General features: G+C 46.8%; 2 protein-coding genes across 6 annotated transcripts in view; one reads left to right on the top strand and one right to left on the bottom strand.

The window, feature by feature from the left end:
* Nucleotides 1-477586, bottom strand: part of SLC6A19 (solute carrier family 6 member 19) — a 1531867-nt gene extending 1054281 nt beyond the window's left edge. The window contains exons 1-3 of the mRNA XM_069219637.1: nucleotides 477307-477586; nucleotides 353231-353371; nucleotides 84126-84263 (exon numbers count right to left, since the gene is read on the bottom strand). Coding sequence (XP_069075738.1) covers nucleotides 84126-84263; nucleotides 353231-353371; nucleotides 477307-477523 — 496 coding nt within the window. The 5' untranslated portion in view covers nucleotides 477524-477586. The remainder of the gene's footprint in view (nucleotides 1-84125; nucleotides 84264-353230; nucleotides 353372-477306) is intronic.
* Nucleotides 477587-602225: 124639 nt separating this feature from the next.
* On the top strand, nucleotides 602226-1066743 carry TGFBR1 (transforming growth factor beta receptor 1). 5 transcript variants are annotated; one of them, XM_069219632.1, is made up of 9 exons: nucleotides 602226-602352; nucleotides 658143-658394; nucleotides 677944-678174; nucleotides 695013-695243; nucleotides 721671-721838; nucleotides 748106-748262; nucleotides 808905-809029; nucleotides 897253-897383; nucleotides 1065921-1066743. In XM_069219632.1, exons 1-9 carry the CDS (start codon nucleotides 602253-602255, stop codon nucleotides 1066044-1066046), a joined length of 1521 nt encoding a protein of 506 aa, XP_069075733.1. In that variant the 5' UTR covers nucleotides 602226-602252; the 3' UTR covers nucleotides 1066047-1066743. The 5 variants fall into 5 exon arrangements, with proteins under 5 accessions (XP_069075733.1, XP_069075737.1, XP_069075736.1 ...); XM_069219633.1 differs by having other exon boundaries at nucleotides 602239-602389; XM_069219634.1 differs by having other exon boundaries at nucleotides 602343-602487.
* Nucleotides 1066744-1153433: the final 86690 nt, after the last annotated feature.

Below are 1153433 nucleotides of genomic sequence, written 5' to 3'. Positions count from 1 at the left end.
CCCTTGATTTGTCAAGAGCTTCTCACAAGGAAGCAATGAGGAGCTGAATCCGATCCTCAGAAAGTCCAAAACAGCCGCTGGAGAACTCTTTCCCTGCTTGAACCACTTCCCATCACCATGGCCACTGCTGGAACAACGATGCCTCCTAGCTAACCTCTTCTTCTGCACCATTGCGAATGACTGGTGAAAGGAAAAGGTATATCATTTATTTAGCATTTAAGGACCCCAGGTCTGTCCACCCAAGTGCCAGAAAAGAAGAACTCCCAAAAATATACAAAGTAATAGGAGAGCAAATACAAAATATAGCTGAAAGTTAACAGTACTGTTGTTACTATTATATATATATATATATATATATATATATATATATATATATATATATATATATATATATATATAAAATCCTCTGAAGCACAATGTCTGAATCACAAAGCGCTTTTCTTCCAGATCAGAAAGGCGACAGCACTGTTCATTCTCCTAACACGTTTTAACTCTCCCACAAGCCTTGATCACAGGTGAACAGCATTTTCAATACAGGGAACTCCATGCTCTTATAGGCAGATTGCTAAGTAGTTCTAAAGTCTTGCTTGGCATACATTTCCCAAAATGCACCATGCAAACATAGTAGAATATCACTTCAGATTTATAGTCTAAACATCTTCAATAACAGTATAATACTTTTCAAAAGCACTGCTGTCTCCAAAAAATAATCATGTTACCAATGTGCTCTTGCTGTTAAAATGTACCTGTCAATGTCAAACACTGAAAGCAGATAATGCTACATGTGTGGAGGATCCTAACCCCACCCAGGGTCATGTCCAAACCAAGGAAAATGATGCACAAACTGTAACAAGCTAAACCACCTCGCCAAAGTTTGTCGCTTCACGGTGGCAAGAAAGGCTGCTCAGAGGAGCGATGGGGACATGGATGATGATGAGGAAGAAGGTGCTATCCACACCATTCACACAATGCAACTGGAGGAAGGCCCCAGAAAACAAATTCCGAAATGCCACATCCTTGTAACCAGACAGCCAGTAGTAGCCCTGATTGACATGGGGGCATCCATCAACATCATGGCACAATTCGTCCTGCAGACTGTGAATTTTTCCGACTCTCCAATCCACGACCACTCAGGTATTCGCCTTTGGCTCTCCGCCACCACTCTCAATAGCAGGAGTCTTCATGGCAAACATCACTCACGAGGCTCAGACAGTTCGTGCCTGAATCTACGTATGAAAACCGACTTGGGCATGCTGCTATGCTGCAGAACAGCTGAGAGAATGAACCTGGTATCATTTGTGTTCAGCGTTCATTAGGAGATCATTGAAGGACTAGTGACTGAGTACTCTCCGCTATTCCAAGGCATTGGGTGCTTAAAAGGGAGACAAGTGCAATTCCACGTTGTAGGAGGCTGGCCTGGTTTGTAGTGGGTACCTTGGGTACTTACACCTTACATCATGTCCAATTATCCCTTGTTAGTGAATGTAGTAGTGTTTTAGCAGCTTAGGCTGATAGAGGTAGCTGTAGCAGAGCAGCTTAGAGGGTGCAAAAGAGGAGTCCCTGGTTAGTTGAAGACTGCAGAAATGCACCCTAGGAAGATGCCAGAGGGTTTCTGCATGATGCAAAAGATGTCCCATGGCGTGAAGATTGTTGCAGACGAGATTTTGTGTTGGAATGCGCCAACAAGCCTTGGCTATGACAAAAGTGTGTTTTGCATCAAAATGTCGCTGGATGGACCCAGGAGGGACCCGGGGGCTTCAACTCTGTGTGAGGAGAAAGAGGGTCTCTCAGCACTTTAGAGAGCCCTCAGGATGCCAGCAAGCACCCGCAGAAGCTGCAGGATCTGTGTTCAAAGGAGGTGCAAAATGCGGTTGATGCAGCACAACAAAAGAAGGTCCCACACTGCCGGAGAACAACTCAGCGAGTTGAGCATTGCAGGATGGAGTGCTGGGGACCTGGGCCAGGCTGTCCATGAAGGAACTTTGCAAAGAGTGCACAGAGGCCTCAGGAGGTGAAGAAGACACAGTACACAGGCGTACCATTGTTCTCAGGGAAGGCAAGGTCTTACCTCCTCCAAATTGCATCAGCAGGACCTCAGGACAGTCTCTGTCAATGATGTCCACCCTCTGTGTCCTTAGGAGCATGCTCGTCGTTGTGAGAGGAGTCCCAGGGTACCGGTCATCATCTTGGAAGGTGCCTGCTTGGAGCAGGGGAGTGACTCCGTCACTCCACTGGAGATTTCTTCAGTTCTTCTGGTGCAGGATGAAGGCAGGGAGTCCCCAGAGCATGCACACCATGGAAACTGTTGCAGTTGCTGACTTGGAGCTGAGGTTGCTGAAGAAAAGTGTCTCTTGTAGACATTTTGTTGCAGTTACAACGCTTCTTGGAGCAGGCGCAGTTGATCTGAGGTCAGAAGAGTCTGAAGTTGCTGCAGAGGATTCCTGAATGAAACTTGCAAACAGAATCTGAAGAGAACCCACAGGAGAGACCCTAAATAGCCCTGAGAGGGGGAAGTCTGGGACACACTGGAGGAGCTCTGGGCACCATCCCTGGGGTGGTGATGGACAGGGGAGTGGTCACTCCCCTTTCCCTTGTCCAGTTTCCCACCAGAGCAGGGGAGAAGGGGTCCCTCAACCGGTGTAGGCTGGTTATACACCATCTGTGCCCTTCAAAGCATTTCCAGAGGCTGGGGAGGCTACCCCTCCCCACCCTGTAACACCTATTTCCAAAGGGAGAGGGTGTAACACCCTGCTCTCAGAGGAAAAACGTTGCCCAGACCCCAGGAGGGCAGAACCCTGTCTGTGAGGTGGCAGCAGCAGTAGCTACAGTGCACGCCTCAGAGAGCTGGTTTGGCAGTACCGGGGATCCATGGTGGAGCCCCCAGGATGCATGGAATTGGCTCCCCAACAGCAGATTTGGAATGGGGGGACAATTCCATGATATTAGACATGTTACATGGCCATATTCAGAGTTACCATTGTGAAGCTACATATAGGTATTGACCTATATGTACTGCATGCGTGTAATGGTCCCCGCACTCACAAAGTCCGAGGAAATAGCCCTGAACTATGTGGGGGCATCTTTGCTAGTGCAAGGGTGCCCTCACACTTTGTAACTTTGCACCTAACCTTCAGCAAGTGAAGGTTAGACATATAGGTGACTTATAAGTTACTTAAGCGGAGTGAAAATGGCTGTAAGTATTATACACAATATATAAACTATTAACCAAAATTAGGTAAGTAAACAGTCATTAAATAGTGCAAACAGTGAAAATCACAATAGGTTGCAATGGGCCTAGGGGCAACACAAACCATATACTAAAATAGTGGAATGCAAATTTCAAATCCCCCCCCAGGCAAGAGTAGTGTATAGAGGGGCGCTGGGAGTGTAGGAAAACATCAAAGGTAAGTAAAATACCCCACCCCAGAACCCAGGAACGCAGGAGTAACGTACAGCAAGCTTCCTCAGAACACACTACAAGTTGTGATGAAGAATTATGCAAGAACCAAGCAAGACTGCAAGCAAGAAATGTTAGATTCCTGGACCCGAAGACCTGTGAAGAGAGGAGACCAAGTCCAGAAGTCGGAGAAGCGTCCAGAAAGAACAGGAGCCCCTGCCAACCTGGAAGAAGGTGCAAAAGTGGATTCTCCTGTTGGAAGAAGAGTACAAAAATGCACCAAAGAAGATAGCTGCGGGTTCCTGCTTGGTGCAGGAGATGTCCCACGTAGAGGTGTTCGATGCAGGCTGTTTGCTTCGCTGGATTCTGCCAACAAGCCTTGGTTCAAGCAAATACACAGTTTGCATCAAAATGGTACTGCCCGGGCCCAGGAGGGACCTGGGTGTCTCACCTCAGACTGAGGAGACAGATGGGGCTCTCAGCACTTTAGAGAGCCCTCAGAAGACCAAGCAGCACCCACGGGAATCCCAGAACACGGGGACAAAGAAGAGGCAATGTGTGGTCGTCGCAGCACTATACTGGAAGGTCCCACACCACCGAAGAACAACTCAGGGAGCTGTGCATCACAGGATGGAGTGTTGGGGACCTGGGCTGTGCTGTGCACAAAGAATGAAGAAGTGCACAGAAGCCCAAGGAGCTGCAGAAGACGCAGTGCACAGCTGTACTGTCAGGCAGGCAAGCTCTTACCTCCACCAAATTTGGACAGCTGGACCTTTTGACAGTCCGTGTCACGTCGGTCCACCACCTGTGTCCCAGGGAGCATGCTCGTCACCAGGAGAGGAGACCCAGAGTACTGGTCGTCATCATAGAAAGGTGCCTGCTGAAGCAGGGAAGTGACTCCGTCACTCCACAGGAGATTCCTTCGGTTCTTCTGGTGAGGATGAAGACAGGCAGTCCTCAGAGCGTGCACACCATGGAAACTGTTGCAGAAGCTGGCTTGAGCTGAAGTTGCAGGTTACAGTAGCCTTCCTGGATACTTTGTTGCAGTTGCAGCGGTTCCTGGAGCAGTCTGCGGTTGATCCGACAGTCAGAAGATGAAGCAGAGGATGCAGAGAATTCCTGGAGGAGTCTTGTAGGGAAATGCTTCCCTTGGCATAGTTGCCCCCTAACTTTTTGCCTTTTGTTGATGGCAGTTATAATTGAAAGTGTGCTGGGACCCTGCTAACCAGGCGTCAGTGTTCTTTCCCTGAACAGTACCTTTGTTCCCACAATTGGCACAACCCTGGCACACAGATAAGTCTCTTGTAAATAATACCCCTGATACCAAGGTCCCTGTAGCCAGGGAAGGTCTCTGAGGGCTGTAGCATGTATTATGCCACTCTGGGGACCCCTCACTGACCACATGCACACTGCCTCACAGCTTGTGGAGGCTGGTGGGGAGAAAATCAGAGTGCCATGCCCTTAACCCACTGCCTGTGGCATAGGTAAGTCACTCCTGTAGCAGGCCTTACAGATCTAAGGCAGGGTGCACTATACCACAGGTGAGGGCATGGTTGCATGAGCACTATGCCCCTACAGTGCTTAAGCAAAACCTTAGACATTGTAAGTGCAGGGTAGCCATAAAGAGTATATGGTCTGGGAGTCTGTCAATTACGAACTTTACAGTTCCATAATGGCTACACTGAAATCTAGGAAGTTTGGTATCAAACGTCTCAGCACAATAAATGCATACTGATGCCAGTGTAGGATTTATTGTAAAATACACTCAGAGGGCATCTTAGAGATGCCCCCTGAATATCAGTCCGACTCCTAGTGCTAGGCTGACCAGTTTATGCCAACCTTCCACATCCAGACGAGGTTCTGGCCAAGTGAGGTGAGTGCCTTTGTCACTCTGTGGCCAGGAACAAAGCCTGTACTGGGTGGAGGTGCTTCTCACCTCCCCCTGCAGGAACTGTAACACCTGGCGGTGAGCCTCAAAGGCTCCTGCCTGTTGTTACAGCACCCCAGGACATCCCAGCTAGTGGAGATGCCCGTCCCTCCGGACACAGCCCCCACTTTTGGCGGCAACTCCAGAGGAGTTAATGAGAAAAACAAGGAGGAGTCACCTACCAGTCAGGACAGCCCCTAAGTGTAGGAGGTTGGCCTGGCTTATAGTCGGTACCTGATGCTACTTACACCTTGTGCCAGGTCCAGTTATCCCTTATTAGTAGATTGGTAGTGTTCCAGCAGCTTAGGCTGATAGAGGCAGCTATAGCAGAGCAGCTTAGGCTGAACTAGGAGACATGCAAAGCTCCTACTATACCACTTATATCATATAGCACTATATCATAAGAAATACAATACTCAGAGTTACTCAAAATAAAGGTACTTTATTTTAGTGACAATATGCCAAAAGTATCTCAGAGGATATACTCCCTTAGGAGGTAAGTAATATACACAAAATATATACACAAACCAAAATCAGGTAATTAAACAGTTATAAAAGTAGAGCAAACACTGTAGAACACAATAGAATGCAATAGGACACAATAGGCCTAGGGACAACACAAACCATATACTCCAAAAGTGGAATGCGAACCACAAATGGACCCCAGCCCTAGAGTAGTGTGTAGAGGGTCACTGGGAGTGTAAGAAAACACTAAGGGTGTCCAAGATACCCCACCCGAAGACTCTGAAAAGTAGGAGTAAAGTTACCCTACTACCCCAGAAAGACAGTAAAGTCGAGATAGGGGATTCTGCAAAGGAAACAACTGACTGCAAAGCACTGAAGATGGATTCCTGGACCTGAGGACCTGCAAAGGAAGGGGACCAAGTCCAAGAGTTACGCAAGTGTCCATGGGGGGCAGGAGCCCACTAAACCCTGGATAAAGGTGCAAAAGTGCTGCCTCTGGGTGGAAGAAGCCAAAGATTCTGCAACAACGGAAGGTGCCAGGAACTTCTCCTTTCGTCATAAGATGTTCCACGGCGTGCTGGAGGATGCAGAGTTGTTTCCACACAGAAAAACTGCAAACAAGCCTTGATAGCTGCAAGAATCATGATTGAAGATAATGGCTGCTGCCCAGGCCCAGGAAGGACCAGGAGGTTGCCCCTTGGAGGAGGAGACAGAGGGGGCACTCAGCAATAGAGAGAGCCCATGCAGAAGCAGGCAGCACCCGCAGAAGTACTTGAACAGGTGTTTAAGAAATCTGAGCTCATCGGTCATCTCAACACAACAAAAGAGTGCCCCACGAAGCCGGTGGTCAACTCAGCAAGTTGAGCAATGCAGGACGGAGTGCTGGGGACCTGGGCTATGCTGTGCATGAAGGAATCCTTGCAAAAGTGCACAGAAGCCCTAGCAGCTGCAGATCATGCAGTACACAGGATTACTGTCTGGCGTGGGGAGGCAAGGACTTACCTCCACCAAATTTGGACAGAAGGACTACTGGACTATCTGGGTCACTGGGATCCAGCTCCTGTGTTCCAGGAACCAAGCTTGTCAAGATGAGAGGGGACTAAGAAGACGGTGATGATGAGGTTTGGTGCCTGCAGTAGCAGGGGGAAGATTCCGTCGACCCATGGGAGATTTCTTCTTGGCTTCCAGTGCAGGGTGAAGGCAGACAGCCCTCAGAGCATGCACCACCAGGAAACACTCGAGAAAGCTGGCAGGATTAGGCGCTACATTGTTGTTGGTAGTCTTCTTGCTACTTTTTTGCGGTTTTGCAGGCGTCCTGGAGCAGTCACCGGTAGATCCTTGGCAGAAGTCAAAGAGAAAGATGCAGAGGAACTCTGGTGAGCTCGTGCATTTGTCATCTGAAGAGGAACCCACAGGAGAGACCCTAAATAGCCCTCAGATGAGGATTTTCTACCTAACTAGGTAAGAGCCTGTCAGGAGGGGTCTCTGACATCACCTGCTGGCACTGGCCACTCAGAGGTCTCCATTGTGCCCTCACACCTCTGCATTCAAGATGGCAGAGGTCTGGGACACACTGGAGGAGCTCTGGGCACCACCCCTGTGGTGGTGATGGACAGGGGATTGGTCACTCGCCTTTCCTTTGTCCAGTTTCGTGCCAGAGCAGGGGCTGGGGGATCCCTGAAGCAGTGTAGACTGGCTTATGCAAGGAGTGCACCATCTGTGCCCTTCAACGCATTTCCAGAGGCTGGGGGAGGCTACTCCTCCCCAGCCCTTAACACCTATTTCCAAAGGGAGAGGGTGTAACACCCCCTCTCAGAGGAAATCCTTTGTTCTGCCTTCCTGGGACTGGGCTGCCCAGACCCCAGGAGGGCAGAAACCTGTCTGAGGCTTGGCAGCAGCGGTAGCTGCAGAGAAAACCCCAGAGAGCTAGTTTGGCAGTACCCGGGGTCCATGCTGGAGCCCCAGGGATGCATGGGATTGGCACCCCAATACCAGATTTGGCTTCGGGGGAAAATCCCATGATCTTAGACATGTTACATGCCCATGTTTGGAGTTACCATTGTGAAGCTACATATAGGTATTGACCTATATGTAGTTCAGACACGTAATGGTGTCCCCGCACTCACAAAGTCCGGGGAAAGTGCCCTGAACATTGTGGGGGCACCTTGGCTAGTGCCAGGGTGCCCTTACACTTAGTAACTTTGCACCTAACCTTCACTAAGTGAGGGTTAGACATATAGGTGACTTATAAGTTACTTAATTGCAGTGTGAAATGGCTGTGAAATAACGTGGACGTTATTTCACTCAGGCTGTAGTGGCAGTCCTGTGTAAGAATTGTCTGAGCTCCCTATGGGTGGCAAAAGAAATGCTGCAGCCTATAGGGACCTCCTGGAACCCCAATACCCTGGGTACCTAGGTACCATATACTTGGGAATTATACAGGTGTTCCAGTGTGCCAATCAGAATTGGTGAAAATAGTCACTAGCCTGCAGTTACAATTTTAAAAGCAGAGAGAGCATAAACACTGAGGTTCTGGATAGCAGAGCCTCAGTGATACAGTTAGGCACCACACAGGGAACACATATAGGCCACAAACTATGAGCACTGGGGTCCTGGCTAGCAGGATCCCAGTGAGACAGGCAAAACAACTGACACACAAGTAAAAATGGGGGTAACATGCCAAGCAATATGGTACTTTCCTACACTGCTGCACTAAAGTTTCTCTGGGACGGCTGGAGGGTTGCTCCATATTTACAAAAATGGTGCAAGTTTGCAAATCTGGTTAAGTAGTTCCACAGAGAGGTTACCTCTGGGAGTCCAGCTGTGGTAGCTGAGGGCTCCCTTGGTACAGGTTCCACCCCAGGAGAAGTTTCTCCCACCAGGGGAATGATATTCTTAGTGGCAGCGTGGGGAAGGGATACTTTGATACCCTTTTTACCTGTTGGTGGAGAAGGATCCTGAGATTTCAGGCCTTTTTCTCTCCTTTGCTTTTTCATTTCACCTGAAATGAGAGGAAGCAATTCCTCAGGGATACCCAGCATGGATGCATGGGGTCTAAACTCTATCTCAGCCCAACCTGAGGCCTCTAGGTCATTTCCTAAGAGACAATCTACAGGTAAGCTAGGTGATACCACCACCTGCTTAGGGCCAGTAACTCCACCCCAACTAAGTTGAACTACAGCTAAGGGGAGAGACTGAGTGGAGTTGTTGACATCTGTAACTTGGTACTTCTGTCCAAGGAGGTGTTGTGCAGGTGATACTAGGTTTTCAGTCACCACATTGATACTGGCACCTGTGTCCCTGTAGGCCTGGGCCTCAACACCATTTATTAAGATTGACGTCCTGTCCATGGTAAGGGGACAAGCAGCCAAGGTGGCAAGGCCAATGCCACCAGGTGTGACAGAAACTGTCTTGGGACTGTCTACCCCAGTTTCTATTATGGTCCTAAAAGTGAACCCAACTACACCTTTAGTTTGACTATTGCCAGCAGTCCCACAACTTTTACCAATACTGCTAGGGGCACTAGCGTCTGATGTCTTAGTGGTGGTAGACTCAGGGGCTTTTACCTGTGCAGGACTTATCTCCTGGCCAATGGCCTTTATTTCTACACACATAACACCAAGGCTTTTTCTGACTGTGTGAAGAGTTTGAAGAAGATGAAGAAGTTTTATCCCCACCCCCAGAGGAGTGTTTTGGACCTGAAGAAGGATCTTTGTGTTTACTTTTATCCCCATGCTTGTCCTGAGATGTTTCACCATCTTTCTTTTTGCCATCCTTGTCACCCCCTGTACGAGCTTTTCTGCTCACCCTTGTTCTCACCCATTTGTCTGCCTTCTTACCAAATTTTTGGGGAGAGGTCAGATCTGAGTCCACAAGATACTGGTGTAACAAATCAGACACACAATTATTCAATATATGCTCTCTCAGAATAAGGTTATACAAGCTTTCAAAGTCATTGACCTCACTGCCATTTAACCAACCTTCCAAGGCCTTCACTGAGCAGTCTACAAAGTCTACCCAATCCTGTGAATACTCCTTTCTGGTCTCTCTGAACTTGATTCTATACTGTTGTAGGAGGCTGGGCAGGCTTGTAGTGGGTACCAGAGGTACTTACACCTTGTGCCAGGTCCAGTTATCCCTTATTAGTGTAGAAGAGGTGTTTCTAGCAGCTTGGGCTGATAGAAGGTAGCTATGGCAAAGCAGCTTAAGCTGAACTAGGAGACTTGTAAAGCTCCTACTATACCACTGGTGTCTTTTGCACAATATCATAAGAAAACACAATACACAGAATTACTAAAAATAAAGGTACTTTATTTTTATGACAATATGCCAAAAGTATATCAGTGAGTACCCTCAGTATGAGGATAAGTTATATACACAAGATATATGTACACAAACCAAAATTAGGTAAGTAATAGCAAGAAAAGTAATGCAAACAGTGTAGAATTACAATAGATTGCAATAGGAGTACATAGGTATGGGGCAAAACAAACCATATACTCCAAAAGTGGAATGCGAACCACGAATGGGCCCCAAACCTATGTAAGCTTCTAGAGGGTCGCTGGGACTGTAAGAAAACAGTGAGGGTTAGACAAATAGCCCACCCCAAGACCCTGAAAGGTAGGTGTAAAGTGCACCTATTACCCCCAGAGAGCACAGAAGTCGTGACAGGGGCATTCTGCAGGAAGAACCAACACCAGCAATGCAACAACAGTGGATTTCCGGACCTAAGTACCTGTAAGACAAGGGGACCAAGTCCAATAGTCGCGACAGTGTCGAGAGTGGACAGGTGCCCAGGAAATGCCAGCTGAGGGTGCAAGGAAGCTGCCACCGGTTGGAAGAAGCTTGGAGTTCTGCAAGAAAGAAGAGAGCTAGGGACTTCTCCTTTGGAAGACGGATGTCCCACGTCGTGATGAAGCTTGCAGAGGTGCTCCCACACAGAAAGACCGCAAAAAAGCCTTGCTAGCTGCACGGGTTGCAGTAAAGGTTTTTGGGTGCTGCTGTGGCCCAGGAGGGACCAGGATGTCACCACTTGGAGGAGGAGACAGAGGGGGCGTCCAGCAACTCAGGGAGCCACCACAGAAGCAGGCAGCACCCGCAGAAGAACCTGAACAGGCACTTGGAAGGAAAGTGAACAGGAGTCCACGCGAAGTCACAAAAGGGAATCCTGCAACCCCGGAGGACAACTCAGAAGATTGTGCACTGCAGGATAGAGTGTCGGGGACCCAGGCTTGGCTGTGCATGAAGGAAATCCTGGAAGAGTGCACAGGAGCCGGAGCAGCTGCAAATCATGCAGCACCCAGCAATGCAGTCTAGCGTGGGGAGGCAAGGACTTACCTCCACCAAACTTGGACTGAAGAGTCACTGGACTGTGGGAGTCACTTGGACAGAGTTGCTGAGTTCCAGGGACCACGCTCGTCAGGCTGAGAGGGGACCCAGAGGACCAGTGATGCAGTCTTTTGGTGCCTGCGTTAGCAGGGGGAAGATTCCGTCGACCCACAGGAGATTTCTTCAGAGCTCCTGGTGCAGGGAGGAGGCAGGCTACCCCCAGAGCATGGACCACCTGGAAACAGTCGAGAAAGCCGGCAGGATGAGGCGATACAAGGTTGCTAGTAGTCGTCTTGCTACTTTGTTGCGGTTTTGCAGGCGTCCTGAGCAGTCAGCAGTCGATCCTTTGGTAGAACGTGAAGAGGGAGATGCAGAGGAACTCTGGTGAGCTCTTGCATTTGTTATCTAAAGAATTCCCCAAAGCACAGACCCTAAATTGCCAGAAAAGGAGGTTTGGCTACCAAGGAAGGAGGATTGGCTACCAAGAGAGGTAAGACCCTATCAGAAGGAGCCTCTGACGTCACCTGCTGGCACTGGCCACTCAGAGCAGTCCAGTGTGCCCCCAGCACCTCTAAACCCAAGATGGCAGAGGTCTGGGAAATACTGGAGGAGCTCTGGGCACCTCCCCTGGGAGGTGCAGGTCAGGGGAGTGGTCACTCCCCTTTCCTTTGTCCAGCTTCGTGCCAGAGCAGGGCTGGGGGATCCCTAAACCGCTGTAGACTGGCTTATGCAGAGATGGGCACCATCTGTGCCCATCACAGCATTTCCAGAGGCTGGGGGAGGCTACTCCTCCCCAGCCTTCACACCTATTTCCAAAGGGAGAGGGTGTTACACCCTCTCTCAGAGGAAATCCTTTGTTCTGCCTTCCTGGGCCAGGGCTGCCCAGACCCCAGGAGGGCAGAATCCTGTCTGAGGGGTTGGCAGCAGCAGCAGCTACAGTGGAGACCCCGGAAAGGCAGTTTGGCAGTACCCGGGTACTATGCTAGAGGCCCGGGGGGTCATGGAATTGTCCCATCAATGCCAGAATGGTATTGGGGTGACAATTCCATGATCTTAGACATGTTACATGGCCATGTTCGGAGTTACCATTGCGACGCTATACATAGGTAGTGACCTATGTATAGTGCACGCGTGTAATGGTGTCCCCGCACTCACAAAGTCCGGGGAATTTGCCCTGAACGATGTGGGGGCACCTTGGCTAGTGCCAGGGTGCCCACACACTGAGTAACTTTGCACCCAACCTTCACCAGGTAAAGGTTAGACATATAGGTGACTTATAAGTTACTTAAGTGCAGTGGTAAATGGCTGTGAAATAACGTGGACGTTATTTCACGCAGGCTGCAGTGGCAGGCCTGTGTAAGACTTGTCAGAGCTCCCTATGGGTGGCAAAAGAAATGCTGCAGCCCATAGGGATCTCCTGGAACCCCAATACCCTGGGTACCTCAGTACCATATACTAGGGAATAATATGGGTGTACCAGTATGCCAATGTGAATTGGTAAATTTAGTCACTAGCCTGTTAGTGACAAATTTGGAAAGCAGAGAGAGCATAACCTCAGTGAGACAGTTAGGCATCACACAGGGAACACATACAGGGCACATACTTATGAGCACTGGGGCCCTGCCTGGCAGGGTCCCAGTGACACATAGACTAAAACAACATATATACAGTGAAATATGGGTGTAACACGCCAGGCAAGATGGTACTTTCTTGCACAACCCCCCCCCCCCCCCAAACGAAGGACAATAAGACTAGCCATGAGCTGCTGATGGAAATATCTGGAGACTCCATCTGCATTGGAGTGGGTACTCCCAGGTCTATGTTCCACTGCTCTATGTTCCACTGTATAGTCCATTCCCTGTAGAAATATAGACTACCTGAACAATTTAGGGTTTTTCACCTTTCATTTGTTTTAGCCAAAGTAGAGGTTTGTGGTCTGTCTGAACAATAAAGTGAGTGCCAAACAGGTATGGCCCAAAGGCCTTCCTCTCAATGGCAGACCAACGCTTTTCACAAGGGGTCAACCTTCTGCTGATAAAAGCAACTGGTTGATCCTGGCCCTCAGAATTCAGTTGTGATAAGACTGCCCCTACCCCTAATTCAGATGCATCAGTTTGAACATGAATTTCTTGGAGTAACATGGGCTTTTTAGGACAGGTGCAGCACACATGGCCTGTTTGAGCTCCTCAAAAGCTTTCTGACAGCTAGCTGTCCACAATACCTTTTTAGGCATCTTCTTACTTGTGAGATCATTAAGAGGGGCTGCTATGGAGCCATAGTTTTTAATGAATCTCCTGTAATACCCAGTGAGGCCTAAGAAGGCTCTCACCTGGGTATGTGTTGTAGGGGGAACCCAATCCATGATTGTCTGGATTTTCCCCTGAAGTGGTGCAATCTGTTCTCCACCTACCAGGTGTCCCAGATAAACCACCTTTCCCTGCCCTATCTGGAACTTTGAGGCCTTGATAGTGAGGCCTGCCTTTTGCAGGGCCTCTAAAACTTTCCAAAGGTGGACCAGGTGCTCATCCTAGGTGGAGCTAAAGTCAGCTATATCATCTAGATATGCTTCACTAAAAGCCTCCAACCCTTGCAGGACTGTGTTCACCAACCTCTGAAAAGTGGCAGGTGTATTCTTAAATCTAAGGGCATAATTGTAAATTGGTAGTGCCCTCCTATAGTTGAAAATGCAGTTTTAGATTTAGCATCCTCAGACAATTTGATCTGCCAATACCCTGCAGTCAAATCAAAGGTGCTTAGATACTTGGCAGATGCCAGTGTATCTATGAGCTCATCTGCCCTGGGTATAGGGTGAGCATCAGTTTTTGTTACCTGATTGAGACCTCTGTAGTCTACACAAAACCTCAACTCCCCTTTTCAATCTTTTGAGTGAGGCTTTAGTACAAGCACCACAGGACTCGCCCTTGGGCTTTCAGAAGGTTCAACCACTCCTAGATCAAGCATTTTCTACACCTCTTGTTTTATGCAGTCCCTGACATGGTCAGGCTGCCTATAGATTTTACTTTTGACAGGCAAGCTGTCTCCAGTATCAATTGTGTGTTCACACCAGGAAGTTGTTCCTGGCACAATTGAAAAGAGGTCAGAAAACTGTCCAAGGAGATTTATGCAGTTGTGTTTTTGTTCTGCAGTAAGACAGTCTGCCAAAACTACTCCATCCACTAAAGCATCAGATTCAGTGGTGGAAAAGAGATCAGGGAGAGGGTCACTCTCTTCTTACTGTCCCTCATCTGTTGCCATGAGCAGGGTGAGATCAGCCCTGTCATAGTAGGGTTTCAGGCGGTTGACATGAATCACCCTAAGGGGACTCCAGGCAGTGCCCAGGTCTACCAGATAGGTAACTTCACCCTTCTTTTCAACAATTAGATGGGGTCTACTCCATTTGTCTTGGAGTGCTCTTGGGGCCACAGGCTCCAATACCCACACCTTTTGTCCTGGTTGGTACTGGATCAGAACAGCCTTCTGGTCATGCCATTGCTTTTGCAGCTCCTGGCTGGCCTGAAGGTTTTTACTGGCCTTTTTCATGTACTCAGCCATTCTGGATCTTAGGCCAAGTACATCCACTATGTCCTGTTTAGGAGCTTTTAAAGGTTGTTCCGAACCCTCCTTCACAAGAGTGAGTGGACCTCTTACAGGGTGCCCAAAGAGGAGTTCAAAGGGGCTGAATCCCACTCCTTTCTGGGGTTCCTCCCTGTAAGCAAAAAGGAGGCAAGGTAAGAGGACATCCCATCTCCTCCTGAGTTTTTCAGGGAGTCCCATTATCATACCTTTGAGAGTTTTATTACAGCTCTCAACCAGTCCATTTGTCTGTGGATGGTAAGGGGTGATGAACTTGTAGGTAACACCACACTCCTTGCACATTGCTTTCAAGCATGCAGACATGATGTTGCTACCTCTGTCTGATACTACCTCTTTAGGAAAACCCACCCTGGAAAAGATTCCCAGGAGGGCCTTTGCCACTGCAGGAGCTGTAGTGGTCCTTAAAGGTATGGCTTCAGGATATTTTGTGGCATGGTCCACTACCACCAAGATAAATCTATTGCCTGAAGCAGTAGGAGGGTCAAGGGGGCCAACTATGTCAACCCCTACCCTTTCAAAGGGCACCCCAACCACTGGTAGTGGAATTGGAGGGGCCTTTGGAGTGCCACCTGTCTTGCCACTGGCTTGGCAGGTCACACAAGACTTGCACAAATCTTTGGGGTCCTCTGACATATGAGGCCAGTGAAACAAGGGGACAAGTCTTTCCCAAGTTTTCGTCTGCTCCAATTGCCCAGCCAAAGGAATGTCATGTGCTAGAGTGAGAAGAAACTCTCTGTACTGCAGGGGAATGACCAATCTCCTGGCTGCTCCAGGTTTTGGGTCCCTTGACTCTGTGTACAAAAGGTTATTGTCAACATCAGAGCAGTGCACACTGTACGGGCGACTAGAATGCAAAAACCTAACAATTTCAAGCTAACATAATTTATGCATTGTGCTGATATGATGTTGTTTAACTTTTTGCATTGCAGAGTTTAATCCTGAAGACTTATGTTCAGCACGCATATAAATATTGTTCACATGTAATGTACTGTTGCAGGCTTTCAGACTGTGTCAGGGTGTGGTCCCCTTCCAGGGTCTTCTAGAAGCCTTCCCTGCAGCATGCCTGGGTGTGGTTGGTGGGCTGGGCTAAGACTCTATAAAAGGGAGCCTGCCCAGCTCCACGTGCTGACTATTCAGAGGTCCCACTGCAGACCAGCAGCAACTTCCTGAGCTCCTGTTCCGGTGGCCTACTTTCATCTTCCAGGCCTTGCCCTTCACTTTGTTGGTGATCATTGATCAGGGCGGTAAGACGGAGGTCGGGCTGGGCCCCCGATCCCGTTCTCGAAGGCTTTCGAGTTCTTAGGCCTAATTTTGTATGATAATCAATTTTACTCTTGTGCGTGTGAATGTGCGCTTGTTTTTTTCATGGCAGTTACATGCTTATACTCGAATCGGCAAGACGCGCAATTCTTTGCTTGTGTGTAACTCTTGATATTCATTGTGCGCTACCATTTTATGGCATTTACAAGGTAGCATTCGAATCCGCAAGACGCGTGATTAATTTCTCATGCTTAATTCATGTTATTCATTGTGCGTTACCATTCCTTGGCAGTTACATGGTGGCATTCGAGTCGGCAAGACTCGCGATTCATTTCTCGTGCTTTAACCCTTGATATTCATTTTGCGCTACCATTTTTTGGAAGTTACATGGTGGCATTCGAATCGGCAAGACGCGCAATTAATTTCTCGTGCTTTAACCCTTGATATTCATTGTGCGCTACCATTCCTTGGCAGTTACATGGTGGCATTCGAATCGGCAAGACGCGCGATTCATTTCTCATGCTTTAACCCTTGATATTCATTGTGCGTTACCATTCCTTGGCAGTTACATGGTGGCATTCGAATCGGCAAGGCGCGCAATTCATTTCTTGTGTGTAATTCATGTTATTCATTGTACGCTACCATTTTCTGACATTCATATGGTGACATTCGAATCAGCAAGCCGCGCAATTTCTTTTCTGTGTTTTAAAATCATAGTGTTCATTATGCGCTATCATTTTAAAGCATTTACTTGGTGGCTTTAGAGTTGGCAAGACGCATGATTTGTTTCTCGAGTCTAATTCATGTTATTCATGGTGCACAATCATTCTATGGTATTTACAACCTTGGTACAAATCTCCAATGTGCACAATTCATGTTCCTGCAATTTTGAGAGAACAAAAACGCTAGAGTTCTAGATGTAATGTTGTGTGTACATAATAAGTTTCTCAAACACGATTCATATGATGGTTTAGAAATCATTCAGATTATTTCCTGATCCTCATGCAAAAGATAATACTTGAATTTGAAAGTTGCATTTAACCTTTCTTGATTTCCTCACAGGTATCGAGTCATCTTGAAGCCTAGTCATTTTCAGTCTATGCTTAGGTTGTCCATGTTTTCAGAATGACAATGCTTAGAGTCATAGCCTAGTATTGATTAATATGATATAATCTTGATATTGTGTGTTTTAACCTTTTGCTTTCTACAGGTCTCCTTCTCAGCTGTACCCTTCCTAATCCCCTTTTCCCACTTGGACTCTCTTAGACTCTGTGATAATTCTAATCAGAGTATTGGAGCTGTCTTGTGGTTGAAGTGTTGGGAACGTGCACAGACCCCGAGGATCTGGTGACTCTGACAGTTATCTTCCCAGTATACTCTATGACTGTCACTGACATCCCCATTTTGCTGCTTGACAGCTTGCTGTCTGAGACCCTCTAATGTGGGACAGGTTTGCTGTGCCATACTCAGCTCTTCCCTGGCAGGCCCCCCTCCACCCAAAAGCTCAGCAGTGTCTGCTGCCAGCTCCTCTGGTGTAGGTTCTGCACAAGGAGGAAATTCCTCTTCCTCAGAAGGGGAATTATCTTAGAGTGAGGGATAGTGGGTAGGGATTTACCCTTGCTACCCCTAGCTTTAGGGAGCACTTGGTCCATTGTTCCAGGATCCAAGTTACCCTGTCCTTTTTGCTTTTTGGCCTGAGCCCTGGTTAAAGCAAAAATATGCTCAGGAATGCCCAGCATTGCTGCATGAGCCTCCGACTCCACTTCTTCCCAAGCTGATGTCTCGAAATCATTCCCTAGTAGACAGTCTACAGGTACATCTGAGGCAACCACAACTTTCTCTGGACCAGTAACCCCCTCCACCCCCCAAATTAAGATTCACAACAGCCATGGGGTGGCTAAGAGTGTTGTTATGAGCGTCTGTCACTTGGTACTGCTGACCAAGTAGGTGTTGCTTGGGGTGGACCAGTTTTTCTATCACCATAGTTACACTGGCTCCTGTGTCCCTGTAGGCCCGAACCTCAACACCATTTATTAGGGGACGTTGCTTGTACTTATCCATATTAAGGGGACAAGCAACTAAGGTGGCAAAATCAATGCCACCATCAGAGACTAAACAGCCTCTGTGGTCTCCCTAACAAGACCAACCCCAACTACATTGCCAATAGTGAGCCCAGCTACACCCTTGGATTGGCTATTAGTAGTAGATTTCCCACCACCACTGCTATTAATAGGGGCACTAGAATTTGCAGGAGGGGTTGTGGTGGTGGGAGGTTTGGTGTTTTTCTTTGGGCAGCTGGAATCAGTTGCCCAATGACCTTTGACTTTACACAAATAACACCAAGGCTTTTTAGGTTGATTATTAGAAGAGGATTTGGACCCACCACCCCCAGAGGATTTTTGTGGGCCTGGTGAAGACTCAGAATGCTTACTTTTGTCCCCACCCTTCTCAGAAGACTTACCATCCTTCTTCTTGCCATCCTTGTCACCCCCTGTATGAACTTTTCTGTTCACCCTTGTTCTGACCCACTTGTCTGCCTTCTTTCCCAATTCTTGGGGAGAGGTCAGATCCGAGTCCACTAGATATTGGTGCAACAAGTCAGACACACAGTTGTTCAGAATATGCTCTCTCAGAATAAGATTGTACAGGCGTTCATAGTCAGATACCTTACTGCCATGTAACCACCCTTCCAAGGCCTTCACTGAACAGTCCACAAAATCTGTCCAGTCTTGAGAAGACTCTTTTCTGGTGTCTCTGAACTTAATCCTGTATTGTTCAGTGGTTAAGCCAAATTCATCCAAGAGTGCATCTTTCAAAACTTTATAGTTGTTGGCTTCACTTTCTCTAACAGTAAGGAGCCTATCCCTATCCTTTCCATTGAAAGATAGCCACAAAATAGCAGCCCACTGCCTTAGAGGGACCAACTGTACCATACAGGCCCTCTCAAGTGCAGCAAACCACTTATTGTCATCCCCCTCCTTGTAAGGGGGACTATCTTGTGCAGATTCCTGGAATCTTGCTCTCTAACAGGATTGTTATCAGGAATACTGCTGCTGCCACCATGGGGAACTAACCCCAACCTCTGTCTTTCCCTCTCAATGTCTAGGGATTCCCTATCTAAGGCCAGCTGCTGCTGTTTAAGCTTCAGTCTGGTCTCTTCAACCCTCAACTTTTTGAGTTCCCTTTCTAACAAGTTATCCTCAGGGGGGGTGGGTTGGGAATGCTTTGACACAGAGGAAATCTGGGAAGTTACAGAGGGGGACCTGTCCCTATCTGTCTGGACCCTGACAACCTGGCCTCTAGGGAAAAAGGATGCCCTACAGTGATGAGAACCTTTCTTACTACCAGCATCACTAGGTGCCCTGCTAGGGGGCAGGCCCTTGTCAGAACCTTCCCCAGCTTCTTCAGGGGACTCCTCTGAATCAGACTGGAAGCTTCTTCCTTTTCTATCTCTCATTTCATGGTCCAGACTGGTTCTGGTCATCTACAATAAGAATATTAAAGAGAAACTCTTCTGTAGGGTTCTTTCCTATACTTAAACCTCTATCCAGGCAGAGACCCCTCAAACTTTTATAGTTCAAACTGTCATATGTTGCATTAACAGTCTTGAGAGTGGACTCTACAACAGACATGATAGTATAGGTTTAAGGACAGTGAGAAAAGAGAAAAAGGTTTTAGAACTTTTGAAAGCACAGAGAAAAAAACTTTTTCTAATTTTTAGAAAACTTTTCGAAGTTTTAAGAAACTTTTCAGAACTTTGTAAAAGGTTTTAGGACAGAAAATCAAACTTTTTGGGTTGAGTGTACACACACTGAACTGTTTGGTATATGATTCTCTTATGAAAAGTACAAAACGACAAAGTGGTAAAGCAGTTGCAAGTACTTATCCCACCGCTGAACCACCAATGTAGGAGGCTGGCCTGGCTTGTAGTTGGTACCAAAGGTACTTACACCCTGTGCCAGGTCCAGTTATCCCTTATTAGTAGAATAGAGGTGTTTCTAGCAGCTTATAGGATGCAATAGGTAAACATAGGTCTAGGGGCAGCAGAAACCATATACTCCAAAAGTGGAATGAGAATCACAAATGGACCCCAGACCTAAGAAAAGTTGTAGAGGGTCGCTGGGACTGTAAGAAAACAGTAAGGGTGTCCAAAAATACCCCATCCCAAGACCCTAGAAAGTAGGAGTAAAGTTACCCTACTACCCCAGAAAGACACAATAGTCATGATAGGGGGATTCTGCAAGAACCACAAGCACCAGCAAAACACTGAAGAAGGATTCCTGGACCTGAGGACCTGAAAAGGAAGGGGACCAAGTCCAAGAGTCGCGATAGCGTCTGGGGGGGCAGGAGCCCAGCAAACCCCGGATGAAGGTGCAAAAGGGCTGTCTCCGGGTGGAAGAAGCCAAAGATTCTGCAACAACGAAAAGGGCTAGGAACTTCTCCTTTGGATGGAAGATGTCCCACGGCGTGCTGGATGTTGCAGAAGTGTTTCCACGCAGAAATACCGCAAACAAGCCTTGCTAGCTGCAAGGGTCGTGGTAGAGGTTTTTGGGTGCTGCTGGGGACCAGGAAGGACCAGGATGTCGCTCCTTGGAGGAGGAGACAGGGGGGCGCTCAGCAACTCAGAGAGCTCCCACAGAAGCAGGCAGCACCCAAAGAAGTACCAGAGCAGGCACTTGGAAGATCTGAGGACAGTGGTCGACTCAGAGTCACAAAGGAGGGTCCAGGAGTCTTGAAACGGTCCCGTCGTCCACTCTCCAATTTCGGAGCCTTTACAGGGGGTGGGCTGACAGTGCCTTGGCTCCGGGTCCTACTGCCTGCCCTGGTGGACGGGGCACTCCAAAAACCTGGTACACGCACCACTGGTACTGGAGGCTTTTTGGCTGAGGCGCTACGACGGGACTGATGAATTGGAGGGGGGGGGCAAAAAGGTCAATTTGACATGGGGACAGTTTCTGACGTACACTGGGATGGGTAGCTGGAGGGGCTCTGGGAGTGGAGGAAGAGGAGGTGGTTGTAGGAGGTGTCACTTTAGCTGTTTTGGGTGCAGGTGCAGGTACTGGAGGCTGTCGTGAGGTGGATGGATGTTGGGTGAGTGATTGCCGGCGTTTGTGTACTTTGGGAGTGGGCGTCACAGACACACTGGGAGAGGACACAGGGGACGTGTATATGGCAGTGGAGGTGGTGAGTGCAGGTGAGCGGCTTGTGGTGCTGGGTGTCCTGGTGCGAGTCCTAGTGCCTGTAGATGTGGTGCATGCAGGTGTGTGTGTAGACGACACTGGGAGGGAGGAGGGAGAAGAGGAGGAGGGGGACACAGTGGAGACAGTGGATGTTGCTGTGTCTGTATGGGTCTGATGCTTGTGTGAGTGCCTGTGGTGTGGGTGGTGCCTATGTTTGCTTGAGCTACTTGTGTGTGTTGACTTGTGTGCATGCTGGTCTGTAGGTGTGCTTGGGATGGGCTGGGGTACAGGGGATTGGGTCTGGGTGGAGGAAGTTGGAGGGGGGAGGCTGGACACAGGGACAATGGCTGCCATCAGTGCTGAGGCCAGAGATTGCAGGGTTCGCTGAAGGACAGCCTGACGAGAATGAATGCCTTCCAGGAATGCATTACCGTGTTTCAACTCTCGTTCTACACTCTGGATGGCATTCACAATGGTAGACTGCCCAACAGTGAGTGACGTGAGGAGGTCAATGGCCTCCTCATTGAGGGCAGCAGGGGTGACTGGGGCAGGGCCTGAGGTGCCTGGGGCGAAGGTGATGCCCACCCTCCTGGGTGAGCGGGCACGGGCTAACGCTGAGGGGCTGCTGGGAGGGCGGTGCTGGTAGGGGAGGTGGTGGCTGTACCTGTAGAAGTGGGGCACACAGATGGTGCCGCCACCACAGGGGAGCTCCCATCGGCGGACAAGTCCATGTCGCTGTTTGGTGATCCTGTGGCCGACGTGAAGCTCCCCTCGCCCTCCGTCCCACTGGTGAATTCAGAGTCTGTGGTGTGGCTCTCCATGGCCATTTGGGATGCAGCTCCCTCGTGCTCTGGTGCCACTGTACCTCCGCCTGTTGATGCTGATGTACAGAAGGACAGGGAGAGCAGAAAAAGGGTGGAGACAGAAGAAAGAGAGTTTTAGTGCATGGCATACCGCTACCGTTGGCGGATAAGACAAACGCAGCAGCCCCCTGCATTACGCCGTGCTACTGCCCTCTGCACATGCAATTTCTGGGATATGGCCTACATGGCAATGGTAGAAATCTGCAAACATGGATGGCAAAGGGGCAACTATACATCAATTTGCATTTGTTTTGAGCTGGGGTAGAGTGCCAAATGGCATACATAACGGAGGGGCCTTGCCTACCTAACTCGCCCTGGCCTAGGGACACCCACAGCCCACCACCCCCACCCAGACAGCTCCACTGCACGCAAAGTCCATAGGATGAGGTTGTACTCACCCCCTTGTGTCTGCTGTGATGTCCTTAAGCGCCCATCCAACTACGGGTAGGCCACTGCCAGGATCCGGAACATCAGGGGGGTCATGGTGCGACGGGCACCCCTCCCACATTGGGAGGCCATCCCCAGCTGAGCCTCCGCCGTCTTCTTGCTGCAGCGGCGAATGTCGTCCCATCTCTTCCGGCAGTAGGTGCCTCGTCTCTGGTGGGCCCCCAGGGTCCGGACTTCCTTGGCGATGGCACGCCAAATGTCCCTCTTCTGGTGGGCGCTGACCTACATGACATGCACAAGGAAAGAGGAACAGTCATTACCTACAGCACCGTCGTTGTAATTGGCCCTCTCCCAACTCTATCCCTGTGGCCCATTCATCCCCATGCATGACTGTTCTATGTACTCTGCCCCCTTCCCTCATCCACCCAGACCTGTCCACCCAGGCCTAGCCCATACAACGTGCTCCCTGTGTACTAACCTGTTTGTCTGGAGGACCGTAGAGTAGCGTATACTGGGGGAGGACCCCATCCACAAGTTTCTCCAACTCCTGTGCAGTGAAGGCAGGGGCCCTTTCCCCAGACGCAGCAGCCATCGTCGCTTCCAGACCGAGGTCACAGCAGCACTAGCAGTGTAGGTCCTCTCCTGTCGAAGGTCAGGTATCTAGTGATTGAAGAGATAGAAAATGGTGGTGACGTCCGCGGCGGTGACGTCCGCGGCGGTGCGCATCATCACCGCCAGCGCACCTGTTCATTGGCTCCTGGGACCCATAGGGTCCAATGCTAACCAATGCAGCATTGCACCGCGCTCTACGACCGCCTACCGCGACGGTGTCCACCGCCAGCGCAGTTACCCCACAATTCCATTGTCCCAGTTTAGAGGTCAGGCAGCCGCCATTTCAGGGGCCCACATGGCTTCAATTACTACTGCGTCACACATACCGAGACCTACACTCAAAACCTTTCCCGGATGGGTTAATTGTCTGGTGTAGTCTTGTGTGTGACTGTGGGTACATACCTGGAGGAATGCTGACAGGTTTTTCGCTGTTGCCCTTCTTATGCACCGTCAGTTGGGACATATTGGAAGATGGCGGAATCCGCCGGTGTACCGACTGCTGGTGGACCTGTTGACAATGGAAGAGCGACATGTCATCGTGACCTACCGGTTTGACCGTGCCACAATCCGGGAACTATGTACCCAGTTGGAGCCAGACCTGATGTCACCAATCCGCCATCCGACTGGAATCCCCCCTGACGTGCAGGTGCTGTCAGTGCTCCATTTCTTTGCAAGTGGGTCTTTTCAGACAACAGTGGCCATGGCATCAGGGATGTCCCAGCCTATGTTTTCCAACGTGTTGTCCAGAGTGTTGTCTGCCCTTCTGAAACACGTAAGGAGATACATCATTTTCCCTGAGGTGGCGGATTTGCCTACAGTGAAAGGTGACTTCTATGCCCTTGGACATATCCCCAACGTCATAGGTGTCATTGATGGGACCCATGTAGCTCTAGTCCCCCCCGCAGGAATGAACAGGTGTACAGGAACAGGAAGAGTTATCATTCGATGAATGTCCAGATGGTCTGTTTGGCAGACCAGTACATCTCGCAGGTAAATGCAATGTTCCCTGGCTCAGTGCATGACGCCTACATCCTGCGAAATAGCAGCATACCTGATATGATGGGTGAACTCCAGAGGCACCATGTATGGCTATTGGGGGACTCTGGTTACCCCAACCTGTCCTGGCTACTGACCCCAGTGAGGAATCCCAGGGCAGAGGAACGGTACAATGAGGCCCATGGGCGGACTAAGAGGGTGATCGAGCGTACCTTCGGCCTCCTGAAGGCCATGTTCAGGTGCCTCCATATGACAGGTGGGTCCCTATTCTACTCACCGAAGAAGGTGTGCGACATCATCATCTCCTGCTCCATGCTGCATAACTTGGCATTGCAACGCCAGGTGCCTTTTCTGCAGGAGGATGATCCAGATGACGGTGTTGTTGCAGCGGGTGAGCCTGTGGAGCCTGTGGACAGTGATGAGGAGGAAGCTGATGAAGATGAAAACGACAACAGGGAGTCAGTCGTACAGCAATATTTTCAATGAGACACAGGTGAGTACAATTTCATGTTTCACATTATATTACATTTCACACGTCTACCTCTATCCTCTACCTACATTTCACTCCCTATTTGGTAACTGAGTTGTCCCCTTCCATTTGAATTTCAGTAATGTGGTAACCTGCGTGTCAACAGCTTGCACCATTGAAAGGCTTGTGATGTGTGACATTGGTATGTTGACCTTCCAATGGGTAACCTTTTTTAACACTGTAATTGACAATACAAAGTTCACAATCATTGACTGACTCCAATATTATTGAGGTTTCAAGGGTGTTTATTGAAGTGCATAAAAATATAGGGGGGTTTTGAAATGGGGAGAGGTCATGGTGGAAGAATGTCCATGGCAGAGTCCTGTCTATTAGTCTCACAGGTACATTGCACATCTGGCCATTGGAAGTGGAGCTGGGGCAGTTCCAATCTGGACTGGGTAACAAAGTGGGACAGTGGGGGGGACAATCAGGGTGGTCTTATTTCCTGGCGGGGGTCTTGCCATCTTGCTCTGTCCTGTTCCTGGATCTCAGGGCCCGCTTTCATGGTGGTTGTCCATCTGCAGGGGGTGGGGTGCTGGTGTGGTGGTCCTGTGGCGGGGCGTCCTGTCCACTAGCACCGGCGGAGGTGGTGGGCATTTCATCATCCTGGCTAGTGTCAGGGGCCCCTTGGAGTGCCACGGTGTCCCTCAAGGTCTTTTGAATGTCCGTCAGCACCCCTACAATGGTGCCCAGGGCGTAGGCGATGGTCCTGAGCTCCTCCCTGAACCCCAAATACTGCTCCTCCTGCAGACGCAGGGTCTCCTGCAACTTGTCCAGGACCGTTGCCATCGTCTCCTGGGAGTGGTGGTATGCTCCCATGATGGAGGATAGGGCCTCGTGGAGAGTGGGTTCCCTTGGCCTCTCCTCCCTCTGTCGCACAGCAGCCCTCCCAGTTCCCCGGTGTTCCTGTGCCTCCGTCCCCTGGACCGTGTGCCCACTACCACTGCCCCCAGGTCCCTGTTGTTGTTGGGGTGGTGGGTTACCCTGGGTGCCCTGTAGTGGTGGAAACACCGCTGATTGACCTGTCCTGGGTAGGGAGGTATGGGCCCGTGTAGGAAAGTACCATCTTGCCTGGCATGTTACCCCCATTTTTCACTGTATATATGTTGTTTTAGTTGTATGTGTCACTGGGACCCTGGTAACCCAGGGCCCCAGTGCTCATAAGTGTGCCTGAATGTGTTACCTGTGTAGTGACTAACTGTCTCACTGAGGCTCTGCTAATCAGAACCTCAGTGGTTATGCTCTCTCATTTCTTTCCAAATTGTCACTGACAGGCTAGTGACCATTTTTACCAATTTACATTGGCTTACTGGAACACCCTTATAATTCCCTAGTATATGGTACTGAGGTACCCAGGGTATTGGGGTTCCAGGAGATCCCTATGGGCTGCAGCATTTCTTTTGCCACCCATAGGGAGCTCTGACAATTCTTACACAGGCCTGCCACTGCAGCCTGAGTGAAATAACGTCCACGTTATTTCACAGCCATTTTACACTGCACTTAAGTAACTTATAAGTCACCTATATGTCTAACCTTTACCTGGTAAAGGTTAGGTGCAAAGTTACTTAGTGTGAGGGCACCCTGGCACTAGCCAAGGTGCCCCCACATTGTTCAGAGCCAATTCACTGAACTTTGTGAGTGCGGGGACACCATTACACGCGTGCACTACATATAGGTCACTACCTATATGTAGCTTCACCATGGTAACTCCGAATATGGCCATGTAACATGTCTATGATCATGGAATTGCCCCCTCTATGCCATCCTGGCATTGTTGGTACAATTCCATGATCCCAGTGGTCTGTAGCACAGACCCTGGTACTGCCAGACTGCCCTTCCTGGGGTTTCACTGCAGCTGCTGCTGCTGCCAACCCCTCAGACAGGCAGCTGCCCTCCTGGGGTCCAGCCAGGCCTGGCCTAGGATGGCAGAACAAAGAACTTCCTCTGAGAGAGGGTGTGACACCCTCTCCCTTTGGAAAATGGTGTGAAGGCAGGGGAGGAGTAGCCTCCCCCAGCCTCTGGAAATGCTTTGTTGGGCACAGATGTGCCCAATTCTGCATAAGCCAGTCTACACCGGTTCAGGGACCCCTTAGCCCCTGCTCTGGCGTGAAACTGGACAAAGGAAAGGGGAGTGACCACTCCCCTGACCTGCACCTCCCCTGGGAGGTGTCCAGAGCTCCTCCAGTGTGCTCCAGACCTCTGCCATCTTGGAAACAGAGGTGCTGCTGGCACACTGGACTGCTCTGAGTGGCCAGTGCCACCAGGTGACGTCAGAGACTCCTGCTGATAGGCTCCTTCAGGTGTTAGTAGCCTTTCCTCTCTCCTAGGTAGCCAAACCCTCTTTTCTGGCTATTTAGGGTCTCTGTCTCTGGGGAAACTTTAGATAACGAATGCATGAGCTCAGCCGAGTTCCTCTGCATCTCTCTCTTCACCTTCTGATAAGGAATCGACCGCTGACCGCGCTGGAAGCCTGCAAACCTGCAACATAGTAGCAAAGACGACTACTGCAACTCTGTAACGCTGATCCTGCCGCCTTCTCGACTGTTTTCCTGCTTGTGCATGCTGTGGGGGTAGCCTGCCTCCTCTCTGCACCAGAAGCTCCGAAGAAATCTCCCGTGGGTCGACGGAATCTTCCCCCTGCAACCGCAGGCACCAAAAAGCTGCATTACCGGTCCCTTGGGTCTCCTCTCAGCACGACGAGCGAGGTCCCTCGAATCCAGCGACACCGTCCAAGTGACCCCCACAGTCCAGTGACTCTTCAGCCCAAGTTTGGTGGAGGTAAGTCCTTGCCTCACCTCGCTGGGCTGCATTGCTGGGAACCACGACTTTGCAGCTACTCCGGCCCCTGTGCACTTCCGGCGGAAATCCTTCGTGCACAGCCTAGCCTGGGTCCACGGCACTCTAACCTGCATTGCACGACTTTCTAAGTTGGTCTCCGGCGACGTGGGACTCCTTTGTGCAACTTCGGCGAGCACCGTTTCACGCATCCTCGTAGTGCCTGTTTCTGGCACTTCTCCGGGTGCTACCTGCTTCAGTGAGGGCTCTTTGTCTTGCTCGACGTCCCCTCTCTCTGCAGGTCCAATTTGCGAACTCCTGGTCCCTCCTGGGCCCCAGCAGCGTCCAAAAACGCCAAACGCACGATTTGCGTGTAGCAAGGCTTGTTGGCGTCCTTCCGGCGGGAAAATACTTCTGCACGACTCTCCAAGGCGAGAGGGATCCGTCCACCAAAGGGGAAGTCTCTAGTCCTTTTCGTTCCTGCAGAAACCTCAGCTTCTTCTGTCCAGTCGAAGCTTCTTTGCACCCGCAGCTGGCATTTCCTGGGCATCTGCCCATCTCCGACTTGCTTGTGACTTTTGGACTTGGTCCCCTTGTTCCACAGGTACCCTAGATTGGAAATCCACAGTTGTTGCATTGCTGGTTTGTGTCTTTCCTGCATTATTCCTCTAACACGACTCTTTTGTCCTTAGGGGAACTTTAGTGCACTTTGCACTCACTTTTCAGGGTCTTGGGGAGGGTTATTTTTCTAACTCTCACTATTTTCTAATAGTCCCAGCGACCCTCTACAAGGTCACATAGGTTTGGGGTCCATTCGTGGTTCGCATTCCACTTTTGGAGTATATGGTTTGTGTTGCCCCTATCCCTATGTTTCCCCATTGCATCCTATTGTAACTATACATTGTTTGCACTGTTTTCTAAGACTATACTGCATATTTTTGCTATTGTGTATATATATCTTGTGTATATTTCCTATCCTCTCACTGAGGGTACACTCTAAGATACTTTGGCATATTGTCATAAAAATAAAGTACCTTTATTTTTAGTATAACTGTGTATTGTGTTTTCTTATGATATTGTGCATATGACACTAAGTGGTACTGTAGTAGCTTCACACGTCTCCTAGTTCAGCCTAATCTGCTCTGCTAAGCTACCATTATCTATCAGCCTAAGCTGCTAGACACCCTATACACTAATAAGGGATAACTGGGCCTGGTGCAAGGTGCAAGTACCCCTTGGTACTCACTGTAGGAGGCTGGACTGGCTTGTAGTGAGTACCAAGGGGTACTTGCACCTTGCACCAGGCCCAGTTATCCCTTATTAGTGTATAGGGTGTCTAGCAGCTTAGGCTGATAGATAATGGTAGCTTAGCAGAGCAGCTTAGGCTGAACTAGGAGACGTGTGAAGCTACTACAGCACCACTTAGTGTCATATGCACAATATCATAAGAAAACACAATACACAGTTATACTAAAAATAAAGGTACTTTATTTTTATGACAATATGCCAAAGTATCTTAGAGTGTACCCTCAGTAAGAGGATAGGAAATATACACAAGATATATATACACAATAGCAAAAATATGCAGTATAGTCTTAGAAAACAGTGCAAACAATGTATAGTTACAATAGGATGCAATGGGGAAACATAGGAATAGGGGCAACACAAACCATATACTCCAAAAGTGGAATGTGAACCACGAATGGACCCCAAACCTATGTGACCTTGTAGAGGGTCGCTGGGACTATTAGAAAATAGTGAGAGTTAGAAAAATAACCCTCCCCAAGACCCTGAAAAGTGAGTGCAAAGTGCACCAAAGTTCCCCTAAGGACAAAATAGTCGTGTTAGAGGGAGAATGCAAGGAAAACACAAATCAGCAATGCAACAACGATGGATTCCTGTCTGGAGGTACCTGTGGAACAAGGGGACCAAGTCCAAAAGTCACAAGCAGCTCGGAGATGGGCAGATGCCCAAGAAATGCCAGCGGTTGGTGCAAAGAAGCTCTTACTAGGCTGAAGAACTGTGAATACTGCAGGAACGACAAGGGCTAGAGACTTCCCCTTTGGAGGATGGATCCCCCACGCCTTGGAGAGTCGTGCAGAAGTGTTTTCCCGCCGGATGGACGCCAACAAGCCTTGCTACACGCAAATCGTGCGTTTGGCGTTTTTGGACGCTGCTGGGGCCCAGGAGGGACCAGGAGGTCGCAAATTGGACCTGCAGAGAGAGGGGACGTCGAGCAAGACAAAGAGCCCTCACTGAAGCAGGTAGCACCCGGAGAAGTGCCAGAAACAGGCACTACGAGGATGCGTGAAACGGTGCTTGCCGAAGTTGCACAAAGGAGTCCCACGTCGCCGGAGACCAACTTAGAAAGTCGTGCAATGCAGGTTAGAGTGCCGTGGACCCAGGCTTGGCTGTGCACACAGGATTTCCGCCGGAAGTGCACAGGGGCCGGAGAAGCTTGCAAAGTCGCGGTTCCCAGCAATGCAGCCCAGCGAGGTGAGGCAAGGACTTACCTCCACCAAACTTGGGCTGAAGAGTCACTGGACTGTGGGGGTCACTTGGACGGTGTCGCTGGATTCGAGGGACCTCGCTCGTCGTGCTGAGAGGAGACCCAAGGGACCGGAGATGCAGCTTTTTGGTGCCTGCGGTTGCAGGGGGAAGATTCCGTCGACCCACGGGAGATTTCTTCGGAGCTTCTGGTGCAGAGAGGAGGCAGACTACCCCCACAGCATGCACAAGCAGGAAAACAGTCGAGAAGGCGGCAGGATCAGCGTTACAGAGTTGCAGTAGTCGTCTTTGCTACTATGTTGCAGGTTTGCAGGCTTCCAGCGCGGTCAGCGGTCGATTCCTTATCAGAAGGTGAAGAGGGAGATGCAGAGGAACTCGGCTGAGCTCATGCATTCGTTATCTAAAGTTTCCCCAGAGACAGAGACCCTAAATAGCCAGAAAAGAGGGTTTGGCTACCTAGGAGAGAGGAAAGGCTACTAACACCTGAAGGAGCCTATCACAAGGAGTCTCTGACGTCACCTGGTGGCACTGGCCACTCAGAGCAGTCCAGTGTGCCAGCAGCACCTCTGTTTCCAAGATGGCAGAGGTCTGGAGCACACTGGAGGAGCTCTGGACACCTCCCAGGGGAGGTGCAGGTCAGGGGAGTGGTCACTCCCCTTTCCTTTGTCCAGTTTCGCGCCAGAGCAGGGGCTAAGGGGTCCCTGAACCGGTGTAGACTGGCTTATGCAGAATTGGGCACACCTGTGCCCAACAAAGCATTTCCAGAGGCTGGGGGAGGCTACTCCTCCCCTGCCTTCACACCATTTTCCAAAGGGAGAGGGTGTCACACCCTCTCTCAGAGGAAGTTCTTTGTTCTGCCATCCTGGGCCAGGCCTGGCTGGACCCCAGGAGGGCAGCTGCCTGTCTGAGGGGTTGGCAGCAGCAGCAGCTGCAGAGAAACCCCAGGAAGGGCAGTCTGGCAGTACCAGGGTCTGTGCTACAGACCACTGGGATCATGGAATTGTACCAACAATGCCAGGATGGCATAGAGGGGGCAATTCCATGATCATAGACATGTTACATGGCCATATTCGGAGTTACCATGGTGAAGCTACATATAGGTAGTGACCTATATGTAGTGCACGCGTGTAATGGTGTCCCCGCACTCACAAAGTTCAGTGAATTGGCTCTGAACAATGTGGGGGCACCTTGGCTAGTGCCAGGGTGCCCTCACACTAAGTAACTTTGCACCTAACCTTTACCAGGTAAAGGTTAGACATATAGGTGACTTATAAGTTACTTAAGTGCAGTGTAAAATGGCTGTGAAATAACGTGGACGTTATTTCACTCAGGCTGCAGTGGCAGGCCTGTGTAAGAATTGTCAGAGCTCCCTATGGGTGGCAAAAGAAATGCTGCAGCCCATAGGGATCTCCTGGAACCCCAATACCCTGGGTACCTCAGTACCATATACTAGGGAATTATAAGGGTGTTCCAGTACGCCAATGTAAATTGGTAAAAATGGTCACTAGCCTGTCAGTGACAATTTGGAAAGAAATGAGAGAGCATAACCACTGAGGTTCTGGTTAGCAGAGCCTCAGTGAGACAGTTAGGCACCACACAGGGAACATACACATGCACACCTATGAGCACTGGGGCCCTGTGTGACAGGGTCCCAGTGACACATACATATAGGCCACAAACCTATGAGCACTGGGGTCCTGACCAGCAGGATCCCAGTGACACATAACAACCATACTGAAAACATGGTGTTTTCACTATGAGCACTGAGGCCTGGCTATCAGGATCCCAGTGAGACAGTGAAAACAGTGACAAACACCCTGACATACACTCACAAACAGGCCAAAAGTGGGGGTAACAAGGCTAGAAAGAGGCTACCTTCTCACACTCACTACAAGCCAGTCCAGCCTCCTACAGCCCGCTGGGTGGGTGCTGGGCTGGGGTTACCAGAGAGTGGAAGCTCGGTGTTGGGCTGTGGCTGGGCAAGGGGAACCGACTGTCCTGAGGCCCACGATGGTCCGGGCTGGTCATCAAGATCCAGTAGGGCAGAGCTGCTGTCATCACTGTGGGCCTCTTCTGGGGGTGGAGTGGTGTTGTCTGGACCCTCTGGTGTGGTGACGTTCCTTCCGGTTCCTGCGGGGGTATAAGTACATGATTATTGCATGTGTGTGTTTCATGGTGTGCAATGGTTGGGTGTGCGTGAACCCCAGTGCAGGCATTCCTGTGTGGGGGCTTGTGTGGTGATGGTTGGGGGGTGTTGTGGGTCTGTGCAGTGGGCATGCTTTAGTGATGGGTGTCCATGCTTAGTTGTGTCATGCAGGTCTTGGGGTTGGGATGGGTGGTTGGTGTTATGGGTAGATTAGTGAGGAGTTAGGGTGATAGGGGAGGGTGTGAGGGTGGGGGTGTGTGATAGCATGCAGGTAGGGTGGGGGATATGATAGTGAAGATTTGACTTACCAGTGTCTGTTCCTCCAACGACTCCTGCGAGGCCCTCAGGATGCAAGATGGACAAGACTTGCTCCTCCCATGTTGTTAGTTGTGGGGGAGGAGGTGGGGGTCCGCGCCAGTCCGCTGTACCGCAATGTGGTGCCTGGAGACCGTGGAACGCACCTTCCCCCGTAGGTCGTTCCACCTCTTCCTGATGTCCTCCCTATTTCTTGGGTGCTGTCCCACAGCGTTGACCCTGTCGACTATTCTTTGCCATAGCTCCATCTTCCTGGCTATGGATGTGTACTGTACCTGTGAGCCAAATAGCTGTGGCTCTACCCTGATGATTTCCTCCACCGTGACCCTGAGCTCCTCCTCGGAGAAGCGGGGGTGTCTTTGGCGTGACATGGGGTGTTGTGTGTGATGTGTGGGGTGGTGTATGTGTTGATGAGTGTGGTGAGTGTGGTGGTATGTGGTGTTTTGTGCGTGGATGTTGTGTGGGTGATGGTGTAGTGTGCCTCTGTGTGATGGTGTTATCTATTCTGTGCTGTCTCTCTCTGGCCTTCGTCTCTAATTTGTGGTCGTAGGGGTTTGTGTGTGATGTGGGTGTGTGTTTTATATGGTGTTGGGTGTGTGGGAGTGGTGTGTGTATGTGTATCAGGTGTGTGTATTTGTAATTGTCCAATGTGGTGTTGTTTTGTAGATGTGTGTGTATTTTGAGCGCAGCGGTGTGTACCGCCAATGGAATACCGCGGCTGAAAGACCACTGTGTGGATTCGTGGGTCGTAATAGCATGGGCGTGTTTCTGTTGACGTGGAGGTGGAGGATTTGTTTCCGCATATTTATCGCTGACCTTTGGTGTGGCGGACTTGTGTGGGTGTCTGAATTTCGGCGGATTCCGTGATGTGTGTCATAATAGCTGTGGCGGTCTCCCGCCGCGGCGGCGGTGTATTGGCGGTCTTCTGCACGGCGGTAAGCGGCTTTTACCGCCAATGTTGTAATGACCCCCTCAGTCTTCTGTTGATGGCACCTCTGCCATGTGACCTGCTTCTCACTACATCAACCAATTCCTGCTTGATAGGTTTGATATCATCTTGGTCTGACATTCAATTGTCGCCTCTTTAGTGTTGGACAAACCATTGAATCCAAGGTAAGTATATAAATCGATGCTATATTTGGCTCATAGACAATTGGGGTGCCTTACAACTGATGATCTACAGCCATGAATCCACAGGTAAGGTCTCTCCATTGGGCTTAGAATTTATGGTGGTTGTCCCTTCCTGCTGCTGTGCTTGACATCAGACGAGCCTCTCACATTCAGAACTGAATTGAGGCTGAAGTGTAGTTCTAGAGCAGCATCCCTGTGTCATAGGTAGTGTCATACCCTGTGTTGAGCAGGTTCTGAAACAATTTGAAAATTTCAACAGCATAGCATAGGGGTAGTGAGTGATCATCCATCTGATCTGCCTCCCTTTTGCCAACCATACCAATGGAGAGCTTTCCCATCCATACAGCCCTTGGCAACGGCGTGGAAGGTTGAAACAGTTCACTAAATTGAGGCAGCAGGCATGCCAGTGCATCAAGGTGGGCACCAGATGGTGAATATCCAGCAAGTTGTGCAGGTAGGAGCAAGTCCACCTGTTTGATGAGCAGCACTGTATTTATTTATTTATCTGAAGTATTTAAGTATCACAACTGCACCTACTGACAACAGTCTCTTTTACAGGTAACAAGGTGTAGGAAGTAGCAATTAAAGGTTAACCCTAGCGAGCATACAGGATTGTCAGGAAGTAGCACCTTCCTGCACAAAAACAATCCTGGGATGCATGTTCCTCTTTCTATGTGCGCTGCAGAACGCAGCACACATAGGAAGAAGCAGGAACGGGGAAAAATAGAGATATTTCTCCTCGTTACCTACCCTTGGAAGGTGTAAGGTTTTGGTGCATCCCCAGGTATACAAGTTCTTGTAAATCTGGGGATGTGTCAACATTCATGGTAGTTGCGTGGGAACACCCATGCAATGCCCATGGATCGCCTTCCCAGGGCAGGATAACGCAACACAGCGATTTACATTGCATTTCATTACTCCAGATTTGTGAAGCCACTCAGAGCCACGCAAAGTGGCTTTGTATGGCTTCAAGAATTCGATTTAGAGGTTTGTGTCACAAATGTGCCATGTTGCGTGGTGCAAATATGATTCAACTCTCTCATAAATATGCCCCCAAGTATTGGGGTCCTAAACTACTGCTTAAAGCTTGTGCACATAGTATTAAATGTTGTCTACCACGGTAGACAAATTTGACTATACCTGCATTCCTAGAAATTATGCGTTCCAGGGAGACACATGTATGACACAAGTCAAGATCTTGAAGATGATACTCAACAAGCTTGAATCATGTAAACTAGTCTTAAGATCTGACAATACAATTTCTGCCAGATGTGATTTGCATACTTAAGTACAAATGATTGCCCCTCACCATAAGCTAGAACACAAAAATCATAAAGCCCACCATCAGGCCAATATAATTCACTGCATTCTTCGTTTTTATTGGAACTAACATAATGCCTTGGTGTAGCTGAAGTAATGATCACAGAAACGTTTTTTCAGCCTAAGCAATATATTAATACCTCAAAAATCATATTTCAGGTCCACGGAGTGCATCAGCTACAGCTTTAGCCTTGTAAACAGAGGGTTTAAAATTGAATATGTGCCAAAATTGTAATAGGTTTTAAGAGACCACCCAATGATCGAGTCAGTATTATCTCTATATTCTTGAGCTGAGTGCTCCAGAATATGTAAACCGTGTACTCAAGTAATTAGAGGAGACAAGTCACAGTTTAAATTCTTTTACCTGCTATTTTGTCAAAGAGGGAAAAAGTAGCTGTCAAAAAATGTCTTAGGACTTCATGTATAGTTGGATGGAAGGGACGGCTAATGGCTGGGGCAGCAGAGGCGGTGGTGTCCTATTGCCAGCCTGCCTGCCTTCTATACAGTCACCTGCTCATACATGATTGGGAGCGTTTTCTGCAAAAATTGACAATGCTGGCCCATCGCCATTCCATGTCGCTGTGATGGACCAACCAGCATGTTTTTATTTATTCAAGACACATTTTCAAACTGTTTTTTTTCTTAACTGAAATCAATATCCCTGATGCACTTATGTATGGATTTATATAATGTTAGTTTGTATAGCACAGACCTAGCTGGAGTAAAGGTGCGCTGAATAGTGGGTGTGAGCCCTACCTATGTTCCAGGACAGTTTATAATGAGACAGGTAATACCTGGATTCCTATTGTGTATGTTAGTAGTCCCCTTTTAAACAGATGTATCTTCAAAGCTTTTCTGCATTTCAAGTGGGAAAGAGCAGTACTAAAGTAGATGAGAAAGTTATACCAGGCTTTAAGAGGCTGGATGGAAAAGGCTTGCCTTCTGGTCCTTTTCTTCTTTCATTCATTTGTCTTTAATCTCAAAATATCCTAATATGGCAACATGTGCCTAGGATGCTTATTTTGTCAGCCAGTTTTGCCTAGGTGCTGCTTCTGGTATCTTTGTAGGTGGCATGGAATAAGTGCAAACTTGAACGGATAGCAAATATAGGGGGTCATTCTGACCCTGGCGGTCATTGACCGCCAGGGTCAACGACCACGAGAGCACCGCCAACAGGCTGGCGGTGCTCTCAAGGGCATTCTGACCGCGGCGGTTTGGCCGCGGTCAGAAAGGGAAAACCGGCGGTCTCCCGCCGGTTTTCCGCTGCCCTCAGGAATCCTCCATGGTGGCGCAGCTTGCTGCGCCGCCATGGGGATTCCGACACCCCATACCGCCATCCTGTTCCTGGCGGTTCGCCCGCCAGGAACAGGATGGCGGTATGGGGTGTCGTGGGGCCCCTGGGGGCCCCTGCAGTGCCAGAGGGACAGAGGAGGGAAGAATCCAGAGGTGTTAATTGGGAGCTTATAGTAATAGGATGAGGCTTGGGATGAGTAAAGGAGAGATGGAGGAGGGAAGAGTCTGGTGAGAGGGTTAGGGAGATCATCGTAGCAGGAGGGGTTTTGGATGAGTCAAAGGTGAGATAAATGAGGGAGAATTTAGTAGGGTTGTTTTGGAGATCATAGTAGTAAACTGAGGTTTGGGGTGAGCTAGATGCGGTAGAGGAGGGAAGAGCTTAGGCATGGTTATTTTGGAGATCAAAGTAGTAGAATGGGTTTGGGATGAGTCACAGTGGGAATGGAGGATAGAGTGATAGAGACATAGGGTGATGGGAAGGCAGAGTAAAGCTTACAAGAGAGTATATTTTATTTTATTTTGTATTTATTTTTAATTTAATTATTTATTTATTTTATTTTATTTATTTATTTTATTTTATTTATTTGTATTTATTTTTTCTCTAGTACAATAGAACTAAAGTAATGCATACAAATATATGGAAATACATAGTCAGGGAATATATGTGTAAGGAATATAATAATGGGTATAATAATATGGGAAGTAAAGTTGTATAAACACAGACTTTCAAGATTTGTAGTATTTGATGTTAATTATTAAGTGTACTTTTCTAACATTCATTTATCTTTCCTCACTTTTTCAGTAGCGAAATGCTTGCTCTTAAATAGTTAAGATAACATTTGGCTGCAGTGCAAGGTCACAGTGACAAAGGTGCCTCCTGATTAATCCACAGTCTCTCTTTGCCCAACTCACATGGAAAAGTCCAGGGAATCAATTCCTTTGAGACTCAGTGTGTTCACTGTACTGCTAATCTCTCTAACATCCCTCTGATATAATCCACCCCAACCCTCAAACCCCCAACTTCTCTCAAAGATGCATTGCATCAAGCACCAAAGCACTAAAGCTGACAAACAAATATGCAACAACTGCAATTACAACTATAACTACAAGAAGAATTCATAGACATACCCCTAAGATCCCCCTAAGGCTCCCTAAGACCTCCTATGCACAACACTTTAGTGCCACAGCTCAAAAGCCCCTGGGAACTCAGATAGAGCATGCTATCCTGCAACCTGCAGTTGTCCATCATTAAGGGAAGGCAAGGCGGTGCTCAATTGAGGAGACAGGAGCTGGGCCGCACAAGGAATCAGGAGCCAAGACCCTGGAGGCGTAGAGTGGGTGGTCCAAATAAAGCCTAGAAACAGGCTTGGAAGCAGAAGAATTGTGGGGCTCAGGCCCAGAGTACACAGCTGGACCTGCTAAAAGGATAGTAACCATGAGAACAGCCCTTTCCAGTTGTTGGACCAATGCAATCCGTTCTACTAAATCTGGTCCTAGCGGGAACAGCTTGAACACAACACACACCACTCAGTTCCACCTGTATTTTGATGTCAGGGAAGGCCAGACACTCTCTGCTGCAGGGGATCAAATGGAGGAAGATCACCCCTCAAGGGAACAGTACTGCGGAAAAACCATCTTCCCACTCAGCGGGGTCTAATATAGACGATCAAGAGATCCTGGGTGGAATACTATGCACCTTGAAATCGGCTCCCCTTCTGCCTCAGAGGCCCAGAATCCTAGGAAAGGGCCACCTCCCACAGCCCCCTGCTAGTCCCTATGGCCAGAGAGAACCTGGATGGGGAGACTAGTGGCACACCAATCCAACCAACGAAGATGTGCAGTAACTCTCTTGGGAACCTGCTCTGTAACATGGATCTGGTACTCAAAAAGAATTATTCAAAATAGATCAGAAAGGCCCCGGACTCTCATTGTAGCCAGGAGCATACAGCTCCAACTAGCCCCACCATGAGAGCTCTCCCTAAAAAGAGGCCAAGGCATTAATCTGTTTCATCCGCTTTACCGCTCTACAGGATTTAACAACATCCTCAATCGAGGCAACATCATAAAATTGCTGAATCAGATCCCAGCCATTGCCGGAGCAACCTCTACTGACAACTAATTCATCCAATTTGTAAACATGAACCAAGGGTACCAGAGAGACTCGACAAAGGCCACTTGGGGCTCATTGGACATGGCTGACAAGGTAAAGCGCGAAAGAAAACATTTTTTAGCCTGGGGCATAATTGTGGGAAACATATCAAGAACCTGGCTACCCGCACCCACTGAGGAGGGCTACAGGCACTGAGATAGATACCCAAGGTCACCGCAGCAGCCCTACTCAGTCCTAAAAAACGTACTAGGGGCAACTCCATCAATTAAGGAAAATCCAATTGAACGAGTCCCCCACCTCCGCTCCATGATCCATAATGGGGGAAGGCCCCCGACAAATGATTGATGTTGGATTGCAAGGTCATTAAATAAGCCACAGCCTGCAAAATTACCAAAAGCAGCATAAGCAGACACTACAGATCATACAGCACCTACTTTCCGACGATGCTCATGGAACATACATGGCCTGGAAAGCAAGCTTGGTGACCAGGACCGTCTCAGTTTTTTCCAATCCTTCTTGGTGATCACTCTTCAGGAGACATGGGCCCAGGAACCAGTCACAATCCTGGGCTTCTCACACTATGAAGTCCCGCCCACCAAGGAGGCAAAATTTGGTTGTAGCAAGGAGGGCCTTGCAATCTACCTGTCAACTGCAATCAAAGCCAGCAGCAAGGTGCAGTAAACTGACTCGGACAACCTCCAAATACTGCACTTAACAACGGATGTGGCGGGCACAGCCATCACATGACCCTAATAAATACTTATGTGCTACCCAATTGGAAAGACCATGCAGAGACAAAAAAAACTGTATGAAAACCTCCTCAAAGAAGGGGCGTTCCACCCAGACTTTATGACCATAGTAACAAGTGACATCAACATGTATTTGCTAGGCCACTCGCCAAAGAATGAAATCACAGAGGCACAGGAGCACCAATGGGGCATTCCATCATAAGCAACAATCTTGCTAGGGAGGAGGGATATAAAGGATCTAAATTTGCTCGCCAAAATGGAACATCTGGGCCTTAGGGCCCTCAGTGGCTGTTAGAAGGCAACATTCCTCCCGCCATGTCCTTTCACTCCTCCAACAGAAATTCCTTGATTGACTATACATTTGGATCACTGCCTCTACCACAGCCAGTCTGATCCTTCAAAATAGGTGAAATAGGTGAAAGATCAGAGACCAACAACCAGCCCCAGATGCTAGAACTTGCCCGAGTGTAACTGAAAACAGTTGCACCGCAGATCCAGTAGGTTCAAATTACTCATTAAGGAGAATAAAGTGGACCTCCACTACCATAGAACCACTGGAGCAGGAAGCCGTAAATCATCGAAAACAGACTTGGAGCAACAGAAACTCCACAAAAGAAACCTGGAAAGCCTTCATAGATTCCTTCCCCAAACAACATGCCACAAAAATAAAAACACATGCAGCCCTCAACAAAACTGGCCACAGCATACCAGGACAAAACTAGTTCAGGAACAGAGAAACACATTCATTGAAGAAGGACATCAACAAAGCCCTGCGAGCAGTGCAGTGCTCTCCATACAATGGAACCCTCATTGCCGATTTAAGGCTCAAGAAAAAAAGAGTACAAAAAGGGCTCTTGAGTGAGACGAAAAAAAGAAAACACAGAAGCCTTCTGGGCTAAACTCATGTGGGACATCAAGCATCATAACTTCAAGGCATCTTGCCAAACAGTCAACACCCTAAAAGGCACACCACAGTCACACCCAGAATCCAATCTGTCTGAGGAAGGTGGGCCAGCTTCCACTCTGCTCACTTCAATAAAAACATTAGTTCAGCTGATTTCTCAGAAAATACACAGGAGGCTACAGGAGGAGGGCACCACATGTTAGCATTCCTCCCAGTTACTCAGCTGATGTGCAAAACATAGACAAAGCTGCAGTCCAATGGCAGATAATCAAGGGCAGAATGACAGGAGCTCATGGACTGAACAGAATCCTTCATTACATCTACAAGACCAACCCAGCAAAATGAGCAGGACATATGGTTCCTCTATTCAACCAGGCTTTAACAGAAGACACAATACCAGCATAATGAAAAGGATCTATTAAAACGCCGAAGTTCAAGGGAGGCGACAAATCAAAAGCTGAGTACTACAGACTGATAGCCCGTATTGACAGCTAGGTGAAGTATCATGTGAGCATCTTGCTGTAGCAGCTTCTTGATTGGGTCAACACAAACTCTATCATCCTGATCAATCAGACAGGGCTTACAAAAAAAATGGAACCACAACAAACATCATGGCGCTATCCCTACTGTTTGACTCCTCTAAAGCTGCCAAACTGCACCCCTACCTCCAGGACAAAGGCAACTTTTTGAAACACCACCTTGGCATCCTCCCTTCAAACACACATGTGGCTCTATGGCTAAGGGCAGAAGTAGAGGCTGTCTGTAGGTTGTGCGGTTACTCAGAGGAGGACGCAATCCATACCATCTTCCTCTGCAGGTCCACGGTAATCCTCCACAGCCATTGGCTGCGGTCCTTTTTTAATCAGACTATGGTGCGCTTTTGAAGACAAGCCATACTAGCCTGCCTAAACTCTGGAGACCCACAAACAAGTTCTTGAAGAGTAAAGTATCTCCAGGGAGTCAACAAGGCTTAAAGGAAGGCACCTGCTCTGCTTGAACAACACCTGCTCCTCCCAAAGACTGAGGTGCTGCTCCCTCCAACAATCCAATCACACCACCTAAAACACCGAGCATGGCATCAAGGGGATCATCAGCATAGCTTGGCAGCAAGGAAACCATTCTTAACCACTGTGTGTCAAAACTTTGGATCTTCGGACAAGTACTTCACTTCTGCACTAGCCCCACACATGGTCTCCTCTTTGCATAATCACCTTATTCCTGCACCAGCTCACTTCCTTAAGCAGGGGCATGACAATGTAGGAGGCTGTCCTGGCTTATAGTGGGTACCAGATGGTACTTACACCTTGTGCCAGGTCCAGTTATCCCTTATGTAGATTAGTAGTGTTCTAGCAGCTTAGGCTGATAGAGGTAGCTATAGCAGAGCAGCTTAGGCTGAACTAGGAGACATGCAAAGCTCCTACTGTACCACTTATATCATATAGGTACTATATCATAAGAAACACAATACTCAGAGTTACTAAAAATAAAGGTACTTTATTTTAGTGACAATGTGCCAAAAATATCTCAGAGGATATACTCCCTTAGGAGGTATGTAAAATACACACAATATACACTCAAACCAAAATAAGGTAAGTAAAACAGTCAGAAAGTAGTGCAAACACTGTAGAATACAATAGGATGCAATGGGTCTAGGGGCAACACAAACCATATACTAAGAAAGTGGAATGCGAACCATTTAGGGACCCCAGGCCTAGTGTAGTGTGTAGAGGGTCACTGGGAGTGTAAGAAAACAACTAGGGTGTCCAAGATATCCAATGGGCCTAGGGGCAACACAAACCATATACTAAGAAAGTGGAATGCGAACCACTTAGGGACCCCAGGCCTAGTGTAGTGTGTAGAGGGTCGCTGGGAGTGTAAGAAAACACCTAGGGTGTCCAAGATACCCCACCCCAAGACCCTGGAAAGTAGGAGTAAAGTACTACTATTTCCCCCAAAACACACTAAAGTTGTGATAAAGGATTTTGCAAAGTCCACAACAGACTGCAAAGCACTGAAGATGGATTCCTGAACCTGAGGACCTGCAAAGGAAGGGGATCAAATCCAAGAGTCGTGAAAGTGTCCAGGGGGGCAGGAGCCCACTAAACCATGGATGAAGGTGCAAAATGGCTGCCTCTGAATGGAAGAAGCTGAAGATTCTGCAACAACGAAAGGTACTAAGAACTTCTCCTTCGTGCAGAAGATGTCCCACAGAGTGCTGGAGAATGCAGAGTTGTTCCCTTGGCAAAAGACCACAAACAAGCCTTGCTAGCTGCAAGAGTTGCAATTGAAGAAAAAGGGTGCTGCATGGGTCCAGGAAGGACCAGGATGTCACCACTTGGGAGAGGAGACAGAGGAGAGCCCATGCACAAGAAGGTAGCTCCCGCAGAAGTACTTGAACATGGTTTCAAGAAGTCTGAACATGGCGGTCATCTCAACACTGCAAAAGAGAATCCCACGAAGCCAGAGATCAACTCAGGGAGCTGAGCATCACACGACAGAGTGCTGGGGACCTAGGCTTGGCTGTGTATGAAGGAGTTTGTGGAAATTTGCACAGAAGCCCTTGTAGCTGCAGTTCATGCAGTGCACGGGATTACAGTCTGGAGAGCTGAGGCAAGGATTTAACTCCTCCAAATTTGGACAGTTGGACCACTGGACAGTCTGGGTCACTTGGGTCCATCTCCTGTGTTCCAGGGGCCACACTTGTTAGGGTGAGAGGGGTCCCAGAGTACCGGTGACACTGAAGTTTAGTGCCTGCTGGAACAGGGGGAAGATTCTGTCGACCCACAGGAGACTTCTTCGTGGCTTCCAGTGCAGTATGAAGGCAGGCAGCCCCCAAAGCATGCACCACCAGGAAACAATCGAGAAAGCCGTCAGGATTAGGAGCTACAATGTCGCTGGTAGTTTTCATGTTACTTTGTTGCAGTTTTGCAGGCATCCTGGAACAGTCAGCGGTCGATCCTTGGCAGAAGTCGAAGATAGAGGTGCAGAGGAACTCTGGTGAATTATTGCAAGTCGTTATCTGAGGAAAAGCCCACAGGAGAGACCCTAAATAGCCCTCAGAGGAGGATTGGCCACCTAGTGAGCTAAGCACCTACCAGGAGGGGTCTCTGACGTCACCTGCTGGCAGTGGCCACTCAGAGGCCTCCAATGTGCCTTCACACCTCTGGATCCAAGATGGCAGAGGTTTGAGACACACTGGAGGAGCTCTGGGCACCACCCCTGGGGTAGTGATGGACAGGGGAGTGGTCACTCCCTTTTCCTTTGTCCAGTTTTGCGCCAGAGCAGGGACTCGGGGTTCCCTAAACCGGTGTAGACTGGCCCTTCAAAGCATTTCCAGAGGCTACCCCTCCCCAGCCTTTAACCCCTATTTCCAAAGGGAGAGGGTGGAACACCCTCTCTCAGAGGAAATTATTTGTTCTGCTTTCCTCGGACTGGGCTGCCCAGAACTCAGGAGGGCAGAACCCTGTCTGTGGGGTGGCAGAAGTGGTAGCTGCAGAGAAAACCCCGGAGAGCTGGTTTGGCAGTACCCGGGGTCCATAGTGGAGCCCTGGGGATGCATGGAATTGGCTCCCTGATACCAGATTTAGCATGGGGGGACAATTCCATGACCTTAGACATGTTACATGGCCATATTCGGAGTTACCATTGTGAAGCTACATGTAGGTATTGACCTATATGTAGTGCACGCGTGTAATGGTGTCCCCGCACTCAAAAAGTGAACTATGTGAGGACACCTTTGGTAGTGCAAGGGTGCCCTCACAGTTAGTAACCTTCCACCTAACCTTCAGCAAGTGAAGGTTAGACATATAGGTGACTTATAAGTTACTTAAGTGCAGTGTGCCAATTAAAATTGGTAAAAGTGGTTGTAAGAAAGTACCATCTTGCCTGGCATGTTACCCCCATTTTTACTGTATGTATGTTTGTCTTTGCCTATGTGTCACTGGGATCTTACTAGCCAGGACCCCAGTGCTCATAAAGTGTGCCCTGTATGTGTTCCCTGTGTGGTGCCTAACTGTATTACTGAGGCTCTGCTAACCAGAACCTCGGTGTTTATGCTCTCTCTGCTTTTAAAATTGTCACTGCAGGCTGGTGACTAATTTTACCAATTCTGATTGACACACTGGAACACCCTTATAATTCCCTAGTATATGGTACCTAGGTACCCAGGGTATTGGGGTTCCAGGAGTTCCCTATGGGCTGAAGCATTTCTTTTGCCACCCATAGGGAACTCAGACGATTCTTACACAGGACTGCCACTTCAGCCTGAGTGAAATAACGTCCACGTTATTTCACAGCCATTTTATACTGCACTTAAGTAACGTATGAGTCACCTATATGTCTAACCTTCACTTAGCAAAGGTTAGGTGCAAGGTTACTTAGTGTGAGGGCACCCTGGCACTAGCCAAGGTGACCCCACATTGTTCAGGGCAATTTCCTCAGACTTTGTCAGTGCAGGGACACCATTACACGCGTGCACTACATATAGGTCAATACCTATATGTAGCGTCACCATGGTAACTCCGAACATGGCCATGTAACATGTCTAGGATCATGGAATTGTCACCCCAATACCATTCTGGTATTGGGGGGGACAATTCCATGCATCCCCTGGGCTCCAGCATAGAGCCCGGGTACTGCTAAACTAACTTTCCAGGGTTTTCTCTGCAGCTACCGCTGCTGTCAACCCTCAGACAGGTTTCTGACCCCCTGGGGCCTGGGCAGCCCAGTCCCAGGAAAGCAGAACAAAGGATTTCCTCTGAGAGAGGGTGTTACACCGTCTCCCTTTGGAAATAGGTGTGAAGGGCCTGAGAGGAGTAGCCTCTCCTGGCCTCTGGAAATGCTTTGAAGGGCACAGATGGTGCCCTCCTTGCATAAGCCAGTCTACACCAATTCAGGGATCACCCCAGCCCTGCTCTGGCGCGAAACTGGATAAAGGAAAGGGGAGTGACCAGTCCCCTGACCAGCACCTCTCAGGGGAGGTGCCCAGAGCTCCTCCAGTGTGTCCCAGACCTCTGCCATCTTGGATGCAGAGGTGTGAGGGCACAATGGACAGCTCTGAGTGGCCAGTGCCAGCAGGTGGCGTCAGAGACCCCTACTGATAGGTGCTTACCTTTCTCTGTAGGCAATCCTCCTCTGAGGGCTATTTAGGGTTTCTCCTGTGGGTATCTCAGCAGATAACGAATGCAAGAGCTCACCAGAGTTCCTCTGCACTTCCCTCTATGACTTCTGCCAAGGATCGACTGCTGACTGCTCCAGGACGCCTGCAAAACTGCAACAAAGTAGCAAGATGACTACCAGCAACATTGTAGCGCCTCATCCTGCCGGCTTTCTCAACTGTTTCCTGGTGGTGCATGCTCTGAGGGCTGTCTGCCTTCATTCTGCATTGGAAGCCAAGAAGAAATCTCCCGTGGGTTGGCGCAATCTTCCCCCTGCCAACGCAAGCAGCCAACTTCTGCATCACCGGTCGTCTGGGTCCCCTCTCATCTTGACGAGCGTGGTCCCTGGAACACAGGAGCTAGATCCAAGTGTCCCGTCAGTCCAGTGGCCCTTCTGTCCAAATCTGGTGGAGGTAAGTCCTTGCCTCCCCATGCCAGACAGTAAACCTGTGTTCTGCGTGAACTGCAGCTGCTAGGGCTTTTGTGCACTTTTGCAACACTTCCTTCATGCACAGCCTAGCCCAGTTCTCCAGCACTCTGTCCTGCATCGCCCAACTCACTGAGTTGGACTCCGACTTCGTGGGACTCCCCTTTTGTTGTGCTGAGTCGACTGTCGAGCTCAGATCTTCTGAATGCCTGTTCAGGTGGTTCTGCCTGCTTCTGCGTGGGCTCTCCGTGTTGCTGAGCACCGGCTCTGTCTCCTCCTCCAAGGGGCACCCTCCTGGTCCTTTCTGGGCCCTGGCAGCACCCAAAACCTTTAACCATGACTCTTGCAGCTAGCAAGGCTTGTTTGCGGTCTTTCTGCGTGGAAACAACTCTGCATACTCTAGCACGCCGTGGGACATCGTCTGACCAAAGGAGAAGTTCCTGGCACCTTCAGTTGTTGCAGAATCTTCGGCTTCTTCCACCCGGAGGCAGTCCTTTTGCACCTTCATCCGGGGTTTATTGGGCTCCTGCCCCCCCCCCGGACACTTGCCTGACTCTTGGACTTGGTCCCCTTCCTTTACAGTTCCTCAGGTCCAGGAATCCGTCTTCAGTGCTTTGCAGTTAATTGGTGTCTTTGCAGAATCCCCTATCTCGACTTTACTGTCTTTCTGGGGTAGTAGGGTAACTTTACACCTACTTTTCAGGGACTTGGGGTAGGGTATCTTGGACACCCTTAGTGTTTTCTTACACTCCCAGCGACCCTCTACTCACTACACTATGCCTGATGTCCATTCGTAGTTTGCATTCCACTTTTGGAGTATATGGTTTGTGTTGCCCCTAGGCCTACTGTCTCCTATTGCATTTCCATTGTGTCCTACAGTGTTTGCACTACTTTTCTAACTGTTTACTTACCTGATTGTGGTTTGTGTGTATATTTTGTGTCTTTTACTTACCTCCTAAGGAAGTATATCCTCTGAGATACTTTTGGCATATTGTCACTAAAATAAAGTACCTTTATTTTTAGTAACTCTGAGTATTGTGTTTTCTGATGATATAGTGCTAAGTGATATAAGTGGTATAGTAGGAGCTTTGCATGTCTCCTAGTTCAGCCTAAGCTGCTCTGCTATAGCTACCTCTATCAGCCTAAGCTGCTAGAACACCTCTAATCTACTAATAAGGGCTAACTGGACCTGGCACAAGGTGTAAGTTCCACAAGGTACCCACTATAAGCCGGGCCAGCCTCCTACATTGGTGGTGCAGCGGTGGGATAAGTACTTGTAACTGCTTTACCACTTTGTCATTGGTGCTTTTCATAAGAAAACCATTTACCAAATACTTCAGAATATACACAGTAACCTAAACAGTTTAACTTTCCTTCTCTAAAACTTTCTAAAAAGTTTCTGAAAAGTTTCTGAAAACTTTTAAAAGTTTTCAAAAGTTTTCAAAAGGTTTTCTCTGTTCTTTCAAAAGTTCCCAAAACGTTTTTTCTCTCTGCAGTAGAGCTTACTCCCACAGTTGTCCAGGCAACATATGGTTTGAGGGGTCTCTGCATAGAAAGAGGTTCAGCAATTGGAAAGAATCCTACAAAAGATCTTCTCCTCAACCTTCTCCTGGAAAGTGACCAGAACCAGTCTGGCCCATTCCAGGATCAGGAGGTAGAGGAGGGGATACCCAGTCAGACTCAGGGGAGTCCCCTGAGGTTGCTGGGGAGGGTTCTTCGATGACCTGTCAGCTATCAGGCCACCTAGTGACACTGGTAGTGGGAAGGGGTCACACATTAGTAGGGCACCTTTCACTCCTAAAGGCCAGGTTACTAGGGTCCAGCCAGTTAGGGACAGGTCTCTCTCTGCCAATTCCCACATTTCTTCTGTGTCTCACAATTCCCAAGCCTCCCACCCTGAGGATAACTTGATGGAAAGGGAACTCAGAAAGCTGAGGTTGGAGGAGGCCATGCTGAAGCTTAAACAGCAGCAGCTGGCCTTATACAGGGAATCTCTGGGTGTGGAAATGGAAAGACAGAGGTTGGGGTTAGTTCCCCATGAGGGCAGCAGCAGTGTTTTTGATAGCAATCCTGTTAGAGAGCAAGATTCCAGAAACCTGCATAAGATAGTCCCCCCCCCCCCTTACAAGGAGGGGGCTGACATTAACAAGTGGTTTGCTGCACTTGAGAGGGCCTGTATGGTACAGATGGTCCCTCAAAGGCAGTGGGCTGCTATCTTGTGGCTATCTTTCACTGGTAAGGGTAGGGATAGGCTCCTTACTGTCAGAGAAAGTGATACTAATAACTACAAAGTTTTGAAGGATGCACTCTTGGATGGATTTGGCTTAACCACTGAACAATACAGGGTTAAGTTCAGAGGCACCAGAAAAGAGTCCTCTCAAGACTGGATAGACTTTGTAGACTGTTCAGTGAAGGCCTTGGAGGGTTGGTTACATGGCAGTAAGGTGACTGACTATGAAAGCCTGTGTAATCTAATCCTGAGAGAGCATATTTTTAACAATTGTGTGTCTGATTTGTTGCACCAGCACTTGGTATACTCAGATCTGACCTCTCCCCAAGAATTGGGAAAGAAGGCAGACAAATGTGTCAGAACAAGAGTGAACAGAAAAGTTCATACAGGGGGTGACAAGGATGGCAAGAAGAAGGATGGTGTGTCTTCTGACAAGGGTGGGGACAAAGCTAAAAAAACATTCTGAGTCTTCATCAGGCCCACAAAAATCCTCTGGGGGTGGTGGGTCCATATCCTCTTCTCACAATCAGAAAAAGCCTTGGTGTTATTTATGTAAGGTAAAGGCCATTGGGCAAGTGATGTCACTTGTCCAAACAAAAACACCAAACCTCCCACGCCACAACCCCAACTGCAAATTCTAGTGCCCCTAGCAATAGCAGTGGTGGAAGGAAGTCTACTACAAATAGACAATCCAAGGGTGTAGCTGGGCTCACTATTGGCAGTGTAGTTGGGGTTGGTCTTGTTAGGGAGACCACAGAGGCTGTTTTAGTCTCTGATGGTGGCATTGACTTTGCCACCTTGGTTGCTTGTCCCCTTAATATGGGTAAGTACAAGCAACTACCCCTAATTAACGGTGTTGAGGTTGAGGCCTACAGGGACATAGGAGCCAGTGTAACTATGGTTATAGAGAAACTGGTTCACCCTGATCAACACCTTACTTGGTCAGCAGTACCAAGTGTCTGATGCTCACAATAACATACTTAGCCACCCCATGGCTGTTGTGAATCTCAACTGCGGGGGGGTTACTGGTCCAAAGAAAGTTGTGGTAGCCACTGAATTACCTGTAGATTGCTTACTAGGCAACGATTTGGAGAGATCAGCTTGGGCTGAAGTGGAGTTGGAGGCTCATGCAGCAATGCTGGGCATTCCAGGGCATAGTTTTGCTTTAACCAGAGCTCAGGTCAAAAAGCAAAAAGGACAGGGAAGCCTGGATCCTGGAACAATGGACCAAGTGCTACCAAAAGCTAAGGATAGCAAGGGTAAATCCTTGCCCACTATCCCTCCCACACCAGAAGATCCCCTTTTGAGGAAGAGGAATCCTCTCCCTGTACAGAACCTACAGCAGATGAGCTGGCAGCAGACACTGCTGAGCTTTTGGGTGCAGGGGGGCCTGGTAGGGAAGAGCTGAGTGTGGCACAGCAGACCTGTCCCCACTAGAGGGTTTGAGACAGCAAGCTGTCAAACAGCAGAATGGGGATGCCAATGATAGGCATACGGTGTATTGGGAAGACAACCTCCTGTATACTGAGTCAAAGGACCCTAAACCTGGAGCTGCCAGGAGATTGGTCATCCCTTAGCAATACAGAGAGTTTCTTCTTACCTTGGCACATGGCATTCCCTTGGCTGGGCATTTGGGCCAAAGTAAAACTTGGGACAGGCTTGTTCCCCTGTTTCACTGGCCTCATATGTCAGAGGACACGAAAGAGTTTTGTCGCTCTTGTGTGACGTGCCAAGCCAGTGGCAAGACTGGTGGCACTCCAAAGTCCCCCTTAATTCCACTTCCTGTGGTTGGGGTGCCCTTTGAAAGGGTAGGGATTGACATAGTTGGCCCCCTTGACCCTCCAACAGCTTCAGGCAATAGGTTTATCCTGGTGGTAGTGGACAATGCCACTAGGTACCCTGAAGCCATCCTTTTAAGGACCACTACAGCTCCTGCAGTGGCAAAGGCCTGGGAATCTTTTCCAGAGTGGGCTTCCCTGAGGAACTGGTGTCAGACAGAGGTGGTAACTTTATATCTGCATACCTCAAAGCAATGTGGAAGGAGTGTGGTGTAACTTACAAGTTCACTACTCCTTATCATCCACAAACAAATGGTCTGGTTGAGAGGTTTAATAAAACTCTCAAAGGTATGATAGTGGGACTCCCTGAAAAACTCAGAAGGAGATGGGATGTCCTGCTACTTTGCCTCCTTTTTGCTTACAGGGAGGTACCCCAAAAGGGAGTGGCCTTTAGCCCCTTTGAACCCATCTTTGGGCACCCTGTGAGAGGTCCCCTTGCTCTTGTTAAGGAGGGTTGGGAACAACCTTTAAAGGCTCCTAAACAGGACATTGTGGACTATGTACTTGGCCTAAGATCCAGAATGGCTGAGTACATGAAAAAGGCCAGTAAAAACCTTCAGGCCAGCCAGGAGCTGCAAAAGCAATGGCATGACCATAAGGCTGTTCTGATCCAGTACCAACCAGGACAGAAGGTGTGGGTATTAGAGCCTGTGGCCCCAAGAGCACTCCAGGACAAATGGAGTGGACCCCATCTAATTGTAGAGAAAAAGGGTGAGGTTACCTACTTGGTAGACCTGGGCACTGCCAGGAGTCCCCTTAGGGTGCTCCATGTCAACCTCCTAAAACCCTACTATGACAGGGCTGATCTCACCGTGCTCATGGCAACTGATGAGGGACGGGAGGAAGAGAGTGACCCTCTCCCTGATCTCTTCTCCACCACTGAAGCTGATGGCTTAGTGGGTGGAGTAGTACTTGCAGATTGTCTTACTGCAGAGCAGAAAGATAGCAGTATAAATCTTTTAAGTCTGTTTTCTGAACTCTTCTCACTGATACCAGGTACCACTACTTGGTGTGAGCATACAATCAACACTGGAGACAGTTTACCTGTCAAAAGTAAGATTTATAGGCAGCCTGACCTTGTCACAGACTGCATTAAACAAGAGGTTCAGAAAATGTTAGACTTAGGAGTGTTTGAGCCTTTAGAAAGCCCATGGGCTAGCCCAGTGGGGCTTGTTCCAAAACCTCACAGTAAGGATGGAAAAAGAGAAATGAGGTTTTGTGTTGACTACAGAGGGCTCAGCCAAGTAACCAAGACAGATGCTCACCTTATACCCAGGGCAGATGAGCTGATTGATACACTGGCCTCTGCCAAGTATCTGAGCACTTTTGACTTAACTGCAGGGTATTGGCAGATTAAGTTATCAGAAGATGCAAAACCTAAAACTGCATTCTCAACCATTGGTGGGCACTATCAATTCACTGTGATGCCCTTTGGTCTCAAGAGTGCACCTGCCACTTTTCAAAGGTTGGTGAACACAGTCCTGCAAGGGCTGGAAGCTTTTAGTGCAGCATATCTGGATGATGTAGCTGTCTTTAGCTCCACCTGGGATGATCACCTGGTCCACCTGTGGAAAGTTTTAGAGGCCCTGCAAAAGGCAGGCCTCACTATCAAGGCCTCAAAGTGCCAGATAGGGCAGGGGAAAGTGGTTTATCTGGGCAACCTGGTAGGTGGGGAACAGATTACACCACTGCAGGGGAAGATCCAGACCATTATGGAATGGGCTCCCCCTACAAATCAAATCCAGGTGAGAGGATTTTTAGGCCTCACAGGGTACTATACGAGGTTTATTAAGAATTATGGCTCCATTGCAGCTCCTCTTAATGACCTCACTAGTAAAAAAGATGCCTAAAACGGTATTAAGGACAGCTAGGTGTCAAAAAGCTTTTGATGAGCTCAACCAGGCCATGTGCTCTGCTCCTGTCCTAAAAAGCCCTTGCTACTCCAAAAAGTTCATAGTCCAGACTGATGCTTCTGAATTGGGGTTTGGGGCAGTGCTATTACAGCTTAAAACTGAGGGCCAGGATCAACCTGTTGCTTTTATCAGTAGGAGGTTGTCCCCTAGAGAAAAGTGTTGGTCTGCCATAGAGAGGGAGGCCTTTGCTGTGGTCTGGGCACTGAAAAGTTGAGACCATACCTGTTTGGTACTCACTTTATTGTTCCAACAGACCACAAACCTCTACTTTGGCTAAAACAAATGAAATGTGAAAACCCTAAATTGCTGAGGTGGTCCATATCCCTACAGGGAATGGACTATACAATGGAACATAGACCTGGGAGTACCCACTCCAATGCAGATGGACTCTCCAGATATTTCCACTTAGACGATGAAGATTCATCTGGGCCAGGTTAGCCTTATTGTCCTTCGTTTGGGGGGGGGGGTTGTGTGAGAAAGTAGCCTCTTTCTAGCCTTGTTACCCCCACTTTTGGCCTGTTTGTGAGTATATGTCAGGGTGTTTTCACTGTCTCACTGGGATCCTGCTAGCCAGGGCTCAGTGCTCATAGTAAAATCCCTATGTTTTCAGTATGTTTGTTATGTGTCACTGGGACCCTGCTAGCCCCAGTCCTCATAAGTTTGTGGCCTATATGCATGTGTTCCCTGTGTGATGCCTAACTGTCTCACTGAGGCTCTGCTAACCAGAACCTCAGTGGTTATGCTCTCTCTGCTTTCTAAATTGTCACTAACAGGCTAGTGACCAATTTCACCAATTCACATTGGCATACTGGAACACCCTTATAATTCCCTAGTATATGGTACTGAGGTACCTAGGGTATTGGGGTTCCAGGAGATCCCTATGGGCTGCAGCATTTCTTTTGCCACCCATAGGGAGCTCTGACAATTCTTACACAGGCCTGCCACTGCAGCCTGAGTGAAATAATGTCCACGTTATTTCACAGCAATTTACCACTGCACTTAAGTAACTTATAAGTCACCTATATGTCTAACCTTCACCTGGTGAAGGTTGGGTGCTAAGTTACTTAGTGTGTGGGCACCCTGGCACTAGCCAAGGTGCCCCACATTGTTCAGGGCAAATTCCCAGGCCTTTGTGAGTGCGGGGACACCATTTCATGCGTGCACTATACATAGGTCACTAGCTATGTATAGCGTCACAATGGTAAATCCGAACATGGCCATCTAACATGTCTAAGATCATGGAATTGTCACCCCATTCTGGCATTGGGGAGACAATTCCATGATCCCCCGAGTCTCTAGCACAGACCCGGGTACTGCCAAACTACCTTTCCCGGGGTTTCACTGCAGCTGCTGCTGCTGCCAACCCCTCAGACAGGTTTCTGCCTTCCTGGGGTCCAGCCAGGCTTGGCCCAGGAAGGCAGAACAAAGGACTTCCTCAGAGAGAGGGTGTTACACCCTCTCCCTTTGGAAAAATGTGTCAGGGCTGGGGAGGAGTAGCCTCCCCCAGCCTCTGGAAATGCTTTGATGGGCACAGATGGTGCCCATCTCTGTATAAGCCAGTCTACACCGGTTCAGGGATCCTCCAGCCCTGCTCTGGCGCGAAACTGGACAAAGGAAAGGGGAGTGACCACTCCCCTGACCTGCACCTCCCAGGGGAGGTGCCCAGAGCTCCTCCAGTGTGCCCCAGTCCTCTGCCATCTTGGAAACAGAGGTGTTGCTGGCACACTGGACTGCTCTGAGTGGCCAGTGCCATCAGGTGACTTCAGAGACTCCTTCTGATAGGCTCTTACCTTTCTTACTAGCCTAGCCCCCTTCCTAGGTAGCCAAACCTCCTTTTCTGGCTATTTAGGGTCTCTGCTTTGGGGAATTCTTCAGATACCGAATGCAAGAGCTCATCAGAGTTCCTCTGCATCTCCCTCGTCACCTTCTGCCAAAGGATCGACTGCTGACTGCTCAGGATGCCTGCAAAACCGCAACAAAGTAGCAAAGCCGACTACTGCAACCTTGTTTCGCTTCATCCTGCTGGCTTTCTCGACTGTTTCCTGGTGGTGCATGCTCTGGGGGTAGCCTGCCTCCTTCTTGCACCAGGAGCTCTGAAGAAATCTCCTGTAGGTCGAAGGAATCTTCCCCCTACAACCGCAGCCAACAAAAGACTGCATCACCGGTCCTCTGGTTCCCCTCTCAGCACAACGAGCGTGGTCCCTGGAACTCAGCAACTCTGTCCAAGGGACTCCCACAGTCCAGTGACTCTTCAGTCCAAGTTTGGTGGAGGTAAGTCCTTGCCTCCCCACGCTAGACTGCATTGCTGGGTACCGTGTGATTTGCAGCTGCTCCGGCTCCTGTGCATTCTTCCAGGATTTCCTTCGTGCACAGCCAAGCCTGGGTCCCCGACACTCTAACCTGCAGTGCTCAGCCTTCTGAGTTGTCCTCTGGCGTCGTGGGACTCCCTTTTCTGACTTCGGTTGGACTCCAGTTCACTCCTCTTCTAAGTGCCTGATCCAGTACTTCTGCGGGTGCTGGCTGCTTCTGTGAGGGCCCCCTCTGTCTCCTCATCCAAGTGGCGACATCCTGGTCCCTCCTGGGCCACAGCAGCATCCAAAAACCCTAACCGTGACCCTTGCAGCTAGCAAGGCTTGTTTGCGGTCTTTCTGCGTGGGGACACCTCTGCACGCTTTTGCACAACGTGGGACATCCATCCTCCAAAGGGGAAGTTCCTAGTCCTCTTCGTTCTTGCAGAAACCAAAGCTTCTTCCATCCGGTGGCAGCTTCTTTGCACCCTCAGCTGGCATTTCCTGGGCATCTGCCCACTCTCAACATTGTCGCGACTCTTGGACTTGGTCCCCTTGTTTCACAGGTACTCAGGTCCGGAAATCCACTGTTGTTGCTTTGCTGGTGTTGGTCTTCCTTGCAGAAACTCCCTATCACGACTTCTGTGCTCCCTGGGGGTTATAGGTGCACTTTACACCTACTTTTCAGGGTCTTGGGGTGGGCTATTTTTCTAACCCTCACTATTTTCTTACAGTCCCAGTGACCCTCTACATGCGCACATAGGTTTGGGGTCCATTCGTGGTTCGCATTCCTCTTTTGGAGTATATAGTTTGTGTTGCCCCTATACCTATGTGCTCCTATTGCAATCTACTGTAACTTTACATTGCTTGCATTACTTCCTTTTGCTATTACTGCATATTTTTGGTATTGTGTACATATATCTTGTGTATATTTGGCATCCTCATACTGAGGGTACTCACTGAGATACTTTTGGCATATTGTCATAAAAATAAAGTACCTTTATTTTTAGTATATCTGTGTATTGTGTTTTCTTATGATATTGTGCATATGACACCAGTGGTATAGTAGGAGCTTTGCATGTCTCCTAGTTCAGCCTAAGCTGCTCTGCTATAGCTACCTTCTATCAGCCTTAGCTGCTAGAAACACCTCTTCTACACTAATAAGGGATAACTGGACCTGGCACAAGGTGTAAGTACCTCTGGTACCCGCTACAAGCCAGGCCAGCCTCCTACAGGGGGTTGTGTAGGAAAGTACCATCTTGCCTGGCATGTTACCCCATTTTTACTGTATGTATGTTTGTTTTTGCCTATGTGTCACTGGGATCCTGCTAGGCAGGACCCCAGTGCTCATAAAGTGTGCCCTGTATGTGTTCCCTGTGTGATGCCTAATTGTATCACTGAGGCTCTGCTAACCAGAACCTCAGTGTTTATGCTCTCTCTGCTTTTAAAATTGTCACTGCAGGCTAGTGACTAATTTTACCAATTCTGATTGGCACACTGGAACACCCTTATAATTCCCTAGTAAATGGTACCTAGGTACCCAGGGTATTGGGGTTCCAGGAGATCCTTATGGGCTGCAGCATTTCTTTTGCCACCCATAGGGAACTCAGACGATTCTTACACAGGACTGCCACTGCAGCCTGATTGAAATAACGTCCACGTTATTTCACAGCCATTTTACACTGCACTTAAGTAACTTATAAGTCACCTATATGTCTATCCCTCACTTACTGAAGGGTAGGTGTAAAGTTACTTAGTGTAAGGGCACCCTGGCACTAGCCAAGGTGACCCGACATTGTTCAGGGCAATTTTACCGGACTTTGTGAGTGCGGGGACACCATTACACGCGTGCACTAGATATAGGTCAATACCTATATGTAGGGTCACCATGGTAACTCCGAACATGGCCATGTAACATGTCTAGGATCATGGAATTGTCACCCCAATACCATTCTGGTATTGGGGGGACAATTCCATGCATCCCCAGGGCTCCAGCATAGAGCCCGGGTACTGCTAAACTAACTTTCCGGGGTTTTCTCTGCAGCTACTGCTGCTGCCAACCCTCAGACATGTTTCTGCCCCCCTGGGGCCTGGGCAGCCCAGTCATAGGAAGGCAGAACAAAGGATTTAATCTGAGAGAGGGTGTTACACCCTCTCCCTTTGGAAATAGGTGTGAAGGGCCTGAGAGGAGTAGCCTCTCCTGGCCTCTGGAAATGCTTTGAAGGGCACAGATGGTGCCCTCCTTGCATAAGCCAGTCTACACCGGTTCAGGGATCCCCCCAGCCCTGCTCTGGCACGAAATTGGACAAAGGAAAGGGGAGTGACCACTCCCCTGACCAGCACCTCCCAGGGGAGGTGCCCAGAGCTCCTCCAGTGTGTCCCAGACCTCTGCCGTCTTGGATGCAGAGGTGTGAGGGCACAATGGACAACTCTGAGTGGCCAGTGCCAGCAGGTGACGTCAGAGACCCCTCCTGATAGGTGCTTACCTTTCTCTGTAGCCAATCCTCCATTGAGGGCTATTTAGGGTCTCTCCTGTGAGTATCTCAGCAGATAACGAATGCAAGAGCTCACCAGAGTTCCTCTGCACTTCCCTCTTTGACTTCTGCTAAGGATCGACCGCTGACGGCAAGGACGCCTGCAAAACCACTACAAAGTAGCAAGAAGACTACCAGCAACATTGTAGTGCCTCATCCTGCCGGCTTTCTCGACTGTTTCCTGGTGGTGCATGCTCTTAGGGCTGTCAGACTTCACCCTGCATTGGAAGAAATCTCCAGTGGGTCGATCGAATCTTCCCCCTGCCAACGCAGGGACCAAACTTCTGCATCACCGGTCCTCTAGGTCCCCTCTCATCTTGACGAGTGTGGTCCCTGGAACACAGAAGCTGTATCCAAGTGTCCCCGACAGTTCAGTGGCACTTCTGTCCAAATTTGGTGGAGGTAAGTCCTTGCCTCCCCACACCAGACAGTAAACCTGTGTACTGTATGAACCGCAGATGGTAGGGCTTCTGTGCACTTTTGCAAGACTTCCTTCATGCACAGACTAGCCCAGGCCCCCAGCACCCTGTCCTGCATTGCCCAACTCGCTGAGTTGGACTCCGACTTTGTGGGACTCCCCTTTTGTTGTGCTGAGTTGACCGTCGTGCTCAGATCTTCTGAACGCCTGTTCAGGTGCTTCTGTGGGTGCTGCCTGCTTCTGCATGGGCTCTCCATGGTGCTGAGCGCTCCCTCTGTTTCCTCCTCCAAGGGGAGACCTCCTGGTCCTTCCTGGGCCCTGGCAGCACCCAAAACCTTCAACCGCGACTCTTGCAGCTAGCAAGGCTTGTTTGCGGTCTTTCTGTGTGGAAACAACTCTGCATCTTCCAGCACACCGTGGGACATCTTCTGTCCAAAGGAGAAGCTCCTGGCACCTTCTGTTGTTGCAGAATCTTTGGCTTCCTCCAACCCGAGGCAGCCCTGTTGCACCTTCATCCGGGGTTTAGTGGGCTCCTGCTCCCCCTGGACACTTGCGTGACTCTTGGACTTGGTCACCTTCCTTTACAGGTCCTCAGGTGCAGGAATCCGTCTTTAGTGCTTTGCAGTCAGTTGTTGTCTTTGCAGAATCCCCTATCTCGATTTTACTGTCTTTCTGTGGTAGTAGGGTAACTTTACTCCTACTTTTTAGGGTCTTGGGGTGGGGTATCTTGGACACCCTTAGTGTTTTCTTACACTCCCAGCGACCCTCTACACACTACACTAGGCCTGGGGTCCATTCGTGGTTCACATTCCACTTTTGGAGTATATGGTTTGTGTTGCCCCTAGGCCTACTGTCTCCTATTGCATTTCTATTGTGTCCTACAGTGTTTGCACTACTTTTCTAACTGTTAACTTACCTGATTGTGGTTTGTGTGTATATTTTGTGTATTTTACTTACCTCCTAAGGGAGTATATCCTCTGAGATACTTTTGGCATTTTGTCACTAAAATAAAGTACCTTTATTTTTAGTAACTCTGAGTATTGTGTTTTCTTATGAAATAGTGCTAAGTGATATAAGTGGTATAGCAGGGGCTTTGCATGTCTCCTAGTAAAGCCTAAGCTGCTCTGCTATGGCTACCTCTATCAGTCTAAGCTGCTAGAACACCTCTAATCTATTAATAAGCGATAATTGGACCTGGCACAAGTTGTAAGTACCACAAGATACCCACTATAAGCCAGGCCAGCCTCCTACAGTGGTCACTAGCCTATAGTGACAAATTTAAAGGCAGAGATAGCATAAGCACTGAAGTTCTGATTAGCAGAGCCTCAGTAACACAGTTAGTCACAACACAGGTATACACATTCAGGCCACAAACTATGAGCACTGGGGCCCTGGCTAGCAGGATCCCAGTGAGACAGTCAAAAACAAACTTACATACATGTAAAAATGGGGGTAACATGCCAGGCAAGATGGTACTTTCCTACACATGACCACAAGTCAAAATTATACAAATGTTGTCCCTACTCCGGATCGGACCATGAAATAAAAAGTCTTTCAGATAAACTCTAATGCACGCTGAAAATGACCGAAGCAGGATAATTATTTCTTATTATTGTTCAAATACTTTCTGCACCAGTTCCCTTCCAGTACAATCCTCCCGGTCACAAGTAGGAACAATGATAGTTCATTTTACATGTTTGCTAAGTCACTTGCAATTTGCACACGTAGGGCTTTTAACATTTCAGCCGGAAGACTAATACATGTAGGAGGCTGGACTGGCTTGTAGTGAGTACCTAGGGGTACTTGCACCTTGCACCAGGCCCAGTTATCCCTTATTAGCGTATAGGGTGTCTAGCAGCTTGGGCTGATAGATAATGGTAGCTTAGCAGAGCAGCTTAGGCTGAACTAGAAGACGTGTGAAGCTACTACAGTACCACTTAGTGTCATATGCACAATATCATAAGAAAACACAATACACAGTTATACTAAAAATAAAGGTACTTTATTTTTATGACAATATGCCAAAGTATCTCAGAGTGTACCCTCAGTGAGAGGATAGGAAATATACACAAGATATATATACACAATACCAGAAATATGCAGTATAGTCTTAGAAAACAGTGCAAACAATGTATAGTTACAATAGGATGCAATGGGGACACATAGGGATAGGGGCAACACAAACCATATACTCCAAAAGTGGAATGCGAACCACGAATGGACCCCAAACCTATGTGACCTTGTAGAGGGTCGCTGGGACTATTAGAAAATAGTGAGGGTTAGAAAAATAGCCCACCCCAAGACCCTGAAAAGTGAGTGCAAAGTGCACTAAAGTTCCCCAAAGGACAAAGAAGTCGTGATAGGGGAATAAGGCAGGAAAGACACAAACCAACAATGCAACAACGCTGGATTTCCAATCTGGGGTACCTGTGGAACAAGGGGACCAAGTCCAAAAGTCACAAGCAAGTCCGAGATGGGCAGATGCCCAGGAAATGCCAGCTGCGGATGCAAAGAAGCTTCGATTGGACTGAAGAAGCTGCGGTTTCTGCAGGAACGCAAAGGGCTAGAGACTTCCCCTTTGGAGGACGGATCCCTCTTGCCTTGTAGAGTCGTGCAGAAGTGTTTTCCTGCCGAAAGAATGCCAACAAGCCTTGCTAGCTGCAAATCGTGTGGTTAGCGTTTTTGGACGCTGCTGCGGCCCAGGAGGGACCAGGAGGTCGCAAATTGGACCAGGAGGTAGAAGGGACGTCGAGCAAGACAAGGAGCCCTCTTAGCAGCAGGTAGCACCCGGAGAAGTGCCAGAAACAGGCACTACGAGGATGCGTGAAACGGTGCTCACTCGAAGTTACACAAAGGAGTCCCACGTCGCCGGAGACCAACTTAGAAAGTCGTGCAATGCAGGTTAGAGTGCCGTGGACCCAGGCTTGGCTGTGCACGAACGATTTCCGCCGGAAGTGCACAGGGGCCGGAGTAGCTGCAAAAGTCGCAGTTCCCAGCAATGCAGTCTAGCGAGGTGAGGCAAGGACTTACCTCCACCAAACTTGGACTGAAGAGTCACTGGACTGTGGGAGTCACTTGGACAGAGTTGCTGGATTCGAGGGACCTCGCTCGTCGTGCTGAGAGGAGACCCAAGGGACCGGTAATGCAGCTTTTTGGTGCCTGCGGTTGCAGGGGGACGAATCCGTCGACCCACGGGAGATTTCTTCGGAGCTTCAAGTGCAGAGAGGAGGCAGACTACCCCCACAGCATGCACCACCAGGAAAACAGTCGAGAAGGCGGCAGGATCAGCGTTACAGAGTTGCAGTAGTCGTCTTTGCTACTATGTTGCAGTTTTGCAGGCTTCCAGCACGGTCAGCAGTCGATTCCTTGGCAGAAGGTGAAGAGAGAGATGCAGAGGAACTCGGATGAGCTCTTGCATTCGTTATCTAAGGAATCCCAAGAGACAGAGACCCTAAATAGCCAGAAAAGAGGGTTTGGCTACCTAGGAGAGAGGATAGGCTAGCAACACCTGAAGGAGCCTATCACAAGGAGTCTCTGACGTCACCTGGTGGCACTGGCCACTCAGAGCAGTCCAGTGTGCCAGCAGCACCTCTGTTTCCAAGATGGCAGAGGTCTGGAGCACACTGGAGGAGCTCTGGGCACCTCCCAGGGGAGGTACAGGTCAGGGGAGTGGTCACTCCCCTTTCCTTTGTCCAGTTTCGCGCCAGAGCAGGGCTAAGGGGTCCCCTGAACCGGTGTAGACTGGCTTATGCAGAATTGGGCACATCTGTGCCCAACAAAGCATTTCCAGAGGCTGGGGGAGGCTACTCCTCCCCTGCCTTCACACCATTTTCCAAAGGGAGAGGGTGTTACACCCTCTCTCAGAGGAAGTCCTTTGTTCTGCCATCCTGGGCCAGGCCTGGCTGGACCCCAGGAGGGCAGCTGCCTGTCTGAGGGGTTGGCAGCAGCAGCAGCTGCAGTGAAACCCCGGGAAAAGCAGTTTGGCAGTACCAGGGTCTGTGCTACAGACCACTGGGATCATGGGATTGTGCCAAGTGTGAGAAGGTAGCCTCTTTCTAGCCTTGTTACCCCCCACTTTTGGCCTGTTTGTGAGTGTATGTCAGGGTGTTTGTCACTGTTTTCACTGTCTCACTGGGATCCTGATAGCCAGGCCTCAGTGCTCATAGTGAAAACACTATGTTTCAGTATGTTTGTTATGTGTCACTGGGATCCTGCTGGTCAGGACCCCAGTGCTCATAAGTTTGTGGCCTATATGTATGTGTCACTGGGACCCTGTCACACAGGGCTCCAGTGCTCATAGGTGTGCATGTATATGGTCCCTGTGTGGTGCCTAACTGTCTCACTGAGGCTCTGCTAACCAGAACCTCAGTGGTTATGCTCTCTCATTACTTCCAAATTGTCACTGACAGGCTAGTGACCATTTTTACCAATTTACATTGGCTTACTGGAACACCCTTATAATTCCCTAGTATATGGTACTAAGGTACCCAGGGTATTGGGGTTCCAGGAGATCCCTATGGGCTGCAGCATTTCTTTTGCCACCCATAGGGAGCTCTGACAATTCTTACACAGGCCTGCCTCTGCAGCCTGAGTGAAATAACGTCCACGTTATTTCACAGCCATTTTACACTGCACTTAAGTAACTTATAAGTCACCTATATGTCTAACCTTTACCTGGTAAAGGTTAGGTGCAAAGTTACTTAGTGTGAGGGCACCCTGGCACTAGCCAAGGTGCCCCCACATTGTTCAGAGCCAATTCACTGAACTTTGTGAGTGCGGGGACCCCATTACACGCGTGCACTACATATAGGTCACTACCTATATGTAGCTTCACAATGGTAACTCCGAATATGGCCATGTAACATGTCTATGATCATGGAATTACCCCCTCTATGCCATCCTGGCATAGTTGGCACAATCCCATGATCCCAGTGGTCTGTAGCACAGACCCTGGTACTGCCAAACTGCCCTTCCTGGGGTTTCACTGCAGCTGCTGCTGCTGCCAACCCCTCAGACAGGCATCTGCCCTCCTGGGGTCCAGCCAGGCCTGGCCCAGGATGGCAGAACAAAGAACTTCCTCTGAGAGAGGGTGTGACACCCTCTCCCTTTGGAAAATGGTGTGAAGGCAGGGGAGGAGTAGCCTCCCCCAGCCTCTGGAAATGCTTTGTTGGGCACAGAGGTGCCCAATTCTGCATAAGCCAGTCTACACCGGTTCAGGGACCCCTTAGCCCCTGCTCTGGCGCGAAACTGGACAAAGGAAAGGGGAGTGACCACTCCCCTGACCTGCACCTCCCCTGGGAGGTGTCCAGAGCTCCTCCAGTGTGCTCCAGACCTCTGCCATCTTGGAAACAGAGGTGCTGCTGGCACACTGGACTGCTCTGAGTGGCCAGTGCCACCAGGTGACGTCAGAGACTCCTTGTGATAGGCTCCTTCAGGTGTTAGTAGCCTTTCCTCTCTCCTAGGTAGCCAAACCCTCTTTTCTGTCTATTTAGGGTCTCTGTCTCTGGGGAAACTTTAGATAACGAATGCATGAGCTCAGCCGAGTTCCTCTGCATCTCTCTCTTCACATTCTGATAAGGAATCGACCGCTGACCGCGCTGGAAGCCTGCAAACCTGCAACATAGTAGCAATGACGACTACTGCAACTCTGTAACGCTGATCCTGCCGCCTTCTCGACTGTTTTCCTGCTTGTGCATGCTGTGGGGGTAGTCTGCCTCCTCTCTGCACCAGAAGCTCCGAAGAAATCTCCCGTGGGTCGACGGAATCTTCCCCCTGCAACCGCAGGCACCAAAAAGCTGCATTACCGGTCCCTTGGGTCTCCTCTCAGCACGACGAGCGAGGTCCCTCGAATCCAGCGACACCGTCCAAGTGACCCCCACAGTCCAGTGACTCTTCAGCCCAAGTTTGGTGGAGGTAAGTCCTTGCCTCACCTCGCTGGGCTGCATTGCTGGGAACCGCGACTTTGCAAGCTACTCCGGCCCCTGTGCACTTCCGGCGGAAATCCTTCGTGCACAGCCAAGCCTGGGTCCACGGCACTCTAACCTGCATTGCACGACTTTCTAAGTTGGTCTCCGGCGACGTGGGACTCCTTTGTGCAATTTCGGCGAGCACCGTTTCACGCATCTTCGTAGTGCCTGTTTCTGGCACTTCTCCGGGTGCTACCTGCTTCAGTGAGGGCTCTTTGTCTTGCTCGACGTCCCCTCTCTCTGCAGGTCCAATTTGCGACCTCCTGGTCCCTCCTGGGCCCCAGCAGCGTCCAAAAACGCCAAACGCACGATTTGCGTGTAGCAAGGCTTGTTGGCGTCCATCCGGCGGGAAAACACTTCTGCACGACTCTCCAAGGCGTGGGGAATCCATCCTCCAAAGGGGAAGTCTCTAGCCCTTGTCGTTCCTGCAGTATTCACAGTTCTTCAGCCTAGTAAGAGCTTCTTTGCACCAACCGCTGGCATTTCTTGGGCATCTGCCCATCTCCGAGCTGCTTGTGACTTTTGGACTTGGTCCCCTTGTTCCACAGGTACCCTCAGTCAGGAATCCATCGTTGTTGCATTGCTGATTTGTGTTTTCCTTGCATTTTCCCTCTAACACGACTATTTTGTCCTTAGGGGAACTTTGGTGCACTTTGCACTCACTTTTCAGGGTCTTGGGGAGGGTTATTTTGCTAACTCTCACTATTTTCTAATAGTCCCAGCGACCCTCTACAAGGTCACATAGGTTTGGGGTCCATTCGTGGTTCGCATTCCACTTCTGGAGTATATGGTTTGTGTTGCCCCTATCCCTATGTGTCCCCATTGCATCCTATTGTAACTATACATTGTTTGCACTGTTTTCTAAGACTATACTGCATATTTTTGCTATTGTGTATATATATCTTGTGTATATTTCCTATCCTCTCACTGAGGGTACACTCTAAGATACTTTGGCATATTGTCATAAAAATAAAGTACCTTTATTTTTAGTATAACTGTGTATTGTGTTTTCTTATGATATTGTGCATATGACACTAGGTGGTACTGTAGTAGCTTCACACGTCTCCTAGTTCAGCCTAAGCTGCTCTGCTAAGCTACCATTATCTATCAGCCTAAGCTGCTAGACACCCTATACACTAAAAAGGGATAACTGGGCCTGGTGCAAGGTGCAAGTACCCCTTGGTACTAACTACAAGCCAGTCCAGCCTCCTACATTGGTTGTGCAGCGGTGGGATAAGTGCTTGAGACTACTTACCACTCTTGTCATTGTACTTTTCATAAGAGAAAAATATACAAAACAAGGTCAGTGTATATACACATAGCCAAAAAGTTTTGCATTTCCTCTTTTCACTCTTTTCTAATTGCTGAAAAGTACTTCTAAAACTTCCAAAAAGTTCTGAAAACTTTTTTCTCTTTTTCTATCACTTTAACTCTCTCAAAAAAATGTCTGGCACAGGCCAAAAAGTTGAACTGTCCAAACTTGCATATGATCACCTTAGCTGGAAAGGAGCAAGGAGTCTCTGCATAGAGAGAGGTTTGAGTGTAGGGAAGAATCCTTCCTTAGAACTGTTAATTAATATGCTTAGAGTACAGGATAAGGCCATAAGTGCCCAATCTGTAGAAAAAGTAGCTAATGGTTCTCAATCTGATCCAGGGACTCCCCCAGGAAAAGGTTCAGGAAAGAAACTTCTCAGCCTGCCCATTACTAGACAGTCAAGCATAGTTGGTACAGAGGTTGAATCACATCATACTGATGATGTGCTCTCAAATTATGCTGGTAGCCAAGCTGTTAGGGTGCCCTTGGTAAGGGACAGGTCTCCTTCTGTTCATTCCCATCATACCTCTGTATCTAGAAATGTCCCTCCCACCCACCCTGATGACAGATTGTTAGAAAGGGAGCTCAATAGATTGAGAGTGGAACAAACCAGACTGAAGCTCAAGAAGCAACAGCTGGATTTGGATAGACAGTCTTTAGAAATAGAGAGGGAAAGACAGAAGTTGGGTTTAGATACCCATGGTGGCAGCAGCAGTATTCCCCATAGTCATCCTGCAAAAGAGCATGATTCCAGGAATCTGCACAAGATAGTTCCCCCTTATAAGGAGGGGGATGACATTAACAAGTGGTTTGCTGCACTTGAGAGGGCCTGTGTTGTACAGGATGTCCCTCAAAGGCAGTGGGCTGCTATCCTATGGCTATCATTTAGTGGAAAAGGTAGGGATAGGCTCCTTACTGTGAAAGAAAATGATGCCAATAATTTTACAGTTCTTAAGAATGCACTCCTGGATGGTTATGGCTTAACCACTGAACAGTACAGGATAAAGTTCAGAGAGACCAAAAAGGAGTCTTCACAAGACTGGGTTGATTTCATTGACCATTCAGTGAAGGCCTTGGAGGGGTGGTTACATGGCAGTAAAGTTACTGATTATGAAAGCCTGTATAACACAATCCTGAGAGAGCATATACTTAATAATTGTGTGTCTGATTTGTTGCACCAGTACCTGGTAGACTCTGATCTGACCTCTCCCCAAGAATTGGGAAAGAAGGCAGACAAATGGGTCAGAACAAGGGTGAACAGAAAAGTTCATACAGGGGGTGACAAAGATGGCAATAAGAAGAAAGATGGTGAAAAATCTCAAGATAAGCATGGGGATAAGGGTAAAACCAAAGATCCCACTTCAAATCTTAAACACTCTTCAGAGGGTGGGGATAAAACAAATTCTTCCTCTTCTTCCCAACCTGCACACATTAAAAAGCCTTGGTGCTTTGTGTGTAAAAACAGAGGCCATAGGCCAGGGGATAAGTCCTGTCCAGGTAAACCCCCTGAGCCTACCACCACTAATACATCAAGCTCTAGTGCCCCTAGCAGTAGTGGTACTAGTGGTGGGACTGCTGGCAACAGTCAAGCAAAGGGTGTAGTTGGGTTCACTTATGGGTCCATAGTGGAAACTGATGTAATCAGTCCCAAGACAGTTTCTGTCACACCTAGTGGCATTGGCCTTGCCACACTGGCTGCTTGTCCCCTTACAATGGATAAGTACAGGCAGACAGTTTCAATAAATGGTGTTGAGGCCTTGGCCTACAGGGACACAGGTGCCAGTTTCACTTTGGTGACTGAAAACCTAGTGCCTCCTGAACAACACATCATTGGACAACAGTATAAGATTATTGATGTCCATAACTCCACTAAGTTTCTTCCCTTAGCTATAATTCAGTTTAGTTGGGGTGGAGTTACTGGCCCTAAGCAGGTGGTGGTATCACCTAGCTTACCTGTAGACTGTCTCTTAGGTAATGACCTAGAGGCCTCAGGTTGGGCTGATGTAGAGTTTTATGCCCATGCAGCCATGCTGGGCATCCCTGAGGAATTGTTCCCTCTCATTTCTACTGAAATGAAAAAGCAAAGGAGAGAAGGCCTGAAAACTCAGGATCCCTCTCCATCAACAGGTAAAAAGGGTATCACAGTATCCCCTAACCACCCTACCATTCAGGATACCATTCCTGTGGTGGGAGAAACCTCTCCTGGGGTGGCACCTGTTCCAAGGGAATCATCAGCTGGAAAAGCTGGACTCCCTGAGGTGGAAGTACCTCTCTGTGGGATAACTAACATTGGTGAGAAAAACAGCACCATTTTAGTTAACATGGAGCATCCCTCCAACCCTCCCAGAGAAACTTTAGTGCAGAAACCCTGCACTACCTCACAACACTTAGGACAGCATCCCTGCCCTAGTGTGGAGCTCATAGGACAGCATCCCTGCCCTGCTCCAACTCAAGAGAAACAGCATCCCTGTTCTCTCTTCCAGCCAGATGGACAAAGTTTTTGCCCAGCTATGGCTTTTCTGAGACAGCATCCCTGTCTGGCATTTCCATCACTACAAATAGGTTCAGTGGACAATTCCCACTGCTCTAAACTAAAACTTACTGATAGAAACTCTGAAAATACATCTTCACATTGTTGCTTAGCTAAAAAACTTCAAACAGGGTGGTTTACATCCCCACAGGGAAGTATCCATATAGTGGATGATAAAGGGAGTAACCAGTCTATTGCAGAGCTACTCTCTACTTATCACCACTTAGACAATAAAGTCTCAACTGGCCAAGGTTAGCCTTATTGTCCTTCGTTTGGGGGGGGGGTTGTGTGAGAAGGTAGCCTCTTTCTAGCCTTGTTACCCCCACTTTTGGTCTGTTTGTGAGTGTATGTCAGGGTGTTTGTCACTGTTTTCACTGTCTCACTGGGATCCTGATAGCCAGGCCTCAGTGCTCATAGTGAAAACACTATGTTTCAGTATGTTTGTTATGTGTCACTGGGATCCTGCTGGTCAGGACCCCAGTGCTCATAAGTTTGTGGCCTATATGTATGTGTCACTGGGACCCTGTCACACAGGGCCCCAGTGCTCATAGGTGTGCATGTATATGTTCCCTGTGTGGTGCCTAACTGTCTCACTGAGGCTCTGCTAACCAGAACCTCAGTGGTTATGCTCTCTCATTACTTCCAAATTGTCACTGACAGGCTAGTGACCATTTTTACCAATTTACATTGGCTTACTGGAACATCCTTATAATTCCCTAGTATATGGTACTAAGGTACCCAGGGTATTGGGGTTCCAGGAGATCCCTATGGGCTGCAGCATTTCTTTTGCCACCCATAGGGAGCTCTGACAATTCTTACACAGGCCTGCCACTGCAGCCTGAGTGAAATAACGTCCACGTTATTTCACAGCCATTTTACACTGCACTTAAGTAACTTATAAGTCACCTATATGTCTAACCTTTACCTGGTAAAGGTTAGGTGCAAAGTTACTTAGTGTGAGGGCACCCTGGCACTAGCCAAGGTGCCCCCACATTGTTCAGAGCCAATTCACTGAACTTTGTGAGTGCGGGGACCCCATTACACGCGTGCACTACATATAGGTCACTACCTATATGTAGCTTCACAATGGTAACTCCGAATATGGCCATGTAACATGTCTATGATCATGGAATTACCCCCTCTATGCCATCCTGGCATAGTTGGCACAATCCCATGATCCCAGTGGTCTGTAGCACAGACCCTGGTATTGCCAAACAGCCCTTCCTGGGGTTTCACTGCAGCTGCTGCTGCTGCCAACCCCTCAGACAGGCATCTGCCCTCCTGGGGTCCAGCCAGGCCTGGCCCAGGATGGCAGAACAAAGAACTTCCTCTGAGAGAGGGTGTGACACCCTCTCCCTTTGGAAAATGGTGTGAAGGCAGGGGAGGAGCAGCCTCCCCCAGCCTCTGGAAATGCTTTGTTGGGCACAGAGGTGCCCAATTCTGCATAAGCCAGTCTACACCGGTTCAGGGACCCCTTAGCCCCTGCTCTGGCGCGAAACTGGACAAAGGAAAGGGGAGTGACCACTCCCCTGACCTGCACCTCCCCTGGGAGGTGTCCAGAGCTCCTCCAGTGTGCTCCAGACCTCTGCCATCTTGGAAACAGAGGTGCTGCTGGCACACTGGACTGCTCTGAGTGGCCAGTGCCACCAGGTGACGTCAGAGACTCCTTGTGATAGGCTCCTTCAGGTGTTAGTAGCCTTTCCTCTCTCCTAGGTAGCCAAACCCTCTTTTCTGCCTATTTAGGGTCTCTGTCTCTGGGGAAACTTTAGATAACGAATGCATGAGCTCAGCCGAGTTCCTCTGCATCTCTCTCTTCACCTTCTGATAAGGAATCGACCGCTGACCGCGCTGGAAGCCTGCAAACCTGCAACATAGTAGCAAAGACGACTACTGCAACTCTGTAACGCTGATCCTGCCGCCTTCTCGACTGTTTTCCTGCTTGTGCATGCTGTGGGGGTAGTCTGCCTCCTCTCTGCACCAGAAGCTCCGAAGAAATCTCCCGTGGGTCGACGGAATCTTCCCCCTGCAACCGCAGGCACCAAAAAGCTGCATTACCGGTCCCTTGGGTCTCCTCTCAGCACGACGAGCGAGGTCCCTCGAATCCAGCGACACCGTCCAAGTGACCCCCACAGTCCAGTGACTCTTCAGCCCAAGTTTGGTGGAGGTAAGTCCTTGCCTCACCTCGCTGGGCTGCATTGCTGGGAACCGCGACTTTGCAAGCTACTCCGGCCCCTGTGCACTTCCGGCGGAAATCCTTCGTGCACAGCCAAGCCTGGGTCCACGGCACTCTAACCTGCATTGCACGACTTTCTAAGTTGGTCTCCGGCGACGTGGGACTCCTTTGTGCAATTTCGGCGAGCACCGTTTCACGCATCTTTGTAGTGCCTGTTTCTGGCACTTCTCCGGGTGCTACCTGCTTCAGTGAGGGCTCTTTGTCTTGCTCGACGTCCCCTCTCTCTGCAGGTCCAATTTGCGACCTCCTGGTCCCTCCTGGGCCCCAGCAGCGTCCAAAAACGCCAAACGCACGATTTGCGTGTAGCAAGGCTTGTTGGCATCCATCCGGCGGGAAAACACTTCTGCACGACTCTCCAAGGCGTGGGGGATCCATCCTCCAAAGGGGAAGTCTCTAGCCCTTGTCGTTCCTGCAGTATTCACAGTTCTTCAGCCTAGTAAGAGCTTCTTTGCACCAACCGCTGGCATTTCTTGGGCATCTGTCCATCTCCGAGCTGCTTGTGACTTTTGGACTTGGTCCCCTTGTTCCACAGGTACCCTCAGTCAGGAATCCATCGTTGTTGCATTGCTGATTTGTGTTTTCCTTGCATTTTCCCTCTAACACGACTATTTTGTCCTTAGGGGAACTTTGGTGCACTTTGCACTCACTTTTCAGGGTCTTGGGGAGGGTTATTTTGCTAACTCTCACTATTTTCTAATAGTCCCAGCGACCCTCTACAAGGTCACATAGGTTTGGGGTCCATTCGTGGTTCGCATTCCACTTCTGGAGTATATGGTTTGTGTTGCCCCTATCCCTATGTTTCCCCATTGCATCCTATTGTAACTATACATTGTTTGCACTGTTTTCTAAGACTATACTGCATATTTTTGCTATTGTGTATATATATCTTGTGTATATTTCCTATCCTCTCACTGAGGGTACACTCTAAGATACTTTGGCATATTGTCATAAAAATAAAGTACCTTTATTTTTAGTATAACTGTGTATTGTGTTTTCTTATGATATTGTGCATATGACACTAGGTGGTACTGTAGTAGCTTCACACGTCTCCTAGTTCAGCCTAAGCTGCTCTGCTAAGCTACCATTATCTATCAGCCTAAGCTGCTAGACACCCTATACACTAATAAGGGATAACTGGGCCTGGTGCAAGGTGCAAGTACCCCTTGGTACTCACTACAAGCCAGTCCAGCCTCCTACACCAACTATGTCAGGATGGTATAGAGGGGGCAATTCCATGATCATAGACATATTACATGGCCATATTCGGAGTTACCATTGTGAAGCTACATATAGGTAGTGACCTATATGTAGTGCACGCGTGTAATGGTGTCCCCGCACTCACAAAGTCCGGGGAATTGGCCCTGAACAATGTGGGGGCACCTTGGCTAGTGCCAGGGTGCCCTCACACTAAGTAACTTAGCACCCAACCTTTACCAGGTAAAGGTTAGACATATAGGTGACTTATAAGTTACTTAAGTGCAGTGTAAAATGGCTGTGAAATAACGTGGATGTTATTTCACTCAGGCTGCAGTGGCAGGCCTGTGTAAGATTTGTCAGAGCTCCCTATGGGTGGCAAAAGAAATGCTGCAGCCCATAGGGATCTCCTGGAACCCCAATACCCTGGGTACCTCAGTATCATATACTAGGGAATTATAAGGGTGTTCCAGTAAGCCAATATAAATTGGTAAAATTGGTCACTAGCCTGTCAGTGACAATTTGAAAGAAATGAGAGAGCATAACCACTGAGGTTCTGATTAGCAGAGCCTCAGTGAGACAGTTAGTCACTACACAGGTAACACATTCAGGCACACTTATGAGCACTGGGGCCCTGGTGAACAGGGTCCCAGTGACACATACAACTAAAACAACATATATACAGTGAAAAATGGGGGTAACATGCCAGGCAAGATGGTACTTTCCTACACAACCCCCCCCCAAACGAAGGACAATAAGACTAGCCATGACCTGATGAGTCTTCATTGTCTAAGTGGAAATATCTGGAGAGTCCATCTGCATTGGAGTGGCTACTCCCAGGTCTATGTTCCACTGTATAGTCCATTCCCTGTAGGGATATGGACCACCTCAACAATTTAGGATTTTCACCTTTCATTTGTTTTAGCCAAAGTAGAGGTTTGTGGTCTGTCTGAACAATGAAGTGAGTGCCAAACAGGTATGGCCTCAACTTCTTCAGAGCCCAGACCACAGCAAAGGCCTCCCTCTCAATGGCAGACCAACGCTTTTCTCTAGGGGTCAACCTCCTACTAATAAAAGCAACAGGTTGATCCTGGCCCTCAGAATTAAGTTGTGATAGGACTGCCCCTACTCCTAATTCAGATGCATCAGTTTGGACATAGAATTTTTTAGAGTAACAAGGGCTTTTCAGGACAGGTGCAGAGCACATGGCCTGCTTCAGCTCCTCAAAAGCTTTCTGACAGTTAGCTGTCCACAATACCTTTTTAGGCATCTTTTTGGATGTGAGGTCATTAAGAGGGGCTGCAATGGAGCCATAGTTCTTAATGAACCTCCTGTAATACCCAGTAAGGCCTAGGAAGGCTCTCACCTGAGTCTGAGTGGTAGGGGGAACCCAATCTATAATAGTTTGGATTTTCCCCTGTAGTGGTGCAATCTGTTCCCCACCAACAAGGTGTCCCAGATAAACCACCTTCCCCTGCCCTATCTGGCACTTTGAAGCCTTGATAGTGAGGCCTGCCTTTTGCAGGGCCTCCAAAACTTTCCATAGGTGGACCAGGTGCTCATCCCAGCTGGAGCTAAAGACAGCTATATCGTCCAAATATGCTGCACTGAAAGCTTCCAGCCCTTGCAGGACTGTGTTCACCAACCTTTGAAAAGTGGCAGGTGCATTTTTCAAACCAAAAGGCATTACTGTAAATTGGTAATGGCATCCAATGGTTGAAAATGCAGTTTTAGGTTTAGCATCTTCTGACAATTTGATCTGCCAATACCCTGCAGTCAAATCAAAAGTGCTTAGATACTTGGCAGATGCCAGTGTATCTATGAGCTCATCTGCCCTGGGTATAGGGTGAGCATCAGTTTTGGTTACAAGGTTGAGACCTCTATAGTCTACACAAAACCACATTTCCTTCTTTCCATCTTTGGAATGGGGTTTTGGTACAAGTACCACAGGAGAAGCCCATGGACTTTCAGAGTGCTCAACCACTCCCAGCTCTAACATTTTCTGCACCTCTTGCTTTATGCAGTCCCTGACATGGTCAGGCTGCCTATAGATCTTACTTTTGACAGGTAAACTGTCTCCAGTATCTATAGTGTTCTCACACCAAGAAGTGGTACCTGGCACAGTAGAGAAGAGTTCAGAGAATTGATCTAGGAGGTTTATTCAATGGTCTTTCTGCTCAGCAGTAAGACAATCAGCCAAAACTACACCTTCCACAAGAGCATCTTGTTCTGTGGAAGAAAAGAGATCAGGTAGAGGATCACTGTCTTCTTCCTGTCCCTCATCAGTTGCCATGAGCAGGGTGAGATCAGCCCTGTCATAGTAGGGTTTCAGGCGATTGACATGGAGCACCCTAAGGGGACTCCTGGCAGTGCCTAAGTCAACTAAGTAGGTGACTTCACCCTTCTTTTCAACAATTATGTGGGGTCCACTCCATTTATCTTGGAGTGCTCTTGGGGCCACAGGCTCCAAGACCCACACTTTCTGCCCTGGTTGGTACTGAACCAAAACAGCCTTCTGATCATGCCATTGCTTCTGGAGCTCTTGGCTGGCCTGAAGGTTTTTACTGGCCTTTTTCATATACTCAGCCATCCTTGATCTGAGGCCAAGTACATAATCCACAATATCTTGCTTAGGAGCTTTTAAAGGTTGTTCCCAACCCTCCTTTACAAGTGTGAGTGGACCCCTAACAGGGTGTCCAAAAAGAAGTTCACAGGGGCTGAAGCCCACTCCTTTCTGGGGTACCTCCCTGTAGGGAAAAAGGAGGCATGGTAAGAGGATATCCCATCTCCTGCGGAGTTTTTCAGGGAGACCCATAATCATGCCTTTGAGAGTTTTATTAAATCTCTCCACCAGTCCATTTGTTTGTGGATGATAGGGTGTAGTGAACTTGTAAGTCACACCACACTCCTTCCACATGGCCTTTAAGTATGCAGACATGAAATTGCTTCCCCTGTCTGATACTACTTCCTTTGGGAAGCCCACCCTAGAAAATATTCCCAGGAGGGCCTTTGCCACTGCAGGTGCTGTAGTGGTCCTTAAAGGAATTGCTTCAGGATATCTTGTGGCATGGTCCACTACCACCAAGATAAACCTATTGCCTGAAGCAGTAGGAGGGTCAAGGGAGCCAACTATGTCAACCCCTACCCTTTCAAAGGGTACCCCAACCACAGGCAGTGGAATAAGGGGTGCCTTTGGAGTGCCACCTGTCTTGCCACTGGCTTGACAGGTTTCACAGGACTTACAAAAATATTTTGTGTCCTCAGACATCCTAGGCCAATGAAACAATGGAACCAGTCTGTCCCACGTTTTCATTTGTCCCAGGTGCCCAGCTAGGGGAATGTCGTGTGCAAGAGTTAGGAGGAACTTTCTGTACTCCTGAGGGATCACTAATCTCCTGGCAGTTCCAGGTTTAGGATCCCTTGCCTCAGTATACAAGAGGTTGTCCTCCCAGTAAACTCTGTGAGAGTCACTGACATCCCCATTAGCCTGTTTGACAGCTTGCTGTCTGAGACCCTCTAATGTGGGACAGGTTTGCTGTGCCACACTCAGCTCCTCCCTGGCAGGCCCCCCTTCACCCAAAAGCTCAGCAGTGTCTGCTTGAAGCTCCTCTGGTGTAGGTTCTGCACAGGGAGGGAATTCTTCTTCCTCAGAAGTTGAATCCACTGTAGAGGGATGGATAGTAGGAAGTGGTGTGCTTCTACTAGCCCTAGCTTTAGGGAGCACTTGGTCCATTGTTCCAGGATCCAAGCTTCCCTGTCCTTTTTGCTTTTTGGCCTGAGCCCTTATTAAAGCAAAAATATGCCCTGGGATGCCCAGCATTTCTGCATGGGCCTCCAACTCCACATCTGACCAAGCTGATGTCTCCAAATCATTCCCTAATAGACAGTCTACAGGTAAATCTGAAGCTACCAAACTTTCTTTGGACCAGTAACCCCCCCCCCAGTTGAGATTTACAACAGCCATGGGGTGGCTAAGTGTGTTGTTGTGAGCATCGGTTACTTGGTACTGGTGACCACGTAGGTGTTGTTCAGGGTGGACCAGTTTCTCTATGACCATAGTTACACTGGCTCCAGTGTCCCTGTAGGCCTGAACCTCAACACCATTTATTAGGGGTAGCTGCTTGTACTTATCCATATTAAGGGGACAAGCAACTAAGGTGGCTAAATCAATAGCCCCCTCAGAGACTAGTATAGCCTCTGTGGTCTCCCTAACAAGACCAACCCCAACTAAGTTACCAATAGTGAGCCCAGCTATTCCCTTGGATTGGCTATTAGTAGGTTTGCTTCCACCACCACTGCTATTAGTAGGGACACTAGGTGTAGCAGTAGGGGTTGTAGTGGTAGGAGGCTTGGTGCCTTTCTTTGGACAACTGGGATCTGTTGTCCAATGGCCTTTTATTTTACATAAATAGCACCATGGTTTCTTTTCCTTGTTTTGATTAGAAGAGGATTTGGGCCCACCACCCCCACCAGAGTGTTTTTGTGGGCCTGATGAAGACTCATTTTTAGATTTGTCCCCACCCTTGTCAGAAGACTTACCATCCTTCTTCTTGTTGCCATCTTTGTCACCCCCTGTATGAACTTTTCTGTTCACCCTTGTTCTGACCCATTTGTCTGCCTTCGTTCCCAATTCTTGGGGAGAGGTCAGATCAGAGTCCACCAAGTACTGGTGCAACAAATCAGACACACAATTATTAAGAATATGCTCTCTCAGGATCAAGTTATACAGGCTGTCATAATCAGTAACTTTACTGCCATGTAACCACCCCTCCAAGGCCTTCACTGAATGGTCAATGAAATCAACCCAGTCTTGTGAAGACTCCTTTTTGGTCTCTCTGAACTTTATCCTGTATTGTTCAGTGGTTAAGCCATAACCATCCAGGAGTGCATTCTTAAGAACTTTGTAATCATTAGCTTCATTTTCTTTTACAGTAAGGAGCCTATCCCTACCTTTTCCACTAAATGATAGCCATAGGATAGCAGCCCACTGCCTTTGAGGGACATCCTGTACAGCACAGGCCCTCTCAAGTGCAGCAAACCACTTGTTAATGTCATCCCCCTCCTTATAAGGGGGAACTATCTTGTGCAGATTCCTGGAATCATGCTCTTTTGCAGGATGACTATGGGGAATACTGCTGCTGCCACCATGGGTTTCTAAACCCAGTTTCTGTCTCTCCTTCTCTACTTCTAAAGTCTGTCTATCCAAATCCAGCTGTTGCTTCTTGAGCTTCAGTCTGGTTTGTTCCACTCTCAATCTATTGAGCTCCCTTTCTAACAATCTGTCATCAGGGTGGGTGGGAGGGACATTCCTTGAAACAGAAGTATGGTGAGAATGGACAGAAGGAGACCTGTCCCTTACAGAGGGCACCCTAACAGCTTGGCTAACAGTATAATGTGAGAGCACACCATCAGTATGGTGTGATTCAACCTCTGTACCAACTATGCTAGACTGTCTAGTAATGGGCAGGCTGTGAAGTTTCTTTCCTGAATCTTTTCCTGGGGGAGTCCCTGGATCAGATTGGGAACCATTAGCTACTTTTTCAACAGATGGGGCACTTTTAGCCTTATCTTGTTCTCTAAGCATGTTGAGTAACAATTCCAAGGAGAGGAGACCCAAGGGACCAGTAATGCAGCTTTTTGGTGCCTGCGGTTGCAGGGGGACGATTCCGTCGACCCACGGGAGATTTCTTCGGAGCTTCTAGTGCAGAGAGGAGGCAAACTAGCCCCACAGCATGCACCACCAGGAAAACAGTCGAGAAGGCGGCAGGATCAGCGTTACAGAGTTGCAGTAGTCGTCTTTGCTACTATGTTGCAGTTTTGCAGGCTTCCAGCGCGGTCAGCAGTCGATTCCTTGGCAGAAGGTGAAGAGAGAGATGCAGAGGAACTCGGATGAGCTCTTGCATTCGTTATCTAAGGAATCCCAAGAGACAGAGGCCCTAAATAGCCAGAAAAGAGGGTTTGGCTACCTAGGAGAGAGGATAGGCTAGCAACACCTGAAGGAGCCTATCACAAGGAGTCTCTGACGTCACCTGGTGGCACTGGCCACTCAGAGCAGTCCAGTGTGCCAGCAGCACCTCTGTTTCCAAGATGGCAGAGGTCTGGAGCACACTGGAGGAGCTCTGGGCACCTCCCAGGGGAGGTACAGGTCAGGGGAGTGGTCACTCCCCTTTCCTTTGTCCAGTTTCGCGCCAGAGCAGGGCTAAGGGGTCCCCTGACCCGGTGTAGACTGGCTTATGCAGAATTGGGCACATCTGTGCCCAAGAAAGCATTTCCAGAGGCTGGGGGAGGCTACTCCTCCCCTGCCTTCACACCATTTTCCAAAGGGAGAGGGTGTTACACCCTCTCTCAGAGGAAGTCCTTTGTTCTGCCATCCTGGGCCAGGCCTGGCTGGACCCCAGGAGGGCAGCTGCCTGTCTGAGGGGTTGGCAGCAGCAGCAGCTGCAGTGAAACCCCGGGAAAAGCAGTTTGGCAGTTCCAGGGTCTGTGCTACAGACCACTGGGATCATGGGATTGTGCCAACTATGCCAGGATGGTATAGAGGGGGCAATTCCATGATCATAGACATATTACATGGCCATATTCGGAGTTACCATTGTGAAGCTACATATAGGTAGTGACCTATATGTAGTGCACGCGTGTAATGGTGTCCCCGCACTCACAAAGTCCGGGGAATTGGCCCTGAACAATGTGGGGGCACCTTGGCTAGTGCCAGGGTGCCCTCACACTAAGTAACTTAGCACCCAACCTTTACCAGGTAAAGGTTAGACATATAGGTGACTTATAAGTTACTTAAGTGCAGTGTAAAATGGCTGTGAAATAACGTGGACGTTATTTCACTCAGGCTGCAGTAGCAGGCCTGTGTAAGATTTGACAGAGCTCCCTATGGGTGGCAAAAGAAATGCTGCAGCCCATAGGGATCTCCTGGAACCCCAATACCCTGCGTACCTCAGTACCATTTACTAGGGAATTATAAGGGTGTTCCAGTATGCCAATGTGAATTGGTGAAATTGGTCACTAGCCTGTTAGTGACAATTTAGAAAGTAAAGAGAGAGCATAACCACTGAGGTTCTGGTTAGCAGAGCCTCAGTGAGACAGTTAGTCATCACACAGGGAACACATATAGGGCACACTTATGAGCACTGGGGCCCTGGCTGGCAGGGTCCCAGTGACACATACAACTAAAACAACGTATATACAGTGAAATATGGGGGTAACATGCCAGGCAAGATGGTACTTCACTACAGAGGGGTGGGGGGGGAGGGGAAACGGAGACGAGGTAAGTATAATTTTTTTAAAAGCACTTACCTTGCCCAGTCCCTGCCGCCTTGTGTTGCGTTGCTCCTTCAGTCTTCTTCCGGTGTCCAAACATTAACTGGTGGGAGACCAGACAGGCTCCCCAGCAATCCTAGTGCTGCTTTCCTGCAAAACCTTGCATGAAAGCAGCACCAGGATTGGTCTACGTGTCAGTGACTGCCGCTCAGACACAGCCCTGGATTCTGTGCAGTTTCTCCAGCCCGGCTGTTAACACAGACGGCCGTCCAAAAAACATGTGCACTTAGGTGAACTCTCCCCTCCTCCCACCTCCTGAGGCCAGACCTGCCCCTCCCTGCACAGCTGTGCCAGAAGCAGAAAAATAAAAGTACAGTAAACTATTGTTTTATTTTTCTGCTTCTGGCACAGCCAGTGAGGCGACGCTCCTTCGCATTGCAAGGGAGCCACCCCTGCCATAGACCCATGCTGGGTCCAGAATCACCACATCAATATTTATTGCCCACATTGAGGGTCATCTTTGAAACGGTTAAGCTCCTGCAAAGTAGGGGACCAATATCTCGCAAAACTTCTTAAGTCAGTATGAAAAAAACATGTAGAAAATCAGAAATCTAGTGCCTAGAGCTAGAAGTTATAATGATGTCTGGGGGTCATATCTCAGCCCTAAAAGGTGCAAGTGACTTCTGGATTTGTAAGTGTAATTTACTTTAAGCAGTTAAATATAGTTGCTTCTTCTCCTAAAGCCCTGTCTTGAAATTGATTTTGTTGAGTGTTATATACTGAGTCATACTGAATCTGAGTTTCGAACCCCATCCATCACCTGGAGTAATATTTTGTCACAGCTCATCCTTGCTATCACAAAAATGTCAAGTATCTAAATTGAGTAACTTGTTTATTCACTTGAAGTGTACCAGTAGTGTGGCCATGGACAAACAGAACCTACAGGGATACTGCCCAGTAATCATAGTCAGAGACAATTATCCAATGTCACAGTAGGCTGTGGTGGCCTTGTTACAATTAGAACTTTTGACTTGCAAATGGAAGTTATCATCGATGAGCTCTGAACTCACTAATGGATGACTATGGTACACTCAGTTAAACAGTGGTCACTGATACAAGGTGTAATCTGCAGGTCATGAGTTTGATCCTGCTACAACCAACTTAGCCTTCCATAAAACTGAGGTTGGCAAACCTGTAACATTACACATGCTAATAATAACATTTGTTGTTTTACCACACTTAGAAATGGCAGGAGTGTGCAATAGGGGCAATATAAAAACAGCTAACAATGAGGAGAAACACATATTTATTGAATTTCTGATTATTATGTGTTAAAGAACAATCAGTGTTTCATCAAAGATGCCAAGTGCTAGAACAAAACCTGAAAAGTGTGAAACTATGAGCAGGTCATCTAACTGCTATTATGCACAAAACAGATAGTGAGAGAAAAGAAAGGAGAGGTAGGAAGGAATGTAGAGTGAGAGTGTGAAGAAAGCATGATCAGTGAGGAAGGCTACACGTAGAAGGAGAAAAGAAGAATAAAATAGTGGAGGGAACAGGTGATTTTGAACATAGTAAAATAGGAGAGATGTGAAGTGGAGAAAGAAAAGAAGGAAAGGCATACAGATATGCAGGCATGGTAGCACCAATTTATATTTGGGCTGTACCTTCGAGGGGGTGTGACACCCCCAAATAAATGGCTTGGTAGCTGGATCTGGAAGCCGTTAGGTGGGTCTGCTATGCCTGTGTTGGTTTTTTTCATCATCATGATTTTACTAAGAGGATTTAACTTGTTCATTTTTATGGATCAGGAACTTAAACATATGAAGTGGCCGGTAAATCCGCACCATTAGAAGTACTATTTCACTGGGTGTAAAAGTACTACTTTTTAAAATTCAGAAAGATTGGCAGTAGTAGGCTTGTGAAACTGCACCAGTTTCTGTTTTTCAGGAATGCTATTGGCAGTCCACCACCCAAAACGTGATGGAACAAGTGCTTGCAAATAGCCTAACCACTGGCGATCCCTCAAGGTAGTATTCAAACCCATTGTTTTTTACTCACTGTGCCACTCTGCACAAAGTCCTACATAATGCAGATCAGTACTGACCCTGCTCCTCATGTTAGCAGTCTATCTCACACAATGGTCATCTCACCCATTCACCTTCACCCATTGATCATGTGACCCATCATTTTTTTAAGTTAGGAAATTTGAGAATCACACCCCTCGAACCTAAATGACTAAGCTACACCCGTTTGTTGTATCACAGGCACATCAGAAAAAAACTCTCTGTGTAGACTGAGCAAGGGCATGACTTTATGTCTCCTTAGCCCCAGGCTTGGAGGGTGATTTATGGGGGTCAGATAAAGATATGGGCCCTCATTACAACCTTGCCAAGGTTTGACCGCCGAGCGGCCGCTAATGCGGCCGCACTCCCGCTGGCCCCATTTTGACATCCCCGCCGGGTCGGCGCGTGGAAACAGAGTTTCCGCCCGGCGGCCCAGCGGGGATGTCGGCCGTAACATGGGAGCCGGCTCCTAATGGAGCCGGCGGTGTTGCGGCCGTGCGACGGGTGCAGCTGCACCCGTCGTGCTTTTCACTGTCTGCTGTGCAGACAGTGAAAAGCAGTGTGGGGCTGTGCCTGGGGGCCCCTACACTGCCCATGCCAAGTGCATGGGCAGTGCAGGGGCCCCCAGGGGCCCCGCGACTCCCCTTCCCGCCAGCCTTTCCATGGCGGTCTCTACCACCATGGACAGGCTGGCGGGAAGGGGACTCGTAATCCCCTGGGCACCGCCGGGACAACCATGGCGGGAAACCGCCGGTCCCGGCGGTGCGACCGCGGTGCTACAGCCGCAGTTGTAATTCGCCAGATTGTACCACCAGCCTGTTGGCGGTACAATCGCCGAAACAGCCCTGGCGGTCTTTGACCACCATTGTTGTAATGAGGCCCATGGTGTGGTGTGGCCCCATTAGGCCCCTTTTTTTCAAAGATGGGCCCATTCCCAGGGAGATACAGGCAGAGTACATGCCAATCTCCTAATGGTAGGGGCGATTCAGATAATCGCCAGTGTCTTCTTTGGTTGCTGCTTGCTCTGCATGCCATCTCCCACAAAGGTAGGGTTGTGATTGCTTATAAGACCCCCTCTGCACTTCTTCTTCCCTGCAATTACTCAGAATTGTGGCTGTTTCAGTGGCTTGTCTCTACCTGCGAATCTTACATCACCCACTTGGTGATCACCTCAATGGATCGGAACGTGGATGATGCATTCGCTACCTAGCTTTTCTCCCGGCAGTCTTGGTAGTTGTCAGCATGCCACATACCAGTGCTGATCTTGTTGCTCGTGGGTGTATTTTGAATGTTTCAGGCCGTAAGACTACATCTCATCATGCATGCAAAACAAGCAAAATAAAGTGCATACGGGTACATTTTCGTGTACTGCACTGTGAGACCAGCCAAACTCATCAATATTTTGATGGAGAAGGGTGCTCGAATGTATACATCTTGGCAGATTATGGATCGGCCTGACAAAGCCTCTTCAGACTGCAACCTTATTTCCTGCCAGATCTCTGGCATACCTTTGCATGCTTGTGCGCATGGCTACTTGCCCCGCACAAACATCAAACCTATTTTGTGTGTCAAAGAGTCGAGAATGTAGCGATACAGTCAAGTCAAAGCTGCAGACGTTGGAGCTAGGTATCCATATTCGAGACTTGACATCACTCAGCATCTTGTGATTCTGGGCACATTATTTAGGGCCTGATTTATATTTCGCAGAGAGTAAATTCCAGCGCAACAGCAACAGAGTTCCCTCTCTGCCAATATATATATACATATATATATATATATATATATATATATATATATATATATATATATATATATATATATATGGACTATAGTTTGATGACCGCAGAGACTACTCCAACTCTACTATGGTCAAACTCCTATGACAGCCCCACAGAGAAACAGCTGTCACAGGTTTTATTATATGTTCACCTGCCTAATTTAGATTGGTGGAAATACAGCCATTTTTCAAAGCCCATCACCACCAGGAAAACCTGGCAGTAAGGGGGACGTACTAAAAAGTGCTCAATGCACCCCTTGCCATGAAAGGAAACTTCCATGGCGAGGGGGGCATCATATTTTTTTATTAACAAAAAGAAAATCATGCTTTGGGATTTTCTTTTTTAAAATAAACATAAATGTAAATGTGACGTAAGGTCCATCATGCTTGACAGAGTCATCTGGCAAAGTTACAATGCATTGCCAGGAACCTCCATGCAGGGCCGGCTTCAGCACTGATGGCGCCCGGTGCGACCGTCATTTTGGCACCCTCTCCCCCCATGACCACCTCCTCAGATTTCCTCACTACCACCAAGCAAAAATGCCCATGAACGTCAATTCATCGAAACGCACGGGGTAGCAGAAGTGACATCACATGCCATTTGACCTTTACTTTCACTAAAAACATATTTACATATACTCACACATTCACACATACACACACTGTAGCTTACATAAACACTCTCTTACCCACAAGTATGCACAAAACATGCATTTGAAAACATTTTTTACGCACCTCAGCTGCAAGGGATGGTCCTATTCAAGCTAATTGTACTCCATTCTTAGCACGAACTGCCACTGTGTTCCCAGCACTGATTTTGCCACCTCTGAGGCCAGGGGTCAAAAGGCAGTGCCAGAGGCTGCAAGGTACAAGTCCGGGGTCGCCGCTGTGACCCCTGGCGACCCCTAAATGAGGTCCATGAAAGTGCCCCCTTATCTATCCACAGCCCTCTTTCACGTACTTTTCATTTTATTTTAAAGCTCTGGTAAAGGCTGGCCTTACTAATAAGAGTATTTATCTACCCAAACAAACCCTTTTTAGCAGCATTAGGAATAGATAATGAAAGACTAGGGAGAAAAACATAACGTCCTAACCTATTTTATGAAATTTACATGCAGCTCTTTGATGACAGTTCAAAAGTCACTGTTCTGTATTAGGGTTGCATCTTCTGAATTGCGGTAACAAAAGGATCTCTGTGATAAAAACAGTAATCCACTAAGCTATCCACATAAAATACATATCTGTGATTTGCAAGGTAGGGGTTATTTGCAGCAGGCATATTAACCCTCTGCACAACTTTATGGCAAGTTAAAAATGCCACTGGACAAAACTCCATCTGTCTCTCAAGCCGAAACATTAATCTCAAGAGTTATGCTGAAATTTTTATTGCTACCTGACAGCTGGACCAAAAGGAACACTGCAGCAGATGTTTTTAAAATCGTAAGTTATTGCTAAAACAGAGCTCCTCCCCACCAGGTCAGTGCCCCTTCCCTGCTCAGTGCCCAGTGCAGCCGCATAAAGCCAGCCCTGCCTCCATGACAGCGGTTCCTGTCAATGCTTGAACTTTCCCCTGGGCCAGTGGACATTTTATAATTTGGCATGTGGCCCCTCCATAAGGGTGACATTGGGTGTCATTATGACCCCGGCGGTGAGTGGTAATGTGGCTGCAGTACCGCCAACAGGCTGGCGGTACATACCCCCACATTATGAGAATGGTGGGTTGGCTGCAGCCAACCTGCCACTTCAACACTCAGATTGCCTTGGTGATAGCAGGTGCTGGGCCAGAGATATCAATCTCCAGCCCGGCAGCTGCTATAGTACCGGCTGCGGCATTTTGAGCTAGCCTACCACCATGGCCACTAGTAACGCCACGAAAACCATGGCAGTAGGCCCTACCAGTGACAGGGAATTCCTTCCCTGTCTGTGGTAGGAGGCTCACCCCCCACACTCCCCAGATGCCCCCCAGCCTCCTCCATCCACACTCTCCCCCCTTCCGATCCCTCACCCCACCATACACGCACATACACACGCAGACATGCATCAGGCATACACTCACTCACACTGGCATACACGCATTCATACACACATACATCCAGTCATGCTCGCACACATTCGTACACACATTCACACTGACATGCAGACATGCACTCACATTACCATTCTTACAGGCATTCATACACACGCAAACACCCACGCAAACAAAACCACACACACAGACGCAGTCACGCACACACTCACACATTCATGCACACAACCCCCCACACACACACAACACCCCCCTCTCCTGTCATAAGCCCATCTCACCTTCTTCCAGGTGGTCTTCTGGCAGGGAAGGGGCGCTGCTACCGCCAGCAGCCCCTCCAGCAGAATGCCATCAGGCCATATCACAGGTCATGATACGGCTGGCGGCGGTCTACTGTCGAGGCGGTGCTGGTGGTAGCAGCGCCACCTTACCACCATCCGCCAGTATGATCACTGCCGGAGTTCCACCCTTCTTGTGGCGGAAGTCCGGTTGTGGTCATAATCTGGCAGACGGATGGTAGCCGCGGTGACGGTCTTTTGGTGGCCGTCACCGCGTCGGTAGCCAGTTTTTACCACCAAGAACATAATGAGGCCCATAATTTACTCCGTCACCCTGACGGAGGACAGGCTGCGCACCAAATTATAAATCAGGCCTTAATCTTCCCATGCCTACAAAAACATTAATATGGCCTTGGGTAATGGAACTGGTGCTCATGTAAAGCACGCCAATACCTTTGGGTTATGTTTACGCTATATAAAACTGCAAATAAGCTCATAAGTTTTTTTACTTGGGGAATGCAACAAACAGGGGGTTAATGCGAGGTAAGGTCACGTGCTCTAGAGTCACAGAGTTTTCATTATTTTACTTACAGTTACAACTTGCCAACAATATGTATTATTACTATGAATTTATAATCTACGTAAAGCACGTGTTTATGTAGTACTTATGAATCTAGTCCAGAATGTGCAATACAGGTACTTCATTATAATTTCCGTGGGAAAATACCAAAAGAATAAGAAAGACATGCTTCAGCTGACACAGTTGGACAGAAATCAAGTTGTAAACAGCTGCAAAAGTTCTTACAAATTAATGCCATTTTCACTTGTAGACTAGAAAATGTGTCTTTACAAACAAGGAGATCAGATATTAAATTCGGTACCTGTTTTGTTCAAATTCAGAGGACAGTCGCTCCAAGGCAGTGGTTCTTGGAAGGAGTTGAAGAAATACCACATCACCCATGCAATTATTGTATTGTAGTACAAACCCACGAGGAATGATACCAACATGGAGGCAATACCTATAAAAATGAATTGGATATTTTTTATATTTGCCGTACTATGAAATTTATCAAAATATCGTTTGTAAATTGGAAACATGCACAAGATAATTCTGAATAAGTTTATAAAGGCTATGAATAAAACACTAAACTTAAACCCCACTTAAGAAAGCGTTTATTAAAGAATCGAGCTGTTCAACAGAGCAGGTTCCGAAGGGAGGCTCAAATATTCTGTCAGAGGGCCACTCACTCATCTTTATGATTATGTCGTTTGTACAACGGTCACTGGAGAACTTACGTGCAAAAGAATTTTGTAGTCACACAGTATGCAAATTACAAAGTACAAACTTAAGTTTATTGAGACTGTAGTCCATTAAACAATCACCAATAAATAGCATCACATCACTAATTATACTGTTATCCCTACATAAAAAAAATCTACTCGAGAGCACAATTCCTAACCACTAATGAAAAACGTCCTACGGCACAAACAACATCTAAAAACTGCATTGAAATTAAAAACTTGATTGCATTCAAAAACCTTTGCATGTAAAAAAGAAAACAATTCAACAAACAGCAGAGTTCGGTCATTTGAGCAGACGGAGATTGGGAGGGCGACAGGCACACACATACATACTCACACTCACCCATCTACTTTCACACACACATCCATACATTCACAAGTATGCACACACACACTCACCATTCACAAGAATATACATACACATACACCTATTCACAGCACACATGCACTAATATAAATACATTCATATACACATGCATCCATCAAACATTAAACAAAAGAAAAACTTATTGGGCTGCAGGGGTGATCCTGAGTGGTGGGATGGAAGCCTCTGAAGTTCCTGGAGGACAGCCAATGAGAGAAGGCAGCAGTCTCTTACTCATCACAGAGTGGTATGGGGTCAGTAGAACTGCTGACCCCACCACACTCTGTGACGAGGCGTCACTGACTGACAGTCGGCCCTGGAACTTCAGGGCTTAAAATGAAAGTGCCTAAGTTGTGTGCCCCCTCGACATGAGGGGGAGGACCTCCAAGTGCTTTGTCGGGCTGAGGAGATCACGCCGAAAGGGCTTAAAAATCCTGAGCCCGGCAAAGTTCAGTTCAGCCAGCCAAGAGTCTGGTCATTCAGTACATGAATTACACCTGGCTGACTAACCTGAACATGAAGAGTATCTATCAGGCTGACCTTTGCTCAGCCAGACAGACACTCTTCATGTTTGAAAAAAGATGGGGGCCAAGGCCACTCAGGCCTTGAGGGTGGGCCACACCTGCCAATAATATATGGGTATGTTAGAAGTGGGGTCTCTGGTTGGCAGTCAGTTTGCACTCTGTCCAAGCAGAGACCCTCATTCTGGTCAGGGTAAGGGAGTTACACCCCTCAGACAATCCCTTTTCCCCCCCTTGGTAGCTTGGCACAAGCAATCAGGCTTATCTCAGAGGCAATGTGTAAAGTATTTGTACCAACACACACAGTAGTACAGTGAAAACACCACAAAAGGGACACAACACCAAATAGCCAATATTTAGCTAAATCAAACAAGACCAAAATGATGAAAATCCAACATACACAAGCAAAGATATGAATTTTTAAAGTAAAAGGAGTCTTAATTCATAGAAATCAATGGATGTGTTGTTTTTACACAACGTACCTGGTATGCATAAAAAATAAAGCCGCAAGGGCAACCGTGCATCGCAAAAGTAAGCAATGTGTTGATTCCTGACTCGCAAGTGAGGTTGTGCACTGATTCTTTTCCGGTCTGGTAGGCAAATCGTTGTTTCTCTCTCCTACAGAAGAGCGATACATCGATTTCCGGACAGGCAGCCACAGGTCCGTGCAGGTTCACTGTGTTTTTGATGCCCAGTGATGATGCGTGCGAAATCCTGATGCACAATGTGGAAGAGCCACGCTGAGTGGGTGATGCGTCGATTTCGGCAGCTACAAGCAGGTGTTGAGTCGATTTTTCAGCCGCGATGCAGGTGGTGTGTCATTTTTTTCTCCCACTCGGCTCCGGTGCGTGGATTCCAGCCTTGGTTCCACCAGCTTCTCCTTTCAAGGGCCAAGGAACTGGATAGGGTGCCACTTGGCAGGGTAGTAGTCTCAAAAAGAGAGTCCAGGTGCTGGCAGAGGAGGCCTTTGATGGCACTGAGACTTCAAAACAGAGAGCAAGCTCAGACCAAGCCCTTGGAGACACGTTACAAGCAGGAAAACACAGCAAAATCCAGTCTTTGTCCTCTCTAAGGTAGAAGCAGCAATTTCAGGCCAACCCAGTAAAGCACACTCACAGGCAAAAGGGCAGTATTCCTCCTCCAGTTCTTCAGCTCTTCTCCTTGGCAGAGGTTCTTCTTGATCCAGAAGTAGTCTAAAAGTCTTGGGTTTGGGCCCACTACTTATACTCATTTCTGCCTTTGAAGTAGGCAAACTTCAAAGGAAAGTCTCTGTTGTTCACAAGAGCCTGACTTGGCCTAGTCCAGACACACACCAGGGAGTCGGATACTGCACTGTGTCAGGACAGGCACAGCCCTTTCAGGTGTAAGTGTCAGCTCCTCCTTCCCCATTCTATCCAAGAGACTCATCATGATATGCAGGACACTTTTCAGCTCTCTTTGTGTCACTGTCTAGAGGGAATTCACAAACAGCCCTAATGTCAGTCCGATTCAGACGTGGATTCCACAGGCAGGCAGAGGCAGAGAATGGTTAAGCAAGAAAATGCCCACTTTCTAAAAGTGGCATTTTCAAACTGACAATCTAAAAACCAACTTTACCAAAAGATGCATTTTTAAATTGTGAGTTCAGAGACCCCAAACTCCAAATCTCTATCTGCTCCCAATGAGAAACTGCACTTAAAAGATATTTAAAGGCAGCCCCCTTGTTAAACTATGGGAGAGATAGCCCTTGCAATAGTGAAAAATGAATTTGGCAGTATTTTACTATCAGGAAATATAGAACACATCAGTACATGTCCTACCTTTCAAATACACAGCACCCTGCCCATGAGGCTACCCAGGGCCTACGTTAGGGGTGCCTGATATGTACAAAAAGGGAAGGTTTGGGCCTGGAAATTGGGTACACTTGCCAGGTCGAACTGGCAGTTCAAAACTGCACACACAGACACTGAAGGGGCAGGTCTGAGCCATGTTTACATGGCTACTCATGTGGTGGCACAATCAGTGCTGTAGGCCCACTAGTAGCATTTGATTTACAGGCTCTGGGCACCGCTAGTGCACTCTACTAGGGACTTACTGTGGGAGGCTGGCCTGGCTTATAGTGGGTACCCTGTGGTACTTACACCCTGTGCCAGGTCCAGTTATCCCTTATTAGTAGAATAGAGCTGTTTCTAGCAGCTTAGGCTGATAGAAGGTAGCTATGGCAAAGCAGCTTAGGCTGAACTAGGAGACATGCAAAGCTCCTACTATACCACTTATATCATATGCACAATATCACAAGAAAACACAATACACAGAGTTACTAAAAATAAAGGTACTTTATTTTTATGACAATATGCCACAAGTATCCCAGAGAGTACCCTCAGTAAGAAGGTAAGTAATATACACAAGTTATATGTACACAAACCCAAAACAGGTAAGTAATAGTAAGAAAAGTAATGTAAACAGTGTAGAATTACAATAGGATGCAATAGGTGAACATAGGTCTAGGGGCAACACAAACCATATACTCCAAAAGTGGACTGCGAATCACGAATGGACCCCAGACCTATGGGAGCTTGTAGAGGGTTGCTGGGACTGTAAGAAAACAGTCAGGGTGTCCAAGATATCCCTCCCCAAGACCCTGAAAAGTAGGAGTAAAGTGGACCTACTACCCCAAAAGGACACAATAGTCGTGATAGGAGAATTCTGCAAGAATAACAAACACCAGCAAGGCACTGACGGTGGATTCCTGGACATGAGGACCTGCATAGCAAGTGGACCAAGTCCAAGAGTCGCAATAGTGTCCAGGGGGGGAGCAGGAGCCCAGAAAACCCCGGATGAAGGTGCAAGGAAGCTGCCTCCGGGTGGAAGAAGCTTGGAGTTCTGCAACAACAAAGAGGACTAGGAACTTCTCCCTTGGATGGAAGATGTCCCACGTCGCGATGAAGGTTGCAGAAGTGTTCCCACACAGAAATACCACAAACAAGCCTTGATAGCTGCAAGGGTCGCAGTAGAGGTTTTTGGGTGCTGCTGGGCACCAGGAATGACCAGGATGTCGCCCCTTGGAGGAGGAGACAGAGGGGGCATGCAGCAACTGAAGCAGGCAGCACCAGCAGAAGTACCCGAACAGGCACTTAGAAGATTTGTGAACCAGAGCTGGCTCAGAGTCACAAAGGAGGGTCCCACAACATCAGAGGCCAGCTCAGAGGGTTGAGCACTGCAGGACGGAGTGCTGGGGACCCAGGCTAGGCTGTATACAAAGGAAATCCTGGAAGAGTGCACAGGAGCCAGAGCAGCTGCAAATCACACAGTGCACAGGTTTGCAGTCTAGCGTGGAGAGGCAAGGACTTACCTCCACCAAATTTGGACTGAAGGATCACTGGACTGTGGGAGTCACTTGGATAGAGTCCCTGTGTTCCAGGGACCATGCTTGTCAGGATGAGAGGATTCCCAGAGGACCAGTAATGCAGTCTTTTGGTGCCTGCATTAGCAGGGGGAAGATTCTGTCGACCCACGGGAGATTTCTTCTTGGCTTCCAGTGCATGGTGAAGGCAGGTGATCCCCAGAGCATGCACCACCAGGAAACAGTCAAGAAAGCCGGCAGGATTAGGTGCTACAATGTTGCTGGTAGTCGTCTTGCTACTTTGATGCGGTTTTGCAGGCGTCCTGGAGCAGTCAGCGGTCGATCCTTAGCAGAAGTCGAAGAGGGAAGTGCAGAGGAACTCTGGTGAGCTCTTGCATTCGTTATCTGAAGAATTCCCCATAGGAGAGACCCTAAATAGCCAGAAAAGGAGGGTTGGCTACCAAGAAAGGAGGATTGGCTACCAAGAAAGGTAAGAGCCTATCAGAGTGGGTCTCTGGCGTCACCTGCTGGCACTGGCCACTCAGAGCAGTCCAGTGTGCCCCCAACACCTCTGTTTCCAAGATGGTAGAGGTCTGGGACACACTGGAGGAGCTCTGGGCACCTCCCCTAGGAGGTACTGGTCAGGGGAGTGGTTACTCCACTTTCCTTTGTCCAGTTTCGCGCCGGAGCAGGGCTGGGGGATCCCTGGACCGGTGTAGACTGGCTTATGCAGAGATGGGCACCATCTGTGCCCATCAAAGCATTTCCAGAGGCTGGGGGAGGCTACTCCTCCCCAGCCCTTCACACCTATTTCTAAAGGGAGAGAGTGTAACACCCTCTCTCAGAGGAAATCCTTTGTTCTGCCTTCCTGGGCCAGGGCTGCCTGGACCCCAGGAGGACGGAATCCTGTCTGAGGGGTTGGCAGCAGCAGCTGCAGTGGAAACCCCGGAAAGGCAGTTTGGCAGTACCCGGGTTCCGTGCTAGAGACCCAGGGGATCATGGAATTGTCCCCCCAACACCAGAATGGTATTGGGGTGACAATTCCATGATCTTAGACATGTTACATGGCCATGTTCGGAGTTACCATTGTGACACTATACATAGGTAGTGACCTATGTATAGTGCACACGTGTAATGGTGTCCCCGCACTCTCAAAGTCCGGCGAATTTGCCCTGAACAATGTGGGGGCACCTTGGCTAGTGCCAGGGTGCCCACACACTAAGTAACTTGGCACCCAACCTTCACCAGGTGAAGGTTAGACATATAGGTGATTTATAAGTTACTTATGTGCAGTGAAAAATGGCTGTGAAATAACGTGGACGTTATTTCACTCAGGCTGCAGTGGCAGGCCTGTGTAAGAATTGTCTGAGTGCCCTATGGGTGGCAAAAGAAATGCTGTAGCCCATAGGGATCTCCTGGAACCCCAATGCCCTGGGTACCTAAGTACCATATACAAGGGAATTATATGGGTGTACCAGTGTACCAATGAGGATTGGTAAATTTAGTCACTAGCCTGCAGTGACAAATTTAGAAAGCAGAGAGAGCATAAACACTGAGGTTCTGGTTAGCAGAGCTTCAGTAATACAGTTAGGCACCACACAGGGAACACATACAGGGCACATACTATGAGCACTGGGGTCCTGCCTAGCAGGATCCCAGTGACACAGGGGCTAAAACATACATACATACAGTGAATGTGGGGGTAACATGCCAGGCAAGATGGTACTTTCCTACACTTACTATTAAATCAAATATGCCAATCATGGAAAAGCCAATTAGAGTTACAATTTACACAGAGAACACTTAGGACAGGGGTTCACTACACTTACGCAAATAGACAAACGACTGAACCTATGCTTTGTTGAACTGATGCGTTGATGACACTCTGCTAAAATTGACTTATGTTGATGCTGTGTTATGTTCTAATAATTGCGTTACTCGCGTTGTTTAAATCTTATTCAAGTTGCCAAATTATGACAATGTTCTTGAGTGTTTCAGTTTTGAGATTAACACAAATGCTTTCAGAATTGTTATCAATAGGGAATAAACATCATAAAATTCTACTAAACTGGTGTGGTTATTCATGACTGCAAGGTCATGGTAGTGTTTTGAATTGATTAATGACTTTGACTAAAGTGAAATGTATTGTTGTGATAAATATTGATGACATTATTGATGTATTGATTGACATATTGATTAGTTATCTCGTCCTAAGGTGTCTCTCAACTGGGTCAAAAGATTCATTGGCCTGAAACGAGTCCTGATGTGTAATAAATTATCATAAAGGGACGCGTTAGCAGTTCTGGTAGCAGAGCGACGGTTTGGCCCTTTGGGGCCCTAGGACGGAGAATTATTGTTTAAATTGTTTTTCTGAGATAATGCAAATTGGAGGTATGATGCGTTTCTAAATTCACCATGACTTTCCTGGGATCTCGGAGCCTGCCTAAGTGAGTTGGGGATGTTCTCGGCATTTTAGCATGTGTGGTGTAGGATTTGCGCTTGCTCAGCTTAAGCCTTTTGAAGGTATTTTGTGAGGTTTGTGTGTATTTAGGCCAGGTAATGTTGTTTTAGTAGGAGTGGGCGTACTCCGCAGTATGAGAGTAGGGAAGTCGGTGTACTTCATATGAGTGTGGCGCGTTTTGCTCAAAATTATCCACGTGGTTGGTTGTTAATGTACGGACCCGTCGTGGTCTAAGACTCCGGAGTATATTGGCAAGTGTAGGAGACACTTGGGTTTATATTGTAATTTGTGCGGTTTAATTAGGTCAATCGGGCGTGGTTGACAGGTCGAGTTTAAGTCAAGTTGTATGTGTGAAACCTTCGATAGAGATTTGGCAAGTTCTAAAGTGCACTAGGACAAACCATTGACAAGTCAAGAGTAGGATTTGCGGGTCGAATTCTGCTTGCGGGTGCGGGAACTGAGAAGGAGAGAGTAGCAGCCGAAGCTTCAAGTGAAATCTCTGTAAAGTTCTGAAGCGAATGTGTTACCCTTCCTGTAGTAAACCGGAAAATTTGAGTTGTTGTTGTTGTTAAAGGTGCTTGCAGTAATTTTGCATTCGTTTGGTGTGAATCTAGTGAGGGGCGGACGAGCCGCAAGACTTTGTCAGCTGCAGTGTGTGAGTGTGACGTCAGTGGTGCCGCACTGAGATAGGTCAGTTGCAGAGAGGGGTCGCGCACGGATTGGCTGCCGTCCGTGAGAGGCAATAGGTTGAGAAAGGTGGGTGAAGACTGTCCTGGGAATTAAAGTCACTTTCTGATTAAATACAAACAAAAGAAAAGACGCAAAAATGAATTTTATCAAAGCTTTTAGGAGCGCTCTGAAAGGAGACGCATACATTATGGCGAGTGAAGGGGAGCCTACACCGCCTGAGGGTACTCCAGCTTATATAGTCATGGAGGAAAAGGGTGTTGCGCCTTGCTTATGGATGAAACAGTGGCGCAAACTGGCAGAAAAGGAGGGATGTTTGGCGTTTCCAGAGCATGGAACGTTCAATACGAGAATTTTAGAGAATTTGAGGTGGATGTTAAGTGTACAAAAGCCACCTCCAAGGCCAGCTCAGTACAAGGCATTAGCAGTCTGGGATTTAATGGCTATTAAACAAAGACAGCAGAGATTTGAGAGGTGAATGAAAAGAGCAGAAAAGACTTTAGCTGAGGCTAGATGGGACAATGAGAGCAAAATGTGGAGACGAAGAATAGTTGACGGACTTAAATTGTTTCCAGCAATAGCACAGGGAGACGAGACACAGGGGAAGAAAGCCACCTGTAAGACAGACAAGGACTCTAATAAACATAAAGAGACTAAGAGGTCTTGGATAGAAGAAGATGACTCAGACGAAGAAGAGTTTCTTAATCAGTTATTGCATGATCGCCCAACACCTTATGCAGTAGACGACAATGTCCCAACCACTAGTGCTGGTCCTGGGAACCAGACGCAGGAGAAGGGCTTTACTGATACAGTACAGTCTAGTGATACAGGTTTGATACAGAATGGTGTCAGTGTACCCACTGCGCCAGACATGCAGATACAGTTGCAACCTCCACCGCAGATACAGAGAATCTATCCAGACGTCCCAGTATTAGAGACTACTACGAATCTGATAGTGCCACCTGACCCGATATATACAAAATCAAGGTTAGTGCAGATTGAGCCGACTCTGCAATTGCTGCCCCAGCAACAGCTGATACCAGGGTATAGTCCAGCAGCAAGACCTCCAATAGTACCTGCCCCAGCCTCAGTGAGTCAAGCTCTGGGAGTTACTGCTCCGCGGGGTTTGGGATCAGGTCAGTCACCAGCTGCCATATCATTACCAATTACTGTCGGTCCACCGGTACCATTGTATGCGCAAGGTAAGGCTGGTATGTGTGACCAGGGAGTAATGACCCAAGATGCAATAAGAGGAGGGTCCATAGGAACTCCCCAGTTAATGGCCCCGGGAGAGCAATCGGTCGAAAGACCAAGGTCTTTGTTAGACCTTAGCCCGGTTGAAACACCATTGGAGGCAATGAGACAGGCAGGGCTAGGTGTGCTAACCCCACAGACAATGAGTATGAATGCTTCACAGTCGCCAATGATGCATGCAGGGAATATTTCGCTGCAAGGTTTTACGGTGCAACAATTGAATGAGTGGTCAGAAAAAACGTACGCTTTGCAAAAGACTGCAGTAACTGCAGAGAAGGCAGAAAGGTCAGAAAAAGATGAGTACCTGAACTTTGTGAGACTGGGTGTGGAAGCTGCTGAACTAGTGGAAGGGACAATAGGGGTAAACAGATTAGAATTGTACACAGAAGCAGAGTTAAGGTATCTGTGCCACAAGATTACTAAAGAAGTAGGCAAGGTGCATCAGAGGTTGGCGAACCTGGCAGACAAATACAATATTGATATTGAGAATACTAAACATTTGAAAAGAAGTTACAGACTAGACTTCGACTCTAAAGATTTTGATCACATGAGGTTGGCTGGAATAAGGGCGCATCTTAAAGAAATACTGCAAAGTGCTCAGATCTGGGGAGCCTTAGAAAAGTGAGAAGGCAGATGGGCAAAGAAAAGAAATAAGGAAAAAAGCGACAGTCCGGGATCAAGTCCGACTAAAGCCTCACCAGACACTGGGACAGTAAAGATACTCCTGATGAGAGAAACAGTTGGAGGGGTTCTGGTTCATGTACCATGGTCTAGGGGAGACATTTTGTCATTTACAAATGATTATCCCAGGTTGAGGGAGAAACCGATAAAGAGGTATCAGCAGACAGACAGACTGGTTTGTGAAACTTGCGAAATGTCTCTGGGAAGATTTGAATACCTTGTTTGAGATTATTGTTCCACCTGACTTATGGCTTGAGTGCAAGAGGGGTGTGGATTGGCCGACACAGGAGCCGGCAAGGGATAAGGTGACCGGAGCACCATCTGAGGAGGTGGTGAAGTACTATCATAAAGTGATTGAGTTTTTGAAGCAAAAGGTGTCGCCGAAAGTGACAGATTGGCAGAAAATCGACCGGACCTCACAGGAGGTTAAGGAGTCAATTTATGCTTACTATGAGAAGTTATTGAAAGCGTTCAAACATTACAGTGGTACTGAAACTATTGAGCCGAAAGACATGAACCATCTTGTGTTTAGATTTGTTGAAGGGCTGGGACCAGAGGTTAGCCAGATGATTAAGAATCATTTGATCTGTTGGCAAGCGAAGCCGATTGATGAGATATTGCAGTATGCGTAATACTGTAGTGACGAGATTGAGCTGAAGCAGAGAAAACTGAAGGAGAAAGTGATGGTGATGCAGATAAGGGCAGCGCAGGCTGGTATGCAAGGGAATGGAATCCAGCAGATGGTACAGCAACAACTGCAAGGGAATGGCGTGTTTCAGGCGCAACCGAGAGGCCAAGGTCGAGGTTTTGTGAATCGCGGTACAGACTTGAATACTGTTGTGGTTCAAAATAAAGTACAAGGGATGAAAAAGATGTCACCATGTCACGCGTGCAGGGACGTGGGGCATTGGAAGCGGGAATGCCCGAATTCGGTGCATGATGGTGTCGTTCAACAAAGCACTGATGTCGGTACATTTCAAAATGTGAGAGGTCCACAAATGAGAGGTCAAAATCAGAACTTCCAAAATAACATGGTTCAGATGCAGGGGCTACAGCCCATGCAGCAAATGCAAATGCCACGTGTTCAACCAGCCCAAATGCAGCAAGTACAACAGCAGGCTCCCATGGTACCTAGACAGCAAATGCAATTACCATTAGCTCCAATGGGACAGCAACAGGTGATGCTTCCTCAGCAGGTCACAGGTCAAGTAGTGAGCCAAAATAATACAGTGCAGCAATTCCCATTGAAGATGGAATGAATGATGAATGGTCATATGACAGTTCAGACAGTGAAGAGTGCAGGCTTGCTGCGTCCTTAGAAGTAGATCAGAGGGGACCCTATGGAGAGGGAAAGGTGATGGGTCACAAGGTTTCATTCTTGGTTGACACAAGAGCTACACGCTCTACAGTCAGAAGTGCAGAGGTTCCGAAACTGCCACTTTCAGGACGTACCATAAGAGTGGTAGGAGTAGCAAACCAGTATTTGAGAAATGCGATCACAGATCCGGTGCAAGTTGAGATTGGCAACTTTCAGGGACTGCATAAGTTTGTAGTCTGCGATTCAAGTCCTGTGTCCCTACTGGGAAGAGGCTTACTGTGCAAGACAAAATGTTCAATTACCTGTTCCAAAGATGGAATTGAGGTGCAGACAAACAGTGATGATGAAGGGGATGATGGTCAGTTCTCAGAGTTAGAGACGGAGACCGCAAATGAAGATTACCCTTTGATAACCTTATTCCCAATGCTCACAGTGACTGACTTGCCACCTGAGTTACAAGGGACAGTAACGGAGAAAGTGCGGGATCTAACAGGAAAGGAAGTGGGACTGATAAAAGGAGTAGAACCGGATAAGGTGCAAGTGAAGCCAAATGCAGTGTTTCCCCAGGTGCCACAGTACCACATGGCATAAGATGTCCTTATCCAGGTGTCGCAAATAATTGAGGATTTTGTGAAGCAAGGAGTCATGAAAAAGGTATTGAGCAGCCCATGTAATTTACCGATAATGGGTCTGAAAAAGCCTTGTGGGAAGGTTCAAATTGTGCAGGACTTAAGGAAAATAAACAAGATTGTGGTAAAGTGTTGCCCCATAGTGCCGAACCCAGCAGTGATTATGTTTCAGGTTCCGTGTGATGCAGAATGGTTCACTGTTGTAGACTTGTCACAAGCTTTCTTTTCGGTGCCTCTTCATGAGGATTTCTCTTCAGTTTCAAATTCCTGGACAAGGTGTACAGTTGGTGCAGAATTCCTCATGGGTTTTCTGAGTCACCGTCCATCTTCAATCAGATATTGAAGAAGGATTTGGAGTCATTAGAACTGCCTTTCAGTTCGACTCTGGTGCAAAACATTGATGACTTACTGATTGCGTCCAGAACAAAAGATGACTGCAGGTATGACACCATTGCCTTACTGAACCATTTGGGAAAGAACGGACATAAAGGCCCATATTTAAACTTTTTGACGCACAACTGCGCCAACTCTTGAAATTGTCGTGGTGAAATGCAATGCTCATGTTAAATCACAAGACTTTGTGTCAATAGGAAATGGATATGCAGATCAAGTCGCAAGATTTTGCGCATTGAACTGTATATCGTTCAAGAATCAGTGGGAACTGTTACCGCAAACTGAAAATGAAGCATGTTTGAACTTTGCCTAAAGAGTAGTTGATACCTTAGATGAGTTAAAATCACTGCAGGGCCGTGCAAGCAGGGAGGAAAAACGTTCCTGGCAGAGAATGCAATGCGTACCAAGAGCTGACGACTTGTGGGTCTCAGAGGAGGGGAAACTGGTTGTTGCCAAACAGTCTTTTGTCATAATTTGCAAGACTTTATCATGGGCAGGCACATCTTGGGAGAGATGCAATGATCAGATTGTTCAAAATTGACTGGTTTAACCCGAAATTCAGACAAGCCGCAGAGGTTACTTGTCATAGGTGCATCATCTGTCAACAGATGAATGCTGGACAAGGGACCGTGGTAACTTTGAGCCACATAGGGAGAGCTGGAGGTCCATTTAACAAGATGCAAATGGATTTCATTGAAATGCCTGTTTGTGGAGGATTGAGGTACGTGTTGGTGATTGTGTGTGTTTTCAGCCACTGGATTGAAGCTCACCCCACACGTAGGAATGACAGTCTCACAGTTGCAAAGCTGTTGCTTAGAGAGCTAATACCCAGGTTCGGTTTTCCGGTCTCTTTAGAATCAGATGGGGCAGACACTTCGACAATGAGGTGATTAAGCTCTTGTGTGCTGCATTAGACATTGAACAGAAGCTGCATTGTAGCTACCGCCCTGAAGCATCAGGACTAGTAGAACAGATGAATGGTACCTTGAAGTCTAGAATGGCAAAAATGTGTGCAGCTACCAATATGAAATAGCCAGATGCATTGCCCTTAGTGCTGATGTCGATAAGAAACACCCCTGATAAGAAGACAGGACTATCACCCCATGAGATCCTCATGGGCAGAGCTATGAGGTTGCCCGCAGTACCTGCAAATGCTCTTGTGAATATCACAGATGATATGGTGTTGGACTACTGCAAAGGTTTGGCTGATGTGGTTCGCTCTTTTTCCCACCAGGTGGAAGCCAACACATTGCAACCGATCAGTGATCCAGGTCACACCCTGCAAACCGGTGACTGGGTGGATGTCAAGAAGCACTTGAGAAAGTCGTGTTTGGAGCCGCGCTGGAAGGGGCCATATCAAGTAATACTGACAACAACCACTGCTGTGAAATGTGCAGGCGTTCCAAACTGGATACATTCCAGTCACACAAAGAAGGTAACATGTCCGACTGATGAGGAACTTGGAGTTTCCGACTCAGCAATTCCAGAGAAGGAAGTCTCAGGGCCAGAAAATAGCCAAGGGGGAACTGAGACTGCAGGAGAGCCAACTGAGGATGGCTTAGTCCCTCAAACAGCAAACAAGTTTGAGAGAGGTGACAGTGAGCCTATCTCAGTAGAGGCATCAGGAGAACTAAGTCAAGGAGAGGTTCTCCCAAAAGTAGACGGGTACGGGTTTGAGCTTGAACCTGTTACAGACCCAGAAGAAGAAGAAGGGGAAATAGTAGAGAGAGATCAAAGCACACCGGCATCCCCTGAGCCAGTTGCAGGTCCATCAAGAGAAAACACCATAACACAAGAGGAGGGTGCTGTTCAGCGTCCTGAAAGAATAGGCAGGAAGAAGACGCAAAAAGGTGATAACTGGCCAAAGAAACAGGCTGCAAAAGAAAAGATCGTACCAGGTGAAACAATAACGGAAGAAATCGATACAACTCGAATAGAGGATCTGAGTGAAGGAGAATTGCAAAGTGAACGCAGGTTGAAAAAAATAAGAACCGCAAATAGAAGGTACGCAGGTCCTGAATGGGCATATGCAACGACATCTGAATGGCAACAAGAATTCTTAGCGTTCTGTTTTGATCGAGAAGTACCAGGCCAATACTACGGTACCTGAAATCAATCAGAGAAAGAGACTGTTAAAACTGAAATTGAAATTGAAAGCTGAAAAGCTGAGAAAGAGACTTATAAATTACCGGATGTGACACTGATAACCTGAATTGACTTTGAAACCCGATTATGACAAGCTGCTAACCTGATTTGACAAAAGGGTCCTGGAGTGAGTGAAACGCTGTAAAATACACGCAGAGAGAGAGAGAAAAAAAACTTGCATCAAGAAGAAGAGAAAAAAAAAAAAAAGCTTTTAAATTGTCCTCAAGTTGATTGTTTGTTTTGAGTTATTTTGCTATCTGATTCTTTACAGACCATGGCTCATAATAGAGGTAGCAGCAAGAAGGGTAAAGTGTGTGGTTGGTTAAGTGTTATATTAGGTATTGTGTGTGCAATAATAATTGTAGGTGTGATTGTGGGAATGCCGTGGTTGGATAAGAAAGCGACTAACAATGCTTCAAAACCTGAGACTACAACACTAACACCGTGGGAAAAGTTTGAGCAAGATACAAAACACTTGCATGAGGGAAATAATTCAAAAGGGGAACTCTCCACTAACGTCTTCTATCGCTTGCTGAATGAGTATGTTGAAACCGTGGATGCAAGAAACTGTTATGTGTGCACAAAGATTCCTTCATCAGTACAAGAAGGGGTCACCTATCATAGTCTTCCTCTAACATACAGCATAAGTTGTAGTTTGCTACTAACAAGATTCTATAATCAGGAGCATGTGCAATATTACTACTCAAATTTGGATGCGGTGTTTTCTTTTGTGCCAGTGATTGAGTTTCTGAACAAATTGGCTAAGGAGCATAGTATAATAATAGTTAGAGGCTTCTTCAAACCGACACTTACATTTGGGACAGCTTATGCACACCGCAACAATCTGACTTGCTTATTAACACCTGAAGAGAAAAGCTTCTTAGATCACAGTGATGATAGACGCAAAGCATTGAAAGAGAGACTAGAAAAGGGGCTAGAGAAACGCACATATGCAAATGATTATGCTTACACTGCAATAAAGACACAAGGCAAATTAGCTATAGATGCATTACATGTGGGAAGGCTCTGTATATATAGGCCAAAATCTGAACATGACACTTTATTTGTGGGAACGAGTGAATGCAGGCATGTGTTTTTGTTTCAGAGTAAATGGACATTCATGTTAAATGGACAGGTTACAGCGATCCCTGGGATCTATTATATCTGTGGACTTAATGCTTATTACCGTCTCCCTAAGGGATGGTATGGGACATGTTATTTGGGGATAGTTTTCCCAAAGATTTACCAGATTGATGACTTAAAGCAAATACCTAAAGTGTCTGAATTACAACATGCTAGACAAAAACGAGAGACAGCGGCTGCTGTCGTTGGTGACATATTTGGATCCATAATTCCTTCAGTAGGGGTTATTCTAACTTCCATAAAGATTTGAAAGTTGTCTACTATTGTGGATAACATGCTGACAAATTTTACAGGGGCTATACTCCTGATGGGTACTGAACTTGCTGCGGAGAGAGCTATGACTCTTCAAAATCGGCTTGCTTTAGACATTCTTTTAGCAAAGAGCGGCGGAGTCTGCAAGATCCTCAACAAGCGTCATTGTTGCTCGTTTATACCAGACAATAGTAAAAAGATTAGAGGTATGCTTACTAACCTAACTAGAGATAGTGCAGATTTGAAAGAATTGAAGGAACCTGGAGCATGGGAGAAAGTGGGAAAAGGAATTGCCAGAGTAGGGAGCTGGTTTAGCAACATTTGGAATGGGGTTCTTGCAAAAATACTAGGGGGTCTATTAATGGTTCTGGTCTGTTTATTAGGTTTATGGGGAGCATGCAAAATTAATGACAAAATTAAAAGAAATTGGACAAAGAGAAACAGGAGAAATGAGGAAAGTGAAAGGGAGAAAATATTTAATGAAATTTGGGAAAGTTCACACAAGGGACAAGATGTTGAAATGCGCATTATGCGCAAAGTGAAAAATTAAAAGTGAAAGGTCGAAAAGGGAAAGTTTTGTGTGATGACAAACGTCATCAGAGGAGGGACTGAGAGAGCGTAGCTTATATAATCTATATTAACATGAAGTGGCCTCCAATGTATACGTGGACTAATAAAAATGACTAATGTTATAAATTGCTATAAAAGAATACGTTTTATACTAATTATTAATGATTGCGTTATTGAATTTGTGCTGAAATTAAGTTAGGCCTTAAGTTAGCATGAGCCGAAGCTTATCTGCTTGGCTCACATATTAAATGTATTTTTCCTATTTTGCAGTGTGCTGACTCACAAAAGAACATGACCCTTTGTTTTCTTCAAACTAGAAGCCGAATGTAACCATAATAGATCCGTTCCCATGAAATCCACATTGCTTGTAGAAAATATTAGACAAAATGCAACAGTGTAGATTAATGTAATGTACAAGGTCGTACAAACTGGTGAAGACAATGGAGCTACTGACCAAAAGATGTGCAAAGAATTACAGAAGGATGAAATCATACCGGACGTGCTACCTCTGAAGACGTCAATCATGTGGACCAAGAAAAAGTCTGTAAAATAATATGGGGTGAAAGATTAATGCCATAATCGTTTTTTTAATAGGGTAAAGATAGTGGGGTATAATCACGGACCAATACCATTTTAGGGGAATGTACAACGAAAAAGGGATAAAAGCCCATGACACGGGGAGTCATTTAGGTGGGTTAGGGAATGCTATTGATTTTATCCAGAAACTTTGTCACTCTGTTTGGTGACTTACTTTGGTTTTACTTAAACCATCGTTTTCCTATAATTGCCCATTTTACACTTTACCTCCTTATGAGGGAAGTGCCCCTTTTTGCCCCGGAGCTGAGTTCTGACTGATGGCGATTTGACTGATGTCCTGAGGACGAAGACTGAACCTGAGTGCTGACCCAAACTTTGGAGGGTAACTATGGCAATTAAATTGTGATTTGTCTGTTTGCTTTTCCTTTGTAGGTACCAACTGCATATTTTGACAGAGACCATAGCTAGATGTTTTCCAAATTGGTGTTCTAAATTGTTTTGCATGAAGCCCAACACGCTAATGCTAATCAGAGGTTAGGACAGGGGTTCACTACACTGACGCAAATAGACAAACGACTAAACCTATGCTTTGTTGAACTGACACGTTGATGACACTCTGCTAAAATTGACTTATGTTGACGCTGTGTTATGTTCTAATAATTGCGTTCCTCGCGTTGTTTAAACCTTATTCGAGTTGCCAAATTATGACAATGTTATTGAGTGTTTTGGTTTTGAGTTTAACACAAATGCTTTTAGAATTGTAATCAATAGGGAATAAACATCATAAAATTCTACTAAACTGGTGTGGTTATTCATGACTGCAAGGTCATGGTAGTGTTTTGAATTGATTAATGACTTTGACTAAAGTGAAATGTATTGTTGTGATAAATATTGATGAAATTATTGACGTATTGATTGACATATTGATTAGTTATCTCGTCCTAAGGTGTCTCTCAACTGGGTCAAAAGATTCATTAGCCTGAAACGAGTCCTGATGTGTAATAAATTATCATAAAGGGACGCGTTAGCAAAAATATGCCACAAGTATCTCAGTGAGTACCTTCAGTTAGAAGGTAAGTAATATGCACAAGTCATGTGTACACAAACCCAAAACAGGTAAGTAATAGTAAGAAAAGTAATGCAAACAGTGCAGAATTACAATAGGATGCAATAGGTGAACATAGGTCTAGGGGCAACACAAACCATATACTCCAAAAGTGGAATGCGAATCACGAATGGACCCCAGACCTATGGGAACTTGTAGAGGGTCGCTGGGACTGTAAGAAAACAGCCAGGGTGTCCAAGATACCCCACAACAAGACCCTGAAAAGTAGGAGTAAAGTACCCCTACTACCCCAATCGGACACAATAGTCGTGATAGGGGGATTCTGCAAGAACCACAAACACCAGCAAAGCACTGAAGATGGATTCCTGGATCTGAGGACCTGCAAGGCAAGGGGACCAAGTCCAAGAGTCGCAATAGTGTCCGGGGGGGGGGCAGGAGCCCAGGGAACCTCAGATGAAGGTGCAAGAAGGCTGCCTCTGGGTGGAAGAAACCAAGGATTCTGCAACAACGAAAAGGGCTAGGAACTTGTCCTTTGGATGGAAGATGTCCCACTGCATGCTGGAGGTTGCAAAAGTGTTTCCACGCAGAAATACTGCAAACAAGCCTTGCTAGCTGCAAGGGTCGTGGTAGAGGCTTTTGGGTGCTGCTGGGGACCAGGAAGAACCAGGATATCGCCCCTTGGCAGAGGAGACAGAGGGGGCGCTCAGAGAGCCCCCACAGAAGCAGGCAGCACCCGCATAAGTACCAGAGCAGGAACTTAGAAGATTTGTGAACCGGAGTCAACTCAGAGTCACAAAGGAGGGTCCCACGACGCCAGAGGCCAACTCAGAGGGTTGAGCACTGCAGGACAGAGTGCTGGGGACCCGAGCTAGGCTGTTCAGAAAGGAATCCTTGGAGAAGTGCACAGAAGCCGGAGCAGCTGCAAATCACACAGTGCACAGGTTTGCAGTCTAGCGTGGGGAGGCAAGGACTTACCTCTACCAAACTTGGACTGAAGGATTACTGGACTGTCGGGGTCACTTGGATCTAGCTCCTGTGTTCCAGAGACCACGCTCGTCAGGATGAGAGGGGACCCAGAGGACCGGTGATGCAGTCTTTTGGTGCCTGCATTAGCAGGGGGAAGATTCAGTTGACCCACGGGAGATTTCTTCTTGGCTTCCAGTGTAGGGTGAAGGCAGACAGCCCCCAGAGCATGCACCACCAGGGAACAGTCGAGAAAGCCGGCAGGATGAGGTGCTCTAATGTTGCTGGTAGTCGTCTTGCTACTTTGTTGCGGTTTCGCAGGTGTCCTGGAGCAGTCAGCGGTCGATACTTGGCAGAAGTCAAAGAGAGAAGTGCAGAGGAACTCTGGTGCACTCTTGCATTCGTTATCTGAAGAATACCCCAGAGGAGAGACCCTAAATAGCCAGAAAAGGAGGTTTGGCTACCAAGAAAGGAGGATTGGCTACCAAGAGAGGTAAGAGCCTATCAGAGGGGGTCTCTGACGTCACCTGCTGGCACTGGCCACTGAGAGCAGTCCAGTGGGCCCCCAACACCTCTGTTTCCAAGATGGCAGAGGTCTGGGACACACTGGAGGGGCTCTGGGCACCTCCCCTAGGAGGTACTGGTCAGGGGAGTGGTCACTCCCCTTCCCTTTGTCCAGTTTCGCGCCAGAGCAGGGTTGGGGGATCCCTGAACTGGTGTAGACTGACTTATGCAGAGATGGACACCATCTGTGCCCTTCAAAGCATTTCCAGAGGCCGGGAGAGGCTACTCCTCTCCAGCCCTTCACACCTATTTCCAAAGAGAGAGGGTGTAACACCCTCTCTCAGAGGAAATCCTTTGTTCTGCCTTCCTGGGCCGGGGCTGCCCAGACCCCAGGAGGGCAGAATCCTGTCTGAGGGGTTGGCAGCAGCAGCAGCTGCAGTGGATACCCTGGAAAGGCAGTTTGGCAGTACCCGGGTTCTGTGCTAGAGACCCGGGGGATCATGGAATTCCATGATCTTAGACATGTTACATGGCCAAGTTCGGAGTTACCATTGTGATGCTATACATAGGTAGTGACCTATGTATAGTGCACGTGTGTAATGGTGTCCCCGCACTCACAAAGTCCGGGGAATTTGCCCTGAACAATGTGGGGGCACCTTGGCTAGTGCCAGGGTGCCCACACACTAAGTAACTTGGCACCCAACCTTCACCAAGTGAGGGTTAGACATATAGGTGACTTATAAGTTACTTACGTGCAGTGAAAAATGGCTGTGAAATAACGTGGACGTTATTTCACTCAGGCTGCAGTGGCAGGCCTGTGTAAGAATTTTCAGAGCTCCCTATGGGTGGCAAAAGAAATGCTGCAGCCCATAGGGATCTCCTGGAACCCCAATACCCTGGGTACCTAAGTACCATATACAAGGGAATTATATGGGTGTACCAGTGTGCCAATGAGAATTGGTAAATTTAGTCACTAGCCTGCAGTGATAAATTTAGAAAGAGAGAGAGCATCAACACTGAGGTTCTGGATAGCAGAGCCTCAGTGATACAGTTAGGCACCACACAGGGAACACATACAGGGCACATATTATGAGCACTGGGGTCCTGCCTAGCAGGATCCCAGTGACACAAGGGCTAAAACAAACATACATACAGTGAAAATGGGGGTAACATGCCAGGCAAGATGGTACTTTTCTACATAAGGCGCATGGACTTTTAAACTTTCGCAATGTATCTCGCGGTTCACCTATTCAAATGCTACCTGGATGTCCACATAACAACAAAAGAGAATTCTCTTGATCTCTGTCCACCTCCTTGCTATTGCCCACAGTCTGAAACAACTGTCCATTGATGAATGGCCTTGCTTAAAGCCACCTTGTTCAATAGGAATTAGACTATTTTCCTCAGTCCCCGGTGCATAGGCCTTGGCCCCAGCATTCATTAGGCTTACTGCAAATTGCAAAATAACAGGATTTGCAACTATAAAATATCTTTTTGATGTCGACAAAACCCATTTGTGAGTCAGAGAAGCCTTTCCACATAGGAAAATGATGTCTGCGTTTCATTCATGAACAGGGTTCTAAAAAGCTCCAAAAAGGCCAAAGCAGCGGCTAGTGTTGCAACATTCTTCTAGCTGAAAAATTCTCACATAGGTGGGAAGTAGATATGTGGTACTGAAAATTCTGGACCCTTGTTATAAACATCGTCGTATCACAACGATTTTGGTATCAGCAGACCGAGAATGATTAAGAATAGTATGCACAAGCATTGTATTCATATTCGGGTAACGAAATCACCCGAATATCAGAGTTTCCGTCCTGAACCCTCGTGTTCCATTTAAACGACAACCATTTTGTGATTGCCCTCACATAGGCCAATGTCTAATGCTGAAAACAAGTCTGAAGGACACGTACATCTTTACTGACTCCTCTGTGACCTGGGCAAGCTGACTCCACTGCCTGAAGCCAAACCTGTTCGGCCAGTTTCTTTCCCAATGGCCGAATGAGATTAGTATCAAGGGTCAACACATCATAAAACCTTTCATCACACACAAACCATGCCTAATCTTACACACACCTGTCCCTGTTTCTTTCTTTATGACTTGCTTTACAAGGAGGAGGTGCCTGTTTATATTGGGGGTCCGTCGATATCTGATGAAAGTACTAAGCCTTGCCGGGTAATTGATTGAGGGTTGGACAAACTGAAATATGGGCTTGTCATCATAACCCTGCTATTTCTTTGTAGTGAAAATATGTGAATGGTCAACTGTAAAATAAGGAATATTTGCCCAAAGCATAATATTTTGTATAAAAGAGAAGGTTAGCTTTGCAAGAGGAACAGTCTCCTGAGAATATACACCGTGTTGTACTTCTAGGATACCTGTTACTGGCTGCAGCCAATAAACAAGATCTTTGACTTCACCAAGAAGACTCTGTGTTTCTGTAGTCTGAAACAGGAAGGACTCGAAGTCTTAGGGTGTGTTCCCTGGCACCACTGGGTTCTGAAAAACCCAGTACTTCAGTTGGCGCCCAACATGGGGCGATTTCAGCGGTACCAGTCCAAGCCAGAGGTTCGTGAGGAGCTTCGTGTGAAAATTCTGGAGGGAAGCCGCCACTTCATCGACCCCTGTATGTCGACGTGGTCCGAAAGTCTTTGCTGCGAGGTTCCCCGCTTCCCGACGGCTACGAAGGACTGCTGCCCTGACTATCGCCCTGTTTTGGACCCTTGATGATTTGGTAGAGCGAAACGATAAACGAGTCTTCTGGTGACATCATCGATACCTCAGTTGAGTATAAGTGGAGCGTCTCCCAGTCCTTAGTTTGGTTCTTAGTTTGGTATCCCCTTGGGATATTTGATTTGGAACTTGCAAGTACCAAAGCCGAGGGATTCGTGTATTCACGAGACTATCGTATTCGATAATCCTTTGAAGTTTGAAGCTAGACTAGAGAGCGAAGATGCCTGGTCTTAGCAGACATGGAAATTTGTTTTGTCTTGGTTATAATAGGGATTCCCGATTGGAGGACTCGTGTCCGGTTCCTTCGATTGGAACTCCAACCTATGAACTATATGTGAAACATGGCATAGGCCCCCTCACATATAATGAAGTATGGATCCGATACACCAGGAAAGATGGTGTTTTAAAATGGCCCCAATATGGTAGTTTTGACACAGAGATTCTGGATAATCTGGAGGTTAAACTTTTCAAGAAGAAAGCCCTGCCGGCGATGTTTGACTCTTTCCGCCTATGGCGTAAGGAAGCCAAACAGAACGAAATTAAATTAGCAAAGAAAAATAAGAGGGAAGAGGGTATCTCGATAATGCAAGCTGCCATGCAGTTTAAAGATGATGAAGAAGAACAGATGAATGAGCAGTTGCACAGGCAACGTAAATTGGTGACCGATAAATGTTATCCAGTTTTTCCGCTTCTTAAGCAAGATGCAGCAAAAGAACTTGAGAAAGATCCTTTAATGTCACACTTGTTGAGTTGGCCACCCCCTTATGCGCAGAATGCTACAGCACCTCCGCAACCTTTAGCTGTGCAACCTCCGGTTATTGTGCCTCAGGTTCTTCCACAGCCGCCAGCTCCTCTTCAGTTGGCTCCTACTACTATGGCGCAGCCCCTTCAAAGGCCACCGACTTCGCTACCTGCTCCATCTGTACCTCCTGCGACTTTATGTACTACATCGACTGCCTCTTCTGGTTTTCTTCCTGATACTGCCTCTGCGTCTGCGTCTGCCTTGCCTCCCTCTGTTTTTCCTCCTGTTCTTTCATCAACTTCTCCTTCTGTCCGACAGAGAATGACAGATACTGTTGCCAGCCTTATATTTCCTCTCTTTGGGTCGTCTGGTGTGACCCCAGATTCGGAGCATAAACAGTCGCGTAGTCAACTGCCTAATTCTCAAGAGAGAGAAATGTTGGACCATATGGCGCGTAAATGGGTTGTTTACCCTTTAAGATACGATGTAGAGTCTGTTATGGATGTCTTCCGTCAATGGGGAGCACCGAAACAAGGATAAGTTTTTGAGAAAATGTGTGCTTTCCTTTGTGAGGAATTGGAGGATAATGATTTGGAAACAAATCCGCCTGATTTGTGCCGTGTACGGTTTGAGTTTCAAAAAGGCACGATTGTGGGTCCCGATGTTGAGAAAGCAGTTGCGACGTTGTTGTCCTTTAGGAATAAGGATCCTTCTCAGTCATTGTTCCAACATGACTCCTCTGTTAAAAAAAAGGTGCAACAGTACCCAATGAGAGAAGTCCCTCCGATATGGAAGGACGCCGTTGCGGCTGATGTTGCTAATCAAATTGATGCTGTCCCAGCTCATTTTCAGTGTGTTTGGGTACATGTTCCGTGGAAGCGAGCTGAAGTTTTAGCCCTTAAGCAGACTTTGCCTGATCCCCGTAAAAACCCTGCAGGGTATTATAAGGAATTATCACAGACTGAAGACTCATGCATTATGAATTTAGCCGACATAGACATGTTATTTGGGAATGTTGTTCCACAGCCTTTGTGGGGATTGATTCGCCATACAGATCATGCGCAAGAGTTAGGTGACTCATGGGCTAATATTAGTGCTGCAAATGATAGACAAGTTGGTGGTGCCAAGCCTGAGCCTTTGGTAGCAGAACTGCCTGCTAGGATCATTACTTACATGAAGACTTTAATGCCTGCGATGCGTGTGAATTGGGATAAATTGTCTGCGTGTAAGCAGAAGAAAGATGAAACAGTGTCTGATTTCTTCACCAGGTTTGAGGAAACGTTTATCGACCACAGTGGTCAAGATATGAGTACAGAAGGTGGTCAACGGTTGTTCGTTGACAAGTTTGTGCACAATTTGCTTGCCGAGCTGTGTAAGAAATTGAAGGATTCAGAGAGTTCTTGGGCCGTTTCCTCTTCAGCACAAATATTGGCTACTGCACAATACTACGAAAATAGGGATAAAGATGAGAAGGATAAAGCAGACAAGAAAACTAAAGAATTAAAGACGAAGGTTCTTTTACAACAGGCGTATCCGCCACGTGGTGGTCAGAGTAACTATCAGCAACCTCAACAGTTCCAGAGAAACTCGCAAAGGTTCGAGTTTTCTCCACCACGTGTTCCTGTAGGTCCCAATCAGTGTTCATATTGTAAAGAAGAGGGTCATTTCAAGTATAGTTGTCCTATTTTGTTACAGCGTACGAATGGTGCTTCTGGCGCAAGAGGTCGAGGTGTTCAACAAGCTCCTAGAGGTAGAGGACGTGGAAGTTTTCCCCAGAACACGCGTTCCTTTCCGTCTCAAAACTCAATGAATAGTTTTGACCAGCAACATAACGTGTCTGGTAGGACGGCTCAGTACTATGCTGACGACTACTATGCAGAAGATGAGAACTTGGAAGGTAATAATTGCTAGGACAGCCATAGACGAAGAGAGGGAGTTTTTTTAGTTCCAGTAGATCAGAATGGACCTTATGTTAAGGTGATTACATCAGGTGTGTCGGAGCCTTTTCTGTTGGATACTGGTGCTACAAAGAGTTCTATTATGCACTCAAAACTCCCTGGCGCACCTTTGTCTGGCGAGATGAATGTTTCAGTAGGCTTTTCTGGCGCTCCGGTTAGTAACCCGATTTCTAGTCCTATGTCCCTTTCTGTTGGACCTTGTGAATTGGAAGCACCCCTTATTCTGACGACAGGTTGTGGTGAAAACTTGTTAGGATTGGATTTGTTGAAAAGATTGTATGCAACATTATATTGTTCTCCTTCGGGAGTACAACTTACACTGGGTAGGAAATTGGTCTCTCCAATGTATTTGTCGAAGGATAAACTTCCGACCAAATTGTCGTTTCTTCCTGATACCATTTGGGCTACTGGCCCTAATGATGTGGGTCTTTTGGAAATACCGCCTTATGTTGTGACATTGAAAGCCAACGTTAAATTACCACGCATTCAACAATACAAGATCTCTAGTGAAGGTGAAAAGGCGTTGCTAGCAATCATTTATGATTTAATTGAAAAAGATGCAATTGAAGAGACAAGAGGCAACGTTTGTAATAGTCCTGTTTTGCCTGTTTTGAAACGTACTGACCCCTCTAAGCCACCTGTTTACAGGCTCGTGATTGATCTTAGAGAGGTAAATAAAATAGTTGTGCCACAGTTTCCAGTTGTTCCTAATATCACTGCCCTATTGACTATGATTCCAGCTTCCGCCACCTGGTTCTTGGTGATTGACTTAAAGAATGCTTTCTTCAGCATCCCGATTGCAGAGGAGAGCAGGGATATTTTTGGCTTCAGTTTAGGAGGCCGAAGTTTCCGTTTCAAACGCGCTCCTCAAGGCTACTGTGAAAGTCCATCAATATATAGTCAGGCTTTAAAAACACAGCTTGATGCAATCGTTTTACCTGACGGCGCTACCCTTATTCAGTACGTCGATGATTTGCTAGTCGCTACAGATACTGAAGAGATTTGTAAAGAAGCCACCTTGTCGTTGTTGCGTCATTTATCTGATTTACATCACAAAGTGGCCCTTTCAAAACTGCAATATTGTCGACAAGAAGTGACCTACTTAGGTCATCTCTTATCGAAGGAGGGAAGGAAACTGACCTCAGAAAGAATTCAGGCAATTGCAAGATTGAGTGTGCCAAGGACACAGAGAGAAGTACGTGCTTTCTTGGGCATTACATCATACTGCAGACAATGCATACCGAATTTTTCTTTGCTGGCCAAACCTTTGGTAGCATTGACCTATAAAGATACACCGAACCCCGTTCCGTGGTCTGAAGATTGTCAAAAAAGTTTTTCCGAATTGCGTAATGCATTGTTTTCGGCTCCTGTGTTGGGTACCCCCGACTACAGTAAGCCCTTTACACTGTATGTCCATGAGAAAGAGGGTTGTGCATTGTCAGTGCTGACACAGTCTTTTGGAGACAAGCAGCGCCCATGCGCATATTTTTCGTCAACTTTGGTTCCGGTAGCTAAAGCATTGCCGAGTTGCTTGAGAGCCACAGCGGCCGCAGCTGTTTCTATTCGACAGTCTGCTGGGTTAGTGATGAATAATATGTTGATTGTGATGGTTCCACATGCAGTAGACACGTTGTTAAACAGGACCAAGACACAGCATTTAACTAGTGCTCGATTGTCAGGTTACGAGTTGACACTGTTAGCGAGTCATGTGCACATAAAGAGGTGCAATACGTTGAATCCAGCCAATTTATTGCCGATTTCAGTAGAGACAGATGATGTTGAACAACATGATTGTTTTCTTAGGACAGAAGAAGAAACGAAAGGGAGAGTAGATCTTAAAGATACTCCTCTTATAAAGTGTGATGGTACCTTATGGGTGGATGGTTCATGCTTCAAGCTTCCGAATGGTGATACGACTACGACTGCAGCATATGCTGTCACAACTTTGCATACGATTGTTGAAGCTGCACGTATACCACATAATTCAGCTCAAGCAGCAGAGCTGATTGCACTTACGAGAGCGTGCGTGTTATCGAAAGGAATGAAAGTGACCATATATACCGACAGCCAGTATGCGTTTGGTGTGGCCCATAGTTTTGGACGATTGTGGAAAGAACGTGGGTTCCTGACTTCGCATGGAGCTAAAATTCAGCATGGTCAGTTGGTGAATGAGCTTCTTGAGTCACTGACCTTGCCATTACAGGTTGCGATTGTGAAATGCAGTGCACACAATAAGGTTACTGATGATGTCTGTCGTGGCAATGCATTTGCTGACGAAATCGCAAAAGAAACAGCAAAAGATGTGATGAATCGAATGTATGTTGCAGGCCCCGCAAGATGGGTTGGTGACGTTGGAATATGTGAAGATACGATAGAGGGTGTGAAGTCTCTTCAAGCTGAAGCTTCAGAGAAAGAGTTGAGTGTGTGGAAAGAAAGTATGGGTAAATTGGATGAAAATGGTTGTTGGGTTGACTTGTCAGAACATCAGCGATGGTTGTTACCCGATGCGTATGTGCTTGCAGTGGTGACAATGGCTCATGGAATGGCCCATATCAGTGTGAAAGGGATTTGTAAGTTGTTGGCTCCAGTATGGCAAAATGCTGGAATTCCTAAATGTGCAGAGAATGTGGTCAAGAATTGCATGGTGTGTCTGAAATACAATCCTGGTAGGGGAACCCCAACTCCAGCTGGACATTTTGCGCCTCCAACGTATCCGTTCGAGGTTTTGCAGCTAGATTTCATCCACATGGAATGGTGCAACAATCTGAAATACGTACTCGTTGTTGTTTGTGCTTTTTCAAGATGGGTAGAAGCATATCCCTTAAAAGACAACACTGCCTTATCCACAGCTAAAGCCCTTGCCAAAGAATTCTTCCCTAGGTTTGGAATGCCGAGAATGGTCTGGAGTGATAATGGGAGTGAATTTGTGGGTCGAGTGATGAAAAACGTATGTGAGGGGCTAGGTATCCAGCAAAAATTCCACGCTGCAAATCACCCCCAATCAGCTGGACTAGTAGAGTGCTATAATGGCACGCTAAAACTGAAGTTGGCAAAGATACAAGCGAGCTCTGGTCTTAAATGGCCTGACGCTCTGCCTTTAGCACTCCTATCAACAAGAATGACTGTGCATTCGCGAGTGGGACTTAGTCCCTATGAAATTGTGTTCAGCCGCCCGGCCAACATATGGGGAGTGCCAAGACCAACAAAATTCAGTGAGATCGAACACCCTGTACTGCTTGATTATTTGTATGAATTGACGGCTAAATTGCGTGTTCTACACCAACAGGTTCACGATACTCTGCCTCAGGTCTCTGAAGCTCCAGGACATCTTATCGATCCTGGATCATGGGTGCTGGTCAAGAACTTCCAGCGGACAAAGAATGACCAGCCCCGTTGGACCAGCCCCCACCTCGTCCTTCTCTCAACAAGATCAGCTGTTCGAGTGGAAGGGAAAAAGAACTGGATCCACGGCGTACACTGCAAGAGGGTCCCTTTTCCTCTACCGTACGACCGGTGGGTCCAGGAGGGGATCGCTGACTCTGAGACTGAGACTGTGCCTCGTTTTTTGCCATTTAGCGATGCACGTGTAAAAGGAACAATTTCTGAACGAGAAAGTGACAATAATTTGCAAGAAGCTGTGCCACCGTCAATTCGATTGAACACTACAGAGCCTGAACTCTTGTTCCAGAACCAGACAGTACCTGGAAAAAGCCGTTATAATTTGAGACCAAGAACTAAGGACAAATAATTTTTTTTCCGTTCCTTTGCTATTTTTTTTGAAAGGTGCAGCTCTCTCATCTGAGAAACTTTCTTATTTTTCTTTTTTTTTTCTTTTCGAACCGCCATCCGGGTTCAGCTGTAGGGTCGTGGTTGCCCAAGTCTTTGGAGTGCAGCTGAAGACCTTAGGTCGACAGTTCTGGTCGGTCTAAGGGAGTTGCCCTGGACTGACAGAAGCATTCCCTAGCATAGAACACCCTACCACCACGAGCAGCAATTAGAGAGGATGGAGTTTTTCAAGAATGAGAGACCTGCCAGACAGATGGACTTTAAAGCCAGAATGTGTATAATAATGACAAAGAAACGATTTTTGATATTATGTATTTTCATGTTGCTTAGTGTAATGACGTTTTTAATAGGATATGTTTTATTCTCTTTTCAAGTGACATTTGCACCCATTACACAGCCCATACCTCCTTCTACTGTTTCCTCGCATTCTTTTCACCCCCTGCCTGAACACGAGTCTGCCAGAAGATTAGAATTTGTCAACAATTCATTCATTCAGCTTCTACACCAACACCAATTAGTAGTGAACACAACTAACTGTTGGGTGTGTGGTCTTATGCCTCATACTACTGATAAAGGTATCCCTTATCTGGTCCTGCCTTTCAGCCATAATGGTTCTGTGTGGGCATATAGAACGGTGTTCATATACGCATATGAAGCCAACCCCCTACGTTCTGTGAAAGATAATCCTAAGAATAGTGCTCTAGCTAAGGGTATAGTAGATATGATTAGGGAAGATATTTCCTATGAGACTATCCCGAGAGATGAGACACTAGCATATATTGGATGGAACATAACAGGATATGGAGTTACTCTGAGTGGGAACCAGCGAGCAAAGAGATCCTCCCCGATTTGGATTGTACCCCATCAGGGTCACCTATGTCTGCAAGGTAATGGAAAGAATCCCAGAGCTCAGTTAGGGAAAAGTATCTGCACTGAAACATATGTTTTTGCGTCTCAGACTTCTCCTTCGTTCTTAGCAGCTAAGGGTACCTATTTCATCTGCCATAATAGAGCCTATACATGGTTGCCCCCTGACTTCTCAGGCACATGTTTTGTTTCGTTCCTGTTACCTCCCACCTACACGGCCGCAGCAGATTACCATAAGACAAGGATAGTTAGAGGTGTCATAAGTAAAGAAGACACTACAGGACAAGAATTTGGAGATTTCGTGAAGGGTTTTCTGCCGTTTTGGGGTCCTATGGTTAACAGCAGGAACATAAGGCAATTGACAAAGGTGGTTGAATCCACGGTAGTTGAAACCGCCGGTGCCCTTGGTAATTTGACTGCTGAGCTCCAGTCGGATCGCCTTATGACTCTTCAGAACAGGGTCGCATTAGACGTCATACTTGCAGACCGAGGTGGGGTATGTAAAGTGATCCAATCAAGTTGCTGTGTTTTCATCCCAGATAACGATCCGACAGTCTACCAGGCCATTTCCAAACTGCATAAGATCTCTGAGTCTATTCACGTGGATAAAGGAGATTGGTCATTGATGGGGTGGTTCTGGGAGCTGATATCCGCCTGGGGATGGAAGACTCTGGTAGTCATTGGGATGATCTTAGCCATTCTTTTCCTGTTCTGTCTGTGTGTACAGTGTGCTCCTGCAATATGTGGCCTCTGTGCTACATCGTGTGTAAGGAAACCTGTATCAAGGGACGAGCTAGGTAATAGGATGATGCTACAGCAACATCTCAACGACTTTATGAATATAGACCTGGACTCAGATTAGCGTGAGTATAGGTTATTGCCTATGTAAGGGCAAAAGGAGGGTTTGTGGTACTGAAAATTCTGGACCCGTGTTATAAACATCGTCGTATCACAACGATTTTGGTATCAGCAGACCGAGAATGATTAAGAATAGTATGCACAAGCATTGTATTCATATTCGGGTAACGAAATCACCCGAATATCAGAGTTTCCGCCCTGAACCCTCGTGTTCCATTTAAACGACAACCATTTTGTGATTGCCCTCACATAGGCCAATGTCTAATGCTGAAAACGAGTCTGAAGGACACGTACATCTTTGCTGACTCCTCTGTGTCCTGGGCAAGCTGACTCCACTGCCTGAAGCCAAACCTGTTCGGCCAGTTTCTTTCCCAGTGGCCGAATGAGATTAGTATCAAGGGTCAACACATCATAAAACCTTTCATCACACACAAACCATGCCTAATCTTACACACACCCTGTTTCTTTCTTTATGACTTGCTTTACAAGGAGGAGGTGCCTGTTTATATTGGGGGTCCGTCGATATCTGATGAAAGTACTAAGCCTTGCCGGGTAATTGATTGAGGGCTGGACAAACTGAAATATGGGCTTGTCATCATAACCCTGCTATTTCTTTGTAGTGAAAATATGTGAATGGTCAACTGTAAAATAAGGAATGTTTGCCCAAAGCATAATATTTTGTATAAAAGAGAAGGTTAGCTTTGCAAGAGGAACAGTCTCCTGAGAATATACACTGTGTTGTACTTCTAGGATACCTGTTACTGGCTGCAGCCAATAAACAAGATCTTTGACTTCACCAAGAAGACTCTGTGTTTCTGTAGTCTGAAACAGGAAGGACTCGAAGTCTTAGGGTGTGTTCCCTGGCACCACTGGGTTCTGAAAAACCCAGTACTTCAGATATGCTTACTACACTTCACGATGAGAGCATTTCTCTGGTCATGGTTTAGGATCAGTTGGCAGAAGTGCACTAGCACAACCTGTATAGTTGAGCAAATTTTAAGGGACAAAGGCTGCTTTGAAAAAACTGTTTCTCATTTGAGAATGTGGGTGTAAAGAAATAGGTCTACTTACTTTTGCAGGTGCCATCTCTGTGTTCATGGCCATTCAGAGGGGGTTTCAAATAGTGACCTGCCCAACTAGAATTCATTAGGCAGGTCATTTATTTTATGTGGCTGCTGTAAACAGTAGCAATTAATGCATTTTAGTATATTGTAGATTTAACATTGCACTTACAACCCCTGATGAAATGTTGAATCACTTTGCTAGGCTATTTGACCTGAAACCAAGCACAAGGACAAATTATTTGGTGCCATGTGTCAGATAAATCGTGACATTTCTATGCCAGTTCGTCAGGCAGTGGCAAAAATTCAGAAATCATATACTTTTTGGGCACTGAAAGTACACATGGCAAATAAATGTTACTGTTTTTTCTGGTTGCCCCTAAATAAAGGAAAGTATGCACTGTTTGGCTGCCTGCAGACAATTAGTAAAGAAATTTCACTTTTTACAAGGCATTTGGCTAAATGTCAGACTACGTAATACTAGTCTTGCGGCCAGCTAAACAGCAAAGAAATTTTAATATTTGCCCAGCTACTTGCTAGACAGCATATATTCTATCCTGCTTGGCCAGCGACCAGGCAATTGGACACATTTTACTTTATGCCCAGTCACCAGCTAATCATTAGAGATTTTGTACTGTTTAGCCAGACACAACATAGAGAGGTTATTTGCCTTGCTACTGGGTACAACTTTTACACTTTGTAAAATTTCAGAATTTTTTCAACTTTGTGTGTTATGTTATATGGAATAGTAAAGCACACAACTCACCCAGGAGGGTATCCTGGTAGTGATGCAGGAGCTGTATGGGCCGTGCCAGGGTAAGGCTGGGTGAAGAGTCAGGTCTCAGGTTCTTGTGGAATTCAAGAACTGACGAGGTAGCTCTGATGCGCAGGGGCAGATCGTTCCAGGCTTTAGTAGCCAGATAGGATAAGGCACGACAACTGGATCTGGTTCTGAGTATGTGTAGGTGTGTATGAGTAGGTGTCTGGGCTCAGCAGAGTGTCTGGTAGGTTTGTGAAAGTTTATGCACTTGTTGAGGTACGCAGAGCCAATGATGTGTAAAGCTTTGTGTGAGTACGTGAGGAGTTTGTAGAATGTCTATTTGTGGACTGGGATCTCTTTGAGGAACAGAGTGTTGAGAGTGTGGAGTTGGAGGTTTAGGGTGAGCTTGGTTTCTGAGTTTTGTATGGTCTGGAGTCTTCTGGTCCATTGAACATTGTTTCCAGCACAGAATGTGTTGCCATGGTCCAGCTTGCCAGCGATGAGGGTTTGGGTGATGGTTCTGTGCGTGTTTGTGAGAGCCATTTGAAGATCTCCCTGAATATATTGAGTGTTTGGAGCAGAAGAGAGAGACTGCATTCACTTGCCAATCATGGTGCGTTGGTTGTCGATTACTATTGAAAAGTTCTTTGCTTGGCTGGCTGGGAGGGTCTTCTGAGTTTGGCAGGCCAACAGGTAGGATACCAGAGCGAGGTGCATTTGTGGAAGATTACTGCTTCTGTCTTGTCTGTGTTGAGATTGAGGCAAATAGTTTTCACCCACCTGGCAACTTTGGTCATGCAGACAACGAAATTGGTTTGGATGTTTGGCATCTTGTAGGAGAAGGAGAGTATGAGCTGGGTGTCATCAGCATAGGATATGATGTTGATTCCACATGGCTAGAGCGATGGTGGCATTTGGGGTTACGTAGGCATTGCACAGAGTAGGTCTGAGTGAGGATGCTTGTGGGACTCCTCAGATGAGGTTGACAGCGTCCGAGGTGAAGGGGGCCAGGCTGACCGCCTGGTGTGGCCTGTCAGGAAGGAGCAAATCCTGTGAAGTGCAGGACCTTGGATGCCAGCTTCATGCAGTCATTGGGTAAGAATGAGGTGGGAGACAGTGTTGAAGGCTGCATAAGGTCCAGTAGGATGAGAGCTGCAGTGTCACCTCTGTCTATGATCATCCGAGTGTTGTCCGTGGTGGTGGTGAGGGCAGTCTCTGTATTGTGGTTGGACCTAAATCTAGATTGAATGGTGTCAAGGTGGTACTTTTCAGTAAGAAGGGTGGCTAGGCATTTGTTTATCATCTTTACCATGACTTTTGCCAGGAAGATTATCAGGGAGATAGAAAAGTAGTTGACTAGCATCTTTGGATCTGCTGAGGGTTTCTTGGGGAGAGGAAGTACTGTGACTTGTTTTCAGGGTTCCGGGTAGGTGCCTTTGATGATTGAGTCATTGAAGACTGGATGAGGACTGGGCTGATGGGGTCAAGTACTTTGATGAAGCTGTGTTAAGGGCAGGGGGTTGGTTAGTGCCCTGGAGTGTATGGGTTGCATGGTTGTTACAGTATCTTGAATGGTGATGGTGGGTGAGGTGGTCAGGGTGGTCCTTTGTGCATTGGTAGAGATGGGCAGAAGGGCTGCAAGAATGGAAGAGTCCGGTTGAGACTTAAAGTTTTAGTGGATACTGGTTATCCTGTTGCTGAAGAAGAGGGGCAGTTGGGATACAGAGCCCTGATAGGTTTTTGTTTACACAGGTGGAGATTGCTGCTGGAGAGGTAAAATCTTTCACTATGGCAAATATGTTGTTGGCTCTGCTGGTGCTTCTTTAGAAGCAATCAGTGAGCACAGACTGGTTGGCGGCTCTGATTTTCTGATGATACTTTCTGAAAGCAGATTTGTGGGTGCTCTCGTTGGTGTCAGTCATTCAAAAGAACTTTATTTTGGCTACAAGAGCCATGAAAGCACATAGCAGCAATAAATAGAAATAAATACACAGTTTAAATAAATATAACGATGTGTATGGCTGATAAAATAAGAATAAAATAAAGATAAAATACACTCACACGGTGTGATGGAACAATCTTGTTGGAACCATTAAACAGATAAAAATGTTCCTCTAACAGTCCAACTAGCTCCGAGGAACTTGTCAACGGTGATCACTAACGTTGGGCGAGTGTCTGATCTGAGGATTCTGAGAGCTATTTCAGTACTGCGGACTCCCAGCAGTCTGCAAGCCGGGGCCAGCCATTTCCTATGTGAGGCAGTGTACACAGGGCAAGCAAATAGGACATGAGGGAGGTTCTCAAAGGGGACTTTGCAGGCTGGGCATGTGGTTGATTCTTCGCATGACCAGCGGCTGGTAAACAGTCTTAGTGGCAGCGTGCCAATGCGGAACTGAAAGTACAGTTTCCTTTTCCTTGGTACCCTGATTATGTCCCAGGAAGCCTCGTACTTGCATGTCTCTTTTAGGTTGACAAAGTCGCAAGATAATGTAGTGTGAAGTGCGGCCCCCAGATCTTCGGAGTCTACCATGTGCCAATACAGTTTTTTAAGTTTGCTTTTTGAGGGAAAGGAGGAGGTAGTTGGTGAATTCCAGAGTTCTCTAAGCCCAAGTGAGTAGAGTAACCCCTTGATGTATCTAAGCCAGGGGATGCTATGAAGTAGGTCAGCTTCTAAAATGACCTGCTGGGCTGCAGTAAAGGATTCGAGCTCTGGGGTAGTCCAGAAACGCCACCAGTACAGAAGAGGTCGTAGGCGGACTTTGTGACCAATGTGTTTCATACCAAGATCCTTAAAAAGGGGGAACAGTGGGGTGTTTGGTGGGAGGGACACAAGGTTTCTTAGGAAGTTGTTTTCAGGAATGGTTATATCTTGGATTTTAGCATAGCCCCATAGTTCAGCCCCATAAAGCGCTGAGGACACAGCCGGGCTTCATATATCTGGATTGCTGGGCGAATTGGTTTTGTATGTGAGAGGTGAAAATCCTTTATTAGTACCCCCATTGTTTGCTTTAGTTTTAAAGCTTGCTTTCCTATGTGTGGTTTCCAAGACATGTTATCAGTCAATACTCTACCCATGTAGCTGAAGGTGCCCACCTTCTCAAGCGTGGTGCCCTCTAGTGTGAACTTCCCTCTAAAGGATCTATGGGGATTGAGGGTCTTTCTGACTTTGTCTACATATGCATTCATGTTGCTTGTAGGGGTGTTTGTTGAGCCTGAGCTATTCTGTGTACCATCTTACTTGCAGTTTGGTTCTCATGTCAGGGTATCTGCAGTGATCCAAGGGTTGAAGTAGTGTAGGAGGCTGGCCTGGCTTATAGTGTGTACCTTGTGGTACTTACACCTTGTGCCAGGTCCAGTTCTCCCTTGTTAGTAGATTAGTAGTGTTCTAGCAGCTTAGGCTGATAGAGGTAGCTATAGCAGAACAGCTTTGGCTGAACTAGGAGACATGCAAAGCTCCTACTATACCACGTATATCATATAGCCCTATATCATAAGAAACACAATGCTCAGAGATACTAAAAATAAAGGTACTTTATTTTAGTGACAATATGCCAAAAGTATCTCAGAGGATATACTCCCTTAGGAGGTAAGGAAAAAATACACAAAACATGCACACAAACCAAAATCAGGTAAGTAAATCACTTAGAAAAGTAGCGCGAACACTGTAGAACACAATAGAATGCAATAGGAGACAATAGGCCTAGGGGCAACACAAACCATATACTCCAAAAGTGGAATGCGAACCACGAATGGACCCCGGCCTAGTGTAGTGTGTAGAGGGTCGCTGGGAGTGTAAGAAAACACTAAGGGTGCCCAATATATTACACCCCAAGACCCTAAAAAGTAGGAGTAAAGTTATCCTGCTACCCCAGAAAGACAGAAAAGTCAAGATATGGCATTCTACAAAGGCAACAACTGACTGCAAAGCACTGAAGATGGATTCCTGGACCTGAGGACCTGCAAAGGAAGGGGACCAAGTCCAAGAGTCACGCAAGTGTCCAGGGGGGGCAGGAGCCCACTAAACCCCAGATAAAGGTGCAAAAGGGCTGCCTCCGGGTGGAAGAAGCCAAAGATTCTGCAACAGCGGAAGGTGCCAAGAACTCCTCCTTTGGTCAGAAGATGTCCCACAGCGTGCTGGAGGATGCAGAGTTGTTTCCACGCAGAAAGACCACAAACAAACCTTGGTAGCTGCAAGAGTCACGGTTGAAGGTTATGGATGCTGTCAGGACCCAGAAAGGACCAGGAGGTCGCCCCTTGGAGGAGGAGACAGAGGGGGCACGCAGCAACACAGAGAGCCCATGCAGAAGCAGGCAGCACCCACAGAAGCACTTGAACAGGTGTTCAATAAATCTGAGCACGGTGGTAGTCTCAACACAACAAAAGAGGGTCCCATGAAGCCGGAGGTCAACTCAGTGAGTTGGGCAATGCAGGACGGAGTGCTGGGGACCTGGGCTGTGCTGTGCACGAAGCAAGTCTTGGAAAAGTGCACAGAAGCCCTAGTAGCTGCAGATCACGCAGTACACAGGATTATTGTCTGGCGTAGGGAGGCAAGGACTTACCTCCACCAAATTTAGACAGAAGGACCACTGGACTGTCAGGGTCACTTGGATCCAGCTCCTGTGTTCCAGGGACCACGCTTGTCAAGAAGAGAGGGGACCTAGAGGACTGGTGATGCAGAAGTTTGGTGCCTGCGTTAGCAGGGGGAAGATTCCGTCGACCCACGGGAGATTTCTTCCTGGCTTCCAGTGCAGGGTGAAGGCAGACACCCCTCAGAGTATGCACCACCAGGAAACAGCTGAGAAAGCCGCCAGGATTAGGCGCTACAATGTTGCTGGTAGTCTTCTTACTACTTTGTTGCGGTTTTGCAGGCGTACTGGAGCAGTCAGCGGTCGATCCTTGGCAGAAGTCGAAGAGAGAAGTGCAGAGGAACCCTGGTGAGCTCTTTCATTTGTTATCTGGAGAGAAACCCACAGGAGAGACCCTAAATATACAGCTGAGGAGGATTGGCTACCTAACCAGGTAAGAACCTATCAGGAGAGGTCTCTGATGTCACCTGCTGGCGCTGGCCACTCAGAGGTCTCCATTGTGCCCTCAGACCGCTGCATTCAAGATGGCAGAGGTCTGGGACACACTGGAGGAGCTCTGGGCACCAACCCTGGGGTGGTGATGGACAGGGGAGTGGTCACTCCTCTTTCCTTTGTCCAGTTTCGTGCCAGAGCAGGGGCTGGGGGATCCCTGAACCGGTGTAGACTGGTTTATGCAAGGAGGGCACCATCTGTGCCCTTCCAAGCATTTCCAGAGGCCAGGAGAGGCTACTCCTCCCAGGCCCTAAACACCTATTTAAAAAGGGAGAGGGTGTAATACCCTCTCTCAGAGGAAATCCTTTGTTCTGCCTTCCTGGGACTGGGCTGTCCAGGCCCCAGGGGGGCAGACACCTGTCTGAGGGTTGGCAGCAGAGGTAGCTGCAGTGAAAACCCCACAGAGCTAGTTTGGCAGTACCCGGGGTCCATGCTGGAGCCCCGGAGATTCATGGGATTGGCACCCCAATACCAGATTTGGTTTGGGGGGACAATTCCATGATCTTAGACATGTTACATGGCCATGTTTGGAGTCACCATTGTGAAGCTACATATAGGTATTGACCTATATGTAGTGCACGCGTGTAATGGTGTCTGGGCACTCACAAAGTCCGGGGAAATTGCCCTGAACAATGTGGGGGCACCTTAGCTAGTGCAGGGTGCCCTCACACTTAATAACTTTGCACCTAACCTTCACTGAGTGAGGGTTAGACATATAGGTGAATTATAAGTTACCTAGGTGCAGTGTAAAACGGCTGTGAAATAACGTGGATGTTATTTCACTCAGGCTGCAGTGGCTGTCCTGTGTAAGAATTGTCTGAGCTCCCTATGGGTGGCAAAAAGAAATGCTGCAGCCCATAGGGATCTCCTGGAACCCCAATACCCTGTGTACCTGGGTACCATATACTAGGGAATTATAAAGGTGTTCCAGTGTGCCAACCAGGAAGGCAGAACAAAGGATTTCCTCTGAGAGAGGGTGTTACACCCTCTCCCTTTTTAAATAGGTGTGAAGGGCTGGGGAGGAGTAGCCTCCCCCAGCCTCTGGAAATGGTTTGATGGGCACAGATGGTGCCTATCTCTGCAGAAGCAAGTCTACACCGGTTCAGGGATACCCCAGCCCTTCTCTGGCGCAAAACTGGACAAAGGAAAGGGGAGTGTCCACTCCCCTGACCTGCACCTCCCAGCAACATTGTAGCGCCTCATCCTGCCAGCTTTTTCGACTGTTTCCTGGTGGTGCATGTTATGAGGGCTGTCTGCACTGGAAGCCAAGAAGCCAAGAAGAAATCTCCTGTGGGTCGACGGAATCTTCCCCTGCCAACGCAGGCACCAAACTTCTGCATCACTGGCCACCTGGTCCCCTCTCATCCTGACGAGCGTGGTCCCTGGAACACAGGAGCTGGGTCCAAGTGTCTCCCACAGTCCATGACCCTTCAGTCCAAATTTGGTGGAGGTAAGTCCTTACCTCCCCACGCCACACAGCAAACCTGTGTACTGTGTGATTTGCAGCTTCTCCGGCTTCTGTGCACTTCTCCAAGGATTCCTTTGTGCAAAGCCTAGCCTGGGTCCCCAGCACTCTGTCCTGCAGTGCTCAACCCGCTGAGTTGGACTTCGACGTCGTGGGACCCTCCTTTTGTGACTCTGATTTCACAGATCTTCTAAGTGCCTGTTCCGGTACTTCTGCGGGTGCTGCCTGCTTCTGCGGGGGCTCTCTGAGTTGCTGAGCGCCCCCCAATCTCCTCCTTCAAGGGGCGACGTCCTGGTCCTTCCTGGTCCCCAGCAGCACCCAAAATCCTCAACGCAACTCTTGCAGCTAGCAAGGCTTGTTTGCGGTATTTCTGCCTGTTAACACTTCTGCAACATCCAGCATGCTGCGGGACATCTTCCATCCAAAGGAGAAGTTCCTAACCCTTTTCGTTGTTATAGAATCCTCAGCTTCTTCCACCCAGAGGCAGCCCTTTTGCACCTTCATCCAGGGTTTTCTGGGCTCCTGCCCCCCCTTCACACTATTGTGACTCTTGGGCTTGGTCCCCTTCCTTTACAGGTCCTCATGTCCAGGAAGCCGTCTTCCGTGTTTTGCTGGTGCTTGTGGTTCTTGCAGAATCCCCTATCACAACTTTTCTGTCTTTCTGGGGTAGTACGGTGTAGGAAAGTACCATCTTGCCTGGCATGTTACCCCCATTTTTCACTGTATATATGTTGTTTTAGTTGTATGTGTCACTGGGACCCTGCCAGCCAGGGCCCCAGTGCTCATAAGTGTGCCCTGAATGTGTTACCTGTGTTATGACTAACTGTCTCACTGAGGCTCTGCTATCCAGAACCTCAGTGGTTATGCTCTCTCATTTCTTTCCAAATTGTCACTAACAGGCTAGTGACCAATTTCACCAATTTACATTGGCATACTGGAACACCCTTATAATTCCCTAGTATATGGTACTGAGGTACCCAGGGTATTGGGGTTCCAGGAGATCCCTATGGGCTGCAGCATTTCTTTTGCACCCATAGGGAGCTCTGACAATTCTTACACAGGCCTGCCACTGCAGCCTGAGTGAAATAACGTCCACGTTATTTCACAGCCATTTACCACTGCACTTAAGTAACTTATAAGTCACCTATATATCTAACCTTTACCTGGTAAAGGTTAGGTGCAAAGTTACTTAGTGTGTGGGCACCCTGGCACTAGCCAAGATGCCCCCACATTGTTCAGGGCAAATTCCCCGGACTTTGTGAGTGCGGGGACACCATTACACGTGTGCAATACACATAGGTCAATACCTATGTGTAGCTTCACAATGGTAACTCCGAATATGGCCATGTAACATGTCTATGATCATGGAATTGCCCCCTCTATGCCTTCCTGGCATTGTTGGCACAATCCCATGATCCCACGGGTCTGTAACACAGACCCTGGTACTGCCAAACTGCCTTTTCAGGGGTTTCACTGCAGCTGCTGCTGTTGCCAACCCCTCAGACAAGTTTCTGCCCTCCTGGGGTCCAGCCAGGCTTGGCCCAGGATGGCAGAACAAAGGACTTCCTCAGAGAGAGGGTGTTACACCCTCTCCCTTTGGAAAAAGGTGTTAAGGCAGGGGAGGAGTAGCCTCCCCCAGCCTCTGGAAATGCTTTCATGGGCACAGATGGTGCCCATTTCTGCATAAGCCAGTCTACACCGGTTAAGGGACCCCTCAGCCCTGCTCTGGCGCGAAACTGGACAAAGGAAAGGGGAGTGACCACTCCCCTGACCTGCACCTCCCCTGGGAGGTGCCCAGAGCTCCTCCAGTGTGCTCCAGACCTCTGCCATCTTGGAAACAGAGGTGCTGCTGGCACACTGGACTGCTCTGAGTGTCCAGGGCCAGCAGGTGATGTCAGAGACTCCTTCTGATAGGCTCCTACAGGTGTTGCTAGCCTATCTTCTCTCCTAAGTAGCCAAACCCTCTTTTCTGGCTATTTAGGGTCTCTGCTTTGGGGATTTCCTTAGATAACGAATGCAAGAGCTCATCCGAGTTCCTCTGCATCTCTCTCTTCACCTTCTGCCAAGGAATCGACTGCTGACCGCGCTGGAAGCCCTGCAAAACTGCAACAAAGTAGCGAAGACGACTACTGCAACTCTGTAACGCTGATCCTGCCGCCTTCTCGACTGTTTTCCTGGTGGTGCATGCTGTGGGGGTAGTCTGCCTCCTCTCTGCACTAGAAGCTCCGAAGAAATCTCCTGTGGGTCGACGGAATCGTCCCCCTGCAACCGCAGGCACCAAAGAACTGCATCACTGGTCCCCTGGGTCTCATCTCAGCATGACGAGCGAGGTCCCTTGAATCCAGAAACTCTGTCCAAGTGACTCCCACAGTCCAGTGACTCTTCAGTCCAAGTTTGGTGGAGGTAAGTCCTTGCCTTCCCACGCCAGACTGCATTAATGGGAACCACGTCTTTTGCAGCTACTCCGGCTCCTGTGCACTTTCCGAGGGAATCCTTTGTGCACAGCCAAGCCTGGGTCCACGGCACTCTAACCTGCATTGCACGACCTCCTGAGTTGTCCTCCGGTGGCGTGGGACTCCTTTGTGCAACTTCAGGTGAGCACTGTTTCACTCGACTTTGTAGTGCCTGTTCCGGCACTTCTGAGGGTGCTGCCTGCTTCTGAGAGGGCTCCTTGTCTTGCTGGGCGCCCCCTCTGTCCCCTGACGCAATTGGCGACATCCTGGTCCCTCTTGGGCCACAGCAGCATCCAAAAACCCTAACCACCCAACTTACAGCTAGCAAGGCTTGTTTGCGGTCTTTCTTCAGGAAAACACTTCTGCACGACTCTCCACGGCGTGGGACATCCATCCTCCAAAGGAGAAGTTTCTAGTCCTTGTCGTTCTTGCAGAATCCTCAGCTTCTACTGTCCAGTAGCAGCTTCCTTGCACCCACAGCTGGCATTTCCTGGGCATCTGCCCACTCTCGACTTGGTCGTGACTTTTGGACTTGGTCCCCTTGTTCCACAGGTACCCTCGTCTGGAAATCCATCGTTGTTGCATTGCTGGTTTTGGTCTTTCCTGCAGAATTCCCCTATCACGACTTCTGTGCTCTTTGGGGAACTTTAGTGCACTTTGCACTCATGTTTCAGGGTCTTGGGGTGGGCTATTTTTCTAACCCTCACTGTTTTCTTACAGTCCCAGCGACCCTGTACAAGGTCACATAGGTTTGGGGTCCATTCGTGGTTCGCATTCCACTTTTGGAGGATATGGTTTGTGTTGCCCCTATCCCAATGTGTCCCCATTGCATCCTATTGTAACTATACATTGTTTGCACGGTTTTCTAATACTATACTGCATATTTTTGGTATTGTGTACATATATCTTGTGTATATTTGCTATCCTCATACTGAGGGTACTCACTGAGATACTTTGGCATATTGTCATAAAAATAAAGTACCTTTATTTTTAGTATATCTGTGTATTGTGTTTTCTTGTGATATTGTGCATATGACACTAGTGGTACTGTAGGAGCTTCACTCGTCTCCTAGTTCAGCCTAAGCTGCTCTGCTAAGCTACCATTATCTATCAGCCTAAGCTGCTAGACACCCTATACACTAATAAGGGATACCTGGGCCTGGTGCAAGGTGTAAATACCCCTTGGTACTCACTACAAGCCAGTCCAGTCTCCTGCATTGGTGGCAGCGGTGGGATAAGTACTTTGCAACTACTTACCACTTTTGTCATTGTACTTTTCATAAGAGAAAAATATACAAAACAAGTTCAGTGTATGTACACCTAACCAAAAAGTTTTGCTTTTCTCCTTTCACTTCTTTTCTAAGTGCTGAAAAGTACCTCTAAAACTTTCAAAAAGTTCTTTAAAAGTTTTAAAAGTTTTTTCTCTGTTCTTTAAAAAGTTCTAAAAAAAAAAATCTCACTTTTTCTATCACTTAAACACTTTCTAAAATGTCTGGCACAGGCCAAACTGTTGATCTGTCCAAACTTGCTTATGATCACCTTAGCTGGAAAGGAGCAAGGAGTCTCTGCATAGAAAGAGGTTTAAGTGTAGGGAAGAATCCCTCTAGAGAACTGTTGGTTAATATGCTTGTTGAACAGGATAAGGCCAGAGGTGGCACTTCTGTTGAAAAAGTAGCTGATAGTTCCCAATCTGATCCTGGGGCACCCCTAGCAAAAGATTTAGAAAGGAAATTTCCTAGCCTGCCCATTATCAGACAACCTAGCATAGCTGGTACTGATGTAGAGTCACACCATACTGACAGTGTTGTCTCACATCATAGCAAGAGTATTCCTTCTCATCATAGTAGAAGTGATGTTTCTGTTAGCCAAGCTGTTAGGGTGCCATCTGTTAGGGACAGGTCTCCTTCTGTTCATTCTCACCATACTTCTGTTTCAAGGCATGTCCCACCCACCCACCCTGATGACAGAGGCCCTCATTCTGACCTTGGCGGGTGGCGGAGGCCGCCCGCCAAAGTCCCGCCGTCAGCTTACCGTTCCGCGGTCGAAAGACCGCGGCGGTAATTCTGACTTTCCCGCTGGGCTGGCGGGCGGTCGGGCGACCGCCCGCCAGCCCAGCGGGAAAGAGGCTTCCACGATGAAGCCGGCTCGGAATCGAGCCGGCGGAGTGGAAGCTGTGCGACGGGTGCAGTTGCACCCGTCGCGTATTTCACTGTCTGCGCAGCAGACAGTGAAATACATTTAGGGGCCCTCTTACGGGGGCCCCTGCAATGCCCATGCCAGTGGCATGGGCACTGCAGGGGCCCCCAGGGGCCCCGCGACCCCCCCCTACCGCCATCCGGATCCCGGCGGTCGGACCGCCGGGATCTGGATGGCGGTACGGGGGGTCGGAATCCCCTCGGCGGCGCAGCAAGCTGCGCCGCCGTGGAGGATTCAATGGGGCGGCGGTACACTGGCGGGAGCCCGCCAGTGGTGCCGGTCCGACCGCGGCTTTACCGCCGCGGTCGGAATCCCCATTGGAGCACCGCCGGCCTGTCGGCGGTGCTCCCGCGGTCCTCCGCCCTGGCGGTCTTTGACCGCCAGGGTCAGAATGACCGCCAGAGTGTTAGAAAGGGAGCTCAATAGATTGAGAGTGGAACAAACCAGACTGAAGCTCAAGAAGCAACAGCTGGATTTGGATAGACGTGGAAAGAGAAAGACAGAAATTGGGTTTAGAAACCCATGGTGGCAGCAGCAGTATTCCCCATAGTCATCCTGCAAAAGAGCATGATTCTAGGAATCTGCCCAAGATAGTTCCCCCTTATAAGGAGGGGGATGACATTAACAAGTGGTTTGCTGCACTTGAGAGGGCCTGTGTTGTACAGGATGTCCCTCAAAGGCAGTGGGCTGCTATCCTATGGCTATCATTTAGTGGAAAGGGTAGGGATAGGCTCCTTACTGTGAAAGAAAGTGAAGCCAATGATTTCAAAGTTCTTAAGAATGCACTCCTAGATGGTTATGGCTTAACCACTGAACAGTACAGGGTGAAGTTCAGAGAAACCAAAAAGAAGTCTTCACAAGACTGGGTAGACTTTGTTGACCATTCAGTGAAGGCCTTGGAGGGGTGGTTACATGGCAGTAAAGTTACTGATTATGAAAGCCTGTATAACTTAATCTTGAGAGAGCATATTCTTAATAATTGTGTGTCTGCTTTGTTGCACCAGTACCTGGTGGACTCTGATCTGACCTCTCCCCAAGAATTGGGAAAGAAGGCAGACAATTGGGTCAGAACAAGGGTGAACAGAAAAGTTCATACAGGGGGTGACAAAGATGGCAAGAAGAAGGATGGTAAGTCTTCTGACAAGGTGGGGACAAATCTAAAAATGAGTCTTCATCAGGCCCACAAAAACACTCTGGTGGGGGTGGTGGGCCCAAATCCTCTTCAAATCAAAGCAAAGAAAAGAAACCATGGTGCTATTTATGTAAAATAAAAGGCCATTGGACAACAGATCCCAGTTGTCCAAAGAAAAGCACCAAGCCTCCTACCACTACAACCCCTGCTGCTACACCTAGTGCCCCTAGTAATAGCAGTGGTGGTGGGAGCAAACCTACTAATAGCCAATCCAAGGGAGGAGCTGGGCTCACTTTTGGTAACTCAGTTGGGGTTGGTCTTGTTAGGGAGACCACAGAGGCTGTGTTAGTCTCTGAGGGGGCTATTGATTTAGCCACCTTAGTTGCTTGTCCCCTTAACATGGATAAGTACAAGCAACTACCCCTAATAAATGGTGTTGAGGTGCAGGCCTACAGGGACACAGGTGCCAGTGTTACAATGGTAATAGAGAAACTGGTCCACCCTGAACAACACCTACTTGGTCACCAGTACCAAGTAACCGATGCTCATAACAACACCCTTAGCCACCCCATGGCTGTTGTGAATCTCAACTGGTGGGGGGGGGGGGTTACTGGCCCAAAGAAAGTTGTGGTTGCCTCAGATTTACCTGTAGACTGTCTATTAGGAAATTATTTAGAGACATCAGCTTGGGCAGAAGTGGAGTTGGAGGCCCATGCAGCAATGCTGGCCATTCCAGGGCATATTTTTGCTTTGACCAGGGCTCAGGCCAAAAAGCAAAAAGGACAGGGTGACTTGGATCCTGGAAGAATGGACCAAGTGCTCCCTAAATTTAGGGCTAGTAGAAGTAAAGCACTACCTCCTATCCCTCCCTCTACAGTGGATTCTACTTCTGAGGAAGAAGAATTTCCACCCTGTGCAGAACCTACACCAGAGGAGCTGGAAGCAGACACTGCTGAGCTTTTGGGTGAAGGGGGGCCTGCCAGGGAGGAGCTGAGTGTGGCACAGCATACCTGTCCCACACTAGAGGGTCTAAGGCAGCAAGCTGTCAAACAAGCAAATGGGGATGTCAGTGACTCTCACAGAGTTTACTGGGAGGACAACCTCTTGTACACTGAAGCAAGGGATCCAAAACCTGGAGCTGCCAGGAGATTGGTGATTCCTCAGGAGCACAGAAAGTTCCTCCTAACTCTAGCCCACGACATTCCCTTAGCTGGACATTTGGGGCAAATGAAAACTTGGGACAGGCTTGTTCCCTTGTTTCATTGGCCTAGAATGTCAGAGGACACAAAGGAATTTTGTAAGTCCTGTGAAACCTGTCAAGCCAGTGGCAAGACAGGTGGCACTCCAAAGGCACCCCTTATCCCACTGCCTGTGGTTGGGGTTCCCTTTGAAAGGGTAGGGGTTGACATAGTTGGCCCTCTTGACCCTCCTACTGCTTCAGGCAATAGGTTTATCTTGGTGGTAGTGGACCATGCCACCAGATATCCTGAAGCAATTCCTCTAAGGACCACTACAGCTCCTGCAGTGGCAAAGGCCCTCCTGGGAATCTTTTCCAGGGTGGGCTTCCCAAAAGAGGTGGTATCAGACAGGGGAAGCAATTTCATGTCTGCTTACTTAAAAGCCATGTGGAAGGAGTGTGGTGTTACATACAAGTTCACTACACCCTATCATCCACAAACAAATGGACTGGTAGAGAGATTTACCAAAACTCTCAAAGGCTTGATTATGGGACTCCCTGAAAAACTCCGCAGGAGTTAGGATATCCTGTTACCTTGCCTCCTTTTTGCTTACAGGGAGGTACCCCAAAAAGGAGTGGGCTTCAGCCCCTTTGAACTCCTATTTGGACACCCTGTGAGAGGTCCTCTAACACTTGTTAAGGAGGGTTGGGAACAACCTTTAAAAGCTCCAAAGCAAGACATAGTGGACTATGTACTTGGCCTCAGATCAAGGATGGCTGAGTACATGAAAAAGGCCAGTAAAAACCTTCAGGCCAGCCAAGAGCTCCAAAAGCAATGGCATGACCAGAAGGCTGTTTTGGTTCAGTACCAACCAGGGCAGAAAGTGTGGGTCTTGGAGCCTGTGGCACCAAGAGCACTCCAAGACAAATGGAGTGGACCCCACATAATTGTAGAAAAGAAGGGTGAAGTCACCTACTCAGTTGACTTAGGCACTGCCAGGAGTCCTCTTGGGGTGCTCCATGTCAATCACTTGAAACCCTACTATGACAGGGCTGATCTCACCCTGCTCATGGCAACAGATGAGGGACAGGAAGAAGAGAGTGACCCTCTCCCTGATCTCTTCTCTTCCACAGAACAAGATGCTCTAGTGGAGGGTGTAGTTTTGGCAGATTGTCTTACTGCTGAGCAGAAAGACCACTGCATAAATCTCCTAGGTCAGTTTTCTGAACTGTTCTCTACTGTGCCAGGTACCACTTCTTGGTGTGAGCACACTATAGATACTGGAGACAGCTTGCCTGTCAAAAGTAAGATCTATAGGCAGCCTGACCATGTCAGAGACTGCATAAAGCAAGAGGTGCAGAAAATGCTTGAACTAGGAGTGGTTGAGCACTCTGAAAGTCCATGGGCCTCTCCTGTGGTACTTGTACCAAAACCTCATTCCAAGAATGGAAAGAAGGAAATGCGGTTTTGTGTAGACTATAGAGGTCTCAACCAGGTAACCAAAACTGATGCTCACCCTATACCCAGGGAAGATGAGCTCATAGATACACTGCCATCTGCCAAGTATCTAAGCACTTTTGACTTGACTGCAGGGTATTGGCAGATCAAATTATCAGATGATGCAAAAGCAAAAACTGCATTTTCAACCATTGGAGGACATTACCAATTCACAGTAATGCCTTTTGGATTGAAAAATGCACCTGCCACTTTTCAGAGGTTGGTGAATACAGTCCTGCAAGGGCTGGAAGCTTTTAGTGCAGCATATCTAGATGATATAGCTGTCTTAAGCTCCAGCTGGGATGATCACCTGGTCCACCTATGGAAAGTTTTAGAGGCCCTGCAAAAGGCAGGCCTCACTATCAAGGCTTCAAAGTGCCAGATAGGGCAGGGGAAGGTGGTTTATCTGGGACACCTAGTAGGTGGAGAACAGATTGCACCACTTCAGGGGGAAATCCAAACTATTATAGATTGGGTTCCCCCTACAACTCAGACTCAGGTGAGAGCCTTTCTAGGCCTCACTGGGTACTATAGGAGGTTCATAAAGAACTATGGCTCCATTGCAGCCCCTCTTAATGACCTCACTTCAAAGAAAATGCCTAAGAAGGTATTGTGGACAGCTAGCTGTCAGAAAGCTTTTGAGGAGCTGAAGCAGACCATGTGCTCTGCACCTGTCCTGAAAAGCCCCTGTTACTCCAAGAAATTCAGGGCCATATTTATACTCCGTTTGCGCCGAAATTGCGTCGTTTTTTTTTACGCAATTTCGACGCAAAACTAACGCCAACTAACGCCATATTTATACTATGGCGTTAGAGGCGAATAGCGCCAAAGTTCCCGGAATGTGCGTCATTTTTTAGCGTGAACCCCTTCCTTGCGTTAATGATATGCAAGGGAGGCGTTCCCGTCTAAAAAATTACTCCCAGGCCTTTACGTGGTATTTATACTCCCGGGCAAAAGAGACGCCCGGGAGTTGGCGTGGCTAAAAACGGCGCATTTGCGCCACTTTTTAACGCCTGCTCAGGGCAGGCGTTAAGGGGCCTGTGGGCTCAAAATGAGCCCACAGGTGCCCTCCCATGCCCCCAGGGACCCCCCCTGCCACCCTTGCCCACCCCAGGAGGACCCCCAAGGATGGAGGGACCCACCCCAGGGACATTCAGGTAAGTTCAGGTAAGTATAATTTTTTATTTTTTATATTTTTTTTTGGTGGCATAGGGGGGCCTGATTTGTGCCCCCCTACATGCCACTATGCCCAATGACCATGCCCAGGGGACAGAAGTCCCCTGGGCATGGCCATTGGGCAAGGGGGCATGACTCCTATCTTTACAATGATAGGAGTCATGTTGATGGGGGATGGGCGTCGAAAATAAATGGCGCAAGTCGGGTTAAGACGATTTTTTCGACGTAACCTGACTTGCCCCATTTTAAGACGCCCATGCGCCATTTTCCCCCTACGCCGGCGCTGTCTGGTCTACGTGGTTTTTTCCCACGCAAACCAGGCAGCGCCGGTCTGATTGCGCCGTCTAACGCCATTCCATAAATACGGCGCCCGCATGGCGCTTCAGAATGGCGTTAGACGGCGCAAAACTTTTTGACGCTAAACTGCGTTAGCGCAGTTTAGCGTCAAAAAGTATAAATATGGGCCTCATTGTCCAAACTGATGCATCTGAATTAGGGGCAGTCTTATCACAACTTAATTCTGAGGGCCAGGATCAACCTGTTGCTTTTATCAGCAGGAGGTTGACCCCTAGAGAAAAGCGTTGGTCTGCCATAGAGAGGGAGGCCTTTGCTGTGGTCTGGGCACTGAAGAAGTTGAGGCCATACCTGTTTGGCACTCACTTCATTGTTCAAACAGACCACAAACCTCTACTTTGGCTAAAACAAATGAAAGGTGAAAATCCTAAATTGTTGAGGTGGTCCATATCCCTACAGGGAATGGACTATACAGTGGAACATAGACCTGGGAGTACCCACTCCAATGCAGATGGCCTCTCCAGATATTTCCACTTAGACAATGAAGACCCATCAGGTAATGACTAGTCTTATTGTCCTTCGTTTGGGGGGGGGGTTGTGTAGGAAAGTACCATTTTGCCTGGCATGTTACCCCCATTTTTCACTGTATATATGTTGTTTTAGTTGTATGTGTCACTGGGACCCTGCCAGCCAGGGCCCCAGTGCTCATAAGTGTGCCCTAGATGTGTTACCTGTGTTATGACTAACTGTCTCACTGAGGCTCTGCTATCCAGAACCTCAGTGGTTATGCTCTCTCATTTCTTTCTAAATTGTCACTAACAGGCTAGTGACCAATTTCACCAATTTACATTGGCATACTGGAACACCCTTATAATTCTCTAGTATATGGTACTGAGGTACCCAGGGTATTGGGGTTCCAGGAGATCCCCATGGGCTGCAGCATTTCTTTTGTCACCCATAGGGAGCTCTGACAATTCTTACACAGGCCTGCCACTGCACCCTGAGTGAAATAACGTCCACGTTATTTCACAGCCATTTACCACTGCACTTAAGTAACTTATAAGTCACCTATATGTCTAACCTTTACCTGGTAAAGGTGAGGTGCAAAGTTACTTAGTGTGTGGGCACTCTGGCACTAGCCAAGATGCCCCCACATTGTTCAGGGCAAATTCCCCGGACTTTGTGAGTGCGGGGACACCATTACACGCGTGCACTACACATAGGTCAATACCTATGTGTAGCTTCACAATGGTAACTCCGAATATGGCCATGTAACATGTCTATGATCATGGAATTGCCCCCTCTATGCCATCCTGGTATTGTTGGCACAATCCCATGATCCCACGGGTCTGTAGCACAGACCCGGGTACTGCCAAACTGCCTTTTCAGGGGTTTCACTGCAGCTGCTGCCAACCCCTCAGACAGGTTTCTGCCCTCCTGGGGTCCAGCCAGGCTTGGCCCAGGATGGCAGAACAAAGGACTTCCTCAGAGAGAGGGTGTTACACCCTCTCCCTTTGGAAAAAGGTGTTAAGGCAGGGGAGGAGTAGCCTCCCCCAGCCTCTGGAAATGCTTTCATGGACACAGATGGTGCCCATTTCTGCATAAGCCAGTCTACCCCGGTTCAGGGACCCCTCAGCCCTGCTCTGGCGCGAAACTGGACAAATGAAAGGGGAGTGACCACTCCCCTGACCTGCACCTCCCCTGGGAGGTGCCCAGAGCTCCTCCAGTGTGCTCCAGACCTCTGCCATCTTGGAAACAGAGGTGCTGCTGGCACACTGGACTGCTCTGAGTGGCCAGGGCCAGCAGGTGACGTCAGAGACTCCTTCTGATAGGCTCCTACAGGTGTTGCTAGCCTATCTTCTCTCCTAAGTAGCCAAAACCTCTTTTCTGGCTATTTAGGGTCTCTGCTTTGGGGATTTCCTTAGATAACGAATGCAAGAGCTCATCCGAGTTCCTCTGCATCTCTCTCTTCACCTTCTGCCAAGGAATCGACTGCTGACCGCGCTGGAAGCCTGCAAAACTGCAACAAAGTAGCCAAGACGACTACTGCAACTCTGTAACGCTGATCCTGCCGCCTTCTCGACTGTTTTCCTGGTGGTGCATGCTGTGGGGGTAGTCTGCCTCCTCTCTGCACTAGAAGCTCCGAAGAAATCTCCTGTGGGTCGACGGAATCGTCCCCCTGCAACCGCAGGCACCAAAGAACTGCATCACCGGTCCCCTGGGTCTCCTCTCAGCACAACGAGCGAGGTCCCTTGAATCCAGCAACTCTGTCCAAGTGACTCCCACAGTCCAGTGACTCTTCAGTCCAAGTTTGGTGGAGGTAAGTCCTTGCCTCCCCACGCCAGACTGCATTGCTGGGAACCGCGTCTTTTGCAGCTACTCCGGCTCCTGTGCACTTTCCGAGGGAATCCTTTGTGTACAGCCAAGCCTGGGTCCACGGCACTCTAACCTTCATTGCACGACCTCCTGAGTTGTCCTCCGGCGGCGTGGGACTCCTTTGTGCAACTTTGGGTGAGCACCATTTCACTCCACTTTGTAGTGCCTGTTCCGGCACTTCTGAGGGTGCTGCCTGCTTCTGAGAGGGCTCTTTGTCTTGCTGGGCGCCCCCTCTTTCTCCTGACGCAATTGACGACATCCTGGTCCCTCCTGGGCCACAGCAGCATCCAAAAACCCTAACCGCACGACTTGCAGCTAGCAAGGCTTGTTTGCAGTCTTTCTTCAGGAAAACACTTCTGCACAACTTTCCATGGCGTGGGACATCCATCCTCCAAAGGGGAAGTTTCTAGCCCTTGTCGTTCCTGCAGAATCCTCAGCTTCTACTGTCCAGTAGCAGCTTCCTTGCACCCACAGCTGGCATTTCCTGGGCATCTGCCCACTCTCGACTTGGTCGTGACTTTTGGACTTGGTCCCCTTGTTCCACAGGTACCCTCGTCTGGAAATCCATTGTTGTTGCATTGCTGGTTTTGGTCTTTCCTGCAGAATTCCCCTATCACGACTTCTGTGCTCTTTGGGGAACTTTAGTGCACTTTGCACCCACGTTTCAGGGTCTTGGGGTGGGCTATTTTTCTAACCCTCACTGCTTTCTCACAGTCCCAGCGTCCCTCTACAAGGTCACATACGTTTGGGGTCCATTCATGGTTCGCATTCCACTTTTGGAGTATATGGTTTGTGTTGCCCCTATCCCTATGTGTCCCCATTGCATCCTATTGTAACTATACATTGTTTGCACGGTTTTCTAATACTATACTGCATATTTTTGGTATTGTGTACATATATCTTGTGTATATTTGCTATCCTCATACTGAGGGTACTCACTGAGATACTTTGGCATATTGTCATAAAAATAAAGTACCTTTATTTTTAGTATATCTGTGTATTGTGTTTTCTTGTGATATTGTGCATATGACACTAGTGGTACTGTAGGAGCTTCACTTGTCTCCTAGTTCAGCCTAAGCTGTTCTGCTAAGCTACCATTATCTATCAGCCTAAGCTACTAGACACCCTATACACTAATAAGGGATACCTGGGCCTGGTGAAAGGTGTAAGTACCTCTTGGTACTCACTACAAGCCAGTCCAGCCTCCTACATACGGTAACTTTACTCCTACTTTTCAGGCTCTTGGGGTGGGGTATTTTTGGACACAGCTGCTGCCAACCCCTCAGACAGATTTCTGCCCTCCTGTGGTCTGGGCAGTCCAGTCCCAGGAAGGCAGAACAAAGGATTTCCTCTGAGAGAGGGTGTTACACCCTCTCCCTTTTTAAATAGGTGTGAAGGGCTGGGGAGGAGTAGCCTCCCCCAGCCTCTGGAAATGCTTTGATGGGCACAGATGGTGCCCATCTCTGCATAAGCCAGTCTACACCAGTTCAGGGATCCCCCAGCCCTGCTCTGGTGCGAAACTGGACAAAGGAAAGGGGAGTGACCACTCCCCTGACCTGCACCTCCCAGGGGAGGTGCCCAGAGCTCCTCCAGTGTGCTCCAGACCTCTGCCATCTTGGAAACAGAGGTGCTGCTGGCACACTGGACTGCTCTGAGTGGCCAGTGCCAGCAGGTGACGTCAGAGACTCCTTCTGATAGGCTCCTTCAGGTGTTGCTAGCCTATCCTCTCTCCTAAGTAGCCAAACCTCCTTTTCTGGCTATTTAGGGTCTCTGCAGTGAGACCGAAGATGGCTCTGACCTGGGTCTGAGTTGTAGGGGGAGCCCAGTCCATAATGGTCTGAATCTTTCCCTGAAGTGGTGCAATCTGTTCCCCACCTACCAGGTGGGCCAGATAAACCACTTTCCCCTGCCCTATCTGGCACTTTGAAGCCTTGCCTTTTCCAGGTCCTTTAAAGCTTTCCAGAGATGGACCAGGTGATCCTCCCAGGTGGAGCTAAAGACAGCAATATCATCAAAATATGCTGCACTAAAAGCTTCCAAGCCTTGGAGAACTGTATTTACCAGTCTCTGAAAAGTGGCACATGCATTTTCCAAACCAAAGGGCATCACTGTGACGTGATAATGCCCTCCTATGGTAGAAAATGCAGTTTTTGCTTTAGTATCTTCTCACATTTTGATCTGCCAATACCCTGCAGTCAAGTCAAAAGTGCTAAGATACTTGGCAGATGCCAGTGTCTCTATTAGCTCATCTGCCCTGGGTATAGGGTGAGCATTGTTTTTTGTTACAGTATTGAGACCTCTATAGTCCACACGAAACCGCATTCCTCTCCTTCCTTCTTTGTTATGTGGTTTGGGGACATGCACCACTGGGCTGGCCCAGTGGCTATTAGAAGGCTCAGTAACTCCAAGGTCTAACATTTTCTGAACTTCTGCTTTTAAGCAACCTCTGACATGGTCAGGTTGCCTGTAAATTTCACTTTTGACAGGTAAACTGTCTCCAGTGTCAATTGCATGTTCACACCAAGTAGTTGTATCAGGTGTGAGTGAGAAGAGTTCAGAAAACTGATCAAGAAGATTTTTACAGACTTCTTTCTGCTCAGCAGTAAGGCAGTCTGCCAGAACTACTCCCTCCAATAAACCATCAGCTTCAGTGGTGGAGAAGAGATCAGGGTGAGGGTCACTCTCTTCTTCCTGTCCCTCATCTGTAGCCATGAGCAGGGTTAAGTCAGCCCTGTCATAGTAAGGCTTTAGGCAATTTACATGAAGCACTCTAAGGGGGCCTCTGGCAGTGCCCAGTTTCACCAAGTAGGTGACCTCACCTTTCTTCTCTACAATTATATGGGATCCACTCCATTTGTCCTGTAGTGCTATTGAGGCCACAGGCGCCAATACCCACACCTTCAGTCCTGGGTGGCACTCTGTCAGGACAGCCTTCTGGTCAAACCATTGCTTTTGGAGCTCTTGGCTGACCTGAAGGTGTTTGTTGGCCTTTTTCATGTACTCGGCTATTCTACTTCTCAGGCCAAGTACATAGTCCACTATGTCTTGTTTTGGAGCTTTTAAAGGTTGTTCCCAACCCTCCTTAACAAGAGCAAGGGGACCCCTAACAGGGTGACCAAATAGGAGTTCAAAGGGGCTATAGCCCACTCCCTTTTGGGGTACCTCTCTGTAGGCGAAAAGGAGGCATGGTAATAGGACATCCCATCTCCTTCTGAGTTTTTCAGAGAGTCCCATAATCATACCTTTGAGAGTTTTATTAAACCTCTCAACCAGTCCATTAGTTTGTGGATGATAAGGGGTGGTGAACTTGTAGGTAACTCTACACTCCGTCCACATTGCCTTTAGGTATGCAGACATGAAGTTACTACCTCTGTCTGACATCACTCCCTTAGGGAAGTCCACTTTGGAAAAGATTCCCAGGAGGGCCTTTGCCACTGCAGGAACTGTAGTTGTCCTTAAGGGATAGCTTCTGGGCATGGTCCACCACCACAAGGATAAACCAATTGCCAGAAGCAGTTGGAGGGTCAGGGGGCCAACAATATCAACCCATACCCTTTCAAAGGGCACCCCAACCACTGGTAGTGGCATTAATGGGGCCTTTGGGGTGCCACCAGTCTTGCCACTGGCTTGGCAGGTTACACAGGAGCGACAAAACTCCTTTGTGTCTTCTGACATATGGGGCCAGTGAAAATGTGGAACAAGTCTGTCCCATGTTTTACTCTGGCCTAAATGCCTAGTTAAAGGAATGTGAAGAGCCAAAGTTAGGAGGAATTCCCTGTACTGAAGGGGGAACACCAGTCTCCTGGTGGCACCAGATTTAGGGTCCCTTGCTTCAGTATACAGGAGATTATTCCCCCAGTAAACTCTGTATGTATCAGTGGCATCACCATTTTACTGCTTGACAGCTTACTGTCTGATGACAGGTTTGCTGTGCCACACTCAGCTCTTCCCTGGTAGGCCCCCATGCACCCAAAAGCTCAGCTGCATCAGCTTCCAGCTCCTCTGGGGTAGGTTCTGCACAGGCAGAAAATTCTTCTTCCTTGAAAGGAAATCATCTGTGGAGGGAGGGATAGTGGACAAGGGTTTGCCCTTCCTACCCCTAGTTTTTGGGAGCACTTGGTCCATTGTTCCAGGATCCAAGTTTTCCTGTCCTCTTTGCTTCTTGGCCTGAGCCCTGGTAAAAGCAAAGATATGCCCTGGAATGCCCAGCATTGCTGCATGGGCCTCCAATTCTACTTCAGCCCAAGCTGAAGTTTCCAAATCACTGCCTAGCAGACATTCTACAGGTAAATCAGTGGCCACCACAACTTCCTTTGGACCAATAACCCCCTCCCCAGTTGAGAATCCCAACAACCATGGGGTGGCTTACAGTGTTGCTATGGGCGTCTGTCACTTGGTACTGGTAACCAAGTAGGTGTTGCTCAGGGGCAACCAGTTTGTCCATCACCATGGTGACACTGGCACCTGTGTCCCTGTAGACCTCAACCTGAACACCATTAATCAGGGGTATCTGCTTGTACTTATCCATATTAAGGGGAGAAGCAACTAAAGTGGCTAGGTCAATATAACCATCAGAGACTAAAACAGCCTCAGTGATCTCCCTAACTAGACTAACCCCAACTATATTACCAATGGTGAGCCCAGCTACACCCTTTGACTGGCTATTAGTAGTGTTCTTCCCACCACCACTGCTATTACTAGGAGTACTAGTGGTTACAGTTGGGGATATGATGGTGGTAGGTTTGGTGTTGTTCTTTGGACAATGACTGTCAGTTGCCCAATGGCCTTTGGCTCTACATAAATAACACCAAGGTTTCTTATCTTTGTGAGAAGAGGATTTGGACCCGCCACCCCCAGAGGATTTTTGTGGCCCTGATGAAGACTCTGATGATTTTGTATCTTTGTTCCCACCCTTGTAATGTGACTAACCATCCTTCTTCTTGCTATCCTTGTCACCCCCTGTATGAGCTTTTCTGCTCACCCTTGTTCTGACCCATTTGTCTGCCTTCTTTCCCAATTCTTGGGGAGAGGTCAGATTTGAGTCCACAAGATACTGATGCAACAAGTCAGACACACAATTATTCAAGATATGCTCTCTCAAAATCAACTTATATAGGCTTTCATAATCAGTCACTTTACTGCCATATAACCAACCTTCTAGGGCCTTCACAGACCAGTCTGCAAAGTCTGTCCAGTCCTGTGATGACTCCTTTCTGGTTTCTCTGAACTTAAGTCTATACTGGTCAGTGGTTAGACCCAGACCATCCAAGAGTGCATTCTTAAGAATTTGGTAATTATCTGCATCATCCTCTCTGACAATAAGAAGTCTGTCTCTCCCCTTGCCAGAGAAGGATAACCGAAGGATAGCAGCCCACTGTACATGAGGGACCCTCTGAACTTTACAGGCCCTCTCAAGTGCAGCAAACCACTTGTTGAAGTCATCACCATCCTTGTAAGGAGGGACAATTTTGTGCAGATTCCTAGAATCAAATGAAGGTTCCCTAACATTTGTATTCCTAAAACTGCTGCTGCCTCCATGGGGAACAAACCCCAAACCCTGCCTCCTTCTCTCCACAGCAAGGGAATCTCTGTCTAAGGCCAACTGTTGCTGCATTAGCCTCAGTCTGGCCTCCTCTAACCTCAGCTTTCTGAGTTCCCTATCTTGGGACTGGTCCTCAGGATTGGAATTATGTGAAGCCTCTGAAACAGAGGTAACATGAGAGTGTGCAGAGGCACACCTACCTCTAACAGGGGCCACTCTAGTGACCTGGCCTCTAGGGGTGAAGGGAACCCTACTTGAGCGTGAACCCTTCCCACTACCAGTTATACTAGGGGGCTTATTTACAGATAGGTCAGTGGAAGGACCCTCCCCAGGATTGTCATCTTGTTCCTCTGGGCACTCCTGGTGGGAGTCATCCTCTACCTCTTCCCCTGTCTGATATGGACCAGTGCTGAGTCCCTGGTCATCTTGGAAGAGAAGATTTAAGAGGAGCTCCTTATTGGGGTTCTTCCCAATCCCTAAACTTCTTTCAATGCAGAGACCCCTGAAACTTTTAAAGTTTAGATTCTCATAGGTAGTCTTGACAACTCTAGGGGTAGCTTCTACAGAAGACATATTGAAAGAAAAAAGTTTAGGAAAGTGAGTAAAAAGTTAGTAGAATAACAGAGCTAACTTTTTCGTAAAAAGAGAAAACTTTTCAGAACTTTGTAAAACTTTTGCAAAGTTTAAAGAACTTTTAGAAAGTTATAAAATGGTTTCTAGGTATATATTATCTATGCTCTAAGTATTGGAGCAAGCTTTTATTGTGAAAAGCACAGGTGACAGAGTGGTAAAGCAATTGCAAGTACTTATCTATAGGAAAGTACCATCTTGCCTGGCATGTTACCCCCATTTTTACATGTATGTCAGTTTGTTGTTGCCTCTCTCACTGGGATCCTGCTAGCCAGGACTTCAGTGCTCATATTTTGTGGCCTGAATGTGTGTACCTGTGTAGTGACTGTGTCAATGAGGTTCTGCTAATCAGAACCTCAGTGCTTATGCTCTGTCTGCCTTTAAAATTGTCACTATAGGCTAGTGACCATTTTCCCCAATTCTAATTGGCACACTGGAACACCCTGGTAATTCCCTAGTATATGGTACCTAGATACCAAGGGTATTGGGGTTCCAGGAGATCTCTATGGGCTGCAGCATTTCTTTTGCCACCCATAGGGAGCTTAGACAAATCTTACACAGGACTGCCACTGCTGCCTGAGTGAAATAATGCACAAGTTATTTCACAGCCATTTTACACTGCACTTAAGTAACTTACAAGTCACCTAAAGGTCTAACCCTCACTAAGTGAAGGTTAGGTGCAAAGTTACTAAATGTGAGGGAACCCTTGCATTAGCAAAGGTGCCCCCACATAGTTAAGGGCAATTTACCCAGACTTTGTGAGTGCGGGGACACCGTTACACTTGTGCACTACATATAGGTCAGAACCCATATGTAGCTTCACAATGGTAACTCCGAATATGGACATGTAACATGTCTAAGATCATGGAATTGCCCCCCCATGCCAAATCTGGTATTGGGGTGCCAATCCCATGCATCACGGGGCTCAACTATGAACCCTGGGTACTGCCAAACCAGCTCTCTGGGGTTTTCTCTGCAGCTTCAGCTGCTGCCACCCCACAGACAGGGTTCTGCCCTCCTGGGGTCTGGCCAGCCCAGTCCCAGGAAGGCAGAACAAAGGATTTCCTCTGAGAGAGGGTGTTACACCCTCTCCCTTTGGAAATAGGTGTTAAGGGCTATAAAGGGGTAGCCTCTTCCAGCCTCTGGGAATGCTCTGAAGGGCACAGATGGTGCCCTCCTTGCAGAAGCCAGTCTACACTGGTTTAGGGAACCCCCAGTCCCTGCTCTGGTGCGAAACTGGACAAAGGAGAGGGGAGTGACCACTCCCCTGTCCATCACCACCCCATGGGTTGTGCCCAGAGCTCCTGCAGTGTGTCCCAGACCTCTACCATCTTGAATCCAGAGGTGTGAGGGCACTCTGGAGGCCTCTGAGTGGCCAGTGCCAGCAGGTGACGTCAGAGGCCCCTCCTGATAGGTGCTTACCTCACTAGGTGGCAAATCTTCCTATGAGGGCTATTTAAGGTATCTCCAGTGGGCTTTTCCTCAGATTAGTCGAAGACTGCAGAAATGCACCGTAGGAAGATGCCAGAGGCTTCCTGCATGATAGAAAAGATGTCCGATGATGTGAAGATTGTTGCAAACGTGATTTTGTGTTGGAAGTCTCCAAGAAGCCTTGGCTACGACAAAAGTGCGTTTTGCATCAAACTGGTGCTGGATGGACCCAGGAGGGACCTGGGGGCCTCAACTCTGTCTGAGGAGGAAGAGGGGCCTCTCAGCACTTTAGAGAGTCCTCAGGATGCCAGCTAGCACCCCCAGAGGTCCCAGTACACGGGGACAAAGAGGTGCAAAACGCGGTTGATGCAGCACAACAAAGGAAGGTCCCACGCCGCTGTAGAACAACTCAGCAACTTGAGCGTTGCAGGATGGAGTGCTGGGGACCTGGGCCAGGCTGTGCACGAAGGAATTTTGCAAATAGTGCACAGAGGCCTCAGGAGGTGAAGAACACACACTACACACGGGTACCATCACTCTCTGGGAAGGCAAGGTCTTACCTCCTCCAGATTGTGACAACAGGACCTCAGGGCAGTCTGTGTCGAAGAGGTCCACCCTCTGTGTCCTTAGGAGCATGCTCGTCACTGTGAGAGGAGTCCAAGGGTACCAGTTGTGATCTTGGAAGGTGCCTGCTGGAGCAGGGGAGTGACACCGTCACTCCACTGGAGATTTCTTCGGTCCTTCTGGTGCAGGATGAAGACAGGGAGTCCTCATAGCGTGCACACCGTGGAAACTGTTGCAGTTGCTGACTTGGAGCTGAGGTTGCAGAAGAAAAGTATCTCTTGGGGATACTTTGTTGCTGTTACAGCTTTTCTTGGAGCAGGCTGCAATTGATCCGAGGTCAGAGGAAGCTGAAGTTGTTCAGAGGGTTCCTGAAGGAAACTTGCAAGCAGAATCTGAAGAGAACCCACAGGAGAGACCCTAATAGCCCTGAGAGAGGGATTGGCTACCTTATCAGGTATGGCCCTATCAGGAGGGGTCTCTGACGTCACCTGCTGGCAATGGCCACTCAGAGGCCTCCAGAGTGTCCCCACACCTTGCAAAGCAAGATGGCTGAATTCTGGGACACACTGGAGGAGCTCTGGGCACCACCCCTAGGGTGGTGATGGACAGGGGAGTGGTCACTCCCCTTCCTTTGTCCAGTTTCGCACCAGAACAGGGGACAAGGGGTCCCTGAACCGATGTAGACTGGCCTATGCAAGGAGGGCACCATCTGTGCCCTTCAAAGCATTTCCAGAGGCTGGGGGAGGCTACCCCTCCCCAGCCTGTAACACCTATTACCAAAGGTAACACCCTGCTCTCAGAGGAAATCCTTTGTTCTGCCTTCCTGGGACTGGGCTGTCCAGACCCCAGGAGGAGGGCAGAACCCTGTCTGTGAGGTGGCAGCAGCTGTAGCTGCAGCGCAAGCCTTAGAGTGCTGGTTTGGCAGTACTGGGTGTCCATTGTGGAGCCCCAGAATGCATGGAATTGGCTCCCTAAACCAGATATGGAATGGTGGGACAATTCCATGAACCTAGACATGCTACATGGCCATATTCAGAGTCACTATTGTGAAGCTACATATAGGAATTGACCTATATGTAGTGCACATGTGTAATGGTGTCCCCGCACTCACAAAGTCCGGAGAAATGGCCCTGAACTATGTGGGGGCACCTTTGCTAGTGTAAGGGTGCCCTCACACTTAGTAACTTTGCACCTAACCTTCAGCAAGTGAAGGCTAGACATATAGGTGACTTATAAGCTACTTAAGTGCAGTGAAAATGGCTGTGAAATAACGTGTGTTATATCACGCAGGCTGCAATGGCAGGCCTGTGCAAGGGTTTGTCTGAGCTCCCTATGGGTGGCAAAAGAAATGCTGCAACCCATATGGATCTCCTGGAACCCCAATACCCTGGGTACCAAAGTACCATATACTAGGGAATTATAAGGGGGTCCAGTGTGCCAATTGAAATTGGTAAATGAAGTCACTAGCCTAAAGTGACAAATTTAAAAGCAAAGAGAGCAGAAGCACTGAGGTTCTGGTTAGCAGAGCCTCAGTGACACAGGTAAGCACTGTAGGAGGCTGGCCTGGCTTGTAGTGGGTACCAAGGGGTACTTACACTCTGTACCAGGTCCAGTTATCCCTTATTAGTGTAGAAGAGGTGTTTCTAGCAGCTTAGGCTGATAGAAGGTAGCTATAGCAGAGCAGCTTAGGCTGAACTAGGAGACATGCAAAGCTCCTACTATACCACTGGTGTCATATGCACAATATCATAAGAAAACACAATACACAGAGATACTAAAAATGAAGGTACTTTATTTTTATGACAATATGACAAAAGTATCTCAGTGAGTACCCTCAGTATGAGGATGCCAAATATACACAAGATATATGTACACAATACCAAAAATATGCAGTAATAGCAAAAGGAAGTAATGCAAGCAATGTAAAGTTACAGTAGATTGCAATAGGAGCACATAGGTATAGGGGCAACACAAACCATATACTCCAAAAGTGGAATGCAAACCACGAATGGACCCCAAACCTATGTGAGCTTGTAGAGGGTCGCTGGGACTGTAAGAAAACAGTGAGGGTTAGAAAAATAGCCCACCCCAAGACCCTGAAAAGTAGGTGTAAAGTGCACCTATATTCCCCAGAGAGCACAGAAGTCGTGATAGGGGAATTCTGCAAGGAAGACCAACACCAGCAATGCAACCAAAGTGGATTTCCACACCTGAGTACCTGTGGAACAAGGGGACCAAGTCCAAGAGTCGCGACAATGACGAGAGTGGGCAGATGCCCAGGAATTGCCAGCTGAGGGTGCAAAGAAGCTGCCACCGGATGGTAGAAGCTGTGGATTCTGCAAGAACGAAGAGGACTAGGAACTTCCCCTTTGGAGGATGGATGTCCCACGTCGTGAAGAAGCTTGCAGAGGTGTTCCCACGAAGAAAGACCACAAACAAGCCTTGCTAGCTGCAAGGGTCGCGGTTAGGGTTTTTGGATGCTGCTGTGGCCCAGGAGGGACCAGGATGTCGCCACTTGGAAGAGGAGACAGAGGGGGTGCCCAGCAAGACAGGGAGCCCTCACAGAAGCAGGCAGCACCTGCAGAAGTGCCGGAACAGGCACTACGAAGAGGAGTGAACCGGAGCTCACCCAAAGACACAAAAGGGAGTCCCATGACGCCGGAGGACAACTCAGGAGGTTGTGCACTGCAGGTTAGAGTGTCGGGGACCCAGGCTTGACTGTGCACAAAGGAAATCCTGGAAGAGTGCACAGGAGCCGGAGCAGCTGCAAATCACGCGGTACCCAGCAATGCAGTCTAGCGTGGGGAGGCAAGGACTTACCTCCACCAAACTTGGACTGAAGAGTCACTGGACTGTGGGAGTCACTTGGTGATAGTGGACCATGCCACAAGATATCCTGAAGCAATTCCTCTAAGGACCACTACCTGACAATTCCATGATCTTAGACATGTTACATGGCCATGTTCGGAGTTACCATTGTGACGCTGTACATAGGTAGTGACCTATGTACAGTGCACGCGTGTAATGGTGTCCCCACACTCACAAAGTCCGGGGAATTTGCCCTGAACGATGTGGGGGCACCTTGGCTAGTGCCAGGGTGCCTACACAATAAGTAACTTTGCACCTAACCTTCACCAGGTGAAGGTGAGACATATAGGTGACTTATAAGTTACTTAAGTGCAGTGGTAAATGGCTGTGAAATAACGTGGACGTTATTTCACTTAGGCTGCAGCGGCAGGCCTGTGTAAGAATTGTCAGAGCTCCCTACGGGTGGCAAAAGAAATGCTGCAGCCCATAGGGATCTCCTGGAACCCCAATACCCTGGGTACCTCAGTACCATATACTAGGGAATTATATGGGTGTACCAGTATGCCAATGTGAATTGGTAAATTTAGTCACTAGCCTGTTAGTGACAAATTTGGAAAGCAGAGAGAGCATAACCACTGAGGTTCTGGTTAGCAGAGCCTCAGTGAGACAGTTAGGCATCACACAGGGAACACATGCAGGGCACATACTTATGAGCACTGGGGCCCTGCCTGGCAGGGTCCCAGTGACACATAGACTACAACAACATACATACAGTGAAATATGGGGGTAACATGCCGGCAAGATGGTACTTTCCTACAACAAGCAACCAAGGTGGCAAAGTTAATGCCACCATCAGAAACTAAAACAGCCTCTGTGGTCTCCATAACAAGACCAACCCCAACTACACTGCCAATAGTGAGCCCAGCTACACCCTTGGATTGGCTATTTGTAGTAGACTTCCCACCACCACTGCTATTACAAGGGGCACTAAAGGTTGCAGTTGGGGTTGTGGTAGTGGGAGCCTTGGTGTTTTTCTTTAGACAAGTGGCATCACTTGCCCAATGGCCTTTTACTTTAAGTAAATAACACCATGGCTTTTTCTGATTGTGAGAAGAGGATATGGACCCACCACCCCCAGAGGATTTTTGTGGGCCCGATGAAGACTCAGAATGTTTTCTATCTTTGTCCCCACCCTTGTCAGAAGACTTACCATCCTTCTTCTTGTCATCCTTGTCACCCCCTGTATGAACCTTTCTGTTCACTCTTGTTCTGACCCATTTGTATTCCTTCTTTCCCAATTCTTGGGGAGAGGTCAGATCTGAGTCTACCAAGTACTGGTGCAACAAATCAGACACACAATTGTTCAAAATATGCTCTCTCGTGATTAGATTATACAGGCTTTCATAGTCAGTCACCTTACTGCCATGTAACCAACCCTCCAAGGCCTTCACTGAACAGTCTACAAAGTCTGCCAGTCTTGAGAGGACTCTTTTCTGGTGTCTCTGAACTTAATCCTGTATTGTTCAGTGGTTAAGCCAAATCCATCCAAGAGTGCATCCTTCAAAACTTTGTAGTTATTAGCATCACTTTCTCTGACAGTAAGGAGCCTATCCCTACCCTTACCAGTGAAAGATAGCCACAAGATAGCAGCCCACTGCCTTTGAGGGGCGACCTGTACCATACAGGCCCTCTCAAGTGCAGCAAACCACTTGTTAATGTCATCCCCCTCCTTGTAAGGGGGGACTATTTTATGCAGGTTTCAGGAATCTTGCTCTCTAACAGGATTGCTATCAAAAACACTGCTGCTGCCACCATGGGGAACTAACCCCAACCTCTGCCTTTCCCTTTCCACATCCAGAGATTCCCTGTCTAAGGCCAGCTGCTGCTGTTTAAGCTTCAGCCTGGCCTCTTCCAACCTCAGCTTTCATAGTTCCCTTTCCATTACGTTATCCTCAGGGTGGGAGGCTTGGGAATTGTGAGGCACAGAAGAAATGTGGGAATTGGCAGAGAGGGACCTGTCTCTAACTGGCTGGACTCTAGTAACCTGGCCTTTAGGAGTGAAAGGTGCCCTACTAGTTTGTGCCCCCCTTCCACTACCATTGTCACTAGGTGGCCTGTTAGTTGGCAGGTCCTTGGAAGAATCCTCCTCAGCAACCTCAGGGGACTCCTCTGAGTCTGACTGGGAATCCCTCTCCTCTACCTCCTGATCCTGGGATGGGCCAGACTGGTTCTGGTCACTCTCTAGGAGAAGGCTAAGGAGAAGATCTTTTGTAGGATTCTTACCAATTGCTAAACCTCTTTCAAAGCACAGACGTCTCAAACTTTTAAAGTTTAGATTACCATATGTTGCCTGGGCAACTGTAGGAGTAAGTTCTACTGAAGACATGACAGAAAAGGTTTGGGACAGAAAGAGAGAAAAAAAATATTTTTGAACTTTTGAAAGAACAGAGAAAAACTTTTTTCAAACTTTTGAAAACTTTTCAGAAACGTTTTAGAAAGTTTTGGAGCAGGAACGTTAAACTGTATAGGTTACTGTGTATATTCTGAAGTATTTGGTATATGTTTTTCTTATGAAAAGCACCAATGACAAAGTGGTAAAGCAGTTACAAGTACTTATCCAACCGCTGCACAACCAATGTAGCAGGCTGGCCTGGCTTATTGTGGGTACCTTGTGGTACTTACAGCTTGTGCCAAGTCCAGTTATCCCATATTAGTAGATTAGTAGTGTTCTAGCAGTTTAGGCTGGTAGAGGTAGCTATAGCAGAGCAGCTTAGGCTGAACTAGGAGACATGCAAAGCTCCTACTAAACCACGTATATCATATAGCACTATATCATAAGAAACACAATACTCAGAGTTACTAAAAATAAAGGTACTTTATTTTAGTGACAATATGCCAAAAGTATCTCAGAGGATATACTCCCTTAGGAGGTAAGTAATATACACAAAACATACACACAAACCAAAATCAGGTAAGTAAACAGTTAGAAAAGTAGTGCAACTCAACGAGTTGGGCAATGCAGGACGGAGTGCTGGGGACCTGGGCTGTGCTGTGCACAAAGAAAGTCTTGCAAAAGTGCACAGAAGCTCTAGCAGCTGCAATTGACGCAGTACATAGGATTACTGTCTGGAGTGGGGATGCAAGGACTTACCTCCACCAAATTTGGACAGAAGGGCCACTGGACTGTCAGGGGCACTTGGATCCAGCTCTTGTGTTCCAGGGACCACGCTCGTCAAGATGAGAGGGGACCCAGAGGACCGGTGATGCAGAGGTTTGGTGCTTGCGTTAGTAGGGGGAAGATTCTGTCGACCCATGGGAGATTTCTTCGTGGCTTCCAGAGCAGGGTGAAGGCAGACAGCCCTCAGAGCATGCACCACCAGGAAACAGTTGAGAAAACCAACAGGATGAGGCACTACAATGTTGCTGGTAGTCTTCTTGCTACTTTGTTGCGGTTTTGCAGGCGTCCTGGAGCAGTCAGCGGTCGATCCTTGGCAGAAGTCGAAGAGAGAAGTGCAGAGGAACTCAGGTGAGCTCTTGCATTCGTTAGCTGGTGAGAAACCCACAGGAGAGACCCTAAATAACCCTCAGAGGAGGATTGGCTACCTAACCATGTAAGAGCCTATCAGGAGGGGTCTCTGACATCACCCACTGGCACTGGCCACTCAGAGGTCTCCATTGTGCCCTCACACCTCTGCATTCAAGATGGCAGAGGTCTGGGACACACTGGAGGAGCGCTGGGCACCACCCCTGCAGAGGTGCTGGTCAGGGGAGTGATCACTCCCCTTTTCTTTGTCCAGTTTCGCGCCAGAGCAGGGGCTGCTGGATCCCTGAACCGGTGTAGCTGGCTTATGCAAGGAGGGCACCATCTGTGCCCTTCAAAGCATTTCCAGAGCGGGGGAGGCTACTCCTCCCCAGCCCTCAACGCCTATTTCCAAAGGGAGAGGGTGTAACACCATCTCTCAGAGGAAATCCTTTGTTCTGCCTTCATGGGACTGGGCTGCCCAGACCCCAGGAGGGCAGAAAGCTGTCTGAGGATTGGCAGCAGCAGTAGCTGCAGAGAAAACCCCAGAGAGCTAGTTTGGCAGTACCCGGGGTCCATGCTGGAGCCCCGGGATGCATGAAATTGTCCCCTCAATACCAGAATGGTATTGGGGTGACAATTCCATGATCCTAGACATGTTACATGGCCATGTTCAGAGTTACCATTGTGAAGCTACACATAGGTATTGACCTATATGTAGTTCACGCGTGTAATGGTGTCCCCGCAGTCACAAAGTCCGGGGAAATTGCCCTGAACAATGTGGGGGCACCTTAGCTAGTGCCAGGGTGCCCTCACACTTAGTAACTTTGCACCTAACCTTCACTAAGTGAGGGTTAGACATATAGGTGACTTATAAGTTACTTAAGTGCCGTGTAAAATGTCTGTGAAATAACGTGGACGTTATTTCACTCAGGCTGCAGTGGCAGTCCTGTGTAAGAATTGTCTGAGCTCCCTATGGGTGGCAAAAGAAATGCTGCAGCCCATAGGTATCTCCTGGAACCCCAATACCCTGGGTACATTGGTACCATAAGCTAGGGAATTATAAGGGTGTTCCAGTGTGCCAATCAGAATTGGTAAAATTAGTCACTAGCCTGCAGTGACAATTTTAAAAGCAGAGAGAGCATAAACACTGAGGTTCTGGTTAGCAGAGCCTCAGTGAAACATTTACGCACCACACAGGGAACACATACAGGGCACACTTTATGAGCACTGGGGTCCTGGCTAGAAAGATCCCAGTGACACAGGCAAAACCAAACATACATACAAGTAAAGATGCCTGCTGAATCCCAAAATCAGTGGCCACTTGCCTAAGCTCATGGTCAAGGATGTAAGCACATATACAGGAATGGAATGGGGTCATGCAATAGAGCAGAGGGCTAGCTCAGTTCCCCCCAGGTCTAACATGCAAATACAGGTGACCAAAAAGCACTCCTGCCCAGGTCAAGAGAACTGTAGTATGGAGGGCTCTCGTAAGCTGGCCTCAGGTGATACAATGGGGCGCCCTTATGGCCAAAGAGATGTCCAAAGAACAACATCCTTTTTACCGGGCAAGCAGCCCCTTCAACTGCCACCCAGTTTGTGCTGATTCTTAAAGGTGCACCCCCACTGAGGATGGGTGCCCGTGAAAGCTATGACCAACTGCTACGCAAGGTAGTACACTGTATAAGCATGAGGGGGTATGGCCTGGGTCAACTACACAATGAGATCAATCATGTACGGAGGGTACCATGGGTGGGCAATCTGCCAAAACCAGACTCTGACTGTATTGTCATAAATTTTAGGAGTAGTACTACTGTTAAGTATATTTCGGACAGTTTCAGTCTCTCAAGGCATGCTCATTCAGCTACTGAAGTTCTCCCTCAGGGCTATTTCTTCGGGCCAACAAATATTTCAAATCAAATCAAATCAAATCATTAATATTTATAAAGCGCGCTACTCACCCGTGCGGGTCTCAAGGCGCTAGGGGGAAGGGGTTCCTGCTGCACGAAGAGCCAGGTCTTGAGGAGTCTCCGGAATACGGAGTGGTCCTGGGTGGTCCTGAGGCAGGTGGGGAGGGTGTTCCAAGTCTTGGCCGCCAGGTAGGAGAAGGACCTCCCACCCGCTGTGGAGCGGCGGATGCGAGGGACGGCGGCGAGAGCGAGGCTGGTGGAGCGGAGAAGATGGGTGGGGGCGTAGAAGCTGAGGCGTCGGTTGAGGTATTCTGGTCCCTTGTTGTGGAGGGCTTTGTGTGCGTGGGTGAGAAGTCGGAAGGTGATCCTTTTGTTGACGGGGAGCCAATGCAGGTGTCTCAGGTGGGCGGAGATGTGGCTGTTGCGGGGTATGTCGAGGATGAGGCGGGCGGAGGCGTTTTGAATACGTTGCAGACGTTTCTGGAGTTTTGCGGTGGTCCCAGCATAAACGGTGTTGCCGTAGTCCAGGCGGCTAGTGACGAGGGCGTGGGTCACGGTCTTTCTGGTGTCGGCGGGGATCCAGCGGAAGATCTTACGAAGCATGCGGAGGGTGAGGAAGCAGGAGGAGGACACGGCGTTGACTTGTTTGGTCATGGTGAGAAGAGGGTCCAAGATGAAGCCCGATTTGCGAGCGTGGTCTGAGGGGGTCGGTGCGGTGCCAAGGGCCATGGGCCACCAGGAGTCGTCCCATGCGGTCGGGGTGTTGCCGAGGATGAGGACTTCCGTTTTGTCTGAGTTCAGTTTCAGAAGGCTGAGCCTCATCCAATCTGCGACGTCCTTCATACCATCTTGCAGGTTGGTCTTTGCGCTGGCGGGGTCCTTGGTGAGGGAGAGTATAAGTTGAGTGTCGTCGGCGTAGGAGGTGATGATGATGCTGTGCTTGCGTACGATGTCGACGAGGGGGCTCATGTAGACATTGAAGAGTGTCGGGCTGAGCGAGGATCCTTGAGGGACGCCGCAGATGATCTCGGTGGGGTCTGAGCGAAAAGGTGGGAGGTAGACTCTTTGAGAGCGGTTGGAGAGGAAGGAGGCGATCCAGTCCAGGGCCTGGCCTTGGATCCCAGTGGAGCGGAGGTGGGTTATTAGGGTGCGGTGACAGACGGTGTAGAAGGCCGCCGAGAGGTCGAGGAGGATGAGGGCGACTGTTTCACCGTTGTCCATCAGGGTTCTGATGTCGTCTGTGACTGAGATGAGGGCGGTTTCAGTGCTGTGGTTGGCTCGGAATCCGGATTGTGAGGGGTCGAGAAGGTTGTTGTCTTCAAGGAAGTTGGTAAGCTGCTTGTTGACGGTCTTCTCTATGACTTTGGCAGGGAAGGGGAGGAACGAGATGGGGCGGAAGTTCTTCAGGTCGCTTGGGTCAGCCGTAGGTTTCTTTAGTAGGGCGTTGACTTTGGCGTGTTTCCAGCTTTCGGGGAAGGTAGCAGACGAAAAAGAGGAGTTGATGATGGTCTGGAGGTGCGGGCGATGATGACGTCTGCTTTATTGAAGATGAAGTGTGGGCAGGGGTACGAGGGGGCGCCGGAGTGGATTGAGTTCATGGTGGTTTTGGTTTCTTCTGTGTTGATGTGGGTCCAGGCGTTGAGGGTGATGGCTGGGGGTGTGGGTTCAGTGTTGGTCGGCTGGGTCTGGTGTCCGAAGCTGTCGTGAAGGTCGGTAATCTTACGATGGAAGAAAGTGGCGAGGGAGTTGCACAAGTCTTGTGAGGGCGTGATGGCGTTGGCGTTGGGGTTGGAGAACTCTTTTACGATGCTGAAGAGTTCTCTGCTGTTGTGGCTGTTTTTGTCCAGTCTATCCGTGAAGAAATTCCTTTTGGCTGCGCGGATCAGGTGGTGGTGTTCGCGGCTAGTGTTCTTGAGGGCGGTCATGTTGTCAGCGGTGTGGTCCTTACGCCAGGCTTTCTCGAGGGCGTGACAGGTTTTCATTGTTTCCTTAAGGGTGTCAGAGAACCAGAGAGGTTTTTGGGTGTTGGCCTGTCTTGGAAGGCGTCTGAGGGGAGCAAGGTTGTCTGCGCAGTTGGTGATCCAGTTCGTGAGGCTGAGGGCTGCGTCGTTAGGGTCGGCGGTGAAGGTAGGTTGGTTGTCGATGAGCGTGGAGAAAAGCTGTTCTTCGGGGATTTTGTTCCACTGTCGACGAGGGATGGGTTGAGTGCGGAGGTGGCGGGTCTCGCGTCGGAAGGTGAAGTGGACACAGCTGTGGTTGGTCCAGTGTAGAGCGGAGGCGTGGCTGAAGGAGACGTGTTTGCTGGCGGAGAAGATGGGGTCAAGCGTGTGTCCGGCGATGTGGGTGGGGGTGTTCACCAGTTGCTTGAGGCCGAGGTTGGCGAGGTTGTCGAGCAGGGCGGTGGTGTTGGGGTCGTTGTTCTGTTCTAGATGGAAGTTGAGGTCGCCGAGTAGGATGTAGTCTGGCGAGGCGAGGACGTGCGGGGAGATGAAGTCGGTGATGGAGTCGCTGAAGAGGGTGCGCGGTCCGGGGGGGGCGGTAGATGAGTGATCCTCTGAGGGTGGTCCTGGGGTCAGTGCGGATCTGGAAGTGCAGGTGCTCGGCGGCGAGGGGGGTGTCTTCGGTGGAGGTGGTGACGCTGATGGAGTCTTTGAAGACGATGGCGATTCCTCCTCCTACTTGGTTGGTGCAGTCTTTCCTGGAAATCTTGTAGCCTTCGGGGATGGCTATGGCGAAGTCGGGGGCGGAAGAGGCGTTCATCCAGGTCTCCGTGATGAAGGCGACGTCTGGTGCTGTGGAGTCCAGGAGGTCCCAGAGTTCAACGGCGTGCTTGTGGACGGATCGAGCGTTGACCAGGATGCATTTGAGGTGGTTGATGGCGCGTGGGCTAGTGGTCGTGGTAGTTTCGTGGTGGAAGATACGTTTGCAGGAGTGACATGCGAAAGGTCCATGGGTACGTTTCGGGTTAGCTTGGAAGCAGGTGCAGGAGCGCCCTGGGTTGAGGGCGTGGAGGGAGGTGGGGTCGTAGTGGTGCAGCGGGGTTTGGGAGTGCTGAGGACCAGGGGTCGTGGCGCTGGGCGCGGGCCAGGCGCAGACAGGCTTGCCTTTGGCGCGCCAGCGGCGCGGTCGTGCAGCGGCCGCCATAAGAGGGAGGAGGGGGGGGAGGGGTCAGCTGGGGTGGGGGATGGGAGTGGGGCGACGAATGGGAGCTGGGGGGGGCGGGGGCGTGCAGGAGGTGGCGGCGGGAAAGCGGAGGGAGGGGGGACAGGTAGAGGGGAGAAGAGATGGGGGAGGGGGGGTTAAGGGTGGTGGGGGGTGAGTTTAGGAAGAGTTTAGGGAGAGAGTTAGGAGGAAGGTTGGGAAGATAGGGGAGGGGGGGTTGTAGAGGTGGGTGAGGGTGAGAGGTAGAGTGAAAGGATAGGAAGATACGGGTGGTTACAGAGGAGGTGGCGAGAGAGGGGGAAAGATAGAGAGATAGGTAGATAGGGGTGATACAGAGGGGAAGGCGAGTGAGGGAGAGAGACGAGACAGGAGGAGGAGGACGGGCGTGGGAAGAACCAAGAAGCAGGTAAGAGAAGAAGAGGAGCAGAAGAGGAGCCGAAGATCAGAAGACAGAAGACCACAGAAGAAGGTAAAGAAGAAGAGCGCAGAAGACAAGAACACAGAAGAAGGTAAAGAAGAAGAGGAGCCGAAGAACAGAAGACCACAGAAGAAGGTAAAGAAGAAGAGGAGCGCAGAAGACAGAAAAATACAGAAGAAGGTGAAGAAGAGGAGCGCAGAAGACAGAAGAATACAGAAGAAGGTGAAGAAGAAGAAGAGGAGCGACGAGCAGCAGAGGGAAGAGCCAAGAAGAGGGACAGAGAAGAAGAGGCACACGCAGGTCACGGTGCAAAGGAGAGAGAGAAGCACACAGATGAAAACAGAAGACGGGGAGCAGGAGGGAAAGAAGAAGACTACAGAAGAAGAGCGCAGAGGAAGAACAGAGAAGAAGAAAGGAAGCAGGAGAGGAGGTGAGTAGCGCGGGGCAGGGCGAGGGGCTGGGCGGTGGGAGGGGGTACTTACTGCGAGGTAGCTGGGCTTGCTAGGAGGTCTCAGGAACCTGGGCTGGAGGAGCTGGAGGAGCTGCAGCGGCAGGGGGAGCGACATACCCTTGATTGCCTATCTCCAAAAGCTACAGTCCCTGTCACTACTAGGAACAGGTTCCTACCTCTGACAGGGTTAGATGAACTAGATTGACTCACAATTTTAATTGCTGTCCCAGAGCCTTCCATGTTCACAAATGCAGCTGGGGCTGTGCCTACTACCCCACAAACAAATGAAAATTTAGCTACTCTGTACCCAAGTAACACGGGTGGAGGAGGCATAAGATTTGCATCATAGAACGTGTCTGGGCTGGGTTCAAAACTGGAAAATTCAGATTGGTTAAATTTTTACGAAACCCTATGCAGTTCTTTGCCCTCAGGAAACCCGTCTGCTGTAGCCTGTCTTTATTGATGGGCTCTTGTCCTGCCTTACCCCTGCAATGCCAGGAATTATGGGCAGGGCCAAGGGAGGACTGATCAATCTGGTGACTTTTACCTTCCCAGGCCGGATCATATAGACAAAGCTGGTCTCGCCTTACTATCAGATTATATTTGCTAATTGTGATAGAGCACATATTTTATTGGTGAACTTTTACAGCTTTGTTTTTGATGCCAGTAATACAGATATAGTGAATTCATTACAGAAAGACATAGGGTTTAGTTTGAGCAACTTCCATGATAACTATGTGATTATGTGGATGGTGGACTTTAGCACCAGATATTGTTTAGTGCGCCATATGTCATGTGGTTTGCTGAGCACTGAAGGGGAGCCCATTATGCATTTTAGCCACAATAAGGGAATGAGCTGAACCTATTGCTAATTAGATACAACTTGATATTCACCTTTGATTCCTCTTGCAGTAGCTTAGTCAATACTCCCACATTTGTGGGGCATGGTCATTTTAGCCTTATTGATTTTATCTTACTGGCATCTAATTAGGGAATATGGCTGAGAACCCCCTCTAAGTGATCATAGGCTCACAGCTGTCTTGAAAGGTGACGTCTTCTTTGGGAAACAGAAGGTGGTGGTCTATACACCACATCTACCCTGTCCTCCTCTGCTAATAAGGGGCTCACTAGGAGATGGGCGATGGTGCACAAGGACACTTTTCTCTCATATTTATTTACTGCATCTTATAATGACTTTGACATGGTTGAGGGAGATTAAGGATGGAGAGCTTGAGCTAATTAGCAGTTTTTACAAAATATGTGGAATCACATGGGCGATAGTTATTGTTACTTTGAATACCTGTCATAATAAGCATGTTGTTTGATGCCACTTGCATTAAAGTCCATAATCTGCTACTGATATCATTCAAAGCAGTGTCAAGAGACCGGGAGAGGATCAATGCCTGTACAAAAAGATATAAGGTTGCACTGCAGGCCTGGAAAAGAACATTAAGAGAAGAAGCCGTTTGCAGATTGGAAGTAGAAATTACCTAGAGAAAGCTCAGGAGACAGCGCTTGACACAGTGATCCCTCCGGAGGTTTGGGTTAAGCATTTCTTCGAGATGTATTCTGACCCTGCTATCTCAAAAGGGCATGCTTCAGGTGTGACTCAGCCAAAAACATTAATGGCCCAACAGCTCTTACTCAACCATTCTGCAATTTAAAGATTGAAGTTACTGATGTGATTGAGGCCATCAAGAGATGTCCTCCTCAAGAAGCCCCAGCCCCTAGTGGGATCCCAGCAGATCTTTTTGGAGCAAACTTAGATCTTTGGGCACTGCTCTTGACCAATGTTCTCAAGGCTACTCTGATTACAGGCCCTCCCAAGGCCTTGTCACATGCATCAATAGTTTCAATTTATAAGAAAGTATTCAAGGGAGATCCAAACTGCTATCGCCCTCTATCATTAATAAATTCTACCACTAAGATTATGGGCAGGATCGTATTGGAAAGGTTGTCAACCTGGGAAACCACATTCTTTAAGATTTTCAGTTTTGGTTCCGTACCGGCCTAGGCACTGTAGAACAATGCCTCAATCTAAATCTGCTCATAAATAAATACACACATGCAAAGGAAGGGAAACTCTATGCAGCCTATATAGATTTGAGCTTGGCCTTTGAGTCTGTCAATAGGTCAAAACTCTGGGCCATCACGGCAGACTTGGGAGACAAGTCTAGTATAATAGACTTTTTGAGGGAGCTCCGCTCAGAGGTAACTGCTAGTGTGAGATACGATCCAGCAGGGGAAACTACAGAAAGTTTCAGGCTTGAATACGACGTGCCGCAGGAGTGTGTATTGGCCCCCTTCCTCTTTTCCCTGGAGAGGCAGCTACCGAACTCTAGAATTGATTGAACCATGGTTGGCACAGGTAGAGTACCGGCTGCATGCTGTACCCAAGTCTACTAGCAACTACATATGCCACATGGAACTTGGACTGGGGTATATAGCCGATCTTGTGAGGCTCTAGCCTATTTTACTTCGGTTGAAATATGGACCAATTCGAAATACACACACCTGATACACATACACACACCACTCCCACACACCCAAGACAATATAAAACACACCCCCACATTACCCACAAATCCTTACTACGAAGAATTTGGAAGAAGCAGAGAGACAGAAAAGCAAACACCACACCAGCACCCAGAGGCACACAACACCATCACTCATACACATCCACGCACAAAACACCACACACCCCAAAACATCACCCCACACATCACAACACACACCACCTCACACATCACCCACACCACCCCATGGCAACGCAAAGACACCCCAGGTTTTCTGAGGAGGAGCTCAGGGTCATGATGGAGGAAATCATCCGGGTAGAGCCACAGCTATTCGGATCACAGGTGCAGCACACCTCCATAGCTAGGAAGATGTTGCTATGGCGCAGAATCGTGGACAGGGTCAACGCAGTGGGACAGCATCCAAGTACTAGGGATGACATCAGGAAGAGGTGGAACGACCTACGGGGGAAGGTGCGTTCCATGGTCTCAAGACCCAACATTGCAGTTCAGAGGACTGGCGGCGGACCCCCACCTCCTCCCCCACAACTAACAACATGGGAGGAACAGCTCTTGGCTATACTGCATCCTGAGGGCCTCGCAGGAGTAGCTGGAGGAATGGACTCTGGTAAGGCAAATCTTTAACTACCATATCCCCCACCCTACCTGCATGCTACCACATACCCCCACCCTCACCCTCATCCCCATCACTCCAGCTCCTCACATATGTCCCATTATCACAAACCACACATCCCAACACCAAGCCCTGAATGCAACAACAAAGCATGGACACCCATCACCAAAGCATGTCCACTACAGATACCCACACAGACCCCAAAACAATTATCACACAAGGTCCTACACAAGAATGTAAGCACTGGGGTACAGGGTCACCCACCCATTGCACACCATGGCACACACAGATGCAATAATCGTGCATTTACACCCCTGCAGGACCCCTACTCAACGTCACCGGACAGGAGGTTCCAGACATGTCCACACCCCCCACAGAAGAGGCCCACAGTGATGACAGCAGCTCTGTACAACGGGATCTAGATGACCAGCCCGGCCATCTGGGACCTCAGGACAGTCGGTTCCCCTGACACAGTCACAGGCCACCACAGAGTCTCCCCCTCAGGAAACACCACACAGCACCCACCCAGCAGGCCCATACCTCTGTCCCCAGGACACATCAAGCAGCAGTGTGTCCACCACCACAGGGACCCCAGGAAAACCCACCACCTCAAGAACAGCAGAGACCTGGGGGCAGTGGCAGTGGGCACACGGATCAGGGGACAGAGGCCCAGGAAAACCAGGGAACTGGGAGGTCTGCTGTGCGACAGAGGGAGGACAGGCCCAGGGAACCCACTCTCCATGAGGCCCTCTCCAACATCATGGGAGAGTACCATCATTCCCAGGAGACGATGGCAACGGTACTGGCCAAGTTTCAGGAGACCCAGCGGCTGCAGAAGGAACAGTATTTGGGGTTCAGGGAGGAACTCAGTTCCATCAACACCCCCCTAGGAACCATTGTAGGGGTGCTGAAGGACCTTGTGAACACCAGGAGGGACACTGTGGCACAACAAGGGGCCCCTGACATTAGCCTGGACGATGAACTGCCCTCCACCTCCTCCGGCGCTAGTGGACAGGAGGCACAGGACCACAACACCAGCACCCCACCCCCTGCAGATGGAGAACCTCCCCGCAAGCGGTCCCTGAGATCCAGGACAAAGACAGAGAACAATGCCAAGACCCCCCGGCAAGAAATTAGTGTAGGAGGCTGGCCTGGCTTGTAGTGGGTACCAGAGGAACTTACACCTTGTGCCAGGTCCAGTTATCCCTTATTAGTAGAGAAGAGGTATTTCTAGCAGCTTAGGCTGATAGAAGGTAGCTATGGCAAAGCAGCTTAGGCTGAACTAGGAGACATGTAAAGCTCCTACTATACCACTGGTGTCATATGCACAATATCATAAGAAAACACAATACACAGATATACTAAAAATAAAGGTACTTTATTTTTATGACAATATGCCAAAAGTATCTCAGTGAGTACCCTCAGTATGAGGATGACAAATATACACAAGATATATGTACACAATACCATAATTATGCAGTAATAGCAAAAGGAAGTAATGCAAGTAGTGTAAAGTTACAATAGATTGCAATAGGAGCACATAGGTATAGGGGCAACACAAACCATATACTCCAAAAGTGGAATGGGAACCACGAATGGACCCCGAACCTATGTGAGCTTGTAGATGGTCACTGGGACTGTAAGAAAACAGTGAGGGTTAGAAAAATAGCCCACCCCAAGACCCTGTAAGGTAGGTGTCAAGTGCACCTACAACCCCCAGAGAGCACAGAAGTCGTGATAGGGGGATTCTGCAAGGAAAGCCAACACCAGCAATGCAACAACAGTAGATTTCCGGACCTGAGTACCTGAAAGACAAGGGGACCAAGTCAAAGAGTTGCGACAGTGTTGAGAGTGGGCAGGAGCCCAGGAAATGCCAGCTGAGGGTGCAAGGAAGCTGCCACCGGATGGAAGAAACTTGGTGTTTTGCAAAAACGAAGAGGACTAGGAACTTCCTCTTTGGAGGATGGATGTCCCACGTCGTGAAGAAGCTTGCAGAGGTGTTCCCGCGGAGAAAAACCGCAAACAAGCCTTGCTAGCTGCAAGGGTCGCAGTTAGGGTTTTTGGATGCTGCTGTGGCCCAGGAAGGACCAGGATGTCCCCACTTGGATGAGGAGACAGAGGGGGCGCATAGCAAGCCAGGGAACCCTCACAGAAGCAGGCAGCACCCGCAGAAGTACCGGAACAGGCATTCAGAAAAGGAGTGAACCAGAGTCCACCCGAAGTCACAAAAGGGAGTCCCACAACGCCGGAGGACAACACAGGAGGTTGTGCACTGCAGGTTAGAGTGTCGGGGACCCAGGCTTGGCTGTGCACGAAGGAAATCCTGGAAGAGTGCACAGGAGCCGGAGCAGCTGCAAATCACACGGTACCCAGCAATGCAGTCTAGCATGGGGAGGCAAGGACTTACCTCCACCAAACTTGGACTGAAGAGTCACTGGACTGTGGGAGTCACTTGGACAGAGTTGCTGAGCTCCAGGGACCACGCTTGTCATGCTGAGAGGAGACCCAGAGGACCGGTGATGCAGTCTTTTGTTGCCTGCGGTTGCAGGGGGAAGATTCTGTCGACCCACGGGAGATTTCTTCAGAGCTCCTGGTGCAGAAAGAAGGCAGGCTACCCCCAGAGCATGCACCACCAGGAAACAGTCGAGAAAGCCGGCAGGATGAAGCGATACAAGGTTGCAGTAGTCGTCTTTGCTACTTTGTTGCGGTTTTGCAGGCGTCCTGAGCAGTCAGCGGTCGATCCTTTGGCAGAAGGTGAAGAGGGAGATGCAGAGGAACTCTGGTGAGCTCTTGCATTCGGTATCTGAAGAATTCCCCAAAGCAGAGACCCTAAATAGCCAGAAAAGGAGGTTTGGCTACCTAGGAAGGAGGATAGGCTAGTAAGAAAGGTAAGAGCCTATCAGAAGGAGTCTCTGACATCACCTGCTGGCACTGGCGACTCAGAGCAGTCCAGTGTGCCAGCAACACCTCTGTTTCCAAGATGGCAGAGGTCTGGGGCACACTGGAGGAGCTCTGGGCACCTCCCCTGGGAGGTGCAGGTCAGGGGAGTAGTCACTCCCCTTTCCTTTGTCCAGTTTCGCACCAGAGCAGGGCTGGGGGATCCCTAAACCGGTGTAGAGTGGCTTATGCAGAGATGGGCAGCATCTGTGCCCATCAAAGCATTTCCAGAGGCTGGGGGAGGCTACTCCTCCCCAGCCATCACACCTATTTCCAAAGGGAGAGGGTGTCACACCCTCTCTCAGAGGAAATCCTTTGTTCTGCCTTCCTGGGCCAGGAGCCCAGGAGGGCAGAAACCTGTCTGAGGGGTTGGCAGCAGCAGCAGCTGCAGTGGAGACCCCAGAAAGGCAGTTTGGCAGTACCCGGGTTCTGTGCTAGAGACCCGGGGATCATGGAATTGTCTCCCCAATGCCAGAATGGCATTGGGGTGACAATTCCATGATCTTAGACATGTTACATGGCCATGTTCGGAGTTACCATTGTGACGCTATACATAGGTAGTGACCTATGTATAGTGCACGCGTGTAATGGTGTCCCCGCACTCACAAAGTCCGGGGAATTTGCCCTGAACAATGTTCATGCACCTTGGCTAGTGCAAGGGTGCCCACACACTAAGTAACTTTGCACCCAACGTTCACCAGGTGAAGGTTAGACATATAGGTGACTTATAAGTTACTTAAGTGCAGTGGTAAACGGCTGTGAAATAACGTGGACGTTATTTCACTCAGGCTGCACTGGCAGGCCTGTTTAAGAATTGTCAGATCTCCCTATGGGTGGCAAAAGAAATGCTGCAGCCCATAGGGATCTCCTGGAACCCCAATACCCTGGGTACCTCAGTACCATATACTAGGGAATTATATGGGTGTTCCAGTATGCCAATGTGAATTGGTGAAATTGGTCACTAGCCTGTTAGTGACAATTTGGAAAGCAGATAGAGCATAACCACTGAGGTTCTGGTTTAGCAGAGCCTCAGTGAGACAGTTAGTCATCACACAGGGAACACATACAGGGCACACACTTATGAGCACTGGGGCCCTGCCTGGCAGGGTCCCAGTGACACATAGACCAAAACAACATATATACAGTGAAATATGGGGGTAGCATGCCAGGCAAGATGGTACTTTCCTACAATGAGACTGTAGGAGGCTGGACTGGCTTGTAGTGAGTACCAAGGGGTACTTGCACCTTGCACCAGGCCCAGTTATCCCTTATTAGTGTATAGGGTGTCTAGCAGCTTAGGCTGATAGATAATGGTAGCTTAGCAGAGCAGCTTAGGCTGAACTAGGAGACGTGTGAAGCTACTACAGTACCACTTAGTGTCATATGCACAATATCATAAGAAAACACAATACACAGTTATACTAAAAATAAAGGTACTTTATTTTTATGACAATATGCCAAAGTATCTTAGAGTGTACCCTCAGTAAGAGGATAGGAAAAATACACAAGATATATATACACAATAGCAAAAATATGCAGTATAGTCTTAGAAAACAGTGCAAACAATGTATAATTACAATAGGATGCAATGGGGAAACATAGGGATAGGGGCAACACAAACCATATACTCCAAAAGTGGAATGTGAACCACGAATGGACCCCAAACCTATGTGACCTTGTAGAGGGTCGCTGGGACTATTAGAAAATAGTGAGAGTTAGAAAAATAACCCTCCCCAAGACCCTGAAAAGTGAGTGCAAAGTGCACCAAAGTTCCCCTAAGGACAAAATAGTCGTGTTAGAGGGAGAATGCAAGGAAAACACAAATCAGCAATGCAACAACGATGGATTCCTGTCTGAAGGTACCTGTGGAACAAGGGGACCAAGTCCAAAAGTCACAAGCAGCTCGGAGATGGGCAGATGCCCAAGAAATGCCAGCGGTTGGTGCAAAGAAGCTCTTACTAGGCTGAAGAACTGTGAATACTGCAGGAACGACAAGGGCGAGAGACTTCCCCTTTGGAGGATGGATCCCCCACGCCTTGGAGAGTCGTGCAGAAGTGTTTTCCCGCCGGATGGACGCCAACAAGCCTTGCTACACGCAAATCGTGCGTTTGGCGTTTTTGGACGCTGCTGGGGCCCAGGAGGGACCAGAAGGTCGCAAATTGGACCTGCAGAGAGAGGGGACGTCGAGCAAGACAAAGAGCCCTCACTGAAGCAGGTAGCACCCGGAGAAGTGCCAGAAACAGGCACTACGAGGATGCGTGAAACGGTGCTCGCCGAAGTTGCACAAAGGAGTCCCACGTCGCCGGAGACCAACTTAGAAAGTCGTGCAATGCAGGTTAGAGTGCCGTGGACCCAGGCTTGGCTGTGCACACAGGATTTCCGCCGGAAGTGCACAGGGGCCGGAGAAGCTTGCAAAGTCGCGGTTCCCAGCAATGCAGCCCAGCGAGGTGAGGCAAGGACTTACCTCCACCAAACTTGGGCTGAAGAGTCACTGGACTGTGGGGGTCACTTGGACGGTGTCGCTGGATTCGAGGGACCTCGCTCGTCGTGCTGAGAGGAGACCCAAGGGACCGGAGATGCAGCTTTTTGGTGCCTGCGGTTGCAGGGGGAAGATTCCGTCGACCCACGGGAGATTTCTTCGGAGCTTCTGGTGCAGAGAGGAGGCAGACTACCCCCACAGCATGCACAAGCAGGAAAACAGTCGAGAAGGCGGCAGGATCAGCGTTACAGAGTTGCAGTAGTCGTCTTTGCTACTATGTTGCAGGTTTGCAGGCTTCCAGCGCGGTCAGCGGTCGATTCCTTATCAGAAGGTGAAGAGGGAGATGCAGAGGAACTCGGCTGAGCTCATGCATTCGTTATCTGAAGTTTCCCCAGAGACAGAGACCCTAAATAGCCAGAAAAGAGGGTTTGGCTACCTAGGAGAGAGGAAAGGCTACTAACACCTGAAGGAGCCTATCACAAGGAGTCTCTGACGTCACCTGGTGGCACTGGCCACTCAGAGCAGTCCAGTGTGCCAGCAGCACCTCTGTTTCCAAGATGGCAGAGGTCTGGAGCACACTGGAGGAGCTCTGGACACCTCCCAGGGGAGGTGCAGGTCAGGGGAGTGGTCACTCCCCTTTCCTTTGTCCAGTTTCGCGCCAGAGCAGGGGCTAAGGGGTCCCTGAACCGGTGTAGACTGGCTTATGCAGAATTGGGCACCTCTGTGCCCAACAAAGCATTTCCAGAGGCTGGGGGAGGCTACTCCTCCCCTGCCTTCACACCATTTTCCAAAGGGAGAGGGTGTCACACCCTCTCTCAGAGGAAGTTCTTTGTTCTGCCATCCTGGGCCAGGCCTGGCTGGACCCCAGGAGGGCAGCTGCCTGTCTGAGGGGTTGGCAGCAGCAGCAGCTGCAGAGAAACCCCAGGAAGGGCAGTCTGGCAGTACCAGGGTCTGTGCTACAGACCACTGGGATCATGGAATTGTACCAACAATGCCAGGATGGCATAGAGGGGGCAATTCCATGATCATAGACATGTTACATGGCCATATTCGGAGTTACCATGGTGAAGCTACATATAGGTAGTGACCTATATGTAGTGCACGCGTGTAATGGTGTCCCCGCACTCACAAAGTTCAGTGAATTGGCTCTGAACAATGTGGGGGCACCTTGGCTAGTGCCAGGGTGCCCTCACACTAAGTAACTTTGCACCTAACCTTTACCAGGTAAAGGTTAGACATATAGGTGACTTATAAGTTACTTAAGTGCAGTGTAAAATGGCTGTGAAATAACGTGGACGTTATTTCACTCAGGCTGCAGTGGCAGGCCTGTGTAAGAATTGTCAGAGCTCCCTATGGGTGGTAAAAGAAATGCTGCAGCCCATAGGGATCTCCTGGAACCCCAATACCCTGGGTACCTCAGTACCATATACTAGGGAATTATAAGGGTGTTCCAGTAAGCCAATGTAAATTGGTAAAAATGGTCACTAGCCTGTCAGTGACAATTTGGAAAGAAATGAGAGAGCATAACCACTGAGGTTCTGGTTAGCAGAGCCTCAGTGAGACAGTTAGGCACCACACAGGGAACATACACATGCACACCTATGAGCACTGGGGCCCTGTGTGACAGGGTCCCAGTGACACATACATATAGGCCACAAACCTATGAGCACTGGGGTCCTGACCAGCAGGATCCCAGTGACACATAACAACCATCCTGAAAACATGGTGTTTTCACTATGAGCACTGAGGCCTGGCTATCAGGATCCCAGTGAGACAGTGAAAACAGTGACAAACACCCTGACATACACTCACAAACAGGCCAAAAGTGGGGGTAACAAGGCTAGAAAGAGGCTACCTTCTCACACAACCCCCCCCCAAACGAAGGACAATAAGGCTAACCTTGGCCAGTTGAGACTTTATTGTCTAAGTGGTGATAAGTAGAGAGTAGCTCTGCAATAGACTGGTTACTCCCTTTATCATCCACTATATGGTTACTTCCCTGTGGGGATGTAAACCACCCTGTTTGAAGTTTTTTAGCTAAGCAACAATGTGAAGATGTATTTTCAGAGTTTCTATCAGTAAGTTTTAGTTTAGAGCAGTGGGAATTGTCCACTGAACCTATTTGTAGTGATGGAAATGCCAGACAGGGATGCTGTCTCAGAAAAGCCATTGCTGGGCAAAAACTTTGTCCATTTGGCTGGAAGAGAGAACAGGGATGCTGTTTCTCTTGAGTTGGAGCAGGGCAGGGATGCTGTCCTATGAGCTCCACACTAGGGCAGGGATGCTGTCCTAAGTGTTGTGAGGTAGTGCAGGGTTTCTGCACTAAAGTTTCTCTGGAAGGGTTGGAGGGATGCTCCATGTTAACTAAAATGGTGCTGTTTTTCTCACCAATGTTAGTTATCCCACAGAGAGGTACTTCCACCTCAGGGAGTCCAGCTTTGCCAGCTGATGATTCCCTTAGAACAGGTGCCACCCCAGGAGAGGTTTCTCCCACCACAGGAATAGTATCCTGAATGGTAGGGTGGTTAGGGGATACTGTGATACCCTTTTTACCTGTTGATGGAGAGGGATCCTGAGTTTTCAGGCCTTCTCTCCTTTGCTTTTTCATTTCACTTGAAATGAGAGGGAACAATTCCTCAGGGATGCCCAGCATGGCTGCATGGGCATAAAACTCTACATCAGCCCAACCTGAGGCCTCTAGGTCATTACCTAAGAGACAGTCTACAGGTAAGCTAGGTGATACCACCACCTGCTTAGGGCCAGTAACTCCACCCCAACTAAACTGAATTATAGCTAAGGGAAGAAACTTAGTGGAGTTATGGACATCAATAATCTTATACTGTTGTCCAATGATGTGTTGTTCAGGAGGCACTAGGTTTTCAGTCACCAAAGTGAAACTGGCACCTGTGTCCCTGTAGGCCAAGGCCTCAACACCATTTATTGAAACTGTCTGCCTGTACTTATCCATTGTAAGGGGACAAGCAGCCAGTGTGGCAAGGCCAATGCCACTAGGTGTGACAGAAACTGTCTTGGGACTGATTACATCAGTTTCCACTATGGACCCATAAGTGAACCCAACTACACCCTTTGCTTGACTGTTGCCAGCAGTCCCACCACTAGTACCACTACTGCTAGGGGCACTAGAGCTTGATGTATTAGTGGTGGTAGGCTCAGGGGGTTTACCTGGACAGGACTTATCCCCTGGCCTATGGCCTCTGTTTTTACACACAAAGCACCAAGGCTTTTTAATGTGTGCAGGTTGGGAAGAAGAGGAAGAATTTGTTTTATCCCCACCCTCTGAAGAGTGTTTAAGATTTGAAGTGGGATCTTTGGTTTTACCCTTATCCCCATGCTTATCTTGAGATTTTTCACCATCTTTCTTCTTATTGCCATCTTTGTCACCCCCTGTATGAACTTTTCTGTTCACCCTTGTTCTGACCCATTTGTCTGCCTTCTTTCCCAATTCTTGGGGAGAGGTCAGATCAGAGTCTACCAGGTACTGGTGCAACAAATCAGACACACAATTATTAAGTATATGCTCTCTCAGGATTGTGTTATACAGGCTTTCATAATCAGTAACTTTACTGCCATGTAACCACCCCTCCAAGGCCTTCACTGAATGGTCAATGAAATCAACCCAGTCTTGTGAAGACTCCTTTTTGGTCTCTCTGAACTTTATCCTGTACTGTTCAGTGGTTAAGCCATAACCATCCAGGAGTGCATTCTTAAGAACTGTAAAATTATTGGCATCACTTTCTTTCACAGTAAGGAGTCTATCCCTACCCTTTCCACTAAATGATAGCCATAGGATAGCAGCCCACTGCTTTTGAGGGACATCCTGTACAGCACAGGCCCTCTCAAGTGCAGCAAACCACTTGTTAATGTCATCCCCCTCCTTGTAAGGGGGAACTATCTTATGCAGATTCCTGGAATCATGCTCTTTTGCAGGATGACTATGGGGAATACTGCTGCTGCCACCATGGGTATCTAAACCCAACTTCTGTCTTTCCCTCTCTACTTCTAAAGACTGTCTATCCAAATCCAGCTGTTGCTTCTTGAGCTTCAGTCTGGTTTGTTCCACTCTCAATCTATTGAGCTCCCTTTCTAACAATCTGTCATCAGGGTGGGTGGGAGGGACATTTCTAGATACAGAGGTATGATGGGAATGAACAGAAGGAGACCTGTCCCTTACAGAGGGCACCCTAACAGCTTGGCTACCAGTATAATGTGAGAGCACATCATCAGTATGATGTGATTCAACCTCTGTACCAACTATGCTAGACTGTCTAGTAATGGGCAGGCTGAGAAGTTTCTTTCCTGAACCTTTTCCTGGGGGAGTCCCTGGATCAGATTGAGAACCATTAGCTACTTTTTCTACAGATTGGGCACTTATGGCCTTATCCTGTACTCTAAGCATATTAATTAACAGTTCTAAAGAAGGATTCTTCCCTACACTCAAACCTCTCTCTATGCAGAGACTCCTTGCTCCTTTCCAGCTAAGGTGATCATATGCAAGTTTGGACAGTTCAACTTTTTGGCCTGTGCCAGACATTTTTAGAGAGAGTTAAAGTGATAGAAAAAGAGAAAAAAGTTTTCAGAACTTTTTGGAAAGACAGAAAAAACTTTTTAAACTTTTAAGAACTTTTTGAAAGTTTAGTAGTACTTTTCAGCACTTAGAAAAGAGTGAAAAGAGGAAATGCAAAACTTTTTGGCTATGTGTATATACACTGACCTTGTTTTGTATATTTTTCTCTTATGAAAAGTACAATGACAAGAGTGGTAAGTAGTCTCAAGCACTTATCCCACCACTGCACAACCAATGTAGGAGGCTGGACTGGCTTGTAGTGAGTACCAAGGGGTACTTGCACCTTGCACCAGGCCCAGTTATCCCTTATTAGTGTATAGGGTGTCTAGCAGCTTAGGCTGATAGATAATGGTAGCTTAGCAGAGCAGCTTAGGCTGAACTAGGAGACGTGTGAAGCTACTACAGTACCACTTAGTGTCATATGCACAATATCATAAGAAAACACAATACACAGTTATACTAAAAATAAAGGTACTTTATTTTTATGACAATATGCCAAAGTATCTTAGAGTGTACCCTCAGTAAGAGGATAGGAAAAATACACAAGATATATATACACAATAGCAAAAATATGCAGTATAGTCTTAGAAAACAGTGCAAACAATGTATAATTACAATAGGATGCAATGGGGAAACATAGGGATAGGGGCAACACAAACCATATACTCCAAAAGTGGAATGTGAACCACGAATGGACCCCAAACCTATGTGACCTTGTAGAGGGTCGCTGGGACTATTAGAAAATAGTGAGAGTTAGAAAAATAACCCTCCCCAAGACCCTGAAAAGTGAGTGCAAAGTGCACCAAAGTTCCCCTAAGGACAAAATAGTCGTGTTAGAGGGAGAATGCAAGGAAAACACAAATCAGCAATGCAACAACGATGGATTCCTGTCTGAAGGTACCTGTGGAACAAGGGGACCAAGTCCAAAAGTCACAAGCAGCTCGGAGATGGGCAGATGCCCAAGAAATGCCAGCGGTTGGTGCAAAGAAGCTCTTACTAGGCTGAAGAACTGTGAATACTGCAGGAACGACAAGGGCGAGAGACTTCCCCTTTGGAGGATGGATCCCCCACGCCTTGGAGAGTCGTGCAGAAGTGTTTTCCCGCCGGATGGACGCCAACAAGCCTTGCTACACGCAAATCGTGCGTTTGGCGTTTTTGGACGCTGCTGGGGCCCAGGAGGGACCAGAAGGTCGCAAATTGGACCTGCAGAGAGAGGGGACGTCGAGCAAGACAAAGAGCCCTCACTGAAGCAGGTAGCACCCGGAGAAGTGCCAGAAACAGGCACTACGAGGATGCGTGAAACGGTGCTCGCCGAAGTTGCACAAAGGAGTCCCACGTCGCCGGAGACCAACTTAGAAAGTCGTGCAATGCAGGTTAGAGTGCCGTGGACCCAGGCTTGGCTGTGCACACAGGATTTCCGCCGGAAGTGCACAGGGGCCGGAGAAGCTTGCAAAGTCGCGGTTCCCAGCAATGCAGCCCAGCGAGGTGAGGCAAGGACTTACCTCCACCAAACTTGGGCTGAAGAGTCACTGGACTGTGGGGGTCACTTGGACGGTGTCGCTGGATTCGAGGGACCTCGCTCGTCGTGCTGAGAGGAGACCCAAGGGACCGGAGATGCAGCTTTTTGGTGCCTGCGGTTGCAGGGGGAAGATTCCGTCGACCCACGGGAGATTTCTTCGGAGCTTCTGGTGCAGAGAGGAGGCAGACTACCCCCACAGCATGCACAAGCAGGAAAACAGTCGAGAAGGCGGCAGGATCAGCGTTACAGAGTTGCAGTAGTCGTCTTTGCTACTATGTTGCAGGTTTGCAGGCTTCCAGCGCGGTCAGCGGTCGATTCCTTATCAGAAGGTGAAGAGGGAGATGCAGAGGAACTCGGCTGAGCTCATGCATTCGTTATCTGAAGTTTCCCCAGAGACAGAGACCCTAAATAGCCAGAAAAGAGGGTTTGGCTACCTAGGAGAGAGGAAAGGCTACTAACACCTGAAGGAGCCTATCACAAGGAGTCTCTGACGTCACCTGGTGGCACTGGCCACTCAGAGCAGTCCAGTGTGCCAGCAGCACCTCTGTTTCCAAGATGGCAGAGGTCTGGAGCACACTGGAGGAGCTCTGGACACCTCCCAGGGGAGGTGCAGGTCAGGGGAGTGGTCACTCCCCTTTCCTTTGTCCAGTTTCGCGCCAGAGCAGGGGCTAAGGGGTCCCTGAACCGGTGTAGACTGGCTTATGCAGAATTGGGCACCTCTGTGCCCAACAAAGCATTTCCAGAGGCTGGGGGAGGCTACTCCTCCCCTGCCTTCACACCATTTTCCAAAGGGAGAGGGTGTCACACCCTCTCTCAGAGGAAGTTCTTTGTTCTGCCATCCTGGGCCAGGCCTGGCTGGACCCCAGGAGGGCAGCTGCCTGTCTGAGGGGTTGGCAGCAGCAGCAGCTGCAGAGAAACCCCAGGAAGGGCAGTCTGGCAGTACCAGGGTCTGTGCTACAGACCACTGGGATCATGGAATTGTACCAACAATGCCAGGATGGCATAGAGGGGGCAATTCCATGATCATAGACATGTTACATGGCCATATTCGGAGTTACCATGGTGAAGCTACATATAGGTAGTGACCTATATGTAGTGCACGCGTGTAATGGTGTCCCCGCACTCACAAAGTTCAGTGAATTGGCTCTGAACAATGTGGGGGCACCTTGGCTAGTGCCAGGGTGCCCTCACACTAAGTAACTTTGCACCTAACCTTTACCAGGTAAAGGTTAGACATATAGGTGACTTATAAGTTACTTAAGTGCAGTGTAAAATGGCTGTGAAATAACGTGGACGTTATTTCACTCAGGCTGCAGTGGCAGGCCTGTGTAAGAATTGTCAGAGCTCCCTATGGGTGGTAAAAGAAATGCTGCAGCCCATAGGGATCTCCTGGAACCCCAATACCCTGGGTACCTCAGTACCATATACTAGGGAATTATAAGGGTGTTCCAGTAAGCCAATGTAAATTGGTAAAAATGGTCACTAGCCTGTCAGTGACAATTTGGAAAGAAATGAGAGAGCATAACCACTGAGGTTCTGGTTAGCAGAGCCTCAGTGAGACAGTTAGGCACCACACAGGGAACATACACATGCACACCTATGAGCACTGGGGCCCTGTGTGACAGGGTCCCAGTGACACATACATATAGGCCACAAACCTATGAGCACTGGGGTCCTGACCAGCAGGATCCCAGTGACACATAACAACCATCCTGAAAACATGGTGTTTTCACTATGAGCACTGAGGCCTGGCTATCAGGATCCCAGTGAGACAGTGAAAACAGTGACAAACACCCTGACATACACTCACAAACAGGCCAAAAGTGGGGGTAACAAGGCTAGAAAGAGGCTACCTTCTCACAGAGACCACCCTGAATGTCATCCTTCTGTCCCACTTTGTCACCCTATCCATCCTTCAACTGCCATTGCTCCACTTCCTATGCCCCTTTGGACAATGCACCTGTGAGACAAATAACTGGACTCTGCCATGGACATTCCTCCACCATCACCCCTGACCATTTTACAACCCCCTCCACCATTTATCACTTAAATAAACACCCTTGAATCACAAAACAATCTGGAGTCAGTCTGTGCTTTCACAAATGTGTATTTGCAATAATTGAGGAAAATAGCAATGTCCATTGTATTGTCAACATACCTATGTCACACAGCTCTAGTCCATGAAGTAATGTAGCAGAGGTCACACAGTGGGACCCACATCTGTGAAATGGAAAGGCAAAGTGACAATTCAGGGTCCATACATTGGGTTGAAGTGACAGACAGATGATAGGTCTAACAATTTGATCAGATGTAGGAGGCAGTGATGTCTTCTTACCTGTGTCTCACTGGAAGTATTGCTGGTTCACAGTGTTTCTGTTGTCTATGTCCTCTTCTTCTGCCTCCTCTTCTTCACTGTCCACAGGCTCCACAGCTGCCATAAGACCTCCTTCTGGACCATCCTCCTGCAGAAAAGGCACCTGTCGTTGCAAAGCCAAGTTGTGCAGCATACAGCAGGCCACGATGATCTGGCACACCTTCTTTGGTGAGTAGTATAGGGAACCACCTGTCATATGAAGGCACCGGAACCTGGCCTTCAGGAGGCCGAAGGTCCTTTCTATCACTCTACTAATTCGGCCTTATGCCTCATTGTAGCGTTCCTCTCCCCTTGTCCTGGGATTTCTCACTGGGGTCAGTAGCCATGACAGGTTGGGGTAACCAGTCACCTGCAAATGTCGAGGGAAATCTGTTAGACACACACTAACCCTTAGGGACAACCCCAGACCCAGACAACTATTCACAGGGTATAGGGTCCTTGTCCTCACCTATTAGCCACACACGGTGCCTCTGGAGTTGCCCCATCACATAAGGGATACTGCTATTCCGCAGGATGTAAACGTCATGCACTGAGCCAGGAAACTTGGCGTTCACATGGGAGATGTACTGGTCGGCCAAACACACCATCTGCACATTCATTGAATGGTAGCTCTTCCAGTTTCTGTACACCTGTTCACTCCTGCGGGGGTGGACCAAGGCCACATGTGTCCCATCAATGGCACCTATGATGTTGGGGATTTGTCCCAGAGCATAGAAGTCACCTTTCACTGTAGGCAAATCCTCCACCTGAGGGAACATGATGTAGCTGCGCATGTGTTTCAGCAGGGCAGACAATACTCTGGACAACACGATGGAGAACATAGGCTGGGACATCCCTGATGCTATGGCCACTGTTGTTTGAAAAGACCCACTTGCCAGGAAATGGAGTACTGACAGGACCTGCACTAGAGGGGGGATTCCTGTGGGATGGTGGATAGCTGACATGAGGTCTGGCTCCAACTGGGCACACAGTTCCTGGATTGTGGCACAATCAAGTCTGTAGGTGACTATTACATGTCTCTCTTCCATTGTCGACAGGTCCACCAGCAGTCTGTACACCGGAGTATGCCGCCATCTCCTCATCTGCCCCAGCGGACGTGCCTTATGGACGAGAACAGCGAGCACAGAGTAAGCCAACACTGAGGTAGTAAAAATACAAATTTATTGCACACATTTGTCAATCTGCTATGTGCCTATCTCTGTGTGTATGCAAGGCCTAGATATGTGTGACGCATTTAAAAGTAATGCCATGTGGCCCATTGAAATGGCGGCTGCCTGACCTGTAATGTGGGACAAGGGGAAATGAGGTAACTGCGCTGGCGTTGTACACCGCCGCGGTAGGCGGTCAAAGACCGCGGCGCAATCCTGCATTGGTTAACATTGGGCCCTATGGGTCCCATGAGCCAATGACGATGTACGCCGGCGGTGACGGTACGCACTGCCGTGGACGTGACCGCCATTTTCTGTCTGTTCACTCACTTGATACCTGATCTTCGACAGGAGAGGACCTACACTGCAAGTGCTGCTGTGACCTCAGTCTGGAAGCGACGATGACTCATGTGCCTGGGGAAAGGGCCCCTGTTTTCACTTCGGAGGAGTTGAAGAAACTAGTGGATGGGGTCCTCCCCCAGTACACGCTACTCTACGGTCCTCCAGACAAACAGGTGAGTACACTGTGAGCATGCTGTATGGGCAATGCCAATGGAGTGGTGTGGATGGAAGATACGGGGATGAGTCCTGCATGATCGGACGGTGAGTGTATGTGCATCAGGGCAAGGGTGGAAACGTGGGCCAATGACTGTGATGGTCCAGACGTTTAAAGGTTTTCCTTTTCCCCTGTACTATTCCTCTAGATCAGTGCCCACCAGAAGAAGGACGTCCGGACCCTGGGGGTCCACCACAGACGGAGCACCCACTGCCGTAAAAGATGGGAGGACATTCGCCGCTGGAGCAAGAAGACGGCGGAGGCCCAGCTGGGGATGGCCTCCTAACGTGGGAGGGGTGCCCGTCGCACCATGACCCCCCTAATGTTCCGGATCCTGGCGGTGGCATATCCGGAGTTGGATGGGCGCTTGAGGGCATCACAGCAGCCACAAGGGGGTAAGTACCGTCACATCCATCTGACTCTGCGCGCATTGGCGGTGTCTGGGTGGGGGAGCTGGGCAGTGGGTTCACCTAGACTAGGGCGAGCTTTGTAGGCAAGGACCCTTTGTGAGGCAGGCTAAGTGGCACCCCAATCCCACCAGTGGTAAGAGCCGGCAACACCTAGTCAGGCTCCTGTGACTTCCAGGTGTGCAGCAATCAGGCATAGGCCATGTACCCCATGTCCCTGTGATTAATCTAGGAACTCTAAGTGCATGGCGTAGTGCAGAGGCCTGCTGTGTCTGTAGTGTCCGCCAACGGTAGAGGTATTGCATGCACTGAACATGTCTTTCTTCTTTCTCCCCCCCTTTTTGTGGTCTCCCTGTACTTGTGTGTATTAGCATCATCAGATGGAGGAGCTGTGCCACCGGAGCAGGAGGTAGCTGCATCCCACATGGCCCTGGAGGGCGAGACAATGGAGTCAGAAGTCACCAGTGGGACGGAGGGCGAGGGGAGCTCCACGGCGGGGACAGGATCAGAGACCAGCGACATCGACTCCTCCTCTGATGGGAGCTCCCTTGCGGTGGCAGCCCCTCTGTGCCCACTGCATCTACAGGTACAGCCGCCACCCCCCCTACCACCGCCCTCCAAGCAGCCCCTCAGCGTGTGTCCAATGGCCGCTCACCCAGGAGGGTGGGCATCTCCTTCGCCCTAGGCATCTCAGGCCCTGCCCCAGTCAGCCCTGCTATTGACCTGATGAGATCCCTCACTGTTGGGCAGTCTACCATTCTGAATGCTATCCAGGGTGTAGAGAGGCAGTTGCACCAGACAAATGCATACCTGGAGGGCATTCATTCTGGCCAGGCAGCCCAACAGCGAGCATTTCAGGCTCTGGCCTCTGCACTGATGGCAGCCATTGCCCCTGTTTCTTGCCTCGCCCCTCCAACTTCCTCCACCCAGACCCAATCCCCAGTACCTCAGCCTATCCCAAGCACACCATCAGACCAGCAGGCACAACCTCAACACACAAGGGTGACTCTGGCAAACATAAGCACCACACATCCCACAAACACTCACACAAGCATCATACCCATGCACACATACCAACATCCACTGCCTCCACTGTGTCCCCCTCTTCCACGTCTCCCTCCTCCCTCCCAGTCATGTCTCCACTCACACCTGCATGCACTACATCTTCAGCCACTACCACCATTACCAGCACACCCATCACCACACACCGCTCACGTGCATTCACCACCCCCACTACCATTCACACATCCCCTGTGTCCTCTACCAGTGTGTCTGTGAGCCCTCCTCCCAAAGTACACAAACGCAGTCACACATCCACCCAACAGCCACCCACCTCATGACAGCCTCCAGCCCATGCACCTTCACCCAAAGTCAGCAAACGAACACCTCCTACAACCACTACCTCTTCCTCCACTCCCAAACCCCCTCCATCTACCCATCCCAGTGTGTTTAAAAAACTTTTCCTCTTGACCTCTTCCCTACACCTCCCCCCCATCCGTCCCTTAGGGCCCGCCTTTCCAGGTCCCAACCCAGCACCTCAGCCACCACATCACCGGGCACAGTGGTGCCAGCAATACACGGGTTTTGGAGAGCGCCAAGCAACAGGACTGCCAGTGTCCCAAGAAGCGAGGCCAAGGAAATTCCCCCACCTCCAAAACAGAAAAAGTTGCCCACATCCCGGAGGGCGAAGGCCAAAACATCTGCTCAGGCAAGACAATTGTGGGGAGTGGCAAGACAGCTGCACCACCATCCAAGGTGGGGAAGGGCCATGAAGAAGAAAGGCAAGTCAAAGTCGCCGCCAACCTGCACGGCGGACAAGACCGTCACCGGCACCGCCACATGCACCGCCGCCACGGACACTACCACCAGCAGCCCAGATACTGAGCCCTTCACCAGCACCACAGACACTGTGCCCTTCAGCAGCACCACAGTCAGTGAGCCTGCCACCAGCACCGCCGCTACTGACACCGCCGCCAGCACCGCGGTCAGTGAGCCCACCACCAGCACCGCCGCTACTGACACCGCTGCCAGCACCGCGGTCAGTGAGCCAGCCACCAGCACGGTAGTCAGTGAGCCAGCCACCAGCACGGCAGTCAGTGAGCCAGCCACCAGCACAGCAGTCAGTGAGGCCGCCACCAGCACTGCCGCCACAATGACTGCCGCAAGCACCGCCACTAATGACACCGCTGTCAGCCCCGCCAGCGGACCCGCGACAACCTGAGCCAGTGGCACCACCACAGACATGGCTGCCATCCCCAGTGGTCATCCGTACGTGGCTGGTCAGTTTCAGGGGCCTGGGCAGCTTCCATGTTGCCCCACCTTCAGTGGACTGTCACATCTACTACCTCAGTCCTTGGCAGGATGAAGCACTCTGGGCACAAAGCCCCCTCCAGAACCAGTGGAGAAAGGCATCCACTACCTCAGTCCTTGGCAGGATGAAGCACTCTGGGCACGAAGCCCCCTCCAGAACCAGTGGAGACTGTTATCCACTTGAGAGACTGTGGCTTTGCACTCCCCAGGATGCAGCATTGGACAACCCACCCACTGGAGAGACTTGAGAGACTGTGGCTTTGCACTCCCCAGGATGCAGCAGTGGGCAAACCACCCACTGGAGAGACTTGAGAGACTGTGGCTTTGCACTCCCCAGGATACATCAATGGGCATGGAGCCCCCTCGTGGAGCTGGTGTCGTGCACTCATCTGGCTAAGGTGCCCCCCCTTCCCTTCCCCCTGAGGTGCCTGTTTTATTTCGATCTGATGCCCCTGCAGTGTTCTCTCCGTTTCGATCGGGTATCTTGTGTGGGCCTCGCCCATGCATTTTGGGCCCAGTGGTCCACGGACTATATAGGTGCAGTACCTGGACTTGAATTCTTGGTGTACATATTTGTTTATAGTGTATATCAATTTTGCACTAATGGATGTTTATTGATTACAACGGTTACAATCATTTCCTTTTGTCCTTGCGTTCTTCCAGGGGGGCTTGGGGGTGTAAATATAATGTTTCAGCATGTATTGGTGTGTGTGTTGTTGTGGGTGAGGGTGGGGGTGTTGCATGTTGCATGTGTGTGTCACTCTCTTTTTCCTCCCCCCTCCCCTGTGTTGTAGGTGCAGTACTCACCGTGGTCGTCGCCGCCGTCGGTCGTGCTCCTGGTAGAGGAGCAGAAAGACTATCGCAGGGAGTATTTGGAGTTCAGGCTCCATGGCGTCCTGGTTCCTCGTGGGGTGTGTAGAGGTGAGTGTTTCCCCTTCCAAGTCCTATTTCTGCTGTGTTTTTGTTCGCGTTGAATCCGCCCCAGAAAAGGTGGCAGATTGGCCTGTCATAATAGTGTGGGCGGTACAGTGTCTTGCGCCTGTCTGTTGGCGGTGACCGCCATGCTGTTTGTTTGTACCGCCGTGGCAGTCGAAGTGTTTAAGTGGCTGTCTATGTTGGCGGTTTCCGCCATGGTCATAATTCCATTTTTTTTACCGCCGGACTGTTGGCAGTTTTACCGCCGCTTTACCACCGACCGCCAGGGTTGTAATGAGGGCCTAAGTTCACAAATATAATATATCCCTGGAATCACAGGGTCCTGCACATTCAACATAAATGTCCATTTACTCTGAAACAAAAACACATGCCTGCATTCACTAGTACATACAAATAAAGTGTCAGTGCCTATACATACAAAGCTTCCCTACGTATAATGCATCTAAAGCTAATTTCCCTTGTGTTTTAATTGCACTATAAGCATAATCATTTTTGTAAGCCCTTTTCTCTAAGCCCTTTTCTAATTTCTCCTTCAGCGCCTTTCTCCTGTCGTCAGTATGACATAAGAAGCTCTTCTCTAAAGGTGTAAGCAAGCATGTCAAATTATTCTTGTGCACATAAGCTGTGCCAAACATTAATTTAGGCTCAAAGAATCCTCTAACTAATACTATGTCATTATCCTTAGCTACTTTACTTAAATACCTAATAATAGGAACAAACGAAAACACACCATCATGATTGGAGTAGAAATACTGAATATACTCCTGTTTATAAAACCTTGTTAGTAAGATACTACAACTTATCCTGTAGGTTAGTGGAAGACTATGATAGGTGACTCCTTCCTCGACTGATGAAGGAATCTGCTTACAAGACAATCCCTTGCATCCATTGTCTCAACATACTCAGTCAACAAGCGATAGAAAATGCTAGAAGAAAGTTCTCCCTGCGCATTAGTATAACCATGCAAATACTTCTCATCTATCTTAAACCTCTCTAAAGCTGTTAGTGCAGTAGTCATCTCAAAAGCAGAAGTATGGTTGGCTCCTCTTGCATCAAGAGCAGACATTCCCACAATCAATACTGTAAAGAAAATCCCATACATAATTGCCAAACCAATGCTCATATATTTACAGCGCCTAGCATCCCTAACCTGCTTATCAAAATCAGCCATGATCTGTAAAGAATCAGAAAGCAGAAATAAATTAAGAAAACTTGCACCAAAATCAAAAATAAACAATTCTTCTTTCAGCAGTTCAGTTTCACTTCCAGGAACCCTTTCTTCCTTGTCGAAAATCGGTTAGCAGCTTGTTAAAATCAGGTTTCAAAAGTCAAATCACGTTATCATTGTCTTTTCCGGTTACTTTCAACAGTCTCTTTCTCAAAAATATTTCTCAGATTGTTTCAACGGTTCAGTTCATGAATCCTCTTCACGTTACTTCAAAATATTGACTCGGAACTTCCCTATCAAAACAAAAAGATATAAACTCTTGCTGCCATTCATTTGTGGTTGCATACACCTATTCAGGGCCTGTGTATCTTTGACTTGCTATTCTCTTTCTTTTCAACTTTCGATCGCCATTCAACTCTACTTCATTTAGTTCTTCTTTTCTCGTAGTATCTACTTCTTCCTCTATTGTTTGATCAACAATCACCTCTTTCCTTTTCTCTACTTGCTCAGGCCACTTATCTCCTTTCAGTGGACCCTTTGTCAGTATTCTCTTCAGGATTGAACTTGAATCTTTCTCTTTCTCTGTGGTGTTTTCTCTTGACGGACCTGTAACCGGCTCAGGAGAAGTCGGTCCACCTTGGCTTTGATCCAGCTCAACTCCTCCCCCTTCTTGGTCTGGCAATTGCTCTGTTTGTCTCTCAGAATCGTCTACTTTTTGGAGAACCCCCTCTGCATTAGGTTCTCCTGCTGTTTCGGTCAAGATAGGTTCTCCAGCACCCTCCTGGAGGTCTCCACCCTCGTCTCTCACAGGAGTGATGGAACCATCTTCAACAAGCTCAGGTTCAGCTTCAGTGCTTCTTTGCTCTTTTTCCGGTGCTGTAATTTGTCTCCCAGTTGTTGGTACTCTCAACAATGCTTCTTCATGATCCAGTGGACATGCCACTTTCTTCGTGTGACTTGCGTGAATCCAGTTCGGGGTCCCAGCACACTTTACCGCTGTCGTAGTCATTAGGACCACCTGGTAGGTCCCTTCCAACGAGGCTCCAAACACGTCTTTTGCACATGCTTTCGGACAACAACCCAGTCCCTGGGTCTTAGGTTGTGCCCGAGATTGTGGATTGGTGGCACTGTGGTGGCCTCCACCTGCTGAGAGAAAGAGCGAACTACATCAGCCAGACCCTTGCAGTAATCCAACACCATATCATCTGTAATGTTGACAAGTGCATTCACTGGTACTGCTGGCAGTCTCATAGCTCTACCCATGAGGATTTCATGGGGTGACAATCCTGTCTTCCTGTCAGGTGTGTTTCTCATTGACATCAACACCAAAGGCAATGCATCAGGCCATTTCAAATTCATAGCCGAACACATCTTGGCAATTCTTGACTTTAGAGTACCATTCATCTCCTCCACTAGTCCTAATGCTTCAGGGCGGTAACTACAATGCAACTTCTGCTCAATGTTCAGTGCTGCACACAGTAGCTTAAGCACCTCGTTATTGAAGCGAGTTCCTCTATCTGATTCTAAAGAGATCGGAAATCCTAAGCGTGTATCAGTTCCCTCAGCAGTAGTTTTGCTACAGTGAGACTTTCATTTCTAAGTGTAGGGTACGCTTCAATCCAATGACTAAAGATGCACACAATCACCCGCATATATCTCAAACCTCCACACACAGGCATCTCAATAAAATCCAATTGCATTCTGCTGAATGGACCTCCTGCTCTTCCAATGTGGCTCAAATTTACTACTGTCCCTTTCCCCGCATTCAATTGCTGACAAATGACCCAGAGATGGCAAACTGCTTCAGTTGTTTGTCTAAACTTGGGGTTGAACCAATCAATGTTGAACAGACGAACCATGCCATCCCTCCCAATGTGTGCCTGACCATGATAGTACCTCGCCATCTGGGACAACAGGCTATTTAGTAAAACCAATTGATCCTCTTCAGGAACCCACAATTCATCTTGTCTTTGAACACATTTCATTTTAATCCAGGAACGTTTCTTCTCTTTATCAACGTTGCCCCGTAAACATTTTAACTCTTCCAAAGTGTCAATCACTTTTAATGCAAAACTCTTGCATGTTGTGTCTTTTTCAGGTAACAATTCCCACTTGTCTTTGAACGATATACAGTTCAGTACGCACAACCTTGCGACTTGATCTGCAAATCCATTCCCCAAAGACACATAGGGGGTCATTTCGACCTAGGCGGTCTTTTCACAAGACCGCCGAGGTACCGCCATGCTGAAGACCGCCAGTGATGGCGGTCATCCATGGCGCGTATTATGACCGCTGGCAGCCCGCCGTCCTTTTTCATACGGAAAGCCGCCAGCAGCCATACTGGCGGACGGCAGGAAAGTGGAGGTTGCTCAACCTCCACGTCAACAGAACACAGCCCACTGAATCACGTCCAATGATTCGGTGTGGCGGTGTTCTGGTGACAGTGTTCTGGTGGCGGAGCTGCCCCCATGGATCCAGTACCCTCCCGGAGGATCAACGGACAAGGTAAGTTGATAGTCCGTTAGGGAAGGGGGTGGGGGGTGTTGTGTGTTGTGTGCGTGCATGGGGGTGTGCGTGTGGGAGTGTAGAGGGGGTGAGTGAGTGAGTGTATGCGTGCAGGGGGTGTTGGGTGTATGGGAAATGTGTGCGGGTCGGACAGTGTGCATGTCTATGTGTATGTGTGCGGGTATGTGTTGTCGGGGTGTATGTGTGCGTGTAGGGGTGTATATATGTGCATGTTCGGGGTGTGTCCGTGTAGGGGTGTGTATATGTGCATGTTCGGGGTCAGGGTGGGGAGGGGGTTGTGCCACCTTTGGGGGGTGGCAGGGGGGCGGGGGGGTAGGGGGAGGATTCATGGGGAGTAGCGGGGGCGGGGAGACCCATATCAGTGCCAGGGAAGGAATTCCCTGGCACTGATAGTGCCTACCGCCATGGATCTCATGGCGGTTCCCAACTGTAGGAAAGTACCATCTTGCCGGGCATGTTACACCCATATTTCAATGTATATATGTTGTTTTAGTGTATGTGTCACTGGGACCCTGCCAGCCAGGGCCCCAGTGCTCATAAGTGTGCCCTGTATGTGTTCCCTGTGTGATGACTAACTGTCTCACTGAAGCTCTGCTAACCAGAACCTCAGTGGTTATGCTCTCTCTGCTTTCTAAATTGTCACTAACAGGCTAGTGACCAATTTCACCAATTCACATTGGCATACTGGAACACCCTTATAATTCCCTAGTATATGGTACTGAGGTACCCAGGGTATTGGGGTTCCAGGAGATCCCTATGGGCTGCAGCATTTCTTTTGCCACCCATAGGGAGCTCTGACAATTCTTACACAGGCCTGCCACTGCAGCCTGAGTGAAATAACGTCCACGTTATTTCACAGCCATTTTACACTGCACTTAACTAACTTATAAGTCACCTATATGTCTAACCTTTACCTGATAAAGGTTAGGTGCAAAGTTACTTAGTGTGAGGGCACCCTGGCACTAGCCAAGGTGCCCCCACATTGTTCAGAGCCAATTCCCTGAACTTTGTGAGTGCGGGGACACCATTACACGCGTGCACTACATATAGGTCACTACCTATATGTAGCTTCACAATGGTAACTCCGAATATGGCCATGTAACATGTCTATGATCATGGAATTGCCCCCTCTATGCCATCCTGGCATAGTTGGCACAATCCCATGATCCCAGTGGTCTGTAGCACAGACCCTGGTACTGCCAAACTGCCCTTCCTGGGGTTTCACTGCAGCTGCTGCTGCTGCCAACCCCTCAGACAGGCATCTGCCCTCCTGGGGTCCAGCCAGGCCTGGCCCAGGATGGCAGAACAAAGAACTTCCTCTGAGAGAGGGTGTGACACCCTCTCCCTTTGGAAAATGGTGTGAAGGCAGGGGAGGAGTAGCCTCCCCCAGCCTCTGGAAATGCTTTGTTGGGCACAGAGGTGCCCAATTCTGCATAAGCCAGTCTACACCGGTTCAGGGGACCCCTTAGCCCTGCTCTGGCGCGAAACTGGACAAAGGAAAGGGGAGTGACCACTCCCCTGACCTGCACCTCCCCTGGGAGGTGTCCAGAGCTCCTCCAGTGTGCTCCAGACCTCTGCCATCTTGGAAACAGAGGTGCTGCTGGCACACTGGACTGCTCTGAGTGGCCAGTGCCACCAGGTGACGTCAGAGACTCCTTGTGATAGGCTCCTTCAGGTGTTGCTAGCCTATCCTCTCTCCTAGGTAGCCAAACCCTCTTTTCTGGCTATTTAGGGTCTCTGTCTCTGGGGAAACTTTAGATAACGAATGCATGAGCTCAGCCGAGTTCCTCTGCATCTCTCTCTTCACCTTCTGATAAGGAATCGACTGCTGACCGCGCTGGAAGCCTGCAAACCTGCAACATAGTAGCAAAGACGACTACTGCAACTCTGTAACGCTGATCCTGCCGCCTTCTCGACTGTTTTCCTGCTTGTGCATGCTGTGGGGGTAGCCTGCCTCCTCTCTGCACCAGAAGCTCCGAAGAAATCTCCCGTGGGTCGACGGAATCTTCCCCCTGCAACCGTAGGCACCAAAAAGCTGCATTACCGGTCCCTTGGGTCTCCTCTCAGCACGACGAGCGAGGTCCCTCGAATCCAGCGACTCTGTCCAAGTGACCCCCACAGTCCAGTGACTCTTCAGTCCAAGTTTGGTGGAGGTAAGTCCTTGCCTCACCTCGCTGGGCTGCATTGCTGGGAACCGCGACTTTTGCAGCTACTCCGGCCCCTGTGCACTTCCGGCGGAAATCCTTTGTGCACAGCCAAGCCTGGGTCCACGGCACTCTAACCTGCATTGCACGACTTTCTAAGTTGGTCTCCGGCGACGTGGGACTCCTTTGTGCAACTTTGGCGAGCACCGTTTCAAGCATCCTCGTAGTGCCTGTTTCTGGCACTTCTCTGGGTGCTACCGGCTTCAGAGAGGGCTCCTTGTCTTGCTCGACGTCTCCTCTCTCTGCTGGTCCAATTTGCGACCTCCTGGTCCCTTCTGGGCCTCAGCAGCGTCCAAAAACGCTAACCGCACGATTTGCAGCTAGCAAGGCTTGTTGGCGTTCTTTCGGCAGGAAAACACTTTTGCACGACTCTCCACGGCGAGAGGGATCCGTCCACCAAACGGGAAGTCTCTAGCCCTTTTCGTTCCTGCAGAAACCTCAGCTTCTTCTGTCCAGTAGAAGCTTCTTTGCACCCGCAGCTGGCATTTCCTGGGCATTTGCCCATCTCCGACTTGCTTGTGACTTTTGGACTTAGTCCCCTTGTTCCACAGGTACCCTAGATTGGAAATCCACAGTTGTTGCATTGTTGGTTTGTGTCTTTCCTGCATTATTCCTCTAACACGACTTCTTTGTCCTTAGGGGAACTTTAGTGCACTTTGCACTCACTTTTCAGGGTCTTGGGGAGGGTTATTTTTCTAACTCTCACTATTTTCTAATAGTCCCAGCGACCCTCTACAAGGTCACATAGGTTTGGGGTCCATTCGTGGTTCGCATTCCACTTTTGGAGTATATGGTTTGTGTTGCCCCTATCCCTATGTTTCCCCATTGCATCCTATTGTAACTATACATTGTTTGCACTGTTTTCTAAGACTATACTGCATATTTTTGCTATTGTGTATATATATCTTGTGTATATTTCCTATCCTCTCACTGAGGGTACACTCTAAGATACTTTGGCATATTGTCATAAAAATAAAGTACCTTTATTTTTAGTATAACTGTGTATTGTGTTTTCTTATGATATTGTGCATATGACACTAAGTGGTACTGTAGTAGCTTCACACGTCTCCTAGTTCAGCCTAAGCTGCTCTGCTAAGCTACCATTATCTATCAGCCTAAGCTGCTAGACACCCTATACACTAATAAGGGATAACTGGGCCTGGTGCAAGGTGCAAGTACCCCTTGGTACTCACTACAAGCCAGTCCAGCCTCCTACAAGGAGCCCAGGAAATGCCAGCTGAGGGTGCAAGGAAGCTGCCTCCTGTTGGAAGAAGCTTGGAGTTCTGCAAGAAAGAAGAGGACTAGGAACTTTCCCTTTGGAGGATGGACGTCCCACGCCATGAAGAAGCTTGCAGAGGTGTTCCCGTGCAGAAAGACCACAAACAAGTCTTGATAGCTGCAAGGGTCGCGGTTAGGGTTTTTGGATGCTGCTGTGGCCCAGGAGGGACCAGGATGTTGCCACTTGGATGAGGAGACAGAGGGGGCGCCCAGCAACGTAGGGCACCCTCACAGAAGCAGGCAGCACCTGCACAAGTACCTGAACAGGCACTTAGAAGAAAAGTGAACCGGAGTCCACCTGAAGTCACAAAATGGAGTCCCACGAAGCCATAGGACAACTCAGAAGGTTGTGACCTGCAGGTTAGAGTGTCGGGGACCCAGGCTTGGCTGTGCACGAAGGAAATCCTGGAAGAGTGCACAGGAGCTGGAGCAGCTGCAAATCACGCGGTACCCAGCAATGCAGTCTAGCATGGGGAGGCAAGGACTTACCTCCACCAAACTTGGACTGAAGAGTCACTGGACTGTGGGAGTCACTTGGACAGAGTTGCTGAGTTCCAGGGACCACACTCGTTGTGCTGAGAGGGGACCCAGAGGTCCGGTGATGCAATCTTTTGTTGCCTGCGGTTGCAAGGGGAAGATTCTGTCGACCCACAGGAGATTTCTTCAGAGCTCCTGGTGCAGAAAGGAGGCAGGCTACCCCCAGAGCATGCACCACCTGGAAACAGTCGACAAAGCCGGCAGGATGAAGCGATACAAGGTTGCTAGTAGTCGTCTTGCTACTTTGTTGTGGTTTTGCAGGCGTCCTGAGCAGTCAGTGTTCGGTCCTTTGGCAGAAGGTGAAGAGGGAGATGCAGAGGAACTCTGGTGAGCTCTTGCATTCGTTATCTGAAGAATTCCCCAAAGCAGAGACCCTAAATAGCCAGAAAAGGAGGTTTGCCTACCTAGGAAGGAGGATTGGCTACCAAGAGAGGTAAGAGCCTATCAGAAGGAGCCTCTGACTTCACCTGCTGGCACTGGCCACTCAGAGCAGTCCAGTGTGCCACAGACATCTCTGTTTCCAAGATGGCAGAGGTCTGGGACACACTGGAGGAGCTCTGGGCACCTCCCATGGGAGGAGCAGGTCAGGGGAGTGGTCACTCCCCTTTCCTTTGTCCAGTTTCACGCCAGAGCAGGGCTGGGGGATCCCTAAACCAGTGTAGACTGGCTTATGCAGAGATGGGCACCATCTGTGCCCATCAAAGCATTTCCAGAGGCTGGGGGAGGCTACTCCTCCCCAGCCTTCACACCTATTTCCAAAGGGAGAGAGAGTTACACCCTCTCTCAGAGGAAATCCTTTGTTCTGCCTTCCTGGGCCAGGGCTGCCTGGACCCCAGGAGGGCAGAAACCTGTCTGAGGGGTTGGCAGCAGCAGCAGCTGCAGTGGGGACCCCGAAAAGGCAGTTTGGCAGTACCCGGGTAGTATGCTAGAGACCCAGGGGATCATGGAATTGTCCCCCCAATGCCAGAATGGCATTGGGGTGACAATTCCATGATCTTAGACATGTTACATGGCCATGTTCGGAGTTACCATTGTGAAGCTGTACATAGGTAGTGACCTATGTACAGTGCACATGTATAATGGTGTCCCCGCACTCACAAAGTCCGGGGAATTTGCCCTGAACGATGTTGGGGCACCTTGGCTAGTGCCATGGTGCCCACACACTAAGTAACTTTGCACCCAACCTTCACAAGGTGAAGGTTAGGCATATAGTTGACTTATAAGTTACTTAAGTGCAGTGGTAAATGGCTGTGAAATAACAGGGACGTTATTTCACTCAGGCTGCACTGGCAGGCCTGTGTAAGAATTGTCAGAGCTCTCTATGGGTGTCAAAGGAAATGCTGCAGCACATAGGGATCTCCTGGAACCCCAATACCCTGGGTACCTCAGTACCATATACTAGGGAATTATAAGGGTGTACCAGTATGCCAATGTGAATTGGTAAAATTAGTCACTAGCCTGTTAGTGACAAACTTGGAAAGCAGAGAGAGCATAACCACTGAGGTTCTGGTTAGCAGAGCCTTAGTGAAACAGTTAGGCATCACACAGGGAACACATACAGGGCACATACTTATGAGCACTGGGGCCCTGTCTGGCAGGGTTCCAGTGTCACATAGACTAAAACAACATATATACGTGAAATATGGGGGTAACATGCCAGGCAAGATGGAACTTTCCTACAGGAAGATTCCGTCTACCCACAGGAGATTTCTTCAGAGCTCGTGGTGCAGAGAGCAGGCAGGCTTCCCCCAGAGCATGCACCACCTGGAAACAGTCGAGAAAGCTGGCAGGATGAAGCGATACCATGGTTGCTAGTAGTCGTCTTGCTACTTTGTTGCGGTTTTGCAGGCGTCCTGCGCAGTCAGCGGTCGATCCCTTGGTAGAAGGTGAAGAGGGAGATGCAGAGAGACTCTGATGAGCTCTTGCATTCGTTATCTGGTGAGATCCCCAAAGCAGAGACCCTAAATAGCCAGAAAAGGAGGTTTGGCTACCTAGGAAGGAGGATTGGCTACCAAGAGAGGTAAGAGCCAATCAGAAGGAGCCTCTGACGTCACCTGCTGGCACTGGCCACTCAGAGCAGTCCAGTGTGCCACAGACACCTCTGTTTCCAAGATGGCAGAGGTCTGGGACACACTGGAGGAGCTCTGGGCACCTCCCATGGGAGGTGCAGGTCAGGGGAGTGGTCACTCCCCTTTCCTTTGTCCAGTTTCACGCCAGAGCAGGGCTGGGGGATCCCTAAACCGGTGTAGACTGGCTTATGCATAGATGGGCACCATCTGTGCCCATCAAAGCATTTTCAGAGGCTGGGGGATGCTACTCCTCCCCAGCCTTCTCACCTATTTCCAAAGGGAGAGGGTGTTACACCCTCTCTCAGAGGAAATCCTTTGTTCTGCCTTCCTGGGCCAGGGCTGCCTGGACTCCAGGAGGGCAGAAACCTGTCTGAGGGGTTGGCAGCAGCAGCAGCTGCAGTGCAGACCCCGGAAAGGCAGTTTGGCAGTACCCGGGTTCTGTGCTACAGACCCGGGGATCATTAAATTGTCCCCCCAATGCCAGAATGGCATTGGGGTGACAATTCCATGATCTTAGACATGTTACATGGCCATGTTCGGAGTTACCACTGTGACGCTGTACATAGGTAGTGACCTATGTACAGTGCACACGTGTAATGGTGTCCCCGCACTCACAAAGTCCGGGGAATTCGCCCTGAACGATGTGGGGGCACCTTGGCTAGTGCCAGGGTGCCCACACACTAAGTAACTTTCCACCCAACCTTCACCAGGTGAAGGTTAGACATATAGGTGACTTATAAGTTACTTAAGTGCAGTGGTAAATGGCTGTGAAATAACGTGGACGTTATTTCACGCAGGCTGCACTGGCAGGCCTGTGTAAGATTTGTCAGAGCTCCATATGGGTGGCAAAAGAAATGCTGCAGCCCATAGGGATCTCCTGGAACCCCAATACCCTGGGTACCTCAGTACCATATACTAGGGAATTATATGGGTGTACCAGTATGCCAATGTGAATTGGTAAATTTAGTCACTAGCCTGTTAGTGACAAATTTGGGAAGCAGAGAGAGCATAACCACTGAGGTTCTGGTTAGCAGAGCCTCAGTGAGACAGTTAGGCATCACACAGGGAACACATAGAGGGCACATACTTATGAGCACTGGGGCCCTGGCTGGCAGGGTCCCAGTGATGCATAGACTAAAACAACACATATACAGTGAAATATGGGGGTAACATGCCAGGCAAGATGGTACTTTCCTACAACCAGGCACCAGTAGCTCTTCAGGGCAGCCATTTACAGCTTTGGAAGAGTACAGTTTTTTACAATTAAACCAACGACCGCAAAGGAAGCCTCCAAAAGGAAGGAGAGAAGACGGAGATGTAAAAAGATCAGGTGAGTTGGAACGGCAGCAAGAAACCGAGAAGTCATTTGGGAGAAATACGCGACAGGGCAGGAGAAAGAGATGATCGGTGAAAATAAACTTACAATAGTAAACATTTCCTCACATGTCTTATCTCATAAGGAACGGACTGTTTTGGAATTGGGACTATCCTTCTGCCCTGTAGCTAATTTTGATTATACCAAGACGCAGATTGATGTTTTTCAGTTTGTTAGAAAATTGAAATTATTGAAAATCTTTACCCAACAGAAAGACAAATGCATTCAGCAATATCCATAGATGGATTCAGATGTTGCGGATAGGCCGGTGGAATTGACTATTGGTGATATTTATGGTTTGGCCACCCTCTGAGAATTGCAAGTAGGGGAAAGATCATGGGACATTGAAATGGATTTGCTGAAGGAATTGGGTTTAGTAACTGGGGATATAAGTGCCAGTAAATTCAAGCCAAGATCAAAATTTAATCCAGTGACCCCTCATGATAATATAGATGCCTTTCATGAAGCAGTGATATATGATCTCATCAAATTAAGTAGAAACAGCAGGGATATGTTTGCTAGTAATCTTACAGCTGGACAACGAGCAGCAGTAGTTTCATTAAACAAAGCAACTTCTTTTGTGATTAAGCCATCAGATTAGGGTGGGAACGTGGTTCTATGGGATTTGGAAAAATATCAAAAAGAAGCGAGGAGACAGTTGTTGTTTTCAAATTGTTATGAGAGGTTGACGGTGGCGGCATACCGTACATCAATATTAATGTTTCATGATTTACTTTTTGAAAGCTACAACTGTGGCCTTCTCACAGATGATGAATTGAAATTTGTTACGGTTAAGAAACCGGTGGCACCTTGCTTTTATATGTTGCCAAAAATACATAAGGACAGCCAGAATCCTCCGGGTAGACCTATTGTATCAGCAAAGGGTAGTTTATTGGAAAATACTTCGATATATGTGGATTACTTTTTATGTCCATATGTACTTAGTTTGGTTTCTTACTGTAGAGATAGTATGGATTTTATTAGTAAGATACAAGATAACCCCTGGAAATCACATTATATCATGGTTACTATAGATGTAGTGTCCCTATATACATGCATTTCACATGACTTAGGCATCCAGGCTTGTCAGCACTTTTTTAGAGATAAACCCATCAGGTTGTATGAACATTCTGAATTGCTCTTAAGAATGCTGTGATTTTGTTTGGAAAATAACTTTTTCTTATTTGAAGATCAATGGTATAGACAAATTACAGGAACTGCGATGGGAAATTACTTTGCTCCAAGCTATGCCTGTCTGTTTATGGGATGGTGGGAGACACAACATGTATTGACTGATGACAATTAGGTATGGTCTAAACATATAGGGGGTCATTACAACCCTGGCGGATGGTGTTAAAGCGGCGGTAAGACCGCCAACAGTCTGGCGGTCTTTTTTTGAGTATTATGACAGCGGGCGCTTCTCCGTTCCGCCCGCCAGGGCGGAGGCGACCGCTGGGCTGGAGTCCTGGGTCTCCAGCCCCGCGGCCGTGACAATACCGCCGCTGGTATTTGGACCCGGCTTACCGCCGTGGATTTCCAGTGGTAGGAACCGCCATGAAATCCATGGCGGTAAGCACTATCAGTGCCAGGGAATTCCTTCCCTGGCACTGATAGGGCTCTCCCCCACCCCTCACCCTCAGCCCGACTCCCTCCCCTACACCCCCATCCACCCCTGCCACCCCCCAAAGGTGGCGGGCCCCCCTCCCCACCCCGACCCCTGACATTACCTTGCACATACACACCCGACACGCACGCAGGCACCACCAACACACATACACGCACACACACCGACATACATGCCAACATCCACACACACAGTCAGACACGCACACCCACATGCAAACATACACGCACACATCCATACAGACATACCTACAGACATACACGCACTGATTCCCAAAACACGCAACACCCCTGCAAGCATACACGAACTCACACACCCCCTCTACATACACAGACACACACCCCCATGCACCCACACAACACACAACACCCCCCACCCCCATCCCCTAATGGACGATCGACTTACCTGTTCCGTCGATCCTCCGGGAGGGGACAGAAGCCATGGGGGCAGCTCCGCCGACACCACACCGCCAACAGAACACCACTGCGGCGAATCACAGGACGTGATTAGCTGGGCGGTGTTCTGTTGGCGTGGAGGTGGAGCAACCTCCACTTCCCCACTGCCCGTCAGTATGGCTGTTGGCGGCTCTCCGTCGGAAAAACGACGGAGGGGCAACCAACAGTCATAATATGCAGAGCGGCAAACCGCCACTACTGGCGGACTTCCGCACAGCGGTCCCTCGGTGGTCTTGTTAAAAGACCACCGAGGTTGTAATGACCCCCATAATTCTTTGGACGAGATACATTGATGATATTTTTGTAATCTGGGACGGTCCAGAGACAATATTGTCTGATTTTTTGAACTGGCTATCTGTCAATAATTTCAATCTTAGTTTTACACATAAAATACATCAACAGTCTATGGAATTTTTGGATGTGGAGGTCACAGTAGAAGGAGAGACCCTTCAGACTAAACTTTTTAGGAAAACAACAGCGGGAAACAGTATTTTACACGATGATAGCCATCATCTGCCTAACCTAAAGTGGAGCATACCCTATGGGGAATTACTTAGAGCAAAAAGGAATTGCAGCACATTTCAGAGTTTTCAGAATGAGCAGATGAATATGATTAGGAGGTTTAAATCGAGGGGATATCCCATGAAGGTATTTAAGCATGTTTGTCATAAGGTGATAGGGGTCAAAAGAGACGCTCTGTTATTTCCAAAAAAAGAAAAAAGAACATGAGAATATTTTGAGCTTTATAACTACTTACAATGCTTACTCTTCTGAAGTTAGGAAGATTGTGATTCAATATTGGCATTTGATACAGGGGGATAAGGTGATTGTCCAGTTGGTCAGCCCTCACCCGAAAATAGTGTACAGAAAAAGCAGTTCTTTACAGGATTTGCTAGTACATAGTTATCAGATGAAAATGAGGGACACCTTTTTAGGCAGACACAGGGTTTCTATACATGTGCAAAATGTAAGGCCTGCAGAAATAGTGTGAACTGCAGAACATGCATATTACCTACAGGGAAGGAAGTGAAGATCAAAAAAATCTTAAATTGTAACTCTGATTTTGCTGTTTATGTCATCGTTTGTCCCTGTGGTTTGCGACATGTGGGAAGCACGATCTTTCCCCATTAAAAAACAGATATTAAAACACTGGCACGCCATCAAGAATAATGATGCAACTAATCCGGTGGCCCGTCGCTGTAATTTGGTGCATGAAGGAAAGTCTGAGGAAATGTCATTTTTCGGTATAGATAGGGTGTTACCAACCCCAAGGGGGGTGATAGGGAGCATAGCCTCAGGAGGATGGAATCTGAATATAATATTTGATTAAATAGTAGACACCCGTGGGGAATTAAATGAGGACGAGGAACTTTATGTGCCTATTGGATAAATGGTGACAGCGTATTGATAAGTTTATGTTTGGTCATTATAGCAATTGAGCCAGTAGGGGTGTTATAATTGTGTCTTGCATTTAATATTGGCCGAGGCTCCCGGGATGGATATTGGAATTGATCTATGATGTAAGATCCATATAAAACCATAAACACCAAGATTTGAAAAAAGAAAAAAGAAAAATTGTAAAGAGGGAACTCATTAATATTAGGCCACCAAGGGGTGGGTTAATGTTACTATGGGGTTTATTTAGATTTAGATAAGTCTAATGTATTTCGCTTTTTTGAATTTATTTGTTTTCGTAACAGTATTCTAAAGGTGAAAGTTGTGAGAATAATATTTAAGATAATTGTGGCCCCTTTCTTTGACATGTTGATTTCTGGGTATTTAAGTATATGTGTTTGGAGGTATTGAGTATTTCTTTTATGTCTATCATGGTGAATGGTATATCTTTCTTTTATGTCTATCATGGTCAATAGTGTATCTTTTATGGGAGGGGGGCCTCTGTAATGATCTGGGCCAATGAAGAAGACCGCATAGGTCGAAACGCATCCCTTTTTGCAAGCCAATATATTGTTTTTTTTAAAGAAACTCATGCCTGTGGCCAACCCCCAAACGTAGGCAACCTGGGAGGGAGGCAGGCAGTCCCCTCCCTGGGCCAATTATGGCCCCGTAGACCCCATTCCCCCAGGGACTGGCTATTTACTATTAAGGTATAAGGGGAGGGGGCAGCATGGTCCCCTCGCTGGGCTTAGGCTCTGGGGGCCCCATGCCTTGGGGCTGGGCCAATTAATAGATAGGGAGGGGGACATGCAGTCCCCCTCCTCAGGCAGATTTTAGCACCAGGCACCATACCCCCCAGGGGTCAGCCAATTAGTTGAAGAGGATGGGGGCCATGCGGCCCCCATTCCAAGGCCGATTCTGGCCATGGGGACCCCATCCTCTGTGGCCCAGCCACTTGTTGCTGGGTGCCCTGGTTTCACCAGTATGCAGTGATGGGGGCCACAGGGGTGGGAGCCTCAATGCCCTTGTGGTCCCTGATGGCTACCCGCCTCCAGTGGGAAGGCGGGCAGGAAGACAGATGAAAAGTCTGCACCCAGCAGGCGGGGACAGTTTTCCTGCTCCCGGCAGCTGGAAGCGGACTTACTGTTTGCTCTTGCTTGGTGCAAGCTGTCAAAGCTCCTGTCGAGTGAAAACAAACAACTATTTCCCGAGGGTGGGTACCTCAGGACATAAGAAGCCAGTCCTGGGGGTGTGTGGGTCTGGGAGTAGGGCTGAAAATGTCCCTCGGGGTGGACGCGCAGCCCCCTTCCCCTTTTGTTAAATCGGCCTGACCCCGGAGTGGTGGTGGTCCGCATGGCCCCTCCTCCACATATATAGAGTGGCTTAGCCCAGGGAGGTGGCAGTCCCCGGGGGCCATAAACAGCTTTAGGAGGGGGGCCCCTCTCCAACTGTATAAAAATTGGCCTGCCATAGGGAGGAAGAGGTCCCTGGGGCCACAGATGACCATGGGGAGGGGCCCGCGAGTTCCCCCTTACCAAAATAATTATTGCAATTTGCCCCAGGGACCTGGCCCACTCAGGGGCTGAGATTTAAACAAGCACAGGAGAGTGCACTTGTTTTTTTTAAAACAAATGTTTATCTGATGTGCCACGATTTCCACAGCAAAAATTAAATTAAATGCTTTTTGACCCAGGTAGGGTCTCTGGGGAACCCCACCACCAGACCTTGGAGGTCAGGGTATTCCTAAACTGTTCCCTTCTCTTCTTTTTAATACCTTGTTTGGGGAGGCTTGTCTGCATCTGAGTCCTAAAAATGGCTGCCAGCACTTTCTGGGTGAAGTGTTAGCAGCTAATTAGATCTCAGCATGAGATCTGTTAGATCCACGGAGGATCCATAGATATACACATTTGTTTTCTCTTTAATAACTTGAAAACTACTAACCAGATTTACACCAAATCACAAGAAGTGCTCTTTCTGGATTAAGACCTACCTTTCTGCCAAATTTGGTGTAATTCCGTCAAGTGGTTCATGCTGTAATTGTGTCTAAAATGCCAATGGAATTGGTGTGGGAAAAATGTGCTTTGGGACCCCCCCTTTTCTTGGCCCCTGCTTGACGAATCGCCCTGAAACTTTTAACACAGCAGCTGAACTTAGGTGTGTAATAGTTTTGACATTTTTGTGAAGATTTGTGAAACGGCGCCAAATGTATTATCAAAACAAAAAATGATTTTCCTATGGAAACTAGGTATTAACTATAACTACCTACTGGCTACTGCCAGTAGGTAATTATATATATATATATATATGCAGACCAAGGATTAGCAGCGCACTCCATCAAGAGTATGAGTGAACCTTGTTTTATTGTAAGACTAGAACAAAGAACAGCGACCTGACGGTCTTTTTAGAGTTCAAACATCCTGTTACTGTTGCCAATCCTATTTATAGTGACACTCTTATTACTAAAATAATGCATTCTGGGAAATGTGGTTCAATAGTGAATACAACCTAATAGAACATTATTAATGAGTCTAAACAATTTAATTTCAACTGAAAATTGGAGAGGAGTTATCATGACATTAAGTCAAAAACAGTCTTCGGTGAGTCCAATTTCAAAAATTATATTGAAACAAAATATTTTTGTTCACTTCATATACCCTAACTGACTTCCATGTGGAATTTGTAATTCTCACAACTCTTCAATTAATGTAATTGCTAAATTTAGGCAAAAAATATCTAAACAAAAATTACATCACTTGTATATGAGTGCAAATAATGATCATAATAATTCTATTATGGACATTTAAATCAAACTCATCCAAACGGTCTCTTTTTATACATCATGTATCATAGGACCACAGCAGTTTCCAACATAATTAATTTCCAACATAATTAATAAATGTCTATAGCACATTTCCGCAAAAGTGGTCAGAAAAATTACTTTGCTTATCATATTAATTTTAATTCAGCATCACAAAAATAAATATCTGAAATGAATAGGAGTACTAAACCTACAAGTGAACATAAAGTTCCTCATCATTATTCATCCCAAAAGGGACCCTCGTTTTCATCTGTATAATAAATCTAGATTCTGGTCGCCTTAATTTTTTGACTCTATCACCTCTTCGTTCATGTTCTGGGATGTGATCAATACCATAATATCTTAGAGTTCTCCAATCATTTTGCATATGTGTCTGTAAATGTCTGGCTGTTGCATATGTGTAATCCTTGTGAGTGATAGCTCTGATATGCTCTAGGATTCTTTTCTTTAATGCACAAATTGTGCTGCCAATATATTTAAGGCTGCAATGACATTCTATAATGTAGATTACAAATTTTGTACCACATGTGATCTTGTGCTTGATGGCCAACTCTTGTCCATTTGGAAATTTAACCTTTTTCAATGATTGCCCTATTTTACAAGCCTTGCAGCAGTTACATTTAAAGAAGCCCTTTTGCTCCACCTCTAGGCAGTTACGATCTTTCTCTAAGACAAAATGACTTTTTACTATCATATCTTTAATACTGGCGGCTTAGAGCCAACTAAGGGTCCTAAGTCCGAGTCCCTACTGATCATCTGCCAGTGTTTACACAAAATATTCTTTATAAAAGTACTTTGTTTAGTGTATTGCATGATCATCCTTATTGTTTCATTTGAGTTTCTTTTTCTTTTATTAAACAAAAATTCCTCTCGTTTTTTAGACTGAATTACATTTAAATTTTTCTTGAGGGTCTTTTCATTATAGCCTCGAACCTTAAATCTTTCATATATTTCATCACATTTTAACAAAAGGTGTTTTTCATTGGAACAGTTTCTCCTCATTCTAATAAATTCCCCCAAAGGAATACTATTAATCAAAGACTTAGGATGAAAACCTTTGCCATGCAATATGCTGTTACATGCAGTCTGTTTCCGAAAACCTGTAGTTTCAATTTTATTGTTCTCAATATAAATAGTGATATCTAAAAAATTGATCAATGTTTTACTAGTTTTACAAGTGAATTTGAGACCCACTTCATTATCATTCAGAATATTGGAATATTGTATGAATTCATCCTTCGATCCATTCCAAATTATGAAGAGATCATCTATATAACGTACCCAAAGTAATGCTTTCTCAGCACATTCCTCATTGTTTTTTCCCCAAGCTATCTCTCTTTCCCACTAACCCATTACTAAGTTGGCTTGGTTTGGAGAAAATGAAATGCCCATGGCTGTGCCACGTAAGTGATGATAAATCTCATGATTAAAAATAAAGATGTTATTTTTTAAACACATTTCAATCATCTCTAGTAGCATTCCTGAATGTTCTAACTCTGAGATATTTAGTTGTTTCAAAAAATATTCACAGGCACTTAAGCCAATTTCATGATTGATCGATGTATAAAGAGAGACTATATCAACTGTGGCTAATAGATAACTTTGATGCCAGTCCAAATCTAATAGGATTTTTAGTAGATCTCCTGAGTCCTTGATGAATGAACTCAGTGTCTTCACAATAGAAGCTAAGTAAACGTCTACATAATTAGAGACTCTTTCAAACAATGAGTCACATGCTGAGACTATTGGCCTCCCTGGTGGTAATGTAAGTGATTTGTGAATTTTCGGCAAGAAATAAATGGTAGGTAAGGTTGGATTCTCTTTTTTCAGATAAATATATTCCTCACGATCAAGTAACAATTGTTGATGCCAATTATCTAATTTGGTATGTAAAAGAAGGGTCATGTTCTTAATAGGATTTTTTGTCAATTTCTTGACTCATCTAAATTATTCAATTGCCTATAAGCTTCCATCATATAGTCAGATGTATTTAAAATGACAATATTTCCTCCTTTATCTGTTGGTTTTATTATGATACGATTGTTTTCCATTATATTTTTTAATGCCAAACGTTCATTCTTAGTCAATTTCTCCATGTGCTTTCTTGATCTTTTATTTTGTAAACATTCCAAATCTTCTAGAACTAATTCTGAATATAAATCTATTTTGTTGCCTGGTGATAATACCGGAAAAAAATTGATTTCTCTTTCAAACCAGATGATTTCTGGCATTTTGTATTTATGTTTAATTGTTGTAAAACTTCAATTTCGGTATAGTGTTTATCCTGTAAATTGTGAGTTAAGTCAAACAAAGTTTTCAGATCTGTAGCTTGGTCAATTCTTAATTGAGTCTCTTCCGATTCTTCTGTCATGTCACTTAATAAAGTAATTGTTGTCTTTTTTCTTTGCTGTTCATGAAATTTTAACAATTTTAACTTCCTCACAAATTTATAAATATCAATACGAGTGTCTACATAGTTATGATGAATTTCAGGGCAAAAAGATAAACCTTTGTTAACCCGTTGAATGCGGGCGTCGGCCACTGGCCGACGCCCACACACCCTCCCTGGTGCGGGTCACGACCAGTGGCCGACACCAGGAAGGGTATCAATAAATCCTCGGGTGCGTCGCACCGGAGGATTTTTTTTTTTTTTAAACCCCCCCCCCGGGAGACACGGAAGCTTCCGTGTCTCCCCCCGCCCCCCCACCCGCCCCTTTGTGACGTCAGCGCGCCTCGCGGCGCGCTGACGTTGCAAAGGTGTTTTCCCCATCAAAGCAGGAAGCAGCCTTGCGGCCGCTTCCTGCTTTGATGGGGAAAACGGCCTTTCCCACGTTCGGGAAGGCCTCGTAAGAAAGGGGAGTGTCTCCCCTTTCTTACGAGGCTTTCCTGAAAGTGTTTCCTGGCCCCCGGTCGCAGCTGTGCTGCGATCGGGGGCCAGGAAACACTTTAAGGTTTCCTGGCCCCCCGATCGCAGCTGTGCTGCGATCGGGGGGCCAGGAAACAGTTTGAAAAGGCCTCGTAAGAAAGGGGAGACTCTCCCCTTTCTTACGAGGCCTTCTCAAACTGTTTCTGGCCCCCGATCGCAGCTGTGCTGCGATCGGGGGCCAGAAACAGTTTGAGAAGGCCTCGTAAGAAAGGGGAGAGTGTCCTCTTTCTTACGAGGCCTTCTCAAAGTGTTTCCTGGCCCCCGATCGCAGCACAGCTGCGATCGGGGGCCAGGAAACACCACTAGACGCCAGGGATTTCACTTTGGGGGGGCGGCCCCCTCGGAAAACGGGCCGCCCCCCCCGGGGGCATAATTAATTTAAAAAAAAAAGGTAGGTGCCCCCCCCCCCCCCCAGGGGATTGTTTTAAAAAAAAAAAAATGACAGGGGGTCGCCCGTGGGCAGGGTGACCCCCTGTGGGGGCAATTTTTTTTTTAGATGTGGGCCATTTTGGCCCCCAAGGAAACCATACAACAACTAAAAAAAATAGATCTATATATAGATCTATATTTATATATCTATGTAGATAGATATATCTATGTACATGGATATATCTATAGATATATCTATGTACATAGATATATATATATATATATATATAGAGGTAGATCTATATATACCAAAGAGATTTATAAAGTGTGCTACTCACCTGTGAGGGTCTCAAGGCGCTTGGGGGGGCGGGGGGAGGGAAAGGGGCTGGGAGGTTCACTGTTCGAAAAGCCAGGTTTTGAGGCCCTTCCTGAAAAGAAGTAGGTTTTGGGTCTTGCGAAGGTGGGTTGTGAGGGCGTTCCAGGTTTTGGGTGCAAGGTAGGAGAAGGATCTGCCCCCGGTGGTGGTGTGTTTGATGCGGGGGACAGAGGCGAGAGAGAGGTCAGCTGAGCGGACGTTTCGTGTGGGGGTGTGGAAGGTGACTCTCGTTGAGGTAGGCAGGGCCTGTGTTGTGGAGTGATTTGTGTGCGAGGATGAGGATCTTGAAGGTGATCCTTTTGTCAATGGGGAGCCAGTGGAGGGATTTGAGGTGTGGAGAGATGTGTTCGTGTCGGCGGAGGTCGAGGATGAGTCGTGCTGCTGAGTTCTAGATGCGTGTAGTTTGTGCTTGAGTTTTAGAGTGGTGCCGGCGTAGAGGGCGTTTCCGTAATCAAGCCTGCTGCTGATGTGTGCGTGAGTGACGGTTTTTCTGGTCTCTGTAGGGATCCATTTGAATGTTTTTCAGTATACGGAGTGTGTTGAAGCATGAGGAGGTGAGAGCGTTGATTTGTTGGGTCATCGAGAGGGAGGAGTCTAGGATGATGCTGAGGTTGGTTGCGTGGTTGGCGGGGGTGGGTGCAGGGCCTAGCGTGGTGGGCCACCATGAGGGGTCCCAGGTGTTTTTGTGTGGGCCAAAGAGGATTATTTCGGTTTTGCTTGAGTTGAGTTTCAGGTGATTGGCTGTCATATATATATCACTTTTGTCAATATGTGTGTGGTTTCCCTGGGGGGAAAAGGGTCCGACTTGTCTAGTGGCAGTTTTAGTGCCATAAAGAAGCGCAGAAGGTTTATATGCCTACTGCAAAGAGCAAATCTGTATTTTATGTAAATAGCTGAGTACATTAGCAAAGTCTATGGAGAGATGAAGGGCACTTTTGCTGGGTGGTAATGAGGGAATCCGAGGAGGAGGGAGTGGGAGCACCAATAATGATTGTTGGACTGGGCGCAGGAGGTGCTAAAGACTGTGACGAATGGTATGTGACAAGGTGTTTTTTGAGTGTCTTGAAAGTACGTGCTGATTGAGGGAAGAAGCGCAGGTAAGGTGGCCTCTACTGTTGCACGTATCTCACACACCATCGATTTTGTGACTGTCTACGTAGGCTAGTGTTTTAGAGCAACAGTTTAGCCAATAGCAGAGATGGCATCTTGATGGATGACTGCTGCCTGCACTCGGGTTATAGAGGACCGCTCTGACATAGGATCAGAGACTGAGACATCAGATACTGAGACAGCATCTGAGGGATAGGACAATGGCGCAGACTCTGGGAGTGATTTTTCAGTCAGAGGAGTCCCATTCGATAACTCCTCTTCCAGTACATTATGAGGGAGGTGATGAGGACAGTCCTGCTGTCCCTTCGCAAGCTGTTTGTGCCACTGGGTAATAGTGGGTTAGGCCAACCCAGAGAGCAGGTGAATGCGGCAGCAAGCAGAGAGAGAGTGCTCTCTTGGGAGCTCCCCAATTTAGTTCAGCCCCAAATTCCACCACCCAAATCATATTGTGGAGACATCAAAATTATCCATGGCAAAACAAACTGGTTTTGTAAGGCAGGCACCTGTGTTTTTGGTCCTGGATTCGGCGGCCATATGGAGAACCACACTAAACCCAAACATTTCTGGAAACTAGACATTCGGGGGAGTCCACAGAGGTGTGACTTGTGTGGCTTCCCCAAAGTTTTCTTACCCAGAATACCCTGCAAAGCTGAAATGTTGAAAAAAAACTCAATTTTTCTCGCATTTCTGTCACACAAACTACAGGAATATGCTGGGATCCACAATATTCCTACCACCCAGTGACTCCTCACCTGTCCTGATAAAAACACTACCCCACTTGAGTGCCTACACCTAGTGTCTGTGTCAGGAATGGATCACCCCAGGGTCAACAGCTGCCTCACGTAAGGACCAACATTGACCGTTGTGTGATCTATTCCTGTCGCAGGCACCAGGCCTAACCACACAAGTGAGGTATCATTTTTATCGGGAGGCTTGGGGGGACGCTGGGTGGAAGGAAATTTGAGGCTCCTCTCAGATTCCAGAACTTTCTGTCACCGAAATGTGAGGAAAACTTGTTTTTTTAGCCACTTTTTGAGGTTTGCAAAGGATTCTGGGTAACAGAACCTGGTCAGAGCCCCGCGAGTCACCCCATCTTGGATTCCCCTAGGTCTCTAGTTTTCAAAAATGTACAGGTTTGGTAGGTTTCCCTAGGTGCCGGCTGAGCTAGAGGCCAAAATCTACAGGTAGGCACTTTGCAAAAAACAGCTCTGTTTTCTGTGATGTGTCCACGTTGTGTTTTGGGGCATTTCCTGTCGCGGGCGCTAGGCCTACCCACACAAGTGAGGTATCATTTTTATCGGGAGACTTGGGGGGACGCTGGGTGGAAGGAAATTTGAGGCTCCTCTCCGATTCCAGAACTTTCTGTCACCGAAATGTGAGGAAAACTTGTTTTTTTAGCCACTTTTTGAGGTTTGCAAAGGATTCTGGGTAACAGAACCTGGTCAGAGCCCCGCGAGTCACCCCATCTTGGATTCCCCTAGGTCTCTAGTTTTCAAAAATGTACAGGTTTGGTAGGTTTCCCTAGGTGCCGGCTGAGCTAGAGGCCAAAATCTACAGGTAGGCACTTTGCAAAAAACAGCTCTGTTTTCTGTGATGTGTCCACGTTGTGTTTTGGGGCATTTCCTGTCGCGGGCGCTAGGCCTACCCACACAAGTGAGGTATCATTTTTATCGGGAGACTTGGGGGGACGCTGGGTGGAAGGAAATTTGAGGCTCCTCTCAGATTCCAGAACTTTCTGTCACCGAAATGTGAGGAAAACTTGTTTTTTTAGCTACTTTTTGAGGTTTGCAAAGGATTCTGGGTAACAGAACCTGGTCAGAGCCCCGCGAGTCACCCCATCTTGGATTCCCCTAGGTCTCTAGTTTTCAAAAATGTACAGGTTTGGTAGGTTTCCCTAGGTGCCGGCTGAGCTAGAGGCCAAAATCTACAGGTAGGCACTTTGCAAAAAACAGCTCTGTTTTCTGTGATGTGTCCACGTTGTGTTTTGGGGCATTTCCTGTCGCGGGCGCTAGGCCTACCCACACAAGTGAGGTATCATTTTTATCGGGAGACTTGGGGGGACGCTGGGTGGAAGGAAATTTGAGGCTCCTCTCCGATTCCAGAACTTTCTGTCACCGAAATGTGAGGAAAACTTGTTTTTTTAGCCACTTTTTGAGGTTTGCAAAGGATTCTGGGTAACAGAACCTGGTCAGAGCCCCGCGAGTCACCCCATCTTGGATTCCCCTAGGTCTCTAGTTTTCAAAAATGTACAGGTTTGGTAGGTTTCCCTAGGTGCCGGCTGAGCTAGAGGCCAAAATCTACAGGTAGGCACTTTGCAAAAAACAGCTCTGTTTTCTGTGATGTGTCCACGTTGTGTTTTGGGGCATTTCCTGTCGCGGGCGCTAGGCCTACCCACACAAGTGAGGTATCATTTTTATCGGGAGACTTGGGGGGACGCTGGGTGGAAGGAAATTTGAGGCTCCTCTCCGATTCCAGAACTTTCTGTCACCGAAATGTGAGGAAAACTTGTTTTTTTAGCCACTTTTTGAGGTTTGCAAAGGATTCTGGGTAACAGAACCTGGTCAGAGCCCCGCGAGTCACCCCATCTTGGATTCCCCTAGGTCTCTAGTTTTCAAAAATGTACAGGTTTGGTAGGTTTCCCTATGTGCCGGCTGAGCTAGAGGCCATAATCTACAGGTAGGCACTTTGCAAAAAAACAGCTCTGTATTTTGTGAAAAAATGGGATGTGTCCACGTTGTGTTTTGGGGCATTTCCTGTCGCGGGCGCTAGGCCTACCCACACAAGTGAGGTATCATTTTTATCGGGAGACTTGGGGGAACATAGAATAGCAAAACAAGTGTTATTGCCCCTTATCTTTCTCTACATTTTTTCCTTCCAAATATAAGAGAGTGTGTAAAAAAGACGTCTATTTGAGAAATGCCCTGCAATTCACATGCTAGTATGGGCACCTCGGAATTCAAATATGTGCAAATAACCACTGCTCCTCAAAACCTTATCTTGATCCCATTTTGGAAATGCAAAGGTTTTCTTGATACCTCTTTTTCACTCCTCATATTTCAGCAAATGAATTGCTGTATACCCAGTATAGAATGAAAACCAACTGCAGGGTGCACCTCATTTATTGGCTCTGGGTACCTAGGGTTCTTGATGAACCTATAAGCCCTTTATATCCCCGCAACCAGAAGAGTCCAGCAGACAAAACGGTATATTACTTTCAGAAATCTGACATCGCAGGAAAAAGTTACAGAGTAAAACATAAAGAAAAATGGCTGTTGTTTTCAGCTCAATTTCAATATTTTTTTATTTCAGCTGTTATTTTCTGTAGGAAAACCTTGTAGGATCTACACAAATGACCCCTTGCTGAATTCAGAATTTTGTCTAGTTTTCAGAAATGTTTAGCTTTCCGGGATCCAGCATTGGTTTCACACCCATTCCTGTCACTAACTGGAAGGAGGTTGAAAGCACCAAAAATAGTAAAAATGGGGTATGTCCCAGTAAAATGCCAAATTTGTGTTGGAAAATGTGGTTTTCCGATTCAAGTCTGCCCGTTCCTGAAAGGTGGGAAGATAGTGATTTCAGCACCAGAAACCCTTTGTTGATGGCATTTTCAGGGAAAAAAACACAAGCCTTCTTCGGCGGCCCTTTTTTCCCATTTTTTTGGAAAAAACTAAATTTTCACTGTATTTTGGCTATTTTCTTGGTCTCCTCCAGGGGAAACCACAAACTCTGGGTACCATTAGAATCCCTAGGATGTTGGAAAAAAGGACGCAAATTTGGCGTGGTTAGCTTATGTGGACAAAAAGTTATGAAGCCCTAAGCGCGAACTACCCCAAATAGCCAAAAAAGGGCTCAGCACTGGGGGGGAAAAGGCCCAGCAGCTAAGAGGTTAAGGGTTTGTAGTTCCAAGTTAGTTAACTCATAATCAGAAAGATTAACTACTAAATTTGGAGATTTAATAATTTCCTCATGCTTCTGAGAGAATATTGACTTTTGCCTGTTTCTTTTAGCTCTCCTTGTTTTTCTCTTGTTAATCCTGCCTGATTTGGTTTGCTTCCAAAACCACGACCTCTGATCCTGCCTTTTCCTCTTGACAGCTTCTGATCCATATAGAGTACTTGCATTTCTTCAAAAAAAGTGTTTCCAACATCAGTGCTTTCCCCTTCACTCAATTCTACTTCCGATTCTATAGAGGTCTCTTCACCACTGTGATTCGGTTGTATTCTTGGGATCCTAGAGTCTCGTTTTAATTGAGCAAATCTTTTTGCGATTGTATATTCTCTCCCAAATTTATAATCTTTCTCATCCCTTAAGAATTTACTCTTTTTTCTCTCCTGAACTTCATCTTCATAGTTATTCAAACGTGTTTCCATAGCTTGTCGTAAATAAATATGTTCACTTTTGTCACTTTGTTTATTCAGCATTTCTTCCAAATCTCTAATTTTGGCATATGTTTCTTCCAAGTCCAATTTCACATGTTTTATCAAAATTTTCATCATATTGAGCGAACATTGTGTATTATTTTCTGCCCATTCTGTGAATAGTTCAGGTTTAATGCCAGTATATGTTGGCATTAAAAATATACAGAGGCCCCTTGGAATCCTTTTTACCTCAATGTATTTCTCTAGAGATAAAATTTCCCAACTTTTATTTATTTCCTTTTTATAAAACTTTTCTAGTTCAAAAAATTGCTGTTTTGAAGAAAGTTCCTTTCTTAAATTAGTATTCACTACTGTCGATTTTTCCTCCATAATTGTATGGCTTGTGTCAAATACCTTTGCTGCTGTTGCCGCTCTTTTAGTTTGTCTGTCCTCCATATTTCAAACACTATACAGAGTAACCAATTGGTAACAAAGGTAACAAAGTTTCTGAGTCTTGTAAAAGTCTTTACATCAATCGTCAATCAACCTTGATGGCCCCGAAAGATTTCACTTAGACGCGATATGAATATCGCTTTGGGGCTGTAACGGCAATTATTAACTGTGTTTTTCTCATAGAACCGTGAAACACGGTATAAGCACAGGCTTACCTTCCGCTCAGTCCTTCTCTTTGCCGGCGTCCTCCGACTCCGATCCGGAGCGCTGGCTTCCGTGCCGTGCGGTTTCAACGTGTGCTGATTCTATTATTGCCGGGCGCGTTTCACCAATGAATATCATTATAGTAAACCAAAGCGGCTCAGTTCAAAAGGGCGCCGCACTCAAATACCGGTGCAGCCACTCTGGGCGAGCCGAGCCCATAAAAGAAATATGCAGACCAAGGATTAGCAGCGCACTCCATCAAGAGTATGAGTGAACCTTGTTTTATTGTAAGACTGGAACAAAGAACAATGCGTTTCGACCAGACGGTCTTTTTCGAGTTCAAACATCCTGTTAATGTTGCCAATCCTATCTATAGTGACACTCTTATTACTAAAACAATGCATTCTGGGAAATGTGGTTCAATAGTGAATACAACCTAATAGAACATTATTAATGAGTCTAAACAATTTAATTTCAACTGAAAATTGGAGAGGAGTTATCATAACATTAAGTCAAACACAGTCTTCGGTGAGTCCGATTTCAAAAATTATATTGAAACAAAATATTTTTGTTCACTTCTTATACCCTAACTGACTTCCCTGTGGAATTTGTAATTCTCACAACTCTTCAATTAATGTCATTGCTAAATTTAGGCAAAAAATATCTAAACAAAAATTACATCACTTGTATATGAGTGCAAATAATGATCATAATAATTCTATTATGGACATTTAAATCAAACTCATCCAAACGGTCTCTTTTTATATATCATGTATCATAGGACCACAGCAGTTTCCACCATAATTAATTTCCAACATAATTAATGAATATCTATAGCACATTTCCGCAAAAGTGGTCAGAAAAATTACTTTGCTTATCATATTAATTTTAATTCAGCATCACAAAAATAAATATCTGAAATGAATAGGAGTACTAAACCTACAAGTGAACATAAAGATCCTCATCATTATTCATCCCAAAAATGTTTGATAAAACATGCGAAATTGGACTTGGAAGAAACACATGCTAACATTAGAGAATTGGAAGAAATGCTGAATAAACAAAGTCACAAAAGTGAACATATTTCTTTACGACAAGCTATGGAAACACGTTTGAATAACTATGAAGATGAAGTTCAGGAGAGAAAAAAGAGTAAATTCTTAAGGGATGAGAAAGATTATAAATTTGGGAGAGTATATACATTTGCAAAAAGATTTGATTAATTAAAACAAGACTCTAGGATCACAAGAATACAACCGAATCACAGTGGTGAAGAGACCTCTATAGAATCAGAAGTAGAATTGAGTGAAGGGGAAAGCACTGATGTTGGAAACACTTTTTTAGAAGAAATACAAGTACTCTATATGGATCAGAAGCTGTCAAGAGGAAGAGGCAGGATCAGAGGTCGTGGTTTTGGAAGCAAACCAAATCAGGCAGGATTAACAAGAGAAAAACAAGGAGAGCTAAAAGAAACAGGCAAAAGACAATATTCTCTCAGAAGCATGAGGAAATGATTAAATCTCCAAATTTAGCAGTTAATCTTTCTGATGATGAGTTAACTAACTTGGAACTACAAACCCTTAACAAAGATTTATCTTTTTGCCCTGAAATTCATCATAACTATGTAGACACTCGTATTGATATTTATACATTTGTGAGGAAGTTAAAATTGTTAAAATTTCACGAACAGCAAAGAAAAAAGACAACAATTACTTTATTAAGTGACATGACAGAAGAATCGGAAGAGACTCAATTAAGAATTGACCAAGCTACAGATCTGAAAACTTTGTTTGACTTAACTCACAATTTACAGGATAAAGACTATACCGAATTTGAAGTTTTACAACAATTAAACATAAATACAAAATGCCATAAATCATCTGGTTTGAAAGAGAAATCAAAGTTTTGTCCAGTATTATCACCAGGCAACAAAATAGATTTATATTCAGAATTAGTTCTAGAAGATTTGGAACGTTTACATAATAAAAGAACAAGAAAGCACATGGAGAACTTGACTAAGAATGAACGTTTGGCATTAAAAAATATGATGGAAAACAATCGAATCATAATAAAACCAGCAGATAAAGGAGGAAATATTGTCATTTTAAATACATCTGACTATATGATGGAAGCTTATAGGCAATTGAATAATTCAGATGAGTACAAGAAATTGACAAAAAATCCTATTTAGAACATGACCCTTCTTTTACATACCAAATTAGATAATTGTCATCAACAATTGTTACTTGATCGTGAGGAATATATTTATCTGAAAAAAGAGAATCCAACCTTACCTACCATTTATTTCTTGCAGAAAATTCACAAATCACTTACATCACCACCAGGGAGGCCAATAGTCTCAGCATGTGACTCATTATTTGAAAGAGTCTCTAATTATGTAGACGTTTACTTAGCTCTATTGTGAAGACACTGAGTTCATAAATCAAGGACTCAGGAGATCTACTAAAAATACTATTAGATTTGGACTGGCATCAAAGTTATCTATTAGCCACAATTGATGGAGTCTCTCTTTATACATCGATCAATCATCAAATTGGCTTAAATACCTGTGAATATTTTTTGAAACAACGAAATATCTCAGAGTTAGAACATTCAGGAATGCTACTCTTGAAATGTGTTTAAAAAATAACATCTTTATTTTTAATCATGAGATTTATCATCAATTATGTGGCACCTGTAGGAGGCTGGACTGGCTTGTAGTGAGTACCAAGGGGTACTTGCACCTTGCACCAGGCCCAGTTATCCCTTATTAGTGTATAGGGTGTCTAGCAGCTTAGGCTGATAGATAATGGTAGCTTAGCAGAGCAGCTTAGGCTGAACTAGGAGACGTGTGAAGCTACTACAGTACCACTTAGTGTCATATGCACAATATCATAAGAAAACACAATACACAGTTATACTAAAAATAAAGGTACTTTATTTTTATGACAATATGCCAAAGTATCTTAGAGTGTACCCTCAGTGAGAGGATAGGAAATATACACAAGATATATATACACAATAGCAAAAATATGCAGTATAGTCTTAGAAAACAGTGCAAACAATGTATAGTTACAATAGGATGCAATGGGGAAACATAGGGATAGGGGCAACACAAACCATATACTCCAGAAGTGGAATGCGAACCACGAATGGACCCCAAACCTATGTGACCTTGTAGAGGGTCGCTGGGACTATTAGAAAATAGTGAGAGTTAGAAAAATAACCCTCCCCAAGACCCTGAAAAGTGAGTGCAAAGTGCACTAAAGTTCCCCTAAGGACAAAATAGTCGTGTTAGAGGGAAAATGCAGGGAAAACACAAATCAGCAATGCAACAACGATGGATTCCTGTCTGAAGGTACCTGTGGAACAAGGGGACCAAGTCCAAAAGTCACAAGCAGCTCGGAGATGGGCAGATGCCCAAGAAATGCCAGCGGTTGGTGCAAAGAAGCTCTTACTAGGCTGAAGAACTGTGAATACTGCAGGAACGACAAGGGCTAGAGACTTCCCCTTTGGAGGATGGATCCCCCACGCCTTGGAGAGTCGTGCAGAAGTGTTTTCCCGCCGGATGGACGCCAACAAGCCTTGCTACACGCAAATCGTGCGTTTGGCGTTTTTGGACGCTGCTGGGGCCCAGGAGGGACCAGAAGGTCGCAAATTGGACCTGCAGAGAGAGGGGACGTCGAGCAAGACAAAGAGCCCTCACTGAAGCAGGTAGCACCCGGAGAAGTGCCAGAAACAGGCACTACGAGGATGCGTGAAACGGTGCTCGCCGAAGTTGCACAAAGGAGTCCCACGTCGCCGGAGACCAACTTAGAAAGTCGTGCAATGCAGGTTAGAGTGCCGTGGACCCAGGCTTGGCTGTGCACACAGGATTTCCGCCGGAAGTGCACAGGGGCCGGAGAAGCTTGCAAAGTCGCGGTTCCCAGCAATGCAGCCCAGCGAGGTGAGGCAAGGACTTACCTCCACCAAACTTGGGCTGAAGAGTCACTGGACTGTGGGGGTCACTTGGACGGTGTCGCTGGATTCGAGGGACCTCGCTCGTCGTGCTGAGAGGAGACCCAAGGGACCGGTAATGCAGCTTTTTGGTGCCTGCGGTTGCAGGGGGAAGATTCCGTCGACCCACGGGAGATTTCTTCGGAGCTTCTGGTGCAGAGAGGAGGCAGACTACCCCCACAGCATGCACAAGCAGGAAAACAGTCGAGAAGGCGGCAGGATCAGCGTTACAGAGTTGCAGTAGTCGTCTTTGCTACTATGTTGCAGGTTTGCAGGCTTCCAGCGCGGTCAGCGGTCGATTCCTTATCAGAAGGTGAAGAGGGAGATGCAGAGGAACTCGGCTGAGCTCATGCATTCGTTATCTAAAGTTTCCCCAGAGACAGAGACCCTAAATAGCCAGAAAAGAGGGTTTGGCTACCTAGGAGAGAGGAAAGGCTACTAACACCTGAAGGAGCCTATCACAAGGAGTCTCTGACGTCACCTGGTGGCACTGGCCACTCAGAGCAGTCCAGTGTGCCAGCAGCACCTCTGTTTCCACCTCTGTATCTCAGAGTTAGAACATTCAGGAATGCTACTCTTGAAATGTGTTTAAAAAATAACATCTTTATTTTTAATCATGAGATTTATCAATGGGCTATTATGTGGCACCTGTAGGAGGCTGGACTGGCTTGTAGTGAGTACCAAGGGGTACTTGCACCTTGCACCAGGCCCAGTTATCCCTTATTAGTGTATAGGGTGTCTAGCAGCTTAGGCTGATAGATAATGGTAGCTTAGCAGAGCAGCTTAGGCTGAACTAGGAGACGTGTGAAGCTACTACAGTACCACTTAGTGTCATATGCACAATATCATAAGAAAACACAATACACAGTTATACTAAAAATAAAGGTACTTTATTTTTATGACAATATGCCAAAGTATCTTAGAGTGTACCCTCAGTGAGAGGATAGGAAATATACACAAGATATATATACACAATAGCAAAAATATGCAGTATAGTCTTAGAAAACAGTGCAAACAATGTATAGTTACAATAGGATGCAATGGGGAAACATAGGGATAGGGGCAACACAAACCATATACTCCAGAAGTGGAATGCGAACCACGAATGGACCCCAAACCTATGTGACCTTGTAGAGGGTCGCTGGGACTATTAGAAAATAGTGAGAGTTAGAAAAATAACCCTCCCCAAGACCCTGAAAAGTGAGTGCAAAGTGCACTAAAGTTCCCCTAAGGACAAAATAGTCGTGTTAGAGGGAAAATGCAGGGAAAACACAAATCAGCAATGCAACAACGATGGATTCCTGTCTGAAGGTACCTGTGGAACAAGGGGACCAAGTCCAAAAGTCACAAGCAGCTCGGAGATGGGCAGATGCCCAAGAAATGCCAGCGGTTGGTGCAAAGAAGCTCTTACTAGGCTGAAGAACTGTGAATACTGCAGGAACGACAAGGGCTAGAGACTTCCCCTTTGGAGGATGGATCCCCCACGCCTTGGAGAGTCGTGCAAAAGTGTTTTCCCGCCGGATGGACGCCAACAAGCCTTGCTACATGCAAATCGTGCGTTTGGCGTTTTTGGACGCTGCTGGGGCCCAGGAGGGACCAGAAGGTCGCAAATTGGACCTGCAGAGAGAGGGGACGTCGAGCAAGACAAAGAGCCCTCACTGAAGCAGGTAGCACCCGGAGAAGTGCCAGAAACAGGCACTACGAGGATGCGTGAAACGGTGCTCGCCGAAGTTGCACAAAGGAGTCCCACGTCGCCGGAGACCAACTTAGAAAGTCGTGCAATGCAGGTTAGAGTGCCGTGGACCCAGGCTTGGCTGTGCACACAGGATTTCCGCCGGAAGTGCACAGGGGCCGGAGAAGCTTGTAAAGTCGCGGTTCCCAGCAATGCAGCCCAGCGAGGTGAGGCAAGGACTTACCTCCACCAAACTTGGGCTGAAGAGTCACTGGACTGTGGGGGTCACTTGGACGGTGTCGCTGGATTCGAGGGACCTCGCTCGTCGTGCTGAGAGGAGACCCAAGGGACCGGTAATGCAGCTTTTTGGTGCCTGCGGTTGCAGGGGGAAGATTCCGTCGACCCACGGGAGATTTCTTCGGAGCTTCTGGTGCAGAGAGGAGGCAGACTACCCCCACAGCATGCACAAGCAGGAAAACAGTCGAGAAGGCGGCAGGATCAGCGTTACAGAGTTGCAGTAGTCGTCTTTGCTACTATGTTGCAGGTTTGCAGGCTTCCAGCGCGGTCAGCGGTCGATTCCTTATCAGAAGGTGAAGAGGGAGATGCAGAGGAACTCGGCTGAGCTCATGCATTCGTTATCTAAAGTTTCCCCAGAGACAGAGACCCTAAATAGCCAGAAAAGAGGGTTTGGCTACCTAGGAGAGAGGAAAGGCTACTAACACCTGAAGGAGCCTATCACAAGGAGTCTCTGACGTCACCTGGTGGCACTGGCCACTCAGAGCAGTCCAGTGTGCCAGCAGCACCTCTGTTTCCAAGATGGCAGAGGTCTGGAGCACACTGGAGGAGCTCTGGACACCTCCCAGGGGAGGTGCAGGTCAGGGGAGTGGTCACTCCCCTTTCCTTTGTCCAGTTTCGCGCCAGAGCAGGGGCTAAGGGGTCCCTGAACCGGTGTAGACTGGCTTATGCAGAATTGGGCACATCTGTGCCCAACAAAGCATTTCCAGAGGCTGGGGGAGGCTACTCCTCCCCTGCCTTCACACCATTTTCCAAAGGGAGAGGGTGTCACACCCTCTCTCAGAGGAAGTTCTTTGTTCTGCCATCCTGGGCCAGGCCTGGCTGGACCCCAGGAGGGCAGCTGCCTGTCTGAGGGGTTGGCAGCAGCAGCAGCTGCAGAGAAACCCCAGGAAGGGCAGTCTGGCAGTACCAGGGTCTGTGCTACAGACCACTGGGATCATGGAATTGTACCAACAATGCCAGGATGGCATAGAGGGGGCAATTCCATGATCTTAGACATGTTACATGGCCATATTCGGAGTTACCATGGTGAAGCTACATATAGGTAGTGACCTATATGTAGTGCACGCGTGTAATGGTGTCCCCGCACTCACAAAGTTCAGTGAATTGGCTCTGAACAATGTGGGGGCACCTTGGCTAGTGCCAGGGTGCCCTCACACTAAGTAACTTTGCACCTAACCTTTACCAGGTAAAGGTTAGACATATAGGTGACTTATAAGTTACTTAAGTGCAGTGTAAAATGGCTGTGAAATAACGTGGACGTTATTTCACTCAGGCTGCAGTGGCAGGCCTGTGTAAGAATTGTCAGAGCTCCCTATGGGTGGCAAAAGAAATGCTGCAGCCCATAGGGATCTCCTGGAACCCCAATACCCTGGGTACCTCAGTACCATATACTAGGGAATTATAAGGGTGTTCCAGTAAGCCAATGAAATTGGTAAAAATGGTCACTAGCCTGTCAGTGACAATTTGGAAAGAAATGAGAGAGCATAACCACTGAGGTTCTGATTAGCAGAGCCTCAGTGAGACAGTTAGTCACTACACAGGTAACACATTCAGGCACACTTATGAGCACTGGGGCCCTGGGTTACCAGGGTCCCAGTGACACATACAACTAAAACAACATATATACAGTGAAAAATGGGGGTAACATGCCAGGCAAGATGGTACTTTCCTACACAACCCCCCCCCAAACGAAGGACAATAAGACTAGCCATTACCTGATGAGTCTTCATTGTCTAAGTGGAAATATCTGGAGAGTCCATCTGCATTGGAGTGGCTACTCCCAGGTCTATGTTCCACTGTATAGTCCATTCCCTGTAGGGATATGGACCACCTCAACAATTTAGGATTTTCACCTTTCATTTGTTTTAGCCAAAGTAGAGGTTTGTGGTCTGTCTGAACAATGAAGTGAGTGCCAAACAGGTATGGCCTCAACTTCTTCAGAGCCCAGACCACAGCAAAGGCCTCCCTCTCAATGGCAGACCAACGCTTTTCTCTAGGGGTCAACCTCCTACTAATAAAAGCAACAGGTTGATCCTGGCCCTCAGAATTAAGTTGTGATAGGACTGCCCCTACTCCTAATTTAGATGCATCAGTTTCGACATAGAATTTTTTAGAGTAACAAGGGCTTTTCAGGACAGGTGCAGAGCACATGGCCTGCTTCAGCTCCTCAAAAGTTTTCTGACAGTTTGCTGTCCATAATACCTTTTTAGGCATTTTCTTGGATGTGAGGTCATTAAGAGGGGCTGCAATGGAGCCATAGTTCTTAATGAACCTCCTGTAATACCCAGTGAGGCCTAGGAAGGCTCTCACCTGAGTCTGAGTGGTAGGGGGAACCCAATCAATAATAGTTTGGATTTTCCCCTGAAGTGGTGCAATCTGTTCCCCACCAACAAGGTGTCCCAGATAAACCACCTTACCCTGCCCTATCTGGCACTTTGAAGCCTTGATAGTGAGGCCTGCCTTTTGCAGGGCCTCCAAAACTTTCCAAAGGTGGACCAGGTGATCATCCCAGCTGGAGCTAAAGACAGCTATATCATCCAAATATGCTGCACTGAAAGCTTCCAGCCCTTGGAGGACTGTGTCACCAACCTCTGAAAAGTGGCAGGTGCATTTTTCAGACCAAAAGGCATTACAGTAAACTGGTAATGTCCTCCAATGGTAGAAAATGCAGTCTTAGATTTAGCATCTTCTGACAATTTGATCTGCCAATACCCTGCAGTCAAATCAAAAGTGCTTAGATACTTGGCAGATGCCAGTGTATCTATGAGCTCATCTGCCCTGGGTATAGGGTGAGCATCAGTTTTGGTTACCAAGTTGAGACCTCTATAGTCGACACAAAACCTCATTTCCTTCTTTCCATCTTTAGAATTGGGTTTTGGTACCAGTACCACAGGGGAAGCCCATGGACTGTCAGAGTGCTCAACCACTCCTAGTTCCAACATCTTCTGAACTTCTTGCTTTATGCAGTCCCTGACATGGTCAGGCTGCCTATAGATCTTACTTTTGACAGGTAAACTGTCTCCAGTATCTATAGTGTGCTCACACCAAGAAGTGGTGCCTGGCACAATGGAGAAGAGTTCTGAAAATTGTCCTAGGAGATTTATGCAATTATCTTTCTGCTCAGCAGTAAGACAATCAGCCAAAACTACACCTTCCACAAGAGCATCTTGTTCTGTGGAAGAGAAGAGATCAGGTAGAGGATCACTGTCTTCTTCCTGTCCCTCATCTGTTGCCATGAGCAGGGTGAGATCAGCCCTGTCATAGTAGGGTTTCAGGCGGTTGACATGGAGCACCCTAAGGGGACTCCTGGCAGTGCCTAAGTCAACCAAGTAGGTGACTTCACCCTTCTTTTCAACAATTGTGTGTGGACCACTCCATTTATCTTGGAGTGCTCTTGGGGCCACAGGCTCCAAGACCCACACTTTCTGCCCTGGTTGGTACTGAACCAAAACAGCCTTCTGATCATGCCATTGCTTCTGGAGCTCTTGGCTGGCCTGAAGGTTTTTACTGGCCTTTTTCATGTACTCAGCCATCCTTGATCTGAGGCCAAGTACATAATCCACAATATCCTGCTTAGGAGCTTTTAAAGGTTGTTCCCAACCCTCCTTTACAAGTGTGAGTGGACCCCTAACAGGGTGACCAAAAAGAAGTTCAAAGGGGCTGAAGCCCACTCCTTTCTGGGGTACCTCCCTGTAGGCAAAAAGGAGGCATGGTAGAAGGATATCCCATCTCCTGCGGAGTTTTTCAGGGAGTCCCATAATCATGCCTTTGAGAGTTTTATTAAATCTCTCCACCAGTCCATTTTTCTGTACTCCTGAGGAATCACTAATCTCCTGCCAGCTCCAGGTTTAGGATCCCTATGCTCAGTGTACAAGAGGTTGTCCTCCCAGTAAACTCTGTGTGAGTCACTGACATCCCCATTAGCCTGTTTGACAGCTTGCTGTCTGAGACCCTCTAATGTGGGACAGGTTTGCTGTGCCACACTCAGCTCCTCTCTGGCAGGCCCCCCTTCACCCAAAAGCTCAGCAGTGTCTGCTTCCAGCTCCTCTGGTGTAGGTTCTGCACAGGGAGGGAATTCTTCTTCCTCAGAAGTAGAATCCACTGTAGAGGGAGGGATAGTAGGAAGTGGTTTGCTTCTACTAGCCCTAGCTTTAGGGAGCACTTGGTCCATTGTTCCAGGATCCAAGCTTCCCTGTCCTTTTTGCTTTTTGGCCTGAGCCCTTGTCAAAGCAAAAATATGCCCTGGGATGCCCAGCATTGCTGCATGGGCCTCCAACTCCACATCTGACCAAGCTGATGTCTCCAAATCGTTCCCTAATAGACAGTCTACAGGTAAATCTGAAGCTACCAAAACTTTCTTTGGACCAGATACCCCCCCCAGTTGAGATTTACAACAGCCATGGGGTGGCTTTGTGTTATGTTGTGAGCATCGGTTACTTGGTACTGGTGTCCAAGTATGTGTTGTTCAGGGTGCACCAGTTTCTCAATCACCATTGTGACACTGGCACCTGTGTCCCTGTAGGCCTGGACCTCAACACCATTTATTAGGGTTAGTTGCTTGTACTTCTCCAAGTTATGGGGGCAAGCAACCAAAGTGGCTAAGTCAATAGCCCCTTCAGAGACTAAAGTAGCCTCTGTGGTCTCCCTAATCAGACCAACCCCAACTAAATTACCAAAAGTGAGCCCAGCTACTCCCTTGGATTGGCTATTAGTAGGTTTGCTCCCACCACCACTGCTATTAGTAGGGACACTAGGTGTAGCAGTAGGGGTTGTAGTGGTAGGAGCTGTGGTGCCTTTCTTTGGACAACTGGGATCTGTTGTCCAATGGCCTTTTATCTTACATAAATAGCACCATGGTTTCTTTTCCTTGTTCTGATTAAAGGAGGATTTGGGCCCACCACCCCCACCAGAGTGTTTTTGTGGGCCTGATGAAGACTCATTTTTAGATTTGTCCCCACCCTTGTCAGAAGACTTACCATCCTTCTTTTTGTTGCCATCTTTGTCACCCCCTGTATGAACTTTTCTGTTCACTCTTGTTCTGACCCATTTGTCTGCCTTCTTTCCCAATTCTTGGGGAGAGGTCAGATCAGAGTCCACCAAGTACTGGTGCAACAAATCAGACACACAATTATTAAGAATATGCTCTCTCAGGATCAAGTTATACAGGCTGTCATAATCAGTAACTTTACTGCCATGTAACCACCCCTCCAAGGCCTTCACTGCCTGGTCAATGAAATCAACCCAGTCTTGTGAAGACTCCTTTTTGGTATCTCTGAACTTTATCCTGTACTGTTCAGTGGTTAAGCCATAACCATCCAGGAGTGCATTCTTAAGAACTTGGAAATTGTTAGCATCATTTTCTTTTACAGTAAGGAGCCTATCCCTACCTTTTCCAGTAAATGATAGCCATAGGATAGCAGCCCACTGCTTTTGAGGGACATCCTGTACAACACAGGCCCTCTCAAGTGCAGCAAACCACTTGTTAATGTCATCCCCCTCCTTGTAAGGGGGAACTATCTTATGCAGATTCCTGGAATCATGCTCTTTTGCAGGATGACTATGGGGAATACTGCTGCTGCCACCATGGGTATCTAAACCCATTTTCTGTCTTTCCCTCTCTATTTCTAAAGACTGTCTATCCAAATCCAGCTGTTGCTTCTTGAGCTTCAGTCTGGTTTGCTCCACTCTCAATCTATTGAGCTCCCTTTCTAACAATCTGTCATCAGGGTGGGTGGGAGGGACATTTCTAGATACAGAGGTGTGATGGGAATGAACAGAAGGAGACCTGTCCCTTACAGAGGGCACCCTAACAGCTTGGCTACCAGTATAATGTGAGAGCACATCATCAGTATGATGTGATTCAACCTCTGTACCAACTATGCTAGACTGTCTAGTAATGGGCAGGCTGAGAAGTTTCTTTCCTGAACCTTTTCCTGGGGGAGTCCCTGGATCAGATTGAGAACCATTAGCTACTTTTTCTACAGATTGGGCACTTATGGTCTTATCCTGTACTCTAAGCATATTAATTAACAGTTCTAAGGAAGGATTCTTCCCTACACTCAAACCTCTCTCTATGCAGAGACTCCTTGCTCCTTTCCAGCTAAGGTGATCATATGCAAGTTTGGACAGTTCAACTTTTTGGCCTGTGCCAGACATTTTTAGAGAGAGTTAAAGTGATAGACAAAGAGAAAAAAGTTTTCAGAACTTTTTGGAAAGACAGAAAAAACTTTTTAAACTTTTAAGAACTTTTTGAAAGTTTAGAAGTACTTTTCAGCACTTAGAAAAGAGTGAAAAGAGGAAATGCAAAACTTTTTGGCTATGTGTATATACACTGACCTTGTTTTGTATATTTTTCTCTTATGAAAAGTACAATGACAAGAGTGGTAAGTAGTCTCAAAGCACTTATCCCACCGCTGCCACCAATGTAGGAGGCTGGACTGGCTTGTAGTGAGTACCAAGGGGTACTTGCACCTTGCACCAGGCCCAGTTATCCCTTATTAGTGTATAGGGTGTCTAGCAGCTTAGGCTGATAGATAATGGTAGCTTAGCAGAGCAGCTTAGGCTGAACTAGGAGACGTGTGAAGCTACTACAGTACCACTTAGTGTCATATGCACAATATCATAAGAAAACACAATACACAGTTATACTAAAAATAAAGGTACTTTATTTTTATGACAATATGCCAAAGTATCTTAGAGTGTACCCTCAGTGAGAGGATAGGAAATATACACAAGATATATATACACAATAGCAAAAATATGCAGTATAGTCTTAGAAAACAGTGCAAACAATGTATAGTTACAATAGGATGCAATGGGGAAACATAGGGATAGGGGCAACACAAACCATATACTCCAGAAATGGAATGTGAACCACGAATGGACCCCAAACCTATGTGACCTTGTAGAGGGTCGCTGGGACTATTAGAAAATAGTGAGAGTTAGAAAAATAACCCTCCCCAAGACCCTGAAAAGTGAGTGCAAAGTGCACTAAAGTTCCCCTAAGGACAAAATAGTCGTGTTAGAGGGAAAATGCAGGGAAAACACAAATCAGCAATGCAACAACGATGGATTCCTGTCTGAAGGTACCTGTGGAACAAGGGGACCAAGTCCAAAAGTCACAAGCAGCTCGGAGATGGGCAGATGCCCAAGAAATGCCAGCGGTTGGTGCAAAGAAGCTCTTACTAGGTTGAAGAACTGTGAATACTGCAGGAACGACAAGGGCTAGAGACTTCCCCTTTGGAGGATGGATCCCCCACGCCTTGGAGAGTCGTGCAGAAGTGTTTTCCCGCCGGATGGACGCCAACAAGCCTTGCTACACGCAAATCGTGCGTTTGGCGTTTTTGGACGCTGCTGGGGCCCAGGAGGGACCAGAAGGTCGCAAATTGGACCTGCAGAGAGAGGGGACGTCGAGCAAGACAAAGAGCCCTCACTGAAGCAGGTAGCACCCGGAGAAGTGCCAGAAACAGGCACTACGAGGATGCGTGAAACGGTGCTCGCCGAAGTTGCACAAAGGAGTCTCACGTCGCCGGAGACCAACTTAGAAAGTCGTGCAATGCAGGTTAGAGTGCCGTGGACCCAGGCTTGGCTGTGCACACAGGATTTCCGCCGGAAGTGCACAGGGGCCGGAGAAGCTTGCAAAGTCGCGGTTCCGAGCAATGCAGCCCAGCGAGGTGAGGCAAGGACTTACCTCCACCAAACTTGGGCTGAAGAGTCACTGGACTGTGGGGGTCACTTGGACGGTGTCGCTGGATTCGAGGGACCTCGCTCGTCGTGCTGAGAGGAGACCCAAGGGACCGGTAATGCAGCTTTTTGGTGCCTGCGGTTGCAGGGGGAAGATTCCGTCGACCCACGGGAGATTTCTTCGGAGCTTCTGGTGCAGAGAGGAGGCAGACTACCCCCACAGCATGCACAAGCAGGAAAACAGTCGAGAAGGCGGCAGGATCAGCGTTACAGAGTTGCAGTAGTCGTCTTTGCTACTATGTTGCAGGTTTGCAGGCTTCCAGCGCGGTCAGCGGTCGATTCCTTATCAGAAGGTGAAGAGGGAGATGCAGAGGAACTCGGCTGAGCTCATGCATTCGTTATCTAAAGTTTCCCCAGAGACAGAGACCCTAAATAGCCAGAAAAGAGGGTTTGGCTACCTAGGAGAGAGGAAAGGCTACTAACACCTGAAGGAGCCTATCATAAGGAGTCTCTGACGTCACCTGGTGGCACTGGCCACTCAGAGCAGTCCAGTGTGCCAGCAGCACCTCTGTTTCCAAGATGGCAGAGGTCTGGAGCACACTGGAGGAGCTCTGGACACCTCCCAGGGGAGGTGCAGGTCAGGGGAGTGGTCACTCCCCTTTCCTTTGTCCAGTTTCGCGCCAGAGCAGGGGCTAAGGGGTCCCTGAACCGGTGTAGACTGGCTTATGCAGAATTGGGCACATCTGTGCCCAACAAAGCATTTCCAGAGGCTGGGGGAGGCTACTCCTCCCCTGCCTTCACACCATTTTCCAAAGGGAGAGGGTGTCACACCCTCTCTCAGAGGAAGTTCTTTGTTCTGCCATCCTGGGCCAGGCCTGGCTGGACCCCAGGAGGGCAGCTGCCTGTCTGAGGGGTTGGCAGCAGCAGCAGCTGCAGAGAAACCCCAGGAAGGGCAGTCTGGCAGTACCTGGGTCTGTGCTACAGACCACTGGGATCATGGAATTGTACCAACAATGCCAGGATGGCATAGAGGGGGCAATTCCATGATCTTAGACATGTTACATGGCCATATTCGGAGTTACCATGGTGAAGCTACATATAGGTAGTGACCTATATGTAGTGCACGCGTGTAATGGTGTCCCCGCACTCACAAAGTTCAGTGAATTGGCTCTGAACAATGTGGGGGCACCTTGGCTAGTGCCAGGGTGCCCTCACACTAAGTAACTTTGCACCTAACCTTTACCAGGTAAAGGTTAGACATATAGGTGACTTATAAGTTACTTAAGTGCAGTGTAAAATGGCTGTGAAATAACGTGGACGTATTTCACTCAGGCTGCAGTGGCAGGCCTGTGTAAGAATTGTCAGAGCTCCCTATGGGTGGCAAAAGAAATGCTGCAGCCCATAGGGATCTCCTGGAACCCCAATACCCTGGGTACCTCAGTACCATATACTAGGGAATTATAAGGGTGTTCCAGTAAGCCAATGAAATTGGTAAAAATGGTCACTAGCCTGTCAGTGACAATTTGGAAAGAAATGAGAGAGCATAACCACTGAGGTTCTGATTAGCAGAGCCTCAGTGAGACAGTTAGTCACTACACAGGTAACACATTCAGGCACACTTATGAGCACTGGGGCCCTGGGTTACCAGGGTCCCAGTGACACATACAATTAAAACAACATATATACAGTGAAAAATGGGGGTAACATGCCAGGCAAGATGGTACTTTCCTACAGCACCGCCATGGGCATTTCATTTTCTGCAAACTATGCCAACTTAGTAATGGGTTGGTGGGAAAGAGAGATAATTTGGGGAAAGAACAATGAGGAATTTGCTGAGAAAGCATTACTTTGGGTACGTTATATAGATGATCTCTTCATAATTTGGAATGGATCGAAGGATGAATTCATACAATATTTCAATATTCTGAATGACAATGAAGTGGGTCTCAAATTCACTTGTGAAACTAGTAAAACATTGATCAATTTTTTAGATATCATTATTTATATTGAGAACAATAAAATTGAAACTACAGTTTTTCGGAAAGAGACTGCATGTAACAGCATATTGCATGGCAAAAGTTTTCATCCTAAGTCTTTGATTAATAGTATTCCTTTGGGGGAATTTATTAGTGTAGGAGGCTGGCCTGGTTTGTAGTGGGTACCAAGGGGTACTTACACTCTGTACCGGGTCCAGTTTTCCCTTATTAGTGTAGAAGAGGTGTTTCTAGCAGCTTAGTCTGATAGATGGTAGCTATAGCAGAGCATCTTAGGCTGAACTAGGAGACATGCAAAGCTCCTACTATACCACTGGTGTCATATGCACAATATCATAAGAAAACACAATACACAGATATACTAAAAATAAAGGTACTTTATTTTTATGACAATATGCCAAAAGTATCTCAGTGAGTACCCTCAGTATGAGGATAAGAAATATACACAAGATATATGTACATAATACCAAAAATATGCAGTAATAGCAAAAGGAAGTAATGCAAGCAATGTAAAGTTACAGTAGATTGCAATAGGAGCACATAGGTATAGGGGCAACACAAACTATATACTCCAAAAGTGGAATGCGAACCACGAATGGACCCCAAACCTATGTGAGCTTGTAGAGGGTCACTGGGACTGTAAGAAAACAGTGAGGGTTAGAAAAATAGCCCACCCCAAGACCCTGAAAAGTAGGTATAAAGTGCACCTATATTCCCCAGAGAGCACAGAAGTTGTGATAGGAGAATTCTGCAAGGAAGACCAACACCAGCAATGCAACCAAAGTGGATTTCCGGACCTGAGTACCTGTGAAACAAGGGGACCAAGTCCAAGAGTCGCGACAATGTCGAGAGAGGGCAGATGCCCACAAAATGCCAGCTGAGGGTACAAAGAAGCTGCCACCGGATGGTAGAAGCTGTGGATTCTGCAAGAACAAAGAGGACTAGGAACTTCCCCTTTGGAGGATGGATTTCCCACGTCGTGAAGAAGCTTGCAGAGGTGTTCCCGCACAGAAAGACCGCAAACTAGCCTTGCTAGCTGCAAGGGTCGCGGGTAGGGTTTTTGGATGCTGCTCTGGCCCAGGAAGGACCAGGATGTCGCCACTTGGATGAGGAGACAGAGGGGGCGCCCAGCAAATCAGGGAGCCCTCACAGAAGCAGGCAGCACCCGCAGAAGTACCGGAACAGGCACTTGGAAGAGGAGTGAACCGGAGTCCACCCGAAGACACAAAAGGGAGTCCCACGACGCCATAGGACAACTCAGAAGGTTGTGCACTGCAGGTTAGAGTGTCGGGGACCCAGGCTTGGCTGTGCACGAAGGAAATCCTGGAAGAGTGCACAGGAGCCAGAGCAGCTGCAAATCACGCTGTACCCAGCAATGCAGTCTAGCGTGGGGAGGCAAGAACTTACCTCCACCAAACTTGGACTGAAGAGTCACTGGACTGTGGGAGTCACTTGGACAGAGGTGCTGAGTTCCAGGGACCACGCTCGTCGTGCTGAGAGGGGACCCAGAGGACCAGTGATGCAATCTTTTGTTGCCTGCGGTTGCAGGGGGAGGATTCAGTCGTCCCACGGGAGATTTCTTCAGAGCTCCTGGTGCAAGAAGGAGGCAGGCTACCCCCAGAGCATGCATCACCAGGAAACAAGCAAGAAAGCGGCAGGATCAGCGATACAAGGTTGTAGTAGTCGTCTTTGCTACTTTGTTGCGGTTTTGCAGGTGTCCTGAGCAGTCAGCGGTCGATCCTTTGGCAGAAGGTGAAGAGAGAGATGCAGAGTAACTCGGATGAGCACTTGCATTCGTTATCTGAAGAATTCCCCAAAGCAGAGACCCTAAATAGCCAGAAAAGGAGGTTTGGCTACCTAGGAAGGAGGATAGGCTAGCAACACATGTAAGAGCCTATCAGAAAGAGTCTCTGACGTCACCTGCTGGCCCTTACCACTCAGAGCAGTCCAGTGTGCCAGCAGCACCTCTGTTTCCAAGATGGCAGAGGTCTGGAGCACACTGGAGGAGCTCTGGGCACCTCCCCTGGGAGGTGCAGGTCAGGGGAGTGGTCACTCCCCTTTCCTTTGTCCAGTTTCACACCAGAGCAGGGCTGGGGGATCCCTGAACCGGTGTAGACTGGCTTATGCAGAGATGGGCACCACCTGTGCCCATCAAAGCATTTCCAGAGGCTGGGGGAGGCTACTCTTCCCCAGCCCTGACACCTTTTTCCAAAGAGAGAGGGTGTAACACCCTCTCTCTGAGGAAGTCCTTTGTTCTGCCTACCTGGGCCAAGCCTGGCTGGACCCCAGGAGGGCAGAAACCTGTCTGAGGGGTTGGCAGCAGCAGCAGCTGCAGTGAAACCCCGGGAAAGGTAGTTTGGCAGTACCCGGGTCTGTGCTAGAGACTCGGGGGATCATGGAATTGTCTCCCTAATGCCAGAATGGCATTGGGGTGACAATTCCATGATCTTAGACATGTTACATGGCCATGTTCGGAGTTACCATTGTGACGCTATACATAGGTTGTGACCTATGTATAGTGCACGCGTGAAATGGTGTCCCCGCACTCACAAAGTCCAGGGAATTTGCCCTGAACGATGTGGGGAACCTTGGCTAGTGCCAGGGTGTCCACACACTAAGTGACATAGCACCCAACCTTCACCAGGTGAAGGTTGGACATATAGGTGACTTATAAGTTACTTAAGTGCAGTGGTAAATGGCTGTGAAATAACGTGGATGTTATTTCACTCAGGCTGCAGTGGCAGGCCTGTGTAAGAATTGTCAGAGCTCCCTATGGGTGGCAAAAGAAATGCTGCAGCCCATAGGGATCTCCTGGAACCCCAATACCCTGGGTGCCTCAGTACCATATACTAGGGAATTATAAGGGTGTTCCAGTATGCCAATGTGAATTGGTGAAATTGGTCACTAGCCTGTTAGTGACAATTTAGAAAGCAGAGAGAGCATAACCACTGAGGTTCTGGTTAGCAGAGCCTCAGTGAGACAGTTAGTCATCACACAGGGAACACATACAGGGCACACTTATGAGCACCGTGGCCCTGGCTGGCAGGGTCCCAGTGACACATACACTAAAACAACATATATACAGTGAAATATGAGGGTAACATGCCAGGCAAGATGGTACTTTCCTACACAACACCACCCACCCCCCCAAACGAAGGACAATAAGACTAGCCATGACCTGATGAGTCTTCATTGTCTAAGTGGAAATATCTGGAGAGTCCATCTGCATTGGAGTGGGTACTCCCAGGTCTATGTTCCACTGTATAGTCCATTCCCTTTAGAGATATGGACCACCTAAACAATTTAGGGTTTTCACCTTTCATTTGTTTTAGCCAAAGTAGAGGTTTGTGGTCTGTCTGAACAATTAAGTGTAGGAGGCTGGACTGGCTTGTAGTGAGTACCTAGGGGTACTTGCCCCTTGCACCAGGCCCAGTTATCCCTTATTAGTGTATAGGGTGTCTAGCAGCATAGGCTGATAGATAATGGTAGCTTAGCAGAGCAGCTTAGGCTGAACTAGGAGACGAGTGAAGCTCCTACAGTACCACTTAGTGTCATATGCACAATATCATAAGAAAACACAATACACAGATATACTAAAAATAAAGGTACTTTATTTTTATGACAATATGCCAAAAGTATCTCAGTGAGTACCCTCAGTATGAGGATAGGAAATATACACAAGATATATATACACAATACCAAAAATATGCAGTATAGTCTTAGAAAACAGTGCAAACAATGTATAGTTACAATAGGATGCAATGGGGACACATAGGGATAGGGGCAACACAAACCATATACTCCAAAAGTGGAATGCGAACCACGAATGGACCCCAAACCTATGTGACCTTGTAGAGGGTCGCTGAGACTATTAGAAAATAGTGAGGGTTAGAAAAATAGCCCACCCCAAGACCCTGAAAAGTGAGTGCAAAGTGCACTAAAGTTCCCCAAAGGACAAAGAAGTCGTGATAGGGGAATAAGGCAGGAAAGACACAAACCAACAATGCAACAGCGATGGATTTCCAGTCGAGGGTACCTGTGGAACAAGGGGACCAAGTACAAAAGTCACAAGCAAGTCGGAGATGGGCAGATGCCCAGGAAATGCCAGCTGCGGGTGCAAAGAAGCTTCTACTGGACAGAAGAAGCTGAGGTTTCTGCAGGAACTAAAAGGGCTAGAGACTTCCCCTTTGGTGGACTGATCCCTCTCGCCGTGGAGAGTTGTGCAGAAGTGTTTTCCCGCCGAAAGAACGCCAACAAGCCTTGCTAGCTGCAAATCGTGCAGTTAGCGTTTTTGGATGCTGCTGTGGCCCAGGAGGGACCAGGAGGTAGCAAATTGGACCAGGAGGTAGAAGGGACGTCGAGCAAGACAAGGAGCCCTCTTAGCAGCAGGTAGCACCCGGAGAAGTGCCAGAAACAGGCACTACGAGGATGCGTGAAACGGTGCTCACTCGAAATTACACAAAGGAGTCCCACGTCGCCGGAGACCAACTTAGAAAGTCGTGCAATGCAGGTTAGAGTGCCGTGGACCCAGGCTTGGCTGTGCACAAAGGATTTCCGCCGGAAGTGCACAGGGGCCGGAGTAGCTGCAAAAGTCGCGGTTCCCAGCAATGCAGTCTAGCGAGGTGAGGCAAGGACTTACCTCCACCAAACTTGGACTGAAGAGTCACTGGACTGTGGGTGTCACTTGGACAGAGTTGCTGGATTCGAGGGACCTCGCTCGTCGTGCTGAGAGGAGACCCAAGGGACCGGTAATGCAGCTTTTTGGTGCCTGCGGTTGCAGGGGGATGATTCCGTCGACCCACGGGAGATTTCTTCGGAGCTTCTAGTGCAGAGAGGAGGCAGACTACCCCCACAGCATGCACCACCAGGAAAACAGTCGAGAAGGCGGCAGGATCAGCGTTACAGAGTTGCAGTAGTCGTCTTAGCTACTATGTTGCAGTTTTGCAGGCTTCCAGCGTGGTCAGCAGTCGATTCCTTGGCAGAAGGTGAAGAGGGAGATGCAGAGGAACTCGGCTGAGCTCATGCATTCGTTATCTAAAGTTTCCCCAGAGACAGAGACCCTAAATAGCCAGAAAAGAGGGTTTGGCTACCTAGGAGAGAGGAAAGGCTACTAACACCTGAAGGAGCCTATCACAAGGAGTCTCTGACGTCACCTGGTGGCACTGGCCACTCAGAGCAGTCCAGTGTGCCAGCAGCACCTCTGTTTCCAAGATGGCAGAGGTCTGGAGCACACTGGAGGAGCTCTGGGCACCTCCCAGGGGAGGTGCAGGTCAGGGGAGTGGTCACTCCCCTTTCCTTTGTCCAGTTTCGCGCCAGAGCAGGGCTAAGGGGTCCCTGAACCGGTGTAGACTGGCTTATGCAGAAATGGGCACCAAATGTGCCCATGAAAGCATTTCCAGAGGCTGGGGGAGGCTACTCCTCCCCTGCCTTCACACCATTTTCCAAAGGGAGAGGGTGTAACACCCTCTCTCAGAGGATGTCCTTTGTTCTGCCATCCTGGGCCAGGCCTGGCTGGACCCCAGGAGGGCAGATGCCTGTCTGAGGGGTTGGCAGCAGCAGCAGCTGCAGTGAAACCCCGGGAAAGGCAGTTTGGCAGTACCAGGGTCTGTGCTACAGACCACTGGGATCATGGGATTGTGCCAACTATGCCAGGATGGTATAGAGGGGGCAATTCCATGATCATAGACATATTACATGGCCATATTCGGAGTTACCATTGTGAAGCTACATATAGGTAGTGACCTATATGTAGTGCACGCGTGTAATGGTGTCCCCGCACTCACAAAGTCCGGGGAATTGGCCCTGAACAATGTGGGGGCACCTTGGCTAGTGCCAGGGTGCCCTCACACTAAGTAACTTTGCACCTAACCTTTACCAGGTAAAGGTTAGACATATAGGTGACTTATAAGTTACTTAAGTGAAGTTTAAAATGGCTGTGAAATAACGTGGACGTTATTTCACTCAGGCTGCAGTGGCAGGCCTGTGTAAGAATTGTCAGAGCTCCCTATGGGTGGCAAAAGAAATGCTGCAGCCCATAGGGATCTCCTGGAACCCCAATACCCTGGGTACCTTAGTACCCTATACTAGGGAATTATAAGGGTGTTCCAGTAAGCCAATGTAAATTGGTAAAATTGGTCACTAGCCTGTTAGTGACAATTTGAAAGTAATGAGAGAGCATAACCACTGAGGTTCTGGTTAGCAGAGCCTCAGTGAGACAGTTAGGCACTACACAGGGAACACATACATATAGGCCACAAACTTATGAGCACTGGGGTCCTGACTAGCAGGGTCCCAGTGACACATAACAAACATACTGAAAACATAGGGTTTTCACTATGAGCACTGGGCCCTGGCTAGCAGGATCCCAGTGAGACAGTGAAAACACCCTGACATACACTCACAAACAGGCCAAAAGTGGGGGTAACAAGGCTAGAAAGAGGCTACTTTCTCACACAACCCCCCCCCCCCAAACGAAGGACAATAAGGCTAACCTTGGCCAGTTGAGACTTTATTGTCTAAGTGGTGATAAGTAGAGAGTAGCTCTGCAATAGACTGGTTACTCCCTTTATCATCCACTATATGGTTACTTCCCTGTGGGGATGTAAACCACCCTGTTTGAAGATTTTAGCTAAGCAACAATGTGAAGATGTATTTTCAGAGTTTCTATCAGTAAGTTTTAGTTTAGAGCAGTGGGAATTGTCCACTGAACCTATTTGTAGTGATGGAAATGCCAGACAGGGATGCTGTCTCAGAAAAGCCATAGCTGGGCAAAAACGTTGTCCATATGGCTGGAAGAGAGAACAGGGGTGCTGTTTCTCTTGAGTTGGAGCAGGGCAGGGATGCTGTCCTATGAGCTCCACACTAGGGCAGGGATGCTGTCCTAAGTGTTGTGAGGCAGTGCAGGGTTTCTGCACTAAAGTTTCTCTGGGAGGGTTGGAGGGATGCTCCATGTTAACTAAAATGGTGCTCTTTTTGTTACCAATGTTAGTTATCCCACAGAGAGGTACTTCCACCTCAGGGAGTACAGCTATGCCAGCTGATGTTTCCCTTGGAACAGGTGCCACCCCAGGAGAGGTTTCTCCCACCACAGGAATGGTATCCTGAATGGTAGGGTGTGAGAAGGTAGCCTCTTTCTAGCCTTGTTACCCCCACTTTTGGCCTGTTTGTGAGTGTATGTCAGGGTGTTTGTCACTGTTTTCACTGTCTCACTGGGATCCTGATAGCCAGGCCTCAGTGCTCATAGTGAAAACACTATGTTTTCAGTATGGTTGTTATGTGTCACTGGGATCCTGCTAGTCAGGACCCCAGTGCTCATAGGTTTGTGGCCTATATGTATGTGTCACTGGGACCCTGTCACACAGGGCCCCAGTGCTCATAGGTGTGCATGTATATGTTCCCTGTGTGGTGCCTAACTGTCTCACTGAGGCTCTGCTAACCAGAACCTCAGTGGTTATGCTCTCTCATTACTTTCAAATTGTCACTAACAGGCTAGTGACCAATTTTACCAATTTACATTGGCTTACTGGAACACCCTTATAATTCCCTAGTATATGGTACTGAGGTACCCAGGGTATTGGGGTTCCAGGAGATCCCTATGGGCTGCAGCATTTCTTTTGCCACCCATAGGGAGCTCTGACAATTCTTACACAGGCCTGCCACTGCAGCCTGAGTGAAATAACGTCCACGTTATTTCACAGCCATTTTACACTGCATTTAAGTAACTTATAAGTCACCTATATGTCTAACCTTTACCTGGTAAATGTTAGGTGCAAAGTTACTTAGTGTGAGGGCACCCTGGCACTAGCCAAGGTGCCCCCACATTGTTCAGAGCCAATTCACTGAACTTTGTGAGTGCGGGGACACCATTACACGCGTGCACTACATATAGGTCACTACCTATATGTAGCTTCACCATGGTAACTCCGAATATGGCCATGTAACATGTCTATGATCATGGAATTGCCCCCTCTATGCCATCCTGGCATTGTTGGTACAATTCCATGATCCCAGTGGTCTGTAGCACAGACCCTGGTACTGCCAGACTGCCCTTCCTGGGGTTTCACTGCAGCTGCTGCTGCTGCCAACCCCTCAGACAGGCAGCTGCCCTCCTGGGGTCCAGCCAGGCCTGGCCCAGGATGGCAGAACAAAGAACTTCCTCTGAGAGAGGGTGTGACACCCTCTCCCTTTGGAAAATGGGGTGAAGGCAGGGGAGGAGTAGCCTCCCCCAGCCTCTGGAAATGCTTTGTTGGGCACAGATGTGTCCAATTCTGCATAAGCCAGTCTACACCGGTTCAGGGACCCCTTAGCCCCTGCTCTGGTGCGAAACTGGACAAAGGAAAGGGGAGTGACCACTCCCCTGACCTGCACCTCCCCTGGGAGGTGTCCAGAGCTCCTCCAGTGTGCTCCAGACCTCTGCCATCTTGGAAACAGAGGTGCTGCTGGCACACTGGACTGCTCTGAGTGGCCAGTGCCACCAGGTGACGTCAGAGACTCCTGCTGATAGGCTCCTTCAGGTGTTAGTAGCCTTTCCTCTCTCCTAGGTAGCCAAACCCTCTTTTCTGGCTATTTAGGGTCTCTGTCTCTGGGGAAACTTTAGATAACGAATGCATGAGCTCAGCCGAGTTCCTCTGCATCTCTCTCTTCACCTTCTGATAAGGAATCGACCGCTGACCACGCTGGAAGCCTGCAAACCTGCAACATAGTAGCAAAGACGACTACTGCAACTCTGTAACGCTGATCCTGCCGCCTTCTCAACTGTTTTCCTGCTTGTGCATGCTGTGGGGGTAGCCTGCCTCCTCTCTGCACCAGAAGCTCCGAAGAAATCTCCCGTGGGTCGACGGAATCTTCCCCCTGCAACCGCAGGCACCAAAAAGCTGCATTACCGGTCCCTTGGGTCTCCTCTCAGCACGACGAGCGAGGTCCCTCGAATCCAGCGACACTGTCCAAGTGACCCCCACAGTCCAGTGACTCTTCAGCCCAAGTTTGGTGGAGGTAAGTCCTTGCCTCACCTCGCTGGGCTGCATTGCTGGGAACCGCGACTTTGCAGCTGCTCCGGCCCCTGTGCACTTCCGGCAGAAATCCTTTGTGCACAGCCAAGCCTGGGTCCACGGCACTCTAACCTGCATTGCACGACTTTCTAAGTTGGTCTCCGGCGACGTGGGACTCCTTTGTGCAACTTCGGCGAGCACCGTTTCACGCATCCTCGTAGTGCCTGTTTCTGGCACTTCTCCGGGTGCTACCTGCTTCAGTGAGGGCTCTTTGTCTTGCTCGACGTCCCCTCTCTCTGCAGGTCCAATTTGCGACCTCCTGGTCCCTCCTGGGCCCCAGCAGCATCCAAAAATACCAAACGCACGATTTGCGTGTAGCAAGGCTTGTTGGCGTCCTTCCGGCGGGAAAACACTTCTGCACGACTCTCCAAGGCGAGAGGGATCCGTCCACCAAAGGGGAAGTCTCTAGCCCTTTTCGTTCCTGCAGAAACCTCAGCTTCTTCTGTCCAGTCAAAGCTTCTTTGCACCCGCAGCTGGCATTTCCTGGGCATCTGCCCATCTCCGACTTGCTTGTGACTTTTGGACTTGGTCCCCTTGTTCCACAGGTACCCTAGATTGGAAATCCACAGTTGTTGCATTGCTGGTTTGTGTCTTTCCTGCATTATTCCTCTAACACAACTCTTTTGTCCTTAGGGGAACTTCAGTGCACTTTGCACTCACTTTTCAGGGTCTTGGGGAGGGTTATTTTGCTAACTCTCACTATTGTCTAATAGTCCCAGCGACCCTCTACAAGGTCACATAGGTTTGGGGTCCATTCGTGGTTCGCATTCCACTTTTGGAGTATATGGTTTGTGTTGCCCCTATCCCTATGTTTCCCCATTGCATCCTATTGTAACTATACATTGTTTGCACTGTTTTCTAAGACTATACTGCATATTTTTGCTATTGTGTATATATATCTTGTGTATATTTCCTATCCTCTCACTGAGGGTACACTCTAAGATACTTTGGCATATTGTCATAAAAATAAAGTACCTTTATTTTTAGTATAACTGTGTATTGTGTTTTCTTATGATATTGTGCATATGACACTAAGTGGTACTGTAGTAGCTTCACACGTCTCCTAGTTCAGCCTAAGCTGCTCTGCTAAGCTACCATTATCTATCAGCCTAAGCTGCTAGACACCCTATACACTAATAAGGGATAACTGGGCCTGGTGCAAGGTGCAAGTACCCCTTGGTACTCACTACAAGCCAGTCCAGCCTCCTACATTGGTTGTGCAGTGGTGGGATAAGTGCTTGAGACTACTTACCACTCTTGTCATTGTACTTTTCATAAGAGAAAAATATACAAAACAAGGTCAGTGTATATACACATAGCCAAAAAGTTTTGAATTTCCTCTTTTCACTCTTTTCTAAGTGCTGAAAAGTACTTCTAAAACTTTCAAAAAGTTCTTAAAAGTTTAAAAAGTTTTTTCTGTCTTTCCAAAAAATTCTGAAAACTTTTTTCTCTTTTTCTATCACTTTAACTCTCTCTAAAAAATGTCTGGCACAGGAAAAAATGTTGAACTGTCCAAACTTGCATATGATCACCTTAGCTGGAAAGGAGCAAGGAGTCTCTGCATAGAGAGAGGTTTGAGTGTAGGGAAGAATCCTTCCTTAGAACTGTTAATTAACATGCTTAGAGTACAGGATAAGGCCATAAGTGCCCAATCTGTAGAAAAAGTAGCTAATGGTTCTCAATCTGATCCAGGGACTCCCCCAGGAAAAGGTTCAGGAAAGAAACTTCTCAGCCTGCCCATTACTAGACAGTCTAGCATAGTTGGTACAGAGGTTGAATCACACCATACTGATGGTGTGCTCTCACATTATACTGGTAGCCAAGCTGTTAGGGTGCCCTCTGTAAGGGACAGGTCTCCTTCTGTTCATTCCCATCATACCTCTGTATCTAGAAATGTCCCTCCCACCCACCCTGATGACAGATTGTTAGAAAGGGAGCTCAATAGATTGAGAGTGGAACAAACCAGACTGAAGCTCAAGAAGCAACAGCTGGATTTGGATAGACAGTCTTTAGAATTAGAGAAGGAAAGACAGAAGTTGGGTTTAGATACCCATGGTGGCAGCAGCAGTATTCCCCATAGTCATCCTGCAAAAGAGCATGATTCCAGTAATCTGCACAATATAGTTCCCCCTTATAAGGAGGGGGATGACATTAACAAGTGGTTTGCTGCACTTGAGAGGGCCTGTGCTGTACAGGATGTCCCTCAAAAGCAGTGGGCTGCTATCCTATGGCTATCATTTAGTGGAAAGGGTAGGGATAGACTCCTTACTGTGAAAGAAAGTGATGCCAATAATTTTACAGTTCTTAAGAATGCACTCCTGGATGGTTATGGCTTAACCACTGAACAGTACAGGATAAAGTTCAGAGAGACCAAAAAGGAGTCTTCACAAGACTGGGTTGATTTCATTGACCATTCAGTGAAGGCCTTGGAGGGGTGGTTACATGGCAGTAAAGTTACTGATTATGAAAGCCTGTATAACACAATCCTGAGAGAGCATATACTTAATAATTGTGTGTCTGATTTGTTGCACCAGTACCTGGTAGACTCTGATCTGACCTCTCCCCAAGAATTGGGAAAGAAGGCAGACAAATGGGTCAGAACAAGGGTGAACAGAAAAGTTCATACAGGGGGTGACAAAGATGGCAATAAGAAGAAAGATGGTGAAAAATCTCAAGATAAGCATGGGGATAAGGGTAAAACCAAAGATCCCACTTCAAATCTTAAACACTCTTCAGAGGGTGGGGATAAAACAAATTCTTCCTCTTCTTCCCAACCTGCACACATTAAGAAGCCTTGGTGCTTTGTGTGTAAAAACAGAGGCCATAGGCCAGGGGATAAGTCCTGTCCAGGTAAACCCCCTGAGCCTACCACCACTAATATATCAAGCTCTAGTGCCCCTAGCAGTAGTGGTACTAGTGGTGGGACTGCTGGCAACAGTCAAGCAAAGGGTGTAGTTGGGTTCACTTATGGGTCCATAGTGGAAACTGATGTAATCAGTCCCAAGACAGTTCCTGTCACACCTAGTGGCATTGGCCTTGCCACACTGGCTGCTTGTCCCCTTACAATGGATAAGTACAGGCAGACAGTTTCAATAAATGGTGTTGAGGCCTTGGCCTACAGGGACACAGGTGCCAGTTTCACTTTGGTGACTGAAAACCTAGTGCCTCCTGAACAACACATCATTGGACAACAGTATAAGATTATTGATGTCCATAACTCCACTAAGTTTCTTCCCTTAGCTATAATTCAGTTTAGTTGGGGTGGAGTTACTGGCCCTAAGCAGGTGGTGGTATCACCTAGCTTACCTGTAGACTGTCTCTTAGGTAATGACCTAGAGGCCTCAGGTTGGGCTGATGTAGAGTTTTATGCCCATGCAGCCATGCTGGGCATCCCTGAGGAATTGTTCCCTCTCATTTCAAGTGAAATGAAAAAGCAAAGGAGAGAAGGCCTGAAAACTCAGGATCCCTCTCCATCAACAGGTAAAAAGGGTATCACAGTATCCCCTAACCACCCTACCATTCAGGATACTATTCCTGTGGTGGGAGAAACCTCTCCTGGGGTGGCACCTGTTCCAAGGGAATCATCAGCTGGCAAAGCTGGACTCCCTGAGGTAGAAGTACCTCTCTGTGGGATAACTAACATTGGTGAGAAAAAGAGCACCATTTTAGTTAACATGGAGCATCCCTCCAACCCTCCCAGAGAAACTTTAGTGCAGAAACTCTGCACTGCCTCACAACACTTAGGACAGCATCCCTGCCCTAGTGTGGAGCTGATAGGACAGCATCCCTGCCCTGCTCCAACTCAAGAGAAACAGCATCCCTGTTCTCTCTTCCAGCCAGATGGACAAAGTTTTTGCCCAGCTATGGCTTTTCTGAGACAGCATCCCTGTCTGGCATTTCCATCACTACAAATAGGTTCAGTGGACAATTCCCACTGCTCTAAACTAAAACTTACTGATAGAAACTCTGAAAATACATCTTCACATTGTTGCTTAGCTAAAAAACGTCAAACAGGGTGGTTTACATCCCCACAGGGAAGTAACCATATAGTGGATGATAAAGGGAGTAACCAGTCTATTGCAGAGCTACTCTCTACTTATCACCACTTAGACAATAAAGTCTCAACTGGCCAAGGTTAGCCTTATTGTCCTTCGTTTGGGGGGGGTTGTGTGAGAAGGTAGCCTCTTTCTAGCCTTGTTACCCCCACTTTTGGCCTGCTTGTGAGTGTATGTCAGGGTGTTTGTCACTGTTTTCACTGTCTCACTGGGATCCTGATAGCCAGGCCTCAGTGCTCATAGTGAAAACACTATGTTTTCAGTATGGTTGTTATGTGTCACTGGGATCCTGCTAGTCAGGACCCCAGTGCTCATAGGTTTGTGGCCTATATGTATGTGTCAATGGGACCCTGTCACACAGGGCCCCAGTGCTCATAGGTGTGCATGTATATGTTCCCTGTGTGGTGCCTAACTGTCTCACTGAGGCTCTGCTAACCAGAACCTCAGTGGTTATGCTCTCTCATTACTTTCAAATTGTCACTAACAGGCTAGTGACCAATTTTACCAATTTACATTGGCTTACTGGAACACCCTTATAATTCCCTAGTATATGGTACTGAGGTACCCAGGGTATTGGGGTTCCAGGAGATCCCTATGGGCTGCAGCATTTCTTTTGCCACCCATAGGGAGCTCTGACAATTCTTACACAGGCCTGCCACTGCAGCCTGAGTGAAATAACGTCCACGTTATTTCACAGCCATTTTACACTGCACTTAAGTAACTTATAAGTCACCTATATGTCTAACCTTTACCTGGTAAAGGTTAGGTGCAAAGTTACTTAGTGTGAGGGCACCCTGGCACTAGCCAAGGTGCCCCCAGATTGTTCAGAGCCAATTCACTGAACTTTGTGAGTGCGGGGACACCATTACACGCGTGCACTACATATAGGTCACTAACTATATGTAGCTTCACCATGGTAACTCCGAATATGGCCATGTAACATGTCTATGATCATGGAATTGCCCCCTCTATGCCATCCTGGCATTGTTGGTACAATTCCATGATCCCAGTGGTCTGTAGCACAGACCCTGGTACTGCCAGACTGCCCTTCCTGGGGTTTCACTGCAGCTGCTGCTGCTGCCAACCCCTCAGACAGGCAGCTGCCCTCCTGGGGTCCAGCCAGGCCTGGCCCAGGATGGCAGAACAAAGAACTTCCTCTGAGAGAGGGTGTGACACCCTCTCCCTTTGGAAAATGGTGTGAAGGCAGGGGAGGAGTAGCCTCCCCCAGCCTCTGGAAATGCTTTGTTGGGCACAGATGTGCCCAATTCTGCATAAGCCAGTCTACACCGGTTCAGGGACCCCTTAGCCCCTGCTCTGGCGCGAAATTGGACAAAGGAAAGGGGAGTGACCACTCCCCTGACCTGCACCTCCCCTGGGAGGTGTCCAGAGCTCCTCCAGTGTGCTCCAGACCTCTGCCATCTTGGAAACAGAGGTGCTGCTGGCACACTGGACTGCTCTGAGTGGCCAGTGCCACCAGGTGACGTCAGAGACTCCTGCTGATAGGCTCCTTCAGGTGTTAGTAGCCTTTCCTCTCTCCTAGGTAGCCAAACCCTCTTTTCTGGCTATTTAGGGTCTCTGTCTCTGGGGAAACTTTAGATAATGAATGCATGAGCTCAGCCGAGTTCCTCTGCATCTCTCTCTTCACCTTCTGATAAGGAATCGACCGCTGACCGCGCTGGAAGCCTGCAAACCTGCAACATAGTAGCAAAGACGACTACTGCAACTCTGTAACGCTGATCCTGCCGCCTTCTCGACTGTTTTCCTGCTTGTGCATGCTGTGGGGGTAGCCTGCCTCCTCTCTGCACCAGAAGCTCCGAAGAAATCTCCTGTGGGTCGACGGAATCTTCCCCCTGCAACCGCAGGCACCAAAAAGCTGCATTACCGGTCCCTTGGGTCTCCTCTCAGCACGACGAGCGAGGTCCCTCGAATCCAGCGACGCTGTCCAAGTGACCCCCACAGTCCAGTGACTCTTCAGCCCAAGTTTGGTGGAGGTAAGTCCTTGCCTCACCTCGCTGGGCTGCATTGCTGGGAACCGCGACTTTGCAGCTGCTCCGGCCCCTGTGCACTTCCGGCGGAAATCCTTTGTGCACAGCCAAGCCTGGGTCCACGGCACTCTAACCTGCATTGCACGACTTTCTAAGTTGGTCTCCGGCGACGTGGGACTCCTTTGTGCAACTTCGGCGAGCACCGTTTCACGCATCCTCGTAGTGCCTGTTTCTGGCACTTCTCCGGGTGCTACCTGCTTCAGTGAGGGCTCTTTGTCTTGCTCGACGTCCCCTCTCTCTGCAGGTCCAATTTGCGACCTCCTGGTCCCTCCTGGGCCCCAGCAGCGTCCAAAAACTCCAAACGCACGATTTGCGTGTAGCAAGGCTTGTTGGCGTCCTTCCGGCGGGAAAACACTTCTGCACGACTCTCCAAGGCGAGAGGGATCCGTCCACCAAAGGGGAAGTCTCTAGCCCTTTTCGTTCCTGCAGAAACCTCAGCTTCTTCTGTCCAGTCGAAGCTTCTTTACACCCGCAGCTGGCATTTCCTGGGCATCTGCCCATCTCCGACTTGCTTGTGACTTTTGGACTTGGTCCCCTTGTTCCACAGGTACCCTAGATTGGAAATCCACAGTTGTTGCATTGCTGGTTTGTGTCTTTCCTGCATTATTCCTCTAACACGACTCTTTTGTCCTTAGGGGAACTTCAGTGCACTTTGCACTCACTTTTCAGGGTCTTGGGGAGGGTTATTTTGCTAACTCTCACTATTGTCTAATAGTCCCAGCGACCCTCTACAAGGTCACATAGGTTTGGGGTCCATTCGTGGTTCGCATTCCACTTTTGGAGTATATGGTTTGTGTTGCCCCTATCCCTATGTTTCCCCATTGCATCCTATTGTAACTATACATTGTTTGCACTGTTTTCTAAGACTATACTGCATATTTTTGCTATTGTGTATATATATCTTGTGTATATTTCCTATCCTCTCACTGAGGGTACACTCTAAGATACTTTGGCATATTGTCATAAAAATAAAGTACCTTTATTTTTAGTATAACTGTGTATTGTGTTTTCTTATGATATTGTGCATATGACACTAAGTGGTACTGTAGTAGCTTCACACGTCTCCTAGTTCAGCCTAAGCTGCTCTGCTAAGCTACCATTATCTATCAGCCTAAGCTGCTAGACACCCTATACACTAATAAGGGATAACTGGGCCTGGTGCAAGGTGCAAGTACCCCTTGGTACTCACTACAAGCCAGTCCAGCCTCCTACATAGGGTGGTTAGGGGATACTGTGCTACCCTTTTTACCTGTTGATGGAGAGGGATCCTGAGTTTTCAGGCCTTCTCTCCTTTGCTTTTTCATTTCAGTAGAAATGAGAGGGAACAATTCCTCAGGAATGCCCAGCATGGCTGCATGGGCATAAAACTCTACATCAGCCCAACCTGAGGCCTCTAGGTCATTACCTAAGAGACAATCTACAGGTAAGCTAGGTGATACTACCACCTGCTTAGGGCCAGTAACTCCACCCCAACTAAACTGAATTATAGCTAAGGGAAGAAACTTAGTGGAGTTATGGACATCAATAATCTTATACTGTTGTCCAATGATGTGTTGATCAGGGTGCACTAGGTTTTCAGTCACCAAAGTGATACTGGCACCTGTGTCCCTGTAGGCCAAGGCCTCAACACCATTTATTGAAACTGTCTGCCTGTACTTATCCATTGTAAGGGGACAAGCAGCCAGTGTGGCAAGGCCAGTGCCACTAGGTGTGACAGAAACTGTCTTGGGACTGACTACCCCAGTTTCTACTATGGACCCATAAGTGAACCCAACTTCACCTTTAACTTGACTGTTGCCAGCAGTCCCACCACTAGTACCACTACTGCTAGGGGCACTAGAGCTTGATGTATTAGTGGTGGTAGGCTCAGGGGGTTTACCTGGACAGGACTTATCCCCTGGCATATGGCCTCTATTTTTACACACAAAGCACCAAGGCTTTTTAACTTGTGTAGGTTGAGAAGAAGAGGAAGAATTAGTTTTATCTCCACCCCCTGAAGAGTGTTTAAGATTTGAAGTGGAATCTTTGGTTTTACCCTTATCCCCATGCTTATCTTGAGATTTGTCACCATCTTTCTTCTTAGTGTTCTCTTTGTCACCCCCTGTATGAACTTTTCTATTCACCCTTGTTCTGACCCATTTGTCTGCCTTCTTTCCCAATTCTTGGGGAGAGGTCAGATCAGAGTCCACCAAGTACTGGTGCAACAAATCAGACACACAATTATTAAGAATATGCTCTCTCAGGATCAAGTTATACAGGCTGTCATAATCAGTAACTTTACTGCCATGTAACCACCCCTCCAAGGCCTTCACTGAATGGTCAATGAAATCAACCCAGTCTTGTGAAGACTCCTTTTTGGTCTCTCTGAACTTTATCCTGTATTGTTCAGTGGTTAAGCCATAACCATCCAGGAGTGCATTCTTAAGAACTTTGTAATCATTAGCTTCATTTTCTTTTACAGTAAGGAGCCTATCCCTACCTTTTCCACTAAATGATAGCCATCGGATAGCAGCCCACTGCCTTTGAGGGACATCCTGTACAACACAGGCCCTCTCAAGTGCAGCAAACCACTTGTTAATGTCATCCCCCTCCTTATAAGGGGGAACTATCTTGTGCAGATATCTAGAATCATGCTCTTTTGCAGGATGACTATTTGGAATACTGCTGCTGCCACCATGGGTTTCTAAACCCAGTTTCTGTCTCTCCTTCTCTACTTCTAAGGACTGTCTATCCAAATCCAGCTGTTGCTTCTTGAGCTTCAGTCTGGTTTGTTCCACTCTCAATCTATTGAGCTCCCTTTCTAACAATCTGTCATCAGGGTGGGTGGGAGGGACATTCCTAGACACAGAAGTATGATGAGAATGAACAGAAGGAGACCTGTCCCTTACAGAGGGCACACTAACAGCTTGGCTAACAGTATAATGTGAGAGCACACCATCAGTATGGTGTGAGTCAACCTCTGTACCAACTATGCTAAACTGTCTAGTAATGGGCAGGCTGAGAAGTTTCTTTCCTGAATCTTTTCCTGGGGGAGTCCCTGGATCAGATTGGGAACCATTAGCTACTTTTTCAACAGATGGGGCACTTTTAGCCTTATCTTGTTCTCTAAGTATGTTAAGTAACAATTCCAAGGAAGGATTCTTCCCTACACTCAAACCTCTCTCTATACAGAGACTCCTTGCTCCTTTCCAGCTAAGGTGGCCATATGCAATCTTAGACAGGTCAACATTTTGGCCTGTGCCAGACATTTTTAGAGAGAGTTAAAGTGATAGAAAAAGAGAAAAAAGTTTGTCAGAGCTTTTAGAAAGACTGAGAAAAAAAAAACTTTTTAAACTTTTTAGAACTTTTTTGAAAGTTTAGAAGTACTTTTCAGCACTTTAGAAAAGAGTGAAAAGAGGAAATGCAAAACTTTTTGGTTATGTGTATATACACTGAACTTGTTTTGTATATTTTTCTCTTATGAAAAGTACAATGACAAGAGTGGTAAGTAGTCTCAAAGCACTTATCCCACCGCTGCACAACCAATGTAGGAGGCTGGACTGGCTTGTAGTGAGTACCTAGGGGTACTTGCACCTTGCACCAGGCCCAGTTATCCCTTATTAGTGTATAGGGTGTCTAGCAGCATAGGCTGATAGATAATGGTAGCTTAGCAGAGCAGCTTAGGCTGAACTAGGAGACGAGTGAAGCTCCTACAGTACCACTTAGTGTCATATGCACAATATCATAAGAAAACACAATACACAGATATACTAAAAATAAAGGTACTTTATTTTTATGACAATATGCCAAAAGTATCTCAGTGAGTACCCTCAGTATGAGGATAGGAAATATACACAAGATATATATACACAATACCAAAAATATGCAGTATAGTCTTAGAAAACAGTGCAAACAATGTATAGTTACAATAGGATGCAATGGGGACACATAGGGATAGGGGCAACACAAACCATATACTCCAAAAGTGGAATGCGAACCACGAATGGACCCCAAACCTATGTGACCTTGTAGAGGGTCACTGGGACTATTAGAAAATAGTGAGGGTTAGAAAAATAGCCCACCCCAAGACCCTGAAAAGTGAGTGCAAAGTGCACTAAAGTTCCCCAAAGGACAAAGAAGTCGTGATAGGGGAATAAGGCAGGAAAGACACAAACCAACAATGCAACAGCGATGGATTTCCAGTCGAGGGTACCTGTGGAACAAGGGGACCAAGTCCAAAAGTCACAAGCAAGTCGGAGATGGGCAGATGCCCAGGAAATGCCAGCTGCGGGTGCAAAGAAGCTTCTACTGGATAGAAGAAGCTGAGGTTTCTGCAGGAACGAAAAGGGCTAGAGACTTCCCCTTTGGTGGACGGATCCCTCTCGCCGTGGAGAGTTGTGCAGAAGTGTTTTCCGCTGAAAGAACGCCAACAAGCCTTGCTAGCTGCAAATCGTGCAGTTAGCGTTTTTGGACGCTGCTGTGGCCCAGGAGGGACCAGGAGGTCGCAAATTGGACCAGGAGGTAGAGGGTACGTTGAGCAAGACAAGAAGCCCTCTTAGCAGCAGGTAGCACCCGGAGAAGTGCCAGAAACAGGCACTACGAGGATGCGTGAAACGGTGCTCACCCGAAGTTACACAAAGGAGTCCCACGTCGCCGGAGACCAACTTAGAAAGTCGTGCAATGCAGGTTAGAGTGCCGTGGACCCAGGCTTGGCTGTACACAAAGGATTTCCGCCGGAAGTGCACAGGGGCCGGAGTAGCTGCAAAAGTCGCGGTTCCCAGCAATGCAGTCTAGCGAGGTGAGGCAAGGACTTACCTCCACCAAACTTGGACTGAAGAGTCACTGGACTGTGGGAGTCACTTGGACAGAGTTGCTGGATTCGAGGGACCTCGCTCGTCGTGCTGAGAGGAGACCCAAGGGACCGGTAATGCAGCTTTTTGGTGCCTGCGGTTGCATGGGGACGATTCCGTCGACCCACGGGAGATTTCTTCGGAGCTTCTAGTGCAGAGAGGAGGCAGACTACCCCCACAGCATGCACCACCAGGAAAACAGTCGAGAAGGCGGCAGGATCAGCGTTACAGAGTTGCAGTAGTCGTCTTAGCTACTATGTTGCAGTTTTGCAGGCTTCCAGCGCGGTCAGCAGTCGATTCCTTGGCAGAAGGTGAAGAGAGAGATGCAGAGGAATTCGGATGAGCTCTTGCATTCGTTATCTAAGGAATCCCAAGAGACAGAGACCCTAAATAGCCAGAAAAGAGGGTTTGGCTACCTAGGATAGAGGATAGGCTAGCAACACCTGAAAGAGCCTATCACAAGGAGTATCTGATGTCACCTGGTGGCACTGGCCACTCAGAGCAGTCCAGTGTGCCAGCAGCACCTCTGTTTCCAAGATGGCAGAGGTCTGGAGCACACTGGAGGAGCTCTGGGCACCTCCCAGGGGAGGTACAGGTCAGGGGAGTGGTCACTCCCCTTTCCTTTGTCCAGTTTCATGCCAGAGCAGGGCTAAGGGGTCCCTGAACCGGTGTAGACTGGCTTATGCAGAAATGGGCACCAAATGTGCCCATGAAAGCATTTCCAGAGGCTGGGGGAGGCTACTCCTCCCCTGCCTTCACACCATTTTCCAAAGGGAGAGGGTGTAACACCCTCTCTCAGAGGAAGTCCTTTGTTCTGCCATCCTGGGCCAGGCCTGGCTGGACCCCAGGAGGGCAGATGCCTGTCTGAGGGGTTGGCAGCAGCAGCAGCTGCAGTGAAACCCCGGGAAAGGCAGTTTGGCAGTACCAGGGTCTGTGCTACAGACCACTGGGATCATGGGATTGTGCCAACTATGCCAGGATGGTATAGAGGGGGCAATTCCATGATCATAGACATATTACATGGCCATATTCGGAGTTACCATTGTGAAGCTACATATAGGTAGTGACCTATATGTAGTGCACGCGTGTAATGGTGTCCCCGCACTCACAAAGTCCGGGGAATTGGCCCTGAACAATGTGGGGGCACCTTGGCTAGTGCCAGGGTGCCCTCACACTAAGTAACTTTGCACCTAACCTTTACCAGGTAAAGGTTAGACATATAGGTGACTTATAAGTTACTTAAGTGCAGTTTAAAATGGCTGTGAAATAACGTGGACGTTATTTCACTCAGGCTGCAGTGGCAGGCCTGTGTAAGAATTGTCAGAGCTCCCTATGGGTGGCAAAAGAAATGCTGCAGCCCATAGGGATCTCCTGGAACCCCAATACCCTGGGTACCTTATTACCCTATACTAGGGAGTTATAAGGGTGTTCCAGTAAGCCAATGTAAATTGGTAAAATTGGTCACTAGCCTGTTAGTGACAATTTGAAAGTAATGAGAGAGCATAACCACTGAGGTTCTGGTTAGCAGAGCCTCAGTGAGACAGTTAGGCACTACACAGGGAACACATACATATAGGCCACAAACTTATGAGCACTGGGGTCCTGACTAGCAGGGTCCCAGTGACACATAACAAACATACTGAAAACATAGGGTTTTCACTATGAGCACTGGGCCCTGGCTAGCAGGATCCCAGTGAGACAGTGAAAACACCCTGACATACACTCACAAACAGGCCAAAAGTGGGGGTAACAAGGCTAGAAAGAGGCTACTTTCTCACATTAAGTGAGTGCCAAACAGGTATGGCCTCAACTTCTTCAGTGCCCAGACCACAGCAAAGGCCTCCCTCTCTATGGCAGACCAACGCTTTTCTCTAGGCGTCAACCTCCTGCTGATAAAAGCAACAGGTTGATCCTGGCCCTCAGAATTGAGTTGTGATAAGACTTCCCCTACCCCTAATTCAGATGCATCAGTTTGAACAATGAATTTCTTGGAGTAACAAGGGCTTTTTAGGACAGGTGCAGTGCACATGGCCTGTTTCAGCTCCTCAAAAGCTTTCTGACAGCTAGTTATCCACAATACCTTTTTAGGCATTTTCTTGGAAGTGAGGTCCTTAAGTGGGGCTGCAATGGAGCTATAGTTCTTAATGAACCTCCTGTAATACCCAGTGAGGCCTAAGAAGGCTCTCACCTGGGTCTGAGTTGTAGGGGGAACCCAATCCATGATTGTTTGGATTTTCCCCTGAAGTGGTGCAATCTGTTCTCCACCTACCAGGTGTCCCAGATAAACCACTTTCCCCTGCCCTATCTGGCACTTTGAAGCCTTGATAGTGAGCCCTGCCTTCTGCAGGGACTCCAAAACTTTCCACAGGTGGACCAGGTGATCATCCCAGGTGGAGCTAAAGACAGCTATATCGTCCAGATATACTGCACTAAAAGCCTCCAACCCTTGCAGGACTGTATTCACCAACCTCTGAAAAGTGGCAGGTGCATTTTTCAAACCAAAGGGCATTACTGTGAATTGGTAGTGCCCTCCGATAGTCGAAAATGCTGTTTTTGCTTTAGCATCCTCTGATAACGTGATCTGCCAATACCCTGCAGTCAAATCAAAGGTGCTTAGATACTTGGCAGATGCCAGTGTATCTATGAGCTCATCTGCCCTGGGTATAGGGTGAACATCAGTTTTAGTTACCTGGTTGAGACCTCTGTAATCTACACAAAACCTAATTTCCCTTTTTCCATCTTTGGAGTGAGGCTAAACCCACTCTGGAAAAGATTCCCAGGAGGGCTTTTGCCACTGCAGGAGATGTAGTGGTCCTTAGAGGAATTGCTTCAGGATATCTTGTGGCATGGTCCACTACCACTAAGATAAACCTATTGCCTGAAGCAGCAGGAGGGTCAAGGGGGCCAACAATGTCAACCCCTACCTTTTCAAAGGGAACCCCAACCACAGGCAGTGGAATAAGGGGAGCCTTTGGGGTGGCACCAGTCTTGCCACTGGCTTGGCAGGTGACCTGCCAAGCAGGACTTACAAAAATCCTTTGTGTCCTCTGACATCCTAGGCCAGTGAAACAGGGGGACAAGCCTTACCCATGTTTTAATCTGACCCAAATGTCCAGCCAAGGGAATGTCGTGTGCCAGAGTTAGGAGGAACTCTCTGTACTGCAGGGGAATGACCAATCTCCTGGCTGCTCCAGGTTTTGGGTCCCTTGCCTCTGTATACAAGAGGTTGTCCTCCCAGTAAACTCTATGTGAGTCACTAACATCCCCATTTTGCTGTTTGACAGCTTGCTGTCTTAGACCCTCCAATGTGGGACAGGTTTGCTGTGCCACACTCAGCTCCTCCCTGGCAGGCCACCCTCCACCCAAAAGCTCAGCAGTGTCTGCTGCCAGCTCCTCTGGTGAAGGTTCTGCACAGGGGGGGAATTCTTCTTCCTCAGAAGTAGAATCAGATATGGACCACCTAAACAATTTAGGGTTTTCACCTTTCTTTTGTTTTAGCCAAAGTAGAGGTTTGTGGTCTCTCTGAACAATGAAGTGAGTGCCAAACAGGTATGGCCTCAACTTCTTCAGTGCCCAGACAACAGCAAAGGCCTCCCTCTCTATGGCAGACCAACGCTTTTCTCTAGGGGTCAACCTCCTGCTGATAAAACCAACAGGTTGATCCTGGCCCTCAGAATTGAGTTGTGATAAGACTTCCCCTACCCCTAATTCAGATGCATCAGTTTGAACAATGAATTTCTTGGAGTAACATGGGCTTTTTAGGACAGGTGCAGTGCACATGGCCTGTTTCAGCTCCTCAAAAGCTTTCTGACAGCTAGCTGTCCACAATACCTTTTTAGGCATTTTCTTGGAAGTGAGGTCATTAAGTGGGGCTGCAATGGAGCCATAGTTCTTAATGAACCTCCTGTAATACCCAGTGAGGCCTAAGAAGGCTCTCACCTGGGTCTGAGTTGTAGGGGGAACCCAATCCATGATTGTTTGGATTTTCCCCTGAAGTGGTGCAATCTGTTCTCCACCCCCCAGGTGTCCCAGATAAACCACTTTCCCCTGCCCTATCTGGCACTTTTAAGCCTTGATAGTGAGCCCTGCCTTCTGCAGGGACTCCAAAACTTTCCACAGGTGGACCAGGTGATCATCCCAGGTGGAGCTAAAGACAGCTATATCGTCCAGATATGCTGCACTAAAAGCCTCCAACCCTTGCAGGACTGTATTCACCAACCTCTGAAAAGTGGCAGGTGCATTTTTCAAACCAAAGGGCATTACTGTGAATTGGTAGTGCCCTCCAATAGTCAAAAATGCTGTTTTTGCTTTAGCATCCTCTGATAACTTGATCTGCCAATACCCTGCAGTCAAATCAAAGGTGCTTAGATACTTGGCAGATGCCAGTGTATCTATGAGCTCATCTGCCCTGGGTATAGGGTGAGCATCAGTTTTAGTTACCTGGTTGAGACCTCTGTAATCTACACAAAACCTAATTTCCCTTTTTCCATCTTTGGAGTGAGGCTAAACCCACTCTGGAAAAGATTCCCAGGAGGGCTTTTGCCACTGCAGGAGATGTAGTGGTCCTTAGAGGAATTGCTTCAGGATATCTTGTGGCATGGTCCACTACCACCAAGATAAACCTATTGCCTGAAGCAGTAGGAGGGTCAAGGGGGCCAACAATGTCAACCCCTACCTTTTCAAAGGGAACCCCAACCACAGGCAGTGGAATAAGGGGAGCCTTTGGGGTGGCACCAGTCTTGCCACTGGCTTGGCAGGTCACGCAGGACTTACAAAAATCCTTTGTGTCCTCTGACATCCTAGGCCAGTGAAACAGGGGGACAAGCCTTTCCCATGTTTTAATCTGACCCAAATGTCCAGCCAAGGGAATGTCGTGTGCCAGAGTTAGGAGGAACTCTCTGTACTGCAGGGGAATGACCAATCTCCTGGCGGCTCCAGGTTTAGGGTCCCTTAACTCTGTATACAAGAGGTTGTCCTCCCAGTAAACTCTATGTGAGTCACTAACATCCCCATTTTGCTGTTTGACAGCTTGCTGTCTTAGACCCTCCAATGTGGGACAGGTTTGCTGTGCCACACTCAGCTCCTCCCTGGCAGGCCACCCTCCACCCAAAAGCTCAGCAGTGTCTGCTGCCAGCTCCTCTGGTGAAGGTTCTGCACAGGAGGGGAATTCTTCTTCCTCAGAAGTAGAATCATCTGTAGAGGGAGGGATAGTGGTTAGGGATTTACCCTTACTGACCCTAGCTTTAGGGAGCACTTGGTCCATTGTTCCAGGATCCAAGTCACCCTGTCCTTTTTGCTTTTTGGCCTGAGCCCTTGTCAAAGCAAAAATATGCCCAGGAATGCCCAGCATTGCTGCATGAGCCTCCAACTCCACTTCTGCCCAAGCTGATGTCTCTAAATCATTTCCTAGTAGACAGTCTACAGGTAAATCTGAGGCAACCACAACTTTCTTTGGACCAGTAACCCCCCCGCAGTTGAGATTCACAACAGCCATGGGGTGGCTAAGAGTGTTGTTATGAGCGTCTGTCACTTGGTACTGGTGACCATGTAGGTGTTGTTCCGGGTGTACCAGTTTCTCTATTACCATGGTAACACTGGTACCTGTGTCCCTGTAGGCCTGAACCTCAACACCATTGATTAGGAGAAGTTGCTTGTACTTATCCATATTAAGGGGACAAGCAACCAAGGTGGCCAAATCAATGGCACCTTCAGAGACTAACACAGCCTCTGTGGTCTCCCTAACAAGACCAACCCCCAACTAAATTACCAAAAGTGATCCAAGCTACTCCCTTGAATTGGCTATTAGTAGGTTTGCTCCCACCACCACTGCTATTACTACGGGCAGTAGAGGTTGCAGTCGGGGTTGTGGTAGTGGGAGGCTTGGTGCTTTTCTTTGCACAACTGGCATCAGTTGTCCAATGGCCTTTTACTTTACATAAATAGCACCATGGTTTCTTTACTTGATTAGAAGAGGATTTGGACCCACCACCCCCACCAGAGTGTTTTTGTGGGCCTGATGAAGACTCATTTTTAGATTTGTCCCCACCCTTGTCTGAAGACTTACCATCCTTCTTCTTGTCATCCTTGTCACCTCCTGTATGAACTTTTCTGTTCACTCTTGTTCTGACCCATTTGTCTGCCTTCCTTCCCAATTCTTGGGGAGAGGTCAGATCTGAGTCCATTAGATATTGGTGTAACAAATTAGACACACAGTTATTCAGAATATGCTCTCTCAGGATTAGATTGTACAGGCTTTCATAGTCAGAAACTTTACTGCCATGTAACCACCCCTCCAAGGCCTTCACTGAATAGTCAACAAAGTCTACCCTGTCTTGTGAGGACTCTTTTCTGGTTTCTCTGAACTTAATCCTGTATTGTTCAGTGGTTAAGCCAAACCCATCCAAGAGTGCATTCTTCAAAACTGTAAAATTATTGGCATCACTTTTCTTCACAGTAAGGAGCCTATCCCTACCTTTTCCACTGAAAGATAGCCATAGGATAGCAGCCCACTGCCTTTGAGGGACCCCCTGTACCATACAGGCCCTCTCAAGTGCAGCAAACCACTTGTTAATGTCATCCCCCTCCTTGTAAGGGGGAACTATCTTATGCAGATTCCTAGAATCATGTTCTCTCACAGGATTGCTATCTGGAATACTGCTGCTGCCACCATGGGGTCCAAACCCCAACCTCTGTCTTTCTTTTTCTAAGTCTAGGGATTCCCTGTCTAGAGCCAGCTGTTGCTGTTTAAGCTTCAGCCTGGACTCTTCCACTCTCAACTTATTGAGTTCCCTTTCTAACATCCTGTCATCAGGGTGGGTGGGTTGGGAATGCTTTGTCACAGAAGAATGATGTGAATGAACAGAGGGAGACCTGTCCCTAACAGTTGGCACCCTAGCAACCTGGCCTGCAGGAACAAAAACATCCCTATTGTGTTGGGAGCTTCTATTACTACCAGCATTGCTAGGTGGTCTGCTAAGGGGCAGATTAGGAAGGGCACCCTCTAACACTTTTACTGGGGGTTCCCCTGAGTCAGAGTGTGAGCTATCTCCTAACTTCTCAATTGAACTGCCAGCTAAGGCCTTATCATTTTCAATAAGCATGTTAGACAATAATTATCTAGAGGGGTTCTTTCCTACTACTAAACCTCTATCAATGCAGAGACTCTTTAGGCCCTTAAAGTTAAGGTGGTCATAAGCTGTATTGATCAAGTTAAGAGGAGTTCCTACATCAGACATGATAGAAAAAGGTTTAGAGACAGATAAAAGAGAGAAAATGTTTCAGGAATTTTTAAGGAAACAGAAAAAAAAACTTTTTCTAACTTTTTGAAACTTTTTGAAAGTTTAGGAGTACTTTTCAGCACTTAGCAGATAGTGTAAGAGAAGAAAAGCAACACTTTTTGGTTAGGTGTACATACACTGAACTTGTTTTGTATATTATTCTCTTATGAAAAGTACAATATGACAAAATGGTAAGTAGTTGCAAGTACTTATCCCACCGCTGCACAACCAATGGAGGAGGCTGGCCTGGTTTGTAGTGGGTACCAAGGGGTACTTACACTCTGTACCAGGTCCAGTTATCCCTTATTAGCGTAGAAGAGGTGTTTCTAGCAGCTTAGGCTGATAGAAGGTAGCTATAGCAGAGCAGCTTAGGCTGAACTAGGAGACATGCAAAGCTCCTACTATACCACTGGTGTCATATGCACAATATCATAAGAAAACACAATATACAGATATACTCAAAATAAAGGTACTTTATTTTTATGACAATATGCCAAAAGTATCTCAGTGAGTACCCTCAGTATGAGGATGCCAAATATACACAAGATATATCTACACAATACCAAAAATATGCAGTAATAGCAAAAGGAAGTAATGCAAGCAATGTAAAGTTACAGTAGATTACAATAGGAGCACATAGGTATAGGGGCAACACAAACCATATACTCCAAAAGTGGAATGCAAACCACGAATGGACCCCAAACCAATGTGAGCTTGTAGTGGGTCGCTGGGACTGTAAGAAAACAGTGAGGGTTAGAAAAATAGCCCACCCCAAGACCCTGAAAAGTAGGTGTAAAGTGCACCTATATTCCCCAGAGAGCACAGAAGTCGTGATAGGAGAATTCTGCAAGGAAGACCAACACCAGCAATGCAAATAAAGTGGATTTCCAGACCTGAGTACCTGTAAAACAAGGGGACCAAGTCCAAGAGTCGCGACAATGTTGAGAGAGGGCAGATGCCCAGGAAATGCCAGCTGAGGGTGCAAAGAAGCTGCCACCGGATGGTAGAAGCTGTGGATTCTGCAAGAACGAAGAGGGCTAGAAACTTCCCCTTTGGAGGATGGATGTCCTACGTCGTGAAGAAGCTTGCAGAGGTGTTCCCACGCAGAAAGACCGCAAACAAGCCTTGCTAGCTGCAAGAGTCGCGGTAAGGGTTTTTGGATGCTGCTGTGGCCCAGGAGGGACCAGGATGTCGCCACTTGGATGAGGAGACAGAGGGAGCGCCCAGCAAGTCAGGGAGCCCTCACAGAAGCAGGCAGCACCCGCAGAAGTACCGGAACAGGCACTTGGAAGAGGAGTGAACCAGAGTCCACCTGAAGACACAAAAGGGAGTCCCACGTCGCCAGAGGACAACTCAGAAGGTTGTGCACTGCAGGTTAGAGTGTCGGGGATCCAGGCTTGGCTGTGCACGAAGGAAATCCTGGAAGAGTGCACAGGAGCCGGAGCAGCTGCAAATCACGCGGTACCCAGCAATGCAGTCTAGCGTGGGGAGGCAAGGACTTACCTCCACCAAACTTGGACTGAAGAGTGACTGGACTGTGGGAGTCACTTGGACAGAGTTGCTGAGTTCCAGGGACCACGCTCGTCATGCTGAGAGGGGACCCAGAGGACCAGTGATGCAGTCTTTTGTTGCCTGCGGTTGCAGGAGGAGGATTCCGTCGTCCCACTGGAGATTTCTTCAGAGCTCCTGGTGCAAGAAGGAGGCAGGCTACCCCCAGAGCATGCACCACCAGGAAACGGGCAAAAAAGCGGCAGGATCAGCGATACAAGGTTGCAGTAGTCGTCTTTGCTACTTTGTTGCGGTTTTGTAGGCGTCCTGAGCAGTCAGCGGTCGATCCTTTGGCAGAAGGTGAAGAGAGAGATGCAGAGGAACTCGGATGAGCACTTGCATTTGTTATCTGAAGAATTCCCCAAAGCAGAGACCCTAAATAGCCAGAAAAGGAGGTTTGGCTACCTAGGAAGGAGGATAGGCTAGCAACACAGGTAAGAGCCTATCAGAAAGAGTCTCTGGCGTCACCTGCTGGCCCTGGCCACTCAGAGCAGTCCAGTGTGCCAGCAGCACCTCTGTTTCCAAGATGGCAGAGGTCTGGAGCACACTGGAGGAGCTCTGGGCACCTCCCCTGGGAGGTGCAGGTCAGTGGAGTGGTCACTCCCCTTTCCTTTGTCCGGTTTCGCGCCAGAGCAGGGCTGGGGGATCCCTGAACCGGTGTAGACTGGCTTATGCAGAGATGGGCACCATCTGTGCCCATCAAAGCATTTCCAGAGGCGGGGGGAGGCTACTCCTCCCCAGCCCTGACACCTTTTTCCAAAGGGAGAGGGTGTAACACCCTCTCTCTGAGGAAGTCCTTTGTTCTACCTTCCTGGGCCAAGCCTGGCTGGACCCCAGGAGGGCAGAAACCTGTCTGAGGGGTTGGCAGCAGCAGCAGCTGCAGTGAAACCCCGGGAAAGGTAGTTTGGCAGTACCCGGGTCTGTGCTAGAGACTCGGGGGATCATGGAATTGTCTCCCCTCTGGCATTGGGGTGACAATTCCATGATCTTAGGCATGTTACATGGCCATGTTCGGAGTTACCATTGTGACGCTATACATAGTGACCTATGTATAGTGCACGTGTGAAATGGTGTCCCAGCACTCACAAAGTCCGGGGAATTTGGCCTGAACGATGTGGGGGCACCTTGGCTAGTGCCAGGGTGCCCACACACTAACTAACTTTGCACCCAACCTTCACCAGGTGAAGGTTAGACATATAGGTGACTTATAAGTTACTTAAGTGCAGTGGCAAATGGCTGTGAAATAACGTGGACGTTATTTCACTCAGGCTGCAGTGGCAGGCCTGTGTAAGAATTGTCAGAGCTCCCTATGGGTGGCAAAAGAAATGCTGCAGCCCGTAGGGATCTCCTGGAACCCCAATTCCCTGGGTACCTCAGTACCATATACTAGGGAATTATATGGGTGTTCCAGTATGCCAATGTGAATTGGTGAAATTGGTCACTAGCCTGTTAGTGACAATTTAGAAAGCAGAGCCTCAGTGCAACAGTTAGGCATCACACAGGGAACACATACAGGGCACATACTATGAACCCTGGGGCCCTGCCTGGCAGGGTCCCAGTGACATATGGACTAAAACAACATACATACAGTGAAATATGGGGGTAACATGCCAGGCAAGATGGTACTTTCCTACACTCCTACACTCATGACAGCTTCTATAACATCATTGATAATATCAGTGTAACATTTGCAGTAAATTTATTGATGAGAATACTATGATTGGTGAGGGCGTGAGTTACAGTTACCTCAGGGCATGAGTTACAGTTACTTGAAATAACTCTAGCTATAACAGCTGAATTTCTATGGTTTTGTGCGTATCAATTCAGAACCTAACTATAATGTCCTGTAACCTTTGTTTTTTTTCAGCGAGTTTCTAAATTTTTTAAATGCTAATTTTTAACTATAATGTCCCTGTAACCTTTGTTTTTCAGTGGTTTGTTTTCCGGTGAAGTGAAATGCCCATCACAATGCACAGTGGGGGTGTTGGACGCAGGCCTGGCCTGGCTTTGTGCTTCCCCCATCCAAGCTTGCTGCTCCTACCCCCTCCTTCTTACCATCCATTGTCCATGCCCCAGCCCCCCTATTACAGCCCTGTATGGTTGTTGTTCTGCCACTGCCCTTCCCACCTGGCCTGAACAGTTAGCATTATGTCCCATCCACCTCCTCCCTACCCTTTGTTGTCTGAGCCCATGAACCAGCTCCCTCCTTCCTGCCCTGCATGGTCCGTTATGCTGCAACTGTCCCACCTGTCTGTCTGGTATGGTTAGTTTGCTGCCTTTTTCTCTTTCCCCTCTGCTCTCTATTGTTCATGTGCATGTCCCTGTTTCTGCCCTATTGCTTTCCATGATCCATTGTGCTGCACTGCCACCCCGCTTGCCGTGTATGGTATATTGTGCTGCCGCAACCTCTGACACTTGGCCTGTAAGGTCAAACCGGTGCCCCTACCCATCTCACACCTGCCCTCTGTTATCCAAGTCCATGTCCCTGCCCCAATCCTCCTGCCCTCCATGATCCCTTGTGAAATACTTGCCAACATTTTGAACTTGGTATGAGGGAGATTTTAAAATACAAATCCTGGGGAATTGATTTTCCCCATTGACTTACATTGAAAAAGAGGAACTTTTATGGCAGGAGACAGATAAAATAAAGCCCTTTTGGGCCAAAAAACATTGGGAGTCTCCTGTCTGAAATAGGGTCTGCTGGCATTTATGGTTGTATCGTCACTGCGTCTTCCTTCTGTCCTCAATGGTCCATTTTATTGCCCGGTCTCGCTTGCCTGTCCTGCATGGTTGGTTTGTTTGCCCTACTCCCCTTTCCTCTGCCCTCCATGGTTCATTGTGCTGCCACTGCCCCTCCCACCTGCACAGCATGCTAAACGTGTTGCCTATTGTTAGACTTTTTATCCTTGGCGTGGTCTCCCTTAACTTTTTGCCTCTGTTCCCCAGGTTGTTGATGTGTGCTGGACTCTGATTTTACTGTTTTTGTTACTCTGGGCACTTTACCACTGCTAACCAGTGCTAAAGTGCAAGTGCACATTCACAAAATGTGTATGTAATTGGCTTATCTATGATTGGCATATTTGATTTATTAGTAAGTCCCTAGTACAGTGCACTAGAGGTGCCCAGGGCCTGTAAATCAAATGCTACTAGTGGGCCTGAAGCACTGGTTGTGCCACCCACATAAGTAGCTCTGTAATCATGTCTCAGACCTGCCACTGCAGTGTCTGTGTGTGCAGTTTTAACTGTAAATTCGACTTGGCAAGTGTACCCACTTGCCAGGTCTAAACCTTCCCTTTTCTTACATGTCAGACACCCCTAAGGTAGGCCAAAGGTAGCCCCAAGGGCAGGGTGCAGTGTATGGTCAAGGTATGACATATAATAATGTGTTTTATGTGTCCTGACAGTGAAATATTGCTAAATTTGTTTTACATTGTTGAAAGGCCTGTCCCTCTCATAGGTTAACATGGGGGCTACCTTTAAATCTGATTAAAGTGTAGATTCCCTTTGGGAGTGGATGGACATGTGGACTTTGGGGTCTCACAATTTAAAAATAAATCTTTTAGTAAAGTTGCTTTTAAGATTGTGTGTTTGAAAATGCCACTTTTAGAAAGTGGGCATTTTCTTGCTTATACCATTTATGTGACTCTGCCTGTTTGTTGATTCCCTGTCTGGGTCAGTTTGACAGTTGGGCTGGTTGTACCTCACACTAGACAGTGACACAAAGGGAGCTGGGGTGTAGTCTGCATTTCCTGATGAGCCATCTGTGCTAGGAGGGCGGGGAGGAGTGGTCACTTACACCTGAAAGGGCTGTGCCTGTCCTCACACAATGCCGTCTCTGACCCCCTGGTGAGTGTCTGGGGCCTGGCCTGGGAAAGGCAGGATTTCACATTCAAAAGAGACTTTACTTTGAAGTAGGCCTACTTCAAAGGAGAAATTGGTTATAAGAAGGGCACCCAAAACCACAGACTTTAGATCACTTCTGGACATCAAGAGGAACCTCTCCCTGGAGAAGAGCTGAATAGCTGAGAAGTGCTGCCCTGCCTGTGACTTTGTGTGCCTTCCATCTTGTGAAGAAATCTCCAAGGGCTTGATTTAGAGCTTGCCTCCTGTTGTTTGAAGTCTCAGGGATAGCAAATACTTCTTTCTGCCAGCACCTGGAGTCTCTGGAGAGACTCCTGCTCTGACAAGTGGTGCCCTATCCAGTCCCTGGTCCCTTGAAAGGAAAGCTGGTGGGAATCCAAGGAAAACGACTTCGGACGACTTCGGATCTATGTCGCTGCTGACTCCGGTGACGCCGCCTGCAACCAACCACCGTGATCTTCGCTGGAACGCGATGACCTTTGCAGGCCAGACACCACTGCAGCCCCGCTGAAGTCTGCGACTCTGTGGTAGTCGCCGCACCACATCGTGACCGACACCGCTCGAAGTGCGCAGATTTAACATTTCGCACAGACGCTGCATTCCCCGACTTCGCGCATTGACGTGTTTTCACTCTTCCCCAAAGGTACTGTACTTGGGGGTCTACGCGACTCCGTGTCTGGCGTCGCTGGTGTCGGCTTGTTGGGAACGACTCCGTCAAGGCGCTGTGTTAACACCTCATCGAAGCATTTTTTTAATTCTAAGTGCTAGTTTTGAGCTTAATCTTTACAAATTCATAACTTGACTTGTGTATGTTGGATTTTTGTCGTTTTGGTCTTGTTTTGTTTAGATATTTCCTATTGTTCTAAACTGGTGTTGTGTCATTTTGTAGTGTTTTCATTAAGTTACTGTGTGTGTTGGTAGAAATACTTTACACCTAGCACTCTGAAGTTAAGCCTACTACTCTGCCAAGCTACCAAGGGGGTAAGCAGGGGTTAGCTGAGGGTGATTCTCTTTTACCCTGACTAGAGTGAGGGTCCTTGCTTGAACAGGGGGTAACCTGACTGTCAACCAAAGACCCCATTTCTAACATTGGTGATCAGCTGTTGGGATTTGGACTTGTATTTATACTTGACAGTGATTAAGTGTACACTACTGTTTGAGTTCAGACGACTTCTTGACCACATACTACTTGTTTGGTGATCTTTTGATTTTTTCTCTTTGGGACTGTTTTTGTTCTACTTCCATTTTTTTCGCTGATTCCTTGATTAACTTTCTTTGGATTTGGGAACTTGTTTTTCTGCCTTTGGAACTTTGCACTTTTTTTGAATCATCATCATGTCCCAAGCTGGAGATGCATCAGTTGGAGCTGACTTTGGCCTTGAGAAATTGGAGAGTTATACCAAGGCTCAGTTGAAGAAGTTCTGTAACAGTTTTGACTGTCCCATTAAGAGCTCATCCAAGAAGGAGGAGCTGCAAAAGGCGCTGAGGGCCTGGGTGACAGCCAAGAGCACTGAAGGGCACACAGAGGACGAGGGAGATGAGGAGCAGGAGGAAGAGTGTTCAGGCCACAATGGTATTGTGGGTGGGCCTGTTATGTCCTGGGAGAAGGTCTCCAGGGCAGGGAGCAGTATCTCATCTAAGAGTCTGACACCTGAAGAGTTACAGGACGACAGGCAGAAAGGGAGTACCAATTGGAGCAGAGGTTAGCCCTTGAGGAGAGGAAGTTAGCAATGGCTGACAGGCTTTGCTTGAGAGAGATGGATCATAGAAGCCAGTCCAGTAGAGATGGTGGCAGCAACCCTACAGTGCAGCCTGAGAGGAGGGTGCACATTCCTAAAGACCTTGTGAAAGATTACAAGAGGGAGGATGACATATACTTTTGGTTCAAGGGGCATGAGTCTGCTCTCCACATGAATCTGGTCCCTGAAGCTCATTGGGGGGCAGGTCTGTGGAAGCACTTTGAGGTAGAGTGGAGGGATACACTGACAGCCTTAGGGGATGCTCAGAATCTCACCTACTTTAGCATGAAGGATGCCTTGCTTACAAGGTATGGTCTTACCCCTGAGCACTACAAGGATAAGTTTAGGTCCTACAAGAAGAAGGAATCCCAAACATGGTTGGAATGTGTTGATTCTTATTGCAGGTCACTGGATGGTTGGGTGAAGGGCAGTAAGGTAACTACGTATGAGGGGCTTTACAATCTGATTGCTTGGGAGCACTTGCACAGTTTATGTTTTCCAGAGCTGTGCCAGCACCTGATTGATAGCAAGCTGACTGACTCCAGGAAGCTTGCGCAGGAAGCGGACCGCTGGGAGAGCACCAGGGTCCAGAAGAGGTATGGGGGAGACCACGCCAAGGGTGGGCAGAGTCCCTCTCAGAAGAAAGGGGAGGGGGGTAAGGGTAAACAGGGGGAGTTCTCTAAAGGGCCCCAACTGATTCCCAGGGTAAGGATTCCCAACCCCCAGTGAAAAGAATCCATGGTTCTCCAAAGGGAAGCCAGTGGCAGGTGATCCCCCAGGTAAGTGCAATGCATGGGACCAGGTGGGTCATGTGAGTGGGGACCCCAAATGCCCCAAAAGTACACCAGTACCCACTAGTGCGTCGTCCTAGGGTTTGGGCAGTGTAGCGCTTGGGGAGGAGTTGGTTTCAGGTGGGTGGGAACCAGCTGAGATGACCCTTGTCTCACGAGGGGACAGTGAGATGGTTCAGAGAACCCTAGTGCCTGAAAACACTAAGAAGTACAGGCAGTGGGTGACCATTAATGGACAGAGGGTGGAGGCTCTGAGAGACACAGGAGCCAGAGTGACTACAGTAAGGAGTCAGCTGGTGTCTGAAGAGCAGATAGATCCCCGGGTACTTCACCAAGTAGTTGCAGTGGACAACTCAGAGCGACTGTGCAGAGTGCCGCAGGTTCACTTTGAATGGGGGGGGGGTCTCAGGTTCCTTGAAGGTAGCTGTGAGTCCAACCATGCCTGTTGATTGTTTGCTAGGCAATGATCTGGAGGATTCCCCTTGGAAGGAGGTGGAACACAGGTCTTACTTGGAGATGTTGGGTCTGCCTGGGTGGGTATGCATATCCACCAGGTCAATAGCAGCCCATCAGGGTAATCAAGAGCCCCTGGAGCCTGAAACAGTGGCCCAAGGGACTGCCAAGAAGAGGAAGAGCAGGAGGTGGGGGAAACCTGCCCCAGAAGTTCCCATGGTCCGGGAGGAGGCGGAGTCTAAGGTTGACGCCCCGGAGCCTACAGGGGAACAGGTGGCTGAACTGGGGGAGGTCCCTGAGCTGTTGCAGTGGCAGCAGGAAAGGGGCCCACCAGGGAAGCATTTTGTGCAGCACAGAAGTCATGCCCTACTTTGGAGGGTTTGCAGCAGCAGGCTGCAGGCCAGGCGGCTGGCAAGGAGCCAGGAACACACCTGATATATTGGGAGGTTGACCTCCTGTACAGCGAGCCTAAGGTTCCTGAGCCTGGGTCAGCCCGTGTGCTGGTGGTACCCCAGTGATTCAGGGCCTTCCTACTGGGGTTGGCTCATGATGTGCCGTTAGCTGGACATTTGGGGCAGGACAAGGCCTTTGAGAGGCTTGTCACCCACTTTTACTGGCCCCTAATGCGCAGGCACTCAGATGCACATTGAAGGTCTTGTCAGACTTGTCAGGCAAGTGGCAAGAGTGGGAGGAAATGTAAAGCTCCCCTCCAGCCTTTGCCTGTTGTCAGTACTCCCTTTGAGAGGGTAGGCATTGACATTGTGGGGCCTCTGGATCCCAAGACAGCCATGGGCAACAGGTTTATCCTGGTCTTGGTGGACCACGCCACCCGGTTCCCAGAAGCCATTCCTTTGAGATCAATCACTTCCCCTGTGGTGGGTCGTGCATTGATGGGGGTTTATTACCCGCATAGGGTTCCCCAAGGAAGTGGTATCTGATAGGGGTACCAACTTCATATCCACGTGTATGAAGTCTCTGTGGAAGGAGTGTGGGGTAACCGACAAGTTCACCACCCCTTACCACCCCCAAAGTAATGGTCTGGTTGAGAGATTCAACCACACCTTAAAAGGCATGATCATGGGCCTGTCAGAGCCCTTGAGGCAGAAGTGGGATGTCCTCTTGCCATGCCTTCTGTTCGCCTACCGGGAGGTGCTTCAAAAGGGACTTGGGTTTAGTCCCTTTGAGCTGATTTATGGCCACCCTTTGAGGGGACCTTTGAGTCTGGATAAGGAAGCTTTAGAGAAAGCCCTTAGTAAACCCCCCCAGGATGTATTCATTTACATGCTGGCTCTAAGAAACCAGACTGCCCGCTTCAGATGTCTCGCTCAGGAGAACCTGGAAGCATGCCAGGACGACATGAAAGGCTGGTATGACCAGAATGCCACTCTGGTCGAGTTTCAACCTGGACAAAAAGCGTGGGTGATGGCACCAGTGGAGCATAGGGCGCTCCAGGATAAGTGGACTGGGCCATTTGAGGTGGTGGAGCGCAAGAGCGAAGTCACCTACCTGGTGGACTTGCGGTCTCCAAGGAACCCTTTAAGGGTCCTGCATGTCAACCGCCTCAAACCTCACTTTGAGCGGACTGAACGTCCATGCTCCTTGCGACAGATGATGGGGTAGAAGAGGAGAGTGAGCCTCTTCTTGACCTCCTGTCTGCAGGAAAAAAGATGGGTCAGTGGAGGGAGTGATCCTCTCCCCCTCCCTGACTGAGGAGCAGCAAGGTGACTGTCACCACATGTTGGGACACTTTTCCTCACTGTTTTCCCTGATCCCAGGAGTCACACACTTGTGCACACATGATGTGGACTCTGGGGACAGTACACCCATTAAACAGAAGGTTTACAGGGTGACTGATAGGGTCAGGGCATGCATTAAGGATGAGGTATCCAAAATGCTTACCCTAGGGGTTATTGAGCACTCCACCAGTCCTTGGGCTAGCCCAGTAGTATTGGTCCCAAAGGCTGCTGCACCTGCTGCCACTCCAGAACTCAGGTTCTGTGTGGACTACAGGGGACTCAATGCAGTCAGCAAGACTGACGCACACCCCATCCCCTGAGCTTATGAGCTCATTGACCGGTTGGGAGTTGCCAAGTACCTTAGTACGTTTGATTTAACATCTGGGTACTGGCAGATTGCCTTAACTGAGGGGGCTAAGGAGAGGTCAGCATTCTCTACACCAGATGGCCACTTTCAATTTAAAGTGATGCCATTTGGGATGAAGAATGCCCCTGCCACCTTTCAGAGGTTGGTCAACCAGGTGCTGGCTGAGCTGGATGAGTTCAGTGCCGCCTACCTGGATGACATTGCTGTGTTTAGTTCCACATGGGAGGAACACCTGCAACACCTCTGGAGAGTGTTAGAGGCCCTGCAGAAGGCAGGCCTCACTATTAAGGCGAGCAAGTGCCAAATAGGGCAGGGTTCTGTGGTGTACTTAGGCACCAGGTGGGGAGTGGCCAGTTGGCACCTCTACAGCCTAAGATTGACACGATTCTGGCTTGGGAGCCTCCCAAGACCCAGACTGAAGTGAGAGCCTTTTTAGGTCTCACAGGATATTACAGGAGGTTTGTTAAGGGATATGGTACCATTGTTACCCCCTTAACTGAGTTGACTTCTAAGAAGCAACCCAGGAAAGGGATCTGGACAGAGGCTTTGCAGAACGCTTTTGATGCCCTGAAGGCTGCCATGTGCACAGCACCTGTGCTGAAGGCACCTGACTACTCCAATGAGTTTGTTGTGCAAACAGACGCCTCAGAGCATGGTATTGGAGAAGTACTCTCACAGCTTAATGAAGAGGGCCTAGATCAACCCGTAGCCTTCATTATCAAGAGGTCACTACCCAGGGAACGTAGGTGGATTGCCATAGAACGTGAAGTGTTTGCTGTGGTCTGGGCACTGAAGAAGCTAAGACCCTACTTGTTTGGGACTCACTTCTGAGTTCAGACCGACCACAGGCCCCTCAGATGGTTAATGAGGAAGAGGAGTGAGAATCCAAAACTGTTGAGGTGGTCCATTTCCCTACAGGGGATGGACTTTACGGTGGAACACCGTCCTGGAACAGAGCACGCCAATGCTGATGGTCTGCCCAGGTTCTTCCGCCTTAGTGATGAGAACTCCCATGAGGTTGGGTAGTTGCTCCCTACTTTTAGCTGGGGGGGACACGTGTTAGACTTTTCATCCTTGGCGTGGTCTCCCTTAAATTTTTGCCTCTGTTCCCCAGGTTGTTGATGTGTGCTGGACTCTGATTTTACTGTTTTTGTTACTCTGGGCACTTTACCACTGCTAACCAGTGCTAAAGTGTAAGTGCTCCTTTACAAAATGTGTAATTGGCTTATCCATGATTGGCATATTTGATTTATAAGTAAGTCCCTAGTACAGTGCACTAGAGGTGCCCAGGGCCTGTAAATCAAATGCTAGTAGTGGGCCTGCAGCACTGGTTGTGCCACCCACATAAGTAGCTCTGTAATCATGTCTCAGACCTGCCACTGCAGTGTCTGTGTGTGCAGTGTTAACTGTGAATTCGACTTGGCAAGTGTACTCACTTGCCAGGCCTAAACCCTCCCTTTTCTTACATGTCAGACACCCCTAAGGTAGGCCCTAGGTAGTCCCAAGGGCAGGGTGCAGTGTATGGTCAAGGTAGGACATATAATAATGTGTTTTATGTGTCCTGACAGTGAAATATTGCAAAATTCGTTTTTCCCTGTTGCAAGGCCTGTCCCTCTCATAGGTTAACATGGGGGCTACCTTTAAATCTGATTAAAGTGTAGATTCCCTTTGGGAGTGGATGGACATGTGGACTTTGGGGTCTCGGAGCTCACAATTTAAAAATAAATCTTTTAGTAAAGCTGCTTTTAAGATTGTGTGTTTGAAAATTCCACTTTTAGAAAGTGGGCATTTTCTTGCTTATACCATTTCTGTGACTCTGCCTGTTTGTGGATTCCCCGTCTGGGTCAGTTTGACAGTTGGGCTGGTTGCACCTCACACTAGACAGTAACACAAAGGGAGCTGGGGTGTAGTCTGCATTTCCTGATGAGCCATCTGTGCTAGGAGGGAGGGGAGGAGTGGTCACTTACACCTGAAAGGGCTGTGCCTGTCCTCACACAATGCCGTCTCTGACCCCCTGGTGAGTGTCTGGGGCCTGGCCTGGGAAAGGCAGGATTTCACATTCAAAAGAGACTTTACTTTGAAGTAGGCCTACTTCAAAGGAGAAATTGGGTATAAGAAAGGCACCCAAAACCACAGACTTTAGATCACTTCTGGACATCAAAAGGAACCTCTGCTGGAGAAGAGCTGAAGAGCTGAGGAGAAGTGCTGCCCTGCCTGTGACTGTGTTTTGTGGAGCTATCCTGCAGTTGCTGCTTCTGCCAGAGTAAGAGGGCAAAGACTGGACTTTGTGTGCCTTCCATCTTGTGAAGAAATCTCCAAGGGCTTGACTTAGAGATTGCCTCCTGTTGTTTGAAGTTTCAGGGACAGCAAAGACTTCTTTCTGCCAGCACCTGGAGTCTCTGGAGAGACTCCTGCTCTGACAAGTGGTGCCCTATCCAGTCCCTGGGCCCTTGAAAGGAAAGCTGGTGGAAATCCAAGGAAATCGACTTCGGACGACTTTGGACCGACGCCGCTGCTGACTCCGGTGATGCCGCCTGCAACCAACTCCGTGATCTTTGCTGGAACGCGACGACCTTCGCAGGCCTGACGCCGCTGCAGCCCCGCTGAAGTCCGTGACTCCATGGAAGTCGCGCACCACGTCGTGACCGACGCCGCTGGAAGGGCGCGGATTCAACGTTTTGCACAGACGCCGCAATCCCCGACTTCACGCATCGACTTGTTTTCACTCTTCACCAAAGGTACTGTACTTGGGGGTGTACGTGACTCCGTGTCCGGCGCCTCTGGTGTCGGCTTGTTGGGAACGACTCCGTCACAATGCCGAGTTAACACCTCATCAAAGCATTTTTTTGTTTCTAACCTCTATTTTTGAGTTTAATCTTTAAAAATTCATAACTTGACTTGTGTATGTCGGATTTTTGTCGTTTTGGTCTTGTTTTGTTTAGATGAATATTTCTTATTTTCCTAAACTGGTGGTGTATCATTTTGTAGTGTTTTCATTAAGTTACTCTGTGTGTTGGTAGAAATACTTTACACCTAGCACTCTGAAGTAAAGCCTACTGCTCTGCCAAGCTACCAAGGGGGTAAGCAGGGGTTAGCTGAGGCTAATTCTCTTTTACCCTGACTAGAGTGAGGGTCCTTGCTTGAACAGGGGGTAACCTGACTGTCAACCAAAGACCCCATTTCTAACATCTATGCACCCCACTCCCTGCCCTCAATTATCTAAGTCTGTGCCCATGACTTCTGCATCCCCACAGTTTTCAAATGAACAACTAGATTGCTAACAATCTATATTTTTTAGAAAAGCGTGGCATGCCTGGCGTCATCTTGATGTAATCAAAACTGTGATATTTAAAGAATTTCCTTTAGAAATTATAAAAATGAAAGGGTCTCATTCCCATAGAAATTACGGTTAGTGCTCTAAAAAACTAAAACAAGAACATATTTTCTGAGTTCTGAAATATGGAGAAGGCTCTTTTAAATTATTTGCTATCTTTATGTTTTTTTATCCAGTTGATCACTTAGGGGAGAGGATGTGGTGTTACGGCCAGAGCTGCAGACTTTGCATCTGGGGAATCAGGTTTGAGTTTCAGCATCACCTCAACATCCTGTTATTCTGGGCAAATCATTTAATCTCCCCATGCCTAAAACCAAAATGAATGTATCCTTGTGCAATGTAATTGATGCTCATGTAAAGCACTCCAATACTTTCAGGTCAAGTCTGTGTTATATAAAACTAAAAAAAAAATGTTTTACAAATTTCTGTCATTGGTCTACACTTGGGCTACATTTGGGTGACATTTGTGCTATATTTGGGTTCCTTTTGTCTCTTATGGCCATCTTTCAGGACTTATTTGTTAAGAAGCTCCCTAATTTTCTCATTTAATGCAATATCCTCAGGAGCAAATGCTTTCAATTTTCCACTTTGATTCTGTCAAGATGTCGTTCAGCTGTACCACACATTTGGTATAAATTCAGAATGTTAGCACTCTAGCTGCTCATTAAAACACTGTAGTAAAGCTGCTGACAACCAGGGAGTTATCTGACAGTCTGCTTCTGGTGTTGAAAGTATATGTTTCAGTCTGCATGTCAGAATGTTTTTCTGAAATAGAAGTCGAAGATATTTGAGAACTCACTTAAAACGTGTGCTTATTTTTCTTTATACAGCACTAGCCATCATTTCTATGACAAAATTAACTCCCTCATTTTGTTCTTTTCTAAATTAAATGTTTTAGGTTTTACCAGTCTGATTCAATCAAGATGGCTTCAGGTGTGTCACACTATTGTCATAAGTAAGACTGTTAACACTCTAGTTGTTCTTTTGAACACTCTAGGAGGCTGCAGTAGAACACAAGGGAATAAACTGACAGACTGCTCCTGTTGGAAGTACAACAGGAATATATTTTAGAACTTACTTAAACATGTCCTAATTTTACTTTCAACAACACTAATCATAATTTCGATGACAAAATGAACCCCCTCATTTTGTTCCTTCCTAAATTAAGTGGTTTTTCGTTTTGCCAGTTTGATTTAATCATACGTTCTAGTTGTTCTTTAGAACACTCCGGCAGGTGCAGTAGAACATTGAAGAATTGTAGGAAAGATACCTCGAGTTTGGTATCAAATTTAATGTTATAATAAATCCCTCAACTTACAATTGTTGGATTTAATATAACTAGTTTAGGAAAGAGTTTTAAAACTCTACCTGAAAGTTGCTAACTTCAGCTCTGTAGTGCAGTTTCTCTGATTGGCCAGCCTCTGGCAGCCTGGCCAGGCTACCTTGATGAGGTGTGAAGTGGCCTGGGCTGAACACAAAGGATGTGCCTGGGGGAGGACATCTGCTGCAGCAGATGGGGAAGCAGGAAGGGGGTACGGCTGCCAAACTGGTCTTCAAGGGCAGGGAAGGACATTTGCAGCAACCCAGCAGCTCCCTCACATCCTGCAACCCCAGACAATTAGGTGTCCTCTTGATTAGATTAGGAGAGGGCAGGAGAGGGGTATGTTTAGGATTTTTAGCCACACCAGTGTGTGAGCTCAGCCAGATCTAACCTCCAAAAATCATTTTCAGCCATGTAGGATTTTTGAGGAATGTTTGCTCTCTGGGATTGATTTCTGCCACACTTCCCAGGAAGTGGTCATCAAAGGGGGAAGAAGCCTGCCTCTGATTGGATACCCAGGACTGCCCTGTTTTTCACCCAGGAGCAAGGATAAATGTGGCAGAGCTGCACCCACACCTCAGATCCCTACAAGGAAGAACATCAGAAGAAGAAGAACTGCCCTGCTGGACCCCTGACCTGCAGCTAGACACTGCACTCTGAAGGACTGCGCCAGGTGCACACTTGGGTTTCCCCACAAGAGGGACTTTGCCTGGCTTCAACTGGTTCAAGGAATGACTCCCTGTTTGCTACAGGTAAAACATAGCTAATCAGAGTCCCCTGCATCAAATCCTGAAGAAACTGACCAGCTGACCACTGTCCAGTGGCCATTTTGGAGTTTGAGCCAGGTGCATTCTGGGAGTTGGAGTCCGCACCCTCAAGGAGCAACTCAGAGCTTCTGGAATCTTAGGGTGAGCTGTAGACTCCTGAAGGACCTTAAGATACCTTCTGGAAGAAGATCCAGAAGTTTGGAGAAGATTGGTGAACTTTTTGGAAAAAGCTCCATAGACGGAGCGACCCGCCGCAGTGATTCTAGCTAGCTTGCCTCAACTGCAACCCAGCCTGACTTGCATGTTCGTCCTGCTGAAGAAAAGTTCTGAAAAAGTGACTAAGTTCGAATGTAGAAAGTTGATCGGGACCTCACGGGCAGCGTATCCGTAGAGTGCTCCAGGGATGTCAGATAAAGATTCAGATTTGCCTTGTCGAAGGATTTCCTCTCGAAAAATGTTCTAATTCCGAACATAGAAATCGTCACTTAGGTCTCCTGTTACGCATATCCGAGGAAGGGCTCCATGGAGGTCGGATCAGACTGTCAACTTTGTCCCGCTGAAGAAAATCTTCAAGAAAATGAGTAAGTCCGAAGGTAAACTTTTGACTGAGGCCTCCTACTTGCTGTAGCCGAGTAGGGCTCCATCACGGTTGGCCTTGAACTTTGACTTTGCCCTGGTCGAGGTTCCACCAGATGACCAGATTGGCGTTTTTTCTAAGCACTAAAAAACATTAATTCTTTAAAAATTCCTATCTCCAGTTCCCCCTATCCGGTTTTATTCGTTTTGGTGTCAAATTTAAGAGAAACATATTTCCTATTTTTATAAATTGTTTTTGGATTTTTTAATTGTTTCCTGTGTTTTATTTAATTACTGTTTGGTGATACTGGAATGCTTTACACACTTTGGCCCTCATTTCGACCTCAGCGGTCTTTTTTAAAGACTGCCGAGGTCCTGCCGGACAGAAGACCGCCAGTGTTGGCGGTCTTCCGAAAACCAGATTATGACTGGTGGCAACCCTCCGCCATTACTTGGTTGGAGAGCCGCCAGCAGCCATACTGGCAGTCGGCGGTGTAGTGGAGGCTGCTCCTCCGTCCCTGCCACTTCATCAGAACACCGCCCACCAAATTACGTGCCAGTATTCGGCATGGCGGTGTTCTGGTGACGGGGTGCTGGCGGCACAGCAGCCCCCATGGATTCCATTCCCTCCCGGAGGACCACTGAAGCAGGTAAGGTGATCCACCGACAGGGGAGAGGGGTGGGGGTTGTTGTGTGCGTGAATGGGGGTGTGAGTGTGAGTATTTAGAGGGAGTGTGTGGGTGCGTGTATGTTTGGAGGGGTGAGATGTGTGTATTGGGGATGTAACATGTATGTATGTGTGCATGTGTGCTTGTATGTGCGCATGTATGTGTGTGAGTGGTGTATGCGTGCATGAGTGGGGAGTTGGGGGGGTGTTTAGGGTGGCCTATGGAGATCAGGGGAGTGGGTGGGGAGGGGGCCCTACCACCTTTGAGGGGTGGTAGGGGGGTCGTGGGTGTTCGGGGTGGACTCAGGGGAGGGTGGAGGGGGAGACCCCAATCAGTGCCAGGAAACGAATTCCCTGGCACTGATAGGGCGTACCGCCATGGATTTCGTGGAGGTTCAAAATCCACTAAATCCATGGCGGCATGAGTGGTCATGATCCTGCAGGCGGACTAGTGACGGCCGCCGGGCTGGAGACCGTTGTCTCCAGCCTGGCGGTCATTACCGCTGTGGCGGACGGTGTGGGACATTGGCGGTTTGGCATGTGCCAAACCGTCAATGTCATAATGGGGCGGTAATTACCACCAGCCTGTTCGCGATCCTACCGCCAACATTGCACCGTCCGCCAGGGTTGTAAAGAGCGCCTCTGTCTCCTAAGTTAAGCCTTGTGGCTCTTTGCCAAGCTACCAAGGGTTGAGCTGGGGTTAATTTATTGAGCCCTAACTGAACCTAGTGGGGAATAGTGGCCTATCACTAAGTGTAGGTACTTACCTGCCCTTACCACTAATCCACTTTCCAACAAGAATCAACTGACAGGCTGCTCCTTTACTGAGAATGTATGACTTCATTCACATATGGCTGAAAAAGACAGTGTGAATTTACAGACAAAATGCTGTCATTTGAGGTTTTTGAGCAATGTAGGAAAGTGCCCTCTTTCTTGGCATGGTTACCCCCATTGTCGGCCTGCTGTCAGTGTGTTTGTCTGTGTCCCCTGGGAACCCGCTAAATAGGACTGCAGTGGTAATGCTCTCTCCTGTAAATTTTGGTAACTGTACCCTTTTCTTCCCACATTTGGCATACTGGTCCCTCCCATGTAAGTCCCTAGAATATGGTACCCAGGTACCCAGTGCATTGGGGTAACAGGGGATCCCTATCGGCTGCAGCAGTTATTCTGCCACCAATAGGAGCCCATGCAAAGGTTCTGCAGGCCTCTCATTGTAGTCTGCATGAAACGTGTGCATGCACCCGTTTTCACTACAGGTCACTGCACCATGTCACTGTAAGTCACCCCTATGTTAGGCCCTCTCAGCCCAGATGGCAGGGTGCAGGTACCTGTATGTGAGGGCCCCCCTGCACTAGCAGAGGTGCCCCCACAAACTCCACTTCCATTTTCCTGGGCTTTGTGAGTGTGGGGATGTCATTTTATGTGTGTACTGGACCTAGGTGAATACCTATGTCCAGCTACATAATGGTAACTCCGAACCTGGGCATGTTTTGTATCAAACATGTTGGAATCATACACCAATACTGTTGCAAGTATTGCTACCACCAGTCTTACAGGGTTTACCAGGCAGCCCAAGCTGCTGCCACCCCTCAGATAGGTTTCTACGCCCTCCTGCTGCATGATCTCATCAAGCTCAGGAAGGCAGAACAAAGGATTTCCTTTGGGAGAGGGAGGTAACACCCTCTCCCTTTTGAAATAGGTGTGACTGGCTTGTAAGGGGTAGCCTCCCCAAGCCACTTGGATGCTTTGAAGGGCACATTTGGTGCCCTCCATGCATAAACCAGTCCACACCGGTTCAGGGACACCCAGTCCCTGCTCTGGCACGAAACTGGACAATGGAAAGGGGAGTGACCACTCCCCTGTCGACACCACCCCAGGTTTCGTGCTCAGAGCTCCTCCAGAGGGTCCCTGGGTTCTGCCATCTTGTTTCCAAGGTTGGCGGGGAACTCTGGGAGCATCTGAATGGCCAGGACAGAAAGGTGACATCAGAGCCCCCTCCTGATAGGTGCTTACCTGGCTAGGTGACCAATCCCCCTTTCGGGGCTATTTAGGATCTCTCTCTTGGGTGGGTCATCAGATTCAGCTTGCAAGATTCCAGCAGGATTCCTCTGCAACTTTCACTTCGACTTCTGGCCTCCGGAATGGCGACTGGACCCTCCAGGACCCCACAATCTGCCTGCAAGAAGAAGAACTCTTCTGCAACATTGTTTCCAGGGCTCCTGCCAGCAACTGCAACATTTATACCGGCTGTGCATCCACTGAGGGTGGCGTGTCTTCAGTCTACACTTGAAGAAAGAAGGAATCTCCCGTGGAGTGAAGGAGTCACTCCCCTGCATCCGCAGGCACCTGCTGCAATGATGAACGGCTGCGCGGATCTCCCCTCATCTTGATCTGCATGGATCCCGCATCATGGGTGATGATCCGGAGTAGTCCTCTTGGTCCTCTCTGCTAACTGTCCAACTTTAGTAGAGGCAAGCCCTTGCCTTTCCACGCAGGACAGTACTCCCATGCACCACATCTCTAGCAGCTGCCAAGGTTTGTTTGCATCTACTTCAAAGGATCTTCAGGCAATGTGTAGCTCCAGCCCCCAGCACTCTTTCCTGTGACGCACAGCCCTCTGCGTGGTTCTCCTGTGGCGTGGGATCCCTTTCTGTAGTGCTGCATGGGCTCCTTCTGTAACTTCTGTGTTCCCGTCCTGTGGTACTCCCGTGGGCACTGCCTCTGCTCCTGTGAGTCCTCTGTGTTGCTGAGGGTCTCTTGTGACTCCTCCTCCTGAGTTGAGTCCTCCTGGGCCTTGCTGGTCCCTGGCTGCACCACTTTTCCACTAACCGCTAGTTTGCCTTTGCCAAGGCTTGTTGGTGGAATTCTTGCACCGACACCCATCTGCAATCTTTATTCCAGCGTGGGACATCTTCTGCATCCCTCAGGAACTCTTCTCCAGCTCCAGTGCTGACCTGTTCTTCATCACCGTCGACCAACTACTGCAAGTACAGCTGGTTAGGTAGTAGCTCCTAGTCCTCCTGGACTCCACTGTGACTTTTGGACTTGGTCGCCTCTCTCCACAGGTCTTCCTCTCCAGGAATCCACTGCTGGTTTCTTGCAGTCTCATCTGGGTGTCTTCTTTTCTTCTTTTTCCTCCTTGTGGGTGGTTTGGGGAAAATCCAGTGTTTTACTCCTGCTTTCCAAGTCGCTGGGAGGTACTGTGTTACTTATCTCTGTAGTTTTCTAATGCTCCCAGATTCTCTCTACACATTCACTTACCTAGGTGCGGGTCCCGTGTTCGCATTCCATTTTTTAGTATATGGTTTGGGCTCCCCCTAGGGTCACTATTGGTTATTTACATTTGCACTGTTTTCTAACCTTTTCTATGCCTATTACTGTTTACTAGTATATATATTAAACTATATGAATCCACTAGAGTGGATTAGTTGCCTCCTATTGGAGGGTTGCCTTTCTACTATTTTGTGGTATTGTGTTCCAAAAATAAAGTACCTTTATTTCCGTACAACTGAGTGTTTTCTTTCATGTGTGTAAGTGCTGTGTGACTACAATGGTTTTGCATGTCTCCTAGATAATCCTTGGCTGCTCATCCACAGCTACCTCTAGAGAGCCTGGCCTCTAGACACTGTCTACACTTCACTAAGAGGGGATACCTGGGTCTGGTATAAGGTGTAAGTACTTTAGGTACCCACCACAGACCAGGCCAGCTTCCTACAAGCACCTTACATAGCCTCTATGGGAAAATCATGAGAAAACAGTTTTCTCTCAAACACGATTCATGAACTCCCAGCAGGGTAAAATCACCTTAGAACACACCACATTTCCTAAAATTGGTATTGTACCATCAACAAATGATTTATATAGTAACTAGAAATTATCACCCTCAAAACATGCCATTCACTACAATGCATTTCAATGAGGTGCTGTCTTGTTTATTCGTCCCAAGATGGCTGCCATCACTTTCTGGTTGAAGTGCTGACAACCAATCAGATCTCACCATTATATCTGTGCTTAGGCTCTGCCCAGATATACAAATGTCTTGTTCCTTTAATTTCTTGAAGACTACTGAATGGATTTACACCAAATAACAAAAAGTACTCTTTCTGGACCAAGTGCTACCTTCCTGCCAAATTAGGTGTAATTCTGTCCAGCAGAATGGGCTGTAGTTTTGTCAAAAATCTCTGTGGGAAATTTTGACCACCCCCTTTTTCTCAGTCCCCACTTGCCGGATCACCCCGTAACTTTCCATGCACAATAAAATTCTTGGGCACACTTTTTTGGGAACATTTTGTGAAGATTCATCAAACAGCACCAGAGATATAGCCAAGTCAAAAAATGATTGTTCTATTGAAATTAGGGCCCATATTTATACCTTTTTAGCACCTCCTGCATTTGCATCATGTTTTGACGCAAAAGTGGTATCCTTGTGCAATGTAATTGATGCTCATGTAAAGCACTCCAATACTTTCAGGTCAAGTCTGTGTTATATAAAACTAAAAAAAAAATGTTTTACAAATTTCTGTCATTGGTCTACACTTGGGCTACATTTGGGTGACATTTGTGCTATATTTGGGTTCCTTTTGTCTCTTATGGCCATCTTTCAGGACTTATTTGTTAAGAAGCTCCCTAATTTTCTCATTTAATGCAATATCCTCAGGAGCAAATGCTTTCAGTTTTCCACTTTGATTCTGTCAAGATGTCGTTCAGCTGTACCACACATTTGGTATAAATTCAGAATGTTAGCACTCTAGCTGCTCATTAAAACACTGTAGTAAAGCTGCTGACAACCAGGGAGTTATCTGACAGTCTGCTTCTGGTGTTGAAAGTATATGTTTCAGTCTGCATGTCAGAATGTTTTTCTGAAATAGAAGTCGAAGATATTTGAGAACTCACTTAAAACGTGTGCTTATTTTTCTTTATACAGCACTAGCCATCATTTCTATGACAAAATTAACTCCCTCATTTTGTTCTTTTCTAAATTAAATGTTTTAGGTTTTACCAGTCTGATTCAATCAAGATGGCTTCAGGTGTGTCACACTATTGTCATAAGTAAGACTGTTAACACTCTAGTTGTTCTTTTGAACACTCTAGGAGGCTGCAGTAGAACACAAGGGAATAAACTGACAGACTGCTCCTGTTGGAAGTACAACAGGAATATATTTTAGAACTTACTTAAACATGTCCTAATTTTACTTTCAACAACACTAATCATAATTTCGATGACAAAATGAACCCCCTCATTTTGTTCCTTCCTAAATTAAGTGGTTTTTCGTTTTGCCAGTTTGATTTAATCATACGTTCTAGTTGTTCTTTAGAACACTCCAGCAGGTGCAGTAGAACATTGAAGAATTGTAGGAAAGATACCTTGAGTTTGGTATCAAATTTAATGTTATAATAAATCCCTCAACTTACAATTGTTGGATTTAATATAACTAGTTTAGGAAAGAGTTTTAAAACTCTACCTGAAAGTTGCTAACTTCAGCTCTGTAGTGCCGTTTCTCTGATTGGCCAGCCTCTGGCAGCCTGGCCAGGCTACCTTGATGAGGTGTGAAGTGGCCTGGGCTGAACACAAAGGATGTGCCTGGGGGAGGACATCTGCTGCAGCAGATGGGGAAGCAGGAAGGGGGTACGGCTGCCAAACTGGTCTTCAAGGGCAGGGAAGGACATTTGCAGCAACCCAGCAGCTCCCTCACATCCTGCAACCCCAGACAATTAGGTGTCCTCTTGATTAGATTAGGAGAGGGCAGGAGAGGGGTATGTTTAGGATTTTTAGCCACACCAGTGGGTGAGCTCAGCCAGATCTAACCTCCAAAAATCATTTTCAGCCATGTAGGATTTTTGAGGAATGTTTGCTCTCTGGGATTGATTTCTGCCACACTTCCCAGGAAGTGGTCATCAAAGGGGGAAGAAGCCTGCCTCTGATTGGATACCCAGGACTGCCCTGTTTTTCACCCAGGAGCAAGGATAAATGTGGCAGAGCTGCACCCACACCTCAGATCCCTACAAGGAAGAACATCAGAAGAAGAAGAACTGCCCTGCTGGACCCCTGACCTGCAGCTAGACACTGCACTCTGAAGGACTGCGCCAGGTGCACACTTGGGTTTCCCCACAAGAGGGACTTTGCCTGGCTTCAACTGGTTCAAGGAATGACTCCCTGTTTGCTACAGGTAAAACATAGCTAACCAGAGTCCCCTGCATCAAATCCTGAAGAAACTGACCAGCTGACCACTGTCCAGTGGCCATTTTGGAGTTTGAGCCAGGTGCATTCTGGGAGTTGGAGTCCGCACCCTCAAGGAGCAACTCAGAGCTTCTGGAATCTTAGGGTGAGCTGTAGACTCCTGAAGGACCTTAAGATACCTTCTGGAAGAAGATCCAGAAGTTTGGAGAAGATTGGTGAACTTTTTGGAAAAAGCTCCATAGACGGAGCGACCCGCCGCAGTGATTCTAGCTAGCTTGCCTCAACTGCAACCCAGCCTGACTTGCATGTTCGTCCTGCTGAAGAAAAGTTCTGAAAAAGTGACTAAGTTCGAATGTAGAAAGTTGATCGGGACCTCACGGGCAGCGTATCCGTAGAGTGCTCCAGGGATGTCAGATAAAGATTCAGATTTGCCTTGTCGAAGGATTTCCTCTCGAAAAATGTTCTAATTCCGAACATAGAAATCGTCACTTAGGTCTCCTGTTACGCATATCCGAGGAAGGGCTCCATGGAGGTCGGATCAGACTGTCAACTTTGTCCCGCTGAAGAAAATCTTCAAGAAAATGAGTAAGTCCGAAGGTAAACTTTTGACTGAGGCCTCCCACTTGCTGTAGCCGAGTAGGGCTCCATCACGGTTGGCCTTGAACTTTGACTTTGCCCTGGTCGAGGTTCCACCAGATGACCAGATTGGCGTTTTTTCTAAGCACTAAAAAACATTAATTCTTTAAAAATTCCTATCTCCAGTTCCCCCTATCCGGTTTTATTCGTTTTGGTGTCAAATTTAAGAGAAACATATTTCCTATTTTTATAAATTGTTTTTGGATTTTTTAATTGTTTCCTGTGTTTTATTTAATTACTGTTTGGTGATACTGGAATGCTTTACACACTTTGGCCCTCATTTCGACCTCAGCGGTCTTTTTTAAAGACTGCCGAGGTCCTGCCGGACAGAAGACCGCCAGTGTTGGCGGTCTTCCGCCAACCAGATTATGACTGGTGGCAACCCTCCGCCATTACTTGGTTGGAGAGCCGCCAGCAGCCATACTGGCAGTCGGCGGTGTAGTGGAGGCTGCTCCTCCGTCCCTGCCACTTCATCAGAACACCGCCCACCAAATTACGTGCCAGTATTCGGCATGGCGGTGTTCTGGTGACGGGGTGCTGGCGGCACAGCAGCCCCCATGGATTCCATTCCCTCCCGGAGGACCACTGAAGCAGGTAAGGTGATCCACCGACAGGGGAGAGGGGTGGGGGTTGTTGTGTGCGTGAATGGGGGTGTGAGTGTGAGTATTTAGAGGGAGTGTGTGGGTGCGTGTATGTTTGGAGGGGTGAGATGTGTGTATTGGGGATGTAACATGTATGTATGTGTGCATGTGTGCTTGTATGTGCGCATGTATGTGTGTGAGTGGTGTATGCGTGCATGAGTGGGGAGTTGGGGGGGTGTTTAGGGTGGCCTATGGAGATCAGGGGAGTGGGTGGGGAGGGGGCCCTACCACCTTTGAGGGGTGGTAGGGGGGTCGTGGGTGTTCGGGGTGGACTCAGGGGAGGGTGGAGGGGGAGACCCCAATCAGTGCCAGGAAACGAATTCCCTGGCACTGATAGGGCGTACCGCCATGGATTTCGTGGAGGTTCAAAATCCACTAAATCCATGGCGGCATGAGTGGTCATGATCCTGCAGGCGGACTAGTGACGGCCGCCGCGCTGGAGACCGTTGTCTCCAGCCTGGCGGTCATTACCGCTGTGGCGGACGGTGTGGGACATTGGCGGTTTGGCATGTGCCAAACCGTCAATGTCATAATGGGGCGGTAATTACCACCAGCCTGTTCGCGATCCTACCGCCAACATTGCACCGTCCGCCAGGGTTGTAAAGAGCGCCTCTGTCTCCTAAGTTAAGCCTTGTGGCTCTTTGCCAAGCTACCAAGGGTTGAGCTGGGGTTAATTTATTGAGCCCTAACTGAACCTAGTGGGGAATAGTGGCCTATCACTAAGTGTAGGTACTTACCTGCCCTTACCACTAATCCACTTTCCAACAAGAATCAACTGACAGGCTGCTCCTTTACTGAGAATGTATGACTTCATTCACATATGGCTGAAAAAGACAGTGTGAATTTACAGACAAAATGCTGTCATTTGAGGTTTTTGAGCAATGTAGGAAAGTGCCCTCTTTCTTGGCATGGTTACCCCCATTGTCGGCCTGCTGTCAGTGTGTTTGTCTGTGTCCCCTGGGAACCCGCTAAATAGGACTGCAGTGGTAATGCTCTCTCCTGTAAATTTTGGTAACTGTACCCTTTTCTTCCCACATTTGGCATACTGGTCCCTCCCATGTAAGTCCCTAGAATATGGTACCCAGGTACCCAGTGCATTGGGGTAACAGGGGATCCCTATCGGCTGCAGCAGTTATTCTGCCACCAATAGGAGCCCATGCAAAGGTTCTGCAGGCCTCTCATTGTAGTCTGCATGAAACGTGTGCATGCACCCGTTTTCACTACAGGTCACTGCACCATGTCACTGTAAGTCACCCCTATGTTAGGCCCTCTCAGCCCAGATGGCAGGGTGCAGGTACCTGTATGTGAGGGCCCCCCTGCACTAGCAGAGGTGCCCCCACAAACTCCACTTCCATTTTCCTGGGCTTTGTGAGTGTGGGGATGTCATTTTATGTGTGTACTGGACCTAGGTGAATACCTATGTCCAGCTACATAATGGTAACTCCGAACCTGGGCATGTTTTGTATCAAACATGTTGGAATCATACACCAATACTGTTGCAAGTATTGCTACCACCAGTCTTACAGGGTTTACCAGGCAGCCCAAGCTGCTGCCACCCCTCAGATAGGTTTCTACGCCCTCCTGCTGCATGATCTCATCAAGCTCAGGAAGGCAGAACAAAGGATTTCCTTTGGGAGAGGGAGGTAACACCCTCTCCCTTTGGAAATAGGTGTGACTGGCGTGTAAGGGGTAGCCTCCCCAAGCCACTTGGATGCTTTGAAGGGCACATTTGGTGCCCTCCATGCATAAACCAGTCCACACCGGTTCAGGGACGCCCAGTCCCTGCTCTGGCACGAAACTGGACAATGGAAAGGGGAGTGACCACTCCCCTGTCGACACCACCCCAGGTTTCGTGCTCAGAGCTCCTCCAGAGGGTCCCTGGGTTCTGCCATCTTGTTTCCAAGGTTGGCGGGGAACTCTGGGAGCATCTGAATGGCCAGGACAGAAAGGTGACGTCAGAGCCCCCTCCTGATAGGTGCTTACCTGGCTAGGTGACCAATCCCCCTTTCGGGCTATTTAGGATCTCTCTCTTGGGTGGGTCATCAGATTCAGCTTGCAAGATTCCAGCAGGATTCCTCTGCAACTTTCACTTCGACTTCTGGCCTCCGGAATGGCGACTGGACCCTCCAGGACCCCACAATCTGCCTGCAAGAAGAAGAACTCTTCTGCAACATTGTTTCCAGGGCTCCTGCCAGCAACTGCAACATTTATACCGGCTGTGCATCCACTGAGGGTGGCGTGTCTTCAGTCTACACTTGAAGAAAGAAGGAATCTCCCGTGGAGTGAAGGAGTCACTCCCCTGCATCCGCAGGCACCTGCTGCAATGATGAACGGCTGCGCGGATCTCCCCTCATCTTGATCTGCATGGATCCCGCATCATGGGTGATGATCCGGAGTAGTCCTCTTGGTCCTCTCTGCTAACTGTCCAACTTTAGTAGAGGCAAGCCCTTGCCTTTCCACGCAGGACAGTACTCCCATGCACCACATCTCTAGCAGCTGCCAAGGTTTGTTTGCATCTACTTCAAAGGATCTTCAGGCAATGTGTAGCTCCAGCCCCCAGCACTCTTTCCTGTGACGCACAGCCCTCTGCGTGGTTCTCCTGTGGCGTGGGATCCCTTTCTGTAGTGCTGCATGGGCTCCTTCTGTAACTTCTGTGTTCCCGTCCTGTGGTACTCCCGTGGGCACTGCCTCTGCTCCTGTGAGTCCTCTGTGTTGCTGAGGGTCTCTTGTGACTCCTCCTCCTGAGTTGAGTCCTCCTGGGCCTTGCTGGTCCCTGGCTGCACCACTTTTCCACTAACCGCTAGTTTGCCTTTGCCAAGGCTTGTTGGTGGAATTCTTGCACCGACACCCATCTGCAATCTTTATTCCAGCGTGGGACATCTTCTGCATCCCTCAGGAACTCTTCTCCAGCTCCAGTGCTGACCTCTTCTTCATCACCGTCGACCAACTACTGCAAGTACAGCTGGTTAGGTAGTAGCTCCTAGTCCTCCTGGACTCCACTGTGACTTTTGGACTTGGTCGCCTCTCTCCACAGGTCTTCCTCTCCAGGAATCCACTGCTGGTTTCTTGCAGTCTCATCTGGGTGTCTTCTTTTCTTCTTTTTCCTCCTTGTGGGTGGTTTGGGGAAAATCCAGTGTTTTACTCCTGCTTTCCAAGTCGCTGGGAGGTACTGTGTTACTTATCTCTGTAGTTTTCTAATGCTCCCAGATTCTCTCTACACATTCACTTACCTAGGTGCGGGTCCCGTGTTCGCATTCCATTTTTTAGTATATGGTTTGGGCTCCCCCTAGGGTCACTATTGGTTATTTACATTTGCACTGTTTTCTAACCTTTTCTATGCCTATTACTGTTTACTAGTATATATATTAAACTATATGAATCCACTAGAGTGGATTAGTTGCCTCCTATTGGAGGGTTGCCTTTCTACTATTTTGTGGTATTGTGTTCCAAAAATAAAGTACCTTTATTTCCGTACAACTGAGTGTTTTCTTTCATGTGTGTAAGTGCTGTGTGACTACAATGGTTTTGCATGTCTCCTAGATAATCCTTGGCTGCTCATCCACAGCTACCTCTAGAGAGCCTGGCCTCTAGACACTGTCTACACTTCACTAAGAGGGGATACCTGGGTCTGGTATAAGGTGTAAGTACTTTAGGTACCCACCACAGACCAGGCCAGCTTCCTACAAGCACCTTACATAGCCTCTATGGGAAAATCATGAGAAAACAGTTTTCTCTCAAACACGATTCATGAACTCCCAGCAGGGTAAAATCACCTTAGAACACACCACATTTCCTAAAATTGGTATTGTACCATCAACAAATGATTTATATAGTAACTAGAAATTATCACCCTCAAAACATGCCATTCACTACAATGCATTTCAATGAGGTGCTGTCTTGTTTATTCGTCCCAAGATGGCTGCCATCACTTTCTGGTTGAAGTGCTGACAACCAATCAGATCTCACCATTATATCTGTGCTTAGGCTCTGCCCAGATATACAAATGTCTTGTTCCTTTAATTTCTTGAAGACTACTGAATGGATTTACACCAAATAACAAAAAGTACTCTTTCTGGACCAAGTGCTACCTTCCTGCCAAATTAGGTGTAATTCTGTCCAGCAGAATGGGCTGTAGTTTTGTCAAAAATCTCTGTGGGAAATTTTGACCACCCCCTTTTTCTCAGTCCCCACTTGCCGGATCACCCCGTAACTTTCCATGCACGATAAAATTCTTGGGCACACTTTTTTGGGAACATTTTGTGAAGATTCATCAAACAGCACCAGAGATATAGCCAAGTCAAAAAATGATTGTTCTATTGAAATTAGGGCCCATATTTATACCTTTTTAGCACCTCCTGCATTTGCATCATGTTTTGACGCAAAAGTGGTACAAACTTACAAAAACTAATTGTACTTTGTAAGTTTGCGCCGAAAAATGACACAAACGTGGCGCTAAAAAAAATATAAATATGGGCCAAGGTCCTAACTATATAGCTACCTCTTGGCGTTAGAAATGGGTTGTGAACTCCGCTCCGCTGGTGGAGTTCACAGAGTTTTGCCACGCCACGTTTAGTTTGGAGTGCGGAGTTCAGCAAAAACTCTACCAACCACCATGTGCAGGAATTTGCCGGCGCTCACCACTAGTTCGCATATGCTTCGGATTTCTTTCCGTCCTGTGATGCCAGTTCTGTTATCATGCTCTGTCATGCAACTCAAGAAGTGAACATTAGGTGGCAGCACAGTCCAGCAATACCAACTATATACATTGTTTCCATCAATCTGCTTGCCATTTCTCTTAGGCTCCATCTAGCTGCATCGCGAGTGGCAAATGGCTACTACCATGATGAAGGGAGATCACTGCTCTGACGTTAACGTGTTGTCCCGTGCCATCACCCAGCAATCACTTTGCTTAGAACAGCAAAGAACTGATATCAGGCCTAACACTGTGCAGCACACATGCGGAGTTGCCCTTGCAATTCTGCTGTGTTACACTTCATTTCAGAACATTGGTTACTACAAATATAACTTCGGAAAGAGAGACTTTGTTTCTTATGTCCCATAAAAAGAAACACACCCATTTCGTTTGTGTGCAAAATGAATTCGTGGCGGGTTCTATAAATAATGGTTGGCGACTGCAAGAGTTTGGTGAGCAGTGTGCATCATTTGCTGGAAGCTTTTGCGAAGCAAGGTATAGATAGACAGCAAAGTTAAGCACTTTGCAGGAACCTTACTTTACATGGAGGCAAAAGGTGAAAAAAGATCTACGGGTGAAAGTTTAGGATCGGAATCTCATTTGGTCAGTTGAGTTATCATCCACATGACACTTCATTTTAAGCGACAGGAAGTAGGATGCTGCTTTCATCAGTTTTGGTGGCCGGAAGTTGTTTGTATTACCATAGAGATCTGTAGTCCACATGAGTCTCTATGGCTATGTTTGGAGCTCGTTCAAGTACGGGAGGCAAAAGGTACTGTAGCAAAGTCAGCGCAGGGAAGCATGTTGTATTTCATATCACACAAAAAGCACAGCAACTTGGAACGCATGTGTTATTCTAGGTATGAACCAAGATGCCGTTTGTTTATATGGTGTTTGCATCATAATAACATGAACCAGTTCTAGAAGACACCGGCACTTGGGCTTGTTGTTCACGATGGCCGTTAAATATGAGCTGCAAAAGTCTGGAGAGAGTGCCCTCTTGGCCACTTCCTACACAGGCTCTTTGGATACTACTACTTGCTGTGATCATCATCACCACCTCCAATCATGCGGTGCTTGCTCTGAAAGTCACCACGTTTCCATGGACACACACACATGCGTGTCTGTGCAGCGACCATAGATTCTAAGGTAGAGAGACATATACTGCCATGAAAGGTCCAGGGGCCATGAGTCCTGTTAGCCTCCCCGTTGTCTGCAGTGTGTGAGAAACATGTGGGACCTGGAAGAACAGCGTCCCAAAGCCTTGCTTTTAGCACTGCACGCTAAGTGTGCTCTGCAGCAGAGATCAGTACTGTGACTCAAAGATCAAATGCAGTATAATACCTTTGCACTGTCCTACTCTTTCCACTTGCAGAACTCCGCAGAATGTGTATTTTCTACTCTTGGTCGCCTGTAGGTAGTTATAGTTAGGAACTCGTTTCCATAGATTTTTGTTTTTTTTACTTGCTTATATCTTAAGCATAGTTTGAAGAATTTTCACAATATTTTCCCCAAAAAGTGTGCCTGTGATTCTTTTTGCACGCAGAAAGTTTCGGGATGATCCGTCAATCAGGGGCAGAGAAAAAAACGGGGGTCAAAAACATGCGTTTCTCATGTTAATTCCTATAGGAGTGTTGAACACGACTACAGCCCGAACCGCTGGACAAAATTATACCAAATTTGGCAGAGGTAAGTTTTGGTTTGCATATTACACTTTTTACTATTTGTTGTAAATCCGTTCAGTAGTTTAAGAGAAATTAAAGGAAAACCAAGTTTGTATATCTAGGCCTGAGGTTCCTTTCCAACGACTTCTCGAATAATAATAGCTCATGCAGAGATCTGCAGAGCTCTGATTGTCTGCCAGTACTTCAATCAGGAAGTGTTGGCAGCCATCTTGGGAGTTAACTTTAGTTTAGGCACAGAAAAAAGTGAACAAAAAAAGGGGCCAGGGTAGGGACACCCTGATCCCTTAACAGTGGCCAAGAGGGACACCGCCAAGGCAAAAATGCACTTTTTTCTGGTGTATTTGCCACAATGTTGTGAATTTGCAGCAAAAGTGGAAAAAAAAACATGTGCAGTCTCCTGCGATTGTTTTAATACAGTTTCCAGGTGGGCCAGGTCCTGGGGGCACTTAAAAAATAAAGGAAAGGCCTCCCTCTGTCACTTATTTATGCCTCAGGGGCTTTAATCAAATTGTATAGTGGGGGCTGCATTACCCCCCCCGCCCAGACTCCAAGGACCACCATCTCCCTAAGGCAAAATGCAATATTTATAGTAAGTGGGTCCTGCGAACCCCCCCATGCCCAAGGGACCGCCACCTCCCTGGGGCTGTTTAGATTATATGTGGGGGGGCTGTGACTTGGCAGAGCTTTGACAGCTCCTACCAAGTCACAGCAAACATTCTGGTTTCAGCAAGTGAAAGCTGTAAAACAGCTTTTGCTTGCTGGAAGCAGAGGTTTCCTCTGTTTTCCTGTCCGCAGACATGTTGGCAGGGAAACAGAGAAACAATTGCTCTCACAAACAGGGAGCTGCATGTTTAGCAGCTTCCTGTCTCTGACACGAGTGCCAGCTCTGCAGGAGGCCAGCTGGGACCATGACAACTTTGAGGCACCCCCGCGGTCCCATTGCACACTTGGTGCCGTAGTGGGCCTCCAGGAGAGAAGGCCAGGCCCCGGGGGATGGGGTCTCCAGGGCTGAAATCAGCTCAGGGAGGGGGGGCCATGCAGCCCCCTCACCAAAAAATCCAAATATGTTAAGGATGGACCCCAAGGGGATGTGGTTCCCGGATGCTGAAATGGGCTTGGTCAAGGGGGCTCCGTGGCTCCATCACAAAAAATATATATCACAAGACCAGGCCCTGGGGATGAGGTCCCTGGGGCTGAAATCGGCAGGGGAGAGGGGGCTACGTGACCCCTTCCTCCATTTACTGAAGACTGGGCCATGGGGATGGGGTACCTGGGGCCAAGATCACCGCAGGGAGGGGTGCAGCATGGCCCCACAAACAAAGGTATATGTTGAGGCCAGGCCCGGGAGATGAGGCCAAGGGCCAAAACCTCCATTTAATGAAGGCCAGACCTCCGGGGATAGGGTCCCCAGGGTCAAGTGCCCCCAGAGGAGGGGGGCCACGTGGCCCCCTCACACTCACTGGCTATTCACCCAACAAGGTAGATCTTACTAGCTAACCAGTGCTCCAGTTGGATAGACAGTTAGTGCAAAACTGTGGCCTCATGCTGGATAAACAAGCAGGTGAGCTTTTGTTCTCGCCATGATGCTCATTTCACAGAAATTAAACCTCGACAGGAAGCACTTACAAATATAAACATTTCAGGTGCGTGAGTTGAAGCTCCACTTGTTGAAAGAACAAATGATGCTAACTCCTGGGCTTGGCGAAGGCATGGCAAGTGTATTTACTCTGCGATTCCATATTGAGAAACAATCTGAAATCCTTTGTGGAGGTGAAAGAATCTTTCATCCAGTGGAGCGCAATCAGACACTCTTACACCCACATAGACCCTGTCACACTCACTCTGACACCCAGACAGACACTCTCAAAGGCACTCTCACACCCAGAGCCACCCTCTCACACCTATTCTCACACCCAGGGAGACAGTCCTGCAGCCAAATCGCACTGCACATGGCCAAAGGCCTAGCACAGTGTGGGGTTGGGTCAGGGCCTTGGCCACAGGCCAGGCCCTGCAGCCAACCCCTGCAGCACAGGGCCAAAGGCAATGCCTGGTGGTGGGTGGATTAACGTATAGTAATTAAAATGACTTTATGTAAAAAAAAAAAAAACATAGAAATTCACTGAAAATATCAAATGTTACAGGGACTTAATAGTTAGGAAATAGAATTTAAAAAAAGATACAAATTCACTCAAAAAAACAAAGGTTACAGTGACGTTATAGTTAGGTTTTAAATTTACCTGCACAAAACCAGAGAAATTCAGCAGTCATAGTTAAAGGTATTTCAAGTAACTATAACTCACAGCCTAAGGTAACTATAACTCGCACCCTAACAATGAACTGCTAATTACCACAGATATTAAAGCAATAATGATAACTTTTCTAACATCATAAAAAATGTAAATGAAGCATTAGCAGTCAAATTAATGAAGAGAAAACTGTGCATGGTGGAGGCGTGAGTTATGGTTACTTGAAATAACTATTAACTGCTCAATTTCTCTGGTTTTGTGTGAATAAGAGTAAATTCAGAACCTTGGTATAACATCCCTGTAAGGTTTGTTTTTTTAAGTGAATATATATATATATATATATACAGGGAGTGCAGAATTATTAGGCAAGTTGTATTTTTGAGGATTAATTTTATTATTGAACAACAACCATGTTCTCAATGAACCCAAAAAACTCATTAATATCAAAGCTGAATATTTTTGGAAGTAGTTTTTAGTTTGTTTTTAGTTTTAGCTATGTTAGGGGGATATCTGTGTGTGCAGGTGACTATTACTGTGCATAATTATTAGGCAACTTAACAAAAAACAAACATATACCCATTTCAATTATTTATTATTACCAGTGAAACCAATATAACATCTCAACATTCACAAATATACATTTCTGACATTCAACAACAAAACAAAAACAAATCAGTGACCAATATAGCCACCTTTCTATGCAAGGACACTCAAAAGCCTGCCATCCATGGATTCTGTCAGTGTTTTGATCTGTTCACCATCAACATTGCGTGCAGCAGCAACCACAGCCTCCCAGACACTGTTCAGAGAGGTGTACTGTTTTCCCTCCTTGTAAATCTCACATTTGATGATGGACCACAGGTTCTCAATGGGGTTCAGATCAGGTGAACAAGGAGGCCATGTCATTAGATTTCCTTCTTTTATACCCTTTCTTGCCAGCCACGCTGTGGAGTACTTGGACGCGTGTGATGGGGCATTGTCCTGCATGAAAATCATGTTTTTCTTGAAGGATGCAGACTTCTTCCTGTACCACTGCTTGAAGAAGGTGTCTTCCAGGAACTGGCAGTAGGACTGGGAGTTGAGCTTGACTCCATCCTCAACCCGAAAAGGCCCCACAAGCTCATCTTTGATGATACCAGCCCAAACCAGTACTCCACCTCCACCTTGCTGGCGTCTGAGTCGGACTGGAGCTCCCTGCCCTTTACCAATCCAGCCACGGGCCCATCCATCTGGCCCATCAAGACTCACTCTCATTTCATCAGTCCATAAAACCTTAGAAAAATCAGTCTTGAGATATTTCTTGGCCCAGTCTTGACGTTTCAGCTTGTGTGTCTTGTTCAGTGGTGGTCGTCTTTCAGCCTTTCTTACCTTGGCCATGTCTCTGAGTATTGCACACCTTGTGCTTTTGGGCACTCCAGTGATGTTGCAGCTCTGAAATATGGCCAAACTGGTGGCAAGTGGAATCGTGGCAGCTGCACGCTTGACTTTTCTCAGTTCATGGGCAGTTATTTTGCGCCTTGGTTTTTCCACACGCTTCTTGCGACCCTGTTGACTATTTTGAATGAAACGCTTGATTGTTCGATGATCACGCTTCAGAAGCTTTGCAATTTTAAGAGTGCTGCATCCCTCTGCAAGATATCTCACTATTTTTGACTTTTCTGAGCCTGTCAAGTCCTTCTTTTGACCCATTTTGCCAAAGGAAAGGAAGTTGCCTAATAATTATGCACACCTGATATAGGGTGTTGATGTCATTAGACCACACCCCTTCTCATTACAGAGATGCACATCACCTAATATGCTTAATTGGTAGTAGGCTTTCGAGCCTATACAGCTTGGAGTAAGACAACATGCATAAAGAGGATGATGTGGTCAAAATACTCATTTGCCTAATAATTCTGCACTCCCTGTATACACAAAAAAGAATAAGGAACTCTTGGTAGTTCCCAAGTTTAGGTGTGGAGCAGCTCCAGTAGAGGTGCCGCAGTAGACCGGTGGCTTGGACCCCCTCTCCAGCCGACAGGTGTGCATCCAGCAACACGGGTTGTGGACTGAAGGGACTCGGCAGTCCCAATGTCCAGCTGTCTAAATTTGGTGGGAGTAAGGGCTTGCCTCCCCACGCAAGACAGTACCCCCGTGCACCACGTGACTTGCACTTTCCAAGGCTTGTGTGCGACCTTCCAAGAAGTTCTTCATGCACATCACAGCTTAGGCTCCAGCACTCCATCCTGCGATGCACAGCTTCCTGAGTTGTTCTCCAGCGGCGTGGGAATCCTTTGTGTTGTGCTGCGTGGGCCTCCATTTGCACCTTCTTTGTCCCCATGCTGTGGGACTCGTGTGTGCGCTGCCTGGTCTTCTGAGGGCTCTTCGAGTTGCTGAGAGCCCCTTCTGTCTCCCCCTCCTGAGTAGAGGCCACCAGGCCCTTCCTGGTCCTGGGCAGTGCCATTTTGTGGTAACAGCAAGCTTTGCGCGTGCCAAGGCTGGTTGGCGGAATCCAGCAATGCAAACCAGACTGCATTCATCCATCCTGTGTGGGACATCTTCTGCACCAACCAGGAATCTGCATCTGTCTTCTTTGGTGCAATACTGACTTTGACTTCACACCAGTGGTTCTTCTTATGCACCTTCATCCGGATTAGCAGGGGCTCCTGTTCTCCCTGGACTCTTCAGTGCTCTTGGACTTGGTCCCCTTCTTCCACAGGTCTTCAGGTCCAGGAATCCATCATTGTTGTCTTGCAGTCCCTTCTGGTTCTTGCATTATCTTCAATCACGACTTCTAGGAAACTTGCTGTGTTTAACTCCTGCTTTCCTGGGCTCTGGGATGGGGTACATGACTTACCTTTGGTGCTTTTTTACACTCCCAGCATCCCTCTACACACTACATTTGCCTAGATGGGAAACCGACCTTCGCATTCCACTATTTTAGTATATAGTTTGTGTTCCCCCTAGGCCCATTGCAACCTATTGTGATTTTCACTATTTGCACTGTTTCCCTACTGTGTACTTACCTGTTTTTGGTTACTAGTGTATATATTATGTAATTTACTAACCTCCTAAGAGAATATAGTCTTCAAAGTATTTTTGGCATTGTGTGACTAAAATAAAGTACCTTTATTTTTGTAACACTGACTATTATCTTTCATGTGTGTAAGTATTGTGTGACTACAGTGGTATTGCAAGAGCTTTGCATGTCTCCTAGTTCAGCCTTGGCTGCTCTGCCTACAGCTACCTCTAGACAGCCTAGCTTCTAGACACTGACTACATTTCACTAATAAGGGATAACTGGACCTGGTATAATGTGTAAGTAGCTTGGGTATTTACTACAAACCAGGCCACCCTCCTACACCATCCCTCAGTGATAAATCAATTAATAAGGGGAGAGTGGTGTGAAGCCCCACCACATGCCTGGTTGATGTTGAGTCACTTATCTCTGTAGTTTTCTAATGCTGCCAGATTCTCTCTACACATTCACTTACCTAGGTGGGGGTCCCGTGTTCGCATTCCATTTTTTAGTATATGGTTTGGGCTCCCCCTAGGGTCACTATTGGTTATTTACATTTGCACTGTTTTCTAACCTTTTCTATGCCTATTACTGTTTACTAGTATATATATTTAGTGGATTAGTTGCCTCCTATTGGAGGGTTGCCTTTCTAATATTTTGTGGTATTGTGTTCCAAAAATAAAGTACTTTTATTTCCGTACAACTGAGTGTTTTCTTTCATGTGTGTAAGTACTGTGTGACTCCAGTGGTTTTGCATGTCTCCTAGATAATCTTTGGCTGCTCATCCAAAGCTACCTCTAGAGAGCCTGGCCTCTAGACACTGTCTACACTTCACTAAGAGGGGATACCTGGGTCTGGTATAAGGTGTAAGTACCTTAGGTACCCACCACAGACCAGGCCAGCTTCCTACAAGCACCTTCCATAACCTCTATGGGAAAATCATGAGAAAACAGTTTTCTCTCAAACACGATTCATGAACACCCAGCAGGGTAAAATCACCTTAGAACACACCACATTTCCTAAAATTGGTATTGTACCATCAACAAATGATTTATATAGTAACTAGAAATGATCACCCTCAAAACATGCCATTACTACAATGCATTTCAATGAGGTGCTGTCTTGTTTATTCGTCCCAAGATGGCTGCCATCACTTTATGGTTGAAGTGCTGACAACCAATCAGATCTCACCATTATATCTGTGCTTAGGCTCTGCCCAGATATACAAATGTCTTGTTCCTTTAATTTCTTGAAGACTGCTGAATGGATTTACACCAAATAACAAAAAGTACTCTTTCTGGACCAAGTGCTACCTTCCTGCCAAATTAGGTGTAATTCTGTCCAGCAGAATGGGCTGTAGTTTTGTTGAAAATCTCTGTGGGAAATTTTGACCACCCCCTTTTTCTCAGTCCCCACTCTCCGGATCACCCCGTAACTTTCCATGCACAATAAAATTCTTGGGCACACTTTTTTGTGAACATTTTGTGAAGATTCATCAAACAGCACCAGAGATATGGCCAAGTCAAAAAATGATTTTTCTATTGAAATTAGGGCCCATATTTATACCTTTTTAGCACCTCCCGCATTTGCATCATGTTTTGACGCAAAAGTGGTACAAACTTACAAAAAATAATGGTACTTTGTAAGTTTGCGCCGAAAAATGACACAAATGTGGCGCTAAAAAAGTATAAATATGGGCCAAGGTCCTAACTATATAGCTACCTCCTGGCGTTAGAGGTGGGTGGTGAACTCCGCTCCGCTGGTGGAGTTCACAGAGTTTTGCCACGCCACGCTTAGTTTGGAGTGCGGAGTTCAGCAAAAACTCGACCAACCACCATGTGCAGGAATTTGCCGGCGCTCACCACTAGTTCTGCAATATGCTTCGGATTTCATTCCGTCCTGTGATGCCAGTGCTGTTATCATGCTCTGTCATGCAACTCAAGAAGTGAACATTAGGTGGCAGCACATTCCAGCAATACCAACTATATACATTGTTTCCATCAATCTGCTGGCCATTTCTCTTAGGCTCCATCTAGCTGCATCGCGAGTGGCAAATGGCTACTACCATGATGAAGGGAGATCACTGCTCTGACTTTAACGTGTTGTCCCGTGCCATCACCCAGCAATCACTTTGCTTAGAACAGCAAAGAACTGATATCAGGCCTAACACTGTGCAGCACACATGCGGAGTTGCCCTTGCAATTCTGCTGTGTTACACTTCATTTCAGAACATTGGTTACTACAAATATAACTTCGGAAAGAGAGACTTTGTTTCTTATGTCCCATAAAAAGAAACACACCCATTTCGTTTGTGTGCAAAATGAATTTGTGGCGGGTTCTATAAATAATGGTTGGCGACTGCAAGAGTTTGGTGAGCAGTGTGCATCATTTGCTGAAAGCTTTTGCGAAGCAAGGTATAGATAGACAGCAAACTTAAGCACCTTGCAGGAACCTTACTTTACATGGAGGCAAAAGGTGAAAAAAGAACATGGGGTGAAGGTTTAGGATCGGAATCTCATTTGGTCAGTTCAGTTATCATCCACATGACACTTCATTTTAAGCGACAGGAAGTAGGATGCTGCTTTCCTCAGTTTTGGTGGCCGGAAGTTGTTTGTATTACCATAGAGATCTGTAGTCCACATGAGTCTCTATGGCTATGTTTGGAGCTCGTTCAAGTACGGGAGGCAAAAGGTACTGTAGCAAAGTCAGCGCAGGGAAGCATGTTGTATTTCATATCACACAAAAAGCACAGCAACTTGGAACGCATGTGGTATTCTAGGTAAGAACCAAGATGCTGTTTGTTTATATGGTGTTTGCATCATAATAACATGAACCAGTTCTAGAAGACACCGGCACTTGGGCTTGTTGTTCACGATGGCCGTTAAATATGAGCTGCAAAAGTCTGGAGAGAGTGCCCTCTTGGCCACTTCCTACACAGGCTCTTTGGATGCTACTACTTGCTGTGATCATCATCACCACCTCCAATCATGCGCTGCTTGCTCTGAAAGTCACCCCGTTTCCATGGACACTCACACATGCGTGTCTGTGCAGCGACCATAGATTCTAAGGTAGAGAGACATATACTGCCATGAAAGGTCCAGGGGCCATGAGTCCTGTTAGCCTCCCCGTTGTCTGCAGTGTGTGAGAAACATGTGGGACCTGGAAGAACAGCGTCCCAAAGCCTTGCTTTTAGCACTGCACGCTAAGTGTGCTCTGCAGCAGAGATCAGTACTGTGACTCAAAGATCAAATGCAGTATAATACCTTTGCACTGTCCTACTCTTTCCGCTTGCAGAACTCTGCAGAATATATATTTTCTACTGTTGGTCGCCTGTAGGTAGTTATAGTTAGGACATCGTTTCCATAGAATTTTGTTTTTTTGACTTGCTTATATCTTAAGCATCGTTTGAAGAATCTTCACAAAATTTTTTCCCCAAAAAGTGTGCCTGTGATTCTTTTTGCACGCAGAAAGTTTCGGGATGATCCGTCAATCAGGGGCAGAGAAAAAACAGGGGTCAAAAAACATGCGTTTCTCATGTTAATTCCTATAGGAGTGTTGAACACGACTACAGCCTGAACCGCTGGACAAAATTATACCGAATTTGGCAGAAAGGTACGTTTTGGTTTGCATATTACACTTTTTACTATTTGTTGTAAATCCGTTCAGTAGTTTAAGAGAAATTTAAAGGAAAACCAAGTTTGGATATCTAGCCCTGAGGTTCCTTCCCAACGACTTCTCGAATAATAATAGCTCATGCAGAGATCTGCAGAGCTCTGATTGTCTGCCAGTACTTCAATCAGTAAGTGTTGGCAGCCATCTTGGGAGTTAACTTTAGTTTAGGCCCAAAAAAAAGTGAACAAAAAAAAGGGGCCAGGGTAGGGACACCCTGATCCCTTAACAGTGGCCCCAGAGGGACGCCGCGAAGGCAAAAATGCACTTTTTTCTGGTGTATTTGCCACAATGTTGTGAATTTGCAGCAAAAGTGAAAAAAAAACATGTGCAGTCTCCTGCGATTGTTTTAATACAGTTTCCAGGTGGGGCAGGTCCTGGGGGCACTTAAAAATTAAAGGAAAGGCCTCCCTCTGTCACTTATTTATGCCTCATGGGCTTTAATCAAATTGTATAGTGGGGGCTGCTTAACCCCCCCCCCCCCCGCCCAGACTCCAAGGACCACCATCTCCCTAGGGCAAAATGCAATATTTATAGTAAGTGGGTCCTGCGAACCCCCCTATGCTTAAGGGACCACCACCTCCCTGGGGCTGTTTAGATTATATGTGGGGGAGCTGTGACTTGGCAGAGCTTTGACAGCTCCTGCCAAGTCACAGCAAACATTCTGGTTTCAGCAAGTGAAAGCTGTCAAACAGCTCTTGCTTGCTGGAAGCAGAGGTTTCCTCTGTTTTCCTGCCCGCAGACATGTTGGCAGGGAAACAGAAGAAACAATTGCTCTCACAGACAGGGAGCTGCATGTTTAGCAGCTTCCTGTCTCTGACACGAGTGTCAGCTCTGCAGGAGGCAGGGAGCCAGCTGGGACCATGACAACTTTGAGGCACCCCGCGGTCCCATTGCACACTTGGTGCAGTAGTGGGCCTCCAGGAGAGAAGACCAGGCCCTGGGGGATGGGGTCTCCAGGGCTGAAATCAGCTCAGGGAGGGGAGCCATGCAGCCCCCTCCCCAAAAAATCCAAATATGTTAAGGATGGACCCCAAGGGGATGTGGTTCCCGGATGCTGAAATGGGCTAGGTCAACGGGGCTCCGTGGCTCCATCACAAAAAAAATATATCACAAAACCAGGCCCTGGGGATGAGGAACCTGGGGCTGAAATCAGCAGGGGAGAGGGGGCTACGTGGCCCCTTCCTCCATTTACTGAAGGCCGGGCCCTGGGGATGGGGTACCTGGGGCCAAGATCACCACAGGGAGGGGTGCAGCATGGCCCCCCAAACAAAGGTATGTGTTGAGGCCAGGCCCCGGGGATGAGGCCAAGGGCCAAAACCTCCTCCATTTAATGAAGGCCAGGCCTCCGGGGATAAGGTCCCCAGGGTCAAGTGCCCCCAGAGGAGGGGGGCCACGTGGCCCCCTCACACTCATTGGCTATTCACCCAACAAGGTAGATCTTACTAGCTAACCAGTGCTCCAGTTGGATAGACAGTTTGTGCAAAACTGTGGACTCATGCTGGATAAAAAGCAGGTGAGCTTTTGTTCTCGCCATGATGCTCATTTCACAGAAATTAAACCTCAACAGGAAGCACTTACAAATATAAACATTTCAGGTGCGTGAGTTGAAGCTCCGCTTGTTGAAAGAACAAATGATGCTAACTCCTGGGCTTGGCGAAGGCATGGCAAGTGTATTTACTCTGCGATTCTATATTGAGAAAAGATCTGAAATCCTTTGTGGAGGTGAAAGCATCTTTCATCTAGTGGAGCGCAACCAGACACTCTTACACCCACATAGACCCTGTCACACTCACTCTGACACCCAGACAGACACTCTCACACCCAGAGCCACCCTCTCACACCTATTCTCACACCCAGGGAGACAGTCCTGCAGCCAACTCGCACTGCACATGGCCAAAGGCCTAGCACAGTGTGGGGTTGGGTGGTTGGCCACAGGGACTGGCCACAGGCCAGGCCCTGCAGCTAACCCCTGCTGCACAGGGCCAAAGGCAATGCCTGGTGGTGGGTGGATTAAAGTATAGTAATTAAAATGACTTTATGTAAATAAAAAAAAGCATAGAAATTCACTGAAAATGTCAAAGGTTACAGGGACTTAATAGTTAGGAAATAGAATTTAAAAAAACATAGAAATTCACTCAAAAAAACAAAGGTTACAGTGACGTTATAGTTAGGTTTTAAATGTACCTGCACAAAACCAGAGAAATTCAGCAGTCATAGTTAAAGGTATTTCAAGAAACTATAACTCACGGCCTAAGGTAACTATAACTTGCACCCTCACAATGAACTGCTAATTACCCCAGATATTACAGCAATAATGATAACTTTTATAATGTCATAAAAAATGACAATGAAGCATTAGCAGTCAAATTAATGAAGAGAAAACTGCGCATGGTGGAGGCGTGATTTATAGTTACTTGAAATAACTATTAACTGCTCAACTTCTCTGGTTTTGTGTGAATAAGAGTAAATTCAGAACCTTGGTATAACATCCCTGTAAGGTTTGGTTTTTTAAGTGAATATATATATATATATATATATATATATATATATATATATATATATATATATATATATATATATATATATATATAAACAAAAAAGAATAAGGAACTCTTGGTAGTTCCCAAGTTTAGGAAGGGAGTAGCTCCAGTAGAGGTGCCGCAGTAGACCGGTGGCTTGGACCCCCTCTCCAGCCGACAGGCGTGGATCCAGCAACACGGATTGTGGACTAAAGGGACTCGGCAGTCCCAATGTCCAGCTGTCTAAATTTGGTGGGAGTAAGGGCTTGCCTCCCCACGCAAGACAGTACCCCCGTGCACCACGTGACTTGCACTTTCCAAGGCTTGTGTGCGACCTTCCAAAAAGTTCTTCATGGACATCACAGCTTATGCTCCAGCACTCCATCCTGCGACGCACAGCTTCCTGAGCTGTTCTCCAGCGACGTGGGAATCTTTTGTGTTGTGCTGCGTGGGCCTCCATTTGCACCTTCTTTGTCCCCATGCTTTGGGACTCCTGTGTGCACTGCCTGGTCTTCTGAGGGCTCTTCAAGTTGCTGAGAGCCCCTTCTGTCTCCCCCTCCTGAGTAGAGTCCACTAGGCCCTTCCTGGTCCCGGATAGTGCCATTTTTTGGTAACAGCAAGCTTTCCGTGTGCCAAGGCTGGTTGGCGGAATCCAGCAATGCAAACCAGACTGCATTCATCCATCCTGTGTGGGACATCTTCTGCACAAACCAGGAATCCGCATCTGTCTTCTTTGGTGCAATACTGACTTTGACTTCACACCAGTGGTTCTTCTTATGCACCTTCATCCGGATTAGCAGGGGCTCCTGTTCTCCCTGGACTCTTCAGTGCTCTTGGACTTGGTCCCCTTCTTCCACAGGTCTTCAGGTCCAGGAATCCATCATTGTTGTCTTGCAGTCCCTTCTGGTTCTTGCATTATCTTCAATCACGACTTCTAGGAAACTTGCTGTGTTTAACTCCTGCTTTCCTGGGCTCTGGGATGGGGTACATGACTTACCTTTCGTGCTTTTTTACACTCCCAGCATCCCTCTACACACTACATTTGCCTAGATGGGAAACCGACCTTCGCATTCCACTATTTTAGTATATAGTTTGTGTTCCCCCTAGGCCCATTGCAACCTATTGTGATTTTCACTATTTGCACTGTTTCCCTACTGTGTACTTACCTGTTTTTGGTTACTAGTGTATATATTATGTAATTTACTAACCTCCTAAGAGAATATAGTCTTCAAAGTATTTTTGGCATTGTGTGACTAAAATAAAGTACCTTTATTTTTGTAACACTGACTATTATCTTTCATGTGTGTAAGTATTGTGTGACTACAGTGGTATTGCAAGAGCTTTGCATGTCTCCTAGTTCAGCCTTGGCTGCTCTGCCTACAGCTACCTCTAGACAGCCTAGCTTCTAGACACTGACTACATTTCACTAATAAGAGATAACTGGACCTGGTATAATGTGTAAGTATCTTGGGTATTCACTACAAACCAGGCCACCCTCCTACACCATCCCTCAGTGATAAATCCATTATTAAGGGGAGAGTGGTGTGCAGCCCCCACCACATGCCTGGTTGATGACCCAAAGGACCCCATCCTGTGGGGCTGATACACAGTTAAAGGGCAGAGGGATGTTTGCTCCCCTCTCAAGTCTCATTGAGCCCCTGGGGACCCCATCACCCGGGATCGTTTGGCGCCAAGATCAGCCCAAGGACCTCATCCTCAGGGGCTTGATACTTTGAAGTGTTCCAAGAACCCATTAGCTGGGAAACGTTTGTTTCCTGCCAGGGACATTGCAGGCATACCCTGCCCACAGTCTCAGGAGCAGGGAACAGAAGTTATCTCCTGCCCGACAGGGGCACTTAAAAAATACTAGTGGAATGGATGGTGCTGGTTCGTGGCAGTGTCCAGTATGGTACTGGCCGGGAGCCTGCAGTGGCCACAGAGGCTTAGGACCCCCACCTCCCCAATTAAAGATTACTTGTGGGTGTCCTGGGTTGGTACCAGGGCACCCACTTTGTAAAAAAAATAGTCCTGCTCTTGCTGACATCCACAATAGGTGCTGGCTGGGGATTTGGCAAAGCCTGGGTGGGCTCTAGGGCTCCCCTCCAACAGCTCCCAATGAAAACTAAAGATCTGGGTGTCCCAGGTGGGCACTGGGACACCCCCCCAAAAAAAAATAGAGAGTGCATAATAAATGAGCATCCACTAAATATTTTGTTGCACTATGCTCATTTATTATTCACTACTCACTGCAAGGAGTGTTCCATAATGCCCTACAAGGGATTTCAAAACACATTTTTTGAGCCTGGTGGTACTTCTAGTAGCGTTAGGAGAACCACCAAGCATTTTCTAATGTTGTGGGGAGACTGCAGGGAGTGTAGCAGCCCTCCAGCAATATAAAAAACAGTAAGTCTCCTGGGTCATTAAAACTAGGACTCCCAGGTGAGCTCACCATGTTTTTTAGGGTCGAGCCTGCTTTGCATGCGCTCGCGCATGCGTATCGCTGGGAGACGCTTTTGTATTTAGAAAAGGGCTCGGAGCCCTGTCAACCTCACGTCAGCGTTTTTTATTGGCTTGTGGGCTTGCCTAATAAAATCTGCTTGCTTTCATTAGTCGAAGTCAAGCAAACGTCATGCCTTTTCTGGTTGCTAGCCCTCCTCCAGCGCAGTGACCAAGTACAGAAAACATGCGAGGCTCGTTGTTTTCCATCAGGCTCGTGGACTTCTTCTTCTTTAATGTACCAGCGCGATCTCGCTTGGCAGAAGTAGAGCGCTTTACATAGTTAATTTAACTTTTTCGGGTTGTGTACATAAATGCACATTTGCCCCATAGGTGAAAAGTCGGGTTAGGAGTTTACAAAGCAATCAGCTCTAACATGAGCAAATCCGAGACCCGTTGCATTGTAAATGGTTGTTTTAATGTACTGCTAGCTGGAGGTCTATGCTCTTCAGCTGGAGTGCAGTTTCCATTTGTGGTTGTTTTTATGACTGCATACTGTGGGCTGAAAATGTAGTAAACATTTTTTTATGACAATAACTTTTATTAAATATTGCAATATTTATATCTGATTAAAGTTATTGGGGATTTTGGACAAAGATGAATGATCTGCTTTATATATGTTGTTCTGCTGACCACCCCCCCCCCCCCCCGATAAAGCTAATTGACCCAATTTTTATTTTTTGCTGTTGTGACCCATTGACAAAATCAGTAAGTCTGCCTCAATTAAAATTACAGTTTATATTTTAACATCCCGTAGTCAACTTGTGAGTGTTGGGTGAAGAGCCTGTCCACAAATCAGGCCCTGTGCCCAAGCACACGCTTTGCAAGGTCAAAGCAACTGTAACTGGCTTCCTCGCTATGCACTGCCTTTTACCTCCAAAACTACATCACTCATTACAAGTTCTATGGCATCATTGACAATATCATTGCAACATCTGAAATTACATAATTGATGACAACACTGTGCATGGTGGGGGCACAAGTTAGTTATTTTAGAGCATGAATTATAGTTATTTGAGATAAATATAACTTGCTAATTTCACAGGTTTTGTTAATTTAAGATGACATGTTTTAACTGACATTTTCACCTAACTATAATGTCCTTATGACCTTTGTTTTGTACAATTTCTAAGTTTTTCAAAGAAAAGTGAGATATTACCAAACCTAATTATAACTGTCTTTTAACCCTCGTTTTTGTCAGTGAATTTCTATTGTTTTTTAATGTGAAGTAATATTTTATTTCAATACGTAATGCTAACCTCAAGCCACACATGGTTGAAGGCTGTGTGCAGCATGTGGTAAGCTGCAAAGTCTGGCCTGTGGTCTGGCCCTAATTCCACCCCCTCGCAGGGAACCAACCTGATACTACGCAGGCCTTCAGCCATATATAGACTACGGTTAGTTGCAGGCCAGGCCCTGTGCTCTGCAGAGGTTTGGGCGCAGGACCTGGTGATCAAACTTCTGTGGGCTCAAAGGGCTGAAACTAAGGTGTCGTTTTAAGTAAGGAAGAGCTACTGACTTTGTCAGACTCAAAACACCAAAATATAAAAAGTGGGCCTAGTGGCTTTATGAAGGGGTCAGAATATCAACATAACTAATGCATATGTATTTTTTTTGACAGAAGATGACTTATCATTATAAGGAAATGTATAGTTCGTTAATTCACACAGTTCAATGTTTAATAGAAGTGATTGTCGTCAAAAAAATAATAACGTTTTATTTTAAAAAACATCATCATGTCTTTGAGTCTTTATTAACATTGTTCAAGCTACAAAGTGTAACCATAGAACTAGCCACAAGGCAGACCTGAACTCCAGTTGAAGAGCATAGAGCTCCAGCTTGGAATATAAACAAAAATACATGGTATTTGAATCATGGATTTAATGAACTGGATTCTTTACAGCCCTTACAACGTGAGAATAATGGTTGGTGGTGCCCCTGCCACTTCTGGGGACCTCACCAAGCTTAAAATAAAAAGTTTAAAGAGCCATCACAGTGCATTATGGGGCGCTCCTTCAAGGAGCAGTGAATAATAACTGAGTAGCTCCTGCTGCTCATTTATTATTCATCTTTTTATTTAGGGTGTGTAGGGAGGTAGCCTCTTTCTAGCCTTGTTACCCCCACTTTTGGCCTGTTTGTGAGCATAAGTCAGGGTGTTTTTTCTGTCTCACTGGGACCCTCTAGCCAGGGCCCAGTGGTCATAGTGAAAACACTATGTTGTCAGTATGTTTGATGTGTGTCACTGGGATCCTGCTAGCCAGGACCCCAGTGCTCATACGTTTGTGGCCTATATGTGTTCCCTATGTGGTGCCTAACTGTATCACTGAGGCTCTGCTAATCAGAACCTCAGTGTTTATGCTCTCTCTGCTTTGAAAATTGTTACTGCAGGCTAGTGACTAATTTTACCAAGTCTGATTGGCACACTGGATCACCGTTATAATTCCCTAGTATATGGTACATAGGTACCCAGGGTATTGGGGTTCCAGGAGATCCCTATGGGCTGCAGCATTTCTCTTGCCACCCATAGGGAGCTCAGACAGTTCTTACACAGGACTTCCAATTCTGCCTGAGTGAAATAACGTCCACGTTATTTCACAGCCATTTTACCCTGCACTTAAGTAACTTATACAGGGAGTGCAGAATTATTAGGCAAGTAGTATTTTTGAGGATTAATTTTATTATTGAACAACAACCATGTTCTCAATGAACCCAAAAAACTCATTAATATCAAAGCTGAATATTTTTGGAAGTAGTTTGTAGTCTGTTTTTAGTTTTAGCTATGTTAGGGGGATATCTGTGTGTGCAGGTGACTATTACTGTGCATAATTATTAGGCAACTTAACAAAAAAAAATATATACCCATTTCAATTATTTATTATTACCAGTGAAACCAATAGAACATCTCAACATTCACAAATATACATTTCTGACATTCAAAAACAAAACAAAAACAAATCAGTGACCAATATAGCCACCTTTCTTTGCAAGGACACTCAAAAGCCTGCCATCCATGGATTCTGTCAGTGTTTTGATCTGTTCACCATCAACATTGCGTGCAGCAGCAACCACAGCCTCCCAGACACTGTTCAGAGGGGTGTACTGTTTTCCCTCCTTGTAAATCTCACATTTGATGATGGACCACAGGTTCTCAATGGGGTTCAGATCAGGTGAACAAGGAGGCCATGTCATTAGATTTCCTTCTTTTATACCCTTTCTTGCCAGCCACGCTGTGGAGTACTTGGACGCGTGTGATGGAGCATTGTCCTGCATGAAAATCATGTTTTTCTTGAAGGATGCAGACTTCTTCCTGTACCACTGCTTGAAGAAGGTGTCTTCCAGGAACTGGCAGTAGGACTGGGAGTTGAGCTTGACTCCATCCTCAACCCGAAAAGGCCCCACAAGCTCATCTTTGATGATACCAGCCCAAACCAGTACTCCACCTCCACCTTGCTGGCGTCTGAGTCGGACTGGAGCTCTCTGCCCTTTACCAATCCAGCCACGGGCCCATCCATCTGGCCCATCAAGACTCACTCTCATTTCATCAGTCCATAAAACCTTAGAAAAATCAGTCTTGAGATATTTCTTGGCCCAGTCTTGACGTTTCAGCTTGTGTGTCTTGTTCAGTGGTGGTCGTCTTTCAGCCTTTCTTACCTTGGCCATGTCTCTGAGTATTGCACACCTTGTGCTTTTGGGCACTCCAGTGATGTTGCAGCTCTGAAATATGGCCAAACTGGTGGCAAGTGGCATCGTGGCAGCTGCACGCTTGACTTTTCTCAGTTCATGGGCAGTTATTTTGCGCCTTAGTTTTTCCACACGCTTCTTGCGACCCTGTTGACTATTTTGAATGAAAAGCTTGATTGTTCGATGATCACGCTTCAGAAGCTTTGCAATTTTAAGAGTGCTGCATCCCTCTGCAAGATATCTCACTATTTTTGACTTTTCTGAGCCTGTCAAGTCCTTCTTTTGACCCATTTTGCCAAAGGAAAGGAAGTTGCCTAATAATTATGCACACCTGATATAGGGTGTTGATGTCATTAGACCACACCCCTTCTTATTACAGAGATGCACATCACCTAATATGCTTAATTGGTAGTAGGCTTTCGAGCCTATACAGCTTGGAGTAAGACAACATGCATAAAGAGGATGATGTGGTCAAAATACTAATTTGCCTAATAATTCTGCACTCCCTGTAAGTCACCTTTATGTCTAACCTTCACTTAGTGAAGGTTAGGTGCAAAGTTACCGTAGGAGGCTGGCCTGGCTTATAGTGGGTACCTTGTGGTACTTACACCCTGTGCCAGGTCCAGTTATCCCATACTAGTAGAATAGAGGTGTTTCTAGCAGCTTAGGCTGAAAGAAGGTAGCTATGGCAAAGCAGCTTAGGCTGAAGTAGGAGACATGCAAAGCTCCTACAGTAACACTTATATCATATAGCACAATATCATAAGAAAACACAATACTCAGAGTTACTAAAAATAAAGGTACTTTATTTTACTGACAATATGCCAAAAGTATCTCAGAGAATACCCTCACTTAGGAGGTAAGTAATATACACAAGTTATATGTACACAAACCCAAAACAGGTAAGTAACAGTAAGAAAAGTAGTGCAAACAATGTAGAATCACAATAGGATGCAATAGGTAAACATAGGTCTAGGGCAACACAAACCATATACTCCAGACCTATGGAAGATTATAGAGGGTCGCTGGGACTGTGAGAAAACAGTAAGGGTGTCCAAGATACCCCAACCCAAGACTCTGAAAAGTAGGAGTACATTTTCCCTACTACCCCAGAAAGACAGTAAAGTCGAGATAGGGGATTCTGCGAGGACAACAACTGACTGCAAAACACTAAAGATGGATTCCTGGACCTGAGGACCTGTAAAGGAAGGGGACCAAGTCCAAGAGTCACGAAAGTGTCCGGGGGGGCAGGTGCCCACTAAACCCCGAATGAAGGTGCAAAAGGGCTGCCTCCGGGTGGAAGAAGCCAAAGATTCTGCAACAACGAAAAGGGCTAGGAACTTCTCCTTTGGATGGAAGATGTCCCACGGCGTGCTGGATGTTGCAGAAGTGTTTCCAGACAGAATTACTGCAAACAAGCCTTGCTAGCTGCAAGAGTCGCAGTTGATGATTTTGGGTGCTGCTGGGGACCAGGAAGGACCAGGATGTCCCCCCCTTAGAGGAGGAGACAGGGGGGTGCTCAGCAACTCAGAGAGCCTCCGCAAAAGTACCGGAACAGGCACTTAGAAGATCTGTGAACTCAGAGTCACAAAAGGAGGGTCCCACGACGTCGGAGTTCAACTCAGCAGGTTGAGCTCTGCAGGACAGAATGCTGAGGACCCAGGCTAGGCTGTGCACAAAGGACACTTGGACCCAGCTCCTGTATGTGTTTCCTGTGTGGTGCCCAACTGTATCACTGAGGCTCTGCTAACCAGAACCTCAGTGTTTACGCTCTCTCTGCTTTCTAAAATTGTCACTGCAGGCTAGTGACTAATTTTACCAATTCTCATTGGCACACTGGTACACCCATACAATTCCCTTGTATATGGTACTTAGTTTCCCAGGGTATTTGGGATCCAGGAGATCCCTATGGGCTGCAGCATTTCTTTTGCCACCCATAGGGAGCTCAGACAATTCTCACACAGGACTGCCACTGCAGCCTGAGTGAAATAACGTCCACGTCATTTCACAGCCATTTTCACTGCACATAAGTAACTTATAAGTCACCTATATGTCTAAACCTCACTTGGTGAAGGTTAGGTGCCAAGTTACTTACTGTGTGGGCACTATGGCACTAGCCAAGGTCCCCCCAAATTGTTCAGGGCAAATTCCCCGAACTTTGTGAGTGCGGGGACACCATTACACGCGTGCACTACACATAGGTCACTACCTATGTGTAGCGTCACAATGGTAACTCCGAACATGGCCACGTAACATGTCTAAGATCATGGAATTGGGACAATCCCATGATCCCCCGGGTCTCTAGCACAGAACCCGGGTACTGCCAAACTGCCTTTCTGGGGTTTCCACTGCAGCTGCTGCCAACCCCTCAGACAGGTTTCTGCTCTCCTGGGGTCTGGGCAGCCCAGTCCCAGGAAGGCAGAACAAAGGATTTCCTCTGAGAGAGGGTGTTACACCCTCTCCCTTTGGAAATAGGTGTGAAGGGCTGGGGAGGAGCCTCTTTTGTTGTGCTGAGTCGACCGTCATGCTCAGATCTTCTGAACGCCTGTTCAGGTTCTTCTGCAGGTGCTGCCTGCTTTTGCCTGGGCTCTCCATGTTGCTGAGCGCCCCCTCTGTCTCCTCTGTCTCCTTCTCCAAGGGGCGACCCCTCCTGGTCCTTTCTGGGCCCTGGCAGCATCCAAAATCCTCAACCGCGACTCTTTCAGCTAGCAAGGCTTGTTTGCAGTCTTTCTGCGTGAAAACGACTATGCATCCTCCAGCACGCCGTGGGACATCTTCTGACCAAAGGAGAAGTTCCTGGCACCTTCCGTTGTTGCAGAATCTTCGTCTTCTTCCAACCGGAGGCAGCCCTTTTGCACCTTCATCTGGTGTTTAGTGGGCTCCTGCCCCCCTGGACACTTGCGTGACTCATGGACTTGGTCCCCTTCCTTTGCAGGTCCTCAGGTCCAGGAATCCGTCTTCAGTGCTTTGCAGTCAGTTGTTGTCTTTGCAGAATCCCCTATCTCGACTTTACTGTCTTTCTGGGTAGTAGGGTAACTTTACTCCCACTTTTCCGGGTCTTGGGGTGGGGTATCTTGGACACCCTTAGTGTTTTCTTACACTCCCAGCGACCCTTTACCCACTACACTAGGCCTAGGGTCCATTCGTGGTTAGCATTCCACTTTTGGATCATATGGTTTGTGTTGCCCCTATGCCTATTGTCTCCTATTGCATTCTATTGTGTTCTACAGTGTTTGCACTACTTTTCTAACTATTTATATAACTGATTTTGGTTTGTGTGTATATTTTGTGTATATTACTTACCTCCTAAGGGAGTATATCCTCTGAGATACTTTTGGCATATTGTCACTAAAATAAAGTACCTTTATTTTTAGTAACTCTGAGTATTGTGTTTTCTTGTGATATAGTGTATATGATATAAGTGGTATAGTAGGAACTTTGCATGTCTCCTAGTTCAGCCTAAGCTGCTCTGCTATAGCTACCTCTATAAGCCTAAGCTGCTAGAACACTACTTATCTACTAATAAGGGATAACTGGACCTGGCACAAGGTGTAAGTACCATCAGGTACCCACTATAAGCCAGGCCAGCCTCCTACAGGGTGTCCCAGTGCCCACCAGGGGCACCCTTTTTTCATAATTGTTAGGGAGGGGAGCGTGCAGCCCCTACTTACCAAGCATTTAGTGGCTAAAGGGACCCCATCCTCTGGGGTGTTATTCATTTATTAAGGGAAAGAGGGTGCACAGCTCCCCCTCCCAGAGCATTTATTGGTCCTGAGGACCCCATTCTGATGTTTTTTTTTAAGGGGACGGGAGCACACAGCTGCCTCCCTGAGCTTTTACAGCCCTTGGTACCCCATCCCCAGGTCCTAATGCGAGTGCCCCAGTATTCACACAGTGCTCCCAGAAGACACTACATTGGGGCCCATGATACGAGCCCCTGAGCCCCAATAACTCCACTGACTCCCTGCAGGCACCCTTCCTTATGCTTAATTTGAGCCGGTGGTTTCTGGTACTCAACATCGACATTTAACTGTCAATACTGCCGCTTGTGACAGTCTGCCATAAGGTGGAGCCGTTTGACCACAACAACAATTAGTTATTAATTCACTATACATTAAAAATTACTATTACCTGTTGCCTAAGTCATTCTTACAGCTTTGGGTGCCTGAACAAGTCAGAATAGTCATGCTTGTAGGAGTGTGATGGTTAGTAGTTGTACTGTTACTATTCTTGGCAGCACGTTTAGACGCAATGTGTGGTGCAAGCTGCAGTGGCATCCTGACGAGAAGCCTGACACTTTTTTTTTTTTTACATATTAAGTACTGACCCACCCTGGGTACACCGGGAGCTAGCATTGCTCCTGTCTAGTGGGATCAGGTATTTTTAGAGTTTGCCTGCACAGCGCTTGTGCTGTGCGTGCAAAAAATCGTGTATTATAAACAAATGTCTTAAAAGGGCCTTAGAATACGCCCATTACTTATCTTTATGTATCATTGTTTGGAATCAACCTCACTCTAATTTTCATGATTCTGATTGGTCAGTATATTGTCTGCTTTTCCTCTGCACATCTTTCTGCTGCTACCGTGCTTGTCCATACAGTGGAGCATGGCCCAAGTACAGCCTGTGGTCACTGGGCAGTTTCTAGTGGTCAGTGTCCTTCTACTGGCTACGCACTATGGAAGGTGCTTTTTTTTTGTCATCTAGCACTCAATAGGAGTGCATCTCCCCACTTCCTTCCTCCCATGCACCAACATCAGTTTGCAAGGCATCCACTGTTGTTGCTCCCACAAGCCGAGGTGACCATCCTCCTGCACAGCATTAACTGGCAGTGCACCTTCTTTCACCACATTGAAAGCATGCATTGCCTGTTCTTGCACAGTGCTCAGTGGGAGTCACGTGGAGTGTTCACGGTCTGCGTAACATTGATTTGGACCTGTTCAGTGGGCAGTGTATGTCTTTGGTGCCAGGCTCTTCTTTGTAGAAAGTGCCACTCTCCTAAGTATTTTACAGGAAAAATCTGAATACAAAATAAAAAATAACTTAGAAAGCTAGAACTTTATTCATAATGAAAAATATTAAACCAAAGACATGAAGACAAATACTTGCTAGAACACTACATAAAGACTCAAGACAACAAATTAAACAAATTCAAACCCCAACAATTATACATTGACACATATAACAATAAAGAAAAAAAGCTTTTTTTACACCAATCACATCAATAATATAAATATCCCGATAAAAAATTCAAAGTACAATATATAACCACTTATACAGTGTAATTGTGGGTATTCTTTCCACAATTCATCAATGGTGTAAATCGCTCTGCTTGTGGGAGTCTTTAACTAATATGACAATGTGATAGTTCTTTCCACAGTTCGTCAAAAGTATACCCTCATTCTGCTCATGAAGGTTTTTAAATGATCACTGTGTGTTTTCCTTCCACAATTCATCAATGATGTAACTCGCTCTGCTCGTGGGGATCTTTAACTAGTATTACAATGTGATAGTTATACATTTCAGGCTTCCATCGCCCAGGTTCCAGCACAGTTTGGATGCAATTCGCTATGCCAGCCTTGGTACTAGTTGCCAACGCGCGTTTCGGTGGATCCCACAGAGTGCTGATATTTTAAGCCACCTTCCTCAGGGCCACGCATAATAATGCACCAAAGAACTGGAATTGTCTCTCTTTATTGTAGGAGGCTGACCTGGCTTATAGTGGGTACCTTGTGGTACTTACACCTTGTGCCATGTCCAGTTATCCCTTATTAGTAGAATAGAGGTGTTCTAGCAGCTTAGGCTGATAGAGGTAGTTATAGCAGAGCAGCTTAGGCTGAACTAGGAGGCATGCAAAGCTCCTACCATACCACTTATATCATATAGCACTATATCACAAGAAAACACAATACTCAGAGTTACTAAAAATAAAGGTATTTTATTTTAGTGACAATATGCCAGAAGTATCTCAGAGGATATACTACCTTAGGAGGTAAGTAATATACACAAATTATATGCACACAAACCAAAATCAGGTAAGTAACAGTTAGAAAAGTAGTGCAAACAATGTAGAACACAATATAATGAAATAGGGAGAAATAGGTCTAGGGGCAACACAAACCATATACTCCAAAAGTGAAATGCGAACCACAAATGGACCCCAGGCCTAGTGTAGTGTGTAGAGGGTCACTGGGAGTGTAAGAAAACACTAAGGGTGTCCAAGATACCCCACCCCAAGAGCCTGAAAAGTAGGAGTAAATTTACCCTACCCCAGAAAGACAGTAAAGTCGAGATAGGGGATTCTGCAAGGACAACAACTGACTGCAAAACACTGAAGATGGATTCCTGGACCTGAGGACCTGTAAGGTAAGGGGACCAAGTCCAAGAGTCACGCAAGTGTCCAGGGGGGGCAGGAGCCCACTAAACCCAGGATAAAGGTGCAAAAGAGCTGCCTCCGGGTGTAAGAAGCCAAAGATTCTGCAACAACGAAAAGGGCTAGGAACTTCTCCTTTGGTCAGAAGATGTCGCATGGCGTGCTGGAGGATGCAGAGTTGTTTCCACGCAGAAAGACTGCAAACAAGCCTTGCTAGCTGCAAGAGTTGCGGTTGAGGTTTTTGGGTGCTGCCAGGGCCCAGGAAGGACCAGGAGGTCGCCCCTTGAAGGAGGAGACAGAGGGGGTGCTCAGCAACACATAGAGCCCACGCAGGAGCAGGCAGCACCCGCAGAAGAGGCACTTAGAAGATCTGAGGATAGCGGTCAACTCAGAGTCACAAAAGAGGGTCCCACGACGTCGGAGCCCAACTCAGCGAGTTGGGCAATGCAGGACGGAGTGCCGGGGACCTGGGCTGGGCTGTGCACAAAGGAAGTCTTGCAAAAGTGCACAGAAGCCCGAGCAGCTGCAGTTCACGCAGTACACAGGATTACTGTCTGGCGTGGGGAGGCAAGGACTTACCTCCACCAAATTTGGACAGAAGGGCCACTGGACTGTCAAAGAGGACCGGTGATGCAGTCTTTTGGTGCCTGCGTTAGCAGGGGTAAGATTCAGTCGACCCACGGGAGATTTCTTCTTGGCTTCCAGTCCAGGGTGAAGGCAGACAGCCCTCAGAGCATACACCACCAGGAAACAGTCGAGAAAGCCGACAGGATGAGGCGCTACAATGTTGCTGGTAGTCATCTTGCTACTATGTTGCGGTTTTGCAGGCGTCCTGGAGCAGTCAGCGGTCAATCCTTGGCAGAATTCGAAGAGGGCAGTGCAGAGGAACTCTGGTGAGCTCTTGCATTCGTTATCTGAGGAATAGCCCAGAGGAGAGACCCTAAATAGCCAGAAAAGGAGGTTTGGCTACCAAGAAAGGAGGTTTGGCTACCAAGAGAGGTAAGAACCTATCAGGAGGGGTCTCTGACGAGACCTGCTGGCACTAGCCACTCAGAGCAGTCCAGTGTGCCCCCAACACCTTTGAATCCAAGATGGCAGAGGTCTGGGACACACTGGAGGAGCTCTGGGCACCTCCCCTGGGAGGTACTGGTCAGGGGAGTGGTCACTCCCCTTTCCTTTGTCCAGTTTCGCGCCAGAGCAGGGCTGGGGGATCCCAGTACCGGTGTAGACTGGCTTATGCAGAGATGGGCACCATCTGTGCCCATCAAAGCATTTCCAGAGGCTGGGGAAGGCTACTCCTCCCCAGCCGTTCACACCTATTTCCAAAGGGAGAGGGTGTAACACTCTCTCAAAGGAAATCCTTTGTTCTGCCTTCCTGTGCCGGGGCTGCCCAGACCCCAGGAGGGCAGAATCCTGTCTGAGGGGTTGGCAGCAGCAGCAGCTGCAGTGGAAACCCCGGAAAGGCAGTTTGGCAGTACCCAGGTTCTGTGCTAGAGACCTGGGGGATCATGGAATTGTCCCCCCAATACCAGAATGGTATTGGGGTGACAAATCCATGATCTTAGACATGTTACATGGCCATGTTCGGAGTTACCATTGTGACGCTACACATAGGTAGTGACCTATGTGCAGTGCACGTGTGTAATGGTGTCCCCACACTCACAAAGTTCAGGGAATTTGCCCTGAACAATGTGGGGGCACCGTGGCTAGTGCCAGGGTGCCCACACACTAAGTAACTTGGCACCTAACCTTCACCAAGTGAGGGTTAGACATATAGGTAACTTATAAGTTACTTATGTGCTGTGAAAAATGGCTGTGAAATAACATGGACGTTATTTCACTCAGGCTGCAGTGGCAGTCCTGTGTAAGAATTGTCTGAGCTCCCTATGGGTGGCAAAACAAATGCTGCAGCCCATAGGGATCTCCTGGAACCCCAATACCCTGGGTACCTAAGTACCATATACAAGGGAATTATATGGGTGTACCAGTGTACCAATGAGAATTGGTAAAATTAGTCACTAGCCTGCAGTGACAATTTTAGAAAGCATAGAGAGCATAAACACTGAGGTTCTGGTTAGCAGAGCCTCAGTGATACAGTTAGGCACCACACAGGGAACACATACAGGGCATACACTATGAGCACTGGGGTCCTGCCTAGCAGGATCCCAGTGACACAAGGGCAAAAACAAACATACATACAGTGAAAATGGGGGTAACATGCCTGACAAGATGGTACTTTCCTACACCAGTACACCAGTACAATTCCCTCATATAAGATCTAAAGTGTGAGGTGGTCAAGCTTAAGTCTATGGTAAATATTTTAACCTTTATGGTTAAACAGTAAATGTAAAAAGATGCGTTGACCATTTTGGATCGTGTCCATAGTTCTACACACAGTCCTTCAGGCCTCTGGGCCCCTTCACCTAAATTGCCTCTGTCAATCTGCAATAAGAATCATACTTTTATTTCCTGTGCTGACGCCGTCAGCCTGGCTCACTGCCCAGCCGGCGGTAGAACTGGGAACCTTAGGCAGGCTCCCACATATAATGATCCAGGCACGGTTAATGAATCAATAGCCTGCTGTCATTTTTAGCAGTCTGGGGATGATAATGCCTATAATCGTGTTGTACACTCTGTTGCCAATTGGTCAAAACCTAACATTACTGTCTTGATGGTCAGTGTGCCCAAATTACATCCAGTGGCTCCTAGGGAAGGGGGAGAATCTGTCAGAAATAAGGCTATTTATTGGGTCCGTCATGTGAGAGGCTGTTACTCTGTGATACGTGATAATTGAGGCAGTTAGAAGGACTGTTCCTGACACACATTATGATGTGATTGAGTTAACATTCAGGGACAAGAGTATGGTAGAAAATGTGGTGGCCCTAGATGCCAGGATAAGTGCCCCTAGGCATTCTTGCATTCAGTTTAAAAAAAACAGGTTTTCCCCGCATCACAAGGCTTGGCTTACAACCAATTTGGGGTGTAGCCCATCTAATCTAAATGTTATTGATTGAATTAAAGCAATATCTGAGACCCCTTTAGATCCACCATCTCAGGTTCCCTCCTCACATTACGCAATTAGCTCTGGTACTGGTGTTTACCCTACTTCTTACTCTGAGACCAGTTACTCCTGTTCTCTTGATAGATCTCACCAGTCAATTAAGGACCAGCTAGCCAATTCTGTCAATATCACATCCATTTCTTGTGAGAAAGTAGCCTCTTTCAAGCATGGTTACCCCAACGTTTGGCCTGTTTGTGAGTGTGTATCAGTGTGTTTTTACTGTGTCACTGGCTAGCAGGACCCCAGTGCTCATAGATAAAAACCTATATGTCAGTGTGGTTTACCTGTCTTATTGGGATCCTGCTAGCCAGGACCCCAGTGCTCATGGTTTGTGGCCTAATGTGTGTGTCTTTGTAGTGCTTAACTGTGTCACTGAGGCTCTGCTAATCAGAACCTCAGTGCTTATGCTCTCTCTGCTTTTAAATTTGTCACTGTAGGCTAGTGACTTCATTTACCAATTTCAATTGGCACACTGGACCCCCCCTATAAGTCCCTAGTATATGGTACCTAGGTGCCCAGGGCATTGGGGTTCCAGGAGATCCATATGGGCTGCAGCATTTATTTTGCCACCCTTAGGGAGCTCAGACAAACCCTTGCACAGACCTGCCTTTGCAACATGCGTGAAATAACAATCACGTTATTTCATAGCCATTTTCACTGCACTTAAGTAACTTAGAAGTCACCTATATGTCTTGCACTAGCAAAGGTGCCCCCACATAGTTCAGGGCCATTTCCCTGGACTTTGTGAGTGCAGTGACACCATTACACGCGTGCACTACATACAGGTCAATACCTATATGTAGCTTTACAATGGTAACTCCGAATATGGCCATGTATCATGTCTAAGATCATGGAATTGTTCCCCCATTCCAAATCTAGTATTGGGGAGCCAATTCCATGCATCCTGGGGGCTCCACCATGGACCTCAGTACTGTCAAACCAGCTCTCTGAGGCTTGCACCGCAGCTACAGCTACTACCACCTCACAGACAGGGTTCTGCCCTCCTGGGGTCTGGGCAGCCCAGTCCCAGGAAGACAGAACAAAGCATGTCCTCTGAGAGCAGGGTGCTACACCCTCTCCCTTTGGAAATAGGTGTTACAGGCTGGGAAGGGGTATCCTCCCCCATCCTCTGGAAATGCTTTAAAGGGCACAGATGGTTCCCTCCTTGCATAAGCCAGTCTACACTGGTTCAGGGACCCCTTGTTCCCTGCTCTGGCACAAACTGGACAAAGGAAATGGGAGTGACCAATCCCCTGTCCATCACCACCCTATGGGTGGTGCCCAGAGCTCCTCCAATGTGTCCCAGACTTCAGCCATCTTGCTTTGCAAGATGTGGGGGCACTCTGGAGGCCTCTGAGTGGCCAATGCCAGCAGATGACATCAGAAACCCCTCCTAATAGGTCCATACCTGATAAGGTAGCCAATCACCCTCTTAGGGCTATTTAGGGTCTCTCCTGTGTGTTCTCTTCAGATTCTGCTTGCAAGTTTCCTTCAGGAATCCTCTGCAACAACTTCAGCTTCCTGTGACCTCGGATCAATCGCAGCCTGCTCCAAGAACCGCTGTAACTGCAACAAAGCATCCACAAAAGATACTTTTCTTCAGCAACCTTAGCTCCAAGTCAGCAACTGCCACAGTTTCCACAGCGTGCACGCTATGAGGACTCCGTGTCTTCATCCTGCACCAGAAGGACCGAAGAAATCTCCCATGGGTTGGCGGAGTCACTCCCTTGCTCCAGCAGGCATCTTCCAAGATGTCGACCGGTACCCTTGGACTCCTCTCACAGCGACAAGCGTGCTCCTAAGGACTCATAGGGTGGACATCATCGACATAGACTGTCCTGAGGTCCTGTTGACGCAATTTGGAGGAGGTAAGACCTTGCCTTCCCAGAGAGCGACAGTACCCCTGTGTACTGTGTCATCTTCACCTCCTGAGGCCTCTGTGCACTATTTGCAAAATTCCTTCGTGCATAGCCTGGCCCAGGTCCTCAGCACTCCATCCTGCGATGCTCAACTCGTTGAGTTGTTCTCCGGCAGCCTGGGACCTTCCTTTGTTGTGCTGCATCAACTGCATTTTGCACCTCCTTTGTCCCTGTGTCCTGGGACCTCCGAGGGTTCTGGCTGGCATCCTGAGGGCTTTCTAAAGTGCTGAGAGCGCCCTCTTCCTCCTCAGACAGAGTTGAGGCCCCCAGGTCCCTCCTGGGTCCATCCAGCGCCATTTTGACGCAAAACGCACTTTTGTCGTAGCGAAGGCTTGTTGGTGACTTCCAAGATGAAATCACGTCTGCAACAATCCGTCGTAGGACATCCTATGCATTATGCTGGAACCAGCTGGCATCTTCCTAGGGTGCATTTCTGCAGTCTTTGACTAACTGTTGACTCTTCTTTTGCACCCTCTTCTGGGTTGGCAGGGGCTCCTGTCCTTCCTGGAACTTCTTTCGACTTCTGGACTTGGTCCCCTTCCTTTGCAGGTCTTCAGGTCCAGGAATCCAGCAGTTGTTCTTTGCAGACTTAGTTGGCAGCTGCAACATCCCAATCACGAGGTGTAGTGTGTCCTAAGGAAACTTACAGTACTTTACTCATGCTTTTCTGGGCTCTGGGGTGGGGTAATTTACTTACCTTTACTGTATTCTTACTCTCCCAGCGATTCTGCACACACTACACTTGTCTAGGGGGGGAATTTGTGATTCACATTCCACTTTCTTAGTATATGGTTTGTGTTGCCCCTGACCTATTTTCTCCCATTGCAATCTTCAGCATTTCCTATTGTTTGCTTTGTTCTATGACTAGTTAGTTGTCTAATTTTGGTGTCTAGTGTATGTATTGTGTATAATACTTACCTCCAGGAGTATTGTCTAAGATATTTTTGGTACTGTGTCACCCAAATAAATACCTTTATTTTTGGTAAGAATTGTCTTTACTTGTGTATACGTACTGTGTAACTATAAGTGGTATTGCATGAGCTTTGCATGTCTCCTAGTTCAGCCTAAGCTGCTCTGCTATAGCTACCTCTATCAGCCTAATCTGCTAGAACACTACTACATTTCACTAATAAGGGATAACTGGACCTGGTATAAGGTGTAAGTACCCAAGGTACCCTCTACCAACCAGGCCAGCCTCCTACACTTCTCCTGATAGATCTTCCCAGACAACTCAGGATCACCTAGCCAATTGTGCTAACAGTACATCTATGGTCAGGGCAGCTTCTCAGAGGTTTGGGGTGCGATATGCTTCCTGGAATGTGGCAGGTTTAAAATCTGTTGTCTCCCTTCCAGCCTTGATTTCTTTCATTGAGCATCATGACCTCTGCTTTTTTCAGGAAACTTGGGCAGTCGATCCACTGTTTCGGTCTGGCTACTTGAACTTCTACACTCCAGCACTTTCTAGTAATAGGGGCAGACCATCTGGGGGTTTAATTATATGGGCTAGAACATCATTAAAAAACTGTATATCTAAGTTATCCATTGACTCCCCTGCCATATTAGGCATTCGGTTAATATTCGGGGTAAATGTGGGCATGATTATTCTTAATATCTATGCAAGAGGGGTTGGGGGGTTTGGCTTCTGATACCCTCCACGTTTTGGAGACATTCCTAAGGCAATGTTCCCGCCACTTTAAAATCATTGTGGCAGGTGATTTCAATGTCACTTTTGATCCTCTCGACGGGGATGATCTTGGGTTTACTCGTGAGGAGGATTGGGCATGGTCTACCCCTTCCTTGGACATTCCACTCATTAAAAGGTGGTCACAAGTTGTCGTTCAGCTAAAAACCCGTACCATTGAATTTGGGCTTAGAGCACTCAGTAGCAGGACAAAATCTGACACAAAGAGTTGTCATACTTACAGCAAGGTCAACCACACAAGTAGAATCGACTACTGCTTAGATGACATAAGATTGTGGCCTCTAGTTATCAATATGATAGTTATTGAAAGAACCGAGAGTTATCACAATCCACTCTCGGTCCAAATACTTGCCTTGTGTAATCAAACGTCTACAATTAAGATCCCCACTAAACCATCATTGGGTATTAGTATGACTAATGATAAATGCCACCTAAATTAGAGTAAAGTATCAACACAGCCAGATATTATAAGCTCTGTGATTGCTGCTCTGAGGATTTCATTGGTGCATCTAGAGGCAGGTCTTCCAATTGCTCATGAGCAAACAATTACATTCCATGCTTTATGTTATGAGAGTATTGCGGCCCTCTTCATCACGAGTACTGACTCTGGTGGTGGAAGGCTTAATGGGAAACATCACTGGTTTAAAAAGGAATGTCGAGCTTCAAACTCTTGATCCAGGCCATCAAATCTAAAGATACAACTGCTATCCGTACAGCTAGGAAGTCTTATAAGTCAGTTATTTGTGAAGCCAAACGCTAGCAAGACGATAAGTGGTGGGCTGCACTTAATTACTCTTTTCGCGAGAAGAACTGTACTAAATTTTGATCCTTGTCTGAGCATGGCCCTGATAATAGTGCATTGATTGTTACCACGAACATTGTTGCAGCAGAGTATGTAGACCACTTTAGCCGAATGTACTCTGTCGATCATCTCAGAATGCTATGCGAATCTGATAAGGTCTCTTGTACCACCATTTACCAAACTCCTAGCCCTTCACCGCTGCATTTGTTTACTGTTTTGGACATAGTCATTCACTAGGTACTCTTAAGTGCAGCACAGCGTCTGGTCCATATGGTGTTCCAGCGGACCTGTTTCTGTCTGATATTGAAGTCTGGTCGATATACATTACTGTCATATCCAGCGCAATAGCGGTGTGGGCACCAATTCCTGAGTCATGGAAGGGTACTGTTGTAGTTCCTATCTTCAAAAAGGGCGATAGATCCCTACCTTGCAATTACAGGCCAATTAGCCTTTTGGACTGTGTGCAGAAAGGTTTCTGCCACTGTCTTCTGGGGAAGATTCAGGACTAGATGACCGAGCGTGATATACTTAGTCCATTGCAAGCTGGTTTTCGGAAGAATACTTCCACTATCGATCAAGCTTTTAGGTTTCTGCTCCTATGTTGGAAGACGGTTTTCATTGGTAAGGGGAACCTGTACATTGTCTTTGTTGATTTGAAATCTGCGTTTGCCTTAGTCCCTCGTAATAAGTTGTAGGAAGTTCTCTCTGGGATAGCTAGTACTGCTTCATGAGGGCAACTATGCACATGTCAAGTGGGGCGACCTGGGGCAGCTTACTGATAAAATTCCAGTGTCATGGGGAGTACGCCAAGGGTGTGTCCTTGCTCCAACTCTGTTCTCTTTATATATCCATGACATTGTTTTTTCTCTACTCAAGTAAACTGGTTTCTGCGGTTGCCAAGTTTCTTGGAGATCTGTGGATTCTTAGAGCAAAAATGTTATCTGCACTTACATGATGTGTTTGTATGAATAGTTATGTGCTGAAGTACGCTCCTGAGGAGCTTTAAGGTTTTTAGGTTTTTGTTTTTGTTTTTTTTACAAAATGTATTGTAAGGACTTTATTCTTATATATATTTATTTGTGTTGCTTGAGCGTTTATGGCTCTTGTAGCTGAAATAAAGTCTTTGATGATGGTAACTGAAATTAATTAGAAGTATATCGGGTATCGGGAGTACGCCAAGGGTGTGTCCTTGCTCCAACTCTCTTCTCTTTATATGTCCATGACATTGTTTCTTCTCTACTCAAGGTGCAGGCAAACGCACCACTCTTACCCACACATAAATTTCCCATCTTGCTATTTGCAGATGATATCCTCTTGATATCTAAGACCCCGAGTGGTTTACGGAAACTCCTTACGTATTTTGAGGAATTCTGTCCTGCTCGGGCTTGGAAATCAACACCTCCAAAACCAAAATGATAATGTTTAATCCTCATAAATCTTTTAAAGAGAGGCTAGGAGAGGTTATACTTGGAGGTATTCCACTTGAGAAGGTGAAATTGTTTAGGTATCTTGGCCTAATACTATCTGAGAACATGTCTTGGAAGCCACACATTGCTAAGCAGGTGCTGATACAAAAACAAATCACAGGGGTTTTAATCAAGGACTTTGGCCTTTCTTCCACTACGCCGATACGTCCAGCACTCCAGATCTATGAAGCCAAGGCCGTGAACTCTGCTCTTTATGGTGCAGAACTATGGGGCCATGCCAAAGCCCAAGATTTATCAACTGTTGAGAATAACTTCCTAAGAAAGCTTGTCTCTCTTCCATTCAGTACTCTGCTGCTTCCTCTTTTTAAGGACTTGTGCATTAAAAGTATAGGTTACAAGGCCCGCTTATGCCCTCTCTGGTACTGGGGGTGACTTTGGATTACACCAGAGCTTGACCTGTACACTGTAGCCCTGCATGCCGTAATGGAAACTGATCGTTCCTTTAGAATCCTTTGGCTCAGATACATCAAAGAGTCACTATACACACTTGGGCTCAGTGAACTCTCGGATTCGCCAACTACTGCTCCCTTCCTGTCGAAACGTGAGCTTAAAAAGCAGTACTGGAGGGTGGTAGACTCTGAGGAATTGGGGTAGCTCTCCACTCCAAACTGTCACATGACTGTGTCGATCTGAAAGATATGTGTAAATATAAGGCTTTCTGGAATGCAATTCTGATCCCCAAAGACAGGAAGTTGTACTTTCAGTTTCATGTAGGAACCTTACCACTAAGATAATTTACCGGTCATTGGTCATCTGAGGGGATAGCCACTTGTCCAGCTTGTAATGCTCCTATCGAAAGCCTGCCTCATGTTTTGTTTGTTTGCCATGCTTATACAAACCCTCGTAGGAAATGGTTTGCTCCTGCCTGTAGGCTGCTGGGAATTCATACGTCCTTTGCTGCTCTTCGAATCCTTAGATCAGACACTCACTTGGCACTGGTTACCGTGGTTGCCAATTTTCTTGGAGATGTGTGGATTCTTGGAGCAAACATTTTATCTGCACTTACATGATGTGTTTGTATGAATAGTTATGCACTGAAGTACGCTCATGTGGAGCTTTTAGGTTTTTAGGTTTTTATTTTTGTTTTTTTACAAAATGTATTTTAAGGACTTTATTCTTATATATATTTATTTATTTATTTGTATTGCTTGTATGTTTATGGCTCTTGTAGCTTAAATAAAGTATTTGATGATGGCAACTGAAATTCATTAGAAGTATATCGGGTTCTGAAGGAAACATTAATAATATGATCAAATAATAAGGAGAAGACTTCAAATTGGTCATTTTAATACCTGTTAGGTTGACTGATACAAAGGTGGTCAAGCCATCCTTTGCTCTACCTGCTTCAGAAGGGGCTGCTGGTTGAGACAGAGCAGAGTACCCATCCAGGTGAAGAGGCTCTGCTGACCATATTTCTCGGCAACAGATTATATCATAGGATGGCACTCAATTTACCCAGTAGGGGTTATCCAACCTAGTGTGGGCTCCAGCAATATTCCAGGAAATCAAACTTAGGCAGTTTGACTTTGCTTGTGGGTCAGACGCTTTGGGAGATTCTCTTAACCCCATATGTTGCAGATAAAGGTTTATATATACATTTTTGCCAGAAAATAATGAAACCTGGCCCTGACACTGTTTTGTCACTGGTCCCAACCCACACAGTCAATCATTTGTATCCATATTACTTAATGGGTCAAAGCGGGAGCTCACAAGACAATGTACTCTCGCTGTTGACTTAGGATAGGGGGATGATTGTTCACTTCCCAGCAGGTGTAGAAGCTGGTGTTTAGAAGTGACTATGTGAATGTGTGCATATGCCTTCCTGGGTGCCATATTTATTTGTTAAGTACTGTAGTAAAGCACGCACCCACATGGGATCCCTAAATTTAACAACCACACAGTCTCCACTTGTGTCTTTTAATTGGTTACCTATTCAGTACACTCTGTGCAAGTAAATAATGCTGGAATTCAGGTCCATGTGCAACCCTGATTTATGCTGTAGCCAGTGAGCAACTTTACGCTTCAAGGACTCATCCATTTCTCTAAACTTTGTACGTAATTTAGAGATGTTTTTTAGCACGTTGACGTAGGGGGAACAAGCGGTTGGGAGCTGTTAATGGCCATAACTATATTGAAGGTGCCTATGAAATTCTGATGGAGCCAGGACAGGGGCTGCGGCAGCCGCCTCTTGAATACTCTGATTACACGCACCTGCAGGAGTTATAGAACCCAGAAGATTCTCTTCCTGTCTAGGACTGAGGGCTTTGACTGCGGGCTTACTTTGCTGATGGCCAGACTGAGTGCAGGACAGATCATAAGCTTCATTTGTTGTAGAAAAAACAGTTATTGAATTGGCCAGATAGGCCAATTCCTTCTTAAACAAAGTAGACAATTGAAGCTCAAGTTTCCCATAAAAATAATTGATAATAGCCTCAATTTTGGAAAGAAAGTAAGAACATCCAGCAGGAAGAGATCTGGGCTCGAGACCAGGTCCGTTGTAGTAGTTACATCTCTGGAAACTGTTTTTGAAGTGCCGGATTTACTCAATTTGCTACATTTGTTCTCCGCTTTCTGCTCTCTGTTTTGTATCCATTCTCTTTTTCACGGGCAGGCTTGATAAAAGAGAGATTTCACCTCCTGGGGACTCTCTGCGCTGTTTCACCCTCATAGTATTTTGGGGGATAGGCACTGAATGCGCCTCAGATTGCAATGGAGCCCCTCCTTTCATATGAGACACAGTAGCGTGAGTAAGCGGGATAGTAGCTGGAAGTGATGGAATCATGTTATTGATAATCACACTGGGCTTCAATGGAGGTTTGTGAACGTGTTTCAGGGCAGTGCCGATCCTTTTTTCTACCTACTCCAACTCTGAATTAATCATCCCCGTTTTTGTGGAAAGATACTTTGTGATAGAAGTTTTACTTGTGGGCAGCCTACTTCCTTGAAGGTTGCTAGATCCCGCTTTCCTTTTACCCATAATAATGGAATAAAAGAGTATTATTAGCACCCTGAGACTGAGCCGTTGAGGGTTTCAAGAAGAGATCAAGCACCGAGACCACCCAAAATGATTGACCAAAAGGGGGTGGGCCAGCCTCCTCCAGCCTGTGATGGTCTAAGACAGCCAGTGATGCGGGGAAACCAGAGTGTTTTTGTAGTGCGTGACAGCGATTACCAACAGCCCCTCCCAATGATCAGAACAGAAGGCTGAGGGACGAAGCCCTAACGCAGCCCTCCAGGCACAATCACAACAGGTGAGAACAGAGTTCACACATCTCGCGTTGTGGGGAGACCAGAGCACTTTTGTAATGCGTGAGGGTGATTGCCAACAGCCCCTCCCACAGAGCAGAATAGCAGGCTGGGGAACCAAATCCCTAGATGAAGAACCACCCCAGCCCTCCAAGTATAGTCACAGCAATGAGAACAGAGTTTGTGAGTCCCGTATGGGGGGGGGGGGGAAACAGAGCACTTTTATAGCACAAGTGTGATTACCAACAGCCCCTCCCACTCAGCAGAACAGCAGGCTGCGGAACAAAGTCCCACCCTAGCCCTCCAGGCACAGTCACAATAGGTGAAAACTGAGTTTGCATGTCCCCTGAAGTTTATTTTAGCTGGTTCTTAATGCTGGATAACCATTCCATGATTCAACTATTTGGGGATGAAGTTATCCACCAACTTCAGGAAAACCAATTCTCTGCCATAAAAATAGAGGGCCCAGAACATGGTCACGACGAACTGCACAATAAAGTACGATCCGCTGATTGCAGACAACTAAAGGCAGAATTGGATAAAACATATTCATTTATTCATTGGAGAAATACCGCTAATGATGACGCTATGAGCCTATATTCTTAATTGTCTTCTGACCGACCTTTTAAGGATGCTTGAAAGATAAAGGAGAGTTAAAATCAACCTTTGGATTCAATTAACAGTGTAACCTATTTGGTCACACATTAAATCCATGAAGCGGTAGATAAGGTTCAAACATTTATTACAAATCTCAGAAACATGAATCTCAGTACAAAATCACCAAAGATGAAGTAAAGCGTTGAAAGAAGTTAAATTGTATAAGCATAAGGCATACAAGAATTTCTGTTGAAGCAATACAGAAGATAAGAAACAGAATCTGATGATCTGTATATAAGTTGCGGTCCTCCTGCATAATCACTGGAGAATCTAAGTTAATCTAAGTACCCTAATAAAACTAAAGGGAAATCCTAAGGTCTCAGGAAATATAGGAAAGTGTCAGCATATCAGAAACCTTTGTAGAAGTACTGATAGAGGCGTGTTTCAGAGAGGTCTGTACCCGTCCATGTCTCTAGGTAATCTGCTGTCATCAACTAGGTGAATACTAATTAAACTTAGAGAACCTTCAAGAAAGTTGCGTCATTCAGCTATAACTTTCCACTTTCCTTGTGCAGTTGAAATTGGCAACTCCCCTGAAGTTCTCATCCTACGAATCGAACATCAGTACGACTTTGAATGTTTCCCAGTGTCTGGTATACACAAGAACAGGAGTCTTTTCTTCTCAGTTGGTTAGCGCCCTTTGTCCTTGCCAAAGTATTTCCCGTGCCCCACTATATTCAAGACACAAAATGCCTTCCATTAACTGTAGACTCGCACAAATTCACCTGCACAAAAAGAATATTGCAAAGTGAGCAAACATCCCTCCTTCTGTCTTTCACTAGATTCACAAATCTTTTCTCTACATCTGTCATTTCACAGGTCAAATTATGTCTATGTCCATATGCAGTATCTAGTGTTGTGACAGACACAAAGGCCCTCATTATGACATTGGCGGTAATTTCCAACTACCGCCACGTTGACGGCTGCCAACTTACCGCCACAGCAGCGGATATCCGTTCACCATATTATGACACACACACACCAATCTGCCAGAATTCAGCCACAGACACTAATCCGCCAGACCAAAGGTGAGTGATAAACTGGCGGTATCAAAACCCACACCGTTACACCACCAGAACAATACCCATCACATTATGACCCATGAATCACCACGGCAGACATTCAACGGCGGTAAACCATAAGAGGTACATACCAACGCTCTCAAAATGAACACACACAAACAAAACAACACCACATTGGACAATTCAAACAACACACACCTGACACCCATACACATACCACCCCCACACACCCCCACCACTATAAAACACACACCCACATTACCCACAGCCCCTTACGAAAACAATTAATTGCCACGAGACTCACACCAAGACCACTGACACAACTAGAGCCACACACTGTTCACACCTATACACCACTCACGCACCCCATATCACACACCCCAACACATTACCCTACACACCTCACACAATACCTATGGCACCACAAAGACACCCCCGTTTCACAGAGGAGGAGCTAAGGGTCATGGTGGAGGAAATTATCAGGGTAGTGCCACAGTTATTTGGAGCACAGGTGCAGCAGATATCGATAGCTAGAAAATTGGAGCTATGGCAGAAAATCGTGGACAGGGTCAACGACGTGGGACAGCGCCCAAGAACTAGGGATGACACCAGGAAGAGGTGGAACGACCTACGGGGGAAGGTACCTTTCATTGCAGCAAGACACCAACTCGCTGCACAGAGGACTGGCGGTGGGCCCCCACCTCCTCCCCCACAACTAACAGCACAGGAGGAGCAAGTCTTGGCAATCCTGCATCCTGAGGGCCTGGCCAGAGTAGGAGGAGGACTTGACTCTGGTAAGTCAACTCTCTACTACTACCCCCCTACCTGCATGCCATCACATACCCCACCCTCACCCTCACTCCCGTCACTCCACCACGTCCCATGCACCCCACCATCATATCTCACTCATCCCAAGGCCAAGCCCTGCAAGCTCTACCAATACATGGGCACCACTGACAGCCCTGCATGGACACTCATCACTGAAGTATGCACACTAGAGAGAATCAGCTATCCCACCATACACCAACTTACACAAGTGAAAGCTGCCAGGGCAAATCCAACCATAGAAGGAAAGCCACAGATGCACAATATGTCAGACACAGAAACAATAACACATCATTTACATCCCCACAGGTACCCCCAGACAATGTCAGTGGAGAGGAGGTGCCAGCACTGTCCAGTCCCCCAAATGAAGAGGCCCACAGTGAGGACAGCAACTCTGGTCTTCAGGGTCTGTATGACCTGCCTGGCCCATCAGGGACCTCTGGACAGCCAGTTACCCAGGCCCAGTCACACACCAGCACAGAGCCTCCCCCATCAGGAAACACCACCACAGCACCCACCCAGCGTACCCACACCTCTGTCCCCAAGACACGTCAATCAGCAGTGTGTCCACCTCTACAGGGACCCCTGGCCACACAACAAACCCAAGACAATCAGGGACCAGGGGTCAGTGGCAGTGGGCACACGGTTCAGGGGACAGAGGCACAGGCCAACAGGGAAACTGGGAGGAGTGCTGTGTGCCAGTGGGAGGACAGGCCCAGGGAACCGACTCTCCAGGAGGCACTTGCAGAGATCCTGGGACCCTATCAACATTCCCAGGACACAATGGTCCAGATCCTGGACAATGTGCAAGAGAACAGGCGGCTGCAGGAGGAAGAGTACCAGGGGATCAGGAAGGACCTGCAGGCCATTAACAACACCCTGATCTCCATTGCAGGGGTGCTGGCAGACATGGCCAACATTATGAGGGAGGCAGTCTCATACCAGCGGGCCCCTGCCAATAGCCAGACATCTGAACAGCCTTCCACCTGCGCTGCTGCTAGTGGCCAGGAGGCCCCACCACAGGACTCACAAGCCACCAGCAACGCCCCTGCAGAAGGTGACCCACCCGCAAACGTTCCCTGTGATCCACACAGAAGCCAGAGACACTTGCCAAGACCACCGCCAGGAAATTAGACTCTCCTGATTGTCAACCTTGTGTCCCACTCAGTCACCCTGTCCACTTTGAACTTCCATTGCTCCCCTTCCAATGCCCCCTTGGACAATGCACCTGTGCTACAAACAGACTGGAACAATACCCTGGACTTTCCTCCATCATCACCCCATCCTATTGCACTTGCCCCTCCATATTTTAACACCTCAATAAACACCATTTAAAAAAAACAAATTTGGAGTCTGTCATGTATTACAAATATATATTCATTGTAACAGGTACAAACACTGCAAACCAACTGTACATAGAATGAGCATAGATTAATGACCTGTAGCTGGCTGCAGTTATCACACCAGGAGAGTATGTGAGGTCACCAACATCTGCAAAATGAATTGCCAGAGGAAACTGAAAGTGGGCATAGAAGTGGCAAATAACAGCATGCCAGTGACATAGACAATCAAACAAATGTCAACAAAATGTTAAGTAACTCTGTCCTACCTGTGTCATTGGAAGTATTGTCTGATGACTGATGTTCTGTTGTCCTTATCCTCACTGTCCACAGGGTCCGCTGCCGGCACACGGACATCTCCAGCCTCCTCCTGCAGGAATGGAACATGGCATCTGAGGGCCAGGTTATGCAACATGCAGCATGCCACCACTATCTGGCAGACCTTTTTTGGTGAGTAGCACAGGGATCTACCTGTCAGATGGAGGCACCGGAACCTGACCTTCAGGAGTCCAGATGTCCTTTCTACTATCCTTCCGGTTCGCCCATGGGCCTCATTATAACGTTCTTCTGCCCTTGTTCTGTCATTCCTCACAGGGGTCAGCAGCCATGATAGGTTGGGATAACTAGTCACGTGCAATATTGAGGGACAACTGTTAGTCACACACTGTTCCATATGGTCCACACCATACCCAAACACCAACACGTACTGGGTGGGAACCATGGCTTACCTATTAGGCACCTCAGGCCCTGCCCCAGTTAGCCCTGCAGCACTGAGTGAGGAGGCTATTGACCTCAGCCGCCAGCACTCAGACACTCAACAGCCATCCACCTCACAACTGCATACATCCCGTGCACCTGCACTGAAAAGCAGCAGACAGACACCTCCAACAACCACTCACTCATCCTCCACTTCCATTCCTTCTCCCTCTTCCTGCCCCAATGTTCCTATCCACCATTGACCTGTTCCCGACCCCCCGTCCTGCATGTATGGTCAGGGTGGGAAGAACCCAGCCAAGCACCTCAGCCACACAGTCCGCAGGCCCAGTTGTGACCACACCCACTCGAGGTGGAAAAAGATCCAGGCCACATGTCCTGAAGGTGAAAGAGCTTGCTGCCAGGAAGACCAAGGAGACTGCCCCTGCTGCCAGGAAGACAAAGGAGCCTGCCCCTGCTGCCAGGAAGACCAAGCAGCCTGCCCCTGCTGCCAGGAAGACCAAGGAGCCTACACCAGCAGGCAGGAAGGGAAAGGAGCCTGCACCTGCAGGCAGGAAGAACAAGGAGCCTGGATGTAGGAACTGTGACGGGGCCACAGCCACCACCCACAGTTGTACAACCATCCGAGGTTGCAGGGGATGGAGCCTCCCTCTAGCAGCAGCACCATCACCACTGTGCAACCGTCCGAGGTTGTAGGGGATGGGCAGGAGCCCCCCCCCCAAGCAGCAGCACCACCACCACTGTGCAGCCGTCCAAGGTTGCAGGGGATGGGCAGGAGCCTCCCTCAAGCAGCAGCAGCACCACCACTGTGCAGCCGTCACTATCGGTGGACAGTATGTAATCCTGCCTCCATGGGCTGCTGTGCGGCCTGTCCACTCCAAGACCAGTGGGTATGACACCCACCTGAGAGACTGTGACCTTGCACTCCCCAGGATCAAGCATAGCTAGCCCCCTCCAGAACCAGTGGGTATGACACCCACCTATGAGACTGTGACCTTGCACTTCCCAGGTTCAAGCACAGGGCACGATTGTAGGAAAGTACCATCTTGCCTGGCATGTTACCCCCATATTTCACTGTATATATGTTGTTTTAGTCTATGTGTCACTGGGACCCTGCCAGGCAGGGCCCCAGTGCTCATAAGTATGTGCCCTGTATGTATCACCCTGTGTGATGACTAACTGTCTCACTGAGGCTCTGCTAACCAGAACCTCAGTGGTTATGCTCTCTCTGCTTTCCAAATTGTCACTAACAGGCTAGTGACCAATTTCACCAATTCACATTGGCATACTGGTACACCCATATAATTCCCTGGTATATGGTACTGAGGTACCCAGGGTATTGGGGTTCCAGGAGATCCCTATGGGCTGCAGCATTTCTTTTGCCACCCATAGGGAGATCTGACAATTCTTACACAGGCCTGCCAGTGCAGCCTGAGTGAAATAACATCCACGTTATTTCACAGCCATTTTACACTGCACTTAAGTAACTTATAAGTCACCTATATGTCTAACCTTCACCTGGTGAAGGTTGGGTGCAAAGTTACTTAGTGTGTGGGCACCCTGGCACTAGCCAAGGTGCCCCCACATTGTTCAGGGCAAATGCCCCAGACTTTGTGAGTGCGGGGACACCATTACACGCGTTCACTATACATAGGTCACTACCTATGTATAGCGTCACAATGGTAACTCCGAACATGGCCATGTAACATGTCTAAGATCATGGAATTGTCACCCCAATGCCATTCTGGCATTGGGGAGACAATTCCATGATCCCCCGGGTCTCTAGCACAGAACCCGGGTACTGCCAAACTGCCTTTCCGGGGTCTCCACTGCAGCTGCTGCTGCTGCTAAACCCTCAGACAGGTTTCTGCCCTCCTGGGGTCCAGGCAGCCCTGGCCCAGGAAGGCAGAACAAAGGATTTCACCCTCTCCCTTTGGAAATAGGTGTGAAGGCTGGGGAGGAGTAGCCTCCCCCAGCCTCTGGAAATGCTTTGATGGGCACAGATGCTGCCCATCTCTGCATAAGCCAGTCTACACCGGTTTAGGGATCCACCAGCCCTGCTCTGGCGAAAAACTGGACAAAGGAAAGGGGAGTGACCACTCCCCTGACCTGCACCTCCCAGGGGAGGTGCCCAGAGCTCCTCCAGTATGCCCCAGACCTCTGCCATCTTGGAAACAGAGGTGTTGCTGGCACACTGGACTGCTCTGAGTGGCCAGTGCCAGCAGTTGACGTCAGAGACTTCTTCTGATAGGCTCTTAACTCTCTTAGTAGCCAATCCTCCTTCCTAGGTAGCCAAACCTCCTTTTCTGGCTATTTAGGGTCTCTGCTTTGGGGAATACTTCAGATACTGAATGCAAGAACTCACCAGAGTTCCTCTGCTTCTCCCTCTTCACCTTCTGCCAAAGGAACGACCGCTGACTGCTCAGGACGCCTGCAAAACCGCAACAAAGTAGCCAGACGACTACTAGCAACCTTGTATCGCTTCATCCTGCCGGCTTTCTCGACTGTTTCCAGGTGGTGCATGCTCTGGGGGTAGCCTGCCTCCTTCTTGCACCAGGAGCTCTGAAGAAATCTCCCGTGGGTCGACGGAATCTTCCCCCTGCAACCGCAGGCAACAAAAGACTGCATCACCGGTCCTCTGGGTCCCCTCTCAGCCCGACGACCGTGGTCCCTGGACCTCAGCAACTCTGTCCAAGTGACTCCCACAGTCCAGTGACTCTTCTATCCAAGTTTGGTGGAGGTTAGTCCCTGCCTCCCCACGCTAGACTGCATTGCTGGGTACTGCGTGATTTGCAGCTGCTCCGGCTCCTGTGCACTCTTCCAAGATTTCCTTCGTGCACAGCCAAGCCTGGGTCCCCAACACTCTAACCTGCAGTGCACAACCTTCTGAGTTGTCCTCCGGCGTCGTGGGACTCCCTTTTGTGACTTTGCGTGGACTCCGGTTCACTCCTCTTTTAAGTGCCTGTTGGGGTACTTCTGCGGGTGCTGCCTGCTTCTGTGAGGGCTCCTGGACTTGGTGGGCGCCCTCTCTGTCTCCTCATCCAAGTGGCGAAATCCTGGTCCCTCCTGGGCCACAGCAGCATCCAAACACCCTAACCGCGACCCTTGCAGCTAGCAAGGCTTGTTTGCGGTCTTTCTGCGTGGGAATACCTCTGCAAGCTTCTTCACGACGTGGGACATCCATCCTCCAAAGGGGAAATTCCTAGTCCTCTTCGTTCTTGCAAAACACCAAGCTTCTTCCATCCGGTGGCAGCTTCCTTGCACCCTCAGCTGGCATTTCCTGGGCTCCTGCCCACTCTTGACACTGTCGCGACTCTTGGACTTGGTCCCCTTGTCTTACAGGTACTCAGGTCCGGAAATTCACTGTTGTTGCATTGCTGGTGTTGGTTTTCCTTGCAGAATCCCCCCTATCACGACTTCTGTGCTCTCTGGGGGTTGTAGGTGCACTTTACACCTACCTTACAGGGTCTTGGGGTGGGCTATTTTTCTAACCCTCACTGTTTTCTTACAGTCCCAGCGACCCTCTACAAACTCACATAGGTTTAGGGTCCATTCGTGGTTCGCATTCCACTTTTGGAGTATATGGTTTGTGTTGCCCCTATACCTATGTGCTCCTATTGCAATCTATTGTAACTTTACACTGCTTGCATTACTTCCTTTTGCTATTACTGCATAATTTTGGTATTGTGTACATATATCTTGTTTATATTTCTTATCCTCATACTGAGGGTACTCACTGAGATACTTTGGCATATTTTCATAAAAATAAAGTACCTTTATTTTTAGTATATCTGTGTATTGTGTTTTCTTATGATATTGTGCTTATGACACGAGTGGTATAGTAGGAGCTTTACATGTCTCCTAGTTCAGCCTAAGCTGCTTTGCCATAGCTACCTTCTATCAGCCTGAGCTGCTAGAAACACCTCTTCTACACTAATAAGGGATAACTGGACCTGGCACAAGGTGTACGTACCTCTGGTACCCACTACAAGCCAGCCCAGCCTACTACAACGATGCCCCCTCCAGAACCAGTGGGCAAGACACCCACATGCCCAACACTCCACAGGATCAAGACCAGGGCATGATGCCCCCTCCAGAACCAGTGGGTAAGACAACCACATGCCCAACACTCCACAGGATCAAGACCAGGGCACGATGCCCCCTCCAGAACCAGTGGGTAAGACAACCACATACCCAACACTCCCCAGGATCAAGACCAGTGCACTATGCCCCCTCCATAACAAGTGGATAAGACACCTACTCGAGAGACTGTGGCCCATCACTCCCCAGGATCAAGAGCACAGGACATGTTGCCCCCTCCAGAGCCAGTGGGTGGGACACCCACATGGGAGACTGTGACCTTCACTCCCCAGGACCAAGTACAGGGTATGTTTCCCCCTCCAGAACCAGTGGTGTTGTGACATCTCCCGGCTGAGGTGCCCTCCCGTCCCCCGTCCCCCTGAGGTGCCTGCGTATTTACCAACTGATGCCCCTGCAGTGTTCTCTCCGTGATGAAGCAGGTGACATGTGTGGCCTTGGATTTTGGCCTGTGGCCATGTGGCCTATAGACATTGTGGACTGGGCTGTGTCCCTTTTTCTGTAAATATGTATATATCTATTATTTTGTCTAACTTATTAGTTCTACTATGTTAATCTTATTACAAACACTTTTGTCTTTGCATTATTCAGGCGAGTTAAGGGGTAAAATTGTTTTTGAAATGCATCTGGTTGTGTGTATGGTGTGTGTGTGAGATGTGTGTTGTGCGTGTGTGTGTCACTTTTGTTTTCCTCCACTCCTCCCTTGTGTGCTAGACGTCTGTACTCACCGTTGTCGTCTTCACCGGCGTTGGTGTTCGTGGTGGAGCAGAACATAGAAGAGCATGGAGAAGACTTGCAGTTCGGGTTCCATGGTGGCGTGGTTGTTCCCTGTGTCTCCAATGGTGAGTCCTTTCACTTCTAAGGTCAGTTTCCGCCAGGCTTTTGATGTTGTTGGTACCGCCCTGGAAAAGGTGGGGCATTGCAGGGTCTTAATATGGTGGGCGGAATATTGACTTCCGCCTGGCTGAAGGCGGCTACCGCCGTGGTGCCTGTTGTATCAGCCCTGGCGGTCGGTGTGGTACATTGGCTTTCTATCGGAGATCTTTCCGCCATGGTTATAATTTGGCAGTAGTTACCGCCAGCCTGTTCGCGGTATTATTGCCACTATATCACCAAATGCCAGGGTTGTAATGAGGGCCAAAGTATTTACCTGCTATTTCTGCGCCTTGAAAATAAGGATTTTCATTCAAATGCTTAAACAATGGAACTTCTGGAAGAACTAAAACATAGTTTGAGAAGTAATATTGAAAGCTACCCTGTCCATAAAATATACTCAAGAAAAAACTACAGGAAACTCAATAGGTCAAAAGAATGTGGTAATATGTGATGCCTTTTGAAAATGAAGCAGTTAGCAGCATGCAAACGTAGCAATCCCTTGCGTCCATAGTGGCAATGTACTCATAAAGCAATTTCAAATATACATTCGAAGAATAATCTCCGCTAGAATCATCTAATGTGTATGCGCCACTATTTATAGGACTCAGTGTTTGCGGGGGAACAATAGACTGAATGTCATTCACTACAGAAGGTGTCGGTGAAAACAATCCTACCAATAAAACAATTAATGCCACAAGAGAAACAATCAGAACTGCACCTAATAAATATTTGCATCTATAGGTTTTGTTATTTTCCGTACCTTCAGTAAGTCAGATCGTAGGGTGCAATGCAGCAGCAGCAGAGTGTTCTCCATCAAATTCCAACTATGCAAAGCGGCAAAACAAGGTCCAAGTGCTGTACTAAGAAATTATTTACAAAGTCTTTGTGAGTCTTCCTTAGTCCTACTCCGTGTTCTTCTAAAGAACAACCTTTTCTTCTTCTGCAGACTCTGGCCGCAGTACTCTTCTTAATTCCCTAACAAAGTAAATACAAAGTTTCTACACAAGGCACAGTTCAAATTCATTAATAATCACATCTAAAGTAAATGTCTCAGTCTATCCAACATCACAGAAAACTCAAAGTAGAATTCAAAAACAATGTTCGGTTTAGGGAGGTTCAGTTGGATCTGCAGCTTTACCACAAAACTTTCTCTCGCTGTCATTTGCAGAAATGTATGTCCATTCAGGTGAAGAGTACCTCTGACAGGGCACTCTAGTTCTTTTAGATCTCCTCAATTCCAATTCTTCATTCTTTTCAATAAGATCAGAATTCTCAGTGTCCTCTAAAAGTGTTTCAGGTACACGCTCCTTGGGTAGATTCAGTTTCTCTCTTTCTTGCCTTCTGAGCCAACAATCTCCAGATTCCACTCACTTTCTCACAGTATTAGGTCCTTCGTCAGGGTCTGAATCTGAACTTGACTCATTCGCCACTAAGGACGAGACTCTTCCATCAGCTTCAACTGTAGATCTCTTCAGATCCCCCTCAGACCAAGGGGGTGATTCTCACCCTGGCGGGCGGCGGAGGCCGCCCGCCACAGTTCCCCCCTCCAAAATACCGCTCCGCGGTCGTGAGACCGCGGAGGGTATTCTGGCTTTTGCACTGGGCTGGCGGGCGGCCGCCAAAAGGCCGCCCGCCAGCCCAGTGCAAAAGAGCCTTCCCACGAGGACGCCGGCTCAGAATTGAGCCGGCGGAGTGGGAAGGTGCGACGGGTGCAGTGGCACCCGTCGCGTATTTCAGTGTCTGCAAAGCAGACACTGAAATACAAAGTGGGGCCCTCTTACGGGGGCCCCTGCAGTGCCCATGCCATTGGCATGGGCACTGCAGGGGCCCCCAGGGGCCCCACGACAACCCATACCGCCATCCTGTTCCTGGCGGGAGAACCGCCAGGAACAGGATGGCGGTATGGGCTGTCAGAATCCCCATGGCGGAGGATTCTAAAGGGCAGCGGAAAACCGGCGGGAGACCGCCGGTTTTCCGCATCTGACCGCGGCCAAATCGCCGCAGTCAGAATGCCCTGCGGGGCACCGCCAGCCTGTTGGCAGTGCTCCCGCCAACCCTGGCCCCGGCGGGCTATGACCGCCGGGGTCAGAATGACCCCCCAAGTTTGTGTGTTTCACGGTCTCTTCGATCCCCAACAGCTTGACTAGCCTGTTTCAGTTGTCTCTCTGTCACTATTGGTACTTCTGGGACATGTGCTGTCACATCAAGGGGACACTCACCCCTGCGGGTATGGCAAGCGTGTATACAATTAGGGAGACCTCCATAGTTAACAGCTGTCATTGTCACCAAGATAATTGATACAGCCTATGACATTGAGGCTTCAAACATGTCTTCCTTATGTGTTTCTTCACCAAAAACCAGTTGCTGGGAATGAGGTCATGGCACTATTCCTGATGTGGCAGGGCTGTGGCTATTCCGACCTGATGAGACACAGAATGCACCAAGTAAGCTAACCCTTTGCAGTAATCAAGGATCATATCATCTGTAATGTTCACAAGTACATTCGCAGTGATAGCTGGCAATCTCATTGCTCTGCCCATGGTTATCTCATGGGGAGACAGTCCCGTCTTCTGATAAGGTACACTGCGAAGACTTATCAATGCAAAGGGCAAAGCATCAGACCATTTCAAAGATGGTATGTTATATTATTTTATGTTATGTTATGTTATGTTATGTTATGAAAATGTATAGAGCCCATAACTACCCAAAGGCCTCCCAGCGCTGTACAGAAGTCTTCAAAAATATCGCCTTGGGGACAAAAACCTAGAACAGCCAAGTTTTTAATAGCCACCAAAATGAAAGTTCATGGCTGCTTTGTCATAGGTTCAGTGGTAGTGATGTAGATGTTGAAGCACACATTTGCTAATCTGGATTTCAATGTCCCATTAACCTATTCAACAAGACCTGAAGCCTTATGTAGGAAGTTGGCTCTGTATGCACTATTTTAAAGTAAGGAATCGTAAGCACAGAGTCCAAGGGTTCCCCTTAGAGGTAAGATAGTGGCAAAAAGAGATAATTCTAATGCTCTATTTTGTGGTAGTGTGGTCGAGCAGTAGGCTTATCAAAGGAGTAGTGTTAAGCATTTGTTGTACATACACAAGCAATAAATGAGGAACACACACTCAAAGACAATTCCAGGCCAATAGGTTTTTGTATAGAAAAATATCTTTTCTTAGTTTATTTTAACAACAACAGGTTCAAGATTTACATTTAATACTTCAAATGAATGGTATTGCAGGTAAGTACTTTAGGAACTTTGAATTAGCAAAATAGCATATACAGTTTTCACATAAATCACATATAGCTATTTTAAAACTAGACACTGCAATTTTCAACAGTTCCTGGGGGGAGTAAGAGTTTGTTAGTTTTTGCAGGTAAGTAAACCACCTACAGGGTTCAAGTTTGGGTCCAAGGTAGCCCGCCGTTGGGGGTTCAGAGCAACCCCAAAGTTACCACACCAGCAGCTCAGGGCCGGTCAGGTGCAGAGGTCAAAGTGGTGCCCAAAACGCATAGGCTTCAATGGAGAAGGGGGTGCCCCGGTTCCAGTCTGCCAGCAGGTAAGTACCCGCGTCTTCGGAGGGCAGACCAGGGGGGTTTTGTAGGGCACCGGGGGGGACACAAGTCCACACAGAAAGTACACCCACAGCGGCACGGGGGCAGCCGGGTGCAGTGTGCAAACAAGCGTCGGGTTTGTAATAGAAAGCAATGGGAGACCAAGGGGTCTCTTCAGCGATGCAGGTTTGGGGGGGGGCTCCTCGGGGTAGCCACCACCTGGGCAAGGGAGAGGGCCTCCTGGGGGTCACTCCTGCACTGGAGTTCGGATCCTTCAGGTCCTGGGGGCTGCGGGTGCAGTGTCCCTACCAGGCGTCGGGTTCTTAGAAGCAGGCAGTCGCGGTCAGGGGGAGCCTCGGGATTCCCTCTGCAGGCGTCGCTGTGGGGCTCAGGGGGGGGCAACTCTGGCTACTCATGGGCTCGCAGTCGCCGGGGAGTCCTCCCTGAAGTGATTGTTTTCCACAAGTCGAGCCAGGGGTGTCGGGTGCAGAGTGTCAAGTCTCACGCTTCCGGCGGGAAACGCAAGTTGTTGCAAAGTTGCTTCTTTGTTTCAAAGTTGCAGTCTTTGGTGAACAGAGCCGCTGTCCTCGGGAGTTCTTGGTCCTTCTAGATGCAGGGCAGTCCTCTGAGGCTTCAGAGGTCGCTGGTCCCTGGGGAGAGCGTCGCTGGAGCAGTGTCTTTAGAAGGTGGGAGACAGGCCGGTAGAGCTGGGGCCAAAGCAGTTGGTGTCTCCGTCATCTCTGCAGGGTTTTTCAACTTAGCAGTCCTCTTCTTCTTAGGTTGCAGGAATCTGAGTTCCTAGGTTCTGGGGAGCCCTTAAATACTAAATTTAAGGGCGTGTTTAGGTCTGGGGGGTTAGTAGCCAATGGCTACTAGCCCTGAGGGTGGGTACACCCTCTTTGTGCCTCCTCCCGAGGGGAGGGGGCACATTCCTATCCCTATTGGGGGACTCCTCCATCTGCAAGATGGAGGATTTCTAAAAGTCAGAGTCACCTCAGCTCAGGACGCCTTAGGGGCTGTCCTGACTGGCCAGTGACTCCTCCTTGTTTTTCTCATTATCAAAAGTGGGGCCGTGGCCGGAGGGGGCGGGCAACTCCACCAGCTGGAATGCCCTGGGGTGCTGTAACAAAGGGGGTGAGCCTTTGAGGCTCACCGCCAGGTGTTACAGTTTCTGCAGGGGGAGGTGATAAGCATCTCCACCCAGTACAGGCATTGTTACTAGCCACAGAGTGACAAAGGCACTGTCCCCATGTGGCCAGCAACATGTCTGGTGTGTGGCAGGCTGCTAGAACTAGTCAGCCTACACGGATAGTCGGTTAAGGTTTCAGGGGGCACCTCTAAGGTGCCCTCTGTGGTGTATGTTACAATAAAATGTACACTGGCATCAGTGTGCATTTATTGTGCTGAGAAGTTTGATACCAAACTTCACAGTTTTCAGTGTAGCCATTATGGTGCTGTGGAGTTCATGCATGACAGACTCCCAGACCATATACTCTTATGGCTACCCTGCACTTACAATGTCTAAGGTTTTGCTTAGACACTGTAGGGGCATAGTGCTCATGCACTTATGCCCTCACCTATGGTATAGTGCACCCTGCCTTAGGGCTGTAAGGCCTGCTAGAGGGGTGACTTATCTATACCTGTAGGCAGTGTGAGGTTGGCATGGCACCCTGAGGGGAGTGCCATGTCGACTTAGTCTTTTTATCCCCACTAGCACACACAAGCTGACAAGCAGGGTGTCTGTGCTGAGTGAGGGGTCCCCAGGGTGGCATAAGATATGCTGCAGCCTGTAGAGACCTTCCCTGGCATCAGGGCCCTTGGTACCAGGGGTACCAGTTACAAGGGACTTACCTGGATGCCAGGGTGTGCCAATTGTGGAAACAAAAGTACAGGTTAGGGAAAGAACACTGGTGCTGGGGCCTGGTTAGCAGGCCTCAGCACACTTTCAAATTAAAATTTTGCATCAGCAAAGGCAAAAAGTCAGGGGGTAACCATGCCAAGGAGGCATTTCCTTACACAACCCCCCCCCCCCCCCCCAAACGAAAGAGGATGAGACTAACCTTTCCCAAGAGAGTCTTCATTTTCTAAGTGGAAGGACCTGGAAAGGCCATCTGCATTGGCATGGGGTCCCAGGTCTCTGTTCCACTATAAAGTCCATTCCCTGTAGGGAGATGGACCACCTCAACAGTTTTGGATTTTCACCTTTCATTTGCATCAGCCATCTGAGAGGTCTGTGGTCAGTTTGAACTTTTTTTTTTCTCAGCTTCTTCAGGGACCAAACCACAGCAAAGGCCTCCCTCTCAATGGCACTCCAACGCTGCTCCCTGGGGAGTAACCTCCAGCTAATGAAAGCAACAGGCTGGTCAAGGCCATCATCATTTGTTTGGGACAAAACTGCCCCTATCCCATGTTCAGAGGCATCTGTCTGCACAATGAACTGCTTGGAGTAATCTGGAGCTTTTAGAACTGGTGCTGTTTCAGGGTGTCAAAGGCCTTTTGGCATTCTACTGTCCAGTTTACCTTCTTGGGCATTTTCTTGGAGGTAAGTTCTGTGAGGGCTGTCACTATGGATCCCTTCACAAACCTCCTGTAATACCCAGTCAAGCCAAGGAATGCCCTGACTTGAGTCTGGGTTTTTGGAGCTGCCCAGTCCAGAATAGTCTGGATCTTAGGCTGGAGTGGCTGAACTTGGCCTCCACCTACAAGGTGTCCCAAGCAAACCACAGTTCCCTGCCCTATCTGGCATTTGGATGCCTTGATAGAGAGGCCTGCTGATTGCAGAGCCTTCAAAACCTTCTTCAGGTGGACCAGGTGATCCTGCCAGCTGGAGCTAAAGACAGCAATATTGTCAAGATAAGCTGCACTAAAGGACTCCAAGCCAGCAAGGACTTGATTCACCAACCTTTGGGAGGTGGCAGGGGCATTCTTTAAACCAAAGGGCATAACAGTAAACTGATAATGCCCATCAGGTGTGGAGAATGCTGTCTTTTCTTTTGCTCCTGGTGCCATTTTTATTTGCCAGTACCCTGCTGTTAAGTCAAAGGTACTTAAGAATTTGGCAGCACCTAATTTGTCAATAAGTACATCAGCCCTTGGAATGGGATGGGCATCTGTCTTGGTGACAGAATTAAGTCCTCTGTAGTCCACACAGAACCTCATCTCTCTCTTTCCATCTTTGGTGTGAGGTTTGGGGACTAAGACCACTGGGCTAGCCCAGGGGCTGTCAGAGTGCTCAATGACTCCCAATTCCAGCATCTTGTGGACTTCCACCTTGATGCTTTCCTTAACTTGGTCAGACTGTCTGAATATTTTGTTTTTGACAGGCATGCTGCCTCCCGTGTCCACATCATGGGTACACAGGTGTGTCTGACCAGGGGTTAGGGAAAAGAGCTCACAAAACTGTTTAAGGACCTTCCTACAGTCAGATTGCTGTTGGCCAGAGAGGGTGTCTGAGTAGATCACTCCATCCACTGAGCCATCTTTAGGGTTTGTGGAGAGGAGATCAGGGAGAGGTTCACTCTCAGCTTCCTGGTCCTCATCTGTTACCATCAACAGATTCACATCAGCCCTGTCATGGAAGAGTTTAAGGCGGTTCACATGGATCACCCTCTTGGGGGTCCTGCTAGTGCCTAGGTCCACCAGGTAGGTGACCTGACTCTTCTTTTCTAGCACTGGGTAAGGGCCACTCCATCTGTCCTGAAGTGCCCTGGGAGCCACAGGCTCCAAAACCCAGACTTTCTGCCCTGGTTGAAATTCAACCATTGCAGCCTTTTGGTCATACCAAAACTTCTGGAGCTGTTGGCTGGCCTCAAGGTTTTTGCTTGCCTTTTCCATGTACTCTGCCATCCTTCAAAGTAGGCCTAGTACATAGTCCACTATGTCTTGCTTAGGCTCATGAAGAGGTCTCTCCCAGCCTTCTTTCACAAGAGCTAGTGGTCCCCTTACAGGGTGGCCAAACAGAAGTTCAAAGGGTGGAAACCCTTCTCCCTTCTGAGGCACCTCTCTGTAAGCGAAAAGCAGACATGGCAAGAGGACATCCCATCTCCTTTTGAGTTTTTCAGGGAGCCCCATGATCATGCCTTTCAATGTTTTGTTGAATCTTTCAACAAGACCATTGGTTTGTGGATGGTATGGTGTAGTGAATTTATAAGTCACCCCACACTCATTCCACATGTGTTTCAGATATGCTGACATAAAGTTGGTACCTCTGTCAGACACCACCTCCTTAGGGAAACCCACTCTGGTAAAGATACCAATGAGGGCCTTGGCTACTGCAGGGGCAGTAGTCGACCTAAGGGGAATTGCTTCAGGGTATCTAGTAGCATGATCCACTACTACTAGTATATACATGTTCCCTGGGGCTGTGGGAGGTTCAAGTGGACCCACTATGTCCACACCCACTCTTTCAAAGGGGACCCCCACCACTGGAAGTGGAATGAGGGGGGCCTTTGGGTGTCCACCTGTCTTACCACTGGCTTGACAGGTGGCACAGGAGACACAAACCTCCTTGACCTTCTGGGACATGTTGGGCCAATAGAAGTGGTTGACTAGTCTCTCCCACGTCTTGGTCTGTCCCAAATGCCCAGCAAGAGGAATATCATGGGCTAATGTCAGTATGAACTCCCTAAACTCCTGAAGCACTACCACTCTCCTAGTGGCACCAGGTTTGGGATCTCTTGCCTCAGTGTAAAGGAGTCCATCTTCCCAATAGACCCTATGTGTTCCTGTTTTCTTTCCATTGGACTCTTCAGCAGCTTGCTGCCTAGGGTCTTCAAGAGAGGGACAGGTTTCTTTCCCCTTACACATCTGCTCCCTTGAGGGTCCCCCTGGGCCTAGGAGCTCAACCTGATAAGGTCCTAACTCCATAGGCTCAGTTCCCTCAGAGGGCAGAACTTCTTCCTGAGAAGAGAGGTTCTCTTTTTGTTGTTGTGTTGCAACTGGTTTCCCAGTTGTCTTTCCTTTTCTCTTGGTAGGTTGGGCCCTTTTTCCAGGCTCCAACACCACTTTTTCACCCTGAGCCTTGCACTGTGCCCTTGTCTTGAAACACACCAGTTCAGGGATACCCAGCATGGCTGCATGGGTTTTCAATTCTACCTCAGCCCATGCTGAGGACTCCAGGTCATTTCCAAACAAACAGTCTACAGGGATATTTGAGGAGATTACCACCTGTTTCAGGCCATTGACCCCTCCCCACTCTAAAGTTACCATAGCCATGGGATGTACTTTAGTCTGATTGTCAGCGTTGGTGACTGGATAAGTTTGTCCAGCCAGGTATTGACCAGGGTTAACCAGTTTCTCTGTCACCATGGTGACACTGGCACCTGTATCCCTCAGGCCTTCTACACTTGTCCCATTAATTAAGAGCTGCTGCCTGTATTTTTGCATGTTAGGGGGCCAGGCAGCCAGTGTGGCTAAATCCACCCCACCCTCAGAGACTAATGTAGCTTCAGTGTGACACCTGATTTGCTCTGGGCACACTGTTGATCCCACTTGGAGACTAGCCATTCCAGTGTTAGCTGGAATAGAGTTAGAAGTGGAATTTTTCTTGGGACAGGCCTTATCTCCAGTTTGGTGTCCAGGCTGATTACAGCTACGACACCAGGCCTTTTTGGGATCAAAGTTTTTACCCTTGTACCCAAAATTGGATTGTGAAGAGGCTCTGGGCCCACCCTCCTGTGCAGGTTTTTGGGGGCCTGTAGAAGACTCTTTACTATTTTTCCCTTTGGATGTCTCAACACTCTTCCCCTGGGGAGGCTTTGTGACCCCTTTCTTTTGGTCACCCCCTGTGGAAGTCTTGGTCACCCTAGTCTTGACCCAATGGTCTGCCTTCTTTCCCAATTCTTGGGGAGAAATTGGTCCTAGGTCTACCAGATGCTGATGCAGTTTATCATTTGAACAATTACTCAATAGGTGTTCTTTCACAAATAAATTGTACAGCCCATCATAATCATTTACACCACTGCCTTGAATCCAACCATCCAGTGTTTTCACTGAGTAGTCCACAAAATCAACCCAGGTCTGGCTCGAGGATTTTCGAGCCCCCCTGAACCTAATTCTATACTCCTCAGTGGAGAATCCAAAGCCCTCAATCAGAGTAGCCTTCGTGAGGTCATAGGATTCTGCATCTTTTCCAGAGAGTGTGAGGAGTCTATCCCTGCACTTTCCAGTGAACATTTCCCAAAGGAGAACACCCCAGTGAGATCTGTTTACCTTTCTGGTTGCACAAGCCCTCTCAAAAGCTGTGAACCACTTGGTGATGTCATCACCATCTTCATATTTAGTTACAATCCCTTTAGGGATTTTCAACATGTCAGGAGAATCTCTGACCCTATTTATGTTGCTGCCACTATGGATGGGACCAAAACCCATCTCTTGTCTTTCCCTTTCTATGGCTAGGAGCTATCTCTCTAAAGCCAATCTTTTGGCCATCCTGGCTAACAGGAGGTCATCTTCACTGAGGCTATCCTCAGTGATTACAGAGGTGTTGGACCCTCCTGTGAGGGAAGCAGCATCTCTGACTATCACATTTGGAGACAGGGCTTGAGGGGCCCTGATCTCCCTAATTAGGGCTGGAGGGGGGGAATTCTCCTCCACATCACTATTTCCCCCCTCTGGGAGGTCATCCTCAGAGGGGTTGGCTTTGGCAAACTCTGCCAACAGCTCCTGGAGCTGTAGTTTGGAAGGGTTTAGGCCAGCTTTAATATTATTTAATTTGTAGAGAGACCTTAGCTCCCTCATTCTAAGATGGAGGTAAGGTGTGAGGTCGAGTTCCATCACTCTCTCTTCTGCACTAGACATTATGGGGGTCATTCTGACCCTGGCGGTCACCGACCGCCAGGGCCAACGACCGCGGAAGCACCGCCAACAGGCTGGCGGTGCTTCCATGGGCATTCTGACCGCGGCGGTACAGCCGCGGTCAGAAACGGGAAACCGCCGGTGTCCCGCCGGTTTCCCGCTGCCCCAGGGAATCCTCCACGGCGGCGCTGCAAGCAGCGGCGCCATGGGGATTCCGACCCCCTTACCGCCATCCTGTTCCTGGCGGCTTTCACCACCAGGAACAGGATGGCGGTAACGGGTGGCGTGGGGCCCCCGGGGGCCCCTGCAGTGCCCATGCCAATGGCATGGGCACTGCAGGGGCCCCCTAACAGAGCCCCACATTGATTTTCAGTGTCTGCCAAGCAGACACTGAAAATCGCGACGGGTGCAGACCCGTCGCACGCCTTCAACTCCGCCGGATCCATTCGGAGCCGGCTTCCTCGTTGAAGGCGCTTTCCCGCTGGGCCGGCGGGCGGCCTTCTGGCGGTCGCCCGCCAGCCCAGCGGGAAAGCCAGAATGGCCGCCGCGGTCATTTGACAGGGGTGCGGTCATTCGGCGGCTCCTGCCGGGCGTGCGGTTACCGCCGCCGGCGGGAGTCGGAATGACCCCCAATGTTTCTAAAAGTTGGAATACTTTTTAAGAATCTAAAACTATCTCTAGAACTTAATTCAAACTTTCACAAAACTTTTAAACTCTAAAAGAAATGCTAACAGGGACTAACACAAAGCCCTAGCAGGACTTTTAAAAATTTAGAAAAATAGCTCAAATTGCAAAAATCAGTTTCTAATGACAATTTTTGGAATTTAGTCGTGTGATCAGGTATTGGCTGAGTAGTCCAGCAAATGCAAAGTCTTGTACCCCACCGCTGATCCACCAATGTAAGAAGTTGGCTCTGTATGCACTATTTCAAAGTAAGGAATAGTATGCACAGAGTCCAAGGGTTCCCCTTAGAGGTAAGATAGTGGCAAAAAGAGATATTTCTAATGCTCTATTTTGTGGTAGTGTGGTCGAGCAGTAGGCTTATCAAAGGAGTAGTGTTAAGCATTTGTTGTACATACACAAGCAATAAATGAGGAACACACACTCAAAGACAATTCCAGGCCAATAGGTTTTTGTATAGAAAAATATATTTTCTTAGTTTATTTTAAGAACCACAGGTTCGAGATTTACATGTAATACTTCAAATGAAAGGTATTGCAGGTAAGTACTTCAGGAACTTTGAATTAGCAAAATAGCGTATACAGTTTTCACATAAATCACATATAGCTATTTTAAAACTAGACAGTGCAATTTTCAACAGTTCCTGGGGGGAGTAAGAGTTTGTTAGTTTTTGCAGGTAAGTAAACCACCTACGGGGTTCAAGTTTGGGTCCAAGGTAGCCCACCGTTGGGGGTTCAGAGCAACCCCAAAGTTACCACACCAGCAGCTCAGGGCCGGTCAGGTGTAGAGGTCAAAGTGGTGCTCAAAATGCATAGGCTTCAATGGAGAAGTACACTGGGAACCTGGATTGTAGGTTCAATTACCGGGGTAATGCCAATAATCATCTCAAGAGCAAAATTATATTGGGGTGTTCTTGGATATTCAGCATTTGGCTTCACTGTGATTCAAATGGGTTCAGCACCTTTGATCAAACCAATGTCTTTTTCTGAAACGTTTCAACCCTCAGACCTAACTGCATCTCTAAAGCCTGTTGGCAAGTCATCAATGGTCTTAATGGTAAACAATGCAACAAAAGAACCATCATTTTCTAGTTTGAAGTCGACATCCTCATTATGAGTCTGCATTTCTGCACCTTTCAGTGTACAATAAATGACACAGTTGAGCGTGCAAAGGTTGTCTCTTCCCAAGAGACTCACTGGACTAGAATCACACAGTGCAAATCGATGATTCTCCTCAAATGACCTTATTTTCACAGCCAATTCTGTTGTTTCTGAGATTGTCATTTGTTTATTCGCAACTACTATAACTTGGATCATTTTCCTAAGGGGGTTAGGTTTGGGACTTCTGCTGTTCCCAGAGTAGAACGGGTAACACCAGTGTTAACCAAGAATGACGCAGTGTTGCCATTCATTTTATGATCTACGAATGGACCACGCTGGTCTACCTCCAAGACATGATTAAAATTCCATCTAAGGCCATTCACATTTTGCTGTCGCTTTGGGGGTTGTGGAACCTGCATCACTGGAGCTTTTGCTACACTGAAATTCTGCACTCTCTGTCTCTACATATTTTGCACCTGTACGGGGTTGTTATTCTGGGACTGTACAAACCCTGAATTCTGAAGTTGATTAGCAGGGTAGAGATGACATTCCCTCTTCCAATGCCCCAACTTGTTGCAATAATGACAAGGGTTTGTCTTCTTCAGACTACCCACATCCATTCCTGTACTGGATTCAATTGGGACACCTCGGCCTCTACCCTGCATAACAGTAACTCTCTGCTGATACATTCCTTGCATAGTACCAACATTCCCTGCAAAAGGCTGGGTCTGACTACTTCTTTGAGCAGCCTTCTGAGCAACCATTAACTTCTCCTTCAATTTCTTCTGTTTCATCTCTATTTCATCACTGCAGTACTTTGCATGTCTCAAAATTTCATCTGAATGATTTATTCTGTCAACAAATCAAGTGCTGCTGAATTATCATGTTAATTTCAGGTCTCAAGCCTGTCACAAACCTTGGCACAAAATGTCCCATATCCTTCGGTTGAAGCATCTCCATTCCACTATACTGCTTGAAAGCCTGCAACAATCTCTCAAGTAAGCATGAATTGGCTCTTTGAGTTTCCGAGTCATCCTGTCAGTCCTGAAAGAGTCACCCATTCCATATCTGTGACACCTTTGACTTCAAGAATGTCATCACTGGCTTTTTTATCATTGTCACTGATCTCGCTCATATCATCTGCCTCTTTTCATTTTCCATCTTTTGCTTTCTTGTCCTATTTTTTTTCCTTCTCTCCTTTGAATGCTTCACTCGTTAAGACTGGGAACAATCCAATGCCCTCTAGCATGTCAGTTCACCACTTCTTTTATTTAGCATCTCATCTGGCATTGGTATAAGTATGCACTGCTTTTTTAGCTCTTCCCTGATACTTCTCTTTCTCTCTAGCATGAGCAGCATGTTCCCAAGCGTTTACTACCTCTTACTGTGCCGGCTTAGGAGGTAGTTTCATTTTGTATAATACCCTACTCAAGATTTCAATAATTCTCAGATAAAATGTGCCACAATGTGAAAACCTCAGTGCACCCTCCTTTACTGTAATCATGTTCCATTGACCAAGCCAAATACATGTGAAAATCCCTACATTTATTGCCATATAATGACCTGGGATATCTTCAGGTGGTGGTGCTTCTTCTTCCCAAATAGGTTTAGCCACATCTCCTCCAAACAAGTGTTGTATAACTATATAACATTATTTAATTTTTTTAAACTATTGATAATCACAGACAGAATTTTGTTCAGGACCAGGAAATAACTCTTTGTCCACAGTTCTCGTTCAACAGCAAAAACCAATCACAGCGCAACCACATGTAGGAAGCTGGCCTGGTGTGTGGTGGACACCTATGGTGTTATCACCTTATACCAAGTCCTGGTATCCCCTATTAGTGAAGTGTAGGCAGAGTCTAGAAAGCCAGGGCTTTCTAGAGGTAGCTGTGGATGAGCAGCCAAGACTTATCGAGGAGACATGCAAAGCTTATGCAATACCACTTTAGTCACACAGGATTATCACACATGAAAGAACCACACAGTGTTACAAAAATAAAGGTACTTTATTATAGTAACACAAATACTAGAATACTGAATAGGAAATCACCCACCTGGAGGTAAGTAAACACACTATTATTCACACATTAGCGATCAGTAAAGAGCACAGAAAGCAATAAGCATTGGTAAAAGTATAGGTAAACAGTGAGGGCCCTCTGGGAGGGCCAAACCATATACTAAAAAAGTGGAATATGAAAGGCAGTCCCCAAACCAAAGGAAGTGGAGTCAGTAGAAGGGAGCTGGTGGAACTAAGAACCCCAAGAAGTGAGTACCAGAGTGATCCCCAGACCCCAGGAGAGCAGAGGTAACTACCTGGTTTTCCCAAAAACCAACAGGTGGACTTTAGAAAATGATTATGCAAGACCCAAACAACACTGGAAGAACCCAGAGGTGAGTTCTGGCAGAAGAGGACCTGTAAAGGAAGGGTACAAGTCCAGTTCATGATGGAGTACCGGCCATGGTAGGAGCTTCTACCCACCCTTCTGTGGATGTAGGACCAGGTCAACGGTGGACGAAGAAGGACAGCGGTGCATCACCGGAGATGAAGAGAAGTCCAAGGAGTGGTACAAGTGGTGTCCCATGTTGGCAGTTTTGATGCACTTGGTCAGTAGTGCTGGAAAACCACCTAGAAGCCTAGGCAAATGCAAGAGACGGAGAAGAAGTTTTGCAAGACTTAAGAGGACCAGCAAGTCCCAGGGGACTCGACCCAAGGTTGGGGAGTCTGAGGTGACCCTCAGCAGTTGGGAGAGTCACAAGAAGAGGAGGCAGCCCCCACATGCAACCCACTGGCAGCAGGCACGGCAGTCGCAGTGAGGCCCACTCAGCACACCTGTAGAGGAGTCCCACGTCGCTGGAGCAGCAGGCGTGAGACTGTGCTTTGCAGGAAGGAGTGCTGGGGGCCAGTGTAGGAAAGTACCATCTTGCCTGGCATGTTACCCCCATATTTCACTGTATATATGTTGTTTTAGTTTATGTGTCACTAGGACCCTGCCAGGCAGGGCCCCAGTATCTATAAGTATGTGCCCTATATGTGTTCCCTGTGTGATGCCTAACTGTCTCACTGAGGCTCTGCTAACCAGAACCTCAGTGGTTATGCTCTCTCTGCTTTCCAAATTTGTCTCTAACAGGCTTGTGACTAAATTTACCAATTCATATTGGCATACTGGTACACCCATATAATTCCCTAGTATACGGTACTGAGGTACCCAGGGTATTGGGGTTCCAGGAGATCCCTATGGGCTGCAGCATTTCTTTTGCCACCCATAGGGAGCTCTGACAATTCTTACACAGGCCTGCCAGTGCAGCCTGAGTGAAATAATGTCCACGTTATTTCACAGCCATTTACCGCTGCACTTAAGTAACTTATAAGTCACCTATATGTCTAACCTTCACCTGGTGAAGGTTGGGTGCAAAGTTACTTAGTGTGTGGGCACCCTGGCACTAGCCAAGGTGCCCCCACATCGTTCAGGGCAAATTCCTCGGACTTTGTGAGTGCGGGGACATCATTACACGAGTGCACTGTACATAGGTCACTACCTATGTACAGCGTCACAATGGTAACTCCGAACATGGCCATGTAACATGTCTAAGATCATGGAATTGTCACCCCAATTCCATTCTGGCATTGGGGGGACAATTCCATAATCCCCCGGGTCTCTAGCATAGTACCCGGGTACTGCCAAACTGCCTTTCTGGGGTCTCCACTGCAGCTGCTGCCAACCCCTCAGACAGGTTTCTGCCCTCCTGGGGTCCAGGCAGCTCTGACCCAGGAAGGCAGAACAAAGGATTTCCTCTGAGAGAGGGTGTAACACCCTCTCCCTTTAAAAATAGGTGTGAAGCCTGGGGAGGAGTAGCCTCCCCCAGCCTCTGGAAATGCCTTGATGGGCACAGATGGTGCCCATCTCTGCATAAGCCAGTCTACACCGGTTTAGGGATCCCCCAGCCCTGCTCTGGCGCAAAACTGGACAATGGAAAGGGGAGTGACCACTCCCCTGACCTGCACCTCCCAGGAGAGGTGCCCAGAGCTCCACTAGTGTGTCCCAGACCTCTGCCATCTTGGAAACAGAGGTGTCTGTGGTACACTGGACTGCTCTGAGTGGCCAGTGCCAGCAGGTGACGTCAGAGGCTCCTTCTGATAGGCTCTTACCTCTCTTGGTAGCCAATCCTCCTTCCTTGGTAGCCAAACCTCCTTTTCTGACTATTTAGGGTCTCTGCTTTGGGGAATTCTTTAGATAAAGAATGCAAGAGCTCATCAGAGTTCCTCTGCATCTCCCTCTTCACCTTCTACCAAAGGATCGACCGCTGACTGCTCAGGACGCCTGCAAAACCGCAACAAAGTAGCAAGACGACTACTAGCAACCTTGTATCGCCTCATCCTGCCGGCTTTCTCGACTGTTTCCAGGTGGTGCATGCTCAGGGGGTAGCCTGCCTCCTCTCTGCACCAGGAGCTCTGAAGAAATCTCCCGTGGGTCGACGGAATCTTCCCCCTGCAACCACAGGCACCAAAAGACTGCATTACTGGTCCTCTGGGTCCCCTCTCAGCACGACAAGCGTGGTCCCTGGAACTCAGCAACTCTGTCCAAGTGACTCCCACAGTCCAGTGACTCTTCAGTCCAAGTTTGGTGGAGGTAAGTCCTTGCCTCCCCACGCTAGACTGCATTGCTGGGTACCGCGTGATTTGCAGCTGCTCCGGCTCCTGTGCACTCTTCCAGGATTTCCTTCGTGCACATCCAAGCCTGGGTCCCCGACACTCCTTCCTGCAGTACACAACCTTCTGAGTTGTCCTCTGGCGTTGTGGGGACTCCCTTTTGTGACTTTGCATGGACTCCGGTTCACTCTTCTTCCAAGTGCCTGTTCAGGTACTTCTGCGGGTGTTGCCTGCTTCTGTGAGGGCTCCCTGACTTGCTGGACGCCCCCTCTGTCTCCTCCTCCAAGTGGTGACATCCTGGTCCCTCCTGGGCCACAGCAGCACCCAAAAACCTCTACCGCGACCCTTGCAGCTAGCAAGGCTTGTTTGCGGTCTTTCTGCGTGGGAACACCTCTGCAAGCTTCATCGCGACGTGGGACATCCGTCTTCCAAAGTAGAAGTCCCTAGCTCTCTTCTTTCTTGCAGAACTTCAAGCTTCTTACATCCAGTGGCAGCTTCCTAGCACCCTCAGCTGGCATTTCCTGGGCTCCTGCCCACTCTCGACACTGTCGTGACTTTTGGACTTGGTCCCCTTGTCTTACAGGTACTCAGGTCCGGAAATCCCCTGTTGTTGCATTGCTGGTGTTTGTCCTTCCTGCAGAATCCCCCTATCACGACTTCTGTGCTCTCTGGGGGTAGTAGGTGCACTTTACACCTACCTTTCAGGGTCTTGGGGTGGGCTATTTTTCTAACCCTCACTGTTTTCTTACAGTCCCAGCGACCCTCTACAAGCTCACATAGGTTTGGGGTCCATTCGTGGTTCGCATTCCACTTTTGGAGTGTATGGTTTGTGTTGCCCCTATACCTATGTGCTCCTATTGCAATCTATTGTAATTCTACACTGTTTGCATTACTTTTCTTGCTATTACCTGCATAATTTTGGTTTGTGTACATACATCTTGTGTATATAACTTATCCTCATACTGAGGGTACTCACTGAGATACTTTTGGCATATTCTCATAAAAATAAAGTACCTTTATTTTTAGTACTTCTGTGTATTGTGTTTTCTTATGATATTGTGCATATGACACCAGTGGTATAGTAGCAGCTTTGCATGTCTCCTAGTTCAGCTTAAGCTGCTTTGCCATAGCTACCTTCTATCAGCCTAAGCTGCTAGAAACACCTCTTCTACACTAATAAGGTATAACTGGACCTGGCACAAGGTGTAAGTACCTCTGGTACCCACTACAAGCCAGGCCAGCCTCCTACAACCGGGACTCCATAAAGCCTGAAGATCCCTTGGAGGAGGAGCAAACAAGCCTTGGTAGCTGCAAGAGTTGCGGTGCATAGGGGTACTGTCCTGCAAGGACATGCAGTGGCTTACCACCTCCCAAGTTGGACAGCTGGTATGGAGGACCACTTCTGACCACCATCTGTGATGAAGGATCTACGCAGTTCTGGAGGAGAGCACATTCATGCAGCTGGTTGTCGTTGCAGTTGGTACCTGCAGGTGCAGGGGAGATATTCCTTCACTTCAAGGGAGATTCCTTCTTATTTCTTGTGCAGGCTGAAGACTCGCCACCCTCAGAGGATGCACAGCTGGGGAAATGATGCAGAGGAGTCCTGCTGGAATCTTGCATGTCGAATCTGAGGACCTACCCAAAAGGGAGACCCTAAATAGTTCAGGAAGGGGAATTACTCCCCTAGCAGGATTTGCAGCTATCAGGAGGGGGCAGTGACGTCATCTGCCTGACCTGGCCACTCAGATGCTCCCAGGGGCCTCTGCCCACCTTGAATTCAAGATGTCAGAATCAAGTGGCCACCTGGAGGAGCTCTGGGCACCATCCCTGGGGTGGTGATGGACAGGAGAGTGGTCATTCCCCTTTCCTTTGTCCAATTTTGCACCAGAGCAGGGACTGGGGGTCCCTGGACTGGTGCAAACTGGTTTATGCAAGGAGTGCACCAAATGTACCCTTCAAAGCATACCAGTGGCTTGGGGAGGTTGTCCCTCCCAAGCCATGTCACACTTATTTCCAAGGGGAGAGGGTGGTGCCTCCCTCTCCCTCAGGAAATCCTTTGTTCTGCCTTCCCCTGCTGTGCTGGTCAAGCAGCAGGAGGGCAGGAACCCATCTGGAGGGTGGCAGCCGTGCGGGCTGCTTGCAAAACCCTGAAAGACTAGTAGGAGCAATTCTGGGGGTGTCCTTTAAGGACCCACCAGAGTACATGGAAACATGGCTGCACCACTGAAGAATTGATAGTATTCAGTCACATGAGAGTCAAGCACTTCGAACGAACCCTCAACCTATGGGGTATCATTCATATTGGTACAGATTTACCGTGAGCATGAGGATCCACTATACCAACCACAAAGATGCAAAGATAAATGTCCCTATCTCAACTATGACATCCTCGACATCTCACAACAAGCATACCAACCTTAGCAGACAATTACAATATAGTGTCTTCTACCATTTTTAATACTATCTTGGGATCTCTGGTCCCGTCAGATACGATCACGACTTCAACTTCTTCATACGAAGCACCAAACTCACATGACGTTCAAAACACCTCTGCAAAACACCATCTAAACTCCACCAAGCACTGCAAACTAAGCATGAACCACTGCAACTCACAACCATATTAATACACACTTCTTCGCTGGTACATCTCTTTCCTGAATCTCCAGAATTTCACCAATCTTCCAAATTCTGGAAATGGGCACTAAAGTGAGGCTCTAGGGACTAACTAATCTAGAACAGAGAGCTCTAGCTCTCCTTCCACAAGACCTAACCACCCTCACTCTGCTACCGTCTTATGAAGCTCTGGGCCCACATTCTTAATTTTCTTCTCTGACTGATGTTTTTAAGATGCTTGAGACTTAAAGGAGAGTTAAAATCATGCTTTGGATTCAATTGACAGTGTAACCTATTTGGTCACATAATAAATCCAGAAGGGGGTAGATACAGTTCAAACGTTTATTACAAATTAAGAGCCAAATTGATGTAAATGAATCTCAAAAACATACCATATAAGTACAAAATCACCAAAGGTGAAGTAAAGCATCAAATGCAGTTAAATTATATAAGCATAAGGCACATGAGAATTACAGTTGAAGCAATACAGAAGATAAGAAACAGATTCTGATATCTGTACATAAATTGCAGTCCCCCTGCTTAATCATTGGAGAATCTAAGTTAATCTAAGTACCCTATGCTAAACTAAATGGAAATCCTAATTAGGTCTCAGGATATATAGAAAAGTGTTGGCATAACAGAAACCTCAGTAGAAGTTTTGATAGAGAAATGTTGCATAGCATAAAGCCACACAAAGGAATGAAGAGTAGAGAGGGAGGGTCTGTAGGGAATCTGCTCTCGTCTACGTTGGTGAATACAAATTAAACCTGCAGAACCTTCAAGAAAGCTACGTCATCCACTCCAGTAACTTTCCACTTTCCTTGCACAGTTGAAATTGGTGACTCCTATCAAGTTCTCATCCCACAAATGGAACATCAGGATGACCTTGAATGTTTCCAAGTGTCTGATACACAAACAGGAGTCTTTTCTTATTAGTTCATTACCGCTTATTGTCCTTGCCAAAGTATCCTCCCGTACCCCACAATATTCAACATACAATATCCTTTTCATTAAATGTAGACGTGCACAAATGTACCTGCAAAGAAAGAATATTGCAAGGCAAGCAAAACTCCACGTTGGAGGTTAAACACAAGAAACCAAATGTTTCAGGCCTTTTGTTATGCTAACCTAATTAAACATTCAATGCACATTCAAAATACATGATTATAAGTGCATCTTGCAATTATAAATGAAAACAGGAATTATAAATGAAACGTGATTCTGAGCAGTTTCACATAGCAATAGAAATCAAAATGCATGGATATAAATGTGTATGAGTACTACAATTCGGCATGTTAAAATCAAACATTATATCAATACATATACATGGACTTCTATCCTCTACTGTGAATGCACCTTCAATAATAAAATTTAGATACTCCGCTTTATATTAATAATATTAGGCACAAAATAGATGTATTGTTGATTACATTATGATGTCACTTCTGAACACACGATGGTGCAACCAAAATTGTGTGTCACCGCAAGTAACAACTAGAGGTCCTGCAGCTCTGTGAAAGACTGTTAAGGCTGCTGCATCTGCCTTGAGCGGAATCTAGAGTAAAAACTTGAGGTACTGAATGTTTGTGAAAGTCTTACAAGCCTTAATGTTTCTAAAAAATAAACATGGTGAAAATATATGCAAATTTAAATACATAGATTGACTTTTGGTGGAATGGCTTTAACCACTGTTTTTGTTTCAACTACCATTGACATTTTTTCCTCCTACCACAGTCAGCAGCAATAGATCCACAAAGTTCAGTCATACATTTTACTGATGCACATTTATAAAAAGAAGTATATATAAAAAACAGGACACACTTGAATTTACCAATAACTGCTAGTACTTAGTTATAGTAGGGGGTCCACACCTACATCAAAATTAATCAAGACATTAATTGAAAAGTGCAATATGGACTGATCATCAAAGCAGTTTTGGCATATTCATGCATGCTATCTATAAAAAGAACAAGAACAAATTATTAAAATAGCAAAAGTGTATTTATATTTTGAAGCCATATTCCCTCAGCTTTCTGAAGGACATCTAGTAATGACTTGAGTTACTGCCACTTTATGAAGACTTCAAGCTGTTGGATCTGACACCAGAGGGACATCAGGTACCCACTCAAAGTATTTCAGCTTCATGAAAGACCATTAAGAATTTTGCATATAACTCAAGAGGGACTAATGACATCCTGCAGCACTGAAGCCTTGTTAAAGACTTTTAAAACTGTTGTTTTGCCTTTAGAGGGGAATCTAGTAAAGACATAAGGGACTGGGCCCTGGGCCAAATGTATTTTGGTGGCCTTGTTCGGAACAGCTTCGAATTTTATGATCCAATTTCACCTTATTCATGCCCTCTTTGGCCCGGTGCACAGAACCACTTCTAAATTCTAAATGTTTTTACATCTAATATTCAGGGTTAGGGATGTATGCGTTTAATATTGTAATATGGCAGCAGCTCACTAATATTACTGACCATAACGCGCTAACCGAGACAGAGGGACTACATATCCCAGACTGCTTCGTGGCCCCAGGAGGGGGCCATCTTCTGCATCACCTGCTCCCACTTGCCATTTCCAACGAGCGATATAAAGCGCAAGGGGGCATACCGCAGCTCGGGACGTGCTAACCGAGACAGAGTGACTACATATCCCAGACAGCTTTGTGGCCCCAGAAGGCAGCCATCTTCTACATCACCTGCTCCCACTTGCCATTTCCAACGAGTGCTATAAATCGCGAGGGGGTATGCCGCAGTGCGGGATGCGCCCGGGCCAAGGGTGGGCCCATCTGCGCCCATCCGATGCTGTGCTGGCCCACCCCCGAGACAGTTTCTTTCTTTGGCCACTCTGAATAGCTTTGCTTTCCCTTAGCTTCTCCCCAACGCATCAACCCAGGCCCCCCGTTTTGTTCCAACATATTCCCACAGAAATGGGCAATAGAAAAGCGACCGAAGGTGGTGTTGGGGTGTGGGGGTGGGGGTCAAAAAGCACAAGAAAAATTTCAAAACGTCGGGCTGCAATGAAGTGCTTAATCGCATTGACAATCTCCTGGTTGATTGCGGGTAAATATTCACCAGAACACCTTGTGTAGTCCAACAATCGAGACCCAAACTGTGCCTGTCAATTCAACCGCTGACCAACAAGCAGGAAAGCATATCTAAGATGTTTAATAAAGCTAGGGCACAGATGAGGAATAATACCAGTTTAACGTCTCAATACCCAGTAGATCTAGTTCCCAGTTCTGGCTCCTCCCCTGATACAGCAATAGTGCACGCCTCCTCTCCCAATCCCAGTACTAATCGCTTCCTTCTACTCACATGCATCCCAGATCCACCTATAATCCAGGATTCTGTAGATTTTCCTGCACAAGCTGGGGCTGGCGGCCTCTCAAACAACCAGCCACGCTGCCCCTCCCCAAATGAAGACCTGGCAGGTTGCATACAAATACTCAGGTCAGAAATAGTAGCCCTAAAGTCTACGATAGGTGATCTTGTGGCCACAGAGGGGCGCCTTGTGGAAGAGAGGGGGAGAACAACCAGGGAAGGATCCATCATCCCAGTCATGACCAACACATCCACCCTAACACCCTCTGCTTCCACTATGCTTCCCATGCAAAACACCTTGGAGGCCATTCAGGCATCCCACATGAGGGCACCACCCCTAGAATACCAGTCAGAGCGTGCATTATGCGGTTCTGCACACTTGTAGGCATGCCAACAGAATCGCCTTTTACCTACCCCCAGAGCAAATGGCTCAACCCGACACTCCATATACTATGGGTGGGCTGTCTTCTCAGTGAAACATATGTTGCCAGGACCACCACCACCCCCCTCGAAATGTTTTTATGATTAATGTACCCAAACTTAATCCTCGGGGGAGGGAAAGGGAAGATTCCTTGATTAACAAAGTCACACATTGGATTCAACATAGCAGAGGATGTCTCTAAGTAATCAGGAAAGATATCCTTAGGACCAGATGGCATAGGTCTTCAGGCTCATCGTCGGCCTTTATTGAGCTTCTTTTAGAAAACGGGCAGCTAGCTTATGATCTAGGGGCCCTAGACCAAAGAACTAATCCTCCGGATGGGTCTTCTATAAAGTTCAAACTCGATCTACCCATTTCCCTTCATGTGCCACCCCTGCACCCTGGTCTAGACAATGGTACTGTTTGTTCCAAGCTAGATTGACCCTTATAGCCAGAGGCACAGGCCTCCTACGATAGACTTAACAGCTGTGTAAGTCTTTACAACCGCCTCTGTACTATTAGTCACCCAGCAGACATGCCCGACCAGAGAGATAGGAAGGCTCCTATTGTACCACCCAGTGGTGTAGCACCAGATACCAAGGAAGCCTGTCGATCTCTCATAGGTTCCCTCAATTTCCAGACAAATACTTACGCATTGCCTAATACCAAGACCACAGGGCGAATAGTAAACATTGTTTCTTGGAATGTGTCAAACTTTTATTGCCTCACTGGAATACTTTTATTGACCAATATGACTTATGTATTTTCCAGGAAACCTGCCTAACCGAACCTGCCTACAAACCTGGCTACGCACCTACCATATATCGGCTATCCCTAGTAAGGTGGGCCATCCATCGGGGGGCCTCCTGATATGGGTGAGAATCACACTACCGTGTGTAGTGAAATTGCTACCTACCGGCAGCCCTGATATTCTTGGTATTAGCCTCAAGGGTTCCAGGACCATTGCCACAGACATGTTTAACATCTTTCCTAGAAGGACAAGGAGGCCTGACCACTCTGCCTTCTTGCATTCCCTTGAGAACCAACTGGGAGAGAGACCACCTAAAGATTGCCCTTATTGTAGTGGGGGACTTTAACACCACCTATGAACCCCTTGGTCTGGATAATATGGGTGATTTTCTGTAAGAAGATAACCTATAGCACATACCTAGACTCGAGCTCCCCCATCAAGAAGTGGCACCAGGCTGTGCTGCAACTAAATGCTCTGTCTCTTGGCCATGGCCTGAGGGCATTCAATGGAAGAACCAGATCCGATACGCATGCCGCAGATACCTTCATTGGCGCGCAGGGAAAGAGTTGAATTGACCATATTCTGATGGATCTTAGACACTGGCATTTGGTAGACAATATGGTAGTCTGGTCCCAAATGGATAGCGACCACAATCCACTATGTCTTATCTTAGAGCCCACTTGGGGAAGGGAGCCTATTGTGACAACCATCACCAAAGCAACTAAGGTGGTTCAGGCTGAGCACAGCAGACGGCGTCTAAGATGGAGCAGGATCATCCTGCGAGATGACATTCTCTCTACCATCAATCAAGACCTGACACTGTGTAGCACTGATATCCACGATGGAAGAGGAAGAGGGAAACTACTCCTCCCTACTAGAAGTACATACAGGGTTCTTCAAAAGATAGAACTGCTACTAACCCTGCCAGTTGCCCCATAACACTCGTAGCGCACCACCTTGCGAGGGAGAAAACTGGTTTAATTGAGACTGCCGGCTGGCCTGAACAAATATAATCAGTACAATCAAGCAAAAAGATGTTACCCGTTAGGGCTCTGCGGAATGTGTATAAGCATACGCAGAGTAAGGTTAGGAAGAACTGGGAGGAGGAAAGGAGGAGACTCATGAAGGCTGCTTGTGAACACAAGGACTCCAAATCATTTTGGCTTATGGTAAACAAAAGAAACCTAAGTGGGGGGGGCGTTCTCCCGAAATGGGCAATAACATTCAGCCCTCAGACTGGTTCCAACACTTCAACTCCCTCTATATTGTTGAAAGCCATCTTGTAACCACCTCCGTCCCTTCACTCCCATCGCGGCTGAATACTACTTATTGGGATGGGCTGTTTAACCTGGAAGACATTTGAGAATGCATAAATAACAGTATGTCTGAAAGCTGCTGGCCCTGACGGCATTCCTGGCGACCTCTTTCTTTATAACATTGACAAATGGGCTGAGTACATCCTCCTCCTGTCCGACGCAATCCCCAGCTGAGCCCCCACTCCCGAGTCATTGAGAGGTGCAAAGGTAACACCCATCTATAAGAAGGGCGATAGGTCTCTACCCGCTAAGTACAGGCCCATAAGCCTTATTGACACAATGCAAAAGGTGTTCTGTCGTTCCCTACTATAAAAAATTCAAGACTGGATCATTGAGAAAACATCTAAACACCATTCCAGGATGGCTTTACGTCCAAAACAAGCACCATAGACCATGTGTTCCGGTTACTGCTCCTATATTGGAAGGTTGTAGTGCTAGGGAAGGGGAGTCTCTATGTAGCCTTTATTGACCTCAAAACTGCCTTTGACCTGGTCCCTAGGGGTAAACTATGGGAGGTCCTCTATGAGATGGGAATGCCTCCAGGGCTTCTGACCATAATCATTCGATTACACAAAGCCAACTTTGCAAAAGTTTGTTGGGGGAACCAGGGTGAACTCACTGATACGATCTAGGTAGTCACAGGCATTCGGCAGGTTGTTTACTAACTCCTGTTCGCAAATGACACCCTGATAGTATCCAAAACCCTGATGTGCCTCCAATCTTCGCTGAATCGCTTTGACAATTTCTGCTCCAAGAGAGGCCTAGAGATAAATACCTCCAAAACCAAGTTTATGGTTATTAACCCACACAGATGGTGCAGGGGGAATCTTTGCCTGGGTGGCTCTAAACTTGAAAGGGTTAACACTTGAATATCTGTGGATCAAACTATCAGACTCAATGTCCTGGAAAACCCACATTAATTCTACATCACTAGAATTTAGCCAGTTGGTGGGCGTCCTTCTAAGGGAGCACCATGCATCACCACACTACCAATAGCTGCTGCTCTTCAGATCTACAATATGAAGTCTGTTAGCGTAGCACTCTATGGGCTGAACTCTGGGGCTTTGAGGATGTAAAGGAGCTTACTCGTATAGAAAACATGTTTATGACAAAGCTCACCTTCCTGTCCCTGAGTACCCTGCTTCTCCCCTTGCACTTAGATCTGGCCCGCAAACCCTTAGCTGTCATAGTTGGTCTTAGACACTGTTGTTTTGGAGGAGAATCGTGGCAACTCCCGAACTTTCCTCCTACACTGCCGCGTTCAGGGAAGTTTGTTCTTTGGATACCTCCAACAAGATCCAGTGGATCAATCTAGTCAAGTCATCACTGACTGTCATTGGGATGGGTGACTCATGGAATGCATCATATACAGGGCCACCACCGACTAAAGAAAGGGTGCAGTCCTGTTGTTAGGAGTGGGTAACCCAATCAGTATTCCATTTGCACACTTTAGGGTGACTATCCAGTGAGTTTCTGGACTTTAAGTCCACTTGGTTGCTAGAACCTTACCTGGATGGCATCCTAGATCCAACCGACAGAAAGCTCTATGTGCAATTTAGATTTGGATCCCTCCCTTTCAAAACTTTTACCAATAGATGGCAGAATAGGGCTCCTATCAACAAGTTTGTCCCAGCTGTAACCAATCTCAAGAGGCAATTGCCTATGTTTTCCTCGTATGCCCATTCTACACCCATATACGTAGGAAATGGCTTTTTTCCAACCTGCAAACAGCTGGGGACCCGAGACCATGTTGCAGCCACGAGGATCTTAAAATCAGATTCTAGTCTTCCCATTGCGTTTGCAGTTGCCAAATTCCTTGGAGGAATGTGGCGCATTAGAAGGAAACGGGCCAAGATTGTCTAGCCCCCATGCCCCTGTAGTCTCATTTGTGCACTTTAGCACCCACATTGTATTTCGTGACTGTCTTACTCCTGATTGTATCGCGTTTTTGCACCTTTTTCTTATTTATTTTAACAAAAAATGCCATTTTATGCAATTTTATGTTTCTTAATCTAATATTTATTGTGTGTTATGTGACATTTATGGCTTTGGATGCCGAAATAAAGTTGTATATAAATACTGCACATAATCTCTGTGAAACCGTCCCATTTCCCATATGTTAGGTCCTGTTTTGATCTACAAGAAACTTTTTTTTATTGATACTGCGTGCATCATGTAAACAAAACATTTCTCTGCAAAAGGTTTCACTCACATTAAATATAAATTAAAGGAAACAGTATTTAAAATAATCTGTTAAAGAATTATTCGAAGTCATTAGGGCAAGACTCTCTGCAGAACAGATGGCTTTATCATGGAACCCCTGAAAGCATCGGACCCTGGGCCAGCGCCCATTTTGCCTATGCCTATGACTTAAAACGTCTCTGGACTGTAGCTTTGTGAAAGACTTCACACCGTTGCTTCTGACTACAGACTGACATATAATAAGGGTTTGAAATGCTGCAGCTATGCAAATGGCATACCTGTTGACTTTGTCAATGAGACTGGTGACGCAGTGGATCTAAAACGGGATTTAATTCTTGATCAATTGTAGGCTCTCGGTTTCCCACAGTCCTTAAATAAAACTGGAAATTAACTATTCTCATAACTGAAAGAAGTATGTAAAATGTGTTGATATGTTGCTTTCATAGACAAAATGTTGATTGGATAAAGCTATTGGTACAACAATGTTTAAAAAATTGTTTTTTTAGTTTGTTTTGGTGACAATTATGGGTAAAGGAAATATGGGCCCTATAAACAAGTGGCACTTACATTCTTACTAGGATTTTAGATGTCCATATGTCTATATGTTTTCCCTATATGTTTCATTGAATAAATGCAAGACTGTAGAAAAACTGTTAAGACAATAATATTGTTACAGAGTGGCAAATATCGTTTTTACATTAGTTTGAAGATAGGAGGCGATATTTCATTTTGAGATGTAAAGTTTTTACAGTAAACCTATATTTCTGACAACATTTTGTAATGTTTTAGGTTTTTCGAAATCAGTCAAATAAAAACTACAAATTCAATGTACCTTTATGATCACTATCGTGTGGCATTAAAATCGTATTTACGTGGTCCAGAAATCCTAAATTAAAATAAGGTTTTAATGTTTTAATGTGAAACTGCATTTGATTATGTGGCGTTTCAGCAGGGCGAGTTGAATTAAGATTCATTTGAATTACATTTTGTATTGCAATTTTAAATAAATCAAACCAGATAGCTTGGAGCTCCTTTATCTAATAAATATGCCGACTACATTTATTGCCAATGAGTACAATAGACATTAAAGACATATATATATTTTTTAAAGTAATCTTTGATCCACTGCTACAAACTATGGCCATTATTGTAACTTACCAACTCCCTTTAGATGCGGATGGATAGTGCTCCAGACACCCACACTTCCTTTCCTTAGACGCTGTCCAATGGCAAATTCAAGGTAAAGCAATGGGATACCCTCAACCACCAGCAAGATAAGGAAAGGGATCATAAACGCTCCTACAATGACAAAACAGCACCATTCAATGCGCAACATGGAAATATTTTGAAACATATTTATACGTTTATTAACTTTGGGGATGTGTATAGTGAGAGCCGGTCATCTGGAGGTTGATACTGAATTCGAGGACAAAAATGTTGAAAAGCAGGTGAGGGTTGTGCAGGTTAATAAGCAAAAGTAATGACATGGGTTTTCATTGGTTTGCTGAATTTTCAATGGTTTGTTTTCCATCTTAGGTTTTCTGGGGAAATTTTCCAGAGGAATGCTTTAAGAGCAGGAGATCTATTGTAAGGAAATGCCTATTTTTGCATGGTTACCCCCAGATTTTTGTATTGATGCTGCTGGTTCTTCAACTCTGAGAGTGCACAGAAACCTGCTAACCAGACCTCAGTGCCAGTTTTTTCACCCCATACAAATTGTATGTCGAATTGGATACACCCAATTGGCAAGCGCTGGCTTAATCATTAGTCCCTAGTCTATGGTACACAGGGCACCCTGGACCTGTGAAACAGAGTGCCCACTTAAGGCTGCAGCACTGTTTGTGTCACCCTTCATGTGACAAGGTGGCTCCCAACCTGCCACTGCAGACTGCAAGGGCAGTTTTTTCACAGACAGTTCGACTTCGCCATTTAAACCAATGTCAATGCCACCCTATCCCTTAACATTATATGTAAGTCTCCCCTAAGTAAGGCCTATAGAATCCTATGGCAGGGAGAATTAATTTGTTAAGTAGGTCTTATGTTTACGATATATCCTAGCAGCAACAATTTCAAATTGTCGTTTTGCTGTGGGTAAACTTGGTAGTCCCATTGGCTAATACAGAGTTACTAGACATCCCAACCTGGGTAAGTTTTGACTGGGACTACCAAACTAGGTCACATGAGGTATTAAATAAATCGTGGCATTAAATGTGACCTGATGCCTGGGTCGAAATTAATTTCACTATTAAAGGTAGGCAGCTTTTAGAAAGTAGCATTTTGTGCTCTGCTCATCCAGTAGCCTCACAAGGGCATACACACACAGACCGCTTTCTGACCACCTGGGGACACGTGTGAATGACTCCCAGGCTCAGGAACAAAGGCAGTACCATCGTACCCTCCTTTGCCAGGATTGTCATTTGAGGGGTTATCCCAGAGGTGTGCTTTAAGGGGAAGCCACCTTCGATGGGCTGCCTGGCCCAACACCCCTGAGCAGGATACCTTTTGTTCCTGTAGACAGCTTGGAGACAGGGCCAGAGAGAGGAAACGCTCACCCAAGCCGGTTTTATTGTGAACGTGTTGCCCCCAGGTATCCACACCTCTAGGGTGGGAGACTGTGCTACCTTGAAGGGGACAAAAATGTGCTATTCTGGGATCGCCAGATGCCACACATCACAAGAACTTTGTCACTATGTAGTAGGGGTCCCAGTAGCCCATTGGCTAGTGACTGCATGGTCCCATCAGGGCACTTTCCTGGGATAAATGTGACACCCCTAGCATGTTAGCCCTCAGTACTCACTGGACTTGGAAAAAGGGCAAGTAGAAGACCACGTTGCACCCATTGGAAGCACACAAATAGAGGCTGTGACGCCGGAGTGACTGCACCTACTGCTCTTTGTCGTAGAGGAGTTTGGACCCTGTTCTGCATGTCTGGCTTTGGGAAAAGCTGATGCCTGGATCCAGTCTGAAGAAGAGACTCCAAGGGTCAGTTGGCTGACATCTCAGAACAGTACTGGGACACCAAAGCTGAAAGAGTCGAAGACGCACCTCTAGTAGCCACTGCAGACATTTTGCTTCCACCAGATGCCAGGCATGCCAAAGAACAATTTGGAGATAGCCAAAAGATGCACCTGTGTGTTTATTGGGACTGGATTCATCACCCAGGAAGGACACCAGCCTCCACCAAACATTTTCACCATGACTGCTGTGTTGCAAAAGTGCAAGGTCTGCATTAGCAGCCCTTGGAGCCCTTCAAAGATGAATTTGTGGGACCCTGAAATCCATGGACAGGATCGACCCATTCTCCTGTGGAATGAGGACTCGACCAGACTTTACCGCCATCGACGGCACACCCACAGGAACAACCTTGAGCATCTTTGAACCTGCAATCCTCAGCACCAGGACTACTCTGTTATCATCTATGGTGGTCATTCTGTCAAGTTTGGAACTTGTTCTATAAACACTCTGGTGGCCAAGTAACACTCTAAAGTATCTTTTCTGGCCCCCTAGACCTCTGTCCTGTTGGATTTGGTCACCCAACTCGTGCCAGAGTTGTCGAACTAACTTTTGCAAACTTTTCAAAAGCTTCCAAACTTTTTGTTGTCCAAAGCTTGTTTGTGGTTGATATAAAAGTTATTAATTATTTCTAAAATTTGTATCTCTGGAACCCTCCAGTGGATTGCAATGATTTAGGTCTCTAAAGATTTATAAAAATCCGCTCATTTTTTAAATAAACTGGTGTATTGTTTCTTTTGTGTTGTGTGTCTTTCGATTTCTGTTGTTCAATGCATTTAAATGCTTTTCACATTGTTTCTTTGATAAGCTTTACTGCTCGAAGCCATAGCTAACTAGGGTTGAGCTTAAGGTTAAGTAAACGTACCTGAATGGACCAAAGACGGTATTAATGAGTGTATTGCACAGTAGGGCTTCGAACAATAACATGCAGTACACCCAAATCCTCATCTATGACCGTTCTATTGCAGTTAAGTATAGGTTATGCATTCAAACTACCCTTCTGTACATGTGCACTCTAATGCAGCATCAGTCTACTGAAACACTATAGTGAAATACCTGAAACACTACTGAGATAAGTAAGAATTTAAAGGGCTTTCTAATCACGAATTTGCATTGGATTTCTCTTTCATATAATTTCCTAATTTCTTTGTATTTAAACGCACTTACAAGAACACAACATACTTTTTTTAAATAATTTGTTCTGCCATACTAGCATCCCACTCCCATATTTGAACTTTTGAGAGAGGACATTTTCCGTGGTTTCTCATCTGCATATTAACTGAATTGAAGGATCTGATGGCAGGTATCCAGGGACAGCCTTTCTGGGACACAAGAAAAATAGTATGTACCTCAAATGGTTAAATATAAATGGGTCAATGATAAAAAGTGTGCTCATGAGCCAATACCGCTTCCTTTTAACTGACTGAAAACATTGTGCCTTTTTCATGTTGAGGCAGTAAGCTTGTGGTGGTTTATGTTTAACTGCACCTTATTCATTCCTCAATTACATTTTGTAAGCAAAAATGTGTTAACAAATTTTTTTATCTTTATGTCCTTCTTTATCCCAGTTCCTATTTATATAATGGATCCCACCCCAGGGACAGAAAACTCCACTTTAAATGCTGTGTATGCTAGCCGCGTCCACTTAAGATGTGTATGATAAAAGGACTGGCTTCCTTAGCACTGCCCTTCCATATTTTTTCCTGTCCCTATTGGGAACAATGAACTGTAGTTCAAAGTCTCTGCTGGGATTTGGAGTATATCTCCGACTCTGGTTGGCCATGTCTTCCGCCTTGCTTAGGTTGGCTTTGGTCAACAGCTTTTCTAACCCTTGCTCCTGACATATGATCTCAGGGGACTGTTCTCTGTTGGGGTTTCAGTTATTTTTTTCCTTGAGACCGAGGTTCAGGCCATGTGACCTAATAGTGGTTCACTTCATGGTGACAAATTTTGGTCCTAAGTTGTCACTTTATGGCATGAGCCTGCCCTCACCATCCTTGATTTCCTCAGTTAGGTTTCCACACTTGAACTTGTCTTTTATAGAATATGCTCAACTAACTCAATCCCCCATCATAGAAGCAAAGGAAAACAGAATAACCTAGTCAATACAGCATATGCGCCTTAAGGTACATTAATACAAATACAATCAGTCCCTGTGGGGCAAAGTCATTCTATGGAGATGTCTAAACATCAGTTACCTAACCTTGAGGAATCTCAGGTCCATAGTTGTTTTTTTATCGACAGCTATGTAGGCAAGCTTGCATTAGTGGGAGGAAAAGGAGCCAGGCACAATTCTTCACTGCAGCAAGTATGATTTGATGCATATTGTCAGCAAGTGTGTTAGAAACTGTTTTTATGGGCTGTATCTCAACTGCCCAGTCATAGTAAGGGTTTCCAGTTGGTGCGGGCACCCATGAAACTAGGGGCTCACTTTGGACTCATAAGATCACCAGTTAGGACTGTGGAATTTGTATGTAGGATCAAAAGTTCGGCTTCAACTGCAACATTTCTAGAAACCCTAGTTGGGATCTTAAGGAGCTACAAAATCACTATTGAGCTTCCCCCTCCCAATGGTCTTTTGAAGAGAGAAAAAAGTCCCCTACAGGCTAGAAGGAATAAAATGGAAACAGGATCAGTCAATTGTCAATGAGTGCCTTTCATCACAACAATATTGTAGTGTATTGGTTGTGATACAATGTGGGGAATGTTTTGGTGTTGTGCATGAGTGACAGAGAGGTGATCTTATTTTCTTTTGGGGCACTCTTAGTAGTGTGAGAGATAGGCACACTGATTATAACTGTAATTAAGTCTGAAGCATATAGGCAGCTACAAAGCACCCCCTTAGCCAGAAAGGGAGTAGGGTGCTCTCTACATGCATGCCAAAAAAGAGGGCAATCAGAGATGGCCCCGTGATATAAAAGCATACATATAAATAAAACGTGCAAGGCAGAGAAGCATCTCAAATGGGTAAAAGATGCCAAATCGAAGTTGTTGTCAGCGGACGTGCACCATTTTGTAAAGGCAGGAATACTGCCTACTGCTGTACAAATTCACTTCAATTTTTTAAAAATCTGCTTTTTGCATCTTTTCACCATAGTTTGTACATATTCCAGTCAGGCCATACACATCATTATAAACAGAGCAGTACATTATCAATCACAGTATTTCTGCTTGGTATGTATTACAGTTACAAGCAGGTTGAATATGATGGTGGGGTCACCCATCTGATAAGGGAGACCATTCAGGGATAGTTACAATCAAACGTATAGCACCATGGCCGCATATAAGCAACAAGAAAATATTCCGTAGTGCAAAAGGAAAGGAAAAGCCACAAACATTTAACATTTGAACAAGCCCACACCTTTACAGTTTTGCAAATTAATGACAGTCCACAATGTAATATCAACTGGAGTAATTGACATGCCTGGGGAGGAAGTATCTATTCCGGTGTACCTGATATGTTCGTGTCAGGTGGTCTGCCGGGGGGTTTCAAACCCCACTACGGTCAAAGCTCCTCTGGGGGCCATCAGCCTCCCTCAGGGCAGATTGGAATTCAATTAGAATAGTGTCCCAACTAAGCAAGATAGGACACTTGTGAAGACCTCTGATATTTTTTCTATGTAAAGCAACGCTTTAAGCCTGTGCCCGCATTTTCATGGAGTATTCCCAGGCAGTAATCACAGGGGGAGTGGGTTATGTCAATTTACAGGTAATTAGGTGTTTGGTCAGCAGATGACCTTGTTCTATGACACCGGTAGTAACCCTGTTCTTCTTGGTCCAGTGTTGCATGCACAACATATCTCCCAAGAGGTTTAATAGAGCACCCTGTGCACTTCATCAAATGTGAACTAGCATCCTGCCAGTACAGATGAACCGATGGGCAGGCTCAGAACATGTGCAGATAATCCACATCAGACAAACAACATCAGGGGCAGATAGCATCAGTGCTGTGTAAGTAGTGGTTAATCTTGTTAGGGGCTGAGAGATGCCCTGTGAAGTATATAATATTGTATGAGTCAAAAATGCCTGCTATGTGTAATGGTGCAGGGTACTCCAGTATAGCACGCCATTCATTATCTGTGCAGGGATGGCCCAGTTTCATCTCCCACTGGTGACGTAGGGATGTAAGCGCACTGCTGAATGTGTGCACAAAGAGTCAGCAAGCCAGCATGCCAAATGACGATCTTTTCCCATAACCTGAAGTTATTGGATTGTTGGATGTATTGGGCTCTCCTGCTGTAAATTCTCCACAGTGTACTCCCTCATGAGTGAGTTGTAGAGCAAAAAATAACAAGGGGAGTTCCTCAATCAAGTCAGTAAGAGAAATGAGAACACTGTTGCGGTGCAAGTGTCGTAGTGTGTGGACACCTACTTCTTGCCAAGGGATCAGCTGTGCCAAAGAGGTGAGCAATCTACCCCTCAGTGTGCCTAGGAGAGGTAATGCTGAGGCATACAACTGTTGTCCTTGTGAGGAAGAGGCTACGCATGTAACAGTGGTAAGGTACACATAAAAGAGAAGAGCAGAGTGGTGGAACCTAGGAGCAAGGGTGAAACAGGTGCAGTATATGAGGCAGGTCCCATCCTTAGGAGATTGTAGTCATGTCTGCAAGTTGGAGCCCTGAGAACCACCAGGTCACCAATTGCAGCTGAGAGGCCAAATAGTAGTGCCCAAAATTCAGAACAGCAAGACAATCATGGTCTGTAGGTAAGTATAATTTAGCGAGAGCCACCCTTCAGCGTGTGCCATGCGAGATTAATGAACTTGTCAACCACTCAAGTGACCAGAAAAAGGACTTCCTAATGTAAAGGGAAAGGCTGGGAAAAAAGTAGAACAAGCGAGGTAGTATAGCCATTTTTGGTAGAGATATATGGCCCACCACTGATAACTGCAGCGATTTCCAGAACCATATCTGTGCCTGTAGTGAGGATACCACCCTAGTAAGGTTGCGTCTAAGAGGTTGGCAGGGCTTGTTTTGGAAATTGCCCTTTCTATAGAGTTATCCCCATTCTTTTCGCCTTTCTCCTCCTATTTTTCTAACCCTTTTTTGTTGACTGTAGGACTCTGGTCACTTTACCACTGCCAATCAGTGCTAAAGTGCATGTGCTCTCTCCCCTATAGCTTGGTATAATTGGCTTACACCTGTTTGGTATATTTAATTTACCTGTAAGTCCCTTGTAAAGTGGAATACCATATACCCAGGGCCTGTAAATTAAATGCCTGCATGCAGTTTACTGCCACATTGACTTGGCAAGTCAAACTACCTGCCAATGACTAGAATCCCATGTTACTCCACCAAAGCCACCCCTAAAGTAGGCCCTAGGTAGCCCAATGGGCAGGGTGCTGTATATGTAAAAATTAGGACTCCTCTGTTTTACATGTCCTAGTAGTGACAAACTATTTTGTTTTTCGGAATTCCCTTTTTAAGTGGTAATTTCTGATGTGGAAGGAGTAGCATGGGCATGTTTGGAATGTTAGTAAAAAATCCTGCTTACTGGTATCATTGGATTTTACATTACTATATTTGAAATGTCACTTTTAGAATGTGGATATTTCTCTATGCTTATAACTCTGTTTTGCAGCCTGACTCCAATCCATGTCTGGGGCAGAGTGACAGCTCCACTTGGTACATACTTTCCAGACAGCCACAACACAGGATGGGCTGAGTTTGACAGAAGAAGTATTGCATCTATCTGCATACTGATAGTAATCCTGGGCTGGGGAGAGGGAGGGTTGTTCACACCTTATATGTCAATAGGCTGTATTCTGCCCTCATGCAATGGGCTGATTTACCCCCTACTGATGTCTGGAGTCAAGGCTGAGTTTGAAAGGGGTTGTGTTGCACTTGAGAAAGTCCCTTTGAAGTCACCTCCTGAACAAAGAGATTTTGGAGTATTAGTACAAGGGCTCTGACTTTATAATTTTTTTGCACTTTTGTGAACTGGGACTGAACCCCTGTCAGAAGGACTGCTGAACTGAACAAAGGACTAATTTGGATTGCTCTTCTGTTGTTGCCCTACTACCTACTACTTGTTAGGGTGGCCTAAAGGACTAACTGGATTTCTTTTCTGTTTGTTGACCAGGTGCCAGCTGCCCCTGGCTTGTCTCCCTTGGCACTGTTGGAGTGCCAGAAGAAACCGTCATTGTTTGCCTGGATGCATTGGACTGTCTGCCCCTTGGTGCCCTAAATGTTCTTCTGGGACTGCCTGACCCAGAACTGCCCATGGGACTGGGAACCCGGCCAACCAAGTTGTCTTTGATTTATCATCTCTCCAGGGCGTGGTGAGTGCTATTTGGCAACTTTGGTGCACGTGGGGACCGCGTCCCCTTTTCACCCCCCCCGGTCGACAGACTTAGCATGTGCTGAGCACTAACCGTGGCATTTGTATGGTCAAGGGAGTGTGGAAGGATTGGTCCCTGACTTTGACAGCATAGAAAGCGGGACGAGTGAAGAGTGGTAGGACGGCCCACGCTGTGACTCAGCCCGGGTGCATCATGCTGACCCCAAGGGTATTTTCTAGACCCACACCAGCGGCTCTGGGAAGGAGAACCTTATAGCACACGCCCTTCAGGAGTGAGCGGAACCAGGAAGCAGTCCCTCCTGAAGCCAAGACCAGCTTTCACTAGCCAGTCTACACAGCAGGCATGCTTGCGGGCAGCTGCTATTAGATTTCCCAAATGTGAGTAGCTGCCTTTAGACTTTCTGAATGCGGGCAGCCAGGGGGGATCAAGGGTGGTCCCGAGGGACCACAGGAGGACTTCCCTGCTCACATTCGGCTACCTTTTCCCATGTCTCTCACAGCTGCACCTCGTGGCCGTGGCAGCTGCCTCCTTGCAACCTTATACACGGGGATCAGAGGAGGTCTCCCTGCCACCATATGTAGGGTGTGTGCCCTTGTTGGGCCTTACTTGGGGAGTCCTGCTGCCTACGGAGGTCGCTGATCCCAACAAGGGTGGTTGGAGTTTGTTCTCTGTCAAGGGATGGCAGGGTACCGTAATACTTCTAGTAAGAGCACAGGAGGTTCCTTCGACATACATGGGCTCCCTAGTACCATATAAAGTTTAGTATGAGCTCCAGTACTAGGAGCCCTACGTGCTGTGATCTGTATATTGCTTAACCAAAGGACTACATTTCATGATCTAGGATGTCATGATGGTGTATGTTCTAGTTATTGAATGATCATTACTGAGGGGCGGACAGCAATTTATCTAAAATTGGTGATTCATGTCAACATCTGGTAATTCATGCCCATTTTTGTATCCTAATTTGTATTCTTGCACTCGTAGTGATTCATGTATCCTCTTCTATAACCTGATACACTTTGCATGCCCTAAGTGTTGATCAGATCATTGAGGTTATGATGCCGATCATTTTGTCTTGCATTACCAGGACACTGAGTCACAGAATAGCAATATCATTCTATGTGCAACATTTATGATTTATGCTACTTTTGGTGTAAAGAAATATATAAAGTATGAGAAGCATATTTTTATATAATTTGGTGTGGAGTCTCTTTTGTGGTGTACTTATTTTGTCACTGGTTTGAGGTTGGTGTGCGAACACTTTACACATGCCCTCTGAGGATAAGCCTGACTGCTCTGCACTAAGCTACCAGTGGGTGAGCACAAGTTATCATGGGTGTGTAGCTGACTTGCCCTGACTAGAGTAGTGGGCTGTGCCTGGCTTAGGTACATACCCTAGCCAACCAGAAACCCCATTTCTAACAACTAGGATAGATTCTAATGCCTAGGTAGCAGAATATGCCAGGCTGCCATGCTAACCACACCCCATTAAGGCTAAGCGCAGGAGCAGGTGTCAATGCTGCGAGTGGAAAAAGAAAGGATTTAGCCCAGTTAACCCTGAGCTCAGAAAGTTCTGCAAATGTATTTAGCATCTGAGCGATGTTTGCAGGGACTTTGTGGACATTCTAAGAAAAAGGAGCAGATCATCCGCGTAGAGGGAGACCGAGTGTAGACCATAACCCAGCAGTATTACCCATCCTGTCTGCAAATGCGTGTAGTAAGTGCCAATGGCTCTATGGTCTGAGGAAAAAGGAATGGGGACAGCAGGCAGCTATTGGTGGGCGCCCCTGTGAATCAGGTTGAGATTGGATATAACGTTGCCCATTTTTACCCTGGCCAGTGGCTGGGTGTAAAAAGTCTGACCAGTCGAATGAATCTAGCCCATAGACAATAGCGTGGTAGCACCTCAAACAGAAAGACTCATTCTAGTGAGCCAAAAGCTATTTCTAGATCCAGTACTAGACAACCTGCTCAGGCCAAACTTGGGGGGAGGGGCGTGTTCCAAGATCTGAAAGAATCTACAGAGACTGAGGGAAGTGCTCTGGGCCGGAACAAACCTATTTTGGTCAGGGTGCACCAGTAGTGGGACCAAATGTGCCAGTCTGTCAGCTAAGAGTTTGAATAAGATTTTGTAATCCTCGCTGAGGAGTGCCAGTGGCTGATAAGATCCCAGTTTTATGGGGTCCCTCTCAGGTTTTGGGAGGGAGATGAGCAGTTCCTCCTGAAGTGAGGTCAGTAGGCATGCTGTTGTTGGGACTTTATCAAATAATGTCTTTAGACGAGGAGCTAAGAAAGGAGCACATGTCTTGTTTAATTCAGCCAGGAGCTTGTTAGGTCCCGAGGTCTTCCCAGTGGCAAGTGCTTGGATGGCTTCCTGAATCTTGAATGAAGTGAAGGGACTGTCTAGCTCTGCCTTCTGTTATAGCAACACAAAAGGAAGGGACTTGGCAGCCAGGAAAAAGTCAATCTTTTACATTGACGTGGCCAGTAGTTAAGTAGCACAAGTGCGGTAGTGGCAGCGCATTGTGTAGTGATCAGTAGAAGTAAACAGTGATTTTTACCTGTGTCACCGGAGTGAGGCTTATGGGCTCACTCATAGAAAGTTCCTCTGCTATGTGTTTAATTTGCCCTTAGCCTACATCAAGTCGGCATTCAGTGCTTGCACTGCATCTTTCTTTTATGCATGTGATGGGTGTATTTGTACCTGTAAATGATAAAATACATTGAATATTCAGGGTTCCATTTTGTGAAACCCAGGGCTGACTGGAGGAGAATGAGGAGATAGGAGAACTTCCCAGACAGATTTGCAGAATTCCTGTGAGCTGTGTAAGACACACATAGGAGGAAGGAGTGCCGGGCCATCCAGCACACTTCAAATGGTGCTCTTTGGTTCAGAGAAGTGTCACTGGCAAGGGGCCTGGGCACATCTCAGGAAGGGCTTTTTTGGCAAATTATAAAGAGTAGGGCTGAGGCCATGGGGCACCTTTTTGATATACAAATCATGGTGGCTGACATCCAAGTATGAATCTCTAGCTACTCCCAAGGACTGTATTGTGGGCTATCCGATTTGGAGTAGCTCCTGCTGTGGCAGACTTTTTTCCGGAGGAAGGGCAGGGCAGTGAACAGGGCACTTTACAATGAAGCAGACCCCCAACATACATTTCAAAGACTCAGACCCTAAATCACCTTTAGTGTCTGGAATTGTACTATAAAAAGGGGAGATCGAGGCCCTCAAAATTGTCAACTGTCAGCAGCCAGACAGGCTGTGTGAGGAGGGGAAGTGCTGCAAGACTTCTGCCTTTTGGACAGGGTGGATACTAAGGCCTACAAATCTCCCAGCTGCATTAAGGGGCATCACCCAGTGACATCCAAGACCACCTTCTCTTGGAGTCCCAATGTCTGCCTGCTTACCTAGACCATCGAGCCCTTTCAAAAAGAAGAAAGGTGGAGGGAGCGAGGTCCAGTGAGGGATTATGGCGAGTGGATCCCTCTAGCAGTGTACGTGGTGATGGCTGCTGCACTGTTCAGGCCATTGCCAGTGTGCAGGTTTAAGTCGGTGACCCCCATATGCCAGAGGAGTGCTGCTGTGAAGTGAGCCATGAACTTTGCTGCACCGATCAGGTTGTTGCCCATGTGCAAGTTTGAGTGGGCACCCTTATATGACAGCGGTGGCTGGCGTGAAGATTGCTGTGCCAGTCAGGTCAACGGCCTTGTGTGCTGTGAGACGGAAACCCAGTATGCTAGATGGGGCCAGTGTAAAGATTCATGTACTTGTGCCAATCGGGCCATCACTCATGTGCGGTGTGATCAGCTACGTCATAAGTCAGAAGTAGCTACAGTCAAGAGGAATCTGTTGCTAGGCCGATCAGGCTGTCACCTGAGTGAAGAGCAGGTGTGGGGACTCTGTATGATGGGGGCCACCTGAGAACGATAAGAAGCAAAGCCTGGTGGATGCCATCCTCGTGAGGAAAGGCTGTCGTCGTGACCCATGTTGGTCCAAACACTGACTGAGGATCAGAACCAGAAACTGCCGACAACCTGTGCTCCCTTGGAGGGAAGACCAAAGGAGACTTACTGTTGCATTTGCGGAGCAGTGAGGACTTCCAGCCGCAGCCCTTACAGAGCCCTGTGTGTGAAGCCCACCCAAGGCAGTCACTACAGCCACCAGGTCAGTGGGAGAGATGCTCCCAATGATCTTGGTCAGATAACCTCTGCTGGTGCAGGAAAAACTGAGCTAGAGGCAGGAAGGCTGTGGGGAAACTTCTCTGCCAGACAGTACTTCAGTGCTGAAACACGTTTGACTTTTCTGTCTGAGTTGGAGTGGGACTCCTGAGACTCAGACTGCTAGTGGGGCCTCTTAATGTTGCCTATAATGAATGTGGAATAACCACTACCGCTAGCAAGTGGGAAATGGGACTCAGGAAACTTCCTTTAAAGACTAGAGCCCTGACCTCAGGGGGCTCTGGTACTGAGTTTATATGCTGCATTTCACTTTGTGTTCATATATAAATACTACTTTTATTACAGAAGAAAGTACTTATTGTTTCTGATATTGAACATATTTTAAATTGTAAGCCTGTGCTCTCTCCCTGTATCTACCCCCCACCACTGAGAAGGCTTGAACTGCTAAACCCTTGCAACCACTGAGAGACAATTACTGAATGGGGTACTTGGCCCAGTTACTCAGGATCCATTGTAGATGGTTCCTGGGACATCAGGAGCAAAAGGTCTCTACCCTCACAGTTGGGGCCAGTAGCTCCTGCTTGCACCTGGCGCTCTGAATGGGGTTCTGAGATTACCCTTCTACCTTCATCTCTCCATGTGAGCCCAATACATTTTCTTAGATTCCATAGACCCCTGATTTTTTTGTGAGGAAGCATACTCCTGCCCTTCTAGAAATCTCCTCCCAGAAAAATTCACTTTCATTATTAATATGAAATTACAACTAAAAGTAAAAAAAGAGACAATGTGGTGAAAGGAGACTTACACAGCTTCCAGTGTTTCAGCTACAGCAAGAAAAGCAGTTCTCAAGGTTAACAGGCAAACACACAACACTTGTTCTCTCATTGTGCTTCCAGGAGCTATGGAAGGCCTTCCCTGTAGTTGAGAATAGGTGACGTGGGCAGGGGGAAGAAGGATATGGAGGAGAAAACAGTGGAGCATCAGGTAACGGAAAAGTAAGTCACATATTCACGTTGAGTCTTTCAGACAATTTATAATTGAAATAAAGGGCAGAAAACAGGGGAAGCCTCAAAGTCAATAATGTTCAGTGGCTGTGAATAAAACAGATCTACTACGATCAGCAAATACACAAACAAGACTGTAACTCCGAAAACTGGATGCTCATTTTCTGTCAAGCCACTAATACCCAACAAGGTCCCAAATTAATATATACACAGCCTATAAGTTAAGAGTATATGGAAAGAAGTTCTAATGTAATGTAAAAGTGTGGTCCCAGAAACAAGTTGTAGCACTCTAGAAATAAAAAAAAACAGTTTATGTGCATACTTTAGTTGGCCCATTACATTCAATGGTGCCATAACAAGACCTAGGGCCTCATTTAGAACGTGGTGGACTTGATACTTAGCCACAAATGTGGCAAATACCCACTTTCTACAATGATGGTCCTTCTACTCTGTTTATGACAAGTTGGAGAAGGACCAGGAGAACTAGTCAGCGCAAGAACAGGTGGACTAAGGCCATTAAGACCAGGGACCAGATGGGGGGATAAAGGATCAGAATAAACAGGACAGGGAACAGGGTTAGGAGGACCAAAGGGATCATGACCAAGGGGACTAGGACCAGAAGGACAAAGTGAAGCAAGGGGACCATGAACTGGGGTATCGGGACCAAGCTGGTGAGAATTACAGGGACTATGACAACTACAGCCATAAGGATCAATGGGACCAGAACAGAAACAAAATGAGGACCTAATAAGGAGAACCAGACACAGTGGACATAGTACCCGGTGGACCATGAAGGCAGGGACCAGGGCAAGGAGAATCAGAATGACTCAAATCAGAAAGACTAAAAGAGTGAGATTTAGGAGAACCAGGACAAGAGGGTGCTAAAAAAGGTGGGAGTTACTTGAGGGTTGACAGTGTAAGAAGCATGCAGCTGGTCACCGTCTTCTCGCTTATGGTCCCCTTGATCTAATTTCGTAGGTCTCGGACCGCCTGTTTCCAATTCTTCTTTCCATTAATTTCCAAGTACTCTTCCTCTTTGATCTGCCTACTTGGGTCTGCTACTCCTGGCCCTGGTAATCCTTATCTCACTAGACTTAGTTGGTGTGCTCAGGCCATCCTAGCCCTCCTCATCATTATGGTTAAGGGCCTTCTGGTCTATCTAACCTTGACCCTTCCATACTGTTGAGCCCTTATCCACCAGGTTCATATCCCCCTGTTCCACATCCTCTTAACCTCTCTGATCCTTCTCACCCTGGTACCCCTAGTCCTGCTTTTCCTGTCCTGTTCATCATCAATCTAGTTGTTTTTGGTCTTGGTCTCCTCTGGCATTGGTAACACTTGTGCTCATAGATTAGGTCTCCCTGTGCCTGTTTCTTCTTGTCCTGGGCCTCTTGGTGGTCTATCCCCTAGCACATATTCTCCTACTTGTCATCATCTTCCTCCTACGGGCCCTTACTCCTTCCTTCCTCAACCACCTCACAATGACATTAGTCAGGTACAGTTTCTCTGGACACTATTTACTCCCTTTAATCTTTTTTTTTTTACATTAGACAGGATCCTCCAGTCCTTTTTCAAGTCCAAAATGGCAGCTCCTCCTGCATTGAAGTTTTGGGTTTTGAGCACGTCCCACACCGTTGACACGGTTAAAACAAAGCAAGCCCTGGGTTTGCCCATACTTACTTTTGGCCACACCACATAAGACATTATGGTGGTCATTACAACCTCGGCGGTCTTTTAAGAAGACCGCCGAGGGACCACCGTGTGGAAGACCGCCAGTAGTGGCGGTTTGCCGCGCAGTGTATTATGACCGTTGGCTGCCCTCCGTCATTTTTCCGACGGAGAGCCGCCAACAGCCATACTTGCGGGCGGCGGGAAGTGGAGGTTGCTCCACTGCCACACCAACAGAACACCGCCGAGCTAATCACGTCATGTGATTCTGCGCGGCGGTGTTCTGTTGGCGGTGTGGTGTTGGCGGAGCTGCCCCCATGGCTCCCGTCCCCTCCCGGAGGATCGACGGAACAGGTAAGTCGATCGTCCGTTAGGGGAGGGGTGTGGGGGGTGTTGTGTGGGTGCATGGGGGTGTGCATCTGTGTATGTAGGGGGGGTGTGTGAGTGCGTGTATGCTTGCAGGGGTGATGCGTGTTTCGGAAATGTGTGCGTGTATGTCTGTATGGATGTCTGTATGGATGTGTGCATGAATGTGTGAACGTGGGTGTACATGTCTGAGTGTGTGTGTGGATGTTGGCATGTATGTCGGTGTGTGTGCGTGTATGTGTGTTGGTGGTGCCTGCGTGCGTGTCGGGTGTGTGTCAGTGATGGTATGTTGGGGGTCGAGGTGGGGAGGGGGGCCCTGCCACCTTTGGGGGGTGGCAGGGGTGGTGGGGGGTGTAGGGGAGGGGGTTGGGGTGGGGGAGGGGGGTGGGTGGGGGGTGGGTGAGACCCCTATCAGTACTGCTTACCGCCATTGATTTCATGGCGGTTCCTACCGCTGGAAATCCACGGCGGTAAGCCGGGTCACAATACCGGCGGCGGTATTGTCACGGCCGCCGGGCTGGAGACCCAGGTCTCCAGCCCAGCGGTCGTCTCCGCCCTGGCGGGCGGAACGGGAAAGCGGCGGATGGCCATGGCGGTAACCGCCATGGTCATAGTACTGAAAAAAAGACCGCCAGCCTGTTGGCGGTCTTACCGCCGCTTTAACACCGTCCGCCAGGGTTGTAATGACCCCCTATGTGTTGAGACTTTATTGCTTGATGGAGATATTCTTTGACCTCTGATTGCATTTTGATAATAACATGTCCATTTGCCTGTGTTGCTCATGGGGTAAGTCATACTCACATGGAATGGTAGTTGTTCTTATTTCAATCCAATATTTCAGTTTGTGAACTGTGTTGCAATGTGTGCCTGCCATCGTTCTTTCAGATTTTCCCAAACGTTTCTAATATTTAGAGGCTTGTTTTTGCCATAAACACAGGTACTTTTTCCTTCACCTGCTCTGCACATTAATTTTTAGTTCTTGCCTGAGACAGTGCATTTACTCTGGCTTTTTAGGTCTATTCTGAGACAGCTGTTACAAGACATTTTGGGCATAAAGCCTACTCAATGCTTACCACTTGCTGGTTTCATTGTTATCAGTCATATTTGCTGGATCCTGTTTAGTCAGCACTCACTGGCCTCACTTTCTGTTTGTGAGTTTCCCCCGTCCCTGGAGCATGGACTGAGTAAGGCTTCCTTAATTTTAGGAGAGTCATTTTACTTTTTCCACTTTCTGCCTTGGTCTGTTTTTTAAATCTACTTGCAGCACTTCATAAGAGTGTATGTGTTTTTTTTAGGTTGTCTTAATTCCTGGTTTTGGTCTCTATTGTTGCTTTCACTAGCTTCTAGTTTCCAGAGCTTGTTCCTTTTTGTAGAAGGCTGGCCTGGTTTGTAGTGGGTACCTTGGGTACTTACACCTTACACCAGGACCAGTTATCCCTTATTAGTGAAATGAAGTAGTGTTCTAGCAGCTTAGGCTGATAGAGGTAGCTATAGCAGAGCAGCTCAGGCTGAACTAGGAGACATGCCAAGCTCCTGCAATACCACTTATAGTTACACAGTACTTATACACAGGTAAAGACAATACTCAGTGTTACCAAATATAAAGGTAGTTTATTTGGGTGACACAATACCAAAAATATCTTAGAGGCAATACTCCTTCTGGAGGTAAGTATTATATATAATATATACACTAGACACCAAAATAAAGTAAGTAATTAGACATAGGACAGTGCACACAATAGGAAATGCCATAGAATGCAATGGGAGAAAATAGGTCTAGGGGCAACACAAACCATATACTGAGAAAGTGGAATACGAATCACAAATTCCTCCCTAGACAAGTGTAGTGTGTAGAGAATTGCTGGGAGAGTAAGAATACAGTAAAGGTAAGTAAATTACCCCACCCCAGAGCCCAGAAAAGCAGGAGTAAAGTACTGCAAGTTTCCTTAGGACACACTACTAGTTGTAATTAGAGTTATTACAAGAACTAAGTAAGACTGCAAACAACAAATGATGGATTCCTGGACCTGAAGACCTGCAAAGGAAGGAGACCAACTCCAGAAGTAGAAAGAAGTTCCAGGAAGGACAGGAGCCCCTGCCAACCCAGAAGAGGGTGCAAAAGAAGAGTCCCCTGTTGGACAAAGACTGCAGAAATGCACCCAAGGAAGATGTCAGTGGGTTCTTGTGTGATGCACTGGATGTCCCATGAAGAGAAGTTGGATGCAGGTGAGTTTTGGCGCTGGATTTCTCCAACAATCCTTGGTTCCGCCAAAGACGTATTTTGTGTAAAATGGCGCTATCTGGACCCAGGAGGGACCTGGGGTCTCAACTCTGTGTGAGGAGGAAGAGGGGGCTCTCAGCACTTTAGAGAGCCATCAGGACACCAGATAGCACCCACGGGAGTCCCAGGACACGTGGACAAAGGAGGTGCAAAATGCAGTTGGTACAGCTCTGCAAAGGAAGGTCCCACGCCGCCGGAGAACATGTCAGCGAGTTGAGCGTCGCAGGACAGAGTGCTGGGGACCTAGGCCAGGCTGTGCACAAAGGAATTTTGAAAATAGTGCACAGAGGCCTCAGGAGTTGAAGAAGACACAGTGCACAGGGGTACTGTTGTTCTCGAGGAAGGCAAGCTCTTACCTCCTCCAAATAGGCACATCAGGACCTCAGGACAGTGTGTGTCGATGGGGTCCACCCTCTCTGTTCCAAGGAGCACGCTCGTCGCCAGGAGAGGAGTCTAAGAGAACCTGTCGACGACTTAGAAGGTGCCTGCGTGAGCAGGGAAGTGACTCCGTCACTTCACAGTAGATTTCTTCTGACCTTCTGGTGCAGGGTGAAGACAGAGCATGCACACCGTGGAAACTGTTGCAGTTGCTGGCTGGAGCTCAAGTTGCACAGGAAAAGTACTACTTCTAGATACTTTGTTGCTGTTACAGCGGTTCCTGGAGCAGTCTGCGGTTGTTCCGAGGTCAGAGGATGAAGTAGTAGTTGCAGAGGATTCCTGATGGAAACTTGCAAGCAGAATCTGAAGAGAAACCCACAGGAGAGACCCTAAATAGCACTGATAGGGGGATTGGCTACCTTATCAGGTATGGACCTATCAGGAGGGGTCTCTGACGTCATCTGCTGGCACTGGCCACTCAGAGGCTTCCAGAGTGTCCCCACACCTTGCAAAGCAAGATGGCTGAAGTCTGGGACACACTGGAGGAGCTCTGGGCACCACCCCTAGGGTGGTGATGGACAGGGGAGTTGTCACTCCCCTTTCCTTTGCCCAGTTTCGTACCAGAGGAGGGACTGGGGGTCCCAGAACCGGTGTGGACTGGCTTATGCAAGGAGGGCACCATCTGTGCTCTTCAAAGCATTTCGAGAGGCTGGGGGAGGTTACCCCTCCCCAGCCTGTAACACCTATTTCCAAAGGGAGAGGGTGTAACACCTTGCTCCCAAATTAAATGCTTTGCTCTGCCTTCCAGGAACTGAGCTGCTCAGACCCTAGGAGGGCAGAACCCTGTCTGTGAGGTGGCAGCAGCTGGAGCTGCATTGCAAGCCTCAGAGAGCTGGTTTGGCAGTACTGGGGGTTCATAGTGGAGCCCCCAGGATGCAGGGAATTGGCTCCCCAATTCCAGATTTGGAATTGGGGGACAATTCCATGAGCTTAGACACCTAACATGGCCATATTCGGAGTTACTATTGTGAAGCTACATATAGGTATTGACCTATATGTAGTGCACATGTGTAATGGCGTCCCCGCACTCACAAAGTCCCAGGAATTGGCCCTGAACTATGTGGGGGCACCTTTGCTAGTGCAAGAGGGTCCTCACACTTAATAACTTTGCACCTAACCTTCAGCAAGTGAAGGTTAGACATATAGGTGACTTATAAGTTATTTAATGTAGGAGGCTGGTGTGGTTTGTAGTGGGTACGTTGGATACTTACAATTTATACCAGGTCCAGTTATCCCTTATTAGTTAAATGTAGTAGTGTCCTAGCAGCTTAGGCTGATAGAGGTAGCTATAGCAGAGCAGTTTAGGCTGAACTAGGAGACATGCAAAGCTCCTGCAATACCACTTATAGTTACACAGTACGTGTAGACAAGTAAAGAAAATACTCATTGTTAACAAAAATAAAGGTATTTATTTGGGTGACACAGTACCAAACATATCTCAGAGACAATACTCCTTCTGGAGGTAAGTATTATACACAATATATACACTAGACACCAAAATTAGACAAGTAAATAGTCATAGAACAATTCAAGCAATAGGAAATGCTATAGAATGCAATGAGAGAAAATAGGTCTAGGGGCAACACAAACCAAATACTAAGAAAGTGGAATGTGAATCAACAAATTCCCCCTAGACAAGTGTAGTGTTTGCAGAATCGCTGGGAGAGTAAGAATACAGTAAAGATAAGTAAATTACCCCACCCCAGAGCCCAGAAAAGCAGGAGTAAAGTACTACAAATTTCCTAACGACACACTACACCTCATGATTGGGATTATGCAGTAACCAACCAAATCTGCAAAGAACAACTGCTGGATTCCTGGACCTGAAGACCTGCAAAGGAAGGGGACCAAGTCCAGAAGTTGAAAGAAGTTCCAGGAAGGGTATGAGTACCCGCCAACCCAGAAGAGGGTGCAAAAGAAGAGTCCACGGTTAGTCGAAGGCTGCAGAAATGCACCCTAGAAAGTTGCAGCAAGTGAAGATTAGACATATAGGTGACTTATAAGTGACTTACGTGCAGTGAAAATGGCTGTGAGATAACGTGTGCTTTATTTCACGAAAGCTGCAATGGCAGGCCTGTGCAAGGGTTTGTATGAGCTCCCTAAAGGTGGCAAAAGAAAGGCTGCAGCCCATATAGATCTCCTGGAACCCCAATGCCCTGGGTACCTAGGTACCATATACTAGGGACTTATAAGGGGGGTCCAGTGTGCCAATTGAAATTGGTAAATAAAGTCACTAGCCTACAGTCACAAATTTCAAAGCAGAGAGGTTCTGATTAGCAGAGTTTCAGTGACACAGTTAAGCACTACACAGACACACACATTAGGCCATAAACTATGAGCACTGGGGTCCTGAGCAGCAGGATCCCAGTGAGACAGGCAAAAACATACTGAAATAGAGGTAAAAATGGGTGTAACATGCCAAGGAAGATGGTACTTTCCTACACAACACCCCCCCCCCCGAACGAGGGACAATAAGGCTAACCTTGCCCAGATGAATCTTTATTGTCTAAGTGAAAATATCTGCAGAGTCCATCTGCATTGGAGTGGGTACTCCCAGGTCTATGTTCCACTGTATAGTCTATTCCCTGTAGGGAAATGGACCACCTCAACAATTTAGGGTTTTCACCTTTGTAGGAGGCTGGCCTGGCTTTTAGTGGGTACCAGAGGTACTTACACCTTGTGCCAGGTCCAGTTATCCCTTATTAGTGTAGAAGAGGTGTTTCTGGCAGCTAAGGCTGTTAGAAGGTAGCTATGGCAAAGCAGCTTAGGCTGAACTAGGAGACATGTAAAGCTCCTACTATACCACTGGTGTCATATGCACAATATCATAAGAAAACACAATACACAGATATACTAAAAATAAAGCTACTTTATTTTTATGACAGTATGCCAAAAGTATCTCAGTGAGTACCCTCAGTATGAGGATAATAAATATTCACAAGATATATGTACACAAACCAAAATTATGCAGATAATAGAAAAAGTTACAGTAGATTGCAATAGGAGCACATAGGTATAGGGGCAACACAAACCATGTACTCCAGAAGTGGAATGCGAACCACGAATGGACCCCAAACCTACGTGAGCTTGTAGAGGGTCGCTGGGACTGTAAGAAAACAGTGAGGGTTAGAAAAATAGCCCACCCCAAGACCCTAAAAGGTAGGTGTAAATTGCACCTACTACCCCCAGAGAGCACAGAAATCGTGATAGGGGGATTCTGCAGGAAGGACAAACACCAGCAATGCAACAACAGTGGATTTCTGGACCTGAGTACCTGTAAGACAAGGGGACCAAGTCCAAGAGTCGCGACAGTGTAGAGAGTGGGCAGGAGCCCAGGAAATGCCAGCTGAGGGTGCAAGGAAGCTGCCACCGGTTGGAAGAAGCTTGGTGTTCTGCAAGAACGATGAGGACTAGGAACTTCCCCTTTGGAGGACGGATGTCCTACATCGTGAAGAAGCTTGCAGACGTGTTCCCACGCAGAAAGACTGCAAACAAGCCTTGCTAGCTGCAAGGGTCTCGGTTAGGGTTTTTGGATGCTGCTGTGGCCCAGGAGGGACCAGGAGGTCGCCACTTGGATGAGGAGACAGAGGGGGCACCCAGCAAGTCAGGGAGCCCTCACAGAAGCAGGCTGCACCCGCAGAAGTACTTGAACAGGCACTTGGAAGAAGAGTGAACCGGAGTCCACGCAAAGTCACAAAAGGGAGTCCCACGACGCCGGAGGACAACTCAGAAGGTTGTGCACTGCAGGTTAGAGTGTCGGGGACCCAGGCTTGGCTGTGCACGAAGGAAATCCTGGAAGAGGGCACAGGAGCCGGAACAGCTGCAAATCACGCGATACCCAACAATGCAGTCTAGCGTGGGGAGGCAAGGACTTACCTCCACCAAACTTGGACTGAAGAGTCACTGGACTGTGGGAGTCACTTGGACAGAGTTGCTGAGTTCCAGGGACCACGCTCGTCGTGCTGAGAGGGGACCCAGAGGACTGGTGATGCAGTCTTTTGTTTCCTGCGGTTGCAGGGGGAAGATTCCGTCGACCCACAGGAGATTTCTTCAGAGCTCCTGGTGCAGAGAGGAGGCAGGCTGCCCCCAGAGCATGCACCACCTGGAAACAGTCGAGAAAGCCGGCAGGATGAAGCGATACAAGGTAGCTAGTAGTCGTCTTGCTACTTTGTTGCGGTTTTGCAGGCGTCCTAAGCAGCCAGCGGTCGATCCTTTGGCAGAAGGTGAAGAGGGAGATGCAGAGGAACTCTGGTGAGCTCTTGCATTCGTTATCTGAAGAATTCTCCAAAGCAGAGACCCTAAATAGCCAGAAAAGGAGGTTTGGCTACCAAGGAAGGAGGATTGGCTACCAAGAGAGGTAAGAGCCTATCAGAAGGAGCCTCTGACGTCACCTGCTGGCACTGGCCACTCAGAGCAGTCCAGTGTGCCACAAACACCTCTGTTTCCAAGATGGCAGAGGTCTGGGATACACTGGAGGAGCTCTGGGCACCTCCCCTGGGAGGTGCAGGTCAGGGGAGTGGTCACTCCCCTTTCCTTTGTCCAGTTTCGCGCCAGAGCAGGGCTGGGGGATCCCTGAACCGGTGTAGACTGGCTTATGCAGAGATGGGCACCATCTGTGCCCATCAAAGCATTTCCAGAGGCTGGGGGAGACTACTCCTCCCCAGCCCTCACACCTATTTCCAAAGGGAGAGGGTGTTACACCCTCTCTCAGAGGATGTCCTTTGTTCTGCCTTCCTGGGCCAGGGCTGCCTGGACCCCAGGAGGGCAGAAACCTGTCTAAGGGGTTGGCAGCAGCAGCAGCTGCAGTGGAGACCCCGGAAAGGCAGTTTGGCAGTACCCGGGTTCTGTGCTAGAGACCTGGGGGGTCATGGAATTGTCCCCCCATGCCAGAATGGCATTGGGGTGACAATTCCATGATCTTAGACATGTTACATGGCCATGTTCGGAGTTACCATTGTGACGCTGTACATAGGTAGTGACCTATGTGCAGTGCACGCATGTAATAGTGTCCCCGCACTCATAAAGTCTGGGGAATTTGCCCTGAACGATGTGGGGGCACCCTAGCTAGTGCCAGGGTGCCCACACACTAAGTAACTTTGCACCCAACCTTCACTAGGTGAAGGTTAGACATATAGGTGACTTATAAGTTACTTAAGTGCAGTGGTAAATGGCTGTGAAATAACGTGGATGTTATTTCACTCAGGCTGCATTGGCATAGGGTTTTCACTATGAACAGTGGACCCTGGCTAGCAGGGTCCCAGTGAGACAGTGAAAACACCCTGACATATAGTCACAAACAGGCCAAAAGTGGGGGTAACAAGGCTAGAAAGAGGCTACTTTCTCACAACCTTTCATTTGTTTAAGCCATAATAGAGGTTTATGGTCTGAACAATGACGTGAGTCCCAAACAAGAAGGGTCTCAGCTTCTTCAGTGCCCACACCACAGCAAAGGCCTCCCTCTCTATGGCAGACCAACGCTTTTCTCTAAGGGTCAACCTCCTGCTAATGAAAGCAACAGGTTTATCCTGGCCCTCTGAGCTAAGTTGTGATAGTACAGCCCCTACCCCTAATTCAGAACCATCTGTTTGAACAATGAATTTTTTGGAGTAGTTTGGGCTCTTTATGACAGGTGCAGAGTATATTGACTGCTTAAGCTCCTCAAAAGATTTCTGTCAGCTAGCTATCCACAATACCTTTTTAAGCATTTTCTTACTGGTGAGGTCATTAAGAGGTGATGCAATGGAGTCATAGTTCTTAATAAACCTCCTGTAATAGCCAGTGATACCTAAGAAGCCTCTGACCTGGGTCTCAGTTGTAGGGGGAGCCCAGTCCATAATGGTCTGAATCTTCCCCTTAAGTGGTGCAATCTGTTCCCCACCTACCAATTGGCCCAGACAAACCACTTTCCCCTGCCCTATCTGGCACTTTGAGCCCTTGACAGTTATGATTGTCTTTTGCATGGCCTCCAAAACTTTCCAGAGGTGGACCAGGTGTTCATCCCAGCTGGAGCTAAAGACAGCAATATCATCTAAATATGCTGCACTAAAAGCTTCTGAACCTCGTAGGGCTGTATTCACCAGCCTCTGAAAAGTGGCAGGTGCATTTTTTCAAACCAAAGGGCATCACCGGGACGTGATAATGCCCTCCTACGGTAGAAAATGCAGTTTTTGCTTTAGCATCTTCTGACATTGATCTGCCAATACCCTGCAGTCAAGTCAAAATGCTAAAATACTTGGCAGATGCCAGGGTATCTATTACCTCATCTGCCCGGGGTGTAGGGTGAGCATCTGTTTTTGTAACAGTATTGAGACCTCTATAGTGCACACAAAACTGCATTTCTCTCTTTCCTTCTTTGCTATGTGGTTTGGGGACAAGCACCACTGGGCGCAATAACTCCAATGTCTAACATTTTCTGACCCTCTGCTTTTATGCAATCTCTGACATGGTCAGGTTGCCTGTACATTTTACTTTTGACAGGTAAACTGTCTCCAGGGTAAATTGTATGTTCACACCAAGTAGTTGTACCAGGTGTGAGGGACAAGAGTTCAGAAAACTGATCGAGGAGATTTTTACAGTTTTCCTTCTCCTCAGCAGTAAGACAGTCTGCCAGAACCACTCCCTCCACTAAACCATCAGTTTCAGTGGTGGAGAAGAGATCAGGAAGAGGGTCACTCTCTTCTTCCTGTCCCTCATCTGTAGCCATGAGCAGGGTTAAGTCAACCCTGTCGTAGTAAGGCTTTAGGCGATTAACATGAAGCACCCTAAGGGGGCTTCTGGCAGCGCCCAGGTCCACCAAGTAGGTGACCTCATCTTTTTTATCTACAATTAGATGGTTTCCAATCCATTTGTACCGGAGTGCTCCTGGGGCCACATGCTCCAATAACCACACCTTTTGTCCTGGGTGGTACTCTGTCAGGACAGCCTTCTGGTCAAACCATTGCTTTTGGAGCTCTTGTCTGGCCTGAAGGTTTTTGCTGTCCTTTTTCATGTACTCAGCCATTCTGCTTCTCAGGCCAAGTAGATAGTCCACTATGTCTTGCTTTGGAGCTTTTAAAGGCTCTCCCAGAAAACTCTGTGTGTGTCAGTGACATCACCATTTTGCTGTTTGACAGCTTGCTGTCTGAGGCCCTCCAATGTGGGACAGTTTTGCTGTGCCACACTCAGCTCTTCCCTGGAAGTCCCCCCTGCACCCAAAAGGTCAGCTGTATCAGTTTCCAGCTCCTCTGTTGTAGGTTCTGCACAGGGGGAGAATTCCTCTTCCTCAAAAGGGGAATCATCTGTGGAGGGAGGGATAGTGGTCAAGAGTTTGCCCTTCCTACCCCTAGTTTTTGGGAGCACTTTGTCCATTGTTCCAGGATCCAAGTTTTCCTGTCCTCTTTGCTTCTTGGCCTGAGCCCTGGTAAGAGCAAGGATGTGCCATGGAATGCCCAGCATTGCTGCATGGGCCACCAACTCCACTTCAGCCCAAGCTGAAGTCTCCAAATCATTGCCTAGCAGGCATTCTACAGGTAAATCAGTGGCTACCACAACTTTCTTTGGACCAGTAACACCCTACCCAGTTGAAATTCACAACAGCCATGGGGTGGCTAAGAGTGTTATTATGAGCATCAGTCACTTGGTACTGCTGATCAAGTAGGTGTTGATCAGGGTGAACCAGTTTCTCAATCACCATAGTGACACTGGCTCCTGTATCCCTGTAGGCCTCAACCTCGCCACCATTGATTAGGGCAGTGGTTCCCAATCTATGCGCCGCGGCTCGCTGGTGCGCCATCAAAACTAGCCAGGGGCGCCGCACACAGTTTGGGAACCACTGAGCTATTTATAGCCCTTGGGCCAGTTCGTACAAAATAAAACTACTCAGTTGTAGCAGCTCTTTTTTAATTTTGTCCTTGAGCGCCCTCTGGTGGTTAAACACAACTAAAGGGATTCTACATTTCACAATATTTAAACAGTTATGTTATAACTACATAAAAATGAGACTTGCCCATTTTACTAGGGTTACCGTCAACCAATATTTTCCCCTTACTAAAAAACCCTATGCATGCTGTAATTAAACAACTGTTACATTTTTTTTTTTTACAGTTATATATAGAATTACAATACCTTCATTGGCGTCATCCCAATTCTTTTCAGGGAGAAAAATGGATGTACTCCCTAGGCCAGGCTTACATCCCCCACCCGCCAACAAAAAGTAACATAATGGGGAGCCGCAGCCAGTGGCCAATAGATCAAGGGAGCCGTGGGTCAAAAATGTTTGGGAACCACTGGATTAGGGGAAGTTGCTTGTACTTACCCATATTAAGGGGACAAGCAACCAAGGTGGCAAAGTCAATACCACCATCAAAGACTAAAACAGCCTCTGTGGTCTCCCTCACAAGACCAACCCCAAATACACTGCCAATGGTGAGCCCAGCTATACCCTTTGATTGTCTATTTGTAGTAGACTTTTCACCACCACTGCTATTTCTAGGGGCACTAGAGGTTGCAGTTGGGGTTGTGGTAGTGGGAGCATTGGTGTTTTCTTTGGGGAAGTGGAATCACTTGCCCAATGGCCTTTACTCTTACATAAATAACACCATGGCTTCTTTTGATTGTGGGAAGAGGATTTGGACCCACCACCCACAGAGGATTTTTGTGGGCCTGATGAAGACTCAGAATGTTTTTTATCTTTGTCCCCACCCTTGTCAGAAGACTTACCATCCTTCTTGCCATCCTTGTCATACCCTGTATGACCTTTTCTGTTCACTCTTGTTCTGACCCATTTGTCTGCCTTATTTCCCAATTCTTGGGGAGCGGTCAGATCTGAGTCTACCAAGTACTGGTGCAACAAATCAGACACACAATTGTTCAAAATATGCTCTCTCAGGATTAGATTATACAGGCTTTCATAGTCAGTCACCTTACTGCCATATAACCAACCCTCCGAGGCCTTCACTGAACAGTCTACAAAGTCTGCCCAGTCTTGAGAGGACTCTTATCTGGTATCTCTGAACTTTATCCTGTATTGTTCAGTGGTTAAGCCAAATCCATCCAAGAGTGCATCCTTCAAAACTTTGTAATTACTAGCATCACTTTCTCTGACAGTAAGGAGCCTATCCTTACCCTTATCAGTGAAAGATAGCCACAAGACAGCAGCCCACTGCCTTTGAGGGACCAACTGTACCTTACAAGCCCTCTCAAGTGCAGCAAACCACATGTTAATGTCATCCCCCTCCTTGTAAGGGGGGACTATCTTATGCAGGTTTCTGGAATCTTTTTCTCTTACAGGATTGCTATCAAAAACACTGTTGCTGCCACCATGGGGAACTAATCCCAACCTCTGCTTTTCCCTTTCTACATCTAGAGATTCCCTGTCTAAGGCCAACTGTTGCTGCCTTGGCTTCAATCTGGCCTCTTCCAACCTCAGCTTTCTGAGTTCCCTTTCCATAGTGTTATCCTCAGGGTGGGAGGCTTGGGAGTTCTGAGACACAGAGAAGATATGGGAATTGGCAGAAGTGGACCTGTCTCTAACTGGCTGGACTCTAGTCCTTATGGAGTGAAAGGTGCCCTACTAGTGTGTGACCCCCTCCCACTACCAGTGTCACTAGGAGGCCTGTTAGCTGGCAGGTCTTTGGATGAACCCTCCCCGGCATCCTCAGGGGACTCGTCTGAGTCTTGTTGGGTACCCCCTCCTCTACCTCCTGATCCTGGGATGGGCCAGACTGGTTCTGGTCACTTTCTAGGAGAAGGCTAAGGAGAATATCTTTGGTAGGGTTCTTACCAATGCTTAAACCTCTTTATATGCAGAGATCCCTCAAACTTTTAAAGCTAAACTACCATAGGTTGCCTGGACAACTGTGGGAGTAAGTTCTACTGCAGACATGATTGTTAGAAAGGGTTTAGTACAGAGAAAAAAAAAAGTTTAGAAACATTTAGAGAAAAGAGAAACACTTTTTCAAACTATTCAAAACTTTTGAAAACTTTTCTGAAACTTTTTAGAAAGTTTAAAGAAATAAAGTTAAACTGTTTAGGTTAACTGTGTATATTTTTAAGTATTTGGTATATGTTTTTCTTATGAAAAGCACCAATGACAAAGTGGTTAAGCAGTTACAAGTACTTATCCCACTGCTGCACCACCAATGTAGGAGGCTGGCTTGGCTTATAGTGGGTACCTGATGGAACTTACACCTTGTGCCAGGTCCAGTTATCCCTTGCCCAATGGCCTTTACTCTTACATAAATAACAGCATGGCTTCTTTTGATTGTGGGAAGAGGATTTGGACCCACCACCCACAGAGGATTTTTGTGGGCCTGATGAAGACTCAGAATGTTTTTTATCTTTGTCCCCACCCTTGTCAGAAGACTTACCATCCTTCTTGCCATCCTTGTCATACCCTGTATGACCTTTTCAGTTCACTCTTGTTCTGAACCATTTGTCTGCCTTATTTCCCAATTCTTGGGGAGCGGTCAGATCTGAGTCTACCAAGTACTGGTGCAACAAATCAGACACACAATTGTTCAAAATATGCTCTCTCAGGATTAGATTATACAGGCTTTCATAGTCAGTCACCTTACTGCCATATAACCAACCCTCCGAGGCCTTCACTGAACCGTCTTCAAAGTCTGCCCAGTCTTGAGAGGACTCTTATCTGGTATCTCTGAACTTTATCCTGTATTGTTCAGTGGTTAAGCCAAATCCATCCAAGAGTGCATCCTTCAAAACTTTGTAATTACTAGCATCACTTTCTCTGACAGTAAGGAGCCTATCCTTACCCTTACCAGTGAAAGATAGCCACAAGACAGCAGCCCACTGCCTTTGAGGGACCAACTGTACCTTACAAGCCCTCTCAAGTGCAGCAAACCACATGTTAATGTCATCCCCCTCCTTGTAAGGGGGGACTATCTTATGCAGGTTTCTGGAATCTTGTTCTCTTACAGGATTGCTATCAAAAACACTGCTGCTGCCACCATGGGGAACTAATCCCAACCTCTGCTTTTCCCTTTCTACATCTAGAGATTCCCTGTCTAAGGCCAACTGTTGCTGCCTTGGCTTCAATCTGGCCTCTTCCAACCTCAGCTTTCTGAGTTCCCTTTCCATAGTGTTATCCTCAGGGTGGGAGGCTTGGGAGTTCTGAGACACAGAGAAGATATGGGAATTGGCAGAAGTGGACCTGTCTCTAACTGGCTGGACTCTAGTCCTTATGGAGTGAAAGGTGCCCTACTAGTGTGTGACCCCCTCCCACTACCAGTGTCACTAGGAGGCCTGTTAGCTGGCAGGTCTTTGGATGAACCCTCCCCGGCATCCTCAGGGGACTCGTCTGAGTCTTGCTGGGTACCCCCTCCTCTACCTCCTGATCCTGGGATGGGCCAGACTGGTTCTGGTCCCTTTCTAGGAGAAGGCTAAGGAGAATATCTTTGGTAGGGTTCTTACCAATGCTTAAACCTCTTTATATGCAGAGATTCCTCAAACTTTTAAAGCTAAACTACCATAGGTTGCCTGGACAACTGTGGGAGTAAGTTCTACTGCAGACATGATTGTTAGAAAGAGTTTAGTACAGAGAAAAAAAAAAGTTTAGAAACATTTAGAGAAAAGAGAAACACTTTTTCAAACTATTCAAAACTTTTGAAAACTTTTCTGAAACTTTTTAGAAAGTTTAAAGAAATAAAGTTAAACTGTTTAGGTTAACTGTGTATATTTTTAAGTATTTGGTATATGTTTTTCTTATGAAAAGCACCAATGACAAAGTGGTTAAGCAGTTACAAGTACTTATCCCACTGCTGCACCACCAATGTAGGAGGCTGGCTTGGCTTATAGTGGGTACCTGATGGAACTTACACCTTGTGCCAGGTCCAGTTATCCCTTATTAGTAGATTAGTAGTGTTCTAGCAGCTTAGGCTGATAGAGGTAAATATAGGAGAGTAGCTTATGCTGAACTAGGAGACATGCAAAACTCCTACTATACCACTTATATCATATAGCACCATATCATGGGAATCACAATACTCAGAGTTACTAAGAATAAAGGTACTTTATTTTAGTGACAATGTGCCAAAAATATCTCAGGGGATATACTCCCTTAGGAGATTAGTAAAATACACAAAATATACACACAAACCAAAATCAGGTAAGTAAACAGTTAGAAAAGTATTGCAAACACTGTAAAATACAATAAGATGCAATAGGCCTAGGGGCAACACAGACCATATACTAAGAAAGTGGAATGCGAACCACTTAGGGACCCCATACCTAGTGTAGTGTGTAGAGGGTCACTAGGAGTGTTAGAAAACACTAAGGGTGTCCAAGATACCCCACCCCAAGACCCTGAAAAGTAGGAGTAAAGTTACCCTACTTCCCCAGAAACACACTAAAGTCGTGATAGGAGATTCTGCAAAGACAGCAACTGACTGCAAAGCACTGAAGACGGATTCCTGGACCTGAGGACCTGTAAAGGAAGGGGACCAAGTCCAAGAGTCACGAAAGTTTCCGGGGGGGGCAGGAGCCCACCAAACCCCGGATGAAGGTGCAAAATGGCTACCTCAGGGTGGAAGAAGCTGAAGATTCTGCAACAACGGAAGATGCCAGGAACTTCTCCATTGCACAGAAGATGTCCCACGGTGCGCTGGAGGATGCAGAGTAGTTTCCATGCAGTAAGACCGCAAACAAGCCTTGCTAGCTGCAAAAGGTTGCGGTTGAAGAAAATGGGTGCTGCCCGGGCCCAGGAAGGACCAGGAGGTCGCCCCTTGGAGGAGGAGACAGAGTGGGTACTCAGCAACTCAGAGAGCCCACACAGAAGCAGGCAGCACCCACAGAAGCACTTGAACAGGGGTTCAAGAAATCTGAGCACAGCGGTCATCTCAACACTACAAAAGAGGGTCCCACGAAGCCGGTGGTCAACTCAGTGAGGTGAGCAATGCAGGACGGAGTGCTGGGGACCTGGGCTATGCTGTGCACAAAGGATTCCTTGCAAAAGTGCACAGAAGCCCTATCAGCTGCAGTTCATGGAGTACACAGGATTACTGTTTGGCGTGGGGAGGGAAGGACCTACCTCCACCAAATTTGGACAGATGAACCACTGGACTGTCGGGGTCACTTAGATCCAGCTCCTGTGTTCCAGGGACCAAGCTCGTCACTATGAAAGGGGATCCAGAGGACCGGTGAAGCAAAGGTTTGGTGCCTGCGGTAGCAGGGGGAAGATTCAGTCGACCCACGGGAGATTTCTTCTTGGCTTCCAGTGCAGGGTGAAGGCAGACAGCCCTCAGAGCATGCACCGCCAGGAAACAGTTGAGAAAGCCAGCAGGATTAGGCGCTACAATGTTGCTGGTAGACTTCTTGCTACTTTGTTGCGGTTTTGCAGGCGTCCTCGAGCAGTCAGCTGTCTATCCTTGGCAGAAGTCGAAGAGGGAGCTGCAGAGGAACTCTGGTGAGCGCTTGCATTCGTTATCTGAAGAGAAGCCCACAGGAGAGACCCTCCATAGCCCTCAGAGGAGGATTGGCCACCTAACCAGGTAAGCACCTATCAGGAGGGGTCTCTAACATTACCTGCTAACACTGGCCACTCAGAGTCCTCCATTGTGCCCTCACACCTCTGCATTCAAGATGGCAGAGGTCTGGGACACACTGGAGGAGCTCTGGGCACCACTCCTGGGGTGGTGATGGACAGGGGAGTAGTCACTCCCCTTTCCTTTGTCCAGTTTCGCGCCAGAGCAGGGGCTGGGGGATCCCTGAACCAGTGTAGACTGGTTTATGGAAGGAGGGCACCCTCTGTGCCCTTCAAAGCATTCCCCCCAGAGGCCAGAAGAGGCTACTCCTCTCAGGCCCTTAACACCTATTTCCAAAGGGAGAGGGTGTAACACCCTCTCTCAGAGGAAATCCTTTGTTCTGCCTTCCTGGGACTGGGCTGCCTAGACCCCAGGAAGGCAGAAGTCTGTCTGTGGGTTGGCAGCAGCGGTAGCTGCAGGGAAAACCCCAGAGAGCTAGGTTGGCAGTACACGGGGTCCATGCTGGAGCCCAGGTTATGCATGGGATTGGCACCCCAATACCAGATTTGGCATGGGGGACAATTCCATGATCTTAGACATGTTACATGGCTATATTCGGATTTACTATTGTGAAGCTACATATAGGTATTGACCTATATGTAGTGGACGCGTGTAATGGTGTCCCCGCACTCACAAAGTCCGGGGAAATTTCCCTGAACTATGTGGAGGCACCTGGGCTAGTGCCAGGGTGCCCTCACACTTAGTAACTTTGCACCTAACCTTTACTAAGTGAGGGCTAGACATATAGGTGACTTATTTGTTATTTAAGTGCAGTGGTAAATGGCTGTGAAATAACGTGGACGTTATTTCACTCAGGCTGCAGTGGCAGTCCTCTGTAAGAATTGTCTGAGCTCCCTATGGGTGGCAAAAGAAATGCTGCAGCCTATAGGGACCTCCTGGAACCCCAATACCCTGGGTACCTAGGTACCATATACTAGGGAATTATAAGGGTGTTCCAGTGTGCCAATCAGAATTGGTAAAAATGGTCACTAGCCCTCAGTGGCAATTTTAAAGTCAGAGAGAGCATAAGCACTGAGGTTCTGGTTAGCAGAGCCTCAGTGACACATTTAGGCACCACACATGGAACACATTCAGGCCACAAACTATGAGCACTGGGGCCCTGGCTATCAGGATCCAAGTGAGATAGAAAAAAACAAACTGAAACACAAGTAAAATGGGGGTAACATGCCAGGCAAGATGGTACTTTCCTGCACTCCTGTCCTTCCTGGTACTTCTTTCGACTTCTGGACTTGGTCCCCTTCCTTTGCAGGTTTTCAGGTCCAGGAATCCAGTGGTTGTTCTTTGCAGACTTGGTTGGTTGCTGCAAAATCCCAGTCACAAGATGTAGTGTGTCCTAAGGAAACTTGCAGTACTTTACTCCTGCTTTTCTGTACTCTGGGGTGGGGTAATTTACTTACCTTTACTGTATTCTTACTCTCCCAGCGATTCTGCACACACTACACTTGTCTATGGGGAAATTCGTGGTTCGCATTCCACTTTCTTAGTATATGGTTTATGTTGCCCCTAGAACTATTTTCTCCCATTGCAATCTGTAGTATTTCCTATTGCTTGCATTGTTCTATGACTATTTACTTGTCTAATTTTGGTGTCTAGTGTATATATTGTGTATAATACTTACTTCCAGAAGGAGTTTTGTCTCTAAGATATTTTTGGTACTTTGTCACCCAAATAAATACCTTTATTTTTTGGTAACACTGAGTATTGTCTTTACTTGTGTATAAGTACTGTGTAACTATAAGTGGTATTGCAGGAGCTTTGCATGTCTCCTAGTTCAGTCTAAGCTGCTCTGCTATAGCTACCTCTAGACAGCCTAAGCTGCTAGAACACTACTACATTTCACTAATAAGGGATAACTGGACCTGGACCATCTTCTTTGGTGCTCTTCTGCAGACTTCTTCTAGCCGGAGGGAGAATCCTCTTTTGCACTATCTTCTAGGTTGGCAGGGGCTCCTTTTCTTCCTAGATTCTTCTGCGACTTCTGGACTTGGTCTCCTCTCTTCACAGGTCTTCAGGTCCAGGAATCCACCATCTGTTGATTGCAATCTTTCTTGGTTCCTGCAATAACTCTTATCACGACTTGTAGTGTGTCCTGAGGAAACTTGTAGTAATTTACTCCTACTTTCTTGGGATCTGGGGTGGGATATTGTACTTACCTTTGGTGTTCTCTTACACTCCCAGCGCCCCTCCACACACTACACTTGCCTAGGGGGACATTTGTGATTCGCATTCCACTTTCTTAGTATTTGGTTTGTATTGCCCCTAGGTCTATTGCATTCTATTGTATGTTCTACTGTTTGCACTATTCTATTCCTATTTACTTACCCGATTTTGTTCTCTAGTGTATATATTGTGTATAATACTTACTTGCAGAAGGAATATTGCCTCTAAGATATGTATGGCCTTGTGTCACTAAAATAAAGCACCTTTATTTTTGGCAACACTGAGTATTGTCTTTTATTGTGTATAAGTACTGTGTAACTATAGTGGTATTGCAGGAGCTTTGCATGTCTCCTAGTTCAGCCTAGGCTGCTCTGCTACAGCTACCTCTAGACAACCTAAGCTGCTAGAACACTGCCTACATTTCACTAATAAAGGATAATTGGACCTGGTAAAAGGTGTAAGTACCTTAGGTACCCACTACAAACCAGGCCAGCCTCCTACAATCTGTAGGAGTAACATATATAAATATCACATGCAGTGGTAGGGGACCTGGCCCACGGGGAAGTGTGACAGGTCATATTTTCAATTTTGTCTGCACCCAGGCATGCAACCTGTGATGGCAGCAATGTGTGTGTTTGGTTCAAGGTCTTTGAGGGTGGCACAATTTGTGTTGCAGCTCTTAGGGACCTACTTTAGTACCCCAATCCCTAGGTCCCAAAGGTACCATTTACTAGGGACTTACAGTGGGTGCTAAAGATGGTGCGGTAAGGACATCACTGCACAAATGTGAATATCCAAAATCAAGTTGAGTTTATTCGGCTTTCCTCAATATATGCCTCATCCATCACAGCGCATCTCATATGTCCACCTCCCAGCTCAGTGCCGGTTGTTTTCCACTATGTACATTCTATTACTCAGGGAACTTCTCAATATTCAAGAACTGACTATCGTGCACTTCACAATGGACAGGATACCACAGGTGCCAATTGAGAGAAACAACTGTACCATTTTAGGGAAAGAGATCTTGCACTGGGGGCCTGGTTAGAATGAACTCACATCATATACCAGGCAAAATGTAGGGCCTAACAATGCCATAAATTGTGCCTTTCTACACCTTGTTATATTGCTGATGATGTATTTTTAACATTTGATGTACAGATAACTTACATAGTGTGACATACAAATTGTACCTTATTACAAAATGCCAATACAATATGCTTAAATAAAGACAGGAAACAGTTGATTTGGTGGATTTAGTTGCACAACTAAATGATGAGCAAATGGAAATACATATGGAAGTGAAAGCCACACTTGAAAATGGACTGCTTCATGACAACAGTGTGCATGTGTAGGAGGCTGGACTGGCTTGTAGTGGGTACCAGAGGTACTTACACCTTGGGCCAGGTCCAGTTATCCCTTATTAGTGTAGAAGAGGTGTTTCTAGCAGCTTAGGCTGATAGAAGGTAGCTATGACAAAGCAGCTTAGGCTGAACTAGGAGACATGTACTGTAAAGCTCCTACTATACCACTGGTGTCATATGCACAATATCATAAGAAAACACAATACACAGAAGTACTAAAAATAAAGGTACTTTATTTTTATGACAATATGGCAAAAGTATCTCAGTGAGTACCCTCAGTATGAGGATAAGATATATGTACACAAGCCAAAATTATGCAGGTAATAGCAAGAAAAGTAATGCAAACAGTGTAAAGTTACAATAGATTGCAATAGGAGCACATAGGTATAGGGGCAACACAAACCATATACTCCAAAAGTAGAATGCAAACCACGAATGGACCCCAAACCTATGTGAGCTTGTAGAGGGTCGCTGGGAGTGTAAGAAAACAGTGAGGGTTAAAAAAATAGCCCACCCCAAGACCCTGAAAGGTAGGTGTAAAGTGCACCTACTACCCCCAGAGAGCACAGAAGTCGTGATAGGGGGATTCTGCAGGAAGAACAAACACCAGCAATGCAACAACAGTGGATTTCCGGACCTGAGTACCTGTAAGACAAGGGGACCAAGTCCAATAGTCGCAACAGTGTCGAGAGTGGGCAGGAGCCCAGGAAATGCCAGCTGAGGGTGCAAGGAAGCTGCCTCCTGTTGGAAGAAGCTTGGAGTTCTGCAAGAAAAAAGAGGACTAGGAACTTCCCCTTTAGAGGATGGAAGTCACACGTCGTGAAGAAGCTTCCAGAGGTGTTACCACGCAGAAAGAATGCAAACAAGCCTTGCTAGCTGCAAGGGTCATGGTTAGGGTTTTTGGATGCTGCTGTGGCCCAGGAGGGACCAGGATGTCGCCACTTGGATGAGGAGACAGAGGGGGCACCCAGCAACGTAGGGAGCCCTCACAGAAGCCGGCAGCACCCGCAGAACTACCTGAACAGGCACTTAGAAGGAAAGTAAACCGGAGTCCACCCGAAGTCACAAAAGGGAGTCCCACGACACCGGAGGACAACTCAGAAAGTTGTGCACTGCAGGTTAGAGTGTTGGGGACCCAGGCTTGGCTGTGCACGAAGGAAGTCCTGGAAGAGTGCACAGGAGCCGGAGCAGCTTCAAATCACGCAGTACCCAGCAATGCAGTCTAGCGTGGGGAGGCAAGGACTTACCTCCACCAAACTTGGACTGAAGAGTCACTGGACTGTGGGAGTCACTTGGACAGAGTTGCTGAGTTCCAGGGACCACGCTCGTCATGCTGAGAGGGGACCCAGAGGACCGGTGATGCAGTCTTTTGTTGCCTGCGGTTGCAGGGGGAAGATTCCGTTGACCCGCGGGAGATTTCTTCAGAGCTTCTGGTGCAGAGAGGAGGCAGGCTACCCCCAGAGCATGCACCACCAGGAAACAGTCGAGAAAGCCGGCAGGATGAAGCGAAACAAGGTTGCCAGTAGTCGTCTTGCTGCTTTGTTGCGGTTTTGCAGGCGTCCTGAGCAGACAGCGGTCGATCCTTTGGCAGAAGGTGAAGAGGGAGATGCAGAGGAACTCTGGTGAGCTCTTGCATTTGTTATCTGAAGAATTCCCCAAAGCAGAGACCCTAAATAGCCGGAAAAGGAGGTTTGGCTACCTAGGAAGGAGGATTGGCTACCAAGAGAGGTAAGAGCCTATCAGAATGAGCCTCTGATGTCACCTGCTGGCACTGGCCACTCAGAGCAGTCCAGTGTGCCACAGACACCTCTGTTTCCAAGATGGAAACAGAGGAGCTCTGGGCACCTCCCCTGGGAGGTGTAGGTCAGGGGAGTGGTCACTCCCCTTTCCTTTGTCCAGTTTTGCGCCAGAGCAGGGCTGGGGGATCCCTAAACCGGTGTAGACTGGCTTATGCAGAGATGGGCACCATCTGTGCCCATCAAAGCATTTCCAGAGGCTGGGGGAGGCTACTCCTCCCCAGCCTTCACACCTATTTCCAAAGGGAGAGGGTGTTACACCCTCTCTCAGAGGAAATCCTTTGTTCTGCCTTCCTGGGCCAGGGCTGCCTGGACCCCAGGAAGGCAGAATCTGTTCGAGTGGTTGGCAGCAGCAGCAGCTGCAGTAGAGACCCCGGAAAGGCAGTTTGGGAGTACCCGGGTTCTGTGCGAGAGACCTGGCATTGGGGTGACAATTCCATGAACTTAGACATGTTACATGGCCATGTTCGGAGTTACCATTGTGACGCTGTTCATAGGTAGTGACCTATGTACAGTGCACGCGTGTAATGGTGTCCCTGCACTCACAAAGTCCGGGGAATTTGCCCTGAACGATTTGGGGGCACCTTGGCTAGTGCCAGGGTGCCCACACACTAAGGGGGTCATTCCGACCCCGGCGGTCAAGGACCGCCGGGGCCGGGGATGCGGGAGCACCGCCAACAGGCTGGCGGTGCCCCGCAGGGCATTCTGACCGCGGCGGTTTGGCCGCGGTCAGAACAGGAAAACCGGCGGTCTCCCGCCGGTTTTCCGATGCCCTCAGGAATCCTCCATGGCGGCGCAGCTTGCTGCGCCGCCATGGGATTCCGACACCCCATACCGCCATCCTGTTCCTGGCGGTTCGCCCGCCAGGAACTGGATGGCGGTATGGGGTGTCGTGGGGCCCCTGGGGGCCCCTGTAGTGCCCATGCCAATGGCATGGGCACTGCAGGGGCCCCCGTAAGAGGGCCCCACAAAGAATTTCAGTGTCTGCTCAGCAGACACTGAAATTCACGACGGGTGCAACTGCACCCGTCGCACCATCCCATTCCGCCGGCTCCATTCGGAGCCGGCTTCCTCGCGGGAAGGGGTTTCCCGCTGGGCTGGCGGGCGGCCTTCTGGCGGTCGCCCGCCAGCCCAGCGGGAAAGCCAGAATGGCCTCCGCGGTCTTTCGACCACGGAGCGGCCATATGGCGGTTCCCTCCAGGCGGGCGGCTCCCGCCGCCCGCCGGGGTCTGAATGACCCCCTAAGTAACTTTGCATCCAACCTTCACCAGGTGAAGGTTAGACATATAGGTGACTTATAAGTTACTTAAGTGCAGTGGTAAATGGCTGTGAAATAACGTGGACGTTATTTCACTCAGGCTGCACTGGCAGGCCTGTGGAAGAATTGTCAGAGCTCCCTATGGGTGTCAAAAGAAATGCTGCAGCCCATAGGGATCTCCTGGAACCCCAATACCCTGGGTACCTCAGTACCATATACTAGGGAATTATATGGGTGTACCAGTATGCCAATGTAAATTGGTAAATTTTGTCACTAGCCTGTTAGTGACAAATTTGGAAAGCAGAGAGAGCATAACAACTGAGGTTCTGGTTAGCAGAGCCTCAGTGAGACAGTTAGGCATCACACAGGGAACACATACCGGGCACATCCTTATGAGCACTGGGGCCCTGCCTGGCAGGGTCCCAGTGACACATAGACTAAAACAACATATATACAGTGAAATATGGGGGTAACATGCCAGGCAAGATTGTACTTTCCTACAAAATACCCCCCCAAACGAAGGACAATAAGACTAGCCATGACCTGATGAGTCTTCATTGTCTAAGTGGAAATATCTGGAGAGTCCATCTGAATTGGAGTGGGTACTCCCAGGTCTATGTTCCACTGTATAGTCCATTCCCTATAGAGATATGGACCACCTCAACAATTTAGGATTTTCACCTTTCATTTGTTTTAGCCAAAGTAGAGGTTTGTGGTCTGTCTGAACAATAAAGTGAGTGCCAAACAGGTATGGCCTCAACCTTTTCAGTGCCCAGACCACAGCAAAGGCCTCCCTCTCTATGGCAGACCAACGCTTTTCTATAGGGGTCAACCTTCTGCTGATAAAAGCAACTGGTTGATCCTGGCCCTCAGAATTCAGTTGTGATAAAACTGCCCCTACCCCTAATCCAGATGTATCAGTTTGAACAATAAATTTCTTGGCGTAACATCAGCTTTTTAGGACAGGTGCAGAGCACATGGCCTGTTTGAGCTCCTCAAAAGCTTTCTGACAGCTAGCTGTCCACAATACCTTTTTAGGCATCTTCTTACTTGTGAGATCATTAAGAGGGGCTGCTATAGAGCCATAGTTTTTAATGAATCTCCTGTAATACCCAGTGAGGCCTAAGAAGGCTCTCACCTGGGTCTGTGTTGTAGGGGGAACCCAATCCATGATTGTCTGAATTTTCCCCTGAAGTGGTGCAATCTGTTCTCCACCTACCAGGTGTCCCAGATAAACCACCTTTCTCTGCCCTATCTGGCACTTTGAAGCCTTGATAGTGAGGCCTGCCTTTTGCAGGGACTCCAAAACTTTCCAAAGGTGGACCAGGTGCTCATCCCAGGTGGAGCTAAAGACAGCTATATCATCTAGATATGCTGCACTAAAAGCCTCCAAACCTTGCAGGACTGTGTTCACCAACCTCTGAAAAGTGACTGGTGCATTTTTCAAACCAAAGGACATGACTGTAAATTGGTAGTGCCCTCCTATAGTTGAAAATGCAGTTTTAGTTTTAGCATCCTCTGCCAATTTGATCTGCCAATACCCTGCAGTCAAATCAAAGGTGCTTAGATACTTGGCAGATGCCAGTGTATCGATGAGCTCATCTGCCCTGGGTATAGGGTGAGCATCAGTTTTTGTTACCTGATTGAGACCTCTGTAGTCTACACAAAACCTCATCTCCCTTTTTCCATCTTTTGAGTGAGGCTGTGGTACAAGCACCACAGGACTCGCCCATGGGCTTTCAGAGGGTTCAACCACTCCTAGATCAAGCATTTTCTGAACCTCTTGTTTTATGCAGTCCCTGACATGGTCAGGCTGCCTATAGATTTTACTTTTGACAGGGAAGCTGTCTCCAGTATCAATTGCGTGTTCACACCAGGATGTGGTGCCTGGCACAGTTGAAAAGATTTCAGAAAATTGTCCAAGGAGATTTATGCAGTTGTGTTTCTGTTCTGCAGTGAGACAGTCTGCTAGAACTACTCCCTCCACTAAAGCATCCTCTTCAGTGGAGGAGAAGAGATCAGGGAGAGGGTCACTCTCTTCTTCCTGTCCTTCATCTGTTGCCATGAGCAGGGTGAGATCAGCCCTGTCATAGTAGGGTTTTAGGCGATTGACATGGAGCACCCTAAGGGGACTCCTGGCAGTGCCCAGGTCAACCAAGTAGGTGACCTCGCCCTTCTTTTCAACAATTAGATGGGGTCCACTCCATTTGTCTTGGCGTGCTCTTGGGGCCACAGGCTCCAATACCCACACCTTCTGTCCTGGTTGGTACTGAATCAGAACAGCCTTCTGGTCATGCCATTGCTTTTGGAGCTCTTGGCTGGCCTGAAGGTTTTTACTGGCCTTTTTCATGTACTCAGCCATTCTGGATCCTAGGCTGAGTACATAGTCCACTATGTCTTGCTTAGGAGCTTTTAAAGGTTGTTCCCAACCCTCCTTCACAAGTGTTAGGTGACCTCTTACAGGGTGTCCAAAGAGGAGTTCAAAGGGGCTGAAGCCCACTCCTTTCTGGGGTACCTCCCTGTAAGCAAAAAGGAGGCAAGGTAACAGGACATCCCATCTCCTCCTGAGTTTTTCAGGGAGTTCCATTATCATTCCTTTGAGAGTTTTATTAAACCTCTCTACCAGTCCATTTGTTTGTGGATGATAAGGTGTGGTGAATTTGTATGTTACACCACATTCCTTCCACATGGCCTTCAAGTATGCAGACATAAAGTTGCTACCCCTGTCTGATACAACCTCTTTTGGGAGACCCACCCTGGAAAAGATTCCCAGGAGGGTTTCTGCCACTGCAGGGGCTGTAGTGGTCCTTAGAGGAATTGCTTCAGGATATCTTGTGGCATGGCCCACAACCACCAAGATACACCTATTGCCTGAAGCAGTAGGAGGGTCAAGGGGTGCAACTATGTCAACCCCTACCCTTTCAAAGGGGACCCCAACCACAGGTAGTGGAATAAAGGAGCCTTTGGTGTGCCACCAGTCTTGCCACTGGCTTGGCAGGTCACACAAGACTTACAAAAATCTTTTGTGTCCTCTGACATTATAGGCCAGTGAAACAGGGGGACAAGCCTTTCCCATGTTTTGATCTGGCCCAAATGCCCAGCCAAAGGAATGTCATGTGCCAGAGTTAGGAGGAACTCTCTGTACTGCAGGGGAATGACCAATCTCCTGGCTGCTCCAGGTTTTGGGTCCCTTGCCTCTGTGTACAAGAGGTTGTCCTCCCAGTAAACTCTATGTGAGTCACTGACATCCCCATTTTGCTGTTTGACAGCTTGCTGGCTGAGACCCTCTAATGTGGGACAGGATTGCTGTGCCACACTCAGCTCTTCCCTGGCAGCCCCCCCTCCACCCAAAAGCTCAGCAGTGTCTGCTGCCAGCTCAGCTGGTGAAGGTTCTGCACAGGGAGGAAATTCTTCCTCCTCAGAAGGAGAATCATCTGTAGAGGGAGGGATAGTGGGTAGGGATTTACCCTTGCTACCCCTAGCTTTAGGGAGCACTTCTTCCATTGTTCCAGGATCCAAGTTACCCTTTCCTTTTTTGCTTTTTGGCCTGAGCCCTTGTCAAAGCAAATATATGCCCAGGAATGCCCAGCATTGCTGCATGAGCCTCCAACTCCACTTCTGCCCAAGCCAATGTCTCTAAATCATTTCCTAGTAGACAGTTTACAGGTAAATCTGAGGCAACCACAACTTTCTTTGGACCACTAGCCCCCCCCAGTTGAGATTCACAACATCCATGGGGTGGATAAGAGTGTTGTTATGAGTGTCTGTCACTTGGTACTGGTGACCAAGTAGGTGTTGTTCAGGGTGTACCAGTTTCTCTATTACCATGGTAACACTGGCACCTGTGTCCCTGTAGGCCTGAACCTCAACACCATTTATTAGGGGAAGTTGCTTGTACTTATCCATATTAAGGGGACAAGCAACCAAGGTGGCCAAATCAATGGCACCTTCAGAGACTAACACAGCCTCTGTGGTCTCCCTGATAAGACCAACCCCAATTAAATTACCAAAAGTGAGCCCAGCTACTCCCTTGGATTGGCTATTAGTAGGTTTACTCCCACCACCACTGCTATTACTAGGGGCACTAGAATTTGCAGTAGGGGTTGTGGTATTGGGAGGTTTGGTGTTTTTCTTTGGACAACTGGCATCAGTTGTCCAATGGCCTTTGACTTTATACAAATAGCACCATGTTTTTTTTACTTGATTTGAAGAGGATTTGGATCCACCACCCCCACCAGAGGATTTTTGTGGGCCTGATGAAGACTCAGTTTTAGTTTTGTCCCCACCCTTGTCAGAAGACTTACCATCCTTCTTCTTGCCATCCTTGTCACCCCCTGTATGTACTTTTCTGTTCACTCTTGTTCTGACCCATTTGTCTGCCTTCTTTCCCAATTCTTGGGGAGAGGTCAGATCTGAGTACACTAGATATTGGTGTAACAAGTCAGACACACAGTTATTCAGAATATGCTCTCTCAGAATAAGATTATACAGGCTTTCATAGTCAGAAACTTTACAGCTATGTAGGTTTTGTTTGTGGGGGAATCCAAGATGGCGGCCGGATTTCCCGGCTGATCGCCACTACCGCTCTAGCCCACCTTCAGACCACACACGGCTCCCATTCACCCGCGAAAGCCGCGGATGCCGCGGACGCTGTGCGCCGGCAGCACGGACCGCTGCGGGCGCTTCACGGCTTTCTGGCGGCCCCTGCTAGGATCGGGGCCGCGTCGGCAAGCACCGGAGGGCCCCGCAAGAAGACGCAAGCGCGGCGCTCGCCCTAGACCCGCGCTCCTGTTCCTCTCGACCGAGCGCGACCCCCGACGTTTCTTGGCAACATTGGCTGGCTTGTCGGGTGTGTGGGATGCCCTGATGGCGCCGAAGTTAAGCAGGACCCCTCGCTCCTTACGGGCACGGCAGAACCAAGATCCAGGAGGAACCAGAAAGGACAAAAAGCTACTGGTCCCCGGATTGAAGGAGCACAGCAATCCTCAAGTGAAAGGGGGCCTGCATAAAACAACCGACATGGAAAAAGACACCAGGTACTCTGTTCCAACAATGTTTACTAGCGTGATGCGGCTTAAGCAAATGTCCACGGAAAAGGCTGTATGTGATTCGCAATCTAACGTGCCAGGAGTCAATGATGAGCAGGTACCTGTTGCATCTACATCTCTTGAAGTACTCACACCCATATGCAATGCAGGGGGGAGGGAGCCACCCAGTCGAGAGACTGATAGTACAAGTCCAGGAAAGAGCGGGGAGGTGGTGCCCCCCCCCCCAATGGGGTGTGAGAAATTATTTGAGCAGGAACTCAAAGATTCAAATCAGGGGCCTCAGGAATCTAATCCAGAGAAATGTGAAAAACAACCTTGTACGTTAAGCTGCAAGTTAAACTCGCAACAAGCTGAGGGTATGGGCAAGTCCCCAACGACATATGAGACTACCCCCCCAGCTCCAGTCCAGAGGGGGAAAGAGGCGAAACCAGCAAACATTGATCAGGGGCCATTAGATACAGCAGAAAACTTTTTTTCTCTCTTCGATCAGTCTAGAGACTCAGACTTAGACGAAGAAATCCCTTTAACGGACTCAGATATTGAGAGTAGCTCTGCAGGAAGTATCTGGGTATCCAATTACTCAACATGTAGAAGAAAATCAGTCGAGCAAACTGATGTTAGGAGTAGTTCAGGGGCCAAGCTTAGGAGAGACCCGCTTAAGCCTCAAGAGGAGGATGGTGAAATGCAGTGGGACTATACGGCCACCCAACAAGCTTTTTCGAAAAGTGATTCGGCCTGCAGTACTCTAGTGCCCCCTTCCATGGGTGGCCCTGCAGAGCCTCCCTCGTTGGATCTTATCTACAGGACAATGGTTCAGAATCATGAACAGGCACAGAGGGAGAGCAGGAAAATGAAAGCAGCAAACAGACAGTTACAATTATCCATTAAAAAAGTGGGCAAATCTTGCCAGGACATTGGTGCACGCATCGCCACCATGGAGACTCGAAATGAGGAGCTGGAAATCGAAGTGAAAGCAGCAACAGCACAGACGACGACACAAGGACAGCAGATCTCGGATATTCAATGGAAACTGGAAGATGCGGAAAACCGCCAGCGGCGGAATAACTTGAGGATTTTGGGTATAGCAGAGGACCTTGAGGGGCAGGATACTAGGGCCTACATAGCTTTACTTTTTAAGAAAGCATTCCCAGACCTGATTGGGTGGGATTGGGAAAAGGAGATTCAGAGAGCACACCGTCTTCCGCTAATGAGGAAAAAACAAGCCTTGACCTCTGCTGGTAGAGACCAGAGCTATCCACGGGCTATTATAGTGTATTTTGGTAATTTTTTACTGAGACAGGCTGTGTTTGAAAAAGCTCGCCCCAATTCAAAGGTGATGGTGGAGGGTGTATCATTCTTTAGTAGGCCAGACTTTGCACATGCCACTGTAGAGAGACGGTGGCGATTCAGGCAGATGATTGCTCAATTCCAAGAGTTGGGGGCGGAAGCCTACTTGTTAAGCCCTGCACGTCTAAAAGTTGTCTATAAAACAACTATAAGATTTTTTTCTCTCAGAAATTAAAGCAGGAGAATATGTACAGCAACTGAAAACTGGTCAAGGGCAGGGGGTACGGGAGAAGGGGGGGAGGGTTTGCCGTAAATAGCCGTTTATATATAAATGTATGTAAATGTATGTGATACTGATTGGGGGTAGGTAAACTCCCCCCGCACTCCGCTCTCTACTCTCCCATATATATATATTTTTTTTCTTCTTTTCATGTATCTCTTTTTGGCCTTTTCTTTTCTTTTTCTCTTTGAATTGTTTATTGGTCAAGGGTTTCGATCGGGAGGGTGAAGAAGAGGGGCCGCGGGTAAGGATTGGTAATAGATGTGTGAAGGTTTTTTTTACGTATGGGTGGGCTAACGTGAGCGGGACTGTCAAATACCATATTACAGGCTCAGGAGCCTGGCGATTCCATTTGTAGGCGTAAGGGTTGGGGGGTGAGTTAAAGGAGGGTGGGGGGGTCACAGGGACAAAAAGGATAATGGGACACACAGCAGGGGGAGTGGGGATAGCTCTCATCAGTGGAAAAAGGGACAGGGTGTGAAAGCAGCAAATTTGAATGGGGCATACAGGGGAGCCAGAAGGACTAACATCCATGAAAATAGGACAGTTAAGTGAAATACGTATTGCCACAGTGAATGTTTGTGGGCTCAATAATAACAAAAAACGGCAGCTTGTAGGAGAGGTTTTCAAGTCATGGAATGTCGATATTATTTGTATGCAGGAAACACATATCCCAGTTACACAAAAGCAACTAATGGAGTTTTATGGCTGGAAGCTAGCGGTTTTTACACGACAACACACAACCACTAGAGGGGTCGCGATATTAATTTGGATCAGTACTTTGGTTATACATAAACAATTCGCTGATAAACTTGGCAGGCTGGTTCTGTTGGAATGTTCGGCTAAGGGGCTAAGGTTCACTCTATGTTCTATTTATGGATCCAACACAGATGATCCAGAGATACTGGATTGGCTTAATTTAGAACTTGCGACCTGGGCAACACCTATCATAAGGCAGAAGCCACTAAGATTTTTATGGATAAGGCTGCTGCAAAATTTTTAGTATATCGCCAAAAATGCTATGAGTATAGCGGGAAAGTGGGCCAACAGCTGGCCTTAAGAATAAGACAAAAGCAGGTATTTGGGAACATTAAAAGTTTAGTGAATGAAGAGGGGCGGATGGTACACAACGGTCCAGAGATTATGGAAGTTTTTAGACGATTCTATCAAAAATTATATACCCAGGAAGAACAGCCCCAAGAAGAGGAAGGGATCAATGCTATGGGCAATGAGATATCAGATCAGTTAAGAGAGGAAGATAAGGCAGCTTTAGAAGTACCTATGACATTGGAAGAATTGGAGATAGCAACTCGCGCCTTGGCAAGCGGGAAGGCGGCAGGGGGGGATTTAATTCCACTGGAATTCTACAAAGTTTTTTTTGTGGAGATATGTAAACAGTTGCTTAATTTATTTATTGAAGTACAAGCAGGGGCTCCTCAACCGGCCTCCTGGGGGGAGGCTAAGATAGTAGTCTTTTTGAAAAAGGATAAGGAACCCACGCAGCCTGGTTCATATCGCCCAATTTCTCTAATTAACAGTGATGCCAAAATTTATGCTAAAATACTTGCCAGTCGCCTGAGTTTGGTAATCTCAGGTTTAGTATCTCCATGGCAGCATGGCTTCATCCCGGGGAAGAGCACGGCAGACCATATAAGACGAGTCATCACGCTACTTGATGTTAGTGCAACAGCCAAGCTTCCCATGGCAGTAATCTTCGTAGATGCGGAAAAAGCCTTCGATCGGGTTCACTGGCCCTTTTTATAGTCTGTCTTGCGTAAAAACAACATCGGTCCCGGGTTTGTTAAAGCAATTCAACAACTTTACCACAAACCAACGGCTACGATACAAGTTGCCGGGCTAAAGTCGACCTCAATCAGTATCCAGAGAGGTACGCGACAAAGGTGCCCGTGTTCACCACTGCTTTTTGCGCTATATATTGACCCCTTGATCAGGAGAATGATCAGGAATGATCGAATCATTCCAGTCTCATTGAAAGGAGGGTGTACTAAGATTTTAGCATATGCAGATGAAATTGCGGTGGTGACCACGGACCCTAGGACTGCTATATTGGAAATAGAGCAGGAAGCCCTGCAGTTTGGGAAAAGATCTGGCTACTTGCTGAACAAAAGTAAATGCCAAATGTTGGTGAACGACTCAATAGATTTTAAGGATGAGCGGGTGCTGACACAGGTACAATATTTAGGTGTTAAACTCACAGTAAACCTTGACGAAGTTGTGAAAATAAACATGGGCCCGATTTTAACAAAGACTAGGAAAGATCTCGCTCGCATTAATAATCTACATTTGTCACTTATGGGACGTTGCAACATGATAAAAATGGTCTTTCTACCCAAAATACTCTATCTCTTTAGAACAATTCCCCTAGAGATTGGGCAAGACTGGTTCAAACTAATAGAGGGATTGGTTAATAGCTTCATTTGGTCCTATACAAAGCCGCGCCGGGCTTTCCACTATATGACTCTTCCTAGAGAGAAAGGGGGGTGGGCACTTCCCAACTTTAAACTTTATTATCTGGCAGCAGTGCTTCAGTATGCACAGACACTTTATGTCACAGATAGATCCGGGCAAGATGCTCTCCCTTCGATATATACCCTGATTTTGGGCAAAGAAGCAGATGCAGTCTTTCTGTGGATTCTGGAACCCAGCTACTACAAAAAGGTTAAATTTAAGGTAATCTATGCTGCATTTAAGGCATGGACCCAGGTTAAGCGCAAGATAGGTATAGGACGAATCTGCTACTACACTCCCTTGTGGAATACTCCCACGTTTCCGGCGATATTTAAAGACCACTATTGTTTGAGGTGGAGTAACCGGGGTATTCATAAAGTCGGGACCTTTTTCATTCTTGCAGCCACTTCAAATCATTTGAGGAACTGAGTGTGGAATTTGCACTGGAAAAAACAGACTTTTTAAAATTTTTACAGATTAGAGCTTTTCTACTAACTAGTATGACCCAAGGTTGGCACATAGACAAGATTAAACTAATGGAAGTTTCACGACACCCCACTAGCTGCGGCATTAAAAACCTGTATCCGCTGCTTTTAAATGCTATATTGGACGACCGGGTTTTACTTGTTAAAAAATGGGAAGGACGGGTTGGAGCTAAAGAGATAGAGGTTTGTGAATCTATGGAAATGTCATGGACTGTTTTATTCTCTGCGAGCCCTCAAGCTCAACATTTTATGGCATTGTATAATTTATATTATACGCCTGCTAAGATTGTGAGCTGGGGTAAAACGATGGGAATTATGTGTCCACGATGTGTTTGCCCGAATGCTGATCTCTGTCATATGTTTTTTCAATGTGTAAAACTGGAAAGTCCGATTACCGGGATATCCGATATATTGAAGAAAATCTTGAAACAGACTATCTATCTGACACCTCAAATGGTTTTGCTGGGAGTTGATCATGCAGTCTGTAATAGTCGAGATAGATATTTTCTGTTCATAGTAATGTCAGTATTTCGCAGCTGCATAGCATCTCTGTGGCGCGATGTAGATCCCCCACGATTTAATCAATGGTTTTCACTACTTTTATCTATGTATCACTTGGAGAATAGCCTGTATGAACTAAAAGGAGAAAAGGAGCAGCGGCCGGTAAAAGACTCACTAGAGTTTGGGCACCCCTTTCTGCATGGCTCTCGGGGCCTTGAGAATATGTTAATTAAATAAGGAATCTTATATGAGATCTTTAAAAGCAGAAACTATGACTATTGATTTAGAATAGAATGCATGTTTCCCCTGTATGACAACATTGATGTACTTACGACTTTTTTTTATTTTTGTTTCTCTTCTTTTATGTTGCAAACATGTAACCCGCTGTGTGTTCTAAATAAAATAAAAAATAAAAAAAATAAACTTTACTGCTATGTAACCACCCTTCCAAGGCCTTCACTGAACAGTCAACAAAGTCTATCCAGTCTTGTGAGGACTCTTTTCTGGTGTCTCAGAACTTAATCCTGTATTGTTCAGTGGTTAAGCCAAATCCATCCAAGAGTGCATCCTTCAAAATCGCAACATTGTTCGCATCACTTTCTCTAACAGTAAGAAGCCTATCCCTACCCTTTCCAGAAAAAGATACCTACAATATAGCAGCCCACTGCCTTTGAGGGACCCCATGTACCATACAGGCCCTCTTAAGTGCAGCAAACCACTTGTTGATGTCATCCCCCTCCTTGTAAGGGGGGACTATATTGTGCAGATTCCTGGAATCATGCTCTCTAACAGGATTACTATCAGGAATACTGCTGTTGCTGCCACCATGGGGTCCTAACCCCAATCTCTGTCTCTCCTTCTCCAAATCTAGGGATTCCCTATCTAAGGCCAGCTGTTGCTGTTTAAGCTTCAGTCTGGTCTCTTCCACTCTCAACTTTTTGAGTTCCCTTTCTAACATGTTGTCTTCAGGGTGGGTGGGTGGGGAATGCTTGGACACAGAGGATAAATTGGAAACAACAGAGGGAGATCTGTCCCTAACTGACTGGACTCTAATAACCTGGCCTCCAGGAATGAAGACACCCCTACTATGATGGGAACCTCCATTACTACCAGCATTACTAGGTGGCCCGCTAAGGGGCAGATTTGGAACAGAACCCTCCCCACCTCCCTCAAGGAGATCCCCTGAGTCAGAATGGGAGCCATCTATTAGCTTCTCATTTGAAGAGCCTCCTAGAGACTCATCATTCACAATAAGCATGTTATATAGAAACTCTTTTGTGGGGTTCTTTCCTATCACTAAACCTCTATCTAAGCAGAGACTCCTTAGGCTCTTGTAATTCAAATTGTCATAGGTAGTATTGACCATTTTAAGAGCAGACCCTACATCAGACATGATAGTAGAAGGTTTAGAGACAGTGAGAAAAAAGAAAAAGTTTCAGAACTTTTTAAAGAACAGAGAAAAACTACTTTTTCTAACTTTTTAGAAATTTTTAGAAGTTTTAGAGTACTTTTCAGAACTTAGTAAAAAGTTTAAGAGGAGAAAAGCAAAACTTTTTGGTTAGGTGTACATACACTGAACTTGTTTTGTATATTATTCTCTTATGAAAAGTACACAATGACAAAGTGGTAAGTAGTTACAAGTACTTATCCCACCTCTGCACAACCAATGTAGGAGGCTGGCCTGGCTTGTAGTGGGTACCAGAGGTACTTACACCTTGTGCCAGGTCCAGTTATCCCTTATTAGTGTAGAAGAGGTGTTTCTAGCAGCTTAGGCTGCTAGAAGTTAGCTATGGCAAAGCAGCTTAGGCTGAACTAGGAGACATGTAAAGCTCCTACTATACCACTGGTGTCATATGCACAATATCATAAGAAAACACAATACACAGAGTTACTAAAAAATAAAGGTACTTTATTTTTATGACAATATGCCAAAAGTATCTCAGTGAGCACCCTCAGTGTGAGGATAAGATATATACACAAGATATATGTACAGAAGCCAAAATTATGCAGGTAATAGCAAGAAAAGTAATGCAAGCAGTGTAAAGTTACAATAGATTGCAATAGGAGCACATAGGTATAGGGGCAACACAAACCATATACTCCAAAAGTGGAATGCGAACCACGAATGGACCCCAAACCTATTTGAGGGTCGCTGGGACTGTAAGAAAACAGTGAGGGTTAGAAAAATAGCCCACCCCAAGACCCTGAAAGGTAGGTGTAAAGTGCACCTACTACCCCCAGAGAGCACAGAAGTCGTGATAGGGGGATTCTGCAGGAAGAACAAACACCAGGAATGCAACAACAGTGGATTTTCAGACCTGAGTACCTGTAAGACAAGGGGACCAAGTCCAATAGTCGCGACAGTGTCAAGAGTGGGCAGAAGCCCAGGAAATGCCAGCTGAAGATACAAGGAAGCTGCCACCAGTTGGAAGAAGCTTGGAGTTCTGCAAGAAAGAAGAGGACTAGGGACTTCTCCTTTGGAAGATGGATGTCCCACGTCGCGATTAAGCTTGCAGATGTGTACCCATGCATGAAAGACCGCAAACAAGCCTTACTAGCTGCAAGGGTCGCGGTTAAGGTTTTTGGATGCTGCTGTGGCCTACGAGGGACCAGAATGTCGCCACTTGGATGAGTAGACTGAGGGGGCGCCCAGCAACGTAGGGAGCCCTCACAGAAGCAGGCAGCACCCGCAGAAGTACCTGAACAGGCACTTAGAAGAAAAGTGGACCAGAGTTTACGCGAAGTCACAGAAGGGAGTCCCATGACGCCAGAGGACAACTCAGATGGTTGTGCACTGCATGACGGAGTGCTGGGGACCCAGGCTTGGCTGTACACCAAGGAAATCCTGGAAAAGTGCACAGGAGCCGGAGTAGCTGCAAATCACGCGGTACACAGCTTTGCAGTCTAGCGTGGGGAGGCAAGGACTTACCTGCACCAAACTTGGACTGAAGAGTCACTGGACTGAGGGAGTCACTTGGACAGAGTTACTGTGTTCCAGGGACCACGCTTGTCTGGATGAGAGGGGACCCAGAGGACCAGTTTTGCAGTCTTTTGGTGCCTGCATTAGCAGGGGGAAGATTCCGTCGACCCACTGGAGATTTCTTCGGAGCTTCTGGTGCAGGGTGAAGGCAAGCTACACCCAGAGCATGCACCACTTGGAAACAGTCGAGAAAGCCGGCAGGATTAGGCGCTACAATGTTGCTGGTAGTCGTCTTGCTACATTGTTGCGGTTTTGCAGGCGTCCTGGAGCATTAGCGGTCGATCCTTTGGTAGAAGGTTAAGAGGGAGATGCAGAGGAACTCTGGTGAGCTCTTGCATTCGGTATCTGAAGAATTCCCCAAAGCAGAGACCCTAAATAGCTAGAAAAGGAGGTTTGGCTACCAAGGAAGGAGGATTGGCTACCAAGACAGGTAAGAGCCTATCAGAAGGAGCCTCTGACATCACCTGCTGGCACTGGCCACTCAGAGCAGTCCAGTGTGCCCCCAACACCTCTGTTTCCAATTTGGCAGAGGTCTGGGACACACTGGAGGAGCTCTGGGCACCTCCCCTAAGAGGTGCAGGTCAGGGGAGTGGTCACTCCCCTTTCCTTTGTCCAGTTTCACGCCATAGCAGGGCTGGGGGATCCCTGTACCGGTGTAGACTGGCTTATGTAGAGATGGACACCATCAAAGCATTTCCAGAGGCTGGGGGAGGCTACTCCTCCCCAGCCCTTCACACCTATTTCCAAAGGGAGAGGGTGTAACACCCTCTCTCAGAGGAAATCCTTTGTTATGCCTTCCTGGGCCAGGGCTGAATGGACCCCAGGAGGGCAGAAACCTGTCTGAGGGGTTGGCAGCAGCTGCAGTGGAGACCCCAGGAAGGCAGTTTGGCAGTAACCGGGTACTGTGCTAGAGACCTGGTGGATCATGGAATTGTCCCCCCAATACCAGAATGGTATTGGGGTGACAATTCCATGAACTTAGACATGTTACATGGCCATGTTCGGAGTTACCATTGTGACGCTATACATAGGTAGTGACCTATGGATAGTGCACACGTGTAATGGTGTCCCCGCACTCACAAAGTCCGGGGAATTTTCCCTGAACGATGTGGGGGCACCTTGGCTAGTGCCAGGGTGCCCTCACACTAAGTAACTTTGCACCAAACCTTCATCAGGTGAAGGTTAGACATATAGGTGACTTATAAGTTACTTAAGTGCAGTGGTAAATGGCTGTGAAATAACGTGGACGTTATTTCACGCAGGCTGCACTGGCAGGCCTGTGTAAGAATTGTCAGAGCTCCCTATGGGTGACAAAAGAAATGCTGCGGCCAATAGGGATCTCGTGGAACCCCAATACCCTGGGTACCTCAGTACCATATACTAGGGAATTATATGGGTGTACCAGTATGCCAATGTGAATTGGTAAATTTAGTCACTAGCCTGTTAGTGACAAATTTGGAACGCAGAGAGAGCATAACCACTGAGGTTCTGGTTAGCAGAGCCTCAGTGAGACAGTTAGGCATCACACAGGGAACACATACAGGGCACATACTTATGAGCACTGGGGCCCTGTCTGGCAGGATCCCAGTGACACATAGACTCAACCAACATCTATACAGTGAAATATGGGGGTAACATGCCAGGCAAGATGGTACTTTCCTACACACCCCACCCCCCATAACCCCAAACGAAGGACAATAAGACTAGCCATGACCTGATGAGTCTTCATTGTCTAAGTGGAAATATCTGGAGAGTCCATCTGCATTGGAGTGGGTACTCCCAGGTCTATGTTCCACTGTATAGTCCATTCCTTGTTGAGATATGGACCACCTTAACAATTTAGGGTTTTCACCTTTCATTTGTTTTAGCCAAAGTAGAAGTTTGGGGTCTGTCTGAACAATAAAGTGAGTGCCAAACAGGTATGGCCTCAACTTCTTCAGTGCCCAGACCACAGCAAAAGCCTCCCTCTCTATGGCAGACCAACGCTTTTCCCTAGGGGTCAACCTTCTGCTGATAAAAGCAACTGGTTGATCCTGGCCCTCAGAATTTAGTTGTGATAAGACTGCCCCTACCCCTAATTCAGATGCATCAGTTTGAACAAATGGATTTCTTGGAGTAACATGGTCTTTTTAGGACAGGTGTAGAGCACATGGCCTGTTTGAGCTCCTCAAAAGCTTTCTGACAGCTAGCTGTCCATAATACCTTTTTAGGCATTTTCTTACTAGTGAGATCATTAAGAGGGGCTGCTATGGAGCCATAGTTTTTAATGAATCTCCTGTAATACCAAGTGAGGCCTAAGAAGGCTCTCACCTGGGTCTGAGTTGTAGGGGGAACCCAATCCATGATTGTCTGGAGTTTCTCCTGAAGTGGTGCAATCTGTTCTCCACCTACCAGGTGTCCCAGATAAACCACCTTTCCCTGCCCTATCTGGCACTTTGAGGCCTTGATAGTAAGGCCTGCCTTTTGCAGGGCCTCCAAAACGTTCCAAAGGTGGACCAGGTGCTCATCCCAGGTGGAGCTAAAGACAGCAATATCATCTAGGTATGCTGCACTAAAAGCCTCCAACCCTTGCAGGACTGTGTTCACCAACCTCTGAAAAGTGGCAAGTGCATTTATCAAACCAAAGGGCATCACTGTAAATTGGTTGTGCCCTCCTATAGTTGAAAATGCAGTCTTTGGTTTAGCATCCTCAGCCAATTTGATCTGCCAATACCCTGCAGTCAGATCAAAGGTGCTAAGATACTTGGCAGATGCCAGTGTATCAATAAGCTCATCTGCCCTGGGTATAGGGTGAGCATCAGTTTTTGTTACCTGATTGAGACCTCTGTAGTCTACACAAAACCTCATCTCCTTTTTTCCATCTTTTGAGTGAGGCTTTGGTACTAGCACCACAGGGCTCGCCCATGGGCTTTCAGAAGGTTCAATCACCCAGATCAAGCATTTTCTGCACCTCTTGTTTTATGCAGTCCCTGACATGGTCAGGCTGCCTATAAATCTTACTCTTGACAGGTAAGCTGTCACCAGTATCAATTGTGTGTTCATACCAGGAAGTTGTACCTGGCACAATTGAAAAGAGGTCAGAAAATTGTCCAAGGAGATTTATGCAGTTGTCTTCTGTTCTGCAGTAAGACAATCTGCCAAAACTACTCCATCCACAAAAGCATCAGTTTCAGTGGTGGATGTACCAACGTAGCCTCTTTCTAGCCTTGTTACCCCCACTTTTGGCCTGTTTGTGAATATATGTCAGGGTGTTTTCGCTGTCTCACTGGGATCCTGCTTGCCAGGGCCCAGTGCTCATAGTGAAAACCCTACGCTGTCAGTGTGTTTGTTATGTGTCACTGGGATCCTGCTAGCCAGGACCCCAGTGCTCATAGGTTTGTGGCCTATATGTGTTTGCTGTGTGGTGCCTAATTGTCTCACTGAGGCTCTGCTAACTAGAACCTCAGTGGTTTTGCTCTCTCTGCTTTCCAAATTTGTCACTAACATGCTGCTGACTAAATTTACCAATTTACATTGGCATACTGGGACAACCATATAATTCCCTTGTATATGGTACTGAGGTACCCAGGGTATTGGGGTTCCAGGACATCCCTATGGGCTGCAGCATTTCTTTTGCCACCCATAGGGAGCTCTGACAATTCTTACACAGGACTGCCAGTGCAACTTGCGTGAAATAACGTCCACGTTATTTCACAGGCATTTACCACTGCACATAAGTAACTGATAAGTCACCTATATGTCTAACCTTCACCTGGTGAAGGTTGGGTGCAAAGTTACTTAGTGTGTGGGCACCCTGGCACTAGCCAAGGTGCCCCCACATCGTTCAGGGCAAATTCCCCAGACTTTGTGAGTGCGGGGACACCATTCCACGCGTGCACTATACATAGGTCACTACCTATGTATGGCGTCACAATGTGTAGGAGGCTGGACTGGCTTGTAGTGAGTACCAACGGGTACTTACACCTTGCACCAGGCCCAGGTATCCCTTATTAGTGTAGAGGGGTGTCTAGCAGCTTAGGCTGATAGAAAAGGTAGCTTAGCAGAGCAGCTTAGGCTGAACTAGGAGACAAGTGAAGCTACTACAGTACCACTAGTGTCATATGCACAATATCATAAGAAAACACAATACACAGATATACTAAAAATAAAGGTACTTTATTTTTATGACAATATGCCAAAGTATCTCAGTGAGTACCCTCAGTATGAGGATAGCAAATATACACAAGATATATGTACACAATACCAAAATATGCAGTAATAGCAATAGAAAACAGTGCAAACAATGTATAGTCACAATAGAATGTAATGGGGGCACATAGGGATAGGGGCAACACAAACCATATACTCTAGAAGTGGAATGCGAACCACGAATGGACCCCAAACCTATGTGACCTTGTAGAGGGTCGCTGGGACTGTAAGAAAACAGTGAGGGTTAGAAAAATAGACCACCCCAAGACCCTGAAAAGTGGGTGCAAAGTGCTCCTAAGTTCCCCAAAGAGCACAGAAGTCGTGATAGGGGAATTCTGCAAGGAAGACCAACACCAGCAATGCAACAATGATGGATTTCCGGACGACAGTACCTGTGGAACAAGGGGACCAAGTCCAAAAGTCACGATCAAGTCGGGAGTGGGTAGATGCCCAGGAAATGCCAGCTGTGGGTGCAAAGAAGCTGCCACCAGATGGTAGAAGCTCTGGATTCTGCAAGAACGACAAGGGCTAGAAACTTCCCCTTTGGAGGATGAATGTCCCACGTCGTGAAGAGTCGTGCAGAGGTGTTTCCGTGCAGAAAGACAGCAAACAAGCCTTGCTAGCTGCAAGGGTCGCTGTTAGTGGTTTTTGGATGCTGCTGTGGCCCAGGAGGACCAGGATGTCGCCAATTGCGTGAGGGGACAGAGGGGGCACCCAGCAAGACAAGGAGCCCTCTCAAAAGCAAGCAGCATCCGCAGAAGTGCCGGAACAGGCACTACAAAGTGGAGTGAACCGGAGCTCACCCGAAGTCACAAAGTAAGGTCCCACGACGCCGGAGGACAACTCAGGAGGTCGTGCACTGCAGGTTAGAATGCCGAGGACCCAGGCTTGGCTGTGCACAAAGGAAATCCTGGAAGAGTGCACAGGAGCCGGAGTAGCTGCAAAACACGCGGTTCCCAGCAATGCAGTCTAGCGTGGGGAGGCAAGGACTTACCTCCACCAAACTTGGACTGAAGAGTCACTGGACTGTGGGAGTCACTTGGACAGAGTTGCTGAGTTCAAGGGACCTCCCTCGTCATGCTGAGAGGAGACCCAGAGGACTGATGATGCAGTTCTTTGGTGCCTGCGGTTGCAGGGGCAAGATTCCATCGACCCACGGGAGATTTCTTCGGAGCTTCTAGTGCAGAGAGGAGGCAGACTACCCCCACAGCATGCACCACCAGGAAAACAGTCGAGAAGGCGGCAGGATCAGCGTTACAAGGTCGCAGTAGTCGTCTTTGCTACTTTGTTGCAGTTTTGCAGGCTTCCAGCGCGGTCAGCAGTCGATTCCTTGGCAGAAGGTGAAGAGAGAGATGCAGAGGAACTCTGATGAGCTCTTGCATTCGTTATCTAAGGAATTCTCCAAAGCAGAGACCCTAAATAGCCAGAAAAGGAGGTTTGGCTACTTAGGAGAGAGGATAGGCTAGCAACGCCTGAAGGAGCCTATCAGAAGGAGTCTCTGACGTCACCTGCTGGCACTGGCCACTCAGAGCAGTCCAGTGTGCCAGCAGCACCTCTGTTTCCAAGATGGCAGAGGTCTGGAGCACACTGGAGGAGCTCTGGGCACCTCCCAGGGGAGGTGCAGGTCAGGGGAGTGGTCACTCCCCTTTCCTTTGTCCAGTTTCGCGCCAGAGCAGGGCTGAGGGATCCCTGAACCGGTGCAGACTGGCTTATGCAGAGATGGGCACCATCTGTGCCCATCAAAGCATTTCCAGAGGCTGGGGGAGGCTACTCCTCCCCAGCCCTGACACCTTTTTCCAAAGGGAGAGGGTGTAACACTCTCTCTCTGAGGAAGTCCTTTGTTCTGCCTTCCGGGGCCAAGCCTGGCTGGACCCCAGGAGGGCAGAAACCTGTCGGAGGGGTTGGCAGCAGCAGCAGCTGCAGTGAAACCCCGGGAAAGGTAGTTTGGCAGTACCCGGGTCTGAGCTAGAGACTCGGGGATCATGGAATTGTCGCCCCAAAGCCAGAATGGCATTGGGCTGACAACTCCATGATCCTAGACATGTTAAATGGCCATGTTCGGAGTTACCATTGTGACGCTGTACATATGTCGTGACATATGTATAGTGCACGCGTGTAATGGTGTCCCCGCACTCACAAAGTCCGGGGAATTTGCCCTGAACAATGTGGGAGCACCTTGGCTACTGCCAGGGTGCCCACACACTAAGTAACTTAGCACCCAACCTTTACCAGGTAAAGGTTAGACATATAGGTGACTTATAAGTTACTTAAGTGCAGTGGTAAATGGCTGTGAAATAACGTGGACGTTATTTCACTCAGGCTGCACTGGCAGGCCTGTGTAAGAATTGTCAGATCTCCCTATGGGTGGCACAAGAAATTCTGCAGCCCATATGGATCTCCTGGAACCCCAATACCCTGGGTACCTCAGTACCATATACTAGGTGTAGGAGGCTGGACTGGCTTGTAGTGAGTACCAAGGGGTACTTGCACCTTGCACCAGGCCCAGTTATCCCTTATTAGTGTATAGGGTGTCTAGCAGCTTAGGCTGATAGATAATGGTAGCTTAGCAGAGCAGCTTAGGCTGAACTAGGAGACGTGTGAAGCTACTACAGTACCACTTAGTGTCATATGCACAATATCATAAGAAAACACAATACACAGTTATACTAAAAATAAAGGTACTTTATTTTTATGACAATATGCCAAAGTATCTTAGAGTGTACCCTCAGTGAGAGGATAGGAAATATACACAAGATATATATACACAATAGCAAAAATATGCAGTATAGTCTTAGAAAACAGTGCAAACAATGTATAGTTACAATAGGATGCAATGGGGAAACATAGGGATAGGGGCAACACAAACCATATACTCCAAAAGTGGAATGCGAACCACGAATGGACCCCAAACCTATGTGACCTTGTAGAGGGTCGCTGGGACTATTAGAAAATAGTGAGAGTTAGAAAAATAACCCTCCCCAAGACCCTGAAAAGTGAGTGCAAAGTGCACTAAAGTTCCCCTAAGGACAAAGACGTCGTGTTAGAGGAATAATGCAGGAAAGACACAAACCAGCAATGCCACCACTGTGGATTTCCAATCTAGGGTACCTGTAGAACAAGGGGACCAAGTCCAAAAGTCACAAGCAAGTCGGAGATGGGCAGATGCCCAGGAAATGCCAGCTGTGGGTGCAAAGAAGCTTCTACTGGACAGAAGAAGCTGAGGTTTCTGCAGGAACGAAAAGGGCTAGAGACTTCCCCTTTGGTGGACGGATCCTCTCGCCGTGGAGAGTCGTGCAGAAGTGTTTTCCCGCCGAAAGAACGCCAACAAGCCTTGCTAGCTGCAAATCGTGCGTTTGGCGTTTTTGGACGCTGCTGGAGCCCAGGAGGGACCAGGAGGTCGCAAATTGGACCTGAAGAGAGAGGGGACGTCGAGCAAGACAAAGAGCCCTCACTGAAGCAGGTAGCACCCGGAGAAGTGCCAGAAACAGGCACTACGAGGATGTGTGAAACGGTGCTCGCCGAAGTTGCACAAAGGAGTCCCACGTCGCCGGAGACCAACTTAGAAAGTCGTGCAATACAGGTTAGAGTGCCGTGGACCCAGGCTTGGCTGTGCACAAAGGATTTCCGCCGGAAGTGCACAGGGGCCGGAGTAGCTGCAAAGTCGCGGTTCCCAGCAATGCAGCCCAGCGAGGTGAGGCAAGGACTTACCTCCACCAAACTTGGACTGAAGAGTCACTGGACTGTGGGGGTCACTTGGACAGAGTCGCTGGATTCGAAGGACCTCGCTCGTCGTGCTGAGAGGAGACCCAAGGGACCGGTAATGCAGCTTTTTGGTGCCTGCGGTTGCAGGGGGAAGATTCCGTCGACCCACGGGAGATTTCTTCGGAGCTTCTGGTGCAGAGAGGAGGCAGGCTACCCCCACAGCATGCACAAGCAGGAAAACAGTCGAGAAGGCGGCAGGATCAGCGTCACAGAGTTGCAGTAGTCGTCTTTGCTACTATGTTGCAGGTTTGCAGGCTTCCAGCGCGGTCAGCAGTCGATTCCTTATCAGAAGGTGAAGAGGGAGATGCAGAGGAACTCGGATGAGCTCTTGCATTCGTTATCTAAAGTTTCCCCAGAGACAGAGACCCTAAATAGCCAGAAAAGAGGGTTTGGCTACTTAGGAGAGAGGATAGGCTACTAACACCTGAAGGAGCCTATCAGCAGGAGTCTCTGACGTCACCTGGTGGCACTGGCCACTCAGAGCAGTCCAGTGTGCCAGCAGCACCTCTGTTTCCAAGATGGCAGAGGTCTGGAGCACACTGGAGGAGCTCTGGACACCTCCCAGGGGAGGTGCAGGTCAGGGGAGTAGTCACTCCGCTTTCCTTTGTCCAGTTTCGCGCCAGAGCAGGGGCTAAGGGGTCCCTGAACCGGTGTAGACTGGCTTATGCAGAATTGGGCACATCTGTGCCCAAGAAAGCATTTCCAGAGGCTGGGGGAGGCTACTCCTCCCCTGCCTTCACACCATTTTCCAAAGGGAGAGGGTGTCACACCCTCTCTCAGAGGAAGTTCTTTGTTCTGCCATCCTGGGCCAGGCCTGGCTGGACCCCAGGAGGGCAGATGCCTGTCTGAGGGGTTGGCAGCAGCAGCAGCAGCAGCTGCAGTGAAACCCCAGGAAGGGCAGTTTGGCAGTACCAGGGTCTGTGCTACAGACCACTGGGATCATGGAATTGTACCAACAATGCCAGGATGGCATAGAGGGGGCAATTCCATGATCATAGACATGTTACATGGCCATATTCGGAGTTACCATGGTGAAGCTACATATAGGTAGTGACCTATATGTAGTGCACGCGTGTAATGGTGTCCCCGCACTCACAAAGTTCAGGGAATTGGCTCTGAACAATGTGGGGGCACCTTGGCTAGTGCCAGGGTGCCCTCACACTAAGTAACTTTGCACCTAACCTTTACCAGGTAAAGGTTAGACATATAGGTGACTTATAAGTTACTTAAGTGCAGTGTAAAATGGCTGTGAAATAACGTGGACGTTATTTCACTCAGGCTGCAGTGGCAGGCCTGTGTAAGAATTGTCAGAGCTCCCTATGGGTGGCAAAAGAAATGCTGCAGCCCATAGGGATCTCCTGGAACCCCAATACCCTGGGTACCTCAGTACCATATACTAGGGAATTATAAGGGTGTTCCAGTAAGCCAATGTAAATTGGTAAAAATGGTCACTAGCCTGTCAGTGACAATTTGGAAAGAAATGAGAGAGCATAACCACTGAGCTTCTGATTAGCAGAGCCTCAGTGAGACAGTTAGTCACTACACAGGTAACACATTCAGGCACACTTATGAGCACTGGGGCCCTGGGTTACCAGGGTCCCAGTGACACATACAACTAAAACAACATATATACAGTGAAAAATGGGGGTAACATGCCAGGCAAGATGGTACTTTCCTACACAACCCCCCCCCAAACGAAGGACAATAAGACTAGCCATGACCTGATGAGTCTTCATTGTCTAAGTGGAAATATCTGGAGAGTCCATCTGCATTGGAGTGGCTACTCCCAGGTCTATGTTCCACTGTATAGTCCATTCCCTGTAGGGATATGGACCACCTCAACAATTTAGGATTTTCACCTTTCATTTGTTTTAGCCAAAGTAGAGGTTTGTGGTCTGTCTGAACAATGAAGTGAGTGCCAAACAGGTATGGCCTCAACTTCTTCAGAGCCCAGACCACAGCAAAGGCCTCCCTCTCAATGGCAGACCAACGCTTTTCTCTAGGGGTCAACCTCCTACTAATAAAAGCAACAGGTTGATCCTGGCCCTCAGAATTAAGTTGTGATAGGACTGCCCCTACTCCTAATTCAGATGCATCAGTTTGGACATAGAATGTTTTAGAGTAACAAGGGCTTTTCAGGACAGGTGCAGAGCACATGGCCTGCTTCAGCTCCTCAAAAGCTTTCTGACAGTTTGCTGTCCATAATACCTTTTTAGGCATTTTCTTGGATGTGAGGTCATTAAGAGGGGCTGCAATGGAGCCATAGTTCTTAATGAACCTCCTGTAATACCCAGTGAGGCCTAGGAAGGCTCTCACCTGAGTCTGAGTGGTAGGGGGAACCCAATCAATAATAGTTTGGATTTTCCCCTGAAGTGGTGCAATCTGTTCCCCACCAACAAGGTGTCCCAGATAAACCACCTTACCCTGCCCTATCTGGCACTTTGAAGCCTTGATAGTGAGGCCTGCCTTTTGCAGGGCCTCCAAAACTTTCCATAGGTGGACCAGGTGATCATCCCAGCTGGAGCTAAAGACAGCTATATCGTCCAAATATGCTGCACTGAAAGCTTCCAGCCCTTGCAGGACTGTGTTCACCAACCTCTGAAAAGTGGCAGGTGCATTTTTTAAACCAAAAGGCATTACAGTAAACTGGTAATGTCCTCCAATGGTAGAAAATGCAGTCTTAGGTTTAGCATCTTCTGATAATTTGATCTGCCAATACCCTGCAGTCAAATCAAAAGTGCTTAGATACTTGGCAGATGCCAGTGTATCTATAAGCTCATCTGCCCTGGGTATAGGGTGAGCATCAGTTTTGGTTACCAAGTTGAGACCTCTATAGTCTACACAAAACCGCATTTCCTTCTGTCCATCTTTAGAATTGGGTTTTGGTACCAGTACCACAGGAGAAGCCCATGGACTGTCAGAGTGCTCAACCACTCCTAGTTCCAACATTTTCTGAACTTCTTGCTTTATGCAGTCCCTGACACGGTCAGGCTGCCTATAGATCTTACTTTTGACAGGTAAACTGTCTCCAGTATCTATAGTGTGCTCACACCAAGAAGTGGTGCCTGGCACAGTAGAGAAGAGTTCTGAAAATTGTCCTAGGAGATTTATGCAATTATCTTTCTGCTCAGCAGTAAGACAATCAGCCAAAACTACACCTTCCACAAGAGCATCTTGTTCTGTGGAAGAGAAGAGATCAGGTAGAGGATCACTATCTTCTTCCTGTCCCTCATCAGTTGCCATGAGCAGGGTGAGATCAGCCCTGTCATAGTAGGGTTTCAGGCAGTTGACATGGAGCACCCTAAGGGGACTCCTGGCAGTGCCTAAGTCAACCAAGTAGGTGACTTCACCCTTCTTTTCAACAATTGTGTGGGGTCCACTCCATTTATCTTGGAGTGCTCTTGGGGCCACAGGCTCCAAGACCCACACTTTCTGCCCTGGTTGGTACTGAACCAAAACAGCCTTCTGATCATGCCATTGCTTCTGGAGCTCTTGGCTGGCCTGAAGGTTTTTACTGGCCTTTTTCATGTACTCAGCCATCCTTGATCTGAGGCCAAGTACATAATCCACAATATCCTGCTTAGGAGCTTTTAAAGGTTGTTCCCAACCCTCCTTTACAAGTGTGAGTGGACCCCTAACAGGGTGTCCAAAAAGAAGTTCAAAGGGGCTGAAGCCCACTCCTTTCTGGGGTACCTCCCTGTAGGCAAAAAGGAGGCATGGTAGAAGGATATCCCATCTCCTGCGGAGTTTTTCAGGGAGACCCATAATCATGCCTTTGAGAGTTTTATTAAATCTCTCCACCAGTCCATTTGTTTGTGGATGATAGGGTGTTGTGAACTTGTACGTTACACCACACTCCTTCCACATGGCCTTTAAGTATGCAGACATGAAATTGCTTCCCCTGTCTGATACTACTTCCTTTGGGAAGCCCACCCTGGAAAATATTCCCAGGAGGGCCTTTGCCACTGCAGGAGCTGTAGTGGTCCTTAAAGGAATTGCTTCAGGATATCTTGTGGCATGGTCCACTACCACTAAGATAAACCTATTGCCTGAAGCAGTAGGAGGGTCAAGGGGGCCAACTATGTCGACCCCTACCCTTTCAAAGGGAACCCCAACCACACGCAGTGGGATAAGGGGTGCCTTTGGAGTGCCACCTGTCTTGCCACTGGCTTGACAGGTTTCACAGGACTTACAAAATTCCTTTGTGTCCTCAGACATCCTAGGCCAATGAAACAATGGAACCAATCTGTCCCAAGTTTTCATTTGACCCAGGTGCCCAGCTAGGGGAATGTCATGTGCCAGTGTTAGGAGGAACTTTCTGTACTCCTGAGGAATCACTAATCTCCTGGCAGCTCCAGGTTTAGGATCCCTATGCTCAGTGTACAAGAGGTTGTCCTCCCAGTAAACTCTGTGAGAGTCACTGACATCCCCATTAGCCTGTTTGACAGCTTGCTGTCTGAGACCCTCTAATGTGGGACAGGTTTGCTGTGCCACACTCAGCTCCTCTCTGCAGGCCCCCCTTCACCCAAAAGCTCAGCAGTGTCTGCTTCCAGCTCCTCTGGTGTAGGTTCTGCACAGGGAGGGAATTCTTCTTCCTCAGAAGTTGAATCCACTGTAGAGGGAGGGATAGTAGGAAGTGGTTTGCTTCTACTAGCCCTAGCTTTAGGGAGCACTTGGTCCATTGTTCCAGGATCCAAGCTTCCCTGTCCTTTTTGCTTTTTGGCCTGAGCCCTTGTCAAAGCAAAAATATGCCCTGGGATGCCCAGCATTGCTGCATGGGCCTCCAACTCCACATCTGACCAAGCTGATGTCTCCAAATCATTCCCTAATAGACAGTCTACAGGTAAATCTGAAGCTACCACAACTTTCTTTGGACCAGTTACCCCCCCCCCCAGTTGAGATTTACAACAGCCATGGGGTGGCTTTGTGTTATGTTGTGAGCATCGGTTACTTGGTACTGGTGTCCAAGTATGTGTTGTTCAGGGTGCACCAGTTTCTCAATCACCATTGTGACACTGGCACCTGTGTCCCTGTAGGCCTGGACCTCAACACCATTTATTAGGGTTAGTTGCTTGTACTTCTCCAAGTTATGGGGGCAAGCAACCAAAGTGGCTAAATCAATAGCCCCTTCAGAGACTAAAGTGGCCTCTGTGGTCTCCCTAATCAGACCAACCCCAACTAAATTACCAAAAGTGAGCCCAGCTACTCCCTTGGATTGGCTATTAATAGGTTTGCTCCCACCACCACTGCTATTAGTAGGGACACTAGGTGTAGCAGTAGGGGTTGTAGTGGTAGGAGCTGTGGTGCCTTTCTTTGGACAACTGGGATCTGTTGTCCAATGGCCTTTTATTTTACATAAATAGCACCATGGTTTCTTTTCCTTGTTCTGATTAAAGGAGGATTTGGACCCACCACCCCCACCAGAGTGTTTTTGTGGGCCTGATGAAGACTCATTTTTAGATTTGTCCCCACCCTTGTCAGAAGACTTACCATCCTTCTTTTTGTTGCCATCTTTGTCACCCCCTGTATGAACTTTTCTGTTCACTCTTATTCTGACCCATTTGTCTGCCTTCTTTCCCAATTCTTGGGGAGAGGTCAGATCAGAGTCCACCAAGTACTGGTGCAACAAATCAGACACACAATTATTAAGAATATGCTCTCTCAGGATCAAGTTATACAGGCTGTCATAATCAGTAACTTTACTGCCATGTAACCACCCCTCCAAGGCCTTCACTGCCTGGTCAATGAAATCAACCCAGTCTTGTGAAGACTCCTTTTTGGTCTCTCTGAACTTTATCCTATACTGTTCAGTGGTTAAGCCATAACCATCCAGGAGTGCATTCTTAAGAACTTGGAAATTATTAGCATCATTTTCTTTCACAGTAAGGAGCCTATCCCTACCTTTTCCACTAAATGATAGCCATAGGATAGCAGCCCACTGCCTTTGAGGGACATCCTGTACAGCACAGGCCCTCTCAAGTGCAGCAAACCACTTGTTAATGTCATCCCCCTCCTTATAAGGGGGAACTATCTTGTGCAGATTCCTGGAATCATGCTCTTTTGCAGGATGACTATGGGGAATACTGCTGCTGCCACCATGGGTATCTAAACCCAACTTCTGTCTTTCCTTCTCTAATTCAAAAGACTGTCTATCCAAATCCAGCTGTTGCTTTTTAAGCTTCAGTCTGGTTTGTTCCACCCTCAACTTATTGAGTTCCCTCTCTAACATTCTGTCATCAGGGTTGGTGGGAGGGACATTTCTAGAAACAGAGCTATGATGGGAATGAACAGAAGGAGACCTGTCCCTTACAGAAGCCAACCTAACAGCTTGGTTTACAGAAACATTACTACCAGTATGGTGAGAATAAATGCTTTTGCTATGATGTGAGACAACACTATTTATTTGGTGTGGCTCATCATCATTACCATCTATGCTAGATTGTCTAGTAATGGGCAGGCTAGGAAGTTTCTTTCCTGAATCTTTTCCTGGGGGAGTCCCTGAATCAGATTGGGAACTATTAGGTACTTTTTCAACAGACGGGGCACCTATGGCCTTATCCTGTTCTCTAAGCATGTTAAGTAACAGTTCCAAGGAAGGATTCTTCCCTACACTCAAACCTCTCTCTATACAGAGACTCCTTGCTCTTTTCCAGCTAAGGTTGTCATATGCAAGTTTGGACAGATCAACACTTTGGCCTGTGCCAGAAATTTTTTAGAGAGAGTTAAAGTGATAGAAAAAGAGAAAAAAGTTTTCAGAACTTTTTGGAAAGACAGAAAAACACTTTTTAAACTTTTAAGAACTTTTTGAAAGTTTAGGAGTACTTTTCAGCACTTACAGGGAGTGCAGAATTATTAGGCAAGTTGTATTTTTGAGGATTAATTTTATTATTGAACAACAACCATGTTCTCAATGAACCCAAAAAACTCATTAATATCAAAGCTGAATATTTTTGGAAGTAGTTTTTAGTTTGTTTTTAGTTTTAGCTATGTTAGGGGGATATCTGTGTGTGCAGGTGACTATTACTGTGCATAATTATTAGGCAACTTAACAAAAAACAAACATATACCCATTTCAATTATTTATTATTGTGAAACCAATATAACATCTCAACATTCACAAATATACATTTCTGACATTCAAAAACAAAACAAAAACAAATCAGTGACCAATATAGCCACCTTTCTTTGCAAGGACACTCAAAAGCCTGCCATCCATGGATTCTGTCAGTGTTTTGATCTGATCACCATCAACATTGCGTGCAGCAGCAACCACAGCCTCCCAGACACTGTTCAGAGAGGTGTACTGTTTTCCCTCCTTGTAAATCTCACATTTGATGATGGACCACAGGTTCTCAATGGGGTTCAGATCAGGTGAACAAGGAGGCCATGTCATTAGATTTCCTTCTTTTATACCCTTTCTTGCCAGCCACGCTGTGGAGTACTTGGACGCGTGTGATGGAGCATTGTCCTGCATGAAAATCATGTTTTTCTTGAAGGATGCAGACTTCTTCCTGTACCACTGCTTGAAGAAGGTGTCTTCCAGGAACTGGCAGTAGGACTGGGAGTTGAGCTTGACTCCATCCTCAACCCGAAAAGGCCCCACAAGCTCATCTTTGATGATACCAGCCCAAACCAGTACTCCACCTCCACCTTGCTGGCGTCTGAGTCGGACTGGAGCTCTCTGCCCTTTACCAATCCAGCCACGGGCCCATCCATCTGGCCCATCAAGACTCACTCTCATTTCATCAGTCCATAAAACCTTAGAAAAATCAGTCTTGAGATATTTCTTGGCCCAGACTTGACGTTTCAGCTTGTGTGTCTTGTTCAGTGGTGGTCGTCTTTCAGCCTTTCTTACCTTGGCCATGTCTCTGAGTATTGCACACCTTGTGCTTTTGGGCACTCCAGTGATGTTGCAGCTCTGAAATATGGCCAAACTGGTGGCAAGTGGCATCGTGGCAGCTGCACGCTTGACTTTTCTCAGTTCATGGGCAGTTATTTTGCGCCTTGGTTTTTCCACACGCTTCTTGCGACCCTGTTGACTATTTTGAATGAAACGCTTGATTGTTCGATGATCACGCTTCAGAAGCTTTGCAATTTTAAGAGTGCTGCATCCCTCTGCAAGATATCTCACTATTTTTGACTTTTCTGAGCCTGTCAAGTCCTTCTTTTGACCCATTTTGCCAAAGGAAAGGAAGTTGCCTAATAATTATGCACACCTGATATAGGGTGTTGATGTCATTAGACCACACCCCTTCTCATTACAGAGATGCACATCACCTAATATGCTTAATTGGTAGTAGGCTTTCGAGCCTATACAGCTTGGAGTAAGACAACATGCATAAAGAGGATGATGTGGTCAAAATACTCATTTGCCTAATAATTCTGCACTCCCTGTAGAAAAGAGTGAAAAGAGGAAATGCAAAACTTTTTGGCTATGTGTATATACACTGACCTTGTTTTGTATATTTTTCTCTTATGAAAAGTACAATGACAAGAGTGGTAAGTAGTCTCAAGCACTTATCCCACCACTGCACAACCAATGTAGGAGGCTGGACTGGCTTGTAGTGAGTACCAAGGGGTACTTGCACCTTGCACCAGGCCCAGTTATCCCTTATTAGTGTATAGGGTGTCTAGCAGCTTAGGCTGATAGATAATGGTAGCTTAGCAGAGCAGCTTAGGCTGAACTAGGAGACGTGTGAAGCTACTACAGTACCACTTAGTGTCATATGCACAATATCATAAGAAAACACAATACACAGTTATACTAAAAATAAAGGTACTTTATTTTTATGACAATATGCCAAAGTATCTTAGAGTGTACCCTCAGTGAGAGGATAGGAAATATACACAAGATATATATACACAATAGCAAAAATATGCAGTATAGTCTTAGAAAACAGTGCAAACAATGTATAGTTACAATAGGATGCAATGGGGAAACATAGGGATAGGGGCAACACAAACCATATACTCCAAAAGTGGAATGCGAACCACAAATGGACCCCAAACCTATGTGACCTTGTAGAGGGTCGCTGGGACTATTAGAAAATAGTGAGAGTTAGAAAAATAACCCTCCCCAAGACCCTGAAAAGTGAGTGCAAAGTGCACTAAAGTTCCCCTAAGGACAAAGACGTCGTGTTAGAGGAATAATGCAGGAAAGACACAAACCAGCAATGCCACCACTGTGGATTTCCAATCTAGGGTACCTGTGGAACAAGGGGACCAAGTCCAAAAGTCACAAGCAAGTCGGAGATGGGCAGATGCCCAGGAAATGCCAGCTGCGGGTGCAAAGAAGCTTCTACTGGACAGAAGAAGCTGAGGTTTCTGCAGGAACGAAAAGGGCTAGAGACTTCCCCTTTGGTGGACGGATCCCTCTCGCCGTGGAGAGTCGTGCAGAAGTGTTTTCCCGCCGAAAGAACGCCAACAAGCCTTGCTAGCTGCAAATCGTGCGTTTGGCGTTTTTGGACGCTGCTGGAGCCCAGGAGGGACCAGGAGGTCGCAAATTGGACCTGAAGAGAGAGGGGACGTCGAGCAAGACAAAGAGCCCTCACTGAAGCAGGTAGCACCCGGAGAAGTGCCAGAAACAGGCACTACGAGGATGCGTGAAACGGTGCTCGCCGAAGTTGCACAAAGGAGTCCCACGTCGCCGGAGACCAACTTAGAAAGTCGTGCAATACAGGTTAGAGTGCCGTGTACCCAGGCTTGGCTGTGCATAAAGGATTTCCGCCGGAAGTGCACAGGGGCCGGAGTAGCTGCAAAGTCGCGGTTCCCAGCAATGCAGCCCAGCGAGGTGAGGCAAGGACTTACCTCCACCAAACTTGGACTGAAGAGTCACTGGACTGTGGGGGTCACTTGGACAGAGTCGCTGGATTCGAAGGACCTCGCTCGTCGTGCTGAGAGGAGACCCAAGGGACCGGTAATGCAGCTTTTTGGTGCCTGCGGTTGCAGGGGGAAGATTCCGTCGACCCACGGGAGATTTCTTCGGAGCTTCTGGTGCAGAGAGGAGGCAGGCTACCCCCACAGCATGCACAAGCAGGAAAACAGTCGAGAAGGCGGCAGGATCAGCGTTACAGAGTTGCAGTAGTCGTCTTTGCTACTATGTTGCAGGTTTGCAGGCTTCCAGCGCGGTCAGCAGTCGATTCCTTATCAGAAGGTGAAGAGGGAGATGCAGAGGAACTCGGATGAGCTCTTGCATTCGTTATCTAAAGTTTCCCCAGAGACAGAGACCCTAAATAGCCAGAAAAGAGGGTTTGGCTACTTAGGAGAGAGGATAGGCTACTAACACCTGAAGGAGCCTATCAGCAGGAGTCTCTGACGTCACCTGGTGGCACTGGCCACTCAGAGCAGTCCAGTGTGCCAGCAGCACCTCTGTTTCCAAGATGGCAGAGGTCTGGAGCACACTGGAGGAGCTCTGGACACCTCCCAGGGGAGGTGCAGGTCAGGGGAGTAGTCACTCCGCTTTCCTTTGTCCAGTTTCGCGCCAGAGCAGGGGCTAAGGGGTCCCTGAACCGGTGTAGACTGGCTTATGCAGAATTGGGCACATCTGTGCCCAAGAAAGCATTTCCAGAGGCTGGGGGAGGCTACTCCTCCCCTGCCTTCACACCATTTTCCAAAGGCCCTCTCTCAGAGGAAGTTCTTTGTTCTGCCATCCTGGGCCAGGCCTGGCTGGACCCCAGGAGGGCAGATGCCTGTCTGAGGGGTTGGCAGCAGCTGCAGTGAAACCCCAGGAAGGGCAGTTTGGCAGTACCAGGGTCTGTGCTACAGACCACTGGGATCATGGAATTGTACCAACAATGCCAGGATGGCATAGAGGGGGCAATTCCATGATCATAGACATGTTACATGGCCATATTCGGAGTTACCATGGTGAAGCTACATATAGGTAGTGACCTATATGTAGTGCACGCGTGTAATGGTGTCCCCGCACTCACAAAGTTCAGGGAATTGGCTCTGAACAATGTGGGGGCACCTTGGCTAGTGCCAGGGTGCCCTCACACTAAGTAACTTTGCACCTAACCTTTACCAGGTAAAGGTTAGACATATAGGTGACTTATAAGTTACTTAAGTGCAGTGTAAAATGGCTGTGAAATAACGTGGACGTTATTTCACTCAGGCTGCAGTGGCAGGCCTGTGTAAGAATTGTCAGAGCTCCCTATGGGTGGCAAAAGAAATGCTGCAGCCCATAGGGATCTCCTGGAACCCCAATACCCTGGGTACCTCAGTACCATATACTAGGGAATTATAAGGGTGTTCCAGTAAGCCAATGTAAATTGGTAAAAATGGTCACTAGCCTGTCAGTGACAATTTGGAAAGAAATGAGAGAGCATAACCACTGAGCTTCTGATTAGCAGAGCCTCAGTGAGACAGTTAGTCACTACACAGGTAACACATTCAGGCACACTTATGAGCACTGGGGCCCTGGGTTACCAGGGTCCCAGTGACACATACAACTAAAACAACATATATACAGTGAAAAATGGGGGTAACATGCCAGGCAAGATGGTACTTTCCTACACTAGGGAATTATAAGGGTGTTCCAGTATGCCAATGTAAATTGGTGAAATTGGTCACTAGCCTGTTAGTGACAATTTGGAAAGAAAATGAGAGAGCATAACCACTGAGGTTCTGGATAGCAGAGCCTCAGTGAGACAGTTAGTCATAACACAGGTAACACATACAGGGCAGACTTATGAGCACTGGGGCCCTGACTGGCAGGGTCCCAGTGACACATACAACTAAAACAACATATATACAGTGAAATATGGGGGTAACATGCCAGGCAAGATGGTACTTTCCTACACAATGGTAACTCCGAACATGGCCATGTAACATGTCTAAGATCATGGAATTGTCACCCCATTCTGGTATTGGGGTGACAATTCCATGATCCCCCGGGTCTCCAGCACAGAACCCGGGTGCTGCCAAACTGCCTTTCCAGGATCCCCACTGCAGCTGCTGCCAACCCCTCAGACAGGTTTCTGCCCTCCTGGGGTCCAGGCAGCCCTGGCCCAGGAAGGCATAACAAAGGACTTCCTCTGAGAGAGGGTGTTACACCCTCTCCCTTTGGAAATAGGTGTGAAGGGCTGGGGAAGAGTAGCCTCCCCTAGCCTCTGGAAATGCTTTGATGGGCACAGATGGTGCCCATCTCTGCTTAAGCCAGTCTACACCGGTTTAGGGATCCCCCAGCCCTGCTCTGGCGCAAAACTGTACAAAGCAAAGGGGAGTGACCACTCCCCTGACCAATACCTCCCAGGGGAGGTGCCCAGAGCTCCTCCAGTGTGTCCCAGACCTCTGCCATCTTGGAAACAGAGGTGTTGGGGGCACACTAGACTGCTCTGAATGGCCAGTGCCAGCAGGTGACATCAGAGGCTCCTTCTGATAGGCTCTTACCTCTCTTGGTAGCCAATCCTCTTCCTTGGTAGCCAAACCTCCTTTTCTGGCTATTTAGGGTCTCTGCTTTGGGGAATTCTTTAGATAACGAATGTGTAGGAGGCTGGCCTGGCTTGTAGTGGGTACCAAGGGGTACTTACACTCTGTACCAGGTCCAGTTATCCCTTATTAGTGTAGAAGAGGTGTTTCTATCAGCTTAGGCTGATAGAAGGTAGCTATAGCAGAGCAGCTTAGGCTGAACTAGGAGACATGAAAAGCTCCTACTATACCACTGGTGTCATATGCACAATATCATAAGAAAACACAATACACAGATATACTAAAAATAAAGGTACTTTGGCCCGTATTTATACTTTTTGCGCCGGCTAACGCCATTCTGAAGCGCCATGCGGGCGCCGTATTTATTGAATGGCGTTAGCCGGCGCTAGCAGACCCGCGCTGCCTGGTGTGCGTGGAAAAAAACCACGTACACCAGGCAGCGACGGCGTAGGGAAAAATGGCGTTAGGGCGTCTTAAAAATGGTGCAAGTCAGGTTGACGCAAAAAAATCGCCTCCACCTGATTTGCGCCATTTTTAACGACGCCCAGACGCCATTTACATGACTCCTGTCTTAGTAAAGACAGGGGTCATGCCCCCTTGCCCAATGGCCATGCCCAGGGGACTTATGTCCCCTGGGCATGGTCATTGGGCATTGAGGCATGTAGGGGGGCACAAATCAGGCCCCCCTATGCCAAAAAAATAAAAAAAATTATACTTACCTGAACTTACCTGAATGTCCCTGGGGTGGGTCCCTCCATCCTTGGGTGTCCTCCTGGGGTGGGCAAGGGTGGCAGGGGGGGTCCCTGGGGGCATGGGAGGGCAGCTGTGGGCTAATTTTGAGCCCACAGGTCCCTTAACGCCTGCCCTGACCCAGGCGTTAAAAAGAGGCGCAAATGCGGGTTTTTTTGGCCCGCCCACTCCCGGGCGTGATTTTTGCCCGGGAGTATAAATACGACGCATTTGCGTCGCAGTCATTTTTTTGGACGGGAACGCCTACCTTGCATCTCATTAACGCAAGGAAGGCGTTCACGCAAAAAAATGATGCTCTTTACTCATACTTTGGCGCTAGACACGTCTAACGCCAAATTATAAATATGGCGTTAGTTTTGCGCCGAATTTGCGTCGAAAAAAACGACGCAAATTTGGCGCAAACGGAGTATAAATATGCCCCTTTATTTTTATGACAATATGCCAAAAGTATCTCACTGAGTACCCTCAGTATGAGGATGCCAAATATACAGAAGATATATGTACACAATACCAAAAATATGCAGTAATAGCAAAAGGAAGTAATGCAAGCAATGTAAAGTTACAGTAGATTGCAATAGGAGCACATAGGTATAGGGGCAACACAAACCATATACTCCAAAAGTGGAATGCGAACCACGAATGGACCCCAAACCTATGTGAGCTTGTAGAGGGTCGCTGGGACTGTAAGAAAACAGTGAGGGTTAGAAAAATAGCCCACCCCAAGACCCTGAAAAGTAGGTGTAAAGTGCACCTATATTCCCCAGAGAGCACAGAAGTCATGATAGGGGAATTCTGCAAGGAAGACCAACACCAGCAATGCAACCAAAGTGGATTTCCGGACTAGAGTACCTGTGGAACAAGAGGACCAAGTCCAAGAGTCGCGACAAAGTCGAGAGTGGGCAGATGCCCAGGAAATGCCAGCTGAGGGTGCAAAGAAGCTGCCACCGGATGGTAGAAGCTGTGGATTCTGCAAGAAAGAAGGGGGCTAGAAAATTCACCTTTGGAGGATGGATGTCCGACATCGTGAAGAAGCTTGCAGAGGTGTTCCCACGCCGAAAGACCGCAAACAAGCCTTGCTAGCTGCAAGGGTCGTGGTTAGGGTTTTTGGATGCTGCTGTGGCCCAGGAGGGACCAGGATGTCGCCACTTGGATGAGGAGACAGAGGGGGCGCCCAGCAAGTCAGGGAGCCCCTCACAGAAGCAGGCAGCACCCGCAGAAGTACCGGAACAGGCACTTGGAAGAGGAGTGAACCGGAGTCCACCCAAAGACACAAAAGGGAGTCCCACGATGCCGGAGGACAACTCAGAAGGTTGTGCACTGCAGGTTAGAGTGTCGGGGACCCAGGCTTGGCTGTGCACGAAGGAAATCCTGGAAGAGTGCACAGGAGCCGGAGCAGCTGCAAATCACGTGGTACTCAGTAATACAGTCTAGCGTGGGGAGGCAAGGACTTACCTCCACCAAACCTGGACTGTGGGAGTCACTTGGACAGAGTTGCTGAGTTCCAGGGACCACGCTTGTAGTGCTGAGAGGGGACCCAGAGGACCGATGATGCAGTCTTTTGTTGCCTGCGGTTGCAGGGGGAAGATTCCGTCGTCCCACAGGAGATTTCTTCAGAGCTGCTGGTGCAGAAAGGAGGCAGGCTACCCCCAGAGCATGCACCACCAGGAAACAGGCGAGAAAGCGGCAGGATCAGCGATACAACGTTGCAGTAGTCGTCTTTGCTACTTTGTTGCGGTTTTGCAGGCGTCCTGAGCAGTCAGCGGTCGGTCCTTTGGCAGAAGGTGAAGAGAGAGATGCAGAGGAGCTCGGATGAGCACTTGCATTCGTTATCTAAAGAATTCCCCAAAGCAGAGACCCTAAATAGCCAGAAAAGGAGGTTTAGCTACCTAGGAAGGAGGATAGGCTAGCAACACAGGTAAGAGCCTATCAGAAAGAGTCTCTGATGTCACCTGCTGGCCCTGGCCACTCAGAGCAGTCCAGTGTGCCAGCAGCACCTCTGTTTCCAAGATGGCAGAGGTCTGGAGCACACTGGAGGAGCTCTGGGCACCTCCCCTGGGAGGTGCAGGTCAGGGGAGTGGTCACTCCCCTTTCCTTTGTCCAGTTTTGCACCAGAGCAGGGCTGGGGGATCCCTGAACCGGTGTAGACTGGCTTATGCAGAGATGGGCACCATCTGTGCCCATCAAAGCATTTCCAGAGGCTGGGGGAGGCTACTCCTCCCCAGCCCTGACACCTTTTTCCAAAGGGAGAGGGTGTAACACCCTCTCTCTGAGGAAGTCCTTTGTTCTGCCTTCTTGGGCCAAGCCTGGCTGGACCCCAGGAGGGCAGAAACCTGTCTGAGGGGTTGGCAGCAGCAGCAGCTGCAGTGAAACCCCAGGAAAGGTAGTTTGGCAGTACCCGGGTCTGTGCTAGAGACTCGGGGCATCATGGAATTGTCTCCCCAATGCCAGGATGGCATTGGGGTGACAATTCCATGATCTTAGACATGTTACATGGCCATGTTCGGAGTTACCATTCTGACGCTATACATAGGTAGTGACCTATGTATAGTGCCCGCGTGAAATGGTGTCCACGCACTCACAAAGTCCGGGGAATTTGCCCTGAATGATGTGGGGGCACCCTGGCTAGTGCCAGGGTGCCCACACACTAAGTAACTTAGCACCCAACCTTTACCAGGTAAAGGTTAGACATATAGGTGACATATAAGTTACTTAAGTGCAGTGGTAAATGGCTGTGAAATAACGTGGACGTTACTTCACTCAGGCTGCAGTGGCAGGCCTGTGTAAGAATTGTCAGAGCTCCCTATGGGTGGCAAAAGAAATGCTGCAGCCCACAGGGATCTCCTGGAACCCCAATACCCTGGGTACTTTAGTACCATATACTAGGGAATTATAAGGGTGTTCCAGTATGCCAATGTGAATTGGTGAAATTGGTCACTAGCCTGTTAGTGACAATTTAGAAAGCAGAGAGAGCATAACCACTGAGGTTCTGATTAGCAGAGCCTCAGTGAGACAGTTAGTCATCACTCAGGGAACACATACAGGGCACACTTATGAGCACTGGGGCCCTGACTGGCAGGGTCCCAGTGACACATACACTAAAACAACATATATACAGTGAAATATGGGGGTAACATGCCAGGCAAGATGGTACTTTCCTACATAGGGGCAACACAAACCATATACTCCAAAAGTGGAATGCGAACCACGAATGGACCCCAAACCTATGTGAGCTTGTAGAGGGTCGCTGGGACTGCAAGAAAACAGTGAGGGTTAGAAAAATATCCCACCCCAAGACCCTGAAAAGTAGGTGTAAAGTGCACCTATATTCCCCAGAGAGCACAGAAGTCGTGATAGGGGAATTCTGCAAGGAAGACCAACACCAGCAATGCAACCAAAGTGGATTTCCCGGACTAGAGTACCTGTGGAAGAAGGGGACCAAGTCCAAGAGTCGCAACAAAGTCGAGAGTGGGCAGATGCCAGGAAATGCCAGCTGAGGTTGCAAAGTAGCTGCCACCGGATGGTAGAAGCTGTGGATTCTGCAAGAACGAAGAGGGCTAGAAACTTCCCCTTTGGAGGATGGATGTCCCACGTCGTGAAGAAGACCGCAAACAAGCCTTGCTAGCTGCAAGGGTCACGGTTAGGGTTTTTGGATGCTGCTGTGGCCCAGGAGGGACCAGTGTAGGAAAGTACCATCTTGCCTGGCATGTTACCCCCATTTTTCACTGTATATATGTTGTTTTAGTTGTATGTGTCACTGGGACCCTGGTAACCCAGGGCCCCAGTGCTCATAAGTGTGCCTGAATGTGTTACCTGTGTAGTGACTAACTGTCTCACTGAGGCTCTGCTAATCAGAACCTCAGTGGTTATGCTCTCTCATTTCTTTCCAAATTGTCACTGACAGGCTAGTGACCATTTTTACCAATTTACATTGGCTTACTGGAACACCCTTATAATTCCCTAGTATATGGTACTGAGGTACCCAGGGTATTGGGGTTCCAGGAGATCCCTATGGGCTGCAGCATTTCTTTTGCCACCCATAGGGAACTCTGACAATTCTTACACAGGCCTGCCACTGCAGCCTGAGTGAAATAACGTCCACGTTATTTCACAGCCATTTTACACTGCACTTAAGTAACTTATAAGTCACCTATATGTCTAACCTTTACCTGGTAAAGGTTAGGTGCAAAGTTACTTAGTGTGAGGGCACCCTGGCACTAGCCAAGGTGCCCCCACATTGTTCAGAGCCAATTCCCTGAACTTTGTGAGTGCGGGGACACCATTACACACGTGCACTACATATAGGTCACTACCTATATGTAGCTTCACCATGGTAACTCCGAATATGGCCATGTAACATGTCTATGATCATGGATTTGCCCCCTCTATGCCATCCTGGCATTGTTGGTACAATTCCATGATCCCAGTGGTCTGTAGCACAGACCCTGGTACTGCCAGACTGCCCTTCCTGGGGTTTCTCTGCAGCTGCTGCTGCTGCCAACCCCTCAGACAGGCAGCTGCCCTCCTGGGGTCCAGCCAGGCCTGGCCCAGGATGGCAGAACAAAGAACTTCCTCTGAGAGAGGGCGTGACACCCTCTCCCTTTGGAAAATGGTGTGAAGGCAAGGGAGGAGTAGCCTCCCCCAGCCTCTGGAAATGCTTTGTTGGGCACAGAGGTGCCCAATTCTGCATAAGCCAGTCTACACCGGTTCAGGGACCCCTTAGCCCCTGCTCTGGCGCGAAACTGGACAAAGGAAAGGGGAGTGACCACTCCCCTGACCTGCACCTCCCCTGGGAGGTGTCCAGAGCTCCTCCAGTGTGCTCCAGACCTCTGCCATCTTGGAAACAGAGGTGCTGCTGGCACACTGGACTGCTCTGAGTGGCCAGTGCCACCAGGTGACGTCAGAGACTCCTTGTGATAGGCTCCTTCAGGTGTTAGTAGCCTTTCCTCTCTCCTAGGTAGCCAAACCCTCTTTTCTGGCTATTTAGGGTCTCTGTCTCTGGGGAAACTTTAGATAACGAATGCATGAGCTCAGCCGAGTTCCTCTGCATCTCCCTCTTCACCTTCTGATAAGGAATCGACCGCTGACCGCGCTGGAAGCCTGCAAACCTGCAACATAGTAGCAAAGACGACTACTGCAACTCTGTAACGCTGATCCTGCCGCCTTCTCGACTGTTTTCCTGCTTGTGCATGCTGTGGGGGTAGTCTGCCTCCTCTCTGCACCAGAAGCTCCGAAGAAATCTCCCGTGGGTCGACGGAATCTTCCCCCTGCAACCGCAGGCACCAAAAAGCTGCATTACCGGTCCCTTGGGTCTCCTCTCAGCAAGACGAGCGAGGTCCCTCGAATCCAGCGACACCGTCCAAGTGACCCCCACAGTCCAGTGACTCTTCAGCCCAAGTTTGGTGGAGGTAAGTCCTTGCCTCACCTCGCTGGGCTGCATTGCTGGGAACCGCGACTTTGCAAGCTACTCCGGCCCCTGTGCACTTCCGGCGGAAATCCTGTGTGCACAGCCAAGCCTGGGTCCACGGCACTCTAACCTGCATTGCACGACTTTCTAAGTGGGTCTCCGGCGACGTGGGACTCCTTTGTGCAACTTCGGCGAGCACCGTTTCACGCATCCTCGTAGTGCCTGTTTCTGGCACTTCTCCGGGTGCTACCTGCTTCAGTGAGGGCTCTTTGTCTTGCTCGAAGTCCCCTCTCTCTGCAGGTCCAATTTGCGACCTTCTGGTCCCTCCTGGGCCCCAGCAGCGTCCAAAAACGCCAAACGCACGATTTGCGTGTAGCAAGGCTTGTTGGCGTCCATCCGGCGGGAAAACACTTCTGCACGACTCTCCAAGGCGTGGGGGATTCATCCTCCAAAGGGGAAGTCTCTAGCCCTTGTCGTTCCTGCAGTATTCACAGTTCTTCAGCCTAGTAAGAGCTTCTTTGCACCAACCGCTGGCATTTCTTGGGCATCTGCCCATCTCCGAGCTGCTTGTGACTTTTGGACTTGGTCCCCTTGTTCCACAGGTACCCTCAGACAGGAATCCATCGTTGTTGCATTGCTGATTTGTGTTTTCCTTGCATTCTCCCTCTAACACGACTATTTTGTCCTTAGGGGAACTTTGGTGCACTTTGCACTCACTTTTCAGGGTCTTGGGGAGGGTTATTTTGCTAACTCTCACTATTTTCTAATAGTCCCAGCGACCCTCTACAAGGTCACATAGGTTTGGGGTCCATTCGTGGTTCGCATTCCACTTCTGGAGTATATGGTTTGTGTTGCCCCTATCCCTATGTTTCCCCATTGCATCCTATTGTAACTATACATTGTTTGCACTGTTTTCTAAGACTATACTGCATATTTTTGCTATTGTGTATATATATATCTTGTGTATATTTCCTATCCTCTCACTGAGGGTACACTCTAAGATACTTTGGCATATTGTCATAAAAATAAAGTACCTTTATTTTTAGTATAACTGTGTATTGTGTTTTCTTATGATATTGTGCATATGACACTAAGTGGTACTGTAGTAGCTTCACACGTCTCCTAGTTCAGCCTAAGCTGCTCTGCTAAGCTACCATTATCTATCAGCCTAAGCTGCTAGACACCCTATACACTAATAAGGGATACCTGGGCCTGGTGCAAGGTGTAAGTACCCCTTGGTACTCACTACAAGCCAGTCCAGCCTCCTACATTGGTTGTGCAGCGGTGGGATAAGTGCTTTGAGACTACTTACCACTCTTGTCATTGTACTTTTCATAAGAGAAAAATATACAAAACAAGGTCAGTGTATATACACATAGCCAAAAAGTTTTGCATTTCCTCTTTTCACTCTTTTCTAAGTGCTGAAAAGTACTTCTAAACTTTCAAAAAGTTCTTAAAAGTTTAAAAAGTTTTTTCTGTCTTTCCAAAAAGTTCTGAAAACTTTTTTCTCTTTGTCTATCACTTTAACTCTCTCTAAAAATGTCTGGCACAGGCCAAAAAGTTGAACTGTCCAAACTTGCATATGATCACCTTAGCTGGAAAGGAGCAAGGAGTCTCTGCATAGAGAGAGGTTTGAGTGTAGGGAAGAATCCTTCCTTAGAACTGTTAATTAATATGCTTAGAGTACAGGATAAGGCCATAAGTTCCCAATCTGTAGAAAAAGTAGCTAATGGTTCTCAATCTGATCCAGGGACTCCCCCAGGAAAAGGTTCAGGAAAGAAACTTCTCAGCCTGCCCATTACTAGACAGTCTAGCATAGTTGGTACAGAGGTTGAATCACATCATACTGATGATGTGCTCTCACATTATGCTGGTAGCCAAGCTGTTAGGGTGCCCCTTGTAAGGGACAGGTCTCCTTCTGTTCATTCCCATCATACCTCTGTATCTAGAAATGTCCCTCCCGCCCACCCTGATGACAGACTGTTAGAAAGGGAGCTCAATAGATTGAGAGTGGAGCAAACCAGACTGAAGCTCAAGAAGCAACAGCTGGATTTGGATAGACAGTCTTTAGAAATAGAGAGGGAAAGACAGAAGATGGGTTTAGATACCCATGGTGGCAGCAGCAGTATTCCCCATAGTCATCCTGCAAAAGAGCATGATTCCAGGAATCTGCACAAGATAGTTCCCCCTTATAAGGAGGGGGATGACATTAACAAGTGGTTTGCTGCACTTGAGAGGGCCTGTGCTGTACAGGATGTCCCTCAAAAGCAGTGGGCTGCTATCCTATGGCTATCATTTACTGGAAAAGGTAGGGATAGGCTCCTTACTGTAAAAGAAAATGATGCTAACAATTTCCAAGTTCTTAAGAATGCACTCCTGGATGGTTATGGCTTAACCACTGAACAGTACAGGATAAAGTTCAGAGATACCAAAAAGGAGTCTTCACAAGACTGGGTTGATTTCATTGACCAGGCAGTGAAGGCCTTGGAGGGGTGGTTACATGGCAGTAAAGTTACTGATTATGACAGCCTGTATAACTTGATCCTGAGAGAGCATATTCTTAATAATTGTGTGTCTGATTTGTTGCACCAGTACTTGGTGGACTCTGATCTGACCTCTCCCCAAGAATTGGGAAAGAAGGCAGACAAATGGGTCAGAACAAGAGTGAACAGAAAAGTTCATACAGGGGGTGACAAAGATGGCAACAAAAAGAAGGATGGTAAGTCTTCTGACAAGGGTGGGGACAAATCTAAAAATGAGTCTTCATCAGGCCCACAAAAACACTCTGGTGGGGGTGGTGGGCCCAAATCCTCCTTTAATCAGAACAAGGAAAATAAACCATGGTGCTATTTATGTAAGATAAAAGGCCATTGGACAACAGATCCCAGTTGTCCAAAGAAAGGACCACAGCTCCTACCACTACAACCCCTACTGCTACACCTAGTGTCCCTACTAATAGCAGTGGTGGTGGGAGCAAACCTACTAATAGCCAATCCAAGGGAGTAGCTGGGCTCACTTTTGGTAATTTAGTTGGGGTTGGTCTAATTAGGGAGACCACAGAGGCTACTTTAGTCTCTGAAGGGGCTATTGACTTAGCCACTTTGGTTGCTTGCCCCCATAACTTGGAGAAGTACAAGCAACTAACCCTAATAAATGGTGTTGAGGTCCAGGCCTACAGGGACACAGGTGCCAGTGTCACAATGGTGATTGAGAAACTGGTGCACCCTGAACAACACATACTTGGACACCAGTACCAAGTAACCGATGCTCACAACATAACACAAAGCCACCCCATGGCTGTTGTAAATCTCAACTGGGGGGGGGTATCTGGTCCAAAGAAAGTTGTGGTAGCTTCAGATTTACCTGTAGACTGTCTATTAGGGAACGATTTGGAGACATCAGCTTGGTCAGATGTGGAGTTGGAGGCCCATGCAGCAATGCTGGGCATCCCAGGGCATATTTTTGCTTTGACAAGGGCTCAGGCCAAAAAGCAAAAAGGACAGGGAAGCTTGGATCCTGGAACAATGGACCAAGTGCTCCCTAAAGCTAGGGTTAGTAGAAGCAAACCACTTCCTACTATCCCTCCCTCTACAGTGGATTCTACTTCTGAGGAAGAAGAATTCCCTCCCTGTGCAGAACCTACACCAGAGGAGCTGGAAGCAGACACTGCTGAGCTTTTGGGTGAAGGGGGGCCTGCCAGAGAGGAGCTGAGTGTGGCACAGCAAACCTGTCCCACATTAGAGGGTCTCAGACAGCAAGCTGTCAAACAGGCTAATGGGGATGTCAGTGACTCACACAGAGTTTACTGGGAGGACAACCTCTTGTACACTGAGCATAGGGATCCTAAACCTGGAGCAGCCAGGAGATTAGTGATTCCTCAGGAGTACAGAAAGTTCCTCCTAACACTGGCACATGACATTCCCCTAGCTGGGCACCTGGGTCAAATGAAAACTTGGGACAGATTGGTACCATTGTTTCATTGGCCTAGGATGTCTGAGGACACAAAAGAATTTTGTAAGTCCTGTGAAACCTGTCAAGCCAGTGGCAAGACAGGTGGCACTCCAAAGGCACCCCTTATCCCACTGCCTGTGGTTGGGGTTCCCTTTGAAAGGGTAGGGGTTGACATAGTTGGCCCCCTTGACCCTCCTACTGCTTCAGGCAATAGGTTTATCTTGGTGGTAGTGGACCATGCCAGAAGATATCCTGAAGCAATTCCTTTAAGGACCACTACAGCTCCTGCAGTGGCAAAGGCCCTCCTGGGAATATTTTCCAGGGTGGGCTTCCCAAAGGAAGTAGTATCAGACAGAGGAAGCAATTTCATGTCTGCATACTTAAAGGCCATGTGGAAGGAGTGTGGTGTAACTTACAAGTTCACAACACCCTATCATCCACAAACAAATGGACTGGTGGAGAGATTTAATAAAACTCTCAAAGGCATGATTATGGGACTCCCTGAAAAACTCCGCAGGAGATGGGATATCCTTCTACCATGCCTCCTTTTTGCCTACAGGGAGGTACCCCAGAAAGGAGTGGGCTTCAGCCCCTTTGAACTTCTTTTTGGACACCCTGTTAGGGGTCCACTCACACTTGTAAAGGAGGGTTGGGAACAACCTTTAAAAGCTCCTAAGCAGGATATTGTGGATTATGTACTTGGCCTCAGAGCAAGGATGGCTGAGTACATGAAAAAGGCCAGTAAAAACCTTCAGGCCAGCCAAGAGCTCCAGAAGCAATGGCATGATCAGAAGGCTGTTTTGGTTCAGTACCAGCCAGGGCAGAAAGTGTGGGTCTTGGAGCCTGTGGCCCCAAGAGCACTCCAAGATAAATGGAGTGGACCCCACACAATTGTTGAAAAGAAGGGTGAAGTCACCTACTTGGTTGACTTAGGCACTGCCAGGAGTCCCCTTAGGGTGCTCCATGTCAACCGCCTGAAACCCTACTATGACAGGGCTGATCTCACCCTGCTCATGGCAACAGATGAGGGACAGGAAGAAGACAGTGATCCTCTACCTGATCTCTTCTCTTCCACAGAACAAGATGCTCTTGTGGAAGGTGTAGTTTTGGCTGATTGTCTTACTGCTGAGCAGAAAGATAATTGCATAAATCTCCTAGGACAATTTTTAGAACTCTTCTCCATTGTGCCAGGCACCACTTCTTGGTGTGAGCACACTATAGATACTGGAGACAGTTTACCTGTCAAAAGTAAGATCTATAGGCAGCCTGACCATGTCAGGGACTGCATAAAGCAAGAAGTTCAGAAGATGTTGGAACTAGGAGTGGTTGAGCACTCTGACAGTCCATGGGCTTCTCCTGTGGTACTGGTACCAAAACCCAATTCTAAAGATGGAAAGAAGGAAATGAGGTTTTGTGTCGACTATAGAGGTCTCAACTTGGTAACCAAAACTGATGCTCACCCTATACCCAGGGCAGATGAGCTCATAGATACACTGGCATCTGCCAAGTATCTAAGCACTTTTGATTTGACTGCAGGGTATTGGCAGATCAAATTGTCAGAAGATGCTAAATCTAAGACTGCATTTTCTACCATTGGAGGACATTACCAGTTTACTGTAATGCCTTTTGGTCTGAAAAATGCACCTGCCACTTTTCAGAGGTTGGTGAACACAGTCCTGCAAGGGCTGGAAGCTTTCAGTGCAGCATATTTGGATGATATAGCTGTCTTTAGCTCCAGCTGGGATGATCACCTGGTCCACCTTTGGAAAGTTTTGGAGGCTCTGCAAAAGGCAGGCCTCACTATCAAGGCTTCAAAGTGCCAGATAGGGCAGGGTAAGGTGGTTTATCTGGGACACCTTGTTGGTGGGGAACAGATTGCACCACTTCAGGGGAAAATCCAAACTATTATTGATTGGGTTCCCCCTACCACTCAGACTCAGGTGAGAGCCTTCCTAGGCCTCACTGGGTATTACAGGAGGTTCATTAAGAACTATGGCTCCATTGCAGCCCCTCTTAATGACCTCACATCCAAGAAAATGCCTAAAAAGGTATTATGGACAGCAAACTGTCAGAAAGCTTTTGAGGAGCTGAAGCAGGCCATGTGCTCTGCACCTGTCCTGAAAAGCCCTTGTTACTCTAAAAAATTCTATGTCCAAACTGATGCATCTGAATTAGGAGTAGGGGCAGTCCTATCACAACTTAATTCTGAGGGCCAGGATCAACCTGTTGCTTTTATTAGTAGAAGGTTGACCCCTAGAGAAAAGCGTTGGTCTGCCATTGAGAGGGAGGCCTTTGCTGTGGTCTGGGCTCTGAAGAAGTTGAGGCCATACCTGTTTGGCACTCACTTCATTGTTCAGACAGACCACAAACCTCTACTTTGGCTAAAACAAATGAAAGGTGAAAATCCAAAATTGTTGAGGTGGTCCATATCCCTACAGGGAATGGACTATACAGTGGAACATAGACCTGGGAGTAGCCACTCCAATGCAGATGGACTCTCCAGATATTTCCACTTAGACAATGAAGACTCATCAGGTAATGGCTAGTCTTATTGTCCTTCGTTTGGGGGGGGGGGTTGTGTAGGAAAGTACCATCTTGCCTGGCATGTTACCCCCATTTTTCACTGTATATATGTTGTTTTAGTTGTATGTGTCACTGGGACCCTGGTAACCCAGGGCCCCACTGCTCATAAGTGTGCCTGAATGTGTTACCTGTGTAGTGACTAACTGTCTCACTGAGGCTCTGCTAATCAGAACCTCAGTGGTTATGCTCTCTCATTTCTTTCCAAATTGTCACTGACAGGCTAGTGACCATTTTTACCAATTTACATTGGCTTACTGCAACACCCTTATAATTCCCTAGTATATGGTACTGAGGTACCCAGGGTATTGGGGTTCCAGGAGATCCCTATGGGCTGCAGCATTTCTTTTGCCACCCATAGGGAACTCTGACAATTCTTACACAGGCCTGCCACTGCAGCCTGAGTGAAATAACGTCCACGTTATTTCACAGCCATTTTACACTGCACTTAAGTAACTTATAAGTCACCTATATGTCTAACCTTTACCTGGTAAAGGTTAGGTGCAAAGTTACTTAGTGTGAGGGCACCCTGGCACTAGCCAAGGTGCCCCCACATTGTTCAGAACAATTCCCTGAACTTTGTGAGTGCGGGGACACCATTACACGCGTGCACTACATATAGGTCACTACCTATATGTAGCTTCACCATGGTAACTCCGAATATGGCCATGTAACATGTCTATGATCATGGATTTGCCCCCTCTATGCCATCCTGGCATTGTTGGTACAATTCCATGATCCCAGTGGTCTGTAGCACAGACCATGGTACTGCCAGACTGCCCTTCCTGGGGTTTCTCTGCAGCTGCTGCTGCTGCCAACCCCTCAGACAGGCAGCTGCCCTCCTGGGGTCCAGCCAGGCCTGGCCCAGGATGGCAGAACAAAGAACTTCCTCTGAGAGAGGGCGTGACACCCTCTCCCTTTGGAAAATGGTGTGAAGGCAAGGGAGGAGTAGCCTCCCCCAGCCTCTGGAAATGCTTTGTTGGGCACAGAGGTGCCCAATTCTGCATAAGCCAGTCTACACCGGTTCAGGGACCCCTTAGCCCCTGCTCTGGCGCGAAACTGGACAAAGGAAAGGGGAGTGACCACTCCCCTGACCTGCACCTCCCCTGGGAGGTGTCCAGAGCTCCTCCAGTGTGCTCCAGACCTCTGCCATCTTGGAAACAGAGGTGCTGCTGGCACACTGGACTGCTCTGAGTGGCCAGTGCCACCAGGTGACGTCAGAGACTCCTTGTGATAGGCTCCTTCAGGTGTTAGTAGCCTTTCCTCTCTCCTAGGTAACCAAACCCTCTTTTCTGGCTATTTAGGGTCTCTGTCTCTGGGGAAACTTTAGATAACGAATGCATGAGCTCAGCCGAGTTCCTCTGCATCTCCCTCTTCACCTTCTGATAAGGAATCGACCGCTGACCGCGCTGGAAGCCTGCAAACCTGCAACATAGTAGCAAAGACGACTACTGCAACTCTGTAACGCTGATCCTGCCGCCTTCTCGACTGTTTTCCTGCTTGTGCATGCTGTGGGGGTAGTCTGCCTCCTCTCTGCACCAGAAGCTCCGAAGAAATCTCCCGTGGGTCGACGGAATCTTCCCCCTGCAACCGCAGGCACCAAAAAGCTGCATTACCGGTCCCTTGGGTCTCCTCTCAGCACGACGAGCGAGGTCCCTCGAATCCAGCGACACCGTCCAAGTGACCCCCACAGTCCAGTGACTCTTCAGCCCAAGTTTGGTGGAGGTAAGTCCTTGCCTCACCTCGCTGGGCTGCATTGCTGGGAACCGCGACTTTGCAACCTACTCCGGCCCCTGTGCACTTCCGGCGGAAATCCTGTGTGCACAGCCAAGCCTGGGTCCACGGCACTCTAACCTGCATTGCACGACTTTCTAAGTGGGTCTCCGGCGACGTGGGACTCCTTTGTGCAACTTCGGCGAGCACCGTTTCACGCATCCTCGTAGTGCCTGTTTCTGGCACTTCTCCGGGTGCTACCTGCTTCAGTGAGGGCTCTTTGTCTTGCTCGACGTCCCATCTCTCTGCAGGTCCAATTTGCGACCTTCTGGTCCCTCCTGGGCCCCAGCAGCGTCCAAAAACGCCAAACGCACGATTTGCGTGTAGCAAGGCTTGTTGGCGTCCATCCGGCGGGAAAACACTTCTGCACGACTCTCCAAGGCGTGGGGGATCCATCCTCCAAAGGGGAAGTCTCTAGCCCTTGTCGTTCCTGCAGTATTCACAGTTCTTCAGCCTAGTAAGAGCTTCTTTGCACCAACCGCTGGCATTTCTTGGGCATCTGCCCATCTCCGAGCTGCTTGTGACTTTTGGACTTGGTCCCCTTGTTCCACAGGTAGCCTCAGACAGGAATCCATCGTTGTTGCATTGCTGATTTGTGTTTTCCTTGCATTCTCCCTCTAACACGACTATTTTGTCCTTAGGGGAACTTTGGTGCACTTTGCACTCACTTTTCAGGGTCTTGGGGAGGGTTATTTTGCTAACTCTCACTATTTTCTAATAGTCCCAGCGACCCTCTACAAGGTGACATAGGTTTGGGGTCCATTCGTGGTTCGCATTCCACTTCTGGAGTATATGGTTTGTGTTGCCCCTATCCCTATGTTTCCCCATTGCATCCTATTGTAACTATACATTGTTTGCACTGTTTTCTAAGACTATACTGCATATTTTTGCTATTGTGTATATATATATCTTGTGTATATTTCCTATCCTCTCACTGAGGGTAAACTCTAAGATACTTTGGCATATTGTCATAAAAATAAAGTACCTTTATTTTTAGTATAACTGTGTATTGTGTTTTCTTATGATATTGTGCATATGACACTAAGTGGTACTGTAGTAGCTTCACACGTCTCCTAGTTCAGCCTAAGCTGCTCTGCTAAGCTACCATTATCTATCAGCCTATGCTGCTAGACACCCTATACACTAATAAGGGATACCTGGGCCTGGTGCAAGGTGTAAGTACCCCTTGGTACTCACTACAAGCCAGTCCAGCCTCCTACAACCAGGATGTCGCCACTTGGATGAGGAGACAGAGGGGGCGCCCAGCAAGTCAGGGAGCCCTCACAGAAGCAGGCAGCACCCGCAAAAGTACCGGAACAGGCACTTGGAAGAGGAGTGAACCGGAGTCCACCTGAAGACACAAAAGGGAGTCCCACGACGCCGGAGGACAACTCAGAAGGTTGTGCACTGCAGGTTAGTGTGTCGGGGACCCAGGCTTGGCTGTGCACGAAGGAAATCCTGGAAGAGTGCACAGGAGCCGGAGCAGCTGCAAATCATGCGGTACCCAGCAATGCAGTCTAGCGTGGGGAGGCAAGGACTTACCTCCACCAAACTTGGACTGAAGAGTCACTGGACTGTGGGAGTCACTTGGACAGAGTTGCTGAGTTCCAGGGACCACGCTCGTCGTGCTGAGATGGGACCCAGAGGACCGGTGTTGCAGTCTTTTGTTGCCTGCGGTTGCAGGGGGAAGATTCCGTCGTCCCACTGGAGATTTCTTCAGTGCTCCTGGTGCAGAAAGGAGGCAGGCTACCCCCAGAGCATGCACCACCAGGAAACAGGCGAGAAAGCGGCAGGATCAGCGATAGAACACTGCAGTAGTCGTCTTTGCTACTTTGTTGCGGTTTTGGAGGCGTCCTGAGCAGTCAGCGGTTGATCCTTTGGCAGAAGGTTAAGAGAGAGATGCAGAGGAACTCAGATGAGCTCTTGCATTCGTTATCTAAAGAATTCCCCAAAGCAGAGACCCTAAATAGCCAGAAAAGGAGGTTTGGCTACCTAGGAAGGAGGATAGGCTAGCAACACAGGTAAGAGCCTATCAGAAAGAGTCTCTGACGTCACCTGCTGGCCCTGGCCACTCAGAGCAGTCCAGTGTGCCAGCAGCACCTCTGTTTCCAAGATGGCAGAGGTCTGGAGCACACTGGAGGAGCTCTGGGCACCTCCCCTGGGAGGTGCAGGTCATGGGAGTGGTCACTCCCCTTTCCTTTGTCCAGTTTTGCGCCAGAGCAGGGCTGGGGGATCCCTGAACCGGTGTAGACTGGCTTATGCAGAGATGGGCACCATCTGTGCCCATCAAAGCATTTCCAGAGGCTGGGGGAGGCTACTCCTCCCCAGCCCTGACACCTTTTTCCAAAGGGAGAGGGTGTAACACCCTCTCTCAGAGGAAGTCCTTTGTTCTGCCTTCCTGGGCCAAGCCTGTCTGGACCCCAGGAGGGCAGAAACCTGTCTGAGGGGTTGGCAGCAGCAGCAGCTGCAGTGAAACCCCGGGAAAGGTAGTTTGGCAGTACCCGGGTCTGTGCTAGAGACTCGGGGGATCATGGAATTGTCTCCCCAATGCCAGGATGGCATTGGGCTGACAACTCCATGATCTTAGACATGTTACATGGCCATGTTCGGAGTTACCATTGTGACGCTATACATAGGTAGTGACCTATTTATAGTGCCCGCGTGAAATGGTGTCCCCGCACTCACAAAGTCCGGGAAATTTGCCCTGAACGATGTGGGGGCGCCTTGGCTAGTGCCAGGGAGCCCACACACTAAGTAACTTAGCACCCAACCTTTACCAGGTAAAGGTTAGACATATAGGTGACTTATAAGTTACTTAAGTGCGGTGGTAAATGGCTGTGAAATAACGTGGACGTTATTTCACTCAGGCTGCAGTGGCAGGCCTGTGTAAGAATTGTCAGAGCTCCCTATGGGTGGCAAAAGAAATGCTGCAGCCCATAGGGATCTCCTGGAACCCCAATACCCTGGGTACCTTAGTACCATATACTAGGGAATTATAAGGGTGTTCCAGTATGCCTATGTGAATTGGTGAAATTGGTCACTAGCCTGTTAGTGACAATTTAGAAAGCAGAGAGAGCATAACCACTGAGGTTCTGATTAGCAGACCCTGGCTGGCAGGGTCCCAGTGACACATACACTAAAACAACATATATACAGTGAAATATGGGGGTAACATGGGGGTGACATGCCAGGCAAGATGGTACTTTCCTACACCCCCCCCCCCCAAACGAAGGACAATAAGACTAGCCATGACCTGATGAGTCTTCATTGTCTAAGTGGAAATATCTGGAGAGTCCATCTGCATTGGAGTGGGTACACCCAGGTCTATGTTCCACTGTATAGTCCATTCCCTGTAGAGATATGGACCACCTCAACAATTTAGGGTTTTCACCTTTCATTTGTTTTAGCCAAAGTAGAGGTTTGTGGTCTGTCTGAACAATGAAGTGAGTGCCAAACAGGTATGGCCTCAACTTCTTCAGTGCCCAGACCACAGCAAAGGCCTCCCTCTCTATGGCAGACCAACGCTTTTCTCTAGGGGTCAACCTCCTGCTGATAAAAGCAACAGGTTGATCCTGGCCCTCAGAATTGAGTTGTGATAAGACTGCCCCTACCCCTAATTCAGATGCATCAGTTTGAACAATGGATTTCTTGGAGTAACATGGGCTTTTTAGGACAGGTGCAGTGCACATGGCCTGTTTCAGCTCCTCAAAAGCTTTCTGACAGCTAGCTGTCCACAATACCTTTTTAGGCATTTTCTTAGAAGTGAGGTCATTAGGAGGGGCTCCAATGGAGCCATAGTTCTTAATGAACCTCCTGTAATACCCAGTGAGGCCTAAGAAGGCTCTCACCTGGGTCTGAGTTTTAGGGGGAACCCAATCCATGATAGTTTGGATTTTCCCCTGAAGTGGTGCAATCTGTTCTCCACCTACAAGGTGTCCCAGATAAACCACTTTCCCCTGCCCTATCTGGCACTTTGAAGCCTTGATAGTGAGGCCTGCCTTTTGCAGGGCCTCCAAAACTTTCCAAAGGTGGACCAGGTGATCATCCCAGGTGGAGCTAAAGACAGCTATATTGTCCAGATATGCTGCACTAAAAGCCTCCAACCCCTGCAGGACTGTATTCACAAACCTCTGAAAAGTGGCAGGTGCATTTTTCAAACCAAAGGGCATTACTGTGAATTGGTAGTGCCCTCCAATAGTCGAAAATGCAGTTTTTGCTTTAGTGTCCTCTGATAACTTGATCTGCCAATACCTTGCAGTCAAATCAAAGGTGCTTAGATACTTGGCAGATGCCAGTGTATCTATGAGCTCATCTGCCCTGGGTATAGGGTGAGCATCAGTTTTTGTTACCTGGTTGAGACCTCTGTAATCTACATGAAACCTCATCTCCCTTTTTCCATCTTTTGAGTGAGGCTTTGGTACAAGCACCACAGGAGAGGCCCATGGGCTTTCAGAATGTTCAACCACTCCCAGTTCAAGCATTTACTGAACCTCTTGTTTTATGAAGTCTCTGACATGGTCAGGCTGCCTATAGATCTTACTTTTGACAGGCATGCTGTCTCCAGTATCTATAGTGTGCTCACACCAAGATGTGGTGCCTGGCACAGTAGAAAAGAGTTCAGAAAACTGACCCAGGAGATTTATGCAGTTGTCTTTCTGCTCAGCAGTAAGACAGTCTGCCAAAACTACACCTTCCACTAGAGCATCTTGTTCTGTGGAAGAAAAGAGATCAGGAAGAGGGTCACTCTCTTCTTCCTGTCCTTCATCTGTTGCCATGAGCAGGGTTAGATCAGCCCTGTCATAGTAGGGTTTTAGGCGATTGACATAGAGCACCCTAAGGGGACTCCTGGCAGTGCCCAAGTCAACCAAGTAGGTGACTTCTCCCTTCTTTTCAACAATAATGTGGGGTCCACTCCATTTGTCTTGGAGTGCTCTTGGGGCCACAGGCTCCAAGACCCACACCTTCTGTCCTGGTTGGTACTGAATCAGAACAGCCTTCTGGTCATGCCATTGCTTTTGGAGCTCTTGGCTGGCCTGAAGGTTTTTACTGGCCTTTTTCATGTACTCAGCCATTCTGGATCTTAGGCCAAGAACATAGTCCACTATGTCTTGCTTAGGAGCTTTTAAAGGTTGTTCCCAACCCTCCTTCACAAGTGTTAGAGGACCTCTTACAGGGTGTCCAAATAGGAGTTCAAAGGGGCTGAAGCCCACTCCTTTCTGGGGTACCTCCCTGTAAGCAAAAAGGAGGCAAGTTAACAGGACATCCCATCTCCTCCTGTGTTTTTCAGGGAGTCCCATTATCATTCCTTTGAGAGTTTTATTAAACGTCTCTACCAGTCCATTTGTTTGTGGATGATAAGGTGTGGTGAATATGTATGTTACACCACATTCCTTCCACATGGCCTTCAAGTATGCAGACATAAAGTTGCTACCCCTGTCTGATACTACCTCTTTTGGGAAACCCACCCTGGAAAAGATTCCCAGGAGGGCTTTTGCCACTGCAGGAGCTGTAGTGGTCCTTAGAGGAATTGCTTCAGGATATCTTGTGGCGTGGTCCACTACCACCAAGATAAACCTATTGCCTGAAGCAGTAGGAGGGTCAAGGGGGCCAACTATGTCAACCCCTACCCTTTCAAAGGGAACCCCAACCACAGGCAGTGGAATAAGGGGAGCCTTTGGTGTGCCACCAGTCTTGCCACTTGCTTGGCAGGTCGCACAGGACTTACAAAAATTATTTTGTGTCCTCTGACATCCTAGGCCAATGAAACAGGGGGACAAGCCTTTCCCATGTTTTCATTTGACCCAAATGTCCAGCCAAGAGAATGTTGTGTGCCAGAGTTAGGAGGAACTCTCTGTATTGCAGGGGAATGACCAATCTCCTGGCTGCTCCAGGGTTTGGGTCCCCTGCCTCTGTATACAAGAGGTTGTCCTCCCAGTAAACTCTATATGAGTCACTGACATCTCCATTTTGCTGTTTGACAGCTTGCTGTCTTAGACCCTCTAATGTGGGACAGGTCTGCTGTGTCACACTCAGCTCCTCCCTGGCAGGTCCCCCTCCACCTAAACGCTCAGCAGTGTCTGCTGCCAGCTCCTCTGGTGAAGGTTCTGAACAAGGGGGGAAATTCTTCTTCCTCAGAAGTAGAATCATCTGTAAAGGAAGGGATAGTGGGTAGGGATTTACCCTTACTAACCCTAGCTTTATGGAGTACTTGGGCCATTGTTCCAGGATCCAAGTCACCCTGTCCTTTTTGCTTTTTGGCCTGAGCCCTTGTCAAAGCAAAAATATGCCCAGGACTGCCCAGCATTGCTGCATGAGCCTCCAACTCCACTTCTGCCCAAGCTGATGTCTCTAAATCTTTCCCTAGTAGACAGTCTACAGGTAAATCTGAGGCAACCACAACTTTCTTTGGACCAGTAAACCCCCTCCCCCCCCAGTTGAGATTCACAACAGCCATGGGGTGGCTAAGAGTGTTGTTATGAGCGTCTGTCACTTGGTACTGGTGACCAAGTAGGTGTTGTTCAGGGTGTACCAGTTTCTCTATTACCATTGTAACACTGGCACCTGTGTCCCTGTAGGCCTGACCCTCAACACCATTGATTAGGGGAAGTTGCTTGTACTTATCCATATTAAGGGGAAAAGAAACCAAGGTGGCCAAATCAATGGCACCTTCACAGACTAAAACAGCCTCTGTGGTCTCCCTAACAAGACCAACCCCAACTAAATTTCCAAAGGTGAGCCGAGCTACTCACTTGGATTGGCTATTAGTAGGTTTGCTCTCACCACCACTGCTATTACTAGGGGCACTAGAGGTTGCAGTAGGGGTTGTGGTAGTTGGAGGCTTGGTGCTTTTCTTTGGACAACTGGCTTCAGTTGTCCAATGGCCTTTTACTTTACATAAATAGCACCATAGTTTTTTTACTTGATTAGAAGAGGATTTGGACCCACCACCCCCACCAGAGTGTTTTTGTGGGCCTGATGAAGACTCATTTTTAGATTTGTCCCCACCCTTGTCTGAAGACTTACCATTCTTCTTCTTGCCATCCTTGTCACCCCCTGTATGAACTTTTCTGTTCACTCTTGTTCTGACCCATTTGTCTGCCTTCTTTCCCAATTCTTGGGGAGAGGTCAGATCGGAGTCCACTAGATATTGGTGTAACAAATCAGACACACAGTTATTCAGAATATGCTCTCTCAGGATCAGATTATACAGGCTTTCATAGTGAGAAATTTTACTGCCATGTAACCACCCCTCCAAGGCCTTCACTGAATGGTCAACAAAGTCTACCCAGTCTTGTGAAGACTCTTTTCTGGTTTCTCTGAACTTAATCCTGTATTGTTCAGTGGTTAAGCCAAATCCATCCAAGAGTGCATTCTTTAAAACTGTAAAATTATTGGCATCACTTTCCTTCACAGTAAGGATCCTATCCCTACCCTTTCCACTGAAAGATAGCCATAGGATAGCAGCCCACTGCCTTTGAGGGACCCCCTGTACAACACAGGCCCTCTCAAGTGCAGGAAACCACTTGTTAATGTCATCCCCCTCCTTGTAAGGGGGAACTATCTTATACAGATTCCTAGTATCATGCTCTTTAACAGGATTACTATCTGGAATACTGCTGCTGCCACCATGGGGTCCAAACCCCAACCTCTGTCTCTCTTTTTCTAAGTCTAGAGATTCCCTGTCTAGAGTCAGCTGTTGCTGTTTAAGCTTCAGCCTGGACTCTTCCACTCTCAATCTATTGAGTTCCCTTTCTAACAGTCTGTCATCAGGGTGGGTGGGTTGGGAATGCTTTGACACAGAAGAATGTTGTGAATGAACAGAAGGAGACCTGCCCCTAACAGTTGGCACCCTAACAACCTGGCCTGCAGGAATAAAATCATCCCTACTGTGATGTGAGCTCACATTACTACCAGCTATGCTAGGTGGTCTGCTAAGGGGCAGGTTGGGAAGGTCACCTTCTAACACTCTTACTGGGGGCTCCCCTGAGTCAGAGTGTGAGCTATTTCCTAACTTCTCAATGGAAGTGCCAGCTAAGGCCTTATCATTCTCAATAAGCATGTTAGACAACAATTCTCTAGAGGGATTCTTTCCCACCACTAAACCTTTATCAATGCAGAGACTCCTTAAACCCTTTCAGTTAAGGTGGTCATAAGCTGTGCTGACCAAGTTAGTAGAAGTTCCTACATCAGACATAATAGAAAAGGTTTAGGGACAGATAAAAGAGAGAAAAAGTTTCAGGACTTTTTAAGGAAACAGAAAAAAAACTTTTTCAACTTTTTAGAAACTTTTTGAAAGTTTAGGAGTACTTTTCAGCACTTAACAGATAGTGTAAAAGAAGAAAACCAAAACTTTTTGGTTAGGTGTACATACACTGAACTTGTTTTGTATATTATTCTCTTATGAAAAGTACACAATGACAAAGTGGTAAGTAGTTGCAAGTACTTATCCCACTGATGCACAACCAATGTAGGAGGCTGGCCTGGCTTGTAGTGGGTACCAAGGGGTACTTACACTCTGTACCAGGTCCAGTTATCCCTTATTAGTGTAGAAGAGGTGTTTCTAGCAGCTTAGGCTGATAGAAGGTAGCTATAGCAGAGCAGCTTAGGCTGAACTAGGAGACATGCAAAACTCCTACTATACCACTGGTGTAATATGCACAATATCATAAGAAAACACAATACACAGATATACTAAAAATAAAGGTACTTTATTTTTATGACAATATGCCAAAAGTATCTCTGTGAGTACCCTCAGTATCAATCAATAGTTTATTCGGTCCAGATTTGGACCATTTGAGAAGTTAAAAGTGATCATACATACAAAAGGATAGAAGCCATAAACCATCGCATAATAGAAAAATAGAAAAATGACATTAGCAATTAATACACCGCTTATATATAAAAAAAAAAAAAAAAGGGTTCGTAAAACTACATAAAAAAGTTTCATAAATAATTAAGACAAGACTCTCAAAATAGTCTCTGGATCTTACCCTGTGCAAGACGCTAAATGCTAAAATAATACTGATCAATTTTTAAAAGCATAAAAACCATTCTAAAACAGGTTTATACATAAAATAAGACATAAAAACTACATACAATAGCTCCTATTAGCAAAAGTTAGAAGTCAACCAGTGGAAAATGGAGCCCTAAGTTAGTCAGTTCTCTTAAATAAGTTGGTCAAATAAATTGCATCTTGCCATTTGTAAAATTATATATGCTGGGGAGCTATAAGTCACTTCAATTGGGGTAACCCACTAGACAACATGCTCGGGGATACAGTCTTATATCCTCGATGGGTCGCACTAATAGTTTTATTTAAAATCCCAGACTAATATAACAGGGTGCTAGTTCGCTAACTTCTATACCGTTCTTCAACCGGTGGATTAAGATCTGTAATGACCCTACTGCGGATTTTCCATGCTGCTGCCAAATATTTAGAAACAGAACTCACTATCAGCATGGAAGTGTCATATTTGCATATTCTATATACACTGTTTCGGTTTTGTGTTAACAGTGTTTTGCACAGAGGGATAATCCACTTCCCTCGAGGGCATTTGTACAGAGGACAGAAAAATAGGACATGCTCAGAAGTTTCCTTGCATGTCCCTGTAGGCCTAACCCTCAACACCATTGATTAGGGGAAGTTGCTTGTACTTATCCATATTAAGGGGAAAAGAAACCAAGGTGGCCAAATCAATGGCACCTTCACAGACTAAAACAGCCTCTGTGGTCTCCCTAACAAGACCAACCCCAACTAAATTTCCAAATGTGAGCCCAGCTACTCACTTGGATTGGCTATTAGTAGGTTTGCTCCCACCATCACTGCTATTACTATGGGCACTAGAGGTTGCAGTAGGGGTTGTGGTAGTGGGAGGCTTGGTGCTTTTCTTTGGACGACTGGCTTCAGTTGTCCAATGGCCTTTTACTTTACATAAATAGCACCATGGTTTTTTACTTGATTAGAAGAGGATTTGGACCCACCACCCCCACCAGAGTGTTTTTGTGGGCCTGATGAAGACTCATTTTTAGATTTGTCCCCACCCTTGTCTGAAGACTTACCATCCTTCTTCTTGCCATCCTTGTCACCCCCTGTATGAACTTTTCTGTTCACTCTTGTTCTGACCCATTTGTCTGCCTTCTTTCCCAATTCTTGGGGAGAGGTCAGATCGGAGTCCACTAGATATTGGTGTAACAAATCAGACACACAGTTATTCAGAATATGCTCTCTCAGGATCAGATTATACAGGCTTTCATAGTGAGAAATTTTACTGCCATGTAACCACCCCTCCAAGGCCTTCACTGAATGGTCAACAAAGTCTACCCAGTCTTGTGAAGACTCTTTTCTGGTTTCTCTGAACTTAATCCTGTATTGTTCAGTGGTTAAGCCAAATCCATCCAAGAGTGCATTCTTTAAAACTGTAAAATTATTGGCATCACTTTCCTTCACAGTAAGGAGCCTATCCCTACCCTTTCCACTGAAAGATAGCCATAGGATAGAAGCTCACTGCCTTTGAGGGACCCCCTGTACAACACAGGCCCTCTCAAGTGCAGCAAACCACTTGTTAATGTCACCCCCCTCCTTGTAAGGGGGAACTATCTTATGCAGATTCATAGAATCATGCTCTTTAACAGGATTACTATCTGGAATACTGCTGCTGCCACCATGGGGTCCAAACCCCAACCTCTGTCTCTCTTTTTCTAAGTCTAGAGATTCCCTGTCTAGAGCCAGCTGTTGCTGTTTAAGCTTCAGCCTGGACTCTTCCACTCTCAATCTATTGAGTTCCCTTTCTAACAGTCTGTCATCAGGGTGGGTGGGTTGGGAATGCTTTGACACAGAAGAATGATGTGAATGAACAGAGGGAGACCTGCCCCTAACAGTTGGCACCCTAACAACCTGGCCTGCAGGAATAAAATCATCCCTACTGTGATGTGAGCTCACATTACTACTAGCTATGCTAGGTGGTCTGCTAAGGGGCAGGTTGGGAAGGTCACCTTCTAACACTCTTACTGGGGGCTCCACTGAGTCAGAGTGTGAACTATCTCCTAACTTCTCAATGGAAGTGCCTGCTAAGGCCTTATCATTCTCAATAAGCATGTTGGACAACAATTCTCTAGAGGGATTCTTTCCACCACTAAACCTCTATCAATGCAGAGACTCCTTAAACCCTTTCAGTTAAGGTGGTCATAAGCTGTGCTGACCAAGTTAGTAGAAGTTCCTACATCAGACATGATAGAAAAGGTTTAGGGACAGATAAAAGAGAGAAAAAGTTTCAGGACTTTTTAAGGAAACAGAAAAAAAACTTTTTCAACTTTTTAGAAACTTTTTGAAAGTTTAGGAGTACTTTTCAGCACTTAACAGATAGTGTAAGAGAAGAAAACCAAAACTTTTTGGTTAGGTATACATACACTGAACTTGTTTTGTATATTATTCTCTTATGAAAAGTACACAATGACAAAGTGGTAAGTAGTTGCAAGTACTTATCCCACTGCTGCACAACCAATGTAGGAGGCTGGCCTGGCTTGTAGTGGGTACCAAGGGGTACTTACACTCTGTACCAGGTCCAGTTATCCCTTATTAGTGTAGAAGAGGTGTTTCTAGCAGCTTAGGCTGATAGAATGTAGCTATAGCTGAGCAGCTTAGGCTGAACTAGGAGACATGCAAAGCTCCTACTATACCACTGGTGTAATATGCACACTATCATAAGAAAACACAATACACAGATATACTAAAAATAAAGGTACTTTATTTTTATGACAATATGCCACAAGTATCTCAGTGAGTACCCTCAGTATGAGGATGCCAAATATACACAAGATATATGTACACAATACCAAAAATATGCAGTAGTAGCAAAAGGAAGTAATGCAAGCAATGTAAAGTTACAGTAGATTGCAATAGGAGCACATAGGTATGGGGGCAACACAAACCATATGCTCCAAAAGTGGAATGCGAACCACGAATGGACCCCAAACATATGTGAGCTTGTAGAGGGTCGCTGGGATTGTAAGAAAACAGTGAGGGTTAGAAAAATAGCCCACCCCAAGACCCTGAAAAGTAGGTGTAAAGTGCACCTATATTCCCCAGAGAGCACAGAAGTCGTGATAGGGGAATTCTGCAAGGAAGACCAACACCAGCAATGCAACCAAAGTGGATTTCCGGACTAGAGTACCTGTGGAACAAGGGGACCAAGTCCAAGAGTCGCAACAAAGTCGAGAGTGGGCAGATGCCCAGGAAATGCCAGCTGAGGTTGCAAAGAAGCTGCCACCGGATGGTAGAAGCTGTGGATTCTGCAAGAACGAAGAGGGATAGAAACTTCCCCTTTGGAGGATGGATGTTCCACGTCGTGAAGAAGACCGCAAACAAGCCTTGCTAGCTGCAAGGGTCACGGTTAGGGTTTTTGGATGCTGCTGTGGCCCAGGAGGGACCAGGATGTCGCCACTTGGATGAGGAGACAGAGGGGGTGCCCAGCAAGTCAGGGAGCCCTCACAGAAGCAGACAGTATCCGCAAAAGTACCGGAATAGGCACTTGGAGGAGGAGTGAACCGGAGTCCACCTGAAGACACAAAAAGGAGTCCCACGACGCCGGAGGACAACTCAGAAGGTTGTGCACTGCAGGTTAGTGTGTCGGGGACCCAGGCTTGGCTGTGCACGAAGGAAATCCTGGAAGAGTGCACAGGAGCCAGAGCAGCTGCAAATCACGCGGTACCCAGCAATGCAAGTCTAGCGTGGGGAGGCAAGGACTTACCTCCACCAAACTTGGACTGAAGAGTCACTGGACTGTGGGAGTCACTTGGACAGAGTTGCTGAGTTCCAGGGACCACGCTCGTCATGCTGAGAGGGGACCCAGAGGACCGGTGATGCAGTTCTTTTGTTGCCTGCGGCTGCAGGGGGAAGATTCCATCGTCCCACAGGAGATTTCTTCAGAGCTCCTGGTGCGGAAAGGAGGCAGGCTACCCCCAGAGCCTGCACCACCAGGAAACAGTTGAGAAGGCGTCAGGATCAGCGATACAAGGTTGCTGTAGTCGTCTTTGCTACTTTGTTGCGGTTTTGCAGGTGTCCTGAGCAGTCAGCGGTCGATCCTTTGGCAGAAGATCAAGAGAGAGATGCAGAGGAACTCGGATGAGCACTTGCATTCGTTATCTAAAGAATTCCCCAAAGCAGAGACCCTAAATAGCCAGAAAAGGAGGTTTGGCTACCTAGGAAGGAGGATAGGCTAGCAACACAGGTAAGAGCCTATCAGAAAGAGTCTCTGGCGTCACCTGCTGGCAATGGCCAATCAGAGCAGTCCAGTGTGCCAGCAACACCTCTGTTTCCAAGATGGCAGAGGTCTGGAGCACACTGGAGGAGCTCTGGGCACCTCCCCTGTGAGGTGCAGGTCAGGGGAGTGGTCACTCCCCTTTCCTTTGTCATGTTTCGCGCCAGAGCAGGGCTGGGGGATCCCTGAACCGGTGTAGACTGGTTTATGCAGAGATGGGCACCATCTGTGCCCATCAAAGCATTTCCAGAGGCTGGGGGAGGCTACTCCTCCCCAGCCCTGACACCTTTTTCCAAAGGGAGAGGGTGTAACACCCTCTCTCTGACGAAGTCCTTTGTTCTGCCTTCCTGGGCCAGGCCTGGCTGGACCCCAGGAGGGCAGAAACCTGTCTGAGGGGTTGGCAGCAGCAGCAGCTGCAGTGAAACCCCGGGAAAGTTAGTTTGGCAGTACCCGGGTCTGTGCTAGAGACTCGGGGGATCATGGAATTGTCTCCCCAATGCCAGAATGGCATTGGAGTGACAATTCCATGATCTTAGACATGTTACATGGCCATGTTCGGAGTTACCATTGTGACACTATACATAGGTAGTGACCTATGTATAGTGCGCGCGTGAAATGGTGTCCCCGCACTCACAAAGTCCAGGGAATTTGCCCTGAACGATGTGGGGGCACCTTGGCTAGTGCCAGGGTGGCTACACACTAAGTAACTTAGCACCCAACCTTCACCAGGTGAAGGTTAGACATATAGGTGACTTATAAGTTACTTAAGTGCAGTGTAAAATGGCTGTGAAATAATGTGGGCATTATTTCACTCAGGCTGCAGTGGCAGGCCTGTGTAAGAATTGTCAGAGCTCCCTATGGGTGGCAAAATAAATGCTGCAGCCCATAGGGATCTCCTAGAACCCCAATACCCTGGGTACCTCAGTACCATATACTAGGGAATTATAAGGGTGTTCCAGTATGCCAATGTGAATTGGTGAAATTGGTCACTAGCCTGTTAGAGACAATTTGTAAAGAGAGAGCATAACCCACTGAGGTTCTGGTTAGCAGAGCCTCAGTGAGACAGTTAGGCATCACACAGGGAACACATACATATAGGCCACAAACTTATGAGCACTGGGGTGCTGGCTAGCAGGGTCCCAGTGACACATAACAAACATACTGAAAACATAGGGGTTTTCACTATGAGCACTGGGCCCTGGCTAGCAGGATCCCAGTGAGACAGTGAAAACACCCGGACATACAGTATACTCACAAACAGGCCAAAAGTGGGGGTAACAAGGCTAAAAAGAGGCTACTTTCTCCCCCCCCCCCCCCCCCCCAAACGAAGGACAATAAGGTTAACCTTGGCCAGTTGAGACTTTATTGTCTAAGTGGTGATAAGTAGAGAGTAGCTCTGCAATAGACTGGTTACTCCCTTTATCATCCACTATATGGTTACTTCCCTGTGGGGATGTAAACCACCCTGTTTGAAGTATTTTAGCTAAGCAACAATGTGAAGATATATTTTCAGAGTTTCTATTAGTAAGTTTTAGTTTAGAACAGTGGGAATTGTCCACTGGACCTATTTCTAGTGATGAGAATGTCAGACAGGGATGCTGTCTCAGTAAAGCCATAGCTGGGCAAAAACTTTGTCCATATGGCTGGAAGAGAGAACAGGGATGCTGTTTCTCTTGATTTGGAGCAGGGCAGGGATGCTGTCCTATGAGCTCCAGACTAGGGCAGGGTTGCTGTCCTAAGTGTTGTGAGGCAGTGCAGGGTTTCTGCACTAAAGTTTCTCTGGGAGGGTTGGAGGGATGCTCCACGTTAACTAAAATGGTTCTCTTTTTCTCACCAATATTAGTATCCCACAGAGAGGTACTTCCACCTCAGGGAGTACCGCTATGCCAGCTGATGATTCCCTTGGAACAGGTGCCACCCCAGGAGAGGTTTCTCCCACCCCAGGAATGGTATCCTGAATGGCAGGGTGGTTAGGGGATATTGTGATACCCTTTTTACTTGTTGTTGGAGAGGGATCCTGAGTTTTCAGGCCTTTTTCTCTCCTTTGCTTTTTCATTTCAGTAGAAATGAGAGGGAACAATTCCTCAGGGATACCCAGCATGGCTGCATGGGCATAAAACTCTACCTCAGCCCAACCTGAGGTCTCTAGGTCATTACCTAAGAGACAGTCTACATGTAAGCTAGGTGATACTACCACCTGCTTAGGGCCAGTAACTCCACCCCAACTAAGCTGAACTATAACTAAGGGAAGAAACTTAGTGGAGTTATGGACATCAATAATCTTGTACTGTTGTCCAATGATGTGTTGTTCAGGAGGCACTAGGTTTTCAGTCACCAAAGTGATACTGGCCCCTGTGTCTCTGTAGGCCTGGGCCTCAACACCATTTATTGAAACTGTCTGCCTGTACTTATCCATTGTAAGGGAACAAGCAGCCAGTGTGGCAAGGCCAATGCCGCTAGTTGTGACAGAAACTGTCTTGGGACTGAATACCCCAGTTTCTATGATGGACCCATAAGTGAACCCAACTACACCCTTATCTTGACTGTTGCCAGCAGTCCCACCACTATTACCACTACTGCTAGGGGCACTAGAGCTTGATGTATTAGTGGTGGTGGGCTCAGGGGGTTTACCTGGACAGGACTTATCCCCTGGCCTATGGCCTTAATTTTTACACACAAAGCACTAAGGCTTTTTAATGTGTGTAGGTTGTGAAGAAGAGGAAGAATTTGATTTATCCCCACCCCCTGAAGAGTGTTTAGGATTTGAAGAAGGATCTTTGGTTTCACCCTTATCCCCATGCTTATCCTGAGATTTCTCACCATCTTTCTTCTTGCCATCCTTGTCACTCCCTGTATGAACTTTTCTGTTCACTCTTGTTCTGACCCATTTGTCTGCCTTCTTTCCCAGTTCTTGGGGAGAGGTCAGATCTGAGTCCACTAGATGTTGGTTTAACAAAACCGACACACAGTTATTCAGAATATGCTCTCTCAGGATTAGATTGTACAGGCTTTCATAGTCAGAAACTTTACTGCCATGTAACCACCCCTCCAAGGCCTTCACTGAATGGTCAACAAAATCTAGCCAGTCTTGTGAAGACTCTTTTCTGGTTTCTCTGAACTTAATCCTGTATTGTTCAGTGGTTAAGACAAATCCATCCAAGAGTGCATTCTTCAAAACTGTAAAATTATTGGCATCACTTTCCTTCACAGTAAGGAGCCTATCCTTACCCTTTCCACTGAAAGATAGCCATAGGATAGCAGCCCACTGCCTTTGAGGGACCCCCTGTACCATACAGTCCCTCTCAAGTGCAGCAAACCACTTGTTAATGTCATCCCCCTCCTTGTAAGGGGGAACTATCTTATGCAGATTCCTAGAATCATGCCCTTTAACAGGATTACTATCAGCAATACTGCTGCTGCCACCATGGGGTCAAATCCCCAACCTCTATCTCTCTTTTTCTAAGTCTAGGGATTCCCTGTCTAGAGCCAGCTGTTGCTGTTTAAGCTTCAGCCTGGACTCTTCCACTCTCAATCTATTGAGTTCCTTTTCTAACATTCTGTCATCAGGGTGGGTGGGTTGGGAATGCATTGACACAGAAGAATGATGTGAATGAACAGAGGGAGACCTGTCCCTAACAGTTGGCACTCTAACAACCTGGCCTCCAGGAACAAAAACATCCCTACTCTGATGGGAGCTTCCATTACTACCAGCTATGCTAGGTGGTCTGCTAAGGAGCAGGTTAGGAAGGGCACCCTCTAACACTCTTACTGGGGGCTCCCCTGAGTCAGAGTGTGAGCTATCTCCTAACTTCTCAATTGAAGTGCCAGTTAAGGTCTTATTATTTTCAATAAGCATGTTAGACAATAATTCTCTAGAGGGGTTCTTTCCTACCACTAAACCTCTATCAATGCAGAGACTCTTTAGGCCCTTGAAGTTAAGGTGGTCATAAGCTGTATTGACCAAATTAAGAGGAGTTCCTACATCAGACATGATAGAAAAGGTTTAGGGACAGATAAAAGAGAGAAAAAGTTTTAGGACTTTTTAAGGAAACAGAAAAAAAACTTTTTTAACTTTCTAGGAACATTTTGAAAGTTTAGAGGTACTTTGCAGCACTTAAAGATAGTGTAAGAGAAGAAAAGCAAACCTTTTTGGTTAGGTGTACATACACTGAACTTGTTTTGTATATTATTCTCTTATGAAAAGTACAAAATGACAAAGTGGTAAGTAGTTGCAAGTACTAGGAGACATGCAAAGCTCCTACTATACCACTGGTGTCATATGCACAATATCATAAGAAAACACAATACACAGATATACTAAAAATAAAGGTACTTTATTTTTATGACAATATGCCAAAAGTATCTCAGTGAGTACCCTCAGTATGAGCATGCCAAATATACACAAGATATATGTACACAATACCAAAAATATGCAGTAATAGCAAAAGGAAGTAATGCAAGCAATGTAAAGTTACAGTAGATTGCAATAGGAGCACATAGGTATAGGGGAAACACAAACCATATACTCCAAAAGTGGAATGCGAACCACGAATGGACCCCAAACCTATGTGAGCTTGTAGAGGGTCCCTGGGGCTGTAAGAAAACAGTGAGGGTTACGAAAATAGCCCACCTCAAGACCCTGAAAAGTAGGTGTAAAGTGCACCTATATTCCCCAGAGAGCACAGAAGTCGTGATAGGGGAATTCTGCAAGGAAGACCAACACAAGCAATGCAACAAAAGTGGATTTCCGGACTAGAGTACCTGTGGAACAAGGGGACCAAGTCCAAGAGTCGCAAGTCGAGAGTGGGCAGTTGCCCAGGAAATGCCAGCTGAGGGTGCAAAGAAGCTGCCACCGGATGGTAGAAGCTGTGGATTCTGAAGAACGAAGAGGGCTAGAAACTTCCCCTTTGGAGGATGGATGTCCCACGTTGTGAAGAAGCTTGCAGAGGTGTTCCCACGCAGAAAGACCGCAAACAAGCCTTGCTAGCTCCAAGGGTCGCGGTTAGGGTTTTTGGATGCTGTTGTGGCCCAGGAGGGACCAGGATGTCGCCACTTGGATGAGGATACAGAGGGGCCGCCCAGCAAGTCAGGGAGCCCTCACAGAAGCAGGCAGCACCCGCAGAAGTACTGGAACAGGCACTTGGAAGAGGAGTGAACCGGAGTCCACCCAAAGACACAAAAGGGAGTCCCACGACGCCGGAGGACAACTCAGAAGGTTGTGCACTGCAGGTTAGAGTGTCGGGGACCCAGGCTTGGCTGTGCACGAAGGAAATCCTGGAAGAGTGCACAGGAGCCGGAGCAGCTGCAAATCACGCAGTACCCAGCAATGCAGTCTAGCGTGGGGAGGCAAGGACTTACCTCCACCAAACTTGGACTGAAGAGTCACTGGACTGTGGGAGTCACTTGGAGAGAGTTGCTGAGGTCCAGGGACCACGCTCGTCGTGCTGAGAGGGGACCCAGAGGACCGGTGATGCAGTCTTTTGTTGCCTGCTGTTGCAGGGGGAAGATTCCGTCGACCCACTGGACATTTTTTCAGAGCTCCTGGTGCAGAAAGTAGGCAGGCTACCCCCAGAGCATGCACCACCTGGAAACAGTTGAGAAAGGCGGCAGGATCAGCGATACAAGGTTGCAGTAGTCGTCTTTGCTACTTTGTTGCGGTTTTGCAGGCATCCTGAGCAGTCAGCGGTCGATCCTTTAGCAGAAAGTGAAGAGGGAGATGCAGAGGAACTCTGGTGAGCTCTTGCATTCATTATCTGAAAAATTCCCCAAAGCAGAGACCCTAAATAGCCAGAAAAGGAGGTTTGGCTACCTAGGAAGGAGGATTGGCAACCAAGAGAGGTAAGAGCCTATCAGAAGGAGCCTCTTACGTCACCTGCTGGCACTGGCCACTCAGAGCAGTCCAGTGTGCCACAGACACCTCTGTTTCCAAGATGGCAGAGGTCTGGGACACACTGGAGGAGCTTCTGGCACCTCCCCTGGGAGGTGCAGGTCAGGGGAGTGGGTACTCCCCTTTCCTTTGTCCAGTTTTGCACCAGAGCAGGGCTGGGGGATCCCTAAACTGGTGTAGACTCGCTTATGCAGAGATGGGCACCATCTGTGCCCATCAAAGCATTTCCAGAGGCTGGGGGAGGCTACTCCTCCCCAGCCTTCACCCCTATTTCCAAAGGGGGAGGGTGTTACACCCTCTCTCAGAGGAAATCCTTTGTTCTGCCTTCCTGGGCCAGGGCTGCCTGGACCCCAGGAGGGCAGAAACCTGTCTGAGGGGTTTGCAGCAGCAGTAGCTACAGTGGAGACCCCGGAAAGGCAGTTTGGCAGTACCTGGGTTCTGTGCTAGAGACCCAAGGGATTATGGAATTGTCCCCCCAATGCCAGAATGGCATAGGGGTGACAATTCCATGATCTTAGATATGTTACATGGACATATTCAGAGTTACAATTGTGACGCTGTACATAGGTTGTGACCTATGTACAGTGCATGCGTGTAATGGTGTCCCCGCACTCACAAAGTCCGGGGAATTTGCCCTGAACGATATGGGGGCACCTTGGCTAGTGTCAGGGTGCCCACACACTAAGTAACTTTGCACCCAACATTCACCAGGTGAAGGTTAGACATATAGGTGACTTATAAGTTACTTAAGTGCAGTGGTAAATGGCTGTGGAATAATGTGGACGTTATTTCACTCAGGCTGCACTGGCAGGCCTGTGTAAGAATTGTCAGAGCTCCCTATGGGTGGCAAAAGAAATGCTGCAGCCCATAGGGATCTCCTGGAACCCCAATACCCTGGGTACCTCAGTACCATATACTAGGGAATTATATGGGTGTACCAGTATGCCAATGTGAATTGGTAAATTGAGTCACTAGCCTGTTAGTGACAACTTTGGAAAGCAGAGAGAGCATAACCACTGAGGTTCTGGTTAGCAGAGCCTCATTGAGACAGTTAGGCATCACACAGGGAACACATACATATAGGCCACAAACTTATGAGCACTGGGGTCCTGGTTAGCAGGGTCCCAGTGACACATAACAAACATACTGACAACATAGGGTCTTCACTATGAGCACTGGGCCCTGGTTGGCAGGATCCCAGTGAGACAGTGAAAACACCCTGACATATACTCACAAACAGGCCAAAAGTGGGGCTAACAAGGCTAGAAAGAGGCTACTTTCTCACACAACCCCACCCCCCCAAACGATGGACAATAAGGCTAACCTTGGCCAGTTGAGTCTTTATTGTCTCAGTGGTGATAAGTGGAGAGTAGCTCTGCAATAGACTGGTTACTCCCTTTATCATCCACTATATCGTTACTTCCCTGTGGGGATGTAAACCACCCTGTTTGAAGTTTTTTAGCTAACCAAAAATGTGAAGATATATTTTCAGAGTTCCTATCAGTAAGTTTTAGTTTAGAACAGTGGGAATTGTCCACTGGACCTATTTCTAGTGATGAGAATGCCAGACAGGGATGCTGTCTCAGTAAAGCCATAGCTGGGCAAAAATGTTGTCCATATGGCTGTAAGAGAGAACAGGGATGCTGTTTCTCTTGTTTGGGTGCAGGGCAGGGATAGGGTCCTATGATCTCCACATTAGGGCAGGGTTGCTGTCCTAAGTGCTTTGCGGCAGTGCAGGGTTGCTGCACTAAAGTTTCTCTGGGAGGGTTGGAGGGATGCTCCATGTTAACTACTATGGTGGACTTTTTCTCACCAATATTAGTTGTCCCACAGAGAGGTACTTCCACTTCAGGGAGTACAGCTGTGCTAGCTGATGGTTCCCTTGGTACAGGTGCCACCCTAGGATAGGTTTCTCCTACCACAGGAATGGTATCCTGAATGGCAGGGTGGGTAGGGGATACTGTGATGCCCTTTTTACCTGTTGTTGGAGAAGGATCCTGAGTTTTCAGGCCTGATCCCCTTCTTTGCTTTTCATTTCAGTAGAAATGAGAGGAAGCAATTCCTCAGGGATACCCAGCATGGCTGCATGGGTATAAAACTCTACCTCAGCCCAACCTGAGGTCTCTAGGTCATTACCTAAGAGACAATCTACAGGTAAGCTAGGTGACACTACCACCTCCTTAGGGCCAGTAACTCCACCCCAACTAAGCTGAACTATAGCTAAGGGAAGAAACTTAGTGGTTATGGGCATCAATAATCTTGTACTGTTGTCCAATGATGTGTTGTTCAGGAGGCACTAGGCTTTCAGTCACCAAAGTGATACTGGCACCTGTGTCCCTGTAGGCCTGGGCCTCAATACCATTTATTGAAACTGTCTGCCTGTACTTATCGATTGTAAGGGGACAAGCAGCCAGTGTGGCAAGGCCAATGCCACTTGGTGTGACAGAAACTGTCTTGGGACTGACTACCCCAGTTTCTATGATGGACCCATAAGTGAACCCAACTACACCCTTACTTTCACTGTTGCCAGCAGTCCCACCACTATTACCACTACTGCTAGGGGTACTAGAGTTTGATGTATTAGTTGTGGTTGACTCAGGGGGTTTGCCTGGACAGGACTTATCCCCTTGCCAATGGCCTTTATTTTTACACACATAGCACCAAGGCTTTTTAATGTGTGTATGTTGTGATGAAGAGGAAGAATTTGATTTATCCCCACCCCCTGAAGAGTGTTTAGGATGTGAAGAAGGATCTTTGGTTTTACCCTTATCCCCATGCTTATCCTGAGATTTCTCACCATCTTTCTTCTTCCCATCCTTGTCACCCCCTGTATGAACTTTTCTGTTCACTCTTGTTCTGACCCATTTGTCTGCCTTCTTTCCCATTCTTGGGGAGACGTCAGATCTGAGTCCACCAGATATTGGTGTAACAAGTCAGACACACAGTTATTCAGAATATGCTCTCTCAGAATAAGATTATACAGGCTTTCATAGTCAGAAACTTTACTGCCATGTAACCACCCCTCCAAGGCCTTCACTGAACAGTCAACAAAGTCTATTCAGTCTTGTGAGCACTCTTTTCTGGTGTCTCTCAACTTAATCCTGTATTGTTCAGTGGTTAAGCCAAATCCATCCAAGAGTGCATCCTTCAAAACTGCAAGATTGTTGGCATCACTTTCTCTAACAGTAAGGAGCCTATCCCTACCCTTTCCAGTGAAAGATAGCCACAATATAGCAGCCCACTGCCTTTGAGGGACCCCCTGTACCATACAAGCCCTCTCAAGTGCCGCAAACCACTTGTTGATTTCATCCCCCTCCTTGTAAGGGGGACTATCTTGTGCAGATTCCTGGAATCATGCTCTCTAACAGGATAACTATCAGGAATACTGCTGTTGCTGCCACCATGGGGTCCTAACCCCATTCTCTGTCTCTCCTTCTCCAGGTCTAGGGATTCCCTATCTAAGGCCAGCTGTTGCTGTTTAAGCTTCAGTCTGGTCTCTTCCACTCTCAACTTTTTGAGTTCCCTTTCTAACATGTTGTCTTCAGGGTGGGTGGGTTGGGAATGCTTGGGCACAGAAGATAAATTGGAAATAACAGAGGGAGATCTGTCCCTAACTGACTGGACTCTAATAACCTGGCCTCCAGGAATAAAGACACCCCTACTTTGATGGGAACCTCCATTACTACCAGCATTACAAGGTGGCCAGCTAAAGGGCAGATTTGGAACAGAACCCTCCCCTCCTCCCTCAAGGAGATCCCCTGAGTCAGAATGGGAGCCATCTATTAACTTTTCATTTGAAGTGCCTCCTAGAAATTCATCATTCACAATAAGCATGTTATATAGAAACTCTTTTGTAGGGTTCTTTCCTATCACTAAACCTCTGTCTAAGCAGAGACTCCTTAGGCTCTTGTAATTCAAATTGTCATAGGTAGTATTGACCATTTTAAGAGCAGACTCTACATAAGACATGATAGAAGGTTTAGAGACAGTGAGAAGAAAGAAAACGTTTCAGAACTTTTTAAAGACCAGAGAAAAAACCTTTTTCTAACTTTTTAGAATTTTTTTGAAGTTTTAGAGTACTTTTCAGAACTTAGTAGAAAGTTTAAGAGAAGAAAAGCAAAACTTTTTGGTTAGGTGTACATACACTGAATTTGTTTTGTATATTATTCTCTTATGAAAAGTACACAGTGACAAAGTGGTCAGTAGTTACAAGTACTTATCCCACCGCTGCACAACCAATGTAGGAGGCTGGCCTGGCTTGTAGTGGGTGCCAGAGGTACTTACACCTTGTGCCAGGTCCAGTTATCCCTTATTAGTGTAGAAGAGGTGTTTCTAGCAGCTTAGACTGATAGAAGGTAGCTATGGCAAAGCAGCTTAGGCTGAACTAGGAGACATGTAAAGCTCCTACTATACCACTGGTGTCATATGCACAATATCATAAGAAAACACAATACACAGAAGTACTAAAAATAAAGGTACTTTATTTTTATGACAATATGCTAAAAGTATCTCAGTGAGTACCCTCAGTATGAGGATAAGATATATACACAAGATATATGTACACAAACCAAAATTATGCAGGTAATAGCAAGAAAAGTAATGCAAGCAGTGTAAAGTTACAGTAGATTGCAATAGGAGCACATAGGTATAGGGGCAACACAAACCATATACTCCAAAAGTGGAATGCGAACCACGAATGGACCCCAAACCTATGTGAGCTTGTAGAGGTTCGCTGGGACTATAAGAAAACAGTGTAGGTTAGAAAAATAGCCCACCCCAAGACCCTGAAAGGTAGGTGTAAAGTGCACCAACTACCCCCAGACAGCACAGAAGTCGTGATAGGGGGATTCTGCAGGAAGAACAAACACCAGCAATGCAGCAACAGTGGATTTCCGGACCTGAGTACCTGTAAGACAAGGAGACCAAGTCCAATAGTCGCGACAGTGTCGAGAGTGGGCAGGAGCCCAGGAAATGCCAGCTGAGGGTGCAAGGAAGCTGCCACCTGTTGGATGAAGCTTGGAGTTCTGCAAGAAAGAAGAGGACTAGGAACTTCTCCTTCGGAGGATGGATGTCCCATGTCGCGATGAAGCTTGCAGAGGTGTTCCCACGCAGAAAGACCACAAACAAGCTTTGCTAGCTGCAAAGGTCGCGGTTAGGGTTTTTGGATGCTGCTGTGGCCCAGGAGGGACCAGGATGTCGCCACTTGGACGAGGAGACAGGGGGGGCAACCAGCAAGTCAGGGGGCCCTCACAGAAGCAGGCAGCACTCGCAGAAGTACCTGAACAGGCACTTGGAAGAAGAGTGAACCGGAGTCCACGAGAAGTCACAAAAGGGAGTCCCACGATGCCGGATAACTCAGAAGGTTGTGCACTGCAGGTTAGAGTGTCGGGGACCCAGGCTTGGCTGTGCACAAAGGAAATCCTCGAAGAGTGCACAGGAGCCGGAGCAGCTGCAAATCACGCGGTACCCAGCAATGCAGTCTAGCGTGGGGAGGCAAGGACTTACCTCCACCAAACTTGGACTGAAGAGTCACTGGACTGTGGGAGTCACTTGGACAGAGTTGCTGAGTTCCAGGGACCACGCTTGTCGTGCTGAGAGGGGACCCAGAGAACTAGTGATGCAGTCTTTTGTTGCCTGCGGTTGCAGGGGGAAGATTCCATTGACCCACGGGAGATTTCTTCAGAGCTCCTGGTGCAGAGAGGAGGCAGGCTACCCCCAGAGCATGCACCACCTGGAAACAGTCGAGAAAGCCGGCAGGATGAAGCGATATAAGGTTGCTATTAGTCGTCTTTGCTACTTTGTTGCAGTTTTGCAAGCATCCTGAGCAGTCAGCGGTCGATCCTTTGGCAGAAGGTGAAGAGGGAGATGCAGAGGAACTCTGGTGAGCTCTTGCATTCGTTATCTGAAGATTTCCTCAAAGCAGAGACCCTAAATAGCCAGAAAAGGAGGTTTGGCTACCTAGGAAGGAGGATTGGCTACCAAGAGAGGTAAGAGCCTATCAGAAGGAGCCTCTGTCGTCACCTGCTGGCACTGGCCACTCAGAGCAGCCCAGTGTGCCACAGACACCTCTGTTTCCAAGATGGCAGAGGTCTGGGAGACACTGGAGGAGCTCTGGGCACCTCCCCTGGGAGATGCAGGTCAGGGGAGTGGTCACTCCCCTTTCCTTTGTCCAGTTTTGCGCAAGAGCAGGGCTGGGGGATCCCTAAACCGGTGTAGACTGGCTTATGCAGTGATGGGCACCATCTGTGCCCATCAAAGCATTTCCAGAGGCTGGGGGAGGCTACTCCTCCCCAGCCTTCACACCTATTTCCAAAGGGAGAGGGTGTTACAGACTCTCTCAGAGGAAATCCTTTGTTCTGCCTTCCTGGGCCAGGGCTGCCTGGACCCCAGGAGGGCAGAAACCTGTCTGAGGGGTTGGCAGCAGCAGTAGCTGCAGTGGAGACCCCGGAAAGGCAGTTTGGCAGTACCCGGGTTCTGTGCTAGAGACCCGGGGGATCATGGAATTGTCCCCCTAATGCCAGAATGGCATTGGGGTGAGAATTCCATGATCTTAGACATGTTACATGGCCATGTTCGGAGTTACCATTGTGACGCTGTACATAGGTAGTGACCTATATACAGTGAACGCGTGTAATGGTGTCCCCGCACTCACAAAGTCTGGGGGATTTGCCCTGAACGATGTGGGGGCACCTTGGCTAGTGCCAGGGTGCCCACACACTAAGTAACTTTGCACCCAACCTTCACCAGGTGAAGGTTAGACATATAGGTGACTTATAAGTTACTTAAGTGCAGTGGTAAATGGCTGTGGAATAACGTGGACGTTATTTCACTCAGGCTGCACTGGCAGGCCTGTGTAAGAATTGTCAGAGCTCCCTATGGGTGGCAAAAGAAATGCTGCAGCCCATAGGGATCTCCTGGAACCCCAATACCCTGGGTACCTCAGTACCATATACTAGTGAATTATATGGGTGTACCAGTATGCCAATGTGAATTGGTAAATTGAGTCACTAGCCTGTTAGTGACAAATTTGGAAAGCAGAGAGAGCATAACCACTGAGGTTCTGGTTAGCAGAGCCTCAGTGAGACAGTTAGGCATTACACAGGGAACACATACATATAGGCCACAAACTTATGAGCACTGGGGTCCTGGCTAGCAGGGTCCCAGTGACACATAACAAACATACTGACAACATAGGGTCTTCACTATGAGCACTGGGCCCTGGCTGGCAGGATCCCAGTGAGACAGTGAAAACACCCTGACATATACTCCCAAACAGGCCAAGACCCCAGTGCTAATAAGTTTGTGGCCTATATGTGTTCCCTGTGTGGTGCCTAACTGTCTCACTGAGGCTCTGCTAACCAGAACCTCAGTGGTTATGCTCTCTCTGCTTTCCAAATTTGTCACTAACAGGCTAGTGACAAAATTTACCAATTCACATTGGCATACTGGGACACCCATATAATTCCCTTGTATATGGTACTGAGGTACCCAGGGTATTGGTGTTCCAGGAGATCCCGATGGGCTGCAGCATTTCTTTTGCCACCCATAGGGAGCTCTGACAATTCTTACACAGGACTGCCAGTGCAGCCTGCGTGAAATAACGTCCACGTTATTTCACAGCCATTTACCACTGCACATAAGTAACTTATAAGTCACCTATATGTCTAACCTTCACCTGGTGAAGGTTGGGTGCAAAGTTACTTAGTGTGTGGGCACCCTGGCACTAGCCAAGGTGCCCCCACATTGTTCAGGGCAAATTTCCCGGACTTTGTGAGTGCAGGGACACCATTACACGTGTGCACTATACATAGGTCACTACCTATGTACAGCGTTGCAATGGTAACTCGAACATGGCCATGTAACATGTCTAAGATCATGGAATTGTCACCCCAATACCATTCTGGTATTGGGGGGACAATTCCATGATCCCCCGGGTCTCTAGCACAGAACCTGGGTACTGCCAAACTGCCTTTCCCGGAGTCTCCACTGCAGCTGCTGCTGCCAACCCCTCAGACAGGTTTCTGCCCTCCTGGGGTCTAGGCAGCCCTGGCCCAGGAAGGCAGAACAAAGGATTTCCTCTGAGAGAGGGTGTAACACCCTCTCCCTTTGGAAATAGGTCTGAAGGCTGGGGAGGAGCAGCCTCCCCCAGTCTCTGGAAATGCTTTGATGGGCACAGATGGTGCCCATCTCTGCATAAGCCGGTCTACACCGGTTCAGGGATCCCCCAGCCCTGCTCTGGCGCGAAACTGGACAAAGGAAAGGGAAGTGACCACTCCCCTGACCAGTACCTCCCAGGGGAGGTGCCCAGAGCTCCTCCAGTGTGTCCCAGACCTCTGCCATCTTGGAAACAGAGGTGTTTGGGGCACTCTGGATTGCTCTGAGTGGCCAGTGCCAGAAGGTGATGTCAGAGGCTCCTTCTGATAGGCTCTTACCTCTCTTGGTGGCCAATCCTCCTTCCTTGGTAGCCAAACCTCCTTTTCTGGCTATTTAGGGTCTCTGCTTTGGGGAATTCTTTAGATAACGAATGCAAGAGCTCACCAGAGTTCTTCTGCATCTCCTTCTTCACCTTCTACCAAAGGATCGACCGCTGACTGCTCAGGATGCCTGCAAAACCGCAACAAAGTAGCAAGACGACTACCAGCAACATTGTAGCGCCTAATCCTGCCGGCTTTCTCGACTGTTTCCAGGTGGTGCATGCTCAGGGGGTAGCCTGCCTTCACCCTGCACCAGAAGCTCCGAAGAAATCTCCCGTGGGTCGACGAGATCTTCCCCCTGCTAACGCAGGCACCAAAAGACTGCAACACTGGTCCTCTGGGTCCCCTCTCATCCTGACGAGCGTGTTCCCTGGAACACAGCAACTTTGTCCAAGTTATTCCCACAGTCCAGTGACTCTTCAGTCCATGTTTGGTGGAGGTAAGTCCTTGCCTCCCCACGCTAGACTGCAAAGCTGTGTACCATGTGATTTGCAGCTGCTCCGGCTCCTGTGCACTCCTCCAGGATTTCCTTCGTGCACAGCCAAGCCTGGGTCCCCGGCACTCCATCCTGCAGTGCACAACCTTCTGAGTTGTCCTCAGGCGTCGTGGGACTCCCTTTTGTGACTTTGCGTGGACTCCGGTTCACTTTTCTTCTAACTGCCTGTTGGGGTACTTCTGCTGGTGCTGCCTGCTTCTGTGAGGGCTCCCTGACTTGCTGGGCGCCCCCTCTGTCTCCTCCTCCAAGTGGCGACATCCTGGTCCCTCCTGGGCCACAGCAGCACCCAAAAACCTCTACCACGACCCTTGCAGCTAGCAAGGCTTGTTTGTGGTCTTTCTGCATGGGAACACCTCTGCAAGCTTCATCGCAACGTGGGAGAAGTCCCTAGTCCTCTTCTTTCTTGCAGAACTCCAAGCTTCTTCCAACCGGTGGCAGCTTTCTTGCATTTTCAGCTGGCATTTCCTGGGCTCCTGCCCACTCTCGACACTGTTGTGACTATTGGACTTGGTCCCCTTGACTTACAGGTACTCAGGTCCGGAAATACACTGTTGTTGCATTGCTGGTGTTTGTTCTTCCTGCAGAATCCCCTATCACTACTTCTGTGCTCTCTGGGGGTAGTAGGTGTACTTTACTCCTACATTTCAGGGTCTTGGGGTGGGGTATTTTTCTAACCCTCACTGTTTTCTTACAGTCCCAGCGACCCTCTACAAGCTCACATAGGTTTGGGGTCCATTTGTGGTTTGCATTCCACTTTTGGAGTATATGGTTTGTGTTGCCCCATACCTATGTGCTCATATTTCAAGCTATTGTAATTCTACACTGTTTGCATTACTTTTCTTGCTATTACTTACCTAATTTTGGTTTGTGTACATATATCTTGTGTATATAACTTATCCTCTTACTGAGGGTACTCACTGAGATACTTTTGGCATATTGTCATAAAAATAAAGTACCTTTATTTTTAGTAACTCTGTGTATTGTGTTTTCTTATGATATTGTGCATATGATATAAGTGGTATAGTAGGAGCTTTCCATGTCTCCTAGTTCAGCTTAAGCTGCTTTGCCATAGCTACCTTCTATCAGTCTAAGCTGCTAGAAACACCTCTTCTACACTAATAAGGGATAACTGGACCTGGCACAAGGTGCAAGTACCTTTGGTACCCACTACAAGCCAGGCCAGCCTCCTACAGTGGAAAAGAGATCAGGGAGAGGGTCACTCTCTTCTTCCTGTCCCTCTTCTGTTGCCATGAGCAGGGTGAGATCAGCCCTGTCATAGTAGGGTTTTAGGCGGTTGGCATGAATCACCCTAAGGGGACTCCTGGCAGTGCCCAGGTCTACCAGATAGGTAACCTCACCCTTCTTTTCAACAATTAGATGGGGTCCACTCCATTTGTCCTGGAGTGCTCTTGGGGCCACAGGCTCCAATACCCACACCTTCTGTCCTGGTTGGTACTGGATCAGAACAGCCTTCTGGCCATGCCATTGCTTTTGCAGCTCCTGACTGGCCTGAAGGTTTTTACTGGCCTTTTTCATGTACTCAGCCATTCTGGATCTTAGGCCAAGTACATAGTCCACTATGTCCTGTTTGGGAGCTTTTAAAAGTTGTTCCCAACCCTCCTTCACAAGAGTGAGTGGACCTTTTACAGGGTGTCCAAAGAGGAGTTCAAAGGGGCTGAAGCCCACTACTTTCTGGGGTACCTCCCTGTAAGCAAAAAGGAGGCAAGGTAACAGGACATCCCATCTCCTCCTGAGTTTTTCAGGGAGTCCCATTATCATACCTTTGAGAGTTTTATTAAACATCTCTACCAGTCCATTAGTCTGTGGATGATAAGGAGTGGTGAACTTGTAGGTAACACCACACTCCTTCGACATTGCTTTCAAGAATGCAGACATGAAGTTGCTACCCATGTCTGATACAACCTCTTGAGGGAAACCCACCCTGGAAAAGATTCCCAGGAGGGCCTTTGCCACTGCAGGGGCTGTAGTGGCCCTTAGAGGAATTGCTTCAGGATATCTTGTGGCATGGTCCACAACCACCAAGATAAACCTATTGCCTGAAGCAGTAGGAGGGTCATGGAGGCCAACTATGTCAACCCCTGCCCTTTCAAAGGGCATCCCAACCACAGGTAGTGGAATAAGGGGAGCCTTTGGAGTGCCACCAGTCTTGCCACTGGCTTGGCAGGTCACACAAGACTTACAAAAATCTTTAGTGTCCTCTGACATCCTAGGCCAGTGGAACGGGGGACAAGTCTCTCCCATGTTTTGATCTGGCCCAAATGCCCAGCCAAAGGAATGTCATGTGCAAGAGTTAGGAGAAACTCTCTGTACTGCAGGGGAATGACCAATCTCCTGGCTGCTTCAGGTTTTGGGTCCCTTGCCTCTGTGTACAAGAGGTTGTCCTCCTAGTAAACTCTATGTGAGTCACTGACATCCCCATTTTGCTGCTTGACTGCTTGCTGTCTGAGATCCTCTAATGTGGGACAGGTTTGCTGTGCCACACTCAGCTCTTCCCTGGCAGGCCCCCCTCCACCCAAAAGCTCAGCAGTGTCTGCTGCCAGCTCATCTGGTGAAGGTTCTGCACAGGGAGGAAATTCTTCTTCATCAGAAGGAGAATCATCTGTAGAGGGAGGGATAGTGGGTAGGGATTTACCCTTGCTACCCCTAGCTTTAGGGAGCACTTGGTCCATTGTTCCAGGATCCAAGTTACCCTGTCCTTTTTGCCTTTTGGCCTGAGCCCTTGTCAAAGCAAAAATATGCCCAAGAATGCCCAGCATTGCTGCATAAGCCTCCAACTCCACTTCTGCCCAAGCTGATGTTTCCAAGTCATTGCCCAGTAAGCAATCTACAGGTAATTCAGTGGCTACCACAACTTTCTTGCGACCAGTAAACCCCACCCCCCAGTTGAGATTCACAACAGCCATGGGGTGGCTAAGATTGTTGTTATGAGCATCAGTCACGTGGTACTGCTGACCAAGTAGGTGTTGACCATAGTAACACGGGCACCTGTGTCCCTGTAGGCCTGAACCTCAACACCATTTATTGGGGGAAGTTGCTTGTACTTATCCATATTAAGGGGACAAGCAACCAAGGTGGCCAAATCAATGGCACCTTTAGAGACTAACACAGCCTCTGTGGTCTCCCTAACAAGACCAACCCCAACTACATTGCCAATAGTGAGGCCAGCTACACCCTTGGATTGGCTATTTGTAGGTTTGCTCCCAACACCACTGCTATTACTAGGGGCACTAGAATTTGCAGCAGGGGTTGTGGTAGTGGGAGGTTTGGTGTTTTTCTTTGGAATCAGTTGCCCAATGGCCTTTGACCTTACGCAAATGACACCAAGGCTTTTTAGGTTAATTATTGGAAGAGGATTTGGACCCACCACCCCAACCAGAGGATTTTTGTGGGCCTGATGAAGCCTCAGTTTTACTTTTGTCCCCACCCTTGTCAGAAGACTTACCATCCTTCTTCTTGCCATCCTTGTCACCCCCTGTATGAACTTTTCTGTTCACTCTTGTTCTGACCCACTTGTCTGCCTTCATTCCCAATTCTTGGGGAGAGTTGCCTTTCTAACAAGTTATCCTCAGGGTGGGTGGGTTGGGAATGCTTTGACACAGAAGACCTGTCGGAAACTACAGAGGGGGATCTGTCCCTAACTTACTGAACCCTGGAAACTTGGCCTCTAGGAATAAAGGATGCCCTACTGTGATGGGAACCTCCATTACTACCAACATTACTGGGTGTCCTGCTAGGGTCAGATGCTGTTCAGAACCCTCCCCACCTTCCTCAAGGTGTTCTCCTGAGTCAGAATGGGAACCTTCTATTAACCTCTCATCTGATGGGCCTGCTTGGGACTCATCATTTACAATAAGCATGTTAAACAGAAACTCTTTTGTAGGGTTCTTTCCTATCACTAAACCTCTATCTAAGCAGAGACTCCTTAGGCTCTTGTAATTGAAATTGTCATAAGTTGTATTGACAGTTTTAAGAGCTGAATCAGCCACAGACACGATAGCAAAAGGTTTAAGAGATAGTGAGAAGGAAGAAAAAGTTTCAGAACTGTTTTAAAGAACAGAAAAAAAACTTTTTCTAACTTTTAGGAAACTTTTAGAAGTTTTAGAAAACTTTTCAGAACTTTGTAAAAAGTTTTAGAGAAGAAAAGCAAAACCTTTTAGTTAAGTGTACATACACTGAACTGTTTTGTACATGATTCTCTTATGAAAAGTACACAATGGTAAGTAGTTACAAGTAATTATCCCACCGCTGCACAACTAAAGTAGGAGGAGTGGAGTATCGTAGATTGAAGTGGGATAGCATGTCATAGAGTGGCATAGAGTGGAGTAGTATGTCATAGAATAGAGTGGAGTAAAGTGGCATGGAGTGGTGTAGAGGCAATTGTGTATAGAGTCAAAGAGTGGAGTAAAGTGTTGTATAGTGGCACAGAGTGGAGTAAGGTTTCATGGAGTAGAGCGTCAGAACGGAGTATTATGGAGTGTATTGTCGTAGAGTGAAGTGTCATAGAGTGATCGAGAGTGAAGTAGTGCAGAGTACAGTAGTGCAGAGCACATAAAATACTGTTCTTTGCGTGATACACATTCTTTGCAGCAGGCACATTAACCATCTGCACTAACATAGATGAGTCAAAACTGCCACTAGACAAAACCCCTACCTCTCTCCCACAAGTACATTAATCACCAGAGTTATCTTGGTGCTTTTATTTTTGCCCGAAAGCCTCTGGTGACTGCTAAGAAATGGTGTGGAGAGGCAGGGGGATAAAAATTAAAAAAAGAACACTTAATCTGTGTATGGCTGCCGTCTCCCCTCCGTCCTCTTCTCTTCCTGAGTCCCGGCAGCACAGAAGCACACAGGCTCCCAGACTCCCCTAAGCCAATCAAAATGCTGCTGTCACCAGCATGACAGCAGCGTCGTGATTGGTCTGAGCAGCCTGGTTCAGCACTCAGACAGGGTGTAGGAGCCTGTTCATGTTTTACACCTTGCCGTGCAATACAGCCGGGTGGGGAAATACTAAGTGTGCATGTCTGTTTGGCCAGCCCAAGCAGCCGGCTAAACTGTCATGCCCAATTATGGTGCACATTCCACTCCTCCTCCATGTGCATAGCCCAGCCTACCCCGCCCTAACTTGCCTCTGCACTGAAAAATAAATTATAATAACATTGTGTTATTAACATTTTATTTTTCCTTTTATGAACTGCTAAGAGCAGTAGGGGAACGCTCCTCCCCCTCAGCGGAGGAGCCGCTGCTGCTGGAGGTACAAGTAACTTTGCAGTGCTTTTAAAACTGCTGCACAAAGGAAGTAATAAATATAAAAACACATGTGTTTCTAGATGCCCCAGCTGGAGAAGTGCCTTTCTGCTGGCCCAGGTCTGAGGATTCCCTGGGAGTGTGTCACAGACCCTTGGGGAGCCTCAGACCACAGGTTGGGAACTGCTGCACTAAGGTTTTAACTGGCTTGTGGGTAAGTTGATGGTGTGGTATTATATGGCCTATTGTACCCATTGGTGTCAAAGATAAGGATACTGCAAGTCATCTTGGAGTTCCATACCTTATAAAAAAGCATTGGCAAAACCAATAGGTCCCACCTATGCAGAGCTATTGGCTTTGTTAGCATGTTTTAGCCATGTTGTAAAATAGTATGGCTGCTGTTCAGAGTAGCTATATGTTAATGGCATAAAGGAGAATGACATGTCATAAAGTGTCATCGATTGGTGTGGCATAGAGTGTCGAGGAGTGAGTAGAGTGTCGTAGAGTACAGTACTGTCAGAGTGGAGTAGAGTGGAGAGGAATAAAGAAGAGTACAGTGGCATAGAGTGGAGTAAAATAATGTGGAGTGCCATAGAGAGAGTTGAATAGGGTGTCGTTGAGCATAGTATATTGTGGTATAGTGCAGTGGCATGGAGTGTCATAGAGTGGAATGGAGTATTGTAGATTGAAGTGGGATAGCATGTCATGGAGTGGCATAGAGTGGAGTAGTATGTCATAGAATAGAGTGGAGTAAAGTGGCACGGAGTGGTGTAGAGGCAATTGTGTATAGAGTCAAAGAGTGGAGTAAAGTGTTGTATAGTGGCACAGAGTGGATTAAGGTTTCATGGAGTAGAGCGCCAAAACTGAGTATTATGGAGTGTATTGTCGTAGAGTGAAGTGTCATAGAGTGATCTAGAGTGCAGTGGTGCAGAGTACAGTAGTGCAGAGTAGATTGGCATAGAGTGCATTGGTTTTTAGTAAATTGGTGCAGAGTGCATTGGTGTAGAGTGCACTGGGTTAGAGTAGAGTGCACTACTCTAGAGTGGAGTGGTACAGCATAGTTTACAGTGGCACAGAGTGCAGTAGTGCAGAGTGCTGTGTCATAGGGTGATGTGGTGCATGGTAGAGTGGAGTGCTGCAAGATAGAGTGGCGTAGAGTGCAGTGATGCACCATAGAGGGGTGTAGAGTGTAGTGGCATAGAGTGCATTGGTGAAGAGTGCAGTAGAGTGGCACAGAGTTGAGCGGTGGCAAGTAGAGTGCAGTGGTGCAGAGTACAGTGGTGTAGAGTTCAGTGGCAAAGTGTGCACTGTTGCAGCGTAGAGTGTCGTAAAGGGCAGTGGTGTAGAGTAGAGTGGCATCGAGTGCATTGACGTAGAGTGCAGTCGCATACAATGGCATAGACTACAGTGGTGCAGAATAGAATAGAGTGGCGTAATGTGCAGTGTTGCAGTGCAAAGTGGGTCATAGAGTGCAGTGGTGTAGAGTGATGTAGAGAGCAGTGGTGTTGAGTGCAGCGGTGCAGAGTGGTGTAGAGTAGATTGCTGCAGTAAAGTAGAGTGGTGTATAGTAGAGTGGTGTAGAGTGCATTGACGTAGTCTACAGTGGTGCAGAGTAGAGTGGAGTGTCCTAGACTAGAGTGGGGTAGAGTGCATTGGCATAGAGTAGAGTGGTACAGAGTAGAGTAGAGAGGTGCAGAGTAGATTGCAGTGCCATGGAGTGATCCAGATTAGAGTAGAGTGACATAAAGTGGAGTATGCATAATGTGGTAGCAACACATCCTCAACTGAAATTACCATTACATTTGCAAAGACATACAGTTTTACTGATAAAAACATACAGCACACAAATGTTAATGTGTGGAAATGTTATGTATTGATTTGTTTCGATCATCTTAAAATATTTGTTTCACTACACTTATATTCTTAAATATCCGCAAATTTCATTCACAAACATTTGAAGTTTGTTGTGTGGTAGATAAAAATAGCATCCTAAAGCCTTCCTCCACCATCCCCCCAGTAGCTAGCATGATTGTCATATAAGTTCTCTCACTATGAAGTCAGAGCAAGAAAGTTAAACGCCAAGATCCATGGGAAGACAGAGCCTGGAATTTGACCTTGGTCTTTGAATGTACAGCAAGTGAGACAAAATAAGAACAATATTTAAAGGCCTGTTTACAGACATCGAACACTGGTGGAAGGATACAGTATACAAGAGATGCGCTACTGTAGGGACAAACTCAAGCGGACAGCCTAAATCAAATACAGCTAGCAAATAGAAACTAAGCAAATGTAAATTGCAAAGACAAAGGTAAGCAATGGGTGGAATATATTCCCAGTGCAGCTTTCCAAATGTCCTCTAAATGACTTTAGCAAACCAGACAGCTTTGATCTAATGAACTCAGCCTACAGCCTAGTTCCTATGTATTTTTATGGAACTCCTCTGTGACTGCGACAGTCAAACGGTATCTTGCTATTTAGGGCCTTTTACAAACGCTCTTATGGGCCAGGACTGCTGTATTGTCCTGTAACATTATGAAATCTGTGCAGATTTATGAAAATTTATTGATACAAACACTGTATTTCTGATGCCTGGGTTGGCTATCCCCAGGGCCACTGGAATTAAGCAAATGTGTGCTGCAGTGTTTTTCGCATAGTTATGGATTTGCCACATTTGCCACAAAATCTAGCATCGTCTGCATAATCTACAGATTTTAAAAAAAAAGTTACTAAAAGCGCAGCAACACGTGTTGATGCACAGTGCAGGGCCCTTTTGCAAACATTGACTGCTAGCTTTTCTTTAGCTTGTTGCTATATTTAGGTGTTAAGCTGGTACTAGTGAGGTACAACCTAAGCCCAGAGAGTGTTAACAAGTGTAACAATTACAAAATAATGAAATACTATCACAAAATGTGTCATATTATGTCGCATAATTTGCCTCTTCTGCCTGCATAACTTAGTCAACCCTGCCACATAATTTGGCCCTCCCCTACTCCATAATTCTAGTGGCCCTATCACCAATGCATCCTCATATAACTGTTATTCTTTATTTGCCATTTTTTCTGTCTCTTCCCATAAAAATTTAAAATTAATAAAACAAAATTATAAAACAAGTCAAACGAGAATGTTAAATACAGAAAAGATAATATACATCAATATGCTTAAGTATGTGACAATAACAACAACATAACTAATAACGCTGGGCAAACTGCCTAAACTGAAAAGTGGCTTGTCCCTGTTAGCCACGCTGTAATCCAACCCTTTATTACTTAGATAAAAAACATTTAGCACAATTCACAAAGTTAAATTTAGACATTTGGTCTAAATTTAGACCAAACATCTAATTTTACAAGTATTATCTTTACGTCTGCATTTGGGGCAGATCTCCGTTATGTGTAAATGTTAGAAAGAGATACCATTCTAGCAGCTAAATTGTATAGTGTGAAAAGATAAAATCTCACCTTCCCCGTTTCAGGAAATGGTGTGATCCTAGGCAACTACAAATACTCAGGACACAAGTCCTAAGATAAAGAAGTGAGGGGGACTAACCAAGGTAGGCAGTTTGCAAGTGACATCACAACGCATTACGTCATGGTGTGTGACATTGCACTTGGGGTCACAACCCATGGCCTCAAAGAAGGTGGCATCAGATCTTAACACCTCAAGACATATGTTTAGCAAGTCTATTATGAGTATATTTGAGCGCTTTACTATATTTAACAAATGAGCTTTTGCTTTGGGGTTGTGCCAAAAAAGTTAGGTAACCTTGACAGAAAATCTGGGCCTCAATTTATAAATTTTTTTTTTAGAGGCTCTGCCACCAAGAAATTGGCATAAGGGAGGAATGTGGCAGTAACTCCGTTCTGCTTAATTGGTGCAAAGTCTGCATTTTAAAGTATCTTGTGGGTGTTAAGGCATCTGCTAAAGAGATCTCTGTGTGTCCAATATATCTTAGGGAATAATAATAATGTGCATGATGTACAGCACTTGGAAACCCTGCACTGGATTAAGTAGCACTATAAAAGAAACAAATTAAGATAGTGGTATTTAAATTGTTATTTGTGTAAATACTGGGGCAGACCAACACATCTGACATTCTTACAGTGCATACCTATCTCTTAAATGCAGGGACTGAACAAAGTGAAAATCATGTCTCTCTTAGATACCTACGAAGTAATAGCAAGCTGTGTCGTTTTTTCCCTAAATAGCAGCTAGGTGTGAGGCTCCAAATAGGTTCCAGCTTAGAATAATCAATGACAAAAGGAGGCCTGATGGCCCCTTAATTTCAACCTTTGTCCTGGGCCAGCAGAAATTTAAATTTGAAAGCGCTTCTGAAAGTGTGTGCAGGCGCTTCTGAAAATGTTAAAATACATCAGGACGAAATGGCCCTGCAAGATAGAAGTGAGAGAGGAATTATTTTGCCCCCTTGTCCCCCACCCCCCACTCCCGTCCCCCGTGTCCCCCACACTCCAAAATCTGGGGGGGGGATACATCCCCGCACCCCCCCCCCCCACCCTTCCTACGCCCATGCGTCTTATCACTTTCTGCAGGGTGGGGCATTATTTTGCTTTAGGTCACTGAACAGGGGTAAGAAATATAAAGCATACCTCCTCCGTGACTCTGGCATAGATATGGGAATCGCCACACATTTCCCAGTCCGACACAGAAGCCCACACAGGTCAGCATGTACTGTGCTTTGTTGTCCCATTTTGGTCTCTCGTTCACCTCCTCCTTCTCAATCCTCTCGAGCTCTTGGTGGGAAGTTATCCGGCTCTCCAAGCCGGGGTTTGGTAGCTGTAGTTTTACCATTCTGCACTTCTGCATGCGAGAGCGGCGTGGGAGGCGTTCTCGATGATGGAGGTTCAGTCTAATTGGGAGCTTCCAGTATTGCCTTCAACTATTTATAGCGAACCTTTGGTACTGAGTCTGCAGTATAAAGAAACGTCAGCAAAACCCTTGAAGTCAACTTGTACAATTATTAATGCTTTATCGGTTAAAGCTGGTCGTAACACGGCATTTTGCAAGTGTCAAACTCCACTTGCAGATGCGAGTGCAATTCACAAACCCAATTACTCTAACTTTAATGATTCCGGAATAATTATGACATGCTCTTGCCCCTCCTCTTCTGTGAACTGAGTTGTAAAACAAACCGTGCTTAAACCGTTGGAAACGACTTTTAAATTGCCTTCTGCAGTATGATTACACACACTTAATGTTGTTGACTGATACTTTGAGATGAGTCGCAAGGTCGAAGGTTATTTTCAATGGCTCTGCCCTGATATACTTACATGTTCCTGTTCAGGCTCGAATAGAACTGGCAGCAGGTGTTTTGTGAAAAAAAAAATCCACTAGAAGTAAAAAAAGGTTAACCATAAACTACCACAGTTCACTTTATTTAAAATGAAAGATCCCCAGGGCCTTGAAAGTTCGTATTTTTGGTGCTTAGCATGATCCTGACGTGCTGAGTCCAGTGCTTTATTTTAAATGGGAATGCAGCAGTTCAGGTACTCATTCTTTAGAGTACCTGTTTGTTCCTTAGCAGTGCTGGTACTCTCCCATTAAATGTATTGCAGCAGAGCTGAAAAGTGCTGGTATCCTCCCTGTCAAACTCAAGAAGTGCAGGTACTCAGCACTGGAGAGTGCCCGCCCCTACTATCTATCTATCTATCTATCTATCTATCTATCTATCTATCTATCTATCTATCTATCTGTCTATCTATCTATCTTTAGTGAAAAAAAACTAAGGTTAGAGGGGAGTTTTAGGTAGGAAATAGAATTAAAAAAGCCTTAGAAATTCACTTAAAAAAACAAAGCTCACAGAAACATTCTAGTTATGTTCTGAATTTGCTTGCAGAAAACCAGAGAAATTCAGCAGTTAAAGCTAGGGTTATTTCAAGTAACTATAACTCGCACCCTAAGGTAACTATAACTTGCGCCCTCACCATACACTGCTGTTAGACCTGACAGCCTTAGGGTGGTCATCCCCCAACTTTTGGCCTGCCTCCTTCCATTTTTCAGACACTGTTTTTGCTGGTTTTAGGTATCTGCATACTTTACCACTTCGGTACAGTGCTAAAGTGCATATACTCTCTCCCCTAAACATGGTAACATTGGTTCCTACCCTGAACTCTGTCAGAGGAGCTGCCTGGCTTCCCTAAGGACTCATCTGGACTGCTGTGCTCAGAAGGGCTGCTGCGCTGCTAGTTGCCCTGCTGCCCTGCTGGCCTCTGACTGTGCGGAAAGACTCTGCCATCCCCAAAAGTGCTCTCCAAGGGCTTGGATTATGCTTGCCTTCTGTTTTGCAGTCTCAGGGACAGCAAAGACTTCACCAACTGGCTTTTAGCTTGTTTTCCAACTTCAGCAATGCCAGCAACAACTTCAGCAAAGCAAGGAACGATTTCAGTGACACCAGCACCAACGCCGCTGCATGCTCCTGAGAGGGCGTAGTTTAATATTACATATTATAGACATGAAATGCTTATGATTAACAATGCTGCATTAAATAAAATATTCATTGAAACATATTCATTAACGTAAAGGATTTTCATGTGTGTAAACTAATGTCAACTGTAAGAAATAATCGTTCATAGATTGCCAAAGCTGTGCACATTAAAACGCATAAGACTGCATTCGTTAGAATCATATATCTTAAGTTAGCGTGAGTCAAGCAAAGCTGTGTAGCTCTCATATTAAAGCGTATTTTTCTGTCTCTTCAGTGTACTGACTTGCAAAAGACCATGACCCAGCGATTGTTCTTTTTCCTTACTTATTTGATACAATGCCCAACTCTCCCATCCGCATGTTAGTAGCTTCTAGCATAACAGATATGTACTTCGAAACATTAATGGATACTTCCAAGGACGATGAAGCGAGAAGAAGAGAACTTTTGACCTGATATGTGTAAAGTCGATGAAGTAACCCCGGATGAGCCACCTACGAAAATACGTCAATTATGAAGACCAATTAGAAATTAGGAAAGTATCAAGAAATGACAAAATGCATTACTTAATGTATAATTTGATAGGTTACCAATGGTGGGGTGTATTGACTGACCAATAGAATTTTGGGGGAATGTATCACGAAAAAGGGAGAAAAATCCATGACACAGGAGGGAGAAGACTTTAGGTAGGGAATGATATTGATTGCATCCCGAAACTCTGTCACTCTATTTGGTGATTTGAGACCTAGATAAAACCATCCTTGCCCATAGACTACCCCATTACACCTTTCTCCTTATGAGGAAAGTGACCCTTGCTTTTAACTTAGATAGACTGACGGTGATCTAACTGATGTCCTGAAGACGAAGACTGATCCTGTATGCTGACCTATCTTGAGGAGGGTAATGATAAATGCTGTTGATGAAATCTACTTACTTGCTTTTCTTGCTAGGTACCAACTGCTGTATGTTTATGATTAGAGACCTTAATTAGATGTTTTTCCAAATTGATGTTCTAAATTGTTTTGCATGAAGTCCAACATGCTAATGCTAATTAGAGGTTAGATGAGGCATCCATTTTGACTAACAAACTGACGTGACTGACTTGGTACTATGCTGAACTTGCATCTCTAGAAGGATCTATGTATTACGATCGGCTTATAGTCAACTGATTGTCTATGTTTCTGACCTTTGCAATATTGAAAGTCTATCATGATTGTCATCTTGTGATTATGCTTATTTGCTTCTTGATTTTGAGATTGACGCATTTGCTATTAGATTGTAATCAATAGGGAATAAAACTCATAAAACTTCATTAAGGTGTGATTATTCATGACTGAAATGTCATGGTTGTGCCGAAGGCTTATTAATGTCTAAGGTGGGATATATTTTGGTGCTAACTGTTGATAATGTTATTGACATATTAATCGATATATTGATCAGTTACCTCGTCCTACGGTGTCTCACCACTGGGTCCAAAGATTAATCGGCCTAAAACGAGTCCTGATGTGTATAAATTAACATAGACGGACGCGTTAACAGTTCTGGTAGCAGAGTACGGTTTGGCCCTTGGGGGCCCTAGGACGGAGTTTCATTGTTTAATTTGTTTTTCTGTGATAATGCAATTTGGGGAGATGATGAGTTGCTAGATTCACCATGGCTTTCCCGGGATCTCGGAGCCTGCCTAAATGAGTTGGGAATGTTCTTGGCGCCATAGTATGTGTGGTTAGGGTCTTTGCGCTTATTAAATCTTACGCATCTTGCAGGTGGTTGTGAAAATTTGCGTGTGTCTAGGCCAAATTAAGTGTTGTTTAGAAGGAGTGGGCGTGCTCCACAGTATGAGAGTAGGGAAGTCGGCGTACTTCATGTGAATGCAGCGCTTATTGCTCAAAATTATCCACGTGGTTGGTTGTTGTATACGGACCTATTGAGGTCTAAGACTCCAGAGTATGATGATAAATGTGGTTCATGTTGTAATCTGTGCGGTTTAGTAGGTCAATCGGGCATGGTTGACAAGTCAAGTTTGAGTTATGATGCATGTGTGAAACCTTCGATGGAGATTTGACAAGTTCTAAAGTGCACTAGAAGGAGTCATTGACAAGTCGAGAGTAGGATTTGCAGGTCGAATTCTGCTTGCGTATGAGGGAACTGAGAAGGAGAGAGTAGCGGCCGAGGCTTCAAGTGAAATCTCTGTAAAGTTCCGAAGCGATTGTGTTACCCTTCCTGTAGTAAACCGGCAGATTTGTGTTGTCATTTTAAGTGCTTGCAATAATTCGCATTAGTTTGTATGAGTTGTAAGGAGTTAGTGAGGTGTGGACAAGCCGCAAGACTTTGTCAGCTGCAGTGTGTGTGAGTGTGATGTCAGTGGTGCCGCGCTGAGATAGGTCAGATGCCGAGAAGGGTCGTGCACGGATTGGCTGCCGTCCGTTAGAGGCAATAGGTTAAGTAAAGAGTAGGTGAAGAGTGTCCTGGGAACTAAGCCGTTTTCTGATTAAATACAAATAAAATGAATTTTGTTAAGGCATTCAAAAGCGCTTTGAAAGGAGATATGTATATTGTTGCAACTGATGGGGAACCTACACCACCTGAGGGTACACCAGCTTACACGGTTATGGTGGAAAAGGGTGTTGCACCATTTTATGGATAAAACAATGGTGCAAATTAACAGAGAAAGAGGGGTGTCTAGCGTTTCCGGAACATGGAACATTTAATCTAAAGGTGTTAGAAAATTTGAGGTGGATGTTAAGTACGCAGAAACCATCTCCAAGACCGGCACAATATGAGGCTTTGGCGATTTGGGACCTGATGGCTCTTAAACATAGACAAGAAAGATTTCACAGAAGATTAACAAGGGCAGAAAAGTCCTATGCAGAGGCTAGATGGGAAAATGAGAAACAAATGTGGAGACGAGGAATAGTGGATGGGTTAAAGCTGTTTCCGGCAATAACACAGGGATAAGAGACACAGGGAAAGAAAGCTTCTTGCAAAACTGACAAAAACTCAGGCAAATTCAAAGAGAACAAAAGGCCCTGGGAAGAGGAGGATGATTCAGATGATGAGGCGTTTATGGATAGATTGTTACATGATCGTCCGCCACCGTATGCGGTGAACGACAGTGCTCCAAGTACTAGCTTGGATCCTGGGAACTAGATGAAGGAGAAGGGCATTACTGATACGGTGCAGACCAGCGATACAGCTTTGATACAGAATGGTGTCAGTGTACCCACTGCACCAGACTCGCCGATACAGTTGCAGCCTCCACCGCAGATAAAAAGAATTTACCCCGATGTCCCAGTACTTGAGACTACTACAAACTTGGTGGTGCCGCCGGACCCGATATATACAAAGCCTATTTTAATACAGATTGAGTCAACTCCACAGTTAGTGTCACAACCGCCACTACTGATACCTGGGTATAACCCCGTAGCGGGTCCTTTGAAAGAACCTGCACCAGGGACATTAGAGCAGACCTATGGTGTCGCCGCTCCAAGAAGCTTGGGATCAGGCCAGACACCTGCCGCTATATCGCTACCTATTACTGTTGGTCCCCCAGTACCATTATATGCACAGGAGAAAACAGGGACATGCGAACAGGGGGTTATGACTCATGAAGCGATAAGAGGAGGGCCTATTAGAACTCCACAAATAATGGCCCAGGGAGGACAGGTTTGCGAACAATCAAGACCCTTAATGGACCTCAGTCCAATAGGGGCACCTCTTGAGGCAATGCGACAAGCAGGGTTGGGAGTCCTGACTCCCCAAACTATGAGTACAAATACCTCATATACTCCAATGATACATGCAGGGAACATTTCACTGCAGGGTTTTACAGTACAACAGTTGAATGAGTGGTTAGAGAAAACTTGCACTTCACAAAAGACTACAGTGACTACAGTCGAACCTGAAAAAGAAAAACAAGAAGAATACCTGAATCTAGTACGACTAGGAGTAGAAGCTGCTGAATTGGTGGATGGAACAATGGGAGTAAATAGGTTGGAATCTTACACTGAGGCAGAATTGAGGTACTTATGCCCTAAGATTACCAAAGAGGTAGGCAAAGTACACCAGAAATTAACGAATTTGGCAGACAAATACAATATCGACATTGGAAACACGAAACATTTGAAACGGAGTTACAGATTAGATTTTGACACGAAAGATTTTGAACACATGAGATCTGCAGGCATGAAGACACACTTGAAAGAGCTGCTGCAAAGCGCACAAATTTGGGGAGCACTAGAGAAATGGGAAGGCCGGTGGGCAAAGAAAAGAGATAAGGGAAAAAGAGATAGCCCAGGATCTAATGAAACAACAGTCACACCTAATTTAGACTCAGTGAAAATCCTACCTATGAGAGAAACAGCTGGTGGTGTCTTGGTGCATGTGCCTTGGTCCAGAGGAGACATTTTGTCCTTTACGAATGATTATCCCAGGTTAAGAGAAAAAACGATTGAGTGGTATCAACAGACAGATAGATTCGTGAAACTTGCGAAATGTCTCTGGGAAGACTTAAATACCTTGTTTGAGATTATTGTTCCGCCAGACTTATGTCTCAAGTGCAAGAGAGGGGTAGATTGGCCCACAAAGGAACCGGCAAGGGATAAAGTGACTGGAGCACCTTCTGAAGAGGTGATGAAATATTATCATAAAGTAATTGAGTTTTTGAAACAAAAGGTGTCGCCGAAGGTGACAGATTGGCAGAAAATCGACCGGACCTCTCAAGAGGTTAAAGAGTCAATACATGCATATTATGAAAGGTTGTTGAAGGCATTCAAACATTACAGTGGTACTGAAACAATTGAACCGAAGGACATGAATCATCTTGTGTTTAGATTCGTCGAAGGGCTGAGACCGGAGGTCAGCCAAATGATTAAAAATCATCTGATTTGTTGGCAAGCTAAACCGATTGATGAAGTATTACAGTATGCAAAATACTGTAGTGACGAAATTGAGTTGAAGCAGAAAAAGTTGAAGGAGAAAGTGATGGTGATGCAGATAAGGGCTGCACAGGCTGGAATACAGGGAAATGGTGCTCAGCAAATGATACAGCAACAACCGCAATTGAATGGTGTGTTTCAGGCACAGCCGAGAGGTAGAGGTCGGGGGTTTGTGAACCGTGGTTCGGACATGAATAATGTTGTTATTCAAAATGATGGTCAAGGAGTGAAAAGGATGTCACCATGTCATGCGTGCGGGGGCGTGGGACATTGGAAACGGGATTGTCCGAATATGATGCAGGATGGTACAGTTCAGCAGAGTATTAATGCCGGTACACTACAAAATTCACGAGGCCCTAGAATGAGACACCAGAATCAGAATTATCAAAATAATTTGCTGCAAATGTCAGGGGTGCAACCCATGCAGCAAAAGCCGCGTTTCCAAACAGTGTCAGTACAACCAATACAACAGCAGATCCCTATGGTGCCTAGACAGCAAATGCAGTTACCCCTAGCTCCGATGGGACAGCAACAGGTGACGCTTCCTCAGCAGGTCACAGGTAAGGTAACAAACCAAAACAACACTGTACAACAATTCCCATTAAGAGGTGAAAGTGATATGAATGAAGATTGGTCAGATGACAGCTCAGACAGTGAAGAGTGCAGGCTTGCAGCATCTTTAGAGGTAGACCAGAGAGGCCCATATGTGGAGGGAAAAGTAATGGGCTACAAAGTTTCATTTTTAGTTGACACAGGAGCTACACGCTCTACGGTTCGCAGTGCAGAAGTACCGAGATTACCTCTCTCGGGGCGCACCATACGAGTGGTCGGTGTGGCTAACCAGTACCTGACTAATCCAATCACTGACCCAGTCCAGGTTGAAATCGGAAATTTTCAGGGCCTGAATAGATTTGTTGTGTGCGACTCAAGCCCAGTATCCTTATTAGGAAGAGACTTATTATGCAAAACCAAATGTTCGATTACCTGTTCCAATGGTGGGATAGAGGTACAGACAAACAGTGATGATGAGGGAGATGAGGGTCAACTCATAGACGAAGGAGGAGAGATAAATGAAAATTACCCTCTAATTACTCTATTCCCAGTGTTTACCTTGATCGATCTACCTGCTGATCTACAAGGATCCGTAACAGAGAAGGTGTGGGATTTGACTGGAAAAGAGGTCGGATTAATCAAGGGAGTAGGTCCAGTCAAGGTGCAGATAAAGCCAAATGCAGTGTTCCCACAAGTGCCACAATACCACATGACTCAGGATGTCCTTATTGAAGTGACACAGATAATTGCAGATTTTCTCAGACAGGGAGTTTTGAAAGAAGTCCTGAGCAGTCCGTGTAACTCTCCTATTATGGGTTTGAGGAATCCCTGTGGAAAGGTTCGAATTGTGCAGGACTTGAGAAAAATAAACGAAATTGTGATAAAATGCTGCCCTGTAGTTCCCAACCCAGCGGTAATAATGTTCCAGGTTCCTTGTGATGCTGAATGGTTTACTGTAGTAGACTTATCACAAGCATTTTTCTCGATACCACTTCACGAAGACAGCCAGTTTTTGTTCAGTTTCAAATTCCTGGATAAGGTGTACAGTTGGTGCAGAATTCCTCAGGGGTTTTCTGAGTCACCATCCATCTTCAATCAGATATTGAAGAAAGATTTGGAACCTCTTGTGCTGCCTTTCAATTCAACTCTCGTGCAGTACATTGATGATTTGTTGATTGCATCCAAAACCAGAGACAGCTGTAAATATGATACCATTGCATTGTTGAATCATTTGGGAAAGAACGGACATAAGGTGTCACCTAAAAAGCCGCAGTACTGTCAAAAAGAAGTAAAATATCTGGGGCATCTGATTGAGAAAGGGTCCCGAAGAATATCAAAAGAGAGAATAACAGCTGTTTTACAAATGAATCCCCCAACAACAAAGAGAGATGTCAGAATGTTCTTGGGAATGGTGGGCTACTGTCGCCAGTGGATACCCAACTTCTCGATCATTTCAAAGCCCTTAATAAAACTGACAGGAAAAGAAGTCAAAGATGAACCATACACAATCACCTTGACAAAAGAAGAGCTTGAGTCATTTTTAGAGCTGAAAGACTGCATGTGCAGGGCTCCAGCATTAGGAATGCCTGATTATGAGAAACCTTTTCTGTTGTTCTGTCATGAACGTGATGCTTGTTCTTTGTCTGTTTTAACACAGGTCCACGGAGATGCAAATCGCCCTGTAGCATATTTTTCAGCTACTTTGGACCCTGTCGCAGCAGCCTTACCGGGTTGTTTGCGAGCAGTCGCAGCAGTTGGTCAAAGCCTTTCACAATGTGAGGGCATAGTCATGGGATACCCTTTGACAGTATTGGTTCCACATTCTGTCGAAATTCTGTTGACACGAACTAAGACACAACACATGACAAATGCACGACTTACCAAATATGAGACAATTATCCTGGGGTCACCCAATGTTACATTAAAAAGATGTACTGTGCTAAACCCGGCAACTCTACTTCCCAATGAGAATACAGAAATAAAAGATGGGGAAGAATTTGAGCATGATTGTCTGGAGGTGACTGAGCTCTGTACCAAACCTCGCCCAGATATACAGGATACCCAGTTAAAGGAAAACGATTGCATTATGTTCGTTGATGGGTCCTGTCTAAGAGATTCAGCAGGGACATTGAGAGCTGGTTACGCAGTATGTACCATATCTGGCATAGTCGAGGCATCCTGGATCGAGAAAGTGTTTTCTGCACAGGTGGCAGAATTAATAGCTCTCACAAAAGCCTGCCACGCTGCTGTAAATTTGAAAGTCACAATCTATACTGACAGCAGATACGGATTTGGAATTGTACATGATTTTGGTCAGCTCTGGTCACAGAGGGGTTTCATGACATCCTCTGGTTCGCCAGTGAAAAATGGAGAACAAATAAGAAATTTGTTACATGCGATTCAGTTGCCTCTTGAAATTGCCGTGGTGAAATGCAGTGCTCACACCAGATCACAAGACTTTGTGTCAATGGGGAATGGTTATGCAGACCAAGTTGCAAGATTTTGTGCATTAAACTGTATATCATTTAAGGAGCAGTGGGAACTGTTACCACAACCTGAGAATGACATGACCTTAAGCCTAGCATTACGAGTGGTTGATACCCTCGATGAATTAAAGACATTACAAAGCCGGGCTAGTAAAGAAGAAAAACGTTCCTGGCAGAAAATGCAGTGTGTACAAAGAGCAGATGATATATGGGTTTCAGAAGAGGGAAAACTGGTTTTGCCAAACAGTCTTCTGTCACAATTTGCCCGATTATACCATGGGCAGGCACATTTAGGAAGAGATGCCATGATCAGATCCTTTAAGATTGATTGGTTCAATCCAAAATTCAGACATGCCGCAGAAATTACTTGTCACAGGTGCGTCATCTGTCAACAGATGAACGCTGGAAAAGGAACCGTGGTAACTCTGAGCCACATTGGGAGAGCTGGAGGTCCATTTAACAAAATGCAAATGGATTTCATTGAAATGCCTGTTTGTGGAGGTTTGAAGTACGTGTTAGTGATTGTGTGTGTTTTCAGTCATTGGATTGAGGCATATCCTACACGTAGGAATGACAGTCTTACAGTTGCAAAACTACTACTCAGAGAATTAATACCAAGGTTCGGGTTTCTGGTTTCTATAGAATCAGATAGGGGGAGACACTTCGACAATGAGGTGATTAAACTTCTGTGTGCCGCACTCAACATTGAACAAAAGCTGCATTGTAGCTATCGCCCTGAAGCATCAGGACTAGTTGAACAGATGAATGGTACTTTAAAATCAAGAATAGCAAAAATGTGTACAGCAACAAACATGAAGTGGCCAGATGCATTACCTCTAGTGCTGATGTCTATGAGAAACACGCCAGATAAGAAAACGGGACTGTCCCCCCATGAAATCCTCATGGGCAGAGCAATGAGGTTACCGGCGGTACCTGCAAATGCACTAGTGAATATTACAGATGATATGGTGTTGGATTACTGCAAAAGTTTGGCTGACGTGATTCGCTCTTTCTCTCACCAGGTGGAAGCTAACACGTTACCACCAATCGGCGAACCAGGACACTCTCTGCAAGCTGGAGATTGGGTGGTTGTCAAGAAACACGTGAGAAAATCGTGTCTTGAGCCGCGTTGGAAGAGGCCATATCAAGTAATATTGACGACCACTACTGCTGTGAAGTGTGCCGGGGTTCCCAACTGGATACATGCCAGCCATACAAAAAGGGTAACGTGTCCTGTTGAAGAGGAACCTGAAAATTCCGGTACAGCAACTTCAGGAGGAGAAGTCTCAGAGTCAGAGATTAGTCAAGAAAGATCTGAGACTACAGGAGAGCCCGCTGAGAACAGCCAGCCTTGTCCCTCAAACTATCAGTGAGTTCGAGAGAGGTGGCGGAGTGCCAATCTCAGTGGAGGCAGCAGAAGAACAAAGCCAAGGAGAGGTTCTCCCAGAAGCAGACGAATACAATTCAGAGCCTGAATACAGTGTCGAACCGGAAGAGAACAGAGAAGGAGAAGTGGTAAATTCGAATCGAAACGAATCAGAATCTCCTGAACAAGTTGTAAGCCTATCAGGAGAAAACACCATATCACAAGAGGAGGGTGCTGTCCAAGGTACCGAAGGGAAACGCCGAAGCAAGACACACAGAGGTGACAATTGGCCAGACAAGCCACACCTTAGAATAAGAGAAATAGCAAACGAGACAATAATAGAGGAAAGCAATACCTCACAAGCAGACGATCTGAGTGAAGGAGAACAACAAGGTGAACGAAGATTAAAAAGAAAGAGAATAGCAAACAGAAGATATACAGGTCCTGAATGGGCATATGCTACAACCTCTGAATGGCAACAAGAATTCTTAGCATTCTGTTTTGATCGAGAAGTACCAGGCCAATACTACGGTACCTGATAAATATACAACAGGAAAACTGAGATAAAGATTGAAATTGTGAAAGCTGAAGAAAAATAAATAATAAAGAGTCTTAAGAAAACTACCGGAAAGAAACATTAAACCTGAATTCAACTTATAGAAACCTGATTACGACAAGCTGCTAACCTAAATTGACGAAAAGGGGTCCTGGAGTGAGTGAAGACGCTGTAAAAATACGCAGAAAGAGTTTGCTTCTCAAGGTTGATTGTTGATCTGCTATTCTGATTCTATACAAACATGGCTTATAGTAGCAAAGGAAGTAAAGTGTGTGGTTGGTTAGGACTTATGATAGGTGTTGTATGTGCAATAATGATTGTGGGAGTGATTGTAGGAATGCCATGGAGAGAGAGTGAAACTATTAATGCAACTTCAAAACCTGAGACTACTACTACTAATAAACTATCACCATGGGAGAAATTCGAGCAAGACGCAAGACAACTGCATGAGGGAACTAATGCAAAAGGGGAACTTTCTACTAAAGTTTTCTATCGCTTACTAAATGAGTATGTAGAAACTATGGATGCGAAAGACTGTTATGTATGTACTAAAATTCCTTAATCTGTGCAGGAGGGAGTTACTTATCACATGCCTTCCTCTTATGTATGGAATCAGCTGTAGCTTGCTACTAACAAGATTTTATGATCAAGAGCATGTGCAATACTTTTATTCAAATCTAGATGTTGTGTTTTCTTTTGTGCCTGTTATTGAATTCTTAAATAAGTTAGCTAAAGAGCATGATATTAAAATAGTTAGAGGATTCTTTGAGCCAACACTCACATTTGGAACTGCTTATGCACATCGCAATAATTTGACTTGCTTACTATCTCCTGTAGAGAAAAGCTTTTTAGATCACACAGATGATAGACGCAAGGCACTAAAAGAAAGATTAGAAAAAGGTTTAGAAAAACGCACTTATGCAAATGACTACGCTTATACTGCAATTAAAACACAAGGCAAATTAGCTATAGATGCATTACACGTAGGTAGACTCTGCATATATAGACCAAAATCAGATTAAGACAATTTGTTTGTGGGAACGAGTGAATGTAGGCATGTATTTCTGTTTCAGAGCAAATGGACCTTTATGTTAAATGGACAAGACCCAGCGATTCCTGGAATATATTACATCTGTGGATTAAATGCATATTACCGTCTCCCTAAGGGATGGAATGGGACATGTTATTTGGGAATAGTATTCCCAAAGATTTACCAGATTGATGACTTAAAACAAATACCTAAAACGTCTGAATTACAACATACCAGACAAAAACGAGAATCAGTGGCGGCTGTCATTGGTGACATATTTGGAGCTATAATCCCTTCAGTAGGGGTTATCCTGAATTCTATGAAAATTCAAAAGTTGTCTACTATTGTGGATAACATGTTGACAAATTTTACAGGAGCTATACTTCTGATGGATACTGAACTTGCTGCAGAAAGAGCTATGACTCTTCAAAACCGGTTTAGACATTCTTCTAGCAAAGAGTGGAGGTGTGTGCAAAATGCTTAATGAACGTCATTGCTGTTCATTCATACCTGATAACAGTAAGAAAATTAGAAGCATGCTTACTAACCTTACTAGAGATAGTACAGATTTGAAGGATCTAAAAGAACCTGGTGTTTGGGAGAAATTTGGGAAAGGAATTGCCCGAGTGGGAAGCTCATTTACCAACATTTGGAATGGGGTACTTGCAAAAATTATGGTGGGTCTATTAATTGTTTTGATTTGTTTATTGGGATTATGGGGACTATGCAAAATTAATGTTAAAGTGAAAAGAAATTGGACTAAAAGAACCAAAAGAAATGAAGAAAGTGAAAGAGAGAAAATGTTCATTGAAAATGAGAAAGCTCACATAAAGGGCAGGATGTTGAAATGCGTATTATGCGCAAGGTGAAAAATTAAGATCAAAAGATTTTGTGATGACGAGCGTCATCAGAGGAGGGACTGAGAGGGCATAGTTTAATATTACATATTATAGACTTGAAATGCTTATGATTAACAATGCTGCATTAAATAAAATATTCATTGAAACATATTCATTAACGTAAAGGATTTTCATGTGTGTAAACTAATGTCAACTGTAAGAAATAATCGTTCATAGATTGCCAAAGCTGTGCACATTAAAACGCATAAGACTGCATTCGTTAGAATCATATATCTTAAGTTAGCGTGAGTCAAGCAAAGCTGTGTAGCTCTCATATTAAAGCGTATTTTTCTGTCTCTTCAGTGTACTGACTTGCAAAAGACCATGACCCAGCGATTGTTCTTTTTCCTTACTTATTTGATACAATGCCCAACTCTCCCATCTGCATGTTAGTAGCTTCTAGCATAACAGATATGTACTTCGAAACATTAATGGATACTTCCAAGGACGATGAAGCGAGAAGAAGAGAACTTTTGACCTGATATGTGTAAAGTCGATGAAGTAACCCCGGATGAGCCACCTATGAAAATACGTCAATCATGAAGACCAATTAGAAATTAGGAAAGTATCAAGAAATGACAAAATGCATTACTTAATGTATAATTTGATAGATTACCAATGGTGGGGTGTATTGACTGACCAATAGAATTTTGGGGGAATGTATCACGAAAAAGGGATAAAAATCCATGACACAGGAGGGAGAAGAATTTAGGTAGGGAATGATATTGATTGCATCCCGAAACTCTGTCACTCTATTTGGTGATTTGAGACCTAGATAAAACCATCCTTGCCCATAGACTGCCCCATTACACCTTTCTCCTTATGAGGGAAGTGACCCTTGCTTTTAACTTAGATAGACTGACGGTGATCTAACTGATGTCCTGAAGACGAAGACTGATCCTGTATGCTGACCTATCTTGAGGAGGGTAATGATAAATGCTGTTGATGAAATCTACTTACTTGCTTTTCTTTCTAGGTACCAACTGCTGTATGTTTTTGATTAGAGACCTTAATTAGATGTTTTTCCAAATTGATGTTCTAAATTGTTTTGCATGAAGTCCAACATGCTAATGCTAATTAGAGGTTAGATGAGGCATCCATTTTGACTAACAAACTGACGTGACTGACTTGGTACTATGCTGAACTTGCATCTCTAGAAGGATCTATGTATTACGATCGGCTTATAGTCAACTGATTGTCTATGTTTCTGACCTTTGCAATATTGAAAGTCTATCATGATTGTCATCTTGTGATTATGCTTATTTGCTTCTTGATTTTGAGATTGACGCATTTGCTATTAGATTGTAATCAATAGGGAATAAAACTCATAAAACTTCATTAAGGTGTGATTATTCATGACTAAAATGTCATGGTTGCGCCGAAGGCTTATTAATGTCTAAGGTGGGATATATTTTGGTGCTAAATGTTGATAATGTTATTGACATATTAATCGATATATTGATCAGTTACCTCGTCCTACGGTGTCTCACCACTGGGTCCAAAGATTCATCGGCCTAAAACGAGTCCTGATGTGTATAAATTAACATAGACGGACGCGTTAACACTCCCATTCCGTGGACATCCCTGCATGCAACGATTGTGGCAACGGAAGTCCGGCATTGTTGCGCTACCGCTGATGTCACACAGGGTCATCGCGACACTGCAAAGTCAACACATCACGTCTTGGCCAACTGGATCCATCGACCTCGCTGGGTCACAAGGGACCGACACATCACCACCAACGCTGTACCAGCTCCCCCTGGAACCGGATGGAACAGAGGCCTCATCTCCACCTTCCTCTCAGTGCAGAACTGATGCCTCATCTCACCGGACCGCACCTGCCCCAGTGGCGCCTCATCTTCTGACTCCGTGCAACATCTTTGTTTGTTCGTTTTCAAAAGGTACTGTACCTAGGGGTCTGTGCAGCTCTGTGACCGGCACCTGCGGTGTCTGATTATTGGGAACGACTCCGTCAACGATGTCTTGATAGCTTCAGGAGGAGCTATTATGTTTCTAAGTGCTTTAGTGGGATTTCATCTTGAAAAATTCATAACTCTAGGTGTTCATCATTTCAATCTTATTTTATTCTGATAAATATTATCTATCTTTCTAAACCTGTATTTTTGTGGTGTTTTCACTGTGTTACTGTATGTATTATTGCACACATGGTTTACTCATTGCCTTCTAAATTAAGCCTGACTGCTCTGTGCCAAGGCTGGCACAGGATAATTTGGATTGTGTTGTGACTTACCCTGACTAGGATTGTGGTCCCTACTTGGACAAGGGTGTATACCTCTGCAAACTAGAGCCCCAATTTCTAACATTTGTGATGAGCGGTGAGGATAGGACTTGTGTTTGTGCAGTGCCATACAATAGCTACTTGTACACTACCTACCCACAGTTAAAGGTCAATTTGATTTGTTTTCTTTTTGCTACAATTTCCCTGCTTGACATTCTTTAATTGATCCTATACATCATGTCTCTGGCTGGGTGTCGGAGACTGGCCTGGTTTGTAGTGGGTATGTTGGGTACTTACACCTTATACCAGGTCCATTTATCCCTTATTAGTGAAGTAGCAGTGTTCTAGCAGCTTAGGCTGATAGAGGTAGCTATAGAGAGCAGCTTAGGCTGAACTAGGAGACATGCAAAGGTCATGCAATACCACTTATAGTTACACACTACTTATACAGAAGTAAAGACAATACTCAGTGTTACCAAAAATAAGGGTAGTTTATTTGGGTGGCACAGTACCAAAATATCTTAGAGGCAATGCTCCTACTGGAGGTAAGTATTATACACAATATATACACTAGACACCAAAAGAAGGTAAGTAATTAGACATTGAATAGTGCAAACAATAGGAAATGCCATAGAATGCAATGGGAGAAAATAGGTCTAGGGGCAACACAAACCATATACTAAGAAAGTGGAACGCAAATCACGAATTCCCCCCTAGATAAGTGTAGTGTGTACAAAATCGCTGGGAGAGTAAGAATACAGTAAAGGTAAGTAAATTACCCCACCCCAGAGCCCAGAAAAGCAGGAGTAAAGTACTGCAAGTTTCCTTAGGACACACTACAGCTCGTGATTGGGATTTTTCAGTAACCAACCAAGTCTGCAAAGAACAACTGCTGGATTCCTGGACCTGAAGACCTGCAAAAGAAGGGGACCAAGTCCAGAAGTTGAAAAAAGTTCCAGGAAGGGCAGGAGCCTCTGCCAACCCAGAAAAGGGTGCAAAAGAAGAGTCCCCATTGGACGAAGACTGCAGAAATGCACTCTAGGAAGATGCCCGTGGGTTCCTGCATGATGCAAAGGATATCCCACGACGCGAGGATGGATGCAGATGTGATTTCGTGTTGGGAGTTGCCAACAAGCCTTGGTTACAACAAAATTGCATTTTGCATTAAAATGGTGCTGGATGGACGCAGGAGGGACCTGGCAGCCTCAACACTGTGTGAGGAGGAAGAGGGGGCTCTCACCACTTTAGAGAGCCCTCAGGATGCCAGACAGCACCCACGGGACACAGGAAAGGAAGAGGTGCTAAACGGGGTTGGTGCAGCACAACATAGGAAGGTCCCACGCTTCCAGAGAACAACTGAGCGAGTTGAGCGTCGCAGGTTGGAGTGCTGGGGACCTGGGCCAGGCTGTGCATGAATTAATTTGGCAAATAGTGCACAGAGGCCTCAGAAGGAGAAGAAGATGCAGTACACAGGGGTAACGTCACTCTCAGGGAAGGCAAGGTCTTATCTCCTCCAAATTGGGTCAGCAGGACCTCAGGGCAGTCTATGTCGATGCAGTCCACCCTCTGTGTCCTTAGGAGCATGCTCGTCGCTGTGAGAGAAGTCCAAGGGTACCGGTTGTCATCTTAGAAGGTGCCTGTGTGAGCAGGGGAGTGACTCCGTCACCCCACGGGAGATTTCTTCGGTCCTTCTGGTGCAGGATGAAGACAGGGAGTCCTCAGAGCGTGCACACTGTGGAAACTGTTGCAGTTGCTAACTAGAGCTGAAGTTGCAGAGGAAAAGTATCCCTTGTGGATACTTTGTAGCTGTTACAGTGTTCCTGGAGCAGGCTGCGGTTGATCCGAGGTTAGAAGATGAAGTAGTAGTTGCAGAGGATTCCTGCTGGAAACTTCCAAGAAGAATCTGAAGAGAACCCACAGGAAAGACCCTAATATCGCCATGAGAGGGGGATTGGCTACCTTATTAGGGAAGGACCAATCAGGAGGAGTCTCTGACGTAACCCGCTGGCACTGGCCACTCATAACCCTCCAGAGTGCCCCCACAAATTGCAAAGCAAGATGGCTCAAGTCTGGGACACACTGGAGGAGCTCTGGGCACCACCCCTGGGGTGGTGATGGACAGGGGAGTGGTCACTCCCCTTTCCTTTGTCCAGTTTTGCACCAGAGCAGGGGACAAGGGGTCCCTGAACTGGTTTAGACTTCCTTATGCAAGGAGGGCACCATCTGTGCCCTTCAAGCATTTCCAGAGGCTGGGGGAGGCTGCCCTTCCCCAGCCTGTAACACCTATTTCCAAAGGGAGAGGGTGTAACACCCTGCTCTCAGAGGGAATGCTTTGTTCTGCCTTCCTGGGACTGAGCTGCTCAGACCCCAGGAGGGCAGAACCCTGTCTGTGAGGTGGCAGCAGCTGTAGCTGCAGTGCAAGCCTCAGAGAGCTGGTTTGGCAGTGCTGGGGGTCCATAGTGGAGCCCACAGGATGCATGGAATTGGCCCCTCAATACCAGATTTGGAATGGGAGGCAATTCCATGATGTTTGACATGTTGCATGGCCATATTCGGAGTTACCATTGTGAAGCTACATATAGATATTGACCTATATGTAGTTCACATGTGTAATGGCGTCCCCGCACTCACAAAGTCCCGGGAAATGGCCCTGAACTATGTGGGGGCAACTTTGCTAGTGCAAGGGTGCCCTCACACTTAGTAACTTTGCACCTAACCTTCAGCAAGTGAAGGTTAGACATATTGGTGACTTCTAAGTTACTTACGTGCAGTGAAAATGGCTGTGAAATAGTGTGTGCACTATGTAGGAGGCTGGCCTGGCTTGTAGTGGGTACCAGAGGTACTTACACCTTGTGCCAGGTCCAATTATCCCTTATTAATGTAGAAGAGGTGTTTCTAGCAGCTTAGACTGATAGAAGGTAGCTATGGCAAAGCAGCTTAGGCTGAACTAGGAGACATGCAAAGCTCCTACTATACCACTGGTGTCATATGCACAATATCATAAGAAAACACAATACACAGAATTACTAAAAATAAAGGTACTTTAGCCCGTATTTATACTCCGTTTGCGCCGAATTTGCGTCGTTTTTTTCGACGCAAATTCGACGCTAAACTAACGCCAACTAACGCCATATTTATACTATGGCGTTAGAGGCGTCTAGCGCCAAAGTTCCCGGAATGTGCGTCATTTTTTAGCGTGAACCCCTTCCTTGCGTTAATGATATGCAAGGGAGGCGTTCCCGTCTTAAAAAATGACTCCCAGGCCTTTACGTGGTATTTATACTCCCGGGCAAAAGAGACGCCCGGGAGTGGGCGTGGCTAAAAACGGCGCATTTGCGCCGCTTTTTAACGCCTGGGTCAGGGATGGCGTTAAGGGACAAGTGGGCTCAAAATGAGCCCAGAGTGCCCTCCCCTGCCCCCAGGGACCCCCCCTGCCACCCTTGCCCACCCCAGGAGGACACCCAAGGCTGGAGGGACCCACCCCAGGGACATTCAGGTAAGTTCAGGTAAGTATTTTTTTTTTTTTTTAAATAATTTTTTTTGGCATAGGGGGGCCTGATTTGTGCCCCCCTACATGCCACTATGCCCAATGACCATGCCCAGGGGACAGAAGTCCCCTGGGCATGGCCATTGGGCAAGGTGGCATGACTCCTATCTTTACAATGATAGGAGTCATGTTGATGGGGGATGGGCGTCGTTAAAAAATGGCGCAAGTCGGGTTAAGACGATTTTTTTGCCTCAACCTGACTTGCCCCATTTTAAGACGCCCTAACGTCATTTTTGCCCAACGCCGGCGCTGCCTGGTCTACGTGGTTTTTTTCCACGCACACCAGGCAGCGCCGGTCTGCTTGCGCCGGCTAACGCCATTCCATAAATACGGCGCCCGCATGGCGCTTCAGAATGGCGTTAGACGGCGCAAAATTTTTTGACGCTAAACTGTGTTAGCGCAGTTTAGCGTCAAAAAGTATAAATATGGGCCTTTATTTTTATGACAATATGCCAAAAGTATATCAGTGAGTACCCTCAGTATGAGGATAAGTTTTATACACAAGATATATGTACACAAACCAAAATTATGCAAGTAATAGCAAGAAAAGTAATGCAAGCAGTGTAAAGTTACAATAGATTGCAGTAGGAGCACATAGGTATAGGGGCAACACAAACCATATACTCCAAAAGTGGAATGCGAATCACGAATGGACCCCAAACCTATGTGAGCTTGTAGAAAGTCGCTGGGACTGTAAGAAAACAGTGAGGGTTAGAAAAATAGCCCACCCCAAGACCCTGAAAGGTAAGTGTAAAGTGCACCTACTACCCCAGGGGGCACAGAAGTCGTGATAGGGGGATTCTGCAGGAAGAACAAACACCAGCAATGCAACAACAGTGGATTTCCGGACCTGAGTACCTGTAAGACAAGGGGACCAAGTCCAATAGTCGCGACAGTGTCGATAGTGGGCAGGCCCCCAGGAAATGCCAGCTGAGGGTGCAAGGAAGCTGCCACCTGTTGGAAGAAGCTTGGAGTTCTGCAAGAAAGAAGAGGACTAGGAACTTCTCCTTTGGAGGATGGATGTCCCACGTGGCGATGAAGCTTGCAGAGGTGTTCCCACGCAGAAAGACCGCAAACAAGCCTTGCTAGCTGCAAGGGTCGCGGTAGACGTTTTTGGGTGCTGCTGTGGCCCAGGAGGGATCAGGATATCGCCACTTGGAGGAGGAGACATAGAGGGCACCCAGCAACGTAGGGAGCCCTCTGTGAGAAAGTAGCCTCTTTCTAGCCTTGTTACCCCCACTTTTGGCCTGTTTGTGAGTATACGTCAGGGTGTTTTCACTGTCTCACTGGGATCCTGCTAGCCAGGGCCCAGTGCTCATAGTGAAAACCCTATGTTTTCAGTATGTTTGTTATGTGTCACTGGGACCCTGCTAGCCAGGACCCCAGTGCTCATAATTTTGTGGTCTATATGTATGTGTTCCCTGTGTGATGCCTAACTGTCTCACTGAGGCTCTGCTAACCAGAACCTCAGTCGCTATGCTCTCTCTGCTTTACAAATTGTCACTAACAGACTAGGGACCAATTTTACCAATTCACATTGGCATACTGGAACACCCTTATAATTCCCTAGTATATGGTACTGAGGAACCCAGGGTATTGGGGTTCCAGGAGATCCCTATGGGCTGCAGCATTTCTTTTGCCACCCATAGGGAGATCCGACTATTGTTACACAGGCCTGCCAGTGCAGCCTGAGTGAAATAACGTCCACGTTATTTCACAGCCATTTACCACTGCACTTAAGTAACTTATAAGTCACCTATATGTCTAACCTTCACCTGGTGAAGGTTGGGTGCAAAGTTACTTAGTGTGTGGGCACCCTGGCACTAGCCAAGGTGCCCCCACATTGTTCAGGGCAAATTCCCCGGACTTTGTGAGTGCAGGGACACCATTTCACGCGTGCAATATACATAGGTCACTACCTATGTAATATACATAGGTCACTACCTATGTATAGTGTCACAATGGTAATTCCGAACATGGCCATGTAACATGTCTAAGATCATGGAATTGTCACCCCAATGCCATTCTGGCATTGGGGAGACAATTCCATGATCCCCCGGGTCTCTAGCACAGAACCCAGGTACTGCCGAACTACCTTTCCCGGGGTTTCACTGCAGCTGCTGCTGCTGCCAACCACTCAGACATGTTTCTGCCCTCCCGGGGTCCAGCCAGGCTTGGCCCAGGAAGGCAGAACAAAGGACTTCCTCAGAGAGAGGGTGTTACACCTTCTCCCTTTGGAAAAAGGTGTCAGGGCTGGGGAGGAGTAGCCTCCCCCAGCCTCTAGAAATGCTTTGATGGGCACAGATGGTGCCCATCTCTGCATAAGCCAGTCTACACCGGTTCAGGGATCCCCCAGCCCTGCTCTGGCGCAAAACTGGGCAAAGGAAAGGGGAGTGACCACTCCCCTGACCTGCACCTCGCAGGGGAGGTGCCCAGAGCTCCTCCAGTGTGCCCCAGACCTCTGCCATCTTGGATTCAGAGGTGTGCTGGCACACTGGACTGCTCTGAGTGGCCAGGGCCAGCAGGTGACGTCAGAGACTCCTTCTGATAGACTCTTACCTGTGTTACTAGCCTATCCTCCTTCCTAGGTAGCCAAACCTCCTTTTCTGGCTATTTAGGGTCTCTGCTTTGGGGAATTCTTCAGATACCGAATGCAAGAGCTCACCAGAGTTCCTCTGCACTTCTCTCTTCACCTTCTGCCAAAGGATCGACAGCTGACTGCTCAGGACGCCTGCAAAACCGCAACAAAGTAGCAAAGACGACTACTGCAACCTTGTATCGCTTCATCTTGCTGGCTTTCTCGCCTGTTTCCTGGTGGTGCATGCTCTGGGGGTAGCCTGCTTCCTCTCTGCACCAGTAGCTCTAAAGAAATCTCCTGTGGATCGACAGAATCTTCCCCCTGCAACCGCAGGCAACAAAAGACTGCATCACCGGTCCTCTGGGCCCCCTCTCAGCACGACGGCCGTGGTCCCTGGAACTCAGCAACTCTGTCCAAGTGACTCCCACAGTCCAGTGACTCTTCAGTCCAAGTTTGGTGGAGGTAAGTCCTTGCCTCCCCACGCTAGACTGCATTGCTGGGTACCGAGTGATTTGCAGCTGCTCCGGCTCCTGTGCACTCTTCCAGGATTTCCTTTGTGCACAGCCAAGCCTGGGTCCCCGACACTCTAACCTGCAGTGCACAACCTTCTGAGTTGTCCTCCGGCATCGTGGGACTCCCTTTTGTGACTTTGGGTGACAATTCCATGATCTTAGACATGTTACATTGCCATGTTCGGAGTTACCATTGTGACGCTGTACATAGGTAGTGACCTATGTTCAGTGCACGCGTGTAATGGTGTCCCCGCACTCACAAAGTCCGGGGAATTTGCCCTGAACGATGTGGGGGCACCTTGGCTAGTGCCAGGGTGCCCACACACTAAGTAACTTTGCACCTAACCTTCACCAGGTGAAAGTTAGACATATAGGTAAGGTGACTTATAAGTTACTTAAGTGCAGTGGTAAATGGCTGTGAAAAAACGTGGACGTTATTTCACTCAGGCTGCAGTGGCAGGCCTGTGTAAGAATTGTCAGAGCTCCCTATGGGTGGCAAAATAAATGCTGCAGCCCATAGGGATCTCCTAGAACCCCAATACCCTGGGTACCTAAGTACCATATACTAGGGAATTATATGGGTGTACCAGTATGCCAATGTGAATTGGTAAATCTAGTCACTAGCCTGTTAGTGACAAATTTGGAAAGCAGAGAGAGCATATCTACTGAGGTTCTGGTTAGCAGAGCCTCAGTGAGACAGTTAGGCATCACACAGGGAACACATACAGGGTACATATTTATGAGCACTGGGTCCCAGTGACACATAGACTAAAACAACATATATACAGTGAAATATGGGGGTAACATGCCAGGCAAGATGGTACTTTCCTACAGAACCCCCCCCCCCCAAACGAAGGACAATAAGACTAGCCATGACCTGATGAGTCTTCAATGTCTAAGTGGAAATACCTGGAGAGTCCATCTGCATTGGAGTGGGTACTCCCAGGTCTATGTTCCACTGTATAGTCCATTCCCTGTAGAGATATGGACCACCTCAACAATTTAGGGTTTTCCCCTTTCATTTGTTTTAGCCAAAGTAGTGGTTAGTTGTCTGTTCGAACAATAAAGCGAGTGCCAAACAAGTATGGCCTCAACCTTTTCAGTACCCAGACCACAGCAAAGGCCTCCCTCTCAATGGCAGACCAACGCTCTCTAGGGGTCAACCTTCTGCTGATAAAAGCAACTGGTTGATCCTGTGCAGAACACATGGCCTGTTTGAGCTCCTCAAAAGCTTTCTGACAGCTAGCTGTCCACAATACCTTTTTAGGCATCTTCTTACTTGTGAGATCATTAAGAGGGGCTGCTATGGAGCCATAGTTTTTAATGAATCTCCTGTAATACCCAGTGAGGCCTAGGAAGGCTCTCTCTTGGGTCTGAGTTGGAGGGGGAACCCAATCCATGATTGTCTGGATTTTCCCCTGCAGTGGTGCAATCTGCTCTCCACCCACCAGGTGTCCCAGATAAACCACCTTTCCCTGCCCTATCTGGCACTTCGAGGCCTTGATAGTGAGGCCTGCCTTTTGCAGGGCCTCCAAAACTTTCAAAGGTGGACCAGGTGCTCATCCAAGGTGGAGCTAAAGACAGCTATATCATCTAGATATGCTGCACTAAAAGCCTCCATCCCTTGGCAGGTGCATTCTTCAAACCAAAGGGCATCACTGTAAATTGGTAGTGCCCTCCTATAGTTGAAAATTCCGTTTTAGGTTTAGCATCCTCAGCCAATTTGATCTTCCAATACCCTGCAGTCAAATCAAAGGTGCTTAGATACTTGGCAGATGCCAGTGTATTAATGAGCTCATCTGCCCTGGGTATAGGGTGAGCATCAGTTTTTGTTACCTGATTGAGACCTCTGTAGTTTACACAAAATCTCATCTCCCTTTTTCCATCTTTTGAGTGAGGCTTTGGTACAAGCACCACATGACTCACCCATGGGCTTTCAGAAGGTTCAACCACTCTAGAATCAAGCATTTTCTGAACCTCTTGTTTTATGCAGTCCCTCACATGGTCAGGCTGCCTATAGATTTTACGTTTGACAGGCATGCTGTCTCCAGTATCAATTGTGTATTCACACCAAGATGTGGTGCCTGGCACAGTTGAAAAGAGGTCTGAAAATTGTCCAAGGAGATTTATGCAGTTTTCTTTCTGTTCTGCAGTCAGACAGTCTGCCAAAACTACACCCTCCACTAAAGCATCCTCTTCAGTGGAGGAGAAGAGATCAGGGAGAGGGTCACTCTCTTCTTCCTGTCCTTCATCTGTTGCCATGAGCAGGGTAAGATCAGCCCTGTCATAGTAGGGTTTTAGGTGGTTGACATGAATCACCCTAAGGGGACTCCTGGCAGTGCCCAGGTCTACCAGATAGGTAACCTCACCCTTTTTCTCAACAATTAGATGGGGTCCACTCCATTTGTCCTGGAGTGCTCTTGGGGGCACAGGCTCCAATACCCACACCTTCTGTCCTGGTTGGTACTGGATCAGAACAGCCTTCTGGTCATGCCATTGCCTTTGGAGCTCTTGGTTGGCCTGAAGGTTTTTACTGGCCTTTTTCATGTACTCGGCCACTCTGGATCTTAGGCCAAGTACATAGTCCACTATGTCCTGTTTGGGAGCTTTTAAAGGTTGCTCCCAACCCTCCTTCACAAGTGTTAGTGGACCTCTTACAGGGTGTCCAAATAGGAGTTCAAAGGGGCTGAAGCCCACTCCTTTCTGGGGTACCTCCCTGTAAGCAAAAAGGAGACAAGGTAACAGGACATCCCATCTCCTCCTCAGTTTTTCAGGGAGTCCCATTATCATACCTTTGAGAGTTTTATTAAACCTCTCTACCAGTCCATTAGTCTGTGGATGATAAGGAGTGGTGAATTTGTAGGTTACACCACATTCCTTCCACATAGCTTTCAAATATGCACACATAAAGTTGCTACCCCTGTCTGATAGAACCTCTTTTGGGAAACCCACCCTGGAAAATATTCCCAGGAGGGCCTTTGCCACTGCAGGAGCTGTAGTGGTCCTTAGAGGAATGGCTTCAGGATATCTTGTGGCATGGTCCACAACCACCAAGATAAACCTATTGCCTGAAGCAGTAGGAGGGTCAAGGGGGGCAACTATGTCAACCCCTACCCTTTCAAAGGGCACCCCAACCACAGGTAGTGGAATAAGGGGAGCCTTTGGTGTGCCACCAGTCTTACCACTGGCTTGGTAGGTCACACAAGACTTGCAAAAATCTTTTGTGTCCTCTGACATCCTAGGCCAGTGAAACGGGGACAAGCCTTTCCCATGTTTTGATCTGGCCCAAATGCCCAGCCAAAGGAATGTCATGTGCAAGAGTTAGGAGGAATACTCTGTACTGCAGGGGAATGACCAATCTCCTGGTTGCTCCAGGTTTTGGGTCCCTTGCCTCTGTGTACAAGAGGTTGTCCTCCCAGTAAACTCTATGTGAGTCACTGACATCCCCATTTTGCTGTTTGACAGCTTGCTGTCTGAGACCCTCTAATGTGGGACAGGTCTGCTGTGCCACATTCAGCTCTTCCCTGGCAGGCCCCCCTCCACCCAAAAGCTCAGCAGTGTCTGCTGCCAGCTCATCTGGTGAAGGTTCTGCACAGGGAGGAAATTCTTCTTCCTCAGAAGGAGAATCATCTGTAGAGGGAAGGATAGTGGCTAGGGATTTACCCTTGCTACCCCTAACTTTAGGTAGCACTTGGTCCATTGTTCCAGGATCCAAGTTACCCTGTCATTTTTGATTTTTGGCCTGAGCCCTTGTCAAAGCAAAAATATGCCCAGGAATGCCCAGCATTGCTGCATGAGCCTCCAACTCCACTTCTGCTCAAGCTGATGTCTCTAAATCGTTCCCTAGTAGACAGTCTACAGGTAAACTGAGGCAACCACAACTTTCTTTGGACCAGTAACCCCCCCACCAGTTGAGATTCACACCAGCCATGGGGTGGCTAAGAGTGTTGTTATGAGAGTCTGTCACTTCGTACTCCTGACCAAGTCGGTGTTGTTCAGGGTGCACCAGTTTCTCTATTACCATGGTAACACTGGCACCTGTGTCCCTGTAGGCCTGAACCTCAACACCACTTATTAGGGGAAGTTGCTTCTACTTATCCATATTAAGGGGACAAGCAACCAAGGTGGCCAAATCAATGGCACGTTCAGAGACTAACACAGCCTCTGTGGTCTCCCTAACAAGACCAACCCAAACTAAATTACCAAAAGTGAGCCCAGCTACTCCCTTGGATTGGCTATTAGTAGGTTTGCTCCCGCCACCACTGCTATTACTAGGGGCACTAGAATTTGCACTAGGGGTTGTGGTAGTGGGAGGTTTGGTGTTTTTCTTTGGACAACTGGCATCAGTTGTCCAGTGGCCTTTGACTTTACACAAATAACACCAAGGCTTTTTAGGTTGATTATTGGAAGAGGATGTGGACCCACCACCCCCACCAGAGGATTTTTGTGGGCCTGATGAGGACTTATTTTTACTTTTGTCCCCACCCTTGTCAGAAGACTTACCATCCTTCTTCTTGCCATCCTTGTCACCCCCTGTATGAACTTTTCTGTTCACTCTTGTTTTGACCCATTTGTCTGCCTTCTTTCCCAATTCTTGGGGAGAGGTCAGATCTGAGTCCACTAGATATTGGTGTAACAAGTCAGACACACAGTTATTCAGGATATGCTCTCTCAGAATAAGATTATACAGGCTTTCATAGTCAGAATCTTTACTGCCATGTAATCACCATTCCAAGACCTTCACTGAACAGTCAACAAAGTCTATCCAGTCTTGTGAGGACTCTTTACTGGTGTCTCTGAACTTAATCCTGTATTGTTCAGTGGTTAAGCCAAATCCATCCAAGAGTGCATCCTTCAAAACTGCAAAATTGTTAGCGTCACTTTCTCTAACAGTAAGGAGCCTATCCCTACCCTTTCCAGTGAAAGATAGCCACAATATAGCAGCCCACTGCCTTTGCGGGACCCCCTGTACGATACAGGCCCTCTCAAGTGCAGCAAACCACTTGTTGATGTCATCCCCCTCCTTGTAAGGTGGGACTATCTTGTGCAGATTCCTGGAATCATGCTCTCTAACAGGATTACTATCAGGAATACTGCTGCTGCCTCCATGGGGTCCTAACCCCAATCTCTGTCTCTCCTTCTCCAGGTCTAGGGATTCCCTATCTAAGGCCAGCTGTTGCTGTTTAAGCTTCAGCCTGGTCTCTTCAACCCTCAACCTTTTGAGTTCCCTTTCTAACATGTTGTCTTCAGGGTGGGTGGGTTGGGAATTCTTGGACATAGAAGATAAATTGGAAACAACAGAGGGGGATCTATCCCTAACTGACTGAACCCTAATAACTTGGCCTCCAGGAATAAAGACTCCCCTACTATGATGGGAACCTCAATTACTACCAACATTACTAGGTGTCCTGCTAGGGGGCAGATCTGGTTCAAAACCCTCCCCACCTCCCTCAAGGAGATCCCCTGAGTCAGAATGGGAACCTTCTATTAACCTCTCATTTGAAGTGCCTGCTTGGGACTCCTCATTCACAATAAGCATGTTAATTAGAACCCCTTTTGTAGGGTTCTTTCCTATCACTAAACCTCTATCTAAGCAGAGACTCCTTAGGCTCTTGTAATTCAAATTGTCATAAGTAGTATTGACCATTTTAAGAGTAGAGTCTTCTACAGACATGATAGTGAAAGGTTTAGAAATAGTGAGAAGGAAGAAAAAGTTTCAGAACTTTTTAAAGAACAGAGAAAAAACGTTTTCAAACTTTTTAGAAACTTTTAGAAGTTGTAGACTACTTTTCAGCACTTAGTAAAAAGTGTAAGAGGAGAAAAGAAAAACTTTTTGGTTAGGTGTACATGCACTGAACTTGTTTTGTATATTATCCTCTTATGAAAAGTACACAATGACGAAGTGGTAAGTAGTTACAAATACTTATCCCACCGCTGCACAATCAATGTAGGAGGCTGGCCTGGCTTGTAGTGGGTACCAGAGGTACTTACACCTTGTGCCAGGTCCAGTTATCCCTTATTAGTGTAGAAGAGGTGTTTCTAGCAGCTTAGACTGATAGAAGGTAGCTATGGCAACGCAGCTTAGGCTGAACTAGGAGACATGTAAAGCTCCTACTATACCACTGGTGTCATATGCACAATATCATAAGAAAACACAATACACAGAAGTGCTAAAAATAAAGGTACTTTATTTTTATGACAATATGCCAAAGGTATATCAGTGAGTACCCTCAGTATGAGGATAATTTATACACACAAGATATATGTACACAAACCAAAATTATGCAGGTAATAGCAAGAAAAGTAATGCAAGCAGTGTAAAGTTACAATAGATTGCAATAGGAGCACATAGGTATAGGGGCAACACAAACCATATACTCCAAAAGTGGAATGCGAACCACGAATGGACCCCAAACCTATGTGAGCTTGTAGAGGGTCGCTAGGACTGTAAGAAAACAGTGAGGGTTAGAAAAATAGCCCACCCCAAGACCCTGAAAAGTAGGTGTAAAGTGCACTTTTAACCCCCAGAGAGCACAGAAGTTGTGATAGGGTGTTTCTGCAAGGAAGACCAACACCAGCAAAGCAACCAAAGTGGATTTCCAGGAGCCCAGGAAATGCCAGCTGAGGGTGCAAGGAAGCTGCCACCTGTTGGAAGAAGCTTGGAGTTCTGCAAGAAAGAAGAGGACTAGGAACTTCTCCTTTGGAGGACGGATTTCCCACATCGCAATGAAGCTTGCAGACGTGTTCCCATGCAGAAAGACCGCAAACAAGCCTTGCTAGCTGCAAGGGTCGCGGTAGAGGTTTTTGGGTGCTGCTGTTGCCCAGGAGGGACCAGGATTTCGCCACTTGGAGGAGGAGACAGAGAGGGCACTCAGCAATGAAGGGAGCCCTCACAGAAGCAGGCAGCACCTGCAGAAGTACCGGAACAGGCACTTGGAAGAGGAGTGAACAGGAGTCCACCCGAAGACACAAAAGGGAGTCTCACGACGCCGGAGGACAACTCAGAAGGTTGTGCACTGCAGGTTAGAGTGTCGGGGACGCAGGCTTGGCTGTGTACGAAGGAAATCCTGGAAGAGTGCACAGGAGCCGGAGCAGCTGCAAATCACGCGGTACCCAGCAATGCAGTCTAGCGTGGGGAGGCAAGGACTTACCTCCACCAGACTTGGACTGAAGAGTCACTGGTCTGTGGGAGTCACTTGGACAGAGTCGCTGAGTTCCAGGGACCATCCTTGTCGTGCTGAGAGGGGACCCAGAGGACCGGTGATGCAGTCTTTTGTTGCCTGCGGTTGCAGGGGGAAGATTCCGTCGACCCACGGGAGATTTCTTCAGAGCTCCTGGTGCAAGAAGGAGGCAGGCTACCCCTAGAGCATGCACCACCAGGAAACAGTTGAGAAGGCGGCAGGATAAGCGATACAAGGTTGCAGTAGTCGTCTTTGCTACTTTGTTGCGGTTTTGCAGGCGTCCTGAGCAATCAGCGGTCGATACTTTGGCAGATGGTGAAGAGAGAAGTGCAGAGGAACTCTGGTGAGCTCTTGCATTCGGTATCTAAAGAATTCCCCAAAGCAGAGACCCTAAATAGCCAGAAAATGAGGTTTGGCTACCTAGGAAGGAGGATAGGCTAGTAACACAGGTAAGAGCCTATCAGAAGGAGTCTCTGACGTCACCTGCTGGCCCTGGCCACTCAGAGCAGTCCAGTGTGCCAGCACACCTCTGAATCCAAGATGGCAGAGGTCTGGGGCATGCTGGAGGAGCTCTGGGCACCTCCCCTGGGAGGTGCAGGTCAGGGGAGTGGTCACTCCCCTTTCCTTTGTCCAGTTTCGCGCCACAGCAGGGCTGGGGGATCCCTGAACCGGTGTAGACTGGCTTATGCAGAGATGGACACCATCTGTGCCCATCAAAGCATTTCCAGAGGCTGGGGGAGGCTACTCCTCCCCAGCCCTGACACCTTTTTCCACAGGGAGAGGGTGTAACACCCTCTCTCTGAGGAAGTCCTTTGTTCTGCCTTCCTGGGCAAGGCCTGGCTGGACCCCAGGAGGGCAGAAACCTTTCTGAGGGGTTGGCAGCAGCTGCAGTGAAACCCCGGGAAAGGCAGTTTGGCAGTACCCGTGTCTGTGCTATAGACTCGGGGGATCATGGAATTGTCTCCCCAATGCCGAATGGCATTGGGGTGACAATTCCATGATCTTAGACATGTTACATGGCCATGTTCGGAGTTACCATTGTGACGCTATACATAGGTAGTGACCTATGCATAGTGCACGCGTGAAATGGTGTCCCCGCACTCACAAAGTCCGGGGAATTTGCCCTGAACGATGTGGGGGCACCTTGGCTAGTGCCAGGGTGCCCACACACTAAGTAACTTAGCACCCAACCTTCACCAGGTGAAGGTTAGACATATAGGTGGTCATTCTGACCCTGGCGGTCTTTGACCGCCAGGGCGGAGGACCGCGGGAGCACCGCCGACAGGCCGGCGGTGCTCCAATGGGGATTCCGACCGCGGCGGTAAAGCCGCGGTCGGACCGGCACCACTGGCGGGGTCCCGCCAGTGTACCGCCGCCCCATTGAATCCTCCGCGGCGGCGCAGCTTGCTGCACCGCCGCGGGGATTCCGACCCCCCCTACCGCCATCCAGATCCCGGCGGTCGGACCGCCGGGATCTGGATGGCGGTAGGGGGGGTCGCGGGGCCCCTGGGGGCCCCTGCAGTGCCCATGCCACTGGCATGGGCATTGCAGGGGCCCCCGTAAGAGGGCCCCTACATGTATTTCACTGTCTGCTGCGCAGACAGTGAAATACGCGACGGGTGCAACTGCACCCGTCGCACAGCTTCCACTCCGCCGGCTCGATTCCGAGCCGGCTTCATCGTGGAAGCCTCTTTCCCGCTGGGCTGGCGGGCGGTCTGAAGGCGACCGCCCGCCAGCCCAGCGGGAAAGTCAGAATTACCGCCGCGGTCTTTCGACCGCGGAACGGTAATCTGACGGCGGGACTTTGGCGGGCGGCCTCCGCCGCCCGCCAAGGTCAGAATGAGGGCCATAGGTGACTTATAAGTTACTTAAGTGCAGTGGTAAATGGCTGTGAAATAACGTGGACGTTATTTCACTCAGGCTGCAGTGGCAGGCCTGTGTAAGAATTGTCAGAGCTCCCTATGGGTGGCAAAAGAAAAGCTGCAGCCCATAGGGATCTCCTGGAACCCCAATACCCTGGGTACCAAGGTACCATATACTAGGGACTTATAAGGTAGGTCCAGTATGCTAATTGAAATTGGTAAATGAAGTTACTAGCCTACAGTGACAAATTTAACAGCAGAGAGAGCATAAGCACTGAGGTTCTGATTAGCAGAGCCTCAGTGACACAGTTAAGCACTACACATAAAAACACATTAGGCCATAACTATGAGCACTGAGGTCCTGACCAGCAGGATCCCAGTGAGATAGGCAAAAGCATACTGACATACAGGTAAAAATGGGGGTAACATGCCAAGGAAGATGGTATTTTCTTACACTCACTTACACTGGGAGGAGAAGGTCCTCGCCATCCTGCACCCAGAGGGACTCACTGGACTCACTGGAGGAATGGACTCGGGTAAGTCATTTACAATTACCCCATATACACCACAACAGCAATGCATGCACCACCCCACCCCCCCCACACCCACCTGGACCTACACCCCACCCAGCCATTACCCACCACATCCACCACCCTGCATTACCCACAACCCACTAACAGGCCCACATCACTCCCGCTGTGCACAGCCACCCACCCCTGCACGTACCCACAATGGAACAATACCCCCCACCACAATGCATCCCCACCACTGGCGCTACATGCTATGTCAACCTCACAAAGGCACCCTGGAAGGCCACTGAAATTAACACCAGCACAAAATAGCACTGTCCTGTACACCTCAAACCTACATGCATATGTAACAGACATGTGTATGTCCCCCAGCAGGCACCACCACCCATGCAACCCTAACGGACGGAAAAAGGAGTGCCACAGCCCTCCAGGGAGACAGAGCCACCTCACAAGGCCTTGGCGAAGGATCCCTGGACACTGATGAGCAGGCAGGCCCCTCACACAGTCCTGGATTCTCACCATGCAGCAGCCCCAGCCAGGAAACCACTGTCTCCCCTAACACCCAGTCAAGACCAGAAGGCCAGGGGAGGCGTACCCACACCAGTGTACCCAGGGCACAGACTGGTGTAACACAGCTACAGAGGCCACAGTCTCCCACTCCCAACATGCAGGAAGGCGAGGGCCCCAGTACAAGTGGCACGTCAAGACCTGTGCATGGGACACAGGCATAGGGGGCTAGGGCAAGTTCAAGTGTCCCACTGGGCCAGGGGGGAGGCCACAGGATGGATGCAGCAGCCCACGACATTATTGCACAGGTATTGGGGGCCTACCAAGATACCCAAGACAGGTTGGCACAGATTGTGTCCACCCTGGAGCAAAGTCAGAGGATGCAGCAACAACAACACCAACAGGCCATGGAGCAGTGGAAAGAGCACAATGCCACAACAGCCACCATTGTTGGAGCACTGCTGCAGTTGGTAAAAAAACAGTCTGACACCCACACCTGACAAGAGGCCCCCACAACAGCCCTGGACAACCAGCATATGATGACCCAAGCAGCAGAAACATCACAGGAAATACCCTCCCAGGAAACACAACGGCCAACCATGCCACCTCAAGAAGCTCCACCGCAGGCACCCAAACGCACTCTTAGGCCAAGATATGGCACTGGAAACCCAGCTAAGAACAAGGCCCTCTCCAACAATTGACTCTGCTACTAATGTAAGGCAACCATCACACACATTCACCAACAACACTTAGCTGAGGGCAATTTGAAGTACTGTTCGACAAAATGGACCCATCTAAAACATCCAACAGGGCTACCACCAAGTTGGTTTTTGAGGACACCCAACCCTTACAACTCCCATCACTGTATATAGCACAATTCACTAAATTCTACCAATAAAACATATTTCACTCCTGTAACACTATCCCCTGTCTTAAATTGTGAACAAAGTGGAGTATGGATGTAACTGGCAGAGAACAACTTTACTGTCAATTTTTGCTTGATGGTGGTACTGTGTGCCCATATGGTGGCCAGGAGGGAATGCATATATTTTCTGTCAGTACCATGCAGAAGTGGTCCATGTAATGCCTATCATGACCAATCCCCCCTATATGACAGAGCACACTGACAGTATTAGTCCCCAACCCCATTGACAGGCTTAAGTCTCACACAGTTATTGGAAGTAGAGTTGTATCAGTTGGTTCCTGGACTGGACATCACCCCTATACTCATCCTCACCATCACTCTCCTCACCTCTCTGAGGTAGCTGATCAGGACCTATAGCACCCTCCACCTCCAAGAGGGGGATTGAATGTCTTACTGCCACGTTGTGCAGCATACAGCAGGCCACCACTATTTTACACACCTTATCAGGGCCATGGGCCAGGGAACCCCCAGATATATGTAGACATCGGAATCTAGCCTTCAGGAGACCTATAGTACGCTCTATTACCCTCCTAGTACGTCCATGGGCCTCATTGTATTTCCTCTCTGCATCCGTCCTGGGATTCCTCACTGGTGCCAGGAGCCAACGCAAGTTTGGATAGCCAGAATCACCTACAAAATGGTTCAATACAGACTCGTCACTGTTATGTCCCTTCGTCAGACAGGCTGGTTTTCAGCAATGTGCCAGCTATTGACAGGTAAACTTACCTATGAGCCACCCTCTGTCCTCTTGTAGTTGTTCCATCTTCTGTGGCACACTACTGTTCCTCAACACAAATGAATCATGGACTGAACCTGGAAACATGGCATTCACATGGGAAATGTACTGGTCTGCAGTACACACCAATTGGATGTTCATGGAGTGAAAGTTCTTCCTGTTTCTGTACACCTGTTCACGCACTCTTGGGGGGATGATGGGTATGTGGGTGCCATTGATGGCACCTATGACATGGGGAATGTTTGCAAAGGCATAGAAGTCAGACTTGATGGCAGGGAGGTCAGTACTTTGGGGAAACCGCACATAGGATTGCAGATGTTGTACAAATGCATTCAGAAATCTTGTCAGTACCTCGCTGAACATTGGCTGTGAGAAACCAGCACCCGTGCCCACTGTCACTTGAAATGAACCTGTGGCCAGGAAATGGAGTGCGGAGAGCACCTGCACCTCAGTTGGAATGGCATGCTGTAGGAGGCTGGCCTGGCGTGTAGTGGGTACCAGAGATACTTACACCTTGTGCCAGGTCCAGTTATCCCTTATTAGTGTAGAAGAGGTGTTTCTAGGAGCTTAGGCTAATAGAAGGTAGCTATGGCAAAGCAGCTTAGGCTGAACTAGGAGACATGTAAAGCTCCTACTATACCACTTATATCATATGCACAATATCATAAGAAAACACAATACACAGAAGTACTAAAAATAAAGGTACTTTATTTTTATGACAATATACCAAAAGTATCTCAGTGAGTACCCTCAGTATGAGGATAAGTTATACACACAAGATATATGTACACAAACCAAAATTATGCAGGTAATAGCAAGAAAAGTAATGCAAGCAGTATAAAGTTACAATAGATTACAATAGGAGCACATAGGTATGGGGGCAACACAAACCATATAGTCCAAAAGTGGAATGCGAACCACGAATGGACCCCAAACCTATGTGAGCTTGTAGAGGGTCGCTGGGACTGTAAGAAAACAGTGAGGGTTAGAAACATAGCCCACCCCAAGACTGTGAACGGTAGGTGTAAAGTGCACCTCCTACCCCCAGAGAGTACAGAAGTCGTGATAGGGGGATTCTGCAGGAAGAAAAAACACCAGCAATGCAACAACAGTGGATTTCCAGACCTGAGTACCTGTAAGACAAAGGGACCAAGTCCAATAGTCGCGACAGTGTCGAGAGTGGGCAGGAGCCCAGGAAATGCTAGCTGAGGGTGCAAGGAAGCTGCCACCTGTTGGAAGAAGCTTGGAGTTCTGCAAGAAAGAAGAGGAGTAGGAACTTCTCCTTTGGACGATGGATGTCACACATTGCGATGAAGCTTGCAGAGCTGTTCGCACACAGAAAGACCGTGAACAAGCCTTGCTAGCTGCAAGGGTCGCGGTACAGGTTTTTGGGTGCTGCTGTGGCCCAGGAGGGACCATGACTTCGGCACTTGGAGGAGGAGACAGAGAGGGCACCCAGCAAGTCAGGGAGCCCTCACAGAAGCAGGCAGCACCCGCAGAAGTACCTGAACAGGCACTTGAAAGAAGAGTGAACAGGAGTCCACCCGAAGTCACAAAAGGGAGTCCCACGACACCAGAGGACAACTCAGAAGGTTGTGCACTACAGGAAGGAGTGTCGGGGACCAAGGCTTGGCTGTGCACAAAGGAAATCCTAGAAGAGTGCACAGGAGCCGGAGCAGCTGCAAATCACGCAGTACCCAGCAATGCAGTCTAGCGTGGGGAGGCAAGGACTTACCTCCACCAAACGTGGACTGAAGAGTCACTGGACTGTGGGAGTCACTTGGACAGAGTTGCTGAGTTCCAGGGACCACGCTCGTCGTGCTGAGAGGGGACCCAGAGGACCAGTGATGCAGTCTTTTGTTGCCTGCGGTTGCAGGGGGAAGATTCCGTCGACCCACAGGAGATTTCTTCAGAGCTCCTGGTGCAGAGAGGAGGCAGGCTACCCCCAGAGCATGCCCCACCTGGAAACAGTCAAGAAAGCCGGCAGTATGAAGCGATACAAGGTTGCTAGTAGTCGTCTTGCTACTTTGTTGCGGTTTTGCAGGTGTCCTGAGCATTTGGCAGAAGGTGAAGAGGGAGATACAGAGGAACTCTGATGAGCTCTTGCATTCGTTATCTTGTGAGATCCCCAAAGCAGAGACCCTAAATAGCCAGAAAAGGAGGTTTGGCTACCTAGGAAGGAGGATTGGCTACCAAGAGAGGAAAGAGCCTATCAGAAGGAGCCTCTGACGTCACCTGCTGGCACTGGCCACTCAGAGCAGTCCAGTGTGCCACAGACACCTCTGTTTCCAAGATGGCAGAGGTCTGGGACACACTCGAGGAGCTCTGGGCACCTCCCCTGGGAGGTGCAGGTCAGGGGAGTGGTCACTTCCCTTTCCTTTGTCCAGTTTCGCGCCAGAGCAGGGCTGGGGGATCCCTGAACCGGTGTAGACTGGCGTATGCAGAGATGGGCACCATCTGTGCCCATCAAAGCGTTTCCAGAGACTGGGGGAGGCTACTCCTGTAGGAAAGTACCATCATGACTGGCATGTTACCCCCATATTTCACTGTATATATGTTGTTTTAGTCTATGTGTCACTGGGACCCTGCCAGGCAGGGCCTCAGTGCTCATAAGTATGTGCCCTGTATGTGTTACCTGTGTGATGCCTAACTGTCTCACAGAGGCTCTGCTAACCAGAACCTCAGTGGTTATGCTACCAAGAGAGGTGAGAGCCTATCAGAAGGAGCCTCTGACGTCACCTGCTGGCACTGGCCACTCAGAGCAGTCCATTGTGCCACAAACACCCCTGTTTCCAAGATGGCAGAGGTCTGGGACACACTGGAGGTGCAGGTCAGGGGAGTGGTCACTCCCCTTTCCTTTGTCCAGTTTCACGCCAGAGCAGGGCTGGGGGATCCCTGAACCGGTGTAGACTGGCTTATGCAGAGATGGGCACCATCTGTGCCCATCAAAGCATTTCCAGAGACTGGGGGCGGCTACTCCTCCCCAGCCTTCACACCTATTTCCAAAGGGAGAGGGTGTTACACCCTCTATCAGAGGAAATCCTTTGTTCTGCCTTCCTGGGCCAGGGCTGCCTGGACCCCAGGAGGGCAGAAACCTGTCTGAGGGGTTGGCAGCACTAGCAGCTGCAGTGGAGACCCTGGAAAGGCAGTTTGGCAGTACCCGGGTCCTGTGCTAGAAACCCGGGGGATCATGGAATTGTCCCCCCAATGCCAGAATGGCATTGGGGGGACAATTCCATGATCTTAGACATGTTACATGGCCATGTTCGGAGTTACCATTGTGATGCTGTACATAGGTAGTGACCTATGTACAGTGCACATGTGTAATGGTGTCCCCGCACTCACAAAGTCCGGGGAATTCGCCCTGAACGATGTGGGGGCACCTTGGCTAGTGCCAGGGTGCCCACACACTAAGTAACTTTGCACCTAACCATCACCAGGCGAAGGTTAGACATATAGGTGACTTATAAGTTACTTAAGTGCAGTGGTAAATGGCTGTGAAATAACGTGGACGTTATTTCACTCAGGCTGCAGTGGCAGGCCTGTGTAAGAATTGTCAGAGCTCCCTATGGGTGGCCAAAGAAATGCTGCAGCCTATAGGGATCTCCTGGAACCCCAATACCCTGGGTACATCAGTACCATATACTGGGGAACTATATGGGTGTACCAGTATGCCAATGTGAATTGGTAAATTTAGTCACTAGCCTGTTAGTGACAAATTTGGAAAGCAGAGAGAGCATAACCACTGAGGTTCTGGTTAGCAGAGCCTCAGTGAGACAGTTAGGCATCACACAGTGAACACATACAGGGCACATACTTATGAGCACTGGGGCCCTGCCTGACAGGGTTCCAGTGACACATAGACTAAAACAACATATATACAGTGAAATATGGGGGCACCATGCCAGGCAAGATGGTACTTTCCTACACATGCTGATTACGATTTCCCGGAGTTAGTGCAGGATACAGTAATGCACAAAGGTCCTGAATAGTTGCACGTGCGAGTCTGTAAGTGATTATGATCTAAGGCTCCACCATGAATCCCATATCCACAAGTGGTCTGTACACCGATGGTGCCCTTCCTCGCCACAAGGGTCTGTACCTACGAGGGGTTACAAAAAGTAGTGATGTAGACACATACATAGGCACACTTCTCAACATTTCTGCACTGCATTGTTCATTGTAGTGTCTCTGCAATAACTGCTACCTGACAGATATATATGTACATCCCTGGGAGGAAACAGAGTAATTTATGTGTGCTATAATACGGAATGGACAGAGGCCTAGGTGCTTCATGTGGCTAGTAGGCCCTGCATTGTGAGTTGTAGGAAATTCAAGATGCGTAGGTCATGGCAAAATGTCTGCCCACTGTAGATCTGCCCCTTCGTTGTGGAAGTGACCTCATACCACTAGCGGTTGACATCACAGTGTAAGGCGGTGTTGACCGCTGTTGCACCCTCATTGGCTAACACGGATGCCAATGGGGAACCCTGGCGTATCATGACCGCCGCCGTCTGTGACGGTGCATACCGCCACGGAACGTACGCGCGTTTGTCATCGTTTGATCACTTGACTCCCTGATCTCATGCAGAGTGGTACTCTACTCTGGGTACTGCTGTGGCCTGCCTCTGGCTATGGATGTGCCACATGGTGCTAGTGAAAGGGCCCGACCTTTACCCAGGAAGAACTTGAGAAGCTAGTGGACGGGGTCCTGCCCTTGTACGACAAACTCTACTGATGGCCAGAGGTACAGGTGAGTCTGGGTTTGGAGGGCACTGTGTGTGTAATGGATGGTGTGGATTGGACATATTTGTGCTCCTCTGAGCCTGCATGGGCCATGGTGCATGGAATGCTGCATGCGACTGTCCTGTATGTCTGAGAGTACCGTCTGTCACATGTTGGACAATATGCCAGCTGTTCCTATTGTGCATGTGCCTGACCTCTGTTTTCCATTTCTGTGTCGCCCTTCTAGGTCAACGCCCACCAGGAGAGGGCACATTGGCATGCCATCGCCAAGGAGGTGCGGATCCTGAGGGTCTACAACCGGCGGAGCACCCACTGTCGAAAGAGGTGGGAGGACCTGCGGCGCTGGGCGCAAAAGATCATTGAGGCCCAGCTGGGGAAGTCCTCCCAACGTGGAAGGGGTGCCCGTCGGGCACTGACCCCCCTCATGCAAAGGATCCTGGCAGTGGCGTAACCAGATCTGGATGGGTGCTTGTAGGCTGCACAGCAGTCACAAGGGGTGAGTACTCATTGACCATACTTCAGTCTGGAAGGATGTCTAGGTGTGCAATAGGGCACATGCTGCTCAGAGCAGGGAATTTGACTGGTGTCCATCTACTGTATGTTCCCCAAAGGGTGTAGAGGTGCCCCTGTCAGGTTTCACCTACCTCAGCTCCAAAAGTAATTCAGGGGATGGGTGTAGAGCAGTATTCTGGTCTGTAGTCAGGGGCATGGCCATGGGCATAGTGTACGGTGCTGCCTGTTGGGTGTGTTTGCTGGGTGGGTGTATGTCTGCCCATTCTGTATCTGCATTCAGCTATTTACAATTGTCTCTCCTTGTTTTGCCTCCCCCTCCCTGTTCTCTTGTGTTGGCTTGGTAATAGCATCAACATCAGGCTAGGGAGCTGAGGCACCGGCAAGTGGGGAGGCAGCAGCCCACGGATCCTCCGAGGCAGAGACAACAGACGCCCAGGGGACCAGTGGGTGGGAAGGAGAAGGGACTTCCACGGGAGAGGCTACTACCACAGGATGTAGTGACTCTGAGACCTCCTCCGATGGGGGTCCCTTAGCGGTGGCAGACCCTAGTGCACACATCACTACCGTGAGATCTTCCACCACCCCATACCATCACCGCCCTCCCTTCTGCTCCCCACCAAGTTGCCCGTGCCCGCCCATCCAGAAAGGTGGGCGTCTCCTTCGCCCCAGGCACCTCCTCCCCTGCCCCAGTCAGCCCTGCTGTCCTCACAGAGGATGCTATTGACCTCCTGAAAACCATCTCTGTAGGGCAGACAACCATCATAAATGCCATCCAGGGGCTAGCATCAGAGGTGCAGCAGACCAGTGCCTATCTGGATGGCATTGACAGTGTCGGGTCTGCCCTACAGAGATCTTTTCAGGCTCTGGCCTCCTCTCGGATGGCAGCCAGTTTCCCTGGGCATTCCGTCCCCCCTCCAACCTCCTCTACCCCTTCCAGCACCCCACTCCCTTCACCCGTCCAAAGCACACAATCAGACCCGCTGACAGGCACATCAACACACAAGAAGCACACTTCAAAGCACAAGCACCACACCTCCCACCACAAGCATTCACACAGCCAACAGACACCTGCACACACAACAACGTCCACTTCCTCCAATGTGCCCTCCTCTTCCGCCTCCCTGCCTGTCCCCTCTACATCCACACCCTCATACACTGCACCTTCACTCACTGTTACTGTTCCTCCTCCCTTGCTCACCACAATCGCAGACAGCCATACATGCACCCCATACACCACACCTGCACTCACCACCTCTACTGTAGTTGACACACGCAGCACACTCACCAGACTTGTAGACACCCACACAACATACATCCACACTAGCTGTCTGTCTTCTCCCACTGTGTCTACCCCCCCACCTCCCAAGACACACAAACGCACCAAGAAACCCACCCATCAGACATCCACCACACGACAGCATACTGAGCAGTCACCTGCACCCACTACACGCACCCCTACACCCCGTACATCCACTCCCTCTGCCTCCACTCCCACGCCCTAATCCACGCCCACCCCAATTGCTCCCAAGAAACTTTTCCTCTCCCGTGCTGACCTCTTCCAACCCACTGGCCCACCCCGTGCTGTCCCCAAATGTGCCCACCTCCTTGCCCTTTCTGCTCCTTCCACATCACAGCACACACCAGTCCATCCCTTCACATTCCCGTGCCCATTTCCCAAAGAAGAAGAAGGCACGGTCTGAGCCTAGGCCATCCAGCTACACCCGAGCCAAACAGCCCCCACCCCCTTCAAAGGAGAAGCCCACCCCCCCTCCACCCTCCACAAGAAAGTCAAAAGCCCACCCCGTCGAAAATCCCCACCCCCACCACCCCCGCCCCCCTTCAGTGAGGTGCCTGGATCCCCATATGGTGCACCGTTCTGTGGAGTACCCAGCACTTGTGGGAGTCAGGTGTGGGCCGTTGTGGCCCATGACCATTGGGAATTTACGGACTGGCCATTGGCCCTGTTTGCACTGTTTGGCTCAGTGAGCTTCTTATTAAAGTTTCTATGTGGCTTGTGTTTGGGCTGCACGCAGTTACACCCTGGTGTTTGTTTATTAGTTTATGGGTGTGGGGCTTTCGTTTATACTTGGGTCAAGTTGCATTTGCCTTCAGTCGGATACGTCCCTCTTGGTGTGGGGTGTATGACTTGTGCTGCTGGGAAGTGTTGGCAGGGCGCTACCTGATAGGTGGAGTGGGTGGGTATGTGTAGGAGGCTGGCCTGGCTTATAGTGGGTACCTCGTGGTACTTACACCTTGTGCCAGGTCCAGTTATCCCTTATTAGTAGATTATAAGTATTCTAGCAGCTTATGCTGATAGAGGTAGCTATAGCACAGCAGCTTAGACTGAACTAGAAGACATGCAAAGCCCCTACTATACCACTTATATCACATAGCACTATATCATAAGAAAACACAATACTCAGAGTTACTAAAAATAAAGGTACTTTATTTTAGTACCAATATACCAAAAGTATCTTAGAGGATATACTCCCTTAGGAGGTAAGTAAAATACACAAAATATACACACAGACCAAAATCAGGTAAATAAACAGTTAGCAAAGTAGTGCAAATGCTGTAGAACACAATAGAATGCAATAGGAGCCAATAGGCCTAGGGCAACACAAACCATATACTCCAAAAGTGGAATGCGAACCACAAATGGACCCCAGGCCTAGTGTAGTCTGTAGAGGGTCACTGGGAGTGTAAGAAAACACTAAGGGTGCCAAGATACCCTACCCCAAGACCCTGGAAAGTAGGAGTAAAGTACTACTATTTCCCCAGGAACACACTAAAGTCGGGATAGAGGATTTTGCAAAGAACACAACAGACTGCAAAGCACTGAAGATTGATTCCTGGACCTGAGGACCTTCAAAGGAAGGGGATCAAATCCAAGAGTTGTGAAAGTGTCCGGGGGGCAGGAGCCCACTAAACCCCAGATGAAGGTGCAAAATGGCTGCCTCTGGGTGGAAGAAGCTGATGATTCTGAAACAAGGAAAAGATGCTAGGAACTTCTCCTTCGTGCAGAAGATGTCCTACGGAGTGCTGGAGGATGCAGAGTTGTTTTCTTGGCAAAATACCACAAACAAGCCTTGGTAGTTGCAAGAGTTGCAGTTAAAGGAAAAGGGTGCTGCCTGGGCCCACGAAGGACCAGGATGTCGCCACCTGGGAGAGGAGACAGGGGGGGCCCTCAGCAATGTAGAGAGCCCATGAACAAGAAGGTAGCACCTGCAGAAGTACTTGAACATGGGTTCAAGAAATCTGAACATGGTGGTCGTCTCAACACTGCAAAAGAGGGCCCACGACACCGGAGATCAACTCGGGATGCATCGCTGGACAGAGTGCTGGGGATGTAGGCTTGGCTGTGCTTGAAGGATGTCATGGAAATGTGCACAGAAGCCCTTGTGACTGCAGTTCATGCGGTGCACAGGATTACTGTCTGGAGAGGGGAGGCAAGGACTTACCTCCTCTAAATTTGGACAGTTGGACCATTGGACAGTCTGGATCACTTGGGTCCACCACCTGTGTTCCAGGGGCCAAGCTCGTCAGGATGAGAGGGGACCCACAGTACCGGTGATGCTGAAGTTTGGTGCCTGCTGGAGCAGGGGGAAGATTCAGTCAACCCACGGGAAATTCCCTCATGGCTTCCAGTGCAGGATGAAGGCAGCCAGCCCCCAAAGCATGCACCACCAGGAAACAGTCGAAAAAGCTGGCAGGATTAGGCGCTACAATGTCACTGGTAGCCTTCTTGCTATTTTGTTTCAGTTTTGCAGGCGTCCTGGAGCAGTCAGCGGTCGATCCTTGGCAGCAGTCAAAGAGAGAGGTGCAGAGGAACTCTGGTGAATTCTTGCAAGTCGTTATCTGAGGAAAAGCCCACTGGAGAGACCCTAAATAGCCCTCAGAGTAGGATTGGCCACTTAGTCAGTTAAGCACCTATCAGGAGGGTTCTCTGACGTCACCTGCTCGCTCTGGCCACTCAGAGGCCTCCAGAGTGCTCTCACACCACTGGATCCAAAATGGCAGTCCCTTGGGACAGACTGGAGGAGCTCTGGGCACCACCCCTAGGGTGGTGATGGACAGGAGAGTGGTCACTCCCCTTTCCTTTGTCCAGTTTCACGCCAGAGCTGGGACTGGGGGTTCCCTAAACCGGTGTAGACTGGCTTATGCAAGGAGGGCACCATCTGTGCCCTTGAAAGCATTTCCAGAGGCTGGGAGAGGCTACCCCTCCTCAGCCTTAACACCTATTTCCAAAAAGTTAGGGTGTAACACCCTGCTCTCAGAGGAAATGCTTTGTTCTGCCTTCCTGGGACTCGGACCCCAAGAGGGCAGAACCCTGTCCGTGGGGTGGCAGCAGCTGCGCTGCAAAGAAAACCCCAGAGAGCTGGTTTGACAGTACCTGGGCTCTGTTGTGGAGCCCGGGGATGCATGTAACTGGCTCCCCACTACCATATTTGGAATGGGGGCACAATTCCATGATCTTAGACATGTTACATGGCCACATTCGGAGTTACAGTTGTGAAGTTACATATAGGTCTTGACCTATATGTAGTGCATGTAGGAATGTACCATCTTACCTGGCATGTTACCCCCATATTTCACAGTATGTATGTTGTTTCAGTCCCTGTGTCACTGGGACCCTGCCAGGCAGGGCCCCAGTGCTCATAGTATGTGCCCTGTATGTGTTCCCTGTGTGGTGACTAACTGTCTCACTGAGGCTCTGCTAACCAGAACCTCAGTGGTTATGCTCTCTCTGCTTTCCAAATTTGTCACTAACAGGCTAGTGACTAAATTTACCAATTTGCATTGGCATACTGGTACACCCATATAATACCCTTGTATATGGTACTGAGGTACCCATGGTATTGGGGTTCCAGGAGATCCCTATGGCCTGCAGCATTTCTTTTGCCACCCATAGGGAGCTCTAACAATTCTTACACAGGCCTGCACTGCAGCCTGCGTTAAATAACGTCCACGTTATTTCACTGCCATTTACCACTGCACTTAAGTAACTTATAAGTCACCTATATGTCTAACCTTCACCTGGTGAAGGTTGGGTGCTAAGTTACTTAGGGGGTCATTCTGACCCTGGCGGTAAAAGGCACAAACCGCCGTTCAGAAGACCGCCATCATCCCGCCGCGGGCGCGGTAAACCGCCACGGTCATTCTGACCCACAACTGCCAAACCGCCAAAAACCCGACATCCACTGAAGGCCGCCTCATCAGCGGTCAGCGATAACCTGGAGATGACCAAACCTCCACCGTCACGCCAACACAAACACGCCCATGCCATTCCGACCCACGAATTCACGCGGCGGTCTTTCAACCGCGGTATTCCATTGGCGGTACACACCGCCGCGCTCAAAATACACACACCTTTACAAAACACAGCCACATTGGACAATTCCAAATACACACACCTGATACACATACAAACACCACTCCCACACACCCATCACCATATAAAACACACACCCACATCACCCACAAACCCCCACAAAGCGAAATTCAGAGACACAGCGCAATACACAGAGAGAGAGCACAGGGAACGCAAACCACAACACACACAGGAACCCAACATCATCACCCACACCACATCTACGCACAAAACACCACACACCACTACACTCATCACCACAAACACCACCCCACACCTCATCCACACCACCCCATGGCACCCCAAAGACACCCCAGGTTCTCGGACCAAGAACTCAGGGTCATGGTGGAGGAAATAATCAGGGTAGAGCCCCAGCTCTTCGGCACACAGGTGCAGCACACCACAATAGCCAGGAAGGCGGAGCTATGGCAAAGGATCGTCGACAGGGTCAACGCTGTGGGACAGCATCCCAGAAATCGGGAAGACATCCGAAAGCGCTGGAACGACCTACGGGGGAAGGTGCGGTCGATGGTGTCAAGATACAACATCGCTGTGCAGAAGACTGGCGGCGGACCCCCACCCACCCCACCCGAATTCACAGCATGGGAGCAAGAGGTCTTGAACATCCTGCATCCTGAGGGCCTCGCTGGAGTAGGCGGAGGAATGGACTCTGGTAAGTCGAATCTCAACTACTTCACCCCCCCCAACCACCAGCATGCCAACCCACACCCCCACCCTCACCCCCAACCCCCCAGCACATATCCTCCCTGCTAATGTCTCACCAGCACAACCCACCCAACCCAACCCAAACCCCTGAATGCCAACACAAACCATGGACACCCATCACCTAAGCATGACCACTGCACATACCCATCCCCCCCCACAAACCACCCTCACAACTCCTCCCACATGGGACTGCCAGCACTGGGGGACAAGGGCACCCACAAATCGCACGCCACGGCACACACAAAATCAATAACCATATTCTCTTACCCCTGCAGGACCCGAACGCCAACACACCGGCCAGGAGGGTCCAGATATGTCCATCCCACCCCCAGAACAGGCCCCCAGTGATGACAGCAGCTCTGTCGACCTAGAACCTGATGCCCAGCCCGGACCATCGGGGACCTCTGGACAGTCGGTTACCCTCAGTCAGCCCCAGGCCACAGCAGACCTACCCCCCTCAGGAAACACCAGCACAGCACCCACCCAGCGGGCCCATGCTTCTGTATCCAGGACAGGTCAATCAGCGGTGTGTCTACCAGTACAGGGCACCCAGGGTAACCCACAACCCCAACAACAACAGGGACCTGGGGGCACTGGTAGTGGGCACACCGTCCAGGGGACAGAGGCCCAGGAACAAAGAGGAACTGGGAGGGCTGCTGTGCGACAGAGGGAGGACAGGCCTAGGGAACCCACTGTCCAAGAGGCCCTCACCACCATCATGGGAGCGTACCACCACTCCCAAGAGACGATGGCGACGGTCCTGGCCAGGTTCCAGGAGATCCAGGCCATGCAGGAGGGCCAGTACATGGGGTTCCGGGAAGAACTGCGCACCATCAGTTCCGCAATGGGTACAATCGTGGTGGCACTCAACCAGATTGTCACCACATTGCGGGACCATGTGGCCCCCCAAAGGGCCCCTGCCACTAGCATGGAGGAAGAACAGCCCACCACCTCCGCCGGCGCTAGTGGTCAGGAGGCCCCGACACAACAGCAACGGCCCTCCCGGACCCCACCCCCTGCAGAACAAGAACCACCCCGCAAGAAAGGCCTGAGATCGAGGAAGAAGACAGAGTAGGATGTCAAGACCCCCGCCATGCACGGAAACCCCCGGATGTCATCCCACTGTCCCACTTGTTTACCCTGTCCAACCTTGAACTGCCCCTGCTCCACCTTCCACAGGCATATGGACAATGGACCTGTAGGAACAACAGTCTGGACACTGCCATGGACATGCCTCCACCATCACCCTGTTTGAACCATACACCTATTTTAAAACTTCAATAAACACAATTATTGAACATTAACCAACTGGATTCTGCTATCTATTTATTTAAACCAAATGTATTCGATATAACCAACAAAACATTTCTAGTTACATTGTGATGACAACATACCAGTGTCACACAGCGATAGTCCATGGGGAAAAAAACCAGAGGGCACTCCGTGGGGATCAGATCACTGAAATAGGAAGTGAAATACACAACTAAGTTACCATACATTGGGGTGAAAGGTCAGACAGTAGAGAGCCACTACAGTTACAGATATAATACAATGCTGGAGTAGATTATTACCTGTGTGTCACTGGAAATACTGCAGTATCACTCTGTCCCTGTTGTCTGTGTCGTCCTCTTCGTCTTCCTCCTCTTCACTCTCCGCAGGCTCAACAGCGGCCACAACACCACCATCTGGACCATCCTCCTGCAGGAAAGGCACCTGGCATCGCAAAGCCAGGTTGTGAAGCATGCAGCAGGCCACGATGATATGACACACCTTCCTTGGTGAGTACATTAGGGATCCACCAGTCATATGCAGGCACCTAAACCTGGCCTTCAGGAGGCCGAAGGTCCGCTCAATCACCCTCCTAGTCCGCCCATGGGCCTCATTGTACCGTTCCTCTGCCCTGGTCCTGGGATTCCTCACTGGGGTCAATAGCCAAGGCAGGTTTGGGTAACCAGAGTCACCAATTAGCCACACACGCTGTCTCTGTAGCTGTTCCATCACATAAGGGATGCTGCTATTTCGCATGATGTACGCGTCATGCACTGACCCTGGGAACTTGGCATTTAAATGGGAGATGTACTGGTCAGCCAAACAGACCACCTGGACATTCATCGAATGATAATTTTTACGGTTCCTGTACACCTGCTCATCGTACAATGATTTAATAATTTTATAAAAAAAAACACATAAATAAATACATACATGTGATACCAGAGTATTCATCTAAAATCCTGCCTGGGCACGCTTCGTGGGTCCTTGATTGAAATGGTGATCACGTATATGCCATGCTGCCACTAAAAACTTGCTGACTGCTAAAATTAATTAATTTGATCTATGGCTTTTTTTAAAACCCTTATTGCTATACTGCAATTTTCCAGCCCCATTTCCCTACAGGTTTTTCGAATCCATATTGACTGTGGAAAAAAAATATGTTGGGCAAAAAAACATAAAATGTTCAACTGTTTCCGGGGCACCGCCAGAAGCCGGACATATATCTGAAGTAGTGATTGGCCCCCAGTTGCAAGTTAAAGACAACATTGGTAAGGACCCAAAACGGAATCTAGCACATAAACCTTTGCCCTGTAGATCTAGTATAATATCTTAATAGGATTCATACTGCGGAAACCACTTAAAATCAGTAAAAAGATTAGATAATCGACCATGAGTTTTACAACAAATATAATTGTTCCATACATTGGACCAGTAAGCTGATTTCAAAGCAGTTTTATGGAATTTCACTAATTTTTGGGGATTCTCCCAATAATCTCCAAACCCCAAGATACAAAACCAATTGGACACATATTTAATCCAAGGAATAATAGCTGCATTTGGTCTCTTTAGCAGGTCAAGCAATGATGCTTTGTATAAATCCAATTCAGGGTGGTCCAAATCCTTATCCAATATAATAGAGGTCATAGGGAAATTAAATCAGCTACTTGGTTTAGCCCCAAATCAAGAAACATTGGGATCAGTGGTGTACTTCGGGGGCACACTATCAAAGCCCTCGCAAAATTGTTTTCTCCCACAGTTATATTTGTACATACATAGCTTTATTGGTTACTTTCAACCCTAAAAGCAAAACAACCACCGGTAGAAAGATAAAAGATAAGTAAAAATTATGTTAAAAAGGAAATAAGAGGAATAAAAAAGAACATCCTTTACGGCCTTAAAACACATAAAAACCAAACACCTAATCTCCTACTGACTGTCATTTAAATCAATCATGGGGTATTGTTCCAGTCTAGGTGTGTGGTTAAAATTTGATGACTAAAACATTCCATTGTCAGTTTTTCATGTTGTCCTTATTTGGAAGTAAGTTCCGCATCAGCAACTTTCCCCAAGTGATAAGTACGTACATGCCAGGCAGCTGTAATGTACCCACTAACCGCACAGGGCAAGGGGGGGGAACTTTCCCTCATCAGAATTCTTAAGGCAACAATACAATGTCTTACCCCCACATTCCTACACACTGGCCGTAACCACTTTCGACGCGCAATCAAATAGGCAGAACATAAAAACATAAAATGTACAATGGATTCTGGATTAAGAGTACAGCTCGGACATAAATCAGATCTTGTAGTTGCACTCCACTTACTGCCATATGATTTGAGAGGCAGACAACCATATCTGAACTGGATATATAAACTCTTACTTAATGGGTCAAGAATTATATCCATAAAAGATTCAAAAGACGGATACCATTTAAAATCAAAAAATTGTGAGGTCAATCTGCCGTGAGTAAGGCACAGCAGATAGTTTTCCCTGACGTAAGTCCAGTATACCGTTTTCAAATGATTCTTCTGCTCCTTCCTTATACTTTCTGGATGACTCCATAGCTCACTAAGACCCAATTTGTGAAACCATTTAGAGATGTGATTAAACCAGGGAATGGTGAGTACATTAGGTCTATCCAAGATGTCTTGGATAGACTCCTTGTATGTAGATAACTCAGGGGTGGACCAAACACGGACCCAAAAAAGCAGAGGTCGTAGGGCAACTACATCTGTGATGCGTGGAAGGTCAAGGTCCCAAAACAATGGCAGCAGTGGGGTACTGCGAGGGCAGGCCAAAGTAGACCTCACGAAATTGTTTTCCCCCACTGCAAGCCTGCCAGTGTTTGAGGACCCCCAAATTTCTGCCCCATAGACCGCAGCACTTTGTGCCTTTGCTCTATAAATTTTAATAATTGGAGTAATCACTCTCTCAGAAGTAGACTTATGAAAACGAAGAATGGCTCCAGATGACTGTACCAGGCGAGCCAAACTTTTGTCGATTTGGGCCCCCCAATGCAGATTGTTGCTGATTCTCACCCCCAAGTAATCTATAGATTTTACCAAACCTAGGGGCGTTCCATTGTAAAATATTGAATATCTCTTGGTGGGGCCACAACCCAAAGTCATGAGTTTAGTTTTGCTATGGTTAAGTTCCAGACCGTAGTCACCGCAAAACGAACTGAACTTGTCCATGAGTACCTGGAGGCCCATAGGGGTTCTGGAGATCAAGAGAGAATCATCGGCAAATAACAAAATTGGAATTTTATGGTGATTCAAAGATGGGGCGTCATTTTGACAATTGGACACGACTTGCACCACCTCATTGATGAACAGTGTAAATAGCGTTGGGGCAAGAACGCAACCCTGGCGCACTCCTCTCTTGATGTCTATTTTGTCTGTGAGTTCCCCCTGATTGCCCCATCTTACTTGTGCAAATGTTTTTTCATGTAATCTTTGGATTAAATGCACTAAGTTCCCTGGGATACCAATTTTGTACAATACTTCCCACAGTTTCTCTCTTGGGACAAGATCAAATGCAGATCTTAAGTCTACGAAAGCCACATAGAGTTTTTGCTTAGATAAGGTGACATACTTCCAGAACAGTAATGACACCCTGAAAACTTGGTCCATAGTATTAGTTTTGGGCCGAAACCCAGCCTGTAAAGGAGATAAAATTTGCTGGTCTTGAATCCAGTCAGTAAGCCTCACTAAGACTTGTTTGGCAAACGTCTTCTGAAGGATATCAATAAGGCTAATAGGTCGATAATTTACAGGCAACCCTGTATCACCCTTTTTATAGATCGGTATTATTTCAGCACCGTGCCAAGACTCTGGAATAGGGCTGCCAGCTGCTATGGCATTAGACAACAAATTGATATACCATGCCCATATCTTAGGTTCTGATTTGAACAAATCCCCTGGAATCTTATCCGGGCCAGGGGCTTTTGCTGGCCTCAGAGAATCAATAGCAGCTGTGGTTTCAGCTAAGGTAAAAACAATTCTCTCAGTTGAGATCTTATTAGCAGCCCAACACTCGACATGTGCAGGGTCCTCCAGAGCTTGCTGTACAGGCAAAGCATAGATTTCAGAAAAGTAGGACACCCATCTTTCGGGCTGTATATGCAACCCAATATCGTCCTTACCCCTTTTCGAACTGGAGGTCAACAACCGCCAAAAAGAGCTATCATCTTTACTTTGGACTGCTGCAAGCAGTTTCTGCCATGTCTCGTTCTCCCAGTCTCTTTTGGCTCGCTTCAGGGCATTGGCATACCTACAACGAGCCTCTTTAATAGCCGCATGCGTAGAATTTTTAACAGCCTCTTTTAAGGTGGATCTTGCTTGCGCACAGTCCTGATTATACCAGTCCCTGCGAAGGGTGTCAGCGGGTCTCAATTTAATGGAAGTTTCCTTATAGAAGATACCCTGAAGGGAATCGACCATCTTAGTGTGGATCGCCATAATAGGAATATCCAAGGATTCTTGATCTTCATAATCTACAAAGAGTTTTAAAAAAGATGAATAAATTTCCCCAATTAAGTACGGGTTACATTCAACCTTTGGCCAGCAGACCCTAGAGCGTCTATGGTTCAAATGAGGGAATGGAACATTAGTAATCCTTAAGTGCTGGACTCTTAAAAATGCCTGATTAGTCAATACAAGACACAAAGGATTATGATCACTATCCAAGCGAGGTAAAATTTCCATATCAAGTGAACTTGACCATAGCCTAATGTCCAAAAGAATGTAATCAATAGTACTAAAGGAAAGCCCTCGCTTGAAAGTAATGGCTCGCTCTGAGTCAGATTTAGTGCGGCCATTGCATTCTCTCAGGCCATAGTTCAGGCAAAGGGAAGACATCTGGAATGCAACACAGGAAACAGGCGAAAGTACCATTTCTTTAGATTGGGGAATACCCCAATGTTCGTCCTCCTCAGTAGTCAGATTGCTAATGGAGTTGTCCAACACAAAAGAACAATTAAAATCACCTGCTATAATCAAAAAAACTGAAGGGTCCAAAGCGTCTATGTAGTCCGTCAACTGAGAAAGAACAATTGAATCAGACCCACGGGGAACAGATCTAGCATAAATATTCAAAACTATAATTTTGAAGCCAGGACGGAATGTAAGTTGCACACCCAGCAGATCAAAGGAGTTAAACTTTATCACAGAGTGATCACATTCTAACTTATTGTTCAGTAAAATCATTAAACCTCCTATCTGTCTTCCGAATCCACCAGAGGCAGGTTGGGCAGCAGAGAAATAGGTTGTAAAGCCTTGTAAGGATAACTGTTCTTTAGTCCATGTCTCCTGGAAGAGACAGATATCTTGTTTGTTTACAAGGCTTACCCATTCCGGGTCATCCAGTTTTTGCTTGATTCCAGCTACATTCCAGGACATGATGTTAATTTTAGGAGGTGGAGATATTGACTTTGTTCTCATGGGTAGGGCAGGAGTCGAAGTCCCTATAAATTGACACACATCATTTACTGTTTTTGGAAGCACTGTACAGGGGGCAGACAGTCAGTCCAATTCAGAGAGTGAGGGGGAAGGGTTCTCATATTTAGAAGTAACAGAATTATCTGGGGAGGGAATAGCCCCAGCTGCTATAGTTCCGGATGTACAACATTCTCTGGATAGCGGGGCCCCTGGCGGCTGACTGCTAAGTCTAAGATTCGATACCCTACCTGCTCATCGTCTTTTGGGGGAACCAAAGCCACATGGGTACCATCAATGGCACCAATGATATTGGGAATGTGTCCAAGGGCATAGAACTCACCCTTCACTGTAGGCAAGTCACCCACCTCAGGGAAAATGATGTAGCTCCGCATGTATTTCATCAGGGCAGACAACACTCTGGACAACACCTTTGAAAACATAGGCTGAGACATCCCAGATGAAATGGCCACGGTAGTTTGAAATGATCCACTTGCCAAAAAATGCAGTACTGACAGCACCTGCACTAGAGGCGGAATCCCTGTGGGTTGGCGGATGGGTGACATCAGGTCTGGCTCCAGCTGGGCACACAGTTCCTGTATAGTGGCACGGTTGAGTCTGTAGGTGAGTATGACGTGTCTTTCTTCCATTGTCGACAGGTCCACCAGCGGTCTGTACACGGGAACATTCCTCCGTCTCCTCGCAAGTCCCATCGGACGATGCCTAGGAAGGACAACATGGAGCACAGAGTCAAGCAACCCACAGGTAAGTGCCCACAGCATGCCCAGTACACGTATCTCTCGGGATTGAATGGCTAGTATGATTGTCGGTGCAAGGCCTAAACATGTGTGACGCAGTAGGAATGAAGCCATGTGGGCCCCTGAAATGGCGGCTGCCTGACCTGTGAAGTGTGACAATGTGAAGTGAGGTAATTGCGCAAGCGTGGCACACCGTGGCGGTAGGCGGTCGCAGTCCGCGGCGCAAAGCCGCATTGGACAACATTGAACCCTATGGGTTTCAGGAGCCAATGGCGGTGAGCGCCGGCCGCCGCGGTACGCACCGCCGCGGCACGCACCGCCGCGGCCGTAACCGCCATTTTCTCTCTGCTTGACCACACGAGACCTGAGCATCCACAGGAGAGGACCTATACTGCAAGTGCTGCTGTGACCTCGGTCTGGAAGTGACAATGGCTGCTGCGACTGGGGAAAGGGCCCCCGCCTTCAGTTCCGAGGAGTTGGAGAAGCTCGTGGACGGGGTCCTCCCCCAGTATGCGCTACTCTACGGGCCTCCAGACCAACAGGTGAGTACACGGGGGCAATGCATAGTGCCCAATGCCTGGCCTGAGTGGGGAGGATGTACGATGGAGGGGAGGGCAGCGAATGATGAATGCATGGCACGACAGATGAGAGCATGTGCCACATGGCAAGGTTGGGGAGGGGGGCCACTCACATCGAGCATGCAGAAAAGTGATGATGTTTCTCTTCCCCCCCTGTACATGTCACATAGGTCAGCGCCCATCAGAAGATTGACATTTGGCGTGCCATTGTAGGAGGCTGGACTGGCTTGTAGTGAGTACCAAGGGGTACTTGCACCTTGCACCAGGCCCAGTTATCCCTTATTAGTGTATAGGGTGTCTAGCAGCTTAGGCTGATAGATAATGGTAGCTTAGCAAAGCAGCTCAGGCTGAACTAGGAGACGTGTGAAGCTACTACAGTACCACTTAGTGTCATATGCACAATATCATAAGAAAACACAATACACAGTTATACTAAAAATAAAGGCACTTTATTTTTATGACAATATGCCAAAGTATCTTAGAGTGTACCCTCAGTGAGAGGATAGGAAATATACACAAGATATATATACACAATAGCAAAAATATGCAGTATAGTCTTAGAAAACAGTGCAAACAATGTATAGTTACAATAGGATGCAATGGGGAAACATAGGGATAGGGGCAACACAAACCATATACTCTAGAAGTGGAATGCGAACCACGAATGGACCCCAAACCTATGTGACCTTGTAGAGGGTCGCTGGGACTATTAGAAAATAGTGAGAGTTAGCAAAATAACCCTCCCCAAGACCCTGAAAAGTGAGTGCAAAGTGCACCAAAGTTCCCCTAAGGACAAAATAGTCGTGTTAGAGGGAGAATGCAAGGAAAACACAAATCAGCAATGCAACAACGATGGATTCCTGTCGGAGGGTACCTGTGGAACAAGGGGACCAAGTCCAGAAGTCACAAGCAGCTCGGAGATGGGCAGATGCCCAAGAAATGCCAGCGGTTGGTGCAAAGAAGCTCTTACTAGGCTGAAGAACTGTGAATACTGCAGGAACGACAAGGGCTAGAGACTTCCCCTTTGGAGGATGGATCCCCCACGCCTTGGAGAGTCGTGCAGAAGTGTTTTCCCGCCGGATGGACACCAACAAGCCTTGCTACACGCAAATCGTGCGTTTGGCGTTTTTGGACGCTGCTGGGGCCCAGGAGGGACCAGAAGGTCGCAAATTGGACCTGCAGAGAGAGGAGACGTCGAGCAAGACAAAGAGCCCTCACTGAAGCAGGTAGCACCCGGAGAAGTGCCAGAAACAGGCACTACCAGGATGCGTGAAACGGTGCTCGCCGAAGTTGCACAAAGGAGTCCCACGTCGCCGGAGACCAACTTAGAAAGTCGTGCAATGCAGGTTAGAGTGCCGTGGACACAGGCTTGGCTGTGCACACAGGATTTCCGCCGGAAGTGCACAGGGGCCGGAGAAGCTTGCAAAGTCGCGGTTCCCAGCAATGCAGCCCAGCGAGGTGAGGCAAGGACTTACCTCCACCAAACTTGGGCTGAAGAGTCACTGGACTGTGGGGGTCACTTGGACGGTGTCGCTGGATTCGAGGGACCTCGCTCGTCGTGCTGAGAGGAGACCCAAGGGACCGGTAATGCAGCTTTTTGGTGCCTGCGGTTGCAGGGGGAAGATTCCGTCGACCCACGGGAGATTTCTTCGGAGCTTCTGGTGCAGAGAGGAGGCAGACTACCCCCACAGCATGCACAAGCAGGAAAACAGTCGAGAAGGCGGCAGGATCAGCGTTACAGAGTTGCAGTAGTCGTCTTTGCTACTATGTTGCAGGTTTGCAGGCTTCCAGCGCGGTCAGCGGTCGATTCCTTATCAGAAGGTGAAGAGGGAGATGCAGAGGAACTCGGCTGAGCTCATGCATTCGTTATCTAAAGTTTCCCCAGAGACAGAGACCCTAAATAGCCAGAAAAGAGGGTTTGGCTACCTAGGAGAGAGGAAAGGCTACTAACACCTGAAGGAGCCTATCACAAGGAGTCTCTGACGTCACCTGGTGGCACTGGCCACTCAGAGCAGTCCAGTGTGCCAGCAGCACCTCTGTTTCCAAGATGGCAGAGGTCTGGAGCACACTGGAGGAGCTCTGGACACCTCCCAGGGGAGGTGCAGGTCAGGGGAGTGGTCACTCCCCTTTCCTTTGTCCAGTTTCGCGCCAGAGCAGGGGCTAAGGGGTCCCTGAACCGGTGTAGACTGGCTTATGCAGAATTGGGCACATCTGTGCCCAACAAAGCATTTCCAGAGGCTGGGGGAGGCTACTCCTCCCCTGCCTTCACACCATTTTCCAAAGGGAGAGGGTGTCACACCCTCTCTCAGAGGAAGTTCTTTGTTCTGCCATCCTGGGCCAGGCCTGGCTGGACCCCAGGAGGGCAGCTGCCTGTCTGAGGGGTTGGCAGCAGCAGCAGCTGCAGAGAAACCCCAGGAAGGGCAGTCTGGCAGTACCAGGGTCTGTGCTACAGACCACTGGGATCATGGAATTGTACCAACAATGCCAGGATGGCATAGAGGGGGCAATTCCATGATCATAGACATGTTACATGGCCATATTCGGAGTTACCATGGTGAAGCTACATATAGGTAGTGACCTATATGTAGTGCACGCGTGTAATGGTGTCCCCGCACTCACAAAGTTCAGTGAATTGGCTCTGAACAATGTGGGGGCACCTTGGCTAGTGCCAGGGTGCCCTCACACTAAGTAACTTTGCACCTAACCTTTTCCAGGTAAAGGTTAGACATATAGGTGACTTATAAGTTACTTAAGTGCAGTGTAAAATGGCTGTGAAATAACGTGGACGTTATTTCACTCAGGCTGCAGTGGCAGGCCTGTGTAAGAATTGTCAGAGCTCCCTATGGGTGGCAAAAGAAATGCTGCAGCCCATAGGGATCTCCTGGAACCCCAATACCCTGGGTACCTCAGTACCATATACTAGGGAATTATAAGGGTGTTCCAGTAAGCCAATGTAAATTGGTAAAAATGGTCACTAGCCTGTCAGTGACAATTTGGAAAGAAATGAGAGAGCATAACCACTGAGGTTCTGATTAGCAGAGCCTCAGTGAGACAGTTAGTCACTACACAGGTAACACATTCAGGCACACTTATGAGCACTGGGGCCCTGGGTTACCAGGGTCCCAGTGACACATACAACTAAAACAACATATATACAGTGAAAAATGGGGGTAACATGCCAGGCAAGATGGTACTTTCCTACACAACCCCCCCCCAAACGAAGGACAATAAGACTAGCCATTACCTGATGAGTCTTCATTGTCTAAGTGGAAATATCTGGAGAGTCCATCTGCATTGGAGTGGCTACTCCCAGGTCTATGTTCCACTGTATAGTCCATTCCCTGTAGGGATATGGACCACCTCAACAATTTAGGATTTTCACCTTTCATTTGTTTTAGCCAAAGTAGAGGTTTGTGGTCTGTCTGAACAATGAAGTGAGTGCCAAACAGGTATGGCCTCAACTTCTTCAGAGCCCAGACCACAGCAAAGGCCTCCCTCTCAATGGCAGACCAACGCTTTTCTCTAGGGGTCAACCTTCTACTAATAAAAGCAACAGGTTGATCCTGGCCCTCAGAATTAAGTTGTGATAGGACTGCCCCTACTCCTAATTCAGATGCATCAGTTTGGACATAGAATTTTTTAGAGTAACAAGGGCTTTTCAGGACAGGTGCAGAGCACATGGCCTGCTTCAGCTCCTCAAAAGCTTTCTGACAGTTTGCTGTCCATAATACCTTTTTAGGCATTTTCTTGGATGTGAGGTCATTAAGAGGGGCTGCAATGGAGCCATAGTTCTTAATGAACCTCCTGTAATACCCAGTGAGGCCTAGGAAGGCTCTCACCTGAGTCTGAGTGGTAGGGGGAACCCAATCAATAATAGTTTGGATTTTCCCCTGAAGTGGTGCAATCTGTTCCCCACCAACAAGGTGTCCCAGATAAACCACCTTACCCTGCCCTATCTGGCACTTTGAAGCCTTGATAGTGAGGCCTGCCTTTTGCAGGGCCTCCAAAACTTTCCATAGGTGGACCAGGTGATCATCCCAGCTGGAGCTAAATACAGCTATATCATCCAAATATGCTGCACTGAAAGCTTCCAGCCCTTGCAGGACTGTGTTCACCAACCTCTGAAAAGTGGCAGGTGCATTTTTCAAACCAAAAGGCATTACAGTAAACTGGTAATGTCCTCCAATGGTAGAAAATGCAGTCTTAGATTTAGCATCTTCTGACAATTTGATCTGCCAATACCCTGCAGTCAAATCAAAAGTGCTTAGATACTTGGCAGATGCCAGTGTATCTATTAGCTCATCTGCCCTGGGTATAGGGTGAGCATCAGTTTTGGTTACCAAGTTGAGACCTCTATAGTCGACACAAAACCTCATTTCCTTCTTTCCATCTTTAGAATTGGGTTTTGGTACCAGTACCACAGGAGAAGCCCATGGACTGTCAGAGTGCTCAACCACTCCTAGTTCCAACATCTTCTGAACTTCTTGCTTTATGCAGTCCCTGACATGGTCAGGCTGCCTATAGATCTTACTTTTGACAGGTAAACTGTCTCCAGTATCTATAGTGTGCTCACACCAAGAAGTGGTGCCTGGCACAATGGAGAAGAGTTCTGAAAATTGTCCTAGGAGATTTATGCAATTATCTTTCTGCTCAGCAGTAAGACAATCAGCTAAAACTACCCCTTCCACAAGAGCATCTTGTTCTGTGGAAGAGAAGAGATCAGGTAGAGGATCACTGTCTTCTTCCTGTCCCACATCTGTTGCCATGAGCAGGGTGAGATCAGCCCTGTCATAGTAGGGTTTCAGGCGGTTGACATGGAGCACCCTAAGGGGACTCCTGGCAGTGCCTAAGTCAACCAAGTAGGTGACTTCACCCTTCTTTTCAACAATTGTGTGGGGTCCACTCCATTTATCTTGGAGTGCTCTTGGGGCCACAGGCTCCAAGACCCACACTTTCTGCCCTGGTTGGTACTGAACCAAAACAGCCTTCTGATCATGCCATTGCTTCTGGAGCTCTTGGCTGGCCTGAAGGTTTTTACTGGCCTTTTTCATGTACTCAGCCATCCTTGATCTGAGGCCAAGTACATAGTCCACAATATCCTGCTTAGGAGCTTTTAAAGGTTGTTCCCAACCCTCCTTTACAAGTGTGAGTGGACCCCTAACAGGGTGTCCAAAAAGAAGTTCAAAGGGGCTGAAGCCCACTCCTTTCTGGGGTACCTCCCTGTAGGCAAAAAGGAGGCATGGTAGAAGGATATCCCATCTCCTGCGGAGTTTTTCAGGGAGTCCCATAATCATGCCTTTGAGAGTTTTATTAAATCTCTCCACCAGTCCATTTGTTTGTGGATGATAGGGTGTTGTGAACTTGTAAGTTACACCACACTCCTTCCACATGGCCTTTAAGTATGCAGACATGAAATTGCTTCCTCTGTCTGATACTACTTCCTTTGGGAAGCCCACCCTGGAAAATATTCCCAGGAGGGCCTTTGCCACTGCAGGAGCTGTAGTGGTCCTTAAAGGAATAGCTTCAGGATATCTTGTGGCATGGTCCACTATCACCAAGATAAACCTATTGCCTGAAGCAGTAGGAGGGTCAAGGGGGCCAACTATGTCAACCCCTACCCTTTCAAAGGGAACCCCAACCACAGGCAGTGGGATAAGGGGTGCCTTTGGAGTGCCACCTGTCTTGCCACTGGCTTGACAGGTTTCACAGGACTTGCAAAATTCTTTTGTGTCCTCAGACATCCTAGGCCAATGAAACAATGGTACCAATCTGTCCCAAGTTTTCATTTGACCCAGGTGCCCAGCTAAGGGAATGTCATGTGCCAGTGTTAGGAGGAACTTTCTGTACTCCTGAGGAATCACTAATCTCCTGGCAGCTCCAGGTTTAGGATCCCTATGCTCAGTGTACAAGAGGTTGTCCTCCCAGTAAACTCTGTGTGAGTCACTGACATCCCCATTAGCCTGTTTGACAGCTTGCTGTCTGAGACCCTCTAATGTGGGACAGGTTTGCTGTGCCACACTCAGCTCCTCTCTGGCAGGCCCCCCTTCACCCAAAAGCTCAGCAGTGTCTGCTTCCAGCTCCTCTGGTGTAGGTTCTGCACAGGGAGGGAATTCTTCTTCCTCAGAAGTAGAATCCACTGTAGAGGGAGGGATAGTAGGAAGTGGTTTGCTTCTACTAGCCCTAGCTTTAGGGAGCACTTGGTCCATTGTTCCAGGATCCAAGCTTCCCTGTCCTTTTTGCTTTTTGGCCTGAGCCCTTGTCAAAGCAAAAATATGCCCTGGGATGCCCAGCATTGCTGCATGGGCCTCCAACTCCACATCTGACCAAGCTGATGTCTCCAAATCGTTCCCTAATAGACAGTCTACAGGTAAATCTGAAGCTACCACAACTTTCTTTGGACCAGATACCCCCCCCCAGTTGAGATTTACAACAGCCATGGGGTGGCTTTGTGTTATGTTGTGAGCATCGGTTACTTGGTACTGGTGTCCAAGTATGTGTTGTTCAGGGTGCACCAGTTTCTCAATCACCATTGTGACACTGGCACCTGTGTCCCTGTAGGCCTGGACCTCAACACCATTTATTAGGGTTAGTTGCTTGTACTTCTCCAAGTTATGGGGGCAAGCAACCAAAGTGGCTAAGTTAATAGCCCCTTCAGAGACTAAAGTAGCCTCTGTGGTCTCCCTAATCAGACCAACCCCAACTAAATTACCAAAAGTGAGCCCAGCTACTCCCTTGGATTGGCTATTAGTAGGTTTGCTCCCACCACCACTGCTATTAGTAGGGACACTAGGTGTAGCAGTAGGGGTTGTAGTGGTAGGAGCTGTGGTGCCTTTCTTTGGACAACTGGGATCTGTTGTCCAATGGCCTTTTATCTTACATAAATAGCACCATGGTTTATTTTCCTTGTTCTGATTAAAGGAGGATTTGGGCCCACCACCCCCACCAGAGTGTTTTTGTGGGCCTGATGAAGACTCATTTTTAGATTTGTCCCCACCCTTGTCAGAAGACTTACCATCCTTCTTTTTGTTGCCATCTTTGTCACCCCCTGTATGAACTTTTCTGTTCACTCTTGTTCTGACCCATTTGTCTGCCTTCTTTCCCAATTCTTGGGGAGAGGTCAGATCAGAGTCCACCAAGTACTGGTGCAACAAATCAGACACACAATTATTAAGAATATGCTCTCTCAGGATCAAGTTATACAGGCTGTCATAATCAGTAACTTTACTGCCATGTAACCACCCCTCCAAGGCCTTCACTGCCTGGTCAATGAAATCAACCCAATCTTGTGAAGACTCCTTTTTGGTATCTCTGAACTTTATCCTGTACTGTTCAGTGGTTAAGCCATAACCATCCAGGAGTGCATTCTTAAGAACTTGGAAATTGTTAGCATCATTTTCTTTTACAGTAAGGAGCCTATCCCTACCTTTTCCAGTAAATGATAGCCATAGGATAGCAGCCCACTGCTTTTGAGGGACATCCTGTACAACACAGGCCCTCTCAAGTGCAGCAAACCACTTGTTAATGTCATCCCCCTCCTTGTAAGGGGGAACTATCTTATGCAGATTCCTGGAATCATGCTCTTTTGCAGGATGACTATGGGGAATACTGCTGCTGCCACCATGGGTATCTAAACCCATTTTCTGTCTTTCCCTCTCTATTTCTAAAGACTGTCTATCCAAATCCAGCTGTTGCTTCTTGAGCTTCAGTCTGGTTTGCTCGACTCTCAATCTATTGAGCTCCCTTTCTAACAATCTGTCATCAGGGTGGGTGGGAGGGACATTTCTAGATACAGAGGTGTGATGGGAATGAACAGAAGGAGACCTGTCCCTTACCAAGGGCACCCTAACAGCTTGGCTACCAGCATAATGTGAGAGCACATCATCAGTATGATGTGATTCAACCTCTGTACCAACTATGCTAGACTGTCTAGTAATGGGCAGGCTGAGAAGTTTATTTCCTGAACCTTTTCCTGGGGGAGTCCCTGGATCAGATTGAGAACCATTAGCTACTTTTTCTACAGATTGGGCACTTATGGCCTTATCCTGTACTCTAAGCATATTAATTAACAGTTCTAAGGAAGGATTCTTCCCTACACTCAAACCTCTCTCTATGCAGAGACTCCTTGCTCCTTTCCAGCTAAGGTGATCATATGCAAGTTTGGACAGTTCAACTTTTTGGCCTGTGCCAGACATTTTTAGAGAGAGTTAAAGTGATAGACAAAGAGAAGAAAGTTTTCAGAACTTTTTGGAAAGACAGAAAAAACTTTTTAAACTTTTAAGAACTTTTTGAAAGTTTAGAAGTACTTTTCAGCACTTAGAAAAGAGTGAAAAGAGGAAATGCAAAACTTTTTGGCTATGTGTATATACACTGACCTTGTTTTGTATATTTTTCTCTTATGAAAAGTACAATGACAAGAGTGGTAAGTAGTCTCAAAGCACTTATCCCACCGCTGCACAACCAATGTAGGAGGCTGGACTGGCTTGTAGTGAGTACCAAGGGGTACTTGCACCTTGCACCAGGCCCAGTTATCCCTTATTAGTGTATAGGGTGTCTAGCAGCTTAGGCTGATAGATAATGGTAGCTTAGCAAAGCAGCTCAGGCTGAACTAGGAGACGTGTGAAGCTACTACAGTACCACTTAGTGTCATATGCACAATATCATAAGAAAACACAATACACAGTTATACTAAAAATAAAGGTACTTTATTTTTATGACAATATGCCAAAGTATCTTAGAGTGTACCCTCAGTGAGAGGATAGGAAATATACACAAGATATATATACACAATAGCAAAAATATGCAGTATAGTCTTAGAAAACAGTGCAAACAATGTATAGTTACAATAGGATGCAATGGGGAAACATAGGGATAGGGGCAACACAAACCATATACTCTAGAAGTGGAATGCGAACCACGAATGGACCCCAAACCTATGTGACCTTGTAGAGGGTCGCTGGGACTATTAGAAAATAGTGAGAGTTAGCAAAATAACCCTCCCCAAGACCCTGAAAAGTGAGTGCAAAGTGCACCAAAGTTCCCCTAAGGACAAAATAGTCGTGTTAGAGGGAGAATGCAAGGAAAACACAAATCAGCAATGCAACAACGATGGATTCCTGTCGGAGGGTACCTGTGGAACAAGGGGACCAAGTCCAGAAGTCACAAGCAGCTCGGAGATGGGCAGATGCCCAAGAAATGCCAGTGGTTGGTGCAAAGAAGCTCTTACTAGACTGAAGAACTGTGAATACTGCAAGAACGACAAGGGCTAGAGACTTCCCCTTTGGAGGATGGATCCCCCACGCCTTGGAGAGTCGTGCAGAAGTGTTTTCCCGCCGGATGGACGCCAACAAGCCTTGCTACACGCAAATCGTGCGTTTGGCGTTTTTGGACGCTGCTGGGGCCCAGGAGGGACCAGAAGGTCGCAAATTGGACCTGCAGAGAGAGGGGACGTCGAGCAAGACAAAGAGCCCTCACTGAAGCAGGTAGCACCCGGAGAAGTGCCAGAAACAGGCACTACGAGGATGCGTGAAACGGTGCTCGCCGAAGTTGCACAAAGGAGTCCCACGTCGCCGGAGACCAACTTAGAAAGTCGTGCAATGCAGGTTAGAGTGCCGTGGACCCAGGCTTGGCTGTGCACACAGGATTTCCGCCGGAAGTGCACAGGGGCCGGAGAAGCTTGCAAAGTTGCGGTTCCCAGCAATGCAGCCCAGCGAGGTGAGGCAAGGACTTACCTCCACCAAACTTGGGCTGAAGAGTCACTGGACTGTGGGGGTCACTTGGACGGTGTCGCTGGATTCGAGGGACCTCGCTCGTCGTGCTGAGAGGAGACCCAAGGGACCGGTAATGCAGCTTTTTGGTGCCTGCGGTTGCAGGGGGAAGATTCCGTCGACCCACGGGAGATTTCTTCGGAGCTTCTGGTGCAGAGAGGAGGCAGACTACCCCCACAGCATGCACAAGCAGGAAAACAGTCGAGAAGGCGGCAGGATCAGCGTTACAGAGTTGCAGTAGTCGTCTTTGCTACTATGTTGCAGGTTTGCAGGCTTCCAGCGCGGTCAGCGGTCGATTCCTTATCAGAAGGTGAAGAGGGAGATGCAGAGGAACTCGGCTGAGCTCATGCATTCGTTATCTAAAGTTTCCCCAGAGACAGAGACCCTAAATAGCCAGAAAAGAGGGTTTGGCTACCTAGGAGAGAGGAAAGGCTACTAACACCTGAAGGAGCCTATCACAAGGAGTCTCTGACGTCACCTGGTGGCACTGGCCACTCAGAGCAGTCCAGTGTGCCAGCAGCACCTCTGTTTCCAAGATGGCAGAGGTCTGGAGCACACTGGAGGAGCTCTGGACACCTCCCAGGGGAGGTGCAGGTCAGGGGAGTGGTCACTCCCCTTTCCTTTGTCCAGTTTCGCGCCAGAGCAGGGGCTAAGGGGTCCCTGAACCGGTGTAGACTGGCTTATGCAGAATTGGGCACATCTGTGCCCAACAAAGCATTTCCAGAGGCTGGGGGAGGCTACTCCTCCCCTGCCTTCACACCATTTTCCAAAGGGAGAGGGTGTCACACCCTCTCTCAGAGGAAGTTCTTTGTTCTGCCATCCTGGGCCAGGCCTGGCTGGACCCCAGGAGGGCAGCTGCCTGTCTGAGGGGTTGGCAGCAGCAGCAGCTGCAGAGAAACCCCAGGAAGGGCAGTCTGGCAGTACCAGGGTCTGTGCTACAGACCACTGGGATCATGGAATTGTACCAACAATGCCAGGATGGCATAGAGGGGGCAATTCCATGATCATAGACATGTTACATGGCCATATTCGGAGTTACCATGGTGAAGCTACATATAGGTAGTGACCTATATGTAGTGCACGCGTGTAATGGTGTCACCGCACTCACAAAGTTCAGTGAATTGGCTCTGAACAATGTGGGGGCACCTTGGCTAGTGCCAGGGTGCCCTCACACTAAGTAACTTTGCACCTAACCTTTACCAGGTAAAGGTTAGACATATAGGTGACTTATAAGTTACTTAAGTGCAGTGTAAAATGGCTGTGAAATAACGTGGACGTTATTTCACTCAGGCTGCAGTGGCAGGCCTGTGTAAGAATTGTCAGAGCTCCCTATGGGTGGCAAAAGAAATGCTGCAGCCCATAGGGATCTCCTGGAACCCCAATACCCTGGGTACCTCAGTACCATATACTAGGGAATTATAAGGGTGTTCCAGTAAGCCAATGTAAATTGGTAAAAATGGTCACTAGCCTGTCAGTGACAATTTGGAAAGAAATGAGAGAGCATAACCACTGAGGTTCTGATTAGCAGAGCCTCAGTGAGACAGTTAGTCACTACACAGGTAACACATTCAGGCACACTTATGAGCACTGGGGCCCTGGGTTACCAGGGTCCCAGTGACACATACAACTAAAACAACATATATACAGTGAAAAATGGGGGTAACATGCCAGGCAAGATGGTACTTTCCTACAGCCATCGCCAAGGACGTCCGGGCCCTGGGGGTCCACACCAGAAGGGGCACCCACTGCCGCAAGAGGTGGGAGGACATCCACCGCAGGAGCAGGAAGACCGCGGAGGCTCTGCTGGGGATGGCCTCCCAACCTAGGAGGGGTGCCAGTCGTACCTTGACCCCCCTGATGTCCCGGATCCTGGCGGTGGCCTACCCCGATTTAGATGGGCACTTGAGGTCATCACAGCAGACACAAGGGGGTGAGTACCAGCACATTCAGCTATTTTGCGCGCAGTGGAGGTGCCTGGGTGGGGGAAGAGGGCTGTGGGTATCCCTAGGCCAAGGCGATTTCTGTAGGATAGGCCCGTCCGTGAAGTATGGTCCTGTGCCTCTGTAGGGTGCCTAGTAACGCGATTCATGGACCAGTGTATACTGTGTGGGCAGTTGTCGCCCATTGGCTTGTAGGGCATGTCCCAGTGAATGAGTAGTGTACCCCAAGTGCGCAGCGTAGTGCAGGGGGCTTCTGTGTCTGTCCTCTCCGCCAACGGTGTCCCCAATGCATGCACTCAACTTGTCTTTATGTTTTCCACCCCCCCCATTTTCTTTGTTTTTCTGTGAATATGTGCATTAGCATCATCAGGCGGAGGAGAAGTGGCATCGGCGCAAGAGGGAGCTGCATCTCACATGGCCCCAGAGGGCCATGCAACGGACTCCGACATGACCAGTGAGACGGAGGGCGAGGGGGGCTCCACCACGGGGACCCGTGGAGACGGCAGCGACACCGACACGTCCTCGGAAGGGAGCTCCCTTGCGGTGGCGGCAACATCCGTGCCCACCGCAGAAACAGGTACAGCCGCCACCCAGCGCACCAGCTCCGCCCTCCCAGCAGCCCCTCGGCCCTCGGCCCGTGCCCGCAAGGCCAGGAAGCCGACCATCTCCTTCGCCCCAGGCACCTCAGGCCCTGCCCCAGTCACCCCTGCTGCCCTCAGTGAGGAGGTCATTGACCTCCTGAGGACCATCATTGTTGGGCAGTCTACCCTTTTGAATGCCATCCAGGGTGTGGAGAGGGAGGTGCATCAAAGCAATGCATACCTGGAGGGCCTTCATTCGGGTCAGGCTGCCCATCAACGATCGTTCAACGCTCTGGCCTCAGCACTGACGGCAGCGATTGTCCCTGTCTCCAGCCTCCCTCTTCTGACTCCCTCCACCCAGTCCCACTCCCCTGTTCCTCTGCCTATCCCATCCACACCTACAGACCAGCCTGCACACACCTCAACACCCAAGGGCAGCTCATCCAGACATAAGCACCACAGGACACACAAGCATTCACCCAAGCAACATCCAGATGCAGACATGCCAACAGCTACTACCTCCTCTGTGTCCCCCACCTCCTTGTCTCCCTCCTCCCTCCCTGTGACGTCTCCACACACACCTGCAAGCACACCACCATCAGCCATTGCACCCATCACCAGCACACCCTCCACACCAGTCCGCACACGTGCAGTCACCACCCCCACTGCCATGTACACGTCCCCTGTGTCCTCTCCCAGTGTGTCTGTCACCCCCGCTTCCCAACCACACAAACGCAGGCAGGCACCCAAACAACAGCCATCCACCTCACGTCAGCCTCCTGCCCAAGCACCTGCACCCAAAGACAGCACACTTGACTCTCCTACAACCACATCCTCTTCCTCCACTCCCATACCCACTCCAGCCACCCTTCCCATGGCTCCAAATAAAATTTTCCTCTCTAAAGTGGACCTCTTTTCGTCAACTGACCCACCCCCTCCATCCCGTAAGAGTTCCACAAACACCTCAGCCACCACCAGCCCAGCAACTCCAAAGAACGTCGTGCCTGTTTTTTAGAGTCCGCCCTTTCCTTGGGCTGGGACATCGTCCAGCAGCAAAGGCACAGCCAGCCCCCCCCCCGGGAAGAGGACCAAGAAACTGAAGGGCAGGCGCGACAGGCCTGATACGCCTGCCCCCAAGGAGGGTAGCCTTGCACCGTCACCTGCCACATCGGGTAAGGGAGCCAAGGGCCACGGACAGTCTGCCAAGGAGGGCAAGGGCAGCAAGGAGCAAAGGGCAGGGAACAGCTGACCTGGCCATAAGGGCCCCACCAGCCCCATTCCGGGGGTATCGGAGGAGAGCCAGGGCCCCAGGACTCCATCACAGGAGGGCCCCGCAACGGAAAGGTCCGATGCAGAGTGAGCGGCAAATATTGGCCAGGTGTGGTTCACTGGAAACACAAGACAGGCACCGCTGAACAGGGCCCCACCGTGAGGAGCACCGCTGAACAGGGCCCCGCCGTGAGGAGCACCGCTGAACAGGGCCCCGCCGTGAGAAGCACCGCTGAACAGGGCCCCGCTGTGAGCAGAACCGCTGAACAGGGCCCCGCCGTGAGGAGCACCGCTGAACAGGGCCCCGCCGTGAGGAGCACCGCTGAACAGGGCCCCGCCGTGAGGAGCACCGCTGAACAGGGCCCCGCCGTGAGCAGAACCGCTGAACAGGGCCCCGCCGTGAGAAGCACCGCTGAACAGGGCCCCGCCGTGAGGAGCACCGCTGAACAGGGCCCCGCCGTGAGCAGAACCGCTGAACAGGGCCCCGCCGTGAGCAGAACCGCTGAACAGGGCCCCGCCGTGAGGAGCACCGCTGAATAGGGCCCCGCCTTGAGGAGCACCGCTGAACAGGGCCCCGCCGTGAGGAGCACCGCTGAACAGGGCCCCGCCGTGAGGAGCACCGCTGAACAGGGCCCCGCCGTGAGCAGGACCGCTGAACAGGGCCCCGCCGTGAGAAGCACCGCTGAACAGGGCCCCGCCGTGAGGAGCACCGCTGAACAGGGCCCCGCCGTGAGGAGCACCGCTGAACAGGGCCCCGCCGTGAGCTGAACCGCTGAACAGGGCGCCGCCGTGAGGAGCACCGCTGAACAGGGCCCTTCCTGTCAAGCACCGCTCCGCTGGGCCCTTCCTGTCAAGCACCGCTCCGCTGGGCCCTTCATCTCAAGCACCGCTCCGCTGGGCCCTTCATCTCAAGCACCGCTCCGCTGGGCCCTTCCTGTCAAGCACCGCTCCGCTGGGCCCTTCATCTCAGGCACCGCTCCGCTGGGCCCTTCATCTCCAGCACCGCTCCGCTGGGCCCTTCATCTCAGGCACCGCACCGCTGGGCCCTTCCTGTCACGCACCGCTGGGCCCTTCCTGTCAAGCACCGCTCCGCTGGGCCCTTCACCTCAGGCACCGCTCCGCTGGGCCCTTCCTGTCAAGCACCGCTCCGCTGGGCCCTTCATCTCAAGCACCGCTCCGCTGGGCCCTTCCTGTCAAGCACCGCTCCGCTGGGCCCTTCATCTCAAGCACCGCTCCGCTGGGCCCTTCCTGTCAAGCACCGCTCCCCTGGGCCCTTCCTGTCAAGCACCGCTCCGCTGGGCCCTTCATCTCAAGCACCGCTCCGCTGGTCCCTTCATCTCAAGCACCGCTCCGCTGGGCCCTTCCTGTCAAGCACCGCTCCGCTGGGCCCTTCATCTCAGGCACCGCTCCGTTGGGCCCTTCCTGTCAAGCACCGCTGGCCCATTGGCAGTCCCGGTTCTGTGTCGGGCAGGCCTTCACGACGCACTCTGCCCACCATGCCTCCTCCATGACCAGTGGTCTCTGTAATCCACCAGATGGACTGTGACTTTGCACTCCCCAGGATGGCACAGTGGGCAACCCACCCACTGTAGAGACTTGTGAGACTGTGGCTTTGCACTCCCCAGGATGGCACAGTAGGCAACCCACCCACTGTAGAGACTTGTGAGACTGTGGCTTTGCACTCCCCAGGATGGCACAGTGGGCAACCACCCACTGTAGAGACTTGTGAGACTGTGGCTTTGCACTCCCCAGGATGGCACAGTGGGCATGGAGGCCCTTCGTGGATCTGGCGTCGTGGACTCATGTGGCTGAGGTGCCCCCCCTTCCCTTCCCCCTGAGGTGCCTGTCTTTTTATTTTAGTGATGCCCCAGCAGTGTTCTCTCCAATGGACTGGATCTCGTGTGTGGGCTTTGCCCATGTGTTGCTGCACATTGGCCCACAGACCTTTGGACTTTGATTGACTGGGCCGGACTTTTGCTGCTTGTATGGATAGAGTTCTAGATGTGTATTCATTCTTCATATATTGCTAAGGTCGCTATACTTTATTGTTGCAATAATATGGTTCTACTTTTACATGCAGTGGCTTTTGTCTTTGTTTTGGGGGGGGGTGGGGGTGTCACTCTGACTTTTTTATCTGCATGTGTGTGTAGGTATTTCGGTGGGGGTGAGGGTGGGGGTGGGTGTGTGGCGTATGTGTGTGCCCGTAACCTTTCCTCCTCCCCCCTCCCCTGTGTCGTAGGTGCAGTACTCACTGTTGTCGTCTGCGGCGAGGTTCGTGATCCTGGAAGAAGAGCAGGAAGGCAATGGCTGGGAGGATGTAGAGTTCGGGTTCCATGCTGTTCCGATTCCGCGTGAAGTGTGTCGAGGTAAGCGTTTTCCATTGAAGATGTCTGTTTCCGCCGTGTTTTTATCGCCGGGGCTCCCGCCCCGGAAAAGGTGGCGGATTGGTGGGTCGTGATAGGGTGGGCGGTACATTGTCTGCCGCCTACCTGTTGGCGGTGACCGCCGCGCTGTTTGTTTGTACCGCCGTGGCGGTCGGAGTGTTAAAGCGGCGGCCTGTGTTGGCGGTTCCCGCCAGGGTCAGAATTCATATTATTTGGCCGTCAGCCTGTTGGCGGGTTGGCCGCCGCTTTAACACTGACCGCCAGGGTCAGAATGAGGGCCTTAGTGTGTGGGCACCCTGGCACTAGCCAAGGTGTCCCCACATCGTTCAGGGCAAATTCCCCGGACTTTGTGAGTGCGGGGACACCATTACACGCGTGCACTATACATAGGCCACTACCTATGTGTAGCGTCACAATGGTAACTCCGAACATGGCCATGTAACATGTCTAAGATCATGGAATTGTCACCCCAATACCATTCTGGTATTGGGGGGACAATTCCATGATCCCCCGGGTCTCTAGCACAGAACCTGGGTACTGCCAAACTGCCTTTCCGGGGTCTCCACTGCAGCTGCTGCCAGCCCCTCAGACAGGTTTTTGCCCTCCTGGGGTCCAGGCAGCCCTGGCCCAGGAAGGCAGAACAAAGGATTTCCTCTGAGAGAGAGTGTTACACCCTCTCCCTTTGGAAATAGGTGTGAAGGGCTGGGGAGGAGTAGCCTCCCCCAGCCTCTGGAAATGCTTTGATGGGCACAGATGGTGCCCATCTTTGCATAAGCCAGTCTACACCGGTTCAGGGATCCCCCAGCCCTGCTCTGGCACGAAACTGGACAACGGAAAGGGGAGTGAGCACTCCCCTGACCAGTACCTCCCAGGGGAGGTCCCCAGAGCTCCTCCAGTGTGTCCCAGACCTCTGCCATCTTGGAAACAGAGGTGTTGGGGGCACACTGGGCTGCTCTGAGTGGCCAGTGCCAGCAGGTGACGTCAGAGGCTCCTTCTGATAGGCTCTTACCTCTCTTGGTAGCCAATCCTCCTAACTTGGTAGCCAAACCTCCTTTTCTGGCTATTTAGGGTCTCTGCTTTGGGGAATTCTTCAGATAACGAATGCAGGAACTCACCAGAGTTCCTCTGCATCTCCCTCTTCACCTTCTACCAAAGGATCAACTGCTGACTGCTCCAGGATGCCTGCAAAGCCGCAACAAAGTAGCAAGACGACTACCAGCAACATTGTAGCGCCTAATCCTGCCGGCTTTCTCAACTGTTTCCAGGTGGTGCATGCTCTGGGGGTAGCCTGCCTTCACCCTGCACCAGAAGCTCCGAAGAAATCTCCAGTGGGTCGACGGAATCTTCCCAAAGCTAACGCAGGCACCAAAAGACTGCATCACTGGTCCTCTGGGTCCCTTCTCATCCTGATGAGCGTGGTCCCTGGATCACAGCAACTCTGTCCAAGTGACTCCCACTGTCCAGTTACTCTCCAGTCCACGTTTGGCGGAGGTAGGTCCTTGCCTTCCCACGCTAGACTGCAAGCTGTGTACCGCGTGATTTACAGCTGCTCCGGCTCCTGTGCACTCTTCCAGGATTTCCTTCGTGCACAGCCTAGCCTGGGTCCCCAGCACTCCGTTCTGCAGTGCACAACCTTCTGAGTTGTCCTCCGATGTCGTGGGACCCCCTTTTGTGACTTCATGTGGACTCCGGTTCACTCTTCTTTTAAGTGCCTGTTGGGGTACTTCTGCGTGTGCTGCCTGCTTCTGTGAGGGTTCTCTGAGTTGCTGAGCACCCCCTCTGTCTCCTTCTCCAAAAGGCAACATCCTGGTCCTTCCTGGTCGTCAGTAGCACCAAAAAACCTCTACCGCGACCTTTGCAGCTAGCAAGGCTTGTTTGCGGTCTTTCTGCGTGGGAACACCTCTGCAAGCTTTATCAAGATGTGGGACATCCGTCTTCCAAAGGAGAAGTTCCTAGTCCTCTTCTTTCTTGCAGAACTCCAAGCTTCTTCCAACTGGAGGCAGCTTCCTTGCATCTTCATCCTGGGTTTCCTGGGCTCCTACCCCCCATTGACACTGTCGCGACTATTGGACTTGGTCCCCTTGTCTTACAGGTACTCAGGTCCAGAAATACGTTGTCAGTGCACTGCTGGTGTTTGTTCTTTTTGCAGAATCCCCCTATCACGACTTCTGTGCTCTCTGGGGGTAGTAGGTGCACTTTACTTCTACTTTTCAGGGTCTTGGGGGTGGGGTATTTTTCTAACCCTCACTGTTTTCTTACAGTCCCAGTGACCCTCTACAAGCTCACATAGGTCTGGGGTCCATTCGTGGTTCGCATTCCACTTTTGGAGTATATGGTTTGTGTTGCCCCTATACCTAAGCTTGCCTATTGCAACCTATTGTAATTCTACACTGTTTGCATTACTTTTCTTGCTCTTACTTGCCTAATTTTGGTTTGTGTACATATAACTTGTGTATAGTACTTACCTTCTCACTGAGGGTACTCACTGAGATACTTTTGGCATATTGTCATAAAAATAACATACCCATAAGTTACCATTGTGACGTTATACATAGGTAGTGACCTCTGTATAGTGCACGCGTGAAATGGTGTCCCCGCACTCACAAAGTCCAGGGAATTTGCCCTGAACGATGTGGGGGCACCTTGGCTAGTGCCAGGGTGCCCACACACTAAGTAACTTAGCACCCAACCTTCACCAGGTGAAGGTTAGACATATAGGTGACTTATAAGTTACTTAAGTGCAGTGGTAAATGGCTGTGAAATAACGTGGACGTTATTTCACTCACGCTGCAGTGGCAGGCCTGTGTAAGAATTGTCAGAGCTCCCTATGGGTGGCAAAAGAAATGCTGCAGCCCATAGGGATCTCCTGGAACCCCAATACCCTGGGTACCTCAGTGCCACATACTAGGGAATTATAAGGGTGTTCCAGTATGCCAATGTGAATTGGTGAAATTGGTCACTAGCCTGTTAGTGACAATTTAGAAAGCAGAGAGAGCATAACCACTGAGGTTCTGACTAGCAGAGCCTCAGTGAGACAGTTAGTCATCACACAGGTAACACATACAGGGCACACTTATGAGCACTGGGGCCCTGGTTGGCAGGGTCTCAGTGACACATACACTAAAACTACATATATACAGTGAAATATGGGGGTAACATGCCAGGCAAGATGGTACTTTCCTACAGGTATCTTGGACACCCTGACTGCTTTCTTACAGTCCCAGCGACCCTCTACAAGCTCCCATAGGTCTGGGGTCCAATCGTGGTTCGCATTCCACTTTTGGAGTATATGGTTTGTGTTGCTCCTATACCTAAGCTTGCCTATTGCAACCTATTGTAATTCTACACTGTTTGCATTACTTTTCTTGCTCTTACTTGCCTAATTTTGGTTTGTGTACATATAACTTGTGTATAGTACTTACCTTCTCACTGAGGGTACTCACTGAGATACTTTTGGCATATTGTCATAAAAATAACATACCTTTATTTTTAGTAACTCTGTGTATTGTGTTTTCTTATCATATTGTGCATATGATATAAGTGGTATAGTAGGAGCTTTACATGTCTCCTAGTTCAGCCTAAGCTGCTTTGCCATAGCTACATTCTATCAGCCTAAGCTGCTAGAAACACCTCTTCTACACTAATAAGGGATAACTGGACCTGGGACAAGGTGTAAGTACCTCAGGTACCCACTACAAGCCAGGCCAGCCTCCTACACTCACCCTATACCCAGGGCAGATGAGCTCATTGATTCACTGGCATCTGCCAAGTATCTAAGCACCTTTGATTTGACTGCAGGGTATTGGCAGATCAAATTGGCTGAGGATGCTAAACCTAAAACTGCTTTTTCAACTATAGGAGGGCACTACCAATTTACAGTGATGCCCTTTGGTTTGAAGAATGCACCTGCCACATTTCAGACAGTCCTGCAAGGGTTGGAGGCTTTTAGTGCAGCATATCTTGATGATATAGCTGTCTTTAGCTCCACCTGGGATGAGCACCTGGTCCACCTTTGGAAAGTTTTGGAGGCCCTGCAAAAGGCAGGCCTCACTATCAAAGCCTCAAAGTGCCAGATAGGGCAGGGAAAGGTGGTTTATCTGGGACACCTGGTAGGTGGAGAACAGATTGCACCACTGCAGGGGAAAATCCAGACAATCATGGATTGGGTTCCCCCTACAACTCAGACCCAGGTGAGAGCCTTCCTATGCCTCACTGGGTATTACAGGAGATTCATGAAAAACTATGGGGGTCATTACAACATTGGCGGTAAAAGGCACTTACCGCCGTGCAGAAGACCGCCAATACACCGCCGCGGCTGCGGAATCCCGCCACAGCTATTATGACCCACATCTCAGAATCCACCCAAATTCAGACACCCACACAACACCGCCACACCAAAGGTCAGTGATAAACTGGCGAAAACAAAACCTCCACCTCCACGCCAACAGAAACACGCCCATGCTATTACGACCCACTAATCCACGCAGCGGTCTTTCAACCACGGGATTCCATTGGCGGTACACACCGCCGCGCTAAAAATACACACACATCTCCAAAACACCGCCATATTGGACAGTTCCAAATACACACACCTGACACACATACAAACACCACTCCCACACACCCAACACAATATAAAACACACACCCACATCACCCACAAACCCCTACGACCACAAATTAGAGACGAAGGCCAGAGAGACTGAACAGCCAAGACAATACCACCATACAGAGGCACACAACATCATCACCCAACCCACATCCATGCACAAAACACCACACACCACTACACATCACCACACACATCAACACTCACACCGCCCCACACATCACACACACCACCCCATGTCACGCCAAAGACACCCCCGCTTCTCCGAGGAGGAGCTCAGGGTCATGGTGGAGGAAATCCTACGGGTAGAGCCACAGCTATTTGGCTCACAGGTACAGCACACATCAATAGCCAGGAAGATGGAGCTATGGTGAAGAGTCGTGGACAGGGTCAACGCAGTGGGACAGCACCCAAGAAATAGGGAGGACATCAGGAAGAGGTGGAACGACCTACGGGGGAAGGTGCGTTCAAAAGTCTCCAGGCACAACATTGCGGTTCAGCGGACTGGCGGCGGACCCCCACCTCCTCCCCCACAACTAACAACATGGGAGGAGCAAGTCTTGACCATCATGCATCCTGAGGGCCTCGCAGGAGTCGGTGGAGGATGGGACACTGGTAAGTCAAATCTTAACTATCATATCCCCCACCCTACCTGCATGCTATCACACACCCCCACCCTCACCCCCTCCCCTATCACCCCAAATCCTCAATAATGTACTAATAACACAATCCACACATCCCAACACCAAGCCCTGCATGACAGAACTAAGCATGGACACCCAGCACTAAAGCATGCCCACTGCACACACCCATACAACCCCCTAAACCACCATCACACAAGCTCCCACACAGGAATGCTTGCACTGGGGTACACGCTCACCCACCCATTGCACACCATTACACACACACATGCAATAATCATGCTCTTATGCCACTGCAGGTACCCGAAGGACCATCACCACATCAGAGGGTCCAGACAACACCACTCCACCCCCGGAAGAGGCCCAAAGTGACGAGAGCAGCTCTGCCCTACTGGATCCTGATGACCAGCCCGGACCATCGTGGGCCTCGGGACAGTCGGTCCCCCTTGCACAGGCACAGCCCAACACCGACCTTCCACCCTCTGGTAACACCAGCACAGCACCCACCCAGCGGGCCCAAACCTCCCTACCCAGGACAGGTCAATCAGCGGTGTGTCCACCACTACAGGGAACCCAGGGTAACCCACCACACCAACAACAACAGGGACCTGGGGGCAGTGGTAGTGGGCACACGGTCCAGGGGACGGAGGCACAGGAACACAGGGGAACTGGGAGGGCTGCTGTGCGACAGGGCGCGGACAGGCCAAGGGAACCCACTCTCCACGAGGCCCTATCCTCCATCATGGGAGCATACCACCACTCCCAGGAGACGATGGCGACGGTCCTGGACAAGTTGCAGGAGACCCTGCGCCTGCAGGAGGAACAGTATTTGGGGTTCGGGGAGGAGCTCAGGACCATCAGCTCCGCCCTGGGCACCATCGTAGGGGTGCTGAAGGACATACAGCAGACCTTGAGGGACACCGTGGCACTCCAAGGGCCCCTGACACTACCCAGGACGATGAACTGCCCACCACCTCCGCCGGCGCTAGTGGACAGGACGCCCCGCCACAGGACCACCACACCAGCACCCCACCCCCTGCAGATGGACAACCACCACACAAGCGGTCCCTGAGATCCAGGAACAGGACAGAGCAAGATGGCAAGACCCCTGCCAGGAAATGAGACCACCCTGTTTGTCCTCCCACTGTCCCACCTTGTTACCCTGTCCATACTTAAACTGCCCCAGCTCCACTTCCTGTGCCTAGATGGGCAGTGCACCTGTGAGAGTAATAGACTGGACTCTGCCATGGACATTCCTCCACCATCACCATTTTACCACCCCTCCAATAATTAGCACTTCAATAAACACCCTTGAAACACAAAACAATTTGGAGTCAGTCTGTGATTTAGTAAATATGTATTATCAATGACAGTGTGATAATGCGTTTCCTATTGTAAAGCTAACATACCTATGTCACACATCACAAGTACTTTAAGGATGCAAGCAGATGACACGTTGGAAACCACACCTGTGAAACAGTAATCGAAAGGTACAACTCAGTTATCAAACAGTGGTTGAAACCGACAGACAGGATAGAGGTAGACCTGTGAAAGTTAATGTAATGTCAAACATGAAAATGTTCTCACCTGTGTGTCACTGGAAATACTGCTGTATGACTGACTCCCTGTTGTCGTTGGTCTTCCTCAGCTTCCTCCTCATCACTGTGCACAGGCTCCACAGGCTCCACAGCTGCTACAACACCATCATCTGGATCATCCTCCTGCAGAAAAGGCACCTGGCGTTGCAAAGCCAGATTATGAAGCATGGAGAAGGCGATGATGATCTCACACACCTTCTTCGGTGAGTAGAATAGGGATCCACTTGTCATATGGAGGCACCTGAACCTGGCCTTCAGGAGGCCGAAGGTGCGTTCGATCACCCTCCTAGGCCGCCCATGGGCCTCATTGTACCGTTCCTCTGCCCTGGGATTCCTCACTGGGGTCAATAGCCAGGAAAGGTTGGGGTAACCAGAGTCCCCCAATAGCCATACACGGTGCCTCTGGAGTTGACCCATCCTATCAGGGATGCTGCTATTCCGCAGGATGTAGGCGTCATGCACAGAGCCAGGGAACATAGCGTTTACCTGCGAGATGTACTGGTCTGCCAAACAGACCATCTGAACATTCATAGAATGATAACTCTTCCTGTTCCTGTACACCTGTTCACTCCTGTGGGGGGGGGACCAGAGCTACATGGGTCCCATCAATGGCAACTATGACGTTGGGGATATGTCCAAGGGCATAGAAGTCACCTTTAACTGTAGGCAAATCTGCCCCCTCAGGGAAAATGATGTATCTCCTTACGTGTTTCAGCAGGGCAGACAACACTCTGGACAGCACGTTGGAAAACATAGGCTGGGACATCCCTGATGCCATGGCCACTGTTGTCTGAAAAGACCCACTTGCAAGGAAATGGAGCACTGACAGCACCTGCACGTCAGGGGGGATTCCAGTCGGATGGCGGATTGGTGACATCAGGTTTGGCTCCAACTGGGTACATAGTTCCTGGATTGTGGCACGGTCAAACCGGTAGGTGAAGATGACATGTCGCTCTTCCATTGTCAACAGGTCCACCAGCGGTCGGTACACCGGAGGATTCCGCCATCTTCTCACATGTCCCAGCTGACGGTGCCTACGAAGGACAACAGCGACGAATCAGTCATAATTCCTCCAGGTATGTACCCACAGTTATACACAAGACTACACCACTCACAAATCCCTTCCTGTATGTGTGTTGAGTGTAGGCCTAGCTATGTGTGACACAGAAGTAAATGAAGCCATGTGGGCCCCTGAAATGGCGGCTGCCTGACCTCTAAACTGGGACAATGGGATTGTGGGGTAACTGCGCTGGCGTTGCACACCGTCGCGGTAGGCGGTCGTAGACCGCGTCGCAATGCTGCATTGGTTAACATTGGACCCTATGGGTCCCAGGAGCCAATGAACAGGTGCGCCTGCGGTGATGATGCGCACCGCCGCGGACGTCACCGCCATTTTCTATCTCTTCAATCACTAGATACCTGACCTTCGACAGGAGAAGACCTACACTGCAAGTGCTGCTGTGACCTTGGTCTGGAAGCGACGATGGCTGCTGCGTCTGGGGAAAGCAAAAACAACAAGTGATGGACGGAATGCTGAACATTGTCAAACACTCACCCCCAGTCATAGATCTGGGTTTAATCCATCGTTCTTTTGCTCACCATGCCACCCCAGTTTGGACCCAGCCATATGCAATTCAGTCTTGACCCTGTTCCTCATGGGAACAGTGCAAACCGAACTGCCAAGCCAGGTCCTCACTGGACCGGAAACAAGCATCCTGGGACCGGTTTCGGGGTTTCACCCCTCATCAGCCAGGCTAGCTTGAATCCAGTGGCATGGGAAGCACGGGACCCACGTCTGGGCATACCCTTCCCACTTAGGGCGACAAAGCAAAAACAACAAGTGATGGACGGAATGCTGAACATTGTCAAACACTCACCCCCAGTCATAGATCTGGGTTTAATCCATCGTTCTTTTGCTCACCATGCCACCCCAGTTTGGACCCAGCCATATGCAATTCAGTCTTGACCCTGTTCCTCATGGGAACAGTGCAGACCGAACTGCCAAGCCAGGTCCTCACTGGACCGGAAACAAGCATCCTGGGACCGGTTTCGGGGTTTCACCCCTCATCAGCCAGGCTAGCTTGAATCCAGTGGCATGGGAAGCACGGGACCCACGTCTGGGCATACCCTTCCCACTTAGGGCGACAAAGCAAAAACAACAAGTGATGGACGGAATGCTGAACATTGTCAAACACTCACCCCCAGTCATAGATCTGGGTTTAATCCATCGTTCTTTTGCTCACCATGCCACCCCAGTTTGGACCCAGCCATATGCAATTCAGTCTTGACCCTGTTCCTCATGGGAACAGTGCAGACCGAACTGCCAAGCCAGGTCCTCACTGGACCGGAAACAAGCATCCTGGGACCGGTTTCGGGGTTTCACCCCTCATCAGCCAGGCTAGCTTGAATCCAGTGGCATGGGAAGCACGGGACCCACGTCTGGGCATACCCTTCCCACTTAGGGCGACAAAGCAAAAACAACAAGTGATGGACGGAATGCTGAACATTGTCAAACACTCACCCCCAGTCATAGATCTGGGTTTAATCCATCGTTCTTTTGCTCACCAGATCTGTGACTGGGGGTGAATGTTTGACAATGTTCAGCATTCCGTCCATCACTTGTTGTTTTTGCATTTGTCGCCCTAAGTGGGAAGGGTATGCCCAGACGTGGGTCCCGTGGTTCCCATGCCACTGGATTCAAGCTAGCCTGGCTGATGAGGGGTGAAACCCCGAAACCGGTCCCAGGATGCTTGTTTCCAGTCCAGGGAAGACCTGGCCTAGCAGTTCGGGCTGGACTGTTCCCATGGGGAACAGGGTCAAGACTGATTTGCATATGGCTGGGTCCAAACTGGAATGGCATGGGCAGCAAAAAAACAATGGATTAAACCCAGATCTGTGACTGGGGGTAAATGTTTGACAATGTTCAGCATTCCGTCCATCACTTGTTGTTTTTGCATTTGTCGCCCTAAGTGGGAAGGGTATGCCCAGACGTGGGTCCCGTGCTTCCCATGCCACTGGATTCAAGCTAGCCTGGCTGATGAGGGGTGAAACCCCGAAACCGGTCCCAGGATGCTTGTTTCCAGTCCAGGGAAGACCTGGCCTAGCAGTTCGGGCTGGACTGTTCCCATGGGGAACAGGGTCAAGACTGATTTGCATATGGCTGGGTCCAAACTGGAATGGCATGGGCAGCAAAAAAACGATGGATTAAACCCAGATCTGTGACTGGGGGTGAATGTTTGACAATGTTCAGCATTCCGTCCATCACTTGTTGTTTTTGCATTTGTCGCCCTAAGTGGGAAGGGTATGCCCAGACGTGGGTCCAGTGCTTCCCATGCCACTGGATTCAAGCTAGCCTGGCTGATGAGGGGTGAAACCCCGAAACCGGTCCCAGGATGCTTGTTTCCAGTCCAGGGAAGACCTGGCCTAGCAGTTCAGGCTGGACTGTTCCCATGGGGAACAGGGTCAAGACTGATTTGCATATGGCTGGGTCCAAACTGGAATGGCATGGGCAGCAAAAAAACGATGGATTAAACCCAGATCTGTGACTGGGGGTGAATGTTTGACAATGTTCAGCATTCCGTCCATCACTTGTTGTTTTTGCATTTGTCGCCCTAAGTGGGAAGGGTATGCCCAGACGTGGGTCCCGTGCTTCCCAGGCCACTGGATTCAAGCTAGCCTGGCTGATGAGGGGTGAAACCCGGAAACCGGTCCCAGGATGCTTGTTTCCAGTCCAGGGAAGACCTGGCCTAGCAGGTCGGGCTGGACTGTTCCCATGGGGAACAGGGTCAAGACTGATTTGCATATGGCTGGGTCCAAACTGGAATGGCATGGGCAGCAAAAAACGATGGATTAAACCCAGATCTGTGACTGGGGGTGAATGTTTGACAATGTTCAGCATTCCGTCCATCACTTGTTGTTTTTGCATTTGTCGCCCTAAGTGGGAAGGGTATGCCCAGACGTGGGTCCCGTGGTTCCCATGCCACTGGATTCAAGCTAGCCTGGCTGATGAGGGGTGAAACCCCGAAACCGGTCCCAGGATGCTTGTTTCCAGTCCAGGGAAGACCTGGCCTAGCAGGTCGGGCTGGACTGTTCCCATGGGGAACAGGGTCAAGACTGATTTGCATATGGCTGGGTCCAAACTGGAATGGCATGGGCAGCAAAAAAACGATGGATTAAACCCAGATCTGTGACTGGGGGTGAATGTTTGACAATGTTCAGCATTCCGTCCATCACTTGTTGTTTTTGCATTTGTCGCCCTAAGTGGGAAGGGTATGCCCAGACGTGGGTCCCGTGCTTCCCATGCCACTGGATTCAAGCTAGCCTGGCTGATGAGGGGTGAAACCCCGAAACCGGTCCCAGGAAGCTTGTTTCCAGTCCAGGGAAGACCTGGCCTAGCAGTTCGGGCTGGACTGTTCCCATGGGGAACAGGGTCAAGACTGATTTGCATATGGCTGGGTCCAAACTGGAATGGCATGGGCAGCAAAAAAACGATGGATTAAACCCAGATCTGTGACTGGGGGTGAATGTTTGACAATGTTCAGCATTCCGTCCATCACTTGTTGTTTTTGCATGCGTCTGGGGAAAGGGCCCCTGCCTTCACTGCACAGGAGTTGGAGAAACTGGTAGACGGGGTCCTCCCCCAGTACACGCTACTCTACGGTCCTCCAGACCAACAGGTTAGTACACAGGGAGCACGTTGTATGGGCTAGGCCTGGGTGAAGAGGGCTGGTTGGATGAGGGAAGGGGGCAGAGTTCATAGAACATTTATGCATGGTAATGAATGGGCTACATGGCCAGAGTAGGGAGAGGGCACTCACATTGACGGTGCAGTTGGTAATGACTGTTCCTCTTTCCTTGTGCATGTCATGTAGGTCAGCGCCCATCAGAAAAGGGACATTTGGCGTGCCATCGCCAAGGAGGTCCGGACCCTAGGGGCCCACCAGAGACGGGGCACCCACTGCCGGAAAAGATGGGAGGACATTCGCCGCTGCAGCAAGAAGACGGCAGAGGCTCAGCTGGGGATGGCCTCCCAACGTGGGAGGGGTGCCCGTCGCACCATGACCCCCCTGATGTTCCGGATCCTGGCGGTGGCCTACCCGGAGTTGGATGGGCGCTTGAGGGCATCACAGCAGACACAAGGGGTTGAGTACAACCTCATTCTGCGGACTTTGCGCGCAGAGGAGGAGTCAGGGTGGGGGAGGAGGCCTGTGGGTGTACCTAGGCTAGGGCGAGTTTCATAGGCTAGGCCCCTCCGTAATGCAGGCCATGTGGCACTCTACCCCACCTCAGCAGAGTGCCAAGTACAGGTATAGTTGCCCCTGTGGCATCCATGTGTGCAGATGTCCACCATAGCCATGTAGGCCATATCCCAGAGATTGCATGTGCAGAGGGCAGGAGCACGGCGTAATGCAGGGGGCTGCTGTGTCTGTCTTGTACGCCAACGGTAGCGGTATGCCATGCACTAAAACTCCCTTTCTTCTGTCTCCCCCCTTTTTCTGCTCTCCCTGTCCTTTTGTACATCAGCATCATCAGGCGGAGGTACAGTGGCACCGGAGCACGAGGGAGCTGCATCCCACATGGCCATGGAGGGCCACACCACAGACTCAGAATGCACCAGTGGGACGGAGGGCGAGGGGAGCTTCACGTCGGCCACCGGATCACCAAGTAGCGACACGGACTCGTTCGCCGATGGGGGCTCCCTTGTGGTGCAGCACCATCTGTGCGCCCCACTTCTACAGGTACAGCCACCATCTCCCCTACCAGCACCGCCCTCCCAGCAGCCCCTCAGCGTTCGCCCCGTGCCCGCTCACCCAGGAGGGTGGGCATCACCTTCGCCCCAGGCACCTCAGCCCCTGCCCCAGTCACCCCAGCTGCCCTCAGTGAGGAGGCCATTGACCTCCTCAGGTCACTCACTGTTGGGCAGTCTACCATTGTGAATGCCATCCAGGGTGTAGAACGAGAGTTGCAACACGGTAATGCATTCCTGGAGGGCATTCATTCTGGTCAGGCTGTCCTTCAGCGAACCCTGCAATCTCTGGCCTCAGCACTGATGGCAGCCATTGTCCCTGTGTCCAGCCTCCCCCCTCCAACCTCCTCCACCCAGACCCAATCTCCTGTACCCCAGCCCATCCCAAGCACACCTACAGACCAGCATGCACACAAGTCAGCACACACAAGCAGCTCAAGCAAACATAAGCACCACACAACCCACAGGCACTCACGCAAGCCTCACCCACGTACAGACACAGCAACATCCACTGCCTCCACTGTGTCCCCTCCTCCTCTTCTCCCTCCTCCCTCCCAGTCTCGTCTACACACACACCTGCATGCACCACATCTACAGGCACCATGAATCGCACAAGGAGACCCAGCACCACGAGCCGCTCACCTGCACTCACCACCTCCACTGCCATTTACACGTCCCCTGTGTCCTCTCCCAGTGTGTCTGTGACGCCCCTTCCCAAAGTACACAAACGCGGGCACCCACACACCCAACATCCATCCACCTCACGACAGCCTCCAGTACCTGCACCCAAAACACCTAAAGTGACACCTCTGACAACCACCTCCTCTTCCTCCACTCCCAGACCCCCTCCAACTACCCATCCCAGTGTACGTCAGAAACTGTCCCTGTAAAGTTGACCTTTTTGCTCCCACCCCCCCCCTCCAATTCATCAGTCCCATCGTAGCGCCTCAGCCAAAAAGCCTCCAATACCAGTGGTGCCTGTTCAAGGTTTGTGGGGTGCACCGGCCACCAGGGCAGGCAGTGTGACCCGGAGCCAAGGCACTGACAGCCCACCCCCTGTAAAGGCTCTAAAATTAGAGATTGGACGACGGGACCGTGTGAAGACTCCTGGTGGGAAAACAACTCACATGGGTTCCAAGGGGATTGGAGAGTCAGCTGTGACTCCACCAAAGGTGGGGAAGTGCCAGAGGAAGTCTGCCCAGCCTGTTGTGAGTGTCACGGCGGAGAAGGGCGCCATCATTCCCGGCAGTCGAGACACAACCGCCAGCACTGTCATCACTGGTCAGGAGGCCACCGCCAGAGTCACAGGCCAGGAGGGCCCAAGTATCGTCACTGGTCAGGAGACCACCGCCGGAGTCACAGCCCAGGAGGGCCCAAGTATTGTCACTGGTCAGGAGACCACCGCCGGAGTCACAGCCCAGGAGGGCCCAAGTATCGTCACTGGTCAGGAGACCACCGCCGGAGCCACAGCCCAGGAGGGCCCAAGTCTCGTCACTGGTCAGGAGACCACCGCCGGAGTCACAGCCCAGGAGGGCCCAAGTATCGTCACTGGTCAGGAGACCACCGCCGGAGTCACAACCCAGGCGGGCCCAAGTATCGTCACTGGTCAGGAGACCACCGCCACCGCCGGAGTCAGTGCCCAGGAGGGCCACGGCTGCCACAGCCCAGGTGGGCTATGATGGAACGTCATGCCACACACCAATGCCCAGTGTAGGGAACGTCATGCCACACACCAATGTTCGTACCAGAACCGCCATGGCAAAGCACCGCTGAACAGTCCAAAGACCGCCATAGCAAAGCACCGCTGAACAGGGCAAAGACCGCCATGGCAAAGCACCGCTGAACAGTCCAAAGACCGCCATGGCAAAGCACCGCTGAACAGGGCAAAGACCACCATGGCAAAGCACCGCTGAACAGGGCAAAGACCGCAATGGTGAAGACCGCTGAACAGGGCAAAGACCGCAATGGTGAAGACTGCTGAACAGGGCAAAGACCGCTGAACAGGGCAAAGACCGCCATGGCAAAGCACCGCTGAACAGGGCAAAGACCGCCATGACAAAGCACCGCTGAACAGGGCAAAGACCGCCATGTCAAAGCACCGCTGAGCAGGGCAAAGACCGCCATGGCAAAGCACCACTGAACAGGGCAAAGACCGCCATGGCAAAGCACCGCTGAACAGGGCAAAGACCGCAATGGTGAAGACCGCTGAACAGGGCAAAGACCGCCATGGTGAAGACCGCTGAACAGGGCAAAGACCGCCATGATGAAGACCGCTGAACAGGGCATGCACCGGTAGGAATGAATAGACTGCCACATCAGACATCCTTATCCCATGTGTAGCTGGGACAGTGACAGGACAGGAACTTTCACGGGGAGACTCATCCAGTCTGGGCACCAGTCCCCCCCAGAACCAGTGGAGAATGTTATCAACTTGTGAGACTGTGGCTTTGCACTCCCCAGGATGGCACAGTGGGCAACCCACCCACTGTAGAGACTTGTGAGACTGTGGCTTTGCACTCCCCAGGATGGCACAGTGGGCAAGCCACCCACTGTAGAGACTTGTGAGACTGTGGCTTTGCACTCCCCAGGATGGCACAGTGGGCAAGCCACCCACTGTAGAGACTTGTGAGACTGTGGCTTTGCACTCCCCAGGATGGCACAGTGGGCAAGCCACCCACTGTAGAGACTTGTGAGACTGTGGCTTTGCACTCCCCAGGATGGCACAGTGGGCAACCCACCCACTGTAGGGGCTTGTGAGACTGTGGCTTTGCACTCCCCAGGATGGAACAGTGGGTATGGAGCCCCGTCGTGGATCTGGCTTTGCACTCATCCGGCTGAGGTGCCCCCCCTTCCCTTCCCCCTGAGGTGCCTGTAGTATTTCTATCTGATGCCCCGGCAGTGTTCTCTCCGATTGCGGTCAGGTATCTTTTGTGGGCCTCGCCCATGCATTTTTGGACTGTTGGTGCACGGACATTGTTATATACATATCTGCACTACTTCTCGTAATGTATATATTTCTGACTGAATTTCGTATATATCTGTATATTTTTGTAAGACATGTATATTGCTACATTACAATGTTTGAACGGATTTCGCTTTGTCTTTTCATTCTTCCGGGGGGATTGTGGGTTGTTACTGTGATTTTTGTGGATGCATTGGTGTGTATGTTGTATTATGCGAGGTTGGGGGTGGGGGTGGGGGTGGGGGGGTTTGGTGGGTGTCCCCCTAACATTTGCCTCCCCCCTCCCCCATGTCATAGGTGCAGTACTCACCGTTGTCTTCGGCGCCTACGTAGATGATGATCGTAGAGGAGCAGAAAGACAAGGGCAGGGAGTATTTGGAGTTCTGGGTCCATGGAGTCCCTGTTCCTCGTGGGACGTGTTGAGGTGAGCGTTTTCCCATTGCAGAAACTGTTTCCGCCGTGTTTTTATCCACGGTGAATCCGCCCTGGAAAAGGTGGCGGATTGGCGGGTTGTAATACTATGGGCCATACATTGTGTTCCGCCTGTCTGTTGACGGTGACCGCCGCGCTGCTTGTCTGTACCGCCGTGGCGGGCGGTGTGTTAAAGTGGCTGTCTTTTTTGGCAGTTTCCGCCAGAGTCATAATTCAATTTTTTTATCCGCCGCACTGTTTGCGGTATTACCGCAGCTTTAACACCGTCCGCCAGGGTTGTAATGACCCCCTATGTCTCCATAGAAGCCCCACTTAATGATCTCACCAGTAAGAAGATGCCTAAAAAGGCATTATGGACAGCTAGCTGTCAGAAAGCTTTTGAGGAGCTCAAACAGGCCATGTGCTCTGCAGCTGTCCTAAAAAGCCCATGTTACTCCAAGAAATTAATTGTTCAAACTGATGCATCTGAATTAGGAGTAGGGACAGTCTTATCACAACTGAATTCTGAGGGCCAGGATCAACCAGTTGCTTTTATCAGCAAAAGGTTGACCCCTAGAGAAAAGCGTTGGTCTGCTATTGAGAGGGAGGCCTTTGCTGTGGTCTGGGCACTGAAAAAGTTGAGGCCATACCTGTTTGGCACTCACTTTATTGTTCAGACAGACCACAAACCTCTACTTTGGCTAAAACAAATGAAAGGTGAAAATCCTAAATTGTAGAGGTGGTCCATATCTCCACAGGGAATGGACTATACAGTGGAACATAGACCTGGGAGTACCAACTCCAATGCAGATGGACTCTCCAGATATTTCCACCTAGACAATGAACACTCATCTGGACAAGGCTAGTCTTATTGTCCTTCGTTTGGGTGGGGGGTTGTGTAGGAAAGTACCACCTTGCCTGGCATATTACCCCCAAATTTCACTGTATATATGTTGTTATAGTCTATGGGGGTGATTCTGACTCTGACGGGCGGCGGAGGCCGCCCGCCAGAGTTCCCCCCTCCAAAATACCGCTCTGCGGTCGAAAGACCGCTGAGGGTATTTTGGGTTTTGCACTGGGCTGGCGGGCGACCGCCAAAAGGCCGCCCGCCAGCCCAGTGCAAAACACCCTTCCCACGAGGACTCCGGTTTAGAATTGAGCCGGCGGAGTGGGAAGGTGCGACAGGTGCAGTGGCACCCGTCGCGAATTTCACTGTCTGCAATGCAGACAGTGAAATTCTTTGTGGGGCCCTCTTACGGGGGCCCCTGCAGTGCCCATGCCATTGGCATGGGCACTGCAGGGGCCCCCAGGGGCCCCACGACACCCCATACCGCCATCCTGTTCCTGGCGGCAGAGCCGCCAGGAACAGGATGGCGGTATGGGGTGTCAGAATCCCCATGGCGGCGCAGCTCGCTGCGCCGCCATGGCGGATTCTTTTGGGCAGCGGAAAACCGGCGGGAGACCGCCGGTTTTCCACTACTGACCGCGGCCAAACCGCCGCGGTCAGAATGCCCTGCGGGGCACTGCCAGCCTGTTGGCGGTGCTCCCGCCAACCCTCGCCCAGGCGGTCCATGACCGCCGGGGTCAGAATGACCCCCTATGTGTCACTGGGACCCTGCCAGGCAGGTCCCCAGTGCTCATAAGTATGTGCCCTGTATGTGTTCCCTGTGTGATGCCTAACTGTCTCACCGAGGCTCTGCTAACCAGAACCTCAGTGGGTATTCTCTCTCTGCTTTCCAAATTTGTCACTAACAGGCTAGTGACTAAATTCACCAATTCACATTGGCATACTGGTACACCCATATAATTCCCTAGTATATGGTACTGAGGTACCCAGGGTACTAGGGTTCCAGGAGATCCCTATGGGCTGCAGCATTTCTTTTGCCATACATAGGGAGCTCTGACAATGCTTACACAGGCCTGCCAGTGCAGCCTGAGACGTTATTTCACAGCCATTTACCACTGCACTTAAGTAACTTATAAGTCACCTATATCTCTAACCTTCACCTGGTGAAGGTTGGGTGCAAAGTTACTTAGGTGGTCATTACAACCCTGGCGGACGGTGTTAAAGCTGCGGTAATACCGCAAACAGGCCGGCGGACAAAAAAAGGGAATTACGACCCTGGCGGAAACCGCCAACTAAGACAGCCACTTTAACACACCGCCCGCCACGGCGGTACAAACAAACAGCGCGGCGGACACCGCCAACAGACAGGCGGGAGACAAGGTACCGCCCACACTATCACAACACACCAATCCGCCACCTTTTCCGGGGCGGATTCATCGTGGATAAAAACACGGCGGAAACAGCTTTTGTTATGGGAAAACGCTCACCTGAACACATCCCACGAGGAACGAAGACACCATGGAGCCGGAACTACAAATACTCCCAGCCCTTGCATTCCTACTCATCTACGACCAACAGCGACGTAGGCGCAGAAGATACCGGTGAGTACTGCACCTATGACACGGGGGAGGGGGGAGGCAAAAGTTAGGGGGACACCCACCAAACACCCCCACCCTCGCATATCACAACATACACACCAATGCAGTCACAAAAATCACAGTAACAACCCACAATCCCCCCGGAAGAATGCAAAGACAAAGCGAATTGCGGTCAAACTTTGTTTTGTGCCAATATACTACTCATAAAAAAATATACTGATATATATCACTAAATCTGTCAAAAATAAATGTACAATACAAGAAGTAGTGCAGATATGTACACAACAATGTCCGTGCACCAACAGTCCAAAAATGCATGGGCGAGGCCCACAATAGATACCTAACCAAAATCCGAGAGAACACTGCCGGGGCATCAGATAGAAACAATACAGGCACCTCAGGGGGAAGGGAAGGGGGGGCACCTCAGCCACATGAATGCGAAGCCAGATCCACGACGGGGCTCCATGCCCATTGATGTATCCTGGGGAGTGCAAAGCCACAGTCTCACAAGTCTCTACAGTGGGTGGCTTGCCCACTGTGCCATCCTGGGGAGTGCAAAGCCACAGTCTCTCAAGTCTCTACAGTGGGTGGCTTGCCCACTGTGCCATCCTGGGGAGTGCAAAGACACATCTTCGCAAGTAGATGCAGTTCTCTACTGGTACTGGGTGGGAAAGGTGCCCAGACTTGATGAGTCTCCCTGTGAAAGTACATGTCCTGTCAATGTCCCAGCTGCACATGGGAGAACGATGCCTGATGTGCCGGACTATTCATACCCACACGGTCTTTGCCCTGTTCAGCGGTCTTCACCATGGCGGTCTTGGCCTTGTTCAGCGGTCTTCACCATGGCAATCTTTGGCCTGTTCAGCGGTGCTTTGCCATGGCGGTCTTTGCCCTGTTCAGCGGTCTTCACCATGGCGGTCTTGGCCCTGTTCAGCGGTGCTTTGCCATGGCGGTCTTTGCCCTATTCAGCGGTGCTTTGCCATGGCGGTCTTTGCCCTGTTCAGTGGTGCTTTGCCATGGCAGTCTTTGCCCTGTTCAGCGGTGCTTTGCCATGGCGGTCTTTGCCCTGTTCAGCGGTGCTTTGCCATGGCGGTTCTGGTACGGATATTGGTGTGTGGCATGAGGATCTCCACAATGGACATTGGTGTGTGGCATGCCGATCTCCACAATGGACATTGGTGTGAAGTACTGGGTTTTTCAGAACCCAGTGGTGCCAGGGAACACACCCTAAGACTTCGAGTCCTTCCTGTTTCAGACTACAGAAACACAGAGTCTTCTTGGTGAAGTCAAAGATCTTGTTTATTGGCTGCAGCCAGTAACAGGTATCCTAGAAGTACAACGCAGTGTATATTCTCAGGAGACTGCTGCTCTTGCAAAGCTAACCTTCTCTTTTATACAAAATATTATGCTTTGGGCAAACATTCCTTATTTTACAGTTGACCATTCACATATTTTCACTACAAAGAAATAGCAGGGTTATGATGACAAGCCCATATTTCAGTTTGTTCAGCCCTCAATCAATTACCCGGCAAGGCTCAGTACTTTCATCAGATATCAACGGACCCCCAATATAAACAGGCACCTCCTCCTTGTAAAGCAAGTCATAAAGAAAGAAACAGGGACAGGTGCGTGTAAGATTAGGCATGGTTTGTGTGTGATGAAAGGTTTTATGATGTGTTGTGCCTTGATACTAATCTCATTCGGCCACTGGGAAAGAAACTGGCCGAACAGGTTTGGCTTCAGGCAGTGGAGTCAGCTTGCCCAGGTCACAGAGGAGTCAGCAAAGATGTACGTGTCCTTCAGACTCGTTTTCAGCATTAGACATTGGCCTATGTGAGGGCAATCACAAAATGGCTGTTGTTTAAATGGAACACGAGGGTTCAGGACGGAAACTCTGATATTCGGGTGATTTTGTTACCCGAATATGGATACAATGCTTGTGCATACTATTCTAATCATTCTCGGTCTGCTGATACCAAAATCGTTGTGATACGACGATGTTTATAACACGGGTCCAGAATTTTCAGTACCACAGACCCTCCTTTTGCCCTTACATAGGCAATAACCTATACTCACGCTAATCTGAGTCCAGGTCTATATTCATAAAGTCGTTGAGATGTTGCTGTAGCATCATCCTATTACCTAGCTCGTCCCTTGATACAGGTTTCCTTACACACGATGTAGCACAGAGGCCACATATTGCAGGAGCACACTGTACACACAGACAGGACAGGAAAAGAATGGCTAAGATCATCCCAATGACTACCAGAGTCTTCCATCCCCAGGCGGATATCAGCTCCCAGAACCACCCCATCAATGACCAATCTCCTTTATCCACATGAATAGACTCAGAGATCTTATGCAGTTTGGAAATGGCCTGGTAGACTGTCAGAGCGTTATCTGGGATGAAAACACAGCAACTTGATTGGATCACTTTACATACCCCACCTCGGTCTGCAAGTATGACGTCTAATGCGACCCTGTTCTGAAGAGTCATAACGCGATCCGACTGGAGCTCAGCAGTCAAATTACCAAGGGTACCTGCGGTTTCAACTACCGTGGATTCAACCACCTTTGTCAATTGCCTTATGTTCCTGCTGTTAACCATAGGACCCCAAAACGGCAGAAAACCCTTTACGAAATCTCCAAATTCTTGTCCTGTAGTGTCTTCTTTACTTATGACACCTCTAACTATCCTTGTTTTATGGTAATCTGCCACGGCCGTGTAGGTGGGAGGTAACAGGAACGAAACAAAACATGTGCCTGAGAAGTCAGGGGGCAACCATGTATAGGCTCTATTATGGCAGATGAAATAGGTACCCTTAGCTGCTAAGAACGAAGGAGAAGTCTGAGACGCAAAAACATATGTTTCAGTGCAGATACTTTTCCCTAACTGAGCTCTGGGATTCTTGCCATTACCTTGCAGACATAGGTGACCCTGATGGGGTACAATCCAAATCGGGGAGGATCTCTTTGCTTGCTGGTTCCCACTCAGAGTAACTCCATATCCTGTTATGTTCCATCCAATATATGCTAGTGTCTCATCTCTTGGGATAGTCTCATAGGAAATATCTTCCCTAATCATATCTACTATACCCTTAGCTAGAGCACTATTCTTAGGATTATCTTTCACAGAACGTAGGGGGTTGGCTTCATACGCGTATATGAACACCGTTCTATATGCCCATACAGAACCATTATGGCTGAAAGACAGGACCAGATAAGGGATACCTTTATCAGTAGTATGAGGCATAAGACCACACACCCAACAGTTAGTTGTGTTCACTACTAATTGGTGTTGGTGTAGAAGCTGAATGAATGAATTGTTGACAAATTCTAATCTTCTGGCAGACTCGTGTTCAGGCAGGGGGTGAAAAGAATGCGAGGAAACAGTAGAAGGAGGTATGGGCTGTGTAATGGGTGCAAATGTCACTTGAAAAGAGAATAAAACATATCCTATTAAAAACGTCATTACACTAAGCAACATGAAAATACATAATATCAAAAATCGTTTCTTTGTCATTATTATACACATTCTGGCTTTAAAGTCCATCTGTCTGGCAGGTCTCTCATTCTTGAAAAACTCCATCCTCTCTAATTGCTGCTCGTGGTGGTAGGGTGTTCTATGCTAGGGAATGCTTCTGTCAGTCCAGGGCAACTCCCTTAGACCGACCAGAACTGTCGACCTAACGTCTTCAGCTGCACTCCAAAGACTTGGGCAACCACGACCCTACAGCTGAACACGGATGGCGGTTCGAAAAGAAAAAAAACAAAAATAAGAAAGTTTCTCAGATGAGAGAGCTGCACTTTTTAAAAAAATAGCAAAGGAACGGGAAAAAAATTATTTGTCCTTAGTTCTTGGTCTCAAATTATAACGGCTTTTTCCAGGTACTGTCTGGTTCTGGAACAAGAGTTCAGGCTCTGTAGTGTTCAATCGAATTGACGGTGGCACAGCTTCTTGCAAATTATTGTCACTTTCTCGTTCAGAACTTTTTCCTTTTACACGTGCATCGCTAAATGGCAAAAAAACGAGGCACAGTCTCAGTCTCAGAGTCAGCGATCCCCTCCTGGTCCCACCGGTCGTACGGTAGAGGAAAAGGGACCCTCTTGCAGTGTACGCCGTGGATCCAGTTCTTTTTGCCTTCCACTCGAACAGCTGATCTTGTTGAGAGAAGGACGAGGTAGGGGCCGGTCCAAAGGGGCTGGTCATTCTTTGTCCGCTGGAAGTTCTTGACCAGCACCCATGATCCAGGATCGATAAGATGTCCTGGAGCTTCAGAGACCTGAGGCAGAGTATCGTGAACCTGTTGGTGTAGAACACGCAATTTAGCCGTCAATTCATACAAATAATCAAGCAGTACAGGGTGTTCGATCTCACTGAATTTTGTTGGTCTTGGCACTCCCCATATGTTGGCCGGGCGGCCGAACACAATTTCATAGGGACTAAGTCCCACTCGCGAATGCACAGTCATTCTTGTTGATAGGAGTGCTAGAGGCAGAGCGTCAGGCCATTTAAGACCAGAGCTCGCTTGTATCTTTGCCAACTTCAGTTTTAGCGTGCAATTATAGCACTCCACTAGTCCAGCTGATTGGGGGTGATTTGCAGAGTGGAATTTTTGCTGGATACCTAGCCCCTCACATACTTTTTTCATCACTCGACCCACAAATTCACTCCCATTATCACTCCAGACCATTCTCGGCATTCCAAACCTAGGGAAGAATTCTTTGGCAAGGGCTTTAGCTGTGGATAAGGCAGTGTTGTCTTTTAAGGGATATGCTTCTACCCATCTTGAAAAAGCACAAACAACAACGAGTACGTATTTCAGATTGTTGCACCTTTCCATGTGGATGAAATCTAGCTGCAAAACCTCGAACGGATACGTTGGAGGCGCAAAATGACCAGCTGGAGTTGGGGTTCCCCTACCAGGATTGTATTTCAGACACACCATGCAATTCTTGACCACATTCTCTGCACATTTAGGAATTCCAGCATTTTGCCATACTGGAGCCAACAACTTACAAATCCCTTTCACACTGATATGGGCCATTCCATGAGCCATTGTCACCACTGCAAGCACATGCGCATCGGGTAACAACCATCGCTGATGTTCTGACAAGTCACCCCAACAACCATTTTCATCCAATTTACCCGTACTTTCTTTCCACACACTCAACTCTTCCTCTGAAGCTTCAGCTTGAAGAGACTTCACACCCTCTATCGTATCTTCACATATTCCAACGTCACCAACCCATCTTGCGGGGCCTGCAACATACATTCGATTCATCACATCTTTTGCTGTTTCTTTTGCGATTTCGTCAGCAAATGCATTGCCACGACCGACATCATCAGTAACCTTCTTGTGTGCACTGCATTTCACAATCGCAATTTGTAATGGCAAGGTCAGTGACTCAAGAAGCTCATTCACCAACTGACCATGCTGAATTTTAGCTCCATGCGAAGTCAGGAACCCACGTTCTTTCCACAATCGTCCAAAACTATGGGCCACACCAAACGCATACTGGCTGTCGGTATATATGGTCACTTTCATTCCTTTCGATAACACGCACGCTCTCGTAAGTGCAATCAGCTCTGCTGCTTGAGCTGAATTATGTGGTATACGTGCAGCTTCAACAATCGTATGCAAAGTTGTGACAGCATATGCTGCAGTCGTATCACCATAAGGCTCCGACACACCTGATGTAATCACCTTAACATAAGGTCCATTCTGATCCACTGGAGCTAAAAAAACTCCCTCTCTTCGTCTATGGCTGTCCTAGCAATTATTACCTTCCAAGTTCTCATCTTCTGCATAGTAGTCGTCAGCATAGTACTGAGCCGTCCTACCAGACGCGTTATGTTGCTGGTCAATACTATTCATTGAGTTTTGAGACGGAAAGGAACGCGTGTTCTGGGGAAAACTTCCACGTCCTCTACCTCTAGGAGCTTGTTGAACACCTCGACCTCTTGCGCCAGAAGCACCATTCGTACGCTGTAACAAAATAGGACAACTATACTTGAAATGACCCTCTTCTTTACAATATGAACACTGATTGGGACCTATAGGAACACGTGGTTGAGAAAACTCGAACCTTTGTGAGTTTCTCTGGAACTGTTGAGGTTGCTGATAGTTACTCTGACCACCACGTGGCGGATACGCCTGTTGTAAAAGAACCTTCGTTTTTAATTCTTTAGTTTTCTTGTCTGCTCTATCCTTCTCATCTTTATCCCTATTTTCGTAGTACTGTGCAGTAGCCAATATTTGTGCTGAAGAGGAAACGGCCCAAGAACTCTCTGAATCCTTCAATTTCTTACACAGCTCGGCAAGCAAATTGTGCACAAATTTGTCGACGAACAACAGTTGACCACCTTCTGTACTCATATCTTGACCACTGTGGTCGATAAACGTTTCCTCAAACCTGGTGAAGAAATCAGATACTGTTTCATCTTTCTTCTGCTTACACGCAGACAATTTATCCCAATTCACACGCATCGCAGGCATTAAAGTCTTCATGTAAGTAATGATCCTAGCAGGCAGTTCTGCTACCAAAGGCTCAGGCTTGGCACCACCAACTTGTCTATCATTTGCAGCACTAATATTAGCCCATGAGTCACCTAACTCTTGCGCATGATCTGTATGGCGAATCAATCCCCACAAAGGCTGTGGAACAACATTCCCAAATAACATGTCTATGTCGGCTAAATTCATAATGCATGAGTCTGCAGTCTGTGATAATTCCTTATAATACCCTGCAGGGTTTTTACGGGGATCAGGCAAAGTCTGCTTAAGGGCTAAAACTTCAGCTCGCTTCCACGGAACATGTACCCAAACACGCTGAAAATGAGCTGGGACAGCATCAATTTGATTAGCAACATCAGCCGCAACGGCGTCCTTCCATACCGGAGGGACTTCTCTCATTGGGTACTGTCACACCTTTTTTTTTAACAGAGGAGTCATGTTGGAACAATGACTGAGAAGGATCCTTATTCCTAAAGGACAACAACGTCGCAACTGCTTTCTCAACATCGGGACCCACAATCGTGCCTTTTTCAAACTCAAACCGTACACGGCACAAATCAGGCGGATTTGTTTCCAAATCATTATCCTCCAATTCCTCACAAAGGAAAGCACACATTTTCTCAAAAACGTATCTTTGTTTTGGTGCTCCCCATTGACGGAAGACATCCATAACAGACTCTACATCGTATCTTAAAGGGTAAACAACCCATTTACGCGCCATACGGTCAAACATTTCTCTCTCTTGAGAATTAGGCAGTTGACTACGCGACTGTTTACGCTCCGAATCTGGGGTCACACCAGACGACCCAAAGAGAGGAAATATAAGGCTGGCAACAGTATCTGTCATTCTCTGCCAGACAGAAGGAGAAGTTGATGAAAGAACAGGAGGAAAAACAGAGGGAGGCAAGGCAGACGCAGAAGCAGACGCAGAGGCAGTATCAGGAAGAACACCAGAAGAGGCAGTCGATGTAGTACATAAAGTTGCAGGAGGTACAGATGGAGCAGGTAGCGAAGTCGGCGGCCCTTGAAGGGGCTGCGCCATAGTAATAGGAGCCAACTGAAGAGGAGCTGGCGGCTGTGGAAGGACCTGAGGCACAATAACCGGAGGTTGCACAGCTAAAGGTTGCGGGGTTGCTGTAGCATTCTGCGCATAAGGGGGTGGCGAACTCAACAAGTGTGACATTAAAGGATCTTTCTCAAGTTCTTTTGCTGCATCTTGCTGAAGAAGCGGAAAAACTGGATAACATTTATCGGTCACCAATTTACGTTGCCTGTGCAACTGCTCATTCATCTGTTCTTCTTCATCATCTTTAAACTGCATGGCAGCTTGCATTATCGAGATACCCTCTTCCCTCTTATTTCTCTTTGCTAATTTAATTTCCTTCTGTTTGGCTTCCTTACGCCATAGGCGGAAAGAGTCAAACATCGCCGGCCGGGCTTTCTTCTTGAAAAGTTTAACCTCCAGATTATTCAGAATCTCTGTGTCAAAACTACCATATTGGGGCCATTTTAAAACACCATCTTTCCTGGTGTATCGGATCCATACTTCATTATATGTGAGGGGGCCTATGCCATGTTTCACATATAGTTCATAGGTTGGAGTTCCAATCGGAGGAACCGGACACGAGTCCTCCAATCGGGAATCCCTATTATAACCAAGACAAAACAAATTTCCATGTCTGCTAAGACCAGGCATCTTCGCTCTCTAGTCTAGCTTCAAACTTCAAAGGATTATCGAATACGATAGTCTCGTGAATACACGAATCCCTCGGCTTTGGTACTTGCAAGTTCCAAATCAAAGATCCCAAGGGGATACCAAACTAAGAACCAAACTAAGGACTGGGAGACGCTCCACTTATACTTAACTGAGGTATCGATGACGTCACCAGAAGACTCGTTTATCGTTTCGCTCTACCAAATCATCAAGGGTCCAAAACAGGGCGATAGTCAGGGCAGCAGTCCTTCGTAGCCGTCGGGAAGCGGGGAACCTTGCAGCAAAGACTTTCGGCCCACGTCGACATACAGGGGTCGATGAAGTGGCGGCCTCCCTCCAGAATTTTCACACGAAGCTCCTCACGAACCTCTGGCTTGGACTGGTACCGCTGAAATCGCCCAACGTTGGGCGCCAACTGAAGTACTGGGTTTTTCAGAACCCAGTGGTGCCAGGGAACTCACCCTAAGACTTCGAGTCCTTCCTGTTTCAGACTACAGAAACACAGAGGCCCTCATTCTGACCTTGGCGGGCGGCAGAGGCCGCCCGCCAAAGTCCCGCCGTCAGATTACCGTTCCGCGGTCGAAAGACCGCGGCGGTAATTCTGACTTTCCCGCTGGGCTGGCGGGCGGCCGCCTTCAGACCGCCCGCCAGCCCAGCGGGAAAGAGGCTTCCACGATGAAGCCGGCTCGGAATCGAGCCGGCGGAGTGGAAGCTGTGCGACGGGTGCAGTTGCACCCATCGCGTATTTCACTGTCTGCGCGGCAGACAGTGAAATACATGTAGGGGCCCTCTTACGGGGGCCCCTGCAATGCCCATGCCAGTGGCATGGGCACTGCAGGGGCCCCCAGGGGCCCCGCGGCCCCCCCTACCGCCATCCGGATCCCGGCGGTCGGACCGCCGGGATCTGGATGGCGGTAGGGGGGTCAGAATCCCCGCGGCGGTGCAGCAAGCTGCGCCGCCGTGGAGGATTCTATGGGGCGGCGGTACACTGGCGGGAGCCCGCCAGTGGTGCCGGTCCGACCGCGGCTTTACCGCCGCGGTCGGAATCCCCATTGGAGCACCGCCGGCCTGTCGGCGGTGCTCCCGCGGTCCTCCGCCCTGGCGGTCAAAGACCGCCAGGGTCAGAATGACCACCAGAGTCTTCTTGGTGAAGTCAAAGATCTTGTTTATTGGCTGCAGAAGTACAACACAGTGTATATTCTCAGGAGACTGCTCCTCTTGCAAAGCTAACCTTCTCTTTTATACAAAATATTATGCTTTGGGCAAACATTCCTTATTTTACAGTTGACCATTCACATATTTTCACTACAAAGAAATAGCAGGGTTATGATGACAAGCCCATATTTCAGTTTGTCCAGCCCTCAATCAATTACCCGGCAAGGCTCAGTACTTTCATCAGATATCAACGGACCCCCAATATAAACAGGCACCTCCTCCTTGTAAAGCAAGTCATAAAGAAAGAAACAGGGACAGGTGCGTGTAAGATTAGGCATGGTTTGTGTGTGATGAAAGGTTTTATGATGTGTTGTGCCTTGATACTAATCTCATTCGGCCACTGGGAAAGAAACTGGCCGAACAGGTTTGGCTTCAGGCAGTGGAGTCAGCTTGCCCAGGTCACAGAGGAGTCAGCAAAGATGTACGTGTCCTTCAGACTCGTTTTCAGCATTAGACATTGGCCTATGTGAGGGCAATCACAAAATGGCTGTCGTTTAAATGGAACACGAGGGTTCAGGACGGAAACTCTGATATTCGGGTGATTTCGTTACCCGAATATGAATACAATGCTTGTGCATACTATTCTAATCATTCTCGGTCTGCTGATACCAAAATCGTTGTGATACGACGATGTTTATAACACGGGTCCAGAATTTTCAGTACCACAGGTGTGTGGCATGACGAACTCCACACTGGCCATTGGTGTGTGGCATGACGAACTCCACACTGGACATTGGTGTGTGGCATGACGATCTCCACAATGGACATTGGTGTGTGGCATGACGAACTCCACACTGGACATTGGTGTGTGGCTTGACGTTCCATCATTGCCCAGCGGGGCTGTGGGATTCTGGACCCTCATGGGCTGTGACTCCGGCGGTGGCGGTGGTCTCCTGACCAGTAACGATACGTGAGCCATCCTGGGCTGTTAATCTGGCGGTGGCGGTGGTCTCTGGACCAGTAACGATACTTGGGCCCTCCTGGGCTGTGACTCTGGCGGTGGTGGTGGTCTCCTGACCAGTAACGATACTTGAGCCCTCCTGGGCTATGACTCTGGCGGTGGTCTCTGGACCAGTAACGATACTTGGGCCATCCTGGGCTGTGACTCCGGCGGTGGCCTCTGGACCAGTAACGATACTTGAGCCCTCCTGGGCTGTGACTCCGGCGGTGGCGGTGGTCTCCTGACCAGTAACGATACTTGAGCCCTCCTGGGCTATGACTCTGGCGGTGGTCTCTGGACCAGTAACGATACTTGTGCCATCCTGGGCTGTGACTCCGGCGGTGGCGGTGGTCTCCTGAACAGTAACGATACTTGAGCCCTCCTGGGCTATGACTCTGGCGGTGGTCTCTGGACCAGTAACGATACTTGGGCCCTCCTGGGCTATGACTCTAGCGGTGGTCTCCTGACCAGTAATGATACTTGAGCCCTCCTGGGCTGTGACTCCGGAGGTGGCGGTGGTCTCTGGACCAGTAACGATACTTGGGCCCTCCTGGGCTGTGACTCTGGCGGTGGTCTCCTGACCAGTAACGACGGTGCTGGCGGTTGTGTCTGGACCGCCGGAAATGATGGCGCACTTCTCCGCCGTGACACTCACAACAGGTTGGGGAGACTTCCTCAGGACCTTCCCCACCTTCTTTGGAGTTACAGATGACTCACCAATCGCCTTGGATCCCATTTCACTTTTTGTCCCACCAGGAGTCTTGACATGGTCCCGTCGTCCACTCTCCAATTTCAGAGCCTTTACAGGGGGTGGGCTGACAGTGCCTTGGCTCCGGGTCCTACTGCCTGCCCTGGTGGACGGGGACTCCAAAAACCTGGAACACGCACCACTGGTACTGGAGGCTTTTTGGCTGAGGTGCTACGACGGGACTGATGAATTGGAGGGGTTGGGGTGGGGGCAAAAAGGTCAATTTGACATAGGGACAGTTTCTGACGTACACTGAGATGGGTAGCTGGAGGGGCTCTGGGAGTGGAGGAAGAGGAGGTGGTTGTAGGAGGTGTCACTTTAGGTGTTTTGGGTGCAGGTGCAGGTACTGGAGGCTGTCGTGAGGTGGATGGATGTTGGGTGAGTGATTGCCGGCGTTTGTGTACTTTGGGAGGGGGCGTCACAGACACACTGGGAGAGGACACAGGGGACGTGTATATGGCAGTGGAGGTGGTGAGTGCAGGTGAGCGGCTTGTGGTGCTGGGTGTCCTGGTGCGAGTCCTAGTGCCTGTAGATGTGGTGCATGCAGGTGTGTGTGTAGACGACACTGGGAGGGAGGAGGGAGAAGAGGAGGAGGGGGACACAGTGGAGACAGTGGATGTTGCTGTATCTGTATGGGTCTGATGCTTGTGTGAGTGCCTGGGGTGTGTGTGTGGTGCCTATGTTTGCTTGAGCTACTTGTGTGTGTTGACTTGTGTGCATGCTGGTCTGTAGGTGTGCTTGGGATGGGCTGGGGTACAGGGGATTGGGTCTGGGTGGAGAAAGTTGGAGGGGGGAGGCTGGACACAGGGACAATGGCTGCCATCAGTGTTGAGGCCAGAGATTGCAGGGTTCGCTGAAGGACAGTCTGACCAGAATGAATGCCCTCCAGGAATGCATTACTGTGTTTCAACTCTCGTTCTACACCCTGGATGGCATTCACAATGGTAGACTGCCCAACAGTGAATGACCTGAGGAGGTCAATGGCCTCCTCACTGAGGGCAGCAGGGGTGACTGGGGCAGGGCCTGAGGTGCGTGGGGCGAAGGTGATGCCCACCCTCCTGGGTGAGCGGGCACGGGGCGAACGCTGAGGGGCTGCTGGGAGGGCGGTGCTGGTAGGGGAGGTGGCGGCTGTACCTGTAGAAGTGGGGCGCACAGATGGTGCCGCCACCACAGGGAAGCTCTCATCGGCGGACGAGTCCATGTCGCTGTTTGGTGATCCTGTGGCCGACGTGAAGCTCCCCTCGCCCTCCGTCCCACTGGTGAATACAGAGTCTGTGGTGTGGCCCTCCATGGCCATGTGGGATGCAGCTTCCTCGTGCTCCTGTGCCACTGTACCTCCGCCTGTTGATGCTGATGTACAGAAGGACAGGGAGAGCAGAAAAAGGGGGGAGACAAAAGAAAGAGAGTTTTAGTGCATGGCATACCGCTACCGTTGGCGGACAAGACAAACGCAGCAGCCCCCTGCATTACGCCGTGCTCCTGCCCTCTGCACATGCAATTTCTGGGATATGGCCTACTTGGCAATGGTAGAAATCTGCCCACATGGATGGCAAAGGGGCAACTATACATCAATTTGGCTTTTTTTTTAGCTGGGGTAGAGTGCCACATGGCCTACATAATGGAGGGGCCTTGCCTACCCAACTCGCCCTGGCCTAGGGACACCCACAGCCCACCACCCCCACCCAGACAGCTCCACTGCACGCAAAGTCCATAGGATGAGGTTGTACTCACCCCCTTGTGTCTGCTGTGATGTCCTTAAGCGCCCATCCAACTCCGGGTAGGCCACCGCCAGGATCCGGAACATCAGGGGGGTCATGGTGCGAAGGGCACCCCTCCCACGTTGGGAGGCCATCCCCAGCTGAGCCTCCGCCGTCTACTTGCTGCAACGGCGAATGTCCTCCCATCTCTTCCGGCAGTGGGTGCCCCGTCTATGGTGGGCCCCCAGGGTCTGGACTTCCTTGGCGATGGCACGCCAAATGTCCCTCTTCTGGTGGGCGCTGACCTACATGACATGCACAAGGAAAGAGGAACAGTCATTACCTACAGCACCGTCGTTGTAATTGGCCCCCTCCCAACTCTATCCCTGTGGCCCATTCATCCCCATGCATGACTGTTCTATGTACTCTGCCCCCTTCCCTCATCCACCCAGCCCTCTCCACCCAGGCCTAGCCCATACAACGTGCTCCCTGTGTACTAACCTGTTGGTCTGGAGGACCGTAGAGTAGCGTATACTGGGGGAGGACCCCATCCACAAGTTTCTCCAACTCCTGTGCAGTGAAGGCAGGGGCCCTTTCTCCAGACTCATCAGCCATCGTCGCTTCCAGACCGAGGTCACAGCAGCACTAGCAGTGTAGGTCCTCTCCTGTCGAAGGTCAGGTATCTAGTGATTGAAGAGATAGAAAATGGTGGTGACGTCCGCGGCGGTGACGTCCGCGGCGGTGCGCATTATCACCGCCAGCGCACCTGTTCATTGGCTCCTGGGACCCATAGGGTCCAATGTTAACCAATGCAGCATTGCGCTGCGCTCTACGACCGCCTACCGTGACGGTGTCCAACGCCAGCGCAGTTACCCCACAATTCCATTGTCCCAGTTTAGAGGTCAGGCAGCTGCCATTTCAGGGGCCCACATGGCTTCAATTACTACTGCGTCACACATACTGATGCGTACACTCAAAACCTTTCCCGGATGGGTTAATTGTCTGTTGTAGTCTTCTGTGTGACTGTGGGTACATACCTGGAGGAATGCTGACAGTTTCTTCGCTGTTGTCCTTCTTAGGCACCGTCAGTTGGGACATATTGGAAGATGGCGGAATCCGCCGGTGTACCGACCGCTGGTGGACCTGTTGACACTGGAAGAGCGACATGTCATCGTGACCTACCGGTTTGACCGTGCCACAATCCAGGAACTATGTACCCAGTTGGAGCCAGACCTGATGTCACCAATCCGCCATCCAACTGGAATCCCCCCTGATGTGCAGGTGCTGTCAGTGCTCCATTTCCTTGCAAGTGGCTCTTTTCAGACAACAGTGGCCATGGCATCAGGGATGTCCCAGCCTATGTTTTCCAACGTCTTGTCCAGAGTGTTGTCTGCCCTGCTGAAACATGTAAGGAGATACATCATTTTCCCTGAGGTGGCGGATTTGCCTACAGTGAAAGGTGACTTCTATGCCCTTGGACATATCCCCAATGTCATAGGTGCCATTGATGGGACCCATGTAGCTCTGGTCCCCCCCGCAGGAATGAACAGGTGTACAGGAACAGGAAGAGTTATCATTCGATGAATGTCCAGATGGTCTGTTTGGCAGACCAGTACATCTCGCAGGTAAATGCAGTGTTCCCTGGCTCAGTGCATGACGCCTACATCCTGCGGAATAGCAGCATCCCTGATATGATGGGTGAACTCCAGAGGCAGCCTGAATGGCTATTGGGGGACTCTGGTTACCCCAACCTGTCCTGGCTACTGACCCCAGTGAGGAATCCCAGGACCAGGGCAGAGGAACGGTACAATGAGGCCCATGGGCGGACTAGGAGGGTGATCGAGCGGACCTTCGGCCTCCTGAAGGCCAAGTTCAGGTGCCTCCATATGACAGGTGGGTCCCTAGTCTACTCACCGAAGAAGGTGTGCGACATCATCATCGCCTGCTCCATGCTTCATAACTTGGCATTGCGACGCCAGGTGCCTTTTCTGCAGGAGGATGATCCAGATGACTGTGTTGTTGCAGCGGGTGAGCCTGTGGAGCCTGTGGACAGTGATGAGGAGGAAGCTGATGAAGATGAAAACGACAACAGGGAGTCAGTCATAAAGCAATATTTTCAGTGAGACACAGGTGAGTACAATTTCATGTTTCACATAATATTACATTTCACACGTCTACCTTTATCCTGTACCTACATTTCACTCCCTATTTGGTAACTGAGTTGTCCCCTTCCATTTCAGTTTCAGTAATGTGGTAACCTACGTGTCAACAGCTTGCACCCTTGAAAGGCTTGTGATGTGTGACATTGGTATGTTGGCCTTCCAATGGGTAACCTTTTTTAACACTGTAATTGACAATACAAAGTTCACAATCATTGACTGACTCCAATATTATTAAGGTTTCAAGGGTGTTTATTGAAGTGCATACAAAATGTAGGGGGGTTGTGAAATGGGGAGAGGTCATGGTGGAAGAATGTCCATGGCAGAGTCCAGTCTATTAGTCTCACAGGTACATTGCACATCTGGCCATTGAAAGTGGAGCTGGGGCTGTTCCAATGTGGACAGGGTAACAAAGTGGGACAGTGGGGGGACAATCAGGGTAGTCTTATTTCCTGGCGGGGGTCTTGCCATCTTGCTCTGTCCTGTTCCTGGATCTCAGGGACCGCTTTCGTGGTGGTTCTCCATCTGCAGGGGGTGGGGTGCTGGTGTGTTGGTCCTGTGGCGGGGCGTCCTGTCCACTAGCGCCGGCGGAGGTGGTGGGCATTTTTTCATCCTGGCTAGTGTCAGGGGCCCCTTGGACTGCCACGGTGTCCCACATTTTGTCAGCACCCCTACGATGGTGCCCAGGGCGGAGCCGATGGTCCTGAGCTCCTCCCTTAACCCCAAATACTGCTCCTCCTGCAGACGCAGGGTCTCCTGCAACTTGTCCAGGACTGTTGCCATCGTCTCCTGGGAGTGGTGGAATGCTCCCATGATGGAGGAGACGGCCTCGTTGAGAGTAGGTTCCCTTGGCCTGTCCTCCCTCTGTCGCACAGCAGCCCTCCCAGTTCCCCTATGTTCCTGTGCCTCCGTCCCCTGGACCGTGTGCCCACTACCACTGCCCCCAGGTCCCTGTTGTTGTTGGGGTGTTGGGTTAGCCTGGGAGCCCTGTAGTGGTGGACACACCGCTGATTGACCTGTCCTGGGTAGGGAGGTATGGGCCCGCTGGGTGGGTGCTGTGCTGGTGTTACCAGAGGGTGTAAGCTCGGTGTTGGGCTGTGGCTGGGCAAGGGGAACCGACTGTCCTGAGGCCCACGATGGTCCGGGCTGGTCATCAAGATCCAGTAGGGGCAGAGCTGCTGTCGTCACTGTGGGCCTCTTCTGGGGGTGGAGTGGTGTTGTCTGGACCCTCTGGTGTGGTGACGTTCCTTTGGGTTCCTGCGGGGGTATAAGTACATGATTATTGCATGTGTGTGTTTCATGGTGTGCAGTGTTTGGGTGTGCGTGTACCCCAGTGCTAGCATTCCTGTGTAGGAGCTGGTGTGGTGATGGTTGGGGGGTGTTCTGGGTCTGTGTAGTGGGCATGCTTCAGTGATGGGTATCCATGCTTAGTTGTGTCATGCAGGTCTTGGGGTTGGGATGGGTGGTTGGTGTTATGGGTAGATTAGTGAGGAGTTAGGGTGTTACGGGAGGGTGTGAGGGTGGGGGTGTGTGATGTCATGCAGGTAGGGTGGGGGATATGATAGTGAAGATTTGACTTACCAGTGTCCGTTCCTCCAACAACTCCTCCGAGGCCCTCAGGATGCAAGATGGACAAGACTTGCTCCTCCCATGTTGTTAGTGTGGGGGAGGAGGTGGGGGTCCGCCGCCAGTCCGCTGTACCGCAATGTGGTGCCTGGATACCGTGGAACACACCTTCCCCCGTAGGTCGTTCCACCTCTTCCTGATGTCCTCCCTATTTCTTGGGTGCTGTCCCACAGCGTTGACCCTGTCGACTATTCTTTGCCATAGCTCCATCTTCCTGGCTATGGATGTGTACTGTACCTGTGAGCCAAATAGCTGTGGCTCTACCCTGGTGATTTCCTCCACCATGACCCTGAGCTCCTCCTCAGAGAAGCGGGGGTTTCTTTGGTGTGACATGGGGTGGTGTGTGTGAGGTGTGGGGTGGTGTATGTGTTGATGAGTGTGGTGAGTGTAGTGGTATGTGGTGTTTTGTGCGTGGATGTTGTGTGGGTGATGGTGTAGTGTGCCTCTGTGTGATGGTGTTCTCTATTCTGTGCTGTCTCTCTCTGGCCTTCGTCTCTAATTTGTGGTCGTAGGGGTTTGTGGGTGATGTGGGTGTGTGTTTTATGTTGTGTTGGGTGTGTGGGAGTGTTGTGTGTACGTGTATCAGGTGTGTGTATTTGGATTTGTCCAATGTGGCGGTGTTTTGGAGCTGTGTGTGTATTTTGAGCGCGGCAGTGTGTACCGCCAATGGAATACCGCGGTTGAAAGACCGCCACGTGGATTCGTGGTTCGTAATAGCATGGGCGTGTTTCTGTTGGCGTGGAGGTGGAGGATTTGTTTCCGCATATTTATCGCTGACCTTTGGTGTGGCGGTATTATGTGGGTGTCTGAATTTCGGCGGATTCCGTGATGTGTGTCATGATAGCTGTGGTGGTCTCCTGCCGCCGCCGCGGTGTATTGGCGGTCTTCTGCACAGCGGTAAGCGGCTTTTACCGCCAATGTTGTAATGACCCCCTTAGTTTGTGGGCAACCTGGCACTAGCCAAGGTGCCCCCACATCGTTCAGGGCAAATTGCCCGGACTTTGTGAGTGCGAGGACACCATTACACATGTGCACTGTACATAGGTCACTACCTATGTACAGCGTCACAATGGTAACTCCGAACATGGCCATGTAACATGTCTAAGATCATGGAAGAAGAGGTGTTTCTAGCAGCTTAGGCTGATAGAGGGTAGCTATAGAAGAGCAGCTTAGGCTGAACTAGGAGACATGCAAAGCTCCTACTATACCACTGGTGTCATATGCACAATATCATAAGAAAACACAATACACAGATATACTAAAAATAAAGGTACTTTATTTTTATGACACTATGCCAAAAGTATCTCAGTGAGTAACCTCAGTATGAGGATGCCAAATATACACAAGAAATATGTACACAATACCAAAATTATGCAGTAATAGCAAAAGGAAGTAATGCAAGCAATGTAAAGTTACAGTAAAGTTACAGTAGATTGCAATAGGAGCACATAGGTGTAGGGGCAACACAAACCATATACTCCAAAAGTGGAATGCGAACCACGAATGGACCCCAAACCTATGTGAGCTTGTAGAGGGTCGCTGGGACTGTAAGAAAACAGTGAGGGTTAGAAAAATAGCCCACCCCAAGACCCTGAAAAGTAGGTATAAATTGCACCTATATTCCCCAGAGAGCACAGAAGTCGTGATAGGGGAATTCTGCAAGGAAGACCAACACCAGCAATGCAACCAAAGTGGATTTCCGGACCTGAGTACCTGTGGAACAAGGGGACCAAGTCCAAGAGTCACGACAATGTCTAGAGTGGGCAGATGCCCAGGAAATGCCAGCTGAGGGTGCAAAGAAGCTGGCTGTGGATTCTGCAAAAACGAAGAGGACTAGAAAATTCCCCTTTGGAGTATGGATGTCCCACGTCGTGAAAAAGCTTGCAGAGGTGTTCCCACGCAGAAAGAACGCAAACAAGCCTTGCTAGCTGCAAGGGCCGCGGGTAGGGTTTTTGGATGCTGCTGTGGCCCAGGAGGGACCAGGATGTCGCTACTTGGATGAGGAGACAGAGGGGGCACCCAGCAAGTCAGGGAGCCCTCACAGAAGCAGGCAGCGCCTGCAGAAGTACCGGAACAGGCACTTAGAAGAGGAGTGAACCGGAGTCCACGCAAAGTCAGAAAAGGGAGTCCCACGACGCCGGAGGACAACTCAGAAGGTTGTGCACTGCAGGTTAGAGTGTCAGGGATCCAGGCTTGTCTATGCACGAAGGAAATCCTGGAAGAGTGCACAGGAGCCGGAGAAGCTGCAAATCATGCGGTACACAGCAATGCAGTCTAGCGTGGGGAGGCAAGGACTTACCTCCACCAAACTTGGACTGAAGAGTCACTGGACTGTGGGAGTCACTTGGACAGAGTTGCTGAGTTCGAGGGACCACGCTCGCCGTGCTGAGAGGGGACCCAGAGGACTGGTGATGCAGTCTTTTGTTGCCTGCGGTTGCAGGGGGAAGATTCCGTCGACCCACAGGAGATTTCTTCAGAGCTCCTGGTGCAGAAAGGAGGCAGGCTACCCCCAGAGCATGCACCACCAGGAAACAGTTGAGAAGGTGGCAGGAGAAGCGATACAAGGTTGCAGTAGTTGTCTTTGCTACTTTGTTGCGGTTTTGCAGGCGTCCTGAGCAGTCAGCGGTCGATCCTTTGGCAGAAGTTGAAGAGAGAGATGCACAGGAACTCGGATGAGCACTTGCATTCGTTATCTAAAGAATTCCCCAAAGCAGAGACCCTAAATAGCCAGAAAAGGAGGTTTGGCTACCTAGGAAGGAGGATAGGCTAGCAACACAGGTAAGAGCCTATCAGAAAGAGTCTCTGACGTCACCTGCTGGCCCTCGCCACTCAGAGCAGTCCAGTGTGCCAGCAGCACCTTTTTTTCCAAGATGGCAGAGGTCTGGAGCACACTGGAGGAGCTCTGGGCACCTCCCCTTTCCTTTGTCCAGTTTCGCGCCAGAGCAGGGATTTGGGATCCCTGAACCGGTGTAGACTGGCTTATGCAGAGATGGGCACCATCTGTGCCCATCAAAGCATTTCCAGAGGCTGGGGGAGGCTACTCCTCCCCAGCCCTGACACCTTTTTCGAAAGGGAGAGGGTGTAACACCCTCTCTCTGGCAAAGTCCTTTGTTCTGCCTTCCTGGGCCAGACCTGGCTGGACCCCAGGAGGGCAGAAACCTGTCTGAGGGGTTGGCAGCAGCAGCAGCTGCATTGAAACCCCGGGAAAGGTAGTTTGGCAGTACCCGGGTCTGTGCTAGGGACTCGGGAATCATGGAATTGTCCCCCCAATGCCAGCATTGGGGTGACAATTCCATGATCTTAGACATGTTACATGGCCATGTTCGGAGTTACCATTGTGACGCTATACATAGGTAGTGACCTATGTATAGTGCACACGTGAAATGGTGTCCCGCACTCACAAAGTCCGGGGAATTTGCCCTGAACAATGTGGGGGCACTATTTGCCCTGAACAATGTGGGGGCACTCTGGCTAGTGCCAGGGTGCCCACACACTAAGGGGGTGATTCTGAGACTGGCGGGAGGCGGAGGCCGCCCGCCAGTCTTCCCCCGACAAAATACCGCTCCGCGGTCGCAAGACCGCTGAGGGTATTTTGAGATTTGCCCTGGGCTGGCGGGCGGCCGCCAAAAGGCCGCCCGCCAGCCCAGGGCAAATCTATCTTCCCACGAGGACGCCGGCTCAGAATTGAGCCGGCGTAGTGGGAAGGTGCGACGGGTGCAGTTGCACCCGTCGCGTATTTCAGTGTCTGCTTTGCAGACACTGAAATACTTTGTGGGGCCCCCAGGGGCCCCGCGGCACCCCCTACCGCCATCCTGTTCCTGGCGGGAGAACCGCCAGGAACAGGATGGCGGTAGGGGGTGTCAGAATCCCCATGCTGCAGCCCATAGGGATCTCCTGGAACCCCAATACCCTGGGTACCTCAGTACCATATACTAGGGGATTATAAGGGTGTTCCAGTATGCCAATGTGAATTGGTGAAATTGGTCACTAGCCTGTTAGTGACAATTTAGAAAGCAGAGAGAGCATAACCACTGAGGTTCTGGTTAGCAGAGCCTCAGTGAGACAGTTAGTCATCACACAGGGAACACATACAGGGCACACTTATGAGCACTGGGGCCCTGGCTGGCAGGGTCCTAGTGATATATACACTAAAACAACATATATACAGTGAAATATGGGGGTAACATGCCACGCAAGATGGTACTTTCCTACAGTGAGGCTGCCTATAAATCTTACTCTTGATAGGCAAGCTGTCACCAGTGTCAATTGTGTGTTCACACCAGGATGTTGTACCTGGCAGAATTGAAAAGAGGTCAGAAAACTGTCCAAGGAGATTTATGCAGTTGTCTTTCTGTTCTGCAGTCAGACAATCTGCCAAAACTACTCCCTCCACTAAAGCATCAGTTTCAGTGGTGGAAAAGAGATCAGAGAGAGGGTCACTCTCTTCTTCCTGTCCCTCATCTGTTGCCATGAGCAGGGTGATATAAGCCCTGTCATAGTAGGGTTTTAGGCGGTTGACATGAATCACCCTAAGGGGACTCCTGTCAGTGCCCAGGTCTACCACATAGGTAACGTCACCCTTTTTCTTAACAATTAGATGGGGTCCACTCCATTTGTCCTGGAGTGCTCTTGGGGCCACAGGCTCCAATACCCACACCTTCTGTCCTGGTTGGTACTGGATCAGAACAGCCTTCTGGTCATGCCATAGCTTTTGCAGCTCCTGGCTGGCCTGTGGGTTTTTACTGGCCTTTTTCATGTACTCGACCATTCTGGATCTTAGGCCAAGTACATAGTCCACTATGTCCTGTTTGGGAGCTTTTAAAGGTTGTTCCCAACCCTCCTTCACAAGAGTTAGTGGACCTCTTACAGGGTGTCCAAAGAGGAGATCAAAGGGGCTGAAGCCCACTCCTTTCTGGGGTACCTCCCTGTAAGCAATAAGGAGGCAAGATAACAGGACATCCCATCTCCTCCTGAGTTTTTCAGGGAGTCCCATTATCATATATTTGAGAGTTTTATTAAACATCTCTACAAGTCCATTAGTCTGTGGATGATAAGGAGTGGTGAACTTGTAGGTAACACCACACTCCTTCCACATTGCTTTCCAGTATGCAGACATGAAGTTGCTACCCCCGTCTGTTACAACCTCTTTAGGGAAACCCACCCTGGAAAAGATTCCCAGGAGGGCCTTTGCCACTGCATGAGCTGTAGTGGTCCTTAGAGGAATTGCTTCAGAATATCTTGTGGCATGGGCCACAACCACCAAGATAAACCTATTGCCTGAAGCACTAGGAGAGTTAAGGGGGGCAACTATGTCAACCCCTACCCTTTCAAAGGGCTCCCAACCACAGGTAGTGGAATAAGGGGAGCCTTTGGAGTGCCACCAGTCTTGCCACTGGCTTGGCAGGTCACACAAGACTTGCAAAAATCTTTAGTGTCCTCTGACATCTTAGGCCAGTGAAACAGGGGGACAAGCCTTTCCCATGTTTTGATCTGGCCCAAATGCCCAGCCAAAGGATTGTCATGTGCCAGAGTTAGGAGGAACTCTCTGTACTGCAGAGGAATGACCAATCTCCTGGCTGCTCCAGGTTTTGGGTCCCTTGCCTCTGTGTACAAGAGGTTGTCCTCCCAGTAAACTCTATGTGAGTCACTGACATCCCCATTTTGCTGCTTGACAGCTTGCTGTCTGAGACCCTCTAATGTGGGACAGGTTTGCTGTGCCACACTCAGCTCTTCCCTGGCAGGCCCCCCTCCACCCAAAAGCTCAGCAGTGTCTGCTGCCAGCTCATCTGGTGAAGGTTCTGCACAAGGAGGAAGTTCTTCTTTCTCAGAAGGAGAATCATCTGTAGAGGGAGGGATAGTGGGTAGGGATTTACCCTTTCTACCCCTAGCTTTAAGGAGCACTTGGTCCATTGTTCCAGGATCCAAGTTACCCTGTCCTTTTTGCTTTTTGGCCTGAGCCCTTGTCAAAGCAAAAATATGCCCAGGAATGCCCAGCATTGCTGCATGAGCTTCCAACTCCACTTCTGCCCAAGCTGATGTCTCTAAATCATTTCCTAGTAGACAGTCTACAGGTAAATCTGAGGCAACCACAACTTTCTTTGGACCAGTAACCCCCCCCCCCCCAGTTGAGATTCACAACAGCCATGGGGTGGCTAAGAGTGTTGTTATGAGCGTCTGTCACTTGGTACTGTTGACCAAGTAGGTGTTGTTCAGGGTGTACCAGTTTCTCTATTACCATGGAAACACTGGCACCTGTGTCCCTGTAGGCCTGAACCTCAGCACCATTTATTAGGGGAAGTTGCTTGTACTTATCCATATTAAGGGGACAAGCAACTAAGGTGGCCAAATCAATGGAAGAGTGCACAGGAGCTGGAGCAGCTGCAAATCACGCGGTACCCAGCAATGCAGTCTAGCGTGGGGAGGCAAGGACTTACCTCCACCAAATTTGGACTGAAGAGTCACTGGACTGCGGGAGTCACTTGGACAGAGCTGCTGAGTTCCAGGGACCACGCTCGTTGTGCTGAGAGGGGACCCAGAGGACCAGTGATGCAGTCTTTTGGTGCCTGCGGTTGCTGGGCGAAGATTCCGTCGACCCACGGGAGATTTCTTCAGAGCTCCTGGTGCAGAGAGGAGGCAGGCTACCCCCAGAGCATGCACCACCTGGAAACAGTCGAGAAAGCCGACAGGATGAAGCGATACAAGGTTGCTAGTAGTCGTCTTGCTACTTTGTTGCGGTTTTGCAGGCATCCTGAGCAGTCAGCGGTCGATCGTTTGGCAGAAGGTGAAGAGGGAGATGCAGAGGAACTCTGATGAGCTCTTGCATTCGTTATCTGGTGAGATCACCAAAGCAGAGACCCTAAATAGCCAGAAAAGGAGGTTTGGCTACCTAGGAAGGAGGATTGGCTACCAAGAGAGGTAAGAGCCTATCAGAAGGAGCCTCTGACGTCACCTGCTGGCACTGGCCACTCAGAGCAGTCCAGAGTGCCACAGACACCTCTGCTTCCAAGATGGAAGAGGTCTGGGACACACTGGAGGAGCTCTGGGCACCTCCCCTGGGAGGTGCAGGTCAGGGGAGTGGTCACTCCCCTTTCCTTTGTCCAGTTTTGCGCCAGAGCAGGGCTGGGGGATCCCTAAACTGGTGTAGACTGGCTTATGCAGAGATGGGCACCATCTGTGCCCATTAAAGCATTTCCAGAGGCTGGGGGGGCTACTCTGCCCCAGACTTCACACCTATTTCCAAAGGGAGAGGGTGTTACACCCTCTCTCAGAGGAAATCCTTTGTTCTGCCTTCCTGGGCCAGGGCTGCCTGGACCCCAGGAGGGCAGAAACCTGTCTGAGGGGCTGGGAGCAGCAGCAGCTGCAGTGGAGACCCCGGAAAGGCAGTTTGGCAGTACCCGGGTTCTGTGCTAGAGACCCGGGGGATCATGGAATTGTCCCCCCAATGCCAGAATGACATTGGGGTGACAATTCCATGATCTTAGACATGTTACATGGCCATGTTCGGAGCTACCATTGTGACGCTGTACATAGGTAGTGACCTATGTACAGTGCACGCGTGTAATGGTGTCCCCGCACTCACAAAATCCGTTGAATTTGCCCTGAACGATGTGGGGGCACCTTGGCTAGTGCCAGGGGGCCCACACAAGAGTAACTTTGCACCCAACCTTCACCAGGTGAAGGTTAGATATACAGGTGACTTAGAAGTTACTTAAGTGCAGTGGTAAATGGCTGTGAAATAACGTGGACGTGATTTCACTCAGGCTGCACTGGCAGGCCTGTGTAAGAATTGTCAGAGCTCCCTATGGGTGGCAAAAGAAATGCTGTAGCCCATATGGATCTCCTGGAACCCCAATACCCTGGGTACCTCCGTACCATATACTAGGGAATTATAAGGGTGTTCCAGTATGCCAATGTGAATTGGTGAAATTGGTCACTAGCCTGTTAGTGACAATTTAGAAAGCAGAGAGAGCATAACCACTGAGGTTCTGGTTAGCAGAGCCTCAGTGAGACAGTTAGTCATCACACAGGGAACACATACAGGGCACACTTATGAGCACTGGGGCCCTGGCTGGCAGGGTCCCAGTGACACATACACTAAAACAACATATATACAGTGAAATATGGGGGTAACATGCCAGGCAAGATGGTACTTTCCTACACAACCCCCCCCCCCCAAACGAAGGACAATAAGACTAGCTATGACCTGATGAGTCTTCATTGTCTAAGTGGAAATATCTGGAGAGTACATCTGCATTGGAGTGGGTACTCCCAGGTCTATGTTCCACTGTATAGTCCATTCCCTGTAGAGATATGGACCACCTCAACAATTTAGGGTTTTCACCTTTCATTTGTTTTAGCCAAAGTAGAGGTTTGTGGTCTGTCTGAACAATGAAGTGAGTGCCAAACAGGTATGGCCTCAACTTCTTCAGTGCCCAGACCACAGCAAAGGCCTCCCTCTCTATGGCAGACCAACGCTTTTCTCTAGGGGTCAACCTCCTGCTGATAAAAGGAACTGGTTGATCCTGGCCCTCAGAATTGAGATGTGATATGACTGCCCCTACCCGTAATTCAGATGCATCAGTTTAACAATGAATTTCTTGGAGTAACATGGGCTTTTTAGGACAGGTGCAGTGCACATGGCCTGTTTCAGCTCCTGAAAAGCTTTCTGACAGCTAGCTGTCCACAATACCTTTTTAGGCATTTTCTTAGAAGTGAGGTCATTAAGTGGGGCTGCAATGGAGCCATAGTTCTTAATGAACCTCCTGTAATACCCAGTGAGGGCTAAGAAGGCTCTCACCTGGGTCTGAGTTGTAGGGGGAACCCAATCCATGATAGTTTGGATTTTCCCCTGAAGTGGTGCAATCTGTTCTCAACCTACCAGGTGTCCCAGATAAACCACTTTCCCCTGCCCTATCTGGCACTTTGAAGCCTTGATAGTGAGGCCTGCCTTCTGCAGGGCCTCCAAAACTTCCCACAGGTGGACCAGGTGATCATCCCAGGTGGAGCTAAAGACAGCTATATCGTCCAGATATGCTGCACTAAAAGCCCCCAATCCTTGTAGGACTGTATTCACCAACCTCTGAAAAGTGGCAGGTGCATTTTTCAAACCAAAGGGCATTACTGTGAATTGGTAGTGCCCTCCAATAGTCGAAAATGCAGTTTTTGCTTTTGCATCCTCTGATAACTTGATCTGCCAATACCCTGCAGTCAAATCAAAGGTGCTTAGATACCTGGCAGATTCCAGTGTATCTATGAGCTCATCTGCCCTGGGTATAGGGTGAGCATCAGTTTTTGTTACCTGGTTGAGACCTCTGTAATCTACACAAAACCTCATCTCTCTATTCCCATCTTTTGAGTGAGGCTTTGGTACAAGCACCACAGGAGAGGCCCATGGGCTTTCAGAATGTTCAACCACCCCCAGTTCAAGCATTTTCTGGACTTCTTGTTTTATGCAGTCCCTGACATGGTCAGGCTGCCTATAGGTCTTACTTTTGACAGGCATGCTGTCTCCAGTATCTATAGTGTGCTCACACCAAGAAGTGGTGCCTGGCACAGTAGAAAAGAGTTCAGAAAACTGACCCAGGAGATTTATGCAGTTGTCTTTCTGCTCAGCAGTAAGACAGTCTGCCAAAACTACACCTTCCACTAGAGCATCTTGTTCTGTGGAAGAGAAGAGATCAGGGAGAGGGTCACTCTCTTCTTCCTGTCCTTCATCTGTTGTCATGAGCAGGGTGAGATCAGCCCTGTCATAGTAGGGTTTTAAGCGATTGACATGGAGCACCCTAAGGGGACTCCTGGCAGTGCCCAGGTCAACCAAATAGGTGACCTCTCCCTTCTTTTCAACAATGAGATGGGGTCCACTCCATTTGTCTTGGAGTGCTCTTGGGGCCACAGGCTCCAATACCCACACCTTCTGCCCTGGTTGGTACTGAATCAGAACAGCCTTCTGGTCATGCCATTGCTTTTGGAGCTCTTGGCTGGCCTGAAGGTTTTTACTGGCCTTTTTCATGTACTCAGCCATTCTGGATCTTAGGCCGAGTACATAGTCCACTATGTCTTGCATGGGAGCTTTTAAAGGTTGTTCCCAACCCTCCTTCACAAGTGTTAGAGGACCTCTTACAGGGTGTCCAAATAGGAGTTCAAAGGGGCTGAAGCCCACTCCTTTCTGGGGTACCTCCCTGTAAGCAAAAAGGAGGCAAGGTAACAGGACATCCCATCTTCTCCTGAGTTTTTCAGGGAGTCCCATTATCATTCCTTTGAGAGTTTTATTAAACCTCTCTACCAGTCCATTTGTTTGTGGATGATAAGGTGTGGTGAATTTGTATGTTACACCACATTCCTTCCACATGGCCTTCAAGTATGCAGACATAAAGTTGCTACCCCTGTCTGATACAACCTCTTTTGGGAAACCCACCCTGGAAAAGATTCCCAGGAGGGCTTTTGCCACTGCAGGAGCTGTAGTGGTCCTTAGAGGAATTGCTTCAGGATATCTTGTGGCATGGTCCACTACCACCAAGATAAACCTATTGCCTGAAGCACTAGGAGGGTCAAGGGGGCCAACTATGTCAACCGCTACCCTTTCAAAGGGAACCCCAACTACTGGCAGTGGAATAAGGGGAGCCTTTGGGGTGCCACCAGTCTTGCCACTGGCTTGGCAGGTCACGCAGGACTTACAAAAATCCTTTGTGTCTTCTGACATCCTAGGCCAGTGAAACAGGGGGACAAGCCTTTCCCATGTTTTAATCTGACCCAAATGTCCAGCCAAGGGAATGTCGTGTGCCAGAGTTAGGAGGAACTCTCTGTAATGCAGGGGAATGACCAATCTTCTGGCTGCTCCAGGTTTTGGGTCCCTTGCCTCTGTGTACAAGAGATTGCCCTCCCAGTAAACTCTATGTGAGTCACTGACATCCCCATTTTGCTGTTTGACAGCCTGCTGTCTTAGACCCTCTAATGTGGGACAGGTTTGCTGTGCCACACTCAGCTCCTCCCTGGCAGGCCCCCCTCCACCCAAAAGCTCAGCAGTGTCTGCTGCCAGCGTCTCTGGTGAAGGTTCTGCACAGGGGGGGAATTCTTCTTCCTCAGAAGTTGAATCATCTGTAGAGGGAGGGATAGTGGGTAGGGATTTACCCTTACTAACCCTAGCTTTAGGGAGCACTTGGTCCATTGTTCCAGGATCCAAGTCACCCTGTCCTTTTTGCTTTTTGGCCTGAGCCCTTGTCAAAGCAAAAATATGCCCAGGAATGCCCAGCATTGCTGCATGAGCCTCCAACTCCACTTCTGCCCAAGCTGATGTCTCTAAATGATTTCCTAGTAGACAGTCTACAGGTAAATCTGAAGCAACCACAACTTTCTTTGGACCAGTAACCCCCCCCCCCCCAGTTGAGATTCACAACAGCCATGGGGTGGCTAAGAGTGTTGTAATGAGCGTCTGTCACTTGGTACTGGTGACGAAGTAGGTGTTGTTCAGGGTGTACCAGTTTCTCTATTACCATGGTAACACTGGCACCTGGGTCCATGTAGGCCTGAACCTCAACACCATTGATTAGGGGAAGTTGCTTGTACTTATCCATATTAAGGGGACAAGCAACCAAGGTGGCCAAATCAATGGCACCTTCAGAGACTAATACAGCCTCTGTGGTCTCCCTAACAAGACCAACCCCAACTAAATTACCAAAAGTGAGCCCAGCTACTCCCTTGGATTGGCTATTAGTAGGTTTGCTCCCACCACCACTGCTATTACTAGGGGCACTAGAAGTTGCAGTAGGGGTTGTGGTAGTGGGAGGCTTGGTGCTTTTCTTTGGACAACTGGCATCAGTTGTCCAATGGCCTTTTACTTTACATAAATAGCACCATGGTTTCTTTACTTGATTAGAATAGGATTTGGACCTACCACCCCCACCAGAGTGTTTTTGTGGGCCTGATGAAGACTCATTTTTAGTTTTGTCCCCACCCTTGTCTGAAGACTTACCATCCTTCTTCTTGCCATCCTTGTCACCCCCTGTATGAACTTTTCTGTTCACTCTTGTTCTGACCCATTTGTCTGCCTTCTTTCCCAATTCTTGGGGAGAGGTCAGATCTGAGTCCACTAGATATTGGTGTAACAAATCAGACACACAGTTATTCAGAATATGCTCTCTCAGGATTAGATTGTACAGGCTTTCATAATCAGAAACTTTACTGCCATGTAACCACCCCTCCAAGGCCTTCACTGAATAGTCAACAAAGTCTACCCAGTCTTGTGAGGACTCTTTTCTGTTTTTTTCTGAACTTAATCCTGTATTGTTCAGTGGTTAAGCCAAATCCATCCAAGAATGCATTCTTCAAAACTGTAAAATTATTGGCATCACTTTCCTTCACAGTAAGGAGCCTATCCCTACCCTTTCCACTGAAAGATAGCCATAGGATAGCAGACCACTGCCTTTGAGGGACCCCCTGTACCATACAGGCCCACTCAAGTGCAGCAAACCACTTGTTAATGTAATCCCCCTCATTGTAAGGGGGAACTATCTTATGCAGATTCCTAGAATCATGTTCTCTCACAGGATTGCTATCTGGAATACTGCTGCTGCCACCATGGGGTCCTAACCCCAACCTCTGTCTTTCTTTTTCTAAGTCTAGAGATTCCCTGTCTAGAGCCAACTGTTGCTGTTTAAGCTTTAGTCTGGACTCTTCCACTCTCAACTTATTGAGTTCCCTTTCTAACATCCTGTCATCATGGTGGGTGGGTTGGGAATGCTTTGACACAGAAGAATGATGTGAATGAACAGAGGGAGACCTTTCCCTAACAGTTGGCACCCCAGCAACCTGGCCTGCAGGAACAAAAACATCCCTATTGTTATGGGAGCTTCTATTACTACCAGCATTGCTAGGTGGTCTGCTAAGGGGCAGATTAGGAAGGGCACCCTCTAACACTTTTACTGGGGGTTCCCCTGAGTCAGAGTGTGAGCTATCTCCTAACTTCTCAATTGAACTGCCAGCTAAGGCCTTATCATTTTCAATAAGCATGTTGGACAATAATTCTCTAGAGGGGTTCTTTCCTACTACTAAACATCTATCAATGCAGAGACTCTTTAGGCCCTTAAAGTTAAGGTGGTCATAAGCTGTATTGACCATGTTAAGAGGAGTTCCTACATCAGACATGATAGAAAAAGGTTTAGAGACAGATAAAAGAGAGAAATAGTTTCAGGACTTTTTAAGGAAACAGAAAAAAAACGTTTTCAACTTTTTAGAAACTTTTAGAAAGTTTAGGAGTACTTTTCAGCACTTAGCAGATAGTGTAAGAGAAGAAAAGCAAAACCTTTTGGTTAGGTGCACATACACTGAACTTGTTTTGTATATTATTCTCTTATGAAAAGTACACAATGACAAAGTGGTAAGTAGTTGCAAGTACTTATCCCACTGCTGCACAACCAATGTAGGAGGCTGGCCTGGCTTGTAGTGAGTACCAATGGGTACTTACACTCTGTACCATGTCCAGTTATCTCTTAGTAGTGTAGAAGAGGTGTTTCTAGCAGCTTAGGCTGATAGAAGGTAGCTATAGCAGAGCAGCTTAGGCTGAACTATGAGACATGCAAAGCTCCTACTGGTGTCATGTGCACAATATCATAAGAAAACACAATACACAGATATGCTAAAAATAAAGGTACTTTATTTTTATGACAATATGCCAAAAGTATCGCAGTGAGTACCCTCAGTATGAGGATGCCAAATATACACAAGATATATGTACACAATACCAAAAATATGCAGTAATAGCAAAAGGAAGTAATGCAAGCAATGTAAAGTTACAGTAGATTGCAATAGGAGCACATAGGTATAGGGGCAACACAAACCATATACTCAAAAAGTGGAATGCGAACCACGAATGGACCCCAAACCTATGTGAGCTTGTAGAGGGTCGCTGGGACTGTAAGAAAACAGTGAGGGTTAGAAAAATAGCCCACCCCAAGACCCTGAAAAGTAGGTGTAAAGTGCACCTATATTCCCCAGAGAGCACAGAAGTCGTGATAGGGGAATTCTGCAAGGAAGACCAACACCAGCAATGCAACCAAAGTGGATTTCCGGACCTGAGTACCTGTGGAACAAGGGGACCAAGTCCAAGAGTCGCGACAATGATGAGAGTGGGCAGATGCCCAGGAAATGCCAGCTGAGGGTGCAAAGAAGCTGCCACCGGATGGTAGAAGCTGTAGATTCTGCAAGAACGAAGAGGACTAGGAATTTCCCCTTAGGTGGATCGATGTCCCACGTCATGAAGAAGCTTGCAGAGGTGTTCCCACGCAGAAAGACCGCAAACAAGCCTTGCTAGCTGCAAGGGTCGCGGTTAGGGTTTTTGGATGCTGCTGTAGCCCAGGAGGGACTAGGATGTCGCCACTTGGATGAGGAGGCAGAGGGAGCACCCAGCCAGTCAGGGAGCCCTCACAGAAGCAGGCAGCATCCGTAGAAGTACCGGAACAGGCACTTGGAAGAGGAGTGAACCGGAGTCCACCCGAAGTCAGAAAAGGGAGTCCCACGACGCCGGAGGACAACTCAGAAGGTTGTGCACCTCAGGTTAGAGTGTCAGGGACCCAGGCTTGGCTGTGCACGAAGGAAATCCTGGAAGAGAGCACAGGAGCCGGAGCAGCTGCAAATCATGCGGTACCCAGCAATGCAGTCTAGCGTGGGGAGGCAAGGACTTACCTCCACCAAACTTGGACTGAAGAGTCACTGGACTGTGGGAGTCACTTGGACAGAGCTGCTGAGTTCCAGGGACCACGCTCGTCGTGCTGAGAGGGGACCCAGAGGACCGGTGATGCAGTCTTTTGTTGCCTGCGGTTGCAGGGGGAGGATTCCGTCGTCCCACTGGAGATTTCTTCAGAGCTCCTGGTGCAGAGAGGAGGCAGGCTACCCCCAGAGCATGCACCACCAGGAAACAGGCGAGAAAGCGGCAGGAGAAGCGATACAAGGTTGCAGTAGTCGTCTTTGCTACTTTGTTGTGGTTTTGCAGGCGTCCTGAGCAGTCAGCGGTCGATCCTTTGGCAGAAGGTGAAGAGAGAGATGCAGAGGATCTCAGATGAGCACTTGCATTCGTTATCTAAAGAATTCCCCAAAGCAGAGACCCTAAATAGCCAGAAAAGGAGGTTTGGCTACTTAGGAGAGAGGATAGGCTAGCAACACCTGAAGGAGCCTATCAGAAAGAGTGTCTGACGTCACCTGCTGGCACTGGCCACTCAGAGCAGTCCAGTGTGCCAGCAACACCTCTGTTTCCAAGATGGCAGAGGTCTGGAGAACACTGGAGGAGCTCTGGTCACCTCCCCTGGGAGGTGCAGGTCAGGGGAGTGGTCACTCACCTTTCCTTTGTCCAGTTTCGTGCCAGAGCAGGGCTGGGGGATCCCTGAACCGGTGTAGACTGGCTTATGCAGAGATGGGCAACATCTGTGCCCATCAAAGCATTTCCAGAGGCTGGGAGAGGCTACTCCTCCCCAGCCCTGACACCTTTTTCCAAAGGGAGAGGGTGTAACACCCTCTCTCTGAGGAAGTCCTTTGTTCTGCCTTCCTGGGCCAGGCCTGGCTGGACCCCAGGAGGGCAGAAACCTGTCTGAGGGGTTGGCAGCAGCTGCAGTGAAACCCTGGGAAAGGCAGTTTGGCAGTACCCGGGTCTGTGCTAGAGACTCGGGGGATCATGGAATTGTCTCCCCAATGCCAGAATGGCATTGGGGTGACAATTCCATGATCTTAGACATGTTACATGGGCACACTTATGAGCACTGGGTCCATGGCTGGCAGGGTCCCAGTGACACATACACTAAAACAACATATATACAGTGAAATATGGGGGTAACGTGCCAGGCAAGATGGTACTTTCCTACACAGTGGAGACCCCGGAAAGGCAGTTTGGCAGTACCCGGGTTCTGTGCTAGAGAACCGTGGGATAATGGAATTGTCCCTGGTGACAATTCCATGATCTTAGACATGTTATATGGCCATGTTCGGAGTTACCATTGTGACGCTGTACATAGGTAGCGACCTATGTACAGTGCATCCGTGTAATGGTGTCCCCGCACTCAGAAAGTCCAGGGAATTTGCCCTGAACGATGTGGGGGCACCTTGGCTAGTGCCAGGGGGCCCACACCCTAAGTAACTTTGCACCCAACCTTCACTAGGTGAAGGTTAGACATATAGGTGACTTAGAAGTTACTTAAGTGCAGTGGTAAATGACTGTGAAACAAAGTGGACGTGATTTCACTCAGGCTGCACTGGCAGGCCTGTGTAAGAATTGTCAGAGCTCCCTATGGGTGGCAAAAGAAATGCTGCAGCCCTTAGGGATCTCCTGGAACCCCAATATTCTGGGTACCTCAGTACCATATGCTAGGGAATTACATGGGTGTACCAGTATGCCAATGTGAATTGGTAAATTTAGTCACTAGCCTGTTAGTGACAAATTTGTAAAGCAGAGAGAGCATAACCACTGAGGTTCTGGTTAGCAGAGCCTCAGTGGGACAGTTAGGCATCACACAGGGAACACACACAGGGCACATACTTATGAGCACTGGGGCCCTGCCTGGCAGGGTCCCAGTGACACATAGACTAAAACAACATATATACAGTGAAATATGGGGGTAACATGTTAGGCAAGATGGTACTTTCCTACACCAAGGACACAATTTTTTAAAGACCAAACTCAAATTCCATTAAGATAAGTAAAGAGAAACAGGATCACGACTAAGCAGCATAGAGGAAGTAGAAGCTGGAAGAGTACTGAAGAATCTGAACTGTAGCAACGGCAGGACTGTTTTTATTACTTGTCCCGTGTTCTTGGGAATACGAAATTTCCTAGCTATCGTGAAGGAAAGTTTCAATTCTATTAAGGACACGGAGGCGAGGATTATGCAGATCTTTCTTCACTTTTAATTAAACAGCAAGTTCAAAGTAAAACAAAACATGAACAAAAAAACTACAAGTTCCATGAGCCCGCCGCCATGGTAACGAGTATCCAATGAGGTGCACTCCTTCACGTTGGTATAAATATCCCGAAATGCGTCACACTTCCTCGACTTCACTGCGGAAGGAATCCTGGTAGAGTCAATTGGTCGTAGTTTCGGAACCTACCAAAAAAGGTATAATTAGATGCAAATCCGATAAAACACAGATACATACCGACTGCAATAAAGTCATGAACCTTAAAATACCTCTAAATAGAATGTGATCACATCTGAATCAAGTACTACATGATGTATTTAGAATATGATCAGAATAACAATAAACAAATGTACAAACTCAAGTATACTACCTTGTTACGCAGGTAGATGTAATCGGGAGGGGACATACCAGCGTAATGTATGTGGGTGGGATAATCCTCGCCTCCGTGTCCTTAATAGAATTGAAACTTTCCTTCACGATAGCTAGGAAATTTCGTATTCTATCACAGGACCGGAGGCGAGGATTATGCAAGTTTAAAGCTTACTCACCACAAGTGCGGCTGCTTCATGAATTGGTTTAAAGTAAAACTTCTTAAAAGTAGACTCTGAAGACCAATCAGCAGCATGCATGATGTCCTCCAATCTGCCCCCCACTTGTATGGCTTTGGAAGCCATAGCTCCCCAAGTAGAATGGGCGCCAAAAACTTGAACATCTACTCCTGCCTCAGAGAGAATCCATCGAATCCATCTGGCAACGGAAGGGGAAGAAACCGCCTTGAACGGTTTCTTTATAGAAATCAATAATTGCTTGACACCTGGAGGTCTACAAGAACTGGTTACTTCCTCATAGACTTTGAGACATCGAACCACACATAGCTTCGGGGAATCAGGAAAAGCGGGATAGGATACCGACCTGGTATTAGACTTTGTCCTCCTTGCAATAGTAAACGTGACTCCCTCTGGAGTAAAGACACGAGCGGAAATATCCAATGCTCTGACATCGGACACTCGCTTACAGGAAATGAGGCAGAGAAGCATGGCTAATTTGGCTGACAATTCTTTCAGTGACAAATATTGGTTGTCCCGCCAAGAGGACAAGAGATTAAGAACTAAGTTCACGTCCCAGAGTTCCGAATATCTGGGTTGCGGAGGTCTGGAGAGTCTAATACCCTTAAGAAGTTTACAAATCCAGGGATGCTCCCCGATCGGGAGATTGTTAAGGGGCGGGTGGCCCGCCGAGATGGCCGAACGAAAAGAATTGATAGTGCGATACGCTAAGCCAGATTCCCCTAATTCTGCAAGGAAATTGATGATGTCGGTAATACTGGCCCCCATGGGATCGCAGCGTTTGCCCACACACCAACGAGACCATCTGTTCCATGCAGATCTGTATCGTTTGCATGTACCCGGGGCCCAGGCCTGTGCGATGAAGTTATTAACCTCCTGCGAAAGTCGGTTGTCTTGCCAACGATGCCGGAAATCTTCCAAGCTATGAGGGAAAGATGACCTTGAAGGACCAGAGGGTGATAGGAACCCAACGGATCCAGGAGTATTGAGGGAAAATGCGGGAGGCGAAGAGGACACTCGCACGAGAGTTCCAACAGGGTCGGGAACCACGGCTGTGACCTCCACCAGGGGGTTATCAGAACCACCGTCGCCTCTTGGCGGCGAACCTGAGCCGCAACCCGCGGAATAAGGAGAAACGGGGGAAAAGCATAACCCTGAAGGGTACCCCAATGTTGGAGAAACGCATCTACTGCCGCCGCTCCCGGATCCGGCCGCCAGCTGAAGTATAGGGGAAGTTGAGCATTCCAACGAGACGCAAAGAGATCCACTGAACAGGGACCCCAACGATCCATGATCGGCTGAAAAACCGAGCGATGTAGTCGCCAATCGCTGGGATCCTGGAGAAACCGAGAATTCCAGTCTGCCCATACATTCTGGGTTCCCGGAAGATACTCTGCTGTGACTGAGATTTGGCGTTGAAGGCAAAAATGCCAAAAATTCTTCGCCAGTTCCGCTAGGGCTCTTGATCTTGTTCCCCCTAAGCGATTTATGTATTGTACCGCCGATACGTTGTCCATCCGTAGTAGAACAACACATGAGACTTTGTCTCTCGTGAGAGATTTGATCGCAAAAGATCCCGCCAGGAGTTCCAGGCAGTTGATATGCATGGTTAGTTCCTGCGGGGTCCAGCGTCCCCCGAACGATATGTCTCCGCCGGGGGGGGAGGGTACGGTGAGAGGAACCCTCACCTGGGGACATGTTGGGAAAAGGTTCATTCTCATGAGAGGAGTGCATAATGAGGACTGGACAGAGTGTACACCCAACAAAAAATATGATATATAGGGTAAATCCCTACCCACTCTGTCACTGTAAGTGCAAGAAAATAATGTCTTCCCTAATGGGGTAAACCTTACCCAAATGGGTGTCACAGGTAGGGACAAAACTGTACCGAAGGTACAAACGTGTTATTGAGGGCAAAACCCTCAATTTGGAAAGAAAAGAAAACAAACGCGAGGCGCGAGCGCCGAGCGCTGAGAGCTACATGCTCTCCGAAAAAACAGCGTGCGCGCGCCCTCTAGTGGGCCAGACGTGTATTTAAACACGCCGAAGGAAAGAAAATGAAAAAACGCTCGAACGGAACGTTCGTTCCGGCGAACGAAATAATACAGACAATGCAATGTAGCAGAGACGCGCCAAAGCAATAAACAGAACCCCCGAACCGGAGGCAGAAAGGCACTTATCTGGCTCACAGCAGTGAAGAAAGAGGAAGTGTGACGCATTTCGGGATATTTATACCAACGTGAAGGAGTGCACCTCATTGGATACTCGTTACCATGGCGGCGGGCTCATGGAACTTGTAGTTTTTTTGTTCATGTTTTGTTTTACTTTGAACTTGCTGTTTAATTAAAAGTGAAGAAAGATCTGCATAATCCTCGCCTCCGGTCCTGTGATAGAATTGTATTTTATTGGTTAATGGAAAAGTTAACTTCCTAACTGCTGCCGAGTAAAATAAAGTGACGAACAATGATGCATAATCGTAGCCTTCGGTCCTGACAGTGGTAACACTGATGTGCATCTGTTGCTTTTTAAAGTAAAAGTGTATTACATCCCTTAAATTCGCAAATGTTGCCAGTAAATGAGAAACTGACGAAATTCTACGCATTGGTTTTCTAAACCCAAGTTGACACTATACTCCACAAGAAGACCGCAGACATAGAAAGCAGCAGCTTTGCTGCTCTAGTTTCCCTATTTCAGTAAATGAAAGGAACGTGGAGTGTGTAACGGAAGGAGGTGTTGCTGACGTCCACTGAGTACGACCAATGGCCTTGTGCGAGAATGACGACAGGGAGGTGGGTTTTAAGCCGCTAGAGGTGATTCGCTGAGTGTAATAACGGAAACGACATAGGGATGTGTACAATGGCGCGGTATTCTTTGCGCTCTCATAGCCTCCCGTTAATTGCCAACTACTTCCTGTTCTTGTTAACTATGCTGACCCCCGCCGTAACCGGTAAGGACCAATGGCAACCACTTGTAAATTCCTTTAGGTAGGAACAGTTTTGACTTTGTACCCTTTTCAAACGTTAATAATTGATCGCTTTGGACGGGCGTGGAAAAAGTGCACTTTTTGGCTGTTTACCGTCAGGTAGGAAATCTTGACGACGTCTTTCTAAATTGTTCAGCGGTGGGTGAACGGTTCTCCCCCCCCCCCCTGAGCCTCAAGCACATACGTACCGTAAACAGGCTGTGACGAGGTTCTAAATTGTTCTAATTTTTTTGCATTGCCCCGCCCAAAAGGCGCAGCATCCGCAGGCGAACTAAATTTACATTTCAACACCTTCAGACATCTGGTGATTTTTTTTTTTTACTTTCCTCAAAGTAATCCGTCACCCGAGTTGCAGTATATAATTGTAGACTTTTTTGAGGGGGAATTTACGTGTTCCCCAGATACTTTAGTGTCCAGAAAACAAGGCTACGAAGAGGGTGCACCTGAAGGCAAGCTCCTCGACTCTACCTCTAAATCCTTGTCTGCTGTACCCTCATGGTTACCATAAACCCTGACTTGTTGACGTTTGACAGATAGAGTGACCAGATTTTAAAATGAAACAAGTATTTGTAATGCAATAGGTCTCACGTTTTTTTGAGTAAGAGCTATTGGCATTGTACATTTAGAACTAGACTTTTATAGCCACATACATTGATCAACCCTGTCTCATAATTTCGTCTTTTCCTGACATGTTTTTGTGGTCACTGACGGCTACTGACATAAAAAAATCACAAGTCCTTAAGGACAGACGAGAAGATGACTGCACTACCTCGAATTGTGTAACCGCCTGATCAGAAATTAGAAAATAAAGCTGGAAAAGTATTTTCTTTTTATTTTAACAATGAAAAGTCTTGCAAGCATTCTTGCCTCCTATTTCAAGGAGCAGAGATGCCTGAGAAGATTTACGGCCCCAGTAAAGGAGATAAGCAATCCCTTTGTGGGATGTCATGAGTGCTGGCTGGGAGAGAGACTGGAGATGCAATTCATGCTAAGAAAATTTCACATCATTCCTTCCAAGTTTAGCTACATTTTACCAGAAAGGGCATATTGTGGCTTTTGTGAGCAGTGAGTTAAAAGACTGGGTGTTTCTTTTGTTAAGCCTATATTAGAAGCCAGAGGTAAACGAGTACCGCACTGGAATAAAGCCAAAACAAATGTTAGTGACATGGGAGGAGGTGGGAGGAACAGAACGCTGAAATAAAATGCAGTCGGCTACCAGCCTAAAACGCCCATAGAGAAAGGGGAGCACCAGAGAAATAACAGAAATAATCCATCAGAGCAACAGATAAAGAAACCAAAGTGGAATAATACAGAAACAGAAAAAGGAGAGAGAAAAATGCAGAACTGATCACTATTGAGCAAGAATTTTTAAAGGACACTGCGACCAGCAAATTAAATCGCTTTAAGCCATAGGAAGTATGCTAAAAGTATACACAAAGTCGAACGATTGACCTAAAAAGGGATTTTTCACAGAAATCGAAGCAGGACTAAAATGTTACATTGACCGAGGCACCGTACAAACTTAAAAGATAATGTTCACCGAGGTAGAAAACACAGGCACTGAGGTGAATACATTAAATATAACTTTTGCACTTATTATCACAAGTGCTGATTAAAATGATTTTTGAAAAGTCTAGTACCTAATCTTGCACTGGAGCACATAAAAGCTTGTTAAATCGCCCTTCTTGAAAACCGTGACAAAAGCTGAATTTAGTGTAATCTGCCTGGACAGTTTATTTAAAACTGGGACTGTCCGGGCAAATCCGAAATGCCTGGTCACCCTATTGACAATTTAAGTAACATTTGTCTTCATTTTCAGTTGCCTTCCTTCGAGCTGCGGCTTGTAATTTCATTTTATAGCGCTTTATACCACGACGATGTGCCAAAATACATTATCAGATGGTAGAACCCTAAAGTATGAGGGAGTACTTTGTTGGGATGTTGTGTATTTACTATGAGGCCTGTGTGGCAAGCGTATTGGTGTAGTGTAAAAGTGATCCAGGGGTTCTCTTATCTTCTTTCCAAACTTAGCGCTTAGTAGTGTGATAGTATGAACAAGGGACAGTGCAGTTTTGTAGGAAAGTACCATCTTGCCTGGCATGTTACCCCCATATTTCACTGTTGTAGGAAAGTACCATCTTGCCTGGCATGTTACCCCCATATTTCACTGTATATATGTTGTTTTGGTTGTATGTGTCACTGGGACCCTGCCAGCCAGGGCCCCAGTGCTTATAAGTGTGCCCTGTATGTGTTACCTGTGTTATGACTAACTGTCTCACTGAGGCTCTGCTAATCAGAACCTCAGTGGTTATGCTTTCTCATTTCTTTCCAAATTGTCACTAACAGGCTAGTGACCAATTTTACCAATTTACATTGGCATACTGGAACACCCTTATAATTCCGTAGTATATGGTACTGAGGTACCCAGGGTATTGGGGTTCCAGGAGATCCCTATGGGCTGCAGCATTTCTTTTGCCACCCATAGGGAGCTCTGACAATTCTTACACAGGCCTGCCACTGCAGCCTGAGTGAAATAACGTCCACGTTATTTCACAGCCATTTTACACTGCACTTAAGTAACTTATAAGTCACCTATATGTCTAACCTTTACCTGGTAAAGGTTGGGTGCTAAGTTACTTAGTGTGTGGGCACCCTGGCACTAGCCAAGGTGCCCCCACATTGTTCAGGGCCAATTCCCCGGACTTTGTGAGTGCGGGGACACCATTACACGTGTGCACTACACATAGGTCACTACCTATGTGTAGCTTCACAATGGTAACTCCGAATATGGCCATGTAACATGTCTAAAATCATGGAATTGCCCCACCAATGCCATCCTGGTATTGGGGAGACAATCCCATGATTCCCCGGGTCTCTAGCACAGACCCGGGTACTGCCAAACTGCCTTTCCCGGGGTTTCACTGCAGCTGCTGCTGCCGCCAACCCCTCAGACAGGTTTCTGCCCTCCTGGGGTCCAGCCAGGCCTGGCCCAGGAAGGCAGAACAAAGGACTTCCTCAGAGAGAGGGTGTTACACCCTCTCCCTTTGGAAAAAGGCGTCAGGGCTGGGGAGGAGTAGCCTCCCCCAGCCTCTGGAAATGCTTTGATGGGCACAGATGGTGCCCATCTCTGCATAAGCCAGTCTGCACCGGTTCAGGGATCCCTCAGCCCTGCTCTGGCGCAAAACTGGACAAAGGAAAGGGGAGTGACTACTCCCCTGACCTGCACCTCCCCTGGGAGGTGCCCAGAGCTCCTCCAGTGTGCTCCAGACCTCTGCCATCTTGGAAACAGAGGTGCTGCTGGCACACTGGACTGCTCTGAGTGGCCAGGGCCAGCAGGTGACGTCAGAGACTCCTTCTGATAGGCTCCTTCAGGTGTTGCTAGCCTATCCTCTCTCCTAAGTAGTCAAACCTCCTTTTCTGGCTATTTAGGGTCTCTGCTTTGGGGAATTCCTTAGAAAACGAATGCAAGAGCTCATCAGAGTTCCTCTGCATCTCTCTCTTCACCTTCTGCCAAGGAATCGACTGCTGACCGTGCAGGAAGCCTGCAAAACTGCAACAAAGTAGCAAAGACGACTACTGCGACCTTGTAACGCTGATCCTGCCGCCTTCTCGACTGTTTTCCTGGTGGTGCATGCTGTGGGGGTAGTCTGCCTCCTCTCTGCACTAGAAGCTCCGAAGAAATCTCCCGTGGGTCGACGGAATCTTCCCCCTGCAACCGCAGGCACCAAAGAACTGCATCACCGGTCCTCTGGGTCTCCCCTCAGCACGACGAGCGAGGTCCCTTGAACTCAGCAACTCTGTCCAAGTGACTCCCACAGTCCAGTGACTCTTCAGTGCAAGTTTGGTGGAGGTAAGTCCCTGCCTCCCCACGCTAGACTGCATTGCTGGGAACCGCATGTTTTGCAGCTACTCCGGCTCCTGTGCACTCTCCGAGGATTTCCTTTTGTGCACAGCCAAGCCTGGGTCCCCGGCACTCTAACCTGCATTGCACGACCTCCTGAGTTGTCCTCCGGCTTCGTGGGACCCTCTTGTGCAACTTCGGGTGAGCTCCGGTTCACTCCACTTCGTAGTGTCTATTCCGGCACTTCTGCGGGTGCTGCTTGCTTTTGAGTGGGATCTTTGTCTTGCTGGACGCCCCCTCTGTCTCCTCACGCAATTGGCGACATCCTGGTCCCTCCTGGGCCACAGCAGCATCCAAAAACCCTAACCGTGACTCTTGCAGCTAGCAAAGCTTGTTTGCGGTCTTTCTGCGGGAAAACACTTCTGCACGACTCTTCACGACGTGGGACATCCATCCTCCAAAGGGGAAGTTTCTAGCCCTTGTCGTTCTTGCAGAATCCAGAGCTTCTACCATCCTGTGGCAGCTTCTTTGCACCCACAGCTGGCTTTTCCTGGGCATCTGCCCACTCCCGACTTGATCGTGACTTTTGGACTTGGTCCCCTTGTTCCACAGGTACTCTCGTCTGGAAATCCATCGTTGTTGCATTGCTGGTGTTTGTCTTTCCTGCAGAATTCCCCTATCACGACTTCTGTGCTCTTTGGGGAACTTAGGTGCACTTTGCACCCACTTTTCAGGGTCTTGGGGTGGGCTATTTTTTCTAACCCTCACTGTTTTCTTACAGTCCCAGCAACCCTCTACAAGGTCACATAGGTTTGGGGTCCATTCGTGGTTCGCATTCCACTTCTAGAGTATATGGTTTGTGTTGCCCCTATCCCTATGTGCCCCCATTGCATTCTATTGTGACTATACATTGTTTGCACTGTTTTCTATTGCTATTACTGCATATTTTGGTATTGTGTACATATATCTTGTGTATATTTGGTATCCTCATACTGAGGGTACTCACTGAGATACTTTTGGCATATTGTCATAAAAATAAAGTACCTTTATTTTTAGTATATCTGTGTATTGTGTTTTCTTATGATATTGTGCATGTGACACTAGTGGTACTGTAGGAGCTTCACTCGTCTCCTAGTTCAGCCTAAGCTGCTCTGCTAAGCTACCTTTTCTATCAGCCTAAGCTGCTAGACACCCCTCTACACTAATAAAGGATACCTGGGCCTGGTGCAAGGTGTAAGTACCTCTTGGTACCCACTACAAGCCAGTCCAGCCTCCTACAAGTTTACACTAATCGGCTGCTCCATGTTACTCTACCGGTCCTTTATGGAAATCTTGAGTGCCAGCTGACATCCCATGCTGGATGCTGCAGTCTAGTCAGAATCTCTGTACATTCATTGGGGACTGTAGTACATGGACATAACTCCACAAAGATGATATTTATTAAGTCATCTTTTGCGATGCTGTCTTTTAACAGGATAAATTATTATGCTAGAAAGAGGTCATTTGTGAGGCTGTTGGGTTAAAGATTGGGACTTGTAGCCATGGTCTATGTTAGTCTTCCAAGTTGCAAATCATTACTGTGTGGCAAGAATTTATAAGTAACCATTCATATCACTCAATCAATATTTATATATCACAACTCGTCACCCCTGAGGCTATCCGGGTTGCAGGTTCTCAGTCGAAGAGCCAGGTCTTGAGCTTCTTCCTGAAATCGGACAGGGATAGAGATGTCCGTAGGTAGAGGGGCATGTCGTTCCATGTCTTGGTGATGTAGGAGAAAGAGCGGCCGATGCTTTGGTGATTACACTGGATGTGTGTGAGTGCCAGGGCAGTGGAGTGCAGGTGAATAGCGGGTTTGTGGAAGTTCATGTGGTGATTGTTGTAGGCCGGTCCCTGGTTATGAAGAGCTTTGTAGACGTGTATGAGAAATTTGAACTAGCATTTCTTCTGGATGGGGAGGCAGTAGAGGTTCCGGAGGTGTTGTGGGGAGATGTTTGGGAAGGTTTAAGATGAGTGGCTGCTGTGTTCTGAATGGTCTGGAGTCTCTTGAGGAGATGCCAGCATAGAGTGTGTTGCTGTAGTATAGCTGGTTCGTAGCAACTTCCTGGGTAACGGTCTTCCTTGGTGTTGACTGGGATCCATCTGAAGATTTTGCGGAGCATTCTGAGGGTGTTAAAGCAGGAGGAGGTGACAGCGTTGCTTTGGGACTTCATGGTGAGTTTGCTGTCGAGGATGACGCTGATGTTCTGGGCGTGGTCTGCGGGGGAGGGTATAGGGCTGAGCTCAGATGGCCACCAGATGTAGTCCCATATGGAGGTTTTATTCCAGAAGATCAGCACTTCTGTTTTCTCTGAGTTGAGCTTTAGGAAGTTGGTTCTCATCCCTTCTATGACACTAATAGTGTTGCAGAAAATTGTTCTGGTGTTGGAGGGGTCTTTGGTGAGTGAGGGGATGAGTTGTGCGTCAGCACAGGAATAGGATATGATGTTGAGTCCGTGTTATCCGACAATGTCAGCAAGAGGGATCATGTGGGTGTTGGATAGAGTGGAGCTGAGGGTCAACCCTTGGGGTATGCCGTCGATCCCTGATGTCCGAGTGCTCTATTTTGTGGTAGTGTGGTCGAGCATTAGGCTTATCAGAGGGTAGTGTTAAGCATTTGTTGTACACACACAGGCAATAAATGAGAATACACACTCAAAAACATAACTCCAGGCCAATAGGTTTTTATATAGAAAAATATATTTTCTTAATTTATTTTAGAACCACAAGATTCAAGATTTTAGATAAGTACATAAATTGTAAGGTACTTCACACAGGTAAGTATAGCACTTTGATTTAAAACAGTGGTACACAGTTTCGGTTAAAATGGCAATAAGCTATTTCAAAAGTGGACACAGTGCAAAAATCAACAGTTCCTGGGGGAGGTAAGTTTTGGTTAGTTTCTCAGGTAAGTAAAGCATTTCCAAGTTAGTCTCCTGGACATAGGCAGCCCACAGTTGGGGGTTCCAGGCAACCCCAAAGCCCCCTGCACCAGCAACACAGGGCTGATGAGGTGCAGAGGTCAAAGGAGGGCCCAAAACACACAGGCACCTATGGAGAACAGGGGTGCTTGGGTTCAAGTCTGCTAGCAGGTAAGTACCTGCGTCCTTGGGGAGCAGACCAGGGGGTTTTGTAGAGCACTGGGAGGATGGGGGGCAAACACAAGCACACAAAACACACCCTCAGCGGCAGGTGTCTGGTTTGCTGTAGAAAACAATGGGGGGGGCCCGGGTGTCACTCTGGTGATGCGGGCAGGGCACAGGGGGGCTTCTCGGGCCAGCCACCGAGTGGGCTGGTAGAAGGGCCGTCTGCTGGTCCTGCACTGGTAGGAGGTTCCTCTCGGTCCTGGGGGCTGCGGGTGCAGTGCTTGGTCCAGGCATCGGGTTCCTTTGTTAGCAGGCAGTCGCGGTCAGGGGGAGCCTTTGGATCCTGTATGCAGGCGTCGCTGTGGGGGTGCAGGGTGATAGACTCAGGGTGCCCACGTCGTTTGAGTCACCTGCGAGTCCTCTCTGCGGTGTTGGTTTTCCTGAACTCGAGCCAGGGGCGTCGGGTGCGGAATGTGAAAACTCATGCTTCTGGCGGGAAGTGGAGTCTCTTTAAAGTTGCTTGTTTTGTTGTTGTTTCTGGACAGAGCCACTGCCTTATGGAGGTTCTTGGTCCTTTAGGTGCAGGTCAATCCTCAGAGGTTACTGGTCCCGCCTGATGCGTCGCTATGCAGGTTCTTTGAGTCTGGAAACTTGAAAAAATGGAGGGGACTGGGAGATGGTCCAGTGTACATCCTCTCTTATCATACTGTATCAATCAAAAAGGTACACTGTTCAAAAAAGAATACAACAACCCCGGAAAATCTCTGGCTGTCTTAAGGTATGTCTTTCTTCAGAAGCAAGGGCCCTCATGTATCATCATTGGGCTTGCTCCACATCAGACTGGCACTGCAATGCCAGATGGGACCCTAATGGGTGCCACATAGCCAAATTCTGTACAAAAGATGTAGGGTGAAAAAACAGAAGGAGAGATGGAAAAAAGGGTGCTAAAATTGGCTCTAACACTCCCTTAAAATACTTAATTTATGTCAGGGAGCGCTGGTCAAGGTTAAAAAACAAAAAGGAGTTAAGGGAAACAATGATCCTTTATTCTAAAGAAGAGTGCTTAGAAAAATATTTCTTATACCACTCTGAGAGTCAACATGTTACGCGCCTTCTAATGTCCTCACGGATCAAATGGCTCTAGTAAAATCTTCTCCAACAAATTTAGAAAGGAAACAGTGTTCTGCGGTCAAAAAACTTTTAGCGAAACATCTGATAGTGAGACTCTACTCACAATAATTCTCAGTAGGCTCCTACAACTGAACCATACCTGTAGTCAAAACACATAGAAAGAAAATTTAATGTGATACAAAATAGTGCAATAGTCTATTTCCCATGTTATTCCTGGGACTGAGCTGCTCAGACCCCAGGAGGGCAGAACCCGGTCTGTGAGGTGGCAGCAGCTGTAGCTGCAGTGCAAGCCTCAGAGCTGGTTTGGCAATCTTAGACACCTTACTTGGCCATATTCGGAGTTACCGTTGTGAAGCTACATATAGGTATTGACCTATGTGTAGTGCACACTTGTAATGGCGTCCCCGCACTCACAAAGTCCCGGGAATTGGCCCTGAACTATGTGGGGGGACCTTTGCTAGTGCAAGAGTGCCCTCACACTTAGTAACTTTGCATCTAACCTTCAGCAAGTGAAGGTTAGACACATAGGTGACTTATAAGTTACTTAAGTGCAGTAAAAATGACTGTGAAATAGTGTGTGCACTGTTTCATGCAGGCTGCAATAGCAGGCCGGTGGAAGGGTTTGTCTGAGCTCCTTATGGGTGGCAAAAGAAATGCTGCAGCCCATAAGGATCTCCTGGAACCCCAATGCCCTGGGTACCTAGGTACCATATACTAGGGACTTTTAAAGGGTGGGGGGGGTTCCAGTGTGCCAATTGAAATTGGTAAATGAAGTCACTAGCCTATAGCGACAAATTGAAAAGCAGAGAGAGCATAAGCACTGACGTTCTGGTAAGCAGAGCATCAGTGACACAGTCAAACAGTATACACAACACACACATTAGGCCATAAACTATGAGCACTGGGGTCTTGACCAGAAGGATGCCAGTGTGACAGGTAAAATATACTGACATATAGGTAAAAATGGGGGTAACATGCCAAGAAAGATGGTACCTTCCTACACAACTCCCCCCCCCCCTCCCCCAAACGAAGGACAATAAGGCTAACCTTGCCCAGATGAGTCTTCATTGTCTAAGTGGAAATATCTGGAGAGTCCATCTGCATTGGAGTGGGTACTCCCAGGTCTATGTTCCACTGTAAAGTCCATACACTGTAGGGGAATGGACCACCTCAACAATTTAGGGTTTTCACCTTTCATTTGTTTAAGCCATTATAGAGGTTTTTGGTCTGTTAGAACAATGAAGTGAGTCCCAAACAAGTAGGGTCTCCGCTTCTTCAAGGCCCAGACCACAGCAAAGGCCTCCCTCTCTATGGCAGACCAATGCTTTTCTCTAGGGGTCAATCTCCTGCTAATGAAAGCAACAGGTTGATCCTGGCCCTCTGAGTTAAGTTGTGATAGTACAGCCCCTACCCCTAATTCAGAAACATCTGTTTGGACAATGAATTTTTTAGAGTAGTTTGGGCTCTTCAGGACAGGTGCAGAGCACATTGCCTGCTTTATCTCCTCAAAAGCTTTCTGACAGCTAGCTGCCCACAATACCTTTTTAGGCATCTTTTTAGCTGGTGAGGTCATTAAGAGGGGCAACAATGGAGCCATAGTTCTCAATGAACCTCCTGTAATACCCAGTGAGACCTAAGAAGACTCTGACCTGGGTCTGTGTAGTAGGGGGAGCCCAGTCCATAATGGTCTGAATCTTCCCCTGTAGTGCGTCAATCTGTCCTCCAACTACCAGGTGGCCCAGATACACCACTTCCCCCTGCTCTATCTGGAACTTTGAAGCCTTGATAGTTAGGCCTGCCTTTTGTAGGGCCTCCAAAACTTTCCAGAGGTGGACCAGGTGGTTATCCCAGGTGGAGCTAAACACAGCAATATCATATAGGTATGCTGCACTGAAAGCTTCCAAACCTTGAAGGACTGTATTCACCAGTCTCTGAAAAGTGGCAGGTGCATTTTTTAAACCAAAGGGTAAAATAGTGAATTGGTAATGCCCCCCTTATGGTAGACAATTCAGTTTCTGCTTTGGCATCCTCTGACAATTTGATCTGCCAATACCCTGCAGTCAAATCAAAGGTGCTTAGATACTTGGCTGATGCCAGTTTATCTATTAGCTCATCTGCCCTGGGTATAGGGTGAGCATCAGTTTTGGTCACTGTATTAAGACCCCTATAGTACACACAAAACCGCATTTCTCTCTTTCCTTCTTTGCTATGCGGTTTGGGGACAAGCACCACTGGGCTGGCCCAGGGGCTATTAGAAGCCTCAATAACTCCTAGATCTAACATTTTATGAACTTCTGTTTTCATGCAATCTCTGACATGGTCAGGTTTACTGTAAATTTTACTTTTGACAGGTAAACTGTCTCTAGTGTCAATTGTATGTTCACACCAAGAAGTTGTACCAGGTGTGAGTGAAAAGAGTTCAGAAAACTGTCCTAGGAGATTTTTACAGTCTTCATTCTGTTCAGCAGTAAGGCAGTATGCAAGAACCACTCCATCCACTTAGCCATCAGCTTCAGTGTTGGCGAAGAGGTCAGGGAGAGGGTCACTCTCTGCTTCCTGACCCTGATCAGTTGCTATGAGCAGGGTGAGATCAGCCCTGTCATAGTAGGGTCTCAGGCGGTTGACATGGAGTACCCTAAGGGGACTCCTGGCAGTGCCAAGGTCTACCAAGTAGGTAACCTCACCCTTTTTCTCAACAATTAGATGGGGTCCACTCCATTTGTCCTGGAGTGCTCTTTGGGCCACGGGCTCCAATACCCACACCTTCTGTCCTGGGTGGTACTGAGTCGGGACAGCCTTCTGGTCATGCCATTGTTTTTGCAGCTCCTGGCTGGCCTGAAGGCTTTTACTGGCCTTTTTCCATGTACTCAGCCATTCTTGATCTTAGGCCAAGCACACCGTCCACAATGTCCTGTTTAGGAGCTTTTAAAGGTTGTTCCCAACCCTCCTTAACAAGTGCAAGGGGACCTCTCACAGGGTGTCCAAAGAGAAGTTCAAAGGGGCTGAAGCCCACTCCTTTTTGGGGTACCTCCCTGTAAGGAAAAAGGAGGCAAGGTAATAGGACATCCCATCTCCTTCTGAGTTTTTCAGGGAGTCCAATTATCATACCTTTGAGAGTTTTATTAAACCTCTCAACCGGACCCTTTGTTTGTGGATGATAAGGGGTAGTGAACTTGTAAGTTACCCCACATTCCTTCCACATTGCCTTGAGGTATGCAGACATGAAGTTACTACCTCTGTCTGACACCACTTCCATAGGGAAACCCACTCTGGAAAAGATTCCCAGGAGGGCCTTTGCCACTGCAGGAGTTGTACTGGTCCTTAAGGGGATGGCTTCAGGGTACCTACTGGCACGGTCCACTACCACCTGGATAAAACTATTGCCTGAAGCTGTTGGAGGGTCAAGGGGACCAACTATGTCAACCCCTACACAGGTCACACATGAGCGACAAAACTCTTTAGTGTCCTCTGACATATGAGGCCAGTGAAACAGGGGAACAAGTCTGTCCCAAATTTTACTTTGGCCCGAATGCCCAGCCAAAGGATGTCATGTGCCATGGCAAGAAGAAACTCTCTGTATTGCAAGAGAATGACCAATCTCCTGGCAGCTGCAGGTTTAGGGTCCCTTGACTCAGTATACAAGAGGTTGTCTTCCCAATACACCTTATGGCTATCACTGACATCCCCATTCTGCTGCTTGACAGCTTGCTGTCTTAAACCCTCTAGTGTGGGACAGGTCTGCTGTGCCACACTCAGCTCTTCCCTAGCAGGCCCCCCAGCACCCAAAAGCTCAGCAGTGTCTGCTGCCAGCTCATCTGGTGTAGGTTCTGGTGTAGGTTCTGCACAGGGAGAGAATTCCACTTCCTCAAAAGGGGAATCTTTTGGAGAGCGAGGGATAGTGGGCAAGGATTTACCCTTTCTACCCCTAGCTTTTGGGAGCACTTGGTCCATTGTTCCAGGATCCTAGTTTCCCTGTCTTTTTTTTGCTTTTTGGCCTGATCCCTTGTCAAAGCAAAAATATGCCTAGGAATGCCCAGCATTGCTGCATGAGCCTCCAACTCCACTTCTGCCCAAGCTGATGTTTCCAAATCATTGCCTAGTAAGCAATCAACAGGTAATTCAGTGGCTACCACAACTTTATTTGGACCCGTAAACCCCTCTCACCACCCCCCCCCAGTTGAGATTCACAACAGCCATGGGGTGGCTACGTGTGTTATTATGAGCATCAGTCACTTGGTACTGCTGACCAAGTAGGTGTTGATCAGGGTGAACCAGTTTCTCTATCACCATAGTTACACTGGCTCCTGTGTCACTGTACGCCTCAACCCCGTTGATTGGGGTAGTTGCTTGTACTTACCCATATTAAGGGGGTAAGCAACCAAGGTGGCAAAGTCAATGCCACCATCAGAGACTAAAACAGCCTCTGTGGTCTCCCTAACAAGACCAATCTCAACCACACTGCCAATAGTGAGCCCAGCTACACCCTTGGATTGGCTATTTGTAGTAGACTTCCCACCACCATTGCTATTACTACGGGCACTAGAGGTTGCAGTTGGGGTTGTGGGAGGTTTGGTGTTTTTCTTTGGACAAGTGGAATCACTTGCCCAATGGCCTTTGACTTTACACAAATAACACCAAAGCTTTTTCTGATTGTTAGAAGAGGATTTGGACCCACCACCCCCAGAGGATTTTTGTGGGCCTGATGAAGACTCAGAATGTTTTTTTATCTTTGTCCCCACCCTTGTGAGAAGACTTGCCATCCTTCTTCTTGCCATCATTGTCACCCCCTGTATAAACTTTTCTGTTCACTGACCCATTTGTCTGCCTTCTTTCCCAATTGTTGGGGAGGGGTCAGATCTGAGTCTACCAAGTACTGGTGCAACAAATCAGACACACAACAATTGTTAAGAATATGCTCTCTCAGGATCAGATTACACAGGCTTTCATAGTCAGTCACCTTCCTGCCATGCAACTAACCCTCCAAGGCCTTCACTGAACAGTCTACAAAGTCTGTCCAGTCTTGAGCGGACTATTTTCTGGTGTCTCTGAACTTAATCCTGTATTGTTCAGTGGCTAAGCCAAATCCATCCAAGAGTGCATCCTTCAAAACTTTGTAGTTATTAGCATCACTTTCTCTAACAGTAAGGAGCCTATCCCTACCCTTACTAGTGAAAGATAGCCACAAGATAGCAGCCCACTGCCTTTGAGGGACCAACTGTTCCATACAGGCCCTCTCAAGTGCAACAAACCACTTGTTAATGACATCCCTCTCCTTGTAAGGGGGGGACTATCTTATGTGGGTTTCTGGAATCTTGCTCTCTAACAGGATTACTATCAAAAACACTGCTGCTGCCACCATGGGGAACTAACCCCAATCTCTGCCTTTCCCGCTCTACATCCAGAGATCCCCTGTCTAAGGCCAGCTGCTGCTGTTTAAGCGTCAGCCTGGCCTCTTCCAACCTCGGCTTTGAGTTCCCTTTCCATTAAGTTATCCTCAGGGTGGGAGGCCTGGGAATGGTGAGATACCGAGGAAATTTGGGAATTGGCAGAGAGACCTGTCCCTAACTGCCTGGACCCTAGCAACCTTGCCTTTAGGAGTGAAAGGTGCCCTACTAATGTGTGACTCCCTCCCACTACCAGTGCCACTAGGTGGCAGGTCTTTGGAAGAACTCTCCCCAATCTCTTCAAGGAACTCCTCTGAGTCTGACTGGGTGCCCTCCCCTCATACCTCCTGTTCCTGGGATGGGCCAGACTGGTTCTGGTCATTTTCTAGAAGGTTAAAGAGAAACTCTTTTGTAGGATTCTTACCAATGCTTAAACCTCTTTCTAAGCAGAGACCCCTCAAACTTTTATAGTTTAAACTCTCATAGGTTGCTTGAACGATTTTGGGAGTGAGCTCTACTGCAGACATGATAGAAAAGGTTTAGGACAGAGAGAGAAAACGTTTTAGAACTTTTGAAAGTACAGAGAAAAAACTTTTTCAAACATTTTGAAAACTTTAAAAAGTTTTCAGAACTTTTCAGAAACTCTGTAGAAAGTTTTAGAGCAGAAAGTTATACTGTTTGGTTCTATGTGTATATATTGAAGTATTTGGTATATGTTTTTCTCATGAACAGCACCAATGACAAAGTGGTAAAGCAGTTAAAAGTACTTATCCCACTGCTGCACCATCATTGTAGGAGGCTGGCCTGGCTTATAGTGGGCACCTTGTGGTACTTAAAACTTGTGCTAGGTCCAGTTATCCCTTATTAGTAGATTAAAGGTGTTCTAGCAGTTTAGGCTTATAGAGGTAGCTATAGCAGAGCAGCTTAGGCTGAACTAGGGGACATGCAAAGCTCCTACTATACCGCTTATATCATATGCAAAATATCATAAGAAACACAATACTCAGAGTTACTAAAAATAAAGGTACTTTATTTTAGTGACAATATGCCAAAAGTATCTCAGAGGATATACTCCTGTAGGAGGTAAGTAATATACACAAAATATATACACACAAACCAAAATCAGGTAAGTAACAATTAGAAAAGTAGTGCAAAAAATGTAGAACACAATAGAATGCAATAGGGAGAAATAGGCCTAGGGGCAACACAAACCATATACTCCAAAAGTGGAATGCGAACCACGAATGGACCCCAGGCCTAGTGTAGTGTGTAGAGGGTCACTGGGAGTGTACGAAAACACTAAGGGTGTCTAACATACCCCACCCCAAGACCCTGAAAAGTAGGAGTAAAGTTACCCTACTACCCCAGAAAGACAGTGCAGTCGAGATAGGGGATTCTGCAAGGACAACAACTGACTTTAAAACACTGAAGATAGATTCCTGGACCTGAGTTCCTGTAAAGGAAGGGGAACAAGTCCAAGAATCACGCACGTGTCGGGTGGGGGTGGGGGGGGGGGTGGTCAGGAGCCCACTAAACCCCGGATGAAGGTGCAAAAGGGCTGCCTCTGGGTGGAAGAAGCCGAAGGTTCTGCAACAACGGAAGGTGCCAGGAACTTCTCCTTTGGTCAGAAGATGACCCATGGCGTGCTGGAAGATGCAGAGTTGTTCCCACGCAGAAAGACCCCAAAACAAGCCTTGGTAGCTGCAAGAGTCGCGGTTGAGGATTTTCAGTGCTGCCAGGGCCCAGAAAGGACCAGGAGGTCGCCCCTTGGAGGAGGAGACAGAGGGGGCGCTCAGCAACACAGAGAGCCCATGCAGAAGCAGGCAGCACCCGCAGAAGTACCGGAACAGGCACTTAGAAGCTCTGAGGACGACGGTCGTCTCAGCACAACAAAAGAGGGTCCCACGACGTCGAAGTCCAACTCAGCGAGTTGGGCAATGCAGGACGGAGTGCTGGGGACCTGGGCTTGGCTGTGCACAAAGGAAGTCTTACAAAATTGCACAGAAGCCCGAGCAGCTGCAGCTCATGCAGTACAGAGTACAGTACAGCCAGAGAAAGTGGTTTATCTGGGCCACCTGGTAGGTGGAGAACAGATTGCACTGCCGCAGGGGAAGATCCAGACTATTATGGAATGGGCTTCCCCTACAACTCAAACCCCGGTGAGTATACACCCTTGTCCTGACCCATTTGTCTGCCTTCTTTCCCAATTCTTGGGGAGAGGTCACATCCAAGTCTACAAGTTACTGATGCAACAAGTCAGACACACAATTATCTAAGATATGCTCTCTCAGAATCAAGTTATGTAGGCTTTCATAGTCCGCCACCTTACTGCCATTTAACCAACCTTCAAGGACCTTCACTGAACAGTCTACAAAGTCTGTCCAATCATGTGATGTCTCCTTTCTGGTCTTTCTGAACTTTATTGTGTATTGTTCAGTGGTTAAGCCCAGAGCATCTAAGAGTGCACTTTTGAGAATTTGGTAATTATCTGCATCATCCTCTCTGACAATAAGGAGTCTGTCTCTCCCCTTACCAGAGAAGGATACCCACAGGATAGAAGCCCACTGAACATGAGGACCCTCTGAACTTTACAGGCCCTCTCAAGTGCAGCAAACCACTTATATATGTCATCTCCATCCTTGAAAGGAGGGACAACTGATTTGCAGATTCCTAGGGTCAAATGAGGGTTCCCTAACATTTGAATTTCTGAAACTGCTGCTGCCACCATGGGTAACTGTAGGAAAGTACCATCTTGCCTGGCATGTTACCCCCATTTTCATTGTATGTATGTTTGTTTTTGCCCTTGTGCCACTGGGATCCTGCTAGGCAGGACCCCAGTGCTCATAGTGTATGCCCTGTATGTGTTCCCTGTGTGGTGCCTAACTGTATCACTGAGGCTCTGCTAACCAGAACCTCAGTGTTTATGCTTTCTCTGCTTTCTAAAATTGTCACTGCTGGCTAGTGACTAATTTTACCAATTCTCATTGGCACACTGGTACACCCTTATAAATTCCTTGTATATGGTACTTAGGTACCCAGGGTATTGGGGTTCCAGGAGATCCCTATGGGCTGCAGTCATTCTTTTGCCACCCATAGGGAGCTCAGACAATTCTTACACAGGCCTGCCACTGCAGCCTGATGTAGGAAAGTACCATCTTGCCTGGCATGTTACCCCCATATTTCACTGTATATATGTTGTTTTAGTTGTATGTGTCACTGGGACCCTGCCAGCTAGTGCCCCAGTGCTCATAAGTGTACCCTGTATGTGTTACCTGTGTGATGACTAACTGTCTCACTGAGGCTCTGCTAACCAGAACCTCAGTGGTTATGCTCTCTCATTTCTTTCCAAATTGTCACTAATAGGCTAGTGACCAATTTCACCAATTCACATTGGCATACTGGAACACCCTTATAATTCCCTAGTATATGGTACTGAGGTACCCAGGGTATTGGGGTTCCAGGAGATCCCTATGGGCTGCAGCATTTCTTTTGCCACCCATAGGGAGCTCTGACAATTCTTACACAGGCCTGCCACTGCAGCCTGAGTGAAATAACGTCCACGTTATTTCACAGCCATTAACCACTGCACTTAAGTAACTTATAAGTCACCTATATGTCTAACCTTTACCTGGTAAAGGTTGGGTGCTAAGTTACTTAGTGTGTGGGCACCCTGGCATTAGCCAAGGTGCCCCCACATTGTTCAGGGCAAATTCCCCGGACTTTGTGAGTGCGGGGACACCATTACACGCGTGCACTATACATATGTCACAACATATGTATAGCGTCACAATGGTAACTCCGAACATGGCCATGTAACATGTCTAAGATCATGGAATTGTCACCCCAATGCCATTCTGGCATTGGGGAGACAATTCCATGATCCCCCGAGTCTCTAGCACAGACCCGGGTACTGCCAAACTACCTTTCCCGGGGTTTCACTGCAGCTGCTGCCAACCCCTCAGACAGGTTTCTGCCCTCCTGGGGTCCAGCCAGGCTTGGCCCAGGAAGGCAGAACAAAGGACTTCCTCAGAGAGAGGGTGTTACACCCTCTCCCTTTGGAAAAAGGTGTCAGGGCTGGGGAGGAGTAGCCTCCCCCAGCCTCTGGAAATGCTTTGATGGGCACAGATGGTGCCCATCTCTGCATAAGCCAGTCTACACCGGTTCAGGGATCCCCCTAGCCCTGCTCTGGCGCGAAACTGGACAAAGGAAAGGGTATTGACCACTCCCCTGACCTGCACCTCCCATGGGAGGTTCCCAGAGCTCCTCCAGTGTGCTCCAGACCTCTGCCATCTTGGAAACAGAGGTGCTGCTGGCACACTGGACTGCTCTGAGTGGCCAGTGCCAGCAGGTGACGTCAGAGACTCCTTCCGATAGGCTCTTACCTGTGTTGCACGCCTATCCTCCTTCCTAGGTAGCCAAACCTCCTTTTCTGGCTATTTAGGGTCTCTGCTTTGGGGAATTCTTTAGATAACGAATGCAAGAGCTCATCAGAGTTCCTCTGCATCTCTCTCTTCACCTTCTGCCAAGGAATCGACCGCTGACGGCTCCGGAAGCCTGCAAAACTGCAACAAAGTAGCAAAGACGACTACTGCGACCTTGTAATGCTGATCCGGCCGCCTTCTTGACTGTTTTCCTGGTGGTGCATGCTGTGGGGGTAGTCTGCCTCCTCTCTGCACTAGAAGCTCTGAAGAAATCTCCCGTGGGTCGACGGAATCTTCCCCCTGCAACCGCAGGCACCAAAAGACTGCACCACTGGTCCTCTGGGTCCCCTCTCAGCACGACGAGCGTGGTCCCTGGAACTCAGCAACTCTGTCCAAGTGACTCCCACAGTCCAGTGACTCTTCAGTCCAAGTTTGGTGGAGGTAAGTCCTTGCCTCCCCACGCTAGACTGCATTGCTGGGTACCGCGTGGTTTGTAGCTGCTCCGGCTCCTGTGCACTCTTCCAGGATTTCCTTTGTGCACAGCCAAGCCTGGGTCCCCGACACTCTAACCTGCAGTGCACGACCTCCTGAGTTGTCCTCCGGCGTCGCGGGACCTTCTTTTGTGACTTAGGGTGAGCTCCGGTTCACTCCTCTTCGTAGTGCCTTCTGCGGGTGCTGGTTGCTTCCGAGTGGGCTCTTTGTCTTGCTGGACGCCCCCTCTGTGTCCTCACGCAATTGGCGACATCCTGGTCCCTCCTGGGCCACAGCAGCATCCAAAAACCCTAACCGCGACCCTTGCAGCTAGCAAGGCTTGTTTGCGTTCTTTCTGCACGGAAACACCTCTGCAAGCTTCTTCACGACGTGGGACATCCATCCTCCAAAGGGGAAGTTCCTAGTCCTCTTCGTTCTTGCAGAATCCACAGCTTCTACCATCCGGTGGCAGCTTCTTTGCACCCACAGCTGGCATTTCCTGGGCATCTGCCCACTCCCGATTTGATCGTGACTTTTGGACTTGGTCCCCTTGTTCCACAGGTACTCTCGTCCGGAAATCCATCGTTGTTGCATTGCTGGTGTTGGTCTTCCTTGCAGAATTCCCCTATCACAACTTCTGTGCTCTCTGGGGAACTTGGGTGCACTTTGCACCCACTTTTCAGGGTCTTGGGGCGGGCTATTTTTCTAACCCTCACTGTTTTCTTACAGTCCCAGCGACCCTCTACAAGCTCACATAGGTTTGGGGTCCATTCGTGGTTCGCATTCCACTTCTAGAGTATATGGTTTGTGTTGCCCCTATACCTATGTGCTCTCATTGCAATCTACTGTGACTGTACATTGCTTGCATTGCTTTCTATTGCTATTACTGCATATTTTTTGTATTGTGTACATATATCTTATGTATATTTGCTATCCTCATACTGAGGGTACTCACTGAGATACTTTTGGCATATTGTCATAAAAATAAAGTACCTTTATTTTTAGTATAACTGTGTATTGTGTTTTCTCATGATATTGTGCATATGACACTAAGTGGTACTGTAGTAGCTTCACACGTCTCCTAGTTCAGCCTAAGCTGCTCTGCTAAGCTACCATTATCTATCAGCCTAAGCTGCTAGACACCCTATACACTAATAAGGGATAACTGGGCCTGGTGCAAGGTGCAAGTACCCCTTGGTACTCACTACAAGCCAGTCCAGCCTCCTACAGTCTTCAGACAAGGGTGGGGACAAATCTAAAAATGTGTCTTCATCAGGCCCACAAAAACACTCTGGTGGGGGTGGTGGGCCCAAATCCTCTTCAAATCAAGTAAAGAAACCATGGTGCTATTTATGTAAAGTAAAAGGCCATTGGACAACTGATCCCAGTTGTCCAAAGAAAAGCACCAAGCCTCCTACCACTACAACCCCTCCTGCTACACGAAGTGCCCCTAGTAATAGCAGTGGTGGTGGGAGCAAACCTACTAATAGCCAATCCAAGGGAGTAGCTGGGCTCACTTTTGGTAATTTAGTTGGGGTTGGTCTTGTTAGGGAGACCACAGAGGCTGTGTTAGTCTCTGAAGGTGCCATTGATTTGGCCACCTTGGTTGCTTGTCCCCTTAACATGGATAAGTACGAGCAACTACCCCTAATAAATGGTGTTGAGGTTCAGGCCTACAGGCACACAGGTGCCAGTGTTACCATGGTAATAGAGAAACTGGTCCACCCTGAACAACACCTACTTGGTCACCAGTAGCAAGTGATTGATGCTCATAACAACACTCTTAGCCACCCCATGGCTGTTGTGAATCTCAACTGGGGGGGGGGGGGTTTACTGGTCCAAAGAAAGTTGTGGTGCCTCAGATTTACCTGTAGACTGTCTACTAGGGAACGATTTAGAGACATCAGCTTGGGCAGAAGTGGAGTTGGAGGCTCATGCAGCAATGCTGGGCATTCCTGGGCATATTTTTGCTTTGACAAGGGCTCAGGCCAAAAAGCAAAAAGGACAGGGTGACTTGGATCCTGGAACAATGGACCAAGTGCTCCCTAAAGCTAGGGTTAGTACAGGTAAAACACTACCTGCTACCCCTCCCTCTACAGTGGATTCAACTTCTGAGGAAGAAGAATTTCCACCTTGTGCAGAACCTACACCAGAGGAGCTGGAAGCAGACACTGCTGAGCTTTTGGGTGGGGGGGCCTGCCAGGGAGGAGCTGAGTGTGGCACAGCAGACCTGTCCCACACTAGAGGGTCTAAGACAGCAAGCTGTCTAACAGCAAAATGGGGATGCCAGTGACTCTCACAGAGTTTACTGGGAGGACAACCTCTTGTATACTGAGGCAAGGGACCCTAAACCTGGAGCAGCCAGGAGATTGGTCATTCCCTTGCAATACAGAGAGTTCCTCCTAACTCTAGCCCACGACATTCCCTTGGCTGGAACTTTGGGACAAATGAAAACTTGGGACAGGCTTGTTCCCTTGTTTCATTGGCCAAGAATGTCAGAGGACACAAAGGAATTTTGTAAGTCCTGTGTCACCTGTCAGGCCAGTGGCAAAACAGGTGGCACCCCAAAGGCACCCCTTATTCCACTGCCTGTGGTTGGGGTTCCCTTTGAAAGGGTAGGGATTGACATAGTTGGCCCCCTTGACCCTCCTACTGCTTCAGGCAATAGGTTTATCTTGGTGGTAGTGGACCATGCCACCAGATATCCTGAAGCAATTCCTCTAAGGACCACTACAGCTCCTGCAGTGGCAAAGGCCCTCCTGGGAATCTTTTACAGGGTGGGCTTCCCAAAAGAGGTGGTATCAGACAGGGGAGGCAATTTCATGTCTGCTTACTTAAAGACCATGTGGAAGGAATGTGGTGTGACATACAAGTTCACCACACCCTATCATCCACAAACAAATGGACTGGTTGAGAGGTTTAATAAAACTCTCAAAGGAATGATAATGGGACTCCCTGAAAAACTCCGGAGGAGATGGGATGTCCTGTTACCTTGCCTCCTTTTTGCTTACAGGGAGGTACCCCAAAAAGGAGTGGGCTTCAGCCCCTTTGAACTCCTATTTGGACACCCTGTAAGAGGTCCTCTAACACTTGTAAAGGAGGGTTGGGAACAACCTTTAAAAGCTCCTAAGCAAGACATAGTGGACTATGTACTTGGCCTAAGATCTAGAATGGCTGAGTACATGAAAAAGGCCAGTAAAAACCTTCAGGCCAGCCAAGAGCTCCAAAAGCAATGGCATGACCAGAAGGCTGTTCTGATTCAGTACCAACCAGGGCAGAAAGTGTGGGTCTTGGAGTCTGTGGCCCCAAGAGCACTCCAAGACAAATGGAGTGGACCCCACATTATTGTTGAGAAAAACGGAGAAGTCACTTACTTGGTTGACTTGGGCACTGCCAGGAGTTCCCTTAGGGTGCTCCATGTCAATCGCCTAAAACCCTACTATGACAGGGCTGATCTCGCCCTGCTCATGGCAACAGATGAGGGACAGGAAGAAGAGAGTGACCCTCTCCCTGATCTCTTCTCTTCCACAGAACAAGATGCTCTAGTGGAAGGTGTAGTTTTGGCAGATTGTCTTACTGCTGAGCAGAAAGACCACTGCATAAATCTCCTGGGTCAGTTTTCTGAACTCTTTTCTACTGTGCCAGGCACCACTTCTTGGTGTGAGCACACTATAGATACTGGAGACAGCTTGCCTGTCAAAAGTAAGATCTATAGGCAGCCTGACCATGTCAGGAACTGCATAAAACAAGAGGTTCAGAAAATGCTTGACCTGGGAGTGGTTGAGCACTCTGAAAGTCCATGGGCCTCTCCTGTGGTACTTGTACCAAAACCTCATTCCAAAGATGGAAAGAAGGAAATTAGATTTTGTGTAGATTACAGAGGTCTCAACCAGGTAACTAAAACTGATGGTCACCCTATACCCAGGGCAGATGAGCTAATAGATACACTGGCATCTGCCAAGTATCTAAACACCTTTGATTTGACTGCAGGGTATTGGCAGATCAAGTTATCAGAGGATGCTAAAGCAAAAACTGCATTTTCAACAATTGGAGGGCACTACCAATTCACAGTAATGCCTTTTGGTTTGAAAAATGCACCTGTCACTTTTCAGAGGTTGGTGAATACAGTCCTGCAAGGGTTGGAGGCTTTTAGTGCAGCATATCTAGATGATATAGATGTCTTTAGCTCCAGCTGGGATGATCACCTGGTCCACCTGTGGAAAGTTTTGTAGGCCCTGCAAAAGGCAGGCCTCACTATCAAGGCTTCAAAGTGCCAGATAGGGCAGGGGAAAGTGGTTTATCTGGGACACCTGGTAGGTGGAGAACAGATTGCACCACTTCAGGGTAAAATCCAAACTATCATAGATTGGGTTCCCCCTACAACTCAGTCTCAAGTGAGAGCCTTCTTAGGCCTCACTGGGTACTAGAGGAGGTTCATAAAGAACTATGGCTCCATAGCAGCCCCTCTTAATGACCTCACTTCAAAGAAAATGCCTAAAAAGGTTTTGTGGACAGCTAACTGTCAGAAAGCTTTTGAGGAGCTGAAGCAGGGCATGTGCTCTGCACCTGTCCTGAAAAGCCCCTGTTACTCCAAAAAATTCATTGTCCAAACTGATGCATCTGAATTAGGGGTAGGGGCAGTCTTATCACAACTTAATTCTGAGGGTCAGGATCAACCTGTTGTTTTTATCAGCAGGAGGTTGACCCCTAGAGAAAAGCGTTGGTCTGCCTTAGAGAGGGAGGCCTTTGCTGTGGTCTGGGCACTGAAGAAGTTGAGGCCATACCTGTTTGGCACTCACTTCATTGTTCAGACAGACCACAAACCTCTACTTTGGCTAAAACAAATGAAAGGTGAAACCCCTAAATTGTTGAGGTGGTCCATATCCCTACAGGTAATGGACTATACAGTGGAACATAGACCTGGGAGTACCCACTTCAATGCAGATGGACTCTCCAGATATTTAGATATTTCCACTTAGACAATGAAGACTCATCAGGTCATGGCTAGTCTTATTGTCCTTCGTTGGGGGGGGGGGGGAGGGAGTTGTGTGAGGAAAGTACCATCTTGCCTGGCATGTTACCCCCATATTTCACTGTATATATGTTGTTTTAGTTGTATGTGTCACTGGGACCCTGCCAGCCAGGGCCCCAGTGCTCATAAGTGTGCCCTGTATGTGTTACCTGTGTGATGACTAACTGTCTCACTGAGGCTCTGCTAACCAGAACCTCCGTAGTTATGCTCTCTCATTTCTTTCCAAATTGTCACTAATAGGCTATTGACCAATTTCACCAATTCACATTGGCATACTGGAACACCCTTATAATTCCCTAGTATATGGTACTGAGGTACCCAGGGTATTGGGGATCCAGGAGATCCTTATGGGCTGCAGTATTTCTTTTGCCACCCATAGGGAGCTCTGACAATTCTTACACAGGCCTGCCACTGCAGCCTGAGTGAAATAACGTCCATGTTATTTCACAGCCATTTACCACTGCACTTAAGTAACTTATAAGTCACCTATATGTCTAACCTTTACCTGGTAAAGGTTGGATGCTACGTTACTTAGTGTGTGGGCACCCTGGCACTAGCCAAGGTGCCCCCACATCGTTCAGGGCTAATTCCCCGGACTTTGTGAGTGCGGGGTCACTATTACACGCGTGCACTATACATATGTCACGACATATGTATAGCATCACAATGGTAACTCCGAACATGGCCATGTAACATGTCTAAGATCATGGAATTGTCACCCCACTGCCATTCTGGCATTAGGGAGACAATTTCATGATCCCTCGAGTCTCTAGCACAGACCCGGGTACTGCCAGACTACCTTTCCCGGGGTTTCACTGCAGCTGCTGCTGCTGCCGCCAACCCCTCAGACAGGTTTCTGCCCCCCTTGGGTCCAGGCTGGCCTGGCCCAGGAAGGAGAACAAAGGACTTCCTCTGAGAGAGGGTGTTACACCCTCTCCCTTTGGAAATAGGTGTGATGGGCTGGGGAGGAGTAGCCTTCCCCAACCTCTGGAAATGCTTTGATGGGCACAGATGGTGCCCATCTCTGCATAAGCCAGTCTACACCGGTTCAAGGATCCCCCAGCCCTGCTCTGGCGCTGAACTGGACAATGGAAAGGGGAGTGACCACTCCCCTGACCAGTACCCCCCAGGGGAGGTGTCCAGAGCTCCTCCAGTGTGTCCCAGACCTCTGCCATCTTGGAAACAGAGGTGCTGCTGGCACACTGGACTTCTCTGAGTGGCCAGTGCCAGCAGGTGACGTCAGAGACTCCTTCTGATAGACTCTTACCTGTGTTGCTAGCCTATCCTCCTTCCTAGGTAGCGAAACCTCCTTTTCTGGCTATTGAGGGTCTCTGCTTTGGGGAATTCTTTAGATAACGAATGCAAGAGCTCATCCGAGTTCCTCTGCATCTCTCTCTTCACCTTCTGCCAAAGGATCGACCGCTGACTGCTCAGGACGCCTGCAAAACCGCAACAAAGTAGCAAAGACGACTACTGCAACCTTGTATCACGGATCCTGCCGCTTTCTCGCCTGTTTCCTGGTGGTGCATGCTCTGGGGGTAGCCTGCCTCCTTTCTGCACCAACAGCTCTGAAGAAATCTCCCGTGGGACGACGGAATCTTCCTCCTGCAACCGCAGGCACCAAAAGACTGCATCACCGGTCCTCTGGGTCCCCTCTCAGCACGACGAGCGTGGTCCCTGGAACTCAGCAACTCTTTCCAAGTGACTCCCACAGTCCAGTGACTCTTCAGTCCAAGTTTGGTGGAGGGAAGTCCCTGCCTCCCCAAACTAGAGTGCATTTCTGGGTACCGCGTGATTTGCAGCTGCTCCGGCTCCTGTGCACTCTTCCAGGATTTCCTTTGTGCACAGCCAAGCCTGCGTCCCCGACACACTAACCTGCAGTGCACAACCTCCTGAGTTGTCCTCCTGCGTCGTGGGACTTCCTTTTCTGTCTTCGGGTGAGCTCTGGTTCACTCCTCTTCCAAGTGCCTGTTCCGGTACTTCTGCGGGTGCTGTCTGCTTCTGTGAGGGCTCCCTGACTTGCTGGGCGCCCCCTCTGTCTCCTCATCCAAGTGGCGACATCCTGGTCCCTCCTGGGCCACAGCAGCATCCAAAAACCCTTGCAGCTAGCAAGGCTTGTTTGCAGTCTTTCTGCGTGGGAACACCTCTGCAAGCTTCTTCACAACGTGGGACATCCATCCTCCAAAGGGGAAGTTCCTAGTCCTCTTCGTTCTTGCAGGATCCACAGCTTCTACCATCCGGTGGCAGCTTCTTTGCACCCTCAGCTGGCATTTCCTGGGCATCTTCCCAATCTCGACTTTGTCGCGACTCTTGGACTTGGTCCCCTTGTTCCACAGGTACTCTCGTCCGGAAATCCACTTTGGTTGCATTGCTGGTGTTGGTCTTCCTTGCAGAATTCCCCTGTCACGACTTCTGTGCTCTCTGGGGAACTTAGGTGCACTTTGCACCCACTTTTCAGGGTCTTGGGGTGGGCTATTTTTCTAACCCTCACTGTTTTCTTACAGCCCCAGCGACCCTCTACAAGCTCACATAGGTTTGGGGTCCATTCGTGGTTCGCATTCCACTTCTAGAGTATATGGTTTGTGTTGCCCCTGTACCTATGTGCTCCTATTGCAATCTACTGTAATTCTACATTGCTTGCATTACTTCCTTTTGCTATTACTGCATATTTTTGGTATTGTGTACATATATCTTGTGTATATTTGGCATCCTCTTACTGAGGGTACTCACTGAGATACTTTTGGCATATTGTCATAAAAATAAAGTACCTTTATTTTTTGTATATCTGTGTATTGTGTTTTCTTATGATAATGTGCATATGACACCAGTGATATAGTAGGAGCTTTGCATGTCTCCTAGTTCAGCCTAAGCTGCTCTGCTATAGCTTCCTTCTATCAGCCTAAGCTCCTAGAAACACCTCTTCTACACTGAAAAGGGATGACTGGACCTGGTACAGAGTGTAAGTACCCCTTGGTACCCACTACAAGCCAGGCCAGCCTCCTACAAGCGCTCAAAGAACAAACTCCCTGGAGAATACTAGTCACTTAGCTGCAGTCTTTTCCAGTGTGCTGGAGGAACGCCTGGTGTCAGCTGGTATAGGAACGAAGAAAAGAATTGCCTCAAAAGCCCTGAATACGAGGATGACAGCAGGTGCTAGACTGCCAAATTAGATGCTGAGATCAGGAAGCAAAACAAAGCTAAACAGGGAGGCATGTTTCACTCTACTACTTATAGCCAATCAGGAAAGCAGTTGGGATAAGTCACCACACCCAATTAGCACCACATGTCTACACCTGCTCACATTAGCAAACAAGCATTGCCAAAACAAGCATTGATAAAAGCAACTGTGTAACACAGCACATTATGTTTACTTAGAAACATGAAGGTTTAACCAAGAACAGAGATAAGATTTAACCCTAATCCCTGGGGATGCTGACAGATGACGCAGGAGGCCCTTTGGGGATTCCTGACATTACTAAGGGATCTGTTAACAGATAAATTGGTGGAAGGACCCTCTCCAGCATTGTCCGTTTTCTCCTCGAAACCTTCCTAGTTGGAATCATCCTCTAGCCCCCCCGTCTGATCTGGCCAGTGCTGAGTCCCTGATCCTCTTGGAGGAGAAGATTTAAGAGGAACTCCTTATTGGGTTTCTTCCCAATCCACAAACTTCTTTCAATATAAAGACCCCTCAAACTTTAAAAGTTTAGATTCTCAAATGTTGTTTTCACAACTCTAGGGATAGCTTCTACAGAAGACATATTGAAAGAGAAAATGTTAAGGAAAGTGAGTAAAAAGTTAGTAGAATAACAGAGCTAACTTTTTAGAGAAAAGAAGAAAACCTTTCAGAACTTTGTAAAAACTTTTGCAAAGTTTAAAGAACTTTTTAGAAAGTTAGAAAATTACTTCTAGGTAATTGGACCCCTTTCTCACCATGACCAAGCAAGTCAACGCCGTGTCCTCCGCCTGCTTCCTCACCCTCCGCATGCTCCGCAAGATCTTCCGCTGGATCCCCGCCGACACCAGAAAAACCGTGACCCACACCCTCGTCACGAGCCGCCTGGACTACGGCAACACCCTCTACGCTGGGACCACCGCCAAACTCCAAAATCGCCTGCAACGCATTCAAAACGCCTCAGCCCGCCTCATCCTCGACGTACCCCGCAACAGCCACATCTCCGCACACCTGAGACACCTGCATTGGCTCCCAGTCAGCAAAAGGATCACCTTCCGACTTCTCACCCACGCACACAAAGCCCTCCACGACAAGGGACCGGAATACCTCAACACATGGCTCAACTTCTACGTCCCCACCCGCCCCCTCCGCTCCTCTGGCCTCGCACTCGCCGCCGTCCCTCGCATCCGACGCTCCACGGCGGGTGGGAGATCTTTCTCCTTCCTGGCGGCCAAGACCTGGAACTCCCTCCCCACCAGCCTCAGGACCACCCAGGACCACTCCGCTTTCCGGAGACTCCTAAAGACCTGGCTGTTCGAGCAGCGATAACCACCCCCTTTGTCCCTAGCACCTTGAGACCCGCACGGGTGAGTAGCGCGCTTTATAAATGCTAATGATTTGATTTGATTTGATTTATATACTATGTATGCTATAAGTATTGGAGCAAGCTTTTCTTGTGAAAAGCACAGGTAACAGTGGTAAAGCAATTGCAAGTACTTCTCCCACCGCTGCACCACCATTGTAAGAGACTGGCCTGGTTTGTAGTGGGTACCTTGTGTACTTGCACCTTACGCCAGGCCCAGTTATCCCTTATTAGTGAAGTGTAGTAGTGTTCTAGCAGCTTAGGCTGATAGAGGTAGCTATAGCAGAGTAGCTTAGGCTGAACCAGGAGACATGCAAAGCTCCTGCAATACCTCTATAGTTACACAGTACTTATACACAAGTAAATACAATACTGAGTGTTACCAAAAATAAAGGTAGTTTATTTGGGTGACACAGTACCAAAAATATCTTAGAGGCAATACTCCTTCTGAAGGTATTATACACAATATATACACTAGACACCAAAATAAGGGAAGTAATTAGACATAGGATAGTGCAAACAAAAGGAAATGCTATAGAATGCTATGGGAGAAAATAGGTCTGGTGCAAAACAAACCATATACTAAAAGTGGAATGCAAATCACGAATTCCCCCCTAGGCAATTGTGTGTAGAGGGGCGCTGGGAGTGTAAGAAAACACCAAAGGTAAGTAAAATACCCCACCCCAGAGCCCAGGAAAGTAGGAGTAAAGTACTAAACGTTTCCTCAGGACACAGTACATGTCGTGATAAGAGATTTTGCAAGAACCAAGCAAGACTGCAAACAATAAATGGTGGATTCCTGGACCTGAAGACCTGTGAAGAGAGGAGACCAAGTCCAGAAGTCGCAGTGGATTCTAGGAAGGACAAGAGCCCCTGCCAACCTGGAAGATGGTGCAAAAGGGAATTCTCCGGTTGGAAGAAGACTGCAGCAAAGCACCAAAGGAGATGGCTGCGGGTTTCTGCTTCATGCAGGAGGTGTCCCAAGTCGAGATGTTGGATCCAGACAATTTGCGTCGCCTGATTCGTCCAGCAATTCTTGGTTCAAGAGAGGTAGCGTTTTGCGTCAAAATGGCGCTGCCTGGACCCAGGAGGGACCTGGGGGGCCTCAATTCGGACTGAGGAGGAAGAGGGGGCTCTCATAACTTCAGAGACAACTCAGTCGACCAGGCATCACCCACGGGAGGCCCAGCACACTGGGACAAAGAAGGTGCAGCACAACAAAAGAAGGTCCCACGCCACCGGATATCAACAAGGCAAGTTGTGCGTTGCAGGAGGAAGTTCTGGGGACCTAGACTACACTGTGCACAAGGGAATCTTGAAAGAAGTGCACTGGAGCCTCAGGAGCTGAAGACTCCATGCACAGGGGTACTGTTGCAACACGGGGAGGCACACTCTTACCTCCACCAAATCTGGCCAGCTGGACCTTAGGACAGTCTGGGTCACGTGGGTCCACCACCTATGTTCCAGGAAGCACGCTTGTCGCCAGTAGAGGAGTCCCAGAATAATGGTCGTCATCGAAGAAGGGGCCTGCAGGAGCAGAGAAGTGACTCCGTCACTCCACCGGAGATTCCTCTTGGTTCTTCTGGTGCAGGGTGAAGGCTAGGACTCCTCAGAGCGTGCACACCTTGGAAACTCTTGCAGTTGCTGGCTGGAGCTGAAGTTGCAGGGGCACAGTAGTCTTTATGGATACTTTTGTTGCAGTTACAGCGGTTCCTGGAGCAGTCTGCGGGTGATCCGACGGTCAGAGGCTGAACAGAGGATGCAGAGGATTCCTTGTGGAGACTTTCAAGCTGAAACTGAAGAGACAGCCCACAGGAGAGAACCTAACTATCCCTGAGAGAGGGATTGGCTAGCTACCCAGGTATGCACCTATCAGGAGGGGTCTCTGCTGGCACTGGCTACTCGGAGGCCTCCATTGTGCCCCCACACCTTGCAAAGCTGGATGGCTGAAGTCTGGGACACACTGGAGGAGCTCTGGGCACCACCCCTTGGGTGGTAATGGACAGAGGAGTGGTCACTCCCCTTTCCTTTGTCCAGCTTCGCGCCAGAGCAGGGACTGGGGGTCTCTGAACCAGTGTAGACTTGTTTATGCAAGAAGGGAACAATTTGTCCCCTTCAAATCATTTCCAGAGGCTCTGGGTGGCTACCCCTCCCAAGCCTGTAACACCTATTTCCAAAGGGAGAGGGTGTAACACTCTCCTCCCCAAGGAAATGCTTTGTTCTGCCTTCCTGGGACTGAGCATCTCAGACCCCAGGAGGGCAGAAACCTGTCTGAGGGTTGGCAGCAGCTGGGGCTGCAGTGCAAACCTCAGAGCTGGTTTGGCAGTACTGGGGGTCTATCGTGGAGCCCCCAGGATGCATGGGATTGCCCCTCCCCAATACCAGATTTGGAATGGGGGGGACAATTCCATGATCTTAGACACCTCACATTGCCATATTTGGAGTTAACATTAGTACGCGTGTAATGGTGTCCCCGCACTCACGAAGTCCGGGGAATTGGCCCTGGACAATGTTGGGGCACCTTTGCTAGTGCAAGAGTGGCCTCACACTTAGTAACTTTGCACCTAGCCCTCAGTAAATGAAGGTTAGACATATAGATGAGTTATAAGTTACTTAAGTGCAATGAAAATGGCTGTGAACTAGTGTGTGGACTATTTCGCTCAGGCTGCAATGGCAGCCCTGAAGAAAGGTTTGTCTGAGCTCCTTATTGGTGGCAAAAGAAATGCTGCAGCCCATAAGGATCTCCTGGAACCCCCAATGCCCTGGGTACCTAGGTACCATATAGTAGGGACTTCTAAGAGGGGGGGGGTCCAGTGTGCCAATTGGAATTGGAATTGGAATTGGAATATGAAGTCACTAAACTATAGTGACTAATTTGGAAGCAGCGAGAGGATAAGCACTGGAGTTCTGGTTAGCAGAACTTCAGTGACACAGTTAAGCACTACTGACAATTCACACATTAGGCCATAAACTATGAGCACTGGGGTCCTGGCTAGCAGGATCCCAGTGAGACATTAAAAACACACTGACCCAATCTCACAAAAAGGCCAAAAGTGGAGGGTAACCATGCTAGAAAAAGGCTACTTTCTCACACCTTAAACCTGGGGTGGGCATGGAATCCTGCCAGGGTAAAAAAAAGCATTATTAAAAAAATAATAATAATAATAATAATGGCGAAATTTGCAGATATTCGCAATTTCTGCTGTGGGGGTTTTTGTTTTTTTAAAAGTGCAGTCTGCTGGGAACCAGAACCAAACAGCCTTAAATAAATTTGTGATTCCAGTAGTACTGGACGCATTAAATATCCGTCCCACGAGTTCACCAAAGTGTCTTGGAAAGTTAGTACTTAAAAGGACTGTATCTCTGCAGATGACCTCGCAGCCTGAATCGCTTAGGTCTCTCGTGCAGATGTAAGCACCACATGTTTTTGAAACAATAAAGCCTTGAGTCTGCAACTTGTCAAAATTCACATTTGAAGTAGCGATATGGGACCAAATCTCAGCTACTTCCCTCTGTCGTGTAGGAGGAAAAAGTATATTCCCGCAGCATGTAACTATCTTGGAGACCGAAGCAACATAAACTATTCCGGCTCGCATCCCACAACAGCTCTCACTATTGCACATAGCTGCCATTCGAGAGCACCTGGAACGCAGGCCTAATCAAGGGGGCTGGGACTCCTTTCAGATAACATGCCAAGTTTGATGCCGATGTGTTGCATGCCCCTTGGAAGGACAGCTGTTTACAAACCATTGAATGGCTGGCAGAAGTCTTGCATTCACTACCGCTAAGAAAGACCTATTTCATGCCACAGACAAGACATTTGTACGAGAAGGGTAGCTCCCACACCTCATGGATGTAACTATCTCCTAGCCCTTGATATCTGCCCACTAGAATGTGTTCTAAGCAGGATGTGAATTGAAGTGTTGAATTAGGCAGATTGATGACCCCATGTATTAACCACTCAGCAGATGGTATTTCAGCCACAGTAAAAGGCAACTTTTCTAATTTCTCGATATTTAACAAGACCTAAGTATCTTCTTTTTTAGCCATTAGTTGCTTAAATTGGGTTTTCGGACCTCATCCACCAGTTCAGCTGTTGATCGTTCACGAAGGTAATGACCATGTATTGATAGAAAGAAAGTAATAACAAAGTCAATCTATAGGAGGAACGCTTATACAGTCAAGAAAAGCCACAAATAGTTTATGGGAAAACAAAGTAATTTGTTTTAAGCCAATTTATCAGCTTAAGTGTTTTTGGCAGTTCAGATGCAGAAAAGGCAGATGAGTCCGAAAAGCCGTAATTAATGACGGCAAAGTATCAAGAAGCAGTTTGTGCAAAAACTGGAGCCGTATTTGAAGGAGGAGAACTGGTAAAAGTCTCCCGTGGTTGTTCATAATAAATGACGCCATCGGTGTGTGTAGAGGTCAGATCAAATCGATCAGCAATTTCCATGTTGCTTGTTGCAATAGATGATAGTGGAACTACTGCAACATCATTTTCCACCCTCCCCAAGCTTGGAGAGGTGTCAGCGTTGTTTCTCAGAACTTGTAGAGGGACATCTTGACCAGTAATGAAAGGGATTCGGGTACTACTGGTTGTTCCTCTTGGTCTGCCGTGCAGGATCGGCCACATGGTGTAACTTGACATAGTCGATGGAGACAAAGCGGTTTTCTGTAGAACCAGGCAGCGGTGGTAGAATAACAGTTCTGGTACCGTGTATTCTCAGGACTAGAACCGGTGCACGATAGGAAGGACCAAACTCTTTTTTCACAGCAACTCTTTCACGTACTAGATCCCCCAACCTTTGGAATCCAGCCGGTAGATGTTATTGGTACATCCTTAATTCCTATGGAGGCAGCACTGGCAGAAGCGTTGTTATCATGGAACTGTTATTCCTGCAAGACAGTTACATGTTAATTTATGTCAAAAGGTGTTTCTGCTGCCTCCATGCCAGGACCATCAAGATCTGAAACATACATTTGAGTTCCAAACAGGCACTTGTATGAAGTACGATTCCCCCAGGGACCTTCTAGGCAGATTATTAAGTGCTCTCTGGACTCCATACAGGTGATTAGGCCAACTACGACCCATACCTAATACTATGGCTGTTAAGGATTGCTTTAAGTCTTGGTTTTGTCGCTCCACTACTCCATTTCCCTCTGGATGAATGGAGACGATTAATGGAGTTGTGCCCCTAACGAAGCCATGGCATCCTTCAATGCCTTGAGGCGAAAGCAGGGCCGTGGTTCGAGTGGAAAGCCGCAACTGCATATGTGCTGATAAAGACCCACAAATCTTTAATAACAGTCCGAGCGTCAGCAGAGCGTTGTGGCCACACCCATAGAAATCTGGAGCAGGAGTCAACAGCGACTACGGTGTGTTTGTATTCACTGTCAGGGGACCACAATGGTCCAAGTACACTCACTGTAATGGTTTGTTAGAAATTAGGAGGGGTGTCTGCGGTGGGCACTGGACGGTGGACCCCTTAATTTGTTGGCAGATATGACGACAAAGGACATACTGCTTGGTCTGTTTGTATAGACCTGGCCACTAATAACTAGCCTGCAATAATGATATTGTAGCCACCACACCAGCATGGGCAGAGGCAACTCCCTCATGCGCTGCTTTGATCAACTGTGGTCTTGGGTCTTTATTGGGAATTACTCGAACTCCCACACCTGGTATTTTTACTTCTGCGTCAAGGAAGCCTCTCATCCGGTAGGGGTATTTAATGGGATATCCTTTAGGTAAAGGTGTGCCGTCAGCCGAGGCTTGCATGGCAGCCAGTGTTTAATTGTACGGTTTTGTTCTAGAACAAGTTACTGCAGCAACAGAAGCCATAGCTACTGCTGATTTGGCTGCTTCATCATCCAGTGTATTTCTGGAAACGTGTATTCTAACGTGCTGGTGTCCAAGTGTATGTACAACATGGACATTTGGTAGCGTTTTCTTCAGATCCGCTACTTCCCCCCACAGAAGTCTGTGTTTGGTGTTACCTTTGGAATATCTGAACCCATTCTGACGCCAATAATGCAGATATTTATTGAAGTACTGGACGCAATAGTACGAATCGCAGACAATCAGTGTTAACTGTTCAGGATCTGTATGTTCCAGTGCTATCACCAGAGCCTTTACGCCTAGTTATGCAGTGCAATCCCCTAGGGATAGCGTAAAGGTATGTTGTGGATAGAATTTACTACCCTCCATATAGCCACTTATGACTGTGCATGCAGCGGAGTATTAATGCTTAGTGCCTATTGCGGGTTGTGGTGAGCCATAGGTGAAATTACTCTTTGATATTGATCAATAGGCAATGTATGTGCCGGACCTGGGAATTCTAGTTCATATTGCAAAAAGTCTTGAGTTTTTAACTTTGGGTCAAAAACATAGTCCACATCAGTGGCTGTCAGACGTTGCCCATTGGATCCAACGTGGATGTAATGCTTTAGCGTTTGGAACACTGACTTTGGTAACAGCCTTGAGGGCTGGGATTTGAGATACAACAATAATGCGTTTCCCCTGGGCTAGTGGTCTTTCTTTAATGACAGCTATCTGAACAGCAGTGAGATTTTTCTCAGTGGGAGCAAAACTTTGTTCTGCCGTAGAGTACAAATGTGATTTATATGCAATCGGGACTGTCTCACCCTCATTGAATGTTACATAGGTTAATCCATGGGACCAGGAATTACTCTGATGACCAGATGTTTTTTTTATTGTCCCTTGTGTGTAGGTGTTGTGCTGCATGCATGTCTTGTTGCAACACTCTGAGAATGTGTGTTGAACTGTCCAGAATTTACTGGAAAAGTCAGGGTGAATTAAGTCATATAGGGTTTTATGCGTGATGCGTAATCTGGAATATATGTTCTGCCAAAATTTAGAAAACCCAATAGAGAATGGGTTTTTTTAATTGTATTTGGAGGTTGTAACTGTGTGGATTTTTCTAAGAATTGTGGCGCTAGGCTCTTTCCTTCACTTGATAATTAGTATCCCAGAAACAGGACACTAAGGAAGGCTAACTTTGTTTTTTTTAAAGTTGAATTTACGGCCAAATTCAGCAAATCCTACAACCATGCGGGCTACCCGTCTTAGATGTTGCAGTAATTAATCATCCGTAAGGTAGATGTCATCTACATAGGACAATGCTTCAGTGTAAATGTCGTGCAATATTGAAGTTACACGAGCTGCGATCAGTCCTGGACTACTGTTGTACCCCTGGGGTAAACTACAGATTTTTTTTCTTCTGGGAGCCTAGTGTGCTAAAACTTGTTAAGTCTCTATTCTCAGGCGCTATATTTTGGCAGAAGAAGCCATTGGAAATATCCAATGTTTTGTATTTTTTGCACACTGTTGTTCATAAGTGCCGTGCTGTTGGTGAGACACAGGGTTCGATTACACCCTGGTACTCTAGTTGTGTGAGAATTTCCCTCACAGGTGCTTTATGATCAAATCTGTTTATTATTATTATTATTATTTGCAAGTATAAACATACAAAATACTTCACAACACAACTCAGAACAATAAATGAAAAATATCGCTCCTCGTTAAGCTCTCACTCCCGGGACCGCACAGAAGGCTACCTCCCCGCCATCCCCCATATCGAAACCCAGAAAGTAGGCCAACAGAGTCCAATAAGCTTCCAGATTGCAGGTCCTGCTAATGTGAACCACCCAAACAAACAAATAAACCATACAACAGTGCTTCCCCTCTAAATTCCAAGTCCACTCTCTGTCTCTCCTGGCTCCTATCCCCTCCCCCCTGCAGCTCCTGTTCTCTAAAGTCTCCCTCTGCGGTATCTTGCACCCAGTTCAAGCCAATCTCAACACTCTCAGATAGGCCGGGCATGCCAGCTCCGTAAACTCTGAGGATAAGATCTGGAGAAATGGTTTCCATAGTACATTCAAATCACTCATTCGCTGCTGAGAGGCTAAAGTAAGTTTCTCCATAGCCAGGGTAAACCACAGCTTCTGTAGCCATGCCCCCTGCTTCGGGACCCTGTCCGTACCCCAGAAAGCTAGAATTTGTTGTGACGCAGCATTAAGCGCCAGGGCCATCTGCCTCCCCTTTAGCTATCTTAGGGGAAAAGTAAGGGGATTGGGTAACCCCAGCACAATATACAATGGGAACCTTGGGATCTCAGTGTGAAATGCTATATCTATATCATCTAGTATGCTCCCCCAGTAACGATGCAGTTTAGGACCGTGCCAGAGTAGATGCACCAGTGTACCTGTGGTTCCACAACCCCTCCAGCACAGGTCCGGCTTACCAGGGCTCCATGGTGGAGTATAATACCAATAAGAGGCCACTTTGTATGATGTCTCCGTCCCTGCTGCATTATAAGCTGTGTGGTGCTGTCCCACTCCTCGTCCGTGAATTCCCTCTCTAGTTCTCTCTCCCATCTCAGCTGCCCCTTTGACTTGGGCAGGCGCTTCTCCCCCTGCAGGAATCAATATATTTCAGAGATGACACCCTTATCGTCCTTTTTTAGCAGCAGCCATTTCTCGAATGGTGTAAGAGGCCGATCTATTTATACTCTATTAGCCGGCAGTAAGGCCCAGTGCTGGACCTGATAGTACATCCGCCTATCCGCCTCCCGCAAGCCATACATCTCCTTCATCTGATCAAAAGACAGAACTCCATGTTCATTAAAGAGGCTTTCCACTCTCTTACAGCCCCCCTCGTACCAGCGTCTCAGTCCCTCCTAGATTGAGTCCAGGCTCAGTCAGGATTCGCACCAATGGGGGTCATCGGGGACGGAAAAGACGTCAACCCGGAACGGCAAGCCACGGTGTCCCATATTCGCAGAATTGCACCTGTGACCGGAGAGAAATAAAGTCCCCCAGCTCTGTGTCGACGTAGGAGCCAGGGTTCCTTCCATATATGGGAGCCCGCTACCGCTTGGTCCATAAAGCACCAATGTTTCTCCGTGAGCGGGCGACTCCACTCTAAAAGAAAACGGTAACTGCGTTCCCTGAAAATAACGTAGAAGACAAGGAATCGCCAATCCCTCCCCCCCCCCCCCCCCACTCTTAGGGCGATACATCACCTGTCGCAGAAAACGCGCAGGTCTGCCCTCCCAGATAAACCTCAGGACCGCCGATTGAAGAGTAGCGATCGTCCGGGGAGGTGGGATCAGCAGGCGTGCTTGGTATACATAAAGTATACGCGGTAGAAAAGTCATCTTAACCGCTGCCACTCTGCCCAGCCAAGACAGCCTATGCCTCCCCCACGACTCCAGATCCCGCTGTACCTCGCGGACCAACTTCGTATAATTCAAGCTTGCTGTCTTCGCGGCAGAGGTCGCCAATTCTACCCCCAAGTAGGAAAGACGTGAGGATGACCTCAGGAAGGGATATCTAGCTCTCCAGTCTTCCTCGTGATCCGGGTTCACCGCTAGACTCAGGATCTGTGATTTCTGCATGTTCACCTTAAATCCCGGAATCTGACTAAACTCATCTAGTATCCCCATGAGCGCGGCAAGCGAGGTCATAGGCTCCGCCACTGTAAGGATAACACCGTCTGCATAAAGAGTAATTAGATGATGGTCTCCACCAAATTTCACACCGGAGACCAAGGGACTGTCCCGCAAGCGCTGCGCGAGGGGCTCCATATATAGTGCAAACAAGAGGGGTGAGAGCGGACAACCCTGTCTAGTCCCACGCCTAACTGGGAACGGTAGAGAGAGCACACCATTAACCCGAACCGCCGCCCTAGGGGACTGATAGGCGCATCGTATCCAAGACCTAAACCCAGGGCCCAGACCAAAGCGCTTCAATACCTGAAAGAGGTATGGCCAGAGGTATGGCCAGTGGACCCTGTCGAGTGCCTTTTCAGCATCTATAGCTAGGAAGAGCGCTGCCCTACGAGATCTATCTATTTTATCTAACAAGTGCAGTAGCCGCTTCGTGTTATCTCCACATTGTCGGTGCGGGATGAAGCCTGACTGGTCCGGATCAATAAAACCCGGCATATAAGGATTGAGGCGAGATGCAAGAATCCCAGTGAACAGCTTGGCGTCTATGTTCAGGAGCGAGATCGGCCTATATGAAGCGCACTCTTCTGGGTCCTTACCCGGCTTATGTATAACAGCAATAGTAGCATCTAACATACTAGGCGTCAAAACTCAGTCGTCTGGAAGGAATTAGAGACGCACAAGGAGCGGGATAAGCTCCGCACAGAAAGTCCTATAGAATAACGCTGTGAATCCATCGGGACAAGGGGACTTCCCGGCCTTTAGGCGCGAGATAGCCGATATAACCTCATCTGCTCTTATCGGCTGGTCCAACAGGGACGCCTCCCTCTCCCCAAGAGGGGTAACTGCTATGTTCTCTAAATAAGATTCTAAAGCTGTGTCGTCCCGCACATCCGCATTATACAAACCCCGGTAGAAGTCTGCAAAAGCTTCTGCGATCTGATCGCTCGAGTGGGCCTCCCCCCTCGAAGGGGATCAGATTATCTTTATCGCCGCCGCCGCCCGTTGCGCTCGCAGCCGGTGCACTAAGAGCTTTCCGCACTTGTTGCTGCCAACATAATATTTATGCTTAAGTCGCACTACCGCATACTCTGCCCTATCCCAATCCAGTCGTTTCAACTGCTGCCTCACCTTCTCTAACTCCTGCCACGTTCTCGGTGCACCAGTGGATTTATGAGAGCGTTCCAGCATAGCCACCCTCTGCTCCAACTTCTCCCTTATCTCCCTCTGTGCCCTATTGTCTCTTGCGGGCAGTGCCATTACCTCGCCCCTCACCACAGCCTTCAGGGCCTCCCAGACCATCTCCATAGAGGTACTGCCATCGTCATTGAAGCTAATGTAGTCTGTGATCGCACGTCGGAGCGATTCTACCACAGTCTTGCTCTGCAGCAAGGCGTCCCTAAACCGCCAGGTCGGTGTGCCAACTCGGCCCACCTCCATGGTAAGCTCTACGGTAACCGGAGCATGATCAGTCAAGGCCTTCGGTTCGGCCTCCCTGACTCGGGGCAAAAACTCATGTGAGGCCAGGAAAAGATCCAGCCATGCATAGGTCTTGGATGCTGCCGAATAGAAAGAATAATCGCGCTGCGTAGGGTGCAGCTTTCTCCACACATCTTCCAACCCACATTCCGCTAGCCACTGACGCGCTGGCCCGAGTGGTCAAGCTCGTTGTCCATCACTAGGATAAAATCTCCGCCCACCAAAATGGTGCTATCCGGCGAACTAAGTGTCGGGGAAACCACCTGCCTCAGGAATGCCTCCTGCTGGGCATTTGAAGCATAGAGAGGCAACGGTGAAGAAAAAGGGCCCCAGTCTCACTCTAATCGCCAAGAACCTGCCTTGCACTTTGCGTACTTTCCCCACTATTTCCCCAGGAAAAGTCCTTGAAAGCAAAATTGCTACCCCAGCATGCTTCGTGGCTGCCTAGGACCAAAGTTGTCTAGGGAACCAGCGCAAGCAAAATGTGTCTCTATGCAGCAGGTGGGTCTCCTGCAATAAACAGAGATGACTACCAGATTTCTCTAGCCCTGACAATATCTCCAGCCGCTTGGTCGGGCTGTTCAGCCCTCGGACATTCAGACTTAAGCACTTAACTGCCATGCATCTCAGGGAAATAATTGCCCGGAGGGAAAGGGAAGCTACGGGGCGGCCAAGGCCCAGCACAAAACCTCAGCCGCTCCAATTCGCACAAACACCCCATTGTAACCCATAAACACCAGACACGCGGGGAAGCATACCAACATATAACTATAACGCACAACCGATGCTCAGAGCAGTAAAGTCCTCTCACACATATCACAAAGAGGAAAAGTCACAACGGGGCCGTAGAACCACACCGAATCGTCCACCAAATTCCACGTCCCCGCCGCCCAGGCCCCGCACAAAGGCCGCAGGCCCGCATCTAGCGGCCCACAGATGATCCACAGTTCCTCGGCTCCCGCCATCTAGGCACTTGTCCCAGCCGCCACACTGCTGACTTCCGATTGACGTTCCGAGATCTGCTCCAACACAGTAGAACGTCGTCGATTTCTCAGTCTCTCCTTCCTCCGCCACTGCGGGCGAGACCCGTCGGCTGCCCCCAGCCGCGAAGCCGAGCCCTGGGCATCCTCCTCCAGACCCAGGATCCGGTTCTCCTCCGTCACCGATTTCACCTATCGAAGCTGCTCCTCCCAACGGAAAACAAGGCGAAACGGGTGACCCCACGAGTACGACACGGCATGTGCTCGCAGGTGCTCTGTAATGGGCTTAAACTCACGCCTCCGCTGCAAAGTCAGAGCCGACAGGTCCTGAAATAATTGGAGCTGATGACCTCTAAAGTGGACCTGCGGCAGGTTGCGCGTCCGCTGCAAGATGCTTTCTTTCAGCCCAAAGTTGTGGACACACGCCAAAATATCCGGCGGACGGTCCCCTGCTCCTCCGGGGCGACGCACACAGTGGACTCTGTCCAGGACGATCTCTTGAGGTTCCTCCAGATCAAGGACAGAGCGGAACAATGCCACCACAAATTCGCCAATGTCCTCCTTCTCAGCCCCGGTCGGCACCCCTCTGATGCGGATATTATGCCGGCGTGACCGATTCTCCAGGTCCTCCAATGTAACATGTAATATTAGAGGTGATGCGAAAATTGTCTCCCATTTGGCTGTTAAAAGTGGAGATCCCTGATCTACTCCATTTACACATCCCGCATCGGCCACATTTAAAAAAAAAACCTGTTACGGATTGTGAGCCAGTTATCCTACTGAGCTGTCAGTGAGTAGCTAGGGCATATGATGTTCTTAAAGGTTCTACCCCTACGATAAGTGAAAGTGGGAGAATATGATATTTGTCCCTTCAGGGTTGTATCCGCCCTAAGTATGTGCCAATGTTTCCTCATGCATCTTTGTAGGGCAGCCTTTATTTTGGCTCCGAGGTACATAGATTACCTAGCATGGTATTGCAGGTGAGCGGGGGTTTGGGGTCCTGTATGTAATGTTAGCGCTTAATCTCTGAGGGTGGTTACCTCATGTATATGTAATCGACGCTGAAACTTTTGCAAATTTTGTGTGGTTTCATGTGGGATTGCCACAATATCGTGATTTAAGGACCTTTATAGATGGGATAGATTTTCTGGTAGCTGTTTGTTTAACGTAGGGGGACGAGGTATTCAGGTTTGTCTAACCTTTATGGTCACTGTCTATATATACATACAATTTTGTGACCTCTTGCCCTTCGGATTTTGTTCTCTTCTGTAATTAATTTTATATTGAATTTATTGCATTATTAGAGTGGAGTAATCTATTTGGTCAAGAATTCTGAGGCAACTATTATTTCATACGTCGCACTTGATTGAGGTTTGTTGTAGAATTTTGTGCTCTATTGCTCTTTTTATTTTGGTGTTTTCACAATCATTGCGGGTGCATGGTAACTCACTTCCGATATATGAAGTGCACTATGTTAATTTGTTTATACGGTTTCACATAGGTTCTATAGTGGTTTATGCATTTGAATTTGTGGTATCTTTGCACCCATTATGGACTCACTCAGCACTCTCCTTGCGGTTCAGGCCTCTTCTTCTTCCGCTTTTTCCAAGCCAGATGATGTGAAGTTGGGGACTTTTTCAAATTATTTTATTATCACTTTATATTATGTGATGAAGTTTTTAAATTTATTATATGAAATGGGGTTCTCATAACTATATACATCTTTCCTTTTGTGGTGTACTGTCACTATATAGTTGACCGTTGAATCTTTATGTATTTATTGACTTTTGTTTGTAAAATTATGTACAGTTTTTGCTTTTTGATGTTCCTCGCAGCCTTGAAGAAGTCGCAGGGAGTATTAACTCCCATGACAAAACACGTGTTGGCTGGATGGTTGTGTGATATTAAAGAAGAACTTTTTACTTCATGGATTTCCTGTGAACTTTGTTCACGTGGGCATACCAATTGAATCGGATCATTGAGTTATGAATTCAAGGAATACTAATTACGGACTTTACAATTATACTTTATTTTACGAGTGCCTTGGTCTCTGTATTAATATTTACTTAACTTTTGGAGGAAGGGGAGGATCCTCCTAGGCCGGGAGCACCGTACCTTCAATTGATTACTTCCTGTATTATAAGAGGGAATTGTTGTGAGCGCTTTTCTTCCCTTAATTTTTCTTCCCTCTCCTCTTTTTTTTTTTAACTGAAACTTCAGATGAGCATTGATTCCGGTCTTGGTTTCATGTACTCGGTTGTCCGCTTTGACCGCCCACCTCTCTCTCTGCGTTTTTCTGGTAAATCCTGAAAGGAACGGGATTGGCGTGTATCAGTTTACTGATATCTGAGACACGTTTTTATATTATCTCTATTTCTGAGATTATAGTTATTCTGAGGGGTCTCCATATGCAGAGATTCTCCCCTTTCTTTTTTAGATGTTTTTAGAACCCTCAGGTGCTTGCTTGGTAGAATTATTAGATTTACCCTGAAACTGTGGTTTCGCATGTCTGGCCCCCAGACTGTCTCGATCAATACTAGAGTAGGTCTCTGCGATAATCTTTGGCAGCTCACGTTCTTGATCCTGTGGAGGAACGTACCGGAGCCGCATACGTACTGCTCGTGCTACTGTTTCCCCTTTAATGTTACTCAGTATAATGGAAGATACAGTGGCAAAATTGTCCATAAGTTGCCTCCCCAAGTCTAGGGCCGGGGCAGCCCCGTATTCATCTTGAATTTATTTTAACACTTTCGAAACATTGGCAAGTGTCTGTGTACCGTGTGCGGTAGTATAGAGAGTGACAAATACCGTGCCCCAAGTATTGCAGTTATCTACTGTGGGAACCATCCCAAATGACAAGCACCTAGTTAATATTCTCTGCTTATCCTGAGGTCGCATATGGGGAAGTACTGCTTTCCGAAAATTGTATTTTTTGAGCTAACCAAAACGGAATCTCTTCCCGTTTGGCAGGTTCCTTACCCATGATCAAATGTACAGTCGCAGAGTTAATGCCTGGCGTTGCTGCATGTAGTTGCTCCAAGGCCACACGTGCTGGGTTTGTATTTAATGTTTGAATTAAAAACTGTACTAACCGTCTTTATATTTCTGTAAGCTCAGTATATATATGGCGGACCTCAGCTACTGTCAAGGTTGCTGCATCAGGGTGTGGTGTATATGTGGCCAATAAAGGACAGGTAGGACTGTCACTACTTGGAGGACCTAACCTAACATGTAGGACTGTATGTGGTAGGGCGCCATCAAGCCAATTATTATGGTCTTGATAAGATAGAGATATTTCCAAATATGCATATGCTCTATATTGTGCAGGTATGTTTGCGGGTGTATAGTGGTGAAATGTATTTATGTTCCCATCAGCTGCTGGAAATGTGACCCAAGAATAGAAAGTTTCTGTTCTGTATGCTGGATGAGCCTCAACAACATATGTAACTGGACCACCCTGGGCCGTTAGGCCATGTGGCAATAAATGTGCAGTAAGGGGTGATCACATATTAACTGCAATTGCTACCCGTAGCAGGTTTGCATGGTGAATGGTAAATCTTGTTCAGAGATAAGCACGCCAAATAGGGATTATCCTCTTAGAGTTCAAGCTTGGACAACCTACATTGTTAGTTAGGTGCTCCCTACTTAGCTAAGGAGGAAAATCCTCAATGCCACGGATGTCTCCGTAAATAGTACTGAGGTGTCTTCGTTTGTAGTGAGACAGAGATACTCAGGAGGACCTGAAAATTAGTGCCTGGCCAAATGTTGGTGGCGCCATGTCGTATAGGTTCCCATTATCCTAATGAGACTACTGGATTCGGGCGGCAGAATCACCTATACTGCGGGGATGGAGTCTGATCCCGCACCATGTGACACCTGTTGGCCTAATCCGGGTTTCGTTCGGGCTAACTAGCAGTGCCTCATCTCCACCCAAAAGCAGAGATGATTGAGCAATCGGGCGCATGACATAAATGACTCCAGGGAAATCATGGTCTCTCAGATCTCATCCGTTTCTCTCGGTTACATTGGTGTCATGTATGCAAGGACAATCAGAGGGAGAGTATAATTCAATAAGGTTTTATTGAAGTAACTGCATCTTGGATAATAAGGCTTGTATTGCAATAACTAGGACAATGAAGCACAACAGGATTCAAATTGTGACAAGGAGAGTAAAACACAGACAAAACGCTACCATGTTGTCACTAAGATTGTTGAGATAGTTCCTACCTAAGCTATGTTAGAGCACAGCATGTTAAGCTCTAATTCTGCCCTTTAGGTTTCCCCTGTGAAGACATCGTCCCTCATACCTGAGCAGGAGGCCTGTAGTCTACATGAGCAGCTGCAGCGAAGCAATCAGCATACAGTCATGGTCATCTGGCTGGAATCTCCCTCTAACGTACATGGGTCAAAGTAGTGTTTTGATAAAGAAACAGCTGATGTTCCAAGAAAGGATCCCCATGTAAGAGTGTGTATGTTTCTGTGAACATTGGAGATAAAGCGTACCAATTTTGCCGGCAACCTATCTTACTGCAGCCTTGAGAAAAGCAGCGTGAAAGAAATGTCTTGTTTAAGAACGCAGTGCTGACCTAGGTGAAGAACTGCTAGATAGAGAAAATAAAACAAGACCGCAAATGTGGCTACTGTTAAAATAATATAATGAAGCTAAAATAAACATAAAACATATCTAGGTGAAAGTGCACAGCGGCAGGCCTAGTTTGCTAGAAAAAGTGTACAAAACTATAGCTAAAATGGCTACACGACAGAAGCATTTAGATATACAGGGAGTGCAGAATTATTAGGCAAGTTGTATTTTTGAGGATTAATTTTATTATTGAACAACAACCATGTTCTCAATGAACCCAAAAAACTCATTAATATCAAAGCTGAATATTTTTGGAAGTAGTTTTTAGTTTGTTTTTAGTTTTAGCTATGTTAGGGGGATATCTGTGTGTGCAGGTGACTATTACTGTGCATAATTATTAGGCAACTTAACAAAATAAAATATATACCCATTTCAATTATTTATTATTACCAGTGAAACCAATATAACATCTCAACATTCACAAATATACATTTCTGACATTCAAAAACAAAACAAAAACAAATCAGTGACCAATATAGCCACCTTTCTTTGCAAGGACACTCAAAAGCCTGCCATCCATGGATTCTGTCAGTGTTTTGATCTGTTCACCATCAACATTGCGTGCAGCAGCAACCACAGCCTCCCAGACACTGTTCAGAGAGGTGTACTGTTTTCCCTCCTTGTAAATCTCACATTTGATGATTGACCACAGGTTCTCAATGGGGTTCAGATCAGGTGAACAAGGAGGCCATGTCATTAGATTTCCTTCTTTTATACCCTTTCTTGCCAGCCACGCTGTGGAGTACTTGGACGCGTGTGATGGAGCATTGTCCTGCATGAAAACCATGTTTTTCTTGAAGGATGCAGACTTCTTCCTGTACCACTGCTTGAAGAAGGTGTCTTCCAGGAACTGGCAGTAGGACTGGGAGTTGAGCTTGACTCCATCCTCAACCCGAAAAGGCCCCACAAGCTCATCTTTGATGATACCAGCCCAAACCAGTACTCCACCTCCACCTTGCTGGCGTCTGAGTCGGACTGGAGCTCTCTGCCCTTTACCAATCCAGCCACGGGCCCATCCATCTGGCCCATCAAGACCCACTCTCATTTCATCAGTCCATAAAACCTTAGAAAAATCAGTCTTGAGATATTTCTTGGCCCAGTCTTGACGTTTCAGCTTGTGTGTCTTGTTCAGTGGTGGTCGTCTTTCAGCCTTTCTTACCTTGGCCATGTCTCTGAGTATTGCACACCTTGTGCTTTTGGGCACTCCAGTGATGTTGCAGCTCTATAATATGGCCAAACTGGTGGCAAGTGGCATCGTGGCAGCTGCACGCTTGACTTTTCTCAGTTCATGGGCAGTTATTTTGCGCCTTGGTTTTTCCACACGCTTCTTGCGACCCTGTTGACTATTTTGAATGAAACGCTTGATTGTTCGTTGATCACGCTTCAGAAGCTTTGCAATTTTAAGAGTGCTGCATCCCTCTGCAAGATATCTCACTATTTTTGACTTTTCTGAGCCTGTCAAGTCCTTCTTTTGACCCATTTTGCCAAAGGAAAGGAAGTTGCCTAATAATTATGCACACCTGATATAGGGTGTTGATGTCATTAGACCACATCCCTTCTCATTACAGAGATGCACATCACCTAATATGCTTAATTGGTAGTAGGCTTTCGAGCCTATCAAGCTTGGAGTAAGACAACATGCATAAAGAGGATGATGTGGTCAAAATACTAATTTGCCTAATAATTCTGCACTCCCTGTATAAACAAAGCAGGTGCCCAAGTTGAGTTATTTGAAGTAACTAGAACTTGTGCCCAAAGGTATCTATAACTTGCACCATGCACTGCTTATTACCCTACGCATTACATTACTTTTGACATATTTGATAACATCATTCATAATATCAATGTAACATTTGCATTATTATGTTTATTGACTGCAAAAACTATGCATGGTGGTGGCACCAGTTATTGTAACTCGTGTCCTAAAGTAACTGTTACTTCAGCTAACTATAACTGCTGAACTTGTATGGCTTTGTGCAAGTAAATTTAGAACCTAACTATAACGTCCCTGTAATCTTAGTGTTTTTTTTTTTAAAGTGAATTTCTCTGTTTTTTTAAATTCTATTTCCAAACTATAATGTCCCTCTAAACCTTTTTTACAGTGAATATAGAACAGTAATTAGTTTTTTCCTTAAAGTGGCATTTGAGTGCAGAGAAAGCAGAAGTTAAGAGAATTTCAGTGGGCAGCAGGGCTTTTGTAGTGTATGAACATGTGAAAGAACAAAAAAAGTGGATGGCAGCCTCACATGGTGAAGGGCACAAGGGAGTAAAACAAATGTCTGGTGGCAAAGGTTACTGCATATTGAGTCACTCTGGTTACGAATTGCCCATTCTCTACTTTCGAACATAAAAAAACGTGCAGGATGATCTTGCAAGTTGGGGCAGACTTGTTTGCTGCTGAAATCTTATGACCTCATGGCAGGGCCGACCCAGCCCTTCATGCTGCTGAGTCATTAAATTGAGTAGAAACTCCGCTATATTTTCACATAGGCAATTGCAATGATTGCCAGACTTATCATGGACTCTCTCAAATCACTTTCTGAAAAACTATGACAGCAGTGACATCAGGAAAACATACTAAAGGTGCAGTAGCTAAACATCAAACATTACATGTGTATATTTTTGCAGTGCGCCAATTACAACGCCTACAATTTTGCATCCTACCCCCAAATCAGTTCTCTTTCTTGCAGATGTTATGTAGATTTGCCATACATGGCGTTAAAGCAGCATTCCAGCCAGACCTAAAGATGAGATTAAAAGCATTTCTCTTGGTGTGTCTTACTGGCATTGCTGCTCAGTCAAGATAAGCTTTAGTTGTTATCCTATATTTAATTTTATTCATTTTACAGTTCCTCTGAAACTTAGTTTTTAGTACTGGACTGAGTTATGGTCAACTGACCCTCGCGGGTTCCATAACATGATAAGGGAATCAATCATCTGCCATTCATCTAAGGAAGGATTATCATTCTAAGGGCCATTGGCACTGTACAGGTTTGCACTCACCAATGATTGCAAAAATGTTTGCTCTTGGTTGGGGCTTGTCTTTTTCTTTTCTACAGTGCACTTCGTTGTTACAGTAATCCTATGAAGTGTTCCAACTATACAGTGTGTAATGTACGTGTTATTTACAGCACTAGAAACCTAACAAACGGTGATTTCTGTATACAGAGAACTTGCTCTGCTTATTAACAGTACCATGGAGCATATACTGTGTGACCAAAGGGCAAAAACGGAGGATGATGGGAGGAGGATATGAGTGCTGATAGTGTCTGAGTTAACTCAAACCACAGGGGTCAGACTGGGGTTATTTCATCTTAACTAGACCCAACACTGACAACATAGCAAGATAATTACAATTTAAGCTGGAGAAAGCACCTCATCCAGTTATATATTAGGTTGTTTGTAATACTCAGCAGTAGCACTGGTTTCATTGCAAAATTTGCATTTCAGCTTTCTGACCATTTACACAGTTCTTAATTTGCAAAAGAATAAGGGCCCACAATTATTCTGACGAGCTCACTGCAGGCACAACTGATAATTGCAAGCACAGGAAAATACCCAAGCTGCCTCGTTTTTAATCCACCTCATACCTTTCTTCCACCACGCTGCACGATCTCTAGCTTTCTCTCGCAGGTCCTTTTGAGATCTTGCCTGCCCAGAGAGTGTAGCTGTCTAGTTTAAATTGGAAAGGACCTAATGTGGGCTTATCAAGAGCTTACAGTGGCTTGCCATTGACCAGCTCTATTGTCGATTTAATATGCTTGCCTGTTATTCAATGGCTTTTTTGTCCTAGCTTGTTCATCTTGGGGATGTCCATTACCAGGAGCATCAGCACTTGACCATCTCTCTCAATGGCTGGCTTCTGTCCTTCTGTTGTACACTTTCAAGGAACTGCTTTTTTGGTTTTGGCTTCCTATCGCATAAGAGTACATGCATTTTCCAGCTTTCGCCTTCTTTTGCTTCTGCCCCCCAAAATACCCTCCTCCAGGCCATTGTCTCCCGTATGTGCTGCAAGCAGTCTTGCGTGTTTCTGCCACTCACCAAACTCCACTTGCTCAATGTTGCTTTCTCCCTTGTGTGCTTCTCCCCACCCTCTGTATTTATTCTCCCTTGTATGCTGTTTGTCTGCCTTCCCACCTATTGCACGTTATTACCCTCCTACTTGCTTAAGGCTAGGCAGAAAATTGCTGGCTGATCCTGCGCCTTAAACCGCTTTTCCACTACTACATTCTTCTATTAAAAAAAAATATAATTTACAGATCCATTTTGTGCCTGTGTGATGATGCTTGCACATACCTACAAAATTACATACCCGGCCACCTTATCGTTCCTTGAGTTATTTTTGCTGGTGCTTTGCAACATTGTCAAAAGGCATCGGCAAAGCCAATAGGTCCCAAAGGCGAGACAGCTTGGCTTTGCCAATACTTGTTACCATCATAATAGGTCAGTGGCTCTTGATTCAAATATATTCTATTTGGTCATCCAAGTAGTCTTGTACCCTCTACTCTATTGTCGTACTTGACATTTGCTGCTTCTGCGATCTCTGTGCTTAATTTAAGGCCTAGGAAATTCCTCCTGCGCCACTCTATTGCAGAAGATGGAAGAAAAGTGATGATGTTGGTGCGGTAGGTTTGGTAGTAGGTATATTTTGGAATGGTGATTTTTTTTTTTTTTTTTTTTTACCACTGTTGAGTACCTCTGCAAATATACTTTTGACAAACTCCTAGATTCAGAGCCACAAACCTGCTGTCCAGAGATTGAAGACAACGCTTCAGTTCTTCTGTGCCCTCAAAGTTGTAGTCTTTCATCTTCTATTTCAGTCTCTCTTCTGACAATCCAGTTTTTACAATCAGAGAAATCCAATGGTGAAAAATGAATAAAAGTAGGTAACACGTTTTAGACCCTGGATCCAGCATAATGGAAGAGATGTACTCTTCAGAGGATGCAATCTTCTTTTGTGTTATTTGATTTGTATTCTTCAGAAAGATTAAGTTGCTGACTAAAACAGCTTCTTTTGCATTGACTTTGGTTTATGTTTGCTCAGCATTTTGCTGATGGTCCTACAGTTATGTGTAACAACGACAGCATGGCCCATGTTACAATTCTCTTTGCTGACTTCCTGTGTCAAAAGGCAGTAACGTTTGGATCAGGCACTCTACCAGCCTCCTCAAACGGGCATTACAAAATTTAGAAGTCTGATATCAAATGGATTCGGAGCTCTTGTATGACGGCTCTTACAGGTACTCTATTAGAATGCTGAATTATCCTTAGCTGCTTCCAACTTTAAAAGAACGTCTGGAATGGGTGAAAATTCTGAGACAGGTGACCAGGTGCTGACTGCTGTTATTTTGAGGAAGTCCTTGCACAATTAGGTCAATGCATTGAGCTAAACCTAGCACTCTGAAGTATCCCCATCAGCCATGGCTTTGTCAGTCATTGGTGGTAACAAATTCAACACTATTCAATACTGAGAGCTCTAGGTTGAAACTATTTGTAGACTTTGGTAAATTCTTCACAGATATTGGTGGCTGTGTGTGTTTTCTCCAAGGAGAACATTGCATCTGTTTAATGCTGGTGGTCTTTATAAAGCATTAGCAGTGGTGAGAACACTGGCTAGCCTTTGCCTAACCCCTTTGAAGGTCAACCAGTGTACAGCTATGCACATGTAATCTGTAGCTTGACAACTGGTCCACATGTCTGTTGTGAGGTGGATAGATTGAACAGCTCTCCTCCTTTGCTTCATCAACCATTTTCAGCACTTGATGCAGCGCTAGCACAGGAACAGTAGTGATATAGGTGTGGTGTGAAAACTTCCATTTTGATTAGAGGGTCACCACAAATTTCATAAAACTCTTTCCACCAAAGAAAAAAGGAAGCAGCCAGTGGCTAATATTTTGGTCAGATTCTCATTGTATAAATTGAGGTAACTAATGTTTTGTTTGTAGGGTGACTTCATGTTGTACACACGTTTGATAGTCTGTTGCTTTGTTGGAAATTGACCTTTTTGCAGGGTTATCTCCAAACCTTTTGCCTCTGACCTCCTGTTTTTGACTGTGTGTTGCATTTCGTTTTTGTTGGTTTTAGGACTCTGTGCACTTTACTACTACTTACCAGTGCTAAAGTGCAAGTGCTCCTAGTCTAAATTGTATTGGTGATTGGTTTATCCATGATTGGCCTATTTGATTTACTAGTAAGTCCCTAGTAAAGTGCACCATGTGTGCCCAGGGAATGTAAATAAAATGCTTATAGTGGGCCTGCAGAACTGATTGTGCCACTCACATGAGTAGCCCTGCAAACCTGTCTCAGGCCTGTCATTGGAGTGCCTGTGCATGCAGTTTTAAACTGCCATGTTGACCTGGCAAGTACTCCCACTCGTCAGGCCCAAACCTTCCATTAAATTACATGCAAGTCATCCCTAAAGTAGGCCCTTGGGCAGGTTGCAGTGTATTTTAAAGATAGGACATGTACTGGTGTGTTTTACATGTCCTGAAAATGAAAGACTGCTAAATTAATTTTTCACTATTGCAAGGCCTAGCTCTCCCATAGGGTAACATGGGGATTGCCTTGAAATATTTTTTCACTGTAATTTCCCATTGGGAGCAGATTGAGATGTGGAGTTTGGGGTCTCTGAACTCGCAATTTAAAAATACATCTGTTGGTGAAGATTGTTTTTGAATTGTAAGTTTGAAAATGCCACTTTTAGAAAGTGGGCATTTTCTTGTTCAACCATTCTGTGTCCCTGCCGGTCTGTTGAGCATACTTCTGGGGTCAGGATATCAGTTGGGCTGTTTGTGAATTTACTCTAGACAGTCAAACAAAGAGCGCTAAGGTGTCCCCTACATTTCCTGATGGGTCTTCCTGAGCTTGAGTAGCAAAGACTTTGCTCCCATATGTCCATAAGCCATCCCATCAGATTTTCACATCAACAAAAATCGTATTGGCAAAACTGGAGGAGGCCTGGCCATCATCCATTTAACAAAACAAAAAAATCTCTTAAAATAGCTCAAATTGAAAACCACACCATAGACGGCTGCTGTGAAAAGTATCTGACTGCAGTTCAAAGGCGATGGATTGAATTTCCGGCTCCAAAAAACAGCAAAGTTGCTTTCTATGTTGGGACTTGCCGGACCAACTAGCTTTGTCTACCTCATCTTTGGTTCTACAGCGGTGGGTACAACTTTAGCTTTGTTCTGCGTGGAGAAGAGCTTTTCTTCAGAAAGATGACAAAAGTCCTTTTTTGACTGGGATTTGATTATTTTTTTTTTTTAATGTTATTTATTTGTTTTTTAATATGTTTTCTACTGCCAGGCTCCAGCGGGACCAATCTACTTTGTGTAACTGACCTGCTCTTCATTGCGGTTGGCCTCAAATTGTGCCTATGCCCCGGTTTACTGCGATCATTGACTTCCTATGGGGATTCACACTTATTGGCGCAATTTCCCCTTTAACTGTTACAACTTCATATCTCCAGACCCTTTCTATTGGATTTTTATTTTTTTATTGTCATGATATCATTTTGTTCATTCAACTTTACTCAATTTTTCTAGATTGGAGTGGGATGTTTAGTGTGTTGCATGTTTGACTTTATTATTATTATTTTTGTTTTACTTTTTTGATGCTCCTAAATGCTTTACACATTTTTTCCTAAATTAAGCCTGTCAGCTCTGTACTGTAGCTACCAGGGGTTGAGCTCAGGCTTAAAGAACTAAAACCTTTGAGTAGACCTAACAGGATAGCGTCTTTATTACTTGCGGTGGGTAACAATTCACCCCAACTAATAAACTCCTTCTTCTCAAATACAGTTGAGGCCCAGTATCACATGGATGTCTTTGGACTCCTTGAAAATGTCCCCACCGTACTTTTTTTTTCTACACCACTGACATCTGCAGATTATGTTGCTGATGGGATTTCCAACAGGAAAATTGAAGATTTTATGCTACTATGTGTAGTGTCATGTTGGTAGCAATATGTGAATTGCTCGGTGTAGCAAAGTACCATCTTGCCTGGCATGTTACCCCCATATTTCAGTGTATGTATGTTGTTTTAATCCTTGTGTCACTAGGACCCTGCCAGACAGGGCCCCAGTGCTCATAGTATGTGCCCTGGTATGTGTTCCCTGTGTGATGCCTAACTATCACTGAGGATCTGCTAACCAGAACCTCGGTGGTTATGCTCTCTCTGCTTTCCAAATTTGTCACTAACAGGCTAGTGACTAAATTTACCAATTCACATTGGCATACTGGTACACCCATATAATTCCCTTTTATATGGTACTGAGGTACCCAGGGTATTGGGGTTCCAGGAGATCCCTATGGGCTGCAGCATTTCTTTTGCCACCCATAGGGAGCTCTGACAATTCTTACACAGGCCTGCCAGTGCAGCCTGCGTGAAATAACGTCCACGTTATTTCACAGCCATTTACCACTGCACATAAGTAACTTATAAGTCACCTATATGTCTAACCTTCACCTGGTGAAGGTTGGGTGCAAAGTTACTTAGTGTGTGGGCACCTTGGCACTAGCCAAGGTGCCCCCACATCGTTCAGGGCAAATTCCCCGGACTTTGTGAGTGCGGTGACACCATTACACGTGTGCACTATACATAGGTCACTAGCTATGTATAGCGTCACAATGGTAACTCCGAACATGGCCATGTAACATGTCAAAGATCATGAAATTGTCACCCCAATACCATTCTGGTATTGGGGGGACAATTCCATGATCCCCTGGGTCTCTAGCACAGAACCCGGGTACTGACAAACTGCCTTTCCGGGGTCTCCACTGCAGCTGCTGCTGCTGCCAACCCCTCAGACAGGTTTCTGCCCTCCTGGGGTCTGGGCAGCCCAGTCCCAGGAAGGCAGAACAAAGGATTTCCTCTGAGAGAGGGTGTTACACCCTCTCCCTTTGGAAATAGGTGTGAAGGGCTGGGGAGGAGTAGCCTCCCCCAGCCTCTGGAAATGCTTTGATGGGCACAGATGGTGCCCATCTCTGCATAAGCCAGTCTACACCGGTTCAGGGATCGCCCTGCTCTGGCGTGAAACTGGACAAAGGAAAACCTGTCCAGTACCTCCCAGGGGAGGTGCCCAGAGCTCCTCCAGTTTGTCCCAGACCTCTGCCATCTTGGAAACAGAGGTGTTGGGGACACACTGGACTGCTCTGAGTGGCCAGTGCCAGCAGGTGACGTCAGAGGCTCCTTCTGATAGGCTCTTACCTCTTGGTAGCCAATCCTCCTAACTTGGTAGCCAAACCTCCTTTTCTGGCTATTTAGGGTGTCTGCTTTGGGGAATTCTTCAGATAACGAATGCAAGAGCTCACCAGAGTTCCTCTGCATCTCCCTCTTCACCTTCTGCCAAGGATTGACCGATGACTGCTCCAGGACACCTGCAAAACCACAACAAAGTAGCAAGACGACTAGCAGCAACATTGTAGCGCCTAATCCTGCCGGCTTTCTCGACGGTTTCCAGGTGATGCATGCTCTGGGGGTAGCCTGCCTTCACCCTGCACCAGAAGCTCCGAAGAAATCTCCTGTGGGTCGACGGAATCTTCCCCCTGCTAAAGCAGGCACCAAAAGACTGCAACACTGGTCCTCTGGGTCCCCTCTCATCCCGACGAGCGTGGTCCCTGGAACTCAGCAACTCTGTCCAAGTGACTCCCACAGTCCAGTAACTCTTCATTCCAAGTTTGGTGGAGGTAAGTCCTTGCCTCCCCACGCTAGACTGCAAAGCTGTGTACCGCGTGATTTGCAGCTACTCCGGCTCCTGTGCACTCTTCTGTGATTTCCTTCGTGCACAGCCTAGCCTGGGTCCCCAGCACTTCGTCATGCAGTGCACAACCTTCTGAGTTGTCCTCCGATGTCGTGGGACCCCCTTTTGTAACTTCGCGTGGACTCCGGTTCACTCTTCTTCTAAGTGCCTGTTGGGGTACTTCTGCGGGTGCTGCCTGCTTCTGTGAGGGCTCTCTGAGTTGCTGAGCGCTCCCTCTGTCTCCTCCTCCAAAAGGCGACATCCTGGTCCTTCCTGGTCCTCAGGAGCACCCAAAAACCTCTACCGCGACCCTTGCAGATAGCAAGGCTTGTTTGTGGTATTTCTGCGTGGGAACACCTCTGCAAGCTTCATCGCGATGTGGGACATCTGTCTTCCAAAAGAGAGGTCCCTAGTCCTCTTGTTACTTGCAGAACTCCAAGCTTCTTCCATCAGGAGGCAACTTCCTTGCACCTTCATCCGGGGTTTCCTGGGCTCCTGCCCCCCCGGACACTGTTGCTACTATTGGACTTGGTCCCCTTGCCTTGCAGGTCCTCAGGTCCGGAAATCCGTTGTCAGTGCACTGCTGGAGTTTGTTCTTCCTGCAGAATCCCCCTATCACGACTATTGTGCTCTTTTGGGGTAGTAGGTGCACTTTACTCCTACTTTTCAGGGTCTTGGGGTGGGGTATCTTGGACACCCTGACTGTTTTCTTACAGTCCCAGCGACCCTCTACAAGCTCACATAGGTCTGGGGTCCAATCGTGATTCGCATTCCACTTTTGGAGTATATGGTTTGTCTTCCCCCTATACCTAAGCTTGCCTATTGCAACCTATTGTAATTCTACACTGTTTGCATTACTTTTCTTGCGCTTACTTACCTAATTTTGATTTGTGTATATTACTTACCTTCTTACTGAGGGTACTCACTGAGATACTTTTGGCATATTGTCATAAAAATAAAGTACCTTTATTTTTAGTAACTCTGTGTATTGTGTTTTCTTATGATATTGTGCATATGATATAAGTGGTGTAGTAGGAGCTTTACATGTCTCCTAGTTCAGCCTAAGCTTCTTTGCCATAGCTACTTTCTATCAGCCTAAACAGCTTGAAACACCTCTTCTCTACTAATAAGGGATAACTGGACCTGGCACAAGGTGTAAGTACCTCTGGTACCCACTACAAGCCAGGCCAGCCTCCTACACTCGGTCATTGAGAAACAGGCTGATATTGCAGGAGATAATTTATATTAGGGGTTTAAGCTGTTAAAACATGAGGAAAGGAAATTGCAAAGAGATTACGGTGATGTTCACAAAAATAAGGACCTGTGGTAAATTGCGAAATGTTCTCTTCCTATAAATATTGGTGTTCACTTTCGCAGGTGGCACACAAATTATCCTTTCTGATTTATTAGTGTTTACAAGAGTGCAGATGTAAAAACATATATGTTTGAGCATTTGGAATCTTAAAATGTGTTTATTTTTTGTTATCCCCTTTTCCTGCAGCATTGGAGTGCTACTGTGAGCACTGTGCAAAGCAAAACTTCATATGCATTACTGATGGACTCTGTTTGGCTTCAGTAACGCAAACTGGAGACAGAGTTGTACACAGCCATATGTGCATTGCAGCGATTGATCTGGTTCCAAGAGATAGACCATTTCTTTGTGCGCCTTCGGTGCTGGATGACGTGTATACAAAGCCTCACTGCTGTGACAAGGACCACTGCAACAAATTCAATGTTACAGTGACAGCAATAGGTAGGAAAATGTTTATTTCATGTTTTTGATTATTTAGGGGATTTGTTTAGCAGCAGAAGTACTTTACATAAAACTGTAGCAGAACAACAGGGGAAACATGCAAGTGGTGAGAATGTGTGGCACAGAAGGTCACATTAGTCATTAAGGTACATTGTGAAGAAGTGTTGCTTCAAGTCTTTCTGTGCCCTGGTGCATTGAGTCTCATATTTCCAGAATATGGCTGTAGATTTGTGGAAATGCATCACGGAGTAGATAAATGCCGGCAGAATGTAAAGAAATGGACAAAGTGTTTTTCGTTTAGTAGTATGGAAAGAGGAATACCAGGCAAAATGAAGTAGCAGAAGATAAAACCGCAAGCCAGCAGAAATTTTGATTTCTGTTTTAAATGTGAGAATATAGTCAGGCCTTAATTTTGGATCTCATGTTTTCTTTGAAAAAACAAAGTTACCTTAAGCTTAGTCGGGGACTCCATAGGATGCAAACACTTAGCACCCTTTAGTCCCCTGATTTGTGAGAGATGGTGTACTTGCCTAGCCATATTTCTTTAGAAGAAAACTTCAGTTCCCAAATTAAGGACTGACTATATATTCACCTTTTAAATATAAGTGCTCATACTGCTCACTTGGAGGCTTATAAATAATATACGTAAAATAGAGTCTCCCACAGTGTAGCTTAAGGTTTCTTTAACATGATCCTGAAGAAATGCCATTGACTCTTTCCTGGACAAACAAAGCTTGAAAAATCTTGACCACATAGTGGACTTGTGAACCACTAAAATTCTCTAGGGGTCTACCCTTTATTTTAATCTTGTCACGAATAACGTCCAGCCTTTAAGAATACTTTTGGAGTTATCTGTTGTCACTTCTACTATCACAATAATCCTAACCCCCAGTCTAACATTGTTTTCCCATTCCAGTGGAACAAGGGTAAGACAAATTGCTCCTTCAAAGCGGCCCCACTAAAGGGCCTGTTGGGTATTGCACTGTCCACCCAGCTTGAAACAGGACCTGATGATTAAGCTTGCTACCTTGGTGGGTGAGGATCTGTGCATCCTGAGTAGGATACTGTTGGGGACCTAGATACGGTACTCAATGTGAAGAATCTTAGTGTCATTTCTTTTCTGTGTATGTATAACCATAAGTGACATCACATTTTTGGTTTGCATATCATTTAAGGCAGGACGTGATGGACCCACCAAGCTTATGCTCCTAAGTAGCAGAGTAAGAGGTTGATGAGGAGTCTCATTCTGATTTTGTGGTCTGATTGACTGTTGAGTGTATGGTTTTGTGAGGTGTTTTTTTTGTTTGTAGTTTTTTCATCCATGCTTATGGTTATTGTAGTTTCAGAAGTTCTAGAAGCAAGCACTACAGTGTCCGCCAATAAAGTTATCCCTAATCTTGATGGTTTTCCAGAAAGATATTTGCATAAAATGTAATCTTAATTTCAGTGGAATTTCGTTCGTTTAGGAGCTATGATAACAGGCCCACAGTCTACTCAGGTTCTGTATCTGCAAGGAGGAATAATTGTGATTAGTCTGGTCTGTGCCGCCACTGCTACATGTTATGCTGGCACAGAATGCTAGAGAACTGACCAGATGGCTGGGCATGGGCCATTGGTAGCTGTTTGGAGTTGGCATCGACTTTCCGAACAAGAATGTTCTTTTTATTCCCCGACACATAATGTTTTCACTAGACTTGACCGCGTTTTATGCACTACAGTTATGCTAGTTTTATTCCCGACTGTAGCACATATCGAAAACCTTATCTGAACACAACCCTTTTGAGGCAACTTTAGAATGGAGTATGCTCCTGTCGTCCATTCCTAAGTGGCACATGCAAACCACAATGCTTGACGATCTCCCTTTTAGGTACATTTTGGATACGCACATTGAGCAGTTCTTTACAGAGAATGAGAATATGTCTGCCTCACCGTTGATTGAGTGGGAGGCGTTCAAGGTCTTGGTTAGAGGACAGTGTATTCAGACTTCTGTATGGGCTTGCAGATCCTTACTAAACTCATTGCACAAAATAGAGGCCTAGCTGTGTGCCACAGAAATGCACATCGCTGAAGGGCACAAACCCTTAGAACGCCATTCGTCATTACTACAGCAACATGCAGAGGGCATGTAAAAACTACAAAGCCTCGACCATGCTGCATAAGTGACTAAAACGCACAAAGGATAAAGCCATACAGACTATTGGTGCAAATACTCATACCCTTCGCAGGTCACTTTGCGATCACAATGGACCATACACAAGTTCACATTAACACAGCATTTTTCCAGTACTACCGTAACTTAAATCTGCGCACTGCCCTGCTCCCCATAGTTAATATTGAACATTTATTAAGGCCTATCAAACTCCGCGTTTGACGTTGGGCCAGTGGCTGGCCATAGAAGCCCCCATATCTGAACACAAAATCAAGGGAGTACTACAGGACTTAGCAACTGGCAAGGTCCCTGGTTATTAGATTCCCTTTTAGTTCTATTCAATGGTTTCATCTCAATTAGCCCCGCAAAGTGGTAAAACTTTTTAACAGTGTACCGGTGATGGATAGCCTTCTTGCCTCTGCCAGTGATGCCTTGATTGCCTCCATTTTAATACCTGGCCGAGACGCCATGGATATGGCTGCTTATCATCTTCTTTCTATAGTCAGTGTGGATTTTAAGTTCCTCAGTAAGCTGCTGGCAACCAGGATACTGCTGGAGCTCCCATCCTTGATCCATGCAGATCAATGTGGATTTCTCCTGGGCTGCAACACCACCTTGAATATTATGAGGACATATTTGATCTTAACCTATGCACTAGACCAATTACCTCACTCACCTTGACTCACTTTCGACAAGGCGTTTGATTCGCTTAATTGGACATACATGTATTTTTATTTTCTGCAAATATGGGTTAGGGTTTTGCGTAGCTGCTTGGGTAAGGATTTTGTAAGATGCAGTTGCAGCCAGAGTAAAGCCAGGAGGCTGTGTTTCTGATTACTTCAGGCTGCATAGAGGTACAAAGCAGGGATGCAGACTCTTCCCCCTTACTCTCTGCCATGAAGGGGTGGAACAGGGCAGTCCTATAGCTGAGTGTAGGAGGCTGGCCTGGCTTGTAGTGGGTACCAAGGGGTACTTACACTCTGTACCAGGTCCAGTTATCCCTTATTAGTGTAGAAGAGGTGTTTCTAGCAGCTTAGGCTGATAGAAGATAGCTATAGCAGAGCAGCTTAGGCTGAACTAGGAGACATCCAAAGCTCCTACTATACCACTGGTGTCATATGCACAATATCAGAAGAAAACACAGATATACTTAAAATAAAGGTACTTTATTTTTATGACAATATGCCAAAAGTATCTCAGTGTGTACCCTCAGTATGAGGATAGCAAATATACACAAGATATATGTACACAATACCAAAAAATGCAGTAATAGCAAAAGGAAGTAATGCAAGCAATGTAAAGTTACAGTAGATTGCAATAGGAGCACATACGTATAGGGGCAACACAAACCATATACTCCAAAAGTGGAATGCGAACCACGAATGGACCCCAAACTTATGTGAGCTTGTAGAGGGTCGCTGGGGCTGTAAGAAAACAGTGAGGGGTAGAAAAATAGCCCACCTCAAGATCCGGAAAAGTAGGTGTAAAAAGCACCTATAACCCCCAGAGAGCATAGAAGTCGTGATAGGGGAATTCTGCAAGGAAGACCAACACCAGCAACGCAACCAAAGTGGATTTCCGGACGAGAGTACCTGTGGAACAAGGGGACCAAGTCCAAGAGTCGCAACAATGTTGAGAGTGGGCAGATGCCCAGGAAATGCCAGCTGAGGGTGCAAAGAAGCTGCCACCGGATGGTAGAAGCAGTGGATTCTGCAAGAACGAAGAGGGCTAGAAACTTCCCCTTTGGAGGGTGGATGTCCCACGTCGTGAAGAAGCTTGCAGAGGTGTTCACACGCAGAAAGACCGCAAACAAGCCTTGCTAGCTGCAAGGGTCGCGGTTAGGGTTTTTGGATGCTGCTGTGGCCCAGGAGGGACTAGGATGTCACCACTTGCAGGCAGCACCCGCAGAAGTACCGGAACAGGCACTTGGAAGAGGAGTGAACCGGAGTCCACCCAAAGACACAAAAGGGAGTCCCACGACGCCGGAGGACAACTCAGAAGGTTGTGCACTGCAGGTTAGAGTGTCGGGGACCCAGGCTTGGCTGTGCACAAAGGAAATCCTGGAAGAGTGCACAGGAGCCGGAGCAGCTGCAAATCACGCCGTACCAAGCAATGCAGTCTAGCGTGGGGAGGCAAGGACTTACCTCTACCAAACTTGGACTGAAGAGTCACTGGACTGTGGGAGTCACTTGGACAGAGTTGCTGAGTTCCAGGGACCTCGCTCGTCGTGCTGAGAGGGGACCCAGAGGACTGGTGATGCAGTCTTTTGTTGCCTGCGGTTGCAGGGGGAGGATTCCGTCGTCCCACTGGAGATTTCTTCAGAGCTCCTGGTGCAGAAAGAAGGCAGGCTACCCCCAGAGCATGCACCACCAGGAAACAGGCGAGAAAGCGGTAGGATCAAAGATACAAGGTTGCAGTAGTCGTCTTTGCTACTTTGTTGCGGTTTTGCAGGCGTCCTGAGCAGTCAGCGGTCGATCCTTTGGCAGAAGGTGAAGAGAGAGATGCAGAGAAACTCGGATGAGATCTTGCATTCGTTATCTAAAGAATTCCCCAAAGCAGAGACCCTAAATAGCCAGAAAAGGAGGTTTGGCTACCTAGGAAGGAGGATAGGCTAGCAACACGGGTAAGAGCCTATCAGAAAGAGTCTCTGCCGTCACCTGCTGGCACTGGCCACTCAGAGCAGTCCAGTGTGCCAGCAACACCTCTGTTTCCAAGATGGTAGAGGTCTGGGGCACACTGGAGGAGCTCTGGGCACCTCCCGTGGGAGGTTGAGGTCAGGGGAGTGGTCACTCCCCTTTCCTTTGTCCAGTTTCGCGCCAGAGCAGGGCTGGGGGATCCCTGAACTGGTGTAGACTGGCTTATGCAGAGATGGGCCCCATCTGTGCCCATCAAAGCATTTCCAGGGGTTGGGGGAGGCTACTCCTCCCCAGCCCTGACACCTTTTTCCAAAGGGAGAGGGTGTAACACCCCCTCTCTCTGAGGAAGTCCTTTGTTCTGCCTTCCTGGGCCAAGCCTGGCTGTACCCCAGGAGGGCAGAAACCTGTCTGAGGGGTTGGCAGCAGCAGCTGCAGTGAAACCCCGGGAAAGGTAGTTTGGCAGTACCCGGGTCTGTGCTAGAGACTCGGGGGATCATGGAATTGTCTCCCCAATGCCAGAATGGCATTGGGGTGACAATTCCATGATCTTAGACATGTTACATGGCCATGTTCGGAGTTACCATTGTGACGATGTACATAGGTGTGACCTATGTATAGTGCATGCGTGAAATGGTGTCCCCGCACTCACAAAGTCCGGGGAATTTGCCCTGAACGATGTGGGGGCACCTTGGCTAGTGCCAGGGTGCCCACACACTAAGTAACTTAGCACCCAACCTTTACCAGGTAAAGGTTAGACATATAGGTGACTTATAAGTTACTTAAGTGCAGTGGTAAATGGCTGTGAAATAACGTGGACGTTATTTCACTCCGACTGCAGTGGCAGGCCTGTGTAAGAATTGTCAGCTCCCTATGGGTGGCAAAAGAAATGCTGCAGTCCATAGGGATCTCCTGGAACCCCAGTACCCTGGGTAACTCAGTACCATATGCTAGGGAATTATAAGGGTGTTCCAGTATGCCAATGTGAATTGGTGAAATTGGTCACTAGCTTGTTAGTGACAATTTAGAAAGCAGAGAGCCCATAACCACTGAGGTTCTGATTAGCAGAGCCTCAGTGAGACAGTTATCACACAGGGAACACATACAGGGCACACTTATGAGCACTGGGGCCCTGGCTGGCAGGGTCCTAGTGACACATACACTAAAACAACATATATACAGTGAAATATGGGGGTAACATGCCAGGGAAGATGGTACTTTCCTACACTGCGTCCACACATACAGTTTTGCTCTAAGCGGATGACCTGCTTGTCTACATATGGGACATTCGGCCAGATCTGACTGGGATTCAGGAGCTATTGCGTCATTTCCACTTGGTGCCTGAACTCAAGGGTAATTGGAGTAAATCGTGTATGTTTCCACTGTGGAAGGACCCTCCTTATAATGCTATTAGAGGGGTTGGGGGCCTTACACTGGGCGCCGACCTACTTCAGATGTCTCAGAGTGCGAATATACCACTCATGCAGATAATATGGACAGTAATCTGGGAGCAGCAGTGAGTTCCCTGAAGGCACAAACCAAGGTCTGGATTTCTTTGCCCCTTCAGTATGGTGGCAATAGCAAAAATGGTCATGCTGCCCTGATGGTTGTATTAGTTCAATAGCATTCCCACAATTTGGCCCAGATCCTTTTTTTCACGAACTAGATGTGCTCTGTAGGGAGCTGCCGTGGGAGAAAGGGCAGAGACGAGTCGCTCTGCCAACTTTCCAGTTCCATGTAGAAAGGGGAGGGCTGGAAGAGCCCAACTTTGAGAAACATTATATGGTGGGCTAGCTACAATGGCCTACCAGGGGGCTTGCTGGCCACTCCATTAGGGACACAACGTTGTCCCAATCAGAATTGGAAGCGGGGGTGCTGGTGTAAGTGCTGTTCCCAACCTTCAGTGGCACAGCTTGAGTTCCTACTTTGATCGTCGTTGCTGCCGGTGTTTTCAAGAGGAACTTATTGCTCACCTGACATCACCCTCCCTTTATGCACCGGTGGTACCTCTCTCCGGGCTCTGCCTACGCGTTGGCAGACTGACACCAAAGTCCATAAAGCAATGGTCATCCAGCTCTCTCCCTAATAGGAGAGCTTTACAATGTAGGCTCTTTTTTTTTTTTTTTAACCTTTATTTTTGGATTTTATATCGTAAAACAAAATGTACATTTCAAACATTACAGAGACTGCAAATCAGAATATTATAGTAATATTGCCATCAGTCCTAGAGAGTGAACCCAGTAACAATGATAAAACAGCTGGCAAATGCATAAGAGGGGCAAGGGAAGAGGTGTGGGGAGGAAGGTTTAATAATGAATCACTGTGCTGAGACGGAGACAACAAATGAAGAGAAAAGGAGTTGAAAGAGGCCGTGGACGCCAATCGCCCAGTTTTACATTGGAGCTGTATGCACAAGGGCCTACAAAAGAGACTGCGTGCAGGAGGCGATGTGTTATCAAAAAGGTGGGCTGTCACTTAGGCTGTCTGTTAGCGGAACAGGGTTAGGAGATGACTCTGAAGCGGCTACCATATGTATTTAGGACGTGAGGATGGCAGTTGCAGCATTGCAGGGCTTGAAAAATCATAAAAAGTTTACTAGACCCTGCAGGTTGAGTAACTTAAATAATCTTCTCGACCTAACTGTCATTTACTTCACTCGTAAACGGGTCTCAGATTGGTGATCCTAGGCAAATAGTTTACTGTATCACCTTTTTCTTAATTCTCACATATGATTGCACCTTCAAATATGTGAGCTCAGCATTTGTGCAGTTAAAAAAAAAAACATATTTTGTTTGATTAAGTAGACTAAGGTTTTCTGCATGCATCACAAGAATCTAGCCTACATACACATGAGGTCTAGCCCACATAACCTAGGACGACTTTTAGTTTACTAGCAACATTGCCATCAGGGTAGGAGTGTTTCCCAGTTTGTTTAAACACTAAAGTTTAATAAATATATTACTAAACCATGATGTGGTAACATATTGTCATCTACACACAGTAACTTCCCAAGAAATGTCCAAAAACCTCTTCAATAACTTGCAGCTTTACTGATAAAACTATATAGTGTATTACCAATCTGTGAAAATTGGGTTTTTAGAAAACATATCCTTTGCACATCAACATGTAAAGTATTCTGATTTGTTTTCATCCTATTAAAACATTTTTTTTTCATCACACAGACATATAGAAAAAGGGCTTTCACAATTACTGAAATATATTTTGAAATGTTCGCACACTTGACTTAGTCATTTAAATGTTGCGTGTTAGGAAAAATCTGACACACTACATCCTTTTATTTTGCATTCTAAGCAGCAGGTCACACAGTTCACCGTACAAAGTCCTGGAACTCTGCAGTCGGAAGGAAAATTCATTGTAAGAAAAACTGACTTTTGACCTCTGTCCGTGAACACAGAGCAAATGTGACATGAGAACAAGATTTAAAGGTATCTTTTATTGCCCCTCCACTTTTCAACTGAACAGAATACCTGTTCAGTGTCTGTAGGAGGCTGACCTGGTTTGTAGTGGGTACTTGCACCTTATACCAGGTCCAGTTATCCCTTGTTAGTGAAATGTAGTAGTGTTCTAGCAGCTTAGGCTGATAGAGGTAGCTATAGCAGAGCAGTTTAGGCTGAACTAGGAGACATGCAAAGCTCCTGCAATACCACTTGTAGTCACATAGTACTTATACACAAGTAAAGACAATACTCAATGTTACCAAAAATAAAGGTAGTTTATTTGGGTGATACAGTACTAAAAATATCTTAGAGACAATACTCCTTCTGGAGGTAAGTATTACACACAATATATATATACACTAGACACCAAAATAAGGTAAGTAATTAGACATAGGATAGTGCAAACAATAGGAAATGCTATAGAATGCATTAGGAGAAAATCGGTCTAGGGGCAGCACAAACCATATACCAGGAAAGTGGAATGTGAATCACGAATTCCCCCCTAGACAAGTGTAGTGTCTGCAGAATTGCTGGGAGAGTAAGAATACAGTAAAGGTAAGTAAATGACCCCACCCCAGAACCCAGAAAAGCAGGAGTAAAGTACTGCAAGTTTCCTTAGGACACCCTACAGTGATCCTTGTGATTGGAATTATTGGAATAACCTAGTCTGCAAACAACAACTGCAGGATTCCTGGACCTGAAGACCTGCAAAAGAAGGGGACCAAGTCCAGAAGTCGAAAGAAGTTCCAGGAAGGGCAGGGGCCCCTGCCAACCCGGAAGAGGGTGTAAAAGAAGAGTCCCCGGTTGGACGAAGACTGCAGAAATGCACCCTAGGAAGATGCCAGCGGGTTACTGCGTGATGCAGTAGATGTCCCACGACGTGAAGATGGATGCAGACGTAATTTTGTGTTGGAAGTCTCCAACAAGCCTTGGTTACGACAAAGTTGCGTTTTGCATCAAAATGGCACTGGCTGGACCCAGGAGGGACCTGGGGGCCTTAATTCTGTGTGAGGAGGAAGAGGGGGCTCTCAGCACTTAAGAGCACTCAGGACACCAGACAGCACCCACTGGAGTCCCAGCACCCACTGGAGTCCCAGGACACGGGCACAAAGGAGGTGCAAAATGCGGTTGGTGCAGCACTGCAAAGAAGGGTCCCACGCCGACGGAGGTCAACTCAGCGAGTTGAGCGTCGCAGGATAGAGTGCTGGGGACCTGGGCCACACTGTGCACGAAGGAATTATGCAAATAGTGCACAGAGGCCTCAGGAGGTGAAGAAGACGCGGTGCACAGGGGTACTGTTGCTCTCGGGAAGGCAAGGTCTTACCTCCTCCAAATTCCGTCAGCAGGACCTCAGGACAGTCTGTGTCGATGGGGTCCACCCTTTATGTTCCAATGAGCACGCTAGTCGCTGGGAGAGGAGTCCAAGAGAACTGGTCGTCGTCTTAGAAGGTGCCTGCGTGAGCACGGAAGTGACTCCATCACCCCACGTGAGATTTCTTTGGTCCTTCTGGTGCAGGGTGAAGACCAGGAGTCCCCAGAGGATGCACACCATGGAAACTGTTGCAGTTGCTGGCTGGAGCTGAAGTTGCAGAAGAAAAGTATCCCTTGGGGATACTTTGTTGCTGTTATAGCAGTTCCTGGAGCAGGCTGCGGTTGATCCAAGGTCGTCGGATAAAATAGTAGTTGCAGAGGATTCCTGCTGGAAACCTGCAAGTAGAATCTGAAGAGAAGCCACAGGAGAGACCCTAAATAGCCCTGAGAAGGGGGACTGGCTACCGTATCAGGTAAGTACCTATCAGGAGTGGGTCTCTGATGTCACCTGCTGGCCACTCAGAGTCCTCCAGAGTGCCCCCACAGCTTGCACATCAAGATGGCTGAAGTCTGGGACACACTGGAGGAGCTTTGTGGTCACTCCCCTTTCCTTTGTCCAGTTTTTTGTGCCACAGCAGGGTACAAGGGGTCCCTGAGCCAGTGTAGACTGGCTTATGCAAGGAGGGCACCATCTGTGCCCTTAAAAGCATTTCCAGAGGCTGGGGAAGGCTACCCCTCCCCAGCCTGTAACACCTATTTCCAAAGGGAGAGGGTGTAACACCCTACTCTCAGAGGAAAGGCTTTGTTCTGCCTTCCTGGGACTGAGCTGCTCAGACCCCAGGAGGGAAGAACCCTGTCTGTGAGGTGGCAGCAGCTGCAGTGCAAGCCTCAGAGAACTGGTTTGGCAGTACTGGGGGTCCATAGTGGAGCCCCCAGGATGCATGGAATTGGCTCCCCAATACCAGATTTGGAATGGGGGGGGACAGTTCCATGATCTTAGACACCGTACCTGGCCATTTTCGGAGTTACCATTGTGAAGCTACATAAAGGTATTGACCTAAATGTAGTTCACGCGTGTAAAGGCGCCCCTGCTCTCACAAAGTCCCGGGAAATGGCCCTGAACTATGTGGGGGCACCTTTGCTAGTGCAAGGGTGCCCTAACACTTAGAAACTTTGCACCTAACCTTCAGCAAGTGAAGGTTAGACATATAAGTGACTTATATGTTATTTAAGTGCAGTGAAAATGGCTGTGAAATAGTGTGTGCTCTATTTCACGCAGGCTGCAATGGCAGGCCTGTGGAAGGGTTTGTCTGAGCTCCTTATGGGTGGCAAAAGAAATGCTGCAGCCTGTAAGGATCTCCTGGAACCCCAATGCTCTGGGTTACTAGGTACCATATATTAGGGACTTATAAGGGGGGGGTCCAGTGTGCCAATTGAAATTGGTAATTGAAGTCACTAGCCTGCAGTGACAAATTTAAAAGCAGAGAGAGCATAAGCACTGAGGTTCTGATTAGCAGTGACACAGTCCAGCACTATACAGACACACACATTAGGCCATAACTATGAGCACTGGGGTCCTGACCAGCATGATCTCAGTGAGACAGGCAAAAACATACTGACATGCATGTAAAAAATGGGGAGGTAACATGCCAAGAAAGATGGTACTTTCCTACAGTGTCAACTTGCCAGAAAGGACGAGTAAGTATCAAAAATAGCTCAACCTGATCAAATAAGGCTTGCCAATGCGAGTGGTCAAGTGGATTTTTCGAGCCCTACATTGCATACATTTTGCTGGTAGTATCACAATAGGAGATATCTCGCAGCCAAGCCGACATAGTAGGGAGAGTACTGCAATTTAAATGAAGTGCGATCTGGCACTATGCAAGAAGTAGGGCGTGGACAAAGAAGCGTTGGGGAGGCAGTGGTTTCACATACCCCAAAAACACCAATTGTGGGGTCGGGGTAAGTAGGTGCCCTTTCATTTGTGTGAGGGTAGTATGGATTGAATCCCAGTATGCATGGATCGGGGACCAAGTCCAAGTAAGATGCGCAAAGTCAGCATACTCTGCAGAGTATTTTGGGCATGTATGTGATTGTGATAGCGGGCATTTGCCCCGGTAAAACTTGTTGATCATGGTGGGCGACAGATGCGCGCTGTGTGTAGGATGCGAAATTCGATGACCTTGTACCTCCCGTCCTGCTGCTTGTCTGGGAGAACTCCCTATTTCATTTTCCCATCTGTCTGAAAGTCCAGTCAGAGAAGTCTGACTGTGCTCCCTGAAAGCACCGGATAGCCAGCTGTTAAACCTGCGACTGCCTTCCGTGGTGTGGAGGTATTGGAAGACACCATGAGGTGTAGATATGATGATCCAATTTACTAGACACTCATGCACCAACGTATGGTATTTTAGGAATTAAGATGTCATCTAAGTGCCGGAACACATATCATCATCTTATCCATTGTAGCTGAGCCTCCTGATAGTAGTGCGTCTTATAATTATGTATTCTAGTAATCCAATTATGATAATCCAGGCAGGAGCCCGCAGCATTCTTCTGCAGGTGGAACAAACAGGACTTCGTTAGTTGACGTGAAAACCAGAGACCTCTGCCAAGACTGAGAAAAAGTGATTTCAGAGTGGTCCACGGTCTTATCATAGATATGCAGCAATATATTGTATATGTAAACGGAGACAGACTGCGTATTGCTCTCTAGCGGTCTACCAAATTCTGCCCCATCTCAGTGCAGGTGGATAGCCACTGGCTCCATCGATACGTGAAAAGGAGGAGACATACTGGGCAGCCCTGCTTTGTACCCCCTGTGGAGACGTAGGGCATCCGAGATGAGTCTACCCATCTGTACTTGTGCCATTGGCGATTTGTAGGGAAGCCGGATCATATTACTCGTACTTCTGCACAGCCCGTACCACTTAAATGGGCTAAAGAGCAATACCCACTCAGAATAATTTCCTTCTCCAGGTCTAGGCGTTGCAAGTGGCTCACGTCCAAGTTCCCAGACCTGCACTCATGATCCTGAAAAGTCTGTGAGTTAAACATGTGCTTCCGCCTGGCACAAAGCTGTTCTAATCATGATTCACTAGTCAGGGGATTATCAGATAATCTGCAAGAATTTTCTAAGAATGTTGTAGTCCGTATTGAGTATCCTCAGTGAATGGTAGGAGGAAATGCCGGACATGTACCAACCTGGTTTGGGAATAGATTTAGGAAAGCCTCACAAAGTAACGTGGGAAGGTGACCATCTGCTGAAAATACTCCATACATTGTTCCAGTCTTGAAGAAAGTCTGATAAAACTCCAAGGGGAGTCAATCCGGGTTAGGGGCCTTGTTGGTGGCTAGGGAACATATTGCTTCTTTGATCTCCTCAACAGATATGGGAAGTTCTAGTTTCCTGCGCTGATCCGACATGGCTTGAGGCAGTTGTATATTGTGGCGGAAAGCTGTCATTGCCGCATTAGAGAACGCTTGGGTGGCAGGGTATAATTTCATGTAGTAGGCAGTGAAGGCATTGGGGATGTCAGCTTGGTCATGTACCTATGTGTGTAGATCTGTCTTTTTAAGTGAGATGCCGGATGCTTTTGGCCTGGGTGGAAGTTACAATCCTGGGTCAATATCATGTTCCCACCACATCGGTGTAAGTTATTGGTAGTGCCTTGCTTTCATTTCTGCCTGCTGAGGGTCCTCCATCATCAGGGTAAGTTGCTTCCCTCAGTTGTGAACTGGGCTGACACTGTGCCCCTGGCATTTGGGATTACAGAGTAGGGGCATCCTGGAAAGTACTCTGGATGACCCCCGCTAGTGAACCTATGCCTACACCGATCCATCGGGCCTGCGATGAAAATCGTGGCCTGGACTGCCGCTGGAACACACCTGGTCTTCCTATTATTAGCAAGACCTGAGTGTCTACAAAACATCTAAGCAAGAACCATATCTTACTGAGGATCCCCCTCTGCCAGTCACCCAAAAGAGAGTGAGTGAGGATGCTGCCTTTATTGCACTGCCCATATATGACTATCCTAGGATTCCTTTAACCCTTGACTGAAGGAATTGTTTATTCCACTCCACATGGGGTCACAGTATGTGACTCTGGTACCGAAAAATCTTATTATACTTACACTAGGGAAAGCCAATCATTTTGATCTCAACCTGTGGTACCAGATAATGGTTTGGGTCAAACCAAACTGGCCCCATTTTCCCCCCAGCAAAGACATTATGGACTATTTATCTATTTCTCTGTGGGTGGTTAGGAGGTCATGGAGGGGGGGGAGGGGGCTGGGTCAATTTTAGGCCACATTGGAAAAACATTTGGGACAATTTGACAGGATCATAAAGCAGTTCTCAAAACTAAAACCTTGCTTAAAGCCAACATAGACACAGTATCCTTAGAGGTGTACTTACTCTGCGCAGACCATAGGAAATTGGCAAAACTGGTCAGGGATGCAGAGTCTGCCATCACCGCAACGCACCCCACATTGAAGGAGGTCCAGGCTGAACTGCAAACTGTGAAGGCTGATATTACACCCCTACAGTGGAGAGCGGAGGATGTGGAAGGGTGGTCACTGTGTAGTAATGTTTGCTCTGTGGGCTTCCCAGAACGCGCTGCGTGCCCAAATATGGAACTTTTCCTCAAACAATGGCTGATTACTATCTTATTTGCAGACATGGCCCAAAAATTATTTTAAATAGAAAGATCCCACATGGTCCCAGGGTGGCCCCTGCCACCAGGAGCCCCACCTTGCCCAATAATTGCCCGTCTGCTCAATTACAGGAACAGGGGTTTAATTCTACATTCTTTTAGGAGAAAAGGCCCATGGCAGTGTTAGGACGGCGTCATCATGTCTTATCCGGATTACACTGCGAAAGTGCAGCAACAACTTAATTCTTGCTCAATGATCAAACAACAACTGTGCCTGATGTGTTTGAAATATTCTTTCCTCTTCTCCGCCAAACTGAGAATAGTGAAGGGAGTGACTCTACTCTTCTACCAGATGCCCGAGGAGGCGTGGTTCTGGCTACATTTGAAAGGCGTGTAAATCCTGACACCCAATGACCTGTTGAAGAAGGATGGTAAACTTTCACAACCAGGTGGCAGCAACAATGGAGATCAGGTGCCCTGTCACACAAACAAGCAGGCAGCCAGAGAAAGAACAAAAGTAGTGGCTGAGGTTAAAATTACTAAAAATCAATTTGTGGCTGTCGTTAGACCATGTTTCGGCTTCTGAAGTGGACTCCGAGACCTTCGCTTCTGGTGCGGTGGAACAACAGGGTCCATCACTGACATCCTGGTTAGCAGATGACTTGGTGTGATAAGTGGCCATCGCCACCTGCTGCTGACTACCTGAAACTGGAGTAGCTTCTTAAGGCCCTTGGGGATTGCCGGGCTGGGGAGGGATGAAGGGGCAAGTGGTTGTTTTTGGAAGCCGGGCTAAAAGGCTGGAGCACACATTTGATCTGGCTACACTCCATGGACATCCGAAATGGATATAAGTCCTATGGTAATCGCTTTCAAAGCATGCCTTTATCTGCTGTACTTAAATGGCTGAAATATTTCTACAAGGGAGACCCAAGAATCACTGGGGACCTGGGGTAATAACTATAACAGAAACACACTGATCCCTAGTAACTATTTTAGATGTAAAGAACCAAATAACAAATATAATTTACTAAAAGGAGTTTATGAAAAATTCAAGACATAGCGGCACACTGAATATTGGTGCTAAACAAACATGCTCAGTGCTCTCTTTTGAGATGATACATCTAAGTGATAATTCATGATCAACAAGTGTATCAACAAACACAAAAGCGCTCTGCCCATTACAGCAAGTGCTCAACAATTATATAGCGTCCGTGTTTTTAAAATTGACAGTGTTTCAGTCCTAATACAAATGGCGAGATCGTCATCAGGACTCAGCAGAATACAACAAGGTCAAGAGAAAGATTGTGAAAGGTAATGAAGCTGCTAAAGGTGGGGGTCCCTGAGGACCAGCCTGAAGTGCAGGGTGGCGTGGGGGTCTGGGTCTTAAGGAAGAGTAGGCAAGAACTCATTGTCCTGTAAGGACTCCATGCTGCCAGTCAGCGCACTGGCACAGCTCCATTTGTGGGATGATTCGAGCCCGTTAAAGGAATCCCACACTTACGCTTGATGGGCAGGCTCCCAGAATCCCTCAGCGAATCCTTGATAGTGGTTCTACCCAAGACTGGACGTGACCCAACTGATATAAAGTCTTTTTATGTACCATTTTCAGTCCCAAACCCAGACTATAAATACTGGTGAAATTGTTGATCAATAGACTGTTATCAGCACACTACTACTTACAGGCCAAAACGGTTTCATACCGGAGTGCAACACCTTCCTAAATAGCTGTTGTTTGTTGGGACTGATGAGGTCAAGTACATGGGAAAACAGAGACCACCTAGCGGTATCGTTGGACACAGGAAAGACATTTGATATCCTTGGATGGGAATACTTAATAGTGGCTATGCCAAGGATGTGATGGGACCAAGTTTCTTTATCTGGGTAAGAACAGTTTATACTCAACTGGCTGCCAGAGTTAAGATAAAGGTTATTTCCGATCACTTTGAAATATAAAGGGGCACATGACAAGGGGACCCTTTTTCACCATTGATATTTGCCCTCGCTGTGGAACGACTGGTGTGCCTGTTGCACACAAAGGGGGGAATTCCAGGATTCGGTGGGTGGTATATAGTACGACTATTTGCAGATGATGCTCTAATTTACGTACGCAAGGGTAATACCACCCTCCCAGCCTTGATGGCGACCTTAAATAGATTTTGGAATATATCAGGCCTCGGAGTTGATTGGACTATATCCGGTATTTCACCCTTAATGCAGATTCCAGAGCACTGCAGAGAGACTGTCGTCCAATCCAGGCTAGAACGGCACTTTGATTGGGTTAAATACTTTGGAGTACAGTTGTGTTACACTGGTAAAGATCTAATAGAGGGCAATCTGTTTAAGACGCTCAGCTCAGTCCGTAAATCGCTTGCTTTCTGGATTTCACTACCATTATTTCTTGGTCATGCGGCAGTAGCCAAAATGCTGATGCTGCCATGTCTATTGTACATTTAGCAGCCCTACTGGTAATACTCCCTGATATTTTCTTTCGAGAGCTTCACAAGCTCTTATCAGACTTAATATGGGGGAAGGGCAGAGAACAGTTTGCACTAGATAAAACACACCGTCCACTAATAGAAGGGGGCTTTAAGAGGTGTGGGTGGGGGAAGAGGAGGCGACTAATAATTGTATTATATAGCAACACAATTGCAGTGGCCACTGAGTTGGATTGGCACTGCATCTTGTGTGGACAGTAAAGGGGTTCAGCGCATACTTAAGGGAGATCATATTTATACCTGGGTATCAAAAACTCGAGGTACAGTGTTGAACGAGACCCACTAGATACAAGTAACCCATAAATCCTGGCATAAATACATGCACAATGGTGGCCTACATGCTCCGTATTCTCCGCTGCTCCCCTTAATGACCTTACCAAACTTACAGATTGTCACACAACGGCATGATGTGACGACATGGAAAAAAGCAGGGCTAGACCTAGCAGGGTATCTGTATGCAGAGGGCACTGTGCTCCTTTACAGAGATCAGAGATGCCTATGAGATACCACCAGGCGAGTTCATAACATACAAGTCATTTCAGCATGCTATTTCCACACAGTGGTGACACAGACACTCTGAGATGCCCATCTCAGCCCCACAGCAGACCTTACTCTCAGACGACAGTACACATAAAATATTAAGCGCTTTATTCACCATCTTCCTTGTGCAACATCAGAAGGTAAACTCGGGGATGAGGGACCGTTGGGCAACATACATAAGATTAGAATTATCAGATAAACAATGGATGTGTTTTACAACAGATTAAGGAGGTCTTGTGGAGCCCCAGGACCCAATACATGCAATTCAGTTATCTCCTTTAGGCATATTTTACACAGGTGAATTATTGTCTGAAAACCCCACGTGCAAAACAACTGACACGGGATTCTTCCATATGGTCTGGGACTGCCCTGTGATATACTATGCATGGGAGGAAGTAAAGGACATTTTCAAATTCAAAATGCCACCTAAACCTGAATCTTGCATGTTGGGCCTCAGACCTAAATTCAAATGGGCAGATAAGTGCACAAGTTTATTGATCTAGCCGTTATATTATACCAAAGACTAATAGCAATGTTGTGGGAATCCTGCGCAGCACCCGACATTAAGTGCTGCCTAAGAGCCATACTGAAATGGGCAATCTGGGACAGATAAATCAAGAGTTTGAAGGCCCGGAACGACATACGTATGCCTGGATCACAAATAGGATACGTGGAGTATATTATACATTACACACTTCTTCCAGGCATGGAGGAGGGTGGCCACCCTGACCCATGCTTCCAAAGTCAGGCTCAGTAATAGCATACTGATGCTGGAAACTTTACATGATCGGGCCGTGTGGAGCCCTGGTGTCACCCACACAGTGGCTCTATTTACAGTCTTTCCCATTTAGCGTCAGGAAAGGAGTTGACAGCGAGTCACTACACCCCGTGCCCAATCACCCCAACCTTCCTTATAACTTAATATTCAATATACACTGTAATTTTTTATGTGAACCTTAGTGTCGCCACATTATATGTAAATGCATTTGGAAAAGGTGTAATTTAAAGACTGTATCTAACTGTTAAATGTGTCATTATTCACTACATTCAAATTTTCACCTTGTTAGTGACCCAGATATAGCTCTGTGACCCCAACACACGTTTTATTCACGGGCAATGCCCCATGCTGCTTAATGTTATTTGCAGTAAAACCAATAAAGAAATGAAAACAGAAAAGTCAGCTACTGGAACTCTTAGTGGAGCATAACTATGGGACAGTTTAAATTTAACACCTCCGTCTACAGCACAGGATATATTTTTTGATGACGATTTGTAATTTTTCCCCAAGCAACCCCAAATGAACCTGCTATAGATGTTGTTTTAGGTGAATAGTATACTACAGGTTGTGGTCACCAGATCCACTGTTTTACGGGTTAGGGTTTGAGGGATTGGATATGCCAAAACCTACCCATAAATGATATAACAATACTTATTAAACACAAAAATAAACATGCTTGATTGAGTTCAGTTTAGCCTTGATAAGTCACTTGGCTTAATAAAAAAAAAAAAAAACAAATAGATGTTGGGGTAAAGCTAATTGCCATAAATGCATCCGTTACTAACATTTTCTTGGGTTTGTAAAACTGATGTACTTTTGAAGGGTATCTGGATTGTATGTTTTTAACCATTGAAATTTTCGTTTGACATCATATGGGCACATTTCCCCTTTCTCTTTCCCCTATTAAAGTGGAAGTTGGCACTTCAGGTTTATGCCTGTGCTCTAATGATTATGCAGTCGAAAAAATGCATCTTCTTTTTTCTGACCCTTTATACCACCTCTTGAGTAAATGAAAACTAAAAACACAATTATTAGATTCTGGTATATACAACAAAACAAATATGTTTAAACTTCCACGTGTTTAATGTGGAACATTTGAAGAATATGAAAACTCTTTATAGTTCATAGTCTACATTTTATTAGTCCTTGCTGGGTATTGAATATGTGTACCAACAGAAAGATGAAAAATGGCTCTAAATGTTGATTAATTACATTCTGTGCTTTCTCTATTTCACGCATGCTTCCAGAACAAATCTATTATTTTTTCTCAAAATAAGTTTATTTTCACTTTTGGACTTGAAACACTGCATTTCTGTGTGTGTCCCTGAGGTGGCAAATGAGTGCTTTTTCTTTTGTGCTTTAAATGCATTTTGCGATTACATTTTCAGCAATATAGTCCTTTTCAGTCTAAGAATGTTCATATGTAATTACATTTTTTTGTAATGTAGTTATTTTGTTTTTTATTGTAATTGTTTTTAGATGTTTCGGTTTAGGTAGATAATACTCTTTATCTTTCATTCAAACGTTTTTACAGAGAGGAATCTCCCAGGTTTTGGACCAGTGGAATTGGCAGCCATCATTGCTGGGCCAGTCTGCTTTATATGCATTTTATTGATGTTGACGATTTATTTCTGCCATAATCATCCTGTTATCCACCATCGTGTTCCAAACGAAGAAGACCCTTCATTAGATCATCAGTTTATTTCAGAGGGTGCAACTTTAAGAGACTTAATTTATGACATGACAACATCAGGGTCAGGATCAGGTAAGGTATATTGTTTTGAGTTGCACTGATATATGGCTTTATGACTTACTTTGACCTTACTGACCAAACTTTAATTGGGTTATGCTATGAGAAGGAGACACTGGCAGTATGAATTATACTCATAGATACTTCTGCTTATTTTAGGTTTGGCCAGATATCTCTTGTAATCTGTACATACAATGGACACTGTTGAAATTTTGCTGCACTTCCATAAAAAAGCTGGTGGAAAGCCAATGCCAGGGGCCACACGGGGCCCTCCTGCCAGCACTCTTGGAATGCACGTTGTCTGCTAAGCAGACAGTCTGCATTCCGAGGGTGCTGTGTGCGATGGCGTTGGCCTCTTCTCCTTAAGGGAGCCACGGGCAATGCTGCTGCACTGTTTTCAATGGGCGGACCGGAGGAAACTTCAGAATTGCTTCTTTTCCACTGGTCAGCCCAGTGGAAACATCGTAATAGGACGGGCTTGACGGCAGCCTCCTCCCTGTGGCTTTGGCAGTCTGAAGGTCGGACCACCAAAGTTGTAATCTGAACTCTAGCCTTTAACCCATTGGGTGCCCTGGATGTAACGGTTACGTCCTGGGCAGCACCTCTCTGGTGCCCAGGACGTAACCATTACGTCCTGCACCAGGCTCATAGAGGGAGTGCTAGTGCACCCCCCCCCCCCCCAATGGGCCAATGGCAGGGATGGGAGGGGAATTGCTTGCTAACCCCCTCCCCCCCCCCCCCCAACCAGTGACCTCTAATGACATCAGCGGGCGATTGCGCAGTGACACCTCTCGGGTGCCCAGGACGTAACAGTTACATCCTGCACCAGGCCCATAGAGGGAGCGCTAGTGCTCCCCCCGCACCCCCCAATGGGCCAACGGCAGTGACCTTGCTTCCCATTGAGCTGGAAGCCTGGCTTCAAGTGGGACAGAGGAGAAACCGATTAGTTTCTCCTCGGTATATATATATATATATATATATATATATATAATCTGTTGATCTCCTGAACGGAGGGAGATGAAAGAAACATGGAGCATATCCAATCATAACAATAGTAGATGCCCTCACCTCCCCTACCCAAGGAGCTTCCATGTAACCAGTTCGTTCAGATGCAATGGTTACCTGCGTTACCATATAAACATGGTTGTTGGTCACCCTGTATGAACAACATAACATTCCACTGTCAACAAGCATCATCAGTGCTCCAATCAGAGCTGGACTCCTCTACCCCTGCCAAGCGTTCTAATAATGTGCTCCAAGCCGTTATTCCAGTCAGTGACCACCCCCCCCCCATGTGTCATCCTCGTGCAATCTTCGGCAACACCCAATTCCAGAACATCACAGGTCCAGATGGGCTCCTTGTACTCATCCAGCCTATAGCTACCCTACGCTTAGCAGGCACCAGAGCGAGCTGGGCAAATCTATATGGTACGTGCATACCCGTGGTCTCCGTAGTATACTTAGTAGACAAGTCAAAGGTGTCACTTCGAGCCCCAAACTGGTGACCCCGTCTACCTTTCGAACCACCACCCACCAAAATTGCTGCTCCTCCCTACAGGACCAAGCTAAGTGGAGAAAGGAGGCACCTATCTCCCCACATCTAGGTCACCAAGTGTCTCTTGTCGAGTCCACCTTGCTAAGATGAGCAGGTGTAAGATATACATGATGAACAAAATTAAAATGCAACAGCTTAAATCTGTTGTTAAAAGAAACTGTGCGCACCAGAGACAGCGCCATATTCCTATCCACATCCTCTAGAGGATCTTCCAGATTTTGATCCCAGGCCCTGCGCGCTGCACACTCCACCCCACATGTTCCCCACACAGCGCTCCATAAAACGGGGTAACCAAGTGGGAATCCTCTCCCCAGTTTATCAACCCATTCAACACCTTTGATGTCGGGGGGCCACCAGGAATCCAGACCAGACTTGTCGAGCCATACTCTCAATCTTGGCATACTGCCAGAATTGACCAGCACTCAATCCGAACGTATCTCACAGCTCCTGAAGGGAGATAAACTCCCCATTAGGGTATAAATCACCCGCCACCAAGCAGCCTCCCACTCTCCAAGCATCCATTGACATTAGAGTATCCATACTCCTAAAGGGAGCTAGACTCCAAATCTTTAGTTCCCTATCAAATGGGGCGCGTCAAAGCACTTTCTTAACAGCCTGCTCCCAAATCCATGCAGTCGTTTTGACCAAATAGGGGATAGCAGTCTCCGACCGACCGCCTGTCATCAATACATGCACTCACTTCTCTCCGCCCAACATGCCCGTGAACAGTCGCTTCTCCCAATTATCCGACTGAGTCATCCACTTTGCAGCATGTTGTAAATGAGCTGCATAATAATAGAGTCTAACATTAGGGAGTGCCAAGCCTCCATCTTCCATATCCCTTTGTAATGTGCATAACGGCACCCTGCTATGACGGCGAGCCCAGACCAAGGAAATCAACAAACTGTCCAGACGATTGAAAAGCCAAGCTGCCAACGGAAACCGAGAATTCTGCACAAGGCAAAGACACCACGACAAGAACACCATCTTGGCCACAGCTGCCCTTCCCATCACGGAGAGCGGCAGCTTATTCCAGGACGAGACTGAGTGTTCCAGACCATTCACCACCGACTCAACATTGTGCGTCACATGTGCCGTCCTCGTATGAGTGACCATACGCCCAGATATCGAAAGGCCGTTTTTTTAATTAGGCCTTTTCTGCTCCAATTACCCCGAATCCACCCCCGTGCTGGAGGGGGGGGGGGGGGCTGAAAGCCTACTAGATGCCAGTGAATAAAAAATAAAAGAAAATAGTGGGGTGGTGGCTAACAACCACTATGGGCATTGTTATGCCCACCCCAGCTGAAGGAAGTAACAGTCTTTCAGCTTCCCCCCCCCCGCACACTAAAACATCTTATCACATGGCAAGCAAGGGGACATATGATTATTTTGGGTTTTGGTTTTTCTTTTGGTCCGTGAGAGCTTGTCTAACTCTGAAAATCGTCCCACTTGGATTGGTGAGGGCCGCACTTTTTGGACTTAAGGATGTTGCCATGTAGAAACATCTGCGAGACCTAGCACATCTGAAAACTAAACATGTGGATGACTCCAGGGTGGTGTGCTTCACATGCACCCCACACCATTTTCTTACCCACAATGCCCTGCAAACCTCCACTCGTCTTGAAATCACACGTTTCCCACATTTTTGTGATGCAACCTTCCGGAATCTGCAAGAATCCACAAAGTTCCTACCGTCCAGCATTGTTGCATTTATACAGATACAAATTCTGCTCCACTTGTCAGCCTAAAAACGTTTTTTAAATTTTTCTTATTTTTCTTCAAACTGCCCTTTTGGACCTGCTTTGGTTCCCCCTCATTTTCAACATGTTTTTGGCTCTTACCGGCACATGGCCGACCTACACAAGTGAGGCATAATTTTTACCGGGAGACTGAGGGGAACATTGGGTGGTAGGAAATTTGTACCGGTAAGGTACAAATACAGAAATGTGGGAAAAATGTGTTTTTGTTATTTTTTTTTTATAGCTAAATTTGAGGTTTGCTGAGGATTCTGGGTAAGAAAATCCTGGGGGATCCATTCAAGTCACACCTCCCTGGACTCCCTCGGGTGTCTAGTTTTCAGAAATGTTTGGGTTTGCTAGGTTTCCCTAGATATGTGGTCCCCAAACATTTTAATGCCGCGCCCCCCAGTTGAAAAATAAAAATCTTTGCCCCCCCTCAGAATTTTTCACAATTATTTTATAAAGATGGCAATGTTTAAATATGTCTAGACCTATTTAAACATTGCAGTTAAGTACTTTTACCTTTGTTTAAATGCAATAACATGCTTCTGAATAAAACAAAGGCCTGCTATTTGTATAATGCTTCTTTTGGCCAGTGTCTGATGCTCCCACCGATCACTTGAGGCCCCCCAGTTTGAAGACCTCTGCCCTAGATGGATGATGATCCCAGGACCAAAAACGCAGGTGGCTCTCCCCCCCCCCACACACAAAAACAGGTAGTTTTGTATTTCATAATTTTGATGTGTCTACGTAGTGTTTTGGGGCATTGTCTGTCACTGGCACTAGTCCTACCCACACAAGTGAGGTACCATTTTTATCAGGAGACCTGGGGGAACGATAGGTGTGAGGAAGTTGGTGGCTCCCCTCAGATTCCAGAACTTTGCAGCACCGAAATGTGAGGAAAAAGTGTTTTTCTGCCAAAATTTTAGGTTTGCTATGGATTCTGGGTAACAGAATCTGGTGAGAGTGCCACAAGCTACCCCATCATGGGTTTCCCTAGGTGCCTAGTTTTCAGAAATGTCCAGGTTTGAGAGGTGTTCTTAGGTGCCAGATGAGCTAGTGGCCAAAATCCACAGCGTAGGCACTTTGCAAAAAATAGGTCAGTATTCCTTTGGGAAAATGTGATGCGTCCATGTTGTGTTTTGGGGTGTTACCTGTTGCTGGCACTAGGCCTACCCTCACAAGTGAGGTGCCATTTTTATGTGAGACTTGGGGAAATGCTAGGTGGAAGTAAATTTGTGGCTGCAATAAGGGTGACTTATAAGTGACCTGGCGTAGTCTAAATGGCAGTGAAAGGGTACATGCCTTTTCACACAGGCTCCAACGGTAGTCATGTAGAAGCCTTTGCATGGGCTCCCTACGGGTGGCAAAAGAAATGCTGCAGCCCATAGGGATCCCCTGGAATCCCAATTCCCTTGGTACCATATTCTAGGGACTTTTAAGGGGGCAGCAGTATGCCAATTGAGAGTGGAATACTGTTTTAACAGTATCCAACAACCACATTTAGAGGAAGAGAGCCTAACTACTGGGGTCCTGGTTAGCAGGATCCCAGTAGACAGTCAAACACACTGACAAACAGGCCAAAAATGGGGGTAACCATGCTAGAAAGAGGCTACTTTACTACATCTACCACCTCTGATTTAGTAATTGCAACTTATTAGTTTTAATAAGGAATCCCCAGTGTTACCCTGTAGGAAGGGTAGGCCTCTCAGTAGTGAGAAAACAAATGTGGGCATTTTTCACTACTAGAACATGTAAAACTAAAATGTGCATGCCCTACCTTTTATTTACACAGCACCCTGCTACTACAGCTCTGCCTTAGGGTTACCTTATATGTAATTAAAGGAGAGTTTAAGACTTGGCAAGGGGTTTTAAATGCCAAGTCAACATGGCAGTGGGACACTGCCTTCAGGCTGCTGTGGCAGGCCTGGGACAAGTTGGAAGGTGCTACTTAAGTGTGTGACAGAATAAGTGATTTTGTTAATTTAGAGGCCCTAGGTATATGGTATACCACTTTACAAGGAACTTGAATGTAAATTAAATTTGCCAATTAGGTGGATGCCATTCAAACCGTGTTTAGGGGAGTGAGCACATGTACTTAAGCACTGGTTAGTAGTGGTAAAGTGCACAGAGACCTAAAGCCAACAGAGTAAAAATCCAGACAAGATGGAGACAAGCAGGCAAATAGTTTGGGGGAAGACCGACCTAAGGCAGATAGGTCTGACATGTACACTTCTGCCTGGCCCGATCCAAGGGATTAGCCCCAGTCCCATATCTGAAGACATTGTCAGGAGTCTGCTTGCTGTGTAGATGGCAATCCTTTTGGAAGCTAGTGGATTAGTGCCAGCCAGCAGAGTTGCATGTCAAACACAATATATGTCTCAGGAGAATTGTGGTGGGGTGGTCAGTGCGCCATTTATATCATAAACCCATACTGTGTTGGAAGCAGTGAAAGACATACTGCTTAGTCAGTCAGTCAGTCAAAGAACTTTATTCGGCAATTGCCATAAAAGTGCAAACACAGACACATATTAAAAATCTATAAATAAGTTAGAGCATAATTAAATATCATAAAAACATTTACCTAAAAACAGAACATAAACATCCAGTCCAGATGCCCCTTTACGGGTGGCGAATAGGTATACTAAACATAATTTAAAATCGCAGAGAGGTACAAAATTTACAAAAGTTTACTCAGAACAAAAACTATTAACAACTACCTTAAGACGTTATACGAAAACTGTCACAAACATATACTGATTAGATCGAAATAATCAGTTTCGTAATGCTTAGGGAAGCTCTAATGAAATTTAATACATAACAGGTTTGAATATCTGTCAATCTCTGAAGATATAGTAGGGCTAACTTATAATGAATGGGTTTTAATTGGCATAAAATGGGTAAAATAAAAGCCTGTCGGAGTAGCATATAAGGAGCAAAAAAGAAAAAAATGAAGAGTACTCTGCTTTGATCTAGAATCACAAGGGCAAGGTGGTAAATCATTTTGCCAAAAACACTGTTTAGGAAAGGCCACCTTAAAATGAATCAGATTAAATCTGAAAAAGGTTAAAAGAGAGCTTAATTTAGAGCAAGAAAACCAGGTCAAATAAGGTTCCATGCATGAAGCCGTGGCAATCCGGACATAAGGATCAAAAAATTTCAATTTCTGATGGATACAACTACCTGTGGATTCCTCACCTAATGAATACTCCCATGGCGCCAGCATTCGACGGAAATCTTCTTCCTAGTCTCTGCACGTCGACGAGGACGTCACTCTAGCCCACGCGACGCCGTCTGACGTCATACAGGCAATAAGAGGTCCTCGACGACGTGCCAACGTCAGTTCCCTTTTTTCCGTGCATTCGAAACGGTTATCTTCGAGGGAGCAACTGTTACTTTCGTGGTTACAGTGTATTTTTTTGCTGCGTAGTCCTTCGCTGCAGTAATAACGTCGCAAAGAAAGTCTGGTTTTAAGCCTTGTCGTGAGTGTGGGGGCAAGATGTCAGTTACGGATCCTCACTCCGACTGCCTTTGGTGTTTAAGCTCCGACCATGACGTCTCGACTTGCGATTCATGCCAGCACATGAATCCAAAGGCCCTCAAGGAACGTGAGGCGAAGTTGTTTATGGCGAAGTCGAAGAAAGAAAAACATCATAAGAAGTCTTCTTCGCCAAGGCATCGGCGTCATCGAGACTCCCGGCGCCGTAGAGAATCACGGGGCCATTCAAGCAAGGAGACTCGTTCCAGGTCTTCGGATCGGCGCCGGAGGACTTGGGAGGTCAGTCCCACGGTCACGCCGCATCCATCGACGCCGTTGCCCTCTCCGGCGTCACCGACTTCACCTGGACAGGCGTCGGTGATTGAAGTGGTGCAGCCTCTGGTGTTGTCCCCGGTGTCGCAGACGTCGAGGCCGGAGTCTGGGTCGCCTTCGATACAGGCACCCCAGTATCCGGCTTTTCCCACCCCTGGAGCCGATAGTACCGCATTCCTAAATGCGATGTATACCATCTTCCAACAGATGGCTCCAGGGGGTGCTCCGGCTGGCCCTTTGGCCTTTTCATTGGGTGATCCTGCGCCTCTACGGCCGGCACCCTTTATGCCCTTTCTCCCTTTTGGGAACGTGGGCTCGGCGCCGGTGTCGGCGCCGGTGGCCGCTCCGGTGGCTTCGGAGGGATTGGCCCCGGAGATTTCCATCCCGTCGACGTCGGGATTTCGTCCTGTGACTCCGGTGGGTCCATCCGCTCCGAGTGCTCTTTCATCTGCGCCAAAGTTACCTGTGGCGCCGGACGCGGCGTTGGTGGCTTCTGAAGATCGGCGCCGATCTTCGGCTTCGGCGGAGGCATTGTCGACTCCGCGTATCGAGCAGAGGCTTCATTCGAGGAGACGTGCTCTCCGTTTATTAGAGGAGCAGGAGTACCAACGAGTCCTGGAAGAAGGAGAACTAGAGGACTCGGGTGATGGACTGCATGGTTTAGATACAGCCAGTGGGCTGGACACTTCCCCTGAGTGGGATCTTTCGTCTCCAGGGGAATACACGGAGGAGGCTGCTTCCTTTCACGCAGTGGTACGGAAGGCAGCTAGTTTTCTGGACCTGCCTTTGCCGGTGGCAGAGACAAAACAGAACCTTCTGACAGAGGTGCTTCATCCGGCCTCAGCTGCGGCAGAGCCTCTATTGCCCTTTAATGACGCTTTGCTGGATCCGGTGCTAGAGGTGTGGAAGAGACCAGTATCTTCCCCAGCGGTTCATAGAGCCGTAGCCAGGAGGTATCGAGCTGCACCAACTGACCCTGGCTTTCTTTCTAGACACCCTACACCGGAGAGCTTGGTGGTGCAGGCCTCCTGTTCATCCAAATCAGCGCCTGGTTCTTTCCCGACGGTGCCTGGGGACAGGGACTCGAAGAAACTGGATGCGCAGTCCAAGAAAATCTTTTCGTCCTGCAGTCTGGCGTTGAAGGCCACCAACGCAACTTGTATCCTGGGGAGATATATTCATGCTCTTATGGATGACATTTCCTCATCATTTACGGAGCTTCCCCAGGGTCTGTTGGATGTTGTTTCAGATGCCCAGGCTGCCGCGACCCAGATTATTCAGTCTGGGCTGGACACCACCGACTCGGTGGCCAGAGCAATGGGCACGACTGTGGTGGCAAGGAGACAGGCCTGGCTCCGTAATTCGGGGTTTTCTGCGGATGTGCAGTCAACCCTATTGGATCTCCCTTTTGATGGGGACAAGCTGTTTGGCGCCAAGGCAGATTCGGCCTTGGAACGTTTTAAGGAGAGCAGGGCCACAGCCAAATCGTTAGGACTCCAAGCTCCTTCTTCCTCTGCCTCTTCCAGGATTTTCAGGAGGTTTCGGGGATTTGGGCGTGGCTCTTCCTCCACTTCCTTTCGGGTGAGATTCCAGCAACCTGCCTCTTCCCATCCCTATAGATCTTTTAGAGGGAGAGGGAGGGCCCGCACCAGAGGAGCCTCTCAGCAGCACTCTGCCTCTTCCTCGTCCTCTGGAGGGGTGCAGCAGGGAAAGCAGCCTTAGGCTTCCACCATTTCCCACTCACTCCTCTCCTGTAGGGGGAAGATTACGGCATTTTCTCCGCAAGTGGAAGACTATTACAACGGACACTTGGGTTCTCAGTATTGTGGGAAAAGGCTACACCCTTCCCTTTCGGGAGTTCTCGCCCCTCATCCCGCCCGCCCATCTTATTGTTCAGAAGAACACCTCCTGTTGCTAGAACAGGAGGTACAAGTCCTCCTTTCAAAGGGTGCGGTAGAGTTGGTCCCAGAGCAGGAAAGGGGTCGAGGTTGTTACTCAAGGTATTTCCTGATTCCCAAGAAGGATGGTCGGTTGAGACCAATCCTGGACCTGAGGATCTTGAATTGGTTCCTCAAACAGGAAAAGTTCAAGATGCTGACCCTAGCTCAGGTGCTTTTGGCGTTGAACAAGGAAGATTGGATGGTGTCTGTCGACTTGCAGGATGCTTACTTTCATATCCCGATACTCAAGTCACACAGGAAGTATCTCCGGTTTATGGTGGGATCGCAGCACTATCAGTTTGCGGTCCTTCCGTTTTGTCTTACTTCAGCACCTCGAGTCTTCACGAAGGTGATGTCGGTGGTTGCGGCAGAGCTCAGAAGGAAGGGGATAGCAGTATTCCCTTACTTGGACGACTGGTTGATCAAAGCCAAGTCGCCGGAGCTTGTGTCGCACCATCTGCAGTCAACGACTCAGTTGTTGTTCGACCTGGGTTTTTCGGTGAACGAGCCCAAATCTCACCTGGAGCCCTCTCAGCGCCTCCTGTTCATAGGGGCAGTACTGGATACAACATTGAGTCGAGCCTTTCCTCCGCTTCAGCGGATTCAAGATATTCAGGAATTGGTTCCAATGTTTCGAAATGGAGCGGTAGTTCCAGTCCTCAAGGTCCTTCGTCTGCTCGGTCTGTTTGCCTCCTGCATTCTGTTGGTCACGCATGCTCGCTGGCACATGAGGGCTCTTCAGTGGTGCCTCCGAAGGCAGTGGTCTCAACACAAAGGAGATCTAGAAGGTGCTGTCAAGATCTCCAGAGATGCTGCTGTGGACTTGAAGTGGTGGATTGCGAGCAACAATCTTTCACAAGGAAAGCCGTTCGCGCAGTCGCCACCAGTGGCCACGGTCATAACGGATGCTTCCACTCTAGGGTGGGGAGCTCATCTGGGGGATCTGGAGATCAAAGGCCTTTGGTCTCCAGAGGAGCAGATGTTTCATATCAATCTATTGGAGTTACGGGCTGTACGTCTGGCTCTCAAGGCCTTCCTCCCTTCCCTTCGTGGTCAGTCGGTACAGGTCCTGACGGACAATACTACCACGATGTGGTACATAAACAAACAGGGAGGAGTAGGGTCGTACCTTCTCTGCAGAGAAGCTCTTCGACTATGGTCCTGGGCAAAGGACCATCAGATTTGCTTGGTAGCAAATCATCTGGCCGGGGTCTTGAATGTACGTGCGGACGGTCTCAGTCGCCAATTCTCGGCAGACCACGAGTGGCGTCTCCATCCAGATCAAGCCCGTTGGATCTTCCAAAGGTGGGGGTTTCCTTGGGTAGATCTGTTTGCCACTCTGGAGAACGCGCATTGTCAGTTATTCTGCAGCCTCCAGTATCCGATGCAGGGAGCGTTGGGGGACGCGTTTCAAATAACCTGGTGCGGCCAGTTGCTTTACGCGTTTCCTCCCATACCCTTGATTCCTCGAGTATTGAGGAAGATTCGCCAAGACCGGGCGCTAGTCATCTTAATAGCTCCGGATTGGCCAAGGAGGGTGTGGTATTCCGACCTTCTCCAACTCTCAATGTGCCCTCCGCTCCGTCTCCCTCTCAGGGCAGACCTCCTCTCGCAGTCGCAGGGGCAGGTTTTACACCCCAACCTCCAGAGTCTGCACCTACATGCCTGGAGATTGAACGGGGCAACCTGAGTTCCTTCTCTCTCCCGCCTGATGTAGTGGATGTTATATTAGCGGCCAGGCGACACTCAACTAAATCTATCTACGCTAATAGGTGGTCTAAATTTGTTGCGTGGTGTGGAGAGAGGCAGATTGATCCCTTACATGCTCATCTATCGGACGTTTTGTCTTTTGCTCTGTCTCTAGCGCAGAAAGGTTGTGCAGTGGCTACCATTAAGGGTTATTTGTCGGCCTTGTCAGCCTTCATTTGTCTTCCAGACCAACCATCGTTATTTAAATCCCCTATTGTTATCAGATTCTTGAAAGGTCTTCTAAATAAATATCCTCCAAAACCATTTGTTATGCCGCAATGGGATTTGTCCTTGGTCCTGACTTTCCTTATGGGGTCCCCTTTCGAGCCTATGCATTCTTGCCCCTTAAGGTATTTGGTTATAAAAACAGTTTTTCTGGTAGCTATAACCTCTGCAAGGAGAGTGAGTGAGTTGCAGGCCTTATCGGTAAAGCCCCCTTATACAACTTTTTATGGGGATAAGGTGGTGTTGAGGACCAAGGCTGCTTTCCTCCCGAAGGTTGTTTCACCCTTCCATTTGGCTCAGACAATTACTTTGTCCACGTTCTATCCTCCGCCTCATCCTTCTAAAGAGGAAGAAAGACTGCACCGTCTGGACCCAAAGAGAGCGTTGAGCTTCTTTATTGATAGAACAAAGGATTTCAGGCTGGAGGATCAGCTGTTCATCGGGTACGTGGGCAAGAGGAGAGGAAAGGCAGTCCACAAGAGAACACTCTCCAGGTGGGTGGTTCTTTGCATTAAAATCTGTTACTCTTTGGCAAAGAAGGACCCTCCTGAGGGCATTAGAGCTCATTCCACCAGAGCTAAGTCGGCCACTTCGGCCTTGGCCAGAGGTGTTCCTGTGGTTGACATCTGCAAGGCCGCAACTTGGTCGTCCCTTCACACTTTTGCGAAACATTACTGTTTGGACTCTGAGGTCAGATGGGACGGCCATTTTGCACGGTCAGTGCTGCAGGATTTCTTGGTTTGACCATTTAGGCACCCGCCACCGGGCGTGGTACTGCTTTGGGACTCTATTCATTAGGTGAGGAATCCACAGGTAGTTGTATCCATCAGAAGAACGAGTTACTTACCTTCGGTAACGACTTTTCTGGTGGATACATTAGCTACCTGTGGATTCCTCACAGTCCCACCCGCCTCCCCGTTGCCTGTCTGGTCTTACCAAGTAATCCTTGAGTGCGCTCCTCTTGGTCTTCAAGGTTGCAATAGATGCTGTATATATGGATACTTGTTTATATTTATATGTGTATATATATATGTATATATCTTTGTGTACATACATGATTTGCATATATTTGTTCGTTATATTAAATTTACAGCTATTTATTGCAATATTATGTATTTTACAAGGTTATGGGATGTTGCCTTGCTCTTTCATTGCATTGGGTTGTTGTTCTCATGCACGTAAAAAATGTTGGTACTGACGTCGGCACGTCGTCGAGGACCTCTTATTGCCTGTATGACGTCAGACGGCGTCGCGTGGGCTAGAGTGACGTCCTCGTCGACGTGCAGAGACTAGGAAGAAGATTTCTGTCGAATGCTGGCGCCATGGGAGTATTCATTAGGTGAGGAATCCACAGGTAGCTAATGTATCCACCAGAAAAGTCGTTACCGAAGGTAAGTAACTCGTTCTTCAGGGAGCTATAAAATCTGAAGTCTACTCAAAATGAGTTGATTTTAAAACAGACCTAGAATTTGTAGTTAACAGTTGGGGTTCTTCAAACATATACCGGAGCCCTAGCTTCCCAAAAGATTTTCGCAAATACACAAGCCAGGGAATCCTATTTGAATTGTCCAATTGTAGACAATCAGAAATACAGTCCTGAACAAGGCTTGCCGCTGGATTCAGCCAGCACCTAATCCAGAGCAATAATGGGGCAATGGAAACCCTGTCCTCCAAAAAAAAACATTGACCAATTTCCTCATGACTGATGATATTTGCTATACACTTAGGTACCATCAATAGCCTACGCAGAAATTTATTTTCTGCTTTCTTTTTGTACAGACTATGCCACTTATAGCATTTTTTGTAGCAAAGAGATTGTAACCGCCACACCAGCATGGGCAGATGTTACCCCTTCGTGTGCTGCTTCAGTTAATTCTAGTTTGCAGTATTGGTTGATGGATCGCCTGATCACCCACGTTTGGAATGGTTACATAAGGAATGTTTACGTAAGGAATGTTTTGGGCACTTAAGTGGTAGGAATATTTTGCTGGATATCCTTTTGGTAAAAGGGTGCCTTCAGCCGAAGTGCTCACAGCAGCTGACATTCCTTCACCCTTGTGTGGGAATGAATAATCGCAGCTATGGTAGCAGTAGCGGCTGCAGATTTGGCATGCTACATCAGCTGGTGAATTCCCGACAACATGTATTCCAGCATGTCGCTGACTCAATGTATGTATTGCGGCAGACTATCTATAAGTTCTGCTACCTTTCCCCCAAAGCACTTTATACTTAATAGAATTTCCTTTAGTCTCCGAATCCATTGAGGTGCCAGTGATGTTTTCATTAAGACTGGACACAGTAATACGAATCACACACTATAAATGTGGGAAATTCAGGATCTGAATATTCTAGTGCCTGAATCAAAGCTTTTTAGTTCAGCCAGTTGTTCAGTGCAATCTCCAAGGGACTGCGTGAAAGTGTGCTAATGCGGGAACTCTTCATCCCTCTACTCCATAAACCGCTGCGCAAGCCGCTCAGTATTGATGGTTGGTTGCCTATAGCAGGCGGAGCTGAACCGAACCATCCGTGTATATATATGATGTATTTATACTGTTCAAAATGTTAATGGACATGCAGTATTCTAGCTCATACTGGAGAAATTCTTGAGTTTGTAATTTATGTTCAAACATATTATCTGTATCTGTGGCAATCACGGAAGTAGACCATTGTATCTATCTAGGATGCAAGGCTTTTGCATTTGGCCTGTGATAGTCTCTAAGGCTGGAACAGGCGTAACAACAAAGATGTGGTTTCCCTGAGCAAGTGGTCTTTACTTAATGACAGCCATCTGAACTGCATTCAGTATTTTTTCAATGGACGCATTGGAATATAAATGTGATTTATATGCCATCAGCACTATCTCATCTTCATTGAATGTGACCTAGGTAAAGTCAGTGGTACGCAGTATTACCGGGATAACCATGTTTGTTTTGTTTAGATCTGTGTGTGTGTGAGTGTTTTGATTCGAGCATGTCAGTTTGTAGTGATCTGAATATTTGTGTGTGTTCTGGTGTCCAATATTTGCTGGAAAATCTGGGCAAATTAAATCGTACAGTGGTTCTCTCGCAGGGGATTTTTATGTAAAGTCAAAAGCACTGAAAAGTCCTGCCCATGTGTGGGGACCCTGGAGCACTTACTCAAATTATTTTCTTAAGTGGAAGTTTTCACCTTCCTTGAGGAAGGCCTGTAAAGTCAGTTGAGACAAGTACAGATAATGCAGCCTATGTTCATAGGCTATGCCGGCTGACCTCTTCATCTTAAATCAAAGAAAGGGCCAGCACAATATAATTTGAGAGAAATTTGCTAACAGGTTGAATCTCCCTTACAAACCCCTTTTGCATGATAGAGATGAAGGCAAAGGACAGAGTAGCCTCATAGGCAACCATTATATGGCTAAAAAAAGAGATGGTGCCTTTAAGAAGTCAGAGGCCACTGTTATTCCATCATACATAGCTGGTGGCAGTTGCTTCAGTTCTTTTATCCGGATCCTGCTGACAGGGCACTTGAACATTAAACTCGACCAAGTTTGTTTTTTTCAGGAAAATTTAATTCTGAATTTCATTGATAACTATTTCACTCAATGTCTTTGGTCTTTCGCCACCCTTTTCTGCCATTTTCTGACAGAAATTTATGTTTATTATTAGTAAAATGCAGTCTCTTTTTGATAAGTGCCCAGACTGTGGGAGGAAAAAGGCCAAGACTGATCCTCATAGAGTTTGTATTCTTTGTCTTCCAGATTCCCACATAGCTGACTTGTGCAAAATTTGCAAGACCTTTTAGAGGCCGACCATATGTGATAGGGAGAAGATTCGCTTTCAAGGTTTGGAGGAGTGGCGAAAGCGGAAGACCCAATCTACTGGTGGGACCTCAGAAGAACTTCAATGTTCAGGACTCCTTCGAAGTAGAGGCACTTACCGATGGCCGCGTAGGTCCTTATCGACTTCAGCTCATCATGGTCTTTTGCCGTCAAGGTTGACCCCAGCAAGGCAGACTCGTACATCGATGTCGTAGGACATCGAGAAGTAGGTCGAGGGAGCTAGGAAGATCGGAGTCGAACACCATTTCGGATTCTTCACCTCAAGAAGGGTGCAGAAATCAGAGACGAATGTATAGCTCTCCTGGCTCTGGTTATTCGCGCACCTATTCACCATCAAGAACGGCCTCAAGTGATCCTCCGTCAATACCTGCGAAGGATCCTCCTCCACAGCGGGCCTTGCACCTCTACTGACAATACCACCACCAGCAGCCTCTCCTGTGAGAAGCAGGTCTTGTTCTCCTTCAAGGCACCATTCTAGGTGGGGCTCCAGACACTGTCAACTTATGCGATACAGTACCAAGAAGCTCACATCATCAACACCATTACACCAGATCTCGTTCCAGGCATATCACGGATTCTCCTTCTACAGGCACAGGAAGATATTTCCCTGACTCCCTCAGACTCTCCTCCACTATGCATCTCACCAGTAGATGACATTTCTACATTTCATGAGGTACTAGTCAGAGGTGCAAGCAAGTTAAATATACCACTGTCCTCACACGATGACCTCTGTCACCTTTGGAACCTTACAGCAGAAGTTAGCCTCACGTCCGTTACAACCTTTGGTTCCAGGGCTTTTGGAACTGGCCATGGATCTATTCTTGACTCGGTCATCCACCAAGACTGCACGTTCATGGCTTCAGAAAAAATACCAACCTTCTGAACAAGATCCGGCCTTCCTATGTTCGAACCCAACCCAAGAAAGGCTGCAGCCCTTAGGGATCTCCTGGAACCCCAATACCCTGGGTTCCTCAGTACCATATACTAGGGAATTATATGGGTGTACCAGTATGCCAATGTGAATTGGTAAATTTAGTCACTAGCCTGTTAGTGACAAATTTGGAAAGCAGAGAGAGCATAACCACTGAGGTTCTGGTTAGCAGAGCCTCAGTGAGACAGTTAGGCATCACACAGGGAACACATACATATAGGCCACAAGCTTATGACCACTGGGGTCCTGGGTAGCAGGGTCGCAGTGACACATAACAAACATACTGACAACATAGGGTTTTCACTATGAGCACTGGGCCCTCGCTAGCAGGATCCCAGTGAGACAGTGAAAACACCCTGACATATACACACAAACAGCCCAAAAGTGGGGGTAACAAGGCTAGAAAGAGGCTACTTTCTCACAATGGCCCTCTGCACGCTTCTCCAGCGACGTGGGACTCCTTTCTAGGTGTTCTGCGTTGGCCTCACCGCTACTCCTGTGCTTGCTGCCTGTGGGTCACCTGTAGGGGCTGCCTCTTCTTTGCGAGGTACCCGGGACTCCCTTCTGGGGGTTGAGCCCCTCTGGACCTTGCTGGTCCCCTGCAGCTCCACATTTCTTCTTCCACGACCTTTGCCAAGGCTTGTTGGTGGTTTTTCCACACCACTGACTGACTGCAATCCTTCCAGCGTGGGACGTCAGCTGCATCACTTCAGGAACTCTTCAGCTGCTCCAGTGATGTGCAATTTGTGGAGTCCAAATATTGTAAAATCACAGATTCTTTTTTTTGTTGCAGTTTGGTAGCATGTACTTGTTTCTTGAAATGGCTGTGACGATTACCATAGACAGATAAACTAAACCTATACCATGTTAACATTAGTGACCCGTTTAGGTTGACTTGAGCAGTAGTACTTTATTACCATTTTTCTTAATAATGTGTGTTAGTGCATAATTATAGAGTGGTCCATAAAGAGAAAGTATAAATTGGTAACAAAAGTAGCAAAAGCATTATATATTTTTTTGGTTTCTTCATTTCTCCACTGGAAGTTAAACTTCTTTTTTTATTTTTTTATTTCAATGTGATTCCAGGCCTACCGCTGCTTGTTCAGAGAACAATTGCACGAACAATTGTTTTGCAAGAAAGCATTGGAAAAGGTCGGTTTGGTGAAGTTTGGAGAGGTAAATGGAGAGGAGAAGAAGTGGCAGTTAAGATATTCTCTTCAAGGGAAGAACGCTCTTGGTTTCGAGAAGCAGAAATTTATCAAACAGTCATGCTTCGTCATGAAAATATTCTTGGATTTATAGCAGCAGATAATAAAGGTCTGTTCAATTTTATTCAGATTTGCTAAAATGAACCCCTATGTTTTGAAGACTTGATTTAGAAGGTCTACCATTGGTTTTTAGAGGCTGCCAACTTTTTTTTAAATATCTTTGTGTCAAGAAGAAGAGAAAAGTGAATTCTAATTTTAAGCGAAATAACTCGCACGTGGAGGTGTCGAATGCAACTAAATATTGTACAAGATTAAAATACCTTTTCCTAATTGGGTTTCTGTTGTTCATCCAGCATGTTAATCTGTTTCCTTGAGAAACTGTTAATTGGATGCTGTTCTGTATTAATTCATGTTCCTTTAACCTCTTAGCTGCTGGGCCTTCCCCCCCACCCCCGTGCTGAGCCCTTTTTTTGGTATTTGGGGTAGTTCGCGCTTAGGCCTTCATAACTTTTTGTCCACATAAGCTAACCATGCCAAATTTGCGTCCTTTTTTCATAACATCCTAGGGATTCTAATGGTACCCAGAGTTTGTGGTTTCCCCTGGAGGAGACCAAGAAAATAGCCAAAATACAGTGAAAATTTCGTTTTTTCCAAAAAAATTGGAAAAAAGGGCTGCCGAAGAAACCTTGTGTTTTTTTCCCTGAAAATGCCATCAACAAAGGGTTTCTGGTGCTGAAATCCCTATCTTCCCACCTTTCAGGATCGGGCAGACTTGAATCAGAAAACCACATTTTTCAACACAAATTTGGCATTTTACTGGGACATACCCCATTTTTACTATTTTTGGTGCTTTCAGCCTCCTTCCAGTTAGTGACAGGAATGGGTATGAAACCAAAGCTGGATCCCGGAAAGCTAAACATTTCTGAAAACTAGACAAAATTCTGAATTCAGCAAGGCGTCATTTGTGTAGATCCTACAAGGTTTTCCTACAGAAAATAACAGCTGAAATTAAAAAATATTGAAATTGAGCTGAAAACAACAGCCATTTTTCTTTGTTTTATGCTGTAACTTCTTCCTGTGATGCCAGATTTCTGAAAGCAATATACCGTTTTGTCTGCTGGACTCTTCTGGTTGCGGGGATACAAAGGGCTTGTAGGTTCATCAAGAACCCTAGGTACCCAGAGCCAATAAATGAGCTGCACCCTGCAGTTGGTTTTCATTCTATACTGGGTATACAGCAATTCATTTGCTGAAATATGAAGAGTGAAAAATAGGTATCAAGAAAACCTTTGCATTTCCAAAATGGGCTCAAGATACGGTTTTGAGGAGCAGTGGTTATTTGCACATCTCTGAATTCCGGGGTGCCCATACTAGCATGTGAATTGCAGGGCATTTCTCAAGTAGACGTCTTTTTTACACACTCTCTTATATTTGGAAGGAAAAAATGTAGAGAAAGATAAGGGGCAATAACACTTGTTTTGCTATTCTATGTTCCCCCAAGTCTCCCGATAAAAATGATACCTCACTTGTGTGGGTAGGCCTAGCGCCCGTGACAGGAAATGCCCCAAAACACAACGTGGACACATTCCATTTTTTTTTACAGAAAACAGAGCTGTTTTTTGCAAAGTGTCTAGCTGTGGATTTTGGCCTCTAGCTCAGCCGGCACCTAGGGAAACCTACCAACCCTATGCATTTTTGAAAACTAGAGATCTAGGGGAATCCAAGATGGGGTGACTTGTGGGGCTCTGACCAGGTTCTGTTACCCAGAATCCTTTGCAAACCTCAAAATGTGGTTAAACAAACACGTTTTCCTCTCATTTCGGTGACGGAACGTTCTGGAATCTGAGAGGAGCCACAAATTTCCTTCCACCCAGCGTTCCCCTAAGTCTCCCGATAAAAATGATACCTCACTTGTGTGGGTAGGCCTAGCGCCCGCGACAGGAAATGCCCCAAAACACAACGTGGACACATCACATTTTTTGACAGAATACAGAGGTGTTTTTTTGCAAAGTGCCTACCTGTAGATTTTGGCCTCTAGCTCAGCCAGCACCTGGGGAAACCTAGCAAACCAGTGCATTTCTGAAAACTAGAAACCCAGGGGAATCCAAGATGAGGTGACTTGTGGGGCTCTGACCAGGTTCTGTTACCCAGAATCCTTTGCAAACCTCAAAATGTGGCTAAAATAACACGTTTTCCTCACATTTCGGTGACACAAAGTTCTGGAATCTGAGAGGAGCCACAAATTTCCTTCCACCCAGCGTTCCCCCAAGTCTCCTGATAAAAATGATACCTCACTTGTGTGGGTAGGCCTGGTGCCCGCGACAGGAATAGATCACACAACGGTCAATGTTGGGCCTTACATGAGGCAGCTGTTGACCCTGGGGTGATCCATTCCTGACGCAGGCACTAGGTGTAGGCACTCAAGTGGGGTAGTGTTTTTATCAGGACAGGTGAGGAGTCACTGGGTGGTAGGAATGTTGTGGATCCCAGCATATTCCTGTAGTTTGTGTGACAGAAATGCGAGAAAAATAGAGTTTTTATTCAACATTTCAGCTTTGCAGGGTATTCTGGGTAAGAAAACTTTGGGGAATCCACACAAGTCACACCTCTGTGGACTCCCCCGAATGTCTAGTTTCCAGAAATGTTTGGGTTTAGTGTGTTTCTCTATATGGCCGCCGAACCCAGGACCAAAAACACAGGTGCCTGCCTTACAAAACCAGTTTCTTTTGTCATAGATAATTTTGATGTCTCCACAATACGATTTGGGTGGTGGAAGTTGGGGCTGAACTAAATTGGGGAGCTCCCAAGAGATCGATCAATATATATATATATATATATATATATATATATATATATATATATATATATATATATATATATATATATATATATATATATATATATATCTCCCTCTCCCCCCCTCTCCCTCTCCCTCTCTCCCCCTCCCTCTCCCTCTCCCTCTCCCTCTCCCCCTCCCCCTCTCCCTCTCCCTCTCCCTCCCCCTCTCCCTCCCTCATTCACCTGCTCTCTGGGTTGGGCTAACCCACTATTACCCAGTTGCACAAACCGCTTGCGAAGGGACAGCAGGACTGTCCTCATCACCTCCCTCATAATGTACTGGAAGAGGAGTTATCGAATGGGACTCCTCCAACTGAAAAATCACTCCCAGAGTCTGCGCCATTGTCCTATCCCTCAGATGCTGTCTCAGTCTCTGATCCTATGTCAGAGCGGTCCTCTATAACCCGAGTGCAGGCAGCAGTCATCCATCAAGATGCCATCTCTGCTATTGGCTAAACTGTTGCTCTAAAACACTAGCCTACGTAGACAGTCACAAAATCAATGGTGTATGTGAGATACATGCAACAGTAGAGGCCTCCTTACCTGCGCTTCTTCCCTCAATCAGCACGTTCTTTCAAGACACTCAAAAAACACCTTGTCACATACCATTCGTCAGTCTTTAGCACCTCCTGCGCCCAGTCCAACAATCATTATTAGTGCTCCCACCCCCTCCTCCTCGATTCCCTCATTACCACCCAGCAAAAGTGCCCTTCATCTCTCCATAGCCGCCCTCCACCCGCACATACATTTCATTGGTATTATAGCACAGGTAATGGCTGACTTTACTAATGTACTCAGCTATTTACATAAAATACAGATTTGCTCTTTGCAGTAAGCATATAAACCTTTTGCGCTTCTTTATGGCACTAAAACTGCCACTAGACAAGTCTGACCCTTTTCCCACCAGGGAAACCACACACATATTGACAAAAGTGATATATATATGACAGCCAACCACCTGAAACTCAACTCGAGCAAAACCGAAATAATCCTCTTTGGCCCATACAAAAACACCTGGGACCCCTCATGGTGGCCCACCACGCAAGGCCCTGCACCCACCCCCGCCAACCACGCACGCAACCTCGGCATCATCCTAGACTCCTCCCTCTCGATGACCCAACAAATCAACGCTGTCACCTCCTCATGCTTCAACACACTCTGTATACTGAAAAAAACATTCAAATGGATCCCCACAGAGACGAGAAAAACTGTCACTCACGCAGTCATCAGCAGCAGACTTGATTACGGAAACGCCCTCTACGCCGGCACCACTCCTAAAACTCAAGCGCAAACTACACGCATCCAGAACTCAGCAGCACGACTCATCCTCGACCTCCCCCGACACGAACACATCTCTCCACACCTCATATCCCTCCACTGGCTCCCCATTGACAAAAGGATCACCTTCAAGATCCTCATCCTCGCACACAAATCACTCCACAACATAGGCCCTGCCTACCTCAATGAGTCACCTTCCACAACCCCACACAAAACCTCCGCTCAGCTGACCTCTCTCTCGCCTCTGTCTCCCGCATCAAACACACCACCACCGGGGGCAGATCCTTCTCCTACCTTGCACCCAAAACCTGGAACGCCCTCCCAACCCACCTTCGCAAGACCCAAAACCTACTTCTTTTCAGGAAGGGCCTCAAAACCTGGCTTTTCGAACAGTGATCCTCCCAGCCCCTTTCCCTCCCCCCCGCCCCCCCCCAAGCGCCTTGAGACCCTCACGGGTGAGTAGCGTGCTTTATAAATCTCTTTGATTGATTGATATATATAGATATATCTATATATATATATATATATATATATCGATCTACATAGATATATCTATAGATATATCTACATAGATCTATCTATATATATAGATCTATATATAGATCTATTTTTTTTAGTTGTTGTATGGTTTCCTTGGGGGCCAAAATGGCCCCCAGGGAAACCCTACAACATAAAAAAAAAATATTGCCCCCACAGGGGGTCGCCCTGCCCACGGGCGACCCCCTGTCCTTTTATTTATTTATTTTAAAAAATTCCCCTGGGGGGGTGGCGCGATCCCCCCCAAGTGAAATCCCTGACGTCTAGTGGTGTTTCCTGGCCCCCGATCGCAGCTGTGCTGCGACCGGGGGGCTAGGAAACACTTTCAGGGGCGGCACGCTGACGTCACAAAGGGGCGGGTGGGGTGTGGGGGGCGGCGGGAGACACGGAAGCTTCCGTGCCTCCCGGGGTGAGAAACAAAAAAATATATTTATTAACACCCTCCCTGGTGTCAGCCACTGGTCGTGACCCGCACCAGGGAGGTAGTGCGGGCGTCGGCCAGTGGCCCGCATTGGAGCTACCTCCTTGCCTGCCTCATTGAAGGGGTAAGTGTATTTTGCTGAAGAGGTCTTCTATCTGGGCCAGGTGTGTGACCACCTCGGGGGGTAGAGGTCCCAGTAGTAGTCAGAAAATGCAGATGTTATCGCCCACAGAAGTCTGAAGATTTGGACAGATTCAATCTTAATAGCATTCAGAGCCATCCCGGTCTCTCTGTCTTATCTGAACTGCTAGCAGCTTGCCTGCCTTTTGTCCCTGTTCATAGTGGTGAGCCTTCAATTTTTGGAGCATAGATTCTGCATTAGAGGTGAAGAGTATATTGAGGTCCATCTATACTTTCTCGAGTCTGTCTGGTTATTGTGGAAGGGCGACATGTATATTGGTGCCCCAAGCCTGCAATTTCTCTGTATATACTATCTCAAAGTGAGAGATAGTGTGCACAGAGTCCAAGGGTTGCCCTTAGCGGTTGATAGTGGCAAAATTAGATAATTCTAATGCTCTATTTTGTGGTAGTGTGGTCGAGCAGTAGGCTTATCAGAGGGTAGTGTTAAGCATTTGTTGTACACACACAGGCAATAAATGAGAAACACACACTCAAAGACTTAACTCCAGGCCAATAGTTTTTATATAGAAAAATATATTTTCTTAATTTATTTTAGAACCACAAGATTCAAGATTTTAAGTAGATACATAAAATGCAAGGTAAAAACACAGCTGTCAGGGCACCCATGAATATGTAATTCCAAGTGAGTAATATATCAATATGTAATGTATAATGGCATTAATACCATGGAGAGTTTCAAGCTCAATTTATTCTTCAACAGAAAAGTTCATCATAGTAACCACAGAATTGTCCTTTGACATCCATGTTCATGTAGTAAACACAGTATTGAAGTCAGTATCCATGTAGCACATACAGCCACAGCCAACACGTGTTTCGTCCTATGAGAACAGTACTCTCACGGACTTCATCAGGGCTGAAAATAAATGAGAACAGTCACTACTTCATAACATGTGTACAGAACCGTCAAGAGCAGACCATAAAATATATCTTATCGTGACAATTTGTGAGATCCTAAAACGAAAACATATAATTTGTGACTTCTTGTGATCATTCATCTGGTGGGAACTAACATATAGTCCCATCACCACAATAAAATTATTAAAATCACAAAATATGATAACATTGCCTATAAAGTTAAAGCACAAAATGGGAATATATATGTGAATAACCCATGTGTACAAAGTTTATCACAATATGAGTATGCATGTTTATAAAGTCCAAAGAAAAGTCACCCCAGACACCCAGTCAACACCAAAGTGCGCAATGTAATAATAGCTTACCCAATGTAAGATAACAGAAACACCACCAGAGCCCTTCATAATAAACAGTGAAAAACCCATAGTTCGAAACATACCTTAACTCAAATTATATCTACGTGTATAACCAGTATCATTAAGAACCGTCCAGAGTCTGTGGAAAATAATCATAGATCCACTATATAATCAACTAAGTCTCCTGCATGTCTAAATAAAAAAACCCGTCCCCAAATGAGGGTACAAGCAAATGTGACCAAAAGGTCCCAGACTGACCTGAGTAAAATATATATAATATCCAACATTAGGATGCAAATGAAGTATTCAAGAACCGTTTCCTAAGTATGCAGAGTGAAGAAAGAAATCGGAAAGAAAAATTATTATATGCTGCAATTTAGGCATGCTAAATATAAATGAACATGATTAGGAAATATCCCCAAAAGTAATACTGAGACATCAAGTCACCAGGTCCCCAATGACCAAATTCAGTATCTCACCTATCGTGTACGTAAGTATCCATCATCAAGAAAGGCAACGACCGCGGTCGAAATCCCCCCGCGGCGTCCTCTGTATCGGTAATTAATCTCGAACGTCGAACTAACGGAGGAGGATTGAAATTTAAAGCCTCCGCGCGTTAGTAGTGAAGTAATAGAAAATGGACTAACCCATAAGTATGGGCGCCATCTTAGAAAAGGAGAGAAGGACCAGCCTTCAACAGGACACGAGAGGAAAAGAAGAACTATCTCCCGTAATGGGCGCCATTTTGGAACTGCATATACCCCGAGCTTGATGTATATTAATAATCGGTATAAACAACAAATACATAACGAGTAAAAAAAGTAAAATAAGTATCCTCCCAAATTCTTATTAGCCTAAGTCATGCAATACAGCAATAACTGTGAGGAATTCCTTAAGTTGCATACCGCCACCATCCGTGTCAAGATAATGGCCTATGGGGAGAACTCCTTCCCCCAAGATATCTGGTTGTAACCATAATTGTTTATTACCGCATCTAACAAGATATATGTAGGTGAAGTAGTAGTATCCCTCGCACAGCCCAACTGAATAGATTAATACGAAAAACCCAGAGGTCTATACGTGAGTGTTTGGTGTGAAAGGAGAAAGGGGAAAAGTACACGTGAACGTGTCATGCCCCACTCATATTATGTATAGACAACACACTAGCAAGTATACCTAAAACATATAAATTACACCATGGTTTGGATTACAAACAAGCAAACCTGAGACAGTTAATGATCTACCATTGCATTACTATGTATTCCTGTTCTAACACAAATATGTATCTGATCTCTCCAAATGAGTATTTATGCATGCCGCAAATATAGAGTATATGTCCCTCTGAGTTGGGCACCAGTCAGTATAATCAATTCACATAGCATTTGACCCAGTGACTTGTGTATAGATGAGACACAATATAATCAAAAGACTACACTTGAGGTAGGTTTCATGAATAACATATGCTTAATGAACTTAGTAAGTCAGAATGAGAGGAGAGTAGATTGTAAAGATGATGCATGAATATCAGTGATTATTCTTACGTTCCCAAATAGTATTCCATTTCAAAGTTGGTATTGAGACCCTCCTCCACCGCTCTGAGTTTCAAAATCCAATAACATTCTTTTCTCCTGAGGGCTAATTCCCTATTGCCACCTCTGGGGTCTCTATTTACCTGATCAAATCCAAAGAATTCAAAACCAACAATGTTTTTTTGTTTAGGACAGTGTCGCATATGGTTTACTATAGGGTATCTCTCGTCACCTTGTCTCAAAGCTCTGAAATGTTCACTCGCCCTAACTCTGAGTGGTCTGATAGTACTGCCTACATAGTATAGGCCACACTTGCACATGATCATGTAGATGACAAAATTACTATCACATGTAATATTGTGGTTAATGTTGTATGGCGTCCCAGTACAGCTGGTGAATGTGGAGATGCCTGACTTGGCCCATCTACACATTCCACAATGTCCACACTTAAAGAAACCCTTTCCATGGCTGGTAAGCCAGTTAGTCTGAGTTGGTTTACAGCGAAAATTAGAACATAGCAAATTTTTAAGAGTTCTGCCTCTTCTATAAGTAAACAGTGGGGTAGCCGGGATCACTTTTTTCAGAGTAGGATCTGCTGTTAGAATAGACCAATGTCTGTTCATACATTTACGTAATAAAGTAGCCGTTTTTGTGAAATTCGCAATACAGCGGATACCATTATCCTTAGTTCTCAATTTTTGACCCAGTGTGTCTGATCTGGACAGACGTAAAGCCCTATTCCGAGCTTTGTCTATCACCTTAGTGGAGTGTCCCCGTGCTTTGAATCTCATGCTCATATCTTGTATACATAGGCCAAAATCTTCCTCAAGACTACAATTGCGCCTCGCCCTAACCATCTCACCATAAGGTATCGCATTAATTTGATGAACTGGATGTGCGCTCTTTGCGTGTAGGATAGAGTTACAGGAAGTACTCTTTCTGTAAAGACGACTTTCTATTTTGTTGTTGCAAATCAGAAGTTCCACGTCAAGAAAGGCAATGTTAGTCACACTTCGTTCAGAAGTAAAGTGAATGTTATACTCATTATTATTTAAATAGTTAATGAAGTTGTCAAGTTCTTGTGAGTCGCCAGTCCAGATCATCAAACAATCATCGATATATCTGCCCCAATAGAGTATATCAGAGATCCATTTACTACCCTCTTTACTCCAGATCATATTTTGCTCAAACATTCCCATAAAGAGATTCGCATAGGCCGGTGAGAATTTGGATCCCATAGCGACACCTTGCTTTTGGCGATACCAATCATTTTTAAATAAAAATACATTATTGTTTAAGATCAGATCTACCATCTTTATTAGCATTTGGGTATGGCCATATAGGTTCGCCGGTCTTTTGTAGAGGAAGAGACGTAGTGCCTCCTTTCCTTGTTCATGGTTAATGCTGGTATAAAGGGAGGTGACATCTAGTGTAACTAAAATCATCCCTGGTTCCCATGTTATATCCATGAGTATGCTGAGAATATGTTTCGTATCCTTAATATAGGAAGGTAAGTTTCCTACACAAGGCTGTAAAAAAATGTCAACATATTCCGACAGTCTCTCAGTTGGACCATCGATGCCTGAAACAATAGGCCTGCCAGGAGTGGAAGTGAGACTCTTATGTACTTTAGGTAGTATATATATACAAGGATTCCTGGGTCTGTGAATACGAAGGTACATATACTCATCTTCTTTTAAAAGTGATTGAGTAAAACAGTCATGTAGAAATTTATTGATTTTATTCGTAAGTGCGGGGATAGGGTCTGATATCATCTTTTCATAACAGGTCACATCCCCTAGTTGCCTATAAATCTCCTGATCATAATCTGAGGTGTTCATTACTACAATATTTCCCCCCTTATCTGCCTCTCTTATGGTAATCTCCCCATTGGTACGTAATAGTCTCAAGTTAGTCATTTCCTTTTGGGTGAGGTTCTGATGCCAAATATAATGGCGACTGTCATTCTTTGATTCTAGTTTATTAAAATCACGCCAGACCACTCTGAAAAAGGTTTCTATACAGTTATCCCTATTAAGGGTTGGTGTCCACATTGATTTGCTTTTTAAACCACTAGGCAGTGAGTCTGATGGGATATCTAGATCCGATAAAATTTGAGTTATAGTGGTAGGATCCTGTTCGCAGTCCGCTATAGACAATAGAGTGGCCGTGTCTTGAACATCCTTAATGGACAACTGTTGGTCTTCATTAAGACCATCCAGGGAGATGATATTGTCCCTGTTGTCAGAATGATTCGCAAAATATTTTTTCAGTTTTAGACGTCTAATAAATTTGAAAAAATCAATTTTCGTATTCTGAAAGTCTCCAAACTCTCCTGGACAGAACCCTAGTCCCTTGCCAAGAAGTGTAAGGTCATGAGAAGTAAGCTCCAAGTTGGAGAGGTTAATTACATTGATAGAACCAATATCAGAATTGTCTATTTCCCCCTGTTCCATGATCTTGTCTGCATTCCTTGTCTTGTATTTGCGTGTTCCTCCTCTGCCACCCCGCCTGATTTTCCTGGGTCTATCTTGCGTCGGCCTAGTTCCCATTGTCCCTGCCTTATCCTTTGGACCTCTGCTAAAAAAGAGGGTTGTGCTGACCTGTCCTGTCTGGAAGTGTTGGAAATAGCACTTAAATCACTGTTGCTGGTAGAAGCACTATTTAGTGAGGATGAGGAGCCTAAATCAGAACTTAATGGGGACGCACTTCTTTTGGATAAATGATCATATTTATGGGAGAATGTAAAGATCCTACCATTTTTGTAATCCAACTCATCTCGCCTAAGTTTGCGTGCCTTCCTTTGTGTAATCTCATTTTGATGCAGTTCCATAATTTCATTAAGAATTTTATAATTCTTAGCCGTTGGTTCCTCCATGTTCATTTTGTTAATATCTGTTTCTAATTCAGCAATTTCTGTTTGTAATTTAGTGATTTTCCTCTCCGAGTTTTCTATCAGAATATTCATTAGTCTAAAAGAACTTGATACTATTTCTTGTTCCCAATTGTCCAATAAGTCTGGATCAAGATCATCAAAGGTAGGAAAAATATGTGATCTTAGACCTCTAGGTATCCTGTGAAGTTTTACATATTGTTTTAAGGTTGCTCCATCCCACCATTTAGACACCTCCTGTTTCTTCAATTTTTCTAATTTGAAAAATTTGTCACGAAGCCCCATTTTGGTGTGCTGGGCACCCGCTGTATAAAGTTTAGGTATAGTCCCTGTCTGCTCTAAACTACCAAAGATGTCTGCTGCTAGTTTATCACGGTCCATATTTACAATATAAAGTACAAACGAAGCAAAGCACTCCAATCAAAGAATAATCAAAACATACAATGCAAAAGGCTGGAGCAGCACCCCTATGTTTAACATCAAAGAAAGTTGAGAGCACATAGGAAGCAAGTCATAGGATATGGGCGCTCACAGTGAGTCAATATAATAGCATTAACTTTCCAATTTTAACATGGTGCTCCTGGCAAGAGGATCTTCCTAACTCCTCTAATGTTTCCAGGGAAACTCACAATGACAAAAACACAGCTGTCAGGGCACCCATGAATATGTAATTCCAAGTGAGTAATATATCAATATGTAATGTATAATGGCATTAATACCATGGAGAGTTTCAAGCTCAATTTATTCTTCAACAGAAAAGTTCATCATAGTAACCACAGAATTGTCCTTTGACATCCATGTTCATGTAGTAAACACAGTATTGAAGTCAGTATCCATGTAGCACATACAGCCACAGCCAACACGTGTTTCGTCCTATGAGAACAGTACTCTCACGGACTTCATCAGGGCTGAAAATAAATGAGAACAGTCACTACTTCATAACATGTGTACAGAACCGTCAAGAGCAGACCATAAAATATATCTTATCGTGACAATTTGTGAGATCCTAAAACGAAAACATATAATTTGTGACTTCTTGTGATCATTCATCTGGTGGGAACTAACATATAGTCCCATCACCACAATAAAATTATTAAAATCACAAAATATGATAACATTGCCTATAAAGTTAAAGCAGTTTTGTGCTTTAACTTAGATAAGATATATTTTATGGTCTGCTCTTGACGGTTCTGTACACATGTTATGAAGTAGTGACTGTTCTCATTTATTTTCAGCCCTGATGAAGTCCGTGAGAGTACTGTTCTCATAGGACGAAACACGTGTTGGCTGTGGCTGTATGTGCTACATGGATACTGACTTCAATACTGTGTTTACTACATGAACATGGATGTCAAAGGACAATTCTGTGGTTACTATGATGAACTTTTCTGTTGAAGAATAAATTGAGCTTGAAACTCTCCATGGTATTAATGCCATTATACATTACATATTGATATATTACTCACTTGGAATTACATATTCATGGGTGCCCTGACAGCTGTGTTTTTGTCATTGTGAGTTTCCCTGGAAACATTAGAGGAGTTAGGAAGATCCTCTTGCCAGGAGCACCATGTTAAAATTGGAAAGTTAATGCTATTATATTGACTCACTGTGAGCGCCCATATCCTATGACTTGCTTCCTATGTGCTCTCAACTTTCTATAAAATGCAAGGTACTCCACACAGGTAAGTAGGGAAGCAGTAATATACACAGTATAGGTTCAAATGGGAATAAGCTATTTTAAAAGTGGACACTGTGCAAAAATCAACAGTTCCTGAGGGAGGTAAGTTTGTTAGTTTTCTCAGTTAAGTAAAGCACTTACACAGTCAGTCTCCTGGACATGGGCAGCCCACCGTTGGGGGTTCAAGGCAACTCTAAAGCCACAGCACCAGCAACACAGGGCCGGTCATGTGCAGAGGTCAAAGGAGGGCCCATAACACATAAGCGCATATGAAGAACAGGGGTGCTCCGGTCCCAGTCTGCTTACAGGTAAGTACCTGCGTCCTCGAGGAGCACACCGGGGGGTTTTGTAGAGCACTGGGGGGGGGACACACACAAGCTCACAAAAAGCACCCTCAGCGGCACAGAGGTGGCCGGGTGCAGTAGGCAAAGTAGGCGTCGGGTTTGCTATTGAAAGCAGTGGAGGAACCTGGGGGTCACTTTGGCGATGCAGGCAGGGCACAGGGGGGCTTCTCGGGCCAGCCACTGACTGGGCTAGGATGAGGGCTGCCTGCTGGACACTCCTGCACTGGTAGGTGGTTTCTCTCGGTCCTGGGGGCTGCGGGTGCAGTGCTTGGTCCAGGCATCGGGTTCCTTTGTTACCAGGCAGTCGCGGTCAGGGGGAGCCTCTGGATCCTCTCTGCAGGCGTCGCTGTAAGGGGGAGGAGGGGTCGACTCAGGGTGTCCACGTCGTTGGAGTTGCCTGGGAGTCCTCTCTGCGGTGTTGGTTTCTCCAAACTTGAGCCGGGGGCGTCGGGTGCAGAGTGTGATGTCTCACCCTTCCAGCGGGAAGTGATAGTCTCTTTAAAAGTTGTTTCAAAGTTGCAAACTTGTTGCAGTTTCTGAACAGTACCGCTGTTCTCAGGAGTTTCTTGGTCCTTTACGTGCAGGGCAGTCCTCGGAGTCCTCAGAGGTTGCTGGTCCCGCCGGATGTGTTGCTGTACAAATTCTTTGAGTCTGGAGACAGGCCAGTAGGAGTACAAAAAAAAGGCTGGTGAAGGAAGCCAGTGAAACCAGCTCCCTGCAAGGTTTGTCACCTTAGGGACCAGGAGGCCTAGGGAAACTACTCCAGGTGGGTAGGGCTAGCCACCAGGAGCACACTGAGCCCAAGATGGAGCAAATCAGCCCAGTGGGGTCTGAGATAGCAGGAAATTGATATGACCTTTAATTCTCACAGCACTGTAATGGAATGCATGGAGCTCCGCTAAAGTCTTGGTAAATGCCCCTGAGGTGGGCCAGGCCCCGGGGGTCACTGCAAGGATCAACTCCTAAATGTTTCCCTGGGAGAGTCCTGCGTGAGGTTCCCTCTCTAGAAACAAGAACTGGATTTTTATTATGGAGGCAGGGACCTCCAAGTCCGGGTCCCCACCACTGCAAGGAGACAAAGCGTAATAGTGAAGTAAGCCAGGGCCCGGATGAAGAAAAGGATGGGTAGTGCTACTGCACTTCTCCCATCGGTGGTGACCTGCCCCTCTTCCTGTCTGGGGGAATGAGTGGCGACCACTGCAGAGAGTGCCCTGTCTGCAGGAGCAGGCAGGGGAAAAGAGTACTTCCGGTTTCTGCGGGCAGCAGAGGTGAGGATGTCTGTGCTGGAACAGGCTGGGACAGCCATGGGTGGGCCCCCTAGGCTAACCAAAAGAGCCAAGGCCTGTGGGCTGCCCAGGTGGAATAGGGCACCCCCAGGATACAAACAAAAAGAAAGAAAGAAACGAAAAGGAAATTACCCTCAGCAGATTTAAACAAACTACTGAAGCAGCTAAAAAGGTATGCACATTCCTGGAGGAGCGCCCCATAATGCCCTGTGAAGCTAGAAAATGACAAACCCATTCCTGCTTCTTGAGGCGGCACCAGGACGCGGACCACCACCATTTACCTAAAATATGAGAGCAGAGGTGCCACAGCTCCTCCAGTGACCCAAGGAGCTTTCAAGAAAGTACTGACCCTAAGTTTACAGGGTCTCCAAAAGGAGGACCAACCCAGGATTTTATTCAGGTTTTCAAGCATTCAAAAAGCTGGGGCATGTGCTCTACAGCTAGCACCCTCTAGGGGCTAAGTCTGTGGTTGCAGTTGTTGTAGCCAGAAGGTGTCCAAAGAAAAGTACATGTTGTACAGCGCCCTCTCGGGCTAAGTCAGTGGTTGCATATTATTTAGACAGAATGTGATGCCCTCTTCGAGCTGTTTGCATGATTGTGTTCTCATAATTTGAATGTATACACAAAACGCACACATGTATGAAGTTCAGATACTTTATTGATATAATGACAGTAATTACTGATCAAAGTGCCAATGCTTTATCAACATTAATTGATAAGTGCATGTACACATGGTTATTGAATGCTGCATTTATTTCTAAAATGATGATATTTTGACAGTTGGTTTGATGATCTTGAAGCTTTGACTAATGAGGTACTGGGTTTTTCAGAACCGGTACTGATCCGGTAACCCAGTGGTGCCAGGGTACACCCAAAGACCTCGGGTACTTTCCTGATTCAGACCACAGAAACTCAGAGTCTTCTAGGTGAAGTCAAAGATCGAATTTATTGGCTGCAACCAAGTAACAAGCGTCCTAGAAGTACAACAGCACGGTTTGTATGTTCTCAGGAGACTGTGTGTCAATGCAAAGTCAGGTTTCCTTATATACAGTTTTTTAAGCTTCAGGCAAACATTCTTGACATTTTGGTTGGTCATTCACATGTTTTCACTACAAAGGAAAAAACAGTGTCATGATGAAACCTCATATTTCATGTCATCCAACCCATAATAAAATACCCGGCAAGGCCTAGTTTTTTACATCAGATAAGTGTGGACCCCCAATAAAAACGGGCACCTCCCCCTCGTAAAGTAAGACGAAGAAAAGAGCAGGTGCAGGTGTGAGCAAGATTAGGCAGGGTGTGTGAGCGATAAGGGTTTTATGGCATGGTGTGCCTTGATGCTATCTGATTCGGCCACTGGGAGAGGGACTGACCAAACAGGTTTGGCCTGAGGCAATGGTTCCAGCTTGCCCAGGTCAGAGAAAAGTCAATCAAGGTGTACGTGTCCTTGGAATCAAATCTGACTGTATTATAAGCCTATGTGAGGGCAACTTTTAAAAATGGCTGCGTGTATAAAATGGGAGCCACGAGTGCAGGACGAAAATGGCGATTTCGAGGTGAAAACGCTGCTGGAATTGAGCGAAAATGCTCATGCTTAGTGTACTAGTCATTATCGGTCTTTTGATACTAAAATCGTACTGCTGTGGCAAAGTAAATTACATGGGTCCAGAATTTTTAGAACCACAAACCCTCCTTTTGCCCTTACATAGGCAATAAACCTATTCTCATGCTAATCTGAGTCCAGGTCTATGTTTCTAAAGTCGTTGAGATGTTGCTGGAGCAAAATTCTAGTACTTGGTAACTCTCTTCTGGACAGGTCTCCTCGAACATGAAGTAGCACAAAAGGCCACATATGGCAGGACAAAATAAGGAATACCTCTATCTGCAGTAGGTGGCATAAGATCACACACCCAACAATTAGTGATGTTCACTACTAACTAGTGTTGATGCAGAAGCTGTACAAAAGAATTGCTTACGAATTCTGATCTTCTAACCTGCTCATGTTCAGGAAAAGGGTGAAAAGAGTGCAAAGAAACAATAGTAGGAAAAGACATGGGTTGGGAAGTGGGTGCAGGAGTCAATTGAGTAGAGAAAAACAATCACACCCATAAATGACAACGTCATGTTTAAAAGACACTAGAAAACACGTTAAGAACATATAGACAACGGGAGAAAGTAGTGACCACTATTACAAATGAAATAATAATTTTTCACAACCCTAACCAAAAAGCAAATCCTAAAATTATCTAGTAACATTTTTAGGGCTCCTCTGCATTTCAGTAATTTTTGTATGTTCAGGTGGAACAGTGGTGACTCTCATCAATGCTCTAAGGTGAAAAGGGGGTACTCTTTCCACAGAAAATGGACTTTATTCTGCTTTTACTAAACAGAATAGTACTTTAAAACAATGCCAGCAAAACAATCAGTCTCCTAACACCTAGTCTATGCAATCACACGGAAACCTCTTGTGAACCCAACTATGCCCAGAGTCCGTTCAAAAAGCCTCTCTGGCAGGCTTCTATTGTCCATCAAATTTTCTTTTGTTGTTTCCTTTCGCATGGGCCTCTCAATTCAGGCCTCTTCGTGAGAAAAGTACTGCTTAGTTGGAGTGCCCTCCTGGCAAACACCCACAGCTCACTCGAAAGTCTCAATGTCTTAAAGCAATGCACCAGTGTCTCTCCTCTGTGGCAGACACTACAAACAATGTGCTCTTCATTGATCAAGGGCACAAATCATCTCGTGCAGACCCAAGCACCATCAATTGGGAAATAGCTCAAGCTCAGCAGCACTTTCAGACTCCAACACTCATTATTTAGTGTCAGAGGACGCTCAAGCTGCTCTTTCATGGGCACCACAATATAGTGCCTTTTTCCAAACTTGAAATCTCCGGTGCACTGCCCTTCTTCCGTTGGAGCAAAGAAAAGGGGGGGTGTGGCCAAAACTCAGGCCAAGGGGCTCAAGGGATTGCACACTGTCAGAGGTTACCAGCACATGACAGGTAGAGAAATGAAACCTCAAAACAGCTCTGCCATCAACAACAGGAATCCTTCTCTTTAGCTCTTTTACACTGAAACTTTGGTTTTGTGATGTCCAACGCCGTCTGATGGAGCAAGTACGATAACATGCGCTGGCGATCGCTGTCCAGCTTTGCTACTTTCTGGGTGCTGAGACTGTAGGGCCAAGACGTCCGTCTTTCATCTGTAGCTGTCACTGATGGGAATTAGGCTTAAATCAATGTCCTGTAGGTTATTATGACTTGATACCCGCAGAATCTAGTGACGTGGGAAATGTGCCACAGTTGTTAGTTTCCTTCAATTTAGTACAAAAACAGTTCATGGCTTTTAACAAGGGCACTGCAAGCAGGTGGTCTGCAATCTTCAAAGGAGTAGCCATACACCATGGGCATAAAATACAAAGACAAAGGCAGAAGGGCAAAACAGGGTCTCTAGCATCTTTAATTGGGTTCTTTCCATTATTCTCTGCCATCTATAGCTACATGAGAATTCTATCTGAATGGATTTCCTCACACAGTGGCATTGTCTAATGGGGTAAACACATATTTTCCTCAATGATTAAGTCTAGTTGTTCCTCCTTATCTTAGAACATCTCAATAGAGAAATCACATGATACCGATTATCAGGGACATGTAGAAAACCTTCCTTTAAAAACTGTGCATCAGGTGCACTATGCAATACACAGGCTAATAGTCAAATGTGCAAACAAAAAGACAAGAACTAGAGGGTCCTGACATTTGCATGATTAGGACACATCTGATCCCACCAAAAATTAAAGTAACAGGAACAGAAGGGAACGGAAAACCAAATTAAAATAGACATTGAAAATTTGTCATGTTCAAAAAGGTAAACATAAGATATCTCCTATTGAGATGGAAAACTTGTCTTACTATAATATTGAGTCAGTTAACCAGTCTATCGCTACCCTGACAGTCAGGCTGGAAAACACTGAAGCAGGCCTAAGGCAAATTCTTGAAAACCAGTCTGGTCATACCAAAGGGAATTATACATAACATGGGGGTCCCTGGTACATCACTGCAGTCTGGAAATGTGAACCTGAACAATACATCAATAATAATAAAAGGGCTGACTGGTGAAAGGAATTCGAAAAAGAGAAATGGGACTAGGACATAGCTAAAATCTCAATAACTAAGCATGATGCGACATTGGTCAGGGGAAGTAACAAAAGAAAAAAATCTATAGGAAGAACAAAAAATTATTTGGGTGATAGTCAGGCATGTGACACAACACCGAGAGTACGGGTGATACACAAAGGCCAAAGTGACACAAATTTTAACTCTACCGTTGGCGACTACACCATATACGGTACTCCTAGCTAATGTTTCAGTTCCTTCATCAGGAAAAAATGAAAACCTGGTTTTCTTTTAAGAAACAAAAGCCATATGCTACTTAGGAAACAGAACATCATTAACTAATGTAATATAGAAATTAGGCCACCTTGAGTCACAGATCTATAATTTCATCCTTAGGTCCAATCAAGGCTACATAAATGTAGGGCTGCCTGTTCCTTTAAGGGAAGGGGCAGTAACGTGACTAACTGCAGGTGACGCAGTTTGATCCTGTATATCTCTTTTTATTTTCCTTCAATACCATTATAGCCAAATAGACATGCACTGGTGAAGTGTTGTCTCTTATGTTCACAGCATGAAATATCATTATCTGTGGAATTTAGTAACCAGAACAAGTTCAACCAACTGTTGCGTAGCGATGGGCACCGTCATGACCATCCCCTCACAACACAGGGGAGCTTGTAATAGTATCAAAAGCAGCAACAAACATGCAAAAAACAAATAAAAACGCACAAAACGTCAAGCCATCAGATATACTTGCTGTGTATCAAGCACAAAAAGCATAGACAAAACAATAGCATGTGTGAATAAGCGGTGACACACAACACCATGTCATGTACTTTATGCACTGTGAACCTGCAGCCCAAAACCCAATATTTGGGCCTGTTTAATTTGTCAGGTTTAAAATCCTTACCCTCCTTTTGACAGTAGATCACCAGGCAATGGAAATCTGCTGTCAAATATAACTTTACTGTTTCTCTTCTAACATACAGGACCAGCAAGAACAATTCATGATAGGACCAAATACACAAAAATAAATTTCCATTACTTAACTGTTACCCTCTTGTCAGTTACTTCGCAACATCAAGCCACCTTAGTTTTACCTTTCTAAAAGTAAAAATTGTTACACTGACACTCCACATTAATTTGGCACCTACAATTTCCACTGTGAAAAATAAGTCTTAATTGGCAAATCGTTCTCATTAAGGCATGTAGCCTTCAAAATTTTAGAAAAGGGCTGCATCTTATTTTCTGTCTAAGACTTAATGCAACACTTCGTTTTCTGTCAAATAAAAGCAACTAGCAGGCATCATTTTATTTTTTTAGAGCGGAGACACAAATGTATCAGTTCTGCAGAGCATTTAACATGATGTTGGGACCTTCGAAGAAACCCCTTTTTTTAATATTTTCCCTTTGGAATTAAGTTCTTTAATTGTATTGATGTTCTTCTGGAGAAACCAGAAATCCCACTTTTAGAGGCCCGTAGGGTCATTCTGCATTTCACAGAGACAAGGCCCTAATTTAAAAGGTCACAAGTGTCAACATGACAGCCTCCTCCATGTTCATGGGAAAACTAAAGATAGCATCTCAGCAGCGTGACTTGAGCCAGCCTCTGTAGCTCTCCTAGCTTCTGCCACTCTGAATCTGTCAAAGACAGTAGGCCTTCCTATTTTCCTTCTAACCTGCAATAATTCACTCAATTTAAAAAAAATTTTTTTCCTTTTTAGGCGCTAAAAAAAATATCTCTATTTCCAAATTATTAAACTACATTTACTGTGAATAATTCACAAACCTTAATAACACACATACCAGTTGTTAGAATAAATGCTTGTTGCAATCCCATGCAATGGTACATATTTCATCAACCTCGAATGAATGAACGTCTCAGTAGGCCCAGCTGAAGTTAGAACCTTCAACCTTGATATTAAAACAAGCCTTTGTACTGGCACATTGACTCATTGAATCACAAGAAGGCACAACCTGCAAATATATATCAAACCTAAATGTATGCATTTACTGAAGCCTGAGACACTTTAAAAAGTACTCTGAATGAAAGAAAATGCAGTTTAAACAGTGCTTTTGCCCAAAATCGACTTTGATATTTTAGGCATTAAAAAATCAATATCCTACAATTTTCTTGCATAATATGCATTACCAGAATGTCTATTACACAATCCATGAGTCAGCCATTGAAAATATTAACTTATACTTTATAGAAATGAGCTTGTTTGCTCCTGCGCCAAGGGAAAATTGCACATACAAATGTCATTTTAGCGGTGCAACATAACTTAAATTAAATTTTAATGCTAGGAGGTCATAGTATAGGTATTAAGCTTTTTAAATATTACAAAACGATTTTGAAAGGCACTTATTTTTTAAATAATTTTTCCATAATTAATAATTTTCTTTAAAAAAAAAAAAAAAAAAACATTATTCTTTTTTTGTGTGATAATTCCACATATAAAAGCATTAACTCACAAGCCTAAGCGCATAAGCCTAACTTGAAATGCGTCACATTTTTGCGCCACTTTCATTTAAAAGGAAGGTTATGCAAAATTCCACCCGTGTTTAACTGGGAAAGTGCTGGCTGAATTGAACATTCCTATCAAATATACTGCAGTTGAAAAGTTTGCCTGTGAACATCTAATATAATGCATCTCAGAAAAATGCTGCAATTTTTTTTGCAAAAATAGATAATTTCGTTTTTTTTTTTTTTTTTTTTTTTTGGGGCCCTATTTATATCTATTGAATGTGTTTTCTAATTTATTAAGCATTTAACGGCAGTTTTGTATATGTGCACAATTGCTCATTCTATAAATTAAAAAGCAACGTATAGCTATGTTAGCACATCACATGGTTCATTTCTGGATTTTTTTCTAAGTTTCTACTTAATATTAATTAACCAACATTTTACTTAACAAACTGAAAACATCAAGAAGACCCACAAACACACATTGAGCTCATTTCAGATATAAACAGAAAACACTCAGGACACACAATACAGCGCGCTTTAGCCATTTTTCATAAATAGCGCCGTCGCAATTTACTTACAGAACCGTTTGCAGATCCTAGTTGTAAGTCATATTTACAAGAGAAAATAAAACTTTTCTCAATAGTGTTCCAAAAAACAGCCTCACAGACATTTATTTCCAAGAATAGCGAACCCATACTTTATTAAACGTGATGGGGCCCACGCCGTGCTTCACATATAGTTCATAGGTTGTAGTTCCAATCGGAGGAACCGGACATGAGTCCTCCAACCGGGAGTCCCTTTTACAACCAAGACAAAACAAATTTCCAAGTCTGCTAAGACCAGGCATCTTCGCTCACTAGTCTAGCTTCAAACTTCAAAGGATTATCGTTTACGATAGTCTCGTGAATACACGAGTCCTTCGGCTTTGGTACTTGCAAGTTCCAAATCAAAGTGATCCCGAAGGGATACCAAACCAAATGTCCAACTAAGGACCAAACCAAGTGTCCAACTAAGGACTGGGAGATGCTCCACTTATACTTAACTGAAAATATCGATGACGTCACCAGAAGACTCGTCTTATCGTTTTGCTCTACCAAACATCAAGGGTCCAAATCAGGGCGATAGCCAGGGTAGCAGTCCTTCGTAGCCGTCGGGAAGCGGGGAACCTCGTAGCAAAGACTTTCGGACCACGTCGACATGCAGGGGTCGATGAAGTGGCGGCCTTCCTCCAGAATTCTCACACAAAGCTCCTCACGGACCTCAGGCTTGGACCAGTACCGCTGGTATCGCCACACGTTGGGCGCCAACTGAGGTACTGGGTTTTTCAGAACCGGTACTGATCCGGTAACCCAGTGGTGCCGGGGTACACCCAAAGACCTCGGGTACTTTCCTGATTCAGACCACTGAAACTCAGAGTCTTCTAGGTGAAGTCAAAGATCGAATTTATTGGCTGCAACCAAGTAACAAGCGTCCTAGAAGTACAACAGCACGGTTTGTATGTTCTCAGGAGACTGTGTGTCAATGCAAAGTCAGGTTTCCTTATATACAGTTTTTTAAGCTTCAGGCCAACATTCTTGACATTTTGGTTGGTCATTCACATGTTTTCACTACAAAGGAAAAAACAGTGTCATGATGAAACCTCATATTTCATGTCATCCAACCCATAATAAATTACCCGGCAAGGCCTAGTTTTTTACATCAGATAAGTGTGGACCCCCAATAAAAACGGGCACCTCCCCCTCGTAAAGTAAGAAGAAGAAAAGAGCAGGTGCAGGTGTGAGCAAGATTAGGCAGGGTGTGTGAGCGATAATAAGGGTTTTATGGCATGGTGTGCCTTGATGCTATCTGATTCGGCCACTGGGAGAGGGACTGACCAAACAGGTTTGGCCTGAGGCAATGGTTCCAGCTTGCCCAGGTCAGAGAAAAGTCAATCAAGGTGTACGTGTGCTTGGAATCAAATCTGACTGTATTATAAGCCTATGTGAGGGCAACTTTTAAAAATGGCTGCCGTGTATAAAATGGGAGCCACGAGTGCAGGACGAAAATAGCGATTTCGAAGTGAAAACGCTGCTGGAATTGAGCGAAAATGCTCATGCTTAGTGTACTAGTCATTATCGGTCTTTTGATACTAAAATCGTACTGCTGTGGCAAAGTAAATTACATGGGTCCAGAATTTTTAGAACCACACTAAGTCTGTAGAATTATAGATGCCCCTTTAGGGAGTCAGAGGTGATTACGCAATGTCATCAAAGGTATTTCCACCAGCCTTATGTATATTTGTAAATTACTGCGCAGTATTGACTATTGGGTGTGTAATGAATGTACTTTTGCAAGAGAAAAAGCACAGACTGGACAGTTACCTAATTAGTGTTACTGTGTGCCAGCGAAAGGCAATTACTAGCGCACATCACCTCTCTTAAAAACAGGCCTTGGATTGCTCTTCTCCGCTGCCCTGAGAGAGTCAAACGCTACAATGCTTGTGTTTGGTTCCCTGTGGAGTGTGAATGTGGACCCATTAATTGTGCATGCCACACAACTAGCTCCCCATTTTCTTAAAAGGCTCATCGCCACTATGACCTCTTCGGGTGCAGTTGCTTTGCTGCTTAGACCAGGAATTAGATTTCCATTCCCTGTCTGAACTCTCCTGGGCAGGAAACAGTTTGGTGGCTGGAGATGGGGTCCTCTGGACACTGGCTCTTTGGAGCCCGAGGGATGTGGTCCCTGGGTCACTTATATGGCTTGGGGAGGTGGGCCACACATCCCATTCCCATAAATAAACATTTTGGGCCTGGGGTATTGGGTCCCCGGGCATTCCGAAGGCTTGGGGAGCAGTGCGGCACACCACCTCCCCATAAATAAACATATTTTCCTTTACAGAATGGAGTCTCCGGGGCCTTAAAATGGCTCAGATATGGTGACACATGTCCTACACCCCAAAATAATTTGTTGCTCTGACCCATAGCCCCCCCCTTCCCCAGCCCTGGTCCACTCTGGGAGGAGGGGGGGGGGGCTTATGTTTTAATTCATACCACCAATCCTCTACAGATCTGTGGTACAGTAAAAAAACAAAAACTTTTTTGGGACCAAGTTGAGTGGGGATTGTCCATATCTGATCCCCTCTAGGCCTAGGAGGGTAGAGTATCCCTACCCTGCCCCTCAATATTCTTTATTTTTTTTTGAGGACAGGAGACTGAATCGGAGTCCTAATAAGGCTGCCGCTACGTTTTTGTTGATGAGGTGGTAGCCAATCAAAACATAACTTTAAATGTGTTGGGACTGCAGATCCTCCGTGACAGGATATATACATACATTTTGGCACCTTAATTTCCCAAACACTACTGAACGAGTTTATCCACCATGTTAGATATCCTTTAACTATACTTTTGATTAGTGATTAATATAAAAAGAGGGCAGAAATTGTGCTGTCACAATGTCATAGTGACAAATTCTTATAGACTATCTACCAATCCTACAATTACTATCCGATCGCAATATGTTAAGGCATGCCCTAGTGTGCTTTTTCATGTCCATATCAACATAAATATGATATAAGGCTTCATCAATATTGATTGCATAATCGCAATTGCAATAATAACATATCAAACAATTTTAAGTCATTTACTTACGCACACAACTGTAAAAAAACAAAACAAAAAACATTTTGGAAGTGTTTTTTTTTTCTTTTTTGTGTTATTGAGTAACCAACATTTGTGAACGTTTAGCATATGTATTGTGATGGAGTGGAGTGAGAAGGGCCTTCAAAGCCATGATGAATTTTTATTTTAGAAAGTAAACCACTGTTTTACCAATATTATACCTACTCCCGAAGGTGCATAAGGATATACTTATTCTGTTGGCATACTTAAAATCTCACCCTAGGTCAGTCTTTTTGAACCAAAGTCTAATTATATTGATTATTTCGTGTTCGCTATTGTGAAGATCCTTCCAACTCATGAACAACATGTACAAGAAACCTGATTTCCTAAAAAAGATTTATTATATCAACTGGCTTGGGTTTGTTTTCTAATCACGTTAGATTTGTCAGTCATATGCACAAGTATTAGGCATAAACATGTTCTCATGTCATGCCCATTACAAAAAACCCCAAAAAAACACATGAACTCACTAGGATGTTGCCTTATATGCTATACCTCCGCCTCACACAAAACATCTTTAGAAGTACTTGAGACAGAACAAGGTACTGCCATTGGTGCCTGCTAGTTTGGTTATTTGGAAAGGTGATCAGGAAAAAGCTCAGGAATTTGTATTTATTAATAATGAGAATAACTTAAATCTGTGATTTACTAGTACTATCAGTGACACTGATATTGTATAGTTTGGCTGTATCGCTTGAGATACTGGGGGGGGGGGGACAGAGGAGGGTGCACTAATTACAGCCATGCATAAATAACCCACTGCATGGTTCAGTGTTTTACAAGTATATCCCTTATAAGGAATTATTGCATGTGAAGAGAAATTGCAACTCCCAGGAGAGAGATGAGAGAGCAAGTACCGATATGTTAAAAATATTTAAATTGAGAGGCTACTGTAATACCTTATATGTGAATAGCTGAACAAAGGGTCACTAGCTTGGATAGGGATAAGATTCTCTATAAAAATAAAAGGAAAAACGACTGACACAACAACTGACACAAAGGTAAGGGTATACAAAGAATTTTTATTATTGTATTTTTTTATTTTTTTATTATTTTATTATTATATTTTATTATTATTATAATATTATTATAACTACGTACAGTAGGGAACATCAAGTGAACTTGGGTCTTCGGGAACCCCATTTTTATATGCATGTTGCCAGGCTGTTATTGTTACATTTAAATACTTATTCTAAGCCCAACATGACAGAGTGTTTGTTTCAGCTTCCCTGTTTTGGTCATTTGCCTCATAGTTGTCTTTACTATCAAGAGTTGAGGGAGTGGAGTCCGCCCTTTTTAAGTCTGAGTTAGTGCCCAATGTGTTGCACTCTTCGATGTGATTATATTAATTGTTTAGACCCCACGAGGCATCTGCCTCTTCTCAGCAGGTTGCACCTTTCAGTATTGCAGTTTGCTCAGTCCTCTCTAGCAATACTCAGGGAGTGGAGGCAATTCTTTGTGGTAGGCCCACAGCATGAATGTTCTTGCTGGCACTGTTTTCTTGCCATTGTTTTGAAGCATGTCCTGCCCTTGCATTCCGGGGCACCAATTATCTGATCCATCGCACTTCAACAAGCAGGTCTCTGGGTCAGCCTCCCCGTACTGCTGTGGTTGATGTTTTTCAGATCCCATCCACCAGTCATCTGCTTCTGTGCAGCCCGAACAAGAATTATCAGATAGCTCTACACCATCTTCTTGTGTGCTAGTCTGCTCACCAGTAACTCATCCTAGGCACTGCTTGTTAAATCTTGCTGCAGCTTTTGCTGCTCTTCAGTGTTTTCCCAGGTGTATTCTGTTACAAACTTACCATGGGGAGTCTTTTCTTTCTGTCTGTGGTCCTAATTACTCTAAAATATTCTTAGAAATTGTTTAACAAGACCAGGAAGTGAGCTATTGTTGCAGAAAGAATACTCTGTCTAGCTTACACTATGTTGTTGTTCATGTGTTCAAAGTGTTTGTTTTTCATTTACAGCATAAAGCAATATTTAATTTTTTACCATTATGATGTTTCAGGTTAAAATTGTTTTTGAGTGGCATGATTATATTAATGTCAAACTACTTTTATGTTCATTTCACTTTGTAGATAATGGTACGTGGACTCAACTGTGGTTGGTATCAGACTATCATGAACATGGCTCACTCTTTGATTACCTAAATAGGTATACAGTTACTGTGGAAGGGATGATTAGACTAGCCTTATCTACAGCAAGTGGTCTTGCACATCTTCATATGGAGATTGTAGGCACACAAGGTATTGTATATCCTTTTTCTTGGTGATGTAGCGTATGTGCATATCTTTCATAGGATACAGCTGCGAGTTAAGAAATTGTTGCTAGTTTTATCCCAGAAAATCCCACATAATATGCAAAATGTAATCCATTTAATTGTGTTCTTAAAAAAAATAAAAAAACAATTCTGATTGTCCTTGTGAGTAATTTGAAATGTAAAATGTCCTAGCTAGAGGGAAGTAAGGATTAGGCATCATCTTTCTTCACTCTACTTCTCAGCAGGTGTTGACAAGCTCACTTACCTATAGCATTCTGAGATTTGTAGTGGACAAAAACGTGTGTTGTATTGTGTGGCTAATTTGTTAACCTTGCTCTTTGGGTTTGGGAAATGTAGTTTTGTTAGTGTTCGATAAGCAAGCTTGACAACAGTAATATATTTTTTTCAAAACCAATTTTTATACTGACATGCTCAAAGTGTAGCACAGAATAACAAGTCATATGCCGCAATAGAATTACATTCAACTTATTTGAGTTGGTATGTATCTGGAGACAGTGCCGGGCTCAGTAAGTGCAGTCTCATTGCTGCAGATTAGTATAATGGTTTGCTTACATTGAAATGTTTTTTGCTTTATAATGTAGTCAATTCCTATAACCATGAGAAAGAGAACAGAACTAAAATCCATCGCCCACCACCATCCAGGGACTCACTGAGCTAACGTTACAGAGCAGGGCACCCCAGGGTATTGGGATCTATTTCCAGGGACTTGGCGTCAGTGGGGGATATGCAGTGGTATGGAGAAGCAGGAGAAGGAGTCGAAATCCCTCCAGGAAGAGGGTAGATGTAGGAAAGAGTAGGTGGAGATTTGTTCTGAGGAAACTAGGGTGGTCGGGTGTCACCTCTGATGTGTGATATGAAGTCCTTGAGAATCTTGTCCCAGCAGGTCGCTAGGGGATATTACGTTGCCTTGACTTTTCTTGTCATCGGATGTCTGTACTTTCTGCTTGCGCCCATTTAATGACCCCTGTTCGCCAATGTGTGGTGGAGGGGGTGCAGCAGATTTTCCACTTAATCCCACTATGCGGTTAGTTAGGAAAAGTGCAAGGTCTGTGAAACGAGTCATTGCCTTTTCAGTTTTGTTGCAAGGGAACTGGCCAAGCAGGCACTGGCGAGCTGTCAAGCTGCTCCTGGCCCGTGGCTCGGAGACTTTCCAGCAAGACTGCACCCCAGTTGTCAGAAGGGCCTGCAGCTCCAAAACATGTGGGTCATATCCGTTGAATCTGGTTGGTTCCAGACCCCGGATGTCCCAGTGCCGCCCTGAGTGCCCCGTAGGTGTAGAACGTTCCCCCATGCACTTGCACTCTGTGGAGCTCCTGTAAAGACTTTAACTTACTCTTTGCGAAGAGGTTGTGGAGTGTTGTTGCACCAGCCTTTTCCTACACCCCCAACAGGCGTCCACCTAGTCTATGGTTCCCCAGAGGAAGTCTTCGAAGGGCTAGCAGTGGGAAGTATGATCGGATCGTTCTGGCCCCTGGGAAGCTTCTCTGTAGGCATTCATGGGCTCTGTTTAAAAGAAGGGGATAAGGGACACTCGTCTGATGGCCTGGGAGTAACAAAGTAAACAAGTGACCCTCGTAAATACTGGCCCTGGGAATCCCCATCTTGTCATTAAGATGGCCCGCTAACCATGGTGCCACCCATTGGAGTTGGACCACTAGGTAATAGTGTGTGAAGTTCGGAACATCCATACCACCACCACTGGAGGGAGGGAGCAGCAGTGCCCATGCTCCACATAGGGTTGATTAGTAAAGAATCTAGGTGACAAAACTGTGTGTCCAGGGATCCCATCCGAGAGGTTGGTAAAGCAGTAGAGGAGTCAGGTGGCATCACCATTTTTATACATGGCCATGCTGCCCACTGCTGACAAAAGGAAGAGTCTTCCAGAAGGAGATGTGGGATCTCAAGAACCTCAGTGTCATGCCAAGGTTTCCCTCCATACGGTCCATCCCTAAGTGATATATTTGAATCTCTAAATATTTGAACCTCCACGGGCCCCAGGTTAGGGACTCACTGCTCAGCTGGATTTGCCGTGTGTGTGTGTGTGTGAAGGGGGGGAATTGGGGGGGGGGGGGGAAGTGTCCAATAAACAGGAAGGCGAGCACTTTGGAGTAGTTACATTTTTTTTTAAAAACATTCATTTTACGAAATAACCAACCAAGCCACCAGTTTGTCGCAGTAAAGGGCATTTCTCACATGCATAGTCATTAGCGTAGAATATGGTGAGAATAAAGGAAGAAAAAAAAAGTATGTGAATGAAGCAAAAGGATGAAATCTCCATACAATAGTGACAGAGGCAGATAAGTTACATAATTATGCTGTGAGAACACTTGATAAGTAGTGTAAGCGTGGTACCAGTTCAAGTCGAAGGGGAGACATTTCCCACATCTTCATGTTCCTAATCAGAGTCCAACGTTAGGAGATAGTCTCTCAAAGGCTGACATATATCTCTCAGTCTGGACATTGGTGGTTTTAGTTATGCATAGAGTTGGCTAGTGGTATCGCAGTATGTCATATCCCTAAGCCAGGCAACAACATTTGTGGGTCTGACACTGCCCCAAAAGAGAGCCGTCTGTCTCTTAGTTATAAGGAGCGCAATGGCAGAAAAGCATCTCTGGCTCAGGGGTACAGGCTTGATGTAGCCCAGCACGGCCAACATAGGATCCAGGTCAAGTGTCCCCATCATTGGTGATATCGTAGAAAATATTTCTGCCCAGTAGGAGGCTACCATTGTGCAGTTCCAAGCCAGATGCTTAAAGTCAGCATGTTCCACTTTACATTTAGGGCAATGGTGTGGCCTTTTGGGGTCAAGAATAGATGAGACTTTCGAGGTTGTGTAAACTCAGTGCAGGTATTTGTAGTTAGCAGGTTATGTATATGGTTGTTAGGCACTAATACCAAGATTTGTCTAAGATGTCATGTCCCAGGTCATGTGCCCATGCAGCTCTAGATTTCTCTGGGCTAGCTGGGCACAGCTGTAAAGAGATGTGATAGTCTGAACAATAATTTACTATCTGGCATAGATATCACCAATGTGAGCGGTAGTAAGTCTTTGGGTTCCTCTCCGTATGTATGTAGGGTGTGGCATAGGGTCCTATGCAAGCGTTGTCTGATGATACTGCCCATATGCAATGGGCTCCCATCCTCCAGTACAGCAGAGCTAGGTTTTAGGGTGCCATTGAGAAACAGGTCTCTAATTACATTTACCTGGAGCGAAGCTAGGGAGTGCTGTACCACACGTCCCTGTAGGAGCCATGGATTGTTTGACAGAGGGATGTGTGGGGAATACAGTATCTCTCATCTCAACATTTCCTGCAGTTGAGACCAAGCCCAGCATGTGGTGGAGAGAATCTGAATATTGTTAGTCACATGGGATATTCTGGGGTAGTAAGGATGACATGGAGAGATGTGGTGCCTGGACTCTCTCTTCGGCTTAAGGTAGGTGTAGGAAGTTGGCTCTGTATATACTATTTTAAAGTAAGAAATAGTGTGCACAGAGTCCAAGGGTTCCCCTTAGAGGTAAGATAGTGGCAATAGTAGATAATTTTAATGCTCTATTTTGTGGTAGTGTGGTTGAGCAGTAGGCTTATCAGAGGGTAGTGTTAAGCATTTGTTGTACACACACAGCCAATAAATGAGGAACACACACTCAAAGGCTTACTCCAGGCCAATAGGTTTTTATATTGAAAAATATATTTTCTTAGTTTATTTTAAGAACCACAGGTTCAAGATTTACATTAAACACTTTAATTGTAAGGTACTTCACTTAGATACTTTAGGAACTTTGAATGGAAACAATATCATGTACAGTCTTTGTAAAAATGGCAATCTATTTTCAAATTGGACACAGTGCAAAAATCAACAGTTCCTGGGGGAGGTAAGTAAAGGTTAGATTAGGAGGTAAGTACAACACTTACAAGTCTCAGTCCTGGGGCATAGGCAGCCCACCTTTGGGGGTTCAAGGCAACCCCAAAGTTACCACACCAGCAGCTCAGGGCCGGTCAGGTGCAGAGGTCAAAGAGGTGCCCAAAACACACAGGTGCCTACGGAGAACAGGGGTGCTCCGGTTCCAGTCTGTCAGCAGGTAAGTACCTGCGTTCTCGGGGGGCAGACCAGGGGGGTTTTGTAGAGCACCGGGGAGGACACAAGTAGGCACACAAAACACACCCTCAGTGGCACAGGGGCAGCCGGGTGCAGTGTGCAAAGCAGGCATCTGGTTTCAGGTTGGAAACAATGGAGGGACCCAGGGGTCACTCTAGCGGTGCAGGCAGGCACGGGGGGGCTTCTCAGGACAGCCACCACCTGGGCAAGGTAGAGGGTCGCCTAGTGGTCACTCCTGCGTTGAAGATCAGTTCCTTCAGGTCCTTGGGGCTGCGGGTGCAGTGTTGGTTCCAGGCGTTGGGTTAGGGGGAGCCTCTGGATATTCTCTGCAGGCTTCGCTGCGGGGGATCAGGGGGGTCGTCTCTGGTTACTCACGGGCTCGCAGTCGCCGGGGAGTCCTCCCTGAGGTGTTTGTTCTCTGGATCTCGAGCCGGGGGCGTCGGGTGCAGAGTGTGAAGTCTCACGCTTCCGGCAGGAAACGTGCAGTCTTTGAAAGTTGCTTCTTTGTTGCAAAGAAGTAGCTGGTTTTGAACAGGGCCACTGTTCACAGGAGTTTCTTGGTCCTTTAGTCCAGGGCAGTCCTCTGAGGCTTCAGAGGTCGCTGGTCCCTGTCGGATGCGTCACTGGAGCAGGTTTTTGAAGTTGGAGACAAGCTGGTAGGGCTGGGGCCAAAGCAGTTGTTGTCTTACTCCTTTTCTGCAGGCTTGTAGGTCATCAGTCCTTCTTGTTTCTTCAGGTTGCAGGAATCTGATTTCCTGGGATCTGGGGAGCCCCTTAATACCAAATTTAGTGGTGTGTTTAGGTCTGGGGAGGGCAGTAGCCAATGGCTACTGTCCTTGAGGGTGGCTACACCCTCTTTGTGCCTCCTCCCTGTGGGGAGGGGGGCTCATCCCTAATCCTATTGGGGGAATCCTCCAAACTCAAGATGGAGGATTTCTCAAGGCAGGGGTCACCTCACCTCAGCTCAGGACACCTTAGGGGCTGTCCTGACTGGTGGGTGACTCCTCCTTGTTTTTCTCATTATCTCCTCTAGCCTTGTCGCCAAAAGTGGGGGCAGTGGCCGGAGGGGCGGACATCTCCACTAGCTGGGATGCCCTGGGGCGCTGTAACAAAAGGGGTGAGCCTTTGAGGCTCACTGCCAGGTGTTACAGTTCCTGCAGGGGAAGGTGAGAAGCACCTCCACCCAGTACAGGCTTTGTTCCTGGCCACAGAGTGACGAAGGCACTCTCCCCATGTGGCCAGCAACATGTCTGTTGTGTGGCAGGCTGGCAGAAACTGGTCAGCCTTCACTAGAAGTTGGGTAGGTATTCAGGGGGCATCTCTAAGATGCCCTCTGGGTGTATGTTACAATAAATCCCACACTGGCATCAGTGTGCATTTATTGTGCTGAGAAGTTTGATACCAAACTTCTCAGTTTTCAGTGTAGCCATTATGGAACTGTGTAGTTCGTGTTTAACAAACTCCCAGACCATATAGTCTTATGGCTACCCTCCACTTACAATGTCTAAGGATTTGCTATAGACACTGTAGGGGCATAGTGCTCATGCACATATGCCCTCCCCTGTGGTATAGTGCACCCTGCCTTAGGGCTGTAAGGCCTGCTAGAGGGGTGACTTACCTATGCCACAGGCAGTGTGAGGTTGGCATGGAACTCTGAGGGGAGTGCCATGTTGACTTAGTCATTTTCTCCCCACCAGCACACCCAAGCAACGACGCAGTGTGCAGCCCTTAGAGACCTTCCCTGGCATCAGGGCCCGTGGTACCAGGGATACCAGTTACGAGGGACTTACCTGAGTGCCAGGGTTGTGCCAATTGTGGAAACAAAGGTACAGTTTAGGGAAGGAACACTGGTGCTGGGGCCTGGTTAGCAGGGTCCCACCACACTTTCAAATCATGCCTTAGCATCAGCAAAGGCAAAAAGTTAGGGGGTAACCATGCCAAGGAGGCATTTTCTTACAGTAGGGCATTCTTGCATCTGGATGGTGCCCATAATAGCCATAGTGGGACTGCCCCACCAAGTAAAACAGTTGTAGGTCTGGCACGCCCAACCCACCATGGTCAGAGAGAAGTGTCAGCATTTCCCAGCAAATATAAGGATGGCGGCCAACCAGACTAGTCTGGCCAAAAGGCATTGCAGGGAGGCAAAAAAGCTGTTGGTCAGTGCAATGGGGATATGTAGGCAGTTGGCTCTGTATATAGTTTCTCAAAGTGAGAGATAATGTGCACAGAGTTCAAGGGTTCCCCTTATAGGTTGATAGTGGCAAAATTAGATACTAATGCTCTATTTTGTGGTAGTGTGGTTGAGCAGTAGGCTTATCAAAGGGTAGTGTTAAGCTACACACACAGGCAATAAATGAGAACACACACTCAAGACTTAACTCCAGGCCAATAGGTTTTTATATAGCAAAATATTATTTTCTTAATTTATTTTAGAACCACAAGATTCAGACGTTAGTTAAGTACATAAATTGTAAGGTACTTCACACAGGTAAGTATGGAACTTTGAATTAACAGTAGTATACACAGTTTTGGCAAAAATGGCAATAAGCTATTTTAAAAGTGGACATAGTGCAAAAATCAACAGTTCCTGGGGGAGGCAAGTAATAGTTAGGTTCTCAGGTAAGTAAAGCACTTACAAGTTGTCTCCTGGGCATAGGTAGCCCACCATTGGAGTTCAAGTTAACCCCAAACACCCAGCACCAGCAATACAGGGCCGGTCAGGTGCAGAGGTCAAAGTAGGGCCCAAATAGCATAGGCGCCTATGGAGAATAGGGGTGCTCTGGTTCCAGCCTGGTAGCAGGTAAGTACCTGCATCCTCTGGGAGCAGACCAGGGGGGTTTTGTAGAGCACTGGGGGTGGAGGGGGGGCGGGGACACACACAGGCACACAAAATACACCCTCAGCCGCACAGGGGCGGCCAGGTGCAGTGTGCAAAGTAGAGGCCGTGTTTTGCGTTGAAGGCAATGGAGGGACACGGGGTCACTCTGGCGATGCTGGCAGGGGGGTTTCTCGGGCCAGCCACCAACTGGGCTAGGATGAGGGCCGCCTGCCGGTCACTCCTGCACAGGTTGGTGGTTCCTCTCAGTCCTGGGGGCTGGCGGGTGCAGTGCTTGGTCAAGGCATCGGCTTCATTTGTTACAAGGCAGTCTCGGTCAGGGGGAGCTTCTGGATCCTCTATGCAGGTGTCGCTGTGGGGTGGAGGGAGGTCGACTCAGGGGGTCCACGTCCTTGGAGTCGCCTGGGAGTCCTCTCTGCAGTGTTGGTTGTCCTGAACCCGAGCCGGGGGCGTCGGGTGCAGTGTGTGAAGACTCAGGCTTTTAGAGTCAAAAGAGAGTATCTTTAAAGTTGGTTTTTTGTTGCTGTTTTTGGACAGAGCCGCTGTCCTCTGGAGGTTCTTGGTCCTTTAGGTGCAGGTCAGTCCTCTGAGTCCTCAGAGGTCGCTGGTCCCGCTGGATGCGTCGCTGTGCAGGTTCTTTGAGTCTGGAGACAGGCCAGTAGGGCTGGGGCCAAGTCCGTTGTCTCCGTCGTCTCTGTGGGGCTTTCAGGTCAGCAGTCCTTCTTTCTTCAGCTTGCAGGAATCTGATTTCCTAGGTTCAGGGCCGCCCCTAAATACTGAATTTAGGGGTGTGTTTAGGTCTGGGGGGCAGTAGCCAATGGCTACTGTCCCTGAAGGTGGCTACACCCTCTTTGTGCCTCCTCCCTGGGGGGGGGGGGCTGGGCACATCCCTATTCCTATTGGGGGAATCCTCCAAACCAAGATGGAAGATTTCTTAAGGCAGGGGTCACCTCAGCTCAGGACGCCTTAGGGGCTGTTCTGACTGGTGGGTGACTCCTCCTTGTTTTTCTCATTATCTCCTCCGGACTTGCCGCCAAAAGTGGGGGCTGTGTCCGGAAGGTGGGACATCTCCACTAGCTGGAATACCCTGGGGTGCTGTAACAGGCTTGAGCCTTTGAGTCTCACTGCCAGGTGTTACAGTTCCTGCAGGGGGAGGTGAGAAGCACCTCCACCCAGTACAGGATTTGTTCCGGGCCTCAGAGTGACAAAGGCACTCACCCCATGTGGCAAGAAACCCGTCTGGTTGTGGCAGGCTGGTAGGATCTGGTCTGCCTAACACTAGGAATTGGACTGGTTTACAGGATGCATCTCTAAAATGCCCTCTGTGTGTGTTTTTCAATAAATCCCACACTGGCATCAGTGTGAATTTATTGTGCTGAGACGTTTGATACCAAACTTCCCAGAATTCAGTGTAGCCATTATGGAACTGTGGAGTTTGTATTTGACAGACTCCCAGACTACATACTCTTTATGGCTACCCTGCACTTACAATGTCTAAGATTTGGCTTAGACACTGTAGGGGCATATTGCTCATGCAACTATGCCCTCACCTGTGGTATAGTGCACCCTGTCTTAGGGCTGTTGGGCCTGCTAGAGGTGTGACTTGCCTATGCCACAGACAGTGGGACGCGGACATTGCATTCTGAGGGGAGGGCCATGTCGACATAGTCATTTTCTCCCCACCAACACACAAGCTGTGAGGCAGTATTTGATAGAGACTTCTAGTTGCAGATTCCTTACCTTTGAATTTCCCCAGGCGTCAGACTGGATCCGAAGTCTTTTCTTCGAGCAGTACCTCTGCGTGCCGTCAGATGGTGTCGATTGACTCCGCGGGCGTCGTTGGTGTTGTGCTCGCATGATGATGCCGCTGTCCTATATAGGCGCCACCCTGGCGCGCTGACGTCAGTTATTTTCTTGCCGCTCCGCGCAGATCCGGAGAAGAGCTACCTCAGTCATTTTTTGACTATGCTGACATTTTTCTCGTATTTTTGACGAGTTTGTGGATGCGTCGAGGGATGTCCCACAAGACCGGATTCAAGCCCTGCGACTCCTGTCAACGAACCTTGTCGGTGACGGATCCGCACCTCGTGTGCTTCTGGTATTTGGAGCACGATCACGACCTGTAGTGCTCAGTGTCGTGCCATGAACCCGAAGGCTTTGAGGGAGCGGTCCCTAAAGCTCATGGTGGCCCGACACTCGACTCTGCGGCGCTCATGGTCCCGTTCGAGAGGAAGGTCTCGAGACCAGCCACAAAGTCACCACCACTCTTCGTCCCCCAAGTCATCGGGACATTTGGGTCACAAAAAAGTTGTTGAAGAAGGACAAGCGTTCTTCAAGTTCACCCCGTCAATCGGATGATACGATGCAGGAAGAGCATCGACGCTCTAGGCCTTTGACAACAGAGCCTTCATCTGGGTCGGCTCCGCGATTTCCCTGGAGCTGGAGCCACCCCCGCTCAACCTAAAGAATTTTACGAGGCCATGCACCTAATTTTTGGATGGTCCGACCCACCATTGGGCACAGGTGAGTCTGTTGGGGTCCCCTTGGTTTCAAAGCCGTCTGCTTCGGCTCCGAAGGGCCCCTCCGAATCCATTTGCGGATCAGACACGATGCCGATTGTGCCACGGCGACCTTTCCCCACGTCAGGTCAGACGTTGATGCTCCCGACGTCAGTTGGGCCCACAATCCATGTCCATTCCATTCTCATACCCGGAGCCGGAACAATGTCGGTCAACGCCGATTCCGTTCTCTATGGGCTCTCCTGGGCCCAGGGATGATCCGGACCCTAAGTCTTCTGGGTATGGATACGGGGAGAGTATGGAGGGGTCGCTGAACGCTTTAGAATCCCAGATTGACCCCCAAATGGACTGGGTGCAGGATTTGGGTGAAGCCAGTGGTCTAGACACCTCCCCTGACACTGGTATGCTCTCTCCTCCTAACGTGGCTACAGAGGAGGTTGCTTCTTAGTCTGTGGTGGTGAGAAGGGCGGCTGAGGTCCTGAACCTCAAGCTTCCTTCTGTGGAGGTTAGGCCTAACATCCTAACCGACGTGCTTCAGCCGGGGTCTTCCTCTTCCAAGCCCCTTTTACCCTTTAATGAAGCACTGACAGAGGTCCTTTTGGGTACTTGGTCTAGATCCAGCACAGGCGCTCCTGTGAATAGGACGATTGCCTGCTGCCATTGGCCTGCGCTGTCCGACCTGAAATTCCTGAACCAACCCCCACGCCTGAGAGCCTTGTCATCCAGGCTTCTTCTTTGTCTGGCGCATTCCCTGCTGCTTAAGTAATCAAAAAGACTGGATAATTTGTGGAAAAAGTTTTTTTTTTTCCCAACAGTCTAGCGATGCGGTCCGTGAACACCGCATGCCTTTTGGGCCGCTATTCCCATACTCCCTGGGATACAGTCGCGCAAGTGCTGTCTGCAGTTTAGGAGGAGGCCCGGGCTGTTCTATCCCAAGCTGTAACAGGTGGGAGGGATGCAGCTAAGTTCATGATTATGATTCGTTGTGGACTGGATACAACAGACTCCCTAGGCAGATCGGTTGCATCGACTGTGGTATTGGTGCGCCACGTCTGGCTCAGAACATCTTGCTTTTCTGGGGATGTCCAGCATTCCTTGATGGACATGCCCTTTGATGCACACGTATCTTTGGAGAGAAGGCGGACTCAACGCTCGATCGCTTTAAAGATTCCCGAGTCACGGCCCAGTCCCTTGGCCTCATGCCCGCACCTAGACCCCAGCAAGTCTGCCTTTTGCCCCTTTCGTGGCTATGGAAGGGGCACCCGTGTCCTTTTCCACCTGGCCACAGCCCCTGCGTGGCCGCGGGATCCCACGTTCCCAGGGATCAGGGAGCCAGTAGGTCGCCCAGTCCTCCCCCTCCTCATCCTCCAAGCCTTCCCAGTCTGCAGGTACATCAGCAGCCAGTAGGTGGCAGGATACGCCATCACCTGCCCCAATGGGAAGCAGTTACCATGGACAGGTGGGTACTCCAATTCGTCTGAAGGGGCTACTCCCTCCCCTTCGAGACATCTTTTCCAGCCATGCCACTTTCACACAGTCTGAAATCGGAGAATCATATGGTGCTTCTCTGCGAGGAAGTACAAGCCCTTTTGGCCAAAGGGCTATAGAGAGGGTTCCGTTGCCAGAAGTAGGTTGTGGTTACTATTCCCACCACTTTCTGGTTCCGAAAAAGGACAAAGGTCTTCGACATATATTCGCTCTTCGGTCCCTCAGTCTCTTCCTAAAAAAAGGAGAAGTTCAAAATGTTAACATTGGCTCAGGTCCTATCTGCCCTGGATCCTGGAGACTGAATGGTAGCGTTGGGCTTGCAAGACGCATACATCCACACCCCCGTCTTGCCGGCCCACAGACGTTACCTACGATTCATGGTAGGTCACGAGCACTTTTAGTTTACTGTGCTCCCCTTTGGCCTTACCAGTGCCTCTCAGGTGTTCACGAAAGTGATGGTAATGGTGGCAGCTCATCTGCACAGGTTAGGGGTCCCAGTCTTCCGCTACCTCGACTATTGGCTGTTAAAGGCGAATTCGCCCCAGACAGTCATCTCACACCTACAGACTATGGCGAATCTTTTGCATTTGCTGGGGTTATCAACGTGCCGAAGTCACACCTGATTCCTTCTCAGACGCTTCCTCAGAGCTGTTCTGGATACAGTGCATTTTCGGGCATATCCTCCCGAAAAACGAGTCCAGGATATTTAGGCTATGATACTGATGTGTCAGCCTCTGTCCTGTATTTCGGTGAGAATGACTCTGAGGCTGCTGGGCCTCATGGCCTCCTGCATCCTGCTGGTTCAAAATGCCAGATGGCATATTCAGGCTCTGCACTGGGACCTGAAGTTCCAGTGGGCGCAGCATCAGGGAAATCTCTCCGACAAGGTCCAGATCTCAGAAGGTACTGCGAAAGACCTGCAGTGGTCGTTAACGAATCAGGATTGGGTCAAGGGCAGATCCCTCTCCTTTCCCCAACCAGATCATATAGTTGTGACAGATGCGTCACTTCTGGGATGGGGTAGCCACATGGGGGAGGCAGAGATCAGGGGCATCTGGTCACTGGCATGAACCGGGCTCCATATCAATCATCTGGAGCTCTGAGCCATTCGACTAGAATTGGAAGCATTTCTTCCCTCCCTCAAGGAGAAAGCAGTGCAAGTGTTCACAGACAACACCACCGCCATGTGGTATTGCAACAAAGAAGGCGGAGTGGGGTCATGGACCCTTTGTCAAGAGGCCCTTCGTCTCTGGACTTGGCTGGAACATCAGGGCATTTCTCTGGTGGTTCAACACCTGGCAGTCTCCTTGAATGCCAGAGCAGACGAACTCAGCCTATGATGCATGGTCGACCACGAATGGCGTCTCCATCCGGAGGTGGCACAAGGTCTCTTCTTGCAGTGGAGAGAACCTTGGTTAGACTTGTTGGCCTCCATAGAGAACACGCAATATGAACTTTTTTGCGTGTTGGAGTTTCCAAGGCGGCACTCGCTCGGCGACGCTTATCGTTGCGACTGGAATTCATGCCTCCTGTACGCCTTCCAGCCAATACCACTTCTGCCCAGAGTTCTGAAGATCAGGCCAGACCGTGCCCAAGTAATACTGATGACTCCGGACTGGGCACGAAGAGTTTGGTATTCCAAGCTTCTGAACATGGCCCTAGAGCCTCTGATCAGACTGCCCCTTCAGGAGGATCTTCTGTCGCAGCAGCAGGGGAAGGTCCTCCACCCGAACCTGCCAACTCTGTGACTTCTTGCGTGGAGATTGAGCAGCGACAGTTGATGTCTTCTGACCTGTCACCCGAAGCCTGTGATGTTATCTTGGCAGCCAGGCATCCCTCAACCAAAACTGTATACGCCTGTTGTTGGAAGAAATTTGTGGCATGGTGAATTGACGATTCTGTTGATACTCGATCTGCTCCTCTCGCTCAAGTTCTTATGTTTATTCTTTCCCTTGCCCGGCAGGGTTCCACCTTGGGCACTCTTGAGGGATATCTTTCTGCTATCTCTGCTTTCTTGAGGTTACTTGATCCCATTCATCATGCTCTAATGGGATCTCAGTCTTGTATTGACAAACCTTATATGTACCCTGTTTGAACCACTTCACAACTGCCCTCTAAGGCTCTTGACTACAGGGAGTGCAGAATTATTAGGCAAATGAGTATTTTGACCACATCATCCTCTTTATGCATGTTGTCTTACTCCAAGCTGTATAGGCTCGAAAGCCTACTACCAATTAAGCATATTAGGTGATGTGCATCTCTGTAATGAGAAGGGGTGTGGTCTAATGACATCAACACCCTATATCAGGTGTGCATAATTATTAGGCAGCTTCCTTTCCTTTGGCAAAATGGGTCAAAAGAAGGACTTGACAGGCTCAGAAAAGTTAAAAATAGTGAGATATCATCGAACAATCAAGCGTTTCATTCAAAATAGTCAACAGGGTCGCAAGAAGCGTGTGGAAAAACCAAGGCGCAAAATAACTGCCCATGAACTGAGAAAAGTCAAGCGTGCAGCTGCCACGATGCCACTTGCCACCAGTTTGGCCATATTTCAGAGCTGCAACATCACTGGAGTGCCCAAAAGCACAAGGTGTGCAATACTCAGAGACATGGCCAAGGTAAGAAAGTCTGAAAGACGACCACCACTGAACAAGACACACAAGCTGAAACGTCAAGACTGGGCCAAGAAATATCTCAAGACTGATTTTTCTAAGGTTTTATGGACTGATGAAATGAGAGTGAGTCTTGATGGGCCAGATGGATGGGCCCGTGGCTGAATTGGTAAAGGGCAGAGAGCTCCAGTCCGACTCAGACGCCAGCGAGGTGGAGTACTGGTTTGGGCTGGTATCATCAAAGATGAGCTTGTGGGGCCTTTTCGGGTTGGGGATGGAGTCAAGCTCAACTCCCAGTCCTACTGCCAGTTCCTGGAAGACACCTTCTTCAAGCAGTGGTACAGGAAGAAGTCTGCATCCTTCAAGAAAAACATGATTTTCATGCAGGACAATGCTCCATCACACGCGTCCAAGTACTCCACAGCGTGGCTGGCAAGAAAGGGTATAAAAGAAGGAAATCTAATGACATGGCCTCCTTGTTCACCTGATCTGAACCCCATTGAGAACCTGTGGTCCATCATCAAATGTGAGATTTACAAGGAGGGAAAACAGTACACCTCTCTGAACAGTGTCTGGGAGGCTGTGGTTGCTGCTGCACGCAATGTTGATGGTGAACAGATCAAAACACTGACAGAATCCATGGATGGCAGGCTTTTGAGTGTCCTTGCAAAGAAAGATGGCTATATTGGTCACTGATTTGTTTTTGTTTTGTTTTTGAATGTCAGAAATGTATATTTGTGAATGTTGAGATGTTATATTGGTTTCACTGGTAATAATAAATAATTGAAATGGGTATATATTTTTTTTTGTTAAGTTGCCTAATAATTATGCACAGTAATAGTCACCTGCACACACAGATATCCCCCTAACATAGCTAAAACTAAAAACAAACTAAAAACTACTTCCAAAAATATTCAGCTTTGATATTAATGAGTTTTTTGGGTTCATTGAGAACATGGTTGTTGTTCAATAATAAAATTAATCCTCAAAAATACAACTTGCCTAATAATTCTGCACTCCCTGTATAAAGACTGTCTTTTTAGTTGCCATTACTTCTGCCCGCAGAGTTAGTGAACTCCAGGCTCTGTCATCTAAACCACCTTTTCTTGCCGTACATCCTGACAAAGGGGTGCTTCGCACAAGGGCTTATTTTCTACCTAAGATAGTGACACCCTTCCATGTCGGACAGTCCATCACGTTGCCTACCTTTTATACACCCCCACATCCCTCTCATGAAGAGGAGAGACTCCACCATCTGGACCCAAAAAGAGCATTGGCGTTCTATCTTGATCGTACCAAAGACTTCCTGGTGGACGATCAACTCTTTGTGGGATATGTGGGTGCAAAGAAGGGGAAGGTGGTGCAGAAGAGGACCATTTCAAGATGGGTACTCTTATGCATCAAAATGTGCTACGCTCTGGCCAAGAAGCAACCTCCTGAAGGTTTGCAAGCTCACTCCACCAGAGCGACTGCTGCTGCCACAGCGCAACGTGGGCATCTCTGCACACTTTTAACAAGCAGTACTGCCTGGACAATCAGGTCCGAAGGGACGGCTACTTTGGCCATTCGGTCCTACAGGACATTTTGGTGTGATCTTGGTTCGCAGGCCCTCCACAGGGGATATTACTCTGGTATCTATTCTGAGGTAAGGAATCTGCAACTAGAAGTCTCTATTAGATGTACAAGTTACTTACCTTCGGTAACAAAAATATCTGGTAGAGACATATTCTAGTTGCAGATTCGTTACCGACCTGCCCATCCTCCCTGTGGGAGGCTGGCCTGGCTTGTAGTGGGTACCAAGGGGTACTTACACTCTGTACCAGGTCCAGTTATCCCTTATTAGTGTAGATGAGGTGTTTCTAGCAGCTTAGGCTGATAGAAGGTAGCTATAGCAGAGCAGCTTAGGCTGAACTAGGAGACATGCAAAGCTCCTACTATACCACTGGTGCCATATGCACAATATCATAAGAAAACACAATACACAGATATACTAAAAATAAAGGTACTTTATTTTTATGACAATATGCCAAAAGTATCTCAGTGAGTACCCTCAGTATGAGGATGCCAAATATACACAAGATATATGTACACAATACCAAAAATATTCAGTAATAGCAAAAGGAAGTAATGCAAGCAATGTAAAGTTACAGTAGATTGCAGTAGGAGCACATAGGTATAGGGACAACACAAACCATATACTCCAGAAGTGGAATGCGAACCACGAATGGACCCCAAACCTATGTGAGCTTGTAGAGGGTCGCTGGGACTGTAAGAAAACAGTGAGGGTTAGAAAAATAGCCCACCCCAAGACCCTGAAAAGTAGGTGTAAAGTGCACCTATAACTCCCAGAGAGCACAAAAGTCGTAATAGGGGGATTCTGCAAGGAAGACCAACACCAGCAATGCAAAAACAGTGGATTTCCGGACCTGAGTACCTGTAAAACAAGGGGACCAAATCCAAGAGTCGCGACAGTGTCGAGAGTGGGCAGATGCCCAGGAAATGCCAGCTGAGGGTGCAAAGAAGCTGCCACCGGATGGAAGAAGCTTTGTGTTCTGCAAGAACGAAGAGGACTAGGAACTTCCCCTTTGGAGGATGGATGTCCCACGTCGTGAAGAAGCTTGCAGAGGTGTTCCCACGCAGAAAGACCGCAAACAAGCCTTGCTAGCTGCAAGGGTCGCGGTTAGGGTTTTTGGATGCTGCTGTGGCCCAGGAGGGACTAGGATGTCGCCACTTGGATGAGGAGACAGAGGGGGCGCCCAGCAAGTCAGGGAGCCCACACAAAAGCAGGCAGCACCCGCCGAAGTACCGGATCAGGCACTTAGAAGAGGAGTGAACCGGAGTCCACCCGAAGTCAGAAAAGGGAGTCCCACGACGCCGGAGGGCAACTCAGAAGGTTGTGCACTGCAGGTTAGAGTGTCGGGGACCCAGGCTTGGCTGTGCACGAAGGAAATCCTGGAAGAGTGCACAGGAGCCGGAGCAGCTGCAAATCACGCAGTACCCAGCAATGCAGTCTAGCGTGGGGAGGCAAGGACTTACCTCCACCAAACTTGGACTGAAGAGTCACTGGACTGTGGGAGCCACTTGGACAGAGTTGCTGAGTTCCAGGGACCACGCTCGTCGTGCTGAGAAGGGACCCAGAGGACCGGTGATGCAGTCTTTTGTTGCCTGCGGTTGCAGGGGGAGGATTCCGTCGACCCACGGGAGATTTCTTCAGAGCTCCTGGTGGAAGAAGGAGGCAGGCTACCCCAGGAAACAGGCGAGAAAGCCAGCAGGATGAAGCGATACAAGGTTGTAGTAGTCGTCTTTGCTACTTTGTTGCGGTTTTGCAGGCGTCCTGAGCAGTCAGCGGTCGATCCTTTGGCAGAAGGTCAAGAGGGAGATGCAGAGGAAGTCTGATGAGCTCTTGCATTTGGTATCTGAAGAATTCCCCAAGAAGAGACCCTAAGTAGCCAGAAAAGGAGGTTTGGCTACCTAGGGAGGAGGATAGGCTAGTAAGAAAGGTAAGAGCCTATCGGAAGGAGTCTCTGACGTCACCTGATGCCACTGGCCACTCAAAGCAGTCCAGTGTGCCAGCAACACCTCTGTTTCCAAGATGGCAGAGGTCTGGAGCACACTGGAGGAGCTCTGGGCACCTCCCCTGGGAGGTGCAGGTCAGGGGAGTGGTCACTACCCTTTCCTTTGTCCAGTTTCGCGCCAGAGCAGGGCTGGGGGATCCCTGAACCGGTGTAGACTGGCTTATGCAGAGATGGGCACCATCTGTGCCCATCAAAGTATTTCCAGAGGCTGGGGGAGGCTACTCCTCCCCAGCCCTGACACCTTTTTCCAAAGGGAGAGGGTGTAACACCCTCTCTCTGAGGAAGTCCTTTGTTCTGCCTTCCTGGGCCAAGCCTGGCTGGACCCCAGGAGGGCAGAAACCTGTCTGAGGGGTTGGCAGCAGCTGCAGTGAAACCCCGGGAAAGGTAGTTTGGCAGTACCCAGGTCTGTGCTAGAGACTCGGGGGATCATGGAATTGTCTCCCTAATGCCAGAATGGCATTGGGGTGACAATTCTATGATCTTAGACATGTTACATGGCCTTGTTCGGAGTTACCATTGTGACGCTATACATAGGTAGTGACCTATGTATAGTGCACACGTGGAATGGTGTCCCCTCACTCACAAAGTCCGGGGAATTTGCCCTGAACGATGTGGGGGCACCTTGGCTAGTGCCAGGGTGCCCACACACTAAGTAACTTAGCACCCAACCTTCACCAGGTGAAGGTTAGACATATAGGTGACTTATAAGCTACTTATGTGCAGTGTAAAATGGCTGTGAAATAATGTGGGCATTATTTCACTCAGGCTGCAGTGGCAGGCCTGTGTAAGAATTTTCAGAGCTCCCTATGGGTGGCAAAGGAAATGCTGCAGCCCATAGGGATCTCCTGGAACCCCAATACCCTGGGTACCTCAGTACCATATACTAGGGAATTATAAGGGTGTTCCAGTATGCCAATGTGAATTGGTGAAATTGGTCACTAGCTTGCTAGTGACAGTTTGTAAAGCAGAGAGAGCATAACCACTGAGGTTCTGGTTAGCAGAACCTCAGTGAGACAGTTAAGCATCACACAGGGAACACATACGTATAGGCCACAAACTTGTGAGCACTGGGGTCCAGGCTAGCAGGGTCCCAGTGACACATAACAAACATACTGACAACATAGGGTTTTTACTATGAGCACTGGGCCCTGGCTAGCAGGATCCCAGTGAGACAGTGAAAACACCCTGACATATACTCGGAAACAGGCCAAAATGGGGGTAACAAGGCTAGAAAGAGGCTACTTTCTCACACTCCCCGCACTGCAAACTGTTTTCTGGGGACAGGAACTTCCCCTTAAGAGCCCTAGTTTTGGTGCACCACTCTGTGTTCTTCATGGCTCCGCGCTACTGCCGTAAAAATTTGTGAAAAGAAACTGACGTCAGCGCGCCGCGGTGGCACTTACATGCGACTGCAATGTCATCACTGGGAGCACGACACCTGACGGCGCATAGAGGTACTGCTCGAAGAAAAATCTCCGGATCCAGTCTGATGCCTGGGGAAATTCAAAGGTAAGGAATCTGCAACTAGAATATGTCTCTACCAGATATTTTGTTACCAAAGGTAAGTAACTTGTACATATATTCCCAGATATTTGGGGGGGAAATCAGTGCCCTATCTTAGTGGGTGTTCACAGGTGGGTGGGAATGTGGCCTCTGTTAGCTGAGAAAGTTCTGATTTATCCAAGTTAATTGAGAGGCTGGAAAAGGTCCCAGGTTAACAGCTGGGTCACGGACAAATAATAATATATCATCTGCATGGATGGGGACCATGATGGAACCATGATGGAACTGGAGGCCTCTGCAGAAGTGGCACTCCTGGAGGTGTTGAACAGGAGGTGGGGGGGAAGTGAGCAGCCCTGTCTGGTGCCCCTAGTGATCGGAAAGGCATCAGAGCGTGCAGTTAACCTGATGGTGTGCCTAGGGGTCCGTATATAGTAACAATATGAGGTTCCTAAGGACTTTGGGTACCTTCAGCTTGCTAAGAGTTGCACATAGAAACGTCCACTCCAGCTAATCAAATGCTTTTTCAGCATCTAATAAAGCAACTTCGGTGGGGGTGGTGTGCATGATCTGGTTTAACAGTGCGAAGAATGTACGAAGATTGTTAGAGGTGAAGCAGTGCGGGACAAAACCAGATTGTATAGGGGAGATTATAGGATCCATTAAAAGGGGTAGGCGGGTTGCTAGTATCTTAGCTAATATCTTGTTGTCATGGTTCGAGTGAAAGCAGTTTATAGGAGGTGCACAAGTGAGCTGGCTTGCCCGGTTTAAGTAGTAAGGTAATGACAGCTTCACGTAAAGTAGGGCGGAGTATCCCTAGCTCAGTTGACTGGGAGTAGACCTTTAAAATGTGCAGGGCTAGGATAGTTTTGTATGCTTTATAAAAGTTTCCAGTAAAGCTGTCCGAGCCAGGGTTCTTGGAGCCACCAAGAGTGTCAGTGGCTTGTGTGATTTCTTCACTGGTAATAAGGGCAGCCAGGAATCGCTGTTGCCCAGGCTCGAGCCACACCATGGCCACCTCGGGTAGGTCTCCATTGGGGCAGTCACACCCGCTGTTGCTTACGATGTGTACAGATGCCAATGGTAGGATGTGAATGTGGCAACTATTGTGGCATTGTCCATAGCAATAGTGCCATCGGTGGTCTGGAGTTCTGTAACATACATGGCTTGATAGGGGGTCGCAATAGCTGAGCCAGAGTGTTTGGGATGCTCTCCCTTACCTTACTGGAATGCTTTGGCCTATTTGCCCAGATATGTCACCTTGTGATCTGCTAAGTCATGGAATTCCTGCAGAAGAGTAGAACGACTGTGCAAATGAGAGCTGTGGGTTGGACTTGTATGGGTCCTCAAGGTCTCTTAGTCACCCTTCCACTTTAGCCAAGTCAGCTTTGAAATGCACACCCCTTTTATGTAGGCTTTAAAGGCTTCCCAAAGCATAGAATGGGTGGCGACTGAGCATGTGTTAATAGCAAAGTATTCAGTTATTGCATCACGGACCTCCGACTGAAAGACCTCATCTAGAAGCGTAGTTTTGGTAAAGTTCCAGCATCTGCAAGAGCAGCCAGAGTTCAGAACCTTTAGCGTCATCTTTACCAGGGCATTGTGCGATAAGGGGCGGGGTGGGTGTGTGATGGCGGTGAGCTGCAGAAGGGCTCCTCAGGAGACATACCAGTGATCTGTGAGAGTCCAGGCTTGTGGGGCAGAGAAAAAGGTAGTCTTTCGTGTGGGTGTTAGATGACCGCCAGATGCCAGTTAGCTGAAAGGTACCTAATATGTCAGTTAGAGGGTGTAGCGATCTAGGCTTTGTGACTTTGGGATAGGCAGTTGTATAAAGTGAGGGATGGCATATATATTCAGCCTGAGTGCAGCCTATTAACACGGACAGTTCATGATAGAATTCTGGGCAGTCAGTATTCGGTGCATAGATATTCACAAGAAACATTGACCTGTCTGCCAGTGATCCGGATACCAACAAATATCTGTTGTTAGTGTCAGCAGTACACTCATCGAAAGTGAAGGGGATACTCTTATGGACTTGGATACAAACCCACAGGAGTAGGAGCTGTAGTATGCAAAACAATAGATGAAGTCCCATGTGGTGGCAAATGCGAAGGTGTCACGAGGGGAAAGGTGTGTCTCTTGTAAAAAGCCCAGTTGGTCTCCATGTCTGGTTAAATAGGAGAGAACCTGCCTCCATTTGCTGGGGTTATTGAGGCCTCTGATGCACCAAGTTATGTATTGGAGCTCAAGTCTGGTGTTTGCATTAGAGTGGTGTTATTTAGTGCAGTGTGTAGGTAACATGCGTACATGTGAGGTTGTGCCATTGAGTGTTTAGGCAGTGGGGTGGTAACATAAATCCAGCATAAAAATTGTTGGTGCCGTGGTAAGTTGTGACAGGTTTACCTTGGCTCAAAAAGGATGGTTAAGCTTGTGAAATGAAGCCTTATGTAGGTGTGTGCAAGGGAGTATATAGCCTAGAGGAGTCTCTCTGCATATGCATGGTTCCAACGTTGTAGTCACAAACTCAGAAGCGAGCAGCTCGAGGAGTGCAACTAGTATGGCTCAACAGTGATCTGTGCGACATAGCAATCACCCGGGACCCAGTCTTTCATTTATCATGCGGGTTATGCTTTGCTGGAGCAGGCCTCTGACACCGCCCTAAGGTGGTGTTGATGCAATGCGGCCATACTTAAGGTTGTTCTCCACCACGAGTGATGCGGAAGTGGGGTGGGGAGAGACCGGTCTGTGCCTCAGCCCCGCAGCCATCCTGTTCACTCAGTTACCAGATCGATCAATGGTGGCGTCATATGGTGGCAGGGAGAGCACAGGCCCCAGATATCAGGGCAGTGGGCACCTAGCAAGCAATGGAGCAGGCAGTCCCCTGTAGTTGTCAGAGGGGTCTGAGTGAAGTCACAGGTGTTCCCGTAGTCCATCATAGGCCATCTGGTGAATTGCCACCAATTTAAGGACGGTCTTGGACGGCAGGGCAACAGAGATCGAGCCACCCGTCTCAGGTTAGACCCGGGGGCATATTTGATGGCAGATGGTGCCCAGGCTTAGTGTTAGGTGATTCCTCTGGTGTTTGAGCTGTTCGGCCATCTAGGTTGCTGGCTCAGCCACGCCTCTTGGCGTAGTTAAATTTAAGGCCTGAGACCTCAACAAATGCGTTTAGAATTGGGGCAAGTCTTCCGAAGGTAGAGGGTCATGCCGTTACATAGAAGAAGACGATATGCGTCTGGGTTCCCAAAGGAATGTACCAGTCCCTGCGGCTGGTTTTCCCCACCCCGGGCTCCAGTGCCTACATGAAGAATAACTTGGATGGGGTGCCCGTAATTATGGGATTGATCTCCGAGATATGGCAAATCATCCTGGATATAGCGTTGGGGTCGGAATATAGCAGTCTAATCCATACTATGATTTTGAGGGACAAAACCATATTGTTGGAGGGCCCAAAACATGTAGTCCCAGTTTTGAGAGCTGAATGCCTGTTCTAGGTTGAGAGAAAGGCAGGCTGCCTTGGGCCAAGTTTAGGGAGCCTGTTCCATGACCACATACAAAGTTGTTTATTTAATAAGCTATTATGGAAGGGGATAAAGCTATCCTTAACGGTATGGGTCAGTTCAGGACTGGGGAGTATTTGGTCTGCAAGTTTTTATTTTATTTTTTTTGTTCTGAGAATTTTGTAGACCAATGAAAGAAGGGAGCTCAGCCTGTAAAGGAAGGGAGAGGTTACAGCCCAGTTTCGGGATTGGCACTACTTTGGGTTTCACGCAGGGAGAGACCAAGCTCCCTTGCTAACTGGAACGATTGTAGGAGGTGGGGTGCCAGGGGACCTTCATAGGTTGTGTAGAACTCCAGGGATAGGAGAGCTCTGATTACCTTCTTTTGTTCTGTGATGGAGCCCCCTGTGACCTGTTCCCGGTCTGTTGGTACTTGGTAGGTGAACGTCTGCTAGGGCTTGGTACTGTGTCTTATGCGTCCTTGGAGCTTCTCCTTGGTATAGCTTAGAGTAATATGAGCAGAAGGAACTTTTAATGCCACATTGTGTCGTGTGATATGCCCTTGTGGTCTTGTATCGCGTATATGGGTGTCCCTTGGGTGCGGGCTTTAACCAGCCTGGCTGGAAGCCTACCAAGACCCTCGGCATGGATACGGACAACGTGTGCTGTCCAATCTAGGCAGCGGAGGCTTTTAACATGGTAACTATCTTTCTAAGTCCGCTTCTTGCGTGCGGTCTGACACAGCCTCCCTCTACTGAGCTCTCAAGGGACCCTCAACCTCTCAGATTTTTTTTTTTTTATTGCTCACTAGGATCCTTTGACAGTATGAATATATGCCTCTCGCAAAGCCATTTTGAAAGCCTCCCATTCTATAAGGGAGGAGGAGGCAGAACCTGCGTAGTCTGTAAAGTAGGTGGTAACTGTGTCTTGGATAGTGGACTTGAATGCAGTGTCTTCTAACCACATGGGCTTCAAGTTCCACGTTAGGACTGGGTTAGGCACTATCCCCCAGTTCACATCCACGTATCGTGGGTTATGATTGGAAAAGGGAAATTTGGGCCTGCTATATATTCGGCAGGGACCAATGTTGTCGCTATTTAGCCAGAGCTGTGGCATTACGGGTAACCGGAGTGTCAGGGAGAGGGAGGGCTGGTGATCTGTCTAAGGCAGGAACAAGCACGCAATTATAGTTGCCGCAGTATCTGTGAATCTGTAAATGTTCATATCAGTCCATCTGCTGGTTGCAGTGTGTGATTTGCGGCCTCTCTGACATCGAAGTTGTCGATCCTTCTTCCGACAAGGAGTCTGGGAGATCGATCCCTGTCATGTGGGGAGGTTGAGGCATTGCGAAGTGCCACCGCCAGCAGCTGGGCTTCCCTCTGGCCTTCCGGGCCCTGGTGTAATGTGGGGACAGTCACTGCCGGCTGCTACTCTCCTAAATTGCAGCCGTCATCTTACGCAATTGGCCATGCCCCCTCCCTTGGCCCCTGTAGTCAAGTGAAGAAAGATGATGTATTACCCTCACCTTTAGTCCTATTTCATAATGTCTTAATATTTCTACTTCAACCAACCCTAAAGCTGTGGCTCGAATAACTTTGCTCTGATGTCTGGTGTTTTTGGAGCATTTTCATTTTCTACCTTGATATTGTTGAGTTATATCTTTCTGGTGAAGCAAGAGTATATGAGGACATCCAAGACTTGGGAAATTCTGCTGCATATTGCACAAACTGATATAGTTACAAGAAGGGTCAAAAAATTGTTTTCACTGGCCAATATAATGAAATGAAATTTCTCTTCCAAAATGTTTCTGCTTGCCTAATTCCGAAGCTGCTGAACAGAGGGTCACTAAATTGGAATGACATCTTGGGTTTTTGTTCATTCATGCCTTTTCTTGGTTTGGTGCAAATCCATTCATCCTTTTGGCAATATTAGTCAAAATGTGAGGTTTTGGTGTGCATGTCAAATTCATTGATGGAATCCAAATAAACAGTTAACTCTTCAGTTTAATTTTCTCCCATTTCAACATGTTTCAGTTACACAGTCATTTTGCTCCCAGTGGATGGTAGACAGTGTTATATTTATAACTGTAAAAATGCTGCCATTTTGGTTAGTTTGATTCATTTTAAAGTGCTTAAAATCTTCTATGGTGTGAACGTTTTTTTCAGAACATTGTTCTGTTCTTTAAATTTCTCCCCTTTAAAAAAAAAAATCCTTGTAAAATTGTTATACATTTAACAGTGCCATCTATAGTGAAAGTTATGCCCTGTACCGCAAGTACACATAACACACTCTTATTCACCCATACACATATCCCATTTATACGCACACATGCCTATACATCCTTAAGCATAGTTTTCTCTTTCTGGAATATGTTCCTGATGCCGTCATTAGTATTTTCACCTTGACTTGTTTTATGATTTTTATTGGTGAGGTTGGTGGCTCTGGTGGATCTAGTAAATATTGGGCTTCTTGTTTCATTCTGTTTATTAGCGTTATTGCAGGTATTATTTTTACTTTAGATTGTTTTATATTAATAAGTACATTGTTTTTCACCAGAAAATTCCTTATTAGTACCCCAAAATTTTCTTTGGTTTGGGTATCGTAGTCTTCATGATAGCAAGTGGCATTTATTATTGCTGTGTTGTCCGCTAAAGCCAAATGATATAATTGTTAGTTTTCTTGACCTCTATTGATGTACTGTGTTTTTTTAGCAGCTTATTACATTAGTGCGTATTGGCTCCTTTATTTGTTTTTATTGGTATTCAAAGTTGTTTTGTTTACAGTTTCTTGAATGGAAAGCATCTGAAATACAAAAAGAAAATTGTTGTTTGGAGACCTTATATTGTTACAGATTTATCGTTGAAGTGCTACCCTTAATTCTTTATGGACACTGTAGTACGATTCTAATAATCCATAATGATGTAAATTGTATTAGAATATGTAATCCAAAATAGATATATAACCAGTTGTGTACAGTTTTATCAATTGTGAGCAATTAAAGTAGTCAAGCATATATTATATACTCTTGAAATGTTTGTTTCCATTTTTTACTTGTATAAATATTAATCTCCCAGGATAATGTAAATGTAATTGGGGTAGAATTTAATGTTTGCTAATGTTGTTTAATGTTTTGGTGTATATGGTGGTTTATGTAAAGCAATAATTAGGTAATATATTTGGTTAATTTGCATAGTAAAATATAATATATGAATTCTTTCATAATATTGATGAATTGGCAGTATATCTAAATTCGTTTTATTCTAAATTGCAATACCATGTTGAGTATTTTGCTGATGGTATGTGTCAAAAATATAATTGTATTGATTTACGTTAAGTGTTCTTAGGTGTTGGTTTAGTAGTATTTATTTGTGCTAAACAAATAATCGGTATGCATACTATTTTGATCAGTATTATTTGTACCTCTATTGAATCACTTGGAACATGCAAGTGGCTCTCTTTCAAGGATTTCATTGCATTTTTCTGCATGGTAATGCTTTTATTTCATAAAAGACTTTTCAAAGCAACTATTTCTATCCTACAAGGTGAGACCAATAAGGAAGCTTAAATTGTGAGGCATTCATTTGACCGAAACCATTTGCATATTATGAATTATAACATTCTAAGCATGAGTTTCAGCCAGTGGCACTGTGAAGTTTGCCTGTTTGTAGGGGATGGATAGAGCTGCATGTCATAGAAATCCCCCAACTGATTCCTTTCAATCTCTTCCAGAGTGTGTAGTTGAGCCTTATTTCACTTGTATTTTTAATAAAACGCCTTAAATCGTACTGTAAGACAGTTTCTCGAAGGATGTATATTATGTGGTAGTGCAAGATGGGCAGACATACTCTTGCCACCTTCTCACAAGGACTGTTTAATAAATGATATCACACTAATTCACAATTCATCCTGCTTTGTAATCTGTCAATTTTGTTTTGATTCAAAAACCAGGTCATCAAAATAGCTTTCCATTCTTACTATGCAATTTGACTCTGTGCTAGATTTTTGCGTTACAGCAATACACGTTTTCACATGATCCAAGCTATGTTACTAACCAAAATGTTACCTTTGTTTATATTGTAATGTTTGCTTCCTTTGATGCAACAGGAAAGCCTGCAATTGCGCACAGAGATTTGAAGTCAAAGAACATACTTGTCAAAAAGAATGGAACATGCTGTATTGCTGATTTGGGATTGGCAGTGAGGCATGATTCAGCTACGGACACAATTGACATTGCCCCAAACCACAGAGTGGGAACCAAGAGGTATATATATAGTAGCATCAATAATTTCATAACCATTGTCTTTTTCTTTTTTACTTTGTAATCCTGTTTTTAGCAAAATGAGCTTATTCTAGATTCACGTTCTGTGCATTAATCTGCTGTTTAATGTTTGGGTATTGAAATATTCCTTGAAATTTCACTCATGGGACGATTCCCAAAGCTCGAATTAATGTGACTCCTCTTGAACTGTTATTCTCACAGGCCTTCATACTCCTGGGTCTTACTGTGAAGATAGCACATAAACCAAACCCATTCGCAGGCCAAATTATCAAATTTATTTTAAAAGGAAGATAACCATTGGCCCAATTCTGGAAGCAGGAGCCTCACTCCCAATAGGGAATTAGCAGTCCAAAATATGGCACAGTTTGGAGATGGGGAAGTTATTAGCTATTATTTCGGATAGGATGCCACACTAGGAAGAAAATCTGGAAGCCATTTAAAACACATATAATAGGCATAATTGAGAATGCCCCAACATGTCCCAGATTTAGTAGTAATGGCTGAGATGCACAGAATGTCAGACTCCACAGAGGAGGAAGAAAGAAGAGACATTGATGCAGGATGATTTGCGAGTTAGTGGTGATTTGACTGTTTAGCAAGCACAGACCCGCCCAAGACTCATTCTCTCGCCGGCTACAGCCCAGAATCCCAGATACTGGGAGGCTCTCAGGAACCTACAGGAGCTATCCTCAAACAGAGAAGAAGGAACTGACTTGCAAATTGAGAAACACTAGAAGGACATTATGAACTTATAGTGTATGACTCTACAAAAACAGACACTGGGGCCATTATTACTCTCTTCACCATTACTTTGGATTCACTGCTTTCATTTAATGTATAATGTACAACTACACAGCTAGCTTATCTTGCACTTTTTTTCTCTTTCTTCTTTGTCTTTTTCATTGAAGCCACAGCCCCCAGGTACTGACTTTCTTTGTCCCTTCACCCCATCCATTATTACTAAGTACTGTTGCACTTGGTTTACCCCATCAAAGTTCAGTAAATAAAGTGTGTAGGAAGTTGGCTTTGTATATACTATCTCAAAGTGAGAGATAGTGTGCACAGAGTCCATGGGTTCCCCTTAGAGGTTGATAGTGGCAAAATTAGATAATACTAATGCTCTATTTTGTGGTAGTGTGGTTGAGCAGTAGGCTTATCAGAGGGTACTGTCAAGCATTTGTTGTACACACACGGGCAATAAATGAGGAACACACACTCACAGACTTAAATCCAGGCCAATAGTTTTTATATAGAAAAATATATTTTCTTTATTTTAGAACCACAAGATTTGAAGTAAATACATAAAATGCAAGATACTTCACACGGGTAAGTATAGAACTTTGATTCAAAGCAGTAGTACACACAGTTTTGGTTAAAATGGCAAATAGCTATTTTAAAAGTGGACACAGTGCAAAAATCAACAGTTCCTGGGGGAGGGAAGTTTGTTAGTTTTCTCAGGTAAGTAAAGCACTTTACACAGTCAGTCTCCTGGGCATAGGTAATCCCAATGCCACAGCACCAGCAGCACAGGGCCGGTCAGGTGCAGAGGTCAAAGGAGGGCCCAAAACACATAAGCGCCTATGAAGAACAGGGGTGCTCATGTCCTAGTCTGCTTACATGTAAGTACCTGCCTCCTCGGGGAGCAGACCAGGCGCGTTTTGTAGAGCATTGGGGGGGGACACAAGCCCACAAAACACACCCTCAGTGGCACAGGGGCAGCCGGGTGCAGTAGGTGTCGGGTTTGCTATTGAAAGCAATGGAGGAACCCGGGGGTGTCACTTAGGCGATGCAGGCAGGGCACAGGGAGGCTTCTCGGGCCAGCCACTGACTGGGCTAGGATGAGGGCCGCCTGCTGGTCACTCCTTCACTGGTAGGTGGTTCCTATCGGTCCTGCGGGCTGCGGGTGCAGTGATTGGTCCAGGCGTCGGGTTCCTTTGTTACCAGGCTGTCGCGGTCAGGGGGAGCCTCTGGATCCTCTATACATGCGTTGCTGTGGGGGTGCAGGGAGTTCAACTCAGGGTGTCCACGTCGTTAGTCGCCTGGGAGTCCTCTCTGCAGTGTTTGTTGTCCTGGAGTCGAGCCGGGGGGTGTCGGGTGCAGAGTGTGAAGTCTCATGCTTCAGGCGGGAAGGGAGAGTTTCTTTAAATGTTGCTTCAAAGTTGCAAAGTTGTTGTAGTTCCTGAACAGTGCCGCTGTTCTCAGGAGTTTCTTGGTCCTTTAGGTGCAGGGCAGTCGTCTGACTCCTCAGAGGTCGCTGGTCCCGTCGGATGCGTCACTGTGCAGCTTCTTTTAGTCTGGAGACAGGCCGGTAGGGCTGGGGCCAAGTCAGTTGGTGTCTCCGTCGTATCTGCGGGGCTTTCAGGTCAGCAGTCCTCCTTGTTGTAGGTTGCAGGAATCTGATTTCCTGGGTTCAGGGTTGCCCCTGAATACTGAATTTAGGGTTGTGTTTAGGTCAGGGGGGCAGTAGCCAATGGCTATTTTCCTTGAGGGTTGCTACACACTCGTCGTGCCTCCTCCCTGAGGGAAGGGGGGCACATCCCTATTCCTATTGGGGGAATCCTCCAAACTCAAGATGGAGGATTTCTAAAGGCAGGGGTCACCTCAGATCAGGGCACCTTAGGGGCTGTCCTGAATGGTAGGTGACTCCTCCTTGTTTTTTATTATCTCCCCTGGACTTGCCGCCAAAAGGGGGGGCTGTGTCCGGAGGGGCGGGCATCTCCACTAGCTGGGATGTCCTTGGGTGCTGTAACAACAGGCGGAAGCCTTTGAGGCTCACCGCCAGGTGTTACGGTTCCTGTAGGGGGAGGTGAGAAGCACCTCCACCCAGTACAGGCTTTGTTCCTGGCCACAGAGTGACAAGGGCACTCACCCCATGTGGCCAGAAACTCATCTGGTTGTGGCAGGCTGGCAGAAACTGTTCTGCCTAGCACAAGGAGTCGGACTGGTATTCAGGGGACATCTCTAAGATGCCCTCTGGGTGTATTTTACAATACATTCCACCCTGGCATCAGTGTGCATTTATTGTGCTGGGAAGTTTGATACCAAACTTCCCAGATTTCCGTGTAGCCATTATGGAACTGTGGAGTTTGTAATTGACCGACTCCCAGACCATATACTCTTTATGGCTACCCTGCACTTACAATGTCTAAGGTTTTGCTTAGACACTGTAGGGGCATAGTGCTCATGCACATATGCCTTCACCTGTAGTATAGTGCACCCTGCCTTAGTGCTGTAAGACCTGCTATAGGGGTGACTTAACTATGCCACAGGCAGTGGGATGTGGGCATGGCACCCTGAGGGGAGTGCCATGTCAACTAAGTCATTTTCTCCCCACCAGCACACACAAGCTGTGAGGCAGTGTGGATGTACTGAATGAGGGGTCCCCAGGGTGGCATAATACATGCTGCAGCCCTTAGAGACCTTCCCTGGCCACATGGCGCTTGGTCCCAGGGGTACCATTTACAAAGGACTTATCTATGTGTCAGGGCTGTGCCAATTGTGGGAACAAAGGTACAGTTTAGGGAAAGAACACTGGTGCTGGGGCCTGGTTAGCGGGGGTCCAACACACTTTCAATCATAACTGGCATCAACAAAAGGCAAAAAGTTAGGGGGTAACCATGCCAAGGGACGCATTTCCCTACAAAGTGTTAACAAAAATTTTTAATAAAGGAAACATATTTTCAGTGTTTACAAATGTGTGGACATATGCCAGCGATCACGCTCACTGTAGTTCTCCATTTTATCACCTGCAGCGTTTAATCCATCTGCACTCAGTATGGTTTGTTTAAATACTGCATTCATTGTTCTGCCCAAGATTTAGACAATTTTCTGTCCTAGCAGATACCCAGCACTCTGCAAAAAATACATAGGTCAGTTTCTTAGTGAAAAAAAAACAGCCTCTGCTCCCCTCTAAAAAGGTGACTTGTGGGTGGTTTCAGAATACATGAGAGCTTTATTGTACATGAATCTGTTCTCAGACATTGTCGGCTTCCTTCACTACCGGCCACTACGACTCTTATGGAAGGACCTTTTAGTACAATAAACTATATCCGTGTTTGAATATTTGTCTCCCTTATTCTGGAGATCTTGCCCCTCTAGGTCAGGGATGCAGCTTCTGAGGTAATTTCTGCTGCCACGTCAAGTTGCTAGAATATTATCTCAGTTCGTAGATTGCCATCACGGAGACTGTCATTTCTGACTCATGAGAGACCCTTCTCTTTGGTTTATGGGAACAGCTGAATAATTGCAAGTGCAGGCAGCTGACATATTTGACTAAATTAGCCATTTGAACTTCACCCAATGCTTTAGTCTGCAAAAAGAATTGCATTAGTACTCAGCCAAATGTGATATTCTGTTAAAAAGAGTGGTACATATATATCTGGATAATGTTCAGGCCCACATTATGGGAAGTTTGCTTATTATTGAAATTAAAATGTCACAAGATGTTTGGAACTCGGCTATATATTTTAAAAAAAACATGACCTCATGTTTGTGGCTGACTATCTGTTGTCTGATGTTTCCTTGCTGAATATACATATTCCAGGCATCTCCGTGCTCGGGCCAGGTGAGAATTGTGAACTCAGAGGCACTTTGAGTGCGTTAAGGCTTTCTCTCGAACAAAATCTGAAAAACAAGGGCAGAGCAATTGGAGATCGGGTGTCTGCCTACTACCTTTAGATGTGCTAATGTGATCAGTTAGCCTATGTTTTTGTGTGACATTGCAGGGGAATGGTTGTCAAAAGCAGCCCCTGCCACATCAAGAAACTACGATCAAATCCATACAAAAATGTACTGTGCTATTATGCAGTGTAAAACTACACAGTGCATGGAGTGATAACGATAAAGGAGGCCAAACACAGGTACAGAAAGGAGCGCTAGCTGAACAAACAATTTTTTAAGAAGCACATAGTAGTTACACTTACCTGAGTCTTGGAAAAATTAGCTTTTCGATCTCAGCTGCAAGTGAGGATACCCAAGAAGGATCACAGGGGTTGTGCCTACAGAGCTGTCTAATACTTGAAGCAGAACACCACCAAACTGCTGGATGGCGACTCCAGAAGTCTTCAGAAAGTGAAGGGCTCCAATGGAGACCAAGAAAGAGGCAACAGCTTCACAGACTGTTAAGGATGGTCCAGAGGCCAGCACTTCACAAGGCTTCAGAGATAGTGGCCATAAACCAATTCACCAAGATCACCAGGTGAAGTCAGTGAGGGCTCCAGCCTCAGGTGCTAGTCAGTCCTGTGAACAGTTACAATGCTGCAGTCTTCCTGAAACCACTACATCCCTTCAACACATAGCCAAAAAGTAGAATATTGGTGATAGATGGACTGCTTGGATAGAGACACTTGATGATTTCATTGATGCGCTGGAAGAAACAGATAGTAAAAAAATTATCAAATACTTTAAGAATCTTGCTTTTGATGGTGTAAAAGAAGGAGCGAACTGACAGTTGTTTACTGTCAAATTAAGCCTTGAATGTCCAGTTCAATCCAGTGCCGAATATAGACTACAAAAGTACATTTTCAGTCAAGAATGACAAAGAATTGGTGAAACTGTAGATGACTTTGTTGAAAGACTGGACATGCTCAGAAAACGCTGCAAATTCAATGAGTTTAATGATGAAGAAGCAACACATCTCAGTTATTGACCGATGCTGTCAAATTCATTCAGGCAATGAATGCTGAGAGAAACTTATTCTGGAGCGAGTTCTTATGGCTGCCAGAGCTGAAGAGCATGCTGATCGACAAGCTGCTAACATGGAGTCTGGAGCTGCCCAAAGTGACCCAGTCATGAACATGAAAAGCAAGCAGAAACACAAAGCTGAAGGACACAAGATTATGGGGGTGATTCTAACCCTGGCGGTCGGTGTTAAAGCGGCGGCCAACCCGGCAACAGGCTGGCGGTAAAAAAAATGGGATTCTGAGCCTGGCGGGAACCGCCAACACAGACAGCCACCTTAACACTCCGACCGCCACGGCGGTACAAACAAACAGCGCGGCGGTCACCGCCAACAGACAGGCGGCAGACAATGTACCGCCCACACTATTCCAACTCACCAATATGCCACCTTTTCCGGGGCGGGAGCACCGCCGATAAAAACACGGCGGAAACAGACTACGGACGGGAAAATGCTCACCACTACGCACTCCAGGAGGAAGGAGGACAGCATGGAACCCGAATTAAACATCCTACCTGCTCTCGTCTACCTTCTCATCTACCACGAGTACGAAGTCCGGCGCAGACGACAACGGTGAGTACTGCACCTACGACACACGGGAGGGGGAGGACGAAAGGTTACGGGCACACACATATGCGACCCCACCCCCAACTATGTACTCACCAATGCAGAGCACCAAGTCACAGTGACACCACCCAAACACCCCTGAAAAATGCTAGGACATAATCATATTTGGAATAAATATTTATGTACCAAAAAGCTCCAGAAAATTATCGTACAACCATGAAAGATATTCACAACAAAACTAATGACATACACATCAGTGTATAACTGAAGTACCAAGTCCTGCACATCCTACGAATTCAGCATGTCCGTGGGCCAAAGTCTTGAGAAATAAGGGCAAAGCCCACACAGGAGACCTGAGTCCTTTGGAGAGAACACTGCAGGGGCATCAGATGTAAAAAGTACAGGCACCTCAGGGGGAAGGGAAGGGGGGGACACCACAGCCACATGAGTCCACGACGCCAGATCCACGAGGAGCCACCATGCCCACTGGACCATCCTGGGGAGTGCAAAGCCACAGTCTCTCAATGTCTCTACAGTGGGTGGGCTGCCCACTGGACCATCCTGGGGAGTGCAAAGCCACAGTCTCTCAATGTCTCTACAGTGGGTGGGCTGCCCACTGGACCATCCTGGGGAGTGCAAAGCCACAGTCCATCAGGTGGATGACAGTCTCCACTGGTCAAGGAGGAGGCATGGTGGGCACAGTGAACCATAAACGGTGCTTGAGATGGCGGTGCCCAGCGGAGCGGTGCTTGAGAGGAAGGGCCCAGCGGAGCGGTGCTTGAGAGGAAGGGCCCAGCGGAGCGGTGCTTGAGAGGAAGGGCCCAGCGGAGCGGTGCTTGAGACGGCGGTGCCCAGCGGAGCGGTGCTTGAGACGGCGGTGCCCAGCGGAGCGGTGCTTGAGACGGCGGGCCCAGCGGAGCGGTGCTTGAGACGGCGGGCCCAGCGGAGCGGTGCTTGAGACGGCGGGCCCAGCGGAGCGGTGCTTGACAGGAAGGGCCCAGCGGAGCGGTGCTTGACAGGAAGGGCCCAGCGGAGCGGTGCTTGACAGGAAGGGCCCAGCGGAGCGGTGCTTGACAGGAAGGGCCCAGCGGAGCGGTGCTTGACAGGAAGGGCCCAGCGGAGCGGTGCTTGACAGGAAGGGCCCAGCGGAGCGGTGCTTGACAGGAAGGGCCCAGCGGAGCGGTGCTTGACAGGAAGGGCCCAGCGGAGCGGTGCTTGACAGGAAGGGCCCAGCGGAGCGGTGCTTGACAGGAAGGGCCCAGCGGAGCGGTGCTTGACAGGAAGGGCCCAGCGGAGCGGTGCTTGACAGGAAGGGCCCAGCGGAGCGGTGCTTGACAGGAAGGGCCCAGCGGAGCGGTGCTTGACAGGAAGGGCCCAGCGGAGCGGTGCTTGACAGGAAGGGCCCAGCGGAGCGGTGCTTGAGACGGCGGTGCCCAGCGGAGCGGTGCTTGAGACGGCGGTGCCCAGCGGAGCGGTGCTTGAGACGGCGGTGCCCAGCGGAGCGGTGCTTGAGACGGCGGTGCCCAGCGGAGCGGTGCTTGAGACGGCGGTGCCCAGCGGAGCGGTGCTTGAGACGGCGGGGCCCAGCGGAGCGGTGCTTGAGACGGCGGGGCCCAGCGGAGCGGTGCTTGAGACGGCGGGGCCCAGCGGAGCGGTGCTTGAGACGGCGGGGCCCAGCGGAGCGGTGCTTGAGACGGCGGGGCCCAGCGGAGCGGTGCTTGAGACGGCGGGGCCCAGCGGAGCGGTGCTTGAGACGGCGGGGCCCAGCGGAGCGGTGCTTGAGACGGCGGGGCCCAGCGGAGCGGTGCTTGAGACGGCGGGGCCCAGCGGAGCGGTGCTTGAGACGGCGGGGCCCAGCGGAGCGGTGCTTGAGACGGCGGGGCCCAGCGGAGCGGTGCTTGAGACGGCGGGGCCCAGCGGAGCGGTGCTTGAGAAGGAAGGGCCCAGCGGAGCGGTGCTTGAGAGGAAGGGCCCAGCGGAGCGGTGCTTGAGAGGAAGGGCCCAGCGGAGCGGTGCTTGAGACGGCGGTGCCCAGCGTAGCGGTGCTTGAGACGGCGGGGCCCTTTTCAGCGGTGCTCTTCTCCACGGCGGGGCCCTTTTCAGCGGTGCTCTTCTCCACGGCGAGGCCCTGTTCAGCGGTGCTCTTCTCCACGGCGAGGCCCTGTTCAGCGGTGCCTATCTCCACCGCGGGCCCTGTTCAGCGGTGCCTATCTCCACGGCGGGCCCTGTTCAGCGGTGCCTATCTCCACGGCGGGCCCTGTTCAGCGGTGCCTATCTCCACGGCGGGCCCTGTTCAGCGGTGCCTATCTCCACGGCGGGCCCTGTTCAGCGGTGCCTATCTCCACGGCGGGCCCTGTTCAGCGGTGCCTATCTCCACGGCGGGCCCTGTTCAGCGGTGCTCTTCTGCACCGCGGGCCCTGTTCAGCGGTGCTCTTCTGCACGGCGGGCCCTGTTCAGCGGTGCTCTTCTGCACCGCGGGGCCCTGTTCAGCGGTGCCCTTCTGCACCGCGGGGCCCTGTTCAGCGGTGCCCTTCTGCACCGCGGGGCCCTGTTCAGCGGTGCTCTACTCCACGGCGGGCCCTGTTCAGCGGTGCTCTACTCCACGGCGGGCCCTGTTCAGCGGTGCTCTACTCCACGGCGGGCCCTGTTCAGCGGTGCTCTACTCCACGGCGGGCCCTGTTCAGCGGTGCTCTACTCCACGGCGGGCCCTGTTCAGCGGTGCTCTACTCCACGGCGGGCCCTGTTCAGCGGTGCTCTACTCCACGGCGGGCCCTGTTCAGCGGTGCTCTACTCCACGGCGGGCCCTGTTCAGCGGTGCTCTTCTGCACCGTGGGCCCTGTTCAGCGGTGCTCATCCAGCAGGTCAAGGGAGCCAGACCTGGCCTGGACTCCCTGCTCAGTCGCCCTCGGACCGTGACGTTTCTGGACCCTTCGGGGACGGACTCCTGGCCTCCTTAGTGTCCTCCTTCCCAGCTGGGATGTGGCATGTGGGGTCCACCTTCTCCGCGCTCCTGCTGCCCTTCCGCTCCTTTGATGGGGCTCTCGGGCCCTTGCCTCCCCTAGATGGTGTGGGTGGTGAAGTGGCCGCACATTGCTCCTTGGGGGAAGCCCTGTCAGTCCTCGCACGGCGGCCCTTGTTTTTGCGGGTCCTCTTGCCGGGGGGGGGGGCTGGACGTGTCCTTGCTGCTGATCGATGTGTCACTGCTGGCAAAGGGTGGGCTCCAGAACCCAGGCACAACAGTGACACCCGAAGCTGGGCTGGTGGTGGCTGCGGTGCTCTTGGGACTCTTTGAAGATGGATGGGGGAGCTCATCGGGGGGAAAGAGGTTAAGGTTAGCCAGGAAAAGTTTTTTAGGGCCAAGGTAAAGGGTAGGAGAAGTGGAGATGGAAGTGGAGGTAGAGGAGGTGGTTGTAGGAGAGTCAGGTGTGCTGTCATTGGGTGAAGGTGCTGGTGCTGTAGGCTGTTGTGAGGTGGATGGCTGTTGGGTGGGTGTCTGCCTGCGTTTGTGTGTCTTGGAAGAGGGGGTGACAGACACAGTGGGAGAGGACACAGGGGACGTGTAAATGGCAGTGGGGGTGGTGACTGCACGAGTGTGGACTGTCCTGGAGGGTGAGGTGGTGATGGAAGCTCTGGCTGATGTTGGGGTGCATGCAGGTGTGAGTGTAGACGTCACAGGGAGGGAGGAGGGGGACACAGGGGTGGCAGTGGCTGTTGGCATGTCTGCATCTGGGTGTTGCTTGGGTGAGTGTTTGTGGGATCTGTGGTGCTTGTGTTTGGATGAGCTGCTCTTGGGTGTTGAGGTGTGTGCAGGCTGGTCTGATGGTGTGGATGGGATAGGCTGAGGAACAGGAGACAGAGAAAGGCTGGAGGCAGTAAGAAGAGGGAGGCTGGAAACAGGGACAATGGCTGCCGTCAGTGCTGAGGCCAGAGCAGTGAACGCTCGTTGATGGGCAGCCTGACCCGAATGAATGCCCTCCAGGTACGCATTGCTCTGTTGCACCTCCCTTTGCACACCCTGGATGGCATTCAAAAGGGTCGTCTGCCCAACAATGAGCGTCCTTACCAGGTCAATGAGCTCCGCACTGAGGGCAGCAGGGGCAACAGGGGCAGGGGCTGAGGTGCCTGGGGCGAAGGAGACGCGCGCCTTCCTGGGCGAACCGGCACGGAGCGAAGACTGAGGGGCTGCTGGGAGGGCGGGGCTGGTGCGCTGGGTGGCGGCTGTACCTGTAGAGGCGGGGGGCACGGATGTTGCCGCCACCCCTAGGGAGCTCCCATCCGAGGACGTGTCGCTTTCGCTGCTCTCACCAGCGGTCCCCGTCGTGGTGCTCCCCTCGCCCTCCGGATCACTGGTGCCCTCGGTGTCTGTTCCTGGGCCCACCGGGGCCTTGTGTCCTGCAGCTCCCTCGTGCTCCGATGCCAAATCTCCTCTGCCTGATGATGCTAATGCACACATGCACAAGAAGATGAAGAGAAAGGGTGGGGGGAGAAAAAAGAAGACCAGGTTGAGTGCATGCAATGTCAACACCGTTGGCGGAGAGGACAGACACAGGTGCCTAATGCACTAAGCCGCGCATTCGGGGTACACTACTCAGTACTACTGACTAAGACAACAGGCCAAGAGACGTCAAACGCGCACATGGGAGATGCTGGACCTTCAATGGCTGTACTTGTCACCCTACCGAGGTGGGGGCCGGGGGCACAGGGCCATGCCTAAGGGAGAGGACTACACTACAGAAAGCGCCCTGGCCTAATGTCACCCACAGCCCTCCTCCCCCACCCAGACGCCTCCACTGCGCAGAAAGATAGGAGAATGTGCTGATACTCACCCCCTTGTGTCTGCTGTGATGTCTTAAAGCGCCCATCCAATTCAGGGTAGGCCACCGCCAGGATCCGGGACATCAGGGGGGTCATGGTGCGACTGGCACCCCTCCTAGGTTGGGAGGCCATCCCCAGCAGTGTTTCTGCGGTCTTCCTTGTTCTGCGGCGGATGTCCTCCCACCTCTTGCGGCAGTGGGTGCCCCGTCTGTTGTGGACCCCCAAGTTCCGGACTTCCTTGGCGATGGCACGCCAAATCTCGATCTTCTGATGGGCGCTGACCTATTTGACATGTACAGGGTGGAAAGGAGGAAATCATGAATGACCTGCATGTTAGATGTGATTGGCCCCCCCCACCAACTTTGCCATATGGCACATGCTCTCATCTGTCGGGCGTTGCACTCCTCATTCGCCCCCCACCCCACCAACTTACATCCACCCCAATCCACACAGGCATAGCCCATTCCATGTGCACCCGGTGTACTCACTTGTTGGTCTGGAGGACCGTAGAGTAGCGCATACTGGGGGAGGACCCCATCCACGAGCTTCTCCAACTCTTCAGACGTGAAGGCAGGGGCCCTTTCCCCAGTCGCAGCAGCCATTGTATCTTCCAGACCGAGGTCACAGCAGCACTTGCAGTATAGGTCCTCTCCTGTGGATGATCACGTCTCGAGTGATTAAGCAGATAGAAAATGGCGGTCACGCCCGCGGCAGTGCGTACCGCGACCGCCGGCGCACTTCGTAATTGGCTCCTGAAACCCATAGGCTTCAATGTTAACCAATGCGGCCTTGCGCCGCGGTCTTCGACCGCCTACCGCCACGGTGTGCCCCGCCAGCGCATTGACCTCACATCCCATTGTCCCACTTCACAGGTCAGGCAGCCGCCATTTCAAGGGCCTACATGGCTTAATTTTGACTGCGACACACAGGCCTAGGCCTTGCATTGCCACACATACACGCCTTTCAACCCATTGCCATTCTTTAACTGTGCAAGCTGTCTGTACGTACCTGTGGTTTGGCTGACTCTGTGCTCCATGTTGTCCTTCCTAGGCACCGTCCGCTGGGACTTGCGATGAGAAGGAGGAATCCCCGCGTGTACTGACCGCTGGTGGACCTGTCGACAATGGAAGAACGCCATATAATACTTCGATACAGACTTGACCGTGCCACTATCCATGAACTGTGTGCCCAGCTGGAGCCAGCCCTGATGTCCCCCATCCGCCAACCCACAGGGATTCCCCCTCTGGTGCAGGTTTTGTCAGTCCTCCATTTTTTGGCCAGTGGGTCATTCCAGACCACAGTGGCCATGTCATCTGGAATGTCTCAGCCTATGTTTTCTAAGATTTTGAGCAGTGTTTTGTCTGCCCTGATGAAACTCATGCGGAGCTACATCATTTTCCCAGAGGAGGGTGACTTGCCTACAGTGAAGGGTGATTTCTATGCCCTTGGACATATCCCCAACATCATTGGTGCCATTGATGGGACCCATGTGGCTTTGGTACCCCCAAAAGACGATGAGCAGGTGTACTGAAACAGAAAAAATTATCATTCGATGAATGTCCAGGTGGTCTGTTTGGCTGACCAGTACATCTCCCATGTAAATGCCAAGTTCCCAGGGTCAGTGCATGACGCGTATGTGATGCGAAATAGCAGCATCCCCTATGTGATGGAGCAGCTACAGAGACAACGTGTGTGGCTAATAGGTGACTCTGGTTACCCCAACCTGCCATGGCTACTGACCCCAGTGAGGAATCCCCGGACAAGGGCAGAGGAACGCTACAATGAGGCCCATGGGCGTACTAGGAGGGTGATTGAGCGAACCTTTGGCCTCCTGAAGGCCAGGTTTAGGTGCCTGCATATGACAGGTGGATCCCTAATGTACTCACCAAAGAAGGTGTGCCATATCATTGTGGCGTGCTGTATGCTTCACAACCTGGCTTTGCGACGCCAGGTGCCTTTCCTGCAGGAGGATGGTCCAGATGTGGTGTTGTAGAAGCCGTGGAGCCTGTGGAGGGTGAAGAGGAGGAAGACTCAGAGGACGACACAGACAATAGGGACAGAGTGATACAACAGTATTTCCAGTAACACCCAGGTAAGAATCACCCACGCCATTTCACAATTGCTTCTAGCCTCCTGCATCTGTACTTTCTGTAGTTCCCACCAGATATTTTGGGGTAATTTTTGATTTTCCCTTCCCTTCTCAGTGCTGTATGACGCAGTGCCTGACTTCTGCTTGGTTTGCCCATGAACTACAGCGTATTGACATTGGTATGTTGTCATCACTAATTGACAGAACAGATATTGAACAGTAATATGTAATACATTTGCTAATAATACAGCATGACTCCAAACTGATTTGTGTGCAATATGTGATTTATTTACAGGGCTAGATATTGGTACATGTGATTCTAAGGGTGATGGGTGGGGGTGGAGTAATGTCCATGGCAGAGTCCAGTTCTCAGTCTCACAGGTGCATTGTCCTTTTGCCTGTGGAAGGATGGAGCAGAGGCAGTTCATGGTTGGACAGGGTGGCAATGTGGGACAGTGGGAAGAGTTCAGGGGGTATGTCCTGCTGGCGGGGGTCTTGACATCCTACTCTGTCTTTTTTTTGGACCTCAGGCTCCTCTTACGGGGTGGTTGTTCTTCAGCAGGAGGTGGGGTTCTGGTGGCCTGCCGTGGTGTTGGGGCCTCCTGTCCACTAGCGCCGGCGGAGGTGGTAGGCTGTTCCTGGTCCGGGCTAGTGACAGGGGCCCTGTGTGGTGCCACATGGTCCCGCAACGCGTCTTCTATCCTGTTGAGGGCCAGGACGATGGTCCCCATTGCGGTCCCGATGATTCTCAGCTCCTCCCTGAACCCCATGTAGCGTTCCTCCTGCTGTGCCTGGATCTCCGTGAACCTGGCCAGTACCGTCGCCATCGTCTCTTGGGAGTGGTGGTAGGCCCCCATGATGGTGGTGAGGGCCTCTTGGAGAGTGGGTTCCCTGGGCCTCTCCTCCCCCCCCTGTCGCACAGCAGCCCTCCGAGCTGCCCGGTTTCCCCCGGCCTCTGTCTCCTGGACGGTGTGCCCGCTCCCACTGCCCCCAGGTCCCTGTTGTTGTTGGGGTGTTGGGTTAGCCTGGGTGCCCTGTAGTGGGAGACACACCTCTGATTGACGTGTCCTAGAGACAGAGGCATGGGCCCGCTGGGTGGGAGCTGTGCTGGTGTTGGCAGAGGGGGTCGGGTCTGGTGTGGCCTGTGTCTGGGTGAGGGGAACCGACTGCCCAGAGGTCCCCGATGGTCCGGGCTGGTCATCAGGTTCAGTGTCGACAGAGCTGCTGTCCTCACTGTGGGCCTGTTCCGGGGGTGGGATGGACATTTCTGGACCCTCCTGGCTGGTGTTTTGGCGTTCGGGTCCTGCATGGGGTAAGAGAGTTTGGTTATTGTTTCTGTGTGTGCAATAGCGTGCGTGTTATGGGTGCCCTCGTCCCCCAGTGCAGGCATTCCCTTGAGGGAGGTGTTGTGAGGGTAGTTAGTGGGGGGGGGGGGTAAGTGCGGTGGTCATGCTTGGGTGATGGGTGTCCATGGATTGTGTTGGCATGCAGGAGTTGGTGTTGGGATGGGTGGGTTGTGCTGGTGAGACATTGTCAGGGAGGATGTGTGCTGGGGGGTTGGGGGTGAGGGTGGGGGTGTGGGTTGGCATGCTGGTGGGGTGGGGGGGATCTAGTAGTTGAGATTGGACTTACCAGAGTCCATTCCTCCGGCTACTCCTGCGAGGCCCTGAGGATGCAGGATGTTGAAGACCTCTTGCTCCCATGATGTAAATTCGGGAGGGGTGGGTGGGGGTCCGCCGCCAGTCTTCTGGACCGCGATGTTGTGCCTGGAGACCATCGATCGGACCTTCCCCCGTAGGTCGTTCCATCGTTTGCGGATGTCCTCCCTATTCCTGGGATGCTGTCCCACCGCGTTGACCCTGTCCACGATCCGCTGCCATAGCTCCGCCTTCCTAGCTATACTGGTGTGCTACACCTGTGAGCCGAAGAGCTGGGGTTCCACTCTTAGGATTTCCTCCACCATGACCCGGAGTTCTTGGTCCGAAAAGCGTGGGTGCCTTTGGGGTGCCATAGGGTGGTGTGGGTGAGGTGTGGGGTGGTGTATGTGATGATGAGTATGTTGGTGTGTGGTGCTTTGTGCTACTATGTGGTGTGTGTGATGGTGTAGTGTGCCTCAGTGTGTATTGCTATGGATTGTCTGCTGTGTCTCTCTCTCCTTCTCTCAGTAATTGTGGTCGTAGGGGTTTGTGGGTGATGTGGGGGTGTGCTTTATAGTTGATTGATTGTGTGGGAGTGGGTTGTGTATGTGTATCAGGTGTGTGTATTTGTAATTGTCCAATGTGCCTGTGTTTTGGTGCTGTGAGTGTATTTTGACCGCGGCGGTGTGTACCGCCAATGAAATACCGCGTTGGAAAGCCCGCCGCGTTGATTCGTGGGTCGTAATGGCATGGGCGTTTTTCTGTTGGCGTGACGGTGGAGGTTTGGTCATCTCCAGTTTATCGCTGCCCGCTGATGTGGCGGCCTGCAGTGGAGGTCTGATTTTTGGAGGTTTGGCCGTTGTGGGTCAGAATGACCGTGGCGGCTTTCCGCGGCCGTGGCGGTGTTATGGCGGTCTTCTGACCGGCGGTAAGTGCCTTTTACCGCCGAGGTCAGAATTGTGATTTCTACACAAAGGTAAATGTCTTGGAAACAGACAGATATGTGAAGGCTGTGGTAAAGAGAACCATTTTGTGACTGTTTGCAAGGTGAAATACAAAAGTGGTTCACAGAGAGAAGACAATGCCCAACCAAACGTTCCAGAAGCAATGTTTGACGCGTGCACATAAGGTCAAGTGGCAACATCAGATGAGACAAACTGACACTTGACAAAGTCGATCGCCATCTACATCATTGTTGAAAGGTTTGTCAGGATCAGTATCGAGCGAAAGTGAAAAAGATGATTGTGTATTGTCAATGTTTACCTCAGAGAAATGTGCACATGTTGGACTGATGCATATGAACAGAAATACCAGTCATAGAAAATTCGACATGACAAGGCACCAAAGTCATTCAGACATTGTCCACAGATTACACTGGAAATAAATGGTTGTGCAATACTGTTTATCATCAATAGTGGTGCGTTGATAAATATAATGCCTGATGAGAAATATAATGAATTATCTGCATTACCACAACTGACACCATCAAAAACAAAAGTGTACGCATGGGCTGTATCAATGCCTTAAAAAGTAAGGGTTAATTTGTAGCGACTATGAAGCACAAGAAGACAAAATTGCAAGCGCCTATTGACATTCTTCAAGATACACTGTCAAGTGCCTGTTTACTCAGTTTCTGCACAGATGCTGACATGGGGCTGATATCAGTAAACTGCATTTTGAATGCTCATCATGAAATAGAAATTCAGTTCCCAACGTTAATTCATGGGGTGGGAAGATGTAAGACTATGAAAGTACAGTTGCCTAGCAATGAGCATGCTTGTCCTGTTGCTCAAAGACGTAGAAGAATTGCATTTAATTTACTTGAAGCTGTTGAAAAGAAACTTGAATCATTACTTAAGCATGATATCATTGAGAATTCCACTGGTTTGACGCCATGGGTTTCTCCCAGACCGGTAGAACCCAAAGGAAACCGTGAAGGAGCTGTACCCATCTTCCTGGATATGCATCAAGCAATTGAAAGAGACCGACATTCAGTTCTTCCATCATTGCTGACATGCTACCACCATTGAATGGTGCAAACGTTTTTTTTCTTGCCTTGATTTAAATCAATTTGAACTCAAGGAGAATTGCAGGTACATTGCAGCTTTTTGTACACATATTGGTCTGTTTTAATATAAAAGGCTACGTTTTGGTGTCATCAGCTACCAAGATTTTTATTTTTCAAGATGTCATCAGATTTATCATACAACCTGTTGTAAATGCTTTCAAATATAGAGATGACCTATTCATTTTTGGAGCTTCACACAAAGAACATGACAAATCATTAAGGCAAGTGTGTTGTTACTTGTTGATGCAGGTTTAATGCTAAATGCTGAGAAATGTGAGTTCACCAAGACAAAGCTGAAGTTCTTTTGCCATATTTTTCTGAGGGTAGAGCATGCCACCGGATCCAGCTAAGGTACAAGCATTGTCAACTGGTAGTCCTTCACAAGATGTTTCAATGTTACGTTCATTCCTTGGCATGACCAGTTACTGTTCAAGATAAATGCAAGATTTTGCCACTGAGTGCTCCATTGAGAGAGTTTACGAAAAAGAATGTTTCATTTCGCTGGTCACATGAATACGAGCAAAGTTTTAAGAGAATTAAACCCACTATTGCAAATTCTACTGAAACTGCATGTTTTGGTCCAAAGGTACATACGGAAGTTGTTGTTGACGCTAGCCCAGTCGGATTAGGTGCTATCCTTGCACAACACAGGGAACAGCCAAATGCTCAAAGACATATTGTGTCCTATCCCTTATTCACAACCTGAAAAAGAAAGTTTAGCAGTGGTGTGGACTTTTAAACGTTTCCATGTGTTAATGTATGGCAAACCTTTGATGCTTGTGACAGATCATCAAGCATTGCTGACTATCTTCTACCACCTTTTTTGCCTTTTTTTTAATGCTCTTTTGGGTGGTGCTGTATAAAATCTTGCATCTCATCCCAGTGGGCTCTATCATATCTGTCCAGAAGTGCCTGAGAATTGGCAATTCTCCATTGGTTAGCTGCTTGCGTGACTACTCTTTTGCCAGCAGCATCACATTTTCTACTTTCCTTATCAGGAGGAGGAGTGTCTCCTGATGGCTGGCTGTTAGCTCTTTTTCTAGCTGTGCTGACTACCACTGAGTCTGGACGAACCTGATGTGTGATGTAGTCTGGGTCCGTAGGTGCAGGCTTATATTTTTTGTCAATTCTAGGGGTAATGAGACTAGCTTTGACAGGCTCACTAAAAATGTGTTCATCATGTTTAACCATTCCAGGCAACATTGGGAGACACTGGTATCTGGAGTGAGAGGAAGACAGAGGGTTGAATAGAAAATCTTCTTCCAGGGGTTCAGAGTGCATAACCACCCCATGATAAACCGCTGCTATAGAGACTACCTGAGTGTAGGCAGCAGTGTCTTCTGATGGAGAAGGTTTGGAGGGGTAGAGGTCAGGATCATTATCTGGGCAGCACACCCAGACTCCATACCAATTACATTTATTTCATAGTATTCTCCAGTGCAGGAACAACACATGTGGCGATGCGTTTCAGCCTGAGCCTTCAACTGGCCATAGAGTTGCTGTCAATACAGAGCGTTCTTAAAAGAGAACTGTCGCCTCCTCCCAACACCAATAAATAACATGCAAAAAACAACTGGAAACGCAGTGCAATACACTTGCTCGACAAATCCTCTATATTAGGGAGAACCTCACAGAATATAAATAACTGGATGTTATAAATATTACTTATTCATTTTCTCTCTTGACAACCTTCTTCTCATTCTTTAACACAATTCCTTTATTTGACTACTGAATAATTTTTCATTTGTTTACTATTTACCTTGCTCATTTCCCTATTAAAAGGTTCCAGAAGTAAATATACAGTTCTATTACTAATCATATTTTTCTTAACTTCATTTGAATCGTGTAAGCCCACTTTATTAGTCATAATTCATAAAGTGCATATACCAATCATAAAATTGTAAAATGTCATATTTCAGTGAGGCATTGATAATCAAAACTTTAGGGCTCCAATACCTTATATTTGTGAAGTACCGCATCCTATTGATTTTCCCTAAAGTCAATCCATCCTATTACGTTACAATTAGGTAGCACTCTATTCTTTCTCTAATTTTCATTAAGCAGCTGTTCAAAATTTTAAACACATTTCAGAACTCAACACTACTTGGGCATATAAACACATCAATCAAGTATTACTGAGGGCTTAAGTACCTTTTGCTTATAAAATACACATTTATATTATTCCCCTCAACCACAATATTCACTGAAACAACCATCTTTATTAGTGAACATGTATGCATTTGGTCCATTTTGAAGATAGAGGAGTACCCTTTTCTAAAGAAACAAACACTTAAAATCCATGGAAATTATTATTTCTATCTTCTACATATAGATTTTCCCACTTGATATGTCCTCCTAAATGAAGAAAGAAAGGGAAAAGGAAGGAAACGGAGAAGGAGGCAAATGAAGTACAGAAGGACCTCCTCTTGAAAACTCTCAAAGTACTGCATTCAATAAAAATACAAAACCTAAAAAAAGCACTACCTGGAACATTAAAGCGCAATATGTGATTGTATGCAAATCGCAATAATGTGCAAAATGCAAGCAAGTGCAATAATAACCATAAAGTGCAAAAGTATAAGATGGGCTTCAGCCCCTGCGCTTTATACATTTAACCATTTAGTTGATCTTCCCGAGCTTCTGCACGCATTATTAAATACATGATTTCATTATACAACAGAGTCCTTTGTTAGATTGTTTTCCTCTCGCTCAGTACATCTCAGTTCGGTAGTATCTGAACTTCTTTATCTTTTTCTTCAACGTCATTATCGTTTTCAAATGCCTTTTACACTTGATTTGATTGTAGCATTTGGATCGATTAAACACCCTTTTAGGCGCCCGCGCCCTTCTTGGGCCTACTGCGTCACAGGCTCATGCATTGGACTTCATTTTGATTCTGCTCGTGGGGCCATGCTGAGTTCTCCAACACCGACCAACATTCGGTGTGTAACCCTTGCCTCTCTCCACATCATAAGGAAGAAAACCTTCAAGGCGTGCCGATCCTTCCTATCCAAGAATACCTAACGGGATCAAAGAGCAAGATGGCTAGAGATGGCATCGAAGTAGACGGAACAAACGCCCGACATTTTCGGTGAGGAACAGGTGCAAACTGCAGTCTCCATCACAGACTCCGACCGCGACTCAGATGGGGACAGCCAAGTTAATCCTGCGGCGCAATAAGTGAGTACACCAGCCCCTTCCCATCACCAAAAACAGTTTAAAAAGTCACAGAAGGCCTTGAGTCCACCACTGCTTGCCGGCCGTGGTTGGACCCGAAAACTACATATTGTCGACCGACCCTCAGGTTAGGCGTTGAAAAAGGACAAAACCCACTCTACCGAGTAGACTGCCACTCCTGTTTCGGGATCGGGTCATAAGATGGAAGCTTCCACATCGTAACTGAAGCGGCTACATACCACCCTGGAGCCGGAACATCCAAGCTCCTCTTCGGAGCCGAAAAAACTTCCATCTGCTTCAGAAACTGTATTTTCGGCCCGTTTAAAGCAGTCTATCACCAAGCTTTCGAAGCATTCATTTGTGGGAAGTAAACAAGCTCCATCTTCGGAGGAGTCAACAGACATTAGACCCATTCTTGAGGTCATGGACCATAAGTAGAGGAAAATACAGATCCAAAAGGATACGGGGAAAATTGCCTTTCTTCCTCCTATAATGAAGAGGAATCTGTCATTCCGTGACAGTTTGGAACCTGTCCCTTCACCGGCGAAGATATTTAAGCATAAGGAGAAGCCAAATACAGTGCATCAGCCTTCTCCACCGCATTCGCCTTTTCTTTCCACTTTTCCACCACCTCACACTCCACCACCACCTTCACCCACACAGTTTTCGACACAATCTCATGTCTGCTCACACAGGGATTATATGGGTGATAATCCTTATAATAAGGACCCATGGGATATGTACGATTCTGATCCAATTCTATCTAACGGCCCTTATCTATCCCACAAGGCCATCTCCACCTAAAGACACCACGGCCTATAATCAGGTCATTGCCAGAGCAGCCTTATACCATAGTATGCAGATGCACTCCGAGCCCACAGAGTATGATTTCCTATTCAACACCTTTTTCTCTACACATAAGCAGTACCAATGTTTGCCCATGTTAAAACATGCTCATGACCTTTTTAAAGACCCGTAAAGGCTAGGGTACTTACACCTAGGGTGGATAAAAACTATAAAGCTGCACCATCAAATCCAATTTTTATATCACAACAATTGCCACCTGATTCCATCATGGTCATTGCAGCTAGGAAAAGGGCGAACAGTCAGTCCACAGGGGCTGTTCCTCCCCCTGAAAAAGAAAGCCGCAAATTTGATGCAGCAGGCAAAAGGGTGGCAGCTCAAGCTGAAAATCATTGGAGGATTGCCAACTCCCAAGCTCCTTTAGCCAGGTATGATAGGGCCCTTTGGGACGAAATTCAGGAGTTCCTTCAATATCTCCCTACAGAACACCAAAAAAGGGCACAGCAGGTAGCGGCAGAGGGACAAGCTATTGCCAACAATCAGATTAGATCCGCTCTAGATGCAGCTGACACCGCAGCTAGGGGAATTAATACTAATGTAATGATCAGAAGGCATGCTTGGTTGGGGTCCTCAGGATTCAAACCTAAAATAAAGCTAGTAGTCCTTAATATGCCACTTAATAAACAGCAACTATTTTAGGCCTGAGGTGAATACTACCATTGTAAAAATTAAAAAAGGACTCCGATACAGCAGAGGCCAGGGATGCCCTTTACACAACACCTTTGAGGGTAAGCCTCATCAGAGGAGGTTTTAATCCCCAAACATCAGAGGCCTCTACGTCCCAACAAAAACCAGGACAACAATATTATTCCAGGGGATCTTTCAGGGGCTCCTATAGAGGACACAATTTCAGAAGAAGGGGCAAATCCACTGCCACAAGAAGTGCCTCCACCTCATCAAAGCAGTGACATTCTCTGCATCCCCACACAGCACACATCTCCTGTGGGAGGAAGACTGCAATATTTCCTCCGTCATTGGCAACAAATTACATCAGATCAATGGGTACGGTCAATTATCCATATTGGTTATTGCCTAGAACTCATCCCCACTCCACCAAACATTCCCCCTCGTTCACACAGGCTTTCTCCCGAACACATTGTTTTGTTAAAACAGGAGGTAGAATATTTTCTACTTAAAGGTGCAATAGAGGTAGTACCCATCATTCAACAAGGAACAGGAGTATATTATCTATGCTTCCTCATACTAAAAAAGAGTTTTGGCACCCTCTGACCAATCCTCGATCTCAGACCTCTCAATCAATATATTCTCTCAGCATTTCCACATTGTCACTTTTCAGGATGGCATCCCTTTGTTACAAAAACATACTACATGACAGCATTAGATCTATAAGATGCTTACTTCCATATTCTATTACATCCAGCACACTGAAAGTACCTAAGGTTTGTATTAGCAGGCAAGCACTACGCGTTCAAAGTGCTACCCTTTGGAGTAACAGCAGCACCAAGAGTATTTACCAAATGCCTAGCAGTCGTTGAAGCATACCTCAAAAGACAGTGCATTCACCTCTTTCCCTATCTAGACGACTGGCTAATAAAAGCCAGTACCATTCAAACTTGTCAACGACGCACACAACACACAATCAATACTCTACACAATCTAGGATTCACAATCAATTATCTAAGTCTCACCTTTAGCCAGCGCAAATACAAGCATATCTGGGAGCAATTCTGAACACTCAGTCAGCATTAGCTTATCCAAAACTACAAAATTCAAACGTTCCACAGTCTCCTATCTCAACTTCAATACAATCAAATTTACACAGTAAGATTTATCATGAAACTCTTTGGAATGATGGCACTCTGCATATCAATAGTGCCCAATGCACGTCTAAACATGAGACCCCTGCAACAATGTCTCTACAGCAATGGTCTCAGGCACAGGGTCAAGTTCACGATCTAGTGTTGTTGGACCGTCAGACTTACAACTCTCTGCAATGGTGGAATCACAGCAACTTATCACAAGGGCGGCTATTTCAAGACCCTGTGCCAAAGACCATAATCACCACAGATGCATCAATGACAGTTTGGAGAGCCCAACTTGACAATCTTACAATACAGAGAGAATGGGGCTCAATTCAGCAGACTTACCACATAAACCAATTGAAATTGCTGGCAGTGTTCATTGCAATCAAAGCATTCCAGCCACAGATCACACACAGGACCGTCTTAATAAGGACAGGCAACATGACGTCAATGTATTATCTGCAAAAATGAGATGGGGGCACTCCTCCCAATTGTCCCTTCTAGCACAAACAATTTGGAAGTGGGCAGTTCACAATTCCATTCACCTGCTAGCAGAGTACATCCCAGGGATACACAACCAACTAGCGGACCTCTTAAGCAGGACGCAGCAATAAATACACGAATGGAAGATTGACCCACACATAATCCAACATTACTTTCACATGTGGGGAACACCAAGCAGACCTTTTCGCAACAGGCGAAAAGGCAAAATGCCCAAACTTCGCATCCAGGTACCCACACCCTCGATCCAAGGGCAATGCTCTATGGATCAGTTTGTCAGGGATATTTGCTTACGCTTTTCCCCTCTCCCGCTAATTCAGTTTCTGGTCAACAAGATCCGGCACTCTTCCCTCAATATGATACTCATAGCTCCCACGTGGGCACGTCAACACTGGTACACAACACTATTAGATCTATCTGTAGTACCACATCACAAGCTCCCTAACAGACCAGATCTATTGATTTAAAACAAGGGTCAAATCAGACCTCCCAATCCCAGTATGCTCAACCTGGCAATTTGGCTCCTAAGGTCATAGAGTTTGGATATCTACAGCTTCCATCAGAATGTATGGACATTCTAAGGGAAGCATGTAAACCTACAACTAGGCAGTGCTATGCAGCTAAACGGAAATGTTTTGTGTATTACGGTCAAACCAAAAACATTAATCCACTTAAAGCATCCGTACAGGATATTGTATGCTATTTGCTTTACTTACAGAAAGCAAATCTTGCATATTCATCTATTAAAATAAATTTAACAGCAGTCTCACCCTATCTCCAAAAGAGACAGCATAGCTCTCTGATTAGGATTCCTGTCATAAAAGCTTTTATGGAAGGCCTTAAGAGTTATTCCACCAGAGCTCTATTAGCTACAGCCTGGAATCTTAACATTGTGCTCACATGGCTTATCAGTTCACCATTTGAACCCATGCATTCTTGTGCACTTCAGTTGCTTTCCTGGTAGCAATTACTTCCTGAAGGAGAGTAACAGAAATTCAAGCATTCACTTTACAAGAGACCTTTTTCCTAATTCACAAACACAAAATAGTACTTAGGACAAATCCAAAACCCCTACCCAAAGTGGTTTTACCATTTCACATCAATCAGCCAGTGGATTTGCCAGTCTTCTTTCCACAGCCAGATTCAGTTGCTGAAAGAGTTCTCCACACTCTTGATCTCAAGAGTTCTTATGTATTATATAGACAGAAGAACATTTTTTAGAAAATCTAAACAACTTTTTGTGGCTTTTCAACAGCCTCCTAAAGGTAATCCCATTTCCAAAGAAGGATTAGCCAGATGAATAGGAAAGTGTATTCAAACTTGTTATCTTAAAGCTAAAAGACAACTATTAGTAACTCCTAAAGCACATTCTACTAGAAAGAAAGGAGCTTCAATGGCATTCTTAGGAAATATACCAATGGCAGACATATGCAAAGCAGCCACAGGGTCTACACCACACACATTTACAAAACACTATTATGTGGACATGTTGTCTCACCAACACGCAAATATTGGTCAAGCGGTGATTAAAACACTACTTCAACCTATTCCTACAGGCTAGCCACCACTTATTTTTGTATGGGACTGCTTTTCAGTCTATGGAAAGCATGTGTATCTGCAACTACACATACCATCAAACAGAAAATGTCACTTATCTAGTGTACATCTGTTCGTGGCATGCAGTGCTGCAGACTCGAGTGCCCTCCCCATAAGCCTGTAGCTGTTGTGGTACTGTATTATGTAAATAAATATGTATGTATATCGCATGAACATCTTATTTACTTACTATATATATATGTTCAATGGCATGTGTAGCTGCAGATGCACATGCTGTGCACTGTTCCTGCCATCTAGTGTTGGGCTCGGAGTGTTACAAGTTATTTTTCTTCGAAGAAGTCTTTTCGAGTCACGGGACCGAGTGACTCCTCCCTTTTGGCTCCATTGCGCAGGGGTGTCGACTCCATCTTAGATTGTTTTCTTTCCGCCATCGGGTTCGGACGTGTTCCTCTTCGCTCCGTAATTCGAATCGGGAAAACTTAGAAAAACATCGAAATCCGTCGGTATTGTTTGCGTTCGGGACCGGTTTAGTATATATACATCGGCACCGATAATAGAACCGCTTTGGCGGCCCTTCGGGGCTTCCGCACTCAACGAGGCCTGGTCGGCCCAACCACACCCGTCGTCGAAGACTCATGGACCGGACCCCCTTCCATTTCTGTCCGACATGTCACGCCAAGTATCCTTATACAGACCAGCATCGGATCTGTGATCTGTGATCTGTGTTTGTCGCCAAAACACAGAGAGGATACTTGTGAGGCCTGCAAAGCTTTTCGATCCAAGAAGACCTTAAGAGATCGACGCGCAAGACGTTTGCAGAGGCATCGAAGTCGACACAACACCTCGACGTCGAGGAGGAAGAAATGACAATTTTGATCCAAGGTTCGGAATCGGATGACTCTGACGGGGACCGGCCACTGACGGTGGTGCAAAAAGTGAGTACACCTGCCCGACCCAGCTGCAAAGTCAAGTAAAGAAACAGAAGGCCTCGGGGACGCCACTGCCGGAAGGCCATGGCTCGACCCACAAGAAAAGCGGTGACCAAATACCATCTTCGGCACCGAAAAAGCCCATGATAGTGCTGAAGTCTTCCGACTCGGTCGAGAAACCAGCACCAAAAAAATTCGACATCGGTTGGTGGAATCGAGCAAGCCTCGAAAGAGCCTCTCGGAGCCGAGACCGACAGTATCCATGGGGGTTTCGGTATCGAAAAAAACTGCTTCGGAGCCGAAAAAGACTTCCTATACGGAAGAACATGGGCTCTCTCAACAACTCAAGGAGAGGCACAAGTTTGAGCAGGAACTGTATTTAGAAGAGCTTGACCAGACTCAACCTAGGCTACAAATCCAAAAGGACACAGGGAAAATCCAAACCATCCCTCCCCTAAAGTTTAAAAGAAAACTGGCTTTTCATGAGACAAACTGAGCAACCAAAAGCCAAAGTGGTTAGAGAAAGGTCACCACTCCCACATTTCTCACCACAAACGTCCCCACTTCACTCGCCACAACGGACAAGGTCACCAGTTGGCACACCAATGGCACAGTCACCCACACATACTGGGATGACGCAGGACGATGCAGACCCCTGGGATCTATACGATCCACCAGTTTCGGACAACAGTCCTGAGTGTTATCCTTTAAAGCCTTCACCTCCAGAGGATAGCACATCTTACACATAAGTACTGGCCAGAGCAGCAACCTTTCATAATGTTACAATGCACTCGGAACCAGTGGAGGATGACTTTATATTTAACACACTGGCATCCACGCATGCTTCGTATCAAAGCCTGCCAATGTTACCGGGCATGCTTAAGCATGCACAATAGGTCTTTCAGGAACCGGTGAAAGGAAGGGCCATTACACCAAGGGTTGAGGAAAAAATATAAACCTCCCCCTTCAGACCCTGTGTTTATTACACAACAGCTCCCTCCGAACTCAGTTGTAGTGGGGGCCGCAAGAAAGCGGGCAAATTCTCAATCGTCAGGGGACGCGCCACCCCCTGATAAAGCCGTAAGTTCGATGCGGCGGGAAAAAGAATGGCATCGCAAGCGACCAACCAGTGGTGTATCGCCAATTCACAAGCCCTCCTCGCCCAGAGCACATTGGGACGAGATGCAGGATATTATCCAACATTTACCAAAGGAACATCAGAAGCGTGCTCAACAGGTGGTGGAGGACGGACAACCAGATCCGCTCTGCACTGGACTCTGCCGATACAGCAGCGCGGACTGTCAAAACCAGAACTTCGTAGCCATGCATGCCTCCTGATAGTAACTGCTGTATTAAGCCAGAAATACAGCAGGCTGTACAAAATATGCTGTTCAACCAACACCAACTATTTGGGGCGGAGGTGGACACCGCAATAGGGAAGATGAAAAAAGGACACAGACACGGCCAAAGACATGGACGCGCTGTATTCTTCCCAGTACAGGGGAACATTTAGGAAGCCCCAGTTTAGGGGAGGGTTTAGACACCAACCCTCAGAGCCATCCACCTCCCAAATAAAACCCACTTACCAGTCTCAGTACCAGAGAGGGGGGTTTTGTGGTTCATACAGGGGACAGTACCCAAGAGCAAGGGGAACATTTCAGCCTGCCAAGCAGACCCCTAGTAGCAAACAGTGACTTCAATGTCACACTCCCCCAACACACATCACCAGTGGGGGGGAGATTAATAAAATACCACAACAATTGGTCAGACATTACCACGTACACATGGGTTCTATCAATTATCCAACATGGTTACTGCATAGAGTTCACACAAATCCCTCCAGACGTTCCCCCAAGGACGCACAAACTGTTGACACAACATCTAGACCTACTACAAATAGAGGTGCAAGCACTACTAGCAAAACAAGCCATAGAACTAGTACCCTATCATCAAAAAGGAACGGGGGTTTACTCCCTATATTTCCTTATTCCCAAAAAAGACAAAACATTAAGGCCAATTCTAGATCTCAGAACGTTAAATCTCTTCATCAAATCAGATCATTTCCACATGGTCACACTACAGGATGTAGTTCCCTTACTAAAACAAGGAGAATACACGGCAACACTGGATCTAAAGGATGTGTATTTTCACATACCCATTCACCCATCTCATAGGAAGTACCTCAGATTTGTAATACAAGGCAACCATTACCAATTCAAAGTATTACCCTTCGGGATAACAACAGCACCCAGAGTATTCACAAAATGCCTAGCTGTAGTAGCAGCTCATATAAGGAGACATCACATGCACGTATTCCTGTATCTAGACGATTGGCTAATAAAGGCCAACACTCAACACCAGTGTCAAAGTCACATGCAGTATGTAATAGATACTCTACACAAGCTAGGGTTTTCTATATTTTACCAAAAATCTCACTTGCAACCATCCCAAATACAACAATACTTGGGAGCCACACTCAACACGCAAAAAGCAATTGACACTCCAAGTCCACAAAGAGTTCAATCGTTTCAAAATATAAGGTCAAGCATGCAATCAAACCAACAATACAGGCTCAGGTTTATAATGAAACTACTAGGCATGATGTCCTCATGCATCGCTATTGTCCCAAACATACGGCTACACATGCGGCCCTTACAACTGTGCCTAGCGAAACAATGGACGCAGGCACAGGGTCAACTCCAAGATCTAGTGTTGATAGACCGCCAAACACACTCTTCGCTTCAATGGTGGAACCCTGTAAATTTAAACAAGGGGCGGCCATTTCAAGACCCATTGCCTCACGCCATTATCACAACAGACGCTTCCATGATTGGGTGGGGAGCATACCTCAACAGTCACAGTATACAAGGTCAATGGGACAGTCAACAAAAACAACTTCACATAAATCTCTTAGAACTACTAGCAGTCTTTCTAGCACTGAAAGTCTTTCAACCCCTTCTATTCCACAAACACATTCTTGTCAAAACAGACAATATGACAACAATGTACTATTTAAACAAACAAGGAGGGACAGACTCATCACAACTGTGTCTCCTAGCACAAACAATTTGGCATTGGGCAATTCACAACAACATTCGCCTGATAGCACAATATATACCAGCCATTCACAATCAGTTAGCCGACAATCTCAGTCGAGATCACCAGCAAACTCACGAGTGGGAAATACATCCCCAGATTCTACAAGATTACTTCTACCGCTGGGGGACACCAGACATAGATCAGTTTGCAACAAAACAAAATGCAAAATGCCAAAACTTCGCATCCAGGTACCCACACCCTCAGTCCAAGGGCAATGCTCTATGGATCAGTTGGTCAGGGATGTTTGCTTACGCTTTTCCTCCTCTCCCACTCATTCCTTTCCTAGTCAACAAATGGAGTCAAAACAAACTCAAACTAATACTCATAGCGCCAACATGGGCTCGCCAACCGTGGTACACCACACTGTTGGACTTCTCAGTAGTACCTCACATCAAACTCCCAAACAGACCAGATCTGTTAACACAACACAAACCGATCAGACACCCCAAACCCTCATCGCTCAACCTAGCAATCTGTCTCCTGAAGTCTTAGAATTTGGATATCTAAACCTTTCAAATGAGTGTATGGAGGTCATTAAACAAGCAAGAAACCCAACAACAAGGCATTGTTATGCTAATAAATGGAAAAGGTTGTTTTCTACTGCCAGGCAAATCAAATTACGCCGCTATACGCCTCCATACAAAACATTGCAAGTTATTTACTACACTTACAAAAATCATATCTGGCTTTTTCTTCCATAAAAATCCATCTCACTGCAATATCTGCTTATCTGCAGATTAAACATACAAAATCGCTTTTTAGAATCCCAATTATTAAAGCTTTTATGGAAGGACTAAAAAGAATCATACCTCCAAGGACACCACCAGTGCCTTTGTGGAATCTTAATATTGTACTTACACGACTCATGGGGCCACCATTTGAACCCATGCATTCTTGTCAAATACAATTCTGGACTTGGAAAGTAGCCTTTCTAATAGCCATCACTTCACTACGAAGAGTTAGCGAAAAACAGGTGTTTACTATCCAAGAACCCTTTATACAAATACACAAACATAAAGTGGTTCTCCGTACAAATCCACAATTTTTACCAAAAGTCATATCACCGTTTCATCTAAACCAAACAGTTGAACTCCCAGTCTTCTTTCCACAACCAGACTCAGTAGCAGAAAGAGCACTGCATACATAAGACATAAAAAGAGCGCTAATGTATTACATAGACAGAACAAAAGCATTTGTAAAACAAAACATTTGTTCGTAGCTTTCCAAAAACCCCATGCAGGTAACTCTATATCCAAACAGGGCATAGCCAGATGGATAGTTAAATGCATTCAGACCTGTTACATTAAAGCTAAAAGAGAATTACCTGTTACACCAAGGGCACACTCCTCTAGAAAAAAAGGTGCCACAATGGCTTTTTTAGGTAATATACCAATGACAGAGATTTGTAAGGCAGCCACCTGATCTACACCCCATACATTTACTAAGCATTACTGTGTAGATGTGTTAGCAACACAACAAGCCATAGTAGGACAGGCTGTACTAAGAACATTATTTCAAACAACTTCAACTCCTACAGGCTGACCACCGCTTTTGGGAGGATTACTGCTTTGTAGTCTATGCACAGCATGTGTATCTGCAGCTACACATGCCATTGAACGGAAAATGTCACTTACCCAGTGTACATCTGTTCGTGGCATGTTGCGCTGCAGATTCATATGCGCCCTCCCACCTGCCTGGGAGCCTGTAGCAGTTTTAGTTGCATGTAAATTGTGTATATGTAAATAAATATTCCTTTACTACACACTATGTACATACACACCTCACTTTAGCAACTCCGACCTCACCCTATGCGGGGAAAACAATCTAAGATGGAGTCGAAGCCCATGTGCAATGGAGCCGAAAGGGAGGAGTCACTCGGTCCCGTGACTCAAAGACTTCTTCGAAGAAAAACAACTTGTAACACTCCAAGTCCAACACTAGATGGCAGGAAGAGTGCACAGCATGTGAATCTGCAGCGCAACTTGCCCCGAACAGATGTACACTGGGTAAGTGACATTTTACATATATTTATTTTTTCCACTGAAAAAAAGCAAAGGCTAAAGGGACAATACTTTTAGGTTCAGATTTTAATTTTACACACAAAAAAACATAGAAATTCAGCAGTTATAGTTCTACTTATCTCAAGAAACTATAGCTCATGCCTAAGATAACTATAACTCGTACCCCTGCCATGCTCAGTTTTTTTCATCAATAATTCTGTTAAAAATTGTAGCTGTAAATGTAATTCCATGCAAATGTTGCAGTGATATTTTCAATGATGTCATTACTGATGTAATATGTGAGGTAGTTAGCAGTGCTACAACATCCCTGTAACATTTGTTGTTTATCAGTGAATGCCTAAGTTTTTTTACATGAAGTAATGATTAATTGCCTTATGTTAATCCAACCACCACCAAAGACCATACATGGCTGTGCCCCCACATGCAGCCAACCCCACGCTGTGGGTCTGTGAGTGGGTGTGAGAGTGGCTGAATGGGTGTGTGACTGGGTGTATGTGGTTGTGTTGATGTAGAAGTGGATGTGTAAATGTATGAGTGGGAGTGTGAGTGACTTTAAGTCTGTGAGTGGCTGTATGCGTTTATATGTGGTTGTATAAATGGGTGTCTAAATGGGTGTATGAGTGGCTGTGAGTGTGTAAGAAGTTTTGTGGGTCCGAGTGGCTGTGTGAGTAGGTGTGAGTGGCTGTGTAGGTCTGTGAGTGGGTGGTGTGTGAGTGGTTTTGTGGATCTGTGAGTGGGTGTTTGAGTGCCTGTATGGGTATGTTACTTAGCCACAACCACTTATACACCCATACAACCACTCACACACCAACTCAAACACACACAGCCACTTAGACACCCAGTCACAGCCACATACACACCCACTCACCCTGCCACTTACACACCCACTCACATACCCACAAAACCACTTCCACACCCACTTAAACTCACCGGTACATCCACTCAGAGAATCACTCACACAGGTACTCACTCTTGCTTACACCCACTTAAACATCCACACAACCAATCACACACCCGCTTAGAGACCCAGAAAACCACTCACACCCATTTGCACACTCATACAGCCATTCGCATCCGCACTTTGACCCAGAGAACCACTGTAGGAAAGTACCATCTTTCTTGGCATGTTACCCCCAATTTCTACCTGTTTGTCAGTATGTTTTGCCTGTCTCACTGGGATCCTGCTGGTCAGGACCCCAGTGCGCACAGTTTGTGGCCTAATGTGTGTGTGGTCAGCAGTGCTTAACTGTGTCACTAAAGTTCTGATAACCAGAACTTCAGTGCTTATGCTCTCTCTGCTTCCAAATTAGTCACTATAGTTTAGTGACTTCATATTCCAATTGGCACACTGGACCCCCCTTATAAGTCCCTAGTAAATGGTACCTTGGTACCCAGGGCATTGGGGTTCCAGGAGATCCTTATGGGCTGCAGCATTTCTTTTGCCATCCATATAGAGCTCAGACAAACCCTTCCACAGTACTGCCACTGTATTTCACAGCCATTTTCACTGCACTTAAGTAACTTATAAGTCACCTATGTGTCTAACCTTCATTTACTGAAGGCTAGGTGAAAAGCTACTAAGTGTGAGGGCACCCTTGTACTAGCAAAGGTGCCCCCACGCTGTCCAGGGCCAATTCCCCGGACTTCGTGAGTGCGGGGATACCATTACACGCGTGCACTACATATAGGTCAATACCTATATGTAGCTTCACAATGGTAACTCCCAATATGGCCATGTAAGGTGTCTAAGATCATGGAATTGTCCCCCATTCCGAATCTGGTATTGGGGGCCAATCCCATGCATCCTTTGGGCTCCACCATAGACCCCCAGAACTGTCAAACCACCTCTCTGAGGCTTTCACTATAGCTACCGCTGCTGCTACCGCACAGACACGGTTCTGTCCTCCTGGGGTCTAAGCAGCTCAATCCCAGGAAGGCGAAACAAAGCATTTCCTTTGGGAGGAGGGTGTTACACCCTCTCCCTTTGTAAATAGGTGTAACAGGCTTGGGAGGGGTAGCCTCCCAGAGCCTCTGGAAATGCTTTGAATGGCACAGATGGTGCCTTCCTTGCATAAACCAGTCTACACTGGTTCAAGGACCCCCAGTCCCTGCTCTGGCGCCAAACTGGACAAAGGAAAGGGGAGTGACCACTCCCCTGTCCATCACCACCACAGGGGTGGTGCCCAGAGCTCCTCCACTGTGTCCCTGGTGTTAGCCATTTGTATTCCAAGGTGTGGGGACACTTAGGAGATCTCTGACTGGCCATGCCAGGAGGTGACGTCAGAGACCCCTCCTGATAGGTGCATACCTGGTTAGGTAGCAAATCCCCCTCTCAGAGCTGTATAGGGTCTCCTATTGGTTCCTCTTCAGATTCAGCTTGCATGTTTCCTCCAGGAAGCCTCTGCATCCTCTGCTTCAGCTTCTGACCGTCGGATCACCCGGAGACTGCTACAGGAACCGCTGTAACTACAACAAAGTATCCAGAAAGGCTACTGTGACTCTGGAACTTCAGCTCCAGCCAGCAACTGCAACGTGGGTGCTGCCTGGTCGACTGAGGGTTCTTTGAAGTGCTGAGCACCTGCTCTTCCTCCTCAGTCCGAGTTAAGGCCCCCAGGTCCCTCCTGGGTCCAGGCAGCCCCATTTTGACACAAAACGTGACCTCTCTTGAACCAAGACTTGCTGGCGAATCCGGTGAATTGCCTGCATCCAACATATCGATGTGGGACGCCTCCTGCATCAAGCAGGAACCCGCAGCCATCTTCTTTGGTGCTTTTCTGCAGTCTTCTTCCAACCGGAGAATTCCGTTTTGCACCATCTTCTAGGTTGGCAGGGGCTCCTATTCTTCCTGGAATCCTCTGCGACTTCCGGACTTGGTCTATTCTCTTAACGGGTCTTCAGGTCCAGGAATCCACCATTTGTTGAGTGCAGTCTTCCATGGTTCTTGAAAAATCTCTTATCACAACTTGTAATGTGTCCTGAGGAAACTTGTAGTACTTTACTCCTACTTTCTTGGGTTCTGGGTGTGGTATTTTACTTGCCTTTGGTGTTTTCTTACACTCCCAGCGCCCCTCTACACACTACACTTACCTGGGGTGGGAATTCGTTATTAGCATTCCACTTTCATAGTTTATGGGTTGTGTTGCCCCTAGGCCTATTGCATTCTATTGTATTTTCTACTGTTTGCACCATTCTATGACTATTTACTTACCTGATTTTTGTCTCTAGTGTATATATTGTGTATAATACTCCACTCCAGAAGGAGAATTGCCTCTCAGATATTTTTGGCCTGTATCACACAAATAAAGTACCTTTTTTTTGGTAACACTGAGTATAGTCTTTTGTTGTGTACAAGTACTGCGTAAGTATAGTGGTATTGCAGGAGCTTTGCATGTCTCCTAGTTCAGCCTAAGCTGCTCAGCTACAGCTACCTCTAGACAGCCTAAGCTGCTAGAACACTGCCTGCATTTCACTAATAAGGGATAACTGTACCTGGTATTTGGTGTAAGTACCTTAGATACCTACTAGAAACCAGGCCAGCCTACTTCATTGGTGGCAGTGGTGGGCTAAGTACTCGCAATTGCTTTACCACTTTGTTACTAGTGCTTTTCAGAAGAAAAGCTTACTCCAATACTTAGAGTTATACATAATTGTACCTTGACGTCATTTCTGATTTTCTAAAACGTTCTTTAAAACTTTCTAAAAGTTTTGAAAACTGGTTTTCTTTTCTTTAAAATGTTAAGCCTACTAGTTTACTAACTTTTTCTCTGCTCCCTAACCTCTTTCTGTCACTATGTCTGGTGTAGAGGCTACCCCCAGAGTTGTACAGAGAACTTATGAAAGTTTAAATTTCTAAAGTTTGAGGGGTCTCTGCATAGAAAGAAGTTTAGGAGTTGGGAAGAACCCTATCAAGGAATTTCTCTTAAATCTCCTCCTGAAGCATGACCAGGAACACAGCAATGGTCAGATAGAATCTGAGGGGGAGGTAGAGGAAGATTACAACCAGGTAGACTCAGGAGAGCAGTCTGAAGATCCTGGGGAGGATCCTTCCACAAATCTTTCCATCAACAAACCCTCTAGTGTAGCTGGTAGTGGGAAGGGTTCACACACACAAGTAGACTCCCTTCACACCTAGGTGCCAGGTAACTAGGGTGACTCAAGTTAGGGAAAGATCTGCCAATTCCAGTGTCACTTCTGTCTCAGAGGTGTCTCACACATCTGACCCTGAGGACCAGTCCCTAGATAAGGAACTCAGAAAGTTGAGGTTAGAGGAGGCCAGACTGAGGCTAGAGCAGCAACAGTTGGCCTTAGGCAGGGAATCCCTGGCTGTGGAAAGGGAAAGGCAGGGGTTGGGGTTAGTTCCTCATGGTGGCAGCAGCAGTAATTTCAGGAACTCCAGTGTTAGGGAACATACATTTGGTTCCAGAAATCTGCACAAAGTTGTTCACCCTTAAAATGATGGGGATAACATTTATAAATGGTTTGCTGCACTTGAGAGGACCTGTAAAGTTCAGAAGGGTCCCTCAAGCACAGTGGGTTGCAATCCTGTGGTTTTCTTTAACTGGGAAGGGAAGAGACATACCCCTTATTGTCAGGAAGGATGACTCACACCTTCACATTCTCAAAAGTGCACTCTTAGATGGTCTGGGCTTAACCACTGAACAATATATAATCAAGTTCAGAGAGAGCAGAAGGGAAGCACCAAGAGCTCCAAAAACAATGTCATGACCAGAACGCTGTCCTGAATGAGTACCACCCAGAACAGAAGGTGTGGGTATTGGAGCCTGTGCCTCCAAGAGCACTCCAGGATAAATGGAGTGGGCCCCATCTCATTGTGGAAAAGGAAGGTGAGGCCACCTATCTAGTAGACCTGGGCACTGCGAGAAGTCCCTCTTAGGGTACTTCATGTCAGCCGCCTTAAACCTTACTATGGTAGGGATGACTTAACCCTACTCATGGCCACAGATCTGGGACAGGAAGAAGACTGACCCTCTCCCTGACCTCTTCTCCAACACTAAAGCTGATGGCTTAGTGGAGGGAGTGGTGCTTGCAGCTGCCTCACAGCAGAGCAGAGGGAGGACTGCAAAAAAACCTCCTAGGGCAATTTTCTGACCTTGTTTCCCTCATACCTGGTAGAACTACCTGGTGTGAACATACAGTTGATACCGGAGACAGTTTGTCTGTCAAATGTAAGATTTATAGGCAGCCTGTCCGTGTCAGAGACTGTATTAAATCTGCTAGGCAGAAGATGTTCGATCTAGGGGTTATTGAGCATTCTGATAGCCCCTGGGCCATCCCAATGGTTCTTTTCCCCAAACCTCATTGCAAAGAAGGAAAGAGAAATGCAATTTTGTGTGGACTATAGGGGACATAATACTGTGACCAAAACTGATGCTCACCCTATACCCAGGGCAGATGAGCTCATAGATACACTGGCATCTACCAAGTATCTAAGCACCTTTGATCTTACTGCAGGGTATTAGCAGATCAAGGTACCAGAGGATGCTAAAGCAAAAACTGAATTTTCTACCTTAGGAGGGCATTGTCAATTCACAGTTATGCCCTTTGGTTTGAAAAATGCACCTGTCACTTTCCAGAGGCTGGTGAATACAATCCTCCAAGGTTTGGAAGCTTTTAGTGCAGCATACTTAGATGACATTGCTGTGTTTAGCTCCACCTGGGATGACTACCTGGTCCACCTATAGAAAGTTTTGGAGGCCCTGCAAATGGCTGGCCTAACTATCAAGGCTTCAAAAGGCCAGATACAGCAGGGGAAAGTGGTTTATCTGGGCCCACCTGTTAGGTGGAGAACAGATTGAACCACCACGTGGGAAGATCCAAACAATTATGGACTGGGCTCCCCCCTACCACTCAGACCCAGGTCAGAGCATTCTTAGGCCCCACTGGGTATTACAGGAGGTTCATTAAGAACTATGGCTCTACTGTTGCCCCTCTTGATGACCTCACTTCCAAAAAGATGCCTAAAAATGTATTGTGGATAGCCAGCTGTCAGAATGCTTTTGAGCAGCTTAAGCAGGCTATGTGTACTGCACCTGTCCTAAGAAGCTCAAATTACTCCCAAAAATTCATTTTCCAGACAGATGCTTGTGAACTGGGGGTTGGGGCATTGTTATCGCAACTTAACTCAGAGGACCAGGATCAACCTGTTGGTTTTATCAGTGGGAGGTTGGCCCCTAGAGAAAAGCGTTGGTCTGCCATAGAGAGGGAGGCATTTGCTGTGGTCTGGGCATTGAAGAAGCTGAAACCATACTTATTTGGGACTCACTTCATTGTTCAAACAGACCACAAACCTCTATTATTGCTTAAGCAAATGAAAGGTGAAAATCCTAAATTGTTGAGGTGGTCCATTCCCTACAGGGGGGTGGACTTTACAGTGGAACCTAGACCTGGGAGTACCCACTCCAATGCAGATGGGCTCTCTAGATATTTCCACTTAGACAATGAAGACTAGTTTGGTCAAGGTTAGCCTTATTGTTACTCATTTGGGGGAGGGGGTTGTAGGAAAGTACCAACTTTCTTGGCATGTTACCCCCAATTTCTACCTGTTTGTCAGTATGTTTTGCCTGTCTCACTGGGATCCTGCTGGTCTAATGTGTATGTTGTCAGTAGTGCTTAACTGTTCCACTAAAGTTCTGCCAACCAGAACTTCAGTGCTTATGCTCTCTCTCTGCTTCCAATTTAGTCACTATAGTTTAGTGACTTCATAGTCCAATTGGCACACTGGACCCCGCTTATAAGTCTCTGATATATGGTACCTAGATACCCAGGGCATTGGGGTTCCAGGAGAACCTTATGGGTTGCAGCATTTCTTTTGCCACCCATAAGGAGCTCAGACGAACCCTTCCACAGGACTGCCACTGCAGCCTGCTTGAAATAATGCACACACTGTTTCACAGACATTTTCACTGCACTTAAGTAACTTATAAGTCACCTATATGTCTAACATTCATTTACTGAAGCCTAGGTGCAAGGTTACATAGTGTGTGGGCACCCTGGCACTAGCAAAGGTGCCCCCACGCTGTCCAGGGCCAATTCCCGGGACTTGGTGAGTGCTGGGATACCATTACGTGTGTGCACTACAAATAGGTCAATACCTATATGTAGCCTCACAATGGTAACTCAGAGTATTGCCATGTAAGGTGTCTACGATTATGGGATTGGCCCCCATTCCAAATCTGGTATTGGGGGGCCCATCCTATGCATCCTGGGGGCTCCACCATGGACCCCCAGTACTGCCAAACCAGGTCCCTGAGGCTTGCACTGCAGCTACAGCTGCTTCCACCTCACAGACAAGGTTCTGCGCTCCTGGGGTCTGAGCAGCTGAGTCCTAGGAAGGCAGAACAAAGCATTTCCTTTGGGAGGAGGGTGTTACACCCTCTCCCTTTGGAAATAGGTGTTAATGGCTTGGGAGGGGTAGCCTTCGAAAGCCTCTGGAAATGCTTTGAAGGGAACAGATGGTGCCATCCTTGCATAAACCAGTTTACACCAGTTCAGGGACCCCCCAGTCCCTGCTCTGGCGCAGAACTGGACAAAGGAAAAGGAAGTTACCACTCCCATGTCCATCACCACCCCAGGGGTGGTGCCCAGAGCTCCTCCAGTTTGTCCTTGGTGTTAGCCATCTTGTTTTCCAAGGTGTGGGGACACTCTGGAGATCTTAGTGGCCAGTGCCAGCAGGTGATGTCAGAGACCCCTCCTGATAGGTGCATACCGGTTTAGGTGTCCAGTCCCTCTCTTAGGACTATTCAGGGTCTCTCCTGTGGGTTCCTCTTAAGATTCAGCTTGCAAGTTTCCTACAGGACGCCTCTGCATCCTCTGCTTCAGCTTCTGACCGTCGGATCACCTGTAGACTGCTCCAGGAACCGCTGTAACTGCAAGAAAGTATCCAGAAATGCTACTCTGACTCTGCAACTTCAGCTCCAGCCAGCACCTGCAACAGTTTCCAAGGTGTGCATGCCCTGAGGACTACCAGCATTCACCCTGCACCAGAAGAACCGAAGGAATCTCCTGTGGAGTGACGGAATCTCTTCCTTGCTCCTTCAGGCACCTTCTTTGATGATGACTAGAACTCTGGGACTCCTCTCTTAGCGATGAGCGTGCTCCCTGGGACACAGGTGGTGGATTGACGTGACCCAGACTGTCCTAATGTCCAGCTGTCCAAATTTGGTGGAGGTAAGGGCTTGCTTCCCCGTGCTGCGAGGTACCCCTGTGCTTTGCGTCGTCTTCAGTTCCTGAGGCTTCTATGCACTGCATCCAAGAATCCTTTGTGCACAGTGTAGTCCAGGGCCCCAGCACTCCATCCTGCGACGCAGAACTCTGAGTTGTTCTCTGGCTGCGTGGGATCTTATTTTGTTGTGCTGCCGCAACCGCATTTTGCACCTGCTTTGTCCCCGTGTCCTGGGACTCCTGTGGGTGCTGCCTGGTCGACTGAGGACTCTGTAAAGTGCTGAGAGCCTATTTTTCCTCCTCAGTCTGAATTGAGGCCCCCAGATCCCTCCTGGGTCCAGGCAATGCCATTTTGACGCAAAATGCGACCTCTCTTGAACCAAGAATTGCTGGACGAATCAGCCGACGCAAATTGCCTGCATTCTACATCTTGAAGTGGGACACCTCCTGCATCAAGCAGGAACCCGCAGCCATCTTCTTTGGTGCTTTTCTGCACTCTTCTTCCAACTGGAGAATTCTGTTTTGCACCATCTTCAAGGTTGGCAGGGGCTCCTGTCCTTCCTGGAATCCTCTGCGTCTTCTGGACTTGGTCTCCTCTCTTCACAGGCCTTCAGGTCCAGGAATCCACCATTTGTTGATTGCAGTCTTGCTTGGTTCTTGCAAAATCTCTTATCACGACTTGTAGTGTGTCTTGAGGAAACTTGTAGTACTTAACTCCTACTTTCTTGGGCTCCTGGGTGGGGTATTTTACTTATGTTTGGTGTTTTCTTACTCTCCCAGTGCCCCTCTACACACTACACTTGCCTAGGGGGGAATTCGTTATTCACATTCGACTTTCTTAGTATATGGTTTGCGTTGCCCCTAGGCCTATTGCATTCTATTGTATTGTCTACTGTTTGCACTATTTTATGACTCTGTATGTACCTGATTTTTGTCTCTAGTGCATATATTGTGTATAATAGGAGTATTGCCTCTAAGAGATTTTTGGCCTTGTGTCACTACAATAAAGTAACTTTATTTGTGGAAACGCTGAGTACTGTCTTTTATTGTGTATAAGTACTCTGTAACTATAGTGGTATTGCAGTAGCTTTGCATGTCTCCCAGTTCAGCCTAAGCTGCTCTGCTACAGCTACCTCTAGACAGCGTAAGCTGCTAGAACACTGCCTACATTTCACTAATAAGGGAGAACTGGACCTGGTATAAGGTGTAAGTACCTTAGGTACCCGCCAGGCCAGGCTCCTACAACCACTCAGACTCACACAGGCACTCACACAAGCATACAGTCATTCACAAATCCATTCACACATCCATACTGTCACCACTCAAACACCTAGTTCATACAACCACTCACACACCCACCATACACAAACCTAGTTACACACCCACACAACCACTTACACAACTACGCACACACCTATACAGTCACTTACACACACCCTCACAGATCCAGAAAACCACTTGCACATCCATACAGGCACTAGACAGTTACTCACACAGTCATTTACTCAGCTGCTCACACAACCACACACAGGCAGTGATAGTTATCTAAATTGCAATAGGATATATTTCTATTAAATGTGTTGTTGTTTTCTATTCAATGTGTGCTTTTGGTTGGTAATGAATCCATTGTGGATCTGCAAAGCAACATTAAGCAGATCCCTAATTTGGCTGCTGATCTGCAGCGGATCCACAGATCTGAGTGAGAAATAAAAAATAAAATGAAAATAAAATGAAAACAAAATGAACCAGTGTGTGGGAATATGGTTGGCTCCTAAAAGAACCTTTGTGTTGATGGTGTGTTGATAATTACACATATAACAGGATTCAGTCTTAAGTTGTTGAGGAATACCTTCGTTTGTGAAATGGACTCCCGTCTTTTCGGTGTATTCCATCCATGTCAAAGCGTAAGTTGTTAAGGTTTATAGAGCCCATGTTGTGGTCTTGGAGAAATAGCTTTATTTACATTTTTCGTGGATTTCTCTATCTGTGGACACAGTTGGGTTGATGTAGGAAAGTACCATCTTGCCTGCCATGTTACCCCCATTTTCACTGTGTGTATGTTTGTTTTTGCCCTTGTCACTGGGATCCTGCTAGGCAGGACCCCAGTGCTCATAGTGTATGCCCTGTATGTGTTCCTTGTGTGGTGCCTAACTGTATCACTGAGGCTCTGCTAACCAGAACCTCTGTGTTTATGCTCTCTCTGCTTTCTAAATTTGTCACTGCAGGCTAATGACTAAATTTACCAATTCTCATTGGCACACTGGTACACCCATATAATTCCCTTGTATATAGTACTTAGATACCCAGGGTATTGGGGTTCCAGGAGCTCCCTATGGGCTGCAGCATTTCTTTTGCCACCCATAGTGAGCTCAGACAATTCTTACACAGGCCTGCCACTGCAGCCTGAGTGAAATAATGTCCACGTTATTTCACAGCCATTTTTCACTGCACATAAGTAACTTATAAGTCACCTATATGTCTAACCTTCACTTGGTGAAGGTTAGGTGGCAAGTTACTTAGTGTGTGGGCACCCTGGCACTAGCCAAGGTGCCCCCACATTGTTCAGGGCAAATTCCCCGAACTTTGTGAGTGCGGGGACACCATTACACGAGTGCACTATACATAGGTCACTACCTATGTATAGCGTCACAATGGTAACTCTGAACATGGCCATGTAACATGTCTAAGATCATGGAATTGTCGCTCCAATACCATTCTATGATCCCCGCATCTCTAGCACAGAACCCGGGTACTGCCAAACTGCCTTTCCGGGGTTTCCACTGCAGCTGCTGCCAACTCCTCAGACAGGATTCTGCCCTCCTGGGGTCTGGGCAGCCAAGGCCCAGGAAGGCAGAACAAAGGATTTCCTCTGAGTGAGGGTGTTACACCCTCTCCCTTTGGAAATAGGTGTGAAGGGCTGGGGAGGAGTAGCCTCCCCCAGCCTCTGGAAATGCTTTGATGGGCACAGATGGTGCCCATCTCTGCATAAGCCAGTCTACACCGGTTCAGGGATCCCCCAGCCCTGCTCTGGCGTGAAACTGGACTAAGGAAAGGGGAGTTGACCACTCCCCTGACCAGTACCTCCCAGGGGAGGTGCCCAGAGCTCCTCCAGTGTGTCCCAGACCTCTGCCATCTTGGATTCAGAGGTGTTGGGGGCACACTGGACTGCTCTGAGTTGCCAGTGCCAGCAGGTGACGTCAGAGACCCCCTCTGATAGGCTCTTACCTCTCTTGGTAGCCAATCCTCCTTTCTTGGTAGCCAAACCTCCTTTTCTTGCTATTTAGGGTCTCTCCTCTGGGGTATTCTGCAGATAACGAATGTAAGAGCTCACCAGAGTTCCTCTGCACTTCCCTCTTCGACTTCTGCCAAGGATCGACCTCTGAGTGCTCCAGGACACCTGCAAAACCGCAACAAAGTAGCAAGACGACTACCAGCAACATTGTAGTGCCTCATCCTGCTGGCTTTCTCGACTGTTTCCTGGTGGTGCATGCTCGGAGGGCTGTCTACCTTCACCCTGCACTGGAAGCCGAGAAGAAATCTCCTGTGGGTCGACGGAATCTTCCCCCTGCTAACGCAGGCACCAAAAGACTGCATCACCGGTCCTCTGGGTCCCCTCTCATCCTGACGAGCGTGGTCCCTGGAACACAGGAGCTAGATCCAAGTGACCCCCACAGTCCAGTGATCCTTCAGTCCAAGTTTGGTGGAGGTAAGTCCTTGCCTCCCCACGCTAGACTGCAAACCTGTGTACTGCGCGATTTGCAGCTGCTCTGGCTTCTGTGCACTTCTCCAAGGATTCCTTTGTGCACACCCTAGCCTGGGTCCCCAGCACTCCGTCCTGCAGTGCTCAACCCTCTGAGTTGGACTCAGATGTCGTGGGACCCTCCTTTTGTGACTCCGGTTTCACAAATCTTCTAAGTGCCTGCTCCGGTACTTCTGCGGGTGCTGCCTGCTTCTGCGGGGGCTCTCTGAGTTGCTGATCGCCCCCTCTGTCTCTTCCTCCAAGGGGCCACATCCTGGTCCTTCCTGGTCCCCAGCAGCACCCAAAAACCTCTACAGCGACCCTTGCAGCTAGCAAGGCTTGTTTGCGGTAGTTCTGCGTAGAAACACTTCTGCAACATCCAGCCCGCCGTGGGACATGTTCCATCCAAAGGAGAAGTTCCTATCTCTCTTTGTTGTGGCAGAATCCTTGGCTTCTTCCACCCAGAGACAGCCTTCTTGCAGCTTCATCTGGGGTTTCCTGGGCTCCTACCCCCCCCCCCCCAATACCGCAACTCTTGGACTTGGCCCCCTTGCCTTGTAGGTCCTCACGTCCAGGAATCCAACTTCAGTGTTTCGCTGATGCTTGTGGTTCTTGCAGAATCCCCCTATCACGACTATTGTGTCTTTCTAGGGTAGTAGGGTAATTTTACTCCTACTTACTAGGGTCATTTTACTCCTACTTTCTAGGGTCTTGGGGTGGGGTGTTTTGGACACCCTTACTGTTTTCTTACAGTCCCAGCGACCCTGTACAATTTCCCATAGGTCTGGGGTCCATTCGTGATTCGCATTCTACTTTTGGAGTATATGGTTTGTGTTGCCCCTAGACCTATGTTCACGTATTGCTTCCTATTGTGATTCTACATTGTTTGCACTAATTTTCTTACTGTTACTTACCTGTTTTGGGTTTGTGTACATATAAGTTGTGTATATTACTTACCTTCTAAGTGAGGGTATTCTCTGAGATACTTTTGCCATATTGTCACTAAAATAAAGTACCTTTATTTTTAGTAACTCTGAGGATTGTGTTTTCTTATGATATTGTGCTATATGATATAAGTGGTATAGTAGGAGCTTTGCATGTCTCCTAGTTCAGCCTAAGCTGCTTTGCCATAGCTACCTTCTATCAGCCTAAGCTGCTAGAAACACCTCTATTCTACTAATAAGGGATAACTGGACCTGGCACAGGGTGTAAGTACCACAAGGTACCCACTATAAGCCAGGCCAGCCTCCTACATTTGACCACTGCAGTTTCTGTCTTTTGCAAATGTTGGATAACACTAATTCAGTATGTGGGAAAAGTGACAATTTAACAAAGGTACCCTTCATCAGGATTTTTAGTCCTACCCCAGTAATTGCCATTACAGCGCCCAATCATGAGGTCTGGATGTTGGCAGTGTTCAATGGCTTCAACCAAAGGCAGTAGGCCAGCCCAGGTGATGTCTTTATTAGTTAAACCTAGTCCCTTTCAATAGTACTCTCTCTGGCCCACAACACAACTATGGCCCACTGTAAGGAAATGCCTCCTTGGCATGGTTGCCCCCTGACTTTTTGCCTTTGCTGATGCTATGTTTACAATTGAAAGTGTGCTGAGGCCTGCTAACCAGGCCCCAGCACCAGTGTTCTTTCCCTAACCTGTACTTTTGTATCCACAATTGGCAGACCCTGGCATCCAGATAAGTCCCTTGTAACTGGTACTTCTAGTACCAAGGGCCCTGATGCCAAGGAAGGTCTCTAAGGGCTGCAGCATGTCTTATGCCACCCTGGAGACCTCTCACTCAGCACAGACACCCTGCTTGCCAGCTTGTGTGTACTAGTGAGGACAAAACGAGTAAGTCGACATGGCACTCCCCTCAGGGTGCCATGCCAGCCTCTCACTGCCTATGCAGTATAGGTAAGACACCCCTCTAGCAGGCCTTACAGCCCTAAGGCAGGGTGCACTATACCATGGGTGAGGGTACCAGTGCATGAGCATGGTACCCCTACAGTGTCTAAACAAAACCTTAGACATTGTAAGTGCAGGGTAGCCATAAGAGTATATGGTCTGGGAGTCTGTCAAACACGAACTCCACAGCACCATAATGGCTACACTGAAAACTGGGAAGTTTGGTATCAAACTTCTCAGCACAATAAATGCACACTGATGCCAGTGTACATTTTATTGAAAAATACACCACAGAGGGCACCTTAGAGGTGCCCCCTGAAACTTAACCGACTATCTGTGTAGGCTGACTAGTTTTAGCAGCCTGCCACAAACCGAGACATGTTGCTGGCCCCATGGGGAGAGTGCCTTTGTCACTCTGAGGCCAGTAACAAAGCCTGCACTGGGTGGAGATGCTAACACCTCTCCCAGGCAGGAATTGTCACACCTGGCGGTGAGCCTCAAAGGCTCACCTCCTTTGTGCCAACCCAGCAGGACACTCCAGCTAGTGGAGTTGCCCGCCCCCTCCGGCCAGGCCCCACTTTTGGCGGCAAGGCCGGAGAAAATAATGAGAAAAACAAGGAGGAGTCACTGACCAGTCAGGACAGCCCCTAAGGTGTCCTGAGCTGAGGTGACTCTAACTTTTAGAAATCCTCCATCTTGCAGATGGAGGATTCCCCCAATAGGGTTAGGATTGTGACCCCCTCCCCTTGGGAGGAGGCACAAAGAGGGTGTACCCACCCTCAGGGCTAGTAGCCATTGGCTACTAACCCCCCAGACCTAAACACGCCCTTAAATTTAGTATTTAAGGGCTACCCTGAACCCTAGAAAATTAGATTCCTGCAACTACAAGAAGAAGGACTGCCTAGCTGAAAACCCCTGCAGCGGAAGACCAGAAGACGACAACTGCCTTGGCTCCAGAAACTCACCGGCCTGTCTCCTGCCTTCCAAAGATCCTGCTCCAGCGACGCCTTCCAAAGGGACCAGCGACCTCGACATCCTCTGAGGACTGCCCCTGCTTCGAAAAGACAAGAAACTCCAGAGGACAGCGGACCTGCTCCAAGAAAAGCTGCAACTTTGTTTCCAGCAGCTCCAAAGAACCCTGCAAGCTCCCCGCAAGAAGCGTGAGACTTGCAACACTGCACCCGGCGACCCCGACTCGGCTGGTGGCGATCCAACACCTCAGGAGGGACCCCAGGACTACTCTAAGACTGTGAGTACAAAAACCTGTCCCCCCTGAGCCCCCACAGCGCCGCCTGCAGAGGGAATCCCAAGGCTTCCCCTGACCGCGACTCTTTGAACCTAAAGTCCCGACACCTGGGAGAGACCCTGCACCCGCAGCCCCCAGGACCTGAAGGACCGGACTTTCACTGGAGGAGTGACCCCCAGGAGTCCCTCTCCCTTGACCAAGTGGAGGTTTCCCCGAGGAACCCCCCCCTTGCCTGCCTGCAGCGCTAAAGAGATCCCTAGATCTCCCATTGACTTCCGTTACAAACCCGACGCTTGTTTCTACACTGCACCCGGCCGCCCCCGCGCTGCTGAGGGTGAAATTTCTGTGTGGGCTTGTGTCCCCCCCGGTGCCCTACAAAACCCCTCTGGTCTGCCCTCCGAAGACGCGGGTACTTACCTGCAAGCAGACCGGAACCGGGGCACCCCCTTCTCTCCATTCTAGCCTATGTGTTTTGGGCACCACTTTGAACTCTGCACCTGACCGGCCCTGAGCTGCTGGTGTGGTGACTTTGGGGTTGCTCTGAACCCCCAACGGTGGGCTACCTTGGACCAAGAACTGAACCCTGTAAGTGTCTTACTTACCTGGTAAAACTAACAAATACTTACCTCCCCTAGGAACTGTGAAAATTGCACTAAGTGTCCACTTTTAAAACAGCTATTTGTGAATAACTTGAAAAGTATACATGCAATTTTGATGATTTGAAGTTCCTAAAGTACTTACCTGCAATACCTTTCGAATGAGATATTACATGTAGAATTTGAACCTGTGGTTCTTAAAATAAACTAAGAAAAGATATTTTTCTATATAAAAACCTATTGGCTGGATTTGTCTCTGAGTGTGTGTACCTCATTTATTGTCTGTGTATGTACAACAAATGCTTAACACTACTCCTTGGATAAGCCTACTGCTCGACCACACTACCACAAAATAGAGCATTAGTATTATCTATTTTTACCACTATTTTACCTCTAAGGGGAACCCTTGGACTCTGTGCATGCTATTCCTTACTTTGAAATAGCACATACAGAGCCAACTTCCTACACCCACAATCCGGACTCTGGCCATGTTGGAGACAAATAGGAGTAGTACATAAGGAATAGGATGCAGCAGAATGAGGCAGTTTTGAAAATGGAAGGCAGTTACAATGGAGGATAGTAAGTGCAATATAAAAGAGCTTATTTGATTTGATGTTGGACATGTGCGGGGAACTAAAATTAGGTAGTCACTTTAAGAAAGAGAGTAACTAATGCTGTGATTGCTTTGGAAAAATAAGTTATGTTGTTTGGGATATGCTTGGAATTGCAAACAGTCAACCATACCTACTACAGTTAAGGTGAAGCTAGTATGCACTTGAGAGAAAGTCTGGTCAATGTTTAAGCTACTGGTTACCAGAGACTAATGGAAATATGTTTACTTTAGAAACAGAGCTAAAAGAGTGTGTGGGGGAAGGGAACAAAAGAAACTGCAGTATAAAGCTGAAAAGCATACTGGTGTTATAACAGTTGCTCAGTAGGTAGTACGTGTCTTGCAATTGACAGTATAAATGGAAAGCATTGACAACAGATTGTTGAATGCTTTTCAGGGTTTTTGTGTGGATCTACTGCGGACCACACAGGGGCATCGCGGAGCCCTGTGGTGGTTCTGCAAGAATACTACTAAATTGGGCTTCCCCACGGGAAACATGGAAGGGGTTAAAAATAGGGACCATTTAGAAATGGTATAACAAAAGTAATAGATGAAAGGAGGTCTGTGATTTGCTAAGTACAGGAGATATGAGTGAGAGCACAGAGGGAATATTAGCCATTATTGGTACTTTTGTACTGAGTGGAAGAGCAATGCCATATTTCTGACTAAAGATTTTCAGTGGAAAAAATACATTAACAGCTATTAAAATAAAAGCTGGATAACAGTAAAGAGATTGTAGATGAATGTTAATTAGGTTGTACTATAAAAGTTTATTTAAAAAAAACTGTGTATATGAGCTGACTGAAAATGTGTGGCTTTTAGACGCCACATTAAAAGGCATAGGAGAAGGGAGGTTAGATGAAAATGATAACTAAAAATATAGTGAGTCGAAAGGTGGAAGAGGAATTGCTATTCTGAAAATCTAGTTTTATTAAACCAGTATAAATGAATGTTTGAAATTAGATGGGAATGCTTGCTTATATTATAGTGTGTAATTTAATAGCAAGTAATTTGTACCCACTCACACAGTCAGGCGGGCTGCACTCCTACAAAAGCACCTACACCTACGTACCCACCAGTCATATATCAAAACAGACAGTGACACACTCAGTCACACACCCGTAAAATAATTCTTACATCCTTTACTCACCTATCATTTACATAGTCATTTTCACCCATTCAGGCATTTTCACACCCCCATGCACCTATACAGTCATTCATGTACCCATCATGCAGTCAGTTACACACACACACTTACACACCCATACACCCAGTCTCACACCCATACAGCCACCCGCATACCTATTTACAAATCCACAGAGCACCTCACACCCAGTCAGACAGCGACAGAGGCATCCACTCCTCCACCAATAACAAAGCCACTTACACAAATACATACCTAAACACCCACTAACATACAGTTTCCAGTCTCTACAGCCACATACCTATTTTGACACCCATACCGTAACTAACAGTCACACATCAGCACAGCTACTTAGATATCCATTGACACACCCACACAGGTACTGATACTCAATCTCATGTCCACTTAACCAGTTACACACTCAGCCACCCACCCTTTACTACCAAAGATATACCCATTTATACACCTATACAGCCTCCTACACATTGACCTAACCACCTGTGTAGGTACTCACTTGCTTATAGTATGTAATCTGATAGTATGTAATGTAAAGGAAAATGTATTCTATATTTGCTTTTCAGATATTTACTGTGTTCAAAGATGTGAATGTAGAATGCTGAGAGACACAAATGAGAAAAAAACAGAAGAATGAGTACTATCTGCTTAAAAGCAAGAGTAGAAAAGGGCAATATGGGGAGAATGTGCTGGAGAAAAAAGATACTAGGAGAACTAAGGAGTTTGTTGAATAATGCAAAACATGGAAAAGATTTCAAATAAAAAGTGAGGATTAAAAAAAACTCACAAAGGAGAAGGACTAAGTCAGATTGAAAGTAAAAAATCTTATTTAAAAACCCTATTATTTCTTTTGATGCTAAACAGAATGAGAACACTGGATAAAACAGTGTAGTCTTTGATAAAAAGAAGCCAAAAAAGGCTTCATAATACAATTCATTTTTGCAAAATTTGGCAAGGGGGACGACCCATACATCTAGTACTGAGGCTTTCTTTAATGAAGAAAGCTACTTTCAACATAACTCACTAGTGCATGCAGTTGAAACAACTGGCCGATGCTATGAGTTAAAAGAAGGTAGATATAGGTGAAGAGGTACAAGGGGCGTAGACATGCTCCTGAGTATAAATGGGACTGCATTAGTATTAGTAGTATTTGCTAGGAATCAATTGACAGATTAAGAAATGTTCTATGTCAATTTCCAGGTAGAAGTGTGAAGTGGAAAATTGCTGTTGCAAGCATTAGATCCGTGCAAAGTCAGGAAATATTCTAATTTACAAGAACACCCACTGGCGTGTCCGTCCAGGATAGTGTGCAAAAGCACCTTTCATCATTTTTTAATTTTGGCTGTTGATCATTCAAAAATGTGAAATTTAGTTAGACGACTTTACTTTGTAAAGAGTCCTGCATTGTGTTTGAGAAATGAAGAAAGCACTTCTGTATGGTAAAATATCGGAGGTTGAAAATGTTTGTGAAGATATTCATTTACATTTGTTTGCTCCTGAAGTGCAGTCTGGGCAAAATAAGGTGTTGGTATATTCAATTGTAAAGGAACAATAAACAGATATTTGTACTGATAACTTTAGACGAGAATTAGCTAAGGCTAATGCAGTTCCTACGGAGAAACCAAACAGTTTATATTTGTTGTCGGCATACCCACTACAAAGATCAAAAACAAAAAAAAGTGGCTAGTTTGCAGTGTAGTTATTTGTGGAGGAACATTTTAATTTGTGGATACGCCAGATCATGTGCAAGTATTACTATTACAAATTAGAGGATATTAAAATGCCAGCCAGATCAACATACAGTAAGTTAGAGGTAGTTGAAATTCCAGAGGAACTTTGACATCTGAATGTTTCTGAAGGGATACTTATACTATCTATACACCCTTTTCAAGCAACAGTTCGTATGGAACCAAAGACTGGGAAACTACCACCCACGGGGATTCAGGAAGGACGTTAAGGTACAGTTGTGTATTTACCTTTGTTTTAAACACAATATTGAAACTGGGAGTGTAGAGATATTTTGAAGGACCGCTTGCTATTCTAGTGAATGGTGTGTCCACAAAAAACCTGGCAAGAACTGGTGGATGTAATTAGAGTGAAGAAAGCTACATTGTATTTTAAAGAGAATAATGTTTACTCTGAAGATATAGAAATTGTCAAACATGGAAGTTGCATGGAAGGTGAAATGTTGCCTATAAGTGGAGAGTTTGAAAAAGTGGACAGAAGTAGATCTGAAGAAATATGAGCACTGCAATATTCATCCATTACAATCAAAATAGGTTATGGGGTATTCTGTTGAACGGTATCGGATGAAACAAGCAAAAGGAGTTCCAAAGTGTGTGGGAGAAACGTTTAGAGGCTTGATGTTTTCCTCAACTATTTCCAACTGGAGTAGACGGACGATCTGATGACCGCCCGGTGCAGATACCTGCAGCTGAGTATAGGTCAACAAGATTATATTCGGAGGACCTTACATTTTGACAAAGTATTCCATATGTAGTTCATCACTTGTTTGAAAGTAATTTGTCTGGTACTGTCATATGCTGTTAACCATGTTCTTAAAACAGGAGTTAATTCACAAAATATGTCTGCAAAAGATTTTGTTGAATACATGAATGAAAAAGATGAGACGCTCAAGTACAATTTGATAAATTTGATGGCATGCCAATGTGGGATCAATGAGCAATGGTATCGTCCTGGTGAGCTCAAGTGCATATTGCGAAATTTAGGTGCACCAACTTGCTTTGTAACATTGAGTTGTGCAGAGTATGCATGGGATGATTTACATGAGTTTTTGAGAGAAACAAACTTTGTCATTAAAGGTATCGGATTCAAGACTCCACGATACCTTTGTTCTTTGGATCCTGCAAACATTTGCAGGTACTTTAACTACAGCTTTCAAGCTATCTTGTCCTTTGGATGAAATTCTAAAAACAAATCTCTTGGAGAAGTTACTGATTTCTTTAGGCAAAAAGAGTACCAAGCAAGACGTGCTCCTCATATTCATATGCTTTTGTGGGTAAAAGAGGCACCTAAATTTGGAACAGACACAGGTGAGTCTGTACTTTCTTTCATATAACAGTATGTTACAGGTAGCATTCCGAAAGGCACTGAGGAAGAAAGTGTAAAGCAACAATTACTGTGTTTCCAATCACATAGATGTGGATAGTACTATTGGCGAAAATACAGAGCAAAAACAAATTAGACACAAAATATTGTTTTGGATTTCCAAGACCTGTTATATAAAAAAAAGCAAGATAGAACAGTTTTAGGTCTGCAGTGAGACCTACACTTGCTCGTAAATCACCCCTAAAGCACCTACAACCTCAGGAAAACAGAGGCTTCAACATATATTAATGACTCCAATCCTGTCATTTTGAAAATGTGGAATGTCAATATACATATTCAGTTTGTGGCAGCAACTCTACAGCAGTTGCCCCTTATGTTACCTCATACATAACACAATCTGAGAAGACAGAGATGAAAGATTGTGGGAAGAGATCTCGGCTGAAAAGTCTCTAACAAAAAAATTGTACAGCTTATGCTTGCAGATGCTTTCACAAAGGGAAATTGGATCCTATGAATATTGAAATCCTTTGAATTCTGCTTGTTTATGCCTAAGTCAAAAGGAATTATTTGGGTGAGTTTAGGCCTGCATCAACTCGAAATAGAATTTTGAAATCTTTTCCAGAAATTCTAGATCTGGCCAAATTTGAGCCAGATTGTACAAGCACTGCAAAAACCAACATGTTGGAAAAAGGAGAGTACTTCTTGAAGATGTTTTTCTCCAGGAAGTACACCAGTACTACACATGTAGTAACAATGTGACAGAAAATGTAGATGAAGGTAAGTTTGCAGTAGTTGGTTGCAATGGGTGTTTGGTGTGACATAGCAAAGGCAGTTTAGTTAACCATAGAAAACTGAGTTGCCAGACTGCTGGAAAAAGAATTTTTCTATTTGACTGTTTTGCAGCTGTTTAAACCTTGGCGTTGTGAGCCAAAATTACTAGGAGAGTTTGACTGCTACGAAGACACTTTCACTGCTATAAAGGATGGCATTAAGTGCTCAGTATTTGCAAACTACTTGACAATGTTGAATGATTACATTCAACAGGAAGATACAGTTGCTTCCAAGGTATCTAAGGAGAGTTTGTCCTTAAAGTCAGGAAAGAATGAGGTGGAGACTGCTGTGGAGCAAGCAAGACAGAAAGCAGTTGATTTGGCAGGCTTAGTTGCACAGCTAAATAAGCCAATGCAAATATATATGAAGTTGAAAACTATAGTTGAACGTGCATTGCTTCATGACGAGAGAGTGTGCATGCTCAACATTTAAACCTATACTATTGTATGTCAATGGTCAAGTTGGCCATGGTAAAAGTTTCTTAATGCAAGTTCTTACTGCTTTTCTACAGAAGACTAGAGTGTAATTTATCATGTGTGGTTACTGTACCGCCTGGATTAGTTGCACACAATATCAAAGATATTACTTTGCATCAAATTTTAATGCTGTCTGTGGAACATGATGACAAACTGGAATACCAAGTGTTATCTGGTGAAGCTAGTTGTGTCGAGTGTTAAAGTTGAAACTTTTAATCATTGAGGTGAGCATGGTCTCAAACATAATGCTTGCCTTTGTACATTTGAGAATGCAAGAGATTCTGAGAACAGATTGTCATATTTGGAGGAAAACATCTGATTGATTTTTAGATCTACTGCAACTTACCTCTGTGAAGGATCAACCTGTGTTCAAAGTACTGCTGCATGATGAAATTAGGAAGCCTTTGGAAAGCATTGGAGATGTGAATAATAGGCTACATTTAGAGTACAAAGAATTAACCGGGAATTTGCGGCAAGCATCTGACATTGAATATGGTAATATTTTTAAAGATATTAGAGTAGGAATTCTTTCAAAAGAGGGAAGGTTTATTCTACCAAGTTGTCCTCTTAAACTTTATCCATCAATGAAGACAGCAGCAGAACTAATGTTCAGAATTATGCAAGATGGTTAACATATTGCTGGAATTGAAGAAAGAAGAAATTGCAGCTAAAGGCAGTGGATAAAATGGAACTGAATTTATTAGAAAAATCTGATTCACGAACTGCAGAATTGGAAAAATGTTTGTCTGTGCAAAAACTATTGTGATTTTCTGTTGAAATTTAAATTTTGAAGGTTTGGCTAATATGCTTAAGTTGTTCATTTTATTAATTTCCCTAGTAGGAATAAGGTGGAATGAATACCTTGTGATTAAATTTGATCAGATTGAAAGCGCAAAGCAAATTTGACGATATAAAGCACACTGTTTGCTTGTGAAAGATTTATATGTTCGGCAAACAATTTTCAGTTTGCTCTAGCATATGCTTTTACTATTCATAAATCACAAGGTTTAAGTTTAGATGCAGCATTTATTAATATAATGTTTAAGGAATGTATGTCATGTAGCTTTGTCCCGAGTTAAGACATTTTCTGGTTTGTATCTAGTTGCATTTGATGAAAACAGAGTTAACGGAGACTCTAATTGTGTAAAGGAATAAAAACAGATTAAGAAGCCTGCATACTCCTCATTTAGTACAGTATCCAGTTTGAGAAACGTTCCATCTGCCCAAAGCAGAAAGTTTCAAAGCAATATAGTGATGCTGTTGCAAGGAAGAAAATGAAAGAGAAGAAGGAAGTTGTTAAGAAGCAAAAAATTTAAAATGAGGGAGATATTGTTGATTGCCAATTGTCAAGCCCCTCCGGTGTTACCTGCTATGCTAATGTTGTGGTAAACCTGTTGTTTGTATTATCTTGTGTCATATATGCAATTCAAGAAAAACAGAAGGTATTGTGTTCTGCACTGTGTTTTCTTGAACCATCTGTGTGGTGAGAGAACTAAGATACATTGTGCATCAGTAGTTCGATACACTGTAGATATATGCAGAACAGGCCTCGAAAAACTACTCTACCACTCGCTATGGGGAATCATTTTTTAATCAGGACCCGCTATTTTTAGGACCTACTCGCCCTTTCTGGCCAGTTCACAAAACAGTTGCTCTGTTTAGCGAAAGTGAAGCCTTTAAATCTTGTTCTTATTACATTTGCTCTGTGCTCAGTCAGAGGTCAAAAGTCAGTTTGTCTTTTTTAATTCTGACTGCAGAGTTCCTGGATTTTGCAAAGGTGACCTGTCTAACCTGCAGTAGAAAGTGTGAAATGAAAGGCTGTGTGGTTTTTCTAGCATACATTTAAATAATTAAATCCACTGTACAAACATTTCAAAATGCTGGCCAGTAGCTGTGAAATGCCTTTTTTTTTTTTCTTCAGTGTGATGAAAACAATATTTAATAGGATGAAAACAAATAAGAACACTTTACTTTGGTGATTTGCAAGTGATAAATATGTTTCCTGGAACCCAGTTTTTACAGATTAGTAATACACTACATAGTTTTATCCTTAAAGCTGCAAATTAGTGAGAAGGTATGTGGACATTTCTTGGACATTTACTGCCTGTAAATGACAGTGTGCTACCACATCATGCTTTAGTAATATATTTATGAAAAGTGAGTCTTCAAACATAAACTGGGAAATATGTATGCCCTTGTGGAAATGCTAAACTAAGACAAGTCACGGATCATGTCTACCCTATTTGAGGGCTAAATTCCTATTATATATGGAGCCAAAGTTCAGTCTGTTTAATGAGACAAAAGAGGCTTTTTGTACAGCAGAAATGCTGAACGTAATATTTGAAAGTGCACTCGTGAGAATGAAGGAAAAGGCGGCTCTGTGAAATATTTTCCTAGGATCACACATTTTGAGACCCATTTACTGGTCAAGTACATTAGTTAGGTTGAGTAGATTATTCAAGTTACTTGACCTGCAGGCCTTGTATCAATTTTATGATTTTTTGAGGCCTGCAGTGGGTCTGTACAGTTTTCTTAAAATACTCAAGAGGTTGCACAGGAGTTTTAATGGTGATGTTTGCTGTTTTAGAAAAAGAGGAGATACCTGTTCATGAGTTATTTGGACTTAGTTACTTGTGGCACCATGAATGTGAAGAATGCTCATACACCTCAACTACACTACTAGAATCATGGCGTTTTATTTAACACTACCAGATTTCAAAAGCATGACCTTTAAGAGATTGGTGAGAGAAGCTACACAAAATAATGTATGTCCGAATTATCGAACAGATGTTCTGTCAACTTTGTGTATCAAGAGCTGGCAGGTATGTCATTTTAATGCTACAGCTATGCAGGCAGAGCACATGACAGTAAATTAGATGCTGAGATTACTAGTTATAAAGCAGGACACATCTATATTTCTGTTTAAACCTACACTACTATCACTTTAATTTTTCATAAAGATTTAGTATGAAATCTGGTCGTTATACGGTCTATCTAAAAAAAAGAAGTAGAAGTGGGTGGACAGAATGTAATGATAGGAACCTTTAATTCGGGCAAATGTTGCCTTGAAAAGTTCTAAGGGGGACAGTTGTAAAAGGGAAATATTCTAGTTCTTGTAGATGCATTATCAGGATTTATAGCATCATGTGCCCCTCAAAGGGTGATGTCTTTGTAAGGCTTTTCCTATGCTGGCGTGCTTTATATACCTAGTAGTGCTAATGTAGCACTTCTAATGATGAAGTTCTCATTTTCTGCATGTGCTTCTTTGGATTAGTACTGCAAGTATAGAAAAAATGATTGTCTAAACACTTGTAGTGTGTGCAATGCTCGGTGCTCCTTATTTGCAGTGACATGTTGTGCAGTTTTGAGGTGATTGTTTTTCCCCAGTGTTCAAAGATGATTCTTTATACTTATGAAACATAAATGATGCAGTGAATAATGTCTGAGAACAGTAAAAAAGGGAAATTAAATGTTTTTATTTTTTTTTATTTTTATTATAATGTAGCATTAGAACATGGGAAATGTGTAGTGATGTATTACTGATATAAAGTTATACATTGCTAAAAAGTCTAAGTTTTTAATTTAGGATTTTATAAATTGTAATACTAATTCATATTTTTATTTTTATTTTTTTATTTTATACAGCTGAATGGCACCATCTATTCAAGTAATTCGTTTTTCAAATGACTTCTTCCAGTGTTCTATTAGATTACATTGTGAGAGTGTTCCAAGCTACAATTAAAAACAACAAAGAAAAAAAAGAAAAAAAAAACACACCTACTTAGTCCTGTACAGCAACTCATATACCCACCCACACACCCATACAGACTCTTCTCACATACCCAGTCATTCAGAGTCCCACTTGCACACCCATACACACTCACAGCTACTCACACACCTTCACTTACACACCCACTCACATAACCATACAGCTGCTCTTACAGACCCTCACACTCGGGCACACACCCACTTAAACACCCACACAGACATTTACATCCCCACCAGTACACCCATACTGTCACTCACAGCTAATGGCACACCTACATAGTCACTCACACCCATTTACACATCAACTACCAACTCACATACTCAAACGCCCATACAGATACACACTAGCGCACACACCCACAGACATTGACATCACTACTAACACACCCATACAGTCACTCACACGGCTACTGAAAACCCCCACACCCCCACTCAGCAAATCCTTGCAACTGTCTTCCCGAAACAACATCTAAGGGGTTGCCCTTGTGTAGTTGTGTAACTCGTTTGTTTGGCCTTTTTTGTGAGGAGGGAGAAATATACCCCCAGGCCAAGATTTTGGAATGTTTCCAGGTTTATAGCTATATTGGAAAACTGGGACTTAGAAGTTACCCTGGGGTAAACTATTAAATTTAGTACAAACATTGCAATGTGATCAGAGCTGAACACCCCAGAAAAATATAATTGATAATCTGTTTGTCAGTGGGTGTGTGTAGATTTCATTTTCAAGTGGAATAATGCATATTTTCTATAACAGACCTTTCGGCAGGACTCAGTGGATCTTTGGCTTCATAAAGTTGTGAAATGTAGTCTGAAGATTTTTGCTGTGCTATGAAAATAGCGATGTTGCATATCCTTGTTGAGCCGGCCCGCAGTAATTTGCCAGTTTTTTTTTGCATGCTGCCCTTTTCGAATCATACCAGATCAGATCGGCCTTTCCTTTATTTTTATTTTTTTCTTAAATTTTGAGTCTGTTTTTTTAGCTTATTTATCTATACTCCTCTGCTTGATAAATGGTACAAATCTTGAGTGTGTTAATTTGTTTGATTCTTTAGATAATACATGACTGTTCTCATCTCTAAGGTGTGATCTTCTGTATTCTAGCACTGGGCCTCTGTACTTGGTGGCTGACAATGATGTGACTAATATACAGTACTAGAAGTGCTAATAATTGTAACGTTTTGGGATTTTTGAATGTGGTCAATGAATAATGGCAGCAAGGCATTAATTGTTAATAGACAATTAGGTTTACAGTTTTTCCACTAGATTTTATAATTTTGTTGATTCCTCACTCTGAACCCAGGGGCTGATTTCTTCTTTGGTGCTTGCCAAATTAATCTAAAGAATGGAGTGGTCAGTCATAATATTAAATATTATCAGCCCCTCAGATAGTCTATTTTCCACCGGTCAGCCCAGTGGGAAAATCATAATAGGGCCGCCGGGGAGGTCTTGAGCACTGCAGCGATGTTTTCATCCGTCAAGCTCAAAATCAGTCCCTCAGTGTGTATTTTACTAGGTGCTTGAACTGGGATTACATGTAGAAGGAATGCTTCAGAGTTGAGAATATTGTTCTGTTTTTCTATTTCTTGTTTTTTTCTTTTCCTCTCTGGGCTCATTTTCTCTTATTTTTGGGTTTTGGTAGTGAGTCCATTGAGTCATTAATCTGTATAAAAAAGGAGAGAATACTTGTGAGGACAGAAGAAATATCTGTTAACAGAGTTTTAAATTGGGATGATTTTACATATTTTGAAGGTCTCCTAATAGCAGTTGTTCTTGCACCATGTTTTCCAAATGTTATTGTTATTGTTGTGTAATTTCACAGATAGGTACCACCAATGCTTGCACTAAATTCGTATTTAAAGCATTATGGAGAATAATAGGAATGTGAGAAGGACTTGCAGGGCAACCTGTGAGTTTCGACCCCCTGTCTCATGCTTGCCCTTGTGGATCACTGTGGGGTAGGGGTATCACAGAGCATGACAATACAGAGCTTGCAGGCTAGCGCTTAGGAAGACAATCCAAGTAGACAATAAAAGCTCAACTCTTCTCACCCACGGAGGACTGCAAGCTGCACCACTGCTGCCTTCTCCAGCCTTGTACCGCACAACTAGCCACCTATCCAATTTTGCGCATCTAGGGTGGTCTATCTTGTTGGCTAAATAGCTTTCCTTGTGGAAATAGCGATGTATTCCTAATTGGAGACTTGCAAAGAACCCCACTCCGTAGACCTCCTGGGCTTTTAGAGGACCCCTTGCTTCACTTGACACCCTACTCCGCTACCAATTGTATTTGTGTGTTGGCTCTTGGATTCTACTTAATGCACTCCTGAAGAGAGAGGGGGGCAGCTTTTCATCACTTAGGGAAGAATAAAAGAAAGGAATGCCTTAAGTAGGTAGCAAGCAACACAAAGAAGGGGGGCATACTTATACTCAGTGGTCAGCCCGATTCAAATCCACCAGGTCCCCCAAAACAGACTGTAAGCAAGATGGTAAAGTCCAAGCGTAGCCCAGGAAACAAAAGGCAGACCGGTAGAGTAGAAGGATCTTTAGGCTAGTTCTGTACATCATTGCCAGAAAGTATTGTCAAAGCCAATAGGTCGAAAAAGGCAAGACCTATTAGCTTTGTCAACGTTTGTTTAAATTCTTTGTACTCCCACAGCAGCAGAAGCCTCAAATGGATGTCAAATGCCCCAGTGGGGGCAGCCATATTCCTATTTGGATGCCAACAGCTATATAAACATACCAGAAGAAATATAAATAAATGTGACAATTATGTGCTGCTTCCCCACATTGGCCGTAGCTATTAAATCGTCTTCAGTAGCTCTCGCCTTAGTTGCGGGGCGAACACATATTTTGATTTTTTTAACGAATGGCCACTGAGCATGCACGCTCAATCATAATGGCTATTTGTGGAAAAAGAAACATTGGCAAAGTCAACAGGACGGCACATAGTAGCAAAGGCAAGACTTATTGGCTTTTAAAATGCTTATTTAATTTACTTTTTTATATGACCAATAATGATTAAATAATAAATTAGAACTGATAGTTGGTGCCTCACAATTTAGGCCATCTTGGAATGGTGAAAAAATGCTGCAGGAAGTACTGTCTTTGATGGTATAGGGTCTAGTAGTGCGACCTTGGGTTGCAAGAAGAGGTGCCTATGATTTACAGTGTCGGGCTGGGAGCTCAGTGGGCCACAGAGCAAGTGCAGCTGAGTTGTTGGAGATCCGCCGGGTTGGCAGGCAGGGGTCTTATTAGCCCGATTAGCAGGAGGCAGCGCTTCTAGATAGTCTCTGGAGGTTGGTAAGATCGGGGAAGAGCAAAATACCGAGTCTAAGGTGAACGGCGGCAAGGCCCAGGGATCCAAGGGTACATTGTAGAGTGCTAGAAAGGCCAATCCCAGAGGAACCAAATGTAAGAGAGGGCATGCCTAACTTGCTGTGTAAGTTGGCGCTCTGCTTCTTTTAATCAACGAATATCTAGTTGTAATGTGCTTTATATGTGGCAGATGACTGTTCATGTGGCCATGGACAGTTGGAAATTCGGGGTAACATGTTTGTTGTAGTTTGTAAATGTAAGGCAATATGCTATTTTTGAAATGCATACAGAACCAGCGGTAACCAGTAAAGTATGGTAAAGGAGCGAAGTGGTGCTGTCTGACACTCCTGTTTCGTGCGCCATGTAGTCAGCACAGTGGATTAGTCTTCATTCGATGCAAACAACAGAATGGAAATCATGGTAGTATAGGCATGTGGCGTTTGTATCAACTTCCAATTTCGCGAGGGAATAATTCTGCAATACAGAGGTTCGAAAGGAAGGAAATAATTTAAAAGCGAAAACTATTACAACTGGTGCAGAAATGATTCAAGACTTTGATGGGACGAGGCTTTGGGGAGCCTGGGGTATTCCCATTTTGAAACTATTTTTTTTTTGCATTAAGTTTGAAAAAATATTGTGTCTAGACAGTTTTTCAGGGACACGATGCTTACAGAAACAGATACACGTCATTCCTGATATACAGGTTTGATGGCTCCAGAATGAGTGGCTAGTTAAAAGCCTGGTACATGCTACGGCACAAGTAAAGTGGGTCTGCGGTTTTGCACATGATTTTTATTCACAAGCTTGTATGTTTATTCACACACTATACACCTTGATGTGCTATGCGAAAAATCACTTTTATTGAGTTATCAGTAGCTGAAGACTAGAAAAAGGAAAAGCGCATTGGGTGTATTTGTGAAGACTAAAACATGTATTATCACTAAATGTTTGCTTTCTTTTTTAAAATAGATACATGGCTCCTGAAGTTCTTGACGATTCAATAAATATGAAACACTTTGAGTCATTTAAACGTGCTGACATTTATGCCATGGGATTGGTGTTCTGGGAAAAAGCTCGACGATGTTCCATTGGCGGTAGGTAACCTTGCACAGCAAAATTAAAATACAATTAATTAATACAAATGCATTGTATGTTGTGTCGTTCTTTGGCATATCGAAGTTAGAATTTGTCTGCATTTGTTTCTGTGGTGCTCGGATTGTTTATTTGTGCGTATACTACACCCCCCCCCCCCCCCCCAAGTGTATTTGTGAATTTCATGATAAACTTGTCAGTTGTTTGTAATTTAATTGAAAGTGCTGCAGTCTGTTCAGAATTTGCAGATTTGGTTGAAGTGTCAGACCGACTATTTCTGCCAAATTAAAAACAAAACAACAAAAAACAAAACAATTTTACTAATTTTCATTCCAAACGTTTATATTTTGTCTCTATGGAAGTCAATATTTTTTTTCCGTTTTGACTGTCTTGACAAATATGCTTCAAATTAAGGATAAATGTAGCTTGAAACTCGTTGAACTACTCGTGGTCAACTTTGATTTGTGTTGTTTTTTTAATTTAAAGTAAAAATTCATAGTTGGGTCTGAAATACTTGAAGAATGTATTTGCGGCTCATTTTATGACACGGGGAGACCGTAACAGACAGAATCACGTTGAGAACCATGTTGCTGTGGAATCATTAAGCCATTAACACACAAAGAAAGGTCATACCGTTAATATTATCAACTTTTAATAAGGACTACTGATATTAGCAGCAACTCCTTTCCACTCTAACTTCCTATCCCTACTTTTTCAAAACTTGAGATACCTTTCTGTTCAGGAGGAAACGGGAGAACATCAGTATGTAGCATATATTGAAATAAATTTCGAAGCCTCAGTGAATCAAGCACTTCCCTTTGTCGAGGCCCCTAGCGTCGTTCTTAATAGTGCTCTGTAGGGATGGAAAGGGCCCGCCTGCATGGCTCGGGATACCTTGCATCCCTGCATCTATTTCCCCAATTCTCCATTTCATTTTTTTCAGCCTTGAAACTGAAAACAATCATGAATGGGTGCTGAACACTCACTCTGACAGAATACAACCTACAGTTGGACTCTGATTTAGAGGAACATACTGTAGGAGGCTGGCCTGGTTTGTAGTGGGTACCTTGGGTACTTACACCTTATTCCAGGTCCAGTTATCCCTTATTAGTGAAATGTAGTAGTGTCCTAGCAGCTTAGGCTGATAGAGCTAGCTATAGCAAAGCAGCTGAGGCTGAACTAGGAGACCTGCAAAGCTCCTGCAATACCACTTATAGTTACACAGTACTTATACACAAGTAAAGACAATACTCAGTGTTACCAAAAATAAAGGTAGTTTATTTGGGTGACAAGTCCAAAAATATCTTAGAGACAATACTCTTTCTGGAGGTAAGTATTATACTCAATATATATACTAGACACCAACGTAAGGTAAGCAATTAGACATAGGATAGTGCAAACAATAGGAAATGCCATAGAATGCAATGGGAGAAAATAGGCCTAGGGGCAACACAAACCATATACTAAGAAAGTGGAATGCGAATCACAAATTCCTGCCCTAGACAAGTGTAGTGTGTGTAGAATCGCTGGGAAAGTGGGAAAACTACGAAGGTGAGTAAAATACCCCACCCCAGAGCCCAGGAAAGTAGGAGTAAAGTACTGCAAGTTTCCTTAGGACACACTACAAGTCATGATTAGAGATATTGCAAGAAGCAAGGAAGACTGCCAACAACAAATGGTGGATTCCTGGACCTGAAGATCTGCAAAGGAAGGAGACCAACTCCAGAAGTCTGAAGAAGTTCCAGGAAGGACAGGAGCCCCTGCCAACCTAGAAGAGGGTGCAAAAGAAGAGTCCCCGGTTGGAAGAAGACTGCAGAAATGCACCCAAGGAAGATGTCAGCAGGTTCCTGCGTGATGCAATGGATGTCCCACGAAGAGATGTTGGATGCAGGTGAGTTTTGCCGCTGGATTCGTCTAACAAGCCTTGGTTCCGGTAGTGTCATGTCTTGCGTCAAAATGGCACTGTCTGGACCCAGGAGGGACCTGGGGGGGTCTCAATTCCACATGAGGGTGAAGACGGGGCTCTCAGCACTTCAGAGAGCCCTCAGTCGACCAAACAGCACCCACGGGAGTCCCAGGACACGGGGACAAAGGATGTGCAAAATGCGGTTGGTGCAGCACTACAAAGAAAGGTCCCACGCCTCCAGAGATCAACTGAGCGAGTTGAGTGTCTCAGCATAGAGCGCTGGGGAGTGGGACCAAGCTGTGCATGAAGGAATTTTGCAAATAGTGCACAGAGGCCTCAGGAGGTGAAGACGATGCGGTGCACAGAGGTACTGTCATTCTGTGGAAGGCAAGGTCTTACCTCCTCCAAATTGGGACAGCAGGACCTTAGGACAGCCTGTGTCGTAGGGATCCACCACCTGTGTTCCAGGGAGCACGCTCGTCACCAGGAGAGGAGTCCAAAAGAACCGGTTGTCGACTTATAAGGTGCCTGCGAGAGCAGGGAAGTGACACCGTCACTCAAATGGAGATTTCTTCGGTCCTTCTGGTGCAGGGTGAAGATAGGGAGTTCCCAGAGCATTCACACCGTGGAAAGTGTTGCAGTTGCTGGCTGGAGCTAAAGTTGCAATGGAAAATTATCCCTTGTGGCTACTTTGTTGCTGTTACAGCAGTTCCTGGAGCAGTCTGTGGTCGATCTGAGGATGAAGTAGTAGTTGCAGAGGATTCCTGCTGGAAACTTGCAAGTAGAATCCAAAGAGAAACCCACAGGAGAGACCCTAAATAGCCCTGAGAGGGGGATTGGCTACCTTATCAGGTATGGACCTATCGGGTGGGGGGGGTCTATGATGTCACTACTGGCACTGGCCACACAGAGGCCTTGAGTGTCCCCACACCTTGCAAAACAAGATGGCTGAAGTCTGGGACACACTGGAGGAGCTCTGGGCACCACCCTTGGGGTGGTGATGGACAGGGGAGTAGTCACTCCCCTTTCCTTTGTCTAGCATTTCCAGAGGCTGAGGGAGGTTACCCCTCCCCAGCCTGTAACACCTATTTCCAAAGGAAGAGGGTGTAACACCCTCCTCCCAAAGGAAATGCTTTGTTCTGCCTTCTTGTGACTGAGCTGCTCAGACCCCAGGAGGGCAGAACCCTGTCTGTGAGGTGGCAGCGGCTGTAGATGCAGTGCAAGCCTCAGAGAGCTGGTTTGGCAGTACTGGGGGTCCATGGTGGAGCCCCCAGGATGCATGGAATTTGCTCCCCAATACCAGATTTGGAATGGGGGGGAGGACAATTCCATGATCTTAGAGACCTCATGTGGCCATATTCGGGGTTACAATTGTGAAGTTACATATAGGTGTTGACCTATATGTAGTGCACAAGTGTAATGGCGTCCCCACGCTCACAAAGTCCTGGGAATTGGCCCTGGAGTAGGTGGGGGCCCCCTTGCTAGTGCAAATGTGCCCTCACACTTAGTAACTTTGCACCTAACCTTCAGTAAATGTAGGTTCGACATATAGGTGACTTATAAGTTACTTAAGTGCAGTGAAAATGGCTGTGAAATAGTGTGTGCACTGTTTCATGCAGGCTTCAATGGCAGTCCTGTGAAAGGGTTTGCCTGAGCTCCTTATGGGTGGCAAAATAAATGCTGCAGCCCATAGGGATCTCCTGGAACCCCAATGCCCTGGGTACCCAAGTACCATATACTAGGGACTTATAAGGAGGGTCCAGCGTGCCATTTGAAATTGGTAAATGAAGTCACTAGCCTATAGTGACAAATTTAAAAGCAGAGAGAGCATAAGCACGGAGGTTCTGATTAGCAGAGCCTCAGTGACACAGTTAAGCACTACTGATAACATACTCATAGGCCACAAACTATGAACACTGGGGTCCTGGCTAGCAGGATCTCAGTGAGGCAGGCAAAACACACTGACGTGTAGGGTTTTCACTATGAACACTGGGGTCCTGGCTAGCAGGATCCCAGTGACACAGTAAAAACACTGACACACACTCACAAACAGGCCAAAAGTGAGGGTAACCATGCTAGAAAGAGGCTACTTTCTCTCACATACTAGGGACACCCACCTTTATTGGACATGACTAACATCAGCTCATTGAGCTGTAGAGGACAGGCAGTGGTGACAGCAAAAGATTATAGTGGCAGGGCCAGGCGTTTTTTTTCCATCTTTAGATCTTTCCACATAATTTATCCTCTGGTTACACACTAACAGTGGATAGCGTCAACAAACCATAGATAGAAACAAGATAAGAAACATTATCTTAATAGCCTGTTCACCTTATTGGAAATGATCAGAACTTGAGCCAGTGAGCTGGAGTTGCTCTGAACTCTATTCTTCCCAAAGGCTATGTTCAGATTTCTACCGCATGTTGTGTGCTGGGATTTTCACAGAGCTTTGCTCTTTCTTCGCTCTGATTGACTAAAAACAGTTATTTTTTGATCTTCTGTATTAGTTACATGCCCTAGGCACCTTTTCCAGTGGGATTGTTGTATCTGGGATATTTTTGAGCTAGGCAGTTACATATTTCTAACATTGCCGAAATACCAAGGAAGTCTCCTAGAGAGCATATAGGGCTAGTGATAAGAACATGATTTTTTACTGTTTTATTCTATCAGCATATAACATACATGTCAGTTTGGAATTCACGTCATATTTAGACATTTATAAAATGTTTCCATTCATCTTGGCATGTCTCACCTTATATGTAAAATGTAACTATAAAACATTGAATGAGAGACTTTTCATGCTTATGGAATCTTTATTTGTAAGAAAACATCTTCATGTAGATGATCCACCCCGTAAGTTCATACATTACTTGCACCATACACCACTGTAATCCAAGATTTGTTGTACATGTTTGAAAAACACTCTCCAAGACAGAGGTCTTGATTGTGCTGAGGAAGGTGGATATGGCTTGGGCCTGATTTAGAGTTTGGCAGACAGCTTACTCTGTCATAAACTTGACAGATATACCCTCCACAGGTGTGTGGGATTCCTATAGCCCGACACTCAGGTCATATTGTTTGATGTCAAGGAAAACAAGTTTTAATGTTTGTTTTGTCCTTGACCTAATTAGTTATTAAAGAATGTCATGAAAGTGCACTCATGGTACATAACGTTGCATTAGTGCAGATTTGCAGATTTCATGAATGCATAAGAATTTACAGAAGTAGACCAGGAAATCATACTTGTAGAAATGATTTGAGAGCTGTATTTTAGCATAAGCAAATGCGCTTGTGCAGATTTGCTCATGTGAAAGTCTGTTGAGAGTTTGCAAGTTCACTTTCTCGCTAACCACTTTTTTCAACCCCCGGAAGAAGTTTTACATATGCCCTCGTCAGTAGTACATTTGCAACCTTTCTCAGCATGGGAAGTTATTAGAGAAGACACAGTGAAAACCTTGCACGTTATTAGGTTTGCACAGAGTCAAAAAGGCGTTCCAGCCCTGGAACTTTTGCTTACTGCTACTTCCAGACCCAGTATGTATATCTGCAGAAAGGTGGCAAAATAAGGAAATTGCCAATGTTCAAGCCCTATTATAGCTTTATCCCTGGCATAATCATACAGGCTAATATAATGAAATTGCGGCCACGCTACACGGCACCAAAGGGACAAGTAGATTGTATTTACAGGCCAAGTAGAGTTATGAAGCAGCCTGTCCCATGGACAAGTAGATTTTATTAAATTCTACACCCTTAATGGTCCACTGTATTTCAAGTGGTACTGGATATGATGCACCTGTAATATGGCGGATGGGATATCTGTCATGTTTGTAATGGAGTCCCCTGTCCACCGTATTGTAAATCAGGCTCTCAATCTGACAAGGCATCTTTTCACCTTTCTACTTAAAAAGAAAAAAGAAAAGGTGCAAAACTGTCCAAGATAGGCACAGAAAGGGCGGAAACCATCTTGCTGTCTCAGCTACGGTCGACTCTAGGTGTCTAAAACCGGTGCTACAAAAATTGCAAATTACTCTGATGTAAGTCTCCCTCCAGAGGCAGACCTGTAAATTTGTATATATATATATGTTCGATGGCATGTGTAGCTGCAGATACAGATGCTGTGCACAGTCCGCCATCTGGTGTTGGGCTCGGAGTGTTACAAGTTGTTTTTCTTCGAAGAAGTCTTTTAGAGTCACGAGACCGAGGGACTCCTCCCATTTCGAGTCCATTGCGCATGGGCGTCGACTCCATCTTAGATTGTTTTTTTTCCGGCATCGGGTTCGGACGTGTTCCTTTTCGCTCCGTGTTTCGGGTCGGAAAGTTAGTTAGAATCTCGGAAAAAAACGTCGGTATTGTTTACGTTCGGTATCGGGTTAGTTAGAACAAATCGACACCGAATTCTGAAGATCTCCGGTGGCCCTTTGTTTTTTTTTCGATCCCCCATCGGGGCCTGGTCGGCCCGGCCACGTGCGACTTCAAGGCTCATGGAACGGACCCCATTCCGCTTCTGCCCAAAATGCCATCACAAGTATCTGTATACGGATCACCATCTGGTCTGTAACTTGTGCTTGTCCCCCGAGCACAAGGAGGATACTTGTGAAGCCTGTCGAGCGTTTCGGTCGAGGAAGACACTGAGAGACCGAAGAGCCAGGAGACTGCAAATGGCGTCCACGCCGACAGGTCAAGAACGCTTCAAGGAGGAAGAAGAAGCTTTCTCCATCCGCGAGTCGGATTCTGAAGAACTCGACTCCGAAGAAACACACCAAACCGTGAGTAAGACGTCGAAAATCAAGACTCACGAGAAGTCTACAAAAGCCCAGGGGACGCCACCGCCAACAGGCCATGGCTTAACCCGAAAACTAGGTGACCCATCCAAGGCACCGAAAAAGGGCATGCTAGTGTCGAAGTCATCCGACTCCGGTCGAGATACCGCCACACAGCAACCTCGGAGCCGAGACAGCGGCTCCGAGAAACTTCGGCACAGAGACAGCGGCACCGAAGAATTTCGGCACCGAGACCCCACGCCGAAAACAAAGAAGGTTTCTTCGGAGCCTAAAAAGACTTCCGAAAAGGTTTCGGTTCCGAAACAGCCAACCTCGGAGCCGAAAACTAGTTCCTATACAGAGGAACAAGGATTAACCTCCCAATTACACAGATTTGGAGAGGAGCTTCAAGCTGTAGAGCCTGACTACACACAAAGAAGGCTTCATATTCATGAGGACACAGGGAAGATAACCACTCTTCCCCCAATCAAAATAAAAAGGAAACTTGCCTTTCAACAAAAGGACAAGCAACCACAAACAAAGGTGGCAAGGAAAACAACCCCACCACCGTCTCCACCACCATCAATACATGCATCACCAGCAACAACTCCACCACTGATGCACTCACCAGCTCATACCACAATGAGTCAGGATGATCCCGATGCATGGGACCTCTACGATGCTCCAGTGTCTGACAATAGCCCAGACTCTTATCCTACAAAACCGTCACCACCTGAGGACAGTACATCCTATACACAGGTGGTCGCAAGGGCAGCCGAGTTTCACAATGTCTCCTTACATTCGGAACCAATTGAGGATGACTTTCTCTTTAACACCCTATCCGCCACCCATAGCCAGTATCAATGCCTTCCCAAGCTCCCAGGAATGCTAAGACATTCAAAACAAATTTTTCAGGCTCCAGTTAAAGGCAGAGCCATAACTCCAAGGGTGGAGAAAAAATATAAGCCACCGCCCACAGATCCAATATATATCACAACACAACTAACACCGGACTCAGTAGTTGTGGGGGCAGCTCGTAAGAGAGCCAACTCTCATACCTCAGGCGACGCACCACCTCCACACAAGGAGAGCTGCAAATTTGATGCTGCGGGAAAAAGGGTTGCAGCACAAGCAGCAAATCAGTGGCGGATTGCCAATTCACAAGCACTTTTGGCAAGATACGACAGGGCTCACTGGGATGAAATGCAACATTTCATCGAACACTTACCCAAGGAGTTCTAAAAAAGAGCGCAACAGGTGGTGGAAGAGGGACAAAGTATCTCAAATAATCAGATACGGTCTTCCATGGATGCAGCAGATACAGCTGCAAGGACAATAAACACTGCAGTCACAATACGAAGGCACGCATGGCTGTGCACTTCTGGGTTCAAACCAGAAATCCAGCAGGCTGTGCTCAATATGCTGTTTAATGAACAGCAATTGTTTGGGTCGGAGGTAGACACTGCCATCGAAAAACTCAAAAAGGACACCGATACAGCCAAAGCCATGGGTGCACTCTACTCCCCGCAGAGCAGAGGCACATTTCGGAAAACACCTTTTAGGGGAGGGTTTCGAGGTCAACCCACAGAAACCACAACCTCACAAACAAGGCCTACATACCAGGGTCAATATCAAAGGGGAGGTTTTCGGGGGCAATTTAGAGGGGGCCAATTCCCAAAAAATAGAGGAAGATTCCAAGGTCCCAAAACCCCTCAAAATAAGCAGTGACTCACAAGTCACACACCCCCATCACATAACACCTGTGGGGGGAAGACTAAGCCAATTTTACAAACTTTGGGAGGAAATAACAACAGACTATTGGGTCTTAGCAATTATCCAGCATGGTTATTGCATAGAATTTCGCCAATTCCCTCCAAACGTCCCACCGAAAACACACAATATGTCAAAACAACATATAGATCTTCTAGGACTAGAAGTTCAAGCATTGCTACAAAAGGACGCAATAGAATTAGTTCCAATTCAACAGAAAAACACAGGAGTTTACTCACTGTACTTTCTAATACCCAAAAAGGACAAAACTCTGAGACCAATACTAGATCTCAGAACACTAAATACCTACATCAAATCAGACCACTTTCACATGGTCACGTTACAAGATGTAATCCCACTGCTCAAACAGCAAGACTACATGACAACATTAGATCTAAAAGATGCGTATTTCCATATACCAATACATCCTTCACACAGGAAATACCTAAGGTTCGTATTCCAAGGAATACATTACCAATTCAAAGTGTTGCCATTCGGAATAACAACTGCGCCAAGAATTTTTACAAAATGCCTGGCAGTAGTAGCTGCACATATCAGAAGGCAGCAAATACATGTGTTCCCGTACTTAGACGACTGGTTAATCAAAACCAACACGCTAAGACAATGTTCACAGCACACAAACTATGTCATACAGACCCTTCACAGGCTAGGTTTCTCGATCAACTACGCGAAGTCACACCTTTTGCCGTGTCAAACACAGCAATACTTAGGAGCGACAATCAACACAGCAAAAGGGATTGCCACTCCAAGTCCACAAAGGGTTCAAACATTTCACAAGGTAATACAGGCCATGTATCCAACACAAAAGATACAAGTCAAAATGGTAATGAAACTCCTAGGCATGATGTCTTCATGCATAGCCATTGTCCCAAACACAAGATTGCACATGCGGCCCTTACAACAGTGCCTAGCATCACAATGGTCACAAGCACAGGGTCAACTTCTAGATCTGGTGTTGATAGACCGCCAAACATATATCTTGCTTCTATGGTGGAACAGTACAAATTTAAACCGAGGGCGGCCTTTCCAAGACCCAGTGCCACAATACGTCATAACGACGGATGCTTCCATGACAGGGTGGGGAGCACACCTCAATTAACACAGCATCCAAGGACAATGGGACATACATCAGAGGCAGTTTCACATAAATCACTTAGAACTGTTAGCAGTATTTCTAGCGCCGAAAGCATTTCAACCCATAATAACCCAAAAATACATTCTTGTCAAAACAGACAACATGACAACAATGTATTATCTAAACAAACAAGGAGGGACACACTCGACACAGTTGTGCCTCCTAACACAAAAAATATGGTATTGGGCGATTCACAACCACATTCGCCTAATAGCACAATTTATTCCAGAGATTCGGAACCAGTTGGCAGACAATCTCTCTCGAGATCACCAACAAACCCACGAATGGGAAATTCACCCCCAAATACTAAACAATTACTTTCAAATTTGGGGAACACCTCAAATAGATCTATTTGCAACAAAAGAAAACTCAAAATGCCAAAACTTCGCATCCAGGTATCCACAAGATCAATCCCAAGGCAATGCTCTATGGATGAACTGGTCAGGGATATTTGCGTACGCTTTTCCACCTCTCCCTCTCCTTCCATATCTAGTAAACAGGTTGTGTCAAAACAAACTCAAACTCATACTAATAGCACCAACATGGGCAAGGCAACCTTGGTACACAACACTACTAGACCTTTCAGTAGTACCTCATGTCAAACTACCCAACAGACCAGATCTGTTAACACAACACAAACAACAGATCAGACATCCAAATCCAGCATCGTTGAATCTAGCAATTTGGCTCCTGAAATCCTAGAATTCGGGCACTTAGACCTCACACAGGAATGTATGGAGGTCAAAAAAACAAGCTAGAAAACCTACCACTAGACACTGCTATGCAAATAAGTGGAAAAGATTTGTTTATTACTGCCATAATAATCAAATTCAACCTTTACACGCATCTGCAAAAGAAATAGTAGGATACTTACTACATTTGCAAAAATCTAACCTAGCTTTCTCTTCCATTAAAATACATCTTACGGCAATTTCTGCTTACCTACAAATTACGCACTCAATTTCATTGTTTAGGATACCAGTCATGAAGGCGTTTATGGAAGGCCTAAAGAGAATTATACCACCAAGAACACCACCAGTTCCTTCATGGAACCTCAACATTGTCCTAACACGACTCATGGGACCACCTTTTGAGCCCATGCACTCTTGTGAAATGCAATACTTAACGTGGAAAGTTGCATTTTTAATTGCCATCACATCTCTAAGAAGAGTGAGTGAGATTCAAGCATTTACCATTCAAGAACCATTTATTCAAATACACAAAAATAGAGTTGTTCTACGGACCAATCCTAAATTTTTACCAAAAGTAATTTCACCGTTCCACCTGAATCAAACGGTAGAATTACCAGTGTTCTTCCCACAACCAGATTCTGTAGCCGAAAGAGCACTACATACATTAGACATCAAAAGAGCACTAATGTACTACATTGACAGAACAAAACTAATTCGAAAGACAAAACAATTATGTCGCCTTTCAAAAACCTCATACAGGAAATCCAATTTCAAAACAAGGCATTGCTAGATGGATAGTTAGGTGCATTCAAACCTGCTATCTTAAAGCTAAAAGAGAACTGCCTATTACACCAAAGGCACACTCAACCAGAAAGAAAGGTGCTACCATGGCCTTTCTAGGAAATATTCCAATGAACGAAATATGTAAGGCAGCAACATGGTCTACGCCTCATACATTTACCAAGCACTACTGTGTAGATGTGCCAACTGCACAACAAGCAACAGTAGGTCAAGCTGTATTAAGAACATTATTTCAAACTACTTCAACTCCTACAGGCTGAACCACCGCTTTTGGGGAGATAACTGCTTACTAGTCTACGCACAGCATGTGTATCTGCAGCTACACATGCCATCGAACGGAAAATGTCACTTACCCAGTGTACATCTGTTCGTGGCATTAGTCGCTGCAGATTCACATGCGCCCACCCGCCTCCCCGGGAGCCTGTAGCCGTTTAGAAGTAGATCTTAAACATTTGTACATTTGTAAATATATTACTTAAAACTTTATTATGTACATACACATTCACTCCATTGCATGGGCACTATTACTAGCATACACAACTCCTACCTCACCCTCTGCGGGCAAAACAATCTAAGATGGAGTCGACGCCCATGCGCAATGGCCTCGAAATGGGAGGAATCCCTCGGTCTCGTGACTCGAAAAGACTTCTTCGAAGAAAAACAACTTGTAACACTCCGAGCCCAACACCAGATGGCGGACTGTGCACAGCATGTGAATCTGCAGCGACTAATGCCACGAACAGATGTACACTGGGTAAGTGACATTTTCCATATATATATATATATATATATATATATATATATATATATATATATATATGTATATATATATATATATATATATATGTATATATATATATATGTATATATATATAGTAAATGAAGCCATCATTAACAAAGTCACTGTTGACTCAGTCTCCATCTTCCACCAGGAAGCCATCTGTTGCCCATTGATGGAAATGATTCTCTCACCGTTGTCAACAGAGGTTCAAGAACAAGTTTAAAGGGGATGACATGGAATTAGTGATGATAGCCCATTTAGTAAATCCTACAGTCTAGCTGACTTAAATGTCAGGATGATGAAAGTAATGTGGATCCAACTGATCAGTACTTCCCTCAACCTTATCTGTTGTCTTACCAAGACATGGAAGAAAGTCTTGCATGGGTTTACTGCCACCCACACTGTGATACACAGTACTAGCCTTGTTATGAGGAAGAATATCATGGTAGAAAATACAATGAGCCATCTATCATGCAGAGGTACCAGCAGATGTATTATATGATCTACAATCTGTGTTGGCGAATGCAAAAACAGGCTCATCTGGGTGAGATGCCAGGACCTCTTCTCTCCGTACAACTGTCACCTCAGCTGACGTTTATTCCTCTGGATCCAACACCTGTCAGGATGATCAAGAATCTGCACAGGCTGAGGTTGCCGAAGGTGAAGGAGAGGTTTTTGACAGAACAGCATCTACTGACAGAGTGGGACAAATATACTACAGATCTTTCAAATGATGTGGAACCTATAATAGGAACCTCATCTGAGGACCTTGCTAAATTCCATGCCTCAACTGTGTGAGTTTCCAAGAGATGTTTTTATTGTGTTACAAAAAGATTGCTTCTTATATTACTTCAACGATCCCCTCAAAGATATCAAACCATTAGAAGCATACCTTGACACCACCCATACTGATTACATAATTTTGTTCATAAGTCTGGGGTCCTAGCACATACAGTTCTAAGACACTACACCCCCCCCCTTTTTTTAAATAAAAAGGCACAAAAGACAGGAACAAATAGCAGCATCATTTCTTTTAAAGCTCAGCCAGACCGCATGGTATGAGGCAGTGGAGCTATATCCTGGATGGACCCCAGGGGTATAAGGTCGAATGTTTGATCAGAGTCTTCAGGTGGGGCAGTTTCCATTGAATTAGTAGGGACTGATGATCATGGAGACAGGTGTCTGAAGTGGGATGAGTCCCTTGTGATGGATTTGCTGGGATGATGCACCGTTATCTTATGACCCTTTCGTGTCACAACTTTTAACAGCCCAACGTCCGATGGGGGATCTTTCTTTCGCTTGACGAGGACAAAATCATCCTCATTGAACACGACATCTTGAGTTTGACGACGTTGATCAGCATACATTTTCATCGGATGCTTCAGAGAAGTGGCATGAGTCACATTATCATGTAAAGTTCATTCAGGCGTCCTCGCTATCCTGAACATTAGAGTGGCAGGACTCTTGCCTGAAGTGGAGTGAAAGGTTGACCGATGAGCACGGAGGGCTTGGCATAACGCCTGACTTGGACCAAGTCCCTCTATTGATGCACATTAAATCGCCCGTTTGAGGGTTCCCATAAGTCGTTCAACGACACCTTTGGCTTGAGGCCACAAAGGTATGGTTTTCTGATGTGAAGACCAGCTAAAATCTCTTTGAATTCCTTGCTGTTGAAAGGTGGACCGTTTTCAGACTTAAAAATGTCTGGTATGCCTCACACAGCAAAAATGTTATCCAGCCGATCACTTATCTTTTTGTGGATGACGTCTTATACCAGATGAAACTAGGAGTACTCATCAATGATCACAATAAGGTGTTGGACATTGGCCAGAGGCCCAAAGAAGTCCGCAGCAATTTTGTCCTATGCATTTGCAGGGAGATCAGACATTTTCAGGGAATGCTGGGTCACTTTGGGAGACAGACAGTTGTATAAATGGCACTCTTTTAATTCCCTCTTGTGGTAAAGTACCCTCTTTTTGGCATGTTAGCCCCAATTTTTGCCTGATCTCAGTTTGTTTTTGACTGTCAATGGGATCCTGCTAGTCAGGACTCCAGTGCTTATGGTTTATGGCCTGCTTGTCAGTGTGTTTCACTGTTTTCTAAATTGTCACTGGAGTCCTGCTAATCAGAACTCCAGTGCTCATGCTCTCTCTGTTTCTTAATTTGTCACTACATACTAGTGACTCAGTATTTCACTGCAAATTGGCATACTGGTCCTCCCTTATCAGTCCCTAGTATATGATACCTAGGTACCCAGGGCATTGGGGTTCTAGGGAAGCCTTATTGGCTGCAGCATTTCTTTTTCCACCCATAAGGAGCCCATACAAAGGCTTCTACAGGACTGCCTTTGCAACTTGTGTGAAATAGTGCATGCACTATTTCACAGCAGTTTTCTCTGCACCAGGTCACTTACAAGTCACCTATGTATCAGGTCTTCCAACCCTGAAGGCTGGGTGCAAAATACCTGTGTGTGAGGGCACCCCTGCACTAGCTGAGGTGCCCCCAAGCTGTCCAGGCCCATTTTCCCGGACTTGGTGAGTGCAGGGGACGCCATTTTAAGTATGCACTGTACATAGGTCAATACCTATGTACAGCTTCACAATGGTAACTCCTGAGTATGGTCAAGTAAGGTGTCTAACAACTGGGAATTGTACTGGTTGCACAATCCCATGCACTCGGGGGGGGGGGCTCCACAGTAGAACCCCAGTACTGTCATACCAGCCTTCTGAGGTTTTCACTGCAGCCCCAGCTGCTGCCACCTCACAGACAGGCTTCTGCCCTCCTGGGGATTGAGCAGCTCAATCCCAGGAAGGCAGAACAAAGCACTTCCTTTAGGAGAGGGGTGTTACAACCTCTCCCTTTGGAAATAGGTGTTAAATACATGAGGGGTATCCCCCCAGATCCTCTGGAAATGCTTTGAAGGGCACAGAAGGTGCCCTCCTTGCATAATCCAGTCTACACCGGATCAGGGACCCCTAGTCCCTGCTCTGGTGCTAAACGTAACAAAGGAAAGGGGACTGACCTCTTCCCTGCCCATCACCACCCCAGGGGTGGTGCCCAGAGCTCCTCCTCTGGATTCCTTTGGATTCCAAGTTGGTGGGGCACTCTGGGAGCATCTGAGTGGCCAGTGCCAGCAGGTGACATCAGAGACCCCTCCTGATAGGTGCTTACCTGGTTAGGTGACCAATCCCTCTCTCAGGGCTATTTAGGGTCTCTCCTCTGGGTGTTTCTTGAGATGCGGATTGCAAGGCTCCAGCACAAATCCTCTGGATCCATTACTTCATCTTCTACCGACGGATCAGCCACTGACTGCTCCAGGAACTCCACAAAACTGAAGCAAAGACGACTTCTGCAACATTGTAACTTAGGTTCCTGCCAGCAACTGGAACAGTTTCCAGGTCGTGCATCCTCAGAGGATTGCCTGTCTTCAGCCTGCACCAGAAGAACCAAAGGAATCTCCTGTGGATTGACGTAGTCACTTCCCTGCTTCAGCAGGCATCTCTCTGCAGCGACGACCGGAAGCTTGGGGTCCCCACTCCAGACGACATGTATGGATCCAGCGACACGGGTGGTGGACTAAAGTGACTCCAGCAGTCCCAAAATCCAGCGGTCCAACTTTGGTGGAGGTAAGAGCTTGCCTCCCCACGCAAGACAATACCCCCATGCACCGCGTGACTTGCAGTTACCAAGGCTTGTGTGCGATCTTCCAAGAAGTTCTTCGTGCACAGCACAGCTTAGGCCCCCAGCACTGCATCCTGTGACGCACAGCTTCCTGAGTGGATCGCCAGTGGCATGGGAATCCTTTGTGTCGTGGTGCATGGGCCTCCATTTGCACCTCCTTTGTCCCCGTGCTGTGGGACTTCTGTGCTCGCTGCCTGGTCTTCTGAGGGCTCTGAGTTGCTGAGAGCCCCTCTGCCTCCCCCTCCTGGGTAGAGGCCACCAGGTCCCTCCTGGTCCCGGGCAGCACCATTTTCTGGTTACTGCGAGCTTTGCGTGTGCCAGGTTGTTGGCGGAATTCGGTGACGCAAACCAGACTGCATTCATCCATCCGGCGTGGGACATCATCTGCTCCTACCAGGAACCCGCATCTGTCTTCTTTGGTGCAATACTGACTGTCTTCTCGCTGGTAGTTCTTGTTTTGCACCTTCTTCCGGTTTAGCAGGGGCTCCTGTTCTCCCTGGACTCTTCAGTGCTTCTTGGGTTTGGTCCCCTTCTTCCACAGGTCTTCAGGTCCAGGAATCCATTGTTGCTGTCTTGCAGTATCTTCTGGTTCTTGCATTATCTTCTATGACAACATTTAGCTTGTTTTAGGAAACTTGCTTTATTTTACTCCTGCTTTCCTGGGCTCTGGGGTGGGGTACATTACTTACCTTTGGTGTTTTCTTAGACTCCCATTGCCCCTCTACACACTACACTTGCCTAGGTGGGAAACCGACTTTCGCATTCCACTATTTTAGTATATGGTTTGTGTTGCCCCTTGGCCCATTGCAACCTATTGTGATTCTCACTATTTGCACTGGTTCCTACTGTGTACTTACCTGGTTTTGGTTACAAGTGTATATATTGTGTAATTTACTTGCCTCCTAAGGGAGTATAGTCTCAAGAGTATTTTTGGCAGTGTGTGACTAAAATAAAGTACCTTTTAACACGGAGTATTGTCTTTCATGTGTGTGAGTATTGTGTGATTACAGTGGTATTGCAAGAGCTTTGCATGTCTCCTAGTTCAGCCTTGGCTGCTCTGCCTACAGCTACCTCTAGACAGCCTGTCTTATAGACACTGACTCCATTTCACTAATGAGGGAAATCTGTCCTGGGATAAGGCGTAGTACCCACTACAAACCAGACCAGCCTCCTACACCACTCTACTTTCTCGTCCAAGCGAGGTAACAACACACGATCCCTCAATGCTCTCTTGATGGCCACAATGTACAATGGACGTTCATGGGCGAGTTGAGTCACTTGCATCATGGGTATGACGATACAGGGTCCCTTCAGCACAATTCCTTCCTTGGTCACAGACAGTTCATCTTGGTCTTTGCAGTATTTTTTTAAATTCAGCATCATCACTTAAGGGTCCTTGTCCATGACTGTGTTACAGTAATGTCTTTAAGGGCACACATGTCGTTATCAGAATTGGTTGCAGCAGTGATCTGCTCAATGGACTGAGCTGCAGGCGTGCTGGACTTTACTCTGTAGTTGATGTACTCCTCAGCAGTTCTCATTGTTGAACTGCTCTGCTGCAAAGGTACTCGTGTGAAATAATTAGTAGGGTTTTGATTTTTGCCTGGCTTGTGCCCAGTTGTGTAGTCGTATTCTTGTAGATGTATCCCCCACCTCTTGATGTGCGGCGGCATCTTGGCTTTCAGATTGGCAAAAATGGTGAATAACGTCTGCTGATCAGCTGCAGTCATGAAATGCTTTCCGTCCAGAAACACATGAAAATGTTCACGGGCCAAAACCACAGCCAGATTCCTTTTCTGGCTGAGAATAGGCGCATTCCCTGTCAGACAAACTTAAACTTGCGTATGCCACAATGCGTCTCTGAGCATTCAGATGTCCACTATGTTGAGCAAGGATTTCATACAGCCTAACTGGGCTTCCATCAACAATGACCTCAGTGGACAATTTATAATCAAAATAGGCCCTCGTTAGCTTTTTCAATTGCATATTTTATATTCTTAAAGCTGTGTTCGCAATCAAAGAACCATCGGAAGTGGACAATTCGCTTTGTCAGGTCTTGCAAAGGGGCACTCACTGTGTCAAAGCCACAAATGTATCTTTAACAATAACTGGCCATGGTAAAAAAATACCACACCATGGTGACATCTTGTGGAAGACTGGAGGCTGATAGTGCTCGTAATTTACCAGGATCGAGAGTTATGCCTCCATTACAAAATAAGTGTCCAAAAAACTTGATTGTTGTGTTGTCAGATTCAAATTTTTCAGGGATTAAGGTTAGACCTGCATCTTTAAGTAATTAACACACTTGTCTGAGGGCCTTGTCATGCTCTTTTCTTGTAGCATCAATTACTAGTATATCATCACTATAATTGAAGGCATGTGTTACCGACTAAATAAGCCTACATATGACATCTTAGAATGTTTCTGCCTCAGAAGACTCTCCAAAGCTTCATCTTTTGTATCTAAATAAACCAGCATGAGTCGAAAAGTAGTATCGGATCTACAGTTTTCCTCCAATTCAAGCTGATGGTAGCCCTTTTTCGGATCAAGGTAAGAAAAAAAACTTTGGCTCCCTTTAACTGCATGATCATATTTGCAATGTGTACAAGGATGTGTGTCAATCTCTCAATTGGTTTGTTAGCTTGACACATATCCATGCAAGAGTTCACTGCACTTCCACCGCCCTTTTTCGGCACTACAATAATGGGCGACACCCATGACGTGGGACCAGTAGAGCACTCAGTGTCCTGTTTCAGCAAAGCTTCGAGCTCCTTCCTGAATGCTTTTTACAGGTAGAAGGCTATCTTACGGTGTGAGACCTGTTGCACAGAGACATATTCATTAATTTGAAGTTGCACCTTCACCCTTTTGAGCCTCTTTAGAGCATGAAAGAGTGACGGAAACTGACTCACAATTTCAAGTTGTGTATTTACGTTTTAAATGATGGATATGAGCCCCATTTCAACAGCAGTTGTACAGCTGTGAAGGCATGCAGTGGATGGAGTGCTTTGAAGAACGTGAATTGAGGCCTGCACGGATGACTTTTTGGTCGCAGGATCGCTATAAATGATCCTTGAGTCCACACCGGTTTGGAAGGAGTCCATTTGTACACCATAGTATTTGATGCTTTGAGTCATGGTACAGGAGACAGACTGTGAAATTATTCAGCAGGCATGTAGATCGATGCACCACTGTCAATTACAAATGTTACTGGGCAATCGTTGACTTTCAAGTTTGATTCTGGGGTGTTGTCCATACGTCCACTGCTTTCTCGGCTCACTTGTTTCTGCCTTTCTCAGTCTTCCTTGCAAACAGCAAGGCCCACTCATGCATGTCATTCTCTTTTATGTAATACCATTGCACATTCTTTCTCTTCATTGTTGCTCTATGATGTCAAGCAACTACTGCAAGATTAACTTGATGGCAATCAACTTCGTTTAGTTTCAACTTGTCGCAGTTGTCTTTGTGGGTGTGATGAGACTGAAACATTTGATGTCCATTTTCTCCTCCTGTTGTGATACACTTGAATTTTTCTGTGCCTTGCAAACTGTTATAAAGTTGTTCTCCTTTAGGCAGTGCTGATGTCTACTCTTCATGACCAGTGTTAATTCACCTTTACCTGTTCCTGCTTCCATGTCGGCAGCTTGCTGATCAGCTTGTTCCTCACCTCTAGCAGCCATCAATACCTTTTCTAAATTGGGGTCTCTAGCAACATGCGTCTTTTGAGTGAGTCTGAGGCATATGGCTTCTTCATCATTGAATTCACTGAATTTGCAGGGTTTGAACACATCGTCTTTTAACAAACTCACCCATCGTTTTACCAACCAGTTGTCTCACTTGATTGAAAATGTACCCTTCGTAGTCGACATTTGGCACCAGGTTGAATTTGGTTCCTAACGCTTCTTTGATTTGACGGTAAGACATTATCTTAGCCTGTGAGAGTTTCTTTCACTCCTTCACCAACAAGATTCTTTAAGTATTTAATGCTTTCTTATCATTTGCTTCTTCCAGAGCATCTATAAACCATTGAAAGTCTCATTCCATGTGGTCCATCTGGCACCAATATTCTGTTTCTTGGTGGTATCGAATGGCAGTGGAGGGTTTAGGAAAGCACCTGCTGTGTACTTAACCTTTATCTCTCCTGGCCTTGAGAGTGTGTTGTTCAGGCTATGTTCATTGTGCACCTGAATCTGCATCATCTGGAGGAACCGGCTATGTACTTGAGCTGGGGTCGCCGGACCGGCAAAGTGGCTGTGCTGCACCGTCTTCATGCTTGTCAGTGAGTGCATTTTCTGTTTCTTGCATGCTCTGGTTTTTGCTTTAGTCTTTTTGTTTTGTCAAGTCATTGTTTGTGCTGTTTCGGCCGCTTTCTCTTTCAGGCCCACCTGGTGGATTTGAGAACGGTGGGCGTATGCTCAAGCCGCCTCTCTCTAGGCGAGATTCAGAATGTAGTGGATGCCACTTGCTACTTTGTATGTTACGACCTCTCCAAAAGGTCTCACCTGGCGTGGTTGATGCTTCTATTGTGACCATTGTCTTCTTAGTGAGCATGTAGTTATTTCTCATACCTGGTTGTCCTCACCTTTTAGCGTTATATCTTTTTGTTACTGCCTTTTATTTTGTAACTTGTCACTGCCTTCAGCGTTTTCTTTGTATGACTGATGGATCAGTGTTATGTCTTTTTTCCTCAGGCTGGCCAGCAAGTCTTGGCGGCTTTTCCAGTGGTGCTTCCGTGACAGGCCTTCTCCTTTTCTACAAGGCCTCGTACTGGCTGGATCAGTACTTGCACTTTACATACGCCAACTACAGATTTCTGCGTTTCAACTTGGGTGCATGTGACACACACGAGGAGTTTGCTGTTTCTTGCTAACTCTCAAGGAGAACACTTCTGTTTATTCAGAGCACGTATCCCCTACTCGCCACCAGTTGTCCATCCTCCCCAACCCAGTAGCCTGCATAAGAACACACCACACCTAGCTCGGAATTAATGTCTTTGCTCTTCAGCGTACAACATGCAACTCACTCACAATATCCCCATAACAGTTAGAGCAAAATCCTGACACCTCCCATACTGATTACGTAAATTTCTTACATAAGTCTGTCCTTAAGAGGTCCTAAAATGTACAGTTCTAAGACACTACATTGAGCAATACATTTTTATTATTTATACTGCTCACTGCTGCTTTGATTAATGAAAGATGCTATGCTGTAGAAGAAACAAGCTACTTACCTACAACTGCAGTTTTCCAGTGCTGTTAACATTCATGGATTCAAATATGGCCATTTTTGTTGCCCACTTTAAGGCTCACAGATTTATTCCTGCTCACAAGTGCTTTGAAATCTGAATTACAGTGGTCTTTGAGAGAGTGTTCAGAGAACCTCCATTTGATTGGCTGAAGCTGGGGTCATTTTCAGTGAGGTGGATAGGCTACAAAGATAATAGTTTTTAAGATTTGCCTACTGAGAGTATTTAGCTGTCTGTTGTTGAAAGCTCTATTGTGTACAGTACTAGTACTTTCAGTGGACTTTGAGTCAGCGCATTTCTCATCATTGACCTGCTTTCTTGCCAGTCTCATTTGCTTGCTTGTTCCATGGGTTTCCTTTTTCTTCTTGTGTTTGTTCCTCCATTGACTGGATGACTTATACCCTTCCATGGCTAACATCGGGGAACGTCTTTTGTTTTTGTTACAGCCCTTTGTGGGAGTGCAAGTGTTTCCTTACTCTGTGTTGCACCACAAGCTTGTCCTTTGCTTGCCCCACCACACCTTGTCATGCATGTTTTTTTTCCCCCACCCTACACCGCCTCTGCCACTTGATGACATTGATTTTAACCCTCAGTTTGGAACTGTACATTTTTAAGCTTAACAGAATATCCTCTGCATCATCATGATGCTTATACTTGTGCATGTGTGGTGACAAGTGTGCATATGTCATGATGCTGGGACTGGCCCCTATTGTTTCCTTCTCAGCAACAAAACTCTTTTTTCTTTTGTTGTTGCCGATTCTCCAAGTTGATCCTTGCCCTGTTCCCGAAGTCGGCGAAGCCGCTCTAGAAATCAGTGTTTGTCACGGTCAAAATCAGCAGGCAAGTTAAAAAAAAGAAGCACAAGAAAATGAATCTGGATTCTGCTCCTTCTCGCCACTCGCATTCACCTGAACAGGTGTGGGCGAGGCTATAAAACACTCTCACTCCTGAAATCAGACGGCTGGTCTGACCTCACACATTGCATTTACTTTTTGGTATAGACTCAGTGACTAGTACCCAGTTGATGAGTTCGCTCAAACCTTTCAGGATGATAATTGGTACATTGACTTACAGGAGGCTAGTGGCCTGAATACCTCCTTGGAAATGGGCTACTCTCATCCCCTCACTGGCCACAGAGGACTCTGCTTCCTTCTCCATGGTCATTTTTAGGGTGGCTAAAGTTCTTGACCTCCAGCTCCCCACTTTGGAGGTTAAGATCAACGTTTAGTCAGAAGCCCGCAATCAAGGCAAACATCTTCTGAGACTTTTCTTCCATTTAATGAGGCTCTGATGGATACAATATTGGGGACTTGAGCCAAACCTTGTTCTGACCCCCCGGTCAATCGACAATTTGCAAGGTAACATTGCCCAACTCCAGGTGACCCTGTTTTTCACCCTTCCCTCGAAGGTCTAGTGGTTCAAGCCTCTAATGATTGTTTTCTTCTACCAGTCTGGTACTTTGATCAATTAAAGCCAACTCCTTGGTAGGAAGCTATTCATATGCCCTTTGGGACCTGGTGGCACAAGTTCTCCCTGGTGTGCTGGAAGATTTTTGACCTGTTCTCACTCAGACGATTCAAGATGGTCTGGATGCGACCAAGCTCACATTCGTTGTGGCTTGGACACCACCAATTCCAGTGTCTCCATTCGCTGCCATGTGTGACTGCAGTCAACTGGGTTCTCAGGCAGTGTCTTGTCCTCCCTGATGGGCATGCCTTATGATGGGACTCACCTGTTTGGATACAAGACTCATTCCGCTTTAGAGCGTTTTAAAGCTTGTCCACCTCATCTCGCCAGCTGCTAGAGTTGGCCGAAGTGCCCTTTACCATCAGCCTGTCCAACATTACTACCCACCATGGTCAAGGTGAACGGGCAGCTCAGTCTACGAAGCGCTCTGCAACCCCACCTGCAAACTTCTTTAGCGTGCCCTTACAGAATCACAGTCACCTGGTGTAAGGCATAATATACTGATGCTTCCTAGTTGCCAAGCAGTAACATTGAACAGGTTGGTTCTACAGATTGTTTGCAAGAGCTCCAGCTTGCCCTTCCTTTCTTTCCCTCCGCTCCTTCCACTATCCCCCTCAGCTACTAACGGAGGACCTTCTCTCCATTTCTCCATAATTACTGGCTATCGAAGGGTGGCTTCCCCCAGGCTTTCGTCAGCCACCTTCAGACTATGGCAAACCTCCTGTTTATTAATGTGACAGTCACACCTGGCTTCTTCTTACTCTCCTTTTCATCAGAGCCAATCTGGAAACTGCTTTGACTTGTTCCTTTCCCCTGTGAAAGAGTCCAGGATATTCGGGCTGTGATCCCGATCTTTCAGCCTCTGCCCTAGATTTCAGTGAGGTCACCTCTGAGGCTGCTTGGACTGATGGCCTCCTGCATCCTGCTGGATGAGCAAGCCAGGGGGCCTATGCAGACTGTGGAGTGGGATCTGAAGTCTACGTGGGCCCAATATCAAGGGGTCTCTCCAACCACATTCCTATTTCAGAGGAGCCTGCAAGCAATCTACAGTGGTGGTAACTAGACTCCGAATAGGCATGCAGCAGGCACCTCTACCTTTCCAACACAGAGCTAACAGTGGTGACCGCAGCATCTGTCCTGGGCTGGAATATCCACATGGGAAAGGTGGCGATCAGAGGCCTCTGGTCTCTTGTGGAATCCTGGTTCCATATCTGCTTTCTGGAGCTGAGGGTCAACCACTATGTGCTGAAAGCTTTTCTTCCATCCATCAATGGGAGGCTAGTTTAGGTGCTCATGGACAACAATACTGCCATGTGGTAGTGCAGCAGTCAGGGCAGGGTGGAGTCTCAGACCCTGTGACAGGAGAGGCCTTATGCCTCTAAGTGGCTGGACTGCTAAGGCATTTTCCTGGTTGCTAGTCACGTGGCAGGATCTTTGAATGCCAGTGCACATGAACTCAGCCATCAGCACCTTGCACATCACAGGTGGCAATTACATCCAAAGGGAGCGCAGGGTCTATTCTGTGAATGGGGAGAACGTTGACTAGGTCTGTTCACCACGTTGAGATCCCTCAGTATCGGTGCTTCTTCATGTTGGAGTTCCCAAGGTGTCTTTTGCTCAGAGATGAGTTCATCCTCTTGATTCCTGTATGCTTTACCACCAATACTACTTACACATGTTCCCAAGAAGATCAGAACCTGCAGGACCCAGGACATCCTAGTGGCTCCTTACTGGGCACGGAGAATATGGTATCCAGAACTCTTAGACCTGAGCATCTGTCCTTTGGTCAGGCTGCCCCTTTGGGAGGAACTGCTTTCGCAGTAACATCTTTGACCAACCTTCAGAGGTGGTTGATGTGATATTGGCAGCCAGACGCACCTTGACAAAAACTGTATACATGTCTTGTTGGGACAGATTTGTGGTTTAATTTGGTACATACTAGATTGATCCTCTCCAGGTCAAATTATATGATGTATTGTTATTTGTTTTATCTCTAGCTTGGAAAGATCTTGCTGAGAGCAGGGTTAATGCATATCTTTTGGCCTTCCTACTGTTGCCAGATCAGCCTTCCTTGTTTAAGTCACTTTGTAGGAAGCTGGCTCTGTATATACTATATCAAAGTCAGATATAGTGTGCACAACAGAGTCCAGGGGTTCCCCAGAGGCTTAACAGAGGCTAAAGTAGATAATACCAATTCTCTCTTTTGTGGTAGTGTGGTCGAGCAGTTAGGCTCATTAGAGGGTAGTGTAAAGCATTTGTTGTACACACACAGACTATAGAAGAAACACACATTCAATGACTTAACTCCAGAACAATTGTTTTTGTATAGAAAATGTATCTTTAGTTTAGTATTTCACATATGTATCAATACCACTTTGATTGGAATTCGCAAGTTGTACAGTTTTTGAATAAATGGCAATAATCTGTTTTAAAAGTTGACACTGCAATTTTCAGAAACAGTTCCTGTAGGGGAAGAAAGGTTAGTACGTTTTACAGGTGAATACACAACTTAGTTCCAGTCTCCGGGGGTTAGGAAGTCCACAGGTTGGGGTTCAAGTTAACCCCAAACACCCACCACCAGTAACACGGGGTAGGCTGGGTGTAGAGGTCAAAGTTGAGGAAAATATAACCTGGGCTCCTGTGGAGACTGGGGGCATTCGGTTTCAGATATACTTGCAGGTAAGTACCTGTGTCTTCGGAGGGCAGACCTGGGGGTTTAGAGGAGCACCGGGGAGGCCACAGGTAAGCACCAACCACACACCCTCAGCAGCACAGGAGTGACCGGGTGCAGGGTGCAAACACAGTGTCGGGCTCCTAATGCTTTCCTATGAGGGGACCCCAACTTACATGCTGCAAGCTGGGTCCAGGGGGTCGGTTTCGGCAAACCACAGCCTGGACAAGTAGGAGGGCTGCCTGCTGAACGTTGGTGCACCAGAGGCCGGGTTCCCCCAGGCCAGGGGGCTGCGGGTGCAGAGTACCTTTTGGCGACTGGTATCATCTTCCGGAGCTTTCATGGTCGGGGTGGGGGTGGGGGGGTCCTCTGGATTCACACGGCAGATGTCGTCGTGGGGGACTGGAGAGGTCCACCTAGTGTGGGCACTTGCTCAGAATCGCCTGGGGATCCTCTCTAGTCAGTTGGGCCACCTGAACACAGGCCTTGAGCGTCGAGTGCAGAGTGGTCATGACTTGCAGATCCGGGGAGGCTCTGGAGTCCTTAGCTGTAGTTTCTTCTTGGAAAGGGCTGCTGTCTATGGGAGTTCTTGGTCCTCTGTGATGCATGCAGTACTCCTGGGGCCTTTAGGAAGTTGCTGGTCCTGTAAGAAGTGTCATCTTCTTTTTGCAGGTTCTTTGAAACTGGAGACAGGCCAGTAGGGCTGAGGCCAAGTCAGTTGGTGTCTTCAGTCTTATCTGCAAGGGTCAGCTAAGCTGTCCTTCTTTCTTCTTGTGAGGTCGCCAGGAATCTGACAAACTGGGTTCAGTGGAGCCCTTATATCCTGGATTTAGGGGTGTTACAGGGGACAAAGGGCAGTAGCCACTGGCTACTGTCTCTGAGGGTGGCTTCACCCTTCCTTTGCCCACTCCCTTTGGGGAGGGGGGGCACATTCCTAACCCTGTTGGTCCCTGTTCTACAAACCAAGGTGGAGGATTCTGCAGGAGGGGGTCACTTCAGCTCTGGACATCTTAGGGGTGGTCCCAGCTGAAGTAGTCACTCCTCCTTGCTTTTCTAAAGTTTCCTGCTGAACTCCCCACCAAACGTGGGTCTTTGTCCGGGGGGCGGGCATCTCCACAAGCTGGAGTGCCCTGGGACAATGTAGCAGGAGGCCCAAGCCTTTGAGGATCACCGCCAAGTGTTAGTTCCTGCAGGGGAGTGTACTGTGAAGCACCTCCACCGAGAGCAGGCTTTGTTTCTGGCCCCAGAGAGCACAAAAGCCCTCAACTCATGGGGCCAGAAACTTGTCTGCTTGTGGCAGGCTGGCATAGACCAGTCAGCTGTACACTAGAGGATTGGATAAAATACAGGGAGCATCTCTAAGATGATTTCTGTGTGCTTTTTAGAATAAATCCACCACTGGCAACAGTGTGGGTTTATTGTGTTGAGAATCTTGATACCAAACTTTCCAGTTTTCAGTGAAGCCATTATGGAGCTGTGGAGTTTGTAAATGGCAAACTCCCAGACCATATACTTAATAATATGGCTACACTGCACTTACAATGTCTAAGAATGGACTTAGACACTGTAGGAGCATATTGCTAATGCAGCTATGCCTTCACCTGTAGTATAGTGCACCCTGCCTTGGGGCTGTAAGGCCTGTTAGAGGGGTGGCTTACCTATGCCACAGGCAGTGTTTGGTGGGCATGGCACCCTTAGAAGGATGTCCATATCGACTTTGCCTTTTTCTCCCCACCAACAGACAATCTGCAATGGCAGTGTGCATGTATTTAGAAAGGGGTCCCTTAGGGTGGCACAACACCTGCTGAGGCCCTTAGGGACCCTCCCTGGGCACAGGGCCCTTGGCACCACTGGTACCTTTTACAAGAGACTTATCTGTGTGCCAGAGATGTGCCAATTGTGGAAACAGTGGTACAGTTTTAGGGAAGGAACACTGGTGCTGGGGCCTGGTTAGCAGGATCCCAGCACACCATGTCAAGTCAGCATCAATATCAGGCAAAAAGTGTGTGGGGGGGGTAACTGCAACAAGGACAAGTTTCCAACACACTTGTTGTGATACAGTTTTTGAAAGGGCTTCAGCATGTTTCCACCTTCTCCTTTTGTGATGAACAATGGGACCTTAACCTGGTCCTCACTTAATATGCACTCCATTCGAACCACTTCACAGCTGCCCCTTGTGGCTACTTACTTTCAAGCTAATGCTTTTCATTGCGGTCATCTCGAAGCAGTGTGTGCTTGAGCTTAAGGCTTTGTGTGTCAATCCACCATAGACTACATTCTTCCCAGTCAAACTGGTTCTTTGGATGCGAGCATCATTTGTACCAAAAGTTGTGATGCTGTTCCACGTTGATCAGACTATCACCCTGCCAGCGTTTTGTGCTCCATCTCATCCCCTCTAAGGAGGAGAGGATCCATCTCTTGGATTCCAAAAGGGCACTCAGCCTGATCTTTCCAACAAGCACCAGGTGGATGATGTGTGAATTGCAGACTTTCTCCAAAGCATTCCTGAGGTTTCTTGTTGCGGGCTAGATTCTAGGTTGAGGAACGTAAGATGGTAAATATTTTCCCACCAAAAATTGCTTCTCAAATTGTACATGTTCTAATGTACACTGATGACTTGGTCATTTTTTACCTTAATCCTATTGATCTTTAGTGCAATAGCTACATGCTTTTTAAGTATACAGAGGATAATTTCTTGAAAGTAAATATATCCAAAACTAAGGTGTTACCATTTAGAGGGCGGCCACAGTATCGCCCCTACAAATGGAAGCTGGGTGGAAGCCCTCTTGAAGTCATAGAAACGTATATATATTTAGGGTGGGTGTTTTCGCAGTCATTAGAATGCCCTTCCCACATTTCTCACATTGGGCTTAGGGCGATTGCCCACATAGGTGTTTTAAAAAGATTGTATTGGTCCTCAGGGAAGAGACATTTTAAAATCCTCCTCGATATTTACCACGCCAAGATACCTTCTATCCTCTCTTATGCACTCTAATATATTCCCATTGGCAAATGGTCTATCTTAAATTAATTTTGGGAGAGGCTCCTCTGTAAGATCACTTACTCCAGTATTGGAACTTTCATAGATTCACATGCTTGAATCCTTCCGAGTCGTCGAGATGGGAGTCCCCGGTACATCAAAACAGCTATATATACAGGCTACTGATATGAAAAAAGGCCTTCACTTTAGTAGCCCATCCTCATCATTATGAGCAAAAGGTCCAAAGTAAGGCCCAGCCAATCAGGCTTCCTTTCCCTCAGAATTTCTCAAGCACGAGTATAAGAGTATCTGAAGAATACAGGAGAAGGTGAGCTTCCCAGGGGAGGAGGGAGGGTCGCATGTGAATCTATGAAAGATTCCAGTACTGGAGAACTACAGTTACAGGTAAGTAACTTATTTTCTTACTCCAGTATTGGAACTTTCATAGATTCAAATGCTTGAATCCGAATAGCAAGCAGTAATGAAGCACATTGTATAACCTTAATCCATATGTATAGCTATTGATACATGCATATACAAATGTATATATGTGTGTGTGTATATATATATGTGTGTGTGTGTGTGTTTATATAGATATATATATATATATATATATATATGTATATATATATATATACACACATATATATATATATATATATAAAAAACTACATCTATACATCTTGGAACATACATATAGAAATTCCAATGTTCATTTGCCCACCTGCAATCATAGATACTGGCTCACTTGAAGCTGTTTTTATAAAATATGATGCCCAGATTACGTTTTACACTGGATATCACGCATTGCTGTCACTTAGTAATGTACCAGCCCCTTACAGACAATTTTGTTTATCAAAGTCCTCAAAAATATCTAGGCTTTACATTAGATCATAGCACTGGGCGGTGTATAATCAAGTTACCTCTAGGCACTTTACCATTAAATAGCGTCACAAAGCACTTGAAGTACTCTAGAGATAAATCATTATCATGTGATCTCTGAGGGGGGGTGCATTCAAGATATGGAGCATGTATTCTACTCCTGTCCCAGCATGAAAAAGGTAGAGGCAAGGAACAGTTTTTTAAAACCCCAGTATTTTAAACATAGCGTGTTTAAAATTAATGATTTGATTGCTCTTGCAAGGTCCCCTCCTGATCAATTTGTGTATAACAATTTATATACATTTTTTAAAATATTTTTATCCTTGTATTAACTGAAGGCTTCGGTAGAGCTTGCTATGTCTTTGTAATTTCTTTTGTAAAATTTTATGAGGTTTAAATCAATGAAAATGAAATTGAATTGCGAGTAGTAGACAGGTGGTCCCTTTGTGGTTTAGGGAAAAACCCTTCTCCTTCTGCTCCATCTTTCTCTCAGAAGTGTGCAAACAGCCATTGAGAGATAATAAAGTAGAGAAGCCTTTTCCTCATTTGTGGTTTTGTTTGTGGCTTCTCTGGACAAGAGCCACCCAACACAACACCGCTTTCCTACTGGCACTGTGACACCAATCTATGGCTAGGGCAATCTCTGAGGAATAAACAGAAGTCAGGAACAATTCCCGAAGTTAGGCTTATTGAACAAACTGAATTGTGTTTGCAAACTTAAGGCCTGATTTAGAGTTTGGTGGCTGGGTTACTCTGTCACAAATGTAACCGCTATCCATCCTCAGTATTACGATATCCATAGGGTATAATGGAATTGTAATACGATGGACGGGATATCAGTTTAGTTTGTGACGGAGAAACCCCATCTGCCAAATGCTAAATCAGGCTCTTAATATTAGCATAGGACAGAATCCACTAACAATTGTGCCAAAAGTTCTCTACCAAAATATAGGACCCATAGGAGTGGAGACCAATCAACTCTTCCATGAAGAGGTGTGGTTAGCAGCCAAGATAGTGGCTTCTTGATCGAGTGCTTCACGCTCAACCCTCACAATCTGTCCAATTCCATCCCAGCGTGGCCCGTCGGGGGGACGCTGACCTGTGCCAGATACGCCGCATCTCCTCAGAGTACTCTGTTGTAGCAAGTTGGTGCTGCTGCGGACTCAGTGTCCTCTCCAGCGACAGTGAGGCCTGCGTGACAGAGCTGTGGCCCGTACCCGGAGACCGCTCCCGACCTGAGCACACCTAGACATATCCGGAGGCCTAGGGAGTGTGTGATCGGCCGGGGTGACCTGCTGCTGCAGCTGCTGAACTGCCACGGAGGCCTGGTGCTGCGGGCTGCCGGCCCACTCTCGCTTTAGCGCCTTACCACGCTGGGGCGGGCCACGGCGGGTCAGCCACAAGGGACCATCATCTGGGCTGGCAGCAGCTGGAGACTTGGCGTGATGGCACTTTGAGGTGCCGTGTGCTGGAGCGGGTGTGCGGCGGGCTTTCAGCCGGCAGCGCTGGAGCAGCCCTGAAGTCGTGAGCTGGACTGTGCTACAAAGGTCCACGCGGACCCCCCTCACAGACCAAGACAGCACGAAGAAGTGGAAATTCTAACCCAGTGAGTGCTTGGACCTATGAGGGCAATACAACACAGAGCGATGCACTCCCCCCTCCCCCCCCCCCCTCCCCCCACCAAATTTTGCAACCAGCTGCTGGTGACTGCACGAAGGGGAGGGAGCCATTAACGTGCCTGGCCTGGGAGGATGCATCAGGTGGTTTCCCTCTTTTCCTTAACCCACCCCCTTGCTGCTGCTGCTGGGGGAGCCCAGTGACTGACTTCAGGCCTGGCATAGTGAAGGAGTGAATTGGATGCCTGTTGGCACGCTGTGGTGCGACATCTTTCCTCATAATGTCATTTGGCCCCTTGCAGTGAAGGCAGCCCTTTTTGGCGGATGTCCAATCAACCTTTATGGACTTGCCCTTTGACACCCTTCTCTTCAGAGAAAAAACAGACTCTGTACTTGAGTTCTTTAAAGAGTCCCAGACTATGGTCAAGTCCTTGGGCCTTACAGCTGTTCTTTGCCCTCCCCGCAGTCTGCTTTTTGTCCCTTTGGTGGCTACAGAAGGGGTGCCCAATCAGGTTTATTTCTCTCTAGCCACTGTGCCCTACGTGCTGTTCAGCGTCGCTGGGATGTTGGATCCAACATCCTCATGGGTCATGGAGCCAGCGGTCTAGCTAGTCCACCGCCCCCTCTGCAGCAGCCTCCAAACCTTCCTAGTGAGACGCTTCCCCACCAGGGAACAGTCAGAGGGAGGATGCGCATACACCTGCCCCGCTGGAAGTCCATTACGCCACAGGTGGGTTTTGCAAATTGTCCTAATGGGCTACTCCCTACCTTTCGAGACTATCCCTCCATCCATGCCACCATCCTATGATCGGATGATGGAGGATCACCTGGCACTTCTCCGCAAGGTTATAGATCTCTTGGCCAAGGGAGCCATAGAGCGTCCCTGTGCCAGAAGTAGGTTGTGGTTATTCCCGCTACTTTCTGGTTCCCAAAAAGGACAAAGGCCTCCGCCTGATCGTAGACCTTTGGTCCCTCGATCTCTTCCTCAGGCAGGAGAAATTCAAAATGCTCACTGGCTCAGGTTCTATCTTCCCTGGACCAGAAGACTGGATGATAGCTTTGGACTTGCATGACGCCTATTTCCATACTCCAGTCCTGCCTGCCCACAGCCTTTACTTGTGGTTCACGGTAGGCCATGAGCACTTTCAGTTCATCATGCCCCCCCGTTGGCCTTACCAGTACCCCTCGGGTGTTCACCAAGGTGATGGTGGTGGTTGCAGCCCATCTGCACAGGTCATGGATTTCAGTCTTCTCCTACTTGAACGACTGGCTGTTGAAGGCCGGCTCGCAACAGGATGTTGTCTCCCAACTCCAGACTATGGCGGCCCTCCTGCATTTGCTGAGGTTCACCATAAACATGCCAAAGTCACACCTGACTCACTCTCAGGTGCTCTTTTGTCTGAGCTGTTCTGGACATGGTGCAGATTCTGGCTTATGCTCCAGAGCAGCGGGGAGTCCAGGATGTTCAGCTTATAATACTGACATTTCAGCCTCTATCCTGGAGTTTGGTGAGAATGACTCTGAGGCTGCAAGGCCTCCTGCATCCTGCTGGTGACACATGCCGAATGGCATATGCGGGCTCTGCAGTGGGACCTGTAGTGCCAGTGGGCACAGTATCAGGGAAATCGCTCCGACATGGTCCAGAGCCCAGAGGGAACTGGACAGTATCTGCAGTGGTGGTTCTTGAACCGCTGCTGGGTCAGAGGCAGAGCCCTCTCCCTTCCCCAGCCAGATCTGACAGTAGTGACATATGTCACTCCTGGGATAGGGGTGTTCACATGGGAGAGGTGGAAATCAGAGGCATCTGGTTTCCAGTAGAGTCCGGGCTCCACATCTATCTTTTGGAGCTCAGGGCGATGAGACCGGCATTGAAAGCATTCTTTCCCTCTCTCAAAGGGAAAGTAGTGCCATGTGGTATTGCAACAAGCACGGCGGGTTGGGGTCATGGACCCTTTGCCAGTAGTCTCTGCACCTCTGGACGTGGCTGGAACATCTGGGCATTTACCTGGTGGTTCAACACCTGGTGGGCTCCCTGAACGCCACAGCGGACGAAGTCAGACGACAATGCTTTGTCGATCACAAATGATGTCTCCATCTGAAGACGTGCAAGGTCTGTTCCAGCAGTGGGGGAGAGCCTTGGTTACGTCTGTTCGCCTCTGCAGAGAATTCACAATATCGGCAGTTTTGAGCGTTGGAGTTTCCAAGGCAGACTTGCTCAGCAGTGCTTTTCGTCTTGAGTTGAGCTCAGGCCTCTCTTGTATGCCTTTCTGGCCATACCACTTCTACCCAGAGTTCTCAAGAAAATCAAAAATGACTGGGCCAAAGTAATCCTTGTGGCTCTGGACTGTGCACAAACAATCTATTATCAATCCTCCATTCAGACTTGCCCCTTCAGGAGGATCTTCTGTAGCAGCAGCAGGGGAGGGTTCTCCATCTGAACCTTTCTAGCCTCAACCTTTTGTGTGGTGATTGAGCGGCAGCTGACGACAACTTTTGACCTTCCTCCCGAAGTCTGTAACGTTATCTTGGCAGCTAGACGTTTCTTCAACAAAATGATATATGCCTGTTGAAGGAACGATTTTGTGGCATGGTGCACAGACAAGATTCTTGACCACCTTTCTGACCCTCTTTCTGAAGTCCTCTTGTTTATACTTTCTCTGGCCCTGCAGAGCTCTGCTTTGGGTACTCTCACAGGTTATTTGTCCATCTCTACATTTCTGAGATTGCATGGCCTGCTCTCTTTAAGTCTTTTGTAGTTAGCAGGTTCCTTAAGGGTCTGACCCACATGTTTCCTCTATCACCATTCAGTGGGATTTGAATTTGATTCTGACTTTTCTCCTGTGTGTTCCTTTTGAGCCTCTTCACAATTGTCCTCTGAGGCTTCTAACATTAAAAATAGCCTTCCTTTTTGCCAAAAGTGGTGACGCCTTTTTATGTAGGCCAACCCATTATCTTGCCTACTTTTTAGGCACCCCTCATACTTCTAAGGAAGAGGAGAGACTCCACCACATGAACCCAAAAAGAGCATTGGTGTTCTACCTTGATGGTACCAAAGCTATCCGGGTGGATGATCAACTCTTTGTTGGGTATGTGGGTGCGTAGAAAGATCGAGAAGAGCGGAAGAGGACCGTCTCTATATGGGTTGTTCTCTGCATTAAAATGTGCTATGCATTGGCTAAAAAGCAACCCCTGGAGGGGGAGAGTTTGCTCACTCTACCAGAGGGACAACTTCAACTACTGCATTACCACATGGAGTTCCAGTCCTGGACATCTGTCAGGGAGCAACACTACTGCCTGAACAGTCAGGCCTGCAGGGACAGGTAGTTTGCCCGCTAAGTCCTGCAGGACTTCCTAGTATGATCTTTGTTCGGAGACACCTCTGGAAAAGGTATTGTAAGAGGCTGGCCTGGCTTGTAGTGGGTACCTAAGGTACTTGCACCTTATACCAGGTCCAGTTATTCCTTATTAGTGAAATGTATGCAGTGTTCTAGCAGCTTACGCTGTCTAGAGGTAGCTGTAGCAGAGCAACCAAGGCTGAACTAGTAGACATGCAAAGCTTTTGCAATACGACTGTAGTCACACAGTACTTACACACAAGAAAGACAATACTTAGTGTTACCAAAAATAAAGGTACTTTATTTTAGTGACACAAGGCCAAAAATATCTTCGAGGTTGTAATCCCTTGGGAGATAAGTTGTATACCCAAAATTATCCAAAATCAGTTAGGTAAACAGCCCTAAAATAGTGCAAACAGTGAAAAACACAATAGATTGCCATGGGGCAACACAAACCATATACTAAAATAGTGGAATGCGAAAGTCTGATTCCCCCCTAGGTAAGTGTAGTGTGTAGAGGGGCGCTGGGAGTGTAAGAAAACACCAAAGGTAAGTAAAGTACCCCACTCCAGAGCCCAGGAAAACAGGAGTAAAGTACAACAAGTTTCCTCAGAACACACTAAGTCGTGATGAAGAATTATGCATGAACCAAACAAGACTGCAAGCAACATACTATGCATTCCTGGACCTGACGACCTGTGAAGAAGAGACCAAGTCCAGAAGTCGAAGATGACTCCAAGAAGACCAGGAGCCCCTGCCAACCTGGAAGAAGAGTACAAAAATGCACCAAAGAAGATAGCTGCGGGTTCCTGTTTGGTGCAGGAGATGCCCCACGTCGAGCTGTTGGATGCAGGCTGTTTGTGTGCTTGGATTCCACCAACCAGCCTTAGTTCAAGCAAATACATGGTTTGCTTCAAAATGGCGCTGCCCAGGCCCAGGAGGGACCTGGGGGTCTCGGCTCAGACTGAGGAGACAAAGGGGGCTCTCAGCACTTCAAAGAGCCCTCAGAAAACCAGGCAGCACCCACGGGAGTCCCGGAACACTGTCATACCCTCTGACATACTCACATACCCACTTATAGAACGACATAGTCATTCACACACAAGTCACACACCCATACAACCACTCAAATACCCAGTCATTCCCTCTGACATATTCACTCACAGACTGACACCGTCACAAACCCTTACTGCCACTTACCCACTGACATCATACAGCCACTAACACACCCACTCACAGAACTACACAATCGCTGATACACTCACAGACCCATACAACCTTCAAATTTACTTACACACTGATAGTCACTTCCACACACTCTAACTCACCCATGTAGCCACTTACACACCTACTGTATTAAATATGTTATTGTTTTGAATAAATGCTTTTGGTTGAGAACTGATCTGCATATCCGTCGCAGAGACAAAACCTGTTTTGTGTTGAATGTGTGCTTTTGGCTTGGGGATCCGTGACGGATCCACAGATCTGAGTGAGACAATTAAAAAGAAGAGTTTGAAAACAGACCTAATGTTTGGGAAAAGAGCCGTTGTGTTTACAATGTGTAGATGAGTGTTGCACATAGAAGAGGATGAAGGTTTTCAAGTTGTTGAGAAACACCCTTTTGACTCAGTCTGTGAAATGGACTCCATCTTTTCGATATATTACACCCATATCGAAGCATACGTTGTTGAGGTATATAGAGCCCATATTGTGGTCTCAGAGGAATGCAGAACCAGTTTTATTGACATGTTTCCTTCTTTTCTCTGCGGACAGAATTTGGTTGACCACTGCCACTTTTGTCTTTGGCAAATGCTTGAGAACACCAAGGCAGTGTGTTGTATAAGTGTCACTAATTTAGCAAAGGTATCCTTCATTAGGATTTCCAGTTCAGTACCCCAGTAATTGTGGCTAGTTCATTGCCACCACTGTGTACAATCATGAGGTCTGGATGTTGGCAATCCAAAATGATTTCAACAAAATTGAGCAATTAATGACACTTTAACTGTCTCTGGCCAACGCAAGTAATGTCTACATTATGTAGACCTAGGTGCCGGTCAGTGCCACTCTGTCAGCACTCTCTCTTTTGCTCAAAACACAAAACTAAGGCCCACAATCCACATTCTTACCATTTTGGAGACCAGCACAAATAGCACACAGGAGAAGACTGCAGCAGAATGGGGTAGTTTTGAAGATAAAAGGCACTTAAAATGGAGACTAGCACCTAAAATACAAAAAGAGATGTGTAAGGAACTAAAATTAGATAGTGACTTTAAGAAGAAAAGTAACTAATTCTGACGTTCAAAAAAGGAAAAAAAGTTATGTTTGAGATGTTTAGAATTGCAAACGGTCAACTACACCTCTGCTACAGTTTAATTTGAAGTTAGTATGTTGCTCAGAGAAAGTATTGTTAACTTTTGACTTAGTGCTAGCAAGGAGTGTTCCAAATATGGTTTCTATGGAAACAGAGCTAAAAGGGTGTGGGGGAAGGGAACAAAGGAGAGACTGTTGTGAAACTCATAAGCAGAGTGGTGTAGAAATATTGCTGATAGGGAATTGTTTGGCTTCTAATTGAGTAGTTTTTTTACATAGTAAATATACATTCAATGCATTAACAGCAGATTTTTTTATGTTTTTACAGACTTACGTCTGCGGATCCACCACAAATTTACTGGGGAGGGCCGCGCTGCATTAGATTTGTGGATTCACCCAAAAATACTACCACTTCTTTACAGGAGACTTGGAAAGGGTTAAAAATAGCTATCATAGAATTTGTAGAACAAAATTTAAAGATGAAAGGAAGACTGTGATTTGCTAAGTACATGAGTATTGGTGAGAGGAAAGTGGGATGGGTAGCCATTATTGGTATTTTTGTATTGAGACTGGAAGAGCATTGGTATGTTTCTGACTTTAGATTTACATTAAGAGAGCTATTAAGTGATATTAAGAGAAATTGGAGAACAGTAGTTTGAGAATAGCAGGGAGATGTCACATGTCTGTGACTTAGCATGTACCACTAAAAAACTATATTGAGAAACAAATTATAACTGCTTATAAGATTAAAGAAAATGCGTACTTAACAATAAAAGGAAAAATAGAAGGGAGGTTAGATGAGGACATTACGTAAAAGCATAGTGACCAAGAAAAGAGGAATTGGTATGCTGAAAATATGGGGCCAGAAATATCAAATGGTTTTACCCATTCTGTGTCTATGGGAAAATGTGTTCATACATATGGCCCATGGTTATTTTAGCAAGCCTGTGTGAATGAATGAATGTTTAAAAATTTGAAATGGTTGCTTGCTTATAGGATGCAATTTAATAGTATTTAATTTGTGCTGACTGACACAGTGAGGAAGCCACTCATACACCCAGTTACACTCTCAGAATATAAATTATGTACTCACTTCTCATATAGCTAGACAGTGACTGGCACACTCAAACACCAATAAAAGCATTCAGAGTTAAATTTAGTTACCTATAGATTTGCTTACATTGACATTCATAGAGCAATACAGGCACTGCCACACCCACTCACACAAGCCATTCACCATACCCAGCGCTTAGGTAAACAGACACTTGCACACGCATACACCCTGTTATACATTCAGTCCTGCACACTTGTAAGCACTGATATACCTGTTTACAAAACTGGTCACTTACACACCAAGTCACACAGCGACAGAGGTAATTGCACATCCACTCACACACCCACACAGCAGTTATGTATGCAACACTATCAGAGACAGTAGTACATATAGTTACACACACAAACACTCTAACACAACTAGTTACCATTCCGTAGAGGCACTTACATACCCATTTACACACCTATACAGTCACTAACACAGTGACTGAGATACGTATACAGCTACTTTACGCATCCAGTGACATGATCACAAAGGCAATGATACACTCACTCACATATACTCTCAACCACTGACACACCGGTCTGCCACCTGTACAACAGCTTATATACCCATTAATATGCCTACACTTAAACAGCTGGTTAGAAAATAATATAATCACTTATATAGCTACTGGTTTGCTTATAGTATGTAATCCAATCGGATGTATTGTCAAATATATTCTATATTTGATTTTCAGATATATTCTTCTGTTTAAAGAAGAGGATTTACAATGCTGAGAAAGATACAAAGGAGAAAAATACTGAGGAAACCGTATTATCTGCTTAAAATTGATAGTGAAAAAGGACCAGATGTGGAGAATGCACAGAAAAAAAAGCTGCTGGTAAGAGAAATAAGGAGTTTCTTAAAATAGTATGTGGAAAAATGCAAAATGTGGAAAAAATTACAAAGCATGCTTAAAAATAAGCTCACAAAGGTGGAAGAGTAAGTTGCATTGAAAGTGAGATTTTACAGCTAGTTTGACAAGGAGACAAACAATTTAAAGAAATACGAATGAGACTGTTTAGAAGCAGTGTAATACAGAATTTAGTACGAAACATGAAGCAGTGTAAAAGGGCAGCTTTGAAGCATAAGCAACATATTGAGAGTATATTTGATAAAGCGTTGCTCTGAAGCACAAACTTTTTATCTTGATACTAACCAGACTGAGAATACTGAATAAAATGGGGCTGTCTGAAGAAAAGAAGCCAAAAAAGGCTTATTAATAAAAGTACCTTTTGCTAAATTTGAAAGATGAATGGAAGCATAAGTCTAGTGCTGAGGCTTTCTTTAGTGAAGAATAATACTTGCAAGATCATACATTAGTGCATGCAGTTGAAACAACTGGCTGATGCTATGAGGTAAATGATGGTACTCCCATTGCAAAAGAGCAGATCATTCATAGAAATATGGAGGATGAGCTAGCTGAAGAGGTGCAAGGAAGGTGTAGACATGCCCCTGTGTAAAAATGGACTGCAGTAGTATTTGTAGTGTTCGCCAGGAATCAATGTATATATTAAAGAACTTTTGAATGTAAATTTCCAGATAGAAGTGTGAAACGGAAAATTACAGTTTTGCAAGTGTTAGATCCATGCAAAGTCAGGAAGTATACTAATTTGCAAGTGCGCTCACTGGCATGTCTATCTAGAGAAGTGTGCACAAGTACTTATCATTTTAGAATGTTGGCTGTTCATCATTCAAAATGTTAAATTTAGTTAGTAAACTTTACTTTGTAAAAAGTCCTGCATTGTGTGTAGCAGAACTGAACAAAGCACTTTAGCGTGGTACAGTATCAGAGGTTGAAAATCTTTGTGAAGATATTCACTTGCGTTTCTTTGATCCCCCAGAAAAGAGAGTCTGGGCAAAATGAGGAGTTGCTATGTTAAGGGTATACAGGGACAAAAACAGACATTAGTACTGATAACCTTGCACGAGGAATAGCAAAGTTCAATGCAGTTTCTACAGAGAAACCAAGCTAGGTTTGTCTGCCTGCCAGCGCAATACACAATAAGTTGGATGTGGTTGAAATTCGAGAGGAACTTCGCCATCTGAATGTTTATGAAGAATACTCCTACAATCTGCATCCTTTTCAAGTAGTAGTTCCCACTGAGCTCCAGAAAGGCCTTAAAGGTAGAGTTGTGCATTTATCTTTGGATTTTAAAAGCATTATTCAAACTGTGGGTGTAGAGAGAGATCTGGATGAACCGCTTATTATTCTAGTGAATGGTGTGCCCCCCCAAAATATGAAATCTGTCAAGAACTAGTGGATATAAGTAGATCTGAAGAAATACATAAGCACTGATAGAACTGTATCAGATTAAAAAAGCTAAAGGAGCTCCAATGAGCGTGTGGGAGAAATTTTTTAGAAGCTTGAGGTTTTCCTCAACTATTTCCAACCAGATTTGGCAGACGATATGATGACCGCCCTGTGCAAATACCTGCAGAGTATAGGTCAACAAGATTATATTCACTGGATCCTAGATTTTGACAAAGTATTCCATTTGTATTCCATCTGTTATTTAAAAGTGATTTGTCTGGACTATCCTATGCTGTTAACTATATTGTTAAGACAGGAGTTAATGTGCAAAATATGTCTGCAAAAGTCTTTGTGGAAAAAATGAAAGACAAAGATGCAAAACTCAAATACAATTCGATAAATTTGATGGCGTGCCAGCGTGGGACCAATGAATACTGGTATAATCATCATGGTGAGCTCAAACGTATATTGCAAAATTTAGGCACACCAACTTAATTCTTTTGCTGAAAAGAGTGCCAAGTAAGAGGTACTCCTCATAGTCATATGCTGTTGTGGCTAAAAGATGCACCTAAATTTGAAACGCACACAGATGAGTCTCAGCTTTTCCTCAGAGAACAGAATATGATTTCATGTAGCGCCCAAAAGACACTGAGTAAAAAAGCCTAAATTATAAGTCCTGCTTTGCCATTCATATAGATGTGGTAAGTACTGTTGGTTGAAATCTACAACAAAAGGACAATTTTACACAAAATGTTGTTTTGGATTTCCAGATGTATGTCAAAAGGAAGACTTGAACAGTTTGTCTGCAGTAAGGCATACACTTACTCGTAAATCACCCAGAAACACTTGCATTCTGAGGAGACCAGAGGCTTCAAAATATATTAATTACTACAATCCTGTCATTTTGAAAATGTGGAATGCCAATATTAATATTCAATTTTGGCAGATAACTGTAGCTGTTACCTGTTCTGTAACTTCATACATAAGAAAAATCTGAGAAGACGGAGATAGAATATGTGCGGAAAGAGATTTCTGCTGAAAAGTCTATAACAAAAGAAGTGTACAGCTTTAGTTTGAAAATGCTTTCACACAGATAAATTGGATCCTATAGGTGCTGTGATTGCTTGAATTCTGCTAGTTTATATTCTAAGCCGAGAGGAATTGTTTGGGTAAGTCTAGGCCCAGCAGCAACCTGAAACAGAGTTTTGAAATCGTTCCCAAAAATTCAATATTTTGCGGGATCTGACCCAGATAGTACAGACATTGTCCAAACAAACTTGTTGGACACTTACTATCCAAAAAGGAATGCACACTTTGAAAATGTTCGTCTCTATGACGTTCTCCAGTATTACGCCTTTAGAAAAATGTGACAGAAAATATAAATGAAGGTAAATTTGCACTAGTTGGTTGCAATCGGTGTTTGGTGTGACATAGCAAAGGCAGTCTGACTATGTAAAACTGAGATCCTTGAATTACGAAAAAGGAGACTTTTCTATTTGCCACTTTTGCAACTGTTTAATCCTTGGCTCCCTGAATCAGAAATACTAGGAGAGTTTGAGTTCTATGAAGACTGTTTCAATGCTCCAAAGGATGACATTCAATGCTCGGTATTCCTAAAATATTTGAAAATGTTGAATAACGAGTTGAACAGGAAGCCACAATTGCTGCTGAGGTTAAGGAATGTTCCCAAAGCAGACAAAATTTAGGTTTTCATGGTCGGGACCCACTTGGACAGCCAGTATTTGGAAATGAGGCTGATATTACAGTGAATGAGGTGGAGACTGTAATGAAGCAAGCAAGACAGGAAACAATTGATTTGGTTGGGCAACTAAATGAGCAAATGGAAATATCTATGGAAGAGAAAGCCACAGTTGAGCATGGATTGCTCCATGACAACATTGTGCATGCACAGCATTCAAGCCTATCCTGTTTTATGTCAGTGGTCATGCTGGTACTGGTAAAAGCTTCTTAATACAAGTTCTTATTGCTTTCCTACAGAAAACCACAAACTGTAATTTATCTTGTGTTGTTACAGCACCTACTGTATTAGCAGCAAACAATGTCAAATGAGTTACTCTGCATTGACCTGTAATGCTGCCCGTGGAACGTGACAACAAACTGGAATACCAAAAATGATCTAGTGAAGCTTGCCATTGTGTCAAGGTTGTTAAAGTTAAAGCTTTTAATCATCAATGAGGTGAGCATGGTCTCAAACCTTATGCTTGCGTTTGTACATTTGAGAATCTAAGAGGTTCTGAGAATGGATTATAATGTCCTACTTGGAGATCTACTGTAACTTACATCTGTGAAAGGACAGCCTGTATTCAAAACACTGCTCCAGGATGAAACTAGAAATTCTTTGGGAAGCCTTGGAAATGTGAATATTTGGTTCAAGTTTGAGTACAAAGAATTAATCGGGAATATGTTTCAAGCATCGGACAATGAATAGGGAAATAGTTTGAAAGATGTTAGAGTAGATATTCTTTCTAAGGAGATAAGTTGTGTTCTAGAAAGTAATCTTCTTAAAACATTATTCCAACAATGAAGACAGCTGCAGAACAAATTTTCCCTTTGATACAAGAAGGTAATCATATTGTGTCCCGATGCCTACATTGGAGGAGTGTGCCTCTCTTAACAAAGAATTGCTGGAATTGGAGAAAAATAAATTTTGCAACTGAAGGCAGTAGATAAAATGGAGCACCAGGGTATCACAGTATTGCTAAATGAAAAGTTACAAGCCAAACTGGATTAATTAGAAAATCTGTTTCACAAACAGCTGGATTGTAGTAATGTTTAAGTCTATGCATAATCTGTAGGGTGATTTTGCATTGAACTTTGAATGGTGAGGAAGGTTGAGTTAATGGTGCTATGGGTAAAGTTGTTGATCTTATTAATTTTTCCCAATAAGAATGAGGTGAAATACCTTGTGGTTTAATTTAATCAGATTGACAACCCAAAGCAAATTGGACAATATACTTCACATATTTTTGCTTGTGAAAGATTACATGTTTCGACAAAATGTTCAGTTTCTCTAGCATATTCTGTTACAGTTTATAAATCACAAGGTTTAAGTTTAGATGCAGCATTTATTAATAGTGGAAGTACCATGTTTAAGGAAGGTATGTCATACGTAGCTTTGTCTCGAGTTAGGACATTGCCGGGTTTCTATCTATTTGCAGAGCAGAGTAAACACAGACTCCAGTTGTGTTACAGAATACAACCGATTAAGAAGTCTTTATGGTCCTCGTTTAGGGCAATATCCAGTTGATGAGAAATGCTTCATCTGTCTGAAGCAAAAATTTTCAAAGGAGTATAGTGATGGTGTTTAAAAGAAGGATATGAAACAAAAGAAGGAAGTGGTTAAGAAACAAAAAATTGAAAATGGTGGAGCAGTTTAGATCATCAATTGTCAAACCCCTCTGATGTGAACTACTATGCCAATGTTGTGGTAAACGTTTTGTTTGCATTACCCTGTGTTGTAGATGCAGTTCATGAGAAACAGAAGGTATTATGTTCTGCATTGTGTAGTTTGTTGAACAGTCTCCGTAATGAGAGAACGAAAATACATTCTTCATCTGTAATTCAAGACTGTAGATCTGTGTAATGGCTCTGTACAGTTGCTCAAAGTGGTCAAGATGATGCACATGAATATTTAATGGTGATATTTGGTGTCTTAGAAGATCAGAAGAGGTACCTGTAAATTACTTGTTTGGACTTAGTTACTCATGGCACCATGAATGTGAGGATTGCTCCTACATATCAACAGAAATCGAATCAGAGTGTTTTATTTATTTAATATTGCCAGATTCCAAAAGAGTAAGTTTTGACACGTTAGTGAAAAAAGCTACTCAACGCAATGGATGTCCAAATTGTCAAGCAGGTTTTCTGTTGACTATTTATGTAGCTAGTGGTTGGGGGGTGGGGGGAGTATGTTATTTTAACGCTACAACAATGCGGAGCAGATGGTAGTAAATTGCATACTGAGATTACTAACTTTAAAGCAGGGAAATATCTATCTCTGGTAAAAACGTACACTACTGTCAATATCATTCATGAAGGAGTTAGTATTAGATCTTGCCATTACACTGTCTTTTTAAAATTTAGAAGTGGATGGACAGAATGCAGTGATAGGAACTACAATTTAGACAAAGATTATCTTGGAAGTTACCAAATTTGTATCTTTTGTTTTGGAAACTAAATTCTAAGGAGTGTCAAAAATAGTCTAGCTATTATAGATGCATTATTAGAATTTATGATGTCATGCGGCATCCCAAAGGTGATGTCCTTCTTAGGTTTTCCCTTTGTTGGTGGGCCTTCTATATCTAGTAGTACTTCTAATAATTACAATCTCATTTTCATCATATGTTTCTTTAGTTTAGTACAACAAGTATAAGTAACATGATAATTTAAAAATTGTAGTGAGTGCAATTTGCAGTGTTGTTTGCAATGACCTGGGCAGTTTTTTGGGGGGGCAGTTTATATAGTCTATACAATTGTGTTTTCCCCACTGTTCAAGGATGATTATTTATACAGTACATCTTTTATCTTGTACAAGATTCAAAGCTGAGAACAGTTTAAAAAAAAAAAAAGGAAAATGAAATGCTTATTCTTATTGAAACATCGCATTATAGGACAGAAAAATATGTAGTGAATGGGTGAGATTAAGAAGTTTTGTTTTGTTGAAAATTCTAAGTGTATTTTATAAGTTTACAAATTCTAATACTAATTCAAATTTATTTTTTCCTTTATACAGATGAATGTTTCCATTTCTTGGAATCATGTGGTTTACATATTAGTTCTTCCAGTGTTGTATTACTTTACATTGTACGGATGTTCCAGAGTACAAAAACACATACACACAGTTACAGAGCTACATACACTGCCATAGAGTCAACCATACACATAATCTTACTCTTACACAGACACACTCACATACCTAGTCAAACAGTTATAAACCCAATTACACACCCACACAGAAATTTACGTTTGCTCTAACACACCCTTACAATGCTGACACAGGTCCTAACACACCTGCACAGGTACTCAAACACCAGTCACACTCCCATATATTCAGTCATACAGATATTTACCTATGGAGATTCTTAACCACATAGTAAGCTACCCTTACACATAGTCACACGTGAACTCGCACCCACACAGGCACTTACTCACCCACTCATAGACCCATACAGCCACTCACATACTCATGCAAACATCTTTACCAACACACTTCTCACATATCCACTCAATCATTCAGTTACCCACTTGTACACCCATACAAACACTCACACTGCTTCTCATGAACCCACTTAATAATTTACAAATATACAAGCACACCCATACAGGCCATGACACACACATTCACACAGCCACACATCCACTCACTCACCCACAGAGCTTCTGTGATACCCATTCACAGACTAATAGGCACACAAACACACAAACACACAGACACACCCAGTTACACATGCACACAGACATTTAGATACCCACTAACACACCCACTGTCACTCACATAGGTACTAACACACCCACTCACACTCCAGAATAGTCACTCGCACACCCATTTATACATGCAAACACCTACTCACATAGACCCATATACCCATGACAAGCACACCAGTTCACACAGCAACTCAGTCACCCACTCACACTCCCATACAGGCACTCTTTTACTCTGTTTCCCATACATACTGGCACACCTATTCAAACACTCACACACCCAATTACATACCCACACAGACATTTACACTAACACATTTATATAGTTACTCGCACAGCTACTGGCACACTCACACAGCCACTCTCACACCCACCAACCTGTCACACACCCATTCACACAGTCCCAACCCCACTTACACACCCACACACACGCTTACATCCCCACTGACACACCCATAGTAACTTATACAAGTGCTGACAGACACTCACACACACATTTGCATACAGTCACTAACCCATTTACACATGCACACACCTACCCACATAAACTCATACATTCACTTACACACTCGTTCACACAGACACTTAAGCACTGAATCATAAACCCATACAGCTATTCACAAATCCACATAGGCACTTGCACATCCATTTCCATTTTAGTATTCTAGATCACATTGCAAAACATTTCAAGTGTCTTCATTAATACTTCATAGGTTTATACCACACGGAGAGTATTAAAGTAGTCACATGTACTACTTTAAATTTACGTATACGGTGTGTGATACATACATACATACAAAAACTGAAACACTTAAACACACAATTGCACAAAAACATGTAGTTAGTCCTTTGAGTGAGCAGATGAGGTGGTTCTAATAAGAACCGTTTGCTTTTTTTTTGGTAGTTTTTTTTGGGGCAATTGTATATTTTCTTTTTTTTAATTTTTTTTTATTGGGTAACAAAAACAACCAGGGTTGTAAAACAGGGAAGGGAACTTGAAGGAAGCAACTGGCTTCAGTCTTTCAGAAAAATCAAACAAACGGGAAGAACAAAAAGAAATGACACCTGTGTCTATTGACTGAATCCATATCGGCAGCCACAGAAGACTTATTTAACCCCAGAAGGCATGTGGCATTTGCCTCAGTGAGTCAACATGATGGAAAGCTTTTCTGAATAACCAGGAATGGTGATCATTTGTTCTCTTGCCAATGCTTATCCAGATGTTCCTGCTGATGTTGATGGACCACCAGCTGCTTTCACCCTCATGCGATTGTAAGTTCGCTCATGGATTGTTTTCAAGTGCTTCAACATGGAAGAAGTTCCATGTGAGTATTTCTTTCCTGTTACACATGATTACTTCTTTGAACAGATGTTGCACTGAACAATGTTCGCCACCACCTTCTCTCCAGATGATATCAAGAAGTGCTTCCACACATCTGATTCTTTTTTGTGTGGTGGCATATCCTCTTCCTCTTTTTCTGCAGATTCTGGATCTCTGCATGGGTAGGTGCTTATTGTAGTCAATCAGAAGTTAAGCTTTGGGTGTGTTCCAGGCATCACTGCGGATCAGTGGATCCAGCCCATGGATTTGCAGATTCCCGGAATGTGTAAATAAAATAACTGTTTTAAAACACATATAGGCTTCCAAATATTTGTGAAAGTTTCCTTTAATGTTGTTACTGATCTCATTTACATCTTTGCATGTTTTGACAAATCCCCAGATCCAACGTAGTTCCATCATAGAAACTAGTAACCATACAGTACCCGTATGGGTGCCTTTTTTTCGAATTCACAGCAGATCCGTGAATCCATAAACTGTCTTTAAAAAAAAAAAGGTAAACTTCTTTCATTACATTTACAAAAAAAAAGTCAATTAGATCACCTTGAATTGCAATTTGTTACTTTAAAAACACATAATAAATGTGAGAATAAAATGTATTTATAAAGTTCTAATAAACATTACAAATTTTAACTTACAGAAGAAATTGTATTACAATTTATATAAAAGAACAATGAAATTCACTAGAAAACAAAGGTTACAGGGACGTTATAGTTAGGAATTAATATTTAAAAAAAAATCTAGAAATTCGCTGATAAAACAAAGGATACCGGGACAGTATAAAATCTGAAATGGAATTAAAAAGCTTAGAAATTCACTGGAAGAAAACCAAAGGTTATAGGGACGTTACAGTTAGGCTCAGATTTTACATGCGCAAAACCATAAAAATGTAGCAGTTATGATTACCTGAGCAGATTATAACTTAAGCCACCTCACATATTACATCACTCATGACATTATCAGTGACATCTCAAATGACATCACTGATGACATAATTCACCAAAGTAAGGTTCAATATACTTCATAAAATACCATTGAAATTTCGTTAAAATTATAAAAGAGGATTGGTGACAAACATAATAGCACAGGGCTCACTGTAACCTGATCATCTAACATACTCCGTTATTACCCAGGCCAGTTCTTAACGGGTAGTCCTGCCTCTTGTAATTCACTGTTCTACTGACTAATTACCAATGAAACAAATCCATCCATATAGGTCACGAGCAATATTCGTCAATATGGACAAAAGTTTTGGTGCAGGCATCAATTTTTTTTTATAAACAACTTTTATTGAGTTTAGTATTATTGGCATAGACAGTTCATAGAGTAACCATCTCTTCACTTGCAGGTATATGTGGTATACAGTTTACCTAGTAACCTCAAGCATGTCATCCCAGCTATTCATTCCCTTCAGCTTCAGCAATAGATACACCACCACCCTGGCCCAATCACTTCCCCCAAACCTGTGTATGTTTACGGGGAGCTCCCCTGGGCCTTGTACACTGGTTGTTCCTGCCTTGCACACCAATCCACCTATTGGTGCCATTTTAGAGTGTCGGGTGCAGGGGATTTCCACTGGGCTGCAGTGTCTTTCTTGGCCATCATTCGGGCAGTACCTAGGAAGGTGCAGTCAGCTATGAGGCCTCCCACTCCCTCAAGCACACCTAAAAGCATTACTATAGGAGACAGCTGGACTTCATGTCCTAGGATCTCCGCAAGTTGTCGTTACCGATGTCCAATATCTCTGGACACATGGACAGGCCCACGTCACGTGGTAGAAATCGTCTGGGGTTGTTATACATCTTGGACATGCAGGATTTGGCAGGAATCCTGTGTGATGCAGTCACGCTGGCGAAAGGTACGAACCATATAAATAATACATTTGTATTAGTTGCAGTCGACAAGTTATGGTAATTAGTCTAGGTTCCATCAGGGCGTCACACCAGTCTTCTTCTACCAAGCCAATCCACTGTTCCCATTTGACCTTAATAACTGTCAAGTCCCTTGATGCATTAATAACCAAGGACTTGTATATTCGCCCCCAGCAGGAGTTTGGCCCTCAAGTAGGCTGTATTCCGGAAGTGAGTCCCCATTTGTTAAATGTTTACCTGGGGCATGACGAAGTTAAAGCTATTTGTAGAACTGGTTGTGTGAAAGTTGGCATTCTGTGCGTAGGATCTGAAAGGACCGCAAATGCATACCTGTCCACACATCTCCTAGGTGTGATATGCCCAGCAGGTCCCACTTGTCAAATCCTTGTAAGCTTGCTGTTTAGTGCAGCTATGTGCCTTGCCAGAGTGGTGTAAGTCGAGTAATAGTGTGGACCCAGTGTGTGTATGTCTCGCAGCCTCTCTCCAAGAAAGAAAGACAATCCTAGTTAATGGGGCCATACTATGGGGAAGGGGCATCCATAGAGTAGGTCTAGGACCTTAGGAAAGGATAATAGGGCGAGTTCAAGCTGATACTCCGGGTCTGACCATCCCCCACTGAACCAATCTTATCTTACTATGAGTTGTGGTGCTAAGTAGTACAAAAAGGGGTTTGACGTGGCCATAACTCAGGAGAGAAGGGGTATACGATATCTAGTTCAGCGCCAGAAGAACGTTGAAGCAGATTTATCCAAGGTTGAGAACCAGGGTCAAGATAAAGGGAATGGAATGTTTTGAAACATATACAGGAACTGGGGAAGGACCATCATTTTATACAATGCTATGCGTCCCAGGATCTTGAGACGGAGAGACTGCCATCGTGTTAAGTCTTGGTTGACTTTCTGTTTTAGAGGTCGAATGTTAAAAAATCACGTAAGGTCAGGCAACCGGGACACCCAAATCTGTAGATATTTAAAGCTTTTTAGAAATCAATGAACAGCTATGCTAGATCGGATGGCTGGCGGTGTGCCAGGGCCACGCGGAGGCAGTAACGGGTGGGCATAAAGCCACAGTGGTCCATATGGATTAAAGTGCTAAGCACTTGTTTAAGTCGGGCTGCCAGAATGGTGGCATAGATCTTATGCTGCCCGTTGATCAGGGATGTTGGCTGGCCGGTTATTGGCACACAAACTTGAGATGGAAGTAGTTTTGGCGATGACCACTATAGAGGCCCGTCCATATCGGAGGGAAAGGTGACCACCTGATCCACCTCATTTTAAAGGGTCAGGGGGTTTGGGAGCAGTGTCGCTCGAAGACCCTCATAGTATTCGGTTAGAAAGCCATCTGGGCCTGGAGTCTTTCCAGCAGCCATTGCTGAGACCACCGATTCGAGTTCGTATACCGCAATGGGCTCATCTTGCATCTGCCTCTCCATAAGGGATAATCAGGGTAGGGGTGCCTCATCAAGAAATTGGGCTGAGTAGTCTGTTTTAACTACCGTGAAAGGAGCATATAGTTATTGATAGTCTGCAAAACCATTCTCCACTTCAGAGTTTTGCCCTAATCCATTGTTAATTCAGGGATAACTCTGCAGGCGTGATGATGAGAGACCAGCCAGTAAAGCAGTTTTCCGTTCTTGTCACCCCAGCCATAAATATGCGCTGTGGATGCCCGTCACTAATGTTTGGCCGCCTCCATTGCTTTAAGATGCATCTCTTCCCTCAATAAAGAGCGCAGACGGCCAGCCGCATGGTTGAGTGCCACTGTGGTCTCCAGATACAGGGCCTGTGCCTCAGGCCGGGTGACGTGGTCTTGCTTGGCCTGTTCTTGGGAGTGGACATGGTCTTTTGTATGGGTTCTCATCACCTCCTTGTTGCCTGCCCAAAGGTCAGAGCCCTCGTTAATGGCGAAGTATTCTTAAGCTTTCTCACTGAGGAATTGGACACATTCCTTGTCTTGCAGGTACCATGCGTTCAGCTGCCACATGGGCCACATTCCTGTGTGGTGGGAGCTCATACGGCTGGCCAAAGGGGCATGGTCAGATATGTCTCTTGCCATGATTTCTACCGAAACAACGTTGCAGCAGTCTGGAGCAGGTCTACAGATTAGATCTATCTGTGACTGAGTGTGATGTGGTGCCGAGGTGTGTGTGTGTGTGTGAATTGCTGGTGCCTTTGGTACCACACTCGCCAGACATCAGAGCCCCAGGGAGGTGAGCCAATCGGCGAGACATCGAGCCGTTTTGCGCCACACTCTGGATGGATGGCTCAAAGTATTGAGTTAGGGCCTGTGTTAAAATCACCACCTAGGATTGTGGTTCCTTGCGGAAAGGTCTAGGAGAACCCTAGAAAGGTCAATCAGGAGGGAGTAAAGAGCTGTCGGAGAAGCGTAAATACTCAAATGGTTAATCGTGCGCCCTTCAATCATACCGGTGATGACCAGGTATCTACCCTATTTATTGCTCACTACTCGGTCAACCACCAGAGGATAAGAGCGATGCAGAAGGATGCTCACCCCTCTGGATCCTCAGGTGAAACCTGCATGGTGTACACTGTCATCCCCCCTGCTCACCAAAAAGGGACATTTGTCGCCCATGAGTTAGGTGTCCTTGAGAAACAGGACATCTGATTGATGTTGTTAAGCGAATGTTAATATTGTAGTGCGCTTTATCTTGTCTAGGAGTTCATTAACATTCCAGGATAGAAACTTAATGTGAGCACTCATAAGAAATAGTAATGATAACTTCCCAGACCACCGGGAAGGGCCCCTGCCAGAGGGGCGATACCCGGTCCCGCTGATGTGAGAGCAGTAAGTGTCTATCATGCGAGTCCTGTCTAGAGTCCATGCCAATACCTAAAACGGAAAGTATGTTAGAACAAAAGCATTTGTCAAAATAATACACAACACCCCTAAATTCACCCAACCCCCAACTCCCACCCCATACTCTTCCCCCACCCCAAAAAGACGCATCTGTCACTTTCATGCCTAATTTATACCAGAAAACTAAAGACTAAACCTAAACATTGGGTCGTGGTGGAGCCCTCCATAAAGCAGGATACTCTGTGGTCATCAAAACATAGAAAGTATGTTCAGTTCTATGTCCCATGTTAGGGCTGGGCCCAAGACAGGGATCATATCACAGGGCTCCGGGAAAAGGTCTGTGTCGCTACATGTCCCTGGTTGCGCCATAGCGGCTTGTATTGTCTGATTTCCAAGGCTAGAGGTGGGAGCCTCCGCCCCTCCCTCAGCCTATTGCTGTGGGGCTGATCCTGGGCCAGAGAAGTTGGCGAGATGAATCTTGAGCGTTGCTGGCTTTTTGGTTCTCATGAAACAGTCTGCCTGAGCCACAGCCTAGGCCTACGGTCAGTGCAGCCATGATCTAGAAAGTCAGGATCATGCAGGACTCCTGGAGGAGTAGTGTCGAGTGGCCGCTCCCCCGTAAGCCACTTCCAGGCCTTCTCTGGCGTTTCAAAGAAATGGGTCTTGTTATTGTAAATTACTTGAAGCCTGGCTGGAAACAGGAGGCGATATTGTATTCCCAAGGTTCTGAGTTTTTGTTTCACTGCCAAGTAGGAGCGGCGGAGTTGTTGGACTTCACGGGTATAGTCTGGAAAAGGAGGACCTTAGTGCCGTCGCATTGGAGATCACTGTGTCTCCCGGCCTCTTGGAGGACAGCCTCCCTGTCTTAAAAGTTGAGGAAGCGAGCTGTCACCGGCCTCGGCGATGAGACTGGTGGCGGTTTGGGGGTCAGGGCCTGATGGGCTCTTTCCATTGCAAACCAGGTGGAGAGACGGGTGGGGGGGCATCCATGATTTGATCCATTTCACAAGCCAGTCCACCATGGATTGCGGTTGCTCCGTTTCAGGGATGCCAGTTGTGCAGATATTGTTACGCCGGGATCGGTTTTTGGTGTCCTCTCGGCAGTGCAGCTCCGACGTTCATGTGAGAAGAGTTGTCACCTGCATATTGAGGGATTTAATTTCATCCTCCACCGTAGATGTACTCATTTCAGTTTTGGTGATCCGTGCTGTGACTTTGAGAGGTCCTGGCACAGAAGCGCCACATCCACTAGGACCACACCAATTTTGTTCTCCACCGATCTTTGGGAGAAATGTATTGCTTGGAGAATCATAGTGAGATAGTTTGACGACAGTCACTCGAGGGCCCCTTCAGGATGTCATAGTGGGCAGGTAGAGACCCCCGCAGGTTGCCGATCTTGAAGGGGGGATGGGGCAGGGGTCCCCCAGGACCTCCTTTCAGCACCCAGCAGCCAGACCACCTGGCCCGCACCACCACTCCAGGGGGTGGGGGAGCTGCGGCTCCGACCGCCGCTGTGGCCCTGGTTCTTTTACCCCCACGCCCATCCGGGGTCAGCAAAAGCGGGCCGACTTCAGTTGAGCTCTTCTCCTCGGGGCCTGCTGCAGCCCCTTCCGCACCCACAGTATGTGCAGTCTCTGGTGTTCCACCTCCTCCAGTCCCAGGGGTCCGCCGCAGTCCTCACCCCAGGACAGTTTTAAAGGTCCATTGCGGGCGTGCTCCGTAACTCTCTGTGATGGTCGTGTTGAGTCATCGTCCAGGGTCAGAGCATTGTAGGAGGTTATGGGGCCTGCGCTGCCGTGTTGAGCCGGCTGCCTCGATCGCCGTCCGTGGGAGGTTGGTACACACAACGTAGATGGATGTTGATTAAGTCTTTGATGTAGGTCCAGGTAAGAGTGATATAGGACAGCTCCATGTAAGAATGATGGCCGTGGATTGCAGAGTGGATGACTGATGGGTCCAGAGCACTCTTAGAGTGCACCGCCATCTTGACACTCAAGCACACAAACTGCAGATGTCAGTTTTACACATACCACCACAACACACACCCAGTACAGAGATCTTAGTAGACAATGCACTACGTCACAAACCACTAGTAAAGTCATTCTTGATCCTAGGGAAATCTGTGAACAAAAAGGTCAGTCTGTTGAAGATGCCTACTACACTGAGTCATCACCCTAGAGAAATTATTTTTTGCAATCTTATACATCAGTCCTTGATCACAAAGGAGACCGGTCTAAGGACACTGGTCAGTATGTCATAAACAGAACTATAGGAAGCCACCACTATGGAGTAAAGTCTCAATGAGCATGTTAGACTGTTGCAAAGCACTACCATACACATACATCAGCAGGATTGTAGGAAAGTACCATCTTTCTTGGCATGCTACCCCCATTTTTACCTGTATGTCAGTATGTTTTTGCCTGTCTCACTGGGATCCTGCTGGTCTGGACCCCAGTGCTCATAGTTTATGGCCTAATGTGTGTGTCTGTATAGTGCTTGACTGTGTCACTGAGGCTCTGCTAATCAGAACCTCAGTGCTTATGCTCTCCCTGCTTTTAAATTTGTCACTATAGGCTAGTGACTCCATTTACCACTTTCAGTTGGCACACTGGACTCCCCCTTATAAGTCCCCAGTATATGGTACCTAGGTACTCGGGGCATTGGGGTTCCAGGAGATCCTTATGGGCTGCAGCATTTCTTTTGTCACTCATAAGGAGCTCAGACAATCCCTTTCACAGGACTGCCACTGCAGCCTGCGTGAAATAACACACGTTATTTCACAGTAATTTTCACTGCATTAACGTAACTTTTGCCCCCACATAGTTCCCTGGACTTTGTGAGTGCGGGGATGCCATTACACGCGGGCACTACATATAGGTCAATACCTATATGTCGCTTCACAATGGTAACTCCGAATATGGCCATGTAAGGTGCTAAGATCATGGAATTGTCCTCCCATTCCAAATCTTGTATTGGGGAGCCAATTCCATGCATCCTGGGGGCTCCACCGTGGACCCCCAGTACTGCCAAATCAGCTCTCTTAGGCTTGCACTGCAGCTACAGCTGCTTCCACCTCACAGACAGTGTTCTGCCCTCCTGGGGTATGAGCAGTTCAGTCCCAGGAAGGCAGAACAAAGCCTTTCCTCTGAGAGCAGGATGTTCTACCCTCTCCCTTTGGAAATAGGTGTTATCGGCTGGGGAGGGGTAGCCTCCCACAGCCTCTGGAAATGCTTTGAAGGGCACAGATGGTGCCCTCCTTACATAACCCAGCCTACACCGGTTCAGGGACCCCTTGTCCCCTGCTCTGGTGCGAAACTGGACAAAGGAAAGGGGAGTGACCACTCCGCTGTGCATCTCCAACCTAGGGATGGTGCCCAGAGCTCCTCCAGTGTGTTCCAGACTTCAGCCATCTTGCTTCGCAGGGTGTGGGTGCACTTTGGAGGACTCTGAGTAGCCTGTGCCAACAGGTGATGTCACAGACCCCTCCTGATAGGTCCTTACCTGATAAGGTAGCCAATCCCCCTCACAGGGCTATTTAGGGTCTCTCCTGTGGGTTCTCTTGAGATTCTACTTGCAAGTTTCCATCAGGAATCCTCTGCAACTACTACTTCATCCTCTGATCAACTGCAGCCTGCTCCAGGAACTGCTGTAACAGCAACAAAGTATCCACAAGGGATACTTTTCTTCTACAAACTTCAGCGCCAACCAGCAACTGCAACAGTTTCCACGGTGCGCACGCTCTGAAGACTGTGTTCTCCCTGCACCAGAAAGACCGAAGAACTCTCCAGTGGGGTGATGGAGTCACTCCCCTGATCACGCAGGCACCTTCTAAGACGACGACCGGTTCTCTTGGACTCCTTTCACAGTGACGGGCGTGCTCCTTGGAACAACAAGGGTGGACCCCATCGGCACAAACTGTCCTGAGATCTTGCTGTCCCAATTTGGAGGAGGTAAGAACTTGCCTTCCCCCAGAACGACAGTACTCCTGTGCACTACATCTTCTTCACCTCCTGAGGCCTCTGTGCACTATTTGCAAAATTCCTTCGTGCACAGCCTGGCACCCAGCACTCTATCCTGCGACGCTCAACTCACTGAGTTGATCTCCGGCGGCGTGGGAACTTTCTTTGTAGTGCTGCACCAACCGTGTTTTGCACCTCCATTGTCCCAGTGTCCTGGGACACCTGTGGGGGCTATCAGGTGCTCTGAAGGCTCTCTGAAGTGCTGAGAGCCCCCTCTTCCTCCTCACACAGAGTTGAGGCCCCCAGTTCCCTCCTGGGTCCAGATGGTGCCTAGTTGACGCAAAACGTGACTTTGCCGGAACCAAGGCTTGTTGGTGGAATCCGAGGCCAAAACTTGCCTGCATCCAACTTCTCGACGTGGGACATCCTTTGCATCATGCAGGAATCCGCTAGCGTCTTCCTAGGGTGCATTTCTGCAGTCTTTGTCCAACCGGGGACTTTTCTTTTGCTCCCTCTTCTGGGTTGGCAGGCGCTCCTGTCCTTCCTGGAACTTCTTTCGACTTCTGGACTTGGTCTCCTTCCTTTGCAGGTCTTCAGGTTCAGGAGTCTACTGTTTGTTTGCAGACTTGGTTGGTTCTTGCAATAATTCCTATCACGAGGTGTAATGTGTCCTTAGGAAACTTGAGGTACTTAACTCCTGCTTTTCTGGGCTCTGGGGTGGGGTAATTTACTTACCTTTACTGTATTCTTAATCTTCCAGCGATTCTGCATACACTACACTTGTCTAGGGTGTTATTTGTGAATGGCATTCCACTTTCTTAGTATATGGTTTGTATTGCCCTTAGACCTGTTTTCTCCCATTGCATTCTATAGCATTTCCTATTGTTTGCACTATCCTCTGTCTAATTACTTGCCTTATCTTGGTGTCTAGTTTATATATTTATATAATACTTACCTCCAGAAGGAGTATTGCCTCTAAGCTATTTTTGGTACTGTCACCCAAATAAACTACCTTTATTTTTGGTAACACTGAGTATTGCCTTCACTTGTTTATAAGCACTATAACTATAAGTGGTATTGCAGGAGCTTTGCATGTCTCCTAGTTCAGCCTAAGCTGCTCTGCTATAGCTACCTCTATCAGCCTAAGCTGCTAGAACACTACTACATTGCACTAATAAGGGGTAACTGGACCTGGTATAAGGTGTAAGTACCCAAGGTACCCACTGCAGACCAGGCCAGCCTCCTACAAGGGTACTTGTGAGTGTAGAGGCTATTCCACTGATAAATAGTACACCCACTTTAAAAGCAGAATCAGACCTTTATATAGTTTATGTGAAAAATACTAAAACTACAGAAGCAATATGAATTGAATTATGCAGTACCTCAGTATATATTTTTCAGTGTGAAATACTTTTACAAAACTCACACTAACTGGGTAATGTCATTGATGATGTCTTTTGAGATGGCATCAGTGATGACATTCGCCGTGTCATGAGTGATGTAATATGTGAGGTCATAAGCAGTTAATTGCGGGGCCGTAAGTGGTAGTTATCTCAGGTTTTGTCCTTGTAAAATCTGAGTCTAACTATACTCTCCCTGTAACCTTTGGTTTGCGAAAAAAAATGTGTGTGTATATATATATATATATATATATATATATATATATATATATATATATTCGATGGCATGTGTAGCTGCAGATACACATGCTGTGCATTATCCTGCCATCTAGTGTTGGGCTCAGAGTGTTACAAGTTGTTTTTCTTCGAAGAAGCCTTTTCGAGTCACGAGACCGAGGGACTCCTCCCTTTCGGCTTCATTGCGCATGGGCGTCGACTCCATCTTAGATTGTTTTCTTTCCGCCATCGGGTTCGGACGAGTTCCTCTTCGCTCTGTATTTCGAATCGGGAAAGTTAGCTAGTTATCGGATAATTTGACTGTATTGTTCGCGCTCGGTACCGGTTTAGTGTTAGCACATCGACACCGAAAAAAAAAAAAAAAAAAGAAGCGCTCCGGCGGCCCTTCGGGGCTTCCACTCTTCAGCGGGGCCTGGTCGGCCCGACTGCGTCCATCTTCAAACCTCATGGACCGGACACCCTTCCGTTTCTGCCCGAATTGCCACGCAAAGTATCCTTATACAGACCAACACTTGGCCTGTAATCTGTGTTTATCTCTGGAACACAGGGAGGATACTTGCGAGGCCTGTCTGGCATTTTGATCGAAGAAAACACTACGCAATCGAAGAGCTAGAAGACTCCAGATGGCGTCGACACCGGCCGAGCAGATCGACGTCGAGGAAGAGGAGAGATTCTCCATTCGAGATTCGGACTCGGACGAGTCCGAGAGTGAGCAGCCAAAGACGCGCCAACAATTTGTGAGTAAACCAGCCCCGGCAAAAACTCACTCGAAAATAATAAAGGCCAAGGGGATGCCACCGCCAACAAGCTATGGCTTAACCTGAAAACACAGTGACCAGACATTGGCACCGAAAAAGGCCTCCCAGCAGCCGAAGACATCCGACTCTGAACCATCTCGGCACCAAGAGTTCGACACCCCTAAAGTTAAGAAAGTTTCCTCAGAGCCGAAAAAGACTGTACAGGAACCTTCGGTGCCGAAACATGCAGCCTCGGAGCCGAGAACAGGCTCCTATACAGAAGAGCAAGGCCTTTCAAGTCAAATGCAAGGGCACAGATTTGAACAAGAACTGGGCATGGGAGAGCCAGACCATACCCAGAGGAGGCTGCACATACAGAAGGACACGGGGAAAATCCAAACTCTTCCTCCAATAAAAATCAAGCGAAAGCTAGCATTCCAGGAGACGGAAATGCAGTCAAGGGCAAAAGTGGCAAAAGATAAAACACCACCAAGGTTCTAGCCACAGCATTCACCATTGCATTGGCCACACCTGTCCCCGGTAGCGACACCCCCAATACAGTCGCCGACACACACAGGGATGACACAAGATGACCCGGATGCATGGGACTTATATGATGCACCGGTCTCAGACAATAGTCCCGATTGCTACCCGGCAAGGCCGTCACCACCAGAAGACAGCACGGCATATATGCAGGTGGTTTCAAGGGCAGCTACATTCCATAATGTAGCAATGCATGTGGAGCCTATAGAAGACAACTTTTTGTTTAACACCTTGGCATCCACTCACAGCTCATACCAAAGTTTGCCAATGCTACCAGGCATGTTAAAACACACCAAACAGGTGTTCCAGGAGCCAGTAAAAGGCAGAGCCATCACGCCTAGGGTGGAGAAGAAATATAAACCTCCCCCAACGGACCCTGTGGTTATAACACAGCAATTAACTTCTGATTCAGTGGTAGTGGGAGCAGCCCGAAAGAGGGCAAACTCCCAATCCTCAGACACACCACCGCCCGACAAGGAAAGTCGGAAATTCAATGCAGCAGGCAAGAGGGTGGCAGCACAGGCAGCCAATCAATGGCAGATTGCCAATTCTCAGGCTCTACTGGCTTGATACGACAGGGCACATTGGGATGAGATGCAACATATCATTCAGCACTTACCCAAGGAGTACCAAAAACGTGCCCAACAGGTTGTTGAGGAAGGACAAACTATTTCATACAACCAATTAAGGTCTGCTATGGACTCGGCAGATACAGCAGCAAGGACAGTGAACACTGCAGTAACCATTCGTAGGCACGCATGGTTACGGAGCTCGGGTTTTAAACCAGAAATCCAGCAAGCTGTGCTGAATATGCCGTTCAACCAAGAACAATTGTTTGGGCCGGAGGTGGATACGGCAATAGAAAAACTCAAAAAGGACACACACGGCCAAAGCCATGGGCGCGCTCTACTTCCCACAGAGCAGAGGCACTTTTAGAAAGCCGCACTTTAGAGGGGGGTTTCGTTCCCAAACCACAGAGCCTTCCACCTCACAAGTCAGACCCACATATCAGGGCCAGTATCAAAGAGGAGGTTTTCGAGGAACATATAGGGGTGGACAATTCCCAAAGGCAAGAGGGAAATTCCAGAGCCCAAAAACCCCGCAAACCAAACAGTGACTTCAATGTCACAAACCCCCACCACTCAACACCAGTGGGGGGGAGACTTACCGCATACTACTACAACTGGGAAAACATAACTACTGACGCATGGGTCCTAGCCATTATCCAACATGGTTATTGCATAGAATTCCTACAATTGTCATCAGATGTGCCTCCAAGAGCACACAATATGTCCAAACAACACTTAGACCTGCTACAACTAGAAGTCCAAGCATTGTTACAAAAACAAGCAATAGAACTAGTACCCAACCATCAAAAAGGAACAGGTGTCTGCTCCCTGAATTTCCTAATTCCAAAGAAGGACAAAACGCTGAGACCCATATTAGACCTCAGAACACTGAATCTTTACATCAAATCAGATCACTTTCACATGGTAACACTTAAAGACGTGATTCAGTTGCTCAAAAAACAGGACTACATGCCAACATTTTATCTCAAGGATGCATATTTCCACATACCCATACATCCTAACCACAGGAAATACTTAAGGTTTGTAATCCAAGGTGTGCATTACCAATTCTAAGTGTTACCATTCGGGATAACAACAGCCCCAAGGGTATTCATAAAATGCCTTGCAGTAGTAACTGCTCACATCAGGAGACAGCACATGCACGTATTCCCTTACTTGGACGATTGGTTAATAAAAACCAGCACTCAGCAACAGTGTCTTCTACACACACAATACATCATAGAAACCCTACACAAACTAGGGTTCTCTCTAAACTACCAAAAATCACATCTACAACCGTGCCAAATACAACAATACTTGGGAGCAACACTCGACACACAAAAAGCGATTGCCACTCTAAGTCCACAAAGAGTACAAGCCTTCCAAAATATAATATTAAACATGTACCCAAACCAGCACTACCAAGTGAGGTTTGTAATGAAACTTCTAGGCATGATGTCTTCATACATAGCCATTGTCCCAAACGCAGGACTACATATGCGGCCCTTACAACAGTGCCTAGCAACACAATGGACACAAGCACAGAGTCAACTTCAAGATCTAGTGTTGATAGACCGCCAGACACACTTCTCGCTTCAATGGTGGAATCCTATAAATTTAAACCAAGGGCGGCCATTCCAAGACCCAGTGCTTCAATACGTGATCACAACATATGCTTCCATGATGGGGTGGGGAGCACACCTCAACCAGCACAGTATACAGGGACAATGGGACGTTCAGCAAAAACAACTGCATATAAATCATTTAGAACTGTTAGCAGTGTTTCTAGCATTGAAAGCTTTTCAACCACTAATAGCCCACAAACACATTCTTGTCAAAACAGACAACATGACAACAATGTATTACCTAAACAAACAAGGAGGGACACACTCATCACAACTGTGTCTCTTAGCACAAAAGATTTGGCATTGGGCGATTCTCAATCACATTCGCCTAATAGCACAATACATCCCAGGGATTCAAAACCAGTTGGCCGACAATCTCAGTCGAACTCACCAACAAACACACAAATGGGAAATTCATCCCCAGGTGCTTCAGACATACTTTCACCACTGGGGAACGCCAGACATAGAACTATTCGCCTCCAGCGAAAACGCAAAATGCCAGAACTTCGCATCCAGGTACCCACATCCTCTTTCCAAGGGCAATGATCTATGGATGAATTGGTCAGGGATATTTGCTTACGCTTTTCCCCCTCTCCCGCTCATTCCATTTCTAGTCAACAAACTGCGTCAAAACAAACTCATACTTATAGCACCAACTTGGGCACGTCAACCCTTGTCCACAACACTGTTACATCTGTCAGTGGTACCACATATCAAACTCCCCAACAGACCAGATCTGTTAACGCAAAACAAACAACTGATCAGGCATCCAGATCCCAAAATACTCAATCTAGCGATTTGGCTCCTGAAGTCATGGAGTTTGGATATCTACAACTTCAAACTGAATGTATGGAAGTAATTTAACAAGCAAGAAAACCCACTACCAGGCAGTGTTAGGCAAACAAATGGAAAAGGTTTGTGTTTTACTGTTAATCTAAACAAATTGCCCATCTTTCAGCGTCAATACAGGACATTGTATGTTATTTGCTTCATTTGCAAAAAAGCAAATTTAGCCTTTTCCTCCATTAAAATACATCTCACTGCAATTTCTGCGTATTTGCAAAATATACAACACACCTTTCTATTTAGAGTACCTGTTATCAAAGCCTTCATGGAAGGATTAAAACGCATCATTCCACCAAGAACACCTTCCGTGCCTTCATGGAATCTGAACATAGTACTCACACGACTCATGGGTCCACCATTTGAACCTATGCATTCATGTCAGATTCAATACCTAACATGGAAAGTTGCCTTCCTAGTTGCAATTACTTCATTAAGAAGAGTTAGTGAAATCCAAGCTTTCACTATTCAAGAACCGTTCATACAAGTACACAAAAATAAAGTTTTACTTCGAACAAACACAAAATTTCTCCCAAAGGTGATATCACCGTTTCATATCAATCAAACAGTAGAACTACCAGTCTTCTTCCCACAGCCAGACTCTGTAGCAGAAAGAGCCCTGCATACATTGGACATTAAAAGAGCTATAATGTATTACATTGATAGAACTAAATCATTTAGGAAAACCAAACAGTTATTTGTGGCCTTCCAGAAACCACATACTGGTAACTCTATCTCAAAGCAAGGACTAGCTAGATGGATAGTAAAATGCATCCAAACATGTTACCTGAAAGCTAAAAGGCAGCTATTAGTAACAACTAAAGCACATTTCACCTGGAAAAAAGGGGCTACAATGGCTTTCTTAGGGAACATACCAATGGCAGTATTCTGTAAAGGAGCCACTTGGTCAACACCGCATACATTTACCAAGCATTACTGTGTAGATGTGTTAGCAACACAACAGGACATAGTAGGACAGGCTGTACTAAGAACACTATTTCAAACAACTTCAACTCCTACAGGCTGACCACCGCTTATGGGAGGCAAAACTGCTTTGTAATCTATGCATAGCATGTGTATCTGCAGCTACACATGCCATTGAACGGAAAATGTCACTTACCTAGTGTACATCTGTTCGTGGCATGTTCTGCTGCAGATTCACATGCACCCTCCCACCTCCCCGGGAGCCTGTAGCCGTTTAAGTTCAACATTCACTTGTACATATGTATGTATGTATGTATATATATATATGTTCGATGGCATGTGTTGCTGCAGATACACATGCTGTGCCCTGTTCCTGTCATCTAGTGTTGGGCTCGGGTGTTACAAGTTGTTTTTCTTCGAAGAAGTCTTTTCGAGTCACGGGACTGAGTGACTCCTTCCTTTCGGCTCCATTGCGCATGGGCGTCGACTCCATCTTAGATTGTTTTCTTTCCGCCATTGGGTTCGGACGTGTTCCTCTTCTCTCTCCGTATTTCGAATCGGGAAAGTTAGCTAAGTATTGAAAAATTTGACGGTATTGTTTTCGCTCGGTACCGGTTTAGTGTTAGTGTATCAGCACCGACGTCAAGACCGCGTTGGCGGCCCTTCTGGGCTTCCACTCTCCATCGAGGCCTGGTCGGCCCGACCGCACCCATCGTCCAAGACTAATGGATCGGACCCCCTTCCGTTTCTGTCCTAAGTGTCACACAAAGTATCCTTATACAGACCAGCACCGGGTCTGTAACCTGTGTTTGTCGCCCAAACACAGAGAGGATACTTGTGAAGCTTGCCGAGCGCTTCGATAGAAGAAAATCTTGAGAGATCGACGCGCAAGAAGACTACAAATGGCGTTGAAGCCGAAACAAGATCTCGATGTCGAGGAGGAAGAATCTCCATCCAAGAAACGGACTCGTATGAATCCGAAGGTGAATGACCCTCGACGGTACAACAAACCGTGAGTAAACCTGCCCCGTCCCAAAGCCATGGTCACACCAAGAAGCAGGCCATAGCTCAACCCACAAAGGGGAAGGTGACCAGATAACATCGGCACCGAAAAAGACCAAAGAGTTGCCGAAGACTTCTGACTCCGGTCGAGATTCCGGCACTGAAAAATTTCGACACCGAGTGATCGAATCAAGCAAACCCTGAAAAAGCTCCTCGGTACCGAAAAAGACTATTACATTAAAAACTTCGGTACCCAAAATAGCGGCCTCGGAGCCAAAACGACCCTCATACACTGAGGAGCAAGGGCTTTCCATGCAACTCAAGGAAAGACATAGATTTGAGCAAGATTTGGATATAGAAGAACCTGACCAAAGACAACAAAGGTTACATATCCAAAAAGATACAGGCAAGATTCAGACCATACCTTCACTCAAATCTAAAAGAAAACTTGCCTTTCAAGAATCAGAGATGCTACCAAAAGCCAAGGTGGTTAGAGACAAGTCACCACCACCACACGTCTCACCACAACCATCCCCACTGCACTCACCACACTTGTCACCAGTGGGAACACCAATAATGCAGTCACCCACACATACTGGGATGACCCAAGATGATGCTGATGCATGGGATTTATATGATCCACCAATATCAGATAACACCCCAGAGTGTTATCCAACCAAGCCGTCACCACCAGAGGACAGTACAGCATATATGCAAGTACTAGCCAGGGCAGCTACGTTCCACAACGTAACTATGCACTCTATACCAGTGGAGGATGACTTCCTTTTCAACACTCTGGCATCCACCCACGCATCCTATCAAAGCCTGCCAATGCTACCGGGCATGCTCAAGCACGCACAACAGGTCTTCCAAGAGCCTGTAAAAGGAAGAACTATCACGCCTAAGGTCGAAAAGAAATACAAACCACCTCCAACAGACCCAGTGTTTATAATGCAACAGCTCACACCGGACTCAGTGGTTGTAGGGGCAGCAAGAAAAAGGGCAAACTCACAATCGTCAGGGGATGCCCCGCCACCTGACAAAGAGAGTTGAAAGTTCGACGCAGCGGGCAAGAGTGGCATCACAAGCGGCCAGTCAATGGCGAATTGCAAATTCGCAAGCTCTACTTGCATGCTACAACAGGGCACACTGGGACGAGATGCAAGACATCATCCAGCACTTGCCCAGGGAACACCAAAAACGTGCCCAGCAAGTAGTGGAAGAAGGACAGGCCATATTGAACAATCAGATAAGGTCTGCATTAGACTCTGCAGATACAGCAGCACGGACTGTCAACACGGTTGTAACGATACGAAGGCATGCATGGCTGAGAAGTTCTGGATTCAAACCAGAAATACAACAAGCGGTACTAAACATGCCGTTTAACCAACATCAGTTGTTTGGGCCGGAAGTCGATACCGCGATTGAGAAAATGAAAAAGGACACAAACACGGCCAAAGCCATGGGCGCCCTCTACTCCCCACAATTCAGAGGCACTTTTAGGAAACCACAATTTAGAGGAGGGTTTCGGCAACAAACATCTGAACCAATCATCTCCCAAACAAAACCCACCTATCAGTCACAATACCAAAGGGGGGGGTTTCGTGGTTCCTATAGAGGGCAATTCCCAAGAGGACGAGGGAAATTCCAGCCCGCCAAACCAAGCCCAAGCAAGCAGTGACTTCAATGTCACAACACCCACTTGTCGCCAGTGAGGGGAAGACTCGGCAAATACTACCACAATTGGACACATATTTCCACTGACACATGGGTCCTATCAATTATCCAACATGGTTATTGCATAGAATTCACAACATTCCCTCCAGATGTGCCACCAAGACCACACAGACTGTCTCCACAACACTTAGACCTATTACATATAAAGGCCCAAGCACTGCTACAAAAACAATAGAGCTAGTACCCTATCACCAAAAGGGAACAGATGTTTACTCCCTGTATTTCCTTATCCCAAAAAGGACAAAACATTAAGGCCTATTCTAGATCTCAGAACACTGAATCTCTTCATCATATCAAATCATTTCCAGATGGTAACACTTCAAGACTTAGTTCCCTTACTAAAAAAGGGGGAATACATGACAACACTGGATCTCAAGGATGCGTATTTCCACATACCCATCCATCCATCTCACAGAAAATACCTAAGGTTTGTAATACAAGGCAAACATTATCAATTCAAAGTGCTACCGTTCGGAATAACAACAGCCCCCAGAGTATTTACAAAATGCCTAGCCGTAGTAGCAGCTCATATAAAGAGACATCACATGCACGTATTCCCATATCTGGACGATTGGCTAATAAAAGCCAACACTCAGCAACAGTGTCAATTTCACACGCAATACGTCATAGAAACTCTACACAAACTAGGGTTTTGCATAAATTACCAAAAATCACATCTGCAACCATCCCAACTACAACAATACTTGGGAGAAACACTCAACACACAAAGAGCAATTGCCACTCCAAGTCCACAAAGAGTTCAATCGTTCCAAAATTTAAGAGCAAGCATGCAACCAAACCAACACTACACGGTAAGGTTTGTAATGAAACTACTAGGCATGATGTCCTCATGCATAGCTATTGTCCCAAACGCAAGACTACACATGAGGCCCTTACAACAGTTCCTAGCAAAACAATGGACGCAAGCACAGGGTCAACTACAAGATCTAGTGTTGATAGACTGCCAAACACACTGTTCGCTTGAATGGTGGAACCCTATAAATTTAAACAAAGGGCGGCCTTTTCAAGACCCAGTGCCTCTCGCCATTATCACAACAGATGCTTCCATGGTTGGGTGGGGAGCACACCTCAACAATCACAGCATACAAGGTCAATGGGACAATCAACAAAAACTACTTCACATAAATCACTTGGAACTGTTAGCGGTATTTCTAGCATTAAAAGCGTTTCAACCACTGATAGCCGACAACAATGTATTATCTAAACAAACGGGGGGACGCACTCGTCACAGCTGTGTCTCTTAGCACAAAGACTTTGGCATAGGGAAATTCACAACAACATTTGCCTGATAGCACAATACTTATCAGGCATTCAAAATCAGTTAGCAGACAATCTCAGCCGAGATCAACAGCAAACTCACGAATGGGAAATACATCCCCAAATCCTACAGGATCACTTATATCGCTGGGGGACACCAAACATAGATCTATTTGCAACAAAAGAAAACGCAAAATGCCAAAACTTCGAGTCCAGGTATCCACACCCTCAGTCCAAGGGCAATGCTCTATGGATCAACTGGTCAGGGATATTTGGTTACGCTTTTCCCCCTCTCCCGCTCATTCCTTATCTGGTCAACAAACGGAGTCAAAACAAACTCAAACTAATACTTATAGCTCCAACGTGGGCTCGCCAACCGTGGTACACAACACTGTTGGACTTATCAGTAGTACCCCACATCAAACTACCAAAGAGACCAGATCTGTTGACACAACACAAACAGATCAGACACCCGAATCCAGCATCGCTCAACCTAGCAATCTGGCTCCTGAAGTCTTAGAATTCGGATATTTAAACCTTTCACAAGAGTGTATGGAGGTCATTAAACAAGCGAGAAAACCAACAACAAGACATTGCTTACGCGTTCAAATGGAAAAGATTTGTTTGCTACTGTCAGGCTAATCAAATTAGGCCACTAGAAGCCTCCACACAAAACATTGCAAGTTATTTACTACACTTGCAAAAGTCTAATCTAGCTTTCTCTTCCATTAAAATCCATCTCACTGCAATATCTGCTTATCTGCAGATTAAACATACAACATAGCTTTTTAGAATCCCAGTTATTAAAGCCTTTATGGAAGGACTAAAAAGAATCATACCCCCAAGGACAGCACCAGTACCTTTGTGGAACCTTAATATTGTATGAACACGACTCATGGGCCCACCGTTCGAACCCATGCATTCTTGTCAAATCCAATTTCTACCTTGGAAAGTAGCCTTTCTAATAGCCATCACATCACTCCGAAGAGTTAGTGAAATACAAGCATTTACTATTCAAGAACCCTTTATACAAATACATAAACATAAAGTGGTTCTCCGTACAAATCCAAAATTCTTACCAAAAGTCATATCACCATTCCATCTAAACCAAACTGTGGAACTCCCAGTCTTCTTTCCACAACCAGACTCAGTAGCTGAAAGAGCATTGCATACATTAGACATAAAAAGAGCACTAATGTATTCCATTGACAGAACAAAACAATTTCGTAAAACTAAACAATTGTTTGTAGCTTTCCAAAAACCTCATGCAGGTAACCCTATATCCAAACAAGGCATTGCCAGATGGATAGTTAAATGCATTCAAACCTGTTACCTTAAAGCTAAAAGAGAATTACCCATTACACCGAGGGTGCACTCCACTAGAAAGAAGGGTGCCACAATGGCTTTTCTTGGTAATATACCAATGACAGAAGTTTGTAAGGCAGCCATCTGGTCTACGCCTCATACATTTACTAAGCACTACTATGTAGATGTGTTCGCAACACAACAAGCCACAGTAGGACAAGCTGTATTAAGAACATTATTTCAGGCAACTTCAACTCCTACAGGCTGACCACCGCCTTTGGGGAGAATACTGCTTTGTAGTCTATGCACAGCATGTGTATCTGCAGCTACACATGCCATTGAACGGAAAATATCACTTACCCAGTGTACATCTGTTCGTGGCATCAGACGCTGCAGATTCACATGCGCCCTCCCGCCTCGCTGGGAGCCTGTAGCCGTTCTTAGTTGCATTAAAATTGTAAATATGTAAATAAATATTCTTTTACTACACACTATGTACATACATTTCTACTCCATTGCATGGGCACCTCTAGTATCCTCACTTTACCAACTCCTACCTCACCCTTTGCGGGGAAAACAATCTATGATGGAGTCGATGCCCATGTGCAATGGAGCCGAAAGGGAGGTGTCACTCAGTCCCGTGGCTCGAAAAGACTTCTTCGAAGAAAAACAACTTGAAACACTCCGAGCCCAACAGTAGATGGCAGGAACAGTGCACAGCATGTGAATCTGCAGAGTCTCATGCCACAAACAGATGTACACTGGGTAAGTGACATTTTCCCTATATATATATATATATATATATATATATATATATATATATATATATATATATATATATATATATATATATATATATATATATATATATATATATTCCATTTGCATGGACATCTCTTTTCTTTATACTCTATCACTCCTACCTTACCCTCTGCGGGAAAACAATCTAACATGGAGTTGATGTCCATGCGCAGAGGAGGAGTCACTCGATCCCGTGACTCAAACACTTCTCCGAAAAAAACAACTTGTAACACTCCGAGCCCAACACTAGATGGCAGAATATGCATAGCATGTGAATCTGCAGCGGAACATGCCACGAACAGATGTAAACTGGGTAAGTGACATTTTCCATACGTGTGTGTGTGTGTGTGTTTGTACTACCCAATGGCAGCATAAATCTGTTCAGAAGTTTTAGAGAAATGAAGGTTCAAAAAAATTGTATGCATATCACGCAATAGAAGGTCCTCAGGCGACAGATCTCATCCTGAGATCTGATTTTCTGCCACCACTTCAACAAGGAAGTGGTGGCAGCCATCTTAAGCATCAGATTTCAGTCCAGTTTCAAAAAGCAGAAAGAAAAACATGGGGGGGTTTACTTTTTTATATTTATTTTTTAACTTTTGCTGCGAATACGAGGAGAAACCTTGAATCTACTGCCAAACGAAAAAAAAAAAAAAAAAATCACAGGCTCCTGTAGTAAACCCGATGGGTGGGCCAGGGCCCAAAGGGGTGTTTACAGGTTATTTTCTTGGTGTGAGGGGGTGCGTGGCCCCTCTGCCTGAGCCTCTGAGAGGCCCTGGGACCCCACTCCTGGGACCAAAGCAAAAAATAATGGAGTGTGCAGCCACCCTCCCAGGGTGTAATTTTGCCCCAAGTACCCCAAAATCCCTGGTGCAGCAAGTTTAAATTAAAAGGTAGGAGGGCCACCCCGCACCATTCCCTGACCCTTTAATGGTTTTTGGGAACCCATACCCTGGGGCTTGTTCCCTTGCTGTGTCCTGGGGAGCCCATCCCCCGAACACAGTTGTCTCTTGTGCCTGCACTGCGCAGTCAGGGAAACATGTTTGCTCCTGTCCGACGGGAGCATTAGCAAATCTCCTGCCAAACGGGAGCCCAAATAGTCTACTTTTTGCTGGTGGGATCTTTAAGAATGCATCCGCTGGCTTGGAGCAGATTTGAGATCTGCTTCCCTGCCCGCACTAATGTGGTCAGGGAAACAGAACAGATATTGTTCCTGTCCGGAGGGAGCAACATAAATAGCTGCTTCCTCTGTGCTGGAGCAGTGCAGGTTCCCACACCATGCAAGGAGACGGTTGGGGCTCCTCCTCAGCCCCTAATGTGCTTTGCGGGTGCCCCGAGTGGCACTGGGGCACCAACCTATTTAAAATAGAGGACCAGGGAATAGAGCCCCCAGGGCCATAATAAGCTTGGGAGGGTGGCTACGCAGCTCCCCTCTACTTGTGCTTAAAAAAAAAAAAAAGAGGGGCCAGGATAAGTTAGAGGCCTGGCGAATGGGGTCTCTGGGGCCTCTGAAGACCCAGGAACAGCCCCCCCCCATTTACTTAAATTTTGGCTCTGTGGGATGGGGTCCCTGGACCTAATTAGGCGCAGGGAGGTGGAGCCGCACAGCCCAGGTCCCTTTCTGTTATATCTGGCCCTGAGAAATGGGTTCCCCAGGGCCTGATAAGGCTTGAGGAGGGGGCAGCACACCCCTGCTTCCCTTAATATGTATATTATTTGGTCCCAAGAGATGAGGACGTGGGTTGGCATAAGCCAACCCTACACTGTGTCGCCAAAGGCTGTGCGCAACATGGGGTTGCCTGCCTGCAGAGGGTTTGCTGCAAGGACAGGCCCAGCAACCAACCTCCGCCACACATGGTTGAAGGCCTTGCACAACATGGGTTTGTCTGCCTTTGGCGATGTCTGCAGCCTGGCAGTGTGGCCACACCCCTACGGTGCAGGGCATTTGGGGTGGGTTGACTGCATGCAGGAATCCATTTATGTATGGTAAATAAACATATTAACAGTTTGTTTACTGATGTATGACGCTGTGTTTGTTGCCATATGACAGGGATAAATTGGGTATGATAATGGGTGTGTTTGCATAGGATATGTGTTGTGTAGGTATGTAATGGATGGTGAGCTGGTATATCTTGGTTGTGTGAATTTATGGTGTTGGGTTGTTGATCTTAGATTGGGTGTGTGGATTTATTTTATTGATTACTTTAGCTTAGGATATTGTTTATGTAGAAATATTACAGTGGGTCTGCCACCACCTATTTGCAGTCTTGTGCCACACAGGAGTGCCCCTACAGCTCCTTTATGTGACCTCCAAACCTCCTGTAGCTCCTCCATGTGGCCTTAATATTTGCCATATTCCTCCAATGTGTTCACAGCTATCTATAGCCCTTTAGTGTGTACCCATGACCGTCTGAAAGCCCTCTATGTGCCACACTGCCAGGCCCTTTCAGTCACCATGCAAGATATTGGCCTCTCATTGATCCCCTTCCTTTTCCCCCCTTAAATCTGCAGTCCATTTTTATGGTTATGTACCACTGAGACCTCTAAGCTGCTCCCCCTTTGTTGTACTCCTGAGTGTCCCCCCCCGTCTCTGCCTGTCCTCCTGCATCCTATGTCCCTCCCCAAATTTTCTCTGCAAGCCTTCTGTGAGCCCCACCCCTTCTGCCACTCTGCAAACTCCACTGACATGACCTGAAATCCCTCATGTACCCCAGTATTGTGTGCCCTTGTGCCATGATGCTCTTCCCTGATGCCGCTTTCTACATGCCACAACCCCTACCGTCCTTAAATGCTGCCTTGCCCTGCAATTCCTCTGTGTATTCCTAAGCCTCTTGCCTCTGTTTTCCCTTAATTGGAGGAAGAAAATGTATTTACCTGTAACTACAGTTTCCATTGTATTTGTCTTTCTTGGTTTCACATGCTTGAATAATTCGCTGTCTCCAAGTCTCACAGTGATTATACATTAGCAGAAAGGTCAAATTCTAATTGAAGTACATGGAAGTATAACTTAACAAAGGAGAGGCACTCAATATATGAACATATGTTTATAGTAGTTCTAAGGAAACACAATAAAAACAATCTTTATCAATGAGAAAACAATTTTAGCAGACAATATCAATTGGGTGAGTCCAATTTGTCAGTGAAAGCCAATCAGCTGAATTAGTTCAAATCATCCAAGAGCTTTGTTTGCTCTACTGCACAAGAGTTCCAGTATGTTCATCAAGATATCACAGACAAGTATGTTAAAATGTAATTTCTTTATTCCCATCTTGAAAAATACAGTATGGACATGAGCACAGCCAACACGTTTCGTCCCTTACAAATTAGGACTTCTTCAGGCCTAAATATAACGAGACACTCCAATATCTAGTTTATACATCTTTTACTTCCATATGGTAATATCAACAGTCCAGTATTATTTCAGATGCGTGCCAAATTCGTGCATATGTGTATGGGAAGATGTGTTATTGTCTTCTCACAAATGCTGCAAGAGGAGACATACAATTAATTTTAATGATGATTCTTGGAGCTGACTTGAAGCCAAATGTCAGCCCTTGAACTAATATGCACGCTGCATGAATTGGGTACCAACCTGTGAAATAATACCGGACGCTTGACATTACCATATGGATGTGGAATGTCATACAATTCCTGCAGTTCCATGCAATTTTTGTAGGGATGTTTATAATGGGAACACACCCTCGTGAAGAGGTCTTCAGCAAGATTGCAGAAAAAAATCAAGCATTTGCAGTGCAATGGGTCTCGCATTTGCTCGAGTTTCCTAACTTCCTAGTTTCCTAAATCACATTTTCTTGCCACATAAATTGAAAATGAAAAGTAAAACAGTTAACAGAAGCAAGGCGATTCAAAGTGCAACCACTGCCATGAGCACAAGAGTTATTGGCTCCCTGCATGAATGTCTAGAAAGGATCGCGGCTGAGATGAAAGGCAAAACAAAACTGGAGGAGGGGCCATCACACGCTGTAACAGGAGGAAATGTGACATAGTGAGCTGGCCAACAGAAATATTACTTATTTAAATCGCCTCCGGAGGGTACTCAGCACACAGAGGAGGGACTTTTCACAAAACGCACCAATGAAAATGAAGCATTTAAGACCAGCACAACAAAGAATGAATGTAGGAGGCTGGCCTGGTTTGTAGTGGGTACCACAAGTACTTACACCTTATACCAGGCCCAGTTATCCCTTATTAGTGAAATGTAGGCAATGTTCTAGCAGCTAATGCTGTATAGAGGTTGCTGTAGCAGAGCACCTTAGGCTGAACTAGGAGACATGCAAAGCTCCTGCAATACCACTATATTTACACAGTGCTTACACACAAGTAAAGAAATTACTCAGTTTTACCAAAAATAAAGTACCTTTACTTTTGGTAACTTTGAGAAAGTAGCCTCTTTCTAGCCTTGTTACCCCCACTTTTGGCCTGTTTGTGAGTATATGTCAGGTGTTTTCACTGTCTCACTGGGATCCTGCTAGCCAGGGCCCAGTGCTCATAGTGAAAACCCTATGTTTTCAGTTTGTTTGTTATGTGTCACTGGGACCCTGCTAGTCAGGACCCCAGTGCTCATAAGTTTGTGACCTATATGTATGTGTTCCCTGTGTGATGCCTAACTGTCTCACTGAGGCTCTGCTAACCAGAACCTCAGTGGTTATGCTCTCTCTGTACAAATTGTCACTAACAGGCTAGTGACCAATTTCACCAATTCATATTGGCATACTGGAACACCCTTATAATTCCCTAGTATATGGTACTGGGTATTGGGGTTCCAGGAGATCCCTATGGGCTGCAGCATTTCTTTTGCCACCCATAGGGAGCTCTGGCAATTCTTACACAGGCCTGCCACTGCAGCCTGAGTGAAATAACATCCACGTTATTTCACAGCCATTTACCACTGCACTTAAGTAACTTATAAGTCACCTATATGTCTAACCTTTACCTGGTAAAGGTTGGGTGCTAAGTTACTTAGTGTGTGGGCACCCTGGCACTAGCCAAGGTGCCCCTACATTGTTCAGGGCAAATTCCCCGAACTTTGTGAGTGTGGGGACACCATTACACGCGTGTACTATACATAGGTCACTACCTATGTATAGCGTCACAATGGTAACTCCGAACATGGCCATGTAACATGTTTAAGATCATGGAATTGTCACCCCAATGCCATTCTGGCATTAGGGAGACAATTCCATGATCCCCCGAGTCTCTAGCACAGACCCGGGTACTGCCAAACTACCTTTCCCGGGGTTTCACTGCAGCTGCTGCCAACCCCTCAGACAGGTTTCTGCCCTCCTGGGGTCCAGCCAGGCTTGGCCCAGGAAGGCAGAACAAAGGACTTCCTCAGAGAGAGGGTGTTACACCCTCTCCCTTTGGAAAAAGGTGTCAGGGCTGGGGAGGAGTAGCCTCCCCCAGCCTCTGGAAATGCTTTGATGGGCACAGATGGGGCCCATCTCTGCATAAGCCAGTCTACACCGGTTCAGGGATCCCCCAGCCCTGCTCTGGCGCGAAACTCGACAAAGGAAAGTGGAGTGACCACTCCCCTGACCTGCACCTCCCCTGGGAGGTGCCCAGAGCTCCTCCAGTGTGCTCCAGACCTCTGCCATCTTGGAAACAGAGGTGCTGCTGGCACACTGGACTGCTCTGAGTGGCCAGTTCCAGCAGGTGACGTCAGAGACTCCTTCTGATAGGCTCTTACCTGTGTTGCTAGCCTATCCTCCTTCCTAAGTAGCCAAACCTCCTTTTCTGGCTATTTAGGGTCTTTGCTTTGGGGAATTCTTTAGATAACGAATGCAAGAGCTCATCAGAGTTCCTCTGCATCTCTCTCTCTTCACCTTCTGCCAAGGAATCGACCGCTGACTGCTCTGGAAGCCTGCAAAACTGCAACAAAGTAGCAAAGACGACTACTGCAACCTTGTATCGCTGATCCAGCCGCCTTCTTGTCTGCTTTCCTGGTGGTGCATGCTGTGGGGGTAGCCTGCCTCCTCTCTGCACTAGAAGCTCTGAAGAAATCTCCTGTTGGTCGACGGAATCTTCCCCCTGCAACCGCAGGCACCAAAAGACTGCATCACCGATCCTCTGGGTCCCCTCTCAGCACGACGAGCGTGGTCCCTGGAACTCAGCAACTCTGCCCAAGTGACTCCCACAGTCCAGTGACTCTTCAGTCCAAGTTTGATGGAGGTAAGTCCTTGCCTCCCCACGCTAGACTGCATTGCAGCTGCTCCGGCTCCTGTGCACTCTTCCAGGATTTCCTCTGTGCACAGCCAAGCCCTCTCCCTTTGGAAACAGGTGTTACAGGATGGGGAGGGGTAGCCTCCCAAAGCCTCTGGAAATGCTTTGAAGGGCACAAATGGTGCCCTCCTTGCATAAGCCAGTCTACACCGGGTCAGGGACCCCTTGTCCCTGCTGTGGCGCGAAACTGGACAAAGGTAAGGGGATTGATCACTCCCCTGTCCATCACCACCGCAGAGGTGGTGCCCAGAGCTCCTCCTGTGTGTCCCAGACTTCAGCCATCTTGCTTTACAAGGTGTGGGGACACTCTGGAGGGCTCTGAGTGGCCAGTGCCAGCAGATGACGTCAGAGACCCCTCCTGATAGGTCCTTACGTGATAAGGTAGCCAATCCCCCCTCTCAGGGCTATTTAGGGTCTCTCCTGTGGGTTCTCTTCAGATTCTACTTGAAAGTTTCCAGCAGGAATCATCGTCAACTACTACTTCATCCTCTGACCTCGGAACAACTGCAGACTGCTCCAGGAACCGCTGTAACAGCAACAAAATATCCAGAAGGGCTACTTTTCCTCTGCAACTTCTGCTCCAGCCAGCAACTGCAACAGTTTCCACGGTATGCACGCTCTGGGGACTCCCTGTCTTCACCCTGCACCAGAAGGACCGAAGAAATCTCCTGTGAAGTGACAGTCACTTCCCTGCTCACGCAGGCCCCTTCTAAGTCGATGACCGGTTCTCTTGAACTCCTCTCCTGGCGACCAGCGTGCTCCTTGGAACACAGAGGGTGGACCCCATCGACACAGACTGTCCTGAGGTCCTGCTGTCCCAGTTTGGAGGAGGTATGACCTTGCCTTCCCCCAGAACGACAGTACCCCTGTGCTTCGCATCTCCTTCACCTCCCGAGCACTATTTGCAAAAACAATTCGTGCACAGCCGGGCCCAGGTCCCCAGCACTCTATCCTGCAACGCTCAACTTGCTGAGTTGTTCTCTGGCGGTGTGGGACCTTCCTTTGTAGTGCTGCACCAACCGCATTTGCACCTCCTTTGTCCCTGTGTCCTGGGACTCCCGTGGGTGCTATCTGGTGTCCTGAGGGCTCTTTAAAGTGCTGAGAGCCCCCTCTTCCTCCTCACAGAGTTGAGGCTTCCAGGTCCCTCCTGGGTCCATATAGCACCAACTTGATGCAAAACGTGACTGGAACCAAGGCTTGTTGGAGGAATCTAGCGCCAAAACTCGCCTGCATCCAACTTCACGTGTTGGGACATCCAGTGCATCACGCAGGAAACCGCTGACCTCTTCCTTGGGTGCATTTCTGCACTCTTCGTCCAACCAGGGACTCTTCTTTTGCACCCTCTTCTTGGTTGGCAGGGGCTCCTGCCCTTCCTGGAACTTCTTTCGACTTCTGGACTTGGTCTCCTTCCTTTGCAGGTCTTCAGGTCCAGGAATCCACCATTTGTTGTTTGCAGTCTTGGTTGGTTCTTGCAATAACTGTAATCACGACTTGTAGTGTGTCCTAAGGAAACTTGCAGTAGTTTACTCCTGCTTTTCTGGGCTCTGGGGTGGGGTAATGTACTTACATTTACTGCATTCTTACTCTTTTAGTGATTCTGCACACAAAATACATTTGTCTAGGGGGTAATTCGTGATTCACCTTCACTATTTTAGTATATAGTTTGTGCCTCCCCTAGGCCTATTGCACTCTATTGTGTTTTCACTGTTTGCACTATTTTATGACCGTGCACTTACCTGATTTTGTTACCAGTGTATATGTTGTGTATAATACTTACCTCCAGAAGGAGTATTGCCTCTAAGATATTTTTGGTACTGTCACCCCAATAAACTACCTTTCTTTTTGGTAACACTGAGTATTGTCTTTACTTGTGCATAAGTACTGTGTAACTATACGTGGTATTGCAGGAGTTTTGCATGTCTCCTAGTTCAGCCTAAGCAGCTCTACTATAGCTCCCTTTATCAGCCTAAGCTGCTAGAACACTACTACATTTCACTAATAAGGGATAACTGGACCTGGTGTAAGTACCCAAGGTACCCACTACAAACCAGGCCAACCTCCTACAGCTCCCACCCGGTGGGAGCTTTAGAAATGCTTCTGCCAGGTGGGAGCTGAGATTTGTTTCCCTGCCTATGTTCTTGTGAGCAGGGAACCGGTGTCCCGGTTGTGGTTACTTTAAAGTGACCAAATAAAGTGCACATGTTGAAAGACTAACCAACACAACTCAAAAATCTTTGCACATACTTTGAGACTACCACTCTGAAATGTTGGTTCGGCTAAAATACCTGATTTAACATTCCTATGCTGACATTTCATATTAAACAAATTCAAAATAAGGTGCCTAATGTAAAGTACATGTTCAATAAATAGAAGATGAAGTGCATGATTTAACGAATGTGCAGCTAGAACTGTAACACAATGGTATCAATTATTGCATATGTTTAACCTCATTACATCAAGGTTCCATGCCCAATTCAATGTCCACTCTGTAGTGCTCATGCTTCCTAGTTCAAATATGTCTTACATCACACCTCTTCAGGGACTCATAGCACTAATGGGGTTCATGCTCCAAAGGTTTAACACACTGATCACAAAAACTGAAGCTATGCACTAACTTGAAATTTGGTACAAACCCCATTCAGTTAAAACCAAAGGTGAGCATTATATTCAAAAGTAATAAATAAGGCCCACATTATAAATGTCCACTATAAAAAATTATCCTGTTGCCAATTCAAACAAAAATCAATGATTAAAGAAGTTCAAATGACACCTCAAAGAAAAAATAATTGTAGTGTGATCATACTCTAAATTATAAATTCTATATGATATATGAAAAACCAAAGGTTAAAGTAAGGTTAGGTGATATTTTCAGTAAAAACGTAACATTTAAAACTCTACAAACCACAGAAATTCACCAATTATAGTTATTTCAAATACCTTTAACTTGTGCCCCCTGCCGTGCGGTTTTTCCTCAATAACTTAATTGAAAATGTTGCAGTGATATTATCGATTGTCATAGATGCCATGAGTGACGTAATATGTGGGGTAATTATCAGTGCATGGCGAGGGCACAAGTTAATTACTTGAGATGCCTTGCGATAACTGTAAGGATAAGTGGTATGTGGTTTTTAGAGTTTAAAACATTGTTGCTGTACGTTTCACCTAACTATAACATTACTGAAACCTTTGTTTTTTCAGTGAATTTCAACTTTTTTTTAACGCATTATCATACCCAATATATCCCTCTTATGCCAACAAACCCATTGTCAAACATCAGTAAATAAACTGTCAAAATCGATCTAGTACGCCATACTTCCAGATAGCCAACATCGTACTCAACAGATGCACTATCCAATATAAACACAAGCAACATTATAGCTCTACACTTAAACCACATTTCCACATAACTACCATCAGACTCCAGGTCAGCCGCCACATAGAGCTATCCAAACCATCATCATTGTCCTGCACTATACCTGTCCCCTCTAGATTTCCCAAAAATAGAATGACTTCTCCAAGTAGCCACGGTGCACAGAAATACGTACTTGAAAGTTGTCAAGTGATTTCTTAACAGGGTCACAGTTAGGAGGAAAAACTTACAAATGGGGAAAGATCTTGATTAAATACAAATATCAACAGAAAACAGCCTGGCAAAATCCAGTGGCAGATAAAACTACAAAGAGCAAAAAATCAGGGCCAGGATTTCAACAACAATCAAAGGTAACAGACCCATTGTACTGCATCCCTTCCTCGAATAACCTCCTTTTATATGGGTCCATAAGGAATTGACATCACAGAAAATGGCCATACTTTGTCTTGGGCTTGGAACTTCAGTTAACATCAAGTTGACTGACCACCATCTTGGTAACAGATAACGCAGCTCATTTGCATCGTCATCCTGGAAGAAGAAATGAAGACGCCCACTTTTAACATATGTAGCCCAGCAGTGCCACTGCCACGCCCACTCCCTGCCAAAAACTGACCACAGAATAGGCAACCCAAATGCAGAATGGCCGGTTGAAGACAGCATCTTAGAATATGCTGCTTGCACACGACTTGCACTCCTTCCTCTTCCGCCAATATGGTGCCGCTGCCGAGCTCCTGACTGTTTTTCACAGTTTTAGCAATTGTATGCCAACACACCCATCACTCCACATGCACACAATCAATATCATACAATTACACCCACCACCATCATAAACCAACGTAGCAACCATTTCACCACCATAATCATACTCTAACACGTAGACAATCATACCTGAAAACACCCAACATCATACGTACACCCATCCAACATCATACACCATTACACCCACCAATATGCTTCCACACTAAAAAAAATCCTAAAACACATCCAATGTCATTTTCTAACACACCCACCATCAAACGCCAATGCACAAACCATCCGATTTCTTCACATCCAGCATCATAAGTGCACACATCCACTATCATACATCCATTCATTAATCGTACACGAACAAACTCACTATAGTATATAAACATACCACCCTTATGTGTCCACCACCATCAAATGGAAACACATCAATCATTACACGGCCACCCATTCAACATCATGTAGGATAGCACACACCCCTATTACATGTTCAAAGATCGACCATTTTACATCTGCACACATCCATCAAACACACAGCAACATTTATTTAACCTTACTCGCAAACATACTCCCACACACCCACAATGAAATACGCTTATTGACCCTCTAAAATTGTGCACATATATCGTTTTATGTCTGCACAGCCAACCAAATAAGATTACCCCCTTATCAGTCACCAAACACAACATCCCTGTAACGCACCTAGACCCACTAACATACGTACGACCCACCAAAATCATATGTCCAGAGCCATCATTCTACACTGTAGGAGGCTGTCCTGGCTTATAGTGGGTACCTTGTGGTACTTACACATTGTGCCAGGTCCAGTTATCCCTTATTAGTAGAATAGAGGTGTTTCTAGCTGCTTAGGCTGATAGAAGATAGCTATAGCAGAGCAGCTTAGGCTGAACTAGGAGGTATGCAAAGCTCCTACTATACCACTTGTATCATATAGCACTATATCATAAGAAAACACAATACTCAGTTACCAAAAATAAAGGTACTTTATTTTAGTGACAATATGCCAAAAGTATCTCAGAGAATATACCTTCCTTAGGAGGTAAGTAATATACACAAATTATATGTATACAAACCAAAAACAGGTAAGTTACAGTTAGAAAAGTAGTGCAAACAATGTAGAATCACAATAGCATGCAATAGGTAGAAATAGGCGTAGGGGCAACACAAACCATATACTCCAAAAGTGGAATGCGAATCACGAATGGAGCCCAAGCCTATGGTAGGTTGTAGAGGGTCGCTGGGACTGTTAGAAAACACTATGGGTGTCCAAGATACCCAACCCCAAGACCCTGAAAAGTAGGAGTAAAGTTACCCTACTACCCCAGAAAGACAGTAAGGTCGAGATAGGGGATTCTGCAAGGACAACAACTGCCAGCAAAACACTGAAGATGGATTCCTGGACCTGAGGACCTGTAAAAGAAGGGGACCAAGTCCAGGAGTCACGCAAGTGTCCGGGGGGGGAAGGGGGGGCAGGAGCCCACTAAACCCCGGATGAAGGTGCAAAAGGGCTGCCTCCGGGTGGAAGAAGCCGAAGATTCTGCAACAACGGAAGGGGCCAGGAACTTCTCCTTTGGTCAGAAGATGTCCTACGGGGTGCTTGAGGATGCAGAGTTGTTTCCACGCAGAAAGACCGTAAACAAGCCTTGCTAGCTGCAAGAGTCGTGGTTGAGGAATTTGGGTGTTGCTGGGGCCCAGGAAGGACCAGGAGGTCGCCCCTTGGCTCAGCAACTCAGAGCCCCCGCAGAAGCAGGCAGCACTAGCAGAAGTACCTGAACAGGCACTTAGAAGATCTAAGGACACCGGTCGACTCAGAGTCACGAAGGGGGGTCCCACGACGTCGGAGTCCAACTCAGCGAGTTGGGCAGTGCAGGTCGGAGTACTGGGGACCTGGGCTAGGCTGTGCTCAAAGGAAGTCTTGGAAATTGCACAGAAGCCCGAGCACCTGCAGTTCACGCAGTACATAGGATTACTGTCTGTCGTGGGGAGGCAAGGACTTAACTCCACCAAATTTGGACAGAAGGGCCACTGGACTGTGGGAGACACTTGGACCCAGCTCCTGTGTTCCAGGGACCACGCTCGTCAGGATGAGAGGGGACCCAGAGGACTGGTGATGCAGAAGTTTGGTGCCTGCGTTGGCAGGAGGAAGATTCTGTCGACCCACGGGATATTTCTTCTTGGCTTCCAGTGCAGTGTGAAGGCAGACAGCCCTCAGAGCATGGACCACCAGGAAACAGTCGGGAACGCCGGCAGGATGAGGCGCTACAATGTTGCTGGTAGTCGTCTTGCTACTTTGTTGCAGTTTTGCAGGCGTCCTGGAGCAGTCAGCGGTCGATCCTTGGCAGAAGTCGAAGAGGGAAGTGCAGAGGAACTCTGGTGAGCTCTTGCATTCGTTATCTGAAGAATAGCCTAGAGGAGAGACCCTAAATAGCCCACAGAGGAGGATTGGCTACTGAGAAAGGTAAGCACCTATCAGGAGGGGTCTCTGACGTCACCCGCTGGCACTGGCCACTCAGAGCTGTCCATTGTGCCCTCATATCTCTGAATCCAAGATGGCAGAGGTGTGGGACACACTGGAGGAGCTCTGGGCACCTCCCCTGGGAGGTGCTGATCAGGAGAGTGGTCACTCCCCTTTCCTTTGTCCAGTTACGCGCCAGAGCAGGGCTGGGGGATCCCTGTACCGGTGTAGACTGGCTTATGCAGAGAGGGCACCATCTGTGCCCATCAAAGCATTTCCAGAGGCTGGTGGAGGCTACTCCTCCCCAGCCCTTCACACCTATTTCCAAATGGAGAGGGTGTAACACCCTCTCTGGGGAAATTTTGTTCTGCCTTCCTGGGACCAGGCTGCTCAGGCCCCCAGGGGGCAGAAACCTGTCTGAGTATTGACCTATATGTAGTGCACGCGTGTAATGGTGTCCCCGCACTCACAAAGTCCGGGGAATTTGCCCTGAACAATGTGGGGGCACCTTGGCTAGTGCCAGGGTGCCCACAGACTAAGTAACTTGGCACCTAACCTTCACCAAGTGAGGGTTAGACATATAGGTGACTTATAAGTTACTTATGTGCAGTGAAAAATGGCTGTGAAATAACATGGACGTTATTTCATTCAGGCTGCAGTGGCAGTCCTGTGTAAGAATTGTCTGAGCTCCCTATGGGTGGCAAAAGAAATGCTGCAGCCCATAGGAATCTCCCGGAACCCCAATACCCTGGGTACCTAGGTACCATATACAAGGGAATTATAAGGGTGTTCCAGTGTACCAATCAGAATTGGTAAAATTAGTCACTAGCCTGCAGTGACAATTTTAAAAGGAGAAAGAGCATAAACACTGCCCAGCCTCTCTTCTTTTATCGGACTCACAACCTGGAAATATTAATAACACCACAAGTTTATTCAAGGCGAATCCCGTTGCCAGTTACGTCCAAGTTGATACTACCACGAACTCAAACATTTCTTGTGTCCAGCACACAGCAAAACTTTTATCCTGGAATGTGGCTGGCATTAACAGCAAACTTGTTGACACTGAGTGGGGGGCACTCGTTGGAAATTTTAACGTCTGCATGTTCCAGGAAACATGGGCAACGCATTGTACATACAAACAAGGGTATAGTTCCTTTTTCAAGCCTGCTAAGCCATCTTTAGCTGGCAGGGCGGCAGGGGGTTTAATCACATGGGTAAAATCTATAGAGGGGAGTGGTACAAAGGAGATATATGTGGATTCTCATGATATTTTGGCCGTTGCTATCTACCCAGCCTCAGGCACTCCTGTCCTTTGTCTAAATATTTATAGCAGACCGGGACCCTCAAATCACCGATCTCCCATTGTCGAGCTATTGAATATCTTAATCCCAGACCTTCGCCTCAAATATCATATCATAATAGCTGGTGACTTTAACGTTCTACTTGAACTTAATGCAGATCACATAGAGGTCATGCAGTCTGAAGATAGTGTATGGAATATCCCTCCTCCTGTGACTTTTCATTCTACCCAGCAAAATTCATATAAACCAAGCGTTAGGGCCTCACAGATAGTGGACCTCATGATATCCCATGGCCTTCGTTTGGGTAATGGCCGCTTTCCAGCGGACATTCCGGCCAGACCAACCTTCTTCAGGGGCTCATATAGTAACAAATTGGATTATATCCTCTTTGACTTAAGACTATGGCACCATATTCTAGACTTAGAGGTGGGTCTTCCCCATACTAGTGATCATGCTCCCCTCCAGATCACATACAAGAGTTCTCTCCTAGTAGGGGTCGCACTTCCCCCTGTCTCCTCTACTGCTATGGAGCTGTCCAGTAATAAGCGTACAGTAAGGTGGGACTCCTTTGTGCAATCAAATAAGCTTCAAGGAAAATTGCGTGCCCTAACCTCTTCTCACCAGTTATTTGATACCAACTTTATTCTGGCTCCATTAGAAATATTGCCTCTTCATTTGGACCTTTTTTCTACTCTGAAAGAGCTGTTTACTAAACGTCCAAGGCCACTGACTATTTCCTGTATTCGACCTCATACTAAATGGTTCAACAAGAGGTGTAGGGAGGCCAAAAATACTTTGGCCATCGCGCTAAAGACCAAAGACAGATCAGGCATCATCACTGCTAGACGTCATTATGCTTCCACTTGCAACAAAAGTAAATTCGAGTACGAAGAGGGGCTATGGAGCAATTTACTTGAGGCAGCTACCGTCCATGATTCAAAACGGTTCTGGCTCCTAGTTTCCTGTGGTGATCAGAACCGCGCATCTCACCTGGAGTCTTATATTTCTCCTGACATCTGGCTCTCCTACTTTAAGGAATTGTATGGACCATTGTCGGCAAGTCATATTTCTGACATAATTTCGGAGGAGCCAACAACTTTTGACGAGTCTATGGCTTTCTTGCCCCCTTTTACACTGAACGAAACTGTGTCGGCCATTGCAGCCCAGAAAGCAGCAAAAGCCCCTGGGATGGACGGGATCCCCTCTGATATGTTTAAAGTGGACCAGAACACCTGGGGCCCATATATTAACAGACTTTCTAATGCCATCTTGACTAGCAGAATTTATCCTGACTCATGGAAAGAGGCGATTATAGTGCCCATCCATAAGAAAGGAGAGAGGAACAACCCGGGTAATTATAGACCCATCAGCCTCCTCGACAACCTTCAAAAAAATTTCTGTTATCAGTTGTTGAGCAGGCTGAACAAGTGGCTAGTTGAAAATCAAATCTTAAATCATCTACAAGCGGGCTTCAGAGAAAAAACTAGCACATTAGATCAGATATTTCGTTTTACTTCTATTAATTGGAAAGTTGTCGATGTTGACTTAGGCCACCTATATGTAGCATTTGTAGATCTAAAATCGGCCTTTGATCTAGTACCCCGCCACAAACTGTGGGAAGTTCTGTCTAAAATAGGAGTCCCGTGCTCTATTTTAAATATTATCAGAGATCTTTACACTGGCAACTATGGTAGAATTAGATGGGGCCCACAAGGTGAATTAACAGAAAAATTCCTTACTGCCCGAGGTGTAAGACAAGGTTGTGTTCTTGCCCCTACCTTATTCCTTCTCTTCATAAACGCATGCATCCCTTATCTTATGGAGTGCTCTAACGACTCGCCTAAAATAGGAGGGCAGAAGATCCCCTGCCTTCTTTTTGCCGATGACACCCTGCTGGTTTCTCAAACAGCCACAGGCCTTTCAACCCTGCTTTCAAGATTCATTGACTATTGCAATGATTATGGGCTCGAAATCAACCGATTAAAAACCAAGTGCATGGTGTTTGGCGATAGGAAAGGCAGAATGAGACGACCTATCTATTTAGAGGGTGCCGCGCTGGAAAGAGTCAGCGATTTTGATTATTTAGGCCTGAAACTAGAAGACTCGCACAAGTGGCAGCGCCACATCCAGAAGGCAACTTTACGATTGCAACAGCGAGCGAGTGGCATTGCAAGATTTGCAGCTAGATCTCCTAGCTTTGCCATGACGCCCGCAGTAGAAATTTATAAACTACAAGCAAGAGGGGGAGCAATCTATGGAGCTGAACTGTGGGGCCACTGTTGCCTGGATGATTTGATAAAAGTGGAGAACTCTTTCTTAAGGTCATTGCTAAGAGTTCCTTCCAGTACCCCAATGCTCCCAATACGCATGGACCTAAATCTCCCTTCTATCAGCCAGATCGTTGCACTCAAGCCCCTGTTGTACTGGATTCGCCTATGGTCATCAGATTCTCTTGTCCATTATAGATGTGCGCTAGCTAACTTGATGGCCAACAACACTAGCTCCAAAATCAAGTGGTGTGCATATGTAGAAAGGACCCTCTCGCTTCTTGGTTTGGGGTCCTATTGGAAGGAACCATTATCTATCCCTAAGAACGCAACCCAGACTCTAAAGGATGCTTTCTGGCTCCACGTTCAACTTTCCCAACTGTCCGCTGTCTCGTCATCATCCATGACGGGAAACTTTTTATATTTTAAATGTCATTATGAATTTGCACAATATATGGATATAGTATCTTCCCCGTTTGCTCGTTCATTATACATTAGATTCAGGGTGGGCTCTCTTCCTTTGCGTTCCCTCACTTATAAATGGTCTAATTTTAGTTGTTCTTCTAAGATGTGTCCGATGGGCTGTGCCAGAGAAGAATCAGTAACTCATATTCTCTTCCAATGCCCCGCATACTCCAAACAAAGAGCCCGTTGGATTATTCCTCTGTGCAGAAGTAAGGGTTTTAAAAACTGCTTGCTAGCTTTGAGAATTTTTAAATCTGATTCATCGGTTTTAGTGGTTTGTTGTTTGTCAAAATATTTAGACTCAATCTGGCGTATCAGACTGAACACGCTTAAAAAAGCAGAGGGAAATTTAACAATGAATGTGGTAAACAACAATTGATGGATTTATCATTGCATGCACATATCACTTTTATTGGTTCAGATGCATTCCCTACCTGCTGTTTTTATTTTTCTTAGATATTTTTTAAATTGAAATGTCCTTTTTATCTGATATGGTTTGCCAGGCTTGTATCTTATTCTTTTACCTATAATGCGTTTTTACATAACTATAAGGTGCGATTTTCCATGAGGGAACTGCTTATGTGTAAATATTTCTCTTCTCTTTTTTTTTCTCCTTTTCAATCTTTTATGACTTAAATTGTTTATCATGTAGCTTGCCGTTCCTTTTTTGTGTGATGCGCTTTTATGGTATTTATATTTACCGAAATAAAGCTAATGAATGATGATGATAAACACTGAGGTTCTGATTAGCAGATCCTCAGTTATATAGTTAGGCACCACACAGGGAACACATATAGGCCACAAACGTATGAGCACTGGGGTCCTGGCTAGCAAGATCCCAGTGACACATATCAAACACACTGACAACATAGGGTTTTCACTATGAGCACTGGGCCATGGCTAGCAGAATCCCAGTGAGACAGTAAAAACACCCTGACATATACTCACAAACAGGCCAAAAGTGGGGGTAACAAGGCTAGAAAGAGCATAACTTCCTACATACACCCACACAGCTACAACAATATGCCAACACACCTACCAAATTATCCACACTTACCCAGCATCATACAGCTGTCAGCCACAGTAGAAAACAAGCACACTTGCCTTCTTGCACCCTCACAGCCAGAATTTAGTAATGCTCTGCAATTCCTCTACTAAAACTTAATTACTCTATCATGTATACTTTTTTACAGCATTACTAATGTAATTAATGCATCTTTCAAACACATCACACTTTATGCCTCCGTTACATAACTAGGTCTCAAATCAATTCATATGTATTGTACTGTGCACACTTAAAATATGGTTTCTGGTGTCTCTGCCTGTGCAGTCTGCTGTACTCTAAAATGTATATCTTTTTGTGTTTGATGTTAATGGAGTGAGACACAGAGTCCAACTGTATCTTTACAAGTTCATTCCCTCTGCTGAGGTCATACATATAGTTTTAAATGTGGTTTTGTTTTCTCTTGTACTATAATACAGACTTAGTAATTAGTTGTAGAGTATGACATGTTCATGTTATTTCTATTTTAGCATTGGATAGTTTCATGTATCATTTGTTTCCCACCTCAGTAACCGTATGATTTCTCTGTTTGAAAATCTGTATAACAATACCTATTCTGGGAAGTGATCCAGGACTTTCCCTTGCTCTCTTTGAAGGCAGATTTCATGTCAGTCTTCCTATTAACTTGTAGATTTTTCATGATTATGTTTTGCCTTTAAAACTGAACAGTCTCTATGCCTGTTTGTTCTTTGACTCAGTATTTTCTTTGTGCTATACCTTTTTTGGGGTCTGGCTATTGACGAGAATACAGCTTAGCTTCTGTCACCTATAGTAATTCATATTTGTTTACATTTAGAGTATTTTGAATTGACTAACCATTTGCCCTCTGTATTGAGTCTTTAATTTTAAAGAGGCCTTCATTGTTTGTACTCAAACCTTGTCCCATATGGATTTTCCAGTGTGGGTCCCTGGATTTTCATGTAAATTAATGCCTAGAGCCCTTGTCCTTTGAAACTCACACATGGCCCCATCTATCCATTTGGCCCTTTTATTGGTAAAAGGTGCCAACAATGTGTGCTTACAAACACCTATGTATAACCGCAAACCTTTCACACAACCACTTTTATACTCCTGTACTCAGCAACATATGTCAATATAACGAAAATAATTGTCTCACAGTCAGCAGCTGAAGCCCCACACACTCACTTTTACACCAACACAACCATCTTCGTTATCTAAACACATACCATATAACACACTCAAAATAATCATCAGCCAGCAAAACAACCATCCTATTCAAAACTACTGTTTCCATTGCTGTACAAGGCATCACATTGAAAACGTACCCAAATAATAAGTCAATGCACAGGTATGTTAACGTGTTTGTAACTACAATTACACACCAGTGCAATTAGTATCATATTTTCCAAAAACACACCACTGTGCCTATACACATCTACCAGTGTGCACGGCGCTACTACTAAGCACCAGTACACCAACCATCATGCACCCAAACAAGCCACCAAGATTGTCCCTTCAAAGATGTTATCACGCCATTGTGCAGCTTTTTCCTTACAACTCATCACATGCCGGATTAAGCAATAAAATGGTTATGAAGTAAGGTTGGCGTAGTACGGTCAGGTTGGGATAGAAGGTAAAGAAAGCACCTTAATGTGGAAATATGCATGTGTATGTTTTAAATGATAGTTTGCTTTAATTGCGCAGAAAAGTAGTATTTTTCATGGAAATGTTATTTCAAAGGCATGCTGTAATTCCTCTGAAGTGTGGATTTCTTCCAATTGGACCCCCTAATCGCAACCTGATTTATTTCTCCAGCTGTTTAACTCAAATCATGGTAGTGCATTTGGAGGATGTCTGTTTGAAACTACTCTGATGGGCTTTACAGTTGTCCTTTGATTAATTAGAATCCTTTTTCTTAAAAGGTAATTGAAACATGAACATTAAAACTGCAGTGCATACCAATTTTAAGTCCTTGCCTGAAGTCTTTTGCTGCTACTCAGTGTGATTTTGTTACTATCCAACAAGTTTTTACTCAAATCATGAATTCAGTATTTAAATGGTTTTCTCTTTTTACTGCAAGACCACTGAACTGTTTTTAGTCAAATCATGAATTCAGTATTTAAATGGTTTTCTCTTTTTACTGCAAGACCACTGAACCGCATTGTCTAGTATTTTACCTACCGTAATCAATAACCATTTCCCTGTTAAACACATTTTTCATGCTAACTGCACCAAAGTAAACAAAATACAATAAATAACATCCAACATGTGGATGATGGCCCGGAAAAGCTATTTTGAGGTTCCTTTGGCACTTTTAAATCACATGGTAGAAGGCTGGGTGGTTTATACCACCAGACCCTTTGATGCCATTACTGGACCATATTACACACTTTAATATGTATACTCTCCCACTAATTTGCTTGCTTGGTCGCTCTCGGTCTCTCTCTTTTTTACTTTTTATTTTATTTTATATACGGCAGCTGAATTAAGAGATGTTTTTACTTTGCAGGGATTCATGAAGAATACCAGTTACCTTACTATGACCTAGTCCAGTCAGATCCTTCTGTTGAAGAAATGAGGAAAGTTGTTTGCGAGCAAATGCTAAGGCCCAATATTCCTAACAGATGGCAAAGTTGTGAGGTGGGTGTTTGTATAGTCTTTTTAAGGTAAACAAAACCGTGTTGAACCATTGACTTTCATATTGACTGCACGTTTTTCTTTCATGGGGTTCTGAGTGTAGGTGAATATTAAAAAAAAAAATAACAGAAAATGGTTTCTAACAGTTATAAACGCATCTCCAAGTGCCAATCTCCACATTGTTTTATGCACCTAGTCCCTCCCATTGACAACCTTTATAAGACGTTTCGAGCAGCAATCCTCCTAAAAGCACAGATAAACAAAAGCATTTACATAAGCACAGGGTGACTTTCTGTTGAAAAAAAATATAAATGTAACAAGACGAAATTTTCACCCCAACATTTAGCTTACTGAATAGGTTCTTTGATTTAGCTTGAAATGTACAGCAGGCATACCCTACAACCATGAAGATTTCATTCGAAAAAGGCTGGTCTTAAAGCCGGTGTACCAGAAAAATTGAGAAAGGGAGCCTTTACTGATGGAAGCTCTATATGCAGACTACTGCTTTAATTATAGCCAGCATTGAAGAATGGACGTCATGCATAATCACCACGGCACTGAGCTTTATAAGTGTTTTTTTCCAATACTTGTCAGCTCTGATCTCAGCCACTGCTGTCGGACGGGAAGGTATGACACATTCTTTTGAGAAAGGGACAAATAATGGCTAGTATTAGCAATGAGAAAAAGCATAACATTTAGCAAACGGAAGTCATACAGATTGAATGGAAAGGAAATTAAGAAAAATAAAGGAAATTATGATGTAAAATGGAAAGGAAAAACGATAGAAAAAACAAGAGGAAAGAAAAGAAACGTGAAAACAGTTAGTCAATTTAAAAGAATATTGTAGGAAGCTGGCTCTGTATATACTATATCTAAATGAGATATAGTGCGCACAGAGTCCAGGGGTTCCCCAAGAGGCTTGACAGAGGCAATAATAGATAAAACTAATGCTCTATTTGTAGTAGTGTGGTCGAGCAGTTAGGCTTATCAGAGGGTAGTGTTAAGCATTTGTTGTACACACACACACACACACACACACACACACACACACACAAGCAATAAGTGAGAACACATTCAATGACTTTACTCCTGGCCAATAGGTTTTTATATAGAAAAATATTATTTTGTTAGTTTGTTTTTAGAACCACAAGCTTCAGATTGCAGGTAAGTACATTAAATGTAAGGTACTTTGCATAGGTATAGTTAGAACTTTAAATCAAAACATGAATGTACACAGTTTTTCATAAAATGCCAATAACCTATTTTAAAAGTGGACCCAGTGCAATTTTCAACAGTTCCTGGAGAATTTAAGTACAGTTTACTTAATACAGTAAATAAAGCACTTACAAGTTCAGTCCCTGGAGCATAGGTAGCCCCACTGTTGGGGGTTCAAGTCAACCCCAAACACCCAGCACCAGCAACACAGGGCCGGTCCGGTGCAGAGGTCAGAGGAGCCAAAATAATGGGGGTGCCTATGGAGACTAGGGATGCTCCGGTCTGCTGGCAGGTAAGTACCCACGTCCTCGGGGGCACACCAGGGGGGTTTAGTAGAGCACTGGGGTGGCCCCAAGTAGGCACACAAAACACACTCTCGGTGCACAGAGGCGGCTGGGTGCAGTGGACAAACAGGGCATCAGGTTTGCATTAGATTTCAGTGGAGGGACCCAGGGATCACTCAGACGTTGCAGACAGGGCACAGGGGGGCTTCTTTGGCCAGCCACCATCTAGGCAAGGATGAGGGCTGCCTGCTGGTCACTGCTGCACCGGTGGTGGGGTTCTCACGGGCCTGGGGGCTACGGGTGCAGTGCTTCTCCAGGCGTAGGATATCTTTGTCCCAGGCAGTCATGGGCAGGGGGGTCCTCGTGATTCCCTCTACATGATTCGTCGTGGGGGTGCAGAGAGGTCAGCAGAGGGTGGACACGTCGTTGGAGTTGCCTGGGGATTCTCTCTGGGTCGTTGGTTTCTCTGGACAGAGGCCAGGGGCGTCGGGTGCAGAGTGGCGGGGACTCACGCTTCTGGAGTGAGGTGAGAGACCCTTTAAAAATGGTTTATTCTTTCTTTGGTTGGACAGGTCTGCTGTCCACGGGAGTTCTTGATCCTTTGTAGTTGCAGGGCAATCCTCTGAGTCGACAGAGGTCGCTAGGCCAGCAGGATGCGTCGCTGATGCAGGTTCTCTGAAGTTGGAGACAGGCCGGTAGGGCTGGGGCCAAAGTAGTTGTCATCTTCCTTCTTTTCTGCGGGGTTTTTCAGCTAGGCAGTCCTTCTTTGTAGGTTGTCGGGAATCTGAAATCCTGGGTTCAGGGTCGCTCCTAAATACTGAATTTAGGGGTGTGTTAGGGTCACAGGGCAGTAGCCAATGGCTACTGTCCTTGAGGGTGGCTACACCCTCCTTGTGCTCCCTCCCTTTGGGGAGGGGAGCACATCCCTATCCCTATCCCTATCCCTATTGGGCTAAATCCTCCCAAACAAGATGGAGGATTTTCCAAGGAGGGGTTCAGTTCAACTCTGGTCATCTTAGGGGTAGACCTAGCTGAGGGGGTGGTGACTCCTTGTTTTTCTCATTATCTCTCTGGACTTGCTGCCCAAAGTGGGGGCTCGTCCAGGGGGCTGGCACCTCTACTGGTTGGAGTGCCCTGGGGGCATTGTAACACCCTCCTGAACCTTTGAGGCTCACCGCCAGGTGTTACAGTTCCTGCAGGGGGAGGTGTGAAGCATCTCGATCCAGTGCAGGCTTTATTTCTGGCCCCAGAGAGCACAAAGGCTCTCACCCAAGGGGGTCAGAAACTTGTGTCTCAGTGGCAGGCTGGCACAGACCAGTCAGTCCTGCAATGAAGGATTGGGTAACATACAGGGGGCATCTCTAAGATGCCCTCTGTGTGCATTTTTTATTAAATCCAACACTGGCATCGGTGTGGGTTTATTATTCTGAGAAGTTTGAAACCAGTGTAGCCATTATGGAACTGTGGAGTTTGTTTTGACAAACTCCCAGACCATATACTTAATATGGCCACACTGTACTTACAATGCCTAAGAATGGACTTAGCCACTGTAGGGGCATATTGCTTATGCATCTATGCCCTCACCTGTGGTATAGGGCACCCTCCCTTATGGCTTTATGGCCTGCTAGAGGGGTGACTTACCTATGCCACCAGGAGTGTTTTGTGTGCATGGCATCCTGAGGGGGAATGCCATGTCGACTGCCTTTCTCCCCACCAACGTACACAGTCTGCAATGGCCGTGTGCATGTGTTAGGTGAGGGTTCCTTCAGGGTGGTACAACACTTGCTGGAGCCCTTGGTGACCTTTACTGGTCACAGGGCCTTTGGTGACCTTTACTGGTCACAGGGCCCTTGGTACCACTGGTACCTATTACAAGGGACTTCTGTGTGCCAGGGGTGTGTCAATTGTGGTACATTTGTAGTGAAAGAAAACTGGTGCTTGGGCTTGGTTAGCAGGGTCCCAGAACATTCAAAGTCAAGTCAGCATCCATATCAGGCAAAAAGTGTGTTTATGGGGGGAGTTGTAACTGCAAGGAGGAGCCATTTTCCTACAAATATGCCTAGTAAACTACCTGCACACGGAAGATATAAGGGTCATTCTCCCTGCCCTTGCCCAGTTACACTTCTTTTCCAGAGCAGTTCCAAACCTCTGTAACTCTCTCCTATCTGAAATGCATTGTGAGATAGACCTGCTCACTGTCTGCAAGAAACTAGCATTTCTTCCTCTTTAACTGTTATTTGAATCCCCATAGTAAACCTAAGTTCTACAACATACCTAATTTCCTGCAATGAACTCAATTAATCTAATGTACTTAATCCCTCCACCTGCTTACTTCTCTTACCCCGTTTCCTTTTCCTTCTTTGACCTTTTTAGCTTCTGTTTCCCCACTCCTCGATCCCTTTACTATAGGTACTTAATCTTCCCTTCTTAAACTTATTCTCTGCCCCCCTTTCCCTCCTCCCCCTTGACTCCTCTACCCCATTTCTGCATTGCCCCTTCCCTTCTACCTACTTCCCCTTTAAGCTCCATTGTTTCAAAACCACCTCCCCTCTCTACCTGTCCTGTTCTATATAGACCTTACTCACCCTATCCACCCCCCTTGTTTCTAACTTTTCCATCCAAAGTTAAGTAGGTTGTACGCTAAACGATTAGCTGATGGTTTCTGTTCCTACCAATGTGTCACACTAATTTGAGACTGTCTCATTGTCCTTGTTACACGGTAAAGTGTGCCAACACATCTGGGTAGAAAACTTAAACATGAATAAATGAGCACTTGGACTTAAACCTTTACCTTCTGAGACTCTTGCCATCCTTGCGCTTGATGTTTGGGGCATAAAAGTTATCCAAGCCAAATGTGCAAACTTCACCTCCCCCCATCTAGGGGATTCTAAAGGTATCCAGGGTTTATGGATTCACCTGGAGGGAACTGAGAAAATAGCCAAGGTATAGTAATGTGCTTTGTTGAAAAATGGGCAAAAACATGCTGTGCAAGAAAGCATATGTTTTTTCCTCAAAATGACTTCAGCAAAATAGTCATCCTCCCAGCTTTCAGTAACATTCTGAGTTGTTAAAGAAGATTTAGTTTTCACCACAGTTCTTGTTCTTTTCTAACTGGTAGTCCATTTTTTCACATTTGTTGCTTTTTCAACCTATTTGCACTTAGTGGTGGGAACCAGTCTGAAACCCATCAGTGAATCCATAAAGATACACACTTCTGAAAACTAGGCACAATTCTGGATTATGAAGGGGTCATTTGTATAAGACTGCTCAAGAAACAAATCATTGAATAAAAAAATTTGAAAATAAGTAGGAAATAATAGCAATTGGTGATGTTTTCATCTGTAATTTTTTGCCCGAAAGTAACATACAGTGTTATCTTTCAGACCTTTCTGGTTAAATGGAACTATCGTGCCTTCTTGGCTGTAAAAAAACAAAACAAAAAAAAACATTAGGTGCCAACAACAGAGCTGCAGCTTGTAATGGCTTTCCGTTGTGTACAGAGTATGGTGCAGTTGATGTGCTACAATCTAATCAAAGAAGAATGGCATGAAGAAAATCTTTGTATTTTTGTTCAAGGAACTACTTTATTATAGTTGGGGGTGTTACTCATACCAAAATGTGAGGGTAATTTGCACATTTTTATCTTCTTTCACTCTGGCTTACATTTGGACGCCAATGGTGAAGACAAATTCAATTCATAATAAAAACAGGCACCAACTGCAATGACGACCGGCTGCATGGATCTCTCCTCAACCTTAGCTGCGTGGATCCTGCATCATGGGTGGTGGGCTGGAGTAGTCCTGTTGGTCCTCTCTGCCAGCTGTCCAACTTTGGTGGAGGTAAGCCTTTGCCTTCCCATGCAAGACAGTACCCCCGTGTACCGTGTCTCTTGCAGCTACCAAGGCTTGTCGGCATCTCCTCCAAGGGATCATCAGGCTCTGTGTTGCCCCAGCACTCCTTCCTGCGAAGCACAGCCCTCTGCGTGCTTCTCCTGCGAGGTTGAACCCTTCTCCAGTTGTGCTGCGTGGGCTCCTATGCTACTCCTGGTTCCTCGTCCAGTGGGTCTCCTGTGGGGGCTGCCTTTTCTTCAGTGGACTCTGCCTTGTTGAGTCCTCTTGGACCTTGCTGGTCCACGGCGGCCCCACTTGTGCTTCATTGCGACTTCTGCCTTTGCCAAGGCTTGTTGGTGGCTTTTCCACGCCACTGACCGACTGCAGTCATCCATCTGGCGTGGGACTTCGACTGCATCCTCCAGGGCTGCATTCCCGACCATCTTCGTCATACCATCGACCAACTCCTGGAACCGCAGGTGGGTAGTGGGCTTCTGCCCCCACCGGACACATCTGTGATTTCTGGACTTGGCCCCTTCTCCCACAGGTCTTCCTCTTCAGGAATCCCCAGCTGGTTTCTTGCAGTCTTGTCTGGGTGTTGCATTATCTTCTTTTTTGTCCTTGTGGGTGGTTTGGGGAAAAACCAGTAACTTACTCCTTTCTTCCTGGTTGCTGGGGGGGCACTGTGGTACTACCTTTGGGGTTTCCTAGTTCTCCCAGCTCCCCTCTACACATTCCACTTACCTAGGCGGGAGGTACTGCATTCCATTTATTTTTATTTTTTAAGTATATGGTTTGGGCTTTCCCTAAGGTCTCTATTGTCTATTTGCACTTGCACTGTTAGAAAACAGGTTCTATGCCTATTACTGATTACTAGTGTACACATTTAGTGTGTTACATACCTCCTATGGGAGGGTTGCCTCTCTAGTACTTGTTGGTAATTGTGTCACTAAAATAAAGTACCTTTATTTTTGTAACACTGAGTGTTTTCTTTCATGTGTGTAAGTGCTGTGTAACTCCAGTGGTATTGCAGAAGCTTCGCATGTCCCCTAGATAAGCCTTGGCTGCTCATCTATAGCTACCTCTCGAGAGCCTGGATTCTAGACACTGCCTACACTACACTAACAATGGATATCTTGACCTGGTACCTACCACACAGCAGGCCAGCTTCCTACACCCGAGCTATTGAGCATGGCCATTGATCCTCCGATCAGACTGCCCCTTCGGGAGGATCTTCTGTTGCAGCAGCTGGGGACAGTTATCCGCCCCAACCTGTCCAGTCTTTGCCTCCTCACATGGAGATTGAACAGCAACAATTGACAGCTTTTGACCTCACTCCCAAAGCCCCCCCAACCCCCCCCCCCCCAAAGTCTGGAATGTCATCTTGGCAGCCAAGCATCCCTCCACCTAAACAGTATACGCCTGTCGGAAGACATTTGTGGCATGGTGTATCAACAAGTCTGATCCCCCTCGTCCCCCACTTCACCCCCCTTTTCCTCTTTGCACTTCTCTCAGAGGTTCTCCTCTTTATCCTCTCTCTTGCCCAGCAGGACTCTGTTCTGGGCCCCCTCAAGGGATATTTGTCTGCCATCTCTGCCTTTTAATAGGCTACCAGACCAACCTTCTCTTTTCAAATCTCCCATTGTTGGTTGGTTTCTTAAAGGCCTCACACATGTTCCCTCTTGTCCATTCATAAAGCCTCAGTGTGATTTGAACTCGGTCCTCACATACCTCATGCGTGCTCCTTTTTGAGCTTCTCCACAACTGACCTCTACGGCTCTTGACCCTTAAAACAGCTTTTGTGATTGCCACCACCTCTGCTTGCAGAGTGAGTGAGCTTCAGACTCTTTCTTCTTCGAAGCCACCATCCATGGCAGTGCATCCTGATAAAGTGGTCCTTCCTACCAGAGCTTCCTTTCTTGCCAAAGTGGTAACACCTTTTCATGTAGGCCAATCTATCACCTTGCCGACATTTTACGCACCCCCCACATACCTCTCATGAGGAGGAGAGACTTGATCCAAAAAGTGTTGGTGTTCTACCTATATCGTACCAAAGAGTTCCGGGTGGACGAGCAACTCTTTGTGGGTTATGTGGATATGAAGAAAGGGAAAGTGGTGCCGAAAAGGACAGTCTCGCGATGGGTAGTCCTCTGCATCAAGATGTGCATCTTCATCGAAAAAGCAACCCCCTGAGGGTTTGTGCACACATTCTACCAGAGCAACTGCTGTTACCAAAGCGTTTTCACGCATAGTTCCATTCCTGGATATCTGCCAGGCAGCAACGTGGGCCTCTTTACATACACTCATCAAGCATTACTGCCTGGCCAGTCAGGCCTACAGAGACAATTACTTTAGCCGTTAGGTCTTGCAGGACGTTTTGGTGCGATCTTAGTTCGCAGCCCACCACCAGGGATGGTATTGCTCGGGTATCTATTCTAAGGTAAGTGGCAATGACTTGACCTCCAAGCAGTCTCCCTGAAAGCTAATCTTTTTTCCAGCACACTAAATGTAAAGGTGACTCGACGCAGCGGACTTCATCTGGCAGAATATGAATGGTATCTGCACTGTAGTTGGTTCAAGAGATCTTCGCCCAATGTAGCGTGTCTTGGATCGATCTTTTTCTGTATGCCTTTCCACCACTGCTGCATCTTCCCCATGTTCTGAAGCAGTGCAGGTTTGACCGAGCTGAACTCCTCCTGATAGCAGTGGTTTGGGCCACAAGAGTATTATTTTCTGACATTCTGAGCATTTGCCCTGTGCGCCGTCTACCTCATAGAGAGAACATACCTCCATCTACATATGTGGAGATTGAGTCGGGACCAGCTGGGTGGTTTTGACATGCCCTCGGTAATGGTGAACATTTTATTCGCCTCTCATCACCTACCTCCCAAACTGATGTATTCTGGCAGTTGGACAAAGTTTGTGGCCTGCTGATGAGTTGTATCTTGTTCAGCTAAAGCCATCTAATATTTTGATGTTTATTTTATCTTTAGCCTCACAATGCTTTGTTCTAGTCACTATTAGAGGTTGTTGGCCCTTTCGGTCTCTGTGTTTGCCGGATAGATCCTTGTTGCAGTATCAGTTACATTCAGAAGGTACAGATTGTGGATTTAGTTGAATATCCACCAGAAAGACAGTTGCTAATGTTAAATAAGTGGTTCATTGTTACATGGTTGTGTTGCAAGCAAGCTTCAATGTAATCAAGTGTACTGAAATGAAATTTGTTGGCCCAGTACAAGACGTCAGGTGCCTTTGAATTGCACGAAATGGATATCATGACATCTTTCAGCTGTAATCCATTTCAACTTAACTTTCTGTTGGAGATCATAATGGTGTGTAGGAGAGGAGCAAGAGCTTCTGGCAGCCATGTCCGTATCCATACCTCTGTTGTGGGTGAATTTCTGCCTATCATTATGTTATCAAGGTGAATACTCTACATGAGCAGCTGAGGGGAGATGATCAAAGAAGGGCACCACCAGAGCAAGTTTAGCCCACCTATTAGCTCCATTTTATTGAGTGAGACACAGAAGAGCAGTTGGAGTATATCAGGCCGCCAAGGAAGCAATGCAAACCATTGAGTGTTTCTTCAGTAGAAATCTGGAGATGATGTGTGGTCGCAAATAAAATCATGCACCAGCTCACCACAGTTTGACTAAGTCTTACAAGTAGAAGACAGAAGTCACGACCTGTCTAGGTTGTTCATCATCAACAGTCTCTAAGCAGATGAGTAATAAATTGAGCACTCTGATAGCACTGCAGTAAAATGAAAGGTAGGGGGTTGCACACTCAATTCACACCATTCCCCCTGTCCGCACACAGACCCTTCAGCAACTCCACCATGACGGGTGGCAAGGATGCCAAAAATAACACTCTAAGAACATGTTCACCCAATCTAAAATATGGAGCATGGCCCATGACACAGCAGATTCTCTAGCGGGTACCCCAGAGGATGATGGCAGTGCTCAGGAAGATGCCCACCAGGTGGTCCAGAGGGACTTTTGCGGGCCTTCCTGAAGATCAAAGGTAACATAGAGGCAGTTAAGACAGGTTTCATAGTCAGCCTGCAAGAAATGAGGAGTAAGATTTCAGATCTGAGGGACTGAGCGGTTGATTTGAAAAAAGGCCTCCATGAACTGATTAGCGACTGAACTTGTACAATGAAAGTAGGTCATGCTCTAAGAAGAGCGCACCTTACTCCAAGAAAAATGTGAGGACTTGAAGAACTACTCAATGAATCTACAACTGAATGTGCAGCTTACCAACTTAGGTTCTCAAAAAATATTTAATAAAATATGTCAGACTTGTTTGAAAGTCTCTTGGATCAACATGGAAGATCGAAGGGAGCGCGGTCATAGTGCAAGGGCGGGAGGATCAATCTCCTTTAATGGTGCGTCATTCCAGCTGTTTCAATACCTCTCTCCCATCACATTGGCAAATCACAGGTCTTTCTGCACAGGAACAGAATGGCTAAAGTCAAGCAGTATAACACAAAAATGGGGTAATTCCCATCAGCCTCACCTTTCAATAGGCAGGAACTCGTAGGATCAGGTGTGTACAGTCTTGCGCAAACAACCCCAAGAACCATCCTCTGCTGTAGCAGAAAAAGCACAAATGAACACTGTAAGAAATTGGGTTACTGATTGAGGGGTATGAAACCCTATTTAAGCAGCAACCAAAATCCTTGTCAGGGCGAAGTCACAAGCACACCCCAAATTAACCTGTGCTCAAACCACTGGTAGTTTGGCACAGAACAGTCAGGCTTAACTTAGAGGCAATGTGGAAAGCATTTATGCAGCACTTCTAACAGCAATAAATTGAAAACACAACAGAAGAACAATCATAAACTAATTTAGAAAATAGAGTATGATTTAATAATTAAAATAAGACCAAATCAATAAAAATACAGTCAGTAGATCCGGAGGCTTGCAGTTTTAAAGATTTAAGTGAAAATAGCACCCAACGACCCAATGTGCCACTAGCGGCTATCTGGTGGTGTGAGACCAGGAAAAGGCCAGATGTTCAGGCTGACTGCAGTGGAGTGCAAGTTGGATACAGGGACCAGGTTAGACCCGCTGAAATTATACTGCCTCATTCCAGCACAAACAGTCCCATTCATGGTGGAGGAGGCTGCGAGGAGCAGGGAAACGTCACAGACAGCCATCAGTATAGAGTGAAGTGCAGGGCTGGCGTCATGGATGGGTGTCACTGTAGCAAAACGATACTGTTGTTGCAAACGTTCTGGCCAGTGCTTCACAGTAGCACTCCCTGCGAGCGTTCAGTGCTGTAGCGTGAATCATCAGGGGAAACTAACTTTGCGTTGGTGGGCTGTGTGGGTGATAAGGTTTCGGCAATAATAGGCTCGTTCCCAGCCGCAAAGAGCAGAAAAACTTCACTTGAGGGGCACCACTTGGGGGTAGGGGCTTGCTCGAGGCAGATCTGGGTGCTATTTCAGGATGTTGTGAGTCTGTCATGTCACTGTGGCTCTGAACAGGAGGCCAGTACACTAGTCCTTAGTTGTTCTTGGTTTCTTGGGTTCATGTGTAGGTCCAATCCCCCTGACTCCGATATGAGGGCAGCGGGGCAGTGTTCCTGCAGAGCAACAGTCCAGCAAAATGACAGTAATTTCAGCAACTCAGCAGTCCTCCTTTCTGGCAGAGTTTCCACAGGTCAAGAAGTGTCCTGAAGAATTGGTGGCTGAGTCCCTGTATTCATACCAGGTGCATCTTTTTGAAGTAGGAGAAGCTTCTAGAGGTTTCCCTTTGAAATGCACAGGTTTTTGGCCTCCACTGACCTTTCTCCAGACTAACTACAGACAGGAAGGGGGGGGGGAGCAGCTTTTTGTGTTGAGGCAAGACAACCTATTCAAGTGTAAGTAAGGCAGTGCCCAACTCCACCCTCCCATCCTGCCAGTGATGGCACACCTAAGCTCTCGTGTGTTGCCGTCATGGAGGAATTCCAGCTGTCAGCTGCACCCACAGGCAGTCTACAGGTTTACCTGTTCCCATTTGGAAGTTAGAGCTTATTACATGTACCAAGATAGCTCCAGTGTTATCCTATGGGAGAGGTATAGTCCTGGTCCCTTGATATACCTCTGTAAAAAAATAAAAAATAAAAATTGTCCAGAGATTTTCATTTTTTCTTTGTTTTTGTATTATTAGCTTGGATAGACATTGCTGATCCAGGCTGATTTTTTTTATTTGTATTTTTTTCCCCCGGATGACATTTTTAAAAATGGCGAATGTGTTGCAGTGATGATGTCATATTTAAAGAACCATGAGACCTATATATTTCATTGTGGTGTCAAATCATAGGTTTTGGAGGTCAAGTAGTCTCCTAGAAACAGAAAATAACTCGTCAGAGCAACCCTTCTGTCATTTTACAAAATGGCAGCAATAGTAGATGAAGAAGACATATAAAAATGGAACGAATATTAATGTTTTTTAATCCTTTTATGTATACACCAAACAATGCTTATGATATATGAAAAAAATGTTTATCGCTCCTGTTTTAGACACATTTTCATAGTTCACTTTATTTGTTTTGGCAATCGGTTGTAGTACATTTGCAGTATGTGGAACATTTGAGAGTAAGTTTGAGTGTACGTTCTGTGGGTAGAGGCTTTAGAAATTGTGTAGGTTTTAGCTCCCCTTCAATATCTTCCCAACCAATTTGACACAGACCCTTTCTCTACATAAGCATGATCTAAAACATTTACACATTTTCTGATAAGTAGAATGCTCTTTTAATGAGTCCACGCACAGAATATGGCATCAGTGGAAGGTCACTTAGCAGGATTGATCTCTTGAACTCACTGTACCGAAGATCATCAGATGTGTGTCAGTCAAAACTTACAGAACAGTGACTCTGATGGAACCATTTTGAACAGCCCACTCAGCATGTGGCACAACACTAAGGTCAGCTTCCTCCAATATGCTGTTAAGCTCTTGAACTATATGGCCCATACCCATACCTTTTGAGTATATCTCTGTAGCCACCAGTTCCTCATAAGAAATTGCTCCACTTGGAGTAATAGGAAATTCATTGTTCACTGAAGCATCAGCAATGTTTTGGCGAGTTAACCTCTCCAAGTTCATCTTGTTCGATGTTGGTGACCAGAATTTATCATGTTGCACAGGTATAGATGTCGAATTTTTGATGCAGGCACAGCCAATTGTTCCACTTGTAGACATTAATCTGAATCTCACATTCTTTGACAGATAGTTCAAGATAACTGTCAGACAATGTGTAGTTCTTGCAAGGTACATACTGACTTTGATATCTGTAGAACATTCTTAACGACATCTCCGAGGTTTTGCTTGCATGAAATCTTGACCATTCGCAATTGTGACATATAGACCACAACAACAGCAGTTTTCACTGAGGATACCTTTTTAAATTTAAATTCTTCAGGTGAAAGGTTTTTTGGAGCTCTTGTACGAGTTTGTGCTTCACTGCTTTGGTTGCAGCATCTCCATTAAATAAAGTTTGTTGAAAGAAGATCATGCAACAGAATGTCCTGGACATATTCCCTCCTTTCTTTTGCTATGTCCATCTCTCTATGTGCTTGTGAAAGTTTTTTTTTTTTTACCTGTTTTGTAGTAGCTGGTTTGGCAAGAAAAGCGTGGATGTTTAGCTTTAGTGATCATGTCAAATATTATTTCTCTTTCAAAACAAATATCTCCTGCTTCAGTTCTGCGTACAGTTTCGTTCTAGGACATCTAGTGGACATATCTTTATATCGCTATCCACATATTGTTTGGTCACAAAGTTGTGTAGTCGTACAGGCTCAGTCATTTCAAAGGGGTTTCCTTCATGCTGCATGAAACGAAGAAGGCTGTCAACATGTGTATTAAAATGTTCGCCCCTCTTTTCCACAAGTTTGTGACGAGGAACAGTTTCACGATGGCCCATTAATTTTGGATTTGTCATTTCTCTCAAATTATTGCAAGTAGAAAGGACTTCACTGTAAACTAGCTGCCACTGAGCAACTTGTTCACTTTTAGGTGTCTGACCAACAATTCGCTTGGAGCTTTTCTGTGATCTCTGGTTTGTCTGTTCCAATTTCATATCTGGAGCCAAAGCATTGAACCCCCTCTCTCTCTTTCACCACAAAATGTCTTTGGATGAATTTTCTGTTGAGGTATGGTTTTTCCACCTCCAGCTTCACTCTCTAAATACCGGGATCTATGTCTCAGGTAGTTTATGCAATCACATTTGCGATACCGAGTAATCAGCGACTCTATAGTCTTCATGTGCAGCTCCCAGTCACCTTTCCGATCAGCACGTAACAAGTTTTTCTCTCGAGCTATCATGTGTAAAACATTTCCCCAGTACTTGCATAGTCCTAATTTTTCTTCGCATTCTTTGACAAACTCTACATACCTGGTTTTCATGCTTTCTGATTTTGAACTGAATGTATTAAACATTGCCTGGCTTTGCATTGTGTCTTTTGAATGAAGTGCACCCTGAACCTTGTTCCCTTCTGAGCTAAGATAGGCAAAACCTAATTTGTCATTCTTGTTCCAGCAGGCATTCCAATTAAATGTTTCTATAACCTATGATACAATGAGCATATCATGTAACAATCAATCATAATGAGCTCCGCCAAGTACTGACTGGACAGTTTTGCTTCCAAAGATTTCAGCCTCAATAAGTACATAGTCTATACAACATCCACTGAGAACTTCTGCACGCCACAACACAATTTTTGTCATGTGGAAAAGGCCCATCAATGGATAAACATCATCAAATTCTACTGGATTGCTAATAAAAATGTCCGCTGCAATAGTAAAAACAACTTCATTGCAGAAAATTGGCAGGATAGGTTGGTCTTCAAGATGAGCATGCACATTTTGGATTTTTTTTTTTAGAGCTGTGTATACTGTTGCGTAGTTTGCAACTGGAGATAGTATTACTGGTAAAAACCCAACCTTATTCAGTGGAATGATTTTCTAGGAGATCAGAGCATGAATTCCAAAATCGGGCCTGGATCAGCAAAGTCTGCCCAAGCTAAATTACTTTTCTAGTGATCCCAATGCACAAATCAAAATTGAAAATCGCTGGAGACCAATTTTGTTATGGAGGTATATCAGGAGGCTGGGATTAGTAAGTCTTGTAGTAGACCTAGTATCAGACTAGCCATGGATCAGAGAACACACAAAGGGTGGTTCCTGCCACCTGAACAATTCTCTCAAGACCTTGTGACCCTATACAAGATTTGTGAAACAATATGAGAATACCTCACTTTGAATAACATGGGGAACTGCAGTGGATAGTGGTATAGGAAGTTCTTAAACAGGAAGCCTTCCATCTGTGTTGTATGAGGGAAGTTGAGCTCGAATGGCTGAGAATGTAACTGCAAACTTTAGCGGGGACACACAAGACAAATCCCTCTAGAAAGTTGGGGAGGCAACTAATGAGTCTCAGAGGCCAGATCCATGCAGTTGAATACAGTAAAGCTAATTACATCTTGGCAAGGGCGGGACTCACATCTATGGGAGAGACATTAAGGCAGGAACTTTGCTTCTTAACTAACTCCAAGCTAAAGGAGCTTAGACCTCCTTTGGAAAAGTTAAGGCAGAGAAACTGGATATCCAGGAATCAGACAAGGGGAAAACCCAAACCTTTCACACATTTTATGAAAGTCCATATACAACAGCCCCAAGCAACACAGAAGCACACATCTGCATTCAGCTACTCTCTCTGAAGTACACCCCCCAAGAATGTGGAGATCTAATTAACCCCATAGCAGTAAATGAGGTGCTGGCAGCAATCAAAATCCTGAAGGTAGGTGAATCTCTAGGCCATGATAGCTACACACCTGTAAGCTGTTTGCACCTCTGCTTACAGAGGTTCATAATAGCATGAGCCACGAGTGCAGCTTTAACCACTCAATGACCGAGGCTAGTATCACCCCACTAGGCTGTTCAATCTCCCTGTTGAACCTGGATGCTAAATTCTTCTAGCTGGGTGCTGGGGAATCCTTTAAATATATAACGGCAAAGGTGGTACCTAATGGGGGAAGTGTAACCCTTGACTTGCACAGCAGTAGTCACACAAAACCCTCCCTACGGATAAGGTTTTTATGTAATTTATACATTTTATTTCATTCAGACAAACAAGACTGTTTAAAAACAGTTCTAGATTCAAACAAACTCTTAGCTTCAATATAGAAACTAAGTGCTCCTATTTAGTGATGGTGCAGTGCAAGTGAATAAAGTGAGCATAAAATGCACCATTGTTACTTACAAGGCAATATATACATGTAACTGATAGGGATCATGTGATGTTATAAACATAAACATAGTACAAGTGTCGGAAATCCACAATTAACTTAAAAAAAGTCCACATTTAGTTTTGTTCACGTTTCGACCCATATTTCAAAATTACATGGGTCATCATCAGAAGGAGATGATTTATAGGCGGGACCTACAAGGAACAAATTATATTCCAGTATCTACAAGTGTATTGCATCATTGTTAAAAATGTAAAGACATAAGAACTAGAGGTTCTCGGACATACCAGAACAAAGCAGGCAAGAGTCTTAATGTGTCTGGTATGTGTCACTGCTACATCTGGTTGAAACAGAATGCAGGCAAGCTGGAAAAGACAAATGCATGCATTATTATTTGCGCAGTGTCCAGAATGAGAACATCTGAACAATGCCACATAGGTAGAGGCTTACCGAAATGATTAGATAAAAAATCTTAAGGGTAAGTCAAAGGTTGCTTATAAGTACTGTAGGCTGCAAAGGAAATCAGAATCTTAGACTTCTCGCCTCCTGACTTCAAGTGTATGACCCCTGACGTTGAACAAACTTACTACTAAGTAAGCAACTGCAGGCATTAATCGCTAATGGAATCTTATGAACACTCCAGTACCTGAAAAAATCATGATAGTTGTTAGAAATAGGGTCTTTGGTTGACAGTCAGGTTACCCCCTGTTCAAGCAAGGACCCTCATTCTAGTCAGGGTGAAAGAGAATCACCCTCAGCTAACCCCTGCTTACCCCCTTGGTAGCTTGGCAGAGCAGTAGGCTTAACTTCAGAGTGCTAGGTGTAAAGGATTTGTACCAACACACACAGTAACTTAATGAAAACACTACACAATGACACAACACAGGTTTAGAAAAATAGGAAATATTTATCTAAACAAAACAAGACCAAAACGACAAATATCCTCCATACACAAGTAAAGTTATCAATAAAAATGCAAAAAGAGTCTTTAAGTTGTTTTAAATACACCCTAGCGCTGCTAGAGTGAAAATGTACCTGGTGCGTGTCAAAAATAACCCCGCACGGGCGGGTGTGCGTCAAAAATTACTCCGTGCAGCGGTACATGAGTCGAAAATCCAGTCGCACGATGATCCCTAAAATCCTGCAGGGCAGGTTGTGATCTCCCAGCCTTCGTCAGCGATGCTGCGTGTCGTATCTCCTGCTCCGTGCGTCGATTCTTCGGTCGCGTTTCCTGCGAGCGTCGTTTCTCAGCTGCAGAGCTGGCGGCGCGTCGTTTTTTCAGCTGCAGATCAGATTCACGTCAATCTTTTCCCCGCACGGCGCTCTGTGCGTGGATTTTCTTGTATTTAGGCTGCCACTTCTCCTTTCAGAGTCCCAGGAACTGGATGGGCACCACAGGGCAGAGTAGGAGTCTCTCCAGAGACTCCAGGTGCTGGCAGAGAGAAGTCTTGCTGTCTCTGAGACTTCAAACAACAGGAGGCAAGCTCTAGATCAAGCCCTTGGAGATTTCTTCCCAAGATGGAAGGCACACAAAGTCTAGTCTTTGCCCTCTTACTCTGGCAGAAGCAGCAACTGCAGGATAGCTCCACTAAGCACAGTCACAGGCAGGACAGCTCTTCTTCCTCAGCTATTTAGCTCTTCTCCAGGCAGAGGTTCCTCTTGGTTCCAGAAGTGTTTCTAAAGTCTGTGGTTTTGGGTGCCCTCTTCATACCCAATTTCTCCTTTGAAGTAGGCCTACTTCAAAGTAAAGTCTCTTTGGAATGAGAAATCCTGCCTTGGCCAGGCCAGGCCCCAGACACTCACCAGGGGGTTGGAGACTGCATTGTGTGAAGGCACGCACAGCCTTTTCAGGTGTGAGTGACCACTCCTCCCCTCCCTCCTAGCACAGATGGCTCATCAGGATATGCAGGCTACACCCAAGCTCCCCTTGTGTCACTGTCTAGTGTGAGGTGCAACCAGCCCAACTGTCAAACTGACCCAGAGAGGGAATCCACAAACGGGCAGAGTCACAGAAATGGTATAAGCAAGAAAATGCTCACTTTCTAAAAGTGGCATTTTCAAACACACAATCTTCAAATCAACTTTACTAAAAGATGTATTTTTAAGTTGTGAGCTCAGAGACCCCAGACTCCACATGTCTATCCGCTCCCAAAGGGAATCTACACTTTAATCATATTTAATGGTAGCCCCCATGTTAACCTATGAGAGGGACAGGCCTTGCAACAGTGAAAAACGAATTTAGCAATATTTCACTGTCAGACATATAAAACACATTACTATATGTCCTACCTTAACCATACACTGCACCCTGCCCTTGGGGCTACCTAAGGTCTACCTTAGGGGTGCCTTACATGTAAGAAAAGGGAAGATTTAGGCCTGGTAAGTGGGTACACTTGCCAAGTCGAATTTACAATTAAAACTGCACACCCAGACACTGCAATGGCAGGTCTGAGACATGATTACAGAGCTACTTATGTGGGTGGCACAACCAGTGCTGCAGGCCCACTAGTAGCATTTGATTTACAGGCCCTGGCACCTCTAGTGCACCGTACTAGAGACTTACTAGTAAATCAAATATGCCAGTCATAGATAAACCAATCAACATTATAATTTACACAGAGAGCATATGCACTTTAGCACTGGTTAGCAGTGGTAAAGGTCTCAGAGTTCAAAAGCCCACGGCAACAGGTCAGGAAAAATAGGTGGCAGGAGGCAAAAAGATTGGGGATGACCCTGTATAAGCAAAAAAGTCAAACAGTAGTCTAATCAGTGTTTGCTACACAAAAAAAACCTTCAAGCAACAACCTTTGGCAGAAACATACTGAGGGGGCCAAAAAGGGTCACCCAGAAAGTGAAGTGTGTCATGGGACGTTGATTACTCTGCAGTCAATGACAGAAAGATAAAGTTCTCAAAAATGTTTGGCTGGCCAGAGCTCTACCAAAAAACTATTCCTCAAACTGTTGTCACTGCCTTTAACTTATGCATGTGGAAGAGATCATTAATGCCTTTAGAGAAACAAATGCATTATATTTTAAAAGCTTGTGAGGTTGTAGAAATTGAAACGTCCGCTATTACAAGTGTAAGGTTGGTACCTAACCCTGAACTTAAAAACAATTTACTGATCGACATGACTGCAGCATGAGCAAGAAAAGCATTTATCAAATGATTACATCACTGTGTAAATTAGAACAGCCATATGCTTTTGTAAGAGGGCCACTAACTCACCCTATACACTGAATCACCTGTCCAAAAATAAGAAAAACATATATAAGCATAATGGCAAGCATTGCTGCTGACCTAAACGGATGTCGTACTCAGTCTGAAAGTGCATGTGCAGGCGGGAACAAATCCTAGGTTGGGCGCAGTGAGCCGAGGCTGATTAAATCCAAAGGAGTGTACGTATAGCGTGCATGCAGTAAAGCACACCGTGTCCCAGTGCTTTAAGGACATTGCGTCCTTCAATTGGATGGAATACTATTCCCGCATAGCCTTACAAGTGACAAGCTAATTGCAAAGAATTACATTGTTTCAATTAGCTTAAAACAGTGGAAATACAGAAAGCGATTTCAAAGAGATGCACATCAAAAGTGAAGAAATACTCCTATGTAAAAGGCCCCAATGAAAAAAGTCCATCTTCTCACATAATGTTTGGACAAATGTGTAGCACAATCACATATGTGAAATAAAATATAAGAAATAAAAACTTTTTCCACATTTACCAAAGTGTTGTGCAACCGGATGTTAATGGAATGACATTGCTAACCTATAAAAATGACACTCAAACCTTTCCTCTGTGTGTTTTGTTTTGTGATTAACATGTTTTATTAAGTTTTCAGTCAAAGGGACAATAGTGGCACAGACAACACTGGGGAGCTCCATTACAGCATAATCAATTACGCATTTCACAGTTATAACCAGCATGGAATAGTCACATAGCAACATTTTTGATTCCAAAGATTTTGGACCCCAGAGATATCCTGGAGGAGCTGTCCCAGCCACTCTCCCTCCCCCTCACACACAATTGTGTTTACGAGGACAGCCCTTGGCCTCCTAGACTGACCGCTCCTGTTGCGCACACCAGTCCATGTCTCAACGCCAGCAAGAGATGGAGGCATGCATAGGTGCTTTCCAGCATGCTGCAATGTTGCGTTTGGCAACCATCAAGGCTGTTCCTCGAAAGATGCGATCTGCTCTTGTTTCCTCAGCAGTATCCAGTACCCCAAACAGAACCATCAGGGGGAACAGTGGGATTTCCCACCCTAATACCTCAGAGAGTTCACCCACCACTGCAGACCAAAACCTCAGAATCTGAGGGCATAGCCAAATCATATGGTAGAAATCAGTTGCTGTGCCCTCACAACGGAGACAGACTGGGTCTGCAAGTAGCCCTTCATGGTACAACCTAGCTGGGGAGATATAAGCTCTATATAGATAGTGCGTTTGTACTATAAACTGTTGGGAGGATATGGTTATAGTTCTGGCCTTCATCAAGGCATCTTTCCAATCCTTGTCTTCAATAGGGCCCAATCATTTCTCCCAGAAACCTCTAAGATGGTCCAGGTGCATTGATAATCCGTGTCCTAGATATTTGAGAGAGACACCCCTCCTCTACCCAAGTGCCCACATGAGGAGTTTCGCCTCTAGCGGACTGAACTCCAGGAGTGGATCACTCGAGAGGTGTGCGAGTAAGGGTCATTTCTCAACTGGAGGTACTTGTAAAACTGGGTATGTGTGAGCTTTGTAGGTGGTTTGGAGTTCTTGAAAAGAGTGCATCTGTGTCTGTCCAGACATCTCCTAGCCGGGATTTACCAATCAAGTCCCATGTGTCAAATCCTGTAAGCGTCGCCACTTCACGTATCTGGTGCCATGCCAAAGGGGTTTTGTTGGGTAAGGGTGTTTGCCCATTTGGTGTGGCACAGCGCCGCCCTCCCGTTCAAAAAGACTGTTTTGATCACCAAGGTAGTGGCGGTGGGAATTGGGGAGCCATAAAGCAGACCTATCTGTGGAAGATAAGTTGAGCGAGCTCAAGTTGATAGACAGGTTCTGACCATCCCCCGTTGAACTAGTCGTGTATTACAAGAAGACGGGAGATCAGGTAGAAAAGATAAAGATTTGTCATTCCTAGTCCTCCATCGTATGGGCCACGCTGACAGTGTTGGAGTGCAATGCGATGTTGGGATCCGTGCCATAGGAATGAGGGCGCCATCTTGTGGAACCAAGTACACAGGAGGAGAAAGAGTATGTTCTGAAAAACATTACAAAACGTCAGTAGGGTCATCATTTTATGTAAGGTGATATGGCCCATAAAATTCAGGGGGCCAGGATTGGCCTTACGTCTCAGTGGTGTGATATTCAATGACCAAGCAAGGTCGGGGAGAAATGCCACCCAAATGCTTAAGTATTTAAAACTCAGCTGGCAATGGGGCACAACCTCTTGCCAGTCAAAGCAGTCTCAGGATGGTGCAAAAGGTAATAAGACTGACTTGAGGGGTTCTTTCCGAAGCCAGAGGCCTCCTCAAAATATTGGAGAAGCTGAGAACAGCAGGGCCACTTGTGACGGGTCGGCTAAGTAGAGGAGGACATCGTCCACATATAAAGCTATGCGAACTTCATAACCCTGGCACTATCCCCACCCATGAATTAGAGGATCGCCTCTGATCAATTGTGTTAATGGCTCAGTTGCCAAAATGAAAGGTATGGGGGATAGAAGGCGGCCCTGACTGCTACCTCTTCGAATGGGAATTGTGTGTGAAAGAGCTCCATTAACCTGGACCCAGGCTGTGAAGTTAGTGTACAGGGCCATAACCAACCTATAGAAAGTGGGACCAGCTCCCACCAGTTGCATATACCCCCAGTTCACCGTGTCAAATAGCTTCTCAAAGTCTATAAAAAACAGAGCTTGATCAGAAGGCTGTCAATGATGGTGGGCCAAGGTGATGTATACAATGTCTCAAACCGCAATTCGGCATAAACCAGCACTAGTTCTGGTTTATCAAGGTGTGTAGCACTTTCTTGAAGCGAGCTGCCAACAATGTAGCATAGATCTTGACTTCCCCGTTGGTGAGAGAAATTGGCCAATAGTCAGCGCAAGATGTAGAAGGGGGGTGGGTTTTCGGAATGACCACTTATAGTGCCCATATCTACCGCAGACGGAAAGGTGCCCGTTTGATTGACTTCATTGTTAAGGGCCAAAGTTGAGGGGTTAGGGTGTCCCAAAAGATTGCATAATATTCTGCTGGAAAGCCTACAGGGTTGGGGGTTTTCCCTAAGGTCATTGCGAAGATGACTGAGTCTATCTCTGCATTTGTGAAAGGTTCATCCAGCATCTACACCTCAGCCTGCGATAGCTGTGGAAGTGATACTTTGTCAAGGAAATGGGCGCAACAGGCTGAGTGAACCGTAGAGGATGCTTCATAAAGTTGTTGATAATATTGGGCAAACTCCCCAGTCACCTCTGAGAATGTATTTAGCTTAGCGCCGTCATCCCCAATAATGTTGGGAACAGTTTTGGTCATCTGCTGATGAGAAATCAACCAATACATTAATTTCCCATTTTTATCGCCCCAGCCATAGCCTCTTGCCATGGAAGAACGCCATAGGTGTTTAGCCGCCTCCATAGATTGGAGCCGTATTTCCTCCCATATCAGAGACAGACAACGGGTACATCGTCTTCCAGGTTTCGCAACAAGGTGTCTTCCAACCTCGAGGGCCTGAGTCTCGAGCTATGTGGTATGAGAGATGCGAGCGAGCTCTTGAGACCTTATGTAGCCTTTAGAAAAACATCAAATTGTTACTTTACTGGCCACCCCAAGGGGGGGCCCCGCCAAAGGAACTGAGCCATCGTTGATACCAAAGTAAGCCTGAAGCTACGTCTGTAAGAATCAAGTACAAGATTTATCTTGCAGATACCACGTGTTTAGGCGCCAATTGGGTCGTTCGCCTATTCTGCGGGGCCAAGGCTAAGAAGAAGCTGAGCGTTGTCTGATACTCCACATGGTAGGATCTCACCATGGGTAAGCGTGCAACAGTCAGGAGCGGGCATGAAGACAAGGTCAATGTGGGAATATGTGTGGTGCGCTGCTGATGTGTTGGTTATTGCTGGCGCATTGGGTTCCAGGTTCTCCATATATCACACAACCCTAGCGAGGTAAGCCAGTCTAGGGTGAGCCCTAGTGTGTCGAGAGGTGGATGGGGGCCCGGATGTGTCAATCTCAGGCCTATTTGGGTTGTACCTTGCGGGAAGTCTGCTATGATTTTCGAGATATCGCCGAGGAAGGTTCGAAGGGCTGTTGGAGCATAGACGCTCACCAAGTTAATTGTGTGCTCCTCAAGCATTCCAGTTAGGGCCAGAAAGCATCTATGTGGGTTCTTCACCACTTGAGAGCTACGGGGAAGGAGCGATTTAAAAGTATGGCTGCCCCTCTAGACCCGCGGGTACAGCCTGCGTGGAAGACTCTGTCATACACTTTGTGCTCTAGGAAGGGGCAACATTCAGCCAGGAAATGGGTCTTTTGGAGTAGAAGGACCTCCGGAACATGTCGTTGAGCAAAGGTGAGCACCGCAGTGCGTTTCACCCTGTCCAGGGGACCGTTAACATTCCAGAACAGGGTGCGTATAGATGCCATCATGGGGTCCGATAGGTACACCCAGGCGCTGTATGGAAAGACTGTCCCCCTCAGCCCTACCTTATCGTCTCTCACCTGTTAGGTGACAATTGTCAATGATTTGGAGAAAAACCAGAGTGGTCAATACCCTGCAAAGGTGTATGCCTACATTTGTGAAAGATTCAGAGAAAAAAGTAAAAACATAGATCCAGGTCAATGGCAAAATAGACTTCAAAAACCTATCACTTCCCATCCCTCAACTCCCACCCCATATATCCTCCCAAGAAGCATCTGTCACCATGTAAAGAAAGTGCAAACAATAAAACATAATATAGAACCAATGGGCAGAGGTGGACCCCTCCATTATGTAGGATGTTGTATAGCCCTTGCATCAGAGTAGTAACGCTCAGGTGTGATCATCTTCATGCCTGTAACCTGACCATAAGAGTGATATCAGAGCATGGGACTCCAGGAGAGGTCCGTATCGCTGTGGACATGATTCTGGATAGGCGAGGCTCTTTCCAGGGGTGCCGCTCGAACAGAGCAGGAAATGTCAACATCAGCGGAGCCCCACCCCCCCAATCAGTTGTCAACAGCAGAGACTGGCAGCTGGACCAGGGCAATGGTGAAATAGTTGCAGAGTGTTGGTGTTGTCACTGCTTCCGTGCGTGGGTGCATATCATTGAGACTTTGGTTTGGGTGCAGAACAAGCTGCGTTTTTCAAGCAAGGCCCAGGAGTAGAGTCTTGTGGAGGGATGGTGGGCGGATGCTCTTCCATGAGCCACAGCCAGGCCGATGCTGGTGTATAAATAAAAATGTGACTTGTTAGCGTAAATGACTCGGAGCCCTGCAGGAAAGGGTAGACGATATTTGTAGTCCCATTCATCTGCGTTTCTGTGTGACGTCTAGGTAGGAGAGAAGCTGCTGCTGAACTTCACTGGTATAGACAGGAAAAAATAGAACTTTGGTATCTCCACAGCGAAGGTCCGGATGGGCAAGGGCCTCTCGAAGAACGGCGTCTGTCACTGTAATTCAGGATACGGGCTATCACCGGTCTAGGGGATGAACCTGGGGTAGTTTAGGAGTTGGAGCTCTGTGGGCCCATTCAATTGTGAAACAGTGGGAAAGCTGATTGGGGGCATCCAGGATTTGATCCAGGTTTCAAGAAAGTCCACCATTTGCTGTGGTTCAGTGTTTTCAGGAATGCTAACTGTGCGCACGTTGTTGCACTGAGTGGTTTTCAGCGACTTCGGAGGGGCGGTGCAGTTCTGTGGTGCCCGTCAAAAGACCGGGTACCTTTGTTTTGACGGTTTTAACTTTGTCTTCTACAGTAGACAATCTAGTCTCGGCTTCCGCAATCCTAGCTGTGGTGTTAAAAAGGTCCTGGCGCAACAGGCAGCATCTACTCGTACCTCACCAATGTTGGTTTCTACTGCAGCCTGTGAGATTTGGATGGACTGGAGAATTGTGGCAGGGTCCCCTAATGGGTGGGGGCTTTACCTGACCCACCTACCCCTGTAGTTCCAGTGTCCTATCTGGTGGTGTATTGCCCCACACGTGTTTGAACAGTTGTGGAGCAGGGAAGGGGGCTTGTCTTTGCACTTGGTGCCAAGAAGGTGCCAGCTGTCTGTGTCAATTCCCATTGCTCAGCCCGCTTACCACGCCCAGTAGCAGCACAAGCAGCCGAGGAGGTAGGTACAGTGCTTCTGTATGAGAAAGGGAAGATGGCAGAACAGAAGAGTTCTGTGTGTGGCCCATAGGCGTCAGGTTTCTCCCTATTTTTGTTGTGCCGTTGGAAAGGCAGCTAATCCCAGGAGGATGTTGGGAAGCCCTCATTGCCATTCTAGAACCACCTATAGCCTGCCATGCAAAAGGTAGGTTTAAAAGCATAAAGTGCAGCGGAAGTGCCTGGGTGGGACGTAATACCAGTGAGTTGGTCCCAGCCTCAGAGTTTTGTGAAGCGATGCCAGTATGGCTTTCAGCGGCACCAGTACAGTGTCTTGTTGCGGGACTGTAGAAAGTCCTAATTATGAATGAATGATTTTAGAGGTGAGCAAAATGGGGTTGACAACAGCTTCAGGTCCAGAGGTTAGCACTAGATCACCAGAAGAACTTCACTTTACATTACATTATGCGGCCGCCTGCCCCAGCCGAAGCCAGCACTAACCTGCTCCACCCAAGGGCCTGTCATGCAGTCTTTGGCCCCACAGACTACGAAACAGTCATGTAAGGCCCCACCATGTCCACAATGCGTCCTTGCCACCTCTCCAGAAGCGCTGTCTTCTATAGGCCTCAGTGCTGAGTTTGATGGCAGACCACAGGCTCAGCTTCTTTCGTGGGCCTCACCAAGGCAGGCGCATGTCATAGTCTCCCAAGGGCCACTGCAGTGCCTAGTGCCGTACGACTCCTTCACCCAAGGCACAGGGTCCGCAGATCCTTGCACGCCGGGCGAGCACAGCCCAAACAGGCTCCAGAAGGCGACACGCAGGGTCGAGCCATCCACCAAGGGGAAGTCCAGTGGGTCAGGTTGAGTCTTTCAGGGCCGGCCGGCCGCCCGTCAGATGCCGCCTGCACAAGCAGCGCCACCTCAGACCTTCCAGGAGAAGGGAGACAGTTGGGGGCAAGCCAGCAGCGTGGGAATGGGGCAGCTACCTCAGCCCGGGGGAGGCCTACACCCCACGTCGCTCCAGGCTCCCCCGACTGGGTATTGGGATCACTTCAGGACCTCCTGGCTGCCAGTGGCAGAGTTCTCGGGGTGGGGTTTGCAGCGTACACTGTCCTCAGCCAGCCACCATTTTGCTGGGCTGCAGGGTTGCGCCGGGTAGTGCAGTCACTGGGCCATCCCTGATCACGCAGCGCAAGCACCGACACGGGGGGGTTCCAGGCATGGGGAAAGACACCCGAGAGAGTAGCAGCGAAGGGCACTGATGGAGGCGAATGACAGAGGGGTCCAGAGCACTCTTAGAGTGCTACCGCAACCTTGACACCTCAAGCCACACTCCCTTCCGAAGCGTTTTAGGAGTGGGCTAGCATGTTGTATAATTCTCGAGAGTTAATCCCAAAACGTATTCAATACGTGAACATTAAAAACATAACATGGGCTAATACATTTTCACTCACATCTTGGTATAAACGCCAATGTCAATAATGCATTCAAAACGTTAGAAGTCTCAGTGGAATTTAAATCAATCACTAAACAATGACCTAAAAGCTGCTGAAAATGAACTAAGCACATGTAGGCACAAAAAGTTCTTGTGTAGGCCACCCTTATCCAATTTTTCAATAGTCTTGTGGCATAAAAGACACCAAATTTCCTTGAACTTGAGAGATTGCTGGCACAAAGTGTTCATGAGGAGGCTGTCTGTTTCCAGTCCTCACGTGTATTTAGACCATGTGCGATTGTGCCGCATTTGTCCATCCAAAACAGTTCCCTCTTGCAGAGGAGGCTAGCTTTGTCACCTCCAAGGGGTTCAAGTGAGATCTGTTCAGTCACCTGCCACTTTGTCATCACTGCTGTGTTGTAGCCTTTGGTAATGTTCAACAAAGGTCCCCTTGTGGTTTCACATCAATCATATATATGCTGAATAATCTTAAAACAGTTTAAAAAAAAAAAAAAAAACTATAAAAAATGTACAAAAGGACAAGAAATATTTTTTTATATTATAGATCCAATATATACAATAAACAATCCTTAAGAAAGAGGTGACACATCAAAAAAAAATGTTCAACTCTATTGATATAGAGCACATTTTACATCTAATTGAATAGCGACTGTGCAAAATAGCAAAACGTCTAAGTCACTTCCAACAATACCTTTAATCTAATCATACAAAATAACACCAATAACCTGTTCATTTTACACAATCAATACACTATAGAACATCTCAATTTAATTCTCTTAAAGTGCATTTTGCATGAGGTTGAATAACACAAATGTAAAAGTGAGTCTGCCTTAAAAATTCACGGGCCCGTACCATAGACTTTCCGTTGGTTTTTGGACGCAATTATAAAACTCCCAACAGCAAAACCTATTTCAGTAGAGGCAACATCTCAAACCATTTTTATATGATGGGGGGTTGCAAGTATTTAAGAACGGGGCAGGGGAAGCAAGTCCAATAAACAGAATATAATTTACAAAAAAGCATAAAGTGCAATGTGAATTAAATAGAGATGTTATCACATGGACAACAAGAATGTATGGATATTCTAGTCTGTGCTACTGGAAAAGCTACCAGGTAGTGAATCAAATGTAACCTTATGCATAATACCTATGCTGAGGATTAGTTATCCTTGACAAGTATGTATTCAACCCTGAAATATTTTCAAGCTGCATGAAGTTTGTCACTGACGTCATGTTAAGGGCTCTCACAATACGCCCTTCTTCCCTGCATGCCGGGTACTGTTTTTTAACCCAGTCTTTTAGTTTGTACACAAATATCCTCAGGATGATCAAAAAGGGACTGTAAGCCAAGATCATAAAAAAATTCTTTTGACATATGCCAGCCAAGGGATTGCTTGCCATTTGGCCAATTTTAAACAATCTGCTAACACTAACCGAGAAAATGCTGCATTTGGTATAGCCCAATTTTTTGATCCATAGTAACAGGGGAGCTAAGTCTATAAGGTCCTTAATATAATCTACCCCTAATTCAAGATGAAGGATTAGACTCGCTGTACTTTGAGGTAGTGCCAGTAGGCAAGTTAAAAATCTATTCTCTGCGACCTGTAGTTGCCCCGGTGGGGAGCCACCCCATACACCCCAATTGAAATACATTTGCTTCTATATTGTATTGTATGAATTCCTTAATGGGTTTACCACCAAGCTGCTTTGCGTCTGATGCTTCTCCTAGTTTAAGTGCTGTTTGTGCTGTTGTGCAATCAATCGCTCCCAAGACCCACGTGTATCGAACAAAATGCCCAGGTAGCTAAAAAACAAAAAAAAGACCTTTTTTCAACTGGGTCCACCCTATATAGAAATTCTTGGTTTTGGTATTTTTTTGGGGCCAGAGGTCATTACAAATGATTTTTGAAAATGTACCTTAAGCTTACGTATGGACATAGTCGTAGAATCCATCCAGCAAATGTTGAAGGCCATTTGCTGTTAGTGCCAGTAGGACTGCATCATCTCCATAGAGAAGGACTGGAACAGCTCGAGAGCCTAGTCGTGGAATATCTACACTACAGGGTTTTAAAAAAGTGCCAAGTGAGTTAATATACAATAGGATTAAAAAAGGCGCAAGGATACACCCTTGTCTCGTACCTCTGGTCACTAATATGACTTGTACAATCCCCTAACAATGTGTAACGCACCTTTGTGGTTGTATCTCTGTGTAATCTTTGCACAAAGTCTAGCAGAGCGTGATCAATGCCAGCTTGATCCATTAGATCCCAGAGAATTGACTGATCCACTAGGTCAAAGGCACAGGAGAGGTCCATAAAGGCCATATGAAGTACGCCTCTCTTGGCTTTGACATACTTCCCCCATATAAGGGTTAGATTTAGGCCTGCTCTGCTGTCCTTACACTGCGTTTAAAGCCATACTGCATAAGTGAAAAAAAAAGGCTGAGTCCTCTGCCCAAGTTTCCAATTTATCTAGAATTACCCTACCAAGAATCTTTACTGTGGAATCTTGCAACTGGATCGGACAATAGCTTGTGGGGAGACTTTGATCTCCTTTTTCTTTTAAATCGGAACAATAATTGCCTCTTTCCATGAGAGTCTAAAATTGCCTTTAACAGCGTCTCTGAGGACATTAGTCAATAGAGGGGCCTATAAATTAATATTGTGTTTATACAAGTTGATTGGAATCCCATCTGGGCCTTGGAGCCTTGTTGTTTGCTGCACTTTGATTTGTGTTAATTCCAGAAGGTAAATTAATAAGATCAGCTAACCATCCTCCCCCTGCTAAATTGCATGGCAGGGGTAAGGCCTCCCGCTGAATTAAAGAACCCTCCTCAGATTTAAAAATGTTGGGAAAAGGATCACTTCAATCCTGACTACTGATATGACACTCGATTCCTTAGGTCAGATCATTATTGAAGAATGGACAATTAACAATCTCCCAAAAAAGTTGCCATCTTTTAATTTGGCCGCTTTGTTCAGATCTTCCCATGCTTTGGTCCTTAGCTCCTACTTCCTTTTTAGTAGTTTCTGCTTATAAGCCCTTTTGGAACTGGTTATAATCTCTTGGTTACGTGGGATATTGGCAGTCGCCTTTTTAAGTGCTTTGAGTGCATGACAATCCCTGACAATGCTTTGAGTGCATTAGTGCACTAATGATTAAACCAAGTTTTCAATGGACGCTCGTTTAACTTTTTTTTCTTTTTCTTCTTTTTATATCAGTTGACTAGCTACCAATGCACTAATATTGTTAAAACTCATAAGGATATCTTACGGGGTCCTTTCAGGGGCCAAACAACAATAAAAATCAGTCTCCAGATTAATAATTAAATTAGTAAGAAAATTGTCCGGATTAACATTATTCCATTTTAAACGGACCCTGTTTTTTGTATAGCGGATAGGGGGACAGGTAGGTTTTGTTCGTACTGCATAATTACTGAGTTTCAAATCAATATGAATTGGGTTGTGATCACTAAATGGTAGATGGTGCACTTTAAAATACCTCAAATTATACACCAGCTCAATAGATATCAACACAAAATCGTACTACCTCTACTATGCCCTGTAAATGTAGGAGGCCTATCATCATTTGTGTTCACCACATCTGAAGTGTCAATCAAACTGTAAGACAGAATCAGTTTTATTGCTTTGCCATATGCGGTATGTAAAAAATGGCCACTAAAATTCTCCTGTGTTAGAAAACACACAGATGCGCTCCCCGCTAAAACGACATTTCACAATGTTAAAATCACCTGCCCAAATTATTGAGATAGTCCCACACTTTTGGCTACCAAAGAAGTCCTCATGCTTCCTCTCTATGTCCTCTGACATCTGCAGTTGGAGAAGAAAATTCATTATAATAAAAATTAATTAAAATTAGGTTTAATACTGCATTTTTTTGTAAATAAAAAATTTGAAAATTGGGAGAGGACGCCATCTCAGAAATAGTTAAATTATCTAAGGCACTGGACAAAAAAGTAGCTGCGCCCCCCTTTTCTCTTCCAGCTGCCGAAGCAGTAGCAGGTGAGCAATAGGACCTGTACCAATTTAGTGGTACAGAATTATTAGCCCATGTTTCCTGACAGCATATGATGTCATAGTTGACAACGTAATCTAGCCAGTCTTCATTAAGGAGTTTGTCTCTTATCCCTGCTACATTCCAAGACAGAAACTGCAGGCCATTTAAGGGTCTTAGGTCGTTTGAACCATCAGCTATTACTAAAGGGGACCTAAAAGAAACAGGACTTACATCAGATATATTGACGGCCCTCTCTGGTGACTTAATCACAGCCCTTAAATCTCTGGATGTTTTTAAGGAATAGCATCAATCAATATTTGTAATATCTGATAGGGCCTCGTATCAATTCGGTTGAATCCATTGATTTACAGAGTTAGTCCGATCAAGTATCCCATTCCTCTTATGTAATCCGTTTCGGGCAACCCTCCTAAGTGCATGCCATACATTGGCCACATGCTGCCAGGAGTTCCCATAGCGTATTGAGGGTAGTCCTAGGTGGCTGCAGTAGTGTGGCCCTGACTCAGCAATATTTCAGATTCCTCCCTCGTTTGACTGAGAATAGCGGGAGTTCTTTCTCAGTAAGATGTACCTCAACTAATTTCCAATGTCACCTTTATGATTTTCTTTATCTCATTACTGGCTGGGCTAAAAGTGGTAACGCAAACAATCTTTCTGTGGTGTTATTTTTGGTTTGCAGTTCCAAAAGTGATTCTCTATGGTTATACCATTCTCTCTTTCTGAATTGCCTCACTAGCCTTCTAGGGTAACCTCTCTCAATAAGTTTACTTATGAATATGTCTCACTGTCTGACGGTAGTCCCCTCTTCTGGTGCAATTCCTACAGGTATGCAAAATTTGACCAAATGGTAAATTATTCCTCCGACTCCTTGAGTGACTGCTGTTGTAATGGCATAAGGAATTACTTTCTGTTGGTTTCCTATACAGTGACACAAACACCTTATCTTCCTCAATCCCAAATTTCAGGTCTAGAAAATGAATGCTGTTCTTATTGTGTTACATGGTGAATTGTATGTCTGCAGACCTGATGTTGAGCCATGTATAGAATAGCTGGAATTCAGTCACCGAACCACTCCATGTCAAAAAGACATCATCTATGTAGGTAGACCATTTCCCTATCTTTTTCCTAAAGGGATTGTCAGCTGTAGAGACCCTCTGTGTTTCATAGTTAGTCATCAACAGATTTACCAGATCTGGAGCGAAGCCTGCCCCCGTGGCTACACCCTTGACCTGAAAGTAGAAACAGTTATCAAACTGGAAATAGTTCTTAGACATGGCAATTTCCATTAGTGGCATAAAAACCAAGTACGTACCTGAAGAGACTGCACTCCAGAACCTCTGTCGTCACCCCCAGAGCTTCATTCTGCGGGATACTTGTGTATAATGATTGTCCATAGTGACCAATAGGTCAGTGTCTTGATTAAATGTCATGGCTTTGAACATGGTGGTAAAATGCATGCCATCGCTAATGTATGAATTGGTTAGCGGCACAAATGGTTTTAGGAAAAAATCCAGATACTGACATATTGGTTCTAAAATAGAACCACAGCAGGATGCAATTGGTGTATTCAGTGGTTTGTCCAGTCTTTTATCTATCTTCGGTAGAGGGTATATAACCGTATTGTGAGAAAACAGGGCTGATTGCAGAGGCCCCCTAACTTTTTGCCTCCATTTTCCACTTTATGCTGGTGTTTTCCTGACTCTGATCAGTGATGGTGCCCTGGGTACTGCTAACCAGTCCCAGGGCCTGTGCTCTGTGTAAAATGGATATGCAAATTAGGCTAATTATAATTGGCTAAGTTAACCTACCTATAAGTCCCTAGTATATGGTAGGGCATGTAGGTTTAGGGACCACAGCATAGGTGTTGTACACCTAGGTGCACTGCTGAGGTGCCCAGTGTCATTTTAAAGGCAGGCCTGCCTTGCTGGCTGCTTTTAAATTAAAGGTATATGCAAATTCGACTTTGGAATTAAAAGTACTTCAAAAGTCTTAAACTACCTTATTTTTACATATAAGTCACCCCTAATGTGTGCCCTATGTGCCCCTAGGGCTGGGTGCCATGTAACTATAAGCAGGGACTTTATAAAAATAGATTTATAAACCCTGGTCTTAAAGAGAGTTCCAGGGAGCCAAAGGCCTTCTAACCCAGTAGGGGGGGAGCCCAGAGTTGGCACTGGTGAGGCCTCCCCTGACCCCAAGGAAGTCCTGAGTAGTCAGGCAGCTGTCCAGATGCAGGGTGTTGCCCCTGCACTGACAGAAGGGAGAGTGGAAGGAGGGTGTCTGCCACAGGAGGTGGTAGCCCCCCACTCTAGACAGCAAGAGGGGTGCCACGACCCCAAAGTTGCCCCTAAAGCAGCTCAGCCACCTGTCAGTGGAGAGCTTAGGGTGTGGTTCTGGGTACTGACAGCTGTCAGTAGCCTCTGCTGGGTGCTAGCCTTCCTGGCAGCACTGTACTTGGCCTGGGAGGCAGACCCCAGGGCCAATAGCAAAGTAGGCAACCTGACCCTGTGGGTCTTGGTGGGGTTGCTCAAGTGTTGGGTGACCTCTTTGGGTAAGCTAGGTGTTGCCCTAGCAAAGTTAGGAGTAGGGGAGGTGGGCACCTCACTACCCAAGTTGGCAGAGAGAGAGGAGGAAGACCCCCCTAGATGGAAGTTTCAGTTTGAGATGGGTCCTTTCACTGTTGGGATGGCTTCACTACCCAGAGGGAGTGACCACGACAGGAGGATGTAAGGCAGAGTAGGCCCTGCAAAGGGACAGCCAGTTTTCTTCACTGTCTTCCTCGCCTAACAAGCCAGGAAGACTCTCCCAGGGTTGGGCTGAGTCTCCTGGGCGTGTGGGCTGGGGGGGGGGCTTGTGTGAGAAAACAGGGCTGATTGCCGAGGCCCCCTAACTTTTTGCCCCCATTTTCCACTTTATGCTGGTGTTTTCCTGACTCTGATGGTGCCCTGGGTACTGCTAACCAGTCCCAGGGCCTGTGCTCTGTGTAAAATGGATATGCAAATTAGGCTAATTATAATTGGCTAAGTTAACCTACCTATAAGTCCCTAGTATATGGTAGGGCATGTAGGTTTAGGGACCACAGCATAGGTGGTGCACACCTAGGTGCACTGCTGAGGTGCCCAGTGTCATTTTAAAGGCAGGCCTGCCTTGCTGGCTGCTTTTAAATTAAAGTTATATGCAAATTCGACTTTGGAATTAAAAGTACTTCCAAAGTCTTAAACTACCTTATTTTTACATATAAGTCACCCCTAAGGTGTGCCCTATGTGCCCCTAGGGCTGGGTGCCATGTAACTATAAGCAGGGACTTTATAAAAATAGATTTATAAACCCTGGTGAGGTAAAAACAGCCAAATTAATTTTTCCCTCATTGAAGTAAATGGCCTTCATAGGCTAGAATGGGGAGACTTCATTTTAATTTTTAAAGTCTCCTTAAATGTTGCATACCAAGAATTTGGTATCAAATTAATTGTTGTAATAAATCCCACAACTTCCAGTTGTTGGATTTAATATAACTTGTTCAGGAAAAAAGTTTAGACTTTACCTAAAAAGTTGCCAATTTCAGCTCTGCATTGTTTTTGCTGCTGTGCTCTGATTGGCCAGCCTGCAGCAGCTTTTGCCAAGCTGCCTTGATGAGGTGTGAAGTGGCCTGGCTTCACACAAAGGAATGTGCTTGGGGGAGAGAATCTCCCCTCAGCAGATGGTGAGGCAGGAAGGGGGAGGGCTACCAAACTGGTCTTCAAAGGCAGAGAAGGACATCTGGAGCTCCCAGCAACACCCCCACATCCTGCAACCCCAGACAACTAGGTGCCCCCTTGATTAGATTAGGAGAGGGCAGGAGAGGGGTGTGTTTATGATTTTTAGCCACACCAGTGGGTGGGCTTAGCCAGATGTAACCTCCAAAAATCAGATTCAGCCATGTTGGATTTTTAGAGACTGTTGCCTTTTGGGATGGATTTTTGCCACACTTCCCAGGAAGTGGTCATCACAGGGGGACGACCCTGTACCTGATTGGAGGACCAGGACCCCCCTGCTTTTCACCCAGGAGCAAGGATAAAACTGGCAGACCTGCACCCACACCTCAGATCCCCACCAAATTTCAAGAAGAAGGAACTAAAGGAGAAGAAGGACTGCCCTGCTGGACCCCTGGCCTGCACCTGGAACCTGCACTCAGAAGGACTGCACCAGCTGCACACTTGGGCTTCACCACAAGAAGGACTTTGCCTGGCTTCAACTGGTTCAAGGAGGGACTCCCTGTTTGCTACAGGTGAAAAATTGCTATCCAGAGTCCTGAAAAGTGACCAGCTGACCACTGTCCAGTGGCCAAAAAGGAGTTTGCGCCAGGTGCATTCTGGGAGTTGAAGTCCGCAACCCCCAAGGACCATCACAGAACTTCTGGACCCTTGGGGTGAGCTGTGGACCCCAAAAGAACCTTAAAAGAACATCTGGGTGAAGCCCCAGAAGTTTGGAAAAGATTTGAGAATTTTTGAAAAAAAGCTCCAGAGAGAGACCGACCCGCCGCGGAAATTCTAGCCGGCTTACCTCAACCGCGACCCGGCCTGACTTGGTGGTTCGTCCCGGTAAAGAAAAACCTCCGAAAAAGAGACTAAGTCCGAAGGTAAAAATCTCCACCAAGGAAACCCACATCGCGTATCCGGACAAGGGCTCCAGGAGGTCGGATTCAACTGGCAGGTTCGTCCCGGTGAAGAAAAAGTTCAAAATAAAGAGTAAGTCAGAAGGTAACTTTTTAACCGAGGCCTCCCGCGACTTGTAGCCGAGCAGGGCTCCATTGCGGTCGGCCTGAAACTTTGACTTTGCCCCGGTCGAGGTGCAACCAGATGACCCGATTGGCGCTTTTTGTTTCTAAGCGCTAGAAAAATAATAATTCTTTAAAAATTCATATCTCCGGTTCCCCTGAACCAATTTTAATCGTTTTTGTGTAATTTTAAAGATAAAAATATAAACTATTTTTATAAATTGGTTTTGGATTTTTAAACTGTTTCCTGTGTTTTATTTGATTACTGTTTTGTGATATTTGAATGCTTTACACACTGTCTCCTAAGTTAAGCCTTGACGCTCGTTGCCAAGCTACCAAGCGTTGAGCTGGGATTGATTTACTGAGACCTAACTGTACCTAGGTGGAGGTTAGTGGCTTGTTGCTAGGTGTAGGTACCTACCTGCCCTTACCAATAACCCATTTTCCAACACGTATCCTTGGGTGTTCCTTGTTAAGGAACAGATGTTTGATTTTGCTTATAAATCCTTGATTCAGGCCTTTCTTAGTAATCTTAGCAATCATATTTGTGAGATCCCCTGTCAGGTCAGTGCTAACCCTCTTATAGCAGGTTATGTCATGAAGTTGATCAGCATCTCTTGGGGGTAATCGGATACATCCTGTATGACTATCCCAGCGCCTTTATCGCCAGATTTGATCACCACTTCTTTATTCTTCTTAAGGTCTTCAATGGCCATACTCTCCATGTACATGAGGTTGTTCTTTATGTATCTCCTTTCTTTACTCAGAGCATCTATTCATCTTAATACCATCTTTTTGAAAGCCAAAATCTCACTTTGCATGGTGTGTGATGTTGGTGTGAACGTGGACAGTGGTCTAAGGCCCGTCACATCTGTTAGAGGTGCCATAGAGTCACTCCCAAAAAAGTGATTTAATCATATCTTTCTTACGAATCTTTGCATCTCAAGCTTTACTTCAGAGAAGTTTGGACAGGAAGTGGATGTAAAGGAAAGTCCTCTACTAAGCACTGCTACCTCTTCTGGTGAAAGTCTGTGTCTTGACAGGTTAAAATTGAGCACCAGCTGTATAGTGGTATTGGTCTCTGAATAAGGGATACTGACAGGATTATTGTGTTCTACAATGAGCACTGTCGTCATCTGGTCCGATGCTTCCTGTGTAATTCCTGAAAGTAGTTGTTCCCCAGCTCCTGCTTTTCCTGCTTCTCTCTGGTCCCCCTCTCCTCAACCTCTGGCTAAAAAAAAAAGCGTGAGGTTCAGGGTGGCTGGGTCCTTCCTGGTTGGCTGCTGTTTGGAAATGGTGTCTCGCTGTTAGAACTCTGAGGCCGAAGTGTCAGAGAAGGTGCAGTGTATTTCATGTACCCTTCCTCTATTGAGCTATATTGCGGTCTTGTCTTGCTTGTAATATTCTTCTTCCAAATTTGGGTATGTTAGATTTTTTATTATACTTGGCCAGAATTTTGGCTAGCTCATCTAGTTTCTTTTGTTGTGCAATGTATGTGAATTCTGCAGAAGTCTTCTCAAGTGTTTTCTAGAGATTCTTTGGAGGCAGTGCTACCGCTGTTGATCAAGGTTAACCAGGCTGGATCTATCCCTTAGAGATGGACTAGTGACGGGACTAAATGAGCGCTTCAGTTAATAGATCTTGTGGGGTAGTGTCACAAAGAGATGGTGCCATCCTCACTAGACGCGGAGAAAGCATTTGATGGTGGATTTGGAGATAATGCAGGCCACACTGCGCAGAGAGCAGATCAACCCTAGATTTTGGGGCTAGATTGATGCAGTGTACACCCCAGCCTGAGCTACAAATAAGAGTTAATGGCAAGGCATCGCCGCGCATTGCAATAAACCGAGACAAACAGGGTTGCTTACTTTTCTCAGTCCTCTTCGCCGTGTAGTTAGAGCCGCTGCTGCAAGCAATGGAGCAACCCCACATAGATTTTCAACAAGTGACAGTCAGAGTTGCCCCCTTTACTGATGACGGATTGTAGAGTCCTCCTGGGACTTCAAATCAATCTGTATAAGTCATAGGGGCTTATAGTATCTCAGGGACATGAGCTAGCTACAAGGCTGAAAGGCTTTTAATAGACACAACATGGACTACCTTGGCATATACCTGACCACAAACCTTTGAGTGTGCCATAAGTAACATTAAAACTTTGATAAAGGGGACTAGAGCCATTGTGAACTCTCGGCACGCATATACTCTGTCATTGCACTGACATCATGCCTCACTCAAAATGACAGTGCTGCATCAGCTACTTACTCCAGGTACTGCCTCTCCATCTTCTTAGAGGTGAATATGCCCCTCTGCAGGAACTTGGTGTCTTCGTCTGTGGGGCAGGAGATCAACCATGCACAAACCTATGTGCACATTACACCTGACTCGGGGAGAACTGGGGATGCTGGACCTTCCATGATATTATGAAACTGCCCAGATTCACTACATCGTAGAATGGATTGGAGGCTAAACTGATAAAATGTGGTGCTTTATAGATCAGAATCTCACAGCTTCCCCATTGGGAGTGGTGATCTGAATACCCAAAAAACAGTGCTGCCGAAATCTTTATTTCTGATGGATACACCTACCTGTGGATTCCACACCTAAAGAATTCTCCCCTCGCGCCAGCCCTCAACGGAAATTTCTTGACGTCGACGATGACGTCACAGTCGCCCGACTCCAAGCGACGTCACATGATGTCATCCAGGCAATAAGAAGCCCTCGTCGACGTGCAGACGTCGGTTCCCTTTTTTCCGTGCCCGAGTAACAGTTAATTCTTCGAGGCACACAGGGAGCTACTGTTTCCAACGACGGTTACGATGTCGCAGCCTATAAAATCCGGCTTTAAACCTTGTAGCCAGTGCGGGGTCGAATGTCGGTTACCGACCCCCACGAAAACTGCCTCTGGTGCCTTAGTTCCGACCATGAGGTCGAGTCATGCGGCTCATGTCAGCGCATGAACCCTGAGGCACTTAAAGAGAGGGAGGCAAAATTGTTCTTGGCTCGGTCCAAGAAGAAGGAGGAAAGGTGTCATCGAAGGGAGTCTTCTTCAAGATCCTCGAGGTCTCGTCACTATCATAGTGACTCTCGGCGCCGTCACGGATCTCAGTGCCGATCGAGCAAGGGACGGTCCAGGTCAAGATCGGCTTCTGCGTCGGCCCGGCGTCGGCCGATGTGGGAGATAGGCCCGACCGTCACCCCTCCGCCTCCTACGACCCCGATGTCACCCGGGTCGGTCTTTGAGGTCGAGCCTCCCCAGAGGCCTGAAGGTTCTCCTGGCCAGGAGTTACCTGGACCTTCCTCGGCATCTATGCCGGTGCAGCAGCAGCAATACCCGGCTTTCCCGACTCCGGGATCAGATCCTGCAGCATTTTTAAACGCAATGTTTAACATTTTTGCTTCCATGACGCCGGGTGGAAGTCATGCGGGTCCGTCTGGCCTATGATTTGGGTGTTCCGGCGTCTTACAGATCGCCGTTCACCCCATTTTTATCTGCTGCACCTGAAGCAGCGCCGATGCCTATGACGTCGCCCAGGCTGACTACACCTGCTACGGCGCTGTCGGATTCGCCTCGGATCCGATCGACGTCTAAGAACCCTTTGGAGCCGGAGCTTCCGGCTTCGGACGGATCTGAGGTTCGGCACCGACGAAGATCTTCGGCGTCGGCCGACGCCTTATCGACTCCAGGCTTGGAGTCAAGACTTAAATCAAGACATCTGGCTCTTCGACTTTTGGAGGAAGAAGAGTACGCAAGACAACTATTGGAGGAAGGTGAAGTTGTAGAGCCCTCTGGTGACTTCCAGGGACTGGATACAGCTAGTGGCCTGGACACTACCCCGGAATGGGATCTAGCTTCCCCTGGAGAGGTCACGGAGGAAGCTGCTTCATTCCGCGCAGTCATTCGGAAGGCAGCAGACTTTTTGGCTCTTCCCCTTCCTACCGCAGAGGTCAAGAGAAATTTATTGACAGAGGTTCTACACCCGGCTTCTGGTTCTGCTGAGCCTCTTTTGCCCTTCAATAAGGCTCTGCTGGACCCCATTAAGGATATCTGGCTGAAACCTGTGTCCACCGCTGCGGTCAACAGAGCGGTGGCTCGTCGATACAGGACGGCGCCTGGGGATCCGGTGTTTCTCTCCAGACAGCCAACTCCGGAGAGTCTAGTGGTGCAAGCCTCTTGTTCGTCCAGACCCTCTCCTGGCTCGTTTCCTGGGACCCCTGCGGACAGGGAGTCAAAAAAGATGGACCATACTGCAAAAAAGACCTTTTCATCTTGCAGTATGGCCCTAAAATCTTCCAATGCAACTTGCATACTGGGGCGTTACATCCATGCCCTTATGGAAGAGGCGGAGGGCCACCCTAATTTGTCCCAGGAGATGTTGCAGCTGTTGGCGGATGCTCAGGCGGCTGCGACTCAGGTGATCCAGTCAGGATTGGATACTTCGGACTCGGTGGCTAGGGCTATGGGCACGACCATAGTTTCTAGACGGCAGTCTTGGCTACGGTCATCTGGCTTCTCGTCGGACGTGCAGGCCACACTTCTTGATCTTCCTTTTGATGGAGAGAAGCTCTTCGGCACAAAGGCTGACTCTGCCCTGGAGTGTTTTAAAGAAAGCAGAGCGACTGCTAGATCTTTGGGACTCCAGTCGTCAGCCTCATCCTCCTTTAGAGGCTTTCGGAGGTTTAAAGGATTTGGACGTGGTTCCTTTCGTGGAAGATTGCAAGGACCACAACAATCTGCTTCTACCCTGCCATACAGATCCTTCAGGGGCAGAGTCCGTACGAGAGGAGCCACCTTGCAGCACTCTGCCTCTTCCTCTTCCTCAGGAGGGGTGCAGCAAGGAAAGCAGCCGTAGTCCTCCTCCGCTCCCTGTCCACTTGTCTCCGGTAGGGGGAGACTTGCCCATTGTCTTCCAATGTGGGAGGTTATAACATCAGACTCCTGGGTCATCGACATTGTGAAGAATTCCCTCCTACCTTCCCTCCCCACCCATCCTTCTGTTCGGAGGACCATCTTCTCCTATTACAGCAGGAGGTATTATCCCTATTAGCAAAAGGTGCGATAGAGTTGGTTCCCGAGCAAGAGAGGGGTCAGGGTTGTTATTCAAGATACTTCCTGATTCCCAAAAAGGATGGTCGGCTGAGACCGATTTTGGACTTGAGGATTTTGAATTGGTTCCTGAAACAGGAAAAATTCAAAATGCTGACCCTCTCACAGGTTCTTTTGGCATTGAACGAAGGAGACTGGATGGTGTCGGTCGATTTGCAGGACGCGTATTTTCATATTCCGATCCTCAAATCGCACAGGAAGTATCTCCGGTTTGTAGTGGGATCGCAGCATTATCAGTTTGCGGTCCTCCATTTTGGTCTTACTTCAGCACCTCGAGTCTTCACAAAGGTGATGGCGGTGGTAGCAGCAGAGCTCAGAAGAAGGGGGATAGCTGTGTTTCCCTATCTGGACGATTGGTTGATCAAGGCCAAAACTCAGGAGCTCGTGCGGTGCCATCTCCAGTCGACGACTCAATTGTTGTACGACCTGGGTTTTTCAGTCAATGTACTCAAATCTCACCTGGAGCCCTCTCAACGCCTCCTGTTCATAGGGGCAGTATTGGACAAGACATTGAATCTGGCCTTTCCTCCACCCCAGTGGGTCCAGGATATTCAGGCGTTGATTCCAATGTTTCGAAATGGAGCGGTAGTTCCAGTCCTCAATGTCCTCCGACTGCTCGGTCTGTTTGCTTCTTGCATACTGTTGGTCACTCATGCACGCTGGCACATAAGGGCTCTTCAGTGGTGCGTCGGGAGGCAGTGGTTTCAGCACAAAGGGGATCTCGAAGATTCGATAAAGATCTCCAGAGACACTGCAGTGGATCTTCAATGGTGGGCAGTGGTCGACAACCTGTCTCAAGGAAGGCCGTTCTTGCTGCCACCTCCAGTGGCCACGGTGGTAACAGATGCTTCCACTCTAGGGTGGGGAGCTCATCTGGGGGACCTGGAGATCAAGGGCTTTTGGTCTCGAGGGGAACAGAAGTTACATATCTTTTACTTTCTTTCTTTCTTTTACAGCTTTATTTCGGTAAAACAATACCATAAAAGCATACTGACAAAATTCTTACATTTCTAGAAGAAACAAAGACACTTTTTTAAAAGAAAAAAGACAAAGAAACACTAAAAACTGATCGAGACCAAAGCTCCCTCAGGGCCATACAATACAAATAGGCGAGTTATGGGTATAAATGTTATTAAAAAATCAACAATTAATCACTAAAACACAATAAAATATACAGTACACATCATCATGCAGATCGCCATATAAATATTATAACATTTTATAAAATACCCCTAAAGTATAAGCCTTAATACAAAAACAGTTAAAATTGCTATCTTGCTAGTAGTATCATTAACTATAGACTAGCTCAAAAAGTAACCATTATGAAAGTAGGATATATGCTTTTGAATGACTATTTGCCTCCAGTAGGTTCAAGTTGCCTCTACAATCTTAGCAATATAGATACCATCATCACGTGAGGGGTTATTTGACTAATTTTTAGAAAGTGATTAACAATCCCTAGGGCCCAACGATTCCTTTCTTTCTTACGTGCCTATATTGCTTAGAGGTCATATACGATTGAGTGATGCAAAAAGGCACATTGTTCTAGCAGCAGCAAATATTCACTTATCTACTAGAAACAAGTTATCTGATATTGTTCTTAAAAACAGTAGGTAAAAATCGATTACAGTATTTCATTTGTAAAACCCATAAAATTTACCTCCCGTGCCATCAGGCACTTGTTTGCCTAACTAGGAGAAGATTTTTTGGGATAAAAAATAAATAAATATCAGAATCCAGGAACAAGTTTCATAGGTGACAATGACCATTCTAGGTAACTTAATCAACATCCCAGTAGCTACGGTCCTCCCGGGCATAGACAGTGTCCCCTGAGCTAGATATATCCTTGGCCGAATATAGGTCCCAAGGCCATTGAATTGCAGAGGGTGACTCCCAGTTATCGATTTCAGGACCCATAGGTTGACTTTGGGAGTTTTGCCTGAATTAGAGCGCCTACAACCTCAGGCCCGCCTTGTCTCTGATGAATGAAATTGCTATTAAGAACCGGCTTAGACCAAAAACAACATATGGTATCGAGCTGGATCTCAAAAATCTGGCAGCTTCATTGTAGTTCCTGATTCCAACGTTCCTGCAGATGGGTCGGATCCATTTCTTCCTTAGTTTATCGTAGGCAATGCAATTTAAAAGGACATGATCCGTCGTTTCTGGAGTCTCCATATTACATAGCTCGCAGGTCGCCTCATGATTACTCCCATTCAGGAGACCCCATTTGAAGGTAAAAGCCTTGACCTGGAGAATCCCATATCGATACTTCATAAATAAAGCTTTTGCTCGTCTAGGTTGAATGGTATCAATCCATTCCTCAGCGCTCGGTAGTGGTTTAAAATCCAGAAAACTTAAGGTTAGTCTACCTGAATCCTTGCTATGAAGAGGGCTATTAAAGATGAAGTCCCAAAATACTTGCTTTAGTCGGATCTTTGATTGGGTTGTGAGTATATGCGGTTCATCCCAGTAGATTTTCAGCCCTAAATTGTAAAAGCTTTGCCTGATATAATAAAGCCACGGGAGGGAAATAGTCTTGTCCAAGCCCATGATCTCAATTAAGGCTTGCCTGTATTGGATCAGTTCAGGGGTTGTCCAAAGTCTACACCAGTAGAGCAGGGGCCTCAGGGCTGCCAATTTGCCTATTTGTTTCATATTAGTGTCATGGGCTAAGGGAATCAGCGGAGTCGATGGAGGGAGGTCCAATATCCCCCTCATGAAATTATTTTCCTGAGTGGCCAATGGAGTTAGTTTTGTGAATCCCCAGAGTTCTGCGCCATACAGAGCAGCGGCCTGTGCTTTGCACCTGTAGATCTCGAATACTGGTGACACAGTACTCGACCTTGAACATTTGTAATTTTTACTGATTGCCATAGAGCTATGAGTTAAGGAGATAGCAGCTTTGTTGATGTGCGGCGCCCATGACAATTTGGCATCAAGCAGTATCCCTAGGTAGTTGAAATTTTTAACTCGTTCCAGTGCCTGCCCTCTAATACAAATGTTTCTCTTGAGCGCTTTGTGAGGGTTAACAGTTAAGTATTTAGTCTTGTTTGCATTTATTTCTAACCCCTTCAAGCTGCAATACTCACTGAATTTATCTAGTAGAGTTTGCAGGCCCATTGGAGTTTGAGACAATAGGATGGTGTCATCTGCAAAAAGGAGGGCGGGGACTGGATCATCATTCAATCTTGGTGAGTCGTGGTTACTTTGTTTCAGATGATGAACCAGATCATTGATGTATAAAGAGAAAAGAGTTGGGGCGAGCACACAGCCCTGTCTCACCCCCCTCTTGATAGGTATTGGGTCTGTCAACTCTCCTTTTGGCCCCCACCGGACCTTTGCAAATGTATTTTCATGTAGCCTCTCCAGCTGGCCTAGGAGGTTCCCCGGCATGCCCTGTTTTCCTAATGCTGCCCATAAGGAGTCTCTCGGCACCAGATCAAAGGCTGCGCGCAGGTCCACAAACGCGATATACAGGTGGCCTTTCTTTAGTCTAGTGTATTTCCACATTATTGTCAATAGCCTAAAGGCCTGGTCAACTGTACTGGTCTGTTGTCTAAAGCCTGCTTGGTATATAGACATTATGCTGTTCTCTTCTATCCAGATATTGATTCTATTCAGGATCTGTCTAGCATAAATTTTTTGTGTGACGTCTATGAGGCTAATTGGTCTATAGTTCCCTGGGTCTTCCCTGGATCCTTTTTTGTGGATTGGGATTATTTCTGCCCCTGTCCATGTCTCGGGCATTGGGCCTCCCCTTGCTATAGCATTACTTAAAAGGTTTAGGTAAGGTGCCCAGATTTCTATGCTATGTTTGAATAGATCCCCCGGGATCTTATCCAAACCGGGGGCTTTTCCTGGCTTGATTGCTTCAATGGCAATCACCGTCTCCTCCAGACTAAACTGTAACTCGGGTAAAATACCCCAAGCCACTGGGGTTTTGTGTCTTGAGGGATAGAGATCGAAGGTGGGAGGGTCAGAGTAAAGATATGTAAAATAGTTAACTCATGTTTCGGGGTCTATGTGATGGTCTGTAGTAAATATCCCCTCTTTGCTACCATGGGTAACTATTTTCCAAAAGGTTCTTGCATCATTGCTTTTCGCTGCTACCAGCAGGTCTTGCCATTTTTGGTCCTCCCAGTTGCGTTGGGCAATAGCCAGCGTTTTCTTATAACTGGCCCTTGCCTGCTGTATGGCTAATTGATTTTTTTGCTTTAGTGCCTCTACCAGTACTCTTTTCCTCTCTCTACATTTGATAGTATACCATGGACTGTTAGGGGTGGTTTGGGCCTTCTCCTTTATGTGCTTATTCTGTAACTGTTTAGTCAGGACAGGTCTTAACATAGTGCTCAATGACTGGTGGATGGCCGTAATAGGAATGTCACTAGGTTTATTTTCTGCATAAGGCTCCAAGAGATCAGAAAATATGTTGTAAATGTTTATCAAAGTGACCTGATTGCCAAGTATTACTGGCCATTTTACAACCCTTCTGTTGTTACTGAGGGTGGGTTGTAACTTCACTTTATCATGTTCTATATATTTCGAGTCCAAATCTAAGAAGTGTGCCTTGAATTCAATTATTAGCGGGAAGTGATCGCTATCCCTTCTTTTATCAATTTTAAAGGTCGCTAGTCTTTCCCATGTGCTTATACTATGCAGAATGTAATCTATTTTTGAAGTTGAGTTGCCTCTCTGGAAAGTAACCAGATTAAGGCCGACTTCACCCACTCTGCCATTGCATGCCCTCAGTCCATGGTTTAATGTAAGGCTCATGATTTGCAGTGCGGCTACTGTGCCTGGGACAGTTTTTTCTATTGTTAGGTAAGGAATTGTTCTCATTCGGTCTTCCTCTTCTGCTAAATGTTCGAATCCAATTATAGGTTCATAGTTACAATTAAGGTCACCCCCTATCATAATTGTCTCACCTATTGGAATTTTTTTGAGCAGCTCGTCTAGTAGAGTTATTTCAGGAGACTCCACGTTTGACTTTCTAGGTCTTATATATACATTAAACAAGTGGGTTATTATCTTATTTTTTTTTCCCATTGTCAACCATAGAATGTCCTCCGACTCAGTGGCTTGCATGCGTATCTCAACATTTAATGAGATCTTCGCCCATACAACCAACCCCCCAGACGGTCTCCCTCTGGCAGCTGAAGTTGCACTGATAAAGTAGGTTTTATATCCTACTTTATACGGTGGATCTTTAAGCCACGTCTCCTGGAAGAGACAGACATGGTGTTGATTAATATAGTCCTGCCATTCGGGGTCTATAAGCTTGTTTTTTAAGCCAGCTACATTCCATGAAATCATGGTGATAGGACCCCTTCCGTTTAGGCTTGTGGCATTGAGAGTATGGCTTGGGTGAGTTGTTAAATTTTTCCTACCATACAAAGGCTCCACTGCGCTCCCTGCCTCTATAGCATGGAGATCAATCCCTTCATGGGGCTCCCCTACTATTTGGTCCCCATTGGGTTCCACTTGTGCCTGATCTATCTGGATTAGTCAATCTACTCTCTCAAGGTTTGAATCATAGTTTCTCTTTTGCAGTCCCTCATTGTGGTTAAGTTTATGCCTTTGTGCTCGAAGTTTGGTAGTTAATGGATCCAAGCTAAACCTCATGGCATTGGAATTAGGGGCGGGGGTTCTCTGTTCCATGTCAATCAAACCTCTGATTAATCTTCCATCCTTGAGTGTTAATGCAATAACGTCAGGTTACCCCCTCTCTCCAGGGATTCTTTCTGCCCCCCTAATATCTGATCGAATTATGGATAAACAGTGTCTTTTAGCCCTGATCCAATGTATAAGCTTATTTTTTAAGGAGTCCTCATCTTCTCTGCTATTTAAGGGTAATTTTGGAACATTTAACAGATGAACAACATTGATCCTAGTAGGAGACCTATCCTCCTCAGAGTATGGGTTCCATATGGTGTTTTTGTTATAATCATTAGATGCTTGGGGATAGGAGTTCAAAGTAAGTTCCAAAATTCCTTTTTGGGGTCCTTTTACCAAGCGGGGATCTCTTTGTGGTTTCCCTGTTCCTTGGCATAAGTTACTATAATTTCTTCTCTGGGAATTGCGTGAACCAATATGTTCCACATTGACCCCTATCGTGCATCCCCGTGGTTGTTGTACAATCTTGGCTGTAGCTGGGGTAAGGTTAGGGTTAGTAATCGAATTTTGAGGATATGTGGATCTACCTTGTAGATGGGGTGATATGGGGGGGGGACTCCCTTTTGCATTGGCCTCTATTGGTGCCCCTACCCCCCTCCTTTTCCACAATATCTGTTAAGGTTCTGACTTCAAGTTTCAAATCCCTAACTTCCTGGATTAATCCGGTGATTAGATCATAAAGATCTGCTATAGATCTTGTTTTATTTTTTAGAGGGTTCCCTGGTTCTGAATTGAAAGGAGTGATCCTTTCACTATCTAGCTGTACAGTTGGGATACATGGGTGTAATTCATCCACGGGTTCCCCCTCTTGTGCATTCTGTATGTTACTACTATCAAGTTCTGCCAAGACTGTATATTTATTGGAGCACCTAACTTCGCACTCCTGGATATGGCTCTTCTTCCTACCATTATCAATGGTGCATAGGTGCAAGGGTCTAGTTTCAGCAACCCTAGGGCTAACAGTCCTGACATCAGATGGTGCCTCCCCCTCTTGCTGGGAAACGATCTCTATCGCTTTATCTTCCACTGGTTTGATTTTCTTCGCGTAATAGGAGGTAATCTTTTTGTCGGGACCCTCCCGAATAGTGGTCCTACTGCATAGTAGTGACTCTACCTCCTCAATAAGATCGTCTATTTCAGCTATCGTGCAGTTCTCACCCGCATTCCTAAGTTTTTTTACAGAATTCATCTTTCCCCTTGGGGGTTCTGATGCCTTGCGTTTTCCCATGGATTAAGCTGCCACTATAGATCTAAGCAGACCTATTGCCAGTTAGAGAAAAAGAAAAAAAAAAGGCAGAGGCCCAGCCTGTCCCCACTCCAGTATTTATCGGGTAATGGAAAGAGCGTCGCAACAATAGGTGGAGAATACGGTCCAAAGGCCCTCTATAAAAGGACCTATTTAGGAGTAAGTATCAACACAGTACCTTCAGGCAGCCATACGTGTAGATTGGCATGTCCATGCAACTTTGGATGAATGTCAGGGGGGTGGCCCTGCCCTGCCTCTTCCTGGCACGGACGGGCAAGGACGGGCCCGCCCTTGGCCCGGGCTTCGCCCGGGCGCGTCCCGCGCGGCGGGAGCGCGATTAGAAATTTAAAGGGCTCCTGCCCTCGACACGCCTCCAGTGACCTCCTTGCGCTTCCCGCGACGGCGGGAACGCGATTAGAAATTTAAAGGGCTCCTGCCCTCGACACGCCTCCAGTGACCTCCTTGCGCTTCCCGCGACGGCGGGAGCGCGATTAGAAATTTAAAGGGCTCCTGCCCTCGACACGCCTCCAGTGACCTCCTTGTGCTTCCATTGCAGTTACATATCAATCTGTTAGAGTTGCGGGCAGTACGTCTGGCACTCAAGGCCCTCCTCCTTTCCATTCGTGGTCAGTCAATCCAAGTTCTAACGGACAACACGACCGCAATGTGGTATATAAACAAACAGGGAGGAGTGGGGTCGTATCTTCTCTGCAGAGAAGCTCTTCGTCTCTGGTCCTGGCTTCAGGACCACTAGATCTGCTTGATTGCACATCACTTGGCCGGAGTCCTGAATGTGCGTGCAGACCTTCTCAGTCGACGCAGCTCGGTCGACCACGAGTGGTGTCTTCATCCAGATCTAGTTCTGTGTATCTTCAGGATGTGGGGATATCCGCAAATAGATCTGTTTGCCACTCAAGAGAATGCGCAGTGCCCGCAATTTTGCAGCCTCCAGTATCCGGTGCAAGGAGCTTTGGAGGGCGTGTTTCAGATGTCCTGGAAGGGTCAGTTACGTTACGCGTTCTCCCCCCCCCCATACCCTTGATTCCTCGAGTTCTCAGGAAGATCCGCCAAGACTGAGCTCAAGTCATCCTAATAGCTCCGGATTGGCCGAGAAAGGTGTGGTATTCGGACCTACTCCAACTCTCTCAGTGCCCTCCGCTCCGTCTCCCTTGCATGGTGGACCTCCTCTCGCAATCGCAGGGGCAGATTCTACACCCCCACCTCCAGAGCCTGCATCTTTATGCCCGGATATTGAACGGGGCAATCTGAGTTCCTTTTCTCTCCCTCCGGATGTGGTGGAGGTTATTTTATCGGCCAGGCTACACTCCACCAAGTCAATCTATGCTAATTGTTGGGCTAAATTTACAAGCTGGTGTGGAGAGAATAGTTTAGATCCTTTAAAAGCTGGTTTATCTGACATTTTGTCATTTGCACTCCATCTGGCACAGAAAGGTTTTGCAATTGCCACTGTTAAAGGTTATCTGTCTGCACTATCTGCTTTTCTGTGCCTTCCTGATCAACCATCCTTCTTTAAATCACCAATTGTTTTAAAGTTTCTAAAGGGACTCACTAATAGGTATCCACCCACGCCATTCGTTATGCCTCAGTGGGACCTTAACTTAGTCTTAACTTTTCTTATGGGGGCTCCGTTCGAACCAATGCACTCTTGTTCTTTACGGTACCTAGTATTCAAAACGGTTTTCCTGGTGGCCATAACATCTGCCAGAAGGGTTAGCGAGCTTCAGGCTCTCACTGTGGAAACCCCATACCTTTCTTTCTTTAAGGACAAAGTGGTGCTGAGGACCAAGGCGGCTTTCCTACTGAAGGTTGTTACACCCTTTCACCTGGGGCAGTCAATTACTCTCTTCCTTTTACCCTCCACCTCACCCATCCAAGGAGGAAGAGAGGCTCCACCGGCTGGATCCACAAAGAGCTCTGAGCTTCTACGTCGCCAGGACGAAAGAGTTCAGACAGGATGAACAGCTCTTCGTTGGATACGTGGGGAAGAGGAAAGGTAGAGAAGTCCACAAGAGAACGCTATCCAGGTGGGTCATTCTATGTATTAAGATCTGCTATTCTTTGGCGAAGAGGGATCCACCTGTGGGGCTTCGTGCCCATTCCACCAGAGCCAAAGCAGCTTCATCAGCTTTGGCTAGAGGTGTTCCTGTGGCTGACATCTGCAGGGCAGCGACTTGGGCGTCCCTCCATACTTCTGCCAAACATTACTGTTTGGACTCTGAGGTTAGGAGGGATGGCCATTTTGCTCGCTCGGTGCTGCAAGATTTCTTGGTTTGACCATTCGGGCATCCACCACCGGAGGTTATACTGCTTGGGGACTCTATTCTTTAGGTGAGGAATCCACAGGTAGGTGTATCCATCAGAAGAATAAGTTACTTACCTTTGGTAACGATTTTTCTGGTGGATACAGTAACTACCTGTGGATTCCTCACGGTCCCACCCGCCTCCTCGTTGCCGGACTGGTCAAGCCAAGATCTCTTTGGTTGCGCATCCTTGATCTTGTATATATATGTATATAGCTGTTTCATGCATATAGTTGTATTGATTGTATATACTTTTCCTTTGCAAATTAAGATAGTGAAAAGGACATTTTGCACTGGGATTATACATACATACATATATTTATTTCTCTCTCGAATTGAGCATTCATAACTGTTATTTATATTGAGTTTTATAATGTTTTATTTTCATTTATTCTGGATAAAATGTGTACTCTTTAGGTTTAACCTGTTCGCCTCTATGGCACGTAAAAAATGGTGATAACTGACGTCTGCACGGCGACGAGGGCTTCTTATTGCCTGGATGACTTCATGTGGCGTTGCGTGGAGTCGGGCGATTGTGACGTCATCGTCGACGTGCAGAGCTAGAAGAAATTTCCGTCGAGGGCTGGCGCGAGGGGAGAAGTCTTTAGGTGAGGAATTCACAGGTAGTTACTGTATCCACCAGAAAAAGCGTTACCGAAGGTAAGTAACTTATTCATCTCACACATAACTAAAGTAGTATTGGCGACCTGTAATAGTTTAATAAGATAAGAACAATATATCCTTTCCCCTTGAAAGCTGTTATCGCAAACATAAACTTTACACCAGGGTTAGATGAACGGGCATATAAGCATAGGAAGGCCATGGGCGGCTAAAGTTTGGGAGGTTTCTTTCACAATAGGGGGACCTCTGCATGTTTAAAAACATTAAGACAACATATCTCATACCAGAGGAAGAAAGATATTTTTACTTTCAGATGTGTCATTGGATCTTGCAACCTCTGGCTAGGGAGGGTACAGCAAGGCCACTAAAATTTTGAGAAATTAGTTCAAACCCTCAAAACCACAAGGCACTTGGTCTCCAAGATCTGTGCTTTTCTTAATGTGAAGCCCTCTCCCCCATCTGTGTCAAAAAAGGAATTACAGGGATGCCGTTGTGGGTGAGGGAAGTGAGGATTTTTCCCTCGTGAATGCCCACTGACGCGTTTTCCTTACCCTTCCCTGGTCCAAGCTCCAATAGTGAAAGGAGAAACCGAATCAGTGTAAGCTTCCTAGAGATGACTAGTTACTAAGGCATGGGCGGGGCAGCAACCTCCACACACCCAGAAGAAGGAAGTATGCACAGAGCCTTTAAGGAGGCGCGGCGAACAGTGAGGTGCGTGGCAGTGGAGGCGGACATTGAGCAAAGAGGAGAAGGCAGAAATTTAATTGTGGCGGGGGAGGCGAACCAGTGGTAGAAGCCGACAGAGAATCAGGAGGATATCGCAAGTTCCCCACACCCAACAAAGCAGCAGACCTACCCAACCTGAATCGGCGAGAGGATGCCGAACAAGACAACCGGCGAGCAGGAAAGGGATTAGGAGGAGGAGGCAGGTGGTGTAATAAGTAAGGGGAGGGAGAGCACTGCATGAAGTGGACCCTTGCATGCTGGCACAACCATACACATTGCGGGTTAAATGGTATTGTTTGATTTCCATTTTCGTTTAGTAGCCAGTCTGTTCCTCAACAAAAGACACTTGATTTATTTAATTTTGTTTTGATTCTAATGACAAGCTGCAAAGCGTTAGTAATAATCTCATTACTGTCTTAAAATTAGATCCTCATAGGAGGATTCATATACTGATATAACATTGAGCACTTTCTAACAGGTGAAGGTGGCACAACAACCTGAACTAAGATTACTTTAGCAAAGTAACTGTTCCCCTTTAAGGACTAAGTACAATCCTTTTCTTCTTGGAGGGGAATATCACAGAGCGGTGATCCAAACCAGGATGTGGACCTAAGAAGAGAGACATAAATTAAGGGAGAACTGGACATAGAACCTAGACGATTATCAATAAATACAAAATCTAAAGTAGATACGCGGACTCAAGTGTGTCTTATTCCCACGCAATCTTACACTGTGTTTTGCATAGCAGGAGCAGTGGGGACAAGGAACTCAAAAGACCCATCAACTGCGCCCATCATGCACAAGGGCTGGAGGCCCTTTATAAAAGTATGTATAGTTAGTCTTTTACACCAGCTCGTTTGCATGTAATAGCCACAACAGTATCAGAATTCTGTTGGTGGCATTATGGGGAGGCAGGTACTATCCTGCATTCTCCGTGGTCATGCCTGAAACTTTAAATACTTCTGGGAAGCAGTTTTACCTATGGTGTCACACATTGAGGGAGAAACTGTGTGAAACGTCTCACCATCTCTCATACTTGAGAACACAGAGTGGAAAGCCTAACTACTGTGCTCTTATTAAAGGGAAGCTTATCTCTCACCTGCTCCTCACAGCAAAACAAGCAATCCTAAACTTCTGGGGCAAATCCTTGGTCCTGACACTGGAAATTTGGTTCCAACTTCTCTGCCATTTTGCCCATGAAAAGGTAGCATTTGAATTAAAGGGGTCACATTTTGTTTCAGTAAAATGTGGGATCCAGACTTAGGCTATCTAAATGAGGATAATAGGCAACTCTATTGCCCAACGAAGCAACAAGCTTTGGGCTTATCGAACTTCATTCATTAGGCATAAGCAGTAATGGTGATATACTTGAAAGAAGTAAGTTCCAGTATGGCCCATGTATTGAATGACTGTCACTTGAGGGGTCGAGGGGGGAAGGATATGAGTGAAGAGGGTTGGGTTGAGAGGGAATTAGCTGGCTTTATGTTAAGACAGGAATGCCTAAGTTTTCTTCTTCCTGTACCTGTTCAGCAAAACACAATTAAAACTATTTAAACCTAAAACTAACAGTAGGAGAAGTCTAAATGGGCCCAGCAAGTCAAAGGACGACAGAGGGTGGCGATAATCTGACATGTCCTCATATGTCTGAGGAAATGGTGAAGGAAGAATCTGTAGGCAGTCTCTATGTGGGCAGTGTGGGAGGAGGTAAATTAGTCAATAGGTAGGTGGGCACAAGCTGATCCCTCCCCCATTTGTGAGGGGTAATGTCAGTTGCATGTAAGTCGAATGTGCAGATCACAACCAGCATGGTCAAGTAAGAAGGCTCCGGGGGCTAGGAAGCCTCCAGGGGCAGGTAAGGGAAGAAGGTACGAGGACTCTTGACGCGGATGTCCATCTTAGTTCACAGCTATGCCACAATCTCTTACAGACAGTTGGGGGTCCGAGATTATAAGTACTGTCCAGCCCAGTGTTACAATTTGTAACAAGGGAATTACATATCACACACACACCAAAATGTAATACAGCACATAGGAAGTGTGTATAATTCATAGATAGGTGTTGGCACAGGTGCAAGGTCACTGACATTGTGCATGCAGCTTTTCCTTGGTTCTGTGATCCAGAGGCGTGCCCATATATTTCCCTCTTCTAAGGTTATTAAGGGGTATTCAGCCCATCTGGATTAAATAGCCGATTTGAGTTTTAGCAAAGTAGACATAGTCCGTTTTCACGTTCTTGTGGCTCAAGTTTCCTGGTGCGTCAGGCCCTTGAATTACATAATCGTGTAGTTATCAGTGATCAAAGCATGGATTACCAGACCTGCTCTCAGCTTCAAATTCTGTGGGTTGGCATCCCCACCTTCTCCTACGTTTGGCATAGGTGTTTGACTGTGGTGGTCTATACTGGAACAGTGCAAATCCAGCAGTACCCCAATCTTCCTCACTAACAGAATCTTTCCACCAGGGCCATCTTGGGCATCTGATTGCAAGGTTCAGTGTTGCCACTAAGTCAGCACCAGTTCTCCAGACTCTGGCAGATGACAAGTGCATTGTGGTAATGCTTGCTGACGCATATCGGTTTGTATAGTGATTCAGCTTACTTGGCGTTCGACTCACTTAGCTTGTTGTGGAGACTCGTAGAGAAGGTCAGGAGTTAGTTTCCAGACCTGGGATGTCCCTGATTACCCACAGACAGACAGACAGACAGACAGACAGACAGACAGACAGACACCCCCCCCCCCCACCTGAAGCCATCCTGTTTCTGCTGATGCAGTGACTGATTGCCTGTAGTGTTGACATTTAGGCCTGTTAGCCTGCACCCTACAGTATGGCATACCCGCGTACTATGTGGCACTGAAAAACCAGTGACAAACTGAGACATGTAAATCTGCAATGTCCATTGCTGTGAACCTGCCTCTTGTGATGCATGTGAGCCTGTGCATTAAATTAATTTCATACTTTTCTTTAAATTATGTGAGTCATACTGGTCAATGAGCCTGCCACCTTCTCTGCTGTGCCTTTTTTTAAATCAACATGCATACTATGTGGCCGGAGTCCTGCCTCTTTAATGCAAACCCCCTTTGTTTGGGATTCGAATTTGAGCCCCCCTGACAAACGAAAGTGCATTACTTGTGGCGGGGATCCATAGAGCAGTGGAAGTTTTGAAGCGGATTCTCTCCGCTTAAGAAATTAAAGCTAAGCTCCTGATTGACATTTTCAACATGACCATTATACTGCGGAGCCTATGTTGCCTTGTAACGCAGTCGTGCAGGTTGGTCTAAACCATTTTCTGCTCCATCAATTAATCCAGTCCATTGCCAGGTGCCATAATCCAGTGCCTTGAATTCCAAAGTTCTGTACGCTGCAAAGAGCCTTTTGGATCAAGCCTTCTGATGAAAGCCCAATCCTATCTCACCCCCTCCCCCTACCAAATGAGGAGCCAAAGAGGATGGATGCAGTGGACAAAAGCTTCTTTCTCTCAGTCTAGAACTGCACTTCTTGAACATCATCTTCCTTGTGTGACAGGTACACCCTCTGGGACATGTTCTGTGAAGTTTGCCTGAAGATGAAATCTGTATAGAAGCTTAGGCTATGGAAGAAAATGTCCGTCTGAATCTACAGTTATTCGGAAGACTTTGAGGAAAGCGCCACAACTTGTTGTGGCATCCTTCATTGATGGTTCCTCACACTTTGGTAGGTAAATACCACCTCTGTGAACTCAACCATAACTGGGAGTTCTTATATTATGCTTGTTGGATTAATTGCAGGGATCCATGTGAATAATAAAAATCCCTAAAGGTAAATGTTGGGCCTATGATGATAAATGATGGTTCATCTAGTCGTATTCCAAAGCCAACATATCTCAACATCTAAATATAAGCCCAATGGTTCTCTGGCCCTCATTTGCTCTTAGTTATGTTTGTAAGTACTGTGAGCTGAGGAGTGTTCTAGCCCTAAAATACATACAGTGCTGATGAATATCTGCTCATTTTGTTTATCAGTTTTCTAAGCTGAAGGAAATGAAGTCTGTCAGACAAACAGGAACCAGGCAAAATGACATGTTTTAGATTAACATAATATTTTTCATATGCCTCGATCAGGAAGTCAGATGTGTAGTTGAAAGGTTTTAATTGTCTAGAGATCCCCGTTGGGTTTTGTGATTCTGAATGCTGCGGGACAAAGCTCGCACGGTCAGCCTGTGGATATTGACAAATCACCCTCTAACAGAAGACGATATCCAGCCTCTCTGGCAGTGCATTATGGTTAAGTATGTCCCCCAAGCCTCAACTTAGTTCATCAAGAGGAAATGACTACTGGTTCACCTAGTCATTGTCCAATGCCGGATGCCGAACAATTTTCATCCCAGCCCTGTCTGTGTATAAACAGGCTGGAATGGGTGTGTCCGTAAATCCGTCGTCCACATTGTGATGATATCTCCGGCCAATGCTGTCAACAGTGTAGAAGGTTCAGCGGTTCTTCTAAAGGCCATACATTTCAGTAGTCGCAACCTTCTCAACCCATCTAGCAACCAGTGCAGACTTTTCATTGCATAACCATCTTAACTTTTAGTCATACATCTGAACTCTGATGTTTACGTTAGTAAAGTCGGGAATACACATATTCCTTTTTGTTTGTTTTTTTGTTTTTATTTTCTATTTAATGATGCTCAGAGAAAGACTACCCCAAATAATTCCATAGTGCACACAGTCCAAATAATAATCCATGTTTACAGCATTGAGAGAAAACAGCACATGTTCATTATTGTACGTAAAGCAAGAGCAAAAGTAATTGGCATCTCCATCAGTTCACGTCCACGTAATAGTCACAGCTGTGGCAATACCGAATGGAAATGATCCAACATGCCCTATATATTTTTGTTTTTGAGGACTTCCCCTGGTTTTATATATTGTTTGTTCAGTGAGGACGCAATAATTTATTCCTCTGGTCCATCTATCTATGCAAGGGGCATTAGTGGATTGCCAATGTTAAGCAATGTGTCTTTTAGCACCCATAAAAGCAACTGCCACCACCATCTTTGCCCTTCTGCTACAAACTCAGTTGAGTGGGATAACTAATATGGCCATATTCGGGTCCGTAACAATGGGAAAACCTGTGGCCTCCCTAACCGTGTTATGAACACAAGCCAATACTCTTGTGTGACATGGCTTTTCTATATTGTGTGCTAAAAGGTACCCAAAGCCACCTTGTATCCTAGATGATTGTTTGGCTTTCATTTTGGCCTCAGTGCTCTGGGTCTCCTGAATGGACCCTACGCTTTGCTTTCACCTTTATTCAAGCAGCTTGAGTAGGGCAAGTGTATTCAGCACTAACAACCCATAGAGCCTAGACATTCCCTTCCATGCCATTTTCTCCAGTGCTATTTTTGACTCTAGTGGGTTTCACCCTGGGATTAAATTAATTTTCTCCTTACACCCTTCAAGTGCGTGCCTCATTTGAAGATATAAAAAAAAATTGGAGGTTGTGGATTTCAAAGTTTAGTCCTAGCTGTTAAAAGACTTAATTTGAGTCGAAGTCATGACCTTTCCTAGTTTTGCAACCCCAATCCTATCATCCTATTTATCTATAAACCAGGCCCTAGTGGCATTTTCTTTGTTATTCTACTTTCCCTCCCAGTCCATTTCAAGGGTTGGTGCTGGAGTGACTCTAGCATTCTAGTGGTCTGGGTAAAAAAAAAAAGGTGGAAGTTTCCCCATTGTAAGAATTGTGATGTATTATATGGTATGGTTGTGCGGAATTTCTGTGTAATATACTTCCAAAAACTGTCTTGGTTCCAGTCAGGCTTGTTTGTAACACCTTACGCTCAACCCTTGGTACCTGTGGCTTCGAGCAGCAAGGCTTAAACAAAGGAACTAATGTAGACCATTTAACAGTACCAAACCACGAAATAAGAAAGCCACACAACGGAAATACATTTGATACCAATTTATAAAAATAGACTATATTTTTAGAGTCCAAGGTGAGTAAAAACCACAGGAGCGTTCCAGAGATACAGATTTTTAAAGAAATCTTAAATATCAGTTTAACTGCAAGCAAGAATTGGGAAAAAAAAAAAAAAAAAAAACTTTTCAAATGCTTACAAAGCTTTGTAAGCATTTGAAAAGGTTTTTTTTTTTTTTTAAGAGATGTGTCCCACTACTCCGGCCTAACTTGTGTGACCAAATCTTAGAGGGAAAAGATCTGGGGAGCCAGTAAGAAGTATTTGGACAGTTACCTGGCCACCAAACTGTTTTTCAGTCCACTTCCAAATTTTACAGCACACAGCATTGACTTAAAAGGAGTGGTCCTGATGCTGAAGATGCAGGAAAAGGAGGCTGCTCTGGGGATGCCTTTTTGGTTAGTCCTTGGTCCAAGGGTCAGATGGGGCAACTTTGGCCACAGAGGTTGAGGTCCTGTTTGAACCAGTAGAAGGCCAGCTGTGCCTGGGCTACCAGTCTTGGTCAACAGCGGTCCCAGAGATACACTTTGATGGAGGCTGGTGTCCCTCTTGGGCAACCAATCTGGACTCAGATAACACTTCTGGGTCTTCAGACTCAGGTGCAACTGCTGGTCATCAATTGGTCTTTTTGGGCACCCAGTGGCAGTCAGGATAGATTCTTCAGAAATGGCTACTGACTTGCCGATTTGGGCTACTTCATCTTGAAGGCTCACATAACGTTTTCTGAAAACTAGTATGCTGTAGATGCTATTTTCTGTACACTTGTTGTTAATTAACAAAAGAAGGTCTCATCTTTAGACATACCTATGTTGGTCCACTTCTACAGGGTGAAGGTGTAGTTCTTAGGTGCAGCCATGAAGCACCTTGACCTCATCTTCATGGGTGACCATGTATCAGTTTACAGGGACTGTCCTCCATGTATACTCTCAAACAGGAAAGACATAGGCCCAGTGACTACCTTCCTTCATGTGGTGCAAATCTGTTACTACTGGAAGTTCTCTTTCAAGATTTGTATCAATTTCAGAACATGTTTGCTGTGCAGCCTCTGCGCAAGACTGCTGTGAAGTTATTGAGGCTGGCTAATTTCAGTTCAAAGGCAGACCAATTTACTCACCATTCCCTCTTGTCCAGGCAGTGAAACAATGTCAACTTGGTAAGCAGATAGATAGAAACTGTCTTAAATTCAAACTCTGTTGACCTTTGATTTTCTCTACATTTGAGGCTCTGTTTGATATATTTCCCCATGTGTTTTGAAGCTGTTAGGTCATTGTAATGTTAGATGTAGTGAGCTTTCAGGCTGGTGGGCTTTGTCATTTAATGATTCAGCCTTAAGAGGTGGAGTAAATTGCATAAAAGGTGGGCTAGAGTTTTTATGTTCTACATGAGATTTTTAGTCTTTTTGTTTTCAGCATAGGCAGGAAGGTTGAAACCCTGCCACCACTGAGATCCTGGTCAATGTGACTATTGTTTCACAACTTTGAGTGTTTATTTTGAGCTAAGATATGAAAAAAATTGAGAGAATAGGAGAAAATACATTTCCCTCGTAGGGGATTTCCATGTATAGTCATAAGCACTGAATAGTTCCGTGCGCCTGCGGGGACCCCGGAGCACTGATGTGAAATATATTCTTAAGTGCAGATACCAGCCCTTTTGAAAAGGGCCTGTCAAAAAACACGTAAGAATAACACTGTGCAGCCTATGTGAACAGCTACAGAGGCCAAATTGTTGAAAAGAAAGACAACTGTAGTGTAAATACACCTTCAAACACACATTTATTCTGGAAATGTAATAAAAAATACATTCTCACACTTTATTTACACCTCTAATGAGAATAAAACAATGCAGGGCAGTGTAGCCCATAGGCTGCCATTATACAGGATGTAAATAGAGCTGTGCCTTTAAGAAAGTAAAGTCTTCCTGTATCCCATCATGCACAGCAAAAGGCAGTTGCCTCAGTTCTTTTTTCCGGCTCCTTCTGACAGGACCCTGAAGCATTGAGCTCTACTTCACAAAGCCTTTTTTTGGCAGAAAATTCAATTAAAATCTTTTGAATTTCAATTTCACTCGACGTCTTTCATCATGAGTGAACATTTGCTAGCCTTTCCTGCCAAATTCTGACAGAAATTTAAAGTTTTTCTGTCTTTAGAATGCCTTCACTTTTTGACAAGTGCCCTAGTTGTGGCAGGAAAAAGGCCAAAACAGATCCACACCAGGTCTGTATTATTTGCCTACCTTCCAGTCACAAACCTGACGCTTGTGACATCTGAAAAACTTTCTCCAGAAGAACTCTTCGCGACAGGGAGAAAATTCGACTTCAGGCAAGAGAGGACAGGAGAAGAAGTGATCAATCTGCCACAGAGCGAGGAGAAGGTCAGTCTTCTACCAGGGCTCTCCCTGTTTCCTCTGGAGCGGCTGCCAGACCTGCTCACAAACGCCATAGGTCTCCGACGTCGAGACCATCGACGTCGAGACCGGGAACGGCGCCACCGTTCTCAGCGACGAGAGGAGTCAACACCGAGAGGTACTCGCCGTCACCGTACTTCGACGTCGAGGAGACAGTCAAAGAGGCCTAGAAGGGTTTATACCACCTCAGAATCCTCGGCTTCTCTCATTCTTCTACCAACTTCACCGCAGCCGTCTCCTCAGCAGTCACCTCTGCCACAGACACCTGTGGCCTACAGTCCATCCTCCGGCTCCTCCCTCAGAGTCCGTCCCAGTGACTCCAGCGGAATCGACAAGACATTCCCGACATTCCTCGAGACGCTCTTCTACCTCTTGACACCATCGTCGACATGAATCAGTTCAAAGATCTTCTCATTCACGTCATAGACATTCCTCTTCTTCCACAAGGGATTACTCTCCAACTCTATCTGACTCACCGTCGGCTAGAGTTTCTCCCATAGACGACGTGAACACCTTCCAAGAGGTCCTAGTGCGCAGTGCTACCAAGTTAAACATCCCGCTGGCGGTACCCGCTCCAACGACCTCAGTGATTTTTGAGACGCTGCATCAGAGGACATCCTCAAGACCATTACTACCACTGGTCCCGGGTCTTCTTGAACCGGCAATGGATATATTTTTAACACCGGCCACAACTAAGACTGCTCCTTCCAGGCTTATAAAGAAGTATCGCCCACCGGAGCAAGACCCTCTATTCCTAAGGTCGGATCCAGTGCCTGACTCGGTGGTTATAGTGGCGGCAAAAAAAGTTGCACTCTACATCTCCGTCTTCCTCCTCGCCACCGGACAAGGAGAGCAGAAAGATCGATGCCGCAGGTCGTAAAGTATGCTCTACCGCAGCCATCACGATGAAAGCAGCCAGTGCTACTGCGCTATTAGGTAGATATGATCGTGCTCTTTGGGACTCTGTTCTACAGTTTGTGGAACATCTACCTAAAGAGAAAAGAGAAGATTTTTTGGAGATCGTGAGTGAAGGTGCCATAGTCTCCAACCAAGTGATAAGTGCTGCTGCTGACTCTTCGGTGCTATCGGCACATAACTATGCTCATGGAGTGGCCTTAAGAAGACACGCTTGGCTACGCTTGACGTCTCTCAAACCAGAGGCACAACAGAGAATTCAAAATTTACCCTTCTCAGGCTCCACTTTGTTTGGCTGTCATGCCGATGACGAGATGTCAAGAACGAAATCTGAGCTAGACACTTTGAAAGCGGTGGGCATCGAAAGACCAAGGGAGCAACGGAAAACATTCCGTCCCTACCAACGAAGGCTCTTCACTCACAGATATCAAACGCCAAAGTGGATGGCTTCACGACCCCAGCAACAGCATCAAAGAACCTTCTCGACACAACGAAAGTCGACAAGGGATCGTTCCACACCGCAAACCCAGACAACTCGTCAGACACCAGCATCTAAGTCCTGAATCCTCGCTTCCCCCTCCTCCGTTACCCACTCCGGTAGGGGGAAGTATCTCAAATCATCTGAACGAGTGGCAACGCATCACATCAGACGCCTGGGTGTTGAATATTGTGCGGAATGGCTACGCTCTCAGGTTCGTCAGTCCTCCTCCATCTGTTCCACCCAAACCAGTCAGTCACCACCTCGAAGCTCTTCAGTTAGAAGAAGCAACCCTATTACAAAAGAGAGCAATAGACCCCGTCCCGATCAATCAGCACGGAAAGGGAATCTACTTGAGGTATTTTTTGGTACCAAAGAAAGACAAACAAGAGTTTCGTCCCATTCTAGACCTAAGGATAACAAACAAGTGGATTTGCAGAGAAAAATTCAGGATGCTATCCTTGCACCAAATTTACCCTCAACTTCGTCAGGGCGACTGGCTCTGTGCGATAGACCTCCGCGACGTTTACTTTCACATTCCGGTGATCGAGAAGCATCGAAAATTTCTAAGGTTCATCGTCGGGGGAAAAAGTCATTACCAATTTACGGTACTACCCTTCGGCCTCAAATCTGCACCGAGAACTTTTTCCAAATGCATGGCGGTGGTGGCAGCCCATTTGAGGAACCATTGAATATTCATCTACCCCTATCTTGACGATTGGCTCATAAAAGCCTCCACCTATCTAGAGGCTCAGTAGCATTTCAACTGGTCTCATCAGCTTCTTCAGAGCCTGGGCCTTCAAGTCAATCTTCCCAAGTCCACAGCAACACCTGTTCAGAGGCTGCATTACTTAGGTGCCATCATAGATACCAAACAAGGAAAGGTGTTTCCTTCGGAGGAACAACGGTTGTCAATTCTCCAAAAATGCCAGCAGCTCGAGAGAACACCTCAGACCACTGCAAGAACGATATCCTCTCTCCTGGGCTTGATGGCGTCTTGCATCCACCTCATTCCCAATGCTCGCCTCCATATGAGGCCCTTACAGGAATGTCTGGAGGATCAATGGTGTCAACTGGTGGACGATTGGGAGAGGAGAGTCCTTCTTTCTCCCCACGCCTTACAATCCCTCAAGTGGTGGTGTTCACCCAACAATCTTTTGGTGGGGATTCCATTCCAACAACAACCTCCAGCTCAAACCATCGTAACAGACGCATCGCTGCTCGGATGGGGAGCGCATATGGGTCACCTTCGAGTCCAAGGCAAGTGGTCACAGAGAGAGCGTCTGTATCATATCAACCTGTTGGAGCTTCGCGCAGTCCATCTTGCGCTCAAGGCCTTCCTCCCATCTCTGAAGACGGAAACTCTGCTCCTCCAGACGGACAACGTGGCCACCATGTATTACGTAAACAAACAAGGAGGCACCAGGTCCAGGACCTTGTCGACAGTCTCTCAAACAATCTGGCACTGGCTTCTAGCCAGGAACCTGTCGTTAGTGGCAACTCACCTTCCGGGCATACAGAATGTTCAAGCAGATGCCCTCAGCCGCGCAATGGACGACAACCACGAATGGGTATTGCACGACGACGACGTCCGGTCCATTTTTGCCATGTGGGGTACCCCCTCTATAGACCTATTCGCAACCCCAGAAAACAAAAAATGCCAAAACTTCGCCTCCAGATATTACCATCCAGGGACGCTGGGGAATGCCCTGTGGATAAACTGGTCAGGAGCATTTCTTTACGCCTTTCCACCACTTCCCCTGATACCGACAGTCCTCCAGAAGCTGTCCAATGCTCACACCAAGATGATTCTAATTGCCCCGGAATGGCCACGCCAATGGTGGTTTCCAGACCTCCTTCACCGGTCACTCAAGCCACACATCAGACTGCCTTATCGCCCAGACCTTCTCACGAAGTTCCGAGGCCAGATATCTCATCCCAACCTCTATGGTCACTTGAACCTACCTCAGGACTGCATGGAGATCCTAAGGGAAGCAAAGCGCCCTTCCACAAGGACAGCTTATGCCTGCAAGTGGAAAAGATTCTGCGTGTGGCGCTTGGACAGCAACGCCGACCCAATATCCTGCGGAGAGGAGACTATCCTGCCATACTTATTAGGTTTGGCGAAGTCTGGATTGCAATTGTCATCAATAAAAGTACACCTGGCGGCTCTAACAGCATATAGAAAGAGCCCCTCTCAACCCTCTTTCTTTAGGATTCCAATCATAAAGGACTTCCTGGAGGGCTTGAAAAAGGTCTTTCCTCCCATTAAGAGATCTCCTCCATGGGAACTCAGCTCGTAGCGTCAGTGAGATCCAGGCCCTTTGCGCCCAAGAACCCTACACGGTTTTTCATTCCTCGAAAGTGGTGATGAGGACACATCCAAAATTTTTACCAAAAGTCGTTTCAGACTTTCATGTGAATCAAACCATTTCATTACCAGCTTTCTTCAAAATCCAACTACCTCTGCCTAGAGAACCCTGCATTCTCTTGACGTAAAGAGGGTTTTAAAATTTTACTTGGACAGGACAAAATGCTTGCGTAAATCACAGCAGCTCTTTATTAACTATGGCCCGGTTAGAACAGGGTTGGCCATGTCTGAACAATCTTTATCCAGATGGATTGTTTCACGTATAGTTTTTTGTTATCAGTTAGCAAATAAATCTCTTGATAGCAGGCCAAAAGCCCATTCTACAAGAGGGAAGGCAGCTACTGCGGCCTTAATGAGAAATATCCCTTTGGCAGAGATATGCAAAGCGGCCACTTGGAAATCGGTCCATACCTTTACAAAACATTACTGCCTTGATACAGATGCTAGGGCAGATGCGCAGGTCGGACAGGCCTCTCTCAAGAATCTATCTGCATGATTCATGGTTTCAGTATTATTTTGTCTACTCCTCCGCGGTTATGGGGATGGGCTTGCTAGTCTATTCAGTGCTTATGACTATACATGGAAATCCCCTACGAGAGAAGGAATGGTTTCTTACCTGTAACTCCAGTTCTCTCGTAGGGGTATTTCCATGATAGTCATAAGCAACCCTCCCTCCTCCCCGGTGGAGTTAACATAGGAAAAGTTGCCATAATGATAAACGATGTTGGTACTACAACGAATGTTTTGTTCCTTCATGTCATGTTACAAGCCTCCAAAAAAGAACTGAGGCTACTGCCTTTTGCTGTGCATGATGGGATACAGGAAGACTTTACTTTCTTAAAGGCACAGCTCTATTTACATCCTGTATAATGGCAGCCTATGGGCTACACTGCCCTGCATTGTTTTATTCTCATTAGAGGTGTAAATAAAGTGTGAGAATTTATTTTTTATTACATTTCCAGAATAAATGTGTGTTTGAAGGTGTAGTTACACTACAGTTGTCTGTCTTTTCAACAGTTTGGCCTGTGTAGCTGTTCACATAGGCTGCATAGTGTTATTCTTAAGTGTTTTTTGACAGACCCTTTTCAAAAGGGCTGGTATCTGCACGTAAGAATATATTTCACATCAGTGCTCCGGGGTTCCCGCAGGCGCGCGGAACTATTCAGTGCTTATGACTATCATGGAAATACCCCTACGAGAGAAATGGAGTTACAGGTAAGAAACCATTCCTTTTGTCTCAAGTGATACTGAAAGAGGTTTTTCTTGCATACTAACGTTGATACTTTGATCTGTTATTGAAGTACCTAGAGGGACTACGGTTGCTTGTCTACCCTCATTCGTTTTGATTTTCTTGCTCTTTGTATTACTTGCAGACATTTTGACATTTTCAATGTGACATCAATAGCAATACTTAAACTGATGGCTTTTCAAGTCCAACTTAAGTATTAAAGCTGTGACCACCTTAATATGGACATAGTGGTTTCACCATACTTTCAGCTGGGTGCTCAAGAGTTTTTCTCATGTTGGTTGATATTTGCATTGTGCAAACCTAGCTGGTAACAGAGCTGAATGAGAGAGTGAATGTGTACATGATTCTGATCTTTGCACATTTCAGATGGCAGAATAGATACCATGCTTCTTTGTATTTCTTGGTGATATGCTTTTAAATCGGGAACTCTGTGTCAAAGCTGAATCGAATTGAGGCTGCATTAGCTGACAGTTTGGGTGTGCTGGTATTGTGGGTCTTGTCTGAAAACCAACCTCGTATTAGAAGGTGGTTGGTCCTTTTGGCAAGTAAGAAGAATTCTGTCTTGAGGTAGATGCTAGACAATAGCGCTTCTCAGATACATCCAAGAGGAGTGGACATTTTTTTTTAAAATATTTTTTTTTTACAAACTATTTTTTTTCCCCTCTGGGATCACACAGGGATGTGCAAGGTTGGGGCCATGTGGAAGCTTGGCCCTCACCTAACTTCAAACAGTAGTCATAATCTTGCAGTAAAACGAAATAATGTGTATTACAATCTGTTCTCTGAAATATGAGTACTTATGGTGGATCCTTGATTTTGGGTGGTGACTTTATATAATTAACCTGTTGCTGATAGATTATTGCCTTAAAGATCTGACATGTGTGGAACACACAGTCTTTTACATGATATTCATAATCTTTAATTGCCCAGCATATGGAGGCATCACTGTGCAGATATGAAAGAATAAATCCATTAATCTCCTATACACAATGTATAGTCTAACCTGTATTTTATTTCCGTGTTATGACTGGGGCTACTTACATTTATACGCAGAAAATATTATGCAGATGATTATTGAGAAATAAGGGTATTGACTCTGAAAGCAAAAGGTATGAAAAACAAAGCCTTAGAAATGTTTCAATGAGTGATCGTCATTTAGAAAGAGAAAAACTGGATTGATGATACATCAGTTGCTTCTAGATTAAGTACGTTTGTCTAGTATCTTTTGTTTGTTGGTACTTTCTCCGATATGCGGAGTTACAGAATTGTTACTATTAACACTGATGGCTGTTACATTAGCAATGTAGCAGCAACTCAGTTTTCAAGCTTACTGTTGATATATACTAGAGAAACCTTACCTTGTGAAAAATTGTAGTGCACGCAAACATTGTTAGTGACTTGCAGACATTTGAGTAATACGAAGTAAGACACATTTTATGCTTTGAGTGGGCTGCGCTTACGTTATAAAAAGAGATCATATCAGACCTATGTTCAGTAGCCAGCACGTATAAAAATACGTTTCCAAGTTGCTACATTACATTTCTGTTTGGGATATTTTGTATAGGGATGACAATTCAGTAAAAATAAAGTTGCGGTAAAGTGAGTTTTGAAATGGTCATGTTCTGGCATCTAAGAGTTTCTATTTGACATTCTTATAAGAACATACCATAGCTCAGATTTGATTTACAATTTGGAAATTGGTTCCTACCTACCCTAGGCGTGGTGTAACCGTTTTTAAGAAACTGATTCAATGAGAGTTCTTATCTGCAATAAATTCTTCCAAGGGTGGCAAAAGGAAAACATGTTAATTCTTTTAATACAGATATTGGATAGCTATACAAATGCACAATACAACTAAAAAGACAGATTTTTATTATATTAAGCTGCAGGCATGGAAAAGACGACACAAGACCACACTTTGCCTTTGACATCAGAATTTCATATTCTGCTAATTCGTGGCCATTTGTATTTTGATACATTACAGAAAGCGGGCAGTGAAATGGACATTCCATATGCCATAGGGAATAGTAAAAAAGGTGAGCTTGTAGATGGTTGTTCTTAAGAGATTTCCCTTTATTGAATATCAGCGACTGAGAATTGGAGGCTATCTGAGCATCTTCCTCTATAAGTACCTCACAAATATGGTCTGACATAGCCTCACTCTCAAGTCAGCTAAGGGCTAAAGGGCGTTCTCGAAGATTAGTATTTCTCAGCAAGAGTTAGCTTAGTTTAAAATATTATGTATTATTGTTGACTAAATAGGTAGAAACAATCGAATTGGTTTGTGAAAGCACTTGTCCTCTCAAAAGGCAATTTTGTAGATGCTCAGATTGTTTACAGGGACAGCCAGGGAATTCAACATACCAAAGGAAGGATTTATCACTGAGAGGATTGTGTCTGAAGAATAGACTGCACATGCAGGAAATAAAGAATAGCTATCGTTTTGCAGTATGCATTGTACTTCCCTTGCTGCTGCCATTTTGAGTTGGTCTTGGACCATTTCAAGCTGTCTTTTGTTGAAGTCTGTTTCTATCACCATGCGTGTACCATATGACTTGTGAACTGTATCCCTAGATTCTCACAGTTCAGACTCCATTTTACATTGATTTCATACCTGTTTGACACATTGAACATTGAAAAACAAAAATCTGCAGCAGGCTTTGGAAATCAAAGGGGAATACATGACACTCTCTTCACCGGGATTTGTTTCAACCGTTCACACCATTAGAAATCAACTTGTATGAAAATGGCTCGGGTAGGATTTTGGAGTATGGAAAATAAACCTTTTACATTTTCCCTCTTATAACACTTATTTCCGTTGATCCAGATTCCAAAGTGAATTCCTACCATGATTTACAACGGATCTTAACGAAATAAAATCCTATGTGTTCTGCATTTCGTTGCAAAAAGATAATACAATAAAGGAAGAATATAAAGTTGGTAAGCATAGTATTCCCAAAAATAACACAAAGCCTCACTTAAGTGTTCTCAATATCTTTTAGAAAAAGAATTGCAAGAGGGTACAAAAATGGAGTAGGTGGAAGTAGACCAACCCTCCTCCATAGCAGATCAGGATTAGAAGGTACAAAGACTGCTGATTCTAGGGGCAGGCTGCAGTTCTGGAGACCACTTGACTCCTCCTAACACCAGGGAACTTCCAGTCGGCAGGCAAGACTCAACAGCTAGGTTATACTCACCAGGGACATCATCTCATCCTTAATCTGGAGAAACAACTTTCTCCAGGTTAATTTCCAGAAGCTCATAACCCTCAAAAAGAGAAACGTAAACTAGACACTGGTCACCCTCAATAGGAGGGTTGAGCTCAAAATATTGATTTGTTGCATCAAGAATCAAAGTCCAGCAGAAGATAAACAATTACATACTCAGAAAGCAGAATAACCTCTTCAGCCTGCTTTCAAGCAGTCACCAGTTACAACCAAAATGAAATACCTGAACAGGCTCAGGACTGCAAACAACAAGACACTTTCTCAATGTTGAAAGCAGAAACAGCCTTCTGGACTCCCACTGCAGACAGCCCTAGAGTCAGTGTCAAAATTCTTTGCCCCTGAAATATGTTATAGTGTGGCAGATTGTCTCCCATGAAGCACCCCAACAGTGGATCTTCCGTGTAAAAATCGAGGATACTGATATTTTGAGGAGTCGGTTGCACAAGTATGCACATTTGCTTATTAAAAAGGTCCGAGTAGTAGACTACCCACCCGCATCCATTACCTTCTCCAACACAGGACACATACTTTGCTGAGGAGTTACAAATGGATGTAGATAACCCCAAAATGGGAAGGATCAAGAAAATACAAATGGAATAAATATATCTAATCTGACCCTACAGCCTTAGAGATGTAACCTGTTATGCCTTTCTCTTTTGATGAAACCTCATTTGACTACATTCATGGAGCTGTTTTTCACCATGGAGACAGAACAGAAGTAGGGTAAGAGTAGAAATTTCTGAATATGATTTTGTCACAGAAAAATGCATACATCCCTCAGTGGTCAAATCCACAACTGAGAACTTGAATCACTCCATCAATCCTAGAATCAGTATGCCTAGTTTTTTGTAATACTTAATTTATAGTTAATCAACAACAAGTTAAATTGAACTTGTGCAGAGTATGCAACATTAACATTCCATTGATATTCCACAGCCAAAACCCTCCTTCAAACCCCCAATTCCCACACTACATTTCTTTTCACAGGTATACAGTTAATAAAGAGAGCACTTTGAGAGGAGTCATTTCATCAATAGTCTTCCTTTAACGGGTATTCAGTCAGACACATCCCACAGTTGCGAAGAGGACTTAAAGCATATTGGCCAGATAAGACCCATGCACCCCACTAGAGTCTTCATCCTGGCATACATTGAGCAGCCATGTATTAGTTTATTACTCTACATGGCACATCCCCCTTTTTTAACGTATAATCAGTTCACAGTGACTGAGGTTCTAATTTATGAGGCTAACCTATCATACCAGGTCTCTAGATCTTCTTCCAGTTTCTCGTTCATTCTAACGTTTTGCATTCTCCTGGTATCTGGACTGGTCCGTTTAATAATATCTTAGTTCCAAGTCATTATTAGTGGGACATTTGGGGACAACCAGTGCATTGCAATCCTGCGCTTAGCAAGCAGCAAGTCCATTGCTGCAAATCTATGGTGAGTTGGTTTATTCGTGGATTTGAGGAAGATGCCCAAGACTATTGTCTCTTCTAGCCCGGTGGTCGTTATCCTTCTAGTTACCTCTGTGACTTCAGTCCATAAATTAGCAATAATTCTGCATATCCACAGCATGTGCAAAATGTCAGGGTATTATACCTAGAGTTGAAAGAAAATGTAAGGAAGCACCCCATTATCCTATTTATTTCAGAGGTCATGTAGACTCAGTTCTGGTGAACATAGATTGTAAATGTTTACTATCAAAGTACTCCGGAGAAGGTATTTTCCCAGACAAGGAAAGTTAATCCATTGAGGCTGCAGAAAAAAGTTGCAGCAGGTGCTCCTATAACATAGTAAATAGCTAACTTTCAGACTATGCTTAACAGGTATGTTCATCATCAGTGGGAGGAAATGGAGATGCTGGCAAAGCACCATTTTACAGCTTCACAGGAAAGGGACCCAAATGCAACCTATACGCAGCACATTTCTGCACTGAAAACTGTTTTTGGAATCCAGCAATGCAAACAGCCTACATCCAACGACTTGATGTGGGACATCTCCTGCACCAAGCAGGAACCCACAGGTGTCTTCTTTGGTGCATTTCTGTACTTTTCTTCCTACCGGAGAATCCACTTTTGCACCTTCTTCCATATTGGCAGTGGCTCCTGTTCTTCCTGGACTCTTCATCGACTTCTCGACTTGGTCTCCTCTTTCCACAGGTCTTCAGGTACAGGAATCCATTGTTGCCTTCTTGCAGCCTTGCTTGATTTTTTCAAACTCCTGTATCACAACTTCTAGTGTGTTCTGAGGAAACTTGCTGTACTTTACTCCTGTTTTCCTGGGCTTTGGAGTGGGGTACTTTACTTACATTTGGTGTTTTCTTACACTCCCAGCGCCCCTCTACACACTACACTTGTCTAGGGGGGAATCCGACTTTCGCATTCCACTATTTTAGTATGTGGTTTGTGCTGCCCATAGGCCTTTTGCAAACTATTGTGATTTTCACCGTTTGCACTATTTTATGACTGTGTAATTACCTGATTTTGGTTACTAATGTATATATTGTGTATAGTACTTATCTCCAGAAGGAGTATTGCCTCTAATATATTTTTGGCCTTGTGTCACTAAAATAAAGTATCTTTATTTTTGGTATCACCAAGTATTGTCTTTACTTGTGTATAAGTACTATGTGACAAAGTGGTATTGCAAGAGCTTTGCATGTCTCCTAGTTCAGCCTTGGCTGATCTGCTACAGCTACCTCTAGACAGCCTACATTTGACTAAAGTGGATCACTGGACCAGGTATAAGGTGTAAATACCTCTGGGACCCACTACAAAACAGGCCAGTTTCTCACATCTGTGAACTTTTTTTTTTTTTAAATTTTCTAAAACAAAATCTCTCCACCACCCCCGTTCCGCACTCCCGCCCCCCCCCCCCCACTCCCCCCACCCAACCATGGGAGTTTTCTCTGCTTAGGAGAGTGAGGGCCTGAATGAATGTTAGGGTATGTCACCAATGGGGGTGTGTGTGTATATATCTGCACTACCTTGACTAGCTGATTTCTACCTACACAATATCCCAGTGAAAGCACACTTACCCTAAGCTTTTCCTGTCTGTTCATGTCTGTCCCCTTCAGAGTCCTGACTAATCCCATATACTTGCCAATGGAACTTCTACTAATGCCTTCCATTGCTAACTAACTGAAGGTCATAAAAACGTCTTTTATGCGCATTCAGCGCACTCACTATGCTATATCCAACTCCTTCACTTCCTTTGTGGATGCAGGTTGGGGTGTCCGAGACACCCTTTCAAGGCCCACATTCCTCAAACTGAGTGAGCATATCTAAGGCCCATATTCATCGAACTAAGTGAGCATATCTACTTTTGACACTAAAGCAAATATGCTGGAGAAGACTGCATGAGCTCCCTAAAGAGCACTTGAAAAACTACTAAAGACTTTCAGTTTTTGCCGCACAGGGTACTTTGTGAGAGTGATGCACTTTAAAGTAGAATTAAATAGTTTGCACAGCTGCTTGCCTAGTGAAGTAGTAGCCTATGCAGAGCCATTGAAAGGTTTGTTATGGCAGCTCCGTCGTAGTCAATTTCCCAGTACTTCACTTTTTTATGGTACAACATAAAGCAAGTAGGAGAACTTAGGGCTGGCTGATATGGGCACTGAGGACAGTAACAACGGGGCTCCTGCCTCTTTCTTCACTTAAAGCAGACTCTGCAGCAACAACATTGTCAAGTCTTTCTAGCTGCTGCAGGAATGCGGACCACAAGTGTCGATCCCACAGCCTTGCCACATCCTCCACAGCATATGAAGTGGAGGCTGCTTCTTCTGTGACAGTAAGACTTTCCATGACATATGTAGTGTATGTTGCTACCTGGATCAGGTATGTAAACAGCTTCTTACACCAAGTGCTAGTTTTACAACATGCATTGTATGGCTGAAGAACCTGGACATTCCTAACCACTCAGCTCATGTACTTGTTGTAATCAAGTATGGGGGTGGGCATGTGAACTTTGGTCAGCTGACCCCAAACCGTGATTAGGGGGGAGTACTCATCATGGACTGTAGTTTGAGCAAGTACACATGCCTATCAAAAAACTTGACTGTGCAGTTTGTTGGAATGCAACACAGTACCCAGGGATTTTTGGAGCCTCTTACAAACAAGCTTCTGCAGGAATCCTTTGCAGCAACATCATACTGTATTGCATGCCACAGTGCCAAATTTGTACGGCCCACTGAACAGCTCTACTATCGTATAGACATTGCTTCTTAAATGTAATAACCTTTATGAAGGAGTCGCTGGACAAGCTCCTATACAATCTTTCCTGTGGCTCCTAGTGTGAGAAGGCAACCTACAGGGTATAGAGTAGAGTTCTTTCCTTTATATACTCTCAAGCTGTACACATAGCCAGTGGAGCTTTCAAACAGCCTGTACAACTTAATGCCATAACAAGCTTGTTTGCTTGGTATGTATGGCCTGAATAGCAGCCGCCCTTTGTACAGTATCAAGGACTCATAAATGGCTATTTTTCTTCCAGGAGTATAAATCTCTGGAAACCTGGCAGACAAATGTTCCACGACAACCTGTCATGGTCTTGATGGTTCCGGGGCAATGCAGCAGAATTATCATTCAAATGCAGCATACACTGCAATAGCAAAAACCGATCTCTGCTCATGAACGGTGTAAAAATTGGTGTCACCTAAACTGTACAAGTGGACGACTTGGTCTTAAAGCTTTGTTTGTGCACTAACCCCATTTTGAGCTTAAGGCAAACAAAATGTCTTAAGTCTTCAAGTGAAGTGGGAGTTCACTGGTGTGCCCTAAAATGAGGCCCTAGAGTGCCCTCATGCCCCCTGAGAAATGGTTCACTATGCAGTTTGTTTCCTGCACAATTTCCTCAATTACGTCAGCATCCAAAAACAGATGGACATAGTCTGCAAAATATTTGCTGTATCGACTTTACATCCCATGTTTGCAGTGAACTGGGGAATCTGGGGCAGCACTAAATCGATGGGTTGCAAAGGGAGCATTTCGTCTGTGCTTGCTGCTGCACGTGCCTGCTTGTTGGGGTGGTCTATCCTGCTACGGTCACTCCACTGCACAGACTGAGCTTAAAAAGAGACATCTTGACAGCCATGTCCCTAATCCACAGATTTGCTGAAAAACATTTAATGGGCTGGAACTCCGCTGACTGAAACATCACTTCCAGATTCTGCTCCTTTTTCCTCCCCCCAAGGTGCTGTCTTAGTATCTGAGCCTGCCACAGAGCTTCATAATTCTGCCTAGGCAGCAGTTATCCACCAAGACACCATCTCTGCTGATTGTCTACAACTTTTCTTTTTAAAATAGTGTCCGACATAGAATGAAGAAGTATGGTTCTAAATCAGTTTGCAAGTGTGTATATCTGTGAGAGGTGTGCAACATGAAATAAACAAAAAATACTTAGCTTATTTGATGCGTCTGCAAGTTCTCCAAAGACGACAAAAAAAAAGAAAGAAAAACAAAAGACAGACTATTACTTCACCTTTCCACATACCCAGTATAAAAGCCATCTTCAGAGTACAGGGGGTGAGCCCCCTCAGCCACTGTTCATTTATTATCGCACTGGCATGGTGCAGAGACAATTTTAGGTGGAAGACAACTAAAAACAAACATGTCCGACTCAGACAGGGCAAACATCTAGGCTCAGGCACAACAATAAGTATACTCCCTTTAGTAAATGAGAGAACAGCCATTAGCAAGTCAAAAGGCTGGCAGCAACCACCAGACCTATTTGTCAATGTATTTTTGTTGTCATTGCCAATATAAAAGTAATTTCCTGAAGGACAGTTCTCAAAAAAGCACACATTCATATAGTAGCCCCTGCAACTGTGTGTGCAGGTGTGCTCCTTGTGAAAATTCAGTGTGCTATTACTCAGTGAATTTAGCCAACACCAGAAGTACCCAGATCTATTACCCCCATGCTCTGAAAGGAAAAATGTGAGCGACATAACAGGCCAGTGGATGAAGGGGGCTGTTTATAAACCCCTTACTAATATTTTTTTTTAAATGTGTTTTCTCTACTAGGGGAGGAGGTGGCACATAGTCCTAAAAAACAAATTTAAAAAAGAAACACTATATGGGTTCAAAGGAGGGCCGACCCCCTGATAAGTCTTTTTTAATGTGTATTTTTTGGGGGGTATACGATTGGCACCGCCCTTTGAGGGAAACACATATTTCAAAATAAACACTCTGGTGGCCAAAGAAGGGTGCCCTATATTCCAGGAGGGCTAACCCCCTGACATTTTTATTGCCTTTTTGTTTTATGCCTGTTTTCCCCAGGGGCCACGATCTGCTCCCAAAGGAAGCACACACTTTAAAAAAAAAAAAAAAGTCCCCAAATGGGATAGGCCCGTATGTCAGAAGGACCAACCCCGACAATTTAATTGAAAAAAAGTACCCCCTGGTGAATAAACACATTTTATTTGACTAAATTAACACTCCTGCACTACAAGAGCTGACCCCCCGCAGAGGACTCTTGTGTGACTACAATCCACAACCAGGAAACAGTTTCACTAAGGCATCATTTTAAAGGAGAGGCTTTTGTAGCGCTCTGACATCACAGATGGAAGGAGGATGAAGCAGAAACGACTCCACTTTCCCCCTGCCCTTTAACAAAAGAAAAAGAGTTATCTGGTGCAAGCCCAGGAGGTTACTTACAATGCCTCCCCAGTGTCTGCCAGTGGCAGACAAATGCCCTAGAGAGGTAGTGAGGATGTCGGCCATTGGCAGACACCCGTACTTAATGGGTTAAGGTAGCATGTGTATTAACCCATACAGACAGCCACAGTCTCAAGGGGGCAAGTTCATTTTGATCTGAACATATTTGAGTCCTACATCCCCATTGAAAAAACAGTGGGAATGTCTAGGTGATGAGCCTAGCAGTCACCTAAAAAAATCATTTTTTAAAAACTTTCTTCAATTTGAAGGCTGTTAATTGCCCTTTATCCACAATGGCCGACCCGGAAGTTAAAATTGGAATGCACTTACGATTATAAATTTCAATCAAGGCCAGTATGGGCTTAGACTCAATGCACCGCTATTCCCATATTCTGTGTTTGAGTCGCGCAAGTGCTGCCTCGAGTTCAGGAGGAGGCCTGGGCTGTTCTGCCTCAAGCAATTACAGACTGGAGAGATGCAGCAAAGTTCATTATTTGTTGTGCCCGGATCCGACTGACTCATTGGGCAGATGGGTTACATTGACGATGGCCTTGAGGCACCACGCCTGGTTGAGGACATCTGGCTTTTCAGGGGATGTCCAGCAATCCTTGATGGATATTCCCTTTGATGACACCCATCTCTTTGGAGACCAGACGGACTCCGCGCTCCAGCGCTTTAAGGATTCCCAGGCTACTGCTCGGTCCCTTGGCCTCACAGCTGCTCCTTGTCCCCCACAGTCTGCCTTTCCGCTCCTTTTGTGGCTACGGAAGGGGTAACCAACCGCATTCCTTTCCACCTGGCCACCAACCCGCACATGCTGTACAGCCCTTGCCCGGACATGGATTGCCACAAGCTTGTGGATCAGAAAGTCAGTGGGACACCCAGTCCACCACCTCCTCTGCCTCCAAATCTTCCTATTCTGTAAGAACATCTGGGACCAGTTTGTGGCAGGATTTGCCATCACCTGCCCCACTGGGAATCCATTACCACGGACAGGTGGGTGTTACAGATTGTCCGAAGGGGCAACTCCATCCCCTTCGAAACTTGTCAAGCCATGCTACCACCATACGATCATCCATCAGAGGATCATAGGGCACTTCTCTGCAAGGTGGTGAAGGCTCTCTTAGCCAAGGGAGCCATAGAGAGGGTCCCTTCGTCGAAAGTAGGTCATGGTTGGTATTACAGCTACTTTCTGGTGTCCAAAAAGGACAAAGGCCTTTGCCCTATCCTAGATCTCCTGACCCTCAATCTCTTCCTCAAGAAAGAGAATTACAAGATGCTAATCCTAGTTCAGGTCCTTTCTGCCTTGGGGACTGGATGATAGCGTTGGACTTGCAGGACGCCTATTTTCACATTCCCGTCCTGCAGGCCCACAGACGTTACTTGCGATTAGTGGTAGTTCACGAGCATTTTCAGTTCAGAGTGCTCCCCTTTGGCTTTACCTCCGCCTCTCGGGTGTTCATGAAAGTGATGGTAGTGGTTGTAGCTCATCTCTGTAGGTTAGGGGTTCCAGTATTCCCCTACCTCAACAACTGTCTGTTGAAGGCAGACACGTCCCAGAAAGTCATCTCCCACCTCCAAACTACGGTTAACCTTCTGCATTCTGTGGGGTTCACTATAAACATGCCAAAGTCACACCTGATTCCCCCTCTCAGACACTCCCTTTCATCAGAGCTGTTCTGGACAGAGTGCAGTTTCGGGCTTATCCTCCCAAAAAGCGAGTCCAGGATATTCGGGCTATGATACTAATGATTCAGCCTCTGTCCTGTATTTCAGGGAGAATGACACTGAGGCTGCTGGGCCTCATGGCCTCCTGCATCCTGCTAGTCCAACACGCCAGATGGCATATGCAGGCTCTGCAGTGGGACCTGAAGTTCAAGATTGGGTCAACATCAGATCCCTGTTCCTTCCTCAACCAGATCTCACAGTAGTGACAGATGTGTCACTCCTGGCATGGGGCGGCCACATGGAAAAGGACGAGATCAGAGGCCTCTGGTCTCTGGTAAAGTCTGGGTTCCACATCAACCTTTTGGAGCTCTGGGTAATCCGACTTGTATTGAAAGCATTCCTCCCCTCTCTCAAAGGGAAAGTGTTGCAGGTTTTCACTGACGACACCACCGCCATGTGGTATTGCAACAAACGGGGTGTAGTGGGGTCATGAACCCTCTGTCAAGAGGCTCTTTGCCTCTGTACATGGCTGTAACGACAGGGCATTTCACTGGTGGTTCAACATCTGGTGGGCTCTCTGAACGTCAGAACAGACTAACTGCCGTCTATGCATAGTTGATCACGAATGGTGTCTGCATCTGGAGGTGGTGCAGGGTCTCTTTCAGCAGTGGGAAGAGCCTTGGTTAGAACTGTTCGCCTCCACAGAGAATGCGCAATGTCAGCTGTTTTGTGTGCTGGAGTTTCCAAGGCGGCACTCGCTCAGCGACGCTTTTTGACACAAGTGGAGCTCAGGCCTCCTGTACACCTTCCTGCCAATGTCACTTCTGCCCACAGTTCTGAAGATCAGTCAAGACTGGGCGCAAGTAATCCTGGTGGCTCCAGACTGGGCACGAAGAGTCTGGTATCCAGAGATATTGAGCATAGCCATCGATCCTCCGATCAGACTGCCCCTTCGCGAGGATCTTCTGTCACAGCAGTAGGGGATGGTCATTCACTCAAACCTGTCCAGTTTCAGCCCCCTTGCGTGGAGATTGAGCGGTAGCAGTTGACAGCTTTTGACCTTCCTCCTGAAGTCTGAAATGTCATCTTGATAGCCAGGTGTCCCTCCACCAAAACGGTTATACGCCTGTCGGAAGAAATTTGTGGCATGGAGTTTCCTCCTATCCCGTTCATAGTGCCCCGTGGGATTTGAACTTGGTCCTCATATACCTCGTGTGCTCCTTTTGAGCCGCTCCATAACTGTCCTTTACGGCTCTTGACCCTTAAAACTGCCTTCTTGATTGCCATCACCTCTGCCCGCAGAGTGAGTGAGCTCCAGGCTCTCTCATCAAAGCCACCATTCCTAGCAGTACGTCCTGACAATGTGGTGCTTTGTACCAGGGCTACCTTTCTTCCCAAAGTGGTGACACCTTTTCACGGAGGCCAGTCAATCACCTTGCCTACTTTTTATGCACCCCCACATCCCTCTCATGAGGAGGAGAGACTCCACAGCCTGGATCCAAAAAGAGCGTTGGCGTTCTACATAAATCGTACCAAAGATTTCCGGGTGGACGATTCTTGGAAATGGCCTTTCTGCAGGGTCACCCCCAAACTTTTTACCTTCCTCCTTCTCTTTTTCTGACCTCATTTTTGCTGGCTTTTGGACTCTTTGCACTTTACCACTGCTAATCGGTGCTAAAGTGCATATGCTCTCTCCTTAAAACATGGTGACATTGGCTCATACCCAATTGGCTTATTTAATTTACTTGTAAGTCCTTAGTCCAGTGCACTACATGTGCCCAGGGCCTGTAAATTAAATGCTACTAGTGGGCTGCAGAACTGGTTGTGCCACCCACATAATTAGCCCCTTAACCATGTCTGACCTGCCATTGCCACTGCCACTTCGACTTGACATTTATAAGTAATTACCAAGCCTTAAACTCCCCTTTTCTACATATGTCACCCCTAAGGTAGGCCCTAGGTAGCCCATAGGGCAGGGTGCTATGTAGGTAAAATGCAGGACTGGAACATGTGCATTCTAAATGTCCTGGTAGTGTAAAACTTCTAAATTCATTTTGCACTGCTGGGAGGCCTGCTCCTTTCATAGGATAGCATTAGGGCTACCCTCATATACTGTTTGAGTGGTAGATTCTGATCTGAAAGGAATAATCAGGTCATATTTAGTATGTTGAGAATGGTAATAGAAAATCCTGCTTAATGATGAAGTTGGATTTACTATTACTATTCTAGAAATGCCACTTTGAGGAAGTGATCGTTTCTCTACACTTAAATCCTTCTGTGCCTTCCAATCCACGTCTGGCTAGGTTTAGTTGACAGCTCCCTTGTGCATTCACTCAGACAAACCCCAAACACAGGATACTCAGTCACACCTGCACACATCTGCATACTGAATGGGTCTTCCTGGGCTGGGAGGGTGGAGGGCCTGACACATGTCAAAGGACAGTAGCCTGCCCTCACATAATGGACTGCCACACCCCCTACTGGGACCCTGGCAGACAGGATGGAACTGAAAGGGGACCTTGTGCACTTCTAAGCCACTCTTTGAAGCCTCCCCACTTCAAAGGCACATTTGGGTATTTAAACAGGGCCCCTGACCCTACCAACTAAGACACTTCTGGACAAGTTACCACTGGTGAAGAAACTCTGAACCAGAACCTGCAACCTGCCAAGAGGAACTGCCTTGGCTGCCCAAAGGACTCACCTGACTGCTTTTGCCTCCTGTTCCTTGAAGTCTCTGGGCCAAAAAGACTTCATCCTGCAAAGAACTCCTTGTGCGGCGAAAATTTGACGCACAGCCTGCCAGAAACGATACACAGCCTGCATCACGGTGAGAAAACCACTGAACTGAAACTACGCAGCCCGGCTCCCCAAGTGGAGATTGGCGCAGCACCAGCTTTGCGACCGGAACTTCGACGCACAGCCCACTGGATCGACGCATAGCCGAGCCGGAACGGCGCAGCCTGACTTTCTGCAAGAAGAATCGACGCAGTGCCTACTGTGCGACATATTTCCCCACATCGCCCACCGGATCGATGCAGCTCCTGTGACTCCATCCTGCACACCCAGGATTTGTCTGCATCATCCCCGGTGTATCCAAATACTCCGCAACCCGAAGAGTATCCAAGTCTTCGCGCCGGAAATCGATGCAAAGCCCTTGCCACTTGGAAAAACATCGACACCTTGTCCATATGCGCCTGGAGAAAACGACGCACACCTCTCCGTTTTCCACGCATCTCCTCCTGTGCGGTCCCTTGCGGAGAATTTGAATGCACACCAGGTACTTTGTGCTTGCAAGAGACACTTGTTGCTTTTTAAGAACCAAAAACTCCTTTTATCATTTTCTACAGTGATAATTCAACGTGTACTTAATCGTTTTGACCTTCATTTAATCAGATTAATATTGTATATTTTTCTAAACACTGTGTGGTGTATTTTTGTGGTGTTATACTGTGTTATTGCATGACTTATTGCACAAATACTTTACACATTGCTTTCTAAGTTAAGCCTGACTGCTAAGTGCTAAGCTACCAGAGGGTGGGCACTGGATAATTTGGATTGTGTGACTTGCCCTGACTAGAGCAAGGGTCCTTACTTGGACAGGGGATAACCTGACTGCCAATCAAAGATCCCATTTCTAACATTGGTGGCAGCGGTGGGATAGGACTTGTATTTGTGGAGTGACATACAATAGCTACGTGTACACTACCTACCCACAGTTAAAGGTCGTTACGGGTTGGTATTTCTGCTCCTTTTTTCTCTCCATTTGGTCATTTTATTTTTTCAAAATTGAATCCTACATGTCCTTTGTAAACTTGGAACTTTGTGCTGTGCCTGTGATTCCTTAGAACATCTTGGAAATGGATTCCAGCTTCACAGACTATGATGAGTTCGCCCTTATCCACATTGAAACCCTCACCAAGGCTGAGCTGAGGGAGCTTTGCAAAGAGAGGGGGCTGGCTGTGTCAAAGAGATCCACTGAGAAGGAATTGCAGGATGCCTTTTAGCCTTTGAGCAAGCACGCTGGGAAGAGGAACAGGCAGCAAAGAACCAAAGAGGTGATGGCACTGAGAAGGGTAATGAGGAGGAGGAGAAAACTGACTTAGCAGTGGCTCCAGAGGAGAAAAATGGACCACAGAGAGTGAGTCCCTGACTGGATCATATGCTGGAAGCAGTGTCTCCTATGCCCTGTCCCCTGAGGAGCTGAGGGACAGACAGGCTGAAAGAGACCTGAGGCTGTAGCTAGCTCAACTAGCATCAGAGGAGAGAAGTGCTGAGGCTGACAAAGCCCTGGCAGAGGAGAGAAGAGCTGAGGCTGAGAGGGCTTTAGCAGAAAGAAAAATCTTGTTGGCTCATGAACTGAGTCTAAAGGAAGGAGGGGCGGAGCTGACTGCCAAAGATGGCGGCGGTGTAGTGGAGCATCTCTGGACCGGCCTGTAATTAATTGTGCCGATCTGGGTGCTGGCCACGGCCTAGCGAAGCTCCGGGATCAGCTGCAAACAGCCGGGGAATGGAGCTGCTGGGGAACGGAAGGTGACTGCCTTCTAGAGCGGCAGACGGCTGTAACAGAGATGCGGCGGGCTGTAACAGAGATGCGGCGGGCTGTAACAGAGATGCGGCGGGCTGTAACAGAGATGCTGCGGGCTGCAATGGTGTGGCTGCATAGGATGGCAAGCGCGTGCCGGCCCCCGCCGGTGATCTGGATGGCAGTAATGAGACACAGGCGCTTGGGCCCTAGTGGAAACAGCTGGTGCTGGAGCCCTGGGCTCTCGAGGTACGGCAGCTGGAAGTAGCAGGTGCAGGGAAGGCAAGAGGGGCCCGTGGAATTATAGGGCCTCGCCTCGTCCCTCCCTCCCCCACTATCCCCCCCCCCACTTAGCCCCATGGAGTGGATGGGCCAATGGGGCCCTGCGCAGAGCTGAAGGAACTTTAAGGCACAGAAAGTGAACTGCTGTTCTGCGGAGGAACGGGGCTACGTGGTGTGACCTGGCAGATGTTCACCCAGGCGCAGGTGATGCTGAAAGCTGGGTTCTGTGGGGAGGGGCTGCCAGGAACCTGGTTGGCGAGGACCGCAGCCTCTGAGAAGAGGGTAGCGGAGGCAGGAGTGGACACAACAGGAGTCTGAACTTCTCCTGATAGACTCTGGAGCTTGGGTGAGGCATGGACACCCTGATAAGAGTGGGCCAGATAATTGTTAAACCTCTGGGAGCCGGATAACAATGCCTGGTGCCTGCTGTTTTTGCTTTGTCGCCCTAAGTGGGAAGGGTATGCCCAGACGTGGGTCCCGTGCTTCCCATGCCACTGGATTCAAGCTAGCCTGGCTGATGAGGGGTGAAACCCCGAAACCGGTCCCAGGATGCTTGTTTCCAGTCCAGGGAAGACCTGGCCTAGCAGTTCGGGCTGGACTGTTCCCATGGGGAACAGGGTCAAGACTGATTTGCATATGGCTGGGTCCAAACTGGAATGGCATGGGCAGCAAAAAAACGATGGACTTAGGCCCAGATCACTGTACTGGGGGTGAATGTTTGACAATGTTCAGCATTCCGTCCATCACTTGTTGTTTTTGCTTTGTCGCCCTAAGTGGGAAGGGTATGCCCAGACGTGGGTCCTGTGCTTCCCATGCCACTGGATTCAAGCTAGCCTGGCTGATGAGGGGTGAAACCCCGAAACCGGTCCCAGGATGCTTGTTTTCAGTCCAGGGAAGACCTGGCCTAGCAGTTCGGGCTGGACTGTTCCCATGGGGAACAGGGTCAAGACTGATTTGCATATGGCTGGGTCCAAACTGGAATGGCATGGGCAGCAAAAAAACGATGGATTTAGGCCCAGATCACTGTACTGGGGGTGAATGTTTGACAATGTTCAGCATTCCGTCCATCACTTGTTGTTTTTGCTTTGTCGCCCTAAGTGGGAAGGGTATGCCCAGACGTGGGTCCCGTGCTTCCCATGCCACTGGATTCAAGCTAGCCTGGCTGATGAGGGGTGAAACCCCGAAACCGGTCCCAGGATGCTTGTTTCCAGTCCAGGGAAGACCTGGCCTAGCAGTTCGGGCTGGACTGTTCCCATGGGGAACAGGGTCAAGACTGATTTGCATATGGCTGGGTCCAAACTGGAATGGCATGGGCAGCAAAAAAACGATGGATTTAGGCCCAGATCACTGTACTGGTGGTGAATGTTTGACAATGTTCAGCATTCCGTCCATCACTTGTTGTTTTTGCCTGCTGAGGTGACACCTGGGGGGACGGCTCGGGTCGCCTACGGCCCTGCGCTTTGGGATATCCGCTGAGATGCCCGGGCAGAGGAGAGGGTGCCAACATTGGTAGCAAGAGGCCCAACCTCCACCCCCCCCCCCCGCAGATCTGAGCCCGACTACTGCAGCCAAGCGAGCCTAACACCCTAAACCGCTGGAATCGCAGACGGCTAGCGCAGACATTGAGCAAAGGACTAAAACAACAACCCCACAGAGAGCGCCCCAGGTGGAAGATGTAGGAAAGTACCAACTTGCCTGGCATGTTACCCCCATATTTCACTGTATATATGTTGTTTTAGTTGTATGTGTCACTTGGACCCTGCCAGCCAGGACCCCAGTGCTCATAAGTGTGCCCTGTAAGTGTTACCTGTGTTATGACTAACTGTCTCACTGAGGCTCAGCTAATCAGAACCTCAGTGGTTATGCTCTCTCATTTCTTTCCAAATTGTCACTAACAGGCTAGTGACCAATTTCACCAATTTACATTGGCATACTGGAACACCCTTATAATTCCCTAGTATATGGTACTGAGGTACCCAGGGTATTGGGGTTCCAGGAGATCCCTATGGGCTGCAGCATTTCTTTTGCCACCCATAGGGAGCTCTGACAATTCTTACACAGGCCTGCCACTGCAGCCTGAGTGAAATAACGTCCACGTTATTTCACAGCCATTTACCACTGCACTTAAGTAACTTATAAGTCACCTATACGTCTAACCTTTACCTGGTAAAGGTTGGGTGCTAAGTTACTTAGTGTGTGGGCACCCTGGCACTAGCCAAGGTGCTCCCACATTGTTCAGGGCAAATTCCCCGGACTTTGTGAGTGCGTGGACACCATTAAACACGTGCAGTACACATAGGCCACTACCTATGTGTAGCTTCACAATGGTAACTCCGAACATGGCCATGTAACATGTCTAAGATCATGGAATTGCCCCCCCCCAATGCCATCCTGGTATTGGCGAGACAATCCCATGATTCCCCGGGTCTCTAGCACAGACCCGGGTACTGCCAAACTGCCTTTTCAGGGGTTTCACTGCAGCTGCTGCTGCTGCCAACCCCTCAGACAGGTTTCTGCCCTCCTGGGGTCCAGCCAGGCTTGGCCCAGGAAGGCAGAACAAAGAACTTCCTCAGAGAGAGGGTGTTACACCCTCTCCCTTTGGAAAAAGGTGTTAAGGCAGGGGAGGAGTAGCCTCCCCCAGCCTTTGGAAATGCTTTCATGGGCACAGATGGTGCCCATTTCTGCATAAGCCAGTCTACACCGGTTCAGGTATCCCCCAGCCCTGCTCTGGCGCGAAACGGGACAAAGGAAAGGGGAGTGACCACTCCCCTGACCTGCACCTCCCCTGGGAGGTGCCCAGAGGTCCTCCAGTGTGCTCCAGACCTCTGCCATCTTGGAAACAGGTGCTGCTGGCACACTGGACTGCTCTGAGTGGCCAGTGCCAGCAGGTGACATCAGAGACTCCTTCTGATAGGCTCCTTCAGGTGTTGCTAACCTATCCTCTCTCCTAAGTAGCCAAACCTCCTTTTCTGGCTATTTAGGGTCTCTGCTTTGGGGAATTCTTTAGATAACGAATGCAAGAGCTCATCAGAGTTACTCTGCATCTCTCTCTTCACCTTCTGCCAAGGAATCGCCTGCTGACCGCGCTGGAAGCCTGCAAAACTGCAACAAAGTAGCAAAGACGACTACTGCGACATTGTAACGCTGATCCTGACGCCTTCTTGAATGTTTTCCTGGTGGTGCATGCTGTGGGGGTAGTCTGCCTCCTCTCTGCACTAGAAGCTCCGAAGGAATCTCCCGTGGGTCGACGGAATCTTCCCCCTGCAACCGCAGGCACCAAAGAACTGCATCACCGGTCCTCTGGGTCTCCTCTCAGCACGACGAGCGAGTTCCCTTGAACTCAGCAACTCTGTCCCATTGACTCCCACAGCCCAGTGACTCTTCAGTCCAAGTTTGGTGGAGGTAAGTCCTTGCCTCCCCACGCTAGACTGCATTGCTGGGAACCGTGTGTTTTGCAGCTACTCCGGCTCCTGTGCATTCTTCGAGGATTTCCTTTGTGCACAGCCAAGCCTGGGTCCCCGGCACTCTAACCTGCATTGCACGACCTCCTGAGTTGTCCTCCGGCTTCGTGGGACCCTCTTGTGCAACTTCGGGTGAGCTCCGGTTCACTTCACTTCGTAGTGCCTGTTCCGGCACTTCTGCGGGTGCTGCTTGCATCTGAGTGGGCTCCTTGTCTTGCTGGACGCCCCCTCTGTCCCCTCACGCAATTGGCGACATCCTGGTCCCTCCTGGGCCACAGCAGCATCCAAGAACCCTAACTGCGACCCTTGCAGCTAGCCAGGCTTGTTTGCGGTCTTTCTGCGGGAAAACACTTCTGCACGACTCTTCATGACGTGGGACATCCATCCTCCAAAGGGGAAGTTTCTAGCCCTTGTCGTTCTTGCAGAATCCTCAGCTTCTACCATCCGGTGGCAGCTTCTTTGCACCCACAGCTGGCATTTCCTGGGCATCTGCCCACTCCCGATTTGATCGTGACTTGTGGACTTGGTCCCCTTGTTCCACAGGTACTCTCGTCTGGAAATCCATCGTTGTTGCATTGCTGGTGTTGGTCTTTCCTGCAGAATTCCCCTATCACGACTTCTGTGCTCTTTGGGGAACGGAGGTGCACTTTGCACCCACTTTTCAGGGTCTTGGGGTGGGCTATTTTTCTAACCCTCACTGTTTTCTTACAGTCCCAGCGACCCTCTACAAGGTCACATAGGTTTGGGGTCCATTCGTGGTTCGCATTCCACTTCTAGAGTATATGATTCGTGTTGCCCCTATCCCTATGTGCCCCCATTGCATTCTATTGTGACTATACATTGTTTGCACTGTTTTCTATTGCTATTACTGCATATTTTGGTATTGTGTACATATATTTTGTGTATATTTGCTATCCTCATACTGAGGGTACTCACTGAGATACTTTGGCATATTGTCATAAAAATAAAGTACCTTTATTTTTAGTATATCTGTGTATTGTGTTTCCTTATGATATTGTGCATATGACACTAGTGGTACTGTAGGAGCTTCACTAGTCTTCTAGTTCAGCCTAAGCTGCTCTGCTAAGCTACCTTTTCTATCAGCCTAAGCTGCTAGACACCCCTCTACACTAATAAGGGATACCTGGGCCTGGTGCAAGGTGTAAGTACCCCTTGGTACTCACTACAAGCCAGTCAAGCCTCCTACAGAAGACACCTTACAAAAGATTTTGGAGGCGTTTGAGGACTGTAAGAATACCCTCCGACAAGGAATAGGGAAGGTGTCGGCCGAACTGGGCCTTCTAAGAACTGACCACTGGAAGCTGGTGGAAAGAGTGGACAATGCAGAGGAAAAGTTGAATAAAATAGGCACATTAGATCGGATTTAGGGTGACAGAGTTCTTTACACGTGGGTCAGACTCAGTCCCCCACACCGTTATCGATCCTGCTGCCTAGAAATCCAGTAGTCTCATTTAGAATAATGAGAGCCCACGCGACACCACCATTACATAGAATTTCCGATACGGGAGCGGTGCCCGGAGTGCAGGTCTGGACTGGTCCGGACGTCGACTATGACAGACGCCATCACGATGTTATAGGACGAGCATACCCCCCATTTGCCCCTGGACTGCTTGTAGGAAGTTGGCTCTGTATATACTATCTCAAAGTGAGATAGTGTGCACAGACTCCAGGGGGTTCCCCTTAGAGGTTGATAGTGGCAATAATAGATAATACTAATGCTCTATTTGTGGTAGTGTGATCGAGCAGTAGGCTTATCAGAGAGTAGTGTTAAGCATTTGTAGTACACACACAGTCAATAAATGGGAACACACACTCAAAGACTTAATTCCAGGCCAATAGGTTTTTATATAGAAAAATATTATTTTCTTAATATATTATAGAACCACAAGATTCAGGATTCAAGTAAGTACATGAATTGTAAGGTACTTGACATAGGTAAATATAGGACTTTGAATGAAAACAGTAAGGTACACAGTTTGGCATAAAATTACAATAAGCTATTTTAAAAGTGGACACAGTGCAAAATTCAACAGTTCCTGGGGAGGTAAGTATAGGTTAGTTTGTCAGATAAGTAAAGCATTTACAAGTTCAGTCTCTGGGGCATAGGCAGCCCACCGTTGTGGTTTCAAGTTAACCCCAAACACCCAGCACCATCAACACAGTGCCGGTCAGATGCAGAGGACGGGTGCAGTGTGCAAAGTAGGTGTCGGGTTTTGCATTGGTTTCAATGGAGGGACCCGGAGGTCACTCTGGCGATGCAGGCAGGGCACAAGGGGGCTTCTCGGGCTAGCCACTGACTGGGCAAAGATGAGGGCCTCCTGCTGGTCACTCCTGCACTGGTAGTTGGTTCCTCTCGGGCCTGGGGGCTGCGGGTGCAGGGCTTCTTCCAGGAGTCGGGTTCTTTGTTACCGGGCAGTCCCAGTCAGGGTAAGCCTCTGGATTCTCTCTGCAGGCATTGCCGTGGGGGTGCAGGGAGGTCGTCTCAGGGTGGCCACGTTGTGGGAGTCGCCTGGGGGTCCTCACTGCAGTGTTGGTTCTTCTGGACACGAGCATGAGGCGTCGGGTGCAGAGTGTTTGGGACTCGCGCTTCAGTAGTGAGGCTGGAGTCCCTTTAAAGTTGGTTTCTTCTTTGCTGTTTGGGCAGAGCCGCTGTCCACTGGAGTTTTTTGGTCCTTTGGGTTGGAGGGCAGTCCTCTGAGTTGGCAGAGGTCGCTGTTTCCGCTGGATGCATTACTGTTGCAGGTTCTTTGAATCTGGAGACAAGCTGGTAGGTCTGGGGCCAAGTCAGTTGTCGTCTTAGTCTTCTCTGTGGGGCTTTCAGGTCAGCAGTCCTTCTTCTTTAGGCCGTCAGAAAATCTGGGTTCAGGGTCGCCCCTTAATACTCAATTTAGGGATGTGTTTAGGACTGCAAGGCAGTAGCCAATGGCTACTGTCCCTGAGGGTGGCTACACCCTCTTTGTGCCTCCTTCCTTTGGGGAGGGGGGGTACATCCTTAATCCTATTGGGGGAAATCCTCCAAAGCAAGGTGGAGGATTTTCTAAGGAAGGGGTCACCTCAGCTCAGGGCACCTTAGGGGCTGTCCTGGCTGGAGGGTGGTGACTCCTTGTTTTTCTCATTATCTCCTCCGGACTTGTTGCCAAAAGTGGGGGCTGTGTCTGGGGGGGGGGTGCGGATATCTTCACTAGCAGGAGTGCCCTGGGGCTTTGTAACTCCAGGCTTGAGCCCTTGAGGCTCACCGCCAACTGTTACAGCCTAGAACTAGCAGTTGGGCTAGCATGCAGGGGGCAACTCTAAGATGACCTCTGAGTGCATTTCTCAATAAATCTCACACTGGCATCAGTGTGGATTTATTGTGCTGAGAAGTTTGATACCAAACTTCCCAGATTTTAGTGTAGCCATTATGGAACTGTGGAGTTTGTGTTTGACAGACTCCTAGACCATGTACTCTTTATGGCTACCCTGCACTTACAATGTCTAAGATTTGGCTTAGACACTGTAGGGGCATAGTGCTCATGCAGCTATGCCCTCACCTGTGGTATAGTGCACCCTGCCTTAGGGCTGTAAGGCCTGCTAGTGGGGTACCTTACCTATGCCACAGACAGTGGGTTGTGGGCATCACACCCTGAGGTGAGTGCCATGTTGACTTAGTCTTTTTCTCCCCACCAGCACACACAAGCTGTGAGGCAGTGTGTATGTGCTGAGTGAGGGCTCCCCAGGGTGGCATAATACATGCTGCAGCCCTTAGAGACCTTCCCTGGCCACAGGGCCCTTGGTACCAAGGGTACCATTTACAAGGGAATTATCTGTGTGCCAGAACTGTGCCAATTGTGGAGACAAAGGTAACAGTTTTAGGGAAAGAACACTGTTGCTGGGGCCTGGTTAGCAGGGTCCCAGCACACTTTCAATCATAACTAGCATCAACAAAAGGCAAAACGTTAAGGGGTAACCATGCCAGCAGTGCATTTTCCTACACCTCTCCAGTGGGGTGAAGACGATGGCTAGTTCCAGACTGTAAACACAGGTTTGGGTGGTCGGCCGTTGCCACACTGCCCTGGGGATGAGGAGTTGTGGATTGATTAGCCCTGTTATTGTTATTGTTGATGCCCAGAGTGGGGATTGGTGTGTGGGGGGTCTCAGGGCGAGTGACACACTAATTCCTTGATGCATGCCGCAACTACTCTTAAATTGATGTCTCGGAACATTCAGGGGATAGTTAACATGTCAAAGCGCCATAGTATCCTGACATACATGAAGAGAAGGGGAGTCCACATTGCTATGTTACAGGAGTCGCATCTCACAAGGGTGGAGGCTGATCGTCTCCATAAACGTTGGCAGGGGCAACTGTTTGCCACCACATACTCTGCATATGCACGGGGAGCGCTGGTCTGGTTGAGGGAGGGAGTGCCATTCTAGTAAGTCTCGGTAGACGCAGACAGGGAGGGCAGGTATGTATTAGCAGAAGGCCGCCTGTATGGACGACTAATAGTACTGAGGAGTATATACGCACCCAACCAAGATCCGGTCTCCTTCCATCACATGTTGTCTGCCTGGCTGGCCGGACACCCGGACGGTCCCTATCTCCTGGGGGTGACTTCAATGCTGTCCCCATCCCGATATGGATAGTTCTACTCCACCTCTGTGGGAGCGGCGGCACCCTGGGTGGCAAGGGGTTTGATGAGTTGGAGATCTGGGTGGGAGTTGGGAGATATATGGCGGCTACAGCACCAGCACTGCAGGGATTTCTCACATTACTCTCACATCTATCAAATACATACTAGGATTGACCATATGCTCTGTACGGCCGGCATCAGAAGTACTTTCACACACTCAGAGTACCTGGGCCGTACGGTGTCTGATCACAGTCCACTGCTGGTGACGATGCAGATAGCTGAGAAATTACTGCCGATCCCAACGTGGCGCCTGTATCCTAGAGCCTCTCTGCCCGCCCTAGTGACTAGACTGAGTATTTCACACTAAATAAGGAGAGGGCCTTAGTTCGGAGGGTGGAATGGGAGGCTCTGAAGGTTGTAATCCGTGGCCATATCCTAGATCAAACAGTGGGAATCAGAAGGGAACTGACGGCTGTAGTCCTTCGCATAGAGGCAACCCTACGTAGATGGTAGTCGGAGGTGGGTGCCAACCCGGAGGCACTTTGACAGCTCTCAGTAGCGCTGGAACCACATAATGAGGTGCTAGAGCGCCTTTGCTGCCACAACTATAAAATACACACTAACAGAATCCACGCAGAGGAGGGGAGGGTGGGGAGGCTGCTAGCTTGGCCGGAAAGCAGGGGCACACCAATCACTCACCTGACAACTCAGGACGGGACTATACTGTATGCACCGATGGACATTAACAAAGAGTTTAGATCTTACCACATGACCCTATATAGAGCACCGGTGCCGGCAGAGGAGGGTGCGCTGCATACCTACTTGGGTGGACTACAACTGCGAATGCTACCAGTGTCGGACAGTGAACAGTTGGGGGCACTGGTGACGGCACAAGAGGTGCAGACTGCTATAAGAGACCTGGTGACAGGGAAAACCCCCAGGACTGACGGTCTCCCCCCTGAATTCCATCAAAGGTTTGTGGGAGTACTGACTCCACAACTGGTGGAGATGTACACAGAGGCTTATGAGAAAGGGAAATTACCTCATTCCGCTAGGGAGGTGTTGGTGATACCCCTACCCAAGGGGAGGCAGGACGGGGTGACGGCTGCTGATTACCGCCCACTCTCAATGCTAAACACCGACTTCACAATACTCTGCAAAGTGCTGGTGAACCGGCTATTCCCACATATGAGGGACCTCATTCATGAGGACCAAACGGGTTCATCTCTACACGAAACACATCCAATAATTTACTGCGGCTCTACACGCTGCTCTATGATTTATAACACCCACATGACCACACAGCTATGATCATGTCCATAGATCTGGAAAAGGCCTTTGACACAATACAATGGGATTTCCTGGAGGCGGTGATGCAACGCATGGGCCTGGGACCAGAGTGGGGTAGATGGGCAAACTTGTTCTATACCCACCCTACAGCCAGGGTTAAAACTGGATGCATGATATCTGCCCGCTAGGAAGTCTATAGGGGGACCAGACAGGGCTGCCCACTCTCGTCCCTTCTCTTTGCCTTAGCCATAGAGCCACTGACGGAGAATTTCCGGAATAGGGGACGGGAGTGGGGTGTGATTAGACGGGGGGTCCCACACATCATCTCACTGTACGCAGACTACTTCCTTATCTACGTCCAGGATGGGGTTGTTGTGCTCCCACAGGTGCTCTAGACGCTGGAAGATTTTGGTACACACTCGGGCTTATGGCTTAACAGACGAAAGACTTATGTATTCCCGATGCTTGAGGGAGTGGTGCGTCATCTCTCGTGCCCAGTGGATGTACAGTGGGCTCACCGAATGTTTCGGTATCTGGGAATCCAGATTTATCATACTAGAAAGGATCTCCAGGAGGGCAACCTGGGGAAAGCAAACCGGGCTCTGAAAACGGAGGTAACTTTCTGGCGCTCCTTAAAGCTACCAGTCATGGCCAGGATCACACTTTCCAAGATGGTGGTGCTCCTTAGACTCCTACTATTTCACCAACTTGCCGCTCACTGCCCAAGCGTCGTGTTTTTGGCACACTAGACTCTCTACAACGCAAACTGATATGGGACGAGGACATTACCAGTTGGCACTGGAGACTCTTAGTCTGCCGCCTGAGAGGGGGGGGGACTTAGAGCCCCTGACTTTGAACTGTATTACCTGTCGGCTCAATTACAATGGCCAGCGCGATGGCTAAATGGGCTAGACTTAGTGGAGACAACGCTGGACCGCGAACCTGGGCAAGGGGAGGAATTCATAGCACGACTGCTCAGGGGGAACAACCCGTGGCGGCAGCCCTCCAGACTATGCTGGATATGGGTGGAGGCTCACACCTGGTCACTTGTATTTATAAGGCATTAAATGGGATGATTGAGAGACCACTGGAAGGACTTCGATTAAAATGGCCACTGTTATAACAGAACCATGACAGATGCCGAATGGCATAAGATTCTAACCCCTGCACCCAAGATTTCACGTAATACGCGACTGAAGTTTATGCAGTATCACTATGTCCACAGGACCTATCTCACCCTCCGCAGAATTAACCAGATCTACGGGGTGACGACAGGAGCATGCCCCTGATGTCAGTTGGCAGATGTGGACCTTCGCCATATGACGTGGGAATGTCCAAAGTTGAGACCCTACTGGGAAGTGATTGCCCGTCTCAATACCATTTTACATAGACAACTCGATGGGCCAGCGGTATGTTTGTTGGGCCTTTTTGACAAACCCTTAATTAAAAAAGTTGGAAATAGATTTGCAGACTTGGCATTAGTACTAGCACGCAGGAGAGTGGCGATGGCCTGGAAAAACAAGTATGGGCCCCGGCTGGCCACATGGGTGGCAGACCAGATGTTACTCACTGGGCGAGGGTGGAGGTGAGAGTACTGCAGAGAGAAGAGATGAGGGGACTGAAGCGCCGACCGATCGCCCCCCTGTGGGCGGAGGTGGTAGACGCCTGGGAAACGTTGGACATGCTTGCGGCCGATGGCCCGGGTGGGGCCCTGACCCCCAGTGGCTCGGGGATGAACGCAAGCTAGCACCGACCTGACTGCCGTCGGTCTGCAGGGTGGGGGGGCCTCCCCCTCAGACAGTCCCTTCATACCCTTCTGGTACTCGGGGGTTGGCATGGACAACTGCATGTGATTTCTGGAAGTCTGGGCAAGTTACTGGGTTAACTGGTTATCCTGTTTTGTTTATTTCTATTTCGTTATTGGCTTACACACACAGGGAGGACAGGCATACCTGCCTGCAAAGTTATCCAGGGTGATTACCAGCTCCCTGCCTCGCAAATATGCAACTGAGAACCTGAAAAGGCTCAAGACTTTGTCAGTATAATTTTGTATGCCAAGGAGTGAATAAGATAAAGGTCACCCTGTGACTGTGGTTTTGTGAAGTACGTAATGGATACCTACAGGCTGTATAGCAATGTAATTAAGAACCCTGAGTATTAAGTTCTGGCAATATGAACAAACGGATATGTATTACTTGAAATGCCAATAAACAAAATTGTATTAAAAAAAAAAAAAAAAATGAGTCTGAAAGAACTGGACTTAAAGCACAGTAAGTAGAGTCCAGTGGTGGCAGCAAAACTACAATGTCCAGTGCTGAGAAAGAGGTCAACCCACCCAGAGATTTGGTACCTGACTTCAGAGAGTGGGATGACATATGTAGGAAAGTACCATCTTGCCTGGCATGTTACCCCCATATTTCACTGTATATATGTTGTTTTAGTTGTATGTGTCACTGGGACCCTGCCAGCCAGGGCCCCAGTGCTCATAAGTGTGCCCTGTATGTGTTACCTGTGTTATGACTAACTGTCTCACTGAGGCTCTGCTAACCAGAACCTCAGTGGTTATGCTCTCTCTGTACAAATTGTCACTAACAGGCTAGTGACTAAATTTACCAATTCACATTGGCATACTGGTACACCCATATAATTCCCTAGTAATATGGTACTGAGGTACCCAGGGTATTGGGGTTCCAGGAGATCCCTATGGGCTGCAGCATTTCTTTTGCCACCCATAGGGAGCTCTGACAATTCTTACACAGGCCTGCCACTGCAGCCTGAGTAAAATAATGTCCACGTTATTTCACAGCCATTTACCACTGCACTTAAGTAACTTATAAGTCACCTATATGTCTAACCTTCACCTGGTGAAGGTTGGGTGCAAAGTTTAGTGTGTGGGCACCCAGGCACTAGCCAAGGTGCTCCCACATCGTTCAGGGCAAATTCCCCGGACTTTGTGAGTGCGGGGACACCATTACACCCATGCACTGTATATAGGTCACTACCTATGTACAGCTTCACAATGGTAACTCCGAACAAGGCCATGTAACATGTCTAAGATCATGGAATTGTCACCCCAGTGCCATTCTGGCATTGGGGGGACAATTCCATGGTCCCGTGGGTCTCTAGCATAGTACCCGGATACTGCCAAACTGCCTTTCCGGGGTCTCCACTGCTGCTGCTGCCAACCCCTCAGACAGGTTTCTGCCCTCCTGGGGTCCAGGCAGCCCTCGTCTAGGAAGGCAGAACAAAGGATTTCTTCTGAGAGAGGGTGTAACACCCTCTCCCTTTGGAAATAGGTGTCTGGGCTGGGGAGTAGCCGCCTCCCCCAGCCTCTGGAAAGGCTTTGATGGGCACAGATGGTGCCCATCTCTGCATAAGCCAGTCTACACCGGTTTAGGGATCCCCCAGCCCTGCTCTGGCACGAAACTGGACAAAGGTGCCCAGAGCTCCTCCAGTGTGTCCCAGACCTCTGCCATCTTGGAAACAGAGGTGTCTGTGGCACACTGGACTGCTCTGAGTGGACAGTGCCAGCAGGTGACGTCAGAGGCTCCTTCTGATAGGCTCTTACTTCTCTTGGTAGCCAATCCTCCTTCCTTGGTAGCCAAACCTCCTTTTCTGGCTATTTAGGGTCTCTGCTTTGGGGAATTCTTTAGATAACGAATGCAAGAGCTCACCAGAGTTCCTCTGCATCTCCCTCTTCACCTTCTGCCAAAGGATCGACCGCTGACTGCTCAGGGCGCTTGCAAAACTGCAACAAAGTAGCAAAACGACTACTAGCAACCTTGTATCGCTTCATCCTGCTGGCTTTCTCGACTGTTTCCAGGTGGTGCATGCTCTGGGGGTAGCCTGCCTCCTTTCTGCACCAGGAGCTCTGAAGAAATCTCCCGTGGGTCGACGGAATCTTCCCCCTGCAACCGCAGGCACCAAAAGACTGCATCATTGATCCTCTGGATCCCCCCTCAGCACGACAAGTGTGGTCCCTGGAACTCAGCAACTCTGTCCAAGTGACTCCCACAGTCCAGTGACTCTTCAGTCCAAGTTTGGTGGAGGTAAGTCCTTGCCTCCCCACGCTAGACTGCATTGCTGGGTACCGCATGATTTGCAGCTGCTCCGGCTCCTGTGCACTCTTCCAGAATTTCCTTCGTACACAGCCAAGCCTGGGTCCCCGACACTCTAACCTGCAGTGCACAACCTTCTGAGTTGTCCTCCGGCGTCGTGGGACTCCCTTTTGTGACTTTGCGTGGACTCCGGTTCACTCGTCTTCCAAGTGCCTGTTCAGGTACTTTTGCGGGTGCTGCCTGCTTCTGTGATGGTTCCCTGACTTGCTGGGCGCCCCCTCTGTCTCCTCCTACAAGTGGCGACATCCTGGTCCCTCCTGGGCCACAGCAGCACCAAAAAACCTCTACCGCAACCCTTGCAGCTAGCAAGGCTTGTTGGCGGTCTTTCTGCATGGGAACACCTCTGCAAGATTCATCACGACGTGGGACATCCGTCTTCCAAAGGAGAAGTCCCTAGCTCTCTTCTTTCTTGCAGAACTCCAAGCTTCTTCCATACGGTGGCAGCTTCCTTGCACCCTCAGCTGGCATTTCCTGGGCTCCTGCCCACTCTCGACACTGTCGCGACTATTGGACTTGGTCCCCTTGTCTTACAGGTACTCAGGTCCGGAAATCCACTGTTGTTGCATTGCTGGTGATTGTTCTTCCTGCAGAAACCCCCTATCACGACTTCTGTGCTCTCTGGGGGTAGTAGGTGCCCATTTCACCTACCTATCAGGGTCTTGGGGTGTGCTATTTTTCGAACCCTCACTGTTTTCTTACAGTCCCAGCGACCCTCTACAAGCTCACATAGGTTTGTGGTCCATTCGCGGTTCGCATTCCTCTTTTGGAGTATAAGGTTTGTGTTGCCTCTATACCTATGTGCTCCTATTGCAATCTACTGTAATTCTACACTGCTTGCATTATTTTTCTTGCTATTACCTGCATAATTTTGGTTTGTGTACATATATCATGTGTATATAACTTATCCTCATACTGAGGGTACTCACTGAGATACTTTTGGCATATTGTCATAAAAATAAAGTACCTTTATTTTTAGTACTTCTGTGTATTGTGTTTTCTTACGATATTGTGCATATGACACCAGTGGTATAGTAGGAGCTTTAAATGTATCCTAGTTCAGCCTAAGCTGCTTTGCCATATCTACCTTCTATCAGCCTAAGCTGCTAGAAACACCTCTTCTACACTAATGAGGGATAACTGGACCTGGCACAAGGTGAAGTACCTCTGGTAACCACTACAAGCCAGGCCAGCCTCCCACAACATATACAAGTGGTTTGAGGTGTATGAGGTCACTCTAGTAGCGCACTGGATCCCTGAAGAGGATTGGGGGGGGGCTGGCCTATGGAGACATATACCTGGTAATGGAAGGGTGTAGGAGGCTGGCGTGGCTTATAGTGGGTACCTTGTGGTACTTACACCCTGTGCCGGGTCCAGTTATCCCTTGTTAGTAGAATAGAGGTGTTTCTAGCAGCTTAGGCTGATAGAAGGTAGCTATGGCAAAGCAGCTTATGCTGAACTAGGAGACATGCAAAGCTCCTACTATACCACTTATATCATATAGCACAATATCATACGAAAACACAATACTCAGTTACTAAAAATAAAGGTACTTTATTTTAATGACAATATGCCAAAGGTATCTCAGAGAATACCCTCTCTTAGGAGGTAAGTAATATACACAAGATATATGTACACAAACCCAAAACAGGTAAGTAACAGTAAGACAATTAGTGCAAGCAATGTAGAATCACAATAGGATGCAATAGGTGAACATAGGTCTAGGGGCAACACAAACCATATACTCCAAAAGTGGAATGCGAATCACAAATGGACTCCAGACCTATGGGAGATTGTAGAGGGTCGCTGGGACTGTGAGAAAACAGTAAGGGTGTCCAAAATACCCAACCCCAAGACCCAAGAAAGTAGGAGTAAAGTTACCCTACTACCCCAGAAAGACACAATAGTCGTGATAGGGGGCTTCTGCAAGAACCACAAGCACCAGCAAAACACTGAAGACCGATTCCTGGACCTGAGGACCTGAAAAGGAAGGGGACCAAGTCCAAGAGTCGCGATAGTGTCGTCCAGGGGGGGCAGGAGCCCAGGAAACCCCGGATGAAGCTGCAAAAGGGCTGCCTCCGGGTGGAAGAAGCCGAAGATTCTGCAACAACGAAAAGGGCTAGGAACTTCTTCTTTTTATGGAAGATGTCCCACGGCGTGCTGGATGTTGCAGAAGTGTTTCCACGCAGAAATACCACAAAAAAGCCTTGCTAGCTGCAAGGGTCGCGGTAGAGGTTTTTGGGTGCTTCTGGGAATCAGGAATGACCAGGATGTCGCCCCTTGGAGGAGGAGACAAAGGGGGAGCTCAGCAACTCAGAGAGCTCCCACAGAAGCAGGCATCATCCGCAGAAGTACCGGAACAGGCACTTAGAAGATTTGTTAACTGGAGTCACAAAAGGAGGGTCCCACGACGTCGAAGTCCAACTCAGAGGGTTTGGCACTGCAGGACGGAGTGCTGGGGACCCAGGCTAGGCTGTGCACAAAGGAATCCTTGGAGAAGTGCACAGAAGCCAGAGCAGCAGCAAATCACACAGTACACAGGTTTGCTGTCTGGTGTGGGGAGGCAAGGACTTACCTCCGCCAACTTTGGACAGAAGGGCCACTGGACTGTGGGAGACACTTGGACCCAGCTCCTGTGTTCCAGGGACCATGCTCGTCAGGATGGGAGGGGACCCAGAGGACCGGTGATGCAGAAGTTTGGTGCCTGCGTTGGCAGGGGGAAGATTCCGTCGACCCATAGGGGATTTCTTCTTGGCTTCCAGTGCAGGGTGAAGGCAGACAGCCCTCAGAACATGCACCACCAGGAAACATTCGGGAAAACCGGCAGGATGAGGCGCTACAATGTTGCTGGTAGTCGTCTTGCTACTTTGTTGCGGTTTTGCAGGCGTCCTGGAGCAGTCAGCAGTCGATCCTTGGCAGAAGTCGAAGAGGGAAGTGCAGAGGAACTCTGGTGAGCTCTTGCATTCATTATCTGAAGAATTCCCCAGAGGAGAGACCCTAAATAGCCAGAAAAGGAGGTTTGGCTACCAAGAAAGGAGGTATGGCTACCAAGAGAGGTAAGAGTCTATCAGAGGGGGTCTCTGACGTCACCTGCTGGCACTGGCCACTCAGAGCAGTCCAGTGTGCCCCCAACACCTCTGAATCCAAGATGGCAGAGGTCTGGGATACACTGGAGGAGCTCTGGGCACCTCCCCTGGGAGGTACTTGTCAGGGGAGTGGTCACTTCCCTTTCCTTTGTCCAGTTTCGCGCCAGAGCAGGGCTGGGGGATCCCTGAACCGGTGTAGACTGGCTTATGCAGAGATGGGCACCATCTGTGCCTATCAAAGCATTTCCAGAGGCTGGGGGAGGCTACTCCTCCCCAGCCCTTCACACCTATTTCCAAAGGGTCCTTTGTTCTGCTTTCCTGGGCCGGGGCTGGCCAGACCCCAGGAGGGCAGAATCCTGTCTGAGGGGTTGGCAGCAGCTGCAGTGGAAACCCCGGAAAGGCAGTTTGGCAGTACCCGGGTTCTGTGCTAGAGACCCGGGGGATCATGGAATTGTCCCCCCAATACCAGAATGGTATTGGGGTGACAATTCCATGATCTTACACATGTTACATGGCCATGTTTGGAGTTACCATGGTGACGCTATACATAGGTAGTGACCTATGTGCAGTGCACGCGTGTAATGGTGTCCCCAAACACTAAGTAACTTGGCACCCAACCTTGACCAAGTGAGGGTTAGACATATAGGTGACTTATATGTTACTTATGTGCAGTGAAAAATGGCTGTGAAATAACATGGACGTTATTTCACTCAGGCTGCAGTGGCAGGCCTGTGTAAGAATTGTCTGAGCTCCCTATGGGTGGGAAAAGAAATGCTGCAGCACATAGGGATCTCCTGGAACCCCAATACCCTGGGTACCTAAGTACCATATACAAGGGAATTATATGGGTGTACCAGTGTGCCAATGAGAATTGGTAAAATTAGTCACTAGCCTGCAGTGATAAATTTAGAAAGCAGAGAGAGCATACACACTGAGGTTCTGGTTAGCAAAGCCTCAGTGTGACAGTTAGGCACCACACAGGGAACACATAGGCCACAAACTTATGAGCACTGGGGTCCTGGCTAGCAGGATCCTAGTGACACATATCAAACACACTGACAACATAGGGTTTTCACTATGAGCACTGGGCCCTGGTTAGCAGGATCCCAGTGAGACAGTAAAAACACCCTGACAAACTGGCCAAAAGTGGGGGTAACAAGGCTAGAAAGAGGTCGCCTTCCTACAAAGGGATGCTCTTCTAGCCCTAGATGGGAGAGACATATTGAGGTATCCAACCATGAAAGAGACCCTTGTCAAGAAATATGGCTTCACCCCAGAGGAGTGAAGGTTGAGATTCAATGGCAGTAGGAAACTGCCTCACCAGTCATGGGGGGGTTTTGTGGGACACTTTTGCAAGGCACTGGATGGCTGTGTGAAGGGTAGTGTGGCCAGAGAGCACGTTTAGTCACTGTTTTCCAGGGCTACACCAACACTTGGTTGATTGTAAGTTCTCTGACACCAGGGAACTTGCAAAGGAGGCAGACCTCTGGGTGAGTACCAGAGTGTCGGAAAAAGCATTTGGGAGTGATCCTAAGGATAGTGTTTTAGGTTCCCCTCAACAGAATGGGGGGAGGTACACAGTGACCCAGATAGGTCCCATAATGGTAAGGGGGGGGAAGGGTCCCATGTCCTTTCTAAAGATAGGAGGAGAGGTGGAGGTGGGCAGAGGCCCAGGGTACCCTATTTCGAGCCTCAGTGCTTGGACTGTTCCCACAGGGAACCCAAGCAGGGTACCCTTGTCTGCACCAAGAGACAGTCCCCTGGTGGGAGCTCCCCAGTGTCAGCTGAGCTGAGTAGTGACCCCCTAATGGCACCCTGACAGTTCAGTTGTCTGACAGTACCACTCCCCAGAGGAGGGCACGGAAGTCCAGAGGGAGGGGCAAGGTGAGGGAGGATTCACCTGTGTCCCCTGTTCAGCCTCAAGGTACAGACCTGGGCTAATTGACCAGTGTCAGGGTGCCACCCCTGAACTGGTGGGAGGTAGAGTGGAGAAGGGGTACAAGACCCTTGGTGCTATTGCCCCCCATTCTGAGATGCCTCAGGACCCCTTTGGGAGCTCCCTGCCAGCCCCCCGGCTGGATGAGAAGCTCATCCAAAGGACCAACTCAGGGCCTCCACTTAACAGTGGATGGGCTGGGGCCTGGCTCCAGACACTAATAGCTGTAAGTGGCCTCTTTTGATTACTGTCCTTGTGGACAGAGTTTTCCCTGGGTTGGGGACAGAAGTCAGACCCAAGTGGTGCAACGGGCCACATCACTTTGTTGGCCATGATGGTACTGTCTGCATACTGGGATGCATCTGTGAGCAAATTAAAGTTAGGAGCTTCACAGATGGGGTCCTCAGATGAGGAGAAAGGTTCCCCATGGGTCAATTCAGTGGCCCCAGAGAGTATAGACAGGGGAGCCTCCCTGAGTTCAGAAAGGCGTAGAACTGGAAAGTGCCCCTGCAGTAATAGGCCATTTTCCATGTTCTATCGCCTTAAGCAGGGAAGTCCATCAGAGTTTTGATTAGCCTACCTTGGCTTTAGGCTGGAAGGGGGATATTTTGGAAATTGCCTTTCTGCAGGGTCACCCCCAAACTTTTTGCCTTCCTCCTTCTCTATTTCTGACCTCATTTTTGCTGGTTTTAGGACTCTGCGCACTTTACCACTGCTAATAGGTGCTAAAGTGCATATGCTCTCTCCTTAAAACATGGTGACGTTAGCTCATACCCAATTCCTTATTGAATTTACTTGTAAGTCCTCAATCCAGTGCACTAAATGTGCCCAGGGCCTGTAAATTAAATGCTACTAGTGGGCTGCAGCACTGGTTGTACCTCCCACATAAGTATCACCTTAACCATGTCTCAGGCCTGCCATAGCAGGGCCTGTGTGTGCAGTTTCACTGCCACTTCGACTTGGCATTTAAAAGTAATTGCCAAGCCTTAAACTCCCCTTTTCTACATATGTCTCCCCTAAGGTAGGCCCTAGGTAGCCCATAGGGCAGGGTGCTATGTAGGTAAAAGGCAGGACATGAACATGTGTGTTCTAAATGTCCTGGTAGTGTAAAACTCCTAAATTCGTTTTCCACTGCTGTGAGGCCTGCACCTTTCATAGGATAGCATTAGGGCTACCCTCATATACTGTTTGAGTGGTAGATTCTGATCTGAAAGGAATAATCAGGTCATATTTAGTATGGTGAGAATGGTAATAAAAAATCCTGCTTAATGGTGAAGTTGGATTTACTATAACTATTCTAGAAAAGCCACTATTAGAAAGTGAGCATTTCTCTACACTTAAATCCTTCTGTGCCTTTCAATCCACGTCTGGCTAGGTTTAGTTGACAGCTCCCTTGTGCATTCACTCAGACAAACCCCAAACACAGGATACTCAGTTGCACCTGCACACATCTGCATACTGAATGGATCTTCCTGGGCTAGGAGGGTGGAGGGCCTGACACATGTCAAAGGATAGTAGCCTGCCCTCACATAATGGACTGCCACACCCCCTACTGGGACCCTGGCAGACAGGATGGAACTGAAAGGGGACCTTGTGCACTTCTAAGCCACTCTTTGAAGTCTCCCCACTTCAAAAGCACATTTGGGTATTTAAACAGGGCCCCTGACCCTACCAACTAAGACATATCCACAGACACTTCTGGACAAGGCACCACTGGTGAAGAAACTCGCAACCTGCCAAGAGGAACTGCCTGACTGCCCAAAGGACTCACCTGACTGCTTTTCTGCAAAGTACTAAGAAAGTAGCCTATTTCTAGCATGGTTACCCCCCACTTTTGGCCTGTTTGTGAGTGTGTGTGTCAGTGTGTTTTTACTGTCTCACTGGGATCCTGCTAGCCAGGACCAGAGTGCTCATACTGAAACCCTATTTGTCAGTGTGTTTTGCCTGTCCCACTGGGATCCTGCTAGCCAGGGCCCCAGTGCTCATACTTTGTGGCCTATGTGTGTGCTGTCAGTATTGCTTAATTGTGCCACTGAAGTTCTGCTAACCAGAACTTCAGTGCTTATGCTCTCTCTGCTTCCAAATTAGTCACTATAGTTTTGTGACTTCATATTCCAATTCTAATTGGCACACTGGACCTCCCTTATAAGTCCCTAGTATATGGTTCCTAGGTACCCAGGGCATTGGGGTTCCAGGAGATCCTTATGGCCTGCAGCATTTCTTTTGCACCCATAAGGAGCTCAGACAAACCTTTCTTCAGGACAGCCACTGCAGCCTGAGTGAAATAGTGCACACACTATTTCACAGCCATTTTCACTGCACTTAAGTAACCTATATGTCTAACTTTCATTTACTGCAGGCTTGGTGCAAAGTTACTAAGTGTGAGGGCACCCTTGCACTAGCAAAGGTGCCCCCACGCTGTCCAGGGCCAATTCCTCGGACTTTGTGAGTGCGGAGTTAACATTGCATGTATGCACTTATATAGGTCAATACCTATATGTAGCTTCACAATGGTAATTCCGAATATGGCCATGTAAGTTGTCTAAGATCATGGAATCGTCCCCCCATATCAAATCTGGTATTAGGGGGCCAATCCCATACATCCTGGGGGCTCCACCATGGACCCCCCAGTACTGCCAAACCAGTTCTCTAAGGTGTGCACTGCAGCTACAGCTGCTTCCACCTCAGACAGGGTTCTGCCCTCTGGGGTCTGAGCATCTCAGTCCCAGGAAGGCAGAACAAAGCATTTCCTTTGGGAGGAGTGTGTTACACCCTCTCCCTTTGGAAATAGGTGTTACAGGCTAGGGTGGGGTAGCCTCCCAGAGCCTCTGGAAATGCTTTGAAGGGCACAGATGGTGCCTTCCTTGCATAAGCCAGTCTGTAGCAGTTCAGGGACCCCCAGTCCCTGCTCTGGCGCAAAACTGGAGAAAGGAAAGGGGAATGACCACTCCCCTGTCCATCACCACCACAGGGTTGGTACCCAGAGCTCCTCCAGTGTGTCCCTGGCGTTAGCCAGCTTGTTTTTCAAGTTATGGGGACACTCTGGAGATCTGAGTGGCCAGTGCCAGCAGGTGACATCAGAGACCCCTCCTGATAGGTGCGTACCTGGGTAGGTAGCCAATCCCACTTTTAGGGCTATTTGGGGTCTCTCATGTGGGTTCCTCTTTAGATTCAGCTTTCAAGACTCCTCCAGGAATCCTCTGCATCCTCTGCTTCAGCTACTGACCGTCGGATCAACCGCAGACTGCTCCAGGAACCGCTGTAACTGCAGCAAAGTATACAGGATGGCTCATGTGACCTGCAACTTCAGCTCCAGCCAGCATTTGCAATAGTTTCCAAAGTGTGCACGCTCTGAGGACTCCCTGTCTTCACCCTGCACCAGAAGAACTGAAGGAATCTCCTGTGGAGTGATGGAGTCACTCCCCTGCTCCAGCAGGCACCGTCCAAGACGACGATCGGTTCTCTGGGACTCCACTTCTGACGACGAGCGTGCACCCTGGAATACAGGTGGTGGCCCAACCCAGAGTGGCCTAAGGTCCAGCTGTCCAAATTTGGAGGAGGTAAGAGCTTGCCTTCCCAGTTTGCGACAGTACCCCTGTGCACTGCGTCATCTCTAGCTTCTTGGGCTTCTTGGGCTTCTGTGCACTTCTTCCAAGAATCCTTCATGCACAGTGTAGCCTAGGTCCCCAGCACACCATCCTGCAACACACAACTCAGTGTGTTGTTCTCCGGCGGCGTGGGACCTTCTTTTCTTGTGCTGCACCGACCGCAATTTGCACCTTCTTTGTCTCCGTTTCCTGGGACTCCCGTGGGTGCTGCCTGGCCATGTGTAGGCTCTCTCCAGTGTTGGGAGCCCCCTCCGCCTCCTCAATCCGAATTGAGGCCCCAGGTCCCTTCTGGGTCCAGGCAGCGGCATGATGCAAACCGCGACCTTTCTTGAACCAAGGCTTGTTGGACGAATCCAGTGGTCTCTGTGGCAGCAGTTCCAAGCACTGGCACACTAGCAAGGACAACCACCTGTGAGCAAGCTTCTGGTGGTATATTAATGACCATATTACTGTCCCCCATGGATGAACTAGTGGAGAAATTGTGATGATCAGGCCTTAACATTTCCTTGACACCTTGGTTTGATTGAATGGGCTGATGACTGGCTTCAGGTGATACTTGAGCTCCCTCATGTTAGAGATGGCATAACTGATCTTAAATTGTTTGGGTGGGGGAGACATGACTGGGCCGGAATTAAACTCCACTGGAGGTCACATGCATTGCTGCGTGTCACAACCTTGCCTACGATTAACTCTAGGCCATGCCTTTATCATTTTTACAGTCTCTTTTTCTAAGGTGCTCTGTTATAAATTGGGTCTCTGGTTGGCAGGGGTATGCACCCTGTCCAAGTAGGGACCACAATCCTAGTCAGAGTAAGTAAGTTACACTTTCTAAATTAACCTGTGCTCACTCTGGTAGCTTGGCACAGAGCAGTCAGGCTTAATTTAAGAGGCAATGTGTAAAGTATTTGGGCAACACACTTAAAATATAGAAACGCACCAAAAACACCACTAAGAGACTCCACACGAATTTAGAAGAATAGTGAATATTTCTTTGAATAACACAAGACCAAAATTACAAAGATCCACTCAGTAGAAGTTGAGATATGAATTTTTAAAAAGTAAATGTGAACTAGTGCTTAGAAGTCACTAGTGTCAAAAAGGTTACTTGAGGTTATGAGGGAGCAGTACAAATCCAAAGTTCAGGTCAACCGTGATGGAGGGTAGGCTGGCTACAGAACCCATGCAGGGTCAGCTAAAACAGTACCTTTGATGGAGCAAAGCGTTGACATACAGGGCACGAGTGTCTGTATTTTCTGCACAGTTGTCACTGTCGTCTTCAGGCTCCATTAAAGTGAATGTGATGCGTCGTCCTTGAGCCGCACAGGCTATGAATCTGCTGTCATCCAGCAGCCTCAGTGTTTGCGTTAAAGGAGTAATGAGGCAAATTTTACATGCACTTGAGGCGATGTGTCTGTTTTTGCAAGAATCAGCTTCGGAACCCACTTCTGAGGCCCAGGACTGGAGAAGGGCACCTCAGGCAAGGATAGGACTCCGATGGTTGAGCCCAGAAGCACCAAGAGAGTTCCAGGCAGTCTTTAATGCCCCTGAGATCTACAGAGCAGGGGGCAAGCCAGCAAGCCCTTGGAGACACTGGTTCAGCCGAATGGGTCCAGTCCTTGTACTCAGCAGAGATCAACATGCAGCAGGGTAGCTCTGCAAGCAGAGAAGCAGTTCCTTAGAACAGTCAATCCAGGGATAGTGGCAATCCTTACAGCACAGCTGGATTTACTTCAGCAGAGTTTGTCTCCGGTCCAGTAGTGATCTGATTTTAGGGATTCATAGACCCAGTACCTATACCCAAAAGTTCTTTTGATATAGGGGATGGCTTCAAAGGAACTCTCTGAAGCGCACAAGGATCCCTTTCAACACAGCCCTGTCTTCCAGAGTATCTGTGTGGGGTATTATGCCCTTGTGTACGCCACTACCCTTCGAATTTTGTGTGAGCTCCTCCCATCCTTCCTGCCCAGGAAAACATATCAGTATGCAGTTGAGTATCTTCTGTTGTGGGTGTCTAGAGGGAATGCACAAATGTAGCTGTCGACCAGACGTGTACTGGAAACAGTCTGTCAAGCACACACAGCAGTGAGAGCAGAGAAATTACCACTTTTCAAAAGTGGCATTTCTAAAATAGTAATAATAAATCTGACCTTACCAGTAAAGAGCATTTCTCGTTACCATTCCAGTGATATGAAACATGAAGCAGCTACTTCTTTACAATCAGGAATTAGAGGCTAAAAGTATATTAAGGAATCCCCAATGTTATCCTACGGGGGCGCGGGTGTAAGTCTCACAGCAGTGAAAAAATGAATTTGGGAGTTGTTTACTTAGGACGTGTAAAACTAAAATGTACATGTTCTATCTTTTATTTACACAGCACCCTGCGCTATGGGCTACCTAGGGCCTACCTTTGAGGTGGCTTATATATTATACAAGGGGGGTTTAATGTTTGGCAAGTAGTTTTAAATGCCAAGTCGAAGTGTCAGTAAGCTGCACACACAGGGACTGCAGTGGCAAGCCTGAGACAAGTTTGAAAGGCTACTTCTGTGAGTGGCACACTCAGTTTTGCAGGCCTCCTAATAGCATTTAATTTAAAGGCCCCAGGTATATGGTACACCACTTTACAAGGGACTGACAAGTAAATTAAATATGCCAAACGTGTAAACCAGTGTTATCATGTTTAGAGGAGAGAGCACATGCACTTTAGGACTGGTTAGCAGTAGTCAAGTTCTCAGAGTCCTAAAAGCCAACAAAAAAAGTCAAAAAGAGGAGGAGGAAGGAAACGTTTAGAGTAACCCTGCAAAAAGGTCCAGGACCAACACTCTGCCAATAGACTAATGCTAGATTCTACCAAGGCTCTTTATTTATCAGAAAGATTATCCCATTCAGGTCCAGGACCAAATCCCCTTAAGGGTGTATGGCCTGCCTGGTGTGTATGCTTTCTAGTCATATCTGAATGATCCAGTTATACTTCTGTGCGCTTTGCCCTTTTTTTCCCTTTTAGACACAGGCCAGTATCTTCAAGCTGGTTTATTCGAAGTAAGCAGGGCTTTATCAGGAACCAGTGGCAACGAGGATATGGCTGAAGAAGTAGATGGTACAATATCTGGTTTAGTTGTGATGGCACTCTGGTCATTGTGCACACTCTCTAACAATACAGCCAGATGGTCTTTTAAATCCAGCAATAACCACCTCTCCACTAAGTCGGTCTCTTTCCACGTTTACCCCTACTGCATATGCTAAAAAATGTATCCAAGGTGCTGTGGTTCCTACCTGTGGCAGTTTTAGTACTTACTATTTTCCCTTTACCCATTGTGCCAACTTACAATCAAAACTAACAGCTTTATAGCGATACTAAATGACCAATAATACACAATGCAACTATTATCAGAGTGCAGGTCTGAAGACGATTTCTTTTTTAAAACACTGGGCAAATAGCCATGTCCCGATCCTATGGCTCAAATGATACTTTGCCTCATGCCCCCTGTCAAAAAGACAATTTGACAACCAGTATCTTACAATGGATGGACTAATCCAAAGGGGGTGGCCCAGCCCAAGCTCTTGTAGGCGCAGATGGGCCCGGTCTTCACACAGGCGCACACTTTATAGCGCTCTCTGTCCCTTCCTCCAAGTCCTTAGTGCAGGCAAGATAATACAGGGCTTATGGAACACGTAGACCCCGCCCCCGCCCCTTTGACAATTTGTCAAAATACTCTTGCGCAGCTGGTTGTGAGTACACGGTTTATAGTGTGCTCTGCCTATCCTCCAGGTCCTCAGGGCAGGCAAGATGGTGCCAGAATTCACTGAAAATTCCCCTGTAACATTAAAAGCCCCGAATTGTTGTTTTTGTGATAGAAACGCTAGAAGCCCCATTGGCAAGTACAGGGTTAAATAGTGACAACTCAGCTGTGTTGACTTCTGAATGGGACTACTAAAGTTAGTAGTTCAGGGTATCAAAAGAATCATTACATTAAACCTGACTTGAATCCCAAGTTGAATTAAATGTATCTTTTGAGTATAAGGCAACTTAAGAAACTGAAGTTTTCCAGTAGCCATTTAGAGTTTCTGTTCACGAGGAAGCCTTCTGTCTGCCTGGGGAATGGTGTGGATGACTCTCAGGAAAGGACTCAACAGAGGACTGCATATGGAAGAGGTGTTGCCTCTCCCTGACAGGAAGCCACACGAGGGTAAGTCCAAAAGGCGAGCTTCAAAGGGGATGCTGCATTTGAAGGGCAAATGGTGGAGACACATGAGGGGCTTCTTTTTTGTTCTAGTCCACAGGTTGGAGTTTAGGACAGATGCCAAACTGGTTTTCCAGTGGGCAGCTAGCCCTCAGGTAGCCACACCTCTAGGATGAGCTGTCAAGCTCCACACACCAAGAGAAGGGTTCTGGCATCTTGGGAATGGGAAGAATATTGCACTCTGGGATAGCTATAAGCCCCACATTGCAGGAAGTTGTCAGACAGGAGGGGGCTTGTTAGCCCATTAGTTAGTGATCACTGCATCCCCTGAGGGCAAGTTGTGGGCATAAAAGTGGCACCCAGACATCATACCAAATCTGCACTTAGGAGAGGGCTCAAAGACAGCCCTGCTTTTCCCTGAACCTAGCAAAGAGAGGTTACACCAAAGGCTGGACTGCACCTGCTGCTCCTTGCTTAGCAAAGAGAGGGCTGTGCCTATGGTGCCCTGCTCATGGAAAAGTTGTCCCCCAAGCCGCAGACAGAAGAGGTGAACTCCAAGAGTCAGATGGCTGACTTCCTGCTACAATTCCAGGGCCACAAGATCTGAAGAAACCCCCTAGTCAGTTGGTAGCCACAATCACTTAGTTGCTGCTGACCACCCAAGTGTAGCCCAGCACACTGAGCACCAACACCCAAAGGTTGCAGCAGGCACTACTGGAGCCAGGAGAGTTGTTGAAGTGCGTTTTGGTTGCCCCAGACTAACAGTAGATGCAGTTGAGGGAATTGCTGGTTTTGCTGTGACCGAAGGCCAGTAGACTAGTGGCAACTGGCTTTTGGCTAGACTTTACTTGGACTTTAAGGGACATTGACTTCCTTAGCCAAAGTCACCTCACTGTGTTCGTGGACCATGGGGTGATCTCAGGAAATCCCCTGTTGACCAGATCAGCATCCTGTATCCCTTGCTTCAGGACCACCCCATTGATTTTTGTTGCAGTTTGCCCATAAAATCTGGTACCGGACTGGCGACTGCTTTGACTGCATGGTAGCAGTCCTGCTAAACCTTATTGGTCCCTACTCGTTCTCTGCCAGAGATGGTCACCCAAATAGGGCCGGAGTAACATACCACAACTTTATAAAAAGTTTTCAAAGTAACCACTGACAGTGGGAATTGCCAAGGCTTGTTTGCATTTTCAGTGAAAAGCAGTGATTTACGATTTGCTTAATGATTTATATCTCCAGAAACCTCTGGTGGGTTTTGTTTGTTCTGGTGTCTAAACGTTCATTAAAAAATAAATACGCCATTGCTGCGTGTGGGGACTGCTTGTCCTAAGAGACTCTAACGGTGAGGAGGAGGCCCTCACTGTTGCCATTATCTGTGTGATCCTGACGTAACGCTATTTAGTGCAGAACCCTTCTCGCTGCACTGGACACATGCAGGCTTTGCCAGGCCGAAGCCCAGTACAAGAGGGGGCCCGTCCTGCACCTGTCAGCACCAGGAAGAAGCAGAGTAGGGCCGCCCCCTCCCCCCTTTGTCCATTGTGTTTTTTTAACTGTGGCTGTGACGAGCTTTGAAGGTGCAAGGTGTAGTGGTCTTGGTTTTATTTATTATTTCATCAGGTAATATTGTTTAGCTAAATAAATGGGGAAACATAAGGCAGGCTCGAATGTACCTCAGCACAAGGGCATACAACAATTGACAGCTTTTTGGCCAGAGACGTGGAGTTCATCTATACGGCGATTGAATTGGCAGAGTGGAGGCCTTCCCTCTCTGCCGATGAAATCGACTTAATGTAACTTTCAACATCAGCCACTAATTTGCTGGCAATTACTGCAAATAGGGATAATGCCCTGCCCGAGGAGTTCATTAATATTGTGGGCACCTACATTGAAGAAGTGGGTGAGGTTAACTCTGCTGAGGTATGCCAAAGACCTACTGGGGAGCGGCCCCACCACCAAACGAGGAAGAGGATTCAAAAATGTAGGAAAGGGGCTGTAAATAGTGCTGTGACTATTGAGCAATCAACTATGACTACTTCATCTATCATAATCCCCCCCCCCCCCAAATGATATTGGATAGAGCTGCTTAAAAGTGACTATGGGAGAGTCTTTCTAGTCACCTTGATGCCGAGCTGCAGCCAATTTATGAACATCTTAGTGCAATAGAAGATTCATTATAGACCGGTCTAAAAGGGCACTTTGACGATCTCCCTAGGGAGTCATCTTGTACAGTTGCGGCCTCAACTCAATCTCTACCTCATTCTGCTCCCCAGCTCATTTGTGGGGGGACAAACATGTTGAGATCTGTGCCACAACCATCTGTGTCTCACCCAAGTACAGATAAACAAGAGGAGTTTCATAAAATTGATCCTTGTCACAGCAGAGGCCAGGTAATGGCCTCTGCCTTCCCCCCTTCCAGTGATCCCATCGTCTACCAGATTTGTGCCTGTATGTGGTTGTACTGACAACTGTGTTGACTTGGCCCCCGGAGTAACAGAGATAATGCTAGAACTGAAAAACAATGTGACATTGATTCTACTCGAATGTCAAGTATGTCACTAACATTTTCAATTAGATTATTTGTGTAAGGGGGGGTTGGTGGAGTGGGTCTGTCACCAAGGACGCACCCTGGGGACTGCATAATTAACATTTGTGACCACAAAGTGGCGGGAGGTATTCTGGCTTGAGAGGAAAACACATGGACTGGGGTAATAAGAATATTATCACTGGGCTTTTTCTCTCAGGACATGGCTCTAGCTAACACAGTCCAGAAAAATAGGAGACTTCCCCTTCAGCCTTTGTACCATATGGATTAATTTTCTAGAAACAGATTCTCTGTCTTATCTGGTCTAAAGGATAATGACTGATGCAAGGATGTGGGGCTGCAGGGTTTGTGGATCCTGGGCCTGTGGATTCCCTTTCCTTTTTGTCTTATAGACTGTGTTCTTTGTATAATTTTTACAACCCAGGTCACTTGTCCACATGCAGTGTTGCTTAGCTCAGCAAACAGTCCTTCTTGTAGAGGCCTTGTGCTATACTAGTGGGAATGCATGTCCTGGGGATCCAGCAAGCCCTCAAGTGATAATACCCAAAGTGACTCAGAGTGAAAGGCCTTTGCCTCAATCAGTGGCGGTTCTGTGGTTATGTTGGAACGTTGCTGGTTTGGCCTCTAAGCTGTTAATTGAAAATTGGTGCAGTTTTGTTATTAACTATGGTATTGTACTGCTGCAAGAGATTGGGCCGCTGAGGATGTATGTTTGGAGGGGTATATTTGTTTCAACCTTCCCACCTGTCCATCACCCTCTGTTCGAGCGAAGTGGGAGTCTGGCCACTTGGTTTGAGGACAAAATTGGTTGTAATACCGCACAATTTTCTTAAAAGAAAGGGGGGGGGTAGGGCTAAATCACAGCCTTCAATCTTAAGTCGTCCCTAACCTTGACTGGGTGCTATTACATTTTTATAATAATGACTTCTCAACCAAGAACAATCTGATTCTTTCGTCTTTGTTTTTGTGGGTACTGTGGCAAATAGGAGCTTATACTTGGGTTCACTATTTAATTTGATTTTGGATGGGAATTTCAATTTCAAATTAGGTGAAGCCCCAGTTTGGTCTGCATCAGTTTATCTACCTTGCGCATCAGATGACACCATGGGGGTGAATTCAAATCCCAGGGGGAGGGGGCCTTCACATACTTTTTGATGTCTTATGATCTGGAGAGTGTGGTTAATACCGATCCGTTAAGCCAAGTCCTGGCATATATTGTCAGGGAGACTGGTGATATTATTGATTTTATATTGTTGTCTCAAGGAATGTAAAAACATTGGTGAATACAGGGGTTGTCACACCGGTTATATGTAGCGACCATAATCCTATATCACTTCTGTTGAATATACCTGGGTTAGAGATGAAGAGGCACACATGACAGAGGCAGCTCCTCCTCACAAAGGATGCTGGGCATAGATTAGTCTGATGGTCTGCCAATATTGAAAGGATAACCCGTAAAATCCTTGAGGGCTGCTGGGGTTTAATTAACATCTGTCTAGATGAAGGCATAGGTCCCAATACTAGTCTAACTTTGCAGATTTAAGCTTCTATATCTACGAGCTGTTAATGAAGTCCGTGGGGTATAATATGAACGGTAATAATTCTTGGTTTGACAAGGCATGCAGAAAAGCCAAAAATAGACTGATAATAGAATTGAAATGTGTTCTCAGAGACCCTAGAAGAAATCAGATCTTGTAGAAAGGTTTATACCCAAGCACTCAGGAAGAGAAAGTCTGAGGCGAAAGAAAGGAAATGGGAAGCATTGGTGCGTTCTTGTCCAGCTAAAGATCTGCATGGCTTTTGGAAGACAGTGTGTGATGTCCTTTCTTCAGACTCAGCCTTGTACAAAATAACCTTCCACATAGATCCCGAGGTATAGGTATGCCACTTTAGAAGGGTCTATCACTCCGATGATTCCATCCCAGAAAGTGGTCCTGTAGCTTTTAGGTTGCCTTTGACGGTTCAACGTATGAGGAAGTATGTATTGCCCTAAAGAATTGTCCATCTAAGAAAGCTCCTGGCCCAAGGGTATACATATGGACATGTGGGCTCCTCTGCTTACAGATGATATCAACTCAGCTTGTAAGGTAGGGTTTCCACCCTCCTGGCACAGCTCTATCATGGCGCCAGTCTTTAAAAAGGATAACATGCAGGACACAAAGTACTATCACCCAATTTTGTTATTGGCTTGTGTAGGAGGCTGGCCTGGCTTATAGTGGGTACCTTGTGGTACTTACACCCTGTGCCAGGTCCAGTTATCCCTTATTAGTAGAATAGAGGTGTTTCTAGCAGCTTAGGCTGATAGAAGGTGGCTATGGCAAGCAGCTTAGGCTGAACTAGGAGACATGCAAAGCTCCTACTATACCACTTATATAGCACAATATCATAAGAAAACACAATACTCAGAGTTACTAAAAATAAAGGTACTTTATTTTTGTGACAACATGCCAAAAGTATCTCCGAGAATACCCTCACTTAGGAGGTAAGTATTATACACAAGTTATATGTACACAAACCCAAAACAGGAAAGTAACAGTAAGAAAAGTAGTGCGTGCAAACAATGTAGAATCACAATAGGATGCAATAGGTAGACACAGGTCTAGGGGCAACACAAACCATATACTCCAAAAGCGGAATGCGAATCACGAATGGACCCCAGACCTATGGGAGGTTGTAGAGGGTCGCTGGGACTGTAAGAAAACAGTAAGGGTGCCCAAGATACCCCACCCCAAGACCCTGAAAAGTAGGACTAAAGTTACTCTACTACCCCAGAAAGACAGAATAGTCATGATAGGGGATTCTGAAAGAACCACAAGCACCAGTAAAACACTGAAGACGGACTCCTGGACCTGAGGACCTGTAAAGGAAGGGGACCAAGTCCAAGAGTCACGCAAGTGTCCAGGGGGGGCAGGAGCCCACTAAACCCCGGATGAATGTGCAAAAGGGCTGCCTCCGGGTGGAAGAAGCCAAAGATTCTGCAACAACGAAAGGGGCCAGGAACTTCTCCTTTGGATGGAAGATGTCCCACGACGTGCTGGAGGTTGCAGAAGTATTTCCAGGCAGAAATACCGCAAACAAGCCTTGCTAGCTGCAAGAGTCGCGGTTGAGGATTTTGGGTGCTGCTGGGGACCATGAAGGACCAGGATGTTGCCCCTTGGAGGAGGAGACGAGGGGGCGCTCAGCAACTCAGAGCCCCGGCAAAAGCAGGCAGCACCCGCAGAAGTACCAGAACAGGCACTTAGAAGATCTGAGGACAGCGGTCGACTCAGAGTCACAAAGGAGGGTCCCACGACGTCGGAGTCCAACTCAGTGAGTTGGGCAATGCAGGACGGAGTGCTGGGGACCCAGGCTAGGCTGTGCACAAAGGAATCCTTGGAAAAGAGCACAGAAGCCGGAGCAGCTGCAAATCACGCAGTACACAGGTTTGAGGTCTGGCGTGGGGAGGCAAGAACTTACCTCCGCCAACTTTGGACAGAAGGGCCACTGGACTGTGGGAGACACTTGGACCCAGCTCCTGTGTTCCAGGGACCCTGCTCGTCAGGATGAGAGGGGACCCGGAGGACCGGTGATGCAGAAGTTTGGTGCCTGCGTTAGCAGGAGGAAGATTGAGTCGACCCACGGGAGATTTCTTCTTGGCTTCCAGAGCAGGGTGAAGGCAGACAGCCCTCAGAGCATGCACCACCAGGAAACAGTTGAGAAAGCCGGCAGGATGAGGCGCTACAATGTTGCTGGTAGTCGTCTTGCTACTTTGTTGCGGTTTTGCAGGCGTCCTGGAGCAGTCAGCAGTCGATCCTTGGCAGAAGTCGAAGAAGGAAGTGCAGAGGAACTCTGGTGAGCTCTTGCATTCGTTATCTGAGGAATAGCCCAGAGGAGAGACCCTAAATAGCCAGAAAAGGAGGTTTGGCTACGAAGAAAGGAGGCTTGACTATTGAAAGAGGTAAGCACCTATTAGGAGGGGTCTCTGACATCACCTGCTGGCACTGGCCACTCAGAGCAGTCCATTGTGCCCCAACACCTCTGAATCCAAGATGGCAGAGGTCTGGGACACACTGGAGGAGCTCTGGGCACCCCCCCTGGGAGGTACTGGTCAGGAGAGTGGTCACTCCCCTTTCCTTTGTCCAGTTTCGTGCCAGAGCAGGGCTGGGGGAATCCCTGAACCGGTGTAGAATGGCTTATGCAGAGATGGGTACCATCTGTGACCATCAAAGCATTTCCAGAGGCTGGGGGAGGCTACTCCTCCCCAGCCCTTCACACCTATTTCCAAAGGGAGAGGGTGTAACACCCTCTCTCAGAGGAAATCCTTTGTTCTGCATTCCTGGGCCTGGGCTGCCCAGACCCCAGGAGGGCAGAAACCTGTCTGAGGGGTTGGCAGCAGCTGCAGTGGAAACCCCGGAAAGGCAGTTTGGCAGTATCCGGGTTCTGTGCTAGAGACCCGGGGGATCATGGAATTGCCCCCCCAATACCAGAATGGTATTGGGGTGACAATTCCATGATCTTAGACATGTTACATGGCCATGTTCGTAGTTACCATTGTGACGCTACACATAGGTAGTGACCTATGTGTAGTGCACACGTGTACTGTTGTCCCCGCACTCACAAAGTTCGGGGAATTTGCCCTGAACAATGTAGGGGCACCTTGGCTAGTGCCATGGTGCCCACACACTAAGTAACTTGGCACCCAACCTTCACCAAGTGAGGGTTAGACATATAGGTGACTTATAAGTTACTTATGTGCAGTGAAAAATGGCTGTGAAATAACGTGGACGTTATTTCACTCAGGCTGCAGTGGCAGACCTGTGTAAGAATTGTCTGAGCTCCCTATGGGTGGCAAAAGAAATGCTGCAGCCCATAGGTATCTGCTGGAACCCCAATACCCTGGGTTCCTAGGTACCATATACAAGGGAATTATATGGGTGTTCCAGTGTGCCAATGAGAATTGGTAAAATTAGTCACTAGCCTGCAGTGACAATTTTAGAAAGCAGAGAGAGCATAAACACTGAGGTTCTGGATAGCAGAGCCCCAGTGATACAGTTAGGCACCACACAGGGAACACATACAGGGCATACATTATGAGCACTGGGGTCCTGCCTGGCAGGATCCCAGTGACACATGGGCAAAAACAAACATACATACAGTGAAAATGGGGGTAACATGCCAGGCAAGATGGTACTTTCCTACAGCTTGTACTGTAAAAATCATTGGTAGAATAGTACTAGATAGGCTGCTCTGTTGGTCCTTGGAAAAGAACATCGTCTTGCTGGAACAATGTGGCTTTAAAAAGAGCTTGGGAACCATAGAACAAGGCATAAACCTTCTTCTCCTAGTTTCCAAGTACAGGTTTGCAAAATCTTGTCCTATTTTTGTATTATTTATGGACCTTCCATTGTCATTTATTGTGTGAATACATCTAAGTTGTGGGAGATTTTAAGAACCCTGGGCTTAGATGAGGATCTGGTAACCTTCTTGTGGTGCCTACACATGGACCTGACTGCATCAAGTAAGTTTTGGGGATGGAGGGCAATGCTGCTTCCCCTTTCCAGTTAAACACCGGGTACGGCAGGGTTGTCCGATGGCCCCTATTTCGTTTTTACTTTATATAAACAGTGTGGGCAGATGTACCGACGGAAACAAACCTGTACTAGTGCTTCTATATATAGATGATGCTGTGCTGCTTGCCAGGAACGCCAACAGCCTAAAGATTCTGATTTCCTCCTTTGTGCTCTTTCTGAATGATTTGGAACTAGAAACTAATTGAACCAAAGCCTTCATTATGGTATGCGGTGCAAAAAAATTACAAAACTTGCCACATTTGCATTGGGGGTAAGGTTATTGAAAGAGTGCCCCGATTTCCATATCGTGGTATAACGTTTGATAACACTTGCACCTGGAACCCATGTGTCAGCGACAGAAAGAATCACTTTTTGCGTGCGACTGGCACAATTTTTACCCATCTTCATCATTTGGTAATGAGCCCAACCTACCTTTGCTAGAAATATACAGGAGGAAATGCCTACCCATACTTACCCCAGGGCCCCGGACCATAAGTATTGCGATGTCAGTAATGTTTAATTAGAATAAAATAGGGTGTGCATTCGCCTTCTTGGAGTCCCTGTATCTGCATCACATTTTATCACGCAGAAGGAACTGGTTCTGGGACATGATGGCAGCCGGCTGATGCGGATCTGTGTCCTTACCCGGCTTGCTGCCTGTTGTTAGAGAAACACTACCACTACAGCTGCCGATTCTGCATGTTCAGGGGATGAGCCGCGTCTTCCTGGCTCTGGGCAGTATGGTGTCGCGGAGTGTGGAGCCAGGGATTTGCTGACAGGAGTGGTTTTAACAACGCAAACCGGCTTATGGATGTTTCGAGTGTGCTGCGGCGGCTGATCTTTTTCGTTGCCTGAGGTCAAGCCGGAAGCGCAGAGATGCTCTGCGTGCTCCTGATGGCCCCTAAAGTGGCAAACGCTTAAAGCCGCCCCCCACCCCCTGCTGAGTGTGAGGGGGGGGGGGGCTGGCTTTGGGGCTAAACATGGAGAGGAGAGACCAAAAACATCCTTTTGGTCCGTTGAAAAACCAAGCTAATGCACAGCAAAAGGCACAGCAGAGCAGCTTGCTGATCAGAAACTGCCGCTACAGGCAAGTGGCCCGGCTGCAGCGGCTATTGCACCACAGATCCCCCAGATGTTTAAACAGCCCCGAGGATGCGGTCTACCCCCACCCCCTCAAGTACCTGACAATTAAGTGATGCAAGGCTCCCAGGTTTCTACGCACAACGGTAATGTAGATGTCAGTACAAGGAGCACAGCTGGGGCAGTGCACAACCAGAAAGGAGCAGGTATGACTTTATTATTTGGGGATCTTCGGGTCAGCGAATCAGACTCCCTGCAGGGTATTAAAGTAATAGACCCCTTACAGACTGTGGCAGGTGAGAGTGTGGATTTAGAGGGGCTGCCAGTGAAACTGGATTTTGCTGTTTAAATCAGCAGGAGATACTGCAAGAGAATATAAGTGGGGGGAAAAAGACTCTCAATACCTAAAACATATCTATCCAGTAGTAGTAGTAGTAGTAGTAGGAGAGAGAGAGAGAGAGAGAGATAGAGATATAAAAAGATAAATGGTCGGGCGTCTCGGAAAGCCTAGGGGGCCCCTGTCCAGGTGGGGAGACTGGACAAATAGACAATACAGAGAGCTTTTTCTCTCTATCTGATCAGTCGAAAGAGTCTGATGAAGACACCTCTTCGATAGATATTCATTCAGTAGAAAGCTCCACTGCTAGTATATGGGGGTTGAGTAAACTGACCTGCAGAAGGAAACCGAAATGTTCACAGCTCAGCAATGTATGTAACTAGAGGGGGGAGTCAACAGAGAAAGGCAGCTGGATGATAGGGGAGGAGTAGGGGAGATGCAGTGGGATTATACGGCAACTCGGCAGATATATTCAACGCTGACATCGCTGATGATCCCTCTATAAATTCAACAGCTGGGCCTTCAGAACATTGAGAACCACCCTTGCTGGAGCTTATTTATTGTACAGTGGTGCATAATCCTGAGCAAGCACAAAAGGACAGCAGGAAGGTTAAGATAGCAAATAAACAACTACAGACCTCAATCAAGAGAGTTGTGAAATTTTGCCATGATATAAGTGTTCCCTATTATTACAATGGAGACTCGTACCGGTGTATTGGAAATGGAAATTAAAGCTGCAGTTAAGCAGTCAGCTGTGCAGGAGTTGCAAATTTCAGATATTCAATGGAAACTGGAAGATGCAGAGAACCGCCAATGCCTTAACAATCTGCAGATCCTGGGCATAAGGGAAGGTCTGGAAAGGCAAGATACAAGGGCCTATATGGTCTCATTGTTCAAAAAGGCCTTTCCGGACTTTGTCGGTTGGAACTGGGATGTGTAGATACAGAGAGCACATTGGTTTCTACTTTTTATGAAAAAACAGGAGGCGGGCATTAATGGCGGCCAGAGACATCCTAGGGCCATCATTATATATTATGGCAACTTTTTGCTTCGTCAAGCGGTGTTTGAAAAGGGTGCAGCCCCAATTCAATGATAAATGTGGATGGGGTATCTTTCCATGACCAGACTTTGCACATGCTACTGTAGAGAGACACTGGTGGCCGAAGCAAATTATGGTGCCTTTTCAGGATGAGGGGGCGGAGGCATACATTCTAAGCCCTGCTCGCCTAAAGATTATATATAAGGCTTCAATACGCATTTTCACATCAGAAATCAAGGCCAGGGAATATTTGGTGCAGCTGAAAGATAGTAGAAGCAGCAGAGGATTAAACTGAGTTTTGTAATATTGGAATTGGTAGGGAGGAGGAACTAAAAGGTAGTCACAGCTTGGGGAGAGGGGTGGCGGTTGACAATGATTCTCCTCTTCTTGGTTCTCTGGGCTTTTTTTTTTTTGTGGATGGGCAGCGGTGGTAGCTCCGAGGATGGGCTTTGTTTTGTTTAAGGGTAGCCACACAGCAAACTGGGTGGGGGGGTAGGACCAATTCCATCTTACGGACATAGCAGTCCGGCAATCTCACTTAACAAGGTGGGGGGGGGGGGCTAGGGTTAGTTTTGGGTTGTGTTGTGGTGGGGGGGGTTTGGCCCCTGACCAAGGTAGTGGGGGGGGGGGGGTTTAAGGGGACATACAGCATTGGGGTCAGCAGTAATAGTGGACTTCAAGCAGGTACCGGGTGTGGAAGGAAAAACTGGTCGGTACAGTTGAGGAACAGAATAAAATGGAGAACATGGGTCAGAAAGGTAAAATACATATGGTAACGGTGAATGTTTGTGGGCTCTATGACAGTAAAAAAACAACAACTGGTAAGGGAATGTCTAAAAGCTTTTAAGACTGACGTTGTTTGCATGCAAGAGACGCACATTGTAGGATTGCAGAAACACTTGTTGGAAATTCCTGGACAGAGGCTGGTGGCGTATACAAGTCAAAACACAACTACTAGAGGGGTACCTATACTTACACATATTAGATCACTGGTGGTTTTAAAACGATTCACAGATAAAGTGGATCAAATGGTGTTGCTGGAATGTTTAGTTGCAGGGTCAAAATTCACAATCTGCTGAATCTGTGGGTCGAATGTAGATGATCCGGAAGTGCTGAACCTTGTCCATAAGGAGCTTGCGTCTTGAGCGGCTCCGGTGATAATATGCGGCGACTTAAATATATATTTAGACAAGAAAAATTCCATTCAAGATCAAACAATATACCAGGGGAGGAAACCTCTACAGACACTAATATTGAACTTTGGTTTGGTTGATGCCTGGCAGAATTGTAGGTCTTTAGAACTAGGCCACACGTTTTTCTCCTTCCCAAACAAGAAATCAGTGAGGCTAGACTATTTTTTCGCGTCAGCCACTTTGCAAGACGGTTTATGGATCAAGAGATATCCAAGAATAATATCGGACCATAACCCTCTGGTTTTGGAGGTGTTTTTGGGGAGGGATGGCTCCCAGGCTAGGACCTGGTCGTTTGATAGAGGATTGCTAGGCAATCCAGTTTATGTGCAACACATGAGGGGTTGGATTCCTGAGTTTTTGGAGATAAATTGGGGAACCTCCCCATGTCATGTAGTGTGTGACACGCTCAAAGCTGCTATCAGAGGTGAGGCTCTTAGGTACGCAGTTTGCAAAAAGAGATCGCGCACTAAACAGCTGGAGTCAATACAAAGAAAACTGACCTCAGCCAAACGACGGTTGAGGAGGCAGTGATAAATGATTCTGTAATGTTGAATATTTTAAATGAAATAGCCGTGGTAAAAGCCGAGATTGTAAAAATATACATGGAAATGGCTGCGGGTAAGTTCCTGGCACACTGCCAAGAATGTTATGAATATAGCGAAAAAGTTGGCAAGCTGCTGGCTCTAAAAACAAGGCAGAAGATAACCCACAGCAATAATAATATACTTGAGGACCAAGATGGACAATTGGTTAATGGCAGCTCTGAAGTTTTAAAAATGTTTAGGGTTTTTTGTACCAGAGACTCTACTCACAAGAAATATACCCCCTTGAGGATGAGTTAACTCAGTACATCACCAATATCTTTAGGGGGGACAGCTACAGGATGGGGGAAAAAAATGAGATGGAGACCCCTCTTTTAGATAAGGAGGTGGGAGCAGGTGTTAGTGCACTTTCGAGTGGGAAAGCTGCTGGCCCAGATCAGATTCCTCTTGAATTTTATAAGGTTTTTTTTTTTCAGAGCTAATGAAAGAACTGCTTACTCTATTTTTGGAGGTGCAAGCAGAGTCCCTGCCTCGTGGGCAGAGGCAAACTTGATAGTTTTTTTGAAAAAAAAAAAGTAAAGATCCCTGCCTTCCGGGCTCATATCGCCCTATCTCCTTAATTAATAGTGATGCCAAAATCTACGCTAAGGTACTGGCTACTCGGTTAAGTTCAGTGATTACCAATTTAGTTTCTCCCTGGCAACTTGGGTTTATCCCAGGGAAAGGTATGACTGATCATGTTAAATGCGTAATTACATTATTGGACGCCCAGGAAGTGGCAAAGCTGCCGATGGCAGGGATGCTGCTTGACGCAGAGAAAGCCTTTGACCGGGTGCACTGGACATTTTTATGGGCAATTTTGCACAAAAATAATATTGGCCCTGGGTTTATTAGGGCTATCTAGAATCTATATTATAACCCCATGGCTACTATGCAAGTGGCGGGATCCAAACTGGATCCTATTTTCATTCAGAGGGGCACAAGACAGGGGTGCCCGTGCTCACCGCTGTTGTTCGCCTTATATATATTGATCCACTGATTAGAAAATTATTAAGCAATAGGGTGATTAAGCCATTGGAGTTGATAGGTGGTAGTACTAAGATACTGGCTTATGCTGATATCGCAGTTGTAACAACTGACCCAGTGGCTGCTATAAGAGAGATTGAACAAGAGGTGGTACGATTTGGGAGGGTTTCCGGATGCCTTTTAAAATAAGACCAAATGTCAAATCCTGACTAATGCCTGGATAAACATGGAGGACAAGCACAAGGTGACTCAAGGTCAGTATCTAGGGGTGATGCTGTCATCCAATCTGGATGAGGTAGTCGAAAAAGAAATAGGACAGGACTGGTTCGAGCAGATGGAGGAGTTGACTAATAGTTTTATTTGGTCTTATTCTAAAACACATCGGGCTTTTCGTTACTTAATATTGCCAAAAGAGAGAGGGGGGTGGGCGCTCCCTAGCTTCAAGCTATACTATTTGGTGGCAGTATTGCAATATGCGCAGATGTTATGCTTTCCGGGTAGAGCTTTACGAGATACCCCTCCCTCTATCTATGTACTGATTTGGGGTAAGGAGGCCGATGCAGTTTTTCTAAGGATAGTGGAACCCAGCTTCTAAAAGAAAGTTACATTTAAAGCGATCAGGGCTGCTTTCAAAGTTTTGGTTCAGATTAAATGCAAGTTGGGTATGAGGCGGGTTTGTTATTATACGCCGCTCTGGAACACCCCAATGTTTCCAGGGATCCTCAAAGATACGCGTTGCTTAAAATGGGCCAATCACGGGGTTCAGAAAGTGGGTGATTTTTTTTCTTTCTTTTTTTTTTTTTTTTTTAGGAGGGTGGCCATTTAACGGCATTTGAAGACTTGAAAGTGGAGTTTGCCCTGGATAATAAAGATTTTTTAAAATTCCTACAGAATAGGAATTTTTTATTGACTATTATTAAAAACAATGGGTATGGGAGAAGGATCACGTTAATGGATGCCTTGGGTAAAACAGCTTGCTGCACTTAGTAATCTTTACCCGCTTTTGTTAGATTCAATGCAAGATGATTTGGGACTTCTTGCCAGGAATTTGGAGTGGTGGATAGGTGCTAGCGAAGCTGTGGTCCGAGAGTCTTTAGATATGGCTCAATGTGTGTTCTTGTCGGCCGGACTGCAAGCCCAGCATTATAAGGTATTATTCAACCTATATTATACACCCGCCAAGATTGCTAGTTGGGGTAGGACAGAAGGCATCACCTGTCGTCGGTGTGGGGAGTCGGAGGCCGATCTTTGTCATATGTTCGTCAGCTGTGGAAAATTATCTAGGCTTATCAGTGACATTTCGGAATTTTGGGGAAAAATGCTGAAGCAAGATATTAGCCTAACACCCCAACTGGTGGTGTTAGGGGTTGATGAGACAGTTTGTAAGAATCAATCGCAATACTTTCTTTTCCTGGCAATGTCAGTGTTGTGTGGGTGTGTTAAATCTGATTGGTTGAAACCTGAACCCCCTTTCTGGAATCAATGGATTACGTGGTTCTTGCCTGCATACCATCTGGGCTCCTGTTTATATAGAATAAAGGGTACTACTTCTAGAAAAAGGGGTTTGAAAGTCTGGGCCCCTCTGTCGTCATGGCTTCAAAGGGTTGAGAAGATAGATTAGTAATTATGTGGTTAATGAACTTGTACTTGCTTTATGTATGTAAGCATTAGTGATTGAATATTGTTTTTTTGTGATTAAGGTTTTTGATGAAATTGTATCCTGCTGTGTGTCAAATAAAATTAAAAAAAGGAACTGGGTCTGGAGTATGCCCAGGACCAGATAAACCTTGCACACCTGCTGCTATGGTGGTCTAATTGGTATAAGGAGGAAGCTATCCTGAATAGGAAGATTGTCATGGATTGTCTGTCATGTGACCTTGGGAGCAAGATACCGTGACTTTAATATATATATTTGGGACAATACCTTGGCCTTAGGATGGCTGTCCCTTTGTGAGAAACCTACCACTGTTTGTAAAAAGGGCAGTGGAGGGATCAGTGAGTGCTTTCTCTCCAATAGAAAGGCTCATAGATAAGGCAGAGAACTGAGGAAGCTCTCGGTGAGGAATTATTGTCTCATGCAAACACCACTGGGGGGTGGCACCTTACCCAAGTCTAGTGATGGAGACCTAAGAACGTATTCTGATATTTAGGCTTGGATCAATTAGAAGATCACTATACTTTACCCAAGACCAGTGCTCTGCCTCTCATATTTGTTTGTTTCCCTGTGATGAAACTTCTCCACAAACTTTGTTACATCTTGTTTTTTTGTGGTTTTTATCTCCTCTTGACCAAATGCTATCTGCTCCTAGTTTTAAGGAGGGAAAATGTTAACAAGTGTAGAGTGGCACTGTTATATCTGCTGCAACTTGGATTCTTAGAAGTGTTGGCTCTTTCTTGAAAAATGCATTCTCCCTGAATAACTCTGTTTTAATGACAATTCCTTATTTTTATTTTTTAATTTTAACAGATGTTTTCTCTTTTAATTGTGCTGATGTTCTTAACTGACTTGAAGGTGGTAATTTTAAAATACATATGGGATAAAGATGTCGTTTTGATTCTAATTCTTAAAAATATACATATCCCTCTGTTAGAATAGGATTGCGCTCTCTAACAATAATGCCATGTTTGCCTGTGCAGTCGCTCCTAGTATTTTCCTTGTGCATATTGCGGATATCACAAGACATCTGTCAGCCTCTTTACATGATGAGTTGTTTACCTTTGTATTTGATGGTCTGTTTCACACATTGAACTTTAAATGGATTTTGTATGTTTGTCATTGATTTTGTAATTGATTTTTAAATATGTTTATATGCACTTTTATGGCCTTGTCTGGCCGAATCAAGGCAAATATGATTTGTCCTATTCCTATAAATTGGTTTTGGAGTTCCTTTGTCATGTTTCTTCTGTGTTCAATTGTTTTGGTACTTCTAAATGCTCTGAAAGTGTTCCTTTGTTAAAGCCTGACTGCTCGAAGCCACAGCTACACAGAGTTGAGCTAAGGTTTTACAGATGGGCCTAACTGGACCTAAGAAGCGGTAGGTTTGTGAGTTTATTACACAGTGAGGTTGCACTACTACACCATATAATAAACTCCATTTCCTAACAGATGTGTTTAAAAAACAAAAAATGAAAAGTTTTGAAACCTGTTTTATTACAGGACCACCACTGCCTACTCCTAAAATTGTTTTTGGAACATTCACAAAGGGAAAAGGGACCATTGGGGAACTCATTGCCCTTGGTGAAAGGGTTGCCACCTCGTTTGAGTTGGCGATAAAATATTGTTTTGCAACTAGATTTCAGTCACAAAACATTAATACCACAAAAATGGTATTTGGAATTGACGCCCTTTATACATAGTTTCAGTACATTCATAAAAAGGTTTTATTATTTGCAACCATTGAGATTTACTGAATCTGATTATTTGCGAACACTTTGCACATTAGGCCCTTAGTGGCTCATTAGAGATTAGTGTGATAGCACAAGCATTCAAGTGACAAAATAGTGCTACGTCAGTTGCAGAATCAAATTTAATAGCCTTATTCAAACAGCCTCATTCAAAAAGGGTGTGAGGTTTGAGGCCAGGTCATTCTGGTACCTGAGGTGAAAGTGTAGAACCGAGAGGTGGACATACGGGATGGGGAACTATGGCACTATGAAACACTCTGCATTATGAAAAGGTGTGCGCTTTTGCAAGTCTTTGCCACTCACAGTGATTGGTCACCTCATAGTGGTAAAGATGATACACTCCCTTGGTTCTGCACATGGTCAGCGCACTGTCAATATGGGTTCCCAGATCTTACTTTAATGAGCTTGACATAAACACTTTAGCTTCTACAAGACCTAGTAAAAAACAGTGGCCAATTTGTGCTATATCAAAGACTAAGAACCACATTTTGGGGCTCACTTGGGCACCCTAACACAGTTCCTAAGTCCTGCAGCTATTATACACAATATGTTGTGCCAAATAATTAGTAACTTAGTTCTATAGAACATGACTTGGTTACCTGCCTTCAGTACAAGACTGAAACAGGAGACCGACGTAGGCAAAGATATACATGGGATCTACGTACTGTTGTACACAGCCATCTAGAAACTCCCATTGCGAGTACACTCAGTTCAGCTTTTGCATAGGACATACATTACACCTAGAAAACTTAAACTCATCTATACCACTGCCCCTTCCACATATCCTAGGTGCTGCTAGCCTGACGCATGATTCTATCACATCATGTGGAACTGCCCAGAGCTAACTGGATTTTGAGATGCAGGTACAGACCATTCCCAGAAGACATCAGAGAGAGCAGGCCTACATACTCCAGAGGCAGTGGCAGTTTTTCAGTTAAGGCTCCAGGGCTACACCCCCTGCTTTGTTACATCAAGAGTAAATAATAATAATTGTTGGAAGCTGTAGGATTTCAAGCCGCCATACACCTTCACGAACCTCCTGTAGTACCCAGTCAAGCCAAGGAATGCCCTGACTGAGTCTGGGTGGTTGGAGCTTCCCAGTTCAGAATTGTCTGGCTCTTCGTTTTTAGTGGTTGAACTTGGGCTCCACCTACAAGGTGTCCCAAGTCTACAAAATGCCCTGCCTTATCTGGCATTTGCTTGCCTTGATAGTGAGGCCTGTACTCTTCAAAGCCTCCACAACTTTCCCCAGGTGGATCAGGTGATCCTGCCAGGTGAGCTAAAGACAGCAATATCATCAAGATATGCTGCGCTAAAGGCTTCCAACCGAGCCAGGACGTTATTCACCAACCTTTGGAAGGTGGCAAGGGCTTTCTTTAATCCAAATGGTGTAACAGTAAACTGATAATGCTCATCTGGAGTCAGGAATGCTGACTTCTCTTTTGCTCCAGGGGTCAGACCCATATGCCAGTACCCTGATGTGAGATCAAAATAACTGAGATATTTGGCTGCCCCTAACCTGTCAATTAATTCATCAGCCCTAGGAATCGATGTGCACCCATTATGGTTACAGCACTGAGGACCCCGTAGTCCACACAAAACCTAATTTCTCTCTTTCCACCCTGGATTTGAGGACTAAGACAACTGGGCTGGCTCAGGGGCTCTGAGTGCTCAGTGACTCCTAATTCCAGCATCTTGCTTATTTTAGCATTGTTACTCTCTTGGACATGATCATGCCTGTAGATTTTACTTTTGATAGGTAGGCTATCCCCAGTGTCTTCATCATGTGTACACCAGGTAGTCCGACCAGGGGTCAAAGAGAATAGCTCAGCATACTGGTGCAAGACTTGCCCGCAGTCGGTGTGCTGTTGGTCAGTGAAGGTGTCTGAAAAGACCACTCCTTCAACTGAACCATCTTTAGGGTTGTTAGAAAGAAGATAAGTGACCATGAGCATGGTGATCTCAGCCCTGTCATGATAGACTTTAAGGCGATTGACATGTATGAACCTCTTGGTTCCTGCAAGAGCCAGAGTCCTCCAGGTAGGTGACTCCCCCTTTTCTTTCTAGGATAGGGTAGGTCCCACTCTTATTATCTTGGAGGGCCCTAGGAGCCACAGGCTCCAAAAGCCACACCTTCTGTCCTGGTTTGAACTCCACCAGGGTAGCCTTTTGGTCATACCAGAGCGTCTGAAGCTTTTGGCTGGCCTCAAGGTTTTAGGATGCTTTTTCCATGTACTCAGCCATTCAAGAGCAAAGGCTAAGCACACACTCCACATTATCTTGTTTACATTCTCTGAGAGGCCTCTTCCATTGTAAGGGCACCTCACAGTATACCCAAACAGAAGTTCAAAGATGGAAACACCTACTTCCTTCTATGGCACCTCTCTGTAAGCGAAACACAGGCATGGAAATTAGACATTGCATCTCCTTCTGTGTTTTTAAGGGAGTCCACCAATCATACCTTTCAATGCCTTGTAGAAATGTTCAACAAGGCCATTGGACTGTGGGTGAAATGGGGTAGTTAACTTGTAAGTCAATCCATAATCAGTCTACATGTGTTTCAGGTAACCAGTCATTAATTTTGTTTCTCTGTCTGACACCACCTTCTTTGGAAAGCCCAATCTGGTAAAGATACCAATGAGGGCCCTAGCGACTGCAGGGGCAGTAATAGTCCGCAGGAGAATTGCTTCAGAATTCCTGGTTGCATTATCCACTACAACCATTCGGTTGCAAATCACTTGCAGTTGGAGAGTCAAGGGGACCAGCAATGTCAATCCCTACCCTCTCAAAGGGAACCCCAACTTCTGGTAGTGGAATTAAGGGGGCCTTGAGCTGGCCACCTGTCTTGCCACTGGCTTGACAGGTGGCACAGGATTTACACAACTCCTTCACCTTCTGGGACATACCTGGACAGTAGAAGTGGTTCACCAACCTACTCCATGTTTTAGCCTGGCCAAGATGCCCAGCTAGGGGGATGTCATGGGCCAATGTGAGGAGAAATTCCCTGTACTGCTGAGACACTACCACTCTCCTAGTGGCACCTGGGTTGGGTTCTCTGTCCTCAGTGTACAGGAGTCCCTCCTCCCAGTGGGTCCTGTGGGAGCCACTAACATCTCCCTTTCCTGATCAGCAGCTTCCTGTCTCAGACCTTCATGAGTGGGACAGTCCCCTGGCAGAGATCTTCCCTAGAGGGTCCCCCTGGGCCCAAGCGCTCTTCCTTGTAACGGCCAAATTCCTGGGGCTCAGTTTCCTCTGGGGCTTACAGGTCATCTCCCTGGTATCTGTTGAGAAGCTGTTTTCCCAGTCTCCTTGCCCTTTCACTTGGTAGGTTGGGCCATTATCCCAGGCTTCAGCTCTACTGTTTCACCCTGGTCTCTGCACTGTGCTTGTTTTCACACACACCAGTTCAGGTATCCCCAGCACAGCTGCATGGGTCTTTCTTTCAACCACAGCCCATGCTGAGGGCTCTAGATCATTGCTTAACATACATTGTACAGGATTTGTGGGAGGTACCACCACCTTCTTTTGGCCAGTGACCCCATTCTAAGGGTACCATCGCCATGGGATGTACCTTAGCCTGATTATCATCGTTGAGGACTGTATATGTCTCACTTGTCAAGTATTGTTCTGAGAATACCAGTTGCTCAGTCACTATAGTGACTCTGGCACCAGTGTCTCTCAGTGCTTCCACTCTAACCCCATTGATATGTGGCTGTTGCCTGTAATGCTCCAGATTACTGTGCCATACAACCAGAGAAGCTACACCCACCCTACCGACAAACTAGAGTTGCCTCAGCGTGTTCACTGACATGATCAAGACCACCCGGAATCCCATCTGGATACCTACCACTGCATTTACTGCAGTTGAACTAGAGGCATTCTTTTTGTTGGGACAGCTGGTGTCTCCAGTTTTGTGTCCAAGGGCTTTACAGTCATGGCACCAAGCCTTTTGGGGATCTCAGTTTTTCCCTTTGTACCCACCCTTGGACAGGGAAGTGTCTCTGGTCTCACCCTCCTGAGCAGGTTTTCGGGGCCTTTAGAAGACTCTTGGTTTTTATCTTTGTTCTGGTTACCCTCTATCCCTGGGGGCAGGGGGGCCGAGAGTGATCGGGTCTCCCACACCAGTGGTAGTTTCGGTCACCCTTGCTTGACCTAGTGGTTTGCCTTCTTCCCCAACTCTTGAGGACGAAGTGGGCCTAGGTCTACCAGGTACTTATGTAACTTCTCTTGAACACAATTACATAACAGGTGCTCTTTCAGAATTAAATTATAAAGCCCATCCTAATCGTCAACATTGTTACCTTTCAACCAGCCAGCTAGTGTCCTTACTGAAAAGTTTACAAAATCTACCCAGGATTGACTCTACCTTTTTCAAGTCTCCCTGAACCTGATTCTGTACTGGTCATGTGTGAGTCCAAATCCCTCAATTAGGGTGCTCTGCAGGAGTTCATAGGACCCAGCATCTGCCTCATTCAGTGTCAGAAGTCTATCCCTGCACTTTCCTGAGAACAGTTACCAAAGAGGTGAGCCTCAATACTTTTTGTTAACTTCTTTTGTGAAACATGCCCTTTTGAAGGACGTGAACCACTTGGTGATATCACCCTTCTCATATTTGGGGACCATCCCTTTGGGGATTTTAGAGTCAGACGTACCTACTCTGTCCCTATGAATTAAGTTGCTGCCACCATTCATGATGCCTGACCCATTTCTGCTCTTTCCCTTTCTATGGCCAGGATCCTGTCTTCCAGGGCTGTTCTGCAGGCCAATCAGTCCAGATGAGCCTCCTCTTCTAAAACCTCATCACTGCACCTTAAGAGACCTGAGCCATCCTCGCTAAAGACAGGTGACACTTTGCGTGGTCTGCTGGGAACAGATTCCATGACCACTTCTTCAAGTGGGGGAGGATTGGAATCCTCCTCCTCACTCTTTTTGCCCTGGCTTTGTGTCAGTGGTATTATCTACAGGGTGAGACTGCTTATACTCTCCCAACAGCTGCCTAAGCATTGCAGTGGTATGGTTTGAGCCAGTTTTGATGTGGTATCTTTTACATAGGTTTCTCAGCTGCCGGTATGGAAGCTGCAGGTAGGGTGTAAGGTTGAGCTCCTTGGCCACATCCGCTGAGGTACTCCCTCTTGTACTAAAGTTGGGACCTTTTTGTTGCTAGAAAAAATCTAAACACAAGTTTTGCAGTCCTAACTATAGTATGGTTTTAATTTCTAAAACTACTGGGACTTAACCAAGGCCCTAATAGTAAATTTTAAGAATTTAGAAAAATGGCCAATCACAAAAATGCAATTTGAACTAAAAGCAGTTTAGGATTTACTTGTGTAGTCACTTTTTGACCAAGTGGTATCAACAAACGCAAAGTCGCAGACCCTACCGCTGATCCATCACTGTAGGAAGCTGACTCACTATATGGTGCACTAAAAAGAACACCTTGCAGAGATTCCAGTGGATCTCCAATTGGTAGACTGAGGCAAAAGTAGATAGTACTACCTCTCTCTTGTGGTAATGTGGGCTAGCAGTTAGGCTTATCAAAGGGAAGTGCAAAGCATTTGTTGTACTCAGAGGCAATAAATGAGACACACACTCAAAGAATTCCGAGACCAATTTAGAAAAATGACACTTATTTTTTTTATGTTTTGAAGCCAAGAACTTCATGAGAGAGTAAGTACTGTTTTGAGTACTATTTTCACTATTATTTCTTACAGGTAAGTAAAGATTTCAAACCTGTGCACCTGTAGGCACCATGCAATCCTATGGAAGGAAAAGTCAGTAAGGCATGAAGATAAGTACAGTTGCTTTCAGGGGTTCACCTACTGGGTTTCGCGATGTAGGGATCCAAGGTACTACCAGCAGTTCATCTGGAGCTCCCTGAATTCCACCGGCAGCAGGGTGCTAGTGAAGTGTAGTTGGGCACACTGTGGTGAGGGGGAGGCCGCAAGGAAAGGCCGCAAAGGGGGACTTGAGGTCAAGTCAGAGTGCTGCCATATGTGGGCTTACCTCGCAAGGGGTCTTGAAGCAAAGGGGCACATATTGCTCTTCAGGACCTGGGCTGGGCACCACGGATGCAGTGTGGCTAGGGTGGCTGGACTTTGTGCGCAAGGATGCTCCTTGCGGTTAGGGACAAACAGCTTGCAGGGGCAAAATCGGGACAGCTGGTGTAGGAGGCTGGCCTGGCTTGTAGTGGGTCCCAAGGGGTACTTACACTTTGTACCAGGTCCAGTTATCCCTTATTAGTGTAGAAGAGGTGTTTCTAGCAGCTTAGGCTGATAGAAGGTAGCTATAGCAGAGCTGCTTAGGCTGAACTAGGAGACATGCAAAGCTCCTACTATACCACTGGTGTCATATGCTCAATATCATAAGAAAACACAATACACAGATATACTAAAAATAAAGGTATTTTATTTTTATGACAATATGCCAAAAGTATCTCAGTGAGTACCCTCAGTATGAGGAGGCCAAATACACACAAGATATATGTACACAATACCAAAAATATGCAGTAATAGCAAAAGGAAGTAATGCAAGCAGTGTAAAGTTACAATAGATTGCAATAGGAGCACATAGGTATAGGGGCAACACAAACCATATACTCCAAAAGTGGAATGCGAACCACAAATGGACCCCAAACCTATGTGAGCTTGTAGAGGGTCGCTGGGACTGTAAGAAAACAGTGAGGGTTAGAAAAATAGCCCACCCCAAGACCCTGTAAGGTAGGTGTAAAGTGCACCTACAACCCCCAGAAAGCACAGAAGTCGTGATAGGGGGATTCTGCAAGGAAGACCAACACCAGCAAAGCAACAACAGTGGATTTACGGACCTGAGTACCTGTGAAACAAGGGGACCAAGTCCAAGAGTCGCAACAATATCGAGATTGGGCAGATGCCCAGGAAATGCCAGCTGAGGGTGCAAAGGAGCTGCCACCGGATGGAGGAAGCTTGGTGTTTTGCAAGAACGAAGAGGACTAGGAACTTCCCCTTTGGAGGATGGATGTCCCACGTCGTGAAGAAGCTTGCAGAGGTGTTCCCACGCAGAAAGACCACAAACAAGCCTTGCTAGCTGCAAGGGTCGCGGTTAGGGTTTTTGGATGCTGCTGTGGCCCAGGAGGGACCAGGATGTCGCCACTTGGATGAGGAGACAGAGGGGGCGCCCAGCAAGTCAGGGAGCCCTCACAGAAGCATGCAGCACCCGCAGAAGTACCGGATCAGGCACTTAGAAGAGGAGTGAACCGGAGTCCACCCGAAGTCAGAAAAAGGGAGTCCCACGATGCCGGAGGACAACTCAGAAGGTTGTGCACTGCAGGTTAGAGTGTCGGGGACCCAGGCTTGGCTGTGCACAAAGGAAAACCTGGATGAGTGCACAGGAGCCGGAGCAGCTGCAAATCATGCGGTACCCAGCAATGCAGTCTAGCGTGGGGAGGCAAGGACTTACCTCCACCCAACTTGGACTGAAGTCACTGGACTGTGGGAGTCACTTGGACAGAGTTGCTGAGTTCCAGGGACCACGCTTGTCGTGCTGAGAGGGGACCCAGAGGACCGGTGATGCAGTCTTTTGTTGCCTGCGGTTTCAGGGGGAAGATTTCGTCGACCCACGCGAGATTTCTTCAGTGCTCCTGGTGCAAGAAGGAGGCAGGCTACCCCCAGAGCATGCACCACCAGGTTTTGCAGGCGTCCTGAGCAGTCAGCGATCGATCCTTTGGCAGAAGGTGAAGAGGGAGATGCAGAGGAACTCTGATGAGCTCTTGCATTCGGTATCTGAAGAATTCCCCAAAGCAGAGACCCTAAATAGCCAGAAAAGGAGGTTTGGCTACCTAGGAAGGAGGATTGGCTACCAAGAGAGGTAAGAGCCTATCAGAAGGAGCCTCTGATGTCACCTGCTGGCCCCGGCCACTCAGAGCAGTCCAGTGTACCAGCACACCTCTGAATCCAAGATGGCAGAGGTCTGGGGCACGCTGGAGGAGCTCTGGGCACCTCCCCTGGGAGGTGCAGGTCAGGGGAGTGGTCACTCCCCTTTCCTTTGTCCAGTTTCGCGCCAGAGCAGGGCTGGGGGATCCCTGAACCGGTGTAGACTGGCTTATGCAGAGATGGGCACCATCTGTGCCCATCAAAGCATTTTCAGAGGCTGGGGGAGGCTACTGCTCCCCAGCCCTGACACCTTTTTCCAAAGGGAGAGAGTGTAACACCCTCTCTCTGAGCAAGTCCTTTGTTCTGCATTCCTGGGCCAAGCCTGGCTGGACCCCAGGAGGGCAGAAACCTGTCTGAGGGGTTGGCAGCAGCTGCAGTGAAACCCTGGTAAAGGCAGTTTGGCAGTACCCGGGTCTGTGCTAGAGACTCAGGAGATCATGGTATCCATGATCTTAGACATGTTACATGGCCATGTTTGGAGTTACCATTGAGACGCTATACATAGGTATTGACCTATGTATAGTGCACGTGTGAAATGGTGTCCCGCACTCACAAAGTCCGGGGAATTAGCCCTGAACGATGTTAGCACCCAACCTTCACCAGGTGAAGGTTAGACATATAGGTGACTTATAAGTTACTTAAGTGCAGTGGTTAATGGCTGTGAAATAACGTGGATGTTATTTCACTCAGGCTGCAGTGGCAGTCCTGTGTAAGAATTGTCAGAGCTCCCTATGGGTGGCAAAAGAAATGCTGCAGCCCATAGGGATCTCCTGGAACCCCAATACCCTGGGTACCTCAGTACCATATACTAGGGAATTATATGGGTGTTCCAGTATGCCAATGTGAATTGGTGAAATTGGTCACTAGCCTGTTAGTGACAATTTAGAAAGCAGAGAGAGCATAACCACTGAGGTTCTGGTTAGCAGAGCCTCAGTGAGACAGTTAGTCATCACACAGGGAACACATACAGGGCACACTTATGAGCACCGGGGCCCTGGCTGGCAGGGTCCCAGTGACACATAGACTAAAACAAAATATATACAGTGAAATATGGGGGTAACATGCCTGGCAAGATGGTACTTTCCTACAGCTGGGCCACTCACGAAGTGGGTCTCAGTGATGCTGACATCTCAATGGCTGCTTGGTCCTGGTGCGGTGAGAATCCGGGTTGGACCCTCACGGGAATTGGTGCAGCACGGCTCCGATTGGTCCTGAGGTAGTCACACTTGATCATGGACAGTCCTGGTCCTCCAGAGCATAGGTACCGCCTCCTCGCTATGTGCAGCATTAGTCGGGCTGGGGGGCTGCAATGTGGTGGACCGGTCTCTGCCTTTCAGTGCCTGCGGATTGCAGGGAAGTAGGTCCTCTACTCCAAGGGAGCCCTGGTGCCAATTTTCAAGGTGCTGGCAGGCTACCCGAGCCTTTGGTAGTTCTCCAGGTTTGCAGGACGAGTCACTCTGTCACGATTGTTGAGAGAGTTGCGAGCAGGCAGGGTTTCACGCCAAAAAGTTCACAGCTGTTCTGCTGTTCTCACCAGGCAGTGACTCTGTCCTCCTTCCGTTGATCCATTGAATCTCAAATCTTGGGTTTAGTGGTGCCACCTAAATTCTCTGTTTAGGAGTTGTACAGGGAGTGCCTGGTTTGCCTTTTGTGGGTAGTGGGCATAACCCTGACCCTATAATACTAATTCTGTTTAAAACAAGATAGAGCAATTTGAAAAATTGGTGTCTACATCAGTTGGTCCACCTTAGGGGTGGGACTGGCATGATGTGGGCACACTTCCTAATCTTACTAATTTTCCTGCCTGTCTTGCCAGCAAGCAGTGGAGTCAGGATAGGGGGGTAGTCCATCTGGAGAGCCCTTGGTCGCATAACAAAGGCGACTGGTCCTTTGAAGTTTCCCGCCCTGGAATGTCCATCCTGCCTGGAAGAAGTGATAACTCCTCCTCCCAGAGCAGGCTTTGTTCCTGGCCTTGGAGAGTGCTGCTACTCACCTCAATAGGTCAGAAATCTGCCTAGGGTGGCTGTGCTGGTTTAAGCCAATCAGTCAACACAGTAGCAGTCTGATAGGTTTTCAGGGGGCGAAGGTGCCCTCAGGGTACATGTATTAATAAATCTGTCACTGGATTCAGTGAGGGTTTATTATTAGGAGATGAGTGATACCAAGCAACCCTGTGTTCAGAGAAGCTCTCATGTAACTGGGGAACTCGTATTGACCAGTGTCCAGCACATGTACCTAAAATGTCTTCTCTTTCCACTTAATATGTCTAAGAATTGACAGACATAGCAGGGGCATATCTGCTCATGCAGATATGTCCTGTCATGTGATATAGTGCACCCTGCTGTATGGCTCTAGATGCTCTGTAGGGGTGATTTATAAATATCAGATACAGGGGTAGGGGACCTGCCAAACAGGGATGTGTGACAGGTCGTATTTTCGCTTTTGGTTTGCACCAAGACACTCATCCTGCGGTGGCAGCACTGTGTGCATTTGGTGTGAGGTCCTGGAGGGTACCATAATTCTTGTTGCAGCCCTTAGGGACCTTCCTTGGTACCCCAGGCGCTAGGTAACAGGGGTTCCATTTACTAGGGACTTACAGAGAGTGCTTAAAGCTGTGCCAGTTGGGAGAAACAATTGAGGGAAAGAGATCTGGCACTGGGGACCTGGTTAGCAGGAACCCAGTGCACTTTCAGTCGAAATCACATCAGATATGAGGCAAAAAGTGGGGGCTAACCATGCCAAAAAGGGTGCTTTCCTACAATAATAATTACTAACTCTTAGTATAAAAAGAAAAAGCCGTCAAGCATCAGCCTAATGACTCTGCTAGAGAGAATGTCTGATGTCTGGTGCAGGAGCAAAAAGACACCTGTTCCAGCCAGCAGAGATGATCCAGGACTGGTGAAACCCCCAGAGTGGCCTCAGACCCCTTGACATGCCGTTGTGCCTCCCTTTTTCTGTTGTGGTAAAGCGTCACAGATCAAGTTAGCCACGGCCGTGGCAGGCTTAAGCCCTGCAGAGCCTATGGCAATGTCACTCAGCCAGTCACCCCACTCTTTTGCATCTCGTCACAGAGTTGGGAAAAGGTGGGGTGATTGAGCAGAGACTGAAAACTGGAATCTATGACTGCACATGTTTTGAGGTTTCAGTTTGAAATGACTGAAGCTGAAAAAAGCAGCAGGACTCCAAACGGGAGCTGCACAGGCAGCAAGGTAAGTGAAAAATGCTTTTAAATGCTGTGTGTGTGTGTGTGTGTGTGTGTGTGTGTGTGTATATATATGTAAGCATGTTTGTGTGCGCATGTGTGAGTAAAAGTAAGTGTCATTAGAGCGAGTCAAATTGAAGACAATGAATGATTGAGTACAAGTGAGAATGAATGAGCGATGGAGAATAACAGGGAATATAACTGAATGTTACAGTATGTGAGACTGAGTGAGTCAAGTCTGAGTGAGACCGAGTGAGTCATTATTAGAGTGCGAGAAACTGATTAAGTCAGACTGAGGGAGAATGATCGTGTCTGAGTGAGTTTGAGTCAGATTGAGCGGGAATGAATGAGTCAGTGTGAATCCGAATGGGTATGGCTGAGTGAATCAGTGAGATTGAGTGTGAATGAAAGGGGCTGACTGTGAACAAGTAAGGCTAGGTCACAGTGAGACTGAGTGAATGAGACTGGGTCTGAATGAGTGAGACAGAGTATGAGTGAGTCACAGTGAAACTGAATCAGAATGAGAAAAACTGAGTGAGTCAAGGAGGACGAGTGAGCTATGAGAAGAATCACGGAAATTAGGTGAGCATGCAGGGGAATCAGTGAGAGTGAAACTGAGTGAGTCTCAGTGTGACTGAGTTAGTCAGAGTGACAGTGTGAGTCAGACTGAGTGGGACTGAAAGAGAATTATTGTAACTGATTGTGTATGAGTGAGTCACTGTGAAATTAAGTGAATTAGGGAGAACGAGCGAGTCATGGGGAGACTCAGTGAAACTAGATGAGACTGAGTAAGACTACGTGAGGTAGAGTAAGATTGACTTAGAATGAGTTGGTCAGAGTGAGAATGGGTGAGACTGCATGAGTCAGTAAAACTGAGTTGAGTAAGGAAAAGTGACCGCAAGTGCGAATGACAGTGAATGACTAAGTCCGATTGAGAATAAGTGAGGGATTACGACTGGCTGCGGCAAGTGTGAGCAAACCCCTCAAACCATCCAAGTAAGTGAGCCTGTCTCGTTTACTGGAATTCAAGCCAAGAATTACCCCCACCACTTTAAATGGTTACCAGCCACCACTGCCCAAAGAGACACTTGCTGGGGCAGTTTCCTCACTGAAAGCAGGTAGTTAGTGCATTAATCTGGCCTTACCCCTAGACAGAAAAGCATGGAAATCCACAAAAGGCCCTCTTATACAACAATTGAGGAGACAAGATAAAAAAAGCAGAGGCTGAAAGTGTCTCTGCATGGGAAGAGTTCAACATTTTCATGTTAAAGCCAACAGCCAGACAATGGGATGAAATTTGACTGGTGTTTCCTGTGGACAACGCCCCAAACATGCTGACCCTATTTGATATGGTTCTATAAACCTAGCTACACTCAATTAGTCCTTTCCTGCATAGTGCTATGTACCTTTCCAGTAGTCCAGACATTGAGGTGCCTCTGCAGCATCCCAGGCCTTTAACCCGCAGCCCAAATCCATGACTTATCCACTTGTACATCTTAATTCAAAGTCCCTTGCTTAAATGTTACTACCTTTAAATCAACTGCACTACATACATATTCAATAACCAAATGTCTGATATTAATAATTTATAGCATCGCTGAGCTAACATCTCAAGTAAGGCCTGGAACACAACTTCCACATGAACATTACGTAACCGCAGAAATGGGTGCCTACGTTTTAGTTACTAGATGTTATGATTCTGATGTGCACTGTTATTCATGCGTGTAATGTACTGTACAGTGCTTTAAATTGTCAATAACAATTTTTTTTTTAAAAATGACAGAATGCCGGTGATAGAAGTACATGTCATTCAAGCATGTCAGATTTTTTTCCGCATGGATCCAAATATTTGTGAACGCACAGAAAATGCTTTCTGATTTTACCTTTATAGAATATCACTTCTTGTTTCATGTAGGTCATTTAATGTTTCTTCATCACACTTGATTACAGCTTCTCTCTATGAAAGGAGCTGAAGTAGTTCTTGTACCACGTGGCACAATTGCTGCAGTAACTGAGGCGTTGGTTTTCTCCCTCATGATTACCTTGTTTTTGGTGTTTGTTTTTTGTTTTTTATTTTGCACCCTTTATTTTCTTTTTTTCCTGCTTTTTAAGATTCCTGAACCTTCCTGAATAATGACATGAGTGCTTCAGTCTGGATCTGGTCTTCTGAAACTCTGTTCAGGGCCTTCAAGAACTGTCAACTAATGTCTCCTACGCCAACACCTTTTTCTCCTGTATTGATTCTTCCATGTAGGAAAGTGCCCCTTTTGCATGGTCAACCCCACACATTTTGACCGAATGCGGATGGTCATGACTGAAATTGAACTGAAGCCTACAAACCAGGCCAGAGTGCCAGATCTCTCTCCCTAAATATGATATATGTGAATCAGTATCCCCAACTGGCGAGGACTTTATCTCCCGGGTAAAGGGTGTGAGAAAAGGCCTCTTTTGGACATGGTTAGTCCCCACTTTTTGCCCGATGTATGATGTAGCCTAGAAATTGTAGTGCCCAGGGCCTCTGCTAACCAGGGTCCCTGGGTCAGAGCTCTTTCCCTAAAACTGTTGCATTGGCACAATTGGATACACCTTTAGCTACTAGTATAAGCCCAAAGCATAAGGGTACTTACGTACCCAGGGTATGGGGTAGGCCCCTGAGGGCAGCAGCACTGATTGTGTCACCCTATAGGGCCATGCATCCAGATGTCCCCAGCACTGCCCTTGCAGGCTGGGTTTACTGCTGCAAACCTAAAACACAAATTCGACATGGCACACTGCCTATTCGCCTTGTCCACCATACATTGCATATACATTGCATATAGTATGGGTAAGACTCCCCTCTGGCAGGCCTTTCAGCCCTAATACAGGGTGCACCATATCATATGTGAGGGCATAGCTTCATGAGCAATATGCCCCCACTGTGTCCTTGCCAAACCTGGGACATAGTGAGTGAACAGAGTAACCATTTTAATATACGTGCTGGACACTGGTCAACACAAGTTTCCCTGCTACATGATGGCCACTCTGAACCCTGGGTTGTTTGGTATCAAACAACTAGGAAAGATAAATCAAAATTGGTACTAGTATTGGATTTATCCCTAAATCTACTCAGGGGTCACCTTAGAGGCGCCCCCTGCAAAAGCTAATTACCTTGGCATGGTTGCTGACTGGTTCTGTCCAGCCTGTCACCTCCAGACACCCAATCTTCAAACCTTGGGGAAAAGCCCTGAATTTCTGGTTTGTAAAGCAAGGCCCTTCCTGGGTAGAGGTGCTAACACGCCTTCCCTCAGGAATGTGCAATGCCCTGGCGGCGAGCTTCAAAGAGCTTACTGCCTTTGAAACTCAACCCCCAGGCCTGCTGCTAGCAGCAGATGGCCAGCCCCTTTGCAAACTCCCACTTTTGGCAGGAGCAAAGGCAGGAAACCATACAGAGTAGGGGAGGTTGCCCTATCTGTTATGCACCACCCCCAAGGTGTTGCCTGCAAGGTGGGCACTCCATTTCATTTTCCTCCATAGATGGAAGGAAAATAGCTAACTGGGGGACAGGGAAGTCACCCTTCTGACAGGAAGTGGTCATTATATTGGGAGTGGACTATAGTGAGTGTAGTCACCCAAAGGTAATTGTCCCATTGGACACTACCAGGTTCTCCCTAAAACGCCTACTAAATACATAATTTAGTGGGCTCCCCTAGACCAGATAATCAGATTTGAAGGACAAACAAAAAGACCAGCATCAGGAAGATCCAAGGCACGAGAACGGTCGACCTGCTGCACAATGAAAAGGTGCCAAACCCTACCTGCTGTACCCAGGACCTGGCAATCACAGCTGAGGATCAGCTGGTCAACTGGACTGACCTCAAGAACCCAGAGGACTTCCAGGCTTCGCCAGTTGCCCAAGAACTCACTCCAGGGTGGAGGCACCACTCTGCAACAAAGAAGAAACCAGCAACCTACTGAGGGTGACTTCACTGACCAGCCGCTAACTCTCGAACCATAAGTCGCAGCCGGACCTGATGACACACCAACTACTACGAGGACAAACCCTGCAAGTGTGCCAAGTTTGGTGGCACTGCACCCTGCAGTGGTCAAACTATACCAATACCCTGGGTATTGGTCAGCTGACTTTGGACACCAGGAAAACCAGCCGGGCCTGAGCTGAAAAAGAACCAGGGGGAAGCCCCAGTTGAGGGACTTCAGGAACACCCTGGATCTTCCTCCAGAGTGCCCCCGTTGTCCTGCAAATGACCCTTGAGCCGACCTGCCTTCAGCTCCAAAGGGGCATCCTTGTGCACAGCTCCTGGCTCACCAATTCGCTCTGCACCCAGCCGCCCTGTGCCCTAAGGGTCCTCCACTCCTTGCGACCTCGACACTCCAAGGGGACTCCAGGGAACCACCTCTAAACTTACCTGTGCAGTGCTTTTCCAAGTGGTCCCTCGCAGTGGCTCTGCACCAGCTCCAGAGACTTCATCTCTGCTCCTGTCGGAACCGGGAGCCGCCTAAACTTTTCCAGCTGGTACAGTGTGCCCACGACGACCTCGACGAAACTGCAAAAGAAGAACTTGGTAACTCAACTGTACGATTTTGTATGTATTTTTAAAGGTGACTCTCCATTGATTCCTATGGTGCATAATTACACACAAAAAGACAATTTTTATTAAACGTAAAAATTCCATATCTCAAAAAGTACTTAACCAATTTAGATAATCTTGGTCTTAAAATGTACATAAAAATCTGAAGTATTTTTATAAGTTGATCTCAAGTTATTCATTTGAATGTGTGAGTTGCATGACTGATACTGTGAGTACAACCAACGCTTTGCACTTCTCCAAGATTGGCCTAACTGCACAACCAAGCTACCTTAAAAATTAGAGCATTATGTGATCTCGTTTTTACCCCTGTAAACAAAAGTGTAGTTTCCTGGACCCCATGCACAGTGCCTAGCTTTGCACACTACGTAGAGGACCAGCCTCCTGCATTAGGTGGATCAGCAGTGGGATAAAGACTTTGCATTTGCTGATACCACTTTGTCAATTGTGAGCCCACAGATAACTCCCCAAATGGCCTTTAGTTTATTAATTTTGATTTTGAATTGACTAAAGATTTTTTGCACATTTTTTAAATAATTGTTAGGGCCCTGTTTATGTCCTTATAACTCTAGCAAAAAGTTTTACACAGTTGCTATATCCAAAAAGGGGATTATAAATTTCTAAAAAGGTCCCAACTTAAGTAAAAGTAAAAATGACATGCAGAGACCTAGACCCAGGAATTTGTCCTGGAACCTTATGAGGCATTTAGCTATGACCAATTAAGGAGACTCTACAGGCTGTACCAAATTCATACTGGAAAAAGCCAGGTGCTAGGTGTAAAGTTACTGTGTGTGAGGGCACCCCTGAACTAGCAGAGGTGCCCCCACGTTGTCCAGGCCCTTTTTCCTGGACTTCTTGAGTGCGGGGACGCCATTATAAGTGTGCACTTACATTTAGTTCAATACATATATGTAGCTTCACAATGGTAGCCATGTGAGGTGTCTAGGATCTGGAAATTGTACTCCCAATCTGATTCTGGTATTGGGGGACCAATGGACCCCCAGTACTGCCATACCAGCCTTCTGAGGTTTTCACTGCAGCCCCAGCTGCTGCCACTTCACAGACAGGCTTCTTCCCTCCTGGAGCTTGGGCAGCCCAATCCCAGTAAGGCAGAACAATGCATTTCCTTTGGGACAGGGGTGTTACACCCTCTCCCTTTGGAAATAGGGGTTACAGGCTGGAGAAGGGTAGCCTCCCTCAGCCGCTGGAAATGCTTTGAAGGGCACAGATGGTGCCCTCCTTGCATAATCCAGTCTACACCGGTTCAGGGACCCCTCCAAACCCCTGCTCTGGCATGAAACTGGACAAAGGAAAGGGGAGTGACCACTCCCTTGTCCATCACCACCCAGGGGTGGTGCCCAGAGCTCCTCCAGAGTGTCCCTGGGTTTTGCCATCTTGGATTCCAAGATGTTGGGATGCTCTGGGAGCATTTGATTGGCCAGTGCCAGCAGGTGACGACAGAGACCCCTCCTGATAGGTCTATACCTGGTTATGTGACCAATCCCCCTCTGAGGGCAATATAGGGCCTCTCCTGTGGGTGTTTCCTCAGATTCGGTTTGCAAGACTCCTCTGCATCCTCTGCTTCAGCTTCTGACTGTTGGATCAACCGCAGAGTTCTCCAGGAACTGCTGTAACTGCAATAAAGTATCCAGGATGACTCCTGTCACCTGCAACTTTAGCTCCAGACAGCATTGCAAGGTGTGCACACTCAGAGGACTGCCTGTCTTCCCCCTGCACCAGAAGAACGGAAGGAATCTCCGTGGAGTGACGGAGTCACTTCCCTGCTCCACCAGGCACCCTTCACGATGACGACCGGTACTCTGGAGCTCCTCTCCTGACAACGAGCGTGTTTCCTGGAACACAGGTGGTGGATCGACATGACACAGATTGTCCAAAGTTCCAGCTGTCCAAATTTGGCAGCGGTAAGAGCTTGCCTCCCCGTGTTGTGACAGTACCCCTGTGCACTGCGTCATCTGCAGCTCCTTGGGCTTCTGTGCACTTTTTCCAAAAATCCTTCATGCACAGTGTATCCCTGGTCCCCAGTACTCCATCCTGTGACGCTCAACTTGCTGAGTTGCTCTCCGGCAGCGTGGGACCTTCCTTTGTAGTGTTGCGAAGACTGCACTTTGCATCCTCTTTGTTCCTGTGTTCTGGGACTCCCATGGGTGCTACCTGGTCGTCTGAGGGCTCTCTGAAGTGCTGTGAGCCCCCTCTGTCTCCTCAGTCCGAGTTGAGACCCCCAGATCCCTCCTGGGTCCAGGTAGCTCCTTGTTTGACGCAAACTGCGTACTTGCTTGAACCAAGGCTAGTTGGTGGAATCCAGCAACGCAAGCAGCCTACATCCAACTACCCAAAGTGGGACGACATCTGCACCACGCAGGAAACCGCAGCCATCTTTGGTGCTCTTCTGTACTCTTCTTCTGACTGCAGAATCCACTTTTGCACCTTCTTCTAGGTTGGCAGGGTCTCCTGTTCTTTCTGGACTTGGTCTCCTCTCTCCACAGGTCTTCAGGTCCAGGAATCCATCGTTTGTTGCTTCCAGTCTTGCTTGGTTCTTGCAAAATCCTTTATTACGACTTGTACTGTGTTCTGAGGAAACTTGCTGTACTTTACTCCTGCTTTCCTGGGCTCTAGGGTGGGGTACTTTGCTTACCTTTGTTGTTTTCTAACACTCCCAGCAGCCGTCTACACACTACACTTGCCTAGGGGGGAATCTGACTTTTGCATTCCACTTTCTTAGTATATGGTTTGTGTTGCCCCTAGGCCCATTGCAATCTATTGTATTTTCCACTGTTTGCACTATTCTGTAACTGTAATAGGAGTATTGCCTCTAAGATATTTTTGGCTTTGTCACTAAAATAAAGTACCTTTATTTTTGGTAACACTGAATATTGTCTTTTATTGTGTATAGGTACGGTGTGACTATAGTGGTATTGCAGGAGCTTTGCATGTCTCCTAGTTCTTCCTAAGCTGCTCTGCTACAGCTACCTCTAGATAGCCAAAGCTGCTAGAAACACTGCCTACGTTTCACTAAGGTCGCTCACTGGACCTGGTGTAAGGTGTAAGTACCTCTGGTACCCCCTACAAACCAGGTCAGCTTCTCGCACCAGTAGATTGCCTGCTTGGAAACGACCTGGACCATTCCCCCTGTGTTGATGTAGAACTCAAGACCCATGCAGCAATGCTAGGGTTCTCTGAGTGGGCATGTGTCAAGACAAGGGCACAAAGCAAACTTCAGAGAGAAAAAGGAGAGCTGGATCCTGAAATAGTGGATCAGCCTTCCAAGAGAAAAGGCAAGAGGACTGGGGGACCATCTTCAAAACAGATCCCAAATAAGGACCTCTCTTCTCAGGTGGTGGAGTTAACCTTCTTGGAGGGCACTGAGCCTTTAGAGCTTGGGCCTTACCACCCAGAACTCTTGGGCCCAGGGGAACACTCCTGGGGCAAAGGACCTGCCCCACTCATGAAGGTCTGAAGCAGCAAGCTGCACAGGAAGAATTGGGGAATCTCAGTTTTACCCACCGGGTTTATTGGTAGATGGGGCTCCTGTACACTGAGGCCAGGGACCTCAATTCTGGTGCATCCAGGGGGTGGTAGTGCCACAAAGGTTCGGAGAATTCCCCCGCACTCTAGCCCATGACATCCCCCTAGCTAGGCATCTGGGCCAAAACAAGACTTGGAATAGGTTAGTTAACCACTTTTATTGGCCAGGAATGTCCCCAAAAAGTGAGGGACATTTCAATCCTCCTCCACCTGCCAGACCAGTGGCAAAACAGTTGGGCACCTAAAGGCCCCCTTAATGCCACTACCCATGGTTGGGGTACACTTCAGAAGAGTAGGAATTGTTGGCCCCCTTGATCCTCGAACCGAATCAGGACACGGATGCATACTAGTGGTAGTGGTTCTTGCCAGTAGGTATCCCGAGGCTATACCCCTTTGGACCATTACAGCACCTGCAGTTGTCAAAGCCCTCCTGGGTATCTTCACCAGGGTAGGGTTCCCTCAGGAAATAGTATCAGACAGAGGTTCAAACTTCATGTCTGCATACTTGAAACACATGTGGTAGGATTGTGGTGTGACCCATAGGTTCACTAGCCCATACCATTCACAAACAAATGGTGTGGTTAAGAGATTTAACCAGACCCTGAAAGGCATCATTGGGGGACTCCTTGAAAAGCTCAGGAGGAAATGGGATGTCCTGCTTCCTTGCCTGCTGTTTGCTACAGGGAAGTGCCACAAAAGGGAGTATGTTTCTCTCCATTTGAACGTTTGTTTGGGCATCCTGTTAGGGGACTACTAAGTCTTGTTAGGGAAGGCTGAGAGAAGCCTTCCAAAGAGACCAAGCAGAACCGTGTGGACTATGTGTTTGGCCTGTGTTCAAGGATGGCAGAGTACATGGAGAAAGCGAGCACAAATCTTAAGGCCAGCCAGGAGCTTCAAAAGCTCTGGTATGACCAGAAAGCTGCTATGGTGGAGTTCCAACCAGGCCAGAAAGTTTGGGTGTTGGAGCCTGTTGTTTCAAGGCCCTCCAGGACAAATGGTCTGGGCCCTATCCCATACTTGAAAGAAAAGGGGAGGTCACTTATCTCGTTGACCTAGGTAGTTGCAAAAATCCAAAAAGAATAATCCATGTCAGCCGCCTAAATCCCTTTTATGACAGAGCTGATGTAACCATGCTCACGGTTACAGATGAGAGACAGTAAGATGAGCGATCCTCTCCCTGATCTCCTCTCCAGCAACCCACAAGATGGTTTTGTGGATGGAGTGGTCTTAGCAGACACCTGCACAGAACAGAAGCAAGCTGATTGCAAGCAAGTCCTCAATCAGTATGCTGAGTTGTTCTCTCTGACCCCTGGAAAGACAAACTGGTGTACCCATGATGTGGACACTAGTGACAGCTTGCCTGTCAAGAACAAGATTTACAGACAGACAGACCATGTCAGAGAGAGTATCCGAGCAGAAGTTAAATAGATGCTGGATTTGGGTGTCATTCAACCCACTGAGAGTCCCTGGGCTAGCCCAGTAGTTTTAGTCCTCAAACCTCACTCCAAGGGCGAGAAAAGGGAAATGAGGTTTGTGTGGATTTCAGGGACCTCAACTCTGTGACAAAAACTGATGCACACCCAATTCCAAGAGATGATGAGTTCATAGACAGACTAGGGGCAGACCAATATCTGAGTACTTTTCATTTAACATCTAGTGTAGGAAGGTGGATCTGTATATACTATCTCAAAGTGAGAGCTAGTGTGCACAGAGTCCAAGGGTTCCCCTTAGAGGTTGATAGTGGCAAAATTAGATAATACTAATGCTCTATTTTGTGGTAGTGTGGTCGAGCAGTAGGCTTATCAGAGGGTAGTGTTAAGCATTTGTTGTACACAGGCAATAAATGAGGAACGCACACTAAAAGACTTAACTCCACGTCAATAGGTTTTTATATAGAAAAATATATTTTCTTAATTTATTTTTAGAAACACAAAATTCAAATTTGAGGTAAGAACATAAAATGCAAGGTACTTTACACAGGTAAGTATAGAACTTTGATTTAAAACAGTAGTACACCCAGTTTTGGTTACAATGGCAAATAGCTATTTTAAAAGTGGACTCAGTGCAAAAATCAACAGTTCCTGGGGGAGTTAAGTATTGGTTAGTTTTTCAGGTAAGTAAAGCACTTACACAATCAATCTCCTGGGCATAGGCAGCCCACCGGATTCAAGGCAACCCCAAAGCCACAGCACCAGCAACACAGGGCCGGTCAGGTGCAGAGATCAAAGGAGGGCCCAAAACACACAGACGCCTATGGAGAACAGGGGTTCTCCGTTTCCAATTTGCTAGCAGGTAAGTACCTGCGTCCTCGGGGAGCAGACCAGAGGGGTTTTGTAGAGCACTGGGGAGGGGACACACAAGCACACAAAACACACCCTCAGCAGCAGAAGGGGCGGCCGGGTGCAGTGTGCAAAGTAGGTGTCAGGTTTGCCGTAGAAAACAATGGAGGGACCCGGGGGTCACTCTGGTGGTGCAGGCAGGGCACAGGGGGGCTTCTCGGGCCAGCCACCGACTGGGCTAGGATGAGGGTCACCTGCTGATCACTCTTGCACTGTAGGTGGTTCCTCTCAGTCCTGGGAGCTTTGGTGCAGTGCTTGGTCCAGGCATTGGGTTCCTTTCTTACCAGGCCGTCGCGGTCAGGGGGAGCCTCTGGATCCTCTCTGCAGGCGTCGCTGTGGAAGTGCAGGGAGGCTGACTTAGGGTGTCCACATCGTTGGAGTAGTCTGGGAGTCCTCTCTGCAGTGTTTGTTTCTCCAAACTCGAGCTGGGGGCGTCTGGTGCAGTGTGTGAAGACTCACGCTTCTGGTGGGAAGTTAGTCTCTTTAACGTTGCTTCTTTGTTGCTGTTTCTGGACAGAGCCGCTTTCCTCTGGAGGTTCTTGGCCATTTAGGTGCAGGTCAGTCCTCCGAGTCCTCAGAGGTTGCTGGTCCCGCTGGATGCGTTGCTATGCAGGTTCTTTGAGTCTGGAGTCAGGACGGTAGGGCTGAGCCCAAGTCAGTTGTCGTCTCCGTCGTCTCTGCAGGGCTTTCAGGTCAGCAGTCCTTCTGGACAGTCTTGTCACTTGGATCCACCACCTGTGTTCCAGGGGCCACGCTAGTCTGGATGAGAGGGGACCCCGTGTACCGGTGAAGCTGAAGTTTGGTGCCTGCTGAAGCAGGGGGAAGATTACGTCGACCCACTGGAGATTTCTTTGTGGCTTCCAGTGCAGGGTGAAGGCAGGCAGCCACCAGAGCATGCACCACCAGGAAACAGTCGCGAAAGCCAGCAGGATTAGGCGCTACAATGTCGCTGGTAGTCTTCTGGCTACTTTGTTACAGTTTTGCAGGCGTCCTGGAGCAGTCAGCGGTCGATCCTTGGCAGAAGTCGAAGAGAGAAGTGCAGAGGAACCCTGATGAATTCTCCGAAGTCGTAATCTGAGAAAAAGCCCACTGGAGAGACCCTAAATAGCCCTCAGGGGAGAATTGGCCACCTAGTCAGTTATGCACCTATCAGGAGGGGTCTCTGATGTCACCTGCTGACACTAGCCTCTCAGAGGCCTCCAGAGTGCCCCCACACCTCAGGAAACAAGATGGCAGAGGTCTGAGACACACTGGAGGAGCTCTGGGCACCACCCCTGGGGTGGTGATGGACAGGGTAGTGGTCACTTCCCTTTCCTTTGTCCAGTTTCGTGCCAGAGCAGGGACGGGGGGGGAGGGGGTCCCTTAACCGGTGTAGACTGGCTTATGCAAGGAGGGCACCATCTGTGCCCTTCAAAGCATTTCCAGAGGCTGCAAGAGGCTACCCCTTCCCAGCCTTGAACACCTATTTGCAAAGGGAGAGGGTGAAAAATGATTTGTTCTGCCTTCCTGGGACTGGGCTGCCCAGACCTCAGGAGGTCAGAACCCTGTCTGTGGGGTGGCAGCAACTGTAGCTGCAGAGAAAACCCAAGAGAGCTGGTTTGGCAGTACTGGGGTCAATAGCGGAGCCCCCATGATGCATGGAATTGACTCCCCAATACCAGATTTGGAATGGGGGGACAATTCCATGATCTTAGACATGTTACAGGGCCATATTCGGAGTTACCATTGTGAAGCTACATATAGGTATTGACCTATATGTAGTGCACGCGTGTAATGGTGTCCCTGCACTCACAAAGTCTGGGGAATTTGCCCTGATCTATGTGGGGGCACCTTTGCTAGTTCAAGGGTGCTCTCACACTTAGTAACTTTGCACCTAACCTTCAGCAAGTGAAGGTTAGACATGTAGGTGACTTATAAGTTACTTAAGCGCAGTGAAAATGGCTGTGAAATAACGTGTGCGTTATTTCACTCAGGCTGCAATGGCAGTCATGTGAAAGGGTTTGTCTGAACTCCTAATGGGTGGCAAAAGAAATGCTGCAGCCCATATGGATCTCCTGGAACCCCAATACCCTAGGTACCTAGGTACCATATACTAGGAAATTATAAGGGTGCTCCAGTATGCCAATTGAACTTGGTAAAAGTGGTCACTAGCCTATAGTGACACATTTAAAGGCAGAGAGAGCATGAGCACTGAGGTTCTGATTAGCAGAGCCTCAGTGACAGTTAGGCACTACACAGGTATACACATTCAGGCCACAAACTATGAGCACTGCTGTCCTGGCTAGCAGGATCCCAGTGAGACAGGCAAAAACAAACTGACATACATGTAAAAATGGGGGTAACATGCCAAGAAAGATGGTACTTTCCTACAGTGATGCATTGCCACAATTGGATACACCTTTAGCTACCACTATAAGCCCCTAGTAAAAGGTTAGTTAGGTACCCAGGGTATGGGTTACTATGGGTAGCCTGATTGTGTCACCCTCAAGGACCATTAATCCAGATGCCCCTAGCACTGCCATTGCAGGGTGGGTGTACTGGTGCAAACCTAAAACATAAACTCGGCACACTGCCTGTGTTCCCTGTCCACCATACACTGCAAATACTATGGGTAAGACTCCCCTAAGGCAGGGTGCACCATAACATAGGTGAGGGCATAGCTGCATGAGCAATATGCCCCCACAGTGTCCTTGCCAAACCTGGGACATATTTAGTGAACAGAGCAGCCATTTTAACACATGTGCTGGGCACTGGTCAATACGAGTTTCCCAGCTACATGATGGCCACTCTGAACCCAGGGTTGTTTGGTATCAAACCACTCAGAATGATAAATCCAAACTGGTACGAGTATTGGATTTATCCCTGAATGAACCCAGGAGTCACCTTAGAAGTGGCCTCTGCAAAAGCTAACCACCTAGCATGGTTGCTGACTGGTTCTATCCAGCATGCCTCCTCCCTCTCTCAGGAATGTGCACTGCCCTGGCAGCGAGCTTCAAATGGCTCTCCACCTTCAAGTTCAACCCACAGACCTGCTGTTAGCTGCAGATGGCCAGCCCCTTTGCAAACCCCCCACTTTTGGCAGGAGCAAAGGAAGGAAACCACACAAAGAGTAGGGGTAGTGGCCCCACCTGGCATGCACCAACCCTAAGGTGTTGCCTGTGAGATGGGCACTCTATTTCATTTCCCTTATCTTAGATGGTAGGAAAATAGCCAATCAGGGATAGGGAAGTGACCCTTCCCAAAGGAAGTGGTCACTATAGTGGGTGTAGCCAGCCAAAGGTAAGTGTCTTGTTGGACACTTCCAGGTTCCCCGTAAAACGCCCTTTAAATACAGTATTTAGTGGGCACCCCTAGACCAGATAATCAGATTTGAAGGACAGAAAGAAGACCAGCACCTAGCGTTTCAAGGCACGAGAACTGGACCTGCTGCACAAAGAAGAGGTGCCAAACCCTATCTGCTGCACCCAGGACCCAACAGCTGAGGAGCAGCTGGACAGCTGGACTGACCTAAAGAAGCCCGGGGAACAGCTACCTAGTGAGGGCCACTTCACTGACCGGCTGCTAACTCCTGAACCGGAAGTCGCAGCCGGACCCCACAACACAACAACAACCGCATGGAGAAACCCTGCAGGTGTGTCAAGTTTGGTGGCATTGCACCCTTCAGTGGTCAAATTGTACCAATACCCTGGGTACTGGTCAGCTGATGTCAGACACCAGGAAAACCAGCCCGCCCTGTGCTGAAAGTGGACCAAGAGGAAGTCCCAGTCGAGGGACTTGAGGAACACCCGGACCTCCCGCCAGAGTGCCCCCATTGTTTTACAAACGACCCTTGAACCCAATTACCTCCAGCTCCAAAGGGCATCCGTGAGCACAGCTCCTGGCTCCCGATTCACTCTGCACCTGGCTGTGCTGTGCCCTACAACGAAGAACCTGCTGTGCCCTAAGGGTTCCCCACCCCTTTTGACCTTGACATTCCAAGGTGACCCCAAGGAACTACTTCTAAACTTACCTGTGCAGTGCTTTTCCAAGTGGTCCCTTGGAATGGCCCTTCACCAGCTCTGGAGACCTTTCATCGCTGCTCCTGCTAGAACCAGGAGCCGCCTGAACTTCTCCAGCTGCCACAGTGTGCCCACTGACGACCTTCACCAACCTGCAAAAGAAGAACTTGGTAACTCAACTGTACAATTTTATATGTATTTTTAAAGGTGACTTTCCATTGATTCCGATGGTGTGTAGTTACACACAAAAAGACTATTTTATTGAAACTCGATATTCCATATCTTAAAAAGTACTTACCAGATCTGATAATCTTGGTCTTAAAAATTACATAAAGATCTGAAGTATTTTTATAAATTGGTCTCAAGTTATTCCTTTGAATGTGTGAATTGCATGATTGATACTGTGAGGACAACAAATGCTTTGCTCTTCTCCAAGATTGGCCTAACTGCTCGACCAAGCTACCTTTAAAATTAGAGCATTTGGTGATCTAGTGTTTACCCATGTAAACTTTGTGGTTGCCTGGACCCCTTGCAGTGTGTGCCTAGCGTTGCACACTACTTAGAGGGCAGCCTCCTACAAAGGGTATAAGTGGTACTCCAGGCATGGGAGTTAAAGCGGTCGCCAGGGCCTGCAGTACTGATTGTGCCACCCTGAATGACCCAAGTAAAAGTATGACAGCAGTCCTGCCATTGCAGACTGCAGGAGCAATGCAGATTGCTTGAACTCGACTTTGTCATCACCATGTGCAGCAAGGTCAAAGCACTATTTTTAATATATGCCATTCACCCCTAAGCTAGGCCTCCTGAGCCCAGGAGACAGGATACATTACAGGAGAGGTGCAGCAGGCTCATAAATAACATACAAATCCCTATGTGTACCCTACTGTCCACAGATAGGTATGTAATCAATTCTAATATCTGTAGTGTGCAACTCAGCCCAGGTCCCTGCTGCAAAAGGAAGCCCAATAATACAAACTATGAAGGCGGTGTACCACTTCCTCTATGTTTGTTGATGAGAAAATGGTTCTGTAGGTAGAGAGATAGTCCTTCTTTCATTTCCAGTGAAGGATGATGAAAACTGGTCCTTCCTCTGTGTCGTTGAATAGTAAGATTTGGCACTGTAGGTAGATGCATAGTCCCTTTTCCATTTCGAGTGAAGGAGGATTGAAGAAAATTATTTGGGTTCTTCCTCTATTTTGTTGATTGCGCAAAAAGTTAAATGTTGGTTACATGGACGCGTGGTACGTAGCAAGTGCGCGTGTTCCTGCATCTTTATACAGAGGCTGTGAATATTTTGGCAGGTGCCGGGGGGACAACTAATCTACATAAGGTACGGTGTTTGGGGATACATGTGGGGACTTTATTGTTTAATCATGAAGCGACAGATATAGCGTTCGTGTTCTTATTTAATGAGAGATGGAAATGGCTCATGATATGTTTGTTTATAGGGCAGTGGACAGCGTCTGGAGTCCGTTCTATTGGGGAAGCAGCCCTTTGAAATTCATTGACTGTGGGTCTGCAGTCAGGTTTAATTTTTTGGAGTGTATGAAACGGTGATTTTGGAGGTAAAATGTTAATGGACATATTAAATTGGACTGTTATCTTGTGGCTGGTCAGTTATAACGTGACGGTATAAGGGTTGCACTATATCTCTATTTTTATTCTTGCTGATTCATATTTTTCTCTTATTTATACATAAAAGTTTCTTTTAATTTTTGACTTGAGCATGCACACTAGGGTGATTCTGGTGACGTATATAGGGACCATCAGGACTACGGGTGCTATACACGGTTTAATAGGGTGTTACTTTGAGTTTTGATTTGGTTGTTTGGATACGGTTTCATCTAATGGGCTTTCGATCACTGGGTTCCACTATGAGTTAATGGTATATGTGTTGTGTGAATTAATATGATTCCATTGAATATATTTCTGTTTTTGTTGATTCTGGGGATTCAGATAAGCTAATGTAAGAAGCAACTACAATCCAGCCCTGAAAAAGTCAAGTGACGAAACACGTGTTGGCTGAGAAGTCGTACAAGGAATTTGGATGTTCTGTTTTGATTTAAGGCCATAAAAAGATTTGGAGGAATACTCAAGGTTAAACGTAATGGACTTTGGAGATAACATGGATCACTACTAAGACTGTTCGGTGAACTCGAAAGAGATTGGACTCATAAAAATTATTTTCCTTTGATTTTTGAGGGAATGAGCAATGAATTTTGTGTTTGTAAATTAAACAGCCAGGAAATGTATGAATTATTTTTCCCATGATTTACTGCCTTTCTTTGAGCTGTTCATTGTAAAATATTTGTTGAAAAAATGGTATTACATACATAGGAACTTGTTAGAAGGTGAAAACCTGTATCTTTAAGACAATTGTACACTTGTTCAACGGGTGCCTCAGCATTTTCATAAGGATAATTGGTTGTTTTTACAGCCGACATTTGGGGTTTTAGGGTGTATTCCCCACTGTAGCGCACCGTTGCAAATATAGCAGTCGCATTAATATAATATTGTGAGTTCCCCTTGTTGCGCTATTTCTCCCATTAAAATACACCCCTTCTGGTAGACACTTAAGAAACAAGTATTTGAATACAGTAAAAGAGAGTCCAGTTCTCCTGTAGTAGTGATGAAGCAAATCTTCCATTTATTTATTTCCAATTCCAAAGTCATATATTCGCACAGTGCTCTTTGTACGGCAAAAGGTATATAGCAATGACAGCCAACGCGTTTCGCCCATCAACATAGGGATTCTTCAGGGCTGTAATATGATATGGAATAATAGTGTGAAGAAAAGGGGATTTTTTGATAACATACAAATATACCAACAGAACCTAAATACATAAAACAAGCAAAACGAAATTATATGACGGGACATAAACGTACACAGACGCATATGTGTTATAGTGAAAAGTGTCTTAGTATTCGCAAATGAGTGGCAAATTCACAAATATGTGACAGTGTAATAGGTGGAACCGGCAAGGAATAAGAGTTTAAACCAAGAAAGTTTAGATCAGGTACCCGAATAAAGTAATAAACTGGGGAAGGAGACTTTTTACCCAATGTGATAGTAGAAGTGGTACCCGAAAGACAGTGTGAATAGATAGTATAAGAAAGGGGAGGCATACCTAAATGGTATCCAGTCGGTCATGGTAAATAATATTCAATGAAAAGTCATTTGTAATAACCTAGTAAAATAAAAAATAAAAAGGAGTAAAGACACATCCTAATAGTCCAAAGGTCAGTACTAATGAAGAAAAATTAGTAATGGGAAAAACTCCCATTGGCGGATAGTAATTGGATTTAACCAAAAAATCAGAAATAAACTAGATTGAGTCATAAAATATCCGTAAGTTAAAGTGACTGAAGAAACATGATAGTTAATAGCAATCTCAAATTGAAAAATACTGAATATATAAATTGCCCCGCAGGTATCAATACACCACCATCGAGTGGCCCAAACAGTGTCAAATAGAAGCGGTGAGCAAAAGAATGTCTTACCAAAAAAGATGCTGGCGCTGATACTTGGACCAGGTCCATGGCCCGGTCAAACAACCATTCTCATGGAAACTGGGCCGGCAATAGAACGCCAATCCCGAAGTGTGGTAGCGTGACCCCCGCCGGTGTGCACGAGTTCAAAATGTAGTGCAAACACCGGAAGTCCGGGGAGAGTTTGCGAAAGTATGTAGAAACAAACGAAGGATAGTACCGAGCGGCCATCTTGGATGTATTCCAGAGTGGAATTCTTACGCAGAACATATTGATGAAACGCAAAGTAGAAGTGCTACCAGGTTGTGGAAAAAGAAAATGGACTAAAAAACAGGTGCCATCTTGAAGATATCAGAACAACGATCCTGTTAAGACAGACTGGATGCCACAGAATATAAGGGAAAGAAGAAACAAAGGCACAGAGAGGAAGTAAGGGAGGAGAGTGGAAAAAAGGACATGTTAACCCCATAATTACACAGCTCAATACACTGGTGAGCCAGATAGAATGGCAACAAACCAAAGTTGTAAAAATGCATAATTAAAACAATCAAAACAAGTCAGTCGCCAGAGGATCAATACAAATCATAAGCTACATACAGTTAGATTGATGCTTAACTTACATATATGTCAAATAAATGATTAAGTGAAATCTATATACAAATTATGATGGTAGGTGGGTCCAACAATTTCAGCACATGGACATCCATACAAATCTAACAGTGCATACGACATTATTACAGAAATCAAATTAGGTTGTAGTCTATCAATTTTATCATTCATAAAGAGTAGATGAATATTCCCCAGACTGTACGTTGATAGACAAGATCTTGATACATCATATGGTAAAAACCATCAGAAACAAGTATAAAATAATTTCAAAACACAGTGGATACTTGCCATTCCATTGGTGTACCCCATTATTCCATTAATACATTGAAGTGATGATTCGAACAATGACACAGTATTAAAGAAAATAATGGAATTCATGATCGGTGTTATGGCCCAAATCCACCGCGCGTAAGCGGCAGATCCAGGCTGCCTCCCTTTGGCGTAATTTTAATTCCCTATCGCCACCTCTAGGATGCATAGTAATGTGATCTATCCCTTGAAACCAAATCTGTGCATCATTGGGATGGACCAATGATATGTGGGCTGTTAAAGGACATCTGTTGTCACTGTTCCTAATGGCGCCTATGAGTTCCTGTATTCTGAGTTTTAGAGGACATATGGTACTTCCCACATAGATCTTATTGCATGCACACCCTAAGATATAAATCACAAATTTAATTTTACAGTTAATGAAATATTTGATAGTGTGTGTCCTGGTATTGTTATAACAAAATTCCTTGGATTTAGCCAAGCTAAAGGCACAGATGTTACATTCACAACATGTGAAAAAACCCAGCGGTTTTGTGGGGAGCCATGTAGTTGAATTAGGGGCAGCGACATAGCTGGGGCAAAGTTGATCCCTAAGTGTCATTCCTCTGCGATAAGTAATCTTTGGGTTTCTAGATAAGTGCCCTATAAGTCCCGGAATGTCAGTCAGCAAATGCCAGTGGTGTTTTAAGATTTTGTAAATAACCTGACTGTGAACTGTATATCAGGTCAAAAATGACAACAGTTCCATGTGGTTCTTGTTGTCTCTACGAGATTTAGAGGTCAGAGTATCTTTCCTGGATATGTTCATAATACGTTTTTCCGCTTTGAGGAGAATCTTATTATTATAGCCTCTCTTGGTGAATCTCTGTTTGACATATTGGATCTGTGTGAGAAATTTGTCGTTAGTACTACAATTCCGTCTCACACGCACCATCTCACCAAAAGGAATATTGTGGATCACTGAAAGTGGGTGAGCACTAGTCGCATGAAGAAGACTGTTACAAGCTGTAGATTTTCTATATAGAACACTGTGTGTTCAGTTATGCTCAATGAAGAATCTAATGTCCCCAAAAATCAATTGTGTTAGTACAGTAATGTAAACTGAGTTTTACGTTGTAAGGGTTATCGTTGAGAAAAGCATGATACATAGTGAGTTTTTCAATAGACCCATTCCATATTATTATGATGATATCTATATACCTCCCCCAGAAAACAATAGAGTCTGTCCAAGGGGAGGCATGTTTCCCCCAAGCGTGTATTTTCTCATACCAGCCCATAATCAGACATGCGTATGACTGGGCAAATTTTGAACCCATCGGAGTCCCTTGTGTTTGTTGAAACCACTCATCATTTATTTGACATATATGTAAGTTAAGCATCAATCTAACTGTATGTAGCTTATGATTTGTATTGATCCTCTGGCGACTGACTTGTCTTGATTATTTTAATTATGTATTTTTGCAAATGTTGTTTGTTGCCAATCTATCTGGCTCACCAGTGTATTGAGCTGTGTAATTATGGGGTTAACATGTCCTTTTTTTCCACTCTTCTCCCTTACCTCCTCTCTATGCCTTCATTTCTTCTTTCCCTAATATTCTGTGGCATCCAGTCTGTCTTAACAGTATCGTTGTTCTGATATCTTCAAGATGGCCCCTGTTTTTTTGTCCGTTTTCTTTTTCCACAACCTGGTAGCACTTCTACTTTGCGTTTCATCAATATGTTCTGTGTAAGAATTCCACTCGGGAATACATCCAAGATAGCCGCTCGGTACTGTCCTTCGTTTGTTTCTACATACTTTCACAAACGCTCACCGGACTTCTGGGGTTTGCACTACATTTTGAACTCGTGCACCCCGGCGGGGGTCACGCTACCACACTTCGGGATTGGCGTTCTATTGCTGGCCCAATTTCCACGAGAATGGTTGTTTGACCTGGTTAACGGCCATGGACCAAGTGTCAGTGCCAGCATCTTTTTTGGTAAGACATTCTTTTGCTCGCTGCTTCTATTTGACACTGTTTGGGCCACACGATGGTGGTGTATTGATACCTGTGGGGCAATTTATCTGTTTAGTATTTTTCAATTTGAGATTGCTATTAACTTTCATGTTTCTTCAGTCACTTTAACTTACGTATATTTTAATGACTCAATCTCGTTTATTTCTGATTTTTGGTTCAATCCAATTACTATCCACCAATGGGAGTTTTTCCCATTACTAATTTTTCTTCATTAGTACTGACCTTTGGCCTATTAAGATGTGTCTTTACTCCTTTTTATTTTTTACTTTTTTTATTTTACTAGGTTATTACAAATGACTTTTCATTGAATATTATTTACCATGACCAACTGGATACCATTTAGGTATGCCTCCCCTTTCTTATACTATCTATTCACACTGTCTTTCGGGTACCACTTCTACTATCACATTGGGAAGCGCATCGTGTGGAGAGGAGGGGCAGGAGCCTTTTAAACCTTTAAATCTTTGAACACGCTCCTGCCGTCGCGGGAAGCGCATTGTGTGGAGAGGAGGGGCAGGAGCCCTTTAAACCTTTGAACGCGCTCCCGCCGTCGCGGGAAGCGCATCGTGTGGAGAGGAGGGGCAGGAGCCCTTTAAACCTTTAAATCTTTGAACGCGCTCCCAGGCGAAGCCCGGGCCAAGGGCGGGCCCGTCTTGCCAGTCATTGCCAGGAAGAGGCAGGGCAGGGCCCACCCCCCTGACAACCACCCAAAGAAGTCTGGATCAGACAGCCCAAATGTTCATGGCTACCTAAAGGTACTGTGTCGGTGATTATTCTCTAAAATAAAAGTGGGTCTTCGGGAAGTGCGCTTTTGGTGCAGCTGTGAAGGAGTACGGATTTCTAAATTGAAGGACGCGCCCCCCCTCACGTAAGGACTGACACAAGCGAATTGCGCGCAAGGTGTAAGTCAGCCCTACTACTCTATAACTGCAGGGGACTCGGTGTGGTAAAAGGCTGTGACTGGTCATTTGAACCAAGTAGGGTCTGAGTATAATTAGGTTCTATTTTTCACCCAGCCAGGGGATCTGAATCTGACATATCCGTTAAAGAAATTTACAGCGCCCTATCTTGGACAAAGGGACTATCCTGTCAAAATGGGAAAATGTAAGGGAGACAACGGGGAAGGGAACCCACCCAGGAGGCCCCCCACCTAGGCTAATAACAAGTTACCTAACGTCTGTAATGGGTGCCATTGAGACAGAGATAGGGAGGGTGGAAGCTACTCTAGAGTCGTTTCTTGAGAAAGCAGGAAAGGCTGGGGAGGGGGGACGGAATCCGCCGGCAACACTGCTGCAGAGTAACACTAAGAAAAGAAATCCTTGTGTAACAACAAAAATTGATTTAATTACTCCTACAACTCCAGAGAGTCCACCCTAAAAAAAAAGCAGGCAAATAATCCCCCCCCATACGGCAGTAACCCCCATACACCAAGTGTGATCTCCCGTAGATAGGGAAGGCTTTGGAGAGTCCTCATCAGGAACTAAGAAGTCCAAGAGCAAATGTCCTTCTAAAACCCAAAAAATAAAATGACCTATAGGGAAACAACCAAAAGACTGTAAAAATTTGGATCCAATTAAAACTTGCTTTTTGCAAATTGAGGATCAACTTAGAGACATAAAAAAGTTATGCTCATCACTTCTGGAGAGAGTGGCCGTTCTCGAGCAGAAGGTTGAGTCTATAACGAATATAAAACCTAAACCACCGAAGGCAGAATCTCAGAACATTCATTCCATTCCTGAATGTTTACCAGCTTCACCTACTCATCAGCATCAGAACTTTAGAATATCTCCTGCCCAGAACCCAACCCAAAAACCCCTGAACGTAGAGGCCTCACAGCATTTTTCAAACCTACAGTATCAGTGGGGTACAAACAAACGGGAAGGCCGGCTGGGCCAGGAGACTATAAGTACTCAGGTAGCCTACCCAAGGATACCATTGGCATGTTCCCCCTATGTTTTAATCTTGGAAAATGCTCCTATATTGGAAAGCACCCACCCCGAGTCCCACATGTCACTGCTGAATAAGGTGAGTCATTGGGTAGGAAAACACACAGGAGGTCGGGTTGATTTCCACAGGGACATTCTAGCTGTAAGAAGGGTACTTTGGGTTGGCTCATCCCCTAAAACATCACCTGGGGACTGTATTATAATAAACTTTAGGACTCCCTGGACTGCTAATGCTTTGTATCATCACCTCTCAACTATGAGATCTGTAGGGCCTATAAGAGTCCAACGTCTGACTAAGTTTATCCCTCCGTTTTCAAACCCATGCTATTCTGATTCTACCTACTCTGGGATTCAGAACCCCAGTAACCTTGGTCTCTCTAACCCCTTTGACACTGCTTTGACATTATCCAATAGGTATGAGACTCTGACCTCACTAGAGCAGTTAGATTGACCATCACTAACTGAGCCATCCTTGCAAGACCCCCTGGAGACAAATGTATTCCCACAGTCCCCCCTAGAATCAAAAGGAGTCCCTGATATACGTGACATACAGGGTATGACACCCCTAGGGATTATTTCATGGAATGTTGCAGGTCTAAAATCAAAAATTGGAAACCCTGACTGGATAGATTTAGTGATGGGAAACCTTATTATTTGTTGCCAGGAGACCTGGCTCATAGAATCACCACATATTAATGGCTATACCACATATTATGTTCCTGCAACCAAGGCCCCTGCAGGTAGAGCTAAGGGCGGTCTGGCCATCTTCTTATTTGTGGAGGCTGGAGGGTTGGAAGCACGTGTTGTAGGCATATCACCTTTTTTTCTGGCCCTATCCCTGAAACTAGAAGAACCATTCGATATACTACTGATCAACTACTATAACAACACCTTTGATAACTCGGACATTAGCGTGGTCAGTAGTTTGGAGACCTTAATACATAAGGTAACAGTATCCAGTAAAAAGGTTATAAGAACAGTCTGGGTTGGTGATTTTAATGCCCATCTCTGCGAGCCAGAATTCCTTGACTGCTGTGGACTCCTGGACGAGTATGACACTCCCATTCAACATTTCAAACATTCCCCGTATGGGAACGCCCTTAACTCTTTGATAACAGTAAATTCTCTTTCCTTTCCCACACCCGCTACTAGAGGGATACCAACATTTGTAAGGGGGGACACTCACACCACTATTGATTATATTATTTACTCTAGAGAATTGTCCCCCATTACAGGACAATTTAGGGTTACCCCGACCTGTTTTAGTGATCATAATCCCTTATCCATTGTGATTAATTTAGATCTGACAAATGATTCAAGAAGAGGGAAGCGACACCCTGCCATGAAGCTCTCATCCCAAAAAGGGCTTACAATCAAATGGGGAAAGATAAACAGTAATATTTTCTTTAGAGATCTATTTTTGAATAAATGGCCAGACGTTATGACATCCCTGGATGAAAATAAGGCCCCACATGAAATTATTCGTGCAGTCTCCTCTCTGACAAATTATATGGCGGAGAAACTATAGCCTCAACGAACCAATAAAGCCCATGGCCCAAGATGGTTTAACCATGCACGTACCACATCTCTAAGCAAGCTAAAAAAAACAATCAATGCATCTCCCAAAGATCTACAAGCAATTAAGATTGCCAGGAAAAACTATAAAGAAGTTCTTGCCAAAAGGAAAGTTGAACTAAGTGAATCTGCGTGGGAGGAATTGATGGCTGCAAGCAAAATCAAAGATACAACTGCATTTTGGCGTGTGGTTAACTCTTGACTATTGAGCGATAAATATGAGACGCCCATGGACACTGTTATTCCAGCCAAGACCTGGGTGGACTATTTTAAAAAAACCTTCGCCATAGAGACAAATATCCAATCAGAAATGCTAAATTGTCTAAAACCTGTAGGAAATGATCAGCTAAGTTTGGCTTTTAGTAATATTATAAGCGTGGATGATGTTAAACAAGCAATTCAAGATAGTCCATCTGAGAAAGCCCCGGGTCCAGACAGAATTCCTGCTGACTTATATAAAGCACTTCCAGACTTCTGGGGCCCACTGCTAACCAATGTCATGAGATCGGCTGTGGTAGGCCCTCTAGTAGACTCTTGGAAAGAAGCGATCATCGTCCCGATTTTCAAGAAGGGAGATAGGGCAGACCCCCTGTGCTATCGCCCAATCTCTTTGCTGGACAGTTCAGTCAAAATTTTAGGCCGAGTAATTTTAAATAAGTTAGAAGAATGGGCGACTGATACACGCTCCCTCTCAGAAATACAAATTGGCTTTCGCCCAGGGGTGGGCACAGTCGAACAAACTCTTAATTTGACACTTATAGTCCAGAAATATACTAAAGCCAAAAGGGGCTGTATACACTTAGCATTTATGGATCTCTCCTGTGCCTTTGATACAGTCAATAGGGAGAAATTGTGGAAGCTAATGCTGGGTATGGGCGTGGATAATGACATAGTTATATTACTTAGTAAACTTCATGCCTGCACAGAGGCTCGGGTCCATTACTCCCGGGAGGGAGGCCTGACAGAGAAATTCCCCTCACAAAAAGGGGTCAGACAGGGATGTGTTCTTGCCCCTTTCCTCTTTCTCTTATATATAAATGGGCTGGAGAAATTTCTTAGCGAATTAGGGAAAGATTCCGCAGTTATCAGTAACTCCCCAATCCCTGTACTTTTATATGCAGATGATGCAGTACTAATTTCAAGGACAGCAAATGGCCTCCAGATTTTATTGAATGCTTTTAACACCTTTATGAGGGACCTTGATCTTAAAATTAACAGAACTAAGTCATTTGTTATGAAGTGTGGTCCTAAATTAGCAAAAACAAAAAAAATTCTTTAAATGGGCATGAGATACTTAAGGTCCTGCATTTCACGTATCTGGGGGTCCCCATTGATGTAGATTTTAACTGGAAGTTTTTAGTTAATATACGCTCAATACAATTCCAAAAAACCATTGAAGCTGTTTTTAGGTTTGCAAGAAGTCTTCGGCATAAACCTGTTAAGGAAATGATGACTGTCTTCACTTCTAAATGCCTTTCTGTCGCGACATTTGGAGCTGGGGTCTGGGGGCTTGCAGAATGTACAGGGCTCCAGATTATAGAAATTAAATTTCTAAGAAGACTACTATCAGTCCCCCAATCTACACCAGTAAAGTTCTGTCATAAAGAAGTAGGTTTACGATACATATCTAGCTATATAAAACTTCAACCTCTTATACTGTGGGTAAAAATCTGGACTAAGCCTGAAGCGCTTCTATGTAGAAAGGTGATACAGGACTGTCTCCATCTGTCACGATTTCTAGATATACCCTGGCTTAGATATGTTTATCTCTCTCTCCTATCATTAGGATTAGGAGATTTTTTCCTCAAACCAGATACTTTAACAAGACAGGACATAAAGAAGGTTAAAGACATATTCTGGCAGAAAAATCAGGACATGGACCTAGCCTCTAGTTCAATGAGACTATGGACAAGTTATGAGACACAACAACCCCAACCAAAGCTGTACCTGACCATCATTAATCATGAGCGACAAAGGTTTTTACTCACAAGACTACGTTTAAACACCTTACACTATCTGGTAGCATTCCCAGTTGCTGGAACCTGGTTTAAGAACCTCCCTTCTTGTTGCTGCGATGGAAAGTCATCTCAAAGTACATTACATTTTATGCTTTTTTGCACTTTATATACTGCTCCAAGAAAAAGATTTTTACGTCCGTTATTTCAGTCTAACAGTATTAGAACTAGCCAACTTGCTTTCTCCCACTTACATGATTTGGGAAATATGGACATAATCCAGGCTGTGCTAAATTTTATATATGCTGCTATTGGTGTCCGGAAAATGTATTAACAACGCTTTTAGACATTTTTATGACTGTAAAATTTGTATGTTATTTATTTATTTTATGTCTTTTATGGTCTTTCTGTACCAAATAAAGTAAACTAAGTAAGGGTAAAAAGTCTCCTTCCCCAGTTTATTACTTTATTAGGGTACCTGATCTAAACTTTCTTGGTTTAAACTCTTATTCCTTGCCGGTTCCACCTATTACACTGTCACATATTTGTGAATTTGCCACTCATTTGCGAATACTAAGACACTTTTCACTACAACACATATGCGTCTGTGTACGTTTATGTCCCGTCATATAATTTCGTTTTGCTTGTTTTATGTATTTAGGTTCTGTTGGTATGTTGTGTATATTTGTATGTTATCAAAAAATCCCTTTTTGTTTACACTATTATTCCATATCATGTTACAGCCCTGAAGAAGCCCTATGTTGGTGGGCGAAATGCGTTGGCTGTCATTGCTATGTACCTTTTGCCGTAAAAAGAGCACTTTGCGAATATATGACTTTGGAATTGGAAATAAATAAATGGAAGATTTGCTTCATCCCTTCTACAGGAGAATTGGACTATCTTTTACTGTATTCAAATACTTGTTTCTTAAGTGGTGCACTGCCTTCATAGTTTGACAGGATACATTATATTAAAGGTGTGGACATATAAGTGCAAGCGTATATGTCCCCATAGTATCCTCTTTCCATTAAGGGCTACTATTAGTGTTCAGGGGGCCATGGGCTAACATTGGCTGACAATCAGGCACTCCGAGGTTGCCCACTATGTTATGATCCCACTGAAAAAGTCTCATGTTTATTATCAAACAACTTGTCTCAATAAACCTAACTTTAAACCTTAGTCAGATTTAATGTGACATGCAACCAGGTTGACATGCAACCTTAGAGGTTGCCCATTTGGTTGCACCAGCCTGTCCTGTACCATGCCCGTCAGACTGCAGATGCTGATGCCAAGATAGCAATCTGACCCCCCCGCCAGGAGGTGTGAACACTCCCAAGAGTCCGAAACAAAGGCCTGCCTGGATGGGAGGTGGCACCAGCCTCCTTGGCAGGATGGCTAGTGAAGTGGCACATCAAGGCAATGAGCTTCAAAGCCCACACTGCCTCTAATATGCAAGTGGGCTATACCCTTGAGGAGGAAAAAACCAACCCCCTGCGCCCAGACTCATTTGCACCCGGTCCGGTGGGAAGGTTATGTAGTTAGGAGGTGTACACCATCAGAATGCTAGCCATTCCCATAGGTTGGGCTACCTGGTCTTTACAGCCAAAGGAGGATTCTGCCATTTTTAAAAGTGGCTGAATTGAGGGTTCTGTGTAAGAAAGGTGGCACACATCCCCGGAAGTGGTCACCTCAGAGGTGGATCGGCTACTTGCACCCACACCCTAACACCCCTAAACGTATGATTTAAGGGGCACCCCCGGCACCAGAGCCTCAGATCTGACTCGACTTACAACAAAGGACGAAGAGACCCAAGTCAGCGACTTCAGGACTTACACACAGCAATGTTTCAGTGCCCCACATCTGTGACAACCACCCTGCAACTGCACGACTGCAACTCATCCTAGACAAGAGACAGGTTCCAAAGGCAAGAGGAACTTCTCTAAGCACCAGAGATGACTCCAGAACTCCCTTGGACTAGAGGCACTCTGCCCCTGTAGTCCCCTGCAGCCCGCAGGTAAAGAATGCTCCTGGAAACAAAGAATCACTGGCCGTCTGAGGTATCGGCCAAAAGTAAATGGTCTAGTGCATTGTGGGAAACATAATCCTGACCTCCAACAAGTTTCAGGTGGCTAACGTTTTCCCCTAGACTCCAGGATGTCGAAGTAACTGTAAGCTGTTTACTTCTGCCAAGGCTTGTTGGTAGCCAGCCAGTTCATCACTTTCTTTGTTCGGCACTGCATCTCAAGGAAAAGCCGCAGGATCTTCAACACGTCATCCCAATGGTCCGTTATGGCGTTTCTGCATTGTTTCCTCACCAGCAGGGTCTAAATGGTAAAACCAACCCACCTGCTGCTTCTGCTTCAGCACCAAAGACAGCCAGGACAACTCTGCACCTGAGCCCCACAAGCCAGGTAAAATTCAACTGACTGTCGTGGTTTGGTCCTGGGACATGCATCACCTTAACCCCCAGTAGTTTCCACTGGAGTCAACCTGCAAGTGGTGATGGTCACTAGTCGTTTTCTCCATTGACTGCAACGTTAAATTTTTGCAGTAGTGAAGTGCTCTGATTTATTTTTCCTTCTAAAATCCATTACTCTTGTTATACTCATCTAGTTGTGTTCATTTTGCAAGTCTAAATTTATATTAAATTCTGCTCTTATAAATTGGTGTTGATTTCTTTTCAGTTGTCGTCTACTACTTAATGTTAGTGCTCTGAAACGCTTAACGCATGTTCTTTAGTAAAGCCTGACTGCTCTGTGCCATACTACCAGGACTGAGCTAGGGATTAATTCCTCTGAATTCAAGGGTCCCAATTTGCGATATTGAGAGTATTGCAAAGAGAAGCCTAACCAGCCTCACTGCACAGTAGTTCACTTTGATACCTTCATCTAGACACCTGTTATCTTCACATGTACTTATGGATGCAGCACAATGGCCACAGGAAGTGACCACCCGTACCTCTGTCAGGCTTTACAAGAGAAGAAGACTCCGCAGTGGCATCCCTGCACTTGACATTGGTCCACTAAGTGGACTGACAATGCTTAAGGCTCTGTAAGGAAGACATCTGGTGGGCCCACTGTGAGGCACTGTAAAGAGATGCATCAGTTTCCTAAAGTGATAAAACAGTACTATATGTTTCCATGGTGCAGTTTTGTGCTTGGTGGTGGGGGTGAAGGCGAAGGGGGCTGCTACAGGCCACACAGAGTGGCTGGGCTTCGGGATGCAGCTGGATTCTGGGAAGGGGAAGCGGAGATGCACAATAGACATCAGTTTCTGATGAGATAGAGTGCAACTCCATTTGCCTGAACTGCGTATGTTGGAGATGCAGCCCTATTGCCTCCTTCCTGCTAAAGGCATTGAGTGATTTTGAAGTAAGTAACTGATTAGAACACTGGTGGCTCCCACTTCTACTGGCACAGACTGTCAACGGACACTGTGACTTAGCACCGTCACACTAGTGAAGATGTTCTACATGAAGTTGCATGATGGCCAGTTGTACTATGAGGTTCTGAAGCAGGTTGCTGCTGCAAACACTTTGAAGGAGCTGGTGTATCGTTAAGCTTGCAACTGAAATATAGAGCATCCTAAGGATGGCAAAAAACCTTGGAAACGAGCTTGAACTGTACTTTGTCTCATTGTTTAACTCTATTGGAGATGGAAGCATATTGAAAACATATAAGTTGTATTGGTGAGAACCTGCAATAATGCTATGTTGTGCCTAGGCATTGGTGACTACTCCCTGCTGTTGTATTGGCTCCATGCTGGGGAGGACTGGAGTGTAAAGGTCCTCCGAGAGTGAAGGGTTCTCACTGGGTGTTTGGCCCTCACTGTATGAGGGTCGATTTGCATAGTATGGAGGCTGACCTTGAGTAAATTTGTGAAATGTCAACATGGGTGTGCTCCTGTCCCCCAGTTCCCTTTCTGGAAAGATAGGTACCCGCTGTCCCACCATACTATGAGGTGTAGCCTTGATGGGTGCTATTACCTCTGAGCATGAATGGTGGCTTTCCTCACCAGGTTGGGGTTCCCTTAGTTTGATGTTGTGGTAGATGCAGCTGGTGAAGCAGCAAAGTTCAGATTCCCATCTGTGGGATTCACTGACTGCTGGATCCGTTTCGCCCCTCATCAAAATATCATCTGATAGTCTTAGAGTTTTACAGAAAGAATGGAAAAATTAGCAAAAGTAGGAAATGGAGAGGTTGTGAAAGAGCTTTGCAAAGGTTATATCTGATAGAGACATCAAGTTGCAGATTCCTTACCTTAGAATTTCCCCCAGGTGTCATTCTGGATCTGGAGATTTTCTTGAGCAGTACCCCTGCATGCCATTAGGAAGCATTGATTGGCTCCGAGTCTGTCTGCGCCGGATATGACATTGATGGTCAGTTCTTGTCTTTCTGCGCCAGCCAGCTCTGATCTGGAGAGAGCTACCCCCCCTCAATCATTCAACTTTTTCAGCTTTTTGTCAAAGTTTTTCGGGTTGTTTAACTCCTGGTGCATTGAAGGATGTCTTAGAGGAAGACCATTTTTAAGCCTTGCGCATCCTGTCATCAGGCGATGTCTGTGACGGATCCACCCCTCGTGTGCCTTTGGTGTCTGAAGCGTGACCAGGATCTGAAGTTGTGCTCCTAGTGTCAGGAGCTGATGGCGGCCTGACGCTAGACTCCATGCAAGTGAAGGTCCCGGTCGAGAGGAAGGTCTCCGGAGCGGTTGTGTAATCTCCCCTCGCTGGGTTCTCACTCCAAGACTTGGGACGATCGGGTAACTCGAGGCATAAGAAGAAGTCAAAGATGATGAAACATTCTTTGACTTCACCTCGTCCGTCAGCCTATGAGACGAGGGGGTGGGAGGGATGCCTGGCTAGGCCTCCCTCTGCAGAGGCTGTGTCTGGGCTGACTCCTCGCCTGCCCGAGTCTACAGGAGCCGGAGCTACCCTTGTCCAACTTCTGTGAGGCCATGTGCCTCATTTTTGGACAGTCTGACACCACTGACATGCCTTTAGGCTCTGCAGAGTCAGAAGGGGCCCCTTTGGGTTCTGTGCTGACCGCTTCGGCTCTGAGGGGCATCTATGGATCCATGCTTGAATCCAGGGCAGCATTGGTCATACCAACTCAACCTTCCCAGACACTCCAAATCCTTATTGCCGACTCAGACATGGAGCCGGATGAGTGTTGTACCACTCTGACTCCAATGCCGACAGGAACCTTGGCACCTATGTTGACTCCTAAGCCCTTTCTCTGAGGCTTGAATGGGGGGGTCGCTGAAGCCTTTGGAATACCAGCTCCAAGATCCTGTAGACTTACGTATAGACTTGGTTGAAGCCTGTGGACTGAATACCTCCACAGATACTGGCATCTTTTCTCCCTCCTACTGTGGCTGTGGAGGAGGGAGCTTCTTATTCTGTGGTGGTGCGAACAGCACCTGAGGAGCTGGACCTGGAGTTGCCTTTGGTGGCAGTCAGGACTAACCTCCTGAGAGAGGTGCTTCAACCTGGAGCTTCACCCTCCAAACCCCTGCTCCCCTTCAGTATAGGCCTTACAGATGTCCTACTTGTTACCTGGTCCAAATCCAGCACAGGGGCTCCTGAGAACAGGACAATTGCCTGCCTCCATCACCCTGCTCCAGGTGCCCCAAGTTTCCTTACGTAACAGGCCACACCTGAGAGTTTGTTTATCCAAGCCTCCACCTCCCATGTCGCATTCCCTTCTGCACCCCCGATAGGGAATCCAAGAAGCTGGACACACTTAGGAAGAAGATGTTTTCTTCTGCCAGTCTGGCATTGTGGTCCGTGAACACAACATGCCTTTTGGGTCGTTATACCCACACACTCTGGGATACAGTTGAACAAGTGCTGCTACAGGTCCTGGAAGAGGCCCGGGCTTTATCTTCCCAAGCAGTTGCTGATGGGAGAGACACAGTAAAGTTCACGATCTGATGTGGACTGGACACAACCAACTCACTGGGCAGAGTGGTTGCATCAACAGTGGCCCTCCGGCGCCACGCCTGGATGAGGATGTCTGGCTTTTTGGGGGATGTCCAAGCTAACCTTATGGATATCCCTAGTGATGGCTCCTGTCTCCTTCCATTCAGTGTGGCTAGACTATTGTATTATATCATCTAGTCATCCAGGCCTTTGTTACAAGGAAACAGTTAAAAACATATGTACTTCGATTTCGGTTTAAATAATATGCATCAACTCCAGTTCCTTGTTACCCCCCCTTTTCTTGCGCACCAGTTGAACTTTGTAATTATACTATAGATTTAGTTTATGGAGAGAAACTTTTTATTGTACTGCGATTTGTTGCTGTTGTATCTAAAGACCCCTTAAAGGTATTGTGAGGCAATAGAAAAACGAAAGTAAAATGGGAAAAAGCAAAACGATATTCTAAGATAAATCCGCATTATTTTTTCTTGGTACAAAAATGTCTGAAATTTGACCAAATCACGCATTTATGAAACGTCACTTGCTGAATTCAGGCACTTTTTAGCTGTAGTCACTGGTGGTTGCATTTTGAGTGAGTAATTCATCAGGACAATCCCCTGCTGTCAGTCGACAGAACTCTAAGGGCTACCAAATGTCCGTTATGAAAATCACTTTGAATTTAGAATCCAGAAGATATTACGTATATGATAATTATCTCGAGAGGCCGTCGATATTTTCTGTAAATTAATAGTCACCTCTTCTTTTTGTGGTACCCTTGTGAGTTGCCTATCCTCTACCGCAATAAAAAAAAGAGACCAAAAGTAGGCTGTGGTGTCTTTTACTAAAAAAAGGTGTTGGGGCGAGGGTGTTTCACTGTTTGGATAGCTCTTGCACAACATGGTAGCAAAGGGAGGTTTATTGGTGTTCCAAGTCTTAATCTTGCGCCTAAGAATAGTTAAAAAAATGATGACTGCGTTCAGAGTGTAGATTCGTTCCCACTCGGTGATGCCTATGACGCATAATTTCTGATTGATGTAGACCAGTAGTTCTTGACATTGTGAATTAATGGACCCCCCCACTGAAGATCTGTTGGAAGCAAGGGACCTCGTCCTAAGTAAATTCTACCGTTTGAACATCAGAAATAATACACAAAACTACAGAAACAGATCTACATTAAACACATACAAAAAGTATTACATATTTTGTTTAATTCACAAAAAACATACCACGTTTTAATGAGAAGGTTTTATATTTTCAAAATTTGGTTTCATTTCTAGAAGATATCGTGATATACTAAATATTATACTAGTTTGTCTTTTTTTGCTAGAAACATATTCTCTATTTTTGTTGGTGCATATTAGTGCCACGAGTTGTCCATACTACTGTTTGCTCTACTTATACTGCTCCCAAGAGTCAACCTAAGGATACCAGCTTAATTTTCTGCATCCAATTTCACATTCCTTGACATTTACAGAGCGTTTTTAAAATTTAAAAAATGTACATTTTGCTTTATATGTACTTGGTTGAGAAATTTAAATAATATATTAATATTTGAAGACGCTGGAATGTGTCGCTGATCACAAGTTAAGAGATGCTGATACATATATTAAGCTGATTAGAGCAATTAGGAAAAGCGTGTTCCTTATATTTATTTATAATTTTGTCTTTACTCTTTCAGGCGTTGCGTGTCATGGCTAAGATTATGCGGGAATGCTGGTATGCCAATGGAGCAGCTAGACTAACAGCCTTACGCATTAAAAAAACATTATCACAGCTTAGCCAGCAGGAAGGAATAAAGATGTAAATATGCTTTTTGTACCAATCATATTTCATGATTTTAACTGTATGGATTTATCGTTTAAAATGTGAATTGTTCTGCCTCCAAAAGAGAACAGAAGATTTTGCTACATTTTGGAACATCAGTTGCTATTTTCAGAAAGGGTGTAAACATGTTAACAATCGCAAGTGCCTTTCTAGACACTTTGCAACACTCGAGCCTTCTGTTTTTTTCTTTTTAACAACAGACACTATTTAAAAACAGACCGATTGGCTGTCTTGAAGATGCTGAAAAAACAGTAGAGTTGGTTTCGCTAAGTCATACAAAATTATAAAGTCGATTATTGTTCAGCAATCGGTACTTTCTTACTGTTTTAGCATATTATGTACTTGCAGCATAACTTGGTGGTTTATAGGATTGTCACCCCTTCAAAAGTATGGCCTCTTACGACTTTGGGAACATACTTTACGTGCTTGCATTTTGTACTTGTACTTGTTTTCTAATTATGATCATTATGTCCTTCAAAATGGTTTTTAGTACAATGTGTACCACTTGTATATCTGAATCTTTTTAATCTTAATTTTTTACAGGAATCTACACAATGTATATAATTTCAAGGGAATTGAAACATGAACGTTTTGTAGATTTTTCATCTTTTAATTTAATATTCATGAACTGTAAAAGAAAAACGTACATCTCAATAAATTTTATTAATTCCAAAATCGTTTTCAGTTGAGATGTGCTGTCTGATTAAATTAATGCCAGATGTGTTTTTTGAATTTTTTTGTTGCATTTTCTGCACACTAAACGGACAAATTTTAAAGTTGATTATTTTAGGCATGTCAATGAATGTAAGAAATTAGTTCATATTAAATTTAGTATATTTGTGTCACTAACTTGCTAACTTAATGAGGGATGAAAATTTGCCTCTTTATGCTAATTAAAGGGAGAACCATTGCACAACTGTCATTGTGCAGTTTATGCAAGATAGACACGGGGCATATGCACACACACTAATTTATTGTTTTCGCGTTGACTAGCGTGACTGGAATTTATGTAATGTTTTAGACTTTCAAAATTTTTTTCAGGCCTATGGGGCTTCATCTTCTGTTTTTTTCATATATTATAATTTGTTTATACTTCTGTGTCAGAATTTCAAGCTATTACTTTAAGAAGGCATTTCAGTGCCCTGACAATAGCAAAACATTTTAGTTTGCCTGGAGAAAAAAACATTTATTCAGTCTCATACCTGCCTATTTTGCATGAGAATTGGACTATAATCCTAAAGGAATTGCTTTCAATAATGAGAGAGAAATTAATCCAGTATTGGATCGTTCATAGATTCACATGCTTGAATCACTCCCCGACATTGAGGTGGGAATCTATCAGTACCTCACAGTACCTTAGAACAAGCATTTGCAATGCAATAGGCCCCGTATTTGCTTGAGTTAGACTTAGACTATTGGCATTGTAAATTCATAACTGGGCTTTTCTTGCCACATAAATTGGTCAACCCTGCCTCATAATTTTCTTTTCCTGACACATAATTCCAGTTGCCCTGCATTAACTAAAGTACTTCCATTTACCTTCTGCCTCTATCTTCAGCCAAAAATGTAAATGTTGCCATTTAGCATCCGAATTTAAATCTGCCATGCTGATTCTAATACAATACCACTTTCACCACCCCATCATCAGTTGCTAGCTGGCTAGCACAATTGTCAAAACAAGACAGCCAAGGAGGAGTAATGATAGAAATAAACTAGAAGGGTCACCCAAACATATCTAGAGTGTTTAAACAGTCATAGTGTAAAAAGGATGTTAAGTTGGTCTGAATCATGTTCATAATTACAATACGGAGAGCTTACTAAAACATATACAATTATCAGTAAACCCAATAAAAACCTTTATGAGAAATAAACTTTTGGTATTAGACTGTAATGCTCAGAATAGCCCCTAGAGGACACCACAATGAAAATACCAGTTGTAAGAAACATGGTCATAAACCATATAGATAGCCCCTAGTGGGCATAACCACATGAAAAGAAAATGTCATAAAGTAATGCACTGAAACCATATATTTAGCCTCTAGAGGGCATAGCACATTACACGTTTTTAGGGGTAGCAGTCCTAATGCAATGACATTACAAACAAGGCCTTTAAAACACAAATTACTCCCAGCTGTGAAACAAAAGTTATAGCCATGAGAGCACTTAAAAAGACTGATAGGGGAGGGGTTATTATTTTAGGGTCCCCACTAACCTAGTGTGGGGACCCAGAGATTATATAGGCAGAGCGCATCGTGGTGAATGTTTTGAAGGTGGCCCCATTGTCGTAGGGCCACCACAGTCTGAGTTATGAGCAAAAATGTTTTGTAGAAGTAATGCCCTGCAAAGCATTATGGGCGAGTTTCTCTTCCGCGAATATTGTACTGTTTATATCTTGACTATAATGCTTAGAACACCCCCTAGAGGATACCACAATGAAAACAGCTTTTGTAAGAAACATGGTCATGTATCCATACAGTTAGCACCTAGGGGGCATAACTACATGAAAAGAAAATGGCAGAAAGAAAAGCAGTGTAACCATATATTTAGCCCCTAGAGAACGTAGTACCTTATGCATTTTCTGAACTATCAGGCCTCCTGCAATGATATTACAAACAAGGCCCTTAAAGCACAAACTGCTCCAACTGTAAAACAAAAGTTTCAGCCATTAAAGAGCTTAAAGAGACATTGAATGGTGGGAGGGGTTATTATTTTTGGGTCCCCACTAACCTAGTGTGGGAACCCAGAGATGATGCAGACAGAGCATGTTGTTGTGAACGTTTTGGTGGTGGTCCCATCGTCCTAGAACCACCACAGGATGTTATGAGCAAAGATTTTCTAAAAGTAATGGCCCGCAAAGCATTATATGGCAAGTTTCCCGAATGCAGTGAGTATTGTAGTACCGGCCCTCCCGCTTTGAGGATTTCTATGCTTTTCGCATAAAGCATTTATTATTAACAAGTGTTTTTGTGAACGCTTTGGAGCATGAAGAGGAGAGCCAATGAAATGGCTCCTCTGATTAGGGAACAGTGTGGACAATGTGACCAATGCTTTAAAACTGCCAATGGAGTTAGTGCTGTGGCCACTATGGAGCCCGAAGGGGAGAGACAAAAGAAAAAAATAGTTTGCCCACGCTGAAGTATATCGGCAGTTGTGCAATAATCCATGTAACAGGGTCAGGCGTATCAAAACCGCCCCAAGGCGGGACAAACAAAGCATTTACCAATGACATCAAGGGATTTTCGAAAGGCAATCCCACGAACGAGAATGTGATGAGTGTGGTTAAAAGCCCACAGAATACTTATAACCGGTTCAAAAGTGCTTGTGCGCTCAACCTAAAAACAACGCCACACAAGCAAACATAAACTTAGGGAGGGCTGGCTTCATCCATTGTGGGGGTTGTTCGTGCTCCTAGAACTGTGCTAGGCTGCACAAGAGTGAAATTATTAACAAATGTTGTCATTGCACTCATAAATCCTTGTTACTAGTCGAATGTTACCTCACACCTACGTAATATACCAGAAGTAAATCCCCGGTAAGGAATGTGGAATGGAAGTTTCAAAGAGCAGTAGGCCTTGAAAACTTAAAGCATTTTACATTTAAATCATTTAAAAAAGCTCTGGTCTGACAAAGTAGATAAGACTGGAACATATGAAGTCTGTGAGGGTGGTATTCAAGACATTAAGTACGTTTTCTTTGTTTGCCCCAGTAAGTGGTGATAGAATCCGAAAACTGTTTTCTAAAACCTTTGTTTAGGAGGTTGGCCTGGTTTGTAGTAGGTACCTTATTAGTGAAATGTAGGCAGTGTTCTAGCAGCTTAGGCGGTCTAGAGGTAGCTGTAGCTGAGCAGCTTAGGCTGAACTAGGAGACATGCAAAGCTCCTGCAATACCACTATAGTTACGCAGTACTTATACACAATAAAAGACCATACTCCGTGTTACCAAAAATAAAGGTACCTTATTTAGTGACACAAGGCCAAGAAATATCTTAGAGGCTATACTCCCATAGGAGGTACGTATTATACACAAAATATACACTCGTAACCAAAATCGGGTAAGTAAACTGTCATTAAATAGTTCAAATAGTGAAAATCACCATAGGTTACAATGGGCCTAGACGTAACACAAACCATATACTAAAATAGTGGAATGCGAATGTCTGTTTCCCACCTAGGTAAGAGTAGTGTGTAGAAGGGTGCTGGGAGCGTAAGAAAACACCAAAGGTAAGTAAAGTACCCCCCCTCCCCAGAGCCCAGGAAAGCAGGAGTAAAGCACAGCAAGTTTCCTCAGAACACGAGAAGTCGTGATAAAGGATTATGAAAAAACCAAGCAAGACTGCAAGACACCAACAATGGATTCCTGGAACTGAAGACCTGTGGAGAGAGGAGACCAAGTCCAAGAACAGCTGAAGAGTCCAGGAAGAACCGGAGCCCCTGCTAACCCGCATGAAGGTGTAAAAGTGGATTCTCCGGTTGGAGGAAAATGTCAGAGATGCACCAAAGAAGACAGCTGCAGGTTCCTGCTTGGTGCAAGAGATGTCCCACGTCGAGTAGAAGAATGTAGGCTTGTTTTCGTCGTTGAATTCCGCCAACAAGCCTTGGCTCACACAAAAGGCTCGTTTGGTGGGAAAAGGTGCTACCTGGGCCCAGGAGGGACTCTCAGCACTTCAGAGAGCCCTTAAAAGACCAGGCAGCACCTACAGGAGTCCCAGGACACGGGGACAAAGGAGTTGCAAATCACGGTCATCGCAGACCTACACAAAGGGATCCCATGCCGCCGTAGAACAACTCAGGGAGCTGAGTGTCACAGGATAGAGTGCTGGGGACATGGGCTACACTGTGCACGAAGGATTTCTTGGAGAAGCGCCCATAAGCCCAAGGAGCTGCAAAACACGCTGTGCACAGGGGTACTGTCTGGCTCAGGGAGGCAAGCTCTTACCTTCATCCAGTTTGGACAGTTGGACCTTTGGGCAGTCTGGGTCACTTAGGTCCACCACCTGTGTTCCAGGATCCATGCTCGTCGTCAGGAGAGGGGACCCAGAATACCGGTTGTCTCTGCAGTGAGGTACCTGCTAAAGCAGGGAAGTGACTCTGTCACTTCATGGGAGATTCCTTTGATTCTTCTGGTGCAGGATGAAGACAAGCAGTTCTCAGAGCGTACACGACCTGGAAACTGTTGCAGTTGCTGGAAGGAGCTGAAGTTACAGAGTTGCAGTAGCCTTCCTGAATACTTTGCTGCAGTTGCAGAGTTCCTGGAGCAGTTCTGAGGTGGATCCGATGATAGAAGGTGAAGCAGAGGTTGCAAAGTATTCCTGCTGGAGTCTTGCAAAACCGAATCTGAAGAGACACTCATAGGAGAGACCCTGAATAGCCCTGAGAGAGGGATTGGTCACCTAACCAGGTAAGCACCTATCAGGAGGGGTCTCTGACGTCACCTGCTGGCACTGGCCACTCAGATGCTCCCAGAGTTCCCTGACCATCTTGAAAACAAGATGGCAGAACCCAGGGACAATGAAGGAGCTCTGGGTACCACCCCTGGGGTGGTGATGGACAGGGGAGTGGTCACTCCCCTTTCCTTTGTCCAGTTTCGCGCCAGAGCAGGGACTGGGGGGGTCTCTGAACCGGTGTAGACTGGATTATGCAAGGAGGTCACCGCTTGTGCCCTTCAAAGCATTTCCAGAGGCTCTTGGAGGATACCCCTCCCATGCCTGTAACACCTATTTCCAAAGGGAGAGGGTGTAACAGCCCTCTCCTAAAGAAAATGCGTTGTTCTACCTTCCTGCGATTAAGCTGCTCAAGCCCCAGGAGGGCAGAAGCCTGTCTGTGAGGTGGCTGCAGTCTTTCAGCTCCTCCCTGCACACTAAAACATGTTATCCCATGGCAAGCAAGAGGACATTACATTATTTTGGGTTTTGGTTTTACATTTGGGCCAGGAGACCTTGGCTAACTCCCAAAATCGTCCCACTTGGAATGGTGAGGGTTGCACTTTTTGGACTGTGGGACGCTGCCATGTAGAAAAATCCACAAGACCTAGACACATCTGAAAACTAAACATCTGGGTGAGTCCAGGGTGGTGTGCTTCACATGCACCCCGTGCCATTTTCCTACCCACAATGCCCTGCAAACCTCCAATTTTGCTGGAAATCACACGTTTTCCCCACATTTTTGTGCTGGAACCTTCCAGAATATGCAGGAATCCACAAAATTCCAACCACCCAGCATAGTCACATCTCTACCAATAAAAATGTTGCCACACTTGTCAGCGTAAAAATATTTTTTTTTTAACTGCCTATTTGGATCCGCTTTGGTTCCCCCTCAATTTCGATATGTTTTTGGCACTTCCCTGTCACAGGCACTTGGCCCACCTACACAAGTAAGGTATCATTTTTACAGTGAAACTAAGGGGAACGTTGGGTGGTGAGAAATTTGTTCCCCTCGGGTGTCTAGTTTTCAGAAATGTTTGGGTTTGGTACGTTTCCCTATATGGCTACCGAGCGCATGATCGAAAACGCCGGTCACCCCATCCTAGATTCCCCTAGGTGTCTAGTTTTAAAAAATGCACAGGTTTGGTAGGTTTTCCTAGGTGCCGACGGAGCTGCAGATCAAAATCCACAGCTATGCACTGTCCAAAAAATACGTCAGTTTTCAATGTAAAAATGTGATGTGTCCATGTTTTGTTTCCTGTCGCGGGCATTAGACCTACCCACGCAAGTGAGGTACCATTTTTATTAGGAGAATTGGGGGGAACGCAGAATAGCAAAACCATTATTGCCCCTTGTTTTTCTAAACACCTTTTCCTTCCAAATATAAGACAGTGTGTAAAAAAGACGTCTATTTGAGAAATGCCCTATAATTCACATGCTGGTATGCGCACCCTGGAATTCAGAGATGTGCTAATTACCACTGCTTCTCAACACCTTCTCTTGTGCCCATTTTGGAAATACAAAGGTTTCCTTGATACCTATTTTTCACTCTTTATATTTCAGCAAATAAATTGCTATACACCCAGTATACAATGAAAACCCATTGCAAGGTGCAGCTAATTTATTGGCTCTGGGTACCTGGGGTTCTTGATGAACCTACAAGCCCTATATATCCTCGCAACCAGAAGAGTCCAGCAGACGTAACAGTATATTGCTTTCAAAAATATGACATCGCGGGGAAAAAGTTAGAGTAAAACGTGGAGAAAAATGTCTCTTTTTTCATCTCAATTTAAATGTTTTTTTATTTTAGTTGTTATCTTCTGTAGGAAAACCTTGTAGGATCTTCACAGATGACCCCCCTGCTGAATTCAGAATGTTGTCTACTTTTCAGAAATTTTTGCTTTCTGTGATCCAACATTGGTTTCACACCCATGTCTGTCACTAACTGGAAGGAGGCTAAAAGCACAAAATATAGTAAAAATGGGGTATGTCCCAGTAAAATGCCAAAATAGTGTTAAAAAATGGGTTTTCTGATTCAAGTCTGTCTGTTCCTGAAAGCTAGGAAGATGGTGATTTTAGCACCGAAAACGCTTTGTTGATGTCATTTTCAGGGGAAAAAACACAAGCCTTCTTCTGCAGCCCTTTTTTCACATTAAAAAAAAGAATTGTTGTAGTTTGGCTAATTTCTTGGTCTCCTCCAGGGGAACCCACAAAGTCTGGGTACCTCTAGAATCCCTAGGATGTTGGAAGAAAAGGACGCAAATGTGGACAAAAAGTTACGAGGGCCTGAGCACGAACCACTCTAAATAGCCAAAAAAAGGCCTGCCACTCGAGTGGGAAACGACCTGGCAGCAAAGGGGGTTATAAAGTGGGGGAAGAGAGGAAGGAAATATATTTTCTACACTGAGAAGAAAAAGCAGCAAACAGTGCACAATTTTCACCTTTGTGTTATTCTGTATTATTTAAAAACTAGCATCTAAACACCTATCCATTCCCCTGTCTCCAACACCCAAAAATGGATTTCTCAAAAAACCCTCTGAGGATTGAACCGTAGAATTCTGTGAATGGAGCAGTTCCAAGTGTACCTTTTGAAAGCTTTCCCTCGATAACAAAAATAATTTAAACTATGTCCATCTACGTTATGTACCTTGTTTTATGTTTATTTTTGTGATTTATGCCCCAATGGTTCAATGCAGAACACTTTTCCCTCTTCTAAATAGTAGTGACTTCAGCCTATAAATCGATTGGGCCCAGTGTCAAGGTTTCACGAACTTTTGACTCGACCCTATTTTACACTGGTAAGTTTGAAAATGTTGCAACTCTGCTAACAACATTTCCAACACCAATAAATTGGTAATGAGGATTTATTTAGGCTCTCAGTTTTTTGTTTTTTATTTCGTGACATTTCCATACTGTTGTATGCTCATTTACATTTTGCCCGGAAAACTATAAATTTACACACATACTTAACATTTCACCGATTCTTGCACTTTTGTGTCAATAGGGTTTTGGTGTGCTAAGCTGGCTCATACAAATAAACAATAAACTAGCTCCAAAACGTCAGCTTTGCACTCATGGCGCCTGTGCAGCTATTTATAGTTGATTAGAAGTCCTATTCAAATTTTAAACTACTTACGCTGTCATTATGGACAGCACTTGGTGATCAATTTCCTCTGTTTTCCACTTTAAAAAATGCAGGCACTTAAGCGGTGTGTTTTATCTGTATTTATTGGTAAAAATAAGAAAACAAAGGAAAACTAGACGCATATTTATTATCAGTTCTCACTGAGCAACGGGGCAACCAATTCGAGTTTTCTGTTGACCACATGGGCTGACAAAACTGAATCTGCTGATCCATTCTATACGATCATGACTGATAACTGTAGCATGGAGAAATCGCTACAGAAGACACAGAGCTAGAGTTCAAATTTGTTGCTTTCTGAATAGCCCAAGTCGGAAGGCAGAGCAGGGTTTAAGGCTAAAAATGATTTCACACTCCGTTAAATCCTTCGATTAGACAGTTGATCTATTGTTACTAAACTGACTCCCACAGGGCGCTTAAGGCTTAACCTAAGAAAAGAAAAAGTGTGACCTTCCAAAAAAAAAAAAACTCACATACCCACTAACGAATATTTTCTACTGTTACATGTTATATTGTTGAATGCTATATATAAAATATATATATAATACATTATTATAAACTACTGAAACGTTGCTCAAAACGTGTACCATAACACTGTACCACAAAGCACCATGAAAGCGTTTGTCCATCAGATATAAATTGAGTGGCAAATGCCAACCTTACATCCATAATAAGAACAGAGCAGTGCAAAATATCAGTAACACAAATAAATATGAGCAGTGTTTGCATGTGAGATGTTAGGTAAAGTCTCATAAAGGGCACCACAATACCAGTGCAAAGCCATACTTGTATAACTTGAGCTCTGTGATTAGGGGCTCACAATTTCAAATTCAAAAGCATCATGTCTTTGAAAGATGTTACAGCACCACTGCGGACGGACTGCAAGAATCATTCACTACAAGGCTCATTTAAAGGAAACAAACAAATGATTTGTTCTAATACCGAGTCAAGATATGTCAATAAGAGATCTGAAGAAAATATGTATCTGGATCATGAATCACAGGTCGGGGAGCAGCATAACTACAGCTTACATTCAAGCCAATTTCAATTGTTTTCATGAAAAAAGTACACTATACGTTGCAGTCCAGTGTTTTTAGAATGTCCTGAGTGATGCCGTTCTGAATTTAGTGATGCCGTTCTGCACAGAGAATGTGGGGAGTGGGATAATCTAAGGGAGTTCAGTTGAGATCTGTAATGCAGAGCAGAAGGACATATTTTCACAAATAAATTGGAATTCAGAAGAAGTTTGTAGAAGCAATAGTGTTGATCCCAATAAAACAATGCAATTAGAAACTGCTGACTGTTCTCTATTCACAGAGCTCTTGTGTCCTTATTTCAAGTGCTCTTGGGGTGAATTCTGGTTTTCTTATGAGTATCCAGTTGCATGGAGAGATACCATCATTGCTTTACCATCGACAAGATGCTAATTTCAGTATAATTAAAGTGAGCTCGGAGTCTGACCTCACCTTTCCAGAAACCTATGCACTGCAATTTCTATCACTTTACTCGGGGCTCTCACCAGTGTTTAAAAGTCTGAGGGGTATAAGCCAGACCCCTGCAGTCTATAGGGTGCAGGGGCCCCAACTCTCGATTGGGGGGGGGGGAGAATTCAGACAAAGGCAAATGAAATGAAGATCTTTGAGAATCAGGATTCTCGAGGGGGCCTCATTCCATTCTTTAGGGCATCATTTTGCGTCCTGCCACTGCATGCAGTATCTCATTTTTAGAAAAATGGGTGCGTGGTCCTAAAGGGACCAGCATGCAGGCCACCGAAGTCTAAAGTAAACAGGTTGGTGGCTTTGAACTTTCCTGCCATGCTGGTACTTTGTGTGCTTGCAGTCCAAATTCACCTGAAAGCTGCATCCTGTCCAATGCATGTCCCACAACAGATTCAGATACTTGCTTCTTGTGTATACACACAAGCCCCTTAATGATGGCCATGCTCTGCTGCTAGACCACAAAAACAACTTACAGATGACAGCCAGTGTGTGTGTGTGTGTGTGTGTAAGAGACACAGCTGGCCTCTTGCAGGCAGTTGGAACCAAGAACACCGCCTGAAGGCAATTCTCAGAGCCACAAACGGTACACACTGCTGGAAGTCACACACATGTTTGCAATGCAATGGGTCTCACGTTTGGTCGAGACTGAGAAAAGCTCAAGTACCTCAGATTTTCTACCGCACATCATGTGACAGAGTCTCCAGTGAGCTCTGCTCAGGTCTACCGTATTTTTCATAATTGTGTGTATACAGGGAGTGCAGAATTATTAGGCAAGTTGTATTTTTGAGGATTAATTTTATTATTGAACAACAACCATGTTCTCAATGAACCCAAAAAACTCATTAATATCAAAACTGAATATTTTTGGAAGTAGTTTTTAGTTTGTTTTTAGTTTTAGCTATGTTAGGGGGATATCTGTGTGTGCAGGTGACTATCACTGTGCATAATTATTAGGCAACTTAACAAAAAAAAATATATACCCATTTCAATTATTTATCATTACCAGTGAAACCAATATAACATCTCAACATTCACAAATATACATTTCTGACATTCAAAAACAAAACAAAAACAAATCAGTGACCAATATAGCCACCTTTCTTTGCAAAGACACTCAAAAGCCTGCCATCCATGGATTCTGTCAGTGTTTTGATCTGTTCACCATCAACATTGCGTGCAGCAGCAACCACAGCCTCCCAGACACTGTTCAGAGAGGTGTACTGTTTTCCCTCCTTGTAAATCTCACATTTGATGATGGACCACAGGTTCTCAATGGGGTTCAGATCAGGTGAACAAGGAGGCCATGTCATTAGATTTCCTTCTTTTATACCCTTTCTTGCCAGCCACGCTGTGGAGTACTTGGACGCGTGTGATGGAGCATTGTCCTGCATGAAAATCATGTTTTTCTTGAAGGATGCAGACTTCTTCCTGTACCACTGCTTGAAGAAGGTGTCTTCCAGGAACTGGCAGTAGGACTGGGAGTTGAGCTTGACTCCATCCTCAACCCGAAAAGGCCCCACAAGCTCATCTTTGATGATACCAGCCCAAACCAGTACTCCACCTCCACCTTGCTGGCGTCTGAGTCGGACTGGAGCTCTCTGCCCTTTACCAATCCAGCCACGGGCCCATCCATCTGGCCCATCAAGACTCACTCTCATTTCATCAGTCCATAAAACCTTATAAAAATCAGTCTTGAGATATTTCTTGGCCCAGTCTTGACGTTTCAGCTTGTGTGTCTTGTTCAGTGGTGGTCGTCTTTCAGCCTTTCTTACCTTGGCCATGTCTCTGAGTATTGCACACCTTGTGCTTTTGGGCACTCCAGTGATGTTGCAGCTCTGAAATATGGCCAAACTGGTGGCAAGTGGCATCGTGGCAGCTGCACGCTTGACTTTTCTCAGTTCATGGGCAGTTATTTTGCGCCTTGGTTTTTCCACACGCTTCTTGCGACCCTGTTGACTATTTTGAATGAAACGCTTGATTGTTCGATGATCACGCTTCAGAAGCTTTGCAATTTTAAGAGTGCTGCAGCCCTCTGCAAGATATCTCACTATTTTTGACTTTTCTGAGCCTGTCAAGTCCTTCTTTTGACCCATTTTGCCAAAGGAAAGGAAGTTGCCTAATAATTATGCACACCTGATATAGGGTGTTGATGTCATTAGACCACACCCCTTCTCATTACAGAGATGCACATCACCTAATATGCTTAATTGGTAGTAGGCTTTCGAGCCTATACAGCTTGGAGTAAGACAACATGCATAAAGAGGATGATGTGGTCAAAATACTAATTTGCCTAATAATTCTGCACTCCCTGTATATATGTTCAATGGCATGTGTAGCTGCAGATACACATGCTGTGCATATCCCGCCATCTAGTGTTGGGCTCGGAGTGTTACAAGTTGTTTTTCTTCGAAGAAGTCTTTTCGAGTCACGAGATCGAGGGACTCCTCCCCTTTCGGCTCCATTGCGCATGGGCGTCGACTCCATCTTAGATTGTTTTCTTTCCGCCATCGGGTTCGGACGTGTTCCTCTTCGCTCCGTGTTTCGGTTCGGAAAGTTAGTTAAATCTCGGAAAATTCTACAGTATTGTTTGCGTTCGGTATCGGGTTAGTTAACGCAGATCGACACCTAATCAAGAAGAGCTCCGGTAGCCCTTCGGGGCTTCGATTCCCCGGCGGGGCCTGGTCGGCCTGACCGCGTGCGTCTTCAAGGCTAATGGAACGGACCCCATTCCGCTTCTGCCCCGAATGCCACAACAAGTATCCTTCCACAGATCAACATCTGGTCTGTAATTTGTGTTTGTCCCCCGAACACAAAGAGGATACCTGCGAGGCCTGTCAGGTGTTTTGGTCGAAGAAAACGCTACGGGACCGGAGAGCACGAAGGCTTCAAATGGCATCGGTGCCGTCAGGACACCTCGACGTTGAGGAAGAAGAAACTTTCTCCATCGCTGACTCGAACGAGCCCGAAACAGAGCAGGCGCCGAAAACCGTGAATAAACCAGCCCCGGCCAAAACTCACGCCAAAATCATGAAGGCCCAGGGGACGCCACTGCCAACAGGCCATGGTTTAACCCGTACAATTGGTGACCAACCATCGGCACCGAAAAAGGGCACGCACGTGTCGAAGTCTTCCAACTCTGGTCGAGATCCCGGCACGCAGCATACTCTACACCGAGAACCTGGCTCAGACCAGACTCGACACCGGGAGACCAGCTCCGAAATAAGTCGGCACCGAGATATCGGCACACCGAAACCTAAAAAAGTGGCCTCGGAGCCGAAAAAAAACGGTAGAAAAAGTTTCGGTACCGAAACACCCATCTTTGGAGCCGAAAACAAGCTGCTACTCCGAAGAGCAAGGCCCTTCAGAACAACTACAAGGCCATAGATTTGGACAAGAGTTAGAAGCAGGGGAGCCAGATTATACGCAAAGAAGGCTCCATATTCAAAAGGAAACCGGGAAAATAAAAACTCTCCCTCCTATAAGGATGAAAAGGAAACTTGCTTTCCAAAACACAGAAAAACAACCAAAAGCAAAGGTGACAAAACAAGTAACTCCACCACGGATTTCGCCACAACCATCACCACACCACTCACCGCAACCATCACCAATTGCTACCCCACCTATGATGCAGTCTCCAACGCACTTAGGGATGAGCCAGGATGACCCAGATGCATGGAATCTCTATGATGCGCCTGTATCAGACAATAGTCCAGACTGCTACCCAGCGAGGCCATCACCACCTGAAGAAAGTACTGCTTACACGCAGGTGGTGTCCAGAGCAGCTGCTTTTCACAATGTGACACTGCACGCTGAACCGATTGAGGATGACTTTTTATTTAATACTTTGTCGTCAACACACAGTCAGTACCAGAGTCTTCCAATGTTACCAGGAATGTTGAAACACGCAAAGCAAGTATTTCAAGAGCCCGTTAAAGGCAGGGCAATCACACCTAGGGTGGAGAAAAAGTACAAGCCTCCCCCTACAGACCCTGTGTACATCACGCAACAACTGACACCTGACTCAGTAGTAGTAGACGCAGCACGTAAAAGGGCTAATTCACACACCTCTGGAGATGCACCACCACCCGACAAAAAGTCGAAAGTTTGATGCAGCGGGGAAAAGAGTTGCAGCACAAGCAGCCAATCAATGGCGCATTGCCAATTCCCAGGCTTTGTTGTCAAGATATGACAGAGCTCATTGGGATGAAATGCAGCACTTTATAGAACATCTGCCCAAAGAGTTCCAAAAGCGTGCACAACAAGTGGTGGAAGAGGGCCAAAGTATCTCGAATAACCAGATACGATCGGCAATGGATGCAGCAGACACAGCCGCAAGATCTGTGAATACAACGGTCACTATTCGGAGACACGCATGGCTACGCACCTCCGGATTTAAGCCCGAAATCCAACAGTCTGTGCTTAATATGCCTTTTAATGCACAGCAGTTGTTTGGGCCGGAGGTGGACACAGCTATAGAGAAGCTGAAAAAGGACACGGATACAGCCAAGGCCATGGGCGCGCTCTACTCCTCACAGAGCAGAGGCACATTTAGGAAGACACAATTTAGAGGGGGGTTTCGGGCCCAAAGCACAGAACCCTCAACCTCACAAACCAGACCCATATACCAGAGCCAGTATCAAAGAAGAGGCTTTCGGGGACAATACAGAGGTGGGCAGTTCCCTAAAACTAGAGGAAAGGCCCAAAGACCCCTCAAAATAAACAGTGACTTCAGTGTCACAAATCCCCAACACATAACACCAGTGGGGGGGAGACTTAGATTTTTACCAAAACTGGGAAGAAATAACAACAGACTTGTGGGTCCTAGCCATTATCCAACATGGTTATTGCATAGAATTCCTACAATTACCACCAAATGTGCCTCCAAGAATACACAACATGTCCAAACAACACATGGATCTATTACAACTAGAAGTCCAAGCGTTGTTGCAAAAAGACGCTATAGAACTAGCACCCAATCATCAGAAAGGAACAGGTGTTTATTCCCTGTATTTTCTAATACCCAAAAAGGACAATACTCTTAAGACCCATCTTAGATCTCAGAACACTAAATCTTTACATCAAATCAGATTACTTTCACATGGTGACACTTCAAGATGTAATCCTCTTGCTCAAACAACAAGACTACATGTCAACATTAGATCTCAAGGATGCGTACTTCCATATACCCATACATCCTTCGCACAGGAAATACTTAAGGTTTGTAATCCAAGGGGTACATTACCAATTCAAAGTGTTACCATTCGGGATAACAACAGCTCCAAGGGTATTTACAAAATGCCTTGCAGTGGTGGCAGCCCATATCGGAAGACAGCACATACATGTATTCCCGTATCTAGACGATTGGTTAATCAAGACCAATACGCAGGAACGGTGTCTTCAACACACAAAATACGTCATAGAAACCCTTCACAAACTTGGGTTCTCACTGAACTACACAAAATCACACTTACAGCCGTGTCAAATACAACAATACTTGGGAGCAACAATCAACACAAAAAAGGGATTGCCACTCCAAGTCCACAAAGGGTACAAGCATTCCAAAACATAATACAAAGCATGCACCCAAACCAAAGGTTACAGGTAAAATTAGTGATGAAACTACTAGGCATGATGTCCTCATGCATAGCCATTGTCCCAAACGCAAGATTACACATGCAGCCCTTACAACAGTGCCTAGCAACACAATGGTCACAAGCACAGGGTCAACTTCCAGATCAATTGTTGATAGACCGCCAAACATACACCTCGCTTCAATGGTGGAATCCTATAAATTTAAACCAAGGGCGGCCTTTCCAAGACCCAGTGCCACAATACGTGATCACAACAGATGCTTCCATGGTAGGGTGGGGCGCACACCTCAACCAACACAGCATCCAGGGACAATGGGACACTCAACAGAAACAACTTCATATAAATCAGTTAGAACTACTAGCAGTGTTTCTAGCGTTGAAAGCATTTCAACCACTAATAGCCCACAAACACATTCTTGTCAAAACAGACAACATGACAACAATGTATTACCTAAACAAACAGGGAGGGACACACTCGACACAGTTGTGTCTCTTAGCACAAAAGATTTGGCATTGGGCGATTCACAATCACATTCGCCTAATAGCGCAATACATACCAGGAATTCAAAACCATTTAGCCGACAATCTCAGTCGGGATCACCAATAGATCCACGAATAGGAAATTCATCCCCAGATACTACAAACTTACTTCCAAAGCTGGGGAACACCGCAAATAGACTTATTCGCAACAAAAGAAAATGCAAAATGCCAAAACTTCGCATCCAGGTACCCACAGCCTCACTCCAAGGGCAATGCGTTATGGATGAGTTGGTCAGGGAAATTTGCTTACCCTTTTCCCCCTCTCTCACTCCTTCTGTATCTGGTAAACAAATTGAGTCAAAACAAACTCAAACTAATACTAATAGCACCAACTTGGACACGACAACCTTGGTACACAACACTACTAGACCTGTCAGTAGTACCTCATATCAAACTGCCAAACAGACCAGATCTGTTAACTCAACACAAACAACAGATCAGACACCCGAATCCCGCATCGCTCAATCTAGCAATCTGGCTCCTGAAGTCTTAGAATTCCGACATCTAGACCTTACACAAGAATGCATGGAGGTCATCAAACAGGCTAGAAAACCTACTACAAGACATTGCTACGCAAATAAGTGGAAAAGATTTGTTTATTACTGTCATAATAATCAAATCCAACCATTACACGCATCTGCAAAAAACATTGTAAGCTACCTACTACACTTACAAAAGTCTAAGTTAGCTTTTTCATCCATTAAAATACATTTCACAGCAATTTCGGCCTATCTGCAAATTACACATTCAACTTCACTATTCAGAATCCCAGTCATAAAAGCATTTATGGAGGGTCTAAAAAGGATTATTCCACCAAGAACACCACCAGTTCCTTCGTGGAACCTCAATATTGTATTAACACGACTCATGGGTCCACCATTTGAACCCATGCACTCTTGTGAGATACAATACTTAACCTGGAAAGTAGCCTTCCTAATAGCTATCACATCTCTCAGAAGAGTAAGTGAAATACAAGCCTTTACCATACAAGAACCCTTTATACAAATACACAAACATAAAGTAGTTCTATGCACAAATCCCAAATTTTTGCCAAAAGTCATATCACCTTTCCACTTAAATCAAACAGTGGAACTCCCAGTGTTCTTTCCACAACCAGATTCTGTAGCTGAAAGAGCATTACATACATTAGACATAAAAAGAGCACTAATGTACTACATTGATAGAACCAAACAAATTCGCAAAACAAAACAATTGTTTGTAGGTTTCCAAAAACATCATGCAGGGAATCCAATATCCAAACAAGGCATTGCCAGATGGATAGTTAAATGTATTCAAACCTGTTATATGAAAGCAAAGAGAGAACTGCCTATTACACCAAAGGCACACTCCACTAGAAAGAAAGGTGCCACCATGGCCTTTCTAGGAAATATACCAATGACAGAAATCTGTAAGGCAGCCACATGGTCTACGCCTCATACATTTACTAAACATTACTTGCGTGTATGTGTTAACAACACAACAAGCCACAGTAGGACAAGCAGTATTAAGAACATTATTTCAAACAACTTCAACTCCTCCAGGCTAAACCACCGCTTTTGGGGAGATAACTGCTTACTAGTCTATGCACAGCATGTGTATCTGCAGCTACACATGCCATTGAACGGAAAATGTCACTTACCCAGTGTACATCTGTTCGTGGCAAGAGACGCTGCAGATTCACATGCGCCCTCCCACCTCCCCGGGAGCCTGTAGCCGTTATAAGTTGATAAAAAATTAAACTTGTACATTTGTAAATTTGTAAATATATCAATTTTAGTCACATTATGTACATACATACTTACTCCATTGCATGGGCACTATTATTATATACACAACTCCTACCTCACCCTCTGCGGGGAAAACAATCTAAGATGGAGTCGACGCCCATGCGCAATGGAGCCGAAAGGGGAGGAGTCCCTCGATCTCGTGACTCGAAAAGACTTCTTCGAAGAAAAACAACTTGTAACACTCCGAGCCCAACACTAGATGGCGGGATATGCACAGTACGTGAATCTGCATCGTCTCATGCCACGAACAGATGTATACTGGGTAAATCTGTGTTTGTGTGTGTGTGTGAATATATAATATAGATGTATATATATATTTCCTTTTACCAGCTACTCCATATCTGACTTGTGAAATGTCAAAAACAGCAAAAAATAATGATCCTTTCCGATTCTGTGGGAGTTGTCAATTAGAAGGCTTTATTCTGATGATCAAGATCGCATCTACTGCCTATACCTATCCCACAAGGCCAAGGGCTGTAAGGTATGTCATACGTTTTCTTCAAAAACCTTGAAAGACGGTGAAGAGAGACTGCGCCTATGGCTCCGAAATTTCAAACTAGAAGGGATCCTGTTGCAGACGATGATAGTGATAAGGATTCTTCACCTTTCTCAAAGAAGGTTAAGAAAAGAGAGAGAGACTTCAGATTCTCATTCCTCTCAGGGGACACCTAAATCAACTCTAAAAAGACCCATCATGGGTCTCACAGAGATCACAGCCCATCTAACCCATCAGAGGAGTAAGATATTTCTGCAAAACGCCAACAACAGCAGAAAGAACTAATTTTTTCTTCAAAAGACCATAAAAACTAAGGTCTGAACCTTCTACTCCTCCACCTCAAATACTTCACAAATTCAGGAAACAGTCATTGACAACGATTGGGAGGTCTTCGACAACAAGATCATTGACATCATCCACGCCAAAGACAACCACTGCGATGTCTTTGACTTTGGCTTAAACAACTGTGACCACTCCATCGATGGCCATGTCCTTCCCGATGACAATTGTTTTGTTGATGGCTCAAGCCCTCATACGTTCAAAAATGGGTATTATTTTGGTCTCGTGGACAACAGTCCTATCTGAAGAAATCCGCTTCAACGTCGTCAATGAAGCCATCATTGACTGCCTCGAAGACCACCTCGTTGATGACTTTGTTGACGAGAGAAAAATCTAAAGAAAAACAAGAGCAATCCAAATATCTCAGACCAGAACACACATATTCCAGTGAAGTGTCACTTTTACTGTCTAGTCTTTTGGATGAGGATGATACAGATGAACATGATCCCTTTGGTGAAGAGCACAGTCCATCAGAGCTACATGTCAAATACCAACAGGATGACAACGCATACTACGACTACAGCTATTACCATCCTCAAGAACAATCCCAACAGCAATATCAGGAGGAAATGGTGTTTCTCCCTAGATCATTAGCATCTAATGTGCAATTTATGATAGCAGACTACCGCAAGTGTTTACTCCCAACATCACATTCCCCTAGGCAGACTTAAATCTTGAAAGTCTCCACCTTTGCAACCGTCAGTCCAACAAATACTGCAGCCTTTGCTTCCACATCCGTCTTTGAGCCAGTCCCCACAAACCGTTCCTCTCCAGGACTCATCAACTTCAAATGAAGAAAGAGAGGAAGGTGAGCTATGTGACACTCGCAATGAGTGGAATGACTGCTTTCTTCTAACACCATCTTCAATGCCGCCTTACCTGCAAATTCACCTTCCAAAGATATAGGAGTGTCCCTATATCTTACCGTAGCAAGGAGATTAAAACTCCCCATGCCTACAAAACAGACTATTTTCTCTATGATTTCAAAGAGTCTGCAAGAATATCAGGGCTATAACCACTTTTTACATCTTGCACAAGGGCACCAGAACTCTGAAAACCTCAGCCTCAGTAGCTGCTGTTACAATACCTGGATAAAAAAAGGTAAAGCCCCAGAGGACTCTCCTGCATGTCTCACTGAGCATCCCAAGTCCGCTTCCATGATCACCCAGGCAGCCCAGCGTAGCTCAAAAAACCCTTCAGCACCTATATCAGCCCCTCTGGATAAAGAGGGTAGGTGCCTTGATAACATCGGGAAAATGGTTTTCCTCAGTGTCAGTGCTTATGGTTCAGGCGGCAAACTCTTTAGCCGTTCTTGGAAGATATGTTCACCATATGCGGTTTAATATTGCTCCCTATATGGAAAAACTTTGTAATGAAGCAAGGGCTGAACCCAAAAAGCTATTGCAGAAAGGAGAGCACTCTTCATCCGAAATCGATAGTGTGATAGATATTTCCAGCAGTCGTTTTCAATAACTATCAAGAGCGGCAGTTCTAAGAAGACCGGGCTGGCTCACGGCCATCTCCTTTGGACCTGAGGTTTAAATTAAGATCTTGGACCTTCCATACGATGACAAAGCTCTTTTCGGCAAACATGTCGATGATGCCCTTCAGGCAATAAAAACAGACACCGACACAGCCAAATCTTTAGGCACCCTGCAATACAGACAATTGGCCTTTGGAAGCTCACTGGCAAGTGAGCAACACTCCTGTAGAGGAGGTTTCTAGCAGTTCCGCTACCCAGCATATTCAGCGCAACTCAGCAATTTCGTCCTCCATATCAGCAGAGGCAACCACACAGGCAGCCTATACGTGGCCAATTCCGAATGAATAACTGGGACTACAAGAAAAGGACACAAATCGCTGCCAATTACGAAATTCAGGCACAGGCTACCAAACCCCTCACGTTTCCAACGTGCGTCGTGGAGGATATTCAACCATCTTCAGCACAACCGACCAATGGGTTTTAGACCTTATTTAATTCAGTCATACATTAGAATTCATCCAAAAACCACCACCAACTCTGCCCCAAAACTCCATGCAAAAACATATGCAACTCCTCATGTTAGAAGTCAAGGCCATCCTAGAAAAAAAGCCATAGAACGAGTTCCTGCAGCTCCGAAAGAGAGAGAATTCTATTCCTGTTTCTTCTTGGTCTGGAAGAAGTCAGGCGAGTGGTGACCAATCATGGATCTAAGAAACCTAAACACCTCTCTCAGGAAGCAAATGTTCCACATGTTAACTCTGCAGGACATATACTGCACCTTCTAAACCAAGTTGACTATATGACTACCCTCTATCTCCAAGGTGCATATTTTTATCTTCCCCTCTACCCAAAACACAAAGTTTCTAAGGTTCATAGTAGCCGGCAGCTATTATCAGTTCAAGTTGTTCCCATTTGTCCTGAAGTCCGCCCCTCGTATTTCCACAAAGTTATTGCCACCAGTAGTAGCCTTTCTCAGATGAGAGAAACACCATTTGGTCCCTTATATAGACGACTAATTAGTCAAAGCACCCTCCACTTCTGCCAAGTTGCTCTGAGATCAACCACCGCCCGCATGCACATAGTCAGCAAACTGTATCTTGTACTAAATCCACAAAAGTCTTCAACCGTCGCGAAGGATAACAATTGTGGGAGCCACACTGGATACACTGCTCAACAAAATGTATCCTGCACCAGAAAGACAAACAAAATTACTAAACTTAGCACAATTGGTCCAAAGAAAAAAGTCACTTTCCATTCGCCTTTACAAATCCCTGTTAAGGATGATGTCATCCTGCACTGCTCTAGTTCCTTTTTGCCACCTGCTCATGCATCTGCACCAAGAGGAATTGGACAGGCAGTAGATAAAAACAACAGGATATTTCAGCGACCTCATCCAGGTCACTCCGGGTGTGATCAATGCCTTATCCTGGTGGATTCACCAACCAAACCTTTCAATCAGTCTCTCCTTTACACCTTAGGCTTCTCCTTTTGTCTTCACCACTGATGCTCCCTTAGAGGGCTGGGGAGCTCATCTACAGGTCAGAGTAAAATGGGAACCCTCTCGGATTCTTCACATCAATCTGCTTGAGCTCAGGGCGGTACATCTAGCCTTGCAAGCTTTTCTTCCCAGAATAACAAACATTTGTGTTACTCATTCACACAGCCAAAACTACCACCATGGACTACATCAACCAGCAGGGTGGCACAAGATCTTACCCGCTATACCAAGAAGCACAACCCATCTGGGAATGGTTCATTCATCACAAGGTACATTTAACAGCGAAATATGTTCCGGATGAGCAGAACACCATAGCAGATATTCTCAGCAGAATGAAAATAGCTTGCCACGAGTGGAAGATTGATCAGAAGATTCTAGAGAGCACATTTCACCAGTGGGGCAAACCACATCTAGACCTCTTCACGACAACACAGAATTAGAAATGCCAGTTCTACGCAAGCTGGCATCCACAACCAGGATTATGGGGGTATGCATTTTCGATTGCATGGTCCTGAATTTGTATCTATGCTTTATCTCCAATTCCTCTCCTCCCAAAAGTTCTCAGGAAGATGAAGGGCTACTCCTCCCCAGCCCTTCACACCTATTTCCAAAGGAACAGTGCGTAACACCCTCTCTCAGAGGAAATCCTTTGTTCTGCCTTCCTGGGCCGGGGCTGCCCAGATCCCAGGATGGCAGAATCCTGTCTGAGGGGTTGGCAGCAGCAGCTGCAGTGGAAACCCCGGAAAGGCAGTTTGGCAGTACCCGGGTTCTGTGCTAGAGACCCGGGGATCATGGAATTTTCCCCCCAATACCAGAATGGTATTGGGGTGACAATTCCATGATCTTAGACATGTCACATGGCCATGTTCGGAGTTACCATTGTGACGCTACACATAGGTAGTGACCTATGTGTAGTGCACGTGTGTAATGGTGTCCCCGCACTCACAAAGTTCGGGGAATTTGCCCTGAACAATGTGGGGGCACCTTGGCTAGTGCCAGGTTGCCCACATACTAAGTAACTTGGCGCCTAACCTTCACCAAGTGAGGGTTTGACATATAGGTGACTTATAAATTACTTATTTCACTCAGGCTGCAATGGCAGGCCTGTGTACGAATTGTCTGAGCTCCCTATAGGTGGCAAAAGAAATGCTACAGCCCATAGGGATCTCCTGGAACCCCAATACCCTGGGTTCCTAGGTACCATATACAAGGGAATTATATGGGTGTACCAGTGTGCCAATGAGAATTGGTAACATTAGTCACTAGCCTGCAGTGACAATTTTAGAAAGCAGAGAGAGCATAAACACTGAGGTTCTGGTTAGCAAGGCCTCAGTGATACAGTTAGGCACCACACAGGGAACACATACAGGGCATACATTATGAGCACTGGGGTCCTGCCTGGCAGGATCAAAGTGACACATGGGCAAAAACAAACATACATACAGTGAAAAATGGGGGTAACATGCCAGGCATGATGGTACTTTTCTACACTCAGTCTACAAGAACTATGTCTACTTCAAAAGTATTATTTGCCGGTGTGTCATTCCAGGAAATATACAGGGCAGCAACCTGGGAGAATAGACACACTTTTACTCAGCATTACTGCTTGGGAGCTGCAGTTCACAGGAATATGGCAGGGACCAAGAGGTACTATGACATATTTTCCAGTGAAGGTGAGCCATTGCACTAAACTATTCCCACCATGCGCTAATCCGTAACACACATTTTGAATTGTTCCTGTGTGTTAATGTGACTGTATGATCGATATCTATATCTCTATCCCTATGTGAACATATCCTAAACATCATGCAAAAATGTGCTATGCAACAGCTATTTAATCCATTCAAGGATGTGAATCTATGAAAGATCCAATACTGGAGTAAGAAAATAAGTTACTTAACCTGTAACTGTAGTTCTTCAGTATTTGAATCCTTCGTAGATTTACATGTGCTCCACCCCTCGCACCTTCTTTCACTGGGTATTTATCTACACTCTTGCTCTGGAAATCTGAGGGACTGGAACTTCTCACAGGAGTGTTCCAAAGGGTGGTGCAACCAGTCTGTTTTTTTTGTTTTTTTTTAAACAACTTGAATATGGTACTAAACTGAAGGGCCTAGGGCCTTTCCTGTCCATGCCTATCATTGCACTGCTTTTTCTAAGTTACCCTGAGACTCCTATCAAGCAATGGGAATCTATGATCGATTCCAATACGGGAGGACTACAGTTACAGGTAAGTAACTTATTTTCTTCTTGTCAAATCTTTATAATAACTTAACAATAATAATAATAACATAAAATATTTCTGTAGCTTCAGAGAACCAGCTTTGTCTAACATTGGCCCAGTATTGAGCTTTGTACAACAGCTGTGATAGGCACCCAGTACTGCTGAAAAGATCTTAACCAAAGTTTGGGGTAATTCTACCAATCATTCTGACTGATTCCGCTAGGCATGTAGATTATCCTCGGTGTTGTTGTTGAGTGGGAGAGTAAGGGGTAGCATTGTTCATATTAAACACCCTCATTTGAATTATTTTCACTACAATCCTCGATAACCTCATGGGTTGTAGATTAGCTAGTACTGAATACTCATATGGAGATCTCCCATGTGAAAATTATCACATTCCAATGAGTGATTCCACTCCAATAGCACTCGATCTGAAGTAGGTCCACTTTTATATACCAATGCTCTGCTTAAACAGTGAAAGAAAGAGTGCCGGTATCCAAAGCTCTGCTCTTAAGCCCTGACCGTTGCAATTAAACTTCAGCATGCCAATACCAAGGATGTTATTCTTGCATCTACTTCATGCCTCTTTAATCCACTACCGGACTCATCCTGCCTCTTTCTCTAACTTACTTGTGTATATTCCTGCCTTTTCCCTTTCTGACAGTTTTCCCATCTTTCTCTTACTCTGTCTTTCCATTTTGTGTTTTTATCCCTATCTTGGTCTCGGGAAATGTCTGATGCATAAAGGTAAGCATCTGTGGCACCCACCAGCTTAAATTAAGCATTACTGATGCTTCTAGATGATTGCAAAAGTCTGTGATTTGTGGTAGGTTCAAAGTTTTGTGTCTAAGGATAGCATCTGCTCCAAGAGTGTTTACCAAATGCCTTGCAGTTGTTACTGCCCACCTCCGTCACCAGGGACTTCATGTTTACTTCTGTGTGAATAACAGGCTGATAAAGAGCAAAACAGGCCAGAATTTCCTGTCCCACGTGTAAACGACAGTAATCCTGCTTCATAGGCTAGCGTTCACCATTAAAGTCAAGTAATCCCACTCACAGTCTCTGTGGATTTAAATGCATTTGGGAGCAACACTCTGCTCAAGCCTACACCACTATAGAGGGGAAAATAGGTATTTCAGATTTGTATTTAAATTTTCCAGACATCAGTGAGAATGTGGTGAAATTGGTGGGTGTGATGGTCTCAGATATGGAACTGGTTCTCAATGCAGACCTAGCTACGTAGCTTTTGTAGGAGTGTCTAGATCCCCATGCAGCACTGGTGATTGGGACAATCAGATGACAGATCGCTGAACTCGTATAACTCTGACAACACATCTCACTTCAGGGATGTATGGGCATATCTCAGTCAGCTGAACAACTACTTCATGTTATTGTGATGGATTTCAAAGGGGTGTTTCCAGTGATCAAGGCATTTCTTACAGAGGAATAATGGCTATCCTACCAGATATGACAGCCATGTATTACATTTGCAAGCAGAGAGAAGTGTACTATTTAACCCTGTCTTAAATTGCTCAACACATGGCATTGGGTTCTCAAGCACCAATGTCTACCTCCTGGCAAAAACAGACAACTTTGCAGACAATCAGCAGGACAATCAAACCATCTGTACATGGGAAATTAACCCAAACATTCTCAATTCGTTAATTTAACAGTTGGTCACTCAGGCCGAGACCAGTTTGAAACAACCTAAAACAAAAAGTCCCCATGATTTACAGCCAGGACTCCACATTTAGTCCATAATTACCGTCTTCAAGCCTACAGTGCAGCACAAAGAAAGACCTTTAGAGCCAAAAATGAGGGCATCATCCAGGTGTGACGAAAGGTCTTCAAAGCCATATTCTTCAACAGTCACAGAAATCAAAACGAAAGAAAGGTCATCCATGTTGAAACAGCAATCAATTAAGAATAAACAAGACAGTTTGAGCTACTTCTGTCCAAAGTAAAGTTTACTGGAAAGGAGCAGTCCAAGAATATTGACTTGAATTTCAAGGATAAAAGTTTAAAACTGTACAAACGAGTCTTGAACTCTGAAGACAAAAAGCTGCCAAAATCCATCTAGATTGAGAAGTTGTTGAGGTGTGTCGAGGAATAAGAAGGATATTGATGCAGAGGGAGCTTATTTAAAGTTGATCAGGAAAGCAAAGTTCCATACTAGCGGCCCGTATTTTTGGTGTATATTTAAAAAAAATGAGAGAGAGAGAAGATACAGGATGTTGGACTTTTTTGCTTATGCAGGGTCATCCCCAATCTTTTTGCCTCCTGCCTCTGATTTTTTCTGACCTGTTGCTGTTGGCTTTTGAACTCTGAGCACTTTACCACTGCTAACCAGTGCTAAAGTGCATATGCTCTCTGTGCAAAATTTTATGTAATTGGTTTATCCATGATCGGCATATTTGATTTACTAGTAAGTCCCTAGTAAAGTGCACTAGAAGTGCCAGGGCATGTAAATCAAATGCTACTAGTGGGCCTGCAGCACTGGTTGTGCCACCCACATAGCTCTGTAATCATGTCTCAGACCTGCCACTGCAGTGTCTGTGTGTGCAGTTTTAACTGTACATTCGACTTGGCAAGTGTACCACTTGCCAGGCCTAAACCTTCCCTTTTCTTACATGTCAGACACCCCTAAGGTAGGCCCTAGGTAGAAACAAGGGCAGGGTGCAGTGTATGGTTAAGATAAGACATAGAGGGGGTTATTACAACTTTGGAGGAGGTGTTAATCCGTCCCAAAAGTGACGGTAAAGTGACGGATATACCACCAGCCGTATTACGAGTCCATTATATCCTATGGAACTCGTAATACGGCTGGTGGTATATCCGGCTGGGGTGTAGCCTGCATATCCTGATGAGCCATCTGTGCTAGGAGGGAGGGGAGGAGTGGTCACTCACACCTGAAAGGGCTGTGCCTGTCCTCACACAATGCGGTCTCCAACCCCCTGGTGAGTGTCTGGGGCCTGGCCTGGGCAAGGCAGGATTTCACATTCAAAAGAGACTTTACTTTGAAGTAAGCCTACTTCAAAGGAGAAATTGGGTATAAGAAGGGCACCCAAAACCACAGACTTTAGAGACACTTCTGGAACCAAGAGGAACCTCTGCCTGGAGAAGAGCTGAATAGCTGAGGAAGAAAAGCTGCCCTGCCTTTGACTGTGCTTTGTGGAGCTATACTGCAGTTGCTGCTTCTGCCAGAGTAAGAGGGCAAATACTGGACTTTGTGTGCTTTCCATCTTGCGAAGAAATCTCCAAGAGCATGATCTAGAGCTTGCCTCCTGTTGTTTGAAGTCTCAGGGACAGCAAAGACGTCTCCCTGCCAGCACCTGGAGTCTCTGTAGAGACTCCGACTCTGCCCTGTGGTGCCCATCCAGTTCCTGGGACCCTGAAAGGAGAAGCTGGCAGCCTCAAGACAAGGAAATCCACGCACAGAGTGCCGTGTGGGGAAAAGATTGACACGTCTCCGATCTACAGATGAAAAAACGACGCGCCGCCAGCTCCGCAGCTGAGAAACGACACTCGCAGGAAACGCGACCAAAGAATCGATGCACGGAGCAGGAGAAATGACGCGCAGCATCGCTGACGGAGGCTGGGAGATCACAACCTGCGCTGCGGGTTTTTCGGATCATCGTGCGGCTGGATTTCCGACTCACTCCCGCCTGTGCAGGGTTATTTTTGACGCACACCCGCCCGTGCGGGGTTATTTTTGCGCGCACCAGGTACAATTTCACGCTAGCAGCGCAAGTGTGTGTTTAAAAACTACTTAAAGACTCTTTTTGCATTTTTATTGATAACTTGACTTGTGTATGGTGGAGTTTTGTTATTTTGGTCTTGTTTTGTTTAGATAAATATTTCCTATTTTTCTAAACTGGTGTTTTCATTTTGTAGTGTTTTAATTAAGTTACTTTGTGTGTTGGTACAAATACTTTACACCTAGCACTCTGAAGTTAAGCCTACTGCTCTGCCAAGCTACCAAGGGGGTAAGCAGGGGTTAGCTGAGGGTGATTCTCTTTTACCCTGACTAGAGTGAGGGTCCTTGCTTTAACAGGGGGTAACCTGACTGTCAGCCAAATACCCGATTTCTAACACAGGAGCTTTAAAACAGGAAAAAACACAACCATGAACTCTAACAGAACAGGAGGACACATATAGAAGAAAAAAAAACATTTGACTTACAACACGTTATGTTAGTGAGAAACATGGATCAGATGTGGAACTCATTGTCTCAACTATATAAAAAGGTGCCCAGCATCTATCACAAGGCCCACTGCCAAAAATAGTAAACATTTGGAAGCAGTAGGACATAAGACAGCGAGAGCAACAGCTACACAGTTGCTACATTGTGAATGTAGCTGCTATTTTAAACAGATCTGAGCATAGAAGGTGAGAAAAGATTTAGACAATATGTCACAGACTTCTCAAGAGAGTAGACTGTGAGCTATTGATAGCTGTCCATCTACCTGGAAGTAGCTCTCCTGTGTGCAAACCAACCTACTAAATGTGGAGCTTTTGCTTGGTTTAATATATGGCAACCAAAATTACGTCTTTGAGACAAAAATGTATGCATTTTCAGAACTCATAAGCTGATATTTGGAGAAAAATTACTGGGTTTCCAAAGTATATTTAAATTTGATATTTGAGTGCTAAACCATGGAGTTATTGGAAGTCTTATTACTAACAGTTTATCATGACGCTCTGGCATTGCAGCTATGTCTGTTACATATGACCTATGTAAAGGCGTTCCAAATTGTTAAAGCTTTTTTTTTTTACACTACTGCTGGCAACTCCCCTGATGCATGGAGATAATCACTGCTGTTAACCTAGCTTAGTGTGGCCACTAAGATAATCAACTTGGTCAACATTACAAAACTAATAAATAGCTCACAATGATTTTCATTGAACAAAATAAGATCTTAATACAGAAAAGGTTGGCGAACCCTAATCCAACATCAACCGCTTGAGTTTTAAAAGAGAAGAAGGCAAGGTTATACTTAATAAATGTTTGAAATTTTCTCAGTTTAGTTGTGATTGCTGGTCAACAGTTATCCACTAGCATTGTTGTGCAGCTATACGTGGTTATGTATTTTAAGTTCAAATCGGAAAATCAGTCAATTATTATTCTGCTCTTCATGGGGGTTATCTTTTTGGACCAAATGTAAAAGATAGCTTGGAGAAGATGAAAAAACAAGTGATACATTAAAACACATCAAAAATAATGGGAACATTACAAACAAGAGGCACAATACAAAAGGATGCATTTGTTGAGTTCAAAGGTGAAGGACGACGAGCTTTTGCCACGTCATGATACCATTTTCAAAGACAAGGTACATTGAGTTCTTTCAACATACTAGGCAGTGTCAATAAACATCACCAAAGCATTATTTTTTGATCGCCTGAAAGGTAGAGAATAAAGCTCAAGAGTTTTCAGAAATTATCACTGTTTGACTCCTTACATTTGCCCCAAAATATTCATCTTGGGATAGGGGTGGATCAAAGACTACCCAGCCACTAGCTGTCAATTACTAGAGGCAAATGGACGATTGGTTTAGTCAACAGTGGGTACTGCATAGACTTTTTTTATTTTATTAAAAGCACCCTAATTAAAAGCAAAGACATATAAAAAGAAATGAGCATCTGCATCGACAAAAGATTTAAAAAAAAAAAAAAAAAGTTACTCCTGAAGGAAGCAACAAATTAAGTACCATATCAGAAAGCAAAATAGTAATATACTCATGACGACATGTAATTCCCAAACAGTAGGGGCAGTAGGATCAGTGCTGGGCCTGCACTTTCTTTGTAGAGATTTGAATGACTTACTTCAAAATGTTTTGTCACTAGTGGAAAAGGAAGAATTTCTTGCAACAATATACTTAAAAGATGTGTACTTTTATATACCAATTTATCCAGCACACATGAAATACCTCAGCTGTGCATCGTAAGATTTTAATTCGTAGTTAAAACACAAGAATAATACTGCACTGACCGCGTGACACCGGAATACCTCTTCATATATGTATTATACATTCTTAAGTCTGATAAGGTGTTGATGTCCATCTGATTCCATGATGAGATACACTGTGACATCATATTGGAGGCTTAGTTTCTGTTCTTGGAGAGTACAATAACTCTGAATACCAGTTTTAAGCCTGCATTGCGGCATTTTATGTGCTGAAAGATGAAGATACATGAAGAAAATTAAAGTGCAGCTTGATAGGATGTAATTATAAAGAGTGAAAACGGTTGCTGTACTTTAAGGATCCAGAATGCTTCTTTACCCACAGTGCACTGAATGGCAGCTGCTCAGAGAGCCAGTTCTTTTTTTTTTTCTGGCAGATGTGAGCAGGATCTTCATGGTACATGTGAGGTTTTAAACCTCAGTTTTTCGCTACAAATTTAAATGTATCCTAGTTTTTAAAGCTTCACTCAATGTTTTTGTAACCTTTCCGGTCCCGTACCCTCAGATGTTTTAGATTTCTGAAATTCCCCACAAGGTCTGCTTGGTGTGTCTGCCAAACACTCACATAGTGAAAGACTGCGACATCTGTAAAAAGATGTCTAAACGTAATTCCTCAGAGACAGAGACGAGATCCAGCTAACCGGTTGAATGCAAGATATGAGAGCAGAGGAGGAGCAGATGAAAAAGAGAAGACTTGAAAGATTATCTTCTCATGCCCTGTCAGTAAAACAGCCTGTGATGACAAAGATTCCCACAAAATGAGATCTGAGGATAAAAGATCATCATCAAGACACCAAAAACATCACTCTTGATGTGCTTCAGATTCAACTTTGAGGGCATCAGCCTGTACTTGTTTGCCTTCCAAAGAACGTTTTACACCCAACAACTTCATGACAGAAGAGAGATCACTGTCGAAGAGGCAGTGTTGATTGACGTGGAAACAGACGCCACTCAGTGTTGAAGGAATCTGTTATAAAAAATGCCGAAGTTTCCGTCTACAGTGTTGAAGACATTCACCGGTCTACGTGGAAGCATTTGCAGAGAAGGAAAAAGAACATTGGCTTAGGGCTCTATCTCCATCGACGCCAGTAAGAATACAACAATTTCCAAACATGTCCGGATCTCCATCCCCATTTGTAGCCTCGCTACAGTCTTCATCTTCCTTACATTCACTGTGACTTTTATCACTGGAACAACAGAGTAAGGATTTTCAGCTTCCTCTTTGACAACATCATCTGTAAACTTAAGAGAGTCCTTAAACCGCCTTCATCTGTCTCTCATCCACTTACGCCAGATCCTCATATTTGCCATTTAGGCCTGTAAAACAAATCATACCATTTGAAGATCTTGTGCAGGAACCTCTGCAGCCTTTGAATATATCACCAAAGAAAATATCAAGACCTGCATCAGTGTTGCCACTAAGAAAAAGAAAAGCAACACCTTTACCATGCCAAGCTCCAGAAAAACAGAAGATAGAACTCCTGAAAGATCGTGAACACTGTCAACAACCTTGGATGATTTTATGTCCTACACTTCAACATCACCAGGGTTTCTCAAACTAAAACCTCCTCCTAAGTTAAGTATTCCTTGAGAAACTACACAACCACCTGTTACAGTAATACTTGGGACCTTGTAAAATAGAACAACTAAGTCTGTTTTGCTGTTATTCCCTGGTGTGCTGGAGATAGCAGAGGACACATTCACCCGCAATAGTGAAAGCAGCAACTTTATGATTGCTAAAGAAATATAAAGCACCTCAACATAACCGTGATTTTTTGAAGTCAAAGCGCAAACTGGACTCTGCCATAATAACTTCTGTGAGGATAAACTTCTGTAGCGCCAAAGACAACAGCCCCTCCAGAGGGTAAATTTAAGTGCATTGATGTGGTTGGCCGAAAAGTATGTTGAATAGCTGCTACACATCTCAAAAATCCAAGTGCTACTGCTCTTCTTTGTGGTTACCAAATATAAGAAATGTATGTAGGTGTGCACTCCTTTATTGAGGACTTAACAAAAAACCATCAACAAGACTATATGGAAATGCTTCATGAACATCATCTGGTGGTCAAACAAATAATGAGTGCTGCAGTTGATTTAGCCGAATTGGCAGCGACTGGACATTGCCATGCCACATCCATAAGAAGATCTTAATGGCCATGTCAAACCACTCTAAAACCAGAAGCACAGCCGCAAATTATGAATGTGTTATTTTCTGGGAAATCTCTGTTTTACCAACTCACAGAAGATGAAATGATAAAAATTAAAAATGAGGCAGAAACACTAAAAGCAGTTGGTTTTGAGGAAAGGAAAGAATTCTTCCGACTCCATTAGAGAGCCGAGTTCAAACTCCTTGCTGGTCCTTCAGTCAAGAACAATAGCCGCAAAAGCAGTATCCCCCAAAGTCAAAGGTACCCTTACCAACACCAGCCTTCTAGGTCAAAAATGACCCAGATGAAATCTCCATCATCTAGAGGAAGACAATCGCCTGGCACAACAGAGTAACAGTCTAATAAACCCCCACCCCCCTCCTTACCTTCTCTAGAGGGGACATTGGTGTCCTTGCATACAGAATATTGGACTACAATTGCAAGAGACAAATGGGTGGTAAATATTGTCGATCATGGATATTTTCTACGTTTTAAAACCATTTCTCTTCTGATCCCACCTAAACCGACTGCTAGCACCAACTACCTGTTTTCCAAAAAGAAACATGAACATTGTTAAGAAAAGGATCCATCAAACCAGTTAGAGAGAATTCAGACCCATTCTAGAGCTGAGACATATTGTTAATGATAAATTTATAAAGCACAATGAATGTCCAGAGGCATCTTGGCGCTGGTGTCTGGAAGATTAAAGAGTAAATGTACTACACTGTGATGGACTAAAGCCAAGTTTTTAACTGCTTTCTAAAGATACTCATTTTGGCCGTCCTCTAAGGTGGTTAGGCAGTCTCTTCCAAAGAAGACGAGGAAAAGAAAAAGCTTCTGCCTCTCCCAGAAACTCTCTTCATTTTAGGAATGGATAACATTTTATTTGATTGCTTCTGTTTGGAGTGTACCAATGAAATGAAAAATGTCCTAGCAAACGTAAAGGAAAGTTTCAGCTCTATTAAGGACACAGAGGTGAAGAGTACGCTCAACTTTCTCTCCTTTAGTCTCCGGCAGCAGTATTTAAAATAACAGCTACATTTCCCAGGATTCCACTGGAAAAAAACAAGATACCTCAGCCAATCAACAGTCAGAACGGCAATCCATATAATCCGGCGTCTTTCTTGACGCGACCGGTGAACCATCCCTCTTAAGTCGCCTTTTGACTAATCATTACCTAGAGTAAATCAGTAAACACAGGGTAACCACTTTGTCTGAAAGAACAACTCATCTCTTACAAAGTTACTGAGAAAACAACAGCCTCAGATTGCAATTGGTGACAACCAGTGAGACATGCAACCAGATAATTCAAACAGTATACTAAGACCTATCGGGGAAGCCCGACGGACGAACATCTGTAGAAAAAATTTGTGCCCTCTCTGGGTTGGGCCCGTTTTGGCTGGGAGGTAATAATCTTTGCCTCCATGCCTTTAATAGAATTGAAACTTTCTTTTATGTTTGCTAGGAAATGTTTCACTCTGTCAGGGCTGGAGGCGAGGATTTTGCCTGTTTAAACTTTTCCACCACCAAAGCCTCCATACCAGTCACTGGTTTGAAGTAAAACCTCTTAAAAGTGGAGTAAAAGGACCAATCAGCAGCATTCAAGATATCTTCTAGTCTAGCCCCTAGAGAAAAGGCTTTAGAGGCCATGGCCCCTCTGACAGAATGGGCTCAAAACTTTGACATATTAATGCCTGCTTCTTGTATTATCCATCAGACCTAGTGAGCAATGGTGGGAGAGGAGACCACTTTGAAAGGCTTTCTCAGGTTGATCAATAACTGTCATTCTCCTAAAGGGTGATAATCCGCTATCATACGCCTTCAAACAACGTACCATGCGAAGCTTAGGCTGCCTGTCAAAACGTGGGTAAGAGACCATCTGTGAATCCTTCTTTGTGTGCCTAGAAACATAGAACACAACCCCATGAGGGGCAAAAACCCGACTTGAAACATCCAGGGCTCTGACGTCCGAAACCCTGCAACAGGAGACCAGACAAAGGAGCATCACCAATTTAGTAGATAATTGCTTTTGATACAGACACTCGTTCCTCGGCCCAGAGTGGTGGAAATTTAACACCACCTTATTGTCCCAAAGCTCCTGGAGGCAGAGAGAGCCTGATACTCCGCAGCAATTTGCATATAAATGGGTGTTCACCCACAGGGGTTCCTTGCACACGCAGATGTCCTGACAAATTATCAGACCGTTATTAATTCACCGTCCTATAGGCCAAACCCTGATCCGCCAGGGAGGCCAAGAAATTCATGATGGGTACAACATCACACCCAATCAGATCCTCACTGTGCTAAAGATACCAACATTCCCCTCTGTACCATGCAGGTTTGTATCACCTGGTAGTCCTGTCACCCCAAGCTGTGGCAAGAAGTCTCTCAGACTGGGACTCTCCATTTCTCCTGGTAATCCTCCACGCCATTAGAGGCAGACGGCCTTGGAGGACTAATGGGTGACTCTGGCCTAGAGAATTCCGTAGAATATCTGGAGTGTGGGGAAGACTGATTGGACAATCCCAGGAAAGTTCCAGAGGAACTGGAAACTACGCTTGAGATCTCCACACTGGTGTGATCGACACCTCTGCCACTTGTTGCCTTCTGATTTGAACGGAAAGTCTTGTGATCATGGCGAATGGGGAAACCGCATATCCTTTCTCCTTCAACCAGTCCTGTAAAAAGGCATCTGTTGCCACTGTCTGCGGATCCAACTTCCAGCTGAAGAATCTCAGAAGTTGGTAGTCGAGCCATGAGGCCAAAAGGTCAACTGAGAAAGGACCCAAGAGTGAGTTTAGCTGCGAAAAAACCCTGGGATTTAACTGCCACAAAATCATATTGGGCCATTCCCTCGAGCACCAGTCCACAATCTGATTGGACGCCCACTGAAGAAATTCCTCCAGGACTGATATATTGCTGTCAAAGCAGTATCTCCAAAACTCCTTGGCCAAATCCGTGAGGAGTTTCGACTGGGTGCCCCTAGATGGTTTATATTTTGTACTGCCGACAGGTTGTCCATCTTCAGCAGGACGCAACAATTCATCTTCTCCCTGGTACAGCACCTCACTGTGAATGAACCTGCCATTAGTTCTAGACAATTGATATGCAGGGCCTGTTTGTCTGCCAACCACTTTCCGCCGGTGAAGGAGTCGCCGCAACACGAACACCCATCCAAACCTGCTGGTGTAGGATTCAATGAGGTCCAGGTCGGAGCCAAAGATAGGTCTACTGTTCCACGCCTCCATGTGGGTCAGCCATCTTTGCATTTGCATCCTCACTTAGTCAGTGAGAGGAATCTGTTCTGAGTGTTGAAGGCCCCTGCGCAGGTGGAAGGCTTTGAGGCGCTGAAGGGTCCTTTAGTGAAAGCGACCTGAAAATATTGTCTGGATCGAGGATTGGAGAAGGCCCACTATCCTTGCCACCTGGCACAGAGACATGGAGGATTTGTTCAAGGCCGTCCTTAGTTCCTTGTGAATCTTAGACACCTTCCTGGAGGGAATACTGAGGGTTTTGTGCACCGAGTTGATGACGAAACCCAAGAAGGTGGTTTGTCTGGAAGGCATCAGCAGTTATTTCCGGGACTTTATGATGAATCCCAAGCCCTCTCAGAGGAGGTTCACGTCCTGTAGTTGGCACTATAAGCACAACGGGCATTGGTGCATAATGAGGAGATATTTGAGGTAAATTATAAGGCGGTATTGCCGAGACCTCAGGTGCTCGACTGCTAGCTTGAGGACCTTGATAAAGTACCAAGGGGTGGAGAAAAGCCCGAAGGGTGGGGTTTTGAATTTGAAAGTAATGCCCCTCCACTGGAATTCCAAGAACCGATTGTGGGGAGGAAATATGGGGACTGTGAGGTACACATCCTTTAGGTCAAGGTGCACCATCCAGTCGTCCGGATGTAGCAGATTGTGCAGGAAGTGAATCCCCTCCATTCTGAAATGGAGGCAGACCAGCAAACCGTTGAATTCCCACAGATTGATAACTGGGTGTAGGCCTCCGTCTCTCTTCTCCGCTAAGAAAATGTTGCTGAAAAACCTTTGGGATGCAGCTGTGAGCGAGCGATCGTAACTTTTGCAGAGCACATCGTCCACCTCCAGATTTATGAGCTGGTTCTGATCTAGGGAGAAAGCTAGGATGCGTGGGCATGATGTTTGAATGGGGACAACCATAGAACTCTATGTGAAAGCCCCTTACCGTTTGTACCACCTAGGCATCTGAAGTAATAGCCTCCCAATTGTGAGCAAACAAGACCAAACAACCCCCTACCTTTAACTGAGACAGCGTAAAAGCACTCACCGGCTGGACCACCTTGAGGGAATCCTTTGGAGGAACCTCTGAGTCCTCCTCCTCGGGGGCCCTTTCTGATTGGGAAGAACTCCCCAGCACAGGATAATTCTTGGCCTTTGCTGTAGGTCTGTCCCCTTGGAGGGCCTTAGAATTAGAAGCGGCCAGCGGAGCGCCCCGCCTCAACCGGCTCCAATGAAAAGGCTGGGTTGGAAAAGCATTTTCATCAAGGTCTGGGCCTTATCTATAGATGTCAATGTATCCACAAATTTGGCCAGTTTTTTCACGAAAGGTTTGCCAAACAGACCCCCTTGTGCCAGCACTCCTGCCTCAGGAGCAAAGTCGCCCAGTTTCAGGTCCACCTTGGGAAGCAGCGAATGGCACCTTTATGTCAAAAAAGCGCAGTAGCATTGCCCAAGAAGATGACTTCTGTTGGGCCCAGCCGGAGACTACCTTGGGGGAGAACGTGGCCCCTGATGACTTAGCCTCTTCCGTTAGCTCTAAAAGTTTTGTGAGCGGGCCCCCAATGTTGAGAAGTTTGTCTTGGCAAGACTTCCACGACCTATCTATTCACATCTTCGGGTCCTGGATGAATTTTTTGAGGAACGTGGCCATGCGTACATCTATTTCCAGAGTGAATGCTACCTTTCCTGAAATGGACAGGCCGAGGGCATTCTACCCTTAGCTTTTCACAGATGTCTTTTTCAAGCAATATCCTGAGGCTATTAGCTACATAAGCGTTAACTTAGTCCAAGGAAAATCACTCTGTTGAACGGGGGTGGATCGAATCCTCCGGATCTAACATGTCGGATGTTTCCTGTTGACCCTGTAGGGCATCAGTCCCTGAGGGGGCCGTCATTGGATTAGGGCGCCAAGGCCTGGACGGCCCGCCTCATTTGGAGAGTCCCCTTGATAGTCATCTTCATCTGCCTACCCAGATGCAGGATCCCTGTGAGATCCCCCGGGGTGCCTAGAGAATCCGCGGAGGTAGCCAAGAAAGGAAGGGCCGGGTGCTCCAAAAGGCCTGTTAAACCCAGTTGAAGGCCCAGAAGTGCATGCCTGCCTCTATGCTATGCTTAGGAGGGCGCTGTATTTGTTAATCTATCCCAACCACCAGGTCTTTGGACAGGGTCTGAGGCCGGGCACTTATAGGTCAGCTGAAGAAGTCACCGCTCTAGCAGCTCAATGGTGGAGGCCACAGCATGATGTATAGAGGCATCCATTGCCTCACAAAATTCAGACTCAATGGGAAGGACCGAAATGGTCTCTTCTTCTATATACTCAACATTTGCCTGCATTGTGCCAAAGCGTGAACGCGCCAATAAAATAGTGTAAGTATATGGCCCTTGAGGTCACAAGAAATTTTGGTACCCTTAAAGGGAGTGCAGAGGCACAGAGGCAGGTCTGGCAGTCAGACTCCAATGCAGTAAAACTGGTCATTGCAAGGTTCTTTAGCGTGCAATATGCACTTTGCAGCACAATGGGTCAAGCCCTGGGGCCCCCTCCCTTGGATAGGTCAGGAATAACTGTGTATGGCTAGACCCCTGAAGCGTCCGAGCTCGGTGTCAGGAGCAAAGTGCAGACCCGCAAGATAGGTGTTGTTGCTTCCAAATGATTAATTATAGACCGCTCTTGTGGCAGACTTCCGGGCGATCATGGCGCAGACACGTCTCCTGGGAACGGCATCACACTTCAAAATGCACACTTCCCCTATGGGATCAGCAAGGCGTGCGTCCTGCAGCTGCCATGCCCTCTATGGGCTATTAATCATACCGCACTCAGCGGGCCCCAGTTCTGCCGCGATTGGAACGGTGAGAGCGTTCCCACAGGGTGACCACAGGATTATAATTAAACAGAATAATAGCACACAATATACTCAACAAGCCAATATCAGGCAAAAGAGACGAAGAGCACTTACCTCTCCCGCCAGAGCAGGAAAGAAAGAAGAAGTCTAGTGGAAGATGACTGATTATATGAATTGCAGTTCTGACTGTTGATTGTTGTGATACCCCCCTTCCCCCCATGGCATCTTGGGAAATGCATTTGTTACTTTAAAGACTGCTACTGCAGAATAAAGGAGAGAAAGTTGTGCATAATCCTCGTCTCTGGTCCTGACATAGAATATGTTCCTTAGGTACTTCGTGCCAGTGTCACGGAGAGCTTTGTGAGCTGTACAAAGTGCTGTAAAAGCAACTTTCTTTCTCACCTGAAGCCAATGAAGCTCCTCCAAGGCCTTGGAGACAGATTTGAATTTCAGGATCTGCCTCAAGAAGCCTTTCTGCTGCATTTGCAGTCTTTACAACTTATTTAAGGGGCCTTGTATGGCAATATACAGAGCATTAACCGTAATCGAGTCCAGATAACACTAGGGAAATTGACTGTCTTCTGTAAGTCAAATGGAATAAATAGAAAGATTTTCTTAAGGCTTCTTCAGAGGATAAAACAAGATGAAACTAGTTTATTGATCTGACCAGTAAATGAAAGTTGTGAATCAAAGATTACCCCTACGTTCCTTACTTTGGGTGCAGATGTAGGGGAGAACCGAGCTCAGGGGGCCACCATGTTGAATTCCAAAAGGAGGTGTTCTTCCCAAATGGAAAAAACTCCATTTTTCCAGTGTTTAACTTCAGACAGTAGTTGCTCCAATGGACAGTTGCTCTCATACAGTTGTTCAACTGTTGTGCCACCTCTTCAACATCACTTGTGATTGACACTATAATCTGAGTGTCCTGAATATGGAACGGGCAGGGGTCCCGCCCGCATGGCACAGTGCAGACACGGACGGGCGCAGACGGGCTTGCCTTTGACTCGCCTTCAGCGCATGTGCTGCACTCGTCCGTTGCTGTAGGCTCATTAAATACAGAGCCCAGACAAACGACTAGAGCCCCAACCAAGATAGTGACTATTAGTGGCTCATGCTGCTCCCTGGTACTGGACGTGACCGGGAGCAGTGAAAGAAAATGTGCTGTGTGGGAGGAGGGTGGAACAACCAAGGAATATACAAGAGAAATAACAAGCACAGGGAAAGCATTAAAACTAAACTTGAAAAAACACACAATTTTGTTTGCAAAAGCTCCTAAGGTCTTACCAGACCAATACAAACCAATATATCAAGAAAGAACAATTTTGAATGTTAGCCCTTAATGAAAATGTACCCACATCTAAGGAAAAAAAGAGATGATGGATATGTCCATATCCCTTGAGCTAACCCTCACTGAAAATTTCTGTGATTTCTAGAAGAAACAAACACTATCAGAACACAGTACTTCAATTTAGCCCAAAATCTGCTCTGCACACTTATCCAAAATGTATGACTGTAGTACTATCTCACTTACGAAGAAAAGGAATATTTATTTCTTCCTTATTTAGATGACTGACAGCTGAACTATCACAGTCATGAGAAAATAATACAGGACATACATAATAACAGTAAAACTGCTGAATAAATTAGATCTACGGAATGACAAGCAAAAATCAGTAGTGACACCAGTCCAAATGCTGTCTTATGTAGGGGCAATGTTGGATGCTCTAAAGGCAAGAATGTATCCTTGGCAGGAGAGAGCTTCATCTATCCCGGATAAATGTCACATCCTCGCCACAACCAACTGTGAGAAAGATAGCTTTACTAATAGGGTCTGTGGCCTCTTTAAATGCATTGCCCAAATGCAAGGTTGCATATGAGACCTCTCCATCAATGCTTTGAAGGGCAATGGATTCAAGTGGAAAACAGCTGGGAAGACAGCTTAACTCTGACTATAGCAGTAACACAATCACTGACATGGTGGTGCAAGTGTCCTAATTTTCTGGTTGAAACTCCTATTTGATAGAGCCTTCTAGTTGCAGATTCCTTGCATCAGACTAGATCCGAAGATTTTTCTTCAAGCAGTACCCTTGCGTGCTGTCAGAATGCGTCGGTCGACTCTGTATCCGTCGTTAGCATCATGGTTGCCGTGATGATGTCGCGGTCATATGTAGGTGCCACCCCCGTGCGCTGATGTCAATTCTTTTCTTTCCGCGCCACACGAAGATCCAGAGAAGAGCTACCCTTAGTTATTTTATTAACTAAATTTGACTTTTTGGTGCGTTGAGGGATGTCGCGAAAGACCGGTTTCCTCTGTGTGTGTGTCTGTTTGTGTGTGTGTGTGTGTGTGTGGAACCTGGAGCGCTAACGCGACCCGAAGTCGTGCTCCAAATGCCGGGCCATGAACCAGAAGACTTTGAGGAAGCGGTCTCTAAAGCTCATGGTGGCCCGGCGCTCGACTCCGCATCACTCCCAGACTCGTTCGAGAGGAAGGTCTCAAGACCGCTTGCGGAGTCATCACCACTCCTTGTCATCCCATTGTAAATCTTTAGGGTCATGAAGGTCATAAAAAGTCGAGGAAGGCCAAGTGTTCTTAGTCTTCACCCCGTCGCTCGGTCGATGCAAAGCAGGAAGAGTGTTGACGCTCTAGGCCTCTGTCTGCAGAGCTTACTTCTGGGTCCACTCCACACCTCCCTGACTTTCCGGGAGCTGGAGCCACCTCTGCCCAGCTAAAGGAAATTTATGAGGCCATGTGCCTCATCTTTGGGCAGATCGACTCCCCATGCCCCCCAACCACCACCTTCAGGGCTTGTGGGTTTGGGTGGGAGCCCCTTGGGCTTAGTGCCGGAGGCTTCGGCTCCAGCCACTGAGGACCCCTCCGGATCCGTTGTCATGGTTGAGGACGTCTGGCCTTTTGGGGGATGTCCAGCGGTCTTGATTGACATGCCCTTTGAGGGCACCCTTCTCTTCTGAGACACAGCGGACTCTGCGCTTGATTGTTTTAAAGAGTCTCGGGCTATGGCTCGATACCTTGGCCTTGCTGCAGCCCCGCGCCCAGCACAGTCTGCTTTTCACCCCTTTCGTGGCCACGGAAGGGGTTTCCTTTCAAGCCCTTTCCCTACCAGCCACTGAGCAGCACATGCTACTCAGTCACTGCGTGGTCATGGATGTGGATTCCCATGGGCTCGTGGGTCAGGGAGCCAGAGGTCTGCTCAGTCCAGCCCCTGCTGCAGCCTCTACACCCTCCTAGTCAGTCACCCCATCCTGGACCAGTAAGAGGCAAGATCTGCCATCACCTGCCCCACTGGGAATCCATCACAAAGGACAGGTGGCTTTTGCAAATAGTACAAAGGGGCTATTCCCTCCCCTTCGAGACTACACCTCTGAACATGCCACTGTCTTACGACCATTTCTCGAAGAATCATTTAGCATTTCGCTGCGAGGAAGTCGTTGCTCTCTTGGTCAAGGGAGCCATAAAGAGCGTCCCTACACCAGAAGTAGTTTGTGGTTGTTAAGTCTGCTACTTTCTGATGCTCAGGAAGGGCAAGGGCCTTCTCCCTTTTCTAGATCTCCGGGCCCTTAATCTCTTCCTCAGGAAGGAGAAGTTCAAAATGCTCACCCTAGCTCACGTCCTGTCTGCCTTGGACCCTGGAGACTGGATGGTAGCGTTGGATTTGCAAGACGTTTACTTCCACATACCCGTCCTGTCTGCCTACAGACGTTACTTTCGATTCACGGTAGGCCACAAGTGGTTTTAGTTTATTGTGCTCCCCTTCGGCCTTACCAGGCCCCTTCCTGAGTCAATGGAAGTGGTTGTAGCTCATCTGTGCAGGTTAGTGGTTTCATTCTTCCCCTATCTCAACCACTGGCTGTTGAAGGCGAGCACGCCCCAGACGGTTGTCTTCCACCTTTAGACTACAACGAATCTTTTGCACTCAGGGTTCACCATAAATATGCCATAGTCACACCTGACTCCTTTTCAGATGCTCCCCTTCATCGGAGCTGTTCTGGACACAGTGCGGTTTCGGGCTTATCCTTCCGAAAAACGAGTCCAGAATATTCAGGCTACGATCCCAATATTTCAGCCTCTATCCTGGATTTCGGTGAGAAAGACTATTATGCTGCTTTGTCTCATGGCCTCCTGCATCCTGCTGGAGACACATTCCATACGGGCTCAGCAGTGAAGCCTGAAGTTCCAGTGGGAGCAGCATCAGGGAAACCTCTCCGACATGGTCCAGATTTTGCAAGGAACTGCACAAGATCTGCAGTGGTGGCTTTTGAATCGCAATTGGGTCAACAGCAGATCCCTCTCCTTTCCACAACCAGATCTTACAGTAGTGACAGATGAGTCGCTTCTGGGATGTAGCGGCCACATGGGAAAGGGGGAAATCAGAAGCCTCTGGGCTCCAACCTTTTGGAGCTCTGAGCAATCAGGCTTGCATTGAAAGCATTCCTTCCCTCTCTAAAAGGGAAAGTGGTGCAGGTGTTAATGGACAACACCACCACCATGTGGTACTGCAACATGCACGGCGGAGGAGGGGGGGGTTGTAGACCCTTTGTCAAGAGGCTCTATGTCTCTGGACGTGGATGGAACACCAGAGCATCACCATGGTGGTTCAACATCTGGCGGGCTCGCTCAGCATCAGTGCAGACAAACTCAGCTGTTGATGCATAGTCGATCACGAATGGTGTCTCCATCGGGAGATGGCGCAAGGCCTCTTTCAGCAGTGGGGAGAGCCTTGGTTAGATTTGATCGCCTCCGCAGAGAACGTGCCAAGTCAACCCTTTTGCTTTTTGGAGTTTCAAAGGCAGCACTTGCTCGGCAACGCTTTTTGTCTCGAGTGGAGCTCAGATCTCCTTTACGATTTCCCGCCATTATCACTTCTGCCCAGAGTGCTAAAGAAGATCAAGAATGACCGGGCACAGGTAATCCCTGTGGCTCCACACTGGGCACTAAGAGTCTGGTATCCTGAGCTTTTGAGCGTGGCTACGGATCCTCTGATCAGACTTTCAGAGGATCTTCTGTTGCAGGAGCAGGGGACGGTTCTCCACCCAAACCTGTCCAGCCTCTACCTTCTTGCGTGGAGATTGAGTGGTGGCATTTGACAGCTTTCGACCTTCCGCCCGAAGTTTGTAATGTTATCTTGGCAGCCAGGCATCCTTCCACCAAATCGGTATACACCTGTCGTTGGCACAAATTTGTGACATGGTGTACCAAGAAATTTGTTGTTCCCCTTTCTGCACCTCTGTCTGAGGTTCTCCTAATCATCCTTTCTCTTGACCAGCGGGGCTCTGCTTTGGGCACCCTTACAGGCTATTTGTCTGCCATCTCTGCCTTTCTCAGACTGCCAGACCAACCTTCTTATATCAAATCTCACATTTTTGGGAGGTTCCTTAAAGAACTCACCCATTTGTTTCCTCCGACCCTGTTTATTATCCCCCATTGGGATTTAAACCTAGTCCTTACCTATCTTATGTGTGCTCCTTTTAAGCCACTTTACAATTGTCTGCTGCGGCTCCTCACATTAAAAACTGCTTTCTTGATTGCCATCACCTCTGCTCGCAGAGTGAGTGAGTGAGTTTGAAGATCTGTTTTCGAAGCCACCATTTTATCTGTCTATCCTGACAAAGTGGGGATTCATACCAGGGCCTCCTTTCATCCTAAAGTTGTTACACCTTTTCATGTAGGCCAATCCATAACCTTGCCTACTTTTTACGCTCCTCCATATCCCTCTGATGCGACCCCTCAGTCTGGATCCAAAAAGAGCATTGGTGTTCTACTTCAATCTTACTAATTATTTCCGGGTGAACTATCAACTCTTTACAGGATATGTGGGTGCTAAGAAAGGGTAAGCAGTGCAGAAGTGCACCATTTTGTGTTGCGTGGTGCTCTGCATCAAAATGTGCTACGCTTTGGCGAAGAAGCAACCCCCTGATGGCTTACATGCTCACTCCACTAGAGCAACTGCTTCCACCACAGAGTTAGCAAACGGAGTTCCTGTCCCGGATATCTACAAGGCAGCAACGTGGCCATCCCTGGACACTTTCACTAAACATTACTGCCTGGACAGTCAGGTCCACAGAGACGGGTACTTTGGTTGTTTGGTCCTGCAGGACTTTCTAGTATGATTTTGGTTTGCAGCCCACCGCCGAGGATGGTATTGCTTGGGTATCTATTCTAAGGTAAGGAATCTTCAACTAGAAGTCTCTATCAGATTAATAAGTTACTTACCTTTGGTAACAATTTATCTGGTAGTGACATATTCTAGTTGCAGACTCACCCATCCTTCCTACACTGCAGACTGATTTCTAAGGACAGGGATTGCATTTTCAGGGCCCTAGTTTTGGTGCACCAATATCAGTGTTCATGGTTCCTCGCTACTGGCATGGAAAGTCTTGAAAAGAAACTGAAGTCAGTGCACTGGGGTGGCGCCTATATTCGACCACAACATCATCATGGTGACCACGACACCGACTGGCGCGGAGTCAACCAATACAGCAAGGGTACTGTTTGAAGAAAAATCTCTGGATCCAGTTTGATGCCTGGGGTAAATTCCAATATAAGGAATATGCAACTAGGATATCTCTCTACCAGGTAAATCGTTACCAAAGGTGAGTAACTTGTTCTTTTAGAAACCACTTTCTTCTCTGGTATTAATAATGGATGCCTCTCTTGCAGGACGGAGAGATCGTCTACAAGACCTAATAGTTCAAGGGCAATGGTCAAAATGAGAAAGATCATACTACATGAATTACCTCAAGCTTAGAGCTGTCCGTCTAATGTTCAAAGTTTTACTCCCATCTCTGAAAGAATCGTCAACTTTCAGATTCAGGCGGACACCTCCACCACCATGCATTAATTAAAAATATAAGTAGGCACCAGTTCAAGACTTCTGTCATTACATGTTCAGTCGATGTGGATTTGGGCTCTGACCCAACAATCTATCCATGATAGCAATATGCATTCCACAAAAAATTCAAGTTCAGACAGATTTTCTTAGCAGATTCTGTGAAGTCTCATGAATAAGTATTGGACAGTTCTTGGAACTTCTTCGAGATCTTTTCAAAGAGTGTAGAACACCTTCTTTAGACTTTTTCATTACAGCCGAAAACAAGAAATGCAGAGGCTTCTCATCCTGACTGCCAGAATGGGAACTAGGGATTGCCATACGAATGGTAGAGGCCATTTCTTTACACTTTTCCACCAATCCCATTAATACCTACGGTGATACTGAAACTTCAGAGGTTTCCATCTCCAATACTGATAGAGCTGGATTGGTCAAGGCAGTTTTGGTACCCAGACTCACCTCAGATGTCCATAAATCCACATAATAGACTTCCATATGACCTGGATCTGCTAACAAAGGCTCTAGGGTCAGATCTGTCACCCTATCCTTTCAACAGAAAGCAAAGGAGCCAGTCATGTATCAAGAAGACATGATTCTCACTTGCTGTATTTGACTCAATCTAAGCTTCAGTTTTCACAATAAAAGTTAATCTGGCAGCCATCTAAAGAAAGCCTCCAAACCAGTTATTGTCTTTTAGAGTTCAGTCATCAAAGACGTTTTAAAATGACTAAAAAAAGATTTGCCTGTGATTAGGCACCCTTCTCCACATTGGGAGTTAAATATGGTTCTTCCCAATCTAATTGGTTAACCTTTCAAACCTATAAACAAATCTACATTGCAATTGTGGAAAATATCCTTCTTGATAGCTATTACTTGGGCTAGAAGAGAAGGAGAACTTCAGGCATTTTCTGCAGTAGAACCAAACACTATTTTCCACAATAACGGGGTAGTTATGAGAATCCATCCTTCATTCTTCCAGAAAGTAGTTTTAGAGTTTCATATGAATCTATTATTCTTTCTACATTATTCCCTAATCCTTCAACACAAGCAGTGTGCGCCATTTTCTCTTCAGACATCAGAAGATTTTGCTGTTTCCATGTTGCCAAAACAAGGATAGAAGGAAAACAACTCAACTGTTAATTATGTCCCTATAAGACACATCTAAATAGTCTATAGCTAGCTGAAAAGGTTCCTGTATCACACTTTGCTACCAGTTAGCACACAAACCATTACAAGGTGAACCTAGAGTACACTCCACCAGAGGAAAGCAGCTACTACAGTTTGGCTCAGAAATGTATCCAAATGTAAAGTAGCAACTTTAAAATCACTTCACATATTCACTAAACATTATTGCTTCTGTTCTGATACTCAAGCAAATGCCAAAATGAGTTCAGGAGCCCTAAGAAATCTCTTTTAATGGTGCATTCTACTTTCTAGCTTACCGTTTTAATTTCACACTTTCTGATGATATATAATTTAAAAAAACGTAATTCTATCCCTACTGCCCAATAGCTGCTTTTTGAAGGGTTGGATACACTTGCTATTCTATTCTAGTGTTTACGTTTATCAGTGAAGATCCTGTGATACAGAATAAAAGGTTACCTACTTATATTCCCGAATCTGCATCATAGGAAGGTTCATTGCGGTTATAAACAGTCCACCCGCCTCTCCCAGGCTGCTATCGTTGGGCATTCGAAAATGAAGACCAGCTTAGAAATTCAAAACTTATGTTACTATAAAAGAACTGACTCTCTGTGGCTACTGACAGTTGGGTGCACTGTGCGTAGAGAAGCATTCTGGATTCTTAAAGGGACAGCACACTGTTTCGGTTTTCGCAATGAAGGTCTGTCCTTCATCATACACTTTCACATTTCTGCATATAAAATGCTGCAATGTAGGCTTGAATCTGTTATTCAGAATTTGTGTATTCTCCCAGAATAAGAAATTGAGCCTCCGATAGGCGGGTGCACCTCATCATGAAATCAGATGGACATCAACAGCTCAAAGGATATTAAAATGAATTAAACATGGATGAATAAGTGTTCCGAGTTCCACATAGGCAGCACAGAAATGTTCTAGTGTTTATAAATTCAGTCAAGATTCCTATGATGTAAAAACAGGACTACAAGGATCCTTTTCTTTTGTTTGAAGTGAAAAGAATGATGAACAATTTGGCTTAGTCAATTTTAAAGCTGTTCACCAAATGCATAGCAGTGGTGGAATACACCTGATACAACAAGCATTTGCTTTTTGGCCTTACCAAGACAACTGGAAGGTAATTCATCCAAATAAGGTCAAGCAGTTACACGGAAAATAATCATATATGTTTTTAACAATGTATTTTTAATAACCAAAATGTCATTGATTTTATGAGATGTATAACACAACAGGTCATCAGAACTGTATACACAGTCACATTATGAATTGATAACTGGACTAGTGCATTACAAAGATCAAAAGACATTCACAATCAGTTTAATCCATTACAAGCCCACCATATCCCCCAGTATTCTTTATGCTACTGTAGGCAGCCTCTGACTGTCTGTATTGATTCTTCCAGTTTGGAACACCAGTCCATAACCACTTGCCATGTAATCAGTTTAGGGGGTTTGCCAAGACCGAGTGTCTCTTTTGGGAAGCAGGGTATCAATCCCCATCATAGTATCACCCCCCTGACTCCCTCCCAGATTCTCCAAAATGCAAATCTTCCTCCAGAGCACAGTGATGATAGGGGAGCCCCAAACCATGTGAAAAAAAATCCCCTCGTTCCTCTAGACACTGGCAGGATTGAAGAGTAGAGGGTTTATTTGTGTCCCATAAGCGACAGGGCGTAGAGTAGAACATATGTAGACAGTTCAATTTGATGAAGCAAAGCCAAGAGGAGATAACCAAGACCCTTGGAGGCCTACATGCATCCCTCCAATCGCGAATGTCTAGTGGTCCCACCTAGGATTCCCATTTTGCCTTCAGGGCCTGGAATAAATTTGGGGAGTCTATCTCTAGTGATTTATATATTTGGGACACTTTCCCAATGGTCCCACCAAGACCTTCGCCTCCATTGGATTGCTTTCGGGTAATGCCTCAAGGAAGTTATGATGGGACCAAAGTGTATGTTGCTCCTAGAGGCAAGGAAAAAATTGTGATTTGTGTATAGAAAACTCCTGTTGTAAATCTGTGAAAGATTTCATTTTTGGCAGAGGTCGCCCAGTTTGGATAAAACAATATGATCCCAGAGTCTTCCTAGGCTGGTGTGTGCCTCAGCCAGGTACCATGCCATGGTTAACAAAATATATTTTTTTGCATTTCCAAAAAACATCAGTAGTACAAAAAAAGGTCAAGTGCAGCAATGTGGCGAAGGTGTGTTGCAGCTTTGATTCATATATCACACCATCACTTCATATTACGTAATATAAAGGACATTTCCTGTGAACAAGAAAACGTTTAACCCAAAGTATCTACTAGTCACAAAGACAGTTCCAGCAGAGGAGCTTGTCTCCCTTAGATTGATATCGTACTTGCAGTTAACCCAAATAAATCATAATTCTTCCAGGACGGGGTATCGCAGCATAGCTTTTAAGTTGCTGAGTACCTTCCTCCAGAAGGGTTTTATCTTTGGGTGCAACCACCACCTGTGGATCAGATCTCCTACCTGCATTTCCATGAACAATTGAGTTCATATCTCACTTTATGTATGACCATTGTTGTTCTGTGATTTCCCATTCCATGAGTGCACAACCTACCCCATATGGATGTGTGGTTGAGAGTACATAAGTAGGTGATATAGGGATGGGATGATTCCCTTTGACCCCGTGGCATGTATAATAAAGTATTCAACTGGTGTTGGGTCCGAGTTACTACATCTTGGTTGATTGGGTGCAGTACCCAGAGTCTCAGTTTGGCCTAGAGATATGTCTCATGTTTGCTGAGTTTGAACTTTTTTTTTTTTTTTTTTTTGCAGTCAAGGAATGATTTTATAGTTCCTTTGGAGTGCACATCACTCACCATCAGACAGTCTCCTCTGCACCAGTTATCAAAAGGCCCTGGGGCTAGTGCTGGAGTGAAGGAAGGGTTAAATTGGATGGGTGTATGAGGGGATCGGTATATGGTCAGGCTCAATTTTGTTTACTTCAGCCCAAGTCTGCAAGATTGCACTAGTGAGAGTACTTGGGTATGCATTTGGTGGTCTGTCTCTTTTGGGCTTCCATATCAGATCCAACAGCGAAGGGTCAGCTATTGCCTTGTCCATATGTAGCCAGGATTTTTCTGATTTGTGTGCACTCCACTCTGCCAGTATACACAGTGGGGACGCTACATAATACATCTATATATGAGACCGGTCTAAGCCTTCCTTATTGCAGGACCTCCCCAAATGTGTCTTAAGAATGTACTCTTCAGCTTGGTGAAGAAAGCCTTAGGTAAGATTATGGGTAGGGCTTGGAACATGTAAAGGAGTCTTGACAAGGCATTCATTTTTATTGTATTGATTCGACCCAGCCAAAACACTGGGGTGGGGCGGAGACCACAGTCTGAATTCCCTTTCCATCTCCATTAGGAGGGATGTCATGTTAAGCCCAAAGAGATCCTATATGTTTGCCAATATTTTGACTCCTTATGTAATGGACTTGTCAACCCCCCGCCCTCCTCCTCCCATTATGGTAGAGCTATCTTGGACTGTTGTTTGTGTCTCTTGTGATTGAAGATCGGGGACTTAGTTGTATTTATTTCTTTTAAACCCCAACACTCTTTCTCAGGCTTCCAAATGGTCTTTTATCTTTGAGACAGATTTCTCAAGCTCAGTATGGATCAATAAAACATCTTTTACAAACAACAGAAGGACAGTTGGCTACCTGACACATGCCTCATCTCAGTTGAAGCAGCACAGACGTGTTGGAATTTAGTAAGGTCTTTTAGGTTGGGTTCTGATATCTAGCCAACGTCATGGTTCCAACATGCAGGCAAATCCTTACTCATTTTAGCACCTTTGCCAAGAAACCCCAGTCCACCCCAGTCGAAAGCTTTCTCTACATCTGGAGAGATCAGGTTTGTGGGGACTGCTTTATTCTTTGCCTTTTCAACCAAATGGATTACTCATCTAATGTTATCATGGGTCCGGCAGTGTGTAATGAATCCTGATTGAGCGGGACTAATGATTTAAAAAATGAGTCTCAGGGTGAGTTGCCAAAATGTTTGTAAAAACCTTGACAGGCTACGTTCAAGAGCACTCTGTCTTTATGACCCATCTGTCCACCTCCCTTCCCCATTTATGTAAAAGGGATATGGTTGCCTCAGTCATCAAAGGGGTGACAGTCTCGGTTGAAAAAGAGTTGTGTACTGTCAACAAAATATGCTTTACTTATGTCCCAAACGCTTGTAAAAGTTCCTTGTAGAGCCATCAGGACTTAGGACTTTCTTCAACTTTAGGGTCTTAATTGCTACTTGTATCTCCTCTTCAGACACTAGCTCTTCAAGTTTTTGTTATATTATTGGGGAGTTATCAACAGCATCTGGCAGGACTCTAATCATCTTGTGGAATACTTCTTCTACTGTGTAGAGCCATAAAATAAATGAGTGAAACACCAGCAGTTTAACTTCCTCCCTGGAAGTTTTGCTACCATCATCAAGGGTGATTTCTTTTACATGCGCTCTTTCCTGTTGCATTCATGACAGGTGGACTAGGTGAGGGTCTACCTTGTTCCCCTGTGCAAAATAGGAGGTTTTCAGTTTTAATAGGAAGAGTTCAGCTTTGTTCGTATGCCAGGGTTCTTATTTGCCCTCTCATTGTAGTTGGTATTCTAAGGTTTTGGTGCTTAGTGGTTGCCCTGTATTCTTTCTCCATCAACTTGAGCTCCAGTTCTAGTTTCTCCCTGTGTTAATGTCTGTGTTTTTTAAAGATAGGTCACTTTGTTAATCCAGACGCCCCACCACAAAGCCTTGAAGGCATCCCAAAGCAGCCAACTGGAGTCACTTGTTTGCATTGTCTTGGAAGTAGTTGATGATGTGGATTTTGATTTCAAGTCAAAGGACCAGGTCCATCAAAAGTGACAAGTGAAAGATCCACTTGTTTCTGCCGTTGGGCATGTGACGGGCTGGCTGAGGTCCTCCCGCACATGAGACGGACTGGTGCTGCCGCTGCCTGCGCTGCTCCAGACCTCCCCTTCATGTTTGATTACTACCCTCCATTATCACTACAAGTGGTGTCAGAAGTGGGATTTTGAGGACCGCCACCATGGAAGAGAAGGCAACTATGGCAGACATGATGGCTTAGCAGGCTGAGGGGCAGCAACACCTCCAGCTGGTATGGCAGCAACAAATGAAAGAAGCCAGGGAGGAACGTGAGGCGTTACAGACAGCTCTCAAAAGTCAGGCAACAATTATGGCAATCAACCAGCTGGTACACGAAACTGCCCTGGGGAAGCTTACAGACACCATCACGCATACAAAAGTTCACCCAAATGTACCAAGTAGTGTTCTGCAGCGCTATCAGGAACAGGAGGACCCAGACTCTTTCTTCACGAATTTTGAAAGAGTTGCCAACACGGCAAACTGGCCAGAGGAGAAATGGGGCCAGTATATAGCCCCACTACTCACAGGCCATTTGCAGGCCACTTACCAAGCTGTTAATCCCGGTGGCACTTTACCTTATAGAGAAATCAAGAAAACCATTTTGGGACGGGTTGGGCTGGATAGTGAAAGCTACCGCACTAGGTTCCGCCAAATGAAGTAGCAGCATCAGGAGAACCCTCGCACCTTGTACTACAGAGTCCAACATGCAGCAGGGAGATGGCTACATCCAACAGAAAAAAACAGGGATGAAATGTTTGATACTATAGTCCTGGAACAGTACTTGGATGCCTTGCCTTCTACAACACGTAACTGGGTCAGACAACATCCTGGACTGACAAACCAAACAGCTGTGGACCTTGCATGAGCATATCATAGGGGCCCGGACTTCGGTGCTACAGCTAGCAGACCACCACCTCCCTCCCCTGTCCGACCCACCATAACTAAAAGCACCACCCATCGACAGGTACTGATACATGGTCCAGAACGTTCTCAACCAGCAGCCACGGCGGCTCCCGGCTATCCAGGCACAGGTCCCCAGTGCTATCACTACTTGGAGTGGGGTCACATCGCCAGACATTGCCCACATAGAAAAGATACTGAGGAATCCATGGAGACTGGATTGACGAGAGGGAGAGGTTTCTGGCCCGGAGGGGAGAAACCAAAGTATACCCTGTCTGTCATCATCAATGAGGTTCAAAGAACAGCATTAATAGATTCAGGGTGTAGCCATAGTGTAATCCGGCAGGCTCTAGTACTACCCGGTCAAGAGGATCCACAAACCCAGATCCTAATCGCATGCGTACACGGCGATCAACGGTATTACCCAGTGGCTACCATACAGTTGAATTGGAGAAATGAAAACGAGACACTACGGGTGGGGGTACTTTACCAACTGGGCGAGGATATAGTTCTCGGAACTGATTATGAGGGCTTCCCCTCTCTTAGCTAAAGCAGGACAGGAACAGAGCTTGAGAACCTGGTGGGAGGAGGTACCCATTGGATCCGATATGGAGGAACCCAAAGAAGCCCGGGTTATCCTCCGTAGAAAACAGAAACGGGAACAGCGACATTACTATGCACAGAAAGCTCTACAACAGGACGGACCAGAGACTGCCAGTAGAGTCTGTACTATTACACGAGACTTTCGACAGAATCAACACGATGACCCCTCTTTGAAACACGCATGGCACCAAGCATTGTCTCCAGAGGAACATGGGGTAGGTCCCAGATTCCTGATCCAAAATAACCTACTATATACGAGACCCACCACAATGGGGGGAAAAGACTTACAGTTGGTTGTCCCTAGGAGTCACCGACAGCAGGTGTTGCACCTAGCCCATGGAGGCAACGGGGAATGGCATCTGGGAAGGGGGAAGACAGAAGAAGCAGTACTCAGACGCTTCTACTGGCCTGGGGTATTCGGGGAAATCCGTAAACATTGTTCAGAGTGTCCAAAATGCCAACTTTATAACCCCTCTCCACATAAACCCGATCCCCTCCAATCCCTTCCTATCATAGACACCCCGTTTTCCAGGGTTGGGATGGATATTATTGGACCTCTCACACGCTCAGTCAGGGGCCGACAAAATGTGTTGGTATTGGTGGACTGTGCCACCCGGTATCCGGAAGCGATTCCCATACCCAGCATGCCCACAAAAGCCATTTCACAAGCAATGATAGAGTTCTTTTCCAGGGTAGGGTTCCCCAAAGAAATACTAACCGACCAAGGGACCCCCTTCATGTCCAGACTCATGACAGAGGTGAGCCGCTCACTAGGGGTAAAACACATCAGGTCATCTGTTTATCACCCACAAACAGATGGGTTAGTAGAGAGGTAAAATAGGACAATTAAATCTCTCCTCGGAAAAAGCATATCTGAGGCCGGTAAAGACTGGGAGAAGAAACTGCCTCTTGTATTATATGCCATCCGTACCCACGTTCAGACCTCTGTAGGACATAGCCCCTTTGAGTTGTTGTTTGGCAGACAGCCCCGTACTCTGCTCGACATGTTGGCAGAAAAATGGGAAGAAACAGAGGAAGAAGTAAAAGATCTCTTATCGTACACACGAGACTTGCGAGAAAATCTTCATACAGTGTGGGAGGAAGCCCACACCGCTTTACGAGAAGCCCATCAAAACAGAAGCAGGTGTATGACGCTAGAAGGGTAGTTCGTAGTTTGACAGTAGGAGACAAGGCGTTGGTCCTACTCCCTAGTAGTGAAAACATACTGTTAGCCCGATGGCAGGGACCATATGACGTTATTGCACAAATTAACCCCACTACATATAAACTGGGCATTCCCCAAGGAAGCGGAAGGGAGCAGATTTACCATATAAATCTCCTAAAAAAATGGCAAGAACCCTCCTGTGGGCAGCCCGTCCGGTATATTACACATTATACTACAGAAGAAATCCTGTATCCCTCCCTCCCCACCCAAAACCTTTGACACTCCGAAACCATGGATAAATCCCGCACTAACAGAACCCTGTATGCATGTATCACAGCATCCAACAAAGCTAGAAGAAAGAAAAGAGGAGAAACCAAGAACTATCAAAGCCCAAACCCAAAATATATCAAATAAATATCACCTACATATAACTGACAACCGATTCATGTGTGATTACTACCCGCCAATATCACTACAGGGCACTTCTCTCCAAATTAGTTACATATACTAGGACATGATCTGAGAGTGCTGTCAAACCGTAGACAACTTACCCAACTGATAGATAAAAATCAAGATGTCTTCTCTAAGTCTCCTGGTAGGACAGATCTAGTGCAACACCCCATACGGCTCAAAGTAGATAAGGTTTCCCGGCAGAGACCATATCGCATCCCGGAAGCCAAGAAGGCGATCATAGAACAAGAAGTCCAGTCCATGTTAGCAGCTGACATTATTGAGCCGTCAGCCAGTCCCTGGTGCTCTCTGGTTGTACTAGTCCCCAAACCGGACGGAAGTACCCGGTTTTGTGTGGATTATAGAAGGGCCAATGACCTAACCCACTTTGATGCCTACCCCAGGCCACGTATTGACGAATTTATTGACAGATTAGGCCAAGCCAGGTACCTATCCACCCTTGACCTCACAAAGGGGTATTGGCAAATACCCATGCGAACAGAGGACAAAGAAAAAACCTCCTTTGCCACCCCTTCAGGACTGTACCAATTCACAGTCCTTCCTTTTAGACTCCACGGGGCACCTGCCACCTTCCAGAGACTCATGGATAGAATCTTACAGCCTTATCGTCAATATGCAGCGCCATATCTTGATGATATTCTCATATATAAAAAAGACATGGGGTGACCATATGACACATTTAGACGACGTTCTTCGGGCCTTACGAACAGCCCAGTTAACAGCGAATCCGGAGAAATGTCGATTAGGACAAACCTGCATCAAATACTTGGGCTACGTAGTGGGGAACGGCCAAGTTAGCCCACAGGTGGAGAAAATAGAGGCCATCAAGAACATACCATTCCCAAAGAAGAAAAAATACATTAGAGCCTTCCTAGGATTAATAGGCTATTACCGTTGGTTTATTCCCCAATTTTCTACTATAGCAGAACCCCTTACTATCTGTTACAGAAGGCGTGTCCCAATACTCTTTCCCCTCCCACGGTGTCTGAAATAAAAAGCTTTGATAGACTAAAGGCCACACTCACCTCTGGTCTGGTGTTATGTTGCCCGGACTTCCATAAGCCTTTTCTTTTACAAACCGACGCCTCTGATGTGGGTTTTGGGGCGGTACTTTCCCAGACACGGGAAGATGGGACGCATCATCCCATTCTGTACATCAGCAGAAAACTCCTCCCAAGGGAAAAGCACTATCGAAAAGGAATGCTTGGCAATAAAATGGGCCATAGAATCTCTCAGATACTACCTGTCTGGCAGGTCGTTTACACTGGTTACCGATCATGCTCCTCTCACCTGGCTCGCTCTTAACAAGGACACAAATTCCCGTATTCTGCGATGGTTCCTTTCCTTACAGCCTTTTTCCTTTCAGATTCAACACCTCCCGGGGAACCTAATGGTGAACGCTGATTTCCTGTCCCGACATCCGAGCGTCCCGAACGGCCGCTCTCTAGGGGGAGTGTATGTGACGGGCTGGCTGAGGTCCGCCCGCACATGAGACGGTCTGGTGCTGCCGCTGCCTGCGCTGCTCCAGACCTCCCCGGCTTCCCTTCCCGTGATTGACTGGTTGCACCTCCGACGCGGGAAGCCGGGAGGTCAAAAGTATCAGCATCAGAACCAAAGGAGGGTGGAAAAGGTGGCGGTGAGGAAGACGGCGTGGAAGAGGACGAGGAGTTCCCGAGAATCGAGAGGTGCCTGAGGACGGGAGAGCGGAGTCTCCCCAAGCGATGGGAAACGAACACCACGGACGGAATCCCTGACACTGCGGGAACCCGGGAAGACGGAGCGCTGCATCCCGCCACGCTTCTGGAGAAGTCCAGGGGAACCTGTGAGACGAAGGGAACCAAGGAGAAGAGTGAGAAGTGTAATCCTGTATCACAGCATCCAACAAAGCTAGAAGAAAGAAAAGAGGAGAAACCAAGAACTATCAAAGCCCAAACCCAAAATATATCAAATAAATATCACCTACATATAACTGACAACCGATTCATGTGTGATTACTACCCGCCAATATCACTACAGGGCACTTCTCTCCAAATTAGTTACATATACTAGGACATGATCTGAGAGTGCTGTCAATCCAGTGTCAAAGCTAGAGAACAGCTGTATTCGGGGGAGGAGAGGAATATCTAATCTCTTCTTGAAAATGATGAATGCAATTGGTACAAAAAAGTTTAGTCTTTTTTCTTCATCATGTTGGTCCCTCCATATGTCATGCAGGCCCAGCTCTTTATGTTTTTTTCTTTACATTTCTTGGTGAAGCTCCCTGTCAGGAGATTACCCATTAAATCAAACTTCCACAGGAGCAGATGCCTTCTACCCAACTCCCTCCAACAGATGCGTGCTCAGACTTTACTGATTGTCTGAACCCTGCATCTGCTAGGGGGGGAAGGGGAAGGGGAATGGGAATAAAAAAAGAGAGACCGCCTCCAGATCCAGTTCCAGCCTGTGTTTCCCACTTGAAGATAGGATATTCAGTGTGTGCTTCTGTAACCTGCACCTTTCTTCTTATTGGGATTTCTTTAAAGGAAGGACCTGCAGTCAGGTGATAAGAGCGTAGATAAGTACATTCCTGTTGCGCATTAAACTGTTCAGCCATTCACATTCACCCAATTCTATCGTTCTTCTAACCTGGATCTTTTGAGAGACTAGCCTCTCTCTAAGAGAACAATGTTAACTTAATATCTTCTTTTCTCCAGGAGTCGGAGGTATCCAAGGTTCTCTGGAGAACAGTTCAAAGTTTCACAAATATACAATCTACTAATGTCTTTTAACTGAAACGAAAACTCCTTCTCAGAGTTCAGTTTTCTCAATCACTATCTCTAGGAATTAGTCTGAGCACTGAGGTTTGTCTCCAAGACTTGCAAGTCTGCAAGGCGGAGAGTTTTTGAATATATATGTACATATATTAATATATATATATATATGTATATATATATATATATGTTTGATGGCATATGTAACTGCAGATACACATGCTATGCATAGCCCTTCCAACATCTAGTGTTGGGCTCGGAGTGTTGGATTGTTTTCTTTCCGCTGTCGGGCTCGGACACGTTTCCTCTCGCTCCAAGATTTAGAATCGGAAAACCTTAGAAAACCTATTTAATTGTCCGTATTGTTTCGATCGTGTTTCCATCTAGCATCGAACAGGTAGTACGTCGGAATCTAAATTTCGCCCTTCGGGGCGCGTGCGCCCGACTCAGGCTTATTCAGGCCTATCGCGTGGAAGCGTGATGTATCAGACTCCATTTCGATTCTGCCCTCTGTGCCACGCGAAGTTCCCATATACAGACCAACATTTGGTTTTTAATTTGTGCCTTTCTCCTGACCAACGAGAAGATTGCGAGGCCTGTCGATCGTTTTGATCTAAGAAGACTTTAAGAGATCGTAGAGCCCAAAGATTGGAAATGGCGTCAAAAAGCACAGAACATGTTGACGTCATGGAAGAAGAGCAGGTGCAGACAGCAGTCTCCATTCGACATACTGATTCCGAGCAGGAATCCGAAGAAGATAGACCCATCACGGCTGGCCAGCATGTGAGTACATCTGCCCCTGCTCCCATACATAAAAAACTACAGAAGGCCTTGGTACGCCACTGCCGGAAGGCCATGGGTCGACCCGAAAAAGACTGTAGACGACCGACCTCCTCACAACAGTCCACCACCATTGCCTTCTCCAACACACTCACTATACTTGCATGGAGATACAGTGGAACCTTGGGATCTGTATGATTCTGATCCCATTCCAGACAAAGATCCTGATTTATACCTCTCCAAGCCTTCTCCACCAGAGGACACTACTGCCTACACTCAGGTAGTTTCTAGGACAGCTGCTTACCATGGGGTGCTTATGCACTCTAAACCCCTGGAGGAAGATTTTTTATTCAACACTCTTGTCTTCCACTCACTGTAGATACCAGTGTCACCCAATGTTGCCTGAAATGGTCAATCATGCTGACCAAATTTTTAGTGAGCTCGTCAAAGCTAGAGTAATTACTCCTAGAATTGACAAAAAGTATAAATCTGCTCCTGCAGACCCAGGCTAAATCACACATCAAGTTCCTCCAGACTCTGTAGTGGTGAGTGCGGCTAGGAAAAGAGCTAACAGCCAATCATCAGGGGATGCTCCTCCACCTGATAAGGAGAGTAGGACATTTGATGCTGCTGGCAAGAGAGTAACCATGCAAGTGACTAATCAATGGCAAAAGGCAAATTCGCAAGCACTTCTTGCCAGATACGATAGAGCCCACTGGGACGAGATGCAAGAATTCATACAGCACCTCCCAAAAGAGCATCAAAAGAGGGCACAACAGGTTGTAGAGTAAGGACAGGCTATAAGTAATAATCAGATAAGGTCTGCCCTTGATGCTGCTGAAACAGCCGCAAGGAGTGTAAATACGGCCATTACAATATGAAGACATGCATGGTTACGCTCTTCTGGTTTTAAACCAGAAAATCAACAGGCAGTACTTAACATGCCTTTTGATAAAAAACACTTATTTGAGCCTATGGTGGATACCACTATAGAGAAACTGAGAAAAGACTCATTATATACCCCACCATATAGAGGCTCCTTTCGCAGGCCCCAATTCAGAGGAGGATTTAAGCCACAATCCTTTGAACCTTCTAGCTCCCAGTCAAAGCAGGGACAACAGACACAATATCAAAGATGGGGCTTTAGAGGGTCCTGTAGAGGACTATATTTCAGAAACAGAGGAAAATTCCAAGCCTCAAAGCAAGCCACTACACCATCCAAACAGTGATTTCTTTCTTACCCCTCCACCACACACATCTCCTGTGGGACGAAGACTGCAACAGTTCAACTCTCATTGGCAAAGTATCACCACAGACAATTGGGTGTTATCAATTATCCGCAATGGCTACCTCCAAACATTCCACCACGTTACCACAAATTGTCCCCAGAACACAATGTTCTGTTACAACAGGAAGTACAATCCCTACTACTTAAACAAGCAATAGAATTGGTCCCAGATTCTCAACAAGGAACAGGTGTATACTCACTATACTTCCTCATTCCCAAAAAAGATGGCACTCTAAGGCCTATCCTAGACCTCGGACCTCTCAATCTATACATCCTGTCAGAACATTTTCACATGGTAACTCTGCAGGATGTCATTCCACTACTTTAAAAGCAAGACTGCATGACTGCTTTGGACCTCAAAGATGTGTATTTCCATATACCCATCCATCCAGCTCACAGAAAATACCTCAGGTTCGTCATAGCAGGAGAACATTCCCAGTTCAAAGTTTTACCATTCGGCATAACAACAGCTCCAAGAGTGTTCACAAAATGTCTTTCAGTAGTAGCAGACTAATTAAGAAGACAACAGATTCAGGTCTTTCCATATCTAGACGCTTGGCTAATAAAATAAAGCAATTTTACACAATGCCAACAACACACTCAATATGTAATAGAAACCCTGCATATATTAGGGTTCACTCTAAATTATCAGAAGTCACACCTTCAACCAGGACAGGTACAACCTTACCTAGGTGCTATTCTAAATACTCAAAAAGCCCTAGCATATCCAAATACACAAAGGATACAGGCTTTCCAAAATCTCATCCCGCATATCCAACCAAATCAACAATACACTGTAAGATTTATCTTGAAGATTCTAGGGATTATGGCATCTTGCATAGCCATAGTTCCACATGCAAGACTAAACATGGGGCCTTTACAACAATGCCTCTCACAACAATGGCCTCAGGCACACGGTCAGCTCCAAGATCTAATGTTTATGGACTGCCATATGCACACGTCCCTTCAATAGTGGAATGTCAGCAATCTAAAGAAGGGGCGGTCATTTCAAGACCCTGTACCTCAGACCATAATAACAACAGACGCATTAATGATTGGTTTTGGGAGCTCATCTCAACAATCATGCCATTCAAGGGAAATGGGATCATAAACCACCTAGAATTATTGGCGGTGTTTCTTGCCCTAGAAGCGTTTCAGCCCCTTCTCAAACAAAAGAATGTTCTGATAAAAACAGACAACATGACGACCATGTATTACCTCAAAAAACAGGGTGGGACACATTCATCTCAACTGTCTCTGCTAGCCCAGACAATATGGAAATGGGCAATTCACAATCACGTTCATCTATTGTATTGATAATTCAATAATTCTATTGAATTATATCCATTCCTGGAATAGACAATCAGTTAGCGGATCTCCTAATCAGGAATCACCAACAGACTCACAAATGGGAGATTCACACCCAAGTACTTCAAAAGTACTTTCAAAAGTGGGGAACACCGGAAATAGACCTATTTGCAACAAGCAAAAATGCCAAAACTTCTCATCCAGACACCCGCATCCTCTATTCAAGGGCAGTGTTCTATGGATCGACTGGTCAGGGATATTTGCTTACGCTTTCCCCCCACTCCCACTCCTTCCCTTTCTGGTCAGCAAACTATGTCATGCATCTCTTACCATGATACTCATAGCCCCAACGTTGGCATGTCAACACTGGTACACAACACTCTTAGACCTGTCTGTAGTACCTCATTCCAAACAGACCAGATTTGTTAACACAAAACAAAGGTCAAATCAGGCACCCAAACCCCAGTGCTCTCAATTTAGCGATTTGGCTTCTGAAGTCATAGAATTTGGTTACCTAAAACTTCCATCAGAATGTATGGATGTGCTTAAACAGGCACATAAACCTACTTCCAGACAATGTTATGCTAACAAATAGAAAATATTTGTTTACTACTGTCAATCTAAAAATGCTGATCCACTCACAGCATCTATACAAGATATTGTATGCTATTTACTTCATTTGCAGAAATCAAATTTAGCTTTCTCATCCATCAAAATCGACCTCACTGCAATATCTGCGGTCTTACAAAGTATTCCACACACTTCTCTATTCAGAGTTCCTGTGATTAAGGCCTTCATGGAAGGATTAAAACACATTATTCCACCCAGAACACCACCTGTTCCTTCTTGGAATTTAAATATTGTATTACCAGACTCATGGGTCCACCTTTTGAACCCATGCACTCTTATCAAATTCAATTTTTACCATGGAAGGTTGCCTTCCTTGTAGCTATTACTTCTTTTCAAAGAGTTAGTGAAATACAAGCGTTCACTCTTGAGGAACCTTTTTTCCAAATACACAAACATAAAGTTGTACTTAAAACAAATCCAAAATTTCTACCAAAAGGAGTATCTCCTTTTCACATCAACCAAACAGTGAAATTGCCAGTCTTCTTTCCACAGCCAGACTCTGTGGCAGAAAGAGCTCTTCATACTCTAGATCTCAAAAGAGCTCTTATGTACTATATAGACAGAACTAAAGATTTTAGAAAAACAAAACATTTTTTGTTGCTTTTCAACAACCACATAAAGGCAATCCTATATCAAAACAAGGATTAGCAAGATGGATTGCTAGATGCATACAAACATGCTACATCAAAGCAAAAAGACAACTTTTGATCATGCCTAGAGCACATTCTGTATGAAAGAAAGGTGCATCAGTGGTATTTTTAGGAAACATGAATGCCTGATGTATGTAAAGCAGCCACATGGTCAACTCCTCATACATTTACAAAACACTACTGTGTTGATGTTTTTTCGCAGCAACAAGCTACTCTAGGTCAAGCTTTCTTAAGAACACTATTTCAAACAACTTCAACTCCTACAGGCTAGCCACCGCTTATTTTTGGGGAGGATTAACTGCTTTGTAGTCTATGCATAGCATGTGTATCTGCAGTTACACATGCCATTGAACAGAAAAATGTCACTTACCTAGTGTACATCTGTTTGTGGCATGTAGTGCTGCAGATTCGCATGCACCCTCCCTCCTCCCTGGAAGCCTGTGGTCGTTCAACTTTGACATTTGTACATATGTAGATACATTTACATTTGCATGGACATCTCTTTATATTCTTATACTCTATCACTCCTTACTTCACCCTCTGTGGGAAAACAATCTAACAATGGAGTCGATGCCCATGCGCACTGTAACCTAGAGGAGGAGTCACTCAATCCCGGGACTCCGAAAAGACGGCTTTGAAGAAAAACAAGTTGTAAAACTCCGAGCCCAACACTAGATGTCGGAAGAGCTATGCATAGCATGTGAATCTGCAGCACTACATGCCACGAACAGATGTACACTGGGTAAGTGACATTTTCCATATATTGGCAAGTCTGAAAATCATACAAAAGGATTCCTTTCTGCAGTTGCTTGAAGTTCTGTTAAGCCAAAACAAATTTTCCTCAGAAAGCCGATAGCCAGTTGTTGGAAGAAGGAAAAAATTCAGCTTCTCCAGAAGGGAAAAAGTAGCTGGTGTGCACACCGTAACAAGAAAAATAATTACTCAAAATTGTAAGAATCTCTGAAACGAAGCGCCTCAGGAACATTGCTCATTCTCCTCAGGATGACAGTTGAAGTGCACAGCTCCCACAGAGAAACAGCTGGAGGGAAGCTTCAGCACGAGGCTATGGTAGAGCGCTGACCTCACAAAGATTTGCGGCCACCATCTTGAGTGGCAGTTAAACCTGAAGAAGCTAGTTCTAAGAACAGCCTACGCAAGAGCCACCGGGAGTGAGGATGCCACTGCAACCAACGTGGGTACAAGGAAGAGGGGAATCGTTTTTGCTGAGGGAAGAACTTAACAATACTGGCAGTAGTTTTCCTGACACTCCCTGAGTGAGGCATACTACCAACATTTCTGTCAACATTGGGATAACTCATAGCATTAACGTCTGCTAGTAAAATGATGTCCCCTTCAGCAAAGCAAGCGAATGTGTCTAGTTATTTAAATAAAGTTGTCTTGCTCTGAATTTAGAGTGTAAAACACTGCTAATGTGAGGCGTTTCACTTCCATGGAGCCCTTGAAAAAAAGCTACTTCTGCCTTCTCTATCTTTTTTAATATCACTTTTAACAAAGGATAGACTTTTGTGATGAAAGGGGGCTACTACTACACTGTGTTTACACTGACTTGATGAATAAATAAGTGTAATGGTTGCTTGAATTTCATTTCCTCTGAGCAGTTCAAATCTATCTTCTGTGGCGCAATTATTTTTTGTTTCTCCATTCCCATAAACTGCAAGATCTTAGTATGCTTAAAAGGTGGGAAGCTAATCCTTTTACATTTAAGGATAATATTTTAACCATGATGAATGATGTGTGCAAGCGTGCTCTCATTTAGGCCTTTTCTCTGTAAGCCCCAGGTACGCCACTGTTACTGTTTGGGGTGACTGAGTAGCTCAGTTTGAAATGGGAAAAAGTCAGAGCATCTCTTGAGTCCTTCCCTATTTTCCCAACTACCCACAGCATAAAAAAGAAGAACAAAGCAATTATAAACTAAGAATATTACAACGCCGTGGACAACTCCAGTATCATGTTCTCCGCTCCATCTTCAGGAAGTAACTTGTGCACCAACATTGTGTGCTGATTTTGACAGACCAAAGTGTTGGGCCCTGCGGGTGCAATGTCTTTCCAGTGTTGTGTGCAACTCCATAGCAGTAAAACTCTGCATGTCAGCTTTGTTAGGTTGTCTTGCAGAGTTGATAAGGACCTTTGTTATTCCCGACTATGCTCTGTTCCTCCCATCATGATCTCCCTAGGAGGTCTATTGCACTGTTGGCCTTGCCTTCTCTTTCCTCATGACATTTGCCAAGGGGATGGTTGACATTGCTGATCTTAGGTGCTAGCTTGAGTCATCTCTCCTGAGTTGACAGCAAGTCTTAAAGCCTTATTCCGAGTGATCGGCTGCCACCATCAAGTGTGTAAATGGGTGGAACCTATTTCCAAGTTCAAAGGTGATACCAAAGGGAAAAAAGCAGCATATTTTGTTATGTTTCAGATGATCTGTTGCTAGACGAATCTGCTAGCAGCGGCGCAATGGGGCTGGTGCAATATCCTGAAAAATTGAGCAGCTCTATCTGTCATGTTCTATGAAATACTTTGTTCTGGCTGCTTTCAAGATAGTATTGTTGCACTCGTATTCAAAGTAACTTTACCAGGAATTTGCAGGGCCTAATAATTTCTTCAGTGCGTTGTGGACCGATGCAGTGAGCTCGGTACAGCTGAATCTTTGTGAGGTTGATTCCTCCAATAGTGGTGAAAAGGGTTTGAACAAATGTCTCAGTATCTATGCCCTTATACCCCTCTCTTAAGCCTCATATGTGCAGCGTATCCCTTCTGGATTGATTTTTCCAACTCGTTGATTTTCTTCATCCTAGCTTTGTTCTGCCCATGTATGAATGTGCTTTTGTCTATCAGAGTAGAGCTTATGGCTTTTAAGACCACTAGTTGATGTTCTGCCTCTACCAGCCTGGAGCTTGTTAAGTCCACATTGGCCCCAAGTGCTATGATCTTCTCCTCAAAGTCTTTCCTCAAAAATGAGAGATCTCTACTCATGTCCGCCTTAAATTCCTCTCAAAGTTCGGTCTTAAAAGTTTGTAGGCTCGCCAAAATGTCCACTTTCAGGAGTGCTATGGTTATAGGTCCTTCTGCACCAGTCTCCTGGAAGTTCTGAGGTAGACTTCCCCCGTGAGTATGGTGTTATGTAGAAAAAGACCGTAACTTTCCTCTGAGCTTGTCACTTGGGTGACATGAGTAGATTATGAATAGCGCCAAGATTTATAAATTCCCCATATGCAGAGTGCTCACCAGGTGAGACCATGTTCACGCCATTAGGATCATCTTAATATTCCAAACTAGGAGCTCTCCTCTCACTTGTAACTTACTCATGTGCCAGGGAGCCTAGAACCTGCAGTGGGGGGCGTTTACAATGCAAGATTTCCTTGGGGCAAGCCTGGGTGGACTCTTCCTTCACCTCATGCTGCTGTCTGGTGTTTCCCCAATAGCCCCCTTGTCCACCCCATCTTGGGCATTGATCTTTTTACATGAGGGTGTGGTGTTGGGGAGAATAGGTCTCACCCCAGTGGGTGCCTCCCGATGGGCTTGTATATACCAAGAGGTCCCAGGTAAAGCACACATACTGTTTCATATGGATGCTGTGGGTTCTCCCTCAGGGTTGAGGCACGCCTCACCCAAGCTGCCATGCTCCATGGTGTCACTTGAACTCTGCAGTTAATCTACCTCTCCTTGCGCCTGGCCAAGTGTTCCCTCTGCCCGATAATGGCCCATGTTCCTTATCTTCCACTTGCCCCAGCTCATTATTTCGGGTTCTGAAGTGAGATCTCTGATTGCGGGCATTGACATTTCGCATAGGGGATCTACACTCACAGTTTCAGGACCATCTAAAGTCCAGTAGTGTTGTGATAATTGGCAGACGGATGGGGGAGGGGTGAGGCTTTCAATACCTTGCACCAGTGACAAATTGCTCAGTATCACCTCCTCCTACTTCTTACCGGGCCTGGCATCAACGTAAGGAGCTGTGCGCTTCAGTTTCACTTGGGTTGGGTGTGAGAAGGTAGCCTCTTTCTAGCCTTGTTACCCCCACTTTTGGCCTGTTTGTGAGTGTATGTCAGGGTGTTTGTCACTGTTTTCACTGTCTCACTGGGATCCTGATAGCCAGGCCTCAGTGCTCATAGTGAAAACACTATATTTTCAGTATGGTTGTTATGTGTCACTGGGATCCTGCTGGTCAGGACCCCAGTGCTCATAGGTTTGTGGCCTATATGTATGTGTCACTGGGACCCTGTCACACAGGGCCCCAGTGCTCATAGGTGTGCATGTATATGTTCCCTGTGTGGTGCCTAACTGTCTCACTGAGGCTCTGCTAACCAGAACCTCAGTGGTTATGCTCTCTCATTACTTTCAAATTGTCACTAACAGGCTAGTGACCATTTTTACCAATTTACATTGGCTTACTGGAACACCCTTATAATTCCCTAGTATATGGTACTGAGGTACCCAGGGTATTGGGGTTCCAGGAGATCCCTATGGGCTGCAGCATTTCTTTTGCCACCCATAGGGAGCTCTGACAATTCTTACACAGGCCTGCCACTGCAGCCTGAGTGAAATAACGTCCACGTTATTTCACAGCCATTTTACACTGCACTTAAGTAACTTATAAGTCACCTATATGTCTAACCTTTACCTGGTAAAGGTTAGGTGCAAAGTTACTTAGTGTGAGGGCACCCTGGCACTAGCCAAGGTACCCCCACATTGTTCAGAGCCAATTCCCTGAACTTTGTGAGTGCGGGGACACCATTACACGCGTGCACTACATATAGGTCACTACCTATATGTAGCTTCACCATGGTAACTCCGAATATGGCCATGTAACATGTCTATGATCATGGAATTGCCCCCTCTATACCATCCTGGCATAGTTGGCACAATCCCATGATCCCAGTGGTCTGTAGCACAGACCCTGGTACAGCCAAACTGCCCTTCCTGGGGTTTCACTGCAGCTGCTGCTGCTGCCAACCCCTCAGACAGGCAGCTGCCCTCCTGGGGTCCAGCCAGGCCTGGCCCAGGATGGCAGGACAAAGAACTTCCTCTGAGAGAGGGTGTGACACCCTCTCCCTTTGGAAAATGGTGTGAAGGCAGGGGAGGAGTAGCCTCCCCCAGCCTCTGGAAATGCTTTCTTGGGCACAGATGTGCCCAATTCTGCATAAGCCAGTCTACACCGGTTCAGGGACCCCTTAGCCCCTGCTCTGGCGCGAAACTGGACAAAGGAAAGGGGAGTGACCACTCCCCTGACCTGCACCTCCCCTGGGAGGTGTCCATAGCTCCTCCAGTGTGCTCCAGACCTCTGCCATCTTGGAAACAGAGGTGCTGCTGGCACACTGGACTGCTCTGAGTGGCCAGTGCCACCAGGTGACGTAAGAGACTCCTGCTGATAGGCTCCTTCAGGTGTTAGTAGCCTATCCTCTCTCCTAGGTAGCCAAACCCTCTTTTCTGGCTATTTAGAGTCTCTGTCTCTGGGGAAACTTTAGATAACGAATGCATGAGCTCAGCCGAGTTCCTCTGCATCTCTCTCTTCACCTTCTGATAAGGAATCGACCGCTGACCGCGCTGGAAGCCTGCAAACCTGCAACATAGTAGCAAAGACGACTACTGCAACTCTGTAACGCTGATCCTGCCGCCTTCTCGACTGTTTTCCTGCTTGTGCATGCTGTGGGGGTAGCCTGCCTCCTCTCTGCACCAGAAGCTCCGAAGAAATCTCCCGTGGGTCGACGGAATCTTCCCCCTGCAACCGCAGGCACCAAAAAGCTGCATTACCGGTCCCTTGGGTCTCCTCTCAGCCCGACGAGCGAGGTCCCTCGAATCCAGCGACTCTGTCCAAGTGACCCCCACAGTCCAGTGACTCTTCAGCCCAAGTTTGGTGGAGGTAAGTCCTTGCCTCACCTCGCTGGGCTGCATTGCTGGGAACCGCGACTTTGCAGCTACTCCGGCCCCTGTGCACTTCCGGCGGAAATCCTTTGTGCACAGCCAAGCCTGGGTCCACGGCACTCTAACCTGCATTGCACGACTTTCTAAGTTGGTCTCCGGCGACGTGGGACTCCTTTGTGCAACTTCGGCGAGCACCGTTTCACGCATCCTTGTAGTGCCTGTTTCTGGCACTTCTCCGGGTGCTACCTGCTTCAGTGAAGACTCTTTGTCTTGCTCGACGTCCCCTCTCTCTTCAGGTCCAATTTGCGACCTCCTGGTCCCTCCTGGGCCCCGGCAGCGTCCAAAAACGCCAAACGCACGATTTGCGACTAGCAAGGCTTGTTGGCGTCCTTTCGGCGGGAAAACACTTCTGCACGACTCTCCAAGGCGAGAGGGATCCGTCCACCAAAGGGGAAGTCTGTAGCCCTTTTCGTTCCTGCAGAAACCTCAGCTTCTTCTGTCCAGTAGAAGCTTCTTTGCACCCGCAGCTGGCATTTCCTGGGCATCTGCCCATCTCCGACTTGCTTGTGACTTTTGGACTTGGTCCCCTTGTTCCACAGGTACCCTAGATTGGAAATCCACAGTTGTTGCATTGCTGGTTTGTGTCTTTCCTGCATTATTCCTCTAACACAACTACTTTGTCCTTAGGGGAACTTTAGTGCACTTTGCACTCACTTTTCAGGATCTTGGGGAGGGTTATTTTTCTAACTCTCACTATTTTCTAATAGTCCCAGCGACCCTCTACAAGGTCACATAGGTTTGGGGTCCATTCGTGGTTCGCATTCCACTTTTGGAGTATATGGTTTGTGTTGCCCCTATCCCTATGTTTCCCCATTGCATCCTATTGTAACTATACATTGTTTACACTGTTTTCTAAGACTATACTGCATATTTTTGCTATTGTGTATATATATCTTGTGTATATTTCCTATCCTCTCACTGAGGGTACACTCTAAGATACTTTGGCATATTGTCATAAAAATAAAGTACCTTTATCTTTAGTATAACTGTGTATTGTGTTTTCTTATGATATTGTGCATATGACACTAAGTGGTACTGTAGTAGCTTCACACGTCTCCTAGTTCAGCCTAAGCTGCTCTGCTAAGCTACCATTATCTATCAGCCTAAGCTGCTAGACACCCTATACACTAATAAGGGATAACTGGGCCTGGTGCAAGGTGCAAGTACCCCTTGGTACTCACTACAAGCCAGTCCAGCCTCCTACATTGGGCTCCTGGAGCTGATCACTCTCTGCTGTGGCACAGATCTGCAGCTTGTTTTGCGGGAAGTGGCATTTTGGAAACTCATGCAGACCCAATTGTGGCTTCTGAAAACGTTGTAGCTGTTTGCCATGCCGCCAACAGTCTTGATTGAGTCCCGCTGAAATTAATGTGTCATTTGCCATCAGAGCTATTGCACTGTTTCACACGGTCCTGAAAGTAGAGCTCTGCTAAAGGTCGACCATCTTGGCCCATGCCTAAGCCCCTGCCACAAGTAAAAAAATAAATACATATATCAATTGAGATTTACAGTCAACATAAATGATCTGACTTAGTCATGACAAATACATTTTGCCGGGGGCAGAATTAGAAACAAGGTTGGCATGAACACTTCTGACTTAAAAGAGAATAACATTTCTAGTACAAGTGTTCCATTACCAGATGGTGGTCATTGACGGCAGTGTAGGGAGACTTCTAGAATGATGGCCGGCCTTGTGTATAAATATTATACCAATTCATATTTTCATATGAGACCAGTACAGGAATGGTTAAACAGTCAAAGAGCACAAAAACTTAAATGAGCTAGAGGTTATCACACAGATATCACCAAGGAACTACAATGGTAGACATAAAGTAATTTAAAGAGTCAGAATACTCAAATCTCCAGTAGCCTTCATTAAGGAAGATTTGTGACATTCAGGGGTATTCCTATTTTCTTGCCCCAGGAGGCTCCCTCACTCAGCACTTTATTCCATTCACAATTACTAGTTTTCAACCATTCCTACTCATAGTTGGGGAATTTATAACTTTCCCCAAATATTCCAGGACTGGAGTTAGAATAGTAAAAATTACTCCTGGAATATTTGGGGTAAATTTGCACCTTCCGCAAATATTCTAGGACTGGAGTTACAATAGTAAATTTGACCTTTTAGTGTCTGCCACCCCTATGCTGCCCTGAGGGCACTGTCAGGACAAGAAACATGAACAAGCCATTCAGGATGGGATGTATCGCCACCAATACTGTCAGGGAGTTGGTACAGAACACTTGTCCATGCTCTTCCATCAAAACTACTCATTTATAGTTTGACACAAGTTAAAAACATTACACATGACTACGGTCCTTATTGCTCCATGGTACTCCAACCTAATAAGATGGTCAAACACAATGGTTGTCAAAAATACCAACACACCAGGATTTGTTGACAGTAAAGAGGGAAATATTTTCCGTCTTGGTCCTGGAAGCTTCTAGTTAACCACATAACCCTTGAACTCGTAGAAATAAAATACTTGACATTAACAGGAAAGTGCTTGAGTGTCTTCAGAGGCTAGAAGACCATCAACTTAGATATGTGGTGCTGCTAAATGGGATACATTAAATGGTGATGTGAGCATAATTTTAAGGATGGTTTAACACAAGAGACAGTTCATTATGCATGGCTAATGTATTTATTAGACTGTGGCTTAATCTGTTAGCTGTTTTACCTTACAATAAATCTAGTGACCATGAGCACATTTTTGCTATTCCAATTATCGGAAGAGTCATAGAAAGAGCTAAAATTTCTATTTATCATATGATATCAAGAGCACAATGGAGTTTCAATTTAGATCTAGCTGGTTTAATGAAACCACCATTTTAAGACAAATGCAAAGTTCTTAGGAATAGACTTTTTAATAACTATTACTTCTTTAATAAACGTAAGTGAATTACTATTGGTATGAGTATAAGGAACTTAATTTATAAAATATTATACATAAAGACAAGTTAGTAACTGGGACGCATCACTTACTGTCCCTATGGCAGTTTCAACTTTTAATGTAGTCCAAACAATTCCCTTGCCGTATTGTTTTCGCAATCCAACTTTTGCAGTATTTATTTATATTCATTCGGTCTAAAAGTTTAGACCATTAAAATACAAAATGACAATCTTACATAATAAAATTTGAGCCAATAAAATTTACACAAACATACATAGTACTAGTAAAACGTAGTAACCGGCAATCCAATGAATATCGACAATGTGCTCCTTGGCACTAAGGCTTTAAGCATACTTAAAATACAAAATGAGTCATACAATATAATACATACTTAAATAAAAGACTTGTGGCCCTCATGCAGATGTGTATAAAGTATTGTAACAATTAGACTAAAAGATCATCTCTATAAACTTGTGGGGTCTCAGCTTCTCCTATAAGGGACCGCAAGCTCTTAAAAAGGTTCCTAAAGAAACCACGAGTGCTGAATAAAATTCACTTCAATATCATAGTACATAACATATCTGAAAATTAAAAGTTAAGAATCAGGAATAAATATTTCTCGTTAAAACCTCCTTCTGTAAACAAGAGAAGTGCCTAGCTGACTCTGGGACCCGTGGCTAAGATATACCTACGACGGATGGACCAGGCTTCGGATAGATATTTGATGACTGAGCTAACTACCAATATAGATGTGTCATATCTGCATATTCTGATGGCGTTAGCTCTGTCCTGCAATAATAAGTTTTTGCAGAGAGGAATAATCCACCTCCCTCTAGGGATCTTATATAGGGGGCAGAAAAACAGCATGTGCTCAATTGTTTCCTTACAATGATGGCAGAGTATACATCTGTCAGTCAGAGAGATACTTGATGACCTACGAGCCGTGTAACCATTAATAGGCAGGGTACCATATCTTAGCTGGAGGAGTAGGGCACGAGCATATGAAGACATAGGGAGATCCATGAAGATCTCTGGCCTGGGTTCGTGTTTAAGCTGGAGGAATTCTGTTGTTAGCCTGCCCGCCCTGTTGCGATGCAGAAAATCTTTGTTGGTTTTCTCCCAATATCTCCTTTTAACAAGTTGCCTTGCGTTAGTAGGGATCAGTTCAGGGTGTTTCCAATAGTGGGGAAATACTAATTTGTCCCAGGCAGCTTTCATCTCCTTCAGCCAAAGGATTTTTTTTGGTCCTTGGGGCGAGGCTATAAGTTTTCTCATCGCCACCCTGAATGGTTCAAGTTCGTTAGTTTTCCATATACGGATCCAGTAGGAGAGGGGTCTCAGGGCTGCTGTGGTTTTAATACTATTTAATCCTAGGTCGAGCCTGAGAGGGGTCATTGGTGTGCCTTTCCCTAACCTGGAAACCTGTCTGAGGAAATGGTTTTCTTTAGTTTGTAGAAAGTCCAGTTTTCTGTGCGAACCCCAAAGTACCGCTCCATACAGGGCTGCTGCACGGATATGGACATTGTAAATCTCCGCAATTGTATTCAGGGGGGGGGGGCCCAGTGCCTTTCCAGATCTTCGTACTAGTGCCCCACCTCTTTGACTTACGATAAGTGCCCCTTTGTCAATAGCTGCCTCCCAGTTACCTGTATTAGTTAGCCTGATACCTAGGTGTAGGAGGCTGGCCTGGCTTGTAGTGGGTACCAAGGGGTACTTACACTCTGTACCAGGTCCAGTTATCCCTTATTAGTGTCTCCAGAAGGGTTCTTTCCTACCACTAAACCTCTATCAATGCAGAGACTCCTTAGGCTCTTAAAGTTAAGGTGGTCATAAGTTGTATTGACCAAATTAAGAGGAGTTCCTACACCAGGCATGGTAGAAAAAGGTTTAGAGACAGATAAAAGATAGAAAAAGTTTCAGGACTTTTGAAAGAACAGGAAAAAAAACTTTTTCAACTTTTTGAAACTTTTAGAAAGTTTAGGAGTACTTTTCAGCACTTAGCAGATAGTGTAAGAGAAGAAAAGCAAAACTTTTTGGTTAGGTGTACATACACTGAACTTGTTTTGTATATTATTCTCTTATGAAAAGTACAAAATGACAAAGTGGTAAGTAGTTACAAGTACTTATCCCACCGCTGCACAACCAATGTAGGAGGCTGGCCTGGCTTGTAGTGGGTACCAAGGGGTACTTACACCCTGCACCAGGTCCAGTTATCCCTTATTAGTGTAGAAGAGGTGTTTCTAGCAGTTTAGGCTGATAGAAGGTAGCTATAGCAGAGCAGCTTAGGCTGAACTAGGAGACATGCAAAGCTCCTATTATACCACTGGTGTCATATACACACTATCATAAGAAAACACAATACACAGATATACTAAAAAATAAAGGTACTTTATTTTTATGACAATATGCCAAAAGTATCTCAGTGAGTACCCTCAGTATGAGGATGCCAAATATACACAAGATATATGTACACAATACCAAAAATATGCAGTAATAGCAAAAGGAAGTAATGCAAGCAATGTAAGGTTACAGTAGATTGCAATAGGAGCACATAGGTATAGGGGCAACACAAACCATATACTCCAAAAGTGGAATGCGAACCACGAATGGACCCCAAACCTATGTGAGCTTGTAGAGGGTCGCTGGGACTGTAAGAAAACAGTGAGGGTTAGAAAAATAGCCCACCCCAAGACCCTGAAAAGTAGGTGTAAAGTGCACCTATAACCCCCAGAGAGCACAGAAGTCTTGATAGGGGGTTTCTGCAAGGAAGACCAACACCAGCAAAGCAACAACAGTGGATTTCCAGACCGGAGTACCTGCGAAACAAGGGGACCAAGTCCAAGAGTCGCAACAATGTCGAGAGTGGGCAGATGCCCAGGAAATGCCAGCTGAGGGTGCAAAGAACCTGCTACCGGATGAGAGAAGCTTTGGTTTCTGCAAGGGTCGCAATTTGGATGCTGCTGTGGCCCAGGAGGGACCAGGATGTCGACACTTGGATGAGGAGACAGAGGGGGCACCCAGCAAGTCAGGGAGCCCTCACAGAAGCAGGCAGCACCCGCAGAAGTACCGGAACAGGCACTTGGAAGAGGAGTGAACCGGAGTCCACCCGAAGACACAAGAGGGAGTCCCACGACGCCGGAGGACAACTCAGGAAGTTGTGCACTGCAGGTTAGAGTGTCGGGGACCCAGGCTTGGCTGTGCACGAAGGAAATCCTGGAAGAGTGCACAGGAGCCGGAGCAGCTGCAAATCACGTGGTACCCAGCAATGCAGTCTACCGTGGGGAGGCAAGGACTTACCTCCACCAAACTTGGACTGAAGAGTCACTGGACTGTGAGAGTCACTTGGACAGAGTTGCTGAGTTCCAGGGACCACGCTTGCCGTGCTGAGAGGGACCCAGAGGACCGGTGATGCAGTCTTTTGTTGCCTGCGGTTGCAGGGGGAAGATTCCGTCGACCCACTGGAGATTTCTTCAGAGCTCCTGGTGCAAGAAGGAGGCAGGCTACCCCCAGAGTATGCACCACCAGGAAACAGGCGAGAAAGGCAGCAGGATGAAGCGATACAAGGTTGCAGTAGTCGTCTTTGCTACTTTGTTGCGGTTTTGCAGGCGTCCTGAGCAGTCAGCGGTCGATCCTTTGGCAGAAGGTGGAGAGAAGTGCGGAGGAACTCTGGTGAGCTCTTGCATTCGGTATCCGAAGAATTCCCCAAAGCAGAGACCCTAAATAGCCAGAAAAGGATGTTTGGCTACCTAGGAAGGAGGATAGGCTAGTAACACAGGTAAGAGCCTATCATCAGGAGTCTCTGACGTCACCTGCTGGCCCTGGCCACTCAGAGCAGTCCAGTGTGCCAGCAACACCTCTGTTTCCAAGATGGCAGAGGTCTGGAGCACACTGGAGGAGCTCTGGGCACCTCCCCTGGGAGGTACAGGTCAGGGGAGTGGTCACTCCCCTTTCCTTTGTCCAGTTTCGCGCCAGAGCAGGGCTGGGTGATCCCTGAACCGGTGTAGACTGGCTTATGCAGAGATGGGCACCATCTGTGCCCATCAAAGCATTTCCAGAGGCTGGGGGAGGCTACTCCTCCCCAGCCCTGACACCTTTTTCCAAAGGGAGAGGGGGTAACACCCTCTCTCTGAGGAAGTCCTTTGTTCTGCCTTCCTGGGCCAAGCCTGGCTGAACCCCAGGAGGGCAGAAACCTGTCTGAGGGGTTGGCAGCAGCAGCTGCAGTGAAACCCCGGGAAAGGCTGTTTGGCAGTACCCGGGTCTGTGCTAGAGACTCGGGGGATCATGGAATTGTCTCCCCAATGCCAGAATGGCATTGGGGTGACAAATCCATTATCTTAGACATATTAGATGACCATGTTCGGTGTTACCATTGTGACGCTATACATAGGTATTGACCTATGTATAGTACACGTGTGTAATGGTGTCCCTGCGCTCACAGAGTCCGGGGTATTTGCCCTGAACGATGTGGGGGCACCTTGGCTAGTGCCAGGGTGCCCACACACTAAGTAACTTAGCACCCAACCTTCACCAGGTGAAGGTTAGACACATAGGTGACTTATAAGTTACTTAAGTGCAGTGGTAAATGGCTGTGAAATAACGTGGACGTTATTTCACTCAGGCTGCAGTGGCAGGCCTGTGTAAGAATTGTTAGAGCTCCCTATGGGTGGCAAAAGAAATGCTGCAGCCCATAGGGATCTCCTGGAACCCCAATACCCTGGGTACCTCAGTACCATATACTAGGGATTTATAAGGGTGTTCCAGTATGCCAATGTGAATTGGTGAAATTGGTCACTAGCCTGTTAGTGACAATTTAGAAAGCAGAGAGAGCATAACCACTGAGGTTCTGGTTAGCAGAGCCTGAGTGAGACAATTAGTCATCACTCAGGGAACACATACAGGGCACACTTATGATCACTGGGGCCCTGTCTGGCAGGGTCCCAATGACACATACACTAAAACAACAAATATACAGTGAAATATGGGGGTAACATGCCAGGCAAGATGGTACTTTCCTACACTAGGTAATCAAATTCTTCCACTTTTTCCAACGGGATTGAGTTCATCACTATTCTTGCACGAGATTGTTTCTTTGAGGTGCTGTAAATCATAAGTTTTGTTTTCTTGACGTTGACATCCAGCCCATAGTCTCTGCAAAAGTCACAGAATTGGTTGACCAGATTTTGAATTCCCATTGGTGATTTAGCTAGCAGAATTGTGTTGTCTGCATATAGCAGACACGGAAATTTCTTTCCAGCCAGTTTGGGCGAGTCAGTAATACAATTCTCTAAATAGTTGATGCAGTTGTTTATGTAATGCAGAAAGAGAGTGGGGGCCAAGACACAACCCTGTCTGACTCCTCTTTTGATAGCTACAGGGTCTGTCAGATCACCCTCCTTGCCGCATCTGATTTGTGCATAAGTGTTATCATGTAGTCTGGTAATGAGTTTCAAAAGGCCGGATGGGACCCCCATATTGGAAAGTGTTAACCATAGCATATTCCTTGGGATCAAATCAAAAGCAGCTCTAAGGTCGATGAAAACGACATACAATTCCCCCCCCCCCCCCCCGCCCCGGTCCACATTCTTCCGTTTGATTGCCAGGAATCTTAGGGCTTGGTCTATGGTGCTAACAGCGGGTCTAAACCCCGCTTGTAAATCGGATAAGGCTTCAGACTCCGAGATCCATTCGTATAGATGAGACAAAAGCTGTTTTGCATAGATTTTTGGGGAGTTATCAAGTAAACATATTGGTCGATAATTGGCAGGGTTATTGGGACTACCTTTCTTGAAGATGGGAACTATCTCGGCCCCTTTCCAAGAAGATGGGGCAGGAGCTCCTGCTGCAACTGCATTGCAGATTAGGTTGAGATAAGTTGCCCATATATCAGGTCTTGTCTTATATAAATCACCCTGGATCTTATCAGGGCCAGGGGCCTTTCCCCAATTCAATGAATCAATTGCAGCTCTAGTTTCGGCTAAAGTAAATTTAATCGGGATGGCCCGTGGGTTATGGGATCGTCGCAGGTCCTAAAAGATACTTCAGATGGACCTTCGTATAATTGACCAAAATGCTCCGCCCATACTGCAGAGAGAATTGAAGAGCCGGGATCTCTACAGTCATCTGCTATCGGTTTCCAGAACCTGGAAGTGTCATTTGTTTTGGCAGTCTCCAGGATAGCTGCCCATCTGGCCTCTCCCCAGCTTCTGCGCGCCTTAGAGCATTCCTGTTTATAATCCTTCCTTGCTTTTCTTATGATCTCTGCGTGGCCTTCTTTTAGTGATCTCAATAAGTTAAGCTGTGCTTCCCTGCATGAGTTACTGAACCACCGTGCACAGCCCTTTTTCTTAGGTTTACTAATAATCTCTTTTGTTAAGAGATATTTTAAAGAATTAAACAGTTCGGTGTGGGCTGCTAGTAGCCCTTCACCATCACCGTCCTCATTGTGTAGAATCATACGTTCCATTTGATCAGCTAGTAAGTTATATATTAATGAGAGGTGTTCAGGGGATGTAATAACAGACTCACATTTTACATTGCGTCTGTTATTTGATAAGACGAGCTGTTGTGCTTATGCCTTTGGATGGGGTGATTCAAGCGAAGAGAAGAGGCCTCTGGTCGATAGAATCAACGGGTCGCGGTCACTCTCATCGTGCTCTTGTACCCTCATATCAGACATGTGGCCCCACAGTCGAATGTCAAGAAGTATATAATCAATCTGGCTCCTATGCACTCCACGCCTAAAAGTGGGGTGCAAGTTAGTGTCAGAGCGGGAGCAACCATTGCAAGCTCGGAGACAGTGTGTTAGTGTAATATCAGCCACTAGGCACGCTGTTTTATTCAATCTTGGCCTTTTATTTGCGGCTAACTGAGGGATACCCCAATAGGCATCCTCTTCTTTGTATAGCTCTTGGACCAAGGAATTGGGCTCAAATGTAACATTGAAGTCCCCTGCAATCAGGATGAAGTGGGATGAGATATTGTTGTGAAGAAAGGTATCCAATGAGGAAAGGGCGTCAGAGTCGTAATGACTACCCACACTTCTATTATAGATATTAATTATTAGTAAGGATCTCTCCTCAAGAATTGATACTAGTAAGGCCTGTAGATCAGGGCAGCCCATATCTATGACTTCAACCTTGCACCTAAGGGAACTACTTAGCCATATTAGTAGCCCTCCCGATGATCTCCCAGAGGACGTCTTATGTGCTGCCACCCAATAGCTTTTGAAGCCTGATCTGTGTTTGGGTCCCACTGCCCAGGTTTCTTGGAATAGACAGATCTGATGTTCGTCAATAAATTGGCCCCATCCAGGACTTTGCAGTTTACTCTCCAGCCCAGCTATGTTCCAACTAAGAACCGTGTTAAGAACATTTGTTTTAGCATGTCCAACATCTCTCGGGGATTGCACCCTGAAAGGGGAGGTGCAGCCAGTAGCCTTACTGTTCCCCACAAACATACAATGACCCTTTTTTTCTTACCCTGTGAATTGATCGCCCCGCTGCGTACTACGCCAGTCATATTCATATCTGTTAAATTGACAGAGGGGGTAGGCCCAGAGTTGCAGGGGGCATTTGTCATAGGTGAATCTCCCTCCACATTGGCTGGGCATATGGTACTCTCGGAAATTCCCAGATTGCTGTGATCTGTCAAGGTCAATGGTGTGGATGGAGTAAAGGCACTAAGGGCCGGGTAAACAGTGTGCTCAGTTTCATGGCTACTCATGACCACTCCCCGTGATCCGTCACTTAGTCAATCTATCTCAGAGAGAGGGGCCGGGGAGCATCTAGGGCCTAATTCGAGTTTAGACTGTGACTGGGGGCCGGGGGAGACTCTGTGCACCAATGGCGGCTTGCTATTTGCAAATGTCGGGGATGGAGGATAAAACGCTTGTAGTCTGCATAGAGAAACAGCCCCTACTAAAGGATAGGGTCTATTTGCATTTGAAAGGAGCAGCTGAACAAGACCAGGTGAGTTGAAGTTGATAACAATACAATCCCCTGTACCAATCTTTTCCAAAGAGCCCACCCACCCTTCTCACCATTAGTATTGAGGGTATCAGAGGGTATCATAGAAAATGCAAACCCCGCATTTACATGTAACCAATGTATGACCTTATTTTTTAGTTCAGTAAAAGATATTGCAGTAGAAAACTTTGTAGTTGCAAGACATTTACACCAATTTGGCACCCCAGTTTTTTTGTCAACTTATTTTGTATGCCTTAAACCAGTGGACCCATATATACATAGATATAGATATAGATATAGATATATATATATAGATATCCAAGAAAGAAGTGACTCAAACAGATGATCTCACTAAAGAATAAAAATATATTTCTACTACAACGTTTCAGCTTCCGCATTCCTCAGGTATTACAAGATGGTTTGCTCAGTGGCTGCACAGCACTGAGCAAACCATCTTGTACTACCTGAGGAAGGCGGAAGCTGAAACGCTGTAGTAGAAATATATTTTTGTTCTTTAGTGAGATCATCTGTTTGAGTCACTTCTTTCTTGGATATTACATTTTCTTGTGGCTCTTTGTATCCTTTGGGATCCAGATTTTTGCCCTGGTTGGCTGTTGTTTTCTTGTGATCCTGCATCTTCCAGTATATATATATAGATAGATATATACTTTGAATGAGTGCTAGTTTATATTAGGGGCAGCAGTTCAATCTATAATTTGTATATTTTCTTCAATTGCTTGATGTATATACTGTACATATTCTTTATCTTTTAATAACCCTTTATCAAATGTTCATCTAGTTTGATCCATTGTGAACTTGGAATGAATAGTAATACATAAAGAATTAAGGTCATAAATTTATTTCGGAAACATTTCTATTTTTACATTAGGAATCATATCAGGGGGCACTGAAAACAAATTGATACCAGGATACTATGTATGTGGTTGTGAGTAAAATGTGAAACCTGGTCTATTGGCACTGCAACTTTTCCAATCCTCAACTAAGTTAAAATCTTCTGTATGTTGACTAATAACTTTACATAATTTCTGCAAATTATATATTGCCTTGGAATGAGTGGTGTCTGTTTTAGACCTCATTATGCACTTAAAGTTGTGACAAAAAATAACCTGCCGGCCTAGTCAGCAAGCTTTAACAAGATGGTACCTTATCATTGGATCATCATGATTAGGACCGTAAACATTCAAATTTCAAACTGTTTTTCCTTAAAACTCTCAGCTGCTGCCCATCAACCCTATTTATCACCCTGGTTGCCTAAATCCTTGCTCTTGTTTGAACAAATCAGAAATCCAAAACCCCGGATAGAGGCAGCCTGAGTTCTAGTTTATAACCAAGTTGTTTTAACCAGGAGCAGTCGTTATATACTACCTGAGCCCATTGAAAAGTAACAGCATCAACAATGTATTTATGTAATTTTCAAACTGCCAGCCAGCATTTATATGGGCTGTTGATCCCATTTGCATTCCAACTAAGAATGTTCATACCACTCAAGGTTAACACAGATGAATGTATCAATCATAATGTACATAGAATAACCTATATTGTTCCATAATCGAGTGTTCCATAAGTATGTTCTTTCTCAAAACATATTTTTAATAACCCTACCTCTTGGCAAGTGTTATACAGCCACCTCCCACTCCCTTACCCAAAATCCTGTCCACCCCATAACCGTATCACCCTGAACCCTCACCCAATTAATTAGGAATGTGCTGGTCTGTTTTCCTGAGAAATGTACGCTGTTCTTGCTGCAGGGGGCCTAAAATGAATATTGGAAACCAATATCCTGATCATGCCAGATAGTTACTTTGATAAGCTTTGAGGCCCTATGTTTCATAAAATTAACTTATAGCATTCCTATACAGTTCTAAATTCTCATTTCCAAATAATTTTTAGTTGACATAGTGAGATGATTGGACCCCTGTTCCATACTACTGAAAGTAATTGATCAGTAGTTGCATTTGGTTCTATTATGTAGCAATTTCATATGGTAAGTCAGGGAAAATTCAGAGTATGAACCCCTCTGGTACTTTGAAGGATTTCGTTTGTCTTGCACTATCTAAATTATTTTCGTTATTCAAAATTCTTGAAAGAATGAAATCGTATATGGGAGGGCTTGCTAACTTAAAATAGCACTCTCTGTGCTCGGGCTACTGATAGGGCTGCATATGACTCATAAGTATAATCATGTTTAGTTTGTTTCTGGAATACCAACAAAAGTTGGATATTCTGGAGCAATTCAGTGTCTTCACTTTTACGCATCGTTTTCTTGATCTTCTCATTTGTTAATACTGTGGTCATTGCTCTTCATTTCTTCAACTTTAGTGTAAATTCCAGAAACACGATCTGCCTTAGTATTGATTCTTTGTGGTCTTTACTTCAGTTTCTCCTTCTTTAGCCTTCTGTTGGAGATGTTTATTTTCATGAACTACTTCAAATATGTATGTAGGACACCAGCAGTATGTGTGTTTTCCTTGTTTGTAGTCTTATAAAAGAAACTAAATTGAAATCAGTTGGGCATTGTGGGCATGTAGTTGGTGCCATAGTAAGTTATGCTCACTCCCCCATGATCGACACCCAAACTTTTAACTGGAACACAGTTTTCTGGACCTAACCACAAGATAGGAAAAATAATGTACAGCAATGGAATTTGGAAAGGTTTGAAGATGTAAACCTGTGGTTACAGCTAGGTAACTTGTGTCCTACAAAATATTCCTTTTCTAGTGAATGTTTTCATTTTTCAACCTCACTGTCCCAAGAAAATCAGATCAACAGTTACCACACTGCACCGCAACCACAATGTGAGCAAAGTCCTCTCATAAGGAAAGCACCTTCAGCCTTATGGATCTCCCTCAGTCCTTGTTTTGACGTTAACTTGCAAAAGGCCATTGCAAGTGCACCTCTTGGCTAACCCAATACCACCTTCCCTTAACAAGTGCCATGTTTTTCCAAATCGCTGTGAAGAAGGCCACACTTGCCTCCTTTAATACCAAAATTAGCCAACTATGAAATACACATCAGAAAACTAGGTATTTGCACTGTATTAGTGTAAAAAAACAGGCTTTTTGTAGGTTTCCCTCTACTTCTTTTGCCCCCATTTGCACTACTAGCTGCTGGTTCTTGACTCTGACAGTGCACTGAAGCCTGCTAACTAGACCTCAGTGCCAGTGCCCTCTCCCTAGAACTGATATACAGGAGTTAAAGTCCTTCTCAATTGGGATACCAATTCACTCATAAGTTCCTATTAAATGGTATCATTGGTACCCAGGACATGGGAGTTAAAGGAGTCACCAGGGCCTGAAGCACTGGTTGTGCCACCCTAAGTGCCCCTAGTAAACAGATGTTAGCCGCCCTGCCTTTGCAGACAGCAGGAGCAATGCATACTGCTCCAGTTAGACTTTGCCCTTACCATGTGTGGCAAGGCCAAAGCACTATCCTAAATATATGCCAGTCACCCCTAAGGTAGGCCTCCTCAGCCCAGGTGGCATGGTGCGTTACATTAAAGTCATGGACATATAAGTGCAAGCTTATGTGTCCCACTGGTGGCTTTTACCATTAAAGGCTACTATAAGTGGTCAGTGGGCTACAGGCTAACATGGGATGGCACTTAGGCATCCTGAGGTTGCCAGCTTCATGATGGCCCCTTGTAGTATGCAATGTTTGCTATCAATCGATTTGTCTCATTAAACCAGACTCAATTTTGAAGTCAGATTTAATGGGATATGCACCCAGATGGCTACCTTAGAGGTTGCCCACCTGGTTGACCCAGCATTTCCTGTGCCCCAGCTGACAGCCTGTAGCTGCTGCCACCAAGAAAGGAATCTGCCTCCCTGCCAGGAGGTGTGAACACTCCCAGGAGTCGTAAACAAAGCCTGCCTGGGCGAGAGGTGTCGCCTTCCTCTCTGTAAGGATGACTATTGAAGTGACAAATCAAGGCAATGTGCTTCAAAGATTACTCCTTCTCTGATTTGCAAGTAGACTGTCCCCAGAGGAAGACAAAGCCGTACCCCTGCCCCCAGGCACATTTTCACCTGGGTGGGTGGAAATATTAGGAAGTTAGGAGGCGAGAAGGCCAGCCACACCTGTTGGTGGGCTGCCTGGTCTGTACAGGATGGATGCTGTCATTTTGAAAAGTGGCAAAATAGAGGGTTCTGGTTAGAAAAGGTGACACCCCTCCTGGATATGGTCAACTCAAGGGTGGAATAGCCACTGGGGCTGGTAGCCCATTGGCCACTTGCACCCACACCCCCTAACACCACTAAATCTAGTATTTAAGGGACACCCCGACATCCAGAACCTCAGATCTGAATCGGCTTGCACCTAAGGACAGCGAAAATACTGTAGTCTGCGACTTCAGGACCTGCACAAAGAAAAGGCACAAAACTGTGACGCGTCCTGGACCAGAGGCCTGTTGCAAAGGCAAGAGGAACTTCTCTGAGCACCAAAAGCAAGGCCAGAACTCTTAGACTAGAGGTACTAGTCTCCTACAGTCCAGAGGAACCAGCACGCTCCCAAACCAAAGAAACACTGGTCATCGTTCCCACTGAGAGATCACCCAAATGTAAATAGTCTAGTGCATAGTGAGAAACATAGTCCTGACCTCCAGCAAGTTTCAGGCTGCTATTGTTTTACCCGGACTCCAAGACGTCAAAGTAAAAGCATGCTGTGTTTGCCGCTGCCAAGGATTTTTAGTGGCCAGCCAGGCTATCACTACCTTTGTTTGACGTAGTATCTTGAGGGGACCCACAACACCTTCAATCACCCACCTTGGTGGCTCAGTTGTCAACCTTTTGCATTGTTTCCTCTCCAGCACCTTTTAACTGCTAAATTCAGCTCCTGTGTTCAGCACAAAGGACATCCAGGTCCACTCTGCACCTGGGCCGTATGAGCCACATAAATGTACTGCCTGGTGAACCTTGGTCAAGGGACTCGCACCAACTTAACCTGCAAGTGACCGATTGTCACTAGCTGTTTTCTCCATTGGCCACAGTGTTAATATTTGACTGTAGTAAACTGCACTGATTATTTGTTCCTTCTAAAATTGATAACTCCGGTTATATGTATCTTATGTTCGTTTTGGTGCCTAAATTTATATAAAAATGTGTTCTATGTTTAAAAATCTTTTGTCATGTCATTTACTTATCGTCCATGTTGTTACTCTGAAATGCTTAACACATGTTTGTTAGACCTGACAGCCTTAGGGTGGTCATCCCCCAACTTTGTTGCCTGCCTCCCCCCATTTTTCTGACCCTGTTTCTGCTGGTTTTAGGACTCTGAGCATTTTACCACTGCTGACCATTGCTAAAGTGCATGTGCTATCTCACCTATACATGGTAACAATGGCTTCTACCCAACTGGCATATTTAATATACTTGTAAGTCCCTAGTAAAGTCTGTAGGGTCCCCAGAGGTGCCCAGGGCATGTAAATAATGCTACTAGTGGGCCTGCAGCCCTGATTGTGCCACCCACATAAGTAGCCCCTTAACCATGTCTCAGGCCTGCCATTGCAAGGCCTCTGTGTGCAGTTTCACTGCCACTTCGACTTGGCATTTAAAAGTACTTGCCAAGCCTTAAACTCCCCTTTTTCTACATATAAATCGCCTCTAAGGTAGGCCCTAGGTACCCCATAGGGCAGGGTGCTATGTAAGTAAAAGACAGGACATATACTTATGTGTTTTACATGTTCTGGTAATGAAAAAACCACAAATTTGTTTTCCACTTCTGAGAGTCCTGCTCCTCTCATACGCCAGCATTAGTACTGCCCTTATATACTTTTAAGTGGTAGATTCTGATCTGAAAGGAGTAGTCCTGTCATGTTTAGTATGGCCAGAGTAGTAATAGACAATCCTGCTTACTGGTGAAGTTTGATTTAATATAACTATTTTAGAAATGCTACTTTTAGAAAGAGGGCATTTCTCTGCACTTACTGCCATATGTGCCTTACAGCCTGTCTCCAATCCACGTCTGGACTGTGCTAGTTGTGCATTCCACTTAGACGGCCATAAACATAGGGTGTTGTCAAATCTACATACTGAATGGGTCTCCCTGGGCAGAAGGGGGGGGGGCTGCTCTCTATTACACTTCTAAGGCCAGTGGACAGCCCTCACACAAAGGAAAGATAACCACCCCCACAGGAATCCTGGCACAGTACTGGCCTGAAAGGGGACCTTGTGCACTTCAAAACCAGTCTTTGAAGTTTCCCCCACTTCAAAGTAATTTTGGGTATATATACTTGATCTTTGATTCCCCGCCCAGCCCACCCCCCAATCAGACACTTCTGGATCTACACCTTGACTCTGTCAGATGGACTGCCTGGCTGCTCAAAGGACTCATCTGCCTGCTGGCCTCTGGCTCTGCTGTAAGGACTCTGCCTTTCCCCACAAGTGCTGTCCAAGGGCTTGAATTGAGCTTGCCTCCTGTTCTGAAGTTTCATGGCCACAAAGACTTCACCAAAAAGAAGAAAATCCCAGGGCGTTGAAAAATCAACACACCTCCTACCCAGTGGCTGAAAATTTGCTGCATCGCCTACCGGATTGACGTAGTGCCTGCTCCTTCTTACCAGCGTGTCAAGGATTTTCAATGCATCTTCTCCCTGGTGGTCAAATATCCCCGCATCACATTGAGGAACCAAGGCTGCGCTCCTAGAAATCAATGCATGGCCTTGCAGGGTGGCAAGAAATGATGCATCGTTGTGCTGCACCGCAAAATCTGATGCAGTGCCTTATTTTTCAATGCATCTCCTTCTCTGCACCCTCCGTGCGTCATTATTTTTTACACATCCCAGGTACTGTTACAAGGGTATAACCACTGATTCTTAAGGATTGAGACTCATTTAAACCTTTAAAAAGTGATATCTTGACTTTTGCATATTGGATTTTTGTCGTTTTGATCTTATTTTACTCAGATAAATATTGTCTATTTTTCTAAACTGATGGTGGAGTACTTTTGTGGTGTTTTCACTGTGCTACTGTATGAGTTAATGCACAAATATATTACACATTGCCTTTTAAGTTAAGCCTGCCTGTTCTGTGCCAAGTCACCAGAGGGTGAGCACAGGATAATTTGGATTGTGTTGTGACTTACCCGGACTATCATTGTGGTCCCTACTTGACCAAGGGTGTATACCCATCCCAACTAGAGACCCAGTTTCTAACAATGTTCCTCTAGTAAAGCCTGACTGCTCTGTGCCACGTTACCAGTACTGAGTTAGGGACTTATTATTGTGAACCAAAGGACACAGTTTGGGGTATTGTGAAAGTATTGCATAGTGAGACCAAACCAGCCTCTCTACAAAATACTCCACTTTCCTACGATCAGTTAGGGTTTAAAACATTTCACTGTGCTCAAGATCATAGATGTCTCCTCAAGGATTTCTAATGAAGACAAACACTGACCCATCTGCAGCTTTCAATGCCTTCGGCCACATACACACTTTATGCTATAGCATTGGCATTGAAAGCACCAAACTGAACTGGTTCAAAACATACCTTTCTAATAGAACACAGTCATTAAAATTATTTTCCCACTTGCTTCCCTTTGGCCTATAGAGACAAGTGACTTATAGAACTGGGGTGGAATCTGTATACCAAACCTAAATATGAGAGTTCCAAGAAGATATCTGTACAGCTTATGGGTCATCCACGAATGTCATATTTCTCTGGCTCAGCTCAGGATCAGATCCCAGGCCTTTTGTTACCCTGCTGTGCCAAGTTAATTATATTTCTCTCCAGCAGCAGTAACAAAGGCGTCGCCACACGAAGGGAAAAAATATCAGTGTTTCACTCAGCTCTGAGGGGTTTTGAAGGATCTGCATCAATCAGCTGTCACACTGTACTGGGGATAGGCCAACCCAAGTACACTGAACAAAGGAGAAAGCCCAAACAATTGGAGCCAATCCAGTAGGGGGCCTTCCTTTGAAGTCTTAGTGGGGAAATGCCCTGACAGTGATGCCAGTGAGGGACTGAGCTGAGGCACCCAGAGGAGCTGTGAGCAGCAACACCATTTTGAAATGTCCCAGCAGGCTGTTAAGGAGGGTTGAAATAGGGGAGGAGAGGTGATGGGCCACCCAAGGATAGTCCAGAGGTGCCTCGCTTCCAGAACCTTCTACCCCTATGTATTCTTGCACAAGAGGAAGAGCTCTCCTTTGGTTGTGACTTTCTGCTGGAAATTGGGACTGGAGGCGGCAGCCTTGGACAACTGGAAAGAGGAACTACCTGATGGCCATCTACACTAAGGACTCTAACTACAGTTGCACCCAGGACCAGGGAAGCTTGTTCCCTTATACATATTAAGGACTAGTTTGGAGAAAGAACTAAACTTCTACATAAAGGAACTGAGAAGCCCCAGATGAATTAAAAGGAAAAAGGCTCGGAGCCAATGGAATTGCCCCACTGCAAAGTCTGCCTCCTTGGAGGCCAGGAGGGCTGAGGAAAGTGTTCCAAGTGACAAAGGCTTGCCACCAGGACCAGAATGAGCCCAGGAACAAGCAAAATGCCCCAGCGAGGCCCGAAATACCAGCAAGAGAAAAGTCTGACTTTTGGCTCCTTACCAGTGCGATTGGAGCATGTGGCGCTCCACTCCATGGCTGTTTCAAACCCCCCAGTATGAGCCAGGGGCTGGAAGCCGTCACACTGAGTTTCTATAATTTTTATATGCCAGCAGGGGATGTGCGTGGGACCCCCTCCCTCCTATTTTGAGGGCCCCAACCCGTAGGCCGGTTTATAGATTGGAGGCCCGGGATCCTAACTTCAGACTCCCAATGGTCATGGTGGTGCGCTGCAGTACCCCACTCCCCGCCTCGGAAAGAGAGAGAGGCAGGGCCCAGGAACCCCAGCTCCTGGCCCCAAGAGAGGAGGAGATGGATGGGAGAGTGCAGACACA

Source organism: Pleurodeles waltl, chromosome 2_2 (assembly GCF_031143425.1).
Source record: "Pleurodeles waltl isolate 20211129_DDA chromosome 2_2, aPleWal1.hap1.20221129, whole genome shotgun sequence".
NCBI lineage: Eukaryota > Metazoa > Chordata > Amphibia > Caudata > Salamandridae > Pleurodeles > Pleurodeles waltl.
The sequence above is the reverse complement of the archived record's forward strand: the minus strand, read 5'-3'. Positions and strand labels throughout refer to the sequence as shown.

Excerpts from the sequence above, each read along its gene's own strand:
- TGFBR1 (XM_069219632.1), top strand. The coding sequence starts at position 602,253 with ATGTGTACAATGGCGCGGTATTCTTTGCGCTCTCATAGCCTCCCGTTA. Across the intron at positions 695,244-721,670 it reads TATAGCAGCAGATAATAAAG|ATAATGGTACGTGGACTCAA; the intron begins GTCTGTTCAATT and ends TTCACTTTGTAG. Across the intron at positions 721,839-748,105 it reads GGAGATTGTAGGCACACAAG|GAAAGCCTGCAATTGCGCAC; the intron begins GTATTGTATATC and ends TTGATGCAACAG.